This window comes from Antedon bifida, chromosome 1, assembly GCF_963402885.1.
Source record: "Antedon bifida chromosome 1, ecAntBifi1.1, whole genome shotgun sequence".
Lineage (NCBI taxonomy): Eukaryota > Metazoa > Echinodermata > Crinoidea > Comatulida > Antedonidae > Antedon > Antedon bifida.
The window spans coordinates 7,501,332-8,628,541 of record NC_136226.1 but is presented as its reverse complement, the minus strand read 5'-3'; the positions used below and the strand labels follow the sequence as shown (position 1 = coordinate 8,628,541).

Sequence of the window (1,127,210 nt, the reverse complement as noted above, 5' to 3'; positions counted from 1 at the left end):
TAAACGCACCAATAAGTTAGCAGGTTAAATGCGGGCATATGGATAAACGTTTGTTCCAATACATGGCCCGAGCTTCAAACCGAGAATCCAGAAAAATTAAGTTTTACAAATGTGTGGGGTTGCCAAATCAGAGTGTGACCACAATGTTAAATCGTTTACTTTTATCATTTTTCTTCCTCTCGTTATTTTGGTTGAAACACTTTCTAATTTGCATAATACGGTTCCGCAGAGTGCAGAGGAACGCAGCAGATTCTTAAAAACAATTTGCAACTCGGCTAGGCCTATATTGGTACACTTAAAAGCAAAGTAAATGAAATCAAAATAAACATTTATTTCCTTCAATTGCAGCAAAGATAGAAACATAATCTGTAACAACAATGAAACGTAATAAGGTTTAAAAGGGCAAAAAAGAACAATTGACGACAAAAAAAAGAGGAAAAATTACGTACAAACCATTTCTTTCATTAGAGAATCATTAAAAGAAAGTCAATATTTCTATATACTGTATTTCTGTTTGAATTGAAAGAAGGTGGAAACCTCCGAAAGGCTAGCCTGAGTGGGAGGAGCCTATATACTAATCAACTATTTGGAGTAATAATGCCAGATTTTAGCATAATAATTAAAGTGACACTGGGGTATTGTAAGTGAATATAGTTATTTACATTTTCATAATCATTGTTATTGACCTGGTCTTTTGACTCATCACCTTCTAAAGTTGATTGTAAATTATTAAATTAAAGGCTCTAATAAACGTTATTATATTATAGGTATCAAAACAAAGCAATTTTCGCTCTCTCAAAACAATTACATTTTAGGCATCAGAAAAGAAGTAGGCCTGCAGTACACTAGTATAGTAGATGTAGAGATTCTATAGCGATAGAATTAAATTATATTTATAATTTCAGTACATTTAAAGTTTTAAAATTAGGTTTAGTTTACCTAGCAATTAACTTTAAAAGGAACATTAGACACGTTGGGCTAAATAGGACGGCAAAAATAAAATATGAAATATATCAAAAAACGTGATTGAGAGTGGATGGAGGAAATCAAATTCTGCAACTGTCACAGATACATCATAACTGACTACCGCAAGTCATTAGTATGTACTTATAATTACATGTTATCTCTGTCTTGAGATTCCTTTGTGCAGAATACGAATACCACTATTCCAGAAATACGGCAGAAAAAAAACCCCATGGAATACCATTACTAAACTGAAGCGTTTCACCCGATAATTTAAGAAATGCTTACACGATGATATAATAATTAATGTTGAAATATTGGGCTCCTAACATGATAGCATGTGTTTCATCATTTCATCATATACCGACAAAAAAAACATTCACAAACATCCAAGAAAGTTAGTCATGGAAATAATAGTTTATGTCAATAACAGGTGGTGTTCTAAGATGCATTACGAACAATCTGTACTATTTGAAACCAGAAGTGTATTCGACTTATTCATTTGTCGGTTTATGTCTATACTTCTGGCAATACTTTGCCTAATCTTCAGAGTTCAGAGAGAAGTTGTACTCTTTGGGGTTCAACGCGATCTCGGCTACGCACCGAAGATACTCACAAAGTATAATCAATAGGCCTACTGCTAAAGAGTGTTCTAAAAAAGGGGAATCAACTTCAAAAGCATTACTTCATTGGCGTATTGTAGGTAAACTAATCTATACATCATCAAACAAATGTTATTAGACCAAATATTTGTAACATTAAGAAATTTTAAAAGAGAACCAGTAAAGATGTTATGTAAGCGGATGGAGATCAAGCGACCTATACTGTACTGATAAAATCAGAAGAACTGTGGGCTCATTATTTCTTGGATGATGGCAAGTAGTAATAAAGTTATGGAGATTGAAGATGGTGAAGTACAGGCCTATTTTGTTTTAAAAGGTGTAACCTATCATAAGTCTCAACATAAATATTAATTACGCACACCTAAGTATTGCAGGGCAATGCTTTAGAACAAATCATATATGTTTTCGGATTTTGTTGATTTTGTTTAGACAACTCATGATTAATAATAATCTTATTCTTATCACATAGTTTTATTAGTTCATTGACAGTGGTGGGTCTAGAAGACAGTGCCATTAAACCGGAATTAAATGGAATATAAAGGAATAAATAATAATAAAGGACAATACCAAAATATGTAATATAATGATTGATGGATTGTAACTTTTGAAAAACAGTAATGGATAATTTTACAACAATTCTCCGTCATTTCGAGGTTTTTTTTACATGCGGATTACGAAACCATTAGTATGAGAGATTATCACCACACATAAATTACTTTGAAAATGTTTCTTTTCAAATGTAACTTATTCAAAGTAAAATTAAAAATTGTCACACCACAAAATTCAACGAACTATCAACTTGTTAAATATAATTGTTGCCAACATGTGCGTGTGATGTGTGGGAGGAAGACACAGAAGGCCAATAAGTCAAATCAAGAGATTTTTTTGTTTAAGGCGGCGAATGTTTTTCTCAAATCTAAAAATCAGAAATGAATATTGACATCTCTTTCTTAATTATTAATTGTTGGTATTGTTACGATGTTTGTTTGTGGTAATTTATGAAACTTCGTAGAAGAAGTTTGCTAAGCTCAGTTTATTCAGTTGGATTAACGCCAACAGAGTACGTAAGGCCGGAGATAAGTCTGCAACCATGACGTATTTCCGCTTAAACGACAGGTTGTTTAGAGTTATTTTCCCTTGAACCAGAAACTTACGTACGTGTTCTTAACACTATATTTTCAACTTACATATTCTTATTAGATATTTATATAAATCCAAGCTTTACAATTCAATTTTTATTTAAGATAAGAGACAGTTTGTCAATTTTCAAATCTAAAGCTATTTAATTTTGCCATTTTTGTATGTTTCATATTGTATTTGTCTGTGTTTTTACGTATATATTTATATCTAAATATTTTTAAGGCATCCTATAATTGGCAATTTGTTGCTGTTGGATGTACAGTAGTTACATAAATAAATGAAATAAATATTAAATGTTTACAGTTTATAATTTCAGTAAATTTAAATCTATTTTTAAAATAAGCCTCTCTACCCGAACACGAGCTTTATAGAAAAATTACAACTGTACAACATAATACGTTTTTAATCAATTTTTATCGTCTTTTATTAGATATTTTGTTAATTATTTTATATATTCAAATTACTTTTTCTAAATGTAAAACAATGAATGCAATGTTTTTATTACAATTACTTTTAACATTGTAAGATATAGGCCTAAACGAGAGGAAAAAATATGTTTAAAAAGTATGATATGAATATGATAATAAAAGTGGGACGAACCCACACAAGACAAAAAAAAAAAAAAAGTTTTCTCGTACACTTAATACATAGAAATTTCAAAACTTATTAGAAATTCTGAAACTTACATAAATAGGCCACTGTTAATGTGTGATTATACGCGATAAGAAAACCTGGTTTAAGTTTGCATGTCATTTAATGTTGTTTTGTTGACACATGAGTTCAATCAACTAAGCATTCAATCTTAAATATCTTATTGCTAATTTCTGTCCAAATTGTTGGTCATCATAAAGTACGGTACTCAGCCGCCTGTTTATCTTCCTCAATAACAAACCTAATGTTTCACTTCCATCTATTTATTAGGAATTGATAAAAGGGTTAGAGGAATCATTCCTTCGGTTGACGTCTTCTGGGAGTCATGCATCAGTCGGTAGTGCATCCGTACTACATTAAGAGGTTGTATGTTCAGGTCCCATGAGACCTAAATCAAACCACTTTCGTTTTGAAATTTCAAAAATACAAGTACAAGTGGTGTTTGATGAAAAAATTTTATAACCACTTTAGCAGCATCAAGTTATTCATTCAAATCAATGAACAAAACATCTCAAAAGGTATCTCACATTTTCATTTAACCAACCAATCAACAATGTTTATTTCGGATATCATTTATGTCGTGCCACTGGATATGACGTGACCTTTAGATGTCGGAGGAGGAGGAGCGAGTCCCATTGTACCTATCATCACTGAAATATTTGATTAGTATTATTCATTATTTTCTGATCGAAGCATGCAATAAAAACATGAATAATATATTTGTTTTAACTTCAAATCACGAAGATCATACTTCAATTAAAGTTATCAATTTATATTGTCATCCTAAGGTAATTACTAATCATAAACGAGTAATAATTCTACCAAGGTCCTAAATAACATAATAAGTCCAATACTATAAACAAGCTTGTTACTTGTCGAAGATGCGTATTTCAGATTACCCTCCTCTATACTAAAGCTCTGTCTACACTATCAATTTTATGTGACAAAAAAAATGTGATGTGCCCATATATGGACATGATGATATCATATCACTACTATATTTGGCCATATCACTAACATATTTGGGCACATTTTTTCGTCAAACTAGTTTGATAGTCTAGACAGAGCTTACGATATAACTTTTTCCATCTATTATTATGGTCACGCGTTGTCTGGTCGAGTATAAATAGCAATACATATTATTACATTACATGTCCGAGGTATGTAATCTATTCATATAAAGCATCTTATTCTGACAAAAATTCATGAATGGATGAAAGTAACAAGCCCGGCAATATAGCTTTATTCATAAGATAATTATTAAAATATTACACTATTTTCTACTTTAAAAAAAAATCTTTCAACGAGTCAGAATTCATTAATAAGAGGATCTACACATTCTTTTGTTTTGTACTATGATTATTTAAAACGGTATGTTTATGATTATGTGAATGAAAATAAAAAGAAAGAAATTATAATATTAAAATATCTGTTTATCTTAATTTTTTTCGCTGGATCAGCAATAATAAAGTGTGCGATAACAATGCGTCGACTAGACACGTCTTACACCAATTAATCTGAAGCAGCTTGGAAATGCCTGGATAGCTTGATGTCGCTAGTAAATGAGTGGATGAGTCGATCTATCCTGGAACCTTGAGGGAACCCCTTTTCCATTTCATTTTAAAACGTCAACGGATTACTCAGGATTATAGCTTGCCAAAGTAACTACGTAAGCACTGGAGCCTGTTCTGATTCAAGTTGTCTACAACGGAAACAACCATGGATTCAATCGTTTTGTGATAACGCTCCATATAAGGCATTGCCAAGGTTATCTTGGCACGCTTAAAGAATACATCAAAATAAATATCTACAAGGAAATAATACAACAATCATTTTCTATCAAGTGAAGAAGGTCTTTGGCGCTTAGCGAAAATGTTTATCTAGTCTACGAATGTAGGCATGGGAATACAACCCCTGCACAACTCACAGGGACCTATACGGGATAATATATCATCAAATGGACACGCAAAGAGAGTAAATCTAAAAATACAAACTGGTTTTAAACTCAGAACGAGTTCTTACTATTGTATTTACGTTATTGTCAGATGACAGCATGTGGGGTAAAAATACGTACGCTATCTTTTGATCGACAGTGTTTCAGTTGGAGGCCTCAAAGGCAACGCGTTTGAATGTCACCCAGGGCCTGCCATGATGCACCATTTTTAACGTGATAAAAGGGATTAACAATGTCAACTAAATCAGATTGTTCTTAATACTTTTAATAAGTGTGTATGTTTTTTTGTCAAGTATCTAACAAATCTGCTATGTCATCTTTTCATATTTCAGCATCAATACAGCAAAGATGACATCGCAAAAGATTAGTGTTAAGATAATGTTATGACATTGACAACTTTGAAAAACATAAGCACATGCATAAGCATTGTATGGGGAAGCGGGAGGGGGTAGAGTAGAAAGACAGTGAACAATGGTCATATTTTGTATTCATTTGAGGGCGCCAGTACATTTTTTATGTGAAAAGTAAAAAGATTACAATCTACAGTGTTGTATACTCGTTCCAAGTAGCATATGGCTACAGTAACTTAGTTCACAACATATATGGTCCTATCAAGGCTATTATAAAAAATAATTATATCTATCCTATGTGGTATCGTTTCAAATGACACAAGTACAGTAGTGTAACGTGAAAGACGTCCATCCTGTAAAACGTTGATTCAATTACCTTCATGCATCACACGGTCGCTGAATTTAGTTTTAGTTTACTCATAATGAGAAAAAAAGTTTTAGAAATGTTCACCACTAGAGGGCTTCGACACGTATTGGTAATGAATTGGACGAGGAGGCTTCCGTAGCCTATGGCTATTGTCGCATAATAGCCATTCCCCCCGAGTGCACGAAAAAGTAGAACGGTGAGAAGATTATTACACGGATATTTTTCTACACATTAACATAAGGGTATTATAACAACATTTAAACGGAAATAATAAGGGATTAATACATATAGGTCATGTAAATATGTGGTGGACTACCGTAGCTACCTGTGTTACAGTATTTGGTATGGTAAATCGATTGGAATTAAACTCTCAAACTTTCAAAGTCTAGATCTGAATCTGGTCGAATAATTATCATGAACTTGTAAATTAAATAGATATACTAAATAGTAAAACTAACTATACCATTCATAAAAGTCTAGAAAGCAAGTGAGCGTCTCGTGTTTTAATAAAAGACGAACCAGAAGGACCATGTGCAGAGTTAAATCAATGGTCAGCTCTAAGAATGACACGGGCATCTTTATTCTGAAGCCAGTCAGACAGACTTTTACCACGATTCCAAACTAAATCAATCAGACGAGGATAAAAGTTTTTTTAACAGCACCCTTTACTGCATGTTTGGGTAACCGATAGCGCCTTCACTGCAGGCCTACGTTTAAAAACTGAACCTTCTAATGGATGGGAAGATATAGTACCGGTATCCCGATATAGTATCGGTAGCCCGATATAGTATCGGTAGCCCTATAGCCCATATAGTGTCCCCTGAATATAGGTTGGCCATAGTGTTAAAACATAATATCACCCTCGGTTAGATTAGGAAAGTGTCCCCTGAATAGGGGAATGTCCCCTGAATAGAGGTGCCCTAAAGGAGGGGTTGTACTGTACTCTTTGACAAGTACATTTGAATAATCAGGTCAGTGAGTATCATAATCATGAAACGATAATCGCAGAATTAGAGCACTTGCTATCAGTTCTAGTTTTGCCTTAAAGAATATAATTAATCATTACGCGCGTAGAAACAGTAAACGATCCGGGTCAATTAAACACTCTACTTATCAGTCACTACTAATTAATATTTGAACTTTAAAACGGCCAAAAATTAAAAAAATAAGTTGTATTTTTTTTATAAACAAAATACGAGGAAGCTTTATTGGTTATTATCAGTTATTACAGACGCCAATTGATGGTTTTATACGAGTTGAAATGAAGAGATTTGATTAGTTGAAGGATTGTCTGTTCTATAACAACCATGCGTAGAGCAGACTGTGGTGGGGTGTAGGGGATAACAATAACCATTGCCTTTCAATTTGTCTGTTTTGTTACCCTTGTTTAATTTTATCTCAAATTATCTTTTGGTAACATACCGATTATTTAGTTTTGGTAACGAATTAACTTATTAATTCAATTGTGAAAATGGTATACAAATGGAAAAACTAGTTTTAACGTTTAGCTTGTACAAGTATTTCATTAAAAAACTACTGGTAATGTACAGGTATATGTATACCTACAGTACCCATGTTGATATAAACTTTATATCAACATTTGATTTCGCCATGCAAACCTTCAAACAATATTATACCTACCCACCCAATGCTTTGACGGACAAACAATAATGAAACAAAAAATAGAATCAAGAGTACGGTATCTGGGAAAGTTACCATATCTAGCAGAAATACGGTGAAACTGACCACATGTCTTTACTAATTAAACAAATTGTCAATAATCTACAGAGACTGGCCTGATTGTTGGATGAGAAGCAGACTATGTCACTCCGTTTCCCCTGGGCCCCCAGTTAGCAGTGAAATCGACCTGAACTCTGAGAATAAAAGGGAGATAAAATAATACTATTTGACTATTATTAGAATACGCCCATACATGCATTTTTATGTAAAAGAAATTGAAAGACGAATTAATTGAAACACACTGACAGCAAGGTCTGGGTGCGGTTGGGGCAATGCCTTCTTTGAAGACATGGAAATTAAGAAGTACGACATCGACTAGTATGCTTGTCTGCAATGCTACTATCATACCGCACCACGCCAACCTCAGTGCGGAGCAACAATCTCAGTGAACCAAGATTTCTAAATAATACACGCCTTTTCAAACAGTATGTGGGTTTTCATATCGATCCCTTCCACGTCAACCCCACTCACCCTGGATCCATGCAACAAATCAAGCATAGTCATATATCTTAGTATCTGCACAATGCACATAAACGATAAAGTTCAATTACAAAATAAATATATACACAGGTAACAATTACCGCATTGCTATTTTTAGATCATTATTATGACTCATTGTTTGAAAGGACTTCCACGTTTTACAGTTTGACTCGAAGAATACTAAAAATAACAATGATTTAAACACTATGAGCTCATTGAAAACGATAACGTTAAGATATAAAAATCGAATTATGAGAGAAAAATATAATACTGTTAAGGTGGTTGTAGCAACGGAAGTGTTCAATCCTGCGCCTCACCATATTATTGGTCTACAATACAAGTTTAGGCAAAGTTAGAAAAGGTGCAGTGCAGTACTTTATACTAAAGATATGCCGGAGATTGTGCATTTACAAGTAGGCCAATGCGGCAACCAGATTGGTTGCAAGGTAGGCTGTGATATATTTTGTAAATATTTAGGATGGGTAATAATACTGTACACAAAAAAAATACATTACACAAAATAATAACATAGGCCTAACAATGATTTATAATTGTATGGGTTCCCAGGAAGACACATTTCGGAATAAATAGGTTAACCTATTTCCAGTAGCCTATCGGAACAGCTAATTGTCCTGGTAGTACAGAGAGTTTATGGATAAAAGCAAATACTGGTTGATTGTCCACTCCATTTGCAGTTTTTGTTCTTTATTTTGTGTCGGTATTTATAGGACATTTTTTGCTTTTAATATACAATGATTGGTTCCCGTCGTTAAAATAATACTTTTTTTGCAAATGGAATCTCATTTGTGCCGTTTGTCATTTGTTGTATGAATATAACCAACTGTAACGGGTTTTTTTTAACAGTTTTGGGAGGTAGTTTCTGAAGAACATGGAATTGCACCAGATGGAACATACAATGGCAACTCCGACCTTCAACTAGAGAGAATCAACGTCTTCTATAACGAAGCAACGGGTGGCAAGTATGTTCCACGAGCAATACTCGTTGACCTTGAGCCTGGCACGATGGATGCCGCACGGTCTGGACAATACGGCCAGCTTTTCCATCCAGACAACTTCATATTTGGGCAGAGTGGTGCTGGAAACAACTGGGGAAAGGGTTACTATACAGAAGGAGCAGAATTAGCTGAATCGATTGTTGATGTTGTCAGGAAGGAAGCTGAACATTGTGATTGTCTTCAAGGTTTCCAGTTAACGCACTCACTCGGTGGAGGAACCGGTTCAGGGCTGGGCACTCTACTCCTTGGGAAAATTCGCGAAGAATTTCCAGATAGGCTTCTGACAAACTACAGCGTTGTGCCATCTCCAAAAGTGTCAAATGTAGTCATAGAGCCGTATAATAGTACTCTATCGATACATCAGTTAATTGAAAACTCTGACATGACGTACTGCCTTGATAACGAAGCATTGTACAACATAAACACACAGACATTGAAAGTGGCATCGCCGACATTTGGCGACTTGAATATGTTGGTATCTCAAGCTATGAGCGGTATCACGGCAAGTCTTCGATTCCCTGGCCAACTGAACGCGGACCTTAGAAAACTAGCAGTGAATATGGTTCCATTCCCGCGGATGCATTTCTTCATGCCAGGTTTTGCACCGTTGATCAGCCGCTCGAGTAAAGAATACGCCAACCTAACTGTTGCCGAATTAACGCAACAGATGTTTGATTCCCGTAACATAATGACAGCATGCGATCCGAGACACGGACGATATCTGACCGCAGCAGCAGTCTTCCGAGGCCGGCTTTCAATGAAAGAGGTCGAGGAAGAATTGTACAAAACTCAAAGTAAAAACAGTAATTACTTTGTAGAGTGGATTCCAAATAATATAAAAACTGCAGTCTGCGATATACCGCCACAGAACTTGGAAGTAGCCGCGTCTTTTATTGGAAACAATACCGCTCTTCAGGAGGTATTTAAACGCATTGGTGAACAGTTTTCAGCTATGTTTCGACGGAAAGCTTTCATTCATAACTACTGTGGAGAAGGTATGGATGAGATGGAATTTACAGAAGCAGAAGCGAACATGAACGACTTAATATCTGAATTCCAACAGTATGAGGATTTTGCTGAAGAGGAGGAGAAAGAATGTGACCAAGAAATAGAGGAAGAAGATGCAGAGCAGTAATGACAATCGTATTAAACAAAGGATAAAAAAATAAGAAACAAACCATTGAGTCACAAATCGAAGACTGGAACATCTCCAGAGAACACAGAGTTTGCGCTACAGTCAGTGGGGTCTTTGTATGGTTCGAATCAAAGTAAGCAACATATACAATAACCAGTAAAATACAACAATACAGTTTTTAATATAATAAATATTATTTGGACTTTTGACCATTATGTCATCTCAAGGTTATATTGTCATTTTAAAAACATTTTATGCTGACCGTTCTACAGTTATAGTTAACCAACATAAATAAATAAATGTGCAATGTTTTGCATACACATTGCTTATTTGCTTTTGCTGCTAGATTTTATCTAGTATTATACTTTATATATTACTTAAACCAATCTTTTGTATATTGAAATTTACATTAAATAGTTTGTATGAATCTGTTTTATTAAAAAAAATTCAGTAATCTTTACTATTGCTATTACTTTATTAACACAATACACAAGGTTTTTAATTTATTGTCGCAGCTTGAAATGTCCATCGGAAAATATTGCTAATCAAAGCAAGAGTGCTCAACCTAACAGTATAGTAATCTTGCTCTTTACTGATTATTTTTCTATCATTAAGACAGAATTTCTATTCAATTATTTCACCTTAATAAGGTTACTATACTTTGCAGTATTTGCTATTTGCACAGTTGATCGTGTGAGACAACAGTCAATGTTTGGTGCGAATGCTATCTGCACGATCAGCCATGCGCTTAATTCCTTGTCTTCTATCGGCATTGTCGACTGTGTGCCTAACTCTGATGTTTATTGGAACATTGAACTAGGCCAACATGGTGATCATGCTGATTGAAAAGTCAATCAGGTACATAGAAATCAATATATTACACACACAGTTGGTAGTTGAACACAGCATTCAATTACCTGACAATTAAAGAACATGTTTGTGGTAGCCTGACCGACATACAGGACAAACATTACGCTCAATAAATGATAGCTCCTCAAAAGCCGACAGACAAACATTGTGAAAGACATGAGTACAGGACAGCAAAACTGTCTGCCGTTTCGCCAGACGATCTGGTGATGGTCTTGGTGAGGAGTCATCTGGAGATCCTTCTAACGGCATGATGCAGATTGGACAATCTGTGTCTGCTCGTTTCAAAGCCTGAATTAAAACATCACTCTTATTTTAAATGAAATTCCTTGAGAACCATCAAAGCAGGAAACAAGTTAACTTTTGTGAAGCAAATATTTATCCGGAAAAGTATATAATCACAGTTAGCGCATCGCAAAAAGAAAGACATATATCAAGACATTTTTTTTCCTTGCTAATGCGAGTGTTTCAATTATAGTGTAAAATAAGTTTTTTTTAAATGAATAGAACACAACTATTGACATTATATGACATTTCTGTAGGATTGTTTGCACTACACACTGTCAAAATCAATTTTTTTATGTCAATCTTTTGTTAACATTAGGAAAGATTTTTGAATAGTAAAATTATAGAAATATTTTATTTTATTTTGTCCAACATAGAAATATTATTCAGATGTTTTGCCCTACTTTGATGTAAATACTGTATTGTACATTGTAAACATTTTGCAGATGAGACTAACCAACTACTTCACCATAGTTATAAATAATTATTAATATTATTACCTTCATTTGAATAACTTGCCATTCTTCATCTGTGATAGTTCTTAGTCCTGAGGCGTCAAGGTGCTCAAAGATACGTCTGCTTGCTTCCATAGAACGATCAATTTCAGAGAGAAAATCGTCAACGCTTGTGTCGTATGATCGCACCAATCTATCTGTGATCACCTCAAGCTTTGAAAAAAAATTGAGACATGTTTAATTTTCATGTCATGCAGTCAATTCGATGCAAAAGTTGATTTTGTCCATTACCTTGTGAGATACTTTGTCATTTGTTCATGTACAGGGCATTATAGTATTTTAACAGAGCTAACTCCTAGATATGCTGTCACTTTTGAAATGAGAATGCTCATACTAATTGTTTGTTAACCACTGAGCTACTGTAAGTGCCATTATTAAAATAGTAATATTGCAAACCTTCTCTTCATAAAATTTCTTCCTTAGCATTGGATCATTTGGAGGAACTGTTTTACGGAGGTTCTTGTACCAACTTCTAACAACATATCCTCTCCAGTGTGCTTGTATCCTGTAAAATAATGAGTATGGAAGATTAGAATAACAGGTTTAAGTAGTAACCAGGTAAACCTCTAAATAAATAGAGATATCAGGTAACTCCGTGAATATTACGAGACTTGGGATGTCAAGCATGAAAAAGGCAGAGAGCTGTTATGTTGTACCACCCCCAGAGTCGCTATCCAATAGAGTTTGAACAATACCATGAAAGCCCGAGTGGTCTAATGGTTAGGACATCTGCATATCAAGCAGAAGGTTCTGGGTTAGAATCTCGGTTAGGGCGACTTTTTCTCATTCTTACATATTTTCTCATCTTTATCGTTTCAAATTAAATTTCAGTATATCACCGGGCGGTTTAGAATTTATTCTGTGCCTGTGATGTTTATATATATTTGTGAAATATACTTAGGAATGTATACACAAAAAAACAAGTTACAAATTACCTAACAACACATCGAATGCGATGTACTTTTGAGCCTTCATGAATGACCCTTGTTTGATAATGTACTTTCCGACACATTGGACATGACTTTTTACCAGTAAATCTCTCAAATGCTTGCAAACATGTCTAAGCAATAAACATAAAATAATTACAAAAAAAAATAATATAAAAATATATATATATATATATAATATCTCCACCCCCTATTCACCAGCTCTGTGCCTCTTTTGTTTTATTTCTTTAATTAATGTCCACTCGGGCAGCGCTTGCCTGATATACAGTATCTATCTATCTTTGTCCAATTGCACTGATGAAGGGCTAGTGTTGCCCGAAAGCTCTGCTAACTTTTCTGGCTGTTTTATTTATCGTTTTAATTTAGCTTTTCACTTTTTATTTTGTATCTCCATTGAGATCCAGCCACTGATACCCACAGCATTGTCATTTTTTCAGTATTTTGCCTTTGGATTTATATATATAATAATATAAATTTGCAGGGCTAGAACTCTAAACCATACAGTGACATATGTATTTTGCCAAGGATTTTCAATAGTATGTGTATTTATAATCATTGACCTGATAGGGGACAATCCATTGAAAAGACATACAACAGCACATATACTGTGGGAGTAGCGTTGTCTTGTCCAAGAATTTTTACATCATACAGGATTTGAACCCCGGACTCTAGGATTGGAAGCTGGACATCTTAAGCACATTTAAATCAATATACCTACTGTAAAACAATTAAACGACTTACCCGATGAAAAACATGTGTACAGGATAATAAAACCTGCAAATTAAAAGATCAAAAATGAAAGTCACAAACACTGAATATCTTGCGACATAGTACACTTAACAAGACTTCTTCAATCAGAGCAATTATTGGCCGAAGTGAGCATAGACTTATTAAATTAAGATAAAATATATTGAAATCAAAAGCATTCCATCTATCTCTTTTAACATATTTTTTTCATTTTGTAGAAAATTATTATTATATTCAGAAAAAATTAAAAAACAAACAAAAAACATTGAAAACATTTTGTTAAGTTATCAAAATAATAGCAACATTTAAAGAGTAATGGTGTATGGGGATAGGAGTCAAATACAAAAAATAGTATATAAATAGATAGTAATCAAGTTTTAACCTGTTCTTGAAAACCGAAATCTTCCTTGCATATGACGCATGGTTGTGTAGAGTCTTCTCTACAGTTTGACTTGTCTTTTGCCTCTTTCCATTCACTCTCAGTTAGGGGTTGTTCAGGGGCTGCAACCAGACCCATCCGTTGAGCTACAGTAAGAATAACAATTAGAATAAAAGTTTCCAATATTTTAATAGCAAGATTAATAATTTGCTAAACATTTTTTTAATCTACTGATTCCTATTGTACAGTAATCTGATTCAAGATTCAAGACATTTTATTGGTCCACTTTCAAATGGAAATTTGTTTTGCTTGGCATAATTAAGACAATAAAAGAACAACAAAAAATACTTCAAATTGCAAAAAGCAATGTTAAAATACTATTTATAGGACTATTTATCAGAGGCAGCAATGTAATTTTACAATGACAACTTATTTTATTTTCTTTGTGTGGTGAAATTACAAATGACAATATAATAACAACAAATATTGTTTCTAACATAAAATTGGAAAATTCTTGATAAAATAAAGAACCCTATTTTAAATATCAATTTCAATAAATAAACAAAATTCTTTTATTTTACTGTACATTATTATAATAAAAACTAGTAATCGAAAAATAATGAACAAAAGAAAATATCAGACTGAGCCCCCCTGAGATTATACTCAATCATAGACAGTTTTTTTTCTAAAATAGACAAATTTGTTTACATCCAACAGTGGAATATCCATGGCCTAATTTTGCTGTTAGTGTGTTGATCAGGAAATTGTGTAGACAATTCAATCTAATTAATTAGTTTTGTTATGATTGATCTGTTAAATGAATTGGTTTGTTCCTGAATACCACACTACCATAGACAGTATCATTTACATTTGAACATTATACATTAACGAGACATGCATTAATTCATTAATCAACTAATGTTTTAATTAATGTATTTACAAAACATTAATAAACCCTTCAAAGGATATTGCATTGTCTTAATTGACAATCAATGATTAAATTTTAGTTGCTGTGAGTGATCCTAAACATGTGCCACTGTGAGGGAGGTGACTTTTAAACAATTAAAATATGATCCTGCTCTTACGAAACGACCGAGTGTATTACTACAGAGGGAGACAGAAACGAATCGGATACGAATACACAGTGGCTTCCAAATGTTTTGTTGTAAAGCTTATAAAAGCTTATAATTTACAATTTCAAATGCAATTTAAAAATAAAATGTTGAGAAAAGAAATTATTGGAAAATCGGTGTTCCATTGCCAAACAATATATCAATTTGTGTAGATGTGGAATTCATATTTCAATATCATATAAAAAGTAACTTTATAATTACAAACTTCTTTCAGGGCCAAATTTGTGTAGCGCAGAGGTTAGAAAATTATGAAACATTTTAAGGGTTGATACTGTATACATTTCAGTAATCACTCCTGCTTACCCAAAGTTAACATTGTTGGTTCATAATCTATGACATATTCTTCATCTTTAACCTCCTCCTTTTTTACTTTTGCATTTTTCTTTTTTCCAGTATTAATTGTCGATTTTACAGCTTTTAATTTCTTCTTTGGTGTAGCAAAGTGAATTTGTTTTTTCCTGAGAGGGTCAACTAGTGATAGGCCACTGGCTCTATGATCTTGGAATGCAACGGCAGCCAATGCAGTGTTTTCAGTTGTCTGTAATCGAATGAAATTTAGGCATATTATTACTTCTCTGGCAGTGCCAGATCGAGTGTTATTTTAGGACAAAATAAGCTAGCTAGAATCTTGGGCCCTCTGGGAGATAGACCACCAGTCTTTGACTGAAGAGGTCGCCCAGGTATAAATAAATAATAATATTTAACAAACAATTCCTAGCCAAAAATGGATCCATCCATGATTATGAATGGATGCTGGCCATAGCAGGCTGACTAGCTAGACAGGCACTAGGCCTACTGCACTTTATTTCGCATCACAACAATCTCTCGAGCTTAAAACCACTTTAAAAACATTCACCCGCTGCATGCGGTGTTGAGACAATGAAGTCTTATTCTTAGTTAGGTGCGAAAGTACAGTAGCGCCTACTAGGGCGCTAGCTAGGCTACCTCCTATTTGGCCTAAGTTGGCTAGCCTATCCTCCCTCCTCTAGCCTAGGTAGGCTAGTGGGTCTGTTGGTAGCTGGTTAGGCCGTAGCCTAGGTCTAGCCAAAGAGTTTGGAGGAGAGAGTTGTCTTTGAATAGTACATAAACAACATTACTGAACCTTATTAGGCTCAGCAGGAACACTTTTATTACGATGTTTAGAATTCATTTTTAAATATTGGAGTAAACGCGCGGTGGTGATATCGTAGATCCAAGCGACGACCGATCAAAACAACAAACACAGGTGGTTTGAAAACGACGATGAAGTTCAAAGTTGATTGATTGAAAGAACGAAAGAGGTCGCTGTTGGGTTTTTAAGACAAAAAAAACAATCACACGTGCTTATTATTTAGTGTGGATGAAAAAGAAAAGTGAAAATGTCATCTGTTCAAGAAGTTTTTAGTAGTTTTAATGATTATCTCACAACAGATCAAGACATACGCGAGGTACACACATAACCGATGTTTACTGACACAAAAACTAAAATAGAGGGCTTAGGCCTAGGCCTATAGCATAATTATAATACTTTACAGTTTAGCCTAGCTAGGCCTACTCAGCAGTCAGGTCAGGTGGTAAGCCTATGCCACTACAGTCCGACGAGTCCATATAATAACTAAACGTAGTAGGCCCTAGCTATATTGATAGGTTACTGACTATTGTCCATATAAATAGAGAAGATGCTTTCACCTCTGCACCGCGCCTAGTCAAATATAGTATTTAAATTTCCATTTATTTTCAGGAAATCAGAAATTCAGTTCGAATTCTGGAACAGACTGCTCGAGAGATTATGACATTGCTGCAAGCTATTCACCAAAGGGAAGGGCTAAAACAAGGTACAGCTCTCACCCAATTACAATACTTAAACAAATTGTTTTAGGTAATTCGGTGGACCCTTTTATAATTTAACAATTTTGTAGGTCAGAGGAGTACATTTTTATTCTATTTCCATATTATTTTATGTTAATAAATTCAATTTTCTTTTAAGTTCCAACAATTTGTCAAAAGAGCAAAGAGAAGTTTGAGATTGTAAAGGCTTCTTATGCAGATCTTGCAGGAAAATTCCCTTTAGAACATTACTACAGGTATAATTCCATACTCAATTTTAAACAGCATTCTAGTCCCTACTTTAAAGTTACTCATGCTATTCAATAAAAAACAAAGCCCCATGTCCTAGCTCCTAAGGATGTGCAAGAAAACAACATCATCCCACCAATTCAATATCATGGCTGTGCACCTTGATAATACAAGACACGAATGGTTGTCCACAACTGTGCGTAATTTAGCCCAGTAGGAGGTTATCCTATATTGTTATAATACTAAAAATGTACTACTAAAACTGTATTACTAAAATAAAATATATATTGTTTCAAATAAAATCCTGTTTTTTTCCATAGATTTCATGACCATTGGCGTTTTGTTACACAACGGCTTATTTTCCTTGCTGCACTGACAACATACATCGAATCCGACACACTGATAACCAGAGAAGAGACAGCCAAATTGTTTGGAAGTAGGTGACGTATTGTTAAGGGGCCTACAAGTAATTGATGCTGATGGTAATTTTATACCAAAATCCTTTTTTTTATCCACAGTTGCAGTTGAAAAGGGAAGTGGTTTCATTCTGGATTTAGAAGACTACTTGCATGGCGTACTTTTGTTATCAAATGAACTGGTAAATATTTAAAATATCCTTGTAGAAATTATTAGGTTTGCATTAAGTATTATGGTAATTATTATTCTAATTTCATATTTACAGTCACGTCTTGCAGTCAACAGTGTTACATCTGGTGATTATGAACGACCTTTGAAGATATCATCATTTCTAGGTGAAATAAACACAGGTTTCAGGTTACTCAATTTGAAAAATGACAGTCTGCGTAAAAAGTTTGATAGTCTGAAATATGACATAAAGAAAGTGGAAGAAGTTGTGTACGATATCAGCATAAGAGGTCTGATGCCAGAAAGGAAGATTATTAGGAAAGAATTAACATAAGTAGTGTGATGATGACAGGAATTCTTCGCAATTCACAACAACTTTGCAAGGTGGAGAATTGGTTAATAAAGACTAAGTCTAGAAAACTTAAAATGTTATATGATGCATAAAAAAAAGTCTGGAGGAGTGTTTACTTGGTAAAGGCTCAACATATTTAGGTACAGGTATTGGTACAATTTAAAAACTTTGGGTAAGGTGGTTCCCACCAACAGAAGTTATTGGTAACTATGAATGAAACCAATAACTAAGCCTGAATGAGCTTAAAGATAAGTTGACAAATTAAAGATTAAAATGGAAAACAAAAACAATGCAGTAGTTTTTTGTATGAGTAGCTATAATCACTACATCATAAAAAAAATGGTACGATAATATCATCGAATAGGCAGAGTTCAATCTAATGCAGCGACCAAAACCCTCTTCTAAATGACACAATACAACCTAAAACCTAAAGAAAATCTCCAGATAGAAAATAGAAACTGGATCGAGTAGATGAGAAAAAAATTCTATTTTCCCAAGAATGTTATCACTGGTTGGCTTTCTAAATATAAGGTACCTGCCAAAAGAAATAAGATTTAGTATTGTACCAACACTTGGAAAAAAATGCATGCATAATGTTGCAGCAATATGGTGAGCTTGGTTCCAGTTTTTAAGACCATGTCAAGTCTAAGGAAGCCAATGGACTTGCATCATGATATGGATGAATAGAGCTTCATTTAATCACATAGCAGCTGCAGTAGTCATCCAATTTGAGACCACTATGTTGTGGACAAGCAAAAATATTCCTTCAAACATAAAAGCAAAGAATACATTATTAAAGAAACATTTCACCAGACATTTTATTTCTAATTAAAATTGATAAAATAGATTGAAAATACAAGAATGGTAGCAGGTCATAAAAATATCATGGCAAAGGTTTACACATGAAGGCTCTTAACACTAGAACAATTCCATGCACCATTTGCTCTCTGTGTACTAATACTTTTGGCATTTGGAAGGTGTCACCATCGTAGCAATAATACTAATACAGTATATTTTATCAGAAAACATTTCCATGTGTACTGTACAAATATTCACACAAAATGGGACATTTTATTCTTACAGATTAATTCAATTTGATTATTTTGAAAGTTGGCAAATGTATTCAAGTAAAAAAAAGTTAAATGTAAGATATAGTAAAATACTGTAGTATCTATTGTTCTCTACACCTGCAAAATGTTCTCTACACCTGCAAAATACCCCCTCCCCATACCTAACCAACCTATACCAATTCAACTTACAGTTACAATATTTAAAGTACACATTTCATTATGCAGTTTTAATTAAAACTTATTAACAGTTCACGGCTCAGAAATTTACAACTAAAATTTCAATTCATTAATTTTTTGATATTGAAAACGTTGTTAACAATGTTTAATACTTAATTACACTTAATCTACGAAATTTAGGAATGCAACCAATGTTCTAGTCACTGCTGCTTCCACTGCTCGAGCTTCGTGAACGTGACCTACTACTGTACGATCGACTACGCGAGCTACCACTTGAGGAGCTTCTTGACGAAGATGTTGATCGTTTCCGTCCACGCCCTCTTGGTGGACTTCTTCGGCGTGGTGGTGTTCTGCTGCGAGAACGACTTCTCCTTTACAAAAATATTAAATAATGGTTAAAACTACAAATACAATTCCACTCCAAACTTAGTATTTTCTACATATTATAAATTTGGAATTTCAAAATTTACTTTAGCTAGAAAACCTTGTTTAATAATTCAATTTTATAATTTTGTTTTAGTTATAAAATAGGTTGTCCGATTGATGTTAAGGCACATTCTACATTTGGAATAATATCAATTTTCCAGACCCAGAAAATATGCAGGGTTCAAAGTTTATGTTAATATTTCATCATATTGCCTATTTTATAAAGCTTCTACTCTACTTGTTACAATCAATGTCAACATATTTACCTGGAACGACGATTTGAGGGAGAATAATGTCTTCTATAAGGTGATCTTGATCGCCTTCTTGGTGACCTTAAACACAAACATATCATTTCATGTAAGATTTTTGTGACCTTTATCGTATTTATTTTGATCTGATCACCAGGATTCAATATTAAAAGAAAATTTAAATCACACTTTTCCTTTTCTCTCTCTTTCAGGAGAATTGCACAATTACACAATTTTTTTTGTTAGGCTATCAAGGGGTTTTATTAGAACTGTGCTTATGGAAATTATTTAGACAAAATTTTTTGATTGGATATAATATTGTTTGTTCAAAGATTGAAATTCCTAAAAGAATAAATGTGATGAAATGCACCTACCTCCTTCGATCTCTACTGCGTGAACGACTTCGTGACCTGCGCACAGGAGACTTTCGTCTTACAGGGCTTCTACGACGTGGTGGTGTTCTACGTCGAGGGGGTGATCGGCGCCGTGGTGGTGATCTACGTCTTCTAGGTGATATTCTATGAATGTTCAAATTAAATTGTTATAAATATACAAAGTGTGATAGGTGTGCGTCATAAATTCTTAAAATGTCTGCAACATATAAAATTAAGAGTACGCAAAACCTACCGACGCCTTCTTCCATCATCAGAGCTTGAACTTCGACTTCTTCTTTTACGTCTAGTACGACTTCGTTCTCTTGAAGAGTCTGAACTTTCGGAAGAGTCTCTGTGATTAGAAAATGTATCGGTTTGTAAACTTATAAAATATGTTTTGAATTAAATGAAGTAAAGTAAACTCTCATAATCGAAAACATTGAAATATTTAACTTTCTCTGAAGCCAGGTTTTCAGAATAATAATAATAATAATAATTAACATTTATAAAGCGCAAGAGACAAAGGTTTCAACGCGCTGTGTTTTCCAAGATCTGTGCAAGTAGTAGCGTGTGATTATGCTTCTCTGAAGAGATGAGTTTTGAGTTTAGTTTTAAATGTGATTACAGATTTTATTTTTAGAATGCATTTTAAATCATAGTAAAAATGTAGTCAGTATTGTTAATATCCAAATTTAAATGATATTTAACTTTACCTTGACCGTCTCCTGGATGATTTCGGCTTCTCACTTGATTTTGGTGTAGTTTTACTTTTAGGTGAAGGAGTAACTTCACTCTTCTTCTTTTCAATTGACTTGAGGACTTCTGCAGTAACCTGCTCTACAATTCTTATACCTGTAGAGGATGGAGAATGAACTTCTGGCTCTTTTACAGGTGGTGGTGTTACAACATGTGGTGTCTCAACTTTTACCACTTCTATGTGTCGTTCCTTCAGCAGTTCTATATGTCGCTCTTTATCCCTTATTTCTTGCTCTTCCAATTTCTTGTACTCCTCTCTCGCTTTCTCAACTTGTTCAATAAGGTCTTCTTCCTGTATCTCTTCAGGCGAGTCTTTTTCTATGGTCTTAACAACTGGACTTTTCTCCTCATATTCCACCTCATCCATAGGTTTCCATTGGAATGTTTCTTTCACAGACATGTTGGACTTCTTCTCTTTTGCAAGCTGGTGCCTTCGTCTAGCTTCCATGGAGTAAGGGTCATCTTCCTCTTCTTTTCTAGCTTCTAGATCAGATTCAGATCTATCCTGGCCGTCATGACTCATAAATCCCTTTCCTCTGACATCTTTTTGTTCTTTTTTATTATGACTGGCAGGAGGTTCAGGAGATGGACTAGGTCTTGAGAATCTTCTAGACTTCTTTGCCTCTTGAATAGGCTCCACAGAGGACCTGTCGGAACTAAACAATAAATAATAATTAAATCTTGAAACTACTACTACTTTTGTCTGTTTGGTGAGGTAGTAAAGGAACCTATAAAACAAAAATACAGTCACAGTTACCTTGATCTCGATCTACGTCTATCCGATTTATTTGTCTCCAACTTCTTCCGTTGATCATCATTCCTGTATAAAAAATGAGTAGTAAATAATAATGACAAGTACAAGTCAGTCGTTTTAGTTTTCTATTCTATTGTGCAGAGGACAAAAAGGAATTACCTTCGATTTTGGAGCACTGGTGATTTATCACTCCTGGTTCTTCTATCTCTGCTATCATTATTTCTTTCTCTGGATCTACTGCTAGATCTCGACTGCCTACCACCAATTCCTCTTGATTTCACAGGAGATCTTTCTCTTTTCGAAGAAATGCGTCTTGGTGGGGAAGGAGATCCTTTATTGGTTGCTTCCCGACTTGATGGTTGTTTTTTACGTTCATCCGTTGACCTGTTGAAGGAGTTTTGTCGGTCTCTTGATCTGATAGGAGATCTTTGATTGGTTCTTTCATTTGATGATGATCTATGTCGAACTCTTTCTTTTGACCCATCCAGTGACCTTTGAGTGGCTTTGCTATAAAATACTGTTCTTTCTTTCGATACAGCAGGTGATCGTTGACGGGCACTATTATCAACGGGCGATTTACGTCTCACATTATCATCTCTTGACCGAATAGGTGATTTGTTGGTTCTGGCCTTGTTCCGTTCACGTTCTCTAGGTGGTGATATACGAGATCTTCTTTCCCTGGGCCTATCAGGTGACTGTGATTGCGATTTTGCTCTTGATTTTACCGGGGAATTTGCTGCAATCATCCTGATTGGAGAAATTTTTCTGCGAGATCTATCATTTGAATGATCTTCTTTTTGTCGACTTGGTGACTTCGCTTTTGTGTTTTCTTTTTCTTCATCTCTAGATTTTCTTTTATTTCTGAAAAATATTGATGAAACATTTGACCAAAGCCTCTTAAACATTTTAATACATATACGGTACATAATAACATAACTGCTTTATCTACATATTGTAATTATCATTTTAATTAAATAAAAAAACTCACCTTTCTTCCTCTTGTCTCTTCCTTCGATCACGGTTCTCCTCTTCTTTTTGTCTTCTATCCCTTCTCTCCTTTTGTTCCTTCTCCCTTTTTTCCCGTTCTCTATCTCTCTCCTGTTGTTTTTTTTCTTGTCTTTCTCTGAAAAAATCATTCATAGTATTCAATACAGTTACTTGAAAATATAATAAATAATAATTAAACAATTTTGAACAAATCTAATAGCCTATAAATATCTGGGTTATGTAAAAAAAAAATTGAAATTCCTTACCTCTTTTCCTCTGGATCTTCCATAATTTTTCCAGTTTCCCATTTACCAGGTGATATTCTATTCACCTGTTGTCTGTTTCCCAATTGCCTCTCCTCAAAGTTGCCTCTTGCCCATCGGTTAGGACCGGCTTTTTGCATCCTTTGAACTTCGAGTCTCTGATTCTCTTTCCGCCAATGAGGTGGCGTCACACTCCTTGATCTTGAACGGGAAGGAGTGCGGTAACGCTACAGTATCAAAACAACAAATTACATATAAATACAATAATTTGTTACTAAATTAGAGATAGATAGAAACTAGTACAATGATATAGTAAGAGAGTATACTTACCAGCGTGCCTCTTCCTCGTATTTTACGACCTGACCGCGAGATCTTCATACGTGATTCCGACGACAACTGGCGTCTCATATTCCCACCAGCTACATTTTTAACTCCATTCCTTTATACAAAAAAAAACATTATTTTGTGCTAAATGAGGACAGAACATAACCACATTGTTTGCATTATAATCTTTTAAAGCAAAGTTTTAAATCAATAATTAATACTAAGGTACTAAAGGAATAGTGTAAACAATATTTTTCTTACGATTTATTGTCTTCATTCTTTTCCGGAGATCTTCGAAAGAGAAACTTGTTGGAAGGAACTTCAGGAATCTCGGCTGCCTTAATAGATGACACAAACTCACTCTCTACAACCTCCTGCTTTACAACTGGTTCCCTAGAAAATTTAACATAATAACGTAATGAATTAAATCTTATGGCATTAGAAACCACATTATACAGAGAGAGTCCCATGTATGTGTACAGAGCTCCCAAAAAAACCCTTTTACAAGTAATATACCATTAAAGCAATACATTTACAATCAACATTTTTAATGGAAAATATGGAGATATTAAGAAACATTTCTGCAAATCGTATTTTATTATTGTATACTCATAATAATAAAATGATTAAAGAGGGTTCTTTTAATATAAAAAATAGTGGTGTACAGCAACACTAATGTATTTCAGACATGTTTAATTTTTACCTTGAATTACAATGCAATAATCTGTTATAGTTTTATACAGATTGCTTTTTTAATAGATACCATGATTTACACTTACTCTTCTTCTTTCTTGGACTTTTTCTTAGACTTTTTATTTTTCTTTTCTTTCTTCTTTCGTTTTTTACGTTTCTTTTCTTCTCCTGCTGATTTGTCTGAATCAGAGTCTGAACTCTCAGCTGCTTCTTTCTTTTTTTTCTTCGACTTCTTTGATTCTACAACAGTAAATAAAAAAATTCTTTTGTGCAAAAGAGCATAAATAACTTAATTAATACTGTAAATTTATACTTTTATATCATAAAAAAAATCCAGTTCCCCCATCATTTGATCTTCTGTCGTTTACCTTTTGTTTTGACTCGCAGAACCAACTCTCCACAACTGGAGATTCTGACATCAGCCACTGGTTTAGAATTTGAATCAGTCTTTAAAGATTCTACATTGGAAACTATATCCTCACCAGAGACTACTCGTCCAAACACAACATGCAAGCTAGAGAAAGAAACGGTCAATTTTAGATTTAAGATAAAACTATTTCAACTTTAGTAAAATATAGTTTTTATGTTTTCAAAGTTACCTTTTGTGTCCTAATGTTTTGATTACTTCTTTCATGTTTATGTTATTTGTAATGATGATAAAAGGAAATAAGTTGTCAATATAGTAATTTTCGTCGCAGGATTTATTTAAGGCTCAAGGGTCCCTACCAAACAACTGGGGGATGGTGGGGTCAAAAAGGTGGAAAAAACATAACATTAGTATGCAATTAAGTTGCAACTACAACAACACACAGGACCCATCTCTTTATACTCAACTGCCAAATACTCATTAAAGATTCATTAAGTTTCAAATTTAGTCACTTTTCCATGGACCTTTACCTTTGCAATTTATTTCAGTCTACTCTATTTCTCTTTTTTTTTTGGGTCACCACTAATTTTACTGACAAAAACTACAGGTTTGTTGCTTGTTTGGTTTACTGTAAAATTCATTAATTCAATTCAACTATTTCAGAAAAATTTACATAAAACATGACTATGAAATACGGTAGTTAAAACCAACGCACTAGTGAATATGGACACATTAGAATCACTTCACATAGATGAAAAGGAAATAAAATAAACATACATCCGGAATTAGTTATTAGTGCCGATTTTTTTAAATTTCTTCCCTATATGATGAATGGACTTGTCCCCTTGATACTTCCTTCCATCGGTTATAATTAACAAAAAACCTTGATTTCTATTAATTCACATTCTGGTAAATGTCCTTGTTTGCGTATGATGTTTTCCTTTCTGGACAAAATATAACAAACTTCTGGTCCGCGTTTGATAGTTTAAACCCATGGACAAAAATAAAGTCAAAACAAAATATTCTCAAAATAGCAACAGGGCCATGAAATGTTTTAAAAAATATAGAGTTATTTTTATTTGTATGTGACAGTGTTTGTGTGCACATGAGAATGAGGCAATGAGAGTGTTCTTGAGCTTCTCGTCAAAAACGAACACAACATGCCATGGTACTATCAGATCCTGAACTCGGAATTCTCACAAAGAAATACAATTCTGTGACTTTGCCCCATATGAATGTACAGTACCATACCTGTACTGACATGTTACAATTACTGTAGTACAGATCTCATTCTCAGTTATATTGTTTCAATTTGTGATCTTTCAAGGATTACAAGTCAATCTTTGAAGTACTGTACTGTTAACCCACCCTATTCAGTATTCTGAACCCATATAAATAGGTTTAACAATTGAATCGGTTTAACAATTAACAAATCGCACTAGCGGTGGTTGGTCGTGTTTGTGATATCGTAGTCTGGAGATCTTTTTACTATCATTATTTTTACACTTTTCGATCGCAAGTATTTTTAAAACACAACGCTATTTGCTCTTTAGCATTATTGCTTGACTGAGTCATAGAAAATAAACCTTTTAGTTTAAGGATGGCTAGTGGAGGCTACAGTATGTTGGTGGTGGTGGGTGGTAGGCCTAAGACAGCTTGTAAGCTTAGGTCGGCGTTAACCTCAACGGGGGATGATTTACATGATACATTTACAATTCATTAGAAAGATTTTAATGTGGAATGTCCTTTAATGTCGTGAAACAAAGACATTGCCTGCTACTCTTCAAAATTGTTTTCAATCTCAATTAAACACGTTTCCGTATGTCCTCTGATAAAATGATAAGAAGTTCATGAACTTTTGATCTTACAAATACAAATTTACAATGATCACTGACTACTGTATGTCCGCACATGGCCCACTGCATGCTGGGCTAAGCACTCCGTAATACCCATAGGCCATATTTTGCAAAAAGAGTAATTCAAATTCTCTTAAATTTCTTTATCTTTTAACAATAGTGCCGATCACCTGTGTTTGAGAAATGCTCAGCATGGGATATTCAGTTGAGATCCATATATTTCATGGCCTGTCTCTCTCATTTTTAATTTTATTTATTTCATGGATTACTTTTATTTTTATGTGAAGCGCATAGAGGCTTATGCATTATGCGCTTAAAAGTTCAAATTTATTATTGCAAATATTATATCAGTTAACATTCTTATTTTATTTATTTAAATGAGTGTAAAAATAAACACACCAACATAATTCTTCAGTTATGTTGGTACAGTATCACTGTGGGAAGTGTGTGTAAAAGTTTTTATATCGACTTCAAACAATGTTATGCATAAAAAAGTTCAATAACGACATAAAAAAGTGGTGATTTTAAACTTCCATGGAGCTGTATTGCCTGCATAGGCCCTATTTCTAGCTTCCCAGCGACATGACATTGAGTTTTTGTACTGAAGGGTACTGTCTAGATCAACTTCCTCATGTCAATTTCATCCAACATGATTCACACTGCAAATGGCACTCAATGTTTGTTTCTAGCAATTACTTCCCATCAGTGATTAAAATAATTAAAATGAGAAATCTATGGTATCAAAAGATTTCCTAATTGATCGTAAATTGGTAACATTCAAAAGCAGACATTTTTAATAAAGATCAAATGTTTCCCTAACAACAACAACAGTTTCATCAAAAACTTCTTGCAATTCCCCATAAATGCAGTACAGTATTGGATGAAATTAATATAAAAGATATTTTACCAGTTTTATTTTCCATACTAAAATATTATACTGCAACTCCCTCTACTGTAGGTTTAGGCTCTACTCTTTAGCCACGCATACTTAATTTCTGTTATTGTAAATATGTATCAAAAATAAATTAATATTGCAGTATAAATAACACAAAGTAAAAAGTAAATACAGTCAACTCTCCCAATACCAGATTCTTTGAAAACCAGAAACTCTCCTAAAACCAGAAAAGTCCAAAATTCTTTTCTTACCATTAAAAACACATCCTGTATACCAGATTTCCAGAAAACCAGACATATTAGGCCAGCCCAAAGGTGTTGGGAGAGTTGACTGTATACACAAACCCATAAAATGTTATTTTTGCTAGTGAGACTATCCTGCAATATTGTTGTACAGTCAACTCTCCCAAACACTCTCTGAAAACTCCCAACTTATATATATTAAGGTCTAAAGGTTCCAAATTCATTTTTTTCCCATTAAAAAACATTTAGAATATCAGGCTTTCCAGAAACAAGACATTTGGGCCAGCTCAAAGGGTGTCTGATTGGGAGAGTTGACTATATTTAAAAAAAATAAAAACATACCTATCCAAATGCGGAGCTGGCTTCGTCGTTCTGGTTAAAGATGAAGAGTTACATAAAAGAAAAGAACAAATAAAAAATTAATTAAGTCAATAATTAAAACATTTTTACTTTACTGTATCACAATAAATAATAGTCATAATTGACAATCCAATGTTTGTATTGCTTTAGATATTTATAATTTCAATTATTTTACCCAAAAAAATTACACAATATTTTAAAACATCAGTGATCATAAATCAGAATTTGTCCATTTTATAATGTCACTATTAAAGATGAATCAATTTGTGTTGTAAAAAAAATGTACAACTATATTATTACAACATTTTTTATTAACTAATAATAATTATTTATAAATTTATTATTAATTATGCCTAATTAAATTTTAACCATTGAACTTATAATCACTGCATGCTAATAAGTTACCTTGTTTTTCTTGGCAAGCAGCCAATTTCTGTAAATAATAGTCAACACAGCAAAAAAGACATGGTCATTGATCGAGCAATACATTAAGAAAACATTTTATTATTTTTATTACTTATCTCACTTACCTGTGTTTTTCCAATTACCTAGCTAAATAACAATAACAATTAAACAATTTATTAAGGATAGCGAATACTGTATCTATGAAACACACAATAGACATCTCCAAAATGTCTACAGGTTACGTACAGTACAGTACAGGTACTACTTTAAATACTGTAGTGAATAAACTACAGTACTGTATTACTAATTTATACCAGCAGCATTATGGTCTTGTATCATTAGCGAGGTGACATTTTAGTGTTGATTGTAGGAATCAATGTATTTATTTATAATTGACTTCATTTGAATCTATTAATTTGATGCATACCCATTTCACATTGGCAAGCAAAACTCTGAAGTTTAAATACAGAAGGCTGCACACCATACTCTACAGTGTATACGCCGGTGTTGACACCCCAGTGTGTAAACTCTGCAGTTTACCTACTGTATGGCTGAATGGCTAGGAAGTGGCGATTTCGCTAATCGGGTTCAGTAGATTGAGCTTTCTTTGAAAGACAATTCAGTACAGTTAGTTCATGGAGTAGTACTGTATACCTTCGTGATACAAAACCATAACTTTACTGATATGAAAATGTCCTTAATTAAAAATAATTCTAGAGTATTCTGTAATTATCTATATGTATCAAGTCGCATCAATTGTTAAATGAATAGGTACAGTAGTGTTCATGTCAACATATTCCAGTAAAGCATGAACAGTCTGAACAATTTGGGAATTGAAATAACATACAATATATCATAAAAGATGCCACCCTTTCATGCAATATGATCATCACTAACCCTATGACCTAACTTTCTGTTTGAAATTATGATGGGTGTGACATTGTCACATGACATCGTTTATCTAAAATGTTTTGAGGGAAATGACTAAAGAAAAACAGATACAACATCATTTCAAACAGACTTTAACTTTAGAAATCCAAACATAATTTGTAATGTACGTATAAAGTGAAAAAATAAGACTCGGTAAAGACGGACAAAGATTTGAAAACAATGAATTACTGCTGTTAATTACTGTTCATATTCATGACAACAAATGATCATTATGATAGATTTGATTTAAAATTAATATATTTATTATTAAGATTACCAAATTAAACTACAGTAAACATAGGTTTAAAGGGACAATTTTTAGTCGAGGGACAAGCTCTGTTTTATGTTTATTCTTTTTTAGTAATATGAATATTGGGATAGATAAATCAGTGTCAACTGATTCATCTATGCATTAAATCTACTGTATTTAATCTACTTTAGTCCCAACGCAATTTTAGGCATATAAACTAAATCAACATAGATCATCATAATTCTTTGATACAAAGATAAACTTGACTATAGTACTGTACTAACATTATTAGCTAAATTTATAAAATAAAACACATAAATAACAAAAATAAAATAACATACATGAAAAACTGTGATCCATTGGTATCCTTGCCTCTATTGGCCATGGAGAGGAGAAAGGACTTATCATGCTTTAAATCTAAATTTTCATCTGTAAAATATAAAAATGTTAAATGTACAGTAAATTTAACATACATCCTCATTTAAAAACTTTTACTATTACGTACAGTATTTCCATTTCTGTTGCTTTAGCATACAAAATGATTATTGAATTTGTTGGTACAACATGTACATATCAAATTAAATCAAATTGAATCGAATTGAAAACGAGTATACAGTATTAAACATACAGTACAACAGTACCAGTAATAATAGATAAAATGATTGAACAGAATATGGTAACAATTCCAATTAAATTCCAGAAAAATTATTAGGCAAAAACCTTGACAACAAATGCAGATCAAGTTGATTACCCACTGTGAACAAAACTGAACAATTTATAAGCACTGTTAACTTCTTCACACCTAAATACTCCAGGCACCTAAGGAGAATGCTTACGTTGGTGGTAGTTCACGTCGGGAGGTGCAATTAAGGGATCATAGCGTGACCTAAAGGGGGTGCCAGTTATACCCTTGATGAGAAAGTTGTCAACGTCGAAATATGTTAATGAATTATGATTTTGTTTAAACTCAAAAAGCTTTCTTTTTCATTCTCATTCTAACTGTGGAAACTAAATTGACAAATGAAATAAAGCCAGATATACAGTAAAGAAAGGGATATTACTGTAAACCAAACCTTTTGTATTGTACTGTACATTAGACAGAAGGTTCCCATTACAAGGTACTGCACAAAGTTTACAAATGTACTTTATAGTGAAAGGTGAATTTTACTACTGTACCATAAAAGCAAATGTTTTTCTTGGCTAGAAAAGGCATCTGCAGATAAACTACAGTATAATAAACAGTGATACAGGTACTGTAGTACCGTAGCAATACACACTGCAGCGTGAGAAACCCGATGAAATACGATACTGTATTTCTAAATAAATTTTGACACAATTTCACATTTAGTTAACTAAACATAGGTGTAGCCTTAGGGGGAAGGAGGTGAAACATGAGATGGATGTCCCTGTACATTATAAATGTATAAGCCTGCTGTCCTATTTAATGTTAAAGCCATTAATGTATTCATTTCAATTTAACAAATACTAAACTCAACTTTATGCACATTGCGTGCTGTCAATGTTTTAATTTTGCAAACTTTGAAATGTCGGCTTCTTGTCAAAGATAAAAGTGTAAATGTGAAAGTTGTATTACAAAGGATTAGTATATACAGTATTTAACTTAATTGTGTAAGCTGCTTGTCAATGCTTCAGAAAATGACCAGAGTAATAATTACAACCAAGGGAATACAAAAAAGCTTTTTTGATAATACGTTGAATTTCAACACATACAGTACTAAGAACACAATCTGACACTTAAAGCCACTATACAGTAATGTACAGGACCGGGGACAGTGAACAAGCGAGCCTTAATTTTGGTACGATTGGAAGAAAAAAATTCTCAAATACATTCAATTCTTCTTTTCTATAAACTACTGTACCATGCCAAAACTAACTTTAAAAAAATTAATTACTGTATGAATCATTTAAATTCAAATTTAAGAATTGTTTGTAATTGGTTCTTGTGAACCTAGTAGTTTTGTGTATTCCAGTCTATAAATGGCGGGCTCCCTGCGAATTGAAATAAAATAATAATGTAAAGTTGATGATAATAAATGATGCTACTGTACAAAAGTAAATACTAAAACCAAATAATTTTAAGAATATCAAAAGAAGTATACATTACCTTTACAATAACTAAAGAACATGATTAAAACAATAAGATCCGCCAAAAAATGATAATACCACTGAACGTTTATAACTCCATTAAAAACAACATACAGTACTATTGATACATTCTATTTTGTTTGCAGAGATGTACAGTAGCACTGGCTGGCCTGGTAATAAATGTGACAGGCATTGACCTTGGTGTAGACTAGAAGGCGAAAACTTTTGGATGTGAATTTAGATTGTTCTATTTTGTACATAGGGGTGGCAATTATAATATTCATTTTTGTATTAATTTTTTTATGCAGTAATGTAGAAATAGTATATATGTATATACAGTTACAACACTATAAAATCAAAAATGTATATATATATACTGTAGTTACTACATTATAATTAAAAAAAAAAAAATGTATTCTTAAAATGTTTGTATATGAAAAATAAAGTGTGATTATTGGGATTGTACATTTACAGACTCAGTCATATACAGGACAGTACATTTTTTTTTATTTGATGACAACCAAATTAAACTTGTGTGAATTTAAAAAGAGGAAATCTGAAGTTCAAAACTTATCGATGATCTTCTTATCAAGGTTTGAATTTACACAATGTAAAAAAAAAACTCAAAATACTTAGCAAATTGGAGCCACGTGTTACTTACAATGATGTTTTGAACCCAACACGAACATGCTGTCAAAATAAACTCACAATTTGCCAAAATTAATCCTAACAAGGAGGTCTGAGTCAACAGAGACATGTTCACAGCAGGGAGGTTTATTGAATGGTCAAGCTCTAATACACACAACTTGGCTAGGACCAGTAGCCATCAGCCATCCCAGCACGATTATGAATTATGCCGTGCAAGTAAAATCACAATTTGTTATCAAAATTTGACTGAAACATAGGCAAGAAATATGGCACAGCTTTACTAAAAGACAACATCAGAATCTCAGAAAGCTTTCATTCTGGGACGGTAGATGAACAAGGACTCAAATTGACCAAAATACAGTAGTCCCAATAAGAAATAAACATATACTGCTGTAGGCTTTTATTGTACACAGATTTATCTTTAATTAAATTATTTTAAATTTTTTTACAGATTATAAAAACCTTATGCAGGGATACTAGTTAGAGAAAAAGTGTAAATATTTGATTAGATATTGATTTGATTCTGGGTGACACAGCAAGGTATAAATTGGAAGCAAAGAGTACAGCTGAGAAAACAAAAGTTTGAACAAAATTAGCGTTATTTGTAAATCAGCAGGTGAGGTGAGCATCAACAGTGTTTGTGACAGTTTCTATGATTGTGACATTTTAAAAACATGGAACTAAACAAACTCAAGGTTGATTGTATTGTCACCAAGTGTATACTACAGTACTGTATACACTGTAATTGGAAAATGTACCCAACCGGTATGCAGCAGAGGATAGCTCTACAGGTATGAATGTGACATTTTAGAGCTAAACAAACTCAAAACTCTGCTTGTACAATATAGTATAATAATAATGGCTGTCTTTTATAGCACCTAAAGCTCTGTCTACACTATCAAACTTTATGTGACAACAAAATGTGATGTGCCCATGTATGGACATGATGATGTCATATCACTACCATATTTGGGCATATCACTACCATATTTGGGCACACCCCACTTTTTTTGTCAAACTAGTTCAATAGTGTAGACATACATCCTAAGATGCAGAGTCCATTTTCACCCCTCCGTTCAGCACTTTGAAGCTTCTACATGTGAGCTCATTGGAACATAATTCACAGGAGCTTGAGTGAAAAAGGCATCCGTCTATCTTATCCAATAAAAAATGATTTATTTTATTGCATCGGACATTATACAAAGGGGATGGTAATTAACAGTGTGTGACGGTGAAAGTAATTCATAATTCGAAATTACATTGATTTGTAATGTTTAATTTCAATTATATATCATGGTGGGTCACATTTTTTAAACATTAATCATGAGAACATTGGAAATAAAACAGATTGTGCACAGCCATTAACAGCAGGATAATACATCTGAATTAGAGGAGTGAATTTGATGTATTACTGTAATGGCAAATAAAAACAAGAAATATTTCTTACAAAAAATGCCACTCTTTTTGACATTTATTCATTCTTTATCTGTCTGCATACTGTACATCTCATAGACTCTCTTCTCCCAGACGTGCTTTGGGGTTTGCGCATGACCAATTTTTTTCAGCCATAGTAAACACATCAGCATGATATAGTTTCATAATGCTTCCGTCCTTATGAATATAACTGTCTAAAGATGCGGCACGAAACATTGTTGTTGTATTTGTACCAAACATGAGGAGGATAGCCCAATTGATTTTTTATAGGAAAAGTAAGGCAGCTCCCAAAATTTATTAAGGGATGTAGATGTAGGGGGAAACTAAGGTCTGTATATGAACTACAAAAAAATAATTGCTTTATTTTTGCTATAACTAATTAATTAAGTAAGTATTAATTAATATCTATTTCAAAATTACTTCACCATATTCACAAAAAGAAAATGCAGGAATTTAAAAGCAAACATATTTGTGTACACATCAACAACATCTGTCATTTTAATCCATGATGCAGTTCAATACCTAAAGCTCTGTCTACACTATCAAAATGTATGTGACACAAAAATGTGCTCTTATACTTTTTTTGTCAAACTAGTTTGATAGTGTACTGTAGACATAGCTTAACTTAAAGTACTGTATCAAATCTTACCTTTAAAAGTACCATCATAAATTGACTCCCCTCCAGTTCCATTTCCTGTAAAAAAAAAGTGATTAATGTAGTTAATGTTTATTTTATATTGCGTTGAATCTAGTGGGAACCAAGCTTACTGCAAAGGTTGAGAAACTCAATGAAATGAACTTCATGAAAAACTACACATTTTACATTTAATATTAATACTATTGTAATACATAGTATGGCACAGACATGCACATTTTAAAAGGAAAAGAAACTATCAGTAATCTATTATTTTAGTTTATCTAAGAGCTTTTAAAATTAATAATAAACTTTACCTGCACTAAAATCACCACTTTGGATGATAAAATCCTTGACTATTCTATGAATAGGGGTGTCCTTGTAATGAAGGGGTTTACCTGTAACCTTTCCAACTCCTTTCTCACCTAAAAATAAAAAGGAATATTCTAAATAATAGCTAGATTACCAGACTGAGTCTGTTCAACACAATTAGCATGATGTGGTGTATAGAAATGGGGGGGGGGGGGGGGGGGCTCGGAGAGCGGCGGAGAGAATGCGAGATAATGTGGTGTGGGGTTTGGCTCCTGTTATTGTTGAATTCTCAGATGCAATAATTAGTCTTTTGTCTGAAATTGGAAAACATTAATGATATGTTTAGAAGCAGATACTGCATAACTGTGGTTTATAGATTTTATATATTTTTTGGTAATTCAATTAATTCTGGAATTTACGCAGATAAAGAAATACAAACACATCATTTAGGTTCAAATGGGCCTGCAGTGTTTTCACTAGTCACCTTCGCAAAAACAATGAGCTTTAAAGTACACCCACCTGTACACAGGGCTCTGAAATTCTCGCAGGTGATAGGGCAAAGGTCAGCAAAAAGTTCAAACACAACTCTTCCTACTGTGAATAAAAAAAGATTAAAATTAAATCACATATTAAATCTATTTTCCTTATTTAACATAATATACAGTACTAGTATTGTTTTTCATAATGTTAACTGAACTTTTTAATTAGATTAATTGGGTCATAATTATTATGTATCCAATTTCAACTCTCTGACGACACGCATACAGTACACAGTGAGAAATTGCAAATTATAGTATTCATTCTTACCAGTTGTTCCATTAACTGAAAAGTCAAGGAAACAGCGAGGACGGTGTTGTTCTTCCAGTGACATCTTACTTCAGTCTGCTGTAATTAGTTGATAAAAGAAGAAAATGAATTGATGAAGAATAAGGCAATAGGCCTACTGTAATTGTATTATACAGTATTACGCTTTCCCTACAGCTTCGATTCACTGGCGCTTCATCTCAGATATCACCTCTACTTTAACAAAACATTTTAAAAATCAAAGGACCCTCGTATAATTTCCAATTTTTGACTTCTTTTTTGGCCTACTTCTTCACCACTACTACTACTAGGCCTAGCTAGGTTAGCTTACAGTAGGTACTTGCTTTATACTGTAATACTCTGTACTAATAGAGAATATTTATTTTGGGGACAGAGGATCGATTTATTAAAATTTGATGATAAATAAAAGGTATAGGCCTAGCCTAGAAAAACGTGACAGGAATACAGTATGTTTTGGCTTTTTTAGTCTTATTAGAAGTTTGGACAAGGAAAGAAGGGCGCTAGTTCCGTTTCGCACCTGTCGTTTATTTCGACTCAAAATTCGTTAAATAACTTTATCATGTTTACCACACCTTAGAAGTAGGCCTCAAAAATACTTTTACGAAGGAGATCACACAAAAACAAATAAATCCTTTAAATTGATGAATTTAAAAGACGTGTTTCTCGCACATCGGTTCGTGAATTTCGCATACTCCATGTTCAATGTTGTTGTTTCTATGGAGCGGCAAAAGAGCAATCATAATAGAGGGCTAAAAACTCAGTATAATGCGTATATTTAATGCATTTATTGGTGAAAATTACGTTCAATTTTAACATATTTTGTCAATGTCAATGCAACAAAACTGTTACTGCTGATACTGTACATGGTTTTCGCAGGAACTTTTAGGAATGAAAATCGACAAATTCATCATCATATTACATGTACACTGTAGGTTTATACCTCATGATCTAAATAATATTCCTCTTAGTCTTAGGCCTAGGCTAGGTAGTGATGTTGATTTAGGCCTAGGGTTGGTTGCTATTTGAAAACAGCACATTATTAGCAGTAAAATGTTACAGCATTTTTATTGACAAAATATATTAAAATTAAACGTGTATTTCAATTAAATAGATGCATTAAAAGAAGATGCATTCCACTTAGTTTTTAACCATCTACTGTTGTTGCTCTTTTGGCGCTCCATAGAAACGAAAATATTGAACTTCAAGTATGCTAAATTCGCGAACGGCATGCGAGAAACATGTCTGTAAAATCATCAATTTAAAGGATTTATTTGTTACTTTTTATGTGATTCTTCTTCATAAAAGTACTTATGAGGCCCAATTTTAAGGTGTGGTATTCACAATAAGTTACTTAACAAGTTTGGAGTCAAAAGGAAGTCGAAATAAAAACAGGTGCGAAACGGAACTAGGCCTAGCGCCGAAAGAAGGAACATGCCATTGATTGATGCAAGGAAACACACACAGGCTAGCATAGACCTAGACTACTATAGATAGCTGGGTAGGCCAAGTGGATTCCCGGCCTAGTAGTTAGGCCTAAAGAGGACAGGACTAGGCTAGCTAGTAGTATTAGTAGCCTAGGCCTGGTAGTAGTAGGCCTAGCTAGCCTAGGCCTAGTGGAGTGCTTACACTTACAGTAGTTAGCCTAGGCCTAGCCGAGCTATAATACTATGTTCATGGGTCCAAACCCAGCCTAGAGTGCACATTATTATGGTTTATTGATTTCTAAACTTATATATAAACAAAAAACATAGCAATAACTAAATTAAACGCACAATTTATACCAAATTTTCGATTTCCTTCATCAGGAAAGCAGCTCGCACGACTATAAAACTCGGCCTAGCCTTGCAAGCTTGCTGTATGCGCACGCGTGTGTATGCTGCCCCCAATCGAATGAGAAAAACGTATCATCAAACAAAATGTGTGTAACAGCATCACATTTTTATCAAAAGCTAGAGATTATGTCTTGTAGGCCTCTACAGATTTATAGACCCTAATTAATTTGTTTTTAATAACAAAAATATATACCTTTCCACAGCAATATGTAAACTGCAGAATATATACGTTGAGTTTAGCAGCATGATTATTCAAGGCCGTGATTGACGTATTGAGATTGAACAATAGAAAAAATATTGTCTAAAACAACTGGGAAGAGTAATAGGTGCAGGAGCCCCGGATAGCGTTACGAAGTCGTTAACTCTGTCAGCCCATGGTCAGCCCAACTAATGTGTTTTTCCCAAGGACAATTTATCAATAACTAAACTTTGTCACCACCCATAAGTGTGCTGTTCATTTCCTATTGACCAATGAACAACAATGTAACTGGACCTTAGTTTCTTGCTATTCGACCTTGGGTGCAAATTATACAATTAATTGATGTTAAGGCCACTGACTACTCTTTTCTGTATAGAAACACTGAATTGACTGAATAATAAGAAAACCCTACAATAATTTCTACTACTGTACTACTTGATATGGTGTTATACAAGAACTATATGAAAATAATTGAATGTATGGAGAATAAAAAAAAAAGTTAAACGTTATATCTAAAACATCACTTAGATGATATCATTTTCTAAACATTGTTTCATTAGTTATATCACGAAAAAATAAGTTAGTTATAAATAAGTAAGTTATTTCTCCATGAAAGTTTCTCCATTGTTATATTCACATCACATATATTTATATTTGGTTTTACATGTAATATTTCATTAAGAATTTCATTTTCTGACAATGTGATTGAAAAAATAGCCAATTATATTGGCGGCCCTAAACGATGATGTTTACTGTTGGGCCTACAGAAATGATACAAATTCTCAGTTGATATGACACAAAATTTACAGAATTCAGCACTAACAACATACCATATTCTTCAGTTCAGGTCACAAGTTTCAGGGGCGACAATGCAAATCCCGCCAAAATTGTCTTTCTAATATATCTCTGTATTGCCAAGTAACACACGGGAAAAGAACAAATAAAAAACAAAAACCATTCAAAACAGACCTATTTCTGTTTTAAAAAAGATTGAAATGAAATAATTCTTTTTAAACACTGTACTGTTTTGTGATATCCTCCGTTAAAAATACAGTAGAACCTTTTTTCTGAAAGTGTCCCCTTAATAGGGGTTCTACTGCCCCTGGAACACTTCCTAAAAAAACTTGTCCTCTTCATAGAGGTTTCGCAGGAAAAAACTAATACCAATACTGATCTGGACTCGGAAATTTAAAATGTAGCAGACAACGTTTCACCAATGAAAACTTTCAAGACAGACAAAGTATCATAATTATTATGATATCCATTTTTATTTAATAACGATAAATGGATATATTTATTTCGTGTTTTTTGTTATTTTGTGATGGAAAAAATATTGAGTGAACATTGGCACTGAGCTTAAATGTTCCCCGTCCCCTTAATGTCCCCTTTATAGGAGTGTCCCTTCAATAAGGATTGGCTGTTTCGCTCCTTAATAATAAATTATGGTGTCCATCTTATGTCCTCTCAATGTTAATGTACTACACCCGATAATAGAATACACATCTAGCTCGTGTGCACTTTAAAGAACCTAGTACATCTTTCGAGACGAGTAGGGGGTTACCCCGGTGTATTAGTACATCACAGCCACTGATCATAACTGGGCCCTCTGGGAGACCAGTATTTGACTGAAGAGGTTACCCAGTATAAATATATATTTCAATTCAATTCAATTTAATAGAATAACTGTACAGTAGGCTCCCATTTGATGCAATGTGTTACCCAATGTGCTCAATTTGATTGTGCTACCCAATCCATGCTATCCATTTGAAATAATGTACTATCCATTTGAAAGAATGTGCTACACGATAATCCGTAAAGAATAATGTACAGTACAATTATATCCATTTGATTGTGCTACCTAATGTGCTATCCATTTGAAATAATGTGCTACCCGATAATCCTTATAGAATAATGTACAGTACTATATCCATTTGATTGTGCTACCCAATGTGCTATCCATTTGAAATAATGTGCTATCCATTTGAAAGAATGTGCTACCCGATAATCCTTATAGAATAATGTACAGTACTATATCCATTTGATTGTGCTACTCAATGTGCTATCCATTTGAAATAATGTGCTATCCATTTGAAAGAATGTGCTGTCCATTTGAAAGAATGTGCTATCCATTTGAAAGAATGTGCTACCCGATAATCTGCATAGAATGTACAGTACAGTTATATCCATTTGATTGTGCTATCTATTGTGCTACGGCGTTTGAACTAATGTGCTGTCTGTTTGAAATAATTCAGGTTTTTTATTTTGAATATGTTTTGCTATCCATTTTAAACGTGCTAAACAAGTTACATATTTGTTGATATAAGTTTGCCTATTAGTTCTGAAAAGAACTGTTGAGTTGCTCGACGTTTCGATTTACTCCAAAAGCTATTCCATCATGCCGTATTCGGAGAATCGCCCACAAGTGTTTTCTCAGAGCAGGGTATGTTCCGTATGGGGTTCTGTATGCTATTTTCTTTAATAATGTACAAAAAAATGAAATGAATAAGCATATTAATTATCGGTATGTACGGAGAAAGCTCGAGCGGAAGTCAAGAGTTACTTTTGCCAACAAGACGAAGCGCGAAACAAATAAAAACGCAGCGCGAAACATCTGAAATGATATACAATTTCTTAAAACATGAAAACACAGAATATTATATTAATATAACTTTTTAATATTTCCAAAGGCTCGGACATGGAAGAAGGGCCTTAAAAACTGAATTGCTATATGTTAGACCACATTTTCATAACTTTTCAAAACTCATCGAACCCTCTGCTAGTAGGCCTAATAGGAGCGTATCGCCAAATCATTAGAAAAAAAAACATGGCATGAAGATGTAATTAATCAAACAACGGCCAAAGAATACCAACAATTTTAATTTAGGTTTCAATTCTTAATTAATTGGTGGACTAAGCCTAGTTTGAAACTGTAGTGACCATTTATTTTAGAAAGAAAGATAGAAAAATTTGTTTCCATCTCCATGTTAATACCAAGGCACTTTTCAATAAAAAATTCTGGCCTAGTATTCTTGCAAGGTCGTCACAGCTCCAGTTACAAAGGTCGTCACAGCTCCAGTTACAAACGGTGATACAAAGTGTCAATCATTTGACCAGTGAACAGCCCACTGGTAGGATAGTCCTTGAAACCGTCCGTAAAACACATTAATCACTCACATCAGTCATGCCGCTAATGGTTGAAAACCTCACTTTTTGGGGTTTTCAAACGTAACGCTATCCGGGGCTCCTGCGCCTAATGCTTTTCTCTACCCTGGTTTAATAACAAAACATATGATTATCCATGGCAATGTATAATAGTACTAAACCTGAGACAACAATCTCAGATATAACAGTCTGAATAATTTGTCATCAGTTACACAGCTCATATAGATATTATAGTGAATATAATATACTTCTACGACTATTAAACAAATATTAATTCATTTTATATGCAAATTGTAACTCAGCCTCTTTCCAAAATGTCTATAGACCGAAATAGGTTAATATTAATTTCTACAAATAATAAAGCTTCTACTAAAGGCTATTTCTATACTGTAGTAATTTAGGTATACTTATTTCTATATAATTTCAACATTGATTTCTATAATGTTAAAGGTTCTGATACTAACTATCCTAATTTAATTGTAAATTCTGTCTGCTGATTCATTTTCAGAAACCGGATAATTCTCAGAAATTCATAACGGCTAATAGCCTACATTAATTATAGGACATACGCGTATGTAGGCTATTATTATATTAATACTGTTAGGCATATTGTGTTTTTAAAATATGGAATAACTTCAATGTTCCGGAGAATGTCATTTTTGATACTGAGATAGATTATATAAATGTTTTATCTAATAATATATGGAACAAATATACAATTTAAATTTAGTAGTATAAATTATATCATCTGCCGTAAGTACAGCTTACTTACCACGGCGCGTCACCAGTTCATAATCATACCCCGAAGCATAATTGAAAACACGACACCATATCATCCATAAACTACTGTATAAATTATCCACAAATCAAACACCATTATTCTAAAGCACATATGTTTATTGTCAGTATATTTGTTTATTTGCAATCAAACTCAATTATTGATATTAAAGCACAAATTGCAAAATTAGAAAATGTAATAACAGGAACTACTATAGCCTAAAGAAGTATGTACAATTACCAATAACATCGTCAGATATTATAAAACCTCGAGTATTGAAGTTTCCGACGATAGAGCAAAACATTGCTCAATAGACGAACCAAATAGCAAACGTACTGTCATTATGAATGAAACGATTTTGTCAACAGAGGAACTAGACCAATCGTGGCTGATAACGTTACGTTTTGCAGTCATAGGCATTGGGATTGTGTTTAATATTATTGTTACTTTAGTTTTCCTGTACATAAAGATGTACAAGAAGTCTTTACTACATGGCTTAATATTTCAGCAGTCGGTAGTAGATCTATTTGGTTGCTGTATGTTCCTGTTCTTTTACAATCAGGACGCACCAGATGGAACAAGAGGACGTGTCTTCTGCAAAGTTCGAGCGCTCTATTGGTTTCTAGCGTTTTCGTCAACTTACAATCTTGTGATTATTACATTTGAGCGATATATTGCAGTGGTACATCCTATTACGTACAGAAACAGAAACATTGGCAGAAGATCCAATATCTTTTACATGATTCCTTACATTATCGGGTTTTTACTTACCTTCCACTTTGTTATAATTGCTGATGTCAACAAAGAGCTGAAGGGTGAGTGCATGTATGTACCTAGTCTTCTTTCAGGAACAATGATGTTTATTCTAATATACTTCTTCCCGGCTAGTTTTATGATATTCTGCTATTGTCGGATCCTGTTCCGGATACGAAAACGATCTCGGGAGAAGAAGCACAACGCTCCTGGTTTTAGGAAACGACGACCGCAAGTCGCTGTGAAAACAAATCTTGTGTTGACGATGCTAATAGTTGTTGTTGCTTTCATCATCACAATATCGCCAAACACTATTATGTACCTAATTTACAATATCTGCCGGTGCTTCGATTTTAGTAATATTATTGCGCACGAAATAACAGTACTGATTAGCACTTGTAATATGTGTGTTAATCCAATAATCTATGGAGCAAAGATGGAAGATTTCAAAAACGGTGTACGTGAAATTTGGCGTAGAATGCGAGATACAGCTGTGGATACTTCACAAACTACTGCCATGACTTCTATCGTGTAGCCCTAGGTCTTGAAAGCCAACATTATTTCCGAGTTGTTAAAAATATGGCTAAGAAAATAGGCCTACGATGAATATAGGCGAAAATGTAAGACAACAGTACCCACGAAGAGAACAAGTTTAATTTATGAGAAACTATTAATCTACAAAAGAAGTATAAAAGAGAAGATTCTATTTTTAGGCCAATATATACTATCTTGCCAAAAGAACCATTCAGAACAATCTACACAATATATGTCACTGCATTTAATCCGGTTCCGGTGGTGGGAGCCAGGGAAGATGAGGTTTACCACGTCATCGACAACAGTCCTTTCGATACCAAATGCAACCACATTACTTTGATTGTGTAAGATGGCATTAATTAAATACATAATGTAAACAACAGTACACTACAGTTACGCAATAAATTATTCATAGACACTATATTGCTTACTTGTTTATAATGCTAAAAACACGTGTTTGAATATGAATATTTTATGCTACTGACAACAACGTTATGATGTTACGTTTATTGAAAATAATTCATTAACATTAATCAATCATCGAGAAGGAACTGTAAAGTACGCTTCATCACAAGACACTATTAATTATAGCAAGTATACAATTCTCCATCATGAATGAAACGAATTCGTCAACTACCAACGATTCACTGGTGGTACTAGAAGCTCCACGAGATCAATCGTGGCTGATAACATTACGATGTATTGTCGTAAGCATTGGAATCGTGCTTAATGGTGCTGTTATTGTAGTTTTCCTGTACATACAAATGTACAAGAAGTCTTTACTACACGGTTTAATCGTTCAGCAGTCATTTTTAGATCTATTTGTTTGCTGTATGTTCCTGTTCTTTTACAACCAGGACGCACCAGATGGAACAGGAGGACGTGTCTTCTGCAAAGCTCGAGCGCTTTATTGGTTTCTAGCATTTGCGTCCATTTACAATCTTGTGATGATTACTGTTGAGCGATATATTGCAGTGGTACATCCTATTACGTACAGAAACAGAAACATTGGCAGAAGATCCAGGCTCTTTTACACGATTCCTTACATTATCGGGGTTTTACTCTCCTCCCATCTTGCTGTAATTGCTGATGTTAATACAAAGTTGAAGGGTGAATGTATGTACAGCAAAGTAGCAGTTGTTCCTACAACAATAGTTATTTTTCTTCTTGCGTACCTCATCCCGGCTGGCTTTATGATCTTTTGCTACTGGCGAATTCTGTGTAAGTTACGTAGAAAATCTCGACATATTCACCAGGATGCTCGTGGTAAACAGCCATACGTTACCGTGAACAAACGTCTAATGTTTACGATGTTCATTGTTGTCGTTGCCTTCATTATCACGACATCACCACATTCCATTTTGTACTTAACATACGCTATTTGTCAGTGTTTTGATTTTAGCACTATTATTGCGCACGAAATAACCGTACTGATTGCCACTTGTAATATGTGTGTTAATCCAATAATCTATGGAGCAAAGATGGAAGATTTCAAAAACGGCGTACGTGAAATTTGGCGTAGAATGCGAGATACAGCTGTGGATACTTCACATGCGCCTACTATTGCCATGACTTCTATCGTGTAGCCCTAGGTCTTGAAAGCCAGCATTATTTCCGAGCTGTTAAAATTGTTGAGAAAGGCCTACAATGAATATAGGAGAAAATGTGACAACAGTACCCACGAAGAGAACAAGTTTAATTTATGAGAAACTAATAATCTACAAAAGAAGTGTAAAAGAGAAGATTCTATTTTTAGGCCAATATATACTATCTTGCCAAAACAACAATTCAGAACAATCTACACATATGTCACTGCATTTGGTCCGGTTCCGGTGGTGGGAGGCAGGGAATATGAGGTTTACCACGTCATCGACAACATACTTTGATTGCGTAGGATGGCATTAATTAAATACATAATGTAAACAACAATACACTGTTACACATTAAATTAATCATAGACACTATTATTGCCTACTTGTTTATAATGCTAAAAACACGTGTTTGAATATTTTATGCTACCGTGACAACAACAGTATGTATGTTACGTTTATAGAAAATAATTAATTAAACATTAATCAATCATCGAGAAGGAGCTGTAAAGTACGCTTCATTACAAGACACTATTAATTATAGCATAAGTACGTATACAATTTTCCATCATGAATGAAACGAATTCGTCAACTACCAACGATTCACTGGTGGTACTAGAACCTCCACGAGATCAATCGTGGCTGATAACATTACGATTTATTGTCGTAGGCATTGGAATCGTGCTTAATGGTGCTGTTATTGTAGTTTTCCTGTACATAAAGATGTATAAGAAGTCTTTACTACACGGTTTAATCGTTCAGCAGTCTATTGTGGATTTACTCGCCTGCTGTATGTTCCTGCTCTTGTACAACCAAGACGCACCAGATGGAACAGGAGGACGTGTCTTCTGCAAAGCTCGAGCGATCAACTGGTTTCTTGCGTTTACGTCAACTTACAATCTTGTGATTATTACATTTGAGCGATATATTGCAGTGGTACATCCTATTACGTACAGAAACAGAAACATTGGCAGAAGATCCAGGCTCTTTTACACGATTCCTTACATTATCGGGGTTTTACTCTCCTTCCATCTTGCTGTAATTGCTGATGTTAATACAAAGTTGAAGGGTGAATGTATGTACAGCAAAGTAGCAGTTGTTCCTACAACAATAGTTATTTTTCTTCTAACGTACCTCATCCCGGCTGGCTTTATGATCTTTTGCTACTGGCGAATTCTGTGTAAGTTACGTAGAAAATCTCGACATATTCACCAGGATGCTCGTGGTAAACAGCCACACGTCACCGTGAACAAACGTCTTATGTTTACGATGTTTATTGTTGTTATTGCCTTCATTACCACGACATCACCAAATTCCATTTTGTACTTAACATACGCTATCTGTCAGTGTTATGATTTTAGCACTATTATTGCGCACGAAATAACCGTATTGATTGCCACTTGTAATATGTGTGTTAATCCAATAATCTATGGAGTAAAGATGGAAGATTTCAAAAACGGCGTACGTGAAATTTGGCGTAGAATGCGAGAATGTGAGCTGTGGAAAAGGCACTAAAATGCTGTCATGAATTTTCTATTTTAACGTTTAGCTTATTCTATAACTGCTGATAATTTGTAATCAAAAAGGAATAAGAGGGCGATTTTCTTTACTGTAGGCCTATTGTATATTGGGCATGAACTGTAACACAGTTATCGCAGTTTTTCATCTTCAACATTTTATTTATTATATCGTAAACTCATTATTGTAGAAGTATTATAGAGGTTTCTATCGTTTTGGTCCATTGATGTAGAAATAAGTACAATTTAGCCTCACTCTATAGTAGAATCACCTAGTTACATTGATGGCCATCAGTAAGCCAGTAATCCTATAACTGTGCAAAATACCGGGAATCAGCTGAATGTAAATCTAATCTATCCCGGTAATGAATGAAATAAATAGACGCTAACAACAGGTGTCGTTGTACTCAATATACCTTATTTAATATAATGGTCACCTAGGTGTTATAATATAGGCCTAAGCGGAATACAACCCAGAATTATTACAAAATTCACATCAACGCTTTCGATTCGCGTGTGAATAAATCGGCTAGAGTGGAAAACTGGATAAATACCAAACTACTTAAATGACTATCATCGTGTTAATGTTGTAACTAAGTTCATTTTGACTGAAACTAAGTCTAGTTACAATAATGTTATTTAAAAGTATACTTTGGCTTAATAAATACAGGTTTCACTACAACAATAATTTCAAAACACGGGCCAGAGTGTACTGTAGCTTCACTTGATAGAATAGCCATTCACTGTTCGTTTATACCTGGCGTGAAACAAGCTAAGTTTGTTCACTTAAATATTGTAGGTCATTTATAAAAAGTGGGTAAGTAAATTGAATACTATATATTTTTAAAACATGCACAGAATAAAATCTAGACCGTCCGGTGATGATATAGGCACTGATATTAATTAATTAATAAAGATGAAATATGCCAGAATGAGAAGAAGCAGCCCCAGATATGTTACTTTTCACTGATGGAATAAAACCTCGTTTAAATATCGGTTCCACCTATTCATTTTTAAATAATATACTATCTATCAAATTAAATGAGCTATAAGTGCAATCACTGTAGGCCTATATGAAGAAAAGTTCACAATTGTGATGGTCTCTATAATATTTTTACCATACTTGACTTAATGAACTATTATTGCCTACTTGTTCATAATGCTAAAAACACGTGTTTGAATATTTTATGATACTGACAACAACAGTATGTATGTATGTTACGTTTATTGTTTTTATTTAAACATTAATCAATCATCGAGAAGGAGCTGTAAAGTACGCTTTTACAGGACACTATTAATTATAGCATAAGTACGTATACAATTTTCCATCATGAATGAAACGAATTCGTCAACTACCAACGATCCACTGGTGGTACTAGAACCTCCACGAGATCAATCGTGGCTGATAACATTACGATTTATTGTCGTAGGCATTGGAATCGTGCTTAATGGTGCTGTTATTGTAGTTTTCCTGTACATAAAGATGTATAAGAAGTCTTTACTACACGGTTTAATCGTTCAGCAGTCTATTGTGGATTTACTCGCCTGCTGTATGTTCCTGCTCTTGTACAACCAAGACGCACCGGATGGAACAGGAGGACGTGTCTTCTGCAAAGCTCGAGCGATCAACTGGTTTCTTGCGTTTACGTCAACTTACAATCTTGTGATTATTACATTTGAGCGATATATTGCAGTGGTACATCCTATTACGTACAGAAACAGAAACATTGGCAGAAGATCCAGGCTCTTTTACACGATTCCTTACATTATCGGGGTTTTACTCTCCTTCCACCTTGCTGTAATTGCTGATGTTAATACAAAGTTGAAGGGTGAATGTATGTACAGCAAAGTAGCAGTTGTTCCTACAACAATAGTTATTTTTCTTCTAACGTACCTCATCCCGGCTGGCTTTATGATCTTTTGCTACTGGCGAATTCTGTGTAAGCTACGTAGAAAATCTCGACATATTCACCAGGATGCTCGTGGTAAACAGCCACACGTCACCGTGAACAAACGTCTTATGTTTACGATGTTTATTGTTGTTATTGCCTTCATTACCACGACATCACCAAATTCCATTTTGTACTTAACATACGCTATCTGTCAGTGTTATGATTTTAGCACTATTATTGCGCACGAAATAACCGTATTGATTGCCACTTGTAATATGTGTGTTAATCCAATAATCTATGGAGTAAAGATGGAAGATTTCAAAAACGGCGTACGTGAAATTTGGCGTAGAATGCGAGAATGTGAGCTGTGGAAAAGGCACTAAAATGCTGTCATGAATTTTCTATTTTAACGTTTAGCTTATTCTATAACTGCTGATAATTTGTAATCAAAAAGGAATAAGAGGGCGATTTTCTTGTATGTACAGCAAAGTAGCAGTTGTTCCTACAACAATAGTTATTTTTCTTCTAACGTACCTCATCCCGGCTGGCTTTATGATCTTTTGCTACTGGCGAATTCTGTGTAAGCTACGTAGAAAATCTCGACATATTCACCAGCATCCACCATGAATTTTCTATTTTAACGTTTAGCTTATTCTATAACTGCTGATAATTTGTAATCAAAAAGGAATAAGAGGGCGATTTTCTTTACTGTAGGCCTACTGTATATTGGGCATGAACTGTAACACAGTTATCGCAGTTTTTCATCTTCAACATTTTATTTATTATATCGTAAACTCATTATTGTAGAAGTATTATAGAGGTTTCTATCGTTTTGGTCCATTGATGTAGAAATAAGTACAATATAACTAATTTAGCCTCACTCTATAGTAGAATCACCTAGTTACATTGATGGCCATCAGTAAGCCAGTAATCCTATAACTGTGCAAAATACCGGGAATCAGCTGAATGTAAATCTAATCTATCCCGGTAATGAATGAAATAAATAGACGCTAACAGGTGTCGTTGTACTTTGTTTGATAATAGTGCTCAATATACCTTATTTAATATATGGTCACCTAGGTGTTATAATATAGGCCTAAGCGGAATACAACCCAGAATTATTACAAAATTCACATCAACGCTTTCGATTCGCATGTGAATAAATCGGCTAGAGTGGAAAACTGGATAAATACCAAACTACTTAAATGACTATCATCGTGTTAATGTTGTAACTAAGTTCATTTTGACTGAAACTAAGTCTAGTTACAATAATGTTATTTAAAAGTATACTTTGGCTTAATAAATACAGGTTTCACTAAACAGTAATTTCAAAACACGGGCCAGAGTGTATTGTACCTTCACTTGAATATCTATTCACTGTTCGTTTCTACCTGGCGTGTAAACAAAGTTTGTGCACATAAATATTGTAGGTCATTTATAAAAAGTGGGTAAGTAAATTGAATACTATAGTATATATATATATATTATATATTTTTTTTAAACATGCACAGAATAAATTCTAGATCGCCCGGTGATGACATAGGCACTGATATTAATTAATTAATTTGAAATTATAAAAATGATGAAATATACCAGAATTAAAAGAAGCGGCCCCAAATATTTTACTTTTCACTGATGGAATAAAACCTCGTTTAAATATCGGTTCCACCTATTTATTTTTTTTAAAAATAATATACTATTTATCAAATTGAATTGGCCATAAGTGCAATCACTGTATAAGGAGAAAAGTTCATAATTGTGATGTTCCACCTCTATAATATTTTTACCATACTTGACTTAATGAAATGGTTGTTTTAGACTTAGTGATGGACAAACATTAAACTGCTACCACCTCTGGAACTGCAACAAAAGAACTGCATGATGACAAATGGCTGATAACGTTACGTTTTGGAGTCATCGGCATTGGAATTGTGTTTAATATTATTGTTACTTTAGTTTTCCTGTACATAAAGATGTACAAGAAGTCTTTACTACATGGCTTAATATTTCAGCAGTCGGTAGTAGATCTATTTGGTTGCTGTATGTTCCTGTTCTTTTACAATCAGGACGCACCAGATGGAACAGGACGACGTGTCTTTTGCAAAGGTCGAGCGCTTTATTGGTTTGGAGCATTTACGTCCATTTACAATCTTGTGATGATTACTGTTGAGCGTTATATTGCAGTGGTACATCCTATTACGTACAGAAACAGAAAAATTGGCGGAAGATCCAGGCTCTTTTTTTACACAATTCCTTACATTATCGGGTTCTTACTCTGCTTTTCTGTTGTCATAATAGCCGATGCCAATGAAAACCTGAAGGGTGAATGTATGTATATCAAAGCAGCCGTTCTTCCCACCGGAATATTGATATTTCATTTTGTTTTCTTCCTACCAGCTGGTTTTATGATCTGTTGTTACTGTCGAATTCTGTTGAAGTTACGTAGACAATCAGATAATCAGCAGCCTGCTCGTGGTTTTGGTAAAACGCCATACGTCACCGTCAACAAAAATCTAATGTTTACGATGTTTATTGTTGTTGTTGCCTTCATTATCACTACAGCACCAAATTTCATTTTGTACTTAACATACGCTATTTGTCAGTGTTTTGATTATAGCACTATTATTGCGCACGAAATAACCGTGCTGCTTAGTACTAGTAATATGTGTGTTAATCCAATAATCTACGGGGCAAAGATGGAAGATTTCAAAAACGGCGTACGTGAAATTTGGCGTAGAATGCGAGAATGTGAGCTGTTGAAAAGGCACTAAAATGTTGTCATGAATTTTCAATTTATAAAATAACGCTTAGCTTATTATTCTATAACTGCTGGCAATTTGTAATAAAAGGAATAAGAGGGCGATTTTCTTTTGCTGTATATTGGGTATGAACTGTAACACTATCAATTTGGCCTAAAAGTGAATCTCTTGTAAAATCATATTTTTATTTTTCTTTTATTACAGCAAATAATATCGGTTATTATGTATTAAAATTATATGTCGGTGCGTTCGCAATATTGACATTAATACTCGAAACTTTATAGAAACAAGCTTGATTTGAACATTATAAACAATTAAACCTGACTTTTGTTTTAGTTTAAGTTTGATGTCCATCAGTAAGCCAGTATATAACTATGATATTGCACAAAAGATACCGAGAATCGGCTGACTGTAAATCTATATCCTGGTAAATGAATGAAATAAATAACAACAAATTTCGTACATCGTTTGATAATGATTGTTCAATACCTTATATGGTCATCTAACTTTATAGGCCTAGGCGGAACACAAACCAGAATTATTATTGAAACTTTAATAGAAACAAAATGTTTATAATATCGTGTAGATCTTAGTTTTGTAATTATTGTACTTTAACCTTGGCAAGCTCGAAAAAAAATGAGGGAGTAAATTGAAAACAAATTTAAAATACTAATGTTACCTTCGCTTGACAGTTACATTAAAACACTCTAGACAAACTGATAAAAGAATTAAATTTGAAAGAATGCTGTTTATCTAAAGACGACACACGATTTAGGCCAATTTACACAGACGAGCGGTAACGGCAAGCGGAAAACCGCGTAGCTTGTCCCACGTAGAATCTGTATCTATCCTGAGCGGAAACCCTTGTGTGTAAATGGTCATAAGGAATAACATAGATTCTATATTTGTATTACCGTTACCGCCGTTCGTCTGTGTAAATTGGCATTTACGATTATGTCTATATATACTTGACTACGACCTTTATTCCACTATTATTATACTTTACATTAATTTTTCAAATACGAACTTATTAGTTATTTATTTATAGGTGTAGGTTAATATCTGGACAATGCCATTCGTGTGGGTCTGTTAACAGTCACCCGAAATGAAACAGCCACGCAGTTTATTGTCACTAGACATAACACCGTACAAGAATCGACTGAAGAAGATAGCTAATGTTATCTTGGATGTTAGCACCAATTGCGAATGCGCAGCACACCAGAACCAGATATTCATTGAAACTTCAATAGAAACAAAACTGTTAATTTTATTGTGCGTATCTTCGTTACTTGTGAGTTGTCTAACTTCACTAATTAAGCTAGTCAATTGGCTGAATCTGGGGAATTAGGGGAAACCGTACATAGTTTCAAAACACTTGTCTTGAAATTATTACATTCTGTGGATAGTTCCTTGTATTTTCTGTTAACAATACACTCTCAGTGTCTCACAGAGTTAAGTTGAAACAATGGGTGAGTAGGGCTAGACTTGATTTCATTTAAAAGTGATTTAAGTTTTACTTTGCCTTGACCGTTACAATGTTGGTCTCTCTTTGCTTTAGGGTTGAATATTGGTTGATTGCTGTGTGTTAGTTAGTATACGATTCTCAGTGCTGTATCTCCTCATGCTACAGTATTTGAAGGGTTGGTTATGGTCTAATATAGGAGATACATGTAAAAAAACATGTGATGTTGTATTACCAAATATTCCTATATGATAGGCCTACTGGAGAAATATACAGTACCGAGAATCGGTGGGCTTTAGAACAAAATGTGGATCAACTGAATATAATTGACATAGTCCTTAAGTAAGTAATATGAGGAGATATAATTAAGTAGTGTAAATATAAATTAGAAGAAGGATGCGTTTAAAAGAGGTTTAGATTTATGTGTCTTTTGTGCTATTGTCATTTATAATGTGTATATTACAAATAACAGTATTTCTATTGGTTGTTTTAGACTATTTAATGATGGACGAAAATGATACTGCAAGTGGCACTCCTGGAACTGCTGCAACGGAAGAACTGCATGACGAAAGATGGCTGATAATTTTACGTTTTGTACTCATATGCATTGGAATTGTGCTTAATACTGGCGTCATTGTAGTTTTCCTGTACATAAAGATGTACAAGAAGTCTTTACTACATGGCTTAATATTTCAGCAGTCGTTTTTAGATCTATTTGTTTGCTGTATGTTCCTGTTCTTTTACAACCAGGACGCACCAGATGGAACAAGAGCTGGACGAGGCTTCTGCAAAGGTCGAGCGCTTTATTGGTTTGGAGTAATTGCGTCCATCTACAATCTTGTGATGATTACATTTGAGCGATATATTGCAGTGGTACATCCTATTACGTACAGAAACAGAAACATTGGCGGAAGATCCAGGCTCTTCTACACGATTCCTTACATTGTCGGTGTTTTACTCTCCTTCCATCTTGTCGTACTTTCTGAGGTGAATAAACAACAGAAGAGTGAATGTGTTATGTATAGCAAAGAATTCGGTCTTCTTTCCGGAATACTTCTTTTCGTGTTTGTGTTCTTCTTCCCGGTGTGTTTTATGATATTCTGCTATTGTCGAATCGTGTTTCAGATAGGCCTACGTCAAAGATCTCGAGAGAATCGACAACATGCTCCTGGTCTTAGTAGGAAAAAATACGTATCCGTGAAAAGAAATCTTGTATTCACGATGCTAATTGTTGTTGTTGCCTTCATTATCACTACAGCACCAAATTTCATTTTGTACTTAACATACGCTATTTGTCATTGCTTTGATTTCAGCGCTATGATTAAAAACGGAATAACAATACTAATAGGCACTCTTAATATGTGTGTTAATCCAATAATATACGGGGCAAAGATGGAAGATTTCAAAAACGGTGTGCGTGAAATTTGGCGTAAAATGCGAGACGCCAATGGTGAATCTAGTGTTGTCGATACGTCACAAAATATCATTTCAACTGTTTAACTTTTACCTGGTAGCGGATGGATTGGTCCTAGAAACGAAGACGGTGTGTGTCTATTGTTTGACTGAATAACCTGTAAATATACGCGGCAGATGCAGATGCTGTAGGCTACTGAACTAATGTTCTATAATTATATATTTCGCAGTGTATGTTTTAAAATTTTGGGGAAGGGGGAGGGGGTTGTTAGGTGGTACCCGCGTATGCTAGTATAACTGGTCATAAAACCAGATATAGAGTGCTTAGCAATGCGACATACTGTATAATTATTAAAATGCCATATGTAATATTTTAGTATAGGGCGAACTATTTAACGTTGAAAGACAATGCAGATTTACATTAAATAATATTGTCAAATTGTTATTTAAAAAATGCAATTACTATCTTTGTTTTTAAAACATGAGTTTCAGCCACGGTTCTGAATGCTAGATTCATAACAACTTTTACATGTTTACAGAAAAAAACATGAAACTTTAATATTTATTTATTCATTAAACTGTACATCCAATGATAATTGTCTATTTAAATACTAAATCGACTGTGTGAATTAGGCATAGGTATTAACCAACCACATCTTGCCTCTCGTGACTGTGCCACGGGCCGCCGCAACCCTGGATTGAGTTCATCATTAATTAGAGTTTATGACAAGTTTTGCGATGTAATCACCATAGCGCTTTTATGTTAACCTAAATTGTATTAGTTAAAGTTATTATTATAGTATAATCTAAAAACACCGGAAAAATAAAGGGAAATCCCCTTTTGCAATAGGGTACACTTTAAATATGTCTGTCTATTATATCTATTCACTGAGCTTTGTCTTTGTTAACTGTTTGTATGACATTCCAATGCAAAACAAAGCAAACTTAAGCTGTTGTACAAAGAATTCTTCAAAATTAAATACAATAATGTTTTGTCCTTGCCTCATAACCGCAACAGTGACATTCCAATCTAATCTAAGACAATTATAAAATAACTTTCGATGAAAACTATATCAACGCATTCATACAATCAAACATAATACATTCCGTGCTTCTTTTTCTGGCTAGTTTACAATAACGGTGACTTTAGGAGAGACATGCCTGACAGTCCAATCAAAAACAACAACACTTAACGGAAACTTTTCTTTGTACAAACGCATTATAAAATCAAATATAATTTATTACCCCTTATATACTGAGCAGTGTATGATTGTGACTGGAGTTAAATGCACGTACATTTCAAACGAAACTTGAGCTGAAATGGGTAATTATTGATATTTTTTTTTACAGGCTTTTGTATTTCTATAAAATTGGTAACAGCAGGGAAGATTACTCTTCCTCTTCCTTGATAACAGTACTATTTGAGATCATATTGAGGTAACGAAGCAGATAGTTTTACCATGGATTAAATAATTATTTAATCCATGGTTGGACTAGACTGTAACAGAGGTCCCAACGTTAAAAAAAGCGGGAGATCACGCAAAATATCGGTTAACTCCTGCGATTAGCGGGACACTTGGAAGTCTGCTTTAACTTTAGCTAACCAAAAATGCTTCCACTTTAAATTGTATTCTTGCGTCACGACTGTCGCAACCGTCTTGTATCCGTCGAATAATAATAATTTATAATAATTATTTCTTTAACCGTCTAATAGCAAGATTAAATTTATAATTCACAGATTCAATCATGTCAAACGAATCCGTCAACTTCACCATGCCAGTAGATCATCACCACGACCCAGTATGGCTGGTAGCGTTACGTTTTACCGTCGTAGGCATTGGAATCTTTCTTAATATTCTGGTCACTTTAGTATTCGTCTCCATAAAGATGTATAAGAAGTCTTTATTACATGGCTTAATCGTTCAGCAGTCGTTCTTAGATTTATTTGGTTGCTGTACGTTCCTGTTCTTTTACAACCAAGACGCACCAGATGGCGAATACGGAACAGTCTTCTGCAAAGCTCGAACACTGTTTTGGATCATAGCATCAACATCCACATATAACCTGGTGGTGATCACAATTGAACGGTACTTGGCAGTTGTGCATCCAATATGGTATAGATTCAGAAGCGAGGAGAATAAATCTATCTTGTTTTACATAATGTTTTACTTGATACCTTACATTATGGGCACTTTGATTCTTTTCCATCTTGGAATACTCGCAGAAGTAAACGAAGATTCACCAGGCGAGTGTCGCTATAATTACCCAAATCGTACAGTCAGCTACGTCTCTGGTATTTGTATCTTCTTGTTACTATTTTTCGTGCCGTCATCCATAATGATTTACTGCTATGGTGTGGTCATATGGACGGTGCGCAAACACGACATATTTCGGAAGAGTCTTCAGCTACAACAAAACCGCTACCAACAAACACAGAACCCGGAACTGAAGGAACAAAATTCACACGAGCAGAAAAAGTCGAAGCAGAAGTTGGAAAAACGCAATTCCACATCTCATATCTCCATGCACAGAAACCTGATTTTTACAATGCTTTTCGTGGTAATTGGGTTTATTTGCACTAGTTCACCAAACTTTACGCTGTATGTGGTTTATATCATCTGCCAATGTTTCGAATTTAGTACTATCGTTGGACACGAAATAACTGTTCTCATGTACACATCAAATATGTGTATTAACCCAATTATCTATGGCGCTAAGATGAGAGACTTTCGAAACGGCTTGGATCAGATTTGGCGTAAAATACATGGCCTAGCAAGACGAGACTTCCATCCAAATTCATCTCCGCGATCTCAGAGTAGTGGAGTGACTACCTCATCCTGTTGATACAGTACACGATTATCTGGCTAACCGTATAATGCAGCAGTAGTTCTGCTTAAAACTTTAAATTATTTAACCCGTACCAACGAAACGGATTGACTGTACCATTTTTTATATATAGTACACGTTTCCCGTTTTGTTACTTTTAAATCTGGTGATCTACTAAGTACATTTCACAGTCATCGTCGTACAATGGTACCGGTCGACGTCATGATTTTTCAGAAAAGGTGCGATATGTTATTGAGCCTTAAAATTAGTCTATGGTTTTTTTCAAATTCCAACGAATTTTCAACTATTATACAATTACTATTTATCCGGTTGGATAATTAACCAACCGTTATTATTGTTAGTTTAATGTAAAAATCTCAGCGCTTATTAAAATTAACATTATATTTTACTTAACTTATAGTATTTACAGAGGCGCTTCGATCAGTTACGGTAGATAATCAACTTTATGATTGTAAATAAAATTCAGATATTAAAGTGTATATACGTATATCAAATATCGAGTATGTTTTTTCCTTACAAAGAAAATAATTAACTATGTCAGTGAACTGCAAATTGACCTTTGACTGTTTTTGTTTGACGACTCAAGTAAGTATATATTAACCAACCGTTTTTGAAATGGTCTGAAGACCATTATAAATTTAGTAAATACAAAAGAAATATAAGGAAATGACGACTGCCTGTTGTATGGCAAAAAAAAATAAAAACTCCACTAAAGATAAATAATAGAAATAGTTGAATAAAAATGAGTAAATATATTTAGGAAGAATTAGGCCTATTGGTAATAAAATAAATAAACAGCGAATTTCACTATATCTAAGGATAATCAAAGATAAATTTGTAGTACACTTTTCACATGTTTTAATCACTTCTTTTTTTGTTGCCAACGGAATAACAAAATTACTGGAAAAATTATTTTAAAAACAAAACAACATGTTTAAGCACTTTTATTTACAAGTGTGTAAGCAATAACAACACGTGGGCAGTGAAATGGTAAGGTTATGTTTCATTCTACTCATACTATTTTTAGCAACGGTCAAGTTTATATTAATAATTTTAAAATATAATTTTTAATATATTGGAAGGTATAGCACTTTTTTTTACACAATAACAATGTAATCATACAGTTTTACATTCTCATAAATGATCTCTCAATATAATCTATTGAACACATACAACAAATGTCAGCATTCATGTGTCATGAACTTTGAACTTCGAACTTCTCATAGCTTTGCTTCATCAGAGACCACATTGACACGTACCCATGAATTATTCATGACACCACGCAAGTTCCATATCTGATGAATATTTTCTGGCATAGTGTTGGACCCCTCATCCCCTGGATAAAAAAATATCCAATTTTAAATATATTTGAAGGTTGTAGAAGATAAATTTTTACAAATCTAAGGGCCTGTTCAGACCGACAGAAACGGTAATCAGTAGTGTAACAGCTATGAACGCTCACTGGCTAAAACCAGGGGCCCGGAGCTTATTGGGGCCCCTGAGCAGTGCCCAGAGGAAAAAACAGGTATTAAAATATGTCGAAAACGGCTAAAAACGATTGAGGCCTCCAGCGTTGGAGGGCCACTTATGGTTCGTAAACCCAGGGCCTCAGGCTACGCCACTGAATGTAATATGTTCTTATATTGTTGTATTGTATCTGTCAACAAAATAAACTATGGGTTCGTTTCTGTTGTCTGAAATAAGACGTTGCCTCAGGGTGCTGTGGGCTGCGAAGGTTAATGCCCCAGCCTTCAACTTTCAATTCAAGTTTTTTCAACAGTTAAAGGTTACTATTTCACAACAAGCTTTTGTAATAATTTTGCTATTGTTGTGTAACGTGGCAGGTGACACAGTGTGTGTGGGTAACTGCTCTACCATACAGGCAAAATTTGGGGTTTCTTTTTTTAGAATAGCATTTCACATTCCATTAAAGATGGAAGCGGCGGGTTAATTGAATTAAATCTTACTCTAGAACAGTGAGGCGTTCAAAAATGAAGGTTTTATATTCGTTAGTTAGGGACAATATTTGAAATCCCTAGCTAAAAAGAACTGTTATATAACATTAACAATAAAATGGTTTTACTTACAAGCCCGGCAGATAATCTGACAGGGTGATGGCATAAACTTGACACTACATTCCCAGAATTCCCAGCTCCATTTTGTATCCATTTTAGGCAGATTCTGGGATGCTGTGAACATGTTGGCAACCTTCCAGCTCTTACCGCCATCAAAGGAAATATCAACACGTGTTATCCTACAAAATAACAATGAAATTAGCAATGAAATTAGCAATTAACATTTTTTGATAAACATTTGTTAAAGATATATTATCCACCTGAAAAATGGCCTATTCAAAATTGAATTTTATTTATTTGTATTTCTTGGACACAATACATCTTTAACCATGGATTTCCTCCATGCTTTAACCAAGTGCAAATTCTTACCATAAAGGCCATGTAGTGCAAGTGGCTAATTAAATACCCATTTCTGGCATTACTTTTGGAATAATACCAATATATACATACAAGTTTAGAAATATCAACAAATAAACAGAAATGTAGGGAAAAACACCGAGCATTCAATATCAACAGGATGCTAATAAACAAACAATACTGTAGACAATTCATGGTTGGTTGCCTTTTATAAGCTGTAAAGAATAATTTCTATTTTAATATTGTACTGTATTAACTCAATGGATTTCATGGTTAAGTTTATATTTACCACACATATTTAAGAATAAATAGGCAAAACAAAAATGAGGGGGAAACCCTGAATATTTCAACAAATGAAGAACAACATCAGTGGTGTAGAATGCAGAGGCCTGAGGCCCCTGGTTTAGGAAACCTAAGTGGCCCTCCTAGTTCCAACGTTTTTAGCCTTTTCGGCATATTTGAATGCCTGTTTTTTTCCTCTGGGCACTGTTCAGGCGCCCCCATCATCGTGTACATATATTTATTTTGATTATTTAAATTTAAATTCATTTTTCCTTATGATTTTGATATTATTTTGCCTGTTATCAGTTCTGTTAATTCCGCTTGTTTTAGGAGACATAATTTTGTTTTTGAAAGTTTCGATTTTTATCAAATTTGTTTTGATGTATTAATAAAAAATTTAATTATATGGGCACATCACATTTTGCTAGTGTAGACAGAGCTTAATTTCATTTCTTTGTTTTTGAGGAGTCCTTGCCCTATTCCCTGTTCACATCAATTCTCTGTCATCCAGTTAGCTCTCTAGCTGAATAATACCTCTATAGTTTAATTACAAAGTGGATTACATACTTTCTTCCACCGCCAGACAATGCGTAGCCCTTGACTGTGTAACTTGAACCCTTAGGAATCATCTCATTATCTCTAGGTTGCGTGATTGCTGCTTGTACATTCAGTTCTTGTATGGCTGGTGACTTATCCCACAATTCATCTACTGTATCCCAGTCAACCTACGCAGACAATAATGCAACATAGACAATATATTTTAAGAATAGAGCAGTGACGGATGCCATGCTATTTCAAAATAGGGGAGGAGTTGGGGTGGGGCATTAAAATTGTAAAAAGTGTTTGTGGAATGAGAGAATAATTTCATGAGTTGAAAGATAAACTGGGCTATTCAACAATCCTTCAACTCATGAAAATTATTTGTGTAATGTACCTCAGGCAGGAAAAGCTTGTAATCTTTCTTTTGGTAATAGTTGGTAGACTCATGCATCTGGATTGTAATAGTCTTCAGCCACTTTACACTCCTGACAGAAATCAAACAAGTAAATAATTAAAATATTCTATTTTTTAATCCTCAAATACAATACAAAAACAATCCGAAAAACGTTTTGAACTTGAACAGAACTTGAAATTTATTATCACAATTCATTAAATAAATAAATACAAAACATAGCACTTACCAAGTAATCCAAAATTTAAAAAGATACATAAAGAACAAATACACATTATTCGCCGAGCTGTGCAGACAATATTTACAAGTTCCAATATTTTAATTAAAGATGTATTGTCCCCCCGAAAAAATAATTCTTAAACATTTTGACCAAAAATTGGAGCAAAAAAAAATGTATTTACGTGAAATAGCTGTAATTTATAACAAAAAATAGTCCAATTGGCTGCCAGCCAATTTCTTTTTGGTTGAATTTAGCCATTTAGTTAGTCATTTTATAAGTGAAAACGTTATTTGTGATTAACTTTATTAAAACTACAAACAACCTATTCCATGTTAATTCATCTTCATTTTTTATGGTTTTGGCGGACAACACATCTGTAAGTATTTAAAATTTGTTCTTAAACTTTGTTGCGCCACAATATATTTTGGTTTTTTTTGACATGTGGATTTTTAACTCGTCTTACTTTTTATGTTTTGTTACGTCCTTGTTTATACTGCTTATGACGAAATAAAATTGATATTGAATGAGCAATCACACTGGTTTTGATAGTAAAAACAAAAAGTTAATGGTTGGAAAATAATATTACCTTGCTCCAATATACCCAGGAACAATCACTCGTACCGGGTAGCCATGATCTCGAGGTAACTCAGACCCATTCATCTATAAAAACATAATTTAGATCTGGGTCATAAAAAAAAAAAATTAGATATATTATATTAATAATCATCTTCCAATAAGATATAAAGTATAAACAAATGTCTAGGGAAATGGAATAAAAATATCTAGGGAAATGGAATACAAATATTGTGAAAATACTTTTTTACTAAAGCTTGTTTATTTTACTCTGTACCAGTAAATGCAGCACACAATACTTGTCTGCAGTCTGGTACTTATTTTAAAGTAGCACTTTGGCCAATGTATTTATCATTTAAACAAAACAAAAAAATTGACGGTATTGTATAAATATACCTTTTGGGAAAGAAATAACTGAACGGTTAGTTTCAGCTGGAATATCGATAAAATTGAATGAAAACATTATTTTTAAATAATAGTATTAAATATTTTACAGATAAAAGGCTGTTAAATATATATATTTTATAAGACCAGTTAAAATCAGATAAAGTTTTTCTGACTTATATGACCCCCTACCCCTCCCTCCTTTTTATTGTGGAAATAAATTAAATTGAAATTGAAAAATTGATCGATAGGAGTTAAGAAATATATTTAAACAAATGAATACACACAAATTTTATCTATGTACGATTGCCTTATGCAAAAAAGAATTCATTTAGACCAAATAGTAGTTATCTATTGTAAACTTCAATATGTTTACCAGAAGACGACTGTTTTTTAACATGCCTTCTTCAACTTTATCCTTGTATTTTTTTACCAACATTTTGTTAACTGTTTTTCTAACCTCTAACTAAATAAATATCACTTTGAATTGAACTGATTTTTTAAGCTGGCCAAGTGGTATCCATACTGTAAATTGTTCAAAATTCATGTTAAGTTGATTTTATTCTAATCTGCCTTTAATAGACAATAAACCTTATATTTTGTGTAGATTCATAGCATCGTTTTAGGCTGGTAGGCATGTCACAAAGGCTCATTCTTTCAATCCAGCTGTGTCGTCTTGTGGCAGGTTCGCCAGACTGCGTTCAGAATATTGTCCGAGCTTCTTGGAAAAGTTTGGTTTGCCAAAATTGCATTGCCGACGTCCATAAGACAACATTGGACAGCATTTGTTAGCTTCTTCGCTCTACAACATTTTTATCTTGTTACCGTAACATCAGTGTGAGTATATGCTATTTTTTTTACAAATAATTGCACAAAATTAAAAAATAGTAACATTGTTTGAAGTAGAGATTAATGCTATAATATAACAAAATAGCTAACTAACCTCCACAGCAAGAATCACATCTCCTCGTTTTTCTCTGTTTAATAAAAATGTAAATATAAAATAAACAAAAAGTCATACAGTATGGTAAACTCCCTAAAGGTTTCAAACCCCAAAAAACCTACCAAGGTCCAAAATGGTAAATAAAATTTGATGCCTTTTTAACCAAACACATAATTATGCCAAGTATATGATACTAGTGTACAGTACATATTGAGCTTGCCACAAAAAAAACCCATAGAAAAACTAATTATAAAGACCAGAAATTATTATAGATATTATATCTTAATATTATTATATGGAGACTGGTCACTTGGTTAAATTAATTACTGTTTGTATTAATTAATTAACAACAATTAATTGTGTTCGGTCTGATCATGATTTTAGACATTTTTCTGGATACCCTTTTTTTTGTAAATCATAGAAAGATTTCTCGACAAATTGAAAGCCACTCCAAAACAAAATTCTTGTGGTAAGACCATGTGTACATTTTGCCTGAAATAAACCATTGTACTTACAATGCTTTATGAAGAGGGATCGATGACCCATAGCCTCGCTTATCTTTGCATATGTCAATACCTTCAAAATCCACATGTAGCTGATCCCACAAACTCTCAAGCTGAATTTTAAAAAACATCATGATAAAGATTTTCTTTCAAATATGTTGTAGTCATACAGGCATATAGTGAATATATAATTATAACACATCATCGTTGTACAGAGTTCAGTTACTAGAAAAAATGATGCAAAATTAGAACATCAACAACTTTTATCAAGTTTTGTGCAATAATGTATATGTATTCTGTATATGAATTTTTGTTTGTTTGTTTTTTATTGTACTAATATTTGCCAATCTTTAAGATAAATTTCTATTTTTATTTATTATGATAATGGACAAATAAAGCATTTCAGTATTCAGTATTATATAACACCTAACTAAATTCCTGTCATTTGATTGGATGATTGTGGATCACATGGCGTGCAATAGTACATGTGGGAACAAGAAATTTATTGAAATTGGTCGAGGTTAATTTAATGAGCTTTATTTGAGTACAGTAATTAATACACAAGAAGGAATGATGCAAAACATACACAGCAATTGCGTGAACACAATTGTTAACAATGTACCATCTATCCCAATAATAGGGACTGTACACATTAGCACGAAAAGCAGCGGAGGACAGAAATTCAGACCCATATTCCGATAAACCACCAGTCTCCCATCCTGATGTGCAAAACACCTATTTCTTAATACTTACCTTCTCAATACCAGCCATGAATAACACATCACGCAGTCTAGGCCCCTTCCAAACAGCATTACTAATGGCTGCACATCCCCATCCAACACCCTACACAAATATATAGAAAAGATAGGCACATGACATCTTTAGCAATGTATTGCAATGATTATTTCAAATGGTCTAAAAGATGTAGACAATTTAGTAAAACCAGGAAGATTTCAATTTGGAAGGTGAAAAATTAAAATATTTATTATACTAAGTACAATATGTTAATCACTGCTACATTTATGTTTCGCTTTCTCACAAATTGTGAAGTAGCTAATACAATAAACAATGACCTTTAAAGCCTGTTTTCCTGTCGACGTTATTCGATGCTTTCGTTAACAATAATCAGCAATCTTCTACGTAAACATTGAAATGTTAACGATTGACAGGAAAAGGTACTTGCTATCGTTATCATTTCAACTTGATCGTTTTCAAACAATCGTCGTTGAACTGTTAACGATCAACGACGATAGCGTCGAAAAACCTCGACAGGAAAACAGGCTTTAGTTTAAATAGTTTTAAATAGCCATGTAAAGATAGTAAAACTAGGTAACAGACACCCAGAACAATGGAAATTGTTTTAATACATTATAAATTCTGATTTAAAAAACAAAATTTGACATATAAGGCCAGAATCAGTCAAGTTTATAAAGCGTTGAAGGTACTAACTCACCCGTACAGCTTTGATATCAGACATTTCGGTTCTTCTGTTGCCTGCACACTAAAAGTATAATCAAGTGGTTTGTTAAAGTCGAGTTAAATAGACATATATGCTAAACAAGCAAATGTTTAAAATCTAAGACAGCTTTTTGCAGTTTAATGCCTATTGTATACCAGCTTCTTAAAGCCTGGGATAGCAAAATACTATGATGGATAGAGCACCTTATGGAAACAGCACTATTATGGAAACTCTCGAGCTCTGTGTATCAGAGTTAATACATTATGCAGGACATTTTTCAAATGAAATTTCTGTGAATAAAGTTATTTAAAATGTATTGCGTTAATGTATTATGACTCTATGGAGTAAATTCAGGTACTGTGACCTCATTTAGAGTTTGCTTTAATAACGGGTTACGTAAGCTACTGAAGTTACATAGTTATAATAGCGTAAGCATGATGTTTGTAACGAATAACATTTCCCACTTTCTATGAATATTGGAGGAATTCCGTTCATAATTTTTAAGAGCAGAAATCATGACAGTTGTAATGTTTGATTAAAAAAATAGTTGTTAAACTTTTTTGTGGAAGTTGCTTTTATTAATTACCTGGTGAAATTGTTTTTCTCTTATTGTTTTGTATGATTTGTATATGGATGTATTATCCGAAATAAAGGAAATGAATGAATAGCAAAAGTAGTTTCTCCCATGGATAAAATTACAAGTAAGTGTGCAATCAGATGTTGGGATGAAATATTATTAAAATTGATCAAGGGTGTTTATTCAATACACTTTTATAGTACAGTTAATACTTTTATTTACCATCAGTGTTGCCATGACAGTGTGTTGAGGAAAACTGTGCTTTAGTTCCCATATTGAAAATTTGCAATGACGAGCTATCAATCCTTCAACTGATAATCTATAAAATAAGAAAAAAAATGGTATTAACACATCTGAGAGTGTAGCCATGCCATTTTACTCATTCCATGGTTCTGGTGGTAGAACGAGTCTTCTCAGATAAGGCAGGGCCGTAGCCAGCATGAGGCAGACAATGCGCTCGTCTCGTCTGAAATTTTCAACTTTCTCACTACTCACTCCAATTCCCCAGTAGATCGTCATATTTTATATTAATAATGATATTTAAAGCATTTTTGCCTCGTCTGTTTTTAACCTCTACCTACGGCCTTGTAAAGACTATAAACCGTAGGTCCTTTGTACACATTTGGCTCCTGTGCAGTTTAGAACCTAGTACTGTACACCTTTCATAAACATTCATTTGTATAACAATTTATATGAAAAAAATGTAATGTAAAATAATGTAATGTAAAATAATGTAATGTTTCTAGTAAAATCTATATTGATACTGTGGTTGTGTTTGTACAATGATTTGTAACACAAACTAGGCCATAAAAAAACTAAGCAACTAACTAGCTAACTCTTACTTATATGATGCTTCATCTATCAACGGTACTGGCGCATGGTTCCGTACGTAGAATTTATCATTTGCTGTTACAAAGTGCTCCCTTAGGATAGCTACTGGGGGTTCTGCATTGAATGGTGTAGTCTGGTTAATAGTGAAGTCACTGGCTCTGCTTGGTTCCTTGTTGTAATCACTTGCTGCCATCTATTCTCTTCTTAGTCTTAATTTCAGTACACCTGTAGGCCAGTAAATGATATAAATTATCCCATCAAAATAATATTTACTGATAATAATAGAGGCTTTTTACACCTTTTTGGAATATACAGTACTGTATGTGGTAACTTAATTCAAATACTGTAAGAATTTTATACCTCCATGACCTAACTATGACCTAATCAGCTTATCTTGATTCTTATTTACTACTCTACTGTACTTAATTATTTTAGCTGTAGACAACAATATCCAAACAAAACTGGAAAGGCACAAGGAGAAATTGATGAGTAGACGACATCACCCTAGTTCTATTCATATCCTAGGCCTACAAGTAAATACCAATTCGATTGACGAGCTCGAGCTGGATGGCTCATTCAGTGACAGGTATATTATGTAGTTGTTTTTTGATAACAGAGAACTATCACTTATGCCATCCTCGTATATAATTAATTTCGTACGAAAAACACATTTAATTGATTATATCATTAGGTAGAGTATCATTCTTATAATTAATTATCAGTAATATATATAATTTTTGAAATGTTAGGGATATATTTTAAAATAACTATAAATAGATATATAATTTCACAAACACGAGATTATCTTTTCTGCCTGAAACCTAGGCCCTAGCTAGGCCTCCTCCTCCTCTGCTCTCACTTCGTTCGTTTCGCTACCTGATCCGTGCAGGCCTAGCCTAGGCCTAGGCTAGACCAAAGATCGTATAGCGCCACGTAGTGGCGCTATACGATCTTTGGGCTAGACTGGATATTAAGATTGCAAGCCAAAAAGGTAGATTTAGAAGCATATTTTATTGATTACCCATCATAAGTGTCGCCCTTAACAGATAGTTAAGCTATGTTTGTAGGTCATAGCTTATTTTAGACAATATTTTAGCCTCCAAAAAGGGCAGATTAGTTAGGCCTAGGCCTAGCCTAGCTAGGCTAGGAGGCCTAGGCCTAGGCCTAGCCTAGCTAGGCCTAGGTAGGCTAGCATCTCTCTACTCTAGCTAGTAGCCTAGGTAGGCCTAGTACTAGTACTACTAGGCATATAGCCTAGGCCTACTACTAGGGCTAGTCTAGCTACCCTAGCCTAGGGCCTAGATAGGCCTAGTAGTAGTACTAGCCTAGTAGGCTACTACTAGGGTAGTACTACTACTACTAGGCCTAGCTAGGCTAGGCCCACCTGGTTAGGCCCTACTAGGGAACTGGTAGCTTATAAGTACTAGTTACTAGCTAATAAGTAGCTAGGCTAGTCCTAGGCTAGCCTCTAGCTAGCTCTATGTATTCTAGTTTTTAGGGCCTAGGCCTAGACTAGTTTATTAGGCCTTAGTTTAGGCTGATTATGCCTGCCTAGGCCTAGTTAAATAAATAGGCATATAACCAGGCTCAGTCTAAACACTCTAGGCCTATCTATATGAGACCTGTGCTATTAATTATAGGACTAGGCCTAGGGCCTTGCTAGCTAGCCAGCAGAATGGTATAGAGAGGCATAGGCCTAGCTAGGGGTAGGCTGGGGGTCATAGACAGCCTATCTATATAAAATGTTAGTGTGTAAGTTGATTTCATTGCTAATGGCAAGGTATTAGGCCTGTTTATTTTCAGGTTGAAAACAATGGATAAAGAGAGATTCAATTCTACAACAAAAGAGACAAAAGTCAAACTCAAACTGATAATTAACAATGTTTCCAGTTAATTAATGTTAATTATTTTAATAGATTGTAGTGACCCTAACTACCTTACTGTTTGTGTATGGCTGTAATATTATATTAAATGTCATCACAATTAGTAAGGTTGTGAGGCTTCACAATTTCAAACAACTCATCTTGTGTCTCTTCTTCATGTGGATGGATTAAAAAATACTGTGAGTATTGTACAGAAAAACAAACTCTTTATATGAATATATCATCATCAATCACAATATCAAATATGATCAGTGTAGTCAAAATTTGATAAGTTAGCATGCATCTTATAATATCTACATCATCAATAATTAATACTCTACATCACATTGTTGGATATGATCAGTGTAGTCATAATTTGATAACTGAGCACGCATCTTTTAATATCTACCTCATCAATAATTATTATTAATAATCTATATCTCATTGTTCGATATGATCAGTGTAGTCAGAATTTGATAACTGAGCACGCATCTTTTAATATCTACCTCATCAATAATTATTATTAATAATCTATATCACATTGTTCGATATGATCAGTGTAGTCAGAATTTGATAACTGAGCATGCATCTTTTAATATCTACCTCATCAATAATTATTATTAATAATCTATATCTCATTGTTCGATATGATCAGTGTAGTCAGAATTTGATAACTGAGCACGCATCTTTTAATATCTACCTCATAAATAATTATTATTAATAATCTATATCACATTGTTCGATATGATCAGTGTAGTCAGAATTTGATAACTGAGCACGCATCTTTTAATATCTACCTCATCAATAATTATTATTAATAATCTATATCACATTGTTCGATATGATCAGTGTAGTCAGAATTTGATAACTGAGCACGCATCTTTTAATATCTTCATCATCAATAATTATTATTAATAATCTATATCACATTGTTGGATATGATCAGTGTAGTCAGAATTTGATAACTGAGCACGCATCTTTTAATATCTACCTCATCAATAATTATTATTAATAATCTATATCACATTGTTGGATATGATCAGTGTAGTCAGAATTTGATAACTGAGCACACATCTTTTAATATCTACCTCATCAATAATTATTATTGATAATCTATATCACATTGCTCGATATGATCAGTGTAGTCATAATTTGATAACTGAGCACGCATCTTTTAATATCTACCTCATCAATAATTAATATTAATAATCTATATCACATTGTTGGATATGATCAGTGTAGTCAGAATTTGATAACTGAGCACGCATCTTTTAATATCTACCTCATCAATAATTATTATTAATAATCTATATCACATTGTTCGATATGATCAGTGTAGTCAGAATTTGATAACTGAGCATGCATCTTTTAATATCTACCTCATCAATAATTATTATTAATAATCTATATCTCATTGTTCGATATGATCAGTGTAGTCAGAATTTGATAACTGAGCACGCATCTTTTAATATCTACCTCATAAATAATTATTATTAATAATCTATATCACATTGTTCGATATGATCAGTGTAGTCAGAATTTGATAACTGAGCACGCATCTTTTAATATCTACCTCATCAATAATTATTATTAATAATCTATATCACATTGTTCGATATGATCAGTGTAGTCAGAATTTGATAACTGAGCACGCATCTTTTAATATCTGTTTCATCAATAATTATTATTAATAATTTATATCACATTGTTGGATATGATCAGTGTAGTCATAATGTTATAACTGAGCACCCATCTTTCAATAACTACCTCATCATTAATTAATATTAATAATCTATATCACACTGTTGGATATGATCTGTTTAGTTTTTTAATATATACCTTATCAATAATTATTATTAATAATCTATGTCACATTGTTCGATATGATCAGTGTAGTCATAATTTGATAACTGAGCACGCATCTTTTAATATCTACCTCATCAATAATTAATATTAATAATCTATATCACATTGTTGGATATGATCAGTGTAGTCATAATTTGATAACTGAGCACGCATCTTTTAATATCTACCTCATCAATAATTAATATTAATAATCTATATCACATTGTTCGATATGATCAGTGTAGTCATAATTTGATAACCGAGCACGCATATTTTAATATCTACCTCATCAATAATTAATATTAATAATCTATATCGCATTGTTCGATATGATCAGTGTAGTCATAATTTGATAACTGAGCATGCATCTTTTAATATCTACCTCATCAATAATTATTATTAATAATCTATATCACATTGTTGGATATGATCAGTGTAGTCATAATTTGATAACTGAGCAAAAATCTTTTAATATAGATACATCATCATTAATTAATATTAATAATCTTTATCATACTGTTGGATATGATCTGTTTAGTTTTTTAATATCTACCTTATCAATAACTATTAATAATATCCTATATCACAATGTTGGATATGATCAGTGTAGTCATAGTTTGATAACTGAGCACGCATCTTTTAATATCTACCTCATCAATAAGTAATATTAATAATCTATATCACATTGTTCGATATGATCAGTGTAGTCATAATTTGATAACTGAGCACGCATCTTTTAATATCTACCTCATCAATAATTATTATTAATAATCTATATCACATTGTTAGATGTGATCAGTGTAGTCAGAATTTGATAACTGAGCACGCATCTTTAAATATCTACCTCATCAATAATTATTATTAATATCTTATATCACATTGTTCGATATGATCAGTGTAGTCATAATTTGATAACTGAGCACGCATCTTTTAATATCTACCTCATCAATAATTATTATTAATAATCTATATCACATTGTTGGATATGATCAGTGTAGTCATAATTTGATAACTGAGCACGCATCTTTTAATATCTACCTTATCAATAACTATTAATAATATCCTATATCACAATGTTGGATATGATCAGTGTAGTCAGAATTTGATAACTGAGCATGCATCTTTTAATATCTACCTCATCAATAATTAGCATTGATATCATATATCACATTGTTGGATATGATCAGTGTAGTCATAATTTGATAACTGAGCACCCATCTTTCAATATCTATTTTATCAATAATTATTATTAATAATCTATATCACATTGTTGGATATGATCAGTGTAGTCATAATTTGATAATTGAGCAAAAATCGTTTAATATAGATACATCATCATTAATTAATATTAATAATCTCTATCATACTGTTGGATATGATCTGTTTAGTTTTTTAATATCTACCTTATCAATAACTACTAATAATATCCTATATCACAATGTTGGATATGATCAGTGTAATCATAGTTTTGATAACTTTGATATAATCAATATTAAATGGTTTGAATGATGTTTGTGGGGTGTTTTTTTAAAGTTTGCATTAAATTTACGCAGTTTAAATGGTAAAATCTGTAAATTTATCCAAAATTGACATTTTTCACCCTAAAAAATCAAACCTAGAGCTATTTCAATAAAATTATTTCATAAATTGTCTTCTTTTACAGTTCTAGTAGTGATATAATCAATATTAAGTGGTTTGAATGATGTTTGTGGGGTGTTTTTTTTAAGTTTGCATTAAGTTTATGCAGTTTACATGGTAAAATCTGTAAATTTATCCAAAATTGACATTTTTCACCCTAAAAAATCAAACCTAGAGCTATTTCAATAAAATTATTTCATAAATTGTCCTTTTTTATAGTTATAGCAGTGGTATAATCAATATTAAGTGGTTTGGATGATGTTTGTGGGGTGTTTTTTTAAAGTTTGCACAGTTTACATGGTAAAATCTGTCAATTTATCCAAAATTGACATTTTTCACCCTAAAAAATCAAACCTAGAGCTATTTCAATAAAATTATTCCATAAATTGTCCTCTTTTATAGTTCTTGTAGTGGTATAATCAATATTAAGTTGTTTGGATGATGTTTGTGGGTGTTTTTTTAAAGTTTGCATTAAATTTACGCAGTTTAAATGGTAAAATCTGTAAATTTATCCAAAATTGACATTTTTCACGCTAAAAAGTCAAACTTAGAGCTATTTCAATAAAATTATTTCATAAATTGTCTTCTTTTACAGTTCTAGTAGTGATATAATCAATATTAAGTGGTTTGAATGATGTTTGTGGGGTGTTTTTTTTAAGTTTGCATTAAGTTTATGCAGTTTACATGGTAAAATCTGTCTATTTATCCAAAATTGACATTTTTCTCCCTAAAAAATCAAACCTAGAGCTATTTCAATAAAATTATTTCATAAATTGTCCTCTTTTATAGTTATAGCAGTGGTATAATCAATATTAAGTGGTTTGGATGATGTTTGTGGGGTGTTTTTTTAAAGTTTGCACAGTTTACATGGTAAAATCTGTCAATTTATCCAAAATTGACATTTTTCACCCTAAAAAATCAAACCTAGAGCTATTTCAATAAAATTATTCCATAAATTGTCCTCTTTTATAGTTCTTGTAGTGGTATAATCAATATTAAGTTGTTTGGATGATGTTTGTGGGTGTTTTTTTAAAGTTTGCATTAAATTTACGCAGTTTAAATGGTAAAATCTGTAAATTTATCCAAAATTGACATTTTTCACGCTAAAAAGTCAAACTTAGAGCTATTTCAATAAAATTATTTCATAAATTGTCTTCTTTTACAGTTCTAGTAGTGATATAATCAATATTAAGTGGTTTGAATGATGTTTGTGGGGTGTTTTTTTTAAGTTTGCATTAAGTTTATGCAGTTTACATGGTAAAATCTGTCTATTTATCCAAAATTGACATTTTTCTTCCTAAAAAATCAAACCTAGAGCTATTTCAATAAAATTATTTCATAAATTGTCCTCTTTTATAGTTCTAATAATGATATAATCAATATTAAGTGGTTTGGATGATGTTTGTGGGGTTTTTTTTAAAGTTTGCACAGTTTACATAGTAAAATCTATAAATTTATCCAAAATTGGCATTTTTCACTCCAAAAAAGTCAACCTTAGAGCTATTTCAATAAATTGATTTCAAAAATTGTCTTCTTTTACAGTTCTAGTAGTGATATAATCAATATTAAGTGGTTTGAATGATGTTTGTGGGGTGTTTTTTTTAAGTTTGCATTAAGTTTATGCAGTTTACATGGTAAAATCTGTAAATTTATCCAAAATTGACATTTTTCACCCTAAAAAATCAAACCTAGAGCTATTTCAATAAAATTATTTCCTAAATTGTCCTCTTTTATAGTTCTAGCAGTGGTATAATCAATATTAAGTGGTTTGGATGATGTTTGTGGGGTGTTTTTTTAAAGTTTGCACAGTTTACATGGTAAAATCTGTAAGTTTATCCAAAATTGACATTTTTCACCCTAAAAAATCAAACCTAGAGCTATTTCAATAAAATTATTTAATAAATTGTCCTCTTTTATAGTTCTAGCAGTGGTATAATCAATATTAAGTGGTTTGAATGATGTTTGTGGGGTGTTTTTATTAAAGTTTGCATTAAGTTTGCACAGTTTACATGGTAAAATCTGTCAATTTATCTAAAATTGACATTTTAAAACACAAACTAGGTCAGAAGCTTGTAAAAACCGAGACCAATGACATTTAAAACAACTCCTACTTAAAATTCCCTACTTATACAGTACAGCAGCTTTTCGGATTGGCTGCAAGTTTAGTTTTCTGTTCCTTCATCAGAAATGGTACAACTAATTATTAATCAACAAGATTACTGGATTCTTTAGTATTTCTGACACATTTCCTTTTTAATTGAATTATTAATGTAATGGAAATTCGTCATAGGCCTATTATAGCAACATATCATTTCTGGAAGAGTATTAATACGTGTACGTCTGTATAGATCGATGTTAAAACACACGTCCTCATTTATCAAATTATTCATTCACTGCAAATTTATTCTGTTAAGAAGAACTGGGACCCTCAATAGAAGCCAATACATATGAAACATAAAAAGATATGGAATATTTTTATTTTTACAACGGCACACGTTCATCATAAACGATGCGTTCTTAAAAGTATAAATTTAAACAGCAAACGGATACAAATCAATAGGGTGATTAGGAACAAAAGAATAACACATTTTCAAAACCCATCGACTCGATCTCTCGTATACATTAAATTTAACAAAACCACACTGATCATATCCAACATTAAGTATTAATAATTATTATTGATTAGGTAGATATTAAAAGATGCGTTATATCAAATTATGAATACACAGATCATATCCAACAATGTGATATATATTATTAATAATAATTATTGATGAAGTAGATATTTAAAGATGCGTGCTTAGTTATCAAATTATGACTACACTGATTATATCCAACAATGTGATAGAGATTGTTAATAATAATTATTGATGAGGTAGATATTTAAAGATGCGTGCTCAGTTATCAAATTATGACTACACTGATCATATCCAACAATGTGATATAAGATATTAATAATAATTATTGATGAGGTAGATATTAAAAGATGCGTGCTCAGTTATCAAATTCTGACTACACTGATCATATCGAACATTGAGATATAGATTATTAATAATAATTATTATAGAGTTAGATATTAAAAGATGCGTGCTCAGTTATCAAATTATGACTACACTGATCATATCCAACAATGTGATATATATCAATGCTAATTATTGATGAGGTAGATATTAAAAGATGCGTGCTCAGTTATCAAATTCTGACTACACTGATCATATACAACAATGTGATATAGATTATTAATATTAATTATTGATGAGGTAGATATTAAAAGATGCGTCCTCAGTTATCAAATTATGACTACACTGATCATATCGAGCAATGTGATATAGATTATCAATAATAATTATTGATGAGGTAGATATTAAAAGATGCGTGCTCAGTTATCAAATTCTGACTACACTAATCATATCCAACAATGTGATATAGATTATTAATAATAATTATTGATGAGGTAGATATTAAAAGATGCGTGCTCAGTTATCAAATTCTGACTACACTGATCATATCGAACAATGTGATATAGATTATTAATAATAATTATTGATGATGTAGATATTAAAAGATGCGTGCTCAGTTATCAAATTCTGACTACACTGATCATATCGAACAATGTGATATAGATTATTAATAATAATTATTGATGAGGTAGATATTAAAAGATGCGTGCTCAGTTATCAAATTCTGACTACACTGATCATATCCAACAATGTGATATAGATTATTAATATTAATTATTGATGAGGTAGATATTAAAAGATGCGTGCTCAGTTATCAAATTATGACTACACTGATCATATCGAACAATGTGATATAGATTATTAATAATAATTAGTGATGATGTAGATATTAAAAGATGCGTGCTCAGTTATCAAATTCTGACTACACTGATCATATCGAACAATGTGATATAGATTATTAATAAAAATTATTGATGAGGTAGATATTAAAAGATGCGTGCTCAGTTATCAAATTCTGACTACACTGATCATATCGAACAATGTGATATAGATTATTAATAATAATTATTGATGAGGTAGATATTAAAAGATGCGTGCTCAGTTATCAAATTCTGACTACACTGATCATATCGAACAATGAGATATAGATTATTAATAAGTATTATTGATGATGTAGATATTAAAAGATGCGTGCTCAGTTATCAAATTCTGACTACACTGATCATATCGAACAATGTGATATAGATTATTAATAATAATTATTGATGAGGTAGATATTAAAAGATGCGTGCTCAGTTATCAAATTATGACTACACTGATCATATCCAACAATGTGATATAGATTGTTAATAATAATTATTGATGAGGTAGATATTAAAAGATGCGTGCTCAGTTATCAAATTCTGACTACACTGATCATATCGAGCAATGTGATATAGATTATCAATAATAATTATTGATGAGGTAGATATTAAAAGATGCGTGCTCAGTTATCAAATTCTGACTACACTGATCATATCCAACAATGGGATATAGATTATTAATAATAATTATTGATGAGGTAGATATTGAAAGATGCGTGCTCAGTTATCAAATTCTGACTACACTGATCATATCCAACAATGTGATATAGATTATTAATAATAATTATTGATGATGTAGATATTAAAAGATGCGTGCTCAGTTATCAAATTCTGACTACACTGATCATATCGAACAATGTGATATAGATTATTAATAATAATTATTGATGAGGTAGATATTAAAAAATGCGTGCTCAGTTATCAAATTCTGACTACACTGATCATATCGAACAATGTGATATAGATTATTAATGATAATTATTGATGAGGTAGATATTAAAAGATGCGTGCTCAGTTATCAAATTCCGACTACACTGATCATATCGAACAATGAGATATAGATTATTAATAATAATTATTGATGAGGTAGATATTAAAAGATGCGTGCTCAGTTATCAAATTATGACTACACTGATCATATCCAACAATGTGATATAGATTATTAATAATAATTATTGATGAGGTAGATATTAAAAGATGCGTGCTCAGTTATCAAATTATGACTACACTGATCATATCCAACAATGTGATATATGATATCAATGCTAATTATTGATGAGGTAGATATTAAAAGATGCGTGCTCAGTTATCAAAATATGACTACACTGATCATATCCAACAATGTGATATATGATATCAATGCTAATTATTGATGAGGTAGATATTAAAAGATGCGTGCTCAGTTATCAAATTCTGACTACACTGATCATATCCAACAATGTAATATAGATTATTAATATTAATTATTGATGAGGTAGATATTAAAAGATGCGTGCTCAGTTATCAAATTCTGACTACACTGATCATATCGAACAATGTGATATAGATTATTAATAATAATTATTGATGATGTAGATATTAAAAGATGCGTGCTCAGTTATCAAATTCTGACTACACTGATCATATCGAACAATGTGATATAGATTATTAATATTAATTATTGATGAGGTAGATATTAAAAGATGCGTGCTCAGTTATCAAATTCTGACTACACTGATCATATCGAACAATGTGATATAGATTATTAATAATAATTATTGATGATGTAGATATTAAAAGATGCGTGCTCAGTTATTAAATTCTGACTACACTGATCATATCGAACAATGTGATATAGATTATTAATAATAATTATTGATGAGGTAGATATTAAAAAATGCGTGCTCAGTTATCAAATTCTGACTACACTGATCATATAGAACAATGTGATATAGATTATTAATGATAATTATTGATGAGGTAGATATTAAAAGATGCGTGCTCAGTTATCAAATTCCGACTACACTGATCATATCGAACAATGAGATATAGATTATTAATAATAATTATTGATGAGGTAGATATTAAAAGATGCGTGCTCAGTTATCAAATTATGACTACACTGATCATATCCAACAATGTGATATAGATTATTAATAATAATTATTGATGAGGTAGATATTAAAAGATGCGTGCTCAGTTATCAAATTATGACTACACTGATCATATCCAACAATGTGATATATGATATCAATGCTAATTATTGATGAGGTAGATATTAAAAGATGCGTGCTCAGTTATCAAATTCTGACTACACTGATCATATCCAACAATGTGATATAGATTATTAATATTAATTATTGATGAGGTAGATATTAAAAGATGCGTGCTCAGTTATCAAATTCTGACTACACTGATCATATCGAACAATGTGATATAGATTATTAATAATAATCATTGATGATGTAGATATTAAAAGATGCGTGCTCAGTTATTAAATTCTGACTACACTGATCATATCGAACAATGTGATATAGATTATTAATAATAATTATTGATGAGGTAGATATTAAAAAATGCGTGCTCAGTTATCAAATTCTGACTACACTGATCATATAGAACAATGTGATATAGATTATTAATGATAATTATTGATGAGGTAGATATTAAAAGATGCGTGCTCAGTTATCAAATTCCGACTACACTGATCATATCGAACAATGAGATATAGATTATTAATAATAATTATTGATGAGGTAGATATTAAAAGATGCGTGCTCAGTTATCAAATTATGACTACACTGATCATATCCAACAATGTGATATAGATTATTAATAATAATTATTGATGAGGTAGATATTAAAAGATGCGTGCTCAGTTATCAAATTATGACTACACTGATCATATCCAACAATGTGATATATGATATCAATGCTAATTATTGATGAGGTAGATATTAAAAGATGCGTGCTCAGTTATCAAATTCTGACTACACTGATCATATCCAACAATGTGATATAGATTATTAATATTAATTATTGATGAGGTAGATATTAAAAGATGCGTGCTCAGTTATCAAATTCTGACTACACTGATCATATCGAACAATGTGATATAGATTATTAATAATAATTATTGATGATGTAGATATTAAAAGATGCGTGCTCAGTTATCAAATTCTGACTACACTGATCATATCGAACAATGTGATATAGATTATTAATATTAATTATTGATGAGGTAGATATTAAAAGATGCGTGCTCAGTTATCAAATTCTGACTACACTGATCATATCGAACAATGTGATATAGATTATTAATAATAATTATTGATGAGGTAGATATTAAAAGATGCGTGCTCAGTTATCAAATTATGACTACACTGATCATATCGAGCAATGTGATATAGATTATCAATAATAATTATTGATGAGGTAGATATTAAAAGATGCGTGCTCAGTTATCAAATTCTGACTACACTGATCATATCCAACAATGGGATATAGATTATTAATAATAATTATTGATGAGGTAGATATTAAAAGATGCGTGCTCAGTTATCAAATTCTGACTACACTGATCATATCCAACAATGTGATATAGATTATTGATAATAATTATTGATGATGTAGATATTAAAAGATGCGTGCTCAGTTATCAAATTCTGACTACACTGATCATATCGAACAATGTGATATAGATTATTAATAATAATTATTGATGAGGTAGATATTAAAAGATGCGTGCTCAGTTATCAAATTCTGACTACACTGATCATATCGAACAATGTGATATAGATTATTAATAATAATTATTGATGAGGTAGATATTAAAAGATGCGTGCTCAGTTATCAAATTCTGACTACACTGATCATATCGAACAATGAGATATAGATTATTAATAATAATCATTGATGAGGTAGATATTAAAAGATGCGTGCTCAGTTATCAAATTCTGACTACACTGATCATATCCAACAATGTGATATAGATTATTAATAATTATTGATAATGTAGATATTAAAAGATGCGTGCTCAGTTATCAAATTCTGACTACACTGATCATATCGAACAATGTGATATAGATTATTAATAATAATTATTGATGAGGTAGATATTAAAAGATGCGTGTTCAGTTATCAAATTCTGACTACACTGATCATATCGAACAATGTGATATAGATTATTAATAATAATTATTGATGAGGTAGATATTAAAAGATGCGTGCTCAGTTATCAAATTCTGACTACACTGATCATATCGAACAATGAGATATAGATTATTAATAATAATTATTGATGAGATAGATATTAAAAGATGCGTGCTCAGTTATCAAATTATGACTACACTGATCATATCCAACAATGTGATATATGATATCAATGCTAATTATTGATGAGTTAGATATTAAAAGATGCGTGCTCAGTTATCAAATTCTGACTACACTGATCATAATACTGTACACATAGTCCTATGCAATTAGACATTGATTTAGTAGTACTACATATCATTTGTTATATTAAGAATGTTGTTTCAGTGTTATTAAAATACTTATCGAATTTTTAAAAAAATAAAAATATTAGTTTTGGTACCTATACATTTATATATTATAATAATATGCTAGATTTTATAATAATGTGATCTTTATTACAACTAAGAAACAATTATATACGAGGATGATACACACTGATAGCTCTCAGTTATCAAAAAACGACTACACAATATAGCTCTCAGTGATGATGATGTGGTGATGAGGCCATGACGTGGGGTTGCAGAAAAAAAAACCGGAAAGTACAAAAAAAAAGACTATTTACCGGAAAACAAATACCAGAAGAAACCGGAAAGTGCAAAAAAAAGACTATTTACCAGAAAAAATACCGAAAATTACCAAAAAAAATGGAAAAGGTAGAATTGTGCAGTTGGGTTTTGTTGTGGTGCAGTTGATTTTCTGATTTCTGAATGCTGCCCTCTATACATTTATTTAATTGATTTGTATGATGTGCGCGCATTGCAGTAACTAAAGCTTTCTACTTTGATAAATTAATACGGGGTTTAATTAAGTTTATTTCATTTACCATATACAATTAGAAATAATAAAATGTAAAATGTCCATGTATTCACATAGATGCTTAAAGTATAAATATTTGTTTATGCTTCACATCTCTAAATGAAATATCATTTCACGAAATGAAAGTACATTCTTTTATTTGTGGCAGAATGAGACTATTTTTTTTTATTATTTAAGATGTTTGAATGAGATGAGAAAGACCTTCACCGGTACAGTAGTCTACGGACTGTGGACTATCCTTGTTAACACCAAATTTACTTCTGACGTGTTTCTTTGATTTGATACGAAATGGTAGTGGTATTTCAAAATGTAATTGGCTGTTATTTATGATGACATTTAATTATGTATTATTCCAGGTGAAAAAAAATGTAGCACATAGCAAGAGCAAGACAACTATCATCAAAGGGAGTGTTCTCCAACTCTAGACAACAAACAATTAATGCAATCATTATTTAATTAAATAACATTTAGATTACCTGGGGCGGATCCAGACATTTTTAAGGCGGGGTCCACCGATAAAAAGTTTTAAGTTATTAGTGTGTTCCCGAATGAAAATGATAGCATATTTAAGTTTCCTCGATTGAGTTTAATTTATAGATGTGATAAAATTTAATACAAAACAAAGTAAAGGTATACACTTCTTTTTGTGAGTATGCTATTTATTTGCTTGGAGTATTATGATATTCCGTAATAAAAATATGAATTATGAACATGAAGACTCTTTGGTGGTTTTGTGATCTAACTGTCTATGAATAATAGAGAACCATGTATAATGTTAAAAGTATAGTCTGAATATAATGTAAAAGCTTTGGAAAAAAGTGATGGAGTGTTGAAGTAGTATGACTGAGTATTAGCGTGTTTTATTCTATAGTACAAGAGTATGCCCTACGAATTTAAACATAAATCAATTTATAGGACGCACACTTTGCATTGGTGTTAAAAGTTTGGGACTAAATTATTATATTATATGCAAAGTACAGATATGATGACGTAGGGCCTATATAACAAAGGACCATGGACCATGGAGTGTCAATTCAAATTGGTTGATAAACTCGGAGTTTGTTTGGAAAAAAACTGTACAATCTTGTCTAGATGATGAGGAATCCTCAACAACAAAAACAGGGATGTGGACTCTCTAAAGCGTGGTTCCCACTAGAACGCAACGCAACGTAACGCAGCGACGTATCGACGCAAAGTGTTGTATTGCGTAAAATCACAAGTGGGAACCGACGATGCACTAGTGCTGCAAACATCGTAGTTTTGATTTCACGCAGGCGGGGGCAAACACAATTATTAGAAGGGCATTTGCTTACGTTGCGTAGATTGCGTTACGTTGCGTCGCTAGTGGGAACCACGCTTTATTTCCAATTGTATAGCTCCATAAAGAAGTAAACCAACCTTGAATCATAGAGATTATAACATGGAGCTATACAATTATAGCTTTATGCCGACACCAATGACTATCCACCGGATGTAATACACTTATATAATATAAAAATGTATTGACGTTAATTAGTTTCTAAAGCTTGGTTCCCACTAGAACGTAACGCAAGGACGTAAACGCAACGCAAGTGAATTGACCAAATAGATAGCTTATTCGCTTGTGATTGCTAAAGCTTGGTTCCCACTAGAACGTAACGCAAGCGTTTTAACCAATGACAAGCGAAGTTATAGACAGTTAGCAATCACAATCGAATAAGCCATCGCTTGTGATTGGTTAAAACGCTTGCGTTGCGTTTACGTCCTTGCGTTACGTTCTAGTGGGAACCAATCTTTACTTTGTATCTATGAGTATAAGGCGGTCAGGTTGCATTTTGAAAGTGCTGGTATAGGCATATAGGCCTAATAATAATAATAATAATAATAATAATAATAATAATAATAATAATAATAATAATAATAATAATAATAATAATAATAATAATAATAATAATAATAATAATAATAATAATAATAATAATAATACTACTAATAATAATAATAATAATAATACTAATAATAATAATAATAATAATAATAATAATAATAATAATAATAATAATAATAATAATAATAATAATAATAATAATAATAATAATAATAATAATAATAATAATAATAATAATAATAATAATAATTAATAATAATAATAATTAATAATAATAATCAACTTTATACAAAAAATGTATTAAATTCTGAAGTTAGTTTGTCTATTATTATTGTGTATTATTATTATGCATTTATTGTTATGTATAACTACGGGGGGTGGGTGTGACCCGAATGGTCCTCGAAAACATGACCAACGCCTCTGGAAATTGAACTTGACAACAATCGGTCGTTATAGGAACGTAAAGGGGAAAAGTTACTCAATAGATTTATTTATTTATAAACAAAATGTACATTAATTCTCCTGTAATGATGTAAAAACTTTACAACAATTGGTATTACAACAATTGGTATTAATGCAAATAATATAATTGTAAAGAACAGTATACGTATAATATACATATTATATTATTATATATATTATCTGAAAGTTACACACAGGAGGAAACCGCTAATAGGGGTCATCAATCACTGAAACAGTCTCTAACGTGACCGTACCAAGAGATCAAAGAGCATAGTTTATCAAAGTGGGTGACAGTGAGCGGGGGCTCATTTTGTATCACAATATTTCATGCTTGACAATTGAGTGTAATGATTAACCCGCCGTGGTAGGCCAATATTTGAATTGATCAGTCAGGTAAGTAATTATATTTCGGTATCTTTATTCATCAAATAAGTATATACATAAAACAATTCATGGCAGTATAAACTGAATTGCGAACTGAGTAGTTAAATACATTATACAAAATATACAGAATTAAACAAAATGAGCAAAATGAAGATTAATACAATAGTTAAGTTACGGTACATAGTCAATTAATTAGTAGAAAAATATCTTTAAAAATATATAATGTTTAAATGTATAAAAATAAATAAATATAGTTTTCATTTTCATTCTTTTTCGTTCATTCATTTAGTAATTTAACCATTGATGGTATAGGGGAGCATTGGAATCGTTTAGTTCTACATTTATATTCTTTGTATTTAAGTGATTTTCGCATATTCATGTTATGTGTTTTATTGTTTAGTGGGAACCATTCACTAAATCTATTGTTTTGTACACATTTGTGAGCAAAATTGGCACAAAGCAGGTCACGGCGGTCTGACAAACGTTCAAAGCCTAACTCAGTCAGGGCCGCATCGTATGATGTATAGTTCTCATACCCTATTATACACCTACAAGCCCTTTTCTGGACGCGTTCAATCAGGTTGGATTGTGCGTGGGTTATACCAAAATGCCAAACTGGGGCGGCGTATTCTAAAACGGGTCTGATGTAGACCTTAAATACAATGGACAGCTCTTCCTTATTGAAACCACTTAGCTTAAGAAGTCTCAACATGAATAGTTTTTGGTTCCCCTTCTTAACTATTTCATTTGTATTGCTCTCCCATCTAAGATTATTATCAATCACGACACCTAGTAATTTGACTTTATCAGCAAGTGGTAACACAGTACCATTAATTGTGAAATTCCGGTCTGGAAGTAAGTGGCGGCCAAAGAAAACTTGGAATATTTGGCATTTGGCGGGGTTTAGTTTCAATTTGTTATCGGACGCCCATTGGGAGAGTATATTGATGGAATTTTGAATTATACTATTCTCCCATGGCTTAATTTTTTCCCCTAAGGTAAGATCGTCAACATACTTCCAGACCGGAATTCCAGCTTCATTTGACCCATCAAGAGCGTTATTAATAACGACCAAGAATATCAGAACAGCAAGTAGGGTTCCTTGGGGAACACCCCCAGTAAGGATGACCCACTGCGAATATACGTCTTTGTATTTCACTCTTTGGCGTCTGTCAATCAAAAAGTCAATTATCCACTTCAAGTAATAATTCTTTCCTGGTGACAGTTGGCCAATAGGCCTAATCGAACATGATTCCAGACTTATTTTGAAAAAACCTATCGGGAACAATAACACAGGAACTGAGTAAATATGTATTGGCCTACATGTCTATGTGACTGTAAGTACATTTCAAATCGACATTAGGCCTTATGTGTACTAATTGGCAAGTACGGTAGCTGAAAGTATGTGTGTTGTTTTTTTTTCAGATTTGCGCCCGCCTCGATTGTATATTCGATATGTCATTGTAGCCATGTGCTGTGCTGCAAATACATTAAACTACATCATTCGTACAAATTGGAGTATTGTCATCCTATCTATGGTACGCCACACGTAGGCCTACAAACAGTTGGTTATTAAACGAGTCACGGTCCTGCCATAATGTCGATTTGTTTGCATAATGTTTTTGGAGCATGATCAATATTCGGCCTAGTCGTTATTTATATATAAATATAATCTAATCAGTATTTGATTATATATTTCAGAAGAACACTTTTGACTGGAACATGAAAACGCAACAGGACATCCTAGGGGCATTTTACTACGGGTACTTTGTTACACCTGTGGTTGGCGGATGGTTAGTTGGTAAATACGGCAGCTTCCCTGTTATATTATCTGCCGTGACAATATCTTCTCTTATAGCACTGTTGTCGCCATTTGCTGCAGAATGTGGAATTGGCGTTTTGATTATTAGTAGAATAATCGATGGATTTGGACAGGTATACATGTTTCACTAATTATTCTGTTTTGAAAGGTATAACTGTTCCCAGGGTATAGGCCTATATTAACTGAAGGAAAGTTAATAATACACAATATCATAATTTATTAAATCATATCATTTATCATTGTTTCTCTGTCGGTAAACAGGGCCTAGTATATGTTGCAATAATTGGTATCATTGGAAAATGGTCGAAATTAAATGAACGTAGCACATTTGTGTCAATTACAGTTTCTGGTAAGCAATTTCAACACATGGCATTTCTACAACTTTAACATAACATTTTATATAATACAAATAATTGTGGGTGGGGTACTACACACGATAGGACGAGGACACATTTACGGATACCTAGCACTGGTGGTACATTTCCAATTCTTTTTATGTAAGACAAGATAGGAAATTTCGTTCTTCTTTGGACCGAGACGAATGCAGTACTTACTTACTTACTTATTTGCTAGTTTTATTTTCACTTATCGATTTGAGTATTGATCTAAGTAATATAAGTAGTGAGTTTTCTTACCAGTTTTGTTTTTGCTATTGTTTTGTAGGCTACAGTATAGGGGCAATTGCATCTAGCTACGTATCTCCATTTCTTATAACATCGACGATTCTAGGAGGGTGGTCATCTACATTTTATATATTTGGTAACCTATTTCAACAGATGAATTTTATTAATTAACTCTATATTTCAGTATATTTTCCTACCAAATAAAAGAAACTTGTATAACCACAATACACACGTGTTTCAATCTACAATATATTAAAACAAAAAGGGATTTTTAATTTCAGGTATTGCTGGAATCATCTGGTGTTTATGTTGGTGCATTGTGGGATCTAGTGACGTAACCAATAATCGATGGATATCTGAATTTGAGAAAGAATCAATACAACTATCTCGATCAATAGAGATACAAAATAAAGAGGTGAAATAAAAATAAACATGTATTCATGTAAGTCTGTATACTTCATAGTATCCTCCCCTTCACACTAAATGTCGGAAAGAAAACTAAACTACAAATTGGATTAGCTCCAACTCATTTACATTTTTGAAGCTCACCTCCAGTATTTCAAAATCCTGGATACGTCACTGTGTCCAGATTCCGAAAGAATGCGATTTTTAACCCTCCTATAGTCAGAGCTGGAGTGTGCAGGAAACTACTGAAGGATATTAAGATTAGACAGAAGAGATTCATGGGACATGTGTTGAGGAAGGGAGGTCTGGAGAACTTGGCATTAACTGGGAAAATAGAAGGAAGAAGGAGCAGGGGGAGAAAAAGAGTCACTTGGTTGGCCAGCATAGCTGAATGGATTCGGAATAGAGGCGAGAATACCAAAGAAGTGGAGTTGCTGAACATGGCAATAGACAGAGAATTGTGGCACAACATGATCGCCAAAGTCTCATGATATGGCACTTCGAGAGAGAGATAGTCAGAGCTGTGGACAAGACCAATTGTCAAAGAATATAAACACAGATTTAACTTTTAAAAAAGTTATTAAAAATGTCATAAATGAAATTAGTTTTTACGTTTTCTTAAAGGATCACATAGTACACTGGAAGGAGCTAGCTATGTCGGAACCAGTTTGGGCAATATGTATCTATTGTATTGGACTTGATTTCGGTGTGTATCTACTAACCTCAGATATTCCTATCTTTTTTGAAACAATATTACAGTTTGATGTTGAAATGGTAAGTCACCAAAATAGAAAGCAGAACTGTTCAGTCCCCGGGCTATATTGCGAAACTTCTTTAAAATAGTATATAAACCAGGGAAAAGTGGAAAGTCACTCTTCCCTGATATAACATTTCTCTCCTCGCCTAAACCAGTGAGGTCTAAATTAACATTATAATATTATATACTTCTTTTTTTTTTAATATGTAGAGCGGTTTCTTGTTATCTATTGCCCAGATTGCATTTTTTCTTACAACTATTTTTGGAGGAATTCTTGCAGACAAATTATCTAATAATACTGAAATCAGCAAAACACATTTAAGAAAACTCTTTGCTTGTGGTTGTAAGTATTAATTTTGACCGCATTATTTTGTGGTGGCTAAATGTATTAGGTAATGTTTTAAGCTGAACACGTTAGGCCTATACCTATATTGATTGAAGCAACAGACATACTGTTTCTTGTTGGCGCGCCAAGATCATACCATAGATTTCTGGTGACACCTAGGTGTACATTGGACCTGCTGTTTATAGAGATTTCTACCACCAGATTCCATTCCCATGACCATCATAAACGTAATTAAACAGTAAACTAGGCCTAGGTAATTTTAACATGCACCTTTTTTTTATTCCTGCAGTTCTTGGCATACAATCAATTCTTCTCATCCTGATTGGATACATTTCTTATGTCTGGCCTGCAGTAATACTTATGATTATTGCATTTGGATTGTATGGAATTTGTATCACCATATTTTGTGCAAATAGTTTGGATATTGCGCCCAATCATTCAACTTTAGTAATCGGAATTGCGTTTACGTTTTCTGGTGTTACTGGGTTTATTGGCCCAGGAGTGGTTGGAGCATTAACAGAAATAGATGTAAGTATATGAGCTAGATTTGCGAGAAGAAACAAGATTAACCATAACAAAGTAATATTGAATCGAACACTTTTTAAATTCAATGCCCTTGGTCCCACGTTATTTCAAGAACATGTCCTTCTCAGTCTTTACAGATTTGACTGGATTAAATGTACTATTTTTTCAGAACACGATGATCCAATGGCGAGGCGTATTTTGGATTACAGCTGGCGTACAGGCAGTAGGACTGCTTCATTTTTTGGTCTTTGGTAGTGCTGAGATACAAGAATGGGCGAAACCTGCCGATACTTCAACTGAAACTACTTCTTTGTTAAAGACAGAAGCGACTGATGTGGAGACAACCATTGACTGATGTGTTTGATACTCAAACAACCATAACATAATTCCTCATATTATTAAGGATGATGGAAAAGCACCACAAAAACATTTTTTGTAAAATCCGAGCTCATCGTGGATCGAACCAGTACCCGGTGTTGTCTCTCCATGACAATATTTCCCTACAGGAAAATTACAGTATCCCATGGTTAAAAGAGTTATGTAATTATGGTACTAGTCGATACATTTGAAACGCATATTACTGAAGAAATCTAGATACAGTTCTTAGAATTGTTAAGAAAATATTGTGAAAAGAGTTTTGAATGATTAAAACAAAATCTGTTTGAGTTTCTTTATTAAGTAATCAAGATCAATTCAAACACTGTACATCAATATCAAAATAAAACTTAAATAGAAAACATTTGCGCAAAGGAACAGACATTGGTCACAAGGATAGCCAAGAAAAGTTTCCTTATTTCCACTTGGGTGCAGTGAAAAACAGTTAACTGAACATATTGCACAAACATTCATTAAGTTAAAAATTAACAGTTATTGATTGTTGTTGTTTATCGGGGAGCTTATAATGCAGTCTGTACTTGCTGGAACACCCGGGCACACGATGGGTTTGGCAAATCATTTACTGAGGAACAAACCTTGATAATTAACACCTCTCGTACTATATTATAGAAGTTCTGGTGGTGAATATAGCATTTTCTTTTCTTTTTCTTTCTTTCTTGTGGGGTTATTATCAATGTTGTTGTAAAAGTTTATATTTTATTTTAGATATCTTTTTTGTGGGCCAAGCAAATACAACTTTTAAAAAGAATGGCAATGTTCTTGGTAGGCCTAGTTATCGCTCGAATTTAGTTGCGATTTTAAAGTAAAGTTGTTCTAATCAATGTGAATACATTATATTAATAGATTGCTAGACTTTATTGAACATCCGTGATTATAGTACACAGCTTAAGTTAGTGTAATATTCGTTTTGAAAAAAATAAAATATAAAATAATTATATTTGTAATCATTAACTTGTTGTCTGAGTTTGTCCATTTTTAATTGGTCGGTATTTAGAGAGTCACAGTTATAGTGCTGCTGTTAGCCATTACTTGTGAGCTGTGTGTGTGTGTCGGTCAAGTACAGGTTAAAAAGAAAATATAATTTCGGATTTTAAAAACCACCAGGAAAGGTTACAAGAGCATCTCTGTACAGTGAATTAATCATTTAAGTTAAGAGCTAATAATGATAATACAAAAACAAGATGTCACAGAAAACAAGGAAAGTAAACCGATTCTACAAAAAGGTAATACAGTTACAATTGTTAAAGTAATAGCAATATAAGCCTATACCTACCCGTAAAAAGGTGTCCTACTATAATTATTAACCCGTCGAAGTATGTTAATTAATACAGTTTTCTAGAATATTAATCTAGGATACCTAATAAATACTGTAGTAGGCCATTCTGGTTAAACCTATAGTTGAAACTATCATTAAAATCTTCAGCAGGGAACATATGGGTAACAATCGAAATCCTGGCATGTTTTTTTTTTTTACAGATTTTCCACCTACATTGCATATTCGATATATTACTGTAGCTATGTGTTGTGTTGCAAATATTTTAAGCATCATCGTTCGTACAAATTGGAGTATTGTCATGCTATTTATGGTACGCCAAACTATGCAAACTTTAGAGGTTTTGAAAAAAACGTCTACTGACAATCATTATTTTTATTATGTTTTTAAATTAATTTAGACATCATTCATTAAACTATGTCTACACTATCAAACTAGTTTGACAAAAAAAGTGTGATGTGCCCAAATATAGTAGTGATATGCTTAAATATGGTAGTGATATGACATCACCATGTCCATATATATGGACACATCACATCTTTTTGTCACATAAAGTTTTAGATATGAATTATAAATAATGTTCGGCAATAATCCACCTAAATTATCAACTATTGGTTTATATTGCAGAAAAATACATTTGACTGGGACATGAAAACGCAACAAGCCATCTTGGGTGCATTCTATTACGGGTATTCTGTTACACCTATACTTGGTGGATGGTTAGTTGGTAAATACGGAGGCTTCCCTGTTATATTATCTGCCGTGACAACATCTTCTCTGGTAGCACTGTTGTCGCCATTGGCTGCAAGATGTGGAATTGGCATTTTGATTATTAGTAGAATAATCGATGGATTTGGACAGGTTTAGACTTTTTTCTGTCTCTATATTGTCTGTCTATCAAATTATAGATACAATGCAGTACTAATAATTTCCATCATTCAATGGTTTAGTTACTCAATAACCTATTCCCTACCTATATTAACAGGGCATGGTAGTTGCTGCAACGATTGGTATCATAGCAAAATGGTCGAAATTAAATGAACGTAATACATTTGTGTCAATTTCAATTTCCGGTAAGCATAGTTACATAGGACATGTACTGAGATGACAGAGCACATGTACCGAGACTAGTAAGGCGGTTAAAACCCCTCCTCTGAGACACCACATCCAATGTGAAACAAACGAAGGGAAATATATGTTTTTAAACACTACGAATAACACAATGGAGAACACCAACATTAAGGGGATACTTTGTTGGGTCCCGAAGCTAACCCCCTTAATTTATCGTCTGCCTGTTTTGTTTGTTGTTTACAATCTTTTACAAACTTCGACTACAAATTTGTTATTATTTATAAGTGTGATTTCGATCCTAGTACCGTGCACTATGAACTATAAGTATAAGGTGCGAGGTTTTTTTTTAGGCTACAGTATTGGAGCAATTGTAGCTAGCTACGCATCTCCATTGCTTACAACATCGAAGATTTTCGGAGGGTGGCCATCTACATTTTATATATTTGGTAAGGTACATTGAAATCTTTATCACTATTTTCAGCTGCTTTAGTTTCCTTCCTATAAATTAGACAATAATTAGCACACTGTTTATGTGCTAAAGGCTACAAGTTAATATTTATAACCATTTCATCTAAGGTATTGCTGGAACCATCTGGTGTTTATGTTGGTGCATTGTGGGATCTAGTGACGTAACCAATAATCGCTGGATATCTGAATTTGAGAAAGAATCGATACAATTATCTCACTTAACAGAGATGCAGAATACAGAGGTGAAATAATGATGTAATGCGTCCAGATAGGGTCTAATGCAATATTAATTGTCATTATAAAAGTGTCTATTGTCTATTGTATAATGTGCAACAATGATAATAAAACAACTTATTTTTTGTCAGCGGTGCAAAGCAGAACGAGCATCGTGAAAAAAGCCCCTTATTTAAATTTGGTACGGTAGGCCCTACTTTTATACTTCCATGGGTAGGCCTACTATAGGAATTTTACTACTGTCCACTGCCTTACACGGTAACCGGGCAGCCATTATATAGTACACAAAGTGGTCCTTTAAAGGCAATTTATGAAATAAGGTTTGGGGTGTTTTTTTCTTAAAGGTTCACTCAGTACATTGGAAGGAGCTAGCTATGTCAGCACCAGTCTGGTCAATATGTATATATTTGATTGGAGCCGATCTTGGTCTATATCTACTAAGTACAGATATGCCAATCTTTTTTGAAACAATATTAAAGTTTGACATTACAATGGTAAGTCAAAATTGCAATGGCCAATTAACTTCCGAACAGGCAGTAAACTTGGAATTAAAAGCATATATGGTGTTGTTATACGAAAATCACAAAATGGTCTAAAACGTCTCCAAATGCGATTTGAAGCTATTCTAAGCATTTTGATGTTTTTATGTTAACAAAACCCACGCCAAGACGCCATTTTCTTTCCGTATTGAAGTTCTGCCTCAGAAAGTCGACGGGTGTACCAAATCGTGTTCCACAAAATGATCATTGTAATATATATATACGATTCTAATCATTTAAAAATATTAATACATCTTTTCAACAATATTCATTTATTTTATGTAGAGTGGCGTCTTGTTATCTATTGCCCAGACTGCATCTTTCATTACAATTATTTTTGGAGGAGTTGTTGCAGACAAATTAATTAATAATACTGAAATCAGCAAAATAGTTATACGAAAACTATTTGCTTGTGGGTGTAAGTATTTAATGTTGAACATTTTATGAACGGATTATTTTTTATCGCAGGTATACATTAAATTATAGGATTTTTTAAAACAATGGAAAATAATTCCGAATTATATATTGTATGAATTGCCTTTTTGTTATTGAATTGAAGCTAAAGTGTCATGCTTCTGATTGAATCGCGAAAAGAATACCAGATATTCAAACGACATAGGCCTGCAGGGAAGAGTGACATTACTGTAATTTCACTCTTCCCTGGGCCTACCTAATCCTCTAAAATAACATAAAGTACATGGAGAATTATGACTAAACTAAACTTACTGTTATTGGACAATTCTTAGGAAACCATATAATATACATGGGCGGGTTAGTTATGGATGATTCAGGTTGGATCAAATAGCATGGCCATATCTAATGAATTATTTAGATGATTAACATGCACCTTTTTTATTCCTGCAGTTCTTGGCATACAATCAATTCTTCTCATTCTGATTGGATACATTTCTTATGTTTGGACTGCAGTAATACTTATGATTATTGCATTTGGATTGTATGGAATTTGTATGATCACAATTAGTGCAAATGCTTTGGATATTGCGCCCAATCATTCAGCATTAGTAATAGGAATTGCGTTTACGTTTTCTGGTGTTACTGGGTTTATTGGCCCAGCAGTGGTTGGAGCATTAACAGAAATAGATGTAAGTTGAACAGGGAATTTACTGGAGAGACATATCAAAAGATATGACTTTAAAATTATGTTCCGAGATAGTATGGTACGATGCCATTGGTCATTCCAGCGGTACCTTCTAAAAAGCCACCTCATTCCAACTTTACAGGATTATAGTGTATACTATTGCGTATATTGTTAATCTATTTTTTCAGAACACGATGATCCAATGGCGAGGCGTATTTTGGATTACAGCTGGCGTACAGGCAGTAGGACTGCTTCATTTTTTGGTCTTTGGTAGTGCTGAGATACAAGAATGGGCGAAACCTGCCGATAATTCAACTGAAACTACTTCTTTGATACAGAAGTGACGAGAGCTCTGTAAAAAACATTTACTTGTAAAATCCGATCCTTTGTGGATTCGAACCAACGTCCACAAATGTTGGGAAAGGATTGACATATGCAGAGAATATAAAACGAATAATATGAAGAATTGTAACTTAGATCATTGAATTATTATTCTTAATCGGAGATAATTTTTTAATAATTCGGTAGAATCCTTTCTGGATTCAACTATTTGTATCGCTTACGACATCAATAAATAATTGCATCAAATTCTACGTTTCTTCTTCCAAAATGTGTGTTTGATAATATGCGCGATAAACCAACAAGCTAAATAGCTTATGTGATCCTTCCTTTTCTGTCTTTCAAAACTATTATTACTGTATAGACGTTTGGGGGAAGAACACTCTTTTTATATTTAAAAGAAAACTGTTTTGACAATATTTTAGTTTGGGTGTTAGAGATGATGTGCTTATAAGTTTGAAAAAGTAAACTTGCAGTCAAGAGTCTTCCAATGATCATTAAGCAGTGACTTGAATTGAGTTATGCTTGGAGCTTTTATAACAGGATATGGTGGGCTATTCCACAAGTCTACTACAAGTGAAGGAAAACGTTCTGGTACAATTAAGCTTAAACTTGCTATTATACAACTTGTATTTATGACCTCTAGTTCCACGGCAATCAACACATTTTAAAAACTTGCTGGATTCTATAATCAAGACCATTATATAATTCTGAAGATTTGGATCATATTCGCTCTTTTAGAGCGACAATACATTGGAGTACAGACGATTACTCCAATGTATTGTCGCGGGGCATTTATTTATATGTCTTTTCGTCCCACTTTTATTTCCATATACAGGAAATGTTCTCTTAACATTGTTATGTAGTACATCTCTATACAGAGAAAGAAAGTTCTTTGTAACTTTTTCTATTGACATCATGTGTTTTTAAATAATGTTTACATTATACGTTTATTTATATGTAAGAGGACTTCCGCGATTCGGTTCAATCGTTATTGTTTTTCTTTTGACGTTACGCATGCGCATTAAGGTTAAGGCGCAATAATGCTGCAGTGTGTGATTTGTTTATTTCTTTCTTTTCATTATTTGTTATTTACTAGTAACAGATGAAAAACTGAGACACACATACTCGCATTTGGAATCTTTATAATCTCTAATAAATGGCTGTTTAATATTGGTTATTGTTTGATTTGCAATATGATCATCTATAGGCCTAGTACACTAAAATTATTTCATTTTTTTCATCATTGACAGATTCAAAAGCCAATAATATTAAAAACACACGATGTCAAAAGAGGAAGGTAAACAAATTCTACAAAAAGACAAGAAAGGTATGTTGCACATTATAACATAGAAGTACAGTATACACCTTCTGTAATCTGTAATAGGGGGTCACGGTCATAATTATTGTGTGTTTTTATTTTAACAGACGTGCCGCCTCGATTGCATATTCGATATATCATTGTAGTCATGTGTTGCGTTGCCAATGCTTTCAACTTCTTCACTCGTACAAATTGGAGTATTGTCATCCTATCTATGGTACGCCAAAAAAAACCCTGAAATTGTATTTTACTTTCAGTCGTTTTGTTTCATCGTATTTTATTAGGTATAGGCTGTATTCATGGGATAATTAACTTAGTGTTGGTTATTTTATACCTAATTATCATTATTGGTGATGCTATTTGGTGTATTTTGTAGAAACATGCATTTGACTGGGACATGAAAACACAGCAAGCAATCCTAGGAGCAATCTATTACGGGTATTCTGTAACACCTATACTTGGTGGATGGTTAGTTGGTAAATACGGCGGCTTCCCTGTTATATTATCTGCCGTGACAACATCTTCTCTGGTAGCACTGTTGTCGCCATTGGCTGCAAGATGTGGAATTGGCCTTTTGATCATTAGTAGAATAATCGATGGATTTGGACAGGTATGTTTTTGGAGGGGTATGTTTTTGGAGAGGTTTTTTTTTTGTTGGCCGTTGACTACCTATTAGTGGGGTTGGAGTGGGACGTAATCTATCACTGTAAGATATTTTAGAGGACAGTTAATATCTGATTTCGGTCCCCCTTTGAAAGGTAAAGGCATTTTTCTGACGAAGGCCCTCGTAAATGTAGCCTATTGCGTCAATTACATCTCATCTGCAAAATGGTCAAATAACCGCAAATGTCAAATAACCGCAAATGTAAAAAAAAAAACCGACCGACACGACAAACGTAATGTACAATTCGTGTTGGCTTATCTGTCAAAGTTTTAACATGTTATTGCTGGAAAGGAAATTGTCTACCTCTTCCCTCCTAAAGATTCTGGAGCCTAACCTTAGGCCTATTTAACTATCAACATAATTGTTTCTCTACGTCGGTTAACAGGGCATGGTGTATGCTTCAACAATTGGTATCATAGCAAAATGGTCGAAATTGAATGAACTCAGTACATTTGTATCAATTACAACTTCGGGTAAGCAATAGAATCTAAAAAAACTTCTCGATAAAAGCAGGTCGATTGTCTCGGGTGCAGGAGGGTATACGATGTGCGGTAATATAGGGGTAATATACACTAACATAAATAAAGCAGTACGTGTTTTTTTTTTCGTTTAGGCTACAGTGTTGGGGCAATTGCATCTAGCTACGTGTCTTCATTGCTTACCACTTCGACGTTTTTAGGAGGGTGGCCATCTACATTTTATATAATCGGTAAGATATTCCATAGGTTGATGATTGCGTAAATTAAATAAGTTCTATGATATCGATTATCTATGTTCAACCGTATCCGGACAACAATTCCCTGAACATTTTAATCCGGACAACCTCCTTATCCTACTACTCTTATCTGCCGTCTAGAAATAGCGGCGGGTGCTGTATATACACCAGAGAGTGATGGTGTAATGGTAATATCGGACTAGCATGTGATAGGCATGGGTTCGAGGTTATCTGTACCATACTAATACTTAGGCAAGATGCTTTACTCTCATTGCCTCGTCCTTCGGATGGGATGTAAAGCCGTTGGTCCCGTGTACTTAACAGTGCACGTTAAAGAACTTGGTACACTATTCGAAAAGAGTAGGGGATCGTCTCCAGGTGTGCTGATCTGGTAGGCGCTGCACTGCTGGCTGCCGTGGGTCGTGTGGAGGGCCTAATCCGAATTTCCTCAGTTTCCAGTAAAATTTGAGGACCAGTAATAATACATTTAACATTTAACATTTTTAACATTTTAAAATCTGCAGAACACTTAGGACAATAACCACAAAGGACAAACACCTCCCGACAACTATTCAATTGATAGGGAAAACATTTTCTTCTGGCTTCTATAATTGGTATATTAATATGATAGTTCGTTTCGTGTAAACGTAAAGTAAAGTTATTCTAGTTTACACTAAACGAACTATCATATTAATAAAATTCCATTAATGGGTTAGATTTAGTTAGATGTACTGTAGGTATTATAAAGGTTGTTGTTGTTGAGAATACTAAAAAAATGCAAATATTTATAGTAATGGTTTTCAATGTCCAATGAGATTACTAATTACGAATGACAACGTTTCTTTTTTTTTTTGAATATTGTTATGCGTTATGATATGGACTTTGTTCTGAAATAAAAGTGAATTGAATTGAATTGTTAACGGTATGTCCCCATATTTTAAGATGTTTTTCTGCAGGCTCAGTTAAACTGTCTGTGGGGCAAGATTAATTAGGAATCACAATACACTGATTCAATCAAGTTTGCGCCTAATACAGTTTACTAATTGTTTAATAAGGTATTGCTGGAATCATCTGGTGTTTATGCTGGTGGATTGTGGGATCTAGTGACGTAACCAATAATCGCTGGATATCTGAATTTGAGAAAGAATCGATAACAACATCTCGACCAATAGCACAAAATACAGAGGTGAAATAAAAATGTCTTCATTTGTAAGGTTTTGTAGCAGTCAGGTCAACCGAATAAGCCAGAGAGCATAAATTTAAAATGTCATCAGTTCTCAGTCTAATCCTAATTAAAAACATCAATTAACTAATGTTTTTTCAGGTTTACAACATACGTTGGAAGAAACTAGCTATTTCGGCACCAGTATGGTCGATATGTATCTATTGTATTGGTGATGATTTCGGCCTGTTTCTACTAAGCACAGACATGCCCATATTTTTTAAAACAATACTACACTTTGATATTGAAATGGTAAGTACAGTAGTTTCAACTCCGCTAGATGAAAAAAAAAGGATCATGAATCGTGATAAAGATCCGTCGTGTAGTTTTGGCGTACGGCCTAAATAAAATAATAAAAGTTGTCCAGAATTGGATACCTGGTTCGGATTGCCTCTAAGACGTCCGTGACAACATATCTATCTGTGGTTTAAATTTGGTAAAGATCCGCCTTTTATTTTTTACGTTATCCTACCGCAAGAGACAAACACACACACACACTAGACACAAAAATATAACCTCCGAGGTGGAGGTAACAAGTAACTAGAGACACAATCGCATTCAGAGAACCAAAAGCAAGTCAAACTTACGAAAACTTTAATACTTTGTTGAAACTGTCACTGTCATAGTCGATTGAAATAATAAAATAGCATGTAACGATACACCACTACGACGTTTACATTTTTTTGTAAATTATTAATAAATATTATTAATAATTAATTAAATAATTATTCCAAACGTTGATAATCAACTGTCAGTATTAAAGTTTATTTGTATATGTGTTTATGTATCTAAATTTGCGCTTCAAAATGGCGACCAAAAATGGTTTATGTATTTATTGTCAAAATTTGTTATAAACTACTTATAACTTACTAATTGCAATACTGTTTATATTATACTTATTTATTTTATACAGAGCGGCTTTCTGTCATGTATTGCCCAGATTGCATTTTTTCTTACAACTATTGTTGGAGGAGTTATTGCAGACAAATTAATTTATCAAACTGAAATCAAAAAAATACACGTACGAAATTTATTATTTACGAATATTTTTTACTAAATTTAAACATTTTAAATTTAAATTATTATATTCGATTTTTTTCCCTTTCGGGTCAACATCTAACTTTATTTCACCTTCTTTTATTCCATAGGTCTTGGCTTACAATCAATTCTTCTTATTCTGATTGGATACATTTCTTATGATTGGATTGCAGCCATACTTATGATTATTGCATTTGGACTGTATGGAGTTTGTACTTCCACGATATGTGCCAATGCTTTGGATATTGCGCCCAATCATTCGGCATTAGTAATCGGAATTGCGTTTACGCTTTCTGGTGTTACTGGATTTATTGGCCCAGCAGTGGTTGGAGCATTAACAGAAATAGATGTAAGTAAATTTACCATGTGAACTTAGAACACTTTAAATTATTTTCCAAAATAACATATGCCCAGATGGTCTCCGTCACCGTCACTTCTCAGAAGTTCAAAAACACTATTATAGCAACATAATTTTTTCAGAACACGATGATCCAATGGCGAGGCGTATTTTGGATTACAGCTGGCGTACAGGCAGTAGGACTGCTTCATTTTTTGGTCTTTGGTAGTGCTGAGATACAAGAATGGGCGAAACCTGCCGATAATTCAACTGAAACCAGTTCTTTGCTAGAAAATAGTAGCTGATGTAAAGACAGAAGTAAATGATATAGTTGATTATAGGCATATTAATAAATGGCTCCGTTAAAAGGTGATGTTCGAGTCGATGTTTTGCTATTACGAATCCGATTACAAAATGAGAATAAAGAATGCAATAATAAAAACGAGTGTTATTTATTTCATGTATTTTTCAACGTTCATCAACGATGTATATTTTCCTGGTATTCTAGTAATTTATACATAGTACATAGGCCTACATACAATGTCGAAAGGGTGATATGGGTAAATTGTTTCAATCCGTGTACGGCCTTTATTTTATTATCATCATCAGGCATCCTTCAGTCAAGATTGACTATGGAGACGACATTGGAGAGAATTTCATCCGTATTCCAGTGAGTCTGTGTGAGTTCCAGTGGCTGATCTAGATTTTCTTTTCAGATACCTCTCTTCATTTTCCATACGATATCTTTCTTCACTGTGTACAAGTCCTGCCTTAATACAATCTTTCCATGATTTTCGGTCATCAGCCTTTTTTTCCCAGGTGTTAACATTGATGTCCATTGCCTTCAAGTCTCTTTTACATGCATCTTTGAAACGCAAAAGTGGACGTCCTTTGGATCTTTTACAATTCGCTAGCTCACCGTACAACATAACCCTTGGAGTTCTTGTATCGTCCATTCTTCTGACATGACCAAGCCATCGTAGTCTTCGCTGTCGAATTAATGTAAACATCGAAGGAATGTCACATCTATCAAGGATACTGTTGTTTGTTACACTGTCCTGCCATCTGATATTTAAGATAGTCCGGAGACAGCGGAGGTGAAAGACATTTAGTTTCTTTTCTTGTCTAGCATAGGTTGTCCATGATTCAGCTCCATACAAGAGGACGCTAATGACACATGCCATATACACTTTGATCTTCACGGCTACTCTAATATTTTTGTTTTCCCAAACACGTGCAGACAACTGACTGAGAGTACTAGAAGCTCTTCCGATTCGAATGTTTAGTTCACAATCAAGAGATACTACTAATAATACCATAAATGTATGAGTTGCAATTTGAACCAAAATGTCGCCATCTATACATACACACACAAGTTTTCTATAAAATGTAAAAAGTAAATCTAAATTCGCATACATACGGCATCGGCACAGACGGCAACTTTACACAGAAGAGAATAATAGACAAGTAGTAGGTAGGTATATAGCAAATGTATTTGTCGCGACGGACGCTGGGCAAAAAAAACAACAAATAAGAGAAAGGCGTCCAATGCAGATTTCCGCATAAAGTCACTGATGTTTAGGACAAAAATTTTTCCCGCACTATGAACGAAAATCCAACGGATTTTACCATTGTATTTTTGATCAAGGGCTTGTTAAACTCTTTTTAATTGGCAAAATAAAATGTTGCCAAGTATAGTACTTTATTCCTATATCATTAGATTTATCATGAAAAAAAGTTTAACTTATTTTTCCATGACTTAATTTTTTTTTTAACTTTGATATAGGAAACATACTGTACTATACATTGATCGGTTTTTCGCACCATTCATCGAAAATGAAGAATAGTTCTGACGCTCCCGAAGCTACGAACTGGGACGAAGAAATTGAACTGTACCTTTATACCGATTTGGAGGTGTATTTATTATACATCTTTCTGCCGATTGTAGTGTTTATTGGTATAGTTGGAAACGCGTCAACTATCATCGTACTGAGCACTAACGTACGCATGCGCAACTCGTTGAATATTTACTTAGTAAACTTAGCAATTTCGGATTTGATATTCTTAATTATAGCCTCCACATTTATGTGGATTAATATTAGTAAAAGCAATCTACATATTTACTATGACAACAGTTGGTTTAGCGTGGAATATTGTAAATTTAATACGTTCGTAGTTGATTCAGTTTACCAACTTTCTGCTACTCTTACTTTTGCGATTTCTGCTGAACGGTTTTTAGCGATTACGCAACCTTTGAAATATCGAGCGTATGTGTCGAAGAAACGCACAATGAAAATTTGCTGCGCTATATGGGTAATCATCTTACTTTGGCAAAGTCGAAACCTTGTTACAAATGGTAAAATGCCGCTCGAGTTTCCATGGCCAGATATGACCAACGGAGTACCAAACTCTACCGATGTCTGCGTGTTCTGCACAGGTTTTGAAGATCCAGTTTGCGAAATGATGGAATATGCTCTTCTGGCGGATGTTTTTATATCGCTACTGTATCTTGTGCTGATGATTCCAATGTATGGTAAAGTGTTTTGGTCTTTGCGCGCTCCGTTTAAGAAAGCCGAAAAAGATACATCGTCTGCAAGTAACCGCGTCAACTATGAAAAGAAAGCGTTGCAAACGGTAATCATCACCGTCTCCGTTTACGTCATGTTTACCGCACCTTTAAACATGTTATGGGTATTATTTTATTTTGACGCTGCCGATCCGGATTTCACTACTTTGTTCGCGAATATTTTCAGATTCCTAGGATTTGTAAATGCAGCCATCAACCCAATTATTTACAACGTTTCAAACAAAGCATATAGACAGGCGTTGTTTGAATTTATTGGCATTTCTTCGGCTAAGAAATTAAAATCGTCGAGTAAATACAGCCAGTCTACATCTCTTCAGACTGTATCTAGCAACATCTCGCAATCCTGATTTTATTGAGAAAACAATGATGGTTCCACGAAAAATAGACTTGTCATGTATGTCATTATTGTCTTGTTTATCTTAATCCACCATTTAGCGTTTCGATTTTTGTCTAAAACGTATTACATCGTTATTGTATAAATACAACTTGTCAATTTGTGACGAATTCACACAGTTTTTAGAGGGAGAATTTTTGTCTAAAAACGTATTATATCAGGGAAGAGTTAAATTGTAATTTAACTCTTCCCTGATTATATCGTTATTGTAAATAACTTGTCTATTTCTGACCGATTCACAAAGTTTCTAGAGAGTATAAAAAATATATATAAACTCCATTGTTTCTATTATCGTGTACGTATTTGAGGTAGTTACGGAAATTCAATGTATGCACACAAATATTAGTTACTGCTGTTTTACTAGTAAATATGGATAAAATAATTTATGTATAATATAAATTTTATTTATTTCATGTATGTGTGCACATAAGTAGACCTAAATAACATATGAAAAGTTCAATAAAAGCATTTAAATAAAGTTACGATTTGTGATTACTCAACCCTCTGGAATATGTACAGTATATCAATTTCATTTATCATTCGTATAATCGATATTAAATACAACGTTTAAAACTAAAGTGTTTCAGCTTTAAATATTTGTTTCATGTTTTAAAAAAATTACAAGTATCCATTGTTTTACCAACCAATTATTATTTTTCAAAAAATCTTATATATTTTTTCATACACACCAAACAGCGAAAAAATCGCCAATTACAGAATGGATAAAATATAATATATCGTGCTTATAAACGAAGTAATTTGAGGCTTATATAGTGGAGTTGAAAAAGTCGCAAGTTACAACCCTGACACCAGGTCAGGATTGTACCCTGGACCTTGGGATAGCATATACTGTTTGGTAAAACTAGACCTACATTGCTATTTTCTTTAACCAAGAACCAACGGTACTTCCAACATTCGACAATTTAGACGCTAACAGACACAAATGCGGTTGCTTCTTTCGTGGTTCACCAGGCAACAAACCTGTTGAGGGTCGTTTTCTCGATACTTTTACATCCTTTTTATCATTACGCGGCAACTCATTATGGATACCGCCCTTATCAAATCCTACGGTATCCAAATTTGATAAGTGCCATTCATTGTCTGAAGTGATGTTTTCACATACATCTGAATTATCTGAGTTTGTTTTAAATTGACAATCTACTGTGTCTTTGGTCTCGCATTCTAACTGCCGAACTGCAGTTTTTTCGGTTGCAACGAACACACCAGTTCGTTTTGGTTGTCTTGAGTCCGTCTCTTGGCGTTCAGATAATGTTTTCTTGTTTCTGGGAGGAGTATCATCTCCATAATCTGCTGTTTTCCGCGATCCACTTTGTGAATCTTTAAGCTCTATGGATTTCTCAATCAAGTCAACCTAAAATAAATGAGTCAGATATTTTGCCCTATTATGACATAATTGTACTGGATACACAGCGAAAAAATTACTGAGTAATTTTCTTAATTGGGAATAACTTCCAGATCACTAGCCTGGAGTCCATACCTCTAGACCATGCCACCACGCTGATGACTAGAGTTAGATACACAGCCCAAAAATGTAGCGGGTACTGCACCAACATAATTAACTACTACAAATTAGCATTCTGTCAGTGAATTTGGTAACTATTATAATCAACCACCACTAACTTTTATTTTTATCTATTATACGACTATTTACATCTCATGAGCAGCAGCTCGAAACATGGTTTTGATTACAATTTAAAAACAAAATACTATAGTATGGTATATTACTGACAAATGATCTTAAACAATTATTAAAATATAAATAAATTACATCGCCTGAAAAATTGAGAGGTAGTCTCCATTGACAATGCCGCAAAATATCAGACAAAAACAGGATAAAAAGTTTGGCCACCTTTCGACCAAACCACTTTCGACACTTTTCATAGATCAAAGGTCGCTATTGAATGTGTGCAGAAATTTTTTAATATTTAAAAACAATTCTACTTACCTCTTTATTGATACATTGGAATTGCCATAACCAAGACGGGTTGTACAAAAATTGTCGCATGTCAAATCGGTTGTCATCAGGACTGTACGACTCTGCATGGTACGAAGGCGTCATCACAGTCATTTTATGACGATTTATTGAATATGTGCGGAAAAAATGCTTAACTTTTTCTGCAACCTATTAGAAAAATATATATAAATTATTCAACCTGTCTCCATTGCTTCTTAATGTGACAAAAAAATGTGATGTGCCCATATATAGACATGATGATGTCATATCACTACCATATTTGGGCACATCACACTTTTTTTGTCAAACTAGTTTGATAGTGTAGACAGAGATTTAATCGAAAGAGTAGCGGGGTATCTTGGTGTATTGGTCTATTTGAGTCCCTAACAGAATATGTGCTGTTTGGCGCCAGCTCAACACAAAGGGACCCTCAAGGGAGATGAAAGCTGACATTAGTTCACAACGCTTTGAAAAAGAGCATTAAAAATATGAATCCATTATAATATACCAAATACACGAAATTCCTTGTCGGAAGGTTTATGGACCAACGCATTACAAGCCCGGTATTTGTACCCTAAGGTAAGGTACACTAAATTCTAGTCAAACAATTGCAATACATTTACCTGTGATGGCGTAAAAACATCGCTCCATTTCTGCACAAGTTTCAGAAACATGCTGTAAGGACCACATAATGACATCTTGCGGAGACGCCCAAATAAGGATAACTCGCTATACGTCATTCCCATATCCATCTGAAGTAAGCAAAGTGGAAGTTATATGATAACAAATTTTATAAGCATTTTAGAATCAAATACTGTTGTTTTTTTATTAACATAATCTAAAATTAAAGATGCAGTAAAACTTTAAAAACAAAAAAAGCGAAATTTTACTTTTAATAGACAGAAAGACAAAGGCATAGACCTACTAGATATTACTAATTTTTTAAATAATAATAAGACAAAATGAGATTGGCTTTTATAGCTAATTAAAACTACTACCACAAAGTAATTGAGTGATTAAAACACATCATTGTGTTATCCTAGTACCAGGCAAATGATACTATTACGATAAGAGCTCACCACACATTTCTACGATGTGGTTATAATGAGAAGGATGACAGTAATTAACAGTGAATAAAAAATAAATGACTTACTTCATCGGTCTGTGCTATCTGTCCATTAGCCAATGGTTCAAGCTCAGCAGTAGGTGGTGCTCTTATGATACTGGAGTAAAACAAAACAAACATTTTTACACCATACATGCTTTTGATAGATATATAGGATTATATAGGAAATTATACACAAAAAATGATGGTAATAATAGGCATTTTATGAAACTTTTTTATGTGGCAGATACATTGAGAAGATTAAGCCTTTTTTTCACATAAGAAAATTACATTAATATATTTTTTCTGATATGGTTTCCTATCTCAAAGTGTCATGCTGGTATTCATCAGAACGCCAAGCTATAACAACAGTATTAGCCATAGCAGTTGAGTTATCAAGGTGTGGAGTTCAGAAAAATTGTTTGATATTCTTGTTTTATGACTTTGACATAAAACGCTTTTAGGATTCCCAAACATGTCATAAGCAAGATATATACTTAATTACTAGAACCATGAATCGTATATTATTGTCAGTCTGCTAATAACATATTGATTTGTATCGACTAAAAGATTACAACCGAACATAAACATAAAAACAGACATATAAAAAACACAATTCATGAGACACACAATAGAAATTTAGAACACTAATTCGGTGCACTGACTTTGATAACTGTAATATTACAGGATTGTAATTGTAGTTTTGCGTCAGGGAGTTGAATAATTAGATGTTTTGCCCTACTCTGACGTAATTTGTACTTCATACTAAGTACACTTGAGAATACTTGCGAAAAAATTTGCAAGTAGTTCTCGGGTGGGACTCGAACCCACGACCTCCGGATCACTAGCCTGGCGTTCATACCTCTAGACCACCGAGCTTGCGCTGATGGCTAGTGGTTAGATTCGAGCCCAAGTAAGCAGCGGGTACTGCACCAACACCAACTTTAATATTACAGTTATTTATTATAAATCTGTTATGAAACATGACTCTATATTCACCAATAACATTAAGTGAGATACTTTCACTTAAGACAATAATCTTATAACCTAAGCAAAATCAATGTTCAAACAAAAGTCATATTTTTGTTCTAATGTTTAATCTGCAATCCATTGATGCTACAAGTTTAAAGCTCTGTCTACAGTATCAATGTGTGATGTACCCAAATAAGGTAGTGTTATTCCCAAATATGGTAGTCATATGACATCATCATGTCCATATATGGGCACATCACATTTTGTTGTCACATAAACTTTGATAGTGCAGACAGAGCTTAACATAAAAAGAAAAACATTTTCATGATTTAACCACATTGTGCGCCACTCGGAAACATTTCTTGCAATATCTGACAATGGATTCTGAAATTGAAAACAACAAAATAACTTACCTTTCCAAAGCTGGAAGATTAAATTTATCTTTCGCAAATAGAATAAATCCTCGTAGATCGGTTTTACTGATGCCACCAATTGGGTTAATATCAGCGCTTGAGCAGTCATACTTTGTTAAATAACCTCGTAAACTAAAACATTTAGAAGATTTTTAATAAACATAACATCTTAAAACCAAACACACAGAAAAATTTCTTAAAAGGAATTCTGGACTTTACAGAGAAAACCATACAATAATGGGACAACTTAATTGTTTGTTTCAGCAGTACAGTACAACAATTATCTCTAATTGGTCAAATGTTCACCTTACTCTGACGTAATTGTACCTTGATCTGGAGGTCATGAATTCGAGTCATTGACTTGACAAATATTATCATAATGTACTTGGTACAAACATCTGACAAGTATTAATTCGAATATTTATTCGAGGGAGGCAATAAATGATGAAACCTGATCAATGCAAATCTACTTGAAAGTTAAATAAACAATAAAACAGTAGTTACTGTATATGTGTAATTTGTAATAAACTAACTGTTTAATGTCAATGTCATAACAATAACACAAACCAATATATTTCAAATGCAAATTACTAGTAGATAAAATGTTTAACTCTTTCAAAATACTTCTACTTTAAAAGCATCATTGCTTACCATTCATCAACGTTGCCTGAGCCAAGTACTAGAAGACCACCAGGACGGTCTTTAGACCATAGACTTAACTGGGCAAATAAATAGGATAAAACCATCCTACTACGAGCCTACAAAGTTAAAAAATAGATAATTAATAAACGAGAATGAAGAGATTTATACATATCGGTCGAAAACATTAAATTAAGGTTTAATACTGTTCTACGACACTCACACTAAAATAATTTCCGTAATATTTTCGGAGAAACCATTCTCCGTCCTCAGCGGGTGTTGGCTGACTGACGACTGATGGTTTCTCCGAAAATATTACGGAAATTATTAAGATTTTAAGAGATAAGAGAGAGAAAGATATTAAGAAATTATTAAAATTTACTAAGAGGGTTTTGTTTGTTATACCACACACAAAATATTGAAATATTGTAATAGTGAATTGAGAATTAAACATAATTAAGATAAACTTATCATAATAAAAATTTCTCAACGTCAAGTAATAATAAATATATAAAATATAAATAATAAAAAAAAATAAAAAATATAGAAGAAACAAAGATACAATGGGAACCTAATTAAAGCAACATAAGGATGACTAGATGTTGATGTCAGGTTTAGAAAGAAACTACCATTAATACTACACCTACTTCTAGTCATCATCATCAATCAATAAAAAACTGATCAAAGTGCAACGTGTCAACAACATGCAAAATGAACCATTTTTTTTTTGTGTCACTTAGTACTACTTATTGATTGGGGTGAGTGACATAGTAAAATATAACCCCAAATGATTTGGAGGTTATACTTCAATGTTTCTTCTCTTAGGGCTATATTTTGAACCATGTATGGGTAAAACCACAGTAAATCATACCACCAGGCATTATTGTACACATGCATGACTAGCTAGGCTGTAACATTGCGTGACATAGTACATCATTACTATACAAGCTAATTCAAATATGCACCTTTAATTCATTGCAAGGCAATTGTTTGAATTCAGTATATACTAATCCACAGCATCTGATTGGTTAATAGCCGTAGTATATATAATTTTATAATCTATATAATTTTCCATTAATTATTGCTAATCATATCAGAGGAAACTAATAAAATTGAGCTCTCCTCAAGAAGGAGAAAAATAAAGTGTTCATTTGGCAGCTAATGAAAGATATATTTTAAAATGAAGATGTATTGTTATAAGATTTAAACATTCATATCATAACTTATATTTTTTATTAAGGATTAAATTTTTTTTTTTTTATTGTATTCTCATTTTGACTTACTCTGTGTGGTAAAAAACTAATCTATTTCATTGTCAATGAATTGCCATACGAATATATGAATATGATAATGATTAATAAATATACTGTAACCATATAAACATACCATAGCGATTAATCTCTTAAAGCACACCCGAGTGTTTCTTAGCCATTTGATTTGTTGATACTGGGGCTATTTCTATTGCACACTCTGTATTTTGAAATAATTGCGGGAATTTTCTGTGACGCGCTAGGCCCATATATGATGACCAATGGAAAATCAACTTGTAGTGTGCACCATCTACCCCTGAGCATGTGATGTGCCAAATATGGTTGTGATACGCCCAAATATGGTTGTGATATGACATCATCATGTCTATATATGGGGAACATTTCAATTGATCATTTTGTACAATCAAAGTGTGTAATATATTTTTAGTTACATAACATTATTAGTAATAATATAACATCAATGATGCTAACAATCTAATATCATTTTATTTATTTTGTAAAGGTTTTGTACTGTTTTTAGTATTGTGTTGTGTAAAGTTGTCTCATAACAATTTTCAATTCATATGCAAATGAAATGATAAATGGAAATAAAATGCCACACCCCATAAAAATGGGATAAATACCTGAATGTTCTGGAGGGCTAAATTCTCTCTTGGGCTTCCCCCATTAACTTTGAACTGTGGTACTTTAGCTGTAGTATCCACAAAAATGTCAGTGGCTGCTTTCACAATAGAATCAATATTGATGGACAAATGATCACTGTGGAGAGAAAAATATTTTAATTACGAAAATAACTTTTTACAATGCTCTATCATGTATGCATCTACAAGAAGAATCCTGAATTGTAGCTATATAATATATATATTGTCCCACAAAAACATGAATAATGAAGATTAACTAAATCAGACTTTGAATAGCTTATTTTGTAGTTTTAATAAAGTTAATCACTCACAAAAAAAACAAAACAAAATGTTTTCACTTATAAAATAACATAATAAATGGTTAAATTCAACCAAAAACACATTTGACCTTTTTTTTCTTTAAATTACAGTTAGGTATTGCGTGCGTTGCGAGTGTAATTAAAAATCTACCTGCAAAATGAATTCATCAGCAAGTCAACCCAATGTAAAGCCATATTAATGAGTACCATGCATTTTTTTACCAGTTGTTTACTCCTCATCCACATAATCAACACAAATAATTCAAAAGTTAATTTATTTTGTCTACTTATTTAAAATAAATAATGCAAATTAGTATTTTACCTTCCAATTTGATGGGCTAACATTTGAGCTCTCTTCCGAGTTTCTACAGAAGAGTTCACGGTGCCCATATAGCAAGTTACAAAAATACGATTAGCTAATTGCTTCGGGTCACTTGGTATATAATCAGGATCACCAGTTACATTCTGAACATCAGTTAAAGTTTCTAAATCTGGACATGAAAAATAAAAATAAAGATATATTGTCCAGCTATAAAAATAATTTTTTATATTTTTTTTGTTGAATACGCCATTTTAATGTCACATAATAATTATTCACTTTGACCAAAAACTGGATCGAACAAAAAATATTAAATGTAATTTAAAGCAAAATATACCTAAATTGTCTGTCAGACAATGGTTTTTGCTTAAAATTAACCGTTTCTTTTTGTCTTTTTATAAGTGAAATAAATATTTTTGTTGATTTTGTTTACAGAAGTGAATAACTTTATTAAAACTGCAAAATGGCCTATTCAAAATCTGATTTCATTAATCTATATTTGTCATGTTTTTGGGGGACAATACATCTTTAATAAAATAGAAATATAATATATTAAATACAATTTACAGAGGGATTTAAATAAATTTTCTTTTTGAATAGATTAAATGTAAAAAATGAGCTTGGTGTTAAATGTCATATTGATTACAGTAATTTTATGAATATTACACGTTGATAATTAAAATTGGTTGTCAACATAATTTTCATTAAAAAAAGGATAAACGCAATTACGTTATTTCAAACCTAAATTAACTACTCTGTGCAAGGCTGATTTCTTTTTAATGTTTAAATTATGGAATCAACATAATACAAACATTAATCATCAAACTTATATGTACAGTACTTACTTCCATCATTAACGGATTTACATACTAAATGACACATTGATGACACAAGACAAGCTGTTGATGAACTATCAATGCCTCCACTTAATGGCAAAAAAAATCCACCCTACAAATTAAATATAATGAATGAAATGAGAATTGCTCATAAAAACAAAATTTGAACTATTTCAACATGGCAGATAGATTGATTAATAGTAGTTTTAATATCTAAAATTTAGCCGCCAGAGATTTTACAATTTAATCCATTATTACTGGGGTTTTTTGGTGAACATAATTTATCTAATTCTATAATAAATTATCTATTTAACACAATACAAAATATATATAATATGTACATATGATTTATTGTTTATTAGTTTACAGTAATTATGCATTTTATTGTATAACTTTTATATCATGTTTGCTAAGTAAAAATAATGTTTTTTTACAATTATTATTATGATGGGACAAAATACTGAGTACTGTATCTTGGTATTCTTTTGTCAGGTGTCTATGATATTTGCTGTTCAATGATAAATGGAAAACTGAATCTAATTGAAATTGTATCCAAAGTCATGTTGCACATAGGACTGGAGCCTCTCCACCAGAGAGCGAATTACTGCCCAAAGATCCCTGAATAGGATGCCAGCCTATTCCAGATGAAATATAATTTTTTTCATGTACTTTTTCTCTAGAATTTAGCATAATGTGTTCCTATGGTATGCTATGCATTTGTGTATGATACACAGCAAAGAGATCGGATTACCAACCGACCATCAATAAATAGTAAAAACTCTACCTGTTTACTTCTGCGCAAGTAATCCCAAAGCCAGCATGCAGGACCTAGAGCAATCTCCTCTACTACACTGTGGTACTTATATTGTTGTGGTTCTGTAGTTTGCAGTAAGTGATCCCCAGGCCTAGAGAGTGAAAAGTCTGCAAAAACTCTTGGAAAACTTCCAGAACGAGCTGCCTACAAATAGATAATTTGTTGAAATATGAGTAATAACATGAAAAAAAGAAAAAAAAATATATGAATAAAAATCATTAAATATCATTGCTTTGCGTCATGGGAAGATATGGCGAATTGTGACCAGGGCTTTAAGTATAAGCTATGTTACCTGCTTAGACCGGCTGCTGATTTCAGCCTTGTAGCTTCTAACATCTTCTAAGTCTATTGTAGCTACATCCACATCCTATAAAAACAGTAAGCAATCTTATGTCAGGTGTTTGATACAGTCTTTGAAAGTTATAAGGACAATGAGAGTTCAATTCAATCAAATGCACTAAGGTGGACCTGTTGACACACAAACAAAATCATTTCAGACAATATTCTGATAACTTCACAAATGAATTCATGTAAATACTAGTAGTTTGATGTTCAATATAGTCTACAGAAATATACACTATATACAGATGGTAGATGTCTGCATCACAATATTTCAGGTTTAAATCTCGGTTGGGGTGGATTTTTCTTTATAAATTAATTAGTTAATTAATCAAATGATAGGTAAACATCCTATCATTAGACAACTAGGACCTTTGTTGTATGGTTCAAAATTGTATTAGATAACAACTCCCTCATTGTGGTCTGGTGGAGCAATACTAGTTGTCAAATGTACAGCCAGACAACAGAGATCGCCGGACAACAAAGACCATCAGACAACAGAGATCGCCAGACAACAAAGATCGCCGGACAACAGAGATTGCCGGACAACAAAGACCGCCGGTCAAACTAGTTTGATAGTGTAGACAGAGCTTTAGATAATCAAAACTTATATAGAAGTTTTAATTAATTAAAACCTACCACTTCAGCAATTCCAAATTGTTTACCAACAGTCATCATAGTTCCATTTACACAGATGCACGATCCGCCATCATAATAAACACGCTCCCCATCACAGCCACGTAAATTTGAGTATAAATATACACCACCACACTGTTAAAACATTCAAAGAACATTCAAATACCTCAAATTCTCCTGATCTTGTTTTTAGGTACAGTATATTCATGTAAAAAAAATGATATCAACTTTACATACAAATTTAATACACTCTCAATACCGGACATCGTTGGGATGGCCAAATATTTCTGGTTTTCCAGAAAGTCTAGTATTCAGAATGTCTTTTTAATGGTAAAAATGAATTTGGGACCTTTTGTACCTGGAAAAAAGTGTGGTTTTAGGAGAGTTTCTGGTTTTCCGAAAGTGCAGTATTGGGTCAACTGTATATACAATTTATCAGGTAATTTCTTATCTTTTAACATGATTAAGATGTGAATTTCCAACGACATTGAACCCACTTCTTACATGTAATTCATTTTGCGTATATGGGGAGTTTGGGAAATATTCCTCACTTGATTTAAAGTTTTGATAGAATATTCAAGGTCCAAATGACGATCAATGACACAATGTGTGTAGGTCGTAGGTCGTCATAAATCGTAAGCTTCTAATTACCTTCATCATAGCAGTCTTCATCAGGTCATGTCTTTCAAACTGCTTTCGTAACTCATGATGACTTCCACTAGCATTGGTAAAGATCTCAACACCATCAAGACTCATTGCTACATGTGGGCTACAAAATAAACTGGATTTAATTTTTTTTTTATATTAAATAAAACCTCTATTAAGGGGATAACTTAAAGACCCAAGTGTTCTCTTAATAAGTGGTTAACTTGACCTACGGTTTATAGTCCTTATCTGAGAAGACTACCACCAGAACCATGAAGCATCGAACCCATGCCGATGTTATGGCTACGTAATTACAATTCCACTGACTTAACCACTCAGCTACTCATTCGATTTGGTTGTAGTGTTGAAACGTGTTAACCTTGGTTTGTGGTAAAAATGGGTGTCCCCTGAATGGGATGTCCCGAAAGAGGGATTCTAGTGTATAATTAACAATTTTGACGTTTTAGAATTAGATTTTTTTTTTCAATTTTTAGTGCGCCTCTTTTGGGGACAAAAAAAATGGAAAAATGCAAATATTTTCATTCTCTTTTGTCATATATTTCATTTAGCATGATACATGTATTATTGTAAAAGTTTAGGCCTAAAAGGGTCTAGGTCTAGGCATGTCATTAAAATCCGTTGATAAAACATGAAAGCTAACCAATGTTTTGAGAGGTGCTAACAAGAACCATATAAAAATAAATAAAATAAAATCCCCCTTTATCTATATTACCTTTCAGCAGCCCATAGCTCTTCACAGATTTCAGGCCCAATACAAGTATCATGTGTTGAAACTACACCCATACCAATTGGTACACTTTTCTTAAGTAATAGAAAGAACATTCTTATTCATTAAACACATTTTTTATGGGTATGATTGAAATATTCAGTAAAGTTCATGCGAGTCATTTTCCATGTTGCCAACTGTATTCCAAAATGCATTTCAACATTTTTAAACTATCAGTGAAGTAACAAAACTTTGAGACTGTATTTTTAGAATTAAAATTGCAAATATACAAAATGGTCACAGGTCATGTAGAAGCACAGATAATTTTATATTGATAATAACATTTACTGTATATTGTTTTTCTTTTTGTTTTAAAAATATCGATCTTTTCGCTATTTTTAGTGAAAGTCTGTGACTGTGTTTTTAGAATTAAAATAGCATTTACACAACCCGGTCACAGTAGGTCATGTGGAAGCACATATCATTTTATATTGATAATAACTTCTATATCGTTTTTCTTTTTGTTTTAAAAATATCGATCCTTTCAGTTGACCGTGTCTACATTACAACTTTATAATCATCATTAAACCAGGTGAAGTGACATGGAAGGTATATTTACTTGTCCTGTTATATCAGATATAATTTCTGGAAGGTAAAAATCTTCAACTTGTTGGGGTTTACTCCATGGCGTAAACCACCGCAGTTCTCTGTAGTTTCCATGATTACACATTGCTGATTTTGGACGGATTAAAAGAATCTTTCTGTAATTAAAAAAATATTTGAGTGAATGTTGGTAATAAGTTTTTAATTTATATAGTAAATAAATTACCTCATCCCTCAACAAATGTGTATTTATAGTATCTAAAGCTCTGTCTACACTATCAAACTAATTTGACAAACAAAGTGTAATGTGCTCAAATATGGTGGTGATATGCCCAAATATGGCATCATTGTGTCCATATATGGGCACATCACAATATTTTGTCACATAAAGCTTGAGCTTTAGGCCTAGATTATTGATCAAGAGACATAGAGGCTCATATATACAGTAGATGTTCTTTAATATAATATTGTATTACAGTATAGATTGACTTACTTGTTTAAGAATACTACCCTGCAATTATACCTAACATTCTTGTGTATTATAGGCCTGAAATTCAATTGATAAATAAATGTTATTTTTGTAAATTAACATTAATACTTCAGAGGTGAATAGGTGATTGTAGGTGTTCAGTCATCTTACATGTCACAGAATACTCAAAGCATCTTTTGTCTATCTTGGTTCTGGTTCAGACTTCATCATCATGTCCTATGTATCAATACTGTATATTCTTAATGTGTATATATCATAAATGTATTTTGATCAAGAAAATAGTAATAATGTACTTACATTCCAGTTTCACAAATGATGTCTTCTGTGAGCGGAGAACTCAAGAGTTGAGCAAGGACTTGGAATGAATGCAGGCAAGTGTCCGATTCAAAGAAGTGGTCACCACATCCATAACCACTAGGTTAGGGAGAATAATAAGTAATATAAACATCATCTATTCTTACCCTATAAGCCTAATATGTCTAGTATTATATTATATAATAGTGATTGTATTATTATATTATTTCTATTTCAAGCGACAAAACCCTTTCAACAATTATAATCCCCTCATTAAATTACCTAATTTCAAGTTCGGGTCCTAGCCTGTATCTAGCACCTTTCTCCTTTGCAACTTTTATACCTGAAAAATAAATATGCATACATTTTAATATACGGCTAAGCCTACTAACTTAGGCTGCTACTAGGCTACCTCTACGTTACGTACAAGGCTTATACCCCCATCCGCCGGTCGGTGCCACTGCTGCCTCACTAAAAAAATCAGACAGAGCCTAAAGAATATATTTGTAAAACCTACTGTTTAATATACGGTTGAAGTTCCCATTGAAATCCATTGCCCATTGATTAAGGGTACATGTTGCTAGAGTTATTTTTCTACCCATTATTACGTTATTTTAAATGAATTTCAAGTTTAAATCATACTGTTGTTGCCAGGCCTAGCCTAGCTCAGAATATTGTTTTTGTGCCGCATCGCATGTGTGTAAGACCGCGGCGGCGGTATTATAGCGCCACCAACTACTCTGAGCGGTACATTTCTGGTTAGAGAGAAGAGGACATCATTTTGGTACCAATGCATTGCTATGTTAGATCTGGTAGCCGAGACTGAAAACCTTATACATTTTTCGTTAGAAATCAGACGTACACAATACATGAACAAATTAACAGAAACTTACAGTGAGTACTGGGTTTATTCTTTTATTGTCCCTAATACAAACATATTCCACCACCTTCATAATATATTAACCCCAAAATATTTACTGTTAATCATGATAGGGTTTAGACTGAATACTATAAAAAAATGAATTGTTAACTTTTTATTTTTATGGAATGATTTGTATTTTACAATATCTCTTGGCATTAAGACGTAATTAAACATATTTTATCAGTTTATGCAATTTGGAACACTTAATCTGATTTATGATATTGAGTAAATGTTAATATAAAAATACTTGGAATACTACAGTTTACTGTTATGTTAATGTTAAAAAGGAGAACATTTCTCTATCTTTGATTCACGGTGAGAACGGATATAAAAAATATGCAGAATAGTATAGAATAATTGTTAATGTTCAAAGTTGTTTAGGAAGAAAAGTAACATAAAATATGTGTAGAATTTGTAAAAATAGATATTGTATCTTCATTATTTGGCAATTAAACCAATTTCTGTTTCAACATGGTCTCCAACTTGATGGCATCGGCAGCAAACTTGCGGATCCCATCGGAAAGTTTCTCCGTTGCCATCTGATCTTCATTCAGCATCCAACGGAATGTTCCCTCATCAATTGAAATCTTCTCAACTGGGTCTTTTTTAGCTGAAACCAGTAATTTGATTATTTTTTAACTTATTTATATAAAAAAGTAACTCGCCAATTTAATTTTCAGTGCCTAGCTTATTCTGTTATACTGTGATGAAAATACACTGCAACCGTTGCATACGGCTTAGATATCTATTGTTTGTAGGGTAACGGTAACGGGTTAAAGATTTTGATATAGCTATCAAAGATTACATACCAGATGCCACAGACAGTTTTTCAGTGACTTCGTCAGTTGAAGCTGTCAACTCGCCTAAAAGTTTAGGGCTGGAGGAAATCAAATGCATAATTAATTACATAATCAATCAAATATTTTATTTTTAAGCTACGATTAAATTAATTTATTTCTCTATACTGAGGAGTAGACACATTATCTAAGTTGGGCATTATGGAACATAAACATTGATTGTAGATTAATTGGCATAGAACATTAATTACGTAAATGATGACATAGTTAGGCTCTGGTGTAGGTCATGAATAATTACACCATGACCTAGCTTTTACTCTCGCAAAGTCAGCCCAGACAAATGTCCCAAATTCTTTGGAAAACGAGGCCAAGGATGTTGTTTGGTGTTGGGAGAGACTCTAGACCATAATAAGCAAGATCATGTAGCAAGACTTGTTTAGCTTGATTCATCTCAAACACTGAAGTAACACACATGCAAGTGCCTGAACAGATTGTTTAATTGTACTTAAGTTACTTGACTTTTTAGCATTTCAATCAGTACAAATATATTTTTAAAAAAATTGAATGTATTACACACCTGATAGTAAGAAGATCAATGCCAGCTAGAGCTGTGATCTCTCCTACATTACGGAAAGAAGCCCCCATCACAACGGTCTTGTAGTCAAACTTCTTATAGTACGTAAAGATACTCCTTACACTCTTGACACCTGGGTCATCATCAGGTGCGTAGGCTTTGGTTCCAGTGGAAGCTTTGTACCAGTCCATGATACGGCCAACAAACGGTGAGATGAGGGTTACTTTTGCTTCAGCGCATGCTACAGCCTGTGTTTGAAAAGTATATAGAACTCAATACTCAAAAAACTCTTTATTCCCTTGTTTCGTATTAAATTATTGAGATCCAATTTTTTAATATCCAAGAGTTCATAAATAGTATGGAGGAAGAAAGTTGAGGAAATTTGGAATATAATTATGTATATAAAGACATCATACTCATTTCAAACAGTGTACCTCGTCCTTCAGCTCAGATGTAAAGCCTATGGTTGAATTTATATACATGGGACCAACGTTTTTCCAATACATCCGAAGGACGAGACAAAGAGAATAAAGCACCTTGCCTAATGATACAAGCAATATAGCAGAGGCCTCGAACCCTTGATCTTATTAGGGTACTACAATACATGTCAAAGTTAAACTGGATAGAAGGCCTTATTAATTACATCCAGACTTTTACAGTATGTTTTCATGGAAATTGCAAACACTGTACTACATTTAAAAGAGAGAAATTCAACTTGACATTTTATTGAATTATGGTAATTCGATATTCAAACGAATTTGAATAAAAACCAGCCTCACAAAAGCTTTACTCTTAAGAAGGTCAAAAACAGAAAAGTCATTTACTTGTGCAAAAGAGAACAAGAGGGTAAGATTGCAGTGCACTCCATGTTTTTCCTCAAGTTCCTTGGCCGCTTGGATGCCTTCCCATGTGGAGCTTAGTTTTATCAAGATCCTGTCTTTACTTATTCCTTCCTTTTCATACAATCCAATCAGTTTTAGAGCCTTTTCAATTTGTTTTTCTTTATCAAAAGACAATCTGTAAAAACAAAATTAAAATTATATAAATAAATTTGTATTGTTATAATTAGTTCATAAAAGTTCTTATTACAGAAATGTTCATCTGTATAAGTTCAACATAATCGACATAAAATACATTACAGTTTACATCATATATACAAAGTATCTAACCCATATCCCATGCTACGCTCACGCTAAGGTAAAAAGTTAGGTGATTTATTTTTTTTGCATTATACAGTACCTTGCGTCAACTTCAGTGGAAACGCGTCCAGGAACAATCTTCAGAATTTCAACTCCAAAGAGAACAAATAGTTTATCCATGACATTAGCCAATTGCTCATCGCCTGATCTGCAAAATAATAAAGTAACATTAGCTGACATCTTTTCACACAATCTTACAAGAATTCAGCCGAATAGCACTAACAGTAACAGTGAGCTTTTCCTACAAAATATAGCATTCACTACAGTTTCGACTGCAGTGTGTAGCACTAGGGACCAGAAACAATGTTGTAATTACTAATAGTTAATACTATTGAGAACTATTAAGTCATAAATACTACACTTACCCTCCTAAGCCCTTGGCATATCCGATGGCCTGGTCCAGCAATCTGCTGTACTGCGGCATCTGGGCCGCAGCTAGGATAAGCGATGGGTTAGTAGTAGCATCTGTGGGCTGGTATTGTTTAATAGCTGAAGTAAGAAAAACAAGTATTGATTAACATGGACCGTCTGAATATCAACATGGTGGGAAAACAGTCGGCCTAATCGCTACTGCATCATAATAATACTGTACTAGCGCCTCTGAGGTCTATGTAAATTTCCTTTGGTTATGATATTTGCATTGACAAATTTGCATTCTGACAAAATTATCATGATCAGGGATAAACTTTGCATGATAAAGAGAAACTGTTCAACATAGGAATCAAATATCATAATCTATTTATGCTAATGAGTTCAGGTGTCTTGTTGCATGGAAGCGAATGGAAAACATTGTTATATGGTAATCATTGTAACCATATGGAAACCTTGTAATAATAATAAACACATAAAATACAGACAATACTGATGAAAACCAGGTGAGATAATATCTGACTAAAATGTTATAAAAAAGTCCCTGTTTATTTCTATATTGTATTAAATGAGTTTATATAGTACAGTAGTATACTATACACAATACAGAAACAAGTTTATTTCCTGAATGACCTACAGTGTACTGTGTAATGGTATGTACAGTATTATCTTTTGTTGAGGCATAATTTGTTATGCAAAGTCATTCAAGAACTCAACCAGGAACTAATTGTATTATTATTCCACTGCTTACCATACACATACAAAAGACCAAACGGTATTACAATCTCTAAATTAAATCTCTACTGCATCATGAAAAATCATTAATGGTCTCAAAACACTTTTATTGATTGTTGGGGGTTGTTTTATTTATCTTACACTACAGTAAAATTACCTCAGTAGGTGCAAGGAAGATTTCACTCTTTACTGGCCAATGGTCTGCACAATTTGACTGGCATTGTTATTCCAAATTACATGCTCAATTGCAAACTGGACAATTGGGGAATTAAACTCCTTCTCTATACACAATATGGGAAACAGATGATCATGACCAGTTTTTAGAGTTTTTTTACATGGCAAATTTTAAAGAGTGGAAGATGGTTAGGTTCAGTATATTTATGGTTAGGTTATCATTCTACAGTAAAATTACACATTGGTAATATGCTTGATATTCATTGTTTATTTAGTACACATTTAACAAGCTCTTCAAATTGAGCTTAACATTCTCACTAAGGCACAGGATTGGCTATACTGTAGCATGAAATGAAAAATAACATACCACAAACACTTCCTAAATCTTCTCTATATCTAAATAGCATTAACTAGCCACAAGCAGCCACAAAATATGTATGTCTTAACACAAATAAAAGCAGAGACAAACTTAAAACAGCCAATCCAGCGCTTTACATCACATACTTTTTTAAAGATTTCAGTGTTCAATATGATGCTCAAATCAAATTCAAACAACTTTTCCTGATTCATTATGCAAATTAACCCACGACCACACTCAAATGTATTTCTTGCATGCCACCTGTACTGTATCCCCTGTACTAAAAATATAGTCTACTTAAATTAATTTTTTTTTTAAATACCTGGTATAATATTAATAGGTAGAGAGGTTATGCTAGTTAGCCTTAAAACTGAAAGAAAATGTTACCACACCCTCACTTAGCACTGTACTTACTGCTAGCAGTAGCTTGCAAAGCTGGGAGTGTACAGTAGTAGCAGACAGAGACTGGCGAGCTAGGCCGGTCGTTTGCGCAAGATTCATTTGAATCCCCGGTACAGTTCGCGCGTTTTATCCCTTGGCCCATACTACACCCCTTCACATACGGGAGGGCCTTACTTACTGTCAAAATCGCCCGTGTCAGCTACAACTGTAGTTAATTGCTTGAGTTGCTCTAATGATGTCGCCATTTTAACTCGCTTCGCTGTACTATCTGACATAATAAACAGGCAAATCTGGATGACAAAGCATAAACTAATTCAGCGAATAACTTCCCGAATACTTTCTTCAACATGTGCGGCGAAGCGGAGAAATTAAAGGAACGAACGATAGACTTGCCCGGATGCAAAAACACCACTGTTTAGAGGGCGGAGCCGAAGGACTCCAATTTAAATTTTTTTTAATTTTTAAGGTACATTTTTTCCGGATCCAATGGTCAAAAGTGAATATAATCATTATGCTAAAATTAAAATGCAATATTGTATAATTAAGCTTGAAGTTCTATATCTACACTATCAAACTTTATGTGACAAACAAATGATGTGCTCATTCATATATGGACATATCAAGTACCATTAGTAAGCATACTCACTACCACACCCCTTTTTTCAAACTAGTTTGATAGTGTAGACAGAGCTTTGATTTACACCGAAGAATCATACAAAATTAATAGGTTGCAACCTGACTCAATTATAGATATTACAAACAAGTCTTAATAAAAGTAAACTTCACATATGAGACAGAGTGGCATAAATAAAAGATATTACTGATGGCCCCCATCAGTCCAGTCCCTCCTAGATGTCAATTTGAGCTAAAATATAAGCCTAAATGATATTATAATAATTACGGTTTTAAAATAAGAGTTATGAATAATAATAATAATAATGATCTTGTTAGGGTGCACGAAGTTTCTCAAATCTCTTGCATGGATTTTTTTTAATGGAATTGTTGTAATTCTGAAATAATGATCAATCAATGTTACTGTACCTTTCCCCACCCTCGTCTCCCATCATTTTTATACAGATTATCCGATAGGCCCTACAAATGACGTAAGCCGGCTCTCGAGATTCTTTTATCAGGACCGTTTGACCTTAAAACAATAGACGCGATTTTGGTATCATGAAAACAATACATTTTAAAGTCCACGGGCCGTCGCATGGTTGGTACGTGTCGACATCACACCATAAACTTGCACAATTAAACGTATGAAATACAGAATTAAAATGGCACCTTATAATAATTGTTCTCTGCTGTTGCTGATAGTTTTCAGTATTACGTTGGATTTTGCAAGTGTCGTAAATTGTGAAAATTCCTTTCAATGGAAAACTTGTGAAGGTAAAATAACTTCGTTATTCGTATGATCAAACCAGGGAAGAGTTAAATTACAATATAACTCTTCCCTCTGATCAAACTAAATTGATGTTAGGCCTATACCCTTTGAATTTTGAATGTTTCATTTAAGATTATTAATGCATCAAATCTTTGTTTCATAGATTATCAATCTAGATCAACAGGTATCAAGGTCAGTTACTTGAAGATGTCTCCAGACCCAATCATCATCCCTCACAACATCGCTGTTGAATTTGAAGCTGAAGTTTTGACAAATTTGACGGAACCTTTCAGTCTTAATGTTGAAGTTTGGATGCTGGTAAATATGTACTGGTTTACAGCACGTATTCCGGTTCCCGGATGCTGGTGAGTGACATAAAAGCGTACTGTTTCCACTAGAGTCACAACGCAAGGACGTAAGCGCAACGTAAAGCTTGGTCTCCACTAGGACGTAACGCAAGGACGTAAACGCAACGCAAACGTGTTGGCCAATGACATGCGACAGTTCGAATAATTCATCACTTGTGATTGGTCAACTAACTTACGTTGCGTTACGTACTTGTGTTGCCTCTCAAGTTGGAACCAAGATTTTACCAATCACAAGCAATGGATTATTCGAACTGTCGCTTGTCATTGATCAATCTATTGCGTTTCGCTTACGTCATTGCGTAGCGTCATAACCGAACTCTGGGACGTATAATTCTCCCATAGGTAAAACACCTGATGAGTTCGTCCCTTGGGTCACCAGCTCGTGCATGCTGTATCATGTCTGTGATGACAAACAGTAGTCCTACCTGATAGTTTATTGACTGCTACAACCATTTTCCACCACCTGGGTTATACCGTTATGCCATCGGTATACTATTGACGTGTGTTCTCCGGGTCTTGTGGAAATTCGTTTTGAAAGCATGCATAAGGGGGAGGAAGGGCGTGGTGCCGCAATTAGACGCCCTTTTTCAAAAAAGTTTTTCGGGGTGACGGACATATTGTTTAAAGTATATTTTATATTATTTATTGTTTTTTCAGCTCTTTCGATAATGTCTGTGAAATGATGTTAGAAGAACCACCGACTATTAAATGTCCTGCCGGAGCGGCGGAGAACTGTATAGATTGCAATGAATGCCCACCTCCACCGAGAAAGTACAACACAAGTGTTACGCCTGTGTCTGTCGCAGTTGATGATTTACCGTTCTATATTAAACTATTTGCTTCGGTAATTGTTTATAATAAGTATATAGTAGAACATCAATGATATAAAAGGAATAGGCCTATGTGTGCATGATAATCGTCACATAATTATAATAAACCGAATTTTAACACAAATTAATGCTTTAAAAAGGGAGAATCAGTTCCGATCCTCCTCCTGATAACCTCAGCTGACTTTTAAAAGTCTATGCACAATATAATTGTTTAGGGAGGAGGGAGCCAGGAGGAGGGGTTGGTAAAAAACATCTAATAATATTTTGTTTTCACTTCAGGGCAAATATGAAGCACGAGTAACCTTTTCGGATGCAATTGGTGATGTCTTGTGTATTGATATGTCACTGGAAGTAGCAACATCGTCGACCAAAGCGGAAGAACCAATAGTTTTAGACACTCTGCCAGACTACTGCAAAGCCTTGCCGCCGAAGAAGGACTCCAGTGTCAATGATCTTGCATAAACCGAAGTGGCGTTCTCCATTTTCATGTGGATTATGTCACATTAACAATTTATCCCCTATAGGGCATGAGTTATTTTAAATGTTCTGCAATTTTACAATGTGATTATTATAGGTCTGAAATATTAATTAAAGAATGCATCATAACAATAAAGATGAATAAAATCAAACTTCGTAGGCCATAATGTAAAAATTATTAACTTTCTTAACACAAAATAACGATCACTTATAAAAAATAAACGGTTGAATTAACCAAACCCGTTGTCTGCTAATGACAGAGAGGCTTCCAATTGACTACGTTTTTTTTGTGTTCAGTTTTTGTTTTTAACAATTATTGTATGACATTAAAATTGCATGAGCATTAGGCATTAGGCATTAGGGGTATGCCAAAGAGATATTATAATATCTCTATGGGTATACCAATTTCAGTAGGTATGTGTGCCCTTTTCATATCGTGGATGGTGGTGGAAAATCTTACATAATCTTTGATTGCCATTTCGTAAGTGTTTCGGATTTCGAACTTTGACGTTGGTGGCGTAAATATTTGTTTTGGTGGTAAACAGAATTGTCAGCAAGATCACGCTTATTATCTAATAGTAGATACTGTATTTATCTTATTTCCGACTGTGATACGTGGGAGTACTACGTATGTTTTATAACATTTAAGTTGTGTTAATGTTCTTGACTTTGAATATTAAAATTATTAGTTAGGCTATTTAGTTATGTGTTTCGATCGGCTAATTGGCCATTAGCCTGACTAGCCCTCGTGTAGTAGTTTGACTGTATGTATCTGCTACGCTGTATTTTGGGGTTGTTTGCACACGCAGCTGTGCTGCCTTGTGCGTGTTTTCATTGAGTTTATTTGTGTTTCAGACTTTACCAAAGAATAAAGAACGGTTAAAGCAACTACCACGAGTTTGTGTATCATTGTCCGGATTAGTAAAGTGTATTCCCTTAATAATGGAGGAAAATACGTTCATCGACCTCAGCTTCGAAGAGCTCGAGGTCAAACACCGTTCGTTTAAAGGTCACCTAACGAGGGCAAGGGACCGTTTTACCCGTGTTCTCGACCGAGACGAACCGGAACTGGTTAAAGTGGCATTCGACCATATACAAAAGAAAATTCGAAAGATAACCGACTTACTTGATGCTATGGATGTTGTCAAACCACCTGATGAGACTGACACTACTACACGTCTACATGCAGAGCTAATGTCAGCAGCTGATGACGTGGAGCGAAAATATCAAGAATACAGAAGGTTTTCAAGGAATGAGCAAACCGCTCATTCTTCCCAAGGTGAGCCAACTGCAGCAGAAAAAGATGAAGAGATGATAAAATTAATTAAAGCTCAGTCTGAAATGGTGGCACAGCTTACAATAAAATTGAACGGAATCGGCTCAGACAACAAACGGCCTTCGATTAAAACACCAGGACTCCCAGCCCCTCGGTGGGATGGATCTCCAAGAAACTTCCATTCTTGGCATGTACGAATTGACCAATACTTCGAATCTGCTGGTATTAAAGGTGACCAAGAAAAATTGATGGTTTTGCTCAATGGTGATGCGTTACCCAAATCTATTCAAGACCATATTGCTGATTGCTGCTCGGTTGAAGGTGATAATGGAGCTTGGGCTCGTCTGAAGGAAAAGGTCCCGACTTCAGCTATTGTTCGTGATGTTATTCTGACACTTCAGATGATGAAGCCAATGAAGTCAGCAACAGCAAAGGAAATGCGACCTGTTTTAAATGGACTCACAGACTTTGCAAGACGAATGCGTGAACTTGGAAAAGAATTAGAGCTCTCATCGTCAGTAGTTGTTGAACTAGCGAGTCAGAAAATCGATGCTGAATTAAGTTTCAAATACATGCGGCAGATAAAGCACGATGAGCCGACAATACCAAGTTTGATCTCATTCTTACGAAGTGAAACGGAAGCAAGGGAACGCCGAGAGCAACCTCATATGTTTGGCGATCAAAATGCATCTACTCATCACATTACAGGACAAATTAGTACACTTAAAAATACTACCCAATTTTTACCGAAATCTAATTTTAAAGGTGCTGAAACTAGCGCGGATGATTGTCCTTTCTGCACTGACCACTCACGTCACTTGATTATTAAGTGCCCTATCTTTAACTCAAAATCTAATGAAGAGAGACGGTTAATGATAATGGAAGCTAGGAGATGTTTCTTATGTTTTCGTACAAACCACAGTGCGCTCAGATGCCCCAGACATGACAAAAAACGCTGCTCTGTGTGTCAGCTATTTCACCACCGACTGATTGCTTGCCCACCCAATCGCGCTTTGAGAATTAACAACACAGACGATTTCTGTCAAAGTCAAATGTCACCACCTAAAACACAGGCGGGAGCGAACACAAATCTACGGCCATTTGTACGCCACGAAACCCAAGTAGGAACTAACTTAGGTCAGAATCCATTCATATATTTGCCAGCATCAACTAACCAAAATTCACCTCAGATAACTCAGGCGGGAGTAAACCTAAGTATACGTCAGACTGAAACAGGGCCCAGTCAAAATCCATTCGTGCCTCCATCAACAAACCAGACAATCTCGAAAATGAACTCGACGAGGTATGCCGAACGCCGTCGCTACTCACCGACTACATATATCGAGGTACAAGACAACAAGGGCAATTGGCAGAAAGCTGTCGCGTTCTTTGATAGTGGTGCTGATACCACTCTGGTCAAGTGCTCCACCGCTGAAAGGCTAGGCTTAAACGGACAGCCCTTTGTATTTACTTATGGTGTGGCCGGAGGAGGCATCGTACGAGAAAACAGTGCTAGGTATCAACTTCGAGTCAGACCACTACGGGAATTGAAAGCATACGACTTGGTTGCAATTAGTGTACAAAAGCCTTCCCATGATAGCCCACCTGTTGGCGAAGATATCTTTGACGAACACCCTCACTTAACGGTAGTTAAAGAACATTTGACTGTGGAGGAAGCCGAGATTGACCTACTCATTGGATACGACTATCAAAGTCTTACTACACCACTGAAAACAATACGTTCATTAACTGATCCTGATACATCACCAACTGCGGCAAAAAGTGCTCTAGGTTGGACAATTATCGGACAAACCATTCCAAAGCCAATTTCCAATGTCATCAGCCACATCACAAACGTAAATTTCATGGATGACTCCCAGCTTTTATATACATCCAATGTCATTGGAGTTAAACCAACAACCTTGTGTACATGTACAGATAAGGAAATTGCTGAATCTCAGTTTATCAAACATTATAGAAAAAATCTCCAAATAAATGAGAAGGGCCACATTACCGTGGAAATGCCATGGAAGGATGGATTTCCTGAGTCTCTAGACTGTAATAGAGTACAAGCCGTGCCGGGGATGATTTCACATGAGGCCAGGTTGCTAAAAAACAAGAAAATCAATGAATACAATGATGAAATTCAAGCTCTCCTTGACAATGGATATACGCGTGAGCTCACTCCAAGTGAAGACAGAAATGAAGGATGGTACCTTCAACACCATGCTGTCCACCAGCAACACAAGACAACAAAGATCCGTATTGTATGGAATTCCGCTGCGAAGTTTAACGGGTTGTGTCTCAATGACGGATTCCACAAAGGGCCAGATTTCTTAAACTCACTTGTGACATGCTTTCTACACTGGCGGAAGTACGGAATTGCAGTAGCCGGAGACATTTGGAAGATGTTTAACCAGATTGCATTATCAGTGCGTGATCAAAAGTTTCATCGTTTTGTCTGGCGATTTGGGGATACCCCAGCAGGAGTTAAATCGACATACGTTATAGCAAAGGCTCTAGTTGCACCGTTAAAGAAAAGAAACAAGGAATGCTTTTATTATGTAACTACTTGAGTTGTGAACATTTAATTACTGCATTTTAATTAAGATTCACTTTGTTGTGGTTATTTTTCGAAATCCTTTATGTACTGTGACTCATGTCAATTTGTCACGAGGCGGGAGTGTTTCGGATTTCGAACTTTGACGTTGGTGGCGTAAATATTTGTTTTGGTGGTAAACAGAATTGTCAGCAAGATCACGCTTATTATCTAATAGTAGATACTGTATTTATCTTATTTCCGACTGTGATACGTGGGAGTACTACGTATGTTTTATAACATTTAAGTTGTGTTAATGTTCTTGACTTTGAATATTAAAATTATTAGTTAGGCTATTTAGTTATGTGTTTCGATCGGCTAATTGGCCATTAGCCTGACTAGCCCTCGTGTAGTAGTTTGACTGTATGTATCTGCTACGCTGTATTTTGGGGTTGTTTGCACACGCAGCTGTGCTGCCTTGTGCGTGTTTTCATTGAGTTTATTTGTGTTTCAGACTTTACCAAAGAATAAAGAACGGTTAAAGCAACTACCACGAGTTTGTGTATCATTGTCCGGATTAGTAAGGTTGCTTATTTTGTCTTGCAAATAAATGTGACTAAAATAATAGCAAAAGCGCCCTCATTGTTGTTTGAGACGATAAGGGAAATTCCCTTTATTGCTTATGACGGAGTGAATAAAAAAATAGATGATTGGAATTTTTTAAAATGCTTGGAATGCTACAGTATTAGATAGACCTTAGTAGTAACGGTAAAAACAAACAGTTCTGAAGTTGAAATTCTCTAGTGTTTTAGTTTCATAAGTTTACTCTATTATTAATTACTGTGTACGGCCTAAAACTCTAGGCCTAGCCTAGTTTTTAGGCAGCAGGAACTAACGTCACGCACGGTCAATATTGACATTTGCCTTGTCTTCCGGCATCGAACACTACATAGGTAAGAGTTAACTTAAATTAATTGGCTCATTTAATTTAAGCCTAGCTAGGCGAAAGTGGCTAGGCCTGGGCTTACACATACATAACGAAGACAAAAGGCTTTGAAGGTTCGATTCATGGTTCAGCAAAAATAATATTAAAAAGGTATTTTTTTTAAATTGGGCCTAGTATTATAGGCCTAGGCGGCCTAGCCTACCACATTACGGTTAATAAATACCGTATTATAATCAAACACATATAGGCTAGGCCTGGTTGAATTTAGGCCATTAGTCTGCAGAGTATAGTCTAAATATTTATTTCCGAATTAACCTACTACTAGACTGTCTGTAGTGTATGGTAAATCATGCCGCAAAGGGTTATTGACAAAATTCTTTGTCAATTGACTGGGCAGGACAATGATGATGACCACTAATAAACTTTAGGGACCCACTGAACGAAGATTCAAAAATTGAGAATGAAGTAAAAACTAAAAAATTTGTTGAATATCATTAATTTAAATCAACCATCTTTTTTTGGCAGATATATTTATCATGGCGGAAACAGATGCTAAACCAATACCTATCAGCCCTACTAGTAACACATTTGGAGTTCAAGAGCAAACTCGCACCACAAAAGAATTTTCCCACTTTGATTACCGCAAAATGTTGTTAAACATTGATCAAAATTTAACCGAAAGTGACATTTGTAGGCTAAAATACTTATGTCTGGATACAAACATTGGCCTTCGTCATGGTGAACTGGAGACTGCCAGTAGAGGTCTCGATGTTTTGGATAAACTTGAGAAGAGAGGACGGCTATCAAAAGACAACTTGGGAATTATTATAGAAATGCTTAGCCTGATAGAAAGAATTGATCTTAAAGTACAAGTTGAAAAATGTTTACCGTTTGCAGAAAGAGGGAAAAAAACTAACTGTATATCAGCGTACAGGTACTGTATTTAATAAATACTAGTAAACTACACATCTCTAGACAGTGTAGTAATGTTATCGGCCGTATTGTATACTATTGCATAATAGGAAATGATTGTACAATCGATAGATTTTCCACAAAAAAAAGATTTCAAAATAATCTCAAAAGTCGAATGGTGAGAATATTCTAACTAATATAAACATTCATTATTTTTACTATTTCATTAGATTTCAATAACTATACACTATTACTGTAGTATTATACATTTATCCATAATTTAATTCATATTATTTTTACCCAGACGTATGGTAGTTGATTTTGCATATGATATCGGAAAGAATGACTTGTCTTCATTAAAGCCTCTATTAAGAGATCATATGGCAGCCAGAAAAATTGAGAAGATTGACGAGCCAATTAAACTAATGATTGAATTGGAAAAACTCATGATAATATCACCAACAAATCTAGATTTTCTTAAAGAAATTGGGTTGTATATAGGAAGTAACGAATTGGTGTCAAAAGTAACAAGATATAGAGGTATGTTCCTGGATAGCCAAATATTCATTTACTGTATTATAAAAAAAACATTGCTGTCTAGGCCTTATACTTATTTCGAACACATCTTTGTAATAGAGGACATTTGTTAATCATTTTCTTATATACAGCACAATTTTAAGCACAATGACTAATAATTATGATTGATCTTTACCACGATTGTGTCATCATTCATAATTTTAATCTTTACTAAAATCATAATTTCCTTTCAAATTTCAAAGGTTCTTCTGAATGTGGAGATGTAAAAGATGAACATTCACAATCAAGTTCTAAAAGCAAGCCAGTCGTACAAGAAAAAGAATATCAAGACGTTCAAGAAACATTCAACAGCTTAAAACTGACTGAACCGCCAGTGAACAACCAAGGTGCTTTAAATAGTTTCTGTTGCTTTAGTATTTTAGAATATTACTGCCTTTGATGTTACATTTGAGTCTAGTTCCTAAAAAATAAGAACAAAAATCATCTAAAACCTATTTTTTCATTCATTGTCATTTGATCAACATGTGGTTGTATACAGTATTCTTTATAATATATTTTCTGATTGTAAACCTCTGTCTACACTATCAAACTTTATGTGACAAAGAAATGTGATGTGCCTATATATGGATACGATGATGTCATATCACTACCATATTTGGGCACATCACACTTTTTTGTCAAGCCAGTTTGATAGTTAGACAGAGCTTTAAGAGTGGCAGTACATTTTAATTTTGAATTTGTGTTATAGGCTCTCAGCAAGAGAGTTACATCAGTTATCTTGCCAGTTCGCTAGGAGATGAATGGAGAATGTTGGGCTATAAACTGGGCCTGTCTGCTGTTGATATGGATGGCATCGAGGATTCTCATACAATGCTATTAAAATGGCAAAAAAGAACAAATCCAGAACAACAGATGGATTCGTTGTGTGAAGCATTAGGATCTCCTAAAATCGATCGACAAGATTTATCGAACTATCTAAAAAATGGTAAATGTTTTATACAAAAAATATATTATTACCTATTACTTATTTTTAGACAATTCATACTAATTCTAGTGTCAAATGCTACACTATTAAATCATAATGATGATTGATTTGTTTTATACAAAATGTCATACATTTATTTCTGTGTAGAAATGAGCAGTATGCAATCCATGTCACAACCGGTAGAAGCAACACCAAGTCTTACTGAACAAGATGAGCAAAGAGATGCAGTTTTACATACTCAGACTAAAGGTAATTGGACCATGCATGTATTAATAATAGGGACTTCATGAAACACAACGGAATGCCATAGGACGGTGCTCATGAATAATTTATGCATGAGCTTTAACAAAGTAGGCTGAGCTTAGCGTGAAATTCTGTCTTAACTTATTGAGAACGATAAAGTTGCCATCTTCCCGTTTTGAACTTGAACAATTTAATTGTTTAATGAAATAACATTTTTATTGGGTTAAAATGGCTTTGTTAAAAGCGGCATTTGAATGCGAGGCCCCTAGCTAGGAAGGCTAGGCCTATGCTGTATCGTCAGGGGAGGGAGAAAGATACTGCCGGTCGTCGTCTTCGCGCAAGGGTGCATAACTAATAAAACGGCTATGTTGACTGTATATGATTTTACACTCTGGCGAGCATAGGATATCCGTCGTCCTCACCTAACCGTCGTGTTTCGTAAAGTCCCTAATAATAATAATAATAATGGTAGTCTTATCAAGGCGAACAACAGGACACTGAGCTCGCCCCGTCAAGATACAAACTCGTAACATTCATTTAATCTTATGGCTCATGGTTGCGACAAATACCAAAAGTACTGTACTGTGTACATATTCTCTGTGGCACGCAGTGGCTATTAAAGGGCGTGGAACCAGTTGTGTCGCAGCCACAGATAAACCCTTAGATCTCCGGAGCTCAGCATCCTGTTGTTAGATCTAAAAGCTTCATTCAATGGGCTTGTCTTTATGTGTATGTTAACTTTAACACCAAAAAGGAATGTATTTCATGTGTGTGACATGAATTATACTACATACAAAGAATTTGAAACATAGCCTTTTGGTATGAGCCTTAATATTCACATTGGTGCCTGTAAATAATGATATATGTTTTATTTTTGCCATTCGACATTGGTAAAAGATTTTGGAAAATATGGCATTTCAAATATACTTTAGTTGATACAGACAAATCGAATAACTAAGACTTGGGGCAAGTCTGGCCTGTAAATTATTTATAGATAAAAGGTTATACTTACCCAATTTTAGATAACATAAAGTTTTTGTCATAGGATTAATTTAGTTTATTATTTTTACTATAATAGGATTGCAGATTAAGGAATACAGTATGACCCACGCTACACGTGGAATATGCCTCATTATAAACAATATGCAGTTTATTAAAGAGAGTAACCTAAAAGAAAGAAAAGGTTCAGAGGTTGATGAAGGTATATTACTTTCAATTTTAGAAGTCTTTAAATGTAATATTGGAATTTCACTTCACTCTTCCCTGGTGTCATAGCTAGCCCATGGTATTTAATTAAATTACAATCAAAGACTGAACTAGATCACTTTTTAGGACTAGCTGGTTTTATATCAACACTTTCTGATTTAGCAGGTGCCTTTAACTTCACTTTTCTTTTTCACATTTATTTTTACTTGGTCAATTCTCATGTCATCATCTTTCTTATCTTCCTTGACATCTATTTATAGACATTACATAGTAAAAAATATAACAAACAAAAGAACAGTAAAATGAATAAAAAGATTCTTAGAATTTAGTCCAGGTATTAGATCCCACTTTTCCATGGAACTTATAGGCCTACCAAACGTCACGCAATACATAATCAACCATTCAAATGGCAAGGGTACATTCAGGCGTGTTTTTATAATAACGACTACTGTAAAGGCCCATTTACACTAGGACGATAACGATCGACGATAAATACATAAACATGCATTTTTATTACATAAAACAAAAGAAATTAGAAAGGTTTTCGTTCCAGAACTATAGAATAATCATTTATGCTGTCTTTGATAAAAATACTATTTTTTAAATTCCAATCAAATGACGTCATGATCACTAAAAACAATAAAATCGTTGTATTGTCACGATATTATTGCTCTTACTAATCATGACGTCATTTGATTGGACGTGTAAAATATCATTTTCATCAAAGGAAGCATATATGGTTATTCTATAGTTCAAGAATGAAAAGTTTTTATATTTCTTTTGTTTTATGTATGAAAAATGCATATTTGTCTATTTATCATCGACCATTATCGTCGTAGTGTTCATTTTAATAATTTTTAGTTTGTACTGAATTAATGGACTGATAACATTTAAATTAATTTAATTCCTCAACAGCAAATCTGAATCATGTTTTCAACTACTTGGGATTTGATGTTGAGGTGATACGCAATGCAACTGGCGAACAGATGATGAATAAAATAATTGATGTTCGTAAAATGGATCATTCCAAGTATGATTGTTTCGTGTGTTGCATATTGTCCCACGGTGACCTTGGAAAAGTTTATGGCATTGACGGAGTCCATTGTAAAATAATAGATATGACTAGTTCATTTCGTACAGGGTTTTGCAAGACACTAGCAAACAAGCCAAAGTTATTCTTTCTACAAGCCTGCCAAGGAACTAGACGGGCTGAGCAACACGTGCAAAATATGGAAACAGACGATGCTCCACCTACTGCTACAGAGAATATTCCGGATGATGCCGATTTCCTGCTCGGATATGCCACGGCACCTGGCAACGTGTCATACAGGAGCAAGACCTATGGATCGTGGTACATTACTAAACTGACACAAAATTTGAAAAGATACCACCATACCAATCACATTCTAGATATCCTAACACAAGTGAATAATGAAGTAAGCCAGGCTATTGCTAATGAGTCTAACGGCTGTTACAAGCAGGTTCCAGCTCCCCAGTATACACTAAGAAAGAACCTATACTTTCCAAAATTATAAATCAACTTGCTTTCGTTTCAATATTTTCAATTATGTACAGAATTATTTGTCAAAATTATTATATAAGCTAATACAAATAATGTAACTAGAATAACATATATATAACTGTTAAAGATGTATTGTCCCCCCAAAAAAAATTAAAATTAATAAAATCGGACTTCGAATAGGCCATTTTGTAATTTTATATTAACAAGGTTAATTACTTCCGTAGAAAAAAAAACGAAAAAATAATGTTATTACTTAATAAATGACAAAATAAATGGTTAATTTCAACCAAAAAACATTGGCTGGGAGCCAATTTCTCTTAAATTACAGTATTTTCAGTTAAATAATTTGTTTTCTGGTCCAATTTTTGTTTAAAGTGAACAACTATTATGTGACATTAAAATGGCATATTCAACAAAAACATTATTTTTCAACAGGGGAACAAATACATCTTTAATGAACGTTGTAAAATTTGTTTGGCGCTTTTTCATAATCAGTGTTCAAATTCATAATTATTGTTACTACATTTATATAGCACAGAGTACTGTAGTACATTACATTCACTGGCACTCTACAAAAAAAGAATGAAGAAAAAATACTGTATCTGTTCAAACATGCTAGAAAAAAATATAAGTGTACATACAGTTAATGTAATAATATTACAACCATTTTGAACATTGCAGTGTTTATATAGCACTGTAATATTGTATTCTCAAATAATATATAATTCCTTTATTATCCTTTAAATAAGTGGGGGAGAGGGGGGGGGGGCATGTGTTTCAGTAAAATATTGTTAGATAAGATGTTATTTATGCAAGTAAAACAAAAGCAATGTTATTCCTATCTGAGCAAGTTTAATAAGTGCAGTTTCTTGTGGTTGACCATAGGCTCTTGGCATACAGAATGCTTAACATTTGTCTTCATTTAGATGGATCATGGTTAACAGGACACATAACTGTTTTGAAGTAAGCATTCATACTTTGGAGACTTTATAGTCTATAATTAAAGGCCTTCATACCCTAAATGGTCCTGTAACAATCATGTAAGTACGAATTGAAAAGATAGTCATATGAAATTGTTTTCTCTTTTTATTTGTAACAATATTATTTCTGCAATAAACCCTTCCTTAAATGTAAAGTACATTTACTGGTTTATAGTTAATTTCATTATACTACTTGATTTTTTTTAAATAAAATACAGGAATAATGTACTATGATACAATTATAGGCACATAATGCTGGGAAATGTCACAACATGAATGTTTAAAGAACTGTTTTTAGTTAAATATTCGTACTAGTCCGACGAATCACCCTCATCGAGCCACACCAAACCACAGTGAACCCATGGTTTTACTCACCATTTTCCTAGGGAGATGTTCGAGGGTCGGAGGTCCGATCTCCTGAACACGGTGATCGCAGTAAGCATGACTTGTCATAAAATGCGGTTAATTTGGGTAATTCGTTGGACCTGGTTCATTGGGGTTTGGTGTGGATCATCATTGGGGTTAGGCGTGAAACATCATTGGGGTTTGGTGTGGATCATCATTGGGGTTTGGTGTGGATCATCATTGGGGTTTGGTGTGGATCATCATTGGGGTTTGGTGTGGATCATCATTGGGGTTTGGTGTGGATCATCATTGGGGTTTGGTGTGGATCATCATTGGGGTTTGGTGTGGATCATCATTGGGGTTTGGTGTGGATCATCATTGGGGTTAGGCGTGAAACATCATTGTGGTTTGGTGTGGATCATCATTGGGGTTTGGTGTGGATCATCATTGGGGTTTGGTGTGGATCATCATTGGGGTTTGGTGTGGATCATCATTGGGGTTAGGCGTGAAACATCATTGGGGTTTGGTGTGGTTCATTGGGGATGATGCTAGAGCAACATAATTCAGTGCTTAGGCTGAGGATGTCTCATACACATCAACAACAATCTCTCCAAATTGGAGCATAGCAGAACAAACAATTAAACTGTCATTGTCAACAAGTATAAGTGTGAGCAAAGTTTAAGTGATCAGATCTTCAGTTCACTAAAATAAAACTCATTGTTGTTTTTGTGATTCTAACTGAGACAAATTGGCTGCAAGCATCTGTTGATTGGTCTGCAGATATCTGCTAGTTGTTGATATACTTGATGAAAGAGTAGACACAATTTGAGATTGCATAACGTCTAGAGAAGGAAGACTTCCAAATTGCTCCAAGTCTGCAAATGACATCAACTGATTTTCTAATAAGCCACCTAAATACAAAAAAACCGTCAATAGACACATTTAAATATTGCAAACTGTGTCTACATTAGTAAAAGAGCATAAGCCTATTTTCCAACGCGCGAAAAGCGACAGTTTATATGCATAAAGTGTATTCATGCTTCCATCTTCCAAATCTCTCTACACATGCATATAATCTTAAGCTCTGTCTACACTATCAAACTCGTTTAAAAAAAAGGGTGATGTGCCCAAATATGGTAGTGATATTCTCAAATATGATAATGATATGACATCATCATGTCCATATATGAGCACATTACATTTTTTTTGTCACTTAAAGTTTGATAGTGTAGACAAGGCTTTACGCTTTCGATTAGGGAGAACAAATTCGGAAAAATGCTTTTGGGATTGTGAGTGAGAAGTGAGAACAAGTAGGTCAGGTAAATTGATGTGTTGTCAATTTTTGGCTAGAACCACAAACCATAAAAAACTGTGTGACGGTGGGGAGTGTGAAACAAGAAAACAACTTAAGGATGTACGTAGCAGGCCCAAAAATGCAGTTTTTATTTGACCAAGGAAAGCGATGAAATGTTCTTTGTCAAATTAAGTGCATAACAGTTTAAGCATGTGAGAAAGGAGTATAGAAAGACATGATAATTACCAATTAGTAGAATACTTGGGACTTTTCTGGTAGCTTTCAACAATTCTTTTACATTAGGTTTATCGGACACAGCATATAGATTACTTCCAATAAATAGACGCTGCATGTTGGCAAATTCTGTGCCATCTGTTCCCAATTTTGCAGCCTCATTAGCAATGATATGCACTTGAATGTCCACTTTCATCAATTTTTTCTGTAAGTTTGTTTTTGTTTGCATATTAATGCCATTATTGTGAAACACTGCTACCATCTTTGAGGAGGACAGAAGCTTGTAAAACTCTCTTGCTTCAAACTCTAGGGCAAGGTTTTCCTTAAAGAAAAACAAAATTATTATTTACAAACAAATATACTAAAACTATGGAACATCCATAGTAGTTACTACAGAAAATTCGGTCATATTATGGATGTACGGAAATGAAGATAAATACTATGGTAATACATACAAACTATGCCAAATTAAAGTATAATTGGCTTTGAATTATCGCACGAGTAAAACAAAGCATTTTCATGATGCACCAAGCAAATATAATGCACTGTCAAGTCAGAAAATCCTTATGCGCAGTCTCAAAAACATGTGCACATGTGCAGAATGACTGATTGACATGATGTGTAAAAACAACTGACATTTACTATTTACTACGGACATACTGAAATTTATTTAAATACAAAGTTGAGAGAACTCTGACCTAGATTGTTGGTTATCAGTTTACTTACTTCTGGTTCAACTTCCACAATTTTTTTTGCTGCAATACGATCACATAAAAGTCCAGCAGGGCGATAATCTGGCTTCTCTCTCCACTCTGTTACTTTCATGAGCTTTGCTCTCATTATGTGCATAGGTTTTTTCTTTCTTGTATTTACAGATTTCATTGTTCTTATAAATGTCCATATCATCGGTGACTGATATGAAGAGAGGCCTAGAAGGCCTGCTATGGAGAAACAAGTACAAATTTATAAAGTTCAATGTAAGGGCCTATGATGTGATCTAAAACAACTTTTTGAGAGCAAAAAGACATTCAAAAATTCACTTTTATCTATTAATAACCCTAGGCCTATATCCCACCAGACAAAGCTATCTGCACACACACTCAAAAAAGTTTCTATTGGCACAGTTGTAAATTAGTATTGGTATCAGCATCCTTAGTTGACCAAAGCTACTAACTAGGCCTAGTCGAAGCGCTATTCTAGTTGGCCTACGCCTAGTGGAAGCTATCCTGCCTGGTGGTGCTGGTTGGTCAGACGAAAGCCTAGCTAGGCCTAGCCTATTAAGTCTTTAAAAGTGGTTATATAACAATGCATTTAAAATACACAATTGGAATGTGTATTATATGTACTAGGCTTACCTTTATTACTTCGATGTAGCATAATTAAATTCATTTTATCCTGATACTTTATGCTTATTATGATAAATTCATCACATCACTTTTCTTGAAAAAACGTGAAACATGTTTCATTAGCAGAGGTATACTTTAGGTACATAATCGGTACCCTGTCCATATCCTCAGCAATATGGAACGCTAAAAGGGATTTTTAAATGATGACCAGTCAACAGAATCGGGACATTTTTAGAATTAGATATAGTGAAAGTATTGCAAATTATTCTAAATACACACACACACACACATATCGTAAGATTTACTGCATTTTATGAAAAATCTTTTTTTGTACTCGATCGATCCATGATTGAGATTATTGTAAATTGTTATTAATGTTAAATTTGGGCAGGTATAAATGGATAACAAAAAAACGCTGTGCGCGCATGTCGGGTTTCTGCAGTTGTGTATCGACAGTCGAACAGTAAAGCACATGTGTCTCCGTCCCAGCCAGGTAAGGCTGGATGGTTTCGGTATCAATATATTATGCATACAGTATATACCTACTGATTCTGTAAATCTGTCCCATAGCCACTGTTTATTAAAATGTAAGCTACAAATAATAATACGGCCGCGTGTACGTGTTTATATTATAAACCTGAGCCCACTATCTTCATTTCATCTCCGTCCGCTGTCGCATTACATTCTTCCAAATCCCAAAATAAAGTTGTTTCACTTGTATGTAAATGAGAAGATAGCTAGCGCGGATTGGCTACTCATGCTGCATGCTAACCGCGTATACTGAACGGATCTTACCGGTACCGTTTCTTTGATTAAAGTTTACCAAAAAGTTTTGTGTTTACATCAAGGCCTCTCTGTGTTAAAGGACCCTCGTAATTTTGTATTTTGACATACAGGGTACGGGGGGATTCTCGTATCATCACCAATGATTTGTTATTTGAAATAGATAGAGAAATTGGTAGTAGCCTACTTACATTTTCCCGGATCTTAACACAGTAGGACATTTTTCTCAAAATGTTCTTATAGTTACTTACATTAGTCAATTTTGGAGGTAGGTTTTGTTTGTATACAATCATAAAGAAGGGATCCGTAATTAAGTCAAGTAGATTAATTGCAACTAACAACATTTAAAAAATTATATTTATTTAAATTAACGTAGGCCTATAGAGCACGGAGTAATTTAGGCATAGTTAAATAAACAACCCCGACCGGTATGACTTTAAAATTAATTGAGAAAACCATGGTAACATTTTTTTTCAAATGGAAATTGTAACAGATACATTCGATTTATAGACCTATTAATAAAATCAATTAGATTTATTCCTGGTATTAAGTGTTCGATTGTTCTCAAGCAATGGGAAGCAGTACATTGTTCTACTATTAATCACAATAAATGAAGAACAATAGTAATTTAATTCAAGCGTAAACATCGACAAAATTTTACCTGTTGAAATCGGTTTTATGGTCCATTAATCAAGGTGAAAACAGTAATACCTGTTAACCAATCACAGGGGTGCAAATGTTAGTAATTTGACTCCTAAAACAGTGATGTTTTCGTTCAAATTCTCGGCACGAAAGTGAGTAAAGTGAAGTGTAAAAACAGTTGCGTAGAACTAAATAAGATGGCATATTTTTGTGGTAAAAGGTTTAAGAAGAACTTTCGTCATGGATGTTTTTCGGGTAAGTACGGTACCCATACTAAATGTTAGGCTCTCACCATGGAGGTATAAATTATTATTTTATACCTCCATGCTCTCACTCAGTGGATCTGTTCACATTATAAGCACCTATATGGTGGTCACATACCGGAGTATATCATATACAGTACTGTACTACAGTATGTTACTGCAGTGACCTATTTAAAGCTCTTGCTACGTCTGTACCATGGAGTAAAGTCTTACACTGTACAGTCACGAATCAGATGGTGGGGTATTCCGAAATTTTGTTTAATATATGTCAAAAGAGTATTAATAATTTGGAAAAATGATAATACCGAAAAACAGGTTTGTACAATAAATACCATGGAGTAAAGCATGATAAATACCAAATTCCAGAAATATCACTTTTATATTTGTATGTTATTGTAATTTTATTATGCTGGTTGAATAAATAAATGAAACATTAGAAAAACTGAACATGTGATACACAATTAACCAATCAGGCAATTGGATACACAGGTTTGTTAATGATGGAAAAATAAGTACTATAGTACAATTGAATATGTTTTATTTAAATAACTTCTTTTTATGTATTTCAGGCTCTGCAATGTATAGCCCTGATGCATACATTCTAGCAAATAAAAAGTCCAGAAGACCTGGTAACAACAACAGTGATGATTATGGTTTTGCAGATAAATGGGCAAAAGAGAATAAAGCTATGGAGAACGATAGTTGTTATATCTATGATGGTACTTTAAATTCTAAATAACGAATTTAATCATTGCCATAAATATTATAAAGTTCTACATATTCGAAGTCTTATTACAAGTATTTTGAAAGATTTGAATCCAGGACCCTGGGATTATCAGATCATGTGACTCAGCAATCTAGACAACAGTTTAGATTGATGTAACTAAAAAAACATTAAGCTCATTTCATTTTTTGTGAAGCTTTGATTAAGATAGGAAATTTTCGTTAACGCTTAAGTTATTTCTTTGTATGAAGCTATATATATATTATCTGAACTATGACTTGCATGTGTCAGTTACGAATTACTAATTTTCTCTTACAGGGTTACAGCCTAAGAAGTTAAACTTGGTTGAAAGTATACTGATAGAGGAAGATTGTTCATGGCTTACTCCAAAGAGCTGTCTTTCCTTACCGAAGTCAACAAGGAGTTCCACAACAAAATCAGTCGATAAATGGAAAACTAAAACTGCTGATTCTAAACGGGTGAAATTTATGGAAACATGTTCTTTTAAAAATGGGATGCAGTCTGTTACCACATCATCCAATGGTACAGGTACCCTACCATTAAGAAATAAAAAGCGTGACACTTTTAGGACCTCATCTTTAAATGAAAAACATTTCAAAAATGAGAAATCTTTCAAGTTTCCAACAACACATACAAAACAGCAAGTATCTTGTATGAGACCATCAACTATGGACGGTCGGATCTCCCACACAAAGACACTAAATGAAATACAAAATAGAAAGAAAATCTCCCTCAGAAAGACTTCAAGTACAGGTTCAGAAAGCAGAATGCAGACCAATTGTATGGATTTACCAGAAAAGAAAAAAGAAGAAAACAAGATGTCATTTAAAAACAGACCATTAACAGAAATACAAAACAGACAGCAGATGGCTTTAACAAATTCCTCTTCAAAAGATGGTACACAGAATCAACATACATCTCATAAAATTCCAGTCAAGCGTGAGATAAACAATAATGGAACAACAGTCCATTCCATCAATGGTGATGATAGAAGCAAAGATTCAAATATGCTATTCACTTCCAGTGATAGCCACAAGGAAAAGAAAGCATCTTTACCAATTGTAGCTGGTAAAAACAAACAAATCATTGAGGAACATTCTAGCTTAACTGATAAAAATGATGACTTAATTCAACCATCATTTATAGGAATCGTCAATGGACCAAAACCTCATGTAGTACTCTCAGAAACTGTAAGGAAGGAAAACATAAAATGCAAGTTGATGTACTGTAGTGATCTCCCCGAGAAAAGGTCATTGTTTGTAGAAGAATCTGTTTCTGAAACAAATGATCAAATGAGGTTGGAGGAACTAGAGACAACCAAGTTGTTGGAAGACTACGCGCTGAAAAAAGACATCATACCACCAGTCTGTGATGAGAGTGTCAGTATGAGTGATCACCTAAAGTTAACAATGTCTGTAGCATCAGACGTAACAGGATGCTGTAGTACAATGAAATCATTAGAAGATGTCCAAACTGGGTTTACACCAACCTCTTCTGCTATAACAAGAACTAATGTTTCTGTAGAACAAAGAAACTTGGATAACTTGGATTTGAAAGATTTACCACCTCCTACAAACATGGTCTCGTCTTTTACCAATCCTATAGAAGACACTTTCACAAGCACTACGTTGACGGATGGTTCATCTACGACATTTATGTCAACAGATGTTACAATGGGCGACACATTTGCTACATCTGTAAGAAGTGTCTCTCCTGTTGATACAACTTTTACAAATGTTACTCCGATGCAATCAGAGATCTCCTCAATGTTTTCAACTTTACCAAATACCCCAGTTCATTCTTCGAGAAAGGTACAAACTGTTTTTAATAAGAACCATTGTTTGTCATATATTGATGATAAACATCTTATTGACCAGAAATATCAATCTCCAACTTTAGTACAGTTAAAGTTGAAAAAACAAAAATCAGTTGCTAAACTCGTGAAAGCTTTTGAACACCTAGATTGTAAAAAGACCATTACCATTGACTTTGATGATAAATTTCAACCTATGATTGCCAACTATGGTAAAGAAGTAAAAGAAATTGATGAGAATAAGCTTGCAAGTGCTGATGTAGATGATGACATTAATGATATAAACATTAAGAACCAACCGCAGAATTTAGCATTTGAGAAACACACAAGCGACATAAAACCAGTAGCCAAACTTGAAATTGCAACCATTAAAGAGACCGTCACTAGCTCTTCTAGCGAACTGGGTTCTAAAAAATTTGAATCAAATACTACACAAATTTATAATAGTAAGAGTAATACTGCTAAAGAATTGCCAATATCAGTGAAATCTGAACAAGAAAAAGAATCCAATGGAAGTGGAAAGAAAGTGCGTACAATTCCTGAGAAGTTACTGAAATTGTGGTCTGCTTCAATGTTGCATGAATACACTTCTGATGATTTTAATGTTGGTCAAGGAGTTGAGGTGATTGTTATGAATGAAGATGATCCAAAATGGCTGTATGTTCAAATTGCAATTGATATAAACGGTCCGGCTAACTTACAGGAAAAAACAGCTGGATTTGTTCCAAGGTCATTAGTTATTCCTAGATTTGCATTGCCAGGTACGGCTTTTTTTTAACCGAAGTATAAAGATCTAAAGTACTTAGTAATTCTTGCATCCTTTTGAATAGTGAGCTAATCTAAATTGTAAAGCCTTCCACAGCTTGGTTACATTAGGCCCACAAAAGCCTCATTTATTGTTAGATTACAGATTTGTGCCTGAATGATTTGTTAAAATATTATAAATTGTTTAATTTCTGTTCTATTTCTCATTTAATAGCTACAAGAAGCAGTTATCGTTCACTGGATTCCCGCAAGAAAAAATATTTTTGCAATCATCACATTCGAATGTCAAGTAATCCAGAAACTCTGGATTCCAATGATCTTAAAAATCAGAAGTACCGAAAGTCTGAGAGTTTGGTAGATCTAACAGATTTAACTCCAAAAACACAGATAATAGCAACAGATTGGAAGGAAGCCACAACATTGAACACTGCAAGTACAAATAGTTCTGAAAAGTCAAAACATGAACATTTTGAAAAAGATTCCCCAAAAGAACTTTCTCAGAGCTTTTCCACAGATGCATTGATAATTGAATCATACACAGTCATCACAGATTACAAACCAACAGAGGTAGATGAAGTTGAGGTACTGACAGGTGAGGTTGTGGTAGTACATGCAGGACAGCAACGAGAACTTGACTGGATGTGGGTATATGTACCGAGGGCTGAGAGGTTTGGCTATATCCCTGCATTCTGTGCCAGACCTTTTGCATTAGAGCTCCCAATGTAATAATATAGATTAGAGATTTGTCTAATTGCAAATATTTTACAGTCTGCTGTAGTGCTCTATTTTTAGTGAGAATTAAGGTGACAACTATGTTGGTAAAGGGCCTATTTGGTGAAGGGACACATTGTTATGAATACAAGTTGATACAAACAGATGTGCTATATGTATATTATATGTAAAGTACTGTAAATGCCCTATTTTCATTGTGTTACATTATTTCAGCTTTTAGTTGTAAAACAAAGTTAACTCAAAAATATCAATAAAGCATTTAAGGTAAAGATTAATACGATAAGGGAGTTTTTAAATACTTCTTGCCAGATTCAAACTTTCTAGTTGTTACTTACAGGGCGAGTATTACTAGACAAGAGACCTAGTGTAAATGCACAATGTAATTGTGCATGTAATAATTAGTGAAAATAGCACAAGGTATTTACCATAAAAATTGTAAAGAACACAATATCAAGTAAATTCAATAAAAGTTTTCTTTATTAATTTCAAATAATGATAGAATATTTTAATTAGTATACTCATTTGATTTGGTTTGTCCTTGATTTAATCGATTTTAAATGTTTTAATAATCCATTTATCCTTAAAAGCTGCACAAGCCAGAAAAATATGGCCACAAATATGGCCTCATATTATATATATATATTTATATATTGTGCTTTTTTCTGCCGACTCAGTCTTAGCTGTATCTACAAGATAATTCAATATAAAATGCAACCCAACATCAATGATATCAATATATCATTAGAAAGTATATATAGTATGGCAATTCATGTTCATATTGTGGGGTCATTTATTGTAATTAACTGCAAAATACATACTTTTATATATGAAGTTGTAGAATGCTATAAGTATAAGGGTATTCATTAAGGGTAGCTAGTTTAATCGTAGATTATTGAGTACAGTAAACTTCAGATGCAATTACAATTTTAGAAAATATAAACAATAGGATTGATTTAGAGGGATGTATTGATTTCAAATTTGTTAGTGGTGAAAAAAAGCCAAATTGCCATTGTATCAATTTTTTGCTTAGTTGATGTATAGAGTATTTTTATATTAAATTATCTTGAGTGTATCTATGTACTAACGTTTCTGCTTCAAATAATTATCTTTTAAAAAACTATGAAACATAATTTGGCCACCCATCATTATCATGTCGTTTAATTTGCAATTTCATTCAAATTAAATGCAATAATGTTCCAGACATGTTTATAATAATTTCTAGAAATTACTATAAATGTCATTTATTTTCTTCTACAAATATCTAGTATTAACTGTGTGTAAGAAAAATCACAGTGTTATACATTATTTACATTATAAGTTGTCATACTTACCAACTCATATTTTGTATTAGGTAATTTATTTTTCTAAGAGTACTGTCTACACAGTTTCTGAAAACTAATAATTTGTTCTTTCGAAAATCCCCAAAATACAAAAGGCACAGTACCCTCCTATAAATCCATCACGATTGTTTAAGTTGCATTATCTTTAAAATTGAGGCTGAAAATATTGTGGTGTTATGATGATGCTGGTGAATTTAAGACATAGTACCGAAAACTGGATTGTGGCGACAGATGCTGGCGCCATATTCTTCATAGTCGGCTTTCGTGTGGCACACTTGATAAAATTCAGGCTGAAAAATAACAGATAAAATGTATAATGTATGAATACTTTTAAACTATCAAATGCAGTAGCAGATCCAGGATTTTGAAATAGGGCCCATGGCCTACAAATGGTGAAACAAGGGCCAAGCTTAATTTGATGTCCTATCCTTTGCATTACAATTTGCAAAATTTAGGGGTAGGGAGGGGTGACCTTTGGATCCACCTCTGCAAAATTTATGGGTGGGGGACCCTTGGATCCACCCCTGCAGGGAAATCTAAAGAACTGAGGCTGGTAGACGCTTTACTCGGAATTGAGTCATGTGACATATTTTGATGTATTTTGTACAAACAATGGTAACTTACTGTTGATGCTAGCATACTGCCTCCAAACCACACTGCGTAGCGTTGCATATGATGAGAAATTACTGAAACATCAATTGGTTTTGGCTGAAAGGGAAAATAAAAAACCATTGGGTATTATATTAGCTAGAATGTGTCAAATAACTACTTCTCTCTTCATAAATTTTAATAAATGCAAATATCAAGTAACTGTGGAGGAAGTAAAAATAAAATAAATGTGTTCACTTCCTTCATAGTGGTTTTATAAACACAATAATTATACCTTTATTCTTCCACCGCTAAGTGATTCACTTATTTTAAGTCGTGCATCTACCACTCTCTTCACGTCACGTTGTAATCTTCTGCCAAAATCTCTGAACATTGTTGAACCTCCGGACAAGACAATGTTCTTGTAGAGAGGTCGTCGGACATCAATTGGACAATTTTGAATGCAGGTGTCAACTATCTCCGATATAGGTGTGGTAAAGTCTGGATTTGAAAACTGTAAAAGAAGATATTACAAATAATAAAAGTTGCTAGTATAATTCATATTATTTCATTTCTAGTAAACCAGGCCATCTCAAATTATTTCCTGGATCTGATTCTGCGCCTTTTTTGTGTCAGACACTCACATACATTTTGTCACCACAGCAAAATTCTTTGGCAATAATAATGAAGATTTGAGCAATAAATGGAGCAGTGACAACACTCATTTGACTACCTTAAGATCTGTCTACACTATCAAACTAGTTTGACAAAAAAAAGTGTGATGGGCCCAAATATGGTAGTGATGTGCCCAAATATGTTAGTGATATGACATCATCATGTCCATATATGGGTACATCACATTTTTTGTTACATCAAATTTGATAGTGTAGACAGAGCTTTAGTGAAAATAAATGTTACCTCAGGGTGGAAGAAAATCTCTGGTCCAAGAAATCGTTCATAGCCAACATCAACACTAAATGGTTTTTTGGTTACAGAGTTAACACCATCATATTTCTTGAACCATTTAGTATAGTCAGTGTCGTACTTGCTGAATTCCTTGGCTATATCGGGACAAATATAGCTAAATCGTTCCTAAAAGTAACAATAATTATCTTGTGTTAATGTCAGAAGAAATTAAGATGAATCAACTTTTGGAAACATGTTTAATTATTTATGCGTTATGGTCATTAATTAGAATTGGAGGTAAGTTTTGCTAATGCAACAATAATCTCTTTAAATACCTGAAGTTGAGATTTTGTTTGAAAATAAAGATAAACATATTGTGTCATTCTGGGGAAAACTGAATGGCATTGTCAAATTTACCACTGAAAGTCACTTTCAGTACATACAAACACATGATCCACTATTTCAATACTATACATAGTTAATATGCTATACAACTGAAATAATAATAACTAGATAATACAAGGCTATGTACCTTGATGGCTTTGGCTGTTTCGAGTGACTGTTCTGGTGGAATGCCCGTTTCACGTTCTCGTAAAAGTTGTTGAATAAAATATGTAATATCACGACCTGCGATTGGGATGTGTTTGATACAGCTACCGATCACATAGCCTTCAGCCTGTAAAAATATAGTAAAAGTAAAAATACTTCATTTTGCAATAATTAACAAATATAATTGTAACGTTTTTGAAAAATCTTGACCCTGACTATTGCTAAACCTTGTTGGCACTGTTCCACATTGAATGAATACAATTGCACTAGGGATCGTGTCCATGGTAACTTGCGGGTAGTGTGTATGTCAACAGGTAATTAGAAAGGGAGACATTGTTTGTCAGATATAAACTAGATCTTCAGGTGCGTGTGTGTGTGTGTGCATCAGCGACCTATTTTGGTCATGCATGAAATAATCCATCCTAGCAGTAGTAGTAGTCAGAATGCCAGTATATTTTTTGTTTTCAGATGAGACATCAAGTTGATGGTTCTAAAATTCAGAAGTAGGCATTTTTATTCATACTGCACGTAGAACAAAACATTTTGTGCACCAGGAACTTTTTTTTGGAAGAGAGAATGAATGTTAAACAAAATCTTACGACAGGTATGACGTGTGTAACTCCATCTCCACTGTCTATTACGATACCAGTTAACGTTCTTTCACCAACTTGACGTGAAGTCCATGATGCTGCTAATGCAAGGACAGCCTACAACATAAGAAAAATTTACAGTAAATTATCGAATAAGTGCTTCTTTGAAAGTGAATCATTAAAGTAAAAATACTTCAGTTTAATAGTGTACCTAGTAAACATATATGAAATATATACATTTTCAAAACAAACAATAAATACTAAACCTTACCTGTACTGCAATATATAGTCCAGGAACGTTGAATGTTTCAAACATAATTTCTGCAGTGTACTCTCTATTTTCTGGTGTGTTGAGAGGAGGTTCAGTCTGGAAAAAAATATATTAAAAATGATAAATAGATATACTGTATAGTTTTAACAATATGTAACATTAGAAAGATTAGGGCCTGATTCCACTAAGAATAAACAAAACCAGTTCACTCCGGCATTGGTCATTTTTTAAATTTCATATTAAAGTACTCAACAACTACAGTAATTTTTTTTTGATATTTTGTTAACATTTTATAAATTTACCAGCAAAAAGTAGTGGTCCTCTGGTTCTGCTCGCAAATACTTGAAGATTGTCTGTTCCCAAAACCTTTCCATTAAATCCCAATCTTCAACAATGCCATGCCTAATAGGATACTGTTAGAAAAATCATAATTATGTTATCATATTTACTGTTCAGTGTGTTCATAAGTTCAGTGAATAAGGTAATATTCTAATAGGAAACAAATATGGTATTTCGAAATGCTAAAGGCAGTTACATTAGTTTTTTATCAGTTTTTTTAGAACTTCTGTGAACAATTCAATTGGTTACTATTGAATTAGAATATTGTTTTGATGGTCAATCCAAGACTCAGATTTCCTTTCTACTATCTAGGGATTTGTTTTCAATGATCCCAATAAATTCTTCCAAACTTGGTAATTTTTCCAACATACTGTATCTACACTTCTTAATGACAGTGACTCACAAAGTACAGTATACTGTGGAAATCCAAAGGCTTATTGGGCTAAATAAGTATATTGAAAAATACTCTTAAAAACAATCAAAAGTATGCTTAGATAGAATGTAAGCAATCTCCTAAATTCTGTGAATATGATTATTACTGATACTACAATGTAAAACAATCTAAGCAGATTGGATGAAGACCATAAAACAAGTGCTTGATTCATAAGCAGAGCAATATAGATAAATATGTTGTAAAATTATTGTACATTACAGACTGTTTTTTACTCGAAATCGGAGCCTACTGTTAGTGCCTTGATTTTTAATATTGAAGAGAGATATTTTTTTTTCGCCTTCATTAAACAGTGTGTAAAATGCAATAAAGGGAATATATAAATGTGAGGACTTTTGAAAAGATTAGTTAAAAATATATGAAAATATTAAACTTTCATTACATATTATCATTGAAAGATACAACTTTTAGTTTCAGTCTGTAGTCTAAAAAATATTGACTGTACGTAGTACCAATAATTGTGTATTTTATATAATTTGCACTGGCTAGATTGTTTAGAAGGTAAGTAGTGAAGGCATAAATGGCTGAGTGTATGCTTTATAAAAAAAGTTTCAGGAATATTAATTATACTCTAGCAAATACCCTGGAAAATTACCTTGCATTCATAGTTTGGTTTATCAGAAGCTTCATCACCAATATAAAAATCAAGATCTTCTACACCTTTTGTAAGACGTCGTTGAGATTGTTCACCTATTTTGCGCCCTTCCTTGATAGCAATTGCTGCAAGAAATACAATTTATATTAGATTTTATGGAATAACTGAGAGAAAATAAAACAGCTTTAGTTTTATTATATTATGTGTGGTATGAACACAAAATTATTTGAATTATTATTATATACAGTATATTGGAATGTTAATTTTAATAGAGTTACATAATTCAAGTGAACAATAGTCTTAAGCTCTGTCTACACTATCAAACTAGTTGAAAAAAAAAAGTGTGATGTGCCCAAATATGGTAGTGATATGACATCATCATGTCCATATATGGGCACATCGCATTTTTTTGTCAAACTAGTTTGATAGTGTAAACAGGGATTTAGTTATCATTTCTGTTGGCGAAAAGAAATTACTTTCTTTTTAAAAATAATAAATTGAAAGAAAAACAAGAAAATTCCTTACTTGATGGTATTATATACTGTGGTTCTGTGTTACCAGCAAATCCTATCTTTGTATACCTGAAAATAAAAATTATATATGTTTTGTCCATCTTATTTTTTTCTAATGTTAGACTTTTTTCTGATGCTATAGTATCTACATGTGTACAGTATTATAACGCTAAACAATTTTAGAAAAAATATCCTCGGATTGAACATTTGTTTTGAGGTTTGATTCTGGTTGAATTTTAAACATTTATTGTACTCTAGCTGACAGTCGTATGACATGTGGTGCACAATAGCTGTATTAAATCTATTCATTGGTTTGGTTTCAATCACTGATCATTTTATTTCCTTTACTATTATTATGTGAATAATTCAATGTTTGTGGACCAGGAACAAAAATATAATAATTATAATATTAATAATAAATAATTCATTGTTTAACCCTTTAGCAATTAAATATTATTTATTAGTGTTCTGTATTATAGAAAATAATAAATGTCACTTTGAATTAAAAAAAGTAGTGTCCAATAGTACACTGAACTAGAACCTATACTTACTATAATAACTCCAGTAGGTCTAAAAAATATACTTGCTAAACGAATGCTAATTTTAATATAAATATAGGCCAAATTTATATTATTTATTTAATGGAATTTGTATTAAAATATGACGTACCTACAATTTTTTTTTAGAAAAACAATAAAATAAAGACTTAGGCCTATCTACAACAATTCATGAATAAAAACCACCAAAAAGGTTAAATACACCTTGGAACTGTGAAAACCATTGATCCAGGAAGTACATTTTTTGTCTAGGCCTAGTTCTTGAACCGGGAAGTGTATGTTTAAACAGGAGAGTAGACATACTATCCCGGTGGTGGTGTGCAGGCCTCGGTACAAGGCCAGGGTGAGCGGACACAATTAATACATATACAATTAAGAGAAGTACCTACCCTGTGCCATTGTCAATGACGCATGCAGGTAATCGTCCCTGCATCTTGAGGTATAATTTGTGACCTAAAAGTCTAAAATGCCTCAAGAAGTAAGCCTAAATTCAACCGCACCCTCTTCACACACGCCTCGCGATTTGCAAGTCAATAAACAGGAACAGGAAGTCCAGCATTGAAAAAATATGGCTACGTGCTAGACTCTTTTCTGCAGTCGCCGTGAAGCTCATAGATTTATTTGATTGGAATTGTTTTTGAGTGAGGACTAGTGAACCGTGTGATACATCAGTAATCGTCAAAAATTGTTTTAAAATTCTTATTTTCAGTTTGGTTTAAATATAATCTATTGGAAAAAAAACGTTCAATATCTGACCAGGCAATCTACTTGCCTATTGATTAATTGCTGCATATACGCATCGGCTATATCAAATAAAATAATGTTTGTGATTATTCATAATTTAAATAATTACTATTTATTATTTTTACTGTATTATTTATTATGATTCACTTTCGCCACTACAACTATGACATGCGGCCCACTATATAGGTAGGCATACTAATTAATCTCGCCACTCGGAAGTTTCTCAGTTAAAGTTGTCCATGCATATAGTGTTATGTTTTAAAAAAAAGTTATATCTTTTATCTGCTGGCCACATTTTCGACAACGTTGGACATTCGCTGATAGTATGTTAATTGTATATAAAACATGAAATTGACAAACACCCCTTTAACATTAATGGAGCATCTTTCTCGCAACTTTCTTTTGGACTCTTCCATTGTAAGTAAAATGGGATCGGAGAGACCGATCGTCGGTTTCAGACGCACAGATGAAATCATCATCGACACCTGGACATTTTAGATTAATTGATTTGTTTACCTGTTTGGAAGATGCAGGGTATTGTAAGGTAAGATTTGTTTGTTTGGGATTTTTTTTGTTTTGGGCATTGCTATGTGAAATTGGTTTCCGTGGTATTTGAGTTCTTTAATTATGGGATCAATGGAACTGTACGTGGAATAATACTTATAGGCCATACCGCACCTGTATGTTGTGGTAATACTCTTAGTCTTACACAAGTATTTATAATTTGTCTACATTGTGCAAAAAGTTAATTCATAGCTCATCCATTTTAGACCAGGAATACTGTCTTCAGTTCTCCTTCAGCCTACGAACGATGGCTTCTATGGGATGGATACGATTAAGAGTCGTAGAATAAACATTCCTCGGAATATATACTGTAACGTTTAATAACTTTACTCACGTATTTCGTGACGTAATACAGTAATCAAGAAAATGAGCATTGTGTTACATTGAATTTATAATGCATTGATTCCTAACAAATGTCATAAAAAATGACAAAAGTTTGATTGTCGTGATTATGAAACATCATAATTATTACCCCTAGAGATGACGATGGTGCATTCCAAAGGCATTTGTTGGAATGGCATGGGGACACTGGAACTATCATTGTGTCACTGACGATACAATTGTGTATACGCTAAATAAATATAAACATTATTTTCTACGAATGTTGATGTAGTAGACCTACTTGATCTCTCATTGTTACATAAACTTGGCTTCTGTTTGCTAAGGGAATTATCGTCGTTCCTTTTGTTATTGAAGGACCATTTAAAATAAATTATCTTGCTATTTCCGAAAGTTTAAGCATCAATAATCAAAGAGTAAATTGTGGACGAGACTAATTAAAATCAATAAAAATAGCAAGGATTGCTTTATCCATAATAATTATAGGTCCATGCATGCTTTATCAAATTGATCCTAAAAGAGACAAACACGAAAGAGATCGTGGTAGTAGCCATGTTTGCACATCACAGCCTTATACCTGTAATATAATATAATTAATTAATAGCCTGAAGGAAGGATGTAATGGTTATACCAGTGTCAAGATAGACCAAAGTACTACGTGCTACCATGGTTTACGATAGAAGTAAAAAATAGACATTCTTAAAGGACGATGCATATCCCGAAGGCAACTCCATCATCAATATATATGTGTTACGAACAAGCTAATTATACCGAATATAAGATTAATGTGAACATACTTTTATTACGGTGTACAACTATATCTGATTTTTTAATAGTTCTGAGGTTTTCACACTACAAAATTATCTGCCTACCTATCATTATATGAAATAATTATTAATAATAAATATGCCATTGTTGTTTGTTGGAGTTCTATTTTCTATTATCATTAGCTTGAAATATTTTCTTCTTAACTTAGGTCGAACCAAGTAAATAGAGAGAGTGCACTAAACCAGTGGTTCAACAACCAAGCTTTCAATGAGTAAGATATACGAAATATTAGTTATTATTTAAAACACGTCCCGAAAAATATTGCATTTTATATACAGGAGTCTTGAAAGTCGTTTATAATTGCGTGGGGTTAGGAGTTTAAATAAGGCCATCCCTCCTGTAGTTTTTAACCAATACTAATTTTGTAGACACCGCCAACCAGTAGGATGTCATAAGAAAATATGCTAACTAAATCAAATTCATTGAACTGTATACTTTTACTATCAAAGAGCTTTAACACTTTATACTACATATAAAAAATAAAGTTGATAACAACTGTAAATATAGTAAATTATAGTAGGCCTAATGCCTTATATATAATTAAAATAACAGATTGTCTGAAAACAGTATCGAATATTATTAATCTATATCACATTATTCAAAGTCGATGCGTGCGTACTAAAGCCGTACAATTTTCATCAACGTTTGAACGCGCGTGTAATAAATCCATCTGCGTCTGAACGCGCGCGTAATAAATTCATCGGTGTTTTAACGCGCGCGTAATAAAGCCGTACAATTGATAACAGTGTTCAACGCGCGCGTACAAAAGCTGTACACCTGTGAGCAACTTGTGTTTTTGTGCTATCACTCACTGATATAACTTAGATCAATGTTTCATTTGATAGATCTACAGAAGGTCTACTAGTAAACCCCGTAGAACGTTGGATGCAAGACGTCAGGTTGATGACTGAACCAGAATGCATGTGTTTGCTTCAAGCTAAAACAATACATTGTCCAGCCGTAGATATGGCCAAAGCCTCTAAGCTTAAAAAATGTATGTATCACAATTATATTTGATTAAAATGCTATATTTTTTTAATTATAACAGAGTGGAATATTCCATTATTAAAAAACGGCGCTTTAAATCAGAAAATGAAATATATCAGATTTACTAATTTTTTTTCCATTTCAGCAAACATTCTTAATCTACGAAAAAAGGTTTGGGAAGTTTCAACATATTTTGCAGACTTTTACAAGTAAGAGAGATATTACCTAATCAACTTTAAAGTAAAGTACACGTCATCATGTCGGAATTAAATATTTCTAAATTAAATTTCATAATTTTTCTCTACAACTTTAAATTGTTTTTAGCAAGCTAGATGCTGCTGATGCCCAAACCATCCAGAGACTTGCATTACAATTGATCAATCAGATAGAGAAAATGGTCGGCAACTTCATTGGCTTTCTTTATACATCAGTGCCATTTAACATATCAGAAGTAAGAGTTTATACTATTTTAGTTCACCAGTCGACGTTTCGGGTTTTGTCTGTATTCCGAGCTCAATTATTATACGTATGAAACGACATGTGTGCCAAAATATTTATCTTTTGCCAATATCATAAGTTGAAATACAGTCTTGACATGCATCCTGCACAAGAATGACTGGCAAGATTTAACTATAAGGAGTTACTGACAATTACTGACAGGATTTACAATAACAATACGCTATATTATTATTTTCTTGCAGAAACATGAACTTGTTAGAATACAAAGCAGAATGCTGATGTGTCATATGGATAAGTAATACATACTTTTGTTATTCATAGGAATTAAAAAAAAAAACATTCAGAAAGATAGCAACGACATAATTGTTTCATGTGTTTTCAGTTTTAAGGTATCATCTGGAAAAGGTGTTGTTCCTGTATTAAAAACATTAAGCAACCTTGGCCACGCTTTTGCTGGACTATCTGAAACAATTCAAGCTAATCTAGTCAGGGTAAACAGTTATTTTTGTATATAAAATGGTATGCATGTATTCACTTCCATACACTGTACGGTATATTTTAAGCTCTGTCTACACTATCAAACTATTTTTTAAAAAAAGTGCCGAAATATGGTAGTGATATGATATCACATTTTTTGTCACATAAAGTTTGATTTATTTTGTGCTAATTTCAGAGTTTGTTAGAAGACATTCGAGGATCAGCTAGTATATATCATTTACGTGTTGCAATAGAATCGTTACAAGCAATAGCCACAGACCAAGAAATAAGTAAGGTCATCATTAAGGTAAATCTGAGTTCTTAGATGTAGGCATATTGCCAACCTTCAACTACAGATAATAAATATCCAGATTAAAAGTTTTAAACATTTTTGGAACATTCAATTTACTGGTAATTTTAATTTTAGGAAGATGGTGTTCAGATCTTATGTCAGATATGTTCGTTAAACAATGTTGATTCAATGAAGGTAGATGCACTTAAAACAATCGGAGTTCTTTGTGAAATACAGCAAGCACAGATAGATTTAGAAAAGGTAAACAATTTAGGATATTATCCTGGCCCGATTCAACCCAGAAACTGTACGCAAACCCCAATTTTAATAAAAAATTAAATCCCATAACTAAGCAAAAGATTTGAACACATTTCAAATTGCGTTTACTTTAAACACCATTCACGAGTGAAAATTACAACTATTAATATTGACACCATTATTTTAGGCTAATGGCGTACCTGTTCTAGCTGACTTGTTATCATCGGAATCTTCCATTGAAGTGAAAACTGAGGTTGCCAGAATCTTAGCTCAAATTACCTCACCCAATGTGGACAATGTTCAACATTTACTTGGCTTCATAGAATATCTAGATGATCTGCTGAGAGAACTTACAAGTATGATTTTTTATACTATTTTCTCATATAATGCTTTACAAACTATCAGCAAGTAATGGCAATTACCAAATGAATAAACTTGACTCAAATTAAGACTCATTTGAGGCTTAGGCAGTGGAGTAATGAGTTAGGACCCAGACACTGTGTCAAGATTGAACCACTGCTCTGGAAGGCAAGAATATTCACCACCAAGCTGTACTACAGTATAATTGCCTAAATTATTGTTCTAAGCCATGCTTAGCAAGGAAAAACTCTACTTAAGCCTACAAAATCTTTCAACTGGTATTATAATTATAAAATTATTAACTATAAACAATTTTCTTGAAGTTCAGTGAGAGTTATGATTTTATTTATTGTGTTTTAGATTTATGCATAATAGCACCATCTTCAGACGTTTTTATGGTTGCCACAGCAGCGATATCCAACATTACTTTCATGGACAGTATGTCATGTGACTATCTAGAAACATACAACACCGCTGAAGCGTTAATAAGCGGCTGTCTAAGTGGAAAAGCTGACAATCTTTATTCCAAGGATCACGTAAGAACTAGCATATTCTTTTTTTCATCAATCAGTGAGGTATCGATTCAAACCTTTATTGAAAGTTAGTACAGTAACATGAATCAACAGCTATAAAAGCCAGTGCATCTTTTTGCAACAGAAAATGCATGCACAAACTTTCAAGTATGGCAAGCAAAATCCACCAAAAATAATATTTATATTTTGCAGGTGGCAACTACACTCTCAAACATGGTGTCATCTGAATCTTGTCGACAGCAAGTCATTGAAGCCGGTGGTATTAAAGTACTATTTAACTTTCTAGAAGAGGCCGTCGTTACACTCAAATATATAAATCAAGAAAACTTACAGAAAACGCATGAGCTCTGCGAGAATGTTCAGCAAAAAGCAGCAATAGTGCTTGGTAGACTGGTACAAAACAAATCTTCTGCAACTCTCATCACAAATATGAATGGTGAGTTAAAAGCCAAATGATAGTAAATTTATGGTAAACCGATAAATCAATAATAAGTAAGTAATAATTAATATAACAATTTCAAATTGGTTGCATACATGATACAATATGTCTTTGTTTTGTCCAAATTATTTTTATATTGTTCAACATATGCCAAGGACATGTATGTCCTGTATTTGAGCATGACTCTCTTTTTTTGTGAATTTTTATAAAAAGTTGAGGATGAGATCAATCTGATCTCTGTTATGGGTGCATACAAACTATTGCTGTTCAACCATAGAACATTGAGAGGGGAAAGGGGGAAGAGGGAGAGAGTATTGTCAATTAGTCATCTGCATATCAAACATGTTTGGGTTTTTTATTCTTAGGTGATCCACAAAGTAAATTACTTACTTTCAGTATGTGGTTAATAGTGGAAATGTAAAACGTAGTATTTATAACTCGTTAATGATAATCATTTCATCACTGTTGCACAGGTGTGAATCAGCTTGCGGATTTGTGTTATAATTCATTGGAAAGAAATAATAGTGATTCAGTGTTGTTGGCGTGTCTGGTAAGATTAAAATCTTTAAGTAACAGTTCACTTGTGTTAAGTTACTATTAAGTCAATTACATAACACCTGTGTTAAAAAAACTGACAATCGTGAATGATGGGCAGTAAGAAAAAAAACTTTGATTTTTCTTATTAGGATCGAACATAAACAGAGAATTTAGTGTCACTTTTTACTAGAATTTTTTTTTAAATAGCATAAGTTATTAAGTATTTATTTTAAATTTTTTTTTTGACAGGTTACACTAAGGAAATTACACACATTTGTTTGTGAGGAATTTGAAGAGATGATTATCGAAGAACTTGTTCAACCTAGAATTACAGACTCTTTTTTATTTTGCTCAAAAGTTAAAGAAAGTTTTGTATAAAGGATTAAAATTGAAATATATATTATTTAATATAATTATTAATATTTATAATGCAGTATAACAATGGTAATAAAATGAAACCACATCAAAGTGATTTAAATGTACATAGTAAATTAATCAGGTAATTAAATTATATTTATTAGTTTAAAGTAATTTATGTTTGTATTTGAATAGATAGAAAATGAAATTTTTCATGTGTCTACACTATCAAACTTTATGTGACAAAAAATGTGATGTGCCCAAATATGGTAGTGATATGACATCATAATGTCTATATATGGGCAATATTTGTTTGTCACATAAAGTTTGATAGTGTAGACAGAGCCTTAGTGTATTAGAAATGACATTTTGTATATGTCAACTATAAATAGTTATTGTTTTCATAAGTTTTCAAAAAGCTTGGGAATTTTCTTTCAATTCTTAATAAGTTCCTTCAAAATATACAAAGAACACATTAATTGTAATAATCTTTTTTATTAGTAAGATTAAATGAAAATTCAGAACTAATATGTGCTTGTTTTTGTTTACCAATTACATAATTATATTTACTTCATTTTGTATTAAAGAGAAAAAAAATACAATTTAATCGAACATTCTAATATGTGTTGTTATACATTATATAAAATTGAATTTCAATCATAATTTTGAAAAATAAATGAAAAATCTCTGTCTGTTGGTGTTCAACATTTGGCTTTTTGCTTATTTTGTTTGTATCACAATTGAGATGGAGACAAACCACTTGTTTTTTCCCGTAATTTCCAATCCAAGTCTGTTTTTTACTCATAAATTCCTATATGAACTCAATTGCGATCAAGGAAACACATTACTGTACAATTATTAGTGAGATGTATATATAACAAACCCACACAAATAAAATCTAACTGAAGAATCATGGTATCAAGATATATATAATACAATAATAATATTCTATGAAGGAACCATGGAAATTTATAAAGTAACAAAATCTACCATTTTTAACCCATGTGTGTATTTTGACAAAATTTAAAATAATGGAAATACTACTTTCCTTTCAAGTTTCTAGATAAAATATATTTTAACACATTTTATGCATTCATTTTAATGAACAGTGCTATTGTTGCATATTATATGGTGAAAACTTAATAAAATATGAAAAATTTAAATCATTCACAATTAGCATTCAGCCAAGTACCTCCAAGAGCTTGTGATATTGCAAAATCACAAATTTAAAATATAAGCTCTTTACAAATTAGCCTGAAAATCAAATAAAAAAAGTAGCATGTTAATAATGGAAACTACCTGCCTTTGGATTTACAAATTTTATAGCTATATTCAAACAATAATAAGAGGTTAAAATTAATTAAAATACCTTTTGTTTGTGTTTCTCCAAAAGTTCAGCAAGGCGCTTTCCAAAATCTGGGTGTACTTTTGAAAAATTATCAACCTGTCGAAAGGACAAATATAGGTAAAATAAAAGTGAAATGACTTCATGATTAAAAAGAAAAGTAAATGTATCAAATTTTTATTATTCTACATGTCATGATTGGATTTGTGAAAATATCATTTTCATATAAAAAACAGTATAAATGATTATTCAATTTTTTTATAATTTCTTTGTTTTTTTCTAGCAACCTTATTTATTTTCGTTTTCATTGGTTAATTGGTTTGATCAATAATGGCAATAAATATATCAAGCAAACCAGTTTGCTACTTCACCAAGTAATTTGTATCGATTCATACACACTTAGTAAATATTTTCATGCTATAAATAAAAATAATTAAAAATGACACAAATCATTTATGAATGGTTCTAAAACTTACAGTTCTTTTTTGAATGAATTCAGATGCATCTTTCAGATGGCCAGCTATGTTAGACACCAGAGCTGTTCTTTCGCTAGGAGACAGAACTTTACTCCAGAACGTTTCAACTTGGGCGAAGTTGTCCTCGTTGGCCGTGTCGTATCGCTTCACATCCCCTGTGACATTGGCAGTGGATATACAGCTCTTTGGATTGTCAGTAGGCCCATTGAAACTGTTCGGGAAATAATTGGGAGCTCCACCTGTAACAAAAACAAACATTATAATAAATTTATATTAGTATATAGCCTGAATGACAAAAAGTTAGACAATTATAACTATAAGATATGCAATATGCCCAAATATGGAAGACTAAAAACCAATCAAATCGTATGTATTTAGAACTTGATGAAAAGCCAGACTTAAAGAGCTCTCTATTCCCGTTCATAGTCAAGCTGAACAAACCTTGGTTATCTGTGACGCATGCTGGGCCATCACGGATGTAGTTGCGAACCTTAGCGGCAAATGGGCAATTGACGGGTATCTGAAGATAGTTGGTACCAAGACGGTGGCGATGTGTGTCTGGATACGAAAACAAACGGCCCTACAGGAAAAAAAATATGTATATTAATCAGGGTAAATGGGTTGATTGTTTCAGGCACTTACTAAGCATCTTAATGCAAAATATACATATAAACATGTTTTTGTAGAGCTTTTAGAATGTATTGTTAAAAACAAGAGGTTGAATGGTTTGACTGCATTGCTTGCATGGGGCCTGAACATCTCAATAATGCAAAATTTACATGTATACATTAAGTTGGACCACAAAGCCTGCTTTTGTAAGGAGGTTGAAGGGGTTGACTGCATTGCTGTTGAACCTATCAGTCTCACCTGCAACATCTTGTCTGGAGAAGCTTCAATACCAGGAATCATGTGCGATGGTGAGAAAGCAATTTGTTCCACCTCAGCAAAGTAGTTCTTGGGGTTCAAATTCAAGACCATCCTTCCCACTGGAATCAATGGATAATCCTTCTGTGGCCAAATCTATATAACAAGATTGGAAAGTATTAAAAGGTTTATTGTTTGGAAATTTTAAATGGAACTTACATTTTTTTTTAATAAAGCTCTGTCTACACTATCACACTTTATGTGACAAAAAAATGTGATGTGCCCATATATAGACATGATGATGTCATATCACTGCCATATTTGGGCATATCACACTTGTAGACAGAGCTTAAGAAGGGGGTGGAGTATTGAAAACTGCTCTTACCTTAGTAAGGTCAAATGGATTGAATTCAAACTTCTCAGCTTGCTCAAAGGTCATGACTTGTATCTTGAGCGTCCATGAGGGCTAGTAGCAAAAGTTTAAAAAACATTGATTAACTTTTCACGATTAAAAAAACTATAATATTATGATTATAAACTTAAAGAGCGCTAGTAAAAATTTACAAAGGGAAAGATAATAATATTATATTTATTTATAATTGTAATATACGGTCAATTTAAATTTATTTACAGTGACAATAACAAAAGCCTACACATGTCTTCTGTGTATTGTATGTACAATATCAGAGGATAACTAATAAAAGTTTTATTTTTTAATTGTCCATATTAGGCGCACATGCCTTTTTCATACAATATTCATGTCAGCGAAATATGGGAAATTGGAAGAGCTATTGGACATCCTGCATGAATCAGCTGAAATGTTCAATTGTTGCAAACTCACAAAAACAAAACAGTTAAAAGAAAAAACAAAGATTAGTTTGTTTATGCCCTCCACTGTTATTTGATAATGTTATCTGCATTAGAAGTCTATTACTGTATGAAGCCTGATTTTGTTTACATAGATTTTGCCTTTGTAGCCTAATTTTTAATACAGTTTTTGATATGACAAAACACAGAACTTGGAGAGGACCTATCCTATTAATAAATATCAAATTTTTGCTGTGTAATGAAGGTTGTTCAGCTATTGTCAAATTTAATTGAAAATGAAGAATAAATATGTTTCTTATTCTAAATTCTATTGACTGTATGCAGGAAGTGATTATATTAAGGTCATTTATTTATAAATGATGGAAGCATCGGATGATTTTGGTCATTTTACCTCCTAAAAGTAAAATTGGTTCAGATATCTTGGTTCCTCACTAAATGAAATCGTACATTTTCAAATACAATATTTTTATCAAATGGGTAGTACTAATAGATTGGCTAATAAACCGTCCAGATTAAACTATTATGGTACTTTCTCAAGGTAAAATGACTTAACTATGTATTGATTGTAGACTAAATATTATTATTATCATTAGAAAAGCTGAAAATATTATTAGCTACGTTGAAAGTCAAGGTAAGGGGGTTGACTCATAGGGTCATATAACAAATAATCATGTGATAGTTGTAGTATAAACACAACAAACAACTTTTATACTTTATAATAATAATAATATTTTTTTTTTATAATTTTATATTTATTAATTCTTAACATTATCATCAGTATTATCAATATCAATTGGAGGAAATGTTTAATTAGAATGAACTTTAATATGAAGAGAACATGTGCCGTATCATTTTTTTTTTTCTATTCCACTTTTCACCAAACATCATTTCATCTTTGTGACATAATTCTAATAGTATATTTATTCATATCTTATTCAACTCAATGAATAAACATTCATAATAAAACAATTTTTAAAAAAGGGAAATAAAAAGCAAAATTTAAGGCACACATCATTTCTAATTAATTGTAAAAAAAAAAATTCTTACAAAGTTTCCAGAAGCAATAGCATTGTACAAGTCACGAATGGAATAATCTGGGTCGTCGGCACTCATTTGCGCAGCCTGTTCTGCATTCATGTTTTTAATGCCTTGGTCAGTCTGTGTGAATACAAAATTACAACCTTTTATGTCAAACATTAATACATACAAGGAAACCAGGGCCTAGCAAGCATGAGGCAGACGTTTTGGCCGCCTTGTCTGAAATCTTCAATTGTCACACATCCCCCAGCACAGCTTGAATCACATATCCCCAAGTACAGCTTGTATAATTAATAATATATACACCTCGCTCTGGAAGCAATGCATTTGTGAAATGCGCGTAATGGTAAATTAACTCAGAACATAATTACTGTGTTGCTGTGCGTAAAATTTGATAAAATTACAAATTAATTATTAGAATAATTCATGATTCTTGGTCGAGAGTTCATGTTTATTAATTTTTCTTTAATATTTTTTGGGGTATTTATATTTGTCCTCACATCATATATTGTGGTTTTTAGAAGATGAATTATACCTTAAAGTGAAACTTGCAATATACTGGTTGATCGTCTTTGTTGACCATCTTAAATGTGTGCGAGCCATAGCCATTCATGTGTCGATAACCATCAGGTGTTCCACGATCGGAGAAGAGGAAGCTTACTTGATGAGTGGTCTCGGGTCGAAGGCTGATGAAGTCCCAGAACATGTCTGGATCCTACAAGGATAAATGCAAGTGCCTACAATATTTAACAAACCAGAAGAAGCAACGGCTTGCTCTTTTTCTTCATTTTATCATTCCTCTTAAAGGAGAATGGAATGGGGTACCATTGCTCTTTTAAAGCGTTTATCAACATTTCGTAACAGTGAGTTTATAGCATAAACCCACATAAAATAAACACTGCATTTGTGATATACTGATATGTGATTAGTCCAACAGTGATTTAATTATTTCGTGAACACACCTTTTTTCTGGATTTTTAAAGTTAGTTTTATGGTTTTGAAAACCTCAAAAAAAAAAGGCTAGATCTTTGAAAGAAGCCATACTTAACTTAATTTGAATAGATGCATTAAAGTATTATTAAATTCAATTATCTTTATGCAGGCTAGCATTTTCAATGGCCTTGATTCTCATAACCATGTTTATTCTTCACTATTTCAAAACATGCCCTTATTCAATATTTAGTTACTTTGTACACAAAGTATAACAAATGCCTTTGAATGTGGTATTGAATATAGGTTGCATATTTTTGGATGTGTGAATAAAGTGGGAAAAACACATTTCTAAGCCAGTCACACACAGCAGCGGGTTACTTGACGGAGACCATAAAATATGAAAATGGAAAAGTTATTATGATTGAAGGTTAACTATTGTATCTTTTATCTTAATTTTGAAATACAATTAAGTTGGCTTCAGGCCAAACTGTACTGTAACACAACAGACTTAGGGTTTTAAAGAAGATTATCAATGTATTAAAAGTCATTATTTTTTCAAAAACTAATGTACCGTAAGGTATGTAGGAATAATAGCAGTTGATAAAAACAAGTATTATTGAAGCACCTAGTGAGACTATAAAATCTGCAAGTAGAATATTAAGCTAAACAATCTGTGTCCTAGCTAAATATAATAGGTTTAACTGTGGTTAAATGATAATAGTGGTTAATTTTAAGGAATATACATAAAATACAATCTTTTATGAATCGCTGCTTCTTTTTAAACAAAAACTTATGGATATAATAGATTTTCCATCCTCACATAATTACGTCTCTTAGGTGAATAAAAGCTGGCTAAAAGAATTCGGGCTCAAATGAATAGATACATGCAATAAAAGAGCATATATATATTTTAACAACCTAAAAGGTCACTAATCGACTTTAAGTACGCCACTCCAACATTAAAATAATTTAACATTTTAACTTCCTTTAAATATCATCACATCTTTGGATACCGGTTACTGGATACCGGCTGGCAATACAACATTCATACTGTACCTTTAAATGTGTCACTGGGTTTCTCTTTTGGGTGTGAATAAAGCTTGGGAAAAGGATTGGATCTCGAATAAAGAAGATGGGTGTATTATTTCCAACTAAATCCCAGTTGCCATCCTGTGTGTAGAACTTGACAGCAAAGCCTCGTGGGTCACGAGCAGAATCAGCTGATCCAGATTCTCCACCTTAAAAAATAGGCAAAACAAACAAGTTAAAAAAAACTATTTTAATGACCACTTGTTGAGGTAGGTATACCTGTATTTAGTAATTTTTGATTTGTTCTTCTTCAATTCAATATAAAGGTGTCGTTTCAAATAAAGATTATTATTTACCAAGCTTAGAATCATCACATTTTAATCACCCATTTGTGTATCTCATTTTGTGTAACAAACTTAGCCAATGGCCATATTTTTTGGGTGTCTAAATTTAGCATAAATGTGGTAATCCAGTTATACAAATCAAATGATTATTATACCGACCTTTTCATGTAAAACATTCAATTCAAAGCATTTCATTCAAAGAATTCATTCAAAACATTTCATTCAAAGCATTTCATTCATATTCCATCATGTAATTCACATCGATGCATTTCATTTACATATTGTGTCGTAAAATTATAATCATCGAAATGTTGCGTAAAGGGCGTTCCATAGCAAATGGGGGAACATGCCATAAAATAAGAAATGGACACAAATTTAATTACAGCAACAGTTACTTTTCAGGAAAATACAGGTCAAATGTAATACTGAAACATTTTCTACCAGCATATATATCACATGCAATTCACTAATAGCAAATAACGCAATAAATCATTTATGTTGGTATTTTAAGAGAAATGCATTACCGACTGTTGAGAACCTCACGCCAACTGGAGTTTTTTTCCCAATGGTGTCAAAGATGCTTGCCTTGGTGTATTTGCTTATGTCATGGGTCACTTCAAAATATCCAAATGCACCTATAAACCAGAACAATTATATTATAGTTGATCTGGAAATTTATATAATATAAGTGAAATATAGAAAAAAAAAAAATAAAAATACAGAATAGTTTAAAACCTTCCCAGTACAATTCAATTTGTATTTATGAGTAATAGCAAATATTAGCTTAATTTTTAATTTTAAAAAGAGAATATGATAAATACTGCCATTGAAAATTTACTGCAGAAAAAATAAATTATAATACTACTGTACATCATGGTCATCAGGAACAATAAATTTGTAATTATACTTTAGATTCAGCTTATACCAGTAGTGTAACGGCTATTGAGCACTCACTGGCTAATCCCAGGGCCCCGGAGCTTATGGGAGCCCCTGAGAAGTCCCCAGAGAAAAAACAGGCATTAAAATATGTCGAAAAAGGCTCAAAACGCCCAAAGCCTCCAGGGCCACTTAGGGTTCTTAACCAGGGGCCTCGGCCCTTTGCGTTATGCCACTGGCTCATACAATATAATTACCTACACAATATCTACAGTATAACTAATATGTTACTGTAAGTTAACTAAAAAACTACTACCCTCTAACTACTAGTAGTACTACTCTCCTAATATGGAATTTTAAATGCCTAACCCTCAGGGTATAAGTTAAGCTACAGATAGATCTTATTACAATTACTGCTGAGTACCAGAGACTGAAAATGGTTACAATCAGTACAATCCATAGTTTTATAAAACGTAACACCACATTCTATACATAATAGTACCACATTCAACCACTTCCTAAACAATCGACCCAAGACCTCACTACTGAACCTAACCCTCTAAATATTCCCCTCTAGAGTACTAAAGTGAAGCATGGAGGTATAAGGTGAAGTAGCGACCTAATTTAGGGGTGTGTAGTACTATTTATAGTGTGGCATGTTATCTGTATGGTGTTTTTGAGACTGGAAATTAGGTTTATTGGTGCTTATTAAAACATTTTCAAAATCAGGCCTACACCCAATAATAATTCATATGATTGTTAGTGTTAGTTATATAATCTTAGTGACCTAAATGGTACAGTTATGTAATAGTCACATGATCCCAACCTTCAACAACAAACCACAACAGTGAAGATTTGCAAGTCATTGCAAATCCATATTTTCAATGAATTAATAAATAGAAAATATACTAAAAAACATAAAGCCACTCCTTAAACATGGTAGTCGTTTTATCACTGACCAAGCATATGGACAACATGGCCTATATCCATAGATTATATTTCACAAAAAATACTCGCCAACTTGGAATCAGTGATCTTACGGATATGGATGAACAAATCAATAATTGTACCTTATTATTATCTATTATTGTTAAGATAAAAGGGCTATAAATATACTGTTTATGAAGGAAATAATACAGTTAAGATTATACCATATATTTCCTTCCTGTAAAATTTAAGTAGGCTATGGGATAGGATTTTGAAATAGTGGGCACCCATACAGTAGATGAAAAACTGGGCCCTTCATTGGATCTGCTATGAGGGATATACAGTAATAACACACAGTAAACTATTGTTTGTTAAGTACAGTATTTATGGCTACTATACATTATACTTTTTTTTTCAAAGAACAGTTTATTTACCTGCTCCTTTGGCATGGACCACTCTTTCTGGAATCCTTTCCTGGTTAAAATGGGCCATGATATCCATGTACTGGTGGTCTTGCATAAGCAATGGCCCACGCTCACCCACACTCAGGGAGGCAGTATGCACTCCAATAGGGCGGCCAGCAGATTCAGTAACATTCTCGGATGTTTTACTCTAAAAAAAAAACAAAAATGAAATTCCTATGAATTTTATAGTGAAACAATAATGTATAACTAGGCCTACAAGCAACTCTCCTAAAAGCGGATACCCAGAAAACTTCCAATCCAAATAGCTTTCCATTCTTAAAATCTTTAGATTTTCTAGAAAACTATAAAACCAAAGGTATCATTATTTAGGACAGTTGACCTCTAATTTTATATCTCCATGGTTGACAGTAGTACAGTACGATTGCGTTTTAAACATTTAAATACTTACCGCGGTCTCAGAATAATCCTTCAATTGCGACTTAGCATGATCCTTAGTAGCCATTTTGACTGATTGAGGACAACGCAAGGGAAAGAAAGATCTAAAGTTGAACCTTTACTAAATACAACACACCTATCTGTTATCTAGTCCAGGGACTGTGAAAATATACTTGCTTATTGGAGTATTAACAATGCTTATATTGCTACCACCAGAAATCATAGTCTCCTGATTGGCTGAGCACGAATCAAAAGTGCTGGGACAATGAGAGAGCTAAGACTGTGTGTGGAAATGTAAACACACCAGCAAAGCTTATCTAAAAGTGCTATGTCATCAACAGGCGGTACAAATGATAATACCTAGATCCAAAAGTCACATGCAACATCATTCATTGGTTAGATTCTCAAGTACAATTGGTAGATTAAACTACATTAGTACAAGTATCTAATTGTAGTCCATCTTGATTTATTTAAAAAGGTAAATATTTACAGATTTTGTTACAGCACACAATGCAATACATTATAGGGCACAACTTCATTAAAAAAAAATATTCATAGTACTATAAATTTATTTTGAAGGTAGAGTCAACAATATTACAAACAAAAGTTTCAGTGATCAAAATTTTAAGAAAAGTAAACTTCCCCTGGTACAGTATGTGTTATTTGTTAACATTTTTTAAAAACACAATAAGTACTAGCTGTAAGTCTTACATAATTTGTTATCAATTACTTGAAATTATGATCAGTAGAAAACATCCTTTGGGACACTCATTTTCAAAAGACAACCCTATTAAGGGAACACTTCCTCATAAAAGGGTCAACCACTATTCAGGGGACACCACTATTACTTTGCTGGGTCTATAAGGAGACACTTTGTTGGTCCTATTAAGTGGGAACTTTGTTGGGTCCATTAAGGGGAAACTTTGTTGGGTCTCTAAAAGGTGACACTTTGTTGGGTCCATTAAGGGGACACTTTTTTGGGTCTATTAAGAAGGAACTTTGTGGGGTCCATTAAGGGGACACTTTGTTGGGCCTCTAAGGTGACACTTTTTTGGGTCCATTAAGGGGACACTTTGTTGGGTCTCTAAATGGTGACACTTTGTTGGGTCCATTAAGGGGACACTTTTTTGGGTCTATTAAGAAGGAACTTTGTGGGGTCCATTAAGGGGACACTTTTTTGGGTCTATTAAGAAGGAACTTTGTGGGGTCCATTAAGGGGATACTTTGTTAGGTCTCAAGGTGTCCCCTTAATATAATAGGGGATCTAATGTAAGCATTACCTACTATAATCCGATACAGCCTGGCTGCAAATTTAAATATTATTAAATAGGAAATGGCATACAGTACATCAATTATACTTTGCATTGACTGGTACAGTCTAATGTAAACTTTACCGCACTGAGCCTAAATTAGGGGATGGGATTATATTTGAGTATGTATTACGTACATTACGTTATTTTGTAGCATTACCAAAACTATACTGTTAAAAATAAGATAAAAGTATAAAATTTGGTCAATTTATGGAACAATACATTATAAAGATTAGAATTTCTAGTAGTTTGACCTAAATGTTAACAATGCTTGGTCATTACAGTATGGTCAGTCATTCACTTGTGGGATACTAATAAAATGACCAAGCATTGTTACAAAGCAATTATTTTTGTGATCTACTCTTTGTTTAGGTTTACATTTAACGTTGCAGATTCCTGTACATTTAAATAACTTGCCAATTTATCATGCTTATTAATTTGAGGCTTATGGAGTGCAGTTGAAAGACTTTGTGAGTTACAACCCTGGCACCAGGTCAGGATTGAAGCCGGACCTTGGGATTGGAAGGCAAGCACATTTTAACCACCAAGCTACAACTCAATTACTAAATTATAAACCTTAATTTGAACATTGAATTTGAATATACTCTGAATGTGATAGTTTTTAGCGTTTTAACACTTTAAAAACAGACCATATTTCATAAATTAATTTCTTTAAATATAACTGTTGATAATTGCAATATTATTTCCTAATACAACCAGCATAATTCTTGGCTATAAAAGGAGATAATGGTCTAAAAGTAGTAAATAACTGGTACTTGTATAACTCGTAAAACAGTACCGTAAATCTTCTAATTGTAACCCTGGGTTATCATTGTTTTTTAGGGTGGGTTATTATTAGAACGGGGGTTACTATTACAGTAGAGTAATGGATTACTATTACTTATCTTTAATTAGGCACCTAAAAATAGTAACCTACCCCTAACTTTTCCGGTAAGCAACTCGACCATAGCAAAATAATAACACAGTACGAATAAACAAATTTGGTTAAACTCTAACTTTATTTTATAAACTCAAAAATACTCAATCCTTCCCCACTCCAAAGATCAACATGCATTATCTCCTTATTGTATGACAAGAATGCCGTACTGGTGTCTACAAAGAAAATCATGAAGAGGCACTGTTGGTTGGACATGTCTCAATTGAATTGTCAAGAATTCTTGCTGGATTTTTTAAATTGACTGATACTCATATAAAAGTGGAAGTAATGGGGAAAAGAGTCTGCGAACATGGTATCATGGTCCAAACAAATCGAAAAAATATTGATTGATTGTCTTGGTGATATTAACTGCACAATGATCATGAGATCGTGGGTTCAAATCCACTTGTATCCTTAGGCAAGACACTACTACCTCTTGCTTGTCTTTGTTCGGCTGACCAAAACCTACTACTTGTTCCTAGAATTAACACCAAATCTTATGGACAAAGGTCTTTTATGTTCTCTGCTGCTTCTCTTTGGAATTCTCTCCCTCGTCATTTTACTAAATCAACTTCTATTGCTATTTTTAAAAAAGAACTTAAAACGCATCTTTTTAACTTCCAATATAAGCGCCTTTGATTTTTACTTCGGTTTAGTTGATTCTGCCGCTATACAAATACCTAAGTTATTATTATTACTCAAACTTAAATTCCTCTCTCTAACCAGGTGTACAGTACAAATGGTTACCTGGTGGTAAGGTCAAAATACAACTTTGCGCTGATTACTAGCTGCATTTAGGAGTATGTTTCCATACATGATTGATTTAAAAATGACCAGGGAAATTATATGTATTGCGTTTAGAGGTTTCACAACATTAGGTGCATTTTATAAATCCAGGATATTATTACATAATCATGAATAAACACCAATACAATTACAGTACAAGAAATACACAACTGCAGAAATATATAATAAATACTATAGAGTACTCCGAGACCTATAACCCCTCAAATTCGAACTCGTCTGAGCTTTTGGGGCATAGATCATTGTGGCCAAATTTGGTGAGAATCGGATAAAAACTGTGGCCTCCAGGCTGTTCACAGACACACACACACACAGGGGTGAAAACATAACCTCCTTGGCGGAGGTAATAAATAAATAAATAGAGGGCAGTATTTAAAGTTCAGGCTCTGCCACAATGCAGCAAGTCATTAAATATTTTACAGTTAAGGGTCTTTCACACATGGTTCTGCTCCGGCGATGGCAAATTGAATGTTAAAGATGTATTGTCCCCCAAAATCATGAAAAATAAAGATTTTTAAAATCGGACTTTGAATAGGCCATTTTGCAGTTTTAATGAAGTTGTTCACTTCCATAAGAAAAAAAACGGGGGAAAAAATTATTTCACCTATAAAAAGACAAAATAAACAGTTAAATTACCCAAAAACTAATTGTCTTCCGGACAATTTGACCATTTTTTGCTTTAAATTACATTTTTCTCAGGTAAATAAAATTTTTTCAGACCCAATTTTTTGTGAGAGTGAATAACTATTATGTGACATTAAAATAACATATTCAACAAAAAAATTTAACAAAATATTTTTTTAGGGGGACAATATTAATAACTATAATATCTTTAATGTTTCCTTTTTACTGCGCTCCATGAAGATATGCATCATCAATCGATATGTGCGTAGCCGTGTGAAAGCGAAACATTCGTTCGATTAATTTGAATTGCTGGCTCCGGGGGCCGGAACCATATTGGAACAGGTGTGGAAGACATTTACTCTATGATTTCTTCACATGGCCACATTTTGAAAATTGCTACAAGCACAAGGACCATCACCCATGGTTTTAATTTAATTAAAGGGTAGTATCATTTATAGAATTTAGTTTTTTTGTCAATTTTTATCAGCTTTTTATCAGGAATAATATTTCTTGTGCAATTTGAAATTGCGCAAGGATATCCTTGCGCAATTAAAATTGCACTGCCTTTGCAATTCAAATTGCCTTGGTTGGTTGGTTCCTTACCTAGAGTGTAGGCCTAGGCCCTCTAAACATAGCCTAGGCCTACTGCACTAGTGACTCTACTTTTACTGTGTAGGTTAGGGCCTGCTAGGTAGAGCCTACTGCTAGCTAGGCCTAGACCAGCCCTATATACATAATACCTAAACCTAAGCTAGCCTAGTAGGTAGGCTAGGCCTAATAAAATAATAATTATAATTTGTTTAAATTTAGGTTTACCTGCAATAGGCCTAGCTTCTTATATTCTTTTAGCTGATTTGCCGCTTTGTCTTTTTTTGTGTTTGACATTTTACTTGCTTTGCGTTCGCACAATACTGGTTGCAAAAATTCTAGCCTAAACCTAAGCTTGTCTAGGCCCTAGCTAGTAGTAGTAGGCTGTACGCTACAGTTATGTCGTTGAGAATTGTTTTCCCAGGTTAAAACCGCATGTGTAGCATGCACACAACAACAAAAAACTGCGTAGCGAGCCGCCTAGCTTCACACTTCGCGAACACGACGACGAACACCGTGCACCAAATCCACCCAAGCATGCAATCTGAGCAATCATCCCCCTGCCGCCCGGGGGCCTCTTAATTTAAAGGTCAACTCTCTTCTCAAATACCGGCATGTGATTGGCCAATTCTAAAAAGACCTCTAAAATTTGGTTGAAAAAGAAGATGATAGGTTTAGCCAGCGCGAGAGGAGAGTGAGAGTGCAGCTGCTAGCTAGGGTAGGCTAGACTTTAATTTGTGTGCGAATTGGCAAGGATATCAAGCGTGTCATGATGGACCATGGTTATGAATGAGCCTAGCCTAGATTAATAGTCTTTCAACCAAATTACAAGCTTTTAATCATGGATCAGAACGGAAAGGATTCTAATGATTTTAACCGAAATTGTTATTTTCTGCTTACATTAGTACGACAGTAAGTATTTAGCCCATTTTTTTACTTTTTTGCAGCCTACAAAAGTACAAAATTGATTTAAAATAAAGTGAGCTTCTCTCTTGATTCTTAATAATATAGCCTAGGACTACAGTAGTATTGTATATTGATAGGCTAGTAAGTGAAAAAACTGGGAAAAACTGTAATCAATGTTTCATTGAGAATTAATCAAATTATTACTGTCTGCATAGTGGAGCCAGACTACAATGTAGTCTAGGCAGGCATTTGACCCAGCTGAGAGATAAATCAAAGTACACCTATGTTATGTTTTCTGTGCAAATTGTAACTGTTGTACACAATGCACCCCCAACGCACTCAGGAGTATAAATGACCACCACATTATATAAAGCGTATTATTATACTGGGCTTTGATTGAGCAGATCAGCATATTATCTAGCTGCTCAAACTCGTCGCTGTTTATTTACGAGCAGTGGGGGAATAAATCACTGCGTGTGCGAGGACGTGTTTGCGAGTGACCAGTCGAATCTGCGAGATTGTGGGATTTAAACAAGCGGTTGTGAAACCTCAACAGCAGCACGTATGATTGTGATGCAGCCCATTGATCCAATGAAACTAAAATTTCTTCTTCCAACTTTCCCAAACCTCATATTAATGCTGTCAAGCATAACAAAATTCAGCATTAAACTTAAAATGTAATTAACCATACTAAAATTAAAGACAAATTTTTATACAACAATAAGTAAACAATATTGCAAACTAAATAAATATCATTAAATTGTAATTTATATGTTGAAAACAAACCATATTAAAATACTATAAAAACAGGAGTAGATATTTTCTTAACAAATAACAGTGTGGTTTATTACGAGACAATAATTGGTTGGTTTGTGGGTAAGTCTACAACAAGGGAAGACTATTCAGGATATATGTCTGATAACTACATCATGGGACAGAATTCTGACTGCTTTTGTAACTGGCGCTGTTCCAATTACAGTTCTCTATACTACATGTCATTTATTGCTTTGAATTGAATTTTAGCATGCAAATGTCAAGTATTTTAAAATTTTGTTTGGAAAAGACTATTTGTCCTGTACACTAAAGTTTGTGACCAGAATTAATCAGCTAAGGGTAGACACAGGTGCATTTCTACTGAAACAAAAGAACACCTGTAAATGTTCTTACTTTATTCAGTTTAATTATGCTCTGTATAGACTTGTTGCATGCGGACACATCAAAAAGTGGACCAAAAATATCTTCACCTCATTGTAAAATACTGGTTAGCATTCAAACATTTAACCAGTATTTTACTTTTGGGCAATTATCATGTATCAAGAAATGATTAAAAGGAATTAAAACCACTGATATAAAGAATGTTTTCATATTATACAGTATAGTGTATTACAAAATAACATTTTGTTTTACAGTGGAGAGACACAGTCAAACAGAGACAAGATCATACAGGGTAAGTTTTATAATTGATTAAATACGTTTTGTTTTATTTTCAACTATGAAGTAAGCATACTGACATAATAATGTATGTTGTGTGTATTGTATAACCATTAATAATAATATCACATCTTCACTTGTTTGTTGGTTGAGACCCTCGCCCAAAACTTGCCGGTTCAAATAATTTGAAAATAAAATAAAATTCAAGTTCCTAATATTTACACTGAAGTGCTATTAACCTTCAATGATTTGAATTATCACTATATTTTAAAATGGCGTGTGGTAAAAAAAAATTTACAAAGATTAATTTATTTCCTTTTTCTAATTGATTAATTTCCTATGTTAATAATGTTTCAAAAATTGTATTCAACATGTATAGCACGTCTTGACAGATTTTATTTCGAAAACTTGCATGTCAAACATGAAACAATGTTTACATCTAAAACATGTTTGATACAAATCGTTGTTGCACCAAAAAAATGTCAACATAACCACTGTGCATGCTGGGAAGACTGGTTTGCATTTTGTTAGTGGAATGCCAAGTTAATTATAATATAAGTACAGAAAAGTCAACTGGCTCCTTGTTGAATAATAACACGGCCTAGCCAAGTTGACTAGACGTAGTATAGCTCACTGCTGAATAACTCGCTGTAAACCTCTAGCCAGTGTGACTAGACATGAAGATAGATATCCAAAGCATGACGAAACGTGTTAAGGCCGAGCTGCTGCAATGAAGTGAAAATGATCTGATTTGTTGATTTAAGAAACTTAAGTGTTCATAGCAGGAAATGTGAAAATTGCTGAGTGATGATGACTGTCCTTTTTTTGATCTTCATTCAAAAAGATTTTACTATGATTTTTCTCTACTCCTCTATATGTCCGTATAATAAATTGTTTAACAAATAACAGTATGGTTTTTGGTGAACATTGTACCGAGTACACATACAACACACTGAAATTTCCCTACCGATTTTATGATACAAATACAGTATTACTCAGTTTAACTAGTGACTACTGTTACTTAGTCATTAAACCTCAGAATTAACACAATATCCAGGCCAAATATTGGCCATTATTTAAAAATTAACATTATAGCCGCACACATTTTTTGTAATGAATAGCGCTACATATGTTGTGTACTGTAGTCTAAAGAATATAATAATAATTTATTTGGAAGCTACACTTTTGAAACAGTGGCACCTTTTCTTTGAATGAAGGTGCAACAAAACGATCCCTAAATCTGTCTTGTAACAGATTTTCACTTCCAAATATTGGCAGGTTGCAACAAGATGGAAGTTCATGCAGTGAATGCTGAAGTTTAAAATGAACTTTAACAAGAAATTTGCATTAATTGGCAGATTTCAAAAAATGAAAAGTCCTTTGACATGGATTCTTTTACTGAGAAGATAGAGTGCAATGACATGACTAAAAATGCTCGAAGCCTAAACTGTGTGCGAAGATACTACTGTACTTTAGTATGGCAATGCTAGTCCTTTGGGAGGATAGGACCTCAAAATTAATTTCCTAGATCAGAATATGTGATACTATGTCATATTTTCTCCACCTACAAATAATAATAAGGCCTTAATTAGCCCACATATTATACAGAGCCTGTACAGTAATGAAGTCTATAGTTTCCATCTTAATTATACTCTACAATCCTACTGAAATACTAAATAAAATTGGTAGTAGCATTTGAAAGGTAAATGATAACTCTGTGTGGATATTGTATATAGTATATAGTACATAGATTCCTATCCTGTACAATTATACAGAAAAATGATTTTCTATGAATCATTTTTTAGGCAAATTGCCAATATTCAATTACAGCCCTAATATCCTCAACAGCACACAAAATACTACTACTGTATATACATAAATGAGCTACGACAGTACAGTATAAACACTATCAAACACGTTTCTTGGTAAATTACTAATTATTTAATTTTACAGGCCAATTAGATGTACCTTTGTCAGAAGATGGAGAATGCCAAGCAATCCATGCAGGAATTTACCTCAGAGATGTTCTCTTCAAAAAGGCTTTTGTTAGTGACCTCAAACGTGCTATGCAGGTACTGTGAAATTTAAATTTAGTTCAGAGGATAAAATAATTTAAGTGGAGAGATGGAGTAGGAATAATGAAACGGTGACGTGTAGCAGTAAATTCCAACGATTACAATATTTAAGTTATTGCTAATACTGTACTGTAGTTATCGTTGAGCTTTCAAACAGTGAATTAAAAATAGACCTAATGATGTTATAGTTCAACCTATCACAATGCCTGAATGGCAGAAACAGACATTCAAAATAAATTTAACATTAAAATATTTTTGATTTGTAGACAGCTGAAATCATCAAGGCAAACAGCCGTGTAAAACCTTTTAAAATTCTACAAGATTTACGTCTCAGAGAAAGGGTAAAATACCATTTTTATCTTTCAAATAATATGCTTGTATTTGCCCATGACCAAATGACAAGCCTAGGTCTCTCTCTCTTTAACCCAATAGAAATACAGTATTTTTAACTACTGTAGGCCTACAGAAATCAGGAGAATCTACTGTATAGTAAACAATGGGTGTGGCATATATGCCTACTTGTATGTGCATGGTGGAAAATGTGTTACTAATGGAGAAATTGTACTTTTATTTTAGCAGATCACTTGGGATATACAATATTTTATTTTGAAAAATAATTATGTATGTTTTGTTGTACTTAAAGAGTTATGGACAAATGGAAGGAAAATCATTTAGTCTGTTAAAAGATGCATCTGAGAAAGCAGGAAAAAAGTTGAGAGACTATACAGCAGAAGGAGGAGAGTCATTACCAGAGGTAGAATGCATATTTGCCTATAATGATGCCCTTTCAAATTTGTGCAATTGCACACTACATATAAAATTGTAAAATAAGACAAATGTAGTGTTAATAATTCTCTTTCTTATTTAAGGTACGAAGCAGGGCGTCCGAGTTCTTCCATAATTTGTGTCAAAGCACTCACCAGTTATTAAAAATTGAAAAACAGACAACTGAAGAGACTAATGGTAGCAACGGAAACGGAGCTAAGAGCCGTTTCTATAAATGGACTCATTTTGATAAAGGAAAAACTGCCAGCAAAAGTCCTGGTAGTCCGAAAGAAAAATACCTTGGATTAGGTGGCAGATTGGATGCAAGCGCTTGTCTAGGATGCTGGGGTAAACGAGAAAAAGATGTTCAAAGTAAACAAGATGCCAAAATACAGATGGAATCAAACCAAAGAACTAAAAATGGCAGTGACTCACCTGAAAGCCCCGGTAAAAACGGAGAGCATTATAGCCCTTTTAATTTAACTAAAAGCGCAGCAACAAGTCCTAATGGAGAAAACATACTAATTGTTAGTCATGGGGTTTTGTTGAAAGAACTGATCCGGCATTTTGTGGAAGATTTAAGCTGTATCATTCCTGGTGGAAAAGGAAAAGCATTACGGACAAGTCCTAATACAGGCGTTTCACAATTTATGGTTCATATAGGGGAGGATGGGCAGGTATTACAGTTAGAGTGTCTTATGGTACATAGTATTCAACATCTACCGGGGGCACACAAGTTTTCTTCTGTACAGATAGAAACAAACAGTAAATGACATCATATAAAGTAAAAAGACGTTCATAAAATAGTAGTACAGTACTGGTACTTTTGAGCAATAAATTTTCAAAGGTGTATTATTAAGTGAACGTGTGTAAACAAACAATTTATAAATACAGGTAATTATTGCCTTGAGAATGAACTGGCATGTTATACTACACAGTATCTGTGTACAGTACTTTATATAAAAGCATGAAAAAAGACAAATAAATACAGAGCTTTATATTTCAAATATTTTACTTTAGCAACTTCTTTATGTATTTTATTGAATATGTCCGTTTTGACTTCTACACAACAAACTCTCATCTGCACTCGTTGTTGTCAGCCACCTGTGAGTATGCATTAGATTCGGATGTCTTTATGTCTGATATTTAGATAATTATTAAATGACTATTAAATTCAGATGAAAGAGATAAAATATCTCTTCAATAATGAAATATGATAATAATATTTATAAATTTGATAAGGCCTAGAGAAACTGCCAAGTAATCTACTACACATTAATTTAAAATTAAAACCAATATAAAATAAACAAATGTTATATTTGCCTCAGTTTAAAAATTTTAATATTGAATATCGAAACATGGCTGGCTATGGGCGCTTGACCTTTGACAAGATTGCCTAAAATTTGTAATTTCAAACTACACTACTTGGTATTGTATATTCAGGAATAGCCGCTCCATAATCTCTGCTTTTCTTTCTTATATCTATACATTTGTTATACTTTTTGTTTACTTTTATATTATACAAATATTGTTGTTATATTAAAAATATAGGCCTATATAAACACTCTTGACATGATTTCATAAAACATATTTATACTCATACAACTCTTTCATAACAAAATATTTCTTCTATCTTCTAAAAGTCTCGGGTCACTGTACATAATTATAGACTACCACACGTGTACTTCTATGAATAAGTGGCTAGTTGGTGACAAGAACGCTAGTTGATCATACCCAGTACCGTTTTGATTTCATGATCATTCGGGAAAACACCACACAACTGCATTTGTTCATAACTACATAAATTATCAAGATATCGCGATCACAGTCATGCTTAGGAAATTTCCAATAATGGTTATCAGAGGACTGACAAAAGTTACTTACTTTAGGAATTGTTGGAAAGTAAAAATTAGAAAAAAGCATTTCTAGAAGAAAGATGTGTTGTGATAATTCAGCTTCTAGCAAAACCATTTCTTTCGTTTTTGAAATATCTGGGTATTAATTATATTCCACCATTTAGAACACTGAAACGAAAAAACGATGAAAACAATTTAGCAATATTAAAACAAAACTTACTTGCAATGATTGTACTTTTACTATTTTAACTCAATGTTATAATTGATTTTAAAAGATAGCAACAAAATATTAAAATAAAAGGTTTACATTTCTTCCAAAGTTCAAATATCGGCCTGATGTTCAAAATGTCGTCCGAGTACCTCAACTACACTATCAAAATGAGAATGAAGGTTGTGGGTTGCTTCTCTCTGGAGCTTCACCATCATCATGTTGTACTTGAACTCCTAGAAGAGAGGAAACCTGAAAAAACAAGAGATACAGTAGCTTGACAGTTCTCATTATTTGCGACTGGGTTGTAATCAGCCGATCTCTTCGCTGTTTACATGCGAGCATTGGGAATAGATCACTGAAAGGGGTTTGTGAGTGACCAGTCAATTATTCTTATTGTTAATGTAATGTTGGTTAGCAATTGCTTCAAAACAATTCAAATCTAGGATTCTATGTCGATGTGTGGATGGCATACCTAGGAGAATTAACCTTTAACCTGAATACATTATGTACTAACCTGTTTGAACTTTGATCTGATTTGTGTCAGTTTTACCATGTAATCATCAACTGAAGGGTCCGAAAGGTCAAAATCTTCTAACATACCAAGTAAGGAGGCAAATGCCTTCATTTTCCTGGCAACAAAACAGAATTTTAAAAAATCAGATAAAAAATTGTGATAAAAGAATAAACTAAAATGTAGACTGTATGCAAAATCAGCACTGCATTTATCAAACTATATTTGGATCCTGTTATAGTTATCAAGAGAAAGTTTAGAAGGAAATCAAAATATCCAATCCAATCATTTTTATACTAATAATCTTTGCTTTTAATATACTAACTGTATTATATCTGACACTGACAGACAATATTTTGGGCCTTATGATTCTGGTAAAAATATATAATCCATGATCTATTTAAATATTTCTTTGTCACAAGAGTTTTACTTTTATTTATTAATTTATATACAGTGTAGTGACTAAACCTTGTGTTCCTTTCATCTTTCTTTTCCAATATGTTCTTCCACGTCAAGACAAACCCATGATAGAAGCCAATCTCTTCTCCGATCTGTTTTCCGAAACCTATTCCCTTTTGAAAACCATTTTTCAATCCTCTGTCTTTCCCTTCTTTCTTGCCAACTGAGAAGCCATCTTTTTCAAATCTTCAAAATAATCAAGAAAGCCTTCCCTATTAAGTATTAGCCTAGTATTACTATTATTAGTATAATTAATTATTTATAATATTAATAGCCTATTGTTTTTTTTTTTATTTCTTTCCATGTGACATGTATTTCATTAAAAAATGATGTCACTATTGTAATGATTTTGGGGTAGAAGAAAAAGATAGAGGGCGGCAGATGGAAGCAGAGTTAGGCAGGAGGAGAAGCAGAGAACGGACGTGAGAAAAAGGGCAGAGAGGGATTGGAGAAGGAAGGCAATGGAGGGTTACCTCGAGCTGCGTTAAAAAGGAGGGAGATATTGGAGCTGGAAAAGCGGAGAAGCAGGGAGAAGACGTGTTAAAAAAGTAGGGACATTAGAGAAATTGGAAAACAAAGTGTAGAGAGATTAGAGAAAAGAAAGAGAAAATTAGAGCTGAATAATAAAAGGAGAGTTAAGACACAGCAAGTAAGTTAGCCGGAGGGTACAGCCTACCGCTTGGTTGTATCACTATTTGAGATAGCTGAGCCGGAGGTTGCACCTACTGGTTGTGTTACTGCTTGAGATACAGTAAGCCCGTGGTACACCCTGTGGTTGTGATACTGCTTTGCTGGTGGGTACACCTATTAGCTAGTGGTTAAGACTACTGGTGGTTACGTGCTGTGGAGGTTACACCATTGTTGGTGGTTACGTTGCTGTGGAGGTTACACATTGTTGGTGGTTACGTTGCTGTGGAGGTTACACATTGTTGGTGGTTAGGTGCTGTGGAGGTTACACATCGTTGGTGGTTACGTTGCTGTGGAGGTTACACATTGTTGGTGGTTACGTTGCTGTGGAGGTTACACATTGTTGGTGGTTACGTGCTGTGGAGGTTACGCCATTGTTGGTGGTTACGTTGCTGTGGAGGTTACGCCATTGTTGGTGGTTACGTTGCTGTTGGAGGTTACGCCATTGTTGGTGGTTACGTTGCTGTTGGAGGTTACACCATTGTTGGTGGTTACGCTACTATTTGAGGTTACGTCATTACTGGTGGTTACGCTGTTGTTTCAAGTCCGGCGTAATAGCAGAACTAATCTAATTAATTATTATAATCGGTTGTTACCAATAATTTGGAATCAAAGAAGAATAAAGGAGGTCACTCCAAAAATTGTAATTGATTTGTTTGTTTCATTCGAGTGTGCTGCAGTACCGCAGACCCCTCCACCCAAAAGGGAACGAACCCGAGAACGGATTTTCGTTACACTATTCATAAAAAAATAAACCAAATTTACCAACAATAATGTTATAATGTTTAAAATGTTCTGAGTCGATTAGGTTTAAAGTTTTCAACTTACTATTGTTAAAAAAGTGTTCACGAGAAGTGGTGGTAAAGATGACATACCGTAAAACCTCGAAAAGAAGCCCATGGGCTTAAACCTCGAAAAGAAGCCCTCTCTACAGTTTCCAAAAGTACTCTTGAAAAGAAGCCCATCTCGAAAAGAAGCCCAGGGAAGATAGTATGGGCTTCTTTTCGAGATAGACTACTACTGTATTAAGAATGTAGGTTTATTAACTGAACGTCAAAGGAACAGGAATAAACAATACAAACACGTTACTGTAGATAATGCCAGATACTTGTGATGCAGACTGATGATAATAATTAATATGTATGATCCTGTTTATCATACATTTATGACGATGATAACGAAATGATTGTATTTGACGGTGTTTTTTTTTGCTTTTTTTTTTCATGGTTGAAAAAATGTCTCAAAAGTCATATTGTAGTAGAAATTCACAAAAATACAGCATTCATTTGGAAAAGAAGCCCCCCCCCCACCCCTTCTACAGTTTCCAAAAGTACTCTCGAAAAGAAGCCCATCTCGAAAAGAAGCCCACCCAAGAGCACTAAAAAAAGAAGAAGCCCATGGGCTTCTTTTCGAGGTTTTACGGTATAAATCCGGTAAACCGCTAGATGGCTTACTGATATAAGTACGAAGTAACCAGACCAAGCAAGATGGTGCTTACAATGGAGGAGGCCTTCTTAATTTAGCCTAAATTTTAGGATAGGTCTGACCCTAATCCCTAGCTAGCAAGCCTACTCTAAATCATGAATCATTTTACCTTTCCTCAGCGCAGATAATTGAATCAAATAGATCAGCTCTGTCTATATCATCGGTTATCCTATCTTCAGATTCAGTCATTTTATAATTTTCGATAATATAAACGAATTATATTACCACAATTATCGATGTTTTTGATAACAGCCGGCCAGCAGAGAGAGGGAGCTCAACTAAGTCTGTGTATGGCGCGCAACTAGTGCATTTTTGTTGTTTTATGTATCGTTTACTTTCCATTTTTTAATCCCCATCTTCTGAAATGATATTGCTATTGATATGAAACAATTACATGACAGATATAAAAAGTACAATAATTATGCTTTTAAATTCAATATGCTAATATTATTCATCTCAGAGATAGATGTACATCACTTATTTACCTAAAATATTATTGTACTTATAATATTTATTTTATGACAACATATGTCATATATATCAATAATTAAATATATACAAAAAACTGTCTTTTATTTGTAGAAAAACAATTAATAAGTCAAAATAAAAATTAATAAATAATAGTCACGCTGAAAATAAAATATTGCATAAGTACATTTTCACCTTTATTTTATTACAAAATTATATGGGTTTGTGCAAAATTAATTTATTCTGTAACATAACATATTGATTTATTCTGGAGCCTTTTTCTTGTTTTTTATTTAATATTTTGCAATAGATACAATACAGTTGAATCACTAAGACCTAAATTGTCCTTTATTGGAGGTGTTTCTTGAATATGGTTTAGCAGTTAGTAGTGTTAAAACTTGTTTGCTTTACAGGAAAATGTCCGCTTAGGATTGTCCCAAAGAAGGTGGTTCTACTGTAGATTCTTTAATTTGATTACAAGTGAAAAAGGAATAGATAGGAAAATATACATTTCAGTTCACATTTTGCATTTCATTTACTTTCTTACACACAAGATATTTTTTCATACAACAAAATAATACTTTATACAAGATCATGCTAAAAACACACCTGCACGATCTCAGTTGCTACTGCCTTGCAGTTCCACTGTAAAAGGGAAAACATAATTTCTATTCAACCACATGCACTTCAGCGCTTATATAAATCAGATCATAATTTAAATATTTCATAACTGTAATAATAACTATTATAAATTTCATAATAAAATATATGTATCTTATATATATATCTATATAAAAATATTCTATTCCAATGAATAAAAAATATCAGTAAAAAATGCATAAAAATATTAGATAACATTATGCATGACCTTAATTATACTATGTGAAATGTAGATGAATAAAGAACCAATAGATGAATGGGTACTATGTCAATGAAAAGGGATGAATGGAAAAAATAAAATGTGTGAATGTATAGAGGTAGTAATTGAATGTATACAGGTAGAGATGGAATGTATAGATTGGTTGGTTGAATTAAATATAAATGAAATATAATATTAAATGAACAAAATGATAAATATACTGTGCATAAATATACTGTGTATACAATTTATACCTCCATGGATGAACCAAGTGAATGGAGAAATAAATGTATAAATAACTATTTTATGGGGATGAATATTAAAACAGATACATCACCATTTTAAAACTTCAATCTTGATTGTCAAAATTTTAAAATATTCAACTGTATTTATAAGAAAAAAATAGTTGAAATCACAAAATAACAACATTAAAGACAATATAACCAGGGAAGAGTGACTCTTCGCTGATATAACTAGAGACTTATGGCAAGTCCAGGCAATAACATATGGAAGGCAATGGGTGAGTAGAAGGGAAGCACGAGGCTCCACACAAGTGCTTTGGCATTGGTAGGTTTAAGCTTATTTGTAGGACAAGCCTGTGACTGAACATCCCAGTCGACCATGAACCTACTTATTGTAGGCATATATCACAGATTTGAACTGGCTTTTGTAAAGTTGCGAGTGAGATAAATAGTGAACTGTTTCTATTTGCCTGTATTGTTGTGGCATGTCAATTCCATAAGTCTTACACCGGCACTAACTCTCAACAAAACGGAAAGTGGTATCTGCAATTTTAATGATTGGCAGGATCAAACAGTCCTAAATCAGCCTACACACATATAGTTGCACTTCGAAGACTAGAAGACTTAAATTGCACCATTCATATTGTTCACAACAAGGCTTAGTCAAATGTAAGTCTAATCAGGAAGATATCTCCCTGGATTAATCTTTCTTACAATTATTGTTTAATTGTCTATATATTATCAAATAAAAAAGGCAGTTGATCCGTCTTCATATGACATTGCTGGAATCACTTTGCTTTTCCCAACAGCAGCAAATTTTGATTGGAAATGATGATTCCATAAAAATATCCACTAATAATCTATGAGGTAAAAAAAAGTAGTTATTATAACTCTTTCTCAAACTGTGCCACATTCTTTCTCATACAAACTGACACTGAATCATCAAAAAGACGAATCTCTTTTTAAAAAAAGAAATTACATATATGTTTAATTGATATACATAGTATTTTTAAGCATTCATTTGTCTTTTAGATTTTTTTTTGCTAATAATTTTTGCTGGATAAAATAAAAATAAATATAAATATAATAATTTTTAAACAAAATTTGTAAACAATTTACCGTGTACCATATACACCAAGAAATAGCCCCACTGCAATGGCTATAACCTCATCTAAGTACCAGATTTCATCGTTATGTTTTATCACTTCTGTGCTTAGTAGAATGCTAAATCCAAGTACACTACCAGCTAATGAACTCAGAGCTGAAATATAAACATTCTGTACTGCATTAAAAAAGAGTGGATTTTCCTAAGACCTGGGGTAACTGTTTCTTTCTGTTAGCATTTAAATTTGTTTCCAATTTTCAATATTTGCCATGTCCTAAAGAAGAAGATAGTTTACTGGAAATTAGGTGAACATTTTTCCAAATCATAAACATGAACAGCTATTTGTTCAAAATGTGCAAAAACACAATGTACAATATAAAGGTTGAAGAAAACAATTAAAAAAAAACTGATTTAAAGGTTTAGGGAACAAACAACTTCTGGTTATTAAGTTCTGTTTAGTCACTTCAAATAGTTCAGGCTCTATTTCATGTAAAAATAATAAATAAAACAAAATAATCTTATATCACTTACCATCTGTCCTTAAACTGCGACTTTCTAGTTTACTTGCAATAACAAATTTAATCAGTGCTAACACCAAACATATTACGCCACTTGTTGCTGCTAACACATATAATGAGAAGTGCTACAAATACAACAACAAAATACAGTGTTACTAATTGGAGTGGAGTTGTGGCTTGGTGGTTATGATGCTTGGCTACCACTCCAAAGGTCCTGGGTTCAAATCCCGTCGGGATTTTTTTCAAGGATAAAATTACTCCAATCCCAAAGACTTGTAATAAGACTTTGTTTATGTAGAGCATCTTGTGTATATGTTTGTCTTGTGAACCTAATGATTCACAATGATCAGCAAATGCTGGATGGATCACCCTCATTAAATATGGTCAAAAAAACAAAAAAAAATTGTTAAAGGACAACTTGACCGAGGACCATATTTACGTCATGAGTTTTCTGGCAAAGTTTGGCAAATCGTGAACATTTCTAGTAAACACACTTATGTAAATAAATCGTAAAAAATATAAATGTTGATTTTTTTATTGTTTCTTTTGCTTAACTCATTAAGTAGATTTTGCGATGCACCTGTGACGTCACAGCAATTACGGCGACGGCGGTATGGCGTGCGCGTGCGGCGATATCCTTAATCTCGCGATTGTTCTGAATTCATATGTACATCCCTAATACGTTGTAAAAATATGGTCCTCGGTCAATTTGTCTTTTAAATGCAAAATTAGCTGTTTCATATCAATGTTAATATAGGCCTATTTATAGGGAATGCCATGAACAACCATTTAAAGTAAAGCACATGTGGTCTAATGGTAGACTGCTTTCATTCAAATTTGAATGAGTCAGTTGTACTCGGGCACTGATCTTCCCATTATTAATGTTAAGTATAGCATTTTCCGTCAATCCCACAAAGTTAATGTCTGCTTTATGGCATCGCCCTCTGCATATTAATATACTTTACCATACAAAAATGGAGTATTTGTATTTACTGTATTTTGTATACTAGGCCTATACAATATAAAAGGCCATGACCCATTAAATGAACCATATCTTTGATTGAAAATGGACAATCATTCAACTAAAACTACTTTTAAATCAAACTTATTGTTCCTAAAATTGAGTAGGTTTTTTAAAGGATTATAAGTAAGTCATTGTCTGATTTTGGTAAATTTATATATAGAAGTAGAACAAACTGATTTTGTTATTTGGTAGGTTAATTATCACAATCAAATAGAAAAGAATGCTGTTGAAATATATAGGGTTTACTGAATATTCATTGGTTATCGGGAACTCTGAGTACAGTATTGTGTTTTGCTTATGAGGGGTAGGGATGGAGTTAATTATTAAGGAGCTTTTGATTTCCCTGAGGAAAAAAAGGCATTAAAATATGTCGAAAAATGCTAAAAACACACAAGGCTAAACCAGGGGCCAGGCCTCTGCGTTACCCCACTGATGTTAATTCATTGTGCGAATTCAGAAAAATTATGAAGTGTGTCCTCACTCTATTCTTTGATATAGCTTTGTATGTGATTTCTAATCAAACGCTACTTACAGGAATAGTGTGCGTTTCAGATGCTAAGTTTACAACTGCTCTTGCTCCTATAGAGATACTAGCCAAGGTGAATATAATACCAAGAAATATCAAGGACCTATAAATAAAACCAGATAAATAGAATGAATGAATGAATGAAAAGAAAAACTAATTTAATTATTGATGTTGCTTTTGCTTTATATGATTTTTGTTTATGTATATTACTTCTAATTTGATTTCTACAAATAGTAGTATAATTTACCTTAATAAATGTTTAAATGCACAAATTTAGCACTTTAAAAAAAATAAATGTTGTTCAAATACCAAAAAAAAAAAAAAATGGCTTAAAAAATTGCTCCATGGAAACCATTATTGAATTTTTTGACAGCTAATTGTTCTTTTTTTAAAACCGTATTTTAGATCGGTTATTTTATGTGTTTTTTTTAAATGGACCTATTACTTTTTCATAACCATATTTTATTCGTTCAATAGATTAAAAATATGACCCATACACCTACATTCTTTCTCGTTCTGCAGAGTACAGTGTTCCTACTGATCCATAAAAACGCCATATCACTATTGCTGAAGTAAAAATATCTAAAATACAATCAAACTAAAAGAAAAAGTAATAACAATTGTCACACATGAGGAATTCTTTTTCATTTGTTATGTAATTTATAGTTATAGTAATGATGCTCATAAAAGCTTTTAGATTTTCTATTCGTTCTGTTGCTTCACGGTTCAGTGGCAGATAAGAGGCCAAGGGCCTAAGGTAAAATAAGTGCTATCTATCTTTTGCATTGTAATTTCGGGCACATTGAGTAGGGTATTGTTTTGTTTCAGTTTCAGTTTCAGTTTTTATTTTCCAATATAAAACATAGTGTAATGAATATATTCAAAAATGGAAGGATGACCAAAAAAGAGCAAAGCTCGTACAGTATTTGGCCACCTTAACAAAATAATTAATACATGGTACAAACATAATTGAAACACAGGACGAGACAATACTAGCTAAACATGTTGGCATATGAACTCAAAGATAGTGCGTTAAAACCAAAAAAAGAACAATGTAAATGTAAACATATTTGTAACACTCATTGATAAGTTAAGAACAAATTATTTTTATACAGTTTATGTAGAGGGGTAGGGATGGATCAGGGCCTATAAATTGTGAAATAAGTGCTGGCGCTACGTGATTCAAGCGTGCCATCCGCAATAAAACTATTGAACGATTCACTGTAAAAATGTTAAACGTGTGAATACAAAGTCGTTAATAACGTGTCATAAAGCTTTCTTTCAATCAATTGTATATAAAAATCTAGTAATGTGTGAAAGTCACAGTGCAGAAAATCAATGGACCGAGAAGGGCCTTGATGAGGTGAATGTCTTTTGTGGATGGTGACCATTTAACACAGAATTCGATGATACCTACTAATGAAAAAGGCACATCTGTTCATTAACTCTTGAAAGTGGGGTTAGTTTGAAAAATTAGAAAGGTGAAAAATATGTACACTTCCAATTTTCCCTTTAAAAAAAAATTACTAGGCCATTTTAATGACATTTAATAACAGTTGTTTTATTAGTTATTTTTACCAAAATATGTATCAAAATAAAAAGTTAATTACTGATAAAATGCAAATTTAAAAGGAAAAACTGAAACTCATAGTCTGGAAATCTGGGTTTTGGTTATATTTAATTCTGTTTATTTTGTCATTAATTGTTAAATTGTTTTGGCAAAAGTGAATAACTTTATCAAAAATACAAAATGCCTATATTCAAAGTTTGATTTTTATACATCTTTTATTTTTCAAAGTGCTTGAATAAATGATTAAATCACATTACTGAATAAATTAAGTTGCTATTATTATATTAATTTAAAAAGAATCGTAGGTGAACATTTGGCCCAAAAAAAAAGAGGAGACAATGGAACAGAAAGCAACGATTTGTCAGATGGAAGATGAGAAAGAAGACAGACAAGAAAATAAGCTAAATTTAGAGGCTACTACAGCCTTACTGAAAAATACCTTGGTTCAGTGAGCCCTAGTAGGCCTAATTTTATTTTTCTCTATTGATACAACAGTTTCTGTTGGTTCAGATATTGAAATCCATAAATGATATCATGTATTGATTATACTGTCCAAGATGGACAGGGAAATAAGCTAAATTTAGAGGCTACTAGCCTTACTGAAAAATACCTCGGTTCATTGAGCCCTACTAGGCCTAATTTTATTTTTCTCTGTGATCTATTGATAAAATAGTTTCTGTTGGTTCAGATATTGAAATCCATAAATATGGTATCACATGTATTGATCATACTGTAATTTTATAAATGAATACATTTCACCTGATTAAGCAAGAACAGGTAGAAACAAAATGGAACCTTGGAATTAACAATAAAATGTCACACTACTGAAAATCACAAAGTGTTATATTCTGAACATTGACCTCGCTGAACACATCTATCAAAAAACACAATATTTATATCACTGGATAATCTATTATTTAACATAAAAAAGCCAAATGTAAAGCTCTGTCAACACTATTAAATGGGGACGGATCCAGGATTTTGTGAAAGGGGAGGCGCAACTGTAGAGAGTCCGCACCAACTTGTTGTTGGCGTTGAGGCGATTTTGAAATATAACACCTAGATGGTCAGAAATGGCACTCTCACGTTATTATAAATGTACTAAAAATTGATATTTTAAATATGAAAACAGAGGTACTAGCCTATTAAATGGTGACATTTTCCCCGTAGGCCTATTTTGAGTAAAAGCGTCACAACATGACGCTTCGCGAAAGTCAGCGGAAAAAGGTGCTTGTTCAGGGCCGTCGACAGGACCTGTGGCGAAGCGAACTTTGTTAAATGATGCCCCAGATGGCCGGAAATGGTACTCTCGCACATAAAATTCATGACAAATGGCACCTCTAATTTGCAGGAAAAGACACTCTCATATGTAGCTACCAATGAGCAAAACGATCATACTTTTTCCCTCAAATAAACACACGTGACTAATTGAAGGACAATATAACATTTGGTTTTCATTCACTCAGTATTTAGTTTTGATTGCATTGCGTTCAAGTTCAATACGAACGTACATCTAGGAGAAGCCCCAAAAAAAGCGCAAAATGTAATGTTTATAGCTCAATATTTATTTACATCAATTTAGGAAATTAGATATATAAATATAAATAGGTATTGATGATACACTATACTAGCCACAGATACTGTAGGTAACAACAGCGTTCCATTTTTGACGTATATACACTTTATGCTTGTTGACTGCCAGCGATCTAAACAATAGGTAGGCCTACGTACGCAGTTGTATGGCAGTGTACTTTGTACGAATCGTTTGTGCCCCAGCTCGCTGTATGGGTACGATACACGCATCAATATCATTTTACATCCAGGGACCAAAATGCGTTTATTTTTCAGGTGAAAATAGGCAATTAATTTCGCATGACAGCAATGGCAATGGTGACCTCTAATAAAAGGTGCGCCCCACACCACCCCCCATCCAACACCCCCCCCCCCCCCCCCCCGTTTCCGCCACTGTTAAACTAGTTTGACAAAAAAAGTGCCCAAATATGGTAGTGATATGCTCAAATATGGTAGTGATATGTCATCATCATGTCCATATATGGGCACATCACATTTTTTTGTCACATAAAGTTTGATAGTGTAGACAAGGCTTTAGACTGTTAGCACTACGTACTTGATGCCAGTAACAGGCTACAGCTAAGGTGATGTTTGAAAATGTCTATTACTCGGTAACTGCAGGGATGTGTACAGAAAAAGAATCAAGCTAATCTATGAATGGGATAAAACTTACAGTGGTTATATGTTTGTGGTCCCCATTTAAAATAACCTGATCTGACCCTGGTGTGAACATTAAACTGCGACGGCCTGTATCTTGAGTGGATTTAGCATATTACAAAAAAATAATACAACTTTTTGACAATTTTAGCTTGATGATATGTGTTTGCCTAGCATCCTTTTTGGTTTACTTTGTGCCATTCATACTTCATTAATCAAGTGGAAAAAGTACAAATAAATCAAAAGGATTTTTTTTAACAATTGTCATTCTACTCTATATTATATCCATTATACTTCTACTGCATTATACATTTTCATTACTACTGAATTCAATTTTGAATGTATATTTTAAATGTATAATCGGCTTACTATTAGAATGCACTTTTTGACATTATTTAATCTTTGTTCCAAGATTATCTGTGCATTTGCACAAAAATTGTAATTGGTAAATTGCCAGAGTGTGAAGGTTGTTATTATCCTCATCCCAAGTCGCAGACCTTGTAGGCATGTTTGAGTAGGTTCTCTGTTAGACAGAAGGCTAGGTCTTAAATTAGCAAAGTTCTAAAGGCTGAACTAAAAACACCTAATCAAAGTCTTAAAGAAGGCTTAGGAGGCTGCTTCTCTTTTAAAAATAAATTCAAAATGAATTCACAGTTTATGCATACTATGGCGTTTTATTTTAGCTAATAACTAAAAATGAAAAACGTAGGCCTACCACGTATGTGTGTTGCTTCATACTTAGTGGCTATTTTTTATTGTTTCAACATGATGTTATAAACTTTGCTCCATCTTGTTCTCAGACAGAACAATACAGAGTGTACAAAGGTTATATGCATGCGCAGTTTAATATTTTGTATAAATTACTGCCACCTTTCATTTACCGCCCTGACGCCAAATAAATGCTCACTATAAAGAACTCACCCCAAAACCAAATGCTGCTGCACTTTTCGTAATTACTGAAACAGCTGTAAAAAAACAATTGATACTATAATTATGAAAACACAAATAATTAACTACAAATGAAAATACATAATCTAATTTTAAATAAACAAATATGAAAAAATATAAACATAATAAATAATGAATAGCTAAGTAAACTCAAATCAACAACAAATTATAAGCAACTGAAAATGTATAAATTAATTATAAATAATATGTGATGAATAGCTATATTTAAATTAGTATCAAAACATATTTTTAAAATAAGTTCACAGATTGTTCATTTCACAAATTATTTTGGTGGACATGAAATGCATTTGAGATTCTGTAGTTGATAAAAATAAATTGTAAAACATACCAAAACTAAGACTTCCTAAAATGCATATTAGTATGATAGAAATCCAGGATATTACAAGTGCAGCCAGCCGCCATCTTGCTGCTTGTTTTATTGTTAGTTGATGGTTTTCATCAATGCAATCTAAAGAAGTAAACATTAAAGTATTTTATTTGACACTTGACACACAAATGTTGGTATGCACTGTTCCGCATTCAATGTGCGACACAATGAAGTCGGCTTTGCGCATTGGATAGAGATATGTCCCTTGCCGTGATGTGACAAGTAAGCTGAGGTTAGAAACTTAAATTACCTGTGTTACCATTTGCAGTTTGCGTCAACTCTTCATATTTTTGTGTGTCTTCTTGAGGATGTCCGTTGGCGGTTACTGCGTGTATAGGTGAAGCATTTTCTCGCAGAGGTGATTTCTCTGACATTGCTGGAAATATCTCAACCCCTTATTTTCAAGGGCATCACTTCACATGGCTGTCATAAAAAATTTAACAACATTTTAAAATGAAATGGATAACTTTCCAACAAATAATGTGCCTAATATACCTAAAAGAAATACCAGGAAAAAAATCTGCAAATATAAACTTGGACTCAACAACGAAATGCTTATTTTTGTTAATTAAAAAAAAAAACTTTATTAGAAGAATGCAAGAATAAAACCTTTGTTTTATGGCATTGCTCTTCTTTGTTCAATTGTCAGTACAAGGTATAGTACAATAGTAGTAATTAATATACATATTTTAAAATTTAATGGCCTTTTTAAACCATAACCCTAATTTTGTAAGCCTATACTTCTTACATAACATTAAAATAGTAACTAGAAAGCCACTCCGAGAGTGCATACCTCCGCCTACTGTAAAATTCTCCTACATAGATTTCTCCGGGAATATATATGCTGTTTGTGATTTAGGCTAATTTCACTACAAGCATGCGTATGCGAGTTTGGTGTAATGGTTATGTAACAAGCCTTTAAATTAACAATAGCTTCAGTTGACTAACAATAGAACAGCAACGTAAAAATAAAAAACGAGTGAATTTGAAAAGAAATAGGTTTTTTAAACTACTCGCATCAAAAAACGTGCACATTAAATCAAATTATGTTTTAAAATTACAAATCACAAATAACTCTTGCCTCTTGTACAAAAATGAAGTTTTTTGGACAAGAAAATGCAATTTCAGTTTACTTGTTACTTTAAGACTGCTCGCCGGCTTTTGAAAAATTCTGTCCTATCTTTTAACATTAGCAGGTCTGAAAAGTATACTAAAAAGTGGTCCAGAATTGGGACCATGGTCCCAAAATTTAATGGAATGGTCCTTGACCACATATCTATCTGTACATTCATTTTGGTAAAGATCTTGTAATTACTTTTTGAGAATCCTGCTAACAAACAAACAAACAGACGGACAAACAAACAAACAAACAAACACACACGATCGATAAATACATATACCTGCTTGGCGGAGGTAAATAACAGAGTAAGAAATGTCTTAATATAATCGGTTGCGGAACAGCTAGGGTGTGTCTTGATAATCATTACCCAAAATGTGTTACAGTCAGACTTGATTGGTCATTTTTTATTAGACCAGCATAATAGCAATACAACATGGAGATGAAAAATGTTGGGCAGGGGCAGCTTAAAAGCAAAATATTGCTTTAAACTAAAATGCAGCTTCCACCACCAAAAAACACAACCATTTCATATAGTTTACTCCTTTCAATATAAAATAAAAACATGGTTTCATTTAATTAAAGTCTGTCATAATTTCAGGTCTTAATTAAAAGTTGACGAAAGAAATGTTACAACTTCTCCTCTTCCTATCAGCAACAAAACAATTTAGGATGGGCTTTTATAAAATTTAGGAAAAAGGTAGAAAATAGGGTATATTTTTAGTCTGGCAAATTAACAGGCCCCTGGACAAACCATTGAGAGTGAAATATGGTACATTTTTATGAGTACGTTTAATGCCAAAAAATATGTTACAAAACCTGTATGCACTCTGTATTTACACGGTATATGAAATGAAATGTGAAAACAGTAATCTTAAACTTACAAATCATACATAAGACTGAGTAGTATTTATACTCGTACAGTATAGTAGTAGCAGTAGTAGCAATAGTAGTAGCCCTATCGCCAGTCTTACTTTTGCGACACCACACACACACACAAAGTTAGCTTATGAACTTACCACCAGTCAAGTTTGGATCGAGTTGGTGCATTTTATCTTAAGATACAATATTGAATTGAAATGGCATTTCTCTGACAAGTTCTACAAAAAACTATAATCCACTTTCATTTCATGGATAGCCTACCTGTAGTTGTGGTGGTGCAGAAAATAAATAATTGTTGGATTTATTTTATTGATTACTCTCGATCGTTCAGCCGCTCAGCAGCGTGAGAAAACCACGAATAATAAAGAGAGACGGGTATTGGTCAAAACTTTGAGACGCCCTCTATAGTAGCATTAAAATCAAAACAATCGCGTAAAATAAAATGAGTTGTTTTAGTACAACCACCTCTCTCTTGAGAGCGAATAAAAGTGCATATTTAAGTTTACAATACGGTTTTTTAGAATCAAAAAATGTGAAATTAAACTTAATTTGGTAAAAAATGTATTCTAATAGAATTTTAGATTAGTAATATTCTGTAGTCGGGGCCATCTAGCTAGGCATACTTACTACATAACCGAACTCTGTATTATAGGCGAGGTAGGCGGCCCTAAGTCTCCTCTATACTAATACAGTTTGTGCATGGAGTCTAAACCAGGGCCTAGAGAGGCCTTCCCCTATCTACACCTACAGACCCCCTACAGCTGTTGTGGCGGATTGTACAGTTCGTTATGGTTATTTATATATAATATAGGCTAGGGCCTACTACTACAATTTGCGGATAACGCTTTGTCATTGTATTGGATCATCTTTTCTTAACATCTCTTGTTTTAGTCTAAAAAATAGACTCAACACACTTGGATTCTGTACTACGTCACAATATAATACACGTGAAAATGAGAAGAATGACAGTACTGGTTTGCTAAGAGTGTATAAAAAATATGAACAGAAATATTTTGACTATATCAGGGAACGTTTTCCAAGGTATTACAAAGTGAACATGCAGGTTATAGGAGGTTAGTACATATTCAAATTTGAAAGGGGGGAGGGGAGATGGGTTTCAAGTACATTTCCCTTCAATGATCAATTCTTTAGTACAGTACTGTATCAACTTTATAGTATTGCCCTGCAAGTCACTAATAGCAAACCAATCAAATAATAAAAGACCAATAACAATGTATATTGTTCAATTTCTGTCATAACCATTTTAATATTTAAGAACACTAATAATTAAATTGTTTTTTTCAGGAGCAAAAACTACATGGCATGATACTAAATATAGATTACATTTACGAAAAAAGATGAAAGAAAATAAGATATCTTACCTGGATTTACCTTGGAAAGATGTTATGTTTATTAGACAGGTAAGGGGAAAACATCAATATACATAATCAAATTAGTTCATCTGATTCATCCAAAACATGGATAACAAACATTGGCAGAAAAATATGTCTCCTGGTGAATTAGTTGCTAATGGATGTCTGCCTAATGACCTCAGTTTTACTACCTTATTGTTGGTGTGTCAAAGGTTAACAGAAGGTTAACATCATTGGTCAAGGGGCAATCCATGTACTTCATTTTCTTTTAATTCAATGATTTTATTTTCTTATAGTATCGTAGAGATCTTTATAAGGTGACGCCAACACTGATACTTTGCCTCTTTCCAGTTGTGTTCTATGCTGTTCTGGTTATTGTGTAAGTAGTAGAAGAAAGATAAAATATTCCTACTTATTTTAGCATAACAATACACTTTTGTCCCAAAATATTTGATTTCATTTAATTCAAAATGCAATAAACAAAAACAAAATCCAAATCAATTTTACAGTTGAGATTTCAGAGTTATCTAATGAAAATATTCTTTCTATAAACAGAGCACTAAGACCGCGCCTACTGCTAAGTCAGCAGTTCTTTACAGCTGAACAACAGAACAAATACAGGGTAAATGATCAGAAACGCCGAGTTAAATTATACCCACAAGTTTTAAAACATCTAAAAAATTCACAGTGCAGGACAAAGGCTGAGAAGGAAATGCTCGATATAATAATCACAAGGGTAGGTTATTTCACTTTTCAGACTGAAATAATCACTATAGCACCAATTACCCCCTAGGATGGATACCCCAGCATAATTACCCCCTATGATGGCTACCATCCATGTCCAATAATAACCTTCCTCGATGATATTTAATAAATATAAAAAAGTTTATTAACTAAACTGTCCAGCTCATAATAAAATACATACCCATCATAATCCACAATAATCATCATTTAAGGATTAGCTTTACAGTACATCATTTCTGTCAATCTTTCTGTCAGACTAAATCTAAATCATTTTACAGTCAGATAGACTACTTCTTCTTCATGAGTACCTGTAGGAATAAAAGAATCGGTGTGAGCTGCAATTCTGGTCTGATAACCAAGTTTGTGTGATTATATTTAAAATGATATGATACTCATTTATTTTTCAGATTGAACAGGGGAAAGCAACTGTCGCACAAGATTTACTCAACTCAAGAAATTTGTTTGAAGAATCATTGAACGTTGCTAATTTACGAAGGAAACAATTAGTATGTTTCACATTTAATTGGTTTAGCACGGTTGTTCCAATGATGGAAAAGCATCGGAGTTTTTACATAACCAGCTTTACATACACATCCATTGCATTTAATCAATATCCATACATATTGTATAGATCTCCAATGTCTTGCAGATTCTACTACTACTATACAACTGCCAATGCTTTGTTAACCAAAACATCATTTTTGCACATACATAAATAGATCAATTATGGGGCTATGAGTATGGGGAGGTGCAAAGTAACAACAATTCAAACCAATTGGGAAAGGGTACATAGGATTATTTTTTATAGTATTTCAACCTTTTGTAGAGTTTAAAAGCCTTTAAGTCACAAAGTGTTAGGAAACTGGAATTATACTACAATTTAATTTTATCTTTACACAGGTAGATATATGTAAGCTGTTATCCATAAATCCATACCTCCAACCATCATTCTTCTTACGCCGTAGACTTGTGTTCAGCTTGACCGAACTTCAAACGATAGATAAAGGAATCAAAATGGACAACGACCTTCACAAACTGGATCTTGTGCAGCTTCAGAGGGTACTGTACAAAGAAATAACTTAGATATACAACTTGTGCTTGCCTTTCAATCTCATAGTCTCAAGTTCAACTTCTCTACTCACTTACGTGGAGCATCTTGGCAATACACCTTCCTAAATAAAAATATAAAACAAATGTCTTTAGACATCTATATTATAGATTTTTGTTAAGCTCTGTCTACACTATCAAACTAGTTTGAAAAAAAAAGTGTGATGTACCCAAATATGGTAGTGATATGCCCAAATATGGTAGTGATATGACATTGTCATATATGGGCACATCATGTTAACTTTGATAGTGTAGACAGAACTTTATATCATTGCTAATGGTTCCCTTACTTGTACAGTAGTTTTAAATGATCATTTCTAATGGACAAAATTATGTGAAATAGTTGGATCACAAACTAAACATTATATTCATATATTATTTTCACAGATTTGCTTTGACCGTGGCTTCTATTCAAGTGATGGTTTAACTGACCAAGTTTTTATAAATTGGCTGCAGAATTGGATAGAATTATCAACAAACATGTCTGGTAAGTACAACCGTGGAAGCTATTGGACACTCAATAGTATCCAGTTTCCACATGTCAGAAAACCTAATAATACTCATATATATATATATATAGTAACTTACCAAGTCAATTTTAATGTCTACTAGTAAAGCTTGGTGGTTATGATGTTTGGCTACCAATCCAAGGGTCCTGGGTTCAAGTCCTGTCATATTTTTTTTAATGACAATTTACACCTCCACTCCCAAATACTTTTAATAAGTCTTTGTTTGTGTAGAGCATCTTGTGTATATGTTTGTCTTGTGAACAGGATTGCCACCTTTAAGGAGGATAGTGAATGAATTCGCTTATGGTTATCCTTGGAAATTTGCCTAAATATATAAAAACAAAACAAAGCTATCATAATTTATATACAAATAAATACTATTTTCATGTATGTTTGGTTTTAGAAAATAAGATGACGTTATCTGGATATGCTGCATTCTTGTTAGTAATCAACCATCCGGCTAATGGAAACATTTTTGCTATGAAGAAGACATAAAATATGTACCCAGCTACTGGCACTATTGTAGTTTGAAAAAGACCGATATGTAACTAATCGTATTTTGAATACAGTACATATACACTACCTGCAATATAAATAAAATTATTTGCCATAAATTACATTCATATAATATAGAAATACGTTTTATACAAAAGGATAATAAATGTTTACGGTCACAATTTCATTAGTTTGGCCGACTGTTTGAATGCATTAAAAGTTGTATTTAACAATGCTTGAGTTTCGTCTGATATTATGTTTTACATATTTAACTGAAATCGGAGGATATTCACGTTTGCAAATCCAAGGCCCAGTTTCCTGGTTCATACAAGCCCTGTCGTTGACTGATGAGAGGGCGCTTGTTAAATGGCTGCTGGACGCGTTTACGAAGGAATATGTAATTGGAACATCAATTCAACTTTATTTAACCATGGAGGCCCATATCAACACATGGGTGTTCTTCCCTGAAGCTGTGCACCTACTGTAGTCCCCTGGTGCCATTCGAATGAAATCTTTATTATTAATCTCTTGATGACAATTCTGACTATACTTGAACCCCAGTTTCTCTTAACAGTTGAGTTTACTTTCTCAATACCAGATTGTAGTGTATAGGAAAACATTTGTTACAACAAAAACCAAAAGACAAGATTTAAACATTGAAACCACCATAATATAATTACATCAATTGCACAAAGCATATCAATAGTTCCGACTAAAATTAAACTTTATGACAAGCACATATTTACTGTCTCAAGAAAAATACACTCTTTCTAATGTAAAGCACCAACAAAAATAGTTTTAAAGAAGTTTCTGTGGCAAAGAAAATAAAGTAATATGAAATTCAGAAACTACTACTTTAAAAAACGAAAGAAAATCATTTAGGAAGATATACATTTTCACTATAATTGGCAGGTATGGTATACACAATTTGAATGGTGCTTAGTTTAATAGCTATAATAATGATGCTACAAAAATACGAGCAGTAAACACACATTTGCTTTTTTTTGTACAAAGCTAGGAAGTACATTTTACATTTGTTTCCCCTTTGAACAGGAACATTGAGCTGCTTACATTATACTGTATTTAATTTTCTATTTAAGGTTCATTTTTACAACAATTTTTTTCAACAAATTAAAACCTTAGGATAGTCCAGGACTAAAGATAGTCCCCTTTCATGAATACCAGCCTTAAATTTTAATACAAGTAAGTGTATAGCTGTAATTTATACAGTAAACTTTATGAAAACCAGGTTGCATAACTTTCATAAAGTTTTGTTTCAGATTTTGGAATTTTTATGTTAATATGTACTTGTCTTGGTCCTTTTTAGAAGCATGAATCTTACATTAAAATTCATAAAACCATAATCACATTTCCAAGAGGATAATACAAATAAATATGTAATTTATAGTGTATTAATAAATTATAAAATGTTATTGTCATACTTGTTCACATTTTCTTTGTCTTTCTATACTTCCCTATGCAGTGTGAAGTGTAGATTTTCCTTTCTACGATTTGACATATCTTAAGCACATTTAACAATATTAAATAAATAAATTTAAAAAGCCTCTTGTAATACATTATAATTTCTAACCAACAAAAAAATAGACATCAGCTCTCCAAAAGTACTGTTCATAATTGTGCTGGTTAAATATGTCTTTAAAAAGTGTTTTATTATTATTATATAAGATTTTGGACCTTTTAGGATACGATAACTAAGCACCTTCATTAGAAACTGATAACTGGCACCCCCTGTGCGCTGCGGTACAACTTTTTAAATATCATTCAAGGTTTCATTAAACTAAGCGTACATTTAGCATAAATTTTATCCAGACAGCAAAGCACTTTAATAAATATTTTGATTAACAATAATGCATTTTTACAACACTGTTTTCTTAACCTAAATGACATAATATAACAGCTTATATATCAGTTTTTGCTTTCACATGCCTATCGTACATTGATACTTACAAATGTGAGTAATCTTATTAAAAACAATTTAGGTGGTTATAAAAGGTGGTACCCTAATAACTGAAAAACAGATCAAATAATAAATATTCATAAAACCTAGCAACTTAGGTGGGTACATTGGTCATTGAAACAACTAAAAAAACAAATTAATTTTAACTTTTCTGAACCTAAGTTTTGTTTAAAAGTACTGTACATTTGGATCCATAGAGCAACATACCAATTACGGTAGAACTCATCCTTTGGGACACTCCTATTCAGCAGGAGACACTTTCTTATAAAACGAACAAGGGCAAATACATGTTTTAAGACTATAGGACAAACCTTATTAAGGGGTCTTGAAATTGCCCTTTCAGATGGGTTCTACTGTAAAATTTGAGTTGATGTACACATTTTATATACTTATATATACTCTTACTCACAAACATATCGATAACTACATCAAACTGTGTTACCCTATTGAGACAGACTGCTCTAAGAGCCAAACAAAACGTTATTTTTATTTATTTTGAAATAAAACCAGGTTGAATATGTCTTGCGGTAAGCTGTATCTTGAAAAAACACATCAAAATAGTCAAAACCTAATAATAGGTAAAAAACAGGAAATTTCAATTTCCCTCGGCATGAATATTTCATTTGATTGCCAGTTACACATATTAATAACAGTTAGAGGAGGCAGAAATGGAACTCGTCATCATTGTTATTATATTGTTCAGGTTATTTTCATGATTGTGGGTTTTGTCATGCTAAATCTTCATCATAATTTAGGGAAATAAACTGAAAAGTGATTTATCCAAATTTACTTTCATAAAGTAATCTTAAAATAGACGTAAATAAACAACCAATTGAATGCAAGACATGAGAAAATATGCTTTTAACGACAAATAGCATAAAATATAAATAAATAAAAATTTCAGCATGATTGATAGTTGGTACAGTACCGTTTTTCCATTTTATTGAGTAGTAAAGTTTAAATTTCTAAAAGATATCCATTCTTCTCATTATAGATTAAAAATACTTTTTTTTTTTCGAAATCTCAATTAAAAATATGAATAAAACTAATTTTTCTTTGAATGATTTTTATGGCAAGTCTCTGGACAACTTTTCATTCAGTTTCTTGAGTTGTTCCAATGCTGTTGTCAGGTAGTGTTTGGACTGTGTTTTTACTAAATATACAGCAGCTATTTACTGCTGGTGTGAGTTGTAAATCATCATCAGCCATTGCTGGTGTGGGCTGCAAAAATTTATCAGCTGAAACTGAGGTCGGCTGCAAGCAATTATCTGCTACTGATATGGGCTGTAAACAATTATCAGCCACTTCTGGTGTGGGCTGCAAGCAATTATTAGCTGCTTCTGGTGTGGGCTGCAGCAATTTGACGTCAGCGTGTGTTGGTTGTAGACTTTTATCATATGATGTGAGCTGCAAGAGATTATTGGCAGCTTCTGGTATAGGATTCAAACTTATATCAGGTGCTGGTGCAGGCACATTGTTACATGCTGCTGGCGTAGACTGCAAACTGCTATCAGCTGCTGGTGTGGGCTGCAAACTGTTATCAGCTGCTGATAGAGGCTGCAAACTGCTGTCATCTGCTGGTGCAGGCTGCAAATTGTTATCAGCTGCTGATAGGGGCTGCAAACTGCTATCAGCTGCTGGTGTGGGCTGCAAACTGCTATCAGCTGCTGGTGTGGGCTGCAAACTGTTATCAGCTGCTGGTGTGGGCTGCAAACTGTTATCAGCTGCTGGTAGGGGCTGCAAACTGACATCAGCTGTTGGTTTATCTTGAGGAAGTTGGCAGTCAAAAGGTAAATCTAGATTGGCTTCTCTGTCAACTGGTTCTTTCAATGGAATGTCAACCTTGTTAATATCACTTTGTGCTTTAGTTAATTCCAAGAACTCTTCAGTTTTGTTATCTCTGCTACTAAGACAATATTCTGATGCATTATCAGATGCTAATTGCTTTTCTGATAAACAGTTTTGTGATGTTGATTGCTCTACAAGCCCACTACCTTGATATTGTATTTTCCGAGATTCTTCAAATGAATTAACATCAAATAAGAGAGATTCACTTACATCTGGTTCAGGTGTTAAACGTGAATCTGATGTCAGGTACGATTCAGATATTTGTCCTTTTTCCAGACACACTTGCTCTTGAAATGACCCAACAAATGGTATGTTGGAAGAATCACCAGATGATGAAGACACATCAATCTTTTCAACAATAAACCGGTTGTCTGCAGATGTCGCGTATGATTCAGATATTTGCCCTTTTTCCACACACACTTGATCTTGCTGTGACCCAACAAATGGTATGTTAGAAGAACTGGCAGGTGATGAAGATATGTCACGCTTATCTACAATAAACTTACTATTTTCTTCTCTATCAGATAACTGCAAATGAGAAGCTGTTTGGCAATCACCTGTTAAATTCTGACCGTGTTCATTTGATGGTAAACAGACTTCCTGCTTAAAACATCCATCTTTGACAGTAGAAGACACCTTACTTATATTCTCGGTTTCAAAATGTTTTAAATGTACACCTGTACTCGTACCCTTTTTGTATTCTTGTCCACTTGCATTCTCATTGAAGTAATCAACGGTGGATTCATCCTCATATAATGCAGATTGGTCAATAGATTGCATATTAGAGTCTGCTGTATGTTCTGTAGACGGTCTGGAATCGTTTAAGTTGTAACCACCACAACCAAAATCAGAATGACTTCCAAGTGTACAAGAAGAAGTGATTGTGTTCAATTTCTGGAAGCATGTTTTTTCAGCTTTGGATGCATTGCTGGAGAAATGATGGCAGTCTGTTAAATAGTTTGTGTATGAGTCGTGAGAAACCTGGGAATAATATGCATCGGGACACGACCGCGAGGTTGTGCTCAATTGTGTGTAGGTTGGGGAGGCACCACAAGTGTCAAAATCACCTAGTGCATGTGAAAGGTCAAGGGGCATCAACTTAGTGTATTGCTGTTCCGGTGAAGAATCAGGTGTTTGAAAAATACTTTTCTCGATGTTGTTTGAAGAAGTAGAACCAAAGTCTGTATTTTCCACAGAGATTGTTGGATGAACATACGGAGGTTCTGAATCTGATTCAGAGGTCACGCTTTCATCCGATGTGGTACTGGCATAATCGCCGATATCCGACTGGGAAACATTGCACAAATTGTTGATAGACATGTTCAAGGTATTGTGATTAGATTCGCCATCATAATTACCATCGCACTGGTTGTTTGAATTGTTATGAGATTGAAGATCAAGTGGAATATTTGTATTTGTACAAGAAAAGTTCATAGGAGTACTATTTGAGTCTAGTTGTTGAATAAATTGACCCTGTTCACCAGGTTTCTGTCCATTTAAGTATTGATCACATGTATACTGATCACTATAGTCCGAGTAAGGTATTGAATCACATTCTTTACATTGACCGTGATCAAGAACTCGGTCAGTACTTTCATCTAAATAAACTGAATTTTCCAGTTTAGTATAATCAGTGTCATTATCAGTCCTATCTTCGGACACTTTTCCATTTTCAACCTCTAAACGCATTAAAGTGTGTAGAAAGTGAGTCCTTACTTTAATGGGGTTAAATTCAACCCTTCCAGTTACATTTCCACAGCTTTCCTTACTACATCCACATGGAAAAGATAATCTGTCAACCTGGCATTTGATTCCAGCTAAACTACAAGCACACGTTGACGGATTACAAACTACTTTGCAATCGCAACCACACTTTTCACGAGACAACCGGATTTTCTTCAATTCAGATTTTTCCCAGCTTTCGATTTTGGTCACGCCTGCTGATCGAAGCATAAGTCTTCGTCTTTTTGTGTTCACAGGCTGTAGAAAGTAGTATTCTTCTACATTTATTGTTGCTAGTTCATTGTCGGCAATTTCTTGTATGCTTTTATCCAACAGTTCCGATTCATTTTGTTCAAGCATTTGTCGTTGTTTTCTTTGTAAGAGTTGTTCTTTTAAAAGTTCCCGATGTTGTCGATCTTGTTCCAGAGCAAAGGCATTCAAACTGTAATTCTCTTTAAATTCATGAATATGTTCCATTCCTGTAAAATTCAAAATAATTTTGTTATAGCATGTGACAGGTCCCATTTCATGATATGAAACACATGGACATACAGTAGTTATGCTAGCAAGAGGTGGATTACAGTAGGTGATCACTTTCTTTATTCTACCTAGCACTACCCTTTAGCTGAAGGCATTACGTACAGTATGACTATGCATGAGAGAAACTATACACAACTTCACAGTGCCTATTTTAGTTCCATATAGGTCTGTAATGATTTACATTCAACGTGTCAGGCAATTGGACAATTCCATACCAATTTACACTGTGTTATATCATATACATGAAGACAAATTAGAAAACTTGGCACAAGATAACACAAGATACAAGAATGTTACAATTGTCAGTAGCAACAATCCACTCACTCTATTACAGTATAAATTTGTCATTGCAGTACAAACAAATATAAGGCCCGGGCCTACAATGTCAAATGATCAGAAGAAATCCTTACCAAGAGTGGACCCTCCTTGGCTTGGAACACAAGTGAAACCCTGAGATCTTTGAAAATAGTAAACAGTAACTCCATTAAACTTTACTTGCTTCTTTCTCTTTCTCTTTGGCTGTGCTGACTCGCCTATAAAAGACAACAATTGAATTAGAACATAATTCACATCCATTCAGATGATGAGCTGTTGCTTACAATTGTCAAATAACTTGAATTACTGTACGTGTACAGTATGTCATTGCACTGCATCCTAGTGTGAATCAAGCTTTGTGCTTAGCTACTAATCTAAAGCTCTGTCTACACTATCAAATTAGTTTGACAAAAAAAGTGTGATGTGCCCAAATGTGGTAGTGATATGCCCAAATATGGTAGTGATATGCCATCATGTCTATATATGGGCACATCACATTTTGTTGTCACATAAAGTTTGATAGTGTAAGCAGAGCTTTACATGCTTAAAAGTTAATTTGATAATAGTGTACTGTTATACTTACAAGACGCTTCATCAGCACTAGATGATGGGGAATTGGGTCTTCCATTATGTTCCGAGTTGTCCCAATCGCCTACAGGGGTGGGGGAGTGTTTACGTTTTAGCACCATATTCTCGCACGTAGCCTCCATGAGTTATCGGTGAGTTGTTTGAACTAATTAAATGTTTCTAAATCACATCTACAAAAATAACAGAAATTACAATGTTACAAGTAAAGTACAATATATCATAAATTTTCTTTAAATGTCATTAATTACAGAAATGGTAAATTAATTTTATTACAAAATACTGACATAATGACAGTTGAATTTATTTGGCAGTTTTTCAGTTTTAAGGAATGCAAGGTCGAGTCAAGGGGTCAACTCAGCATTCTTCAAAAAAAAAATGGCATTCCTCAAGGCTACAGTACACCTAGACGGAAAATCTTACACAGCAATACAGCATACAGTACAGCAAACATAGTACAGTACTGTACTTGAAAATACTAACACTATTCTACAGTGAGTACTATAATTTCTTTTTCTAAAAAAAGATATTGTTTTCCTATTACAAGAGTCAAGAAACAAAATATTGTGACATCCCATCTTACCACGTTTTCTCTTGAAATGAATGCACACAAAATAAAATAGAGGTACAGTACAGGTACAGTAGAATATACCGTAGTGTGTTGTTCATTTCAGGCTAAATTTTATCGCAAATTGTGAGGAAATACCCTGGATGGTATGATACACATTATGAGTAGGGACATGCCTTGGATGTTACACATTCAGTGACATCTCGGACATGCCTCATTTCTTGTTGCCTTGTACAGTAAGTAAAAAATGTTCACAAATGAACATGATAAATGTGCCATAATTATAATCAATAAAAACCTTTAGTTATGTACTGTACAGAATTCAGACAATGCTATTTTTCACTAAAAACGATTAAAAATACAATATTTATTTATATATTTAGTTAAATCGCTATTTAATTTTCTCCTCTGATAATTCTTGAATTTAACATGAATTGAATAAAAAAAGTTACAAAATTAGAAAACAGGAAAAGTGTGACAGCTAGATATTTGGATAGCACTAAGTAAAACAGCCCATTTGTATTAGCAAGGGGGACTTAATATCCTCTATGCTAATTACCCTTCACTAGTACACACTGATTGATCATGTGACCCATTCTTTTTATCCACAAGGACTGACAGAATAGTAGCGCATAATGTTGTTGTTAAAGGAACATCCATTATTTTTTAATATATTAAATTTTATGCTTAATTTAGTGTTTGAAAAAAAAAGATGGTTGTTCGGTAAATTTTATTTTATTCAGTTGTAATAATACTGTTCAAAATGTAGCTGAAGGCTATGTAATTGCATTACAACAATGATTTAAATATTAAACTAAATACCGTTTTCACCAAATATAATTACTAAGAGAGAACATACTAAACTACTGTATAGTTAGTAGACAATTTACAAAATAATAAACTTGTGTCCCAAATGATTAATTGTTAATTTTTAAAACATCGAGTATTCATAAATAATATTTCCATGCTATAGTAGAACCAATCCTGCACCTTGTGAAGAGAAAAGCTAAACCTCAGAAGCGAAACATCAAGTGTTTATAATATTTGTACAATATGTTTTTGTCCTATCAACAACATAGTTAAATTGATATGTAACATTAAAATATTTATTTTCGGTAACTGAATGTACAGTAATTCTTCTTTATATACATTATAATGACTCTGAATCGCATGTATGTATGTCTGACCCTAAACCTTCAAACTCGCTCTATACAATGATTTATCGCACACACTAAAAAGCTATTTTGTAATTTTCTCTTAAGTAGTAGTAGTGTACCATCAAATAACAACTGTATACATTAATAAATTGTCATTTTCAAAGATTCCTGAGGTAGAAAACATATGATTTATTGTTTTGATGTGAAATACAAAAATGCTCATAATATTAATACTGTAGTACAGTATTTATGTGTATAAACATTCACTGTATATTGCTCTAGATCAGAAAACTTAATTAAATTAATACTCAATTGAAAAATATCTAAAGCTCTGTCTACACATATCAAACTTTATGTGACAAAAATATGTTATGTGTACATTTAAGGACACGATGATGTCATATCATTACCATATTTAATTTGGCCACATCACACATTTTTTGTCAAACTAGTTTGATAGTGTAGACAGAGCTTAAAATATACTGTACAGTATGGTAAAAATAAAAAAACTATACAAGATTAAATGTATCGAAAATCATTTTTAAAAATATACTTGTATGTCTTACAGTATACTACTTAGTAAAACTGATAATTAATTTGCAGCAAAAATGTTTTTAGGAAATGTATGTTTTTAATTGTTGTACCTCACCATGACAAAACAGAATTAAACGGAAGGAAGGTACAGTAGTACACAAAGCCTTATGAGATGGAAAATGAAATGCAATGTAATATTTAACATAACAAATGGGGGTATTTAAAATTATCAGGTCAAATACGATTATTAGCATGTGCTAATATGAATTTTTTAAATAAATACAATTTTTAGGGATAAAGGTATAGTCCAGCCTAGTTCTGGATTTTTCTTTGGTCCTGGGTGGTTATATTGCTTTCCCAGTCTTAAGGTTTCATTAAGTTACATAAATCAGTAGACCTATAACTCTATGAACATTATTTTATGTAGGTTGGGAGAGGCCAGTGTTACAGTACAGTACTGCTGTAGTATTAATTAATTACTGTAGCCTCAATTTCACATCTGTGCTAAAACAAGCCACTACACAACAATGACCTGTAACTACCTGTAAGGTCAATAAAAGGTTTATTGGTTATTATTATTAATATTATTTGTTGGGTGGATTTGTTTATCACCCAAACAATTGGTCTATTACAGAATAGCCATGAAAATTGACAGGTAGGACTATTAAAATGTATCCCAATATTATTATATTGTATAAATTATTATTCTTATAAATTTTTGGTTTGGCCCACAAAGTGACCCACAAACTGTAACAAATCTAACTATTCTAGCTATCATTTTTAAAAAGGCAATTGTAGTTACTATATTAGCAGAGATTTTGGGCAACATGAGCCCTTCATCAGTGCAATAATAATACAGGATAACACAGCAAATAAAACAAAATATTGTATATATTGGACTATATATTGAGTTCTACTACTACTCTAGCTAGTAAACAGGACAGGTTAGCCTAGATGGCCTGCTATACTCGCTATCACTTTTTAGTCAACATTACTTACATAAGTAGTTTTTTGTAGTAAGTATTTCTTTTATGGTGCTCCATACAGAAATATTAAATTTAAAATTTAAATAAAATTCAGATTCACAGACTAGGCCTATAGGCTAGTGCCTACAACAATATGTTACAAAATTAATTCTCCTTCATTCAATATTGGATTGGCCTAACGTGAGAGGGAAACCACGTGAGAGTCAAGGCTGTAAAAGAAACAAAAGAAATGAGGAATTATTAACTATTTACAAGAAATGTACATGCCTTTGGAACTCTTTTATTATTAGCCTAGAACAACGTTTCAATGGAAAGCTAGCTAGGCCTACGCACACGCTGACTGCTGTCACATATTTACAGCAGCCAATACACCATCGCCACTCGCTTGAAAAAGTCAATTATTACAATCATTCAGAAATCAAGTCCACACAGATATATCATTGCTACAATACCTTTTACACTTGACCTAAATATCTACGGAATAACATAGCACCACACTACACACGCTGTGTTTACAGAGTAAGCTCAAAACTGTATTTTAAAATCTTACCATTGTCTACCAAGATTGCTTTATCCAGCTTTATCTTTTCAACCTACACAGAGCAGCATCAGACTTCGAACCGGAAGCACAATCATGTAATCTGTGCGCATGGCTGAGATGAATTATTCCAATTATTTATGACGTATGGAATATTCTATTTAAATGTAGGGATATATAATTTATATATTATTTTAATATTACCCTGTATAATTATTTACATATAAATTTAAATACTAAAAAAATATTATTATAGAATTTGATACAACATTTCTAAAAATTGCACCGAATTTTCAAAGCAAATTTCATCTATTTGTAATAAACGACACTGAAAACACCCCAATATTTATATGATAATATCAAATGAATCAGAACCAATAAGAGCATTGATGCGTGTGCATGAAGTGTGACATTTTGTGTATTTTAAACTTGTTGTCGATTTGCTTCAATAAACACAAATGGAATGTGCACGTGCTGAAACAAAATAATTTTCTTGGGTGCTGCTGCTGCCAACAACAACGCGTGCGACTTTTTGATAATAACATCCGAAACTAATGGTTACATGGCGTAACCATGGAGGATATATTCCTATATGGGCGTCCCGTAACCATGTAAATAAGTTATCGCGCGCGACTTTTTGAAGTTTGATATAATATCATCGAACTCCATGGTAACATTACTGACGATCAACCCATGTTAGTCGGTGTTTTACTGAATAAATTTTATTCTCCATGCAATAATACAAGGTTTTTAGACATATTTTTATTAATATTAGTAAATCAAGTGCTTACCATGCAAAAAAAATGTAACCTGTGTTTTATTAAATAAGAGATTGTCAATGTATATACTTTAGTGAAGTATTTAATGTACTAACATGCCACGTCGACCACCACCTGGGGAGAAGATGAGTTTACAGAAGGTAGGAAGCTACCACATTGAGGTGGAAAAGGATGTCAGAGAGATCTTCCTCAACCTGGACCTTGAACAAAGACGCAGGATTCAGGAGAATGCACAGAGTCAACTTGCAATCATTCACGATCGAGTAAAAAAGGTAAACAATATTGTGACCTTGTGAAGACGATGGTGACCATGTGAAGATTATGGTGACCGTGTGAGGATGACAGTGACCGTGTAAAGATGATGGTGACCGTGTGAAGATGATGGTGACTGTGTGAAGATGATGACCATCTTGTGAAGATTATGGTGACTGTGTGAGGATGATAGTGACCGTGTAAAGATGATGATGACCGTGTGAAGATGATGGTGACTGTGTGAAGATGATAATGACTGTGTGAAGATGATGGTGACTGTGTGAAGATGATGACCATCTTGTGAAGATGATGGTGACCGTGTGAAGATGATGACCATCTATTGTTTTGGTTGAATTTTTATTCAATTTTTATTCAATTCAATGATGAATACTCAATCAGGTGTTTTTTTTAATTTTTTTCTAGGCACTTGCTCATTATGGAATTAGCACAAATCTTTTTGCCACTCCATCTGAAGTAAGTTGTTATTGTGTTACATAAATCCATGTAAACTTAAATATATAAAGTAAACATTGTAACATAATATATCAAGAGAAGGGCTAAAAAATAGTTGAAACTAATCAATTTCCCTAAACATTGAAATATAAATAGTTATATAAATAACCTTGTCCTTCAAAAACATATATATTTCTTCAGATGACTTTCATATATTTGTCTTATTTCATCTTTTGCAGATTGCTTTGGAAGAAGTTCGACGAAGACGACCTCCTGGTTTCAACACTAAACAGAAAAGGGAGGAAGTATGTTGTAGTTCATTCTCATCATCATCGTTTATGACATCATCATCGTTTATGACATCATCACCTTTATTCACATGCACAATTCTATAACCAGGACTAATATCATGTGTTCTGTTATTGTAGAACAGTATATTTTGGATAGTGTTAAGTTTAGTTGCTGCTGGATTGCCTATGAATATAACAATTAACTTTTCAAATAATTTTTCTTTTGGATGATCCAAAAGAAAAATTATTTGAATACTATACAGAGATCCAGATGAACCTTTTTACTAACATTTAACTTTCTTATATATTTTAGATGTTACATAAAAGAACAATTCTGGATATTATTCATGAATATGGACAAACTTGCCTATGTCGGGAGATATTAGTAGAAGAATTCAGCGATTGGCTATTTGATGTACACACAACTGTGGTATGTATAAAATACAAACTGCAATTTCGTGAATAGCTTCGGCAGATGACTGACTCTACCAAATTAAAAATTCACTATCGAAATGCAATTAATTTCAGTTTTAGAGATTTGTAAAAAATAAACATTTTGGCACACATGGCGTTCCATAAGTACAACAGACAACTTAACTTTAAAAAGACAGTCTAATTTAGAAACTTCCACAAAGTCTTTTTTAAAGTGTATCTTGCATGAGGCAAAACACTCACCACTACAGTACCGGTAAGTCTCCAAAATTCTGTAGATGTCATCAAAACTTTCCATGTATTTACTAAAGTTGGCCTCATCTTTGATTTACTTATATATTTAAACACATTTTAATAAATTAATTAGGAGAAAATAATTGTTAGTGATGAGGAACTACTGGAGAAGAATAATGAAACGATGACGATAGAACAAAACATTATGTAAGTATTATGTAAGATGGTTTTATAAACAAACTGTATAAACCCCTTACCACAATACAGTGTACCCATCCCAAACAGAGAGCAAACCTCTCTCACAAATCCTGGACTGCATTTCATATACCTACAATTCTTTTTAATTGCCTTATAAACTTCCTCTTTTACCATTATATTCATCATCATTCATAATAATCATTGGCCCATTTGGACAATTAAATAATCATTGGCCCATTTAGAAAATTAAGGAGAACCGCCTGTTCTGATGCTGTTTTGTTTTTGCAGGAATGCGGTGAATGATCATAAGAAACATGTGAAGAAGGTTGTTGAAAGGTTTAAAGTTCTTAGTAAAGAAGTATTTGAAACAATGAATGACCTTTCCACCAGAGAAACAGAAGAGTAAGCACAACATTACAAACTCTTTTACACAGTGACAAAAATGCCTGATTTTTATAATCTTATTGAAGATTGAAAAGAATTTGTTTAGTTAAGTTCACCTATATCTAACTTTATTAAGTTGATGATTTTTCACTCTTATTCTTAAAAATAATAATTATAATCTGTGCATTTTATAGAAAATGACTTTTTTTGTAGGATTGTATTGCCAGAAACTGTTGAGCTACAAGAAACAGTTAGTGCCACAACTCGCAGAAAAATGATGGTTACATCAAGAGCAAAGGAAAATAGAGACCCAATGAATGGTAAGCGAAGTTTAGGTATATAGGTGTTGATGTTATGATTGTATTACATCTATAGAGAGTTTATACTATTAATTATTAATCACAAATACCAATTTCAGTGTCTTTGGTACAAAAAAAAACAAACAAACTTCCACTGTACCAGAACTTGTTTTATGATCAAACATGTCACTAATCACATTAATTTTTTACTTGCCTTAAAGGTGACAAAGTAAAAACAACTTTAGCAAAAACTTCTTTTTCTTAGAGAAAGCTCTGATGGCAGATGCGTCAAACTGGAAGGCTGCATCACTTGAGGTAAAGAACGCCTTGGAAGAGGCAACCAAAACAGCTAAGACAAACAATGACAGAAACAGTGAGTGCAAATCAGTTAACATTTTGGAGGGCATGTCTATAATTTGTACAAATCTTTTTCGTTATTTAAATGCATACTTTTTTTTCAGTGTGTCGTAATGCTTTGAAACAATTTAATTTTATGTGTATTGCCATGGAGAGGCGTAATCAAGAAAATGGCCATCTTAGTCAAAATATTTTGGAACTTGAGGTAGAAATAATTGAAATTAATAAATTTATTAATAAAATAAATGTAATAATAACTGTAATAATGATATAGATCAAGAAAAAACCAGAAACATTATGCCTAACTTAATACTTATTACTTGTTTATTTACAGGTAAATGTTAACCATATCAACAAGGCAAACGAGCGTATTGATGAAGAACTAAAAAAGAAAGATCAGCGAATTGAGTCCCTGGAGAAATTCACAGAAAAACAAAACCAAAAAATGGTACTCATTTTGTTTTAATTTTATTGAATTTTGAAAAAATTACTTACCTCCAATTTATCACATTTTGGTGAACAAGATTCCGTAGAAAATAGAAAGTATTATTTTTATAAACTGAGGCAGTAGACCAAAAGATAAGAGTGGTATGATGAATGAGGTAATGTGCTATTGTGGTGTTGTTAGGATCTAATTGTTTGTTATATTAAGATATTTAGTGTGCTTTATTAAATGAGATCTGCCTTTAAAATGAAATTTGAGGGCATCGTGGAGTATGGTGACTCTATAATTTTAAACTAAACAGCATTTTTGGGTTTTAACAGACAGAGCTTAAGCAAAAATTGAAAGAAATGAAGGAGAATTATGAAAAAGTACTCGCTGCTTTGAAGAAGGCCAACGATAAGGAACAACAACTGTTGAATGAAGAAGAAAAAGCTAAAAACCAAAAAGGTAAATAGCAATAAAGAATAACAAGCAAGAATGGAAAAGGAAAGGAAGATAGCAGTTCTTCAACATTTTCTAGAGGATCATCATATTGCTCAATCCAATCATTTGAAATATAATATAATCTAGGTTGATGAAACCTATTTTCTAGAAAATAATTAACTAAAACACTGACATAACAATATAAATCTAACAATAAGTCAATGATTTTGTCAAACTGTAGATAAAAAGGCAGCAGAAGAACTCAAACTTTTGGAGATAAAAATGGCCGAAATTCAAGCAAAACTGGCAAATGAGATTGAGGCATTACAAGCCACTATCAAAGAACATGAAGTAAGCTTTACAATTCAATTTCTATTAAAGATAAGACTTTCGATAAGTTTTTTGACAGTTTGTCAATTGTTAAATATAAAGTTCTTAAATCTATCTAATTTTGCCATTTGTTGAATGTTTCATGTGTTTTTATTGTCTATATTTATATTTAAATATTTTGAAGGCATCATATAATTGGCGATTTTTCGCTGTTGGATGTGGTTGAAATAAAATGAAGATGAAAAATAAGTGTTGGCACGACACTAAAGTAGTAAATTCACTTCTACGGTGAACAAGCAACTTAAAAATTGCTTGAGATTTTTTTATGATGTGGTAATTTACATATTAACCTGTGACACTATGTTTTTTGTTCTAGGACACTATAGAAAATCTAAACATAGTAATAGAAAACTTAGAAGCACAGTTAGACGATGCATTATGTTAGTTCTACTATTTTTATTTATTTTCAATAATAACATCAATTTTATTTTAAATTTTTATTTTTTATTTTATTGATGTTATTTTTTCAAATTATTACTGTTTAGTATACCCATGATTGTTTTTATGTTGTTGAAAGTTTTATTGTTTTATGTAAATTTTAGACAAACAGCATGAATATGAAAAACGCTTGAACATCACTGTGCAAGATACAGAGGCAAAAAATAGCCGACAGGAATCAATACGGGAACAGTACATGCAACGTATAAATGATTACAAATCTGAGGTAAAAACAGGTTGCCTTCCAAGTTGCGAAGTTTAGAATTACAATAGATAATTTATTAACAATGGATTATTACATTGATTATTTCCAAAATATAAGTGAAAATTGCTTTTATTTTTAAGGTTGACAAGTTAGAGGCGGAAGTTCGTCGATTGAAAAATGAACTTCAAGTTAAGGTTGATCTAATAAGTGTTCATGTTAGTACACTATTTTGAAATTAACATCAAATTCAGTTTGATCACTTTAATGAAATCTTCATTTTTTCCCCCACTCTTCCACAAAATATTTTTCTGAACTTTTATTTAGGAATTAAAAATTGCCGAACTGATTGCAGACATAAAGAAGCGTACATCCACCGCTGCTTCTACGTTGCCATCACCAGTAGAAATGATTGCTTTGCCAAATTCACCAACTGATTATCGCCACATGGCATCACGTATTAAGGCCGATTACGAGTTAGAAATACACAAACTACAAGATCATTTACATAAAGAAAAACAAAGGTAAATATGTTTAAAATACACAAATTGCATTAGTAAAATGAACAATATATACCAGGCAGCATTTCAAGCCTGATTCACACACAAAGATCATAATAAATGATATCTTTGAATATGACCATGATGTCAGACAATGATTTGTTGACTATGACAATGGCATTCTTTATTAGGAGAGATTTTTATTGTATTCAAATGGTAGTCCTAGCCAACTAAAATGTAAAGTTTTTAATTAAGATGTGATGCTGCACTGAGGAAACAGGAACAAGATATGAAGGTTCAACTGGCAGGCATACATCGAGTCAGTCTACATCTTCTGCGAGCTATCAATCATTTCAAAGATAGTCTGGAGAACATCTTTGAAAAAGAAGGTAAATTCTGAAAATGATTTAGAGCTTTAAGCTCTGTTTACATTATCAAATGTTATGTTACAAAAAAACATACCATATTTGGGCACATCACACTTTTTTGTCAAACTAATTTGATAGTGTAGACAGAGCTTCAGACTGTTACTGAACAGTCAAAGAAAAGTCAAACGATTGATATATTACACAATGGTGTAGGGAGTTTTCTCATGAAAAAATATGAAATTCATAACAACACACAATATTGAAATACAAACATTATGTAGAAGATTGAGGCAGTAAATTTGTAACTATGACTTCTACTTTCTTTACAATAGGTCTGCTTGACTTAGCACATGAGGTGAAACTTACCAATAATTTACAAGTTGATGACGTGAGTTGTTTTTCTGTTGTTCTTTTTTGCATTATAGGAAAAGTAATCATGATTTCTCAACAATTTGTTATTAATTTCAGAAACCAACCGACATAAAAACTAAGCTTAACATGATGTCGGGAAATGCTTTAGAATGTAAGTACTGAAGTTTATAGAAATTCTTTTCTCTATAGCCACAGTCATGCTAGACTTTGTTTGAGACACTTGGCTGGTTTATAAATATAAATGTTTAATATAAACCAGTCACTGCTACCCACAGCTTTGTTGGTTTTTCAGTAATCTGTCTTTGGATTTAATTTAATATATAAAACAAAATTATCCTGAAATAATCCTTTATGAACATGTTTTCTTCTATTTGTAAACAATTTTGAGAATAATTGAAAATATATTTAGTTTATTGCATTTATTTCAGTGTTGGTTTCATTAGAAATAAAGATTGCACAGGCTTTGATGAATAAAGTAAGTGAATTCTAATAATTATAAATCTACCTAATAGTTTCCACTACTGAAATGCAAACATTTAGGCGCAGCACAAAATCCTAGTGTGAACCAACCTTTAGTAAACTAAATGTTGTTTTTTTTTCTTATTTTTGTAGCGGATTGAACTTAAAGAAGCAATGGCACCAAAACATGGATCACCATTACATGATGGGATGGCTGATGATGATAAAGAACGATTGAGAAAAGAAAACAATCAAGCAAATGACAGAATAAACATGGTAAAAATAAGAATTACTGTAAATAAAAAATAAAATATTAAATTTTCTTATTTACATGGAATTTTACTTGTTTAATATTTCAGATGCACGAGGAGATTAATGGTTTGGAATACTTGATATCAGAAACAAAAAGAATACAGGTAAATTAAAAAATGTAAAAAATTAATTCAGTAACAATTGTTAATTTACTTTTATTGTAGTAATATCATAATTCTTAAATACAGTACAGATTTCATTTCATCAGTACATTCTTTCTTTACAATTAACTAATTCTTTCTTTTCCTTTTGTGGAGCATTATGCTTAACACACTAAACTTTTTACTATTATTCAATAGGAAGAGAAATACAAGGCTTTATTGGACAGGCACAAGCAGCTCATCCTTCACAATAGTAGTCTTCAAAGGGAGATGAAAGAAGTGTAACTATTATGAATTTCTGTTATTGAATAATAAAGTCATCATGGATTATGAATCAATATCTCTAAAGGCACAGAGCACACAAAAAGCAACTCCTACAAAGGCTACAATCCAGACTTTCAGACATTGTTGAATGGTGTAGTTTTTTTTATCTTAAGCTCTGTCTACACTACCAAACTTTATGTGAACAAAAATGTGATGTGCCCATATATGGACATGATGATGTTACATCACACTTTTTTTGTCAAACTAGTTTGATATGTTCCACCTGAAGAATGAGGCAATAGAGTACAGCATCTTTGCCAATGATGGTAAAGATATCAATGTAGTTAGTTAGAAATCCTGTTATTATGGTTGAGGCATGGAAATTACTTACAATATATTGGGCCTACTCAAACTGCTCTGCCGTTCACATTGTAATTGAATAAAAACACTATGTTTGTCACTTTAGACAAACTGCTTTCCGACAGGAGTTAAAACAGCGTGATTCCAAGTTACGGTCAATGAGAGGAAATCTAGCAGAACAGGAGAAAAACAAACAAATGCTGGTGATGCAAATGGCAAACAACAAGATGTCATCTGGTGCCACTCAGGTATTACAACTGAACTCAGTAAAATGGTGACCAACAGTATTTGTTTGTCTGTCTGCAATGACAGAGGCTGAAATGATGCACTACACCATGGCATGGAGTAAAGAATACCAGGGTAACCCCCTATCCTTTTGAAAAAAATGCACCAGGTTGTGTGCACACAATCAAGATGTGTACACTGGAAATTCTTATCCAAGAACTTATTCCTCCACTAGACCTGTGGTCGAAGAGTTCATGCCTTGAACCTGTGCCAATTCAATGGCTATGGTTTCTCAACCACATATTTTACTACTATGTTATTCATTTTAAATTTAGGTGAGGAAAGATGATATAAATACTCTGAAATTGAAAGTAGCTGATCAGTTTAAAAATCTAAAAACATTGGAGGAAGCATTAAAGGAAAACAAGATATCACTGGAACTTCATGCAGTAAGTATGCAGCTATTAACATGGTCTCTCAGATCGACTCATAGATCCTAATCATGGCTTTTGTTAAGATATGTGTTCCAAAACTACTCAGTAATATTTACTTATTTATAACTTTGCTATATTTTCAGATTACAGTAGACGTTATAACACAGGCAATGGAAGTTCCAGAAATGAGGCTAAGACAGCTGTTTGAACGCTACATTACATTTAGGAAACTACAGGACCAGAAAGGTACATATCCTCTCAAGTATACAGGGAGAAACCCACCTCCTCCCCTCTAATTATCCCAAACAGTTAATGGAATGTGTATTATAAGTAAAAGTAAGAATGTTAATTTTTTTTTAGAACAATTGATGAAGAAGCTTTCGATGACAACTGGTGACCAAGAGAAATATCTGCAAGGCTTTCTCATCAGGATGGAGAAACGCATGCAAGAGGTAAAGACTACTAGAATCCCCTGTTTTATATCCACTGTTATGTACCCCTACACAACATTGTTTTGAAATGGATCATAATGTTTAGATGGTAACACTAATGTGTAAATACTAATGATAATGATATTTTTTCTTTCAACCAGTCAATCAAGAAATGGCAAGACAAGAAGGAACAGCTTAAAATACAAAGAACAAAGCTTTATGAACAAATGTTTGCTATGTAAGAAATTTAGCAGGAATCACATCACAATCTAAAGCTCTGTCTACACTATCAAACTTTGTGCGATGTCCCCATACATGAACATGATGATGTCATATCACTACCATATATGGGTAGATCACTACCATATTTCGGCACATCACACCTTTTTCATCAAACTAGTTTGATAGTGTAGACAGAGCTTCATTCAAACAAAAATTACAACAAATTAACTAACTGAATAAAATATATCTGTGACCATCATTGACATATCTGGTGGAATTTCTAAAAAAGAGTTAATGTTTGATATAGTTGACGTGCCATTCAGCTATGCAGCTGTTGAGTAAAAAAGTCATTTGGTTAAAGCTCAGTACTAGATATAAACAAGCATAGAATCATAGTTAGAATAACTGCATAGCCATGCGGCACATAGTGAAAAACAATTTGCAAATGTTAAACCACAAAGCCATGTCAGTGGAAGCACAATATTCATAAATTATGTTTTTTCTTTAGCTTTGATGCTGTTAAAGAAGAAACTGGTATGAGTATGATTAAGCCAGTTACAAAAACTCTGATCTACATAAAACCACAACAAATACGTGAACATGGGCGCACAACGGGACCACACGGGGTACATATGAGGATACCAGATAAACCAAAAGATGTCATTGGAACTAGTGTTGCTTTAATAGGTACAAGAGGACCTGTTTGGAAGGTAGGATAGTACATCTATCTCAATTTTACAAACATTGCTGTCAACTTTAGATATTTATTCAATAAACAATTTTTAACTTTCAGCCAATTGGGAACCTTGATCAATTCCCAGCATACATCACAACACCACGAACCCTTGACCTGGACGTGAACTCAAGGAGACAGCAAGCTAGAGAGTAAGTTTATTTTTAGACAATAAATTGCTTCATTTTTATTACCGTAGTTACAAAATTATTTTTGATAAAATATTTTCAGTTTTTGTTGGTAAAAATATTTTAAAATAATTTTGCAGGGTGCTGAAACGACTGGGAATGGGAGACTTTTCCAAAGACACAAATGCCCAGTCACGGCAGCCATCACGGATGTCTCAAATTCCTTCCGTACCGCCATTAGCAAGTCTTTTTCCTCCAATAACAAATTTCAAAAAGTGAACTTGTTTAACATTAATACATTATGATATCACATTTGTTTCAGTATAAGAGAATAAATACAGCAGTATTACCATATTGTTGCCGTTTATGACTTTGTGACTACTGTATATTATGATGAATATACTGTAGCAACATGTACCACACTGCCTCTATGAGCTTCCGAGTGACATTTTATATCGATTATAAACATTTATAACGAAAGGCTGTATATCTAACAGCGGCCTTTCACAATGGACTACTCGACTATGTAGTTGTAAAGTCATTCAGAGCATGCTTAGAAACTGAATTACCAGTAAAACATTCCGATGCCAATGTCACTAAGTATACCGAACCTTGTACACATGCATATCACAAAATAAAGGTAAAGTAAAGTAAACACATTTCAGACACCCATACTTTATTGCATATAAACCCTGTTAACTTCTTTTTATAACACTTTATATACTGTATCTACAATGAACACACGTAGAAGACATTTCTAAATGCTGTACACATTGTACCAGTGCCACCAACTGGAGACCTTTACATGTTTTCTTGTCTGAATGAACAAGGAGTCTATACAGACCAAACACTGTCACCAAATATCTCTTTTAGCACATGTAGATAATAAAAAACTTTCGATTTTTAACGACCTAGAACTTACAACCTGCATGTATATTGTGTCGATGATCATCCTCTCGACCTAGAATTCACCAAAACTTCACTTGTTTCTTGGTCGTCCCAAATCAAAAGCTACCTAATTATTAAACTGGTTTTCTTATTCTAAGGGCCTGTTTCTGCTGCATAAAAATAATTGGTTAAAATCGGTGTGAATAAATTAACTCCATTTTCTTGTGAGCAGAAACAGGACAAATTTGTGGTAACCGGTTGGTAACCGTCTAAAAGGCACCGCAAAATAACCGGTTAAAAACACCCATTCAATAACCGGTTATCGCTGTGCAACTTTTAGTTGCAACACAAAATAACGGTTATTTGATTGACAGCTGCTGACCCTGAGTCAACTACACGGCGGTAACGTTTGAATTAACCGCCAGGACCAATTGCATTTTGGGTAATTCTAACAATTTTTGTCAACGACCACCCATTGATTTAACTGGTTATTTCGGAGCACAAATTGAACAGAACGGTCTTGTTATTTTTAATCCATTTTAAAATAAACGGTTAATTTGCGTTATGCAGCAGAAACAGACCCTAAAACTCAATGAAAACAATAATACAGAAGGTGACTATTATTTAGAATTTACTCATCTGCAAGAACATACAATAAAAATAAAAATGTTTTTTTCAGTAATGTCAAAAATATTTTTGTAAACAAGCCCACCCAAAACACAAGCTATTTTAACCCCTTATTTTTTTGTATATGTTGTTATAATTTTTACCAAAATACATTAATATATTTCCCTATACCTGTTAGGATATACTGTATACACACATTAAGGAAGACACAAACATTAATTTATTATTTAATGTTAGATTATACATATTTAAGTAATCAGCACCAAAGACTTTTTATTCTAACCAAGGCTTTTGTTTATATTGAATGTAACATGTATTAAGTTGGATAATAAATGTACAAATATTTACTGCACTAGAATACTATATTGTACCATAGAGATATTATAGTCCACTATAATATCTCTATGATTGTACCAGTAGCCCATTCTTTGTCTAACTTCCTTTCCTATTACATTAATTGAATGATGCAATAATCACCTGTATTAACTGTAAACAGACAGTTTTGTTAGCTGCTTATGTTAGCATGCATAACAAGCATGATAAATAATAAAGACAATACAGTAGAACCAATTTATTGATGGATACAACAGTGTCTACTTATAGGATGTCCTCTAATATTTGTTGGCTATAGTGTTAAAACCATGGAGTAACAGAATATTCTTTACTCCATGGTGAAAACATATATTTCTCCTGAATAAGGGCATCTACTGTATTAATACTGTAGTACTAGTAGATTGGAAAAAAAGACATCTTGTTTCAATGCTAGTTGATTAGCTGTGTTTACACATTTCCTTCTCTATCAGAGTTAAGCTTTAGCTTTGTAAATGTACTGAAATTGATCAGAGTTACATTTAAGTTATATCGTTGTGAAAAACACGGAGACATAACACTGTTCACACAAGCACTTACTGTACTGTTGATGTAACTCTGAGGCGATTCGGATTTGCTTAATCATGCATGGAACGAAGTTAACTCTAGCGCATTGAACATACCAGTTTTTTGGTTTTCTATGCTTAAATGGTTCTAAATGAAATTGATGTTTTGCAGTGTTTGATGTCATTCAGACAAATAATCAATAACATAAATTATTTTATTTTTGTTTACCTTCCTGTTAAATAATTTCAAAATGGTGCCTGTTTAAGATATACCAATTTATACACACACTTCCAGAATAGATAAAATATAAACAATTTAGTAGAATAATAAATATTAGTTTGAAAGGTCTATGTTAACCTACCCTGTGTCTGTAACGATTCACACAGGATATAAAAATTGCACAGAAATAATGAATAGTTATCAGAAGGTATAGATTTAATAAGCAACAGAAACACAGAACCTATTGGAACCCAAATGATCAGATAAGATATAAAAGTTGTAATACAGTGAAAGAGGAAGAATTTGAAAAGATTAAAGCCAACTAAAGCTCTGTCTACACTATCAAATATGGTAGTGATGTGCCCAAATATGGTAGTGATATGACATCATCATGTCCATATATGGAGACATCACATTTTTTTGTCCAGTTTGATAGTGTAGACAGAGCTTTTGAACTTGAAATTGGTCACTGACCATCTACTGTACTTCTCTTCTGCTTCCGAATTAAACTTTCTTCGTTTTATGTTGATATTAAACTTTCTTCCTTCCATGTTGGAAATTAAACTTATGCTCCTTCGTTGATAGCAAGTATCAGGAAGGTCCTGATCGTCACAAATACTAAGAAGTCAAACTTACTATAGATGGAAGATTATGATTGTCTCATTTCAACATCAAATGGAAAGCTCGCTACAATAGATTTATGGCACATTACGTTTAATTTCTCAATCATCAGGACAAGAACGATAGATGGTGAACATTTCTTAGCCAACTTTATACAAGAAATACAAAAATAAAAATTTAAAGAGACTGAATAGCAATATTTTGATATTGAAAAAATAAATTTAAAAAAATTCTGGTTTAGTGTTGGTTAATAAACCATAGATTATTGCCAATTTAATTATTACACTTTTGAAGTCGATTCCATCTTAGATGGTAGACGCAAAGATGATGTTTGTTTTTTTTCAATAAAGGAAGTCTTCAGTCTCACTGCATAGTCAACAAGCCTATATGAAAGCTTAGGGTCGTTTATTCCATACCAGAACACAGTCCATTTACTGTTACTCCAACTACCTTCAGAACGTTTAAAATACCTGAAATAAGATGGTGTGATGATGATAAGCTCCCTAATATTGACCAATGGTGTTGCTTCAAGTATGAAGTACAAAGATTATAGATTCTATATTCAGCTCCTATCCTGCGATAACTTACGATAAACGTCAATGATGCTAGATTATGTTTTAAATTAGAGACCTCATTTATAAGTATTTGATAAAAAGTAAATTTACTTTCATTTATTTATTTGACCAAAAAAAACAATAAAAACAGGTCATAAAAAGTAAATGGTTCTGTTCTACTAAAAAGTTTGTGAGATAAAAACACTGAAATGTTAATATTATATTTGTGGCTATTTTAACACACACCTTGTAGTGCTTAAGGACATTGGCTCCTTAAGTCCCTAAGTGAAGGCCTTATTTATCAAACCTGTTCTTTTTATCTTACTGAACAAACTAAATTGTTTGAAATTTTTTTTTAAATATTTGCTTAGTTTATGTAAAAAAACTAAAATCATTAATGTTAAAATAAAGTTTTTAAGACTTAATTTTGCTTTAAAAAATTGGAATATTTGACCACTGGTACAAAAGAGATTTTTAAAAATGATTCTTACCACGGATTGATCTTGTTGGAATGTTGTGACCGCCAAAACAGGTTCTTAAATTTGCCTCGTATTACGTCCCACAGCATATCACTAGTGCCTTCTCCCTAAATAATACAAAAACAACTTTTTAGAATATTAAAAATTAATTTCATTCAAAAACCTACAGAAATAATATGTTTTTGTTTTGTTTCAGCAAATACCCCAGTACATAAATTGCCAATGATTTAAATTCAGTTGGTGGGTGTTGCAGAAAAATATTTAATCAAATTGTTGAATGATACCTGTGATTGTGTACTAATGACAAACTTATCCAAGTATGGAACACTGGTGCCGGCCTCATTTGTTATTATAGCTGCTGCGCTGTAACTTTCCGAAATGTAAATTGTGTCAAGTCGGTCCGATATCTCTCGAAAGTACTCTTCTTTCAAAGGTCGCCCAAAAGCTCTAACAATGCAAATATCACCAAATAAAAAGATTGTTCACTATGATCAACATTTTTATATATCTATGAAGTATTAAATAATGAATTTATAATACAAAAGTAGTGGAGCTGTAGCTTGGTGGTTAACATGCTTGCCTTCTAATCCCAATGTCCATTGTTCAATCCTGACCTAGTGCCAGGTTGTAACTAACAACTCCTTTAACTCCACTCCTAAGCCTCAAATGAGACTTAGTTTATAAGCATGATAAATTATAAAATATTTTATCCATCCTGTGATTCCTTGTTAAAAAATCTATAAACTGGTAGATGGAAAGGGCTGAACCAGTGTGGATAGGAACACATAGAGTTAAGTACAAATTAATACCTTGACATTAAATCAATTAATCGATTAATGTTAACATCGTTTAGGCTCGTTAATTCATGTATCGGCTCCATATTCTTAAACAGTGTACCAGAGCCTAGAGGAAACAACAATTTTAACAATAATTAATTAACAATCAAGTCATTTTCTTTTTATTAATCACTCTCAAAATCAAACTTTTCTACATCGTTTCAAAGCTGTGAAAAGAATAAAAGTCCCAGAGGTCCTGAAATGTAGAATTTCTATTAGAAAACAGACATTTTGGGTCTTTCCAATGGTGTCTAAGGACAATAGTCTATTATACAAAGTTTATTCATTTTCTTAACACATCTAAAAATAGTAATAATTACCATGTCTAGTAAACAACTCAGTTAGAAGTGTGGTGGCGGATGTGATGACCACGCTTGATGTGCTCGGTAAGTGTTCCAACAAATCTTTCATATATTCTACTTTACGTTCAGTTGCATCAGTGTACCATATCTCATTTGAAATTTTCTCAAGATCACCAGGAATTAAGATCTCACCAATCACCTGAGGAGAATCAAATATATGTATATATAAAACAATATAATTTAATTTAATCTCACTATCCTTGAAATTTATATTATGTGACTATTTAACATGTAATTTACTTTCCAAATTCTAAACAAAGTAATGAAAAAAACCTAATGTTGTACAGCCCACTATCCCAATATGGACACCTTCTGGTATTCTGGATGTGTAAAAAAAATTGTGGGAACTTTTGGACTTAGAAATGTCTGGAAAAGTATCCGGTCAACTGTATGTATTTTATTGGAGTTTTTTACTGAAATTTAAATATAGTTGGGCCTTAGATCCACCCCTTGTCTACGAGTACATGCTCTCCTGGATAAGTAACACTCAGCACCTTTACCGAAGGCTTATACTTGGTTTAGAAAACATGGGTTACTTTCAACTCAAAAACCAAACAAACACATTTCATATCTCAGTGTGTAGTTGATGACTGTACTTACCTCTCCTTTCTCATTTGTAATACCACCATGATCATTGAGAAATAAAACTTTCATCGGCTGCAATGCCTTGGCTAGCTCAGCAGTAGCTTGATGGACATCAACACTGACCAGTTGCGAGCTGGACGTTTCACCAATTGAACTTATTACTGGCATATGACCACACCTAAACAATACATAACATAATGAATTGAAAATATATAAACCAAAAGAGTATGTAAAATGTATTAAGCTCTGTCTACACTATCAAACTAGATTGACAAAAAAAGTATGATGTGCATAAATATGGCAGTGATATGCCCAAACTTAGTAGTGCTATGACATCATCATGTCCATATATGGGCACATCACATTTTTTTGTCTCATAAAATTTGATTAGATTAGATTGATCAGACAGAGCATTAAACTTGATATGATTGGTATGGTATAAAAAAAACGTGTGTTACTGTGAAAGAGAATGTGAAACCACATAGGATTGGTCAAGTTCAAAATTTAATAAGCCTAGAAATCTTTGGATGAAGATATGTAGCTAAATATAAAGTGTTAAATTCTAAGAAGATTTTCAATATTTAGGACCATTATTATAAAATATCGTTTTTAATCACTCTTCCCAGAAGTCCAGCGTTGGAGGCCTCATGCCTCTGTTGATGTTACAGTACAGATATGTTTACATTTATTATTAACACTGTAATAGTGTGTAATAATTTAACAATTAATACACTACAAATATATATTAATTTTTGTTTAGATGGCATTTTAAAATTTTTTAACTGCTGCTAAGCTTTTCTAAAGCATACCTAATTTTAGCTAATATTGACACATATCAATTTTGGTTTTTTTTATATATTCTATTTATTTAATTTTTTTTTTCATTTCATTTATTTATTCGACCAAAACACAGATACAGAACAGAACAGAAACAGAGCACAATGGTCAGGGGCAACTAAAGCAAAACAATTACTATAACTCAAAGAGCCAGTTGCTTCTTAAAAAACATCGAAATATTTTTTGTATTTCGATGTTTTTTAAGGGGCAACTGACTCTTTGAGTTATAGTAATTATAGTAATCATTTCTTTTAGTTTTACTGTATATCCAAAGGCAAATTATCATATAAAAATCGCAATGCTATGGGTATCATTAGTAGCTGGATCTCAATACAGAAATAATAAGCACTGAAAAAATGGCAATGCTGTGGGTATCATCTGTGGCTGAATCTCAATGGAGAGCAAATAGCTAAATCATTAAACTATAAAGTAAAACAGTAAGAAAGAAATGTCAAGCTTCGGAGAACTATATTCCTTCATAAGAGCTAATGAGATTACTTTATAAGGCAGAAAGGAGCTTTTTCGGAGTGGAATTTGTACACTCTTATATTTTTGTAATAGTGTTACAGAATTATCCTATAAATTAAGGGGCACAATAAAGGTCAACAATATTTATGATTGCTGTTTATTCACAGAAATGTAATGACTATTTATTTAAATTTTATATTTTATAAACTTTATCCTTTCATTTCCATTTCAATTTATTTTAGTTTGACCTTTGGATTTCAGTTATATTATTAGAATTAGTTCACCTTCACAATAATTGTTACACTTGGTGAGGCTTATAGTGTGTTGATTAGTATTAAATCTATCTATTATAAAATAGTCTATACACAGAGCAGTTAAACACTTAATAGTTAAATATATAAAAAAATTGTTGAATAAACAAAGTACAGTAATTGTGTATGAATCTTGACCTTTTTGAATTGAGTGGGTTCAACCTATTGAGATACAGCTGCAGTACTAGAAGCTATGTGTATCTGCAATTAACTTATAATTGACTCTATCACCCACTAACATACTGTACCAACTACTATTATTACTAAAGTAATATTAAAAACTAGCACTGACAGTGGCGGATCCAGGATTTTGAAATAGGGGGTGGGGGCTAGGGTCTAAAAATTGCAAATTTTAGATGCCGAAGCCTACAGTGATCTTTTGCATTACAATCTGCAAAGTTTAGGGGATTCCCCCTTGAATTCGCATATGATTGAGACACATCAACATTTAATGTGTGTAGATTGTTTGTGTATGTAAATACCTTATTTGTCACTCTCATAACATAATATAAAAACTTCATTAACAAAAATTACAAAAAAGACCAAAATAAATCAGCTTTCGCTATTCAAGTTTTGACCTTTAACGTAAAATGCATTAATCATTAACACAATTGATTGTAAAGTTAAATTAAATGTGTTACACATTTGTTGTTAATTGTTATTTAGTGAGAGATTTACTCTGTTGTACATTGAGAACACACAAGTAATACTCAAACCCAAAACCTCTAGATCACTAGCCTAGCATTCATACCTACAGACCACAGAGTTTGTGCTGATGGCTAGAGGTTAGATTTGACCAAGCTTTAATGGATGATACAGGCGAAATTGAATGTTAAATTAAATGTTTAAATTAATAAATTTAAATACTTTCTCACCCTAAGCACCATTGTAATGGATCTGTGTTGACATTTATGACCTTTCCCATCATGCTACTTCCAGGCGTTGCTTCGGCTTTCAGGACATTGCTCCCTGGAAATAACGGGTGAGCTGGCGTTCCGCTTGCCTGTAGAAAATTCACCATAGTCATTGTCTCTTGGTTAACCCGACGTCGACTTGCCTAAGAAAACAGATTTTCCAAAGAAATATAAGATGTGGGTTGGGTATTAATCTTTTTAACCTTAAAATTTATTGAGTTGGGGGTGGTAATCATTTTAATGTGGATTTTATTGACATTTTAGAGGGTCCCTGAAGAATTCCGCACTTCCCCACCCCCAGCTGAAAGGATTAGCCTCTATAAATAAAGTTGAAATAAATAATAAAAAAAAAATTAAAATAAATATTTTGTTTTATTATGATTATACTGTAATTTATATAATACAGAAAGAAAATCAAACTAAAATGAGTTCCAACATGTCTGCTTATGTATTACGACATGGTCCTATGTAATATCAAATGAAAATACCAAAACAAAATATAATTTAAGATACTGAAAGTAAAGAGGAAGACATGCTAATATTAATCAACGCAATGGCTGTCACCTGAAATCAAATCTAACTTCAGTTTAATTTACTGTTGTTAGTGTAATTAACATTCAGAGTCCAACACTTGCTGTCTTTACTGATTTACTCTCAGTCCTCATGAATATTCATGTTAAACAACTTGATCTATATAAAAGCATTATTTCATCAGAAAAATCATCAACTCTTGAAATATTATATTAATACTTTGATGTACAAATTGCCACTTGAACTTGCCTGTACTATTATGCAAGTACTGTTTAACGTATTCTAATGCAAATTAATTGTAGACACCTTATGGTATTATGTTTGGAACAAACTGATGGTTTGAAATGTCAGTGGATGTATTACGTGTCTCACATAACATGGCAAATATTTTCTAATGCCGTACTACATCCTATCTAAGCATTAACTGTTTAAGAGACTCTGTTATAAACCCAGCTCATCATAGAGCATAAACTCTCCTATGAAATTCAGAGTAATTATTATTTTCATCCATGTTGATGATATAGGCTACTGTAGTAATAATACAGTAATCCACTACTTGCTGACCCTCAGATCATGCATCTCTCTCAAATGTGGTGGGCTTATACCAGAGTCGGTATAATACCCACCACTTGACCCAGTTATATACCCGTCGATATAAATACTTTTTTTTTTATGATTTGCTGTAAACTTTAATGTTTTGTAAACTTGACCACAAAATATCCAATTATTATAGTATATTAGTACTTTATATTGTCATAGTTGAACAAGACATTAATTGTCTATTATGGCTGCTGGACTATATTGGTTTAACCAGGGAAGAGTGAAATTACAAATTGTAATATCACTCTTCCCTGGTTTACCATACCAAGTCAGGCAAAGCATCTGAATAAATCTTATATAATGGACGATATTCTCAAGGTCCTGGTTATGAAAGTTGGCAAAATAAGGAGTTTGGACTTCACTGCATTTTAACAATGGATTTAGCAAAGCATTGTGTTTGAATACCTTTAAATCGTGGGTGGCATTACAATCGGTTATATAGCAGGGTAATTATGTGATGACCAAAGGGGTAAAAAAAAGGAAAAAAGAAGCTAAAAAAGGGTGTTTGTGTCTTGAAATTGAACAAATTTTCAAAGTCAGTTTTTACAATCTATTGTAAGGTCATCACAAATTGTACATATTACTACTGTATATAAATCATTGGGAGTACTGTTCAGTAATAAACCGTGTACATAGTACTGTAGACAGCTACAAGAACTAACAATTATTTTTAATTTTTATTTTTTAATTATTAATAAATGTCAAAATTATTCTATTGCAGTTACTGCAGTAACTCATAGAGGTTAATTTCTTTATGAGATGATATGTGTTTGTTTTAACATGGAAGTTTATGAGGCGCAGTCACTGCAATACAGTGATGTATGCTTACCTAATAAAAAGCTTGCTAAAAAATTGACATAAAGCAAGTTATGCATAAATTAAATATAGTTATTTACAGTAGAATAATTTTAATATGGTCCCTTAGGTCAAATATAAAAATGTTCCATAAAATCTATCAAAAAACATAAATTTCAATTATGCATGAATTGTGTTTTAATCACCTGTAATTCATCTGAAGTGGGTTGATTATTTGCTGGAAACGTGGCACCATGCACAATTAATGAAATCATGTCATTTCGAAAAAGAAAAGAAAGATTGGAACTTAATGCTTCCAGCTGAAATAAAAACAGAAAAATAAACTTCATATTCAGTACTAAGGTCATTCTAGTAATCTCATTATAACTATTAGTATCATCAGTAATACAATGAGGATTTATATTGCCATTAAATATTCAGGGACTCTACTGTATCTATAACTTTAGCCCAAATAAAAAATATTTTTTTTATGAGGAGTTTTACTATTTAGTTCATCTAAAACTGATATTATCGTTTTCATGTTTTGGTATATTATTTAAATATCACCAAACTTTTTGATGGTAAATTGAATGTTTTATTTGGTTAACTTTTTTTAAACAATCAATTTCTTCAAGAAAATAAAACCCAACAAATAATAAAAAAAGGTATGAGCCTCTAAAATTTGATAACAGAGGTGAAACAATTGTTTTATTTGGCCTTAACCTTATTTTAATGTAGCCTACTATAAGCTACTATGATTAGGGATCAAATAGAGTACACATTACTCATATCAATATAGTAACTCCATCTGCTTAAAAAAAAAGTGAATATAAAAAAGAGAGAAGGAAAACAATTGAAAAGAGTGATTCTTAAATTAAAAAAAAGAAAATATCTTGCCATCTTAGGTTGTTGAAATATATCTTGATGAACGTGTACAACAGCGAATATTTTAGCACGCATTTGATCGATGTTTTGAAATTGTTTGAGCCAATATCTTGCCTCTTTTGGATCTGTCCCAATCTAAAGAAACAAAAACACTTACATTTCCATTTACCAATATTACAATACTTAAACAGGGAGAAAATAAGAAAATGATCAAAAAAGGTAGGTCATAAAAATAAAAGAAATCAGATAGGATCGGCCAGAGTGACAGTTCTAAGTGTATCCCTTTCTGTAAACTAATTTCTGTTAATAAAGTTCAATGTAATGTGATATGTGAAAGCTGTTCATGTAGACAACTGTAAGTAATGGAATTCTTTTAATTATTAATATATACAAATGGTCAATGGCTGGGTTTTTAAAATATTTTTTTTTTATTTGTATTACCAAGTTCAGTAATAATCAGTATTAAATTTATAAAGGCAACAAATTTCATACAGTACATACCTCTTCTAAAAAACGTCTCAGATCGTGGTTTACATTTGAAGTATACTTTCCCTGACTCAGGTGGGGCAGTGTTTGTAAATAGTCACTTTTCCATCGTAGCCAGTGTAAAATAAAACCTCGAGATTTTGGCTGAATTAACACAGTTTTTTCCTTAACTGCTTGAAAACCAAGGAGAGGCTTACATATATAATTCCTGACATTACTGGTTGTAGCTAATGCAGACTTGCGTCGTAAACATCTACACACCCTCACTGTTGCTAATATTTGTGACATTCTTTTAAATATGGTTAAATATTCATGGCTTTATTAATTTTCCACCAACAGGCAATGCATTCGGCGATGCCAAAAGCTTGACTTGCGAAGAGCTAATAATTGCATCAGCGGTTTTGGTTGTAAAAACAATCAAAATCAAAATTAAAAGATTTCTGAAAATGAATTATTCATATTAATATTATTCATTATTGTATTTTATTTTTATGGATTGATTGTAAATGTTCTGAAACTATCTAGGCTATCTAGCTAGCTAGTAGACCTAGGCTAGGCCTACAAGAAGCAGGATGCCTCTGAGCCTGAGTATAGTATAGGTAGGCCTAGATCAAACATAGCCTAGGCAACCGGCTAAAACCCATCTAGCCTAGTAGGCCTAGTTAGTAGTAGGCCTAGGCCTATTAGTAGACTGGGGCCTTACCATACTAAATAATGGTCATTTAGTAGAATTACCGGCATATTCTAGGCCTAGCTTTTAAGTTTTAATAATTATCTTTTAACAATTTTGTAGGTCTATGTGCCCAATTCTAATTTAGGCATAGGCCTAGATGTGACAACAACGTTACATTAACTTTAACAACTTACTTCTCTAGGCCTAACATAGACCACCTCCTCTCTCCCCGTCAGCAGCTTCTTTTGACGACGAAGAAGACTTACTTTATTAAACCATGTTGCATCATAATCTTCTCTGTCGGCGGCGGTTGTTGATCGATCATCGAATATCAATCGAATTTTAAAAAACTTCAAGAGGGCAGCAAACTCATTTTTAGCTTCTCTTCTTCTTTATTTTCGATCGCACAAACAATACTTATGGACACATAGACGGTCTGTAGTATTAGTTTCATGAAAAACTAAATTATAGTTATAACCGTACCCAACAAGGCTTCTATTAGCTAACAATCGTATTATTATGGATAACTTTTTTTCTCGTGGGTTACTATACCCTAGTAATATAAAAATGACTGAGCACCTCCGGAAAAATTCATTCATTGTGGAACTGATAAACTTAAAAATAATCACTATTCTATATTTATTATTATCATTATTGTAAATAATCACAGTATTTATCTTATAATTATTATTTTTTTCGTAAACATTACTGTACTACACGGTATTATGGTTATCATTATTATGACTAAAAAATGATTATGATTGATTGAATAAAGTTCACATACTATAAAAACTGTTGTTTACTATATTTGTGACATGAGGATCGAAAAAATTAAACACAACAAATTTTAAATTACAGTAATGTGATATTAGTTAAGGTATAAATCATAAATAATGCATGACCCTAATTATTTTCTATGATAAAAAAATACAAAATAGCATACGTGCCATACAATTTATAAGTTGTCCTTGCTATTTAAAGTACTCGGTTTGTGGTTTATATATGTTAATTGTTAAATTGTAAAAAAGACTTATTGTATTGTTAGGTCTACAGTAGTACTCTTTAAAAATGAATAAAAAGAGCAGTATTATTTTGGTTTTTTTTTGTAATGTAGTTAAAACTTAAAATTTGTTAATCCATGCTGCGCTAAAAAAAACCCATTGAAGGTCGCTAAAGCAGCTGATCTGTAGGCTCATCTCCTTAAAAACCACTGGGGACGTACAGTTAGAACACATTCTTTAGTCTACTGTATAATGCATGCCGCCTCAAGAGGAAAGAGGCTTATGTGGAGTGTCTTTTGCAGTTTGGATCTTCATTAAATATTAGGCCTACTATTATTTTAAATGTCTCGCAATAAAGAACATATAATATTGATTCCGGGCTTTAAAATAGGCTGTAGGTCAGGCAATTTTCATTTTCACAGTATTTCCTGTCACTGAATGAAGTCGGAATAGTATTTACCTTGTAGACATTCAGTTGTAATGTGGAAAGTAAATTGTATAAGACCATGTGCCCTCCCCACATAAATTTTCCAAAAATTCTTAATTTTAGACCCACTACTATCTCGAAATCCTTGATCCACAATGAGCAGTGTCGTCAAAATGTTCACTCCTCCAGAGTGTATAGCAGCCTAGCTTGCTGGCCTTGACTTTTAATTTCGTTATCTTTTTTTCTGTAGGCCTATTATTTTGCGGTAATGTGTGCTACATAAATATGCACAACAAAAACAAAACAAAAAACCCGCGTAAAAGTTATGTAAAACGCGCGAAAATGTTTTCCCACCGTTATAACGGTTTCCGACAATGGCCACGAAAATCACATTAAATACGTGATTATGGCTAATCACCAATTTAGATGAATTGGTCAAGTTAAGAGCGTTAGACCTTTTAAGTTTATAAATTGAAAATCGGACATTAAACTAAATCACTAATCCTGCGACTCTTGTTCATTGTAAACTTTAAGTTAACGTTCCCACACATTCCTGATTAACCATAAGACAATACAACAACAGATACCTTTATACTATGTAACAAAAAGATAGCCAGTGCAATGATTCAATGACTCGACTTCAGATTTAACGTTAATACGGATTAAATCTTACCTTTTTTGCTTCAAGTTTGCTGCATTGTTATCGCATTTTAATCCAAATCTGATTCCGTCTCTAAACGCGGGAAAACCTGTCAGCTCCATGCTTAATTTAAAAAGAGAAACATAAAATCAGTACCATAAATGATATCATTTGAATTCCAGATATAAATTGGCACATTCAATATTCTGTGAAGCTAATTATTTATATGCCTCTTATATTAAATTACTGTTTTAAAAAGAGAGTTGGACAATAGGCCTCTTGGCATACATAGATGGACATTAACCTGTCTGTAATTCATCCAAAATAACTGAGGCCTCTGATTTTAGAATTTTGTATAACGCTAAATGGAAATGTAGTGTAGGCATAATACTAAACACTAATTTTCTATTTCCTTCATTATTGTATAAATATTGAATTGCTTGTTTTGATAGTCATAAAATCAAGGATGTACTAATTTAGGCCTATAAAAGCTCTTTTTCTATATTATCATGCTCTTATTGCCGATCCGACCTGTCCGTCTATTACGTAACCCATGCATATTATAGACAATTCCCTTTTACGGTAATCAGCAAGCAAATTACTGTATTAATTCATGGGATTGACTTTTTGGTTCAGAGATTTATTTCCATTAAGCCCCTTAAACGTTAAATCTAATCCCTCGAGTCTAGTTGCTGTTGAGTTTTATAGAAGCTCACTACATGAATCTTTATAAATTTCGACAGAGAACTACCACCGGAAGCTCCCATAGAAATAGTAGTAGGCCTACTACATTACAGTAAGTTAAGAAATTGTAGTAAGAACTTCATATATTGTAATGAAAGAACATTGACCCAAGCATTCGATGTCAAATCAATTCTGAATATTTCATTTTCATTTTGATTTCATTTGATTTCATCAAATTAATTCTGAATATAGGCACATGCGCATCAATTTTCATATGTCTATTAATAGCCCGGCTTAGAATTGACAGAACTGTCCTAATCATTCACGTACAAAATGTAACAATGAACATCTTGACGAGACACATCAATATTGAAATATTGATTGGATTGGATCGAGTACAGTACTTGTAACTTTCGTAGTATATTGAAGGTCAGGTCAGCGAACTTTAGTTACATGTACCATGGATTAATGGATTCATTAATACATGCATGTAGGCCTACTTATTGTTGCTTGTTTTAATGGGTTGCTATGAAATCATGTATATTCATATGGATATATTACTATATAAATCATAAATTTAATTTTACACGGGTAGCATGCATAGGCCTACTGGAAATGAGCCAAATAAGATCAAGGTTGGACCCAATCAATAAGCGAGAAAACTGATTCTACGCTTACAACCGATACCGAAGGTTACACTTTGTGTTTGACCTTAACAACACAGTTTCAATGTTATTCATTGAGTCCGGGTTCAAATCAATAAACGTGAATGCAATTGGTATCACATTTCTTGTCGATATATTCAGTACTTGGTAACTTGGCATTGGCAACAGCCTATTCATCATGTGATCGTGACACAACCGTCACGTACCCATCACGGGAGAAAATAATCGGGTTGCTCTCTCGGTGGCTCTTCGCCTGTATTCTACCAAATACGGTTTCTTCATCCGTAATTAAATGAGAAAGATTGCATTTATTTATTTCAAGTTGATAAAAATATGCCATATAAAATAAGTGAGATAAAAAAAGGCCAAAAAGAAAAAAATAAGAGTCATATCGTCATATGGTATTATACTGTGAAAATGACATTTTGAAAAGAAAACAAGATAGCGCCCTCTAGTATATCGTCTGCACGTTTGTGGTCTGTAGGCCTACTAACCAAACCATGGTGTCTACCAATTTTAATTCGTAAAATGTTAGTCTGTTTACATGGGATTTCTAAGAAAAACATGCACTTATGTATATTATCTGTCTTCGCAGATGTACAATCAACCAATCAAAATCAACTTATAGGCCTTCAATCAAATTAAAAGTGCAAAAAAGAATGTAGAAATAAGCTTGAGAAAAAAACAAGTGTAATACTAAAAGAAGAAGCTACACGAATGGAGATATTGCATTCTTCTTTCCAAGACAATTGGTTTTTAAATGATTTATACAGATTTTTGTTTTGGTCAATAGTTTGTTTATTTGATTACAATTTGATTGGTCAATTTATAGTGATTGTGCAATTTCGGTAACTAATAATACTAATATAAAAGCAAAATTCAATATGTTTAATGAATAAATTTAAGATTGAAACATTATGACCATGGTACCTCATTTTGGAGTTTGTTTTAGTAGCACATGTGCCTAGCTATATCAAACCATGGCGATAGCAGCTCCACAAACTTATTGGTTGAAAGATAATTCGTTTGATTTGATATTGAAGTTATTTTCGGATCGCCCACTAAATAAACTGAATAGGTACCATACCAAATATTGACAATTAATTGTAGTTTATCTTTAAATTACTTTGATTTTGAAATTTAAATTATTTTAATCTTGTCTGGGCACGTTCCTGACTTTGTGGTTAGATGCATGTCTAGACTAGAAATGAATTTATATAAAACGCCCTCTATCGTCTACGTGAGTAAATAAAAACAATGAATGCACACAAACAGATGTTGGGATTACGTCGAACGCGTCCTTTTTAATTTACAACTGTGGACAAAATCACACGGCTAACATCCACCCCCTTAAGCTCCGCCCAGACAATTGCATCAACAACCAATCGCATCGCTGGAAAACGTTGTTGTTGTAGAAGACAATACAGACTATATAATACAGTGGTAATTCAAGGCTAGTTGAGTGTATTTTACGTTTGGTACGTACAAACCAAGCTTCATTTGTATACCAACAAGCACTAGAGTTAGTTAAACGATTTAAAGATGACTGTTGACGTCCATAAAATAAGAGTGTGTGGTTCTAGGCCAGGACGAGTAGCAAAGTCGAGAGTTGCAAGGAATTTATTTGGCACGACGAGCGAAGATCATGCAGCTACAGACGCTTGGTTGAAGAATGAGCTAAAGCAATCGTGCTTAGAAGATCGCAAGAAACTCGAATCTTTAGGACTAGATCCCGATACCGAAATGCCAGTAAATAACTCTACAAGTCGTTGGGAATGGAGTTTGTTAGACGGAAAATCCTGTTCAAACATGTATCGAACACGGGAAATTATAACTAAATTTGTTACGTTATCAACAAACTCACCGGATTCGACAGAAAACAATGGATTAGATAACGAAACAATGCAATGTAGTAGTACTGTAACTTCACCGATTGCTACACAGCACGAAGAAGAACCGTCCAGTTCATCACAAACACCAAAGCAATATAAACAGACAACAATTACAGGTAAGAATCGGCTACAAGCTGGTAATTTAATTTAAAAATGTACCTCTAATTCAAATTCTCTTTCAGGGTTCTGCTTTTTCGAATCTACATTATGCTTTAATACAGATTTTTGTTTTCATTCTGTACTAGATGTTCTAAAAATGAAAAAATACTAGTGTGTTTCAACTCGAATAAGTTGTTGATGATAAAGTAAAACAATGTGTAGTTTATAAGACGAGTCTGGATATCTATTAGTTAGGCCTACTCCTGGAATTAAGTTACTGTAAAGGCACATTTAGAGATAAATACACAAAGAAAGATCAATCATAAACAGAGTAAACTCGTTTCTAGAAAAAGGAGTAAATTAAAGCTGCAAACTTTACATCCATGTTATCACATTACGATATAAAAGAAAACTGAGCCTCTGACTGAGGATTATTTCATAAAGATTGAAGCATGGCCAAATTTGCGTACCACCCGAAGTTGTAGCAATAAAACTGCACATTACCAGAAGAAATCATTCCAAAGTTGAGCCCAGAGAAGGACCAATCAAACACTTTAAAAGTCATCCCTCGAAATCGGGCGTTGATGCTATTATCGTGTCTAAACTTGCCCAGATTTTCTAGGGTTTTTTTAGCTACCCTGGGCTGGGTTCGGTATTGATTTCGATATACACTTTCATATTATTATGTACTGTAGAAGGAACTTTATCTATAATTGAAAAGTCAGATACATAAGATAGTTTAGTTACACAGTATTTGATGCACGCGAATATTGAATAGGCTCTACTTATTTGACAAACAAGTAAAGCTTTAGGTTTCAAATCAAGGTCACCTTGTATTTGCTTTTATTTGTTCTTTTTTCGCAGTCCCAATTTTCCGGTTCCAATATGATTGATTAATGTATCATATTATAAAAATAGTCTGTTTAATCTGCACGATAAAATACCCTGGGTTTAGTGTACTTTTAATGCTGGCCTGCTATCTACTGTAAATTCTATTTTTGTGTTTCCAATGTTGGGTACCTGTAACATTGCGAGATGTAAGATCTATCTCCCCGAAAAACGAATCAAAATTGTTTTGGAGGGCTGCCGGCAGTTTTTATGATTAAATTACTTCATTGTGAATTTGAGATAGTTTTACAATTTTTATGATCATTACCGTTTTACGTTAAGATAATAATGAATGATAAAAGACAAATTTATTCAACTAATTGTGAGTTACATTGGAATAGCAATTAATGGTGTAATTCAGTGGGAAGCCAATTATTTGAGAATATTGGGCACTTTGTTAAGGAAAAAATAGTGCATATGGCAGTACCAGCATAGGTTGCTGTGAAGGGTCACTATCGCTTGTGAAGGAACACGAGTTAATTAAAAATGGCCGTGGGGATTGGTGGAGGTAGGACTCATTAATCAACGCTCACCTTCGGTTGCCATCGGGAGCCTTCTCCTGGGAAACATCTGCTGGCACTTTGGTGCCCAATGGCTTGACAAGCGCCACGTGCCAGCCGTAAAAGAATAACACATCATCATCAGAATATAGTTGACTGTAAACAAAGCAGAAGTTGGAGTAAATTTCATGCATATTTAGCTTTCCTTTGTAGAGAAAACTCTACTGAATATTGATTGATGATAGAGTGTAGATCTCTTTTCTATTGAATCGAGTGTAATCCTTCAAATTGGAGTACATTGAATAAATAATACCCTTTTTATTCTGTCAATACGGCACCTGATTTTAAGAACAAAGAATTAAATCGCTTTGTTGGAACATTTTCTAATTTCCAGTAGTAACTTGTCGGTTAGTATTCGATAAATTCGTCATAGGATTTCCTGATCAGTTGTTAATTTACCTAAATATATTATTTCCTTCGATTCTAAAAACGGAACAGGAAGAAATGGAATCCTAAAATATAATTAATAGATTGGAATAATAAAGAAGGAATTGGTTGTTTTTGTTTGATTAATCTAATCTAACTTATTTCTCCATGATTTATTGAAGAGTACAGTAATGCTGTAAAGATTTATCTTCAGATAAATATTGGTATTGCGAACAATCTTAAACGATGGGTTGGCCCTTTTTCGGAGTTTGTCTTTCAGCATATAAATACATTCAAATATTTTCAGAAATTGAAATATATTTTCAGATAATTGACAAGATTTATTTTCTAATTTGCAGATTTATTGCTCTTTCGGAGTTTGTCTTTAGCATAAATACATTCAAATATTTTCAGAATTTTTTTTAGATAATTAACAAGATTTATTTTCTGCTTTTCAGATTTCTTGCCAAAACGCAGATTAGTATTCAGACCAAGGCAAAAACTATATGAAAGATCAATGTCACGTTCGTCGACAACGAAACAACAATCGCATACAAACACCAAGAGTGCTTAACTATAAAGGTATGTACTTTACATTAAAGAAATTAAAAAGTTTGATGTTATTTACATGCGGAAAAGCTACATGTTTGCATTACAGCAGGGCTATCATATAATAAATAAAGTAAAACATGACTTGTTGAGCAATATCAGTGATCTTTACTCTCCTGATATGTACAGTTTTAATAAATGAAAAGTCATATTGATTCTGAACAGTACATCTAGACCTTGTTGTTTCGATTTGCAGTTTCAATATGGCAATTTAAAAATCACTCTTTATCATGTTTCGTGCAACACGTAATCACATAGATTAGAAGTAAATCCAAAAATGATTTATGGCACAAACTAACCTTTGCGACTTATAAATGATTTATGACAGTCATATAACAGCATTCTATTTTTATATTTATAATGCCGCTTACGTAGTTTGTTAATTTTCTAAGATTGTTATTTAACCTTTTAACTGAATAGTAAGCAAGCTAATAATCCATAACGCGCGTCGTAATATAAGTCTGCACATAAATATATATATATATATATATAAATAGAAATGAGGAAATGAACAATATAATAAAACGGATTCTTATATTTTGCTATGTTGAGTTTAACATTTTATTAAAACGTTTAATAAATGAACATTTCAAAAGCTGCCGATTTTAACAAAAAGCATCAATCCCTTTTGATTGTCCTATTTTCTCTCAAAACCAGCTGATTGTCAAAATGATTACCTATCGAGGGGTATACAATACACTCGCAATTTGACAAGAGTTGTTTTTGTTTGTACCTTTGCATAGCAAGAAATCGCTGAAGCATGATCAACGCACAATCACAATACCATTGAAGATGATGATTTCAGATCGCGACTGTCCACGAAATAACACCATCCGTGTTTGTTATTTCTGTAAATTCTTCTTACCGTTAGAACAAAGGATTGCATTCTTTCTGGACGCGTCCTGGTCGCGTTGTCTTCCAACTAGACGAACTTCACTTGGGAACATCTCCCGATTGCAATCGACTATAATCAAAACTATTGTTTGTTTAGCATCGTTGTTTTCAGAACTGACGATTGTTTTTTTTTGTATGAATTACAAAAATAGTTATATTTGTTGTCTTCCAATTTAAATAGTCTTGGTTCATCACATCTCGCAATGCAGTGTTTAATAAATAAATTCTCTTTATTTGGGAATTTTTCTTTTTGAATTCACATAACTGACTATCAATCAAAAAACATTGACTCGAGAAAAAATAACGTCACGTCAGTATTGTAACGGAATATTTATAGCAAATCTCGTTCGTAAATTGTAATTTCTTAACGCTGCTGTGATTGACGGGCTGGTAATTTATTTGGAGATGCTTGTCGTGGCGTTTTCGCGTGTGTTTCAAGACCACAAGCTGCGTTACCTACCCTCTAACTTCACGTGTTATTAAACAGACGTGATCGTAAGCTACTTTTTGTTGTGGCTCAGTCCAGTTTTTCCCCGCGAATTGCGGGTAGTTTATTGAAAAACAACACTATAATATATCACAATATTCTTGTTTATTACAGTATCTCCCGATAATTCTTAATAAACTATACTGTAATTAATAGTTACTGACTGTCAAATGTTGTGGTGGACGATAACGCGTCAAACAAAACGTTCCAAACGCGTTGAGTAGTAAACTTGCTTCATTAACCAAATAAGGTAATGGTACGTTCCAATCCGCATTTCGGCGGCGATGATAAATGTACTGTTTATATGTCCAGTTTAATTGACAAAGAATAATCACATACGATTGTGTATTTGATAAATTGATAATGTTAAAAAAAAGATGATTCAAAACCGGTTGCTGTATTCGTGTAATTACTGGGTCAACATTACTAAATTATTTCTACCTCACGGACTCTCTGCGTGTCAGTAGGGAAGCGTGGCATTACCTAATTTAGTAATGATAGAGAAAAGCGTCTTCCCCTCTGCTACGGACCACTTGGAACAGAGGGGAACACGTCAGCCAATCAAAATGAATACGGCTTAATTTATATAGGCCTACGAAGAGATGCTTCGTTTTATGTTTTCTCAACAATCGTTTGAATGTACAGTGATGACGTCATTAAATGAAAAACTGCAATTTTGTCACGTTGGGTAACTTGATAAAACGAGACCTGGATTTGTAAAGAATCAAAACAACAAGTACCTGTATTGCTCGTTTCAAAGGCGTGTCGAAAAGTTCGCGTTTGTTATTATTCGGGATAAATCTGTCTTCGTGTTAAATGGTTGAATTCACTTGAAAATATTTGCATACAATGGGTTATAGCGATGTTGTATACCTACCTATGTAATTTAGCGTTATCTTGCGGTTATACCACCTTTTCAATCAACTCTTCTCATTTAAAGATCGTATTTCTACTTTTGCACCTGTTATTTTTATCGTGGACAATTGCATAATTAAAAGATTGTTATTAAAAATCGTTTTATTTATCTTTGCAGGTCAGGAGGGTACGGTACAGCACATCGATAAGTATCCCGAGGGGCTCAGAAGACCCAGGCGTTGCCGTATCAGTTGCTGGAGAACTGCCAAAAAGGTCTACCAATGTGCTGGCACGATGACAGACACGAAACATCACGCTATATTTAACCACAAAATAGTATTGTAACTTTTACATAAGAGCATTCTTCCCGCCAAGTCTGGCTCTGGTTTTCCCGCCAAAAGAGGCTAAACCAGGAGAAGTTGGCTTATACTGTAAAGTTATATTATAACTCAAATCTATGTTTAAGTGTTTTAGTAACACATTCATTGTAAATACTGTACGTATAAAGTTTAATTTATTTATTCATAAAGTTATAAAGAAGTCACGGAAAGGTCGATTAAAAAATAAAATTGTTTTCTACGATAGTTACAGAGGAAAGATCGCCCATTAATATATTTTGCAATATCACATTATCGTAACCATTACAGTACTTAAGACGTATCCACGCATACCTAGTACTTCATGATAAGTATACAGTTGTTGAAAAATTTCCTTTAAAAAGTATTAATCTGTAGATGTAAGTTCTATTATAATAGGCCTACTGTTAAGCTCTGTCTACACATTAAATTGTATGTGGCAAAAAAATGTGACGTGGCCATCAACACAATGATGTCGTATTACTACCGACTTTTTTGTCAAACAGTTTGATAGTGTGGACAGAGCTTTACGTTCGAAGTTGAGAGGGAATTTCTGAAATCTTACAGATTTTCCATTCTTTTACAACATATTTCTATGTATCCGAATCGAACAATATTGTTGACAAATTGTGTTATTGACCCTACGCTGTAAATACAACGTTGTAAATGTGCTAAGTAATCTGTATTATTTAAGTCAGTTTCTGAGTTGTTTAAGGATAATGGTCATCGTAATAAGGATTCCAAAATGTTATTAGTGCTCAGTACTCGCCTACTTGGCAACTATAGAAACAAAAATCATGGAATAAATAATTACATTATGCTAATAACGGCTTGATTGTTCATGCTAGTGCAATAAGATAACATAAGCACATTTGATGATAATATCATGTTAGTGTATCCTACATTGGATTGGCTAATATGTACGTGTGTATGCTTGTCTTAAGTAAACAAAATATAATAATTATATTATCCTTATTTATTACTGAAAAATAATCTACTGTATATTGAAAAAAAAAGTAAATAAAATTACATGATGAATTGAAGTTTATCTTGTATTGTATTTTATAGCGAACCATATACAATGTATAACGAAAGAAGAAATGGACAATTAAATCGAACAGCATAGGAATCAAAGAAATCATTTGACTTGAAAAACGACGGACTTATTGACAAATATACGACAGCTTATTAATATTACAGCAGGAACAACATTGCTACGAAAGTATAGCTATGACGTATACAACACGTGAGAAGTATATTATATAAAAAGTATCAATCATTAAACAAATATCTATAAGCAAATACTGTAAAAATGTATAGGCCTACTCTTATATTTTATCCAATATGTACGCGTTGAATAATAAAGGAACAGAAGTATATGACAGACGTCAGTCATTTCCTCCGGCCATGAATATTGTACCTGACACAAAAACAATAGGCTATAGTTAGATACCTTTACACCACTTAATGCCACGAGGAAATGTTTACGTACTATTTTGAACTATATTTCCTCATGTCATCTGATTCTTAAATAAGATCAACTTGAAGGAAGCTAAAATGCAAACAATACAAGGATAGAAAAAGAATAATTCGAATAAAAAAGGCGACAAAAAAACTAAAATAATATTTATTTATTTATTTAGTAAATAATGAATAAAAACCCAAAGAACGAACGAAAACCACCGAGAAAGCACCAACATCGGACGGGTTATTCTTTCTCAGTGTCTGTGGATGTCTAGGAAACTCAGATCTCAGATATATCTGAGTTTTCTAGATCTAGAAAACTCAGCTGTATCTGTATTATGAGGTTTATTTTAGATCATCAATATAATGATTGCAGGCTTTTCAGTTTCACAAACTAAAAAGAAGATACCTGTATTAATTTAGTCTTTTGTCTCACCGACTTCAGGTTGTGTGTTTTGAATAGAGAAAATTATGAGAGAAAACTTATTTTGTGAACAATAACAACTTAAAAACAATATTTATATAATAGATTCATATCAATAACGGAAAAAATTAAAATGATTACGATAACACACCAGTAATAGATATCGCCACCACGGCACACTTGATACGATCACAAAACTGTCATAATTACTAATAATATATTATAGTTGAATATCAGATAGGATGCTGAATATGAGATCTTGTTACAAGTCACTTCTTTCTGATGAAACTGATAAGTTTAGAACAAAGACTACTTTGATGAGTGCCCCCGCAGGTGTGGTCAACAATATAGCACTGTTTGCACAGCACATTACTGTATTATTGTTATATGTCAGGTGATGAAACGACACTAAACGTGTGACAGCTTACAAAAATAGCATCTTTCAAACTCTGTCTTTAAACAAAGGCCAATGCTAATACAGAATATGCTAACTTTACCAGATTTATGAGTAAAAATATAAGTGTAAATTGGAGACTTAAAAGAAATGCGATAAATATAATTGAGTTGGAGTGGTGACTTAACAGAAACACTTAGCGGTTTGCCTTCATCTTGACACCTGCATTATGATGTTTCAATTATGTCACAATGAACTCTTTTATCATAGTTAATTGTTCGTTTCGTTTGTCCTATCCGACAGAAAATTTAAATGATGCTCCGCATGATTGTAATGCGCTTCAAGTTCCACATCTAAAGATCTGCAAACTTAATTATGGTTACAAGTACTTTAAAGGATATTGAGTTAAAACTTAATTAGGTCAAATTCGTGTACATTCCGCAGATTATTATTATTATTTGAAAGTGTGAATATGAATAAAATAAAGGAGGGTTTTTTAACTCTTCTACAGTGTGAAAATTAATAAAATAAAGGGGGGTTTTTTAACTCTTCTACAGTGTGAAAATTAATAAAATAAAGGGGGGTTTTTTAACTCTTCTACAGTGTGAAAATTAATAAAATAAAAGAGGGTTTTTTTAATTCTTCTACAGTGTGAAAATTAATAAAATAAAAGAGGGTTTTTTAACTCTTCTACAGTGCTGTTTAAAAAAATGTTATAATTAAAACTCAATTATTAGTTTTAAATATGCCATTTCTATCGAAACCTTCCCCTTGTTGTTCGAAAACGGCACTCATGTGCGTAGACGATAGAACAAAACATGTATATAATTAACCATAAGGGAATATAATACCTATCTTGAAATCCGATTTATTAGAAGAGATTTTAATGCGAATAACATCAATCAAGCTTTTGTTCTTCTATTGAGTGCTTTGAACCCCTGAAGCCAGACCTAAGCACAAGTGGTGATATATCGTTCTAAAGATCAAAGTGCTCAAAGGGTCTATCCCTGGCTGGCGGTCTATTTTAGATACCTCAACGACGGGCCTACACTGTAGTACTACGTGATATACGAGTGTTTTTACATTCGATTACATTCAGCAAACGCATTTTCAATTTAAATTAAATGACATTCAGGTGTGTACATGTTATTTATTATTAGACATTAAAAAGTCATTAATTTCACCTTTGGTTAGGAGGGAAACCGTACACACCTGTAGGGATATTATACACATTTAGATCAACAATTAAATGAGATAAAAACTTACAACATGACATGCTGTTTAATAATCCTTGTTCTAATAAGCCGTGACAGAGATTTATTACTTCCTTTTATATCCAGGCCTTCATTATTATATAGGCCTATTCATTTTGATGTCACATAATAGTACTAATAGTTGTTCTTTGATCAAAGATTGGATCGAAAAAAAGTGATTAAAAAAAATTTTATATAAAGTTTATAGTTGTCTGGAATTCATATATACCTGTAGGTTTTTGGTTGAATGACTGTTTTTTGGTTATTTTTTATAAAATAAATCATTATGCACTAGGCCCTATTTTTGTTTCACTTTATTTTGGTACTAAAAGGGAATAACTTGATTAAAGCTATACAAGCTGACCCATTCAAAATATGATTTATTATACATTGTTGTTGCAGCCTAAATCCTAACCTAAATATATACAAATCATGGTCGTTTCGGACGAATTGTCAAGAGACTCGCCATGACTTCTTTAAGGCTAGAGGAAGTAACAATATTTCAGTAGGCCTAGTTATTTTATCGAAATTTCCTAACATTTACTAACGTTATGCTCGATCAACGCAACAATCCCTAATAACTTTGAATGCTCCATAATGTAGTATGTATGACATAAACATCATGACTAAAATAGTACATTCAAAATCACAAAAACATATTTTTTTGTCTGAATTATGTTATTATTGGATCTTTATGTTGCCGACAATGTTGATTGAGAGGAAAAGGTAACAACATGACCCACGCAAAGGCGGTAACGTTTCATAATTCAACAAAAAATGGCTTCAAATCGAATCTCGATGTACCGGTAGTTTGACAAGAATATCCAATAACACAAAAGAAACCGAATGATGGAATATTAATTGATAGGGCTCTCAAAACAGAAAAGATTTAGGATTAGCCGCAAGATCTGATCATCATGGAGGATTCAAAAATTATTTTATTATTTTTTCCTCATGATCTGATCAGGTACTCGGGGCTCAAATTACTGTCTTCATTTCAAAATGAAACTCGAAATGCTCTTATATTATATTCTTAATTTTCCAGAGTTAGCAAAGTCTTAAAAATACAATTTCCTGATCATCCAATCAATTAATCTAATTTGTTGTTCATCAGCAGCTAGCATGTGGACTTTGTGGGTATGAGTCGATATAGGCCTAGTACCTGCAATATTTGACTCCCAACAAAAATGTAACAAATTTAGTATAGGCCTATGTAGTTTTAAAAGTGGTCGTCACCTGTCGATTTATGTAATCGGTATACTACGGCTGTGGGTACCGTATTAGTAACTTTTACTCACAAGAAAAATGCTGTAAAATAAAATGTAAGTACCGTAACAAACAAAAAACAAATTGTCCGCGTAAAGCTCTGTATCAAACTTTATGACAAAGAAATGGTATGTGCCCACATCACTTTTTTTTGTTTTGATAGTGTAGACAGAGCTTTATAGGGGTTTTCGAGGAAAGTTTCTACATAAAAGACCTTAATACGCCGATTGATTTGAGTTTTTTCTAAATATGTTTACACCCACCCTATAAACACATCCAATTTACTATTAACTGAGGCTTCATTCTTCAATAATAGACCTATAAATTATAATTATAGAGGTCCATACTTCAAGTATTTGAAGCGTATATCATGGACCTATTATAATTTATAGATCCGTGATATATGCTTCGAGACTTTTTGGTTTCAAATTAAGGCTTATCATTGTCATTTTCTTTATACAATTGATTACCGATGAGATATGAAAAAAAAAACTGTAACCACAAACATTGAACATCAAGCTAATCATACGTGTTCAAATAATAGAGATTTAAATAAATATCTTTGTTTATACAAGTGTGCATGTTTGTACAACTTATCAACACACGTAAACCCAAAACAATCACAAACCATAAACACAATTCACTAATCTCGCGAAAATCGTATTGTATTTGAAGAACTCACAATTTGACATGAATGTTGTTTGTTCTACTCTGTATTTCGTGGCAGGTTCGTGACACGCGTTGAAAATCAGTAATGTTAAATATTGTAGGTCTCATGTTTGGTGATACTGATGACATACGGGTACATCATAAATGTCAATCGCTATTTTGACTAAAAAATGACTCACACTACAAAAGGTTTGTAGTATCGGACGATTGTGGTATGTGTATTATGTGATTTTTAAAGGATGTTCGTTGTTTGTTCCCCTTCCACGTCCTTTAGACTTTATTTATTCGAATATTATTCGTGCCTTCCCCTCCCCTTCAAAGTCCTAAGTTCGCCATAGACGCGTGAACTCAAGATGTTTATGTAGGGCAACCACTTACAAAATTCTTTTTGACGCATTTGGTTAATAATAATACTGTACCCACAAACATGTATACAAATAAAGTGTTATAGGCCTGTGGCATTTAAAGGTTGTGGTATTTATAATTGTATGATTGTAATCGAATCATTAGTTAAATACATTCTCATTTTAATTTATCGAAGTTAACCAATGACACTGTACTAAAACATGGTTAAATCATGGAGGTATATATTTGTACCCCCATGGTTAAATCATGGACCCATATCGCCATTTTTTAGCTAAAAAGTATCTCGGACGTTTTGGTCTATTCTATAAAGTGATATGCTTTATATTACAAGAGAGTTGTTAATTAGAACAACTCCCTGATATTACAAACCTATAAAGTATCACAGTATCATTTTCACTATTTAGTTTAATCAATTTTGTTGTACGAAAATAATTAAATTTCAATTTTTTATGAAAACTAAGTTGTCGTGGAGATCTATAGAATTCTACATCAATATGATGACGTCATCAAAGTCAAGGACATGTAGGCTACAATAAAAAGTTGAGCTGAATTGAAGAAGAATGGTTTTAAAAATACAACAATGTACAAAAAAAATACATAAAGGAAAAAGGGCTAATGAGCATACGAAAGGTAAATGTTATTCGTCACGCGAGGTGGCCAAGAAATGAAACTTTGGTTGTTGACAACGGTTGAGTGAAAAACAACAAAACACGTGTGCCTATTTAAATAACACGATACAAGGACCTGTTTTAAGTCATCCATTAAATTACTTGGACACAACTAAGTTTATTTATTTTCCATTCATTGTTTACTACTCAAGCAAAAGAAATCAAACAAGTCAAATTGTTACCTTTTACGTAAGTCTTTGTTACCTTTTTGGCTTTCCCGCCAATACTGTAATTTGTTAATCAGACGGTAAATAAACAATAGCTACGGGTTCTCACTATACTACACACACAATTCACAGCGGGTATACATTGAGTTCAAAATTAGTGTACGAACCGAAAACAGTTACAAAAGGAGAGAAAATACCCGATCCAGTCTTTAATAATATTATTGGGGAAAAAACTGAATATTTTCGCCAAATAAAGTCGGCCTAACAATACAAATTAGTTAAAGTCTTCCCTGATTAAAAAAGAAATATAGACAAAGACTGCCTGATATAAATTTAGATAAATCAAACTAAAGAAGCATGACTAGTGGAAAGCGGGTGGCGTTAGTATTCGGGTCTCAATTGAAATATGTTTTTCTTTCTTGGGATCAAATAATACTGTATATAAAGAAAACTAGGCATGGTTTTGGTTGTGCTCGTTGTTATTTCCATTGATAAACATTACATTTTCAGTGAATGAATGTACTAACAATAACATGTATACCTTCATTATTTTGTTTCTCAATTTAGTATATTGGCAATTAACCATCCCATTCAAAATATAAAATGTTTGCAGATATTCTTTCATTAAGATTTAGCTATTGTTTTGGAAATGGGTTTATAATAAGGCCTACCCCAACACATAAATAATTATTTATAGCATTTGCGTTGTCAAATCCAATCATCAACGAAATTGTAAAATGTAACCCACTGGGGTTAACAAATCATTAATGTCAACAATTTATAACATGAAAAATGGCTTCAATATTAAGTGTCAAGTCCCAGAGGAAGCATGGTCCACGCAACAAGTGTATAACAATTGTGTTATTGTTTTTTTTTTGGGGGGGGGGGGGGGGCAGGAAACGTTCTCGATCAGAATGAAAGTTATTTATGGCTGCCTCCTTGGTGTTTTTGTAAAATATATAGTTCTGATTTATTTCCTGAAAACACAATGGTTAGACTAAAAAAGGTAAATGAAACGTTAGAATATAACAAAAAAATGAAACAGTCAAATTTAAAAAACACACACACACAATGAAATTGATGCTTGCATTACTTAATTTCTTTTTTAATGAAATTATATCAACAATAAAATTATACTTAAACAATAATTTTTCAATTTTACAACGACCAAAGCTTGTTCTTACCAAACGTTTCACATATTATTCAAAATGTAGTATATGATTTTAAAGGCAAATAACCTCGTTTATTTTTTTACTATAAAAGGTCAGGATCATTATACTTGTTTATACAAAATAAACAATAGCCTTTTTAAATATTAGGCGTATAGTAATACAATTATGATTTTTCGGTCAACAAGTGTGATTGCTCCGGAAAGAAATATTCTAGGCTCAACCGCCACCATCAAACAAGTAATCGTTTTAACTGGTTCTTGACCAAGTTCCTGTTTTCATCACATCTGCTAAATATATTCTACTCTACGCCAAGAAAAAGTATAGTCCATAATTATAAAGTGATAAAGATAATAATAATGGGGTTCAATCTAATGTTTTCCAACGCCCTCGCTAAATCTTCGCCAGCACTCAAACCAAATCAAATACCAGAAACTAATGGTATGGATATATATAATTATAAACATGGAGAAATAAGATATGATATAAGAAATAAAGTATTTTATCAACACATAAACCGTTGTTTAGATGGTGAAATCATATAGTGATTATATCTTATAATTTTCTATACCATTATTTGATTAATTAAAACATACTTCTTCGGAGACCAAAGGTACAGCGTATACTTCATGCGGCAAATATGCACATCGTAAAGGAAATTAAAAGTTCCCTTCCTTTCCTTTTAGCAGTCTATTTACATTGAAAGTTAATTGGTATAATTGTCAATTGCCATTATTACTACCAATAATATCGACATCGGATATGATTCATAAACTCGTTGTTTTGGACAATAGGCCTACGTAATACGTGCCCGTCATAGAAAACAATGTGTTCGTAATGCTTGGTTATTTAGGTAGCATAGTTTTTTTAGCTGATTTCAAGTATTCAAAATAAGACAATTTAGACATTTGAATCGAAGATGTCTCAATGGAAAATAGTCGATCCCAAAATACTGCCATTCATAAGTGGGCCATCTAAACAGGAGTCATAGAAAACGGTTCAATTCAATCATATATATATATATATAATCATATAATAGACCTACAAACGAATTTGTGGTTCTTTTCATCTTCAAATATGAGTTCCCACAATCACATGTTGATTATCACGGAACTAGTTGGTGTGGTGGCAGTATTCACATCTGATTTTGGTTTGACTGTTTGGATTTATTTCTTATATTATTTTATTTATTTATCTATTTAAAAAACATTTTTTTTAAATTATTATTTTTCTTTATGCTTTTTATTTATTTTTACAAGGAGGTGACTCAGTTCAATCAAGACTCGAACTGAACATCTTCTAACATTCACTCGCTATACTACTAGATGTCCACTACTTTTACGTGTTGCGTCAATCGTTACTTCTATAATGTGGATGCTTGATGATGCATACATGTGTAAATTATTGTGAACCAGGCATTTAGAGACGCGTTTTTCGCGTCATTGAATTAGGGGTATTCCTAACAAACATGATCTCAAGTTTAGATAACAATAATTTCTAATACGTTGTAATTAGGTCAAACGGTCACAGCACTTGCCATTTCTACGTGTATGCTGTGCTATTAAATTCCATATTGCCTGTTTTTATAGATTATATTGGCAGATTTATGTGTTTGTTTTGATAATTAGTGATGCGTTTAGACATTGAAGAATGCTTGCCTGTGAAATTGATCATACTTAAGTTTCATGTTGAGAAATCATCTTGATTGTAAACAAAACAACTACCGGCTAATAGTATAAACACACATTTTCCGTGTATATTAAAATAAATGTAACCAAATAGCCTATATAATAATACTGTTATATAATTCTTTACAGCTCAGCCACGGCGATTAAGATTGAATATTAATGGCCCAGATATTATTCTGTTGTAAACAAAACAGTCCTGTCGGCTAGATGAAAGTTCCATTGTATTTCAGTACAGATTCATTTTCAATATATTTCAATTAAAATTACTTTACAAAGATCTTCCAATTCGATTTGCTATATCAAATTAAAGATTTAGACCTCGTTTATACAGTAAACAGTGAGTGCCTGGAACTAAGCCTAGTCTATCTACACAACTGCAAATTGGAAAATCACGAGATACAATGTTAATTCTGTATAGTTCCTGGAATTAGTTAAAATAAAAAATAGCACATATAAAATACAATTTTATAAAACAAAGATAATAATACCATGGACCTATACATAATGTATACAGGTCCATGAAACAAATATGAAGCAACTTTAACGTTTAGATGTATACTTGAAGGCAAGAACAATATGACACACTCGCAGACTAATTAACAGGCTTGTAATTATTCTCAAATACTTTATATAAATTCAGACAAAATAAATAGTTTTAACATAGTATAACTCCGACTCCAAATAACGAGAGGCAAGCCATGATTCAACGTTTGATCTTTATTTGATCATCATAAGTTAGTTTTACTAATATTTAATTCACGAAATATAATTTAAATATCTATACATTACATAGAATGAATCATTAACGAATTGTAATTGCAATGTAACATATTTATAGGTACGACAGGTTTTGAGATGGACAATCAATTGACCAATCAAGAGTAATAAAATAAACAAACGACCAATCAAAATAAGTAGAAATGAAATAAACAATTGTCAGAATAAAAGCCTGGGAAAAACAACTGTCATATAAACAACAAGCTATTTGAAAAGAAACAATTCTATTGAAGCTTTGAAGACCATTATTCAACAATTCAACAAAAGAAGATTCCGGTGTAAATAACATCTACCAACCACTTCAGTATTTAATAATTGTAAATATGAATAAACAGTTCACAATGTGAACAGCCAGAACATTTAATTAAATCAAACAAGAAAATTAATTTGATGCCACATCTTTTGTAGAAATAAAATTTGAATTTTCATATACAAAGATATTTTTTTTTTGGTAAGAAAACGGTTTAACATTCTAAATAATAGTAATCTAATCCATATATATAATTATATATATAATTTATTTATCAACATATTAATTTTCAATGGAAACCCATACCAACACATTTGTTTACTGTGTTAAATTCAGAGTTCAAATAATGTCCAGTAGAAAGTTCATGCTGAGCTTTTGGTTAGGCCTGTCCATGCATGTTGCTACTGTATCAGAAATGGTACATGCATTATATTTGTTATAGAGCCTACTAATATAATATTTGAAGAGAGTATCTAAGGGTCAAAATTTCATTACCAAAAATTATTTTTAGTATTATTAGTAATATTAGTAGTGAATTTGGATCTTCTTTAATCCAAATAGATAATTCAATTAGCCCTGACCAAGATTTTTTTAAAGAACGAAATTTAATTGACTTATACTGGATTATGTAGGCCAACTCTTCATACTTCATTACATGGTTTTACGCATTATAGCCTACTTTTCAAAGGGCAATCAATCTAAATATCTACGTTGCAAAAAGGCGAAAAGTAATCGGGTGTTCAATTGCATATACATTACTTGTTTTTTTGTTAATAGATTGGATTATTGTAATAAAACAAACTGAAATTCACAGCTTAGATTATCACATTACACCATCTTCATGGTTGGCAACTCTGTTTATTATTTTTATTATTTATTATTATATTATTTTAATTTAAAAATAGGTTATCGGTTACAAAAACAGTGGTTATATCATGGACCTATTTATATTTTTCCATAGATTTTGACTTCAGTGAATTTGTGAAATCATCATGGGAAGTAAGTGAATCAACCAATCGTATGGTAGAACAAGACATCTTTCTACCAAATCCATGTAAAATAAGATGGGTCACGTTCTCAATATTAATCCTCAATTAACTTTTAACTGGAAAAATGTTGTAATAAGTCAAAATTATGAACATGGATTCATGAAGCTGTAATGAAAACCTCCCTGTAGAGTACCGTATATAATAATTGTAAATCAGGGCACTTCCTGGAAAAATATCTCCTAGGAATAAATAAATAACTTTTCAGCGATTAGTTTGAAATTCAGGGCTCGCACAAATACAATACACCTCTCAATAGCAAAGTTGCAAAATGGTAACAGGACAATGATAGCACACGTCTGTTACGTAAGACTGCATGAGTGAGTGAAGGTTGGGGGTTCTGGTTCATTAATGGTCGGTCTGAATAATAATGATACTCATTTTGTGAATTGTTTTTTCATGTTATGTAAATTCAAAGAATACGAATGTTTAGGATTGTTGGAAGACACAAATCACTACGTAATTAATTACAAGTTAAAAGAGACCGACGACCTGAGGTATAACGCTTGCGTGGACTCATCAAAAACACTTTCACCTGTATAAGGTTTCTTTTGTCACACATTACATAAACATCGGAAGTCATCTTCACTAAATAACTGTAAAAACAAGCTCATTAAGTAATGTATCGTGACTAGAAATAATAACATGAACAATTCGAGTTGTATAATTGTTATCAGGTATGCTGTATGCAAATAAACAATGAGTACTTTACAGTTTTGGATTGATGTTGCATAGTTCTTTAAGAAGAAACTTGAAGGGCAAATTGGGGTAAAAGGTACCTAACAATAGATTGTTTGATCATGGAGGAATTATTTAAATAATTAATTAAATCATGTCTCCTTGGTTTGATGATTTACTATTATATATATGCTACTGTAGTAAAAACAATTAACGTTCAATATTATAATGAAACTAACTTATTTTTCTGCTTTACACAGTAGAGTCTAATATAGGCTCATTTCGTTTGGAAGTTTGTTGTGATTTTGTACCACTTTTGAGGTATAAATCGCCTAAAAAAAATGTAGATGACCTCATATCATTAAGGAAGAACGAGAAACCACAATAATTGTTTTTAAACGGTGTAGGCCTACTGTACTCCCGACTGTTCTTCAATATTGTAGGCCGTTCGTGTTATTTTCTGGAGAGTAAACTCATAAAAAAGCCCATCTAGCCTAAATCAAGCAGGCTTATTTTTAAGCGGATGTGCAAATATTACTAATCTATATATCGGTAGGTTAGTATTGTATTGTAATCAGTTTATTCGTGAACGATTAGCCACGTTTAAATAAATTAAAAATCCATCCAAATCGGTTCTTGTAAACAAAATGGTCGGATCTACAATGTTTTGTTATGATCCAGTTCTGGTGTGCCCCGTTGTGAACTTGACCAACTTTCCAGCGGTCTCATCTTGACCTATTTGCCGCTTGGGGCGATTTTAACGAGATATTTTTAACAACCAACGAGTATAATATTACTCAAGATGAACCAATGGAGGAAATATGTACAACTAGGTCAAATTTAGTGGAGTACGGCACAACAGGGATGAGTTATTATCTCCATCAGATCCAGAGTCTTACTAATAGAGAGAACATACTAGGCCTACATGTATAGTGACTACATAACAAAACTAAATGTATTCTGAGCAGGATCAGACAATATATAAAAGTAATATTATTTTATGGTAATCTATTTAACGACATATTTATCCAAGAATACACAATCAGGTAAAACAAAACCTGTTACATTGTGGTCCTGTATTAAATACAAAATAAATTGGTTTGAGTTTTGTGAAAAGAAATGAGGTCGTAATACAGTCACACAGTAATTTCAGCAGAAACATGTCATCGAATTATTATCCGTATAATTATTATTACAGTTTATACCGTATTGATGATATGCAGCAGAAATGGGATCCATGAAACACAACGAGCGGAATCTATTTATGTTGATATTTGTTTTGTCGTATTTATTACAGATTTGGCAACGCAGAAGTGGGAACATAGTATATACAAAAATAGAATAAACTAGAGATTAAAATTAACAAGAAAAAAAATCACTTCATATCTCAATGAATCAAAATTAATTGACTTCTATATACATATTTTGTATTGAATGAATCGAAGAAAATTGTAGTTTTTATTGTTCCGTCAAAGGAAAACGTCCTGTTTTCGGTATTTTACAATTGGTCTTTAATAGGCTAACAAAAATTGGAAATTTAACCAAAGATGATATTCTATATATATAATTGACTGTCATGTTTATCAAACTCGAGTATTTGATTTTGTCCTTGAAAATCGTGACGTTATTATTACAACTTTTTCCTATCAGTTTCCATCCGGTATTTTAAAATAATTGAAATTAGAGGGCGGCAAATTCATTTAATCGTTCAAATAGAATTCAATGTTGAATTTTGTTATTTCTGTAAAGCTATGTACTATCAAACTTCATGTGACAAAACAATGTGATGTGCCCATTTATGGACATGATGATGTCATATCAATACCATATTTAAGCATATCACTGCCATATTTGGGCACATCACACTTTTTTGGCTCATAAAGTTTGATAGTGTAGACAGAGCTTTACAGACATTTCTAGATGCATTTATACAATGTTCATGGACTTGATTCTATCCAGAGTATTCTCCAGATATTATTCGAACCATCAGAATGAAGACAGGGGCTTGCTTATGGAAAATTAATAACCTGTTTTTTATGTCTTTAACCAATCATATTAATATTCAGAAAGCAGACAGTTCAAAACAATACACATCCTACCAGGAGCAAGCATGAACCCAAAAGAATAACCCTTAAAAAATCCTTAACACCAATAATAAAATCAATCTATGCACATTTGGCCAATAATCGCTCTGGTGGGAGAAGTCTTGTTCAGCGTTCGTGATGAACACCACTAAAACAGGCCTATACAAAAATACATTTTATGTAAATAAAAAAAAAATACATATTTGTATTTTTCTTTGGATAAACCATGAATGTAGGCAGGCTACACATATTATGAAAAACTGATGTTATAAACAACTCGAAGATTGGGAATAGTTCCTTCTAAAAATTGTAGCAGAATTAATAGGGATGGAATCATGAAACAATACTATAATCAGAACTGTACAATACAATACAAGAAAGTGCTTAAGTTCTTGTTTTGTATCCGTAAGGTGTTCGTTCATTGACCGGACGACAAGCTCAGGTGAACAATAGGTCACCATTGTAGTATTTCCTGCAGGTAAAAAAGGCGGGAATATTTGAGGAAACTATTCAGACGTTTGATCAAAATTAAATATGGTAAATTGGAAGATATGTGAAGTTTGACCCGACCGCATTTTGATCCGGTTTATGACGTACTTCCATATTTACTACCGTTTCCAAGTAAGGCCTAATAGGTTGACGACCGAATTTACAAATAAGGTCATGATTTATTGTTTCTTATAATACAGCATTATTCAATAACGATGGTAGTAAAAATACAATGCTATTTGTTTCTTATTATGAAATAGTACGAGTGTAACTTTAAATAAAGACTATTATTATTTGGAAAACACTCGTGCTATTATTAACATTATTCAGTGGATGGGAATGGTATAATGTTGAGCATGCTATGGTTAAAAAACAACTTGAGTCTTGGCACAAAATGACTGGTTCTTTACGAAAGATGTATCATACTATAAGCCTACTATAGTTATACATGGATATGCCTCTTTTGGGTGTGTAAAATAGCTGGCTAGCAATACAGATACCATGGATAAACATAAATAAGTAAACACATTAAACAAAACCAACAATCAAACAATACAGGTATAATTAGTACGAACAGGGTACGAAGACAAATAGGGATGTCACCACAAGCGCGAACACCATCATCTTATTATTGCACGCGGGTAGAGGAATGCTGTCTTGGCCCAGTCTGGCAAATTTTGTAATCTGTTTAGAGCTCATTAATTGCACTATTTTTGTCTGGCTCGTGCCCATTGATTAAAACAATGATCATCGAACATTCTTTTCTTCAGCACACGCGACCGGTTTAAAGATTATGTTTGGGCCACGCGCCGAGTTATTGATCACGGCTTAAAATATTTGAAAGAAACGATAACGAAGCCCCTTAAAGAGTCCCATTAACAAGAAATGCCTTTATGTGTTATCAATCATGTTTTTTTGTTTTTCCCCCATCTCTACCAGTATATGCATTCTTCCGGTACACACCCGTAAAAACGATTGTTGTACGGATTAACCATTCAATTGTAGGTACCCTAACTAGTTTCCGTGACTTAACAAGACCAAAGAGATAACAAGTATGTTATCAACTGTAGACAAAATTAATTATTTTCTTTTTACAATTCAGCAGATATACATGTGATATATATATGTGACTATTGCACCATGGAGGAAATCATCCATGACTGTACCGAGGTCAAGCAGTAAGAATCGAAAGAAAACGATACCATACATTATTTACTAAAGACAGTTAGGCATGTACTTGATGATAATTATCATATTGAAAATGGGTATCAGGAAGTAAAAGGTAAAAATTATCCTATTCAACTTAAAAAGGTAAATGTACATGTGTGAACCTTATATACAATACAGCAATACGTAAAAGAAGGGAAAACACCAAATGTCTCCACAGCACTTTCGTTGAATGTAAATCTCTGTAATAATTACCCAAACGAAACCGGAAAATTGTATTACTTTAAGCACGTATTCAAGCTTAGCTCTTCAAACTGACGTGTAGATTCGTATAAACTAGGCCTAGCCAGGTGTTGAATTTAATATATTGGAAATAAAATGCTGGGCGTTGGTTTAGGATGTTCAATGTGTAAAATTAAAGAACGATAATCGCAGTTTAAGCTAAATAATGGGTAGTATGGCGTGGCTAGATTAACCGGTAAGCCCGAATCCGTTAATAACAATTAGTAAATACAATCGTTACATCCTTCTGTTATCTGTTCAGTTGCCATGGTAAGAAGGTTACGCGCCCTACTTTTGGGATATTGTTGGAAGGCTGCTGTATCCGTATTTCGTTTCAAATGTAGTTTTAACTGTCACTTGGCCTATAGATTGTTTGTCTATCAATGGAGTTATACTATAAGGTCTACATTCCTTTTTAGATGAAAGAATAATGATTTGTGTCTACCTAATATTCATTATGTGGGCCTGTCAACTTTAATGATGACAGTGATCGACACAATAACCACATTTTTTCTTTTAACTATAGGCCTAGATTTAAATGTTTTAATATGTTTTATTCGTATCGAAAGTCTACGTATAGGCCTACAAGCATATCAAAATTCAGGTTTTATGTTTATTAGGATATACAATAGGTTTAGTTCAAAAACAACCCTGACAAACATTTTTTTAATAATATTTATTGCAAAGTGGAAAACCTCATTATCAATAGGCTATAAACCTCCAACTATAATGTTCATTGTGAAGAAACGAAATATGTGGTATGGGTGTTTCCCTTTGAATAAGTTACACAACGTCGGGTATTTCCCTTTTAATAATACGGCGTATTCATGCCACCAAAAATAGGTCATAAGGAAGCACGATTTGATCTTGTGATAAATCTGCATCATGAAGAAGCGGCGTGGACATATCATAAATGGACATATCATAAATGGGCAGATTAAGCGGATAAAGAGCGACATTACTCCTAATCCTTCAATATTATAATACAGTACCGGTATGCTAGCTATAGGCCTAACTTGTTAAAGACATGTGTAGCCTATAAAACAGTATATTAATGTCATTATTTATAATAATAATATAGACAGTTAGGCCAGGGAGGTGAAAAACCTCCCTGGTTAGGCCTACCTGTAACGGATCTAGAATATGGATCAAAGGAGGGGAGGCTGGTGACACAATGGAACAACACAATGACATTATTGGCTATTCAATGTTTAAGTAAATATAATTGTGACTCACCTCACAACTCCTTCAAATATAAATACTTTACATTATTTCCCTATATTGAATTTCGCATTGAACACCTATTTCAAATAAATACTTTAATTCTTCGTCTTTATTATACCTAGGCCTATATTAAAGAAAATCAATACAGTAGAGTTTACAATAATATTTATATCCTAGGCCTACTTTTGATAATGTTGTTAAAGCTGATAATGTATTGCCTAAAAAGATACCAAGTAAAGCTCAGACTTTCCCCATTCAACTGGACCCCCCACATAGAAGATAACCACCCCATACGTTCGATGTTCTTCATTGCATTAATGCATTGGTACATTATTATGTGACGATAATAAACCAATTCCACGTAAAGTTAAACATTACAAGTTCATGTCAATCAAGATTAGCAGTTAGGCCTATTATAGATAGCAAACGGTAACCTTTGATTTATGATTTTACAAAATATCATTTATCTCATATCACATTCACATTAATTCAGCAATATATATTTACATTATAGGGCCTATACAATATTGCAGGTATTTTACAGTGAAAAGTTTATTTTCATAGTCGTAAAATATCACAAAGAAAATCATTCATCTACCGATGTACTGTGATCGGCATGCTGTTAATAAAAACAGACTTTTTTTATCATTTACATAAAACCATAGAGATTATGATATCACTGAACAAAAGTACAGTATATAAATAATAAATAAATTTATTTTATTAATGTCAAGTCAAATATTTATTCTAACCTTGCTAAGTTCATTTACTTTGCTTATAAAAAGAGAAAGCATTATTTAATTACGCACACATAAGTTTAAGTTTATTGTATTGTTTATATTTATATTTATGTATTCGGGCCAATGGCCTATGTATAATAAATATCATATGGCCTATGTATAATAAATATCCTAGGCAATGCTCCTAGGAAAGAAAGTACAAACATTTCTAAAATTAAAGTATATTGCACGACAATTCAAGTATTAGGCCTATGGAGTGAAGGTTAAAGCCCCCTTCCCTACGTTTTTTAGATCTAATTTAAGATCACAAACTATATTTAATGTAAAAATAATACTATATGGTCCTATTGCGATAACTTTTTTCGTCTTTAAACGGTTAAAAATGTGAAAAATAAGTCGATTCTAATAATTATAGCGGCCCGCTATAAAGCCCAAAATGCATTGCGCGCGGATTGATATTTTTGTTTTTCACCTGTAATTCGCCCACTTTTCAATCGATCGTGAGGCCAAAACAAATGGAAGACTCCTAACTTTTCAGCGAAAATACCGGGTTTTCCCCAATTTGTATCAACGGAGTCTGGCAAAAATAGAAAGGCAATTAATGCAGCAACTATACAACGTCAGGCTAGGTATAAAGCTAGCGTACGATGTTCGTACGTTACCGATGTTTACCAGCTAGGCCTACAAAACTAAGCCTAGCTAGGCTAGGCCTAAGACCGTCCACGAGAGGTCGATCGCCGCGAGCTACTTAGGTAGTGCATTGTTTCTCACTTTTTATCATAATTTACCATAAAACGTACATTTAAGACAAGGAATGACATGGTTTAATGTTTTTAAAGTGATATATATGTATTATTTTCCAAAAAACGTCCAAAATTGCAGGGAAGGGGTCTTTAATGATATAGACTGTTTTAGCATTATCAATTTTGGTTGAATTATTATGCACAGTCATTTGTCATTTGTCTAGCTAATCATAGGGCGCTAATTAATATGGGCTCAAATTCTTAATTTTATTGCCCATTTAGCGAAGTAAACCAATGTTTTGACACGTAATTTGAGTGAGGTATTTGAATAGGTTTGTATTACCTATAGATATAGGATATAATAGTTAGGCCTAAAATTACTATTGGAGTGTATTATAGTTAGTTAAAATATTCAATATAAATTTCTAAATATAATTTTTAAATATAAATTATATGTAAGGAGCTTATGAACTTATAAAGCAACATGTTAAAAAGGGCTTGATTGCCAATTAATTCAGGAAAAATAGGGCCTACTTATTTACTAACCGGTATAAAAGTAGCAAACGAAATAATAAAGTAACGGATCAGGTACACAGGGTCTAATAATAATTTATTTGGAGTACACTTTTACAATGGCACTCAAGAGGAATGTGCATCTAAAAGAAAGAACAATAAAATACACAAAAAAACATTGTTTACGCACACATGTGGACTGTGTGCTTCAGATGGTCGTGATGGAGAGCTTACAATTACAGTCGGCCTATATTATAATAATTAGGAATTATACTATACCCCTTTTCTATTTTATTGATCTTTTCTTAAAGTTTTAAACGTTCTTATGCAAGCTTCTTAAATTCGCACGTGCCAATTAATTGATTTACCTTTCTCATCTACTTACTTAAGAATAAAGTCTGCTTCTCAAAAATGGCGCGAAGATTTTCTGACTTTGCAACAAAGAAAATACCACAGACTATGAACAGGTTGCACGAAATACGCCATCATGGGGTAAAATACAAACACATTGTCTGAAGTGTTAATCCACTTTCGACAAAGAAAATGTATTCGGCGTTGTCACGATTTTCAATGCGTCATTACGTGAAACAATACTTCTTTTCTTTTAATTTTCTAAAACACTTGAGTTAGGCCTACCAACAACAGATGTCACTTTTCGGTTTTCTGTGTTTACTCTCTTGCTTTCCAAAGTGGATGACCGTTTGCCCTAAAAAAATAATGTGAAAACTAAACAGGCCTAATATATTTGACCATATTATTATCCATCGCGTCAAAAATAGTTTAAAAACTATCTGAATTTAGATTAAATCATTCTTTTCTTTTAACATCAATTTTCTTCCTAATTTTCTTTCTGTGTGTAATTTTGTGACAGCCTTTTTATTATGAAACCTTCTCATTTGACCAGAGAGGTGTGATTTTACAACTCTCTGATTTGACAATTTAGTGCAACTAAAAAATATCCCAGACTGTAAGGCGACATTTGACTGGACGGCGAGGCGGATACTGGTCAGTGTTAAGTCTAGACGATGGTCAGATGTTTTTACCATAGCAGGTTTTGGTAACCGCCAGACGATGGTGAGACGTTTTTATCAACTGTTATCAGGGTAATGTCAAAAGTGAATTCCGAACATAATTTTGATGAGAAACTGGTTGGTTTAAAAAAAGCAAGAAGAAAACATAAATGAACATATAATAGAAAAGAACGAGTGTACATTTAGAAAAACCAAAAACAATGCAAGCGCGCATCACATGTCTTTTTTAATAGGCCTAATGTAGGTCTATGGTCGGGCCTACGATACGTATTTTATTGTAATCATAATTATTATAATTGATGTCAATGATGGACGAGAATATTCTGTTTGGTCTCATGCCTATAACTTGTTCCTTGTAAATACTTTAAAAAAGTTTCTGAATAAATATTATTATAATTACACAATTTTTATAGAATGTATATCTTTCGACATCAGGCATGCTCTATATACTACTGTCCTATATGGTATTAGAACAGACCAATTGCATTTTGCTAAATAATTATTAATTAATACTTTAACTTAACGTTTTAAGTTAGATTCACTTTCGTTAATTAATTAGGCCTACTTCTGCTTTTTTTAAATATAATAATGAAATCTAGCATAGAGGGCGACATACGTACAACCAATCAGATGAATTTCATTCTTTCGACGTATGTGTGGTATTGTACATGGTTCGTTCTCCTTCCTCCTTCATACTAGGTTTTTGATTCGTTTATTATTTAATTATCTAAACTGATTATCGTCAATTTCGTTTCGTGTTGTTTTCATTTGTGTTTTCTATAGCTTTTTTAGTTAAATTATAGGCCTATATGTTCATTTTTTCGTTAATATTATCGCCGTTGCTAAAGATACAATGCAATAACCTATTTGATTAACATCCACATTACATAGCGCCCTCTATAATTACCGTACTTTTAGTTTTTAAAAGTATGGATACGGTACCGTATCTTTAGACATAACGTAATACTATTGCCCTGGCCATTCGTTGATAAGATATATTATTAGCCTAATTGTAATAATATCCAACGACATAGGCCTACAAGTAACAATTTTAATTAAGAAAACACATTTTTGTTCATTTAAATAATCTGCCCAATGTTGCATAAAAATTGTCATCTCACCGGAAAACCTTTTCATACATACAAACAGGTACTGCCACACCAACGAGTAAAATAAAGCATAAATTATGATAATTAGTTATGACGTAACGTATGTCCATTCCCTACCTCTCTATTCTGCTGCTGTAGACGTTTGTATTTTAAATCTAGGCCAGGCCTCCATGATCTCCCAAGCGTAGGCTATTACCACCACATAGCCCATACAAGCATTTTTAACCCACAGTAACATGGCTTTAGTCTTCGAATGAGACATCTTCTCTACCTGGCCTAGGCTATAGCAGCTAGGCATAGACCTTAGTACCCCAGGACTAGTGTAGACAATTGGATATTAATTAGATGAGCATCGTTTAGATAATCACAATGCTAAATACAAGAAAGACATTTAATAATCAATTGATGTTGAAACTTACAATTCAAAGTTCCTTGTCTAACGTGTAGGCCCTAGCTAAGTGTGTTGCGATTGTGGTTGTGGTATTAAGTTACCAGCCGCCGGTCGTGAGTGATGTTGTATTCAAATGCCCCGCGCGCCGTTAGTTTAGTGCACGTGGTGGTGAATATTGTTTTTGATTGGTCAGTAGTTCATTGATTTATCGGCCACGATACGCGATGATTTTTTCCTGATTGAGATGACGCACATGCGTCCATCGTTCCTCAATCGTCAGTGCAACATGACGAAAATAGATATTGACTATACGGTATATAAAAGATTTTAAAAACGCAACAATGATACCAATAAGAACGATAATATACTCATTATTTGTTAATTTCAGTTAATTTTTCTCTTTTTCTAATTCAAAGTAATGTATTATTTGGAAATTAATTTGCATAAATCTGTTATAAAATTTTAATATCTTTTAACATATCAGATTTGTAGTAAATTAAATTTCTTTCAAGATTGCAATATGTACATAAATAATTAGTGCGATAAAACCTTTTTATTTACAAAAGAAAATACTCTATTATATACTGTATGCCTATGTAAAATGCTTTTATATATTCGCTGCTGACGATGACAATAATTTAAAAAGTGCCCTCTATAGTTCAACACTGCATAAACTTTCAACTACTGTATCATTCATTCCATAGTTTCGTATCCTCGTTTTTCTTGGTATTCCATGGAAGTTAATTTTGTTTGTTGAGGGTCTTCGCGTGACGGATAAAAACACGTAGCCTCGCAAATGATTCTGAAATGAGAATTATAATTTAATTATTAAATATTATCATCGTTAGTTAAAATGGTAGCAGTTTAAAATACAAAGATTTCCCATTCTAACTTCAAATACACGGCAATGTAACAAATACCGGGTACATGGTTAGCTAGTCTGGGTTACAATAATATTAGTAAAAAGATAAATATTTTGGCACATATGGCGTTTCATACGTATACTGCTTGTGTTTGCTCAGATAACAATCGAAATAAAAAAATAAATAAATAAAGACTTGGGGCAAGTCTAATGGTGACATACAATTTATTATTGACCATTTTCAAATTCCGAATAGAAATACTTTAAAAAAAATAGAATATATAATAGAAATATTTTAAACATAGGCCCAGAGTATAAGTAGGCCTATGGAAAGTTCTTACTTGATTCCGTACAATAGCAACAATACAGCTAGCACTAGTCCTACAATGTCATCAAGGTAGTAAACATCGTTATCTATCGTAAAAGCTATAGAGCTAATGATAATTGTGAAAGCTGTAACTCCACATGCCAGAGAACTGTACCCTGTGTATACAAATAACACTGTATTTAATAATCTGAGATGGATTTAGGATTATAACGTCTTTAAAAAAAAACTGGTTGAATTTTAATGAATTCTAATTATCCAATCTTATTTTATTTATAAATATAATGATTGTAATAAAGATTATTTGAAAGTTTGAAATAACATGTATAGATAGATCAAGTAATTGAATCTGTGACGGTTATCAATCGTAAATTTAAAAAATGTAATACAATTCATGAATATTCATTTTAAAAATAAATAAAATAAAGTAATTTAAATTGTATTTTATAATATATAAATTATAGTCTATCCTTCTATATTTTTTTTATGTTGTTAATCAAATGTTTAGATGTTCATTTAATAATAACAGGCTTCCCAGCTTAAAGGGTTATCCTCTGCTATACCATAATAGTATAATTATTTAGTTTCTGTATGATTTTGATAATTTCAAATTATAATGTAATGTATTGTGTATATTATGGATAGCAATAAATATTACAAACAAACAAACACAATTCATATTGAGATACAGATTTTCATAATAACATTACTACTATACATTCTATTTAAAATTAAACTCACCATCAGCTCGTACACTCTTACTATCCAACTTATTTGCGACGTATAATTTTGCTATAAATAATGACAATGAAAAGAAGGTTGCAAAACCGGCTAAAGTGTATAATCCTACGCTCTGAAAAAAAGGAAAGAATTTAAGTAGGCCTACTGTACAGCAAGTTTAAAAAAAAAATGATATATGATTGATTATGTCATTGTCTGAAATGTCTAAAAACAACAGTTAATGGAAAGATTTAGTACACAACAACACAACCTCTGAAATTGACTGACGATTTGTTCTGACCGATTTTCATATTCATTGATTTGGTCTATATGAAATGATATTATTATAATTGCTAATGTAGATCGCACCAAAACCTATGTCAAAAGCTCTGCGCACACTATCAAACTTGATGTGACAAAAATGTTATGTGCCCATATATTAAGGACCCATATCTCATAGCTGTATATTTTTGCCGTTGTGACAATAAAGTTTTATCGTATATATGGACATGCTGATGTAATTTCACTACTATATTTGGGCATATCACTACCATATATGACCACATCACACTTTGTCAAACTAGTTTGATAGTGTAGACAGAGCTTTATTTACCGTGTCCAGCACTTCGTCATCAATAAGAAACTTGACGGACTTGCTAGCGACTGACGTTGACGCAAGTATGAAAAGAATACCTAAAATAAACAGTGCTCTAAAAAATAATGAATACAAAAACAGTAAATTAATGAAAAAATAATTAAAAAACAATTAATGCGATGATTTCTGAACGTTAAGCTTGGTTCCCACTAGCACGCAACGTAAGGACGTAAGCCGCAACGCAAGCGAATTGACCAATCAAAGGCTTATTCCAACTGTTGCTTGTGATTGGTGTATTGGTTTGCGTTGCGGCTTACGTCCTTGCGTTGCAAACCAAGCTTTAGGAGCTCATTGCTGTAAGGCGTTGTATTATTAGTATGTTACTTTCCTTATCCTCTTATATTTTTCAAACAGGTAGGCCTACTCATACGGCGGAGTAGACTGACTTGTTCCTTTCGGGAATCGAAGCCGGGGTTTTCGATATGATAATCCTAAACTCCTAACCACTCAGCTACTGCATACTGGCCTTGCAGCCAGTCTCCAAATATTTACCACGTGTTTTGCAGATAACAGAGTGCATCTGTTGTGCTTTGGCCCAGACCCTGTTCTGTTTACTATATATGCAATACCTGAATACATTCTCAAACATACATTTTCTCTTTCTTCGCAGACTGTGAGTTGTTAGATCCACAAAACCTCCAAATTACAACCAGTGAAGTTCCGACATCCAGAAAACAATCAAACTGAAATGTATAATATTGAACATGCATGTTAGGCCTACATAACTATATTGATTTATATTTAAAGCTAAAGCTCTGTCTACACTATCAAACTAGTTTGACAAAAAAAAGTGTGATATGCCTAAATATGGTTGTGATATGCCAAAATATGGCAGTGACATGACATCATCATGTCCATATATGGGCACATCACATTTTTTTGTCACAGAAAGTTTGATAGTGTAGGCACAGCTTTATGTTTGCAAATTCATGGTCAAATCTAAACAGACTAAAACTTACCCCAAAACCATAGGCAGCAGCACTATTAGTTGTCGATGAAACATCTTAAAGAAACATAAAACAAATATTTTGTTTTCAATATAAAATTAATGTTATTTTATAATTATTTTTTTGTCCAGGCAAGTCTCTTATTTTCAGTCGTTGTCATGATCATAACGTCATAAATAAATCAATAAAAAAGTAATAAATAAAACGTCCTGTTCGTCGTCGACATCATCCATGTACAGAGGTATTTGTCATTTTCATTGGTCGTATCAGCATTAATAATGTTCCTATTGATCGCCTTACCCCTAACTACCATTACATATAGTGTTGTTAAAGTATACCATTCATCGTACTTACAGAAACTACAACTTCCAAGAACGATCAGGCAGATGACAGAGGTAATGGCCAGTCCTAGAGCTGTAGATTCCCATTTTTGTCTTACTAGCCTATTAAGTTGTTCCTCTTTTTTTTGTTCTATATAAAAAAAAACCAATAATAATGTTTCTGCTTGTATCCTCTATTTTTTTTTATTTATGAATAAAACAGGAGTTCTTAAACTAATGTTTTTGATCGTACCAAACAATCCTTAATAAAGTAAAGTGCTATATAGATTCAGATTCATACACATTTATTCAGTTATAACTGGGGCCCGCACTAGGCAAGCAATAGCAATAGATTGTCTCATGAGGGCCCCTACAATACAAATATGCAAAATACATAAAAAGAAATACTGTATAAAACAATAAAAAATAAAATAAGTCAAAAAACGAAAGAGATAAAATATTGAACATCAAAAGTAAGTTGTTTAAATGGCTAATAGGAAACGTTTTACAGATTTTTTGAAAGTAATTAAAGGTACAGAAAGTTTTATTTTAACAGGGAGATCGTTCCAAAGTTTAGGTCCAGGTATTGAAATAAAAAATTGATTTCTAGTTAATCTGCTGTATGGAGGAGACAAAGTTTACCAAAACAACGAACATGGTGGTTTGTGGCAAAATTAGTTTGCCGTTAGGTTTATAGCTTAGGTTTAGGCCTATATTTAACATTTTTCTTTTGTTTTGTCAAAACCTGATTTATGTGCCCGTAAATTGATAGAAACGATTATTATATAATGTGATATTATTCCTTTGGCGTATGTATGATGACTATATTCCTGCATACATTTATACATTTTTGTTCAAACTTTGTTTCCATTTGGACGCACGAAAGGACGTAAGCGCAACGCAGGTTAGTTGACCAATGGCACGCTACAGATTCGTCGCTTGTCATTGGTCAACTCGTTTGTTTGTGCTTACGTCGTCCGTTCGTTGCGTCCTAGTGCAGAGAACTAAGCTTAAGATAGGACGCAACGGAATTTGACAAAAGTTTTGGACTATCAGAACTGTCGCTTTGTCGTTGGTCAACTCGCTTGCGTTGCGCGTACGCCATTGCGTTGCGTTCTTGTGGGAACCAAGCTTAAAGATGATTACACGACGCATTGTTACAGTGTTTTATCTACAAATTTCAAAGTTTTGGACTATCAGAACTGTCGCTTTGTCGTTGGTCAACTCGCTTGCGTTGCGCGTACGCCATTGCGTTGCGTTCTTGTGGGAACCAAGCTTAAAGATGATTGCACGACGCATTGTTACAGTGTTTTATCCAACAGGTCAATTCTATAATATATTATTGTATTCACATGCTATTTTACAACAGAACTCCTTATACCAGCTTATTTATTATGGCCTTATTTGAATAACAAGAAACAACATATTGCTTCTATCACTATGAAGATGAGCGTAAATATATTTAAATATGTACTGTATAATAAACAGTGACTAAATAGATTTATTTTGTTTTGTCTAAATATTTACCGGGAAAAATTAGGCCCCTACTAAAAAATTACAATGTTGCAGGTAGTGACTGGAATAAACCGATGAAGGGTGAAATTACCCTGATTAAACTAAGCAAAAATATACATTAAAACGAAAGAAGCGTGAAAAAAAAACACTCCTTCGTCAGGCATAATGAGAGCAAGGCAGACAGTAGGCCAATATGGACAGAGACGCTAAACCCACCACCCGGTGATATACAGTAAATTAAATAATTAGTTTATAAACGGTGAAGATGGAGGAAGTCTGTGAGAATGTGAAAAGCATAGACCCAACTGATTCGAACCCGGATAGATCACATCCTCATTACGTACGCGCGTGTTCAGGTTTATACCGCCGAGTTTCCTCTCGTGTCACGGCCATATCATGATGTTTCTATCATCAAAGATATCGTTGTTCATTTGCAATCAAGATGATAACATTTTATTGGCGTTTACCATATTGGCAGCATAAACCATGGTACTGGTATTAAAACACATGAACCGTGGTGTTGACTATGATGAATAATACAATAATAACCAAAAGTGTATGTTATCCTTAATGGCTGCAATTACTAAGCAATTTGTACAGCAATAGGTCTATCATCACAAATATTATATGAATCAACGTACTTGCTATAATACCCAAGAGATCGGCGACAAACCGTCATAATGATCTTTTAATACACATTGCATTTGCAGTTTTTATTATTATTATAGATGGTTATGTTTGTATTTTAATTAGTGTGGGCCTAAAATATAAAAACAACACGTTATGTGCACATTTAAAACCTCCAAGAGAAAGGGCTATAGCAGATTATAATGTTAAACAAAATAATGAATTAATATAATCCTTAAAATGACCTAATGGAGCCATGTTGTTTTTGAGATTCTTAAAATAAGAGAGAGGCCTATAGGCCTACATGTCTTTCTAAAAGATTATTAACGTTTAAATTAACTTTTGTGAAATAATCGGTCTGCATACGCCTCAGAATGTTTAAAAAATGAATTAATAATAAATTTAATCCTGAAAAATATAACCTAATTGAGCCATATTTAGAGTGTTAAAATAAAAGGACTAACAATATTAATATCTTTCATATCCGACATTATTTCAATCACCATGGCACGGGACGCCCGGCACGGGACGTCCGGCGCCGGCAAGTAAAAATAAATTTAACGGGGATTTGTAATTTCATTAGGCATACAAACGCTTGTAATTACATTCTTACAAACAATTAATAATAATTAAAAATAATAGCACAGACAGAGCATGGATGGCCAACCAAAGAAACACCTTAAAAACATCTGTTAAAGCATCTGGTATTATTGAACGAACGACAATAGGAAAGTGTTATCTGTTATTTACTAAGTATTTTACTGAACAAATAATTTAGTAATGTCGACAACGAGTATGTTAAAGCACAAACTACTAACCTTCAACATTCATCTGCAGTGCGGTAGTGGATTGGTATGTGTATGGCTCAGAGTAGCAGGAATCTGCTGGGTATTTTTCCCCATTTGAATCTAAGTGACCATACCCGTTCATAGCATACGTTGGTTAGAGGCGTATAAATTGATGTACAGTCAATATGATCACTGCTAGTGCCGTTACAACGAATCTACAACAACAGATGTGTTTTATCGTTTTCAGTCGTACTACTATTTAACCACTGTCATCAGTGTGTATCACCAATCAAATGTTTCAAACTTGACTGAATGTCCAGACATCTCAGAATGAATGAACAGTAGTATCATATTATAACTAATTATATAAATTAGAAAATAAGGGTAGGTTGATTTTACATCGAATACATTTGTCGTACCCGCACAATTTTTTGTAAAAAACTTAATATATGCGTCAACAGCGCCAAAAGGTTTCATCAAAGTTATGGTACACACAAACGAACGAGTTTCCTTTTATGGACCATCAACATTATCGAAATGAATATTGAAATCGCCGTAATATAATAATGTCGCACTTTGTAATAACTGACATGCCGCACTTTGTAATAATTGCTGTCACACTTTGTAATAACGACCTGTCGCACTATGTAATAACTGAGCTATCGCACTAATAATATCTGACATGACATTGTCGCACTTTGTAATAATATGTCGCACTTTGTAATAATATGTCGCACTTTGTAATAACTGAGCTGTCGCACTAATAACAACTGACATGGCATTGTTGCAGTTTATAATAGTATAATAATTCGAACTTTAATAAAAACTGAACTAAAACATGTTATTACAGTTTGACAGCTCATGTTAGGCCTATTACAAATTGGAACATGTATTATCAAGTGCGACGCCACAGACGTGCTTATTGCGCCTTATCAAATGTAAAGTATTGCGATATCTAAAAAATACAAATGTGTCATGTTCAATGTTCTACCCATTTTTGCCTGTATAGGCTAAATAATATAAGCTTCATTGGCCTACATTATGTTTAAAGCATTGGTTTGACATTTGCCTTATATAGTAGTAAATCTGATTATTCTACCTACTACTATCTACTATAGTAGTAAACTAATTTATACCGGTAGGTTTCGGCTATCAACTATTATGATATGAGATAATTTTGTTTAATTACTTGAACTTATGTAAATAATCAATTGAACAGGTAAATTTAAGATATTTATGATATGTAACAGCGTTATTGCAAAATAATGTGTATGCGATTATTCGGATCAGGGTTACATTCGCGTTAGCCTACACATGCAAGAACAGTCGGGTATTGCGTTTCCCGTAAAATAATCTGCCCCTAAAGCGTGGTTCCAACTAGAACGCAACGCAGCGACGTATCGACGCAAAGTGCTGTATTGCGTAATCACAAGTGGGAACCGACGACGCAACAGTGCTGAAAAAATCACAGGTTTGATTTCACGCAGGCGCGGGGGCAAACACAATTATTGGAAGGGCATTTCTTACGTTGCGTAGTTTGCGTCACTAGTGGGAACCAAGCGAGAATAAATACGTGTAGAGCCCTTTACTTTGTATCATTTGTTATTTGTATGACCAAGAGAAATAATTAGATGGTACTATGACATCATGCGATTCTTAAATTTGTATTATTAGTACGTAACGAAACCGATTATCTTTTATGTAAACATTTTGAAATAGAGAATATCAAAATATCTTATTGTAGAAAGAGGAACTGAGATTCACGTAAGCCGTCACGTGATACCGTTAATACGTTTCGATTGAATGTGTCTTCTTTCTTTCTTTAATTTCTTTGCTGTTAATAGTTATTGAACATTGCAACATAGTTCTATAAATAAACGATTATTTAACGAATTGTGAAAATAGTTAACATGACATTTGATCGTAAAATATAATTGCCTATACTTTGCCAACATTATAGATTTCAACACGAGATTAAAGTCATACTAGGAACGGACAGGAAGGCACGCCTTTTCCCTTTCAAATGCACCATTACTAGCTCACTCCATGTATACGTACTAAAATACCAATGTATTGATTGTTGATTGCAATAAAATGAGTTTTATTTATCTTTCACCGTTTGGTGAGGCCCATATGTGGGGAATGATCAGGTTGACTAGGGTGCTCACCTGAGGCGCTAAGCAAGGGAAGGGGTGTCAATTCTGTACGCAAGAAACGCAATGTTTAGCTTCACATGTGAATAAAATAAACTGTGATCTCACATCGTTATAATATAAATACCAAAAGTATATTTGAACAAGTAGGCCTAAGTCTTAAGATACTCAAATTGCATTAGGTTCTGTGGTACCGGATCGCTGAGCTTTACGATATAGCCCTGTCCCTTACTATTTAAAATCCCTTAATCCGGCACTGTTTTCATGTCAATTGGTAGGCAAACGTAGAAAAAACGTATTTAGTAACCTACCTAGACCTTCATCTATTAGACGTACACCGCAGACCGGTGCTCATAGAAAAATCTTTGGAAAATCAGCTACACAACAATACACAGGCTACTTCCTCGATACACCATGTACATTATACTTAATAACGGAAGTTTACGATTCAACGTATCTGATCATGTTAGGCCAAAACATGTAATAATATAAAAGGTGCCGGTTTCAAAGAGATACAATAAAGACATAAATCTAAAACATAAATGAAAGGTGATTGATTTATACAACTTATATAAACAAATGCTGGTATATGTAAAATAGTTATTTTTGTAATGGATTTGGAACTGCATTACTAAAAAGATTAGGAAGAAACACGTGAGGCAATTAAAACGTTCGAAAGATCGAAACTACGAATTGTAAAGTCATTGAAAACCATTCAATTCAAAATATTGGCACTATGAATAAAACAGAATAGTAATGTATTTTATGGAATCAAATTTAGTACTACATCATTTAAACACAAATACATAACATTTTTTATTTATATGTATTATTTAAAGAAGGCAGTGGTCCCTAGTCTTTAAGGACTGGTTACTTATATAGAGGCAAATGTTTAATTTTTTTTAATGGATGTATGTGGAGGAGTGTAGATAGGATGACTGTAATCTACCGCCACATAGGCTATTCACACTATACAAATGTGGCTCATTTTAATGTTGTATTTTAATGTCTTGTGGTCTCTTTCGAAACTTATGACGTTTTATAATCACATTTAGAATGCCTCTTTTGGGAAACGGACAAAGGGAAATATAAGATTTAACACTACAGTCAACCCCTTCCAGGGGACACCCCTATTAAGGGGACACTTTCATGTGAAACAAACAAGGGGAAATATATGATTTAACACTACAGCCAACTCCATTCAGGGGACACCCTATTAATGGGACACTTTCATGTGAAACAAACAAGGGGAAATATAAGATTTAACACTACAGCCAACTCCATTCAGGGGACACCCTATTAATGGGACACTTTCATGTGAAACAAACAAGGGGAAATATATGATTTAACACTACAGCCAACTCCATTCAGGGGACACCCTAATAATGGGACACTTTCCTATGAAACAAACAAGGGGAAATATATGATTTAACACTACAGCCAACTCCATTCAGGGGACACCCTATTAATGGGACACTTTCATGTGAAACAAATAAGGGGAAATATATGATTTAACACTACAGCCAACTCCATTCAGGGGACACCCTATTAAGGGGACACTTTCCTATGAAACAAACAAGGGGAAATATATGATTTAACACTACAGCCAACTCCATTCAGGGGACACCCCTATTAAGGGGACACTTCCATGTGTAACAAACAAGGGAAATATATGATTTAACACTACAGCCAACTCCATTCAGGGGACACCCTATTAAGGGGACACTTTCCTATGAAACAAACAAGGGGAAATATATGATTTAACCATGGACCTGGTAGTAGTAGTAGTAGTAGTTTAGTCATGGACCTATAAATTAGATAGGTAATTTATAGGTCCATGGTTTAGTTGCATTTTACATGTTATCTGCATATACCACATTTTTTAGACATTTAACACATTAGTCATTTGAGAATTCAAAACATTTATGATTTAATTTAAACTAATAATAAACATTTACAGTAGATGTATGTACAGTATTTATATTTATGGTTGGTGAAATTCAATTTTACTTAACTATCAAATCAACAAACTATAGGCCTATATATTTAAAACAACAATAATATTGTAACAAATTACTTGGAATTTTATATTTAGATTCTTTTGAAAGTAGATTATTTAAGTATTTAATTAATTATATTTGTATACATTGTATAGAATCAAATACTCATTCTTGACAGTGGCTGTGATTTTGATAATGCTAGAGTTGATCCCATGACACTAGGATTGAAAGAGAATGGTGCCAACCTAACTGTGCCACTACAACTAATGCATTGTATTTGTATGTTTGTACTGAATGTCAAATTCAAGGTTCAAATAATCCCAATTTTTACTATGTTGTTTAAATAAATATCATCTTAACGTAATTATTATTAAATTATATTTTTATTCAAATATATTATAGTTAGTGCAGACAAAAAATAGAAAATATATTTAACATTTTTTAAACTAAAGATATTCAAGGTATATAGTATACAAATAATTGCATTTAAAAATGGATAACACTCAATAGGAAAAAAACCTTTATTAAGTACCTAGATTATTTTGTTAAAGTCAAAACCTATGCTGACCCAGCACTAGAAGTTCTAACAATTACAGGGTTTGGAAGAGATCCTCCAACGGATGTTTTACCAGCTGATCCTGGCCGCCTACTATCAGTTGACCCTGCTGAGCCTAGTCTTGGGGCTGGGCTTGAAGTAGGGGGTAGCGCTATGATTCGTGGCCTAGCCGTTAGGTTCACACTGCCCTGGAATGCCTCGGAGACAATATTAAATATTGAATTCTCAAAGATGGACTCCAAGAAGTTTCCAAATTCTGGCAATCTACAAAGAAAATAAACACATTAAATGTTTGTTTACGAAATAGACATAATGAACTAAACATTATACCAACTACCCCAAGTCTCTCATTAATGTCTTTTTTATGTTGTTAGTATTACCATGGCAATCTAACAACAGGATAATGAGCTCAGGAGATCAAAGGGTTTATCTGTGGCTGCGACACGATCAATTCCACACCCCTTAACAGACAACGCACGCTGCAGAGAATATGTACATAGTACACTGTTGGTATTTGACGCAGCCAGACATAAGATCAAAGGACTGTTAGTTTCTATCTTGGCAAGGCTCAATGTCCCGTTGTTTGTTGGCACTTGTAAAGTAAAACCAAAGCAATCTAACATTTTGATTTGTAACTAGTGATTCCAGCTCTAAAGTATCAAATGTATAAAACGCAACATGTGCCAAAATTTGTTTTACCAATATTAAGTGGAATCACTGACTAGAATCCAGATTATTGAATATAAAGAGACAGTTTACTAAAACCTTTTCAATGTTTGTTCTTGCATCCTCTTCTGCTCCTGTTGCAAACTTTGTTCGTAATCTTCATCTGTATGGGAGTAGACAGATCGTTGATCACCGGTTGCAGAGGGCGCTAACTCTTCAGCAGAACCAGAATTTACAGACATTGCAGCGGAAGTCTAAAATTAAAAATATTAAGTAAATGTGAGCTCATAAAATCTATACAGCCAACTTTTAATTTTGTTCACTTGATTTTTCTTCTCAGGTATTTCCTCCCAACCCTTTCTAGCACACTTCTCAACATTTTTAAGTGAAACTCTTCACTTATTATAAGTTTACAACAAAAATCTCACAATGCATACTAAAGTGTTGGAACATTATTTAAGACAGCTTCATGTTTTTGGAAAGATAAAAACTCATAATAATTTTATCAGTACCAAATAAAATATAATGGCAAATAAATTATTTTGTTTACATTTTTTATGATACTCTCTTGATCCTGGTCATCTTCTTTCCCAAGGGAACCCGTACTCTGTACAGCAGATGTTTGTTCCATTCGAGATACTGCTACCGGCTGTTCGCTGAACTGGCTAAAATACGGAATAGGTTCCCTGGGAACTTCACTTAGTGCCATATGGAAATCATGATCTTCAAGCAGGCCTCTATAAAAATGTATTAATTAATATTAATTAAACTGTTCTGATTATAATTACAATAGCTGTAAATATTCAAGGATAATATCCAGAATTTATGAATAATATTTTATATTTTCTTCTCATAATAAACTTTGACATGGTTTCCATTCTCAACTCTAGTTTTTTTGTTTTTTGTCAATTTTTATTTTCAAAGAGTATAATTAAAAGCCAGAAGTATATGAACTAGCCAGTGTTTAACTGCTTTATCAAACCACATCAACTCATTACATAATTACTATTCAAATGTGTTATGGATAAAACACTTTACACTGATATTAGTATCATTTGTCCAGGTTATTGCTGTTATATACTGTAGGTCTACCATATGGTAAGCGCTAATGAGATAATACCGGTAATATTACAACAAATATAAATAAAGTGAATTATAATGCTTTCCAAACATATTGCAATTTGATGTCACCTTAAATAAATAGTTGTTATAATGGTAATAAAAAAACAATAATAATAATAATGTTATTACACTTCATTTCAAATAAGTACACTTACCATTGTTATAAAATACGTACTTTATATTATTACAATTTGGTGTTTTCAAAATGTAGTTTTTTAGCTTTACTATAAACATTTCAATTTAATATTTTCACTGTTGCTTGTATTGTTCTGCAGTTTTACTATCGTACACAGATCGCTTGTGTTGGGAATTCTATGAACAGGAGTCTTTAAACAAGAAAAATATTTTTAAACTGTTACCGTATAATGTTAGCGACAACGAGACCGACAGTGTTGCCTTCTTCCTCATTGCAGTACTGTGACTCAATATTTTCTTGCTGGTGTCCTGGGCTGGCACTCAAAGTTTTGCTCATACTCCTGTAGTAGGCAGGGAATAAAATCAAATAAAAATGGTTAATTAAATTTAAAGAAAAATTCAATTGTAAATACATTATATCTATTTTATTCATAATTACTATTATTTTTTAATACAAATATGTAATTCATAAATAATGTAGTAAATAATAACATACAGAAACAAACAAAAAAAGTAAGGAAAAATCAAAGACATGGGACAACGAGGATAGATGAGATAGATTACAGAAAATGTGGATTCAAAATAAAAGCCTTTATTTTATTTTGTTTTGTATTATTATTATTATTTAAAATTCCATACTCCCGAATATAAATGAATATTTTAAGTATTTAATTATAGTTGTTTAACATACAATGATCCAATTTATTGTACCAGTGGCTTACAAATACATATGCAGGTTGTATTTAGAGCAAATGAGATTTGTTTCAACAGATTATGTTAATATCTTAAGATACGTTAATTTTAAGCGTTTGTCAACAGGGAAATGCTAATTTACTAATCTAGTTTAAATATTAGAAAAGTCTAGCTAATCGTGAAAAATAATAATAGTTTTACATTTTCTAAAACAAACACAATTGTATTTGTTGATCAGGTCAACACACAATAGTATAATACAGTCTAGCTAATCAGGAAAAATAATAATATTTTTACATTTTTTAAAACAAACAACACAATTGTATTTGTTGATCAGACCAACATACAATAGTATAATACAGAAACTAAATGATTTAACAAATGAAATCATTTAGTTTCATTTAAAAAAATGTTGTATACTGTATAATAGTAGTCTTCATAAAAATGCAAAATAATTGTATGATTCTGTAGTAATAGTAATAGTTTACTCATTTAATAGTTGATTGCCAAATGTACTTTTGATGTTTTTATCTCATAGTATTTCACCCACAGGATTTGTTGTTTTGTTAAAATGTTGAATGAAATTAACATACCTTGAATAATAACTACTCATTATTAAAAATGTTATATGAATTTAAATGAAGATGAATAATATTAACAATTATTTTCTAAATCATTCCATTTAATTTGTTTTTAATATAATTTTTAACACTGATGCCATTACTATGTGCCACTAAAGCTTAGTTCCCACTAGCGACACAACGTAACACAACCTACGCAATGTAAGAAAATGCCATTCCAATTGTGTTTGTCCCGCTTGCGTGAAATCAAACTTTGATCTTTGCAGCACTGTTGCGTCGTCGGTTCCCATTTGTGATTAAGCGAAACAGCACTTTGCGTCAATACGTCATTGTGTTGCATTACGCTGCGTCGCTAGTGGGAACCACGCCTTAGGGACATCATCAATATCTGAAAAAAATGTTCACTTACTTATCAATAAAACATTTCTCAACATCGCTTGGAAAGTTAGTCTGAAATTCTGCAATCGAATGGGTCCTTGCAGTGACTCCTAAATGCAGCAAGAACGGTTCCGGTGGGTCAGGTTTTGGCCATAGTGAACTGACCAGTTCATCGTCTCCTTCTGCATCGTGTTGGTCAGTGACTGTATCTCTATCTCTTATTGGAGGTAGTGTATGGTATTTCTTGTACTCGGGAGATGGAACCCTTTGAGCATCTTTAATCACTTCACACAAACGTTTGTTTGGAACATGCTGGTGAAACATAAATGTATTCATTTATTAAATAGATGAAAAAAACTATACATAGAAATTTAAAAAATAAAATGTCCTAGTAAAATAAAATTTCATTGCAATGATAATGTAAGAAAATAACTTTAAAGCTTTTGTTTAAAAACTTACTACGGCACAACCATGTTCCTTCAAAATTAAATAAATAAAATAAAACTTAACTGGGTCACTGGAACACATTGCCATATGACTAAACGCAACATCTGTAATCGATTTTGAAGGAAAATTGGACAAGTATTGGTCAAATAAGGACTTTACCATTCTGGGCTTCGAAGCATAACTGACTGTGGGTCAAATTTTTTTCAAGTTTCAAGTAAGTTATGTAACCTACATCGATTGCCAAAATCAGAATAATTCATAATTATCATTAATTATTCCAAAATAATATTACAGATAACACAAAAGTGCACATGATGGTATTATTATAAAATTACCATCTAAATTGACTTACTGTATGTACATGTTATATGAATAACTAATGTTTTATACATAAAATACAATGTATGTAGCGTATTCTGTGTGGATGTTTTTAATGTGAACATGTTTCCATCTATAAAGACATTGATTAAATTTGAGAAATTGGTAATGGGCTAAAGAACAAATTAATTATTTTATATAAACAGAAATAGCATAACATTTAACAATTAAACATGGTACGGACCCCATTAAAGTCTTTTTCTGTTATTGAGAATTCATATTTTTGTCGATGTAGTTCCGTTTCCCACTTATTCAGCTCTTCTAAATAGTTATCCATAACAGTCATATCAGTAACCTGCAAAAATATAAAATAATTATTAATTTTACAAATTAAATCAATTACTAAATCTAAACAGAAATAATAGTCCTTGATACAGAAATAACAATGAAACAAAAAGATCAGCAAATTGAAATGTTATTTTAGTCGAAGTTGACATTGTACAATATGCGGTTTTCTCTACTATAACAAAAAGGGGTTTTGAAAATTCCTAACTAAAAATACAGCAGAACCACATATTACGGGTAACCTCTAAATAGGTGCCTGTAGAGTTAAAAAATATATTGTCACTTATTTATTTCATGGGAAAGTGTGACTTTAATAGAGGTATCCCTCGAATAGAGGTTGGTCATAGCGTTACAACATGATTTTTTTTTTTCGTTCTTTCACATAAATAGGTGTCCCCAGATTGGGAGTGTCCCGAAATAAGTGTGAATCAGAGCTCATATTCAGCAACATAGAATCCTACCTCACACACCAAGTCCAAATCATAGAAGCAAGGCTCCTCTTTTGCAATAAAGTTCACTTTACAGACAGTGCTCTGACCTGGTGCAAGTCTACCACTCACTGGTTGGATGTCAATCATCTGCAAGAGGTTAAAGGTTATACATTATATAATTTGATTTGATATAGTTTGATTTTTAAAATGTAATAACTGGCAAATGAAATTTGATGACATAAAGCTAAAAATGCCCAAAGGTCATTTCAACGTTGGTGTTGGGTTGAAATAAAAGCTTACGGCTTAAAACTGTGTAAAATATTGAAGAAAATACTGACCTGACTATGCGCTTTACTGGTCACATACCATTCAAAGGTCACTGAATGCTCCTGTGACCTATTTGTCAGATATACTGGTTTTCGTGCCTGGCTAAAGAGGGCCAAGTTTCCAAGAGAAATACGCTCCTCACTAAGGTACAACAGCTGGAAAAAAATTGCAATAAAAATAAATGATAAACACTTCTTAAGCTCTGTCTACACTATCAAACTAGTTTGACCAAAAAGTGTGATGTACCCAAATATGGTAGTGATATGACATCATTGTGTCCATATATGGGCACATCACATTTTCTTGTCACATAAAGAGCTTAAGATTATTTTTCTCTACCCACCCCGCTCTCCGTTTACATATGTACATAATTACATTCAAATTTGTTGTTTTCTGCCCACTCCTCCATTCATTGTAGATTGATAAATGTAATGCAGAGTTTGTTAGTGTGCAGAATGAGGCCCAGACAGAGCATTAGGTTTTATTTTGTCACCAGTAAATGAAATGTTTAAACATTAATCTTACCTGGCCCGGAATTGGAACACTCTGAATTGGTGGAACACCTGTCAGTTGAGTTTGGTCAGATAGACGCATGGTGTCTCCCATCACACGTGCATCATACCCAACTCCTGTGAATGTTATCAATGCTGTGTCTCCTCCGGTTATGTGAACAGGAACATCAACCTGTGTTAGGTAAAAATACTTCAAAAACAGACATGGCTCATGTGCACTCTCCTCAAAATGATATTTTTTATGTAATTGTGAGAAATCTTTTAGTCTGTCATGACTTTCATTGGTAGTGAAGTAATCACTGTCTGTAGTAGAGTAGAACATGAATACAAGTCATATCTTATCTTACCATGTATGTTTTAGCCTCAAGTGGTGAGAAGATCCACTGGACATTGGCAGTTTGTCCAGGTTGTATCCAACCAGTGGGGTTCAGGCATTCAAATACTCTGTGGTTAAAGTTTTCCTGAAAATAGAACGATAAGAGCATTTACTTTCCATACATTTCATACTTTAAGCTCTGTCTAGACTATCAAACTGGTTTGTCAAAAAAAGAGTGATGTGTCCAAATATGGTAGTGACCTCATCATATCTATATAAGAGCACATCACATTTTTTGTCACATAAAGTTTGATAGTGTAGACAGAACTTTAGAAGATACTGGACAAAGCACATTCTTTTAATGGCTTGTCAACATCTTGGTTGTTTTACTCATGATATTGTTGCAATAACAATAAAGACTGTAAAAAAGTGTTTTACTCTCCTTTGGATGAGACTTTAAGATAGTTGTCTGCTCACCTCATGTAACATGTGATAGCGGATCTGCAGTGAGTTTAATTCACTCTTAAAATCACCATTAAGATATATAATGCATAATTAACACTATATTTAAAACATATGAGAAAGATACCTGTATATTAAAAACTTACTGTTTGAACATAATCTAGAGCGGTCAAATCAAGCTGGTACGCAACTTCAACAGCACCACCATTGTACAATTCATAAACTTGTTTGGGGTTGTTTACTCCACCCACAGGTACTGGTGAGAACATGTGCTTGTTGCCAGGGAAATGTACATATGGCTTACAGTGATCCACAGTAACACCAATGAAGTTTAACTGATGGAAGAACAAAGAAATTTAAATTAATTCTTAAAAGTTATTCATATAGAAAAAAATGGTGAAGGTTAACGATTGAACATTAGACAATATGCTGCATACATACTGGCTTGAAATACAACAGAATTTGTTAAAAGTTTCAGTTTTACCAAAATTTCACGTCCTCTCATAACCTTGAAGAGGACTGGTAAACGGTCAGTCCCTGCAAATTCATGGTTGTATGTTAATGTTATCGTGTCAGATTGGCCTGGATCAAGATGCCCTTTTCTTGGCTGGACATCAAATAACTTATTGTCCATTATTCTCATCTGTAAAAATGAAGTCAAAAGTTTTATCAAGCGGAACATTTAACAAATAAAGGAACCTATTATCTCAAATTTTCTTTATTAACAATAAGTAAAAAGATATCTCGAAGGATAAGGACAGACAAAAGTGGATGAAAACAAAATCAGAGGCAATAACATCTTTTAACAATTAGAGTAGAACCCCACATTGGGGACAATTCTATTCAGAGGACACTTTCCTATGAAACAAATTAAGTGAGTTTTAACACTACAGCACACTTTGTTCGGTCCCTTAATGTCTCCCTTAAGGGTCTTTCACACCTGTTCCGTTCCGGCGCCGGAAAATCGAATGTCAATGTTTCGTTTTCACGCGGATACGCACATATCGATTGGCACATAGCCGCGTGGAAACGAAACATTAATGTTCGATTCGCCGGACCGGAACAGGTGTGAAAGATCCTTTAATAGGGGTTCTACTGTATTATAAAATGTCTCATGTAATGTATTTCCATTGGATTCTATAATATAGCAAATGTTCCAACAGTAATATAATATGAGTTGAATATGGGAGTATGAGTTCTTCTTGAATAAATCCAGAATAGTACTGCATATGAACAGATTTTATAAAATAAAAATGTAATTTACCTCGTGAAGCTCATCGGAATCAAATTCTCCCGTCTCTGCCCAGTATTCTAGCTCCAACTGTAAGTCACTTGGAAACAGTAAAGCCCTAAAATAAATAAATACAAATTAACTTATCATCTCCAAAAAATAGAAATATTAAACTTTGGAAGAATTGTAAAAGTCTCAAATTCAAAGACTGAAACCATTGTGGTTTTATAAATCTATTTAGTAACTAGCGTAAGTAGTGAGGGCGCCGCGTCGACAAGACCTTACTGGAGACTGGCTCAACTAAATCAAGTTATTTTGCACTTTTATTTTGCAACAGCTACTGTATAGCCAGTGGAGCAGTAGCCTTCAAATATGAAGTTTGCTTCTAAATGGAAGAAGTTACAGACAACTCCTCAGCTTCCTCAAAATATTCCCCTAGATATTTATATTACAATTGCTTTTACAACAATTATTAAAAGGTATTAACTACTGTAATAATCCCCTCCCTAATTAATATTGTCCATAGAAGGTTCACCACCAGCATAATCAATATCATAATTACCACTCAGTTGGCACAGTGCCAGTATTCTCAACCATCAGATGTAAAAGACACGGTTCAGATCTTAAAGGAGCTGCACCAAAGTTAAAGTCCAATATAGATCTTGTGTGTACTGGTATTCGTCTTCTGGTACTGTGGCGTGTTATACGCGAGTACATAAGTTCTTCTGGACTGGGATCAGAGTCAAGACAAACATTCAAACTGTAAACAAAGTTTCAAATTTTGTGTTTTAGATAAATACAGTATCTGTGAAATTCTTCAAATTGAGATGGCAATGTATAAAAATAACCCAAATTATTTTCAGACAGTGATGAAGAAAAATGAATATAATGAAATAACTCCTTTTTTTAAAAATTAAATCTAAATGACGACTAACTTATCCAGAGACAGTAGGCTCCACAATCGTGCTTTACTGACTCCACTCGCACTGCCAGAGCATCTGGCATCTGTAATCGCTAAGCTTGGATAAACACCGGTGGTTGTCAGTTCGCATAACAATAACTTTTCATTTTCAATCGGAACTCCAGCCTCGATTCCATCTGGCATCAGTATTTGGTAGTAGACACGGAACGTGTAATCAACTCGCCGTACAGGTCTTACTGTCGCAAAGATCTTGCGTTCTGATCTCGCAGGTAAGATGTCCTGAGTGATGTTAAGTTCTACAGCTGGAAGAATTAAGATGGAGTATGGTTGACATAATATAATAATAATAATAAAATCTTTATTTAAAACGAAGGCTCGTTCACAGTAAAATGTGTTCTTCCATGAGGCCGTATGAAAGAAATACAACTACAGTATCACAATTAACAAACTGATGAACAACAAAATTATACATTGAAAGGAGAAAAAATAAAAAAGTATATAAATGTATATTAATGGATTAATAGATTTAAAGTTAAAGCAAATAAAATTAAAACAGAAATGCTAAACAATTATAAAACTCACTACAACAAAACAGGCTTAAATTAAGAAGAAATTAATCTTTTGAAATTGTTTATATTAGGGAAAGAGCATTTTTTAGAATATTAGAAGAAACAACACTATTCCAGAAAGAAGGCTGACTGCCTATATCTGCACTCGCCACAAAGTTCTTCGTTGACATCAATTTCGTTCCAAATTTGGGCTCCACGGTAAGAATACTGTATTTGGCTTTACTAGACACAGGCCACACATAATACACTATACGAAGTGAAAACATTATTAAGAATATGTTTGAGGTTACAAGTACATGGCCACCCCAAAAGAAATGTCCATCAGATCATACCTGGTTGGTCATCAGCCATGGTTTCATCCCAGTTTGAACCATCAAGATTCTGCTCAACTAGAAGTCTGTAATGTAGCCCACAATCACCTAAATTTACAAGTGTCATGCCAGTGGTGACGGCAGTGCCTACTACAATGTCGGACAAGTTAATATGTTCTTTTTCAGCCTAATGAAAGAGATAATTTTAAATAAATTATAACTGAAAAAGGTATTCATCATTTACTTTAATGTCAATGTAAGTTTGTCTGCCACCCCTATGGAAGACAAGCCGTTTCCTATTCGGAAGACAAAGCTATTAAGAGAACATATACGGCTTTACCACGTTGAAACACCGGTTCTCGTCAGATTACCGAAGTTAAGCAAGGTTGGGCCAGGTTAAAGCTTGAATGGGAGACCATCTGGGAATATCGGGTGCTGTATATGGAGCTGGGGTCCCTTTAGGCATTTGAAATCCGCACTGCTGACTCTTATGGCAGCCCCTGCATCTAGTATCTGCCTCAGACGTATTGGCTTATGCCTTTCCTCTGGTCAAGGTGGGCACTGGACGAGAGAAGCCCTTGATCAATGTTAGGACCAATCAAGGTGATTTAAACAGTCCTGGCTTTGTTTGTATCAAACCTGTTAGTGGCGGTAATTATTGCTGTTGGTTTCGATTGAATAAAATTTTTAAAAATAAAATAACATTTTCATGTGAAACGTATGACGCGGAATATAGATTTTAATATCACAGCTAATCCCTATTCAGGGTTCTACTGTATAATCATTACAAAAATAATCTGATTGTCTCGACCAAAAATCATCTCAACAATTTATCATTAGCATTATTAATCTATATCTTCACCTTCCTTGTCGTTATTCTTTTTATCACTATTATGCAGCATTATCATCAACATCTTTACTTATAGTGAGGGCGTGTGGCGCAGGGTGTTGGACGTTGGACTACTGATCGTGAGACCGAGGTTCGAATCCAACTCTCGCCGCATTGCTTGTATCCTTAGGCAAGATACTTTACTTACGTTTGCCTCTCTCCACCCAGGTGTATAAATGGGTACCCGGTTAGATCAAGACAAAATTTTGCGCTGATTACTAGCTGCATTATGGGAGTATGTTTCCATGTGTTTTATCCAAAAAATTGACCGGGGTAATAATGTTCAGCGCAAGAGAGCTTGCTTATATGCGCTAGCTTATATGCGCTATATAAGAATGAACTATTATTATTATTTTTCCTGTCTTAAATGTATTACCTTAATTTCTCCAGCTGAACCTTCTCCTATCACTCTTAAGCTGAACTTTTTAATTTTCTTCTGATCCCTACAAGACAAAATGAAACAAACTTATATTACTGTCAATCATTTTATTTTGTTAATCAACTAATAATTAATTATTGAGTGAATTAAAGGTTAGTTAGCCACTATTACAAGTTATGAGCTGTTAAGACTTAAGCTCTGTCTACACTATCAAAATTTATGTGACAAAAATGTGTGACCAAATATGGTAGCAATACGCCCAAATATGGTAGTGATATGACATCATCATTTTTTTGTCACATAAAGTTTAATAGTGTAGGCAGAAAATAATCCCTTTTGAATCATCAATTTTGTCAGAATGGCATATGGAGAGGAAAGGTTATTTAGTAGAAGCCTGTGAAAAAAAATGAAAATCTCAACATATTTTGACTTTTGGTTAAAGTTACAAAATAGATAATTTTCAGTCTCAGTGTATAACTATACTTACCCACTGTGCTTGCTATCTGTTACCAACATGTAAGGCTTCAACACATATTTTTGATGTTGCTTTGGAGTGAACGTCCATTCATGTGTCTATAAGGAACCAATACTTGTGGTCAATATAATACAAATAATGACTGTTTCTCAGTTAAATAGATAAATATTAAATGTCATGAGTTCAAAGATATACTATGAAGCAACTAATCAAATGGGGATACATTTTATTTTTATACCGTACATATTTTTAATGTTTATATTGTTGATTATTTTTTTAGTGCACCACAGTTTTTGTGAGTGCCACCATTCTAAAGCTAAAGTGTCCTAAATAAAAAAAATAAACTTTCAGTGTGTTGTAATATAGTAATATACAGTACAATGGTATTTTCATGAGTTTAAATAGTTGAAAAATTGAAAACAATATAAATTACGTACCTGAATTTCATTGGGCATAATGGTGCCATGTGTTGGAAACACAGATACAAAGCTTGTGTCGTCAGGAGGAATCTTCCATTCAAACTGTAGGGGTATCCGGGAAATATTTCTAACGTTGTACATTCTTTTTGATGACGTCCCAATACATGTTGGTTTGAAGAAAAGTGTGCCCTATAAAAGGATCATAATATCATATGCTATAAATTATCAGTTCTAAAGCTCAGTCTACACTATCAAACTTTATGTGCCCATATATGGACATGATAATGTCTTAGCACTACCATATTTGAGTGTATCACTACCATATTTAGGCACATACTGTACCACTTTTTTTGTCAAACTTACTTGGTTATCAAGCAAAATTTGAGGCAGCTCTGAAGATCCGCTAACTGGAAGATGCTTAGTATGTTTTGAATCGTCATTGATGGAACAATTAAGCGTATGCTTTAATATTTTAGACTCTTTTGGATTCATACGAACCACAAACAACTGATGTTTACCCCGTAACAAACCCTTACTTGGTTTCACGATAAATGACCTTTGGAAGAAAAATTATTAATAACATAATAATTAATAACATTAACAACCTAAGAACAATTCCTCGTACTGTTTACATTTCTTTTTTAAATGAAGAACAGAATCAAAATTGTATTCAAATTATAAGTGTGAATATATTTTTTATGAATTAATATCACTAATATACAAATAAGGAATGTTTTGATGAGTTGAATAGAGAAAATATTGTCATGAGTTGAAAAAAAGGTTTCATGTCAAAATGAATATGTTGATATAAAGTTTGCGATATGGAATTTCAACAGTTCTATTCATAATTAATAAACATGGTGTACTGCAAAATCTATATCGACATAAAGACAATATTAAAACACTCCGATTTTGGCTGTTAGTTATATGATTCATACTACAGGTTTGTTTTGAAACACGCAACAGTCACAAACCTTGAATTGCACAACATTTTCACAATTTTTAAAAAAGCTGCTGTGAAATAGAACATTAAATAGAACAATTGAATAGATCTTTTACCATTCAGTAGAACTAATATTGAACGGCACGTGATATAAAATTAACCAATCAAATAGTAAGGACACAGGCAGGTGTGTTATTATGACTAATAATTCAATTTACCCAGAAGGATCACTGTCAAACTCATAGCGTATTGGTGATGTTTCAGAGTTTGTCATAAGAACTGTTTTGTAAACAGATCCATTAACATCAACAGCAGGAAAAACCTGAAAAACAGATACACAATGTTACTGGTAAATAATTGTAGGGAGTGTGAATGTAAGCTACTAAATATTATTGGAACTTGAGGGAGACAAACAGAAATCAACAAAACAATTTAAATACAAGTGTATTACCAATTCCTTTTTATCAAAGCTGAGGCGTGGCATGAATGTTTGCTGTCCATGCTGAAATGTTTGTCCAATTGCGTTAACCGTCATGCACCATGGGGGGCAGAATGTTTCATCTTGTACCAAGCGATAGTCACGCATACTCTATAATAATTAATTTGAAAGGCTGTAATATGATTAAATAACAACACGGAATATACAAAACAGGAATTTTTTAACTTTAAAACTCACCTTATAGAAGGCATATCCTTCTAGTTCTGCCCCATAAAATTGATTAGGAGCATTCTACAAAGAGAAGATGAAAAGATGGAATTGCATTAATTTCCTTTATCTATTAATATTTAATTAACATTTTAACATATTACAAGATATTTGTTGCATGTGTGTAAAATTGAGAGTTCTGAGGGTGTTAAAAGAGTCACTATCTAACCATACCAAGACAACTCCAGTGGTCGAAAGCTATATCAAATTTTATATGACAAAAAAATGTGATGTGCCATATATGGACATGATGTCATATCACTACCATATTTGGGCATATCACTACCATATTTGGGCACATCACACCTTTTTTTGTCAAACTAGTTTGACAGTGTAGACAGAGCTTTATAGTAGAAGGTCTGAAGCAGAAGATTCCGAGTTCAAATATAGGTTGGGGGAAGTTTTTCCATGATCACAAATTTACTAATCTTCACTGTTTATAGATTAATTAATTTCCAGTAGGTCACTGTGTAATTTAGAGTTTCTCTATGCCTGTAAATTGATATTCAACTATTCAAATAAGGAAAGGATTGAGAAAACTAAAAGGTGTAAGGTTACTACTGTATATTTATTCTTTACAATGTATTGCATGGCTGCTGTGAGACTATTTCATTCATATGAACAATTAGTTTGTTATAAAAAATATATTTACTGGTTTGAAGCTGACTCTGAAAGAGGTCATTTTAAGTGGTGGGATGTCACACGTCACAGGTGACACAGAGAAGGTGTTATCTGGACTACCCATCCACACAATAGTCACTTTTCCTTTAGTGTTATTGGTCACATTTAGAGTCTTGAATCCTATGTGATCCAATTCGGTGCAGCAGCCAAAGTCCACTTGGTTGGTATCTATGCTGACATGCAGAGGGTAGGCCTAGAACAAAATATAATTGATTAAATTATATAAGGTAATATTTATATTTTTTTCCTTCTCATACAAATATTTTTCAGCCACAATAGGGACTTTTGAATCTCAGTATCTCCACATCACAATAGTTGTCCACTATCAGGCAAATTCCATAATATAATACAAACTCTCATATGTATCACATGTGATGCCTGTACCATGGAAGGTTATACAAACGGTTAGTTTAGTGTCACATGTGAAACACATGTGATGTTGTATCATGGAATTTGCCTATGATACTGAAAATATTTAGCATTTGCATTTTGTTACCTTGTCTTTTATACAATATCCATCATTAAAAAACTCTGTCATAGGTGTCTGCTCTGATGGTGGTTTGAGGCAGTTTTCAAAAGATTCAGCTTGTGGCATCGTTAGGTAACCATCGCTGTCCAACTGCAACTTGCCAGCTTTCAACATCTCATTCAAGTGCTAAGAAATAAAAATATACTTTCATTTATTTTGAGAATGTTAATTTGATATTTGGGAAAGATACACGAGTGAAAAGCAGTGGCGTAATGGCTATGAGCACTCACTGGCTAAACCCTGGGGCCCCGGGGCTTATGGAGAAGTGCTCAGAGGGAAAAAAGGCATTAAAATATACCAAAAGGCTAAAAACGCCCGAGGCCTCCAGCGCTAGAACTTGGAGGGCCACTTAGGTTTCCTAAACCATGGGCCTTAGGCCTCTGGTATGCCACTGGTGAAAAGACCAAGGATATGTTGACACACACTACACTATCAAACTAGTTTGAAAAAAAAAAAAGATATGCCCATATATGGTAGTGATATTCCCAAATATGGTGGTGATATGAAATCATCATGTCCATATATGGGCACATCACATTTTTTTGTCACAAGTTTGATAGTGTAAACATAGTTTAGTATAGAAGTTCCTACCTCTGGTGGAAACATAGAGAATCCCCTAGCCTCATGGATTCTGTAGCGATCAATGTGCTTTGGTTCCAGAACAGGTGGTTTACCAAGCTCTGTATGACACGTACCAATCAAATCAACAAAAAGTGGCTCCTGAAATAAAAAATATTGTTTGTTACAATGCTAGTTTTGTTCTTGTAATGCCAATGTTTAGATTCAAGTTAGGTTCTAAAAATCTGTCTACACAAATTAGTTGGATGTTCCCAAAATATGGTAGTGATATGTCCATATATGGGCACATCACATTTTTTTTACATAAAGTTTGATAGTGTAGACAGAGCTTTAGAAAATAGTCACTTTTGAATCATCAATTTTGTCAGAATGGCATATGGAGTGGAAAGATTATTTAGTAGAAGCCTGTTATGGAAACGGTCAACATATTTTTGCCTTTTCTTAAAGTTACAATTAATTAGAGTTGCAATCTAAACAATTACTTACCTGATTCTGCACAATACATGTGACCCTCCTGTAGTAGTTGATAGGGTGCACAGGAGTGAACTGGACAACTACTGTTGTAGTCGTGTTACCATTCATTGTACCACATTCTACGCTGAATTTAAACACGCTTTCTTCACCATCAACTATAAACTGAAAGTGGAAAACGACAAAGGAAAAGAGGTAATAGTATTTATAAATGGCATTGGTATACAGTAACATTAACAATAAAAAGCAAATACAGATAATGTAATTTTCAACTTTTGTGGTTGGCAATCATCCTTACTGGTTATGTCAGTTCTTGAATGCATTTTATAAAATAAATGTAATATTTTACTTTTTAATGATGCTGCAATACAAGAGCCTAATATACTTCTTCAATTTCACATTTTTATTATTCTTTATAATTTAGTCAACATAAGCTTCGATTTTGATAATGCAGACAGTTACAAAAATGAAATTACAAAAACTGGAACCAGGTAAGGAATTTGCAAAATAAAACTAAAAACAGCTTTTGCAAAGTTACAGTGTTTACCTGAAATGCACCAAGAACGTCAGATGTGTTGACGATGTCTAGTGTTCTTGTGGTTAGTGTACCAGCCTCAACGCGACTAAAATTTACAATGTTTGATCCTAGACTGATTTCTGGGCCTAAAAATATAGTTAAATGAGATTAAGAAACATATTTCTGAAATAACAAAGCATTTAATAGTATACAACACACTGTGTTCATTGAGGAGTAAGCAAGTTTGAATTAATTTGATTTATTTCTTCTTTATACTGGATGATCTCTTCAGTACAATACTTGTTTCTCAGAGGGCGCAGTACAGTACCAATGGCTTTATATCATATCTGAATGATGAGTATAACATCTTGCCTAAAGTTACAACCAATATGGCACAGACTGGTCTCGAACTCATGCCTTTCACACCTTATCAATAATATTCCTTACCATTACACCATATAACTCTCAATTACTCTTAAGTTTACACTATCAAACTAGTTTGACAAAATAGTATGATGTGCCCAAATGGTAGTGATATGCATAAACATGATAGTGATATGACATCATCATATGGGCATATCAAATTTGTTGTCACATAAAGTTTGATAGAGTAGACAAAGCTTTAGAGCGCTAGGCTCATTGGTAAATGTAGCTTTCCTGACAACCAAACCTGAAGCCATCAAGGAGTGTTTCTGTAGACATACCTTTGCATTTACCAACCAGCTTGACCACTGTTTTAGTTACATTTCCAATAGCTCGAACATGTACATAATCTACACTCTCAGAGCCAACAGTCTGTGGTATGTATGATATCTGAAAAAGAAAACCACCATAAACAGGTATGAAAAAGTTGTATGCAAATAGCACAATACAGGCAACTCTCAATGACTATCAGGAAGGACAAGAAAACAGGAAACTTACTAACTTTCTTGTGGCCCCAGACATGTTTTAGTTGCGTGGACTCAATAGTTCACTATGTCGGTCGGTCTGTCTGTCGGTCCGGTATCACTATGCGTTTTATCGCTTTTCTGTACTTTTTGAACTGTTTTGATGTACAGGAAAGTTTTAAAGTACATTACTTTTTGAAAGTTCATTTTTTTCTGAGAGCACGCGACTAGGCAACATAGCTATATGTCAATGACTTACTGGTATTTTACTGATGCCCATTGCAGGTACAATGCCTCTTGTCTCTTTGCAGGTGAACACTGTATCCATTCTTGAAGATGCTGTTGGATGGTTTATTGTGAACGGCGCTTTAACCTTACAAAATAAATTTATCATAATCTATTTGTAAAAAATCTTCAAAATTAATGATAAATACTTAAATATGATGTAATAAATGAAAACAGTCCATTCTTATTTGATACAGATTACTAATTTGACTAAATTTCATAATAAATGGGTTTTTTTTCTCAAGCGATTGTATACATTAAATGTTACACAGACTAATAAATCACGAATCAAGAGAAGTACCTGATGAAAAAGTTTCTAAAAGGTGTATATATGTATATTTATAAACAAACTGTGTTGATCGTTATTAAGTATTCTTTAGTTCACTGAAGATTTAATTTCTTGTGGACCATTTTTGAGGTGGTGCACATTCAAGCATTTAGTGTACCCAAGATAGAAAACCAATAGAATGAGAAACTCGTTTCTCCCTACTGCAATGAGGCAATTCCATGAAACCTGAAATGTTGATTATTTTATGCTATACCCTTACACACACCAATCTTGTTTGTATTTTGTATTTTAAACTATGTATTTTATCTGTATTTTAAATGATGTGTTTTATTTGTATTTTACAAAATTTTAACCTTTTTAACTGATTTTTATATTTTTGTGTGAATTTTTAACTTCAAACAAACAAAAATAATTTCAAACCATGTAAATATTTTACTGTGTTTGACCATGAATAAATAAATGAAACGAAAAGCATCCAAAGACACAAATCTGAGAAGTGAAATGAAGAAAATATTGACTTACTGGTGATAAATTATGCAGTTCTATCATCTTCTCATAAGTCTTCCCAATCGCAACGTCTCCAAACTTTATGATGCTTTCCATCCCTGGGTTGGTGATGGCATTTGGTTTGTCACCTGATCCACAAACCAGTAAATGCGGATATTTACCTGTAAAAGCAAAGTAGAAATTACAACCAGATCAAGATAATGGTAATGATTTGGGTTGCAACAGAGGTAGAGTTGGAAATAGCACAGATAAAAATACTGTGGGTAAAAAATTACATGCTGTTCAAATGTGAGGGATCACAGAGTGAAGTGAAATGGTTTGCATGTGGAGAACAGTGTGGGTTGAAAAAGAAAAGGTGAATGGATGTGGTGAAGAAAGAAGATGCAAAGAGACATGGATGAAGTAAAAAAGGAAGTAAAAAATGGAATATTGAGGCTCTTATAAACAGTTTATAGTATTAATTATTTTAACAATACAACAACTTTCATTAATTAAAAAAACTCACCTATGCCCTCGAGTTTAAGTTGTTTACAGCATGTGAAGTTGTTGCCATAGTGAATTTCAGCAACCCCCTCATGAACGTAAGCAGAAGTTGGTTTAAATGTTGCAACCAATTGGCATTTAGACTTGGGTTGAAGGGAGCCCTCTGGTGGCTGGATAACAAATGGTTCACTTACAGCCCACACAAACTTTGTTGGAAGTTCACTACAAAACAAAACAGGATTTATTTTTTCCATTATACAGTAGTAGTATGTACACAGACATACAAGACTATATGCTTTCGTGTAGTACACACTAAAACACATCATAAATAAAAGCTAGCCAAATATGTTTTTGTTTGTATGAAGGTAACATACAAATAACTATGACATGGGTATGAAATTAGATTCTGAACCTAGAGAGTATCACAAAACAATAGTTTTCCCAGAAAGTTTTATTTAAGGGCGTGTGGCGCCGTGTGTTGGACGTTCGACTACTGATTGGAGATCGAGGTTCGAATCCAACTTTTGCCGCAATGCTTGTATGCTTAGGCAAGATACTTTACTTATGTTTGCCTCTCTCCATCCAGGTGTATAAATGGGAACGTGGTTAGATCAGGACACAACGTTGCGCTGATTACTAGCTGCATTATGGGAGTATGTTTCCATATGTGTTTGATCCAAAAAATGACTGGGGTAATAATTTTCAGTGCTTAGAGGTTTCACAACATTAGGCGCTATATAAATCCAGGTTATTATTATTATTATCATTATTTTCTTGTTCTTAATATATCTTGTACACTGCCAGTGAATGTAATTTCTGTAGTACTGAGTACTATATTAAATGCATTGAAAATAGAATACATTTCTAGGCTACCTTTTGTTGAAAACTTCAAAAGTTAACTGAACATTATCAGATGCTGCACACATTCCAAAATTGAGTTCGTTCGGTAAAGACAAGTCATGTTTGGGCAAGACTGCTGATAAATTAACTTCAAATACACCATCCTACAAACAAAATGGAGGGCAGTGAATAAGTATATTGGAATAATTGTAAAGCTTTGTCTACTATCAAACTAACAAAAAAATGTGATGTGCCCATACAGTATATGGACATGATGATGTCATATCACTAGCATATTTAGGCACATCACACTTTTTTGTCAAACTAGTTTGATAGTGTAGACAGAGTTTAATACATTTTTTAGGCCAATGTATAGTAGGTCTTACAGCAGGTCATCACAAATTTAAAGTTCACTATTAGGGGTGTTTTTTAGTAATTGTTGATAAAGGAACTGTTCAATTTTTTATATCTTTGTATTTCTATTGTTTCACTTCTGTATGTTCAAGTGCAGTATATGGAGAGCCAATTTGGTAGTGCTTTGCACTCATGGCAATCCTCAAGGTACTGCGCCGCTGTTTTGTTTTATATGTTTTTGTGCCTGAAATTTGAACAAAATAAAAAATAAATAATCATAAAAAAGCAATGTACTTACGGAGGTATTGAATACTAATTTATCATCATATTGTATTTTATCGAGAGGTCTGAACGTCACTGGCAAACTAAACTGTGTTCCAGCACTAAGAACAATAGTCTCAGGGTAAAGCGTAGAGAAAAATCTTGAATTTGGGACACTGGAAAAATATAAAAAAAAAATAAATAATATAAGTTAATTTTGTGGTAAATTTACCTTTGTATTACATCTTTTTAAATTATATTTAATTGAAATCTGAATAAATTTTGTTTTAATTGGTCAGCTTATGCATAGATTTATTCTGCATGAAAACTACAAATTGATGGAATTTTGGTATTTAGTTAATTAAATAAAAAAAACACTGTATAGGCCTAGTGGTAATTGACTGTGATTGGTCAAACTAAGTTTTAGTTTTTACCTGTATACATATTTATAATAATGTGTTTTTGTAATGTAAAGCAATCAAATTCAGATTTCTGTTTTCAAATAGAAATAAAAGCAAAAATAAATAACTATAAAATTACTTTTGTGAATACATGGGAACTGAGTTGACTGATTGATAAAGTATGAAAAAGACTAGGGTTATTACCTATATTTGATCTTCTGCGTTTTCACCAGCACGTTTTTAAGCACAATATGTTTGGTGTATTCACCTCCAGGTTCCCAGCCTCTCCATGTCAAATTATTGACAACCTCAATTCCATACTTTGATATTGTCCTATTTCGTTGATTTTTCTTGGTAATATTTAGTGACGGCATGTCGATTGTTAAACGTTTGAGCTTTAAATAGGCTATAATATATTAATAAAAACATAATGATAAAATACAGGCTTAATATTAATAGGGCCTAGGCCTAGCCTATTATTAATTATTAAATTAATAAAAAATACCATAGCCATAGGCCTACCATATCTTATTAATATTACGCCCCTAAGGCCGGCCTAGGCCTATACCCAGATTTCTCCCCAACTCCACTTTTTTTATACCTCAGACATCTGCTTTGCTGTGTGTCTCACTCTGTAAGAATAGGGCCTACTCTAGCCTGAATATCCCTTTAGGCTGCTGCCTAGCTAGGCTAGAGGCTAGCTCTCTCCCTTCAATCCTTTAGTTAGCCCACCCAGCCCAGCAGGGCCAAGGGTAGGCTAGGCCTAGTCTAGCCTAGCTAGGCCTAGCTAATAGGGCTTAGCCTAGCTAACTTATTAGGTCTAGACCAAATTCATGTCAAAACTATGGAACATACCAATAACTTGTAAAATTACAGGGTTCGTTTTTTAATTAAAAATAAACTTCCACTAGCCTACATTTTGTTATTATCGTGTGTTGTCTTTGTGTTTTGTGTACTCTGTGTGCACGGTTGCTAAGATGCGCCCTCTACGACCAAAATATATCAATAAAATATGCAATAATATCAAAGATAGTGTAACTATCTTTGATAATATATTATATTGCAAATACAAATGAATACAGTATTATTAATCAAAGGAATAATGAATAAACGTAGACTAAGTAAGTACTAATATAATCTCTATGGATTTAAGATCCAAAATATTCAGTAATGTTATCTTCCTCGTTGGTATTTGTCAAAAAATTACTTCAATAACAATATCAAGAAAAGGTATAAGAACAAGATGACATTCTAGCCGTTACCAAAAAATGTTTTTTTTTTTTTAATTATGTCGGTCCTCAATGTTTTTTTTTTATTTATTTTATTAGTGAACTCGTAGGCCTTGTCTTGTATCTGGAGAAGTTCTGTATCTTTTACTGGTATCAGGAATTATTCTTCCCTGGTTTCAACCATGTCAATTTTCTAATATTCTCTCTTTCAGCGAGCAAATTTACATGTGTACGCCTGCTATATGGATGAACTGCAGTTACCTTGTTCTGACGTGTATGGATTAATTTAAATTTAACGAAATCGTTGAGTTGACAACCGTTTGAGTAGTGCTCATCATGAGTTAAAATTTGACACACGCTAATATTTGATTGCTCGGGACATTGATTTTTTACGAAACATAATTTGTTCTGTGAGACAATTAAAATTTTAATTTATAAGATTTGTGTCAATCAACTTCTATTAATCAATATTGTACAATAATAACGTAGTGTAATGTATACTAAGTTGACAGAACAAATACCTATTCGATTCGGACAGACGCCTATAGCTAGTTTTACGAAGACTTCTAAATATTAAATAATTTCGGGTTTTTTTCAGGTAGGGTCTATGACCACACATTTGATGAACCCTTTATTTGTTACACCAAACAGTTCGTAGATTGTTATTGTTCTCGGACTCCATCATAGTCCACATGGCAAAAAACCGTGCTTTAGTCTCCGTCTTTCATATTATTCGATTTCAATGTGAAGATTGTGGATTCAAGTCTTGATTTTGCACCTTATGTACTGCAGGGTACCGGAACCAACCGTACATTTCACGTCAGGTGTTAAGCACATTTTTTTCCGTGGTACACCTACTTTCATGTGCCTTACTCTTCCTTAATTAAACTAACGTTCTTAATAACCAATTATTGTTTGTTTCATTTACAGTAGTTCTCTATTGAAATGTCGTCGACCATTGGTAACGCATACGGTGACGACAACGCAATAACATCGGCCGAAAACTCAAGTTACGCCGATTGGTGGGACGCCTATTTAGCCTCATTAATGTATACACCTTTTGAAAGAGTTATGATTGTGATCGTGATGCCTATAATTATTATCATAGGAATTATTGGTAACGTAATGACGATTATTGTGATAGTGAATAAAAGGTACATGTGGACGGCTATTAACGTGTATTTAGCCAATCTGGCCATAGCTGACACGTTATACTTGATAGATGTACCAGCTTTTACATGGAAGTCTTATATTGTAGATGTTGCAGAACAATTGAAAAACCTGTAACAGAGAAATCCAATGAAGTTTCCACAACCTTCAAGAAAAAAGTGCGTAGGCCTATATTTCTACTTTTACGCGCCGCGCCTTTAGGCAGTTATATTAAAGAGGACGGGAACATTAGGAAACTGTATCACGCGGAAGCTTATATCTCACTACGGCTGAAAAATGGGAAACTCGGACTGGGCATGCGCAAACCTCAAAGCACGAAATGTGCCGTCAATCTTTCTGTCTTTTAGTATACACTGTAACAGACTTTGATTGATTGTTTTCATTTTATTCTTAATTTCTAAAGACAAACATTTGCCAATTAGTAATAGTGATTAGTGAGTGATTGCTTTACATTAAACCAATTTAAAATTGTTGACGAAATAAAAACTTAATTTCCTCGTGTCAATTTTAATACCAATTCGTCATATAGGCCCTACGTCATATAATACGTGTGTGTCAAGTATGCCTATACATTTGAATTTCAAGTCAATGATATCGAATGTCTTAGAAGACGGTTATTTCAGAAAAAGAAGAATTTATATTCGGTGACCATCACATGCGTTAAAGTTCACAGTTGGACGAAATCACTTCGATTCGTACAGTAGGCCTGCATCTACCCTAGGACTGGACTGGATTTAGACTATAGCTTTTTTTAACAGTTCCTATAGGCTAACGTTCACACCTGAGCCATCGTTTAACTGATTATTACGGTCCTTCATCCGTTGTTTCGTTAACCCAATCTTCAACAGCTGAGTGTGCGTAATATAACATACGCTAGTAAGAATTGTAAATCATTTTGGACAGCCTGAGACGTTAGTTCTAATTCGATTTCACGAGAATAACTTGTAACAAATAGTAGGCCCTTCTACACTAACCAATATATTTCACGTTAGGAGGCCTAAGCCAAATATCGCCATAAAAAGTGTATGCATCATTATAATACTCATTTTTATTAAATAAATTATGATTAAACTTAATGTTCTCGTCACCTAACATTTGCCTGTTTTAACGTTTAACAGCCTGCTCAAATAAAATGTCGTCGACCATTGGCGACGACAACGCATTAACGGCGGCCGAAAACTCAAGTTACGCCGATTTGGACACTGATCCATATACACCTTTTGGACGAGTTATGATTGCGATCGTGATGCCTCTAGTGATTATTATAGGAATTATTGGTAACGTAATGACGATTATTGTGATAGTGAATAAAAGGTACATGTGGACGGCTATTAACGTGTATTTAGCCAATCTGGCCATAGCTGACACGGTATACTTAATAGCGTCACCAGTTTTTTATTGGAAATCGTATATTGAAATACCTAATAGTCATTCACATGTTTACGGTAATGAGTTAAGGTTTGGATGGCTCTGCCACCTATATGGATACGTCATCTTTGTTGGATCGCGAGTCAGTGCTTTAACTATTGTATGGATGTCAATTGAACGATGTATGGCAATATGTCTACCATTTCAATTTCAAACAACTAAATTCGGGACTATTTCGAGGTCTGTGCAAATGTGTGCAGTTATTTGGTTTTTAAATGCGTTTTGCAATGTGAGAAAATTGTTAGGGTATATTGAAAAAAAATACTCCTGGCCTAATAATAACGCGTACGGCATACCAAATACATTTTTTGTGTGTACCGATGGCACTTATGATAAGTACGGTATGTTTGTTGATGTGGCTTTTATTTGGACAATAACTTTAATCTTAATAATTGTGTATACAGCCATGCTTAAATCATTACGCAAGTCACGTGATACAACAAAACATTCAAGTGGAACGAAACGCAGAGATAAAGCAGAAAGGAAAGTTTTCCTAACATTATTTGTGACTGTCACTTTTTATGTTTTGTGTATGTTTCCATTTTATACATATTTCTTTTTATCACTTAAGTACGGAATACTTCCCAATTTTGACGAAAATGTGTTTATTTTTTTGATTAGTTTACCAATGTTGAACTCCTCTTTAAATCCGTTGATATATAATGCAACAAATATCAGATTTAGACGAGGGTTTCGTGAAATATTTTTCAGATGTTGCAAAAACAATACGAAACAGGTAACAGAGAAAATCCAAAGCACGTCCATAAAATAACAAAAGCGTCTCGACTATTTATGTATTGACGTCATCGCGGTGCGCGAATACAAGAGACGACCAGCTACCTATATAGTGTTTGCTATAAATGTTTGTTATTATGTTACAAAAGCCTGCTCTTTTTTGATCAATTAAGATATCCCTAATATCACAATTGAGTAAACTGATTTGTTGTTGTTGTCAACTTTCTGTATCTAATCAGAACAAGGCCATATAGCCTACATGGCTGCAGTCGCGTGCTCAAGTTAGTGTTTACCGACCGACCGACCAACCGACCGAAATTGCTGAACATGTTTAAAATGTTGAAAATGTTTAAAAACATTTATATTTTTTCATCATCATTTCGTCATTTTTGACGTGGTCGTATAACGGAATTTCGAGTTTGGAAAGTGAATCAAATATGATGACATTATTAAAGAAAGGTTGTAAAACAGAAAACGGGCAAAAAGAGTACGTATTAACGTTTAACGTGCAGTGCGCGTGAAAAAAACCTGCGCACTCATTGCAATTTTTTAAACGCTTAAAATTGCCTGAAACGTACTCTAATTTCATCGAAATTAAATTTGACAATTTTGAAACTTTTAAGCGCGCGTACGCATGCGCTATATGCGTTATGCACGTAATTGTATTGCCATATGATGAAATATGACCTGAAATTTATGAGTACAAAATTGTATTTAATTGTGATTCATGCTTGTTAAGATATGATTACAAACGTGATTTCGTTAAATCGTGCGTAGACCGCGTAATTTTTGATTGCGCACCGTGAAAAACATGACCACATCGAGTCCTGGCCATAAGAAATATACTCTGAAAAATTGACTTAGCTAGATGAAACTGATATGACAAAGACAAGGCTATATACAAGTTAGTGTTTACCGACCGACCCACCAACCGACCAACCAACCGACCGACACAGTGAGCTGTAGAGTCGGTGGAGAGTCAAAATGGAAACCTATAAGAGGCAAGAAGAATCTTGGAACGTAGTCGTTTCAAGTGATATCACAGGGTTGTCAGCGTAAAGATTCTGTAGTAACATTTTGGAGGCGTTCTAAACGGCACTATTTAAAACTTAGGGAGGGGTAGATGTTGGGGAAAAGCATCACCTAACTATCAGAAATAAGCTGAATCGGGACACAGGCCTCCTAGATACGGAAAGATATTCATAGCATTTCACTACTCTCAATTCTCTCTATTTTTGTTGTAGAACTGTTTTAACTGAAGGCCTCTTTTGTATGAGTACTCTGTTTTATTTTCAAACTGTTTGTTCCGAGTTCCAGGTATATTATACCAGTGAAAATCCACTTGTCCTATTGTTGACAAAATAGATCAAATCTACCAAGAAACTGTAAAATTATTGCCTGCCAATTACTTTCCTTTAGGCTCCATAGTTCATTTGATTGATTTGATCGAATGTTTTAATTTCAATCTTAATTGCGCAACAGACAACAACATATTTGCTAACCTCTTATGTTTTTATAAGTTAACGCCGTTCGATTGACATTATTATTATTAATTTTTGACGAAATAAAAACATTGTTCTGTTTGTCAATTTTAATTCGAATTCTTCACGCGGGTATAGGCCTATATTTTTTAAAGCAATATAACGTTCAATATTGTAGCTGACAATCAATATGGTGAGTGACGTGTAATATTATATAAAGTGGTCTACTTCGACTTCGATTCATATAGTATCGAAGGACTAGAAAACCTGATATAGCTATCAAGTAATTGCCGCTATAACACGTCATTATCAACATCATTGAAGTTGTTATTACCGGCATCATTCTCCGATCATATCAACGTCATATCACAAGTTGTATAATATTTTGCGTAGATTCGATTCCGTCTGTTCTCTGGGTAGCCCGGATATACTGTAGTCTACTTATAAACTTAACAACCTGTTCAATAAAATGTCGTCGACCATTGGTAACGCGTACAGCGACGAAAACGCATTAACGTCGGCCGAAAACTCAAGTTACGCCGATTGTTGGTGGGACGCCGATTGGTGGGACGCCGATTGGTGGGACGCCTATTTAGCCTCATTGATATATACACCTGAAAGAGTTATCATTGCGATCGTGATGCCTATAGTGATTATCATAGGAATTATTGGTAACGTAATGACGATTATTGTGATATTGAATAAAAGGTACATGTGGACGGCTATTAACGTGTATTTAGCCAATCTGGCCATAGCTGACACGTTATACTTGATAGCTGCGCCAGCTTTTACATGGAAGTCTTATGTTGAAAGCCAATTTCGTTCGCAAAGTTACATTAATGAGCTAAAATTCGGATGGCTATGTCAAATACAAAAATACATAATGTATGTTGGAACAGGAGCCAGTGCTTTAACTATTGTATGGATGTCAATTGAACGATGTATGGCAATATGTCTACCATTTCAATTTAAAAGAACTAAATTCGGGACTATTTCGCGGTCTGTACAGATGTGTGTAATTATTTGGTGTTTAAACCTATGTTGCAATGTGGGAAAATTGTTAACGTATACGGAAGGGACTGGTAATTACTCCTGGCCTGGTATGACTGACGTCAATACATATTTTGTGTGTTATGATGTCGCTTTTGATAAGTACGGTATGTTTGTTGATGTGGCTTTTACTTGGACAATAACTTTAATCTTAATAATTATGTATACAGCCATGCTTATATCATTACGCAAGTCACGTGATACAACAAAACATTCAAGTGGAACGAAACGCAGAGATAAAGCAGAAAAGAAAGTTTTCCTAACATTATTTGTGACTGTCACTGTGTATGTTTTGTGTATTTTCCCATTTCATACACTGTATGTTTTGGTAACATATACAATTATCAGTTTTGACAAATGGCATAGTTTGCTTCTTTTACCACTCTTGAACTCCTCTTTAAATCCGTTGATATATAATGCAACGAATATCAGATTTAGACGAGGGTTTCGTGAAGTATTTTGTAGATGTTCTGAACTCTAAAATGTATTATAGATGAGGAAATGTTTTTATACCACACTCTCTTAATCATAGAGGTTCTAGACCTATAGTGACAGAAATTTGGTTTTAAACAGTACGGTTAACGATCCCGATTTGACATGGATGTACGCTCTTCCGAAATAAAAGAAATTGAAATGCATGAGTGGAGAAAGTACAAAGTAAAACATGAGTGAAGAAGAGGATGATTGTGTGTTTTAAAATATAGATGACACATTTTAAGGCTTTTATTTAAATTAAGATTATTTGTTCCACAACGTTTTTTAATGTATTTAAGTGTATTATAGCATAAAAGTTGGCAGTTAAATCTATAGCATTTTGGTAATTAGGCCTATATAATTATTTCTCCCGCTTTTACTTTAGACATTTTAAAAACCGCATTGCCTCTTTATAACGACTTTAATAATTTACCACTCATTTTATAATTATGCTCTCTGCTATATCTAGAATGAAAACATCTATTTCATATGCAGTATAGGTCCATTTTTTAAATATAAATTTTTTCCAATTAGGCTTAAGAATAAATTAACAATATCATCATAAAGCTTTATTTATTTATTTATCATTATTGAGTGTGGAAAGGTATTTTGATTATGTTGAACCTTTATTTAGGTACTTCAAATTTCCATGTAGGGATTTGCAATTATGCTATTTTTTAGTTCCATTAATTACCCATCTGATTTATATAGGCCTAAACAAATATTTGTACTTTTGATTTTTTTAATGGTAAAGTCTTAAAAGGCTAAAAAAAGTCTGCAAAGTGAGATTGAAATAAATAATAATTTGTAAACTATACGCCTATATAAACATGCATGAAGTAAATAAAGAAAATAGAATGATGCATGCATGAGGCTTACTGTACACATTTTTTACTGGCTTGTACCGTAAATCTTCTAATAATAATCCACACAATAGTAACCCCACTTATAATACCCACCAAAGTCAATCTAAAATAATAACCCACTACTCTAATGGTAAACCATGGGGTTATTATTAAGGTCACAAAAACTATTGACAAAATGACATATGAAGACTAGTCGTTTATGAAGCAGCCGTATTTTGAAAATAAGGAGATGCATGTTGATCTCGGAGTGGGGGAGGATTGAGTGTTTTTGAGTTTAAAATAAAGTTAGAGTTCAAACAAATTTTTTTATTCGTACTGTTTTATTATTTTGCTATGATTTGCTGACCGGAATAGTTGGGTTACTATTTTCAAGTGCCTAATAAGATTACCAATAGTAACCCACTACTCTAAATATTGATAATTAGGTGATCATTTAGAATAAAATGATCACCTATTGTTATTGTATAAAATCTTTATTATTATTTTTTTTTTCTTTTTATTGTTTCTGTACACTATTTTGTGTAACAATTATCTCAAAAAGTTTAATGTCAATGATTACAAAAATTTCAGAATATCTTTCAAATAATATAACTTAATCCTAATAAGCTTTCCAGCGTGATCACTCATCCGTGACGACATTTATAAGCCATTTTGCGAAATCACATTATCAATCATATCTCCATAATTCATTATCACATATTAATGAAATTCACTACACGTAAACTTAAGATCAAGGGTAAAAATATTAGCAAATAAAAACGCACGCGCACGTAGGTTCATGCGCGTGATATCGCGCGTTAAAAATTTAAAACGCTCGAAATTAAGTTTTGATCAATTTAGAGCATGAATTAGGCCATTTGCGTGTTTCAAAAAATTACTGCGCAAAAATGCGTTTTTGCGTGCGCGATACTTAAAAAGCGTAAAAAATATGAATTTTTTTTACAAGTCTCATTCTACTCACCATCCTTAGTACATTCACCAAATTTGAGTCAGTTCCGACTTAAAATAACGCTATACGAGCACGTTAAAAATGACAAAATGCGCACATTAATTTTACAAAAGTTCTGAAAATGGTGAAAAATAGGTCTTTTTTAAAATGAAAATAATTCTTCAGAATGCAAGATGACCCCCGATTTTTTTAACTTATTCTGGAAGCCATTGAGTTGTAGATATGAATTCATGTACACATTTTACGTACAAAATGTTTTGACGTCATCAAATGGCCACTTGAATTTAAAAGATTTGTTATCTTTTTGTGTAGATTATCACATTCAACAGAGCGCATCTTGGTTATGTGTGCTCGAATTTCGCACAACTTTCAGTATGTGCTTGCTTAATTAATTATCTTTATCATGAGTTGACACTATCTTCATTTTAATGACGTCATCACGCGTAAAAACTTGAATAACGTAGGCCGTGTAATTTCACCTTCGCAGTAAATTTGAATATCTTACAGCTCTTCAGAATTGAAGGTTACCTTGATGATTATAATTTATTATGAAAGCTGATGAAATGTAGATATTAATTCATATAAAAATTAGGCCTATCGGATGTTGTGACGTTAACATATGGCCAGTTGAAGTGAAAAAGTAGTTTTTTCATATTTTTCGTCAAAGTTATACACAATTCAAAGAGCGCGCACAGCGCTTCTACGTGCCAAATTTTTTTCCAAATCTTATATTTTTTTGCTCAATTAATTATCTTTCGAAATTGTCATCTTAAAGTTTAGTTTGATAACGTCATCATGCCAAAAAATTAGAACATGTGTGTCCCGTAATTTCACCTATGCTACACTGTATATAGATATACAGTATATACTGTACATATTGTATATGGCATATAGGCACAACTCAGCACTATAAGCATATAATAGGATGGCATACATCAACATTTTCCGATCGTATGTTAACGTACGTGCATGTTTAAAAAAAATTAATTTCAGTAAAATGATAAAAATGATCACCTATAATTCGTCAAAGTGACGAATTAAATTCTAGTTAATCGTTAATTTACTTCATCTGTGACCTCGCGGACATAATGAGAGGCCTAATGAGAGTAACATGTATGATATCACTCATAGTCATAGCGCCCTCAAGTTACCCTCACACGCCCAATATTTTGGAATTTCCAGACGAGTATGATTCAAAGAGTTTATATATTTATAACAGTAAACTCTTTGGTTAAATTGGCGTATTCCAAGTTTGTTATTTATTATTTACTGGTAGATACTTGTACGGTAAGAACAATAGAACTTCAAATCTATGTTGGTGATGATCCATTGGTCAATAATTTAATTTTAATTTAAAAAGGCCTTAATTAAATACTACTAGAGGCCCTGAGGGACGGTGACCTACGAATATTTAAGCCTAGGCTTAGCCACTAGAAAAGACCCTGGTACAATTTAGTACTGGTTTCATAATGTCCGGAAAAGGAAACATTCAGGGCAAATTATTTGCCTACAAAATTGAACATATTGTACGAAAATGATCTTAAATCTTAATCTTAAAACATTTTATGTGGCTTCCTTAAAATTGCATTCTTGTTTGATTACATGCAAAGTATCTAACACCATCAAAAGGTCCAAGTAGTTCAATTCAATTCATATTTTGTAAGAAAACCTAACCATTCATTTCATGTGAATTATTTTGTTAGCGAGTTTTTGTTTTCGGATTAATTTTAGGTGATTCAGCAATGACCTCTGAAAAGCCTACACTTCTGTTCATCAACATCGCTAAAGAACTTGACAACAATGATAAACATAAGTTAAAGTACTTGTGTAGCGATCCAGAGTTCGACCTTCCACTTGGCAAACTGAATGATTGCAAGTATTGTTTTCAAATCTTTGACATGTTACACGACAGATTGCATATTTCTAATACCAATTTTACACTACTTAAGGAGCTGTTGATTCTATTAAGAAAGGATAACTTAATAGCAATTTTGGATAAGGAGGTTGGACAAATACCACTGAATAAGAAGAGTATACCATCATACAGGTGTGTTTTAATTTTATAACAATAGACCTACACTTAAATTTGTAAAGGAAGGGTTTTTTAAATAATTTTAGTGATCAATTTACAGTAGCACTACATAATTAAACAAAAACAATATATGTTTAGGAGAATGGTGTTGAGGTGCTCAGATTTGATAAAGGACAGCGAATTTGACCAACTAAACCATCTAGTGCTGGCTGTTATTGCGAAAGTAAAACAGGAAGAACTAAGTTATCCAATTCAAGTGATGCAAGCATTGGAAGATAATGAAAAAATAGGGCCTGGAAATGTAGATTTCTTGAGATTAATTGCCAATGCGATTGGAATAAAAGGCATAGAACGTGAAGTACAAGAGTATGAGCAAGGTAATATTTCAAGTATGTTGTTATATTATATTAGTATACAAACCTTTAAAAAAAAAAACTGTTCCAAGTAGCTGGTATATTTTTAATTTTAATTCTAGAGGGTCAGCGCTACAGTATGGAAAACAATCCACGTGGACAATGCATCATCATAAACAACATTGACTTTGAAGGTGGCATTCCTGAAACACGCACAGGCTCTGAAGAGGACCCAGGTATACACAAGAGTGTTCTATGTGCTACTACTTTCCATCTAAATTCTTTTTCTGTAATACTGTAAATACATGCGTTACCAACATAAGCTATTAGATAGAAATAAAATGCAAATAATTTGTAAGTTGATCCCTTTGAGAAATCTCTATATGTTGTTTCTAATTCTTTCTCATATCTCGATTTAAAATAAGCAGTGCAACATAAATAATAGTTAAGAGTGGTCAGAATATTTTGGCCCAAACAAACCAATTTGTATTTTCCTTCATTACGTTTGTTTTACAGGGAGGCTAAAAACTCTATTTGAAAGGATGAAGTTTGTTGTCACAGTGGAAAAAAACTTAAGCAGCGAGAAAATCAAGAAAGTAGTTGCTGAAGCAAGACCCAAGAATGATGATGTTTCCATCGATTGTTTTGTCTGTTGTATAATGTCTCATGGTAATAATGGTTATGTAACTGGGGTTGATGGGAAAAAGGTCAAGATAGAGGAAATTGCTGAATCGTTAAATTCTGCCAAATGCCCAGCCCTTGCATATAAACCAAAGGTTTTTTTCATTGAGACATGTCGGGGTGATTCCTATGAACCCAAAATTGATTTTGACATAATTAGAAACGCCTTTGGTAGTGTTAGTAGTGATAATTCTAATTATAATAGTCATCAATCAAATGGTGATGGTAATGCAGGCAAAGGTGAGGGGTCTATTACTAACAAGGCAGATTTTCTTTTTGCCTACTCTACTTCTCCAGGTAAAAAATCAAAACTTACTTCTTCTGGCTCTGTCTATATCAAACATTTAACAGAGGTCTTGACAAAGCACTATAAAGAATTAGATATACTAAGTATGCTGACTATTGTTACCAGGAAAGTCTGTGAAGAGGAATTTGAAGGATGTCTTGGACAAACCCCAGACATTCAATTTAGTCTCAGAAAACGTCTGTATTTTAATTAAGATTTTGACTATGAAGTGCATAAAACATGTTTCATGATTTGCTCTATTCTGTATACATATATGATAAAATTATAATATTGTATACAGTACTTTTCTATTATTTTTTAAGATACTGTAAATTGTCAATTTTAAATACTATTTTTATTTATACTTTTAGGCCTGATCAAAACTTCATATTATTGATACCATTCCATTGTACATTTTTGTAAAACATTCCTACATCTCAGGTCATAGGATGTAAAATCCAGTTTTACTTAAATATATTTTGTGTAAAATAATAATTAATAATTGTATTTTATAATACAGTAGTATTTTAAATGTAGTATTTTTGTAATATTAATTCTGATTTTACAGTGAATTTTAAGGTTAGGGTAGGCCTTAATACAGCTATAAAATATAGCTCATGAGATGATTGTACGTAGCATTAGTTATTAACTTAGAGATATACAGGTTTTGTGTAACAAATAATGTGTATATACACGACTACAATTTACACTTTATTTAGCAATAAATATGAAATCAAAATACATTGATTGGAACTGAACCAAATGTTTTCTATAATAAACCCTGTACAGATGGTAAATAAATATGATATCCCTTCAATAAATTCTAAACTAAAATACTCTTTAAGCTGTCATAAAAAAATTACCTTATTTTTACCATGACGTACAGTACAAGACATTTTCCTAAAAAATGTAAAAATAATTATATTTTGTTTACAATTTTTACATTTTATAACAGAAAAAAAGCATGCAGTGAAATTGAGCTTAGCTGAATTCATATCTGGACATCATAAAAATATTTAATAACGCATCTACATATATGTTGCAGCAAAATGTCAAATGTACAGTTTATAAAATGTGTATAGTACAAAAATAAAAGGTAAAAGAATACTGTAATAATATCTAGACTCCAGTGGTTTCTATTCCGGAACAATGCTACTGTAATAAATTCAATAATGATGATAATTATTAAATATTCCTAAATCAATTATTCCACTGACTTTGGAAATGGAGGATAGAGTAGCCATAGCAAACCTCACCTGAAATTCATTGTAGCCAATTTGAAAAAAAAAATGTTTATAAGAATGACCCCACTTTCAAGCTCGATAATTATTGTCATATGTAAATGTAAGTCTAATTAAAACCTATCCTAATTTGCTTATTAAAAATGTTATAAAAAACGGCATCTTCTACTATAAAAATTTAACATGGACTTCACCTTAAGTACATATATTATAGTTGAGTTATATAACAAAATTGCATAGTTTTCGTGTATAAAGTTTTATAAAATGAGATTTTAATCTATACATGCATAAAAATTAGCATAAATTACAGATGAACAAAATTAAATTGATAGAACATGTTAAATCAAAAACATTAAATCTGTCACACAATTGTTTGTGAAAGATGAAAGACCTATCCACATTACAAAAGCAAAGAGAATTGTGTAAGAAAAGAAAAACATTTTGGCACATATAACAATAACAAAAGTAAAAAACAAAAGTTTTAAAGATGTTGATAAATTCAGCATTTGCCTATTCTTTCCTTTTTGACAATAAAAAACACCCCTTTCAAAATTGGTTTTTTAGGCCTGTAATTTAAATCATTTGTTCAGACAGGCTTCACTCTCTTGATCAATGTGGAATTTATATTGTAAAACTTTCATACAGATTAAAAAGAGAAGGCATATATCGATACAAAAAATATTCACAAAAAATATATAAAAATAAATTATTTTCTAACATTCAGCTGAGCATTTTGTACACATAGAACAACCAATTTGCTTTGACAGGAATGACGTCTTTGACCTAATAGTTTATGCTGGGTCAATGAACTTGCTTGACCCATCGCTGTTGGATCTGAAGCTACCCATTGGTTACAATAATGCTGTTCATTTCTACTTCCGTCACTAAAAGATCCATGCCATACATATTTCTCAGGCCTATGGAGAATAAATTGATAAAATTAACATGGAAATTATTGACATGATGACATATTGCAAATTTTACCATGTCGAGATTACAGTAATTTATAGGTCAATGGCCTGATGGCATAATTGTCCTATGTAACACATACAAATGAAAGTAATGTTTAGGTTGTAATATATTTGTTGAACTGCAGATACTTACCACGTGGATTCATCTGACATTACATCTTTTCCATTGAATGAATATATATGAACTCTGCTATTAAATGTGGCTTCTGTGCCATTAAACATATCATCCCATTTTTTAAAGAGAATTTCTTTCTGTAAGTCACAAAGAATATTAAAATCATAAAAAGTATATTTATATAGAGTAGAGAGTGGTTAGAGTTGTGAATTTTCTGATTTTTACAAGGCTTTCATTATGTTTATGTAGATAGTGTAGTATGCATCTTGCTTATTTGAGGAAGTAGGTCCATTCATATTAACTATTGTGACTTAATTATAATTATCATAATAAGTTACGCACAGTAAAGAAAAATATAGCCAGTGATGTAACGCAGAGGCCCCTGGCTTAGGAACTCCAACAGTAAAGGCTTCAGGAATTTTTTAGCCTTTTTCGACATACTGTACAGTACTGTATTTTAATGCCTGTTTTCTTCCAGGGCCTCTGGGTTTAGCCAGTGAGTGCTCATAGCCATTACACCACTGAATACTGCTGGCCTGATAAGTTTGTGTGCAATGGTATAATAATAGAAGATAAAATAATAAAAGGAAATAATATGATAATGAAATGCAATTAACACATTTAATTATACTGTACTGTTGCTTTCATAAGCCAAGTAATTGCACAGAACTGGAAGTGAAAGAGGACCAGTGGATTTACCAACCTTTGAATTAACAACTGGTAATGTGCGATCATTCCTTCGGACTATTGATCGTAAGTCTTGTAAATCAGATGAAAGGAAAGCTCGGAATGTGCCCTTCAAGCCCATCCGCTGAGCTTCTTTGTAACATTTATAATCTACTCTGCTTATGCCACCCATACTGCTGGAACTGTATTGAAAGGCGTCCAATGGTTCGTTCAACGCATACATGTATAACTAAAAGAAGCAATAAACATGAAACAAAGATAAGAAATAAATTTTCTGAAAGACTGAAAATAGTTGACAAAAACAAATAATTCAGCAAAGTCTTCTGCTAAATTGGACTATGCTACAGCGACTGGGTTTGATATCAACTTTTTTCTTCTCTTTGGCTAAACTGGGGTACTGTATATAGTTTATTTTACATGAAAAAGAACTTGCTATACAGAGAGTGTAAAGAAAGTGTAAATTCAACTTAGCACCATGTATGTAGAATCAATTGTCAGAATTTGGATATGGAGAATAGCCATATACTGTACATAGCTTATTCAAAACATGTCAGAAAATTAGATTCAGACACAAGATAGGATTTCAACCATTTTTAGCAATTAGCCTCTGGAGATCATGGATCCTGCATGTATGGTTGATCAAACAAACTTCACAAAGTTGAACTTTGTTAGAAGTTTGTCTTTTGACCTATAGGGAAAATCCATTATTTTACAAAACTGCTAAAACAAACCTACCATTTCATCACCGTCATCAGCTTGTAACACATCTCCTATTGTTGGTTGTACTCCTGAATCAGTAGGTTCTATCTGTCTGGGTGGTGCCTAAACATTCAAATGGTAGGTTATTAGTCTCTAATGCCATACTATTATACATATAATTGGTGCTCTCAATATGCTATCAAGTAGTACAATGATTTTGATGATGACAGTTTGCACATATTTAATTCCAGTGTTCAGATTCTACTCTTCCAATGATTACGGTTTTTAATTCATAATTTATCATATATTGAAGTATGATTGCTCAGTATGATATGCACAGTAACAGGCACACAAGAAATTTCCAATATAAGTACAGTAGTAGTATGTCAGCTATTTTGTTATAAGCCACCATAAGCCCATTACTAGAATTATTAACATACTAGAATTATTCTATAGAATCCTCTCTTAATCTATATTTTAGAACTACTACATTGGCAGATATAATGTAGATATAAATACGTGCTATAGACACATTTAAAATTATATGAAAACATTTAACTCATAAATTAGTAGACAATTGTTACGTTAGTTTTTATAATATAAAATTTAGGTTTGTAGTTATTAAATACTTACAGTTGTTGGATCTGGAAGCAGAGGTAATATAACACCAAGCTGGAAAAAACAATTTTTAGGGCATGTTCAGACCTACACTACGTAGTTATGATTAAGTTATGATAAAGCTAGGTCACAATATATTAATAAGCATCGTAATTCAGAATCGATTCTACTTATAACGCGCTACAAATTGTATAGTGGTAAATACACAAATATAGATAGATAAAAGTAGGTTTAAGTTATTTTTGTAGCCAGTTTCATTTGAAAAGTGGATTTAATAAACAGAGCATGTCAAAGCTGGGGGATTACACAGAGAATTTTGTAAGAAATTCAAGAGGGAGGACCTTCTAAAAACTACGACAGAGTGCACTGTATAGAACGAGCCCTGTCTACACTATCAAACTTTATGTGACAAAACATGTGATGTACCCATATATGGACATGATGATGTCATATCACTACCATACTTGAGCATATCACTACCATATTTTGGCACATCACACTTTTTTTTGTCAAACTAGTTTGATAGTGTAGCTTTATAGTGCAACCTGAATACTACGAGCTGGGTCAAAATTGTCTCTAGAACGTCTGTTTTCAGAATGCATAAGAGTACGAGAATGAGAATACAAGGAAAATTCTGATGTTTTCCGTTTTCAATGAAGTTTCAGTTCTGGAGAGTTGGTGATGATGTAGAGGATTTTATATTGCTTATTGCTTTTCAAATCAACACTACTAAATTGTTAAGTGGATTAAAATATTACGACTATTAATATTATAACAGACTTGTTATTACAAATACTACGCCATATTATATAAACACATATACATTGTTAAAAAAGAAATATGTTTGTCAGATCATCACAAGTATAAGTATATACAAAATATATGAATATTATAACCATACTAAATAAGCATGCTAATCCAGGTACATCTCACACCAGAGTATTCATTGACTGGCACATTTTGAAGTTTTTTTCTAGCTTGAAAAACATTATTTGACATTGTATAAACCTCTCAGCTACAGAAGCAACGATCCGCTAACCAATATTAGGACTGAAATCAATGCATACGACAACTAACCAGTTTGATATGCAGGTTAAAATTTAAAAGATAAAAAAAGAGTGACAGAACATGGCTGCCATCATTGGTTGTCAAGAGACTGCAGAATTAAAAACCAGGAGTTGAATCCGCTGGTGTGTGATAATAGACCAGATCATAACCGTAAACTTGGATACATACCTGAATCTCCTGCCAACCTCCAATCACTCGTATAAACAATTGCTGTTGGCCGTCAAGGAAAACAAATGTGCCAATTGGTGCTTCCCTACCAATATCCATCATATCTTTTTCTGATGATAGTACTAATGCCTACAGGATATACAATAGGAAATGTGATACCAATATTTGATAAAAAATATATAGGAGTGAAATAAGGAGTGAAAAATATACAACTCTTTCACCCTCACATCATTTTAAGGATGTCAATTGTATAAACATTGAAATATTGATCATAAACATATATTAGATGTTTTGCCCTACTTTGACGTAATTTGTACTTTGTACTAAGTACATTTTGAGAATACTAGCTGGCGTTCATACCTCTAGAAGACCACCGAGCTTGCGCTGATGGCTAGTGGTTAGATTCGAGCCCAAGTAAGCAGCGGGTACTGCATCAACAGGATTGTATGTTCGCAAGTATTCTCAAAATGTACTTAGTATAAAGTACAAATTACGTCAGAGTAGGGCAAAACATCTAATTACTCAACTCCCTGACGCAAAACTACAATTACAAACATATTCCCAAACATTTATATATATAAAACAAATTGAAAAAAAAAAAATAATGAGAACATACAATTATGAATGAAAATAAATGCTTTTAATTTATGGAATGGAGAACATGTATTCTACTTTGATATCTATATTTTCAATCTATATTTTCAATCTATATTAACATACCCCGGAGTAGCCACTGTTTCCACCATTTTGTGATATTCCAGGTGGGCCTACTGGGCCTCTTTGGCCTGTTTGTCCTGGTAACCCAGAATCTCCTTTGGATCCTGAAATCATATCAACATGATAGTTAGCCTTTGTTTTTCAAACTTGTATTTCTCCATAAAATTACAACAACATAATGGTGCTTTATATCAATAAGCTGTCCGAAATTATCCAATTTGTTTGTATAGATTATTCCATATTTTGGGTACAGCAACAGAAAATGTCTTTTGGGTTTGTTTTTTTTATTGAATTAAATTTTTTCATTTTACTTTTAAAATTACTTACACATAATAATTTAACTACTTGTGAATGATATATTATATGTAATTACACAATTAATACAGAATACATATATCACATACCTTTCTCACTTGGATTTGATTGGCCAGGAGGACCAGGTGGGCCTGGTCTGCCAACACCTGGGGGACCCTGAAAAACAGTTTATATTGACAGTTTTTTATAACATTCATGATTTAGAATACAGTACATCTAATTAAATAAAATGATGAATAAAACTTACAGGTGGACCAGGTGGACCTTGCACTGTACTGCCGTCAGGACTTACTGTAATGCCAGGCTCACCCTGTGAACAGAAACAATTAAAAACATTTTTGGAGGTTTGCATGGCGAGTACTATACTTATTTTTTTTAAAGTTCTTGTTACAAAGCTACGTCTAAAAATACAGTCTTCTCCCACTGTTGTTACCATGTATTTAGATACAGTAACACAAGATACTGTACAACAGCATGTTTCTTTAACCATAAGTTCATAAATCATACATGGTATAAATGTATACACGCCATAAGTATTTAAAAAAAAATTTATTATTTATACTGGGTGACATCTTCAGTCAAAGACTGGCCTCTCAGAGGGCCCAGTCATGATCAGTGACTGTGGCTGTGTGTGTACTAGTACACCAGGGTAACCCCTTACACGTCTTGAAAGATGTACTAAATGCACATGAGCTAGATGTGTACACTGGACAAAACATAGAGCAAGTGAGCCTTGAACCCTTGTCGATGTTATGGCTACGTAATTACGATTCCATTGTCTTAACCACTTGGCCACTCACTATACTCATTTTCAACTCATAATGTGTCTCGGTTATATAAATACTAACAAGTTGTGATTTAAATGTATGTAGATATATGCCAGCATATTATATTAATTTATACCTTAGAACCTGGATTGCCGTGGTCACCTTTCTCTCCTCTGTTACCTTTCTGACCGTTATCTCCGTCGACTCCATTACGACCATCAAATCCCTATCATAGAGAATATTCATAGATAATCATTTTGTTTGTTTGTTCTGTACATATTTAGTAGTGTAACAAAATTCCAAAATAACATTGAAAATAACGAACATTAAAATACATAATTTCAACAAGGAAAAGAGGCGTGCTATATACTTACTCGGTCTCCTTTAAGCCCCCTAACTCCTTGGAGACCAGGCACACCTGGAACTCCAGTTAGACCTAGAAATATAATTAATAATGATTAATTAAGCATCCTTATTTACATGAAAAGAGACAAGCTGTTGACACTGAGAACTATTTTATTTTTATTTGCATAGAGTTAGTTGCAAAATTATAAGCTACAGTGATTTGGTTGCAGACGATGGTTTTCTTTAAAATTAATATATGGAAGCTCCTAAATTGCAACTTTATTTTGTATACATACCAACACTTTTATATATATATATATTATATAACATAACAATATCTATAGTGTTTGTCTGTTGCTATCTCAGTGACAGGAATTGTACAAGTTTTTAAACTACATTTGAAAACGGCCCGTTTTGATACTCACCTCGTCGACCTGGCCTTCCTGGAATGCCCATTGATCCCTTAGGGCCTTCGGTTCCATAGTTATATTTATCCTACAAAACAAAGACAAATTTTTCTATTTAAATAATATGGCATACCCTTCATATCATTTACGGGATTACATTATTCCTGTAAAAGACCAATCACGGACAGACACTCTTTCTCAAACACTGTTTCTATTTCAATATATTGGATTAACATACTGCTTTAACTATATAATGCTGTACTTTGAGTACATTTTGGAGATAAATTTATTAAATCAATGTACCTTTATGATTTCACCTGGTTCACCTTTAACACCTTGAAAACCACGATCACCCTAAAATAAGCAACAAAATCAATGTCAACATTTATAAAGGAATCAATGCAATTGTTCCAGTCCAGAAATAAGATTTAAATATTTTAATATAAGATTTAAATATTTTAATATAATTAAAATTAATTATTTACCTGTGGCCCTTGAATACCTACACCCTGGAAAGAAAACAAATATTGATATTATAATTACTAATAATTATGCTATGTATAATTCACCTAAAATCTCAACAAAAAGAAGAAAAATACAATCTCTTTTCTAACATAAAAATGCTAATTATGAAAAGTCAAAATTGAACTTAAAGAAGTCAAATCACAGTGGCAAGATTAAAAGCAAAAGAAGGAATATTAAATATTAAAATGTGTACATGCATACTTACTTTGTCACCTTTTGGACCCACAATGCCTTTCTGTCCTACATAACCCTGGGTAAAATAAATCATGCAAATATTGACCACATGCAATCATGCAATTAGTGATGAAAATAATTTCAATCAAAGGCACAATGTTATCATCACAGTGCTGACCAGATTGTCATAAAAAAAATACCAAGTTTGAACTGCTTGGAAAATGACTGAGGTAGTCAGATTTCATTCTTTGCACCTGTTGAATGATCAGCTTTTATTTGATTGTAGGCAAGCAAATATACAAATCATTTATTTCATTGGTAGGCAAGCAAATATACAAATCATTTATTTTATTGGTAGGCAAGCAAAATATACAAATCATAAGTAGATAATAAAAATATTTTAAAAAAAGCATGCTTTTTATCCATGCAAGAATTTCAGGTAAATTCACAGTGCAATGCTTTTGTTTTGATAACTTTTAGTCATAATGAAAGTGGCATGCACATATTACAATAAATCAATCACTTACTGTTGGTCCAGGCCTACCCATAGGTCCCCTCTGTCCTGGAGCACCAGCTGGTCCCAAGGCTCCAGGTCGACCCTGGAATTATAATATACAATACAAATTTCTCACTATATGTTCAGTTTTTATGAATACTGTTACATTTGTGCTAATCATGTGTTAAAATACAATTAATACAATCTTAAGTAAACTCACCGGTCGACCTGGGATACCAAAATGACCTTTTTCTCCTTTCTTTCCACGACGTCCAGCATCTCCTCTGTCTCCCTTTAACTTCACAAGCTCTCCATCTTCTGGAATGTATGATTCACCCTTTTCACCCTTAGAAAAGAAAAAAAATACAAATAATGTCCAGTAAAGACAGTGGGAAAGCTGCTCTGAAGACATGTGTTCACAAATATTTGGGCTGACCAAGCTTATCAGCAAATAAAATATATTCCGTTACCTTTTGACCATGTGATCCATGGATACCATCTTTGCCATCCTCACCATCATTACCTTTTGTTCCTTTGTCACCCTTTCCTCCCTAGAAAAAGAAAATACAAAAACTAAGATGCAATATATTTGTATCATATCTATCAGTTTAATAGCTGTTGATTGACATAAATTGTTACCTGTATTCCTGTATTAAAGACTATAATAGAATCTTAATCAAAGGTACACCGTTGTGACCCAAAAATAGGTGCATAAAATGAGGAGTTCTACTGTATTTAGCTGTAACTGACCATGTTGTAGATGTTAGTATTTAACAAAATCATATCAAGATCAATCACAACATTCCTACCTGTTGTCCAGGTGTACCATCCAGTCCTTTGATACCTTGAGGGCCTTCATCACCAGGATTACCTGGTGGTCCTTTGTATCCAGGTACACCATTTAGGCCACCATCTCCCTTTTGACCTTTCTCTCCTCGTATTCCCTGTTCACCTGATGGTCCGGAAGGTCCAAGTAGACCTACTTCACCTTTCTCTCCCTTCTCTCCTGGTTCGCCGATTAATCCTGAGCCCTGGAAAAAACAAGACAGACAATTTCCAATAGGCCTAACATTTTAATACACAATACAGACCACAATTGTACAATTTTTTTTGGTTAGTGTAGTCACCTTTTTTGCCTTATTACTGTATATAATAATACTCATATATTACCTCAAATATGCCTGAATTTGTAGGTGCTATTCCTGGTGGTCCTGGCAGTCCGGGTATGCCCTGTGGTCCCATATCACCTTTTGGTCCAATTGCCCCTATTGGTCCCACATCACCCTTAACAAAGTCTCCTTTATCACCCTACAATGAAAAGATGCAATTAGATAGAATTATTTTCAACTTATTTTCTAGTGTATTAAAAATAACAAATTTATCTTAATCTAGTTTTGACAGAAACCATCCAGAATACAGCATTAAATTTTAAAGAATAGGCAACTGGAACAACCATGTGTTAACCTATTTGTTGTTAACAATTTGGACTGGGTATTAGGACACATTATCACCATTCATAAACACCTAATATTTGTACGAGTTGTGTCATAATTTTATCATTCAATACCACCATCAAATATCTGTTTGATGTAAAGTAAACTTCTGAACACAATACATATTTAACCAATCAATTTACAAGGCTGTGTGTTATAAAATATATGAAAGTAAAAAAATGTTGAGGAAGGATAAGTTAAAATTAAAATAGAAGATATTTTTACCTTGACTCCTTCTAGTCCAGGTACTCCAGGGAAGCCACGTGTGCCCTAAAGAGCAGATAAGCAAAACAGACATTAACCCGTCTTTTTTATTGTTTACTTTACTACAGAAAATATTTCCTCTTGCAAACATTGCTTATTATAAATTGCTTATTAATGTCTATTATATATTTCCTATAGAAAGTAATTTAGTAGCAATTAAGTGCCATTTACCTGTTGTCCAGGTAATCCTGATGGTCCATGGTAACCCTACAAATAAAAAATGTTGTGTTAAAGAACTAAAGAATATAATAATAATGAGGTAGCTAAAGATGAAATCTGTTCAAAGATTGGGTCATATACTATTTTGTATAAAACATCATTAGTTCTTGATATATACAATTACAATGAGGGGGCAATAATGTTTAATTAAACAGGTTAAGACACAGGACGTTGCTCTTTTCACACCAAACAGGTGAGGGTTCTGAAAAAATTGTTGAATCACCTTTTCTCCACGGTCTCCTGGGGTTCCTGGTAAACCCTGGAAACAAAAACAACAAAAAATCATAATCAAATCAGTATAATAGTTTATTTTTTAATTGTACATAGGTTCAAAATACAAGGTGACATTAGGGAAGAATGGACTTAAATGTAATTTCACTCTTCCCTGGTGACATCAACATATGTTCATGAATATAACACATTTTAAAAAGAGGCAACTCACATATTGTCCAACAGGTCCTAGATCACCAATAGAGCCCTTTTCACCCTTTTGTCCGTCCCTTCCTGGAGGGCCTACAGGTCCAGGGATTGGCTGAAAATAAAGTGATTTTTGGTTAAAAAATATATACACTATTGTCGACGTTTTGGTTATTATGCTCCAATAGTTTGTTTATTTCTAGTTTTTAAGCTGGTTTCCTACAAGATTTACTGTATTGTTTGTCCTTATGTAACCGATAAATTCACGCAACTCAATTATAATTCTCTTACCTCAACAACTTCATTTTCTCCACTTCCACTACCGGATCCTTCCTGTGAAGATAAAATGAGAAATGATTTTTAAACTTTGTCTACACTACCAAACTAGTGTGATGTGCCCAAATATGGTAGAGATATGACATCATCATGTCCATATATGGGGACATCACATTTGTTTGTAACATAAAGTTTTATAGTGTAGACAGAGCTTTATACACATACAGCAGTACACTTGTTATTCCTTGAAATACTGTACATACAAAGAATGAAGTTTAGCATGGTTGGAAAGATCAATACTATATGTTATTATTTACATCATTTAAAATAGAATACTGCTACAACTTACAAACAATGTTGGTAACCATGTTGGTAGAATTCCGGGAGGGCCAGGTGGTCCTGGTGGTCCTTGTATTCCTTCTAGTCCAATCATACCAGGTATACCACCTGGTCCCATTGGTCCTGGCATACCAGCTTCCCCAGTATCACCCTAAAAGACAACAGAATGAATATGTAAGTGAATTTTAAATATAAGGACTATACTATATAATCAGCACTTGTTACAAGAGTTGTCAAAACAATATAGATTATCTGATAAAACTCCTAGAAAGTAAGAAGCCTTTTGCCATTTTCTCCCCAACTGTTCGAATAAAATGAAGATGAAATAAAAGAAGATATAGGTACCTTTCTTCCTGGAACACCATCAAATCCAGTTGGGCCAATATCACCCTATCAAAATGAAAAAAAAAAACAGTTTATAAATAAGATTGATGAATAAATATTAGGCAACATGGTCTACTAAAATTAATTGTTGTTAATAGTTGTTTACCTTGTCTCCCCTTTGTCCCTGAGATCCTGTTTCACCATTGGATCCCTGGTCACCCTTAAAAGACAATAACAATTTAATTAACAGCCAACTAAACTCAAGGAAGAATAGTCAAAATCAATTAACTGATTTACATAATTTTTTTTTCTTTTTTATTTAGCCTGAACCAACGCATTATCTTGCAGCTAAAAGAGCTATAAATCGCCTGTCCGCAAACACTGATTACATTTTAAATATACAGTTTTTTTTCTATACTATAAAAGTATACAACATTGATTCAATATACCTTCATTCCTTGTGGGCCAACAGGGCCTGGTGGGCCTTCGCCTGTACTAGCATTCACATTCACTAGACTAGAGATTCCTGGTAGACCTACTGGCCCAGGGAGGCCTGGTGGGCCCATTGGACCGGTGGATCCGTTAAATCCACGTGGACCCATGTCACCTTTAGGACCTTGTTTGCCTCTTGGTCCCTATTGTAAAAATAACAAATATATAATAATTCTAAAAATGCTGAATTGAATAATAATTGCATGAGAATCTAGGAAAATGTTACCACTTTTCACTTAAATAATTTTTGAATTACACTCATTTCTATATTCAACTAAATAAATATTATGATTTATCAGGAACTAACACATCTTATATATTGAAAATTTAAACATTTTACCTGTATCTCTTCCCACATCTCATCACCAGACCCAATGTCATAAATTCCCTATGGAAAGAAAACAAATTTTATGAATAGGAAGTCTCAATCAATGTTTTTTCCCTCAGCCTAATTATTAAAAAATAATTATTGAGACTGATCTTGGTTTTTTTTTGTATTTTTAAATAGTATCAATTAAATTGATATTTAATAATAACTATGTATGTTAATATGAACTGACAGATCTCAATACAAATTTAGGTCATAATATTTGTTTACAAGCTTCCATCATAATTAAAAGTACACTTTTGTTTCAATCAATTCTAATACTATAGTTACTAAGAGAAACTACTTTACTTACTTCACGTTTAGTTTAGGAATAGTTTTTTGTCAAAATGTTGTTTTTTTTAATCACAGCTGATTAAATGAATACATAGTGGCATAAATAGTGACAATGTAAATCGGCAGACATATCAACTTCCTATGAAAGCTACGCACATTAATTAAGAATCCTTGAAACATTAAATGTATGTAATTTTATAAGGCTATGATGAGTAACATTTGATCATATTATTACTGCCATAAAAATACAGACATCTACTATTTATAAGATGAAAATGGGATGATTTTGTTCACACAGGGAGCTTTCAGATGACCTGTGCCTACACCTACTGTATGGGGTATTTGTCAGTTATAGGTAACTTATCCAGTATCTTCTTCAAATATACTAATTAAATTGGAAGTAGAATAAACATACAGGTAAACAAGATATTACAAATTAGATGCTCCTTTCCTGTCCATGTCATGCAGTCACAAGTGCACGCTTAAATTAATCCACTACAGGGGATACATGGACAAGTAAAACCATGGTATGATTGTTATTGATTATCAAAGAAGATTCACTCTAATCCCAGAACCATAGCACATAGGCAGTGAACCCTGTTTGGCAATGGTTTACAGCTCCCTTGTTGGTTAAGTATTCAGGGATTTGATCTTGCCAGATCACTCACAGTACTCACTATTTGGATATACAGTATGTAAATCATTAAAGACACCTATGTTCATATGGTACTGCTGTTTACCAGCTAGGCCTACAAAATTAAGCCTAGCTACTTAGGTAGTACATTGTTTCTCTTATGTCTCTCATATTTAACCTTAAAACGTACATTTATGACAAGGAATGAATAATATATAAACATTATTTTTACAAATAGTATCTTTAAACAAATTGTGGTGCATGTCGTTGTAGTTATAAAACTTACCAAGCCTGGTTCTCCTTTTATACCATGGTTTCCATCCTCTCCATCATCTCCATCCTCACCCGGAATGCCTTGATCACCCCTTTCACCTTTAATACCGATGCCTGGATCACCCTAAATATCGAAATATAATTTTTTAATTTTTAATTTTTTTTTATTATTTCATTTCTAAAAACACAACACGCCACCAGCTGTGGCAACAAGACAAAAACAAACAAAAAATGGTTCTCAAAAAAAAAAACAGTCAAGCAACAATTTATACAAATCATGAGTAGTTAAATGGCAGACTATACTGCTAAATGTTTCAATTTTAGGTTATATGCATGCATATTATCATTTGCAAAAGCAATATATTTTTCTATTTCAATATTTCTTTTAACAATGACTTAATTTGTTGAAATACAGTGTGTCTTTTGAAATGTTAAATTTACCAGTAAAACAATGGAATTATTATTCACAAAATCAATGAATGAATCATTAATTCCTCAATGCTCTTTTTCAGCAATTATTTATTCATACCTTTTCTCCTTGTTGGCCCCTTTCTCCCTGAACACCTGGGATACCTTGATCACCAGGTGACCCATCTTGACCCTACAAAAACAGAATATAATCTTATAGCTTTGTGTAAACACAGTTCAGAATTTATTCGCACCATCAATTATTTTTTAATATGAATATATTCTGATAATGCATTAACATTAGGTAACAACATTATAAATAAAAAAATATTAGGATTTAGCTTTTTTGGCAAGAAAAACAAATTTAATTTATTCTTTTCACTTACTGGTATTCCTCTTGAACCTTCATCACCTTGGTCTCCCTAAAAACAAAAAAAAATAAATTTGAAATTATCTCCGAGAATGATTCTTAGACACTCATTGTATATAGCCAAATGTATTTATCTAAACAAATGTAAAAAATTAATTAAAAGGGTTATAGATGCCAGTACTTCTTCGGGGTTTTATCCAGACTCTTTTAGTCGGTTCATTTAAAGCCTTTTCCCACAGCTCACTCTCTTTCAGTCAGTTAAAAGTTCATTTAAAGCCTTTTCACACTGCTCACTCTCTTTCAGTCAGTTTAAAGTTCATTTAAAGCATTTTCACACCGCTCACTCTCTTTCAGTCAGTTTAAAGTTCATTTAAAGCATTTTCACACCGCTCACTCTCTTTCAGTCAGTCAAAAGTTCATTTAAAGCCTTTTCACACTCCTCACTCTCCATGCTACTGTACTTCTTATAATAGTTGTTCATCATATTGCCATAAGTAGAAAGACTTTCCAAAATGCAGTATAATGACCGGTCAAATAAAAGCAGGGTAATTCACACTAGGCTATAATACCTCTAAGCTCTCAAGTAGAAAGGGAAACAATTACTACAAGATGAACGAATTTTCAAAAGTCCTAAATGTTCATTTTCTTAATATCACACTATTTTGCAGTCTAAAAAAATTATAATCATCTACACTAGGGCTTTAATTTCATGTTCGTTTTGTTTTCGCAAAAACATAAGTAACCAGGATCACCTCCAAACACGTTTTCTTATACGTTGCTACTTGTCGACTGTTTTAAAATTCACTTGTTAATAATTATACCGATTTTTATAATTAGATTTCCTTTTTATATTCTGCGGCATTAACTTTCATATCGCATGGGACTGTAGATCACATCGCCCGAGGCCAGTGGATGCTGCTCCTTCTGCGCTATATGTAATTTTAACTATATCTAAGATAACATTTGGGGATGATTGCGAGACATTAATGCGTTACAAATGAAACAAGATATCGCAAACAGTAAATTGAATATATTTAACACATTCATATCCTCTCTCTATCTAAATCCTTATAAATAACTGATTGTAATTATTTAATAATTTATTCATTAAAAACATTAACATGATATTCATACAATTATTTATAATTGTTGCAATTAGTAAAAATTGACAAAAAATGTTTTGTAAATAGTTAATTTAATTGCCGTTAATATTGTTATTTTCAGCATTATTCAATTGTTGCAGTAACACATATCAATTTACTATAAGTGTATGAGTAGAACTCGTATTTGGGGGCAGCTTCTGGATCCAATAAAGTGTCCCCTTAATAGGGTTTTCCTCTGAATAAGGAGTTTTTAAAAACATTTTACCCTTCATTCGTTTCATAAAAAAGGGTCCCTTTAATAGGAGTTTCCCAAAGGAACGGTATACTGTATACACTTTTTACTTTGTATTTTTAATAATTTTTAAAATTATAAATACCATTAAAATAAAATGTCATAAATAAAATAGTTGCATCTTTAATTCTTTAATTCTATTACCACTGTAGGATTCTATATGACCCTAAGGCAGACAAGGGATATTCATCTTGACTAGTCAGATTTTTCAAATTGATTAAAATGATTTGATTTATTAAATTAAAAGTAAAAATTAATAAAAATGCTATTATTATTTTTTTTATTGCATTTCTATTTTCAATTTTTAACTGACATTTTAACATAAGATAACGTTTCCAACAGCTATTTAAATAGATAACACAGGAAATATAATAATTTCATATATAATTTAGATTTTTTTCAGGGTACAATTGTTACAATATCCAGACAAACTTGTATCAAGAAAAAAGATGAACCCAAGGCTGGATGATAATTAAAGGAAGCCCCTCATAATTATAGGCATCCTATTGTTAATCATCACCTATATAATAATTAAATGTTATTGTCACTTACTTTATCACCTTTTGGTCCCGTTATTTGCTGCGGATCGAATGTTGGAACAACACCCACTGGTCCGGGTAAACCAACTCCAGCCTCTCCCTGTATGTACAAAACAAAAAATGGGATATTGTCAAGTCTCTCAAAAACCAAGGTTAATAAAAGCTGCATTTAGTGGCGTAACAGCTATGAGCACACACTAGCTAAAACTTAGGGTCTCTAAACCAGGGACCTCGGGCCTCTGTGTTACGCCATGGCTGAATTATTACATGCTTAAGAATAGAGGTACCTTTTTCACTGGACATCTTTCTGTAAATTGTCCACCATAATAAATTTTTCTAAAGCAGATATACAATATTATAAATCATGAACAGCTCTCCTTAACAACCAAACTATCTTGTACATTAACAACAGTTGCCGTAAAAACCATCTGATAGTCTATGCTATAAATATTACCAAAGATATTTTATAGTAAATTGTCAAATTAACACCGTAGCACATGGTTTATCAGGGTCAATAATAGCGGCGGAGTATCTTTTGTACAAAATCTTAACCAATAGATAAAGATCATTGACGATATTCCTTGGCTTTATGTGTAAAATTGTAAAGGGATTGACGAACTTACATTACTTGGGAACGTCATATTAGAAACATCAAATTATTATTACCATAATTTGCTAGATAATAGACCGATGTTATACTTTAAATTGAAATATAAAATTTAGTTACAACAAAAATATCATTGCTTGACACCTGTATGCTATATTTTCTTTCCTAGAAGGGATTTTGAAGAAATTAATAGTTTCCTTTGGTTAATATAGACTTGTCAAACAAAAATTCAGCACGAACATTACATATAGGATGACAAGAAACAAAATCGGCAAAATCTGTTTCCTATGAAAGCAAGCAGCGTTACGCACTCGACAGTCAACATTCATGTTAAATCATTATCCCATGACCGGCAATCTGTAAACAGAAGAAATTTAGCATGAAAGCTAAAAAGAACCAACTTCAGCAAGACTGAACACCAGCGTACCCTGGATCAAAATTATACAAGTAATATCACAGTGATCTGATCAGGGGCGAAATACAAAAAACAAAAGTCTGTTTTATCAATCAAAACGGCAAGAACTTAGACTCCAACCATAGAAAAGTTCATTTCAATATCATGGTCCTATCCAAGATCTGCCATAAAACAATGGGTGAGCATTGATGGCAAAGTTTTGATAATAATTTACAACATACGATACCTGATACAGAGAACATACTAATTGAGAATATCTCAAATGGCCAGAATCAGTAGGCTTAGAGTATAGTCAAGTTTAAATCAACTTTAGGGTAGATTATCGATTATCAAATGATAGTTCAATGTATTGTACCCATGCTAAACTTTTGGTTGAACTACTGTATATTATTAAATTATAAGATTACAGTAAACTTCAGTGTTTTTTTTTGGAAATGGTACCAAAATGTTATCGCTAAACACTCGTCTTACTTAAACATTTCCTTTTCCTGAGTGTCTTGAGAAGAATGAGCGTGGATCAGTTAAATAAATGAACAAGATACAACCTATCTTATCAAAACATGTTCTACATTTAATTGAAAAGGGAAGCTAGTACTAGATAAAGTTGAAACTGTAGCCTGCCAATGTCAGCAAGAGATTTCTATGAGCTCCTCCTGTAAAGTGATCTTACATGTGGAGAAGGATTTACTAGCATTTATATATAAATTACTATTTAATTCAGAGGTAACCCGGTTGAAGCGATCAATCCTCTATTTATATCGATAATACTATACCACTGAAAATTGTACATAATAATACAGTTTTTTAGTAAAATCAAGTATCGCCTTTACTAAAACCTTTGTGCCATAAATCTGCTTCACTGTAAAGATATGGAAATCGTAAAACAAAATCCCATTTTGGAAAAGTTTTGACAATTAACATTGTCCAAAAGTTTGGCCAGCATTGTCCAACAGTTTGGACACCATTGTCCAACAGTTTGGCCACCATTGTCCAACATTTTGGCCACCATTTTCCAAAAGTTTGGCCACCACTGTCCTAAAGTTTTTGGCAACTACTGTCCAAAAGTTTGACCAGCATTGTCCAAAAGTTTAGCCACCATTGCCCAAAAGTTTGGCCACCATTGCCCAAAAGTTTGGCCACCATTGTCCAAAAGTTTGGCAACTATTGTTGTTGTTGGCTTAATTGTCATACTATAGGGCTAATAGGAATAGCCTTTAAAACAACTTTAAAAAATTAGCATTATATTTTTCTAAAATCACATTTTTGGTTTGTTGATAAATCAGTTAAAATAGATAGCTGGTCATACCTTTTGACCCTTGGTACCTGTTGGACCAACATCTCCAACTTCTCCCTTTTGTCCTGGATCACCAGGAGGTCCAGCAACGCCTGGTAGCCCTTCTTCTCCTTCAGCTCCTTCAATGCCGATTTCCCCTGCATCACCTAAATATAATCATACTTAAAACATTGAAACATTTTCATCGGTTAGTAACTAGTGAGCAAGAATGTTATGGTGTACATCACATGATTATCAATGTTGATCGTCAGTGGCTAAAGTAGCAAAATCAAACACTCGTGAAACACAGCATTTATTGTTTGGTTGGAGGAGGGAGGATGTTTTTTCCAAATATGTGATGAGCTAATATCAAAGTCAGTACAGTAGCAATGGCAGATCCAGAAAGTTGACATAAAGAATGAGGGTTATTGGGCAGGAGATGTAGGGAGATAATACAATAGGCCATATCCCTTCTCTGGATCTGCCAGTTATACTGTAATAATAAAGAAAACATTTTTCATATTAAGTTCCAACTAAAAACATTTCAAAAGTAACTTTCACCAAGTGCGTGCATTAGTAGTATAAGTGATTTTAGAACTTCCCAGTTTCCTGCAAATGTAATATTTTATACATAAACCATAGTCATCTGTTAATGTTAATATTTAAAATACACATCTCCAAGACAGATGCATAAATACAATACAGTACATTATTCTTCATGGTTAATGTTAACGCAAACATCATGTTATTTTGACAAGTTGTTAACTCTCAAAATGTGATAATTCACAAAATTAATTAAATAAAAGGAAAAAAAGGAAACTTTAAATTATCAAAACATAAACGAATTAAAAACATTTCACTTTATTTCCTTGCTAATGGTTCTCTGTAGACCATGGAGTAATACTCCATGTGTAGACAAAGTAAAAAGCACTCTCTTTAGTACCTTGCTGAGGAACTACTTTACTTCCTGCCAAGTCTTGTTCTAACTTTTTTTAAATCAGGCCACCCACTACTTTTCGGAACTCACCTTATGTTTTTTTAATTCATTTTTATAAGTTTGTCTACTAATAAAATCAATTTACAATACAAATTGGGTCTTATGAACAAACTGTATATTAAATTATATTTGTGTATATTTGGTATCCGAAACCAAGCGTGCTACTGTATGATGCCCAACAGTGTGAGTTGCACAAGACCTGAACACCTGTTTACTGGACATCTCAAAAGGTCATCTCAAAAGGTCAAGTTAGGGACTCACCTCACAGGCAGATCTTACTTTAAACTGATATTGGATTGAACCTTTCATGTAACTAATTGCACAAGGATTGGAGAGATAATCTTTAATCCAATTTGAATAGGGATTATTCACTAATCTCATAAGGACTAGTATTGAGAATCAATTATGGTAAATGTACTAATTACCCAGTTGATACATCTATTGATGACTAATCTAATACTAAGCCGTTTACTAAGTGTTTAATTAACTCATCTTAAAAATTCCTATATATACACAGTTCAACTGTACAGTAAGCGGTCACCCTTGAGTCTGGAAGAAATGTCCACTTACAGAAGGTATCTGCATGCAGAAGGTCACGGTGTCCATCTATGAAGTTCCGTCGATAGAAAGCCCAACTGTTTAGAGCATTTATGACCAATAATTCTTTTCTCTGCATTTACTTTTTTTTTTCTTCATTATTATTAGTATTTTTATTAAATTGTCAGTAATTTAATTTGCAATATTTTGTTTAGAAATTATATTCAACTGTCAAAAGTAAAATATCCAAAAAATCCAAATAGAGCCAAAAGTGTCTTGAGTCTATTGCAAAAGGTAACAAATGCACCGATTAGATAGGAAGAACAACCAGGCTTTTGGATGAGTGTTCGTTATGGGAGGTGTTCAACTGTATATTTTAAAACTCAGCGGTTATAAGAAGAAAGTTTGCCTCATTTTTAAAAGAATAAACATTATAATAATATATACCTTGTCCACTAGAAGAATTTAAATTTCTTTCACTTTGTGAAAGTAGTGGTTAATAAAAGGTCAAAATATTCATGTTAAATCCATGGAGTAAATAATATAAAAAGCATTTATCAATTAATATCTTAGCAACTCCTTAGCATCCGTTTATATGTAATAAGCAACAGTTGGAAAACATTATAATAATTAAGTGAAAACAGTGGGTGTATAGTGTAAATGAATTTAGAAAGTGTGGATGAGATAGCAAATAAGATTGAGGCTATGTAATGGCAAGATAAGCTCTACTATATTACTTCTTTAATGTTTACAAATTATTTGATAATTTGTAAATACATAAATAGTGTATTGCACCAAGAAGTTGTTCGATTTAGTACAGGTACGCTGGTCAATGGACAGTAAAACCAGGACGGGCCCAGGTAAAACCTGTAACTGGCCAGTTTTGGCGAATAAATTTTTACAGAAAATTGTGTGTTAAAAGTATTGATGGTCAGTAATAATCGAATTCAGGTTTATTGTCCAATTAAAAATAATAGCATTATACAGTATAGGGTTCCCAATTTAATCTTTCTCCCTACATTTAGGAGTTTGGGGAGGGGTTTAGGGTAGGGTAAAGAACAAGAACACAATAAACTGCTAACCATGCTACTGACCGACAAAATTGCAAAATTGCAAATGCTATTAAAGCTGATTGGGTTTGACTATATCTAATACCCGATTGCTTAAAAAGCTAAAGTTAATTAATGAATGTTAAAGTGTAACTGTGTCAAGTTAAATGATACATATGAAAGCAATTAATGTTGCTTTTATATTGGGCGGACGTAGTGCCAATGTCCCTTTGGTAATTCACATTAAAGTGTATTACATGTTTCAATGTTTGTTGAAAATTATTATAGTGTATATTTTTTAAACCGCAAGGAAACTAACCATCCAGCGATAATGCTAAAATGAATACAAATGTGTGAATTCTACGGATGCGAAAATATTTATAAAAAAAGTTTCCTCTGTCACAAAATTTGTTTATCCAGATATTAGCCTACTGGGACTATAGCATGTTCATTTAATGGGAAGCTATTTTTATCCGATAGGTAATCTTTTAACACCCTCAACTAGTTATTGTTTTATTGTCTGAATATGAATGGAGATACCTAATAAAGATACAAGATTGATATACTAAAATTTGTCAAATTTTTAAATATAATAAAATACCACAACAATTAAAAGATATCACATCAATAGCAAATGGTCCCTGAACATGCATTAGAAAAGTAGACAAAGTGGGTTAGTTCACTTAATTGCCCCTTTATTACTATGGTGGTCTGAAAGTAGTGCAATTGAGTTGATTGTGATATACAGTATAATCAATTTATTCTGAATCATCCCCAGCCAGCTGCTGTGCGCATTTTTTAAATGGTTTACAGTGAGATTATCAATGGATGAAGCTGAAAATGGTTTTTAAAAATGAAAGAGTGCTCCTTAGTAACAAATTCACACACACACATGTACTGATCACCTGATTAAAAATGGAATGATAAAATATGATATATGAGTGTTAGTTGAAAAGTCAACACATGAAGCTACAACAGATTCAGTCAAAACGCCTACCTTTAGGCCCTTGTATTCCTTTTTCACCTTTGGGGCCTGGAGGGCCACGTGGACCTGCAGAATGCAATTATTCGTGCAAAGCATAAAATAGGAATAGTTACGCCTCCGGTAAATATAGAGAATCAATAATAATCATAATATTCTAGCTATTTCTTTATTAAATTTAATAAATCAATATTCACCTATTTAATATAGGATTCTTATTCATATAATGTAATTTGATGTAAAAAGGAAATTTGATTTGGAAGGAAAATAATTAAATTAAAAAGAAAAAAAAATTTATAAAAAAAAAAATCACATTGGCTACTTTTTCAAATAAAATAACAGTATATTTCAAATATAAAACAAGATACTTTAATAATACTTCTTGTAATTTAATATTAAAAATATTCTCACCTTCAGAACCAGTTGGTCCATCTTCTCCATCTGTACCATTTACACCACCAGGACCAGGTATTCCAGGATCACCCTTGTCCCCTTTTGGTCCTATTGAACCTGGAAGTCCATCAGTACCATTCACACCATCTCCACCTGCGTCACCCTTGACCCCTTTCGGCCCTTGTGGACCAAAATCCCCAACCTCACCCTTCTCTCCTATCGGCCCTTCAGGTCCTGGAAGACCATCTGTTCCATTAATGCCATGGACGCCAGGTACACCAGTATCTCCTCGAGGTCCCTGGTATCCTTGATCTCCTTTTTCTCCTTTAGGACCCACTAATGAAGATGCTTCTGATGTTACAACAGTATCGGTTACTTGTGGTTCTGGCAATCCACTGGTTATTTCTGTTACACTATCGACTTCTGCAGGTTTAGTTACATCATCTGGCGCAGACGTTGGAACAAACCGGTTATCAGAGGGTGCAGGACTTTTAATTAAATCTTCTACTATGATTGAGGGTGTGGTCACTGGTGATAACATCTAAAATAGAAAAATAATTACAAACTCCAAGGTACAGTGAATATGTAAATTGCATAATGTATTTAAAGTCAAATTTCCCAAAAACCACAAACCTGTCTGTCTTGTTTAAAAGTTTTTTTATAAACTGGATATTCTCTGCAAAGATTATCTGGCTTTTCAGCAAGTTGACTTTTTAGCCAATACAAAATAATTAGATATATTAAGAACATCAATTGTAAAAATGAAACAAAACTGAGGCACGACATAAATAATTATTGAAGTTTATATAATATAATATTTTAGTTATGTAGTTTAATGACATTATTAAATTTTAACGTTATTGGAAAATGTGTCTTTCAAATTAAATTAAGCTGTCTCGGCAAGAATGAAATATGTATACATTATTACATTAAGAGATACAATATTCTATAATTTGCATATAGACATATGTATGAGGATATTGGTTATTATGGTTTAGTTTGTTTATTAGATCTTAGAGTGACATTGATGTACAATGCCACTGGCAATGGTATTTCCCCAGTGTCCAAATACAGGAAAGAAAGTTTCAGTTGTCTTGTATATGATATTAAATTAACACCAAATACTGTAGAAATTATTTGTTGCACAGTATGGCGATACTAAACTATTACGTACTCCTTGCAGTGGTAGAACAACGCGCCGTGAAGATGTTGCCACGAGCAATAAACCACAGCGATTCATGTTAAAAACATTACCTACAGGGACATGTAAAAGCGCAGACAGTATGGAATGTGAATTTGTATAATTTTCAATCAAACTTAACTGGTCGTGACATGGAAATAATTGATAATAAGTTTTGAAAAAAAAGGAATGTTTCTGAAAACTCTTTAAAAGTACAAATATCCACAAAAGAGAATGTGAATTAAAGCAAGACAACTACTAACAATACATGAAATGCATTTATATATTTATTGACAGTTCACGGTCAAGTGAAAGAATGCCTTTCAGGCAGTTTAAAAAGGATCACTCTTTTCAGTTCATGATTTATTAGGTCGAATTTGAATAATAACTAAAAATTCAAAAATTGTAAAATGGCAAAGAAGATTTAATTTCAGGTCAAAACAGTGGGGAAAACACAAGACAGGACTTACATCTTGAGCAATCTCTTGTAAGATATGAGGAATGCATATATTAAAATATGTTTTAATGCGTGTATTTCTACAACTATAATATTACAAGCCATAGAGTACAGTCAATAAATACAGATATAAAGCTGTCGCTCATGGCTTTCAATACCGTAATGCCTTTGTAATAAGGTTATGTTCACACAACCAACCGATGGTTACCTATATTTTGCAAAAGCTGCCTGTTCACAACCCCATTGCGATCTAGATATTATAATTTACCAATCATTTTACTTGTAATTCTTACTTGACACTGAAGGAAATGATTGGCTAACAGATCGCTAACCATTACCTTTCTTGATAACCTATCCTGATCGACCGCACATTATAATTCTGACCGGGCGTTCATACAAGATAGCTCCTCTAGCTTACAGTTCGCTAATGTAAACCAGGCCATTGAGGTTAAATCTGTAGTACCATAATAAAAGCAACTTACAGGATCTATTGAGGTCATTAGCATAGTAGGTTCGAGCGTTGTCTGTTCCCATGATGGCGCTTTGCCTGATGCTGTATATCCATCTAAATCACCACTCCCTGACCATCCAGACCCCTTTAAAAAAAATGCTATAAATTAATATCAAAATCGATGTTATGTGAAATAAACAGGATATTAAGGGTAATGTTATGCTCTATGTTGGCGTCGTCATAAAACATTAATGATGCATATCACAGGTCAAACGTGACAGTCATGCCTACAGTTTTACGATATTACAGTAATAGCATTAAAAATACCATTTCAACAAAAAAAATTATGTTATTAATTTTATGACAAACCAATATATTTAGCTAAATTAATTGTAATTGCATAAATAATTATTAGCAATTGAATTTTACATATTTATTACATAATTGAAAAATTTAATTTCCAGGTAGATTAAACATATCAACATTTTGAGAACATTAAATTAAAAGTATCATTTAGAATTGTATTTGGATTAGTTATACATATTGTACATGAATTTATTTGAGTAAGATGTTCCAAATTAAATTTCAAAGAAGAAGAAGACTCTATTCATGGAACAGCACTATGTGGACATTTTCCTGGGTCACATGGAGCATCCTCTCGCTACCTTTACTTAATTTATCAATAATGTTCACACCATACAATTTACAAAACATGGAAACAAAATATAAAATGTAACATAACAACATGCATTGTGCAAAGTAAATATGGTCAACTCTCCAAAATTTATACTACGAAAACCTTCCCAAAAAAGGCTTTAACGTCCACATTTGGGGCAACAAAACATTTCCATTCAAGAGAGTTGACTGTGATCTGGTTTACAGAGGAGAATACATTGTAATAAAAAAACACATACACTGTACAATATAAAATAGAATAATAGATAACAATATTTTATGCTGTATTTTGTACAATGTGGTAACACGTAACAGTATACTGTATGAACAGTGTGACAAGAAACATTTAATACAGTACAGTATATAAAATATATAAAAATATATCGCAACCCATTATAAATTTACATACATGTGACATGAATATGCAAATTAAGAATATACATACAGTAAAATCTGTACAAGATAACAAACTAATAAAATTAGTAATACATTTGTAATAATACATACAGTGTATAATTAATTTGCTATTGTTGATCAAATTAAAATATGTAATAATAATACAAGTATAAATTATACAAAATTAACATGTAATTTAAAAATTAAATTTCAAATTCTTAAAATAAATTTTAATAAAATTCTCGGTGATGAATATCAAAATCAATTTTGCTGACTACAGTCGTGAACTTTGGACCTACATCAGTGATAAGTTGGTATAGTTGTTACAGGCTTTGACAGGTGATGGTAATATAGGATCTTCTGGAATGTCAACTCTAAATACATTAAAGAGCTACCAATAAAAAGGACTTCAAATGGCCAATTAAAAAAGGACTTTGCTTTATAGATTATTTTTTTATTATCAGAGAAAAACAGTACCTGTGAATTAAGCCAGGGGAAACTCAAGGACCATGTTTAGGTCATTTTTAATAACACAGAACGTGCTGTTGGGACCAGAGGACAGGAACATCCTTGAATCTGGTTAGATGTTCTTGAAAAACGAACGCCACCAGATAAAACTTTTTGTGCGAAAGTAGCATGATTTGCATAGAATTTGGAAATTTTCTTAACTCGGTTAAATATGGATGGACATTCAGTAATTAAAAATAATATTAAAATTTTTTAGTATATTCAAAGAGCAAACAACTGTTCCTGAAACTTTTCCAAAACTTTCTTAAATCTTATATTTGATTGGTCTATTTAACTAGATTCTCTAAACTTCAAGGGTATATTATTTTCTTGTTGGATGGATTTACAGGCGCAGATTTAGGCAGGGATAAATAGGCTTGAGGGGCCTGTGTTTCAAATAGTTTGTGTCTAAAGGCTCCTATTTCAAAATCCTGGATCCACTCCTGATTTAGAGGCTAAAGAGTTTTTCTATTTGTTTTTTGTAAGTTTTGTTGAGTATATAGTATTTTCTATTGTACAGCGCTTTGGTCACTTGGAAAAGCGCTATATAAATCCAAAATTAAATAAATTAAATAAAAAATTGTAAGAAAAAGGGACCCATTTTTGAAAGAGGACTACCCTTTCCCAGTATTAGAAGTTTTGCTATATTGACTAACATGACCGATAGTTATTGAAACCCATGTTACAACAAGCTTTCTACAGGCTATTTCCCCCATGCTAAGTCATTTTAGTTATCCAGCTGATTCTACATTGGTAGCCCATATGCAAGAATTCTTTTATACTATTGCTCACTCTGATGCTCAACACCATTGACTACAAAATGCTAGTAGGCCACTTGTGTAGACCATATGCAATGACCTTTTGTTTATGAATGACCTTTTCACGACGTTTGTAAATTGGGCATAGAATAGGCAACCATCGAGGAAGGATACAGAACTTCTTACGATGGATGATGCTGAAAAAAAACTTGGTGACTTTAGCCCAATGACCCTAACCACCTTCGCTTAGCACAATTACACCCATGGGAGGGGTAAGGCCTCCTGCTAGGATAACATACTAACATTAACCAAGTTTCATACAAACATTCAATCCATAATTAATAACATCTGTAATAAACAGAAATGTTTCTTTAAACATTTTAGAATGTCTCTAGATACGTATCGAGGCAAATGGATGCAAGTCTATGTTTCTCTTGTCAACTGAAAGGATACACACGTTTCCTTGTTAAATGGTTGCACCAATTTAATACACATCAGAGGAAATTGTACAACCTCAGTTCATGATTCATTCTTGCAGTTCACATTATCACACTTGATTGAGTCGTTTATTCAATCAAGCATAACAACTGTGGACTTTAACATACAAACCTGTAAATCAATGAGGTATGATTTATTTGCAAGGCTTGCATGGGTGATTGTTACCATCCCGTTTGTGAATATCATGCATGCAAATACACCTTAAATCAAATACTCAAAGAATTTATATTGTGCAGTGGCAAACTACAGCTTAAAACCCTATGATTACAATAGAGAAAGGTGGGGGTGGGGGTGAGAATGATGATGGGGGACACCAACTATTTTAAAAAGAGAGAGTGTGAAATATTGTGCCAAATGTGAGTTATGTGACTTATGTTCCACATGAATATGATAATAGTTAAGCATGATGGAACATCATAATTGACTGAATATGTGTATATTAATTATTAACAGACCGAATCCAACAAATATTAAGGGATCAATTTTATGGGTATTTCTCATCCATGCAATAGATGCACAAGCTTTTTCTAATAAATTTATACATTCTTTGCAGAGATCTGAACGGTACTTTTATGTGAATAGCTCACTTTATGATGACGATCTTGTGCACACTGTAGTGTTGTATTTTTTCCATCCAATAATGTGTAAAAGGATTGGAAGTTTAAACTGATAAAAATACATTTATCTAATTCTCAGTGGCTTTCAGGAAAATGCATCTTTCGCTTTCAATTTTCAAAATTCTTTTCAATTACCTTTTGTCAGAAAATGTAGTCCAACTTCCTTTGTTTTTACAGAAACTCAATCTTTCAAAGTCTTTTTTTTCTACTGGTAGTCAAAGGCAGGGAAATTACATTATATGGTTCTCATCGGCACATCTAACAAAATTTGGTGCAGGATTTTAACTTTCATCACTAGATTTTATTCACTATATGCAAACACTCTCCGACATAGGTTATAGGAATCGGTTAGGCCTACATATTTAGATGCATTATGGCTTTGTAAAAATATATGAACAGACAAGAATGGAATTTAATTTTTCACTGTCAATCTATTTATTTTTTGAAAAAACAAAGATGAACTTTTATTGAAGTAGGGGAAAAGTTATCACGTGGGCATGGCCTTAAAAGTAATCATACATTTTTCTGGTAAAGGATTTGTTACAACCAATAATGTAGAAAACGCCAGCTAATGTATAAACAACCGTTAATGTAGAAAAATCCACCGCTTATGTAGTAAAACCTCCAGCTTATGTAGAAACAACAACAGCTTATGTAGTAAATAAAAATCAACACCAGCTAGTGTAGAAACAGTCAACAGCTTATTTAATTTGATAAGCCTATTAATTAAAAAGAAAAACACATACCAAAATTACTTACAATAATAAACAGCAGATTTCAGAATTCAATCATATTTAAGTTGAATAATGGACTGTTTTTGATTTGATGATTTGAGACTAATAATAATATAATTTTGAATTTACATAAATGAAGGACCTAAAAATGGTGAAATTAAGTGCTGAACTTATTGTATAATATTTACTAAACCAAATGAAAATATGATTTGAAAAATGCTATCAAGTTACACTGTGGATTAGTTTAAGAAAATACCCTTAAATCCAAGCTTAAGTAAAAGTAATTTAAAGGCTTACAAAAAGCTTTAACCTAATTCGGCATAAGCCCTTTAATTGTAATTTTATGATGATAATCTTCCGCAAACATTTATCCATCACAAGCGTAGAATTCCATGGATAGTATTCGACAGCGAAGAATGTGATGTTCTAGCCAGCCAATAGGTGATGACCTCTAAAAACGTGCGTTTAAAGCATCAATATACATATCAATACACTAGCAAGTGCTAGTTTAATTGAACATTATAGCATCACTGTTTAACCACTGTGATCATGTTGATTCAGATGATGACATAATTGTTTTGACATTTCCTATCATTCAAGGTCCAGTCTGGCTGAAATTTCAGCAAATCAGGTTCAACATACCTTTAATAGGCCCCATTTTTAAAGTTCACAGTCGGGTTAAGATCTAACATTGGTGCTAGGGATGTTTTGTTTAAAGGCACATTTCCTACTTTTAAACATAAATAAACATTTAAATCGACATAACTGAGAAAAAATAACACAAAAAACGATATCTTATCTTGGTATAGGATGAAACTTTCATTAATATGGTTTTATTGCCAACTGATTGTTCAAATCAGAAATAAATTGTCTATTGTGTTCGGTTGACTTGTCCAATACCGGATATTTTAATGACGTGCAATAACAAACCATGCAAAAGATAAGAAATGAATTAACTTTTACTGTGTTACATGCTAGTATAGTGCAAATAGCACAGTGGATGCACTTAATAGTTTCAAATCACAGCACAGTATATCATTACTTTTAATATAGCACTTAGAGGTGAATTTCATCTCGCTGTTAAGAACAAAGTAATAATCTTGAAATATTGAACTGGACATTTAAATCTGTTTAGTTTTAAAGTGAAGTACAAACAACCAAAGTCACTGACTTAGTTTAACTGTTTGCCCAGTAAAGACTAACTGATTGAACTTGGCTACATTTATCAAACTGGAATCCCCTTCCTTCTGCTAAAGTATTGATTAAAAAAATTGCGTTGATTTGATGAAATTTAATGGTGGTAGGAACCCATTAAAAAGTTACCAATGGTCGTTGACATATTGTATATCTAATGTTGACGTCATGCGATAAAATGAGGAGGAGCCAATCTTATTGAGAAAGGAGGACAGAGTTTAAGACCTCTAGTCTAATGAACAATATTTCAGAGCTCAAGCAAACATGATAAGTATTTATGTTGGCCTTTCTGGTATGCTGTCTTCACATCTCTGGCGACTAAATGTATATTGCACGGGAAATAAATCTTGACATGCAATGTGCTTTATAACATGAGTCAAATTTGTGTAAGTTATTTGCGAAAATTAAGAAAAACAATCGAAAGGAAACAGAAACGTAACCAGGGACTATGATAATTTAATAATCCATTCTTTTGCCAATTTATTAATCGATGATTCAGTGTAATATAGTTTATTGTACTTTGCTTACATGTTATGTTAGAACACAGCAATGTATTGAGGACAATCAAAGGAAATGATATTGGTTGGTGGTATATAAATAATATCTCAAGAATTGAGTGATACTTGATACTAGGAGTTGCATATCGACGAGCAGAGTGAGTTGCACATCGACGAGCATGTGCGAGTTGTATATTTATTACGTTCAGTAGGCTACACTGGTAGAATACATTATGAGTGGTTATTGTCAGCCAGGGTAGTTAATTTTCAACTTCCTGCTATACAGAACTAACTTTTATTATTTCATGCAAATTTCACCAAATTAATAATCTTTAACATAGACAAACATTAACATGCTAACAACAAAAACCACAACCAAACATTAAGATTAGTGAATTTTATTAGTAAAAGCCACGGATACACACAGAAAACCAAACACAACAGACGAATACCTACTGAAATCATTGTGAATGATTCTGTTACTTCGGATATTATGGCGTTTATCTCAGTTATTGCGCCATCATTTTGAAAATTGTCGATACCTGCCCCGCTTCCAGAACTCTGTAATGAAAACACTCCAAATTCAACTGCTCCTAAATCTACAAAAGCGGTCCATTTGTTATGCCTCAATAATCAGGCACTGATAATATTAAGACCTTGTACAGTATAATGTTAAGCAAAACTATCTATCAGAACAATAAATAGCAATCTGTTTATGACTTCTGAATAGGATTGATTGCATATGGAGGTGGATTTTAAGCTTCAGAAAACAACTACATATTATTAAAATATTATTAATTTTCTGATGATTACATTTTGTTAATTCAAAAAGCAGGGATTTGGCATTTTAAATTTCCAGGTAGAAAGCTGTTATAAAAGGGCAAAAGCATTAGTCACAAGTCATTATTAAATGTTACCACATACAAAAGTAATTACCACTTGGTAAAACATACTGAGAAATGTTATCAAAATATAACAAACAATTGATGTAAGAAACACATTTTGAAATTGTATAGAACCTAAACTTATTTAACAGACACCAAGTTATTATTGGAGTTTTATGAATTCTGTATTGATAAAGCATATTATTGTATTCAATTGTTACACTCCATAATTAAACATATAGTCAGTACTTATTTAGGACATAATTGTATATAAATAAAAGTGTGTTTACAAGTACCACCACCATTAAAATGATGTTACTTACTTAATTAGATAGACCTATAAAATAAAACATGTTAACTAACAACAAGGTGGCCAGCACAATGTATACAGACTTAGTACTTTTAAATTACTGTAGAATAAAGAAAAAATGTACTGTAATTTGAACTACTTAACACAATAATACAGCATTAACTTACTGTACTTTATATTATAAATAAATACAAGAATCTTAACATAGTTTCATTTCTTCAATTCTATTTATTTCTACAGTAAAAATACAGTGTATCAAATAAACAGATGGATCCAGGTGAATATTTATACATGGACATATTAAATAATGAAAGAATGTCTTTATACCAACAAGGAGGATGGGGAGGGTTACAAAACACAATTTTCCCACCAAAATTTTATTATAATTAATACATCAGGAACACATGTGACACAATACTGGTATCTCATACCAGGGAGGTATCCTGCTCATACATTACACTATCAGTATCAGTATAACTATAAAGAATACTCAGTAAGCAAAAGTAGAAAAATAAGCTATATACCATATACCATATTGAGTACTGAATATGCATTTGTCACTGTACTGCGATACTAAAACAAAACAAAAACTCAGTAAATCCTAAAAAAAACCCCAAATAATACTAACCTCTTCTAAGACCTCAACATCAAGACTAGACGCTCTGTAATAAACTATATTCAATATAAGTAGAACCGGAAAAGTAAGCACCATGATTTATCAGAATGTTCTTAATGCCACAATTGTTTCAAGTCTTATGGAAGGAGAAAATGTACACTCCTATCGTAGAATCCCAAGTGTGCTCAAAGGTATAGCTAATCAAAGTATGTTGACATTAGGGCAACATGTGCTCTGCAGATGTTAGTTATGGCTCATTTGGACACAAAGGTACCTATGCTTCCACTAGCTTGGTATAGAATGAACATACAACCCGTCTGTCAGAATAACCAAGACTGAATACCAATCAGACAGTAACAACTGGTTACATCCCATAAACTTATTATCACCACTAACATAAACAACTTGGAGAAGCCTAGTAACACATAAATATTTTCAACTTGATTGAACAAGAAGGTATTTGATAGGGTTAGCAATACTCTACTATAATCCTATTTGTTATGCTTAAAATACCATCTGGAATGGTCTTTTACAAATGGTAACCAACTTAAAATTCCTGAAATAACAAATATGAGATGAAAAATTAATCAAAAAATAACCCAGAAAAAAAAAGGAGAAAATGAGAGAATATTGCATGCGTCATTGTTTTGTTTACAGTATGGGGTCATCCCACCTAGTTTTGTTATTCTGTTAATATTACTATCCCGTTGTAAAAATCTGATAACACTTTCAGTCTAAACCACAGACAGACATAATAAGGATGTCTTTAAAAAGTGCACTTAACAATATTGGAAGAAAAATAATCATTTCTTTACCAATTTTAACTATACAGATGTATGTAATTAGTATGGTAATTAATGCTTTAGTTGTGTTTGTATTTTACAAGAACCAAGGCCCACAAACTCAGCTTGAGGTGGAACCATTTGATCACACTCTGACCTGATCTAGGACCTGGTCATGTTATTTTCAGCCTCAAGTGTTTATACATGATACCAATTCCAACCATATTATTCATCATTTAACTATGCGACTGAAAATTAGCTGATTGACAAAGGAAATTTGATATTAGAACGTCTCATTTGTATTTTTTAAATCTGGGAATCATCTCTCCAAGTAAACACCACTTTCAAACCAAAGTTTCAGTTTAATAATCCAAATTTAAATTTAATCAAATCTGACTTTAAAATTGCATAAACAAAACACATTTAACATTAGTAAGGTGGTCATTCATTATTACAAATTTTATATATGGGTGTGTATCTGCTGCAAACCCTCGGAATACCGTAATTTTTAAACCTCAGTTTTTTCCAGAATCTCTATTTCAAATTCGGTTTCTTGTAGCAAAAAAAAGTGAATCTGTGATGTTCCCAGACAACTTTTCCTCTACTCATAATTGAACAGTGAATTGTTATTTTAGGTCAGCCAAAAATCATACATTGGGCATTTCGATTGAATGACCAGGTCAAGGATTGACACCAATATATGTAGTTTTTTTTTTGTGCTAACAGTCAATCAATCAATCAATCTCTTTATTCATCAAAAACAATACAATATACATCAATTTAAATAAAACAAAATGTATGGTAAAAACACTACAAAATATAAGGATAAATTAATTTAAGTTAGAAGAAAGTGACCTCCAAGAAACCAGTAAAGGGACAGTGAATTATGATATTCACCCATAATTATATTAGAGAAAAAACAGAAATGATTATAAAAAAAACAATAAAAATATTGATCGATATTCAGTTTTTAACATGAATTTCAATATTTATTTCTTGAAAAAAAAAAGATAAATATTTTTGATGAGGTCCAAATTTCACTGGCTGATGAGAACCATTCTATCTCCCATGGCTTAACATATTCAATTTCTGCTAATATCGAAATCTACTCTCACTCTCTGAACAAAAGTACTAAGTAGTACCTAACTAAGCAATGAGGGAAGTAATTAAAACACATACTTGCTTTCACAACAGTTTCACAAATAGGTAAATACTTCCCTAGATTTGCTATGTCTGAAAAAAAATATTAATAATGTATTGCTACACATGGGGCAAATTAAAACAAGTCATGCTTGGTAGTGTATGATGCAAAGCAAGGGAAAAGGATTGGGTGACCTACTAAAGCTGAAAGTTCAAAAAGAACATGCCAGTAAATATTATTAAAGCTATAATTTCTTTTACTTATATTTTTTTTAAAGAATTTACATATCTTTAAAAAATAGGGTAACACTGAGGAATGCCATATTGTTTTTCCCTTTAAATTGTATAACTTGCATTGATATAGTGATATTAGGGCGCGTTTATACAACACGCTATTACACGCATATTCAACACGCCTACGAGAAGTGTGTTGTATAACATCGAAGAGATTCCGTGTAATGAGATTTTAATTGCAAAAAAGGCTACTTGGTTGAATCCTAAAATTTTGTGGATTCCCGGTTGCTGTTGGCGTGTTGGAAGTGTCCTCAGGGTATTGTTTTGACCTCTTGTTAAAAAAAAGTATATGCTTTGAAAATGTTGACCAATCTAGTATTATAATTGTGCCTTTTTTGCATATTCTAACCGATTTAGCACTTAACATTAACGCTAATCAAATGTTGGCATAATTTGGCAAAATGTAGCATAGTTTTATCCTAATTCTAAATAAAACATTTTTTTTCATAATTTTAAAAGCAGATTTAAAAACTCAATAACTGAATAAACTAAATTTTAAACGAAATGATCCTTTATAAAAATCCTTTAAAAAACTCATATTAATTCATAATGCATGCGAGTATCATATTAATTCATAATGCATGCGAGTATACATACAACTTAGGATTATGAACTACGGTATAACACGGTATTACGATTTAATGTATAACTGCAAGGTTTTTGAGGGGTTGACCTCGGCCCGTGCAACACGCTAAAAATTAAAGACTTGTTCAAATTTAGGGTGTTGTATAAACACAGCCTTAGAGTCTAAATTTGTTCTACCAAGTATGTTATTCTATGTCTTACTGTACCTATCGGGCGTGGATGGGCTAAACAGCCCACACTAAAATTTCTTTTAAAATAAAATGACTATATTCTGCAACCCGAAAGATAAATGAAATATTTAGCTCCACTAATCTATAATGCTGGATCCGCACCTGCCTATCAAAAGGAAGGCAAGCAAAAACATGGCGGAAAAAACGAGAAACAAATTCCAAAAACAGGGAACTTCAGTGAGCCATAATCTGTGTGTAAAAGACATTGTTAAACTTTAAAAACAACAGATAAAGACATTCAATAAAAGAAAAAGAAGCAAAAGTATAACAGATCCTGGAAATACTCTGCTGCTCCAAAATGCCAAAGAAATTTCAGAATGGGACAATTCTGTTTTTTTAACTTTAAAATGCATAGTTGTGTTAGGTGTCATGGGTTTCAGCCAATCAATTTTAAGTGTGTGTTGTGTTAAATGATGGTGAAAATCTCTATTTTGTCTGTTGCTAATTCGGCACACATCCTCTATAAATATAGTGTGTAGCCACGCTTAAAATAAATAGCTTTAATTGTGAGCTGATGCTTGGAACCTTTCGGGATATGCTGGATAGATGACTTTTTGTTAAATAAACTATCAAGTGATTGAACACAATGTATGCTAATCTTACTACTTCCAGAATGGCTTAGGCTTCTTTATGTCAATCAATTCAAACAGTGTAGTTATTCTTACCATAATACTATACCATATTTTTTATGTATATAAATTCAAAAATTGGATCTAGGACAAATTATGAAAGGGCATACATTGAAATAAATATTAATATGTACAATACAGTACCAGTAATAAGACTGCCTATAGACTGCCATCTAGAGTATCTATGGTTACCAGATGCCTAATATTCAGGGAAGTAAAAACTCCAATAATAGTTTTTTGTCTACTGCCCAAGGCAAAGCGTTTTATAATATAATTTAGCTGTTCATAACTTCTTGCAGTTAAAAGAAAGAGAACTTCACCAGTAAATAATGTATAGCAGATCCAAGAAAAAGTAGGACATGAATAGAATGTCAACAACCTTTAAGTTCTAAAAAGAGAAATATCCGGGAAACTGAAACGCACATGGATACTATCTATTTCCAACCAGGAGCAATAAAAGTTTGTGTCAAAGTGTACGTCAATTTTCAGCGTTGAATCCCTGTACACCAGGCTAAGATCACAATGTTTCCTGGAGGGTGGTGTTACAGGTGGTACTAAAGTTTGCATTGGTATCTATTGCCAGACATCAATGGCTTCTGGCTCATTTTAAATGGTCATTTAATTGCACTGAACCATTTGAATAGTGTCTATAGTCACTTGACCTGGTTCTGATATTGATGTGTAATTTAACTGATATCAGGAAAACTACAAAATACAAAATTTAGAACTTCCTTGGACAACATTAGTTAAAGCTCTTTGATCTTCATAAAATAGTTTTATACAATGTCTGATATTATTATTTAATACAAGAGTGATCCATGAAATGGATTGATTACTTTGACAATGGGCAGCTTATACCCTATTCAGACACCGGTTGTAATAATTGTGAAATCCAATACCTCTACATTTGCTATACACTTTAAAGCTTGGTTTCCACCAAAAACACATGCACAATACAATTTGACAAATCACTATCGTGATTGGATATTTACGTTGAACTTTGCTTACAAAATAATAATGATAATAATTGTCTTTTGTATAGCACCTTCCTAACCAAAATAAATTTCCTCTGAAGCGCTACGAACACAAGGCTCGAACTAGAGGTAGAAATTACGTCATTTCATATGCTATGCGAAAGAGATGGGTTTTCAGCAACTGTTTGAAGATGTCAATTTTAGCATTCTTGATTCATTGTGTATTGCATAAGGATGGACCTTACGTCCTAGTAGTAGAGTACCAAGTTTTAAATCCTACTATTTAATCGAGATACAAGTGTTGCCAATTATTGTATTTCTCTTAATTACCACGACCCATTACCACTTCTACGCAATCGATCACAAAATGATGAATACTACTATGTCCATATGTGGTATGTTGCTTCATTTATGGCATTACTCAAATTCTTCATTTTAGATAAAGTGCTTTTTGAAATATATCACTACAGCTGGTCTTATCTCAACTCAAACACCATATCATGTACAGTGTTGATGTTAGGCTTTAGAAACTATGGGTAAACAGCTATTGTGTATGTTGGTGTCCATTACTATCTAATCTTGCTGCGGTATATGGAAGAATGATCCTCACTATGGATAGAAACAAAATATGCTTGGACAAACACTGTTTTCTTGACCCTTAGGTTATTCATCAACACCCAAAATATCTTATTCCAGTTTCCAATAATTTTATGTTAAAAATTCATTCATTCATTATACCCAGTACCGTTTTAATTTACGATCAATCGAAATCACCTAACATATAACAATTATATTGCTTATAATAATATTATGTAGAACTTTTATCAAATCACTTCAGAATCAATTCAAATTTTTGTTATAATGCACTTTTTATACAAAGCTCAGCGGACCTGATGATATCACATACAGCTTTTATCTCTCCTATGGGTCCCTTCATGTCAAACTACCACTAAATGGCACTCATTCAGTCAGTCCACAGCAGGGACTGAGATGGACTAGTACACAAGGATGACCCCTACTCTTAGCCAAAAGACACATCTTAACCACTTTAATTGTTCTAAATCTAATTTTGTTTTTAACTTCTGATGTCTCAATTGTCTTGCTACTAATATTGCTTATTACAGTACTACTGTACCCTGTAAAGTTAATAATCAACAAGTTATTCTATGGCCTCTAGTTGTCATAAACAGTTACCAAAATGCTTTATTCAGACATCTAAACTATACCTTCAACTAAAAAATACATATGGCATACTCATTGAATTCCATTTTGACCTTAAATAAAGTTAACAGCTAGATTTATTACAATAAAACAAAGCAATTTCATAAACTATTTACAACTGTACTTCTGTACATAAGGTATTTCACAAATCACAAAACATTCAGTCATAGCTGAGTGGTCATTAAATGTTCCCAGAGGGCCACCTAACGCCAGCCTCAAGCACATATAGAATGTAAACTTGGCATTGCCAAGGAAATCTTAAGACTGCTACATTAATAGTTTCCAAGTATTACATTAAATATAACAAAACATTCTAAGATTGGCCCAGACAATGTATTTGTTTATGTGAAATATTTCACATAGTGTATTGTTTCTCCTATATTAAATTATTAGTTAAAATTTCTATACAATTACAACAATGTAGTCTGCATTATAAACTCGTAAGATTCTTTTCAGTACACTTTAAATAGCACATGGCTGATAAAATAAGTTTTCTCAGCATGGTAAGTTGAAATTACCATCACAAAATCAATATAAAAACAGGCCTTGGGGTTCAATTTATATACCCTAACAAATCCTATAGGACCACCTTAAATAATCCCCAAATGACTATTCCCTCTTAATGAAAGACCAATTGATTTCTAATGGGAAGCAAACCTGTGCAATTTTATATAAAAACTAATGCATTTTCAAGACTTCTGGTATGCCACTGCTCAGGGGCAAGTGGTAGGTCCTTGGCAAACAGATGTGTTAGGGGCCAAATTAGCTAATACCTATATTGGCTGGTAACAGTTAATATATTTATGAAGAATACTGGCTTATTCATTTACATAGGCTTTGGAACACCACAAGCTAAAACAAATTACATTAAAGTTACACAGGTAGAGGGCCAGTATTGAGGCGACCACGGGATATTAAAAGTTACACAGCTAGAGGGCCAGTATTGAGGTGACCATGGGATACCAACTTTCTAAGAAAAAAATATGCTTTAATATGTTCATGATTTGCAAAAAGCGCCTACATTAATGTAATTTATTCTGGAACATAATATATCGTACTAGTAATGTAACATGTTATGACAGTCCCCTTAATTCTGTTACAGCTTCCTATCATCCACAATGATGTAACCTTTAAATTGATACCTCATATGTCATTGTAAATCTTCCTTTCAGTTCAAAATCCCTTGGTGTTGACAGTTGACATTGCATAAAATTGCTCCAAAATAATTTTCTGCATTCTGCACAATTAACGAAGCAATTTCTTCTAACATAGACAGTTGATTTGAATCTTAAGAAAAGAATGCTTCAAATATCCACAAGGAATGGTGTTGTAATGTTACCATTGTTTTTAATCCAAAACAGAGCAGTTGAGATGGTACCCTACCTTATTTGCACAGGAGATAAATCCTAAACCACAAGGAATACTACAATATTTATTATTCATTACCGTAAAATTACTATAAAAACCATAATTAAACCATTCACTAGATTTATTGTTCATTGCAAACTGCAATACCTTGCTCCATGCTCAGATTTAAGCCCACATTGAGGTTATACCAAACAAGTCATTTCTGCAACCACATGTTTTTTATTAACATGGAAATGATAAGAAAAATTAATAAATCTTTTATCTCAGCACCATACAATTCAATTAAATATTTTCTTGTTTGTCTAGTTTATCATATCAATTTATATTACAAACTATCTGGCATAAGAAATCAAAGGTACCCCTTGATGCGGTCACTTAATATGTAATTCTAAATTCCACAAAGGAAATTGAAAGTGTGTGAAGTATAGGTAAAGCATGTCCATTATATGTCTTTTTCAATTTACATCAATTTAACTCCAGTTCTCCACGTATTCCAAGATTGCCAAATGTCCAAATGATTTTTTAAACTATTATAAAATTGACCTATCAATTTCTGCACCTGGCAATAAACAATTACAGACAGAAAATTATTTGATCAAATTTCTTGAATAATAATTGTTAAATCTATAAACTGCATTTAAATTCTAAATTCCTGCTGTCAACCAAATACAAAAGTGTCTGAATTCTGCAAATGTAATAAACTCTGTGTTGATCTTATCTATGTAGTCGGTAAAACATAGGGAGATTGAAACGACATAAATCATTAAGTTGGAAAAGTTGCATTAATTCTGCAAATTCTGTGAACTTCTGACTCAAGAATAATACTCTCCTCTCTTGTGATCATTAGGGACCATGTCTAAATTATTCTACTGCAGTTACTGCAGTAACTACTGCAGTTACTGCAGTAACTACTACAGTAACTACATTTTGTTTGCTATTAAACTTGTTTATATGCAATTATTTAGCAAGCTGTTTCTGAGGGTCTGTTTCTGCTGCATAAAAATAACTGGTTAAAAATGGTGTGAATAAATTACTACACTTGTAGTAACGTTTGAATTAACCGCCAGGACCAATTGCATTTTGGGTAATTCTAACGATTTTTGTCAACGACCACCCACTGATTTAAACGGTTATTTTCTAGCAAAAATAGAGCAGAAATGCAGTCAATAAAATTTTTGAAATAATTGGTTTATTCGGCGCTATGCAGCAGAAACAGACCCTGAGTAATCATGCACACTATAATATTGCAGTAACTTCAGTAGAATCATTTTTACATGATCCCTTAATAAGGCTTTGCTTATACATCATAGAAGACATTGAAAGTTGTCGGATTAGGACGGTATAATATCATCGAGACCAGGAGATGTGCGTACTGGTAGCTATGTAGGAGAATCTCAATTGGGTTAAAAAATTAAACAAAACTATACCTAATGAATAATACAGTAATATAAATAAATAATTACTGAAGGTGGTCGTAAAATGGCTTTATTATAGTAAATTGTTTGTCTTTTTTATAGTGTTTTAATGAAGAAAACAACATATTAAAATTCAGAGAGAAAATGTGCACAATTTGTACAGTGCTAGTGCATGCTACATATGCCAATATATTAGGTTTGTATCAGGGTGGGCTTTTTTTTATCCCCTGTCAGTATTAGTTCAACCCTTCAACTCGCTATAAATCTGTAGATCTCACAAGATAAATGAAGATGAAAATGTGTTGAAAGAATTCTGTAAATCTTGATTAATTTGAATGAATTTCATAAACTAAAACCCGAGAATGACTCATAAATTGTACTGTACTACTGAATATAATACAAAATTAATAACAATTCATTTAAAGTTGACAAATTTAGTATAAAATGGGCCAAACATCTTAATTATTATGTGTTACACACTGTGAAATGACTTTTTGACCTTTGCTGTGTTGACACTAGTACATATGGTTGCCATCACTACAATCATAATTAAAATTAATGGAAATGGAATGCTGAGGTTGAAATTTAATAAATAACTATTCCATGATCATTTGGTACATGAAGGCCAATACAGGTATAAACAACTTATAGATCACTTATTTAAATGAATGTACCTTACATCAATGACTGAAAGGCCAATATCAAAATTAACCATACTCATTTCTTTGAAGGAATGCTGTTTATTCAAGTACTGTACATGACAAGGTCAATATACCCAATACCATAATTTTATCAATGTATGAATGTTGTAGAATCAAATACATTGGGGTATAAAGAAGAGAAGGAATCATTAATAGCTTTACAACACCGGAGATGCCCATTTACCTACCAGGACTAGAACTTTTTCTAGTTGTAAAAAGTTAGCAAAATGAACCACTTATCTAGCTAGCAAACAAATCTGTATTATTATTATAGAAATTGGAAGATCAAGCACCTTTTCTTAACTAAAAAGTAACTAATTTTTCAAAAAATTCAACCACCAAACCTTCATCTAGCTTTGGCATTTCAACTAGAAATTATAGCAAAACGACAAAGCAATTTCTAGTAGTTTGCTACAATAGAATGAATTTCAAACCCTGCCCACAAATATATGATCAATAAAAAGAAATGTTTAATATAAAAGTTTTAAAGATGGTCAACATACCTCACTTTCTTCTGTTTCTGGAGGTTCACATTGAAATTCTGCATCAAGTGGATCAGTTGTAATAGATAATTCCTGTACAGTCCCCTACAATTAGAAAATATACATTGTTAATTTATGTTGAATTTTTGTTTAATATTTTCTGTTAATGGCGTTTGGTTGTTTGTATATGCGAGTTGTTCTAATTTGTAGTTCTGGCAGACAAACTCAACTTTCAGAAATCTTGTCTTCTCAGACTGATTTGTTCCGAGGGTCAACTTGACCCTTATATAAAATATAGTTGATTATTATACATAAATAAATAATAAATATTTGGAAAAATATGTGGCATAAACATTTGTACGCACAAATCGCTAAAAAGGAGAAAATTGTTTTTATATTTAACAATCCTTGAAATACTTCAATACCTCAAATGTGCTACGTCCATCATCTATATCTGTTAGACGTCCAAATTTTGCAACAAACACTGCAGCCTCGTTCGGGAACACAAGATCTCCTAATTTTCTCACGATTACTTTTCTATCGTATTCCTCACAGTTAAAATACAAAGTTGCCACATGTCTACGAACACTTATCGAAAAACGTGTCCATTTTTTCATCATGCTTGGAACTATAAATGAGGCGACCTCTCTTGTTTCAGAAATAGTGTCACTATCCGACAGAAATAAAGTAATAATCTGTTTATTATTATCCGATAAAGAAATGTTAACACCTAGAATAACAACAGTCTGATAATTGTCCAAAATACCGAAGAGCGGCCCTCCATTTGCAGATTTAGGCTTCAAAACTGCTCTAATGGTAAAATCCTGAGTAAGTCCATTATCAAAGAAGGATCCAGCCTGTCGTGCTAAGTTTGAAAACGGACGAATCTCATAGGCAGGTTGGTTAGACATCATGCCCATGGTGAAGTACACTTCTTCCGGTAGTGGAAAGCCAATTATTCCAAGGAGATCTATAATCCGGTATTCTAGAAACAAAAAAAGAAATCTATGTTAGAAAATGACAAATTTGTAGTTTTTAGAGGCAAATCACTACTGTACCACATGCACTGTTACTATGGATGTGCTCATTCCATTATTCTGCAAAATTCCTGCAGTATATAATACTGTTCTAAATAAAATATTATATAAATCATAAACCCAATAAATATTAACTCCACAAAATGAATTTTCATTTGGTTTATCAACTTAAAAAAAATCTATTATGACCACTAAACACTGCAATCAGTATACAGTACTTTAAAGACCTTAAAGTCAACTGTTATCTACAAATAGTCTAGTTCCTGATGGTCACTTATAAATGATAAAAACTTATTATTGACCGCTATAGTATATTATTTTCATAGCATGTCAATAATGTTTACAACTCTAGCATAGCCAAAATATTTTCTTTTAAATATCGAAAATAAAAATAATGTTGCAGTAGCAATAATGATTTGCAAATCATACTAAAATTTGAAAAAGAAAAACGTTTGGCATTATTTGGTAATACAGGTATTCCAATTGAGGTACCACACCAAATAGAATTTCTTACAGTTACTTCCCACTCATTTAGAAAGTTTTATAGTAATTTAACAATAAGTCTATTGGTTACTGTATATTATCAAGACTTAGAAACAAAAATGACCAGCTTTCTGAAGTTTGTTTTCAAACATTCTAAAATGGGCTTAATTCACTTAACATTTCAAGTACAATAATAAAAGGGTTTGAAGCAGAATAAAAATGGCAGAAAAACTAGAATATCAAAGCTTGGTAGGTATTGTAAAGCAATTGTTACATTAACTATTAGCCTGTAGGCAAAGTAAATGCTTGAGGAGTGGATACCATTCTTCAGTTGACGTCAATTGTTGGAAATACAGATCAATGAAATATTGTATAAATAAGCAATGCATCGCTTCCTTTTATCAAGAAGTTTATTGGAATTTGACAAAAGAAAGTCAACTACCAGTTAAACCTCCTAAAAGGATTTATTTAATTATAGCTTTTATTAATTCTATACACTACAATCACTTCAAACAATTCCGATATCAAATGCAAATACTACTATTTAAACATTGCTAGCTTATATTGAGGTGATACAGGCCTACACATTTGTTTTGCTAAGGCCGCAAATTTTCGGCCTGGTTTCAGCAGCAATCTGTTTTTATTTCTGCTTTAATCGTACACATTTTCTCCATGTGAGGTTGGCCTAACTGTCAAAACATTAAATGAGAGTTCAATATATCAAAACTGTAAATTATTTGTAAAGGGATGGATATACAGTATGGAGTGTAATGTAGAATGCATTTCAGGCACATAATAAAATACATTAATTAAAGAATTAATCTAGCTATAAACTACATGCAAATTTCAAACCACTGCAAAATAAAGTATTAACACCTTTCATAATAGGCCTGTACATTCACATTTCTGTACCAAAATAGTTCATAATTAAGATTTTAATTTATTCATATTTCCATAAATATGAACATACTGTACATTTTGAATTGAGTTTTATATCACATTTTAGCAACATTGGTATCACAAATAATATTAAATAGAGCATTTGTAATTGGGAAATTTTACTGTTGAAAGGAATTTAATCCAAAATTTGATCATCATAAAATTAAATCATTTTTAAAGTGTATGGTATACCAAGGTGTACACACACATTCAGCTACAGTAGCTATTTATATCCCCAGGGTATTTTTAATAGATTATCTTTGAACTTTCACATGCAGTTTAACTGTATTATGACCTGTATCCTGAGGTAACATTTCCAGGTCCTGTTTAGGCCCAGGCCTTTGAAAATCATATATAAAGGGCTTATGTTGATATTGCATTTCGTACCTCTTGCGCACATGTAAGTATTGTGCATGGGAAACATTAGTTCACGTGGTACTACCTAATTTGAAATGGGATGGGGTTTGGGGGGTTGGGGGGGGGGACACCTTGTTTCTAACTTTCAGGGAACACCTAGTTTCTAACTTTCAGGGAACACCTAGTTTCTAACTTTAAACCCAACATAATGCTATTTATAAATGTATAACTTATTATTGGAATGTCTGTAGGTGTTGACAAGTTTGCTTAGTAAGTGTGAATCTGTATGGTATGAACTAAACTAGGTCCAATCCATACACCTGTATTGTAACTATATTATATTCTATTGATCAATCAACAGGTAAATTACAGTCACAGACAAAGTGATATCCTCATAGGAATTTGTTAGGTCACCAGAATAATAGTTCCCTTAGGTACAGGATTAGTTTCACTCCATTTACTTGTCATTCTAACTGTAATTGTCTTGTGAAACTTTATATTTAACAGAAATTAAAAATTCAATTGCTATTATATGTTATCACAAAATATGTGCGTTACCCTTATAGCATTTTGGTAAATGCATTTTCTCTCGTCATCGCAAAACATACTATACTATTTTAATTAGCAGTGGTTATCTGATATTCAATCAATTCATAATAATCTAACTGCTATCAAATCAGTTGTTACATAAATAAAAAATGTATTTAAACCACGAAAATATATGGTTGATATTTATTATATTTATGAATTTATGTTTTAAAGAATTGCAATAATAATAAATATTATGAATGTTTTTGTGTGCCTCATTATTACATTTTGAAAGTACCATTCACAGTGTGCATGAATATTAATTCGATAAATAATGTGACATTAGTAGGCCCTATGGATGTTTTAGAATAATTAGAATCACAGAAACCAAGTATATTATATTTAATATTATTTTAATAAAATTACATTACAACCAAATGAATTAGCAATATCATAAGTAAAAGCGTTACTGTACTAGCAGTAAAACAGGCTGAAACGCAAAGTAACTCACCAATATATGAAGCCACTGTCGTCGTCAATCCTACAGACAACATGCATAAAAAATGGTGTCATTTTCTTAATATACAGTGTAACTAGAGCACTAATTCTAAGTTAATGTTTGATTGAACTATAGTATCTTTAATCATTGAAAACTTTAAATATTTATATAATTTATAAGTGATTTATTTTGAGACTTAGAATGACTATAGAAGGAAACTTGGCAATCGTTCTATATAAACAACTACCAAAACCAATTTTGAAGAACAACAACATTATCAGAAACAGGCGGCCTTAGCTGAAGTTGTCCATCAATGACCATTTCTTCATACAAATTCAATCATGTTTGCACACTATTGTAAAAGGGTTTATAAAATGCTGTCCAGAACGGCTTTGTTGTATTTGATTGTTAAATATTGTGTTAACAGTTTATTATACATACAATACAATTATTATAACTGTTTCATAATGGTGTTTGCAGAGTTTAGGTTGTTTGAGTGTGAATAGATTGATCAGTTGCTGGTAGCAATGGTAATGATGTATGATTGTGTGGGGAGCTGGGGATACTTATGATAAAGATGCATGGTGGTAGTGACAGTATTGGTATCAGTGATGAAAATGGTGGGTGTTGGTTGAATGTGGCAACAATGATGAAGATAACTGATGATGGTAGCGAGGTAGTGTTAGTAATATCATTGGAATGAGCTATGAAACTGTTGTAGTTGTAGTGGTAGTGTTGACATTGTTAATAGAGATGAAGATTGGTGGAAATGGTGATAAGAGTTGTAAATTTGAAATGATGCAGGTGGCAACGATGGCAACTAATGATGTTTTAGATAGTATTGTCTGTTTGTTTATTGTTAAGGTGTTGGTTGTGGTGTATACTGTGGTGTGGGGAAGGGGTAGTATACTGATGGTATTACTGAAGTAGACACTTGATACTAGAAATGGGATGCGCTTGGTATTTCAATGCATGGGCAGCACTTCAGAAGCAGTCCTGTTGGACAATAATTAATCAAACTAACTTTGTCTTTTGACAGAACCAATAATACACAATCAAACAAACAAGGTTAAAAAAGGTTAAACATATAGACATTTCCACCATACCATCAATCGGTGTGTGTGGGCTCCTTAAGCAAGTTATTCATGAAAACACTATAATAAACTTTAACATTACACTTCAATAGGATGTAAAAGGGTTCTGATAAAAAAAAAACAGGAACTAATAAATGGTTAATACTTCCAACAGTAATATCAATTATGCTACACAATAGCAACTCTATACTTTGTAAATCAGATTTTAAAACAAGTTTTCCAAGGCTATGACAGACACTTATAATAGAAGTTCACACAGAGTACCTGGTAATTTCCTCTGTTTATAAAAGGCCCTCTATTGAAATATCTGTTGATATTTGAGCTCTGTCTGAAAGCTGGCTATTGAAAAAGCTTTAGAAATTCAATTAGTTTGATTAGCAAATTGGGAAAGGTGACGAGATGTTTACTATGTCGTAAGCACTGTCCATTTTGTTTAAACTTTACATAATGGATTACTCTTACTTACCTGCTTTCAACCATAATCTCTGGTATCTCTAGTATAATTGCATTCATCATCAATTTTCTGAGTTTATTTTCATATGAAAGAATCTCCTAATTTGACTGATTCTTTTTATGACCACAAACAACAGAAAATTCTGGGGGTTCATAATCGGCAATGGACTACGGTGGTCTTTTATACTCTCACCCGTTTCACTGTCGGCATTTGGTCCGATCCAAACAGCAACTCAGTAGCAAATCAGCAAGGAGGTAAACTCCTTTGATTGGGCTTGGAATTTGTTGTTTTTTAGTCAAAACCGTTAGATATGACTAATAAATAAGAGGAGGAAGCTATGGCTCAATCAAGGATTTACTTGATTCAACACGATTACAAAAAACAGTTATTTGTATATTTATAAATTGGGATGTAATACAATTATTACAGTGAAAATAAATCTGTGTAAAAATAAACTGAAGCCAAAGTTCAAAGAATATACCATTAATGGAAAAAGGTATGTTACAAAGCAACCAATGGAGGAAACTTAATATTTGTTCTCTCTCTATGGGTAGAAATGGCTGGTTGATTTATCCAGATAAAACCAGGCACAAATTCATTTTCTTTTCTATTAACAATTCTAAAAATGACAATTTGTTGGAAGTTAACCACTGTTACTGTTAAAAGATCGCTGCAAGATATTTGGCGAAATGTATTACTATTTGATAAGCATTCTAAAAGCCATACAATCTCTTTGTTGTTTGATTCAATGGGCGAGATATATACAGTACTTCCCAGCTTTCTGCTTCAACAGAATTGCACACAATATAATTTAATACAATGAACATGTATGTATAAGAGATTCACAATTATGTGAAGCCGTATTTGTTGAATTATCTATGGGAAAGTTTATTTTCATCAATTGATATACCCTCTGGAATTAAATTTCAATCAATTACAGTTTAGACCCTTAATTTTTCTTTTAAAAGTGGGGAGCGACAACAAATTACTTATCTATTATCAACTTTATGGGAAAAATATATAACGACGGTGTTTTTAATGGGTTTATTATGCATATAACAAAAACTGTCTACTCTTGGTATGTTCCTGGGGTTAAAAAATTATATATCTTTAAACTAATCATCACATTTTAAGGCAAGCAATATCATAAGTAAAAGCGTTACTGTACTAGCAGTAAAACAGGCTGAAACGCAAAGTAACTCACCAATATATGAAGCCACTGTCGTCGTCAATCCTACAGACAACATGCATAAAAAATGGTGTCATTTTCTTAATATACAGTGTAACTAGAGCACTAATTCTAAGTTAATGTTTGATTGAACTATAGTATCTTTAATCATTGAAAACTTTAAATATTTATATAATTTATAAGTGATTTATTTTGAGACTTAGAATGACTATAGAAGGAAACTTGGCAATCGTTCTATATAAACAACTACCAAAACCAATTTTGAAGAACAACAACATTATCAGAAACAGGCGGCCTTAGCTGAAGTTGTCCATCAATGACCATTTCTTCATACAAATTCAATCATGTTTGCACACTATTGTAAAAGGGTTTATAAAATGCTGTCCAGAACGGCTTTGTTGTATTTGATTGTTAAATATTGTGTTAACAGTTTATTATACATACAATACAATTATTATAACTGTTTCATAATGGTGTTTGCAGAGTTTAGGTTGTTTGAGTGTGAATAGATTGATCAGTTGCTGGTAGCAATGGTAATGATGTATGATTGTGTGGGGAGCTGGGGATACTTATGATAAAGATGCATGGTGGTAGTGACAGTATTGGTATCAGTGATGAAAATGGTGGGTGTTGGTTGAATGTGGCAACAATGATGAAGATAACTGATGATGGTAGCGAGGTAGTGTTAGTAATATCATTGGAATGAGCTATGAAACTGTTGTAGTTGTAGTGGTAGTGTTGACATTGTTAATAGAGATGAAGATTGGTGGAAATGGTGATAAGAGTTGTAAATTTGAAATGATGCAGGTGGCAACGATGGCAACTAATGATGTTTTAGATAGTATTGTCTGTTTGTTTATTGTTAAGGTGTTGGTTGTGGTGTATACTGTGGTGTGGGGAAGGGGTAGTATACTGATGGTATTACTGAAGTAGACACTTGATACTAGAAATGGGATGCGCTTGGTATTTCAATGCATGGGCAGCACTTCAGAAGCAGTCCTGTTGGACAATAATTAATCAAACTAACTTTGTCTTTTGACAGAACCAATAATACACAATCAAACAAACAAGGTTAAAAAAGGTTAAACATATAGACATTTCCACCATACCATCAATCGGTGTGTGTGGGCTCCTTAAGCAAGTTATTCATGAAAACACTATAATAAACTTTAACATTACACTTCAATAGGATGTAAAAGGGTTCTGATAAAAAAAAAACAGGAACTAATAAATGGTTAATACTTCCAACAGTAATATCAATTATGCTACACAATAGCAACTCTATACTTTGTAAATCAGATTTTAAAACAAGTTTTCCAAGGCTATGACAGACACTTATAATAGAAGTTCACACAGAGTACCTGGTAATTTCCTCTGTTTATAAAAGGCCCTCTATTGAAATATCTGTTGATATTTGAGCTCTGTCTGAAAGCTGGCTATTGAAAAAGCTTTAGAAATTCAATTAGTTTGATTAGCAAATTGGGAAAGGTGACGAGATGTTTACTATGTCGTAAGCACTGTCCATTTTGTTTAAACTTTACATAATGGATTACTCTTACTTACCTGCTTTCAACCATAATCTCTGGTATCTCTAGTATAATTGCATTCATCATCAATTTTCTGAGTTTATTTTCATATGAAAGAATCTCCTAATTTGACTGATTCTTTTTATGACCACAAACAACAGAAAATTCTGGGGGTTCATAATCGGCAATGGACTACGGTGGTCTTTTATACTCTCACCCGTTTCACTGTCGGCATTTGGTCCGATCCAAACAGCAACTCAGTAGCAAATCAGCAAGGAGGTAAACTCCTTTGATTGGGCTTGGAATTTGTTGTTTTTTAGTCAAAACCGTTAGATATGACTAATAAATAAGAGGAGGAAGCTATGGCTCAATCAAGGATTTACTTGATTCAACACGATTACAAAAAACAGTTATTTGTATATTTATAAATTGGGATGTAATACAATTATTACAGTGAAAATAAATCTGTGTAAAAATAAACTGAAGCCAAAGTTCAAAGAATATACCATTAATGGAAAAAGGTATGTTACAAAGCAACCAATGGAGGAAACTTAATATTTGTTCTCTCTCTATGGGTAGAAATGGCTGGTTGATTTATCCAGATAAAACCAGGCACAAATTCATTTTCTTTTCTATTAACAATTCTAAAAATGACAATTTGTTGGAAGTTAACCACTGTTACTGTTAAAAGATCGCTGCAAGATATTTGGCGAAATGTATTACTATTTGATAAGCATTCTAAAAGCCATACAATCTCTTTGTTGTTTGATTCAATGGGCGAGATATATACAGTACTTCCCAGCTTTCTGCTTCAACAGAATTGCACACAATATAATTTAATACAATGAACATGTATGTATAAGAGATTCACAATTATGTGAAGCCGTATTTGTTGAATTATCTATGGGAAAGTTTATTTTCATCAATTGATATACCCTCTGGAATTAAATTTCAATCAATTACAGTTTAGACCCTTAATTTTTCTTTTAAAAGTGGGGAGCGACAACAAATTACTTATCTATTATCAACTTTATGGGAAAAATATATAACGACGGTGTTTTTAATGGGTTTATTATGCATATAACAAAAACTGTCTACTCTTGGTATGTTCCTGGGGTTAAAAAATTATATATCTTTAAACTAATCATCACATTTTAAGGCTGTACAATAGGGCTATAAACTACTGTACTAAAGTGACCATTTCTATTTCCAACTACATACTTTGGCTAGCTGATATATAATCCATGTTTTAATAGTATATGTGTTTTAAATTGAAATAGCTATTTTAATTTACTTTTTATTCAACAATTGTTTTGCATTGAAATAAATTATTTTAAGGCGGCAGTAGCTATGGCAGTTGAGAGACTTGCCCAGCTTGATAATGACGGACAGCTATGAATACCACGCCTTTCCCATAATCACAAAAGCTTCAAACTTATGACCCAAAATATGGGACCAATTACATGTTTAAACGACTGTGATAAATTGGCTATTATTTTAATTGATTGCTCAATCAGATTCCTGCTATATGGCTCATCATTATCCAGGCAGGAACTGGTCAAAAACAATTGAGGATTTTTTGAGCAATTTGATTGACATCACTATAAGGACAACTATGGTAACGATTGCACAAGTTCACATTTGTTAGTATTTAAACTACATAGAATTTACATTCCATTTGAAGAGTGAATCCCACTTGTATGTGCACAGTAACATCTCCACGGAAAATCACCATTGGCTGGTACTACTACAGAATATTATTTGGAATGTAAAAATTGATGGACAATTCACTAGAAATTTGGCTGCGAGTTCACTTTGAAAATCTTGATGCGACAATACTTTGTCTGTGTTTGAAACTGAATAGAATAAATTGTCACAAAAGAGACATTTTAAAATTAAACACTATAACTGTGTTCTTCACACAATTCCTATTATCAAAGAAACAATATCAGAATATTTGTACTTTTGAGGTCAAAAATAGTATGTATCTAGCCATTGATTTACTCCTACATAAATAGCATCCTCCTGTAAATTTAACGCCATATCTACCAATACAATAGCCTAATACATGTTTCATTACTAAATTTTTCATTCAACAAGATGGTATAATTTCTACCAAGTTTCAAGAACATTTAAGAGAGTGCAAATACTATCTTACTGCCAAATTCTTTTTCAATTCAAACTTTCAAATCATTGAAGAGGTTCACTGTATAGTACATCCTGTAAAGTTTCAAACCACATTTATTTTTAAAACATTGGTTTGTTTTTCTTTGGGTAATTATTCACTTACACAAGACCTAAATGTCAAATTGTTTGATTAATTGCAATCCTATCCATAAATCATTATCAATACAAGCAATATCAAAACATTGGGACCACCAACATGCCTACTTGAAAACTTAGGCCCTGTTTCTGCTGCAAAAAAATAACCGGTTATTAACCCCAATTTCTTGCAAGCAGGAGCAGGACAAATTTTCAGTAATCGGTTAAATGGCAGCCTGAAAATAACAGTTAAAAACACCAAATCGATTCAGTGTTAGCTGAAAAGCAGTCAATATAAAAATAATTTTTTAAATAAAAGGTTTATTTAATGCTATGCAGCAGAAACAGACCCTTAAAACACAATTGGTACTATAAACTACAATGCTTATGAAAACTGATATCAATCTTTAAAAAAAAACTAAATAGCTCCATAAAGTTTCTCATTCAAATAACCGCAAATTAAACAATGCCCCCTAATGATATTTTAAAATTCTTGCAGTCTGATATGGCCAACGGCAGTCTACGATTTCAACTACAGCGCATCTTTTAGGGCGTATTCTACAAAAGACCCATTGTGCATATTTCACACCCATTGTAAACTATTTAGATGAGGTGTGAAAGTAGTATTACTCAGATTTCAATTAATAATAAGGATTATGTGTCTTTTGAAGTTCAAAAGTCCAAAACCCATATTAACTATCACCAGGTAAATAAACATTGTTTGTGAAGTACTGATGCTTCAAAATCGTGATTCCGAGTCATGGAAGAGATCCTCTTTAAGATTTAATGAAGCAATGTAATTGATGAATACAAACAAACCGAGAGGCCTGTAATCTGGAAAAGCGAAAAGGTGCCGATGACTTTAGGCGGAAGAAGTGCTTTCAATTAAGTGCATGTCAATTCAACGCACCAGTTATACAAAATAACATACATTACATGTTTACAAGGATAGGTAAACTTTGAAACAAATAAACAAAATAAAGGGCATGTTCGCTTAAGTTAATCTGGTATAATCACAGAAAGTCTGTCGCGTTAACTAATTTGGTTTATATTTCAAATATTTTTGTTTTGTTAAAAATGGATCATTAAACACATCTTATTTCTTATGTTTGTACGCAAGTTTGTTTGTTTTCATGATTACCTTATTAAAATCTTTTGCGTTTTATGTATATTCAATATTGGCGCAATGTCTAATGGCATGCCCCTTGTTGCTCTCTGTATTTTCTTAAGTATTTTATATATGTTATTAACATTTAATTCAAGCTACCTGTATTCAAGAGTCAGTGGCCAAGCGGTTAAGACAGTGTAACAGTAATACCTTGCCATATTAACATCGGCAAGGGTTCAGGCCTCACTCACTCGATTGTTCTGGTGGTACTATCGAATAAGGACTAGGTCCAGTGTACACATATGGCTGACATGTGCTCTTTAAAGAACCTAGTACATCTTTTGAGACAAGTGTACTAATATGCACACCTGTCACACACAGACACTTATCATAACTGTTTAGCATCACCCTCTATAAATAAGGTGAAATCAATAAAATGCCAAAATAAAGATTTGATATTGTATGTAGTGAGCAAGAACAGAATTGTTTAATATGCAAAAACATGATCTAATTCCTCCATGAATAAAGGAAATATAACATGCAAGGACAACTTTTTGAAACACTAACTGCATTCACACATCAATTATTATCAATCTCAAACATCAATGTATTCTTTCACAGGTATTATAGTTCTAAGACCATACATCTAAATATCTGTTTTGTGTTTAAAATACACTGCGGTATTATTCCACTATTATACACTAAATCCACTTTTCCACAGAATAACAAAAGCAGAATCAGGTATAAAATAAAGAAAAGGTTTATTAGTCACACTTGAGAAAATTGGAAAAAAGTGATTTATTGAAAATCAATGACTACAAAAATAATCTTAGATATGATAGTAGAGTACTGTAATTTGTTTTAGAAGTATTTTCATTTTGCATATTTCTTCTATTTTGCATATTTGACAGTTTCTCTGAGTCCTTTTATTTCTTTAAAATAATGAATATCATGGATTCCTGTCTCTTGAAGGAGGTTGCCTGCAAGTCCTCATAAAGGCCAAAAGGCAATGATTTGGTGGAGGCCATAGATTTCACCTGTATCAAAACCATTATTAATAGAAACAAATAATTAGTTTGAAATTAAGGGTGCTGCAACTACTGTATGTCAACGCCCATGCAATTTTCCCCTGCATATTCGAGATCAACCCTACCATACCCTATACAATTACTAATTTGTCAGGGTTATATCATCTTTATACAAACTCCAAGATTTAAATAGAGGCAGTCAGTACGTTTGACCTGTAGGGTTTCCTATTTTAACCTGCTGAAAATAGGTAATCTCTCTGTACTGTATAGTGTGAATAACCCTTAGGCAGACACCTAATTTTGCAGAAACACAAAATCTCAAGGGCGTTTTAATGTTAATTTAAACCTGATGAAAAATTGATAATTTTATGGAATGTATTTTTAGAGAGGTATAAAATACTGTTAAATCTTATATTGTAAACTTTGAACTCTTGTCCACTATCATACTAGACAAACAAGATATTATTTGCTCATCATGTATTTGATAGCACAGGTATGTTGCTTTCACAAAGCAGTACCTAGTCTATTGTGAATGGCTTGGCTACAGTATAGGTATACTCTTAAGAATATCTTGATAAATAAAATCACAAATTTAAGATTTATTTTTAAAATGTTATTTTCTATGTTTGTGTGCTGAATTATGCATTGAAAAGAGAGAGGAAAAGAGCGGGTTGGCATTTACCAGAGTCAATATTTTATAGTTTAAGATATTGAAAAAAAAAATGCAAATTTGTAATAACCAATAAAGATTTGAAATATTGAAAAACAAGTTTGTCTGGAAGTCATACAGCACAAGACCCAACGAACTGTAATGAGACCTCAGCATGAGAAAGGGTTCACCAGTCAATGAAATAGGGATTCAATTACCAAGCGATACAGAGCCAACGAAACCAGCTTGTTGCTTTTACAGCATCATGTGCAGTCAATATGACATCATCGTACTTTCAACCGCAGACATTTTCTGTAAATGTTTTTTTTTTGGGGTAGGGTGGCGGTTAATATCTTTTATAAAAGATTGAATTGTGCCACTCATATAGTAATTACTAATTTATGAATATATTAACCTACATTTATAGGCCATTACTGTCTAAAACAAGTAAACAACTTTTTAATTTGGTTTCAGTGGTATTAGTATCGTTAAAACAATTAAGCATTTGTTGTGGTATGATCCTCTACAAGAAAACACCTGGAAGATCACAGGGGTTCTGTTTTGTCTAGTTTCTTCTCTAAATATTTGACAAATCTGACGTTGTTTACAGTACTTACTACATAAATGATACTGCCAACATCTAAAAATAATTTTAAAAAATTAATATTTCGTGGTACATAATATTCAAAAACACTACGGTACATAGTAGGAAACTTAAAAATGTTTTTTGAAATATATCGTCAAAATTTCAACGTTTCAATCTACTGTATTCTGACCAAATTTTTAAACTGTTGATTATTATGGTCAATAAAAATTGAGTAAAAATGATTTGTTTGCAATTCATTTATTTCAAAATACAGCAATTTAAAAATTTTGTAGAAAACAATTTAAATATTTAAAAATAAAATGGTATCAAAAATTACAGAGGAATAAAAATCTAATAACAACATTAGGTTAGAATTGAGTTAATAAGTATATCCTACAACTTACTGTAGAAAAAGACAAGTATCTTACGCAGCTAAGAAGCTGGATATCGAGAAACTAGATTTATAATTTCTACATCCTGGGGATGTTCCCAACACTACTGTATATGCCTTTAGATAAGGATCTAGTGTGAATGCCTTGCGGAATAAATAACAGGACAACTTCCATGCCATCATGTACCAGAAACTGTCTTGGGACATTTTTCAAATAATCTTGAGGCAACTTAAACCCAGTTGTAGGGGATGAGGTTTTTGAACCGACTGGGAACAAGATTCAATTTTAATGGCTTTGATCTGGTTTGTATTTGACACAGACTTGAGGGAAACTTTTTTAATTTTTCAATTCAATACAATAAAACAAATAACTTCTTGATTATTCAGTAGGATAGGGTAAATACGATACTTTTTCTTAATTTATACCTCTTCTGTAATGAGATCATATTTCTCTGAATAATTATTCCTACACACTCTAAAACACATTTTTGTTGCTACTATTACTAATACTATACAGTGATTTCCACGCTTAAAGCGGAATTTCATGTAGACACAACGCAGTTGTTCAAAATAAGGTACAGTATTCATAACCCCAAATTTTTGTTCCAAAAGCAGTAACAACTACTGGTAATTTTTATTGGTCAATTCAAATCGGTTTTAAAATACTGGTCCAAACTTTTAAAAGATAAAAAAATTTAAAGAAATAATTAACCATTAATCGTACTGTCTCAGTAGAAATTAGATTCTTTATATACTGAATATAGAACAGACATCTGACTTTTCTTAGAAGTTATAAGTTAATCTAATTTAAAAGGAAGAAATACATTACAACAAATTATCCTATACTGTATGCAGGCATGTACTAACCTGATAGTCATAGCAAACTTTAATATTTGTACTGCGCTGTACATCGTAATTTTAATAAATAATGGACACGATTCCCATTAAAATGTTTAATTCATTTCATTTCATTTCATAGTAACATTTATTTCCTTCATAATATACAAAATATAAATAATACAATACAAAATTCATAACGAGAAGTAAGGTAGTTAAAACAATACAATTTTTTTTTTTTCATCTTTAAAATGAATAAAACAATATTATGAAGGAGGAACAATTTACAGATAATCTACAGTAGTATCAGTAGTAAGCTAATTAATATTACTATGGTGTAAAGTAATTACAGTTCTGTACACCATCAATAATTAACTACACATTTATTTGATACCCTGTTAATTTGGTACACCAATTAGTTTACCATTTGTTACTTGTATTCAATCTTTAAATAATTTCATTTGGATTCTGATATTATAGAAGAGAAAAGTTGAGTGTAAGTACCATTTTTTGTACTTTCGATCTACAGGTTGTATTGGATCAACAAAAAAGAAAAATTTCTCTTCCATTTGTATTTATTTACTTATAACTGGTGTAAATATTGTTAATACCATTCATCCCGAAGATATATTTGTATGGTTTTAATACCTAATGTTGATTCTGCTTGGCGTGATGGTAAAAATTAATATTATAAACTACATACATAGTGCCATCTTTATAACTCATTATGATTATTAATACTACAAAGAGTTTCAGAGGAACGAAGGACAATTATGTTTTCAGGGGATACCCCTAATTAAGGTGTCCTCTCTGAAAAAACTTTGATTTCTACTGAAGTCACTAACTAATATCTATATAGTACTTTGACTCACACCAAAGTTACATGAACATCACGTTAATTGGCTAAAAGATTCCGATTTGTCTCACAAATTAATTTTAGGATTTCCCAATTTGCAGTAAACAAAATTATGACAAGGCCATTTAGTCTCTCGTCTTGTCGCCAGGATATCACGAATACATCACAACTGAAAGAAATCTAAACATTTACTACTACTACAGTACTAGCATAAAATTAATTTTTCGACTATGTTTATAAAGATATTGAAAGCCACAAAAATGGAACATCTGTACTCATAATTTATTTATTTAGGTCGTAAACTAGTATATGAATATGAAATATACTATTGCAGATAATTTGGGAATATTTGAAATGTACTTTAGCAGTTGGAAAGTCAAGGACCAGACTATTACATTATAGATATCATGTACAGTAGCCTTGAAAATTCAGAATACAAAATTGAATTAACAATGAATTTGATACATTGTGGGTGGTGTGTAAAGCCATTAATAAACATTAATTTTGAATAAGTCTTTTATTATAAACTAGAATCCTCTTCTGTGGACACCTCTATTAGGGGAAACGAATGAGGGGAAATTGCTTAATTCCTATTCAAGGAACACCCTTTTAAGGGGACACTTTGATTTTAAAGGTCAGGGGCAGGTGCAGAGGGTAGCATGTAAGGTTGCGTGCTCCTCAATTGACAGATAAAATTATATAAAGTTCTGTACTTCCGATATTGTTTTAAAAACTATTATTATTTTACCACTTTCCATTTAAAAAATCCTGGATCTGTCCCTGAAGATGTCTCCTTTTTGGGGTGTTACTACTTATTATCTCTTAACCAGCAAGCTGCTGAACTGTTTAATTATTGATTTTCAGAGAGTATATTAGTACCACCTCCTTTCAATGTGAGGTGGATGGAGGTTGGGGGGGGGGGGGGAATGTCGAGGTTATTACCATTCACCCCTTGTCAGCAAAAAAAGTAGAGACACAAGGTCACATGATTTCCTTGTTCCCACCAATACCTCTACCTCTACCCAATATATAGGAACACCAGGGCCAGGTAATGGAGAGTCCATCTTCACCCTTGTCCTGGCCCCATAAATACCTCCACCCCATTATATAGGAACACCAGGGCCAGGTAATGGAGAGCCAATCTTCACCCTTGTCTTGGCTCCATCAATACCTCCACCCCATTATATAGAAACATCAGGGCCAGGTAATGGAGAGTCCATCTTCATCCTAGTCCTGGCCCTATCAATACCTCCACCCCATTATATAGGAACACCAGGGCCATGTAATGGAGAGTCCATCTTCACCTTTGTCCAGCCTCATCAATACCTCCACCCCATTATATAGGAACACATGGGCCAGGTAATGGAGAGTCCATCATACCCCTAGTCTTGGCCCTATCAATACCTCCACCCTACTATATAGAAACACCAGGGCCAGGTAATGGAGAGTCCATCTTCACCTTGTTCCAGTCTCCCCAATACCTCCATCCCATTATATAGGAACACAAGGGCCAGGTAATGAAGAGTCCGTCATCGCAGGGCTGTAGCCAGGATCTGTCAAGGGGGGTTCGGACACTTAAGTATTTGGGTCACTGCCTCGGCCCCACCAGTACCTCCACTGGTATAAATAGGAACACAAGGTTGAAAAGTCTATCATCACCTATCCTTGTCCCCACCAACCAATACCTTTGCCCAACTTGAAGTATAGGTTAATGACATTCAAGGTTCCAATTAATTATAAATTAGTATCCTGTCTGATCAAGGATAAGACACACAGAAAGTTGTCTTTGGAATTAACCATAATTCCCTTAACATGAATTCTTATATCACTGTTACATTATTATGCCCCTGGGCATGAGGACTAAAAAAATTGATGACACCTCCATGGATGCACCGAAACCTCCGGAATGTCAACCAAAACCACATGTACTATAATTAGGGATGATGACACCTACATCTTCCATAGTTAGTTCTCCACCTCTGATGATACATACTTTACGTACTTACTTACTTAGTTACTACCACAGTACATTCAACAAACAATGGCATTTGCAATCATTGTATTAAATGTCTTATATGAAACAGTAAAGACTATTTTTGCCATGTGACTGTATCATCATCAATCGGAATAAAATGTACATACCTTGTGACACCTGTACTTCATTTTGACCATATGATATATCAACAACAGTACACGTTAAAGTGATGAGAGTCACAATTCTGCAAAATATTTATTATTAATCAACAAACGTCAAATAAAAATCGATAGAATGATCACAAAAAAGGACAACTTCATACACAAACATAATATACATTACCTCAACCACATATTTGATCGGTTTCTATGCATTTTAGAAGGAAACCTCCAGAAAGATCGAAACAGCTGATCTCCAGCAGACCCAGCGTAGTACTCCTCAGTTGGCTGTTATTTTGGGAATGAGAAGGATTCAGCTCAAGTTGTCGCGCGGTTTAGAAAGGAAATCTTTGAATAGCGCCGCTTCAGCCCAAACTTCCGGTATTGAACAGACTCAACAAGTTCTATAGCTAGTAAGTATGTACACTAAGTTTTCGCAGAATGGATCACTTGTCGTTCTACTATACACCATCAAGTACCTATCTATTTGTACGTATCTTGTCTATGAATTAGTTGCGGTGATTTTTAACGACGTGTCACCTGTCTGACTGTCACAAAAAATAATGACAATTAAATTTCTTTATATTGGTGATCTGCCCATAAAAAAAGTTATATTTTTATTTATATAATATAAGCATACTATCAGATAGATTACACAGATTTATATTATAATGTATTTGATTACGGTATATTAAGCCCATGGACTTATTCTTTACTCCATGATTTAGCCATATTATTTTAACTTTAATTCACATAAAAAACAAGAATTAATATAGACATAACTCAACTTCTTTATGAAAGTTTTATATAAAATTTAAATTCTGGATTTATATCAAAATTTGTATCGTCTTTAGGCCTCTATGTTTGGTTTCATTAGGCTATGTAGGGGATCCAGGAAATTCGGACAAAATAACAGAACATACACTATTTTTACGTTTTACTTATAGCCTATGCAACAGTATTTTACAGTGCGCCACCCGGCGTCTAATAATAACTTTCAGTGATATCTCCTTCTCAAGATTCGATCCTAACTTTTTATTCTAATTAGAATACAAACATATATATATATATATATATATAATATACAATTTGTATATAGATTTACCAAAACCGATCTGTCTCTTAATAGGCCTACACGTTTGCTATAAAATGTCAGAGAAAAAAAACGCTCCGAAGTTGTTAGAGATCATAAATGGACTTTTCATGCCACAATGGCAAGCTATGTTTATTGAAAGTAAAGATTTTAAGGGTAAAATATTTACTTTAAAGTGAGATTATACAGGAAATATTAGCGACTGTTTATATTTGCTATATTATTAACAAGTTTATTGACTTAACCGTGTGAACTTGCAATACAGTTTTTAGAGGGCGCGCGTCCAAAATACTTTTATGTATTTAAAAATTCTATAACTACATTGATACGCCTATTCTGCAAAACAGAGCCATTGGTTTTTCTCGTATGCTTATACATATTATCAAAGATAATAAATGAATAATACCTATTTATATTCTTTGATACTATTAAACTGATTCTGATATGGTGTAGAAGGAGGGAAATGTTTATTCTTTTACCATTTTCTTGTTCTTCTCCTCCGATTATTGTCAATGAAGATGCCAATTCTTATTATAAGTAGGCCTAATATTTTTCGTGCGATCAATTCATATAATAATTGTACGGGCAGCCACGAAACGTGATAATCAAGTGATGAACAATATAAGTCATATATGGCCCAGAATACACAAAGGATCCTCGTTAAATGTTATACTAATGTAAGACATAGGGAGGTTTCGCAACCTTACGAATACGATAACGAAAACGGATACGTCATACATTTGTGAAATTTTTGAGCTGATCCCCATTTCATATTCGTAAAGCGTATTCGTGTTGACGAATATCACCAGTCATATTCGTAACTACAAAACGAGTATAGTTTTTGATCTATTTTGCACATTTTGCATTTGAATTAGGAATGATTCATGATTATAATATAATTATAGATTTATTGAAAGTAATTTACTAAAGTAATTTACTAAAATGCCAGGTCAATTTAGATAAATAGCAGTTTTTAAAGTCCTCACTCGCTTTGATGTTACGCTAGGCCTAGGCAGCCAAGCACCAAGCAACACGTACCTGCGCTTCGCTCAAATTTACCGCAGTCATATTTTGGACGCGCCTCAATATTTCGTTGCCATGCGAAACTGATTTTTTTGTGGCTTACGAAAACGAATACGTGTGCGTGACGTATCCGTTTTCGTTATCGTATTCGTAAGATTGCGAAACCTCTCTAGTGTAGCGAAGTCTCAAGATCTCTTGGTCTATATTTTTAACCAATTTACTGATTTATACTTTTACACTTTTTGTCATTTTCACGCTGCTGCTCTAGCCCGCTACGTCACAAGAGATAAATCATTCAGATATAAAGCAAGCAGCAGTTATAGTACTAGCCACTGACATTTTTGCTGAAAAGGATTCTCGACTATAATTAATAGGTACCAGCTGCTGGACCCAAAAAACGTCTGGGAAAAGAGTCGGTTGAACGACAAATCCCAAAGCATTTCTGGTATTTATGAGTCCCATGATATTATATAATACTGAAAGGAATAAAATAAAATAATAAATAAAATGAAATAATTCGCTGTCAGATAATCATTGAATTATTATCAAAACAGTCCATTGAAGTTTTTGTTTGTAATAGGATACTTCACACTTGAAGTATCTATGCGTGATGAAGTGACCCCCAGACTGTAAGAATTGTTTAGTCTGTTATATAATACATATCTTTTAATCGGATTTGCTGACAACCGACATGTCTTTGTTTTTTACAAATAAAGTTTCTTGTATCTTGTATCTTGTATACCCCTCAGCCCAGTCAGTATTTTTTTGTATAATATTTTAATATTTATGGAAGCTTAGGCCTATTATTAGCGCCTCTTATATGTTATGTTCGTCATTATGGAGAAGAAGAAATTGGTCGATAGCCTGTAATTTTAATTTATTTTTGTATTATTATTATATGACAAATCTAAAAATCTATTTCATTCAAGCCAGGTTAACAATAATATTTACATAAAATGAATATGTCCAGGCCGCAGCGTCCAGGCCAATTTAACGTAGGCCTATATACTGTTAAAATGTGTCCAAATATTGGAAATAATAAAATATTGGTTATTATATTTTTTTAATAGAAAATATATACAAATAGGCCTATTAGGCATAACACTATATACTTTAAAAAAAATTACTGTCAGGTTTTAAATAATTTCCGTAACATTACCAATATTGAAATTTGATTTAATTTTGTTTTATTATGTTAATAAAATATTAATACACTGTTCAACATACTAATTTATCTACCGTATAAAATAAATATATGAATATGATTGAATATAGGCCTAAATACAAAGCACCCTGGTCAACTTGAGGTAATTTGAGATTTCTCACAAATACACTATCACAATTAGAAAAAAAAATCATTGTTAATTTGGGGAATATTAAAGATGTATCGTCCTCTAAAAACATGAAAAATGAAGATTAATTAAATCAGACTTTTATTTATTATGTTATTTTATAGTTTTAATCAAGTTAATCACTTCCGTAGAAAAAAACCCGAAAAAAACAAATGTTTTCGCTTATAAAATGACAAAATTAATGGTTAAATTCGACCAAAAATCCATTGGCTGGCAGCCAATTTGACTGTTTTTTTATTTAAATTACAGGTTTTTTCAGGTAAAAACATTTTTTTTCGATCTAATTTTTTGTAAAAGTGCATGGATAACTATTATATGATATTAAAATGGCATATTCAACCAAAAAATGTAAATAATAATTTTTCTCAGGGGGACAATACATCTTTAACGATTCATACGGTATCTCATCAAATGACAGCACCTTTAATGTATTCATTGGCCTTCCCACTTGTTTACTCATGCATTTAATGCAGATAGCTTCACGTACACATGCATGCAAATGAGTCTTAGCTCAATACAAACAGATGGTGCTTTGGTGTGTAAACTATATAGTATAATTTGAATAAATTGTAGTATATCTAAAACAATCATTTACATATGATTCGCAAGTAGACCTACACATTGAATGACCAGCTCGATAATAGACGAATATAATATAATAAATTAACAAATATTGTAATACCAACAATTTTAAATAAATTATATAAAGTATGTAAAACTAAATAACAAGTACTTAAGACATGTTTTATAAACACGTTTTTGTAATATTGCATATGATAGTTCAATGACTCAAATAAATAATTGTTTTCAGCATTAAAAAACACATTATTTAATACATAATTATTGTAAATAATAATAATTATTATTGTTGATTTTGTTATATAAATTACTTTGTCACGCGATAGAAGAAGCTGCTCTGTCCAATGCGCCTTCCTTATGGCAGGAACCTAGATGGATTTAGGTCAAGCCAATTGCGTGCAAAGATCCTCAAGTGACATCAATATACCCGCTCAACTTGAAGTTCGGCCTATAACGTTTCAATAGATACCGGTAGCGTAAGCTCTATAGTATCACACCATTGTTCATTTAGACGCCATTTGCGCAGCTTTTGCCCTTTGAACTGCTAACATCCTGGCACCAAGAGCTTCTTTCTCTCGTTGCATTTGTTCGTTTTCTTGTTTTTCTCTTTCTGTTAATTTTTTTAACTTCATTCTACGGTTTTGAAACCAAATTTTAACCTGTAAAAAAATCAAATAGGTTTCATGATCATCGTGTTTTCAATTAAACCAATGTGATGATTTCGATCATTATAATGTTCGTTAATAACTGTTAATGATTCGAACTAGGCTAACCGTTCGAAACATTACGTAATATCTCTAATATCTATCTACCCGGTGTATTTTAACATTAACATCTTCCAGGAAACATTTTGTACGGTAACACTTACCTGACGTTCCGTTAAATTTAATGTCTCTGCTAACCTAGTCCGTCTGTCTCTCGTCAGATACATGTTTTCTTGAAATTCTTTTTCCAGTTCTATTATTTGTAATTTGGTATACGGCCGCCGTTTCGTTCGTCTAGGGGTACTTGTGAGTGAGGACACCCATGATCCAGAAGGCGGTGTACTAACTGAACAACAAAACAAACAAATAATAATTTAGTAAATTCAAACCATGATCGAATGCACGCTAAAACGTGTAATAAATATATAAATTCTATTTAATAATTAAGTATAAAATATCATAATACTGAGATCTGATTTAGGGGCGGGAGTGCAATGATTGTGTCATCTGGATATATTACTTATAAAAGTAAAAGATCAGGAAAGCTATCTTGGATTTTAAAAAGCATAAAAATCAGTTTATTCCATCAGAATTTATTCGTAGAGCACTAATTCCTCCTACCGACTATACATTTCATAATAACGTTTTATACAGTTAACAATAGATGTTATTATTCCTATTTTTGTGTTTAGTTTGGTTACATAAGCAAAACATTTTCTTCACAAGATTTAATAATAGAAATTCACTAAAGTAATGTTTGTTTAATTTTAATGTAGAAGATTATAAATGTTTAATATTTGTTAAACATTTATATTCTGTGAAATATCATATATTATTGAAGCATAAAGTATTATAGTTGAACACGTTAAACACATTTAAAAGCTTTGATTACAGGTAATTAAACAAAATGGCCATATTTCTACGGTGAGACGATAAATACCTGGAATTATTAACGACGTAATTCTTTTCAGTTAATTATCTTCGTAGAAATGTATTTAATACGAAAAACAATATTATTGTTAAATAAATGATAGAAGCAAATGGAATAGACAAAGAAAGACAAATTTACACGTGATTGACAGGCGCGGCCTGTGCAGAATTATGATGGTAGGATTTTAGTACATGTTCTGTTGGCAATATGTTTGGTGTCGAGCCGCAAAGAACTTAATCATCAGGGCCTTGTTCGTAAACACGTTATCTTCTTGTTGCCAACATATGGCCACACAAATAAAGACCCTCATAATATCTTAAAGAAATTCGTTTTCGGAACACTGGTTGATAACATTTATTATATTATTCTATTCAAATTATACAACTAAATTCCGAATATTTAATTAAATCAACTAAAATATCAGAATTAACTATAACTGTATCAAAGAAAAGAAAAGCTAAATTATCATAACGAATCATAATTAATGCAGTCATTTATATACCGAACTTTAATTATTACTGTATCTTATAAAATATAACGGAGAAATGAATTTATGAATTATATTTATCTGAGTCACTCGCCCATTCATATTTACACAGATTATAAAGTACATCGGTAGACCTATACCGAATGTTGTAATATTTTTATAGAATGTATTGGCCTATGCCTACAAACTTTAATGGTGACGTAAATGTATAGGTCTGATAATGATATACTTATAATAGCATGAATATTTATTACGGTACCGTACAGTAGGCCTACACTATATTATTAACAATATTAAAGTTTTATAGATCACTTCACAAATTAATATTATATAAGTGTTAAGCATAATCAATATAATTTGTGAAAGTGTGAATATAATAATACACCTATAAATATTAATAATCATCCTAAAACAACCACAATGAAGCAAGAATCAACAATAAACCAACCGACAAAGATCCATTGATTGAAAGATTGTTTAAAAATGTTGTTGAATATGCCATTTTAATGTCAAATAATAGTTATTCATTTTGAGTGTCAACAAATTATTTATCCGATAAAAACCATAAATTAAAGAAAATTTCACCGAAAGCCAATTGTCTGGAAGTCAATGGGTTTTTTTATAAAATGTAACTGTTTGTTTTGTCTTTTTTATAAACGAAATTACTTGATTCATTTTTACTTTGTCATGTTTTGTGGGGCAATACATCTTTAGTGTTGTGCCGATAAAGAAGGGTGCATCGTATCACTTTTTCTACGGTTTATACCTATATACTGAATATAATAAACGTTATAATGATGATTATACCGCGGAGGTGTAGTAATTTCCATTTTGTGTTTGTGTCACGAGGAGACAGAAAAACTTAATTCAATACCCAATAGGCCTCCTACTTATGGATCTAAAATTAAATCAACAAGAAGAATGAATTATTTATTACATGTGTACAAAATACATGCCATCCTTTCGTATGAATTAAAAATGTGTTTTTGCGAAGTTTAACTTTCGGTAAACCTAGAGAAGCATTTGCAATTATTGTACCAGTACATGAATAACTAAACATATTAATACGCCTACTAATCACCGAAACATTTCAAATACAAAATAAACATTCTGTTTTACACTGTAAAGGTTCCTTAAAAATGAAGGTTTTGTGGAAATGGAAACATTAGAAAACATACTGGTTTTTGAATCGATACCGATAAGTGAGAAATATCGCTACATGTTTAGAGCATTGAGGAATTATTTATTTCGCCATGGTTAGAGCATGCGCTGTAACGAACTGATGAGCCTATGCATCACAACTGAACGAGCACTGAATTGTATCTATTCATGATGATGATATTGACGTATTATAGTCATCTGATATAGATACAGATTCCTTTTATTATTCAATATAATGGAAATTACAATGCTCTTTATATTGGCTTGCCTAAAATAACAAGGCCATATACATGGCTGCAGTCGCGTGCTCAAGTTAGTGTTTACCGACCAACCGACCGACCGACCAACCATATTGAGCTATAGAGAATAAGGGGAAAAAGAACTATCTAACAAATCTTTTGTTATAATGACGTATCAAATATACTCTATATTCTCGTGACTTGTCACACATTACATACGGATGACAGGTACTGTAATAGAAACCATTACTAGTGGTAATTGTTACCTTTTTTTCCTTTTCTGTGTTTAAGTTAAGTTTATCCTTGCAATTGTAAAAAATTGCAAAAGTACTTTTCTTTGAGATCGTTTTTACGCGATGGAATAGTACTGGGAACTAACCGAAGCCTTGGAAGAAGTCACGTGATAAGGGTAGTCATAAAAGTAAGGGTACATTAGACGAATGTTGGAAACCATTCAAAATTATCTAGATATAAAGGGTAAAACAGTTTTAATCTAACGAAATTGTACAAAAAAATACTTTATTTTACCAACAACATGTGCCTCAGTAAATAATAATAATAAAACAACTCATTTTCAGCTTCCTTTTCTTAGTTTTTTCTTCATATTCTGATAGGTCTACTGATTTAATTGTTTTAATCTAACGAAATTGTACAAACAAAAGACTTTATTTTACCAACAACATATGCCTCAGTAAATAATAATAATAAAACAACTCATTTTCAGCTTCCTTTTCTTAGTTTTTTCTTCATATTCTGATAGGTCTACTGATTTTAATTGTAATTATATTCCATACTTTATTTTTAATGACATGTAAATAAATAAAATCAAATTCTGATTATTAAACAACATTTGCAGATTAGTCTGAATTAATTTAATATAAATTTAAATAACGTACCGCATTAAGTAAATAATCGGTCTCTTTACACCTATAATACAAGCGTGTAAAATTTAATGACCTGAAAATCAGCATATCATTTGTATAAACTATTACTGTAATATGATAATGGAAACTAGTATGCCTAATTAATTACATGTTTGCAATTGTTAAATTTTAAAAATACCCATTACCTTATCAACATTGGTTTAAAACAATAATAGTTATACTAATAGTAATTATAAATAAGAGATATATATATCATATTAAAAAGCACGGGGTATCTGATACTGGGGGAGTTAATATTATAAGCCTATATTTTAACACACAAAAAAAGCTATCTAGTGGTTTATGGAGAAATTTAAATTTTCAACCTCAGTATGTTTCTTTTACTAAATATTTATCACCTAATATAGAATTTGTCTTGATCTCTAAACTTTATAATGTATCCATTGTAATGTTGATCAACGTCTTTTTATCATATTAAGTCCCACTTTTTTTGTTCCTCTCAGGAAGGGGTTGGCATAGTAATGTAGGCCTATATCTTGATTGATATTTTTCGTTTGCATTTTTAACTATAAACCACTTAAAAGGCGCAATTCTTATTATCTGAGGTGGTTTCTTAAGTCTCTTTATTGGCGAATTTGTCTTGTTGTTTTAAAATAAATAATGATTCTACCTTACTACATTCTACTATTTGTTAATTTTACCTTAATATTGACAATGATCCGCCCGTGAAGCTACCTCATACTACAGTATATGATTTTCAAATCTTACTATCGGACCACTTCACTAAAGAAAGTCTAGTAATAGTGGGCCTATACGGTAATATTTATGATACCAAATGAATAATAATAATACTTTATATTAATATAAGAACTTGATAACCAATAAGAAGTGTATAAGAAGCTATGCATTTAACATTAAGCTTGCAATCATCTTTGAGTGGATTCTTTCTTTTTTTTTAATATTTTTTTTCTTTCTTGAAATAGGTTCTAAACATAAACACAAATGAAATGAAAGGGAACAATCCGGCCTATATGAAATATATAAATGTCCAACAAAAACACACACATTGTCAATTCAAATATGAAAAACAATTCTCAAATGATTGTAAGTGGGATGTCTAAATTATCTTCTTTTTACCAAACATCGTATCAATATATCATGCATATTAAATGTTATGAATAAATATAATAATTATAGTACGTAATAAACCATTTGTTTGGTTTAAAGTAGGCCTAATTTATCATTAAAATTTGTATTGGATTTTATGCTCTAATAAATAAAACTATATATGGTATGTTTGTCATTATTCTGATTCTCACATATTCGGAAAAATAATCCAAAGAAGTATAAATACGCCTACCCATATACAGTAGAAACAATACATAAAACGGCAAGGGATCTATTATTATTATTAGCTTGCATATCTTGTTCCATCATGCTTGTTTAATAGAATCCAAAATCACCGAGTTTTGTATACTCAATTAATATTTTAAATATGTAAATTCACAACGTGATGTTAGTTTATTCATGGTTCATTATGTTTGCGACGTAATCCTAATATTAAGCTATGTAAACATTATAAACATTTATGCCCTCTGTCTAGGCAGCGCTTATATCAATATTGTCAATGGATGTTATAAAAGCTGCAGCCATCGTTTCGTTACATTGCGCGTACGGCAAGTCAAGTATAACTAAAGACACACTTAGTCTATTGCCTATCAATTTGATCATTTTAAAGAATCAATGTAGTCCAACGTTTAGGCTGAAAATGAATTGTCCCGGATTGCGACCAATGAAATAATAGTTTGATGGTTGACTATTTAGGCCTTTTAGTAAACATTTATTTTTTGTAAGTTACTTTTTCTGTGGAATATGCCATGTTAATTTATTTACTTTGACCAAAAATTCGATTGAAAGAAAATGATTTACCTAATAAACCATAATTTAAAGATTAAAAAATAGCGCGAAGCATAAAATTGTCTGAAAGACAACTGTATTTTGGTTAAAATAGTTTTTTGTGTCTTTTTATAAGTGCAATCATTATTTTTTAATAAATATTTTGATTTTTGTATTTTCCATGTTTTTGGAGACAATAGTTGTCAATACAAAATCACAATTAATTGTCGTTTCGTTTGTGTACGACCTCCGTATACTTTAAAATAATATCATTTATATTTATAAGCTGCAGACATCTTCCAGAAGTTGTGTTTTTACAAAACACGGGATGAGAAAGCATCAGTTATGACAATAGTAAACAATGATTTTCCTTTTTAATTCATTCAATAACCTTTTTATTCAAGTTGTTATACTATAACAACTTTAATAATATTATGAATCTCTTTTTATTCAAGTTGTAACATTACTATAATGTAACAACTTCTATAAAAAAAGGAATGAATTAAAAAAGTTATTCTTATTATTAGTGATGATTCCAGTAGTGCGTGAATGAACATCAGTTTATAGTAGTGAAAAATATGTAAAGAGTCTATGGGTCTATTAATATTGTTCATATAATTTAACGAAGTTGTTAATTGGCAGATCATTAATTATAATTGCTGGACGGAGAAAGGTCATTAACTTACGTGATTTACATTAAATAAATACAATTTATATTAAATAAATATAATTGCCAGTGCTGCATAAAGACTAAGGCAAGAATAATCTACGGCTTATGACTATTTACAGTAACAAAATTCGGCGTACTTTTTGAAAACATTCTTTCTCGACGAATGAATTTCGTTCCTTGTATAGATTATATTTAATTAAATTAATACAATACTTATAAACCCACTCAATAAAATCCCAATCCATATTGTCAATTGTTCATTATTATTCTGTTTAATTGAAGAATATATGAAATTAAAAAGAAAAAAAACTCACCAGACATAGTAAATGGAAAACCAGAATTGTGTGAAACACCATAAGGACTACTTGAGAGATACGATTCTCTGGTTGATGGTGTGACATTGGACACAGGTAGAGGTGTTGGAACTGCTGGTGAGTAATGGCTTGAATAGCTTCTTTGTTGAGATGGTAAATCGTACGAAGTCCATGCCGAGAACTCATCAGAACCATATGCAGACGACAACGCTGATGTAAGAGATGATGAACTGTCTAAATTATTGTAATAAGGATATCTATGACTTGAAAACGGCATTTGGTGAGAGTTTGCAACGCTACTTATATGAGAAGTTGAAGAAGATTCTGTTCGTGAAGATGTCGTGTATACACTTGAGGTTCTTGAGTAAAACGGAACTGGACTATCAACTGTCGTGGAAGCAGACCACGTATCACTACTCCATTGCTGCATGTCTCAAAGATATTATCAATTCGGCTGCTACAACCTAGCAAACACAGCTCTAGCTTTAAAGTGATCGTCGATGCGGGTTTGGCCTAAATAATCGCATGGAGACACTGACTACCAGCATCCTTACTCCGGATTAAAATATGTTTTAGCGTGAGTTGTTCTCAGTTCGAATAGTACAGTTTCTACCGCTATATTTAAGTACGCTATAGAAAACGAACATATTGACAACCATCATTGTTCTTATCAACATCTTCTGAGTCTCAGCCTGTGTTATCTTTCGTAGGGAAAATGAGTTTCTTTCTGATAGAAAACTATGTTGTTCAACAAATTAAGAAACCAATTATGTTCAATGTTGTCATAATTTGCAACAAGTTTGTCAATATTGTGCATGATAAATTGGGAAACGCGCAAGTGTCCAGCTCTCGACGTCATCAACGTCATGAAAATACGCAGAATTATGTATTCGATTGATCCATTAAAAATATAACATTTAATGATCCTCACTTATTTCTTTACCTTGAGTTTTTTAAGTGCTATACAGTACTAGTAATCCGCAATAATTTGTTTCCTGGGCTCATTTTTTGTTGTCTGCTGCTCGCGTGTACAAAAACTCTTTGAAATTATTGTTCATAGTTGTGTTTAAGTTAATTTCTGTTTTAGTACCGTGTGTGCTTGAATGGCGTAAGCAGTTCAGAGTGGTCATCATTAATGTCTTCACTGCATGGTGTTTTAGAATAATTCACTCTTTGAAACAAACATTGAGATTCGTTTAGTATACTTTTCATATATTCAAGTTCAAACGATGGAAAGAAATTAATACAGCGATCATATGTGACTTATTATATTTTCTGATATAAACATTTCAGATTGGACGGTTCTGTCACATCACTATAGATATGAGTTAATTTTGTAAAGTTATTTGTATATTGCATCTTGTTAGAGGAATGAACGCATCATGGGCCTACATCTCATTTTATAAACAGAACTATTTATGAATCTTCGGTGGCTCCCAATCGTTTTCAAATTGTTTGATATTAATATCGCCATTAACTCACCGTAACTCACCGTACACCACTCTAAATGAGTGGTGCAAGAGGCAGGTGGGCCGGTTGTGGCCCTCTATTAGCCTCCCCCTGAAATTGTCTTTTTTTAAATAGTTTGGATGTGTCAACTTCTACTGTACTGGCAGGGAGAGCATTCCATGAATTTACGACTCGTTTGGTAAAAAAATGACTACGGCAATTTAATCGAGCATTATATTCTTTTTCAATTTATGTTTATGACCCTAGTATATTCAGACTTTTGAAAAAGTAAAATCACTATCAATAGCCTCTTTGTTAGAAAGAAAATTATATGTTTGTAGTTTCTATAGCAGCCAAATAATTACTTCATACATCGACATTTTTTTTAATGAATGTGAATTACTATTTTGTACATTACAAATGTCTTTTTCAGGGCATTTGAATTAACTTTGTGTGGGAATAGTTCGACGCGTACGACGTTTCTTAATAACAAAATAGTTCGCCCTCTATGTTGTTGGGAACGAGGGATGGATCGGAGAGCGAGAGGAGACGAGTAGTACGACGTGACGACGGTCGACGACACACGAGAGACGGCGTGGAGCGAGCGGGGGAGACCTGACGAAACGGGGAAAAAAGAAGCCTACGAAACGAGAGAGGAGGCATCATTCCATGCATGTGACGTGTTATTATTATATTAAATGGTAGGACTACTGTTAAGTGTGTAGCTAGCAGGGCATAGGCTACATGCTAGCGGCCCATGTGGGCGACCTTGTTTTGAATGTCATTTATTATGAATTAGGCCTAGGCATAGGCTAGCCTAAAAAAGCTAGGCTTGGCTAGTTTATAGGTGTTTTGACAGACTAGCTAGCCTAGTAGGCATAGTAGGCTATTGCGCCAGCAGGGGTCATACTTATTTAATTACTATTACTAATCTAGGCCTATGCCAGGTATGTATACTGTGTATATAGGCCAGGGAGTTGTTATGGCGCCGTTGTTATTAGTAACTACCTGTATCACCCGGTATGGTACAATTTTATTTTAATAGAATAAACCCTACCGTACCGGGCGATATTTATGATAAAAAAGGGTAACTAAAAATTAACTAATCAGAATCTAGATAGGCCTACTGGGTGTAGATTAGTAATAGTATGACTGCACCCCTGTTCTGTATTGTATCATATGTGTACAGACAGTTTCAACTATCCAGTTCTGATGAAGGATAATATTAATAAAACATACAACAAATATATAAAATATTATAGATTCAGAAGGTAATAATAAAATAGTGTACATTCAAAAATTTATAATCATTTAAAATTATTGACAAATAAGATATACACACATTTAAATTGGACCACTGTGGCGCAGTGGTTAGAGCATTGGGCTTGCAATCAAGAGGTTGCCGGTTCAAGCCCGGCCCGGTCACTGCAGTGTTGAGTCCTTGAGCAAGATTCTTTATCCACATTGTGCGGGAGGAGTGGCATACCCCCCACAAACATACACATTTAGTGGAGTCTGGCCCAAACGCTAGGGGAATGGAGATGGGCACCACGGCCGTTAGCATTAAGCTTCGGTTTCGACTTTACCTTTACCTTACATTTAAATTAAATTTATCTAGCAACAAATCGTTCAAGTTGGAGAAAAGTAAACACTTGTATACCATCTACACTACAGTAGAGCACTTGGGTACACTTTATAATAAAGTTACTAAATTTGTATTAGGATTTATAAATTATAGTTAAATTCAATTTTAACAAACATTTAAGAGAAATTCTTGCTAAACAACTCTTCAATGGGTTAGATTTTGTTAGGGAAAAGTCCTTCAAATTCACATAAAACTAGTATTGTAAGTCTACTCCATGACCTTTGTGTTTTTTTATTACATAATGATTGATTTAAACTTGTTACTGTTTACTTTCATTCTTGTTTCTTGGTACTGTAATTGTTATACCAGGACCTTGTAAGTCCATGGTAATACTATAATCATACGGTTATTCACATCCATTCACTAATGACATCATTTCAGTTTCTTTTTCTGTTACTTCTGAGTAATTATTATAATTTATTGGTTTCCATTTGTATGGTTTTCAAATTCAAAGATAATAAATATACTGCGAAAGGCAAGCGTTTCCGGATGAATTGGTTGAAATCCTGTTGGATATCAGGATTTGTTCTCAAACATAAAAGTTCCACTCTCAAAAAACTTGATGTGATACTTTGTGTGTATGTTCTTTGAATAGATACAGTACAGTATATTTTGGACATTTCATCACACTACTGTAAATCACGATCCTCAGCCTGGCCCTAAATAAAATAATGATATGATCAGCAACATTATATTTTTCAACTATAACTTATACTGTATATCTTTTTTTACTTTTGTTTTACTTTATCGTTTGATTTTACTTTTATTTTGTATATCCATTGAGATCCAGCCATGGACCTATATTATAGGCCTATGAATGATCCAGCCACATTATTTTCAGTAATTTGCCCTTTGATTTATATTGTAATTAAAATATAATATTACATAGCCTATGTAAATACGTGAACGTAATTTGTTGAAACTGCATCACATGACTACCGCTGCGAGGATCGTAAATCGTATATATCCTCGAGTACGATGATAATCGATATTGACTGATTAATTTTCATGTCCCTGTCATTAAACATATAAAATCCAGCAAATTCTCGGGGATGTCAAATCTTATATTTAACCTCTAAGCAGTCAATATCTGTATATATAGAAGCTTCTGTCTTCTGCCATAATATGAACATTTGGGTTTTTACATTGTTAAGTCATCAGTAATTACATTTATCACATTTTATAATGGAGATATTAATAATGCTTTATTTCATCATATATTGAACACACAATAAAATTTTGGTTCCTGTTTACACATCAGATTTATAACCTTGCAATTACATTGTTAAATATAACCATATCCTGATTAGTGTACTTCCTTATACTTTATTTCTAGGTTTAAATGCTTACTTGCAATATCTGTCCATGCTGTTGCTCAACAGAAGATTTTAGGAGATTTCAAGAAATACAAGTGTTAGTAACAAATTTAAGGATTGTTTTCTCCAACTAAAAAAATCTTAGTGTGTCCCACCAGCACCATAATTGTGTTTATTACATATTACTGAATTTGGATTATTTGCCACTGTCATAAATATGGCATCTTACGTGATGGCAATCGATGCCGATCATGATGCCTTCCTTGAGGAAACGCAAAACCTGGTGCTTAAGATGCTTGGAGTGGTGCCGTCAGAATTAGAATTTGACAATGATGATGATCATGAAGTTGATCAGATAGTGATTGCAAAGTTTCAAGGTATAGGATTTTCCACGCCTGTTGAGATTGTTTCTGAAAAAATTTGCAGTGATTGTTTTGAAGCAGACGATCTGGAGACGGATGCGTTATCTGTGCCGTTGGAAGAGGTTACACCCGGTAGGTTTCTGTTTGTGTTTATTTTAACATGTAAAAAGAAGAATCAGAAATATACCGAGGTTAAAATGTAGCATGAATAATAATTAAAAAATATTTGTGCTTATGAAATGGTTTGAACCTAAACCCCTTGCGTTACTAAGCAAGCACTGTTCTTTATTTACTGTATATTTAATTAGGGTATTTGTTATGTTAGTGGATGTGATAGTATGTTGAAATCAACTTTAAATGAAATTAAAGCCTGCCTTAATGACTAATATTCATACCCATCACAAAATCTCCTTTTTACAATATGATAATTTATTAGAATTGCATATTGTTCACATTAAAGATGTATTGTCCCCCTGAAAAAATATTTTTTTTAAATTTTTTTGTTGAATATGCCATTTTAGTGTCACATAATATTTATTCACTTTGACCTAAAATTGGATCGGAAAAAAAAGTATTTACCTGATAAAACTGTAATTTAAAGCAAAAAATAGACAAATTGGCTGCCAGCCAATGGGTTTTTGGTTGAATTTAACCGTTTACCGGTAATTTGTCATTTGATAAGTGAAAACATTTTTTGGGTTTTTTTTTTCTACGAAAGTGATTAACTTTGTTAAAACTACAAAATTACGTATATATAAGTTTGATTTTATTAATCTTCATTTTTCATGTTTTTGGGGGACAATACATCTTTAAGTATTTGTATACTATAGTATTTGTATAAGTTTGTATTGTAATACATTGGAAAATGAACTTGAAACAACCCAATTATTTCTGCCTATTTCCGTATTAATTATTTACTGTATTAACATTGCTTATTCTTACTTTTAAAATATTTATTAAGTGCTTGCTGCACGAGTAGACTTAACAGATGAAGAACGTAGAGTAGAAGAGGCTGTAGAAAAGTTAGAAAAAATGGCTCAGCAGATATTTAGCAAGTACAAAGATGATTTTGATAAACTTGAAGCAGATTTAGAATCCAACGGAAGCTATACATCATTTAGTTCATTCATGCAAAAAATTATACCATCAAGCAATCCCATGTGGTATAAGGTATAGTGATTTTGGTAGAATCAAAGATCTTAAAGCTATGTCTACAAAACTTTATGTTACAAAAAAGTGTGATGTGCTCAAATATGGTAGTGATATGCCCAAATATGGTAGTGATCATGTCCATATATGGACACATCACATTTGTTTGATAGTGTAGACGGGGCTTTATACTGAAAAACAGGAAAAGCTGCTATATTATTTCCTATGTTGTCAGTGTGAGATATTTTTTGATATTTGTTAGTATTTAGAAACACACATTAATAGATGATTAGCAGAAAACCATTCATTGCACAATCCAAATTAACTGGGTATGAGTTTTGAGGTGAGCTTCAGTAATCTTTAATATTCCACTGTGCTACACACATTTCTATGATCATTTAAAATTGAAAAACTGCCTGCAATTACTTAAATAATTCATAACCATTCTCATTATTATTAATTTAATAATAATTTATGTCATATTCCATTTCAAATTTTGTCTATATTAACTCTGTTGATATAAAGTTTGTGGTACACCACATATATTTAGTTCTGAAAAGAACTGTTGAGTTTCTCAACGCAATAAAACATGCGTGGTGTACTGCAAATTTGATATCAACATTTGATTTCGCCATGCAAACCTTCAAACAATATACAGTATATTAACTCTCTAAGATAACATTAAAACCATTTTTGAAACTTTCATTTTGCAAAAAAAAAACAAAAAAAAAAAACTTGTTTGCATTGTTCGGTGGACCGATTGTTACTTCAGTTCTTGGAATGGCTACAGTAGCCTACGTTGATAGTAGGTTTATTGTTCTGTGATTAATAAAGTGTTTTATATCTTTAGGTATCTATGCTGTTTGGTGTGTCCCGCTACTTAGTGAAGAGTAATAAGAAGAAATCTAAACAAGTTTCTGGAATCACTTCATTTACTGTTGAATACATTAAAAATAATTTTGCAGATTACATCATTGAAAATGGAGGATGGGTATGTATTTATTAAAAGAAATTTATAAAAGGAGCAAAGCCTATTGTTTAGAAGGCTACATTAATGTACGGCAACAAAATGATAGGAGTGTTAGAGCATTTGTGTGGATATGGAACTGATTGTACCTAGATGTGTTTACCAATACTGTGTGCACATCACAATTTAAAATAGAAACCAGTGTCGCTTATGTCGACATCGATCTGATTGCATTTTGTCGTGGTTACACAACACATTTCCCAGTCATTTGTGTTAAGTTCTTTTCAGTTCCAGAAAAGTAGTAGTTTTTTCGACATATTTTTCTTTGGGTTTCTGCCAATTGCATTAAGTTGAACATAAGCCCACCTTAAGAATATACTGTAGTGTAGTATGTAATTATCTAACAATTATTTTATTTTTTTTAATTCCAGGATTCAGTTGCCAGTGTTGGTTTACAGGAAATCGAAGGTGAAATGTTTTGTGAGATTTCAAGTATAGAAAAAGCTGCATTTGGAAACATTCTGCCATCACAAGCACCAAATGAAACCAAAACAGATGGCAAACCAGAAGAAGAAAATGAAAGAGAGGAAGATCAGGAAGCAGCTGATGGAGACACCAATGGAGCGGCAGGATCAAGTCTTTTTGAGTTAACCCCGTTTGTAATCACAGCCTCAGCTGCTGCTGCAGCTGCAGTCGCGTACGCTGTGATGAAAACCTGAACTGAACAATTTGAAAGGTTTTATTGATGAATAAATTAAAGTGAAATTGAATTAACCAATAAGAAGTCATTGAATACCTTATATGGCAACCAATTGACTTAAGACGCATTTAGTAGAAAATGTGTCAGTTAGAAATTAAGTTGTACCATTTTATGAATTCATACTTTCACTAAAACAGTGAACGTGAAAGTAAGAATGGGTTGGCTTATGAAAAATTATAAATATGTAATTGTAATCATAACCTATATCAGGTCATGGAGTAAAGATCAAATTTGTTTGTGACCCATACTATACTTTCATAAATGCAATAACAGCAATATTTGCTGGTTGACCTTGAGTAGGTCAGAGTTTGTTGACAGCAATTGTTGCTGGTTTCACTTGAACTTGAATACATCATGGTGTTCACTTTAGGTCATAGTTCATCAGTTTTAACTAATATCAAAGAAAAAAAGGATAAAAATATCAATATTTAAATTATTAAATATTACATATTTTAATGTAATACAGTATAAACTATATTTTGGCTAATGACTGGATGTACATACTACATTTTTATATATTTCTTTTTCTAAATAAATCATGGATTACTTCCAATTAGTCATTAACAATTATATTATGTGTGTGTGAATACTGTATTCATGATATATGCCATCTCTAGCCCACCATTTCTAGAATGTTTACAGAGGTACAGACAGTGTTCTAAAATACAGTATTTTATGATTAGAATTTTGTAATAGTAGTAGTATATATATTAGTGTGATGTGTATATATTATATTAATTGTAACTTTTTTTTTGTATATTAAAATACTATAATATATCATAATATTTTTATTAGGTCTAACATAAATTATATTAATCTTAATAATATTGCATAGTGGTGCATTTTTAGTATATTTATATAATATTAACATAAATGTATATTTTGCTTTGACTATAAATAACTGATATTTTAATACTATATTAACTGTATTAATTAATAAAATATGTATGTATGAAAGTTTGCATGATGAAATATTAAACTAATATGGTGCATTACTCATAGTTGATATTGTCTAGTTATTTAATCTTATTTTCTTCTATCCATGGTTGTTACAATCTTCTGCATTATTCTAACACGCCTTTTAAGGCTTTAAAAAGTGTTTCTCAATATCTAAATTTCTCCAGAAAACGTTGAAAGCATTTTTGTTTAAACATTTGTTTCATTTCATTAATATGAAGAAAACTGTCAGCAATAATCATACTATATAAAGTCCATTATTAGGATCAATTTATTTTATTTGTTTGTTTTCCGTGCGAATAACCATACTAACCACGTAAGTACAGAACTTGTGATAGGCTAGATTGGGTTTACTGCGTAGCCGGTGGGAGGGGCTTAAACAAACCAGGAAGTGGTTGGTGTTGTCTCCTTTCGCGGAAGTGATAATCTCTGTAGCCTAGCCTGACTTGTTTGCAAGATTATTCCAAAAATAAGGTAATTATTGTTAATATATACATACGCACCTAAATTCATATCCACTTAGTAATATATCAGCAACGTTTTTAGGCATTGTAGTACGCTAGGCCCTCGACTTTCAGAGCCCGTAAATCTAAGCCTGGAATACTGTCTAGTAATTGACCTTGCTTGCATGGATTTCGTCCCGTGACTAAATAGCCCTAAGTCTCTAGTGTCAGGGCCTAGCAATTTAGTGTCAACAAGGCGTATAAACTCACACTGCATATAGCTAATTATCTTCATATTATCTGGCTAAGGCCTAATATTTTTAAGATGTGCATAAAACAAATAATTGTATTAAATTTATTAATTTAAGCACCTTCCTTCTTTTAAAATACAGTAGGCCCATAAAATAAAGTATAGTAGTTAGTAGTACAGTATAATTAATTACTGTGGTTAGACAGTATTATTATTCATGTGTTTTGTGTAAATAACAGCCATTGGATATTGTAAAAACACACCATGTCTATGTGGCGATCCCAGACGGTTTCAGCTGCGAACGTAGCAGGTGATGATGCAGATGATGATTGGGAAACTGATCCAGATTTTGTGGTAATCATTTTGATCATTATTAGGCACATTTCAAATAAAATATTGTGACTTAATTGTCTATTTCGTGCGTAGCTTACCTGGATGAACTGAAAAAAAATTTCATGTCGGTTTATCCAGGTAAGTAATAAATTTTAATATAAAGTATTGATTTGCTATTGCTACCTAATTTACTCCTTTATAAATGACAAGATATTTTATTTTTAAAAGCTAAATATTTGAAGTGATGTTTACTTCTTTTATTGTATCTTATCCAAAAAATAATTAGACATCTATGATGTTTTGATATTTATAGAATGACATTACAGAAGAGGAACAGCGATGGGGAGCTAAGACTGTAGAGGGTTCTGGTCGCCAAGGTGCAGTCGAGTAAGTACATAGTACTGTAGTTCAGTTCCATGTCTGTCAACTTTAGTGCTCACCCACTAGGTCTTTTTAGTTCCATTTACTTCTGTTCAGTTGCTCAAAAGTCCTTGCACAACTAGTTCCTTTCAGTTTAGTTGAGTTGCTTTCTGTTCTTGATCTCAATATTCTATGATATGGTCATAGTTGCTATACTACTGTATCTTTTAACGGTTTAAGAGTAACACCTTATTCATAGGCAGTTTTTTATGACAATTTTTTTTACGTTATTTTCTAGCATTAAAAAACTTCGCGAAGAAGTTCGTGCCGATGATACAAATTTTAAAAAGAATCAATTTGAATCTGGACCAAAAGCTTCTTATGGATATGGAGGTCAGTTTGGTGTCCAAAAGGACAGAATGGACAAGGTTAGTTAGTACATTAATTGATTCTTCCATTATTTGAACATCAGTTGTGATACATTAATTAAAAATGTACTTACTTAACTTACTTAACGCCGTGCCGCAGAATAATCGTCTGACTTTTCCGCATCGACCACTCTGCTTATTTTTTCTGTGAAGTTTTTTCAAAGTATTCGATCAGATGCTATGTTCTATATTTTCTATAGGGTCGTTGCAGTTTTAAAATTTTTAAAATAAAAATGTTTATACAGTACTATAATTACTATTATTGCTAATAGGAAGTGTTGATTAAATGTTAACTTTCAGAGTGCTGTAGGTCATGAACATGTAGAGAAGTTACAACAGCATGCTTCACAAAAAGATTATGCTAAGGGGTTTGGTGGTAAATATGGTGTACAACAAGATCGTAAAGATAAATCAGCAGTTGGATTTGAATATGAAGGAAAAGTGGATAAACATGCTTCACAAAAAGGTATTTATTGCAGGAAAGACTAAGTAAACTGGAGGCTATACATTTCTAAAGCTCTGTCTAGGCTATTAAACTTTATGGGATAACAAAATGTGATGTGCCCATATATGGACAAGATGACATTATATCACTACCATATTTGGGCACATCATACTTTTTTTGTCAAAGTAGTTTCATAGTGGAGCTTTAGGCCAAATTGTTAATGTCCCAGTTGATATTTGTTTTTTTCAAACAAACAATTTGTTTTCAAAGCATAATTTTCATATTGACTGCTGAACATCATAAGCAGAAGATGTATTTTAACGATCCATTGTAATTAGCGACAAGGATTATCACATTTTGGGCAGCAGACCTTACTGTTTACCCCAAAAAAAACATGTCATTTTCTTGACTCTATAGAAACCTATCCCACCAGCTTTCAAGTCAAAAAGTCATTCTTAAATGTTTCTGTACAGAGTGACTATTAGACTAAATAGCTGCACACTTGTATCGTAAACTATAAAAATAAAAGGTCACTAACATAAACTTTCATTTAGATCCTATTATAGGTTACATACAGTTGTCTAATTTGTAAATGTGAAACCAAATTATCAGCGGTGATGCATAGTATCATAATTTTAATAACTTTTAATTATTATACCATTTTAAAAATTTAGATTACTCAAAGGGATTTGGTGGCAAATATGGTGTACAAAAAGATAGGGTTGATGAGGTATGGTATAGATTTATAATTTATTGTTAACAATAGTCAATGCTATGTTGGTTACTATTCATGTTTCCCGGAAAATACAATAAATGCACTGCAGCCATGTATTATATTGTCATGTTTGCCATATTTAATAAATGGTGTAGTTTAAACTTATGAAATGATATACATAATGTTTTATTTCAATTTATTTAATGATTTTTAGTTAAAAAAATATCTTTGCAATGTATAATTACATATTTGCATTTAAAATTATTTGTCTTTTTTTTAGTCAGCACTTGGGTTTGATCATCAAGAAAAGCTTTCACAGCATGACTCACAAAAAGGTACTAAAATTATAGAGTTGTTAAACATGGGCATTCTTGCAAATGTTATCATCGTATCATCGCATGTTAAACTTTATCTACAAATAAGAACAAAGAACCTTTCACAATGACAAAATTTAACACACCCATGCTTTTTTTTAGTTTAATTTCCTTTCATTATTCAATTTCTAGATTATTCCAAAGGATTTGGTGGAAAATTTGGCGTCCAGAAAGACAGGGTTGATAAGGTAAATGGTAAAATAATTCTGCTTTGTTGTATCAAGATTAAGTAATCCGTGTGTGAGAGTTTCAGAAAGCATTATATTAATGTTTTCTTTATATTTATTATTTCTTGCAGTCTGCACTTGGTTTTGATCATCAAGAAAAGCTAGCTAAACATGATTCACAAAAAGGTGAGAAATATAAAGTATTTTTTATGTAAATTTCTATACATATAAGTGAAGCAACAATGTCTACAAACGATTATATTGAATGATGATTGGAAATGGTATTCATTTTATAGTTTATTGTCAACTTTAATAGTTCTAATAGTACTGTACCATTGTTAATAGTATTCTTTCTTTATTTCCTCAATTCCAGATTATGCTACAGGATTTGGTGGAAAATACGGTGTACAAAAAGATAGGTTTGACAAGGTGAGATATCTTTTGTAATAATTTCATATTCATAATGTGTCATTTATATCCATCTTTTGGGTTAAAATCTATTAATAAACCAATTTCTACATTTCTTTTTAGAATGCTGTTGGTTTTGAACATCAAGAAAAGCTTTCAAAACATGATTCCCAAAAAGGTATGACTGATTTTTATCATAATGACCTACTATAACTGTGGAAAACAATTACAAAAAAAGACAGAGGCTCAAGAAATAGAATAATAACCATAATGCCTGGTTGACCCCTTAAGTTATGTAACCAAGGCCCTGGGACTATACTATACCATACGGTAACATATTTTGGTGAAGGATACAGGTTATACAATGTCTTTTAACAATATGAAGCGCGTATAGGCTTTATGCATTATGCGCTTAAAAGTCCAAATTTATTATTATATGACTTTATATTCTTCTATTTAATTGACCCAAATATAAGCATGGAGGAAATATATAAATATATATAAGCAATATGCTACCAGTTGCAGGCTGAGGGGCGTCAGCTAATATAATTTTAAATCCATCATCTAAAGGTGGTTTAAAGCTCTGTCTACACTATCAAACTAGTTTGACGAAAAAGGTGTGATGTGCCCAAATATGGTAGTGATATGCTTAAATATGGTAGTGATATGACATCATCATGTCCATATATGGGCACATCACATTTTTTGTCACATAAAGTTTGATAGTGTTGACAGAGCTTAAGCTGTTTCCCTAATAGCTGGATTGGATGGAATGAGAAAGCAGAGGCTATGTATCAAAATATTTAATGTTTAATCTTATTTTATATTACGCATTCGTCAGATTATGCAACTGGTTTTGGTGGTAAATATGGAGTACAAAAAGATCGAATGGATCAATCCGCTCACAAATTTGAAGACCAAGAAAAACTTTCTGTGCATTCATCGCAAGTTGACATGAAGAAAGGTTTTGGCGGTAAATTTGGCGTTGATAAAAATAACCAGGATGCAAATGCAGGGAACTTTGATGACATGGCTGGACCAAAATCTTCTTACCAAAGAACAAGGACTGACCCTAGTAAGTGTCTTCATATTGTGAGCGTGAGGGGCTAATCTGAATATGTATTTGGTTTAAAATCACCAAAGCATGCTTACAAGCTATTCTGTATTATTTTATCATCTTGTTCTTGGATAAACACTAGTAAAGTAAGTTTTCCAAAAATAAATGTTACATTATCACTGAAGAGAGTTGTACTGTAACAACGTCAAGACAATTTATATCCTTTTGGAAGCACATGGTGTAATGCTAACCTTACTTTACTATAAATCAAAAAATCAAAATCTGTTCTTGGTTATTCTACATTGATTTCTATATAAATATTAATACTATATGCATTATATATCATAGAGCCAAGTGGTGCTGGAAACCTGCGGGCAAGGTTTGAGAACATGGCTAAAGCAGAAGAAGAGGTAAATTCATAATCTTTAAAGTTTATTGTTCCACTCCAGAAATATCTAGTCTAGAGCGTTCATGTTTACGTTCTTCAATGACTTCAGGAATGACAGCAGTGTTATAATAAAACCATAAACATATGCCCTATTACATTATCGATATAATTTAATAATTAATTTGTAATGATAAAGTTGACGAATTCTGTGAGAATGAGAAAAAGCCATCCCAACTGAGATTCGAACCTGGAACCTTCTGCTTGATATGCAGATGTCAAAACCATTAGACCATGGTCTATTCTGTGTGCCTGTTGATCTATATAAACCACATGAAATTTATTTGGATTATTGCTTTTAAGGAGGGGAAGAAACGAGCAGATGAAGAACGAGCTAGAAGACAAGCAAGGGAAGAGAAAGAAAGGCAGGAATCCAAGAAAGTGGAAGAGGTATGATTTCTTATTAGTTGTTTGCCTTGGCTCTTAAACCCAAACTGGGCTAAGGATTGTACTAAAGCACAAAGCTGTATGCATGCCAACATTTTTTTGTATTTTTATTCTATTATCTGAATTTTCTTTTTGTCTTCAGACACGACAGAGAGAACTAATGGCAAAACGAAAGGTAGAAGAACCAGAGCCAGAACCGGAACCTGAACAAGAATCAGAACCAGAACCAGAGCAACAATATGAACCACAACCACAATATGAACCACAGCCAGAGGAAGATGAACCAGTAGAACCAGAAAGACCACCACCACTGCCTATAAAAGAACCTGAAGAACTAACATATGGTAATATTGACCAAGATCAACCTCCTGAAGATGTTTATGAAGATGCAGATATGGAGACACCAAATGCAGCAGACTCACAACAAACATATGAAGCGTTTGGCCAAGATGGTAATACAGTCAACTCTTTCCTCTCAAAATTAAGTTTTTAGCCTCCCCAAAGAGAATTAAAATGTCAACTGTCAGCTACCATTCCAACGTTCATTTCTCATGGCTCTGTCAAAAAAAATTCAAATCAAGTGACTTTTCTGAAATTTCCAATGGTGCTGTGTGTCTAACGTGTAAAGAAAGATTCTTCCAGAGCCTATGTCCAATACCACTGAAAGTCTGATCTCCCCAGCTATTTTTTCTTCTATGAATGTGCAAGAGCATTTGTTTGCAAGATCTCAGTTCCCATTTTTTCAATTTTATATTTGTTTTAATTATTTCATAATTATTATACTATATTACTTGTATTTAGATCAACCTCAAGAAGACCCATATGATGACCTTAATACACCTGCAGAGACTGGAGGTATAGCAGATGCCTTATATGATTATCAAGCAAGTAAGTCGAGGACAATTTGAAGATGATTGTAATACTAATTATAAATATGCTCAGTATTCTATTCCCTTATTCTTTTATACTGGGAAGCCTGCTCAGTAGTAAACTGTTCTACCACAGTGCCTAGTATGTGTGGTTAACAATGGATGTTTGTGTACTAGTACACCAGGGTAACCCCCTACTCATCTCGAAGGATGTACTAGGTTCTTTAAAGTGCACATGAGCTAGATGTGTACCTTGGACATACGGTTTATAGTTATCCGAGAAGACTCGTTCTACCACCAGAACCATGGAGCGAGTTAGCCTCGAACCCTTGCTGATGTTATGGCTACGTAATTGCGTTTCCACTGTCTTAACCCGCTCGGCCACTCATTCAAATTATTGGTTGACATTGTGACGATTACTTTATCTCATGATAGTTTTATACATTTACTATTTTAAGTTTGTTTGTCTTCATTCATTCATTCATTTCCTTTATTTCGGCTAGTACATTATACAAAACATACAAAACAAAAAGAGGACAAATTTCACCAGGAAATTAACAATAACAACCTAAAATAACAATTTGTACCATATATCTTATACTTATACTTGGCAAAGAATTGTTTAGATTGCTTTCTTTTATTTATTCAGCCGATGATGATGAGATTTCCTTTGATCCTGGTGATGTTATAACAAATATTGAACAAGTGAGTAGGAAATTATTATTATTGTTATTCAGCATTGTTTGCGTTATAGTATTTTTAAATTTAAATTTGCCAATGCTAAAGCAGTGAGGTGAGGCAAGGGTGAGACAAAAATAAGTATAAGTAATCACAGGCTAAGGTGATTTGTTCATCCCTAGACAATTTGCTATGAGTGATGATACCAAGGTGTAAAAAAGGTGTCATTAGCCAACAATTATAGCTTTGTGATCACAGATATATTAAAATTAATAATTAAATTAATTTTCACTAGGTTGATGAAGGATGGTGGAGGGGTGAGTGCCGTGGAATTAATGGACTGTTTCCTGCAAATTATGTAGAACTTAGGGAGTGAAGATGTACAGGACTAGGCACAGATGCAATTACCATGGAAACTACAACCTAAAGCAATTTGTTTTTGCAGTATGCTGCCCTCCATGCCAATGAACTTTGTATTGAATTACTATGTACAGAATTAGGAAATTCAATTGTTGTTATATTGTTTATTTGATCAAGTTATAATTCTATAATCTTAATTTCAGATCTAAAACTCTGTGTATATTATCAAACTAGTTTGACGAAAAAAATGTGATGTGCCCAAATATAGTAGTGATATACCCAAATATGATGGTGATATGACATCATTATGCACATAAAGTTTGATAGTGTAGACAGAGCTTAAGGAATGGTATAAATAAATAAAATTTTAAAACTTTGCAAGCAAATAATGTGGAATGACTATTTGAAAAATAATGTTTTTAAAGACTCAGTCTTGATAATTGTTGCCTTACAAGTATGTTAGACTTTACATAACCAGAGCTTATGTAACACAATGATTTGGATGCATAATGCAGCTGGTAGCTAAGACTAGACGCAAGTCTGTATGTCTGGCCTTAAAATACAACATTAGAGTAATAAAAGTAGGCTTGAATTATGCATGATATTTAATTGATCAATGTTATGTTATCATATTATTTCGTTTAATATCCAACAATTTAGGACATCCCTAGAAACTATAACAGTTACTTTGGATGGAATGTATACTTTGTAATAACATTTAGTTGGCATCAATTAAAATAAATATATAATTTTGAAAGTTGGCACAAAAACCTAATAAATATAAATTACTTTTATTATTAAAATACTGTATTTAATTTCTTTATTATTTTTCATGAAATATATGGGTAACAAGATTTTTGGAAAGCAGTAAACATTTGTTTTTAAAGATTTTTCTTACTCCCCATTTACTTCCCACTCCCATCTAAATTTCTGCTTTCATTTAAGTATAATTGAGGACAAAATTAGCCTAAAAATAGAATAATTATTCACAATAGATCTATGTAATTAAATTACATTTATAGAATTGATGATATTATTTTTACTTGAAAACCACCTGCTTCGCATTTATTTAATGTCTCTCATGTTCATTTATAGGAAACTAGTATAAAGATCAAATTATAATTATATTATAATGTTCTTTAAATTTATGTTATTTTAGCGATGTAATGTCCCTGAAAGAGACTAACTGTTCCATTTGGTAGGTTTTAATTTTGACAATAACACTATCTGATTATTTTTTTAGGATAATACTTATTAAATAAAAATGGATTATAATAATTATGTAATGATAAAATGTTGATATTTGATAATGAAACAATAGCTAACGGTAGTTGAATTAGTCTTCCGTTTTGGCATGGTTAAATTTGTACAGAGATATAATGTACTGATAGTATTTCCTCCTATGTTTGCTATAATATTGTTGTCCAAATTTACATAAAAGGAATCTATATATATATTTTGGACATCTAATCATTTCTTCTATCTGTTCTTTTATATAAACATAGATTTTTATATTGTTGATAATTTTTTCCTCAATAAATCTTAACTAATTTCGAAAAACGTGTTTTTGTTTTATTGAAACATTTGATCAATTTATTGAATTTGTGAAAAATAAAGAGGTGTGCAAAATTATTATGCACACTTGGTTTTTTAAAGAATACTTTCAACCAATCAAATTCATCGATTAATTGAAAAAAAATGACCTTCATTGACATTGTCATGACGTTGTTCGCGCGACGTGACACAGAGTGGGAGGAGACATCGCACACACACAGCGAGTCAACCACCGAGGCTGCTGCAGACAACATCTTATGCGAGGGATTTTTGAATCAAATCGAAATAAACTAGCCTAGGTTAAGTAAGGCGCTCTTTTAAATATTGTGTATAATTTATTTATTTGTTAGGTAGAGAAATACTGTAAAGCAAATACCATTCATAAAATGTAGTAAATGTCACCTGCTCAGCTAGTTTAGAAGCTAGGCTAGCTAGCCTGGTGGTAATTAAGGCCGTCAGACGTACGAGACTGCCAAATCAACCAAAAAAGGCGAGTCACCAGGATCATCGTCAAGCAGGTGTTTTTTATGCAAATTTCCTGACAGATTTGTGCTTTTCAATTTCAAGTGTTGAGGTAAGTAGGCATATTAATTATGTAATATTCATTAAAATAAATATTCAAATTGTATAGGCCTAGCCTAAATTATTCCAAATAAAAAGATAGATAAATGATGAGAACTTTTAATTGGAAAAAGGGGCTCCTATAGGATTATACCTTACTGTTTAGTAGGCCTACCTTACTGTTTAGTAGGCCCTATCTAACTCTATTAACCCTTTGAAGACGCGAGATTTCTACCCCAAGTGACTGAGGCTAAATGATAAGGTATTTTAGGTTTAGGAAAAATGCATTATTGTTATGTGAAATGTTTTGGCCTTCCGAAAAATTGCATTTTTTTTACCTAGGTCAAAGGTCAAATGCTCAAAAAGTGCAATTCAGTGACCCAAAAAAGTCAACCCGTACATATACGGGCCTCGCATCCTGGGACAGTAAATTACCCCGTATGGGATACAGGCCACGTTTTCAAAGGGTTAAGACAGTCCCTACAAGCATTTTCACTTTGAAAACAAATCATACAATCATAATAGAAAATTGACAACTTGCAACCAATTTATATTTATAGCAATTTATAATGAAAATTAATATTTTTTTCACTGAAGAATACGGTAACAAAATGGAGACTAACACGAAGGATACAGTGAAAATTGAAGAACCCATCAATTCTAACATATCTCCATCAAATTTGTTAACAAAAACAACTGAAACATTTGAAGGATCAGGAGATTCGTCATTTGAATTAGAAGAAAATTCAACTCCAGAGAAAAATATTGGTATACGCAAATACCGGCCAAAACGTCTACCTAGTGGATCAGACAACTCAACAAGTGGATCCGATTGTATATCTTATTCCTTCATTAACATGGAAGCCGTGAGTTTTCTCAAGACGCCAGATGCAGGAAATATGGAAAAATGTGTGAATGAGGAAAATTTATTGGACAGTTTATTTGGTTCTTGTGATGTGACACAGTCTGGGAAAGTGCATCCATCGCATCTAGTGGATTGTGTACATTCGGTCATCATGCCCATGCATAACGACGATGAGGTAAGGTTTAACGTATGGTCCTATATTTAACAAATTGAATTTTTAGGGAGAGAAACATGAAATCACCCAGCAATAATCGTGAAATTAATAACTGATTGGATACATTTTTAACTGGTTGTGTAAAAAAAAGTACAAAAACATACTTGTACAGGCAAGTACACAGATAATTGTGTTTTATTTTTAAAAACTTTATAATATTATAAAAGTGATACAATTTTAAATGTTTGTATAGTATTTCAAATATATTTTTACTTTGATAATTTAAACAAAGTGATTGTCATTATTATTATTGGTGAATGAATTGAAACAAACCAAGTATCTTTTTTTTTTGCTGTTGCATGATTTATTAGGTTATTGACTTTTTAGTAAAGCAATTATACAATTTGCAAGGCTATCATTGACTTACTACTTACAATTAAATTGCTTAAAAAGTAATTAGAATGTACATTTATTTTGATTATTCTATGTACAGTATCTAAAGCTGGTTTTACACTAGGCTAATTTATTTTTCACGAATCAAAAGTTTTTACTAATGCGCATGCATATTGTATTAATCTACTTTTTGTGACATTGAAAAATGCGCAAAAAAAAAAAAAATTGCGTGAATATATTGGCTTGAAATTTGGTTCCCACTAGGACACAACGCAACCAATCACAAGCAATGGATTATGCGAACTGGCGGTTGTCATTGGTCAACTCACTTGCGTTGAATCTACATCCTTGCGTTACATCATTCCTAGTGGGAACCAAGCTTTAAGTTTTCTTCACAGTTTGCATGCCTTTATTATAATTAACAATCTCACAGTACTATACAGTGCAGCAGTGAAAATAAAACAAACTCTTTAATAAATTATGAGAAATTTGCCAGCTGTGAATATTCATAGAATGATCTGTTTACTTAACTCGTAGTTAAATTAAGCAAAGTAAAATTATCTGTATAAGTACTCTTAATCAGTAGAAAACTGCATGAACAGTGTTGTTAATAGATTCCTACAGTAGACATAGCGTCCACTTTATTTCCAACCTTTGAGTTTACTATACGCTAAAGCTACTCTATATTAATGTGTTGTGTTGGAAAAAATATCCATTCTGTTTATTTTAATATTTCTTTTGTTTTTATCAGGCAAAATAATTTTTTTTTAAAATATATTATTAATATAAATACTGTAGGTATATTATTATGAAAATGGTAAAATTTAAACAGATTAAAGGCCTGTTAAGACGTCTGCAAAGTTATGCTCAAAATCACATCTTTATTTTAACCAATTTAAAAAAAACATTTTTGTAAGGAAGCCTGTAGATTGTACAGAAGAATAGAAAATGTTGAGATCAAGAAGCATTGACAATTTGGTTTATTCGTTACACATTCATAACTTTTTTTTATTATTGAAAAAAAACCCATTTATTTAGTATTTCTGTATTAAAACTTCTCTACTTAACCATAGACTCAGAGATCATATACTATAATCTCCATAACTTACTGTACTTACTGCAAACCTTACATAGTATCTCCCAAAGGGGTCTATCAAATATTTTACAGGGTATTGTACAATAACTATTTTTTGATCTTAGGTGAGATTAATGGAAGGTCTTGTTCATTTGCTTGATCCGAAAGGTGAAGATACAGAAGTGGACAGCTACACATTTACAACAGCATTCAACCAGTGGGTAGACAAATATAGACTTGAGTAAGTTTCCATTACCAGAATTAAAAGAATTATATTGCAATTATGTCCAGTAAATGTAATTAAAGTACTTGTTAGATCGTTTTAGAAGATACAAATCGACATGTTTTTGTTGAGTATTTAATGGATATTGATGGATATAGGTGATTAACTGTCTAATTCACTGTCAAATTTGAATGCTTTCTATTCTTAGTTACTGTTAAAAAAACTTGTTCTAAGATAAATAGAGAAATCATCCTTCTGTTGCCAAAATAGGCCTCCAAGTTTGAGTATAGTCCAACTCAAACAGCATCGTATGATGAGGCCCGACGAAACGTCTTGAATCGTCAGTGCTGTCTGAGTTTAATCGCGACGAGATGAATCGTCCTAAGGTAGCGCCGGGTGTAGTTTTTAGGTCGTCGGGAGAACATTAAACATGTTTAATTTTCTCCCGGGCCTCATTGTACGACGCTTTTTAAGTTGGCCTTAATTGGTAAATTGGTAAAATGACATCATTTTGCTTGTGGCTTCATTTGCTGATCAAACAGCAAAAACACTATCTTTAGAATGAACCAAAGAAGTACACATAGTATGAAGAACAGTTACAAAACAATAATTAAAGATATATAGTGTTTCAAGAGTAGTTTGTTTCAATTAAATTAGAAAGTACAGGTGTGATTGACACGTCAGGTATATGGTTTGATCTAATTTCAAATAGACTGTTAATTCTGAACTAGAATAACATTCTGAATAATCACCAATGAAGACATATTCTTTAGTTTTATAATATGTATTAATTAGTTTTAAATAATTTAATCTATTTTAAAAATCATCAGAAATATGAACTAATCTATTCCACATTTATTTAATTCTTTCATTGTTCCCATTGATTGTCGCACTACAGTAAAAGATATCTTCATAAATAACAGTACTACAACTTAATTTATTTGAAATTTATTAATGAAAGGTAATGTGATTTCTCTGAATATGACATGTGTTTATGACCAAATTTCCTGTCGTTCATATAAACACATGCAGGTTATTGATTTTTTTCTCTCTCTGAAGAAATGCAGACAACTCTTATCTTGACAAAAGTGGATTGAGCAACAGACAAATTTTGGATGAGGAGTCCATAGCACAGTGGTGTAGGAGGCGTCATAGATCATCAGGTAATGTAGTTTGGTTTTGTTTATGTTATGTATTAATACATTAGTAGCATTATTCTAAGACTACAGTATTTGCTTTAATAGAATTCAGTCTATAATTTATGATATGATTTATGATTTAATATGCTAAACCAATATTACAGTATGTGTTTCAAAGTAATCTCGATTACTGTTAATAAGTTGATCATTCACTTTTAATTTATTGCAAGCTTGATATGCAATAGTATACAAATGAACAATGTAATTGAGGCAAAGTTGAGTTGTAAATATGACATTCACCAAGTAAAGCTATAGTGCTATAGAACCATAATTAGAATCATTAAATAGAACTCTTATTGTGCAATAAAACTAATACAGTAAACGGCACAAAATTAACCCATGGAAAAGATACACTTATTTTATTATTATGACTATAATAAGAATCGAAACTGGTCAATCTGTCTTTTCTTTTTCGTTCAATGAAGCAACTTTTTTCATTATAACATTGTTAATAAAATCATCCTTTGATTTCTAGGTCTTGATGTTTCTATGTTTAGTTATGGCAGTTTAGAGGGAAACGGCGGAGAAATGTCATTACTTGAAGGGTAAGATGTTTTTTATTGTAAACTAAAATGTATTGCCACTGAAATAATAATGTATGATTTTAGTTTGTCAAATGTACAATACAAGTGCAATGAGGCAGTCACTGTTATATACAAATATTTTATAAACAGAAAACAGGTTAAATAGTACACAAAGTGTACTTACTGCAGTAACTACAGTAGAATAATTGAATTAGTTTTTATTAAAGCAAAACAATATTTATTGAAAGGCTTGCAGCTAGTCGCAATTTTGTTACAATGGTATCTCTTTTTTGCATTGGAGGGCGATATTTCGATTAAGAACATTTAACACAGGTTAGCATTTGGCAGTGTAAATACAAGCAACCCATGTCATTCCCGGGTTACTAAATTGGATAAAAAGGAAATTTATCTGGATACGACACTGGTTTGTTTTTAGGTCACTATTGTAAAAGGGGAATAAGTCTTTTATCATTATAAGACATATGTTTGTATATGTTTACCAAAGCCCCTTTTTTCAAGTGATAACATAAGAGTTTGGCACACAGTTCTGTAGATTTGATTATCACATTTTGAGCCTAGTTTAGGTCGTATTTGCAATTTTAAAAATGAAATTTCATTGACCTTTTTATGATTAAGTTGAACTTATTATATTAAACAATATTTTGTAATATAAATAACCTTACACAAGCATTGATCAATATTTTATATTGATTAAAAAATGAAAGCTATAAACTCTGCCTCCTTGACATGATGTACACTGTATACAGTGCACCAATTTAATGGCAAATTTTTTAAAATATTGCTTTTAACCTAATAGGTAAAATACAATAAATTAACAGCACTCAGTTTGGCAGGTAAATTAGAGTATAGTATAAAAAGGCAAATTACTGAAAAAATGACAATGCTGTGGGTAAATATTAAATAAGAATTTATTCATTTAGAGAGTAACATCAATTAGTATAAAATAATTTTTTTATACAAAAAAATGTATTAAACTTGATAAAATGCATGTACCCTGATTTGTACTCACTCAATAAAAACTCAAACTCTTTGACTTCTACAGTACATTGAAAAAAAACTAAAATTAAATGTAGTTAATGTTTTAAAAATGTAGTTACTTTAGTACAGTATAGTAATTTAAAATGATTCCTATATGAGCTGTATAGCCAATAATAATTGTCCATGGATCTTGCAAATGAAAATTCCAAAACTGATCAAATCTGGAAGGTGAAAGCCAAAGGAAGGTTTATAATATAGTAATCTTTGTAATTAAAATTAAATTAAAAGTAAACTTCATTATGTTTGTGATAAGATTTTCAGGTCACTTAAAAATGTATAAGATTTTATATAAGGTGTTGATTTTTTTTAGGATGCCTTTATTGTTAAATGCTTATTTCATTTTCATTTTAAAATTTCTCTTATAAAAACAGAACAGAGAAAAAGACAAACAGAAACTATGAAGCAAAGAGAAACAAAAAGTGAACTAAATCTAAACCTTAACCAACCTTTCATAAAATATTATATTTGATTGTTATCAAGGCCATGGCGGGTCTTAAATTAAAATCATGCTCCTCTACCTCCCCTAGAGGGAGCGCAGCTCCATTTGGGCTCCTCCTAGTTTTCATTGGTGAACAAAATAAATGTTATTAACAAAAAACATTATGTTGTTTTAATCACCCACCTCCCAACACCCTCCCCCCTCCCCTTGACTACAAACATTGATATGTGTAATTAAACCTACATAATATAATTTTATTTTTGCTATTTTGTTTTATTGCAAAATGTGTATTCAGTGTAAACAGACAACTGTTAATATAAAATCAATACTGTCATTGTTGGCCATTTTCCAATACTCCATGATCACAGTAATTATCATCATGCTATGAAAATATTTAGCACTTTTTTCTGTCATTGCTATTGGTAAAATCTGGCCTTAACGTTAAATGCACACACACTAAGATTTGATTAAGCTCTCTCACTATCACATGTTTTCCTGTTGTGCTGCCTGTGACGTAGCACAGAACTAATGCTGAAATAATTGAGTCAACTGACACTGCACCACATTGGATCTACTCATCGCAAACAACGCTTGTAATTTTTTCTTTTGCTGCAGGACTTGTTAATTTGGAATACTCATGTTCACATTGAGAGAATGTTTGTTTCTTGTGTTTGATGAAAGTGTGTTTTCCTATCTGATGAGTTACCTGTATTCCTACTGTTAAGATGTTATATGTTGAGAATTTACTATAAACATTTTATAGCCTGTGTCCACATTGTTTAAAGGTGTATTGACATTGCAATTCTACCTGATTTTTCTGCAAATTTGGTTGCCTGTATTCATACTGTGAAGATGTTTATATTTTGAGAATACTATAAACATTTTTAGCCTGTGTCCACATTGCAAACCAGTTTAAAGGTGTATTCACATTGGAATTCCACCTGATTATTCTGCAAATTCAGTGATTGCCTGTATTCATACTGTGAAGATGTTTATATTTTGAGAATTTATACTATAAACATTTTTAGCCTGTGTCCACATTGCAAACCAGTTTTTAAAGGTGTATTGACATTGCAATTCCACCTGATTATTCTGCAAATTCAGTGGTTGCCTGTATTCATATTGTGAAACTGTGAGACCATTTTTGACTCTGTGTCCACATTTCAAACCTGGTTAAGGTGTATTATATATATATTGTAATTCTAACAGGTGTATAATACTAATAGTCATATAAGGAATACTACTGCAGGTACTGTATCTTACCATGGCTACCATAAATAATGATACCGCATCTTTGAATAATAGGCAATTAATGTGGCTAAATGAAGAGTAAGTAATTAGGAAATCATCCTGTTTTAACAGGTGTAAACTTGTGCATATATCTAATACATGTTTTCAACTTGTTATTTTGATTATTAAAAGCACTCACTCTCGAATTCAATGTATACAGTTTATTCTATATATGTAATTGTTTGAACAAATAAACACAGTTGACTTGTACCTTTTGAACATACATGATATCTGTGGTTATATTGGTGTAGATGTACAGTATGTATTTCAGACTAGTTTAAAGTGTTACAGTGTGTGCCCAATGGCAGGAAATTGTGTTTTTTTTTGTGTCCTTTTGATAGAATATAATACAATATTAATATATACCTGAGCATATAATTTAATATTACATACTGTCATTTGTTTTACATTATATAAAGTAGTTGATAAAAATGTTCTCATTTTATGATTATTGTATTGATCATAGAATTGTGTAATGATGTAATGATGAGATAAATACAGTTTGTTTATGAGAACTTCACTCAGGTTTTAAAATAATGTTATTGATTTTGTGTCATATACATTACAAACCCCCATTATATATTACACATCTCATAATATAAAACTATGAACCTTTTTATACTTCTTTATCAAAGACAATCCATCAATAGACAATGCTATTTCTATAGAAATGGTTGAAAATGCGTATAAATTAGTTTAAATAATAATGTTTCTGTTGTCATATTGACACAGGGAACAAGGTGCATGGTCGACCGTGCCGATAGAAAATAATAAATTACATGCCCGCTTGACATATAGGTACTTTCATCATCAATATTGTTTTAGTCCTTTTTAGTGTAGTTAAGATTGTATTTCTTTTGTATTTTTAAATTTTATTATTTATTCCATAGAGAATCAGCCGATCTTCATAATAAGATTGATGATCAGAATTTTCAAATCCGGAAATTGACCGAACAAAATGCCAAATTAAAAAGCCAACTCGAAGTTACAGAGGAAAGTAATTCACAACTAGTAGCAGACTTAGAAAAGCTTAAGCTACAAATTAAAGGGTATTAATTACGTTTCATATTTAGTATTGTTAAGCTCTGTCTACACTATCAAACTTTATGTGACAAAAAATGTGATTTGCCCATATGTGGACACGATGACGTCATATCACTACCGTATTTAAGCCCATCACACCTTTTTCGTCAAACTAGTTTGATAGTGTAGACAGAGCTTTACTGATGTCATCGAATCTGAATCTCAATGTTCATGTTTTTGTTTTAGATTCAAATCTTATTTTAATTGTCAACAAATATAAATTAAATGAATATTCACTTTACCTTTTCATGCACAGTTCACAAGTGATAACTCAAAGGAACCTCTGTGTACGGCAAGAAAATCAAGAACTAAAAATAACACTTTCAAGTACTGAAGATGCCAAAAAAGAAATACAAAATAAATATCAACACCTTGTAAGTATAGAATTTCTGCTTCACTTTAGAAAACAAATATCTGTAAGCATAAAAATATACAATTTGATATAAATGCATAAACTGAGATACTTGATGAAAGATGTATTAATGTAATCATCTGAAAGAGACTTAAAAGCCATATGATGGTTTGACGCGATACATTAATACAAACATATACAAACCCCTGTTTGGGGATTGACAATAGACGGTATAACCCTGCTTAAGCTCTGTCTACACTATCAAACTTTATGTGACAAAAAAATGTGATGTGCCCATACTTGATGATGTCATATCACTACCATATTTGAGCATATCACTACCATATTTGGGCACATCACTATTTTTTGTCTGTCAAACTGGTTTGATAGTGTAGACAGACCTTTAGGGACACATGTGGGGTGTCCCCTAAATAGATGTGTCCCAAAGGAGGAACTCTACTGTACCCTTTCTTGTCCTGTTTTAAATTAAACTATTCCTTATTCCTAGAGCACACTGCCATTGAGTTTTTATAGTATTTGCTACGGCATAAAAAGTGTCTCGTTCATTTTTTTCTAATTATACTAAAAATTCCTTAAAATGTATTACATGGCTGCAACATGTCTATTGCATTCCCAGTGAACAGCATGAATAGTAATTTCTTTATTTTTTATTATTCATATTTCATATCTTTATAATGTCTTTAAGAAAATGTCCATTAACTACTGTACTCATTACAAATACATAAATATTAATGTTTTTTTGTTATTTTTGCATTTTTAAACTCTTTGTATTCAATAGGAATATGAAAGAGAAGTTCTAGAAACAAGAATTACAAACCTAGAGGATGAGGTGATTATGATTTATTTTATTAATTGTCAGTGGTATTTTGTATGCATCGCAATGACTTGTCTAAAAGAGATTTTTATTACTTTAAATTACAACATTCTCATTATTTCTTTCTGAGAACACAGACATTAAAGTAAACGTTATCATTAATATCTACCTATTTTCTTTTTTTCGTCTGATAAATGAGTTTATGAGTGAGATACTATCTTTGGTAAGATTCCAGGACATTGTATTTGTATAGAACAGTGCAATCTAATTACATGATCTATTCTTATCATTAATTATATAAGAATAAACTTTATCTCGTAACCATATGGACAATAGAGTCAGGTTTTTCATTGAAGATGTGTTAATTGTGAAATGCAATTTAATGACAATGTCATCTTTTTTGTTGTTTCTATTTACAGTTGTCACAGACACAACATGAGTTGGATCAACTTCATTCTCAGAAGAGTAAAACAGATGAAACCCTCAAATATTACATGGTAAATAAATAATGTTTATAAAACTTATCGTTTAAATATATCAAGCTCTGATTCTGACCCGCACCATCAATACAATCTGCAATATAAACAATGTGACTAATGTCCTTGATTGACAAACAAAAAAATCAAGTAAGCCACAGAATTTTATTTTAACATTACAAATAAAATATTATTAAAGCAAAGATATCCGCCCCCTAGAGCGATACCAACTCTTACCCACCCACTCTCCAGGGCAGTTTTCAAATGTAGTCTAAAAACAATTCTTTAGTACAATTCCATTCATTTTGATACTACATTTCCCCAAAACCTCTATCCCCAGACATTGTTAAAGTTTAGTTTAAAACCTTTCCAGTACATTTCAATATCTCACATGTATGCATGCAGTAGCAAAAAAACGAACATACACGCACTCTCTTATAATATAGATGACAGGATGAGGATAAGATGAGGCAGATTTTGATTAGATCCTCCTAATGTTTCCTGTTTAATTTTCTATTTATTTCCTCTAGTTTGTTTTGTTGGCTGTATATACCAATTTCTAGCAAATGAATTCCCAGTACAATTCCATTCATTTTAATAATACATTACCCCAAAACCCTCATCTCCCTCCACAGACATTGTTAAAATGTAGTTTAAAACCTTTCCAGTACATTTCAATATGATTTGATTTGATTTGAATTTATTTGGAAAATCATCATAAAAAATACATGCAAAGTGATTTACATAAATTACGGACATTAATACATTTATAAAAGATTTTCCAGGATAGCCCAAAAAGCTTATCAGCTTATTTCCATTGGGATCCTTTTACAATCTAAAATAAAAAATATAAACATTACAAAGTATAGCATTAAACACGTAAATATAACAATAATATAAAAAACAAGTTAAATTAAAGACTATGATTGACTTATATAGTTATTTGGTAGAACAGAAATGTGATTTAACATTTTTCTTAAAATTAAATTTGTTTTCTATTTCTTGAATGGAATGAGGTAGGTTATTCCATGCCTTTATGCCTGTATAATAAAACGTTTTAGATATTTGACCATCAGATTTAGGAACTGAAAAACCATTGACACTACTTCTAGTCATATAATGGTGGTTAGATGAAACTCTTTGAAACTTTTCAGTCAAATAAGGTACTGATTTTCCATAAAAAATCTTATGAACATGATTAAGTTTGAGTTGGCAAATTCTATCCTCTAGACATAGTTGACCGATTTGGTTCAGTTCGTCTTTACCAATATGTGCACGATTAGTTCGTCTATCTCATGCAGTAACAACAAAAACAAACATCCAAACTCTCTCTCTAATATAGATGACAGTTAAGATGAGGCAGCTTTTGATTAGATCCTTCTAATGTTTCCTGTTTAATTTCCTATTTATTTCATGTAGTTTGTTTTTTTGGCTGTATATACCAATTTACAGCAGATGTATACGTAATGACTCATTATGACCGTAATCAGAGTATACTATTTAGGATAATATCATTGAAGCTGTCCTATTATTTTGAATTTATCAAATACTCTATCCTCATAAATCTGATGCAATTGATAGTAACTTTCTTACTATTTATAATGATTTAATATAAATATATAGAATTTGAAATGTTAATGTAATAACCGAATATATGTTCAATTCATTTTCTATAGAAATGCATTTAAAAAATGTACTTTTCCCTTTGAACACTGGATTTGGTCATGTTTAGGGTGAAACAAAACAGGAAAATATAGTAATTCAGCATAAAAATACTAATATGAAGAACATTCCAAATATGGTCATTTATCAGTATTACAAACTCATAACAAAACTCAGTAATAATTACCATAGACTGCCTTGTAACAATATAGTGCATTTAAACTGTTGTCATGATTATTACCAGCAGTGAGATTCCTAATAGTAACAATGTATTTTAATGGTTTAATAATAAACTTCTTACAGAACTGTCTTGAGACTACTAAAGAATGCCTTACAGAACATGAGATGAAGCTATCTGAGGTAATTGTGTTATTTTTTATATTGGTATAATTTCCTGCAAAGGATGAAATAAATTTATCTGTAATATGGTAACATTACATAACATATATTATATGTTTTTATACTGCAATGTTTTGAATGATGAAGGTCCAATTAAACATTAAAATGCTTGTGATAATAGCACATTAAATTTTTTTTAAATAATATTTTCTAGGATAATATTTTCTTTTTATTTTGAGTTGAAAGATTAACTGTTCTATTCAACAATGTGAACCCATTCAATGAATACAAAACATTAAACCCATTTGCCTACTATACTTGAATTAATCAATCGCTTTCATATTAATTTGTATGTAAAAGGCTGGGTCATGTAACAATTTGCACTCAGATTTTGGCAGACAGCACGTTTTCCATCGTGAAATATTCAGGCCTAGCACATTGCACAACAAGTATACATCTTCTGGAGAAAGAATGGATGATTTATATATGATATTAATATTATTCTATCAAAAATGACTCTAAATTCCTATTGTACTGTATGTTATATTGTTTTTTATTCATCAGAGAGTTCAGAAATGTGAAGATTTACAAACAGTTCTACTCGAAGAACAAAATGAAAAAGATGTATGTATTTCTTTTTACAAACATTTTTAAAATCAACTTTACTTCTATGACTGAACCCATCAATTTATTCCCAGTTCTCTTTAATACTACTATTAAAGCATTAGAAAAAGTAATGTATTTTTTATTTTGGAAAATTATAATAATAATAAACTGATTTTGTATTTGACTGTATGTTTCATAGAAAATAATAAATAAATAATTTTTTTATAAAACAGCAATTGTAGAATAACACCAAATGAAAGCTACTGTACCATGTTAAACAAAATTTATATTAAAAAAATGAAGAAAATATTTGCAATGAGATAATTGTATACTTGTATATCCATGTTATAATATGTAACCTTATTATTATTAAATTCAACAATATAGGATGTCACATGATATTCCTTATTTGTTATGTAAAATTACAACTAATCTATTATTCCCTAATATTATACGACAAATATTTTACATGTAAAACCAAATCACTTTTATTGATTTGATCCATTGTAAGGTTGGATCCCATAAACACCATTCAATAACGTTGTTATTGATTCTACATTCTTTTACATTGCCAGTTATAGTGTAGTTCAGTTTGAAATGTCTGGTTAAGCACAGTGAATATTATTTTAAAAACCATCACAAGCCATACCAATAAGTAAAACTCTGTCTACATCATCAAACTTTATGTGTCAAAAAAAAAAGTGATGTGCCCATATATGTATATGATGATGTCATATTTCTATCATATTTAAGTATATCACTACCATATTTGGGCACATCACACTGTTTTTGATGGTGTAGACAGAGCTTAAAAGTATAGTTATTACCTGAAGGATAAAATCACAGTTCTCTCATAATATAACAATAGCGAAGTTGTTATGTCATAAGTTAATCTGTAATAATCACTATTAACATAATTTTTTCCAAGAGGTCCAACCAATAAGAGTAAAGGTGCATTGTTAATGTTGTAATTTTATTTATAAATAGTCCTATGTAACCCATTAGACTATTAATTTCTTTACAGTATTTGATGAAATTAGAGCTAAATCCATTATTTTACAGCAACAACAACAGAATGGACATGTTTTAAATACTATACTAATACAAAAATAATGATAGTGCTTCAGCCAACATAAGCTTATCCGACAAAATTTGAACTTAATTTAAAATAAAGATTAAATTCAAAATATCCACATTGTTTTTGAGGATATTTAATTAGATTAAAATACTAAAATCATTGAGAATAAATGATTGTATTAGGCTTGCAGGATAGTTTGCAGGGGTGCTGTGGAGGAGGGCAGGGATTCAAACTATAGTCATATCTGGATGGTTAATTTATAGCAGTTATATTGTAGATACATTCCATGAGTTTTGACATGTTTTGAGCTTTAATTCTATCTCTATAGCTTCCTTTATCTTAGCTATAATAATATATCATTTCAAGACATTTGTCCTTTATACTTTACCTTTGATAATTGCATATTCACATACACTTGTCATCTAAAGCTATTATATAGGCCTTTGTATGTTTATTTAAACTTCAGCTTTTGTCTCTTAAATGTCTATCCACCCACCGTCGTCTGCCTATTCCAATTATTTATTCTTTCTATCTATTATACTACTGTACACTATTCATATTCCCTTTTTTTTTTTAACTTTTTAAATATTAAAATTTCTTATTTTTCCATAAGCATTATCTTCCTTCAGTACTGAACATTCAATATATTTTCATATTTGGTTGGAAAATTGAGGGAGGCAATATTAGAACTATCTTTATTCTAGAACAATTGTTTTTATGAGTTTATCACATTAGAAGCCTTCCTTTGGTACATCCCTATTCAGAGGACACTTCTATTAAGGGGACACTTTATATATATTATAATATATGTTTGAACACTATAGCTAACTACGTTGCGAGGGGTACCTCTATTAGGGACATTTTCTTGGGTCCCAAAGGTAATAAACCTGTATTAATAATTATCATAAACTACACTTTATTATTACCGTACTCTTTACTAATTTTATTGTGAATCTAGAAACTCAAAACAGAGAAGATCCAGCTAGAGAATCAGATTCTTGAGATTAAGCAAGAACTAATGGTGTTTCAATCGCAAGAACATGTCACTGATGATTATACTGAAAGAGGCTCTCTGACACCAATCAATACGAGTACCCCTCAGAAAGGGGTTGTCCCTGTTGTTAGAAGCTTGCACTCCGAGCTCAAATGTTTGGTTAGTAGGATAAACTTTTTTTAACTCAATTAATAAAGAGTAGGCATGTTGTTCATATTTCAGTTCAATTACAGTAGAAACCCTTCTTTGGGACACCCCTATTAAGGAGAAACTTTTCTGTGAAATTAATAAGGGGCAGTAGGTTTAACACATGGTCAACCCCTATTCTCTCTCCACCCAGGTGTATAAATGGGTACCCGGTTAGATTAAGACACAACTTTGCACTGATTACTAGCTGCATATATGGGAGTATGTGTCCATAGGTGTTTGATCAGAAAATGACTGGGGTAATAATGTTCAGGGCATTGAGAGCTTGCTTATATGCGCTATATAAGAATGAACTATTATTATTATTCAGAGGACACCCATATGAAGAGGACACTCATATTAAGAGGGACAACTTTAGGACCAAGTAAACCCCTGTATAGATCAAATTTAATTATTAGTATTTGCATATATGCAGGTTACTGTTCAACTATTACATGCTTATAGTGGTATGACGTCTCATTCAAGATGGGGATATTGAATAATACATAGCAAGAGACAAACATGAAAACATGCACTAATCATAATTTTGAAAAAAACAAGTAATTTTCTACAAAGAGAAACAACGGTTAACAGATCATAATTAATGAATGCAATGTCTAATGACAGTCATTAGAAGTTAATGTAATGTAAAATTAATTGATGTTTTATATTAAATAAATGTAAAGCCATTTGGCAGTTTCAACGTCATCAAAATGCCTCAGCATTTTTTAATGGGATTTGATATGTTTATGGCCTTTTTGTAACTATGCTTTGCTTTGTAAATTGCAAAACAACAGTGATAGACTAATAAGCCTGACATCATAAATTAATTGATTTGCTAGTTTGATTAGCAATATTGCTAAACAAAATTGTAAAATGAAGTTTTTCCCTGCGGTACCTATTATATGCCAAAGTCTAACCAAACCGGAATATTTGTACAAAAACACTGCTACATAAAGACAGACAACCATAAAGGATTTTATATGTTATCTTTTTTAATCTGGTGAAATGCATTTCTGTACACTAGAGAAAATATATAGCTCCATTTAGTTGCTGTATGTCCCCAGTACCCCTTTTACTGATTATAAATTTACTTGTAAATAGCCGCTTATCGCCATTGACAGCTTGCCTATTAGTTATGCTTTCAATTTCCTGTTTAAGAAGTCTCAACACCTACCTAACTGGCAACGAGAAATGCCTTAAATCACATGATTAACCACAGATTCGCTTCAATTTGTCTAATTTTAATAATATTTGTAATATTTAATTTAATATAACATATATTTTTATAGTCTTGCCTTTTTGCTATAAATATGATAAAAGGATGAATTGCAATATTATACATTTTACAAAAGCAACCTAATTTAGACAAAAAAATAAACAAATTAAATGTTGATTTTTAGAATACATTAATTTGATGTCATATAAGCTGGTCAATTTGTGAATTGTTTCACTGTAGAGTATTGATGAAATAAAACAGAATTTAAAAATTAGGTGTAGAACCAGTAGCATAACAAGTGCTATGAGTGCTTACTGGCTAAACCCAGGGGCCCCCTGCAACTAGCCAGTGTTCGAGGGTCCTTTAGAAGTGCTAAACCAGAGGCCTACCTGTATGCCTCTTGCCTTACGCCTATAAGTAGAACCCCACTTTTTAAGGGGTACTCCTATTAAGGGACACATATGAAATAATGAACGGGGGGTAATGTATGGAGACACTCATATTAAGGGGACATTATGGGTCCCAATTGTGACCAAATTAGGGGTTCTACTGCATATCATATTGAAAAAAACAAGTTTATTGTGTAGGATAAAATCTTTGACATACAATCATATCACAATTGATTTTTTTTTTAGGTGAGTCAGGAAAGTAATCTACCATCCCCACTCTGTGGAACACCAATTGAAAGTGGTAAGGATGATGACTATCTGTTTAGTATAGGTGATGGAAAACTTAACAATTTTACTTCCGAGTTGAAGAAGAGGGAACATTCTATTAAACAGCAGATTCATAACATACTTGAACAGAAAGCATTTGTTGATGAGGGACACACAGACAATCAGGTACAACAACAGATCCTTTTAGTAATTTTTAAAATTTTTATTCATTCCAAAACCAACAGCGATGAAACCGCTACAGTACTACGGAACAGAGTCTCTGTATTATTTTTACAGTGCCTAAATTGTTTCTCATTTTCTTTGCTCGACAGCTTGCGGTAGCAACACAGATGTAAAATATAACCTACTTCATAATGTTAATGCCAAGTTAAATGAGTAAACATTTATGTAATATAATGTTTTGTCCTTGTAGATATTGCCTGAGAACCCTCTATATGCAGATGTTGACGCACTTTTAGAATATGTGACGTCATTTGCCAGTGAAAAGTCTGAATCAGAAGGAAGGTATTGCTGTATTTGGATTGTTTTTATTGTTGTTAATTGTTGTATTTTGATAGCAAATCCTTTATATACGATATATTCTGTAATACGCACTCTAGAACTTGTATATATAAAAAAATGTATGCAATATATATATTGTCCCCCTTTTTAATGTTTTTGTTAAATTTTCCATTTTAATGTCACATAATAGTTATTCATTTTGACCAAAAGGCATATTAAATTTCCACAAATGAATAAAATTGGTACTAAATATATTCAATGCTTACCTTTTTTTTTATAGAATTGCAAAGTTAAGGCAAATCATCAAGAAACTGAGAGGTATAAGTCATTGTTTAATTATCAATCTCTCTCTCTATTCTTTTACAGTAGATTTTATGTCTTCTTTGAAATAAATATCTTTCCAATTAGAGAACATATAGACATTCTCCATGATATACGTAATCATTAATATGAATATACTTGAATGAATGAATACCTCTGTTAACAGATTACAAACATTTCCTAGAAATTGTTTTTTATTAGAAATGTTGAATATCATATTTGTAATCATAAATCTTTAATTAAAAACAATTTAAACAATATTTGCCCAATACCACCATTACCACGTGATCCAAAAAATGGTTTATATCATAATTATTATTTTTATTTAAATAACAGGGCGGATCCAGCATTATAGATTAGTGGTGGGGGTGGGGGAGGTGTTGGGGACTAAATATTTCATAAATGATAAAAATGATCGAAGACGGTTGCAGAAAATAGTCATTATTTATTTAAAAATGACATGGCTGTTGAATTTTAGGGAGGGGGAGGGGGAGGCTAAAGCCTGTTAAGCCTCTGCCTAAATCCACACCAGAATACTCACCTTTATTTTTTTTTAAACAAAACTTATTTTATAGATGAAAATGGCAAGATGATAAAAAGACATTCAGAAACACTTTTGCTTTTACAAAAGCAACCAGAGTCACAACCAGATCTGGAATCACTACGACAAGAAAACGATAGGTTAAATTCAGCATTATCAAAAGCTAATGATAATATTTGCATTTTAGATGAAAAGGTAAGTCCTTTGTTTTCCTTTCTAAAGCTCTGTCAACACTATCAAACTTTATGTGACATTCTTTACTGTAAAGTTATGTAAATAAGATAGTTGTTCTCTACCCACCTCCCTCTCTGTTTACATATGTACATAATTATATTAAAAATGTATTGTTTTCTACCCACCTCCTTCTCCGTTTACATATGTACATAATTGCATTTAAATGTTTGTTGTTTTCTGCCTACCTCCTTCTCCGTTTACATATGTACATAATTACATTCCAATTTGTTGTTTTCTACCCACTCCTTCATTTGTTGTAGATTGATAAATGTAATGCAGAGTTTGCTAGTGTGCAGGATGAGGCTCAGACGGCAGCCCACGCACTGCAACAGCAAATTCAGCATAAACAACAGTTGGAAAATCAACTTGACCAACAACAAATGTAAGTAGTTAAACTGTAATTATAATATATTATAATTATATTGTGTTTACATATACTTAATTTACTTCAATTAATCTTTAAGCAAAGGTTATTAGCCCCTCATTCAGAAATTATAAATTTCTTAAAGTCAATTTACACAAACCACTTTCACTGTTTGTATTTGCCAATATCTTTTTCTTTGCTATTTGAACAATTTGTAATCTGTAAATATTATTATTGAAATTGATTATTTCAGTGAATTAAACAAACTTGAAGACAATTTGAAAGTAAAAGAAGGTAAAGCATTTATTACATATAATAAATTATTGTAATTGCATATACCTATTTTTTTTTACGTTTACTTGTAAATTTGTATTACTGTACTCTCCTAAAATTTATTGTCAGTAATATCTGTGTCTTTAAATAACTTTGAATTTCAGAATGCATCTTGAAGTTGGAATCGGAAATAAATCAAATAGAAGAAGAAGTGCAGGAGAGCAAGAAGCAATATAATACATTGGAGGTAGGCCTACTGGTTTTGTTATGTTTTTATCTATTGTGCAATTAAGTCATTATAGCCATCTATAAAGCTTTGCCTTAATTAGTAACTATTTAATTATACAGTCAACCCAATACTGGAAAAAAAAGGTGTTTGCTGAGGTCCAAAACCTGCCACTTTTTACCATTAAAACGCATTCGGAATAAAATTATTTATCGAAAACCAGACATTAAGAATTTGTAGTATTATAACTGATGATAATCTATAATTGTTCACATCACTAGTCTATTGTCTAGTGATGACCAATCCTCTAGGACATTGCTTTAACTGTATGTCCTATTAGGAATAACCTTTCTTTACTATAGTAATAATAAATAATAACCTGTTATTATTTTCTGTTATCGTAAGGTATTATTATTGTTATTGAATTATTTATTTAAAAACAAGATGGAATAAAGATTATTTAAACGGGATTAGATTAGACAAGACAAATCCTAGCAAATACTTTACTTGTAGCATCTTAAAGTCTCTAATGAAAAAACAAGAAACTAATCTTTAGGAAATGTTGCAACTGTCCGAATTAATCACTTACCAGCAATCTTGTTTTGATTTCTATAAATTACATTAGTGCAGCCAACACAAATTCAGGTATATGTAAATTCATTTATTTATTCGACATCATCAAAAATGTCCTGGGACCCCAAAAGCAACAAAGTTACCATAACATGATATGTCTGGGGCCCCAGAAGAACTTAATATACATATATAACACCTAAATAAATTTGTGTCATTTGATTGGACGATTTTGGATCACATAGCGTGCAATAGTACACATTATTCAACGGTTGTTAAATAGTACATTTTTTTGTGTACGAAGTTAATGTATAAACAATTTGAATACCCAGTGAACATTCCGTTCCCTTTCTGGAAGCCAAATAATATATTTAAATAAAAAGTTGGTTTTTTTTGTTGCTTTTTTAGAACTTACTGGCACTTAAAATGACCGAGCATCACACAGACTTGAAAGGAATTATGAGTTTGGTGTCTTGTAGCGATTGCTCTAGTAATGAAAGTCAGGTAAAAACATATGTTTTACATTAATTTATAGATATGTCATCCTTACATGACTGAGTATGTTATGTTTTATTTACCCATTTTGATATCCTGTAGAGAAGCATGGGGGTTGACTCACATAGTATTACATCCAACTTAATCCTTATAAAAATTTCGACCACTTTGATTGCAAAATCCACATTGTCTGCAGTGGATTTTCCAGCTCTCTAATGATATAGTATAAGGTTTGCGATACAACATAATGAAATGAAATAAAATAAAGAATGAAGTTAGTTTAGAATGTCTTTAACGTTTCTGTATCTATAATAAACCAGAAATGTTGAGACAAAAACAACTTTTGATCACTTTCTCAAAGGGTCACCCCTAAAATTCTATCACAACATAGACACAACACTCTAAAGGTTTATATTGCACAAAATGTAGTTTCAATCCAAGTTAGGTAGGTAGTGCATAATACAAGCTCAATGACTGCTTTCTGTTTTATATGAACCTACTATTTAAGTTGACCGAGACTAAGGAGGAATTCAAAACTATCTGCACTTCGGCTTTCGATTTTTTTCTTTTGAAATTGCCTAGGCATCCATTTTGTTACAGTTTAGCTGTAGTTTTTGAAAAAAAAAGTTTTATACAGGTATACTGCCCTCTATTGTATGTGGATCAATCAATGTACAAAAGTATACCAATTTCTTTTTAGTAGTCCTTCTAATGAACGTGTAATCTTTATTAACTTTATTAGTATCTCACTAGATGTACTGACTATTAAAATCTGGGTATGAATGTTGTCAAAATAAATCTATTGATTATCAGGGCCGATTCGATAAATAGTCTGGTAAGGGTTGAGAACATGCCCTTGTTTTTAGAAGGTTGTTCAATTGGAAACATTGTATATTTTTATTTAATTTCATATTCACACCTCGTTGTTGTATCTGCTGCACCTGTGTAAACTACTAGGATGTACTTTAGTCATAGTGTTGTATAGCCATACTGATTTAATACTGTACCAATACCATACTGAAAATTACTTATAAATGTTAATGAAAATTAACAAAAAAGAAAATTAGGAAATTACAAAAATTATGTGGTAGCTAATAATTTATTACTTATTAAAATAATATTTAAAAACAAAATAAATTTCTGTTACCCACTATAGCAAGGTCAGTGTCCTTTATAGTATTTTGTTTCCTTTGTGTTCACCCATGCATGCAAAAAAAGTCTAAAATTTCACCGAAAACCCTGTAGGTAAATGGTACATTCCATTGAAAAAGTTCTTCCTGGCTGATCAAGGGTTGAGTTGAAAACACATTCCATTCAAGTCTAGTAGTGTCAGAGACTCTTAACCTTGGCTTAAACTTCTCTTTTTGGCAAATTTTGGACATTATTTAATTGCAAAGGATTTATAAATATTGGAAACTGTATTTCATGTAAGTTTTGGGTTTGTTTAGTTAATTGGTTTCCTATAGTTTGGTTGATGTGAAGAATTAAATTGATACACATGTGTGTGGTGTTTTGAGGTATACCGTATAATATTTTCATTTTTTACAGTTTTATTAAGGTTCAGGAGAGCAACTTAAAAAATGTATTTTTCTTTAAAATATGTGAAGAGGAAACAAATAGGTTTCATTCATTAAGTTACAGAAATAATTACGAAACCCAGCTCACCTCCTATTTCATTACACTATTGACAATTAAAACAGTGGACCACAGATGACAAGCCAATTCCTGTATCTTTATTTTTTAAACATATTTTTTGTGATACATTTCCGTTTTTATAAAAATGTTGCAGACTTTTGCTTTCAGTTGACTACAACATAACCAGCTACAAACCTAGTTTTTCTTTCTTTTTATTACCTTACTATTTTCATCACAGGTTTCCTGATTGTGATAATCAAATAGAGAATGTAGATGCATAGTAAACCTCTTCTAATTTTTATACAAGTTGCCTTTGTTTGTATAGTGATGATGTGATCATACAGGTGCACATATTGCCTAACTGTTGATACACAGATTATCTTCAGGCCTGCTAATTTATGTTTCGTACGCCGCATACCACTCTATAGGAAAGTGTTAGCATAAACCACCTACTACTACAACATTCATCTGGCATTCAATAGGAATGCTTTATAGCAACAAGTTACACATGATTTTGACCTTCAGTAAACCACCATTGGTTCCTGTAATCATACCACAGCTGGTAACCCCTGGTAAAGAGTTTCTAACATGATCTTGTTGATATCCTAACCATTGGCACTTCATGAATAATAATGATTTTTATTCTTACCTAAAAAGGATGTGGAATATGTTAATGGTCATTATCAAATATTTAAATGTAGTTTTAAATCGTCCCAGGACCATCTCGTCATTTTGATACCCCATGTGTTTGCAATAACAAACATTTGTAGCAAACAAAAACGCTATTTTAATATACTGATAGGTAGATATAGGCCTATATATAATTATAAGTAAGGCAATAAATAAGTATAAACTTTAATACTACTGTAAAATTTCTTTAGGGCCTTTTTGTCCCACATTGCAATGTAACAGAAACTTTCAATTTTCAAAAATTAAAATTAATACCTAGGGATTAATATTTATATGATGGTTAGCCCATGAGATTAATGTATTTAGCCTGTCTGCACCTTAAGCCCAGCTATGAGTATATTTGTTATGTTAAGCCCGAGATCTGTAAGCCAGATACAAAACATGTCTGCCTACCCAATTACTATAGTAATAATATGTTTCCACATTATGTCTTTGCCAATAACTTGTGAAAACAAGATTTCATAGTGCTATGATAATATTGACCTAATTCTAACCCTGCTGGCGCACAGCATGAACCATGACTTAGAGGAATTCCAAACCTGAAACCATAGTTTACAGTAAAGATCAGGTCTTACAGGTTGTTGTATAATGTGGAAAATGACAAGAATCTGTTGTCAAAGTATTTCTGAGTTTGTCTACTTTTACTACATGATTCATGCTTATGTGGTTACGACAGGGGGAGGCTGTATTAAATCCTTAGTTGCTTCAGTGGTATGGGTTCGTGGCCAACTCTCACCATGGTTCCTGCGGTAGAAAAAGTCATTTCAGATAGGAAACTTGTAGATCCGGTGTAAATCATAATATTCCTGTCATGTATAGAATATCGGCGCCTGTATAAATGCTGGCAATGACATAACTTGGCTCTTAGTCTTAAGAGAGAAGAATGTTACTGAAAAATGTTTTAGTGGATATTTGTACTCATAAACTCAAATATTATTATTGTTCAGTGTTCTCCCCAGGCCTTTGAAGCGTCACGGTACCGTGACGCTTGGGTTCTATACCGTGACGCTTTACGGTCGGCCGTGACGCTTAAAACCTTATCCGTGACGCTTAAAAATATCAACCACAACCAATCTAAAAATAGATTAATAACAGGCAGGTACTTTCTAGAGCTGAGGCGCGGCATGCATAAAGAGCCTAATGCATACGAGACACGTGACATGACCACAAGCCAAGAAACAAAAGACTGGTGTTATAACAACTGAGACGCGCTTTCACCACCGGCCGCCGTCGAGAGATGTAAACACGTGTTTTGTTACTGCCATGTCTCTCTTTCGATCTCTCTAGTATTGGCTGTTGTCTGAATCGTCTAAAAAATGCGGTAACTTGTATATTGTAAATAAAACAGTGATTGATTGTATTGTTTTTCTTGTAAAAACGTTATGTGTATTAAAAAATAAAAAAATAAATATCAATGATATTTTCAATATCACACTGAATCGACTCTCTATGGATCGGTGGGATTTACTCTTTCGTCGGTAACGTTACAGGCCTCGAATTTTACCGCGGCCAGTGCCGTCGGTGCCCTCCCAGTTGGCCTCAATGCCCTCGAAAATGAACAGCACCCACGGCCACTACTGGCCTGCCCTTTTTTGCGTTGGCCGTGAGTGCCCTTCCCGAGTTTTACCACAATAAAAACCACTGAAGTAGATAGAAAATAATGTCAAGAAGATTTGTTTACACGACTCAGACGAGACGCAAAACTATCGCCTGTCTTCGTTGCAAGGGATTTCCCTAAACGCTACACAGTAGACAAAACATCGAACATAATTTGTGTAAACCAAAACATTATCGTCCCGGCCGCCGTGTGCGTGGTAAATCGTGGTATAGATAGTTACGTACATTAAAATACAGGGGTATACACTTTTAATAATCAAGCTAAAAACGTTCCTCGATCGGAGGTCACTGAAAGTATTAAAGTCGCACCACCCCCGCCTCAATAATCGAGCTAGCCGCCTTCGTTGGGGACTTCTCCTTGACGTTCGTAATGAACGCAAAAAATGTTTCTTATCGCGTATGTTTACCGGCGGAAAAAGTAGGCTAGGCTACGATCGTGCTGTTTGCTAGCGCGCTATGAAGTGTCCTTTCCGACCAACTACAGAGTTGTCCTACTGATGAGTAGGCATATTTTTTTTTCATTGGGGACTTCCCCCTGACGTTCGTAATGAACGCTAAAAATGTTTCTTATCGCGTATGTTTACCGGCGGAAAAAGTAGGCTATGATCGTTTTGCTGTTTGCTAGCGCGCTATAAGTGTTGTTTCCGGACAAACTAGAGGTGTCACTCAACATGAATGTTACGTGCGAGAGTACCATTTCCGGCCATCTAGGGTGTCAATTACCAAAAATCGCTTCGCCACAGCCCCAACCATGGTGGGGCTGTGACTCACGTACTTAGTGTCGGAATGGTCCCCCTCCCCCCGCGTGGGGGGGGGGGGAAGCGTGACGCTTGATGTGAATCCTGGGGAGAACACTGTTGTTACTTCTTAACTAAACTAATTAATTTACTAACACACTGGTATATATACATTTATCGTCTTGTTATGTTACTCAAATATTGATATTTGATTTATTCAGAAATAATTAACGATTAACAAATCATGTTTGTTCGACCACTTTTAAAAGAGAAAGTCCAGTTCTTCATTCATAGTCAGCTGATGATGTGTTCAGTAATTAATCATACTTTCTTTACCCATGGGTGACAGGCATATAGAAGCCATGAAGTAAACGAAAAATTAACAGCTACATTTTGAAATAGAGACCACATGGTATCTGGCACTTAAAAACAGGACTTGTGTGTGTAAACATCTCAATCATGCTTTTTGAAAGTTTGCACAACATTTTTAAGTACAGTTCATTATAGTATGTTATTGAAGATGAGTGTATCATGCATTAGAAATAACACTTGTACGAGTTCCACTGTTAATTAGTTAATAAAATCTTCAACTCTCAAGGATATATTTGGAAGTAGGATCATTAGCCTATTATAGAGGTCCATGATGGGATAAATAAAATTGTTGAATACAACAAAAGAATTTAATAGCAGGAAACAATCAGTAATAGCCTACATTTTACACCCTTGGTAATGGCAATACAATGGCCTTGATATTCTTTTAGCACTTGGTACTTGCTGGTAAACTGTTTTGTAACTGCAAGGATGGGACGATCATTCAATGATGATGCTAATTATCATTTTCTTTATGGTTTCTTTTTCATGCATTTTATAGGTACAATAGGTTGTACTGTATATCTACAGCTTTGTGTCATAGCAGGTGTTACCTATATATCAAACAAATTCAAGGAAATGTATAGTGTTTGACAATGGGTAATATAAAATGTGCTGATCTGGGAATGTTGGGAAAGAGGGAAAACGTGGGTCTTGATTCTCCCATCCCAATTAAGTGTTCCTTTTTCCACATTCAAAATTAAAGGTGGAGGATTCCTCACCCCCTTCTAAAGCTCAGCTGTCTACACTATCAAACTAGTTTGACAAATATGGTAGTGATATGCCCAAATATGATATTGATATGACATCATCCTGTCCATATATGAGCACATCACATTTTTTTGTCACATAAAGTTTGATAGTGTAGACAAGGCTTGAATACACCTATACCCACAATTTGTAATTGTGATATAGATTGTGTGTGGCAAGGTCTTTATGTTTAGTGGAAGGAGGTTTCATTTGTATACTTGCTGGTATTATATGTTAGTTTTACAACTTATTAACCTATATAAAACTAAATATTGTAAAGAAAAAATATAGGTTGATAGTTATTCCATGAGCATTCTCCTGTTCAAATATATTAGTCTACCTTATTTCATTTACAATGTAGTTCCTAATACATTTTGAATTATTTAAATTTGTTACAAGGTTGAATACAGCAGTGATCTAAAATTGGTAAAAGTCTATTGTTGTGTTTAAATGTAGCAGCTGACTATTCTATGCTGAAACAGGTGACAATGCAGCCATCCTGTTGATATATAAACATTTTTTTTTAATAAAGTTCATGACTTTGGGTCATATTGTATAAATTACTGTAAGATTCTATCTCTAAAAAGTACATGCAACATTGAACTTTAGCAGAAAAAGATAATATTTTATTTGGAAAGAAGAACCGCTAAATTACATGTTGGGTCATAAAATTTACTCCCCCTCCCCGTTCAATCTGTTGCCAGAATATTTACAGGGTTTTTTTTTTAAATTTTCATGTGCACAGAAAAAAAATATGTCCAGTAAAAAACGACATCTTTTTCTGTACATGTTTGTCACGCATAGCTCCGTAGACAATGTAAATATACAAACCACAGACAGGCTATAGGCTTGATATTCAGAATTTCTATAACAGTCGAAGGAGTGTGTTCACAATAATCTTTTGGAAACAAAGAGTGTCTTATACTTTAAAATGAGCTACAAAGACGCATTTTCATTTTCACATTTTTGTAGTAATTATTTTCAACACTATTTGTTTAAAGATAAAAATAATTTTTTTTTTAACTTTCATTTTTACGTGTACATAGTACACAAAGATTTTACACATCTTTAAAAGTAGAGTTGTTTTTGTTGTGAGAAAGAAGGTTAGATTCATAATAACTAAAACTGCCGATCACTTATTATGTTCTTTCCTACAGGAGTTTGTTGACCAACTACAGGGACAGTCTGTTAAGGATAAGGTGGGGAGACAACTATCAGAATTACAAACACAGCTAGCAAAACAAAAATCTAAGATTGCCTCATTGGTAAGTTTATGATTATAAAGTCATTTTACATTTTGAATAAACAAATTCATATTTGAAACTGTAATCATATTGGTTATTATCACTGATATGTTGCTGCTGCTCAATTGGTAAATAATTGTAGAAAGGGTGCTTTCCGATTTGTGATGTAGATTTCTCATGATGAGTTGACTGGCCGAGACGGGGCACTGTAATCAATAGCCATAAAATAGGCACAGGTTCAAGACTCTCTTTGATCTCCTCGAGTTCTTAGTGGTAACACGCATGTTCTCAGATAAAAACTTAGGATTTTTTACCCTGGTGTCCAACTCTGCCTCAGTCATTACGGACAGATGAATTGAAATTTATTTTATATACTACTCGAAAGTGTGATGTAGACAAAGGAGTGTCAATTACTTATGATGATTGTTTATAAATTACCTCCCATAGAGTTTTCCGTTTGTGCAGAAGAACAACATTCAACAGAAACATAGTCAGGTCTCTTTATGAATGTCTATCTATCTATCTATCTATTTAAAAATAAATGGTTATTTGGAGTCACTCAGCAGAAACACACCATTATATTTGTTTTGCTAAGGGTCTCCTTCTTTCCTGTTTATTGTATTCATATATCCTGGGATTGGTATTAACAAATACTGGACTACTTAAAATATTTTTTTTTACTAATGCTGAAATTAACATAAAAATACAATAACTGTTGCTACATAAGTTTAATTTCCCATGGTAATGCTGATATCAATAGTGATAATTAATCCATTAAGCTATATGAGTTTGATAAGATCATCTGTCTAGATTAAAAGGGATCAATATTTAAAAGGAGATGCTTATTAGATAGCAGTAAGATTGTCTACTTTACTTTCTGTGATATTTTACTATGGCAGGTAATACTTTATATATTGGTAATTGGTTCAGAATCTGTTTCTTTGTGCTGTACATTGTAGCATGAAGTACAGTAATATACCTATGTTTGTACTAACGCATTTTCAATTTCCTTATTGTTGGAGTCTTTTATAGTGCGCGGTACTGTTTATTTTATATTCATACAAAATGGCTTTCTGAATGTTAATTCAACTATAAATAATGTAGTTTAAAGACATTGATTAAGTATAACATTAAACATCTGGTAAAAAATTAGAATGTTAGTGTAAAGTTCATTCGAACCAGGAATCAAACATACTTTTAAGTTTTACTACGTTAATAAGATTTTACCCCTTTCCCTCACCTTGATAAGTTGTAATACTGTAGTCGATTCCGTGGTGATTAAGAATAAAGTTTATCGGCTAAGAAATCGCAGCGGTTGTGAAGATTACGATATCAGTTACTTATCAACGAGTTTTGAGACGGTAATACGATAAGACCGTTAAGACGATAAGTAATTCCCAAGCAAACGTGCATTGCGAATGCGTATCACAATTTCAATGTGTCTTTTGAGATTGTCTTTTGTGAATTGTAAAAAAAAAATGTTGATGAAATGTAAACAGTTAAGTACTAATGTTTATTAACATTGTATTAATTCCCAGAGTTAACAACAAAGGCAATCCGAAATCAGAAATTCTGAACAAACTTTCTTTAATATATCTCATGATTTTTATCAGATATCTTAATATTTAATATGTAGGAAAACAAGTAGTACAATAACAAAAAAAATAGGAAGGTAGTCTACAAATTGATTGACACATATGGGGATAAATATTCGCACAATTTCAGAGTAGAAAACCCCTGGGTAGAACCACATAAGAATCACTTTTACGCCACTGACCATTCCCTAACTCTACAGAGAAAAGATTCTGTAAACTTTGTTATTCTTCTATACAGTATCCTGTTAATGTTTAGGTCACTATGTCGGTCGGTTGGTTGGTTGGTTGGTTGGTTGGTCGGTCGGTCGGTCGGTCGGTCAGTGGTCGGTCGTAAACACTAACTCAAATTTGCACACACGACTGCAGCCATGTATATGGCCTTGTTGTTAATTATGTACTGTTTATTTTATGTATATGAGATGAAGTCTGAAATAAAGAGAAATGAAAATTGAAAGGTGAGAGTGGTGTCTGCATATAAGTTCAAATATTTAGAGGCTAGTTTGTACATTTGCATTTCTTTAAAACATACAGTTTCAAAAAAAGGCACCAGAAATTTTCAATAAAGCTTGTGTAGTATATGCCACTGATCAAGAGGCCTCCAAATAAATATTGAACTACTAAATTGGAATAACTTTATTTATATTCTGTGGGATAATAAGCAGAGGATACCTAAATAAGATGATGAAAATTCAAGTTTAGATTTGATATAATGATTTCTTTCCATACTTATAAAGGGTTTAAAAACCTATCTTCCTTTGAAATACCAATCAGTAGCCCAAAGTAATTACTCTTGCTCGTCGTGTTTACACCCTAAATGTCAATTAAAAAACAATTTGTTTGCAATATGTGCTAAGTAATTTTAAATAGTGCTCGCAATCTTTTTATGCTCTTTCTCATAAGTGTTTAAAATAGACATGAATTGTGTTGCTGATATAAGATTTTACAATATACAAATCAACCTTCTTTGGTTGTAATGCCTTTGATATGACGTAGCTAATTAAAACATTCCTAACTCTTACTTTTTACTTTGGTGTATAATGAATATAACTATGCATAGTTTTTTTCAATGAACTAAAGTGAGATATTGTAATATAAAGTGTCTTCCATTAAAAAGTCAGTTGTACTCCCAATTGAATGCCAACTTGTAACCAATAATACTAGTTCTTTTGATTCTTTTGTGGCAACATTGTGTGGACAGCGGTGTAGGAGCCATTTGATCGATGCCTTTTGAATTTAAATTATCTTTATGTTTTATTGTGTACTTTTGTTTACCTTTTTATTGGGTTTGAGTACCCTGAGGGCTTCCCAGGACCAATGGTTCTTACTTTACAATACCTAAAGTTGTTTATTGACAAACTTCGTAATTTTAAAGTGATACAGTTTCAAAGTAAAAAATTGAACAGTATTTCATACAATCATCTCCAGCAAATTTACATGCCAATTATAGGATGAATAAACTTTATTATGCTTATAAACTAAGTCTGAGGCTTTGAGTGTGGAGTATTTTACCAGTTGTGTGTTACAAGCCAGGCACTAGGTCAGGATTGAACCCTGGTCGGATAGAACCTTGGACCTTGGGGTTGGAAGGCAAGCACCATAGAGAGTATTCGATTTGAGACAACCAATCTCCTAGGAACAAGTTAGGTTTTGTTAATTGATTGTGTGCATGCACGGTACCTGGGACACTCACTCTATTCCTCCGCACAGTTTTTGGTGGTTTCTAGGTCCAGACAACGACCTGTGACATGTCAATGTTTAGGTTTTAAATTGTAAGCAAATTGAATGAAAACTCTCTCCCATACCACCAAGCTACACTACAATTTTCTACATTATTTTTTAAATTTTATTTTAGGAAACCTTGAATTTCAATCAGTTTCAATTCCAGCAAAATGTTGCTGACCTAGTTGATACAGAAACCACACTTCAGAACCAACAGTCTCCATCTAGTTTAGTTGGTAAGTATACTGTGATAGTTGTGGTAGTCAAGTTGTAGGACACTTATCTTACAGAAAGACCTGTGTTCAATCCCTGATAAGAAGTTTGCTCTGCTGTAAATATGTACTGGTTGCAAAATACTAGGGAAGATACGGTGGAGTGGAAAGGAACTGGCCACTCTACAATATAATGCCATGATATACAATGTATATACAATATTTCCCTACATTCAGAATGAATACAAGACTCACTTTACATTTTATACTGAGATATCAGGAATGTAGAATAAATTTGGAAACCTACCCCATGTATGTTATTTGAGAATATTTTACCTCATACTTCCATTGTTTTAAATCATAAATCCACATGTCAATTAAATTTTTAAAATAATAAAGATTTACCTATGATTATTTTGCCTTTCTCTGTGCTAAATATATATCATTATATAAAAGTACTATGACCCTTCAAAAACAGAGAAATTGTTTACATATTTCATTTTAAATTAGTCCCAGATGTCTAAATATGGACTGCTACTGTATAGTTTCTCTAGATGATGTGTGTGTGTTTGTAACAGATGACTTTTCACATCAATGTCAAGTTCAATATAAATAATCGTAAAATGAATTTTCAATAAATAATACCAACCTCCTTTGGTCTTTAGTATTGTAGGATAGACTTGTTTTTTTTTATTTATGGATGGATCGGGGTCAGACTTTAAAAATAATAATAAAAACATATTCCCTACATTTTTTTGGTAAAAATAATGCATAAAGCCAATTCTTGTCTTAAACTTATGTTCTATTGTTAATTATGAGAAAAAGAGAAAAACAATGTACCCTTAAATTAGTTAAATGTTCTCAACCTAGGCCTAGGCTAAAACATTCCTTAAAATCCAGACTGAATGTATACATTCAATTGTCTAAAACTAAAAAAACAACATCAGAGAACAAAAGTTACTGATAACTTATATTACTATCTTTCCCACACTAAATTTCATCACAACAATATTGATATCTTGATTTTCATTATTCTTCTTTCATAGCTGCACTTTCATTGGACTTGGACAAACGTTTGTTGTCAACAAGCAGACCGTACCAATCAGGACAAACAGTCCATAACCGCAATACAACATATGACCTCTCATCCACTTACCTTGATAGAAGATCTTCCGTCTCGACCCAGACAGAACTTCTTCGCACGCCAATTGAGAAATTCTGCACGCAGACATATTTTGCTGAAGCACACTCTACGCCTACGAAACTCCCATGTCATTGTAGCCAACACGCTATTAGCCGTTTACAGGCGATTGAGCATCTGCCTGAAGAGGATTCAGATTCATCTTCTGATAGTGTTTTCTATACAGCTATTCCATCTCCTGAACCTTATTCACTGTGTACATCATCAAGGGAGCTCAGTCCAGCTCACACGCCAAATATTCTCCATCCTGAAGACACTTTGAATCAGCCTCCAAGGTAATGTATTACAAAATACAGATGTCTATGAGAAACATCAACTTTAATTCTACTTATTTTTTATTACAAGCTATAATGAAAGTTGGTCCTTTTTAAGCCAATGATGGGGTCTGGTCAAAACTGAACGAAATAATGTTTATCTCCTAAAATAAAGAATGAGAACTTACTAAATGTGCCAATAGATTGTCGCTCCTAATTTGTAGGAGAATGTTTTACACTCTCTTCTGTACATGCTAAAAGTTTACTTCAATTACTGTAAAAGATTTGTATTTACTATTTATGTACTTTTCATTATTATGTTTAGGTTTATTGACCAACCAGAGGCAATGCAACAACCGAATATTGCAGAAAATCTTGATGAGAATTGTAATAATGATATTAGATCATCACCTCTCCCGCCAAATATTACATTCTGGCATACGGTATGTATTGATTATATTAGAAATAAAATCTATTTTAAAAGGATTATTTTGCTCTTTATGTCATAATAAATATATGATTTCTGTCTAGGAATTTTTGAAATACTATCTTTACAGAAGGCAATAAATATATAATGGTTTGTTTATTTCATTAAATTGTGATTTACCTTTGCTACCTTTTATTACCAATATATTTTCTTCTAATGCACTGTCAATATATTTGTACTTTGCTTTCGTTAATAATATGATTTAGGTTGATATTCTGAGAATCCTGAGATAAAATTTATGTAGACATAATATGCTAATGCTAGCAGAACTTTTTACATGTACTATTAGTTATATATATTTTAGATTATAAAAAAATATATTTTATTTTTTTTAAAATGTGTAAAAAATGTTATCCAATCAGTTGATACTTAAAGAATTAGCAGCTTAAAGTAGACCATATTCAGATTTAAACTACACAAATCTGACCAGAAATAGCACACAAAAATTTAAACTCTTTTATACCAGACAAGCTTAGAAAATGTCATGCTAAAAGGTAATTAGAATAACCAATTCAGAATAATATGAATTCTGTTTTATATTAATTGATAGAAATCATCACAGGATCGGCAAGCAGAAGCACAAAAAATGGCTGATATATTGGCAAATTCTTATGCCAGACCAGCTCAACAAATTGAAGTTCTATCATCTCAAACAGATGATGATGGGTATGTATGATTCAATTCATTATTAACATACAATCCACTAGGTCATCACACATGCCCAAGGCTGGTCTCCGAAACCGACATTTGATCTAATTGCACAAATATCTGAGAATTATTTTTCTTCAATGATATGTCAGGAGAATTATAAAACGATAATAGTGGTAAAAAAGGAGTTGTTGTTATGATAAGTGGCTACTTTCCCAAGGTTCTAGGTTCAAATCTTTTCTGTTTCTAGGACCAAAACTACTCCCAAAAAACAGTTTATTTATATTTATTTATGACCATATTATTCAGGATGGCCTATTCATATATATATATGTATAGAAACGGATTATTTAGGGCCCTCGTAACATACAAATAACAACAACAAAACATATAGAATATTTAATATTCAATGACAAAGGTAAATAACAACATATTTTGTGAAGTTTCTGTTATTATTTTGTTTCAATACTTTTTTTAGATGTTCAGTAAACACACCTTCTAGAAAACTGTCACCAAGACCAAAGCGACGAATACAAACAGATAGAAACAAGAGAACTGTACCAGGTATACCATTTATTAGCAATTGCTTATTAAAAGATAATTATGGACCTTTTCTGAAATGAGCTTAAAATATAGTGTCAGTCTGCTTTCCCATATATTGGAACTTTTTTTGTGAACTTGTTGTGAAAACTAATAATTTTATTTCTTGTTCGATTGGCAATTGTTTGAGTGGCAGATCTAGTGTAACGTTTTGATATGTGCAACTTTGTTTCGGCTCAACTTTTATTTGACTAGTAAATGCTGTTGAGTAATATTTCCTCATTCAAAAATCTGAAAATTGATTGAAATACAGCCCAAAATTCTCAAATCGAATCAGATACTTATACAAACATCTGGTTCGATGAATACCTGGTTTAGCTAGCCTCGAATAGTTCAACCATAGTTATAATTTACTGTACTGAGCAAGGGAAAAAAACAGATCTTGGCAAATAATATATAATGAATTCATCACCAGTCGTATTACAAAATCAGTGAATATACACTAAGATCATTTAAGGTTAAGTTCAGTACTACATTTTACAATTTTTAAAACCTATAAAAACAATGTTGTAATGTATGCATTTATGGTGAAAACAAAAATCTTTAAAACCTGGGCCCACTAATTTAACGTCCTGGATGTGGATCCGCCAGCTCTGAACTAACCTTCGCAGGAAATAGAATGGTCTTGATGAGAGATCTTTGTGTTTCTCTGAACTAAAATTAACACAAGTTATTAATATTGAATTTGACCTTTCCAGTGACTAGTGATCTTATGAATCACATTTAATGTATAATGAACTATTAACTACGATGTATCTTCTATCTATTTTCGGATAGTTCTCAAAATTTTTTAAAAAGTAGACAAGTCGATGGGGCTTGGGTTAATTCACATCATTTGAACAATGGCATGATAACTTTAAAGGCCTTATAAGCAATTATGCTTCGCCTCAATTTCCCTCAATTTCAAACCAGTGATGATGGCTATGAGGGACAATAAGTAAACAATGTGTTATACCATTTTATTCTTTTCAGTGAATGTAAGTGATCTTATAAATGGCAATCTAGAAAATGTTGAATTAAGTGAAAACGATAAAGAAATGAACTCTAAATTAATTGAAGAATCAAGGAAAGCTTCGGAGCGATTCAAGAATAGAAAAGGAAGGCGGGCAGGTGGTGGATTAACAGGTAACTTATATTCTGTTAATATTTTTCGTCATGAGGTAATTTCCCGAATGATCATGAAATCGAAATGATACTGGGTTTGATCTACTACCGTTCCTGCTCCCAACTACTCATCCATTCATAGAAGCACTGATGAAGAAAGTCTATCTGGTGATTATTTTTCTTCTCTATAATGATCTAAGAAAAATGTCTTGTTCCAATAACATAAATTACTGATTCAAGTCTAAGACCAAAGTTTCAAGAATTTGTAGAATTAATGGAATTCAAATTTTAAAATAAAAGAAGAGCATTTATAAAAACTGCTCAATTTGATTTTCGTTGTTTAGGGCATAATAACCGTTCAAGATCACTATCTCCACGAAATGTGAACAGTGATGCTAACACTGAAAGTGACCAGATAACTAATGGTAGGAATGTTTGTCTAATAAAAACATATTTTGTAATAAACATGTGGAAAATATTTTAACCATACCACCATTGAAATTCATTGTATCAGTGTACCTTAGTAGTTAACAATCATGCTTGTTTACCAATCTTCTACACTATAAGGGTTTTTCTTATGGTCGATATATAACCTTAACCACCATTGACTTAAATACAGTAGACATCCAAAGGCACTTTGTTGGGTCCTGAAGGTGTCCCCTTAATAGGAGTTCTACTGTATAAATGCTTTCAATCGTTCAAGAATTCCTGATTGTTTAATTTCTTTGAATGTGTTTAAAATAACAGTCCTGCTCCAAGTACCTACTCGTACATTAGGAAGTAGCACACCACAGGCATCAATGGAACCACAGAATCCGGCACTCCCTGGTGGCAAACCTGATGGTGACACACCTAGTAGTGAGACACCTAATGGTGACACACCTAGTGGTGACACATCTTATGGTGACATCAACCAAATAGCTCTGGAAGAAGATGAAACTATGGTTTGTTTACATTTTCAAGTTTTAAGAAATAGCCAACAAACTTTAAGCATGTTTCGTATGAATCAGTGTTGTGATACTTAGCTTCTGATATTACACCAATATTCAAAACTTTTCATTAAAAATACCCCCCAAAAAAAGAAGCAACTCACCTAGACCATCATCCTCTTCTTCGTTTCCTATTTTAAATCTCACGTAAAAACTATTATTTCTTAACTTTACAAACCAAGAAAAGTTACCATTTTGTAGAAATTATTACGACATAAAAATTGTCTTCTTCAGCAATCAATTGATGAACAACAGATGGAGGTACAAGAAGCTGACAATGGTATAGACATTAAGGCAGATATACTAAAAGGAATTGGTCCCATTGATTCAGATCAAACCAAAGCATCAACTCCATTATCAAAACTAAGAAAAGTAAGACTATCAATATATGACATAAATATTAAGTATTTGACAGTGAATATAATTTATCAAAACAAAAGGGTGAAGATCTCTTTATCTTTTTGTTTTCTTCTATGCATGCATAAGTCATCTGAAAATGTAATATACTGTAAAATCATATCAATATCATTATCACGTGTGTAATTAAGTGTGTACGTATTTTCAAACCTATACACATATTCTACAGTTTCTACTGTGCTATAACCAAGATATATTTGTCATATTTGCTATCATATCTTCACTTCCAGGTAAATAAAATAAAGAGAAGCACACCAGTATTCAAAATGCCAGAATTGGCAGAAGCTTCGGAAACAGAGAGTGCGCGGGAGATTGACAGTCCCTGTGAGTCTGATATCTCTATGATGGCCAGTCAAGAGGTTGAACACACTGGTTCTTCTTTGATAGCCCCTCATGAAGTTGAACATACAAGTGCTCCTGTCGTTGCTGCTCAAGAAGTTGAACGTAAAGTAAATTTTGAGGAGGCTATAACTGAAGATACAGAAATTGGGGAGTCAAAATCTGTGAAGAGATTGAGTGCGCTTCTACCGGACTCTGTGCTTAGAAGTCTTGGATTGGCGAAATCAAAGGACGAGTAAGTATATGTATACTAGAGGCTCCATTTTTTTATTTGAGTCAAATTTCACCTTCAGTTGAAGATGACTTGGTGTGCTGACCGATGTGTACTCTACTTTTTGTAAGTCTCTATTGAATGAATGAAGATACAATACTAATTAGAGCCACATTAACACTAAACTATCATTAGTTAACCAACTTAGCACTTCTCTTTTACAGACCTGTACTTACTGAGAAGGAGGTAGAAGATAAGTTTTTAAATCTATCGATTGCACTGAAGACTGACAAGTTCACTTTGGAGAAACGAGTATATCTTCAGGACAGGCAGCGAAATTTAGCAGAAGCCAATGTTGATGAGGAACTACAACAGCTCCACAAAATAACACAGGTTGGTAAAGCCTCATTTCCCATGTGAAATGTCTATACCAATATTTTAATTTGATTTGATTTATTTAAATGCTATTGATGAACATCAAACACGGATAAGAACAAGCAAAGAATGCAATAATTTGCATGGTACCAAAGAAAACACTTAAAATTCAAGAAAGGGTTTACATCTTGATGGGTTCTATGCAGCTACACAGCTACTTTACCAATTTTTATTGAATATTCAATTCAATTCAAATTTCACCACAACAGAAAAAAAGTATATAGATAAATAATTAAATAAATATGATTATATGCACTGGTCCTTATGAGGTCCATGTGGTAAGTAAAACAAAATAATTCATTCAAGCTTCAAGTTTAAAATAGAGTAAATGCACTATATTTGACTTCTTTTCAGACACTTGATCCACTTTGCAAAGACCTTGAAGCTAAAGATTGTTTGAATAAAATTAGAAATCATCTTGAATTTTTAACTTCATCATTGCATAGACTTAGCTGTAAAGCTGAATCTTTAGGAGCAACACATCAGGTAATGTTGAAATACATTCACTGTTTACTCCTTAGTAGATGTTCCATACATACAATATATCGGTATATTGTTACACACCTCTTTTGCAAGACCTTGTGTCTGAGCCAAAAATACCATGTTGTCTCCACACTAGTCATAGACTTTGTCAGGACACATGTCTTAAATGAAAAGCTGCGTAAAGCTCTGTCTACACTATCAACCTAGTTTGACAAAAAAAGTGGGATGTGGCCAAATATGGTGGTGATATGTCCAAATATGGTAATGATATGTCCAAATATGGTAGTGATATGACATCATCATGTCCATATATGGGCACATCACATTATTTTGTCACATAAAGTTTGATAATGTAGACAGAGCTTAAGACAACTCTTAGATCTAGCCTACAACACTAAAACCATTGAATGTAAATGTTTGTAATATGTAATGTAATTTTTATTTGATATAGGAAAATAGATTGAGTGTTGCGTCTGATGTTATGATAACACATGTAGAAAACCTTAAAAAGATGTATGAAAAACAACATTCCGAACTAGAGGATGCAAGGTTAGTGTTGATTTAATTTCTTCCATATACTGTACTGGGTGATATATTCAGTACAAGACTTTTCTCCAAGAGACCATCCTTACTATTTTTTAATAGTGGACCAATATATCTATCAAACATATGCAATATACTGTACACATGACCAACGGCGTTACATCCTATTCAAGGAATGGGATTAAAGTATCTTGCCTAAAGATACAAGAAAGATGGCTCAACCTATTCCTCTTACATACGAGTCCTGTACACCATATCACTCAAGAGGTTCCCACTGTGTTGAGTCATTGGCCCATGGTTTCCACTTGGGATATTTGCCAAGTCACTTTCTATGTAAAATCCTTTTTTAAGTAACTGCAGTTTCATGTCCATTTCTTCTTTTTGTTTGTATTTCAGAAAACTTTTAGAAGAGAATAAGTTACTATTTAGGGGTAACAGTCCATTAGGCATGGCCAATGATGGTAATGAACATTTATTTGTATTTATAATTACGAAAGTATTTGTAACATAGGGTCCCCCGAAAACTCATTAATAATTTTGTATTGGCTGTCCATCTGATTTCAGTATAGCTTTGGAGGCAAAAATGTTGTATTATTTAAAACCATTTTCTAACCTGCATATTTTGTTAATTTTATTTTTTTAAAGCTGAGGATAGACAAGGTTTGTAATATGCAACTGTTTGTTATTGTTTTGTTTATTTATGATGACTTGTATGTTTATGTGGCAGTGGATTATTGTCTTACCTGCATGTATCTAGAATGTAGTTGTAGTTAAACATGTGCCCCAACAAAACTTTATGGATGGAAATGACATTCTGATTTAGTTTGTCTTTTAATTTGAGTCTTTTTTTACCCAAGATGATAGTAGTCAATTTTCTAGTATAGTTTAGAAAGAAATTGTCAACACCATAGTGGTCAACAGCTTGTATGCCTACAGACTGTCAAAGATATATTTCTAGTGTATTCACCCTTCTGAACACATCACTAGTATGGTACACTACTATAAATGTATAACCAGAGAGTGAGCACTCTTCACTGGTATAACTGAACTGTGAAGTGACTTCATGCATGCCAAATGTATACATAAGTTTGAGCCAAGTTCAAATTAAAACAAAACAAATGTCCTTTATTGTCCGTTTTGTCCTACCATTAAAGGCAACTATGACTGGTGGTAGATATTTTTCTGACTTTTTATAGTGATATAACATTTACTACAAACTTTCTTTTATTTTTATATACACTTTCATGGATGCGTTGTTGCTATTTTTTACTGGTGAGTAATATTGTTTATAAACATATCAAACGTCTGATCATGTTTACAAGGTAATCAGCATGTTGTAATATCTTTCATGACTTTCAAGATTTGTGTGGTGTTAGTCCTGAAAGCTATCACAACATGGATATGTTTGTAGGCATGTGCAGATATTGGTTAGGCTCTTATGCTTTGTAGTCTATAGATTATTTATAGATTATTTATAGATTATTTTTAAACATTTATGATTTAATTCAGAACCAGTGTTCTGTTTACACTCAGAAATGGATGAGCATAAATAGATTATTTGTTAGACTTAATAGCTGCCTAGTCTTGATATGAAAAGTCTTTAGTCTACATTAAATACAGACATACTTTTTCAGACTATAAATTGTGTACTGCCCTCTGTCATTAGTTATTTCAGTATATCACCGGGCAGTTTAGAATTTGTTCTGTGCATGTGGTGTTTTAATAAATTCAGATATATATATTTTATATTTAGAATGTTGAAATAGGAGGAGTTATCCAAAAAGTTTTCAGATTCTAAATCACATTCAACATTTTGCAATCAATGCATGCAGTGAGATGTATTATGTTAACACATTTTAAAACTTTTTTTTTTTACTTTTTAAAAAGTTTGTCACAGATTCTCGATTAGTAACCCGACGTTCACTGACAATGGCGGGAACTCCAAAGGTAATTAATCTTTATGATTACTTAACATTTACTTTTACATACATTTTTGTAGATTTCATCTTTAATATTACAGTGTATGTTACATTATTAAAATGATAATTATTGTGTGCCTTCATTTCTAATCTAGTAGTGTGAACATTTAACTGTGTCAGTTTTAAATACTGTAATAATGTAATGTAACAAAAGAAAGACAATTTTAAAACTATTCCCTTCCCCGTGCATAACTGTTATTTGTTGTCTTTTTACCAGCCTGTCTTAACCATTTCCATTACCCTTTAAATTGCTTGCCCATACCACTTTACACCTACTCAAACTGTTTGCAGTCTAGCCTGGACTTCTTGTAGTTACACCCCTGTAGATATCACCATAGAAAGTAGTACTGTTGTAGTATCCATACCCTGGTATATCATTGTATTTCTGTATGAGCATGATCTTCCACCTTCTTCAGATACGATCTAAAGTTCGACTTAATCGTTGTCGTAGCGAAAGTGACAAAGAAATGATTCATTGTGATGAGGTAGTGTTATAGCATTAGTGCATACAACTATAGCATTAAAAGCATGGGTTTATATAGCTATAGCATGATATAGTTAATAGTATAGCATGGTATAGTAACAGTTTTTCTAATTGCATGCTTAATTCAAAAATAGAATATTTAGTCACATTTTTAATGGATTTCAGTGCTATGATATGTTATATCAAAACCAACATTTTTATAAACTATTCAAATTCTTTATAAAATATTAAATATTAACTGTAAAATATAAATCAAGTGATTTAATTTAAAATTGCTATCTTACATATTTCAGCAAATATATTGAAACAAATAAATTGTTTTGTAATTGTGCACATTGAAATCAATCTTTAATTAAGTTTGTTGGTTGTACATATTATTTTAAAAAGAAAACTGAGATGAATTTTTAATTTAAATGTAATTCTGCATCAATAAAATAATTCACATAAATATAGAAAATATAATAAATAAATAATACATAATATGTATACTATGAATGTGTATGTTAAGCATGATTGAACCTTCCATCGGGTGACTTAAAATATTACAGCTTTTTTTTTTTTGGTATTTGGGATTCTTTATTTTACATTTCTTTATATATTAATTATTAATACTGCTCTTTGTATTAAACCAATATGAAGAATTTATTTTGTTGCAAAATTCTCCTTCAAGTTCCCTATGCACCTTGTTCTGAACCTAACCTTTCTCTTTGATTCTCTCTATGGAAGGAAATAGGCACAAAAAAAAACCAACTTAAACAACTTGTCTGTTTATATATTCATGTTTCTATTAAATAATTCAATCACCAGACACTTGCACTATGATTTCAGCTCTCAACAAACATTCCTGATAATTAAGTTAAAAACATAAAACAATTCCTTGCGAGTATATACACTATTGCGTTATACCTGGACAAATTATGGTTTTATAAACTGGAACATATCTGTCAAAATAATACACCACCATTGCAGAGAGCTAGTTGATGATTTTTCTTGTTAACACTAAAATACTATTTACCTGTATTTTTTACTTTATTGAAATACCACACTCTATTTACCTGTATTTTTTACATTATTAAAATACCACCCTCTATTTACCTGTATTGTCACAAATTATCTATAATTAAATCTATACTCAGTTTATAGTCTTGATTAAAATACTGTAAAGTCATTTATTTCTAGAACCTTATTTTAATTTTCAAGTTCTTTTGTTTTTGCATGCTTTCATCCTACTCACTTCACAATATGAACTTCATTGCTTCATGGTACTAGGGAAAGTTCTCAATTTCACACTTTCTATTAATAGCTAATTTGCATGTAAATATGTTCTTGAATGCATTTATTATCTGTTCATATTAATAGTTAGGGTAACTATTAAGGCAGACCTAATTGTGTCATTTTGTATGATATACAGTATATTGATATTACTGTATATATCAAACAAACTATAAGTAAAAATGTTTTTGGTGGACAACTGACTAAATACAGTCAACTCTCCCAATACCGGACACCAATGTTCTGGCCAAATATGTCTGGTTTTCCAAAAATTCTGGTATTCAGAATGTGTTTTTAATGGTGAAGAGGAATTTAAGACCTTTTGGACTCGGAGAAAAGTTTTTGTTTTGGGAGAGTTTCGGGTCTTCAGAGAATATGGTATTGGGAGAGTTGACTATAGAAAAAAAATGTAAAAGTATCATACAACATGAAGAACATTGGCTCAAATCTGATTTAATTGATATAAATATAAGATTAGATGAAGATAGGACTTGCATTTTTCACCATAAATTAGTATTTATGCCTAACCCTATTTTTGTGTATTATAGGGAGGAAGAAGAAGAGCTAGTGTGGCAACATTCATCGGGTACAATAACATTAGTAATCAGGGTGGACAGGTAGGCTTAAGTATAACATCCAAAATACTCTTTCAATTATTTTTATTAATTAACCTCTTCCTACTAAAATGCCCTATGAAACATATGCTAGTGATATTACCTTTTTGCTTAATATTTTGAATTCTTGCGATAACACCACTATTTTCTAATGATGATGTTTTTTTATGCTTGTGTTTTCATATTATTAATATACTCATTAATTATTCCTAACTTGACATGATTATATTAATATTGCCTTTTCCCGAAATATTTTTTTCTTATACTTGCTTGAAATTAGATTTTTAAAATTCTTCTTTTCTCTTTGCATCTTGAATTTGCCCACAATTTTTTCTCACCAGACTTGATTTTATCAATTTAATAAAATGTCAGTAATTAGTGTTATCACTTTGTATTTTTTATAATGATTTTCAAAATAAATTCAAATAAAATCAACACAAATTCCAACTATATACACTATTTTAGTAATCGATATAAATTATTATTTTTAAAAAGTTTACCCGATTCACATTCAATATATATAATATATTATTTTTCCTTTGAATGCTTTTAACGCTGCCTTTGTTGAAATTTCTCATACAAGGAGGTAAATGGACAGCATAGCATTTAACATTAGCACTTGTTTTATTCATTACATTTTAAATTGATATCTGGAAATAACATTATAAAATTACCAAACTAATGAATATATGTATGTTATTAATAATTGAATAAATTAGTATACCGATTGAAAATTCCCACAATGAGTATTATAATTGTGTATCACACTTCAGAAGACCATATAATAATAATATTACAATGGTTGTCATTTAAAACCATTATTTCATATTGTAATATATTAAAAAATACTATACCATTTATTTTTGTAATAAAATATATCTATTTCTATAAAACGTGAATTTTCTCCAATCTAGAGAAACTTTACATGTATTAAGCTCGCGGTAATTTTCTGTTTCAATACACAAAATAAATTTAGGTCTTTAAATCGAAGAAGCGCTCGTAGAAACCGAATTGCATGGCCACTTTATTAGTCATACAGCAATAAAACTCTTTGATTTATTAGTTACTTTATACCGTTCAACTTGTATTGTCTTCAACCTGTGTTTTATTCCGAATGCTTCTAATTCACATTCTAGGACATTTTCTTAGAGTCTTATATGTGATTTCATGTGGTATTCTTGAGATTTGTTTGTTTTCAATTCAATTTTATTGTTCACTCAACTGTTACAATAAGCAATAAAGATAGATAATAGCCAACTTAATAATAAAAGTTATATGGTAAAGATGCGAAAATCTGTGAGTGTGAAACAAATTGCTCTAGAAAAAAGGCAAACTCTGTTCTTCTGTTTGACATGCATATGTCATTAAACCAGTTGAGACTATGTTCGTGCTGATATATAAACACACTCTCATATTGTGAAGAAGCAAACAAGCCATAGAGAAACCCAGACTCTGGCTACATTCATGTGGTCTGTTAATTCTGCATAATTTTGCATTAGAGGAGCAACTTTAATATCTTGGGGAAATAATTGTAAAAATATAATAAATTGTTGAGAGTCCTGCTCTTCGCAGGTAATTTAATATCAAATATATATCTCAAATAATATAAAAAAACACCAAACAAAACAAGCGAGAATAACAATGAAATAGTTATTATTATTATTATTATTACAAAAGTATTCAATTATTGTATTAATCTGTGGAAGATGAAATGAATAAATAGTGGTTAACGCCACAAAAGAGAAGAAAAAAAAAGTATTTATTATAAAGAAATATGTGAAAAAAAATCAGATTAAAACAGATTAGGTTTACCAGTGATACCACATAAAATCCCAAATAAAGCGTTTTTACTATCCGCACGTTTATCATTCCCATGCACACTAACTACTTTGTTTTTGTTCTCCAGTCACTAACCAAGAAGTCAAGAAGACTTTCCGTTCAACCCTTCTCCTCATTCAACCTAGAGGACTATAAGGTTTTCTTTTCACCTGTCTTTTCATGAACTTGCTATTCTTTCTCTCACTGGTGGTTGTAACCACTAGCCTAGCAAACGTGTAGTCAAATTTACACTATCACGATCTCGACTCCAATTTTAAAAGAACTGCATCTACCACAATCAAGTGTATAAAGTTCACAGAACGTTTAACTGAAATATTGGTTTTCAAGTACTTTATTGTACTTTATTTGAAGTACATTGGCTTTGCAACCTGACATACTTCCCTTCCAATCCCAAGGTCCAGGGTTCAATCCTGACCTAGTGTCTGGGCTTCAACTCTCAACTCTTTTTACTCCACTCCCTAAGCCTCAAATGAGGCTTTTTTTTTTCCGTGGGAATCACACTCCTTTATTGTAACAAATGAGGCTTGATAAATTAAAGCATGATATATTATTTACTCCGATAGTAGTTATCCATCCTGCAAAATTATCTTTAGCATTGTCACCTATTTTTGTATTCTATTTGACTATTTGATTCTGATTGAAATGTTATTGTGATGGTGCAGCAATTCCCAATCAAATTTTCCAAAAATTGGAATCGATTTAAATTTGCCTACAGTGATGTTATTATCTCTTCAAATAAATAGGCTAATGACATATTATAAATTGGGATATTTTCAATGAAATTGTGTGTATTGTTGAAAACTGCTTTGGCATATATAGATTTATATAGAAATGTTTTAGTGATCTGCAATATGCATATTGTACCAAATATGATTTGAATTATACTGGGAAGGCTTTATACTATATTTCAAAATTTACCAGGGGCTGGTTTTCGTTTTCAAAGAGAGAATAGCGTTTTTATGAAAATGACCTTCTAACTTTTATTTTACATTATCATATCACTTATTATTTCCTAAAAATATCATTATTTTAATAAAATTGAAGTAGGGTTTTTCAAACTTTACATTGTAATTTTGAATAAATACTTCTCTTAATCTATAATTCCAAATATGGTCATTTGCTTCCTTTTTTCCTGAAAATGTGTAAAAATAGTTGATTTTATTGATAATTAAATATTATTATTCCTGGAAAGCCCCAAAAATTTAAGATACTTGAAAAAATACTGGAAATAGGTTTTTTTTATAGAAAAAGTAATTCATTCTATTAGATTAATATTTTCATAATAATATCAAAGAATGCGATATTTTTCATTTTATTAAACCACTAGATACTGAATGAAATAACCTTTTAGAGATAAATCCAGATTGTAACAGGACGAAATACATTTATAAGGGCAATCTTTTGACAATGTTTTGATGTAAACATTTTGCTAAAGCTCTGTCTACATTATCAAACTAGTTTGACAAAAAAGTGTGATGTGCCCAAATATGTAGTGATATGCTTAAATATGGTAGCAATATGACATCATCATGTTCATATATGGGTAAATTAAATTTGATAGTGTAGACAGCTGAGCTTAAGGCAAAAAAAACATATTTGATAATAATAATATGAGATAATCTATTTAATTGAAAGAAAATATTAAATAATAAATTTAAAAAAAAAGGTATTCTTTGTTACTTATCTGGATTCATCACTAATTTTCATTATTTTTGTTACATTTGAATTACCATTATCTAACCATGTTGCGTTCTTATTAACACCAGCATGAGATATCACAACGCAGGTATGCGACCGTTAGAAGGTCTTCCATCCCGCACCTGAACCCGCTCACATCCAACACCCAACTTGAGGTTCATATTCCTTTTTATTTCAGAGTTTTTAAAGATGTATTGTCCCCCAAAAAAAATGAATGTTTAAAATGAATAATGAATGAATTCACACTTTGAATAGTATTTTAGTATTAAAGTTAATCACTTCTGTAAAAAAAAACCTGGAAAATATATTGTTTTCACTTATAAAATAACAAAATAAACAGTTAAATTCTACCAAAACACATTGGCTGGCAGCCAATTTGACTATTTCTTGCTTTAAATTACAGTTTTTCAGGTAAATATTTTTGGTCAAAGTGAATAACTATTATGTGATACTAAAATGGTATATTTAACAAAAAAAATATTTTTTCAAGGGGACAATATATCTTTAAATGAATTATATATATTATATAATATATAAATTGTTTATTTAATACAAATCAATATTTTAAGACATTGAAGATGTTTTTAAGGAAAAATTTAAAGAAGCTATATTGGTATGTAGGCCGGAACAGTTTTTTTGTGATATAGCCTACCCCCATATTTAAATTAATGTAAACTCTAATGATTCATGTTGGTATAGGCTAAACAACTGCATGTTGAACTTCTATGTTCAAGAGGTGTTGGCTGATATCAATGTGTAAATCATCATTACAATGTCATAATATTGATTTGTAAACATATTTATGTTTTTTTTTAACTTTATATTTTATAGATTAATTATATTGTGTTTTATTTTCATATATCTTTGTTATTTCATATGCTACTATCTGGATGAATATTCATAATTAATAATTATGTCATTTCATTATTATATCAGCATTTTTTTGTTTGTTTACAAATATAGTATTATCTGTCATTGTGTCTCAATGTGTATCTGTAAACATTAAATAAAATCACTAAACTGTGGCGATGTAACATAGAATAAAAGATATAAATACCAAATTGTTTAATATAACAATATAAATATTTTAATTTGTCATTAGGGACATTAGTTCAGGCTGATTATACCATGTAATAATGTGTTTATGTATTTTTGGTTTTTGTGTTCTTCAATTCTGTTTATTGTTTGTTTTATGTCTATTTCTAAATCTGTTATATATTTTAAATATATGTGCGTTTTATATATTTGAGCATTTTATATATGAGGATTTTATATATATATGAGCATTTTATATATATGAGCATTTTATATATATGAGCATTTTATATATATGAGCATTTTATATATTTGAGCATTTTATATATGTGCGTTTTATATATTTGAGCATTATTTATATATATATATATGAGCATTTTATTAATTGGTTTTACTTATTTTGAAAGGATGCAAGATCTAGGTTTTCGTCGGCAATTGCAGCAACTGCTGCTCGTAACAAATTAAGCACAATGTTTGTAACACCTAAACCAGAGGGCGCTACAGAGTCTATGCAACCAAGCTCAACACTAATGAAAAGGTTAGTAGTGTTGCAATGAATTCTAGGAAATGTGTGAATTGAAGTGATTACTTGGAAATGTTTATGTGTATTGTTTCTGTATTTTTGGATTTTTATTCATTTATTTATTTTATTATTGAATATTATCGTATTTTTTGTAGAGTGATGTTGTAATGGTAATATCGTACTAGCATGTTCGAGGTTATCTGTACCATACTAATTGCATCCTTAGGCAAGATGCTTTACTCTCATTGCCTCGTCCTTCGGATGGGATGTAAAGCCGTTGGTCCTGTGTACTTAACAGTGCACGTTAAAGAACTTGGTACACTATTCGAAAAGAGTAGAGGATCGTCTCCCAGTGTGCTGATCCTAGTAGGCGCTGCACTGCTGGCTGCCGTGGGTCCGTGGAGGGCCTAATCTGAATTTCCTCAGTTTCTAGTTAAGCTTGAGGACAAATATAAATACCTTTACCTCTTTCTGTCCACTCCTCAAGTACAAACAACTACTTAATCCATAACATAAGTACTTTGAACAAATTCTTAAAATGTTAAATCAAAGAGTATTTTTTCCTCAGGATATTTAATTTGAAATTACATCTTCTTTGTTTCGTATGATAATTAGAAGAAAGTATAGCGTTACCAATCTTCTTCAAAGACCATAATGGATGTTGATTAACCTTGACCTTTGTGTCCAAGTCAGACGAATGTTGCTGTACAAATAGCGTTCTTTTAATGGACTGTATTTCCATCTTATAAGGATGTGTAGATTAAACTGAAATCTGATATACTCTCTGACATCATTAATAGTATTGATTATAATCTTATGTGACAAATCTCTTTAAAATCAATACTCTAATCAAACATTATATTGAACGGCCAGTATCATGTATGTAGTAATGAAGGTTCCTGCAATCAAATTTCCAGTATTTGATAATTATTGGTCCAGGCCCTGAAATTACATGCTCAAATTACTATTTTATGATGTTTTAAAGTTAACTGTCAGTCTATACAGAACAGTTATTGATCTGTGTTCAGTGGTGTCATGGTGTCGGAAAGAGCATGTCCCAAGTTGTTTTGGGTTTTTTTTTGGTGGTTTTGTACTTGATGGGGTTAACAGATCCATAGGTGGATGTGGATTTAAAACATTAATAAATAGAGTGAAAATGAGTAAACTTGAGGAAGAGTGAGACAGATTTATATGTGTTGCTCTGTCTACAATATACGTCACCATATTTTGTAGCAAATTAGTTTAACAGTGGTTACCATGAATTCAAAATAGACTGAGGAGGTGTGAAATTGATATAGGTCAGTGTCCGTATTCACCATTCACACTTAGAGAACTTGGGGAAACACTTGCCTTTACAATTTTAAAAAAATCTCCTATCTAAGAGAATATAATTTAAGGGAAATACTGTACTTAAATATTTATTGAGTTTAAGTGAAATAACTAATATTTATGGGAAATATCTCACTTAAGTGTGATTGGTGAATACAGCCACAGATCTGTATTCTTGTCTTCATCTATGTCTATTTTGTGTGTAATTCCTTAGATTCACATCTGACATTTGCATTGTAAATTGTGAACTACAGTACCTCTTTAAGTTTTTAAGATTTCATCATCTTATACAAATACCATCATACAAGTTATTGATTTTCTATGCAATTTTACTTGAAAAGTGCATTCTCATCTCTTGCTCTAGTGGCTTACATATTAAATCCTATTTACCCATCAAGGAATTAGTATGTATTACCCCCCATATCTTAACTTAATGACAATTAACCTGATTATATTAATGATTTATTTTAAAACGCATTGTATGTGCGTTTTCATGTTGTAGTAATAGAGAACCATGGACTGCTTGACATGAAAGGTATCTAAGCATGACAATATGCATCAATTCATTTTGTTAAAAGAAAATCTGTAAAACAGAACAATTATCACTAAAGAAATATCATGTAATATTATTGTACAGTAACCAACATTTAATCAACATATGTCTGGTGAACCAAGAGGTTCCTACATCTGTGTTGGGCAAATTGTTTACTTACTTAATTAATTAATTAATTTAGTAAGTAAACAAGTAAATTCCCCTAGGAAGAAAAAAATGATGGATGAATGAATGAATATGTCATTTTAATGTCACACAATAATTTGACCAAAAATTGGATTAAACAAAATTATTTACCTGATAAAACCATAATTTAAAGGGAAAATATCAACAGGGATCACATTGAAGAAACCGGTTTCTGGTAAAATGTTTTAAAGCATATTTTAAAGCAAAATTCATTTTTTTTTGTAACATAAACTACAAAATGACCTATTCAATTTTTTATTTTATTCATATTTTTTGGAGGACAATTTAAGTGGTCCAATAAAAGTAAACAGTTTCGCAAAAAGAGGTTAAATATTCGAGATGCAGCTTGCAAAAGTGTTGACATTTCAACTGAGCTGGAATGTAAAGCTCTGTCTACACTAACAAACTTTATGTGACAAATAAATGTGATGTGCCCATATATGGGCATGATGATGTCATATCACTACCATATTTGAGAATATAACTACCATATTTGGGCACATCACACTGTTTGTGTCAATTTAGTTTGATAGTGTAGACAGCTTAAAGCTCTGTCTACACTATCAAACTTTATGTGACAAAAAATGTGATGTACCATATTTGAGCATATCACCACCATATTTGAGTACATCACACTTTTTTTTGTCAAACTAGTTTGATAGTGTAAACAGAGCTTTAGTTTGATAGTGTAAACAGAGCTTTAGAATGATATGTAGAGTACACTTTTTATTGACTAGTTAATTTGTTGAAACATAGAATCCATCTTAAATAAGAAGCTGCTTTTCGTACTAAAATAACTCATCAATCAATGATTCAATATTTCATTTTTTAAATCTTCAATCACAATTTATATTTTATCTACTCTACTTTTTTTGAGTCCATCAAAATGTTTATTTTTCTTTTAGTGTGAAAAATTGTTTCTATGAAAGTAATATTTCATTTTTAACCATAGATATTATTGGTCTCTAGGTACTTTGGTTTATTTTACTAATTATTTGTTAATTCTTAGTAGTGGAACTGTAGCTTGGTGGTTAAAGTGCTTTTCTAACAATCCCAAGGTCCAGGGTTTAATCCTAATGCAGGGCTGTAACTCATGACTCTTTCAACTCCACTCCCTAAGCCTCAAATAAGATTTAGTTTATAATTTCATGTTCAAATTGTTTTAATTTGTTGTTATTGCTTTTGTGATATGTTATACTGGACACTGTGTGAGAACATTAGAACATGCTTAAGAATAAAGTAAAAAAATAAGATTGTGACATCAATTTACTGTTTGTTTTGTTTTTCTTTTTTAGGAAGAGTCAAGTAAGTTTCAGTGATGAAAGTTCAAGTACTTCATCGTCATCATCTCCAACTCAAAAAGATCTTCAAATTATAGAGGAGCAATCATTTAATAGGGGGTATGTTTTTGTATTATTTAATTTTCTATAAACATGTAATGGGAATTAAGGTACCCAGTGCAAATGGTACAAGTGTCAACCCTGTGGTTTAGGAGGAGATACAGTACAACAAAGAATATTGATGTATTATGATACATATTCACAAAAGCACATTTTGTTTTAAGCAATGTTATAATTGATTTAAAGCGCCATTGATTAAGATTATATATGTAGGCTATTATAAGTTGAATTATAATGTTAAATGACCAACATTACATTATGAAAAAAGCAACTCCAGCCTGGTGAAATAAATAAAAACATCGGCACACTTGCCATCCTTACCCAACTCTGCATAAATTGATAATATACTGTAAGGCTTTAAAAACCGTACGTCGGCGTATAGGTTTACCATAGATCAAAAGTCTCTGGCTGGGCCAAATTGCTTATTGATTATGGAAGGTAGATTATACTATCAGGTCATATACAACTATTTTATTTGGCCTTTTAAAAACCGTCTCATGTGAAAGTTAATTTAATTTTACAAAGATAGATCAATATCATTGGATTTAATGTATAAACCAAAAAGATATAAAAAACTATATGTAGGACATTTTAGTTTATTGACCTATCAGGCAATGACTTTCTAGAGAACTGAATATATATAGTCATCAGAGCTGCATTATATATATATACTATATAATTTAATTAATTTCTTTATTAATACATAAATAACATACACATACATAACAATTGATAAAATTAATATCAAGAAGGTAAGCAACAAAACAAATAATTTAAAAAATAATTAATCTTGTCTCTTTAATACAAAAGGCAAAATCATGAGCCGCTATAAGAAAAATGAATTTGTCATTGTCATTTAGGTAATCAAAATAAATTGCTGCCTCTCTAACATTGCTATACATATATATCATATAATATCATGGGCTAGTAGTAAAAACAACTTGTGCTATATATGACAAATATGAGCAATTCCTCAAAACTCCACAAAGCATTCTTTTTTTCTTTAAAAACAATATACATTTATATGGAGTATCCAGTGCTGACGTCATGACGGTAGGTGGCGCTGCATGGTTGCTAGCCAACCAAAAAATGCGTTCAACCTGATCCTGATCCTCAGGTCATCAATGGTTTGGAGTAGTCATTTTGAAGTAGTCATTTTAAAACTTAATAATTTTCAATAAAAACAAACTAAAATTTCAAAAGATCACTAAATATTTGTTTTTAATAATCTATTTATTCTTCAACTACAGTTTAAGTTTAAAAAAATCAAGCTAAGATACATAATTTTATAGAAATACAGATCTATACAGTTTATCAACATAGTAGCGTTGAACGCATTTTTTTTGGGCTAGCAACCATGCAGCGCCCTCTATCGTTGTGACGTCACACTGTGATACTCTATATATATTCTTATTATTTTGTCTTGGTATAAAATGTAATGACTGTTTATTTTATGTGACTAGTAACTGCAATATATGTTTTATTTTAATAGCTCTACTCATCACATAATCTATTTTCTGTTTGCAATGTATATTTTATGTTGAACTACATTGATCAGCTTGCCTTTTTAATGCTCCATTCGTTACCAAATCTATTTTATGTGGCAAAATAAATGTATAAATTTTGTTTTAAAAGCACTGTTCAACACGATTATCAATTTATGTGTCTACTGCTGTGTGTTTATTATGTTGAATTTAACATGATTCCCCGTCTAATGCAATATATATGGTGATTTAGAGATGCGGTCGTCGTCTGTATGTGGAAAAAGTCAATTTAAACTTGTATAAAAAAATATCTAATGCAGTGTGTATTTTGTTAAAATTCACCATTCAACAATTTATATGTACATTTGATTTAAAACCATTTTATACGGTAAAAAGCAATATATAAAATTTGGTTTTAAAAGCATTTTTAACATGATTATTTGTTGTTGAAAAATACCCCATTTAACCTGATTTATGGTTTAAAACTAAAAACTCCAGTTTAGGGTTCTTCAGTACTACAGAAACGGAAATTTTGCACAATTATGGACGTACAGAAATGGAGATACCGAAATTCATACAAACTGTGCACAACGTTATGGGAAACCCCTGGCAAAATACAATACCACCACACACCAGGAAATCTCTAGACTTTTTAAATCCATGTATACATTTTGTGTAGTTTATCATACACTAGTTGTGTTCAGATAGCCATCCATCTGATGTAAAGTTACATCAAACATAAAATTGTATGCGCGCATCATTCCTTGTAGCACACTGAGTTAATTTTCTGTGGTAAAGGCTTAAGTATTAACTTGATACAAATAGTGTCTTCCTGGGCTTACACCAAACAAACTGCTACTACAGGGCTTACTTCCGACTCATCTGAACATGCCTACTACTATCATTTAATTGAGTGTGTATGTATTGCTTGAATTCTGTATGCTTCTAATGCAATTTGGTAAATAATAGCAGAGAAGAGTGGATAAAAGCAACTTGATAGTGGCAATAACATTTCAACACTTACATTAATGTAAAATATTTAACTTGTAGATTTGAGGAAGGAGTTCGAGTTCAACTATCACAAGATTTAATAGAGTTGAGGAAACAGCAGAAAGGACTGTGTGATAATCTTGATGATTTAATGGACAAAGCTGAAGATGAAAACATAATACCAATTGAATCGTATGTTTTCAACTTTATTTATTTCACATTTGATTTCTCAGAAAATATTGTGAGCTTGTAAAGCAGTTTTTAGTTTTACCAACTTTATACATTTAAATTTATTATATTATATAATGTAATCAATTAATTGTAAACAATTCTATTATACATATTATACTGCATATTGGAAAAATATAACAATGAGGTCTTGTTTCAACCATTGAACGTATGTTTGTCTATCTGTCGGTTTGTCTGTCTCTCAGTTTGTCTGTTTACCATTCTCTTTAATGAGCCCAGCTAAAAGCACTACTAAAATCAGTGTAAAAATACTTCAGTGTTAGGTATTTAAGGACGGGCGAAGAAGTTCCCACTCAATGATATTTAATTAATCTTGCTAATAATAACATAGATGGTACAAATTAGATATCAAAAAGTTAAATTTTCTAACCTCTATTCAGGGAACACCCTAAGCTAAAATTTTAAAAGGGGGAGCATGGGCCCTCAGCGCAACCCCCTAGATTTGTAATACTTGAGATGAGATAATATATCAAAGTGGAAACGAAGCTTATTTAAGGATGGTATAAACAATGCTACCTGCCCAGTTACCTACATAATTGAGCAAGAATTTAGGGGTTTTTTAAATATGGAAATATTTCAATTAAAATTTGGACTAGTTATAATATATTGATTATTCTGATATATCCTGGTAATAAGCGAACATTAAGAAGAAATTTATAAAATAATGTTGAATATTTATTATCTATTACTAATAATAGCTTTATGATGTTTCTCAAGTAATCATTAAATAGAGTCTAATGTCGATAATTTCTTGAATGGCATGCTTAGCATGCAAATTAGATGTATTCTTTGCAAAAGATGCATTTTCAAAACTTGTCTACATTCAAGCTCTGCCTACAAACTATTTGGACAAAACAAGTGTGATGCGCCCAAATATGGTAGTGATATGACATCATCATGTCCATATATGGACTTTTTGTGTCAAACTAGTTTGATAGTGTAGACATAACTTTAGAATATGATAATAAATTATATAAAAATATTATTAACAAAAATTATTTTATATATTTCATATTACTATTGTTATTTGTCCCAATATACAATGAATAATAATAAATTAGTAACTCACTCTTTGCCAAAGAATTTTTTTTTGTATTTAATTGTCTAATATTTTTTGTTTTAATTATTTTATACCTTTTCACTGTTTTGTTTTTCTATATATTCAATTGTCTAATATTTTTTGTTTTAATTACTTTATACCTTTTCACTGTTTTGTTTTTCTATATATTCAATTGTCTAATATTTTTTGTTAAAATTATTTTATACCTTTGATTGTATCCTGTATATTATGCTGCATATATAATTGTTGTATACCCAGCTTAAATAAATTATTATTGATAAGTTTGTTTGATAATGTTCTCTTTCAGATTTCATGTAAAAACCAACGCATTCCTAGACCTACTTCCGTTTGACGTTCGTCTCCCTTGGTATCTAGTCAAGAGAACTCTACGATTAACTGTAACTATAATAATGCTCGTCTTTGCTGTTTTAACCTTGATTTTCACTATTTTGCCAATTGAATCTTGCCATGGCAGTATGGCCAGCATTCAACGTCCTGGACGCAGTTTTGGAGAGATTTTACATCAGTTTGTTGAACTTAAATACAAAGGAAAACCACCAGTATGAAGATAGTATATTTATATGGTAATATTACCCACCGATTTATGGTGCATGCAACTTAACTAAACCTGTAAATTAAAAGTGCTATATGGTACTCGTTTGATTAAGAGTCTTGTTCCAATAATTTTCCCCCTAAATTGGGTAAAAGTACCCATGAGTACCCACAAAAGTGCCTTGAAAGAGCCTACAATACACCTTCTATTGAGCTATAGAATTGTATTTAAGTTTCTCATAAACATAATATAATATTCAAAGTAATAAAGTAAAACCTCTATTAAAGGGACACCTTCTGGACCCAGTATAGTGTCTCCGTATTAGAGATGTCTCCTGAATAGAGGTTGGTCATAGTGTTAAAACATATATTGCCTTTATTTATCTATTTTACAAGTAAGTGTCCCTTTAATAGGTGTGTCCCCTGAATAGAGATGACCAAAGGAGGTGTTCCACTGCAATCATATGCATATGCATATGATACTTTATGTAAACTTGTTTCGTACGACAGCAATCCTTAAAAAAAGTTTACCAACAAGATGATTATTCAAGCGAGTATGATATATAATGTTAACATGACCACAACATATTTTATACTTCATACAGACCAAATGTTTATATTCCAAATGTATGTTCTTAAAATTATTCAATTAGCAATATTGTTCATAGCTGTGTACAGTATATACAATATATTTTCTTAAATAGAATTTATTTAATTATTTTGATTGTTATTTGATTTATAGTTGACTGCAAACTTTAGAATGTGTGAGATTGTAATGTTTTTTAATATAAATACAAAAAAAATCTATATAAAAATAACATTGTTTAATAACGTAATTGTTTCAACATATTGAAAATGCAAATTTCTTATCTTTAAAAAAAAATGCCTTGTCTGATTACTAAATTAATATTAAAAGTAGATATGATGCTAATGTTTATTCTAAATTCAGATTTATATGTATATTAAATTATAAATTCAAACTTAAATTAAATTATTATAATGGCCTAAAGGTATCTGGTATACCATATATTATAGTCTATTAATTGTGGCTGAGCGGAAATGAAAGTTTCTATATGTCATCTGTGTTTATTACCCTTTATTGGACAGATCTGAAAATATATTGTTTCTGTTTAACACGCTACTAGGCTGAACGTTTACCCTGAATGCTGATGAGAATACAGTACAAAACATTAAAAGGTGACAAACCCAGAAAGTACTACTGTTATACAATACTGTCAAATCTCAATAACAACCTCCTCTGTATTTGTGGTACAAATTTAGTTACAAACTATTGTTTGTGACTATAAGTTACTTGCACAAATAGTAATTTTTGACTGGGATATATGTTCACTGTAGTAGACAGTACACTATGCTCATCTCAATATTAAGTTATTTTGGGCAAATAATATGTAGGCCTACACAAATGAGAGATCTGTATAAAATGTGTCCAAGTGAAATATGCAAAGTATGTACTCCACGCTATTGAAACTTTTATCACAAATGGGTGCTAAACATAACATGCCACAATTTTTGCATTCTGTTATTTTATTATTACTATTTTTATGTATGTATGTATGTTATTTCTTGTGCATCAATACTTTATGTATTCTTGATACAAAAACCATAATTCCAAAAGTTTCTAACCTTCTTTATAGCAGAAGTGTTTATTTTTACATTCACTGCATACAGAAATTGCAGGGTGAAAACTAATATTGTAGAGTATTGACATTCATTCGAAGTTCTAGAATTTCTAGTTCCCGTCAAAATGCTAATAAATTTCAACGATTTTCATTACACTGGGGACAATATATAGAACCTTGTACAGAATAATATAACATATATTGATGATAGTTCGTAGACTCAAATCCTCAACGGAAAATATTAGTTATTTTTTAATCAGTCATGATATAGATATTCATACAAATATGAATATCAATCAATAGTCATAAACTAGTAAAAAGAAATCTATAATGGTTTTTTCTGATATGTTTCTTTAATAATTGTTATGTCAATCTGTACTTGTTGATCTAAACATTTTCTTGCACCAAACCATTTCAATTTCAATTTTCAATTTATTTCCACAATATAACATACATGATATAAATACACAATGATATAATATTAAACTAGTTTGTTAATAAATAAAATTGCATATAAATACAATACAAAGTAATACATAAGTCAGGAAGAATTTAAGTTTAAGTTCGACCAGATATAGAACAATTGTTACGTCACACTTTGTAATAATCGTCAGGTATTACAAAGTGTGACGTAACAAACCATGACTGACATGATATTTATTAATAAAGTATTATTTACATACAAAATTGATTCATTATTTATTATGGACAGCAAAGCAGTGTATTCGAGATAGTTTCAACTCCAAATTACGTAAATTTTGTTTGCAATATCGTATTTCGTAACGCCGGATTGTGTACGTTATCCTATTTCGTAACGTCACCGGTGCGTTTCGAGTTTCTCTTTTACCAAAGTCTTGTACGTAAAGACTAATTTTCATCAATTTCACACAATGTTACGTTATCGTATTTACGTAACGTACTTTCGCATAGTATCCTTTATCCTAATTTTTAACTTCACCGGTACGATACGTTATCTTTCGAACACTTTCTCTTTTACCAAAGCCATTGTGCGTAAAGACTCATTTTTATCCATTACCAATTTCACACAACGTTACGTTATCGTATTTACCGTAACGTACTTTCGCATAGTTTCTGTTATCCTATTTCGTAACGTCACCGGTACGATACGTTTATCTTTCGTAGGCCTGTTAGTTTCCGAACAATTTTTCTTTTACCAAGGCCAATACCAATTTCACTCAATTTTGTATCACGTTATCGTATAACGTAACGTAATTTCACATAGATTTCGTTATCTTATTTCGTATCGTTTAACTTTCCGTTTGGTAGAGACCACATAGAGATATTACTCTATATATCTCTATGGGTAGACCTGTATTAAGCTTACGAAAGGGTTTTTTTTATAAGCCGCTGTGCATAAACACTCATTTTTCATCAATTACCATAATGTTCTGTCATCTCATAATGATAGATAATAAGTCTTAGTTATTGAAAATGAAACTGGTGTTCTAGAAATGTTAATGAAGATAAATGCATAATGTTTTGATAGACTTCTGGTTGATTACATCAGCTTTATGTTAGTCTTCCTAATCTATTGAAAATATCGCGATGCTCTAAATAATATGAATTTTAGATGAATACGATATTTGGCCAATATCCCCGTGTTCATTAGTTATTACTGAAGCATTGGTCGAGTTTAAATTTATGTGTACGCATACAGACAAATATTGGATTACAATATGTCTTTAGTAAGTTTAAGATTAAAAGTGCAAACAAGTGCAAATTGATGACCATTGAAGCGGGTCGTTGTCAGAGTTCCATTACATTAAAAGAAAACAATACATCTTCAATTTTGTGAACATCATTTTCCTTTAACAAAACCCATTCATTTTCGTAAGTTTAATTGCGTGTCGTTGTGATATATGTATAATATAGGCCACGCCTTATATCAAATTCATTCCAAAAATATTTATTTTATTAATAATATTATTTAATACAATAATCTATTTTTATATAAAATGCATTCGTCTAATTATTTTGTTTAAAGAAAAATAATATTCTGTTTATATATGATGTAAAGTTACGAAGTGTGAAAGTTGTATGTGTGCGTTATTAATAATAATATAGTAAGGTACCAACAGAATCGTTAATTAGTTGGGGCTAAAGGAAGTGAATATAATAGGCACCGGCGATCGTACATATAGACAATTTAAATTACACCCACGGTTGACCGTGCCTATAGTCTCATCCGGTGCTAAAAATGGAATTGACCGAGTTTTGTAGAGTTGAAACAAAATTACAGATTAATTAATGCACTGTATAATGAAACATTTTAATAATTATCACAGTAGGCCTATTTCCACTTAATAATAATTAATAAATTATTTTTCTATGATTACAGCAAATAATAAAGTTACGATATGAATGTGTATTAATATTGTTAATCGTGTGTTTTTCTTCATGTCCATACAAATTTGAATTATAGATTTCATGTTTATAATTGTTTTATTATGTTATATGAAATAAAATTGATTAAGGAAACTTAATATGCATGTAACAAACGTTATTTGATTGCAAATAGTACACGAGTCTAGATGTAACGGTAGTACCTTTCTATTTGTTTTCATTTCCTTTTCCATTCTCACTACTGAGGACGATCAAAGCATATTGATCGAAACGTCGAGAAACTCAACAGTTCTTTTCAGAACTAGTATGCGTGGTGTACCGCAAACTTTATATCAACATTTTATTTCTGTTACTACGATAATATAACATTTGAGAAAATAAAGAAATGAGATACTATAAACCTATAGTATAAAATATAGTTTCATGAATGAGATGTTGTTACCTACTGCACGTGGGCGTGACGTGACAGGGATAATCCGAATATATAGAAATCAGCTTTTAATATAATGTGTATTGTATTAACTGAGACAATAATGTTTGTTTCTGGTTTTAAATCGACGTACTGGTAAATCCAAGTCATTGTCATAGATTGAATGTTATAGCGAACTTTTGCCCTTATCATCCAGAGAACACTGACGATGGCCTCCGGTAAAATGATTCATTCCTATTTCTGACATCCAACGATTTTGAGCAATGTATTCGTAGTACAGTATTGCATTGAACTGAACTAGGCCTATATAATAAAGGGGAAATTTCCCAGGAGAGGTTTCAGAATCGGACCAAGGTCCTTGTGCTTTTTACCTCAATTACTGTGATATAAGACGGCGTTATTAGTCCAGGCCGGAGAGCATTACACATTATTGGCGTTTGTATTAAAATCGTTATTGTTGAAATCTTAATGCGCAGTTAAAGCACTGGGGAAATAAGTTTTTGTAATTAGCTCTATGTATAGTTACGTTACGGAGAAGATAGCGTTCGGTTAGTATACCTACCTAAAGCGGTACTGTTGTATTTTGCTTTGATAATTTGTATTTTGATGACGTAGGCCTAGCATCGATTTTAGTACACCTCTCCTGGGCTGTGTTTTCTTACGTCATAGCGAGTTATTAATTCAAATGTACCGTAACTCTCTATTTCCTCCTTTTATTTGGAACACCTCTATTCAGGAACTGCTGGGTAGGTGTCCCTTAATAGGAGAAATGTGTATTAATATTGGTCAACATTGATGTAACATGAGTTTCAAACTATCTTTTCTTTGTATCATCACCTTTTAATTATCGACTTAACGCTCTATTTATTACAACAAATGAATCACCATCAGAGAGATGGTCTAAAGCTATGTCTACAATATCAAATAGTCTAACAAAAAAATGTGTGTGATGTTCCCAAATATGGTACAGATATGACATCATGTCCATATTTTGTTGTCATACAAAGTTTGAAAGTGTAGTCAGAGCTTTAAGGCGCTAAACATCAAAAGGCCAGCAAAAGACACATCAAACACGCACAACTGACAGGGAATGTGTTCTTGTAGTCGATTTTATGGCGACGGTCTACCTGTGTGAAAGGGATGCATGAGGGATTTAAAAAATAGTATGATCTATCAAAATATTAACTAATTAAAGCGATTGCTTAGAGGGATAGACATGTTAATAAGCTAATTCCTTCGTCATTGTTTCATGTTGTCTGTATTGAAGGCAATATTCGTTGCGGTGCTGACAGAAAACATTTGCATGTTGCGTATTGCAACCAACGTGCGCGATAACCAGAGATGGTGTTTGTACGTTACGGAGATACAGATATTGTACAAAGAAATTTTTTTTAAAGGGACGAAAATGAAATGACTCAATTAGTCATCGAATCGTTCTCTTCTCTCTACCTGTTTTTACGCCTCGGTCTTCTAACCGACACCAAACTTTCAAACATCAACCAGACCCGGTAAAAACTGTGAGAAGAATATATAGTTCATCCACGTGGAGACTTAAATTAGGAAATTCCGAGGTTAGATCATCATCTCACAATAGTATCGACAGACGAAATTAGTAGTACCGGCATCGGACATAAATTGACAATACCGTTACAAGACAAGGACGGCTTTTAATGCTTTAGTGAATTTAGCTGTCTCCCATGCCGCGCCGCGGATCTCCATAGAGAGGGCGAAACATGATTGGGGCTTTAATAAATTATACGGATCTAGCGATGTGTGATGAATTTATTATCACACTTGCATGAAGCCATGAGAAAATCAATGATCAAGGTACACCGGCTTGCCGATAAGAACCTAACAAGTAAATCACACACAATTCAGATATTGGCCGCCCATTATGAATAATTACCCGCGTATAAATGAATAATAGCAGAGGCCTTATATTAATAACTAGGTTTTATTTTATTTTCTGTTGCATGTTGATACGTACGGTATACTACATTATTATTTCTTATATCATATCCTAACACCACTTAATAAAATGCGTCCTCCGCGTTCATACATTGTTAAATGTTAAATGTTCGTATAAATTATACGAATAAGCAGGTCAAAAGTACCGACAACGTATTTATACCTCATGTACACACACTATACGTTACTTAACAGCATGCAGAAAGTTAGTTCTCAATAATAAACGTTGGCGGCGCACTACCTGGCATGTAAATAAAAATGTAAACAAACACGTTCAGTTTCAAAGGTGTCACAGCGGTAGATGGATGGAGATGGTGTGGAACTCGCTATGATATGATGTAAATAAAGAGGTAAGGAATTTGAAGGCCGATATCATCTACAGTAGAAAAACTAAAGAAACAAATATATTGTTGTAGATTTACTTGTGTGTGCATCTTTAGCACATACTCTAGAATTGCAAGGTGAGTCGATCGTACGTAGGGTACGGCGATAGCCTAAGCCTCCGGGGTTGTAAATTGATTTGGTTTGGCACTGCTGACCATGCACGAATGACCCACTTTGATACTTCAGCCACAGGCGGTATTTTGAATACCAATGGATTCCCGGGGTAGCTTATGTCATCTTATGTATTGTTTAGAAGTAAAGTTGCATACAGTTATATTGTGATTTGTTTTGTCTATTATTTAAATCTCGATTTTTATAAAGACAAGAGAATGTATGTAGGCTATGCTTCTCACTTTTGACTGACAGCTAAAATATACTACTATTAACTATCTAGTATTTGGTATCTATTTTTGACAGACCTATTTAAATAAAGAAAAGAATTTCTGATGCTACAGAATAAATTGCAACATTGTACCAATTATAGACAGTGATTTATCAGTGTTCATAAATATTTGCAACCACTTTGGTTTTTTTTTTTCAGATCTTAATTGTCATCAAGATGTTTTATTGCAAATTTGGTCATTGTGTGTTGCTTAATAATAAACATTGGTGAACACAGTGCAATTGGTCTGGAAAATTAGAAATCTTATTTTATCATTGACAGTTTGAGTGTCATATCTCTTAACAAGTATGGCGGTTCACAAGCGACCAAACATCATGCAAAATAATAACAATAACAACAACAATAATAATCGTGTTCATCGCAGAGGAACTAAGATAAAACCTCAAACCGTGTGCTGTAGTTCAAACGAAGTCCAGTCCAGTTTTTGCTTGCCAGATTGTTCTTTCACCGTCTACCAGTTTCTAGTGTTACTTGCCGCATTATTTTGTTACGTAAATAGTTTTAATGGAGGACTAGTTCACGATGATATCTTTGCGATAAAGAACAATGATGATGTGCGGCCATCCACTCCTTTAAGTAACATTTTTCACAATGATTTTTGGGGGAAGTCCATGCAAGATAATATGAGTCATAAGTCATATAGGCCACTTTGTACACTCACTTTCAGGTAATGTATTTTATTCTATTTATACTTCAAAAACATTTATCCTACAGTATGTTCACACAGGTGCAGATGGCTTATTGGTGTGCGATGTTGATAGCAAGGTCAAATTATAAACTACAGAAGAAGAAACAAGTGTATTCAGACACAGGGAAATGCTTATTGTTACAATGGAAGTTGTGTAGTACTTCTTCTGCATTGTACACTAAAACACTGCCAGTACAGACATACAATTTGTCAGTGTCTCTATCCGGTGTAGTAACTAATAGGGTCTAATAGTTTAACAGTAGTCAGGAATACTGTATCCACAGTTAACACATTTTATACCAAAAACCAACATTGTGTCATTGTTTAGTTGTGTTAAATAAATTGTTGGTGAGAGCACTAACTAACAGTATATTGATTATTAATATTTTGAAATGACACTATACAATAATGAAGTGTCTGAACTAGAACACATTTTCGTGAGAACACAACAACTATCAGTATCACAGGGAGATGTAAAATAATAATAATATTTTACATCTCCCTGGTATCAGTATGTCTGTTTTATCCTACAGTAATTTACATAGGTCTGGAACACAGATCTGTGGTTCACAATGTATCACTGCTGCATACCATTTAATACTGCGGGCTAGGGTATGGAATTTTGCAAACATTTGTGGGATTTGAATTGCTTTAACAATGGATCTTGTCTCTGAATTTAGCATAAGTTATGGGTGGGATTATCCTCAAACTGAAGATTTTCATGATATATGACAAATACAGTAAGAACTGTAATTGTAGTTAAACTGCACTACTCCACCACCAGTAATATCCTAATTTTCACCTCGGTGAACCAGTTCCGAACAAACCCTGCTGTATAACAGTAGATCTTCTTAACTTATCCAAAATGAAAATGCAACCAAAATCAAACAATTTTATCTGTTTTTTTTTCCAAAATGAAAATAAATATCTTGTCTGATTATCAGGAAGTCAAGGTGTGAGACGATTTCTATCAGAGTGTGAAAACTCTAGTAACGTGACAGTTATGATCATATCTCCAATCATAGATTTTCTTCTACTGTAAATCGATTTGGTTAAGAATGTTGTATTTTTAGATAAATGTACCATAAATTGAGATTTGATTTTAAATTATATTCATTATTAAATCATTATCTAATTTTAAAGAAATATGGTATTTTGATATAAAACAAATTCCATAAGCATTTTCTTTAATATCAAACAAAATAGTTCTTTTAAAAGGAGATATAGATGTAGATTAAACATTTTAAACTTTAAAAATTATGTTTTTTGATTCTTTAAAATATTAATAATCAACACCATAGTTATCTCCAATAACTAAATACAATATATAAATATTCTTTCTTTCCATTAAAAATATAATGTGTCTATAATCTATTTAAAAAAGCTAAAATCTATGAGCTACCTAGAAGAATATTAATTTTGTAGTTCAATACAAATCCAATTAAATATCTGTAGAACCTAAATGCTTTTGACACTTAAAAATGGATTTATTTTACTATTAAATTACAATTTCTTTGTTATAAAATTCATACCATTTATCATCAGTCTTTTGTATAATGGAATGCTTTTAACAATTTTAAACTAGCTATTCTTTTTTACTGTAACCATGAGAATAAGATTTCTCTGTGCGTATGTTCTATTTTTCCTTTACCCAATATCGCATACTACATAGAAAGAACTCAACTACTGTAAGAAACTTTGTAGGATGATGCTCACTGATGACAATTTGGTTGCTGGTGGGAATACCTGATTTATAGAGGTGCTCAACGGATTTTCTTTTTTTCGTAGAGAGATGATTATTTTCGGTTTATCCAGTAAACGACACTCATAGACTACCAACACCGCTGTTGGTTTGTGTAATTTACTGTTTCAAATGTGGCTACATTCAAAACAAACATTGACTACTACCAGGATTTTATTGAAACCTGATTTTTTTGTCGTTGGAAGACAATAATCCTTCTTTGAACCATGCCCCTTCACCCAGTAAATATGTTCTACCCACCATCAAATCAAATGGACCTACTACACTCATATCATGACACAAACTACTTCACGACGCTATCTCTACACAGTACACATTATTTACACTAGCTTTGTGTGAATTATGTCTAACACGCTCTCTGTGTTGAACATAGATAAATTCTATAACCCTTCAAGTACATATCAAATCAAGAATGTATTTGATTTGTATTCTTGTCATGTAAACAGCATTAAGCTCGTTTTTCGTTTAGACACTTCAACATTTATCAATAAACGTTTGATAATTAGATAATAGCTATCGATATATAAAAGCACTTTGTTGAATGTTCTTTATTCATGGTACTGTGTTTGTGAAGATATTTTTAATCAAGGCACATCATGAGATTTTAAATGTCAGATTTTAGGTCTAGAAGAAAATAAGTAATGTAATACTTTCTTAAATATTAAGAACAATTTTAAGGAATTTAAATGAGTAAATGTTTACTGTTACACGTTTAATGAAATGATATTTGGTAGAGGCAGGAGAGGATGGTGAGACTTTATAAATAACTTTAAAAATGCACCAAAAAAATGTTTCAACCAATAGAATTATTGCACCATCATTACATTGGAAGTGCTCAAATCATCCTAATTTTCCCTAAAAAATATTTATTGACATGACACCCATAAAAAGTAATGTTAAATTAATTTGTTTAATGTTTTTTTAAAGATTTGAACATACTGTACTATTATTGTACTGTATATACTGTATGTGGTACAAATATTTTTATACCATAATATTCTAAATTTGTATACAGTATATGGGATTCAAATTTTAAAAATCTGTTTACTGTCTTGGAGTCACACTCATACTATATAATATTCCATATTAATTCAAATTTGAAAAACCCATGATTATTATAAAACAACAATGCTTAAAAAAGTGATTGTCGGTTCAAGATAATTTATTAATTCATTTTCAGCGGACAATACAATATTAAATCTATGCAAGCCTGAGTCGGTGAAGCTGTAATCAGTCATTCTATTTATAAAGGATTTGATTTTTAAAAATCGGCCGTTGATTTCTCTATAGCAGTGATACTACTTATTATCAACACCATCTGTCTGTCTTATTAAGCGTTATTACTTTAATCAGTAATAGTCACATTACAGTGAAACGTAAAGCTGTAGGATTCTAATATTGTTATACTATATTTCTGTTTAATTATCTATTTTTTATATATATATTTATTCAAAGCAAATAACAATATCTCTATATTATTTTCTTTAAAGACTAGAAACCACTGACTAAAGTAAAACTGGTGCATCTATTAGAAAATTTCTCCTTCTATTAGAAAATTTCTCCTTCTATTAGAAAATTTCTCCTTCTATTAGAAAATGTTGTTGTTTAGAATGTTCTCCCATACAACTCTCAAAGCAAACCGATATACAGTAGTAGAAACCACTGACTTATATAAAACTTGTGCATCTATATAGAAAATGTCTTCTTTATACTGTAGTTCTGATTGGAGGAGGTTTGCACAGAGGTTTTGGGTGTTAGCTCAGTTTTAAAACTTTAGCAATGCCCTTATTTCTTTGTTTTTTCGTTGTTTAGACTGTTCTCCCAGAGCTCAAAACAACACCATACATTACACAAAACCTATTCCTTTCTTTCATATTTTAGAAATCCATTTGTGTTTTCTCATATGATACTAATTTACATTTGAAGCTGACTAACACCTGTTTATAACAATTTTGTAAGAACATCAAACAAAAGAATTTAAAATTAACCATGTGAAAAATAAATTTTATATTCATACATTTATTTATTCATAGAAATTTGGCTTATGGTTTTACAGCATTTGTCTCATTGCATGTTGTCATGTAAAGGGCAACCTAAAATGCCTATGGTTTAATGTCACTTGCCACCAATGTTATTGTTATTATGCATATTTCAGTCATTCTTGTTATATTTTTACATGTTTGCAGCTGTCTATATCATTAATTTTTATTGTTGAAGAATAAATATTTATGTCTAGCCGAGTTTATATAATCCATTAATTTCTATTGTAATGTAGAATAAGTATAGTGCTTTGATTAACATTGTTTTATGGATTCAAATAAGCAATTTAAAGGTCTGTCTACACTATCAAATTATTTTGACAAAACAAGTGTGGTGTGCCAAAATATGGTAGTGATATACCCAAATATCGTAGTGATATGACATCATCATGTCCATATATGGGTACATCACATTTTTTGTCACATAAAGTTTGATAGTGTAGACAGAGCTTAAGATGTGTCTCCTATTGTGTCCTCAGATTAGTCCCTATAATTCTTTATTTCTTCCAGCTAAGCATGCTGGCTGAAATAGCACAGTGCATGCCTAATAGTTTGTGCAGGTTCTGGTACTAAGGTGCCTTTGAGGAAATCTCATACGTACACAGTACTGCGTCAGATGCGATTAATTTCTCACAAAAAATGTCAACTGTGCACAGTAATGACAAAATATACCGAGTGCTAAAAACTTCTTGTGCGTATAATTTTAGGACATTGTGCACCCTGTTTTACTGAGCAAGTTCCTGACCCTGGAACTCTCATGTGTGCCATGTTTTATGTCACATGAAGCATTAAATTATTTCGTTACACTCGTAGGCATGCAGTTTTTTAATTCTCTTTTTGTAGGCCTATGCACTACTAAAATAAAACTTATTATAATATGTCTAATTCCATTTTTCAACTCAAGACCTATGTTCTATTCTTCATAACAAAGTTCACCAGTGGCAACAGCTTTGTGTGACAGCTTCTCTTAACCCTAAGGGTATTTGAGACCAGCCTGCTCTACTGTGTGTATGAAGGAATTCAAAGGATGTCAAATACTGTACATCAAATAGGCCTAATAGATTTTAAATTGTTACTGTAAAGCAAGTATAATACAAACCGTTTTTCATTTTCATGTGGACTTACAACTTTGATTTAAATTAGTCCTACTCTGCCCCTTATCTTTTATTCTCAGATGTATCTATGTCACATAATTTAACAACATATCTCTTGGTACCATCTTAAAAGACTACCCCCTAAATTAGCTTAGTTTATTATATCCCTCCTATTTCTGCCATGTTGCACACTACTGTATGTTTTAAAAAGTAGAGTGTGGTTGAGGCAAGGTGCCCTCTGTAAACAGTATCCACATAATCGGCAAAAGGTTCAAGGCTCTCTTAGTTCTGATGGTAGAACAAGTCTTCTTTGATAAAGACTTACAGTATTACTGGAGACTCCAGTGTACACATCTGGTACATCTTTCAAAAGAGGAGTATGTAAAAAATGTCTGCAAAAAGCTGAACGTGCAACAGAACTATTTAATAGAACTATAGTATCGTGCATTAGATTTAATAATGAACAGCACATGATATGAAATTAGCCAATCAAATGACAGGGATACACTCAGATGTGTCATTAGAACAGTAATTATGACATTGTACAGTATTGCAGGCTGGATCTATTGTATTCTAGCCAGCCAATAAAAAGAATGTATCAAAAGTTCTTAAAAAGCTATACAACTTTTCATAAAAATAAAGATAATAAAATTATTGATTTAATATTCCACATGTTTTGTTAAATAAAAACAATAAGGCATTCATAAAAAGAAGTTAAAAAGATAATACATGGGAAAATCAATATTAAAGCAATCCTCTCTTTTAAACATCTATTATAAAGCATGTAGTAGAAATCAATAATAGATAAAAAGTACAAAATTACATGTGAATCCTTCGTGCTTTTATAGTATTTTCAATATTAATTAAATCTATTGTTATGCGTAGTACACAGTAAGTAAACACATAAAGATATACCAACCATGAACATATTGTATTATTTTATGACTATTATTCATTTAGTGTGCTATAGAAATGCCTGCTTTTGTGTTGGATTACAAAAAGGAAGCAAAATAGAAAAACAACAAAAGAAAGAGTAATTTAATGTTGAAAAGAAAGATGATACTATATTTCTATGAAAAATTCACGAGTAACCAATATTTCAGAAATTTATTTTATACTTTTTTTATTTCATTAAGTATTTCACTTCGATTTTCTAATACTATATACTGTGGTTAGATATTTTAAAACTGTATGGTACATAAGTATTAATATATTATTTTTATGGTTGAATAAGTGAATTTTCATATTTTACAGTGAATCTGTACAATTGTTAGAAGGAGATCACCTGATTGTGATTGTCATTCGATTTCTTTGGTGTTCTGAATAGCAGTTTTATTGATTGCCTAACTTACCTGGATAAACCAACAAATGCCATATTCTCCTCGAAGAGCGAGATATACTCGAACAGTAAAAAATACATTGAACACCCCTCTCCATAAGCCTCTAAACAAACCATATACCCACTTTCATGCTTTTGGGTTTCTTGCAGTTACACTTTAGTGAATCCTGCTTTACAATATGCCTGGATATTGTACACATTGCCCACTAGGTGACTTTCAGGTACTACTAGTCTAAGCAAGACAATCTAACAACATGTTGCTGAGCTCAAATACCATACATCAAATAGGCCTAATAGATTTTAAATTGTTACTGTAAAGCAAGTGTAATACAAACCGTTTTTCATTTTCATATGGAATTACAACTTGGATTTAAATTAGTCCTACTCTGCCCCTTATCTTTTATTCTCAGATGTATCTATATCACATAATTTAACAACATATCTCTTGATACTATAATTCTAGAAAGACTACCCCCTAAATTAGCTTAAATTATTATATTTCTCCTACACATTACAGACTACTGTATATTTTGAATTATATCTGAAAATCAAAGGGTTTATCTATGGCTGGGACACAACCAGTTCCATGCCCCGTAATAGACACTGCATGCCGCGGAGAGTATAGTACAGGACTGTTGTTATTTGCCGCAGCAGACATAAGATCAAAAGACTATCTTGGCAAGGCGAGCTCAGTGTCCTATTGTTAGATTGCCTTGGTTTAAACCTAATCAAAATTGGGACATACTTACTGTAGTAGCTAGGTGATAACTATATGTACTGTATTGTATTATTTTCGGAAATATATTGTGTAACATCTGTGGTTCAAATTACCATTAGGTATTCCTATTGAAATCAATATGAGAAAGCTGAAACTACTGTGGAAATGGCAATCCCCTAGGCTCCAGCTCAGATTACAAACCGAATTATAAACTTTTTAATATTTTATGATCACTGAGCTCATCATTATTCATTAGAGTGATAGTAGTGTAATGTGCTTTGTATATTGAAGTAGGATATTCACAGCAAATAGTCCTTGATTCACACTGTCTGGCCTACATGTGTGAATAAAGCTATATATATGTGTGAAACATTGTTTAAACCTCCCACCCAGTTGATAGCCACAGGGATAGACAACCTATCATATACCAATGTGAGTCTGGGACCAGCATGGTGAAAACGTTCCACGGGTGAGCGCTTCTAGAGATTACAAAGTCAAATGATCCTATAGTCATTATGGCCTACGTTCACTGGCATGTTAATGTAAATGTCCACTTAATCTAAACGTTGATATATCTGTCGACGAGTAACAGTCGACTACGACCTATGTGGACGTGAAGTGAACTTCGTTCACGTTCACTCAATTCTAAAAGTCTCTATTTTCAGGCACTTAGTTCACACTCTAACCTTTATATAAACTCTATTTTAATATTGCAAACTTTAATACTCCGGGCCTTTTCATGAACTTGCTTTTTACAACCAGAATTACAGGGTTACAATGTTATTTACTATACCATGTATGTATGTATGTATGTATGTATGTATATGTTTTTAGCTCTTCATCCTAACACGTACTATATTCGGATTTAAAACAGAAACAATAAAGTTCTTCTTCACTCAGGCATGCATTTTCAATTTAAGATTTAATTCTCTGTCTATAACTTTCATTACAAATAACTTATAACACCTATCAATTTATTCTCGAACGTGTCTTGCATACTACAATAATGTGTGTAAAAAAAATTCTAAATTTGTTATTGCAATAATGGGGTTAATGTATGTATGCATGAATGTATTTGTACATTAAATTAATTTCAAGAATTAAAAGAAAAAATCTCATTATCTCATACAAACACCATTGGCTATGTGGGCACGCTCTTTTTAATGGAATTAAAATATAGTCAGTCTCGTGGCTTAGCTTTCAAATGCAAAAATACACTAGTTATCTAAAATATCTAATATTCGTCCTGTAATATGGTGGGAAGTAAGTGTTGTATCGTAGGTGCATGTTTTATGGGAGTTAACTACACTAAATGTAAGAGAGTAACTGATCACACAAGTACTTTCGGTTGTAACTTGGATATTATTTGGATTAAAGCCAATCAGTTCTATGCATGCATAATTATCTGTGTGTGAACACAGCTAGTCAATAATTTTTTTAATTTGTTATTGAATTAAATTGTTGTTTAATTGTTAAAGTGTACTTCAAACATGAATGCCATCATCTTTAGCCTGGTACTGAACATGCTGTTTCCAAAATCAATCAGTTCCTACTGTTGGTACTGTACTAGCATAGTTCAAGTTTCCAGACTTATTTCATGCTTTGAATTTCGGCCAACTTACAACTTCCCACATTTTTTGCATGTCAAGAGGATCATAACTTTCGCACTTTTTTCTTGTACAACCTGGTTTCATATATCTTACCTCATATATCATCCACACAACTACAGTAACACCTGCTTTGTACTATGTTTAAAGTACTGTCAAATGACAGTTTCTATGAGCAAATGGATTTATTTGGATAAACATAAACAGAATGTTTTACGTTGTAAAGAAAATAAATAAATAACTGCTGAAAGTGTGTGAATAAGTAGCTCCATTTTTCTTTTCTAGAAAATACTATTCACAATACTACTGTATGACCTACCGTAGTATTAGTGATGTAGCCACAAGAAATAAAGTGGTGCGGTTTACGCAAGAAAATGGAACAATCTCTGTTCAAGCCACTGGGTTGTTAAAGGCCTCTGTCAAAAGCTGGTCAGGTTCAAACCTTACCAACCGTACTGGTGGTTACGGCCCAGAGTATAGCCTGGGTACAAAATTTAGTGAACATTAGATGTTGACGTATATATTGATACTTTATAAAACAATGTCTAATAGTTTTATGTTTGAATTTATAGTGTAAATTAAGGGTAGGATTAACTCAAGAATGGGATACAGTATATTATAATATATATACTCGTTCATATGCAGAATATTCGTATTGGTTTTTCTATATGTTCTACTTTACTACCCTACATAATTATGTATTCATACAAATATCATGTATTCATGACGAAAAGGAAATTAAACTGTCAAAGTAACACTTGTTTCAATTGATATTTTTCAGGTTGAATTACATGTTCGGCGGACTCGACCCCTTTGGGTACCATTTAACAAATGTTGTTCTACATATGATTGTCTCTTGTCTCTTTACGCATTGTATTAACGAACTACTGTTTCACGACAGTAAAGCATCGTTCATCGCCGGTTTACTCTTTGCCACGCACCCGATACACACTGAAGCGGTAAGTCTATCCAAGTGGAAAATGTAAACTGCATGCGTTTTAAAAGTCAAATTTAAATTGGTTTCATGCTTGACTGATTTTACTAGTTTACAATTGACCAGTTAAATGATGGACGCTAATCTGTCGGTCATTTTATTTGTCTGCCGGTTGCGATTTCATACCGATTGTGTAAAGTTGATAACCGCAATCAATACACATCATATCCCATTGCCAATAAGTTATATTTAATTTGGTTATTTGAATTCATCATATCATGTGATTGTACCACCTTAAACAATATTCATTATATTGTTCTGTGGCTTTTGGTCCATGTGGGAATATTATTCGCTCAATGCGAAATCGTTTTAGTTGAAGTCTAATTACAGAATTTAAATTATAGTACTTTAATTAAAGTTTGTCTGATAGCTTGGTAATTTACAATGCGTTGGTTGATTGGTTTTTACATATCTGTAGCAATTATCAATTGTAGTGTAATTTACAATGTCGTTTCAGGAATATACTAGAAAGTTTAAAGTTGTGTGCATATAAACAAGTTGTAATTAGAAGTATAGCAATAATTTACCGACTATAAAATTATTCGCAACAGCTCCCACTTTATAACATCAGAAGTAACATTTTGAGAAAACCGTCAGCAATTTAACTTTAATTGTAATTTTCAATGACAGCTAACAGACCGAGATCTATTTTACAGACTGGAAGGAAAGATAATCTTTCCAGTTTCGTCTTGTCGTCTTTAAAAATCGATCAATCTTCTCTGTAGGATTTGAAAAAGTGTAGGTAGGCGAGAAATTGGAACAAATTTAAAATTTTAAAATGAATATCACGTCTAGGAGTGCCAAATGCATCTTCCTAGTGTCCATATTTTATTCTTAACTCTCTGTCATTGCTCATACATACAGAATGTGTACTCTTGCTCTGGACTACTGTATGGGGCTATACTACTGTCAAGAGAAAGAGAGAGAGGCGTTTGCTCATTATATAAATATTTCTATTGCATAGGAATTGTCCTAGAAAGTTAAGTATTTTGAAAAAAAGGTGTCTGTTGACGCAGCAAAGAACAAATAGTAGTACTGAAGAATATGCTTTAACAACATTTTTTGCTATCAAACATCCACTACTGCTGTGAATATGAAGATAGACACTATTCTTTGTTGTATTTTTTAATAGCCAAACATCGAAAATTCACTTTACTACTTGTAGTATAATTAATCCTGTGGTTTTGTTATAAGCATGAAATTCATATAAGCATCACCGTTAAAATAAGACTAAGAGCGTTCTGAAGTTGAAAATGTTACTGCAAATCTTCGCTTAGATGATACATATTAAATTTAATCATTATGATGCTTACTAAACGATATATCAACTTAAAAAATATCGAGTACATTGAAAAAAAAAATGTATTTATATTACAGTATTAATAATAAAACAATCTGAAAATGACTAAATTTAGCGTGCAGTCAATTTTCATCAGCAAAAGTAATCAAGTAGAGATATCGAACAAGAAATGTGTCGTCAGTAATGCACGATTAAGTTTTGATTTGGAAAGTTCAATCCAACATCATACAACTTAATTTATTAACCATCAGCAATCAAATTAATACTGAAACCTAATAAAAAAAAGTTCAGTTGAAATATTTCACATAAACAGCATTACAATTTTGTTGGATTGTTAGTGTGGCGTTTAAAATGTTACTGATACATGGGTTCCCTTTAAACAAATTTAGGAGAAGAAATTACTCTCAATTGTTGGACCCCTCCAACTTATTTACTTACTGTACTTTGTTTACTTTGTTGTTGGGTTTAAAGCAAGTGATTATATGCCCCTCTGGATGTTCCTTTCCACGTTCTCCTATATGGGTTGAACTTCAGTGGATGGTTTGTCTAGTAACTCTCAATCTCTGATTTAAATTTATTAATAGTTGGTGCCATAACTGCTTTCTCTGGTAAGTCGTTCCAATCATTAATTGCACTGATAGAAAATGAAAACTGCCGGAATCTTGACTTCACTTTTTGTTTCTTTATTTTTATCGCAATACATTTAAAAACTTTAGACATAGAAGAATAATGCACGTCAGAATGGTTTATACTTCTACTCTATAGAACACTCTATTCTATTTAAACACGATTTATTCTAGTCATTCTAGTAAACCAGGACGGGAAAGATTCCTTTAGTTTTCTAAAGAAAATTAAACATTTTAATGGTTTCTGACCTTGATTTCACACGCAATGCGGCAAGTGGTAGACAATTAGACTCTAGATGTGAGCATGCGTACATCATTCCATGATGGATATCATGTAAATGGTGCCCATTATCTAGATAGAAATTCAAGGTCAGTCAGTCTTCGAGTTTGGCTTACTATTCTTACATAATTACTGGTAAAGGGCGCCAAGCCATAGCTGTATTGGTGACGATTTGACCTATATATTCTGTGTATAGCTCTGGTAGAACTCTGAGAATTGTTTAAACTGTAGAATTTGTGAACTTTTTGCGAAACCAGAAAATGTAACAAATATACAAAGGTACAAAACATTCTTTATGAAATGAACAATGATTGTATGTAAATTCATCTCTGAAAGTAAATTAGTGTACTCATGAAACAAATATATATGTAGATATTTCCTTCATGGTGTATTGTAGGCGTACATTACTTCCTTTTCATTTTCTATTCTTGTAATATAAAAATTGATTGCATTAAAGTACACATTGCTCTTGGTAAATTGATTTTCAAATGTCATGCGACTTATAAATGTAACGTTTATGATCAAAGTGCAGTAACCCATTGAATTAATTGAAAATCATTACATTTTATTTCTCATTTCTTGGTTTTGTTGAACAACTGGTATATATTCTAAAATTATAAATTTGATATTCTCAATTTTAAAATTTCTTTTTAGGATCATCTTTTTTAAAACTATTAATTGCCAATGATAATTGAACAATGTATGGTGTATTGAACTGGTGTACATTTTTTTGTTATTGTAATATCCATTTAGAACAGACATTCTAAAAAGTATTAGTAAAATAATTTGACACGGCCTAGTATAGCTTCAGAACTTGCTTAATTGGCCCATTGTGAAATTGAGCCAATATAAATCACAAGAAAATGCTGCCAAGATAGAGACTTAAAAGAATAATTGTACCTCTTCTCATCAGACTTCACCAGGCCATATACGCAGGTTGCTGAACATAACCCTTTAGGAGGTCTAGCATTGGTAATTAGTCGGGTAGTATATTTATCAGACTGACGCACTCGTGCATTCCGTCCAAGTTTCGCAACTGTCAAATTTTCCTACCTTCATTTGCTGTCCCAAAATAAAAGCTGACTTTGCTCTAAACAAAAGAAAGCAAAACTTTATTCCTCGCTACCTATCATTTTATGCATTATTTTATTTTTATTTTGACAATTTTAAAGAGAATATTTTAAGAAGATGCTTCATGTTTACCAATACTGTCTGTCTAATATTGATTCAGTCCACTTTATTTCAACTATTAAATTCTTTATCTATTATTCTTAGATGTTTAATAGCTAATTGAATAATAAAATAACCTTGAAATATGAAAGTTATATAGTGTTTTATTTGCAAAAATTATTTATTGTATAGTTGAACAGGTAATTTGATGTAATAAAAAAGGCATATTTAAACATAAATTATTTAAAAGTAGTTCATTTAGTACGTAATATACACACATTATTTATAGTCAGATAATAATTTAATTTTACAGGTTTCATTGTTCTTGTACGTGAGGTTTATTTGTGTTGCATATGTAGGCCGCATTGCAGAAAAAAAATAAATGATCACACATTGAAATTAAATGAATAAGACAGAATAAAATTAGTGTAGTTATTTGCAGTACATTATAATTAAATTAACGAAATTTGGTATTTATCAGAATAAAATAATAAAAACCGGTTTCTATTTTTTAATTAACCTACTATTATGCTCTCATCAAAACCTATTATGATCTAGTAACTAGTTTGTAACAATCATCAAAAAGAAATTTAAATTAATTCAAATAATAAATTTAATTAAATTGAGACGGCCACCATAGTTCATAAATATTCATGATAAATTTATGACAACGTAGAAGAAGCTGTGAAAAAAATTGAAAGTATGTCAATTTAGTTTTTTTTCCTTATTTGGCATACTAACGAAACAATACGTAATTATCATGTAAATGAAGCGTGTATTAAGTATACTATATTTTTAGCTATTAGTGTGAATATGTTAATGTTGATAAACTATAATAAAACTATATTTAATAACAATTTTGAAATTTCTGTTTACGTTATTGATACGTGGTATTTCTCTCCTCTCACTTCCATCTCATATCATTTAGTAAAACAAATTATACAATATAGATATGTAATAAATATAATCATTTCAGGTGATGCATATAAAAAATATGCTATTAACATGCATGTGTTATTAGTAACAAATCTTAGATAATGTAATACAAATGTATCAATAATTTTATCTTTTAATAATAATAGTGCATAATTCAATTTTGAATAATTTGGCTACCTACAGTACGCAGTGTATAATGTAATTAATATGTATTTTAAGCCTTTAGATGATAATATTCAAAAAATATAAAAACAAATCATTCAGTTTTAAGACCTACAGTACCCACAGTGTGATGGCATTAGGATTAATAATTTTAATAAATCATCAAAAATATTTAGAAGTTGCTATGCAATAAGATATATTTCTCAATTTTATTTATGTATTTTAAAGTAATACGGATCATGTTTCTATTTATACATTGGCAGTGAGAGTATATACATGCCGCATCAATTTGTATTATTTAAACCTGGTTCTATACTATAGATGATAGGTTTCAAGACCCACTGATTATGATTGCATCTGAGTTACGTTAAAATGACATAGATTATCTTTTATTACTCTGATGCTGTTTTATTTTATACGTTTAATGGTGAGATCAAAAACATGTGGAGTAATCGGGCTGTGTAAGTCGTGTATAGTGTATTCGTCTCACGTGTCTACTACGTATGTTGAATCTAGTTAAAAAGCTAGTTGGTTCATTTTAAGTTCTAATCTTTTGGTATAAAGTATTAGGAAAAGATAATGAATGTATTGTGGCCGTACTTTATCTGTGTACTTATAGTGATTTTACACATCAGAAATGTAAATTCCATAATTTTCTACTGTTACCATTTTATTTTATCATGTAATTTTTGCAAATGTTACCACTTATGGTATATCGGGCGTGGAACAACACTAAAATTTATACTAATACTATAGACCAAATAATAGTCGAGTAGGCACCCCAACTAAACAGCCATAGGTACACCTCTTGATCAGTACACCTCTTGATCAGTACACCAAAATAACTACAGTAATAAGACCAGAAACTAGACATCCCATCTGAATGATGAGGCAATGCAAGTGAAGTATTAGCACGTCTAAAAGTAATTACGATTGAGAATAATATTGTTCTTTAAACATATTCACTGAACTAATAGAAACTGACATGATAATTTCGGTCACTAGTAGTATTAAACAGCTATACCTTTTTTAATGGTGGCTTCAAGCAACTAAAACGGTCATACATAAGTTTCTATTATCCTATAAAAAGACAACCATTCATCTCATTATTGTTCTCTAACTATTATAATTCCAAATTTGTAACATTAAATAATAAGATGAATGAAATTAAATAATTAATTTTTATTATATTGTCTCTACATCAATTCTATTCATATATCATGAAAGCAATATTATGTTCAAAATGTTTTTATCAATGTAATCTTATAATGCAATATACCATTTTATTATTATTATACCTAATCTCAATTTTTAATACTGAATATCAATCTTTCACTGTATACATATTTGTTTTATCATATTTAGATTTCAACACAATATCAAAATATTTTCTATAATCTTTTTACATCAGACTGTGCAATATCACTTATATATATTTATTGATAGATAGATAATATAACCTGTATCATATTGTTGATCATTGCAATAAAAGTGGGTTACCCCCACAAAAGAGAGAAAAAAAAAATTCTATTCATATTGTTTCAACCTTCCCTGAGTATTACAATTTGAACATTAGGCTTTTTACTGTTCTTACATTAAATGAGGGAGTTTTCTCAAACTCGCATTCTAATCTTGCTAACATGTCGACAAATATTTGCTGTAAATAGTAGTGTATTGTGTTTCTTATTTGTATTTGTACACTATTTGTGTATTCGTTTGTATTGTCAACTGAATGAATGAACTATATCTTATCAAATTGTTTGTATACTTGTGCACTATCCCTTCATTTGTATGTGTACTTACTCTTGTTTATAATTGTGCAATTTTAAAACAAACCTACGCATTTCACTTTTACATTTTCTACTCGGCTTGAATTTTTAGCTGTAAATGATATTCCTGCTGCTTTCGAAAGTTAAATTATCATCATTCGTTTAATGCCTCCTGACCTAACCTACATTGTCTAAGATTACCTAAAGAAATTTTATTTAGATTTTCTCAATGTGGTTTTTTTCTATTGCTATTTTCTATTATTTTTATATATTTTTTTCTATAGTGCATGTTGTCTTACGAAATATATCAAACTTGAAATAATGATAAAAGAAATGATATATTGAAGAAAGATAAAGGTCTGAAAGAGACAGGTACATATTACCAGACGGAGAATTCCATTTTTTTTTTCTCATTCTGACCTCAAACAAATTTGCTCTGTGCCATTCTTGAGGAAGTGGCTTTCGGTATGGTCAACGGTGCATTTTATTTATTATTTTCTATTGTCATGGTTAACCATGCATCTAATGTAGAGTTAGTCAGTCAACCACATGTCTAGTTCTCTGTGCCAATAGACAGAACAAAGGCACACAGTTTACTGTGTCAATAGAATTCTTTGAATTACACATACAGTTGACTGTACCGATAGCCTCATCATTGTTCCATACTATATGCCATTCAAATTCATGTGGAGACTGATCTTTTATGTTTGAGGATCACAAAGTCTGAAATGTCCTTTTAAATTAATTTTAGGTTTCATGAATCCACTTAATCCTTGAATGAGCGTTCGGCCTAATTTATAGTAAAATAGCAATAATATGAAAAATACATAATTTTAAATATGGTCATATTTTCTATAGACCTATCAGAAAACACATATTCATAAATTGGAAAAACGTTGATTTATAAAATATAAACATTTTGAACATTCAACTAAGCATGGAATTTGGTGTCGCTTTAATGTTGGTGAAACATAGTACTCAATCATTCCTGGCATGTACCATTACTCTTTGTTAGAAACATTCGGTAATTTAAAGAAAATATTAACAGCTAAAATATCGTGTCGTCAGTTGCAATCATTTGCGGATAATCTTAACGGGAAAATTCACGCTTTAATGGATTTTTTTTAATGATTTGTATTTTGAATATAAAGTACACATTTGTCCAGTCATTATTTATCGGATTTATTTTGGATTCGTCCCACTTTTATTGTTGTGTGTTTGATATTTTAGAAAATGTTCATTGTTGTGTCATTACTAGCGTCATTACTGGAGGGAATAGATAAATTTTTTTGTGAAAATCAAACTGACAACCAATCACTGTTTTAAATTTTATGATACATTCGGTTAATATATTTTCACTACTGATGACTTTATGAAAAAATGGTCCAACTAGATGCACGGTCAGCAGTTGGAGGCCAGCTCCATTACCTGATAGGTGTGCTCAATTGATTTCTTCTTTTTGTATCTTTGAGGTGAGAGAGTGCTATTATTGGTTTATCCAGGTAAGCGGCACTCATTCATAGACTGCCAGCGCCACTGTTGTGTAATTTTGTGAATACAAAAGATATGGAACATTAAATTCCCCTTTAATTCAATTTTAGAATTTGTTTGTTTTCTAAATTGTCATTTTCAAATGGTTTCTGGTTTTGTTTTTAAGGATTTAAAACCATTACATTATTCATTTACCGCCATTTATTCATTAATATTTAAATGTAATCCAGTAAAAAAACAATTTCTATTTCTGGACAACATTATTCTCATCTATTGCCTCACTCAACCTTTGGAAATGTCATGTTCAAGAAACTTATTACATTCTCGCCGATGTTAATTGTTTTCTTGAAGTTTCCAGTGCTGAAGGTCAATGGCATCATCTGATTAAATAATGAATAATTAATTTCAATTAAACGTCTAATGAATATCTGATTTAATTAGTGACAGTTTATTTTTCTTAAATTACCATTTCTTAAATTACCATAATTCAATAAATATTGAAGATTAACTGAAAGTGAAATTGATCTGTCTTGTTAGAGATCGTTAAGTCATTTCTGGCTGTCAGGTGTTTTCCTCAGTTTCCCTGATTTGTTGGGATTTACCTTGACACAAACAAATTTCAGGTTTTACGAGTTCCTCTTTCTTTAATAAATAAAAATAAGTCGGAGATTATACAATTATACTTTACACCAAAGAAAAATGCACTAACTTTTTATGAGAATTATCTTTATGTGTTCAAATCTAATTATTATTTATGACATTATTATACACGTTTGCGGTGAATTGTGCTCCCTGTGAACAACCTAGTAAAATTAATTAATAATGTCTGAAAACTTTAACACACTAACTCGGTTAGAAACACTAGTTTCTTTTTAAAAAAAAAAGCTTTTAATTCTTTTTCCCAACTGAAGTGCAGTACAGTTATTTAATTTAGGTTATTAGTCATATGACCGAATTTCATCCTAGAATTCTATTAATATCAAACGCAAAATCTACTATACTATATAAATCAAAGAATCACAATTACCGATGTAAAAGCCTAACGATGTTCTAGTTAACGAAAAGGTTATCCATTTAAATTGTATGTCCACATTGCAACAGAGGACATTTCTAGCATGTCGCTAATTGTTTTATATTAATAGTAATTTGTTATAGTATTAAGTGCAATGCTCAAACTTAAATGAGTGTCCTCGGCACAATTTCTGTACGAGGTTAACATTTTTCATTCCAACCAAAATATACCTCTGTGTGTGTAAATATTGAAATGAATGTAAAAGCTCTGTCTACACTATCAAACTTTATGTGGCAACAAAATGTGATGTGCCCATAGACATGATGATGTCATATCACTACCATATTTGGGCATATCACTACCATATTTTGGCATATCACTACCATATTTGGGCACATTTTTGTTGTCAAACTAGTTTGATAGTGTAGACAGAGCTTTAGGAAACTGTTTTAAACTACACCCGGTACTGTATCTCCACATGGCATTATTTTTCCAGTATTATAGGAGAGGACCTTAACATAATACAGTCACTGTATACAGAAATCATAGAAGCAATACCGAGAATTGGCTAACTCTTGTACCAGAAACTTTCAACTTAATACTCAAGAGTATCACTTTGCCATATTAAATTATTATGAGTCATAATACATCCTTTGTTTGTATTAAAAGAGAAGAAATAATTAAATATGAATTACACATGACATTGTTCAGTACATTTATACTCTATTCTTTTTAAAGGCACACATAAAATCTTAATGTTTCAGTTTATTTTCATGCATAACACAAACATGCAAGATATTCTCACTGTGTATTCTACTAAAATTGGTTAGTTGTAGTAAAAATAAATGTCGCTTCTCAAATTATGCCTCGTGGTGCTATAATTCAGCTAAATACAATAATGCGTAAAAACTTGGGCACCCACATTTTTTAAAGTATAAATAGTTTAATATTAAACTTGCGTGCAAAAATACACATTTTGTTTTATTATGTCGTATACTCATGAATTATGTTTAATTGTTTTCATTATTGTTTTACTGTCTTTGAAACATGACCTACATTTTGGATATGGATCATGACGCGTTTGCGGCACCTGGCTAAACTGATAACGAGACCTGTCGGCGGCGTTGTTATGTTTGCAAATTCGCCTGACTTAGAATAGAACAACTCAAGTTATATATCATTTTTACTATCTTTAAAACATTGCTTATGATAGAAGGTAATTTGCAAAACTTGAGTGAGTTTTATTATGAAAAAGAATGCAGCTAGTAAAATTCTATTCTTACTTGTACAATATATTACAACATGTCTTGATATTTTGTGTGGCCCATTTATGATCATATAAACTCTAAATAAAGATTGAGAGTATGAGGGACATCCAAGTCAATACAATCTAAGAACATGCTTTACCTCAGTAACCCAATAATAATTCTGATTCTCATACAATAAATCAAATACAATTGAATTAATTGTACTGAAAAGGTATTTATATAAAATGATGGTAAACTGTGTGTTTAGCCAGGCAGCCCTAAACCAGCAGAATTCGTAACAATGAAGATTTATATTCACAATACAATAGGAATGTTTACAAAGGCTCCGTTACTCCAAAGTCAAAAGTTAAATACTTTTGTATTATGAAAGATTAAATAATAAACACTGATTTATAATAAGATTGTTATTTTAGTGGAATTTATGAGAAAGTTAATACAATGAATGAATTGTCAATTGTCAATCTGTAGTACTGTGTGATCAGCATGGAGGAATTACCTCCATAGTGCAACCACCATAGAGGAATTACCTCCATAGTGCAAGAATTACCTCCATAGTGCAACCACCATAGAGGAATTACCTCCATAGTGCAACCACCATAGAGGAATTACCTCCATAGTGCAACCACCATAGAGGAATTACCTCCATAGTGCAACCACCATAGAGGAATTACCTCCATAGTGCAACCACCATAGAGGAATTACCTCCATAGTGCAATCACCATAGAGGAATTACCTCCATAGTGCAACCACCATAGAGGAATTACCTCCATAGTGCAACCACCATAGAGGAATTACCTCCATAGTGCAACCACCATAGAGGAATTACCTCCATAGTGCAACCACCATAGAGGAATTACCTCCATAGTGCAACCACCATAGAGGAATTACCTCCATAGTGCAACCACCATAGAGGAATTACCTCCATAGTGCAATCACCATAGAGGAATTACCTCCATAGTGCAATCACCATAGAGGAATTACCTCCATAGTGCAACCACCATAGAGGAATTACCTCCATAGTGCAACCACTATAGAGGAATTACCTCCATAGTGCAACCAACATAGAGGAATTACCTCCATAGTGCAACCACCATAGAGGAATTACCTCCATAGTGCAACCATCATAGAGGAATTTCCTCCATAGTGCAACCACTATAGAGGAATTACCTCCATAGTGCAAGAATTACCTCCATAGTGCAACCACCATAGAGGAATTACCTCCATAGTGCAACCATGAAGTGGTCCAAATGGAGAAGTTCTTCTATTATGCAACCATGTTTAAACATTTTTGTAAAAAATTGATTGACACAATATAGATTGTTAGGATGGTGATATCAATGTATTATATTGTGTAGATCCATCTCGTCTCTTCTGACAAATCATTGCGATCTGTTTCCCTGTTTCTACACTAAGCCCTACTGTGGAAGCTCCTTTTGTTACCTCCTCTTTTTGTAACAAAGTCTCACCTTCTGTCAAACTCTCTCCCACTTTTGATTCATTTAAAATTAATTTAAAAACTTATTTCTTTAGCAAATTTCAGGATACAATGCGCATTTGATCATCTTTTTGTAATTGGTGTTCTATAAATATTTGATTGATTGATAGTTCTGGTGGTAGAAAATTTTCTTAGACTTACAACAACCCAATGCATATTTAGGAAAGAATAAGGGTTACCTCAATGTTCACAGCCTCTTATCGTTTATCATTGCATTGGGCTAACAACCCTACCAATTGAATCACTTTGTTATGGAAACTACATACAGACTCTAAGCATCACAAAAGACATCATTACTTGGTGTACTTAAATGATTAGTTTGATGATTGCGTCCATCTGATCCTTCTGTAATCTGTGAATGCAGAGAATTTTAGCGATACAGTTGTTCTAATAAAAACAGAATGTTTTTCAAAAATATGGATTAATATTAAAATCTTTTGATTATTATGGTAAGCTCTTTTAAAATAATAGATTTTGCATTGACCAATTGGAGCTTTTGCATTTGAAACATAAACACAATTGATTGTGAATGAATGCATAGGATTTAGAACTACAGTAGTGATGATGTAGTCACAAGAAATAAAGTGGTGCGGTTTTCACAAGAAAATGGAACAATCTCTGTTCAAGCCACTGGGTTATCAAAGGCCTCTGTGAAAAAGTGGTCAGGTTGAAACCTTACCAACCGTACTGATGGCTACGGCCCTGTACAAGCAGGTTTGGCTTGAGGAATAGAGTATAGTTCAGTATGGCTATTATAATACAGATAGTTATATAATAGTTAGATAGTAAAGGTTAAAAATCTCAGTAGACTGATGATTTCTATGCATGAATCTATCCAAATAAATTAATCAATTTTAATAATTTCTTTCTTGCTGATTCATTTTACACTTGTTTATTTATCAAAATAAATTTGTCACATTTCTGCATCATTAAGACAAAACTGAATTTACCGTAAAATTGTGATATGTCTGCATGCTATGGTTAATGAAGATCAAATATTAATGTTGATCTGAACATTTTTTTTCTCAACAAGTTAAATTAATATTATAAAAGAATAAACCACAATGTTAAAATCAATAGATACTTGGACCATCTTAGCTTAAGGCAAAGATAAATATAAAAAAATATTATGAATTAAAATTTAAAAAAAGTCTCTTTGCATTTTCAGACAATTCCATAAAAAATATAAAATTGATTTAAAAAAAAGTTGATTAACATTAAAAATACTGATTATACTGATTACTGAACATAATCAAGATGTATTTGTTAATTACAGTTAATTACTTCTAGAATCTAAATAAATTGTTTGATTTGCTATTATTGTTTTGTCTTGCAGGTTGCTGGCGTTGTTGGTAGAGCGGATATATTGGCGTGTTTATTTTTCTTATTAACTATATTCCTCTATGTTCGGTAATAATCTTTTTATTTTCAATATCTGATTAATAATAAGGACTACTTCCATGGTTTAAATACTAAAGTAGGAGAGAGAGCTACTTTAAGTAACTCTTGCAATAATTGTAAATATTATTCTCAATTCATACCACTAGACCACCTCAGCTCAGGTTAGATTCGACCTACAGTTATCTGTTGAGTCCCAACAATTTGGGTTTTTTTTCACATGTTCTCAATGTACCAAGTACAGTACCATATTTAATACCAGAGTAGGGAAAATGTTTTTCATTTTCTCAATTTTTATACATGTTTTGACTGTTAAATGTTGAAATTAACAAATAAATAACAAATAAGATTTTTTTACTGAACACACAGTTATAACTTTATCAAATAATATATAGAATCAACTTCCACGCTTAACCCACTTTACTTGACATAAATAAGTTTTACAAAGTATCTGTAATAACTTAGACAAATTATATCATAAAGTATCATAAATTTTACTAAATGGTACAACTCAATTTTGTAACAAATTTACACATGCCAAATAATTTATTTTAAATGAATGACACACAAACTAGTTGCTGCTATAAATCTCGCTTTTATTGAATAGACTAAGCTAAAAATAATCAATCTTAAAATTTAAATTTAAGAAAGGTTTCTGCTCTGAAAATGTCCTTAATTTAAAAGTCTGAAATTTCAGCCATATTATATTGAAGGATGGATGCGGAGGGGTTACCCCCTAAATATGCCTAGTTTTAGAAGATGTTTTGGCTAGAATAAGTAAAACATATTATTTACATCAAACTAATTTAAGATGGAATTTCAATTGATATCATACTTCAATCGATCAAATCATAAAACGAAATAAGCATGAAAGTCTTTTGGAACAACTAGACAAAAAGCCTAGTTTATTCCAAGTAAATACAACATTGTTGGATAATATTGGTTTGTTCAATTAGGCTCAATTTCGTGGTGTAATTCTACTCATAGTAAAGATACATTGGTTGTTGAAACATATACCTTGATCGTAAACAAGTACGCCTTACAATGTGACACAGTCTGTGTAGATGTTGACATCTAACGTCCTGGTTTCATGTGTCGTACTTATAGCCGACTAGAATTAAATTAGTATTGATGGCGTATGTTATGTGGGATTAAGTTTCCAAACATCAGTGGTTTTGAAATCAACCCGCTGTGTTTTATTACAAATGTCGATAGCTAGATTACCTACAGTATGCTTTGATGCGATTATTCAAACATCTTTTAGACATCAAAATGTACAGTTTTATATGTTCTCAAATATAACTGACCTGTAAATGTTTGTTTAATGCATCATGTTCCCCCTTCTTTCAGACAATCATTCATTAATAGAATTCTAGATTATTTAATACACATACTAATATTAATTAAAATAACCTCATATCTCAAATGTAATTTAAATTATTTTTTTTTAAACTGAAAAAACAAAGCTAACCACAACTAAATTACGACATTAAATTAAAAATAATAATTTCATTATTTTAAAATCGTTGCTGTACAAATCATACAAAGTTATCTTTCTTTCTTAGGAGCGTGTCCACAGATGAAATACCAAGTGGGTTTCCCACCACAACAAGACCAGGATTGTTCCTTGTAGCAATCTTCCTTGGGGCCACGAGTATGCTGATCAAAGAACATGGCGTTACGTGTCTTCTCGTCGTCGTAGCGTACGACGTGATTGTTCTGTGTAACAAAGGCATCGCAAGGTGAACATAAATACTTTATCGAACCGTAAACTTGATTTGTTTTTACACTATAAATTTGATTTGACATTAAATTTTAATGAAATATGTCTCAAGATATTTGATTTCTTTATAGAATGATATTTATTTTCTGAAAATAAACTTGAGGAAATGTATAAGTAATATCTTGTCTTCTTCCATTCTCTCCAGAGATGTAGCTTGATATATTTTGTAATTTACTAGAACCAATTTTTGTTGTTGACTACTCTTGCACATAGAGAATCCTTATCAATGCTGTATCAATTTTATGGAAACCAGCCTTAAATTACTATTCTATATCCACGATAAAACTTTCAATTTTGTTAATGTATAGCCTTCTTAGCAAGTGCTGTAGTATTAATAAATACCCAGCTGCTTGTTCGATATATTAGGCTGAAAAACATCATAATCATGAGGCTTTCCAACATCAATATATTTTTAATAATAACTGATGTTGATAAATGTCCATGGCATTTAACTGAATGTTAATTGAGCGGGCTATCAAAATATAAATGAATGAAATGAAGATGCTGTCGGCGGAAATTTATTTGTTGGAAAATGTTCCAGTGATTGGTAAGTGCTCTGAGAAATCTACTAACCGATTAAACAATAGTACGTTGCACTATAATTTAAACAAAACACATTTGTTGTTTTATTGTTATTGCAGAATTGTGCAGACTCGAAGAATTACGATGGATTGTGCACCGCTGTTGAAAAGAGGAGCTACATGTTTTATCACTGTGAGATATTTATTTTGTTTGCATTTAGATAAACATTAAATAAAACGAAATTAAGCATTATGTTCTTTAAAGTATGAACAGTTGGTCAGCATACAAAGGCAGCCAGTTTAATTAGTACTGTTCATTTAAAATATAAATGAAATCTTACATAAGTCACGCATCCGCTCAACAAACCATTCACTCTGAAGATCAAATCTCATTTGCAATATCCACCTTCCTCAATATTCTTCTTAAATTTCATAAATCAATGTTTATCTTCAATTATGGCTACTAACTTTACAATTACAACGAGCGTCAATAATCAACTCAGTCTTAAAATCTAAGCACCTTAGGCTTCTCGAAAAGCTGTGATGTCATGTCGATCGTATCGTATGCAAGTCTTAACAACATCATGTTTAATCCAACTTTATCCACTTTCGATTATCCTAATTATAGCCTAAATCTTTTAAGATTAGATCAATACTTATTTCTAGTACCTTGATCCCCTAGTATTCCAATTTTCTCACCATACTTTCGCAATTCTCAAATACGATCATGCATGACATTAAAACATGATTTTATTCTCACCTTCTGAGATTACAATTCTTTTCGCAATCAATTTAATTCTCATATGACGTTAGGTATGCATTCTTTATCGCTTGCATGCTTTTTGAAATGGAATTAGAAAGGTGTTTCTTAAGTAAGTAATCTGTTAAAATAATAATCCATATACATTTTTGCGGAGATTTTTAAGACAGAAAATAAATTATTTACGAAACGAATCAACTATGATTAAAAATACAAAATAGTTATTTATCATAGAATAAAATGAGATAGTAATGTGAAACAAATGATAAAACAGTCTCAAGAAAGTGATTTTCTTATTACTTTATAATGATTCTATTTAAAAAATATATATATACACTGTAGGAGTAGCAGTTCTTCCTACTAAAAATTCTAATCAAAGTATTTCATACTCCCCATTATTTTTAATCATGATTTTTTGTTTTCATAGAAGAATATACTTTAAATAGACCAGTCAAAAATGTTTTTTCCCCTGTTTTTTTCAAAATTTGTTGTTGTTTTTAGTTTCAAGGTTAGTAATTTCATGGTTTTTCACAAGCGCCTTGAGCACTTTGTGGATATGTGCGCTTTATAAATCTTATTATCTTATCTTAACTCTGTCTTTCCTGATATCATCACTGTGTGATATACAGTATACAAACAATCAATGTTTATGAGTTGAATAGTGAGAATATTTTTATGAGTTGAATATAACGGTCATGATTGAAATAATGAACATTTTCTTTCAATTCAACAAACCTAACAATCCATTATTTCTTTTATAACCTACTGTACTAAAGTAAACTTTACTCAATGTATTCACTGCTTCCATCTTATATATTTATAAGCATTGCATCATAGATATTATAATTTATATATTTGCATTCTGCATTCTTATAAATGCACACAAACAAACCTAGAGACAGAGAATCAAAAGTAGTAGTTTAATTCAACACTTTAATGAAATTCAAAAAGTGGATGCTATTCAAATTTGTGAGTTAATACAAATTTATTTAATCTATAGAAGAGTCAATGAAATCACTTTGTGTAATGCCGAGAGATTCAGAAACAAAGAAAATAATGAATAAAGAAAGCGGCATTAAATCAGTTCTTAGAATAATAATATTCGAAAAATAAACATCCTAAATCAACAAACCAAATTTAATGATGATTTTCTCTGTTTTTACAATTGTCCCCTTGAAAAAAATAATTTGTAACTTTTTTTTTTGTTGAATATTTTTTTAATGTCACATAATAATTAATATCCGCTTTGAACAAAAATTAGTTGCCAGCCAATGGGTTCTTGGTTGAAATCGACCATTTATTTTGTCATTTTATAAGTGAAAACATAATTTGTTGTTTTTTTTCTTCTACTAAAGTGATTAACTTAACTATAAAAATAAACTATTCAAAATCTGATTTAATTAATCTTTATGTTTCATGTTTTTGGAGACAATACATCTTTAATAAACAAAATATTATAAAAAACAATATCACTTTTAAAAGTATCATCAATTTTTCTATTAAAAACCAGCTCATATTATTTCAATGACTCATAAACAATGGGAATTACTCTCATTCATAAAGACGTATCTGCAATTATCTATTTTCTATCTCTACAGTTATGTTCTTTGTTCATGTTTCGTATTTGGATGATGAAAGGGGAATTACCGCCGTTTTCAGATCAAGACAATCCGGCTTCATACGCGACACATTGTTCCACGAGGTAAATGATGAATGTGATTTCAACGTATAATGTGTGTATCAAATTCCTTAGAAAAATATTGTGTTTAGTAGAGTTGTATAGATTGAATAGTAGAAAGCAAATGTCAGGTCTAAAAACATAAGTTCAAAGGTAGATTTGAAATATAAATGATCTTACCAACTGTAGCTCTCAAGTGGTTAATATGTTAGGTACACATATCAGAGCTTTTGGTTCCAAATCCTGTCAGATGTCAATTTTTTTCTGACAAAACAAATCTCCACTCTCAGATTTGTTGTACTACTGTATTGTTGTATTGTCTTGTGAATGTATTTTCACCTTTATATCAGGACTCTGAACAAATTATCTACAGTATTAAATTAAGATAATAGTAAATAATATTAGGACCTCATAAAATTAAAAATAACAGCATATAAGATTAAATACATAAATGCAGTGATTATGACACTTTTGTAGTAAGCTCATTTTACAGTGCATCGTTAAATAATAGTATATATGCACAGTTAATTTTTAAAGCATTGTTCACAACAGTTTTAAATACAATTTATACATTAATTTTTTTATGTGGCATTTGATTTATTCGTTTTTTCCTTTTTGAAAACCAGTGACAAAAAAAAAAATATTGGACTATTTTTAGACTATGATAATGTAATGATTTGTTGATCGACAATTCAATTATTTATTCATTCAAGAAAAACAGATTCTTGTTTTTACAAAAAGAACTCATTACACAGCTTTCATCGTATTTGTATGTCGTCGTCAAGTTAGTCTCGTCTTATTAACAAAATGAAATCGCCCTGTGGGTAAATTAAGGCTAACAATTGTCATACAGCTGATACTTTGGATTCCGTTACGAGTCGTTAACAACGAGCAAACCACACTACCGAAACATTTGTAAGGAGTCATTACAACTATATAGATATAGTCTTTTTAGAGTTCTCTCAACAGTAACAACTACGTTTAATACACCCTGGGGAAATATTATACTTTTAGCTTTTGTTGTTAATTGAATCTTTATACAGATTTGCTTCTTCGTTATTTCTTGTGTTTTCGGCCAGATTTAGAAAATTAGACCCTGAGGCTGTTTGGTAAATGTATTCATTTGTAATATAGATATGTTGTCTCGTATTTGTTGTTTATATTTGTAATATTTTCTGGCAAAATTATGTGGTATTAATGCGTATTGTATTTTAATAATTATATTTGTTATAACAACCTGGGAACTGCCATGCATCAGTAACATTTTGTCATAATAATTATTATACATATTTAAATATATGATCGAAACGTTGAGAAACTCAGCAGTTCTTTTCAGAATTAATACACGTGGTGTACCGCAAACTTTATATCAACATTTGATTTCACCATGCAAACCTTCAATATATAACAATATATAATTATTATACAATTGATAAAAAAATACAATTTTATTTGTCATATAGAATTGATAATGCAGATATTAATATGTATTTTTTATTAATCTTTATATTGTTTTGATATTACATGACTAAAAAGTTAAAAGGACTTCCGTTTTGAGTCATTTAACCTTCATAAAGATGCAAATAAACTTAAATTAGTTTTCCATTGGGAGAGAGGGGTAATACTGTAAAGCCTACCATTAATTCCGTCTACTTTCACAACAGAATCAGATAATTTAAATCTTGTATTAACTGAACTATAATATGCTCTATTAAACAAATCCAGACCACTTTTATTTAAATATAAATATTAAAACTAGAAAATGACAATCTTTGGGAGGTATGTATTTAATTTTGATTAATTAATTAATTTATTTTTTAACACTTAATACTCAATACTGTAATACTTTAAAATATTCAATTTAAACCAATAAGGGTACTATTGAAAAGGAACTGACCACCCTACTACATAATAAACAGGCTTAAATGTAATGGACTCTAACAGCTCATTCCTCTATGTTCAGAATGAATACAGGACTCATCTTTACCTTTAATAATAGTGCTAGATATATAGGCCTAAATACCTAACACACTGTTTAACAATTTTTTTCCCCTCAGATTTTTGACTTTTTCATACCTGTGTGTGTTCAATGTGTGGCTACTATTATGTCCCCTCATTTTATCATATGATTGGCAGATGGCTAGTATACCGCTGGTTGAGAGCGTTCTTGATATACGTAATCTAGCTACGTTACTTTTCTTTGTGATTCTGGTGGGATTAACAGTGTATGCAATTTTTATAGCAAAAGTAAGTATACATTTTGAGACATTTAATACATACTATCTGTTCTCAAATTTGAACCATTCAATTCAATTCAAAGTGACATTTATTTACTTCAAGAAAAACAGTTAACAAAATGTAGGTAAAAAAATAAAAGATAAAAGCTCAAAAAAAGCAAAATGCTTGTGGAAGACATGCCTATAGACAAAGATGATATTTAAACAGGCAGATAAAAAAAAAAAAAAAAATATCATATACATAACGTAGGTATACAGTGGTTTAATGTTAGGATATCAGCATATTAATTAAGCAGATGATTTCAGGTTAAAATCAGAAAAAACCACAGAAAACTATGCATATAAAAACCCTATTATAGGGACATCTGCAAGTATCCCCTTAATACTGCAGTGTTAGTACATAAATCACCCCTTGTTTGTTTCACGAGGAAATTTTCCTTTAATACAGATATCCCAATGGAGTGTTCTACTGTAGTAATAAAATAAGTAGGGACAAAAATTGTAGGCTAAATTTTAGTGATAATTATTTCAATACTTCAATCGGAAACGTTCCCATATCACACTACCTGATTCGGATTGTATATCATTCAATTTCTGAAATGAATATTACCTTTCAAATTGGCTAGAATATACTTGATGAATATTTCCTAATGTACAAAATGTGAATTCAAGATTCAAGACTCATCTTGAATTTATAAAAACATTGATGGCAATTTCTATTTTATTTAGAAATAGAAAGTGACGTTCTAAAGTAAAATGCAAAAAACCTGAAAAATGTGCATGTACATTTGTTGTTTAGTCATTTATGAGGTATGCTTTAGGAATATTGTGAAGAATGTAGTGAGAAAGACATTTAAATGCTGAACACACATAAAAACACACCTGAAAATACATAAATTGAAAAATATCATTACTATGATATTCATAGTAGACAAATATGTATAGTACAGTATATAAATCCAAAGGCAAATTACTGAAAAAAATTACAATTCTGTGGGTGGATCTCAATGGAGATACAAATAAAGTAAGCAAAAAGCTGTAAAAGCGATAAAGCAAAACATCCAGATTAAAAATGAAGTGATTTTGGTCAACACTAGCCTTTCTTCAGAGCAAATATATTATATATATATATATATTTATATACATTTTTAGGCATAAAGAAACTCTAAATCAGCCAGCAATATACATGAAATTAATTTTTTAACGTTTAAGATGAGGAATTCTGTGAGAATGGGAAAATATCGCAAGATTTTAACCCTGAAACCATAGGTAGACAATCTGGCGATTTAGTAGGGTTCCTTTATGAACTAATTGAGAAATTTAGTAATAGTAGTGGAGTAGCAGCAATAGCTGAACAACATTACTACAGTATTTTGAAAACAATTTATCAAATCTATCATAATAATATATGATTTTCAGCTTATTAGTTTGCGCTGTAAACAAGAGGTCAGTTTGAATCTGGTCAATGGAAATTTTATGATGCCGAGTTTAATTTTGCATATTCTTAATATGTACCTTGTTATTACCTTTATCGATCTATGAATATATCATATCTATTCATGTTTTCAATCTACCATAATATTTTTATAAATTGTTTGTAACTTAGCAATATTAATAACATCTTTGCATTGAAACTTACGGTTCAAGGACAATATAAAAAAAACATGCCAGAAAAAAATGTATTGATTATTAATATCATCTAATAATTTAAAATACAAAACAAATATTCATTCCTACATCATCATATCATACACCATATATTTTTGGAAATGATTTGTGGTAAGATTTAACTAAAAAATTGGATCATCTGTCATCTAAAGATGACATATAGTGAGAAAATCTTTTAAAAATGCATGTTACTACAAGTGTTAGTGATGCCATAATAAAAGGCGATTATGGAATTTTTAATTTTTAAAAGGAAGTGTATTTTTTTCTTTTTCACACCGACTAGAAACTACTAGAGTGTGAATTGTATGCATTGATGTTGAAAAAGCAATTAGAACAGTCAGACGGCAAATGTGTTAAGAACACGTTTTAATAAGCTAGCCAAAAGCTACGTTTAAAGTGGTCACATGACTTGAAACATCATCACTCTCCGAACAGATATCATTGATCTGTTTAAAATGATGCCGAAAGTTTTTGATTTGAAATTAGACAGTTTTAAAAGTATAGATATTTTGTTCCATTTGAGTCTCAGACAAACTTATATCTACAGTATATCTAAACCATTTCAGTACTAGTGTGTGGGGTGCAGCAACAAATGTAGTCCACTTTTGGCTAGCCAATGTAGAGTATCCAAGGGGAATCCGTTCTGTTGGTATGGTATGGTACTTTGCAAACTATACAACTGTCACCTTATACACAATGACGGTATCCAATACACACCAAAGATATGCTAAATGTGACTGTACTTAACTAGCGTAGAACATCGATATTTGTTGCCATGGTGATGGCATTTTGTACGTGGAAGATGATACAAACATCTGCTTGAGGGACTGAAACTCTATGAGTGGACCGTAATGTAGTCCAAAGTCTAAGCTAAAACAATGTAATCTGCCGAAAGTCAAACACTAAATGCCATACAAGGAGCTGTAAAGACTTAACCTCAAGTGTTTGACTGTCACTCTATGTTTTGTATGATATTGTTTTAGGTAATAATGCATTAGGTTTGATTAAAGAAAGACATGAATGTAAAAGGTTTACTAAAAATACATTATGATCAAGGAGTTTATATGACTTGATGGTAAGATCCATGTAGTTGCTAAATAATTGGGAAAACAGAATTTTATTTTTTGAATATTCAATTTTTTTTTACTCTTCTTATGCAGATACATCTATTATTTTTTTCTTACAAGTTATTTTCTTTGAACTTTGACCTCTTAATGTTTACCATTAATGACTGAAAAAGGCAATATATTTGGAATAATCTATTAGATCTGTTACTTCAAATAAAGACAAAAGATATATATTTTGCAGAATAGATTTGCTGTCAAACTAATAATATAACAGGAACATGGGACCTATAAAAGAAAATATATTATTCTTTTTTATTATATTTATTCTTATCCTGAAGCACAGTTTCAGTAAAAAAAAAAGCACTGTGATCTAACGATATCATTAGAATATAATAATAATAAATTTATTAAGCGCCTAATGTTGAGAAACACGTAATCATACTCCCAAACAAAAAACATAACACACAATACACTACAGTACTAACTATAATACATACTTTTTCTCTTAGTTTTTCTCAACGTTCTGTTTTAATGGGTCTGTGCATATTACCCCAGTCATTTTTGGACCAAACACATATGGAAACATACTCCCAAACAACAAACATAACACACAATATATACTAATACATTTTTTGTTTCTTAGGGTGTTTCTCAACGTGCTGTTTTAATGGGTTTAGTAGTACTTGCGATTCCGTTTCTGCCAGCATCCAATTTATTTTTTAGAGTTGGATTTGTAATAGCAGAAAGGATTCTATATATACCAAGGTAAGAACGTAGGTGCTGCCAGAGATATTTGAAGTTACAAACAATCTCCTTTATTATTATTATTATTATTTGCTATTTTTAAGCATACAGTAATTGAACATCAAATTAAGATTGTTTATTAGTATTTATATTTCAGTATAATGCATTGTAGTTAAGATTTTTGTTTGTGAACTTTTTGTTTTTATACACGGCCTTGCAGATAAACAACTGCTAGTTGAGCAAAGTTTCCGTGTTTAAATAAAGCATATTATTATTATTTATATCTGCTTAGCCTGTTTATCAGACCGTAGAGGAGTTAATTCTAATTAGTATAACCTCATTACTTATTAAAACATATGAACTTTTCTGAAATTATCACCATTGTATAATTATCGCAATCAAGTGAGTTAAAAGTAAAAAAATGGATAGAATTCATTTCACTGATATCCGCAAAACATCCGTAAGGAGTGGATTTAATTCCATCAAGCTACATTATGAAAACACCTAGCATATCCCAAGGGGATAAGAGTGTTGATGTCTTCTGGATTCATATGAACAGAGCAGCCTATCTAAACTAAGTATCATATCAGCCTTAAAGATGTGTTTATACTAGGATTTTATATTATAGATAAATCAAATTTGTTTCTGTAAAATGTCAAAGATATTTAAACAGATTTTATTACTTAATTTGTTTTCAGGTTTATATTCTAATAACACTGTGTCGTTTATGTTATAAATATTGTGAACTACCTGTACACTGTAATGGGAAAGATTAAACAAGTTAAAGTAAACTTCTGTAGACAACTGGTACTTTCAAGTCCAGGGTGATGACACCTCCCCCAATGCATGTGCTGTAGATATAAAAATAATCCTAGGCCTAGTAGTATTATGTTCTGTCTTTCTTTTCAGTATGGGCTACTGTATTCTTCTTGTTCATGGTTTGTGGAACTTGTGCAATAAAGTTGGTAAACCACTATCAAGTGCAATCACTTTCTCCGTCCTTTTACTTGTTGCCATGTTTGCATGGAGGACAGTCGTCAGGAACTCTGTGTGGCATTCAAGAGAGTCTCTATTCAGGTGAGGGCTACCAACAGTAGCACTGAAACTTTGTGGTCGCATGCTTACCCATTCCACGTTTCAAATACTGACCTATCATAGCAATACCATCACCTAGCCAAAAGCAAAGACTTAAGCTACGGTAATGTTAGCATGTGAGATCTAGTGGTTTGTTGAAATAAAATTACATATATAAAATTACTATAGTGGCTGTCAAGCATAAGAAACGTATCCACGTGCCCACATAAATGAGTAAATAAATATTGTTAATATTTTAATTATACAAGGTAATATTGTAATGGCCAAAATGGTATGAAAATGTAATGATGTAGATAAGACATATTGCCAGAAATGGTTTGATATTTTATTCCTAACCTAATGAAATAATTATGAACATTAGAGTACGCATCCTGGCAATTAATGTCAACTTCTAAGGCTCTCTTATCAGAACCAATATCTCATTAATGTAGAAATATACAGCTACTTTAGTCGTTTTGGACATTTTGCAAATTTACACGTTTATTTTCGTAAGTCACGTATCAAAACAATCAATTTAAACGTTATAAAGTATATATAAACATCCTGGCTATTAATGCCATTTCTAGGGTCACATTCCTACTTACGAATATTAAGAACATTTTCAACATTCTTACACTTTCTTCAGTATGTCATGTATAGAACAAAATAAAATTAGTAATATGTGCCAAAGGGCTGTTTATGTTTTCACATTGACAAATGTGTTGACATAACTCACAAGAAGGTACAGTACATTGAAATTTTAGAAAAATATTTTAATACAAATTTATGGTAAGAGTCTACAGTGTTCTACTATAACTAAAAAAAAGCAACAAAAGAGTACTGTTAGTTAAACTGCTAAACATTATTTTCACACCAACTAATTTTGCATACAAGGCACGCTACCTATTTGAGGTTGTATGCCGATTTGCCAGCCACTGGATCTTCTAGATCTTATGGTCTAGAAGCTTTCCCACCAAATTCAATTTGACAGTGTGCTACTTTGAACTCTTTTGACACAAAATACTTTCATTTTCCAACAAGCTTTTTCGTTTATCTAACAATTTAAAAAGTTTTTTAAGGATTAAAGAGAGCCTAAAGCCAATTTTCCGAATATGTTCATGCTTACGCATTTGTATTCAAGTTTCCATCTTCCAGATTCCTCTCTGCACATGCATATAAGCTGACGTGGCGATTCGCGCAAACAGATTCACCTAGTGGAAAATTGGGTTTATATGCTCTCTAAAAATTACTGTATATAAGTATTAACTATGGTGTTATGAGTTAAATGACAGACCATCATCACTATACAGTACATTAGTTATTATTTTTACTCCCCCTCACCAAAACAAAGTAAACCATTTTTATACTGGATTTATTCAAACATCATTCAAAAGGTTATTCATGAAATCATGATCACAATGTGAAAATATACAATATACGTTTTAACTATCAAATTCTCTATTGGGTTATTAGTTTGATGTATGTTGGCTTTTGTGAGCCATTGAACATATTATGAATATATTTGCATATTCATTCTACAATTTATGACAAAAAACAATTGTGTGCTTAAGATTGTCAAAAAATCAAAAAGCAATTATTATTTTATAGATTTTGAGCTAAAACTTATTGTCAATATTTTGACAATTTGATAATTTAAGAAGCCAAAAAAATATTACTTCTATGAGGAAAAACAGACAACCTAGACTTAAAAAGCCAACACAAAATGAAATACCAATTTTAAATGAAGTCAAATTATACAATATATTTTCCCAGAATTTGATGTGTATAAATTGAAATTCGAATCACATTGCAAAAAAACATTAAAACGAAAGTACAAAAATTTATTTGACTTGAAGCTAACCAGAGTACAGTCTAATAGTTTATTCATCACATAGACACAAAGTACAAAATCAAATATACATTTTCATGTTTTCAAGGGATGTGATCTAAAAGAATTGGGTGTTCTGTGAATAGCCATTTTGTTGTTATAGAACCTTTTTACCAAATTGAGATTTTTCTTTCTGCTTACCAGGTCTGGTGTTGAGACGTTACCGCATAATGCAAAGGCACACTACAATTATGCTAACTATCTTAAAGATGTGCATAGAACAGAAGAGGCTATACACCACTATAAAATAACACTTAAGTAAGTGCTTTATCCATCCATTGCGTAAGTTTGAGTCGGTGATCTGTATCTGGCAAATCCAAAACACTCTGTCTAGTATCCTTTACATATAAATCAGACCCCTGTTGGGGGGCGTGGTTCCTGTAGTTGCAGAAAAAAAGAGAGAATGTTTGAATGTATGATTTTTAGGGAAACAAGTATTCATATGGATCAGCATCAACCATTTAATACATTCATTAACAACCAGACCCATGCAGGTCTCCTATCTTCATTTGCAAAGTTTGATTGTACAGTATAGTCTTAAATTAGAGGGAGACAAGTATTTATATAAGCATCAAAAATTGAATACATTCAACAGACCCATCACCTACAGTATCTTGATGTAGATGTGTTAGTGCAAAAACTATTGTGTCATAGTGCAACCATATCCTTTCCATTTTCAATGAATAATGAGCAAAAGTTATTTTTTTTCGCATGACAAGTTAATAGCCCCAAATGTGCTATTTATTCATAACTCCCAATTCTTTTATGCATGATAACGAGGTCTAATGGTGAAGATAGCATTGTTCATGCAATATCCTAGGTGTTATTGGGCTTGACTATCAGTTAGCTGATGACATTTTTAATGATACAAAAAGTAATGAGAAAGACTTAAATTATAAGTAAATTGGCCACCCAAGGACAGTGTAAGTCATTATATTTGCTTATGATGATATGTTAATATTGGCCATTTTGACAGTAAAAATCTATGGCCTTTTTTCCTCTTTATTTTGATTTTTTGAGATTGAGATTGTTTTTTGTCATTACTTTTATTTTGGTTTTAAATGGAAATTTCAAAAGCAGATACTTTTATACACATAATGTTATGTAATTTATAAGAAGCTGGCAGTAGCAGTAGCTTGGAGTGTTCATGCTTGGTTGACAGTATCAGGTTCATTTGATTATTTTTAACTGTGCCATAATTTTGTCTAAAGATCGTCATTATCTAAAGGCCCCATTATGGAATCGTAAAGAATCAGTTGGAATAACACAACATCACCCTTATTGTTACACTGTCTTATGTATCATCAAGTGAACTGGATGAGTTAATTCATTCATTTCCTTTATTTTGGATAGTAAATCCATAAACAAAACATACAAAACTCAACCAGGAAATTAACAACTGCATCTTACACAAACACAACCTGGATTGTGGAAGTACATTGACTATGGCCTAAATAAACCATTGCATGAATTCTGTTCTTAAAATTCACTATCCTTCTTAAAGGTGGCAATCCTGTTCACAAGACAAACATATACACAAGATGCTCTACATAAACAAAGTCCTATTACAATTCTTTGGGAGTGGAGTTGTAAAATTGTCATTGTCATTTAGAACATTAGAACAAATCCTGAATAATGTTTTATTTCGATGTTTAAAAATTAAAATGATAGTAAATATACAGTATAAATATATAATTATAGTACTTTTAATCATTTAGATAACAATGGTATTTGAAAAAATCTATTTTTCGCACTTTTAAATGTTGTATTTTTTTATGTTGAAATTTATAAACTGTATTTTAAATGTTAACGATCTATATAATAATGGTATTTTTTAAGAGGTGACAAAATGCTTATTCTAATCTAATTTGTCATACTTTTTAATGTTGTTTTTTTTAATATATAAGTGTTTTAATGATTTTATAATAACGGTATATAATAAGCCAAATTTTTAATAATGAAACTGAATATAAATTTTAACTAACTTTTTAAATAGATTTATTTTAAACTGTATCCATACTTTTATATATCTAAATCAAAGAGCTGCATAGGCAGGATATAGAAAAAAATCAAGATCAAATAAGTTAAAACTGCCTCAATATAGATTTATTTTTACGACATGTTTCGGGCATAGCCCATCATCAGGTGAAGAGAATTGTAACAAAGGATAACATATATAAGTCACAAAATTACATAATAAAACAAATATATCTATGTATCTATGTAACTTTTTGCCTGTTTTTTGATGTATCTATGTAAAGCGCCTTTGAGCATGTTTTTTCATGAAAAGGGCGCTATATAAATGTGGTATATTATTATTATTATTACTAAATGACAGGACTTGACTTCCTCCAATATTCATAAATGAGTGTTTAAGTATTCTCTCTTTTTAAAATGTAATATCCTATCTGTTTTTTCTAGGCTATATCCAAATTATGCCAGTGCTAGTAACAACCTAGGCACATTACTAATCACAGAGAAGCCGGATGTAGCAAAGGCTCTTTTCACCAATGCCATCGTTAACAACCCTCAGCATGCAAGAGCTCACTTCAATCTAGCTAATGTTCTTAGGTAGGTTTAATATGCAATACATTTTTTCAGTAAAAACATAAAAAGACCATTTTTAATTATAATTATAAATTATGAAACTATTGAAGTATAATAGAACCCCAAACAAAAATAAACAAAATAACCTCTAAATGGGGATTTCCCTTTAAAGGCCATTTTTCACAGACGAGCGGTAAACGGTAATAAAAATATAGAATCTATGTTATTCCTTATGACAATTAACACACCACGTATTGTGGCCCCTGTTTGAAGAAGAATAAAGGTATCTCAAAAGGAGGAGTTCTACTGTATTAACAATAGTGAATTCTGTTCATTTAAAGTTACCTTGGATAAAGATGTATTGTTCCCCAAAGCATTTAAAATAAAATGTATAAAATCAAGCTTTTAATAAGCTATTTTGTAGTTTTGATAAAAGTTAGTCTCTGTTGGCAGAGGAAATTGAAAAAAAATAAACAGTTAAATTTAACCAACAACCTATTGAATTCCAGACAATTGGGCTTCTGGTTGAACAAAATTTAAAAAAATATCCAATAAACAGTTAAATTTAACCATAAACTGCCAGGCAATCGGCTTCAGGTTGACTATTTTTTATCTTTATTTGGTTTTATCAGATAATTTGTTGTTTTCAACCAAATTTTTGGTTAAAATATTATTATGGTGTGATGTTGAAATTCTACAAAAAAACTTATTACATTTTCTTGGAGATAATATATTATATTGTTTTTAATTTTTTTTAATGATGTGTATGTGCAGTATGGAGACATGCTTCTTCACGATATGTAATCCACCTAAAAGAAATGTGTGAATAACTCACTCTAATTCTACGATTGTTCCCACAGGGATCAGAAGATCTACGACAAGGCGGAAGCTGAATACAGAGCAAGTCTTCGCATCAATGCAGATTTCAGTGATGCCCACATTAACCTGGGAACATTACTGCTTGACTTAGGGCGCCCTAAGGAGGCCCGTAAACATTATTTGAAGTCTGTCACTCTGTCTCCAGATAATGCAGACACATTCAATAACTATGGCTCCTTTCTGTCTCGTATAGGTGAGAGAATGATATCATATAAAGTAAATTTTGGCTTAAATGAGGCAAATGTTTGATACCGAGGAGTTTCAATGTCTACAGTTGGTTTTTAATTATCGTACTAAAAGTGAAAGTATTTTTGAGAGACTGGAAGGTGTTTGATACACTGTTAGGCCTGCAATTCTTGTATGTAATATGAAAATAAAGTGTTTGTCTATTTTAATTGTATACAAAACTAACTTCCTTGAGTTGAACACTGTTGCGGACATTCTCATACTTTCTTTCTATATTATGTAAATTGTAAATATTATATTTTGTAGATGAATGGACAGAGGCTGTTGAGCAGTATAGACGCTGTCTGTCTTTACAACCTACCCACACAGTTGCTATGGTGAATCTAGCGAGGGCGCTACGTAAGCTTGGACATACTGAAGAAGTTGAAGATCTGTACATTCGGTAATGTTTTTTCTAGCTATTTAAACTTATTTGATAGTATTATACTATATTATGACAAGCAGGAAATATATTTTATCAACATGAAAATTAAATGTAATGATCCATCCCTCATCATGATTCATGATGCTGAATTTTAAATATATAGATTACTTTTGTTATCACCTTTTTTTGGTAATTTCATTTCTGACATCACAAAAGTACAAGAATACAGAATTGTAGTAGTGACTTTTCCATTTCATGAAAATAGAGGGTGTACTGTAATATTTTGCTGATAGCCATTCTTCCGTTATCTATTGATGTACTGCATAGCATCAGTGAACTGCAATAATTATTACCTGCACTCCAAAAAATGGAAACCCTCCTAAAACTGGAAACTCCACAGTGTATCCCCTCATTTGGGACTTTCTTTTAAGTGGGCACTTTCTGTGAAAAGAACAAACATTTTGACACAACAACCAATCCTTATTCAGGGAACACTTCTATTAAGTGTTCCTCCTGTTGGGTCCCGAAGGTGTACCCTTAATAGGGGTAATCACATTTTGTTATTTTGTTTTTTTTTTTTTGGACCAATATTTGTTCTTTTTTGTTAGGGTTACATGCTTAAAGCACTTGTGCTTATTTTGTATCCATTTCCATTATCATATTATTTTTATTGTATTTGTATATGGTTTTATTTTGATTATGGAATAAAAATGTTGATGATTGAAAAATACTCTAGTATCAAGATTGCATTCAGAACACCAGATTTTACATATTTTGGACCGGCCTAGATTAGCACGGAATCTTACATTTTAGGAAGCAATTTTAAACAGAAAGCTGTAGGTCATTTACGACACTGTCATTTACCAACCTGTGCTTTATTGCCATTTTTAAGTTCAATAACTGACATTAAACTTGTTAATTAATCAAATTCTTAACCATATTATCGTGAAATGATATATTTCGGTTTCTTTGAATGGTGATGTGGGATTTGTTCAATTACAGAGTGGCAGCTGTATTAATGTTGATTTATAAATCTGATATCTCCAGTTTTATAGATCCACAGGTTTTTTAATTTCGCTAAGTCTGCAAACAACTGTACTAATTTGAAATTCTACTATAGGAAGCAGTTGTCATAATAAAATACCATATATATGTTACAACATGATTCTTTAATCAATTTTATTACCAACATTACCAATAAATATATTTGTAGTGTAGTTTTTTTTAAACATAGGACATTCACTCTTATCTACTACATGTGGTTAAAGTATGGTAGATTATCCCCAGATTTGATTTGTAGTTTTAAATGGTTGAGTTCATCCTTCCTCCATATGCTTCAGCTTTGGGAGGGACAAATCAAGAAAAATTGTCTTACTTAAAGACACAAGCTATGGCAGATATGAATAAATTAGACAGTCAATAGACTAGTGGTCATATTCACCAATCACACTTAAGTGCGATATTTCCTTTATATTAAGATTTGAGAGTATTTCACTTAAGTCAATAAATATTTACGGATAGTAAGTATCATTGATGAAAATAAAACAATTATTTATTATAATGACCTTGTTTGTGACTTGTAATACATTGCGTTTTTCCAGAGTTTTGAATTTAAACAGTGACACTGAAGTGATGAAGTCTCTCGGTGCCTTGTACTTTAACACAGAGCGCCCTCTAGATGCAAAGTCTTTGTATGAAACAGCTATTGGTATAGATCCAGATAGTAAAGAGATAAATACTCAATATGTAAGTATAGAATTGGTAGTGGAGCGATAGCTTGGTGCTTTCAGAGTGACCACTACACAATTGAAGATGTCTAAAGCTCTGTGTAAACTTTATTTGTGCCCAAATATGGTAGTGATATGCCCATATATGGTAGTGATATGCCCATATATGGTAGTGATATGCCCATATATGGTAGTGATATGCCCATATATGGTAGTGATATGCCCATATATGGTAGTAATATGACATCATCATGCCCATATATAAGCACACCACATTTCTTTTTTTACATAAAGTTTGATATTGTAGACAGAGCTTAATACATTAATACATTCACATGGATTCGCATATCAAGCAAAGTATTGAGTTTACCACAAATTTAGATATTTATTATTTCTCAAAACATTATCAATGGTCTTTTTAGTGTTTTTCTCTTTCAAATTTATCTATCCTTTAGCATATACCTAAATATTTCTATATAGTTATTTGTCTTTTTTGTCATTAGGCCCAAGTAATAGCTAAGTTGGGAAACATGAGCAGAGCTATTACAATCTTAAAAGATGTTTTGGCAAAACATCCAAATTACAGTGATGCACATCAGCAGATATCAAGCATCTATGGTATCACTGGCAACCATCAACAGGTATGTACATTCTGGATTTCATTCTAAAAGCTATATTCAAAAAGATAATGTGAGTAAATAAGGTAAAATGATTTCATTAAAGAATATCATTTTTTAATTAATTTGTTTTCTTTGCTTTCCATGCTTTCTTTATTTGTGGGGCTTCAAACTTCAAGTGATATTACAGTCTCTTTTCATGTCTATTTTCTTTTCTCAGGCCTTACAGCATATCAATGCTGCATTGAAGCTGGAACCAAACATGGAAGGTCTAAGCAAGAGTAAACTACTACTAGAACGTGGCAATCATTATAGGGACTTGGATAAGAAACAAGAAGCTTTAATGGTATGTACCAAGTGGGAGTATTTAATAATCTTAAGATTTTTTTTATGTTATGTTTTATGTCATTTTATGTTATTCAGGACACTAAAGATAATGATTTATAGCCTAAAAGTCTAGACCTTTCACTTTAACCATTTCCAAAGTAGAACAAGCATTCCTGTTGTATTTTTTTTTGGCTCCAAGAAATCTTTGATACAGTATTTCATTGACTTTATTTTGTGTGCTCGTGTGAAAATTTAACAAATGCAAAATATACATTCCGATAACCCTATGATCCCAGTAGAGAATTATTCTTCATAAAACTCTTCAATACCTTGTTTTCTAAAGTTCACTCTGCTAATAATCTCGCAGTTGACCTTCATTGACCCCCAGAACAATTTTGAAAAATTGTTATATTGTTGTTTTAAAATTTGTTATAACACTAATGTAATTTTTAGAGTTATAAAGAGGCAGCAGATTTGAACCCTAACAACAGCATCGCACAAATGAACCTGGGAGCTATGTATCACATGACGGTTAGTACAAACTTATTGTCAGCATATATTTGCTGTTTTATACTATACCTCCATATTCTTAAGACTAGTATATCTGTACTCTGTTGTTTATCCACTGTAAAACCTTGATAAAGGGCCCATGGGGGTTAAGATTGAGACAATTTAAGACATAAGCTTATTCATTTTTCTTTCAAGGTTTTTCTTTTGTAAACCAAGCCCCTATTCCTATTTTCTCTGTCATCGTTTTCAAATTTACGTTTTATGTTTATTTGCAGAGAGATTATAAATCAGCGCGAGTCCATTACGAAGCAGCGTACAAACTGGACCCGAAGAATGACATCCTTTTACAGAATATAAAGAAGTTGGAACGAAGAGAGTTGGCATTAAAAAAGAAACAAAAACCCAATCAAGGTTCCTGATGACTTAAGCAGTACGTTTTGTTAAAGTTGTTATGGATGGAATTTTTGTTTTTAATTCTCCATGAAAACTCAATAAAACCTTTGCTACAACACAATAATTTTAAAAAGCCCAGATATTATAATAATGATCCTAATTTGAAATTTTACTTGTCTAACAGTGGCACAAAAAAAACAAAGACAACTATTATACATCACACACTATAATTAACGCAAATGATAAAAATAGAAAACAAAATTAAGTAGAAAAGATGCAGAATAAATGTATTCAATAAAATATTTTTAAATTATGCAATGAAATTTTAAAATTGTTTTTAAATTAGGTAATTTCATGCATTTAAAATTGCAAAATTTAAAATTACTGTATATCGGATGTTATTTTTAACTTCGAAACAAGCTAATTGTTTCATAAAACTACTATTAAATGTAAGCCTAAAAATTGTTACGAAAGCTGAAAAGTAAAACCATGTGTTGTTGACATTATTTATTTTATTGATTATTGATACATCCATAGTATCTAAATATGCCTTAAAGATACAACAATTGATTTCTCAAAATCACACACATTCATGTCATAAGCAAGGTGTAGTGCAAGTATAAGGTTTTTCCTTTTTTTACCAAATTTGAAAATTATTTATACAGTAAATGTATGACTTTTGTCATTTTAAAAATACAGGTTGGTATTTGTTTTTTATACTAAGTTTAAAAGCTATAAGTGCAATACAAAACTACAATCGCATAATTCTGTACCTGTTTCTTAAAAACCTATTTCGTTTTAACCTCCAGCCAACATAACCTTGATATTTTAGTATTTTGCTATTTTATTAGTCTTTGAAAAATGTGTTTTAATTGTTATTTTGGTTCCTTTACCCTGCAATATCCTAATGATGAAACATGGAATATATTATATTACTAGAATGACGTGTGTGTTATTTGTATTCGTTTTTCGATGTACTTAAATACTGTACATTCATACTGGTTCATTCAACATTCATATAACCTTGATATTATATACAATCTTATAAATTATGTATTATTTATATTATTTATTTTTAAATGATGTACATGACTATAGTCCAACCCAATCTCACTCATTCCCCAAGTTTCTGGACTTCCTGCATTCTCACTCGAACGATCGAGGTATATATATCGAAACATCAAGAAATACATAAGAAAACTTTATATCAATATATTTTTAAATGTTTTTGTTTATTTTTATTATATAATAACCAGGGAGGATCCAGCCTTATAGATGAGTGCTAAAGTGCTAAATATTTAATAAATGATAAAAAGTATCCGTCGGGTTGCAGAAAAATAAAGATATATAATAATATTATTTTACTTTAAAAAGACATGGCTGTTTAATTTTAGGTGGAGCTAAAACCTGTTTATCCCCCGCCTTAATCCGTGTCTGATAACCTGATGGCTATTCATACCTTCATTAGATTATTATTATTTTTCTTTTGTATGAATATGTTTCCACCTATAGATTCTAGTAAGTAGCAGTTCTTGTAATTCATTTACCTTATTTTGTATGGTGTAATATTTTTTTATAATAATAATATATATATACTATTTAGATGCTTTTCCCTGCAATATCAAAATTCTAGAACATTATTTTAGGAAATATATATGTACTTGTGAATTTAGTCATAATATCTATTTTTATACAGTATCTTATTCTTACTAAATGTAATACTTTTCTATCATAAATATACTTATTTAGCAATATGATTTAGATCCATTTAAAAAGAATAATAATAATATAAAAATTGTTTTTTTGTATTCATATTTATTAAAAAGCACAGTTCATTTTGTTACATTTAATTTAGTTTTAGCTTATATTCTACATTATACTTTTTTATTTATATAATATCTATTGTATGTAATATATTCATTTTATCCTTATGTCTTCTACGTCTAGTATATCTGTTCATTTTTTAAGATGAAAAGATTTTGTTGAGATCTTTGATAATCTTTAAATAATTTTATTTTAATATTTTTATATACTTGTTTAAACTTGGTAGTTTCTTGGAATTTTTTTTCAAGGAATTTCAAAATTTATATTCATTAATTATTATTATAATTTAGATAATATCTATTCTTGATAAATTTTATTGTTATTTAATTTTTACATTTAAATGTTTAAAGTATAGATGCTGTATTGTTATCACAATGATAAGTTATATTCAGACAATTTGACAATGAAATAATACAAATAATAAATGTTTATGAGTGTGATGGTACAAATAATTTCATGAGGTGAAATCCGAAGTGAAAATATAGTGAAGTATACACCGTTCTCTCGCGGGAGCTTGAGCAAAGCATTGTTGTTATGCTGATCTTCAAAAGTAGGAATACACCATGCTATGTGGGCGTAAAAATGGGGCACTTATTTTATAACATGTGACCCACAATCGTCCAATTAAATCTATTTAGGTGTTATACACACATTTGAACATTTGCGTCATCACATTACAAAATTACAGTACAATTAGTTTTATTGTACACACTATTTTAAAACTATTTAATTATTTGATTTGTATAAATGTTTAGTTTGCTATACATCCCAGCAAGACAGTCCCGTTGAATTGGTGCTTTTTAAAAATGTATATTTTTATTTAAGATATTGGGATCATTGTAAAAATGTGATTATACTGTAATTTTTAAATAAATATTTGCCTTGTTAATAATTTCCATTCGTATTGTTTCTATGCTTTGTGAATCAATCATATATTTTTACTATAGTACAGTGCAACATTTCAATCCTTTTATTGTTTGACATAACTGGTTACTATTTTATAGTAACCATTTTTGTAAAAATATAATAATAATATTGCCATATATGCACACAAATTTCATTATCACACTCTTATATGTATAACCAGTCAAAAATGTCCTGAAAAATGGCCAAATTTCGACCTTTTCAAGTACGTTGAAGTTACATGCCCAGAACACATTATGTGATTCTGAGCATGTCAATTGTAATATAGTAAGCAGTAATGTCACAAAATAAAAGGATCGAAATTTGGCCATTTTTTCGGAAATTTCCCTGTACTATAGTATGGGGATTTTTTCAAAAATGGCCAAAATATTGACTTTTTAAAATTCAATTATTATGCAATAATATTGCCATATACAGCATTGTCATCATCTTATAGAGTTATAGTAACCAGTTTTGTCACAAAATAAAAGGATTGAAATTTGGCCATTTTTCGGAAATTTCCCTGTACTATAGTATGGGGATTTTTTTTTAAATGGCCAAAATATTGACTTTTTAAAATTCAATTATGCAATAATATTGCCATATTTGCGCATATATTGCGTTATCATCATCTTATAAAGTCATAGTAACCAGTTTTGTCAAAAAAATAAAAGGATCGAAATTTGGTCATTTTTCGAAAATTTCCCTGTAGTATAGTACAGGGATTTTTTAAAAAATGTCCAAAATATCGACTTTTTAAAATTCAATTATGCAATAATTGCCATATATGCGCATATATTGCGTTATCATCATCATATAGAGTCATAGTAACCAGTTTTTTCAAAAAATAAAAGGGTCGAAATTTAGTCATTTTTCGAAAATTAGGCCTACAGGGATTTTTTAAAAAATGGCCAAAATATTAACTTTTTAAAATTCAATTATTATGCAATAATATTGCCATAAATGCGCATATATTGCGTTATCATCATCTTAGAGTCATAGTAATCAGTTTTGTCAAAAAATAAAAGGATCGAAATTTGGTCATTTTTCGAAAATTTCCCTGTAGTATAGTTTTTTTTTTAAATGGCCGAAGTATCGACCTTTTAAAATGTTGGGGTAACATGCCCAGAACACATTATGTGATTCTGCGCATGTCAATTATGATATAGTAAATTTCTTTATTTCTATAGCAATATATTATTGCATAAATTGAATTTTAAAAGTCGATATTTTGGTCATTTTCGAAAACATCCCTGATTTAAGGGATTTTTTTAAAAGGAAAAATGTCCAACCGACGAAAATGACACAAATATTTGGTTATAAGATGTAATTTTTAGGCAGTTTTGTAAGATATATGAAACTTTACAGGCAAACAAATTGAACGTTTTCAATTACTAGTACTGCGTCGGATATAGATGAATTAAATCAGCTGAGCCGTCTGTATTGTACCATTAACGTATAATGTTTACTTTCTAATACAACAACCCAATCTCCGCATGTATTGACTAAATAAATAACACTGATTTAATATAACTGCGTCCGTCTCGTGGGTAGTATTGTTCTCAGAATATACAGTGTACGCAATTGGTTGCGACGGACAACTTGAAAGAGGTTTTAGTTTAATATTGCCAGTAACTCAGAGACTTAATTAATTAGCCTATATTACCGTTTCACCGGCCTATATCACCGTGTATCTAGTGAATGATACACTAGTTAGCAGACGACATCACCCGACAATACACCAAATGTCTACTGAGCGGTTCTCAGAGGTAACCCGTGTTAGTAGTTGTCCACAACGTATATGTCATATTAGGCCCTGTATGGTGACATCTAATGGTGATACACAGAGGCATCAACGTTCTGCCGAAGGGTCAAAACCCTCTAAAGTTACTGGAAATGGTCATCTACGACCAATACATACTTGGTTCTCTATAGCAGGTAAGCTATCAGATATCGATAATAGAAATAGATAATAGTAGGCCTAGATAAAAATATCAACAAAAATAGACAATAGAAAAGCACTTTAGCGGTTGATTACATTTACTTATATTTCTTAATGTTTCCTTTTTTCTAAAACAAAATAATCGGAACACACCCAACACTTATCTTAAGTTCAGCCGCATAGCAACGAAAAATGCTAAGTTGTTATACATCTTTCAATCGTCCGTGTTTTCATAATAGTCTGTTACCAGGCCATCTAGGCTATACAGAATGAAATATTACTTAATAACCTTAAATTAAATGTTGTTTAAATAACCATACGTGCATTGAATAAGCCGAATGTTTGCCGTTATTTCACCGTGGTATTCTATTGTAAATATTGCAATGCAATTTAGTTATCGATTGCGGTCTATGCAAGATAAATCATAGACCTATACACACGTGTCTGTTGACATGGAAAGGACCCTTCTGTCGGTGGTCAAAGAGCCATATTTGTAACTATGAGTATTATGTAATCTTTCTCAGTTTGTAGTTTAGCCTACTCTCTATTCCTGAATTGCTTGGTCCTATTTCTCACAAATGCGTCTAATGGTTAATATTTCCAAAATGGAACGAAACACAATTGGCTTTCTACAAGCAATCCCTTAACATTGACAATTTGACGTCACATCTTGACTCACACCGACTATATATCGATCTATTCCGCTAATGTGAACTAGGCTTTAAACATACATTTGCTCTTACAAAAGGTAAGAAGTCTGGTGTAAATGATGGGTGGAGTTCCAACCAAAGTAGCAGATGGGCGACAAGGCAGGCCGAGTTACGAATACGAAACAGGACGGTAACACCATCCAAAAATACGGAAAGGTAAATTAATGTTCTTTATGCAACGATTAATTTAAACCACTGGCAACAAAGATGGGGGAGAGTACTAAAAGAAAAGAAAATGGTATTAGTAAAATTACAATATATTATAATATTGATAGAATTAACTTAAAAGTAGGCTTGTATAAAACGTGTACAGAAGGACGGCACTACATAACTATGCTTCAAATTCAGTGACCGGCTCACTTAAATTTTATTACTATTAGTCATACATTATATACCTATTTGTTCATATTGGTTAAATATAATATAGGCCTGATCGAGCCGATTCATTTCGTTTATAAAAATCATCAACGTAAACTTTACAGTAGCCGTTGGTAGGTTGCAAAACAACTATGCTGAGCTTATTCATCAAATAGAAGTGTTTGTATTTTGTTAAAAGGCCATTATAAAATCTTTTGTCACAAACTTTCACATGGGTTTCATAATTGAAAAGCTATTACAACACTGTTTACATTAGGTTTCTCAGTATTATTACGTCTTATTTACCCAGAGTACACACCCTTGAAGAAAGCATAAAGCTTACATCAGATAATAGACAGCCCATTGACGACGACCATGAAAAGAAGTTGAAAGTTTTAGAAAATACTAGACAAAAGTACGATCAGGTGACCAAAAGAAAAATACCTGTTCAACAGGAAAAACAATTTCGGAAAGCACACCATAAGAAAGTGAGGACATTAGTGTCCGTTTACATGAACGAAAGTGCAAAAATAAAGCGACATGAACGACTACTAAGCAAACTAGAAGATATTCAGATAACCGAGGCAAAAACAGAACACGAGCAAGCTGTTCAGAAGGAAGAATCACGTCAACACAATTGGAAACGTCAAGTGGACAATTTAAGAAAAATCCGCCAGAGATTTGACAACGAGCAGACGGTAAGATTTCAGAAACAGTTCGTAAGTTGGAAAAGTGTTGAGAAATATCGTTATAATCAAAGTAGTAGCGGGCTCCCGGATGTCCTTCCAACTTTCCCATCGGACGAGGGCGCAAGTGTCAACCAGAAACGCTATTTCAATCCGATTGCGAGAGAAAAACTTCGCGAGAGAAACAAAAAAAGATATGAGAACATTTTAGACCCTAATATCAACAGAAAGAGGGCAGATATTAAGCAAACTTTGCCAAAAGCAGAAGCAAAGAATAATCTAGTATTAGAAGATGCGGAACAAGTGCTGTTTAACGCAGGTATGTTATCACCATTATAACAATACTCTTACGGAATAATTAACATAACAGTGGAATGAATAAATGTCCCAACAAAATCTTGAAACGAGCCGGCAAAATATCCCTCTTATTTTAACATGCTTATAATAAAGGTTTAACTAATGTTTTGTTTTTCTAATTTAATTGCAGAAATGGACCTTACGTCATCTTCTGATTGATAGTTAACGGACATAAATTAATTCTTGTGCAATAGCTTTTATTTTACCATGTCATCTGTTGTGTTGTTATGTACTGAGGTTAATAGAGTTGGAACATCTTGACTCGTCGGCGCTCCAGTTCCATTTTCTTGTTCATTATTATGTATTATTTAGCTGAAAGAAATAAAATAAAAACATACCTAGTTGTTAAAAATTGTCATTAATGATTTATTTACATACTGTAACGGACACGGCGAATCCAACAATTAAGATACCCATGTTCACCTGATATACCAACTTACGATGGAGAATGATGAATTTCTTGGTTGTGCGGTTGATGTTCGAATTTGATGATAAATTCTTTATAACTAACATAACACAATGTACATTAAATTCACACTACATAATGTAAAGTTTTCCTATAAAATAGGTCAAAATTTATTATACTTGATTTCATCGCAAACGTATGCAAAAAATCACAAAAAATATTTCCTTTTCATTTATGTACAATAATTAATATTCAACAGCGAAAATAATATTATTTTTTAATAAATCGTATACAATTTTTCAGAAATAAAAATAAAGAAAGTACATATTTCATTCATGTCATCGAGAATAAAGGGCTGTGCGACCGATAAATAGAACATTTTCGTCTGATAATTTTTTTGAATATATTAACGAATATAGGCCTACTATAATTTGTCAAAATTGTAGTAGTATCGGTAGTGAAATCATGAAAGAAAGAAATTTACGCAGGCGTTCAAAAGTTGATAAAATTGTACAGCGTTGGTTTCGCAGGCGTTCAAAAGTTGATGAAATTGTACATCGTTTGTACGCAGGCGTTCAAACGTTGATGAAATTGTACATCGTTTGTACGCAGGCGTTCAAACGTTGATGAAATTGTACATCGTTTGTACGCAGGCGTTCAAACGTTGATGAAATGGTACAGCGTTGTACACACGCGTTCAAATGCCAGCGATGTACTAGACTGATTCTACCACGTCTTTTTGTGTAAAACGACTGTTTCGTGCATTTAACAATTACCAACAATTAACGAGGTGAAAGACTATTATTTTTACTGCCAGAGCATTACCAAAACATATTTGGACATTTCGCAAAAAATAACGAACGAAAGCCCACGAAAACACGAATACTATTGTCAAGGTTTTCGATTTTTAACAAGTTGGTCTTTATGTCGATATATTATTAAAGATATTGTAACAGAAACATATATTGTTACGCAAAACCAAAGCTGAACTTTCATTTCAGAGCAGGTGTACGTAGAAACTGTAAGTTGGTCCCAAGTAACACTCTACAGGGATACACAAACTTTTCACTGCGTCAGTTTTTAAGCAATCCTGTTGATATATAGCTTAGAAATAAAAAACTGATTGCGGAATAAATTTACTGTAGCAAAATACAATTGCATAAACCAAAAATTAAAAAATAAATTAAGTATTTGGATAATTGCGTAAAAAAGACATTTTGGTCACATTTTTTAAACATTATGGTAACACAGTAATGTGACATGAATACATGAATTAGCATGAAACACATGTTTGCTGTTAAATACAATAACACAAGAAAATATACTTAAGGAATATACTATAAAAATGAAGAAACAGCATGAAAAATTAATATTATCATTATTAAAGCATAGGCATATTTATTTATAAAAATATGATTTATATAATTTGTTTTTCAATAGATAATTTATAAAGATAAACTTAAGTTTGTTTAGTAAAGATAAAAGATCAACAAGTGATTTTAGTAATAAAAAAACAATGAACTTAATTCTTCAAAAAAGTAGAGTAGAACCCCTCCTTTGGACCAATCCCTATTTAGGAAATACCCAGCCCAATAAAGGGACATTTTTTTGGGTCCTAAAGATGTCCAATAATAAAAATGATTTCTTAGATTTCTGTCCCCTTCTTCCATACTTGATGAACTTTAATTTCGTTGAGTTGTTATATCGAGTCATGGAGAAATAAGAATTATTTCTTCATGATGGGATCAAGTTAGTTAAAATAGTTTCCTTAAAAACACAAATTACATTAGTGAGCTTGTATAAAGAACAATATTTTTATTTTTGGTGCTAAATTGAAATGAAATAAATGCTGTTTGAATTAGTACTGTAATCACATTATGATTATGACGATGACAAGTGCGGTTGTGATATTGACGATGTTTACAATGCAATGTAGATAATATGAAGATAATGATGATGATAATGGAACTATGGTAGACAGTGCTAAAGAAGATAATGATGATGGTGATATTAAAATTATTAGAATAAATTATTGATTGTTTTATTACTTTATATTTAAAAGCACCACACTAAAAAGGGAAGATGTATTTATAAAACCTCGCAAGTATAAACTGGCAAAAGTATAAAACACAATTTGAGTAGATCAAAACTGGACAAAAAAATGTTTAACATTATTAATATGGAAAAAATGAAGTGAAATGAAAAGATAAGTTTCATTAGGAAAGATCTTTAAAGTTGGGTAGAAGATCCAACTTGATTTCAAATCATCAATATGAGTATAAGAATTATAAATGCTGATATTTGTGATTTCCTTATAATTCGGAGGTGCATCTGTAATCTTTCTACAATTATTTGTAAAAGCAATCATAACAAGTGGGTTTCTTTAGTAAAACCTGTCCCCTCCCAAATCACCTTCCCCACACACAATCAGTTCCCTTCCTTTTGCGTACTTCACTCTACAATAAATTCACATTTTCAACATAGTCAATACACATACGCATCATTACAATGACAGCAACAAACTGCTGGTTTTTGGTGGGATTCGAATTTGCGTCACATATACAACGTTATAAATCACAATAAGAGAACATTTTTTTTTGGTGAAACTCATATCAATGCTAAACTAGGGTTATATAAATTCACTTTGGTTTCGTTAATTTCCCCATAATATACCTAAAATATCCTTTCTTATTTTTACAGAACATTGTACATAAAAGAATTATATTTATATATATATACACCCAAATACGTATATACATATAATATTTCATTAGTATTCCTTAAACGTTTCTATATTAGATAAAAAAAAAAAACCAATTTCAAATATCAATTATTAAATGATTTAGAGCGCATACTATAAACCTATTAAATAATTGTTTCTTTTGTAAATGATAATATAAACATAAGATATATCACTTACAAACCAGGGCATCACATATCAAGTATTTATCAAAGAAATGTTCCATAAAGCAACTACTGCAGTAACAAAAGTTACTGAGTAAGTAAGGGTGAGTTTTCCTTGTCGTTACTTTAGAATTTTGTGCTATTACTTTTTTTCTTATTATATTTAAATGCTGAACAATTTATTATACAGTAGAATTCCTCCTTTGAGACACCCCTATTAAGAGGACACTCTACGGTGACACGAATGAGGAGAGATGTTTTAACACTACAGCTAACTGCTATTTGTGGGACAAGGTCTTCAAGGTGTCCCCTTAATAGAGGTACTACTGTAATAGTGTCACTGACCATGCACAGTCCAGATGTATAAGTGGTACTTCCTTTCAGTTGTGGCCAGCATAGTATAGTTCTGTGGCATATCTTGTGTTTATATTATGTTTATATATGAGATTGTTTCTAAATCTTTAAGTAGTCTGTACCTAAATTCAATGAAAGATACAAAATAAATGCAATTATTAATCTATAACACGATGGGATAACTTCATAAGCTGAGAATCTAATTCACAATAATATTTAACATAAAAAGAACAATTTAAAGTACTGTTATAGTTTGTAAACTATATAAATTGAATTGACTTATAAGAATTAACCATTATAGGTCATTTTTAAACTAATTCATAAACTATGTAATCTTTAAACAAACAACATTTGGTCATGTTATTGGAATAAATTTTCATTAAAAAAACTTCTGAAATATCATGTTGAATTTGATTTGTTGAAAATTAAATGAGAGTTAAATTCATTTTTTAATGGAATAATATCCAATTCATAAAATAGAAGATGTTTAGACTAGTTTTATATTTATCTTTAGGCTTTATACTACTACATTTTTTCATTGCAGAGAATTTAGAATTTTTAATCTAATATATGAAGATATAAAACTTTTGTCATGTCCAATTTCAATAAAATTGCACATCCAAAATGACCAATATTTCAAAACAAACATCATTTGAAATCCTTGAAAGAACAATTATGCAGACACAGATAACTTTCAACAAATTAAAAAAATATATCTGTAATTGCACCCCTAAACATTTTCAATAGATTCACCCCACCCCTCCCATAACCCATCTCCAGGATGCACCCTTTTTCAGAAAGTCTACACTGGTAGTGTTATAGAATAACTTGACGGCAATGCTGTTGGTAATAAGATGGCGCCTGCAAGAGAGTTGTCCAACCTCTCTATATATACACTGCTTCTTTTCCTACTTAGCACCAAATCTCTTTGAGTTATTGTGTTTATCCTCATTTATTTGTTTATTTTTAAGTTTTAATTGTTCCTGCTTTTCAATCCTGCTCCGGACGATTTCCAAGTGTTTCCTGATATACCTCTCTCCTGGTGCCATTTGAACCACCTTTTCGAGACAATGCTTAGCTGTAACAAGATCCCCCTCCTCCACGTAGATGACACACAGGTTATGCTGCCCTTGGATATTTGTTGGATCAATCTCTACTGTTTTCTGAAAACACTGTAAAATAATTTATTTAACAATTAAACACAATGAAAACATACTCTCAAATAATTTTATAATCCAGTCAACATGCCTCAGTTTGCCCTCAAGTTTCTATGATTACACTGGGTCTTCATGATTGTTCTAGACTCTTCAGAAGTGTTTTATGGCTGTATATATAATGCTTCCCTTAGCCTTAGTATGATGGTGTATTCACACTTAGACTATACCCTTCAAATTTACTTTGACAACTTCAGAGTTGCATTGATGTTTCCATTCAAGACTGTCATTATAATTGTTTTCCATTTCTTTATTTTTTATACTGGGCGACTTCTGCAGTGCAGGGCCCAGAACGGGACCAGGATTAGCATAGACCAGGCAACAATCCCTAGTCTTTTTCAAACAGGACTTTACCATTTGAAGGATGATGCAATGTAAAGTATTGAGTAATTACCAATTTAGCTTCTGGAACTTGCTTCAGTGTGTTGATGTAAATGTCTCCTAACAAAATCCAGCTTTTTGTATGTCTTGGGTACGCCTGTAAAAACATCAATGCATAAGTCTAAATTCATTCCGATTTACAAATAAATCTTGAAATAAACTTAAAAAACTAAAACTTAAACCACATTTGAAACCTGCCATGGGGCGGATATTTTAATTAGTAGTTTATAATATAATTTTAAACCATTCTGTAACAAAATATCTTTACACTGCCCTCTATAGTTTTCTAACCCAAGTTTCAATTACTATCGCTATAAATTAGTCTAAAAATACTTCCATTGTATTCTGTGTATACATGATTCATTAAACTTTTAACAAAGAATAATGTTGAAAAGGTCAAGAATAAGTCAAATTATTAACACTAGGTCATAAAAATAATAAAAAACAGTAACAATAACTGGTAAACATCTTCAAATTTTATAGGATATTTTACAACTGTATTTGAAATTTTATTTACTGCTAATACATCTATGCATTGTGTTTGTTTTAGTACAACTTACAGTGCACTTACCCCTATTAGTATTATGTATTGTAAAGGGTTGTTGCTAATAATAAAATGTTATGGATACAGATATCTCATAATTAACCCCTATAGAATACTGTAAATGCATACGGGTGATAATTATACCATGGCCACAAACATATTTAAATTTATAGTATAATCCCATAGGCTTGGCTACAAAGTTGTGTATAAATCAGTGGGTGGGATTATACTTAAACTGCATTAACAAAGGTCTGGTATCTGAAATACAGTAACAATTAGGATAGGACTATATTCTAGCATAGAATTAAAGATATATTGTCCCCCCTGAAAAAATAATTGTTTAACATGTTTTTGTTGAATATATTTTAACGTCACATACTAGTTATTCACTTTGACCAAAAATTGAATCGAAAACAAAATTATTTACCTGAAAAACTGTAATTTAAAGCAAAAAAATAGGCAAAAGTCAATGGGTTTTTGGTTGAATTTAACACATTTGTTTTGCTACGGAAGTGATTCACTTTATTAAAACTGCGAAATGGCCTATTCAAAGGCCTTTGGGGGACAATATATCTTTAAGTAGATCAAATAAAATATATTAATTAATATTATACTTACATTTAGTAATGTTTGCAAATAAGGAACTGCTTCTCTGCTTCTGTTATTGTTTGAATAAAGTAAAGCAATGTTAAACAAGGCACCTCGGAACAATGGCTCAATCTACAAGAAAATACAATTAGTTTTTTAGTTTAATTATTTATTATATGTAAAAAGTATGATATTAAATCACAACTATAGAAATACCAGTTGTGTGTTTTTTTAACGATAAAACCACAAAAATAGTGTATATTGTTATAATATAAAGAAAATAACCATAATATTACAATATGATATAAGCTTAATAATTATGTGTTGGAAAGATATAAAAAATTATAATAATACTGCACTTTTAGACCTTATCACAGGTGATAAACTTTTAATGGATCCTAATATTAAACCTTAGCGAAGCCTAACAATGCATTTGATAAATAAACACCCAGGGGAGAGATTGCAATCATTCCCCAGGGTTGTCATTGTCACATCAACTACAATCACCGCACGCAAGATAATTGTCTATTATATATATGGGCAATGGTTAGGCCATCTAGGCACCATGAATGCTAAATCCACAGAAACGATGATGGGAACGAAGCCTTTGGCGACTTATGAAGCGCCATCACTGATTACAACAATGTAATTACGGCTAAATGTGCATAAACTTTGGCGTTAGTGCAGTAATTTAGCCTAATTAAACGTACAGTTTTGACATAGTCAAGGTTACGCAGACAACCTAACCACCTTGACATTGTATTGTTGAACTCAATGATGACATTTTTTCTAAAGCAAAATTTACATACTGTATAAAGAGATATTAAAGTATGTATACTATATATTGTAGTATATAACTGATAAGGTACAAAATGTATTGTATTGTTGAACTTAACGATGAAATTTGTTCTAAATCAAAATTTACATATAAAGAGATAGTAAAGTATGTATACTGCATACTGTAGTATATAACAGATAAGGTACAAAATGTGTAAAACTTCAAAACACAAGGTAAATATCATACAAAATGTTCTATGGTTGATTTAAAGATGTATTGTCCCTCAAAAACATGAAAAATGAAGATTAATTAAATCACACTTTGAATATGTTATTTTGTAGTTTTAATAAAGTTAATCACTTCCATAGAAAAAAAAATGTTTTCACCTATAAATTGACAAAATAAATGGTTAAATTCAACCAAAAACCCACTGGCTGGCAGCCAATTTGGCCATTTTTTCCTTTAAATTACAGTTTTTTCAGGTAAATACATTTTTTTTCGATCCAATTTTTGGGCAACGTGGATAACTATTATGTTACATTAAAATTGCATATTCAACAAAAATTTTGTTAAGAATTATTTTTTCAGGGGGACAATACATCTTTAAGCATTAATGTCAATTCATTTTATTTCAGATACAAATGTTTAGAATTATAAATATTGTATAATTGTCCACATGGCACATATCATTATGTAAATGTATCATAATTCACAAAGTAACATTTGACAAATTACAAAAGTGTTAAACACAAAATTTGAACACACTTGAGAAATATGACGTATAACTCAAAAGTAGGTTAATTATCTTGATGGCCACATATTCAAATTCTTACACAAGTGTAAAATGATGTTTGCAAACCTCTTTGTTGCAATGACTCTAAATCTGTCTGTAAATATGATGTTTTTTGATCGATTTAGCAAAAAAAACCAAAAATATCTCATTACGAGAATGTGTTTGTACCTTTTGGCGATCATCATCTAGGAGGATGATTTTTGTTTGTTTGCTATTGCATTCTAAAGATGTGTTTAATATCATGAATGGAAATACCTCTAATGCTTTTTTAAAGAGCATTTCTGCTTGGTCAGTTTCGCCGCTGTCCATAGCGAGAGCTGCAAGATTGAAGAAAGCTTTGGCATTGTGTGGATCTTGTGCAAGAACTTTCTTCAACCTAGAAAAGAAAGAAAAAAAAGAAACCATTATATAGTGTGTATCAAGAAAGCCAAATTGATAAAGGTACTAACAAAGTATTAGCTATTTAGTAATGGTACTTTAGCTTGGTGATTATGAATGCCAATTCCTAGGCCCTATGTTAAATTATAAAATATATACATTTTGTAAAATAATGAATAGCCATGGTAAAATATGCCTGGAAATAATAAAGGATGCAGTTAGAATTTTTACCATATATGTCTGTTTGTTTTGTATTTGGCAGAAATTGTAATCAATAATAAAAATAAATAAATATGTTGATTAAGTGCTTGCTATGCTAAAACAAATTAAAATATTTCCGATTGCGAGAGAAATTGATATTTGCGAATCACCGGAGGCATATGGAAAACAAAAATGTGAAAGTCCAGTACATGATGGTATTGTCGTTACAAAATTCCTGGTTTAATCCAGGTTATACTGTTCATTTTCTTTTACAAAAAAACACTCTTGTAGCCTCTTAAACTAATTTTGCTATTACCATTGATGATACCATACTATAAGTTCTGTCTCGACGACACTCATTATACAGTGTTACGATAAAGCCTCTTAATGGCCTTCTTGCTCTAAATGTATGAATTATATATTTATTTAAAGCCATAACCGATTGCAAATTCATAGCGTTTGTAATTACTGTAAACTATAACTTATAGATCCCCCACACCTCAAGTGATGAATAGTACAATCATTATGCTCATTATAAATTGATAAAGAATTACTTTTTTTTTAATTACATATCTTCGATCTAATATGTAATAAGAAAAAATTACATTTATAACAGGAGTTTTAATTATGAAATTTCAATACACATTCCAATACACTTTTTTCAGTTCTACCTTGCGACTGTTTTAACAGAAAACATGTTTTCTACTCTAGTGCAAAACTTAAATCTACACAGGATTGTATTTTAGCAAATTTCCAGCAAAACATTGAGATGATTATTTGCATACAAACATTAATGTAACATTTGGAAGATAATAATTACATTATATATAAGCTTTTACTAAATTTAATAAAAGATATTCTTCAAAGAAATACTAATTGACAATTACGTTTGATAACGAGTCAGCACTTTCTAGATATTTATTTTTCCTGCATCATTGATTTCCTAAATTGGAAAGCAAGACATGAATTCATAACAGAAAATAGTTAAATATATCACATACTTTATATGGAAAATCACTAACGATTGAAATGTTGATATAAAGTTTGCGGTATACCATGTGTGTAGTTCAAAAAAGAACTGTTGAGTTTCTCCAAATTGATTGAAATATAGACGCACATTTGTTTGGTTTGAAAAGTGCAATTTTATATATTTTTAGAAACAGGTTACTTCAAAACATGATTGAATTTTCAATGTATGGATACATTATCATATTAAAACTAGTTATGGCAAAGCAACATAAGTGACAAAAATAAACTCCTTTTTACATCATCTAGCAAAACTGTGGAGTTTTGCATGATGGTGCACCTTGGTGTTTGTAAACTCTGTGAGAAAGGGTCATTCATTAACAATTTTGACATAGAAGAAAAAATTAAACTAATCAAAGAGCCCGAAGATGGCCAGGGAGGAGCTATAACATGAAATACTAGCCAAGTGCATTGTTGGCTATATAGGGGATGATGTAAAACATAACTTTGCAGTTCTAAACATGTGCTTTTATGTATACAAATTTTGTTAACCATGATGTGGGATTTAGTTGGAAATCATATAATGTGGATAGCCTTGCTTCATCCTACTATTTACCCCAACAAGCTATAGTTTGTATAATTAACCCACTGATCAAACAAACTTCTTTTGTCTAATAATAATTTTGTAGAATCTATAATAAACTACAAAAAAGCTATAAAATTATACTTCTAGACATAATTTGAAAACATCTGTTACACTACTTAAATATAAAATGGTAGGTTGCTGAATGTAGTGTATACTTATAATCTTTATATATCTTTTGTTTGTTTGTTTGTTTTATAATCTTTATATATCTTTCAGAAAAGCATTACAAGCATTTTGGTTCAACCATTTTCTGCTGCATGTAATGCGCATATTTAAAAATAAGTACAGTATGTCAGAGTAAAGGGTGTAGAGGTAACATCCCTCAAGCAGATTTAAAAAAAGATGAAAAACAAACATGGGAGGTGACAAAGATTACCTTCCATGGGTACCCAACATCACTAAATGACATATAAATTCCTATACTCCTCTTTAACATTACAGTTGATATGTTATATCAGCGTTTGTGGTCTACTTTTTAAGTTAGGTAAGTTCTCGTGGGAAGACCTGCTTCGGTTTTTATATTTCACACAGGTGCACTCAGTCATGTGTATACCGTTCATTTCACTAAATGTCATACATATTTCAGTTTACAACATTTACTATGTTTAAAAGCAATATAGTTTGTGATCATAAACTTGACATTCACTGAAGATCGATTGCTAAATGCAGTATGCCCTCTATAAATGTTCATCTTTTATATAAAGCTTTCTATAAGATTCTATAATATATTGTCTAACATTGCTCATAGTCTGCTTTCTATATTTCTTACAATCAATGTTCTTACCCCCTCTAAAAATCTCATTGTGTGGTATAAATGCTAACTAAATATTTACAAACCTAATTTTGATTCTCATTTCATGCCAATTACATTACTTTCTATGGAATTTGGTTTTTTTAAACTCAAGGGAGCTAATTCACTGGACCTACATCAAATCTGTATCTGAAACAGGTGTGTATTCACTAGTGTGTATACATGTACATAATATGTCTGTACATGGTGGATTGCTTCATTAGTGGATTTTAAGTGCTTGATGTCTTTTAACACAGGAAAGATAGGCATGTGTTAGAATAAGGTTTTGGCTTTATTACTTGTGTGATTTTCATGAATTAAACACAAGCAAACATTCTAAGCACTGTGTAGGATATTATTAGTACAATGTAACGTAGTTAAAATGTAGATTTTAAGAAAGTTTATTGACCTACTTAAAGAAAAAACATTCATGTACTTTAAGATTGTTGTGTTCATGTTTGTTTTGCTAGCCTGTACACACCACTTATATACAACACATATATAGATATTCCATCCATCTGATTGGCTGAAAGTTTTTTAAGTTTCAAACATGTTGGAAAATAATTTTTTCCACATTTTCCCCTTTGCAGTTTTGTCAACTAGAGCCAAAACCCATTCGAGTAATTTTAGAAATTAACCTATAATAGGTGTTGTATTATCATTTTCATTCCTGTACCCCATACTTTTTTGTAATCTTACAACAAAATTTTGAAGGCTCAATGAGAAACAAACCCTACAAATGTTACTTTATAACATTTTTTACACTACTTACTGTTTTTACTTACTCTTACAATATTTTACATAAGCATCACTTTTGCATATACCTTGTTCGATTATGCGTTCCTCATTGAGCCTTCCTCATTGAGCCTTCAAAATTTTCAAGCGTGTATTGAAGCGTACATGGTACCTAATTTATACACTCAATGGGAGTATCTCGTAAAGTTTTTACACGTCACATACGGTGTGTGGTGACTTTTCTCATATATAATTCAATGGATATGTACTAATCAATCCAAATACAGACAAAAATACATATCTTGCACATTATAATTCATGTACATATATTCATTAACACTAAATATAGATAACTTATACATATTTATGAATTATCATACAAACTTATGAATATTTTTGCATTAACATTATGTGCAATTTAAAAGGACGTTATGTTTGATGGTATTAAATATGGCAGTGACAAATTTTAAACCTACCTCCGTGTGGCCTCTGTTCTTAGGCCTGGATTTCTTGATTCTTGCATTGTGACTGCAGTATTGAACAAGGCCTGTATATGGTCAGGGTTCAACTCTAAAGCCTTATTAAAGTACTGAAAAGCTTCCCGTAACTCTCCTCTATCAAGGTATATTACTCCAAGCTGAAAAATAGAAAAGAAAAAGTTTTTTTTTTTTAAATTTGTTATTAAACCATTTTTATACACACATATGCTAGAGAAAATAACAATCAATCAAAAGAAAATTAAAAGGAAACTTAAAGCAATTTCTTTATTCGAACTAATTAATCTAAAGAAATAAATTTGAAAATAAATCAATAAAAAATGATTAAAGAAATAAAGAATGAGAGACAATATCAAATATTTTAATAGAATGTAGTGTTACTGCAATTAGACACTATCAATATTAGAAAAAAAAAATGAACTTGAAAAACAAATCAATAAAAAATATAATTGAAGATTGAGAGAAACTGTATCACTTTTTGAATTAGAACTACTTATGGTGTTACCGCGAGCACTGTTTACTAATTAACAAATGCATAAAAAAGTTCACATAAATATCACAAATGTATATAGTTCACATTAACAGCCGATAAAAAGGCCCACGACTTTTAACCTGTACCACTTGTCTTTCACTACAAAATGATTCATCTCAATCCAAAAAATAGTATCGATCACATTATGTTGTAAAAACAGAATATTATATTTTCTCGGCAAGTCTTTTTTTAACACATGAAACTATAAATGATTGGCATGTAACACTTAACTTAAATAGTTACGCATTTTCTCTTTATCACAGACATCAATAAGATTAATACAAAAATATAGATTTATTACATCTAAAATAATAGTTCTTCATCAGTTGTGTCAACTTCATTAAACCGAGTAATTGATGAGAAGTATATAATATACGATAAATCACATCGCGGTAAAGAGAATTGATTTCGCAATGTGGGACATGTGATCAGGAGGTCGCAAGGATGGACATCACCTACTTAAAGGAAAGAAGGATTTGAGGATGGAGAGACATAAAATTGATTACATTTTTATCATTACTTGGACAGGAGATAACATTTAAATTTGAATGGTTTGTGTAATTAGTATCATTCTAAATTTCAACGTATTAAATGCATTTGTTGATAACTTAGACGAAGTTGTCTTACATCAAACCACCAAATTTAAGAACCACAAAAATGGAAAAGTTAAAGACAGTTTAAAAATATTTTTGTTCTATAAGTCAAATATAGAATCATAGGCTCCAGGAGAATCTTGTTTTTTTTTGTTCTTAAAATAAAAACTTTAATAGTTGCATTGCACAACTTTACAAATTAACAGAAAACTTGGTGAAATGTTGTACAGAGAAATTGGTTCCCACAAAAATGCTACATACTAATTTTAGGTGGCTTTACCACAATTACAACCACCCCTAAAAATGAAGCTGACATTAATGTACTTTTTATTGTTTTCTAAAACTTCTTAAAAATTATTCCACTCGATCTGGAAACATGGCTTGCATAGAAATATTGCTAAAAATTCTACAAATTGAAAATGAGTTTTAAATGTAGATAAATATGGTATAAAAATAGCGTTTTGTATTTAACGTGTACAGACAGATTCACCTGGCAGCGGATTAAATGTGAAAACAATAATATGAATTCCAAGCCATAAAATGTTGATCCACGCACGATGTAAATGAGAAACTGTAACTCAAATAGCAATGTAATTTGTCACAGTAAGAACAGTGAATGAGGTCTATAGATTACAGATGACCATGTACGCAACATTATCAAGAAGATACTTGACGAGTAATTATAAACTACATGCGTGAAAGAGGGTCAAGAACCTACATTATAATGGATATCGGCGTTGTCTTGATCATGCTCAAGAGCCGTTCTGAAAGACTGTTCTGCCTCGAACGAACGATTTAATCGTAGGAGAACATCTCCTCGGTTAATGTGCGCTGTCGTTAGATCTGGCCGCATGGTTAACACTCTCTGAAAAAGCTAAAGAAAAAAACTTAATTATCATTAAAAGTTCTTGTTTGTTCTAAGTAAATCAAAAAATAGATTAAATATTCATAGATATAAAATCTATAAATAATATAATAATAATCGAACAATAATATTGCATCTACTATACTAAATATTAATTTTAGTCTCAATTGTGTTGCAGAAAAATTAGATACTTATTTCTCTTGGGACTAGATTTCCTTATTTGTTAAATATCAATATAATATCTCATAATTTTATATAATCTATCTTATTCCCAAAGATATTACTATCAAAATTGCACTGAAAAGTACAATTAACCCAAATTCCTCATTGTAACAAAAAAAATTGTTTTGATTTCAAGAAACCTATTTTTATTACAGAAATGCATTATTTTACTAATTAATTTTTTTTTTCATGCAATTTTCATGCATTGTATCTACCTTTAATTTTGTAATTATTATTAATATGACGTATAATATTACTCTTTATACATTTTTAAAACTAAAAGTTTCATTTAAAATAGGTCTGTATCAAATGCTATATTTTGGTTTGGTCTATATTTATCTATAAAATACATTCAAAACAGAATCTGTCAAAATGGCAGTAAAATTACAGATGATTCCTTTTGAAGTTACACCAAAAGTTAAATTCTATACAGTGAAATATTATAGCTGTATCTAGTAAAGCAAAATCAAAAGCAGAACCTTCAACGAAGTGAAAAATGATATGCCTACAGTCGTATAGCTTTCAATGTAGAAAAAAAATTACAATTTTAAGATGTTGGCGCAATTTAATGCATTAGTTTTTTTTCTTGCGAATCCACATCAAACAATTCTGGATTTGAATGGAGTGAAACAGCTCTCTTGAGAACGGACACTTCTCATCAAACTATCCTTAAGAAAATTACCCATCTAGTTTTCTCCATACTGTTTCTTCATTATAAACTCTTTATAGTCGGTATTGCCTTTCATCTACGTCTCTACTGTGTATCAATACTAATAGTTTTGTTGTGTTTTCATCACAAAGTTAATTATTGTTTATAGTGTGAATTCTCGTAAACATCCCAAATGTCTGACTTAAAAAATGGAATGAATTTTTAGGATTTTACACCAAGGTTGCAAGGCCAACTGATTGAGTTTTGTACAGTGGATGTTTTTACTTAAGATATAGAATAAATAGCTAGATAAAAAGATGTGAAATACATTAAAACACCTAATTACCGTATCTTCTTCGGAACCCCCCGCCCCAAATGCCCTTAATAGGGGTGTCCCATGAATAGTGATTGGCCATATATTTCCTCTTGTTTGCATGGAAGTTTCTCCATGATGGTGTTCCAAACAAGAGGGGGGGGGGGGGGGGGGAGATATTCTACTATTGTTAGTTATTTATGTTTGTTAGTTATCATTGTGGTATTTATGAAATAAATGTTGTGAAAAGCTAAATGTACTGTAATATAATAAGATAATTGTAATATATGAATTAAGTATCGCCAAACAAGATAATTGATATTTAACAATTATAAACTCACTGTATCGGCCTCTTCTAATCTAGTGTTGTTATTTTTTATAAGGTTGGCTAGATTGATGTACGCATTCAAGTATGAGGGCGCTATTCTAGTAGTGTACATCTTGCCTGGTACTACGGTTGGCATCAACGTGATGGCGTGACGATATGCTTCTTCGGCTTTCTCATAGTCTTGCATATTCTTGTAGGCACGGCCGACATTAATCCAGGCACCAGTGTCATCTGGTTGAACTCTGAAATAGATGATACATAAAAAGTTCATACAGATTTGCATTTTTTTTTTTATTAATTCAGACTCATGCCAACTAAAGTACTCTCTACAAGTCATTTATAATATTTAGCTTATACGAGATATTAAGAAGGCCACGGGTTATAATATTCAATACACAGTGTTTCTCTAATTTCTTCATATATGTAAAATAGTTACAGTCCATTGATTTCCCTGCCAAGAAGTAGCTAAAGTCGACACTAGCAGAACAACTAAGAGAAAGTAATAATGTCGTGGAACTAGGGCAAAGACAACCACTATCCCTACGAGGGCAATTCAAATTGATCAGGCTAGGTCTGTTATCGAGTTTGATTGAAAACGAGGTTAATTGTGACGAACATTTTGTTTCACTGCCTTTGGGCTTCGTATAAAAAAAAACTAGGCATACAAAAGTCAAAATATATATATTACATTGATGATCATTTTTCTACCATCCATAACAAAGTTACTTGTACACTTTTACAATAACACCTGACAGCATGTTACATTATTCTGATGTATTCATGGCAACAGTTGCTAAGTAACAAATGCTCAAAGGTTTCCAAGGTTACTGGAAGCTGATATTATTCCCTTGACGAGAGTTATAAGATGTATTGTAATAATGAAAGGTTTCATTAGAAAATTGAGTTACATTATAATGCAAAAGTACTCTGAGTCCGGATGTTGCCTTGAATATCAGAATAGTAGAATGAAAAATCCAATGTTTTAATTCTCTCATTTTCAATTTTTTCAGAATACATGGACATGCCATGATTACTGTTGCCATGGTTTTGATACATCTTTTTTTTTTTTTTCTGCACTTCTTTTCATCATGCATTATGAAATACCCTTGTTAGAAGGAACGATAAATCAAGTTTGACAATTTAAAATTCTTTATAAAATAAATTACGGTAATATTGTTTACTGATCTATAGTAATTATCAATGGTTGATATCAGGAAGGCGAATGGGGTCTCCTTAATGTATAACTAAACTCTTCCTTAGTTTATGCCAAAGTTTTATAATCAACGCTGTTAAATAATTGTTCATTAGAATAATTTTGTAGCTCTGTTGTATATTTTGTTGTCATTTTCTGTGTTACTAACTTTCTACTAATTTTGAGCAATTGTAATTGTATTTTTGAGAAATTAAATAAACTTATGAATACATTCTGGGGAAATCAGTAAACGTTTAAAAGTGGCAATTTAATTTTATACAAGAAATCATAGATTCATATATCAAACTGAGATATTTCAGACTCATCAACGATCGCGTACACAATTGTCATCAATACGATTCATTGCAAAACTAAGATGTTCTGTCGTTTATTGTTCTAACAGCTGTTTCGTATCAATTCTTTTGAGTGTCAATTGCTGGATTAAACTCATCATTGCTTTTACCAATCAAGAATGTTTCTCAAAAACAAGTTGAGAAATTCGGTTTAATGTAAGCAAAATTTACCACTGATTTTTTTTTAAATCCTGAAATATAATCCAATATTTGAAAATCGTATTTTGGTAATTTTAGAATTTAAAGATAACATTAAAATTCACATTTTGATGATAGCAATTAAAACTTTAAAAAAATATGAATATGTTACATTACAAAAACAAGAGTAAAGTTATAAAACATATAGTCCCATGTAATAGTAATTTAACCTTTAATATTTTTAGTATAAGCTCAGTTATATTATGAGAAATGACATAATTTTATGACATTTTTCTATTTTCATATTTAATTTTTACAATTTAGGCAAAAATTACTATAATAACTGACTTGAGTATGCAACAAATGCTAATGGTAGGATGCTATATCGAGTATAAATGACTGAACTTCTTTCTACTATACATTTTTTATCCTTTACTATTTATATTCACAAATGTCTATATCATATTTAAATATGTATAATTAAATATAGTATCTTATTTCAATGACAGCTGAAAATATAAAATATATTTTTCTCTTAAATTTGGTTCAAAATATATCATAAAGCCATAAAAACAAAGGTGAGAAATCTTTAAAATCAGAAAAGATATATATAAAAAAACATTTATCCTGATGAATCCTTCCGGCAATATCCTGACGCCCGAGAAGAGACAATGTCTTTATAAAGATCTTGCATGCTTTTAAATTCCGATCAGACATATAGACTTCAGGCTGACAAGATCGATTGATAATGATAGATAGGATAAAAGTTAACGATCAATGCGGACAGAGCTTACGCCAGTCTCAACAATACACTAGATGAAAACATTGGTTACTGTATATAAAAAAAAGTTTATAATCGTTGAAACACTTTGATGTATTGTCTAGTTTTGAGCATCTCCTCAAATTCAATCTGTAATTTGCAATAATAAAAAAATAACCGGAATAAGCGCTGACATTACATTTTCTTACGAGACTGTCTCTGCATTTGGGTTGGCATCTTTTATAAATGATTACTTTAATATCGGCATCGTTATTTCTTCTTTCTAATATTCTTGTTTTTCAGCCTGGTTCTGAGGTTTAATGAGTATGGTACGTTTGAACTAACTATGACCCATTGAACCCAAACTTTGCCGATATAGATAAAATGCTGCCATCTATAAATAAAAATGCCAGTGACATCGCTTTGCGGCAAATAAAACAAAGATTTTCTTTTTTCTGCGGCAAATTATAATATAAATAACGTCAATAAAATTATTAATTTATCTTTATGTTTTCTGCAACGAGTCAAATGCCTGGCCTACTAATAGCTTGTTTATGTTTAAAAATGCTTTCGTTTTATACTTTCTAATATTTAATCACCTCCCATTTTTCTGAATGTGCATTGATTAAAATTAATGCAGACAAGTTACTGCATTATACTGCAGTAGAATAATGTGCGCCTGACTGCAATATTTTGTTTCAGATATAACCATGTGAAGACACAAAAGAGTGTGAATAACTCTAATGTATATTGTGGAAATGTCCAGCATAAGGGTGGTTAATTGTGAATGAAAATGTTTTGTTTAAACTCAAAGGAAAAGTGACATTTCTTTCTTTTTCTGTTAAAAAAATAGAAAGGTGACATAAAAAAACCTGTTCTCAAGTAATTAACATTTGTATTGAATTCAATATGAAAACTGTGATATCATGCCTAGAAGACATTTTTTTCTCTTGTGACTGAAGTTCCATTGTTTAATTTAAATTTACTCCAGGGCAGAGATAATTATCAAATTGGCATCTAAATACAAATAATTATGATAAAGTACAAACTTGGATAATTTAACTAATTACATTGTTCAATAAAGCGCTTTTAAGTAGAAGTAATTGGACCTATGGTCTTCTGTTTCTGTGTGTACTTTCCAGGGAAACAAATATGAGATGTTAAAGTTCCTCAGGTTACAGATTCTTTTCCCTTTGGAACTAATTTATAAAACAATTTTAAGAAACCAATCAGGAAAAAAATACTGGTACACACGGATGATATTAAATTGCAATATCAACCTAAAGTACAGTAAATGAATTTTATTTTTTTAAGAATTTGTGTTTTTAGACCATAATATATATTTTGAACATTAATTCTAAGGGATTGAAAGTAATTATTACAAAGAAAATTAAATAACATAGTTTTACAATAATAATAATATTTTTTTGAAAAAAGATTTTACACTATTTTCTTAATGTTGTTTTTAAAATTTAAAAATAAATCTTAATTTTGAAAGTAAATAAATGATGAAGAAAGTTTACTTTCACAACGGAAAAATATTATACAAAAAATGAATACTTCAAAAGACATCAATTATATTTAAACTAAAATGAAAGATACGATAATTCTATAAAAATCAATTCTACTGATAGTTTAATATATCTAAATCTTCAAATGAATAAACAAATTAATCAGACTAGATCAAAATTACTATATATATATTCAAAGAAAAATTGAATAGTAGTATTTATGATATCAGTTGTCAATCTATATATAATTGATGGACAAAACTCCAAAAATAAGTGTCTCTATTGACAGTGAATCGGCCATTAAAGTCAGTGTATAACAGACAAATTGTTATTAATGTACTTTTGAATATCTAATAGTTTGATGTATACTTGAGTTGCATTAGTCTTGTCATTTTTAACATTTCAAGTATAAAGATTAATCGTCCTTAAAAGTGAGTTGTTTTTTCTGTGCCCTCCTTAATGTTTTGACTTCGATATTACAGACTGTCAAATCAAGATGAGTGTAGCATTTTTCTATGGATCAATCTAGAAATGATTTTTTTCTTTATTATTTATGTATTTTTTTTACGAATGTTGAGCAAAAGCATTAGAAATTAATATTTTGCACTTGCAGTGCATTGAGCCTAAAGCATCAATGTGTTTTGTATTTGAAATGTATTGTTTCTTTTAACTAAATATATTTTCAATACAAATGTAGGTCTACTGATTTCCAAAATGAATCAGTACTGTAACTACAACATTAGAAATAAAAACAATATCAAATTAAAACACCTTAAATAAAACTATTCACTATTGTGAGGTATAAGTATAATCAAATTGGTTATACTAAAGTAAAGATTTGATCGTTGTGAGCAGCATATTATGAAGATTTCTTGTTGACCTAAATTGATAAAATAATTAAAAAGTAATATTAAAAGTAATATAAAAATATGATAAGATGAAGTTGTTATTTGAAAATACTGCAATAATATATTTTTCCAGAGGAATTAATTGATGCAACTTAATTTTTAAATGTTTATTTGTTCTAGAAGGCACATGTCACTCCTTGTATAAATAACAAATCAATATACAGTACAGGCCTTCAGTTCTCCTATTATTATCAAATTAGATATAAAATATATGTATAGTTAAAATAAGAATGTATAATAATCAATTATGCAAAAAAAAAGGTGCTGTTCAGTAATAGGAAATGGGTTGGGTGATTAATCAACCTTTTGCGTTCTTTCAAGGGCACGATGGAAAGGGAGTGTAAAAAACCTTTTGACTACTGTAAACAATTCAATATCTTTTTAATGATTGTATAAACACCAATCAGTACTGCATCATTAATGCAAGATCTAAGTAAAACTTAGTAAAAACTAATAAAGGGTGGCTATGAATAAATTGGACTTCATATTAAATAATCAAGTTTATCTTAATTTCTGATTTATTTTGTTTGCTTTTGATTGGTTTGGAAGGCAAAACAAAATTATATATACAGTAGAATCCACAAACGCTGGTCAACTCCTATTCAGATACACCTCTATTATCTAGTGATAATGATTTTTAGTGATGTAAACCTAAAAAGTCTAATGACATGAATATTTCATTTTGCTGCTAAAAATTATCAATCTGTAGAAATTTTAATTAAAAATTTAATCATCTGTACCAAATTAATACAAAAAGGAAAAAATTGATTGAAAAAAATCATTATATAAACAAACTTACAAATTAAAAATAAACCTGTGTTGTCATTGATGCCATGACAACATAAGAAATGCAATGTTGTAATTGATAAAAAGTTGTTTGTTGAATTTCGCTAAACCAGTCATATATTTTAATTCTTTTTGTAAGCATACAGTGCGCTTGTACAAGCTTTCTTAATGGAATGTGGAATCTCACGAGACTTTGAGTTAAATCTGCGAGGCTCACGATTCTACCTTCAAAGATTTCAGTACCATTAGCATCCACACAATAGTTATAGTATGAATAAACAACCGCATTAGGAGAAAAAAGATTTTAAAAAAAGAATCACGCCGACATACATCAAGTTTTCATGAAAAGTGTTTTTGTAAATTAACGATGCAAGTAAATGAGAGTTCCAGAGGGTACATGAAAAGACGTTTGCGAGGTTAACGGTTCGACATGTTTCTTGAAGGAGTGCTGGGAGTATAATACCTTATAAAGACTAAGAGTAATTTGGCAAAATGTCAGGGTTGTGATGTAATCTCAAGTATATATCAGATGACAATTCCTAAGCCCTACATATACACAGTAAATTATAAATCTTTTAGAATTTTATAGTTGTTTTCCAAAGACTTAGAGTCTGCAAGAATAAATATTACGAGATTTTAAAGCTTAAGCTAGCCATTTTAAAAACTTACCTAGTATAAATATATCAAAACAACTTATAATAAAAGTCAACTGAATGCAAAATCATTTTTATGAAATATTTTTCATATATTTTAAACGCTGTAAAAATGTATGAAGATAAAAACAAGATTATTGACTTTTAAAAGAAAAAAATAATTGCTGGAAAGGAAATTTGTTTTTGAAAAGTATATAGACCAATATTTTACTGCAGAAAGTTGTAGGAGGTGCGCAAATATCTGTGTGACTTTTGCACCAATAGTCGCTGTGCCAGTGTGCGGGAAATGGCATGCACTTCACAGTCTTCACGACATAGTGGATAATCTTTTGCTTCCAATATTGTTTCTGATTGAACATGCATAGCAATGTGATCTAGTGTATGTTGTAGTGTTCTCGCAAGGTGTAAACTATTTATAACCTAAATAAGGAAAAACGTGCCATAAAATTACATGCATTGCCAAGCATTGACTGCTGAATATTGGGTGCCCAATTCATTCAAGTCAATGGGGCATATTATAATCTTTACTCAATGTGAGAAGCATACTAGAAATACATGTGATTGATGGATGTTTAGTGATATAATGGTGTTATATTTACTTACACCTGAACAATAAAATGCAAATTAGATTCAAACGTATAGCCATTGTATATATCTTTCATAGTCACACATTATCTTCAGTAGTGCTGACAGCTTACAGTAGCTCTGTGCTATGGTTCCAGGAGTAATATGGTGTAACATTGGTGAGATTATTTCATATTGGGGGAAAGGTTACACATTTAGCAATTTTTAACCAATTCTGAAAATGGTTGTGTACTTTAATTCAACATCTTTATTCAATGTGACAAGCACAATTGATGGATGGCTGTCAGTGATATCAAGGTGATTTTGTTATGCATATTATTCCCTATTCTACATATTATATACCGCTAGCTATGAAATCGTAATGATGCGAGGTTTGAATGCTATCTTATCAATCAAGTTTCAGGCTAGCTAATTTCAAATCACTTTTATGTTTCTTAAGGTAAAATTTGACCAATTTAACTGACAATTAAGAATTCCACGAAGAACACTATTGTAAAAACTCAATTAATAGGTTAAAACATTACAGATACATTAATTCACATTCATCATCATCAGTTCCATCAATTTTGAGAACAGAGATTAAGAAGCAGCAGAGTGAAACAAGTGTTTGTACATGCTCACAAAACAATCAACAATGATAATAGTACCATTTCACCAAATTCAGAAATAGGATACTCACGTAAAGGGATGTGAAGGTATCACAAAGTTTAATTGATTAACTGTCTTAAACAAATTATTAAAGAATACACTTTCAAAGCGAAAACTAGTGCAATATTCTAAGGTTTACTGGCAATAGATAATGGTGAGATACAATTACAAACAGGCAAATTAAACTAAATGGCAGAACTACAAGCAATTATATTTATCTGATAAATACAATTTTCTGTACAAGTTAATCACAGTATAATGCTACTTTAAGAGCAGTGCCAAAAAGCAGAAGACATTAAAGGATGGAAAAGCAAGTAAAGGATGAAAAAGATGTTAATAATGCAAATGGAAGTAAATGAAGGAAGATGTAGTAAAGATAGAGAAGGAACTAAGTTATGAACTAGAATTTAATTCGTCACTTTGACGAATTATAGGTGATCATTTTTATCATTTTACCGAAATAATTTTTTTGCACGTACGTTAACATACGATCAGAAAATGTTGATGTATGCCATCCTATTATACGCTTTAGTGCTGAGTTGTGCCTATTATATGCCATATACAATATGTACAGTATATAATGTATCTATATACAGTGTAGCATAGGTGAAATTACGGGACACACATCATGTTCTAATTTTTTGGTATGATGGAATTATCAAAATAAACTCGAAGATGACAATTTCGAAAGATAATGAATTGAGCAAATAAATATAAGAATTGGAAGAGAATTTGGCACGTAGAAGCGCTGTGCGCGCTCTTTGAAATTTGTATAACTTTGACGAAAAAGATGAAAAAACTACTTTTTAACTTCAACTGGCCATATGTTAACGTCACAACATCCGATAGGCTTAATTTTTATATGAATTCATATCTAAATTTCATCAGCTTTCATAATAAATTATAATTATCAAGGTAACCTTTAATTCTGAAGAGCTGTAAGATATTCAAATTTACGGCGAAGGTGAAATTACACGACCTACGTTATTCAAGTTTTTACGCGTGATGACGTCATCAAAATAAAAATAGTGGCAGGTCATGAGAAAGTCAATTAATTGAGCAATCACATACTAAAATTTGAGCAAAAATCAGGCACAAATTATTAGAGATGCGTTCTATTGAATGTGATAAAATATGACAAAAGAGAAAAAAAACTTAATTTTAAATTGAAGTGGCCATTTGATGACGTCACAACATTTTGTACGTCAAATGTGTACATGAATTCATATCTACAACTCAATGGCTTCCCGAATAAGTTAAAAAAAATGGGGGTCATCTTGCATTCTGAAGAGTTATTTTCATTTTGAAAATGCCTTATTTTTCACCATTTTCAGCACTTTGATGCAATTAATTTGCGCATTTTGTCATTTTTAACGTGCTCGTATAGCGTTATCTTAAGTCGGAATGGACTCAAAATCGGTGAATGTACTAAGAATTGTGAGTAGATTGTGATTTATACATCAAATTTTATTTTTTACGCTTTTTAAAAATTGCGTGCGCAAAAACGTGTTTTTGCGCAGTAATTTTTTGAAACGCGCAAATGGCCTAATTCATGCTCTAAATTGATCAAAACTTAATTTTGAGCGTTCTAAATTTTTAACGCGCGATTTCACGTGCATGACCTTGAAACGCGCAACTTTTTATTTGCTAATATTTCTACCCTTGACCTGAAGTTTACGTGTAGTGAATTTCATTAATATGTGATAATGAATTATGGAGATATGATTGATAATGTGATTTCACAAAATGGCGTATAAATGACGTCACGGATGAGTGATCATGCTGGAAAGCTTATTAGGATTAAGTTATATCATTTGAAAGATATTCTGAAATTTTGGTAATCATTGACATTAAACTTTTTGAGATAATTGTTACACAAAATAGTGTACAGAAACAATAAAAAGAAAAATAAAGATTTGATACAATAACAATAGGTGATCATTTTATTCTAAATGATCACCTAAAAAGATAGAGAAGTACAGAATGGAAAAGGAAGTAAAAGATAGAAAAAGAAAAAAATTAACAGGTGAAAAAGGAAGTAAAATATGGAAAGATCTAAAAAAAGGAAGTAAAAGATTGAAAAGAAAGAAAAATGGAAAAGGAAGAAAAAAATGGACAATATTAAAAGATGAAAAGGAATTCAAAGAATGAAATCAACACCAAACTAAAGTTGTACTGTATGATTTAACTTATAAAACAACTTTACATATTATTTGAAATATATTTCTGAAATTTATTTATAAAATTTATTTCTAATACAATCGTGGACACAGAAAAGCGTACGACTTTCAAATTGCATTAAGAGTGCATATTACATAGATTTCCATTTGGCAACATAGACATTTTCTACAGGCTTTTCAAGTACATTTTGAACCTTAAGCAAATAGTTCAAGATGCTATTACAGTCCACAGATATACTCAATTCCCTCAAGAAAGCTAAACATGATACATGATGACCAACATCACAGCCATTTGAAATTGAGTCTATACACATAGTTTCTGTCGTTAACAGTAAAGTTTTAAGACATACAATGTTGAACAATGAAGATTACAGACTACTAAATGATAGAGATTTTTTTAAATGAATTCAAACAATGAGCAACTGTCAAGGATTTCAATGCACATGCATGATACGCAAACCGAGAACGTGATTGCAAATATGCAATGAATAGTGCTTTCCTGTAATTAGTGTATTTTTCATTAAGGAACTCCAAATATGGATAATTTTCTATTGTAATCCTCACAAATCCAGGTAAAATTCAAACAACAACATTTGGGCAAGGTAAAAACAGGAAGTTCAGAATAACGATTTGCTATTAAATAAAAAAAAATGTTAGAGATAATAGTATTTATATAAAATCCAGATATAATAATAAAAACTACTTTTGGATGAGTTATACATCTGCATCTGGAGGTACTGTAGTACAAATTATAAATTGCTATAAAAATTAAAAACACTTAATAGAGATAACAATTTGTTAACTGTGATATTTGAATAAAATTGAAACAACATTTGGGCATGGTAAAACACCTGCATCTCAGAGTAGTAAAATAATAATAATAATAATTTACTTTCAAAATGCTAAATAGAGATTGTAAATTGTGTTCTTTAAAAATATCTGGATAAAATTCAAACAACATTCAGGCAAGGTAAAACATCTGCATCTTGAGAAGATTGAAAGAATGATTTTCTATCAAAATGATGACATTAAGGAAATTTATATAATACTCAAAGAAGATTAAGACTTCAAAGCGGTTATCAATGGTCAAGGGCAAATAGATAATGTAAAAGGTATTTACAATATTAAAATATGAAATCATAATATATTCTTAATATTAATGAACCAAAGTAAGGTCTATGAGATGTCATGGAGTTTCATGTTTGATACATTACATGAGTATAGCTATACATCATAGGTGGGTGGGGGCCAGAGAGTAAAAAATGACAATTAACCCACTGTTAATGACAGTTGTTAAATAAATGTACTACAATCTGGAGATAAGAGAACTGTTTTTTTATTTAGAAAGGATTATCTTATGCAGACCTAATAAAAATAAATATATAGAAAAATTGCACTAATCCATTAAAAGGGACATTATTTTTTTAATGAAGAGTCGAGGTGAAATGTTAAAATGATATTCTTTTCACCTGAAAAAGATGACCTGTTTATCAGAGTAGAAAGGTAATGATTACCAATGTTTCAAGCTAAATGCACCTCTTTAAGTAAAGAATAACATTTGAATTTTACAGATATAAATGTAAAACCAACTGTTCCATCACAATGGACATTCATTTTCCAAAGACTTTGGCAAAAGTTGATAAATCAAAGATTTATAAATTATTTTAATATAAATTGTTATAATAAAATGATTATAATTACAAACTTAGTTTTCTGAAAATATCAATAAACAATTTAGCAGCTTTAGAAAGTGTGAAAAAGGGTAAATTTATTGCATTTTTAGTGAATAGTATGATTAATAGAAGTCAAAGACATTCTTACAATCTGACAGTTAAATTATTGATCTTATAAAAGATATGAATGTAACAAAGTTATTGAAAAACATGCTCAAGGTCAAGATATAAATGTGGTAACAACTGTAAGATTTATATTTACATATATTGAAAGATCAGGTTCTCTTGGGATAAAAGCTGTCCATCTAGTCATTAGAATCTTCTAGATTTCATCGTAAAAAAATGTATCACGGGTTCTCAAGAATTAGATTCAGAATTACATCAAGTTGGTTGACAACAACCAACATTAGTGGGGAAGTCATATCTAGTATTGGGGGGGGGGGGGGAGAGAGAGAGAACAGAAGTGGACATAGGACTTTCCTCACAGCGGAGGAGTGGTGATAGTTTAAGATACTATTGATAACGCTGCTTGTAGGTATTGTGTCAATCAGGTCAAACTTAACTACGGCACTCTCTCCAATCAAAGAGTGTAAACAGGTTATATCTCCTACTCTCACAACCACTCTTTTACTTTATTATCTGCAACTGAAATGTTAAACTGGCAGAAATAGAAGTTGTTTTGATAGGCTATTGAAAACTTTTTGATTTTTTTATTACTATCAGTATCTATTAATTTTATGTTTTTCCTGCAACAAATACTTTATTTTAAATGTCATTTTAGCACCTTTCTACAGTATAGAGATGAACTGTAGCTCATAAAACAGTTACAAAAAGATGTGCAAGCTTTATTACAGATAACGCTGAGTTATGCAGATGTTTTTACTATTGTAAAAGTACTTCTGGTTTGGTTTAATACCATCTTGACAGAAATAGTATTCTACAATTTACATTAAATGTATCAGAATCATTTATAGATTAATGCTTTCATTAAAGAAATACAAGATTTTTATACATAATCATTGCTTTTTATGGAATGAGCTGAAATGAAATGGGTTTTATTTCACTGAAAGTTTCTTTTCAGCAACTTTGTACCTATTATTACAATATTGCACAAAATACTCCAGAGTAATTTCAGTGTCAGGCAATTTATTATTGTATTACATTATTAAAGCCCCCTTCCCTACGTTTTTTAGATCTAATTTAAGATCACAAACTATATTTAATGTAAAAATAATACTATATGGTCCTTTTTTCGTCTTTAAACGGTTAAAATGTGAAAAATAAGTCGATTCTAATAATTATAGCGGCCCGCTATAAATCCCAAAATGCATTGCGCGCGGATTGATATTTTTGTTTTTCACCTGTAATTCGCCCACTTTTCGATCGATCGTGAGGCCAAAACAAATGTAAGACTCCTAATTTTTCAGCGAAAATACCGGGTTTTCCCCAATTTGTATCAACGGAGTCTGGCAAAAATAGAAAGACAATTAATGCAGCAACTATACAACGTCAGGCTAGGTATATAGCTAGCGTACGATGTTCGTATGTTACCGATGTTTACCAGCTAGGCCTACAAAACTAAGCCTAGCTAGGCTAGGCCTAAGACCGTCCACGAGAGGTCGATCGCCGCGAGCTACTTAGGTAGTGCATTGTTTCTCACTTTTTATCATAATTTACCATAAAACGTACATTTAAGACAAGGAATGACATGGTTTAATGTTTTTAAAGTGATATATATGTATTATTTTCCAAAAAACGTCCAAAATTGCAGGGAAGGGGTCTTTAATTGTCCTTATTAGGTAAAATTACAAGCTGACAAAGATCATCTTAAAGGGAACAGAACAGAAAGAAGGAGAACTTAACAGTTTAACATTAATATAGAAAAGGGAAAGATTTTTCCTCAACACAGGCCCTTGCTTGCTCATGACCGCAAAAGTTGGAGGAGATAGGTGAAGCATTCAGTGATGCAGAGTATCTACAACCATTCCCTAGGCCAAATGCATAAAATCATTTTTAAAAAAAAGCAAGAGACAAATTGTAAAATAACCATTGAAGATGGAATTTAATTCAAAAGTCCTATTAATGCATATCTGAATTATCTATCTAGAATTTGGAAATATTGTTAAATTGTTACCTGGAAGCCTGAAGGAAATACTGCAAAGCCTCCTCATGGCGCTCTTCACTTTCCAATGCATGGCCAACATTGTTCCACAACTTTGCGTTCTGTGTGTTTACTTTAATACCAGATTCAAATAACGTATACTCTGATTTCCTGCAGAAAAAGAATAATTACAATAATTTGTTTAGTTTATTGAAGTAAATCTATTAGTAGTTGTGCATGGTTTCTTTGGTTTATCTAAATATTCTTAGACCGTCATATCACATGGAAATAAAAAAAAAATAATCCTACACAATTAATTAAATATGTTATTAGGAAATTACAATTTTTTTTAGGTAATGATATTCGCACTGTATAGTAGCTAATGTGAAACTAGAAATTAATTTTGTTGTGTGATGTCAAGTTGAACTAACCAATTCATTGTTTAAAGACAAGCGTTGATTCACCACAATAGATCTAAGCAATGATTGAAACATACAGATATATATCATCACCATGAATAACTTTCCTCTTTGATAGAATGTATTTGATCAAATTTTGACATTTACGTTCTGTGCGATCGAAGCATTTTTCCATAAAACGTTCAGTTTAAATTCAAAACTGTTTGTGAAAATTCTAGGATTTGTATTATTCAAAAGAAAAGAAATTAGTTTTGATGTATATTACGACATTGATAAAAGATCTCATTAAAAAAAGGCGTCAGAAACATTAGATCATTAATATTGCAAAATGAGATATTCTAAAAAGTCTTCGTTATCATTATTCAATAATTACCATTGATTTTAAATGATGACATGACAAATGTTTATCTTAAATTGAAGAGTTTAATTTGACACTCCTCAAATTATTAGCAATTTACTTTTTTTTTGGATCTGTGTCATTTATTTATCATCAAATTTTATATACTGTGTTGTTAAATTTAAACATAAACCAGTGGTGCTAAATAATGCTGAAATAATAGAGAAATGAGAAAATGTGAGAAAGTGGAAAAAGCTAGTCAAATGTTATACTCAAGCTTATCTGCTAGACATCCTATCATTTAGACTATATCTGTGGTTCAATTAAGCTAGCAACACAATTATAGAAATATAATCATAAATGTTTTTATACAATGATGCAATTTCTGCAAACCTTCAATTGTTTTTGCTAACAATAAAAATAGATATGGTGATGTGAAGAATTTACAAAAAGGCACAGGTGTTAATGGAGTGACAAAAAATTGATTAGTTGATAATGTTATTTATATTTAAAAAAAAGGATATTTCTTAAAAACTTAGTTAGTCTAGACATGTTCTAACAAAATCAAATAAATGACCTCGCTTCCCGAAAAGGTGAGAAGGAGAGAATAACAAAATCAGCTAATTCTTTCAATGATAGAAGATAGAAGAGTATGAATCCTAGGTTCTGCCGCCCGCAGTATATACTAATCCCGCTAATTGTAGAAATGGCAAGTAATATATCACTGTAAAGTGTAGCTTTTCATCGGTATAAAAACACCTGTCGACAGGTTTACCAGTGGGTGATTTATTCATATAGGTAAATGTAAAGAAATGTTTATTTAAATTTTATCACTATGACGACTTAATGAATATCTATAGGATTCTGTGTTGTGAATGCTAAAAAAAATCACAAATACTGTACTTGTGTATGGATTCAGTTTTGTGATCTTTAAATTTTAGAAACAAAGTATGAAATAAAATAGTATGTTTTATATACAAACAGAAATTGAAAATTCCTTCACTGACAATTCTCTCTGAACTGGAAATTAAAACTTGCCAAAGCAATTTGAATAATTCATTATAATTATTACAATATATTCGTTTTGTTTATATTGTGACATATTCCTATTGTACAATTATTATTATTATTGCTAAAATATACTGTATTCTCATTTCTATTTATACACAATAAATAAAAAATAATTTAACTTCAAATTCTGTAAATTTTCAAAAACAATGTATGAAAGTATTCCTGTCTCTGATACTTGTGATATACTGTAATGTGGAGTGGAGCAGTTATCAAAATCAAAGGAGTGGTTATTTATAGGATTTACTATCGTATTAAAAATGATTTTGGTACAATTATGAGATAGTTTGGTCAACGGCCAAAAGCATTAATAACCTTGAAAGTTATGTTATATTGGGTGAAAATAACAACAATATTAAAAACAAATATCTGCATTTTAAAGCATCAGGAATATCTTGCTTTCTAATTCTCTCTCAACTTGTGTAACAGTAGTTTATTCAAATACCTTGCCTCATGCAATATAAAAATATTTTTATACCTCCCTGCCTCATGTGATTAATATGAACCAAACTTAATCTAGATATTTAGCAGAACAAATTAACAAATCAGTAGGTTATTATAAAATGAGAGTTTAACTTGAAATTTACCAGCTTACAAATGGCACAAATTGAGAAGACAAATTTGTTGCTTAAATTGAGTTTATATTGGCAATCTATTTTGGAAAACTATGTTTCAAATAAATTAATACAAAAGTAAATGAAGTTTAAGTTATCTGTAATTATGTTAAGTGAAACTATGAAACTGAAATTCAACTGTTTTTTAAACATAATAAAAGCTATATAAGTTTTATCTATGAAATTAGAGTTTGCTGAAGTTTCTTCAAACAAAATGCATTGAGAAAAATGAACAAAACCAGTCGATATATCAATACTTTTAAATAATCTTGGTAAATGACCAATGTGCACTAAATCAGCAATAATTAATCAAATCAGCTGCTGAATCTTCACTGTAATTTGAAAATATACGTATTATTTGCTTCTCCAAAAATATTCTCCACAATGTTTGCCTCTTTCATGTTAATGAGTTGCAGCTCAGAGCTGCAGAGGAAGCATTTTACCTTACTTACAAAATCATCTTTTATTTTCTATAGAAAAATTGAGAATTGTTGATGTGTTACTACAGAAGTCTAGAAAAGGTCTAAGAATGGCTTCGCTAGATAAAATGCCAATGACATGAACAGGTGAAAAAATGATCGATAGTATTATCTTAGTACAGAAAGTAGAATATAAATAACAATACTAATCTAAATTACACGATTAATAACAATCATCAATTAACACAATACTATTAATGAATTTACAACTACAGCTGAAAAGTAAAAGAAAACACAACAGGTGAAAAGTGCATTTTTGTTATTCTTGCTCGCATTCTGAAATTCAAATTTAAATCTAAACTGCAATTCACACTGCTCAATGAACCAACTGTCAACTATTTTAAACGTAGCAGGCTTATAATATATTATCCTAATTACTACAGCTGCGTCCCTATATCCGAATTTACCAAATTTACCGACAATACGTATGGATAAGCGTCTTATTATATACGGTACCTTTGTTTTAAAAGAGATTTTCTTCATCACTTGATCCAATCCAAATGATACTTAACAAATCTTAATTATGTACTTGACCTGAAAGACCTGGCGGCAAACATGTTCACGTAAAAACAGCGGTGATACTTGGTTAATTAGAATATGGTGGTGGAACTAAATAGAACATTTTACCTCTGGCATTCAGATCTTCGAATTAATTTTAAAGTTTGCATCAAATGAATCTTACACAAAGTATATATTTGTTATGCAGTGAGTGTTATTGAAAATAGCATTAATAAATATAAAAAAAAAGATAATATAAAACATTTTGCTTATTTCAACTTCATTGATATCCCGCCATGGATATCAACAACATTGCCATTTTTCCAGTAATTTGCCTTTGGATCAGAATATAAAGTAGGTAATATAATAATAATTTTACCTACAAATTAAAAAAAAAGACAATTAATATCTATACATTAATTTTATTTTCTATAAGTTTTTTAATTTACAGTATACAAAAATGAATTTCATTACAAAAATTCTGCAATAGAGTTTAGTAATAAGAGCAATAACACCACATTTTTCAGTTCTAAGAAAATGAAAAAAAATTACTTTATGAGTATAATGAAATTTGAAGAACCCATAAAAAGGTTAACGTTTGATTTAATAGTAATTCTAAGAAAACAAGTTATTGAGAAATGTAATGTACATAACATAAGGAATTTTATTATAAAAAAAACAATAAAGAGAAGCAACATAATTTGGGAATTACTGGGCTATATGTAAACCTAACTTTACCTAATATTATATAGAGTTGTTATTACTAATTAAGGCAAAAATACCTTTTTTGTTTGTTTTTGTAATATAATAAATATAGATGAAGTGTAAGTATAAGACTTAAATCGATATCAACATTGTGGAGAAAACATAGAAAACATATGGCATTATGAATATTGATGGTGGTTATTTAGCAAGACCAGAAAATTGACCAAACAAACAACAATGCCAGCAATAACAGTAAAACATTTGTCAAAAGTATAAATGTATTTCATACACAAGGGCTTCCACAAGGACTTAGTAAATGGAAGCACTTTTTAACAACAGAGTTACGACAAGGTCAGAATTGGGTTTCTCTAGTTTTTTAGCATTCCACTACGTAAGTGCATTGCTAAAAAGCAACAAATAATATTTTACTGTTTAATTCTAACTGTTTCCATTAGATCTATGAACATATTTTTATTATTTATATGAAAGCGTTCAGAATGATTAAAAATACTTGTTAAGGAAGTAATTTTTTATTGCCAATATCAAGGTTGTGGCTTTGGTCTGTTTCTGAGTCTATTTCTAATAGTCTTGCTAAAGATATTAACAAAATATAAAGATAGTAATCTAAACTATATGTATTGAAGAAAAAACAAAAAAATATAGGAAGATGAGCCTGGGATAACTTAATTCATAGCACTGTGATGGTCTGTGGTGAGCAGTCAAAAGAAGTTGATAAATCAGCAGTGTCCAGGTAGGAGAGTTCTTGGTTACTTTAGTGACTAGAACCACTACAAAACTGAGTAACCTGAATGGGAATATCAAGAACAGATACATCATAAGCATTAGTGTGGACATTATACATGTTATAATAATTTTCTTTTGATACAATTTAAAATAGAAAACAATTATTTTACTTCAAACGAAAATGTGACTCATATATGAAGTGAACCCATGAACTAAATCTTGATTGTTGGCACTATACAATAGCATCATACTTGATATTAATGATTCTGATGATTTAACTTGGGATTTCAAGTAATCCTCTTTTACAGTTTCTGAAAGAGTTGCAAAGACGGGGAAGAAAAAGACTACATGATACCTTAATCCTAGTCGAGTTTCTTCATTAAAAATATCTTTTAATTTATGTCGCACTAAAGACAGAAGGATATCAAAGGCTTTAGCGTGTATGTTTGAAAGGCTGAGAGTTCACCGGAGGCCATGTGTTACATTTTGAAGGTAGCTGGTTCAACACCTACGAAAGTCATTTAAGAATACAATGACTTTCGTTTAATGAGTTCAAAGACACCGCAGGTAACATCAGGTGTGTTTAATTACAATGCTAGCCTTGCATGTCAAATTATCAGCTACATTTATCATTGATATATTATAACAGTGTTATTTGAATGCTCTTTTTAATGTTGATTCCCACTTTCAGAATGATTTATGTACATTATATATATTTTTATATATTTGCCTTTAGTATAAAATAGTGAACAAACTGTACAGAAGCTTTTTATAAACAATGTTTGAAAGAAAGTTTGAAAATGTTAACACAGGAATTATGCATCAATTTCAATACCTCAATTATTTGAAATATTGCAAACATTTGGAGTCTTTACTAAATGTATCTTTGGAAGTAGAAAAATGAAGAAAAAAACCTCCCAAAAAACGAGAAAATGGTCAAAAGGATCACTTGTCCAAAACTTGACCTGAAGCACTGTGGTAAACTCTACTACTAAAGACACTTTTATCCATAACTGGAGCAAAGAACTTTTACAATTTATGGACAGTTCAAACTTATTTATTAACTTTTTTAAAACAATATTATGAGAAAATATATTATTTTAAAGAATATGAAAAACAAAGCCTGTTTTTCTGTATTAGTCATAAGAAGTCGTAGAAAAGCTTGGGATTACTTGAAGAACAGTATAATCAGAAAAACACAAAAACGGTAAAATCTAGGATTCAGTTTTATTGCATATGAACTAAAGTAGCAAAATCCTTGCTGAACTTGGTGTACATGACCGATAAATTGATGTTTTAAAGAAACAACGTATCACGCTTGGAATTATCGATCATGTCCACAGTTTTATAAGATTGCTTTTGTTGTAAAACATACTTCTACTTAAAAAGAGATTCTATTTCTGAATGAAGGTCGGTAAGTTCTAATATTTCAAGAAACGATCAGGTTTCTGACAACTTTCGTCACGTCACTTTCTTCTTATTGTAGAAGTATTTTTAACTGTAAAGTTATATTTGTATACGTCAAAGTACTTTGATAATAGAACGAAAAACAACATATATTTTATAGCTTATTACAGTAAAAGGCTTTTAAAAATGAAATGATATTTATAATTTGTTTTTTTGTATGTTCATTAAAAATTTGAAATGATATCTTAAGTCCAAGGTTTTCTTAAGAGATATCATTTTTATAATTATTGCGAGTATTATATTGCATTTATTAACAAATTATACAATACTTAAGTGACTAAATGGTTAGAAAGAGAACAATTTGATATTCTCCAAAAGCTATCTATTTGAATTGAATACTCTTGTTTAATACTTAATATCTATTGTGTTTTAAAAGATAGATATCATTGATTAAAGATAAAACATTGTTTGCACAAATATAAATAACATAAATATAGTTTGATCCTTTGTAAATTTTATATTCATTATATTAATGTTGCCATTTCATCGAGTAATAAATGAATAACTTGTTAAAGAAAACTTGATATGTATGAAAATCCCAGAATATGATATATTATAAATATTTTATATAAAAAGATTGAATTGTGTTTAGTGACACTAGAAATATACTCATCTGACTATTTCAGAGGGTAAAAAAAAAAATATACTAACAGCACATGTGCAATGTATTTTCTATTTTAAATTACTTTTGTATATAATTCTCATACTTTGAATTTGAAGAATATGGAGGCAATCGGATAGATCAGAAAAAGAATAGAGGTATCAAGTGCTACAGTATATCTAGAAAGGCAAATTACTGTGGTTTGGTCATATGAGAATGAAGAAGGGTAAAAGATGGAATAAAGTAGGGCAAAGGTTAAAGGTCAAAGTTGTGAGTTTTGAATTGGATCTTGAAAGGAGCATAAAGGTTCATCATCAACAGAAAAACATAACCATTAAGCATAAGTTAATTACCTAGTAAAATTAAACCTATGTGAATTCCTTACAGAAACACCTGCCTCGTAATTGCATAATTAACCTAATTTAACCAGAAAATAATAAACCATACACGTAAGTGTAGCTATTAGAACAAAACAATTACTTGTCCTAATTAGTGAATTGTTATTGCAGAAACACAGCCTATAACAGCAGTAGATCTTTTTACTTGGATATCAGTAATGTGTCATAAACTGAAGTATAAACAATTTATGAATGATGGAAAGTGACTTCTTTCTCAGGTTATATAACAAGCTTGTCTCATGTTTATTGTCTCAATTAAATTATTAAATGCAGATAATAGGTATAACATCGACAAGGAGGAAAGGAAAGTAATCAAAAAAGAACCATCAAGCTAGCACCCAAAGTGGAGTGGGGTTAACACATTCACCAGGAGCCATTTGTAATCTGAAAAACTAGGGAAGAAGAGATAGAAGGGCTTAGAGAAGAGTACAAAATTAAAAAGATAATGGAAAATCTTGTTTAAGATTGTGAGTGAAGGAGCTCTTACACTTATTCAATTGATTATTTATTTAAGAAATTTCATATTTTTTACATAGTAACATTGTTTACATATTAACATTGTTTTTAATAGTTTTTGAGACAAAAATAAAATGTTGATGCAATATTTAAAATGAATTTCAACTATCATAACAATTGAGTAATTCTTTAATCTATGTAAAAAATGTCCATTATCATCCTATTAGCAGGCATCATCCATTTATTTTTAAATGTGATTCACACGGATAAACTACCCTCAAGTCAACGAGCACATGCTCAGCCCATCTTTCGTAAAAGTTTCATGTTACACGTTCAGCATATCTAAGTGAGATTTCGCACTAAACGATATGATGTTAGAAAGATGACTCCATCGTTGTATTATGTTGTGAGTTCATTGAAATGCTATTCAAGGTGAGCAATGGACAACACGTACACGCGTGTAACAGGAATTCAAACGTGCATTTAACACATAAATGTATATTTTTTATAGAAGAATAATTGAAATTAGAGATATATTTAATCATATTGATATCATTGTTCCAGATGATGGTTCCAGACAATACAAAATAAGACCATTGTGTGCTCATAACAAACCACATGATTCTGATATTAATTGACATCTAATTATTGCCTATATGATATAAATGTTGTTGTTACTTTTTTGTTTTGTTTCATATTTTTGTTACTTTTTTGTTTGTCAAATAAAGTAATGAAATGATAAAACTAAACACTAAAGTGTTATTGAAATGCTATGGTACAGTATATTGGGTTGTGTTCTATTTCCTTTTAATCAAAGCTTAAGGGGTCACAAAATTTGTGTCAGACATGGTAACAAAAAATGAGAAAAACAACATTAAATTTCTAAAATTCTTTATCTAAAACACTAGCTTCTTTGATTGCCAACGTTCTATTTGGTATAACCAACTTCCATTGATAGAAATCCATATAGAATACCAATACTAATCTAGTTAGTGGTGATTTATGACAATAATTTGTAGATCTGTCATTTACCAATAGAGTGGTTGTGATTACAAGTCAATTAAATTCCTGATTATAATTGATGGAATTGCGAGTTTTCCCATGACAGTCACTGGGCGATTGTGATTGTGGCTATTTAGACTATAATCTATTTATTGTAATTATATAATCAAATAAATTTTTGATGTATAAATAAATATATATAATAATGTTGGCATCTTTAAAGTAAACTATAAAGAGGACACTTTTGTAAATAATTTTATAAAATTATTTGTATGAAAAAAAAAGATCAGATCAGAATTTTATCATAATAAAACGATTGAAATGTCAAATATGTGTTCTGTCTATATTTGGAGTTACTATTGTTTTAATATATAAGACATCCTTTAAGATATAAAAGATACCATATAAAGATGATGTAATGTTAATGTATAGTAATGCAATCCACTTTACACTTATTACCAGCTGATGTTATTTTAATAGGTACCATTTTAATTTTTTAAATTGATACTAATATGAAAAGCAAGTAATAAGATACATTTAGACAAAATTGTGATGGTTGTTCAGTCAAGTTTAAAATAGCTTAACAATGGCTTGCAATCAGCTTAATCCGTCATATGCTAGCGATACAAACTGGACAATTACCGCATGATATCACCGCGTTGTCCCATTACTTACATCCTTAGACCACTCAAAGGCTCTACATTGCAACTATATCTGCCATAAAAATGATGTTTCGAGATCAAATCGGTTAATCCGATCTTATGGCAGTCCATCTCATGCTGGCTAAAAAATGTCATATATTAAATCAAAATTGAACATTGTCTGTGACATCTATCACCAGGAATGATAAGCGAAGAAATTGCTTGACTTAAAATTACATTCATTAGAGTAGTGAACTAGTAGAACTAATAAACTGATAAAAAATAAGAATGGAAAGTTGAAATAGTAAACTATTATGAAAGGTTATGTGCACATTAAAGAATATAGTACACTCTTTGAATTAAGAGTAGGAGATTGTCTCCCAGAGTACTTACTGCCCAGTGGACCCCACCAAAAACAAGTCTACAAACGAGGGCTATCCTTGGTGTTAAATGCTAGTTAAAGAATATAGTACACTTTTTGAATTAAGAGTAGGAGATCATCTCCCAGAGTACTGGCCAGTGGACCCCACCGAAAACAAGTCTATGGACTTGGTGGGCAGTAACCCCTAAGAGTTCCCTTAATCAGGATGTCCCCTGAATAGGGTTGGCCATGTTGTGTTAAAACATATATTTCTCCTCATTTATCTCTAGGAAAGTGTCTTCTTCGAAAAGGTATCCCAAAGGAGGGGTTCTGTAGCGTTTTCATTTATATCTTCAAATCAAACTATTAACTAAGTATGATACTCAATAGAAGAAATATGTTTCATTTTCAAAATAAATTTCTGATTAAATTTTAACATAAAAAACAAGACTGATTATCGACAGTGCACATACACAAATCTTCGCCAGCATATTTTTAATCTTTCTACAAATTCTCCAGTACCAATCTGAATGGTCCTGCAACATTACTTTTGTGGCAATTAGAAAACCCCCTATACCTACCAGTCATAATTTCTCATAAACGTCTTTGAGCCATATGCTATCAGAAGTAATGAAATCACAGCAAAAACATGTCGTTTAGCACCACTGTAAATAAATAAATACAATATTTAATGGGAAGATCATTATAAATTGAGTTTACGACTACAAACTATATGTGACATTTCATTTCAGCCGTGTTTCAACAGTTTTTCTGCACATGTTCGTCTGAGCATGCGCTGAATAACGTTTTGACATGACAGCTGCATAGTCTCGTGGCGCGAAATAAGATGTAAAAATATTTTCTGAAGTAATCTCAATATTGGAAGCTACAGAAGTCCACCTAAAATTCCACTATATAATAATATTCTAAACCAAATAAAGAGTTGAAAGATTTTGTATGTTAAACAACTACACATTGAATCTATCTCTACTGCAGGTTACACAAGCATAAATATTGGACAATAAAACTGGGTTAGAAATGAATGGAAAATGTTTAATGTGGTTCACAATTGAAACTATATACTATTATATCACATTTGTACAATCACACTGAATGAAGCTAAACATAATTGCTCAAAGCGATTGCACATTGTTACAACTAACACCCATGCACTATTGCAGCAAGTATCTATTAATGTCTGTAGAAGAATGGTAAATAATTAACATTAGATCACAACAAACTCCATTATTTATTGATTATTGCATTTTATTTATGAGTACACTTAAGCTACAATAATCTTGCAATATTAAATATGTGTGAATGTTGAGATCATTGCACTATGGTGTAATTTCCGTGAGGACAAATAAATGTCGTTCTGTTGTCGCAATGTTGCAGTCATTGGCTTCTGTATTTAATAGATATCATAACAAAAAAAATGCCTAAAGGCAACAAACAGAAGGAAATTAAGAAACTGTTGTTTGGATGAGATACAGTTGAAAAGGGCAGAACATCTGAAGGGGTATTGTTAAGTATCTAAATCCAAAACGAAACATGAGATCAATGCTTTATATATTTTCTGAAACAACAGTTTGGTTTTATAATAAATTACAAGAAACATATTGAATGATGTAATAACATTTGATGGAGCCATTTAATTGTATTAATTTTGTACCAGCACAATTTAGTATGTGTTTTTCTCTGTTGAAGACATTGGTAATTATTTTACTTTCTGTATTGTTTCCATATCTTTCCTTAGATTATTTGTTAAATTGCTTTTACAGTACCGTGGTATACTACCACACCTATTAATTATTAATGTATATTAGTAACAACTAAATCTTTTAATCTGTCTTTACTTCCTTATTGATACATACTTAATAAATATAATCCATACGACTTCCCAGATTAATAGTGTCTCTCCAAAAAAAAAAATCATCTTATTTTTCTGAAATAATTTATAATCTTTGTGATTATCATATCTGAGATTGGTAGAACTGGAGAGTTCTTATGTCAGCATAATAAGTCTGCTTCAGTTACTCAGAGCTCTCACAGAAGAAAATAGCAATCAAGTCTTTTCATTCTTGAAAGAATACAAAGCAACAAATCATTACAATTATCAGTTTCTATGATATTTGACCAGTTGCTTCATATATTCACTGAAAAGACAGAAACTACCAAAGTTACAATTTGTGAAAAGATACTTACAATTTTTCATTAACAAGTTGGAATGCAAGAGCAACAAGCATACAAAATCCCATACTGGGCATATACAGGATGCGTTCAGCTACTACAAATCCCACGGGAAAGAACAGGTTACTGGCGGGAATGAAGGGAAGTACAAGAAATGACAGGCACTGTAAAAAAAAGGGAAAAGGGTGATTAAAAACAGTATAAAAGTTTTCAATTGATATGTGGTATAATTACAATAATAATAATTACAATGATATGTATTTCTTTTATCAATAATACTACATAAGGTATTTATTTATTACTTATGTTTCGTATAAGGCCTATTTTTGGGACAGGTTTCTATTATTCATCATAATTTACTCATCTTAACTTTTTAAGAATTGATTAATTCATTTACATAACTAAAATACTAAAATTACAATATCAAAATGTATTTATCAATAATACTACATAAGGTATTTATTCATTACGTATGTTTCGTATAAGGCCTATTTTTGGGACAGGTTTCTATTATTCATCATAATTTACTCATCTTAACTTTTTAAGAATTGATTAATTCATTTACATAACTAAAATACTAAAATTACAATATCAAAATGTATTTATCAATAATACTACATAAGGTATTTATTCATTACGTATGTTTCATATAAGGCCTATATACTTTAAGATAAGGGCATATCAATTTTATTTCTGTTGCGCATTTGTATAAATTGAGGACTAGTGTTGTTCCTTTGTACCAAACAGACATTATTAAAGAGAGTAATGCAGTCAACTTTAATACCATGAAAACACCAGAAATTCCTAGAGGGTTTTATTCTCAGATTTACTCATCTTAAACTTTTTAAGAATTGATTAATTTCCATAACCAAAATACTTGAAAAAAGAAAAAAATTACAATATCAAAATGTGTAATATAATTAACTCATTTATAAATAATGTGTTTTAAAATAATTTTTGACAAATCATACCACTAAAGCATTTTGTTAAAAGTCTAATGGTCATTATCGCAAATCATAACTGGACTGCAGCCTGCGATAGCTGACGTGCTCAAAATCAACATTAATCATGTTTTCCTTGTGGAATCAATAACATACATCAATTATACGTTATGCAACATAAATCTTTGATTTAGGACTTTGAACTATGTTATTGCAAACAAAATGAAATTATTTAAACCAACGTTTGCATTGGAAACTACTACTAAATTGTATGAATTGGCCGTACACAATCAGAAACTGTACCGCAGAACGAAAGAATCAAAATGGTCAAATCTAATAAGGAATCGAAAATACAATTGGACAGGACATATATTTTTATCATCTCTTTGAAGAAGAATGTGCTTTTACTGGATGGCTAAGGCTTCCGATGGACATTCCAGCCGAGTTGACAGAATTGACACAGAAAGTTAAAAGACTAGTTGGTAGACCAAAAACTACATGGATAGGAAACATAAAAAAAAAACTCAAAAAGAGCAAACACACCGATCAAAAAGTTGACAGACAATCGTACTAACGAAAGTGAGTTTAGCATACGCAAAGTCTACACAAGACCAATAAGTTTTACTAGATGGCAAACACTACATTCAAGTGACCAAGTAGCATAATTGAATTTACTAAGAAAACAACTGATTTTCTCAAGTAATCTTAAATGTATTCACAGAGAATTTGGCAAAATTTACAGTTGGAAAAAAACATCATGCTACTTGATTCTCTGATGCAAAAATCAGTTACTACTTTGCCATTACAATAACAATAAAATTTCCAGAGATATTTAATGTATGAAACATTGCTTTATTGATCAAACACGTGCATGTGTGATTTATGCAAATTAGGTATACTTTATAATATGATATGGTGGTGTCTATTTCCAAAAGTGTTATTCTTTATAGCACTTGCAATGAAATTATCACAGTGTAATCTGAACAAGAGCTACAATCAGGAATTTACAACCTAGTGCAGAGCCTTTATTTCACTGACATCAAATATATACAATTATTACTTTATCGAAAAGCTTTTTAGTTTCTTGGAAGATATGTTGAATGACTATTGTATCGATTACTTGTATTCTAATGTTTTTTATTCCTATGGGACTCTGATTTAAATTGCTGTGTGGCTTGAGAAACTGTGTTTAATCGTTGCCATGGAATTGTTGAAAGTAGGTCTTTAAATTAGGTGATGAAATTTCAACATGAAAAAAAACCACTCCATTTTAAAAGGCATTGTAATTTCTCATTACATTTTCATTATACTAACGCAATTTTGGTTAAACATCGCAGTCTGATTTGAATCGAAGCCAAATGCACTTTAAGATTGATTTTCATTTAATAGTACCATTATCGTCCATCTTCAATTTGTTCTCCCTTTATTATCTTCTCAATGCGTATGGCCTCCATTGCATTCAAAATACAGTCCCAATTTTGAAGAAAAAAAATTCCAATTGAAGATGATAATTAAGATTATTAACTACAAATGAAAGGACACATCATGCTATATTAGATTTCGTGAATAAACAATAAATAGTAAAAAGAAAGCTTTAGGTATGATTAAAAAGGATATACAGTACTTTGCAGGTGTTCCAATACCTGTTAAGCGGTTTGGTGATGTTACACCTTCTACAATAACTGCCAAAACATAGGAGGATGATTGATTGATATGTCCTACTGTGAATTTTTGTGCTAGTTGTCAAAATATTCCCTACACATTGATTGATACGCTCATTAATCGTATGTAAAAATAGCACCACATCTATCACATAATTAGAATTTATGTAAATACATGAACAAGTAAACTATTTCAAAAGTATAAATTCACATTCCTGAAGTGCATTAAAAACAATTTGAGTAATATAATTACAAATAATATACAGTAGAACTCATTGAGCCATCCCTATTCAGCGGACATCCCTATAAAGGGAGACTTTCTTGAGAGACCCAAAGAAAAATCCTGTAGCCATGGGACTTGTGTACAGAACTATGGGACGAATAAGCTAATATGTTAACCACAAAATCTTCCATGGTATAAGCCAGAGAGCCGAATATCTGGCAATAGGTTTCCTGCTTTTGCGATTCCCAAGCCAGGATGCCAAATGAAATAAAATAAAATAAGCTTACTACAAACTAATATAAACATTTAAAAAGGGGTTTTATATCATTATTGAATTGGGAATCAAATATTTCTAACACATTTTACTATTAAATCAAGAATATACACAGCATTTCCTTAGGCCAGATCCTGCCAGAAACAGATTGTGGTAAATCATCAAGATTCATGGGAAAATTATGATCTTTAGCTATATGAATTATCTTGTCTATATTAGCTTGAAGTCAAAATTGATCTTCGCAAGCCGGGCTAGAATCCATCTTCATTAAAGTTGTGTCGTTATTATTCTTCAAGTAAAGTTTAAATATTTAAGAGGAATGAATAGGAGAATCGCGGCTGAAGGGAAGATGTAAAGAGATACGGGGAGATTTGAGAAGGTAATACAATCAGCAAGAAGGCGATAAAAGATACATGAACACAAACCAATATATAATGTAGTATTAGGATCATGATGAAATGAAGGGAATAGGGTAAAAAAGAAAGGAAGTCTAACCAAAAGGAAAAGATAAACTTAAGAAATTAAAAGAGGTACAAAACAATCATAAAATCCAGGAACAAGTATATAATTCATAATTCAAAAGAAACTGATCAATGGCTACATATACCACAAATTGGCCCAAAGTTGATTAGCTACTATTCCATCAAAGTGGCTAATATCTGAGTAAGTAGTGTCAATTACGAATAAAAGAGTTGGTGGCAGAGAATACAACAGTAAGAGAAAAAAAAAACAGTGACAAAATGACATATTTTGTGATTTTGTACATTATTTATAGTAAAAAATGTTAATTATCAACTCTTTTTGTGTGAATAATAAGCATAAAAAGTAATTTGTTTTTATTTCTTTTTGCATTAAAATTGTGTAGCAATGTTGTATTATATTATATTTTTTAAAGTCCAATTCAGATAGATTTACACTTTGTATTTTTAACGATGCCTTCTGGTGCAGTAAAAAAAAAAGATTTTGAAATTAAAGTTTGCTAGTTGTCATAAAAACAAGAAAAAAATAATGAATACCAAATCCATTTTTATTTTTACAAATTATATAAATTTGAGATTACTTCTTGAACAATTGCCCTTTAAAGTTGTAAAAAATTAATAATGTATGCTTATATAAAAAATGTTATAAATAATATTATTTTATACTCATGCCTTTTGAGTTATATAAGTATCATTAATCATCTCAAACTGTAGTTAAAAGTACATTGTTATAAAATTGTATCTAAATATTTCTACTACTGTATTATAATATGGATTTATATCACTGAGGATAAGGTAGATGTCAATCATGAATGGATATCTAGTTAAAAGGCTTCTATATTATAATATAAATTTTTTATTTTAAAAATGAAATATCCCCGAAGATACTGTAACATTCACAAAGGAGTTGTCAACGCTGAACATGAAATGTATACATTATTCGATAATCCTTAAGGATGACGAGTAAATGTCAATATAGTGACAAAAATGGGTTACGATTACGTCTAGTATAAGAAAAAAAAATGTGACATTATCATTTATAACAATACATTATTAAATCAAAAATAGTAATACTAGTAAGAAAAGTATTATTAAAGAAAATTGTGTTTGTCATTCATCAATTCTTTGTGTTAATATTGGTTATACATTTACACGGACGGTAATTGTGCTGAAATGGGTTAATTAAACAGGCTTAAACTTCTGATGCAAAAATACAAAATTCAATCCAGATTGTACCTTTAAAAGAAAATTTGATAAAGAACCAACTAAAAATTCCTTCATTTGAATTTTTTATCTTATAGTCTTTGTCTGACTTTAAATTTGTTAACATGTTTATTTCATAGATGGTAAAAATTTCAACTTTGCAAACTGAAATTAAATCAGATGTGTATAAAGATACTTCATGCATTTAAATTTACATGGAACTGAAAGCAGAATTACGAAGTGTTAAATCAACTAGCTCAACTAATTCAAGATTTGTGGATTGTACTGATAAACGGATGGAAGGATTTTGTGAAGATGAAGATGGTTAAATCAAAGGTAACGTTAGATTGATGACGACCTCGTAGCAGGCAAGAAGGCACTGACCGCGAATGTCGCATAAAGATATAAATAATATAAATATAAAGGAAATAGAAGTAATGACTTTATTTTACAGTTATATTACAAACTTAGAGAAACAGGTCTAGATATAAATGTTATGCTATTTTGTACCATGTGATTTTAGGTAAACTACAGTATTCGTCAAAGTGATGAATTAAAATCTAGTGTTAGTATTATGATGAAAAATATTTAAAAATTCGAAAGAGTCTTTAATTCTTCATATATTCAGAATTGTTATTCAGAAAAACCCAAAGGACTTTCACCCACTCATTTAATACCCTAAGTTTGTTCGTTTTATTTATTTTTTTGGTTGTGGACAGATTTTGAAAGTAACAACAGTGCTTAAAATTTCAAATTGCACTACAGTACGATCTAAATATTGAAATGCATATGTTGAGAAACATCTCAGCGGTTATGCAAAATACTGTACTGACTTGTGACCTTCTAAATATGTCGATTTAGGCAATTCACACAAACACAGTTGAACACGTGCACTGGCCTTTGAGCACCTAATCTGCATTGCTCAACAAATACGAGCAGAATCAAGGGGATATAAAGATCTTTGCTAGATGTCTTTAAGATTACAAGACAGCATAAAATGGATTATTCCTGAGGGCTTGCTATCCACATAATAGCTTAATGAAGAAATTATCTCACATGTAAATGGATCTCTGAAATGACTTTCATTATTTAATGTTCATTAAACGTATTCTTCTATGTGCATTAAATATCATCTTCAAAACCATCGAAAAGAAATGCGTTCTCTTTATGCATCAAGATTGTCCCACTTTGCCGGATTCCAGCATACTTTATGGAGAAAGCTTTCATTAGTAAAACTTATGGGAATTATTATAAGGGAATTAAAAAACAGGAATTAGAGTTGGGAATTGAATGTAGCGAATTAGAGGTTATACATGCTTAAGTATTTAAACAAGAGATAGTACTAGTTTATGGTTATCATTCATTGTACATTCTAACGCGATACTTAATTTCTCCTATGGTCTTAATTGGTCAAAATGTGCATAATTGTCGTGAACAGAGCCAGGTTGTAAATTAAAACGCTCTCAGAAGAAACAACGTTATATTAAATTTCTTGTAATATATTTACTGTTATTATCTTTAGTTTAGCTATAACAGGATCTAATACTTCTTGTTCTGCTTTTTCGTTGATTATGAAAGCAATTTAAGTATGATAAAGGATGGTTAGAACACTAAAAGGATAACATTTCAAAATTAAACCAAATAAAATTCTAATGTAGGATTGATATAATGTTAACTGGATAAAATAGTGTTAAATTCCATCGGTTTAGAATAAGTTTTACATAAATTCTTTGATTCTTGATATCCGTAACTTAATGCTTATATGTGTCTCTTTGATGCTATATAATCCATCCAATCTTCACTGAAGACATGGAATTTCGGTAACTTCTTTGCGTATAGCAATGAATCTTGGATATGCTATGTGTGACGAAGGTATTGACTGCCATCAACAAATCCAAAAGCATATTTACTGGTTTTCAGGGAAGTCTGTTCTATAGACTTAATGTATTTCAAATAGTAAGAATTTGAGAAATTTTCGAAACATAAGCAAATTCAGAAATCAGGAAACTTGAAGGTGATATTAACCATTTCTACTCGATGTTCTTCCACTTAAAATTACACAAACCAACAGTGTGTGCCACATACATGGATAAACTGACAATAGCCATTGCCCTTCATATGGAGAGCAGCTTTGTTTCAACATCCCTCTTTCATAATGGTCTGACTACTCTCACATGGTACATTAGGATGTGCCCATTTGAAGGACCATAAAACACTTTTATCCTTTCGTATCAGGGCTAGATTCAGTTTATCCAGGTAGTCATGAAATAGTTTACAAATTCTACAATGGTCCAACAAACTTCATTTATATTGTGAAGAACTTGACAAATTGCATGACTTTGATTAACTTTAATTATGTAATTTCAAATTTCATTCTCTGCTTGAAGCAGATTTCAATTTGTTTCTGTAAATGAGTTTGTAAAGACTCAAAAAATCAAATCTATGTTAGAATGTCATCTATCTTTTGATTACATAATAACATTTTGCCAATTCTATGTTAACAATTTTATATGTAATTTCCAAATGTAATTATGTCATGTAATCTATAATTTAATTGAGATTTCCAAGACGAAAGTTCATTAAATTCACTTACGAAAACTAGAACAATTTGAAGTAAACTGTGTCGGATATTGCAGATGCAATCAAAATGAACTATCAAATAAAGTTTGATTTTGTATGAAATGTAGAACTATGTGAAGTCATCTAGAAAAAACAACTTTTACAGGAAAACTTACGCTGCAAGTTTACAATAAAAGATGTATCTATTATTTTAGATATATTGATGAACAAGTATAATCCTGACATGCTTGATTGAAATCCTATTCCTTATTATTTAGACTAAATTCCGACACAAGACAATTCCATTGTTGTCCTACTCCTTAATTTCTGCCAGGTACGTCATGTAGTAATATATTTCACAATTATTTGATACTATATTCTCTGTATACATCATTATATACCATAAAACAATTATCAAAATACTTGTTTTCGTTTAAAAAAATTATATCTATAGAAGTTGATGATTACTATTTTGTTTAAATCTTAAATAGAATCTATAGTGTATGTTTAATTAGCGTTTAATGTTAAGAAATAAGATGGGGGAAGAAGTTCAATACTACATGTAGAGACCCTAGGCTTGGGATATCAGTAAACAAATCACTCAAAATGTCAATAGCTAAAGAGACTATACTGCCTCTTCTAATCTTTAAATTAAAATCTCTCCAAATTGATTTTCGTTTATATCTTATGCAAACTTTTGACGAGCTTGACATCTTCAGATTGATTAAAATCTGGCGACCTGTAGGTCAAAATATTATTATGTCCTCAGGAAATTGCAAACGGAAATATTAATTTTTTTTTACGAAAGTTGATTTATAGAAATGTTAACTATTAATATTAGCAATTAATGTTTAGAATGAAACAACCTAGTTTCCAAAAAACTAATAAAGCAACATGCTTTCTATATTTTAATTTCGAGACTAACATAAATGGAATAGATAATAGAGAATAACAATTTGTTTTTGGCCAGAAGTATATAAAAACATGCCTATGTGCATCTGTGAATCCAATGAATCTATGAATGTTCTTTTCTTGCACATTTGCATTTAAGTAGACAGGATCGACAGCTTAACATCCCATCTGAAGAATGAGGCATTGAGAATATTAAAAGTATTTTACCTGTGGACACAAGGAAAGATAATGTTGGGTCTAGGTCACATCATTCCACTATCTCTCTGATTGGCTGTGATATTTGTAACAAAAATGTTAATTGTGAGAGGATAAAAGATAAATACAATAATTTCAGTTTACCATAATAACTTGTCTTGAGAGATGATTACTGTTGAAAACTGCATACAGTACCAAACTTCCCAAGACCAAGATGAAGAGAACAGTTGCTAGGTTACGAGGATCATACACACTCTCGACAAGAGGAATGGTACCCATTGTCCAATCACAACACAGCTTAGATGGGCAGAGTAGAAGCCAAGCGTTGATTGGAAGCAAATACCAGTAGGTGAGATGTCTGGCTGGAAATTGAGCTTGTGATGCTGGGTTGTCAAAACTACCAAGAACAAAGAAAAAGTTGGAACTTTACAAATTACAATGTTATTTCAGAATCTAATTCAAACAGATTATGTTGCTGTATTCATAATTCATTACAGTATATTTAATCATTTCTAAGTGATATTAGATATTAGATTAACGTTTAAGGGTAAGTGTTTCCTTTAGTGTGAATGGTGAATATTCTCACTGGTCTTGTTTATAATACAAAATTAAGATAATTTATCCAAATCCCTTTAAACTAAGGAACAGTTGCAGAACATGTGCAATCACTATCCTCACTGTATCACTTCTAGCAACTTTAAAAGTTACCATAGTACTATTCCATAATATTTTAGAGATTGATAATTATGTGAAGAATTCAAAATGGCTAGACAAAATATTGCATCAGATGAGATATTAACATCTCACATTTTTTGCGGGATGGATTGTGTTTTCACACTGATAGATTAACCGTTGTCAAGCCACATTAAAAGCTTTTACAGTTTGAGTAATGAACGGATTTTATATATTCCCCATAAAAAATGTGAAAGTACCTTTGGATACGGAGACAATAAATTTGGAGACACAATTTCACATAACATAACGGAGACGGATAATATAAATGGGTGTTGCGGATCATCATCGTGATATTTAGGGCAATGATGATTGCAGATGTTCATGAATCTTTTCATAGCTTTTAGGGAAATTAAAATCCATAAGCAATCAATATATGCTGACACATTTTGTTCTTTGCCTGAGACAATTTAACTTTTTACACAATATCATGTTGGTTTATTAACATTTTTTTTAAATATTTTGTATTTGTGTAGTGAGGTTTGGCATACTTTATTTTTTTTAATTTGCATCCAACAGACAGTACAAACTTGCCAATTAAGGATGGATAAACTATTTTTTAATTTATCGTGCTTATAAACCTAAAACATAAGGGAGTGGAGTTGAAAGAGTTGTGAGTTACAATCCTGGCACTAGGTCAGGATTGAACCTTGGACCTTGGGATTGGATGGCAAGCACTTTAACCACCAAGCTACAGCTCCACTACTGTGAATATAATGGTGAGTGTGAATGGTGGACATCAAAGACCCAACAAAATTTCCCCTTACTTTACTGTAATAGGGATGTTCCTTTATTAGGGGTTTGTTTATAGTGTTATTTAAAATATATATATTGTCCCTGATTCCTGTCCCTTGAATAGGAGGGGTTCTACTCTATCTGAATCGTCCTGTATCAAGATGCTAAAAGGAATTAAACTACAACAAAAACATTCAACCACTGTGCCAGGTGAGAAAATGAGATTATATGTCCTTAATCTCCTGAGATTCCTGCATCGATGAGCACACCTTCGTTTATTGGCTTACGCAGCCAGATTTATCTTCATAATAGCATAACAATCATAATTGCGTTATGAAATGAGTGTGTGTTTGTAAATGTATATTTATTGATTCTTCAGACTAGGTTAAAATTGGGATTGAACGGGGATATTAATCACTTTAAACATAGGAATATTTCATCTATAATTAAATTGATTTACAGTAATTTAGGTTTGTCGCTATGGAAATTAATTTATTTTTAACAAACCTAAGAAAATATTCCTTCCCACAATGTTTCTAATTAAGACATCTTGGTTAATATCTTAGTGTATATGTTACATAAGTATAATTAGTTTGAAAATGGTGTACCGTATATTTATGTCATTTACAGGCAAAGAAGAAATTCTAAACGCCTGGTGATATACACTGCATTTTAACAACCAGTAACCATCTGAAAAACCGTTTAAATACCATTTTAGCACAGATAACGATCAGGAGCCAAACTTACTTTGTGAATACAGGAAGCGTCGATCCCATAATTTTAAGTCTTACAGCGAGTAGCAGGAATGTACCGAGAGCTAAGAATAAAATACGATAGAAAGATAACTTTAAAGCACCTGGAAAGGGCACTTTACCCGACAGCCACAATCGTGCGTTTTGTAGAAGGTCGAAGCATGACAGCTGAAAGATATAAACAAATTTACAAAATGATTATAAGTACAACAAATTCAGATGCTGAATAGACAAAATAAAATCAATTTGTTAGCATTATAATACTGTATAGAAGCAACTTAATTTGTTTAAAAAACTGATTCACCAAGAACTTTAATTCTTTGGCTGGTCCCAAGATGTTTCTGGAAACTGAAATTTCATTTAACATTTAAAAACAATTTTAGATTTAAATGATAAAGATACAAAGAAAGGGGAAAATGTATAAGTTAAAACAATTTAGTGAGTTTAAAATTCTAACATAATTGCCATACAAGCATGGAGAAATATTAAGTAAATTTAATAAATAAATTTCAACGTTTTCAAACAATGTGTGCTACACTAAGGAAAATTTCTCCTAAAATGTGATTCTAGCTATACAGTAGTACTAATATGTTTAAAGTAAAATGGGGAAAAGCATAGAAGAATGGTAAACCTTCTTATACTTTCACTCACTGGCTTGTAAACATTCTCATGACAAACTTAGCAACTTAATGCGTCTTAAATCGGAACCTTGCAGGGATATTTATCTGTGATGAAAATCTGTGCATTTATGTAGGATTATTTTTTCATTAGGATATTAAAGATATACTAATTACTAATCCCTGATTTACATTCTTGCATTCATAGGGATTAACCGTGTTCAACCTTAAGATTACAGTGCAGTAAAGTTAACTGTTCTGTTTATCTAGATAAATACGGCACTGCTACAAATGTACCAATTAAATAAACATCTCGGTTTTTTGGCTACGAGATCGACAGGCATATAGGGAATAATTTTAGGAGATTATGAACCTTGAAAATGTTTTTAAGTGGTGTTTGCTTCCTTCCTTCAATAGATCTTAGGGGTAGATTAGTCTGCAGGGACCACAGCCTTAAAATTATCTAATGTGTCTGACAGGTGATAAGCAAAATCATGGATTGCTCTGAAAACATATTTTCAAATAGAAGAAACACAGTGAAAATCATGTTTACTTTACTTCATCCATAAAAGACTATCTGAAAGTATAATAATTATTTATACTGTAACTTTTAAAAATTACTAAATTGATTTCAAATTATAATTTGTATCATCTACCAAATTTCTCGTTCGCCTATATTTTTGTTCATGACAATAACAAAATATCTTATCTTTAATATTAGTAATGATGCATTTAAAAGATTGCTACTTTTAAAAATCTTTTAATAGTTTCGCAAAACAGATGCAACAGTAAAGAAAAATTACATTTTATTCCTTCAAGGTTGGAAAAGTTGATTTTTCAATTTTTAGTATGACAGATGAATCAATCCTTGTCAAATGTAAATATCCTTCTGTCTAGCACTAAAGGAAGTAATGGTCATGATAAATATCACAACTGTTTATTTTTCAATTATCTTTTTTCCAATGATAATAAATTTGATATTCATCTCTCTTCATATTTCAATTCTGTAAACCTTTTTTTAATACATAATACTTAAAATTACTAAAAATGCATAAAATTAAAAAATACATGACATAAAAATAACAAAATATATAATTCATTTATCCAATGAAAACTGTTCTCATTTTGAATAGCATCAATTTCAATTTAGATTCCAAAGTAGAAAATCAGTTCATTAAAAAAAACCTTGTACTGTACATTCAATTCATACTGAATTGAATGTATTCATTAAAGATAACATTTAACATTTTAAATTGGTGCCTTTATCATAAATAATAAAATTAGTTATTATATCATAATTTAATCAGTGTGTAACATAACCCTTTTGGCATATTAAAGTTCAATTTTCTCACAAACTCAATGTCAAATTGAATTATTATTTTCAATAATATTTTCTTAGTGTATCACAACTTCTTGCTCTAATCTTATTATGACTTTAGATAAACCTGAACTTATCTTGAAATCTAAATTTATAGTTTTGAAAATATTATTAGTGATTAACCTAATCTTTCAAAGATATTATTCTATTGCCATATCATAATGTATTTATAGATTTTTTTGTTACTGTACATCAAGGCACATGCACAACTAGATGTACACATTCATAGTTGTTCCAGTGTAGTCACATCTACAGTATGCATACCACCGAACAGGATCCTCTACTATTCTCAAAGATGCACACAAATGAATTGTGCACACTAAACCTACGGTTTAAAGAGTTCACAACTTGCTATAGTTGCTATAAATATAGTAAACACACAATTTCAGTAGTTTTTTACGCATTGCGCACATTTTTTAACGTATGCATAATGTTTATTCTGACTTGATGGTTGTGTAGTCACTTGACACGTCATGAAAGTTCATTATGCTGTGTATTTACACAAGAGCTTTTCATTGTGTTTAAATCGTTGATTTGTCCATAATTATTTTGTACTACAGGGGGCTCACAATATTTTTGCGTAGGCTAGGGTAGATAAATTAATTATGTGCAAACAATATTGTTAATAAACTTTTTTCAGGTTTAAATATTCATAATGCCAATTATAACTTACAGTATAGTGAGCTGAATTATGCAGCACGATCAATTCCAATAATTTTATCTCTTCAATTTACCTGAAAAATCTCTTTGATGTTCATACCTGCTTATATCAACTTTAATCGCATAAATATCAAACGTGATTATACAAGCTTTCAATGCCAAGGCCAAAAGGCACAAACTAATTTTCACCTGATTCAAGATTAAAATGCGCAAAATGTTTTTTTTTCTCGATAAAGAGTATTTGCGATTCATCACCAAGATATGTAGACCAAGTCTTATTAATCGGGTAGTCATTAACCAATCAAAATGCTTGTAACTGTAAACAAAAAATTACTCAACTGTAGGGGTGTCCTAGTGTTAAAGTACAAGTGTTTACACATATTGATACGTACAAATATACAATGTATTTTCTGGACACTAGTAAAACGTGTGCGGAATTGCTTAAAGACTTATGAGATAACGTGTGAAGGGCATGTCTAATGAATGAAGCGACGTGAGTAATAATTTATTGATTGGGCGCCTTGATGAAATTACTGTTTATAATCTCAAGGGTTAATCTATTATATATTCTAAAATTATACTTTTAAATATAATAATATTTATAAAATCAAAGACACACCCATTCAAAAAATCAGTAAGTTGTTTACCTAGGTTTAAAAATCAAACATTAGGTCGGAAACTATTGTATTGTGCTTTGCATGACCCATGTAGAAAAAGTAGGGGCTGGTCTATGGTAATCAATTTTAGGGGGTTTAGTAAATGTACATAATAGTAACATGTTAAGTTAATTAAAATATTTGTATAGCATTATAAGACCACTGTACAAGTTGGGTTTAAACGCACCTGGCATTGCACACATTTTTAAAACTTAAAAATTTGTTTTAACGTTTTACTGTATATCAACAAGCATACTTTCAGGTGTCTTATAATAATATTAATAATTATAAAGGGATAAATAATACCTTTTGAGCAATGAAAACTTCATAAACACAACAAACACCAACAACTGTAATGCCTTGTTCTTTACACATGGTTGCCAACGAGACAAACATCATCGTCATCACAAGATGAAACCAATCTGAATAATACAACATAAGATTTTATTATAGATAGTAAAATAGATATTATATCAAAATTTAATTAAAACTTAGTCATAAATCTTGGAAATATACAATGTCATATTTAGTAGGCTGGCCTTCAAATTGTTGTTGCAACATATAGCATTCTCATATAAACAATAATTTTTCAATTTTCTGTAAAATGATTTAAAGAAAATAATCAAATAAATGATATTAAAACAACCATGATGTAAGGTACTCAATCTTAACATCAAGTCAGTACAAATCAATTCGCCATTTTTAAGCCTTCATTTGTTTAGATTGTTCACTACTGCGTTAAGTTCAAGAGACGCAACATTTCAGGTTTGAGAGAGAGAACACTTGAAGAACTTCCCACCAACATATTATGACATTTTAAAACATTAAACACTTGTACCCCTAAGAGTAACGTTCAGAAACCTCGCCAGCAAATGAGAATATCTCAACATCATAATATAACTTCCAATTAGGTATTACTTTTTGTCACTGTTGCAGATTTTTCTCATCTTTACCATTTAAAAATAATCAAATATAATATACATAGTACATGATTTCTGTCAGAGTCAATGCATTTTCAGAATGTCACAGTTCAAGTACAATAAAACAATCTGCTAATTATTATGAGACTTCTTAGAATTGCAAATAATTACTTATTCCATAAAAGTATGCTCCTTAATGACATTTTATCCCATGTCACATGAAACTAAATTTCTCATTAACGCTATAATGTGAAAGGATTTGAGTATGAAAGATTAAGAAATAAATCACTTTCATCTTAGTATAATGGGCAATATAAATTAGGATTATATTAACTAAATTGTTGTTTACTTTTTATAAGGAATATTTACTTTAAATCAAGGAGTATTCTATTACATGAAAATGAAGTTTATTTGAACTTTATTCCGCACTGAAGTCAATCAAACAAAATTATTTTTTAATGAAACATTTAGCTTTAGACTAAAAAGAAATGTCAATCAAACTAACTAATTTCATTGTAATGTATTGGCTTTTAGAGATAGCAATACCTAATGTAGAATCGGTCATACGTTGTGATAAATAAAGATATTGGTAATAGCGTCGCTCGTATCAAACAAAAGAAAGATGAATTAAAGATGACGTGTATTGTTTTGATAGTAGACTAGAGTATATGTTTAAGCTAAACAGCTTATGTGTGATCTATATATCCATTACAACGTTACAGATTCAACACCTAGTAAATATAAAACAAAGGAATATGTAGACCAGACAGATGTATACTGTCTATGTTTTACTGTCTGTAGTAAATTACTATTTAGTGACAAAAGTATGGAAATTATTGTTATAATAGATATGCCATATTGATGTGGATATAACGTAACCCTGGGTAAAAGAGAACATATGGGATACTGTATAAGGCAACACTGGGTAGAAGAGCACATATGGTATACTGTATAAGCAACTCTGGGTAGAAAAGAACCTATGGGATACTGTATAAGGCAACCCTGGGTAGAAGAGAGTCTATGGGATACTGTATAAGGCAACACTGGGTAGAAGAGAACCTATGGGATACTGTATAAGGCAACCTTGGGTAGAAGAGCACATATGGGATACTGTATAAGGCAACACTGGGTATTTAACAACAAACCTATAAGATATATTTAATGGTAACCCTGGGGTAAACAATGTAAGGCAACCAAACTGGGATAAAACAAACTCATCCTCAAACTTTAAGCATTTTTATGAAAAATCGACTATGTGGCTGACGCACACTCATTTCATGTTCAAATGAGTATACAGTAGGTAGTTTACAACCTTGCTAGAATTGAACATGCATGGTGAATTATCCTATGTTCATCCAGTATTACTATTAGCACACATTTACTAGGAGGTAAGGAATAGCTACCGGGGACTGGTAACCTCTTTCTAACATCTTAAAAATAGCTATAAACCTGAATATGCCACAGAAATAGTATTATCCGGAAAGAGAATTAATTAAGTAGTTGACATTTACAGGTTAAATAGCAATTTCCTAATTGACTGTTATTTGATAACTAAATTCCAATCTAATTGCCTTCAATTGTATTGACTATATAATTGAAATGTATTACAAAAATAGAACTTTGAGTCGCAAACAAATTTGTGTAAATGGTATAAATAATTGATTAAAGAAACGATAAAGGTATTTTCTAAGGTTTCAAGCTAAAGAATAAAGTATTGAACAATGCCAACATGTTTATATTCATGAATAAAATACTTAAAAATTACAGTAATATTTGTATTTTCCTCATATACACATGTTGGTGTTAAAAAATGAAATAATGACAATGGCGATGACAATATACTTTATCCATTCCAATGATACTGTTGATCATTGCTTGGAGTGTGGAGGTTGCACTTCTCTGTCCATGACAATGGTCTTGTGTGAACTAAGTATGAGTTGAACTTTAACGCAAAAGATGTACTGGCACAAATGTTTTGTACACTTATGGAACTATAATATAAGATTATAGTTCCATGGTACACTGGACTCATTCCACCACCAAAACATGGCACCGAGTGAGCTGGCTATGTATTACTGTATTCCTCTCTTAGGAGAGATGGATGGCTATTGTTGGTTTAACCAGGTAAGCTAGGCATTACATATAGCCTTTTTACATTCAATGCTGTGTCAACAACCAGAAATTAGAACAATATGATAAAAACAATATTATTGATAACATTCTATTGGACATGCATGGAAGAATTAGTCTAATTTCTCTATGGTTTACGTATATTAACTGGGAATATATAAAATCATAATATAATTATAAAATCTAGGCCAACCAAATTGGGAAATAAAATATAACAAGCCAAGTAGAACAATACTATAGTGAGCTTTGAAATAAATTTTGAAAATATAATATTTAATGAGAAGATTGGGAATGTTAGGTGTGTGACTGATCTAGAATCAATGCAGAAATTCACAAAATTAAAAGGATGATTACATTTTGAGAGATTTAAAACACTATAATTTAATTCAAACTTATTTTTAGATTTAGTTTCACAGGCATCTTTTGATTCTGAAGTGACATTTATTTATTCTCAAAATTTCAACAACAAATATGACAAGTACAATATATATAAGATGTATACAATATGTATTGTATACACAAATTGTGAAATTTTGTTGGGTACAAACAGAATAATTAAATGACAAATAATAAATACACAACTGTCAAACATACTGAACAATGTAGAATTCCTTTCTTATATTTGTTACAATTCAACTCAAGATTAAAAATTCCATATTTTTTTCTATAAAAAATGATGTACTGTATGACACTGTTGGTGAAACATCTTTTTACAAAAGACAAAAAAAAAGAAAAAAGATTAATTTAATTTAACATTGCTCATGTAATCGTTTAAGTTATTTTTACTTTAAATGATTCATAAAATTTAATTTGAAAGCTTTTTGCAAATTACATACGACATAGATTCACTTTTGTAAAATACTTTCCCCATTAAGAAATGACTTTTAACAAATCTGTTTCAACATTCACAATGTAATTTATTCTAATATGACACCTCTGATATAATAAAAAAGACAAATTACATGTTTGTGCATATTATGTTATATAACTAGGTATTTAATATTTTACTGTCATGGTGTAAGTTCATACCTTTTAAATCCATCCAAAGATGGGTTATAAAGTTGCAAAAGTTCCAAACTTTGAATGATAAAAAAAGAAATATTGCTCAACATAATAGCATTATAAAATTTATTTATCATACAAAAATGCACTACCGAAAAATTGTTCATTTGTTTGTATATGTTCTACAGAAACACACCTTAACAGGTAAAGGTAAAAAAGTTCAAATGAAATTTTGCGCGAACATATAAGTTTGCGAGAAGCAACCTAAAAGATCTGGAACAATTTTGGGAACACTCAACAATACTGATAAAGTTACAAATGTTATGTTCACCTTTTATTTTTAAATTTCGACTTTCTTCCAAAATTTCAATTTAACATTACTTAGGATTTTAAGGGAATTTTATTCTTAAGAATCAATTCTATATTTGATGTTGAAATTTGTACTTTTCATTGTAAGATGATGTAATCTTTTGTTAATTGCCCCATTAGGGATGAATACAGATGATAATGATCTGTCTATTGAAAAAAATTTAACATAAAAAATAGAAAAATGGTATTTTTTCATATAAATATCATAAATAGTTTCTGAAAGGTGAACTTGTGGGTCAAGGCTAGAGCAAGAATTGTAATCTTTTGTTAATTGCCCCATTAGGGATAAATACAGATGATACTGATCTGTCTATTGAAAAAAATTTGACACAAAAAATAGAAAAATGGTATTTTTTCACATAAATATCATAAATAGTTTCTGAAAGGTGAACTTGTGGGTCAAGGCTAGAGCAAGAATTGTATCAAAGATTTTCCTACAATTATTATAATTACTCATAACAGTTGTGATAAAATATTGGAATTTAAAAATTCTCTTTAAGAGACATTGAAGCTTACTGGTGCATTTAGGTTTAAGTAATTTTTATACATTGTAAATTAATGGCAAAAATACATATAAATCCACAGGCTCACCATAATAAATGACGCTATACAAATGGACATTATCATTATCGTCATCAAACAGTAAAGAATAATAAAATAATATATTATCATAAAATGATAATTGGCATATATCATTAATTATTTTTTATTTCAATTTAGGTTAAATAATATACAAATGTTTTAGTACATTAGGTTTCTAGAATGAAAAATGACATAAATGCCATGGTTGAACATCGGGAACATGCCAATGCATAGCAACTAGTCAGGTTATTGGAGCATACTCTTCTGTATATAATTATTATAAAGTTTTAATTCACATATGATCAATGGCTTAACATCTAATTTAAAGAGCATAATATTAGCTATCATGAAGCCCAAACGGATGTAATAAAGACAAATTATGTTTCACACAGAGAAAATTATGATTGTTGTAGATTTCATAAATAGGACCAATGGCTTAACATCCAATCTGAAGCTTGAATGAAGTCCAAAAAGAATGTCATAGAGACAAACTGTTACCATAACACAGAGCTTTTCTAGTTTTTCTTATAGGACCAATGGCTTAACATCCAACCTGAAGAGTGTAATTTTCATTTTGAAATCATATAATGACTTATATCATCACTATAGAAAACATGTTTCATAAATTCTTTTAAAATATCTCGGATTTAACTACCCTTCTACGATTCTTCATGCATGAATTTTAATGAGCTTGCCGTACATCAGACATCAATCAATCTAATCACGATTGAAAGCGGCTTTTCCTTCTATAGGTAAACTAAACATAGACTATGTATTACTACAGTGGATCGAATCTCAAACAGGTGGAACAACAAGCACAGAAATCTGTTATAGTCGAGAAGAAGCATCATGTTTATGAGCGTAAGAAGAAATGTAATGTTTAGCAGTAAATTTTATCATTTTTCATACTGTATTTAATATACATTCCATATTTTGTTTAGTATTCCATGGAGTGACGACTGTGAAATAGAATAAAATAATCAATAACAAATTTATCAATAAATGTTTGAAGTTAAACATACATTGAAGAATTATGAAGTAATAAAAGACAGAAGTAACCAGCATACTTCAACACTCTAAAGATTTTCCCATAGGCAGGTATCTAGTTGCATATACTTTCTTACACTTTCGATGGGAGACTTTAATTGGAAAGAGACTAACAATAACATTAAAGAAAGGTGCAATATAATCAACATAAATAAAAAGAAAAACATAAAGGATAGGTTTCTAAGGGATGATAAAAACATTAAGACTAATGTGACGGCAAGCAATGCACAGATCGATGAATTTTACTGCGTCTTAAAAACAAAACTAAATCCTTTTACAAGATAAAGAACATTATGTTAAACAAGACATATTGCATGCATATAGCTCACGTGCTGAGATGCATGTGTTTTTCCGACACCGGACATAATCCAAGAAGACAGAAGGAATAGACAGCATAATATAGACAAAATTGAGGAAGTATAACAGCCATCATCATATCATCTAATCTTGGTGAATACCACATTGTAATGTGGTCGATGGAAATACCCTATGTGGTTGTTAATGTTATAATGCCCACTGATGAATGGCACAAGGGCCATATTACTGAACTACATTTTTTTTGAGAGGTGTGTTTAACAAATTCTATTAAAATAGTGTTAATTGTTATTATTAGAAACAAACAAGAAAAACAAACATTCCTCTCTTTGGAAGGAGAGGGCTATTTTTGGTTTATCCAGGTAAGCTCTAGGCATGATATAGATTAATTTATATTGCTACAATTGAAACATACTATGTCAAAACTCCTAGGTAGCAAACAAACAAAAAATGTTGATTTTATGAGCCAATTAAACTTTAAGTGGCATAATTATATTATTTTTGTCTCATAAATGTCATACCACTGTAGCTTGCAAATTACTAGTAACAAACATAAGAAATTTACATTCTATTTTTGCTTTCTTCTCTTTTGTTATCAATTTATTATCTTTTGAAAATGATAAAAATGAACAGGTATTAAAAATGAAGGCTTGCGTTACTATGGTGATATTCACACAGTAATCTCCTTAATTCAAAAATAAAAACACCTGCAAATTTAGTCTAGTGTTTATGAAAAGTAACTGATGATAATGGAACGATTCTGATTCATTCTGATATCAATTTATTATTTTACGCTCTCGTACATTTATTAAAGGGACTACTTGAAAAGCTTAGGATTTGTTTGGGTTAAGGCAGTGATTTTAACACAGTTATTTTGGTTTTGTTCTCGGCTATTTTCTGAGTCTAGGCCAAAGCTAGAGGGTTCTTTAAACCATGAGTATCAAAATGGTCTTTCCTATTATCAAAAATACCATAGAACCTATTTGTCAATAGATTTTAGGATTCAATTTTTGAGGATGAATTTGTCTCTTGTTAAAATTTGCAATACATACTTGTGATGTTTCCTGCATGCAACAAATATAGTAATTAGTCGTTAATATTTGCTAAATAGTGTGAAAAGGGTTTTAGTATGGATGATATATTATCTAGATTCACCTACATACACATTATAGTCATTAATTAAATAGTACGATTGCTGTTAATGTCTCAAAATGTAAAAATAAAGGTTATACAGTAGGTATGTATATATAATGCTGCTAACTATAATATGCAAAATCTTATGATTAATGGGTATAGATGCAAGTGACAGGCAAAGTCAAATAAATCATATTTATTGCTTTATTTTAGTGTAAACAACAATATTTTAGGTATATAGCCTGTAATATTAAGTTGTCAAAGGAGAACTAACAAATGACTATTTTTACATATTTTGTTTAAAAAAACTACATTTATAAAAGTTTTACATTATTTTTGAATAAATTTTAATTGTGTGACGTGACCATTTAAAATGCATTTATGATATACGTATATCGTATAAATCACACAAAATATTTTTTTTAGTTGACGAGTCCTGAATGCATTGCTTACCAGTTACTATAACTACAATGAAACTATTTAAAATACACCTGGTTGTCATGGAAACAAATGCAACAATTTATTAATCAATTTTTCACAGTATGATGTATTTCTCCTCTAATCTTTGAACATTATTCTTACTAGTTTGTAATTAGGATCTTTGCTTTCTTTGTAGTAATTAATGACTAGTCCTCTTAATAAACATTTATAGAAAGAAATCTAATGAGACACAACTAGATGACCTTGGAGGTAAAAGCCATTTAATCAATTAATATACTACTAGTTGGACACATCCGAATGAAGATACAAAGTCATGAGTATTCTAAGAGCTACAGACCTAGGGCAAGTATAACGTTTCGCTACAAAAAAGATCGTTTACGTACAGCGTACTAAAACAACTGTCAATTCAAAGTTTACACATAGCGCTTGATGACAATGTATAATGAATAAATACTGTTGAAGTATGAGAATGTTATTTAATGTCATGCTTTAAATTATTTTTTTAAATAATTCTCTGATTTAATTCAAATCAGCTTTAGGGCAGAACGACAGGCTACAGTGAAGACTAATGTTGTTTTGCCAATGTGAGGAAATTGAGCTGGAATCTGGTGGATGGGTTCAGTTAGAGAATGGGAGCTGCACGCTTGGTCTTGGTATTATAATATTATTTTGAAGGGTTTATATTTTTTAACAAGGTCTGTGAACAAATTTATGCTACTGAACTCAATAAAATTTATTATTTTTTTGCTGTTCTATAATTTTTAAGTTTAAATTTAAAAACTTACATTACAATGATCTATTGTTAAAAATGTTTAATTTATGCCTTTTTATACAGAAAAACGTCAATATTGTAAAGTAATATTATCAAAAAAATATTTGAATTATGCTTTGAATCATATTTCCTTGTCGTCTGCTTCATGAGTTATGTCAACTGCTTGGAACTTGTTGCCAGTTGGAAGAAACAGAGGAATCGATCCATTTCTGAGGTTGGAGTTATTGGTTCTGGCTGTCACCTCTTCTCCAAAAACTTGATAAATCAACTACAAGGGGACTAAATTTCAAAGTTAAGGCATGCTAAAAAGGGGTCCTTGGTCATGGTTCATGATGTTTGATACAAACAAGTACAGAGGGAAGGGAATATTGTATTTCACAGACTTGTAAATTTATTCAATCTTCGTACTCTAAATTATACTGTTAGCATGACTGGAAATGATACAGGTCGAATTGGAATGACCTTTAATAAACATGAAAGAAATTAAATTCCTCTAAATGCATGTAGAATTTTTAATGATCAGAATTCTGTAAATAAAAGTTGAATATTTTAAAGTATGCAGGTAATCTAAGCACTTATTGAATATTATTAGTGTGACTGCACGGTAGTAGCACTCACCTACTTACTGAAAGTTCATAGGTTCAATTCCTTAGTCATTCTCTATTTAAATTTATTTTTCAAGAATGTGGTATCATAAAACTTGTTTTAGCATCCTAAAATGTATGTACAGGTCCTTATGACCTTAGTAAAACTGTACTAAATTATTTAGTAATGAAAGGTTCTATTATAAGAATTATGAAAATAGATTTGACATCAGCAACCTTGGCTAAATATGAAATATGATTATGAACCTTAGAAAGTGGGGAAAGGTTGGTAAATAAAGTTACAATGATAACAATCTTATTTTGTTTTATTTAACGGTATTTAAGTTTAAGTTTCTATAGCCTATAATTCAAGGTAATAATAACATCAAAGTGGTATGTTTGCAGTATAAACTTGTTATTTTGATGAATTTAGATTTAATAGTCCTGGAGTAAACTTTTACAAAGAAACCTACTTTAAAAAAAATTGATACAATCAGTAAAAAGGGAAACCACTGTTCAAATATCCTAAAAACCATTGTTTGTTTACCAAACACAATCATAGGATTTTATTGCATTCAAATCTTTTCGTTTGGAAGTAAGCACAGCCACAAGACAACTATGGTCCAATGAATGCAGAGAAAGATTGATCACGTAAACAATAGAAAAGCAAGTTCACTCATCCAGAACATAATTGTCTTGCATGCTGACTAATTGTGGTGAATGCAGAAGTCAGTGCGCCACAATCCTAACAACCACTCCTCTATGACTTCTGGAAAACTGTATAGTAGAACCGCAAGAATACATTATTTTTGTTAAAAATTAAGGTTGATATACAGCATTCACAGAATATTTAAATAAAGTTTGGCGGACAGAAGAAATCTTTACAAATTCGTACTCGTGTATAAATTACATCAAACAGCATACACATATTTATTGAACAGAAAATGCAAAAAGCAAGAAGCTAAGCTTTGAAAAACATTATTTTGTTGCCAACTAAAATTGTACGTACATTTTTGAAGGATAACTAATAATTAATGTCTAATGGAAGTGACATTAATTAAATTATAATTATATAGACTATATCTATAGCCATTTTGTATAATTAGGCCATTGTTGTTTTTTATAATAAGATTGTATTAAACAAACAGTAAGTTATTATCAGAGTAAGTTATTGCCAAACTGGTATGAATACAGTACATAATTACTAGGAAAGAATATGTCTATGAAGTATAGAAGCGTTATGTAAATTAATGATGGCTAATTATTATCATTTAACTGCCACAAGACCAAAACAGCTTTATTATTAGTATTATTAGGTCATACTGATATGAATAGGAAATCCAATACAAAGTAATTGAATATAGTCAGTGCAATAATCCGTATGTCAATATCGTTGGTTGATTCAGTTAACATCGTACCAATATTTACAGACTAACATTGCAAATGACTCGAGCAAATCAAGAAACAGTCAATATTATCAGCATTTATTTAACACGTCTTTAGGGACACAATTATTTTACTGTACTTAATGTATGGATATCCTTTTAATAGATTTAATTCATCTATATATTAAAATTTGTTAATGAATTAATCAAATATAGGATAAGAAAAAATATATATTTTAACTACACTTCTGATTTTACAGACTAAATAATAGTATTCAAATTTGGTATTGTATAAATTTGCATATTCAAGTATAAAAAGTATACATTTTTTAGTTGTTCAAATTTTCAGGAATTGTTTGTAAATTGAAACCATTGAAGAAAAAACAAAAATTATGTTGAGATCATATGGATATAAATAAAAAACACAACAATTATAAAACATATCTAATAACACTATAACCTTAAAACATTGAATTGCAATGTTGCATTGCATAACAGCCTTATGATGATCTTACAAACCCATCATTAAGTAAACATATGGGCTTCTTAATAATTTCTATCATAAATATTAAATTAATATCCATTTTTAAAGATACAATTAATTAAAGATTAATATTTGATATACAACTGCACTTAAGAAACAGCTTTTAGAAATAATGGTTTTTGGACATAAATAAGAACATCACTATAAAAAGTTCTTTGTTTAAAATGTAATAAAAGTTAATGTAAAAATATCTGCTACACATGCTTGAAATGGTTGTGTAAAAGAAAGTGATTGGACACAGCAATTGAGTCGCAATGTAACATAACAAACACGCATGCTTGACCATAAATATAAATTTTCTTAATAGCGCTACATTTAGTAGTAATGTTCTGAAAAATTTCGATTTATTTTCAAAGTCAATGTAATATCTAAAATTTGTTTTCAAGTCTGACTTTTAAAACTTCTTTCAATTGAAGCAAGAAAAGAAACATTTAATGAATCTATCCTTTATAAATTATTTATCAAATTATACACAGCACATGTTTTTAAAACTTTATGATTATAAATGTCGATATGAATGCCTTTTCATTTCTATGAAAGTCTTTTTATGAACAACTAAATCAAAATAATTTTTTTTTTTGCATGATTGAAACAGTTGCCTGTGAATCTTATGGCAGATGTGATCATCGATCTTATGTTAAAAGGCAACTGTCTAATAATCAATTATGTTACCTACTTGATCTTCATATCTAAATGATCATTTTTCTTTAAGAACACTTGAATATATCTAAAGAAATATATAGTAACCTGGATACTGTGGCAGCATGGATTATCAAGTTATCAGACAAGATGGTAGCTAGCTAATGTTTCCTATCTGGAGATTATCCACTAGATCTGAAGCTGGCCACTTGTGTTAGCTAGACACTTGATAGTGTCCTTGGGCTAGACATTGATTCCATATCAAGCACCTGCATCTATATGCAAATGTTCAAGATCATGGATATGTAGTAGCTAAATGTGCTTCCTTACTGAAATAGTCCAAAAATAAATGTATTTTTAATTTTTTCTGCATTATGTTAATCATTATTAATAAAAGCTAGAAAGGTATGAACTGATTACATCAACATTCAACCTTTCTTATCTGGAAAACTGGATGAAACAAGCTAGTTTCATTAACATTTTTGACAAATTGTATTATTAGTTTGAAAAAAAAAACCCATCTATTTTTCAAAGTGTTACCTTTTATGTGAACATGTTATGCTGGGTTTTATCACTTATATTTTCTTTATCATTTTGACATTTACTTTTCACATTACACCTCATTTTTATAGGATATAACCTATTGTATTAAAATTGTATCCATATGAACTTGTGAACTAATATAAATTCTTAGTTTGAAAATCCATCAAATTAAATTATTTACAATCCCCAGGTATGCAACATTAAGGTAAGACATAGATATAGTCGAACCCTGGCATTTTATAATTTTAGAAAATAAAAAATAACTATGTAAAGAAACTAAATTTAAACAGAGAAAAGGTTTTAGTAAGGCGGAAATACTACCGTACATTGTAAATTGACCATTAAAGAATGATAAAGTATGATAAAGTAAGCCTAGCAATTGAACCCTCAGTTCAAAGGTAATGTATTTTTGTTTTCTTTGACGCCATTTACTCGTCATTAATATAAGAAAAAAATGTATAAACGATGAAAACCATTATGATAATATTTATTATTAATTTAAATTTGATACAAAACACATCTTTGACATCAAGTATACTAATAAAACTTTTTCTCCATTTGCACGTGTATAACATTACAGGTGTGTGAAACCTATCAGTACTGGAGGTACTGACATGTATTAACTCGACGGATATAATATTTGAATGGGCACGCTTACAGTAAATCTAATGTATGTGAACACAGATAGAGATAACTGGAGTCAATTAAGTTCGTCCATCGGTCAAGCGTGTATTATAGACCTCACAAGACAGAAGCCATTTCCTTTCTACACATAATTAAGATAGAAAGATCAATCACCACATCATAATCAATGTAAACAGACACATTCACAGTAATCATTAGCTAATGGTTTAACGGTAAAAATCTACCAGCTTCCATCAGAAAGATCAAGTTGTCAACATACACGGTCTAACAGTGTAGACATAATGTCCAAAATGGATACACAAACAAATGGTCAAAAAGGGATAATTCAAATACACAAACTGCATATTTCATCATGTTGACTAAAAAGTACTGTAGCTTCTACAAACATCCCATGCTTACTGTAAGAGACAGGATGTCCTCAAATAATCCATCAATAAATAGTAGCATGTTGCTAAAAATTAGTCCACAATGGGTCAACGTTGAATCCTCTACAAATCAATATGTTATTACATGAAGTTTAAGCGATAAGGGAGAAACTCTGAACAAGAAATTTAAATGCAGTAAATGATAAAAATGAGAAAATCTTAGGTTGAAACTAAAAAATTGTGTAATATATTTGTAATGTTCAAACATAGGTGATGAACATCTTATCACCAGCAAAGATACCACCAATTTAAATGCAACTAAATATAAAATAGAGCATTACAGCTAATGCAGTGGCCCTGTGTATGAGACATCTACCATATGTTACAATAGGGTGTAGAAAGTCAATTCTCCAATATTTACCTAAAAATGAACGCTATTGAATCATACAGAATGGATTAGCAGTTGTAACATTTCATAGACAGGTCAAAATACATGTCCTTATGATGAATGAAAGGATGTAGCTAGTTTTTTAATCTTGACTAAAATAATTCCACAGGTTAGAATTAATCTTTCATTTAAATCCAACACAAATAACAGAAATCTCAGCCATATATTGTACTTGGTTCAGCATCCTACTGAATACCCAAGTCTATGAGTATACCTGGATAAACTTACATTAGACTTTCTCTCCAAAGTGAGAGAACAATAGGACATTTTAGTTGAAACACCCCTATCAAGAAATAGTACAGTCTGAAAACTACTAGAGGTCCATCTAGTGGGAACAAAACGAGTACCCGAAAAACACACTAAAGCTACTCTGAATGTTTTACTTTAGTTTACAATTACCATAGAAACGAAGCCATTGACATTTAATCAATTCGCACTCCTTTCAAATTACTGTACAAGCACATGTTGTATAGTCAAAATCCCTGTGGAATACTGGCAGATTCTGACACTGAAAAACAAATTTGTGTAGGGACAGATGTATTTTCTTTATTATAGGATGTTTATTTACCCTGTAAATAGTAGATTTACATTGGATGCATTTGTTGTTGAATGCCAATAGCAGATTTTATGATGACAGATTCAGAGGTAAAACAGAATTGATGCAGATGGTGTTGCTACTACTGGTGTCAATCAAGGAAATACTGGTAGGCTACACATTTATTGAGAGATTTACATGTGTGGCACTAGAAGGGACAGATATCACTTTGAGCTCTTTTGAGTTTCAAAGATGGCCGCTTCTGGGATCTCAGACTGTGTAGTCTCACTAGAAGATTTCAAATACACTATGCGCAAAACCTACACTGTGGGATTGCAATAAAAAACAATACATTTCATAGGAGTGCATGGGAGCGCGACCAACAAACAATACTTTGTAGGATCGTAATAAAAAAACAATGTCCCACACGTAGGCTACGAAGGGTTACACATGGAAATGGAAATGCAATAATCAAAAGGCTCTGTATTATACATTCATCATTGGGGTCTCCTCTCCCTAAAATTCATATTATTTAACCATGGAGGTACACCTCCCATGATTTAACACATAATATGTTGATTTAATCAATCATAACGACAAGGGATATTGTATTGAGCCATGTCATATAAATCATATTATAAATTATTCATTTCAACCTTTCCTTTCTTGTTGTAAATTCTCCTCATTAAAATATGTACATCATGCTGGAATACATTCCTTGATGTACTTGATGTTATTTAAGTGGCTAATGATGCCTGATATAGCAAGCACATTGATACATTGGAATCTGATGTGTCATGCAAAGTCCAGCGAGTGCATTAGGACAGAGATTTACCTATTGTTACATAGTGTTTGCAACATTAAAAAAAAAACAATATTGTACATGTATGACTAATTTTGTTTCTTTTGAAATCAAGGTGACTGATTTGCTTTCCTTTGCTATGATAATTTCAGGCGTGTTTCTGGCAATTTATTTGCATGGATACATTTCCTGCATAATATGTGGGTGGGTATCTTCTACTAATAATACAGTGAAGCCCACAGTCCACCAACCATCTCAATTATGCAAGCCACACACAGTAACTAATAAAACCACTGGATAAATTCTATTTTATTCCAAGGCAAGTGGGTGGCAAGGTGAATAATATCATTACCATGCTGAATGATAATATAATTTAACAAGCAGTTCATATTTCCTATATAATGTAACATATCCCTCATATTATTGGTTTTACAGTCTACATGGGTCACGCCTTTTGGAAATTTCATATTATTTCCTTATTGTAAAGTGCATTGCTTGGCTCCAATAAGATTAAATTTGGCCTGGTAATCTACAGTATGTGTTTCAGGTACAGGTTAATCAGGTGATGCACTAGACCAAAGTACCGCAAATCAGGGTGTAACGCAGAGGCTTGGTTTTGGAACTCTAAGTTGCCATCCAACACTGGACCAGGCCCTTTTCGACATATTATAATGCCTGTTTTTACCTCTGGAAATCGCTCAGGGGCTCCCATAAGCTCTGGTACCACTGGGTTTAGCCAGTGAGTGCTCATAGCTGTTACGTCACTGCACTTACAGTCTCTCAATTTGGTTTCTAAATATACAGTCCTGCTATAGAGTTAAACCCTATGGATTTGGACCTTGCATTTAGCAAGGCTTTATTCAGTCAGAATCACTATCAATAATGTATTGTATAGTAAACAGAATATAACTAATTTACTATCAATAACAAGACGTTTATCCAGGTAAGCAGGTAAGAAATAGACTTAAGAGGCAGAAGTAAATTTTGAAATTATACAATTAGTATTCGACAAATTGAAAACATAAAAGCATTTTTATATAATTTTCATGAAATAAATCACTAGTCATGCCACTGTAACAATTACTTTCTGCTTAAAAGGCAACTGAAAATAAAAGGTACTGTTGTTAATTAAAGTCTAGAGTAACCAAAGCACATTGTACTTAGTAGGTTAACCATTCTACGCAATCCTATTTAACTTAAAAGAGAATTGACGGTGCATGCCAATGTATACAAATACTCATACAGGAGGGTATTCACAGCCCATTTCATGTTGCGTATCGTCTACTAGCTTATTAACAGGATTTTTTATTCAATTGTGTGTATTGCTGCAGTATTGTGGTTTCAAGGTGTTTAATGATCTAATCTGTCACTTGCAGTAAATCTCTTCACAAATTCTGAATCAATTTTATACTTTGGTTTTATATGGTTTAACATTTCCTTCAAATTTCTTTCACTAGAACAACCTGTGTAAACTGCGATAAGTCTAATATAATAACATTAGTGTCCCTGTCCCATCCAGCATTTTGTATCAGGCAGGTTGCTATCTAAAATCAAAGTTAATCCCTCCCCTTACTCCTTCTTCCTGTATAGCAAATCATAGACAGACCCAAGTTGTGGCATTGCCTAGTTGGCGCAACTTAAATTAAAAAATGACAATTTAAAAGATAGGACGCTAGATTCAGCCCCGTCCCCTCCTCTTATTTAAAAATCCTGGATTCGCCAGCTGTCACTAGTACACCTATCCTTACTTTTTTTATACAGTACTTAATTATCTGTAGCATTATAGCCACAAACAGTATTTCAAGTACAGTTCTCTATTGAATACGTACTTCAGGTTTTGAAAAGAAAGCTACTTTTGATTTGGATTAAAATTTTAAAAGTTTCTTAATAGGTAAATGACGGATTAGAAGAGTACAAGGTTCTTTATTTATTCTCTAAATTCTATTGTTACACCTAAACACCTTGCCAGTTTTCTTGATTAAAACCTTAAGTTTATTTAATCACACTTCAACACCTCAAATGATTTGAGTTATTTTAACCGTTTCTATTATTTTTTAAAGAAAAAATGATAAAATAATAGTTCTCTTGTAAAAGTTCATTTAATCATACCTTTTTAATGAAACAATCTTTTTTTTTACTGAAAAGTTTAGAGAACTTTATTATACCAAGTATTGGCAGTCTATGAATGCCAGTTACCTGGATAAACAGACATTGGAATTTATCATCATCCAAGAGATATAGGCCAATATCAATTTATCCAGGTATTCTAGGCACGAAATAGGCCATATATAGCAATAACAATAATATAGCAATAATATAGTCACATCAAACTTAAGGGTTGAACAAATGAAGCATGTCATTGTAGTTATTTTACTGTAATGTTTTATATTGCAATTTCACTTTTTATACAAAAAATATCAACATGTATTCAAATCAAAATGACAGAATTAGTCAAAATATAGTATAGTCTGTAAAAAATATATTCTTCCTCACTGTTATTAAAATTACATTCTAATATCACCATCAAAACATAACATTATAATAATCTACTCCACAAAATAATTGATAACTGTACTATATAGCAAGAACGATTTACAACTATTTCATTGATGGCATCGAAACTAAGGAGAAGATTCATGCTAGACCATTATAATCCAGAAAAGCTATTTAAAATCCAATTGTTATAGTCCATGTGATGTTAAAAACTCTAGAGGCAGTATCAACGAAGTTGAATAAATTAAAAAAGTGGTTGATAAGAACCTCATGTTTTGTGTTGAGAGATTAAAACATAAAGAGATGTATATACTGTAAATGACATGATAGTATAGCTTAGTGGTAGAATTTTAGTGGATGTGTCCCGCATTTATTCTTTCTACTATCATAATTTTTACAAATTATGAATAATTTTCATCTACATTTTACTAGAAAGACAAACATAAACTCATCATGCAATAAATTTCAAATAAAAAATTGTTGATAATCCTAATATTACCAAACAAACATAACCCCTAGGAAAAACAATGACAAACTACTGCAAAAATCACCTTTTAACACGATCCTTGCACAAAAATATACATTAAAAAATGATGAAATTACTCTACAGAGAGCACATATGCATTGAATGTGCATGCTTTGAAACATTATCGCTTATCTTTTCTTGTATAATGAGAACTTATTCAACCCTGATACATGATTATAAACCCAGGAGACACCACCATTTTATATCGATGAGGTACAGTAAAATGGAAAAACATGTTTACAGGTTCAAATACTGACATACTGTTATTTTGTGTGTGATATTTTTTATTGATATTATCTTCTGTGCAAGTTTCATTACCAATTAACTATACAATAATAATTACAAAGGAATGTATATTAACACATTCATTTTAATACACCTTGCATTTCATGAAGAAAAGTATATTATAGAAACAATCACAATTCAACTACATAATAACCAATTTCCCATAAAGAAAAATTTGGAGCAATATAGTGGTGAGATGTGATTACCAAATGACCAAAATGGAAAGAGAAAAATGGGTAGAGTGGGCTTCAAATAATACAATTATAAATGTATTCAAAATTTATTATTAAAATTGATATCATCATGATTTATAATATTTAATATATATACAGTAATCGAATAGCATTTATTAAAAAAAACACTATTATCATGTTTCTACAAGATCAAGGTTTTGATTTCTTGCGATAAAAGACAGAATCTATTTCCATAATCCAACATATAAAACCTTTCATCAAAGCCACCCGAAAGGCTTAATACTAGAGGCGCGTAATTATCGACTGGTGCGTCTGTGTTATGTGCAAAACTAGCCACGTTATGTAAAAGCATAGCGACGCAGACCTTGCAGAGGTCACAGTACTCTAGAGAATTGATAATGCACTGAATCAACACTCAATCAAATAATCGTTGAACAATGAAATTTATTCTGTAATAATAGAGGATAGTCGACTGAGATTAATAGGATTATATCAGGGAGGTATACCTATATATACAGCATGTAGTATAGTTTAGGACCAATATTATTTATCTGTTCAGGTTTAACTTAGTGAAAGTGTAAGCTCACCTACATGTACCTTAAGCTCTATCTACACTGTCAAACTTGATGTGACAAAAAATGTGATGTGCCCATATATGGACACGATGATGTCATATCACTACCATATTATTAGGGCATCACCCATTTTTTTGTCAAACTAGTATAATAGTGTACATAGAGCTTTAAACAGTATTAGATAATTTTTGTGTCGATGATACTGTATTTAGGCTAAATCACATTTTAACCCACTATCTATCACATGCAAATTGAAGAAGGTCTTTAAATTCTGAAACATTAATAAACATTAATGTACCATTTAAAAAACAGGTGTCTGCAACTTTAATATAGGGCTAGTAGAGACAGAATTTAATTACTGCACAAAACTGCATAGAGAGAATAAGCTGTCATTTTCAACCTGTCCCAACACCTAAAAATTAAAAAGGGTTATTTACAAAATTGTCTAAACTAAACTATAATATTATTCAACCTTACTATATTATTTATTCATTTGGAAAACAGACCTTTCAATTAATACAATTATATTGCAAATAAATCGGACATGCATAACTAATCTTTACAATTGACTAAATACACAAGATGGTACAATTAAACATGTTATTTACAGTACTAGGTTGAAGGTTCCATAATCCTCTGATATTATAAAAAGTCATCATTACTATTCTTCCCTAAGGAGAAAACTGTACTTAAAAATCTAATCTAATCATTAAATCAAACATTGAAATACCGGTTTTTGTCAGATCACCGAAGTTAAGCAACATTGGGACTGGTTAGAGCTTGGATGGGAGACCATCTGGGAATACCGGGTGCTGTATATGGAGCAGGGGTCCCGTTGGCGTTAGGCATTTGAAATCAGCATTGCTGACTCTTATGGCAGCCCCTGCATCTAGTATCTGCCTCAGACGTATTGGCCCATGCCTTTCCTCTCGTCAAGGTGTGCACTGGACGAGAGAAGCCCTTGATGAATGTTAGGACCAATCAAGGTGCTTTAAACAGTCCTGGCTTTGTTTGTATCGCTGTTGGTTTCGATTGAATAAAATAAAATTTAAAAAAAATTACACTATATGGTTCTAATAATTGGCCTAATACCAATGGCTTAAAACTGCATGGATTGAAATTTACTTTATACTTAAAAATCCAAAATCATATTCTTTGGGATCGTTATTAAATTATGTATTCCAGAACAGTATTTATTATTTTCAAAATGTGTTTGCTCTTAAAGACATAAACTAATGTTTAATATCCAATTTATTAAGTATATTTATAAAGTATTACAATTTGATACAGTTAGTTCCAAAAAACATACTTATTCATATAGGAATGAGAATCTAACCATCAAAAATAAATATCATCCATTAAATAAAATGATACAACCTTTATTAAGTGCCCTTTAACTCTCTAATCTTAACCCAAGACACCCAATTGCCTTCATCTAAAATAAAGACAACAGATGCTAAAATGATGGATATGCAAGAGATCCAAATTAGCAACCATTACTGCTAATTAAGAGCAAAACCTTTTATCCCTGTCATTTTTCATTTGTAAAACTGGTTATAATAATAGCAGTATAATGAATCATACGCTTCATAGTCCATTACAATTGACTATATACACATAGGATGGTGCCAATGATCCTAATAGAAGCTATTGCCACAGCAAATATCACCATTGATAGCGCACCGTTCTAGGCGCTTCTATCCCTAGGCAAGGCACTCTATTAATTTACCATCATAATCCCAGGTGAATACACAAGAGACATGGTGTGACACACGTTTAAATGCATGTTATACCCGCCTATAATGAATCTAATAGTATACTACTGAAGGCTATCAATCTGTAGGCAAGGCACTCTCCCGAATTATGATTTAAAATGCAGGTGTACAAACAAAGGTGTATGAATGCGCCACATCTCATGCTCATCCCCCTCCAGGAATCTTTTGGTTGGGTATATACATTTGCTTTTTACTGTAATTGTCTTTTGCTTGAATCGTAAATACCTAACTGGAAAGATACAACCATAAAGGTTAATGTACGCACTATGGATAAACATCTTCCTGCCTTGGGATATATGATAAATTATAGTTGGATGGATACATTGTACATTAGTATCTGACATCATGGAGATATAACTTATTCTATACCTCCATGCTCACATCCTTCTTGGTAAGATAAACAGGGTCTAATAATGTTCTACCGCAGAGGTTGGGATGGACAGAGTTGAACTTTATTACAGGGATGTTGAATGATGTGTGTGTTTTACCTCTTCAAAGGTGATAAGGCTAATGACAGTTTATACTAGACAAGCTAGGAATAAAATAAATTGAGCTATTTTATGTGACACATAAAAAACTACTAAAACTAGAAAGCCACTCCGAGAGTGCATACCTCCGTCTACTGTAAAATTCTCCTACATAAGATTTCTCCGGGAAAAAAATATATATTTATATATATTTGTGTGTGTCTTAATGCTGTTTGTGATTTAAGCTAATTTTACTACAAGCATGTGTATGCGAGTTTGGTGTAATAGTTATGTAACAAGCCTTTCAATTAACAATAGCTTCAGTTGACTAACAATAGAACAGCAACACAAAAATCAAACGAGTGAATTTGAAAAGAAATAGGTTTTTTAAACTACTCTCATCAAAAAAGGTGAACATTAAATCAAATTATGTTTTAAAATTACAAATCACCAATTATAACTCTTGCCTCTTGTACAAAAATGAAGTTTTTTGGACAAGTAGTTCTCGAGAAAATGCAATTTCAGTTTACTTGTTACTTTAAGACTGCTCGCCGGCTTTTGAAAAATTCTGTCCTATCTTTTATCACTAGCAGGTCTGAAAAGTATACTAAAAAGTGGTCCAGAATTGGGACCATGGTCCCAAATGGTCCCAAAATTTAATGGAATTGTCCTTGACCACATATCTATCTGTATATGTATTTTGGTAAAGATCTTGTAATTACGTTTTGAGTAATCCTGCTAACAAACAAACAAACAGACAGACAAACAGACAGACAAACAAACACACGCGATCGATTACATATACCTCCTTGGCGGAGGTAAATTACACAAACTAGAAATGGTGTTAGTAGTCTATGGTTTGTGGACTGTACTATTTATGGAGAGGGCTGTTCAATGCATGTTCTACTTTTCTAGATATTCAATGAGAACAAGGCTATTGTTGGTTTATCCATGTAAGCAAGGCACGAAATAGAAACTGTCTATTTACTATGGAATTTTTAAAAATCAAAACTACTAAACTCTGTTAGATTGATACTGTATTTCAAATGTTTTTCAATATCCATGGGCAGAGGTGCACTTTTGCAAAAGATGCAGGTGAAAGACACCGAGAAAACAGTGCATATCCTTCCTGCCTTGGGAAATCATTTGGTTGAGTGGATACATTATAGTGCTTATAACTTCTACGTCTTTCAATGTTCTATTCGTATGAGGGGGAAGAGAAGAGCTAGCAAAATGAATGGCAAGAGACCATAGATGAGGAGGCTGGATTTCCCTAAGAACATAAATGAGGACTATAACAAAGGGGAGGAACTAACTGGAGTGATGAAGGCTCCTAAAAAGGAAGGCATGCGACTTGTTGAAGACTGCTAAGTTGGATTCTCATTAGTTTAAAGATTGATAATTACTTTTGATTAGTAGGCAGAATATAACAATAACATATTCTCCATTTAAACAAATATTTTAAAATTCTAAGATACTATAAGTGTAGAAATATACAGTTCCTATACACAACTGTCACTGCATTCTATCCAACACTTCTGACAATGATAATTTGAAATTTTACATTACGTTTCAATTCCCCTGAAGGTGTTATACTTTATCAACCTACGGTCTACAATAAGTCAATTTCTCAACAAGCAATATTATAATTATTCAACAACATGCTTTAAAGTTTATTCACAAATGATATACTACAAGTATTGACTTTCTTAGCCAGGGCTGCCATTTTCTTTTCGCTTTAAAGTAAAAAACTGAGACTTTATTTATAATCAAACCGTCACTGAAAAAAAAAGGATAAAAATACTTGCTTTAGGATATTGAAAACTGACTTTTGATAAATTATGTCAACTCCAAATATACTAGAGATAAACAGTAAATACTACAGTGAGAATATTAGCCTCAATTACTAAATACCTTGATACTGCATACACAATTTATTGTAGGACATGCTCTATTTAACTAACTGTATAAATACATTATTTTACCATTTTGGACAATTTTGATGTTTTCGATGTTGAATAACAAAATATATCTTCATCTCCATCGTTATATGAGTTGCCACAATCATCATGTTGATTATCACGGAACTAGTCGGTGTGGTGGCAGTATATCCACAGCTGGTTTGGGTTTAGTTTTGATTGTTTGGATTTAAACAAAATGGAAACGGTGTTTAAATTATTATTATTATTATACTGTACCGCAATAGAAACGTCCAAAGTAAATGTTAGTGCAGAGCATATACTGTAGAGTATACCGTATATGTTTGGATTTTTGCCTATTCAAACTTCTTGACATTAATAGTTACTGTATGTAAAATATAAAATTAAGACTTTGTTTGTCACCATTATATAATAACAACACATAGTGTGATAAAGATTATTCAATAAGTGAAATCTGAACATCCATCTCAATACTAATATAACATAATGTATTGTAAAATTCCTTTTAAAATGTCAGAATAGTGCATTCCACATGAGTCAATGTTCTTTAAATTATTATACTATTGTTATAATTACAGATAATCAATCGAAAAACAAAATTAATTTTGACAATTTTGTCGGTAAATGAAAATTTAACCTAAAATGTTCAATCCTGCAAATAAAGAAACACTCAACATGTACTGTACAATATTATTATCTAATATGAACTGCGCGTTTAAACATGAATTATTCACAACCCATCTCACTATTCTGTCATAGATATCTAACACTCAATCCGTAAATTACAAACTCCCAATCTGATCTTGGCCTAAGGGACTCCTCAACGCATCGATTGGTGTCATGGCAAAAGCTTTAAACGGTTTAGTGGTAAGAATACAACTACTGTAGCATCCTTAGGCTGTTCAGAAAAAAAATACCTTCCTATTTATTAGCCTAATGGGTATCAAGATCCAACCTTCTGAATATAAAAATTGTAGGCAGTTAGAGGGACATTTCAATTACAATAAGTAGTAACTATAGTAAACCAATATTCTTGATGCTATTCGTTCCGCAAAGCTTTATGTGTCAGGCTTCTAGCCAATTCAATGTACTTTGAAATGTAAAAACCACTACTATCAAACAAAATAGACACATCTCATTCTCATCATCCAACTATTTCTCTTGGGGCAAGTGCTCCAGATTTGAAATCATTTAATAGTTAATTAAACAAAAAATAGACATAAACAAAACTGTCTCTTTGAAAGTACATAGGCCAATGATGGATTCTCCTTAGGTCAAAAACTAAAACCAAGCATAAGGCAGGAAAGTTTGATCAGCTCAACAGTATAGGACTAGGGAGGTATACATATTAATATCAATGTTATAAATAAAGAAATAAATTAAGGTACATAAAATGATGATTACTGTACTGTACTTTTATATAAAAATCAAACAGGGAAGGAACAAGTTGATGACATTTTATTTCACATTGCAATCTCAATTTTCAAGTGATGATAGTTTGTGTTAAATAATTATAATACCATATTGGTAAGCAATGCAAATACCATACAAGTATAATGTTGTTCTGTTTTTTTATTCTAAACCATAAAATATTATAATCTATATGACATAGAATCAAGAGAAGAAAATAACACGCATAGTATAGCGTTCCTAAATATAAGCATAAACTGAAATTCGCACTTAAAGCAGGTCGGCTTTCATAAAAGAACCAAAAATAAAAAACAGTGTAACAAATGTTATTAATATTTTATATTTATTTTGTCACAATCACTTTTACATTTATTACAAAATGTTAAAAAAGATAATAAGTAATCGTAGTAGATACAAATAAAAAAAAAACTATTGGAAAATTTAATTTATCTGCGGTTATGACAAAGGTGAATAAAAAATTGACTGAAAATTGATCTTTTATGATCACACTCTAAACTTTATTAATTGTCTTAACTAGGGCCTGTTTAAAAAAAAGAAAATAAAGAGATATCTTCAGAAAGCTTTAGTAATATATTATTTGAAGTCTTTTATCATCCTAACCATCAATTTTCTATCGTGCTTCCAAATGGCACTGTTATATTAAAGGGACAGTGCTACAATTGAAACAAAATTAAATAATAGTTAATAAAAGTTTTTAACCTACTGCAATTAAGAAAGAAATTTGTCCTATTCATAAATTTTCTAATTATTAGAAATAATGGTTATAAAAAGTGGCACTGTTATATTAAAGGGACAGCGCTGATTTAATCTCTAATAAGATCTGTTATTTAAAGTGGTAAATCCTCTACTGTAATTCATAATTCTAAGAAAATTGCTGGTAACAAATTCAACTGAAACAATGATATTTATTATATAATATAACAAAATTTAATTACTATATAGTAGATAACTGAAAATTTAAATTCTACGTTTTATGATGCAAAATTAACAAGAAACAATATTTATGGAAATTAAATTATTCAATACAATTCATTGGTAATATATTTGGTTTTCCATTAGCGTTAACTACCACATACGGACTGAACGTTTAATAACCAATTATCACATTATCTTTAACAATGTCATTAAATTGCTTCTATTCATAGACTATTGATTAAATTTTGAGTTTATAATTTTAAAGTATACAAACTGTGTTTGCTGCTGCTGTTAATGAATTGTGAAGTATACAATTGGAAACAGTTTTATTCCATCACAGAAATGGTGAATTAAAATCTTAATTAAAAAAAACCAAACAAGATAAAAAAGTAAATGGTAATCATGGTACAAATATGTTTTGTATGTGATTACCATACACTATATATTACCAAGTACACTTGTGTCTACCAATTTTAAATGTTTTGGCAAAAATAATTTTTTTTATTTGTCCTTGAGTAAGATATCAGGAAGTGTATTAGGACCCTGGGAAAGCCAGTTGTCTGTTATACTGTCTGAAACATAGTTTCCTGCAGTCAAGATACAGTAGAGCTTGCTAGTATACAAAATACACTGACCATAGCAAGAAGCCAATGAATTTTCTAGATAGCATTGTATAATAACATTTTATACATCAAATAGTTTTAATACAGCATTGTTTGTACGGATATTTAGTTTATAATACATCATTTTATGATTTTACATTCAATAGTTTTAATAGCATTTTACTGTAGTTAAATTTTGTACAGTAAATTAAAATTGAAACTAATTATGTATATCTTCATATCATATTCTACTGTGAACCCCTCATATTCATAATTCAGAATTTTACATTGTATTAGTAATACATTTTGTATAGTAAATTAAACTGAAACTAATATACCTTCATACTACTGTGAACCCCTCATATTCATAATTCTAGGGACACCACTAATAAGGGGACATTTTCTGTTAAATAAATGATTCACAAAAATGATGGGGAACAAAAATTCCTATACATCTAGAGAAGTAATATCAGTATATTCTACAAAAATATTAAAAAGACACTTGCTATTTCTCTAAGAATTGCCAAAATTCACCAAATTCTAGAAAAAGGATCTGATAAAGTCAATTGAATGTCCACACATTATGCTCACAATCATACACAGCTGTGTTTGGCAAGTTATACCATATTTTTCAACCAATTCTAAGTAAATATACCTGAACACACTTCAATCCAAAGCTTACGCGGAACAAATCAATTACTAATCGTAATTCTCAATAGACTGCCACTGACCTAGTAATTAGACCTACTTTGAATGGACCTAGTTAATCATATTGTTTTACTAATTATGCCAGTCAAAATGTACCATCTTTTGGTACACCCAATCCAAGGAAATATGTTTTTTAACACTATGGCAACTCCTATTAAAGGGATACCCTTATTAACTCTAACCGACCCAACAGTACAGCAAAGAGTTAAATGCTAAGAATAATAATTAGCATTTTCAGAAAGAGGAACACAAATTTAACTACAGTAGAATCCATCTTTGGTACACGCAACCCAAGGAAATATGTTTTTAACACTGGCAGCTCCTATTGAGGGACACCTTTAATAAGTGGACATTTGTTGGGTACCAAAGGTGTCCCCTAATAGGGTTCTAACTACAGTACTGTTCTAAATTATTAAATTTATTAGTTGATGAACAAGAGATAAACCAGATCTTTAAAGAATAGGGATAAGGAGAGGTTACAAAACTCCTAAAGTTTGTATTTAGTTGTAGAATACAAAAATTGAACATTGTTATTTGTCTTCTTCTTACAGTAACATAGAACTGTTTAACTGGCCATCAAGCAAAAGATCCCGAAAATGATTGGTACTTGCATACTATTTGTATTGTCACAGCTTCCATCACATCCATATCCTGTACTGGTACTGTACAATACAATACAATACAATTTAATGGATTCACTTGAGTAACAGTGGCACACGTTAGACAATACCTAACGGTGCATCCAAAACAAAATTAAAAAGAAAAAAGAGATCTAGTCTCACTCTCACTGACAAAGTACAAATTAAAAGCAATTAATATACAGTTAAAAACAAAAAAAAACAATTTAAACATTATTTGCAGGGTTATTTAAAATTTCAGTTCGTTTTTTCCAAGAGTCTTTTAAATAAATCTTACAAAACTTGTCAAAAATTGAACCAAGTGTGGCATTCTCAGAAAATAAATCATCAAGTAAATAGTGAAGTTTTATGTATGTATGCAACATTCTGAAATCAGGCTAGTTGCTGAGGGAAGCTATCAAAATACCAATTTGTTTACTTATAAGCATGCACAGATATTTGTTAATGCTCCAATGCTTCACATTCATTGGAACATGAAATCAAATCAAATGTTCCTATCCATGTTTTATAGCCACAGAATGTGAGATTTAGCATTATTACCTGGTCTACCCCCTTCCCTAACAACTAGGTTTAAAATGCTATGTTAAAATGTGCTATAAAGCAATTTCAGTACACTATTACTAGTTTACTCAACGATCATGTGATTTCTTTTTAATATCTACCACTTAATGTCAAGCTTGCACTATTATTATCTTTGCTGAATATTATATTTATGAAGATTGCTTCTTGCCAATTTTAAATCACCTAAGGGTATGTGTTTGAAATCCATATAAGCAGATCATTGAATTTTCTATCTTAAAAAGAAGAAAAAAATATGTCATTATGTAGTTTGGATACAATTTTACATCATGTAGCGTTTATACTTATAATGTTATTACAGCTGTATTACACAGCTCACTGACTTGAAATTACTGGGTAACAATTTACAATTTTTTCCCATAAAAATGTTAAACAATATATCGAGTTTGCTCTAATTGTGAGGATGTAGGATAGAAAGAATGGTGAATTTCCATAACTGTTTAAAAGATGGTGTTGACGAAGCAATAAGAAAATTTGTATGTTGCCCTGATAGCTTACGTAACTACCTCAACTTCCATATTTGGCAAAGTTTCAATAAGCTACCGCAATGCAGTTTGGTTTGTAAGCGCTATTGGACGAGGGGCACCTTTTAATTCCCTTTAGCCATTGAACTATGTTAGAATGGTGAAAAATGTATTTCTTATACGTCGCCACATTTTCACAATAAGGTAGAGTGGTCATTATGAATTTATTAGACAGGTAAACCACTGGTATGTTATATTAATATATACAGTACAGTGACACTCAAAATAGAATAATTGTACTGTAAAGCTCTGTCTACTGTACACATCAACCTTTATGTGACAAAAAAATGTGCCCATATATGGACATGATGATGTCATATCACTCCTATATTTGGGTATATCACTACCATATTTGGGCACATCAAATTTGTTTTGTCATCTAGTTTGATAGTGCAGAACGATCTTAATCTTAAGACTCTTCTTTGCACCTCAAAATTAGAATTTAGTAATAAGACATTTTCAAGGAGTTCTACATCCAATGATAATAATTGATGGAGCAGAAAGATATAAATTTAGTAATGTGGTAAATGAAAGACGACAAAGTACATATAATGAATATAGAATGTATAAGTGCAATGCCACGAAACGTGTAAATTGTAACATATTATTGACAAATACCTTACACTACATAAAATCAATGACAAACGAATGTAATACAATTTCAAAATGTTCTATTTGCAACCCTTTTCATACTACAAACTACAAATTGGCGTGTAATTTAAGGAGAAATATAATTGTCTTGGAAATAACAGAAGAGTTTGATAGAAGTCACACTGTCTGCAGTTCTTATCAATACAATGAACTAACACACAAATGGGGATTTATGTTCCTTTTACTTATTATTAGACAATAAAAAAAAACCTGATTTTCAAGGAATTCAAGTTATTTGAATAGATATTCCTTGTTATGGAATGACAATATAAAATATAACAGCATTTAAACTTTTATAAAATGTACAGTTAGTACGTGAAATAGTATGTACTATTGCATGCCATGTGACCAACAATCGTCCTATCAAATTTTTGTAGGTGTTATATATTATTTATCAACTAATTATGTATTACAGGATACCTGTGTCTGTTACAATTAGTCCATTATTTATAATCCATTCTACTCATGCATCAAATGTTACGGTAGTCAACACTATCCCAGACGATGTTTGAACTGCCATATGTGAGCAAGGTAAAATAAAAACCACAGCTGCCATGATGACAATATTACATAATAATGAAATATGATCATCCTTATAAGATCTCAATGTTTATTGGCTACGCTTTATATTCAGCTATACATTACATTTCTGATTGTAGAATATTACTATTAATGTGAAAAATGAGAAACTTTGCATAGACCCATATCTAGGAAAAATTCTTCAGATCATAAGACAATCTATTTGTAAATTTTATGGTTTTTAAACGTGACATGAATGTACTCAACGATAAAATTAATATAAAATGTGCAGGTAGGGACTTACCGATTGGCTGATCTTTTCCTGTAGATTCTATGTAACTTTTGAAGGCTTGTAGAACAAATATAGAAGCTAAAAGTTCAGCTCGTCCTACGACACCAGTGACCTGAGTTAAATCAAAAGCAGTAAAGGGATAAAGGCCAATGTTAGTTTATTCAGGTATAGTAGGCAAATATATGAAATAAACTGCAACAACCATGTCATTTATTTGGCTTTATTTCACGCATTCAACACACACATTTTTATAAAAGTATAAAAATCTATTAAGAAATCATACTATTGTAACTTTTGACCTGTGATAATGTAACCAATTCAATTTAATCATTCTTTCACAGTTTCTCTCACATAAACATAAAATATGTGACAATTTCAGTAAACAAAACATGTAACAACAGAATTCATTTTACGAGTAATAAAATGATAATATTACAGCTATAGGCCTAATAGGGAGGAGGTGTATAAAGACCAATTATAATAATTATGAAAGGCTAATTAAAATCATAATTTAATAAATGATGGATAGTGAGTACATTTGTTAACTTAATGTTTATAATTATAGCCATTTGAAAACTGACTTGATGGGTAAGTCATGTCAAAGGTTAAAATCTCATTAAAGCTATCCAATTATATTGGATTATTCTCTACAGTACAGTATATCTTTCAGTCTTTTTGACATTATTTTCCTATTACAGTTAATAATTACAGAAAGATCTACAGAATGACTAATATTTTTTCTCTCTATTGGCAGATTTAATTTGGGATCATGATTGATGACAAAATATTGCAGTTGAATGTCGGGTTAGTGCATATATTTCATACTTACTGCTTCAGTGTGAATGGGATGTAGTGCAAACAACAAAGACGCTATGAAACTAGTTGTATCGTTGAAGAACAAAGTACAGACTTTTAAAAACATGACGGACACAACAGCATGTAGTATTATGTTGACTAGGTGATAACCCATAGGGTCAAGTTCGCCAAGACCATAGTTGATACGAAACGACAGAACACAGATTGGACGGTACGATTTATGACTCCCTTCCTAAAAGATGAAAAAAAGAAAAAAAATGTTTTGTATTTATTAGAGTTTTTTTATAATTTTTTATTTTTTTAGCCGATTTCTGTTGTAAATGACAATGTCAATTAGTCTTACATTCACCTTTTGGCTGGTCCCAACCAGAGAAATGCATATTAAACCAATACGTCTGAGGCAGATACTAGATGCAGGGGCTGCCATAAGAATCAGCAGTGCTGATTTCAAATGCCTAATAGGACCCATATACAGCACCCGATATTCCCATATGGTCTCTCATCCAAGCTCTAACCAGGCCCACAATGCTTAACTTTGGTGATTAAATACAGTAAATACACTATTAAGTGGACACCTTTGGGACCCAACTTCTTTTTTTTGCCTTATAGGCATGCCCTGAACAAGTTTCGAGGTTCTACTTAAAGGTATAATTTCTCCTGGTTGTTTTGGATTTAAAACACAATATATCGTTTATCCAAGTTGAGACTTGGCAGAACTGCTAATTTACTACTACACGGCAAGTATTATAATCGATATTAAAACTTGTATCTGTAAGAATCATGTTCATGACTGCTTAATCAAATTTAAAAAAAAAAAGCTTCTTCCTAGTTTTAATATGATCAATATAACATCTTGAGGTATATGGCAATTTAAACTTGTATGAACCTACTGTACTGTATATTCGTATGTATTCGCACCGCCAGTAATATAAAAAGCATCGGCCAATATTGATATGTTGTTGTAGAAATCTTTAATTTAAGATATTCGATAGAAGTGAAAATCATAAGAATGGGGCATGCAAAGGTTAGCAGGGTTAAAATTAGTACAGTAGCTCTGGATGTCAGTTCACACTGTAATGATGTCACCTTAACAGAGCAATAATAAACAGTAAAACTGAATTAAGCTTTCGCCGTTAATAATGGCCAAACATGTTGAATCCAGTATAAAATCTCAGACTTCAATTATACAGTAATGCCTTTGGCACTTCTAACATAATTTTTAACATTCAAACTACTTTTATTAACATTAGTAGGCCTACAGTACAGTAACTGTATTATCTAATCAAGGCCTAGACCCTGATCAATTTTTGTCACAACGAGCAGTATAGTCAGTTACATTTCTACTGCTAAAGGAAGTTAGAAGGCCATCTATTTTAGAAGGAAATGAAGTTTAACAGACACTGACAGTGATGTCTATTGGATATTAAACTATTTTATGAATAATATTATAAATCTATGAATATGTACTGTAGTAGCAATCACGCATCATAATAGTTCAAACTTTTTTAATTATTTTAATTTTCAATAGCCAACTAATAATAGCCACTAAATATACAGTATATACTTTACACTGTACAGTACTGTCAACATTTTATAGTAAACTTACCCCGATTGCATTGCATCATAGGTTGTAGAAAAGGACAAAGTATACATTAAGTATACTGTACATTTTGGTAATTGTGTGGGTATACGTATACACAGCTCAAATATTTTATGCGCAAGACAGTCTTACTTGTATCATTAACATAATGTATACCCTAACCTACACTGTATTTGAAATCTATGTTTATTGAGTAAAACCCCTCATTTGGGACATCCCTATTCAGGAGAGTAGACACCTCTATTAAGTGGATTTTACACTATAGCCAATCCCTCTTCAGGGTTCAATTTTTATTAAGGGAAAATTTTGTGAGGTAATTTCCCGATTGATTGTAATCAAAACTTTTTTTACTCCTCCCGAAGGTGTCTCCTTAATAGGGTTGTATCATTAATTAATGAACACAAAATTCATGTTAATATTTTAACATTAACACAAAACATATGGTCATTTTCATAAAGCTCCTACAAAATGATAAAATAAAATTATACAAAACCAATTTTTTTGGTCTCAAAACAATACTGTAGTTCATTAAAAATAGTTATTTTGCAGTGCTAGGCAACATTATGTTGTCAAAATGATGATGTTTTTGCCTGTTCAAGGCTTAAACACTTAGAAAGATACTTGAATTGATAGAATAGCACGTTAGCCAACATCTCACAGTTCCGCTCCATAAATATCATCTTATTTATATTCAAGTATATCAAGCAAAAATAAAAAAATCTAGTACTGATGAAAGTTCAAAGGTCAAATTGAATAGTATGTTAATAACTCTTTGAGAAACATTAAGCATGATATTATGAAGACACATACGAAATCTACCCAGAATCAAAGAATTCAATTAGAATGAAGAAGATTACGTTAAAGTAGAAAAAGACAATCCATTCATTGATTAATATCCTAATCCTTTGGGATCTGTTTGATATAATATTAACAAATTAAAGAAATGGATTGGCATTTAATCTTGGCCAAGAAAATTAATATAAGAAAATGGTTATTAGAAAAAAATTTAGAATAGAATACTGTATGCTTTAGATATTAATCAACAAGCTATCTTTAAATAACCTTTTTCTTTGGCTTGCCTGATTATTAATTTCTTTTTCAAAACACAAATAAATGGATCTCCATACTACAGTACTGTACATTTATGCTGGACTAAGTAAATTTAAGAAAATAATTATACAACATTTAAACAAATCACGTTTTTACGAATATAGAAAAATACATTTTAGTACATGAATTGAATATTCCTATTAAAGTTCTGATATTTTTTTCGCCTTACAAAAAGTATGGAAAAATTAATAACATAAACACTGACACTTGTACTTTTTTCTCATCACAGTCATAGAAAGCAAATTTTGGGGCTACGTAAGGCTAAGTAAGTTATGTTCAAATTAAGTTCTGTGAAGATGTGGTAAAAGTCATTTTGCCTAGGTAGATGAATCTACCTTGTAATCTACTACTGGGCAAGCAGGACTCGTTAAAAGTGTCAAGTTTGTCTGAGAATGTTATCAGATCGTTTGCAAATGTTCTTGAATTAGGCAGTACATTCTAATATAATATATAACAACCTATTGAAAAGATTCCATTCACTAAATACAGTATATAATTGAACAATAATTTTCACACGCATGAATAACATTTGCAATCAATCTAAATCACAGGTCTTTTTATAACATAATCAGGCTGTTTCTTATAAGTCAACATGGTAAATTATAAAAGCTTGAATACATTAGGTTCGTAGCACTATTACAGGATCTTTTACATGTGCAGTCATTACCAACTAATCTTCATCTAATGGTTGCCCTTTTCGTTATAGAATTAATCCTATTATATTTTAATAAGATATTTAGTTCGTGAGGTGGTAAATTAAGGTATCGGAATAGCCTAAAGCCGCATGGCTACCATTTCCACATTATAAATGCGTCTTGTACTTAAATTGCGTTTAACTATTTCCATCTCGTTGAGATCTCTTTCAGAAGATTGTGTTTATTTTCACTTTGACATTTATCTGCAGACAAAACTGGTTAGGTATACCTATAAATCATCTATGAAATGTTAAACTAATGGGATTTTACTATTTCTAAGTACATAGCTTTTTTACACGCAACATGGAAATAACATGTGTAACTGAAATAGCAGGGATTTGCTTTTTTTTTTTTGTCAGATTTATAAAGACTGGCTTGTAAACTATTATGAATTAACATCGAACAGACACAGTGGTTGTAAAACAAATGTTCGGGAGCTTAGATTTGCGACAACCAATGACCAAACTAATTCATCATGCGCATACGACAAGATTGGAGCGTGTTTTCTTGTTCTGCACCTCGACAAGTTTTTCTGGTTTCTAGGTCCAGACGATGACACATCAATTGACCTGACAGCTAGCTTGTTTTTTTCTTATTCACTTGTAAATATCCAACAACTGCATAGGATACAGCCTACGAGTAGTGACATCGATGTATGGTGTTATACAGTATACGCCACTTTTGATCCAAAAGTTCTATGTTCAATCATTGATTTCCAGATCTATTAGTATTAATGACCGTTCAATAGGGAGTACTATTGAATGCCCTGTGACCCACAATTGTCCAATCAAATGACAGGAATTTATTTAGGTGTTATATAAATATATATATATATTTTACAGTATGTTACACTGGTTTTACTGGTGAATGAAATATTAGTTGAGAAAATTGAATAGAGTACTGTATTCTAGCAAGGTTACTTAGTGTCAGACAAATGTGGTCATATTTTGGTTAATGGTTTATACAATCTTTGGTCTGGCGTCAGGTTTTACCCCCACCATCGCAAAACTACTATATCAGTAACTGCCTTAATGGATATATGTTTATATCTAAACTAAGTTTAAGCTTAATTTACCAAACAATTCCATCGCATCACTGCACTCATTTCAGTAGTCCCTTCCAATGTCAAAGGAGCCACTTATCCACTTCTTCTTGGTAAAAGAGAACTTGTAAGCTACTGTTTTGCAAATCAAGGATGGCAATTTAGCCAACCATAAATAATACATTGCAGATGAGGTTTTACTCAATGTATTTGGCATAGTTTTAAATCTTACTGTACCTGTATATAGGGTGGGATGTTCTTTTGTTTTGAGTAGGTGTTTATTTTTGTAATACAGTTTTAGCTACTGTCTGCATAAATTATTTCTAGGACATAGCAAATGCAATAAAACCAAAATGAGTGTTCTCAAACAAATGGTCTAAACGGAAGGAGAGAAGAAAATATATTGTAGTAAAATACAGAGAGGTGGAATAAATTTATAAATAGATAACAAAAAACAACACACTGTAACTAAACAAAATGTACATTACCTTATGCATTGGCGTTCCCCAGAAGTCATTCCAAAGGAGGTTCGACAACGGTGACGATGGTCGAAGATCCTTGTTATCCTTGATTGCCGAGATGTCATCAAACACAAATCCACATTGCAAAGCATTGTGGTAGCAGACTGTAACTAAAGCAACCACAATGGCAGAGTAAATGTGGAGTTTGTTCTTCTCCATCTCTCTTTATAATGAACACTCTCTATTTCATTGAGATATATTCCTTAAATGTCAAACCATTTTTCACTGTAAAAGATAAGTACACAGAGTTATCTCTATACCGGAAGCAAGATTTGAATACAATTAGTACTAGTACCAGTAAATTTTATAAATTTCTGTTGAGAATCCAGACTCATACACAGCTATGGTTTGTACAGTATTGTGTCATCATGAGTAATTATTACATTTTCTATATTGTAGATTTAGAGAAAATAATCTGACCATACTATAGCCTGAAACATGCTCTTTTTAGATCCTCTGAAATTGAAAAGTACTTTTGGACTGGAAATTATCTAAAAAAGAATGAGGATAGGTAGGCAAGTAAAATTCAATCAATATACTTAATTAATATAAATTCTACAACCAGGTATGTAAAAATTACGTTTAAAGCTAAGGTATCAACGACTGAAGGGTAATCCTCACTGGCACTTAGTGCAAGCAAAGATAAATCAGCTAAATGTAAAGAGAATATACACAACCTTTCCAAAGCTAGTAGTAGTGAAATATCAGCAGCGTGTAAAAAACTACAGATTTATCGCAATCATTAGACTACTTTCTCAAGGATTAAATATTTACATAACTCACTGACACGTTATCTTGTGGGAAATAATACATTTTAGGTTTTCTCAGCCATGACATTGCAACACATTTTTAAACATAATGCGTATTTGTGTTAACTACTGTATGTCTGTATATCAATATATATAATATTGAAAGGAATAACAAGATATTCAAAACATTATTGTTTGCTTGATCAGCACAATTTATTGTCATACTATATTTGAAGTTGATTGATTGATAATTATTATTTTGATCGGATGTGTTGAGAAATATCAATATAGAAAACATCATCTTTATACTAAAATATTGAATATTGAATTTAATAATAAAACAGACACCTTCAAATAATAGCTTTAATTTTATATTAATCAACATGTATGCAACTATTAAGAGTAGTCTGGTAGGTATGCTTAGTACGGTAATAACATTGGTTAAATTCTAGGAGATGGCTTACTCTGTATAATATTACCCAAGGAATAAAATATGTTGTTTTTTTTATTTTGATATTTCATATAAAAAGTAATACAACATATTTGTTGACTTTGTCAATTGTTTATTGATTTCAACAAATAATGAGCTGTACTGTACATAAACGTACAAAATAATAAGTTGAAATTGGTGACAAAATTATTAATTTTGATTCACACCTACATTTGTCAGCAGAAAAATCACCATGATCAATAATAAGCAAATATAAAGTAAATAAAAATATGTAGCAGTCTGAATAGACTGTATCGTAGTAGTAGATAGAAACCCCAGAGACTGTTACAGGCAAAATATATATTGAAGGAGAATCATAATAAATCCAGTCACGTAGAGAAATGAAAAACAGTCCAGGTTTGTCTAAGCCATGCTATTGAGCTTAATACGATCGTTAAGATACTTAAACACAGTTACTTTTTAGCTGATGATATTGCTGCTAAACAACAAATACTAGGCCTACGCAAAAGATACTCAGTAATATCATTGTCTAAGTAATTATTTTGTAATCTCAATCTTTGTTTTGCACAGAAACAAAATTACCATATAATAACAGGTACCTATAATTAATGAGAGATAATTGTATTTCTGTCTTTCAAAAGAAGAGGAACGTCTATTATAGTAGTAGTAAGCTAGGCACGAAATAGACAATGTTACTCTAATTACTATACATTATTCTCATTAGAGCTCTGAAGTAAAATTTTAAATTTCATATCTCAAAATCTTGCTATACTGTAAATATTTTCATGGATACTTTCATAAATAAAAATTATACTTGAAGTATGATTTAGATCTTCTTCTTGATATTTCTAGGTAATAAAGGTCTGCATTTAAATTACCTCCTGGCTACTATACACATTCATTAACATTCACGATATCCTATATAGAATGAAGAAATCCTTAAGGGACAAAAATTGGATTTGACATTTAAGAAATAGTCTACTATGCACTAAATAAAACCAAAGTTACAAAAATGCATAAAATCAAGTATGTCACAGAGGTACTGTAGCACATATTTTTTAGCTATTTGCTTAATACTAAAAAACATGATTTAATGTGTTTTAGGGGATTATATAGCACAGCCAATACCAGGGTCAGTATGGTAGACCCAATTGAATTATATTGGTATTTTATTTGTACCTTATTAGAGCGATTAAAATGTTTGATTTTTTTTGCCAAAAATATTCTATTAAAAAATAAAATGAATATATTATTCTTATTAATTATATATAATAAAAGTCTTAGGGTTAAATACTAAGCATCCCACATTTTAAACTAGACTAGACACAAAACTGTTATGTACTCTATGAATACTTCAACATGTGCTTTATTAATTAATCACTGTAATACTTATTAAAGAAAGGAGGGAGGGGGAGGGGCTATCTGATGGTGGGCAGAGCAGTATATAGCTAGGCTGGATATAGAGAAGGGCCTCTACTATTGTACTAACTAGCTATTGAAATTATTGATAATAATAATTATTTTTAAACACATTAATTATTCAATTAGAAATTTATATTTACATATTGTCCATGTATCTAAATTAATCCTAAACTACTTTGTATGGGTACAGTGTAGGCAGGTCTCTCTCGACCCGACTCAAGTAATCAGATCCAATGACTGTTAAAGTCTGTTTAGCCGTGAAGGATCCGCACTTAATAAGAAATCTGAGCATGTCATGAGCCTACACAACCAGGCCTAGAAAGGAGGTCCTACCGTGTATGAAACCTCGGCTGTTAATTGTACTAACACCAGTTGACTAATACAGTAGAAAGTAGTTGGTTAAGTAAACTCACCTTATCTGATACCTGTATGTTCCTTAGAGTTTTCATAAAAGTAGTGAACTGCCGATAGAAAATCCACTGTACATCTTTTCCTCTTTTGGTTTCGATTATATGGAGATTTTGTGTACACACACAATATGAAGTTTAGTCATGCGTGGCATTTCTAAACTTTGATAACTACAATGTCGCCCTCTTTGACGGACAAACTTAGTCAATTATTAATTCATAAAAAACACCTATCGTATATCTAATTAAAGCCCCCTTCCCTACGTTTTTTAGATCTAATTTAAGGTCACAAACTATATTTAATGTAAAAATAATACTATATGGTCCTATTGCGATAACTTTTTTCGTCTTTAAACGGTTAAAAATGTGAAAAATAAGTCGATTCTAATAATTATAGCGGCCCGCTATAAATCCCAAAATGCATTGCGCGCGGATTGATATTTTTGTTTTTCACCTGTAATTCGCCCACTTTTCGATCGATCGTGAGGCCAAAACAAATGGAAGACTCCTAACTTTTCAGCGAAAATACCGAGTTTTCCCCAATTTGTATCAACGGAGTCTGGCAAAAATAGAAAGACAATTAATGCAGCAACTATACAACGTCAGGCTAGGTATATAGCTAGCGTACGATGTTCGTACGTTACCGATGTTTACCAGCTAGGCCTACAAAACTAAGCCCAGCTAGGCTAGGCCTAAGACCGTCCACGAGAGGTCGATCGCCGCGAGCTACTTAGGTAGTGCATTGTTTCTCACTTTTTATCATAATTTACCATAAAACGTACATTTAAGACAAGGAATGACATGGTTTAATGTTTTTAAAGTGATATATATGTATTATTTTCCAAAAAACGTCCAAAATTGCAGGGAAGGGGTCTTTAACTAATAATTATATACTGTTAAAATAAAATAATAGATAATAACACCTTTTTTATGTCATGAATTTCTTATTTTCAGTTTAATGATGAGGAGTAAACGTAACAGTTCCGTCCAAGCATGGAGGAAATGGTCCAAGTGTGTTATTGCCCGGTCCGACCATCCACATATTAAATGATTTGAAACTATTGTCTTCTTTAATCACAACATTCAGTGACAAAGGTTAAAATACACATATTTTTAAAAACCCGTTTTTCTTCATCATACGAGTTCAACAGATACATAAAATTAAGTTATTTAGCCGCTAGGTGGCGGTATTACAATTAGGTATGAAAAAAGGATCCACAGTCCACATCTTTCATGTTTTCCAGACATTCTAAAAACCGAATTTATTTGCAAAACCCAGGATGTTCAATTCATTATGATATTTTGCTCCTTAGACTCTTAATATTAATATCTTCTTTAACCATTTGTCTTTCTATAGATTAATAAAATGTTGAGAAGATTATAATATAGTTTTTTGAATTGATATTCTTGTTTTTGTTGTTTTTCCCAGTTTATGTTTTCATTCTTCCCGCTGATATGAGTTAAAATAAACATCACAGTCCATACTATATATTTTAGTTTTAAAAACAATATTTGTTGCTTTTTCCAAATACTTTTTTTGGGCTCAGGCCACAGCCTGCCCCTACCAACATTGGTTTTGGTCCCATAAAAATGCATCAACCCACTCAATCAATCTTGTGGTCACGTAGTTCGTAGTCATTCGTAAAATATTAATAATAAATATGACCTCAATCAATCAGGTAGCGTTTACCATATAAATGAAGAAATGAAATTTAATATTTAAAAATATATATTTTATTACATTAATATACAAATAGGTTATTCGTTGTTAATACTTTATGTTATAACTATACGTCTTCAATTAACATACGTGAGTTGGAAAAACACCATGAAAAATCAATGATTATAACTCCAAATAATACCAGTTTAGAATGTTAACTGTCATATAATGATATTTTAATTATGTACAATATATTAAAATGCTCTGATACATCTTTTAAGGAATTTTAGGCCAAGACCTTAAACATACCGCCTGTGATATTTCATTGATTGGCATAATTGTTCATTTGTTCATTTTCCTCTTTCAAAATAGGTCTATACCAATAGGCATATACCAATAATAGGCATACAGTAGGCGTACTTTATTCGAAATATGGCCAATTTAGATATCTCAATGATCCAGACATATAACCATGTTTCTCGTCCATAATTACTCAGATCTACCTGATTTAAAACATCTGCGAATATTTGTTTTTTTCAGGCACCTAAATAAAAATTATAATCGGTAGGCCTATTACACGGAACAATAGTGATTAATAATGAATGTTTATGATTGTAATAGTACAAATAATGGAATGAGGTGAATGATTAAAGGTTATATTTCAACGAGGCGGAAAAACCTACAATTTAACGATCGTTAAATAGTGCGTACTATTGACCGCAATGACCCACAATCGTCCAATCAAATGACAGGAATTTATTTAGGTGTTATATAATAGTGATTAATACAGTTTCAGTAACTAAGATCAGATTAACAATGCTAGTGAAAGTTTCAATGGAACTGAATGTGGATAGTCTGAAGATTTTGAGACAGACTATACTTTGTGCTGCTGTCGATGATGTATTTAATGTGTTTGATATAATTATACCAATGTAATCTATTCAATATTTCGTATTCATTTCAGGCAGAAGTTCCGGTGGCATATTAGTAGGTAGGTAATTTTCTAATAACTTGATACTATACGACCATAGTTGTTCTTGTTTTGCAACGTCTCTGTAACGAAACAATTTAGAACGTATACGATAGTAAAACTTTAGTAAAAATGAATTTACACCTTTATATCGGTGGCATTCAAAAACAAACGGTGCGTTCGTAACAAAAACAAAGTTTAACAACAATGCATAATATAAATAGGCCTAGTACACGCAAATTCAAACACATAATTAGGCTAAATCTTGCAAATGAAAAATACAATGATAAACTTATGGAAAAAATTCACAAACAATTACTTTAAACTTACATTGATTATCTTTCAATTATACAAGTTTTAATCATGATTACTACGGTACATTTGTAAAGAGATACTAACCGTGAATCCTGACTGGCTTCTCCGAGTTCTCTACGATTGTAATAAACCTCTGATTTATATTCGTCTTTCTGTCGTAAAATTTCGTAAATGTCTTTTGCCGCTACGCTTGATTCGATGCCATCAACAGCTGAAAAAAGAGAACGCATTTTAAACGTTCGATCGTACACAGGCGGCGGATCCAAGGAGCAAGTACGAAGTGGTTGATACAAAACACCACAGCGAAGTTTGGGACTGCGATTTGCAAGGATAGCTTTACATCATACGTTTTAAACGATGTAATGTGGTAGGTATGATTTGGCAAGGGTTAATTGAAAACTCTGGGATAGGACCTACAATGTTCGCGCAATATCTTAGGAGAGATTAGATCAGAGATTATTAATTAGATTAGAGATCATTAATTTACATTATGACGTCATTTTTAGATAAGTATAATAAGTATGATACCGTATAAACACTGCCTCAGTAGGTACAAAATAGACATGTCTGTAATATGATTTCCAATAGCCGTGTCTGTAACATGGCCAGGATGCATAGTGACGAAGTGGATATTCATGTGTGATAGTCTTCGTTCAAACGAAAATGATGCCATCATCTATATTGAAATATTAAAGGTCTAAGTTTCAGTATAAGCCGAGTATAGGGTTTACGTTTACTTTCGCTTCTGATTGGTCAACTCACTTGCGTTGCGTTAACGAAATAAGTTGCGCGAGATCGCTTATATCGACTTTCGAGCAACTGAACGGAACTGAAAAGAAATAACCATAATATGTCGACATTGCTTGTGGGCTTGCTATCAGCAGTTGAGGTCAGTTTCGTTCAGTTGCTCGGAGCGTTTATGTCGACACAGTGAGTTGCGTTGAGTTGAGTGCTCCACTTTCCATTATTACTTTACGCACACGCCCTTGCGTTACGTTCAATGACAACGTATTGAATTTGACCAATCACAAGCGATACGGTAAATTATTCAAACAGTCGCTTGGTGCTTACGTCTTTGCGTTTGAGTTACATAACTTCATTTATTTAAAATAGCTCTTTATACTATACACAGAAACACAATACCGAACACTCGGCTTTATACTACCTACCTGGAATAACTTGGAGTTGCCGTATGCTAAAAAGCGTCCGTATGTCTTCTCACCTTGGAAGTTACCAAGCTTAAACTTGGCCAACACTCGATGTGCTTCACTAGAGACCGACAATACCACCCCTTGCGATTCTTCCAAAAGTGGAATCATATGCAAACACATTAGAAAATGCGTTAAGTAATTAACTTGAAAATGAGTCTCCATACCATCTCCAGTGATAACTGACAAAAAGAGAAATCAGAATAGTGTGTAGGCCTACTTCGTTCATTTATCTATATTCAAGGTAAGATAAACTTTCATTGGAATAGTTAATTCTACTGATTAAAATGTGCGAGGAGTATGAAGAAGGCCATGTTATGTAGGCCTAGCACGTATTGGAAAACTGTTGATCAAGCAAAATTTGAGATGAAAATTTAACAGCCTGAAAGGAACCCATTACCCAAACACTATACGCTGGTGATACAATAATAATAATTTGTCATGCTAGCTTCATGTAATGCTAATACTTACTCTTTTTAACGCCTGCAATTCCTGCATTCAAGATCATAACGTCCAGCTTGGTATAATTTTGTTTGAATTTGTTGATGAACTTCAACGCAGAATCAAGTGAGCTTAAATCGAGATCCATGGGGGTAAGTTTGAGATCTTCAGTTGGCATTGCGTCACTATCATTCCGGCGCTCGTATTCATACTCAGATTTGATTTGTTCAGCTGCCTGTATGTGAGGAACCCCGATAAAGATATAAATAAGAATATATCAGTTAGCCTATATAACTTTTAATTAAAAGAACTTGTTTTGGGGGACCAGACAAACTGTCCCTTTAATAGGGGTGTTCTAAGGATTCGTGTTATATATAAACTTTATTTATTTACGAGACTGATGCACAGTACAACTCGTTCAATCTACATTGATTGTTTTTACACAAGTTCGTGATATTACAAAATAATCATACCCCATATAAATACGAAAAAAAGAAAGGAAAACATTTGAAAAGAAAATGTTAGTGTTTGTGTTTCCCTCCATTTTTTTGCACGGGAAAACGATGTCCCCCTAATTAATATGGTGTCCGCCGAATATGGATGTCCCATAATTAGAGGTTCTAATGTGGGATTGCATTTGTATTGGTCTCATAGTAACTGCATCAGGGTGGTCCAACAATTATATTTAATTTGATTAAACACGCAATCCAATGTTGCAAATAAGCTACTGGGGTTTAAGGAGCTTCGGGAAAAAAAATCGTTAGTGTCTTTATTGAATGTAGGCCTAAGTGTGTTTTTCTCAGGGTTTTCTGTGTTTGTTTTTCCTTAAACTGTAAACTATTTAAACCATACGTAACAAACGAAAAAGGAAAAAGTTTTAACTACTGTGGGGCAATAACCTCCAAAAGAAGAAAGAGATTCAAACGTCGCTATATTGTGGCCATAATCTTTTGAATAGTAAAATAAACTTAGGTGTTGAGGGTTACAACAAGAGGTAAGGCGTTGCGGGTTGAATGGGTCAAATCAAGAGCAATGGTCGATGTTTTCACTTTACTGATTTGACGTCGTAGGCCTCTACCAAAACAAATGAAACAAGACAACGTTTCCGAATTCCTCTTTTTATATCCATAAAATAATATTTACAATTGACAGAAGACAGGAAATGGAAAGCGATGCAATGCATTCGTATTAAATGAGATATGAACATCAACTGGTTTTGCTCATTGAGGTGGAAGTTGTTCTTTTACTTGTATTCTTTTACATTCCGCAATTTATACATTGCTTTACACACTTATTTGACCAAACACAAGTGGCAGTAACACTGGGGATATAACTTTAAAACTGACAATGATGTACCTAAAATGGCATATTAGACAGGGCTTAAAATAGTTTCGATTATAGTTGATAAAGGACCGTGCTTACTTAACCGACATTCACCATTCAGGTCAATGAATTCAATACCAATAGCCTCGAAGGCTCTCAACCTTTGGTGAAGTGTCATTAAACTACTTTGGTAAACTTTAAGTTCTAGATAGTTATTCAAAAGATTGAACCCAAAATATTGCTAGGTTGTCCAGAATACAAATAAGTTGTGCGTGTGTACACACCCGAGAAGTTTTTTTTAACCTTGTGTATTTTTTAATATCCTTTTTAGGCTTCTTTTAGAATTTTATTGGTGTGCTATTTGTTTCTCACTAGTGTATTTTAACATATTATACATTTTTAAAATGATTGTTGTGTTTGTGCTTGTATTTTTGTATGCTTTTAAAAAAAACTTATTTTAGCATATCTTTGTATTGCACAACCAAATGAATTTCCCAGTTTGGGATAATAAAGTGTTATTGAATTGAATTTACTTTTTCCACCGTGTCAAGCATGTGGGACTCGAAAAGAGTATCGTGCCACTGGTAGGATGTCTAAAGCAGAAACGGGTTTTTCTAATTTCTCACAGACTTCCGTATTCAAATCGTTTAAATAAATAATTTCCAGAAATATCCCTCGGAGCTTTAAAGTTTATCATGTCTGCAAATGTATTGTCTGCTGTTGTCTATCGCGTCTGCTTTGTGGTTCTGCATCATAGGAGGTATACATAATGCTAATGTTTTGTGTGGAAGTCATTTCGAATGTTATTATTAGTTTTTAGCTTTTATTATTAAATACAATAGTATGTATCAACAGTTTATTCAATCAATGGAATGCATCTCTTTGGTAATTTTGTTTGACATTTTTGTTGTTGAGCTTTAAAGTATCTCCCATTATTAATGTTCGTGTAAGTAAGTAAAATGTTCCACTTACGGAAATAATAAGGTTATATTATCTAAGGTAAGGATTGTCTACATTACCATGATTTAATTCTATTTCAATAGTGTGAATAGTTGTTGAATGTTGGACTAGGCTCGGCGTTATGCAAGTCACTTACCAGTAGGGCTTTGACCCGAATCCTGCATACCATAATAACTTCTGCTCCTTTGCTTGCGAATAGTTTTGCCGCTGCATATCCTATTCCTAAAAAGTACATTAAAAGAAATATTATGCATAGCAAATATTTTTCTCTGGGTGTTTTGTATTTAATTATGTAAACGATGAAAAGAGGTTCACACAAAGTAAGATGTTTGGCAGAAGATTTAAAGCTATCTCTCCCACCTCTCTCCACCGGCGCTCTAGGACTCCACTTGTTGTTTCTATGAGCAATGAGAGAGCTCTTTTGCGAGCAGTTTGAGGATCGGAACGCGTAATCGACCATTACAAAATACGCCCAATCTTGGAGCTTTATTATCGGTATGGTCAAAATTTCATGAAAACTCCTTTCCCTTAAACCTACGTCACAGAAATCAATACTCGAGGGTATGCACAATTAGGGTCATCTAATTTCAATTACTTTATAATAGAAAGATAAGAAAAAAGACAAAAAATACAATTGATCATGCTGGACTATTGACCAGGTCATTGAACGGTTCTTTAAACAATCCGTTCTTTGATCAAATCTCCAAGAGGGTGTTCAATAGAGTAGAACGCCAAGGGTGTTGTAAAGTCATTGCCCTTGCCCCGTCACAAATAAAATTGGTATGACAAAATCAGCGCGTTGTAATTTTTGTTTTGTTTTGTTTTTCTTTTGTGAAAATTATATTGAAATTTGTATGATAAGTACGTTAAATGCCGATGGATCATCGGCTTGTTTTTCGTCTGTTATGCTATTCTGTCTCTTGTTATTTGTGTGCAATTTTAAACCAGACACGAATCTCTACTGCAACAACTTTATCGGTCACTAATAATTAGATTGTCCGACGGTCGTTTGTTTTCTTATGTAAAATCACTCTTTCTTGGTAAAACCAGGGAAGAGTGAAATCACGCTTCCTTGGTAAAATCAGTCCCTGGTAAAACCAGGGAGGAGTGAAATCACTCTTCCTTGGTAAAACCAGTCCCTGGTAAAACCAAGGAAGAGTGAAATCACGCTTAAACTCGTGTTTTATCTTAATCACGGCATGCATTGGAAACAAGTAAGTGTTGAAGTGTTTCCTAAAAACACGAGGACTAATGAGTCTGGCAGATCAAGGGGATACTATTCTATACCATGGACAGAAAACGTTTTGTAGTGACAGGGACAGATAGGCGTAGGTTGTTCATGAATTATCTAATGATGCCAGAACGACGAGGCTCATGTAGGCCTACATTTATGGTATCTTTCGGGGCAACATACTGTTGGTACCCATGCAATGCAACCTTAAAATCAATTATTTGCTGGATCACTTGAGATTTGTATGTAGAATTTCAGATGATCATTGAAAGGCCTTTATTGAAAATGTATTCCTTATTTATAACGGCATATTGAAAACTTATTCTCGGTTCAGAACATGATGTCAAAGTGTAGGCCCGATATACCCAATGGTATAGTTTTTTATTAGTTTTACTACCTCCACCTGTGCAAAATTATATCAGTGCTGCCTAAATTGTTCGCTTGCTACCATACTACTTCTAAGTTTCAAGTACCAATATAATTAATTAACTTAGTTTAAACATAACAGCAATACTTGGAAATATTGACAAAAAGATGGATTGATTGAATGGTATAATACCACAATGGATACAAGGCCGTAGCGAGAGGTTAAAAACAGACGAGACAAAGATGCTTTAAATAAAAGTATTAATATAAAATATGACGATCTGTGAATTGAAAATTACAGACAAGGCGAGCGCCTCGTCTGCCTCATGCTGGCTACGATGGATATAATCAATGTGGTTTCTAAAACAGTGCTCTAAATAAAAGAAGTACCAAACTCGCTCAATAAAAACAAATATGTGTAAAAGTACCTGTATTCGCTCCAGTTACCAGAAAAGTCTTCCCGGAAAATTCTCGTCCCGGTTTCAAAATTTTCGAATACCGAAGTAGTTTCGGTTGCTCCATTTATTTTAGTAGCTAAACTTGTCAATACACAATATCTTTCAACTACAAATCATTAGAATCAAACTTGTGTATATTATAGCTTCTTCAAAAAACGGTCCAGTGAGTTGTTTGAAAGCTTCACGGAGAGCTATTTTATTCAATGGGTCTTCAGAGTGAACAATGAGAACACAAAACTGAATTGTAAGGTTGACGCTATTGGCGGTTTGCTACAGTAGATATACTTAAGTCCAATTAGTACCTTTGTGACGAATATAGGTTTAATAACAATTATAAAGATGATATCAAATAGAATGATATTGAGTATCTTTCTTTTCTGTACTATTTTTGGAACGCATTACTCTTTCTCTATCTTTCCCACCATACGGGACACAATTGGCTAGTCAATTATTTGTGGAAATAATAATAATAACTATAGTAATGATAACAACAATTTTAAATGTAAATATGTATATGTTTGTATGATGTAGTATGTTTAAGCGGATATTAGCCCTTGATGGCATTTGCAGCAATAAAGAAATTGAAATTGAAATTGAAATTGAATTGAAATTCTGGTTAGATCCCAATGTGTTTTAGTGGTAAAAATGAATTTGAGAGCTTTGACCTCAAGTAAAGTCTGATGTTGGAAGATCCGTGTCTGTCATAGACAGTTTTTGACATTTTAGATTAGGCCTACCTGTATAATAGACGAGGCCAATTTGTGTAAAAACCCAGGGGCCTTAAATCGGTGCTAAACGTGGGGGTTTTGTTCTGGTTTTGGTAGCTTTTAGGTGAGCACGGATCAGGTTCCTAAACGCTTAACAAATAAAATAAATAAATCTTATTAATATTGATTGATCGATATAGGTATATTTATTTCAGTTAGCTGCAAAGTTTATTTTTGCCTATAGATATAGATAACTATCATAAGTTTGTATATTACAAACATGATGAAACAACTATGTATGTGTGTAGAAAGATTGACATAATCCGATCTTTTTTACAGAAAAAAATTTTAACTCTGGGATTAGACGTACGCATTTTTCGAATACATCGCCATTTCAAATTTCAAACCTCCTTGAAAAAGTTCATCCTAAAACACATATGATGAACCGATCTGAGGATGGAATCGTCAGCCGATTCTCGGTACTAGAACCAATCTCCAATACAAAATTGGGCAGAAATTCATAATCAAAATCATGTAAAAGGTGTGCAAAAAAAAATTAATAGAGTTTTGGTTGCTAAATTGTTGGATTGGTAATAATTAAGTATGAAATGAGTAAATTAATTATATGTTTAGGTTTAGATATTATTTGAACAAAAAATATTCTTTTAAATGAAATATAAAATTGATGTCTACTAGAATAAGGCGTCGATTTTAAGTTCTTGATTGGCCATAATGTCCGTTTTGCTAAACGACAATCAATCAATCACTGATGTTGCGTTAACAATTATACAGTTATAGCGTCCTGAAAATGCAGTTCGTATACATTCTCATAAATACACCAGAGCCATATATATGGCTCTGAAATACACTCTCTTATGGCGCCCTCTCTCATTCGTAACACTCTGCAACAAAACATTCATGAAAGATGGCTTCCGTAGCAAGAAAAGATGACAAGGATTTAAAAGATGAAATATTGGAATTTGAAGATGTCGACATGGGTGAAAACTTGTTCACATTTCAAGGCGCAGAAATAAAAAAAGAGATACCAGATGAGCTAACAGCCACGTAATTATGCTATTTACTACCACCATAGGCGCGGCCTAGGCCTAGGCCTAGGCCTAGCCTAGGCCTAGCCTAGGCCTAGCTAGCTCTAGCCTAGCTAGAGTTAGGCTAGACTAGCTTATTAGCTAGCCTAGCCTAGGCTAGCCAGAAGAGAGCTAGCAAGGCCTAGTCCTAGTTATAGAATGACAATTTTTCTACCGATTTTCCTTTTTTTTATTTAAGAAAAATGTATGTTTTATGTTATCGTTCTAAATGTGTAGACTAGCAGTAGCAGTCTTTAGTGGAGTCTTACTTTTGTTCCTATTGATTTGTATTGATTGTTTAAAAAAAAATATTCCAAAACAAAGTTTATATTTCTTTATGTTTTCAGTGAAATAAGAAGTTTGTTATTACAGGTTACCTTATTTCAAATTTAGAAGAATAAATAAATGTTGGTCTTTTGTTTTCACAGCTTCTTTTCTGATGATGATGACAGTGATAGGCCTAGTTATCACAAACAGGGAAGAAGGAAACAGATTTTCGAAAAGGAGAGCAGGGGAACAATTGCTGAAATTTTTGATGATGAGAGTATGTATAGAGAAAGTGAAGAAGATGATGATGAGAGTATGGATGAAGAAAGCGAAGAAGAATATTACAATTGTGCTTGCGGTAAAGTTTTAATAAGTTTAGCAGAATTTAAAACTCACAGGCTAAGATGCAAAAAAGAAGAGAGTGATTATGAACCAGATCAGATCTCAGATTGTGATTATCCAGAGGATAGTGATGATGAACTTAAAGAAGAGCGTGGTGGTGAACCTAAAGAAGAGCGTGGTGGTGAACCTAAAGAGAGTGATTATGAACCAGAAGTGTCGGATAAGGCTTCAGATCGGAACAATTCAGAAGATAGTGTTGGCAAAGTACAATATGAATATGGCTGCTTCTGCTGTGATCAAACCTTTTGTAAGAAAAGTGATCTCATGAATCATTCATGCCACCTAGTAAATGAAGATGAAGATAATCTTGAAACTGATACTGATAAACCTACATCCAACAAGGTACATCTTAACAGTACCACTGGCACTGATGAAACGATTTCCAAAGAAAATGAAAATCAAGTTGATACTGGTAGCAATGAAGTACATGTTAACACCAGCAAAAATGATATTAAAAATCTTGATGGCTCTAATGAAAATGATGGCAACGAAAAGGCATGTAATGACAGTGTAAAAGATGATACCAATCAAACAGACGAAAAGTCTGCTAAAAACATTGATGACAATAAAAAGGCAGTTATTTTAGTGTGTCGTCCAACTGTATTTGCTCGAGTAAACAGCAGTGGAAGAATTGTAAAATACAACATGTTAGTTGTAAAATCAATGTATAGATGCTTTGAATGTAACCATCGAATATATGGTGCTACTGATTTTGGTTATCATAAATTAAGACATGAGAACGAAAAAGCTGGAGTGATATTTAAATGCAAATTCTGTCAGAAAAAGTTTCATATTGAAGCTGATCTGCAACTTCATGAAAATCATAGTCACTTGGGAAAACATTTGCCGTATAAATGTTCTCATTGTGATGAACAGTTTAAGACGTGCATTGCAGCTGATACTCATTTATTACACAAACATGACAAGTTTAGTGGACAATTTTTATACAAGTGCGTCGAGTGCTCTTCTTTGTTTCGGGATGTACCTCAATTCCAGAATCATATGGATATACACGTAACTAAGATATTGGAAAATAACTTTTCCTGCGACACATGTACAAAATCTTACCCATCTCAGTTAGCTCTTGCTCAGCACCAGTTGACCCATGAAAGATATGTGTGTGAGATATGTGGAAAGACTTATTCAAAGAGTCGACTTTTAATACATAAGAATTCACATGCAACGTTAAAAAAGTATGAGTGTCACATATGTAAGAAAAGGTTTGCGCAGAGGTCTAATCAACGAAAACATATGCGCATTCACACTGGGGAAAAGCCATATGAATGTGATATTTGTAAACAAACTTTTAATCATAAGGTCAGTCTAAAAACACACAAGAAAAGTAAACATAACATTGATTGGTGGGCGGCTAAGATAAAAAAAGAATGATAACAAAAAAGGATTATCATGTCTTCCTACTATGACACAATAATAGTAGTATAGTGTTTCCATTTGAATTTCAAAATGAGAAATAAACCATCTCAGTGGTACATTTTGCTGTAGGAGATCAGTAATGTATTGCAGAATGATACATGCCGTACAGTACATTACATCTGATTTGATTATACTGTATATGATCATTAAATTGTTTATTTTATACGCTGTAGTGTTGATATTTTTATTGCATGTTAAGTTTTACGTAACCTATTATTTTTCTATCTTTTTAAAAATGAAGTCACTAGAATATTGACACGCTGCTTCACTATTACACAGATACTAGTTTTAAATATGTTATTGATGTATCATTAAAGAATATCTCGGTTAAACATGAATAAATGTAAAAAAAGGATTTGCACCAATCAGAAATCAGCATACAGTGTCTCTCTCAAAATGTTACATAGTAAACACTTTTTATATAGAGGGTCAGGCAAAAGATAAGAAATTGTGCGTTTTGTAGCCCTTGCATTCATAAATACATCGATGGCGTTCCATATAAGACATATGGCGCCCTCTCCCGCCCGTACTGAAAAAGCATCATGTCGAATCAGTAACAACTTGTTTTTAATTCATTAAAATGATGCAGTTTACAAGAAAATAAAGGCGCATTCTTATGGTTTCTACATTCATCCTAACTCACGTACTCAGACTTACTATAGGCTCGCTAGTGTTTAAAGGCCCCTAATTATATGGCAGATAGGCGGCCTAGCCTACCTAGATAGTAAGTAAAGTAGAGTAGGCCTAGCCTAGCTAGGCTTAGTGGTACACTACAGTAGATGTACTGTATACTGTACAGTACTTAGTATAAATTAAAAGTAGGGCCAAAATCCATGCCATGTGCTCCACATCATACATGATGAGGAGGCGCAGTAGGAGTGGGCTGCCCTACTAACCTAGATAGGCCTAGGCCTAGATCATTAGTGTTTTCATTGGCTTTGAAAATGTGTGTTTCCATTTAAATGATTTATATTTGCTCTTAGTCTTAATAATAATAAAATACATGTGTATTCAATATTTTAATTTGAAACCGATTATCTCACAGTACTATATATATTTTTTACTTTCAGATATACAGTTAACATTAAACATTATTCAAACTACTGGATGTGAGAAACAAACGGCTAATTGCATCTACAGAAATACTGTAACTATGATCATTATTAGTGAAGAGGATGTCCTTTATTCATTTTATTAAACCAATATATTAAGTACATTATCATCTGAATTTCATTTACTGTATGATTGTCATGTCTTACACAGATGCAAACAAAGATGGACGAAGAAGAAGCAAGGAAGATAATACCAAAGCAAACCAAAGAAAAGAAAATGGCACTAAGTGATCTACAATTAAAACGAATGGCTGCAGTAAGAAAGTTTGCACTATTTTTTAGCAATAACATAAAACATATGAATCTCTTGGTGCAAATTTTGCAACCAAACAGTGATTTTTAATATGTACCTATTGAGCTGTTTATCTACTTATAGGTTCATACCAAGTTCATGCAACCCAAGTCTTGTCATCGTCCATTATATAGGGGGGTCAACCATTATGACTAAAATTAATTTCCACAATTATCGATTACATTTTTGAACCAAGGAAATTAAAATGACATAAACTAGTGTAGTATGAACATTTCCAGACTTTGTAATAATTACTATCTATACATTAAACAGTTCACAGAAAGATAAACATAACCATTACCCGAATGATAAATGGTAGATCCCAGCTTTCTAGCATTCAAACATAGGTATCTTAATTTGGCAATTTTAAATATAAAACACGATATATAGAACTAAATAACACCTAATAATTGTTCGTTATATATCAAACATTAGAATGATATAAAAATTAAAAAGGTACTTACAATTATATAATGCAAAAATTAACCCCAAACTTAGCTACAATCCAACGGTTTGCCAACTGAATGCTTGATAACACAGACAAACCCTATTTGAATTTTGCCGCGTTTTTGAGGATTTTTTAGATTTTTTCAAAATAGATTTTGTTATTTTGACACAGTCTATGTAAGGAATCTATGAATATTCAGCTTTCTTTTAAGAAACTATCCAAAATGATTGATGACCTACAAGTGATCTTAAATTGCAAATAAAACACTGTGGTGCTTTAGAAAATAGGTAAAAAATTGACCTCACACTGTGGGCGGGCAATGGATGGTGAGTTTTAAAATGTAAAATGGCACATACTTTTTGTAACTTTACAAATTAAAAACTTTTATCTTAATGTTCAGTATTGTCTACAGTTTATTTTGAGCTACTATCCAAAAGAATCCGATTTATAATAGCCGAGATATTTAGGTGGGAACATGAAAATCAAGTGTTTTGTAGAATATCACGATGCGAAATCAGTGGTATTCATGTCCCAGCGGAGTGTGTTGAGGCAATTTAGCTATTTCGTTGCTCAAGAGATTCATATGGACTTTGGACGATTTTTAGTGGATCCATGATTACTACACTGTTTTCCTAAATGGAAAAATCCTTCTGTACATGGCATAATCTAATATTTTTTTTTATTTACAGAGGATACAGATAATAATTGATAACCATTCTCGTGCATGTTCTCTTGAGAGCAAAAGTGGCAGTTCTAACACAGATTCTAACAGATCAAGAAGAGAAGAGCCAAGTACTTCTGTAAGGGTCTCAAAAACATGAGTGAAACGTCCTAAAAGAAAACACTGTATAGCTATGATCATTATTGAAAAGGCTGTCCTTTATTCATTTTATTAAACCAATATATAATACAACATCAACATCATCATCTGAAAAAAAAATGTTTTCATTTACTCATTGTCATGTCTTATACAGATGCAAACAAAGATGGACGAAGAAGAAGAAGCAAGGAAGATAACACCAAAGCAAACCAAAGAAAAGAAAATGGTACTAAGTGATCTACAATTAAAACGAATGGCCGCAGTAAGAAAGTTTGCACTATTTTTTAGCAAAACATAAATGACTTTGGACGATTTTTATTGGATCCATGATTACTACACTGTTTTCCTAAATGGAAAAATCCTTCTGTACATGGAAGAATCTAATATAGTTCTTTTTTTTTTATTTACAGAGGATACAGATAATAATTGATAACCATTCTCGTGCATGTTCTCTTGAGAGCAACAGTGGCAGTTCTAAGAGATCAAGAAGAGAAGAGCCAAGTACTTCTGTAAGGGTTTCAAAAACACGAGTGAAACGTCCTAAAAGAAAGCACAGTTCTAAGAATGCTGGTTCTGTCAATGCAAACTCTAGTTCTACTAGACCTAAAAGAGTGCTTAAACCAAGAAGTTATACCTACATGGCCACAGAAGAGAGCATAGATGAAGAAATTATGGATGATGACAGCGAAGTAAATTATTGTGATTGTGGTAGAGAATTTACAAACATGGCACAATTGGAACGTCATAGGTTAAAATGCAGCCACAAAGATAGTGATTATGAATTGAAAGAGTCTTCAGATAGCGCGAATGAACTCTCGGCAGAAAAGTCTGGCGAGTCTTCAACTATTGAATCTGATATTGAGCTGTGTAATGAACATTATGCTTGTTACTGCTGTGACAAATCATTCAAAATACTGATAAATCTTATTAAGCATTCATGTAATAAAGTTAACAAAGGTAAAAATCTTTCTAAAGATGAAGTATTTAACAGTACAATTGTCCAGGAAGTTGATGTTGTTGAAACACTTTCAAACAATGAAGAAGAGAGTAGCAACGGCAAAACTGACAAGGATAACCAAATTGATGGCATTGAAGTAAATCTTGACAGCACCGCTGGCAAAACTGATGTCCAGGAAGTTGATGTTGACGAAACTCTTTCTAAAAATGATGAAAATGGTAACAACTGCAAAGATGATAACCAAATTGATGCCATTGAAGTAAATCTTGACAGTACCGCTGGCAAAACTGATGTCCAGGAAGTTGATGTTGATGAAACTCTACCCAAAAATGATGAAAAGGGCAACAACTGCAAAGCTGACAAAGATGATAACCAAATTGATGCCATTGAAGTAAATCTTGACAGTACCACTGGCAAAACTGATGTCCAGGAAGTTGATGTTGATGAAACTCTACCCAAAAATGATGAAAAGGGTAACAACTGCAAAGCTGACAAAGATGATAACCAAATTGATGCCATTGAAGTAAATCTTGACAGTACCACTGGCAAAACTGATGTCCAGGAAGTTGATGTTGATGAAACTCTACCCAAAAATGATGAAAAGGGTAACAACTGCAAAGCTGACAAAGATGATAACCAAATTGATGCCATTGAAGTAAATCTTGACAATACCACTGGCAAAACTGATCTCCAGGAAGTTAATGTTGATGAAACTCCTTCTAACAGTGAAGAGAATGTTAACAACTGCAAAGCTGACAAAGACCATGATAATCAAATGGATGGCATTGAAGTAAATCTTGACCGTACCGCTGGCAAACTTGATCTCCAAGAAATTGATGCTAATGAAACACTTTCTAACAGTGTCATAGATAATGTAGAAAAAAAGGATGGCATCAAAGAACTATGCAACGGCGAAAGTGGCGGTGACAATCAAGTTGATTCCATTGATGTAATTCAATCTTGTACCACTGACAAAAATGATGAAACACTTCCCATCAGTCCCAATGCTGAAAATGATGACAATGAAGAGAAATGCATCATCAACCAAGATGATAATGAAATTTCAGCCAGTGAAATTGACGAAAAATCTGCTAAAAGACTTCAAGAAAATGAGATTGCTGCTGAAATTGAAAAGCAAGTAACAAGTGGTACATGTGTATTTGCCAGAATAAACAGAAATGGTGAAATTATAAAAACAAAGCGGATAGTATTAAATAAAAAATACATTTGTACTGAATGTAATCAGAAGTTGCAAAGTGCAACCGATTTTGCTTGTCATCAATTAAGGCATGAGAATGAAAGAGCGAGTGTCTCTTATGAATGCAAAGCCTGTCAGGAAATTTTCTGCATCAATGCTGATCTGCAACTTCATGAGAATCAGATTCATAATGGAGGACATTTACCATACAAGTGCCCTCATTGTGAAGAAAGATACAAGTCATTAACTGAAGCTGATGTTCATTTACTACGTACACATGATAAGTTTAGTAGTCACTTTCCATATAAATGTCAGGAGTGCATGGCTGTTTTGCAGTCTCCATCAAGATTCCAGAAACACATGGAAGTGCACGCAAACCAGAAGCTGCGAGAGAAATTTTCATGCAAGTTATGTGAAAGAACTTTTTTGTGTCCGAGTAAACTTCGTAAACATATGTTGACTCATAAAAAGTATGCATGCGAGATATGTGGAAAAACCTATTCAATGAGACGTCTTGGAGTACACATGGAATCGCACGCAACCGTAAAAAAGTTTGAGTGTCCTGTGTGTAAGAAAAGGTTTTCTCAATCCAGTAATCGGTCAAAACATATGCGCGTTCACACAGGAGAAAAGCCATATGAATGTAACATTTGCCAAAAAACTTTTAATCATAAAGTCAGTCTAAAAACACACAAGAAAAGTAAACATAACATTGATTGGTGGGCGGATAATGGTGTAATGAAAGTACAAGTAAGCGCAGAAGAGAAAAGAATCCTTAGATTACTCGGGAAAAAAACTTAATTTCTAGTAGAAATATGACATTTATTGGTATCATAACATGTATTTAATAATAATGGTAGTCTATTAGTGCCTAATACAATGTTTCTAAGCACAAAAAGGATCCATAAAATATCCTAAAAACCAAAAAAAAGATGAAAAGCGTATGAAATAGTTACACCACCTCCGTTTTCCAGCACTTTTAAGCTCCCATGTGAGAGCTCGCCGGATCAGTATTCACAGGAGCTCAAGTGAAAAATGCATCTGTCTGTCTATCCTATCCTACCAATAAATTTTATATGAATATGATATCTATTATATTGGCTATCCTATGATATACAGTTCTGTTTTGTAGCGTATGGTACCATAAAGATATTATGGTACACACTTCGGTGACTATTTTTAATAGAGAATTAAATTAGTTGGAATTTGTCTATATACAGCAGTTATATTTTCTGTGTTTTGATCACTGTTTGTTTAAAAAAAATATATTTTATTATTAATTACCAACTATACTCAAAGATACTATCTTTGCTATATTTACTGCAAAAAAGACACTACACGCAACGTGAGAGGGCGCTCTCATGTAAAATCTTAAGGAGGAGAACGAAAGAGGAATACATAGACTCACAATAAAAGGACAAAATAACAGGTAATAAACGCATTATATACTTATGAAAGTGCTATTCAGACAATTATGTAAATACGTGTTGTTATATTAGGTTGTTTAGAATAGATTTATTAACATTTATCTGTTGATTTTCTATAAAATAGCTAGGCTAGCTTCTTGGCTGCACAACTGATTTAATTTAATTTTCTGTCTGAAGAGGGAGGCTCGGCGCGAGCGTTCTTTCGATGTTCTTTCAACAAAAAATAGTAGGCCTAGGCCGGCTAGTCGCACCAGGCTTGACGTTTGGCCGCATAAATTTAGTATGGAACGCCAGGCGTGGTTGCATTGTGCCCTCCGTGGTATACATTATTCCATTCGAAAAAATAATAGTGCATTTGTTGCATTCCTATGTTAAAGATGTATTGTCCCCCAAAACATGAAAAAATAAAGATTAATAAAATCAGATTTTGAATAGGCAATTTCACAGTTTTAATAAAGTTATTCACTTCTGTAGAAAAAGACAAAAGAAATGGTTAATTTTAACCAAAACCATTGTCTTCCAGACAATTTAGGTATATTTGCTTTAAATTACATTTTTTTGGTGTAAAATGTTTTTTTTTTGGATCAAGTTTTTGGTCAAAGTGAATAACTATTATGACATGTGATATTAAAATGGCATATTCAACAACAAAAATTAAAAAAATTATTTTTTAGGGGGACAATATACAGTATCTTTAAATTACAATTATTGTATAATTAATTATGTTTGATCCATAATTTTTTTACATTTTTTTCCCCACATTCTGTAATATTAATATATATGCTAGCCTATTAATACTGTATATGGCTTCACAAACCTGCAAGGCCAGGAAATAGAAGGAGCATGATCGACTGTTCCGAAAACTCATGGCTAAATGTGCTGATAGCATTGTTTTTTCTTTTTAATGGTTACTTTTTTTTCGTTTCAGGGTACAGTAGCTGAATGCCAGTAAGATGGACATAAAAATAGAAAATGAAGATGATAGCTATGCAGAATATCCATCGACTTCTTGCAGTATGGATAACCAACATGTCGAACCAGAAAGCGACTCAAATACTGCCAGGATGCACCAACAGCTACTAGGGCTTGGTTGTAACATATCAATTGATAACATGTTGGAAATAAAAAAAGAACGTGAAAATACGATGTCAGATAATGAAAGTAATGCTGATACAGATGTGGATCCAGCACAGTCGCTTATTGATATAGAAGGGAAGATTATTCGAATAAAAACTGAACCTGTAGACGATACAGATGAAAACACTTGGGGACAATTTATGAGTCTCAAAAGAAAGAATAAACTATGTTCTGAATCTGGACAAGATGAAGCAACTGCAAGAAAGAAAAAAAAAAAGAAAGAAAGAAAATCAAGAGAAAATAAGAAAGACAATAACAAAGGCAATAAGGAAGAAATGGACTATAGAAATAGATCTAGTCCGTTATTAAACATAGGTAATCAACTGCCTAGATGGAAAAACATTGCGTCTGAATTTAAATTCAATGATGTAAAAGTAGCAGAAGGATTAATAGATAGGTAGGTTCCAAGTTGGTCGGGTTCTAATGTTTACATTTTTTTAAATGTCCAGTTTCCTAGGCCATCTTGGGAGGCTTGTATTGTGTCTCTAATAGGCCATTTTGATTTCTGAATTTGAGTCAAGTGGAGGTGCCAACAACCATACTATGCTCAATGCTCTCCATGATCATGGTACTGGATCAAGTAGAACTTGAATCTTCTTGGATAAGGACTTGAAATCTGTGCAAGTAACCTGTACATTGTGCTATACCAAAAACAATATCAATTATTAAAGATGTATTGTCCCTGTGACTAATTCCAAAAAAATAAGAAATAAAATATTTCAAAAAAAAGTGGGTCATTTTGAAGTATCATAATAATTATTAACTTTCTCCAAAAATTAGTCGGAAAAAAAATCATTTAACTGAAATACAGACGTTTTCTTGTTCAAAAAATAACTTTGATTTCCAGTCAAAGTTTTCGATCAAAACATATCTCATAATGCAACCTGCTTGTTTGGCTACTCTGTATGCATAATCTTAAAACTTCCTCGCGATCTGTGTGAAAACACCTTCTCAACCGTGACGAGTTGTAAACAATCCCTAATTAGCATCATGCATAATGCATACTTGTGGTTTGAAATCTTTGTTTTGACCTTCATTTTTTGTGTTTCAAGGGACAATACATCTTTAAATGATTTTTCATCAATATTTTTTTTCTATATAGTTATTACTATGTGAAACGAGGTGATGCTGCAAAAGCAATGTTTGGTCAACAGTATATCAGGTGGCTGAAAGTTAGGAAAAGTCTAAATTTGAACACACATGAAGAGTTATCAGAATTTCTTTTAAACTCGTAAGTAAAGCTATAAAAAAAAATTTATATAAATTTGTAAATAAAAGTAACATTTTTGTAATATATTGTATGAAGTTTTGCATTGCAAAATCAATATGTTGATATAAAATTCTGTAATATTCACAACTTTTGAACACAAGTTGAAGGCCAAGACCTGGCTTTATTTCACCAATGTGTGTTGCCTATATGCTGTGATTCTGTATCTGGAAAATGAGCAAATGTAGATTAGGCCCTCTACAGTATGGACTCACAACAACCAGCGACTAGCAAGATCAGAGCATCTACATCAGTGATCTACTCTTTTTGATCATGTTCTTTAACATGCACACATCCCATTCTTAGAATGAGGCAATTAGAGTAAAGGATACAATGAATATGGCACAGACAGAAGCTTGAACTTGTGCCTTTCACGAGATACTATGCTATTATGTCATCACTCCATAATACATTTATTATTTCAGTTATTATTCTAAGATGTGTACAACGCAGCAAACACCTGAAGAATCGTAAGTTTCATTGAAAAATAGTTTTGGGACACAAAAATCTAATATTAAGATTTCTCTATGATTTTATAAATCTTTTGTAATCTAAGCGTAAATATAAAAAAACATTGAATCAAGGAATGACAACAAAATAAGGTATCGAACCAGAAGTATTAAAAAGATGTTGGAGTCATGTCATACAGTCTACTAATAGGCAAATATTGCTAATTTATTTATTTAATTTCAATGTGTGTTGCCTATATGCTGTGATTCTGTATCTGGAAAATGAGCAAATGTAGATTAGGCCCTCTACAGTATGGACTCACAACAACCAGCGACTAGGAAGATCAGAGCATCTACATCAGTGATCTACTCTTTTTGATCATGTTCTTTAACATGCACACATCCCATTCTTAGAATGAGGCAATTAGAGTAAAGGATACAATGAATATGGCACAGACAGAAGCTTGAACTCATGCCTTTCACATGATACTATGCTATTATGTCATCACTCCATAATACATTTATTATTTCAGTTATTATTCTAAGATGTGTACAACGCAGCAAACACCTGAAGAATCGTAAGTTTCATTGTAAAATAGTTTTGGGACACAAAAATCTAATATTAAGATTTCTCTATGATTTTATAAATCTTTTGTAATCTAAGCGTAAATATAAAAAAACATTGAATCAAGGAATGACAACAAAATAAGGTATCGAACCAGAAGTATTAAAAAGATGTTGGAGTCATGTCATACAGTCTACTAATAGGCAAATATTGCTAATTTATTTATTTATTCATTTTCAGTGTCACTACCACTTCAAACCAGAAAACAACTAAAGAAAGGTAATATATTTTAGGCTTTAAGCTTACTTGCTAATTAAATGATGTATAAGAGTATGAAAAAACTACATAATGATGTTTTAGTTAGAGGGGGCCTAATTACTGATTACTATAGAGCTGCAGAGTTTTTTATTTTTTTATTCACACCAATCAGAACAGTGTTGATGTTCCGTTGTGTGAAACACACTCGTTTGGAAAGAGCTGAAGTCACATTATGAGACACTGCAATTTTAATAACGGATTACATGGTTTCCCATCAATCTTTATATTTGCCGTAATCTTATGTAAAATATGACTGCCATGGTTACGATTGTAATAAACATATTAATTTAGTGTGTATTAATTCTATTTTATTTTTTTTGTAGTGATTCAACTCCTCGTTCATCAAACAATAGACAGTCAGAGTAAGATTTATTTTCCTTATATAAAGTGTTACTAATACGCTTTTCACATCTGCGTAAATTGTTACAACTTGTTACAAGTTGTAACCAGGTATGATCACCAGCTTTCATACACACATACACGAACCCTGAGAAATCTCAAGTATCGTCATTGCATAGTTGGGGAGCTATTTAATTAATACTGTGATTCCAGGACAACACATATGTGCAGTACAAACTTTCAGAAGAAAAGAATCGGCCTCTCGTCTGTGTGTTTTTTTTTACCCCTGCAAAATCTCGCGAGATTTTCCAGAAAATTGTATTCACACTATCCTGGTTACAAGTTACATTTTGCAGATGTGAAAAGGGTATTAGTATACAAATATCTGAAGTAATTAGATATATGTTTTTTTTAGTGCAGTCATGCATAAATTAGTTTCTTAAATTTTTTCAAGAAACACATTCTTTATGCTTAGCAGGGTCCATTCATTCAGTCTGAAGGAACTTCATGATTGTAATGTGTTTTATAATGAGAATACTGAAATCATAATAACTCTTTGTCTTTCATTTATGTGCTTGTGCAAAACTGTACCGGCTTGCTTTGTATCGTAGACATTTAAACAAATGACATATTTCAACAGAGTTTTAACAATCCAATAAATACAAATGTGATTTGATTTTTTAAATAGTACTGTATACTCTTAAATATAGCTTGTAATGTACAGTAGTGATAAATGAATGACACTTGGTCGTTCTACAACTTTTTATTTTATCATGTCTCTCAGTGAAATTAATTAAACCATGGTTACATTTTAATTTATATTATTTGAATAACACAATTTAGATTGACGAAAAGTACTGTATTTCGAGATCAATATTTTACATCACTTTACCACTATATCAACAGATAAACACAAGATAAATAATATTTTATCTCATTTTTAAAAGTGTGTATAGTGCAAAGGTTTTTTGTTAGCTGTATTGATTGGAGCTAGAAAAATTGACAATGTTGGCCTAATCTGTTCGCGTCGTCAGTAACCGCGTTAGAACCATGTATGTCGACAAAACAAACCACCTACCTATGATCAATAACAGACACATCCTGTAATTTGATTCTAAACTAGGCCTAGCCTAACAAACATGGCGAAGAAGGAGGCTGCTATATGGTCAGATGATGAAACTCATCACCTTATAGATATTTGGAGTGAGTCTGAAATAAAAAATGAATTAACATCCAACAAAAATACAAAAGATGTTTGGAACAAAATTCGCTTAAGGTTGGTTGAGCTTGGACACACCGAGAGACCTGACATTGAAATTCGCTGTAAAATGAAGAACCTATTACAAATGTACAGAGGGCCTTTCTTCACTATAAATCGTCAATTCAGCACCAGAATCCACGAATTGATGGTGGACTTATCAGCCAAAGAAATTGCTTTGTTAGAAGAAAACGTAGGTAAGTTGACCTAATAGAAAACAACTATAGTGAAGTTAGGTAACATTTGGTATTTGTATGCTTCATTAGGGAAGTAGTGACAGTGACACTGAAATAATCTGAAACCTAGTGGTGAACATACATTAGTACTTGCAGGCTGAAAAAAATGTTGGTTTAGGGTCGGCCCTATAGTTAATTACAGATTTCAAGTAAAGATGTATATTGAAACAGTGGAATATGTTGTATTGTTAGGCATATTACTGTGCAGTAGATGTGAAGACTGTAAATCTATGATGATATTTTTTGTTGTTGATTATTAGTTGTTCTTAAGAAATATGTTTGTTTAGTTTGAACATCTATTGAAGCTAATATTTCTGTTTTTTCTAGAAGAAACTCTTACTGAAGAAAAAGATAATGATAAAAGAATAGAATGTGAAGTAATAGAAGAAGATACTCAAGAAGTACAGAATACAAGCAAAAATGATAATCAGGCTGGAACTAGCATTGTGAATCCGTGTGAAATTAGCACCATAATTGCAAAAGAAGTACAATCTTTATTTTTAAATAAAGCTGATGGCAGTATTGATGAGGATAATGCTAACTTGATTTCAAAAAGAAAAATGACATCCTACTGGACAGATTCTGAAATCAATGACCTCATTGAAATCTGGAGCCAACCTGAAATAAGAAGTATAACTGAATCAAGTAAAAATGTTAGTAAACAATTTGTTTGGACTGAAATCGCACAAAGGTTATCTTCAAGATGTCATAATAAGACCTGGAAGCAAGTCAAGCAAAAAGTTAAAGACCTGAGGGCAGCATACAAGATTTGTCATTATTCTGGTCCACGCTCAGAAACTGAAGTCTTGAAGGTATTTCCATTTTATCACAAAATTCAAAATTTAATGAAGAAGTCCCTCTCAGATGTGCTTGGTAACAGCTCAGTAGAAGAAAATATCAAGAGTCTAGTACAAGATGATGACGACGACGGTAAGTTTTTAATTTTCTATATATTTGTTTTAATTACTCATAATTCTTAAACTCTGATCTTTCTAGTCAATATTATGAAATACTGTGTTATTTAACATTTACATTAGTTTTATATTTTTTGACACAGATTCTAGTATTCTAAGTGATGAAGAAAGTTTCCTCGATGAGGATGAACAACAATCGGATACAGATAATGAGTTTGATAGATTGAGGAGAAACATGAACATTGAGAGCACAAGCTTTGTTACGCAGCGTCAAGATGAAGCACCATTAGCCAATAAGGACCAACTTGAAAGAAGAACTTTAAATAAAAAGAGAAGAGCGTCAAGGTGGTCAGATACCGAAACCTATAATCTGATAGAAATTTGGAGTGAACCTAAAATAAGGAGGGTAATTGAATCCCATCGAAAGAGCAGTAAAAAGTGGGCCTGGAATGAAATTGCCAAGCGGTTAACTTGCAGTCCTCATAAGCGAACATGGATGCAAGTTCAGATCAAAATTAAAGGTTTGAGACAATCCTTTAGGCTCTGTAATGAGAATCCGAAATCAGAATTTGAAATTATGAGGGTGTTTCCATTTTATTACAAACTCCAAGAATTATTTAAGCAGTCATCATCGGATGTTCTGGATAACACCGGAGAAGAAGAAGGTATTGTTTTTTTTTAAATCTCTTTTTATTTAGTGTAACTATTGTTTTATTTTATTTACAATAGTAGCCTTGGTAACCAATGATTGACCAATGATTATTGACTTAGTTATCCAGATTTACATCTATCTTCTGAAATGTCTTAAATCAAAAATAAAAACAGAACTGCAGTTTTTGTTTTATTTACAATGTTTTACCCTTCAAACAATGTACTGTATGTTAATTTATATTTGTATATTTGCAACATTTACCATATAATTTCAGATTTTGAAGATATTGTGAGTGATGAAGAATTTGGCCAAGATGAAGATGAAACATTTGATCAGCATCCAGAGATCGAGCAACCATTTGATAATAGCGAGATTGAAGAGCAGCTATTGACTGATTCGAGTGTGGTGGAGTCTACTCATAAAAGAAAACGAGATATCAATTGGAGAGATACTGAAATCAATCACCTTATAGACATCTGGAGTGAACCAGATATAAAACACATTACAGAGTCAACTCATAAAAACAAAACAAAGGCTTGGGCTAAAATGGCCAAAAGGTTAGGAGATCGTGGTCCTTATATTAGAAACTGGATTCAGATTCAGCACAAAGTAAAAGACCTGAGGAGATTATACAAGCTATATCAGGATAGACCAGAAGCTGAAATCGTGAAAGTTTTTCCATTTTACTTCAAAATGAAGGAGTTAATAAAGAAGCCTTTAGCAGATGTATCAGACAGCATAAAAGACAATGCCAGTACTTCAATGAATGATGGTAAGTTGCGTTGTGGATTTTGTAAAGTATATTGTTTTTGTGTGCTTTGTTTGTTTGACAGAAAGCACTACTGTAGATAAGTTTATTATTGTAATGAATAAATCAAAATTAAATTGTGATTTCAGCTTTAAGTGATGAAGACCATTATCCATGTCAGGAGGATGATTTTTTGGATGAAAATGAAGAGATTGATAATGAAGTGATCCTGTTAGATAATAAACAGTTGAGTCCACAGTTACACAAGAACGATTTGAATCAAGAGATTCATGTTAAACAACTTGAAAGTAGTAAAATGAAAGAAGATCTCTCAAAACAGAAGAGAGTCAATTGGGCAGAAAAGGAAGTGAACCTTCTTTTAGACATTTGGTGTGAACCTGATATCAAAAGAGTAATAGAATCAAATGAAGCAAAGAAAGATACCTTTGTTAAAATTGCAAGGCGTTTGGCAGACTGTGGTCCTTATTATAGAAATTGGATTCAGATTCAACGCAAAATAAAAGATCTAAGAAGAACGTTCAAGGTTTTCAGTGAAGCTGGTCCACCATCGGAAGTTGAAATCTTTAGAACGTTTCCATTTTACTACAAAATGAAAGTTTTAATGAAATCCTCTTCAGATGTTCCTGACAATGTTGATACTTTCATTGAAGATGATAGTAAGTTTCTTTTTTTGTTCTGTACTCATTTGTAATCTAAACAAAATGTGCGGGTTAAAATGTGTACCACCACATAACAAGACTACAATTAAATTATGATTTCAGGTTTAGAGCACTCTCGCATCTTAAGTGATGAAGAAAATTATCAGGGCAGAGACGAAGATGTTTTGGATGAAAATGAAGAGATTGATAATGAAGAGCTTTTAGATAGTAAACAGCTACTTAACAAACAGCAGGAAAATACTGAACCAGACAACAAAGAAGAAAATCAGGAAGATCAAATTGTGGATGAAAGTAATGAGATGAGAGAAGATGATTCAAAGATTTCAAAGCAAAAACGAATTCTTTGGACAGAAAAAGAAGTCAACCACCTTTTAGACATTTGGTGTGATCCAGAAATCAAAAGGGTAATAGACTCGCATGAAACAAAGAAAGGTACATTTGTTGAAATTGCTAGACGGTTGGCAGACTGTGGTCCTTATGATAGAAATTGGATTCAGATTCAGCGCAAAATAAAAGATCTAAGAAGAGCGTACAAGGTTTTCAATGATGCTGGTCCACCATCGGAAGTTGAAATCTTTAGAAATTTTCCATTTTACTACAAAATGAAAGGTTTAATAAAACCATACTCTTCGTATGTTCCCGAGAATGTTGCTTCTTCCGTTGGAGATGATAGTAAGTGTCTTTTCTATTTCCAAAAACCTCACAGAACCAGGCATTTTGTACCAACAAAAATTATTTTCTAATTTTGAAAATTTAACTATGGGTTAGCCCAAGTGTAAAGAGATTAGCAATTAATGTTTTTGTAGAATAACAATGTTTTGTTTTTTTGTAGAAGTAGGTTTTGAGCTTTCCTTTGTACTCAGTGATGAAGTAAGTTCTCAATATCCTAACGATGGAGAAGTTTTTGATGAAATGAAGGAATTTGATGATATTGAAGAGCAGATTATGTGTAGTAAATCACTTGATAACAGCAACCAACATGCCACCATGCAACCTAATAGCAATGAAGAGGAGAAAAATGACAATAAGTGGCAATATATGAGAGAACATGGAAACATTCAGCAAAATTGTGTCAATGAAAATAAAAATGAAGCTGAAGAGATGAATAGAAACCAAATGGAAACTAAGCAAGATCAAACTTTAAATAGAAGAAGAGCATTCAATTGGGCAGATATAGAAGTCTACCATCTTTTAGACATTTGGGCTCAACCTGAAATCAAAAGTGTATTAGACTCGCATAAAACAAAGAAAAGTACATTTGTTGAAATGGCAAGACGGTTGGCAGAATGCGGTCCTTTTTATAGAAATTGGATTCAGATTCAGCGTAAAATAAAAGATCTGAAGAGAGCATACAAGGTTTTTAATGATACTGGTCCACCGTCAGAAACCGATGTCTTCGCAACATTTCCATTTTACTATAAAATGAAAGAACTATTAAATTCTTCCCTAGACAACTCATTAGAAGAAAATGTCAGTAGTTCTTTTAAAGATGAGGGTATGTTTAAAAAACCTTTATTGCTTATGTTACCAATACTTGCTTTTGAATTATGTTATTTATAAACTTTGCTTCCTCTAAAGTATTTTATTTAGTTGAAATATACAGCTTATGAACATCTAATTGTTTGTATGATATTTTGTTTCTGTTTTTTAATAGATTTTCAAGAAATTAAACAAAAATCTGTCAACATACAGCAACATGGAAAAATACAAGAGAAAGATCAGCAACATATGTTTTGTCAGCAATTTAATGTAGATGAAAACAAGGAAGGAAATTTCAGTATACAGAAACCAGAAAACACGCATCCTGAGGACATTCAACGGTTTGTAAACTTACAACCAGAAAACAAACTTGAAAACTTTCCACATGGCAGCAAAGATCAACCGTTATTGTTGCAGCAGCTTGGACATAACAACACCCAACCTGGCAGCAAACAAAATGTATCAGGAGAGGGTGAGAAAGAATCTACTGTTCTTAGAAATATCCTAGAAGGGCCTAAACAGCAATTTCAAGATAACAAAGGTTAATTAATTTTTTTTTAAATATTTGTTTACAATTGCACTTAAATTATTGAAAATACTTTTGAAATTAGCAGGCCTTGTCTTTTTAAAATTGTAGGTGTGCTACAAATTGCACTCCTCAATACATTTAGGGGTGCTGTAGGTGTGCTCTTTGTACTTTGGTGTGTACAAATTTACCAAATTTAGGCGCGTTGTAAATCGCTCTCCTCAAGGGCAGTGTTGGAGTGTGTTAGGCGAGTGATCACACTCACTCGCCTGAATTAGTATATATTAACATTCTGCTTAATTAAACTGTATTTATTTTCAATTATTTTAGATGAAAAAAGAGAGAAGGAAACACTTTTGTCAGAAAAGTCATTTCTAATTTTGACTAGAAAAATGGATGGGATAGCTTGGAGAAATACTAGAACATTTACGTCTTCCGCAAGCAAAAGAAGGCAAGAAAAAAGGCTAGAGAAAGCAGAAGAAAGGTATATGACTGGTTTATTGGATTTTATGAAACAAGATTTAGAAGATAGAAGACTTGCCGAGGAACGGAGATCTAAAGAATTTCAAACAATGTTAGCAGCTTTAAGAAGAAACTTTGATCCAAATATGTGCACAAGTAAAAAGGATGGAAATACTAATAGCTGATTTAATGTATTCAAATTTACTGTAGTAACATTGTGGTATTACAAGTACTAATTTCCTTTAAAAAGGGAAGTAGGTAAGCTTAGGTTCAATCGAACATACTTCCATTTTTTAAAGAATATTACTTTGTGTACTGCAAGACTTATTATCGATATACTAATAGTATATAATTAATAACACATTGTTCCAGTAGATTGAACAATGAAATTTGGCAAAAGTAGTGACACATTATTATATACTCTAATTGTTGATATATATTTAAAACATTCTCAGTGTGATCATCATGATATTAAAATCTTCATCGTATGCCTATAATATAGGCATACAATGTAAAATACAATTTCACAAAATAATGGTTTGACGACCATATAGAGTATATTATACACTATATGGTCGTCAAACCGTTATTTGTGGTACAGAAAACCTATATCTTTATTTAAAATAATCATGAAATGGTAAAATTAGAAAAGGAAAATGCAGCCTCATATTGTATTTCCAATCAGTAAATTATGTATTAATTCTACATTAAATTAAATGATTTATTTAATATATATTTGATTATTTGTTATGTGTTTCCACTCATTGCATGTCTGAAATGTCCATATCCAACAGGGTACACAAATGCCATTGCTGGTGAAATAAAACAATGACATTAGCTCATCAAAAGATATGGTTTGCATCAGTATGGATTGTGTTGTGTATCGAGGCATTTAATTTAGTTTTCAACTAATCAAATGGTCGATGGCACGTTTGTGGATTTTATCAGTAGTGAATTTAGTATCAAGGCATTTTATTCGTTGTATTTAATATTTTCTAGGGTTGACGTTGATACATTCTATGACATACTAAAATGTGCATCCTGTGGTGGTGAATGGTTGAATGAAAAAAAATTCAAGGAACATGTTGCCATATGTAACCGCAGTCGAATGGTGGTTAACAAAGAAGTACTAGTATTAAATGCGAATGACTTTTAAGAACTTTATGGTGAAATTCTCTATTGAACTCTCTCTCACATGAACACGAAACACAACAAAATAAAGTTGTTCAAATGTGGTAAATGTAAGATGACATTCGGAGAGAAATCGGTATTTGATATTCACATATAGAAATACACCAGAACAAATATCCTCTTCAGACGTGCATTTAATAGGTTGCGATGTAATATGGTAGACCTATGGTAGTACTCCCAAATAAACACTGAAGAAAGACATAACGTTGTATGTTTTGCATGGCGAAATCAAATGTTGATATAAAGTTTGCGGTACACCACGTATATATAGTTGAGTTTCTCGACATTTCGATCAATATACTTTGATAGTTCTTACTCCTGAGGACGATCAAAGTATATTGATCGAAACGTCGAGAAACTCAACATTCTTTTCATATATATAAGTACAAGTACAGTAAAAATGTAAAATATTTACTTTCTGTCTCAGTTGTATTTATTGAATTTGTTATTCAGAAGTTTTGTAACGTTGTTACAAAACATCTCAAATTATGTGCAAGTCTATCCAATTCGTTGAGTGGTGCTGCAACACGTATACTATTGATTGTAAGTGTGCGCACATATTGAACCAAGCAAATAGTTAGCCATCCTCACAAATTGTATCATCGAAGTGAAGCAATGGATGTCTAGTAACATGTTATGTCTTATTGATGACAACTGAATTTCTTATTGCGGCGTCCGTCACTATATGCAAAGGCTGATAAATGTCTCTCTTCAAATGGGCAATATAACCGTAAAACAGTGTAAATCTATCAAGGTTCTTGGGGTATTTTTTGATAGGGTTTAACTCAATTTTCATTAACTAACCAAAAATATCGTTGACAGCCATCGGGTGTGGCTTGTATATCAATCATTTTACTCGTTGTATTTGATATTTTCTAGGGATGACATTGGAAATGCAGATTACACGTTCAATTGTGCATCCTGTGGTGGTGAATGGCTTAATAGAAAGAAATACAAAAAGCATGTTGCCATATGTAACCGCAGTCGAATGGTGAAACACGTAGTTGAAGCTGATTGCGCCATAAATGCAAATGTAGTTACCTATGATGTTCGTGATGATGGTAGGTTGGTTGAAAAGAATCAAAGAAAAACTATTCAACTTCTAGGATTGAGTAGAAAAGAAACAATTATAGAAAAAAAGTCACACCAAGCTAAAGACGCTACACAGAAAAGTTACAAAGCAAAAATATGTAATGAGCATCTCCCTAGTACCTCTAAAAGTTATATTGATAGTGTTGGGCATGATGCTAACACGGGAAGGAACCCTTCCTTGTTCAATTGCGAAAAATGTCGGAAAACGTTTGCCACCGAGAATTCATTGATTGGTCATATTTGCCAAAGTATTAAAACTAAACTTTCTCTTAAACCAGACAAGACACGCATGCACATAGATACGACACCTAAAGATTATAAGCGTGTTATAAGTGTTATAGATGCGATGAAATTTTTCGAAAATAAATCACTGTTAAATATCCATATGAAAACACACAGAGATGCAGTGCCGGAAAAAAACGAGTTAATTTGTTCACTATGTGAAGAAGTCTTTCTGAATAGAGTCATTTTTAAAAAGCACATGAACTCTGTTCACAAAGAAGTGGAGTGCAATGTTTGCCAGAAAGTCTTAAGTAATGCAGAAAAACTGAAGAGACACATGAAATTCATGCATGACGAAACGAAGCCTTTTCAATGTGATTGGCCTGTGTGCAGAAGGAATTTCGAAAACAAATCCAAGTTAGATAATCATATTATGATACGCCACAAGAGCGTTGCAGTACCAGTTAAAGAAAGAATAGACGGGAGAAATCGCAAGGGCAAATTTGCAGCTAAAAAAGGAACAAAAATACGTTGTTCTCTATGTAGAAATATGTATTGTTTGACTGAAGAAACTTTTCAAAGACACATGCGTAGTTTTCACGGTAAACTCTTAAAGACTTGTGATGTTTGTGGAGAAACTTTCAGATGGGCTATCTTTGAAGATCACATGGAAATGAAACACAACGGAATAAAGATTTTCAAATGTGATATATGTAAGATGACCTTTGCCGAGAAATCGATGTTTGATATTCACGTCAAAATACACAGAAGAAAATATCCACTTCAGACGTGCACAGCATTTCGATCGTTTCCGATGTAATGTGTGGTCTGTAAGCCTTTTCATAAATATAACATTGCTTCTGATTGCTATTATTATTCGCTCTAAATCTGGTATTGTATGTAACATACTGATAAGGAAACCCCTCCTACCAGCGGACTATGATCTCGCCCTTAAATGTTATTTGCAGTAGGTTAAGGAAATGTTTGCATTGTATTGTATATTTTTGATTAAAAAATGCCCCAAGTCTGTATTGCCTTTTTTTATTTTATTCCACCAGTCGGCGTTTCCATTTTTGTATGGAAACGTATGAAACGCCAAAATATTTATCACTTTGCTAATACAATGCGGTCTAGACTATTAAATCTTTGACCATCTCAAATTATGTGTAAGTCTATCCAATTCGTTGAGTGGTGCTGCAACACGTATACTATTGATTGTAAGTGTGCGCACATATTGAACCAAGCAAATAGTTAGCCATCCTCACAAATTGTATCATCGAAGTGAGGCAATGGATGTCTAGTAACATGTTATGTCTTATTGATGACAACTGAATTTCTTATTGCGGTGTACCGTCACTATGCAAAGGCTGATAAATGTCTCTTTTCAAATTTGCAATACTGTAGAAATAACCGTAAAACAGTGTAAATCTATCAAGGTTCTTGGGGTAGTTTTTGATGGGGTTTAACTCAATTTTCATTAACTAACCAAAAATATCGTTGACAGCCATCGGGTGTGGCTTGTATATCAATCATTTTACTCGTTGTATTTGATATTTTCTAGGGATGACGTTGGAAATGCAGACTACACGTTCAATTGTGCATCCTGTGGTGGTGAATGGCTTAATAGAAAGAAATACAAAAAGCATGTTGCCATATGTAACCGCAGTCGAATGGTGAAACACGTAGTTGAAGCTGATTGCGCCATAAATGCAAATGTAGTTACCTATGATGTTCGTCATGATGGTAGGTTGGTTGAAAAGAATCAAAGAAAAACTATTCAACTTCTAGGATTGAGTAGAAAAGAAACAATTATAGAAAAAAAGTCACACCAAGCTAAAGACGCTACACAGAAAAGTTACAAAGCAAAAATATGTAATGAGCATCTCCCTAGTACCTCTAAAAGTTATGTTGATAGTGTTGGGCATGATGCTGACACGGGAAGGAACCCTTCCTTGTTCAATTGCGAAAAATGTCGGAAAACGTTTGCCACCGAGAATTCATTGATTGGTCACACTTGCCAAAGTATTAAAACTAAACTTTCTCTTAAACCTTGTCGTTTTTGTACTTCTGCTGGATTTACAAATAATATAGAACTGCATGACCATATTAGAAAGTATCACCCGAAACGGATATTGACCTGTACAATATGTAAGCCTGTTTCAGTTTTCTACCAGCCCGTTCTCTATAAATACCACTTAGAAATGCATGCCAATAAAGATGCAGGAATTTCCTTTGAGTGCGTCGTGTGCAAAAAGTTATTCAGAACAGAAGTTCAGGTAAAATGTCATCAAAATGATGTTCATAAAATGGACAATTTGCCTTTCAAGTGCAAAAAATGTGGACATTCATTTCGAATGTTATCAGATCTTGATCATCATCTTGTTACTCATTCTCAATCTGCAAAGAAGAAAAGAAGGGGCTATAAATTTCGCAAAGATCCTAAAACTTGTGACATTTGTGGTAAAACTTGCCTAAGTGCTGGATGTCTTAAAACGCATATGACACGCATGCACATAGATACGACACCTAAAGATTATAAGCGTAAGCTAAGATGTTATAGATGCGATGAAATTTTCGAAAATAAATCACTGTTAGATATCCATATGAAAACACACAGAGATGCAGTGCCGGAAAAAAACGAGTTAATTTGTTTACTATGTGAAGAAGTCTTTCTGAATAGAGTCATTTTTAAAAAGCACATGAACTCTGTTCACAAAGAAGTGGAGTGCAATGTTTGCCAGAAAGTCTTAAGTAATGCAGAAAAACTGAAAAGACACATGAAATTCATGCATGACGAAACGAAGCCTTTTCAATGTGATTGGCCTGTGTGCAGAAGGAATTTCGAAAACAAATCCAAGTTAGATAATCATATTATGATACGCCACAAGAGCGTTGCAGTACCAGTTAAAGAAAGAATAGACGGGAGAAATCGCAAGGGCAAATTTGCAGCTAAAAAAGGAACAAAAATACGTTGTTCTATATGTAGAAATAAGTATTGTTTGACTGAAGAAACTTTTCAAGGACACATGCGTAGTTTTCACGGTAAACCCTTATTAAAGACTTGTGATGTTTGTGGAGAAACTTTCAGATGGGCTATCTTTGAAGATCACATGAAAATGGAACACAACGGAATAAAGATTTTCAAATGTGATATATGTAAGATGACCTTTGCCGAGAAATCGATGTTTGATATTCACGTCAAAATACACAGAAGAAAATATCCACTTCAGACGTGCACAGCATTTCGATCGTTTCCGATGTAATGTGTGGTCTGTAAGCCTTTTCATAAATATGACATTGCTTCTGATTGCTATTATTATTCGCTCTAAATCTGGTATTGTATGTAACATACTGATAAGGAAACCCCTCCTACCAGCGGACTATGATCTCGCCCTTAAATGTTATTTGCAGTAGGTTAAGGAAATGTTTGCATTGTATTGTATATTTTTGATTAAACTTGCCCCAAGTCTGTATTGCCTTTTTTTATTTTATTCCACCAGTCGGCGTTTCCATTTTTGTATGGAAACGTATGAAACGCCAAAATATTTATCACTTTGCTAATACAATGCGGTCTAGACTATTAAATCTTTGATATTTGTTTGAAAATGGGTAGATTATCTGTAGATTCTTTCTTTTATTTAAATTTGAAGTTCTTGCAATAAAGTGGAAACCGCCTCTTGTTGATTATGTTATTTTAAAAGTGAATCATCTGAATTTCTTTTTCTATCTTCCATTAATGTTTCTAAATTTGAGGCTGATAAAGAACTCGAAAAGGTGCTCCCATGACTTTTTGCACGTCTGGCTCGCAGGCTAGTCGAATCAGTTGTAGAATAATGTGTTGATAACTTGATGTATGGTGGACCTATAATAAGAGAAAAAAATGTATTAATGTATTTATTCTTAACAGTTTAATTTACACGCAAAGCGACACGCACCAAGCGTTAAATCATAATAGTCATTTTGACGCGACGAACGTTTCAGTCGATTAAATCCGCTCCTGCATGTAATTCTGAAAGTACTTGCCTTTAGCTTGGACATTGTTATTTTCTTTCTCTTGAGTTCTGAAGTCATAGTTTAGTTTACCCGCATATACTTTATTCGTTCCTAGGTATGGATAAAATATTTTGGATACTAAAGTCTCTAACTGGAAATGTCCTTCGCTATTTGGTTCGCGTACCCCTTGTAGAACAAGAAGCATGTGTTTAAAATCATCGACAATTTCAATAGTAGAATCTTCAAGCAAACCTGTAAAATGAATATTACAATGATTTCAGTATCCAATATGGCATGACAATTGGCTATCTGCACGGTAAACAGTGCGGGTAATTTATTATTTTCTATCGGCACAAATTGACCTGCGCGTGAGTTGGTCGTGGTAAAACCTATATATGTTCTTTTCATGTGACCCCTTCAAGGGGGTGTCTAGTCAATATGGTATATTCAACTTTTAAAATCTGATAAATAATTTGTATATAAAATGTAATTAATTAATTAATTTTTGATTTATATTTGAAGTATACATTTTAACGACGTCAATTCAGCTTTTGTATTATCATTTATTATTTGTTCTGAATAAAAAATACCCGTATGTATTAATGAAAATTGTTTTTTCTGTAGGTTTACCTTTTATTGCTTCATATCTTGCTAAAACCATGTGGTCTCGAAATGCTAATAAGGTTAGCTGTTTGATTGAAAGACCTGGGGACTAATAGAAAATATGTTTGTCAGGTGCGCTCCTAGCTAGATAGTCGATGTATAACCCTCTTGTCGGAGAGGTGGGAACATGAATTTGTCCACAAGAAAATGTCACAGTCTGTCTAACTGTATTACGTTTTTATCCCAACGTCATCATGATGATACCAGTTATCAGTTTATTGATTAGTCGGTAGTTTGATCATCTAGTCAGCTGGTCTGTAAAGCTCTGTCTACACTATCAAACTTTGTGACAAAACAAATGTGATGTGCCCATATATGGACTTGATGATGTCATATCACTACCATATTTGGGCACATCACACTTTTTTTGTCAAACTAGTTTGATAGTGTAGACGGAGCTTTACTCTAGGATGTAGTCACTAGTGGTGGTTTGCTGGTCAGTTGCTCGGTTGGTTGTTCGGTCCGCCAAATGATTAGTTGGTTTATGAATCTTTAGTTAATCGATTGCCTATCGATCAATTAAAAACCTTTAATAATACGTACCCGAACTGGAATGAATATGGCTTGTAGAGTTGGTAGAACTTCCGTATAGAATTTAACCCAAATATCTGCTATAGTGTCGAGCAAGGCATCTTGAATGAAGATAAGATTAGCAGACAAATACATTACAGATTTAATTCTTAGACGGATATTCATATATACATATCAAGCAGAAGGTTCCGGGTTCGAATCTGGGATGGGCTGACTTTTTCTCATTCTCACCGATTTTCTCATCTTATCGTTTCAAATTAATTAATTAAATTTCTGTATATCACCGGGCGGTTTAGAATTCATGTTCGATGCCTAATGTGTTTATATATATACGCTAATCGTATATTTCTTCTGTGATGATACTGTGAATTTCGAATTTGAGACGAATGATATTTGTGTAGCTTAATAATGATAATGATTTAGTCAATGTATGTTACTGCTGTGATAGATAATGCTTACGTCGGAGAGGTTTTACAATTGACGTTATGACGCTCAGATACATGTTATATAAGCCATTATATGCTATGAAAAACTTCGTATTTAAGTGACTTATTATATATTGGGTACTTGTATAATTGTTGATTTTATTGAATGCTACAATGAATTGCTTCAATGTTACATTACACATTTCAATGATTATTATCAGTTTAAAAAAACATTTAAAGACTTTATTTTAAACAATTTTATGAGTGTATGTGAAGCGCCGCTGATTATGAGCTTTTCATAGAAATGGGCTGCACTATATTAATGTTAATGTTCAAAAGCATTCAAGTTGATAATGGGTATGATGATACCATCGATGTTTGTATAACATAATACAGGCTGCATAAAAAATCATCTGCAGTAGTAAGAAATTAGATTGAAATTGTTAGGCCTATAGATTGTTCGTATGCATGTAGTAACATCGATCATTATCTGGTGACTTATAATATAAAATATATATATATATATATAAATCCAAAGGCAAATTACTGAAAAAAATGACAATGCTGTGGGTATCAGTGGCTGGATCTCAATGGAGATACAAATAAAAAAAGCGAAAAGCTAAATCAAAACGATAAAGTAAACAGCCAGAAAAGTTAGCAGAGCTTTCGGGCAACACTAGCCCTTCATCATAAATAATATAAGTTGCTGAGTAAAACTAAAGTTATTGGTGGGCCCCTTTGTAGCTTAAATATGCTTATAGTATGAACTGCGTTGATGAGGATTTACGTATATGAAGAAAAAACAAGTCTAAGTATAACTTAGAGTCGTTTATAGAGGATCATAGGTTATTATCCAGACATATTTGTACGACGTTCTGGTATGTCTGTATATGACTGTCTAAATATTGGATGTTCTATTTTGGAATTATTATTCTGTCATTTGTCACGATGCTACACTGTTTCCTTAATCTTTATGTTTACATTGGAACCCCTGTCATAACGAGCTCGCGTCCGTTTCACGGGTCCCCTTCCTTGCTTAAACCTTGGTTCCCACGAGAGACGCACGACGAGTTGACCAATGCCAATATTCGTCATTAGATTGGTCATATCACTTTCACGTTGTGTGCGCTACTTTCCTGTGTTGCGTCCTCTAGTACTGCTGTTAATGTTTGCATGTCAGAAGTTGTTCTTTTCGAGTAGTAAACGTATGAAACGGCATATGTGCCAAAATATTTTTTACTAATATTAAGTCAAAACTCCGTCGACGACCTAGACTAGCTTTAGACTTACCTCCTTTAGTCAATGACTCGTCTATACGTCCAACAAGAATTGCCATACATTTCTTCAGAAGGTTTTTCTGACAGAAAAAAAAACACACCATAAGTCTTATTTAGGCTATAGTACATAAAACTCACACTTTGTTTGTTTGAATAATAAAAGATTGCTTACTCTGTAATATTCACATATAAATTGTCTTATATCGGAATCAAGCACTACACTGAAAAAATAATATTACGAGAATGTTAACGAAGAAAAAAAATACACAGATCTTAATAAGTGACCATGCAACGGCAAAGTGTAAAACGGGTGTTTTTGTAAGGATATTGTGTCGCGGGGTGCAGGTGCAGCTGTGTAAAACTCTGTCTACACTATCAACATTTATGTGGCAAAATCTTATTTTCCCAATGGACACGATGACATATCACTACCTTATTTGGGCATATCACTACCATATTTGGGCATATCACTACCATATTTGGGCACATCACATATGTTTTGTCAATAGTTTGATAGTGTAGTACAGAGCTTAATTATCAGTATCATCTTTTATTCTTTCTGAATCAGTAGCAGTGCATTACCGGTACCCATGGAGATATTGACGTCATATAGAAAATTTAAAATGTTGTCTCCGTGTTTCAACCCGTACGCTAAAAATAATATTACTGTTCTAGTTTATGCGATTACGTCATAACTGACGTATAGTGTATTATAATAAATACACAACCGAACTGCTGCTACTATTTATAGTTATAGGTATTTTCTGATGATCCTACCGAATTAAACTAATCTGCTCCTCCAACTGCCCTTGTCTCAATGTTTCGCCTTTGAATACTGAAACAACAGCTCTTTGAACACTGAAAGATACAAATAATAATACCATAATGCAGGGTTCCAAAATGTTCCCTATAGGTTTGAAACCTCTGGTATTGCATTGAAATGATTATGTTTACATACAGTTACATATGATTGTGTCATCATCTTTGCATTTTTAAAAAGAAATTATGCTAATATTTTTAGTTGAATTTGTTAGAAATGTTTGAGTAATGTGATCTATAATGTTTGGTATCGTTGCAAAATCTCATCTCCGAGAGAGACAGATACTAAATGAATGACTTAATGTCACATTCTGCTTTCCATATTAAGTTTATAAAACGAGTTCATTTTTTACAGTACTATAATTTTGTGAATACCCCAATTTAAAAGTTGTGAATGTGAAGTTATCACACTAGCAGTTGAATGCACGCGCATGCGTCGTTATCGTTATCAAATTGCGAAAAGCTAAAAACGAACCAATTTTAATGCCGTTACCCTTATTGCCTGTCCTGGGTTCAGATGAAGTATCGACTAAGAAGCGGGCTTTGTTGGTCCATGATGTTCGTGATTTCTATTATATCTAAAGCTCTTTCTACACTGTCAAACTTTATGTGATGCAGCCCATATATGGATGTCATATCACTACCATATTTAAGCATATCACTACCATATTTGGGCACATCACACTTGTTTTGGTCAAACTAGTTTGATAGTGTACAGAGTTTAAAATGTCTTAGGCTACTCCACATAAATCCCTCGGACTAAATACGACTTATTATGCAATCAATGATATCCCTGACAAATTCTATTTCCGTTGTTGGTTGTGATTTTTAATATGAATAATAATGTTTCACATGGTCTTTACCTCTTCTCTCTGTATCAACTATCCAATAAGACCATCATTACAATGTAAATAAGCTCACTGTGTAGTAATCGAATCGAATTGACTTTTTACTTCATGATCAGATTTCATTTAAGAATAGATACCTAATTAATGTCCATAAGTTCATTAGATATAATACATGCCAACGAGCCTTTTTCAACACGAGTTGATACTAACTAGGCTGCAATTATGCATGTTTAATAATTAAGCACTAGCTGTATGACCTGAATTTTATGTAACTTATGTGTTGTTATGTTCCATGTTACAGTGTCACATATCGTCCCAACTGTATCATAGGAGTCAATTATCTGATTTGTGTGTAACTTATGGAAGTTCCATGTTACGGAGTCACATGTCGTCACAAGTCGTCACAAGTTACAACTGTATCATAGGAGTTATTCTAAAGGTTGGCTTGAAAGATAATATCATTAGTAGGCCCTACCTTTTTTCTCCTGAATAACACTTTCAATGATCTGATTTTTATGTAACTTATGGAAGTTCCATGTTACAGAGTCACATGTCGTCACAAGTTACAACTGTATCATAGGAGTTATTCTAAAGGTTGGTTTGATCATTAGTAGGCCCTATCTTTTTTTCTCCTGAATAACAAACACTTTCTAAGCTACAGTATATACTGCAAGTCCATGGGCTCGAAAACAACATCATGGTCGAGACGTCAAGAGCTTGTAATATAATACCATTCGTTTGATTGTATTTACTATTTAACATAATATATTGTGTACACCTGCATGCACACAGTATTGAGTACGTATTAATATCTAATTATATGTTGTATAATAGGATATAACAGCCGATCCAGTGTCCGTCCGTATGCTGATGCTTATCAAGGTTGGCACACCTCGACAAATCTTATCAGAGGTGTAAATCAAGAGAGTGTAAAGTCCATAAGTGTTTTGAAGAACAATTATAACAATACTAAAACCATAGGGCATTACCAATTGTTTAAACATAAATAAAAAGAAAATCTAAGTGTTACCTATAAGACGTACCTATCCCATTCATGATTAAATCCTAGTCCTAGCAACTGTTGTGTCTTTGTCGTCGCAAACTCAGACTGCTGCAGAATGGGCATCGCCGAATTTCGCCGCCCTGGATTGTGCCCCCCTCCGTGTTTCGGAGACCGGAACAAATTAATGCTCAAGTCACTAAATGAACTTCCAGAATTTCGTCGCATTTTTTGATGGAATAACAATACGTTGTTATAAATATGAATATGATACTTTTCTTCTGTTACCTCGATTACAGCGATGATCTTTATTTTAATAAAGATGTCTTTATTACATGTCAGTAGATGATAATACTGGAAAGTAGGGCCAACCTGCAATCAATCAATACGACAGGTAGCACCTTAATTAAAAGGCTGCAGCTGTAAGTGAATCGCTTAACTCGAGCGTGTATCGCCGGTGTGATGACGGCGAGAACTTACCGATCACGTGTGCTCTTATCTGGTCGATGAATTGAAAATGAACATTGCACTGATGTAACGTCGGATCTATTGCCGAAATCCTATCGGTTTTGATTACGGTAGTAAATTCATTTTTTTAAAATTACGGAATGCAATGATAAACCATCGAGTCATTAGTCCTAAATGTTACAGGTATCACAAACATTATCAGTGATGGCCTAATTTATAACTAAAAATGTAAATACAGAATTGAAACTACAATTATTTGATATATTACAGTATAACATTATGTAGCCTAAAATTCTCACTAACTTGAATACTCGTAAACAGGGTTCATTTTCATGGCTAAATAATGTTATTTCAATTTGTTCAGCTTAATTGAAGTAGTGGGTGTCAGAAAGTTGGAGGAGCTAAAGGTGGAGGGCCTAGTACGGTATTACTGTAGTTAGCATGTACCTGATCCTGGGTAGCCTATCTATTACAAACTGTACATCATTCATACATAGTAAGTCCATATTATTTCTAGACTTGCATACATTATTGTCTATAAGATAATAAGATAGATATTACAATGTCAAATAGATAATACCATACTATAACATATGGCGAATTATTTCACATACTGTTGTAATCATTTTGTTCGATTTGAATCTTCAATTGGTAGAATGAATTTTCTCGGAGTGTATGTTAGGAATGTTAATTTTGCAATCCGTAGTCTAATCACGGATTTGAGCAGTACAATATACCGTATATATTTATACCGTTGCATTATCGTTAGGCTATTGTCAAAAAATTAATCATAATTATGGATATTTTATGGATTTACAAAATGCTATTTTTACATATGGATACTTTATGAATAGGTAAATGACGTCATTCACATAATATCATTTTTATCTCAAGATGGCGTAATAATCAATGCTTGTATTTTCTATAAATATATTTAACGTAGGTCATTTGGACTGTGGTAAGGCTTAGTTCCCACTAGCGACGCAACGCAAGGACGTAACGAAACGTAAGTGATTTGACCAATCACAACCGATGGTTGTTCAGTGGCTTGTCATTGGTCAACTCGCTTGCCTTGCGCGTACGTTCTTGCGTTGCGTCTCTAGTGGGAACCACGCTTAATACTGTAGAAAATTGATTCAACCTATAGCAATTAAGAAAAGTAACAAAGCAATGATAATATATGATATCAATTATACTGATAAATAGTGATAATTAAAGAGAAATGGTAATAATTATTCTGTTAGGATCATTTAAAGGTGTGAACTCAAAATGACACAGGGACTTACATCCGACATTTCAAAGCGTTGGATCAGTTGAATTTATAAACAATTTAATGTGGGAAAATTAGTGATGTGGTCTGTAATACATTAGGCAGGACTTTTCTTTAGTTGGAAATAACATGGTTACTTTGATAAAATTATTTCATGAGAAGAATTACAACAGTTATATCGCCCTCTCTTTACTACAGTCATACGATTCAAATTTGTTCAACAATTCAAAATAACTAGATTTGAACTCGTCACCTTGACGAGTTAGTTATCCGCACAGCAAACGCCACGTACACGTACGTTAAAAAAATAAATATAGCTATTTTAAATATAAAACCTTATTTAAAAACAAACATTTGTAATTTAATTTTAGGGTGCAAAGTGTTAACACCATGATCCTTGAGTTTGCTTGATGCAGAAACATCTCAATCCATATTAATATGTCAATAGTTACGTCACAGTTGTTATTGTTATTGTTAACAAAAAGTTATATCGCTTCACATTGTACCAAATAAAAAAAGTGACTTTACAGTTAAGTTATATTCTATATATTATTATTACCTGCTGTATTATTATTGTTGCCCTAACCCCCTCTACGTTCCCGAAACTGTTTTAACGTAGACTTATTACGCAACAACCGGTTGTATTATTACTCTAGGGTGTGTAAAATACAAGCTGTAGTATAGTCATCAGCTTGAAATGTTTCTTTTGCAAGTAATCATGAATAATGCATGAGCCCAATAATATTTTCTATAATTATTATTTATTTAATCAATGTTTAGTGTTTTAATTATTTTAATGTTGTCAATTTAGTAATAGTAATGTAGAGCATTGACACATTTACAGATTAGTCTGCATTCACACCAAACTGAAACAAAATTCGGAGAACATTTATTTATTTTTTAAATTTTATTTAGGTATAAAACACATATACAAAACAGCAGCCATTGGCTGATAACGTTTGTTTACAATCAATATACAAATTTAAAGTAATAGATTCATCATTGATTGATCTAAAGCTCTGTCTACACTATCAAACAAAAAAAATGTGATGTGCCCATAATATGGACACGATGACATCATATCACATCATACTTTTTCTTCAAACTAGTTTGATAGTGTAGACAGAGCTTAAAGCTCAGGTACAGGCTTGAATTTTAAATATAATATCTGGTTAATTGTATATAAATCAAATATTTGTAACAGAAATCAAGACGAAAAAACATGAATTTCCCTTAATATGGTCAAATACAAAATTTGGCAAAATTCTGCCATAAAAACCAGGAAGCCTTTTTTTCAGTAGTTAGGTAGTTTAACCTAATGTAATAACATGTCTGGTGACTCCCTAGAAGGTGAAAAAAGATGGTGGATATACGGTGGATAATTTTTGCTATAGCATGAAAATAAAAATCTGAAGTTGAATAAAAATACCAGAAATGTAAAATTCAAGTTATATTACATATATTTAGTCATCTGTTAACATTTTTTACCACACCGTTTATTTTTCATAGCTTTTTAAAATTCCTCTCTATTTACAACATTTGTGTACAAAAGAATAGAGATTTTACTGTGTAATTTGAACTATCCCCCCACTGATAAGAAAGTGCTTATTTTCAACAAGCTTGTGTAACACAAATAAAAAGCCTAATAATTATGAAACATAGGGGAAACTATAGATCGATAATTATTGGAATGTATGATCAATAGAAATTTTTTGCCCGCACCTGGCCTTTAAGGGTTACTTTTTGCCACGCCGAATCAACTTTTAATTCCGTGTAAATCTAAGTAAACGAAATTATATACAATATATAAACAATCTCCACCAAACCAAATAGAACATAACATGTATTGTATTTTAAAGAGAATTAAAACATTGATTTTCAAATTTTTTCAGCACTAATGCATTTTGCAATTCTTATGATACTAAGGGAGTTGTAAATATGTCTTGTCACACAATCTTTAGATAAATCATTGTGATTCGTAAGCCTCCATTGTACCTTACTCACATGGTTGCTTATGTTACGTACTGTGTAAAAGATGATATTAGAGTTGTACGCAACATGCGATACGATATAAACCCCTTAAATTGATACCGTATTTAAATTTCATAGTAAATTTCTATAGTTATTTTGTCCTACTTTATTTTAGGTGAGAGAGGCACTTGCTTGCTGCGGCGTCCCTTTTCCACTTATATAATTCTTGTCTTGCATTATATTAATATGTTCATTATCGGTTGTATATTTATAATGTTAGTATGTATTTTTCTCTATTAGGCCTATTTGTGGAAATAAATATATTTATTAATTATATATTTTATTGTAACTGACTTTAGCAGTTTCTAACGACTTTTTTATGACGTGCCATGAAATTGTACCCCCGCGCAGTTTTTTGTACCAATAATGAATTATAAAATATGTTTTTTTGTTGAGTTTTGTTTCATCTGTTTTGAAAATTAGTGGTTTGTAGACCTAGGTGATTAGGAATCTGTTGATGATGTTTGACGAATTTTGAAAGTTGTTTTCGGTTATCAAATTTATAATTGAACAAGAATTTCGTTTGTAATTATCTAATTTGTCGTAATTAGCCAACGTGAATCCGAACTCGATTGTTATAAACGGTAGTAATTGACAAGTTGCAACAAAGCGCACTTGTTGGTCAACGGTTGACGTTCCATGGGTTGTCATACCGCGTGGTCACCAAGCTAACGCACCCATGCACCTTTGTAAATAAAAAAGGCGGGTGAAATTCGCGCAGAATATTGTCTCCTATCGTGTATTTGCCCTTTACCCTATCATTAAAAATGGCATTACAAAAATCGAGCCACACATAAGCAAAAACACACCGCATGGCGAGCCTAATAATAGCATCGTTGACGCTGACTATCGAGTTCTCTAGCATAGAGGGGTTGTACACTGACGCAGGTAGACGCCTAATGACCTTAATTGACTGGCCAAATATCGGCGGCTTTGAACACCACCTCCCTGGTTATGATTGAGTTTTGGCAACGATCTCCAACAACGAGTCGCGTGCGACACTCCGTACTCGACGCTATCGTTCCGTAATTAGTAATCATAGTCCGCGCGTAGAATTTCAGTCGAATCATTTTCAGTAAGCTGTAATTGGATATGTTCGTAAATGTTGTGATTTTCAAGATAATTTTTCCTTGCATGCCTTTGCACTTTCTACTGTGCACGCAGTCGTAGTAACGCCAGGGGCTCCCCGGCTTCAAAAATAGTCTTGTGACCTTGGCGGACCTAAATCTAAGCTAAAGAAACGGATATGGTGTTTGGTTTCATTCAGTTAGTTAGGTAGTATAACGAATTTGAAAGTCAAGGTCAAGGTGGTTATGAAGTATATATAATAAGAAATATAATACACAATTGAATATTGATATGAGAAAAGTTGACAGCAACACGAGAACTAGTGTTTCAATCAAACTGATCCAACCTCAAATTTTCTATTTAGTTTGACGGTAGTCACGGCCTAGTTTCCGCGACCAGTGTTGTCATCGCGGATGCTTCACGTCTTCTTTTCCAGCGGGTTGTCGTGCTGCACTAAGGCCCACAGACTTCGCACTTGATTCGCTTTACCGGTGAGCAAACACTGTATTGAATTTGTCGAATTATCAACGAGCTACCCACCGAGGTATCTCTGCCAACGCAATCCTGTCCTGTGTATGATTAAATTACAACGTAATTTCGTAATTATTATCGCATGTTTCGGGATTGAGAGAGGCAAACTGGCCTAGGTATAAGGTTGCTATCTACCGACCGAGTGCTTCAGCGGGAAATGTCGGCTTCCAACGGATTCACTGTTTCTTTGACGTAAAAATCAAGCCAAAGATTCCTCTAGATAATGTAGAAATATTTAAACTAACAAGCTGATGAATGTGGAAGAGACAATCTTCAAACAAAGACTTATCTTACGTAAATAAAGATACCTATAAGAAAACGTATAGAATTTTATGCCAGATGTTACACAAAATGGCCTAATTTTCGAATAGAGTCACAAACATACTGTAAATTCAATACTCAGTCATGGAACCACTCGGATTTTCAAATGAGTCGAATATTTGAAAGTTTTAATATTCCACATTAAATCATGGAGGAATTATTTAAGTATAATCTATAATCTATTTCATCCATGATATACATTAATAGTATATTAGTATTGTAGGCCTGAACATTGAGTAATGTTCGTCGACGATCGTTCTATGTAAACAGTACGGTAGTTATTCGAAACATAGGCATGCTAATCATCTTATGCATACTGTTTATTCAATTTGATTGATATAATAGCCTGATATATAGACATTTTCTATATTAATATTTCTTTTTGAAAATATTTATTTATTTGTTTCAATAAAAATCTGTATTTATTCATACAGCGTACAAGATAAACACTCGTACAACAGAAGGTGTTCTTCCACGAGTTCATGAAAATGTTCCTATTTATTAGACTATAAAAACAATTAAAATTTTAAGAATAGCATAATATTTCGTTCGTGTAAACATAGATCCAACCATTTGTTTATAATTAAGCCTAGTTTAATTAATATTCCATTAATTAATAAATCACTCGTGGTATGTAGGCCTAAACTGGTATATGGTTGGTGTTTAGTAACATTAATTTCTTTCAATATATATTGAAATGTTTTACATCTAAAGAATTATTGAATTGAAATATATTTATGTTCACATCCAGGCAATGTACCATTACATCGGTATACGGTACGCTCCTAATTAAACTTTTAGTTTCACAAACCAAGAACAAATATTCTTAACCCAATAACTATAACTCATATAAAGTTTATAATAACTAGGGCGCGTATGGTACAGTATGTCAGGCAGCCATCTTGTTACATATTTGAAACATATTCTCAGCAGGTATTATGTCACCAAGCGATCTTATAAACAACGCTCAATGGTGTTGCATTTTAAAATTAGGATTAATAATTAACTACGAATAGTAGTAGTTAAATTAAAAATACTTGGTTTTGATATTTAAAAAAAAATGAATATACATCTATACTGTAAAAGATTGAAATATTACATATATTATCTACCTTTTTTCGTTAATTGTTATTCTGTCGTTGGTTTAACTGTAAAGCTGTTTATCACTATCACATTTTATGTGACAAAAAAATGTGATGTGCCCATATATGGACATGATGACGTCATATTACTACCATATTTGGGCATATCATTACCAACATATTTGGGCACATCATACTTTTATTGTCAAACTAGTTTGATAGTGTAGACAGAGCTTAACTTGAAGATATCATTGCAATAGACCAATATGGATATGTTCGGTTTAAAAATACATTTCATTTCAATTTAATAGCGGTACTGTACCGTAAACTTTATGTGTGAAATTCAAAATTCAGTACAGCCTAATGCATTGCTTGTCATACATCAATTTCAACACAATGAATTTTACATCATAATTTAATTATACATATTTATTATCATATACTCGCAATATTTAAACTCGAAATTGCAGAGTCACGGAACAATTGGCCAAAACTCATCGAATGAGATACTTTTGCCAAATTTGTCAACCTTGAATTAAGGTAGTCTAAGGAAAGCGCCCTGTCCTATTATTACATACCTAAAAGCTGTCAAAACCTACTAAGCTAAGTTATACAGTGCATATATTAGGGCATTATTCAAAAAGGAAGTTTTCCATTGAAATTTTGCTGAGCCTCCAGGCACAGAGATACCTCAGATTTGCTGCCAGATCACATATCCAATTTCAATTCATTAAAAATGTGGTGTTGCCTCGCACGCACCGCCAGATTCAATATATTTAAAAATGTTATCGAGGATGGCTTTTATTTTTTTAATCGATGTTTTAATTGTCCTTAAATTGTTCCATTCTTTGGAGTATATAGGCTTAAGGTGTGGTTGAACCACTAAAATTGTACGAAGAAGGAATGGACTTTCCTTGAAACCACGTCTTGTTTGTACACAATTATCATCGTTATCATAATCGTAATCATCATATCATCATTCTCATCACCACCGCATTTAATTTTTCTCACAATAAAATACAGAATGTAGAAAGATTACACCGCTATAAAGGTACGCCACACATTAGGCCTATAAATTAGACCTACATAACTAGTAGTAGTAACATTTATTTGTGACAAAAAAAAGTGATGTCCCCATATATGGACATGATGATGTCATATCACTACCATATTTGGGCATACCACTACCATATTTGGGCACATCACTTTAAAAGTGTAGACAGAGCTTAACTTGAAGATAATGTTTTTTTCTAAACTATTTTGTTTATCATCTTATTGTTGTCTCTTACGTTGTTAAGCGTACAGTTGTTAATACTGTATAATCATTATAACCATTATCACCATTGTCATTCTTTTTCATCTCCATCAATTATTATTATCATTAAACATTTGTCAGAAGTGATCACCCACTGACTTGAGTGCTGCATTTTCTAATGTCATCTAATAATGTCTATACATGTCACGTGATGCTTTCAGTAATATCTGATAAGTAGACTCATGACGACATTCTATAATTTTAAATGTAACATCACGTGACCCATGTAAGACGGTACATTTTTCCTCTTTAGAAATTAGACCTTCATTTTGCTGTTAATCTAGTGAAATTGTGCCTCATAATTTTCACTCTGGGACTCATTTAAGCACTGTTATCATTTTGATTGTTGTAGTGATAACATTTAGCCGTTTTAATATTGGAATTGGTCTTTTTCGTATCTACAGATTCAAACACATTATGTTTGAAAGTGTATCCAGGGATGATGTTTGCGGCTTTTCTTTATTTTATTGTTCTTTAGAATGCCAACATTTGTGGTAAACATAAATTGTATAGAAACCACCTATTTCGTTGTAAAATCGTTTGGAATTGGAATTAACGTTCTCTTTTAAACTTTCTCTCTCAAGTTTTTCTTTATTATCATAAATTAAAACAACGTTGATGAAAAATTAATACATTATAATAATATATTTTTCAATGAATTGAAACAATTGCAGTAAAAACACAAATCAAATAATCAAGATGAATACCCCGAAACATAGATTTCAATAATTATTATTTCAATAATAATTATTATTTTCAATAATTTAACACATTCTAGCGAAGATGTGTGTCGTTTTCATTAAGCAGCGCCCTCTTGGATTTATAAATATATAAACTTTTTTTACTCTACTGACCAATAATCAAAAAGAGTACCACTGATGTACTGTGAACTTACTTTTAATTATTTATTTTTAATGAACTTATTATGAGGTTATAAAGGTCATATTTAACAAAGCTTATGTGTTATATACAGTAGGCCTATGTTAAATAGAGGAGCTCCGTATATTGTAGTGTCAACAAAGATTGACCCTCGTTCAATTCAGGGGAAATGTGCTAAAGGAGGGTTCTACAATCAAAGTTTCTGATTATCATTATTATTATTAGTGAACGAATGATTAATTAATTCACTAACGATAGTGATGCGGTTAAAAATGACAGTGGTTTTACTTATGGTTACACCCTGGTTGTGCTGCAATAGATACCTCCATGGTCGGTGCATTGCGTTTAATTGTGTTGATAACGTGGATACACAGTCAGATGTTGTTGAAGGATTACCCGAGACAGACTCCATCTAATTGATATTTAATGTTCTTACTTATGTAAACAATAAATCAACATATAAATCTAATGAAAATACTTTTAATTAATGATTTCCATTCAACAAACTTTAATGCGGCTATCAAACAGATACCTGTACGAAGCTTGTCTTTCACCTTGCAGTAATCAAAATAGCTTTGCACCCGAGGTTTCTCGCCCTCTGGGGAAACATGGATATAGCAAAACAAACTTTTATTTTATTTGTAATCAAGCGCTAAAAAACAAACAATCGAAGCAAAATATTTGCCCTGAGGGGATAATCTAAATCCCAGGTATCAAAAATTGCTAACTACTTCCTTTCTAGCATCTGTAGTTTCGTTTAAGGTTAAGTCTTCATTGGCCATTTTACTGTGTTTTCTTTGGATACAATATATCACAAACTTCACCTGAGCCAACACCATGGTGCCTGTGGCAAAATATTGGCATTTCCTCCGCGGACGCTGACGTCTTGCCAATGGGATAGCATCGGCCTACGATGCAAGATGCAAACTAAAAATACTTGTAAATTTAGGTTTAAGAAATAAAATACTTATTATTTATACCTTAAATATTGTAACAAACATTATTTTAAATTGTGTTCTCTTAAAAAGAAAACCTAGTGAAAAAAAATCACTGAGTGTAGGACTATATTGTAAAATAATGCTTTTTAAAATAAATAAATTACCCTATAGAATGAAGTTAGATAACACTATTCGACTGGTCACTCGCAAACACAGTGATACTCCCACAGCTCGAATACTTATCTGCTCAAAATAGCCAAATCGAATGTTCCTTATATTAATTCCGAGCTATTTTTAAATTACCGTTAAAAGTGAAAAATAATAAAAAGTAAGAAATGAAACTAGCTTGTTTTGTTCTTTAGGTTGCCAATGTTCCGTCGTCTTTTAGATATAACACCCAATTAACAACACATTTTTTAAAAAGTGAAAAGGTAAAACATTTCTCTAAAGTTTCTTGGAATTTAAAATAAACAGAAGATTATGTTCTAATTTCTCTTGGGAAAGTTGTTAATAAACTTCATCAACTTTCTTACAGAAGTGTCTTTCAGTTTGAACAGTATAAACCAAGAGGGACTTCAGTAATAATATTAATAGGTCAAGGGTCATTATTCACATCTGAGCGATCACTTATACCTAGTGTCGCTAACCTAAACGGATAAAAAACAAATAATAAATAAATTATAACATTCCAGCCTTCATTGAAAAATATAAGCATCCAATGTCGATTAGCAATAAATTATCTCTCTCAACCTTAAACCACTATTATTACATAACCATGTGAGTATATAGACCTATGCCAGGCCTGACATAATTCAGTTAGGCCTATATTGATATTCTCTATTATAAACATAACTGTTATCTATAGTCCATAATTATTATAAGGCAACATATTGTTGCCAAAACAGCTTCTGTTTCATGTTGTTGTCAATAATGTTTTGTTTAAGGGTTAAGGCCTTATTCACTGACGATATATATATTTTTAAAATACATACAGGTAATGAATTGCCGCATTGAATTGAATCCACTGTTAGGCCTATGTAATTTGTTATTAATCAACATAAACTAAAAATGGTGCATTACCCTTGTGTGGCGTTAATTTCGAAAATGTTTAGTTTCACAGTATTATAAACCGAATTTTTCTGAAAAATTCACCATATTAGACGAAGATTTACACTTTATAAATACTTGATGATATATTATTAAGTCGCTCTTCTATCATCTATTCCTTTAGGCTCTTTTCAGCGCGGTTTAATAACTTAAATTGCTTTACATTATGTCAGAGCTTGGTCAGAGGAAGTAGGCTAAAAGTACACGAGACTTTATTTTCCGTGTAAACAGATCTAATGATCTTCTTCACACTTGCTTGTTGCGGTAGATTAATATCAACGTTTAAAACGAACGGGAAAAATAAAATAGTTTAAGAATAGTGTAAGAGCAAGACTGAGTTATTGTACCCTTTTATAACTCTTTTCAATACTCCACAACTTAATGTTATGTAATGTACTAGGCCAAACGATGCGCAGGATTGTTAGCTTTTCCAAATCCTCCCGTAAAAGTGTGGATGGAGGTTCGCGAGTCACGCAGCCTATTAAGGTTTTTTCAACACAGTCTACTACATGTAACTTATTTTAATTTATTTTTTAATTTCCAGCACTAAATTCCCCTATCCGAATACTGTACTGTAATTATTAACATTATCTTATTATTTATGTTATTCTTTTATGTAGGCCTAACTGTAACTTTTTTATCTGCTGGATTAGGAAGAATAATTTATTTCGTTCCAATTCGCGTTTTAAGCTTATGAGGCATCAGTCCACGACCTTGTTAAAACAAACTCACTGTGGTAGGCCTATTTATTCGTTTTAAAGCTTTATTAAAAAATGAAAAAATGATCTGAAATGAACAGGTTTCAGCCTACAGCGTCGTTACAGGTTGGTCCGATCTACAGTTTGATGTAGGCCTAATATCATCGTTTTTATAAACTTCCAAGTGGATCATAAAAGTTGTATTCAACTGACAGTGTTATAAAGTTGCATGAACAGGAAACAAGTCATAATAATATCTTTCTCTATAATATTTATTATCAACTTGGATTCACGGGTCACCTTACTAAACATCATCATTGTATTAAACATATCTCAATTCAATGAATATAAAATAGTTTAGAGCATTATTAATATCAGTTAATACTGATAACTTATTATTAATTATGATGACTTCTTACTGTCGTTAGCCTACTCATTTAAATAATATTCCACAACCATGTACAGGTGGTTAGAGTATATACCTTACGCTACCTCACTACTAAACGGGGTTTCAATGTGGGTTTTAATTTAATCCGCTGCGTTGTTTAACTTCATCATAATTCAAGCTAGCAATGAATGTAACCCTAATATTTACATGAGTAAAATGAATATCTGAACAAAAAATTCTTTAACTACGTAATTTTCAACATGAATACTTTTTACTCATGCAACCTGTCTCATTTAAATAGTAATCTTTCATCTGTACTGTAGTACTATTATTAGTAGTGTTTGTCAATGGACAGTCCATCAGCAAGGGTCTTGATGTAGGACAGGATAGGCTCAATAATATGTGAGTAGATGCACTATGAGATAATAATAATTTGTATATTAATATATTTATGTATCCTAATTATATTTTTCTACTTAATCGAAATACTATCCTCACATTCGTCGGTTCTACTTAAGCTGTCATTGTATGAACTTACGCATTTGTCCATATTTTACTGTAATATAGGCATTTTGTTGTCTGTGTCTAGGATTTTTAATGACAATTTCTGTTTCTCTAAGAAATTTATATTTATAAACGTCCTCCATTTTTAATAGGTTGATGATGCCTTGGTGATGTTAGGCCCACTTCAATAATCCTAATGCGTGATTTTGCATTTCATTTAGTATTTTATTTTCTGTAGGCCTACTCGTAGGCCTACATAATTCAATAGGCCTAAAGTAACCAACTTTCACGTAAACTTATAACACTATTTATATGTCGACTATTAGTATTTATATATATCATACACCAAAGAGCTTTTCATGATACATTTCAAATCGGAAATACTTTACTTAAAAATTACATGTCAAGATTACATGTCAAGCAAGCGTGGGCATTTGTGGATTTTCTTAAATCTTCTCGTGACGCAAGTTTTAAAAATCATAAATTTTCCTTTAAACGCATTGTACTCAAACAGTAATATCTTGCGCATTACGCATATACATACTACTTACTGGATCGAAACTAACTCGAATGTAATATCACATTTATGTTTGAGCATTGGAAAAAAAAATCAGAAGCTGATCCAGTGATATACCATGGGTGTAGTCATTTTTCTTAAATGACAATAACTAATCGAGATTGTAAATCACATTAGAAGTTATTCACTGATTACACCTTCATTATTCTAACTCGACACTAGTTGCAACAGCTTAAAATAATCGTAGTTTTCATGCTATGCTTTTAGTGTCGCAATCCAAAGTACAGAAAATATTGGATTGCTCCCGTGTTGCTCGTTGAAGAAAACCTTTCGGAAGCTTTAAAACTAATATAGTTCCACCACAGCAACATTGACGGCTACGAAATGAGTTTTTCTGGCGCTGTTGAAATCGACGTTTGCATAGTTTCAAGTGTGAATTGTAAAGGTATTACTCCTTAAGTCTCTCTAATTACAGATCCAAGGTCACTCAAGAAACTAGTAGCACTAAACATGTCAGGAGAGGATTTTTAAATATCTCGCTAAGATAAATGATAAAACAACACATGCGTCCATTTTACTGGATTTTTTATTCTCAGAAATTAGAGAGATTTTAGCGAGTTAGCATTAATAATGGTTAAAGTAGGAGCGTTGCTAAAGTAGATGATTTCATAATTGCTTCATATTAGCGATGAAGGAAAGAATTAACGAATCGCGTCGTAAAAAAATTAAACTTTTGCGCAATAACAATTTACAATATTATATTTTAATCGTAAGAATACTATTTTGAAACTTAATGTAATTATTTTAAATTGATTAATTGATTTATATTTTATTATCATTAAGAAAGATAAACGTATACAGGCTAATTTTATGGTAACATTTAGTTCATAGGTTATTTCTGTTGTTAATTGATAAATTTATTTTATTTGAACAATAATAGGCCTAATTTGAATTTCGCATAATAAAATATCTGTTACAAAAAGTTTTGAAAAATCTGCAACTAAAACAAAGGGCCTATAAAACATTGTATATTTTGTAATTTAATTGTAATCCTTTCTTTTTCTAAATAAATAACGAAATATATATTATTGTAACTTTATTGTGAATAATAGGTCCAGGAGTAATTAATAATTGATGTAGTTTAAAACATCTTAACACTACCTAAGAAAAATCAAAGTTAGTAAAGAAATGAATACACAAAATAAGACAAATAAACACAATTAGACAGACAAAATGTTTTTAATATAAATTATAAATATTTTTTTTCACTACTACAAAGCAACTTTTTTTCTACAGAAATATTTATAACAAAAAAGACTTACTTTGTACCGATAAATTAAGACTCTATATTTATTTTTCTCTTCCTCACATAACAACATTTTTTTGCTCCATTTTTGTAATCATATAAATCACATGTTTGTATAGGCCTATGTGTTATAATGTTTTAAAACTTTTAATTTAAAAAAAAGTAGGTCTTTAAGTTTTCTACTAGGCAAATTTACACGCGCGAATTAAAATCGATGGCTAATGCGCATGCGTATTCATTTTTGTGTCTACTTTAGTGACGCGAAAAGATGCGCAACCAATAAGAGTTCAGAATGGAGAAAAGAGAAACAAACTTAATTCTATAGGCTGAAAAATAAGAAAATAAAACAAATTGAGGTATACATTTTTTATAAATAGGAGAATTAGGAATGCTAGATCTTTTAATTCATAATTTCAAACAATGCATCGATAAAGTAGACCTCCATTTTTATATAGGCCTGTATGAAATACATGGACCTACTCAATGGAATTATAGATTATTTTTTAAAGTCTCTTGCAGATTAAATCATTTATTAAATTAAATACATTTCACTTTCTCGTTTGAACTGCGGTTGTGGTGTGTTAACATTTAATAGGCAAACAGGTAAATGAAAAATGTGTCATTATTTAGGCCCAATGTCGATCAATCGTCACCTTCACTTTATTATTCAGTGCCGACCCGGTAATAAGTGAGCAATAGCTAGATATCAAGATGATCTCATTAAAAACTTCGCCCATAACAGCATACTCACGGTACCACGTGACCATTCGAGGAGAGAAAATCTTCCTTTTGAAATTTCAAACTTGTGTACCTGAAAATCGAAAAATTAGATTAGCGTGAAAACGCGGTCAGCCCCGATTCGAACAAAAGTGACAGAACCAATACGGGCAAACCTACATGACTTTGCGACTGTGTTCTGTTCAGGCTGGTGTCACTTTCAATTAGCGTCTTCGATAGACCTAAGCAGCCTCAGAATTTGATACTACATGTCCGAATATGATTAAAAATTACTAACTGGTGGTGTTAAAAAAGGTGGGTGAAAAAATATAATTGTAATTTTCACTATAGGCCTAACCTTTATGCTATAACAGCTAAACTAAATACAATCGCTTATTAAAACAAAATTATTAGAAAATTCGTAATAGAAAAAGTAAAAGTAAAACAAAAAAGTTGAATATCAAAATGTGAAAATTAAATAACCATGTTTAGGTATTATTTTATTTTATTCTTCTAACATTAATATACAGTGGTATCCTGCAATAAAAATTGTGAATTACATAAATACAATACAAATTGTAATATTGAAAGCAATATTAGACAGACACATTACATTTTAAAATAAAAATGAATACAACTTTTTTTTGTGGATTTATGTCCTGATTTAAGACTTTATTAAACTGCCATTATATGCTTACTTCGAAAAACTGAACTGGATTTTAATTTGTTTACATAACAAAAAATTATATATTATTTACAACTAACCAAAAATTATTATGGTAATTATTGATAAAATGGTAAAATTGAATATCAATTGCCTCGGAAGCTTGCATAGCTAGATTTATCAATAAATAACAATTTCAATACATTGTAACTATCCTGTAGGTATACATCGCATTTTAAACCATTTTGACTGGCGCTCACTTGCTCAGGCCTAGGCCCATACCTAATATGAAATACAGTAAAGGAAAAAGTAAAAGAAAAACAAAATCAAGGTAAAGTGTGGGTACCTGGAGGAATAAAACAAGAAATATTATAAATAATAATTAATATTATATTGAGCATCAAAAGATCAAAGTTATTTTTTACAACTTTTAATTTTATCGATGAATTTATAATTGTTTAAAATTGAAAACATTCTCTTTTAGGATTTTAATCGCAACCATTCCAAGTACATTATTCTCTGATGTTTGCCTCAACAACCTGACAATTATTATTTCCATAACAAGAACATTATTAACAACATACTTCAAGACACGTGAATGTTATTCTAAAATATACGAACAAAAAAATGTGTAATGTTTTTACCATAAGTTATTTCGGCATGCGTTTAAAATAAAAATATTACCAATACTTCAAAGTAATAAATTTTGCAAGACATTTTTGACATCTTATCCAGGAAGTGTTGATTTAACATAAAAATACTTTGAATCGTCGAAACGACACGAATATTCATACATTATGCTAATCCTGTAATTGATAGATTAATTTATACTAATCAAAGCGTGGGACAAACCAAAATGTAAATATTAATATTAATAGTTTTAATAGTATTGTCTAATACAATTTGGAAGAATTTGACAAATAGGATTTGTTTACAAAATTAAATCATAAGCAAAAAAGAATCTTCACATTTTTCAATAATGTATTTATTTTCTACTTCATTTGCATAATTCATTTATTTTCGATAAGTAAATTATAGGTTACGATTTTGATAATAATGATAATTTTTCATAGGCCTAATTGTTTATGTTTACATAACATAGTAATAATTAATTAAATTATTATTAATAAAATATAATAGTTAATTATATCTCAACCGTAATTGTAATAGTAAATACTGTATGCAATAAATTATCAATGCATAGTGTATTTATTATGAACAGCGTGTACTATGAATAATGTGTACTACTACTTAACACACACTAGAATGTTGTACTATTATTGTTTTATTATACTTATATATTTATGTTATTTACAATATTATGAATGTTACCAAACAATTAACACTCCTGATATGATACGTGACTATATTAACACTAAATATACACATTAAGTGAACTAAAGTTTTCTCCACGCCTACCGGTACGTTAAAAGTTATAGGTACGATAATAAGTTTACTTAAGTTTTATCGTTGTTTCAGGTCCAGATGAGAAAATCTTGTTAAACATTCTAGATATTCTGTTTATCCAAGATATAATTTGGAATTCTCGTTATGTACAATTCCTTTTACTGAGGTGTCAATCAACACGTTGGTACTGTCATCGCAAAATAGATTCGGAGTTTCTCCGTTTAAGCCGTGACTCACTTAAGCGCATGCGCCAATAGCGAGTAGCATATAAATTCCTAGGTCTGGTTGGCAGATATGAAATCAAGCCACCAGTGGTTAGGTAGATGTAAGCGAGATAATAACGCTCTTCCTCTAGGTCGCACCGGGACTTCATGTCGTAGTGTTTTTAAACGGTCTGCGTGTGTGAAAGTAAAAACGGCAGGGCTTATGATGCAGACAATGGAAGCTATGGAGCCGATGCGGAGTAGTTGTAGATATTCAGATATGCAGACAATGGGTTACTATGATGATTTCAATGCTAACACCGATGTTTCGGGATACCACGGTAATGTTAACTCGGTATACTCAAACGGATATCACCATGATAGTGTACACCAATCGACACATCCACGCACCCCTGGTTCTTGTTATTCCCTTGAACACATCCCTGACACCGGATCAGAAGGCGGTCATAGGGAGGAGGACATGGAACATGTATTGGCCCCTGGATATCCTGGGCAAGGAGAAAGACGATGTTTGTTGTGGGCTTGTAAAGCATGTAAACGGAAAAACGTTGCTATGGACAAGAGAAAAGCAGCAACAATGAGAGAAAGAAGACGGTTAAGAAAGGTAAACGAAGCATTTGAAGCTCTAAAGCGACATACTTGTGCAAATCCAAATCAACGCCTTCCAAAAGTGGAAATTTTGCGAAATGCCATCGAATACATTGAAAAGTTAGAGAGATTGTTACAAGTTGAAAAATCGAACAGTGACGGAAATGAGTTAGAAACGTTGGAAACAAGTTCAAATACATCGGATGCAATGGTAAGTAATGTTATATTTACGAAATGTAAGAAGAAATGTCAATATTTGTATAACAATATAATAGGGCTACTTACTAAATGTCTAGTCAGACTATATAGTAGTACATTAATTATGAATGTGTGTTGGTTTAATTTGATTTGGTATTAAAGTGGTATTCGACCAGACGTGTAAATTGGTAAGTGACAGTCCTGTATATTAGGTCTCTACTAATGTTGGTTTATGGTATAAAGGATGTTGTTGATAAAACAGAAATCGTAGTGATTTATGTTACGTTTAATTGAGATCAACAACAAATAATGTCAACAATGCTTCAGATAATGTGTCAATGTCGGTATATCGTATTTTTATCTCTACTAAAATCAAACTGTTGGAGTTTTGATCAAAAGTTTTAAATGAGTGTGAGTGTTTAAAATTGTTACATAATTGATAACGATAACCTTGCTATAGATATAATTAAATTATGATGTTTGATAACAAGATTGAAATTGTGGAAAGGAAAGTACTTTTCTCCAAGGCCACGAATACCACTTTTATGTTTTATTGTATGAATATATTTATAAAAATCTAAATTGTATGGGAACACAAAAGCTAGTATCTAAAAAATGAAACTGCTTGTCATGTGGGAGTGAAGATTTAGCCGGTGGGCGAGTGCCTATAATACCTGTAGTTTGTTCATCTGCGCCTGGGGCTACTAGCTCTATCAATACTGTTGTGTCGCGAGAGAGCAGTAGGAAGCCAAAATATAGCACGCGCCATTGTCTTAATTCGGCATCTTCTTACATATACACCTTTATCCATCGGCTCCGTACCTTATCAACACATATCACTTCATCTTTATTGTTTATATTCAAGAAAAGGAACAACATACCATCATTAAAAGCAGTACTTTCAGCCAAAGTAATCTAGGCCTAGCAGAATAATATTACTGCTCATAACACGATCTACCGCAATCGTGCGTCGAGTAGATGGGATATTATTTCTACAGTTAGCGATTTCAGTAAAAGATTCGTTCTAATGGAACGCCATTATCACTCACAATCATTTTATGAATTCAAACGATTAATTAATGTCCCGTAAAATGTCGCGATTACTCGCCTACTACAGCAGTACAGTTGGATGTACATAATCAACTGTGTTATCAAGTTATCCACAGTTTTCTACATGACCTTTCTATATTTGTTGTGATTGTTATGGTTGGATGTTCTTGTATGATATTATTAGGTATAGATATAGGAATGTAATAAATATATGATTATTTTAATACTGTATAACTACTTTACGAAGTCCTTATTTTGTTGAGATTTCAAGGTATAATGTAGATATATTCATTGCAAGTTTCTACAATTCTAATTTTCATAATGTTTATTAGGCAATTTAGATTCCATTTATTTTTCTATTAGGGCATCATTGCAACATTACTAAAGTCTAAAGAGAAATTTAACATCATCTTTCTCTGCATAGAATATTGTGCATAGATATGGTTGAGACGACGCTGGTTGATTGAGGAAGATGCATGGTAAAAGGTTCATTGTAATGTTCAATATTAAGTTTAAATTCTTGATTTAATTAAGAGAAATCACACCTAAATGCGTAATAATTACATTAATCAAATTATTGTGTCGACACCTGGATTGACAGTTATGCAAATTAGATAAAGTGATTAATTATTGATGTTAGGATATATCCAAGTTGAATGTGAATCACACGTCATTCTCAATACCCTTTGTTAATTGATTTTGACATTCTGGGTTAACCAGACCAATCTGAATTTTAGGATTCGTCAATTTCGCTGGATTATCACTCTTACTCTAAAATAGTTTTAATTGTTAATATCATAAATCTAAATATCTGTACTTTTGTATCCTTTATCAAGAGACAACGTAACAAAACCTTTTCGTGGCTGTTCAATAACACGTGTGTAATATTAACGTATAGATGTTAAGTGTTTAAATGATCAAAAGATCCAAATCTGTACAGTTAACATCTGTCTATATATAGAAGTTATGAAAATGGTATTACTGAGAGTAAGTGATGCGGTATTGTCAATTGCATTACTACTGATTATTGCTAATACTGTGACAGTACTTGGGCGGTTGTTGTGCTATTAAAATTCGACGACGATGTGATACTACTAACCCTCGTATTTGATATACTGTAGACACTATTTAATGGGCGATTCAACAACAATGTTGTTTAGCATGCTTATAAATAGGATACATTATAGGAATTGTCTTTTTTAGAAACGTTGCTACAACAATGCCTAATTCCCATCACCATATATTATTTCCTATAGGATTCTTCCTGGTATTTGTTGTATATAAAGAGCATTAGATACTGTCACTAATGTTATTTTAATAGGCTTAAACAGAACAATTTTGCGTTTATAAATAGAGTTATTTCTGTGAAATGCGTCGGTTTTGATTTCGGACATTTTTAGGGATGTGTCTATAATTAGGCCTACTTTTTTTAAAAATATTACTGAGTATCTACGATATGTACTAGTTCTATGAACCACCTAAATTGTTACCCATAAGCTTTATCTATATTTATTGTTGACAATAGTATAAATATTAATTCTTGGAAACACGTATGGTGATATACACACTGTATAATCAACATATTGGTTGATATAGACATATTGGTTGATATAGAGGCCTACATAATTTTTGAAACACATCAACTGGTATGTTTATACAACATAATGTTCACTTTACCCATTGTTGATAGCATCAGTGGATCTAGGCCTACATAACTTTAAACCGCATCTGATGCTTCTCCACGTGCCGTACAGGAGACTCTATTGACCCGTTCACGTTCAAGGTCAGGTGACATTTTCCTTTCCTAAACTGTGTTGTCGCTTTATCCTAGTTGTCCCTATAAATGAACCTAAACACGACAATTTAATCATGCATCAATCACTCACCATTCAGAATAAACTTTCACTTTACAAATTTATGTATCGAATATCGTAATTAGCTGTATGAACATTCCTTTAATATTTTCATCTATAATATTAAATGTCATTTAAATATAAGCTAATACAAAGCTATATTGGTATATAACGGTACTAATAATAAAAACAGTTTAGGGGCCTAATATGTAATACTAATAGACACTATATTATTTGCATGATAATCATCATTTCTTTATAGGTCTATATTTTATTTTATTAGACTGCTTTCGAATGAAAAAATGAAATTACTTCAACTTTGCAATTTTAGTTTTTTTTTTAAAGAAGTGTGTTTACCCTTACAAATACAACATTTTCATATAGAATTTCAAACTTTAATTATTTATTTAAATAAACATTTATGACATTTATATAATTACAGGTTAAAATGTAATGTGACTTTTATGCGATACTAATGTTTATTTATTAGTAATATTAAAATAAGCCTAACATAATTCTTAAAGAAATTTAAATATTATAGAATTGGAATTGAAATACTGTCGTTGTAGACCTACATTTTAAAGGATTCCGATATAAACAATAGGCCTAAGTAGATATATGACGAAGTGTATGATGCAGTCGAATTTTGTCCGATTAAAAACACATTATATCACCTTTTAAGTTTTAACTTTTAACCCCATTTCAGTACTTAATTAAAATCATAATGCGTTTACATAACCCGAACGCGTTATAAACCCAATTTTAGACAACACTAATTAGAATCAGAATGCGTTATCATAAACGCGTTATCAAACCTCAATTTTAAAGGGACACTAATTAAAATCAGAAACACGTTTTTCAAATTCTAAAGTTTAATCAAAATTTTATGTGTATTGTAACTAGGCTACCGTGTTCGAATTAAAGGTAAAAACTTCAAGTACAAACGCATATTTGGTCTGTGTTTTATTTAAATCTGTAACAAAATTTAGGCCTTTTAAAACTCAAGGCAAAATGGATAATTTAATTAAAAATTAGGTCCGTCCTTTAGAAAAGAAAATGTTTATTTATTTCTTTGGCAATACAGATTAAGTTAATGCATAGTTATTTTAGTGTTTCACATTCTAAAACAAACTTTTACAATTGTTTTAAACATCTCAGATCATTTTAATCCAGACCTTTTTATTTGAATTGCCCCGTGTGGGATGATTAAAGAATTTTGAATTGAATTGAATTGAATTGAATCTCATTAAGTCTGCAATGTTGAATTGTTATTTTTCTATACCCCTAACACAATCAATGTAGGCCTATACATCTGTACTGTTAAAGAGCCTCTTTGAAGTTTATGATGGTCTATACTACGAAGGGCACGGTTGAGAATCGAATTAGTAAGGAAGGCTTTAGTAGAGTGTTCATTGTTCTATACTGAGGTGATTTTGAATTGTCTTTGTGTGTATCACTCAAACGGCGGGCTCATAAGTTTCTATTTCCTACTGCCTCTGTCCCAAAATCCCTCCTTCCGGACTCAAGTCCCCATCACTGACACGTTTCGTATGTTTTTCATTAAGAAGTTGATTTAAGATTATACCACAGACAACGAAGAATATTTGTTTTAGGCACCGCTACAAATTGCCACAGCCATGTAACTAACTTTACCCGCCAGTGTTAAGACCTAATAGATGTTTTCTTTTAGGCTTACAGAGTAGACTAACTAGTAGCTAAGCAGTATAGAAATATCCATGATAAATACAAACAATAAAGAGACGATGTTTCTTTCGTAAAACAAACGTACAGTATTTATTACACTAAAGTGGCCCTGTAACAAATTTCTATGTGAATATGGGTGAACTAAATTGATTTATTAACTTATATAATAATATAAGCAAATTTGTTATTAATTATTATTAATATAGTCGTTAATATCGCATAATATTTAATAACTGGCAATATCTAATATTATTCTTTTTTTCTGGTAACAACATTAAATCATCAATTAATATTGACATATTTAAGTATTAGGACGTTTTATCATAGCCATTTACACATTACAATGGTTCTAATTTTATAGTATAGTAAAAAACGTGGCCTCTTTGTGTTGGTTAGACCCATCGACTTATTATATCCTTTTGTTATTAATCTGTTAAACGTCAGCTAGTCTTTTGTGTAGACTTTAAATGATTTACCGGTTCTGATGGGAAAAAGACTTCTTGCTTTTAAGAAGTTTACTAACGTCATAGGTTAATTTACATATTTCAATCATATTACGTTTAATAAATTTAATTATTCATTAATATTAGTAAAAACCATGAGTTTATTTGATGTAAAATAAAATTAAACGAAAGGTGTATAATCTTACGTAAATATTTTATGGTCGGCAATTTTCATGCATTATGTTATCATTTAACACTCCTGTGACAAATTTGCTCTTTGAGAACTATGATCTCAATAAATTTAAAGCAACTCTTATATAGGTGACGAAACTATTAAGGGTATAATTATTATTAAAAGAATAACTGTAATAGGTTAGCCATACACAAAAGTTGTTAAAATACCGTTAAATTTAATTTTACTGCCATTATTTTATGAGTGTAGATCTTAATTTACCTGTTATTTAATTTATGGCTCATGTTCATAAAGAATGTTTCTGTTATGAATTAGTCGTGTGGTTAAAGGGGAATTCAACAGGTACAACTAAAACCACATCTAAAGAAACCTACGTGTAGTATGTAAAAACGCCGCTTTAATTTGCAATTGCAGTGAAATAAAGTTAATATCTTGTTTAACTTTTAATACGTTTAACATTTTTAGACTACCGTAGAGGATTCGATTGTATGATAGTGTTAACAAGTTTGAATGTGTCAATATTACTTTTTACTTCATGACCCGCTCGAGTAATACTTTGGATATGCCCACTGGGAACCTATTTTTATTGATCTAATCAATAATCTCCATATAGGTTTATATCTTCTTGGATATTCACACTAATACTCCTATCCCATCGAGAATAAAGTATAAAAGTTTCAAATAAATGTCTTATCAGATAACCCCGTCCCTTTAAGTGACGCTTACAGAAGCAATATCAACTTCGTGTTATTTGGTGTTTATTTTCAATTTAACAAACCACGTGGGATACATACCCTGCGCCCTATTTCGTTGCAACGAGTATTGGTTTCACCTAACCCATACACGTAGATATTTACCGGGACAAATTTCGGACACTGGACGTCTCAAATTCGAAACGTCACGCTGTTTCCGATTTGGCAGAAGTGCGACTAATGTCAATTAATAACAGAAAAACAGTGAAAAAGGGGGATGAAAGTACTTTAAGAACGATTAAAAAGTTCTACACTTTGATTTATCTGAACTATGTAAAAGGAAGGATAACTAGAATTATTTTAAAAAGACTAAATAAAATTAATGGAGACCCCCCAAAACAATCATAGGGAAAATAAAATCTTCCTTGATGTTAAAAAACGATTATTATTCATGATTAGTAATGCAATTCTAGTTGATCTTTTATTTTGATTTTGTGTAGGTCTGTCATTTGCATTTTTAAAGCAAGTCTATCGGCAATATTTATGGTTACATTATTACAATATAGGTTGAAATATACCGTTGAGTGGACGCGTGACCTTGTGTCTTTTTCATAAACTTGAACATTATAATTTTATACTTTGTCTACGTGCCGGTCGTTTAAGTCAATGGTTCGTGCTTTTGGACAATTCTCGGTGCCCTGTCAAAGTATTGACAGATAGAAGTTCCGTATCTTCAAGCAAACTGATACAAGAGCTTAGCTAGGCCACATACGAATGTCGTAGCGAAACAAGACCACGAACAGATACGAATAGATACGCTTGGGCCGTGGCCTCGGTAGTCGCGCCGTATGAGATGTCTCCCAGACGTGCTACACCAGTGTTTATAAGGTCGTTTGGGACAGTATCCTACGTCAGACTAACCATAGTCTACCCCTTGATAAATAATGAAACACGGGTTGTATTTCATATGCCACCAGCGATTCATTCCCTTCAATTATAAAGAATTTGTTAGATGTCACATCACCTATCTATTAATATAGTAGTGTGGTACACCTAAATTTGACGATTTATCAAATTTTCTCTTGGTTTTTGAAGAAGCTTTGTGACTCAGATATATTGTATATTACTCAGTCATCCTTGACGGATTGCACGTTCAGGAAGTTCTATGAGATAGTTATTCCATCCATTTCTTTGTAAAACTTTTTAAATAGGCCTACTACTCTTTCAGATCTCTTTATTTAATGTACAGCAGGAAATTGTTTCATATCGTCGCTCAGCATTAATCACCATGACAACAATAATGACTCATTTATTAATTATTGTTATTTACTGTAGTATTAGTTTTACTACAACCTTTGTTTATAAAACAACGAACGGGATTTGTAAGCGTGTAAGATTTATTAAAAAGCAACGTAACATTTTGCATTTCTAATTGCTTTAAAAAAAAACTAACGTTTATCGATCTTAAAATTAAAGACTTTTTATAACTGTACCGTAGTGCATGCTGGGGATTTAATGTACCATTAATAGTTTTGATTTCATAACATGCCCAAATTTAGTATCGATATGCCCATATTTATACATGATGATTCCCATATTAGTCATTATAGATAAACTTCAATTAGAAAAACTTTTAAAAGAACCAGTATATTTTTTTATTTTTTAAAATGGCACGTTCTTAATTATATGTATATTAGAGACTTATTTTATCATTAGAAGTATCATTGTGTAAGGATATAAACATGATTAAGATAAATATGATATTATGGTGACACTGTTTATAACAATACGTCGTTCTCAATACGAAGTGACAGCGTAGGGAAACTTCACAAGCTAACACACCAAGGAAACGCCTAGGGGGTGTGGATCGTTTTCAAATATACACCATGAATAAATGTAATTAAGAAAGTACGAAGACCTTTATGGTATTGTCTCTCGTTTCCATTTAACTGAACTTGACCAAATTTTACAACTTGAAAGTTACAATTCAGTTGTCAGTTTTTATCAATCAAAGTTCAATCGCCAAGAAGTTACGAAACTTTGTATCGAGATACTTCAGTATTTTAGAAACTTATTAATATATACATGTATATTATAGATGGTGTTTAACAAGAACTGCTTTTGTTTCCACTTAACTAAACTTGACCAAATTTCATAACTTTCAGTTAAAATGTTAACAGTCAAATCTTATAATGTTTCTTCAGACTCAGTTACTCTCCAGAAATTGTACGAACTTCTGCATTGAGATACTTTTAATGTTTTTTAGAATTATTTAGATGGTGTTACGCAATAACTTTCTAAATTATACCCATGCTATGCAATACTTTTAATTTGCAAGCTATTTACATCGGTACATTGTCGTACTGGGTGGATATTTTGAAGGATTTGGACAATTTGACAAAGCAGATGACTGAGTCAAAATGAGGTCATATCTCTATTACTGACTCAAACCAATTGCAGTTCATGATGTTCCAAATGTTGAACAAGTCACAGCTTAGGATTATTTATATCCTCATATTGACTATTTTTATTATATAAAATCAGTTACCTAAAACCGATCGGTCTGTACTTTCAATAAATACAATTACAGTATTACCTCACATTTATCACGTGTATTTTCCAAGTTAACTTTGATACTCTCAAAATAAACTGCATTTGACTCATTTCACTCTGACAATTTGCTCATCATTAAAAGATCAACATGAATCCTGTATACTCAAGTTCAAACCCTTTTCAATATAAAGATGAATTTAGCTTAAGTATTTATTATAAATTAACTTAAACCTCAGTAATCTGCGACCGTCAGAAATTCATCACTCCACTCACATTCACTAGGAATAAGCGGAAATCGGATTCGCAACCCTTAATCCTAGCCGAATTGCCAAGCTGCAAAGGTAGGCCGATTATGGAATACGTAATTGCCAGAGACCACTGATACACTCGCCTCGACAGCTCACTGGCGCCCTGATCATTTTACTAGGCCTGGTAAAACACTTCAAACTGTTCTCCGAGGACTTTTTCTTTATTTTTTACATTCCTGACTACAAGAAGAAAAACTTTTCATTCAAAGCAATGTCATGCATGCGTTTATTCAATTGGGCAGTTTCCACTTCTGTCAGTTTTTGGACTAGAGGACGTTTTCGTCTTCGGTAAGAACAACAGAAACAGAAAGCATAAATATAATTTTAGATATCTGTAACAATGAAGAAAAGTTAAGAAGTAAATATACTTCAATGTTGTCATAATTATTGATCATCATCATATTAATTTGGAGTGCATTATGCCGAATACCATGTACTGATGCTATAGGCCTATACCTGCGGAATTCTAATTAAGTAGGCTAACTTTGATCATTACTTCCCACAATATTATCGTTCGTAATCACATAATGACGAGGAAATTCTTTAAAAAACTAGAATGTCCCTGCCAAATAAACTTCATTGGAATCGATTCATTAAGAAGCAATATGGAAATACACAGGGTTCTCTTAAACTTAATTGAACACTCTCAACGCCCCTGGATATGTAACTTATTGGTCTAATCTTCAATAAGAAGAAATATTTCATCGGCCCTATACATTACCAACCCTAGACATATCTTTCCTCTTTTTCCATTGATAATTTTTAAAACATGTTGTCGCTTTTTAGTCGCGTCGCGTCGCGTGCAAAGCGACTCTACAGCTCACTATGTCGGTCGGTTGGTCGGTCGGTTGGTCAGTAAACACTAACACAAATTTGAGCACGCGACTGCAGCCACGTATAAGGCCTTGTTTGTTGTAAGTTGATAAATATATTTTGTATTAGTTATAATTTCTTCGGTTGTTTCCTCCTTTTTAACACTTCAAAAAAGATCTGCGTTGTTAACTGGCCACTCAGCAACGTGTAGCAGGAAACTAGAGTTGATTAGGAGGCAAAAACCGATGACATACTTGTCAATATAAAGACACCTAGTAAAATTGAAAAGATATGATTTATCGTGTCATGAAGCTGATGAGTGTAGACTTGTCCATAGATGTTTAATACTTGTTACGTTACGGTTTATTGAGTTTTCGAGAGCCTGTTGAGTAAAAGTATTTCCTGTTCGGAAAATTCAACACGTTTCGACTATTTGAAACATATTAAGCATGTTTGTTAAATTACCATGTGTATGTGAAATGCATCAGATATGCCTTATATATTCTGGTAGAATTTGCTGAAAGTTATTCAACACATTATTTTTACCAGATTGATATCAAGCATATTCCTTATGACACTACTACCTCATAAATGACCCGCACGTGGAAATCAATAGATATTTTTTTTTATTCCCGATGACTGAGCCTTATAAATGTTTTCTTACTTGACTGTAAAATTGAATAAATTCTTCGTTTCCTGAGCCTGGCCTTGGAACCAATTCATTGCAGGGGCTGGTATTTACATGTCGTCCACACATCCTACAAGCGGCTGAGGCCTCGTATAAAAACAGGCAACGGATAAATAAATCTACATCGTTTAAATCAAATGACAAATAATGAATTCAATGAGACGCACCAATATTTCATTGAAGTTCAAGCATTGAAATTTTGTACACTTACTAACTCATAGTGACGTTATCGGTTCAATTCAATTATATTTTTTCTATATTAATATAATGATTATTTTATTAGAATATGGTTGTAGGAGTAATTCAGAACGTCAGAGATTTAACTTTTTCTTTTTACTTGGAACTTTAGTTTAAAGTGGGCTACAAAGTTGTAGTGCTCTTTGACTTTACGTTGGTCAAGTCTTTTCTGATCTAAACTTGTTCAACCAATATGAAGAATAGGAGTTAATAAATTGGAAAACAAAGGTGATTAAGTTCTAAGAGTTAAACGAGTGTTTTTACATTTAAATTTTGAAAACAATCATGTTGTATCCTGAACATTAACAGTTGATATGAAGTCGTTTTTTTCCTTGTCTTTGTTTTTTGGGCGCTTTAATGTCGATGCAACTTCCATGTGCTACTGTGATTACTGTCTGGATCTGTAGTTTAGAATTTGCGCCAATATTCCACAAGGAAGTTGGTGTTATTAAATTAACATGGCTGATTATCATTGCACCAAACTGACAAAAGACAGAAGAGGTAATTCGGTTTATGCCTTCTGATGGCATGTTTTTAGACAATTTTCTGTGGTCATTCATAACTTTTCTTTAAATTGTAAATGCAAATGTCATGCTTTTAACACATTTTAAAGACTTAAAAAGTAGCGACAGATACTATAATAATTATGGAACAATAAGCGTATTATTGTTGTGAAACCTATGACTATAAGTTATATAATTTAAGAACCGACATGTGAAATATCAAAAGAACCATTATATGTTAACTTTCCACACACTGTTGTTTTAGATGGTGGTTGATGATACAAATTATGTCATAGTATCACAGCCTAACAAAACAATCAACACCTTTAATTATGTTTAAGGGTCTATGTAAGTATACGATTTGTTACGATTTACTTATATTCTAGGGAATTCCCCCCTAACTTTCTAACTGGCATTAGAAACATGCGCAAATGACGATGATATGCATGCTCATTGTGAGTCAAAAATCCAATCCAAAAGTTGGCTTCGTCATAAACTCTTCAACTCTCTTCAATAACTAAAGCTATTTCTTGATATTTGATAAAATTGTAATTTTACTATTTATTCCAAAAGTCCCAAGTTCCAAGACAAGCGTAACAGTAACAGCTCAAATTGCACGTGACGCAACATAGTGGGTTCCACCACAAAAACTATAATACGTTTGTCAAAAGTGCGGCCTAAATCATCTTTATTACCATGGTTTCCGATTGCTTTACCATGTGCTAAGTAAATGTACCTCTCACCCGTCACAAATCCCCGATTCATGGATTGCAATTTTTAAATCCTATAGTAATCAATTAAAATGTTTTAAAAAGGATCATATTTTAAAGCTTTTTATCTGACTTCCCTGGAGTAGGGAAGTGCTTTAAGGACGTCCATAAGTCAACGAAATTAGCGTCTTCGAAAATATACTAATTTATCGTACCTGTTCATTAACCCCTCTCTGGTGATGTTTTTTTATTTGTTTGGCACACACCGGAAAATCGATTGTTTCAATTGCCTACTCTAGGCTTACAACAACGGGATGTTTACGGTTTGGATCGTGAACGACGTCCGCGTCCCGGTCGATCGTGAAGGTAATGCACGCAACCAACTTGGCCCAACTCCTTTGTTCTAGCCCGGCATCCAGGATTTCATTATGTCTGGATTTGTATCAAGGGGTGTAATACTATTTAGGCCTATATGCAAGGAATATCGATAAGATACAACGGAGGAAGTGCAGTGTACAAAAGAAAAATGCTGATAGCTAATACGGTAATACTTCAGTGTCATTAGGCCTTAATCAACAATACAAACATTTTACTGTAGTATTATTAAATATGTTACATTGTTTAATATAGCCCCGATACTGTACATAAAAATGTTTATTAAAGTGACTTTAGTAATTAACGAAAGGGCAGTAATACTGTTTACAAGAAAATGTTTGTTTACAATTAATTGTATTGTTTTTATTTTTGAGTGTATGTAATATAAACATTCTTTCTCAAACTTTCTAATTGGTAAAAAGTTTCATCAAGGATTTTCCCTCAAAATTGATTCGCTTTATACGTACAATTTTACAATATTTAAAGTACGATCTTACTTAACTTAGATTCTACAAAAATATATATTAGTCCTCTGTCTCTGTCATCTTAGTTCTACGAATAATACTTAATATTTCCTTCAAATAAATCTTGACCTTCCAGAGCTGATGATATTTTTTAAAATACGGCATAAATGAGTTTATGAATATTATGAAGTAGTTATGTTAGGGTTATTAGATAACTTTGTAAAACAAACACAATTGGTTTAAAAAAGAGTATCTAAAATGTTGGAAAACTGTGAACATTTCTGTTAAAAAAATTAATCTGGTTTGGTTGAGAACGCATGTTTCTCATTTGGAAAATTTAACATAGTTATTAGTAAATTTATCATTTTTTTGCAATTATTGAAATAGTGACGCCTTCTTTTGACCGGTGTACAAGGATAATTAGGGTAATTGTGTCTGGCATTGGATTTTCCCGTCAGACCTCGGTACCTTTTTAGCATGGTTACACAAGGACATTCATCATTACGATATAGTTAATATAGTGATTGTTTTGAACATTAATTCAATATGTTGTACTGCAGAGCAGATCCAAATATTATGTGAACATGCGTAAACAAAAAAACAAACAATCGTTTAACATTATTATAATTACATTTAAACTTTATTAATTAATTTACCATTCTTCAGTCAATTTACAAACCTAATTAGATTACAATTAGAATATACTAAATATTAGTTTCGAATCAAGTTGATGATGAAGGCATTAGAAATCACATCTCAAAGTTCTAGAATATTTTCTCTTGGAAAAAATACAGGCGGGTCACTTATAGCCCCTCCAGACTTGATAGAAATTGAGTTACAAATTGACAAGACCTTTGAGTAAACATTGAAAATAAAATAGATTTACCACTTTCGATTAACACAGACATATGCTTCGTCTCGTCTGATTTTAATCGCCGCGCGGGAAATTGTAAAATTATATTTCTTTAGACCTTGTGTAAAAATGGCCAATAGTTGAACATGCTCAAGTTGATAATATCTCACTTATATGATTTTTAACTACACATCGACTGAATGAATTCCCTTAACGGCCAGGGAGCTTGTTAACTAAAGCGTTCTTTTTATTAGTTGGAAATTCATGTCTTGTAAATGTTTAAATTTAATTGTTTTCTGTTGAAGAGTTCGTTGTAAAATATGATTATGTGATTATTTCAAAACTACTGTATCGTTTTAAAATCTTGTGACTTGAAATAAAGCAATCCTTTGTAAATGCCCTATATTACATGTTCTTTAAATACTGTATAGTACTGGTGCTAATCCAGGTAGGCTTTCCTCTGATTTGAACCAATGTATCTGGCGTTTATGGGCTTACATGCCAGAAAATAATATCAAATTAATAAAGTAATATTACGCAGTTTTAACCAATTCGATTTTTATTTCTGTTTACGATTTTTAAGAAGACCTTTGAAACGAAAATGGAAAGTTGCAGTATTCGTTGGGACATAAACAACTTTTAAAAACTTATCGAGTTTACCGTTATTGTATACAGATATCCGTTTTGAGGTATATTAATATCCGGTATATTTTCCCATTCTCGGAATTATGAATGTAGGCCTATTATCAGATACTATTTACTGTATAAACATTTTCATGTTCCATATTATAAAAGTGTTGTCCAAAGCTTGGTTCCCACTAGGAAGCCCAATGACCTTAAAGTGACCCAAGTAAGGTTGTCTAAGCGGGTTCATTGGAACGGTCTCGTTTGTGAAAGATCAATGTACAGTACTTGTGAGTACCCCATTGCGTTGCGTGTGTGAACTAAACATTAAGAAGTTTTCGTTGAATGTGTAAAGTAAGTCTTAAGAGTTATGTGCCAAATCGAGTTCCTTTATCGCGAGGACATCCAGGAATAAGTGTGTGTCCACACGGGCTTCGATTTACACTCACGCGCAAAACACCTGTCAAAGACAAGTTTATTTTACTCATGGTCACTCTTACAAATGACGTAATGTTCATAACTAAGGTAGTTAATTTTTAATGAGAAAAATGATAATCGTTGTTATTGTTTAACTATTACTTTTATTGTAACAGTTGCAAACATCATACGAATCCACAACATGTAATTGTATTGTTGATTGGATGTTTGTTCAAATTTATTAGATATATCTTTTATTTCAAGCAACTATTTTATATAACTGATTCAATAGATAAATAAATGATAACATTGAGAATGAATTATTTATGGTCTATAGAAAATATATTGCCTCAAAGTTTCGCATGTGTATAAAACGGCGTTTGTGAACTTACAACTTTTGTTTCCAGCGATAGATGCATGGAATCAAATTAAACAACAGAAATGATAAATATTTATAATTAATTTTGTAAATAATTATCGGATAATTGAGGTCTGTTTAGCACCTGTCCTCATACACTTTAATGTATTTATGAGGTATTATTAAAATCCTGTTGTTTTCATTATTAAATTGAAATGTTAACATCTTTTAATAATTCACTTATGGCAATGCTGTCTTGTCAATTAAAATTAATGGTATTTTACCTATTATTAAATCGATATTATATATAATTATTATGAGTCCTATTTATAGCTATTTTTAATCGTTTTAATACTTCTGTCTTCATCTTTTGATAATTTTGTTTATTTGTTTGTGGCATCAGCAAATTCTGTATCACATATGACTCCTGTATCATAAACTAACCCTTATTTAAACATAATACAGACGCCACATGTGATTCATATGTGATGCTGTATTACAGAATATGCATGGTACTGGTCATTAATGTACTATGTGGAGATACAGTACATTTTACCAGGTTGTGTATTTACATTATATTTCACCCTAGCTGTAGGGGCGTTCATAAAATCATGTTTTGATAAAATGTCTTTACATAATATACCGTAAGTAAAGTATATTCCACTTTAATAATTTTACTTTTCTTCTGATTTACAGACAGAGAGCAGTAGTCCCGGTTCTTACTCATCTTCGGATAAATTACATCATTACGGAGACAATTACGATGTGGCATCCTCTTATGGTGAGCACCATCACATGTATGTTTCTAATGTATAATGAGTCTAATAACTTGGGGACCATCAGAACGATTCTCTGACGTAACTTATAGTGTAGGATACGTCATTATTAATGATAGCGTTCGATATTATTCATAGCATGACGTCATAATGTTGGTGGTACCTGCTTGATGTGACGGTTACGGTATTTTAGGATCGTAGATTCACAGAAATAACTTATTTTGATATTTTCATTTTTATTATAAATGTTACGGAGAATTTAGTCGATTCACCGTGTGTCGCAAATAGTAGCAACGTATAACTTACGCGCGCGTGTTTTTGTGACATTTCCAACGATTCACTTATATCTTTGATTCCGTCGTCATACATCACACACCTTACCACTTAAATCAAACATCGATGTTTTCATTTTTTCCTTGTACATTACAATTACAATTATGTTTAAAAAGTTCATGTCCCATTGGTGTAAATCCCTTGTTGGCAATCATAAATAACAGACTGCCAATTCACAGATGACAATCTGCAACATTTTTCTAACTGCAGATGTCTCTGCCTAAACTGTTTACATATTCTTTTATCAAAACAAAATCACATGAATTATAAAAAAAAATATCATGGCCTTTGGTTTGATAAGCACGGATATATAGCCAGGTAAACATGTTGACATTGATAGATGATTAGTTTGCCTAACATTAAACGCAAAACGACGTTGATGGCTCTTTAAGAACGTTTCGAAAACCGCCCCAAAACAAACAGACGCCAATCCGGATGGTTTGCTAATCATACAGTTCCAATAATACCGAAAGATACCAGTACTTTCTTTATTGTCATTCGTAATGACTAGCCAATTGGGGTTAGCGGGACAATCACAAATTCTAAGCGCCGCCAGGCCGGTCTAAGCACCCCACGTTTTGCCGCCAAATCACTCCCTTGTTGGTTGTAAGATCAAGATGTACACCACAATGGACCAGTAAATACTCATAAATACGTTTTATGCAGTAATGAATTATTTTGTGGGTGCTTGAATGAGAAACCCGTATAAAGTCTCTCAGGAAATTAAATTAATTAAATTGGATAGATAATCACTTAAAAAGTATTGGTAATGATGTCTCAATAGTCGATTGATTAAGTGCAAGAAAAATAACGTTTTTTTGGTAGACACATAGCTCATTGGTGTTCCATATGCAACCGTTAAATGTTTCCATGGAAACATAAAACATGTAGTTTACGCACCGCATTTTACTCACTGGATGTTCATTTGGAAATAATAACATTACAATTCCATTCGGTAAACTTTGACGTTTTTAATGTTTTACATATTTCATTGTAATAAAAATACTTTTAGACAACACTCGTAAATATGAAGATCAAATACGAATGTAGGCCTAGTTTAGTACAGTATGGTTCGACGTGGTTTCTTGTTATGGCTTGCATTAGGCGTAATCCTTCAACAATGGATACAGTGATATTTATCTGATTCGTAACTCAATTTAAATGTCTGGTAGTTTAGTTTCATACATCTTATTCCAACAAAATATGTTTAACCATGTTGGTTCATCTATAAAGTAAATTACAGTTGATCCAAATAAAATCATAATTGACATTGTGATGCATGCAAATCTGGAAATAAATTGCTATATCGAAAAGATAAGATGATAATTAGAAAACAAAAACGTTCGCGCGCATTCGGTGTTTGTTTGTGTCGAAGATTATTTCGCGCAAAAAGTTAACGACTATTTTTATGTAACCATTGACTTTGTTTCGTCCAGGACGTCTTAAATTCAATTAAAATATTTTGTCATTGTTTTTACGTATAAATTAACGCGTCCTTCTTGTAATAAATTAATATAGCACATTTTAAATTAGTTATCATTTGATTATTTCCTCTGTCCACTTAATATCATAAGAACGAATTAAGAAATACAAATACAGTTACCGCCTTGTATGATGCAATTTATTGCCTGTAAAATAAGTTTCATTATTGTTATGCATTTCGTAATATCCCAAACTAAATAAAGTATAAAAATGTTAATAATGTATTCGGAAGTCATACTCTATATTTTTACTTTATTACTTATGATACAAAAACAACAACCACTGTGAAATTGGGACTGGACCATTTCAGAGGTGTTTACCGAACTAATGTACATCTTTGTGAGAAGTTGAATAAATAAAAATTAAAGAATATTAGGCCTAATCACTTTATATTTCTTCGAAAATACATTTTGAAACAATTGAAAGATTTAATGTTCTATAATAATTTAGACATGAAATATTGATCAGGTTTACGGGTATTTTTTATTTTATGCGACAGATCGTTTATTTATTCTTTTCGATATCGTATTTATCTTATTACATTATAATTCAATTGTGGATTTACCCCTCCTTTATACATAAGTGTTAATGATAAGCTAATAAATCACATTATTTATATTACATTTATTTTAAATTGCAGGATACCATTGCACAAGTACATCAAGTCTTGACTGTCTGTCCCTTATTGTTGAAAGTATAACTCCAAATAAAGGCAAAGCCATCACATCACCCAAGAAAGCTACAGCCGATGGAATGTGCGTATGCTGAAAACCACCATTCAATTCCTAATACTTATGGTTCCAGATTATAATGTTATTTAATAATAACACAATTAAAAGCAGCTAAGAATTGATTACGTTTAAGTATTCAACAAAGAACTGGGTATATTTGCCAACATTATGAATGTGTACAATTACAATTGTTTTTATATGTTATATTAAAAAGTCAAACAAACGATGTAAAGATAGATTGGGTATATTTCTGCACGTTCTGAATCTGAATTAAAGCTCTGTCTACACTATCAAACTTTATGTGACAAAAAATATGTCATATCACTACCATATTTGTGCATATCACTTCCATATTTGGGCACATTACACTTTTTTGTCATATAGAGTTTGATAGTGTAGACAGAGCTTAAGGATTATATACTACGGTACTGTATCAAGTTAAGGAAATGAACGACCATCATTTGAGACAGTTTATAATATTTAAATGCAATATTTGGTTCCCATTAATGTATCATATTCTTTGTCATTTTTGTATATTTTAATTATATTTCTATCATGTGTGTACAAATTGAATTTTATTAATTTACTACATAATATTATTATTATTGTTAAGCCTACTAATATTTTACCTAGTGACATGTACGAAAATACAGTTTTACGAAAATATTCAGATAATACATTAGATCTAGTACGAAAATGTGCCTGTTGTAGATACTTGATAAAGATACAACATAATTATAGCTCCGAGAAGGCCAATAAACTGAGAACTAAACTCAATAATTAATTTAAATTGAAAATCTATTATCCCATGTCAACAAAATTTAAAATCCTTGAATATATGAAAATCCTTGAGGACGGAGATCCATATTATAGTTAATGGAAACAAAATACGAACATACCATATAGGCCTAGTACGAAAATACAGTAGACGAAAATATAGCAGTACGAAAATCCTACGAAACTTGTAAACAAAAAGTACGAAAATGCAGATGTACGAAAAAGTACAAAAAATACATTTTTTCACGAAAATATTAAGAACATACAGTAGGTCTAAATAGTACGAAAATTAGCACATGGTAGTACTGCTTGATCTCACCATTGCTAATGGAGGTTTAGTAAGCCTTTGGAAGTAGTGTTATTTATTGTAGATATAGAAACAGTACTGTAAAACAGTACTGTGGACATTAGTATGTTACATAACTAGAAACAAGTGTTTAATAAAGAATGAACAAGAAATAAAACTTACCAATAGATGTATAGATTTATAGGAATTGATTACAGGATAAATTCATAATCCACTACTTATTTATATACAAAATAAGAACACCTTTATAAGAAACTTCGTATTAATAATGAATTTGTATTATGCCTGAACAAACAACAACATCACAGAGGAGTAAAACATTATTGTTAGAAAAAATAGAGTTTTTAGTTAGGCCTATTATTGTTGTTACAGAGACATGAATGTTACATTTTCTAATTCAAAATTGTAGGGCCAAATTAAGAGCATGCAAAAGGAAAGATTGTATTAAGATTCACCAGTAAATTAAACATATCAAATATGCTTAGGCCTATATACTTTATTAGTAAGTTTTAGGCATATTTATAGTAAAGTTAACGATTTTATAGTTTACAAAATATGAAACCTATGAAAGCTATCAAAGAGACTTAATAGGTAAATTAGCCAGATAATTGTAGTTCTGATATCGATCTTATCTTGACATCAGCTAGTATACATTTAGATTTGGCTCTTTGCTAAAAAAAAGTCCTTAAAAATAATCTTTAAAATGTCCTTAAAAATAAGCCATACGTAATTAGTGAACACAGTGATTTTAATTCAATAACTCATTAAAAGGTATTTAATGTGACCTTCCTTAGAAAAATGTTAGTTTTAATCTTAAAGAATGCTTTTAAATGTTTTAACGGCGTTGTAATTGGTAACACGGGTAAGATTTGAATAAAGTATTTCTTGAATTCTTGGTATCATTTTGAGACAAAAAAATAAAATGATTAATTAAATAGTATTAACGAACCTATGCAAATTTAATAAAAAATACTACACTATCGTAATGCTCTTATGGAATGATTATAACTTTACGTCCTGAGAAACATTTTGTAATTTTGAAGATATTAAGTGAAGTGTTCTATCAATATTAATCTTTCACTTTAGAATTAGTGGTAGGTTCTTAATTCAGTACTAAGTTGTAAAGTCCTTTCGTATATTTAATTGTATATAGCGTAAAATATGTATCAATCTATTTCCGAAATTATTACTTAAAAAATTCTTATTGGAAAATAAGTATTTATAATACGAGTATTATACAATTATGAATTACTGATACCTCAACTCATGCCAACTTTATCATATGAATATTTATGAGATATTAGCATAAATGAATAATTCATTGCATACATACAGAACATCGGATAAAATAAAACGAAACTTGCGAATGTGTGTAAAATTAATGCTTTATAATTGGTTGGTGTGATATGGAAATTGTATATTGATACTCAATTTCCTATTAATTTCCACTAGTTTTATGGTAAGCGGTATCTGTTTAGTCCCCAATGTTCCGCTTTATCAAGGTCACAAGATTCAGAACGCAAAAAAATATGGCTTTAGGGGTACGGTGTACTTGGTATGTCTGTACCACAAATGTTTCTTCTCTTGTATACCTGCTGATATTATTAACATTACGTTTATCTGACCATGCCAATGGCAAAATACCGCTAATTAAATCAGCCTTTCTTTAAATTCAATGTTTATATTTTGTACTCTCTAGGAACCGTCATTTTATCTGAAGAGTTTCTCAATTTATATAAAATACTTCAGTAAAAATTCCTATTTGATTTTTTTTATAGAGCCTTGTTACCTATTGTTAATATAATGTTCATTATCCGATGTGTATGGTATTTGAGAATATAATTAATAAATTAATAATAATTATATTCAAATGGATTCTATATTTCATTAGATTATAACATATTTATTGTGATTTATAATTAATTGTACCACGCTTAGAACCGTAACAATATTAAATTCAATGTTTTTGTATTCACATAACACATCAATTACGTCCGTTCGTAACAGAATAGATAACCGTTTTGCCGTGAGGTAGCTTTTTCTATATACCATTTTTAAACTTGATAATATTATATATTAGATGATCTTACATTATTCGTATTGTCAACGCAGTAATTATGTAAACTTTTGTAAATATTGTAAATAAGACAGTGAACCGTGTATTTATTTCTCCTCTCTTATCTTTAAAGTGATCAAATAAAAAGATTGATGTAATTAAAATTGTGATGATTTTGTATTTTTTTGTAATAGTTTGAAACAGGTTTAAACGAGCCTATAAAAGTGATACAAATGTTATCAGTATAACGATGCGTACAAAAGCTATATCATTTCCATAAGTGTTTAAACGCGCGCGAGTACCAATCAGTTTTTGAACGCGCGCGTACAAATACTTTATTATTTTCAACAGTGTTTGAACGCGCGCGTACACAATCTGTATTACTGTATTTGCATAAACATTTGAACGCGCGCGTAAACAGCACACTTTTATCAGCATTTGAACGCGCGCGTACACAAACCGTACCATTTCTATCATCATTTGTACACGAGTGTCAAAATGGTGTGTCCACTGACAAAATGTGCGATACTGTATATATATCAGAAAGGAAAATGTATTTCTTTCATGAATTGTGTTTCGTTTCCTTGGTCCAGGTGGTCAAAGCAGTATGTGATCACCTGTGCAAGCTAGCATTTTTATTTTGATCTCCATGCTATACCTGTACATAGTTTCACTTCGATTTATACTGATATTGTACACTTTCATGGTCGGCGTATGGTGGACGGTATTACGGAATTAGAGCATAGTTACGGTATGTATGATATAGGTTACATTACAAATATAATATTTAAAGCAATGTGTTTATTGCATGCATACAATTAGTTACGAACGCCCAATGGGGTCATAATTCTTAGAAATCTCGTTGTATGTTTGTTTAGAGTATCTTCGTGTTCTAAAGAATGTTCTCCTTAAGCTTGAAGATTAGCAGGAGGTTAGCAGCGCAACACAAATACATGAAATTAATAAAGTAATTTTGTTCTTACTTAAACTAAAATGAGATGTGTTTGTATACTGCTTGTTGATCGTACAGACAAAAGTTGTTTAATTATTCTTCCTTAAATCGTGAATATACCAATCCAGTGTGTTCAGACGTGTGTAGGCCTAAACTACCCAACTAAAATCTGTTTTGCAACTCCGTTCACAGTTATTATTTCTCAAGTGTGTGCCAATAAAAACAAACACGCCTCCCCACCCTGGGGTTTTATTCTGGGACCCAACACTTCACTAGTCCCAGGGGAGTTGAGTAAGTAATTATAAACCTGTAAAAATGTATCAGAAACAGGTGACGAATGCAATGTCATTCCAAGTTGTGTTCGTTTGGCTTATTCATAACAGGGAAAACGTATTTTGCTTCAGCAACCACAAGAAAACGCTTGCCAAATAAAAAAAGGCAGAGCGCAAATAACACTATAAATATAGATTTCACCTAGGCCTATACCAGAAAATAATTAGGGTCTTATGTACAGTATATCACAAAAGTTTATAAGCATCAAACGTCCATCTCTTCTAAGTTTCGTCATATCGAATAAAATAGGCTTATTTTTTTTTTTTATGGATGTACACATTTTTAAACGCTTTTGTTCCGTCTCCATACGGAGTCTTGTTTGATGCATTTTTATTCACATGTGAAGCAACAAAATTATTATTTTTTAAGTGCGATGATATTTGTGTCCATCCAATTCATGTATGAACTGATTACAAAAATATATTACGATGATTAAATCACACACAAATATTTAAAATGTATTAGTCATAAATCTAGATGATGAGATTATTTCAAGAACATGATTCTTTTTTAAATTCAACGTTAGACATATTGGGTTTGTCTAGAGCAAGAACCACTATCGAGTTAATTACATGTTAAAACACCATATAGACCGCATAAGACTAATTTAGACAGACATAAGACTAATAAAGTAGTAACCAACCGGAAACTTCTAATACAATAAAATACGGCCATATTGTGACTTTAATTTTATGGGAAATCACTTAAAAATAAAAGTACCCTACCCTATAATACTTTGTATCATATCTATGTTTGTACTGTATATTAAATCCTTCCAAGGGGTTGTCTCATATGTTTAGTCGCGACTCTACAGCTCACTATGTTGGTCGGATGGTCGGTCGGTTGGTCGGTCGGTAAACACTAACTCAAATTTGAGTACGCGACTGCAGCCATGTATATGGCCTTGTTCTTATATGATTTTGCTTTTAAATACAAACAATATATTACAGTTTTTAATGTTATTTCATAACCATTCATTTAATTTACATGTTTTCTAGAATAAAATGTTATATAATATTCCAAGGTTAAAACGCGGTAATAATGTCGTAAAAGAAATCGAGCTAACATAAAATTGTACTTTCTCGAAGTAGTTTTATTACCGAATTGGTCCATAAGTTTCTTTTTCGTACAATTCTTAAAAAACATTAAAACAATAAATCCGATGATCTCAAATCTGTTGTTGATGCATTTGAAATTTGTATTGATATTAATATTCAGAAGAAAAGAACGTTGACAACAAAATATTTCCACTTCCGGCGACTGATTTGGTCATGGCCAGGTATTATACGCCTTACTCAACGGGTCAAACAGAACGTGTTCAAAAGGAATAATACTACTAAACTGATCAAAGAAAGGAAGATGTAATTTTCATGATTATTATGTCAAACCATTGAAAGTTAATTCAATTTTTATTTAAAAGGTAATTTAGTATCGGCATAGGTCTATGTGATACATACAAAATACTTACGAATAATTTGTCTGAGAGGTGGCATCGTAAATAACATCATACAACAATACTTTTTCCTATTAATGTTAATCACTCATAATTCAATGGTTCATAAACGTTCTGTGTTATGATTGGTAGACTGAAATTTGTGTTAGAAAGAGATATTTTTATTACTACCTATGCTATCCACACAAACCATCCAGGTCAGGTCTATTGTTATATTTTCAAGGGTTGCTTATTAATATTAGGCAAGAAATCGTAATTTGAAAAGCCAAAGCCATTTTTCAAAGACAAGCTTGCTATTTATGAAGTAGCAATTTTAATTCAATCTATTTATTTATTGAGGTTTTTTAGTAATTATAAAAAGAAAAAAAACCTGCAAAAAAGAAAATATGCATAACAATGTTTAGAAAGATAAATCTATACAACTGGACTTGTTTAATACAATGATAGTTAGAGATCTATTAAATAGGGTATACCATCAAATATACAATAAAATAATACTAACAATAGACTTAACAATTGTATGTTTATTTGTCTATAGCTAGTAACATTGTTAGTAACGTTTGTCTGACAATTGTTTAATGAAGATGTACAACTTTCAATACGAGCGACCATGGGGGTATCTTCGCGTTGCCTCAGTCCTCCCACTGAGAGAAACGCTAAATAACCATAAGCATTTGGATGTCTGTAACAAATTTGTGACACATTATTCGTTGCTTTTGATTCTATATTAAATGGTTTAAGGAATTTGACGGCGGATTAGCCTAAACATGAACTTGTAGTGGAAGACACCATCCAGCGGCGGGTGGCAGGTTAGCTTAGATGAAGGGTCAAGGCTGCCTAGCATCCCGACAGAGTTGTCATCGAATGCTTGTCAGTTAATGTTGCATCTTTGGTATTTTAGGGATTCGTAATGATTAATCAATAAAAATTGAAATAACACAACGATAAGAATAACACGATGGCTAATGACGTCACAGTTCAGCGTTATTTAAAACTTCCTTGCTCTCAGCATTGAACTATCCAAGTCCTTTTACTGTACATTTAATTTTCCATTTAGCTATCTTATTTTTTTAGATAAAAAGAACATATTTAAACCTAATAGATAAATAAACATTTTGTTTTGTTTTGGTCTTATATAGGCTGAAATGTAGTATCTAACACTTTTCTAATAACTGACATACGTCAATTATTGACGGTTAAATATTAATTAATAATTTAAAAATAATATATTCTTTCTATTGCCTTTTCTGTGCAGAATAAGCCTGTAGGCCTCCAGCAAGGTTTGGTCATATTATTATTATGTGTATTATTCTTCCCAAACATTATTTAATGAATGTATGATTGGATATGAAGTGTGGTATTCCACTTGCCTTGTTGAAAATTTAATTTGTTTAAGCTATCGATACTTTAAGACTAGGGCTATGCCATAAAGGAACGGAAATTCATTAATCTCTAAACGAGTTGGTTTTGATAATAACCGCGTACCTAGACAAGAGTCTGACGTAAGAGTTATTTTGCCTACCACAGTAAAATCAAGTGATGGTTTCTGTCGTTAGGGGGCGACATACATTATAGTAATTCACGTTTTCTTGCCATATTTTTTTTTTATTTAAAAGAGTAGGCCCACAACAATATCGGTTTCCGTTTAAAAAAAAACCAGAACATTTTAACCGCAATAATAATAAATAATACAAAATAATAATAGTCATTTTTCGTAAAACGCAAATGCGCGAGTGTGAAAAGGTAATCCCAACCGATATTCGAACTGGAATTCCTCTGTTATTTCTATAATATTTCTATAATACAGATATTGATATCGTTATAATATTAAATAATAATTAATTATATTATTTAATTGATAATAATTGTTACTTTTGATGGTGGTATGTTATTTAGTATGATTTTTTGAGTAAAATGCCGATTGTACGCAGGAAACGAAAGAAAATTTTAAAACGTCACATTTCACTAAAATGTGATAAAAACAATAAATAACAATAAAATATGAACCATTTTTACAAATGCTGAATATTTATTGATTAGGAAGTTATGACTTAAACTTAGGAGTTGATTTACGACGTATACGAAATATTATTGGAATATGTGTGGTATGCAAAGCTAATTTGACGGATTTGGCTTTTCATATTGTGAGTTACTACTACTATTACTACTTGAAAACGGAAGAGGATGAACTTAATGTATAATATTTATTTAATGTAGAAAATGCAAAATATTCATATTTATCGCAGACATTTTTATTATGGGAAGTTCGATAGTCATCGTGATAAATTATAAAGTATTCATTATTTTAATATTTCTAAAGTAAATTTCTGTCTGTTTATTGAAAATGTTTAGGCCAATCAAGCATGATGGACAAAGATATAGTTTTGTATTATTGTTCACGGCATAAAGGCCTTAAATAATAGACAAAATGTAACATTCGGTTACTGTAGGCCTACTTGATGTACATCAACCTATTTGGCGGATCATGGAGGAGGGTATTTATGGGAAACCGGTTCTGGACGAGTAGATCGAATGAACTTACGTTATTTAATGCAAAATATAATTATAATATTCTATATTATATAATATAATACTATTCTATAGTTATTTTATTATTGTTCGCGGCATAAAGGCCTGAAATGATAGACAAATGTAACATTCAGTTAGGCCTAGGCCTATTTGTTGTACATCAACCTAGTTGACGGCTCAAGGGGGAGGGTTTTCCAGGGAAACAGGTCCTGGAGGGGTTCATGATCGAATGAGTTTAGGCCTACGTTATTTAAAACGAAATTCTAATAAATGCTAATATTATTCTATAGAATTAATAGTGAAGTTCTTGAAAATCATGAAACTTCGTTCATTCATCGTTAACAGATTACGTATAGGCAGTTTGAAAAGTGCAATGCTATCGACATTTTTTACCTTTTGAAAAATATTTATCGTTCACATGTAATTATCCATAAAATGCATATCCGGAGATTCTGGCAGATTTACGATCGTATATTTTCATAGTAGATTCTAGTCGTAATTATCACATTTTAGGATATTAATTTTGATTCTTTTTTTTTGTTCGCATAGACGCATGACCTCCAAACGGTTCTACTGATCGATTTTCTAAGTATTTGCATTAAAGTGACATATACGTGTATTTTACAAAGCATATAAAGAGGAATGTGGAAGAGTGGTTGATGAAATATTAAAAGTTTGTTTAAGCTGACTGATTTGAATGAAGAAAGGTATAATTATATTAATAAAATTTGCTAGGCATGTCCAATATTGTATTGATCACCGTAATCAAAAGCATCACCACCAATGTGATACATTATCAATCAATCAACCAATCGTTCGATTTGTATAGCACCATTCCAACAGTCATTGCTCCGATCTCGCTGCCAAAATTATCAGAAAATGTGAGTTTTGAGTAGTGACTTAAAGGTGCTCAATAATGATGTTTGTTTAATATTCAAAGGTAGGTGGTTCCAGAGCCTAGGTCCAGCAATACTGAAAGTCCAATCTCCAACTATGTTTGCTCCTCGGAATGTTCAGTAGCACCTGATGACTAGATCTTAGTTCTCGCTTTCTCTACTTGATTACTGTCATTGATACAAAAACCACCGTAAAAGAACTATTGGAAAAACTTTAAAATAGGCATAAGCCTACTATTGACATAACATAGGCCTACTACTAACTTTCAAACTGTATATTAGGAGGCTCATTGTCTGGCAAAAAGTACCTATTCACGACGTACTTCATATTCTTATGTTTATAAACAGGAATTAAATCTTAAGTGTAGGATTATAAATATAAAAGGGGATTTACACTAACAACATGGATTAAAAGAGAGATTAGGTAAAGTGGTGGATCAGATCTAGAACTGTGTGAAATCTAAACTAAATCATCTTGAAATTTACTTTTTATGTTCTCCAAAAATGTGAGAAAAAAACATTGTTTTGGATATAAAGAAGAATTTAATAACTAGAAGATTTCCATCATGACGCATATCGAGATATTGGCGCGGTAATGGATTGTAGCAGACTGTAAATCGAACTATAACATAGCGGGGTCGTTCGGGTCATTTAGTGGCAAATACGTCTGAGCTCTAAACAATTCGCCTAATTGAGACCATTTTAGTTAAGCACTTCTATGATAATCTTTATTTATGTTTGACCTTCCACTATAGCCTATATTTGATTTTGCGTTCTATATTTTTATTATTCTTTTTTGATAGAATTCTTTTAGCGAAATATATGTGTGCCACAGATTCCCTAACCTCTTTAGTTAGAAATAATAATTATATAACTGCCATCAGTTCTATGTACAGGTATATATATCTTTTAGCTGAAATAGGCCTAATCAAATAGTTCTATAGTAATAAATCAAATTAATTTCTGTTAAACTATTTTAATTTATTTTCGGATATCAAGATATTGCATTAGATTAAAACGTTACATTGAATAGTTTCAAACCGTATCTTTGTGTATACATTCGGATACAGTGACTATGAAAAGCTAAAGCTTCTAGACCATCGTCAACAATACCGTTGATTCTTTAAAATAATAAATGACAGGATTTTACGTTTTTATTTGAATATCCATCGTTATATGTTCAAACATAACGGGGGAAAAATAATAAAAAGATAATAAGCCTAAAATGGTAAAACAATAAAATATAATCAGACAATGGAGAATTCATGATAAAAATTACGAATTAAAATTTATACCCGATCTAAAAATCTGGGCGTCATAATAAGGTTTAGCAACACGAAACTGGTTCTTTCCCTATAGAAAATTCGTGCTTTTTAAAGGACCCTCTCGACTATACAAATAACATATTGATAGTTAATGCTTAACTAGTATTCAAGATTAATATATGGATTTTTTGTTGTTTAAACATGTTTGAGAAATTAGTATAACGAGTATTCTCCTGTATGCATCATTGTATTAGCAGGAAACAACCTTTTAACAACAGCACCATGGGAGTGATCAGTGACTGGTATCGACGCTTGGCCACTTCGCTAAACGCATCTCCTTAGAGATCTGTTCTATTACGATCCAAAACTAACCGTAAATTTTTTTTCTGCCTTTGCATGTGCTTTCAATGAAAGTTATGTATTTAAATCCGTAAAATGGCAAATATGAACAAATCACCCCCAACGGAGACAGATATAATAGTCACGTGGTACTACAAGAAGGAACTTCAGGAACAAAATCAATATCTTGCATGTAACGCATACGATGTATTATTTCCACCAGAAATATAAATCATCAATGAAATGAATTGCTAACGCTGAATAATATCATATTCCTATGTTTCAACGTAACTTTTTTTTTGTCTTCTGCTCTTCCCCCCATAATCTTCAAGGAAGGAAGCCAGGTCAAATAAAAGCTTTTAAAATCCACATCACGTGATAATTTTGATGTGATATTAAACAAACTTAATCCTCTCTTTTTAAAAGTTAATAATATGAGGAAATTATGTGTTACGTAACCTAAAGTTGTTTCCACTTTCCTGAATGAAAACATAGCATACTCTGGTGATATTACTAATAATTAGATAAAAACAACTAAACACATCACATTATTATTATTAAAAATACAAAGCTTGGTTCTCACTAGAGACGCAACACAAGGGCGTAACGCAATGTAAGTGTGATTTGACCAATCACACGCGATGAAATATTCAAACTGTCATTGGTCAACTCGCTTGCGTCTACGTTCTTGCGTTGTGTCTCTAGTGGGAACCAACCAAGGGAACACATTCCTGTGAGGAGAATGAGAGATAATACCTAACACTACGGCCAATCCCTATTCAGAAACATCCCCCTATATAGGCCTATTTGTCGGTTCTCATAGGTAATAGGCCTATATTGATATTCCATTAAAACATTATCTAGTCAATGTTTTTTATTCAGTCTTTAATTTTGATTAATAGCCCAGATTGTATTGGCAATTAATCCATTGATAATGAGCTAATTAGCTTGATTTAACAATGAATTTACACACCATCATAACGATATGACTTTTTATGACAATCATTGAGCCTAAACGCTTGCGTATTTGGGAATAAATAATTTAGTGGTGGTATTCTTTCTACAATAGTCCATTTCTAGTTGTTCAATATGGGTTGTTTATTTTCTTTTTTCGTTTTAATCTAAATTACGTTTTCGTTTTAATATAAAACCTGTACTGAGAGAAACGTGTTGGTTCATATTAAATGTAGGGCCTACACACTGCATCACCAAACATTGTCATCTAGACATCCATATCTAAAATGCTGTATTGATTGACTAGGATTTGAGTGGCAACATCTTTTCTTTTTCTTGTCATTTAATTACTATTTTAATATTTAAATACTTAGCAAGTTATTGATATTTAATATACTTTTACATTTTTTGAAATTATATTAACGTATTATATATTGTTGTGTTTAGTCTTTTCCTAATGCTGGTGTAAAAGGTGACCTATCACGTCCAATATTAAACAGCGGAAATGAACCAGCTGGCATATCAAAATCTAAAAAAAAAATCAAAACTCAAAAAAGGTCAATTTGTCGATAATCCTGCAGATTTTCGGATGTATATGTACACATTCTCTGTAACTTCCATATACAAAAACAAAATGTTATATTACTATATTATATCATACTGTTCGTGAAAACAGTTAATACTGAAATGTGATAATACTGCAATGTAAATACAATTTTTTTTAGATAGGCTATAATTGCTCGGTAGATAACTTTAAAAAACCAAAGTTGAATTGGACATTTTCCGGTCGCGCGCATTAACACGGTTACGCGCGGCGCACGTCCGAAATGGCGCTGCTACTTCAATTTTGGTCCGCAGTATTATTTTAACACTATACAAAATTGTAGCTTGCCATTTAGAAATGCGTGATAATTTCATGTGATATATCTTAAACGTTTAGCTTTAGCATGCCCATTATCATAATACCTTAAGATGGTTGATTTACGCATCTTTGAAAGGTGTAATTGGTAATGACGTCATCACATCCCGACTACCATTCTAGTTACCTCGTCATCGGCTTACATTGGTCTTATTTTATTAAAACAAGATGTATCTATTAAAAACCTTACATAAAGGATTATTTTACAAGTATTCTTTTTGATATTTATCCAAGTATTTTTAACAATTTGTAAACCAATACAATTGTGTAGATCCTTCCTTGTGGACCAACATATAATACTAATAAGAAACCAAGATACCAATAATAATAATATTATAGCTAGTCTTATTATTAAATTATTATTTAAAAATATTTATCTGATAAAACCGTAATTTAAAGGGGGAAAAAGTCGTTAAATTAAACTGTTTATTTCGTCATTTTTTTAAATAAAAGGCGAAATAATTATTTTATTAATTTTGGGCCAAAAAATTGCAATACATCTTTAAATATAAATTTATGAAAATTGTTTTTTGATAACCGCCGATATGAATATTACTTATTTTCGATATTTGCAAGTATTGAAATATAAATCATGCATTTATAGTTTGCGTTAACAATTAACATAAGAATTATTATTAAGTGTCTAATACAATTTAATCTTGTAAAAAAATTCAATAAGAAAAGTCATCATAAAGTTACTTTTTTTAAACAGACTGTACAATTTTAAACAATAGGTTTATACGGTAACTTAATGTAAAAACATTAATATTGACCTTAAAACTGCTGTAGAATGCATATTGAAGTGAAAAATGTTTATTAAAAATGACAGTTTTGTGTCAAGGAGAAAAAAAGAAGATGATCATAATAATGGTCACGAATTATTGTATTTATACTATTGATCTAAATAATATGTTACTTTAACCCTTTATCCCAATTCCACTTCCTCTTAAGTCTGACCTTCCACTCGTCGTGCCCTCTTTATTCACCCTAGCTCACAATTACCTTACTCTTAGTTTCAGTAAACCTTTTAGTGCTTTTTAGAAGTTAGTTTTCATATTAATAGAAATATATACATTCGTTCCGCTCGACCACGTAAACATTGTTATTTTCAGAAACTTATTCATTTTTCTTCTAAAACCTAATTTAATTTAAAACATATTAATCTAAAATAATTGACTGTGTTCCCAAAATAGAGATGCTGCCTGTTCTATTAAATTCTCGGTACTGAATCTTAATGTTTCCGGTATTAGGCAAATTGATAGAGAATATCATGTGTTTCACATGTAAACCCTGTCACACCCAACCCATGTATTATAGAACTTAGCCAAACCTGTAACCGGTGGTAAGCGTCCATAATACATGCCAACACTGTGATACGTACCGTACGAAATCGATTTAAAAATGTAAATTCTATTCTGGATTTTGTTTGTTAAAAGAGGAACTAAACGAGATGTTTTACTTTAACCCTGCTTTAATTAATTATTCAAATTTCTGGTTTATGACATGCTCGTATAACTTTGAATATCTTCAGCTTATTTTCCTTCTCAATCGCTTCGATAACGGTGTATCGCAACTGTTCAAAATGGTTGGAATGTTGTTTAGAAGATTATGTTATATTTCTTCAGGCATCTTATTAAATAATGACTTATTAACTCATTATTAATTTAATAATAAAAACAATTCCTCTAGGGTTTATATGACAACAGCATAGTCTGTGGATCTTCAGATGCGCCCACGCGCGCATATTAAATTTTTGGCTTCATCATTTAAATTTTTACATTTTTGATAAACATTTTAGATACACACTTACGTGTTTCCTTTTTATAGCGAAAAATACATTTCAGTCTAAACCTCATCCTTGATATAATTGTGCATTTATCAGATATAACTGTCAGTTAACCATTAGTTTATACTTAAGCATTGTGCTTAAGGCATCCATAACCCAGAACACTTCGAAAACACACCAGGGACCAATGCATTTACCCATCTTGCTGTGGACTCCCATAGGATCACACACTCGTGATTAACCCGTGTGTCCTATTGGGTCACTATCAGACTCATTCACACTAGCCTACATTTTTAAAAAACGTCGTAAATGTTGAAGCCTATACGTCCTATTTTATTTTCTGCAGTAGGCGGATGAGTGTTTCCTAAATAAAGATACGAATTTAGTCGGTAACGAAAGATCACAAAGTTTACACGCGGAAAAAAATCGTAGGCCTACCATTTCATTCGCAAGCACATTTACGGCAGTGTTTCAAATACCTACAATGTTTTACCCTAAATTAAACACTCTCTAAGATAATGATGTTTTGTTGTATGTTATTAGGAATTGTAATGTTGTCATAACATAAGCTAGACCTCTAATTTTTCTTTCCGAGATTAAAATGTCTAAGAAGTTAATTTTAAACATTTAGGATATCTTTACAAGGGTTACTTAGGAGAAAAATTGTACATAAAGACAAGAAAACTAACCACCGTATCGAATATTGTATACGTGTTTCAAAAAGCAGTAATTGATTGATTTTAAAGCATTTTTCCAATAAATCTTAATTCTGGCAGAAGAAAATCTTGATTGTAAGAAAGGTCTTTCTTTATTCAGTTCTATTTAAAGTAAAAAACTAAAAACAAAACGAAATTAATACAATTACTAATTTATATTATGAAGAAATTTATGCAACAAATACTTATTAATAAGAGTTATTTAATTTATATATAGACAACATTATCATTTTATTCTGACGTCTTTACGTTTTACAAAAGATTATGGAAATGTTTTATTACATCTTAAAACTGGACTATTTCTGAACTAACCAGTGAGTTGTCAATCATCTGAAAATCGCTACTAATTTACCAGTTTCTCCATTAGCTCAAATGGAATTGATCTTGCAAAATATGTGAATGTCTACGAAAATGGACAAAATGAACTCATTTAGATAAAATGCGTTAGGTATATGGTGGCGCTGTGACGCTTTACGGGTTTCTAATAGCATTTAAGAACTGAATGTCAATAACTGCAAAATGTTAGCGAATGCAAAAGTATCGTTTAGGATTCAGTAATAATGATACCACTTAGCACTGCTTTAAATTTCGCAGAAATGCAATCTAAATTGTTTGGAAAAAAGTTTTGACATCTGATATAACCTATTTTTGTTCAAATATATCTTTAAAGCTTGAGCTGTTTTTTCTTATTTTTGTTGGGCACACATTTTTATGGTCGGTCTTTACCTGTTCGGAAACGTTTTAATCGAGTCATATTTCAAACGTACGTACCAATATATTAAAGAAAATGTAAATCGCTTCATCCAAGATTCAAAGTGAGATTATATCTTTGTTAGTTCACAACCAAAACACACTTTCGTCTTTTCAAAATAAGTTAAGCCATATGCTGGTAATGATCATCATAGGCCTAGCCCTAATGTAGTAGCGCACAGAAACTGCGATTATCGTCATCACCGATTTAAAGCGCGCGTCAATTGAATGTTTCGCACGCTTATAAAAATCAATACAATTATTACTATCAGGATTAGAATGCGCGCGTTAATTTAGTGTTACTTCGACGCATGCGTATACATCCATACAATTAGTATCATAGTTTGATCGCGCGCGTCAATTGAGTGTTTCTTCGATACACGCGTACACAAACATTGCCTATCACCATCACTGTTTAAGCGCGCGTGCCAGCTATAAACTTTGTGTAATATTCTTTCATAATTAAGATCTTTTTATTCATTTTAAATCGATAATACTGTAGATAATTTCAACTATGCCTGTCTTAAGCAGGTGAATAATTATGCACATATCAGTACAAAATGTTTTTATTTTTTATTTATTTTATTTCAACAATATTTTATGAGGGTGGTCCATCCAGCATCAGCTGATCATTAGGGACCCTCAAACAATACAAACAGTAAAAACAAAATAAACTATAAAAACACAAAACTAACAAAGATATAAAAAATAATATGTATACAAGTAATCTCTAAAACTTCATTTTTACTTCTATTGTTATTACTTTTGTTTATTATTTTAGATTATTTATTATTGGCATGTATGAATGTTTTTTCGTATACGTGAGAAAAATAATTTACGTAAAGTTTTTTGTGGGTAGAATTCATTTATTTGAATAGTGTTTACGAAATGTCATTGTTTAAGGATTGATACATCACTGCGACTCATGATCTCTACTCTTCCCTAGCAATAAACATTGACTTTTCCTCTGCGATTAATTAATGGTGTGTGATAGTGCTTTAAGACCATTAACTTAATAAATGAAGGCGTATTACTAATAGACATATTAGATGGTGTTACACATGTTCATTTGTAACTACTCCTTTCATCTAAGAATCGCTGTCTAAGAATGGGTCTATTATACACAATTATAAAAACTTATTTAAACCAATTGCATTTAAATGTTAGGAATTGAATAATACATTTGTTTGATCATTAAAAGCTGTGCTAGTAGGTTCATTATCTAATCGGAACTGTCCCAAACTATAGTTGATATTCTTTGTATACTGAAGAATTAATAAACATTATTTTAAACAAAATGTCATAGAGAGATAATTTTCATTGATACTTTTTGTTCCAACAACAATTATACCAACCAAAGAAATTGCTTAATTTTACAAGTAAGGAATCATATGTCAGAATCCTAAAATTAATGAATAAAGTCAAGCAAAATGAACGAATAAAGTGAACGAAAGCTACCTGTTTCGTATAGCAGTCAAGCACCCTTACCTCGCCACAGAGGTTAGTTATTTTAGTCAGTTATGTACTTGTTTGTGTGTGTTTGTCTGTTAGCAGGATAACATCAAAACTACAAGATGAATCTTTAACAAATTTCGACCACAGATAATTATTATAGTCGCGGAAGACACCATTACATTTTGGAGGAAATCCGGACCAGGATCCTAATTTTGGACCACTTTTTATTATTATTATTTGACTAATTTTAAACTCACTACTAGGCCGTACGTCAAAACACAATACGGTCTTTACCAAATTCAAACATAGCTACAAAATGACTCCGGACCAGGATCCCAATTCTTTTAGCCCGCAGGATAGTGGCCAAATTGTTACTTTTTGTAATCACTAACTAAAAACTACATCATTTTTATACAACAATGTACATAATATATTACAGAGACTCCCTGTTTGGCCTACACTTTAGTTTAGTATTTCAAACAATAGAACTTTTTGAAAACGGGGCTTGGAGGTCAACCTATAGCAGAGTTATGTAATCTATGACTCTAGGCTAATATTTTCTTGATATCAGGCTAATATTTTCCTAATAAAATATCAGTATATTGCAATAAAAACTATTATTATTTAATAACATCACCATTTTAAATTTGTTTTGCCCGCGATAATAACATTTCATCAATTTTACAATCACTGCATGCAACACTTGAGATTGTTGCTTAATGTTGTTATCGAAATTAGAAAGGAAACGCTCCATAGTTTGAATATAATAAATAAATTAGCAACGATTAACATTGTAATTTTCCTGTCAGCTAGTGCGTTTGTTAAAATTCATCATTCATATTCTATTAATGTTTTATTATTTGATGTATGTTTTTTAACAATGATTTTCATCTTTATTACGGGTAGTGTGTGATATCTTTTTTTTGCCTGTTTTATATGTTTTTAAATGTATATCGTATATTGATAACTAAATATGTAGTTAAGTTCTTCTGGGGCCCCAGACATATCATGTTATGGTTACTTTATTGATTTTGGGGTCCCAAAACATTTTTGATGTCGAATAAATAAATCAAAATGAAATGAAATGAGTGACTATATGCTCATATAACAGGTTATCACTGGAAATATTAATATCATATTTTGGGGATGAAACCTTTTAAATGATTTATATATAATCAATAATTTAAATAAGAATGTTGAATACATAAAATAAAATAAATAAATTCTTAAAAAAATACCAATTTGCAGAAAAACTTCTGAATTACATGGCGTTTGCAGAAAATTATTTTCAACAACACATTTTAAAAATAGTTTACTTTTACTTTTAAACGATTCATATAATATATAATAATCAATAATTTGAATAAAACGTTTAATACATTTTAAATTCTTTGTTATATTTAAAAAAACCTGCTGAATAACATAGCGTTTACAGAAAAATGTTGTCAACAACATATTTTAAAAATATTAAACAGAAATAATATTAAGAAAGTTAAAATTTTATAATTTTTGAAATGACAATCACGATGAAAGACATAATACAAAAATTTCATTGCATTCAAGGAAAAAAAGTAAAAAAATACAAGTATATAATCAAAATAATCGCTATTAAACGTACATGTTTGTAAGGCCTATTTTCTTCAGTATCATGTTTTAGACTGACGCTCTTTATTTCGTTGACATGCAAAAATGCAAAAGAAGAGTAAGAAAAGGCTGCGATATAAAACAATGTAGTAATTACGAAACATAGTTTAGTTTGAACTTGAACTGTATTAGCAATATGATCGGTCAATTTATTTGTAACCACACTCTTGATGTTGGGGAAGTGGAGGAACAATTTGCTTATTGATATTAATGACCTCCTTTCATATGATTTTGTATTACAAATAAATCTAACATAACTAAAAGTCATATATTTTACTTTATCAATCCAGATACACTCTGATTTCTCTTGTTTATTGCTAATGTTTAAAGCTCTGTCTACACTATCAAACTTTATGTAACAAAAATGCCCATATATGTACATGATGATGTCATATCACTACCATATTTGGGAATATCACCACCATATTTGGGCATATCAATTTTTTTTCACACTAGTTTGATAGTGTAGACAGAGCTTAAGCCCAGCAAATAAGTGTTTATTCTGTGTTATAAAAATTTACACCATTTTAAAAGTACCGGTTGGAGAAAATTTATTCCGGTAATTTCTTGCTGGCAAAACCAGATTTGGGAGAGGATTGCAATGGTTACCTAAAGTATATCAATGTATTTATACAACCATTTGTACAAGTTATTGGTGGTCAGCATTGCCAACATTTATATAAGGTATTATTATCTCCAAGGCAGTGAATTTCCTGTATTCAAATTTCAGTTGTTTAGTCACACTGATCACACTTGTAACATCTTTCAATATTTTCACCCCAGAAATATTTTTTTTTTCCAAATCAAACAAAATTAGAACGATTCAACCAGGCCAAAATAAAATGTGCTATCCATTTCCACGCGCACTATGTAATACTGTATTTTTGTTATTATGTTAAATTTGTAAACAAAATGTTAATGATAGACAGGCCAGTACTATATTTTTGGAATGACAATATCTATAAAATCTCGAAAAGAAGCCCTTACTATCTTAAAAAGAAGATTTCGAGATGGGCTTCTTTTCGAGATTACTATTGCAGACCAAAGAGGGCTTCTTTTCGAGATGGGCTTCTTTTCGAAAAGAAGCCCAGGGGTTTTTAAAACCCGAGTTTTTATAGTATAGTATAGTAGTTATCTACAAACCATATGAACTATAATGTTATATGACCGTATATAAATAGTGTTGAATTGTAATATGAGTAATGTTTCGTATGCATTACAGTTTTTCGTACTGTATACATACATTAAAACGAGCTATATAGTATAACAATAGACAGAAATCTTGAATACATTTGGAGATTGTGTTAAACATTACTCCCCTAACACCGTTTTTAAATTAAGGTCGTGTAGCAACAGATCGTCCCAAAGCTTTTCCAAAAAATGTCCATGATTCCAAGGTACGTTAATCATACCAAGTGACGAATTCACAATTTTTGATGACGTCATCACTCAGTTTCTCTAACTTCTGAACGTTCATTGGTCATTGAAACTTTTTTGACGATAGAGGGCAGCGTTCAATAATCAAATACAAATTCAATTTATAAATCACGTACGTCGTGCATTGAATGTAAGTCATGTAAAGTTAAATTATAAATTATAATTAAATGTGTTATAAGGAAAAAAAAACCTCCACCATTATCATAATACGAGTGGTAATAAAATGATGAATTGTATTGCAATTTAACCACTAAAGGAACTTCATTATTTGACTATGATCAGTAATTGTATTGATAGGGTCTATGTTTTGAGGTCATGTTAAGTTTATTGGAATAAAACTCGTGAGAATTCTCTCATCCGATCGCCACATCATCTTACCCTCATGCATGAATCACATACGGTTGCAATAGCACGCTTGTCCACCGATGACAACATCCAGATTGTCTGCCCCAGAGGCTATTAACCTTACACGCGCGGTTTTCTAAATTCAGACGATGCGCAAACTAAAAAAATATATAACTAGACAAATAAGTTAGGCGTAGCTAAATGTCAGTATGATCTGGTTCGTGTTTAAAAGCATGAATAACTCGTTTTCTGTGCTGTATCAAACAATAATTGAAACAATTAAACATTGTGGTGAATCCGTCAGTTGAGAATTATGGACAAATATTATTCGAACATGTTTTAACTGTGAACCGCCTAGTTAATTGGGAACTTGACATTGGGTGTCACACACAAACCTATATCTTGTTGGGGCTCGGTTGTAGGACATGGTATCATTAGATAAACCAATTTTATTAGAAGTAAACAATCCAGAAATAAGCAATGCGCGTTTGTAATCTCTGTTATAATTATGATTCTTTAAAAAACATAAATAGAATTTAATAATGAGTTTAGATAGGCGGGATACTTGTTACCCTTTTCGTTTAAAGATATATTGTCCCACTGAAAAAATAATTTAAATTTTTGTTGAGGAATATGCCATTTTAATGTCACATAATAGCTTTGACCAAACAGTAGACCGAAAAAAAAAATTTACTTGAAAAAACTGTAATTTAAAAAAAATAAAATATCAAAATTGGCTGCCAGCCAATGAGTTTTTAGTTGAGTTTATTTTGTCATTTTATAACTGATGAAAACATTATTTTTTCGTGTTTCTTTTCCTACTAAAGTGATTAACTTTAACTTAACAAAGTCTGATTTTCTTAATCTTAATAATTGTTAAAGCTTTTGGGGACAATACATCTTTAAGTAAGTTGTAATATACATTCCTAAATGAACTGTATTTATAGACTTTAGGCAAACTCCCAACATTGGTATGTTCGCCTTTCTTCAGTGTACTTGGATGTTCTTATTCCTATTTTCCCCTATAATGCTGAATTGCTTGTAAGAACTACTCAGGTACCGTAATATTTTAGAATATTAAAAAAAATAATATAAAAAAGGGATAACTCCATGGTTACCAATACTTGAGAGAGACACGGTTATCGATCATAATCTTAAATAACTTCATTAGGCCGAAGATATCGTGTCATTCTTAATTGTGTTTCGATGTCAAAACATTATTTTTGCGTAATATTATTATATTAATAATTATTCGTAATAATAATAATAGGCCCATAGCAATAATTAAACAGGTAGTTAAATTGTATTTTACAGATTTAATTTATTTGTCATTCCCTATTGTTTTTCCTACTATTATAAACACATTTTAGGTATCTAATCGCATTATAAATACCATTAGTCATGACTAATCGCAGATTAGATATTATACTATTATTATATAATATTACAGTAATATTAATTATTATGCTTGGGATTATTAAAATTCCAGATGTGTAAATTTGATACCTGAAATGTTATTCGCACACAACCAATTCCCCAACCCTTGATTTGGTCGCATCTTGTTTAAAAAAAGCATTAGGCCTATTTATGATAATACATGTCATTTGCTCCGGTCCATCACATTGTTTTATAGAAAGATCAAAGTTAGAGGAGCGTTAGTTTTGTCCCAAGCGATTTGCGTGCGTGGTATGAATCGAACTCTCAATTGTAACATCGAGGAAAAGAACCAATTTCGGGACGAGGACAGTTTAATTCAATCACAAGACATGTCATAACACATGATTAAACATTGCACGTTTTTGTATAAGCAGATTCATGAAAAAACTTCCTTAAATTATACTTTTAGCTGTCTTGCTATTGGCGATTTTGAGTGTGTATATATAGGGGAACGAAGCGGGCTCGTTTCATAAAGGGAGCTTAACCGGGTTTATTGTTTTTGACAGGGGAACTTATAAGCAGGATCCGTATTACGGTGTACAGCTTGGATTGGTTTGTATTGACGGAGGTATGGGAGTACTTAACCGGGCTTATGTCATTGTCAAAGAGGTTCTAACCTGGGCCTTTATAACCGTGAATGTTTCCTATGATCAGTATTCAGATATTCTCATTTATTTGACAGCTTTATGATGTTTCGAGACAACAAGCTATTTTAGCATAATCTAATTCAGTGGTGACATCGTGTTATTTGTAAATTGCAATACCAGTTGGGTACCGGGGTAGCCGTGTTTTCCATTTCGGAACTCGAGATTTAGTCACACCGCAACAGGTTTACTTGTTGATCACTAATTTAGCTCCAATAAATAAGGGGTTTTCCGCTTCCCCAAGAGAGTAAGCAGGCGTCTTTTTTCTACACAGGATGGGCGACCTGCGTACGAACCCCCGGTAGCCCCATATCCGGCCATGAACCAGTCCGGCGAGTTCATGACAATGCGTTTTTTCTCGATTCTGTTTGCCATCCTTCAAAAACCATGACGCACTTCAACGATGAAGACTACGTATTGCCTTAGCCTACTTCTGGTTTCCGCTGTCAATACTGACCTTGAACTTAGGGGGCGCTATTGATGTTTACACACTACCTTTCAGAATAAAGATGAGACTGTATGTGTTATGGTTCATGAATCACAAACCACAACAGGAAAAAAATTACGAACAAATCATTAATCATCTGATACAGGTCGAACAAATGAATATTCGTCGTACATTATAACAAACCTCTGTAACCATTCACCTTGCACCCCGGACTTTCATCCGTCAACGTGATGATGTCACGTTAATCAACACGGTAAGCATGCGCAATAATTCAAGTTTCATAAACACATTTTATCGATGATTGAGTTGCTTTTGTATTGTTAGTGACAATGATTTCGCAGCATCGAGAAAACGATTTAACATGGCGTATATCTACTCTAGGCCTACTGTATTATTTTTAATTTTTGTTTTCTGAATAGTCCTATGATTTATTTTGAGTGTGGAGTTATGTTACTAAATCTTGGAGGTTAAGGCCGCGATATTAGCTGCCGCGAAGAGTACAAAGCAGGTGCAGAACCAAGCCGCACCCTCTGCAACATTAAACAGATAACGGAAATTTATTAAATTATCTGGAAAATCCCAAGGGTAGATGGTACCTCCATGGGTTTTTATGCGCAAAACTTAAAGCTGCTCTGTCACGAACTGTCGCTACATTTGTTGGTTTGCTCATATTTAAATAAATTATAATTATACACCTGTTGATAAAGCCCACACTCTACACAAATAGTCTGCAATACATCGCACCCGTGCTTCACGCGTATTAGCGCGATCGGTGATAGTTAGCCACGCAGTGTGCACGAAATAGGAGAATAAACAATGGTCTACTAACTTATCATGTATTGCCATAGCCTCTTTAAGAAGTCAATAAACTTTTATCAAAACCATTATTATCAGTAATGTTGTATGTGTGTGGGACATATATTTCTCATCCCTCATCTCATGGGAGGAAAATGTATTATTAATATTATAGAGGAAAACAAGATTAGGGATATGATGGGCTATAGACGATGTTTGCATCATTTTAATTTTATTTAAAAACATGTACTATATAGGCCATGACGAAAATGCAATAATATTTGCGGTGGACATTGTCAGAGACCGAACTTAGGCTACAATTTAGACTTTTGCGTGAATATAGACAGTGTTGGTTTTTGCGCATGCGTAGTCTATTCATGTTTTCATTTACTTTTTGCAATGCGAAAACATGAACAACCAATCAGAACGCATGAATGTTCAATTCGCACAAATTCGCGTCTTTTTATGAAAAAATTTTTAAATTGTTAATAAATATATTTTGATTAATTTTCTATAATAATTAATTATTATTTCTATTAATTAACAATGAGGGAGATCGCTCCATTGTTATTTTAAGGTCAATGAATTTAAGAGTCTGTAGGCATATCCACTTCATCCGATTTTCGGACATTTCTTCAATCAAGGCAACCACGTTGTTACCAGGGTTGACACTTCAATGATTCAAAGTTTTAAAAGGGCGTTACAGTGTTTCAGTTAATTACATCAGTATAATCACCCATTTCACGGCTCATTACAAACTAGCCTAAAGTCCCTGACTCGAACCTAGAACGTTTAAAATTAGGAACATTTTCATCGACTGTTTTTTCTCAGTTGTGGAAATGTCTACGTCCACTGCACTGTGTCGTTGAGGCCTGTATTAGTGATTGTTTTATTGCTTGTGACATTACAAGTATACGAATTAACACACCAAAGATTAGGTCAGATTAATGACTTAATGAGAACTTTTAGCCACGCCTTCTATGTTAGAAGGTGTCACATTCACGATGAGTACGGAATTATATAATGAGAATGTCTCATTTGAGATTAAACGCCCATTCACACGCACACCGATGAGGGTGAAAGATGATGACGTAATTTCTATGTATTTACGTAGATAGATAAACCATTAGACTTACCCTTCAGTGACGTACACCGCACAAATCTATGTACAGGTACAATACATATCATTATCACAGTGTTTGACGCACACACATTCACACCTCAATACGTGTTTCTCGTTATCACTTATGAAAGTGCAAAAGTCCCATTCAACGCGTAAGAATAAGGAAATGTCATCCATTGGAAAACACACTTAAACATCACATTGTTAACACAGCGAGGTTGTTTCTAAAGCTAAAACTATTCCTCCATACTAAAACCATGTAAACAATTTTGTTCTCTCTATTGTATGAATTTGTCATGTAGAAAATAGAAATGTAGTAATAAAAATTGATGACGAGAAACAGATAGTTTAAAATACTCAACACTTCTAAGTTAGATACTCCTATGTAGTTAATAGGGTTAAAGCCTGATCTTTCTGCATTCATTATTAACTTTTTATTGTACATTCATTGCTTTTCTTGTAAAAAGAAAGAAAGAAAGAGAAGCATAAAAATAATGTTTAAATAAAAACAATGTTATGGTTGTGGCAATAACAACAAGCATGAACAATTTTTTTGTTATACCTCAGAGAAAAATACAACGCCAATTCCTTTCAAATTTGTCAAGGAATTACCTAAGAGAGTTTAAAACAACATTTGGATTTTCACAATGCACTTTGATTTTTATTTCTCGTCACATTTTAACTTGTCTTATTTTGTAATCGTTTTGTGCCTAGACGTTTGGTATAATGAAATCATGGATATCGTATCTTTAGGGACCATACATTGTTATCTTCAATGATGTTCCACGTACCCTAGGGAAGACATGGCTTGTATAATATTCTACAACGGTTTATGGAAATCCTCAAAACGAATTACTTTTAGATTTTCTATGCCAGCCGATATGACATTTTTGGTTGATTGACTTCTAGTGGGGCTTGTTTAACCAGTGGTTTACTTCACCACGTTATTCGCTGCCTAAACGTCAATTCCATCATTGGTTTTTTCATCTGCGTGACACACTGGGAAATCTGTTTTAGTATGTTTTTTGGAAAACTGATGGAAAAGTTATAACAAGTTGGCAGGAAATGAGGGCGCTGTTCACCAGGCGTGTTTTCTAACCTCAATAGACTAATAGTTAGGCGTTATACTTTATCACTAGGGACAAAATAGATTCTATATTTGTTGCAATGCCATGTCGAGCGTGATTTCTTTTCCGCCGAGCTGTACTCATGGGAGGTAATATTTCCGCGCATTAAAATGATAAACAATTACAAAGGGCGTTGGTGGCGCCCCATGAATTATCGAAAACAAGTAAACTCATTCAAAACATAGGCATATTAAAGATTAATTACAGTGAAAGGAATTATAGACAGCGCAACTGTCACCCATAAATAATCATTTTTTAATATTTTCTCTTAGCGGAAGTAGCATTAGTTATTCAATTATTTAAATTTTCTGAACATTATCAATAGTTTACGAACTGACTGGGCCTAGGGAGGCCGTAGCAAATGCTTTTCACTGACATTATGTAGCACCTTCAGCGTGTAGAATATTGTTTTTAATAGCTTTATATCGTGTATAATTTGCATGAATTCATAATATACTCTAGTGTCTATATCGGATTGTAATTGGCCTGATTAAATAATGCGTTTCTTTATTACCCATAGAACAAACAAATTGATAAAAATAAGCACACAACAATAAATACAATTCATGTGTAATGATAACTAGTAATAGCAAAATATAAAGTAGTCTTTTGAATTATTTTATTATTATCCCAATTACGGTACACAATTTACTACTAAACTTAGAAATAGAGCAAGTAAACTATGATTGAATAGTAAATATACATAAAACAAACAAACAAGATATAAGGATAACATTTAAAAAGTATAGGCCTACTATAACAGGGTGCTCGTCACTTTGGACAAGTTAGGTTATTACGTACAAACGCAACATGTAGGCCTACGGATATGAACGCAGAACATGACTTATGACATGTTTACTGTTCTGAATTGTGTCTATTTTGTTGTTCTTTTATATCCATATTAATGAATAGAAGACGAACTATAACAAAGGGGTTTACTTACCGTACTAATAAGAATGTCCTCAATACCGAGAGTGAGACACACAGGCCTACTGTACTACTGTACTCGTTTATATGCAAATGTAGCAGAGTAGGCCATTGTATGTGTCCGCATGAATAACCATACCGTTCATTATTTTGTTACGTAATAGGAATTCTGAAATTCGTAGAAGGAGAAGCATTATAATTGGTAGTGAGCCCAGTGAGCCTCTACTTTCACCAGGGAGGAATCAGACGTTACCTTATGGATATAAGGCCTATTGGTCCGAATATATTTGAATAAGCAAGTTCTTATTATTTATTATCTTTGTATTCTACACGACCAAGAAGAGATGAGACTATTGTCCAATACGTACGCAAAAGCACCACCAATCACCTTGGTCGGATCATTATTACTCCATGGTTGGCTATGGTCTACGGTTTTGCAGTAGGCCTAGAAATCACAGAATTACGGTTAGTCGAAATTAATGTTTTCTTTTGTTCAATTGTTATGCTTTCTATGCTAGTAAATTAAAACAATTTACTATTCATAATAAAAACTGGAGATAAGTATATCGTTTATGTTGTGCCCATGAAGTGATAAATATTCATATTTTGTTTTTATGTGCGACTCGAAACATCGAGCGCCCTCTTTAAGCTTTTAGAAAATTGAAAACTTTCCTTTCTAGTTCACATGCAAAATTATTAAGTATGATCATTATACAGTTTATAGTATAATTTGGCTTTCTTGAAATTACAATAATATTTTATTTTTTGTTGGAAAAAAAGTTAGCCCGTCAATGTAATAATAGTAAGTGAAAATAAATTTAAAGATGTTGACACTGGACTGTCTTTCCTTCACAATTAATGTACATATCGCCCTCTCTACGTTAGATTTTGATAACTTTTAAGACCGTGAGTCCGTAATAATATTTTTTTTAGCGATTTGGAAGTCTTTCGAATAATGGTTTCGTGACAATACTGTACACTGTTAATTGTGTATTATGTATACCTCATACTGCTCTAAAACAGTTACTGTTTCCCGCCTTTATACACACCCTCGCTCGCATATCCCCTTACATAATGCTCCTTCGATTATGTAGGCCTACTTTAAAATATTTTTCATCAGTGCATTAATAAGAAAAATAAAAACAATACACGTTCTTTTTATAATATTTTGTCTACTGGTGCTTTTTATAGCACATAGTTCAAAGTACAACAAAGTAGAATATGTTTGTTGTTTTATTGAATTTCCACACATAAAGTGAATACATTTAGAGTGATAAAGTAATTTAAAAGAGTGGATGTGTGAATGATGAGCAAATAAAGTTAAACGACTTTAAGGTTTACCCACCAGAAAAAAAAATATAATCGGAAAGATAGCGTTCGATTTATCCGCTCGGTCAGATCTATAGACACAGGCCTTACTTCTGGAGCTAAGCTTTTAGATTAAGAATTCGCAAATGTACTTCTTGTTGGATATGTTTTATTTCAATATAACATTTTTATAAATAGTTTGATATTTATGCATTTACATTTAAACACAGCAAATTAACGTTTATTTTCAATTCTAAAACAAGTTATAAAGAAGGAAAACTCTCATCTAATTAAAAAAGTTTGTTCTTAATTAAAACGTTCTCCTTGTAAGAAAGATAGTTTTTCGATACTCATGTGTTATGATAGCATACGCCTAGCATGTAGTAGTATAATTATTTATTGAGATCCCCATCTACGTAATCATATAGATAATTAGATAGAAATCATCTAAATGGATCTTTATTTGTCATCTAAATCTCTGTATACACTATCAATCTTGTTTGACAAAAAAGGTGTGATGTGCCCAAATATGGTAGTGATATTCCCAACTTTGGTAGTGATATGACATCATCATGTCCAATATGTGCACATCCCATTTTGCCCCTAAAGTTTGACAATGTAGACAGAGCTTTATGGAAATAACTGGTATTATAGTAATCTTCGTAAACTTAGGGGGACCAATGGAATAACGCCATCATGAACATCATGATAATTATAATCCTGGTTATTATCATGTATGCTCATCATCATCATCATAAAATAATAAATGATAATCTGTTTATGAATATCGTCTTAATTTTTTTTATCAAGATATACACAACTTATAATACAAACATTTCCGATTTTAGACTACGATGATTGAAATGGATATGGCTCGTATTCTTGATTGATCTAGAATGCTGTTATTGCTAAACCTTGTTTTATTATTGATATTATTGCTTACAATTATCATTATTGTTTTAATTGATCTATATTAACTTAATACAAAACACATTTATGTACATTATTTCCAATTATGTCCAACGTAGGCTGTATAATGATTTTACATATAGAAGGAGAAACATTATGACGAATAAAGAAAGCAAAACTAACCATTGATAAAATTAGAAAAAGTTAGAAAAGTAGTGTTTTTATACTGCTTGTTTTCATTAGAATACATAAGTTTACTTGAAAAGAAGAAAGACTTTAAGTTACACTAACGTGCATACAAAAAGCAAAACTTGCGACTTCATCGACTCTTCAATGTGCCTATACTGTAATGTAGATGTCCTTTTCTTCGAAATATAAATTATCTTCAGACTCAGTACACTTGATTGCGAAGTCATACTCTTGCTATTCATTGTGAATTTTTACTCAATTTTGCCAATAATAGTTTAAAATTGTTTCGACTTTATGACAATACAGAATGGTCACCAAAAACATATTGTTTCATTTACATAATTTATTTTTGTTTTCCTGTGTCCCGTAATGTACAGAATTTATATTTAGTCAGTGATGCGTAAAACAATAAGTGACGTCATCATCTATCTTCTTGTTGATTGGTTGTAAGTTTTAGATACCCTGGACCGTATCGTGAAGGTGTGATTTTCTGCACCATATCGTTTAGGTGTTCCAAACTCGTAGAACCATCGGAGTTGTCTGAAATATATATCAAAATTTAGTAAAACGTAAACATAAAATAATGTCTTTAATACTATACAGTGTATGAGTTAAATTAGATTGGTACTGTATTTTTAACAAACTTTAAAGCACGGTTCTAAGACAAATATGTTCAAAAGGCTTTGAAAATAGGCTTTACCAGCTAGGAATGTGGAAGATGCAATGTGTGCCTGTTCGCTTTGTATTTAAAAACTCACAAGTAGCCTGCAGTATCAGTACTCTATAAAAGTTACTGTACATTCATTTGTAGTGTACGCAAATGCAAAAGTATTTATAATTTGAATTTTTGTCCCCAACAAACTTGCCAAATCTTTCCTGACGCAGTGAAAACAACCCCCCTCCCGCCTCCCTATTCCAAATGGTACCACTAGTCTGGTGATATCCCATTCAAAAAGCAACCAATCGTAGGTTAAATATTTAAATTGTACATTATACAGGTGTACAGTGTATACAGTTATAACTATTATACAGGAACGTTGACAATGTTATGCACATTTTTACTGTGCTAATAAATGGAACGGGTTCACGAAACGTGCTCGGACGGCGGATAACTATCCACAACAGACGAATATAAACGTACTTTATTCCGTGTTTTTAGCTGCTAGTGGTCCGTAGATAATAGCTTGTATGAATCATTGGATATGGCTTCGTGGTAGGCATTGGATTGAAATCTTTGCTTTCAACTTATTTTAGAGGAGGAGTGATGGCATCATGGTTCAGTGAGTATCGTATTTTTTACGAGAGCTTAGGGAGTGACAAAAGTTTCTTTGAATGTTCTGTTTTACGATATATCGCACGATCATTTGCAGAATCTCAAATAATTTTATAAACTGAACATCAAATTTGTATTAATATAATAATGATATGATATATACTGGAACTGTATTTAATTAAAGCATAATTAGTATTTTTATTCAGCATGAGTACAGTCTTTTATAACATTTTTCTTTTCATTCTTCTGTAAAAATAATTTTGTTTTAAATTATTGATAGTGTTTTTTTTCTTATGTAATAAAATCACATGATCTGTTTACATTACATTTTATGTAAAATGGGAAATGGTCTTCAAATAATAATCAAAATATGTGCATCATTGCACTTATAAAGGTGGATACGAATCCATATAAAACATTATTATAATGATACAGACTGTACTTAACATACCGAGGGATGCCAAGACTCTGTTATTGCGATCAATAATGAAGCAGGATGGCGCCACAGTAAAACTTTTGTACGTGAAAAGTTAAGATTTAAACGCGACTAATACTGGTAAACCAATTGATAGCTATGCAAAACACAACCCCAACATCTCTAGGGATATCCCTGTCTTTTAAAATAATCTATCTGAAAGATACCCCGGTCTCTGAACAGTGAATTATTACCTCTCAAATTGAAATAAATTACGGGAAGGTTGCTGCATTCCAATGTTACGGGAAAAAGTAAAGACAATTTTAACAAACTCCGTCCGTTCTAAATGTAATTTAGTTAAAAAGAGTATTCGCTTTACTACATACATTTATATGTAGAAGCGATGATACATGCAAATTTAAATTTAATCTAATAATAAGTTCTCATCATTACGACAATATAGGCCTACTGTATATCTGTTACTAATGTGTATAATATAAATCAATAAAACACAAATATAACAATATTTATAAATAAAACTCATCTCAAGTTGACTCAGTCTCGATTTGAAAAGTGCGTCCCAAATTAATATAAATGATTCTTATAGAACAGAAATTCAAAGGCTGAATTTGGAAACAAAAGCTGTACTGTAAGAAATATACCACTTATTAATATTAAAATAGGCATTTAGGAAACACTTTATGGTTTGCAGAAAGTTCATTGCCTCAATATAAAACATAATGAATTGATACATCGACTACAATGACATTTTATTAAGATCATTTCCTACTTAAATAATAATTTGCCAAATCAAACACCATCACTTAATTATAATTGAATGTCCCGTGGCTCACTTAAGATGATAAATGGCGTCAAGACAGCAAGGCCTAATATAGGCATACAGGTGCATTAATGTTATATTTATGACATGAAATGACAAGATATGACAAGCATAATTATGATATTATGACGGAATCCTATTCCACAGTGTTAATTGCGATATTTTAGGTTGATTTCTAGCGGAGCTTGACTTTACTCACGAGGAGTGATTTATGTGGTAATATGGTCTTTAATACGTGTAACCAAGCCTCCTACGACATCGCGCACGTGTTGAGCAATTAGTATAATTTCTCTCAGTCTTTGCGGTTAACTTGAGTTATATACAGTACATGTTAGTTTACTTGTATTATGAATTTAGTAGTGTCGTACTATAAGTACTGAAAAAACGCAAAATGTTAAATTTAACTGGTCTACTGTATTTTAACAATGACCTTTCAAATTAATTATCGCCTCAATGTTGTAGTAACACTCAACGTTGCTATCTTGTAGTTGTAGATTTTACTAAACTTTTGAAATGTTGTACATCCATATATTAATAGGCCTATCCATTAATAGTTAATTAATGTTTGAAAACATAAAATTACAAGGGTACAATGTTTAAAACGTTACATTCATAATTGTCTTATTTTAGAAACAAGCAAGAACATTTCAAATTTCGTCAATGTGTACTTTATCACGTCAATACGTTTCATTGTTTTTCCTTCAATTTCAAACTTTTAAACACCTCTACAATGATATACTATAAACATTTAGAACCAGAAACAAAAAACAAAAAATCAAAAATTACCGTTATTCTCGAAAGTCCAATCACCATCTAAACTTCTAAGTCGGCAATTTCCATTCTTTCGAATATGATCGTCACCCTGTTAAAGAATAATTTAATTAGAATTACACTTTATACGGTATTAGTAAAACTATAAGAATGTTGGAACATGGTAGAAAAATAACTAGAGACTTGAAGAGAGTCTATTACTGTAACTGCACAACAACACAATAAATACAATTGTTAAACAATTTATATAATTAGTATTTGTTTGATTTTGTAATAAAATCGATACTTTAACATTGTTGGAAAATAAAAGGTGAGTGCTGTTGTTAATGTTTTGAACATCTTTTGAAATGCATTGTAGGCATGCCAACAGTACATGATGGTGTTCAAAGATTCAAGATATTATCACATAGTTTACTCCTAAAAATCAATATGTATCATATTCCTTGACGAAACATACATTTCTTTGTTTGTTCACCCTGCCTTTAACAAAATAATTTCACCCTAGACAGTTGAGTTTGCATGGCCTAGCTATAACAATAATTGGGCCTAGGATACGGGTTCGGTTGCAAACAAGGGAGGTAAAGTGACACCCATCCGCTTCGTCCCAGTAGCGTATCCATGTTATTACCCAATCTACGCTACGTAAATTTCTAGATCGTTCGCGTCTTTCAAGAAAATTTGATACAATATAAGAAATCAGATTTTCCATTTATTTGGTCTCTCGGGGAATACATTGGCTATATTTTCGAATCGGGATCACACTGTGATGAGGTATCGAGTACATGCAGTGATACGCTTGTTATTCCGACTGTGTCGATGATAAAAAGTTCTTAGGCGAGATAAATTTCCGTGTTGCACAATCATTTACGATTTGACGACAAACTTAAAACCATCCAAGTGTATTCATAAGAACTAGAAATCAATTACATGTTGTACTTTGTTAAGTAACTTCTATTTGTTTGTTTTTTGAAACAGGTATATTAGTTTTAAATACGGGTATCGCTGTTCAGATTATGATGTATTGTCCCCCTGAAAAAATAATTAATTAAATTAAAATTTGTTGTTGTTGAATATGCCATTTTAATGTCACATAATAGTTATCCACTTTTAACAAAAAATGTATTTATCTAAAAAAACTGTAATTTAAAGCAAAAAATAGTCAAATTGACTGCGAGCCAAATGGGTTTTTGGTTGAATTTGACCATTTATTTTGTCATTTTATATGAGAAAACATTGTTTTTTTTCCGTTTTTTTAACGGAAGAGATTAACTTTAAACTACAAAATAATGTATTCAAAGTCTGATTTAATTAATCTTCATCTTTCATGTTTTTGGGGGACAATATATCTTTAAATGTATTAAATTTTTTTGTTTATCACTAATGGCCTTAAAAACATTGAATGTAGAAAACGTTAGTATACCGTATTGGTTTTCATTTTGACAATTGTTATTGTAATTAGGCATTTGAACCAGTTTCATACACAAATTTCATTTGATAAGGGTTATAGGCCTAATGTAAAGGCCCATTTACACTAGGGCAATAACGATCGACGATAAATAGATAAACATACATTTTTCTTGGATAAAACGAACGAAATTAGAACAGTTTTTGTTCTAGAACTATAGGATAATCAAGTATGCTGTATTTAATAAAAATAATTTTTTGAAAATCCAATCAAATGACGTCATGATCAATAAAAACAATAAAATCGTTGTATTGTAACAATACTATTGCTCTTACTAATCATGACATCATTTGATTAGACGTGTGGAAATATTATTTTCATCAAAGGCAGCATAGACGATAATCCTATAGTTCTAGGATGGAAACTTTTTAAAATTCTTTTGTTTTAGGTATGAAAAATTCATATTTATCTTTTTATCGTCGATCGTTATCGCCCTAGTGTAAATGGGCCTTAATTATCATTATATAGTTATAGTTGTATTTAGAACAATGAAGCGAGGATGGGCCTAGATACGTCACAACGCAGATTGCTAATAAGCGCTAAAGAATGCCAGGAATGTCGGATGGGCCTATATTTGTTGCTAATTTTATTAAATATTAATGTGATGTAATAATAGTGATCTAATTAGGATATAATATGTCATTGTCTTCAGATATAATTATCACCGTGAAATCGAACTCATTACTCGCCGAACCACACGGCCATTTTCTTCTAGTTTTTTTTTTATTTCGTGAAAAGACAAGACGATTTTCGAGACATTTTACACGTGTAAAGTATACAATCTACATTTTAAAGGCATTTTAAAAAGTCCTGCTTTTATTAACTCCTTCAGATACATTTGTTACAGGCCTATAACTATAGGCCATATCAGGTAAAACACAATTTGTTTTCTTCCAGATTGTAAAGTCTTTTTTTTGTTATCCAGGCATCTTTTAAATCATGAGTTTTAACGTAACTGCATACTAGTAAAAACGATTTCGCTTATTCATGATGACTCGAGTGCAACATCACAATAGCAAAAAAAAAATGTTATTTAGGCAAAATTTTAGATTCATATGGTATTTGTATAAATATTGACTTTTAAACATTACGGTATTTGGCAACCAATGTTAAATTAATTTTGCAAAAATTGCATTACACTTTACACATATGTTAACACAACAATGTTGCTACTAATAATTATAGCTTATTATATTATCTAATCGTGCTTAAACATGTGGTTTAATGGAAGTGCGTCTTTGTTTACTACGGTACTGTATACCAAGTTTGAATAAGACTTATGGTTCGAGTCTCGGTTTTGGCGGCTTAGGCCTAATTCAATTATTGATATGCGAATGTTTTCACTTTTTTGCAATGTTATACAAATTAAAACTTCTTTATTTAGAGCAGAATCAAAATTAGTCGTTTGAATTTATTTAAAAAAAAGCGATGCTAACCAAATTGTACATTTTTAAAAATTAACCCCACCTACATCATTATTGCCATTAATTAGGTCATTATTTTTTCAAATTTGAAACTTAACAACAGAAGTAGATAATAAAGAAATGTCGGAAAAAAAGAAATTAAACAATACAATTTGACATTTTATTTTGTGAGCTATTGTTTTATCATCCGCACTTCAAGCAAGTTTTAACAAATCCAATAATTAGGCCTATACACGTTTATTATAGATAACCGCCGGGATAATAAAACAAGAAAAAATTAATGAAGTTATGAAAACATTGAGTCAGAATGTCTAGACGCCGACGTATACTAATTAACCACACGCATGCGTAGAAAGTTTACGCGGCAAAATCAATCGAATCTTAAATTAGAAATTATACACATTTTATCTAAAGAATGAGATTGATGTGTTGGCATCTGAGCATTTGTTGTAACTCAGTAATTGATCATGTGACATGATCTAGTATAGCTATGAATAAATATCAACAGAATAAAACTTGTGAAAATACTTTATTGTTTGTAGGCCTACAACGATTCTTGTTAATTCTGGAAGATTTGATTGATGTTTCCGTTAGTTTTTTTGCTCTTTTAAAATGTTGTATTTGTTATATGAGGCGCCGTGAAGCTAAGGTGTTTCCACATTATATATATCACATAGAAAGTATAACTAAATTGTATTTAAAGATAGCGTTTAGCATTCAAATATTTTTTTTTTTTTATAACATAAGGGTAGGCCTATAATATGAATTGATTAAACAAACAACACAACTAAACCAACAATGACAACCATTGAGATGCATACCGTACGAGTTTTAATACAGAGCATATAGTGTTTATTTAACCGTCGATAAGTATACACAAATTCAATAATTAAATTGGCGTTATGTGAAAATAATTATGACTTGTACATGCCCAGAGCCAAACCCAGCACGCCATGTCATAGATAACTGCAATCGAATTAATATGTACAGGTAGGGCTAACTCTAATTAGATAACATTATTTTAAAGGCGATAGAAAAGGGGAAGAGAGGGGAGAATCGATCAACAGTTAGCCAGATGGTTACGAAGGGCCCAAAGTAACGTTTCTCGTGAAATATGAAAAAAGTTTATCATTTTATTTTTTCTGTCGAAGTAGGAAGCGGTACCGTCATCCCTGCAGTATCCGCCTCATCAAAATGTACATTTTCGTTTTTTTTTCTTTGTGTTGTGGTTAGCCGAGTTAGTCACACCTACGCTAAGGTAAACACTCGTGAATACCACTTAAAGATGTATTGTCCCCCTGAAAAAATAATTCTGAACACAATTTTTGTTGAATATGCAATTTTAATGTAACATAATAGTTATCTACTTTGACCAAAAATTGGATCGAAAAAAAATGTATTTACATGAAAAAACTGTATTTTATAGCAGAAAAATGATCAAATTGGCTGCCAGCCAATGGGTTTTTGGTTGAATTTAACCATTTATTTTACCATTTTATAAGTGAAAACATTATTTTGTTTCTGTTTTTTTTCTACAGAAGTAATTAACTTCATTAAAACTACAAAATAACATATTCAAAGTCTAATTTAATTAATCTTAATTTTTCATGTTTTTGGGGGACAATACATCTTTAAGGGAAATTCTTACATTTGTTGTTGACTTAAGTGAAATACTTTGTAAAGAGAATTAAGTGTGATTGGAGAATACGGCCACTGTTCCTTTACATGCCACTCATATACAATGTCTGTAAAAACAGAGCAAGAGTAGACCGAATGAATTTCACCAATGAAATGCACGTTTTAACCATCTTATTTTTACTACTTTAAATCTCGAAGCAAATTACAACCGGCACTTAACTGTCAATTAAAAATATCTAGAACTTCTCATAGCACTAATGTTTTCAACTGTAAAGATTTCTGCGGCAACATCGTAATAAAACACCTGTCTTATTAATATCACTGTAAAAAACGTAAACCTTTACAAGAATGCAAGTCCATTCTGAATCTAAAGAAAGACTAGGTCTATAAAATAATGAACTCGGATTGTCTCAGTTGTATTGTATGTTCAGAAATTTTAGAATTTATCACATTTCTGTTAGAGTATCTATTGCGAAATTGTTTTTATTAGAAAATGGAAATTATTATACAAAAGCAATGTAATCACATTTTTGGCGACCATTTTGATTGATAATTGGCTCTCTCGAATTAACACAAGCAGGAGTCAATTTCTCTATTATTGTTTATTTATATTATATGGGTCCTATATGCTGATAATTTACAGTTATTCATCAATGACCCGGACATTTTTTTTAAAGCTATGTTCTTCCTTATTACATAAGAGTTTTTAAACTTAGTTATGCCTGTATTACACAGTACGTTGTTTTATATTATACAACCGATCATTAAGTTGGACACATATTTGTAAATTCAGTTTAGTTTATTGTGAAATAATGCATTAAAGAGATTTTAGTAGTCCAAAGTAAACCATCTGATAAAACTATTAAGGTAGATTGATATAGGAAGTGTTACAATTAGGAGAATGACACTAGATCTTTTGATCTAATGTCAAACAACCTTTTTGAGAGTACGTATTGGTGGTTAATGTAATCAGGACTGTACTGAGTTCCGTAACGGACTCCTGTTGACGGAGTTTACCGATGAAAGTTTCAAGAACGTTACGTGTCCTTAACTAGTATGCCATACTTTTGGAACTTATAGGCCTAATGCTTTCCATATTAAGATTTCACGAGAATTGATTTAGGCCCTACTTTTGTAGGATCAAACGTGTTGATTACTTGTTGCATTGACTGCATGTTATTGCCTTCCATACATTAACGAATATACTAGTTTGGAGTTAATTAGTTAGGGTTTAACTAATCTGGCATTGATACTCTCAGCTATATATCTTATGAAATTTTGATTGCATCGGTTTATTTAAAAAAGGAAAAAACACAACAAAGTATGAAATATACATTTTAATCAACATCAGTGAAGCATACAGTATAGTATACAAGTATACCGTAGTGTTAATCGTTTAGATTTAATTAATTCTATCACATTAATTATTACCTAAAGTGTTATAGATAGATTGCAAATACCAAAATATCTACACAAAAATTAAAAATACACTTTATAGGCCTGGTATATAACATTCATATAAATATAGTTTATTCACATAGTATTATCAAATGACGCCGACGCAACAAGATATTATAATGTAAATAATGTTATAAAAAGGTAAACTGACGCATAACGAGTTAAACATTTGGCCTGTCACAAACAAAATAAAAAAACAAGAGTGTAAAAATTAAATTTTTATAAAAGAGATTGCTTTAGATAGATTAAGAAACAATTAACTTTGACTTCTCCTGTTCTTAGAAATGGGAATATGTTTACTATATCATCTGGGGAATTACAGAGAAGAAGAAAACTTGTTTCCTTATGTTTCTAGCGGCATTATACGAATAAAATGTGTCCTTCAAACGGTAATGTACCTCAATTTACCGACACTGATTGATATACTAATGCTGTAAATTTAGGCGATGTTGGACTGTGGGAAAATGGATGATTTGTAGTTTATTCAAAACAAAAACAATTGGAATAATTTTGAATTTGAATCGATAAAAAAATATGTTTAATATTGTTGAATAAAAAAACGAAGCACATAAAGCTAAGACAATCCTAAAAATTAGAATATAGGTGTCCCCTAAATAAAGGGTGACTATAATATATGTGTCCCCTATATTAAGGGTACCACGTTTATTTCACGGGAAGTTGGTGTCCTCCCCCCCACCCCCACCAAAGTAACGTAACCCGTTTTCAGGACCGGACAAAATAAAATCTACACAAAACCGTAAACAAAATTGTATAGGCTTAAAGTAACCGCATATCAATATAAAGATGTCACTAAAAAGCTAATATATTATATCTCAGTAATATAAATTGTCATATCAAGAAAAAACTCTCACACGGGGAGGAAATAATTCGATTAAAATAGGTCTCCCGCGGGGGTTATTTTTACCACAGTGTACGCGCGCGTATTACCAGACGGTCTGGGAAAATTTGACCGGAAAGGATTTAGGAATGCTGAAGCGGTGAATGGGAAAAAGACAAAACTAATCATTTACTGTACTTTTTTCAAAGTTAATTATATTGTCCTTAACCGTTATTGACATGTATCGTCCCAGTAATAATGAACTACCAGGTAAAATAGCAATTTCACAAACGCCCCATTGAATCTGTACCCGGATGATTTGTGACCCAGTCATTAAAGTGAGACCACCACCAGCTTTACTCTTTTGTATGCGTTACGTCTAAAACTTTACTCTTTAATCAAGAATATTAGATTTAAAAAAATGTACAGTTAAATACAGTTAAACAATTTTGTGTAGTCTAGGCATAAACTACGGTAGGCAATATAGTGGAATTATTTATTCTTTAGATACACTGTACTAAGAAATCACTTTTGTAAGCTCCAATAATTTTAAGGACAAAATACTGAAATATCATTACAATATATAGGTTCATAGTCTGAAATTTTAAAGAAAAAAGAAGGTGTAAAAAGGTAGGCCTACTGTTAATATTCATGGAAACCGATATATTTTAGTCTGAATTAAAAAAAATATTCCTTAAATGGATTTAATGTCTAATTTGCATTCTCTGACATTTCATCCTGTGTTGTAAGCATTGCATTTAATATGTTGGAAAATAATTATAATATGATACACATTATTTCAATAAACAGACATTAGATATAAAATTAAGTAAATGGAAAGAAAGCTATTAAAAGTAAAAGATTTGTGTTGTTTTTTGATTGTTGAGGAAGATCCTTCTCTTTTTACGAAATGTGGTGAAAAGGCAGAATGCAAAGAAGATGTTTAGAATAATACTATAGAGTAATAATATAAATGATAACCTTTAATGCCTCCTTTATTGTAAAATAATCTGTTCAATTTAATCTTAATGTTTGTTATATTAAAAAGGAATATTATTAACTTTAATGTATAAAAGACTGCAATTCGCGTGGGTTCGTTTAGTAAAATTATCCTGATCCGAAAAACCAACAAGGCGCCGGGTTAAATCCCAAACCGGTTGCTCTTAAATCATGAATAGAGAGGATCCGTGTTCTAATGTTATCCTTATGATATGCGCAAATAAACTACACAATAAAAATGTAGGGGGCTTAAAATAATTTATTGAACAGCAGCGAATGTTCAGTTTCTTACAAGCTAATAGCGCTAGGTTTCATGTTTCTAATGTTTTACCACAAAATAGAATTCCGTAAAGTTATTTAAACTCTGCCGGGCGTTAAAGTAATTTATTTCATTTTTGTATCTATAGTAATTCACGGTTTCCAGGTTTGAAACTGGTTTCGGAGGCCTTCATTAAAATAGGTAGTAAAAAAGATGCTCCTGACATGAGATAGGTCTGAAAGTACTTAAAGTAGAATCTAAAATGCATTAATCCCGGCTAAAAAAAATACTATCACCCGTCACTCACGAATATGTATTGCGAGTCATGATAGGCCTACTACTAGCTACTGACATATTAGAAGTTAATGATATCACCACACCAAATAAGGAAAAGAGAATAGGCCTACGCAATAATTAAACATATCAATTGCATAATTCGTTTTCTTTATCCTCAAGGTAAATTTATCTATTATGCTACGATGTTGTACTTTATATCAGCAAGGGAATTCAAATAACTTTCCATTGCTGATGATTGTGGACTTTCTCCCCGATTGACTGCTGCAATGCAAACTTTCCAGTCTAATAATGGCCTTGACCAATAGTTATTTCTTGTATTGTATCGCAACAAGACTACTCGGAAATGTTTTGGGTAATCGGGGAAATGCTAACTGGGTTTATATAAAGTGATTTTCATTATTCCGCAGACAGAACTCAATACTTCGGTGCGCCTAATCTATCTAACACACGGATTTTAGCAATAAATTATTCCGCAGAGAAAAGTAGATCTTTCTAAAAACAAGTTAATGCTCATACAAAGAGCAATACAATGTAATATGTACTTCTATATGTCTAATAGTTTTTGAATAACTCAATACACTTTGATTTTATTGTTTTATTCATTCGAACAAATTGCAAGTGGAGGTGAGAAAAAAACTAATATAAAAAAAACTTCTGTTAGACCTAGATAGGACTAGAAGTAATTAGTTTGTAATATGTACTTCTATTCTATATCTAATAGTTTTTGAATAACTCAATAGGCCTACACGTTGATTTTATTGTTTTATTCATTCGAACAAATTGTAAGTAGAGGTGAGAAAAAAAACCAAACTAAACAAATAAAAAAAAAGTTGTTAGGCCTATAGGACTAGAAGTAATTAGTTCGTAAATGTTCTTGTATTAAATCATGAACAAATCAATCGAAATAAAAGATGGTATAAAAAGTTACCATGACAGTTTCGCTGTTCTGTAGGCCTACACGAACATCTAAATTCATATAGGAATAGTTACGTAAATGTATGTGTTGTGTCTTTAAAATATTTCAAGCCAAAAGAGGAAATTTCGAGATGAGGGTGGTGGAGGGGAGTCCGTGAATTAGAAAGTACTGTTTTTTTTTACACAATGTCATCTTTTTTTTTTCATGTAATCTACAATAATAAACCTAAGGAGAAATGAAAATTAAATATCATTATGAAATCAAAATATTCCACTGTGCAATATCTACCAATTCTATTACAGATCTGAAACGCCTCATAGTTAATTCTAATTAGTTGTCATGTTAATTAATGACAGTAACAGATGAGCACGTATGGAATCCAGAATATCACAAACACTAGTATTATGTGATCTTAATGTTCGAGTTCAAGAACCTACAATACTGCAAAAAATGAATTTATATAATGTCAGGTTGGAAAACAGCATAAGCTGAAGAAAAAACAGCTACATCAACAAATGTGACTCGTAGGCAAAATAAATCAGTTTCTGGTCGACAAATTATGAATTTAAAATATGAAGAGACAAACACTCATCTATGCGGACGATACACCAACATTTGTCTCTTTCGGTACCATTGATGAAAAGAGCTTAATAAATACAGTAGTCCACGAAAAGAAAGACTAAGGCCATATACATGGATGCAGTCGCGTGCTCAAATTTGAGTTAGTGTTTACCGACCGACCGACCAATCAACCGACATAGTAAGCTGTAGAGTCGCGTTGCACGTGAATAAAAACAAAATACTGTATAAAATACTCCTTTCCCGTGAAACGAACACTTTCCCGTGAAACCAAGGGGAAATATATTTTTTAACACATTTGCCAATCCCTATTCAGAGGACATTTCTTAAGGGACCTTTGTTGGGTCCTGGAGGTATCCTCTTATTGGGGATTCCAGGGGAATGGTATAAAACATATTGACATTTATAACTTGAAATCAGGGTAAAGGTTGTTTATATCATTCAGCAATGAGAACGTTTAACCACAGCCGTTGCGGTTCGGACGCTTAACCGCGCTGTCGGGAGTTAAAGACGTTGTTCAAACCAAGAAGGTCATTCGCAGACGGGTAGGGGTTTTACATTTATAAAAACCATAGCACTTGTGTTAAAGAACTCCAAATAAATAAATAATGTAAATCGTTTCAAATATTTAAAACAGCGTTTGGAACACGTGTGGACACGTAACTTTTCAGAACCTAAACTGTAACATCAACACATCAATAAAATAAATTGGGTTTATCGCACAAGGCCTATAGCATATTTTTTTGTTATCTTTGTGGGTGTGCCTCACATATTCTTTCTAATTTCTATTACTTGTATACGTTTACATTTTACAGGGTTAGTACTGATGAAATCTGTTGAATCATAGATATTACAAAATATACGGGGTAATACATTTGATTTTTTGACTTAAGTAAGAAACATGTCGCTGTACTGTAGCATGTGAAATAATTGTAAAGGATGAATAATTGTTATCTAGTAAATTCAGTATCCTAATTTTGTAGAAGTTCTAATAAGAGCATTTGTTGTAACATGTTAAGGAGAATTACTGTATTACTATCCTCTGCCTGAAGACCTTGGGTAAGCCTGTTAGAAACTTAGAAAAAAAGAAGAAAAACTTAATTTAATATTGATAGGCTAATGTTTAGTACAAGAAAAGAATATGAATCTGCTTTACAAATCAACCAATTTAAATGACTAAGGAATGGGCGGTAGCTTATAACGAGAATGGAGACATGATTTTCGAATAGGTCTCTATTCGATTAAATACCGTTTTATCCAGATGGCCCTAACGAACACACCAAAATAAAAGCATACATAATAATTATAATCAAGCAGGATTGTTTCATTGTACTTTACTATTAACTCTGAGCTATAAAAAAATAAGTAAAAATAACCTTAGCTAACAAATTTTGTCATCAAAACGGTGGAGCGAAGTTTCCTCATTTACTAAAACTAACGACCAAAGGACTGTCCCAGCATTTCCTTTGGTAGAGAGGTAGTTAATTTAAAAATCCAATGTTTATAGTTAATTACATTTGGTGACTTCAACGAAGACAGATAGTACATCTTGAATTCAATTGTAATTGTACATTAATAGCCAGTTACCATAGAATTACACCAGTTACATAGGTACACCTCGAAGGCCGGGTACATAGATAGATCTGTCAAAAGTATACCCACCTTGAGAAAACCGGAAGGAAGTCAAACAGTACCCCATTAGTGGGAGACATCAAGGTCGAAAATAATAATACGTCGCGTTTGCGTGTGAACACCATCACTGCTGGTAAACTCATGCCTTAATCAAGAAACTGTTTTATTCACAAACATCACATTTTTAAATCTTAAAAAAGTTGTTCGCTTTCAACATTAAATAGCCTCTGATAAAGATAAACAAGATCGCATGTTAACCTAAAATCGAAATGATTTTCTGGAGTTATAAACCTTTTTATTGAGTATTCTTGTTACATTATGGGCCTCTATAGGCCGCGTAATGAAGATATTATTGCACTAATCCGTACGGAATTCGTGAGCGTTTTAAACTTTAGGTGGTTTATTGTGAAATAATAATAGCAAATAAAATACTACAAACTTACACATAAATGTATGGTTTAAAATTAGTTTCACTTAAATGTATTTTGTAAAAAGGTAGGCCTATTACCGTATACCCGTTGTACTGTATGTATATACTTTATGTAATATGTATACAGTAATTTATTCATCATTCGTATACATAAATGAAAAATCGTTGCGAAGTTGTTTTAAACCGATTCAGTAAAATATGTTAATGAAACAAAAAGATCAATTATTGTTTTTTGTCTTCCTAATTAATAAACACAAGAAGCTTTGCAGAAAATGAAAGTTCGTTATAAGTCATCTTATTGTTTACTTCCCATTTCCATGTGGAATTTTCATTTATAAAAGTATCTCAATAAAACCACTAATACTTTAAATTATAGGCACGTAAGTGACCGTTTCCACCTCACACTGACGAGCTGGGCCTTGAACCCATTGATGGAAACTCGGTTTGTTTTTTTAAGTTTGTATATAAATATTACGATATTCTTTAATGTAATAATGATATTATTAAGTACAGATGTTTCAGTACCTATTTATCTATTTTGTTAAATAACTTCACCAGTAAATTTTCCATTTAATTTGTAACGTCAGTTGCTTTGAAAGATCGTATTAACTATTATAAGACTAAACATCACATATTATTTACTTTCATTTATTTTTAACGAGTTTGCAAAACAATCATATATTACTGCAGCAGAAACTTCATTCTGCAGACATTTAATAAATAAGCATGCAAGTTAGTTTACTATTTCCAACCTTATGATATCATTCATTCATTTCCTTTATTTCGGTTATTTTTATAATGTTAACTTAATCAATAAACTTACCCTGTTCAATGGTGAATCCCTTGCACTATCCGTATCTGATTGTTCACTTTGATGGAGAATCATTTGCAGTCTGTCAATGTATTGAATTGCGTGTCTTAATATCATAACTTTTGGAATACGCTGATCTGGGTTCGGACAGGTGTGCCGTTTTAAAGTTTCAAATGCCGAATTTACCTTACCTAACCGCCTGCGTTCTCGCATGGTTGCGGCGCGGCGTTTGTCCAAACTATGTGATTGTTTTTTACAGGCTTTACAAGCCCAAAGTAGACAGCTGCGATTACCATGCCTTGCATGACCAGGATTCAACACATGATCTGGGTTCTCTTCTCGTCGCCAACATTCTTCATCATTTTCACAGTTTTCGTCGCCGTCGTACAGTTCGTCCGGACTTTTTGGATACTTCGAGTATGACGAATAATGGTCGTTGTCTTGGTAAAACTGATCATAATTCGAAAATCCATTATATTGAGGGGAATCGTAGAAACGGCATGAATTTAAATGGTTCTGATTCCTATGCGGTAGTTGGCTTGCCGATGCCATGTTGTTTGTAGTAGTCAATAAACTAATCTAGTTACTTCAGTTCAGTGTGTAGTATCGCAAAGAAATACTTTTAAGATCGTGCTGAAATCCAGCCTCATAACTTATATTATCAGACAGCGTTCTGTACTTTTACACTGATATCGCTTCTTATTGCACATGCGCACTAAATAATCCATGAACGGAATTATCGACAGACCGCTTCCGGAATAAAGATGTTCTCTTGTGGTGGTTAATGGACGCAGTGATGTGATTTTTTATGACGTTAAAATCGTCTGCCCAAAACCGTGACGTAAAAGTATAAAACAATCGGATTTATTTCAGAAAAAGTTTTAAATTCTTCGTTTTAAACTCATGTAACTTTATTAGATCAGTTGTACCACATCAGTGGTATGCGAGTGTGTGTGGGAAGTCAAATCAAAATAGTGCTAAGAGAGTGAAACGTAGAATGCCTTTAGGGAGCTGAAGTCATTAGCAAAGTCAATCGTCCATTTATCCATATGGTGAGGCGGGCTTGTTGATTTCTTGAAGTTAATTTGAATACATTTTTTGCCTCTGGCAAAGAGTAAAACACTTTTTTAAAACATGCAACAGAACTCCAGAAAATGTGGTACTTAGATCACTTACTTCCGGTTAAGAATGACCTCAAAACAAAAACTTTTGATTAATAAATTTAGTTAATCTTGATTGAAATAATTGTTAACTCTGATTGAAATAGTATCGTAGTTAATTTTAATTGAAATAGTAGTTAATTTTGATTGAAATAATCGATTGAGATAGTTAATTTTGAATGAAATAAGGTTAATTTTGATTGAAATAAAGTTAATTTTGATTGAAATAGTAGTTAATTTTGATTGAAATAATCGATTGAGATAGTTAATTTTGAATGAAATAAGGTTAATTTTGATTGAAATAATAGTTATTGATTCAAAAAATAGTTTGGTATCTTCAATTAGTTTCTTAGCAACTGATTTGTTGCGTTCTATTTCAACTTTGTTAAAGATCTAAATATATTTTGACCTTGGAACTCAATCAGGCAAAGTTCATATTAGAAGTGACATAAATAGAACAAACCCAGCATTTGAGATTAAATGATTCTATTACCGTATATAATTTAATATAATTTGACTCAGTTTAAATCTGAAACATTAAAAATAGTTATTTGTATTGGCGTCTAACTCCAGTTTTTAAAATATTAAAAAAAAATAGTAGACGTTGGGAGTGGCGTGGAAGATGTCAAAAGTTAGTAAACCATATCATGTTCTACAATTTTAGACATTCATCTAGTTTATAATTGTTATTATGTTATTTGTTGTGTCACATTAAAAAAAGTGTAATCATAATTTGTGTGTTGATAGGAACCAGTCGTGCGATTGTGTTAACAGAGATTGAACCGTTTCCACATTTGCATGTTTATTCTTTAAAGATATATTGTCCCCGTAAAAAAAATGTTTTTACATTTTTTTAAATACGCGATTTTAATGTCGTAGAATAGTTATTCAATTTGACCAAAAACTGGATCGAAAAAAATATTATTTACCTGAAAAAATTTAAAATAAAGCAAAAATACTTAAATTGTCTGTTTTTGGTTAAAATTAAACGTTTCTTTTGTCTTGAAATGAATGAAGTGAAATAAGAATTTTTTTTTTACAGAAATGAATATAAAAACAATAAAAACTTATTAGTTTATCTTTTTATATCCCTAATAAAAACATTAAGTAGATTAAAATTACTTATTATCATTCACAGTTGAAAATGTTCAGACAAATGACAATCATGTTTTTATTACTTAATATGAGCATTAGAAAATACCCCCGCGAGTGGACAACCCAGAGACAAAATTAAGTCCAACTCCCGGAAGATGCGCCCGATCCCTAATTTCAACGAATAACGATCGGTTTCATTCAACAACTATTGCAAATCAACTTAAAATTTATTTTTGTTTCCTAACCTTATTGGTAAAAGTTAATTCATAGTTGAAAGGGAGGGGAATAGAACGAAGCTCGGGCGCCGTGACCTATATGCTATGATCGACCCAGTTCTCGCCCGACGCAGCTGGCTACAGATCCTTCCAACATAACCGTCATAATACTGATTGATGTTATGCTTAATTGTTTAATTACAAAGTTATCAAAGATGAAATAATGAATACAACTGATCGGAAAGAGGAATTATCATTGGACTAGTTACTATACCTGTCACAGGAAGCAAAGAATTGCTTGTAGTCTGTCCATCGGGATTTGCCTCTCCGCCCATTATTTGATTGTATCGATGACGTATGAAAATGTCAAAGAGAGATAGGCCTAACTCCTAAAACATCATTTATAAATATTTCCTACGTAGTTGTATGTGAGCTTAATATATTGTATTTATATAATTCAATACTGTGAATTCACATTACAGGAGAGGATCTTCAGCGCTGTTGTTTTTTCGTTAGATAGGATCAACAGCTTAATTTCCCAACCGAAGGACGAGTCAATATCGATTGTCATTATTAAATTTAAATGGTCCATGCACATGCAACCGTATAGCTGCGCAATAACGTGTGTTCTCAATGTGAGCACGCGTTGATAGCGTTATATCATTATGAATAATCATCGCAATAGATGTGCAATAGAAGACGCAATACAGAATTTCATCGTTTTGTTTGGGAATTACTGCAGCGACTCATCTCATATTAACTGTGTATATTCGATTCTCTCAATGGTAGAATAACTGCATAATTACCTCATAAAATAACCATGTCATATAGTAAATTTGAGGCCCTGAAACAGCTGCTCCTGTGCCGTTTTTTATGACGGGCTGTCGCCTCCCTCGCCACCGATGGCGCCGCGATACACTTCCGATTTTGCGTCGACGATCGTTTTATAAGGCAAATAAAAATATGATCTGATTTTGATATCAATTCGGAAGGGATTTTATGAAATATGCGACGGATATGGTGACAAATTTAATTCCCCATTTTCTGTATTTTACGAAAAGGTTGACTTCGCGACCTATCAAAATATGTTTTTTTTTCTAATCTAAAAGTGTTCGTCGTATGTAAGGAAGGGTAGGAATTTTCAATAATTTCCCGATAAAAACCTATAACTTAAAATTAGATGTACAAATGGATCGTTACGACAGCGTTTTCATATACGATCAAATACAGTATACGATTTCTAAAACCGTTGTCTAACGAACATTATCAAAAGCAAACCAAGTACCAATAAGGAATTTTTAAATGCATCTTTTTTTTATACAATATCAAATTTCTTTGTTTTTAATCATTAGCCCTACGCGATGACGGCAGATGGTGACATAGTGTTTACATGGTCACATTAAAATCTTAGCATATGGCTTGACCGCTGGGACAATCTTAAGTGAACAAAATACATAATATCTTTATTAATAATACACAAAATCACATCACTTTTTGTGTGATAAGATTGTTAATTAACAATGGATATAATAAATCATGTCTGAAAATGGTGATTGATAAAACCTCGTTACAGCGCTCAATGTGACGTGGGACTTTAATGTCCCACGCTGACGTAATTTACTCCAAGTTATAGGTTAATCAGTGCATAATATATACAAGCTATACATTAATTGATGTGGAGCTGAACGATATCATTTTATTGAGACTCACAATTCGCCAGTTAGGCCCACACTACGCATTTTGTTTGCTGAAAATCTTACGGGTTTTTTTTCTTAGTGCGGGCCACGTATTCAGAAATGAGTAAAGTAAAGAAGACGTTCTGATTGGCTGAAAGTTATGTTACGTGATAACACCAAAGGTTTTAATTAAAGCATGCTACTGTTAGCTGTCTATAACTGTAATTGTACAGTACATTAAGAGTACTGTATAATAATCAACATTTGGGCGAAATAAACATTAACATTGTTTAATATACTAAACCATATCAATGCAAAAACTGTCATATGAAAAATTTACTTTGCAAACTTGAATGTAACGGTTGAATGTATACTGACGTACGTTGCCTGTAGCATTAAAAGATGTTGTAGTGATGTATGCTTAATATTCCCCGTGGGACAACATTACGAATATCTGCTAATACCCCCCGGGTTCTTCTTAGCTCTGTAACCGCATAAATTTAACTCGACCTTTGACCAAGCGTACGGGGAGTAATTCATGTAACAAAAGGGATAGACACGTGAATCACGGTTTCGGAAAGATAGAATCGTCGATAGTTCATCCCACGAGCGTTTTAACAAGCACGGCCCCACTGTGGCGAATAGGTCTAACCAATGATTTAACCTTAGTTTATTATATATAGTTCCTTCTTTACACTAGCGTACCGTAAACTAAATTAACATTATTCTCTTGCGTTTATACATGATTTATACAAGTCAATTATGACATACGTCGCACTATTTAGATTCGTTTCGTCTAAACACCTTGTCAAGAAAGCATATATTACTTTAATAGAATGTTTTACAATGTATAACTTTGTAAAAAGATAACAGGCAAAGAATTAATTCTAACCCGCCTTTACTGTATAAAGATATATATTTGATATGCTTTGATATATTTGATATGCATTTTCTCTTTATTTTGGAGTATACTATGATCATGCTAGATGGTTGATTTTATATTACAGGAGCAGAATACCTGTTTGTTTTGTATATGCCTACGGATTTTTAAGTTAAATGTTACAAATACTAATCGATACTACATGTGTACATTGTTATGACGCTGGTTTAAAAGTATGTAGTCCTTGTTTACGTTTCTACCTGTACACACTTCTAATTTAGACCTAAAGTTGCTGGACACGTGCTCCGAAATTGTGCCGTACATCCAGAGTGTTGAAATGATTAAATTAGCTCAGGGCCATTCTAATATCTTCAGAAGATATGTAAAGACATACAATGTACGCTCAAATTTAGACGTTGATATGATTATAACGACTGTTGTACGCGAACGCCGAAAACACGTTGTATACGCGCGCGTTCAAATGTTGATAATAATGATACAGTTTTTAGTACGCGTGTCAACTTTTTGTCTCTTTACTTTTGCAAAAGATGGCGTAAACAATTAACTTTTCTACGTTTTTTTAAACCGAAGAATCGAAAGTTTAGTGGTTAAAACAATTAGACTAAGTGAATTTCCATTTTGAAGCCCATTGGAGTTAAAAATAGTGTAGTGATCTTTGAATTGGTATAACTGGTAAGACAATACGGTGTTATTAACCCTCCTTTACCTTTAATGTCTACATTTTCATTAAATTTGATTTGATAAAGGGGTAAATGATGCCTTAATATTGTCATAATTGTCGGGATATTTTTACCTGGCGCCAACATTTTCAAAGTTCCAATCTGACTGACACAAGATGGTCGAAAGTTTGAGATTTTTTTTTACACTTTGAGACCGCATGACGACGATTTATAGATTTATATGATAATAAAAACGTGTTTATCGTATATTTAGTAAGTTTAGCACACCTATTAAATTTGATGATATGATATCTTGTTGGTTGAACATTGCTGGCATACTGTAGTACATCTGAACTATTCTAACATACTAATAAGCCATAATAGCAATTCCAAGTGTTTTTAAATGTATCTCTATGTTAATTATTGAAATAAATGAAGTGGAAACTTTAGTAGTTAAGATTTAGCTACTTAATGGGTGGTAACATCACGTCTGCTAATCTCCCTCGCGTGAAAAATTCTTTGACCGTGATCTATGCAAAAGCTCAATACCCTTTCTGTAAGGTATATGGCTAGCTTCATTGATCCTGGACAGTAAAAGTGCAATAGCTTAGGTGTTAAGTGAACTTAACTCCCGCTTGATTATAAAAACTATGGTATGTGCCAAAGGATAAAAAAGAAGTTTGGTTTTACCGGTTACATCCATCAACACGACTGGGAAAGATATAGGTCGGATGAAATGAGATTTACTTCGGTTGGGACCTGCTAATTAGTTTGCTCGAGTTTTAAAGAAGATAATGTTTTCCATTGTTCTATTTTCAAATGAAAATATATTTATATATATAAAAACAATTGCAATGCTGTGGGTGTCAGTGACTGGATCTTAACGGAGATACAAATCTAAATCAAAACGATAAAGTAAAACAGTAAAATGTTTTTCTTAACTTTTATTTTACTTACTCGGCACGCACCTTCATTCAAGAAGTGTGCCACTGTTTCAAAAGTGTAGCTGTAGCAAATAAATTATTATTATTATTCATCTATTTGAGTAATACATTTTTTTGTAAATCGCATAAAAAATATACCTTCTGTACTACGCCTAAAGAAACGTTGTTTGAAATAATTAATGGTATTTACAGGTTTTATTGTTGAAATCATGAATACATTAGAACCTAAAGGGACACCGTCGACATCCAGGGATAGGAAGTTGGTCGTAGTGTCATTCGTTCGTTCTACAGAGATGTCTTATTATCAGTAGTTACAACTAACCAAGAAAATCCTCTTATGTAAATAGAGGTGTTCCAAAGAAAGCGTTCTACACTACTTAAGCTCTGTCTACACTATCAAACTAGTTTGACAAAAAAGTGTGATGTGCCCATGGTAGTGATATGGCCAAATATGGTAGTGATATGACATCATCATGTCCATATATGTGTTGGTGTGTGCGAGTATACACACATAGCCTGTTTTATATTGTATTCATACTTTTGCTATAAAATATAAAGAAAGAAGTAATAAACTGAATATCTTCTTTTTAAGAAAAATAAATGTATAAATAATCATGTTAGAAAAACACTATCGCTTTTTGATGTTGAACAACTCTAAAATGTATAGGAAATCTTCTATTATTTTGTGTTTATTGTTTATGTTTTTTATGTAAAAGGGTCCTGCGAAAACAGAAGTGTAAACTTCTCTATGCAGGATCCTTGTCATCATTTATGCTATAAAACTATATTATAAAGGATGAGTAAATAAATGTGAATTGATTGATATATGGGCACATCACATTGTTTTTGTCACATAGAGTTTAATAGTGTATACAAGGCTTTAGTTGTACATATTTATCCGGGACTACGGTTTGGTATGTACACAACTCTTAATAGCTATTTTCTGTTAGATTTTGAGACTATAGCACGAGCCTGCCATTTTTCGGAAACAAAGATATATTAGTTTAAGATATCTCTATTAAAAACTAAGATATCTCTATTGCTTGAATAATTGACAGCTTGGTGCGCCATAACCGAGGAAAACTAAATAAAGACCAAGTAAAATAATATTTCTTACTTTTTTCAACAAACCTTTATATAAAGTTCATCTAGAGGCCGCGGCACAATACAATAATCTCATTCACCTGTTTTGGTAATGTCTTTGATTTAACAATTTAAGGTGAAGTAAAAAACTAACAAACGTCAAATAACGACAATTTATTTAACATGATTTATCTAAATGTTTTATTTTATTGCATTTGGAAACCAAGTGGCACCGGAACCGGAAATGTCACCCAGTAAATCTTTTTTAAAAAATCCTAAATTTTAACAGAACTGATACTGAGGGCGCAATAAAAAAGTTAATCATCAGTTACTAGGCAAAGACCCGATAGTTTATGTGTGCCATGTATTTCATTTTATTTATTCAAAAGAATCGCCTTTATATCGGTGGTAGACATCATTCAATAGTACATATAGTTTATAAATATAAAATAATATGTAGACATGTAACTCAGTTAACGAGAAAAAAAAGTAATTTCTATTACCTAAGTGTACACTAGTGTGTACACTACAAAAATAGTTTGTAATAAACTCACAACTTGCACACAAACGTTTCGGTAAATTTTCCTAGTGTAGTGTAGTGTGTGTTTGACAAAAATGATGTGGTGTGCCCAAATATGGTAGTGATATGACGTCATCGTATCCATTTTTGTCACATACAGTTTGATAGTGTAGACAGAGCTTTAGTGTAGACTGACTTCTAGGAAGAACAATGAGTATCGTAAAGCTAAAAAACAATAATAATAATAATAATAATAATACTTATATTATGATACATTATATATTATTTACCTGTCACGCATAATGCGACGTTTTAATTCATGAGATCCACAACTAAAATTGCATGTGTTCTTAAGACAGTTAAAGTGGTTTTCATTTTAGTAGTACAAATCGTAGGCCTACATAAACCAGTGTTAATTTTGTAGCAGTCTTGTCTACAACCCTTTATAAACGAATGAAAACGTGCTTTCACAAACACACAATAAATCAACGTATTTTCCCAAATAATATATAAAATAATATAAAAAATTTACTTTGGTATTGTTAAAAATCCCACTCTGAGGAAATTGATTTTGTGCTTGGCGCCCTCTGGAGAAGATCAAGATTTTAAATAGGTTGCTTTGTCAAAAGTTTGATAGTCTGTCAATGTTTTTGTTTGTTTTATAATCAGCTTGTTTATAGTTTGTTCTAAATGTTGTTATTTATTTAGTTAATATTTTTCTATAAAATTTGCTTCTTTTTTTTCAAAGTCCTCTTTCATTAAAGTAAAACAAACAAAAAATCAACCACATTATAGAAATGATCTGTCTATATATTTTTTTATTGAACATGTGATCTAAAAATATCTTAATTTGTGATATTGTATAGTCATAATTTAAATTTAACCTAATTTAAAACTCTTTGGTACAAAGAAAAATTAAATAAAATATATTTAAATAATATAATTAGATAATACTGTAATATAAAAATATAAAATCAATATATCAATCAATGTAAATCACTTGCAATAATCTAATATGCGTTACATAAAGAAATTACTGTTATTAGGTTAGTATCAAATAAAAGAATATGATGAAAACCATGCCGCCTTAATTCATTCTATATTTTGTCCTTTATTAGATCAGAGATATTCTAGACGCTGTGTTAATGATTAGAATTGATTACATGATTAAAACGTTAATGCAAAATAGTTTCATTTAAATTGGCAATCAAGACTTGGCTGATCGCTCCTTGAAATTTGCACCATACACATAAAACATATTACTGAATTCATTGATGGGCCTATAAGAAATAATTAGTCTTGTCCTGTATACACAGGTATATCGATTTCCTGGGAATAATCATGGCATACCCGTAGATACTCTAGGCTAGTACATTACTGTACTGTACTAAATAAAATTTGATTGAAAATTTAGCTATAATAAACAATATAATATTAAAAAACTGCAGCATATAATGTATTTCTCAATAGTACAATCATTTGTGGATGGCATTCCTATTCTATGAAAATATATATTATTATTATATTCTTGATTTGTTTTAGTGTTTATATATAACACATTGAAATTAAACCTGATTATTATAATCATCTCTCTAAATAGGTAATTTTAGTACTTCTATCGATTGCAAGGCCCATCTGTACTAGATATGGCACACTAGAGAAAGAAGAACTTCTACACAAACTATGGTCGTTCTCCTTGTGCAAGCCTTCGATTGATATCTTCGACAACTCCAGGTAAGTCGGAAACACTATCAACTACGTAATGCGAGCCTGCATCAGAAAGTATGTCATAAGCGTGTTGTAATTTGCGTTCATACTCCCGTGGATTCATCTTGGAGATTTGGTCTTCGGTAGCTGCAACATAATTTCCCTGTTTTGAAAAGAAAAACAATTATTCTAGAATAGAAACAACCGTGGCATATTCAGGAAAAATGTGGTTGTAATCTAATTCCTATACCATAAATTATATAATTTATTAAATACTATATTATTAACCAAGACATTTGGAAATAATACTGTGAGGTATTTTGTTTTCAAAGTAACAATAAAATTCAATTTTTCAAATCTCAAAGATCGATAATTGCATTCTACCTGGATTTATACCGCTGTCATAGCACTGAAAGCAAAATGTGATGTTTTACCATGGATGTTTTACCAAGTTTGGGTTAGAAAACCTTTGCACTATTCTGACGTACTAAAGAGCTATAAAATCAATACAAAAAGAGTATATTACATATTTAGCAACGCCTACAGTCCAGCATCCAGCACTTGTACCTTCCCTAATGCCATCAAATGTATCATCAACCTGCAATTAAACATAACAGGCTTACAATAATATTTGGTTAGTGGCTGTAGCAGAGTGTGAAATTACGTCAAAACTCCAAATGTCGGTGAGAAGGACTATGTTAGGTACTGGATATATTTATCAAATTATTGTTCCAATTCACTCTTGGTCAGTTTTAAAGTCAGTACATGACTACTTTATTTGCAATCACATATTTTAAACGGAAAGATGGAAGTATGTTAACTTAATTATGCATCATTTTTTTCTATTAGATAACATTACTATAATATAATATATCAGTCTTGCACCTTTATAATTGATTCTAGAGGATGGATGTCCATACGTATAGCATTTAACCAGACCATGTAGGGAAGGGGTCTTGCTTGGGGTACTTCATCTGCAGCTACGTAGCAGTCTGGTACATAGCCTGCAGCTGCAGCAATTGGTTTGATCTCATTGACAATCTCAGAACTCCAACCAGTTGATGAGCCAATCTTCAGGTTGTACTCGTTTCGTAGAACTTTCACAGCCTCAGCAGCTCCTATAAAATGTAACAAAACTCTATTTATTAAAATAATAGTCCAAATAATCCAAAAGAAAAGGTTCAAGATGTAGTGTCCTCCAAAAACATGAAGATTAATTAAATCAGACTTTGAATAGGTTATTTTGTAGTTTAATAGAGTAAATCTCTTCTATAGAAAAAAACAACAAAAATGTTTTCACATATAAAATGACAAAATAAATGGTTAAATTCAAGCAAAAACCCATTGGCTGGCAGCCAATTTGACTATTTTTTCAGGTAAATAATTTTTTTTCTCGATCCAATTTTTGGAAATTTTCTAAACATCTTTAAAATCGCATGTGATAACAGAACCTAAGGTCGACATCTGACCTGGGTCAAATTGCCAAACTAGTGAAAATAGTAATTCCATATTACATCATGTGTATGTGGCGAAAGGACATAAAGCTCAACAGCTGTATGGTTTACCTGTAATCATGGAACAGTAGTCCCTTAGCACTTCTAGTTGTACAGGAATAAAGCGGTGATACATCCGGTCAATATCCTCATCAGTTGGTTCCCTGCCATGTTGGTTTAACCATCGTTCTAATACTGCATTGTTTTGTAACACCTTCTGTATATGGACCTGGCAACATTAAAATGAATATTATAAATGTATATATATTATATAGGTAACTTTATTCCAAAAAATGTAACAAAACCACGCACTTTTCAAAATCTGATAAGCAAAAAATATAAAATAACGTAAAAATAAAGATTCAAAATAACAAAAGCCACTTATTTCTGTTGCTGGCAATCTCAATACTTATACTATAAAAAAAAAAGTAAAATTGATTCTGTGTTGCATTCTGTAAAAGGCTTTGAAACCATTTAATGGATTAGAATGACACTTTGCACATAACAGATCCTTCTGAGGCATAGAATTCGGTATTTGATATTTATTTTTAAATCGGAAAATATATATATTATACAACATGAGTGATAATTAATATTATGTCAACTGATTTAACATGAATTGATTTTAGACAATCACGGAGAAAAAAGTTATTTTTAATTTGTGTTTGTATTAATATGAATATGAAATGAAAAAGTTATTTTTACTCTTTTATGTGTTCCCATAGGTCCTCTGGCTTCATCATCTGTGATATCTATTCCTTCCTCTTTAAAAATTCTGACAAATGTTATTGCTGGCCCCATCACACCACTGTCTACCACTGTACCTCCCCAGTCAAACACAACAGCCTTAAGGGGGCCTTGGTATGAACGAATACTTCGATATGGCATTCGTGGATTGGTCCATGCTACAAAATAGAATTTCAATAAAGATAATGATGAATGTTATAAAGAGTGTCAAAAAAACAATAATAAATAATATTTATTACAATACAAAAGAAAAACTACAGTTTTTGGCCAGTTGAATAGTAGTAGTAGCCTCCCAATCTAGTATCTAGGAAAGTGGGCTACCTAGCCTGGGCTAATACTTAGCAGTAGGCTGGCATATGGGCCTATATGATGAATGTAAAAAAAGTAAAATATGATGTCTAGTAAAAAGACCTATTTTATAGAATAAGAGTAATATTAATACTTAATTCTAATTCAGTACTAACATAACTCACTTGTAAAATTCTGCTTGCATTGGATTTGAAGAATATCTTGGTTAGGCCTAGGCCTAGATTTAGTTCTCTGGGTGCTGTTGACACGCGCAGCAGCTAAACGGTCCAAACAAGGCGACAGTCCACCACTCTTGGTGGTGACACTACCAAGCCTAGATAAACATAGACCACTTCTTAACATAATATCATTAATTTAAGGGTAAAATACGTAATACACGTCTGTAGAAGGCCTATTCTAGACCTTAATCAAATACAAAATATTACAGTAAGCCTGAAAAACCAACAGTCTGCAGTAGAAAGTCAACGGACCTGTCACATGCACACATGCAATAATTCGCAACAACACAACCATGACCTTTGTTTCCGCTTCAATGACTTTCACGTACCTGGGAATGGCGGGGTCATGACGACCCTGGAAAAATCCACAAGAATGGGAAAAACCTAAACTCTCATAAACTTATACAGTGACATAGGTTCAATTATAATAAGATTAATTTTCTTATTTTGTGCAATCGAGTAGATATAAATAAAATAATATAGACCAAGCGGGCAGTATGTAAATGAATATCAAACATTGCACAATGTTTATCATAAAATTTGGATCGAATACCAAAATGTACAATATAAACATGAGTTTGGCTTTAATTTATATCTTATTATAATAATAAGTATAACTAGCATTTATATGATTACTATAATATAATTGTGATAAAATTAAGCATTAATTGAGTTTCAATAAATAAAATCCAGATAGCCATCACCACTATCAAAAATTCTTAATTTGAAAGTAACATTTTCCAAATAAATGTAGGCCCCTAAATCTGGATAAAGCTGTGATATTATGCGTAATGTTCATGTACCGAACTATAGGTCATTGTGTCAAATATATAAACCAGTAACCGTAATTTGACTTGCGTTGCGCCTGCGTCGTTGCGTTGTGCCTACGCCACCGTGTACACCACGCCATTGCGTCACGTCGTTGTGTTGCGCATACGCTGCCGTTGAATTGCGCCTACGTATTGCGTCCAAGTGGGACTAGGTGATCGGTAAAATCGGTCAAATCAAGGCATAGTTTACCTTGGTCAAATTATTTGTTCTCTTAAAAAATATTGCGTCCAGAGGAAACCATTCTTAAGGAGAAGAGAGTGAGTTGGCGCCTCTTCGAAATAGAAAACAAAATAAAGAGTAATAATAATATAATTATCCTTCGTTTCGTCTCTAAAATGTCAAAGAAGCACGAAATCCAGCGTAAATGCGAATTTCAAGACGTTTACTATATTAGCCAATCAGATAACCAATACTCGAAAAGGCTACTTAGTATATAAGTGGTACTTTCGATGTACTCGCAGTTTCAGATGAAAAACACGACGTAGCTCAGGAATCAGAATGTCAAGGAGGAGATCTTACACATTTAGCACCTCGCCTAACATATTCAGGAAACGATGCACTAATCCTATCAATTTTAGAGTGGCTGTTCTTGGCACACCGGCCGTTGGGAAAACAGGTAATTAGCTTCATTTATAATTGTTGTGTGTGGTGTACATGTGACTTAAGAAATACAGTTCTAATCAAAGCAAAAGAACTAAAGCTACATTCACACTTGTTCCGTCTTCCGTTCCGTGAAACGGAACAGTGTGAATGGAACTTTATATACCACGTTCAGGAGTAGGCTACATGCACACGATACAAAACGTCTGGAGATTTACAGGCGATATGAAAGGGTATTGGACCTGTTTTTGTATCTTTTAGAGTAGATTACTGTATTTTGTTTTATACGATTTAGTCTATCTATAAACTATAAAGCTGATTACAATGTGTAGATGGTAAAGATGAGAACATAATGCGAGATTAGATAGAGAAATTTTCTTTCTAGCAAATTCATAATGTAATAACTGAAACTTACGTTTAAGAAGAGGATTTTATATATTGGCAAAATAACAGGACATGGGCGCGCAGGAGGAAAGATCGGCCTGGAGAAAGGGATTGAATGTAGGAGGTTTGGTATTGCACTTAAATTAACTTAAATTCGTTTTAAGTAGTAACGTCAGAACCAAAACCTGCTTTTCCATCTCTTTCTGATTTGAGTTAGAGTTAGAGTCCATCAAATCTACTTTTTGGTGAACCATCCACATTTCTTGATCAAGCCATGTGATACTTAAGTATCCATCTGGTTATCCCCACCCTTTGTTTTCAAGAAAATGTGTTCACTTTTTGCATTTTGCCTTTACATTATAATATATAATTGGTTCACAAAACCCAAATATACCATTAAGAAGTCATTCTTGTTACACGGTATATTTCAACATTAATGGCCGTATTCATAATAATATAATTGATGACGCAATGTGACGTTGACTGAGACATTTGAAATAAGAGTTAAACAATAGTCAGGTGTTAAAGACTTTATTATCTATAATGACTTTCATAATTACTTTCAGTCCCGAATTCCCAAAGCAAAATAAAGCGAGATAAATTGTATAATGAAATTGAAGGTCGGCTGGTATTCATTGTGAAAATTAACTGGAGTACGGTACGAATATGGACTCTTCACTAATATTCTTATTCTCTTACTTATAATAAACAGTAAGTGACTTCAATTTCACTACGCAAAACATGACTATGTAACTATCAGAATAATAACGAGTCTGCGCATGCTCAGACACATTATACGCATACGCAAAATATGTAAGTGCCGACAAATAAGTTGTTATGTTGGTGTTCCACACCAAAGATAACCCACTATTATAGTCCACGTAGAGTTGTTTCCGGTGGTGTCTTTCTGGTGGTAAATTGGGCAGAGATCTGAAGCCGATCCCCTTCTCTCAAAGAGTGTAGGCCTACCCATATTGCACACGGATTTAACCGTTTAACATTTCATCCGAAAGACGATGCACTGTATTCAAACCCATGGGATTCGACGTTCAAAAGATTCATTTTGACTGAATCCGATCATCCTACTGTTTATGATTATTCTAATCCCATAATCGTATTACGTTAGATTGGATATAAGAAAGTTAAATATATACATTAAGCTGAAGATCTTTGCTATCAATCATGTATAAATGACCATTTCACCGCATGCATATTCAGGACTTACGTATATTGTTTGTTGTTGGTCGTCTGAATCCGCGCAAAAGTTGAATAAAATGGGGAAAGCTCCATATCCATCTCCATCTTTTTTGTCGAGCAAATATTTACTATAAGGCATTATTATGTTAATTAATTAATATTTAAATATCTACCAACTTTGTTTATTAATGAAGATTCCCGGAATATTCTGTTTTAGTACGGTGTAAACAATAGGAAATGTGTGTGTTTTCTGTTTATTAGCTTCGTTGAAAATAAAATTCAACGCTAATATTAAAACTATGGCTTAAGATTATCTGATAACAACAGGAGCTCAATAAGCAAAACAAACAAATCATTGGTAAAATGTCTATCCTGGTTTTCTATAATGTAGTTTTTTTTAAAGTAATTTCCTTGATTAATGAACATTAACTTCACTAAGGTGAATACTAATATTAAATCTGAACGTTGCTTGAACGATAATAATCGTCATTGGCATATAGATAAAAATTATACACGCATTAACAACATTGATCTAGCAGTAAATTGAAATTACGATTAATCCAAATATTAAATTGAAATTACGATTCATTATGAATCTTCTCAACATATCAGATATTACTTTCTTTTCTAACTAGATAGTGTTACATTAGGTGTGATGGTTTTGTTAAGAATATATAAAAGTTAATGCGTTTTTAAATCCCGAAAGATTTTAAAACTTGATTGTTCATTTTCTGTTTACGTCATAGATTGAAGAACACGATTCAGACATACGCAATGTTACGTCACGTGGTTCGAAGTATCTTACGTCACACCATAAATTTGATATAACAAACAGTAATTATGTTGTGTTACCATGAGATCGTGATTCAAGGAAAATGGCGAAAATCTCTCAAAATTAAGTTGACTCTGAATAAATTACAGTCTTAGTATTTTGATATTTGTAGTTAATCGTATATCGATGATTAGTGAACTATATCACTTAGATACTGTAAGAAAAACTGCAAAGATAAAGCACTCGGAAATGTCAGGTGTCCATAATGATAACAAAAAGAAACAACTTGTCAGTTTCGCATATTTTCTCAACTTTACCGGTTATTTATTTATTTTATCATTTGTTTAGAGTTTTAAATGCTTTTTTGGCACTTTCGCCACCCTATAAAATATCTGTAGCATTATTTTCTTTCTCAATATTTCTTCACATGATTGTTATGATTTGTCTACACTATCAAACTTTATGTGACAAAAAATGTGATGTGCATAATGGACATGATGATGTCATATTACTACCATATGTGGGCATATCACTACCATATTTGCGCACATCACACTTTTTTTGCCAAACTAGTTTGATAGTTGTATGTTATATATCAATATTAACAAGGCCATATATAATGGCTGCAGTCGCGTGCTCAAATTTGAGTTAGTGTTTACCGACCGACCGACCGACCGACCGACCAACCGACCGACCAACCGACCGACCAACCGACCGACATAGTGAGCTGTTAAGAGTCGCGTTGCGCGCGACTAAAAACGTCACATTTAATCAAATATAACTATAATAATAAACAACTTAATATTTGTTTGTTTATAGAGCATTATAGTCTTTCCTGTTTCGTCGTCAGCATCTGATTTTAAAAATACTTTACCGAAGTCAAGGCCTACTATGTTGTTCATAGCGATATTCGTTATTAATAATAATAAGACGTATTGGACGCTCAAATTACCTTAATGATATAATTCTGCTTTATTACAGCACTAATGGTGCGGTACACTACAAAGAGGTTTATTGGCGAATACGATCCTACATTGGGTAAGTGGAAATGATACAAATTTAATATACGGAAACAACCATACAAACATAATAATGCTTGACGTAATTACGTTGCTTGCCGTAATTACATTATTACTTACATTACGAGATCAATAATCATCATCATTAACTTATTGCGTTAACAAAATTGTAAATAGCAAGTCTTCTCTTCGGGACCGTATAGACGAAGGAGAAGCTAATACGAATACTAAATAAAATTCATTCATTGTCGGGACTGTATTTGTCGATTTAACGTTCGTTTTTCGTCTACCGCCCTAAAACGAAAAAAAAATTAAAATAATAATACTTTCTTCAAAATTGTAACGTTACTTTGCATATTATTATTAAATACTTTTGCATAATTATTTTATTTATGTTTGTTACGTACTTACCTTTTTCAGAAACGTTGTGTACATACAGTACAACAATTGATAACGAAGATGTTACCATGGAGATATTAGACACGGCTGGACATGTTCAGGTGAGGCGAAACACAGATTTCAATTAAACTGTCGTCATACTAAATAAAAGTCAAGTCAAATAAAATCATGAATGATAAACTTTACTTAGATTGGTTATGTTTTAAAAAGATTGACAATTCTAGTAAATCAGTCGTCAGTCAGTGACGCTTAAACTGTCAGTGACATATTTCCGTAGTTTATGAGTTTTCAATTTTATTTCCAGAATACAAGAGGGCTACCGAACTCATATTCGTACTGGGGTGATGCTTTCGTATTTGTTTACTCAATAACCGATCCACAAAGCTTCGCTGAGATTGTGAATATTCGTCAGGTTGTGAGTCAGGCAACAGGATCAGATCACGTGCCCGGAGTACTTGTGGGAAATAAAGTTGATATGCAGGATAACGAACGGACTATACGTGAGGTAGAGGGCGAATTTCTTGCGTCACAAATGGGGATACCATTCTATGAAATATCAGCAAAGGATGGGCGACAAATACAGGCGGTTGCTGAAGTATTTCGAAATTTGTACCGAACTTGGCGTCAAAAACACGTAATTATAGAAACTGGCAAGAAGACAAAAATTACAACGCAATGGCGAAAAGCAATAACCAAATTGATTCGTTCAAATAGATACTCCGTCTGATTCACTGGGAAATTACGTGTGGACGGACATGAACACATCTGAACTTGTAAATGTAATTTATAATTCGATTTTAATATAGAAAACAAAATGCCAACAGGCCTATTTTTATGAGATGTTATGAACCATGATTATTAAAATGCTCGTTATAGGTGTGAAACTTCATTTTAAACCATAAGTAGAAAATAATTGATATTATGATGATTTTAGCAGGTATTTATTTACAAATCGTACAAAACACAATTGAATTTGGCAAAAAAGTTAGTTATCGTGTTCAGGATATTTGTTTATAGATATATAGATCCTCTGTTTGTATCTTCTCCACGTACATGGTATTATGCGCCAGATCATAATGCAATCTATTCTGTAATAGGCTTGTGTCAATGTATCACATGCGCCCTGTATTCTGCTGACGGTTAATGTTATGGTCGTCACATGTGATACTACATAAAGATATACAGACATCGATTAGAATTTGGATGTAAAAATGTGTCTCAATAAAAACGTGTTATTTTCAACTCATTTTTTTGGAAAGACAATAACCTATGTAAGATAATATAACCTATGTTGTTATTTCATTTATCAATTATTTTATTGATTTTCACGGATTTTATGAGAGACAGCGTATCTTTAAAGTCCATTTTGACTAAGTGAAAGATACCTCGGTGAAGATCTTAATTACCGTCGGATTCACAATCACTTTCAGTATTCTCACCATTTTACCGCTTGGAATGGTCGAGTATTGGGTTAAATCGGAAGATGAATTTCGTCATAGATATGCTGAGTCTCTAAATGCGCAGCTACTTAACAATATTTCCATATAAGAACTAGGCCATCATACACATTACTGATGGCTTTAAACGAAATTTGAACTTCAAGCAACTTTAACGGTTAGAGGCCTAGTATAGTATAGATTATAGACAGGTAGGCCTACAAATCGTCTGTAAGCTCAGGTACCCCAGTCCTCACTGTGGCTCGCAGTACTTTACACAATGTAATTATGTTTTTGTATACATTAATTTTGATTTGTGGAATAAACTTCATTTGATTGATTGAATATAACTATTTGATGTACAGTGTTCTTCTTATTTATTTAGGCTATTCTGTTAATACATTGTTAAACCGCTTTATGTGAACTTCATTGCATCTTGGGAGATGTGTCGATAACTCTTGATATTTCCACACCTATATAACTGTCCCGAGATTAACTAATATGCTATTATTAATTAACTTAAAACATAAGACGACTAAAATCAATTGTCTCAGTTGGTCAGTTCCATAACAGTTTCGTTAATTTGTGACATAGTGATTATAATAACACACCAAAACAATTTTAACGGCTAAACTACCATACTTCATTTTAGTGGTCAAGGGAAACATTATCATTACATTTATAACATTCTCATATCTAAGTTAATACAGCTTATCCTTAAAGATATATTGTCCCCTTATAAAAACATTTTTTTTACATGTCACATAATAGTTATTCACTTGATCAAAAATTGTATTGAAAAAGAAAACTGTAATTTAAAGCAAAAAATAGTCAAATTGTCTGTCAAATTTAACCGTTTAATTTGTCTTTTTATAATTGAAATCAGGATTTTTTTCGTTTTTTTTCGTATTTAAGTGCATAACTTCATTAATTCATTAAAACTGCAAAAATTCTTGTTGTAATATATAATAGAAGCTTTTTATCGGATTGTTGATTACGCAAGAGTCATAAAACATCGTACAGATTTCTACAAGTCTTTCCTCAAGAGAAAAGATTTTAAACAAATCTAAATTGAATAATGGAGACAAATGTTCAATTTCCTTTTATTCTATCCGATTTATTTGTATAAATTGTCATAAAACAAATAGCAGTTCAGGTTTAATATATATGGTTTGTTGTGGCTGACGTCAACAAACATACAGGGACGTAACTCAACTAGGTTAAAAGTTAAAACATTGTGGGAAGCTGACGATAATATCTTATATGATATCAGAGTAATTCAAAGATTTGTATCTTGCAGTGCAAAATAGTATGAGATTGTTTGTTTTTTGCTGATTTACATAAATTTACTAAATAAAAAACAAACCTATAACGTACAAAAACAAGACATTAGCCTAATTGAAATGTGTTTTCCGCTGAAGTTTAAACTCATAGCTACTATAGATTTTATTATATTTTCGCCGATTTCAACATAATCACTCGATAGGTGGGCGTTGTATATATTATATAATAATACAATATTACATATGCGCCTGTAAATTTCGCAATATCCTTGGACTAATATTCAAATCATTATTTTTGGCCCACAAAATCAGAGATATACTGAAACAAAACAACCTTTAAATTAACAATGATTTGTTCTGAAATAATAAAATGAAAAATATATAAAACAAGACCATCAATGCAATACAAAAACATTCATAAATCCATCCAACAAGCGTTGTTCAGCATAATGAATATAACAATCCATTAAATATTCTTTGAAATAGTACCCATCTATTGGTATCAAGACATAGACAACAAGAACGTTAAAAAACAATTAAAGTAAAAACTGCTTGATATTACGGACAATAACTATCAATCAGCCTTAGTAAATTTCAGATATCTAAATTACCTATCCATACCAAGCAATCGTTATTTCTAAGCTTAAAACACGTCATATGCACGTTCAGAATTTCGCCAGTATTTATTGATTCCTCTACAGCGGAAAGTTTGGTCGTATGAGATTAAATTATTATACTATAATTCCTCCATAAGTCACGTGATGGGATTAGTACAGTAGTAGTAAAGATTAATCATGAAGAAACGTTATTTCTCCCTTGATTAATCAATGCCTCAACAATATGGAGAAGCATAAAATCAATGGCTGTTCGATGCACTTTCAATTGGAGAAGTTCACGAATAATTTAATGAACCACATATAATAGTTACGGACCCTCTCAGCCACACTCTTTATGTTGGAACGTTTCGAAACTGTGTGTTATACTGATAACTAACAATAAGATAACTAACCTCCGGCAGACCTTATCACCATACTCAACAGAAACTCTTACAAACAAATTACATGATGAGTTTATAAACAATGGCGTTCCCGAATAAGGAATAAACGTTACCGGAAAATATTAAAGCTTATTTTAATGATCGATATAATGATATTTTGCAGGACTACGTACTAAGTAAAATGTGTTTTACTCTCTAAGTTAAGCTCAATATGATTTATATGAATTTAAAGAAAGTTAGTTAGTATTTGAACTTATTTTAAATTCAGGGCATATCAAATTTCACTATTTTTCACCGACCTTCAAAGAGACCATCCCATACGGATAAATAGTCGAATCCAATCGGAAAGGGTTTGTTCGAAAGTTTCCTATATAATAGCAAGGCAGTCTAAGAGCACATAATATTTCCTTAGACATCACTATCACTTTCCATTAAACTTACAAAATGGTGAAGTCGGTTGTGTTGGTGTTTTCTTGTGTTTTGGTGTTGGCATCACTGTTGGTCAACGCTCAAGGTAGGAAAACATTGGTTTGTAAACCTTGTTTGCTTTCTAATCGTTTACTTTACTATACTTTACGATTTCTTCATTTTCGCTTGGTAAACCCGGTTCTCAGTGCTGTATCTCCATATTTACAATATTTGGTACAATATTTCGCTTGGTACAATATTTGCCCAATAGTATGTATCATATAACGTTAGATACTTGGAGATACATGTGAAATACTTTCTAATCGTTTACTTCTCTAGCGATGTCTTCATTTCGCTTGGTAAACCCGATTCTCAGTGCTGTATCTCCACATACTATACAATATTTGCCCAATATCATGTATCATGTAAGGTTAGGTTTATGGTTGAAACTTGGAGATACATGTTAAATACATGTGATTACCAATTATGACTATGAAACTGAGCAAAGACGACAGATTGGAAACAAGTTGTAACTTTCACGGATTACCTAGGCGTAGAGGTTTTTTGTTCGTTGTTATATTTGCCAAAATAAAATAATATAAAATGTTTAAAACAATGATGAAACATGTTACATATTTGTACACATGAATGTTGTAACTGAACTAAAAATGGAGACAAAATAAATCTAAAATTTTGTTTTCATCGTTTGAGAAACCGCGGTAAAACTTAATATATTTTATAGTGTCTAATTTGAGAAAAACACTTTTTACTGATAGTTGTTATTTCAGAACCAACATGTCCACCAATTACGTGTTTAAAACACTGTGATTTTGGCCTTCGAACGGATGAGAATGGGTGTGAAGCTTGCGTATGTTACCTTCCACCCCCTCCGCCACCAGGTAAAACATTTAAGTTTTGTAAAAATTTTATTTTCACTCATTCATTATTTTCTAAATTTCGTCTCTTCTTCTTGGCTTTGCTTCGCGAACGAAGATTTTTCTGAAGGGGTTTGTCCACGTCTGTCACAGGCTCGTTTGTGGCTGACAAGTCCGATGCGAGAAAGGCATGTCCGTCCACAGCGGCTGGAATGTCGGTTGCAGCTCTTCTGGTTGTGGTTCAGCATTGCGATTTTTTCTCTTTTTCTTTTTTCTTCACGGGCTATCCTGCGTGTGTTTTCGAAGGAGTTGACCGCTTGGTGGGTGGTGTGACGCCAGGCCACACGATTTGTGGCTTGAGTGGACCATTGGTTATGGTTAATGTGACCACCAGAAATTAGGTTTTTCTTTAGGTTGTCTTTGAATCTTTTCTTTGGAGCTCCTATATTTCGATGACCGGAAAAAAAACTTTCTCTAAACAATCCTGATACATAGGTAACATTAATTCGTTTTACTGATAGTTATTATTTCAGAACCAACATGTCCACCAATTACGTGTTTAAAACGCTGTGATTTTGGCCTTCGAACGGATGAGAATGGGTGTGAAACTTGCGTATGTTACCTTCCACCCCCTCCGCCACCAGGTAAAATATTTAAGTTTTGTAAAAATGTTATTTTCATTCATTCATTAATTTCTAAATTTCGGTATTCGTTTTCAAAAAATACAAAAGTACTGTACATAGGCCTATAGCAATAACCTTAAAAACGAATCCATGTTAGTTAAAAACAAAAACTGAAATAACTTTATAAACTGACAAAATGGAGGTAGAGGTTTTTTGTTCGTTGTCCATGTTATTGTTGTATGTTGTTTAAATATTTGCCAAAATAAAATAATATAAAATGTTTAAAACAATGATGAAACATGTTACATATTTGTACACATGAATGTTGTAACTGAACTAAAAATGGAGACAAAATAAATTTAAAATTTTGTTTTCATCGTTTGAGTGTTTTGTAACCAAACAAACCGCGGGAAAACCTAATATATTTTATAGTGCTGGTTGAAGTCTAATTTGAGAAAAAAACTTTCTCTAAACAATCCTGATACATAGGTAACATTAATTCGTTTTACTGATAGTTATTATTTCAGAACCAACATGTCCACCAATTACGTGTTTAAAACGCTGTGATTTTGGCCTTCGAACGGATGAGAATGGATGTGAAACTTGCGTATGTTACCTTCCACCCCCTCCGCCACCAGGTAAAACATTTAAGTTTTGTAAAAATTTTATTTTCACTCATTCATTATTTTCTAAATTTCGTCTCTTCTTCTTGGCTTTGCTTCGCGAACGAAGATTTTTCTGAAGGGGTTTGTCCACGTCTGTCACAGGCTCGTTTGTGGCTGACAAGTCCGATGCGAGAAAGGCATGTCCGTCCACAGCGACTGCAGAGGAAAGTCGGTTGCAGCTCTTCTGGTTGTGGTTCAGCATTGCGATTTTTTCTCTTTTTCTTTTTTCTTCAAGGGCTATCCTGCGTGTGTTTTCGAAAGAGTTGACCGCTTGGTGGGTGGTGTGACGCCAGGCCACACGATTTGTGGCTTGAGTGGACCATTGGTTATGGTTAATGTGACCAGAAATTAGGTTTTTCTTTAGGTTTTCTTTGAATCTTTTCTTTGGAGCTCCTATATTTCGATGACCGGAAAAAAACTTTCTCTAAACAATCCTGATACATCGGTAACATTAATTCGTTTTACTGATAGTTATTATTTCAGAACCAACATGTCCACCAATTACGTGTTTAAAACGCTGTGATTTTGGCCTTCGAACGGATGAGAATGGGTGTGAAACTTGCGTATGTTACCTTCCACCCCCTCCGCCACCAGGTAAAACATTTAAGTTTTGTAAAAATGTTATTTTCATTCATTCATTAATTTCTAAATTTCGGTATTCGTTTTCAAAAAATACAAAAGTACTGTACATAGGCCTATAGCAATAACCTTAAAAACGAATCCATGTTAGTTAAAAACAAAAACTGAAATAACTTTTTAAACTGACAAAATGGAGGTAGAGGTTTTTTGTTCGTTGTCCATGTTATTGTTGTATGTTGTTTAAATATTTGCCAAAATAAAATAATATAAAATGTTTAAAACAATGATGAAACATGTTACATATTTGTACACATGAATGTTGTAACTGAACTAAAAATGGAGACAAAATAAATTTAAAATTTTGTTTTCATCGTTTGAGTGTTTTGTAACCAAACAAACCGCGGGAAAACCTAATATATTTTATAGTGCTGGTTGAAGTCTAATTTGAGAAAAAAACTTTCTCTAAACAATCCTGATACATAGGTAACATTAATTCGTATTTCAGAACCAACATGTCCACCAATTACGTGTTTAATCCGCTGTGATCTTGGCACCCAACCGGATGAGAATGGGTGTAAAACTTGCGTATGTAAGCTTCCACCCCCTCCGCCACCAGGTAAAACATTTAAGTTTTGTAAAAGTTTTATTTTCATTCATTAATTTCTAAATTTCGGTATTCGTTTTCATAAAATACAAAAGTACTGTACATATAGCAATAACCTTAAAAACGAATCCATGTAGTTAAAAAACAAAAACTGAAATAACTTTTTATACATAATATAAAAAATTCGATACAATTTTTGATGTTGTTTGTACCATTTTGTAAGTTCTATGTAAATAGCGCTTAATAAAATACATTTTTATTTACATTTATTTTATAGGTGGTTGTCATTAATTCGTTTTACTGATAGTTATTATTTCAGAACCAACATGTCCACCAATTACGTGTTTAAAACGCTGTGATTTTGGCCTTCGAACGGATGAGAATGGATGTGAAACTTGCGTATGTTACCTTCCACCCCCTCCGCCACCAGGTAAAACATTTAAGTTTTGTAAAAATTTTATTTTCACTCATTCATTATTTTCTAAATTTCGTCTCTTCTTCTTGGCTTTGCTTCGCGAACGAAGATTTTTCTGAAGGGGTTTGTCCACGTCTGTCACAGGCTCGTTTGTGGCTGACAAGTCCGATGCGAGAAAGGCATGTCCGTCCACAGCGACTGCAGAGGAAAGTCGGTTGCAGCTCTTCTGGTTGTGGTTCAGCATTGCGATTTTTTCTCTTTTTCTTTTTTCTTCAAGGGCTATCCTGCGTGTGTTTTCGAAAGAGTTGACCGCTTGGTGGGTGGTGTGACGCCAGGCCACACGATTTGTGGCTTGAGTGGACCATTGGTTATGGTTAATGTGACCAGAAATTAGGTTTTTCTTTAGGTTTTCTTTGAATCTTTTCTTTGGAGCTCCTATATTTCGATGACCGGAAAAAAAACTTTCTCTAAACAATCCTGATACATCGGTAACATTAATTCGTTTTACTGAAGATGAAACATGTTACATATTTGTACACATGAATGTTGTAACTGAACTACAAATGGAGACAAAATAAATTTAAAATTTTGTTTTCATCGTTTGAGTGTTTTGCTAACCAAATAAACCGCGGGAAAACTTAATATATTTTATGGTGCTGGTTGAAGTCTAATTTGAGAAAAAAACTTTCTCTAAACAATCCTGATACATAGGTAACATTAATTCGTATTTCAGAACCAACATGTCCACCAATTACGTGTTTAATCCGCTGTGATCTTGGCACCCAACCGGATGAGAATGGGTGTAAAACTTGCGTATGTAAGCTTCCACCCCCTCCGCCACCAGGTAAAAGTTTTATTTTCATTCATTAATTTCTAAATTTCGGTATTCGTTTTCATAAAATACAAAAGTACTGTACATATAGCAATAACCTTAAAAACGAATCCATGTAGTTAAAAAACAAAAACTGAAATAACTTTTTATACATAATATAAAAAATTCGATACAATTTTTGATGTTGTTTGTACCATTTTGTAAGTTCTATGTAAATAGCGCTTAATAAAATACATTTTTATTTACATTTATTTTATAGGTGGTTGTCCCAAATGTCCATGTGGAGTTAAGCCTGACGCTTCCATTGATTCAAACGGATGTCCAGAATGTAAATGTCCACCACCAGGAGAAGGACCAATTGGTCCAAAAGGTAGGCCTGTTTTGGACCTTTTTACTCCTTCATTCATATCTTTTATTCATCAACTGATTCATAAATTTTATATAGTTTTTATAAATTCTACTTTTTAGATTATATTATATATATATTTTATACAAACGTATCTACAAAAGAAACTGCACAACTGCTATAACATGTATCACCAAAGCAAACTTGACGTTGCATTATTTTTATTTGTTTTCTCTCAGGTAAATGCTGTAAACCATGTCCGTGTAAAAATCCTTTTCCACTTCAACTTATCGATGAGAATAGATGTCTGAAGTGCGCATGTCCACCCAAACCCCCAGTCCGTAAGTACCACTTTATTGAATTATAATTTATATATATCATTACTTACTGTTATTTCATTATGTTGATTATCATTTATAACAAAAAAGTGTATATCATTTAAAATAATATGTGTAATCTATATTGCAATCGCAATAACCTGAAAGTTAGTATGACTATCGTCCTAAACCGCCTGACCAAAACTCCCCTTTAGCCATTCGAATGGGTCATGTGCTGTATTGTATAAAAAACTAATATTGTATGAAAATATAATGGATGAATTGATTGGGTGAAATTATTCTCACTTATTATTCAAAGGTTTGCATGTCGAATCTAACCATTCTCAATCATATACTTTAATTTTACTACATTCTGACAAATCTTCCGATTTATAAGCTTGTCAGGCAAATTTCCAACTGTATTTAAGTTAAATAAATCAATGTTAACTTTTTGGTTAAACCAGTTGACAAGTACTTACTTGCTACGTTTCAGCTACTTTCAGTAGCCTTGATCACGCAAATGACGTTGACATGATGTTCTGTCATTCGTCATAGTTCGGTGACTTGCGCCATCTTTCGTCTGATGTTCAGCTTTCTGCTGGTGTCCCCCTTTGGATGCTCGGGTGTCCCTTTTTATTAAGTCATCATAGATGTGGCTCAGTTCATGTCCTCCCTGGTCTCTGTTGATGTTCATATTTGTTTTTCTTATCCAAATGGCTTCTTTTATTTTTCTTGATAAGTAGTGTTGTTCTTTGTCTAATATTTTTGTATTTTCAAAATCCGGTATGTGATTTTCTATGGTGGCGTGATCTGTGATAGCTGATTTGTGTAGAATTTTAGATTGTGAGTGGCGAGCGCTCCTGGTTCTTGTCCCTACCGTATTTTTTTCCACGTCTGTTTTGTGTTCTATTATTCTTGTTTTTAATGCTCTGCCTGTTTCCCCTATGTATACCTTCTTGCAGTTGTGGCAACCTACTTGGTAGACTATACCACACTGTTGATCTTTGTCAATCTTGTCTTTAGGATGAACGAGACTTTCTCTTAATTTGTTTTTGGGAGTGATATATGTATTTATATTGTGCTGTTTCAATGTTCTTCTTAGCCTTTGAGTCATCCCTTCGACATACGGTAAACCAATGTTGACTCTGGATTTTTCTTTATCTGTTGTTATTTCTTTGTCTTTGTTTGCTTTTCTATGTTCCCTTTTGTCTTTAACTCTTTTAAAACTCCAGTCTGGATATCCGCATGTTGATAAAGCTGCTTTTATATGGCTCATTTCTTGTTTTTGTCCTTCTTCTGTTGATACGATGGATTCACATCTGTCCACTAGGGTGTTGACTACGCTAAGTTTGTGTTCGAGTGGATGATTTGATTGAAAGTGTAGGTATTGGTCTGTGTGTGTCGATTTTCTGTACACTGATGTTTTTATGTTACCATTGTCTTGAATAGTGATTAGAGTATCGAGAAAAGGGATGGTGTTGTTTTTCATGTTCTCCATAGTGAATTTTATTTGGCCTGTCTGGTCAATGGTGTTTAGATGTTGGAGGAGTTCTTCTTCAAATCCAATTGGTACAATTGCCAAGACATCGTCTACATATCTGCGCCAGAAAATCGGTTTGATATGTGATGGTGCTGTTTCTGTGGCACGTTGTTCTAAGTCTTCCATGAATATATTTGCCATTATGGGGCTGACAGGACTGCCCATTGCCATTCCCTCTTTTTGTCTGTAAATATCACCATTAAATGTGAAATATGTCGTGTTAAGAACTAGGCTTAACAGCTCCATGATGTCCTCCGTTTTCAAATTGGATTTTAGGTGTGCAGTATAGTCGTGGGATGATTTCTGCAGTGGGGAAGAGTTTGGTTTTCCATTGATATGTTATTTTCTTTTCTTCTAGTAATCTGTTTAGGATTTCCACAAGGTTTCTCTTGTATTTCTTTGTAGGGTCCTTTTTAAGTTTTTCGTACACATCCCCATCTTTCATCATGGTGTTTACCTTACGTTTGTAATCAGGGGTGTTCATGATCACCGTAGCTCTGCCTTTATCTGCCGGTAAGATCATGATGTTTTTGTCTTTTTTAAGGCTATGTATGGCTGAATGTTGCTCTTTTGTGATATTTGTTTGTGGTGGTTTGGTGGTTTTTAAAATGCTAGTAACCTTACCTCGTACAATATCTCTTTCCGCTTCAGTTATTTGTGATCAAGGCTACTGAAAGTAGCTGAAACGTAGCAAGTAAGTACTTGTCAACTGGTTTAACCAAAAAGTTAACATTGATTTATTTAATATATATTTGAAACCAGATGAAATTTTTTGAGAATGTATTTAAGTTCAAGAAACATTTGAAACTGTTGGGGCACATTCTTGTAAAATACTTTGTTGATGTGTTTGTATTTTTTAACTTTTGATAAACCATAAAAAATAGACTTACTATTTTGCTACGTTGTGTATAGTTATAGATAGTGTCTGTCCTATATTACTTGGAGTTTACTTAAAATCGAAAGCGAAATCCTCCAAAATCCTGTTTACACCCATACCGAGGACCTTTTCGTTATTAAGCGATTAAAATATGATCTAATAATTAGAAAGGAGTGCCGGCACAATATCCTGTCCTGCTACTCATTTAAACTTTGATCCAACTAAAATGTAGAGTAACTGAATTACATGAAACTATTATGGATTAAATATTAAGTCTGGTATATAACAGAGCAACAGCCTCAACATTACACACCTTTCCGGTAAACCTTCGCAGCAAATTTCCATAATCTCTTGTGTTTTATAGAAAAAAATTACACTTATTATAGAGACATAATTTTGTACTGTAATGTTGTATCACCGATTGAGAATGGGATGAAACAATATTGAGGGATGGCCGACGACCAAACCTCGTCATGTTAATTCATTGTGCGCAGCGCATGCGGAATTGGGACGTATATCCTCTCTCCCCACCACCTCGACACAGGTGTGTTGGTTTCTAGGTCCAGAAGACGACCGGCCACACATCAAACTTGATCTGATATAGGATGGTCTTCAGTCCTCGGTCCTCGCCAATTGAAAGCTCCCTACTTTACTTTAGGTCAAAGAACTTATAACACAAGAATCTCCTGTTCGTCCGAAGCGCGTAACAATTTCGAAAGGCATTGTGGGATAGAATAGAGCTATGGGTGGCGCCATTGTGAGCCATGGAGTAGGGCGCCCGCATCAAATTAGAAAGTCAAAATCATAGAGGGGTTCTGCTAATACTCTAGGGGGGTAGAGTAATTGACTGAGGAGTAGGGCGCCCGCATCAAATTAGAAAGTCAAAATCATAGAGGGGATCTGCTAATACTCTAGGGGGGTCGAGTAATTGACTTCCTAGTTTGGAGGGGGAGCTGCTCCATGCTGTGAAATGGCGTCGCCCAGTTTGACCTTTTAACCCTGTACTTCCGATACTGTGTTTTGAATGCAAATTGAAGAACAGGAGATTCTTGTGTTATAAGTTCTTTGTTTAGGTGTCAAGCTTGCATGATCTTCTAAGCTGATTCCCATTTTGCTTTTTATTACAATGAATCTTGTTTTACACTGCTATGCTTTTTTGTATAACTTGACTGAATAAAAAGACACCAGTTTTTCCTTTGTGATACAGGTCAAGAATGTCCTGAATGTGGATGTGAAAATCCTATTGCACCTCCATCCGTAGATGAAAATGGATGCCTTCGATGCACCTGTCCCGTGGAAGAACCATTACCACCCAGGGGGCCCAGAGATGCACACCATCCACCTCATGAGGGCCCTAAGGGAGATGGTCGCAACAAAAGTGAGTAAATTACTGTTTTGTACTAAGCTTGATGCACTTTAAAAGTATAGTGATAAATACAATTTAATATGTTTTTGAAATGTTTTTACCAACAAAAAAGTGTATTTAAATTAACTCTTTTTTGCTTTCAGAGAAAGAAGTATGCTGTGCTCCATGTCGATGTAAAAGACCCAAGAATATATTTCCAAGATTAGATGAAAATAATTGCATGACATGCCGCTGTCCCATACTAGATATACTAGATTTTATATTAGGTATGTATTTTTTTTGTAGTGGGAGCTGATGTACAGTAGATAATATTTTTCATTTCTATAAATAAAGTTTTCACCTACTAGAGGAATATAAATGTAATGCTTGGGAAAGTGACACATCGATACCAAGCACTGAATTATTCATATTAAAAGAAAAAAATCTAAATAAGGCATATACATAACATAAACTAATTTCAAAGGATGTAGATGTTGTTTCAACTTTAAAATATTCTAATTCAATTATAGGCCCTCCACGTGATGACGGCCCCCCTCGGGACGACGGCCCTCCTCGTGACGACGGCCCTCCTCGTGACGACGGCCCTCCTCGTGATGACGGCCCGCCTCGTGAATGTCCACCTTGTGGTTGTAAAAAGCCAGTTGCCCCGCCAACACCCGACGAATTTGGATGCCTGCGTTGTTCATGTCCTGATGATGGCCCTTCACCACCAGGACCACCAGGATCACCAGGGCCACCGGGACCACCAGGACCATCAGGCCCATCTGGTCCATCAGGCCCATCAGGTCCAACAGGACCAGAAGGTCCAACGGGACCAAAAGGTCCAACGGGACCAAAAGGTCCAACGGGACCAAAAGGTCCAACGGGACCAAAAAGTCCAACAGGTTCAACAGGACCAACAGCACCGCCTCCGGGCCCACGAGGTCCAACAGGACCACAATTTCCATCTGGACCAAAAGGTCCACCAGGAGTACAACAAAGTCAAGCAGCACAAGGACCATCACCAACTCAAGGACCTCCACCAACTCAAGGACCTCCACCAACTCAAGGACCTCCACCAACTCAAGGACTACCACCAGGCCCAAAACAAGAAGGTCCATCAGGTTTAGTTTTATTATTGTTTGTTAAAGAGTATCCAAACGGACAAGATATGTTATTGTTACTTTTAGAAGCGCACAAAAACAATGTCTTTTTCCTGATAAAAATACACAATAGCATGAAGTATTGCATATCGGTCAAAGTTAGCATTATTATTGCTACATACATCATTTGGTATGTCTTAATTTCAAACTAAATTAGAATTTTCCTAAATCACTGTCAGTGTCTTCTAATTTCTCAATATGTCGCCTTTTCTAGATGATTCCGACGCAACGTAACGTAACGGGAGTGCGGATCCGAATGCGGAATGTAGGCCTACCTCTAAAACCGATCATGAGAGCAAATACAAGTATACATACACATAATTATACATTTGATCACATTTTTTAGGTCGTGATTGTCCTTTTAACCAAATCGAAGCCAAATGTGCACGCGCTTGCCAGTCAAACTGTGTGGACTTCGTTCAGGGTATTGACACAAATCACATTATTTGTAACAAAATGTGCGCACACTGTAAATGCGAAGAGGGATTGATTTTAGATAACGATGGATGGTGTGTTCCCGAGCAGAGGTGTGGCTGCTACGTTGACGAAATACAGAAATACTTTAAGGTATTTTATCTTTACTTCTTGACGATCAGGAGTTCAGAATAAAACATACTCTAAAATACAGATAGTTAAACGACATATTATAGGAAGTAGTCGATAACGCCAACAGAAATTGATGTTTTAAAATATTATTTTTATTTGGAATTACCCGAAATGGGTCGATTGTCAACGTCATCAATACCATAATTGCTACAAAATCGTTATGAATTTTACTATAGTTTCATATCACATACTAGATGCATCTAGTGTCCATCTGCCTCAGACGTACGTATGCCTGTCCTCTGTTTAAGGTGGACACTGGGCGCAAGAAGCACTTGATCAATGGTAGCAGGCTAACAAAGGTGCTTTGAAACAGTCCAGTTTATATCAAAATATAATTGTTCTATTTTATCTTCAGATCGGTGATAAATTCACATTACGAGGTCAAAGATGTGAATGTCTTTCCCAGAACTTTGAGTGTGAAGAAGATGCAGAAGGAGAAGAAGAAGGCTCTGGTTAATTGATGTGTTTTCTATAAATTCAAAACAAATATGCAGTAAATCAAGTTTAACATTCCATTAGTTGTTACTATACTTAATTGAAGCTCGTGAAAAAAGCATTTTTTATGAATTATTTTTTGTAGGCCTACGAAAATACCAAATAGCTAGGGCCTATCTATCTACGTTTATATTTTTAACATATTTCGTGAATAAAGATTTATAATATTATAAATTATTGTATCATTAGTCTACTGTAGGATCTGCCTTTTATTACGATGAATATTTGAATGAATAAACGAATATTAATGAGGAAAGAGCTGGTATATGTTCATGAGCGGGGGGATAAGTTATGAATCGAACATGTTGAGAAAATCGGATAGATCAAAGTTTAAACGAATTGGATTTGTATGAAGTAGGCTATGGTACAGTATGTTAAATCAAGGCAATCCAACAACAGGACGCTGAGCTCGCCTTGCCAATAGGTTCCCATCGACACGAATGTAACTAAATTCTCTTCCAATAGTAGTGTTTCCCTACTAAATAAATATGTTATTAAGTAAACTTAGTAAGCTTGGAGGTTCGCAAGGAATTTTAAAGATTTAATTTTTTTTATTTACCTCGATCCATTCAATTAAACTTATTGAATAATAAAATTATTGTAATTTATAAATTATTTTAGTTGTTATTATCAAGTTACGATCCTGCTAAAGTAGTTGCGCTCCCAAATACCTCTCAGAATTATTGGCAATCAAGGAGAGAAAGTGAGAACTAAGATATAGTCATTGGTGCTACTGCACATTTCGAGGAGCAAACATAGTTGGGGAGATCGGACTTTCAGTATTGCTGGACCTAGGCTCTGGGATCACCTACATTTGAACATTAAACAAACATCATTATTGAGCATCTTTAAGTCACTACTCAAAACTCACATTTTCTTATATTTTTGGCAGCACCATGAGCAATGACGGATTGATTGATTGATTATGCCAAGATAGTGAAAGTTTTCAGATGGAAAGTGGAGTGAGGCAAGGATGTCCACTGTCTGCTATCTTATAATCTGTAGAAATAATGGCCATTAATGTAAGAAAAATCCACAATGTAAAGGTATCAATTTGCCAAGTAATAACAATGAATGTACAGCAAAAATATGTCAATTGACAGATGATACCGTCATATTTGCACAAGATGAGATTAGTTTAAGTTTTGTCAATAATTATGTCTGGTTTAAACTTAAATAAAAAAAAAAATAAAAGAATGTGGATTGGTTCCAGTAAGAATAACGAGACAACACCGTTTAGATGGGCAAAAATCCAGTCAAATGTTTAGGTATACATGTCGGCTATAATAAAAACGTGTGTGAGGAATAAATTGGAATTTAAAAAAATTGTAAAATTACACCAGGTTTTGCAACTATGGAAAAAAGAAGCCACTCTTTTTTTTAGTGAAAATTAATCCTAAAAGCCTTTGCAATTTCAAAGCTTGTATATAATGCTATCATTATATCTGTACCTAAGTATGTATAGTAGGTAGAAAAGATTGTATATAGTTTTTATGGGGTTAAAAAAAAATAAATAAAAAGAAAAACCCTTATAAAACCTATTACAGAAGGAGGACTCAACATGACACACTTTAGCACAATGGTTAATTTTTTAAAGCTTAGTTGGGTTAAGAGACTGCTGACCCGGTTAATGGAAATGAAAAAAGATATTATATTGTATCCCTTTGAATACACGGTCAATATAACCCAGGTAAATTTTGAAGCTCACAAAGAACTGAAGTGTATCCCCGAATTTTATCAAGAAATGTTAAAAGTAATAGTGTACTTCAATAATATTAATAATGCATACCCAAAAAATGCAAAAGAAGTAGAATACAGCAATGGTGAGAAATAATTTCATAAAATGTAGGTCTAATGAAAAAAACAATATATCTCAAAAGGTGGTTACAAGCAGGGTACAAAACAGTAGAAGATATAACAGTAAATTATAGATTAATGTCATTCGAAGAAGTAATCCCCAACCTTTCAAAACAACAAATGTTTGAGCTTTTTATGTTAATAAATGCAATTCATTCCGAGTGGAAGAAAATAATTACAAATAATGAAATCGAAATAGACAAGATAGATTTTAAGAGACAACACTTTATTGTAAAAAGCACAAAAACTCATTTTACTATACAACTTATGAATAATATTTCTATTGCCCCATCTTGTCATGAATCTAAATGGGAAACACATTTTAGAAATGTAAATCTCGATTGGAAAGAAATATGGTTTAACAAAGTTTATAGTATAAAACATGTTACGAAATTAGCATAATTTAATTTTAAGTTGATACACTGTATTGTTTTTTTCGCTTTCTTTCTTTTTCTGTCTTCTATATTGAGAAAAATTTAAAAGAATATTGAAGTAACTTTTTTCAGTACACTTATCGTATTTTACCTATAATTAAAAACAGAAAGATGAAAAAGAAAGAAATATAGACAAAAAACAACGTGTTGGCCAAATTTTATAAGAGGGTATGTGCCAACAACCAATTATGTTATGTTTTAAAAAGATATATCTTTTTTAACTATATTATAGTACATTCATGTTATAAAACACCATGGTTTTTTTTAATTTAATCTTTTAGGCCTATACCTTTGTCATGGAATGGAATAATGAATAAAAGAGAGAAAACAAAGATGATTCTATCCAATTATCGCAAAAATTTGATTTGATTCTGATGTATAAATGTATATATACTCTATATATCTTATAGGCTATTTGAATTTCACATATTTTTCAAAAAGAAAAAAAAACAATGTATCGGACGAAGTTACACCATAGTGATCGGACGAAGTCACACCATAGTGATCGGACGAAGTTACACCATAGTGATCGGACGAAGTTACACCATAGTGATCGGACAAAGTTACACCATAGTGATCGGACGAAGTCACGCCATAGTGATCGGACGAAGTCACACCATAGTGATCGGACGAAGTCACACCATAGTGATCGGACGAAGTCACACCATAGTGATCGGACGAAGTCACACCATAGTGATCGGACGAAGTTACACCATAGTGATCGGACGAAGTTACACCATAGTGATCGGACGAAGTTACACCATAGTGATCGGACTAAGTCACACCATAGTCAATAGAAAGTACTTATATAGAAAGTCAAACAGAGAGAATTCAAAAGGCACGCATATTTTACCTTATTACAAAACTAGATTCATGGGTCCTGTTTACATTTTCCTTTTATACATTTACGCATCAACACTTTCTAAGTTTACCGAGTTGAAGGCTGACCATACAATAACAACAATGCATTAAATAACTTTGAATTGTTGTCTTGGCTATTTAGTGGGGCTCCTTAGACCCAAAATACTTCAAATTTGAAGCATAAAACTTGGTACGGCAACTTGTAAAAAATTCGCAACTTTTAGGATTTGAGACCATTTGAAATTTGACCTTCGACCTCAGATAATGTCCGATTCCTCAGAACAAGTAATAAATAAATATAAACCGTACATCCTACACACGAAAATAATGGCAAATGATGCAGAAATACTACTTTCTATTTACGTTTAATAGTGTGCATTTAACTCAATAATAATAATAATAGGCCTAATAATAATAATAGGCCTAATAATAATAATAAGCCTAATAATAATAATAATTTGCAGTTTGCATTATAACTGTTTACTTTATTATTTTTTTAAAACTTGTCTTTCTTCAATAACATTTTATCAGTTTTGCCATGTGTTGTGTACAGTACCGTAGGTGAGATTCCTAGAAAAATATAATGCGAATTTTAATCGATGAAAGAAGTACATCTTGAAAACGTTTAACGGTGACTAGCAACGTGTAAAGGAAGTCAACAACCAACGTTTTAAAGATTACACTAACGTTACAAATAGGCCCCCTAACGTTCAACAAACATTACAATGATGTTATATGGATGTTAAAGATTAAAAACCCCATTAAACTAACGTTACTAATAAGGTTTAATTTACCGTTCAACAAACGTTTACAAGTCACGTCATTTCGAACCTTCAAATAACGTTATTAATAACGTTTCATGAACGTGTACAAGGGTCAACATTTTGACGTCAATCGAACGTTAACTTGTAACATTCAACAAACGTTTAAAAATCACCTTATTTGAACGTTATTTCAAACCTTCAACAGACGTTACAAAAAAAACGTTCAATGAACGTTTACAAGGGTCAACATTTTAGTCAACCTAACAGAACATCCAAATAACGTTATTTGAACGTTAAATTGTTTGCTGGCCCAATAGCACTAAAAGAACTTCGTGACCCAAGAATGGTTGACAGTATTAAAAGCAGCAGAAAGAGTGGTTGACAGTATCAAAAGCAGTAGAATATATATAGAATATACATTGTCAACAATTTGACACCAAAACACTCAATATGTCCAGTAAATCCAGAGATATAGCATGTTTGTGTGGAAATAGCGGCCATTTTGTTTATGCTAATTATGCAAATTGGTCAATGCTGACAGCCGACCAGTAAAAAAATTCTTCATTCTTATGGTATAGAGAATCAAAATCCATAAAAAAAAAAACTATAGAAAACATTGCAAGGTTAAACCCCTTGGCTGCCGGACTAATAATCCGCCGATTTTCCCTTCTACTTTTAGAGCGTGAGCGTAGAACTAGAAAGGTGAAATTTATACTCGTCAAGGCCACCATTTAAAAATAATAATGTGTGTTACATGGTTTATGATCAGTGAAAGCCCATGTGAAAATGGTTATAAACTTGTATTAGTTTTTAATCGAGACGAATATTTTATAAAACCAACTAAATCTGCGGATTATTTGGATTCCAACAAAGATGTGCTGTGTGGTAAGTTGATTGCATTGTCACAGGTAGCCGGCGTCGGCGGGCCTACTAAAACACCAAACGAAAATAAATGGGACCAAACGAGACTCAGAATGAATACCTACCAAACGAGAGTAGATAATTGTTTATTAATTATAAAAACCAAACTTTTATAGCAAAAAAAATCGTCCGAATTTATTTTAAAAACGAGAGTATCTATGGCACGCCCATGGTACCTTAAGAGGAGAACAGCGAGTATTAAACAACAGCAGATCGTTATCATTTGTGTTCTTCTTGCTTATAATCTTTTTAACATACAATTGTTGACCGGAAACAAAGGTTATCAGAGCCTTTGATATATTAATATATAAAATAATATATGAGTGAACGAATACAGTATATCCAACAATTACACCCCCAAAATATTCATCCAAAATAATTAAGTAACCAATGCTCAACTTTTGTTAATTTAGGCGTTGATATGAGACCAGAAAAAGAAGGTGGAACATGGCTAGGTGTCTCAAAAACGGGAAAGGTGGCTTGTCTATTAAACATCAGAGAGCCCGCAAACAGACGGGTATCACATACAAAAAAAAAAGTATTTGGCAGAGGTCTGCATTCTCTATTGTATCACAATTTCCAAAAATCTTTCACTTAAGCACAGCTTTATCTTGACTTGAGCAAAAGGATTGATGTTGATGCTATCCCCTTCTGCTAAATTTCCAATTAACTGACCTGGTTAGTTAAAATCTAAACGTCTAAATTCAAACCAGTCTCTGTTTTTCCTATTTCTATCTGCTATGTGAAACTTTACCAAGTGATCGAGTGATAAAAGGGCACTGTGGGAGTCCACATTATTTGCTTTAAAAATAATTACTACATAAATTGTATTCATATTTTTATATCATTTTTGTTTTTATCTACTGAATATTTCAGGCTCACTGGTTACAAATTTCTTAACAAATGATACCGACTGTACTTCATACTTACGACAACTTATTGGTTCAGATTACAACGAATTTAATCTTATTTTGATGGACTTTAGGTACGTTTTTTTATTACCACGCAAACAATATTTAGTATTTCCACAAAAATATCTTTAAACAAAACCACAAAAAAATCTGCACCACACTTGAGAAACATTGAGAATCATAATGCGATGAATGATGACAACTTCCTGTATATAGAAACACAAACCATAGAAACAACCATTTCCTATGTCTAAGTGAATTAACAATCGATTCAACTCGTCTCGGCCAAAGTCAAGTCGGCCCCTAGTCAAGTCGGCCCCAAGTCAAGTCGGCTCCAAGTCAACTCGGTCCCACGTCAACTCGGTCTCAAGTCAACTCGTCCAAAAACTAATCAGCTCGGCCCCAATAAAGTATGGAACGCAAAGAGCGAAGCGAATTGATAATGATTATAAATATTATAATTATTATTTTTTATAAACATTTTTTTTTACTGTAATCTAATAATATCTATCTTATATAGGTAGATCTAAGATTGAGAATATTTCGATTCATTCTGGGAAGATCCTTGTTTGTATCACAATAGGCATATAGACCGGCAGCCCAGAGACATTTGGTTAGATGAGCTAGGTACCAATATCTGACTATTTAAGTGTGTTGGGGGTCACTTGAAGTCAATGAAAATGGGAGTCTGCCGGGTACCCCCTGCTGCGTCTAGACCGGGGGGACTCCGAAAGGTGCTAAAAAAATCGGCACCGGTTAGATGAGAGAGATACCACCTAATTTTACCACCACGGGATGCCCATTGGCATCCTTATACCAGTATCACAAACGACAGACTTTTTGTCTGCTGCAATAGGCCCGCCAGACCCTCCGAGGGAGGGCCTAAAATGGGGCTAGCATAGATGAGTGAGGTACCACTCAAAATTAATGCCAAATGAACAAGTTGTGTTCATACAATACGAAATGGATAACAACAGACTAATTGTCTGCTGCACCGCAAGTGCCAGACTCCCTAAAGTTAGACTAGAGACCCCCCTTCCCCCAACTAGCCCAGCCTAGATATTGTAGATACCACCAGCAACCAATTTTATATGATTTAGCACAATGTAAGCAATACCAAATGACCTATTACAGACTATCTGTACACTGCCTTGGCCCTGGCAGACCCCTCTAAAGTTAGACTAGAGACCCACCTTTCCCCAACTAGCCCAGCTTAGATATTGTAGATACCACCAGCAGCAAAAAAAACCCAAAACAACATGTTTAATTGAATAAACTTTAATCGAACTAACACAAAACAATTGAAAATATATCCCATCAATGACGATAAAATGACCATTACCATTCTAAAGGGAAAAATAGTTTAAGAGTTTCACTTAAAACTTATATAAGCCAAATAATAAAAACTTTTCAACGTATGGTATGGTTGGAATCTACCTAAAACATATTTTACTGACTAAACGCTGTAGTTTTACAGAAATAGGCCTACTGCACATACAATTTTAATTAAAAAAAACGATCTGTTGCCCAATGCTTTTTAGAAGAGTATAGTAATAATTTGTAACATAATGTGGTAATTATTATTAACATTTAAACATAATTCTGACCAAACCCAGTAGTATTAAATAAATAACCTAATCAAAGTTTTCTTTTTATTTAAATATTTCTTTGTTATATTATATTATATATAATGTAACTGTAAAACTGTATGCCTAGTTGTAGCCAAATTAGAAGAGTATATTAATATATTTTCAACAAGTACTGTAGCCCAATGCTTATTATAAAAGATTATACTAATTTTTTGTACCTTTTTTAATAGATCAGTACTACATAACTAGTCCAATGCTTATTAAAAGAGTATATTAATCATTATTTTGAACAAAGTTTGTTTAATACACAAACTTTGTTCAAAATAATGATTAATATACTCTTCTAATAAGCATTGGGCTAGTTATGTAGTACTGATCTATTAAAAAGGTACACAAAATTAGTATAATCTTTTATAATAAGCATTGGGCTACAGTACTTGTTGAAAATATATTAATATACTCTTCTAATTAAGAATTTGGCTACAACTACTGTTTTTTACTTACAAATTGTATAATGTTGCCCGAGAGTAGCTCTGCTAACTTCTCTGGCTGTTTTACTTTATCGTTTTGATTTAGCTTTTCGCTTTTTTTTTGTATCCATTGAGATCCAGCCACTGATACCCACAGTATTGTCACTTTTCAGTAATTTGCCTTTGGATTTATATATATATAAAACAAAGAAATATTTAAATAAAAATAAAACTTTCATTGTAAAGGTTATTTATTTAATACTACTGGGTTTGGTCAGAATTATGTTTAAATATTAATAGTACATAATAACCACATTATGTTACAAATTATTATTATACTCTTCTAAAAAGCATTGGGCAAAACTTTCATTGTAAAGGTTATTTATTTAATACTACTGGGTTTGGTCAGAATTATGTTTAAATGTTAATTATATAGTACATAATAACCACATTATGTTACAAATTATTATTATACTCTTCTAAAAAGCATTGGGCAACAGATCGTTTTTTTACTTAAAATTGTACAGTACTACAGTAGGCATATAAATAGTTCAGTATGTTGTACTGTCCCTAGAAAAAAGGTATTTAAAGTTATTTCTGTAAAACTACAGCGTTTAGTCAGTAAAATATGTTTTAGGTAGATTTCAACAATCTCATGCATTGAAAAGTATTTATTATTTGGCTTATATAAGTTTTAAGTGAAACTCTTAAACTATTTTCCCTTTAGAATGGTAATGGTAATTTTATCGTCATTGATGGGATATATTTTGTTTGGTGTTAGTTCGATTAAACATGTTGTTTTGTGGGGTTTTTTTTGCTGCTGGTGGTATCTACACTATCTAAGGTAGGCTATACTTGGGGTAAATGGGGTCTCTAGTCGAACTTTAGAGGGGTCTACCAGGGCCAAGGCCAGGGCACATAACATTCATGATAAATGGCACATCTAATTGGCCGGAAAAAAAACTCTCATGCAGCATGCTACCATTGAACAAAACGATCGTACTTTTTATCATTGTTGAATGTTTTGATATTAGCCTAATTGTTAAAACGACCTTCACAACCAAAATATTTCTTTGTAATACAATTTATTTTAAATGGAACGCTATAAAAATAATCCTCTGCTTCATCAGAGCATGAATACCTAATTACCAGACAAGAACGTATCTTTATTACGTTTTACTATCAATCCATTTTCATATCACGCAATCCATTTTTCAACAATATAGTAGTATAACAATAACATTTTGATTGAATAGTGAGGGATTAGTTACAGTTTGACTTTGAATAAACCATTGGTAATTTACTGAAAATCCAAAATGAACTTGTGTTATAATACAAACAATATTATTCAATCAAAGAAACGCTCTACTACACATGAGAAATAGATGTCGGTCGATAAACTTCTGACGACGACTAAAACAACGACAATCAGCTAAATGTTAGTGATTTTATTTCATCTCTGGCTTGTTACATTTTTCATGACACATTACCAGACTTCCCCCTCCTCTCGCAATGAACTACAGTACAGATCTTCCCTATCTAGGCTTGTGTATGTAGCATACTACGCTATTCACAAATTACCCACGCATAGCAGTGTTACTAGAGCCATCACAGATTACCTCTAATGGATCAATCATTCACACATGAATTCAAAAATTCATCGACAAACGAAATATAGCCTATATTCATTCCTTTTAAATATTAGGCATATTGCCAAGGCCAATAATCGATTTGTCCATAATTATTGCGTTTTGCCGGGGGTTTTTCATAATCTAAGGCCAATTTTTAGGCCAAATCATAATTGTGCGTATAGTTTTGTATTTCCGATGCGTGTAGTACCCTATTTATCTTCATTTCCGTACGTTCGTAAATATTAGGCCGAATTTCCGTAGTAATTTATAGACGTTCCGAAATTTGAACCGTGTTATACCGGTAGCAGAGCAAAGTTTGCTTCTTTCTGCAAATGTCCTATCATTATTTTCTTTGTTTTATTTGGAGTGTGGTTTAAAACAACACTTTTGTAAAGTTTATAGTGGATAAATAAAAATGAATTTTTGGAAATTGTGGTTTTAACATCTGAATTCCAAATTATATACAATTTAACCTTTTGCTCAATATATTTATAGCAACAGCTTCATATTTTTTGTATAACTTTTTAAAATTATTAATTGATAATTAATTTACATTAATTGAGTACAGTTATTAGAATGTATTACCGTACCAAAAGTACCTTCATCGGGGACTTCCATGTGACGTTCGCATTGATCGAAAACAAATTTATCATCAATTTTACGTGCGAGAGTACCATTTGCGGCCATCTAGGGGTGTCATTTAACAATTTGCTTGCTCAAATACTCAGTGTCTACAGCCCTGGAGTCTTTGAGCAACCCTCTTAAAATAGTCCTGCGACTGATAGCTCTATCTGTATTTATTTACAGCAATTTGTTTAGGAAACTAAATATATCAATGTAAATAGGTGGTATTGATACAGTTGAGTAGGCCTACGTATCGGCTGGTGGTCTAGAAAAAAATAATCGAATGCTATAGGCCTAATGTAAACTACAGTACATGATACCATAGATATTATAGTGTAATATATTAAATTCACTATAATCCTCTATGATGATGATACACTATACTTCATAGTCACACATAAATATTGTAGGTAACAATAGGTACGCGTTTGTCTAGACGGTATGAGTTATTCACAACGAGTTTACGAATTTTTCAATTTACAAATAACCTTTTGTATTGTGGGGCACGTATTTGGAGGATTTTCAGAGATGAGGGTGGTGAGGTGTCGGGGATGGGGGTTCGCAGTCGGTTAAGGGCGGGGAGGGGGGAAGGTTCGCTGTAAAGGGGGGTTCGCCCGAACCATAAACCCCCCCCCCCCCCCTGGCTACGGGCCTGAAGGCAGTGTACAGATAGTCTGTAATAGGTCATTTTTGTATTGCTTACAATGTGCTAAATCATATAACATTGGTTGCTGGTGGTATCTACAATATCTAAGCTGGGCTAGTTGGGGGAAGGGGGGGGGGGACGGTCTCTAGTCTAACTTTAGGGTGTCTGGTACTTGCGGTGCAGCAGACAATTAGTATTGTATGAACACAACTTGTTCATTTGGCATTAATTTTGAGTGGTACCTCACTCATCTATGCTAGCCCAATTTTGGGCCCTCCCTCGGGGGGTCTGGCGGGTCTATTGCAGCAGACAAAAAGTCTGTCGTTTGTGATACTGGTATAAGGATGCCAATGAGCATCCCATGGTGGTAAAATTAGGTGGTATCTCTCTCATCTAACCGGTGCCAATTTTTTAGCACCTTTCGGAGTCCCCCCGGTCTAGACGCAGCAGGGGGTACCCGGCAGACTCCCATTTTCATTGACTTCAAGTGACCCCCAACACACTTAAATAGTCAGATATTGGTACCTAGCTCATCTAACCAAATGTCTCTGGGCTGCCTGTCTAATAGGCTAGCTTACTATACTAACAAACACATACTGAGATTAACATCACAACTAATAATAATATTAATATAATATAAATATAATATAATATAAATAAATACTAGGCCTACCTATCAATTAAACGAAAAAAAAAAATTATATTGCATTTTCCGTTTTATTTTGTCGGCCTAGGCCTAGTCCTATGTGTAGACCTAACCTTACTAATTCCAACCTTACTAATCCTAACCTTACTAGTATGCATTCCATACTTTAATGGGGCCGAGTTGACCGATTAGTATTTGGCTGAGTTGACGTGAGGCCGAGTTGGCTTGAGGCTGAAATGACATGAGGCCGAGTTGACTTAAGGCCGACTTGACTTGGGGCCGAGTTGACTTTGGGCCGACTTGACTTTGGCCGAGATGGTTTAGGGCCGATTTGACCTGCACCTTTTAAAGAAAAATGCTGAAAAGGGATTTATAACATATTTAGTTCATGGTTAATAAAAAAATGTTTTTAAACTATTAATTATCAGTTTATCAATATAGTCTTCTTTAATGTCCAGTTTTTTCGCTTTGCTTTAAAAAATTTAGACAAGCAAAACCAGAAGTTTGTTACTATAGTAACACATCAGAAGGAGAATGTTCTTCATTGGAATCTGGTAAGTAAATTAAAATATTAATAAAAATGTGTTGTATCCGCAAAGATCGACGTCAAAATTAAAACTAAATGTCTGCTAATATTTAAAGTACAGTACAGTAGATTGAATTGTTTATGATCCCATTTTAGAATTATACAGTTTGAAAGTTTATGTCGGCTTATTTACACAGTACTGTACTGTATATTTTTTTACGAGTTATAATAGTTTTTTTTTATTCTAATTTCGATCCCTGATACAGTTCAATTATAGCTTACTTATATGTTTAAATTGTAAATTGCTTGAAATATTTTGGACTTTCACTTTTCAAGCAAAAATAAATCAATTCATACAAAGACTATTCTTTTTGTCAATTTTATATTGAAATTGTAAAGATTTAGATTAAAAAGTCACACTTCATCACAGTTCTTTATACTGTACTAGCCTTGCTTTTGTTATGATCAATAATGGTGTATCTGGTATGAACTCTAATTTTTTTTTTCCTTTTCAGGCTGTTACGGCATTTCTAACACCCCATTGTCCCAACCATGGCCAAAAGCCATGAAAGGTAAACAATATCTTGAAGAGTTGATGAAAAAAAACCACACTATGAGTACGAATGAACTAACAGACAAACTACTCAAATATGCATCAAGGAAAGAAGGGTACAGTAAATTGATTTATTTGGACATACAATTTGTTTAGTAGCACACCTTTATAATACAAAGTCGCATTCTCTCACAAAGTAAAGGGTCTTTCACACCTGTTCCGGCATGGTTTGATGCTGGAAAATTGGCTAAAATCAAACGCCAATGTTTCCTTTTCATGACGCTACACGCGGCTATGTGTCAGTTGATTTGCGAATGAAAACCAAACATTGACCATCGATTTGATTTGCCGAAACCGGCATAAATATATAAAAAAATAACAAACTTGATTGCTTACAGGGAATGGGAAATTCCGGAAGGTATTTCATTCGAGGCATCACTCTTAGTACCAGAAGCAGCTTTCTTCAAATCACCAGATTATGGCACAAGGTATTACTACAGTAGAATAAACACTTTTAATTTTGTTAGATTATAATTAATAAAAAACATGATTTTCAAATTTATAATTTCAGATGATAAAGATTGATAAGATAACGGGACGACAATAACAGTGATGATGAAAAATATAAAGATGCAAATGTTGGTGGGGGGGGGGGGGGGGGTGGAGAAATGAAGAAATGGTTATGCGACTTTGACATTTTTACAATTAATATCTAATTGATTTTATTCTAACAGAACTACAACTGTAATTTTAATAAACAAGAAAGGGGAAACAACTTTTACAGAACGAACCATGGTAGATCCAATGGACCCCAATACAAAATGGTCAACGAAAACATTTTATCATCGTGCAGCTACAGTAAAACCAGTGAAAACAATACATGAGCTGATACAATTTAACTATTGCAAAATTAAATGTTGCAACATTTTATAGTTTGTTTTAAATGTATAAAACCACATTCTATGATAACCTCAGGAAACAATATTTATTAACTTTATTTATGTGTATGTATATTACAACCAGCTGTTTATATCTCTGCCAAGCTTCTCTGTTTTCTACTGTTATTCAGACTCCACCCTGTCACCTTTTGTTGTAATTCTTTTATTCCTGTCCACCCAGGCAGCACTTGCCAGTTTTTATACTACGACGTTATCCAAATTCCTTCATTTGCACTGATGAAGGGCTAGTGTTGCCCGAAAGCTCTTACTTTATCGTTTTGAGTCAGCTTTTCGCTTTTTTTTGTATCTCCCTTGAGATCCAGAACACAATAACTAAAATGGTCTAAAACATCTAATATTAAATTAATAATAATATTAATATACTAAATTTTGAAAGTGTACAGTGTACAGTATTTCTCATGGTATAGTGCCTACTAATACTGTATAATATTTTTTTTAAATTTAAATTTGTAATTCTTTATTCACCAAAGGCAAAACGGTATAAACAAATAGCTTTCGCTAGTCAATGGTTTACAAATGATTAACAAATATAATACTGTTCAGTGCAAATGATTTTGATAATATAATTATGTAAGAAAACACAATAATGACAAAAAGAAAGAGGTGGGCCAGCATTAATCAGTATCTCGATAATAAATACTAACGTATGTAGTACATTATAAAGAGGAGTATAAAATTCCACTAAAAAAAGACATAGTGACACTGTAATACCTCCATGTTCTCTCTGATCAGGTATAGTGTTTTGGGAGTTTAAGTTCAGACACTTTGAATAAACTTTCCTATTAAAGCAAGTAAGGTTTACTAAAAAAATTGAGAAAACACATTTTTAAATTAAAAACAAATCAAGTTCTTTTTTTTTTTAATATAAAGGAAGTTGTCTGCTGTATTTTAAGTACACCTACGGGTAAATTTAAAAAGGTCAAGTATAAAATTTAAAAAGGTCAAGTATAAAATTTAAAAAGGTCAAGTATAGAATAAAAATATATATTTTTACTGTTATATAATGTGCAAACTCTAATGAGTACAAAGTTTTTATATATGCATATTATTTAATAATAAAGAATTCTAACAATAAAGTTTTATGTGTACGTGACTGTTATTTTATATTTAGAAAGTTTCAAATTCTACAATTTTACATCTACTAGAGCAAAGCAAAATATAAAATATTCTTTTTTAAACAATTTTTGAACAAAATACTAATTATTTCCACAAAAATAGAAACAACTCTGGACAAATGGCAACCTGTGCCCTTGATTTGTTGTATTCCTTGTTTTGTTGACGTTTTCAAGTTACCCCATTATTGGGGACATTTCGCCGTCAATGACATTATGTTGACATAGCACAACAATGAGAGACATTAATTTTGATGAGAATGTCATGGAACACTAATTAATTTAATTTTTAAAAACAACTAAAAACCGGACCTGTAACCCTAGGTAGGGACCCTGACGGGTACTCTCCCTCGGGTTAAAGGGATCCCGAAACTCATCGGTGGGCAGGGGCGCTCATCTCCCTGTTCAGGACTATTCCTGATGATACACCCTCATCGTCGAAAAACAAGTCATTTTCACCGCGCAAACACTGCCCGCTACTCTTCAAACATTAGACTTACCACCAATGGAGGTCTATTTTTTTGTTTACATCTAAAATATGCCGATCGTAGACGTTCACTCTTCTTGGCCAGCCGGAGGTGACCACTGTTTGGATGACTTTCTTCATATTAATAGGTAATTCTTTTTAATATTGGACTAGCAGTTGTAAATGTAGGCCCTAGTTAGGCCTAGCCTAGGCCTAGACCTAGTAGGCCCCTAGCCTAGGATCTCCGGCCCCTCTAGACCCTAGAGGCTAGCCTAGGCTAGTTAAATTAGGCAAAGTCAAACACCGGAGTCGGACACAACAGACAGGTTGCCCGGTGTATATATGTTGTGTTTAGCCTAGCCTATAGGTAGGTCTAATAGTAGGCCTAGCCTAGTTAGTACATTCTGTATGTATATGACTCGGGTACTATTATTAAGTATAAAGTCCACAGTACTGTCAAAAAGCTAGCTGGCAGTGTAGTGTATTAGTGTTCTGTAATCTATTATTTTAGGGCTTCTTTTAGGCCTTTTTAGGGGCGCTTTACCCAAACCCTTGTTGTTGAAGATGCGCTGGTGGTGAGTAACAATGATATAATCAAAATCATATCTAGTGGGCCTCCAATATAAAATACTAAAAGCTGATTTTAATTTGACTATTTTGCCACTCATACATGTATACTACAGTACAGCAGTAAATTGATATCTGCTTTTTATTTGTTTTCCCTTCCATATCCAGACTTTTAGCAGAAGATGGTGAGACCTGTATCCAATCTACAGTGCTTCGTCCAGACAACGCTTCAGGATCAGAACGATGTCTAATAATGTTAACTGCCCATAATAACATGGCATTGACTGAGCTGCGTATCGTGTGCAGCGCTCGTCACATGGAAGTGTACGAGGGCAAGGATTTGTATTTAGAAACTGTCAAAGGGAAAATGAAGTCATCCAATGGAAGCAGTGTTTACTGGCACACGTTCGAATGTGGACGACCATTGGATACAATGTCAATCAAGGTACAAACATTTGAATATTGAAATAACCAAGTTTATAGTGGTTGTAGAAAGGCCAATTTCTATACTATTACAGGTACAGGATAGCATTATAAAACCATGCATGATAATGTTTGTAAGTCTTATGTAGTATTCTTTATGAATAATGGAGATCTTGAATGTTTGTGTTAAGCACCTGTCAATTGTATGATCCCCTATACAACTCCCCCTCCCCCTGACCATGAGAGGAGTACCATGACGTACCCATTTTGAAGAACAATTATCATGTTGTTTATGATATGGTGGGTGGTAAGGTGACGGACATTGACACACCATTGTAATGTTCATTGATGTGGCATACCATTTAGGTTTTTGACGCACCTCTGAATCAGTAATTATTTGTACTTGACACACCTCTCCCGGGGATCGTATAGTGAATCATACAATTGACAAGTGCATTATGTTCAGTTGTGTTGTTTACATACTATGCTAGTGGTGTGCCACTAAAACGATGGGGAAAAAAGAAACCCATTATTATTAACCAGACAAAATTAACATATTATTAATATTATTCACCAATGAAACTCCTTATAGAAAACCATCAAACTAAAACGAAAAGCACCACATGTAACCAATCTGGATCTTATGTATTAGAGTAATAGCTCAATGAAGTTTTTCTTAATTTTTAAAATATATAGTTTGTTTCATTGCAAGAAAAAGAGAAGTTGGATCTGTTTGGTATTTGGCTGACATTGGAAGAGAAGAATGACGTCCCTGACAGCAGTAAGCTTATAAACATGCAAGAAGTAGATCGTATGCTGCTTAATGACAAATTTGAAACTGATGTAAGTCTAGAGCTCTGTCTACACTATCAAAGCTCTGTCTACACTTTATTTATGATGTGCCCATATATGGACATGATGATGTTATATCACTACCATATTTGGGTATATCACTACCATATTTGGGCACATCACAGTCTCTTGCCAACATCACGCACACCTCCCATAATGGTACATAGAACATGTTAGATAAACAGTTTTACTATGCTTTCGCCACTAAGCTGACTGACTCTTGATGATCTATGATACAGCAATTCAACACAAAATAACATAAACTATTTTACCTTCATGCAAGTAAACTTTCGTAGAGTAATCCTTAAAAGTGAACTTGTTATATTTACTTAAGTATCAAATTTCTATGCACATTTTTCTGTTTTGTAGGGCCAAGCAATGTTGCACCAACTAATATCGTCCATTCCAGCCAGTGCTCCTTCATCTACCCCTCAATCAAACCCTCTCCTACCCATGATGCTTCAGCTGTTTACGCAAAGATCAATGTCACAGCCATCGGACTCAAGGCAAACGGAGACAAATGAATGTTTAGCTAAACAGCTACTATGTAAAGAATCAAATAGGGATAAATCTAATACAACAAGTGATACTGTATCAAGTGTAGAATGTAGGAATGATAAGTGGAATCTGGTAGAATCACAAGAGGAGAAATGTTCAAGTGATGAGTCCTTAAAAGAAGGATTAGATAACCGTACAATGTAAGTTTTTGGCAAGAAATAATAGTACAGTCAACTCTACAAAAATTCTGCCCTGGCTCAAAATGCCTGTGACCATATTCATTAATCATACTTAAGTGAGATAAGTATTTCACTTAAATATTTAAGGATATTTTCTTTTAAATGGAGGCATTAGGCATTTGGAATCAGCACTGCTGACTCTCATGGATGTATTGGCTTATGCTTCTCCTCTGGTTAAAGTTGGCACTGGACGAGAGAAGCCCTTGGTTAATGATAGGACCAGCCGAAGATGCTTTAAATAGTCCTGCCTTAGTTTCATCCATCATTCAGATGAATGTAAGACTAATTTACATTGTTGTTCGCGACAAACGTCGGCCATAATAATATAATTTAAATTTTAAGTGTACCTGTCTACCTAAATGATAATATGGTAAATATGGCTTTATAGAATAGCAAAGAATTTGGACAGTTGAAATGTTGACTGTACTCAATTCCAGAAATAGATTACTTGTTCGTACTTTTCTGAGATAAATGATGACATCATCATCTTTTTGACCAATCAGAGGCCTATATAGAATATATGATGTGATGTATAATATCTTTTTTGTTTTAGAACTGCATCAGAAGCTGTAACATGCTCCTGTGGAGTAAACTTAGAAGCCAGAATTCTTCAAATTCAGCAGGAAATGGAGGAAAGATTAGAAGCCAAATTTCAAGAGATGGATGACTATCGTCTTCAAATGGATAAAAAATTTGAAATATTAGAAAATAAATGTATAGACTTATTAAAAGAAAAGAATTCATCAAACAAGGATAATACTTGAAAAAAACTATGTTTGAATTTGTCTCATGAACAGTCAGTTCTAAAAGTTGTAGGCTGTAGGTGTTAATTATGGATTAATTATAATAATACTGTAACATATTTTTAAAAGTCAATGTTTTTGACATTTTTAGAAAATCCATGTAGATATCGCATAAACATGCATCATAAAAACGGTCAAAATAGCGCATAATATGTGCACATATTTTATTATCATCATTACTATCTCAGGGCCGTAACCAGCATGAGGCAGACTTTCAACACCAACCCCAATTTGTCAGTACAGATCGTCATATTTTATATTAATAAATATATTTATAGGCATCTTTGCCTCGTGTGTTTTTAACCTCTCGCTACAACCTTGTATAATCTTATAGTCAAATAAATCAGTTATATCGACTTATCAAAATATACATTGAGGTAACAGCACAAATTATCTGCATCTGCGCGTGTCGGATTATGATATAGTTAACCAGTTATGTCTAAAGATATAAAAGGTCAAAATTTGATCATTTTTCGTAAAAAATCCCTGTACTATTTACTACAGGGATTTTTTTTCGAAAAATAGCCAAATAATAGTACAGGGATTTTTTTTCAAAAATTGCCAAATTCCGACCCTTTTCGCCATATCTGGTTTCTATGGCACTTAAGACGATGATAAAAAAATATATGATCATATATAGCAATATTATCGCATAATAATTGAATTTTAAAAACTTGATATTTTGGTCATTTTTCAGAAAAAAACCCTGTACTATAGTACAGGCATTTTTTTAAGAATGGCAAAATTTCGACCCTTTTATTTTTTGCCGTAACTAGTTTCTATGGCACTATAAGATGATGATAACGCAATATATGATCATATATAGCAATATATGATCATATATAGCAATATATGATCATATATAGCAATATATGATCATATATAGCAATACAGTATTATCGCATAATAATTGAATTTTAAAAACTTGATATTTTGGTCATTTTTCAGAAAAAAATTCCTGTACTATAGTACAGGAATTTTTTTAAAAATGGCCAAATTTCGACCCTTTTATTTTTGGCTATAACTGGTTTCTATTGCACTATAAGATAATCATAAAGCAATATATGATCAAATATAGCAATATTATCGCATAATAATTGTAGTACAGGCATTTTTTTCCAAAATAGCCAAATTTCGACACTTTAACTGGTTTCTATGGCACTATAAGATGATGATAATGCAATATATGATCATATATAGCAATATTATCACATAATAATTGAATTTAAAAAACTTGATATTTTGGCCATTTTCGAAAAAATGGCCAAATTTTGACTCTTTTATGTTTTTCGATATAAATGGTTACTATGACTATGTAAGATGTAAAATACATACTTACAGTATAGTTAATAATTAAATGTTTAAAATTGGTAAACGACCCACTGGTTAAACAACCCTGTATTACATTACAAATAATGACAAACACGTCTATTAAAACATTTCCATATTTATTAATTTACATGTATATACATTCGCATTTTCTTCATAATTAATTGTCATTTTAAAATGATTCCAACCTACAAGGAATTGATCAATTTATTATTGCACACATATTTCATACTAATTTGAGATGTATAGAAAATAAAGTCACAAAACTGTAGGCCTACTCTTATTTAAAAAATGGTTTACATGCTAAAAACGAAAGATACTGTACATCCCATAGGCATGTCATTTTTTAGTACTGATACTAATTATCAATCAAATCAATTAGTTAGTATTATAATCTTGTGATAAATATCACTACTCCATGGTTAATGTTGGTATTGTTTGAGTATCAATTCCATCTGTTAAGGCAGTGTCAATAATTTCCATCTGATCCAAGAGGCGATATGCTGGAGGTGTTAAACAATTACATAATGCTATATGAAATACCCAGAATAATCTTGTATTTTGTTTGTATTACTTCTCTCTGATCAAAATATAATTCTGTAGAATGACCACTCCTGAATAAAATCTTATGTCATCCTTTTATCACATTCCCTCTGATCAAGGAAGGGGAGCCAACCGGTCCCAGTCCATCCATGAATTTCGAAAAGTTCCTAATGATAGGACATAGCACTAAATTTTACAATTGTTAGGCCCTTGGCCCCCACCCTATTTTAAAATATTGGATCTACCACTGCCCAGCTATCATCTAATCACTATAATCTCCATCAATTTTCATCTGATCCTGGATAACTGTCTCTAGGAGATGTTTCTATAAGGTTTTTTGGAGGTGAAAGCAATGATATATTACTCAATGTGTTTTTAGCCAGTGTTTGTTCAGATGTGCTCGATCCTAAACTGCAAATACCATCCAAACTACTCATCATTAAGTCTGAACCCAAGTCCATGAAATCAAAGACTCGGTTTTCAGTTGGTGACGGCAAAGCACTGGAGACATTAGATGAGGGATTGGATGATGATCGGCTTAGGAGCGAGGCCTCTCCGTCTTTGTACACTAACGTGGTCGGTAGAACCCGCTTTGGAGTGAAAGTGTTTAGTTTGTATGGACATGATGGTGGCGTTTCTAGCTGGGTGCGACATGAGTTTAGGCTTGTTACTTTCTCCAGAAAGTAATCAACTTGTTTCAATGACAGTGAGTTGTGCAGTGTTTCTAGTGGACGTACAGATGGCATTGATGAACCATTATCAATACCTGCAAAAGGAAAAAGATCGTAAACTATAAACCTGTAATAGGATTAGTTGAAAGGAGCTGGAGAGACAAGGAAGAAATGAAAATGCACTGTATGTCTGAAGAGACCTAAAGTATAGGCCTGTAACTAGTGGCCATATTCATCATTCACACGTAGGCTAAGGGAAACATTTACCCTTCAAATTAAAAAAAACCTCCTATCTAAGTGAATACAATTTAAGGGAAATATATAAAAATCTATTGAGTTCAGTGATGAACTATGAACTATATGTCACTTAAGTGTGATTGGTGAATACGGCCACAGGGCTCTAGAAAGGTCCAGACCCTTAGCAATTGGTCTCAGTTTCATGTTAATTTTGTTAACATTCTGCTGCTGTTCTAAACTACATCTTACCTGGCAGAATACTAAAGTCTGTCAGCCTTCTCGTGTATGCTCTATTATTTTGATGGCCATAGCTTGGCAGATCAGGTTCACTGCGTACATTTAGTAGACCCTTACTGAACAAACTTGCCTGTGGACCTGAATAAATTAGATCAATAATTTCAATCAAAAGCTATAAAACAGTAAACATTAATAGTAATCGCTTTCTTTTATTTAATTTCAAAGATAAATGAGGTAGGATTTGCATGCTCCATAATATCCAGATAATTAATATTTATTTGAATGGTGAGAATGTTTTCGAAGAATATTCGACGAAACATTCATTATTTGTTTTATATGACTATAGTTCTATAAAGTAAACTTTTATTCAATTCAATTCAATTCATGATATGAAATTAGCCAATAAGATTTTAACAACATTCATGTGTGTTATAATATACAAATAATGAATGTATTAGACGAACCTATTGGAAAATGCTTTTTTAAAAAGTACTATTGAACGACCGATTACACGCTATTTGACCCATAATCATCCAATCAAATGACAGGAATTAATTTAGGTTTTATATAATATACAAATAATAAATGTATTAGTTTAATGTGAAGAATATTTAGATGAACGAACCTATTGCAAGATGCTTATCATCAAAAACATCGCGACTGAAAAATCTTGGTGGCGTTCCTTCATTCCTACTCGGGGGTGTGTTATCCGAAGCTTTTCTTTCACGGGTTGATGCTGAAACCTCTGGGTAACTCTTGTTAGCGTTGCAGTAGTTGCCTGGAGGAGAGAAGCCTACCTGTGGCTCCTCTTCCACTGGGCTCATGCAAAAGACATCTTCTGCTGCACTGACAAGGTCATCAATTAAATCAACTTCAACATCTGGTACATTTGCCTGTGAATATCCAATGTTCAGTTTTTTACAGTATATATGATATTTCAATATAATATTTGTGGCTTGTTCTCCTAAATGGTCACCAAATTTACTAATTTAACCTATTTAAACTATATACTTCTTCTTCTTTCTTTATTATATATGGCCTATACAGTAGAACCCATCCTTTGGGACACCCTTATTCATTATACACCCCTATTAAGGGGACATTTTCCTATGAAACGAACAACGGCAATAGCCAAGCCCTATTCAGGAAACACCCCTATTAAGGGGACACTTTTCTATGAAATGAACAATATATGCTGTAACTTTGTTGGGTCCTGAAGGTGTCCACTTAATAGGGGTTCTATTGTAGTAATAATAATTACCTTGCCCCTTGAATAGCTAGGCCTATAGCCACAGCTTTCAGGCACATCAAAGTTATCCTCAAGGCCCCGTGCCCCTGGGCTGAAATGCAGCTCTACATGGAATTTATCTTCTGATGTGGGGTCTTTCTTGGGATCTTCATACAACATAATAACAATCTGTGACATGTAGTTGAGTTCTCGCACTGCGCTCAGGTATTCCATGGCACGCTTCCACTGCGGGTCATTTGTTTCCTATGAAAATATTAAAAGAAATAATTAATAAAATTCAATACAACAAGACATTGATAAGATAAGATTAACAAGTAGTTATAATTGGAAATTATTTTGTTCAAGAACTTTATCAAAATGAAATTAATAAAATGAAAATTGTATAAACCAAGACTTACATCACACAAGCCACCATATCTTATACAAGAAAGCAAAGAATGTATATGACTCTCACTCGTAAAATACAGTCGCGATCGCACATGGCGGTCAGGTGTCATGACATCACGTGTGTATCTCGGATTTAACCGAGATGTGAACTCCTCATCTTTAATGTTTCGCATCAGGTCACCTTTAATCTTCTGCAGGAGTGGCGTGCAAATACCTGTCCCGATATCCAGTTTATCTCTGGCTGAAATTCCATATTCCTTGACGAATGAATGAAAAATTTAAAGATTTTCAAATGGTTTCTTTGCATTAAAAATTATTATGAAATAGTAGTTTTTGGCAGTATTACTGTTGGTCTTATTTATTATTATTTTTTTTTTATTTCATGCACATCGACATCGAGCAACTTGCCAATTACAGGATAGATAAACTATTTTATAATTTATCGTGCTTATAAACTAAGTCTCGTTTAAGGCTTAGGGAGTAGAGTTGAAAGCATCACGAGTTACAACCCTGGCACTTGGTCGGATTGAACACTGGACCCTGGGATTGGAAGCCAAGCATGTTAACCATCAAGCTACAGCTACACTAACTATATGTATCTACTCATCCTCACCTTAAATTAAATAAGATATGATACTAATGATAAATGGTAATGACAATTACATAGGACACAGAAAGTTGGGATTATTCCATTATTACCTGAGGTATAATAACATCAGCCATTGCCTGTGCACAAGCATACAGATCCCAGAGGTCTTCAAAGTCAATGACGGCCCTGTTGTGCAACATGTCGTACTTGACACAGTCGTAAATGTCAGGGATTTTTGTGATGTCAAAATGACTATTTTTCTGCATGAAGAAATCTTTTTCAAGCTTTGCCCATCGTCGTAGCATTAACTCCAATGTTTCATTGTGATATAAAACTACATCTATGAAAACATAAAAAGGAAATATTTAAATCTGGTTGTAAAAAATGAATATAAAATAAAAACAGATAAAAGACAAAGTTATCGATAAATGTATCCTTCCAATTTGATGGGTTGATTCCATATCATGTCATGCCTTATTTTCTACAATTTCAAAGAATAAATGTACTATTGCATGTTTTAAAAAGCTTTTTGTATACATTTTGATAGTTTTTCCAACTCAGCCCTGCTTTGTTGAATTCCCCTATTCATGGTTTACCTCTATAATAAGGACACTTTGTTGGGTGCCAAAGGTGTCCCTTTAATAGAGGTTTTATTGTAATTGAATGCTACCTTTGGAAGACGGATCATGAATCTTCTGTCGTAACAAACTAATTAGTGACTGGATAAGTCCCAGAATATGTTGACATTTCTCAACTGGACTATCAATGTACATCATTGACTCATTGATTGATTTCTGGCCACATGGGTTTAACTAAAAGAAAACATTGTTATTATTATTTATTCAGAAAAACAATACAAAACATACAAAGACAGGAAATAGTAGGTCCTAGGAAGATCCAAGAGACACTACCATTAACTACTTTTTATTAAAGCTCTGCCTACACTATCAAACTTCAGGTGAATGTGAAGTGCCCATATATGGACATGATGATGGGCATATCACTACCATATTTGGGCACATCATACTTTTTTTGTCAAATCATTTTGACAGTGTAGACAGAGCTTTAAAATCTCTTATTCAATATAAACAAAATAAATCGTAAAAGAAATTCTTTACCTTTTCAAAATCAGAAGTTGTAAATTTTTTGTTGGAACGGAACATATCATACAATTTAGATTTTACTCTAAAAAATAAAATATCATAAATATTTCTAAAATCACATTACAAAAGTATTTTCTTATTCTTACTATTATATTCATATCAAATTGTTATTAATAATTAATATTGTTTTATTTTGTTATGACCAGCATTTTATAATTAGGGCCCATTAGGATAATATAGGACATTATTTTGGAGTTTAAAGAAATTAATAATGCTATCAATCAAGCTATGTCTACACTATCAAACTTTATGTGACAACAAATGTGCACAAATATGGTAATGATATGCCCAAATATGGTGGTGATATGATGTCATCATGTCCATATATGGGTACATAACATTTTTTTGTCACATAAGGTTTGATAGTGTTGACAGAACTTAAGTAGGAAATGTACAATGACAATACTTACTTTCCCTGTAATGATATTGATTCTTTGTCATGATCCAACAGTCCAGTGGTATTTGCACTTTTCACCATTTGTACTAAAATTGGGGTCAGTTCACCCTCTAGTGCCAACATACCCTGAAACATAAAAAAGGTGTTTTGATAAATTAATAAATTGCTTTTTAGAAATTAGTATGTAGATATTAAAAATGTATATTATTGTATATCTAAAGTTTAAAAAAAACAAGGGATTTCAGACAAAAACAAATATAACAAAGCAAACAAAATGTTACCTTAGTAAACGAGGCAGCAGTCATTTGAACTCTGCCCTCATCAGACGCATAAATCTTAAGATCATGACGATATGTACTATGGAGCCTCAACAGCCCACAGCCTGGAAAACCAGCATAGTCACCTGCAACATAAAAGTTTTTGTCACATAAAGTTTGATAGTGTAGACTGGGCGGTTTAGTTTAATAATAAGTAGCGTTATTAAACTAAACCATCTTAGAGAGACATAGCTACATTATTAAATCATTAGAAATAAATATAGCAATAGACAGTAGCTTACTGTACATCATCATAATTACCTGAGCCACCAGGGTAGATGCATCTAAAGGCCTGGCCCAACTCTTCTGCTTGGACCCTACCTGTAGGGGTTAATTCTCCACCCCACTTAAGTATTAGTAATAATGATGGATCATTCCTAGGCTCTGAAATTAAAAATGAGAGATGTGCCATCTTCAATTTACTACAATATTCTGTTAAACCAATTGTATTCAATGTGTACTGCTGTTCCGACCTCTCTCCAAAACAATTGTTAGGATATATACTATACTATTTGATAAATTCTAAAGCAGTACAGGTGTTTCGTGTTGGGTGTATGAGATGCAGCTATGGTGCAACTATGAACCAATCACAGCAGATAGAGCAGGTGATTGGCTTCAACTAATACTATGTTAATTATACTGTGTTTATATTCCCAGCATTCAACATATCGTGATTATTGAAACCAAAATGAACTAATATTACTAAACTATTCTAAATGTAAAAGCCAAAGCAAGTTAGACAAAGCTGTGTTAAGCACGGTTCTAAAGTTAAAAATTCCAAAATATTTAGCCAAGCAAGAGTGATTACAATGATTAAGAGATTCTGTAGGATTATCAAGGGTACAGGTAGTAAGCTGCTATGGTAAGAATCGACCCCTCCTCAACCTTTACAGTGGCGGATCCAGGATTTTGAAATAGCGGGGCCCAGGGCCTAAAAATAGTGAAACGAAGGGCTGAGCTTTTTGATGTCCTATCTTTTGCATTACAATGTGCCCCCCACCCCCATTGGATCCGCCCCCTGCTTTAACCTGTTTGTATTCAGCACAGTAGTATATTATTTAGGTTAGTTTCATTCCATACTACTGTAGTGTCACAGTTTATTTATTTATAAAAATATTGTATGTGCTATGTGAGGGATAAGGAACACAAATTTAATATAGTTTAGAAACAAAATACAGTAGACAGAATAAGACAGTACAAAAATTAAAAAGCATGAAATGAATAGAATTTTAAAGGTGTCTGTGATGAAATTATGCCCAAATAATTAATAATAAAATACCAACAGACTTAAAATGTGTGTGTGAATCAATGTGTAATCTCTCACCTGACACTGAAAAAAATAAATAGAATAAAAACTCCAATATGCAAAATATCACCAGATTCTCTGATCTTCACGTACAACATTTTCTAGTATCATAGGCAAATTCTATAATACAGTATCACATATGTATCACATGTAGCTGCTGTATCATGTAAAGATGAGGTTTATGGCCTGTGATACATATGTGACACCGTATTACAGAATTTGTCTACGATACGGGATAAAATGGAGTACCAAGAACGGCTAGAAATATATTGGCCATTAGAACTGAAAAAATCATCTGTTTAGGACAACAATGTCATTTCATTCAACCCATATCCCAATGCTAACACACTTAAAATAAATTAATATTTTGAGCGTAGAGTTAATGTGCTTTTTGGCCTGTTTAGTTAACCATACAAGGTATAGTGATCCAACCATATAAAATATTTAAACAAATTTTACCTTTTATTGCAAGGTCTTTTGGAATAGAAAATAAATCAAAATAATTAATTTAATGTTTTAGCTTTTAGTAGAATAAAATTATTTTGTTAATAAATCATAATCATTTAATATTAGTATAGTTTTATATAATAGTAAAGAAAGATTTGCGGTACACTGTCTAATTCCTAATAAGGAGGTAGAGTTGAGAAAGTCTTGACTTTCCGGTTCTTGTACTAAAATCTTCTGTAGTTTTACCATCTGACTCCATAATTTTGTTTTTTTTTAAATTTTATGTCTTTAGGCAATGTGGCCACGGATTACCCTATCAGATAGGTGGTAATCCCTCTGATACAGGGGCTATTCTGGAACCAGTTCACCGGGGTAACCCCCTACTCTTCTCGAATAATGAACTGAGTTCTTTAAAGTGCACACAGGTTATAACTGTGTACACTGGACCTACGGTTTATAGTCCTTATCCGAGAAGACTTGTTCCACCACCAGAACTAGGAGCGAGTCGGCCTCGAACCCTTGTGGCCTGTGGCTCTTACGGTAAACGGCTCCCTGCCTTAACCGCCATTTGACTCGCTAAGAAAATTATAGTACAACAAACGAAATGTTGAGACATTCCTAACTGTTATACCCACTTCCTTTTTCACATGGTTTACTGCAAACCTTTGTTTACCATGCAAACTTTTTAATATAAAACAAATACCCACCTTCTTCACTGCTCGAGTGTTTTGGATTTCCGTTCGGTTGATATTTCAACTGAACTTTACGATTTATGCCCGAGAAGTGACCGTACATCTCTAAGACGGTCTTTAATTGTTCAAGTTTTGATTCTCGCTCGCATATTTCTTGTTTCTCCGCGTCTCGCTGTCTTTGTAATTCCTCAAGAAGGAATCTTGCGACGTCTAAGACTTCCTGTAACTGCTTAGGTCGTTTTAATTTGATTTTGCCTTTAACCATTCCATCATACTTTTCAAAGAGCTGAAAAAATCTAGAATCATATGAAATAAGAGTATAATATAATAATAATTAATATTCTGATTCAGTATTCATGTATACAGTAGGTAATATTATTCTTTTGTTTTTATTAAAAACAATATTATTATCAAAGAATACAATATTATGCAGTATATAATGGTATTGAGATGAAACAGAGGTATTGAGAAGATAACACCATTTGGTTCATAAGAATATATATTTTGTTAATAGAAGAAAACAATTTTTCGTTATTTGTGTATAGAAAATTCATTTATTGACCTTGAATAGTTTTTAAAAAATCCTAAAAAATATCTATCTAATCATATCTAACCACTAGCCATCAGCGTAAGCTCGGTGGTCTAGAGGTATGAACGCCAGGCTAGTGATCTGGAGGTCGTGGGTTCGAGTCCCACCCGAGAACTACTTGCGATTTTTTTCGCAAGTATTCTCAAATGTACTTAGTATAAAGTACAAATTACGTCAGAGTAGGGCAAAACATCTAATTACTCAACTCCCTGACGCAAAACTACAATTACAATCCTGTTGGTGCAGTACCCGCTGCTTACTTGGGCTTGAATCTAACCACTAGCCATCAGCGTAAGCTCGGTGGTCTAGAGGTATGAATGCCAGGCTAGTGATCTGGAGGTCGTGGGTTCGAGTCCCACCCGAGAACTACTTGCGATTTTTTTCGCAAGTATTCTCAAATGTACTTAGTATAAAGTACAAATTACGTCAGAGTAGGGCAAAACATCTAATTACTCAACTCCCTGACGCAAAACTACAATTACAATTATAAAATATCATTATATTCATGAAATGCTTACTTAGGGTGTTTGACTTCCATTTTCATCTTCTGCTTTGGTGTTCTGTCGCCATGACGAATGACAGCAATCACACATCTAAGTTCCATCCTAAATGTGAAAGAGAATATGTTTATTCAGTAAGTCAATATACAGTACAAAATGCTGAAACACTGAGGCCCAAGTTGTATGCTTCAAATGTTGGTATCGGCAACTAGCCTTATAGACTCTGTGTGGCGTGTGGTTGTGTAATTCTGGAACCTAATGGGTAATCTGTGAGATCCATGTATTTACTTGTTCTTTTTTTCCTTTTGTGTGCCAAATTAAAGCTAGTATTACATGGAAATTGATGTACATGATTATAGAATTGTATGTTTTATACATCTTTCTTTTATTAGTGGATGCTTAATTCATGCATCAACATGTCAAGACCGAAATATTGTGTTATTATAGCCAAGGTGCACTGGTGATAAAAACAAATAGGACAGAGGGTTAATTTTGCAAATTATAGATTGGTTGTGAGGAGAATATTTACTTTTCCACTCCTGAGGACGATTAAAGCATATTGATCAAAATGTCGAGAAACTCAACAGTTCTTTTCAGAACTAATATACGTGGTGTACCGCAAACTTTATATCAATATTTACCTTGGTAATATGGATGGTAAATCAAAGAATTTTTTTTAATTTGATGCAAATTACAGGTCAAAGTTTTATAGCCCATTTAACATGTCTGTTCTTTGCATACAAGCTATTGCCGCTATTTTCATTTTTTCATAAAAATGATGTGCCGCTGTGGTCGAGGGTTCAGATTTTTATTTATTTATTTACATAAGCAATATTAAGTGAACTTTGTAATTTTGAAAGTGTAATAGATGCGCATCATAATCAGTTCAACATGAATTGTGGGTAATTATGATGCAATACTGTAGTTAAAATCGACTTTGCACCATATATGGAATCAAATGACTGAGTAATGGCGGTCTCTCAAGTTCACTATGACTACATAGATTATATTCTGCTATTTGAATACGTCTTAGTATTGTGTAACAACTGGTAATGAACCAGCATAATCAATGTCCATTTAGTGAGAAACATTTATTCCCATTTCCTTAGAAGTTCGGAAACAATATCTGTAAAGGGTATTACTCATTAATTTGCTAATTAATTACTTGTAATTATTATTTCCTTTGAACAATTGAACTTCAGGGTTTAAATTTATATTTTGACAATTGAACCTAAACTATTTGATCCATTTCGTTTAAAATAGAATAAAGGCTGTAAATAAAAGGTTCTTTTCCACCTTAAGATTTTATCTTTTTAATATTACAGTCTTTTTTACCAAGTTTATACCATACTAATGTACAGTATATACACGATCACCGCATGCAACAGACATGCATAAAACCTTGTCATTTATACAGTACTTTACCAGGGCCGTAGTAACCAGTATAGTTGGTAAGGTTTTAACATGATCACTTTTTCACAGAGAGGCCATTGACAACTCTGTGGCCAGTACAACTATTGTTCCCTTTTCTTGCTTAATTTCCCATGGCTACGTTTACAGTACTTTCAACTATTGGTATTGTGTCATGAGCTGAGCATTATATAGAAAGCAGTATTGTGTTTAGACTAAGTTTGATTTTCAAACATTTTAGGACATTCTATTATCACCTAGAACAGTTTCCGAGTCTGAGACTGCACTCGGATCAACCACGTTGTCTGAAATAAAGTCCTATGGTCTTGTTGTACTGTATTCTTTATATTCTGTGGGGGGCAGGATGGGTTTCAAAGGTTCTATTTCTTTCACGGAGGGTTTTGTGAATTATAATTTAGTATTGTTGTTAACTTGTTGGTTTCAATTCGATCATGATACGAAGATGAGTTGGACTGTTAATTTTAAGTATCATGCATCATCCACCATGCATAGCAGACCATTCGTAACATTAAATATAAACAAAAACTTGCTTTCCATAAAGAAGTTCAATACTTGTCTTGCGTAAATACTTCTCCAGTATGTTAATCCGCTCTCTAGGAATTTGAATAAAGGTTTTGTATATAGGCCTATATATATACTGTACCTATACTTTTTAAATTGCTTTTCGCTTTATAATCTTGGTATATCAAATATTTGACTTAATTTTATTTTCAAATTTAATATACACTATAATTTAATAAACTAATTATCTAAGTATGAAAAGATATCATTAATAAATTGTTTTCAGTAAAAAAAATGTCATATTTTTAAAGTTATTATATATTATATTATTATGCATGTATATGATACTACAGTATGAATTATAGTTATTTAAGAAGATAAACAATATTAACATTTTTTATATAACTATCATTGGCGCATCTTTAGGATAACATGATATTATAAGCTGTTGGCTATGTAAATTGGGAGTTGGGTATGTGAATGTACAAGGGTAGGAAAATTGTGTACCACCCACTTTCTCCTCCAGTATGAGTACCTACTGTACATGGGTTGTTAACCTAGGTAAAAATCTATCAGATACTTACATTGTTCCTGATGTTGTTGGTACCATTGGAATTTCCTCTTCTAGCCTAAAAATCTCCCACGGGATGTTGTATTTAGGAGCCATTTTACGCATCACCATATTCCTAAAAAAGGGAGAAACCAAATTACACATTTCCATGCAATCATATTAGAATACTAAGTAATTTAAATTTTAACTTATTAATAACAAAAAAACTTATCAAATAACATGTGCATTTAATTGGGCCCAGTGCCAGGGAATGTTACTGTCCAAAAAGGCAAATACAATAATCATAATAATTATTAACATCATCTGGATGTTTTTAACTTTTTAAAATTGTTTATTAAAATTTTTCAATATGTCAATGAGGATCTGCCAAATCTTTTAAAGTCATATTAAATTATTTTAATTACAAAATGATGTTCCAGGACATCACAGAAACCCAAATAATATATATAACTTTTGAAATTTATTATTGTTAATATTTAGTTTGATCAGTACTATTAACTCAATAAGCATTCAACCTGGACCATTTACATATAGTCCAACTGCGCTTTGTTACTGTAAAAAGCGCGATATAAATACTATGTAAAGCGTTTAGAAACGTTTGTATTGGGCATTATAAAGAGTCAACAATTAGTACCATTTCCGAAATTCCCCTTTATGAAAATATTTGAACAACTGAATATAAAATGGCTCAAATCAGTATTTCCGGGATTAGTGTTGTGTCTATTACATTGTAAATAATGTAATTATATTGTAGTCTTTAAGTAACCATTGAACTTTTCAACTTAGTTTCTATGAAACAAAAGTACAAAAACCAAAAACAACACATGTTTGCACAATCGAACAATTGTAAGATTAATTCAACAAAGACATGTATAAAACTGTCTCCAAATTACCCAAGTATCTTTGCACAATCGTCATAATATTTCTTGGAATTCTTGACGAAGCTGAATCCATTGACATCACATACGTATGATTTTCCATTTGCTCTTAACAAGTCAAAGCCGCAGACAGTTTGCTGTAAATAAAATAATTAATGTTTGTAAATGTTTTTTGAGTGAAGATATGCATAATAAAACATTAATGAATTGTAATTGAGAGTTGAAGAGACACACCTTACCGGTGACAGCGTTTTGTTTAATGCTTTTGTCTCTCCTCGGCTTCGTGTCTTGTACTTCATATATATATATATTTCTATGTTTTTGTAATTATTATTTTATGTTTATTGCCGAAATGAATAAAATAAAAAAAAAAATTAAATAATAACACAATATTCTGGCATTCTCAATTTGCGCAACAGACGACCTAATTAGTTAAGGTCACAATATCATTATTTATATTACTCTATGTTGATTCTTTTTAATAATAGAATAGGCATCAAAATAATGTAATTTAGTTTTAGAATAAAAACAATATGCAACCACCCATCCATCCATAGTCAATTTGGAGTTAATTATGTATGAACGTGCAAATTCAGACAAAAGAGGATATATGCTAAATTCATAAAAAAAAACCAATTTAGAAATAGTTCTTTTGATTGTTGTTGGCCCATTTTAAAATGATATTTATTTAAAACGATCAGTTCCATGCCCCTTAACAGATACCGTTGCCGCAGAGAATATTTACATAGTACAGTACTGTTGGTATTTGTCACAGCCAGACATAAGAGTTCCTATCTTGGCAAGGCAAGCTCAGTGTTCTGTTGTTAGATTTCCTTGGTTTGTTTAATTTATTAAATTACTAAAGCTTTGTCTACACTATCAAACTAGTTTGACAAAAAAATGTGATGTGCCCAAATATGGTAGTGATATGCCCAGATATGGTAGTGATATCACATTTTTTTTTTGTCACATAAAGTTTGATAGTGTAGACAGAGCTTTAGGCTACTATGGTAAATTTGTTTTGTTGATGGCTAACTTACTTTAAAGGCTAAGCACACTTTTCTTGCTATAAGTTTCTCCTGATTTGTTAGTATGACTGGATAACGTACTTCTTTTCCATCTTTATCACGTTCTACCTTACCGTCAAGTGCTGGGGATTTCCTGGCCTCTGCATGTGCATAGTCTGGCCCAACTGTGTACACCTAGACAAAACAGATTGATTGTGAATGCGCTACTACAAACGTGAGTTGCAATTCTTTGTATTGTTATATTTATTACATTGTCAACTTAACCTAAATTTGGTAATAAGACTAGTTAGTCTAAAATGTAATAATTTAAGTAATTCTTTAACGATTATTTTTGTATTTTAAAAATTGTAATTCTGTCCGTTAAGTTTTTTTTAACCATTTGAATTACTTTTTATTGCTACATTTATAAATCTTGGTTCCTACTTGGACTCAATGCAAGGGCACACCTGTACTACACAAGTTGACCAATCACAAGCAACAATTCAGGTTAACATTGCGTTGTGATTGGACCATAAATTGGCCTAATGTAATGTAAAAAGACTATAAATTGCTACTTGCTACAATGAAAGGAAATTGCACTCAGGAAATTGATTGCAAAATTTGTTTTTTTTTTAACAACAAGCTTCTAAACTTGTTTATCACCAGGTCTTATCATTAATATTTTTTGGAAATGAAATCTACAATTTTGAGCCAAGTTTAAAAAGCTTTTATTAATTCAACATGTGACAAGATCATTCATTGGAGATATGGTTCTTTATTAGACAAGACTGTCTATGAAAGAAATTGATGATAGAATTAGAAATGATCTATAATACTATAGAGGATTGATTTAAACTCATAAAACAGATTGTTGTAAATTAGCCCTGCAGTAGGAATTATTGTGACCTAGGGGAGTAACCAACCGAGAATCATCCAAAATCTTATTAACTGAGTTATAAATATTAGTATCTGTTTTTACCTTGACATCGGTACCATCAGTCGGCATAAATTCTTCGTAGATGAATGACCCACGTGTCCTGAGGGAGCTGTTTGAGGAGTAAACGCTACTTCTACTACCAACCTTATGGTATGATTGAAAACAAAATACAAATAGAGTTAGTGAAAATGATGCTTTTAAATGGATCAATTTTTCATGATTGTCTGTTTGTGTGGGGGTGGGCGGTGGTCAGTGAAAAGAGGGTGGTCATGGTAGTGGGATATGTTCAGACCTACAGAGGTAACCAACAAATCTTGACATTTCATTCTTCCTCCAAAAAATGGTTCATGTATGAATGATCTGCCACATGCTATTAAAGAGGCAAAATCGATCGATAGGATAGACACTCGAGCTCCTGTGAATACTGTTCCGCTCTCATATGGGAGTTTTAAGGTGCTGAAGAATGGAGCGGTGTAAATGGTTCCTCTGCTTTTCTTCTTTTTTTTGGGGGTTATTTTAGGAAATTTTATGGATCATTTTAGTGCGCTTAGAAACATTGTATTAGGTGCTATGTGACTTTTTGTGAATTTTTTTATAAAAAGAGAGAAACTCTAAGCTTCACAGCAACACAAATATGTTATCTTGTTTAGGTATTTACACTTGTTTTTTTATGTTACCTTTCTGAATAGTCTCTGACTGCCTCCACCTGCTGAATGTGGGTAGTATATATACACATTATGATCTTCCGCATCCACTGGTTTCTCTACAAAAGGTTTTTGAAATATTTGTCCACAAACTTCAATTTGATCATCATTATCAGCAATTTCAATTTCTTCTGGTATACTGTTATTATCTCTATCTAATACAACGTATCTAGGCAACCCTATGCCTTCGTCTTTTAAAATTTTATAAACTTCTCTCCTAAAAAAAATAAAACAAAATTGTTAATTTTCAATTATACAGTATATAAAAATTCATTTTAAATTGTGTTAATTTAAATTTATTCAATTAATTTAAAATAAAAACTAGAGGGTACTCCGAGAGTACAAACCTCCGCCTACTGTAAAATTCCCCTACATAAAATTTTCCCGGAAAATATATATATATATATTTTAAATTTTTTTTTTTATTATTAGTGTAAATAGGCTAACTGCACACTGCAAAGTTGTGGATGAGAGTTTGGTGTAATGGTTATGTATCCAGCCTCTCACAGTTGAGATCGCTGGTTAAAGTTTTTTTTTTATTATTATTTTTTTATTCCTTTTTTTGTTTTGTTTTTTGTGGACCTTGATCTTTGACCCTGACCCTTCAAAATTTAACCACAATTATATGATGAGTCATTGATCATTGTGGCTAAGTTTGGTGAGATTTGGATAAAAACTGTGGCGATCTCTAGGCAGTAAAATAGTTTTTTGTTCATTGTGACCATGACCTTTTCCCCTCAAATTCGAACTCGTCCGAGCTTTTGAGGCATAGATCATGGCGGAGGTAATAAATAAATGTTGTGAGACCAGAGAGGCCTTAAAAAAATTGGGGAAAAATCATGGTTAAATTATTGTGCTGTTGGTGCAATACTTGCTGTTTCCTTGGATTCAAATCTAACCTTAAAAGCTTGGTAGTTTAAGAGGTACAGTATGATTACCAGGCTAGTAGTTTAGAGGTTATAGGTTAGAGTCCCACACGAGAATTGTGTTCTCAATATGTACTTATACAAATAAAATTAAAATAAATTAATTCACAGTACAGTAAACAACTATTCCATAATTGTTGCACATCAGATTGTACTAATAGTATAAAACCATTCCCACCTACAAAAGAAACCCAATTTACACAAATTCTTTACCTGTCCCTTAGTGTATGCTGACTATGGAGGTCATTGATAACGTATGTCTTTCTTGACTCCGCATAAGCAATTGCTTTATCCAATGGGAATCCAGTAGAAAAGAAAGAGATCAAACAATCACAATGTGGCCAGTTGCTCACAGGCTCCGTTAAGATCATCTCCTCATCGAAAATAACAATGTTGATTCCTTCAAACTTTCCAAGTCGATCTAAAATCTCATGCATCGGTTTCGAATGCGATTTTTTTTTCATAGCACATATTCCGACAACAACCCTAATGCTTTCAGGTCCACGATTAAAACTGTCATTCGAACCCTGTTAATAAAAAATAATATAAATGAGTAGTTTGAAATGACATTGAAAATATTGAAAGTAATTCATTCATTTAAAGTATACAGTTAATAGTAGTGTGCAGATGTTCTAAGTAAAAAAGGCAGTGGCTATCAAAGATGATCAATTTCATCCGGCCTCTAGTATGTTCCAGTTGATGCGCAGCGGTCGGCGATTTCGTTCTATTAAGGCCAATAAGGCACGATTTACAAATAGTTTCTTTCCAGGATCTATTAGAGCCTTAAACATAATGTAGACACTTTTTTGTAATGTTTTTGTTTTTGAGTTCGTGGTGTGTCCGTTGGATATTATGCTCCGCCAACAGAGCAAACAGAATTTCTATGTTTTTTCTTAAAACAAATGATAATAAATGATACTTGTCTTGTCTTGAAGTAGATGCCGGATTTTCCAAACTTGCTGGACTCAATAGTTTTTAAAATTACTTACAGTAACCTATTTTTTTTGTTTTCCTTGATCTTAAATAACAAACTAAGTCTCTTACCTCACTACTGCATGACTGAGCCACAGATTCCTCATCCAAAAAGAAAGAGGGTAAGGCAGCTGGCGGTGTTAAACCTTCTTCCATATTAGAAAAAAAGTTTTTGGATTCTTCTAATAATACCTAAAAATAAAATGACAAAAAAGTTTATACAGCGTGTGTGCGAATGTTGGTTTAAATAATATCGAATATGAAATTACTTTTCTAAATAGTAACACCAGAACTAGACACCACTATATTACTGGATGAGGGGCAATAACTACTCTACTTTGTTAATTAATACTCTCTTACCATTATGACTACTACTGATTCACATGGAGCTAACAGTTGAAATGATGGACGGAATTTACTTACACTACAGAACTAGATACATTGATGATTGCATTTCCTGATATTAAGAGGTAGTGGCTTGCTGCCAGATAATTTAATTAGATAAACATTTTATTAATATTATTGTGTAGGCCTACATTGAAGTTGAACCATGAAGTCTACTACTCTGGAGTTTAGCAAGGGCTACAGTAGTTAGAGGCCCAACATTAATAATAATAAATAAGTAAGATAAAACATGGAGGTATAATATACTAATAGGCCTAGCTAGGTAATACTGCAAATAATATTAAATGTACTCTACACACTAGGTTTATCCTAGGCTAGCTAGCTAAAGGCTGGGTTAATTGCACAAGCCACAAGCTGGTTCTCTCCTCCTACAGCCAGGGAATCTCTAGCTAGCCTAGGCATACTATTTACTAGGCTAGGCCGGGAATCCGGCTAGGCCTAATAGAGGCCCTAGAGTAGGCACCTGCAAGTTACGAGGCCACGCCCACTTTTTATGTCGGCGAAAATGTGTGACTAAATTGCGGACCGGTCCGCGACCGCCAGCTGTAATTAATTCATAAAAATACGACGGGATTGGTCATGGGCTAAGATTTTGACCTCAAAATGTCACGCGGAAGTTATTGTACAGCTGAGTTATTTTCAAAAATTTTTGTGACCACGTTTATCGAGTGTTGCAGATTGTTAAACATTACCGTTCACAAAATACGCCTAATATTCATCAAAGGTAAGTGTTATGAATATTTTGATATTGGTAATAGTATTAAGCATTTTATAATCTTTCATTATACTATAAGTTTGAGAAATTTGGTGTACGTAAAGCTGCACTTTGGGCACCCCCCGTAATCGCCTATTTGTCCTAGTTTTGCATTCGGTCTAGGCTAGTGCTAGAGAAAAGGATTTTGGCAGTGCGAGGCTCGTCGCCGTGGGCGATGAACTCGTCGATTGTAAAAATTTAAATACAGTACAGTATATCTAACAAGTATTTTATTGCAAATATATTATAAATAATAGGAATGTTGTGAACGGCGCCCGCTGGGTAAACAGACCACCCCTCCGACCGAACGAGGGCGTCGCCCCGATAGCTTGATTTGCATACAGGGGGTATGCAAATGTTAACGTGGGATCTCGACGCCGCCCGAACCGGTCTATTCGAAGCAGGAAACCAGGAGTAACGGACGTAACCGGAATTAACCCATAGATTTGGATTGACTGCCTTCGGATATTGTGTGATTTAGGTCAGGCGGGACTGACTAAGGTAAGCCTAGTAGCTTTAATTATCAGGCCATTATAGCACCGACCTAAAATCACAACATTGGCGCTGCGAGCAAAAGCTCGGAATATATTTTTTTTTGGAGAGGCGGGAACCTTGATTGCTTTGCATTCTTAACGTGATCGGGTTGATCGCGAGGTATTTCGTCCTCCGAAACATATTAACTTATTGTGCTTACGGTGCATTTGTTAGTTTATTGAAGTTGGTATATTTATTGAAGGTATAACATACCGGTAAAGTTAATCACGCAGTATTGTGGCGTTTGGATACTTGCTGATTAGCGTATCGACGGGGTAGTCGATACGTACCGGGAGTTGTATTTTTGTTGCTATTGTTGAAGTATTAGTGGGCAGTTTATTCGGCCGTATCACCTAGTGGGATACTAGGCGTGGCCGTTGAACTGAGTGGCACCACTAATTTTTTACCTTGATTGTTTTTTTTTGATAACATCTTTTTCGTCCGTCAGTCAGGTTTTTTTTTTCATCTTGAGAAATTATACTGGCTGTGCGTATTATATTGTGTTAACCTCACAGTGGCATTATCGCTCTCCTTTCTTTGCATCGGGGGAAGGTTTAGTGGTAAGTGTTGTTAACTGTATTGACGTCTTTTTGAATAATCTAGTCGCTTTTCATTGCAGGTTTGCTGGTGAAATATTTTATTATATTTGCATCTCCAACAGCCATTTTGCAATATTGTGTGTGTGTTACTGCATTGACGATATTTGATTCTACTGTTGGGCCTGTAATTTTTATTACGTCTGGCGGTATTTTAATTTGTATCGTACTCTTTGCTTAATAACATCTGTCATACACTGTAACTAGATTTAGGAGCATAACAACTTAAGAGAAGAGGGGAAATTTTTAGATCATGTCTAATAAGGTTAAGGTTAACTTTTGCCCAGTGCAAGACCTTCATGGAGTCCCTAATGTAGGGAAGAAACGAGCAGCTAGGATAATTAAATGGCGGGCTACACATGGCAACATTACGTCCTCTAATATTCACCAGATACACGGAATAGCCGGTACTGCCAGGTTAGTTGACTACCTGGATTTTCAACCGAATCCGAGTTTAGGTGGAGGCGTAGGCCAGATGATTGATAATGTGTCCCCTCTAGTGGAAAAACAAAATAGATCGGCCAGAAGGGGGTCGCAGGTCGCACAACCTGTAGATATAGAAGGGGCATACAGGGTACAAAATGACGGGGGCCATAGTGGTCGATACCACGTCCTCTCATCGCCCCAGGCTACTCCTTTATTAGACGTACCAGGTACGTATTATACTGCAGGACCTGCTAGTGATCCTCGTCATCTCGAAGGTGGGCTTAGGGCTTATATGCCGTCCACCTCCGCTGGGCGTTCTGACCCGGATAGAAGTAAGAGTAGGTCAACACAACGTAGGAGCTACATCAAAAAGCCATCTCCAATAACATTAGACTCGTGTTTTAGCTCTAGGGAGGACGAGGAGGAAAGACTCCCCAGGAGACTATCTAAAAACGCTAGGTCTAAAACTAGGGCTCGCCGTCGATCTCCATCGACCAGCGATAGTGACCTTAGTAGAGATGGTACTGATACTGATAGTAGCAGGAGTAGAGAGTCGGATAGACATAGTGCAGGGGCTAGGACAGCAGTGGAGTGTCTTAGGACTACCCCGAGTATCAGGCACTATGAAGGCCGGCAGTGTCTTTTAGAACGTAGGAGGATGCGTAAAAAAGATATACCTAGGTCTCTAACGTTTAGGGGGAGGGGAGACAACTGGTCCTTTTTTAAGCGCCGATTGGCTTCATTTATAGATGAGCAGGAACTCACAAACCGTGAAAGTAAGGACGTCCTTACTTGGTGTTTAGACGGGGTGGCGGCTGAGTTCTATGTGAATCTAATAGAAATGGACGCTGATATGGGCTTTAGGCAGATCATTAAAGCTTTCAACCGACGCTTTAATGAGGACGAGCTCCCCGCAGTCCTCCAAGCTAAATTAGAGACTGCTACACAAAATGAGGGAGAGACTATAGAGGAATGGGGAGATAGAGTGCTAACCCTGACTAGAAAGGCGTTTAAGGATTTGCCCAAGGAGTGGATCCAGGAGCAAGCCGTAGTAGTTAGGTTTTGTATTGGGTGCAGGGACGCAGAAGTAGGTAGGCACGTCATGCACAAGCACTGTTCAACTATTCCCAGAGCTATTAGGGAGTTTGAAAAATATGATAGTTATAGGGGGCTATATAGTAAACGTAAGAGTAAGGTTAAGGATACCGTGAAACCTCATGTTAGGTCTACGGTCCGTACTTCTTTTGCACCCCCACTATCTTTTCAGCTACCTTCAGAAGACCAGGACGATACCGAGGGTGAAACTGGCGATGAGGTATCCATTAAGCAGGTGCGAGGGAGGCCTATGAGGGGAAACCGTGTGACGTTTCAGAGGCCAGCACCAGCTTGGGTTCCTCCGGAACCCGCACCTACGGACGGCCAGAACCAGCCTCGAACTGTGACGTCGGTGCCACCCACCAACAATACTCCTACTACGGAGGCCCGTTTGGCCGCTGTGGAGAGTAATTTCCAGACGTTGAACACCAATCTGGGACGGGTGGAGAACACCGTGAACACGGAGATTGCCGCCATGCGGAATCAATTGGATCAGCTCATGCGTTTCATGAGACCAGGTGAACTAGCTTGCTTTGAATGTAAGGAGGTGGGACATTTCCGCAGGGAGTGTCCGAGGTTAGCGAGCCGTTTGCGTCAGGTTAGTGGCAATGAGCAGGATCCGTTAAACGAGTAAGGGTTGGGTCAGAGGGCCGACGACCTAACCCGGTTCCGGAAGCTGGCCAGGAAGATGGTGGCTCGTCAACTATCTCCAAGCTGGGCCCGATGGCCAAGCCTGTAAATACAGAGGAGGTAGCACCGAATCCTGTGACGATCATCGAGCCATCTACAATTAGCTCAGGGCTGATTGAATCATCGACACCGACGACAACCAAAACTGAAGAGACTCAACCTCGGATTGTTATCAACAGGGTAAAATCGTTGAATGCGTTGCATGCAACTGCTTTTGTAAATGGTACAAAAATTGACGCAGTCGTGGACACTGCAGCGGATTTTACCATACTATCCGATAAGGTTTATAAAAGTCTAGATCCGGCACCACCTGTGGTGTCCACCCTGTCCTTTACTTTGGCAGGGAGGGGGACATCTATGCCAGGTTCGAAGGTGGGGCCTCTACAGTTTACATTGGGAACCAAAGAGTACCATGAATTCTTTTATGTTGCTCCCATCAATGACGATATGCTCTTGGGTGGTGATTTTCTTCATCCACAAGGAGCCGTTATCGATTGTGGAAATTTGCTTCTGGCAATTGGGGGTAGTACCATATCTCTAAGAGGGGATTCACCGGTGGAACCTAGGGTTGCCCAGGTAACAGTGGCTAAACGGAGAGTAATTCCTCCTCACTCAGCCGCTCATGTTAAATGTAAACTTGTGACTAACAATTTATCTATGCCTGATTTCTTTATAGAAACTACTGACGATGTGGCGATACCGGCAACTTTACATCTACGCACTGATGCGCCATGCATCTGTGTCATCAATACATCTGACCACTACCTCACTATGAAAAAGGGTAGACCGATAGGTACGGCAAGCGAAGCTGAAGGGGTGAGTGTGTTCCAGACGGAGGCGACTCCGACCGATGATGCTTTGTTGAACCAAGCGGACGATGACGGTAACCAACCCGAGGGGGTGCCGGCGCACCTAGTGGGCATGTTGGACTCTTCGAGATCTAATCTCGCGAGTGAAGAGGCTGACGCGCTCACTAAGCTATTGGTTGATTACCAGGATGTCTTCGCCGCTCATCAATTCGACATTGGCACCTTTGGTGATATTGAACACAGCATCGACACTGGAGATGCCTCACCAATCCGGCAACGGCTCCGCCATACTCCTCTGCGCTTTGTGGGGGAGGAAGAGAAGGAGATAAAAAAGATGTTGGAGGCTGGTGTTATTCAACCATCCATGTCCGAGTGGGCATCACCGCCTGTGTTGGTCCGGAAGCGCGATGGTTCTGTGCGCTTTTGCATTGACTATCGAGCTCTCAACAACATTACTACTAAAGATGCGTATCCATTACCTCTAATTCGTGATTGCCTTGACACACTGTCGGGGAATATCTGGTTTTCTAAACTGGACGCGATTTGGGGGTACTGGCAGATTAGGATGAAAGATGAAGACCGTAAGAAGACAGCGTTTATCACCAAGCATGGCTTGTATGAATTCGTTAAAATGCCATTTGGTCTTACCAATTGTCCTGCAACTTTCTCCCGTGCCATGGGTTTGGTGCTTCGGGGATTGACGTGGGATATTGTGTTGGCGTTTCTCGATGACATTGTCGTGCTAGGTAAAACGTTCGAAGATCATCTCAGCAACCTCTCTCAGGTGCTGCAACGATTTCGTATTAACAACTTTAAACTCAAACCTAAAAAGTGTGTTTTCTTTCAGAAACAGGTTGAATTTTTAGGGCGAATCGTTGGTGAGGATACTGTGGCGGTGTCCGATTCGGATATAAAGGCTGTTCAGGACTGGCCGACACCTACCAATCTGAGAGAAGTACAGCAGTTCTTGGGGTTGGCTAACTACCATAGAGAGTTCATTGGGAACTTTGCTGGTTTAGCTGCACCTCTATATGAACTCACTAAAAAAGAGGTGAAGTTTCACTGGGATGAGGAACAACAACAAGCGTTCACCGGCCTGAAAGCTGCTCTTGTTCAACCTCCTCTACTCGCCTTGCCGAACGGGACTGATGAATTTATTCTGGATGTCGACGCTTCGGATCAAGCGCTGGGAGGCGAGCTGCTCCAGGTACAGGAAGGTAAAGAGAAGGTAATTGCATACGCAAGTGCCCGTCTAACTCATGAACAACGGAACTATTGCACTACACGCAAGGAGTTGCTAGCAATTGTGTTCATGACTAGGCATTTTAGGCACTACCTTCTAGGCAGACCTTTTAGAGTGCGGACGGATCACAACAGCCTGACCTGGCTCCTCAACTTCAAGCAACCACAGGGGCAACTCGCTCGGTGGATCGAGGAGCTGAGCCAGTACCACCTGCTGATTGAGCACCGCCGAGGACAACACCATGGCAACGCCGATGCTCTTTCTCGCCGACCAGAAACTCATGACAGTAGCCACGAACGGCCTGCGCTTGAAGGGCTTCCCTGTGGGGGCTGTTCGTACTGTCAACGAGCAGATGCAAGATGGTCAGCGTTCCAAGATGAAGTAGACGACGTTGTGCCCATCGCCCACGTACACCAGGTAGCCGTGGACCACCCGGAGGGTACTCTGCCAGGGGACGATGTTCCTTGGGACCCCGGTGGACAAGTAAGTATAGAAGTATCACGGACTGCTACTAACGGTACGATTCAGTTTTCTTTCCTACAGGACGACGACGGTGGACGAGTGTCTGCAGTACAGCTACGCCCGAAGGGAGCCGAGTGTTGGGGTTACTCACTGGACGAGCTACGGCAACATCAAACGAGTGATCCTGACTTGGCACCTGTTCTGGACTGGTTGCAGAATGGGGAACCCTCCGAGAATCAGCTGTTTATCTCCAGCGCTGCCACCAAACACTACTGGCTGAACAGACAACGCCTGAATCTCACGGAAGCAGGTATACTGTTCATCAACCAAGCAGAGGGTACCGGACGACTACTTGTGTTGCCCAAGGAGCTACACGCCGTAGCTCTTAGGTTACATCATGATTTGCCATCGGCGGGTCATCAAGGGGTCGCCCGGACCAAGTTTCGACTGAAGGAGAAGTTTTTCTGGTACGGTATGGCCGGGGATATACAGAGGTATGTACAGACTTGCAACATTTGTAATAGAAGCAAGAAGGCCACTCGCCAAGGTCGACACCAGTTGACCGAATTCCAGGCCGGTGTTCCTATGGAACGCATACATATCGATTTCCTTGGCCCGTTACCAAAAACTGAACAGGGAAACATCTACATTCTGATGATGGTCGACCAATTCACAAAATGGGTTGAGATCAGCCCGCTCCCGTCTCAAGTTGCGGAGGTAACCGCTAGAGCCCTAGTAAGGGACTTTTTCTCTAGATTCGGTGTACCTTTTCAGTTACACTCAGACCAGGGGAGAAATTTTGAAAGTGAATTGTTTGCATCTTTATGTAAAGTTTTACAGATCCACAAGACCCGGACGACAAGCTACCGACCGGCGGCTAATGGTCAAGTAGAGCGATTTAATCGCACACTAATGGATGCTGTACGATGCTTCGTTGGGAAGAGACAGCGAGACTGGGATGTATATCTGCCGCAGATTGCTGGTGCACTACGCGCCACGGTGAACCGCTCGACTGGTTTCACTCCAAACATGCTGATGCTGGGCCGAGAGGTTAATTTACCAGCTGATCTCATGTTCGGAGAATGCCGGTCCACCGATGAGCAGGAAGCCGCCACCTACGTTGCAGACTTGGTAAAAGCGATCTGTGATGCCCATGGCATCGCTAGGGAAACGCTAAAGCAGACTCAGAAGAGAATGAAACGGGACTATGATCTTCGAGTACTGGAACGTCCATACCAATGTGGGGACAAAGTCTACGTTCTTGACAACGCTACCCCTCGGGGAAAGTGCAAGAAATTATGTCCTCCCTGGAAGGGGCCCGGTATTATTACTAAGGTTATTAGTTCTTGTTTATTTCAGGTGCAGCTGAGAAATAAGACGGTGGTTTTAAATCATGACAAGCTGAAGCCCTGTCGGGATCGACAGCTTCCTAAATGGCTGGCTGATTTTAATTTACCTTCTCTCTCTCCACCTACAGATCCGGATGCAGGACCGTTGTATTGTCTATGTCGCCAGCCCTGGGCCGGCTCGTTTATGATACAATGTGACTATTGCGAGGTGTGGTACCACGGTGCATGTGTGAATATTGCACCATCTGAGGCCTTGGACATCGACTTATATCGATGTGCGGACTGCAAGTCCTCAGTTAACAACTAAGTACTCACGTTTACCTTCTCTTCTTCCTCAGATATGGATCAGTTACCGTTTGCGGACGAGAGTGAAACGGAGATTTCCGAGATGGAGGAGGATGTGCTCCTGGCTAGTCCGGGGGTACAGGAGGAACTGACGGTGGCTGGGGATACGGGAGGGGCTTGCCCGGCGGCGAGCACCCCAGCCAAGGGGAAACCAATCTGCCATCTGATGACCCCGAAGGAAGAAGCAGTGGCTGGGGATACGAGAGGGGCTTGCCCGGTGGCGAGCACCCCAGCCAAGCAGAAACCGAAATGCCATCTGGGATGTGGACCAGTGAGCAACATGCGGGTCCACGTCACGAAGACACATGCCCCAGCATGTTTCCGACCACTGGAACGGAGTTCGTGGCGGAGGGCACGGGTGCAGTGGCGGGCACTCACCAGTTTGGCAGAGGAGGGCCTTGGTAAAGGCAGAACACCGGAGGACCTGAGAAGTCTCCTTAACGTCCAGCACCTTATGGGGGATGGCACTGATGTCCTACCTCCGGATAGGAAAACTCGTAGTGCTGTCCTTATGCTGACACGGGTGATTGGGGGAAAGAGGCCCCCGCCTCTCACGATAGCTCCGGTTATCAGTCACCCGTCAGCTCTCATACACTGGCGCTGTGTGATCGCTCTCATCGCCTCTTTTGGTGAAGAGCTTGTGAAGGAGTGTGGTCGTCGGGCTGAGGAGGAGGAGCCGGCAGTGGACCAGACCGCCAAAAAGTCTACAAAGAGGAAAGCGGCAGGTGGAGATCATGGAGAACGACCGACCAAGCGCGATGCCCCGGCACCGAAGGATGGTAGATCAGTGGCGGCGCCACCGATTGTGCAGGGTACATCGGCTTCGCTTGGTTCGGCGCCCAAAGTGTTCGACGCCTGTTTTCATTTGGACCGGTTGCAGAGGGACCTGCAACTTTCCCGACGAGCGGACCTCTGGGACGTGGAGCGAGCGGTGCGGGTGAGAAGTGGAACACAGCCTGTGGAAGTGGTAGGCGGGATTGCCCTGTTTGGCGATCCAACCACTTACCCCACCGAGCGGGAGATTGGCGGACTGGCGAGGAACGGCTGTGCGGTGGGCGTGGGAGTGGCTCCTGGCTACTCGCCGACAACGGTCCAATTCGATAGGCTTCTGGCCTTAGCCCGAACTCGAGATGTTCGAGTAATCGGGAGAGTGGGGTTGGACCATTCGGCCCCGCCTACAGATTGGCCGAGACAAGATCCTGGCTACTCGCCGACAACGGTCCAATTCGATAGGCTTCTGGCCTTAGCCCGAACTCGAGATGTTCGAGTAATCGGGAGAGTGGGGTTGGACCATTCGGCCCCGCCTACAGATTGGCCGAGACAAGATCTACTGCTAAAGAGGGTGTTGGGTCGTTGCTTGGACGGCCGCCACCACCGCATCCTGTGTCTTGAAGTCTCTGGAGTTCAAGGCGATGTCACTGGGGAGGAGTGCTACTTTCGCGTCTTGGACATCCTACGTCTAAGTCGTGTGTTGAAGGAACAGCGTCTGCTTCTGGCAGACTACGCTTCCACGGAAGCCGTAGCCACCGCCTACCTTCGACATTTCCCCAGGACATACTTTAGCGTGACCAGCCGAGTGACGGGTTTTATGGCCGATCAACGCAAGGGCCTGCGTTTCATCGCTACCAATGAAGATCGGCGATTGCTGATGGGGTCCAACGGACCGGACTATCCTCCTGCCGGATACCCAGTTGGAGCACCTCATCTGCTGTGGGCGACCGCCGTCGCCGTGGGACAGGTGCTCGACCGGAGCCCCATGCAGGTCATTGATCTGACATGGAAGAACGGTCGAGATCTCCTTTGAGCCCCCTGGCTCACCCACAACCAGAAGTTTTCAGTTTTTCCAGAAATTTTCCGTTTCAAAAGAACATGGTTCCGTTTCACATTTATTTTCATTTATATCTTTCAGGTATCCAGGGAAGCGGAGGACGGTGCTACAGGCATGTCCCACGGCCAGTGACTACCTGAAGGGATCGTTGGAAGCGGTCTACCTAGCTACGGGTATCGGGTATTTTTCACGTACGAAAATCACCCGGTTCACCTCCGAGGTGGATCCAGGACGGGGTGCCCGCTTTTCAAACACGGGAGGAGTGTTGTGAACGGCGCCCGCTGGGTAAACAGACCACCCCTCCGACCGAACGAGGGCGTCGCCCCGATAGCTTGATTTGCATACAGGGGGTATGCAAATGTTAACGTGGGATCTCGACGCCGCCCGAACCGGTCTATTCGAAGCAGGAAACCAGGAGTAACGGACGTAACCGGAATTAACCCATAGATTTGGATTGACTGCCTTCGGATATTGTGTGATTTAGGTCAGGCGGGACTGACTAAGGTAAGCCTAGTAGCTTTAATTATCAGGCCATTATAGCACCGACCTAAAATCACAACAGGAATAATATATAATAATTTAATATTGATATTTTATTGATCATTGCTTACTTTCACTCACACTTTATATTTATTATAATAAGGCCTATTTTTGTAGTGAGAATAGAAACAAATTCAGGAACCTTGACAACTTTGGGTGGTCGTTTTGTAGTCAGAGGCCGTGTGATAGTTACTATTACTAGGCTGGTGATGGTAGATTAGTTTAAACTAATTGTTGTACTATATTTGCATTATTAATACTTTTATTATATTTAATTTAATTGTATTGTAGGTTATTCTTTGCCTCAAATCAAGGATTAACAAAATATATCTTCAGTTATTTTTGGTAAGTAGTTTTTTTCTTTTAAATAATTCTATATAATCACGCATATTAAAATATTATTTAGTATTAAGTAATATTATTTGATGAACATAACAGCTGAGAAAACAACATGGCATAACTGGTGATATCTCAGAATACTTTAGAATCTTATCTAAATGTAACAAAAGTTTGATTGTCTTGCTGTGGGTATTGGAAGGTATTTGTTTACCTTTTGGAGGTAAGTTTCATTAATACTTTGCTTATTTACAGATGTTTCCACCGAGATGAAACAAGCTTGATCGCCTCGCTACCAACGCCTTCTTCAAGAAGATCACCAAATGACTGGACGTCAACGCCACTGCACTAAATCAGCGTCGTCTACCACAGTTTACAACTCATTGTTTTATATAATGTTTTGCAAATATTTTTTATTTGCTCAAAGGGGCACATGCAAATGTGCAACCTACCCTCGCTGTGATCATCAACCTTGTCGTAGCGAGGCTTGCATGCTTCCTTGTATTGTTAGCCAGACCAATGATGATCATTAAAAAAGTAAAATATATACAAACACACTTAGTGAAGAAAGTATTTGCCAAACAACAAATTGAAAAAAATAGGGAAACTATTTCATATTTTTCGATAATTATTGTTTAAAGTATTATTTGTTATTGTATATAAACAATCAATATAATATGACTATGACTATGAGTGCAATTGGCACAGGCAACTTATTTATATTTACAATGCTAATGTTTTAAATATCTATTTTTTATCACCTAAAAAGTAATCAGAAATCACATTTTACAATAAAACTGTATTTTATTCAGAAATAGCTGAGTACTAGATTGTTTTAATTGAATAAATGTACAATATTTATATTATGATTGAATAAAAGTGGGAAGACCCCACTAAAGAGAAAAAAAGAGTGAGTAATACTGTAATGTTGTTCAGTGAAAAAATGCTCTAACAATATGCTAGTTATCGGGGTTTCAGAAACATAATAAAACCACAACTCTTCCCCCTTCACCACCTCCACCCATGCCCACCTCCACCCAGGCCTCCCCCGCCCTTCTATAAATGCTTGCGATTCTTCATATAACCTAAAAAAATTAAATACAAAATTAATACTGTATAGTTATATTGTAAATAAATTGATTACCGATTACAAATGTCTCCCCCTCCAAAACCCCCCTCCGAACCCACCCACCATTTCTCCACCCTGCCTCATAGGGTCTGCGGAGATGTCCAAGATGTTGAGCATTATGAAAAATAAGTAATTATTTAATTTTGGAGGTTAGCACACATAAGCATGCAATTTGCCACAAATATTTGGTATATAACACTAAAATGCCTATACCAAATTTTTGATACAAAAAAAATCATAAAAAATCGATTTTTTTTTTTTTTTTTTTTTTTTTATAAATGTATTACATATATTTTTCTGAATTTTTTGATGTATGGGTCAATGAATTTGGTTACGTTTGAATTTTCTTGTCAGGTGCCTACCTAGAGCGTAACTAGCCAGGCCTACGCTATAATTTTTATCCTGATAGCTTGCGTTAATACATATGCATTTATAAAATAAAAATTATGTTATTAACAAAAAATTTAATGAATAAAACATTCATCACCACACTCAAGCACACCGACACTGGGCTTCTCGGCCCCCCCTCTCTCAGCGCTGTTCCCCGCCGCGCTTATGCATCACACATTTTTGCTGTGCTTTTAATTTCTAACTTATCAAAACACATGAGGGCGGTATAATAACTTAAATCAATGGAAATATGAAAAGTATTATAATTTATAATAAAGGTAAATAATTATGCTAATTAATTAATTTTGGTTATTTCATTCCACGGGTTTAGCACGAAAAAAATCCTTCTCAAATAACACACTGATTGGTTCTGAATACCCGACATTTATCCGTACTACATTATATTTGTATAAATTATAATATTATTATAGATATATTATACTTACCAACTTTTTACTGAGAAATTTAGCAAACATGTTTACTCGATAAGAACTTTTGCACAACAGGGCAGTTTTGTTTTCATCATCTCATGTTGTGTTTGACATTCAATTCAAGAACACTGCTTTATCTATCTTTGTTTATTTGAAAATCATTTTATATAAGTCGTTCATCCATAGAGGTCTCGTACTTACAGATTTAAGCCGTAGCATTGATCGCGGATGATATAAAATTGTTCTTTACGTGCCACTAATTATCTACACAGAAATTCACCTTGCGCAGATACCGGCAGATTGTTGAAGACTCGTGTATGAAGGCTAATTGCAGAAATTAGACATTAGTAAATAAATAAATAGTTATACAGTATGATTGTCAACGTGACAAGTAAATTTAAAGAGACCCTGATAAATGTAGTATCTATATCTAGGCCTACCTCTTATGATATAAATACGGAGCCTCTAGTAGGCCCACACGCAACACGGTAAGTATGTTCTTAAAACTATAACTTAAAAAAATATTGTCCCCCTGAAAAAATAATTTTTAAACATTTTGTATTTGAATATTCCATTTTAATGTCACATAATAATTATCAACTTTTACCAAAATTCGATCTAAAAAATGTAGGCCTATTTACCTGAAAAAACTATAATTTTAAAAATTAATAGTCAAAGTGCAAGCCAATGGATTTTTGGTTCAATTTAACCATTTATTATGTCATGTTATAATTACAGCAGAAGTGATTAATTAAAACTACAAAATAACCTATTCGAAGTCAGATTTAATTAGGCCTAATCTTCATTTTTTCATGATTTTGGGGGACAAAAAAAACCCCCGGTAAATATGTGGTAGCATAGAAATGCATTGCATTGTTAATCTAAGTAATTTTTCCGAATTAATAATTAACAAGATAATTAATATTAATATGAGCATCCATTTTGTTTTTGTTTTTTAACTGTATATTAATTGCTTTTAATTTGTACCAACTTTATTACTGAATTAACACAGAAAGACAAACAGGTAAAGCCATAATTTAAATTTGACCTGTCTGTCGCCCTCTTGTATGTATCCTTACCGTATCATTGTGAACAGGGAGGTATCTTATTTTATACCTCTCTATGATTGTGAAGGTAACAAAGCAAAAATAGTTGGTTAGCTAATAATAATGTAACAGTATTTACATAACATTAAAGTCTTTATGTTTGTTTATTTTACGTTTGACCTTAATATCACAGATTATGGCTTTTATCCTGATTAAAAAACAAACAAAAAATACCAGGATTCTATTATCCCGTCACTATATATATATAAACAGGCTTCGATAAGCTTCTTAAGCAGTTCTAAATACTAAATATAATCAATTACATAATTTCAAAATTAGGGGAAACACTGAGAACAATCATATATAGAATAAGTTTACTATATTCACAGAATTAATTGTCCTTAAATACATTTCAAAGTACGTCAATTCTTTGTTATACAACACTGTTGTTATGAGGAAAAGGAAATGAGGTTTATTCTTTACGATTCCGTTGGCAATTTAAAGTTGACCCTCCTAATGTTGTTTGGAATATATTTTATGTGGTTACTATAGAGTTGAATGTGTTATTGTTATCTAATAATCTATTATGTCTGGCGTACTTTTGTACTGGATACCATCTATTTAGACTGATTGTGTATATTTTATTGTTTATGTAGCGCGTTGTTGAATCTTTTATTTTTCCTCCATGGCATGATTCTGAGGCCTATCATAAAAAAGCTTGAAAATCTCAAATGTTCGGTCAAATATCGTTAAGCAAATATATAAATCCAAAGGCAAATTACTGAAAATAATGACAATGCTGTGAATATCAGAGGCTGGATCTCAATAGAGATACAAAATAAAATAAGCAAAAAGCTAAATCAAAACGATAAAGTAAAACAGCCAGAAAAATTAGCAGAGCTTTCGGGCAACACTAGCCCATCATTGGTGCAAGTGCAAATATATATAAATACATTTATTGTATTATTGTTATGATTGCGAGACGGAGAAATAAAGATAAGATAATACCATGACAATAGGCCTAATGATCGGATCCTATACTTAGTGCTGTTACGCATTGATTGAACCCTGTATTTCAGAATAGACATTCCATATATAGGCCTACAATAAACAATACAAACTGAAAATCACACTAAAATAGGATTTTCTCCCATTTAGTGAAGAGATTTGAAGATCGTAACAGATAGTTCGTAAACTAGTACACCTAACAATACCATTTTCACTATTCAAAACTCTTATTCTAAAACCATAGACGTACTTGCGGACGTACGGTACATGTTCGTAAAAAGAGGGAATTCTCCTCATGGCAAACGTAATGTAAGCCTATAGTAAAATTCTCAAAGAATTGTTATAGCACATATCCAGAGATTAAATAGTTATGAACAAATTATGAATCAAATTAATAATATTGGATATTAACGGGTTGTATCTGTAGGCCTATAGGACGTCGAGTTCAAACAATGATCTCCAAATCGCTACACGTTTGATTATCCGAACTTGTAGGCCTACCTGGGTTGAATCTTAACGGAATAGGCCTATAGTCCTTTAAACGTATTTAGGTTGGGTAAATCAATCGGTCAGCCCCGTAACCAATTATTTATTAATTAATGGTTTTGTTATCATATTATCATAATACCCTTGCATGCAATAAGTCAACACATCTTCACAGGCTACCTGCATATTTGTATTGCCTCATATAGGCCTAAAAATACTCTATGTGAGTGAAGGAACAATTCGTGGATAAATAAACATGGTCGTTTCCTTTCCTTCGCTATTTCCATATTTTACCATGTTTATTTTTTCCCTGTTGATATAAAGTAAAGATAACCAAACAACAAAATTACAACAATAAAAAGATTGTTATGATAGCATTTAAAAGTACAATAAGTTATTTTGTTATTCAAAGTATTACCGTACAGTATCTATCGTGGAATGTTCAATTAACCTTTCGGCAACCGATGGAATTTCAACCTAGATCGCGAACGACACAATATAATCATTCCGAAATCAATCTAAAGTGTTACCGTAACCTTTTCTCGCTTTGTTAGTTCTTTCATACTCTCTCTATAACTTATAGTTTACTTCAAATTCAATTTCATATTGATTAGTTTCTGTTGAAACTTTAACAATATAAACGGCACGTACTATTAGAAGTACCATTAGAAGTATAATTATTCATTAAACTCTGGACAATTATTTAGTTAATTGATGATCTTTATCATGCAGTCGATATGACATAAAAAACGATTCAATTTTAATCTTTATTTGGCACCGTTAGTAAGATCAGATAGGTAAGATTGTTACAACATTAGGGTTAAAGTCATTGACATCATTTTTATCAGGATAATTAAAAATAATAATGGTTTATTGATTGCAAAGAAAATATGAAAGAGCATTGAAGAAAAAGTAGGTTGACGGAAAAGCAAATGAAGTGATAGAAAGGGTGAAGTGTGGCGGGGTGGGGTGGGGTGTGAGGTGATTTAGAAAGGCGGTAGAATTAGGGAAAGTGAACAGTAATATACATAATAACAAATACATTGATAATGGAAAGGATTGATACAATATAAGTTTTAAATAATATCCGTATTACTGTGTTCCAATAAATTTGTTTTTTAAATAGTAATTGGTTGAATAAATCTGGCTGTTACAAGGACAAAATCATCTTTTAAATCCGCTCACGTCAAATGGATTTGATATTAACAAAATAAATAAGTGTTCATTGTTATATATTCGTTTACCATGAATAATATCGCTTTGGCAATTGAGTAAACTTATTTATAGTTCATAAGTTATGTAATATTGGCCATTTTTAAAATTCTCGTCACGTTTTTCCTGTTAAAATAACTATTATTGTTTTCCTATAATAGGCCTATGGACCCATGTTTTTCTTTAAAGAAACGAATTTGTATTGAAACAATATTGAGTACTTTTCTATGAAATATAATATTAATACCGTGATCAGAATGAATTATTTTCCAACAAGAATGTCATAACATTTTTTCAAAGAAAAACATATACCTGTATTTTTTAGCCATAAAATAAACTACTGCGTGCTGGCCTTTGACGACGGATGGATCCAACCCCAAACCCCTTTTAAATATGTCAATTTAACGTATTTCCCCTCTCCTTAACCCATATTTCCCCATAGCCCCCCCCCCCCCCCCCCCCAGGAGCTTTCACAGCCGCACCACTTCAATTCTCGTGGCTAAGAGAGTCAAGCATGGGGCTATAATGTATAGCTCCTCGGTCTAAGCTCTCCGATATACAACGCAGTAAATTTGTATTCTCGGATATTAGAGTGGAACTTTAAATATGTTGGATCACCACCAAAGGCCAAGGATTGTCCATAATAATAATGGTCACTAGAGCAAACACACTTTCACTTGTATTGTTTTATTCTGTTTTAGTAATCGACACTTCATACCCATTAAGCCAATAAGATCCTATGTAAGGACCATGGATTATACTTTTCCAGGTATTCAAGTTTTAATCATAAGAAAAACGATTTTATAATTATCCGACAAGATTAAGTTTGTGTTTGACGGCGATGTGTGAGATTTCAATGCGATATTACATATGCGAATAAGCCATCGCTTGTGATTGGTCAATTCGCTTGCGTTGCGTTACGTCCTTGCGTTGCGTCGCTAGTGGGAACCACGCTTTAAGCGTGGTTCCCACTAGCGACGGCGATGGCTTATTCGCGAACAAGCGATGGCTTATTCGCTTGTGATTGCTAACTGTCTATAACTTCGCTTGTCATTGGTTAAAACGCTTGCGTTGCGTTTACGTCCTTGCGTTACGTTCTAGTGGGAACCAAGCTTTACCAATGAGAAACGACAGTTCGAATACGATAATCCATCGCTTGTGATTGGTCAACTCACTTACGTTGCGTTACGTCCTTGTGGTTGCGTATAATGGGAACTAAGCATAAGTAGGAACCAAGCTTAAAATAGATTGCCAATTTACAAGGAATGAACGGAACCTAAGCAGATTCTTCACTCCTTCATTCACTCTCGATTTTTTTTTATAGGCCTATTGTCTGTAGTCGTCACTGTGTAACTTTAATAACACTAATTTCAATGATTTGATTCAACAGTTCCTGGAAATTATGTTTACCTACCAGGATGTTTAGTATATTACACTCCTATTTCCTTAAAATGTTATTTTCTCAATTTTTTTTTCTAAACACTATTATTTATTTGTTTAAAGTTTATTGTATAGGTTTTTTTTAGTTTAATGACCTACGGTAACATTGCATATCCAGTATATGATATGTTTGTGGATTTAGGCAGAACTTAAGTCCTTCTAAATCCACAAAATATGCCTTGCATTTTGGCCTAAAAACGATATGAAACTTATATAGGCCTACGTATAATTTACATCTAAAAATAGACTTTCCTGATTCAAAGGTTGTCGACCATCACATCCACAATGTATGTGATGCATTGTACGTTTGTCAATCTGTACTTTTAGGTCTATATTCCTTTTTTATTAAATAACCTACAAATATGGAGCTAGAAGATTCAGTTTACGATATTCGTATTCGATGGGTGTCTCGGAGATTCGTAGGCCTACAGTGTGAAAGAGATATACCCAATTATATCTTCTCGCAGTTTCTCCAAACTTGCATTTTTTTTAAAAAAGACAAGCTTAAAGTATCATACTTATTTGACCTCCTTTCACACTTCTTTGTTGTACAAGTTTCTCTATATATTTTGTTTAAATTAGTTTGATTACCTTAATGTTTCACATAACTTGTATTATTTTTGAAGTGTGAACAATTGAATAAAAGAAAAGAAAGAAAAAGAAATAGTTCATATAAAATAAGTGTGTTCACCTTAGAGGAGGAGGACATGAACTAGGCATGGTACAATGAAACCCTTGTTGTCGAATCGTATTTGACGTCTGTTTATAGGATGTCGGTATATTATTGAATTGGCCATGGATGGAATCCTTATGTAAGATTGTTTTGTGGTTTCGTTCATCCTCAACATTACATATTCCCGGGCCATATTTCCATATTTCTTTCATTGTATGTCTAATTGGATTTCCATAGATTTCGAAAAATACAATTATTATGCATATAGGCCCTATTAATTTAAATGCAAGCGAAACATTAACACATTTCGACTGAAACTTTGAAACGGAAAATCAGCTGCGATAATAAGACAATAGTTCAATATGATTCTGTGGCATTGATAAATTTACTTATATAGGATATGTTGTAAGTAGGTAGAGTTGTTTTTTCAGATCTCATCCATTACAACCCAACATTCAATAAGTTATTAAGTAGGTCTATGCTCAATAGTTTTCCATATTTGTTTTTTCATCTGTAAAATGTTAATGTTCTCAATCGGTACTAAATTCGAAAAGAAAACTCGTATGTGTCCAGGAGCCATTAAGCCAAAATATAATCTCCAGTCTGGAACTACTAAATTGCAGGTTTAGCAGGGAGGTGTGAGGAATCCACAATAGGCTGCAGGTATTTTTTAAAAAGGGGGCTCAGGTACCATGCCGCGATACCTTTCAATAAGAGATGTTTGTTTTGTTTGTTTGAATAAATTAAATTTCCACACATATCAAATAATACAGTTGTACAGTCATTCTAATAAAACATAGATTAATTATAAATTAGATCAAAAGAAACATGAGTGTGGATGGAGGTTAAATAAGTTAAAGAACTTTAAGGCTGACCCCCCATTTCGTTGCAGGTTTGATGATGATGTACTTATGTTAGGTCCAACGTTTAAATGGCCCCTGGTTATTGCAAAACATCTAGCTAATAACAGGGCAATGGTAAATGAACTACTACCACGACTGCTATACATCAATACGCGAAGGAAAGGATTGTTGAAAACACGGTCGTCCAACAACTTCCTGCACTAGAACAAGGATCTTATGTTAACAACTTATGAAAGAACAATTCAATTAAGTAAAGATAATACACCTTACGCATTACCTTCTTAAATGGTTCCGGGTCTGTTTCCTGTTTCTTCTGTCAAACTCAAATAAAACACGCTAACGAACTTGTCGACAACTTGATTTCCCACGATATTTTTACCTTTATGGTCACTAACGCCATCACCCATTGGTGTTAGCAGGGAAGAGTAAATTTAACTCATCTTCTTGTTACTACGATGGCGTGTATATTAATCCCCTTGTGGTCATCCCAATGGAAATAAGTGGTATACACAAAAACCAAATATGTCAAAATAATTCCAACAATGTTTAATGTTTCTATATCTAATGGACTGTGTTTTCCCCATGTCTGAGCTTGGAGTACCCTCTACGGTATTTAGGTCCTATAGTTCCATAAAGACACGCGGAAAATAATAGCTGTTTACTTCAGTTTCCTAGTAAAAATAATCAATCCAAAGGCATATTTGTATAATAGACATTTTGGTCCAGATTTGTTTCCTGACTTTCACTTTCATTCCTTATACCTCTTACGGCACTTTGATCCCATTATCAATAAGTGTGTTTTAAAGAACTAGCTACAGAATTTCTGCCAGTTTTGCAGATGATAATAGCCGCCCTTATTTTGCAAGTTACCAATCTGCATTCTGCCTCTCCCAGTTTTTTCCCGAATTCTCTCTCTCTAGCTCTATGTGTATTTACACATTATTTTATTTTAAACTTTTGAGTTTAGTTTGACTTATTCTATTCAAATTACGGATTTGCGGTATCCGAGTGGTTAGGATACTGAATTATTATACAGAAAAACCCGGGTCAATCCCCGATTAACATCTCCCAGTTTGCTCACTGTAAATAAGTATATGGTTGGAAAAACGGAAGAAGATAACGGCCGGCATTGAATGGAACAGTAGTTAAAATCAAGATCAAGGCATTTAATGAACAGGCAAACTGCCTTAAAATACCGTGACATGTTTCAAGAATGCTATTCTCATCATCAGAACTGAAATCAACGAGAGACTAGAGTTACTTTAGGCCTACTATATACATCAACAAATATTCTAATACCTAAAATCACAACGTATTATGAACAAAATATATTTATCAAGTTATCGATTTTTTTTAAATGAATGATCTATTCTGGTCATATTTTAAATTGTTATTATAAATAAAGCTTCTTTTTTTTAATTCAACTGTAATTTATGATAATTGCTTATTGTCTCTATTATTTATATATATATTTACTTATTATTATTGTTTTTATTGTAATTGTTTTATTTTTTATTTTCTACAATTCTTAATTGTTACATAGGACATCACATTTTAAAGCTTTGCTTAGGCCTATAGTGATGCCCGATTCAATCAATCAATATATAACTTTTGCTTATAACCATGTTCATTTGTAGGCCGTTGCCAATATACAGTAATCTTCCTAAACACTATCTGCTATTTTGTATACTTACAATATTATATGTATGTATTACACAGTTGTATTTAAATGAGGCAATCATTAGCATGATAAAGAACGAGGTAAGCGGAAAACATAACAGATATATAGTCCTATAACATGATGAGGTAATAACATGAGCTCCCTTTATGTTCAGAATAAATGCGAGACTCATCTTTCTACTTCTGTTCAAGGTGCACGTATCATCTATATTGAATTATTCAATATTATATTATTTATAGCAATGTATATATAGATTAAACAGTGGACTGACATAATGCTGCCCACGAGTACAAGGATAAGGGAAATAGTTTGTCATATTCAATAAAGGCAACGTTTGTTTAACGAAGGCCAAGTCAGACGCAACAAATCTTCAATTGCTTACAAATTAGAATTTTAAATCTTATGGTATATAATGGTCATTTTAATAACATTGGTGTCTCCGAATCTATCGTATATTGGGTATATGTATGGATTATCGTCAAGGAATGAATAACTAGTGTATATCTTATTATTATTATTATTGACGGTTACGTAATGTTGATTACATATTATTATTATAATTATATAATGATGCATTTCAAAACTTATTTAACTGTTCATAATACTTTTAATGTTAACGGTCAAATGATAGGCTGTTGATTTATTAACATACCCCGAGCTGGAAATTGCAAAAACAATATGAAACTTTTTCAGATTCTGTAATGGCGGTTTTAATAAAGTTGTAAGACGGTCTTGATGACACCCTGTTATTAATAATATTCAGCTAAAAGATGTTCAGTGAAGTGAAATAATCTTTATTCTTTCGTGTGCTCTATATATGGCGCCTGTTTCATGCACAATGTTTCGTGATTGTAACTATGGGACCTAATGGACAAGAAGAGCAAAGACATCACTAGATTTGCCCATGTCGCAACCCTTCTCTGGGCCCTGCCATAAATGAAATGACCCGCCAATTCAAAATCAAGAAAGGAAATCATGGACCGATAACCCTAGATTAAGATTTGTTCTATTTATGTCGCTTTCAGGTACCGACATTGTCATTATTGTTTTTAACGTCAATACATATTCGATAGAGCACATCCACTACCAAACATGGTGCCGTATTGTAAATGTCAAAAGGTGGAAGCGGAAGACGATTACTTACGCACTTTTAGCTAAAACACACCTTTAAAATTGCACCCTTTTAATAATTCCGATGACGTTAAATTCATATTTCCAAAATTAATATCACGTACACATGGCGCCAAGTTTGATATTATCATATTTCTTTATGATATTTATATCAATAATATTGGCTACCGGTATCACAGTATTTTAAAGGTGTCTGGTCAAGCACTGAATAAAGAATCCTAATTAAAATATAAGTATTTGTACTGCAATGAAATATAGGTACAGTGTGAGGGCATGCTATACTATAGTGGCCCGTGGCTCCCCAATTGCTCCTTACTAAAGGAATCAGTTTCCTTATGTTTTATGTACCTAGGCCTAGATGTACTTGTATTTATATAATTTTTTATTTATTTTGTCTCCAAACTTATTTTAGCCTATCTCTGAACGCTTTGTTTTTTAGTGTAATTATGTTCGCTCATTGTAAATGTTATGTGTATTTGAGAAACAATAAAAACAAACAATGCAAATGACAATTCATGGAAATGGTTATTTTTGTTATATTATATCTGAAAGTATCGACTCGTATATTTAATATACAAATCAGTAATTTTCCAATGTTCTTTTCTTCTTCAATTAAAGAAAATACAACATGGAAACTCTAGCTATGCTTCCGAGATTCCCCCTTTACATTCTTTTTTCCCTCTCTTTGTAGACTTCATGCTTATTTCTGTATACCTATGTTTATGAATGTGTATGATGAATGGAAATAAAGAAAGAAAGAAAACTCGTAATGTTTTTTGATTAAAATAAGTTGTACGCTGTTTTTTAGAAATGTTATGATGTCAGCGTTTTTTTTCAAAACAATTTTAGGCGTGAACTTTTACTTTAATATGGATGTGCTAAGGAAATGTCTAATGGAATAATACTGTGTTTTTATCATTCGGTAACACCGCATAGTTTATCAGCAAAAAATCCCATTGATTTATCTTTGAGAATTTATCGGTTCTTTCATCAACGTTTGTGCAAACGGTATACTTGCCCCAAGTCTCTAGTTATTGTATTTTTTTATGTTAGTCCACCAATCGACGTTTCGATTTTTGTCTGAAAATACAATTTTTATTATACGTATGAAACGCCATATGTGCCAAAATTAATTACGGGCTAGAACCAACTCTAGTGCAGTAGCAACTAAATAATTATAGGAAACTGAGTGCAAGTTCACCAAAATCAAATTACAATATAACTTCCAAAATGACGTAATATCAAAATAAAATTAAACGCACTTTCAACGTGTTTTACAGCTCCTATAAATTCGAATACGTTTTTATGAAAACATTAAGTGCATGCTCCTCGCTTTACAAACTCCGTTTAGGCTAACTACTTTACGAAACCAATCATAATCGTCTTATTTCATATCATCTAAGATGTATGTATGTGGTTGTTGTTATACATAAACATACATAAGTCTACGTAAAAAAAGTAACTGATCGTCCTTTTAAATAGAAGTCGGAGGGAGAGAGGTTTTTTTAAGTGTATAATACCAGTGACTGGAATTTACAAAATTACGTGACTATGTTTTGAATACATGTGTCGTCGGTATGTTCCTTGTTGACTTTACATTATTCAAATGCATGTACATTACTATAGCATACACAAGATCTGAATACGATTTTCTTTTCAAATAGTTGGGACTTTCCCGGTTAAGTCCGCCGTTTCAGTTCATCGGCAAGGTGAAAAAAAAAACAAATCGTCGAGCAACCACTTTTGTTTTAAGCGTACCTTGTTTTTTATTTAAAAAGTGTTGTAGTTGTCCTTATTTTCAGCATTGTTATCATGTATAAGTTATTAATACCAGGGAAATGTTAATTGTATTCTTCTTCCATGCTAATAGGCCTATACATGTCATTAGCTTAATGACAATAACAGTTTAAGCACTGATACTAATATTTGGCAAATTACCAGTTTGTATAGCTTATAGGGAGGGCCTACCATGCGCTTACCATGCGTCTATGAATCACCAATCCACGTTTTGTAGATTCTGAGACCCGGCTTTTGTACTAAGTAGGTCTAGTTATTGTATTTACACAACTGGAGTCTGGTACAATCCTTACCGGTGTTGACCAAACTTTTCAAAATTAGTTCCTTACGATTATATATGTTTTGTGAATTGATTTTACAACTCGGTGAGCAATGACGTTATTGTAGTGCAGTTCATGCATTGATTGCCGTAAGATGATTATAATGGGCGCTGGATCTGAATCAAAGTAATTGTTCCCGTTGCCGTAAATAAATTCATGGTATGTGGTAGAATAATAGTGGGGGTGACCAACCTTGTATTGTATTGTTATTATTATATATCAAGGTTGTAAGAGATATGTTTAATCTGTTTACCGTGATGTATTCAAATGTTATTGGATGTTTTACCTACCAACATGGACAAACAGCGAACTTTCAATATAGTTAGTCTTATAAACATGGAGTAAAGAATATTTTTTTTACTCCGGTATAATTCTAACACTTCTAGGCTGGTTTATTCTATAATTCGGTTGGGATGATTGTTTCATTCAAGACATTTCTATAGGCCTGGAAAAGTTAGGTTCGCGGTAAATGTCGTGTTTATTCGCCATGCAAACAATTAAACAATATTATTGTAATATATTCATCTCGGTAACCATCATAATAGTAAATATTAATCGTCCTATAAAAAGGCACAGCAAGGACCAGTCAATAGGCCCGTGTTAATACTACCGAAGTCATCCGGTTTATATAGGCCTATAATTTAAGAAGCATTATAATAATATAATAAAATTGATTAAGAAAAACAAATTGGCGAGTTGGGCATATAAATGCAAACAAAGGTGGGTCTCACTATGTTTTTTTTTGTATGCGGTGGAGTTAAAAACAATATATAAGCCTACAAAAATGTGAAAAAACCTATGTATATTGTAAAGCTTACATTGGGAATGCACTGTGTAGGGAAATAGCGCCCCAAACGGTTGTTATGGTTTTATTTTTACTCAATTTATTCTAGACGTCTGCTTACCATTTCCCTCTATACATTGTTTAACCTCCTCCGTGGTCGCACACACTGACCAAATAAAAGTAGGCCTAGGCCTGAGTAAAATAAAACCTAAAATTCAGGATCGAACACTACGGAGCTATACAATATTAGCTCCGGCTCTTACCTATTTCCTGGAAATATTAGATAAACTAGTAGCAGGTAAATGTTTGACATGTAAGCGAGTATAGCCTACAGTGCACAAGGTTACACAAAACAATGCACTTTAATTAGAATGACATCACTTAGCGGATTAGTAATCAGTAATCAATCAGTATCATCCTAATTCTAGCTTTTGTATAATATTTATTTAATCCTTGTTGACATTTATTTCCGTAACAATACCGTTGTTTGTATGATTGATTGATTATTGATTGATTGATTGATTGATAGGTGAATGACAATCAAATGACCCATTGTACAAAGGTATAACAATATTATGCGATAAATTATTTTTTAATAAACTTTATCAAATCAAACAAATATGATGTACAACTGCACTGTGAGTATAATATTACGTTAATAATGATTAATAATGGAGATCAGGACTGTCATTGCAGTAAAGTAGAATTATTTAACCAGGTACTGCACATTGGTTCGTTAGATCTGAGCGGTTTCTATTTTATTTTTTTACTCGTATATATACACCATGGATAGTTTATAATATGTAAAGTTAACACTTGAAACATATCAAACATGTCCTCCAGGTTAAGTATTAGCCTAATCATCACCCTATTTCCTTTACACCCACATTACCAACAGGTACTTGTCGAAAAAAAAAACGTGATGAATATAATAAATTAAGACAATTGTTTCATAGAAGCTGCTTTTCGAATATTAATTATTTTATTTGTCCCTGAGCCTACTCAATTCTTCAAGTTTTTTCTATGTTGTATTACTAGAATTCAATCAATCAATAATAAATTTATTTCTCAAATAACAACAAAGTACAGATAACATTTTCTACAGTAATATGACAGTAATAATTACAGTAATGGGACATTTTTATACTCTATCACTGGAATTATAATAGTATACATTTTATTCCAAATCAGAACCACAAGGACGCAATGCAAGGACGTAAAGCGCAACGTAACCGAGTTGGCCAATCAAAAGCGACAGTTTGCTTGCGTTGCGCTTAAGCTTGATTCCCGCTAGGAACGCAACGCGAGGACATAACGAAACGTAAGTGATTATCACAAACGATGAATTATACACAAACAGTCGCTTGTCATTGGTCGCTTGTTGTGTCTACATCCTTGCGTTTTTCCAATCTTGAATCTGCAACAAACGACTTGTTCTAATTTTGTCTGTAAATAATATATGTTGGCCATCATAATGAGGACAATACGAACATTATTTTCTTCTCAGTCTTTTATCAAATGTATTTCAATTTGCGACGACCCACGACTTACGTAATTAGGCATTATACTCCTTTATGCCTTGTTCTCACTAGAGACGTAACGCAAGAACGTAAACGCAAGCAAGTGATTTCACCAATCACAAGCGATGGATTATTCGAACTGTCGCTTGTCTTTGGTCAACTCGCTATCGTTGCGTCTACGTCTTTGCGTTGCGTCTCTAGAGGGAAACAAGCTTTACAGAATCCAATATGTCGCCTGGACCATTGGCTAAATTAGGTCCGACGACGACCGGCAAAAAATTGCCAAACCAAACGAATGTGCACAATAATTAACGATGACGTCATCGATTGTCGCAAATCTCCATGTCCATGATCCCAGCCATATATTATGCTATAAGTCAAAGAGAACCTTATGCAAATAAAAACGAAAAGTAAGACTGTATTTATGTTTTTCCTTTTATTTTTCTGTTTCATTACTTAAAATTAGTTGCTTCCAAGTCAAGCAAAATAAGTTCTTTTAGTGTATGACTGTACAAACTTAATATTTACAATTTATACAAATATATAGAAAGTTATTGTTCAAAACATACTTTCTGATTTTCAAAAATGCACTCTCTCTCACACGCGACTCCATCTCTCACACATTACATTCTCTAGCCATTAATTTTCCATCAATATTTACACAGTTTGGCTCACTACAAGAACATATAGTACAAAAATGTGATATATTTCATAATATAATTAGATTATCATTAATAAATTAACAACATTCATATCTCTATTCTGCTAAGCAAAGTTCATACTACCAAATTTAATTCTTGGAGAACTACTCCATGTTCAGTTTTGGTAGAAAACAAATTAATCTAAAAGCCAAGATTGTCTAGAAATCCCGAAGCCCACGGCTTGGGTTATTTTTTTCCCTACATTATCGGTTTAAGCGATGACAAAACATACTAGAGAATCAGCTTAAAGATAGGTCAACAGAAAGACTGAATTTTAATATTACAATAGAAAAAAAAAATATTTGTAACAAAAACAAAGTCCTGTACCATGTTTAACCTAATATATCAACCATAAATCTATTTTCGATATTTACAGCTTTTTACATTGAATAAAAAAAAAGTTTTGTAATCAGATTTATCTCTGTAATGAAAGCTCTATACTGCACAGTTTATGTTTTAAATAATTTATGTTTATGAGAAGTCTATACCATGAGATCATGTTTAACGAAAAAGAGTTGTAGACATAGATCTAAAATTTCTACCTGAGCGAATGAATAAAACAAAATTGTTTTTATTTTCTTTGACATTAGTTTCTTATTCTTTGTCGTCCTCTGGTAAAGTTGAGTTTCTTGGTACTAAGTAGACGGAACCGTCTGGCATTTGTTGAAGAGAGAAGTTATTTGGGTTGACAGGATCGCCATGATCATCGCACAGACTCTGAAATACTTCACGGTAAAGCTGCGTGTATCGTTCTCGCATGTCCAATGATTCTTTATCGATGTTCCCTCGTTCCTTTAATAACTCGTCTTTTTCTGCTTTTAAAAGATCAATCTCTTCTTCTATCGTGTATATTGCGTCTATTTTCCTCTTTCTGCAGTTCTGAGCGGCAACTTTGTTTTTACCTCTACGACGGATGTCTCGGACTAGCGCCAACTGTGGGTCGGTCAGTTCAAACTTCTTCAGGAGTTCGTTGAACTGGTCCACCGGCAGGTCGATTATTTTCTCTATGGGAATTGGTATCTTTAGGTGCTTCGCTCGCTTCTCGTCGCGCGAGAATCTTGATCCCATATCGTGGTTATTCTTTTGATGGTGGCTCTTTTTACTGCTGTTACCGTTCATACTACCGTTTCGGGAACTCATATTGCTGTATGTGTGATTATGAGTAATGCTGTTCATACTGGATTGCTGCCCGTTATGATTCGCTTGCCCACCACCTTGTCGATCACCACCATACTGAGCATTTCCTATAAGATAAATATAATATAATGTTTTAAAACTATAAAATCATTTCCTTTCCCACCTACAAATGACTATGCTTTATATATTTAAAAAAAAAACTACATTATGACATCAGATCTATAGTTAAATTTTTTTTAATTTTGTGAGTTCATTAGCGGGATAGAGTGTTTCAGTTCCTGACAAGGTTAAGACCTTTGGACTTTGGACATTGTATCGTACAGGCAAGTACAATGGAAATGCATGATACAAACTAGAAGTATAAGCTTCTATTCTCAATGAACAATATTCTTCTTGTTGCATATGGAACTTTCAAGTACACTTATACACTGAACAAGTAAATCTTCCCAAGGAAAATACTTAATCTCCCTTTTTTTCAATAATACGATTTAGAGTTTTTACTATCCCATCCATATTTATAGCCATATTGCACAAAATTCATATTGACAAACATTTATATACAGTTAATAGTTGGCACAATAGTTTCTCAGAATCGTGGGTTCAATCCTGGCTGTATTCCACTATGACTTTTTACAAAGCCTAGAATTTGTTTTACGAGTCATATTAAATTTGACGTAATATAAAATATTTACCTCGACTGTAGCCAGAGGCTCCCTTAACATCCTGGTCAAGACTGCCATCGTAGCCGCCAACTGCTCCTTCCGAGCTACCATCCTCACTCCCACTGTACAAAGATGAGCTGTCACTTTGTTCTGTAAATTGTGAAACTGCAATGATAAAAATCAAACCAACCATTAACCTTTATTAGGTTATGTTTGAACCATATGGTGATGGTAGAGACTGTATGGTTTATAGTATTTTATTACAATACATGAGCTGGCAATGAATATTGACTGTTTAGCTATAAAAACATAATTGAATAAGCTGGAAATGATACAGGGACAAAAAACAAATACATTACTATTTAAAAATTGACTGACCAACAATAATATTAATACTTCGGTAAATTTTGAAATAAAAAGTTGTTTTGTACTGTTTTTGTGCGGTTTACAATTCTGTGAATTCAGAGTAAACAAACAAACAATGTACTCGTCAGCCTTGAATTTAACAATAATGATTGTTGTTGAACTGAGGAAGGACCTAGATAGAAGTGCTAGAATATTGCCAATTAAAGGCCACACATACTATTCTCTCAGACATTTCTTTCTGTAATGGATCAACTTAGATTTAAAGCTGATTTAAAATGTTTTTAATTAAATGATTATACAGTACAGCAGAGATTGCATATTTCAAACTAAATTTGTTTGTGTTTAAACCATATAATATATAAATTATGGTGGATTTTGATATTCTGGTTAGTTACAGTATGTTTAAATGGGTTATGCTTTTTCAAATTCAATTAATTTAAGGTCTACCATAAAGAAATTATGATGGGGAACTAATTTTAAATCAATAGACGAAAACAATATTTGTTCTTACCTGAACCGAGTGATGATATTGCAGAGTCCCGGTCATCTAGAACATCCATAACATCACGGATCTGACCGTCTATGTCCATAGTGTTCACCTCGTCCAGACTTGATGAATTCAACAAGTCGAGCAGTAAAGGACTTGTGCTGTTTCGTGGCGATAACGACGAGGTTGACGTGTCATTTTGTTGGCTGTTGTAACTTTCAGCAATACTTCGATTGGTGTCGGACATCAGCAAATTTGTAAAGTTCATTTCGGGTATATGCAAGGATGCGGATGGCAATGACGTTGTGTTTACGGATAGATCGGACAGCGAAGGTGTTGACGTGAAAATATCTTCCGTTGAATGCATATTTGCGGGTAAGTTTGTTGTATGAGCACTTGGGTAGTGTAACATGTTCAAGTTTTCTGTAGTGTTCGGAAGGGCCATGCCAAAATTCATTGGCGAGCCCATTGTGGTAAAGTTCTCTGGCATTACAGCCTGCTGATGGTATTCTGGGGAGACTTCAGGATTAATAGCAGGTAAATTTAAATTAATATCCGACAATGAAGCAAAGTCCTGCCACCGTTGTTCCATCTCTTGTGGACTGTTAATTTGGCGTTGCATAGCTGGCGCTGTTTCTTGCCTTGCCGTCTGTAGCGGGTTAGTCAAGTCCTCTTCTAATATCTGCAAACACTCCTCCAATGTCATCCCATTTTCATGCGTTTGACCTGGAAATGTTACCTGCGGTTGCTGTGGTATTGCTGTTTGTTGAGTGTTTACTTGGCTGGCAGGGTCTATAACTGGTTGCATAAACTCTCCAGTTTCATTGTCAATGCTGAAGTTATCCCATATATTCTCCTCGGGTTTCTTTAAAGGCTTTTCGATCTCATATCCCTCTTTCGTCGACAAGGAATCATCACGACAGATTCCCATATCAATGTCCTGCCTCCAAAGTCGTTCAATCATGTCCATGTCCTGCAAGGAAAAAGGAAGTAACGCTATTGAAATGTTTAAAAGGAAAAGCAAGCTTATATTGTCACCGCAAGGTGATCTCCAACCAATTAGAATACCTGCATGTAGCTCTCAAACACGGTCAACTCCCAAACAATTCACCAATAGAAATAGTGCAAACAATAGTGTATTATAAAAGACTTCCTTTCACAGGTGGAATAACACAGTTAAAACAAGTCATATGTATACAGTAGCTAGATTACAATTGACTAAACGCAAGCAAATCTTTTAGTTTATTACCAAAGTCAGCTGACTTAGCATATATGCTGGCAGGTTACAGTATACAGAGAAAATAAATATAAAATATTATGAAATGAAGGTTGAATAAACTTTTAAAGTAATATTATTAGATGTTTTTTTTTAGTACATACATTAATCAACACAAAATTTACCGCATTTAATACTGTACAGATTTAGTATTAAATTTAGCAAACTACTGAGAAATAGGATTATTTTTGATCTAGCAATTTTTTTTGAACATTTACAATAAATAAACTGTACAGTAAACACACATCCTTCAACAACATTTTCATTAGTAGGCTAATTATTTATATTGTATAAAAGGAAACTTAGTACTATAAATAAAGACAAATAATAGTACTGTATACTTTTTTTATTATGGTTTGTTGGACAAATAAATAAAGAAAATGAAAAAGCTTCTCAATACGAAATTAATACTGTACAAGTTGTACATATTATGTGTCTTCTAAAATTTTTTAAGCAAAATTTACTGATGTAGAGTACAAATAAATAACCATCAATCCTAATTTATGAACCCACTGCTCAATATATTTTTTCATTTAAAATTATATCATAACCCCTTTTTTTACCTCCTGAGTTAGTTCATCACTAGGACTTGGTGGTATTGCCATGGCACCACTTTCATTCTCATTCCCTTGGTTGCCATTCTCATCCTCACCATGATTATTCCCATTATTAGGATGATTTAATAACAATGGTCTCCCACTGCTAGGTTCAAGACGATCTAAGAGTAACGTTGTAACTTCTCGATAAGGTGACATGTCCATCCAATTTTCAGGATCGAATGTCGGGGAGTCAAGAATCGAATTTAAGAATCGCGAATCTCTTTGTAGACCTTTGGGGTGTACATAATCTCCATCTTCTGAGTTGAATAAATTATGAAACTCTGTTTGAGTCATGACTGCAGTCTGTCCTAACAGAATATCTTGGAGTTCAGGAAGTCTGAATAGGTGACCTGAATTTCTATGTCGAAAACTATCACTGTTGTCTGATCTAAGAAGGCTTAAAACAAGAGCTATGCCAAGAAGCACCTGCGAGAATTGCTTTTTGTTTTGCATAGTGAAGTTTTGTTCTCTTGAAACTTTTTTGTTACTTCTTGCAAATAAGTTCAATCAAAACTTGAGACAAATACTGTAAATGTAGTAAACAACTAGCCTAGGACCCAGACCTAGCCTATCAGTATCACAGAATTCGAAAAAGTCTCTTCCTACACATCATCTGAAAAAAAATGTCTTTGTTTTGGGGCCGCCGAACAACAAAATGCAGGTGGAAGTAGTCTTTCTGGTCCAGACGCTACTAAAACCACTTAGTACAATACATAGGGCCTACAGTACGTAGGCTACACAACACTTGTAGCTAGGCGGCGGCCTACTGGATACCACACAAAAACAACCAAAATTTCAGGTACAGGCTTATAAAACACTGTTTCTTCAGAAAAAAAACCGTCAGCTTGTAAACATAAGGCGACTCCAAGCCCAGTTAGTATAAGGCCCTACAGCTAGGCTAGGCTACCCTTCCGATGTGTTTGTTGCGTTGTGACCACACAGTCAGTCCACAGCCAAAACAAAGAAAAGGTCGCCTCAAATTTAATTTCGCTGGCAATTAAGCCGGTAACTTTCGAGTGTAGACTGTTCTAAAATTAAAACACGGATGAAGATATGTATTTCCAATTCAAAAACCTATAACTAGCACCAGGCCTAGTAATTATTTAGTCAGATGATCGTAAATTTCGTGATTAATAACCGAAAAACAAACACTTTTTCTGACAAAAAAGAATCTTCTAGACGACGACCGAGAGGTGGCGCTTTTCATTGAATCAGCAAATTGGGGAAAGATGGGATATGTCTCTAAAATAGTAAATGATGTCATTTATTGAGCGTGCGCCCTTTGCTATAGAAATGTCGTCACGAGGAAGTCTGAAGAGATTGTGACGTCAATGCAAATTAAAGGTACACAAGCTATTGTACTCTATATTGTACCGAACATAGCAAAAATAATATTAAGACTACAACTACAACAATTGACTCCATCTAATAATACAAGTAAGGAATGTCAATTTTGAATGAATTAATTATTTTCGGATATCATTATTTTTGCATGACCTAATAAATTCAACACCCAAAGTGAACTAAATTTGGTCATACTACTGCTGGAATAGTTTATACTTTTTTGCATATTGTATTGATGAAACATTTTATTATTATAATAATATTGTATATTGGTGGCCTGATTTTTAATATTAATTAAAAATACTAATATAGCACATATTAAAAAAAGTTATTTGATTTACCATAATTAAAGCTAATTAAAATTAGGATATACTACAGTACTTATATTTCAGGTTGGTTATGAACAAATATTAAAATTATTTTTATATTGATTGATATTGATTTTTCTCACTTTTATATTCAATACCCAATATATTAATACTGTATAAACAGATTACTTCTAGTTATAAATTTAAATACTTTATAATGAATTGAATGGTACATAATTATGCTATTTCATTAATAATAAAACAATAATTTTGTAATAATAATAAAACAAAAAATGTGTTTTACCTGAAAAACAAGTTAGTAAGAATGTATCCAATGTACCTTCATTCACTACATCAGTAGCTGACTAATTGTGTAATAAAGAATTTATCTGAAATCATTCTAAACCCCATCCCTCTATGGAGGTGTAACCTTTACCTTAGTTTAAATAACAATTGTATAGGCGATAATATAGCGTTTATATTCAAAGGGTTGAACTCGTACCTAGATATTAGATTACAACAATTGCAACACGGTTCACATGAACACACCCAAGCTAATATGGTTCAATCAACTAGAAGATAATACAGATTTTATCATTACTGCTCATACAGTAGGTCTCTGATAATACTGTTTGCTCTTGTCCTATGTTACCCCTTACTACACATACCAGGATCACCTGTTCACAAATTGCATTATTTTTAGGCCTAGACCTAATACTACTCATTAGATTGTTTGTCAGTTAAATTTAACTATTTACAATATAAATGTATTTCATGATAATATTTCTAAAAAAACTGATGATAAAAATTATCTCTTTATTTGAAAACATATGGTAATATTACTTTTTGCAATAAGTACACTTTAATTAAGTTTAATACTGTATGTATGGTACTGAACATTATCTTTAAGTAGCCATTGATATAAGGAGATACACAGAACACTAGAGGGGCATTTTCCCTATAGATTTGTATTTTAAGCATTTTTTGTTGTTGCAAATAAACTTATAGTTATAAAGTATAAAATATATATAAAGTGATTCAATTCAGGACTCAAAATTTACTTTAATATTCAACCTTTGCTAGTGGTAAGAAATCTAACTAGTAAAATGAACAACTTAATAGCAAGCACATTTTGGCAAATTAATTAATTCTACAAAAAGTTTAATTTACAGGTCAAGAGAACCGCACATTTTGCTAGACAAAAAGTAAATGAAAATTCACAACTTCAGTAAACATTAGCTAGTTAATTTTCAACTAGCAATTATGAAAAATCTACTTAGCGAATTTCTAGTTCGGTAGGGTGAATTTCGAGCCCTGCAATTGCATATAATTAGCCTGATGCTATACAAAGTTCCTTTGAGTATATATTTCCTGTCAAAACAAAAAATTAACACTATTTTTAATATGAGATATTTATAACTCTATGCAGAAGTGGATATGACAAGTTTAAGTATTTCTAATGATACAAAACAAGGAAAACACTGTTTTGTGTTTTCACTTTGTAAATTTTGGTAAAGTTTGGCAACTGGTAATTGAAAATGGATGGATCTGCCCCTGATGTAGAGTTTTTCACTTTGTAAGTTGGGCAAGTGGTACATCCATGTATTGACTGTTCCTGGATGTACAAACTGTGCTAGAATGTTCTACATACTTAATTTCCATGGTAACCATAGCAACTAAAGACACAAGATGATCAAATGGCATGATGTACAGTATAATCAGTCTTGTGATGTTTATATAAATACAGAACCTGTCAGATATGTTTACAGTCCATTCAGAACCAAGTGCTCTGATAAAATAGACTTTCCGGTATTGAATAAATAACGCTGCATTGAAGTTTAACTAACCATAGAACCAACATTATCTTATGAATATTAATGAACTTTTAATAGGTTACAAGTTTAAGTACACTTAAATATAAAATAAACATTGATTAAATTAAAATTATGTTTTATTTAAAATAACAGTGAACATTTAATAATTTGGTGGTATTTGTAAGAACTCAAATTAATTCGTCACCAAAATGCCCAGATTTGTATTTTAAAAATTTGTGCCAATTGGTAATGTTGATTTCAGGAAAATGTACCTTTAATAATACAGTAATGGATATTCCTCAATGCTATTAGTCAATAATAATAAACAATAGGGTATAATTATAAAGTTCAATAGTCTGGGTAAAGTACCAAATAAGTCCATTTCAGTGACAAGTGACCAAAGGTAGGAAGTGAGCAACATGTGATGTTGTCTTGTTACTAACAGTATATGGCTATATACTTTCACTTTGTCAACACAATAATGTTGATAACAATCTAGGTTACCAATTTTGCATACACATTAAAAAAATATCTAGGCCATTAATTATTTAATATTCTTCTACAATTTAATAGCATTCTTAATATCAGACATCTCATCATCACAAAGTGATGTTGAGCTAACTAGGAATCATCATACAATGTTTACAGTATATTCCCTGTTTTTAAAACTTCCTGATGAATAAACAGGGCATACTTTAACATAGTACGAACCAAATGTCACACTATATCATCACCGATTGACCCCATGTGACAAATTTTTCAATCTAACATTTTACGTACACATAAATATAGAGGCTAATTTTTAAAGCAGTTGAGTACCTACCGGTATCGTAGCCTACATAAGCACAGTCGGTGAGGCGTAAGTTCTGGTAGACAAATACAATATACTCCGCCGGTCGGCTTGTTATTTTAACCTTTACCAATATTTTTTTGCGAAAAACATACATAAGTAATTTTCTAATAAAACCTACCTCCATTGACACACTTTTTGGAGAGCCTGTTTCCATTGGAAACTCTGTCTCTATTTCGATCATTTTCTGTAAGGTACTCAGTCAGATGATAGTGCTATATCTACTATATGGTGACCACCTTTTAGGCCGACTGTCGTTGATTAAAAACCCAGTGTAAAATACCCTCTCACGTAGCTTCACTGTTTATTTTGTACAAAATGAAAACAAGACTTCGGTTGCAGACGATTTAATGAATTAAAAACTGACAATTATTACGTCAGAGTCTCAGTTACGCTTTCTAACACCAATGAATTAAATTTCAGTCCAAAATGAAGCTCTGTATAATATAAATGCCTCATAACATCGTCAACGCACTGAAGCAGAGCGGCAGTACTGGCGTAAGTGCCTAACGTCATCAGTAACCAATCAGATTCGATATGAATTTATAGTAGAGTGTTATATTTGGCTTATTAATATTTGCATGAACTATGAACTGAAATATCGATAGAAATGGCAAACATTATACTGTACGGTTCAGTGAATTATCATTTAGACAAGCGACTTCCGTTTTCAAGGTCGTTTGAAGGTGGGAAGGGGATTAAGGGTGGGAAAATGTAGAGTAATAAAAAAAAAGGCAAACACATAGTGGCGAGTACCGTAAAGCACACATCCATACAAATCAAAACAAGAAAGACAGATATACTGGACAGTGGTTCGCAACGTAAATCACTAAAGAGCATGAGCCGAAACTTTGGCTTAAATAGGAACATAGGCCTATAAATCCAAAGAAAAAATAAAGCGTTCGAATATACTCACATGAAAACAATACCGTAAATCACCGAGGGACACAAATGATGTCCCTCCTATAAATATATCCACATAAAAAAGAAAACCCCCCAAAACATTAGAATTATTAACTTAATAAGTCTAACAAGATAAATTGTAATTGTGGAACTTGAATGTCTGACTTACAGCGAATAACACATGACGTGCCATGTTGTTCATCGTAACATTAATATAGGACTAGTGAAAATGAATGAAAAATGAAAACGTTGAGAAAGTCATTATTTTGTGAAAGTCGTTAAACTTCGTTCTTACTCCAGATTCTTGTTAGGATTGTGAGTTGAATGGATTTACCTTGATTTTGGATTATTATAGCGGAGGTGATAAAACGAGTTGGGATTAACCGGCTATAAGTAATCTTATCATATAGAATATACCGTTATCCTCGCGGTTGTGGTATAGTAAATACAATATCCCAGATTGTCAAACATTTCAAAATCAGGTCAGTATGGGCCAATCTACAAATACAATTTTTTTTTTTTATTTCAGATACTTGTACGTGAAGTTTTGAATTAGACCTTTTAAGTCTAGACAGACGAGACATCATTATGCCTGATCCTGAGAAGTTTCCATATTAAATTAAGTTCCAGTTTCGAGTACGAGGCGACTATTTCTCTCAGCTCTCGAAGAATATCTAATTTGGATCCTGTTCTCTCATATTGGATTGATTATCGACATACTGCATTTTCACAGCATGTAGATAGTTTTATACAAACATCAGACAATGTATGACCACATTGCACGTATAACAATTGTGTTATCTTTTGTGTGGCATGTGAAATAGTTATGTTCTTTAACATCCTATGCAAACATCAGACAATGTATGACTACACTGGATGATGATGTAACAATTGTGTTATCTTTTTTGTGACATGAATGAAAAGGACATTATAATTCAATGTTGTTATCTTATGTTCATAATGATTACATAATGTGGCTCACCAGTTTGATATCAAAGCCACGTAATGGATATGACACATATTTTTCCACGGAAGCTGCGATACAATTTTGTTGAGTGCACGTAGAGATATTGTGAAGTGCGGTATCTTCGTATCCTATCCTCTATAATAAAGGCTACGTACTTGTGTAGAGGGCGCTATGTATTAAAACAAGTACATAAGCATAACAAATTATTTGAACCATGGAGAAATAAGTTGAAACAGTAGGCAATCATTACAGATAAACCAAGTAGGTAACCTTTTTCTCCATGGTTAATATATATAGGCACAAACTGTAATATTAGTATCAAAAAGGAAACAATTATTTTATCTAATTTTCATATAGGCCTATTAGAAATCTAACAATATGTTTGTTTTTTGTCCTCAGTACTTTCTAAGATTAAGATAAAAAATAATCAATGTAATGCGTCGAACCAAAATGACGTGGACAAAATAATTTAAAGTTAATAATAGTAGCATTGTTATAGATTGGATCAGTATTATAATTTAATAGTGTTATAGAAATGGAAATATTACATGCATGATGTTGTACAATATATGAAGAGCGCCATCTCTTGTCAATACGATGACCATCTTAGTTAAATTCGATAATTTCTGTGCGTTTCCTTTATACCGTTTCAACGCACCGCAATTCACAGGTGGACGCTGTCACCTATGTTTTGCCTTAACTTATTTCGACAAGTGCAAAGTGTAAACGACTATATTCCGCACAATTCTCGGCATATTTTGAATGAATAAGACAACAAATACAGTCATAAACTCATCGCTGTTAAGACAAAGAACACAAGGGATGTGGTAAATATTTTGTGAAGGTTTCGTGCCATGTCTTAACGAAATTACAGTTTCTACTTGAAAAAAGCTGAACTGAAACTGAGTTGTGTTATCGGGACTTTTTCACAAAACAACCCTTTTTTTTCATGTATAACGAACATGGATTATTTATTACAGGCCTACCTAGAGGTATGCAGATAATTGTCTAAAAGAATAAAATAAGATAATTAAAACAGTATATGATGTGTTTTTGGTCTATTGTTTTTAAACTAATTAATGGCATCTCACATTTTAGAGATAAAAACAGTTATAAGCCTATAAATGAAACAAATTTATTCTATATTAATGGATAAATCATAATTGTAACATAATTAAATTGTATAATATATTACTATAACATTTTAAAATTATGTTAAAATAGCTTTTAAGCTATTCTATTTAATGCTGATATTTCGTATACATTTATAATGATTCATTTTTTTATATGTTAACTTGCTTTGAGTATTGGTATGACACGCCACCTTGGAGACAATGGTCATCCTTTGTTACTCTTTGAGACACCCCAATGTTTTGTTTGAAAAGAGTCCCTCCATACACTAGAGAAATAAAATTAGTACTTCCAGGGCCTATATAGTTATACAATATTGACACATGCAGGTCCTAAATTCAAAAATTATCAAAAGTGAAATGACTTTTGATTCGAATTAGTAGATTTTAATCAAGACACCTGCTAATCTACCGGTTGCATGAAGCCCTCAATTTAAACACCAACCTTCCACAAAACATACACTCTGATTGATGAAAAGTAACAGATCAAAAAGTTAATTTTTTCTGCCAAGTCATGTCCGTTGTGAGTACTTTTTTTAATGTGCGTGATCTTTTTTTACCCAGGTGTCCCCTTTTTTCAGGAAACGAAGTTATTTTTGTCAGAAATATCACTTAAGATGGTAGAATTAGATCTTCATTTGCTTTACATCTGTTTCATTTTTCTGTGTTTTTAATCGGTTAAAAACAGTTTTGACGCCAAATGCGTTTGATTTGCCGGTTTACCGGAGATATAATGAAAAATAATGTAAAACATTCTAAAATAGAGACTTTACCGTGTATATATATTTATATATTTTGAAATGGCAACTTAATTCGTTAACCTCCGTTCAAAAGTTAATCCTCACAAATACCGACAAATGAGCATAAACGTAAGTTGGACATCGAGATAGTAATAAAAAAAAGAAGAAGAAAAGATAGGTTGGAATGTGTGGTCTTAATATCAACGAAATGAAAAAATATACCAATTACATAGTACGTAGTTAAGATAGGCTCAGATCATAAAAAGTTAGTTTGTAAACAGGCTTCTCAAGTTAAGCTAAAACAATACATGCTGCAAACGATTTTAGACATCCTGTTTTCAAGTAAATTTGCCTAAAAAGTAGGTGATTTTTATGACAAGCCAGGACGAAATAGTTAAATGTCTGCCTCGGCTAAAAAGGGGTCGATATGCATGAATTGCACGCCAACGATGAGTTCAAGTTCACTAATAAGATTCAAGGAAATGGTAAATTCTGCTAATATCGAGAAGGGTGAGACTAACTAACGCATGTCAACGAACATAATGTAAAGCAGATACAAGTTTACAAGAAACACGAACGTTAGATCGCTTCAGTTTTGTCAATGTGATTATCATTGCATGAATCAGTTATACAATTTTCAACAGTAATTGGTAATTAACATAATTTAAAAATAACTTTAATTTGAGACGTAATTTAATGACATTTATTTCTTAATTTTAACAAATTAAATAGATCAGTTATCAATACATTAAAGATAAAGATAATCTCTACTATAAATACATAAGGATCAATAAACACAATATAACAATAACTTACAAACAGCAAACTGAAAAAAAACTCACCAAAACGACATCAAACAAACAAAAAACACATTATAGATTATTCACATTTATATACCTCGACAGCCCCGTTCAACTTCTTTGTTTCTTTTTGAAAGATTGAAAATAAAATAAGATAATAAAATATTATTTCTTCCTTATTCCATTAATACAAAAAGTTTATAATGTGTAGTTACAGAGTTGTAGTCATGACGTGAACGTTTACCACACCATGGACAAAAACACAAGTTGCAGGCGCTAAAATATGGAACAACCTACCAACTGAAATTAAATATTCCCCAATAATTGCTTCATTCAAAGCTAAGATATCGATCTCATTTTTTTTCACAAAACTAAACATTTTTTCCCTGATTTGTTTGTATTTAAGACAAGACCACATTGCCAAATAGGTTGCTGATTGTGTAGTCCTGTATAAAGATGTTGTTAAATAAATAAATATATACAAGCAATTTTACAATCAACATCAATTGATAATTTTTTGAATTGGAAAATTAACGCGTCTCTAAAGCATATCCGAATAGTTTGCTAATAGTTTGCTAATAGTTTGCTAATTCAAAAGTTTGTTAACCTATTTCAATTTCCTAATTATTTTTTTTCTCCATTTTCTAATTATGTAATAATAAACCTTTCTATCGCTTGTTATTAAATTTGGATAGTTATAGGCCTATATAAGAACAATAAATCCTTCTATGTTCGCAACGTCATCTCTCATTCGAAAGAGCCTCAATGAAAACCAACTTCAACACACCATGGGAAATCGGAGCTTCCTTAACTCAGAATAAAAACCGCACCTCAACGAGCAATCCGTCCTAACTAATATCCTATGCTAGGCACAAATGGCATGTTATAACCAGAGAGACAAGCTCGTACATACAAACTACATGTGTACACATTTGCCCTGATGATTGAATATTATCCACAGTAGGGCCCGTGTCTGCTCGGGCTAAATTGAATACAGATTGATTGCCTAATTGTTGTAGATAACGCTACCAACGTACAAATGTTGTTGGTTTAAGCATGTGTGCTACAGTTTCCCACTTGGCTGTTAATTATTTATCGTTCTATCCATATGGATTCTGTGTAATTAAAACAGAATATAAGTACACATCAGTACACAGTATAGGGCCTACTCTAATCATTTAAAAACAGTTAAAACCTATTTTTCTCTTTTATAAATTAATCTCTAGAAACTTCACAATTCCTCCAAAATTTTAGTGTAGTGACGACAATCTTACAACTCTCATATTCAGAACAAAAAATTACACAAATCTCAATTTTTAAGGCTCCACTAAAATCAATAATAAAATTTAAATAAATCACAAAATCTATATGCAAAGATTGAAATTCACCAAAATTAAGAATTGATGATTTTTCATTTCTTTAAATAGTAATAATTCAACAAGATGACAATTCAAATGAAAATTAAATGAACATTCTCATTTACCTATATTGGAAATTTATTAATATCCACCATATCGTTCAGTAACAAATAATGGAACTTTTCATGTGTAACGAAGTGTTTAATAATATACCTCAGTACCTTTATTTCAATTGAATAAAAAGCATCAAATTCAAAGGCAAATAAAAATCCGTAGCAGCCATAAACAGCTAAAAAAATGTAAATCTAGTTGATTTTATTATGCAAGCTATCGTATTTCTTCAATATTACAAACAAATGATACTTTTAGAGACACATGTGATTTATTTTAAAAGTGTGATTCATAAGTGTTACGCAAAAAGGAAAACTGAATGTTATCGCCCGAGTCGAGCGGAAATTTGTTCCATAAAGTTCCTTTGATAGTTTAGTAACCCCGTGGTATCTAAATAATGAATACTTAATTTAAATAATTATTTAATAAATCAATAATCGGATTTCAAGGTTATCTAAGATTTCATCTAGAATGAATTTACAGAATGTAAAAAAAAAAATGATTTACGAAATATTATGGGACTATATATCTGTTTACCTAAGGCTACTTTTGAATCTAGAACAGCACATTCTGCATGTTTATCAATATGTACCCAGCCAGTGTGTTATCTTAATAATACATTGTAATTCTGTTGAGATTAAGGTATTACACAGGCATTAGTTAATCAGTAGTATCAGAGAATATAGGAAGACCAAGCGATTCAGCTTTAACCATGATTTTCCAACATGTACCAAAGTTTTTTTAAACAAAAATGAGCGGAGCTTACGCCAAACTACAAAATGTATGTATGGTGGGAAATAAATAAAGTAAAAAGTAAAGAAGAGTAAATTGTTGATAATTATTAGTTATTTAATTATTTTGAAAGTTAAATATACAGTCAATTGGCGTACGTACTTTTGACCTATTATTGCGCCTTCTATAGAGAGTTGATGTATGTGTGCAATAAGTAAACATATTTCGCCTCACTGACAAAGTTGTTTTGTATATGGAATGATCGTGGATGTATTAAGGATACAAATAAGAGGAGAATGATTTCACTTCTTGAAGGGTGAATCTTGGGACAATTATTCCGTGAGAAAATCCTGACAACTAAACTTGTGTTCTGAAGTTGTTCAGCTCCCTGGGCACTTTCTGGGGTGGATCCGTTACGACCTGACCTGAGCAGACAACTATACTTTCTTCTCTAAAGTTCGTTAGATAGCATTTATACTTATAACATTTAAATTAGATCACCTTGAACGCTTCTTGTCACTTTCTTTTTTGTCAGACAGTGATTTGTCAGAAGAAGAGACTGCGTGTGTGTCATCCTGCTTCAAGATCTTTCACAGCCTAGGCCTCCTACTACTGTACATAACAGAAGAAATAAAACAGGGGTGTGAAAGAAAACTTTCGAGAGGATGTGAAATGAATCAAGGGCTAGCCCTATGGGACCTAACCCTGTATCAATCGACTTTATCATAACAAATTTGCTCCTATCTCTATAAAGGCGCCTGGTCCAGATGTCACTAAAAAATTTGCATTCATTTTCATCAAACTGGAAAAACTAATAGATGTGTTTGTGTTGCATATTGTCTATCTATTCGCCATATTTTGATAATGTTTCTAAGCAAAAATCAATTATACTGCTAAATTTATCTTTGAGAATACGCGCTTACCTGTATTAGACCTACGGTATAATGCCATTAAGAACACATATAGGCCTATAGATATGTAAATATAGGCCCATGATCAGAAATGTGACGTTTCATGCAGTTATTCAGGAATATCTTAACTGTTACAGTTGACGACATACTGTGAAAAGGAAATTATCAGATGTCAATAACTTTAAAACCTATATACTTAATTAAATAGTTCATATTAAACCATAACTATTATTGAATTTGACAATTGATTTATTAATTGAGCAATAGAGTATTAGTAGAATAATTTGATGGGTTTAATTGTTTCGATAATGACATTTGGTAATCATGTGCTGATTATACACTTTTTGCCGAGTCATGATTTTCAACATTTTTATTATCTGATAGTGCAGGAATGTTGTGAACCAGCGAAGGGCATTCTACTTGTTGGTAAACAGAGACATTAATGCTAACTAAACACAATCAGCAGATACCCGAGAGTAACACGGTAGACGGTAGTACAAAACAAAGATAGGAAAAGATGAACACTATTTACCGTACTGAAAAGCAACTGAACTACACGATTACGTCGTAAAGTTGGTAAATATAAGAACAACGTAAGTGTGTAAACTTTATAAAATAAAGTAAGCCTCATTTTTAATAAAACTCGCATTAAAATAAAGAACAAATAAAAACAAAATATGTATAAACTTCTTAAAAACAACATATACAAATAAGCCTCATTAAAAACATTTGTAAAGTATTTTAGTGTATCTTTATATAAAGTATCTGTAAGTGTCTAAATAATTTTTTTTAAACATACACAATTCAAACGAACCCTTTAAAAAAACTTTTAAAACGCTGAGCATTAGAAAGTACAGTATAGAACAAAATAAGTGTCTTAAACAAAACACAAACACGAATGAGTCTACATTTCAAAAAAAGTCTTTAATCTTTTATCTGAATGGAGTCTGTACGAAGGAGGCTAAGCTAACTTCCCATACTCAAGTGCCAATCTAGTGTGATATGAATTTGCACTTGTTGGAGGCTAATGCCCCAAATACGATTAAATCAAATTTGTCTGTGAAATGTTTAACAACATCTACAAAGTAGAATGATGTTGATTTGCGTGTCATTTTGAAATGCTGATCATGCAATGTGGTTTAATAAGAACTAGCGTGAAATTGACGCGGTCTCGGATACCTCCCTTTGGCGCGCTTCCTCGGAACCACTTCCACGCGCGAAAATAGATTACGTCATCACGTCTTTCGAATATCAAAACATCATTTTTTTTATCTTTCGAGTCACTTGGGTTTAATTCATACAATGTTTAATTCAATTAAACAATTAATCTTATTAATAATCACATAATCATGTAGCTGTGAACACAACTTTAAAAGATTATTGACTAAAATTGAAATCTAAGAATTTGAGCGTCAAGTAATGTAATTTCCGTTCAATTGGTATGTTGTAATTTTTAACGTGTCAAGGTAATGTGACGTAGTTTAAAGAAGTTCAAAGCGACTCACTAACAAAATGAAATTAGTTTATATATGAGTCAGTAGTCGTTCAACAGACTTCTCGGGTCAGTGTATTCTCAACTGTTTGCATGACTTGGCAAAATTAAAGTGAGATAGTGAAAAGGACAACATGTGGCGCGTTTCACGCAAACGTATTACGAACAGAGCCTTATGAGTGCAGCAGCGGACAGGCTTCCTGTATGTAAAATATCGACCCAAAAACCTACATACATCAAGCATGCCACCTGAATGCAATAACATGCTAACAACGATAGTTTAACAACGTAACATTATCATTTTATTATCACTCCTCACCAATGTAAAAAAATGCAAACCTGTTTCTAATTGAACGTGTATACCAGCGATGTTTAAAGAATTCGAATGCCTGTGTTTTATCATAATCAATTAATATAGACTTAACCATGTATATTTCTTTATTACATGATTCCACAACCAGACTCTTCCCTGCCACAACTATCAAAATAACGAATTAAAATTATCATTATTGGGTAATTGAATATATTTTTTTCCCCAGAGATTGAATTTCTTAAGTCTACCAATTATTTATTTATTTCTGAATATCAAGGTGATAGTTTCGATAATAACCTCATCAGTTTTTGTGATCTTGTTTCTAATTTTAACTTACATCCACAACAGGTAATGTAGCCTAAACTACTATGTAATCCTTTTGTCGGTGTAGTAGGTCTACCGTATTTGTAATTAATTTGGCGGGGGATAGTTTATTACCATTAGTTAGGGTCTAATGTAAAGCACCTAGAGGGGTCAGTGATCCATTAGGCGCTATATAAATATTGTTTATTATTATTATTATTACTATTAGTTATGGAAATAGAAAGCAGTATATATTTCAAAAAGCATTGAAATTGTACAATTGTATATGATATCATTAATAATATTGGTAGGACTTTCCGATAAGTTTTTGACATTTTGGTTATTAATAAATCATAAAAACAACAAATCAAGCAGGGTAAAACTTATTAGATTTTTCTTCAAAACTTGTAAACATTTAATTTCTTCTTCCTTTAGTAATTATTTTAAAACGTTACGGTAGGCTATTTTTTAAATTACATATGTAACATTTATTGTTTTTGGGAGACAGTATCGGTAACAGTATATAATATAATAATACCACATTTATATAGCGCCCTTTTCATGAGTAATCATGCTCAAAGGCGCTTTACAAGCATTATTACCCCAGTATTTTTTTTGGGATCAAACACGTATGGAAACATACTCCCATAATGCAGCCGGTAACCAGCGCAAAGTTGTGTGTAGATCTAACTGGGTACCCATTTATACACCTGGGTGGAGAGAGGCAACGTAAGTAAAGTATCTTGCCTACGGATACAAGCAATGCGGCGAGAGTTGGATTCGAACCTAGGTCTGACGATCGGTAGTCCAACGTCCAACACACTGCGCCACACGCCCTTACAGTATAGGTGCTATATAGATTATTAAATATATTTACATATTGTTAAATTTTAAAATTGGTACTTTTTCAAAATTATAAACATGCTGTTTCTCTTTCAGGAGTACTTTTAAAATATAACCACTAAATTGCTATACTATACTAACTGAATAAAGAAACGAATAAATTAAAAAGAAGAATTTGTGTTATTATGTTCGTGAATATCGTCATTCACCTAGTGTTAAGCGCTGTCTACACTATCAAACTTTATGTGACAACAAAATGTGATGTGCCCATATATGGACACGATGATGTCATGTCATTACCATATTTGGACATATCACTACCATATTTGGACACATCACACTTTTTAAAGTAGTTTGATAGTGTAGACAGAGCTTTACAAAACACATCTTCATCACGGAATATTCTAATTTCCTCAGACTCAACAAATATTCCGCTCTGGCTCTCAGTGGACCGTTCAGTTGATGTGCATTCAAGTGTTGCCACCACCATTAGGTTTTGAAGAACTTTATAAGACCATAAAATGGCCGAAAACGATTTAACAATCACTGCCACCCACTCACCCACACTTTAAAATATCGACACGCATGCAGTGGATTATTACAGATCATACAATATATTTCTGATTTTACTATTGTTATCTTAATTACAATTTGTAAAGCATCTTTTTCTTGGTCAAACTGTAAATATAAATATAAGTTTCATTTCTGATATTAAAACTACCGTAAATTATTAGCCTACTTTTTTTATACAATAATTATATAGGCCTATAGGCCTATAATTATATGCGTTTGCCTTTAAAAACAATTTTTCAATTTTAGATTAAGTAATAGATCTATTATAAATTAGAAACTAAACAATTTTTTTTTTATGAAGAGAAAGAATATTTTAATTCATAAATTTAACAACTTTAAGTACAAAGATTTGACATCGTCAGGCCTAGGCCTACATTATGAATCATGCCTTAACAGTACAAGATGACCACTGTAATTATGAGTTGACGGACAAAGCCAACCTAGCCTTAGTCTAACAACATCCTTACAACATTATTAGGCCTACATTTCAATCCTAAAATGTACATGTTTTGACACGGCGTTTCCACTCTTCTTATCACATGCCCTTTGAAAGCCCATACTTAACTGTTGAAAATGGCTTCTAGACGTGTACAGTAATGACAACTCCCTGCTAGTTATTCGGTGATAAAAGAAGAGGAACACAGTCATACATATGCTAGATTAGCTTGTTTAATTACTTATTGAAAGATATAACTACTAATGTAAGATTTAATTAGGTGGAATCTGTGGGTAATTCAGTAGCATTTAATTATTCGTTTAAAAGGGTGGAGTCAGTATTTAAATGGAAAAATTGGTTAAATTATAATTGCAAACAAGCTTTAAAATGTGTGTAATGCACTAATATGAATACTGTTTTTTTTATGTGATTACATATTCAATACTAATTATTAAATAGTCTTATTGTCTTTGTTTTATGATCTATTTAAAAAATAATAATTTATCGATATCGTTTTCTTATACTTGTTTTAAAGCAATGCATTATTATACATTTTAACATTAAATACGTGTACGTTTAAACGCTGATGGCTAATACCATGGAGTAAAGAGTAATGACTTTACTCATGGCTATACTAATAATATCAAGTTTATAACGGTTGTATATTGGTATTCACTGGCACAGACATGACGATAATGATATAATTGTTGATTAAAATTTAACAACATATGAGCACATTCTAAGAATTTGGTAATTAATTGTCTATTTTAATTAATAGCAATACCACATTAAAATACGTGGGTTGGGGTATTAATAATATAAATCAGTATCGTAGTAATAATATAATAATAATCGTCACTGAATGTACAGTACTGTATGCCCTAGCATATGTGTAATAAATTTGAATAGGAATGTTATAAACAAAACAATCTACATATATAATACATTATCGCCGTAGAAATTGTATTTTTTATTATAGCACAGGCATCTTTCAATAATATAATTATATGCCGGTAGTTTTTTTAGAGTTTTCTTCCTTGAATTAGGAGGCCTAAATGTATATGTATAGGAACATATATCTGAAAGCATTAGAGAAACTCAAAAAGTATATAATATATTTATTATAATAATAATTCAATCAGTTTATATATTATTGTGTTATTTAAAAAAAAATCAATGATATTTTTTTAGCCAATGTCGCCTTATAATGTCGGGATTTAAGTCTTCAAGTAATAAATGTACACTGGTAGTTTGGCTTTAATTCTAATGTACAACATAATAAATATGGGTTGTAAAATGTGTTTCGCTCAGGTAATAATCAACAATTTAATTATAAATTTGTTTAAAACCCCTTTAAAAGGTTCTTTTTTAAACAAAGTTGTTGAACCGTAAATATTTAGATCAACCACAATATTTGCTTTACATAAACTATTCCAGTTTTGTAAAATTTAAACCAATGTTATTATAACAATAATATTATAAATAAAATTACAACAAAACATATTTATGGGTAACTTAGTCATAATATTGTTGGGTTCTACGTTAAATATATAATTTTAACAACTTAAAAATAAAACTTTAAATGTTATTACAATGTTAGATTAAAAACATGTATTATATAATAATTTTAACAGTATATTTAAAAAACGTAAGACCATTACAAGTTTATTATTTCTTTATCAATGTTGAATTTAAAAATTGAGTTATAATGCTTTTTAAGAAAACACTTTAGGCCTATTATATGAAAATGTGTGTAATACAATTGTAACATAACATGACTAAAAGATATATGCAATGCATGTAAAAAGGATCGCATCTTATTTTCTCTTAAGTGTAATAATTGATAACAAAACACCAAAATAACAAATATTCCGAACTATTTCTGAACCTTTTAGGATTTCACTACATACCTTAAGCACTTACATTATAAGAATTCCTAATTAATCATAAAAGATTACAAAAAACTTGCAAACTTAATTTGTCTCCCTTTAATCTGTCTGCCTGCTAACACATATATTTACAATATATGTATTATTTGTGGAAAACTAATAAACAAACAAACAAAACAAAATCAATTTGTGTCTTTTATGGTTGGTATATTAATTGTATTAAATTTTTTTCTAAACTATAGTTCGTTATAAACTTTCATTAACAAGATTCCAAACTTATTTAATTTTCACATAGGCCTAATAAGTCTATATTTACTAGGCTTATATGCCAACAAACTGACATAAGTTACTTAAGAAACTGTTAATCTAAGTATTTGTTTCAAAGAAGATTCCTATTGTGCTATATTGTTTTTACTAATAATGATATTCCACAATGTATTGTAAGCCTAATAATATTGACAAGAATTTAAATTAAATTATTCAACAAAAACATAAGTTACTTAGAAACTGTTAATGTAAGTATTTGTTACAAGGAAGATTCCTATTGTGCTATATTATTTGTTTTATATTAATATTGATATTCCACAGTGTCCTAATTGTATTGACAAGAATTGAATTTAAATTCAACTATTCAACAAAAACATAAGTTACTTAGAAACTATATTTGATTCAAGGAAGATTCCTGTGCTATATTATTTTTTTATAATGATATTCCACAATGTATTGTGTTAATTATATTGACAAGATTTGAATTTAAATTCTAATTTAACAGAAAGATTGAACATTTTTACAATGCTCCACCCTTCGTGGATGGTTTACTACAGTTCGTTGATTTGATTAGGAACATCAAATCACCGACATAATATGATAATTAATAACTGTAATTATACTCAGCAAAGATTGCATGAGAGTCAGTATATTTGAAGTTATATTTTAGACGCTATCCATACGCAAGTACAATACGGTACCGTTTAAAAAAAACAAACGCTTTTAACCCTCATTTTATGAAATGCATTATGGTATTAGAAACAAATATTCAAACGCTAATTAACATAATATAAATAATAGCATTATCATGCAATTACTAGTATATTTAATATTAAAGCCGTAAAAAACAATTATTATTTTATCCTTGTATAATATTGTGTATATGCAACTACCGTACTTTGGGGAAAAGGTTTCGTATAGAAAATAATATTTACAGTTCTTTTCATACCGTATATCATTTAGCCTATCAATATTGTCCTAAAGAAAACGGTTCTAATTATAAAGATTATATCAGTAAACTTGAAAACATAAATTGATATTTTTTTGTGTAGAATTCATACTTTTAAAAGAAAATTATTATAAAAGTAATAACATTTGTTTCTGTATTCAACATTTTTAACAACAATGTCGAACAAATGAAATCGTTTCTCTATATTTTTTAAAGTTTAAAACAGAAAAAAAACCTGGCTAAATCTAATTTTGAACCGTTTTAATATTTTACCAAACAAACAAATAAATTATGTCTTCCTACGTGATTTCGGCAAAAGTGGCTCTACTGTATGTTGAAACAAGTTGTTAGTATTATAGCGCTCTCTATAATGCGTAAACTTTTCCAAACAAATTGAAACAAAAACGCAGTTACTTCAAGTCAGCTTCTAAAAATCCCAAAAAGGCGAATTGACCAGAACAGCAATGTTGGGTTGCCTTACCTTTTTAAAATGCTTGTGACTATTATGGGTACTATATCCAACACTGTACAAAGGTACACGACGAAGTTCACAAAATCTAACCGCTGCCATTCTTTCACACAGTCCCCAATAACTCATCCTAGACAAATGGCATAATTTTTGCCAACTTTCAAAACTTAACTCGACGCATTTCACTAAGCTCCCTATGAATTCGTTTCACTAGCTTCCTGCCTCGACAGCTTTGATTGGCTGTAACTTGACTGAGTTTGGTTACTCTGTCATTTAAGGGCAAATCGCGCCTTTCCTTCTAAACGGGGATGACAAGCGCCATCAGGTCACGGTTATTTTGACTCCTATTTTAACTAAAGCGAGAAATCAAGTCATCATCGCGAAAGAAATGTTGAGTTTAGTTTTTTTTTAAAACCTCGATGGACAAATGTACAGAACGTCATCGATGACACAACTGTCCGGATAAATCTTTTTTTACCTAAATTTTCCTTCCGAAAAGTGGACGAAGTGTTACAAAAAAATGATCATTCATAATTTTGTTGACCATTCAAATTTGGTTGTGTTTACTCATTCATCCTTGGTTCTAAACTATCCCTCTAAAGCTCTGTCTACACTATCAAACTTTATGTGATAAATGTGATGTGCCCATATATAGATATGATGATGTCATATCACTACCATATTTGGGCATATCACTACCATATTTGGGCACATCACACTTTTTTTGTCAAACTAGTTTGATAGTGTAGAAAGAGCTTAAAGTATAATGGTACTAAACTATTTCAAAAGCTCCTTCTTCTTTATTAATAAAAGTTGTACGCCAATACCAAACAAAGGTAAGCATTACTTAGGCTAATATAATTCGTTTTCATCAAACATTATAAAAAATATTATCGGTTTAGTTCATACGCGCTAATAATAACATTAATCATAGGTAGATCCAAGAAAAGGTAGAGTGGCCCGGGCACCTTTGAATTTTTAAAATTACAATGCAATAGAGCAGACTGGGTTAAGTTTACCACTTCAATTCATTATTTTTAGGCCTCTTCTATTTAAAAAATCCTGGATCCGCCTATTGTCTTTAGCGTCGTCATTTCGAGTTGTTGATTATAGCAACTGACTTAAGTATGCCTTTTATAGATGCGTTACTTCATTAGGGAGTTCTCCAATCGTAGTATTCATCCACATTCATATTTACAAAATCACGCACTCACGAATCATTCATCGCATTCAGTTTTAACCTTGAAACATCAATTTGAATTTTCTTTTCAGCATCCCTAATTTTTAAAGAAACATAAATTTTGTTTTCAAGAATTTCATTACTGTGAATGTATTGCACTTTTTTAAAGGCATTTTTCCAAATCTGGTGAGTTGTTCCCAATTGAGCCCGAGGTCTGTGTCCATTACGTGTTACGAATCATCCATTTGCCATTATGGTGTGATATTAGTGTTTAGCCTAGAACAGCTCTCTGTTGAGGCCTACCAATGAGATGACATAACAGCAATTTATTTTATACGATATTTAGTTTACATGAAGATCAATAATTTAAATTACCAATGAATTGCGGGAGGAGTGGCGTACCCCCCACAAACATACAAACTTAGTGGAGTCTGGCCCAAACGCTATGGAAATGGAGATAGGCACCACGGCCGTTAGCATTAGCTTAGGTTTCGACTTTACCTGTTACCAATGAATTGTATAAGAGGCATTTACCGGTAAACATTCTATACTTTATTTAACATTCTGTATAGTTTATTTCCTTTAAATGATGAATCTTGCAAAGGTAAATGAATGTACTATTTAATCAATGTAAACATGTTTGTTAAATGCATATCATGCATTGTTATTAGTAAATTAGCACTGGCTAGAAAAGCTCGGAGTGTGTAGCCATGTACGAAAACCAAAAAGGTCTATTATGGAATTAAATTTAAATATGTTATTTGATTTTATTCTTTAGATGAATATCAGAGATAGTATCCTTATACAATGAACAAAGGAGCTCAACGAATTAATCCTAATAAAATATATAAATATAAAAAAGAAGCTACCGGATAAAAAGGACACATGTTACAGAGCTCATAAATTACCGAATAAATGAATAATATTCTTGATATCAAATAAACAATTGAATTTCAATTTCTAATATGGTTTTCATTATTCTAATGCTTAGGCTATAATAAGATACGTTGTCTAGACTAAACACCTGTGAGGGTCACCAAATAAGGTTAATTCTCTATTGTCTTCTGAAATGTTTTAAACAACGGGAGAAGAAGCGTCATTGTTTTGTCTTATCGTGCGTCTAAGTGATAAATAAAAAAGTTATAAGTAGGCCTAGGTCTATACTTAGGCTACCACGGCGGCAAAATAAAGCGCACACGTTTAAATAGGCACGGAAGTAGTACGGCTAATATCACAGGACTATAGCAACGGATTTTAAATAAATTGCCAATAAATATGTACAATTTCACTCTTATTTCAGTTCAGATAAACGTTAACTGAACCAGTTAACGAGTGGAATTTCACTCTTCCCTGACTGAACTAAGTTCATGTGTACAATTCTTATAATTATTTTGTACATTTCAAATTATTTAAAATACCATTAATGTTACTATTACCCATTTTGAAATAAATGTTATGATTTGTAACAGAAAAGAGAAAAAAAAAGATCATTAAGCGAAATTTGTAATACTTAAATCCTATGATATTAGCGGTTTGATACAGAAAGCTAAACACAACTTTGCTCGTAATCTTAGGCTAGCTTCAAGGGAAGCATGTAGAATCACTGCACGGCGTTCGGTGACAGGACGAGTAAACAAAGTCGGCATTTGACGGTTTCAAAACTCCCTAGCATACAAACAGGTGTTAATTCAATGATAATTTGTACTGTTTATGAAATATATTCCTTCCTTTCGACATTTTAACTTTCGTATCGCTAGATTATTAATAAAGGTCTGGAAAGTGAAATATTAATATTGTTGCGCTAAACACGACACGTGTAATGTATAGACAATTACGATATTAATAATAATTATATACTTTACTATGAAAATAATAATAACATACATGAAATATAACAATAATAATAGTAATATTAATATTGATAATAAACACACACAATGTTTATAGTGTGTGTACATAATCGGTTGTTTGTAGCAGAAATGCTCATGCATTTGCCTTTAAACCTAGAATGAATTGAACCTATATCACCTACAATATGTATTTATACATTTAATACTGTTTCATTATGATTCTTTAATGCTGTCATAACAAACCCTCAATATTTTATCTAGTCAAACAATATCAATGGTCATTCTAAAAAGGTAACACATCTCTCGCCCTATTGAGCTATTTGAATGATGTACATTTACATATTCTAATAAAACAAACATAGCTTTAATAAATTACATTAATTTCTTTAGTATAGAAATATACCGTTAGTACCAAAGAAAAATATATTATCATAATACATGATTATTTTAGTATAATTCATCAATATATCATGTATGTGTACAAACATCCTATAACATGAAAAATTAAATAATCTTTAGAATGAAATAAATAAAATGAATGAAATAGGAATTAATACGGTACTGATAATTTAATAAGTAAGATATCAATCAATATATTTGTCCAATAAATAAACAATCTAATGTTATTAAATCTTGTTTGCCCGTTAACTATAATGCGACTTAACTTCTTAAGTCTCTAAGTTAAGTACGGTAGCTAGATGCCCGGAAGCGCAGCAACGATGACTATGTTGGGTCTTAATCATCATCTTTAATCATGATTTAATTATAAATTATACATTCTTAAAACGAAAATTAAGATTTTAGATCAAATCTAAAAATTACCTTACATAGAAAAGTACTATCAGTCGTGTGCTGCGCCATACTCAACCACCGAAACCATCGTAATAAAAAGTTTACCCATGAAAAGAGGGCGTTCTATCCGATGGTTCCGGATTCATAAAATTACAATTATAATAATGGACATAATAAATGTCACATAATATCTATATGTTAATAATGCCAAGGTTTAACAAACGTCGCTTTCTTTGATTTTTCACAAGCTAATAAACACTAACAAGTGTTTGTAATTTTACGAGTTGATGACTAAATTTGATCTTGAATAATTAGCAATAATATAACAAAAATAAGATTCAAGCTTGAAATTAGGTTCCATATTTATTAGATCAACCCAAGTCATTATTTTTAAGCAATCGGTTTTATTTTTATGGACCAACTGTCTTTTGATAATAAAATAAAAACCATGACTTGGAGAAAGTTGTTTATGGTGATAATAATTTACTACACCCAGTTCGCACTTTCTCTGGTGCGGGCTTCCTTTACTCTTAAGCCTAAATCATGTCTGAAGAACACGTTCTAACTTATAGCAATGCTACACGGAAATAATGATCTTTCACCGCGTGACGGCGGAACATTGTAAGTCGTAATCCAAACTTACCCTGTGCCAATAGGCTATTTATCTTTGGGTGTTATTGCGTGCGATTTTAACCAAAATAAAAACCCATTGTTACGTTGAAAGATTGATTTTTTATTGAACATGATTTGAGGAGGTGATGTGTTGATGATTCAAATATTTAATTATCATTTCAGGATGATTAAAACTTGATGAATAAGCATTTTTAAAGCAATTTCTGGCGCCAACTATCAGTCAATGAAACAATCGGAAATAAAAAGTTGTGAAAATTCACACTCTTTTGACAAAAATGATAATTAATCATTAGCAAGAATATGTTTCAGCGTTTTTTTAATAACATTATTATTGTTTTATTCGGGTTGTTTGAAACATTATGCCCATAAGATCACACATTCTGTGTCGATAAATAGCAATATATCTACAATTTCGATATAAGTATCAAATACAAGATTTATTTTAAAAGTAATAATAGTGTATAAAGTATACTAATAATTCATAATAAGTTAGAGTCGTGACTAAATATATAATGTAAAAAATCAATTAATTATGTAACTGATCTAAATATAACAATATTTATTAATAAATCAATAAAAGGAGAGATATATCGTATTAGATAAAATAATTGGAATTATACTGTATTTTCGGTGTTTTTATCGATACCAAACAGACCTTAAAAAATCATACAAGTTGATAGCTAAAACACGGAAGGCTTTAGTGTTGGTTTGTTGTTCTTGTTGTCGAGCAAAATCAATTAATTATGTGCTATATCCTAAATATAACAATATTTATTAATAAATCAATAAAAGAACAAATATTCGTATTGAATAAAATAATTGGAATTATACTTTATTGTCAGTGTTTTTATCGATACCACAAACTTTATATGTTTTTCCTAAGCCCTTAAAAAACACCAAACAAATTGATAGCTAAGACACGGAAGGCTTTAGTGATGTTTTAAGCTATCAACTCAGTGGCTCCTCGATCAAGAGACAGGATTACTGTATAGATGACTAATTTTCAGCTGTAAGAATCTTCACATTGTCGATAACTTTTAGTAGGCCTTTAACATCAACTTCATTAGTTGTACAATTTGTGTTTTGTTAACTCATCGTCGCCATTGTAATGGTTCTCAGTTTAAGAGCAAAATGTGATCAGTTATGGCCTTCATAATCATCATTTCTATTTCATCAATGTTGTCAAAGGCTGATTCACACTCGAATTCTGTCTAAAGTCTACACTATCAAACTAGTTTGACAAAAAAGTGTGGGATGCCCTAATATGGTAGTGATATGACATCTTTAGGATAGTTCACACTTTATACATTTACGAAATGCAGACTTAAAGGTGGATTCAAACGATGAACAAATCATGTTCGGTTCGAAATTCTGTCGAAAATATTATATTATAGGCCGACAGATTTATTTTAGCTCCCCAATTCTAGAAATGTGACGTTTAAATATTTAAATGTTTACGTTGTCAATGTAAAACAAATCTGTTTATGATGTTTTCGTTGTTTCTTTATAACGTATTAGAAGATGTTTATGTTTATCTTCTTAAATAAGTACAGCTAAACTAAACAAGGCCATATAGATAGCTGCAGTCGCGTGCTTAAGTTAGTGTTTACCGACCGACCGACAAACCGACCAACCGACCGACCAACCGACCGACATAGTGAGCTGTGTTAAATTTGTTTCATATAAAATGTGCTATGAAAATTGTTTTGTAAAGACATAAGGAAATGTTTATGTTTGTTTTTTGTTAATAATAAAAAAAAATACTAAGTACAACACTGCATGTTCTGCTTAACAATTTTAGTAAATTATTATGTAATCATAGTAAAGTTAATTGTCATGTACCTTTAGCTGTGACAGTATAACGTAAAAGCTACAGAAAGTATTCCGACCTACAACATCACCGTTAGTCGTATACAACCGACCTACAATTCAGACCTATAATGTATGATTCATTTACAGTACTATTGTCAATACATCTTGTTCAATTAAAAAAACACATTGATTTCCATTTGTTAATGACAAGTTAAGGAATATTCCGGAACTGGTTATTATACGCCTAATCGAACATTGAAATTCATGTCATTGGGAAATCTCAGGTATGGGGATGGAGTCTATCTGTCACGTGTCACCGTAATGAGACACGACGATTAAAACCTGTGTAACACTTAAGCATTTTATTCGATTTTAATGTGATGTACTTAGGTTGTTGGTTAAATATAAATCAACAGCATCTTGCGTACTTACAATCCAATCATATGGATGTTAAGTTTCTATCATCGTAGGCACCTGCGATAAGGGGTATTTCCTTCATATTCAGCGCCCTACATCCTCACTGACATTAACACGATCGGCGGCTTTGATTGAGGGTGGTGCGATATAGGCCAAAAACCCGGTCCAACGCCCCTGTTTCGTCTCCACATGGCATGCATTTTAATGGGCTAGGATAGATCAAAAGTCCTGATACTTGAGTCAGTTACATAAGCAAGGAATATAATTTGGAACATGCTTGTTGTTTATGTTATTTTAATGAAGTTGCATTAAATCAGTTAATTTATTTGTACATCTTGTTCGTCTGGAAAATGTTTAAAATTGCGGTTGCTGAATAGCAGGATTTTAAGTTTCAGATAACCTACATTTCATCGTTTATCTTGTCTTATTTACACACACAAATCTTTTTTTCACTGATTCAGAATGATGCGATGGTTCTGGGATAAGATTCCATACTAAATACAATAAATGTACACTAACAGTAACAAAAAATGTTTTTTCAATTTTCTTTGATTAAAAGGTTAAATAAGTAATAATTATTAAAATTTAGCCCCTTATAAAATGATGCGATAGTTCTGGGATTATTCTAAAAGATGATACCGTACTAAATACAATAAATTCAGCACACTAGCAGCGTGACGTAACAGTAAAAAAAAAACTGTTCTTTGTTTGTCCATAAACTATATTATTTCGAATAGAACTTGAACATTTAATTTTTTTTTAATTTTCTTTGATTAAAAGGTTAAATAAGTAATAATTAGTAAGATTTAGACCCTTAAATGATGCGATGATTCTGGGATTATCCTAAAAGATGATACCGTACGAAATACAATAATTGCAGCACACTAACAGCGCGACGTAACAGTAAAAAAAATGTTCTTTATTTGTAATAAACTTTAGTATTTCGAATATATTATTATTTATTATTTTCAATTTTCTTTGATTAAAAGGTTAAATAAGTAATAATTAGTAAGATTTAGACCCACAGTTATAAATTGTATAAAAACGAGATGAGCCCTCACTGAAGAACTATTCCAAAGCATCAATATCTAAATTAATTCAAATTAGGCCTACCCTACTTGACATGAGGACCACTACTCACCCCTCTGTAATAGTGGCATAGGTATAACCACTTTTCCTATCTTTGAACTCGATGGTCCGGTCTTACCGATAATAGGTATTCACTTACCCTTATTTATTGAAGTTTATATAGCCAATTATGTATGTATTGAACTCTTCGTGGTTGGCACTGTGTGTGTGTACGAGAAATGAAAATGGGGTATTCTATGCTACAATTTACACAGGCCGAACCGAATAATGAACTGACCGAATATGAAATAGTATATGTAAAGTCATTCTAGGATTAGGAATGTTTCCTTTGCCCTGTAACTAAAGTTTAAAACTTCACGTTTATTGATTATTTAAGTCCTGGATTCATCCTCCTATACCAAAACAAACGTAGGCCTATCCATCGTAGGCCTATTTATATCTATAAGTGACAATAAAGAGACTAGTAGAAGTATTGTTAATTAAAACCAATTCCATCTGAGATAGACTTAAGTTTTATCACAAACATGATTATAACGTCTTGGCATCAATCAAAATTATGTTCTACGATCTCTTTGCTCACAAAAAAAAAACTCTTCTGTTAAATTATGAAGAAAGAAATTGCTTTGGAAATGTTGTGGTATCGAACTATAATATCTGAGGTCTTTGATAATACACGATAATTGACTTTATCAAAAAATATTTTAGTTCACATGGTTACTGGTCGTAAGCTTAAGCCCCATCAATTTACGCCTGGCAGACCGACGGGAAACCTCGCGTCACACCGCCTCATCGCGTGCAAACTTATGTGTCTGGCAAGAAACTGGGGCACGTAATATTAATACAGGTATACAGGTTAATTTTCATAGTTGAGCAGGTGTATTTTAGCAATTTAGAGTTCCTTCGGGGCCTAATATTTTGGAAAGCTTGCCGATCCACTGGGATGCCTGCCCTCATTCGTTTCTCCCTTAGCGATTTGTGTCTGAAATCGATGATGGCCATAAATGTATTTTATTGGCCTAAGCGTATAGATTAGGAAAATACTGTTTGAGATGAGTGTGTGGGTGCGTAATTTATTCCAATTTGTAGCTGGGCCTATAAGTATAAATGTGGTGTAATGAGTATGAAAAAAGGTATTATAGGCCTACCTATATATTTAGTCAGATCGATTGTTAGGTTTAGTCAATCACAATACATAGTTACATACGGTTTAAGTTTGGTTCTCACTTGCGTACGCGCAATGGATTTGTTGACCTCATAATGCTTGGTTCCCACTAGAGACGCAACGTAAGTGAGTTGACCAATCACAAGCGATGGATTATTCGGACGGTCGCTTGTCATTGGTCAACACATTTGTATTGCGTTTACGTTCTTGCGTTAACGTCCTTTAAAAGCTTGAACGTTAAATGTTTTATCTAGGTCGATTGTGCATCTGTAATTTTACTGTCATCAAATTAGCTTATGTTACTGTCTGGTTGCTTCAAAACAAGATAAAAAGAAAATGCAGTACATGCAGACAACTTGTATCTGTGTTATTAATGACTGGCTGAATAAACATTGAATATGGTATCTGTATTATACTAACCGAGGTAACTTCGTTCAAATATACTTGTCAATTGTAATTAACATGTGTTATCTTATTAAAATATATAGGCTAATAAGTTAAAATCGTGAGATGTTAAACGCTGATACTTTGTGCGGTTAGCCCAACTGATCGCTAGCGACGTCTTCCCGTCAACCAGTATACGCCGGTAATCAACGCTTCGATGCAAATTAGTAATTTCTATGTAAACATCTGTAAGAGTCAAAACCATTAATATAATCTTATAAACGCCTTTAAGTAGGCCAATAAAAATAACCAAAACAAATTGATACACAAATCTGAGAAAGGCTAATTCCCGTGTCCTTACCGCAGCTTCCCCTTCTCCAGTACGCGCGTAGACTTTACACTCCGTCAGTCAATTTGGCAACAAATTGGTTTTGTTAGAAAATGTATATTTTTATTAGAACATTGATTCTACAAGCCTGGCATTAATGTATGAATAGATTTACAAACATCGGGTTTTGATTATAATCAATTTCATTCAAACGTGTGATAGTGTATGACACACGTTCGAAGAAACCCAGCGTGACTTAGCGCTTTCGTTGTCGAGATATAGGCACAGAGCCGAGTGCACAGGAGTAACCTCTCTGGGCCTAGGCCTACTACCTTTGTGGCCACTTTATTTGCTTTGGGTTTGGCTCTGTAGGCCTATAATGATTTTCATCTATATCATTTCCATATCCAAGACGTTTTTTTTATTATATAATTTAAAACAGCTTACGATGATAGTGATCAAACTATTAATCTAATTTGAAACTGTAGTATGTAGTCCACACGCTAAGCTCAAATGTTCAATAATTATATTTAACTAGATGCCTATTAAATTATCTGATTGAAATGTATTAACAGAATTCATGTGATACCCTACAACAACACGCAAACGTGCAACAGAAACCGAACCGAATAATTGAGCTCAACCACGTGGGCTTAAGATCTCCATAAAGTGATGGAAGTTTTTCAGCAATACTTATACATTTTAATGTAGTGGTATATCAACGAATATTCTTTTTACACTTAATTCGCTTCGTTGATGTACGTTTCCCCTTTTCTTTACAGCTACTTCAATTTATGTTTCCATTCGATTACCAGTATTGAAATGCGATAAGCATAAATAATTTCCGATAATGTAATGTATCATATTTTTGTTGATGAAAGATTCAAAATACAAATTGCGTAAGATTGATTGATTTCGAGTTTGAAATGAATATTGGTTAATGTGGATGTAATACACAACTTGAAATACGTCCAAATGATTTTTGTTTTATTTGAAGATATTAAAGACATATTTATCATTGAACACCAAGATGATTATTGAGTTCCCGTCTTTAAAAATTGGGTACCCTGGGGAAAGCTCCCTGAGAGTGTATAGGAAGTAACCTGCCACGGTGATCTGTCATTTTCCTTACTGAGTACTTTTATCAGTTTTTTTTAACACGAGTGTTTTCCTCTGAAGAGACACTAAGTTTACGCGCGCGTAAAAATGTTAATTATTATTAACAACTTTTGAACACGGGCGTATACTGTTATGTTTCATCAACGTTCCTCTGTTTTGTTTACTTTGTGAGACACCAAATTCACGCGCGCGTACAAAGTGCGTACTATTAGTTTCAACCTTTGAACGCCGCGTATGTGTATCCATGCATCGTGATTGTCTGACTCATGCCAAACGCAATGCACTGCCGTATCTTTAAGTTAAGAGATTGATTCGCAGGAAGCAACTTCATGTCATTTATTATTAATATTCCTATTTACACGTATTTATTTCCTCGACTTAGAAGCAGGCAATAATGTAAATAATACTTATTTCGTTATAACTATATTAGATTTTAAACAAAGTTGAATTGAAGGCTTTAAATAGGAAATGCCCAACTTGTTGTCAGTGATGATTGGGGACAGAGCTTGTGGATACGTTGTCGCACGTATCTCTCACAGCTCTGTTTCCGATCATGGTAAATGTTACTTTTAATTCGATTGTATAATTACAGATTTGAGGAAGAATGAAAACAGTTTTATATTAAGGGTTACACAGTCTTTGTTTTAGAATATCTTGATTTGTAGGCCAGTCTATTAAGACTTTGCGTAGACCTTTACCCATGAAACACTGTAAGTAGTTATAGTCAGGGAGGTACCTCCCTGTGATATATTATTCCGGGTAAGCTTCGATTAGAATTATACACATATGCAGCCATGGTTAGACCTGTTAAGCTAGGCCGAAGATAATATTAGAAAAACTAAAATGTCCAGCTGAAAGCAAAATGTCACGTAAACATTCTCAACACCAGACTATATTTCACACGAACATAAGTTCAATAATTTTTTTTTTACCATATTTAATGAGAGGGTGATCCATCCAGCACTCAGGTAAGGCAATGAGATTAAAGCATCTTGCCTAATGATGCAATTAGTATGGTACAGATAAGCTCGCATCCATGCCTATCAAATATTTGTATCGATAGATTTATTGACCTGAGTTCAAGCGGTATACTTTGAAAACATTAGGGCCTATATAGGGGCCTAATAATAAAGAAACTGAAATTGTCTAATGCATATATTTTATCAACATTGTGTTTAACCTGTAAAGAAGGATGCGTCTTATATAAAGAGACATTCTGAGACAGGTGAATACACTGTTTTCCGATAAGGGGGAGATTTGACCCGAACACCCATCAAAAGAAGATACTAAACGTCTATTTTGTTCAAAATTTAATAAGGAAAGTAGAATAAAGATCCTTGACCACTTGATTATTCTATTGTGGGTTCGTAATTAAATCGTCGTGTGAAAATGGCGGCAAACCAACAGTTTTTGACGTGACATTTTCATGATATTTATTGTATATGACAAATGATACAATTCAGAGTAATGTATAGCTTACTATTATTATTATTGAAAATCACTATTATTTAAGTGGTAATTATCAATATATTTGAGTTTCTGGCAACTTACCGTATTCATTCATTATTGTATTTGTATATGCCTAGACCTATGGATTTATCATAATTCAACATTTTCATTGAACATTTAAAAAATAGAAAACATTTTGGTGTAATGTATATGTTTTTACTTTTGAATAACGACTGGTAAAACAAAAAAATAACAGGTAATGTTTACGATAATTTTTGAGTTTATAGTTTTATTTGATAGAGTTTATAATGTTCCATTTAAAAAATACATCGTTGGCAGAATGATATAAATGTTGAGGAGTAAAGTGACAACAAACAAACCATGACGTCATAAAACTTTTAACAGAAACTTGGATAGAGTTACCGTACCGTAAGGTACCGTTTCCTAGGCACTCAAACTCATGAGTTTCATTCTTCAAATTGAGGAAGATATATAAAAATATATTACGCCTAGACAAAGCAAAATTATAAGTCAAGGTTATTCAGTCAACAGGACCATTAACCATGTCCAACAGGCCCGACATCACAAACATCCGATATTATTCCCAGGCGCTTTGCCTACAATATTGGTTAGTCAGTTGTTTAACGGTCCCTCCCCTAATCAGAGCATTGATTAACTTCATTACCTTGGATAATTAACACCTCTGCTGTTCATATTAATTCGAATTAGTTTGACTAAATTGAGATGTTTTTTGGCAATGGTCTCGAATTTACACCTTAGAATGCAATCGAGCCCTGGCGGTTGATAATAATATTGTGCCGATTCATTGTATCCGTTCGTGTAACCTATCAAATTAGGAGGTTTCATTGTATAAATTAACGAAATTTAGATAATATATCTGGTATTGTAGATAGATATTGTAGATACTGTACTTTTTTATATAGATAACATAACTACACCACTTTTAAATACTTACGTACGTTAGGCCTATTACATGTTATACTAATGCAATCAGTGTTTGCTTTTGTTTCATCCACATTGAGACCTGGGTACGGTCTTACGAAATCAACTGATTGTTACTTTTCTGGTAATTTCTGTCTAATTGTTAAATTTCATAAGAAAGAGACGGAACTATTGATGTTTTTTTAATGAGCATTCGAAATATATCATTGCATAATCTCTTTGGTTTATCTAATTGTGCACTCTGGAGTAAAGAAATGTGTTTGTGGAAAGAGCAGCTTTTAAGTTACACATAGCTTCAATCGACGCAATTACGCTCCTAATTTCCTCAAAAAAGATCTATCTCAATTTGTGTTCCATAAGTTTTGTATGACGTGTTAATGATCGAGGTGCCGATGGAATTGTAATGCCTACATGGGCTTTAGACTCATGGACAAACAACCGAGTTAGACGGAAATCATGGAATATGGTCGGGCAGAAATATGATTAATAATTAGCCCAGTCTGACCCTGTTTAGCCCAGTGATACATGCAAGGTCTCAAAGCTGGGCTAAGAAAATGGTGACTCAGTGTATGTCATACTATGGTCAAGGGTTGTATTGTATACCGTTGAACATTTTCAAGTCACGAAATCAAATTGTCAATTTTAAAATCATAATGTGCAATTTGTCAAAAAATATGTAAAGCCTAATCCAAACTGCCAATCATATATTTCCAATGTAATTCTTTACCTTGAACTAGAATATGGCGAATCTAACAAAATCCTAAAAATAAGAATCAAAAAGAGCTTCGAAAAATGATAAAACTATTTTATTTAGGCTACTTAGGTCTACATCTTTCTTTTATTAACGTATATTCATTTACCATATAGAATATGATTTTTATATAAATAAGTAATAACACAACCACGGAGAAATAAGTTAGAAAGTAATTTCTCCATGGTACAACCAATGATAGAGAGCTAAAACTTATTCGATTGTAATTGGTTGTTGTTGATGTGCCAATCCGTGCGGAGCGGTATTATGTTACCTAGCATTAACGCGCGTCGGCGCAGTATTTCTGATAATGATTGTGATTGGCTAAATGCTACAAACTATGTTATTTTACAAAGGATGTACCAGTAACCTAAATTATAATTTGAATTATACAAGCCAGAAATTACTTTTTGTTTGTCTTGGCATTAAGAAGATTTTAGGCACAGATTATCGTCATCATAATTGATAACGATATGTAATTTAAGGCAATTTTCAATACATTTATAAGGTTTGATGTATTTTTAAGCTAGCTGACAAGGAGGAACAAATGACAAGGTGTTGGGAACAGTTCGCAGCTCACTTGTAGTAAAAAGTTTAAAGCCAGAATAATATGTTGACAATATCAAGCGAACATGAACTAAAAAGAAGAAAAAAAATGCATTAATCATGTTATCGAAGGTGATCTTAATTTATTTCCATATCTACATAATCAATACTATTTGGACATTATGGTGTAGACTTGCCCCAAGTCTGTATTTATTCTTGTAGTCTTTTTTACGTTAGTCCACCAGTCGACGTTCCCATTTTTGTGGCAATATGTGGCAAAATATTTATCATTTTACTAATATTAAGTAAAAACTACTTTCCAAACATTGTCAAATATATATTTATTTCGAGATGGAACTATTAATACGTTTGTTATATCCAAAAATAGCTCTCTGTAAGTAAAAATATTTACCAATCTCCATTTTTTATTTCACAGGTGAAAACGCACTATGCAACATATTCGGTTGTGAATTTGCATTTTTCATGATAAGTGTGTCTTCCCCGTTTCATTTTAAACCATATTTCGTGATATATATTAATGCTATGATTCCTAGCGTCTATTTTACTCTTAAATAACGCTGCTAATATCCTTTTTGAATTAGCCTAACTTTGATTGTGAAACTTGACGAAAAAAACTAATTTACCCAAAGGATTTGTGACTTGTGTTCGGAGCTGTTTCCAATCAAAGTGGTGGGTTTATTTCCTATTGGTCAGAACAGTAAACATTCTCATAATTAACATGAACTTAATCTGGTGTACGTAAATAATCAATGTTTAACGGAAGTGTTTTCGCGTGTTCGTGACATGAGGTTAATATCTTTATTAGCGTATATTAACATTTACATATTATTTTTTTCTTTTTTACTGCTAAAATCCTTTTCCATAATTAGACTATTCTGATCGTGTTCTTAGAATTCGTTTCACATTTATGGATTTAAATAATCGTTTTCTTATGTGTTGAAACAAGGCGATCTAACAACCTTGATTGAAAGGTGCCTTTTTGTGATTTTTACTGTCTCCGTTTTATTAATTTTACTGTAATAATAATGAATTGTTTTCATCATTTAAATCATATTATTATTATTAATATTACGTAATAGGGGTATGTTATTTAGTTATATGTTAAAACAATTGACCATCATTCTTCTTCTTAATAGGAGTGTCCACTGAATAGTGATGCCCCAAAGGAGGAGTTCTACTGTACTTCTATTCAATAATGTTGTGTATAAAATTTACATCATTTTCTATAACAAAGAATAATGTTGATTTACAAACAAGGCAAGTCAATCGATGTGACATCATGGGTGATTGGTTTTCTCAGTAACTTTCAGTTCCCACCCTTACTCTTATTTCTTCAAAATCACGTCACACAGGGCCTTATTATTTAAGCTTTGGTAAAAAGTGTTTTGGTTTCGGTGTCTGTCTTGTTATCGATCTAGGTCAATGATGTCGGTCAAGACCCATTTTTCTCGCCCAAAATGTTACGATCTATCACTATTTAAAATGTTACCGCTTTTATGAAAGACCTTATCGCTCAACGACGACTAGACGGACAATCCGCAATTTCCTAAGCTCTTTGATTTGTCTTAATTAATTCGGTCAAGTTTTCACACTTTCGCTGAGCCCATACCATCTTTTCCTAAATTCCTTCTTTTTGCCTTCATTATTCGACTATTAAAGTTTTAAAGTTTAAATCAAATTAAATAAACGTCGGTAAGTTATTGTTGAACTCTACTCTTTCTCTCTGGCACAGATGGACTGTATCTTCAGTTAGGCGTGGCCTTAACGGCAATTAGAAAGTTGGTCACGTGTAGACTTACGTCATGGGGTGTGGGGGTCCTGATTAAGCGTTATATTTTCTTACGCGGTTTTATCCAACTTTATAATATTATATCCTCAACACTTCGGGTATATTGTATACTAAACAGATTCTGGCTATTTTTAATGCTAGTTCTCTCCATTGACAGTCACAATGAACTTGTTTGTATCACATTAAAAACATAAATAAACTAGGAGGATAGCCTAATACTACAGGATGGAGAGAAAACGGCAAAAGATATGGGTGGGTGTGACGGTTTCTTTTTGTTTCTTTTGTTTGTTTGACTTAATACTCTAAGTCATGAACGTTTGTCGAGAATCATCCGATTAAAAACAATTATTATTAAAAGATGACAACTTAATTCGATCACACGAAAATCTACCCTAAAATCAATTATATTCAAAATGTTAAGCTACTTCGTATGTCGCGGACTGTAGCCTAGTTATTGCTCATCGGAATGGTTTTGGTGCCAGTGGTATGCATATTACTAATGTAGGCCTACCACAACTTCCAATATGTCGTCGTTCTCCATCAAATCCCATACTTTGGCGTGTTTAAGGGATTTTAACAGTATCAGTGTTTATACGTTATGATAGGCGTATTAATTAGGTCAATGCTTAAATGTAATGCATAAAAGACACAATTCTCATCTCCAGTACATACGGGATATTTTTACTTGTACCGATGTCACAAACAAGACTAATTAGGTCTAATTTTAATAGCGCGCGACCCGACGACATATATTATGTTATTGATTTCGGTTCCTTTGTGACAAATCTGTGCTAAAATAACACTTTTAAAATTTTAAAACACGTAGGCCTACATATACAGATTTCTGTGTTAGGGGGAGAAGGATTCAGTCTGTGACACCGACAGAACCCAATCCCCACCCTGTCTTTTCGAGTTGTTTTTGTTACTGATATTAACCAACACCGTAATATTATATATTATAGGCATAGCCTATTATTAATGACTGTATTGTCATTTTCCGCTGGGAAGCCTTTCTACGACTATTACCTGAATGTTATTGATGGCAACCGGCTTCGGACAAATTGACCAACAAATTGTCCTTCTCAATGATGGATATTTCTCTCGAATATCTGGCCTAAACATTCTTTAAATATGTTATATTATATTTGTCGAACACCCCGTTGAGGTGAAATCCATGCAGGAAAATGCAGTGCTTGCAATGTAAACGATATAATCACGTCTCATTAAAACGTACAATTCGGAGGGGTTCACGCCTTGACACATCCGCTGTAAAATGTGTGGTTGTGGTCCCTAGTCGCTAGAAAGACAGCCTAAACATCCTCTATAAGTTTCAACTACCTTCCCGTTTGTTATTTATTCCTATCGTAAATTATTAAATTAATAAGTAAGAATATTATAAAATAAACAATTGATTAGTTTATAAGCATTTCAATGTTATGGACCTAACTAAAATCCCATCTAAAATGTCGACGAATACATCTTAATTTGACAAAAATTGTAGTGGCCTAAGGAAATCTGAATTAGTTTGTTGTTGTTCAGTGAGATGAACTTTATTTTAACTATTTTCGTTAAATAAATGATGTAGGTGTTCATCCTTGGTCGAACTCAGGCTTTTTTAAAGGCTATTTTAATGTAAAAGGAAATATTTCAGAGCACTATAGGAACATCTAAATGAAAGAAGGTATAATACTCCCCTTAGTTGTAAAGTAGGCCTCACTTTGTTGGAACAATCAACTTAAAAAGTTGTATGTCCGCCGTAGGCCTATTCTGTAAACTCTAATGATTATTACGTTGTATAAAACTGTTAATACTTTAGGTCTATTCATTATTACAGTAGTATGATCTAAGTAAGTGACAAGCAAACCTAAACTGTAGGCCTATACTAATTGCTGAACTAATATCTGAGTTTATCTGTTCTCATCATCGGTATTGGTTTTTATATTCAATATTACTATATTATCATTTATATTATGTATCAATTTTGTAGCAAAATTAGTTATAACTTCTAAACAAATTAATTTAATGAACAGTAATTTATATCTACATAATGTTTATTTGCTTTTGAAAATGTTCCCCTGTTTTTCTTCCCAAGGCTCATATTTGGAAGACGCCCTCTCTAACGGCACAATAACAACTCCACGTAGCAAGAGCCAACATGGATGCGCCCATTCAGGTAAAATCGGTGATAAAATATCGTATAAAATAACACATTACATGACATATTATAAACTAAAGCATAACTATTTCCATTTTTTAATGCTATATCTATTATCTATATATTTCGTTATAGCTTACTATGTAATTCCTTTTGCAAAACTGGTCTTTTCTGCTCCAGGCCTCTATTCTCTCAGTTTATCTGATTAAATTCGCCGTGCAAATGTACGTTACGGTAACCCTAAATGTGGCCACGTAAGCGTGTGATTTGGCCTAGGATTTTTCTAATGTTGTTTTTAAACGTGTTAGGACCCCTATGGAAACAAACATCATAGTTTAAAGGGTTGTGCTATTTTTCTTTCTGTTATTGATGTCTTGTATTTGTTACCATTGTCAATAATAATGTTGTTGTATGTAGGCCACTATCTACTAAACTAGGCTACTAGAAGGCTAGGCCTATGTAAATATTTTTATGAGAATTTGCAATAAAGTCAAAGCTATCCAGTATCCTACAGTAGTCCACTGGGGCTACTATCTAAGGAGAAGGTGCAGTATCTATTTATAGTAGTTGGCCTCCTAAGTAAGGAGATTAAAATCAGAACAACATCAACATCAGAACCAGGGGACACAGCTTAAAACTATATCGTCCAAAACTTAGAGGAAATCTTATGTGCAGGGTCAACTTTTTTACCATCAGAGTCATACATCACTGGAATTCTCTGCCTAAATATGTAATACAAGCCTCTTCAGTGAACATCTTTAAGTCTAGACTTGACAACTATTTTCGGCTAGAAATGGAATCTAATAGGCACTAGCCTAAACTATTTCCATCAAACATTAAGTGTAAGTGTAAGTGTAAAATGCATGGCACCTTGGACTGAAACATATCTATATCTTTTGATTTGCTATCTGTGTCTGTATGGACTTTCCTTACAGTACCTCCCTGTTTTGATACATACAGTATACAAAATCATAACAGCAAAATATAGTTTAAAATGTTTACGACTACAGTTGAAAGGTTAATTTCCATTAACTTGCCACTATTTAGCATAGTTATAATAAATGTATAATTTCAATATCGTTTAAATATAGGTTGTGGAAAAACTTCTAATTGCTTTTGACTAAAGATGTAAAATTGATTATAAATTGTCTAACTTCATCAAATTAACAATCAATTTGTGGTGTTTTCAAACGCTAAACCAGGGTTTTAAATGTCAAGTTAGTAGAGACCATTCTCAATGACTTCCTTTTCCTGCTCAACTTCTTTACTAGATTGGGATATTTTTAAAATACATTTAGGCTTATAAAATTGTGTACTTGTTGTTGCTAAAGAAATATTAAAATTAGTAGGTATAATATTTATAATCAAAATACTTTGTTTCGTTCGAATCTAATGCTTAGTTCCCACTCGAGACGCAACACAAGGACGTAACGCAGCGTAAGTGAGTTTCCCAATCACAAGCGATGGATTATTCGAACTGTCGCTTGTCATTGGTCAACACATTTGCGCTGTGTTTACGTCTAGTGGGAACCAGGCATTAAAGGTTCATTCTGCAAGTTTTATTCAGTGCAGGAAATTTTCAGCAAGTGCTCATTAACTAAATAGCGATTAATCGCAAAAATGTAAGTTAAGTAAAGTGTGTGTATAGCTGCGTCAAGCCTCCTGTAATGTGTACACTGGACTAATAATTAAACTGGGTAATTGAGCTTAAGGAACTACCTTATTTCTCATTCAAAGAAAGTTTAAATTATTGAAAAAGGTACATCTTTAAATATATTGGTCATCATGCACACTTCCCCGCAGACAATCACCAATAGTTCCCACCAAACTTTGACCTGTAGCATTGAATGCACTTTTCTGCGGGTCATTTTCTTTAACGAGAATGTCCTGTATTAGCAGTTGCTACGTATTAGTTGCTTAAATCAATTTCATGTGACGGAACGGACTTCGTTTTTTTGATGATTTCTCTTCATGTCCAAATAATGTGTCAACAAGGAAATTGATTGCATGTATAGAAGGTCTTCAATTTTTAAAGATTAAGTTTTATTGTTTTTGTTGATGTAAATTGCATGTTCAAACCGACCTTGAGTAATTAAATAATTATATTGGTGTGAATTAAGTCAAAACTAAATGTGATGATATGTGCTTTGTCATTACAAGAAGGTTGTTTTAAATGCTTATTAATTGTCTTTATTTTGCATCATTGATTTTTATCATTAAAGATATAAATTCCCACCATTTAAAAAAATGTAAGGTAGAAAAATGCGTTGTCATACTGTACTATCATTTTTAATTCTTTCAATAAAGTTGGCAATTTTTTGCACTGTACTTTGTATGACATGAGGTACAGTGTTGAAAATTAATTGTATTATTAATAGACCTACAGTACTAACTCGTCATCAATTGTATGAGTTCCAGTTTTTTAAGATAATAATTTTAGGTGCTCCAGTACTGACTGCCATGGGTCCGTAGAGGGCCTAATTTTCTGTATTTACTTCGTATGACATGAGGTACAGTGTTGAATATTAATTCTATTATTAATAGTTACCGTACCTACTAACTCGTTATCAATTGTATGAGTTTCAGTGTTTTAAGATAATAGTTTTAGGTGCTCCAGTACTGACTGTCGTGGGTCCGTAGAGGGCTTAATTCAAATTTCCTGTTAAGCTTCAATAGATTATAAATTACATTTTATTGTACATAATTTACATATTTTTAATAAATTTAATTAAATATACTATATTGGATGGATGTATGGATACCCTCTATAGTACTGTACATGTACAGTCAGGAGTAATAGGACGCTTCAGATGGGCCGCTTACTCTGACATAGTACTTCCATAATGACAGTGACACAGTCTTCTTACCGGATGATATTTTAATTGCAATCTCCATTAACCTACTATATTCAATAAATTAATGCTAAAAAGGCATTTAATACATTCTAACTTTGATAAATCATGCATTAAATTCTAAAATAGCGTAAAGACAAAAGGATGGCTCGTCAATTACGACCTTGAGTGAAGTCTAGACATGCATTTCTGGAATTAAGTTTAAAAAATGGTTTAGATTAAAATCGCTTCTGTCACCTTTCAAAAAGATTTCAGTAGACTTCCTAGGATACCTTCTGTTCCATGACGTAGTAATGTTCTCCATATTTGTTTTTTCTTTAACTTATTCTATTTTTAAATGAAAAAACTCCAACAAACTTTACTGTACAGTAAAGTAATTGTTTTGTTGTAACATCATATTATAGAGCAGAGCTCATTTGAATTCATTTTTGATACACATTCCATTTTGCAAGACCCAACCCATCCCCTAAAATATGTTTTTGAAGTTCTGCATAGCAGTACTGTAGGCATACATAAATGCGTACATAAAATAGATTCCGCAACATTTTCCATCCAGCTTCTATATGTACTCTGTATAAAGCTCTGTCTACACTATCAAACTGTATGTGACAAAATAATGTGATGTGCCCATATATGGACATGATTATGTCATATCACTATCATATTTAAGCACACAGTATTACTACCATATTTGAGCACTTTTTTGTCAAAACTTGTTTGATAGTGTAGACAGAGCTTAAGGCCACTGATGTGACTATGTGTTTTTTTAGGTACAGTAATCTGCATTTCTTTCTCTTGTACTTATGTATTTGTGTCTGAGAGTAACACAACTTTCAATGTATAATGTACAGTACTACTGTACCTAATGCAAATTATATTTGGAAATATTTGGAATAATGATGTTTCCACTAATGAATGAATGTAAGGTTTAAATTGAATACAAATTTACTATCAGTTTTAATTATGCGCATCTAGCAAAGTGTGAAAACAAAGTTTACTCATGAAGAATAAGAATAGACACACCAAATATGTTATAAATTGGTCTCCACTTTTGACATTTTAGACTTTCCCACGAGACAACCGTCCAAAGCTTTCTCCGTTATTTCCTTTTGTAAATTTTAATCTAAATTATTTCGCTTCCTTTATTAAATATTTTAGTACAAAAAACACCTTTCAATTAACATTCACTAAATCGTCAAAATGTTTCTGTAATTTTTTTTTAATTGAAGATTTTTGTCGCCAGATTTTGTTTAAAACATTTTAGTGTCGATGTATGAAAGTCTATGTTTATGGCAAAGAGTTAATTTACTAGTTATAATACCTCATTGGATGTGAAGATAAGCGTACAGTATGTCTCTAGTGTAAAATTAGTTTTTTAGTTGGCGGTTTTTAGTTTACTGCCTTAGGCTGGCTGAAGTTTATTCTTCAACATCCTTTTAAAACTTAACTTTTTTGGCCTGTTATCATGTTGATTGGTTGAAAATCAGAAATTGGATTTTTGGCCAGAATTTATGTTGAATGGTTTGCATGCAGTATATGAAGACAAAGACAGTACTAATGCGTACAGTATTTGTAAAGATGAGAAAGGGGCAGGATTGGTCTTTTGGGGTGCCTCAGTGCAAAATATTAGGTGCTGTGAGCTGCTGTGGTCCACAGAGATCATACCTGTAGATTCATTGTCCTATCATGTCATCTTCATTCAAGTTTAAGTACAATATTGAAACTTTTTTTTTAATTGACAGTTACTAGTTGGGCTCTTAGGTAACATTGTCTCATCATCAGCATGAAAGTAGTTCTGATTTAGCCTTTTTGGCTATCATGTTCTCATGACCAAGATCATGGGTCTTGCACTGCAAACATTGCTGTTCTGCTTCATAATCTGCTAATGTGTCAACAAGCCTTGTACAGTACACTGTGGTGTGACATTTTCAATCACACTATATTTGCCTTCCCCTATCTGATATCAGTTTTATCTGAAAGGAAATGTTAAAAATTGTCAAAATCCAGGAAAAGTTTGAAAAATTTTGCTGTCTCACGTTCAGGAAACGCTAATTCTGGTCTGGTAGATGGTCAGCAATTTCCTTGGGGTATATACAATTTTAGAATGTCAAGGATTTTTGAAGAAAATGTCCCCATGCCTTTTAATCCCCCTGGGATATGTCCTCCTATCCTGTGCCTTATTGCTATAGTAACGCAGGTTTAGTTTGATTTAATTTTCACCTGTTAAACAATAGAGAAAGTATCTTTTGTTTTTTGGCAACAACACATTGAAAATTCTTTTGTTTAAAATAATTAACCTTAAGCCTTAAGTTTTTTGTCTGTTCTAAAAATATTTTTTTTTACAGACAAGTTTACAAACACAACAAATATTGAGTAATGGTTTTCAAGTTATACTGTATACAGTATTATTAATTTTGATATAATAGTAACAAAACCATAAAAAAAATTATAAAACAAAAATGCCATACCAAAAGAATATCAAAAGAATAATTTTAAAAATGTTAAATAAAACTAAAATATTTCAAATATACCTATTTGGCTATTCATTATACTGTGAGTTTACGAAGCTTGTAGACGAGAACTACCGTATATGGACACAAATTGATTTAAAAATTGACACCATAGTATAGTTTTAGAAAAGAAAGTTTTAAAGTTCTTTTTTGTCTTTGGCGCCAACTTGACTCAATATTACAAAGTGATTGACAATTTGCCATAAATTTAAACTCCCTTTTTACTTTTTTTTCTAAGAATAGCTAATAAATACCATATGTTTTAATAACATTTTAAAAATTGCTAAAATGCTAAAATATTCAAAACCATTCATTCTGAAAATGTGTTTGTAAACTAAAGTCAACTTTAAAATTCATATTAAGTTATTATTTATATATTTGTTTTGTAAAATTATGTTTTGTCAATTAGTTGTTTAATTGGAGTCAAGTGTAGGTGGTGTCTTTTCTATAAACATCAGTACAGTATAGTCTTGTTTAAGCTCTGTCTACACTATCAAACTTTATGTGACAAAATGATGTGCCCATATATGGACATGATGATGTCATATTACTACCATATTTGGGCATATCACACTAGTTTGATAGTGTAGAGAAAGCTTTAGAATGTGTTTATTTAACCAGGGCCACTTTAAACGGCACTTTTAAAAAATGTTTTAAATAAAACTTTTCTATAATTAATGAAATGTTAAACAGTATTATTAGTTTTTACAATTTCAAGTAACAAATTATGCACTGTAGGAGTGCAAGAATACGTACTACTTTACTTTGTATAGAGGGTGCTATTTTTGTAAAATTAATGTTGTACAGTACGTCCAACTATACTGTAGTATTTTTAAAGTACAGTAATATAAAGTTGATAATTTGAGCTGTGGTTTGATGATCTCATCTTCCTTCTTTCACTATGCTTCCTTTTGTTTCTCTCCCTCACAGCTTACTTCCTTTGTTTGCAATATCATATTTTATATTTCTAATATTTACAGAAATTATACAACGCAATAAAAAAAATAAAAGTTTCAATTCCAAAATACACAATATTTAGAATGAATATATATTCTTATGTACTTATATAATATTATGTATATTTTTTTATTACATTACACTATATTTTAAAATAAAAGTGTATATTTTTCAAATGAAAATTATTGAAGAATATAGCATTTTAAAATAAAAGGTTATTTTTGACATGAAATAAAATTGTCATCATAAAAATTAGATCATCATCAAAGTTTCATTTTCAACATGAATTTAGTAAAATTCATTGAGAGACTAATTTAATGTCACTTTTAATGAACCCATCATTGGTGTGTCACCTATCACTTTTTGATGATTCAATTCCCTTATTGATACATTTTTTATCTGTTTTGTTCACTTTATGTTTTTTTGACAGGATCCTGCGTTGTTTGTAAGCAGTTTTCACATTTTTTTTCTCCCGATTTAGTTTGCTTGCATCTTACTCCCTACCAAGCTACCTTCCTTGCATGATTTGAATGATACTTTTTATATATGAATCACATTTTTATTTAATTTTGCATTAATAGTAAATTTCTTTTTTCACACACCATCTCCTTATTCCAAAGTCACACCACATCCCTCCAACCACCACAATAAATTCCTTCATCATCTATAGTTTTTGCCTTCCTCCATATACCATCCTTCCTCCGCATTCCCTTCCTCCACATTTCCTTCCTCCGCATTCCCTTCCTCCAAATTCCCTTCTTTCTAATCTCCATGTTAATTCCTTCCTGACTACATTTACACCTTTCCACCATATTCCGTTTTCTTCGTTATTGTTGCATGAACAAATGTTTTTTGTTTAGATCATTTTCAAATAAATACATATTATTTCAATGATCAGTAGCAATAATATTCAATTAACCTTTAATACTGTACCACCACAATTTAATAAATTGATATAAATTTTAAAACATACTAATTAATGATTGTTAGTTTGTTTACTATTTTATTGCTAATTAATTAAATTACATAGTTTAAAAAAAGTGTTTGAAAGTACTATAAATCCATACATTTTTTTGCATTGAAAAAAACAATTTTCCTAGCCTATTGTGTACCTCAACATGGCCATGATAGAAATCTCCATGTGAGTGGCATGGCCTATCCCATTGCAATGCATGCCGGAAACGCTAACTTGTAATCCAGGATTCTTACGGCACTTTAGTGAGAATGTTGTAATAGTTGGGTGACCATACCAATTAGATACACTCCGACACCTGCTGTGTGTAAACTTGTGTGTTGCCTTTTGATTGACAAAATATCATGAGTCAGTCATTTTCAATCGCATTTTCGATCTTGTTTTTTCCAAGTTTTTCACAGTTTTTAGTTCTTGAAAAGTTCAAAAACATAATCTTATTTATGATTTAGGTATAGGCCTATTTTCCTTTTAAAATTATTTATAAAGTATATTTAAATAGTAAAACTTATGCTTTAAAAAAACTATATTTCCATGTTTCATTATAGAATTTAAAATTTAAGAACACCTGATTTGATTTTTTTATTTTTATAATAGTAGAATAATTAGTAATAGTAAATAAAATGATACAATCATTTTACCACAGTAAATAAGTAACTTTTGAATCACAAATTTTATAAAAACCATCTTACAACTTTTACATTTTGTATTCTTTCAACATTTAAATTCAATTCAACTTTATTTATTTATCTATCAAACACATAGGGCCAGTCCTCTTCTCTTTTGAAAAAAGGCAAAAAGAAAAAATAATAAAGTTTAAAGATACTATGTGAATGTGTACATTAAAGATTGTAAAAAAGACAATACTTTTCATACTTTGTCTTAAGCCTTGTCTACACTATCAAACTTTGTGACAAAATAAATGTGAAATGCCTATATATGGACATGATGATGTCATACCACTACCATATTTGGGCACATCACACTAGTGTAGACAGAGCTTTACTAAAGGCATGCAATATTGAAATAGACTGTTTTAAATCTAATCATAATGATAATAAAAAATGTTCTAACTTTGATTGCATGAATGAATGCAAATATAATATAATATTAGTGTATTTAATAAACTGTACAGTATGTATTTGCATTATTACAGTATTATGAATGATACAATAAAATTTATCTTTTGTTTGTCATTTTTTATGCAAAAAATGAGTATTTTGCTATTATGTAATTGTTCTTATTTTTCTTCCTTTCTTTTATTTTTAGGAAGCCTCAATGTACACTATAAAAGCAATTGCTATATTGGACAACGATGGTGAACGGCTAGTAGCGAAGGTGGCCACAACAACTGAAAACCATCAGTTTGATTTTTTTAAACATTAATAAAAACTATTAAAATATATTTTAAATTGAAAATAATATTTAGAATAAATCCTAAGTGTCCGGGAGTATAAATTTACCGTATAACAGTTTTTGGTTTCTAAAGCTCTGTCTACACTATCAAACGTTATGTGACAAAAAAATATGATGTGCCCATATATGGACATGATGATGTCATATCACTACCATTATTTGGGCACATCCTACTTTTTGTCAAACTAGTTTGATAGTGTAGACAGAGTTTAAGTCTGTGACATAGCTGGTGTGTTCTGGTTTTTGACCGTAAGGTTGAAAGTTTGAATCCCACACTGTCACTCCTCCTGGGTCCTAGAGTGAGATAGTTTATACATTTATATATTTTAATTATTGTTTTGTAGTATTATGATGATAGCTTCCCAACAACTAAAGAACAGAAAGCCTTTGAAAAGAACCTTTTCAACAAGACACATCGTGCAAATGGTAAGAAAAAAAATAGTGTTTAATTTTACTTGTTTTTTTAATTGATTGCTTTTTCAAGAAGATTCTGAGAAGAGTAACTTGCTCTGATCCTACCTCTGTCCAGCTTGTAAGATAAACTAGTGAAGAATCAAGGTAAATCAGACTTTTCAACTATTAAATGAATCCAAAAGTTTTGCCAAGGCAGAGTTTATAAAACAATTAGAAACAAAGTATCTATACAATGAAAATACACAATTGAACAAAACGTTAACCCTATATTAGCAGTAGCTGCTTGGTGCTTGTCAAGGTCCTGGGTGCTCCCCTACCTACTGCACTACATGACAGGGGTGTACTCCACTCTGTAAAGCTCTGTCTACACTATCAAACTTTATGTGACAAAAAAAATGTGATGTGCCCATATATGGACATGATGATGTCATATCACTACCATATGTAGGAATATCACTACCATATTTGGGCACATCACACTTTTTTTGTCAAACTAGTTCATTGATAGTTTAGACAGAGCTTTAGTCTGTTATAAGAGATGATATTGATACAGTTTATCCATCCAGTATTTGGCAATGTACTTGAAATATAAATAATATTAGTAAACTGTAGCTGCCTATCATCATTTCATAGTGTACATGAGAGTTTTGACAATTTGACAAGATATTCTGATAGAATTATCATCATTAAATTTGTGTTTAAATAACTTGTGAGCTAAACCAGGATTGTTCGTCAACAGGCTGAGCTGGCTAATAAAGTAGGAATTATTTGAAAACCTTTCGAGGAGGCACTGAGAAAATTGTGTTATTTCTATTTTTGAGTCAACAATTATAAAAAAATGTGTTAATTTGTTGAGATAGTCCAGATTATCTTTGTGTATATGTTTAGTGTCTGAGTTTGGCTTTGGGAATCTTGGCACCATGACTATTCGGAAGGCCATTCCAAAATCGACTGTCACCGCCCCCCACATTTTTTTTTTTATATTCAGTTTCTATACATTAATCTAATTGTCAAACACGGACATAAATCTGATAATCTAGTGGTTTTCTAGTATATTTTGACATTCTCATTTCTATGGTTTTTATAATTTTAGTAAAGTAATTTTACAGTATAAACTTATCAGTTATTGAGTTATTAGCAAATACCAACAAAACCTGTGTTAATTGTGTTAAGGTAGTCACGATTATTTGTGCTTATTGTTTATCCATTTCAAGTATTATGAAGGTAAAGCTATATATATATATATATTTTATTGAAAAAGTTTTTGTGCACGCATGTATTAGGTCTCATCCTTATATTTTAAATGGTATTTTCCGATAGATATAAAACATATAAAAAAAAATTAGAAAAAAAATAGGGTTAAAAAAATCCCCAGAATCATTGAAACGTAACTGCTGAAAGATGACAATAATAATGATCGACAGATATATGTGTTAAGTCCTTAACTTAGTAAAGCATGCATGTCATTTATGTTACCCTTTCTGATCAACCTGTTGCATTTTATCATGTGTTACTTCATGTTACTTTGCTGATATCCGTGTTGGTTGTAAAAATCGTTTTGTATGGTTAACAAGTTTTATCAGATCGTATTCACTGTAAAGTTGTTTTAGTGGGTGTATGATATTATTAAAATACATTTTGATACTAATTTCCTTTTCCATTTTGTGATTGTATATTTATAATACAGTTAACTATCTGTCATGTACATAGTACATTTATGAAGTTACAGATGGCATTTTCAATGGGATTCAGAAAATGTACAATGAATTGCTTCATAAATTCTGAGTTTGGCATAGAGAAACCAGGCATCATGGACCCTTTTCTCTCATTACAATTCATTTGTTTCTAGATATTCAGTTTTTATACATTATTCTGTTATTTAGTTGCTGTAAATTTGTCTTTTACTGATTGTTCAGATTATTATCTATTTGTTTTTCTGGTATTTTAAGGCATTTTCGGTTTTATATATCTAATAATTTATGACAGTGTACTAATACGAAAGGAAACAAACAATCAAACCTTTTTGGAGTTACCCTCTCAGATCGGTGAATCTTTTGCTAATCATATATTGGTTTCTTGTTGTTTTTTCTGGTGTTGTTGACCTAGAGATTGTGGTTTTGCCGTAACAGGACGTCTGGGATGGTTTTGTTTACAGGTTTTGATTAGGATAATTTTCATTTTCCCAAATCGGATGTTAAGGGATTTTAGCAGCATTTTCTATTTTAATTTGCAACTCTCATACTATTTAATGGTATTAAAGTCAATCCTCCGCACTTATTGTTAAATATGAAGCCTTTGTATGAGCTATGACAATCAAGTGTATATAAAACAATTGAAATTAAGGTATTGATCTGGTTATCATGTATCCTGGTGCATAAACTTATGTATTTAAATGGAAAATCCCACATTTATTACTGTACATGTATGTTTACATGAATGTGAATTATAGGCATATATTTTCTATAGAGAATGCATCAATATTAACTATATTTAGCAAGGATATCTAACCTCCTAACTTAAGTATATTTGATATATTATTTTCCTCAATAAAGGTGTAAACAATCTAATAGAATACCACAGTAATTTACTTAAAAGTTAGATTTTAATTTTAACGTTCATATTTAGAAACTATAGCTATAAATTTCTTGATGTAACTTGTGTCAATTGATATTTTATTACAACGTTTTTACGTTTCAATGGTTGTCAAAACTGTCATTTATTTACCCCCTACAAAGTACCTTCTGGCTGTTATCTCTATTTTTAATATACCCCCTCCTCCTCTTATCAAACAGTCAATCAATCAACGACAGAATTATATCCCAAAATTAAAGGTTTTTGTATACCCTAACAGTTGTGTACTATGACTTGCGAGATTTCCCGACATTAATTGGTGAAACGGTTACGCCTCGAGGTTCGTGCAGTATCTAGATCCACTGAGCTGAAGAACATCACTTCATGTGGTATCACCGCATAAAATATTCGTCATCACGAACATTGTGCATGTTGCGTGTACATTATATCACACACATTTGAGTCACAATTGCGAAAATCGTTGCCCGAAGTCTACAACAGGGGGTAGTTCTATCGGAGGTCAGATATACCTTGTTTGTTTTCCGTTTACAAGCTTGGCCGTATGTTTGATATCTGCCTGTGACTGCTCATTTTATTGGCGATTACTGCAAGTGTCAGGGTTTTTCGAAGCAGCATAGTAATAATGCAAATGTGCCAAAAATCAAGAAGTAATTATTATATTAATATATCAAGGTCAGTTGATCCCGAATAATTTAACTGTTACCTGCTCTAATCTCACTACAACTGCTCCAGTGTAATGTGCAACTTCATTAAAAAAGTATCAATTTTCTGCATAATTCTCTTGATTCAGAGCCTAGCTTTTGGAAAGAAGACACCATAACAACAGAAAGTAATTTCTCCATTTTCTTTGGTTGGAAATCTTAGGAATGCAGTCTCATAATTGATAAAACCATAAAGTGAAGAATCTTTAAATAAAATCCACATATCACCTGGTTGGTAGTGGTGCAAACCTTACCATTTTTACTATAACTAAACCATCTGAAGTGAAGATTATCACACTTAAAGATAAAATCTTCATTTGTTAGTATCCTACAGTATGCAAAAAAGGAAGGTATAAAAATATTATTGCTATACCTCCCTGATGCAAACTTGTTTATATTCCATTGCATATTAGATAACAATAAAGAGTGAGTTTTTCTATTAATAACTTTTTTTTAACTATCTTGATTTCATCAAAATAATTATCAAATGTCAGACTAGACCATTTAAATTTTCTGTCTTTTATCCTTCAATACTTTAGTTATACTATTTATGATGCATGAAAAGAACTTATGTACAAAAGTTTTTGTTACAATTGAAGGATTGCTTGCTAAATTAAAGCATGACAATTTAGTACTAAGTATGTTTGAATATTGTACATGGCTCGTAATACGCATGCACATGAAACTACATTATAATAATTGTCGGTAGGGTGCATGATGCAGCGTTTTCGTTGATTTTGTGTTTGAGTTCAGAGCATGAATCATTGTCGTAGAGTGTGCGTTTTGAACATCACAAAGGATTAATTATAAATTGGAAAAAAGCATTTTTAGACAAGAAGACTTAAATTGTGGTTTGTTTGCTGGTGGTCCCCATGAATCACAATATAATTGTTTTTTAATAACCAGTATTTTTCTTTTTTTCAAAACAATTTAATGATATCTAGATCGATATAAAATTCTTATGCCCATTGTTTCAAAACTAAGTCTTGTTACAGTATTTGACTTTGGTACTAGTAGTTTTTGAGAATGTTTTGATTTGATTGAGTATTTCAACTATTTGTGAATTTGTCCTGCTTGCCTGAAGACCCAGTAACTACAGTGCATTCCGAGTCCTGGCTTGATTTTAGATAAATTTAGTACATATAGTCCATAACTGTATATAGTTTTTTTTTTAATTTGTGGCAAAATGACCAGTAACACCCTTGCTTGACCCCTGATTTGGTTTCATTTAGATCATAGAAGCTCAATATCTGTTTTGCCTTGCACCTGCTATGCCAATAAGCCTTCGACTAATCGATTCCTTCATTTTAAAATCAAACAAACATGGTGGCTCACCTTATAACTATTAGTTAGAAATTACGGGCCATTTTGATTAATTGATGAAAAACAAAAACTGTGAACGTCATTGCGGATTGGGTTACAATAATCATCTCTTTTTCGAAGATATTGATGGACATTTTGTTGCGGTTATGGCCGCAACCTTAGTAGTAGACCTCGTGAATTGACCGGTCACATTTTCTTTTGTTGAATACAATTCTATTTGACAGACCGAACAATGTAAAACAGATAACGGTAATCAAACTCGAAAACATGTTGATGGTTTTCCATTGAAATCAAGTGTTAAAAATCACATCAGCCAATCAGATCACTTTATCAAATGCTTAATGTGGTACACACGCTTTCACTGTCGTGTTTGTCGTAGAAATAGAGATAGATGGTACGGAGTACAGCCTCATGTTTATTACTCATACTCCCCAAAGAGGTGTTCTTTCATACCTGAACGAGTTTACGAGAGGGGGGAAATGAGAATAAACTGTAGTGGTAACTCTCCTGGGGCGTTAAGGAAAATACTACCATAGGAAATTGTTGGGGTTACTAGGAGATATCCAATTTAACTTGGAAGTTAACTTATGTTTTTTATTTGCATGTCAAAGCTTCTGTCAAAATTTATGGAAGGATAATTTTGATAGGTAATTAAAAACAACACAAGCATTTGAACTCTAACCTTAAGGTTATACAGATATCAATAATCTTTATTCTCTCAATATTCAATTAAAAATCTTTTTCTATTTTGTCACCTAATATAGCTTTCACCTAATATCTCTGTAGTGATAACCTGTTAGCTTTTGTTTTTTTTGGTCTAAGTTCTACACGGTTAAGGTAGAAAACCTGGGTAGAATTATGTATTACAATATTTAGTACAAAACAAATATTAGATAATCACTATAAAATTGACAATTCAATCAAATCTTATATCCCCGTATTTGCTCATTGTACAAAAGCAATAGTATTTAAGAACTTGATAATTCAAGTTAATTAAAAGGATGTCAGGAACTTGACGTATTTAGCGCCTAAGCTTGAAGCGCGCCAACTTCCAAACAACTTAACATCCCCTTGTTTTCTTGGCCAATAAAAACGCTTTTGACCTAATTTTATGGACCTAGAATAATCTAATGAATACAGGTTCTTCCTGACGACTGTACTCAAATCGTCCTATTACTCAATAGATTCTTCCGCCGTTAAAGCAGATCTCAGCGTGATTGATGAATAAGCAAAAATATTTTTACCTGATTTTTTTGTAATGAAAATATTTTAAAAAATACTTTCATATACTAGTCTATTCATATCAAAATAATTGAAAGCATATATTTTTCTAAGTCTTCAATTTTTTGTAATGTAAATATTTCAAACAAATATTTTCATATACTAGTCTATTCATATAATAATAATAATTGATAGCATATATTTTTCTTAAGTCTTTTATTTTATGTTTGGCATAAACGTTGATGCTTAGGTTTCATACATCTATCTGTCTAATTTTTCCTGTGACCATAAGATTTAATTTACCTTCAATACTGTGATTTTACTTTGTATGTTAATCCATGTAGCAATGTTAGTTTTAATAGAATTACGACCAATTTACCTATAAAAATCATAAAGATGTTCAACTAAAAATGTATTACTGAAATTGATCATTTCCTGATTATTCCTCTTGTGTTGTATTTAATTTGTTGTAAATTTAAATTTGACATTGTTTTTGATACACATTGAGTTATAGATATAATTTTTCTATATTCTTTTTTTTAAAATAAATTATAGTAAATGTTATAATATAACAATAATACATTTTGGACAGTTGAAATTTAATTTTGAACTTGTCATAAAAGCTCTAAACTAGATGACAATGAAAACAAGTTGTCACCAACGTAAGTGACAATTAGTAGCTGGTTACTTCCTCTGGCTGTATTTTTGCACTGTGTTTATTAGCATCGTCATATTTCGTGGACTTGTGTAGGGGGAAATGAGATAGTTGTGTTATATTCTGATAAGATCTAACGTTTGATGTAAATTTAACAAATTGCTTGTTCAAGACTTAGTCGTCTGGTTATTCAGCCATACAAATTAACCAATCAGAATTTCCGTACCTTTAATTATCAATTCTTGTTTAGCTGGTATATCATAGTATTAGAGATTTTCATAGGAAACTAAGATTTCTGGTTGTAAAAGTGAACCAATCAGAATCATTTTACTTTCAGTAGTTCTTATTTAATAGCTGAAATGTGATTGGTCAACGGAGATTTCAATGTGAGAATCAATGTCACTAAATCTTAACCAATCAGAATAAATTAATTATATCAGTGTTTTGTTGGTAATATTACCACAGAATTATAATTCTTTAAATTCAATTGCCTTTTAATATGAAAAGTATTATCTGACCTTCACAATGATTTGCATGTTGCTAAATTAAATAATTTAAAAGTTACTAATTAAGTTAATTAGCCTGGAACCAATCAATAAAGTGACATAAAACTGCCCATTCATTATCACCATTGATGATCAAATTGATGTTTGAATGGTCATCATTGATATTCTATATAGAATATTTGTGTAGTACTGTACATGAATTCTATTTTAAAGTAAATTTATGTACTTATATCGTATCTGTTTAATTTATTACAGAATACAAATATAATTAATGTCAACCTATGTTTTAATACAGGTACCGTAACCCTTTTTAAAAACATGTTGATGCGACGGTTAAAACCCTGTAATTATCTGTAGGATTACTTATTTATTTTAAGGAATTTTAAAGAATGTGTATATATTTTTAAAAACTGTTGATTCATTTTTAAATATTATTTTAATAATTTAATTAATAATTGCAATTGTTTAATTTATGAAATATGTAAGCAGAGTTAGCCCTTTTTCTACGTAGTCATTTTAAATTGGAACCCCATGGTTTTAATAATATTGAATTTAAAATGCATTGGTTGTTGAAATCATCAAAGACCACAAATAATTGTCAAAAGAAGTACTCTGTCTTTATCTAAATTATTAATAATTTTTTTATTCATAAATAATAACAAATTTTATAGATATTTCTACATTGTCATTGGAAGCCTATGGTCTTGTAATATTGATTTAGAATAACAACTATTACGATAAACAAAATGCTCATTTATCATAAACATTTATAATTTATTTATGGCAAATAAATGTTTGTTTATACCAGAAATAGTACAATTAGGTACAACTTCCAAACTAAAAAAAAAAACTTTTTAGTTTCCCAACTACATTTTATATATTTATTCATGTATTTATTCATTTAAACAAGCAAAATGAGATATATAATTTGATTAGGTCATTAAATATTAAATAAATTTCCTATGCAATTCAGTATTTTATTATACTGTAAAGTTAAATTTATATGCGAAAATAAAGTGTATTAAAAATAGCTGTTCAATCAAATTATCACAAAACCTAAAGTTAAAGCCACATCATTGGGTATTACATTTCATAGTTTTTCCTACATACATTTTCTTATAATTTTATTAGGTTGTTGAGTAATCATGAAGCAATGCAAAATAAATTAACTTAAATAGGTGTTAATGTATCGGCTAGATTCAACCTTATCTAGCAGTTTAAGGTGTGAAATTAACAAATCGCCATAGCAACAAACACGGCTGATAATAAACAGATTAGGTTTTGACTGGGTTGAACGCAACTATCTCTTGTTGTAGGTTGTTGATTAAGGGAATGTCATCACTGTGGATTCATTATATAAACAGGATTAAATTTAAAACAGCCAAACTAAATTACCAAAGAGGAAATTTAATGATTTTTAGTGAGATTGAATTTTATAATGTGGCAGACTCGAGTATGGTTTATTTTCAGGTCAACATTACATAGACTTAACAAAATTAATAACATATTTGCCAGGGTATAGCGACTTAGAATAAATTATTAACCCACCATTTTTTTAATATTATTGTCAGTTCAGTTCATATTCAAAAGTTTTATCAGCTTTAATGCTACAATGATGTAACGTAAGGGATTTGACCAATCACATTCGATGGATTTTTCGAACTGTTGCTTGTCAGTGGTCAACTTGCGTTGCGTGTACGTCCTTGCGTTCCGTCCACGTCCTTGCATTCCATCCAAGCTTAAGAATGAACAAATTTAAACTTTTCCATAACTGAAAGGATACTGCATTATGCATGTGGTAAGGATAACTACATCCAGTTGCGGTCGGTTGGATGTGAACATATTCGCTCACTATTCATCTTTAAACTTTTAATAGTGTCGCATCCAAGCTTAAGAATGAACAAATTTAAACTTTTCCATAACTGAAAGGATACTGCATTATGCATATGGTAAGGATAACTACATCCAGTTGCGGTCGGTTGGATGTGAACATATTCGCTCACTATTCATCTTTAAACTTTTAATAGTGTCGCATGCACGGTATAGATATCCTCAACTAGTCACAATGATGTGACCGCTCGTACTTGGATTTTTGCATTTTCGTTCAGTTGTGTGAAAGAGTGTTAAGAGAAATATAGGAACTATTTTAATATGCCACTTATGTATGGACCGCCAAATATGTCATCAGTACGTACCATTGAAATGTGTATTTGGCAATTTCTGCAGCAAGTAGCACGGTAGTTGATTTTTTGTTTGTAATGGAATTTCAGAAAGGGACTTAAAGCTTAGTCATATTATACTATAATAAATAAAAAGAAAGTGAAAACATTTTTTAGCCCATTGAGATTCATGATTTTTAGGTTACATGATATTCTAACCTTGACCTACACCCGATAATCTTAACTCTAACATTTTTCACACTTTTTATGTTGAAATAAATAATATGACGATATGTATAAATAAACAAACGAATCCTTTAGGATTGTCTCATAAATTTCCTCAATTCCATTTTCTGTTAAGAATTTTATTTAATGTTTAAAATCAAGGTTGAGGAATCTGCTTGTTTCGTAAAGTACATGTGAGTTACACAAAAGTACATTAGCATCATGAAATGATTTCCCGCTTTGAAATTAGTACTAATTTTCAATTGTTTCATTTACTGAAGAGGTGAGAATTTGAAGTCTCTACAGGATGTAAACTTAATTAGGTTTTGTGTCATACATCAAAACTTCATTATACAATTAATATATTGTATTTTAATATTTTTTGTAAAATATAGATTTAATATGTATGCTGTATTTCTCGAAAGCGGTATTTAATGATGTTTTGGCTGAGTGTTTTAAAGCTAAGTCTTCCAGATGACTGCTTGGGTGGGTTTGAGTCCCACCAGAGAACACATTTTGCTGAGTATTCTCAAATGTATCGAGTCTTTGGTACAAATTACATCAGATTTGGGCAAAACATTTTTCCAAAACAACAAAACGTCATCTATTACTTTACGCAAAGCAAATTCAAACTTAATTTGGTATTGATTAATAATAGCCAATACTATAGACCATGAATTACATGAAATGATATTCTTTACTAGCATTACCTAACCTGCCATTCATCAGGTTAATTATGTGGAAAACGTACAATGCGCTCCGTAGATGCCGCGACATGAGTCTAGGAAGTCGGACTTTGATAAGGATATAAAATTTCACACATAACCTGTTAATTGTTGTTCTAATAATGAAATAAAATCTCATAGGCATTGTAACATGTATCTGCCACAAGGTGGCATGTTGTAATTACCTTTCCCAGGTGGCATGTATGCAAATTAACTTAATTAATTGTACATGTTATGCATGATTTGCATATTTAAGATTGTGAGCAAAAACAAAGAACAGGTCAATTTCTTTAGCTATAGTTTTTTTATTATACATAAAAAAGTTACATAAAGATATGACATGTATGCAAATGAGCTTAATTAATTATGCATGTGATATTGTAATGTATTATAGGAAAGATAATGTGCTGAAACAAAAACATACTTTAGTATAGTAATATATATAGATGAATAACAGGAATTTTTGTTTACAATATGAACTAAACTTTTATATACAAGTTTTGCATGTATCCAGGAGTTCATACATGATTAGAATATTGATGGTATGCAAAATAGGTGATGTGCATACATTAATTATTTTTCTGTGTATTTTGCAAAATCACTTTTCAAAGTATTTAAACAATATTTTTTTAGATTAAAATTATTTAATTGATAAAATCTTGAAGAACATTGAAATAAGAAGATGCAAAGTCACTGTTTATTTTGCTATTTTTTTCTATAATTAGGTCAGTTGAAGTAACTAATTAAAAATTCATTGAGGTCAGTTTGTATAAAATATATTATGATTAATATATTTATTGAACTATTCCTGTAGGAGTTGCAAACTCATTTTTTGATTTAGCAAAATTAATATTTGTTGATAGACGAATTAATTGTCATTTTTTTTAAATACATTTTATAGAATTTTGGAAGAAAAAATGAACTTTAAATTTTTCTAAAAGTATCATTGAAATTTATTTTATTTTAACATGTTATTATTTTTATGTTCAAGTAAAGCTTTTGTTTCTTATGACACCTCTCAATGCATCCTGCAATTTTGTTAAAAACTATTTATTACAATTTTAGTTTAGTTTTAACGAGGAAAATACAACATGTGCATTTATTGTGCGTTTATAAATAGGATAAAACAAATTAAATTTGAAAATTACATGTTTATTGAAAACCATAAGATGTATTGTATTACAATATATAATCATTTAAAAGTATAATTTTTAGGTGTTTTAATTGCATGTTTCATGAGTCAATAGAAGTTTTTTTTTTCATTAAACATGGTTTAATTGCATCCTCTATAACATGCCCTCTGACCACAAATTTAAGCTCGGCTTTACTTTTTGACAACAAAATTTATGTTCATGTAATTTCTTAAAAGTTCTTACAATATAAATAGAAGTAGTATATGTTTCACTTTATCCTTCCCCCTCCTAGTTTGTCCGGAGCAGCCGTGAATCATGGTGTTAGTTTCTTCCCCCCAGGTGCTTTGATCTTAAGTTCGGGTCGATCTGACCTTTTTCTCCTGCACGCAATGACAAATCATTTTTTCTAATTTGTTCGCATTAACTTTCGGCTTAATCCTTCAGCAACCACTGTTGGCCGCTGTTGAGTTGACACGCGTCACAGCAGTGCTATTCAAATTACTTTGGACAAGGCTAGGCTTATTGATTGTTCGTGGAGCTGTTATATCGATGATTCGCTGTCAGTATAATTATGCGTGACACTGACAATAGTCATCCAATGGGTACTTCACACCTATATGTCATAGCACTGTTACAAATGCCCGTTAACTCCTCAATATGCTAATTATTATTCGCTTAGTATTTACAAGATTCTTTTAAATTAAAACATCAAAGTTTAAGAGGCCCACCCTGTTATATGATTCTTGTTAGTATCTTTCATTTTGTGTTCATTCATGCGTGTCAGTACCGGAACCTATGCAAAATAACAAGGTCTGCCATAGTTTAAACTATGTATTGTTGTACTATGGATGGTGGGGCGTGTGTTGAGAGGGAGAGTTGTCCAAATTTGTTAATGAGGAACTTACTAAATAAAGTACAAGTAAAATGCCAACCTTCAATATAGGATATGTTAATGATTAATGATGTGTAGATACTTAAATATTAACTAGTCCTGATCTGCTGACGAGCTGTATTAATTAATTACTTGCTAATTGATGAGATAGGGAAGGGTCAAGGGCATATTCTAATATACAATTTAGTTTTTCTTGTTGTATAATTCTTGCAATCTCACTCAATGCTTTAAGTTGAAATTGACAGCATGTAGATTGATCATACTTTTAAGTACTTTTAGGTTTTCAAAGTTTATATGTACAGTAATTATGATCTACTGTATGTGCCTGCCATGCAGATTTATATATTGTATAACATTTTCCTTTAATTATGTATAAATAATTTAACGTCTTATGTGAATATTTGTTCTGCACATTCGATCCTGAGCCTTGATTGGTTGTTAGCAGCTTATTGAATGTCAAGGGATCTTGAATTACCTTTACTCTAATAGTACATCATGATTTTGTTGGTCTTGGTAGATCATTACACAAGCAAATAAATTGAGTTGGATTTTAAAACATTTTTTGCTATCAATCTTCGATGTTAATTTTAGGGAAGTTGTGGATCTCAACTGCACCCCTATTACTGTACTAATAGTCCTAGATAATAGAAACCTGCGTAAAACGATATTTGACGGACAATTTTATTTTTACTTATGCCAGTGTACCTGGGGCGCCAGGTTAGCCTTGCTTTTAAATTAGTTTCACAAGTTTATAAAATAGAAAGCATAAAAGAGGAAAAAAATTGTGTTAGTTTTCTCAAGTTTGCTTAATTTAATAAAATTGAAAGTTCACAGCTTCTCAAACTCAACAACTTGTTCTCAAAATGACGTTGAACCGAACAACGTGCACACACGTGTTGACTTTGATGCGTTTGTGATTGGCAGTTGCGTGTAAAGACATGGCCAAGTTGTCTAGTGATATCAAAATATCTTATTCAATGTCTCTAATTGTTAGAGGTCTGGTTTTCTAATGATGAACATCAATTTCATAACACATTTTGGAAATCCAAAGTTTAGATTTAGAAAGGTTATTATTGTATTATCCTCTTGTGTAATAGCAAACCGGTTTTGATCGACATATAGAACAGAATAGTGAAAACAAGGACCTCAAAGATTGGCATAGGTTCAAGAAACTGATGTCCAATGAAGGGAATCCCCATGAGAAGCATTGATGCTAATCGGGAAAGTAATGTAATCATTCATTTTGTTTTAGTTGTTCTTTATTATTTTGAAGATTGTTGTTTTTTGTCCCTCATGTTCAGAATTGTTTTATACAGCAATCATACTATAGTGCATTGTTCAAAAAATGTACTACCAAAAGGCTAAACCATACCCGATTGATATACACTGTACAAAAATACTGTCAGGTGTTTTGCATCGGTGTAATTGTCAGCCGTATACCTTCTATTCAACACCACCAGACCATAGTATGAGAATGTGTTACATGGTTGCAGTTAGTTATTGCCATTGAACAATAGAGACTTGCATACAATTAAAATAGCAGTCACAGACACGTATGTTTCTACATTTTTTAATAGGTGGTGAATGGTTCCAATATTTTTTTCATGTGAAGTATTTTGAAACAGTTCTGCAGTTTATCAAGAAAATGACAAAATAAAATTCAATAAGTAGAAATAAGTTTTTGGAACAAGCAATAGACATTCTTGTACAATTTAGGTAACAACTTCCTATGTACATTATCAAGGCCAGAATATCAATAAACCTGTTACACATGTTTAAGATTATTTTCCAAATTGTTCAAGAAACCCCTACAACAGTCTTTCATCGCAATCACCAAGATGGATATAGTAAAGATAAGCAACATTAAGCTACGTTACTAGTCCCAATTTGAGAATTGATGTTTATCTAAAAGAGTAGTCTCTTCATCTTGTTGTAGTTAGAGATAAGATTACAACCAAAAAGCTGATTGACAAGAGTCTCTGTATAGTGTAAGGTCTCAAAGAAGTTTTGATCATTTTGTTCCTCAGTGGATTTCCAATTATCATGGAAATGTGAAATGAATGCATGGTAGAATGTGCGATTCATTTTCAGGTGATGAAATAATGAGCACATTATCTATTATTGAGGGCGGTAGACTTGTCTTGTAGATGATATTGTCACCATTTTCTTGAGGTTATGTGTTAATTTTTAATATGAGTTTTAAATTACATTTTTCTAGTACCAATAGATTCATAGATATTTATTTAAGGAAATCAGTTTTTGAGTAAACCAACTAATTATGGTAAAAACAAATATTTGCATGCTATTTACAATCCATGGGTAAGATTAATATGATTTTATTGTTCCTTATGACATCATTTGATCTGACTTGTAAAAAATAAATATTTAAAAAAAATAATAATATTACTTTCATCAAAGACAGTTTAAATCATTAACCTTAGTTTAGAGTAAAAACTGTTCAACTTTGTTTTCTGTAAGGAAAATTTATATATTTATCTATTTATTGTCGTTTTTTTTATCGTGCATAGTATAAACTGACCTTAATAGTAAGATTAGTATTAGTAAAGGTGCATCTATATTTCAAATTTGAGACAAGCCAAAATCATAACTTAATTATCTCCAAACTCCAGCACCATCACCAGTACATCCTATCATCGCTTCAGTAAAAAAAAAAAAAACCAATGACTTCTCATAAACTGTCAAACTATAGTATTAATGAAAGTTTTTTTTTCTATTATATAGGTAATAAATGTTTCCTTGAAATTTAAAACCGATTTTGCTGGAATATGTTATGAATTAACCTATCTGTCATAATCTGTCATCATCACTATTAGGGCTGAGGTTGATCTAAATCAAATTGCACCAATTATACTATGTAAATTATATATTAAAAAATGTCATATAATAGAGGGTACAGCTTGCCAATTAGGAGTATATTAATTTCATTTTGATCATAGATCATCATCATATAATGTTAGGCATATGACTTAACTTTTGGGGACATTTGTATTATTTTAAACATCCTTTTTGCAGGGTATTTTGGAAGTTGGCAAGTTAGTTTTTAGTATAGTGGAAATTGGCTTGTTAATACAGCTTAAGAGACATACAGTAGTGTATAGCATAATAAATGTAACCATTTTCCAGTTTTTGCAAACTAATTAAGATTATAAATGCTCTGATCTATCAAACAATGCCCTCTATTGGTTGAAGTACGAAGGTACTTGTTTGAGAAAGTGCCTTGAATGTTGAGTGTACCGCCGTTTAGGGATATGAGTAAATTTTGTTTTTTTATGAATGTTGTACCTATTAACAGCAGGTTGCATTGTTTTATAAGTCAATCAGTGTTAAAACTGATTAAATTATGAACATAGTCACTTTGTGTAACAAAAAACATTTTATTTAGGTCATTCTGGTCATTGGCATTTAATGATTATGTTTTGGGTTATTTTTATAATTAAAACCTTAAAAGTGTAGGTTGTGTGCCATTTTTATAATGCGATTATAAAATAGATAATAGTGATTTTTTTTATGAAGATTCCATTTCTATTATATTCCTGTAGCCGATCTTTATCATTCAATGAAGCTCTTGGCAGTTACACCTTCTAACCACACCCAGGTCCCAAGACCCATAAAAGCAAAAATGGGAAAAAAAAAATTTAGTACTGAAATATGTATCTTATCTTTTATCTACCATGAAACTATATTCATTTATTGTAATATAAGCTACATCTTATTTTAATAGTCTGATTTGTATTTAACATACGCAAAGAGTTTAAAAAAACTTTAGTCAAAGTTGTAACTGTAGTAAATCATTCATCAAATTAATTTGCATTAGTCATGACTGTCCAATGATTTTTAATCGTGGTGATAGATCTTGTTTAAAAAAGTAATTTAGCATTGTATTGTACCTAGGTCAAGGTTGACTCCAAATATATAGTGTATTGTAATTCTTTTTGTCAGGTTATTTCTGTATTTCGACACAAGTTTCTCTAGGTCAGTAAGTATTTAGGCTCCATTTATGAGAATGATAATGTCCATTTGTTTAGCGCTATTCTAAAGATCATTTCTCATTGAGCTGTGGACTCAGATCTTACACTTTTCAACTACATCATTCTCCGGCTCCACTAAGGGTCATGTCAATGCTGCTGATGCTTTCTTGTTGGTTCATGAATTAGTAAACCGGGGTAGACCCTACTCATCCCTAGCATTTTGTTTGAATTAGATATATGGTTTATAGCATTTATATTCGCTCATGAGACAGATGATAAGAGGAGGATATAAATGTAAAGAAGCGCAGGTTACAGGGCACCAAGAGCAATCTACAGAAGATGGAATTTTCAGTCTCCTGTTCTCAAATAGATGTTGAAAATATCGTTGGTGCAACTCCACTAAAAGACTATATACATGTTCACTACCTGAAGTACATAGCCCATATCTGTGGGAGGAACGAAACTGTACTGTATGCAATAATGATTAGTTGGTAGTCCGTGGAATTGAACCAACAATTTGTAGAACTGTGTATATGTGTAGTAATAACCAATAGGAAACATTTCTGAGAATATGTCACTCTCAAAATCTCTACACAATTAGAGATTCCACTCTGTCTTTATAGGAAGAACAGTGTAGTAATAAATTTTCAAAACAACTGTATTCCAAGAAAATCATTTCTTTTGAGAAATACGATTATAAAGTTTTTTATTTTCAGTCACCAGAAAAATCTTGTCTTAGTTAAATAATATTGAATATGATAACAGAAAATACAGTGACAGATATCTGAATTTTAATAATGCTGAATGTTTTTTTTTGTTAATGTAGGTCTAAGTACATTTTTTACTAACTGTTATGGTTTTAAATTTAGTATCTGTTGACATACTTATATTTCACCATCCCCCATACTGTTGTCCCGAGATAAATATACGTCTAGAGTCCAGCTGTGAGGATATGAATTGTTGGCATTCTGAAGTATGTTACTTTTCAAAGAATATAAATATTTAATCTTTTGAAGTGCTTAGATACTTGAAGTCAGTTCGTGGAATACATCTATACATGACCTATCTGTTATTGTCTTTGTCTGCCAGTAGTTTGGTTAATTAGATCTTTGAGGATGAATAACTATATTGAATATCATGTTTAGGCTTAGTTACTCGCTCAAATCTGGTACGTGCCCACCTCATTTAATGATAACAGTGTTCACGAAACTAACTTACCAGGAGCAAATCAATAAAGACCTTTTTTATGAGGTTGATGCGAATGGCAGTGACACTTCCTCCTCTTCTCTCCCTGATTCAGTTTTTTGTTTGTTCTGAAGTTATTTTTCCAGTCCTCTTCAACAATATGTTGCTAAATTAACTCATACAGTAGAGAGCACAGTCTTTACAATTTTGGTCAAAATGTCTCTTTATCTTTTTCTAGTATACATTGTATTTATTCCTACAGAATTTTCACAAATGTACCCTGCAGACACAACCTTCATTTGGTTTTGTTAGATTCTACAGGTATTAGCGCTTTTATTGTGAACTCTCTGGGCTGGCCTAAAAGATATATATTTTAACTCCACCTGAGCTGGGCCAGAGCCACTTAGTACAGTAGATAGGGGTCTTAGTTTAAGTTCAGATGGATGCTAACTATGCTCTTCTAACCAAGGAATTTTATATATTGCTTCTGCTCAATAGTGTATTTATCCTTGTGGAATGTCCTCCAATGCTTACACAATTCCGCTAACTTGTGTAAACTGTGACATATTTCTTTGATGTTTACGCTTTTCTATTACACAGATGTAGAACTTTTCCAAGGTATTATAGGTGAATTTGAATTTAATCTTTTATTGTATTTCTAAACACATTTTAAAAATGCTGTTTGCAAGATTTAATGGCGCATAATGTTGATGGCCATGCTGTCAATCATAGCAGACGTAAAAAGCTTCACTTAAAAAAATATTTATTTAGCACATTATGAATCACAATATTTAATCATTCTTGTCCTTAATCATAATCAACTTTATGAAATCTAGATGATACATATGCGCATGAAGATATTACGGTTAATAGGGCGATTAGACTTTCCTGGCAACAGGTCTGACTACAGCTGTCTGTCTTACACTTATAAGCAGTCCCTTGTGCTAGGGAGCAAGCTATGGTTCCCCCCACAGGAGACAAGGGCCTAGGCCTAGTTCAACAGTTCATATGTTTTCATTGATAGCGTGATACCTCCGTTGGGATAGTGCGTGTGTATCGCACTTATCCGTTTCAAGTTTATAAGTAGCTGTGGAAGATCATGCTGTGCCGAGCGGTAACTTGTGGATTGTTTATTTGCAACAAATCTATAACATTACAATAGATACATGATTCTGTAGTGTTTAGTATAATAGTAGGGTGGTGTTGGGAAGGTTGTTAAGCAAACCAAATGCCCCCATCAGCCCATAATGCATATGATTCATCGCACTTATCCTTTTCATGCTGTGTCCAGTGGTGACTTGTTTATTTGCCATTCTGAATTTATAACATGTACTGTACAGGATTATGTAGTATTAGTAGGGTATGATTAGGGTGGTTGTTAAACAAAGCAAAACCCCTTCAAGAACCGTACATAATAAGCATGAATCATAGAGTATAGTTTAACAGAAGTGGAGATGATTGCATTCAGAAGATAAAAAAAAGGACAGCAGACAATGAAGTACAAATCGCATCACAAAAAACCACTTTAAGAAAACCAAAACATCATCTTGAGACAGCAGACAATGAAGGACCAACCGCATCACAAAAAAAACTTTAAAATGTTACTTAAATTAAATATCTCGTTTTTGCAAACACAACTTGTATTCTGACCATTGTCAGAAAGAGCAGTGACGGTATTGAACTACCGTGAGGCACAGTGACCATGCTATTCTACTTCTGCTGCCTTTCTACTGTTCAATATTTCCTCATCGAAGAATCACCAAAATGGTCAAATTCCATCTCTCCTTGTCTCTCTCTCCATCCTCTTTTTTTCTCACTCCAATTCTTCACAGTATCCATACTGTTACATGCTTGAATGTATCTACAGACTTGCATTTTGAATGTATCATTGCCTTTTTTAAAATTTATATTTAATATATCCATTTTGTTTTCCAAGAATACATTTCAAATGAAAATAACAATTTGTTGTTTTCTACTTGAATGTATCCACAGACTTGCGTTTTCAATGCATAAGCATTGCCTTTTAAAAAGTTATAGTTATATCGTATACATTTTGTTTTCTAAGAATACATTTCAAACAACCATAACAGTTTGTTTTCTACTTGTTTTGATTGAGATATAAAATGTTAGATTTAACGTAATGAATTCTTGGAAATCTTTAGACCTAAAGATATATTGTGTTTATAAAAGTATATACTGATAGACTTAACAGATGTCTATAGCCTTTCAGTTTATTGGTAATTAATCCATCCATCAATCAATCAATTATTAATATCACTTTTATCATCAAGTATCATGTGAGACTATCTCTAGTGGATCAATCAATCCAATGATTACACTTTTTATTTTAACGTACGATTTATTTTTAACTCAAGAATTTTTAAACTGTTAGTGTTACTGTATGTCACAAAAAAAAATTGTTTGGGCTGCTTCCAAATCATGCATTTATTTTCAAAGAAAAAATATTTATTATACAAATTATGAAACATATAAGATTAAAGTATAAACTACCATCAGACTGTTAATATCGCAATAATATTTTTCTTATATTCAATAATTTTTGTAGAAGAATATTTTACTACAGTAGTTGTAAATGTATTTCTCAGCTGCTGTAATAATAATGAGTGGAAGAAAGTTATACAAACAACAACCCTCCCTCCCCAACACTGTATTATGACAGTACAGTATGTTACAGAATTAGCCTATGATATGGTACAGTACCGCAAATTTTTTTATTCTATAATTTTTTTAGAATATTTTACTAGTAGAAATGTTGTATTTCTCAGCTGCTGTAATATTAATGAGTGGAAAAAAGTTATACTACCAACATCACATTTTCACCTCCCTCCCCAACACTGTATTATGACAGTATGTTATAGAATAGCACATGATACAGTACACTGTGAATCGGCACACAACTAGATCCAACCATTGTATATACTGGGTATTAGACATCATATACATGTAGTAAATTTGATTTTATTTTCTGTTTTTTTTCTTGTAGTTATTATAAACTTATCGTCAATCACAGACTGTATAGTCTACCCCAATCCTTTTTAAGTAATGCTAAGCTGATGTAATTTGTGTTGATCTTATCATTGTACACTGTCTACTATCTTTCCATCCGTCATAGTTTTTGCTCCCACAATTCATAATACTAACTTGTGGTAAAACATATTGCATGCATGGCTGATTCATGTTACGCCATCGGCATATCTTGGTCTTGAATACTCTGGTGGGTGGTATGTCTCGCATTTTGCTACTGTAAATAAACAACGTAGTGTTTTCTGCTATTTATTTATTTATTTACTATTTGGATGAAAATTGTAATGCAGGATGTGTTTTTAATTCTAGTCTAAGTTCTAGATCGAGATTCGGCTTAATATCGGTAAAAAGATAATAAATAGAAACTTTGAGCAATTATTTTGAAACATACTGTACAATCAAGTGAAAAACCTTGGCTACTCTTCAAATGCATCTCTCTTTTAAATGCATTCGCTTTTTTATTTTTTATATTTTTTTATATTGGTGCATAAACAATATTTCTGGGACGTTGTGTATAAGCCACAATCACAGTAGGAAACCAGTTTCTCTTAAGCTCTGTCTACACTATTAAAGTAATTTGACAAAAAAAAGTGTGATGTGCCCAAATATGGTAGTGATATGCACAAATATGGTAGTGATATGCCCATATATGGGCACATCACACTTTTTTTCACATAAAGTTTGATTTATGCAATTTAAAAAAAGTAATCATTCTAAACATATTTCCGTTAATATTTATTAGTCAATCAGTTATTAATACGTATATGTTTTATTGGTCATTTCATCTTATTTAATTATGCAAATATCCTTTAATATATTTAAAATTAAATGTATTGGATTGGTTTTAACTATTTGAATATTTGATTTCAATATGAATTATTATTATTAATTGTATCTATGTTAAAATTTTAAAATGTACAGAATATAATTTTAGTTATGTAATCATAGTGATTTATTGCACTGTGGCTTGGTGGTTGACATGCTTGCTTTACAAATGCAAGAATCATTGGTTCAAATTCTGGCTCAGTCAGCACCATTATGGCTCAATGAAACATTGTATCATTTTATTGAAATGAATTATGATATACATGGTAATGATATTTATTTTATTATTCTTGCAGCTGAGATTATCATGTTAGAAGGTTTGACATGTGTCTACCGTAGCAATGTGGACTTGTATTTCTACGTTATCGGTGGGTCATCCGACAATGAGCTCCTATTGGTTAGTGTACTAAACTGCTTGTATGACAGCGTTAGTCAAATACTCAGGTAAGTGGAACCAAGTATTTATGATGATAAATGTGAGCTTTAAACTTCCAATCTTCTTACCACTAAAATTTCAAAGTGAAAAAAAAGGTGTATAGACGAAAAAAAAAATACTTAGTTGGTTGGTGGTTAACATGCTTGCATCCTAATCTTAAGGTCTAGGGTTCAATCATTTTTTTAAACTAGTGTAACTGTTTTTTTCAATGTTAATGTTATGTGTGTGTGCAGAGAAACAATAAAAACAACAAATCCATGACTGCCAGGGTTTAAACTCGCCATTGTTTCTACTCTGCTCCCTAACCTCAAATAAGACTAAGAACGATATAGTTCTACCCATCCTGTAATTGTAACTTGGTATTATATGCCTATTTTATCAGCCAATCATATGCCAGTTTAAAGTTGCAACCCTGCTCAAACCATGAACCTATAAATTAGAGGTCTAATTTATAGGTCCATGCTCAAACCAAAAACTCTTAACACGAAATTCCTCTGAATCTGTTTCCCATTCATTGTTTATTAAAAATAAAATACAAACAAACGTATTGGCATTATTAAATTACAAATGTTTCATACGTCAATATTTAAATTACCAAAAATTTCGGAAAAAAATAATTTATCATTTTATTGAATTGACCTTTCCAATATTGCCTGTCATTCATATTTTTTGTGATGATGATTTAAAGGTCATTTTTTTATGATGATTTATTAATAATCATTTTAATTCATTCAGAAATATATGACTCAGGGGAATCTTTTAAAATTGTATCAGAGACCGACATCTCAATGAAATTATAAATAGAATTATACAATCAATTTTTGTCTAAAGTTATAACTACATTTTTTTTAAAGGACATTATAGATTGTCAATTTGTCAATCAAGCAAATTAATTGATTAACAAATTAATTTATCAAAATCAAATATGTAATACATAAATTTGTATTATCAATATTTGTAGTATATTAATATTAATTAGATAATTATATTAATCTATTTAATGAATTATAGTGTAAAAAGATAATGTTTATGATATGGATACTGTATGGATTATGAAAATGTTGCAAATTAATATTTATTATAATACAGGAAAAATTACAAAAAATATATATAATTATATATATTTAATTAATATTCCGTAAAGCCTCAATTTCTATTAAACTTTTTATTGATATCCTGAAAAATATGAATACTATAATATATTAATAAATTTGGTAGTAATCTGTTTATTAAATTATTTGTCCTTTAGCTTATATTACAAATTTTAATGTACTGTAATGTACTACAATATACACTGATTCAAGTAAGACTCTTAATATGTCTCCAATAATATATGGAAGTTGATACTGACAGAGTGATTTTTAATGGTGTGAATAGGCGCCCCCTAGTGGCCACGCTTCAAGTTTTTGGGGAAATATGAATGAACATTGTATCGGTTGCTTTCGGTCTTCTGATCGGTCAAACGCTGCACATGAGCCAATCACAACATGCTATTCTGTCTTTAATTTTACATCATTTCCTTAAGTGAAATCAATGTTTTAGGAGAAGTTAACATATTGTTAGTTAAAGTTTGTACTTCTATAAGTTTGTTTAAATTTAATTTTAAACTAACAGTAACATTTTTCACCACTTTCAAACATTCCTATGAACATAAAATTTACCATATAACATTTAAAAAAGCATTCATTTAAAATGTAATGTTAAAAAAAATATATAAAATCATATTTTATTCTACAGTTTCAATTACTATTATAATATAGTGTTAAAAAATAAATTAATTTTGACAATATTTTAGTAATACTAATATTTTTCCATCTTTTAACAATAATAGTTATTGTTATTGTGGAAACAAATTTGCATAACATTGAGCGAGTAGTTTCAAAATATTCTGACTTCCATCACTCAATAATCTATTTGGAAACACTTTACGTCAGTTAAGGACTTTCTATTATCAAGGCATTCTAAACAAAAGACCTTTCTAAGAATGGGCCGCAATAAAAATGCACCTGACTGACTGACTCACTTAGAGTCGTTAAACATCTAAATACTTGCAATTAATAGGTTTTCTAAATTGAAATCATACTCTTAAAGTGATTCATGATACAGCTGTATCTTGTTGCACACATCTGCGGCGTTGGGCCGGGTTGTCATGACAACTCATCCATCAACTGAATTGGAGGAAGTTTGTTATGGCAACCTTTCTCTGGTGACCAGGCTCTGAAGTATCTCCAAAGTTTTTTCGTATTCTCACTGCTTGTTACTGGTAATGAGATCTACATGGCTGCGAAATTTGACAGCAATCGAGTTAACATTTACTTAACAATTAAAACCTGATTAAAATTTGTGTATAAGATTGTGAAACTCTGTTGGTCAGTCTTGTTTTCACAGAATTAAATTAAGTTAAAACATGATCATTGTGTTGAAGTACATTGTACAGATCAGTAAGCCAGTGTGATTTTGTAGTTTCATAATATTACACTGAGTTATTGTTATAGCTAGTTACCGGTACTTCATAAGTTTTATATACATTATTATTTATGAATATTTTATTTTTAGCAAATATTGTTACTTTTGCCTGGAAACGTAACTTTAAGTAAATGAACATTAAAAGATTAGTTTTTTGATTTTTTAGATTTAATAATTTAGTTTATTATTATTATTATTATTGATAAACTATAGAGTTCAATATTAGACATAAACTTTAGTCTGAAGAACTACTTCATAAACACTGTATGGTAGATGAGTATGCAATACAGGGTGTCAAAGTTCAAAAGGTCATTAATGTTATAAAAGGTCACTAAACCTGTATCATCCACCAGGACCTACTGGTTAATGCTCTTGTTTCAACTTCCTCTGGAGGACATCATCCAACTGTAATGCTTGTTTACTTCCCTTTGAGGATTTTCATAGGAAGGCTTGACATAGGCAATCTAGAACAGATGCCTCAGGGGGACTAGGTGTTGACAACTAAGATTTTCCTAAACATGGTGTTGAGTAGAGCCGCTTATAAAATTTGACATACAAAACCATGTAATAACGATGTTGATAACATAGTCATTTTGCAATTTTGTTTCCAATTTACTAACCTTGTTGACTGGCAAAAAGCAAGGAAGAATTGATCACCTGAAACCTATAATACGCAAACATTATGTACCACTCTGTAATGGGTTAAGGCACCATGTGCCAAGTTCAGTTACAAAATTTTTGTTTGAATTTTGAATTTGTAATTTATTATACTGGGTAACCTCTTCAGTCAAAGATTGGTCTCCCAGAGGGCCTAGTGATCAGTGGCTGTGTGTGTAACCCCCCACTCGTCTCAAAGATTTACTAGGTTCTTTAAAGTGCCCATGAGCTAAAATATTTATGTTTTGTCTGTTAGTAGCAATCACTTGTTAGTTTGGAGATTTGAAATACAATTCATGTTTTAAGGTTCTAAAGTTGACTTCCAGTTATATTAACAAAGCTTTTTCAATAATTAGTACTGTCCCATATTTTAATCTATTATTATTCTATAATCTATAATAATCGTATTATATTTTATTGCTATTTTTTTTTATTGAATTTATAATAATAAAATATGTCCAACAATTGAAATGTTTCTGCTTTCAATATTTCATTTACGTTTCCTTTGCCACCCCTCTTGCAACTTCTTGAATCGCTATTGGGTGATAATATTTTTATCTGGGTCACATTATAAAAGGTCACACGATTACGTATCATGGGATGTTATTATTTTTCTGCAATATGTAAAAGTTGTAATACTAAATTTGTTTGTTAGTTCTTAAACAAAAATGCTAGACGATTACCACTTGTGCTTTTTTTATATTTCTGTTGATTGAACATGACAGAAGCTGTACGAGAGATAGTGCTGACATTACTGCGAGTATATATGTACAATAAAGGAAGTGAAATAGAGCTAGACAGATAAACTGACTTCAATAAGATACATAGACCATGGATTATCCAAGGCTAGGAGCCAAGCTGATGACAGACTTTTCAAAGGCTTTAATAATAAGGAATTTCCAGATTTAGACTTAGCATGGTTTCCAAAAGAATATCAGTTAGAAGCAATAAATTACAAAAATGATTTGAAGTGAGTGTGTTAATTATCATGCAGTTATGGATGGTAAAAAACATATTTTTTTATAAACATAGTATTACTATATAAAAAAAACATTTTACACATTTATTCAGATATATTGTGTGACCCATGCTAGAAGCATAAAGGTACAGTAAGCTGTTTCAAAGGAATCCAATATGTACTTAAAACAGTATAACCAATTTAACTAAACAATTAGGCAAATAGTCTGAGCTATTAAATACAGTATATGTTGGTTTTAGGACTAATGGTCCTATTGATAGGAATTAATCATCAAATAAAGAAAATATAAAATACTTCTATATAGCCGACAGAATATATAAAAAGCGAAACTATGATATCATAGACATTAAGACATGATATTGCCGTGAAGTTAATTGCATTCCATCAACTAATTCCGTAAGTGTTTTGAGGAAATTCATCATTTCTGGATAGAATATCAAAAGAGATTATGAACATTAAAAAACATGAAAGTAAATTATATTCTACTCTGTATCTTCCCAGATTCACTAATCTTTGTTTCCATGTTATGTTGGAAATTTATACTTCCTAGCAAAAATTAATTCGAAAGCTTAATATATTTTAATATGTGTACTGGGTAATACAGTTTCAGATGTCTTCAATTTTGTTGAAAGAACATATTTTAATGTTATGATAGGATTTTTTTAAACTATACTGTACTTTTAGATACTGTATAAACATTTTATTTGATTTCTTTTCATTAAATTCTATTTAAGATTTGATTGTAAATCCTGATACATTTTTGATGTGCAGATTTACTTTTAGAAAGCACATTCATGATCGTTTTCTTTAGCTTCTTTCATGTTATCTGTTCTTTGAAATTAATATTAAATTTAAATCCCCATACAGATTATTATATTAATATTTCTGATATCCTTTTTCTACACTTCACATTTTCCTTTAGTTTCTGTTGCTCCGTAATTTAATTTAATTTGTAACATCTTATCTCAATTCATGTTATGTTTTTCTAATTTATTAATTGGGTTTTAGTCATATGTCTCTTTCAATTACAGAAGAGAAATAAAATGCCATTTTCATTACGTTTACTTTTCATGTTTTTCAGAATTATCTGAGAATATTAATAAATTTGGAACTATGTCTTACTTAATTCTATAATCAGAATGTCCAGAGGGGCTTCTGTTCTAATTTTTATTTTCAAATACATGATGCGCTGACTGTAAAGTTTGGCAAAGGTGGTTAAATAAATCTGTTTAGGAAAAAAGTATTTTTTGTAAACGTCATTTATGGATTTTAAGACCTTATGGGATACATACACATCCTTTAAAAAATGTTTCATTCTATAAACAAAATGTGTGAATGAATCTAGGAATGTTTTAGTATTATTGTCGGTTTTGTTCAATTGCACCACATTTGTTTAACTATAAGTTTCTTGCCTTTTTCCCCTTCATCTTAATAATTGGATTGTTAGAATGATACAACAGTAGAATTAAGTGTCCCCTTAATAGGGGTTTGCCTTATTTCCAGCACTCCTGATTTGGGACATCCTTATTAAAGGAACACTTTCCTGATGACGAATAAGGGGGCAATATATGCTTTAAAACTATGGCCAACCTCTATTCAGGGGACGCCTGACACTTTGTTGAGTCCTGAAGATGCCCCTTGGGTTGTAATACAGCCATAAAATGATAATACTAATATTAGCATCAGTACCTTAAAGTCACCTGTGGAATACCATGTAAATGTTTCGGTATGTGACAGTGAATTTAACCAATGATGAAAGTAGTTCAAGGTCACCTGTTAACCAGAAATTAACCAATCACAGACCCGCTTGAATTAGACACCTGACTGACTTGACACCTGTATGGTTATCAATTCGTGGCAGATAATCTTATTAATTAGCTTGTTAATTACCAATGCAAATTACATTTCCAACACCTGCCTTCATTTGATATATTTTTGTGGCAAGATAAAGCCACACATCTGCTACACAAAATATTTAAATGTTATGCATAAAACTGAATTTTAATATTAATTTTTTCAGTAATATTTGGAGGGATGCCTGTTAACAACTTTTGTGGTACTTGGAAAATATTAATAAAAATAAGTTTAAGTTACTAAAAATCTAGTATGAAATTCTGTGACCTCATCAGATTTAAAATTAAAAAAATGTTTTACCTATTTGACAGTTTCTTAGATATTGCATATTTATAATTATAGTCCAGGAGCTTATGTCATTTTGTAGGCGTTTGATTTTGGCACCAACATTTTTCCGCTGAGCGAGAAAATATTTTGTGTCATTTTTTTCAATCATGGCAAGTGGGCGCCATTTTGATTTTCAAGATGGCAGACTAACTTCATAAAAATTGGTCATGTGTGGTATCTTCGGAATGAAAATCGTCCACCGATCATTTAATTTAATTACACTCAAGTATCCAAAAATGTTTAGGTATAGAGATAATGGATATTTAAATATGTAAAAATATTAGATACATCAAAAACAAAACAAAAAAACAGAGTAGAATTAAGTAGAAATTTAAATTGACAGCTCGCTACAAAGCCATCTTGCGTATCAAGTACACAATTTGATTTAATTCTCAACCGTTCTGTATTTTTTTTATGTATCAAATATGAGAAATATTACTTAATACTGTACTCATCTTTGGCTGTAAACAGGAACACTTATGATTTATTGAATAATCACTATCTGTTTTTATCTATGACCTTAGCATTTAAAGAAATTGAAAGTAATTGAGACATCACAAATCATAAGAGATAACCTTAATAACTAATGTATAAAAAAATGCACAGCTGGATTTCATCTTTGTCCCATGATGTACAGTAACTTTCGTTCTTTGTAGTTCTCTTCCATTTATCTGTCTGTTCTATCAACGTCATACTTTAATTCTGTTAGAATTTGGTGGCAGATTTTTCTATGTTTTTCTAATATGATTTTTGAAATGTTAGGTGGACTTGTCTTGTAATATCATCCCATAAATCTGATAGTAAGAAAAAATTGTTTCCCATTCAAAACTCTATTGTGTACAAAGTATCTGCCCCTGTGTCTTCCCCTGCATCTTTGCCTTATGAGAGTAAATATTTGACATACCTACCTATTTTATAATAGTAATTCCTATATGGCAACAAGTCCTTAAATTTTCTTTATTTCATTGTTTTTTATAAAGCTCTTTTTGTTTTCTTCTGTTAAAATACAATTAGAAAGTTCAATATTTGCAAATGTTTTATATTTGGTATTAAATTCAAGAGTTTATCATACTTCTCAAACTTAAAATCATAACATGATTTTTGTTTCATCATCATGTCATATTGCAAGCATTTGTAATTTCTTCAGTTTGTAGATAATAAAGTTTGTCTTAATGTAAGCTCAATGTAGACAGCTAACAATAGTAGGTACTTGTTGGTGTTAAACTACTGAAGAAGGCAAGGGTTTTCTTTATTTTTATACTCTGTTCATTTTCTAAATTAAGAAATTCATAAAGAAAAGCAGACGTTTTCTTGAAAACGTAATACATCAGCCAAGAAGTGAAGATTCACTCGTTTCTTCCTGTGATGAGGCTAATCAAGTGGGGGTAAAACGAAAATGAAATATTTCGGGGAAAATTACTGTCAAACAGCTGTAGAGATGATGTTTAGCGTTGGTAGGAAATCGATGACATTAGAGGGAGAAAATTATTTAGAAGATGATACTTTTTGTTTGGATAAATTTCAAAATTTCACTTTTAAGTTCATCTGCTGCAGAGATCACATGATGATGTTTGTTACTGATGCATGACGTCAGTTTTGTGCAGATCAAACAGCTTCACTTTGTGCATGTGGGTCGCAACAGTGAATTTTCCATTTGTAGGTCCCTCCTCCCATCCATACCCCGGCATAAATGTTGTACTGAATGATGTTTTTACTATAAGATTGACATTCTATAATTTTAAAGATTGTATTTATACCAGAACTGTCCCTCTTTAAAATCATTAAAACCTCCATAATTTGTGACAAAAAATCATACTTCTATTTTTCAAAAATATATTCCTTTTATCAAAACATTACATTAAAAAAAACTTTGAAATAGAGTACTCAAGAGTGTAAAGAGTCATAATTAAAGTGGTAAAACAAACCTTAAAAACATATGAAAAATATGAAATGATTTTACCAGTATATCTCAGAGAAAACATTAAAAAAATAACCCAAACAACATTTCAATATGTGAGTCAGAATATTAATAATATTCGATATAGAAACCAATGTGAATAATTCCATCATGTATGTCCTTTGCCAAGACAGGAACTTAAATAGATAGTTTTTAATCTTTCCGACACATAAACTACAGAACACCCGCATATAAACAAACATGCATACTATTCCCCGTAGCTTATACGAAGCTCATCATTCATTTAGCGGGACTTTCGCTTCGTCTGGCTCCAGTGGTACAACATGGAACCGTAGGTTAACGCTGCTTGTCCACGGAGATTGTTACAACAACTGTTCAAAAACCGCATGATTATTCTGAGTGTTCCACTTTTCCTAATTAGTTTTCATATTTCAGATTTCTCTTCCTAGAGAAAAAAAATGATTTGTTTATTGCCACTTCCATTCGTAAGCTTGTTTCATCTATAATGCGACATGATTATCTGTAAAACCAGATCTATTGTGTTCCCTAATAAAAGTCATTTGAATCATTATGTTCTTACAAAAAAAGTTTATAGTGTTTGAAACAATAAATTACCCTTTGATATAAAATTCAATTGCATACTTAAAAACAAACTGTTTGTATATTTATTTTAAGTTAATATAATTTGTAAAATCATATATTACTGTATATCTCAAGAAGAAAGAAAATATTTTTTATTACTTATAAATAGAATAGGCCATTTTAATGTCACATAATACTTTGGTTATTCACCTTGACCTAAAATTGGATCAAAACAAATTTTGGTATATATTTTCATGTGACGCAATAGAGGTACAGTACAAGTTTTAAAAGGTTATATCATTTTTGTGTTAAAGACCCCAACTTTCAGAATTGACCATTGGATGTAATCCAGAGTTAAAATGATTGTATCTTTCCATTTTGTATCTGTTAGCTCATCTCTCAAAACGGACAACGTTTCACAGGTTGTCTGACAGACACTTGTCAATGTGAGATGTTAAACGGAATATTTCAAAGACGTCAGTCGTCATGACTCGTACGATTGCGTGCCTATCAAACCGATATTTATACAAACACTTTCTGAATTGAATTTTTCCTCATTGTGAAAAAGTTAATTTTATGTTAAAGATATATTGTCCCCCTAAAAAATGATTTTTTTTAAATTTGTTTGTTGAATATTCCATTTTAATGTCACATAATAGTTATTCACCTTGACCAATAACTGGTTACGATTACGTGCCAATATTTATGCAAACACTTTCTGAATTGAATTTTTCCTCATTGTGAAAAAGTTAATTTTATGTTAAAGATATATTGTCCCCCTAAAAAATGATTTTGTTTAAATTTGTTTGTTGAATATGCCATTTTAATGTCACATAATAGTTATTCACTTTGACCAATAACTGGATAAAAAAAAAAATTATTTTCCTGAAAAAAAATATAATTTAAAGCGAAAATTACCTAAAATTTCTGTCAGACAATGGTTTCTTTTCTCTTAATTTTTATGTGAAATAATTATTATTGTTGATTTAACTGAAGCGAATAACTTCATTAAAACTGCGTAATGGCCTATTCAAAGTCTGATTGTTTTAATCTTTATTTTTCAGGTTTTTGGGGGACAATACATCTTTAAAATTTACCACTTTTGCTTTTCTTTTTCCTAATATTCTAGCATGTCTAGGCCCTTGATCCATTCTAAGCAGGCATATCCATTTGTACTAATGGGATGTTTTGAGGTATAAGAGGCTAGACATATCCTTCAACTTGGGACTTTTTAGCATTCACAGTACTTTAATGGGATTTACTTTTTGAAATCAAACTAAGAAGACTTTTCAAGTGTTGCCTTATTTATAAGTTCCTGCTTTTTTGTTTCTTTTTGTCTGGTAGGAAATTATCCAAAATTACATGTTGTTGATTGATTGATTTCTGTCAATTAAAATTGTATATAATGTTGATTTCTTCAATAATTCATACACCGATCAATCAAGTTATGATTAAAAAAAATTAATACAGTATCAGAAATAGTTGTTGTACTGAGTGTAATTCAGGAAAATCAGCAATTTGTGCATTCTTGAATTTTATTTTGAATATTCTTCCAACATATTTCAAAAAATACACAATACAACATTTTCTTCTGGTGTCTATTGTTTGAATTAAAAAAATTATATCTTTATATTGTACAACATATAGAAAAAACGATAATTCCATAGCAGTCTTTAATAAGGTGATTTTATTTACTAAGAAGTGGCCTTCTGAAAAAGGGAGAAAAAACTGTGGTATACTTACTTATTATCTCCTCTCCTTTTCTAATCTAAATATTTGTATAGGAATTTAAGAGATATTTATTAAAAACACAAACACAAGCATGACACTTGTGTTTTTTTTAAACAGTCATGATTCAGCTAAAAAAAAAATCTTTTCAGAATACCCCTTTTCCTGATGGTCATCTAAATAAGTCCACTTAAAACAAACTCTCTAAACCTGTTCAAATTATTATGTTTTTGTTATCAGAGAACACCATCGTGCGCTGATACTAGACAAGTAATACATACTGACCATCTTCCAATTAAAATTAAGCAGGTGTTTAGACAGAAAATCTACAATTTTTATCGTTGTTCTTTTCTTGTGTGTGCTTATCATTTGTAAACACGAGTGATGGCATCAATCAAGTCAATCAATCAAAGTGCATTCTTCACTGGGAGTTCTGGCAACCCCCTGCCATACGATGTGTTAACTCGTTAGAATCGCTTTCTGGTTGTTATTGAGTGATCTCAAAAGGACAAGAGCCCCAAAGTAGTGCCACGAACAAGTGATGACAATTGTGACAGTACTTTCTTTCAAAAAGGTTGTAGATTACTTATTTTTATTAATTTTATTACAAAATCTACATCCGGGCCAATTCCGAACTGTAAGTGCATTTTACAATGGCGCACAAAGAGTTACTGCACAATATTCCTATTTGATATCTGAATATGGAATGTACAGTATGTGCTGCTATTTAAGCCGTCTAATAATATAGACCAGAAAAGAATTATACCAAATAAGAATTGTATATTATAATTATTATTACAATAATTATTCTACATTTATTATATAGCAACAAGATATTAATTATTGTTTAAATAGGTATCATATTCTATCATTAAAATAAGTTTTAATACTTTTAATCTTGCCTTTTTTATACTTATTGATAATCAAAATTAATTTAATTGCATAATTACAAAACGAGAAATTATTTACAGATATCGTGGGATGAGTAATTTATAATAATTATGGTTGGTTTCGGTATCGCACTAACCTTTGCTCATATTCGACTTTGACATTATTATTGGAACAAAACATGAAAAAGGAAGTCCGAATTACAGAATGAAACATATCCCAAGATGCTGGAAAGGTGGATAAGGTGTTTGCTACGAAAGTGAATTAACACATAATACAAGTAAAAGATATACCTTGGGTCCAACTACCTCCCAATTGGCATTACATATAATGTAACATCCTTCAGTTAGGATAGTTAGCTGTTGACAAATACTTCCCAGGTTGTTTGTCGCAATATAAACATTGTCAAATATTATTAAAAGATCACTTGTTGAAATGATGCTTGTTGAAAGTTGCGTAGTTGTTAATTGTAAACTTTCGTAATATTTTCTATCCTATGTTTTATAGTAGCTCTAAGCCAAAAACTGTTAAGGCCCATTTACACTAGGGCGATAACGATCGACGATAAAAAGATAAATATGCATTTTTCATACCTAAAACAAAAGAATTTTAAAAAGTTTCCATCCTAGAACTATAGGATTATCATCTATGCTGCCTTTGATGAAAATAATATTTCCACACGTCCAATCAAATGACGTCATGATTAGTAAGAGCAATAATATCGTTACAATACAACGATTTTATTGTTTTATTGATCATGACGTCATTTGGTTGGATTTTCAAAAATATTATTTTTATCAAATACAGCATACATGATTATCCTATAGTTCTAGAACGAAAACTGTTCTAATTTTTTTCGTTTTATTCAAGAAAAATGCATGTTTATCTATTTATCGCCGATCGTTATCGCCCTAGTGTAAATGGGCCTTAACTCTGTCTTCTAAAACGAATGCCCAAAACTTGCGCCGTTTGAAGTGGAGCACCTTCAAATTTCCCTTTAGCCATTCTCTTATGTTAGGATGGCAATAACATCAAGAAAGGACAAGTTAAATATCGTTTTCATCAAGATTTCAGGACATATAATTCTGCAAGTTTAATTATCTATTAATTTAAAGTTGGTGGAAACTAAATTTTAAAAAAGCTTGGCTACAAGTGCATACATTATAACTCTCTGTTTTTCTTTGCTGACCGGGACATCAATTATAAGCTTGTCATTCTCCATTTTTCTTCACTGACCGTGGTTAATCCCACTTCCTGTGTCCACTACCCTGGTCATCTTTGATACATAGCTGGTGAGGATGGAAATGAATTTGCACTATTCTGTTGATACTCCCTTTTCCTTTTTATTTTAGCCAATCATTAAAGTTCATTTGAATTTGATACTTTACAACAAATTGTACAAGTTTTTAGGAGTTAACACTAATTGGTTAAGTAGGTGAATTAATTTATACATTTGTTTGAACTTGTTTTATTGATTTCTGTACTTTTTAAGCATCACTGTGGTGTTTCATTACTCAGCAGTACTTGTTGTAGGATTAGGTAGCCAAAAGTGACCCACATTCCTCTTTTCATTGGATATTCTTTTAATAAAATAAATAAAGTATAATAATACTATAATCGTACCATATATATTATGATTAATAATTAGGCTTGTTGATTATTAATTTTTTAATCTATTTTCTATCATAATTTATCCTTACTTTAATTAAAGCATTAGTAGGCAGCTCAACATGCATTTTCATTTAGTGTTCTTCACAATTTTTGAAAATAAAATATAAATTATTAGAATCATAAATTGTATTTATTTATGATTAATTATATTGCAAGTTTATAAATGTTATGGGCTGAACAATGGTAGGTGTAGGCTTTTTTTGGCAAATTTATTTTTTAAAGTTTACGACAATTCATTTCTTTATACCCCATCATGTGCTAAAGTTGATCATGATCGGTCATTGTAAAGCGCTTTGATCATTGTAAAGGCGCTATATAAATTGAAATGTAATGTAATGTAAAAAAAGTTGTTGGAACCAGTTATCAATTTACTGTAAAGTTAAATTCGATTTTAATCATCATTCGACTTCATTCCCATATGACCAATCTAACCATGATTTTTGCGAATTAAGCAGTCACTCTGGTATCACTTTGTAATTGGACACTCAGTTACTTATTGGTACAAACCCAACGATTTCAATAACTTTTAATTCAATCAATTGATAGTCGATTTGTTGACCCAGATTTTTCCTCTGAAAAAAGGCTTTGTCATTCACTTATTTTCTCTATTCATTCTGGTAACGCATAGAGGTACAATTTCTTATTTTTGGCACTGGGTCAAAAGGATATGCCAAAAAGTTGACTTTTGGACTTTTTTGACCTTCGTCTGTCCCATGTACATGAGTCTTTAATATAGTGTTATTAATTAGATTGTAAAATGATGGTTATTTTGGTAATGATGATTATTTATATACTGTCACGACCATCATTATCATCATCGCTGTCATTATATTTATTACTATTACACCGATACAAATTTCACTATTTGTCCTTTTTATCATCATTGTAACCATCATTCTGTAAATGGTGATGATTGGAAATAAAATGAATTTTTCCTCATCTTTGTTATTTATTAATTATAATTAATTTTATAATTATTATGATCAGTTACCATCATATTAGTTATTTCTTCACTATTAATACTTTTTTAATAATTAAAGCATATACAGTATTGTCCCACAAAACATGTAAAAAATAGATTAATAAAAATTGAACATTTTGTAGTTTTATTAATTTGCCAAAAAAAAGACAAAATAAACAATAACAATTTTTAACAATTATTACACAATATTTAAAAAAATGGCTTATTCAACACATTTTTCCCCAGTTTTTAGGGGAACAATATAGGCTAACAGATAGCCTCATGTAATGACGTACAGTATAAAATAAGTTTCTTCTAGATACGCCAATAAACTGTTAAAAGTAAAACTCAATTCTCAAGATCAAGACAAACATATAAAAAATGTGTAATACAAGCAAAACTAATTTGTTTATAATGTCCAGAGACAGGAAAGAAAAAAGCAAAAGGGAAGGATCATCATAAATAAAGGATATATGTTCTGTTTAACGCTGCCGTGCCTTGTGTATGTACACTCCCCCAGAAGTGGGTTGGGGAAGATTGTGAAAGTCTGAGGTGGTCATTCACCGAATCTTATTGCAATCAAATTAAAAGATTTATCTATTAATTAATGCCAGAAAGTGAAATAGGCAGACACATACTCATCGCAAAAAGTTTGTAAGAAGCCAGAGTTTTTATTGAATCATCTTCATTATGGTACATACCATCAAAATGATAGTTTGGAAAGAAATTAATATTTTTTTAAATAAAACATTCCAGAAGCAATGAAGAAACAGAGAAACTATATATTTTTTTTCATACGCATCCAACAACGAGCACAAACTCGCTAATTACAGGTTGGATAAACTATTTCATAATTTATCATGCTTATAAACTCACATTTGATGCTTAGGGAGTGGAGTTAAAAGAGTTACAAGTCTGACACTAGGTCAGGCTTGAACCCCGAACCTTGGGATTGGAAAGCAAGCACGTTAACTACTAAGCTGCAGTTCCACTGTTGTAAAGTTTAGTACAGTACTTCTCTCTTTCATACATTAATATGAAATTCATAGTGGCACCTTTAAGTTAAATTGAGGAACTATCAAGCATTTAATATATACATTTCTATCTATTACTGTATATCTTTTTTTAAACTTTTTTAGCAATCAAATTTCTAATAATGTTGATATTAATATCACATTCACATGGGTTGGCAAAATTTATAGAAGTTCCAAAAATATTTTATTATTGTGTTATGCACAGTATTAATTTAATATCATATTATAATAAAGCATGAAAACCACCAGAGACTGGAAGAAATAGTTTACTTGAAGGAAACTCTGTTATCAATATTTGTCAAAAGTGATTAAAAGCTAAATTTGCCTAAGGCGTAATGTAAATTGCTGAGGCTAAAGGTGGCTGAGGGGAAATGCTAGCACAATGTTTTTGTACAGCCTGGATAATGTCCAGTGATGTCTCTCAATATGTCCAGTTTTTTTTTAGATGCCATCTCAGATTCTGAGTCATGTGGAGATTATATTGAAAACTATGAGTAATGTTGAAAGTTTGGACAGTGTATAGTCTGAATGGGGGTTTATTCTTAATACTGGTTTATTCTGATTTTGGTCTGATGTTTAGCAACATAATTTCTCTTTGTTCACTTTTCTTAATTTCTATTTGGGATCACTATTTATAGTGAAACCCAGATTTATATTTAAGCACTCATTTGAATTAAGCACTTTTCTTGAATATGGCCTTGTATTTTGGGAAAAACTAGAATAGACATTACAATTTGTTGAAATGATCAGGCCATCTTATCAAATATCTATTTTTAACAATAAACTGACTAACACAATTATCCTTTACAACTAAACTATTAGAGACATGTCAAGTTTTTTTTCTTGGTAGATAATACCGTAATATGAAATTATTAAGTAAAAACATAAAATTATATTTGATAAAACATATGATTAGCATATTTCGGATATGATTTACACAGTGTATGATCTAAACCATGTAAAACAAGCTATTAATGTCTCTTTGCATTTACTTGAAGTCCATATGCTTTGTCCGTCAAACCGATAAACTTTAAATTGTTCTTTTGAGGAAATTGTAAGCTTGTGACTGGACACGTCCCTGTTTTTTATAATACACTCAAAAGTGTCAGTTGAAGGGGGGAAAAAGACCAACTCGCTTATTATCTAAATCTGTTTCGTCAAAGTTTGTGTATTTTTAGAAATAAATTTTATAAAAAATATGTATGAATGTATACATTTATTTTTCTGTTTATAATAAATTATCATGTAACGAGGTCCAGTTGGAAATTCTCCAAGGCATACAATGGTTGATAGGAAACTATACCCATATGGGCTGTCTGTCAGTTACGTAGGGAATTGTTTGAACTCTGTTCATTGATATATGATTCAAATGTACATCCATTATAATAGTTCTATATCATTCTTGCCTGATATAGAAGTTGTAGTCAAACCCCTCTTCCCCCTCAAAAAACTAAAACTAATCATATTTTGGTCTGTCAAATTTTTCTTTCATATTCAAAGTAGATGGTTATGCATATACTGGAATGTTTTCTCCTCTGGCGTTACATTGCGGTTGAGCATATTCTGTGTTCAAATGCAAATATTACAAATATACCCTTTAAAATTGATGTCACTTTTGATTTTTTTCATTTTATATAATAAATCAAAATTATGTGCACGCCAGCCCTTTACTAATTTGATATAACCATGCACTTATAATATATATTATATCGTTGATTGTTGATTACCTATTGTAAAAAGATATACATAATACTAATAACAAATTTTATATTTTATATTTCAGAAAAAATGTGGAAAAGAAAGCATTATTTGAACATTTAGATTCAGTATTTCTTGCAGTTGATGAGATTGTTGATGGAGGGTAAGTTTGGAAAACTCTTTTTATATAAAAAAATGTATATTGTAAAAGAAATGTATCAAATGACAAATGTCAATGAGTAAAGCTTCTACTGTATGGCATGGTCAGTTCAGTCGGACCAAAAATAACTTTGCTTTTGACACTAGAGAGGGCAGCAAACAAATTTCAGACACTTAATTTTATGTCGTTGTTATCTTTTCTTTTTTTATTGGGTGTTGTTTTGTCACCATATCCTCTTTCTCATCATACGTCTGCCGTCAAGTTATCTGACATTTTTTTTTATGGTGACAACTTCCTTCATTGGCCGTGCATTTATTACTAATTTCCATTCCCCTTGACAGTGTTACTCCCATTCTGCTTTTAAAATCTTGCTTTTTGGGTTTTAAGTACACATTTTGAGAGTGATTTTACTACCAATATTGTTATCAGCACTTGCAACTATTGTATTGTATATTCTTTTTTCTTATTTTTATCAGCTAAACTGGATTTAGAAAAGATTTTTTATAGCTTATAGCTAGGCCCTATCTAGCTGTGTGCATGCTATTGTCTTAGCAGTGTTCAGTGAAGCAAAGCCTATTGTTGCCTAAGAACTTTGGGACAGCATAGCACAGAAGATTTGTTTACAGGGCCTAGAGTCGGTGTATGTGAGATATTATTATTATAATCTACCATTGCTGCGAGTAAAATATGTTGACCTATAACTATAGCTACTCAAAGCTACTTAACCTGAGACAATATGCTGGAAAAATTACTACTGCGGTTGGAAGTGTTTTGAAAGACTTGGGAATTTTCCATTATAGAGGTACCCGTGGTGGACGCAAGTCAAAATTTCACACAAAGAGTAATAAAGATATAGATTCTAAAAACCTTTCAAACATAAACAAGAAAGTACAAGAAGCAGTTAGGAAACAAAAGCCTGCAAAATATTTTCATTGGCGAGCAGGACAGATTAATGTTAATACCTGCTCAGATGACTTCTTACTACATGAAACCCTCATTCAAATTAAAGCAGCAAACCTTGACATCGTGTGTATGCAGGAAGTGAGACGGATTGGTACCGGTGCAATCTCACATGAGGGCTACAATGTATACTGGACTGGACTGAAAATCAAAAAGATGTATGGAGTTGCTATTGCCATCAAACAGTCACCCCATATCAAAGTGTCTAATGTTTATAATGTATATGAACGTCTAATGGCAATAGACGTCACAATAAAAAATTGTAAATTAAGAATTGTGTCTGCGTACTCTCCTACGGAATCCGGTTCAGAATCTTCAAAGGATATTTTCTATGCAAAACTCTCCAAAGTAACAAGAGTTGAGAACAACACAAAACTCTTACTGATGGGAGACTTTAATGCAACATCAACAATAACAACCAGAAAATCACTCTTTGATGGAAACCTACATAGATTTCAAGACACAGATGACATTAGTAACGACAATGGCACAAGACTCATCAACTACTGCTCTGACTTCAAGCTATGCATACTGAACACCTGGTTTGACCATTCAAACGTTCATCGGATCACTTGGCATAGCAACGATGGTGTTACAAAGAAAACACTAGATTACAACATATGTGATCACTGGTTGAGGAAGTATGTTACTGACACAAGAGTCTATAACAACTATTATCTTTCGTCTGATCATAGAATCCTTGTGAGTAATATGACAACACCAGCCAACAAAGCAGCCAGGTGGAAGAAGCATAAAAAGAAAAAACAGAGCAAAAGAGCCAACATGAGTAAACTTAAAGATCGAGAAGTAAGAAATAATGTTAAAACAAAGATAGAAGAAGAAATTAATAAAATTAATAAAATTACTTCTCCTGAAAAGACAACAACCACTACATCAACTGAGCGCTATACAACACTTATGACAGTGCTAAATAAGGCAGTTGAAGAAGTCCCGAAGAAAACAAGAAACCAAAATGCTCATCCCTGGGATGGTGATGAAAGACTACAACAGCTTATAAAAGAAAGAAAGAATATTAACAAAAGCACAGTTACCTACAAAGAAGAGGAGATCAAGGCTATGCAGAAAGCAATTAAGATAAGGGTTAAGGAACTACGGAATGAATATTTGTATGAAGAAGCAAGCAAGTTAAATGAAGCCCACCAAAATAGAAAAATATTTGATTTATGGAGAAAAGCTAAGGAGCACGGTGATGTTATAAGAAAAGCACCAAAGCCTATAAAATGTCCTGGATTACGTGAACACTTTAAAGATCACTTTAATCCAGACCAATCTAGCCTTAAAATCCCAGATGAAATTAGCACACCTCCAGAATATATTATCAACCTGAGACAACCAGAATTTGAGATAGACAATGAACCTCCGTCCAAGAAAGAAATTATTGATGCAATCGGACATCTAAAAGGTCGCAAAGCTACCCTAGATGTCGCTTCTGAAATGTTGCAAGTCGCCACAGAGAACCCAGTATTCGTCGACCATGTACATAGACTGTTTGAGGAAATTTGGAGAACGAAAGAAGTACCAAGTGATTGGGGACTGTCCAAATTAACAACCATTTGGAAAAAAAAAGGCAGTCCACTTGATCCATCAATGTATAGAGGAATATCGATTGGGTCTACATTTTCAAAGATACTTATGGTTATCATTCTTTCACGTTTTTCCATCTTTTATGAAAGTCAACTTCTACGCACACAGTTTGGATTCAGGTCCAACAGAGGGTGCAATGATGCTATATATGTAATCAAGCAGATCCAGGAAATTGCGTATCGCTCAAATCGCAAACTCTATACATGCTTCATTGATTTAACAGCAGCATTCGACCATGTGAATCGTAATCTTCTCTTCCTAAGCGTTCGTAATAGGTTTCACTTAAACCAGTCTACTACTATGATTGACATTATACAATCACTGTACAGCTCAACGAAAGCATACCTTGCTGACGACGATCCGAGTGATGATAAGTTCGAAACATCTTCTGGGGTGCGACAGGGTGGTATTGAGAGTACCAGCATGTTTAACCAATATTTTGATTACGTTATTAGAGTGTTCAAACAACGCTGTAAAGATGCTAGTTTGGATGGCCTAATGATACAATACCTAATTCCTATTGAAGCTACAAATCGTGCTCAAAGACGTAAAGCACCATCAAGGGGCATCTATGACGACTTTGAAAGTGGCTATGCTGATGACTTTGCTGTAAGCTCCTGGTCACAAGAAGAACTGCAAACCATTGTGAACATCTTGAATAAAGTTTGTCTGGAATTTGGTCTAAGAATTAGTGCCCCCAAAACAGAAACCATTATATGGAACTGGAAAGAGGAAGTTGAAGAATACCCAAGATGCATCATACAAATTGGCGGCGTACACATTAACAACGTAACACACTTTAGATACCTTGGTGTATGGGCTACCTACAATGATGTTCATATTGGAGATCAAGAAGTAAAATACAGAATCAATTCAGCCAAAGGAGCATTTGCAGAGAATAGAGCATTGCTTACCAACAGAACGATCCACTTACAAACAAGAATGATGTTTCTTAATGGTCTAGTTAGGAGTAGACTCACCTATGGTTGCCATGCTTGGAGGGCAACAGGAAGTGAAATGTCCAAACTTAGCACAACATACAAAACCTTCCTAAGAAGAATGCTAGTGAATGGCTTTCAAAGAGTCTGCCCACCAAACCATGTAGACATATCCTCAGATGAAGAAACAGATGAAAACTATATAGACTGGCGTTACGTTATTGATAATGACGATCTCTACAAAATTACTGGCTGTCAACCGCTAGAAGAATATGTCTACAAGCAACAATTCAACTGGATCGGACATGTAATTAGAAAAGAAAATGAAGATCCTACAAAAATTCTTACTTTTCACACAACCCAAAGTAAACGAAGAGGTCGGAAGATACCATCAATACTTGATAGAGTTGTACAACAAAGTCAACTTACTAGATGCAACTTCATTAGAGCCTGCTTCAACAGAAATTTATAATTCCCAGCAATGTTTTAACTGTATATATGAACTGTTTATAAGTTGTTTTGTGACTGTGTAATTTGGTAGTAGTCACTCTCATACTGTAGGCCTACATTTAAAAGTAACACATCCAAATGCCAACTTTAAGTCAATGGCTACCAGATGTCTCTGTGAGACGGTTATTTGAACCAGTACCAGTACCAGATAAACAAAATGACGTATAACATGGAGTAATCCTGATTAGCTTTCTTGGCTCCTAGTATTTGCAATTGCCGCATGTTATGTAATTACATTTTTTCTTTCTTTTCTTATTAACGGAAGTGAATGAATTAATTATGTCCCAATTTGAATGTGACAAAAATCTTTATGTGACAAAAATCTTTTTTTTTTTTGAAGGATAAGAATTATTGAAATAATAAATTGTATGTACGCAAGTTGTAGAAATAGTTAATGATATGATGAAAATCAAATGAAAATAAAAAAGATTTTCTAAAGAACCATTCTGTATCTATCCTTGTTCATTTTATAAATATTAAATACAGGTTACATACAAATTTGTATTACTTCACTCATCCATGCACATGAGGTATAAAGATTACTGAAATAGGTTTAAACTGTTATCTGCCATATTGGACCCAACATTTTCCCACTTAAGGCTAATTTACACTGACGAGCAGTAATGGTAAGCGGTGACGGTAAACGGAATACAAAAATATGTTATTTCTGATTGCCATACACAGAATGCGAATCAGACAGGCAGTTGAGCGGAAATCCGCTAAGGATAGAAACAGATTCTTGGGCTTCTTTTGTATGTTTGTTCATTATACACGTACACCATTATTACTCGCTATATATCGCGCTATATAAATCCATGTTATTATTTATTACACATTTTTACTATTGCATCCATACAACAAGGGATATCAAACTGACTGGAATCATTGTACTAAGAAGGTTGTACTAGTACAGTTGAAACCTACCCTAAAGCAGATCCTTGCTATATTACAAAAATTCACTACTTATGAAATAACACAAGGAATGATAATGATTTTTTTTTAAATGAGATAAAAACAGATGGATATGTAGTTGTAGCAAAATAATTGACCTGCTATATTTCGATTAATATTCAAATTATTCAGCAGTTTCCGCGATGTTAAACACATAGCGTACAGTTGCTTCATTCATCACGTGTAGATTTTGATGTTTTATTTTGAACTATTTAATCAAATAATTTTTCTAGCCTCTGGTCAAATAAGGACAGTTGTGCTGCCAGCAAAAGTGACAAGCTTGTTAGCGGTTGAGGTCATTTCTGACAGTTGGTCATCTTGATTTTTATCAATTTTTTGATGCAAATAAAATGAAAATGTTTCTTGTTTCATTTCACATTTATATTTTATTTCATGTATCATCTTGCATGACATTAAACTGTTTCATTCAGTTTTAAATTTTCTATAAAGTAATTTAAACAAGACTGTGTAAGTCTGTCTGTTTTTCATTTCATTATAAGATGACTCACATCAGTTAGCTTCTGTTAACCTTACATCATAATCTTGGGATGCAAAAATAAACAATTTTCTTTGGGGACACATTTTACATGCATACATAGTGCAAAGTTAAACATAGAACATACTTTATACTTCTTTTAGGGTTAGATACTTTTAACCTTCGTTATCCAGGAAAGCAGACAATTTTAGTTTACATTGAATATTAATTTTTGAAATTCATAAAATTTGTTTCTGATATTTCTATACATTATAGTAAAGTGTGCACATCTGGCTTCTGTGCATTAATGGGGATCTTTTGGGAAAGTAGGTGGTTACACAGACAGGTGCCCATCCTTTTTACAGATGAATGAATTTGGTTTCAGCTTAACACAACAAAACTTTCTATATGTTTTTAATATCTATTCCACTGCTCTTTGAGACGGTTTTGTACACTAATAGCGCAATACAAATAGTAATCCATTATTTGAAAAAGAAAATTTATGTATTAATATGTTCATTCATATATTATTTATCATTGTTGTAATGTTATATTAAAATAAAATTAAAAATGTTGTTATTTATATATTAATATTTACTGTAGATATTTAACTCTCATATTCGGATAAATAACTTGTGTATAATTTATGGTTTTATTTTTCTTTAATAAACTTTTGAAGTCAAATATAAATATTGACTCATGAAGGATTTAATACAAGTATGTATTCATGTTCTTGCATTACTGCAAAATAAAGAAACAACATTTAAAACTAAATGTAGGCTAAAGAGATGAACCTGCAGAAGTGTGACAATTCAGGCAGGAATTACCTCACAAGGTCGTGCACATTAGCAGAAACTTGACGGACATTCAAAGCAGGCTTAGAACATTTGTCGTTGTTTAATTGCATTGGATCCTGCCGATATAAACCCCTCGATGTGTGGGTGAATCCAAGTAGTTACGTTTGCGAAACATGCTGTATGACAGCTTCGTATCATGATCGGGTGCGAGGATTAGACGAATGTCATAATCCTTAATACGTTCATGTCGTACAGCTGGAAAAGCTTGTCAATGGGTGACAAGATGTGCTGGAGCGATTAAACCGCGTTGTGCAGTTTAGGATTTGAAACTGACATGTTCATGCTGTTTGCGATATTTTACCGGATTAAGACCGACATCCATGGTTTATATATGATTTAGCCAATCAAGATTTTCAGAGTTCATCTGATATTTCGGGGCGGTTTGTTATTTTAGCTGAGCTCACAACACCGCCCCTATGACAACTAGCACGATTTGAGTTCGTAACAGGTCATAGTCATTAAAATGTCAAATGTTTTTCAAGTTTCATTTTTTCAAATATATTTTTTTTTTAAATATTGCTTTCACTTTTCAACTTGTATTTGGAAAGGAAAAAATGTATAATGATGAATCAAAATAGTACAACAATTGCATACATTCTTGCTTGTTAGTTTAACAGTTTGTGGAATGAAATTAAGACCTGCAGTAGTGGAGAGTAATATAAGTCAGATGATTTATGAACATACTATAGGTTTGACCAACCTATAGTATGTTAGAATTGAAGTTGACTTATAATTGGCAAAAAAAATAAATTAATAATTATTTTCTGTACAGGAATATTTCTAAGCATAAATTATTTATAATAATCTCTTTTTATTTTATAGAATTTTGATGGAATGTGATTCTAATACCGTTATTTCAAGAATAGCATTAAGAGGGGATGAGGTACCAATATCTGAACAGAACTTTGCACAGGTAATTGCCTACTTAATTGCTTACTGCTATATTTCACACTTGTTATGTTTGTGTCTTAGGTACAAGTACAATCTGTTTTCTGATCATCTATGTTCCTTCCAAAGTTCCAATAATGTATTCAAGGAATTCTCTATTGTTTTTCCTGTCATGAGTCTAAACTAACATTGTTGTGTTTTGTGCCACTGTATCAAATGCCATTCTTTCAAGACAAAGCAATTACATAACTATTCTACATTAAGATGTAAACCCTCACATTATACCTGATATAATTAATCATCTTTTCTACGTCAATTTTCTCTCTCCTCCCAAAGGGTTACTGACTGTCACTCAATCCAGGCTGCTACACCATCTCTTCACTTCTTCTTGTCTTGCACATTATGTTCCTCCAAAAATGGTTTTCAAGCTTTCTTTCTTTACCATATTTGTCCACATCATTGTTGGCTGTCCTCTTAAGTCTTACTCCAACTTCTGATGCCAAACTCTCTTTACAGGTTCATCTTTTCTTAGAAGCTCCTGCCTTGTTCATCATCATGTTCTTCCAAACCAATGTTTCTGAGAACTTTCTTTCTTTACCATACATTTCATCGCTGTCTGTCCTCTTACTCTTCTACCTCTAACTTACTCTCTTTACTTTACTTTTTTTAATGTCCCATCAGTCTCAAACTACTGCTTTTACCATCTAATCAAAATCATCATAATAATCATTAGTGGCTTTAACAATATTACGATCACTTGTTCCGTTTCTTCTCCATAAGTACACTTTCATATAATAATTAACCTTCAATTATATCAATCGTTCTCCACAATTTCATGACAATCTAAAGGGTCATAAAGTGTAAGATTACATTCTTGTAAAAAAAGAAAAATAATTTCTCTTGAAATTCTTTCTTGATCTTTGTCAAAGTCTTTTGAGATTAGTTAGAAAGTGAAACTGTCTGTTGATTCATGTGATAAAGTACATGTATTGATTATGATAGTAATGTTGCTGCAGTAAGCTATACTTCAATTTGCACTTTTTCATTTTATTTGTTTGTGTTTCATAAAAAAAAAAACAATAAATAAAGAAATAAAAAAATAAAGATTATACCAGTAGATAAAAGTTGAAAAATAAAGTAAAAATGATGAGCAGATAAATGTACATATGCTGAGCATAATAATGAATAACAAAAAGTCAAATGATGGAAGAATAAATTAAACTAGCAAGTCACAGGACATGAAACAACAACCAAGAACAAACCAAACATCGATTTAGTAAAGTGATCTTTAATTTTCTTGGAGAATGAGTAGTGAGTGACAGCACTTGAAATTAAGAGGTTAAATTTTTATACATGAATGGCCAAGAATATCTAATACTGTGTTGGAAATAGTTGGATGGGAATTTAAATGTTATTTCTGGTTCGAGTGTCATATTTATGAATGGTGTTATTGGGAGCAAACAGGTTGGTAACATGGGAGAATGAAGTGGGTAGCCGAAAAAAACAAAATGATAATGATTATGATAAGAATACACTTTGAATTATGCAATGAGGATGGTACTGATTGAACTGATTTCTATTTAGAAAAAAAGTGGTGATCCTGTGATTAGTATTAGGTGATATTTATTGTTAGACTTAAGCAATTGTCTATACTATCAAACTTTATGTGACAAAAAATGTCACTACCATATTTGGGCATATCACTACCATATTTGGGCAAATCACACTTTTTTTTTGTCAAACTGATTTGATAGTGTAGACAGTGCTTTACAATGTGAAGCAGTATGTTTGAATGGTGTATTTGTATTCTGTATTTTACCAAGATAATTTCATAACATTTATCATTTCTGTAACTTAAAAATTCTTCTTAAAATATTCATCCATAAGCTGTTGGCACCCACCCGACAAGCTTTTTTTAGTTCAACAACAGTAACTAAACACCATAATTTTTCATGAAAATTACAATACATTGTACATACATTTTCCCTGTTATTACAGCAAGAAGCGGCAGTTATTAGAATATTTAAACTTATTAGTTTTTAATCTAACATCGGAAATGTTTTCATTTAGAAATATAATAGGTTAAATTGTATTTCATAGTTGTTTGTCTCTGGGTAACATTAGTAATTAAAAAGCTTTATTAAATTAATCTCTATTAATATGGAAGGAAATATTAAAACTGTAAATTCCTGTGTCCTTGTTATAAAAAAAAAATGTTATTTTATGCACCCCTAGTTTTATACCACATTATTTTAAAGTACATTATTCTCTTATGAATCTATTAAATGAATTGCAATTATCATTTTTATGAACATATATTATCCAAAAATTGGATTATCGTAAAAAAAAACCAATAATGTGTCCACAAACAACATAGTTTTCGGTGTCATTAGTTCACAGAATGACATGGGCAAAATGTGATATTAATAAATTTGCATGATGAGTAATTCGTGAACAAGGCTAGAGTAGGGTTTGCGAGAGTTCTGTTGACGTTTTTCGTGCCCTGTTAAATCTCTCATTATCACATCGCAATACTTGACACCTTCTTTGTAAATGTACAAGACGCTCTGGAGGATATTTCACACATTTTGCTTCCTGCTTTTAATTAAAACTGTCAGCACCTTTGTTCAAATCAATCCAACTAATTACCGTGACCCTAGCCGAAAAAAACATAAAGAGTCGTGATTCGAAAGATTGCGAGTCGTTCGGTTCAGTTGGGAACATGCAAATGTTCAATCTCATGGTCAACATTTTACTGAGAGCTTATCTTTCATTTCGTAGATTAAACGATAAATATTATTGGCGGCACTGAACATGGTTCGCGTGTTGAACAACAGCAGCTGTGCGTTTCTGTGTTGAGTGTAGTTGGTGTTCATCTTAATGAGATCAAATTTGGTGTCCAATTGAAATTAGTCTAATTTATTTTATCAGTTTACTATTGAGACTATTTAAAAAATGTTTAAAATGTTTATCACATATATTTTACATACAGAATAGAAAATAAATGTGTTGTACAATATAATTTTATACTTTACTTACAGTACAGAAAATAGAGAACAAAGAGTTAGGTCAACAAATAAACTGCATTTGTAGAAAAGACTTTATTATATTATTTAAGCTGTAAAATGTAAACAAAAAAAACACTATAATGCCACTACAATCAATTTGATATAACCCCACCCTCAACTCCCTCCCTTTCTCATTGTTTTTAATTCATCTGCCTCCTAATGACAAAAGTTGGATCAACCTGTCTAAATTCTATTGTTCTATAACCACATCTCTGAAACTGACCACATATTTTATTAAATCTTGATTATAATAGGATGCACCGCAAGAAGGTACACACAAGTAATTTGACCAATCACAGCTAACAGTTTGATGATCTGTTGTGATTGGTCAAAACACTTGCTTTGCATATACTGTATATCCTTGTGTTGCACCCTATTTTAAACCAAGCTCTAATTAAAGGTAAATATTTAATAGTGTCACATTGGCTATTACCGATGCACAATTAAACAACTGTTTACTGGGGTAGGGAGAAAGAAACACTTGGTTGATGTTCCATTCCTGACACATGTTGGAACAATCGTGTGATTGAATTATCACTTTCACGGTTGCGTGCAATTGATGTGTTATTACTATTATAATAGACATGTTTTATACCAAATGTCAGTGATTCACACGCAAAAAAATAGGAGATTATTTAAATATTTGTAACTTATACTGTACTTGGCCTAATTATAAATATATCTGTTGGATGGTTTGTGTTTTTTGGTGACAGAGAATTTTGATATTAATGAACAAGTGTGAAGTGCTTATCAACATGCCGTGTGTTTAATTGTTGTTGAAATCTGCAATTACTTTTAGAAGTAACTGGGCCAATCACAATCTGATTGCCAGTTGAAAACCTTTATTTTACCCTTTCAGTATGCGATATATTGGTCAATTGTTTAGCATGCAATATTATTTATATATATTCAATACACGTCATCATCATTAGACATATTGAGCTCTACTATATTGTGCTATGCAATAGCTTACTGTATATTAATTAACCCTACATTAGAAGGTTCAATTTATTTTTTGTCTCCATTTCTATTACATACAGATGTAGCATTAATTTGCCATTGTTTTTTGACACCCACGATTGTCTGACTGCATGACACTTGCTTCTTGATAACGTGTCCACCTGTGCGATATAATGTTCACCAATATCCTTTAGGATTGTGGCTATCCATTGGGAATAGGAGTTGTCTGAAAAATAGCGCTATCCAACATGTATTTGAAGATGTTCCACATACATCGGCCGACCCACTGTGTTATTTTGATGCTTCGGTATAGGTCCACACACAGTTTAGTAATTTCCATGCAAAATGTTGACATGAAACTTACTACTAAATGTTGGTCCTTGAGCAGTTTCCCAAAGTATTCACCGTTGAATTTATTCCAGAGCCAATAAACATACATAATGTATATAAAAAAAATAAAATTATTTTTCGAAAAGAATAAATGAATGAAAATTTTAATTTGATTCAACACACAGGGTTTGTCAGCAAAGCTGCAAGTAAGTAATATCTGGTGAACACTTCAATTGATTATTTTCTATATTCTGGTAATAGTTTGTCCCATAAATGCCCCAATGTTCGGTTTATACTTCTTTTTGGCATGTTTGGTTGTGGTCTTTATTCTTTTGTTTTTTCCTCCATTTTTCCAAGGTGTCCCTTAAATAGGAGATCTACTGTAATATAATAATTTTTTTAATTTTTAGATGAACCAATTCCTTTTACCTTTCACAGTTTCTACTTCAACTTTGTTGAACTTTTATTCTATCGTAATTGAAACCTTCTGAGCTACTTTTTTTTACATAATTAATATTGACTCTCACATCTTGTATATTAGTATGTTTGTAATATTGTACACTCACAGACTTCAAAACTGCACTATGGCACGTGTACGCGTACCTACACCTGTAAGTAACACAGACTATGATGACTCAGTACAACTCCCTCTTCTTCGTGTGATGTTGTTTTAGTTTTGTTTCTATAAAAGCACTTAGTAAACGTTGTATCAAGTTTTTAAATGCTTATGTTTTATCTGTATCTATACAAATACTAATAATCTTAAAAATAGACAGATACACAATACTATTTGGCTATCTTATGTTACTATTATGATGAGTGATAAACTATTGTTTTTTACCTCTCTGCTACCTGATTGTGTAACATGTCCGAGAAGATTGAGGTTTAAAAAAAGTTACTGCATGAATGGCGTTATTGGCCCTATAGTTGCATTGCACTTTAAATGCAGATACAGGACAAAGGTTTGGCACTATGTTTGGCATATAGATATCCTTTTATACGTGTCATACAGTTTATTTCTATTTTTAATTATGAGAAGGCCAATGTTGGGTGAAAGATTGACCATACTTAAAGCTCTGTCTACACTATCAAACTAGTTTGACCCAAAAAAAATGTGATGTGCCCAAATGGTAGTGATATACCCAAACATGGTAGCGATATGACATCATCATGTCCATATATGGCCACATATTTCTTCCTGAATTAAAGTTTGATAGTGTAGACAGAGCTTTAGCAATGTTTGTCTATTTTGGTTTTTGTGAAGCAGCTTTCTTGTTGTTCATCAATTTTCCCTGATGTAGGGTGTGTGTGTGTACCATGATGCACAAACTCTTAATGGTTTTTTTAAAAGTGAATATATAGTGTATCCAATATGGACACTGTACAGTCATCTTTAATTCAAATTCAATTTTTCTATTTCTAGAAGAAGATCTAGCAATTCTAAAATGTTTTTAAAGAAGCATTTCACTTATAGCCATACATTATGAAGCGCGCTATGGGAATATGCAATAGCAACACAGTTGCTATCGTCATGTCATACGATGATACTGACAAGCATTATATGAGGATGTGTATAAAACATACTAACAGATGCACTAACAGATGTCTATTAGAAAATGTCTCTTTTTAGACGTTAGAGGAATCTTCATTCACAGTTATAAGTACTTCTGTATTCTGTTCTTTATCATGACTTCTGTCAAATTATTTATGCAATTTGAAATTGATATGTTAATCTTCTTTGGTTTCTGAAATTTTATGTTTTATATTTCGATTCTGATTTCATTATCAAAATGTATGATCCACTTGCCTCTAGTTAGTTTCTTTTTTTAAAGTTGGATTTTTTGATTTTAAAAACTAACGGCAGTATTATATCAGTAAAATTGGTGACATAATGTTCTGTTTAAATGCGTTTCATTCAAACTTGAGAATGAATCTAAAACCCTATTAAACACTGCATAAATTGTTACCAATTTTAACAAGTTGTAACATATTTTGATCTCCTGATTTGCTACACATTTTTGATAGATTCATAGCGAACACGAGTAATCTTAAAAGAAGGTATAGTTGGGGACGCTATTTGATTATTTAGCATAATGTACTGTTGTGATAAGAATAGTCAGTTAAATACATGCGAACCATCTTGTAACAAGAACAAGCCTTTTGCGGGTGTGTTTTTTCCCAAGACTTCACATGTGTCCCCTTGGCCACAAAATTGCCTTGCAAACCTGATTACAACTTATTAAAGGTTTTTGCAAATTTGACTCTGTATAATATGACAAAATCTGAATGAAATATCTTTCTTTATTAATTACATTCTTCATGATTTAAAGTAAATCTATAATTAAATTATTATGAATTTAATCTTCGAAAAACATTTAAAAAATTCACCTCAACCTCTGCGAGTTATTATTGAAAATGTATGTTATGTTTTCTTAAAGACCGCTTCATGTCATACAGTAATTCCCTTATATGGTAAATTCACAAATACTCACAAACCCTCAATACCGACATTGTAGGAAATTACGGATATAAAGTCTTATTTTATCCTTCATGAAAAAAAAAAATGTCATGGCTACAACAGTGTGAACAAATACTTTTACGCACGCTATTAGGGTTTTTATATTTTTAAAGACAAATACAACTTGAAATCAGTAATCTATTTTAGCTTTCTGGTGTTTTAAACCTATTTCAAAGATTAAATATATGCAAAGACAAGATAGTAGTTTGATGGTGTGGACAGAGGTTTAAAACACTCTGGTCACGCGATTTGATCGGGTGGTTTATGATGAAATTTAGGAAATCCTTGGATTTGAGAATTCAAGTGCATGGTCTTATTCATTTTTACCACTGTTAAATATGTGCAATATAATTTCTGAATTTGTATATTGAGGGATATAATATAAGAGGAAGGTGGTAAACCAAATGATTTATAAATCCTTGTGAAGGTCTTCACCTAATCTATTGGTATCTTTTCCATGAAAATGTCACTGTAGTGTGATAGCGTGATATATTAATACGGCTTAACAGGGAGTTAGAGCTTTAGCTAGATCATACATTGTAGTATTGGTGGCAGCACACAAGTTCAGACTCTACTTTTTATTTAATAGCTCCAGAACTCTAGTTTGCATCTTCTTTACTCCATGTAAACAAGTTTATTTGGGTTTTCGAGTTCCAGGTATTCAATATACTACACAATTGCAGCTCCATGTTTCTTTCAGTGAGTATGCAAAAAGTGAGACAAAAACAAAAGATAAAATGGTGTTTTGAGTATGGCTTTAGCCTGTTTCCAGAAAATGTAATTATTTTAGTTAATTTCCATCAGAGAGCAGACTCTACTTTTTATTTGATTGCTACAGAACTCTAGTTTTCATCTCTTTTACTCCATGTAAACAAGTTTATTTGGGTTTTCGAGTTCCAGGTATTCAATATACTACACAATTGCAGCTCCATGTTTCTTTCAGTGAGTATGCAAAAAGTGAGACAAAAACAAAAGATAAAATGGTGTTTTGAGTATGGCTTTAGCCTGTGTCCAGAAAATGTAATTATTTTAGTTAATTTCCATCAGAGAGCAGACTCTACTTTTTATTTGATTGCTACAGAACTGTAGTTTTCATCTTCTTTACTCCATGTAAACGAGTTTATTTGTGTTTTCGAGTTTCAGGTATTCAATATACTACACAATTGCAGCACCATCTTTCTTGTGTCCAGAAGATTACATTAGTTATTTCAGTTAATTTCCATCAGGGAGCCAAGTTGATTTGTCAGTTGTTTGTCTTATTCTGAAGTATTTTCATATGTTAGTATTTATTATTAAGAACAATTTGGTCAGAGTAATGCCAACATCTGTCCATTATTTTAGTTAAATCATTGCATTTATTTGGTTGTCAAATTACTGAATCAAAAAAGGGACATTTTTTTTGTATCAACAATAGTAGTTTGCAAAGTTGAAGTGCCTTACAATCAACCACCTTTTCATAAAGTTATTATTATAACCCATATCCAATGGGAATTGAAGAGGGCAAAAACTAGGAACATCTTGGTATCAACAATGACAGTTCATGTACATCTTTCCTGGTTGATAAATCCAAAACATGTTTAAATAGAGTTGGAAGCAAGTCTGTATCAGCCACGGCCAACAACATAATAATGCATCCCTGCTGTCTAATAACTGGTTATATTACATAGCCTATGTAAATACGTGAACGTGATTGGTTGAAACTGCGTCACGTGACTACCGCTGCGAGGATCGTAAATCGTATATATCCTCGAGAACGATGATATTGACCGATTAATTTTCGCGTAATTATCGTGTCCCCTGTTATTAAACATACACATTCTCGAGTTCGATGATATTGACTGTGTAATTTTCATGTGGCAACACTCGCGTTCGCCGATAAATAAACAAAAGTCATCTACTGGATTTGAACTCGGGTGGCTCCATCGCAAGACAACGCTTTCATCGCTGCGCCACGCAGCTTGCTTTAAAGAAATTATTCATCTAAACTATTTAAACTATGTATACATAGCGCCCTCATTTGTTATTAGTCCTCCCTAAATGTGATGAAACACCGTTTGTGATTGGTCAGTAGTAACCTAGTAACTAGTACGCGCTGAACATCCGGTGATTCGGCTCGCTCCTCGAAGAGAAGACGATGAATTGTTTATTCGGCCTACCTGATTATAATATTATTATTAATAGGCTTATTGATGGAAATTCTTCTGTTAATTTAAACGACCTAGGCCTAAGTGAATATTTTATTGCCAAGGAATCATTAATTAGTAATTATCTGTATATTATTCTTCGCAAGGTAAGGTGTCTAGGCAGGAGGCTTGTTTACATACAATACAAATACTCTAGTCTAGGCCTACTATAGAATAGGAGGCCTAGCCTGGCTTCACCCAACCCAGCAGACTTGTTCTAATCTTGGCTATATAATATAACAGATATCGCCTTTTATATCGGTAAAATATAAGATTTAACATCCCCTCGGGATGATATTATGTTCTCGGGGAATTATATATCCCTCAGCTGCCGCTTCGGGATATATATATTCCCTCGAACATAATATCATTCCCTCGGGGATGTCAAATCTTATATTTCACCTCTAAGCAGGCAATATCTGTATAATTATTAATAGTATAAATAGTATAACATTACATAAATATATGAAGAGATTTAGTTCCCCAGTTATCATTCAAACTTTAATACATACTCAACAATTCATACTAAACAATTGTTGTGATCTTCATCTTCATCGTTCGAGTTCCCACAATCATCATGTTGATTATTACGGAACTAAGTTGGTTATGTAGTGTTGGCATAATTATACGTTTTTCTCTATTTTAGGCTCACTGTCAAGTATTATTTAGCGGTGTTAGCCTATGTTGTAACAGATAAAACATGTTGATTTAGTGTGATAATCGTCATCGTATTTAGTTACTCTACTCAAATCTTTGGGGGCTAGAAAGTCTAATGTCCAAGGGGACAGTGGTGAACCAACGGTCACAAATGAGTAATATAGACACAACCCATAGGAAACATAAGCCAGGGCTAAAACAGTTTAACAATAAGGTCGATGACATTTGGACGGATGTACAGTATAATTAAACCATAATGTTCAATCAATTATGACCGATACATTATATCACAACTTTTACGTATTGTTAAACCTTATTTATATTTTTTTTTTCTCTTCTATCGGTTTTATTTTTTTTTTAATCCTCTGAAAACTTTATTTTTTTTTTGTCTCTTCAGGTTTTCCAAAGTGCTAAAGATCAGCTGAAGTGGTCATTATTAAAGTAACAAGAACAGATGTTTCTATGGCAACACCAAACATAACTATGTAGCAGTGGTTCTATAAATAGGATTCAAAGTTTTGATATTAATAATATTTCGTATAATATTTAAATGCTTACAAAAAACTGAAGAAAAACAGATTTTTAAGAATTATATGACATTTCAAATTTGGTGATTGAATGCATTGGAAAAATAGTATATGAATGAATGAAATAATTGGCAACAATAGAGATTATCCCCCTCCTGTATTGTCCAAGTATATTTAATTTGAATTCACAGTAAAGTATAACAAATGTTGTCAATTGAAACTATAACTATCAAAAAGATACTTAAATATTTATGACAGTAATGGTTTATGTATTATATTCATACTTTTAATGTACTTTCTTTTTAATACAATTTTGTTATCAATAATATCTGAAGAATAAAAAAAGTATAAATCGCCTACTGTTTATAAATATCTCTTTAAATAAGACCATAAATAAGGACCATTGTTTATTTTATCTATGAAGCAATTTGTTTATAGCCTAATTGATGTACACTGATGCTTTCCTCGCGTTCCATTTCTTGTATTTAAATATGTTTAATAAACAAACATTTATTTGTACGCTTATGTGAAGATGTATACGATAGAACCCGCATACATGTACCTTTAATGTTTCATTTAAACTTAACTTTAAGTAGTTGAATGTATTATAATATGTATTCCTGATTTTAATATTCATAGTTATTATTTGCTGACGTTCTTGAATATTTTTTTAGTTTTGGCCAATAATTTAAATCTAGTAGTTTTAGTAAGCCTCAAATATATGAAGAATATTATAAGAGAGCATATTAAACATGGTTTAAGCAGGGAGGTATTATACCTCCCTAGTTTAAGTATGACTTATTATCTTACTTAAGCTTGGTTCCCATTAGAGTCGCATGGACGTAGACGCAACGCAAGCAAGTTGACCAATGACAAGTGGCAGTTCTAATAATCCATCACTTATGATTATTTAATGTCGCGCTTACGTCATTGAGTTGTGCTTATGTCCTTGCGTTGCGTCTCGATTTGTGGTTTAAGCTATATAGGGCATACTATAAGTTTACACATTCGATTAAGATTCTGCGTTTTAATGTAGGCCTATAAGGAACGGTATTATATCGATAATACCATTAGTAACCCTATAATACAAAACACTTCTTACTCAATTGTTTATTTCTCTAGTATAAGTAATGTTCCTTCGTATTTCAACCATGGAAAGAGATCTAGAGATCTATTCAGATGTTTTTTTGTTATTACATACTACCTACCATAACAATAAATTCAGCATAGGCCTACAATACGTTTCTATTTTCAGTTTCATTTGTTAATAACTATTGTAAAAAACGCTAATGCTTGATTCCCGCAAGAGACGCAACACAAGGACGTAACGCAACGTAAGTTAGTTGACCAATCACAAGCGATGGATTATTCGAACTGTCGCTTGTCATTGGTCGACACGCTTGTGTTGCGTTTACGTCCTTGCGTTGCGTCTTAAGCCTGTTTTCCTGTCGACGTTATTCGACGCTATCGTTAACAATAATCGGCGATCTTCTAGGTAAACATTGAAATGTTAACGATTTACTTGCTATCGTAATTATTTCAACTTGATCGTTTTCGAACGATCGATCGTCGTTGAATTTTTTACGATAAACGATGATAGCGTTGACTAACGTCGACAGGAAAACAGGCTTTAATCTGAACCAAGCGTTATAACGTAAAGCTGTAACGTCTTTTCTGTGACTCCAACCTCTATATTTATGCTTTAATATTCTTAATTCTTTAATTCATATTTTATTTTCATTTAATTTACTGAAGCTTCAAGTGATTGCTACAGTGAGGATTGATAAAGACTTTTCATTCCGAGACAAAAGTTCCCATCGTCTAATTATTTTTACTAGGTAAAATGTTATCTGCTTTTAACATGCAATCAATTTATTTTTGGAACATCTAATACAATTAGGGGATTGTTACATTAACCAAAAAACGACGTCATGATTATAAGACAAAAACTTAATTATATAAATTACCAGTACTGTATAAATGAATTGATTGCAAAGATACGTTCACACTGTGCTCGAATTAGGTCTGGTGGCTACATACGTTACGTTTCCCATTCAAGTTTTTTACGGAATCCAGAAGGCTTTAGTGTGAACGGTTTAAGGGATTGTTACATTTACCAATGATTATAAGACAAAAAATTAAATAAATAAATTACTAGTAGTAAGTACTGTATAAATTAATTGATTGTAATGATGCTTAAAGATACGTTCACACTGTGCCCCGATTCGGTCTGGTGGCTACGTGCGTTACGTTTCCCATTCAAGTTTTGTACGGAATCCAGAAGGTTTTAGTGTGAACTGTTGTACAGTATTCTTAAACAATATACACCTGTTCTGTACACGATTTGTTATACGGCCATCGGACTGGAATGAATGGTCTCAATCTTAACGTAACTGTCGAAAAGATATTGTTCGAATCACCTTTCAAATAAAATATAGTATCTCATCGAATACGCAAGCAGAGGGATATTTTTAGAAATATACCGTGATACCTTGTGCTTTCGGTCCAGTCAACTTGATACAGCAACTATGACAACGCTGAAATTGTTTCGAAAACGGCGATTCTTTGATATTTGGCGTTCCGTTATTAAAAACTTCAACCGAAAATGTGCGTTTGTGCCACAGTAGGCCTGCACTGAAAAAGGGAAGCAATTCCAGCAGGCCAACCGTCATTCCTGGTCTTGTCCCGGCAGCTTGACGGCGCCCAGCCTAATCTCTCCTTTCCACCACCATCAACTTGTTAAAGAAATCACGTTTTATATTCTTAAATATGACTCACACACGTGTTGAGAGAAAGTGTATGCTTTTTAAAAATGTTTTATAAATTTTGCTTCCATTTTCACAGAAATTCGGGTCATAAAACTTTGTGGAAATAAGTTCAAATCGATCTCATCAAAATCTAAAGCTCTGTCTACACTATCAAACTTTTTGACAAAAAAATGTGATGTGCCCATTATATGGACATGATTATGTCATATCACTACCATATTTGGGTATATCACTACCATATTTTGGCATATCACACTTTTTTGATAGTGTAGACAGAGCTTAACTTTTACTTTACTTTTCGCCGTTGGCATCGGTTTATTGGTCCAATTTGTCATCTTCAAAAATGTTGGTCTATAATGAAGATTTTGTTTTCTTTTCAATGCTAGATTTTGTCGAAAACTAAACTCAAATAATACCTTAGTACATTGAAAAAGTCTTCATTACACACCTAAATTATTGAAGAACGTCGTCTAAGTTGATGTGAATTGCTCAAGTATTCGTATAATATCTACACATGGTTTGGGAAAACAGTATAAAGTTTATATCAAGATTTCGACGCAGCCACTTTCTAGATTATGCAAACAACATAACATGTATGAAAGTAAACATTATTACTTCACTTCTCAATATTATGAACAACGAAAACTATTCGTGACGGAAAAGCGGCGTCTTTATTCTGTTTTCGAAACTTATCTGAAATTGGCGGACGACCGCTTCCTTTCAGAAAGAAATTAGAAGCACGGACAATGTTTTCTCAATTAAAAAGAAGACAGTGTGTATATTCTCTTGACGCTAACATGTATATTTGTTGATTCCTTTTGTTTTATCATAAAAGAAAAAATGCGATTAAAGTTTCACTGCCGTATCTCACTTAAAATAATACGGCAGTGACTTTAATTGCAGGCCTATATTAACGATTATGGTCACTATACGGAAGATAAATCATCATTTTTAAGAATGTATTAAACGAATACTTTACATCTCTCGTATTGGTTGTCTCGTTCGGAAACAAATATCGAATTGCCCATTATTGACGCATAATTTTAACATATAGTTCCGTTATAGTTTTCTCGCCTACGGGCCTATCTTTCATTTTACATCAATGTGTGCGCTCTGCGCATATTTGTTGTATCGCGCGCGTTAGAGATAATCTCGTACGTACGCTCTCCGGATCTATAGCGGCTTTTTGTACGTACCTCCTACCTACTACTACGTAAATAATGTGTGCGGTTGATTGATTTTTTTTCGTGGTGTGTGATGCTGATAGTTTATGAAAAAATGCGTACATGGTTAATTATCATTTTTATTATCGGGTTATTAAATATACGTGGAACTATTGGAGGTTAGTATATTTTGTCAATATTATTTGATATAGAACTGTAAAAGAGAACTAGGTTAGTCTAGGCTAGGCCCATGGCATGTCTTGGCGTATAATGATACGCCGTGGATACCATCAACTTTGAAGTCACCAACTCCTTGACATTTTTGTAGTATGGACACCACCCAACTTTGCTTACTTACCGCCCTCTGTAGGCTTAAACAAGTTTTTCCAGTCATGAAAACAAAAACAAACACATATGTCACACGTGGATGGGCATTGTTATTGACAAGGTTTTCCTAACCAACGTAGGGCTAGGCCAAGGCCTTAGTCTGACTAGGCCTAGTCCTAGCTAGGCCTAGGCTAGGCCAAACAAAATGTTATTAAATTAAAATTAAGCTAGGCCTATGCCTATAATAGATTACAGGTAGGTGGTAGGTCTAAGAAATAGCTTGTCATAATAAAAACCTCTCTTGCAGCAGCAGTACTTTCTAAATAAAATAGTGTATATATACTACTACTACTACTAGGCCTACCCGCTGGGAGCGCTTATATGCAACTACTACTCCTACTAATGGCACAGCAAGGCTAGGCCTCATCCACATCTAGTAGTAGTAGGCTATAGTACTACTACTACTAGTACTAGTAGTAGGCCTACAGAACAGAGTAGACTGTTTTAACTTTTAGTAACACTAGGCGGTACTAGGCCTATATTATTTTAACATACTAATAATGGGAGGAGGACCTGCTACACAGTCGACGTAGCCTAGAAGTTGGGCCTAGCCATTAATAATAGTAGGCCCTAGGCCTAGTATTATAGGATGAATAGAATAACATCTAGCTATGCCTACTGTAACTACCTTATAAATATTAACTTCTTTTTTAAAACTTTCCAAATGATGATTTGCTTGGTTGTTTAGACATGCTATGGATGGGGGTGGTACTATGACTTGTCGTTAACATTGCATTGTATATACACTTTTCTTTATTAGCTATCGAAGTATCTGCTGATCATTGTGACCAGTACATAAACAGCACTTCAACATGTCACCTGACCAAGAAGATTGGTGCAAAGGTTGTTCTAAAGATCAACATTAATGGCAAGCATGAAACAAGTGATATTAAGTGGTTTCGTCGTATAAAGATTCGTGAGAAGACATCAACCTTACTGTTAGGTCTTGAAGATAAAGGGAAGCTGCCACGTAACATGTTCCTGTCATATGACCGCCAAACACTTGAAGTTATCAAGATTCGTAACTATGATACAGCAAGCAACAGCTTTAAGGTAGAGGTGAAGTCAAGGAAGCACTACATTCATTTCATCATTGATGTCATCCGTATTGGTAAATTTATTATATTTAAATATATTTATTTTTCAGGCTGTTTGTAAGGGCGATTGCATGTGGCATAGTGTGTTGGACGTTGGACTACTGATCGTAAGATTGTGGGTTCGAATCCAATGCTCGTCACATTGCTTGTATCCTTGGGCAAGACATTTTACTTAGATTTGCCTCTCTCTGCCCAGTGTACAAATGGGTACCTGGTAAGGTCAAGAAACAACTTTGCGCTGATTACTAGCTGCATTATGGCAAAAATGGCCGGAGTAATAATATGTACAGCGCTTAGAGGTTTCACAACATTAGCACTTTATAAATCCAGGATATTATTATTATTATTTTTTACATGACTATTATAAGCAGGTTATATTTTAGTATTCCACTATTTAAATTGATCTGCATATGCTGTAATCTCAACTCTAGGCATACACATGACAATTATATTCCACTGAAATACAATATTTCAATATTTCCTTACATATCACTTGCATGTCTGAATCATACATGAAGTTGCCCCAGAAACATGCTACCATTTTTTCATACCCTAGATCAATTACAGTTAATAACTCATGAAATCATAAACAATCACTTAAGGATTGAAAAAAAAAAACGATGACTAACTGAGGATGATGTTTCCTGCTCCGGCCTTGAACATGGCCAAACTGACTAACCCAGACCTCCTAGTCCATTATACGCTTCACAGCTTTTTACTAGTGGAAGGATGCTATGCTAATTTCCTGACCAATTAACAACTGGTCTTACTGTATGTCTTAATTGGAAGGGTGGTGCTTCCTTTGAAGTTTAAAATGCATATATGCATTTTATTTATACTGAGTCTATTAAGTTTTAAACATTTTATTTTAGGCTTAGTTATTTTTTTTTTTTATTTATTTTTTTTTTATGTTATGGTTTCTTAATAACTAACGCTAACAGTTAATTTAAAGACATGCTCTTTTGGTGTAGTGGCTATAAGTTAGGGCCCAGAACTGAAGGGGCCCAAAGCATGAGTAGCCCAATGAAATTACCTTACCTGAATTACCATTGGAGGGCCCCTTATTAGTGCTGAACCAGGAGCCTTTCACCCTCTGTTAACTATTATTTTAGTGTAATGAAAAAAACAAAACAATAAGAAAAAAAAAGAACCATTTAAATATTATTTGCTATATTATATCATTATTACCTATGCTTATTAGTAGAACCACTATTATGGGGACACCTGAGTGTCTTCTCTCTCGTGTATAGGGGTTAATCATTTGTTTATTTTTATTTTTATTGTCCCTCCTTTCAGTTCACATAAAGTGTCTTCTGACTTACTAGTGGTGTTCCCCCTTAACTGTATTATTATTAGGGGTGGGTGGGGGGGGGGGGGGTGCCCAAAAAAGGTGCTGTTAACTGTATTATTATTAATATTAATGTACTTTCTTTGCATAAAGAAATGGACATCAATTGACACTCCTGTTTGTGAGTCATAAAACTAGTCGTAGAAAGAGTTATACAACTGAGCCTAGACATGTCCACGTGCAGTAGTAAAAAAAAACCTCGACATTGGTCATCTCCCTCGTGTTACTGTAACATTTGACTTGGATGTGTTTTAATATTCAAAGGATACACTTTGTGTCAAAGGAAGCAATAGTCTCTATATTGAGACTAACTAATAGCCATCAACTAGTATAAGATTTGATTGAATATGATATAATATTAAATAGTAAAATAAGTATTGGTATATTAGGTTTTGCCACTGATTTCTATATAGTTCACTAAAACATCCATCTGGTACAGTACTACCATGGTAGGTCCATGGTACTACTACTAACTAAAGTTTAAACACATTTTGTAAGTAAATAAACAAAACCATTGTTTGAAACATCCATCTGATACTAACAGTACTAAATACTAAGTGTAAACACATTTTGTAAGTAAATTAACAAAACCATTGTTTGAAACAAACAATGACATTTACAATGTATACATGATACACAATGGGGAAACATTAAACAATCAAATTTGTTTGTGTAGATTTTATATTATTTCTATACAAACACTATTTATTTATTATTTCTTTTGACTGGATTGCATGTTGTAACATAGTTTTTAGGCCCTATTTTTAGTACAGAATAAGAAGAAAAGAAAGTTAAGTATAATACCTAATTTTTTATCATATTAGAAATTGGCCCGAAATTACTTGGAGCGTCAGTAGTGATAAACATTAATGATTATATCCAGCTACCAAAGCATACATCACTCATAGATTGGTATATAGAGGGCGCACGTTCCAATCTTCCTAATAATGCCGAACTAGAAGACGATGGAAAGAAACTTGTAATACAACGTATTGAAAATAAAGATTATCAAATGTATGTTTGTATCATATACAGTGATAAAAATTATTTTCTTGCAAAACGACGATTCCGTTTAATAAGAGGTATGTTCAACATTTGTTTCTTTTGTTTTATCAATTGTCTTATTTTATATAAGAAAAATGTAATATTAAAAAAAATCTTTAAAAATAAACCTTCATTTAGTTCCCTGAATTACTTTTATGGAATCGGCCAAAAACCGTGGAAAATGTACCCTATATGACTAAGAATGTCTTGAGGTTTTGGATATTATGGTACAACCGTCTTCATTCATTTTATTAAAAGGAATAGTGTTGTCCGCCGCAAACCTCACTTTTGTATTTTGTCTTTCAAACAACTTCAATTTTTGTCCTATCCTCATTCAATTCAATTGCTTTCAAATACAAATTAGTTAGTATATTTAGTATAATTGTTGGAACAGTATTCTCTCTGGAACATTGCTTTAAAGATTGTTAAATCGTCAATAAATCTGATTCTAAAATAATTAATTCAATAATTTATCTCATATTTATAACCATTGAGCTAAAATTAAAATTTCATTTGTCTTTTATGTCATAAACAAACTGAACACTTTATCACCAATCTTTATTAAAAGCACACGACGGTCTTAATGTCAGGTACTAAAATACGAATTTAGACGTCAAAATGTATCATAATTAAATGAAATAAATGGGTCATTGATGTTCTATACCCTCTTTAAAAGGGTAACTCCCGATTATCCTTCTGCGATCAACGTGACTCATCGTTTAAGAAAGGTTGTGGCCCTATTTCAAACACCGTCCCTGTAAAGTTCTCCCATTGGACAAACCTTAGCTGTCACTCAAAATCATTTTCAATTAACTTCAGGTAAGTGAAAAAATATGAATTAATTGGAATAAACATTGTATTGCTTGTATCATAATTGGAATCATACAATGGGGAAATCAAACTGTAATAACTAAGAAAAACATTACTTTTTTTTATTCCTAGTAGACACTTGATACATTTAACCTATATTGAGTTTTTTTTTTCAGGTGTATGTAAAGTTTATTAATTTTTGAAAGTCATACTTAAGCCTCCAAATTGTTCATTGGTTTTCTGGCTTTAGTAAATCTTTGTGTTTAAAAGAAAGTTAATTTATTTATAATTAATAATTTATATGCAATGTTGCTTAGACCTACAAGAACATTTTTTTCAAACCATGTTTTATCCTGCAAAATTATTTGCAAGCAATTATCTTTTTAGGCCTGTACATGACCAAACCAAAGTACTGTATACTGTATTGCTTATCATACAGTACATACTGTACTGTATGATATTCATTTTTGTTTGTGGACTGTACAATTATAATTCATTGTGATAGTCCTAGGACTAACCTATTTTTAGATTTCAGTTTCTAATGAATACAAAGGCCTCTGCATTTTTTCAATTTAATAATGTAGTGTATGTTTATTTTAGCTCAGGAATTAACCAAAGACCCTCCAACATACCCAAGTACTGTTTATAGACCACTAGGAAACTCAATCAAATTTAAGGTTAAAGTTCATGGAGCATCAACATCTTCACTTGTGTGGTAGGTACTTATTTAAATACATTGTTTTCAAGCTTGTTCATTTTCCAGTGCATGCCAGATACAGATCCCTTAAAGATTTTCTCCTTGTCTCAAAAAATTGAGTATGTTCATGTGCCAATAACTTGCATTTTAATATCAAAGGCATCCTCTAATCTAAGGCATCCTCCTGTAATCGTCACCTCAATGTACAGCTAGTAAAATAAAATAACATTTCCAGACAAATTTATTTATTAAGGGCTATCTTTTGCAGGTACAAAGATCAGAATGTGGTGAGTTCACGTCATGGCGCCCTCTTGAGTGATGACAAGCAGCAGCTGTCGATTCCGAAAATACAACAAGGGTTGTTTGGAACGTACACATGTGCCCTGCAAGGCAAAGATAAAAAATCATCAAAAAATATTAATTTCACCTTAAAAAAGCCAGGTAATGTATACATTGCCTAATTTGTAGTTTGTAGGGTCATGGCTATTGGCTATTTTCTTCATTTTCTTTTTAATATTGATGATTTTTTTAAATATTTTTTTTAATCACTTAAGGCACTGAATCATCTATTATATTATTTGTTTTATTGTGAATGTTATACAATGTTGTATTGATTATAGTATTACATATTATGTTCTGTTAGTGTACTAATATTAATGATGACAATTCCTAAATACACAAAATTTGTTGTAGTATTCAATTCAAGACAACCATAGATAATTGTGATAAATTACACACAAGACACATTATTTGTATATGACATTATTTTAACAATAAAAAATAAAATGGAATATCATAAAATGGGAACCCTAGGGTGACAAGGACAGGTAGAAGATAAATCGGACATTTATTTTTAAAGTAGTGATTTTACATTGGACATTCCAATGGAAAAATATAGAATGTGTAAAAACTTTTATAATAATGCAATTTTAATATGCATATAGTTTGGTACTACAGTATATGTATAGAATTGCATGTGTTGCTGTAGGACCAATATTTAATAGATTTTCATGTAAATGTTCTTTATATGTTTTAATTTTAGTCATACCAGTTGCAGAAAAACTATCTCACCATTGGAATTTGAATGTACTTAGATCGATTAAAGATGGGGTCAAAGTACTAGACTTGGTGACAGGAAGTGCTAGCCCAGGGCAAGTAAATGCTGGTTGTATCGAAACTAAGAAAGGGATATCTGAAGAGGCTATATCTATGAATATGAAGAATGAAAACTGTAATGGTAATAATATTAAAAATAATTAGTTTGTGAAGTATTTTTGTTTGTTATTGTGTCGCATTTGTTGTTTTTTAACCGTGTCTATTATTTAATACAACCTTAAAATAAAAAAAACAAATTATAAGTTTCCATAATAATTAAACAATTCACAATCATAAAATGCCTTTGTATGCTTTTGATCTAAAAATGTATAAACAACTTTTACAGCATAAAAAACCCATACAAATATATACGGAAATGTGATGTTGGAGTCTTATAAATGTCTGTACTTCTATTATGTCCTAAATTCATTTAAAAAGTTTAATAAACATAAATGTGGCATATGCAAGGGAAATCAGACATTTGGAATTAAAAACAAGCCACTGGAACACTTTCAATTTAAGCATAAAACGTGATAGGTTTTATGAAAATCATACATAATTTACATAACATTAACATACCACACAAAATGTTAAAATTTATTTTAGAAATTTAAATAGAAAACACCAAGGTAATGTAAATAAATACTGTTTCAGCTATCATTTTCTGTAAAAATCAAACAAATTTAATTTTTCAACCTTTTATTTTTTTTTGGCTGTCTCTACAAATCTATACATGCGACTATGTCCGATTTCACTTGCATGTGCCACAAATATCAACATTTCGGAACCATTCTCGGGAACAAATGAGTGAAATTAACAACTAATACAGTGGGACTGATATGATTTCTTAGATGTTTTCCTATGATACCTTTGTGTAATACATGTTTGTTTTATCTGCAGGAAAACTTGAACTTTTAGATAGCAAAAGCATTGAAGAGTGTGTTATAGATCCTGAAGTTTGTCATGATGGTTTTAGTTTATCAATCTGGTTAAAAATAAAAATGATTCCGTTGATAAGGTAGTGTAAACGTAGTATAAATAAATTAAGTAATTGTATCAAAAATTTGATAAGATACTTGTAACTTATCCTCCAACCGTGACTCCTGTTTGGGTCTATATTTGCTATCCAGATAAATGACCTTCAATTTTGCCACAATTACACATAGCAATGTTGTTTTTTTACACTAGAATTTAGTTACACAATATTCAAAAATTATTATAACTCTCATCATTCAGTTCTACTGACGTGTTATGTACTCGACCTCATGGACTATGCATTACCTGTACAGGAGAAAAACAGCAAAAGGATCTCCTGAAATGTATGGCAGACATCACATCTGGTGACCAGAAATGGAAACTTATCTTTGAACTTCGTAGTAGTCATTGGCAGTTCTTGGTCATTACATGGAGTCCAATTAGTGAATGCTGTGTGTTCGTCAATGGAGAAGTGAAAGGATCAACACTTGGGCAAAGTCTTACAAAGTAATTTAGTTTTCTAGATGAAATATTTGTGGATATGATAAAGCAATCTGGGTACAGCTCTGTCTACACTATCAAACCTTACGTGACAAAAAATGTGATGTACCCATATATGGACATGATGATGTCACATCACTACCATATTTGGACATATCAACACCATATTTGGGCACATTACAATTATTTTGATAGTGTAGACAGAGCTTTAAAAAATGTTCTCTGTGACCGAGTTGTTTGACTAGACGATGTATCTAGAATTTAACGAAATCTTTTCCTGCTTTCTCTTTTATGAAAACCTTCCGTATTAAGCTCTGTCTACACTATCAAACTAGTTTTAAGTGTGATGTGTCAAAATATGGTAGTGGTATGCCCAGATAAGGTAGTGATATGACATCACCATGTCCATATGTGGACACAACATTTTTTTGTTACATACAGTTTGATAGTGTAGACAGAGCTTTAGACTAAAGCTCAGTCTACACTTAGTTTGTGCCCAAATATGGACATGGTGATGTCATATCACTACCTTATCTGGGCATACCACTACCATATGATATGATGTCATCATGTCCATATAATGGCCACATTACATTTTTTGGTCACATATAGTTTGATAGTGTAGACAGAGCTTTAATATGTTCATAAAGAAATGTACCGCATGATATCTTATCAATTTCTAGTATACAAGACTGTCTTTAGACTTGAGCCAACCATTTTATTATTATAATTACATTTTGTTTGCATTTGTAGACCATCTCCGGAAACACAATCATCATTTGTGTTAGGAATGGCTGATATACGAATTCAAGCCGAATCATCTGAGTTACATGGTCTGGTAGATGAGCTCCTCATATGGAATCAGGTGGTGCTAAGTCCAAAGCAAGTAGCAACTATGTTTGTACAGTTCCATGGTAAGTATAAAAATAGATATACACACATATACATATCCATATTATGGCAAAGGTGTAGACAGTCATTTTCATATACATTGGTGGATAATAATCTATATTTTTATCACTATATTTTATTTAGGTGTGCTAGAGTTGCCTGTACTACTAACACCAATTTAATTTGTTTGCACATTCAATGATTACAAAATATTATTTGTTTTATAAGTTCACATAGTTGTATTGTAGAGTAAAACTTATAGTCAATTCTTCTAGTCGGCTGCTTTCATGTTCGAATTTTGCCCATGAGAACAGAGCAGTTATAGGCGGAACAATCTACAGGAGTTTCTTGTTGTGCAATATTCAGGCTCACTGCATTGCACAACAATTGCAATTATTTACATGCATTAGTACCTTCAATCGTTGAAATAAGAGAAATAATGCATGGCGTGTGATACAAAATGACCAATAAAATGATAGGATACAATTATGTGTATTATAATATTAATTTAGTACATAATAAGAAATAGGAGATCTGTCAAGTTAAAGTTTTCAAGAAAAACAATGACTTTCTTTAAAACTGTAGTAAAATAAGGAATACATATATACAATTCAATACTCTTCGTTAGCCAATGTTTTTTAAACAACTTTGATGGATAGCACAAGTTTATGCCCTTAGTACTTCCGTGTCTTTACTCTCTTATGTTCAAGGTAGAATTGCCATTGATGAATTAGAGGAAGGGGCAGTCTGAAGCAAGACCTTTTGATTCATTAAAGCAAGGGGTGCTCAGTACTGTGAATTAGTACTTAAACTAACTTCCTATAATTAAACTGTAATTTAAGACGTAGGTATGGAAATTAATCAAGACACTGTTTTATCAAGTTAAGGAAGCTACCTGACATTTAATTTAATTGTATAAGTACCAATGCATCAAATAAAGGCAAATTACTTCATCATTATAAAGGAGATGATATAAAAGTATATACCTGTAGAAGATATGGCAGTATACTTTAAAAAAAGTTCAAATTGATTTATTAGGGAAGAAAAATGTTTAAATTAAAGACTTATACTCCTTTATAACTTCTGGTAACATCACATACACTTCATTTCATTTATTTCATCAGAGAAGAACAAATACATAAAAAAACAAAAAACAAAAGAAAAGAGTTCAAAATCCAAAAAGCAAAAGGAATCACTGTCAAGTTATAGATGGGTTTAACCAAAATGGAAATTAAAAAGAGTTACAATTATAATTAAAATATGTTAAAATTCTTATTAACAAATTTAAAATCAATTAAATAAATCTTAAATATATGTCTTAAGCTATTATAAATAAATAAAACATTAAAAATTTAGGAATAAAAGACACACTTTCAAATTGACTGAAATGCAATCAAGCATTTACCTGCAAACGGTACATTGCTATTATCTAATCATCTTTTTTTTTTATTATCTTAATCCAAAAGCAACCAAGTCGTCGAAAACAGGAAAATCTACTGAAAAAGAAAATTTATTTGGTAGAAATAAATATAAAAGTAACTTTCATACAATACAATTCAGGCTATATAATTTAAAAAAAGTCAAAAGATGGGTTACAAATAGAATTAAATAAATAAGGGAGATGACTGCTGACTCTAGTTACAGTAATCTTATTTATTACTTTAGCAGTCCATGACCAATTAATCTCTGTATATTTTATCTTATGGTTTGTTGGTCAAATGAAATGAAATGACAGATAAGCTCATTTATTTAATTAAAAGTAATTTTGTTTATCTTGCAGGCATAGACAAACCAGAAATCAACAAAGTTGTTTACAACCACACTGTTGATATGGGTGAAAACCTGAAGCTCACCTGCCCCTTTGATCTGCCCCCTGTGTTCCGATCACAACTACACTGGATTTCAGGTAGCAGAGAGCTTGATGAGTACACAGGTAGACAGTCCATCATTGTACCTGTTGACCGGCCTAAGGTGTTCACCTGCCAGTATTTCAATGGGTCCGATTTGGTTCTTTCTGACAAGTTTTTTGTAAAGGTCAACGGTAATTATTAAATGTTATTTTCATCTTATTAATCTAAAATTATACCCCTTTCACAATCGACCAAGCAAAGCTCTGAATTTTACATACACCGGAGGTTGTGTATGTTGTGCTCCATGGTTAGCGTAGGTTAAGCTCTGTCTACACTATCAAACTAGTTTGACAAAAAAAATGCCCAAATATGGTAAGTGATATGCCCAAATATGGTAGTGATATGACATCATCAATATGGGCACATCACATTTTTTTGTGACATAAAGTTTGATAGTGTAGACAGAGCTTTACAATTGATACCCCATTTAGTGGACACCTGTAAGTTCAGAAAAAGTGACTGCAATTACTGGAAGTAAATTTTTTATTTAAAATTATTTAATTCTATTAACACTATCTCTGTGCCAAGGTTTGAAATTGTACACTAGTGTTTTCATAGTTTTCTCAAATCTATTCATGGTGCTTTATTTTCATTTTCCATCAGGTTACAAGTCAATTACAAATGATGGCTCTAAACACAAAGCAGATATGTCAAATGATGCAGAACCAGCTAAAGATGAAGATGCTCACCATCAGAAGATTCTGAAGGATCTTGACCAGAGCAACAAAGGTGATACAGACTTCAAAGGTGTGTTTTAATGTATTTATAAAACTGGATATATCAAAAGCATAGGAGGTGTTTTATCATGTAAAACAAATTATAAGAGGAGGGCCCAGTTATGATCAGTGGCTGTGATGTACTAGTACACCTTAACCACTCAGCCACTCACTAAATAACAGTGCTATCTAGCCACAAGGACCTTTCTTCACTGTTGTTCATAAATTCTCTAATTGTACAACCAAATATTTGGTACACATTGTCAGCATTTGCTGTTAAAGAAATAATATGAATATACACGAGGTATTCCCCTTATATTTATTTTATTTACCATTTCTATTGAACCGCCAATTATATGTGAAGTATGATTATTTTTTCTAAATCTAAAGCTGTAATGATGATTGATATAACTATATCTGTGTGTCTCTCTTTTGTCCTTCGATTCAAACATATTTGTTTTGCCTTTACGTTCTAATACAGTTAATCTCTATTAAGCAGTACAGTGGTTATACTTATTATTATAAATACTAGCAAATTTTTATATTGAATTTAATAGAATATCCATGTCTCAGCAATCCTTGTAAAAATGGAGGCACCTGTGAGCACAAACAACACACTTTTAAGTTAAATGGTACAAAGAAGATGGCATATACTTATAAATGTCACTGTACAGAAAAATACAGGGGAATTAATTGTGAACAAGGTATGTAGTACTGTATCTATATTCTGATGTAATGGAATAGTCTGCTTACAAACAAATTAATGTTGTGATAGCTTCACATGTTGCCAACCAAAATAATTTCAGAATGAAAACAATGAAAGTATATATGCACAGATTATGATAAGTACATCTTTATTTTGAAGTCTTTCGCATCATGTACCCTATTCACATTACCTAGCAAAACTCTGAAGTTTATACACACCAGGTCAAGAGCACCTGTGTTTGGTGTGTGCCCCAGTGTGTGTAAACTCTTTAGTTTTGTAAAGCTCTGTCTACACTATCAAACTTTATGTGACAACAAAATGTGATGTTCATATATGGACACGATGATGTCATATCACTACCATATTTAGGCACATCACACTTTTTTGTAAAACTAGTTTGATAGTGTAGACAGAGCTTTATTCTGTTCAGATTAGTAGGCTCTTTTAATCACATTTCAATTTCTTAAATATGTACTTTTAATGGGTTATACATAAGTGTATGCAAGTATATTATAGTGAGCAATTATTGACCTCTTGTTGCTCTTTTATCTTTCTACGTAAACAAATTTTGAACTTTAACAAAAAACATTTTAGATGTCACATTAATAACCTTTTGAACAAAAAAATCAATCGATAACATTTCTATAGTATTCGTTTCCATAGTGAAGTTGTTTTGATATTTGTCATTATACATGTTATTTTAAACTGAACAATAGACTATTAGCTTTCTATACAAACAGTTTGACTAATGTGTTTACCAATTTCTTTTCTTTATGTTTTTCTTAGAGTTAACATCTTGTGACGCATATCCTTGCAATAATGGTAAATGCCTGGATGATGGAACGGAAGCTGGATATCGCTGCCTCTGTTACTATGGATACCAAGGAGAAACTTGTTCAGAAGGTGTATTAATACATTTTGATTTTTATAATTATTTTATAAAGGATAAGAATGAACTGTAATTGAATTATATGATTTTGATTTTTCTTTTTTCTAAACTAAGCATGGAATAAATCAAAAGTAAATACATGGACAAACTTGTATTATGAATTAGTCTAGGAAGTCTGTCTTTAGTTTATTATTAACATGAGTACCCTTTATTCTAATTTAGATGTCAACGAATGTATGGCTGTAAATGATTGTAGTCCCCATGCTGATTGCTTAAATAACCAAGGTTCCTACTCATGTAAATGTCGCAATGGATATGAGGGTGATGGAAAACACTGTATTGGTAAGATAAAAAAAAAAGGGAGTAAGGTTACGTTGAGCCGATTGTTTCACATTTTGGTTCCAGAAGATGGCAGTTGTACAACAACTGTCAAGTTGAAGAATTCTGAAATTTACATACTTCCTTTTTTGGACATGATGTACCAAAAACCTTATAACATCTAATATTAAAAAGTGGAAATATACCACAAGTTTAAACAGAACAAAAACAATTACAATTTACTTTTTTATATGTATATAATGTTCTTGAATATTGTTTTTTTAAATTTCTGAATATATGTAAGATTGAGTTCCAAAAGTTTGCACAACATTTCTTATAGAAGTATTGGAATAATCACACAGTTCACGCTTGTTCACTCAAATACCACCATAGGCCAAATGAATAATCTACCATTGCTTCAATGCTAATGTGAGAGCTTTAAACCCTGTCCACTATTAAACTTTATGTTAAAAAAAAATGTGATGTGCCCAAATATGGTAGTGATATGCCCAAATATGTTTAGAGATATGACATCATCATGTCCATAAATGGGCACATCACATTTTGTCACATAAAGTTTGATAGTGTAAATAGGGCTTTAGTTATTCACACTGTTTTGCACTACTAGGCTATAAATGCATTTCTTTCTCATTTTTTTTGTTTTGTATGTTTAAGCTATTGCTGTGGATGTGGCCTTAATAGATTCGCATATATGTACCAGTGTTTTAAAGGAGAGCAAACTGTGCATCATTGAATCGGACCAGATGCGTAGTTGTGACATCACATTTGCTGTGAACATTAGCGGTATTTATAAACTGAAGGATGTGGTGTGGAGTAAACACTGGGCTGAATTGAACACAAATGGACCAAATGCAGTTGGGGTAAACTACTTGCAGTTGTAGAGACTGTTTGGTTTTATTTATATTATTATTTATAGAGGGTTACCCTAAACAGCGTATGCTGATAAGTGGCTTTGTGTGACAGTGGCTGTGTGTATACTAGTACACCGGAGTAACCCACTACTTGTCTCGAAAGGTGTACTAGGTTCTTTAAAGTGCACATGAGAAGACTCGTTCTACCACCAGAACCATGGAGCGAGTGAGGCTTGAGCCCTTGCCGATGTATGGCAAGGCATTACGGTTCCACTGTCGTAACCGGTTGGCCAGTCACTCGCATGGTTCATGGCGTAAAATTTATTTTCCAATGCAAATTAACAGATATAATGTAAGCTTCAGCTCTTTGTATCAAAACTGACTGAAATATGCATGCTTGCCACCTTCCAGGTGAAACAAACTGTACAATCAGCATCTTTGGGTAGCTAGTAGTATTCAATAAGTTTACATTTTGATTATCTTTAAAATTTATTTGATTAATTTTTTTTTTCCAGTATAAAGCAGAACCAACTAAATTCATGGTTTCAGAGAATGGGACTCGCAAAGGCATCAAGTGTTGGGAGAGTGATTTTGCTGAGAATTTTTACAAAGTTGAAGTGCGCAATGGCCACATTCCACCTCCTTACTACATGTTTAAGTTGGTGCATCGTTCCATTGGTAGGTGTTTCTAACTTCCACTTTTTCCCCCAACAAGTCACTGTAACACTTTTATGTGTGCACCAGAAATGTAGATGTTCAAACATTAGATGCCAGAAATATAATAGTTCTGTGTTAAAGTCATGGAAGGCGTCAAAATACCCCCACCTCCGCCCAGTACAATTACATCTATGCCCTTCATAATACAGTAATTACTATTTTATATTCCTTATTGCAGAACTTGGCCCCAAGATACCTGGTACAACATTTGAGTTGTCTGTTTATTACTATGGTGTTTTTCCCGATAAGTCCTGGTCAGGCAAATGGGTGAACCCATCGACTGGCAACTACACTGTTCTAGTTCCACCACAATTAACCTATGAATACCGTGTAGAGAAGTTGCCATCAAGCAGCATAGGATTTCTGATTTATTATGGCTATGACAAAGATGGATATCAAGTAGCTACAAGGCTGTTCCATGATCAACCAGGTAAACCATGTTCTTAGGGACATTCAGCATCATGACAGAAAAGTGCTGAAGGATGAAAATTCACACTAAGCCCTGCCTATTTTCACACAGGTGTTCCTGAAAATGAACTGGCATTTGTACAGCTCAATGGTTTACCCTCTATCAATAAAATTGAAATAAAATATAATATAAATAAAATAATATAAATAAATAAAGCACAGCGATGTTCCAAACATCAAGATTACTCCTGAAAAATATTTACTGTAGTTCTCTTATGACTTAGAACCATGTTGTGTTTACAAAATTAATATATATAATATTATTTGTGGATGATAAACATAGTGCTTGATACTAGGAGGGTTGTACACTGGATACAGGAAAATCTTTTATGCTACGATGAATACAGAAGCTCTTCTTTTTCAAAACTAATACACATGGTGTACCGCAAACTTTTTATCAACATTTCCTTAACAAAATAAGATGTTGCATTGTTTTTGCCCAAAAAGCCGCATTTAAAATTTGTGATTTCTTGAATTTTTTGTTTGTTCTAGATGTGGATGAGTGCTTGGAGTCAACTGATACATGTTTGGCCGAGATGGCAGAATGTCAAAATCTACCTGGGTCTTATAAGTGTGTATGTCACAAGGGCTACAAGAAGACTGGAAGTAATTGTCTTGGTAAATTGTAACCATACATTGTATTTGATACTTTGAATGGCATCAGCTCTGCTTATATAATATTGTATTGTACAGTTTTTTAATTAGTGACCTCATTGATATCTCCTTTTTGGACACTGAAAATTCATTTTGAAATTTCATCTTTTCAAAGTTTCCCCTTGATAGTGGTTGGCCATAGTTATTGTGAACAGGGGTTGTAGTGAAAGTAATAAAAGTCAAGTAGTCTTGTTTACCTGTGTAAGGTTTTAATCAACTAAATGCGAGCAGTATATAGGCTTATCTATCGTGAACAACAATGTTTACACCATTGAGTATGGGGTGCCAAACATGTCACAACATTGTCTGTTACTACAGTGGTATTCCAAAAAAGTTTTTAATCAATATTTAAATAATAACAATTTGATTTGGGTATCTTTTAAATCAATGAATATGACAATGCATATCATCACACTTATCTCAAAATTACCAGAATTTCTTTTCCTCTATTCATTACCTGGAATAATAAATAATCAAACTTCATATCCACTTTACCGGTCGTTAAACTGCTTTTATGATGTAGACTAAAGCAATTAAGTACAATGCTATCCAAGTGGTGTATTTTATTATTTGTGTATATGTTGGCACCATGTAATTCATTACAGTATGCATTTATTATGTCGATGACCGATTAAAGTCCTTTATCTGACAAACTAATAGAAATAATAAATAAAGTTGAAAGTACTTAATACACAGTGGGCAATAAAGAAATAAATTACACGCAAAAAAAAAACGAGCAAAATGCAGAGACCGACAGAGGGCATGCTATTTAACATTTCATCGCGTATTGAAGATACTGTAAAAATAAAACTTTGTGACGACACCTTTGTTTAGATGTTTGTGTGGTCTGTTTATTAAAAAGCAAACAAAAAACAGAGTTATCAGTGTTTCAATATACAAATAAATTAAGTGCGGTACCGAAGGTGATATAATACTGTATGTATCCAATCTAAGTACAAACAAATATAATTGCACTATTGGCTCGGCTATAAGCTCCCCCTGGGATATAAATTAACCTCATAACATTGTAATTAAATGAATAATGATGTGGAGTTTTGCTCCCTGGGTGTAAAAATCAGTAATATAGTGTCACTTTTATTTTTGTTTTTATTTTTAGATATTGATGAATGCATAGAAAATAACCACTGCAACGAAAATGCACAGTGTACTAATACCGATGGCGCGTACACTTGTACATGTTTAGAAGGATTTCACGGGGATGGTGCACAGTGCAACGAAATTGACTGTCCACTGCTTGGTCAATTTGACAACGGTCAAATAGTTGGGCTTTCACATTCCTTTGGGTCAACAGTTTTGTTCCGCTGTTACATAGGATACCGACTAGATGGATCACCAAAATTGAAGTGTAAGGAGACTGGAATGTGGAGTTCACTTAAACCAATGTGTATAGGTTAGTTGATCTTTTTTTTTAGGACAAATTCTTATTGTTTATTGCCAATCAACAACAACAACAAACAAACAACTACAAAGTAAGTGGCAGGAAACACAAAAGGGAACTTTAAAATCCCTATGACAAGAGCCAGTGTAACCCTCTTACCGAGTAGCACATAAAGATAAAATATAGCATTTCAATAAATATATCAGAAAATATCCACAAAAAATCATTCATAAAAATACAAAAACAAGCAGCAAAGAGAACAAGCGAAAACACAAATCATGTTTTTGACAATTAACATTGACTTACGGTTTAAAACCTGAAAATAAACAAAATATCAAAGTGTATGAACAAATTTGGTTGCTGAAGTGAGAGCTAAGATAGGTCCTGACTCACAAACATTAATTTTAGAAACAACTCTTTTAAAGTACATTTTGTTGAATCCAGATTTGATCAATTCCCAATTAAAATTGTTATGTTAAATGAAAATTTCCTATTGTTTATATTCTGATTAAAAATATTTTTATCACTTAAACAAAACCTATCATCATTGAGGCAGAATTTGATAACCATCAAATTACTTTAGATAAAGAATAATTGCTTTCCAAATAATTATGTAAATAATGTTCATAAATGTTGGGATAAAACAGATTTCACATAAGTTTGATCAATTTCCTTTAATTCACAATAATTTGTTGGTGTACCTTTTGATTGAATCACCAAAAATAATTAAATTGTTGTTTTTGCAGTATAAAGCCAATCATTTTTATTATCCTTTTTACACAAACAACTACAATAATTATCATACATTATGTTTTTTTTTTTTTGAATTTCACAAAACATTAATATATTGTACATCGAATGATATGCATTTTTATATGTAGTATTGTATAATTTGTTGTTGTTCTTCTTTACAAAGAGTAATTATAATAAAGGTTATCAAAATATAGAATGTACAGTACTAGTAAAAGTTTTCTAGCATTGAATTTCTAGGCTCAAATTGGTAACACTGATTTTTTTTTCACAATGAGAAATTTAATTTCAATTTCACTTTGATATTTTTATTATTTTCGTTTTGTAATTTTTCTTTAGAAGTTAAGAATACTCCGAAAGGTTGATGAAATAGCTAACCTTGTAGACACAAGTCTTTTTGTTAAGCTTAATGATACCATTCAATTTAATGATTGATGTTTTTTAATTATTTAGCAAATTTGTGTTTAATTTGATTGTGACTAGAGGCGCTTGTTAAACATGTATCCAGTGGCTTGTACATTGATACATTTCTTTTTCTGATCTTTCTTTCACCTTAGATATTAACGAATGTGAGGTGACTAACTACTGCGACAGTAACGCAATTTGTCATAATGAGCCTGGCGATTATCGATGCGAATGTAAAAGGGGTTACGAAGGTGACGGAATGAGATGCATAGGTGAATTTTTTAAACAAAGTCTTTGTTCTGATCTTGTTTACCCAAGACGTTCTCCTAAATTTCTTCTAAAATTCTCCTAAAATGAATTTTAGATGAATCTATTTGTAAAACATTAAAAATTTAAAATAAAATAGAGAGATACAGTCTCAATAAATATTATAATACAGTGTGGGGGCTTAGTGGTTTACCTGCTTACCTACCGCATGGTTCAAATCCTGGTGCCAGCTCAATTTATCCAGAACAGGACCATTATATGAACTTCATAACTTTAGAAAGTAGTTTAGTACTTATCTCAGTAAGTTGCAATTAAATTCAAAAAGATATGCAAAGATGAATTAGGACTGCAGATTAATGTATGTAATATGTAATGTAATATTATTCGCCTAAACTTGCATTATCTGCAGAAGGCATTTGCGTATCACAACCAAAACAAGTTACATTCTTGACTTCATTTATCTTTGGAAACATGTGGTGTACCACAAACCAGACTATACTACAAAATATTAAATAAACGATTGTAATTTTATCATATTCACATTATGACAGATAAAAATGAAATTATAGGAATGATGACTTATGGTTGAAGGTTGTACAGATAAGATTAAAATGATAATAAAAACACAAAACACATCTTGCAGAAACGGATTCAGACTTTTACTGTCCATTTGTTAACCTTCACTATTTTAAAAAATAAATATACAGACATTGATGAATGTGCGTCTTCAAATCCTTGTCATGAGCATGCTGTCTGTGTGAACAGAGATGGTGGCTTTGGCTGTACCTGCTTCCACCAGTCATTGGGTAGTCCGTCAAGCGATTGCTCAGGTATGTCAGAAATCAAACAAGTTGTACTAAAAATGTGTTTTTTAAGTTGGATACCAATGGCTTTGATAGCATACTGCAAGCCCAAAATGTAAAATGTCTTTGTTCAGAAGTATTAATTAGATAAGTTAATATTGGTCAGATGTTTGCCCTACTCTACGTACATATTGAGGATAATTCAAGTAATTCCTAATTGGGATTTGAACCCACATCTTCCAGATCACTAACCTGGTGTTCATACCCCTAGACCACCAAGCTTGCACTGATAGCTAGGTTAGATTATGACAAAACATCTGACCAATTAACATTGTATTTAGAAATTGTTACTTTTTAAACTATATATTTTAGTTTAGATAATACTTATTAGCACTTTTTAAATTTATTTCAGTTCATTCAATTTTACGAACAGACACAAATTTAAAAAAAAAGAAAGGTACAAGGAAACAATACTAACTGAATGAACTGAGAATAACCCAAGAAAGTTTAATAAAAAACTGAACTTTTTTATATATAGGTTCATCTGGATATAGTACAGAATATTTGAATTCTTTTGAAGGTGGCACTTTAATGCCACCTGTACTGCCAAAGTATCAACAATCAGATATCACAAACCTGGCAGAAATACTTCCTTTTATGGAGTATGAAAACTTCAACACGTCTATGAAATTATCTGGTCCGGCACCTGGCCAAGTTTCTGAACAAAGTTTTCACAAAGGAGGTAAGAATGAATTTTATTTTGTTTACAATAGGTATGTTTACATTACGGTGTAGCTAGTTCTGCATCGAAATCCAAAAATAAATAAAAAATATAATAGAAAAAAACAATAAGTTTATATATAATACTTTTATATTTATAAACAATTAGTAACAAAGGCTGAAAAGCCTAAAAAGAATCGTTAATTATTAAACAATTTTGCTTTGCAATATTTACTTTACTTGTTTTATTGAATGATTCAGTATACAGATTTCGTTCATATACGCAAATGCTATGGAAAGAAAAAATGAAAAATGTAAATATATACATTCTTCATATATACTTAGATTTCTTTCAAAGAAATGGTGGCATTATAATTATTGAACATATTGACATAGATACACTTATTAGTTTCTTTATCAGTGTAAACAGAATTAAATGTCCCGACATTGATATTAACCATTTTAAGTAATTGATGGATTGGGTGCACAAATATGCACAATTTACCAATTCACCGCATACATAGATGCTATTTTGTTACAAATATTACTCCCTAATTTGTCCTATTAAAATGCTTGTAGAACTTACTACGTTAAAACCCATTGGGTAATTTTTCTACAAAGTGGGAACAAAAAATAACCACTTTTGATTTCCGTATTTTGAATTATTTATGTGTAATTTTGTTTGATGGATGCTTGGTGTTTAGTTATTTGACAGAAATGACGGATCTACTGATGTTAATGCTTTTGTTGTGTTTACATACCGTGCTAATGAAAATGCTATTGCTAATGGCATGCTTTTTTATCCAATTTTCATATACATTTTTTTTACTATCTGTTATTCCATTCATTTTGACACTGTATTAAAATCTTAACACTTTGGTCTTAAAGGGTATAGAGAAAAGCCTTGAATAGTTAAAACTTAATATTTGTCATATTGTTGAGAAATTATTCTGCACTCTGTTTAATGTGAAAACAATCAGGTATGGTTGTTCAACTTATTTCCATTAAATCTGTGACTACCAAATAGTATAGAGCTATATTATCAGGACACCTGGAGTTATTTTGAATAATTGTACTCAACGAGTCCTTTTTTATGCATCACATATGAGTCCAAAATACAGCACAATGAAAGTAAAATCAAGTATTAAAGTCATTCCTTCTCAAATGACAGTACAATTTCACCTTCAATTTATGAACATTATACACAAATGTAAAGAATTTTCTTTATTTTGATCTTGGTATTATTTTCATTCTGCTCACCATACTTATAATTGTAGGGGGAAAGAAAAATAGAGAAAAAAATAATTACTAATGATCACTTTTTACACAAATAAAGTAGGACATACTACTAGATAGTTTTCTTCTTTTGCGCTTCTTTTAAAAGCAATCATGTGTTAACTATTGCCGATATTCCGTCTCTAGCGGTGTCAGTGTACATTATAATGGTCAATGGTCTATAAAGGATATTAAGACAGTATTGATTGAGTTATTATGTATCTTATTGTCCCATTGCTTTGCGGCATGCAAGATATTTCCCTCTTGTTATTGACATAAGTACCATATGAATGACTTTGACATACACAACTACTACAGAATTTACAGTTAAATATATATTTATTTCAAATTAATCTTTTATTTTGTTTTATTAATTTTTATTATAATAAACTTTTGATTGTTATACATTTTTGTACTTGATTTAATTACGCTTTATTGTCCAAATCAACTATATCCATCCACAGACGCCCAGTCCATTAAATGGTTGTTATTCCTTTGGATACAATGCAACATTTAAAAACAAAAGAGAAAACTAAGTACAAAGAATTTTAGAATGGTATTGTTTAATTTGTTTACAAGAGAGAATTAATAGCAAAGATAGATGACAGAGTTAAGAATAGTTAATAAATCTCCTATTGTTTTATTTTATTATTTTTTAAGTGATATATTCAATGCTCGCTTTTCTTGAATTTTAAAATGCAAACAAGTTACAATTTTAGAAAAATAAAATTAATACAATTTTACAGTCTTTATTAATCATGTGCAGTGCAATAACTTTCTGAAATTCAGACACCCTTTGGTTGTCATAAAATGTAAAAACTGGAAGTTATGTGTTCTGAATGGATTTTGAAGAATAAAAAACGACATTAAGAAATTACTGGTTTTGGAAGAAAAAATTAATATGTCAGCATTAAACACTGTTGGGACACCTCTGTTAAGAAGACATACCTATACCTACGCTTTCCTGTGAAACATGAAAATATAGTCCTTAACACTTTGAACAACCTTATTTTATGTGTAGACTTTTTTAGGTGCTAAAGGTGTCCTCTTAATTCAGGTTATACTCTAGTTGGTGAACAATAATAATTTTATAGATTTGGCACCTTAAAGGTTAAAAAATAAGTGTAATTTTATTTGAAAAAATTGTATACACATTGTTAATGTATACTAATTTTTAAGTATAAATAATGATAAGAATGGAATAATGGAAAGAAGTCCAAAGGAAGTATAAATAGGAAGAAATGTAGTTGATTTATTATCTAGCATGTTGTCATTAACTAATCCATACATTTTTTTTTAGAATAAGTGATAAGAGATGAGAAAAAGATTAAATTATTTAACCAACATCTGCCAAATTGTTGTGAAAATCTGTGAAGTAATTAAGAATCATTTAATTCTACAGGACGTCTGTTAGTAACCTACTTTTAGTTGCTACCAATTATTATAATGGAGAGCTTTTTTAACTTGTTTAAAATCTTAACTCCATTCCTTCACTTATTGCAACGTGTGTGGATGGGGAGTATGAACGCAAGAAAACCAGTGGAGACCAGTAGACAATTGAACTAGAAAAGTTAAACAAAATTTCCTTGGGGCGCTGAATCTGTTACGGTTATCTTCATTGTTTTCAAATTGAACAATGAATTTGTTAATTCTTATTGACCAAATGTAGATCTTGATGTAAAATGTTCTTTAAGATGTATTCCATGCTTAAAACATTTATAACATTTAATTTACAACCCTTTCATTTTTAATCAAAACTTGATAACCCAAATACAAAAATGATTGCATTGAAAACAAATGTTTAAACTATGATGGATAATTCAAATATTTTTAGCATTCTAAGGCTTTAAACATTTCTTTATCTCTGTTCTAAATCAGTATCTTTACCAAATAAACTTTTATGGTAGGCCTAGTTCAAATTCAGAATTTAATTTAGCAATAAATCTTTTAATGAATTATTTTATTTACTCTGTTTTAATTTGATAATAATTATTTTTTATTTTTTAACACAAACTTCAATGGTGTATACATTTTGTTCTATCAGGAAGTATCATATTTATGTGTAACTCGTAAACAAGACTTTCATAAGATATATTTTTTTATATTTGAACAATAATATAGGATCATGCCAAGAAATAATATGAGAGTACTTGTCACAATTTAGCAGATGTTCGTTAAATAGTTTCATCATTTTCTCGTCTCTTTTCACTTATTTTAAACTTCTTTCTATTCTTGTATTTTTAACGTTTTTCTTCAACATTTAGGTACATTAAATAAAGTAAAATAAAAAGCAACCAAGTTGGACACTAAATGTCTGTTGCAGAATTAATTAGCCATTCAATCTGTAGCAGTTATTTGCCCTTCATTGTTAATGAATGATGAGTTAAAATGATCTATTGCCAGTTTTCTTTTCACAACAATAGAACATCCTGAGGCCTTTATAAATATTGAACAATATATATGATGGGATACATCTATATTAATTGGTTTGTAAGATGAAAGAGGACTGATTGTGGGAGATGTTTAACTGTGTTTTATTTCGATAAGTTCAACATAATACATTGGTTTACAAACTACTTAGTTGCACCCTTTGAAAGGATGAGGAATTCTTTGTGAATAACAATAATTTCTAATTACCCTTAGGTTGGGTATGGTTATAGTTGTAATAGATTAATAAACTTTATTTCAAAATTCCAGAGAAAATAATTAGTAGAGGGCAAGGATACATGTATTGCTTAACCTTATCTGAATTTATTTATAACTATTAAATTTGAATTAAAATAAAAACATTATTTAAAAAGTCCATACATATTATATCACGGCATATATTACTATTAAAGGGGATTATCTATCTATTTTTATTTTTTACTTTTATTATTTTTTATTTCATACGCATCCAAAAACTACTCGCAAATTACAGGATGGATAAACTATCTTATAATTTATCATCATGCTTATAAACTAAGTCTCAGGTTAGGGAATGGAGTCGTGAGATTGAACCTTGGACCTTATGATTCAAAGGAAAGCATGTTAACCACCAAGCTACAGCTCCACTACATTTATTTTCTTTGATATAACACAGGATATTATTTTTTATTTTTACCATTTCAGATCATGTGATGGCACTAGAAGGGAGTTCATACGACATTCCATGTATCCCATCATCCATCATGAACAGCATGGTAATGATCGATCCAGAGTTTATGTGGATCCGAGATAATGGTGCAATGTTGGATCAGAATCATTACCGACCGTCCGAGAATGGAAACCTGCATTTCTTTGAAGTGGCTGTGGAAGACTCTGGGCCATTTGTATGCCGTGTCAGCTATTCTGAAATAACTGGTGGTGGTTACAAAGAGATGTCATATAAGCATCTGTTATCAGGTTGTTATTGAAATTCTACTATGATTTTATCTTTAATTACTCTAATTATTAATGCCTTAAATCTTAAATCAAAAACTTATAATTGCAGTTATTTTTATTATAAATCAAATTGAAGATGTCTTTGTGGGTAAACAGAACAAGAATCTAACTAAAAAATTTGGTTGAAAATTCTAAGAGCTTAAGCTAAATTAACACGGCACTGTCTTCCATTCAGAGAAATGTAGCTTTAGTGACATAATTTTAGTACAATCAATTTTCTGAAACAGTTTCACAAAAACCACAATGGTAGTCTGCATTATGAGATTTGACTGTAGTAGACAAAGCAGCTTTTAGGGTGGATGATGCCTGCTGTACTCTGATTTGAACCTCCCTGTCTGCATACAGTAGTATTATCGTATTTTGAATATATCTCATCCATGTGTAATGTGATCGTCTTGTAGAGAACAACTATCTGACTCATGATGTGGTCAAAATAATACATGTGCGTAATATACAGTAGTATAAGCCTAACTTACAATGCTATCTTCTCTCTTTTATTAGTCTATGCAACAGCTACTCCTCTATGTGACATTTCAGTGACATATTTTACTGAATCTTGTGAACATGCTACAAACTATCGACACCGCAACTCGTTTTTAAGTTTTCTGGCAAAGAAAGTCTGTCTGAAGGTTGGCTGCACTGTAATGAAGTTTGATATGGAATGTCATCGTGTGCAAGAACTTATTGGCGCAAGTGTCAACAGTTTATTTCAGTTGGATTACTTGTTTACACTAGAAATTATCATCCATGAGTTTTTCCCATGCAATGCTACATGTGTTGTTGGCCAGCTTCAGTCATATGTTGCAAAGGTATGTAAGCTTTTTATTTTTAAAAACACATTTTGATAAAAAAAACTTATATATGAATACAAACAAATACTGTATAATTCTAACGTACAGTATGTCAAAGATTTCATAGATTTTGTTTTGTTTTTAACATTTTTTTAAACAATTTTATTATAACATAATTTAACTTTGTTTTCTGCACACATTCAACAAGTGCATAATAATTAATAGAAAGCTTATGATTTACAAAGACATAAGAAAAAGTTTAGGTCATGTCAATAGATGTTTCTTCAGTCGCACTTGGAAACCACCAGAACTGTACATCCACGCTTCCCTGTATGCACACAATGTATTAACATGAAAAGTTGTTTGTCAGTCTTCTATGAATTTATTACCATTTTTTTTTTCATTCTGTAAATAAAAAAAATATAAATGGTTGATTAGTCTTTGCATTTGATTGTTACATTCGTTTTTTATAGATAATTAGTCTTTATGTTTGGCGACATTATTCTACTTATAATCTCGATTCATTCAAGCATTTGTTTTTGTTTCAAGACTCCCCCTTATTGATCATTTCTTACTACATTATTACAAATAATGTATTTGTTTTTTAAAAACAAAGTTTTTTCATCATGTAAATGCCACGCGACAAATTAAACAAACTAAATTTAGCAGTTCAAGGACGAAACTGAAAAAACCACGTCAGACGCTCAGTTTGTGGGATGCGATCGGGAGAATCAGAAAAAGAAAAACTGAGCGTAATGGATGATCGATGAGTTTGAATATTGAGCGTTGCCATGTAATAAGACGAAAAGGGCTGTCATTTCCAAGGCAATTTTGTGAGCAGACAGAGAGTAGGCTATAGCGTCAGATATTCCGTTTACTTGAAAGGGTGAAGGGGGAGGATGGGTGATTCTAATTTGCTGCATTAGTTGATTACAAAGTTGAATTTATAAGCATAAAGCCATACATAATGATCTTTTACAGACTAGTATCAGATGTATTTTTTTCAAATTGTATTATGTTTATCTTTGTTTATCTTTCTTAATTAAAACAAATATGTAAATATCATTGTAATTTAATTTCTTTTTTTCTACAATCTTTTCTTAACTTATTAAAATACAAATGTTTATTGAATACTATTACTAGCATTATATTAACATTTGATTGTGTGGAAGTAAGTTTTAATGGAAGTGTACTTAATAAATTTATATAATAGGAACGAATGAAATGGAAATTCAATTTAGAGAAAGAGCTTGTTAACAATTGTTTTTTTTTTTACTTTTATTTTTAAGGTATTACGTTCACTGGATGATTTTGTACAGCATGAAGAGATGAAAGCTAAACGAAACCAAATTTACAAGATCATGAGTAACAGTTGGACGCATTCCGTTCGTTTCGTTTGCCGTGAAGGTTACGCAAGACATGAATACATATGCGGTAGGGTTGTTTAAACAGTCTAGGCATGTTGTGTCTGATGGAGTAGCCGGCTTTCAAAGCGACGGGTTCCCGGATGTAGAACTTGGCTTGAATTTATTTGATTTGTTTTTAAATGATATAGGACTTTGTATGTAATAGTTAAGGTTATATGATATTTAATGTGTTAACTTAAACATCGGTCTTAACTTTATTCAAAACCTCGGGCGACTGGCCAAAATAAAATGATTGATGAGATATGCTACCGAATATGCTCGTCTTCAACATGAATATTTCATCGTAGCATGTCTATTTGCTAATATCGTCTAACTAAATTTAAAACATACGCGTCTGATATCACACAACCTTTTATAGCCCAGTTATTTTAACACATCTCTGATCTGATTCATTAGCATTTTCTACTTTTGTTGTATGATAGTTTTGGTCAAATGTTGCCTCACTTTTATGCCCTGATCTAAATCTGTCTGTAGTTAAACACGCACTCATTCGTTTATCTGTTTCAGATGCATGTCCGCCGGGTTCATCAAGTAACGGAGAAGTTTGTCGCCCTTGTAGACAAGGGTATTATCAAAGTAACTATACGTCGCCTTACTGCAAAGCCTGCCCTCATCAAAAAATAACTAAGAATAAGGGTACTACAAGTCTTGAGCAGTGTTATGGTGAGTATAACGAATATAAATAAGGTGATTTTATGCTGATTAGATTTGATTTGAAGTAATTTGAAAAATCCCTTAAACTACAAAGTCACAACATTATGATAATGACATAGACATGACATATATTATTCAGAAAAATATGTAATATTTTGTTCCATGTTAAATATATGAAAAATAAATTACAAAATTGGGTGTTTCCCATGAAAACAAATTATAATTCTTGCATTTTGCAATTTTTGTACCCTTTTTTGGTTCAATATAGAAGTATATAAATATTAGGAGTCAACACATTTCTTATGAATGAAATGAAATTGCATTTGTCAAAATCTCAAAAAGTATTTTCAAGCATGTTATGTGAAACTGCAGAAGATTTGTCTAATTCTTTGCTAAATGTTGCTAACTTTCCACATATGTGTCTTGTATTATTAAGATGTCTGTGCCTTACAGTTTATTGATCAAGCTAATAATAGTGACATTCTCAAATTGTTCTAATTTTGATATTTACTATATTGTTTATTTCCTTCCAGTCGAGAAGCTTGGAGAAAAGATTGTTGGTGGAATAATAGGAGGCATTGTAACTTTAGCATGTATTCTAGCTGTTATTATTTACAGGCAAGTGAAAAATGTATCGTTTTGGTTAGTTAGGCTCCAACCTGTTTTAGTGTCAATACTTTCTCTTGAACAAGGTAGCACCACTACCAAATTTGAGTTAGTAACACTTGTTTATTTTAGTTAACATTCTGAAAACTCTAAATAGAGGGATGTATCTATCTAATATGAAGTATATTGCCATTATACAGTACAACCCATTTGGGGGCAACAAGGTGTCCCTTAATAGGAGTGTTCCTTGACTGTACTATTCAGTATACCTGTACTGTACTATTCAGTATACCTGTACTGTACTATTCAGTATACCTGTACTGTACTATTCAGTATACCTGTACTGTACTATTCAGTATACCTGTACTGTACTATTCAGTATACCTGTACTGTACTATTCAGTATACCTGTACTGTACTATTCAGTATACCTGTACTGTACTATTCAGTATACATGTACTGTACTATTCAGTATACCTGTACTGTACTATTCAGTATACCTGTACTGTACTATTCAGTATACCTGTACTGTACTATTCAGTATACCTGTACTGTACTATTCAGTATACCTGTACTGTACTATTCAGTATACATGTACTGTACTATTCAGTATACCTGTACTGTACTATTCAGTATACCTGTACTGTACTATTCAGTATACCTGTACTGTACTATTCAGTATACCTGTACTGTACTATTCAGTATACCTGTACTGTACTATTCAGTATACCTGTACTGTACTATTCAGTATACCTGTACTAGTTTTAGTTCACAACCAATTTGTAAGAAACAGTATAGCATAATTAATAGCTACAATACTATATGAACTAATATGTTTGCTTATATAACTTTTATTCTAATAATATACTGTTTATATTTGATTTATTGTTTGTATTCAGAGTTGTTGTGAAGCATTGCAAAGGGTCACCACAAGGCATTGCCTTCCGACGTCTTTCTGAAGCTGTTGAAGACACCATGGAGATTGCAAGAAACAAAATCAGAAATGGGGCTGAAGATCTTGCTTTCAAAGCTGAGATAGCTAAATCAGAATATGCTGATAAGAAGTCAAAGAAAAACACACGTAGAAATGTCAAATCACGTGCATTGGTGAAACGAAAGTCAAAACGCCCATTATCAAGTGAAGATACAGATGACAGACTATCAAAGACTCCAAGTAATGAGTCTTTACCCACAGATTCTGAGAGTTATGAAAGTAGCCAAGGTAGTGAACACGGAAGTCACAAAGGAAGTCACAAAGAAGGTAACAATGTAAGTCAAGTAGGAAGTCACCAAGGAAGTCACAATGTAAGTCACCAAGGAAGTCGCAATGTAAGTCACCAAGGAAGTCGCAATGTAATTCACCAAGGAAGTCACAATGTAAGTCACCAAGGAAGTCACAATGTAAGTCACCAAGGAAGTCGCAATGTAAGTCACCAAGGAAGTCACAATGTAAGTCCCCAAGGAAGTCACAATGTAAGTCACCAAGGAAGTCGCAATGTAAGTCACCAAAGAAGTCACAATGTCCATTTTCCAGGAAGTTCAAAAACATCTCAAATTCAACGTTCATCCCGACAGCATCAAGAATTGGGCAATAAGCAAAACAGAAGTTTTTCTAGACTACCAGGTAACCCGTTGGAGCAAACATGGTCGCAGTACAGTGCTCCTCCAGATGCATACATAAACCCTGAACAGCAACATCATTTTGAGAAAGAACCATTATTGTATGAAAGCTATACAAACAGGACAAAAGCTATGTTGGAAGATGGTAATTTTGAATATTCAGATGAAAAACACGAAGACAGTTATCATTTGGATACAAGTCCATATAATACACCACCAGTTGTCAACAATGCGAGTTTGCAGAACCTCAGAAGGAGCTCAGGTAGTCGCCAGAGATTGGCAGAAGTTGATCCAGATACTGAAGGATTACATTTACCAAAGCAAGAAAAGACAAATCAAATAAATATTACTCAGCCATTAAGTAACGAAATACCGATAGCCCCGCCACCTCCTCCATTGTTAAGTGGCTTACCTAATGTTGAAAGCGATGCATTTGGTTTTCCTCCCCCACCACCTAACTTTTGATGTCACCCCACATACATTTTAGATAAATAATATATCGATTCAATATTCTTATTAACGATTGTGTTGCACTATTCAAAATATTGGATCTTAAAATATTATAAAAGTATTCTGTCGACTAAAGGAAAGGAGGTATCAAGCATCAAAATTGCCGTCGTAAGAAATATTTACCTTCTTTTGATAGGAGTTTGGTACCTCAATCTTAGTGTCGGGGAAATAGGAATATTTGACTTCTGCCGAAATACTGCATCTTATGGAGGTTTCAGCTTTACCGGCGGGAAAATAGGTATATTTGACTTCTGTCTGGTTCGATAGCTCAACCTTTCCGTTCTGTATTGACATTTTTGTCAATACAGTCGGGCAAGATTATTTCCTATTCTGTCTTACGCGACCCTAAATGTTTTCTACTAAAGAAAATCATCATAAAACATATTCCCCCTTCTACTACTACTGAAGATGTATATTTATTCAATTACTTTTTTTTGTCAAGGTGTTTTAAGAAAGTATATTTAGTTTAATGTTTTAAACATTTTACTGATTTCTTCGTCGTAGAAAAACGATGTATATGTGGCGCTTTAATTATAAGTTGACATCGTCTTTAAATCGTGATGCGGACAATTCATTTTACCATATTATCACTAATGAAAAAGTTTCTACTTCGTTCAAGTCGCTTCTCCATTAATTACTCCTGTTTATTTTCATATACGTGCTTACAGGTCTTTGTTACGCGGCAACGTTTCGCGGTCGTGCGTGGCAGTGCCCAGTAACTCCACGCAAGATAATCAATTCTCGACTTTAACACAAACAATGCGGCGATGAACGAGTTGCGTAAGACAGCGTAGCGGAAAATCTAGTGTAACGAGCCTTTCTTAATGTGATCGCTTGTTTACATCAGGCTGCGAATATGATCGATTGCTCGGCTAATATCTGGCTCAGTTTCTACGATTTGTTTGGGAGATTTTATACGATTGTTTGTGTTTAGTCGTGATGTGTAATTGGCCATATTACAAATTCGTTGTTGAGTCACCGAATAGTGTATCAGACCCCTTAACGGTTGTGTTGCGTTTTCACAACTGTAAACAGCTACATTTGTAAGATGTACATTATACTATACAGTTACTCTATACGAACACTAATTAGTCTCATCCTAAATGCTGTGTTATTGTTTATTTCGGCGTTTTATAATTATCACTGACGTAAGAGCAATGACACTAGTGGGCGTTAGAGTGAGAATATTACTTTACTCATAAACACTGCATTATTACTTGTTACTAATAAACACAATTGTACTTGTAAACACTTTTATAGTAGTTAGGTTATTTAAAATATGTAGTTAAATATACAGTTAATGAACAAATAAGAATAACATAAGATACACACGCATATTGTTGACATTAAAAACTTACCGGAGGTTTGTGTGTGTGCGTGTCAACTCCATGCCACCGTGCTGTGTCGGTGACGAATTGAGGAAATTCAACAATACTGTTATTGAGTGTCAATTTATTTTATAATAAAAATTAAATGTTCATTTAATTGTTCAATTTGTAACGTGCAATATATACAGTGTGTGCAGTTTATATTGATTGAGTAAGTTTTATTTAATGCAATTAAATATGGAACAATCAATACAATGCAGTGATATATTTTTTTTCTTCTAAACTTATATTTTTCATAACCATTCATTCATAAAATATTTGGTACGTTTTTAGTGTGCCGGCTACCGCATCATCACCAATCTTCGTTTACGTTTGTTGTGCGCCCACTTTCATATAAGGTTTCGGCATACCTCTGTGGTGGTGCACACGGTATCGTATCACCAAGCTTCGGAATATGTTTGAGTTGCATTTGGTACCGCGCATCATCAAGTTTCGACATACTTTTATGGTGCAACCGGTACCGCATCAAGCTTCGGAATACTTTTGAGTTACACTTCGGTACCGCACTTCATCAAGTTTCGACATACTTTTATGGTGCAACCGGTACCGCACCAAGCTTCGGAATACTTTTGAGTTGCAGTTGGTACCGCGCATCATCAAGTTTCGACATACTTTTATGGTGCAACCGGTACCGCATCAAGCTTCGGAATATTTTTGAGTTGCACTCGGTACCGCGCATCAAGTTTCGACATACGTTTGTGGTGCAACCGGTACCGCATCAAGCTTCGGAATATTTGTTTTAATTACATCCAGCGCATTTTCGGCAAATGTGATACGTTCGGTATCGTTACTTTTTGGTATTCATGTTTTGACGTTGACAGTTACTTTTCCGCGTGCGCACAAACATGTCTAATTTAATCTTGTGAGCAATAATCTTTAACCTAAAAACTGTGACATGTCTATTTTCCTTGATTTCGATGTGATTATCCTATGAAGCCGTGTAAAAGTAGATATACGACATCTAATAAAATATAACGCTCGTATATTTCTGCAGTTGTTTGTTTAAAATAGAGTACGGCTGTGTTTGTAAATGTTAGGCATCAAAGTTAGTACCAGTTAAGTGGCCGATGATAGGTGGGAAGTATATTTTCCATTATTAATTGATTTAGTGTTAAGTGACTGATTTGTTTCTGATTCATGGTTTTGGTCTATCCTATTCCGCTGTACTATTAAATTAGATGGCAACATGTTATATCTGTATATTTCACATTGTAATGTATAGGCCTATATGTCGGTCTTATAATTAAATTTAAACTTAAATTATTATATTTGATGGAATATCTATAAATGATGTATGATCGTTATTTAATGTATGTGTAATTATTTTAAATCAAAATTGTAAAAGTTATATTCTTTAATTATTTTGTGCAGAATAAACACATTACAGCTGCGACGTGTTTGATCGAATAGGCCACAAGTCGTCATTAAGTATTGAATATAAAGATGTCACCTATGAATATAATTCAATTAAGTATATGAATTGTAAGTAAAACTAAATACAAGTTGGAGATTATTAACACTATCGTATTTTATAATGATTCATGGCCGTTTTGATGTCATATCATACCTCCAGTTTATTTTATTGTAATGTCAGCGGCGTGTGAAGTCGTCCACATTAGTAACTAACCATTATACACTGTTTCGCACAATTGTCATAATAATTATAGGATAGGCTAAGTATTGACAAACGCAGATAGGTAATTGATCGTGAAGGATCATCCATCACCCGGGTGTATGAAATGAGGTAAAACATTAAAAATGAAAACAAAAGAACATCCCAAAGGAGCCTAATTTGCTAAATTGGTTTAGAATAACTAAACCAAACAACGATTATTCTCTCAACAAGACTTGCTATAATGTGCATACACATGTAATTATGTAAATTGTCGTAATGATTCGACTGTTCTTGGAACGAGGGTTTACGACCGTTCCTTTTAAAACAAAGCAGAGACTATAGTTTTTTTCACAAATATTGTTTAAATACTGTATTTTAACGAATTTCATTAATTTTTACATTATGAAAACAAAAACATTCACTTCACTTTAAAAAAAATTAATAAACAAGCATGGACTATTATGTATATAAGGGCTAGTGTTGCCCGAATGCTCTGCTAACTTTCTGGCTGTTTTACTTTATCGTTATGATTTAGCTTTTCGCTTTTTTTATGTGTATCTTCATTGAGATCCAGCCACTGATACAGCATTGTCAATTTTTCAGTATTTTTCCTTTGGATTTATAATATAAAAAAAATATATATATAAGAATGAACAAGTATAGGGGTCTGACCATGTTGCCCACTACCACATAATAGAATTGGCTCTGGTGTGCTGCAAGGAATTTGGAAAGACACGCATAAATAGCGGAAAAGAAACGTCGTAAACCGGCCGGCAGATCTACACCTCAGTTTAATGTCAAGAGGTTACAACAATGACAGGGATTCACACTTAACTTGTCTAATCACTTGCTAGATTGATTGATCGACGTGAAAAAGATACTAATGAAAAAACCCGTTGTTGATCTGGATTTATGAATTGAAATCTACTAACTGCGCGCTTTTTAAACATTGCAATTAGCCTAATTGCGCAAAAAGAAAATGTAAAACATAAAAATAGAGTACAGTGTATTATATATATAGGCCTACCAAGGACGTATTTAATAATTTTTATATTTAGCTAAACATCTATTAAAAGATAGATTATGGTGTATTTGGTAATTAAGTTGTCAGCGCATTGTACAAGAGTGATTTGTCATTTTGGATAGTGTATTGCAAGGAAAAGTCTTCAAAATAAACAAAAACAAACTCAACGAACTTTATGTGAATGATTTGCAATAACATCCGTTATAAAAAGACATGGTTTGTGAAAAAATAATATTTCAAAGAGGAAATATAAAAAAAACCTGTATTTAAGATTTCAAATCGCTGAGCTGTTGAAAACTCTTCTATAAGATGAGTACGTTGTTTGGTAGAATCGAGATAATTATTTCTGAAACTCAGTTTAATTGTGGGTAGACAGACTTAAATCAGAAATGCTTTTGGGCCCTCTTACTAATTCATATGGGCTCTACGGTATTTTATCGGACGGTCTGACCAATATTTTTTATTCTGGTTTTGAATTAATTTAGAAGTTTGGGAGTCGGATATATTTTTAGGCAAAGAATTGATTGTTCTTAAAGAGAATAGCCTACGTTTTCTAGCGTTTGATTTCATGAATGTTTCTGTATTTGTAGCTAATGCCTCCACAGTCCTATCGCTATTATTTTTAGGCAACCCATACATTTAATCAATACAGTAGGTTTGTAAAATGGTGTGTATTATGTCAAATAATTAAGTTCTTTATTATTTCTACTGAACATTTTCAAAGGTAGGCCTACTATGGCTAGTTTGTTTCTTGTTAATACTGACATACATTCTCTACGTTATTGTGTAAAGAAGTAACACGGCAAGACACACTATCGACACTGAACCGGGAAAATAAGTAGGCCTTGTACGACAGCAATTGTTAACCAGTTGTAGAATTTCAGCCGTCATTTCCTGCGATGTCGACCCTCCATACCAAGTCAGCAGACAGCCAGGCGAGAGGTGAACTATACCATGAGTGGACTTCAACAAAAGCGTACAACCAGAACAAAGAGAGTACAGTCTACAGGAAAAGGGGAAAAGCAAGTCGTCATTATGGACAGAAACTAACTATAGCAATATTAATCACGAGTATTTAAAACTCTAATGAAAGAATATCGAGGACAGTTAGGTAATCAATCAGGCAGAGATGACATAAAACGTTAAATGACTACGATCTCGAATACTTACAAAGTGCATCGCTCATTTCACTTGACGAAGTCGAGCGATATTGTAGTAGGCCTACGTAACGCGCCGTGAAACGCACCAAACTGGCGATTAATCGTTAAACAAAATCTTTTTTTTTCGTGCAATATTACGGCTAACATAATGACCCGAAGAATAACCAAAGACCCGATAGTGCAACATTTAAGAAACAATAGATTGCAGCGAATTATGCATCAAATAGTTGAAAATTGTTTATTTCAATATTTATGCATTTATAACTTTTTAACTAATTATTCCGGAACATACCCGAACTTTTATGTCTAGATTGCTCCATAACTTCCTATCCTATCCTATCTCTGCATACATGATATACTGTCCCCAAAACATTTAAAAAAAACAAAGATTAAAAAATCAAACTTCGATCGAATCGGCCATGTTGTAGTTTTAATTTAAGTTTAAATTATTTATACTTCTGTCTGTAGAAAAAAAAAACGGATCAAAAATAATGATTTCATCGGAAAGACAATGGGCTTCTGATTTACTACTGTATGCTTGTCTTTTTTTTCAGTTAAATAATTTTTTAATAGTTATTTAAGAATAATTATAACATGGTTATACCGCTTACATTGTTATAGGTGAATAATAATAGTTATGTTAAGCAAAATAATTCCAAATCCACGTGATAGTATTATTGCCAAGATCAATACTGTAAATATTGTAAATACTGTTCAGTTTGTTGAATTTTAAGCGTAAGCGGATTCCTGTATTTAAAATGTATCTCCACTTTCTGCTGCCAAAGAAAGTTCAGAAATATGGTATGTCGTGCAGCCGAACCAGGGCCCTGTTTAGTTAGAAGCACCTGTACAACAACGGAATGTATGCAAATTAGGACTGCTAACTACTGTAGTACAGCATTGTAATCGCGTTAAGAAACCATTCCCTAATTCAGTAGCCTATAATGGATTTAAATATTTTGAAATTGGACAACTTATATCAATTGTAATCGCGTTAAAAGAATCGTTTTTGAAATATATGGATTATAAGGCCCTACTACGACCCTACTAAAAAAGGTAAGGACACTACATTTGAATATTATATCTGCCCTTCTTGTTATCCGTGAACATGCTGTGAAATTGCTACCGGTACACGCCAGTGTCGCACGGCATTGTCATTTCCGGATCTATCCTAGGTGCAACGTGGAGGAACTCCTCCATGGTGTAGAGTGGTATCCTACTAGCTCGTCAATACTTTTGTGTTAACTAATGTATAAACATGATTGATCTTGTAACGTAACATTAATATGTAATTGTGTACCGATTGGAAATAAAATGTGATCATAAGATTTTTATTTGAATGGTATTTTGGTTCAGGCCAGGCGTGATTGACGAACAGAGTCATTTATTACCAAAGTACCGATATCGTGTACCTCTTTTTCTGAGGCCTACTTATTTTAATACTGTACTAATATTTAATAATATATATATATATATGTTAGGCCCTCCTCCAAGCAAGGACCACTCTTTGAAATGTCAAGGGGAAAATGACAAAGGTCTCTTTTTAACAGTTTTATGTGAATTGTTTTGACAATTTTGAAACACGCAGTGCTGAGTTTACCATTTCCCCCTTAACTGATGTGGTGGGGTTTAAACATTTATCAAACTTAAATTGGCGGAGGATAAGGAGAGTGATTATTAATATTATTGCATTATATTTCATTGTGTAAAACAATGTATATCAAAGTAGAGTAGACAGTTTATATCAACCATAAACGAGTGTATTTAGATTTTATTATACAAATAACTCTGAATATAACAAAGGTGTTTCCTTGGGTTGAAACGTATGCCATAAATGACACCAAATCGATATATAAAAAGCATTGTATCTACATTTGATGAAAAGTACTCAATAGAATGCCAAATAAAATCTGATCTAAAAAATTCTACATCTCATTCTTCTCGTTCATCTGCTCTATTGATCTACATCAAATCTTGATTTTTTTCATTTGGTTCTGTCGTTACTCGGCTCTTATAAACAGAAATCTTTGTTATTTATTTGGAACCAATTTATAGATGGTTTCGTTGATTATCGCGACCCCAAACTGCGTGGATAAGTCATCCCCCCCCCCCCCCAAAGTTGTTTTAATGTCTACACCTTTTGATAAAGGCAACTGAAAAGTATTGATAATAATAGTTAATAAGACTTTTGCCCTGGTTTGACGAGAAACAGAGTTCTGCCACTGTTTTAACTGAACCAGGAGAAATAAGTAACTTATTCTTCATTACTGAACTAACGAAAGTTTTAATCCAAATTGATGAATCTAAATAAAGAATACAATTTATTTGGAAAATACGCTAATAAGACCGTCATAGATAACATCAGTACACAAACAAACGATTTTTGCATTTCATGTTTTGGTAATCTTTTTACCCTTTTCAACTAGGCCTAATCATTCCCTCATGTGTAACTTATAAAACGTAATTTGAATTGTTTGGTTTGTTTCTTTTGTTTTGTTTCTTTGGATATATAATAAGCGATTACTATGACGATAGGGAGTTTTTTTAGGGCGATGAGTGCATGTTCGACAAAGTCGTGTGTGCGATTGGACAAAGTGAACAAAAATAAATTTGGGGAAGTTAGGTGTTACTGAATATTGTTTTCACGCTATTGTTGTAGGAACGTTCTCCGTAAATCACGGGTGTAGAAAGATGCCGTTTTCATTAACGAAATTAAATATGTTGTTTAAACAGGCAAAACAACGAACGAAAAAAAACACATTTTCCTAAAATCTATGTTTTCTTTTCAAGCAGTATATACTCCGCTTATTGAATTAGCTTTGACTCTTGAAAAATCAAGTTACGGAAAGGAATAATGCTGTTTTACTTAGTATATGCCCACCAGTGAGTCAGTGTCTTAGATTAGTAAGGGAGTGTGGTCTATCGATTTTGTTACAGTAATTTCCAAATGCTATAGGCGTTAGTTAAATGCCAATATTATCCTATTCTTTTTCCTGTTTGCGTTGAATACATATTTGTTAAGAATTTATGAAAGACTTGGCGCCGATGCGTGTTCCTCTTTGCCTCCCATGAAAACCAAATGTTTCTTGTGGTCCTGCCGTAACTTGGGTCACTGAGTACAAAGTTTACATTTTTGGAAAATCTCTTTTGTAGGCCTACTATTTCGAAATCGACGCCGCCTTTTTTCTCACTCAAGAGGCTCGGCCTCACTGTCTGCTCAGACAGGTGGTTCTCAATCGCTATGCCAGTCAATAGAATGTTCGATTAAAAAGCGATTTTTCTGCGTAGGAAGCGCAATTACCGGCTTTATAAAAAAAGTTCGAAACTACAGCTGAAGAAAAAGCGAAATCAATGATACAAGAAATGGGTCTAAACGGCACGGCATTACACGCGGTGAGATCAATGCGCGTCTTCGCACTGAATCTCGTCTTTCAATCTGTATTTCCATTGACCTATTTCTTGCTATTATATTGTTGATTTACCGTCTCTCTGCCTTGGTTATATAATAAACGATTTTCGTTCTTTTTGTATATTTCCGTTACAATTTTCAAGACGTGCTAGATTTGTTATTAAAAGAACCAGATTTTAGAATGACTTTTCCAACGTGTGCAAAATAATGGAAACGCGCATGCACATTATCCTACTCTTTATTGTTCTATTTATAGATTTTCACACAATCCGTTTGTGGCGATATGTTCAGAAAGATAGGCCTATATTTAAAAACAAATGGAACAACAAATTGAAAAGAATGTTAAAGTGGAAACTTTCGGAACCCATGTCACCATAATAGAGATATATATTTTTTTTAAACGGAACAAAATTGGGAAAGAATTTTACAATATATTAATATGGGTGTCCCCTGAAAGCGGTTAAAACATTGATAAAACATTATATAGTGCCCTTTGTTCATTCCAGACAAGTGTCCTCTTAATATTTCCAAAGGATGGGCTTTACTGCAAGTAAATGTACCATAAATTTTTATTTTCTCTGATTTTTGAGTTAAGCATTTCAGATCAAAATGACTCCTTTCTTTAATGATTTGTGCGTGAACATGATACAAACTTTATCGACAATCAACAATAAGACAATATTAGTTATGTGTTATGCAATGAGCTTTTAGATTGGATGTTTATAACTAAATAATATTTGAATACCGCGGCCATTTTGACTGGTCGTATGTTGGTGTCACTTCGTTGAAGATATATAGTATAGTAGGCCTATACTATATTATGAGAGGATTACAACATAATTCGCATATCTAAAAAGTAAAATAATGTATTATAATATAAACATTAATATCTAAAATATGTCACTTACAATGGCTCTCCAATGTTAATACGTTGTAAATAGAAACAGGTGTTTTATGCAATTTTGATAAAAGAAGAAAACAAGTATATTATTATTGAAAATGGCATTTACTCTGGCTCGTTTTTTTTCAATGAAGGCCTATATTACCTAGTTTATCATTTTTTAACAATATCACAATATTCTGACATCGTCTGTTCTTAAATTGACGTTCAGACATACGTATTTACACGGATAAGTAGGTGTTAAGGGCCAATTACTGAATTACAAACTTACCCGGGTATTTAGCTATACATGAAAGGGCCCTAAAGCTTGGTTCCCACTAGAACGCAACGCAAGGATGTAAGCCGCAACGCAAACGAATTTACCAATCACAAGGAACGGTTCGCATAATCCATCGCTTGGATTAGTCAATTCGCTTGCGTTGCGGCTTACGTCCTTGCGTTGCGTTCTAGTGGGAACAAGCGACAGTTTGAATAATCCATTCCTATTGATTATATTAGTCAATTCGTATTTGTGTCGAGACTTACGTATTTGCGTTGCGTCCTAGTTGGGAACCAAGCTTTATTTTTAATTGTAATGTTTTTATAATATGTATTATTTTCTATCATTGTACTTGGGCAAGTGCCCTATATACTATTGAATAAATGAATGATGATATGATGTAGGCACAGTATACAAAAAGTTATTAAAACCAAAATAAATGCAATTATTATTCATTAAATTGTCAGAACTTGAACGAAGTGTAAAATATATATAAAAAAATAGAACATGGTATACACGTTTTTTCAATATTTACTATATACAGACGCGTCGTGTATTATGCAACAGAAACTGCTGTAACCGCGTTAACAACAATCCATACAATAATTTAATAAAAATAAATTAATTAATTCAATAATATAATTCCATAAAAATTAGTACAAAAAATGTAGAAGTGATTATTTTATTCTTCGATGCAATGTATCAGAAAGCAAGTTAACAATCACTGCAAAAAATGAGGACAAAGTCTACACGTGTTTAGCCTGTGGACACGCTCCGAACATTTCAGTTGTAATATCGTCTCTTTTGAGTTATTACTGTACTAATTATTTTGTTAACGTGCGCTGGGCTTGCTTCCTAACGTATCTGTGGCATTTAGCATTCGGTATCCCAATTTAATGCGTCGATGTAACGAACTAAACGTCAAACTCAATTATTTTCTTGTAACCGCGAACGTCTATTTGTCTATTTTTTAGAAAAGAGTCATTTTGTAATAAAATATGTTGATCTTAGAAAATACAGTATTGAAATACATATACAGTTAATCAAGTTTTGGTGTGATATATCGCTGCAAATCACGATGAATAAAATCCGTAGAATTGTAGATATATTAGTCTTGCTATAAGTGGGGTCTGTTTATGTGATTAAAAAAGGTATTAGCATTTTGAATTTTGTAATTTTTGTACTTATTTATAATTTTACAATCATCACTAAAATGCCTACCAAAATGGTATATTATTAACCAACCCTATTAATTATCTCCAGTCATCGTAAGCATTGCCATTATCATCCGATTAACATTGTCGTCATCCGGCAGTCATTCAATCATAATCATTTCATCATCATCATCACCATTATGTTTATCCAATCATAATCATATTTATCATAATAAATATTCTCGCACAAACTGCTATAGGACAAATGAGGAACATTGATACATATAGTAATTAATAGACAACTCAATACAACAGAATCTATTCTAACACAGTAACCAAGCTTACACAAGTCTATTCTCTTTTAAAATGTATTTATTTTCTTAAATTTCCATCTTTGTTGACAGTAGCAAGGTGAGGTAAATCAATAAATAAATTAAAAATACCGTATTTATTCGAATTAATGCCCCGCTTTGGATAAACGCGTCCCAATCCTCGAATAAATTCTCCCTACCCCTCGAATAAACTCCCCCTTAATACCCCACAAAGAATGTTTGGATAAATACCCACTCCCTTCCTCTAGACTAGACTGGTTTACTATAATGCCCTCCACATTCATATTGACACAATCCTGTATTCTCATTGCTATTTGTAAGTAAAACTTGCAGATGATCTACAATATTACAAAGCATTTTTTAAACCTAAATTTGTATTTATTGTTTTTCCATATTGTGAGGGTGTTTACTGCATTTGAGTATACTGTACACCCCCCACCCCCCCCCCCCCTCCCTTTAAACAATTGTTCGAATAAATACGGTATGGTTTTAAACAAATAACCAGTTCAATATTAAATACGGGAATGACACGGAACGTCGTATACATGTATATTGCAACAGAGAATATTATACAAAAACATTGTGAAAAATGATAAATAATGATAAAATATTGATAAATAAATATTTCCCCCAATACTTCGATGTGATATAAACAAGGATACCAAACATACGCCAAAGAAAAAATAATTGAATGAAATTACATCATAAAAATATTAGAGTTTTGAAATGTGTTTTTTTACTTTAATTAAAATTTGACGCAAGAATAAATTTTTGTCATAATACAATTAACAATTTGAACCAACATAATTTGTTAAAATTAACAGACAAGTTATTTGCAAAAAAACAAAAGAATAGATATGGATAGACTTTCTAATGTACAAACAGGCAATTAAAATTGATTTTCTTCATAGTCGGTCGGGAGTTTATTATTTATTTAGTATATTGTTGAACAGTGCATCTTTGGGATATTAAATTAAAATATTGTTTCAAGAGGCAATTTGAGAAAAAAACATTTTTTTAATTCGCTTTATTTGACTAGATCGGAGTAGATAATTGATTTTTGCCGTTTATTCCTGTTTTGATACCCTTATTATTAAAGGAACATGGAACAGTGTGCCTTTAACATGGCTGGTGGTAGTGTTAAAACACAATATCCTCCCCCGTTAAGAGTGTTCACAGAATAAGGCAAAACAAAAAAGGGGCATCGTACTGTGAGACACATCTGTAAACAAATATTTACTATAGCTGATAATCAACAACGTTTGCGATTTTTTTTTTGTGATGTCACACTGACAAATGGTTGGAATGACTTCTTCAGATAACTAATACAATTTGATTAAACACTGTTGAATATGATTGTAAAACTCGGTTGATCTATTGCAGTTCAGAGGGTAGGTTAATGGCATGGGTTATAGCGTTTGATTTGTGAACATGTTTATTTTAAAGATATCTATAACCATGAGTGTTAATAAGAAAATTAATTCTACTATTAATCTATTTATCACAATGCAATTGTAATAAAATCACGGTTCTCGTACCCCCCGTTATAGTGTCCGGTACTTTTTTTTCTTAAATGCTGTAGCTGCGCAGCAGCCATTCATCGGTGAAAGCGCACATCAGACGTAGAAATAGCGCGATGTTTTTCTGTTGGATGAAACTAGCGTTTCAGTTCAAGTCACACGCACTTGTCGGAAAAATAACAATAGTATAGAAATGACCAACACGTCAAAAAAGTGTGGTTTCACAGTATTAACTGGTATACACCAGATGTGTTTTTAAATCAGGCGATCCAGAAATATGGATAGATGAAATACATTCCTTCATCTTTTTCTTTTCTTTCATTCTACGATTCTGGAACCATATTTTCACTTGCGTTTCATTAAGTCCTAGTTGTGATGCTATTTCTACTCGTCTTGCACGCGTCAGATATTTGTTGAAATGGAATTCTTTCTCTAGTTCTGTTAGTTGTTTATTCGTGAAGTTCGTTCGGCCGTTATTGTTTGCTGACATTGCTCCGAAATCGCTTGGTGTTTTAACTGCAAAATAATAAAAAATAAAATAATTTATTAATTTGTTCATAGATTTAAACAGTGTATTAGTGATCATTCACCTTAGAAACCCGCAAGTAGCATTTAAAAACTGTTTTCTATCTAAAGAAATACCACTTCAGAGAATCGGGTGTACTTGTGTGGCCGTATTCATCATCCACACTAAGGGAAACACTTACCCTTAAAATTATAAAATCTCCAATCTAAGTGAATACAATTTAAAGGAAATACTTAAATATTTATTGAGTTAAGTGAAATACTTAATATTTAAGTGAAATATCTCACTTAAGTGTGATTGGTGAATACAGCCACTAGTTCTCAGAATATTCTTATTTTTTCTTTTCAAACAGTAGGCCTAGATGTTGTTGTATTACAATTTTGCTTACAGTTGCTGTAGAATCCTAAAGCGCCCCCAATAATTTGTAACATAACACAAATGAATATCAAATATCAACGGAATGCAAAGGTTTCATTAGCGTGGTCCATTATGAGCAAGATCATTAAATTTCGTTACGACCCAATGCTAGGAAGATACATCATGTCCTATTCACTGAAATACATGATCCATCATAGTGTTGCTTTTATATTAATTAGCACAAGTTGTGAAATATTGTAATTGTAAAGTTGTCGTCACATTATTTGATATGCCTTTTAGGTTATTGCTGTACAATATTGTACAATTTGCAATATATATAGAAACATAATAACAACACTCTTAACGTCACCTCGCTGGATTGAATGTTGTTCTCATTTTAGAGTTCCATGTTATTACTATACTGTGATTTGCGTTTTCCTAACATTCACTTAATATATACCGTATCTCAGTCATAAACATAACATTCTTTCTCGTAACGTCACATCTTGTTGGTTTGTGTCTTATATCATCGTCAGTGTTTCCAAAACAAATTTATATAACCATTTCATTTGTTTGTTTTAACATAAACTTTCTTCAAAATTGATGTTTCCACTCATTTGCAATACAGTATATTTATAAACGTGAAATCCATCTCTTCAATATATCCGCAGTTTTTAAGCAATGTATTTGTATAATTATGCCTATATTATATATATTGGCTGGGTCACCCTCTTGAAATATGGTTGAATAAATAAATAAATTATGAAATACACAATGAAATACGATCCAGTTTGCTATATGAAAAAAGAAAGATTTTATTCAACATTGAAACTGTACTTAACTGAAGGGCCGAGTACACTAGATAAACCAACATGGGTTGCATAAGTTTAAACAAAGAAATAGAACCTTTTGGACACCCCTTCATGAGAGTGACTATAACCAGGGGATTCCCCTTGAAAACAATAGATAATAAACCATAAGAAGCCAATGCAATGTGCATTTTTTACACGTTGCTTTGACGGTTAGCTTACTAAGATATGATGGATTTATCTTCTGATACAGTTGTTAAATGAACTCAAAATTATACTTTCTTCTTTAATTCTCTCGTGGGACCAATTTACCTTGATCATAGCAATAATGAACTGAAGCTAAATTGTAATAATAAACCAGTGTTATTAAAATCAATTAAAATGACATAACGTGAATCCCCAATGGTGTGTGCTTATTGTTATTACCCCCAGTGTTTGACACAAATGCCTCAATCTTAGACGTTAAATCTCTGGAGTTTAAGCATGTATCCTATAAAATTATTAAGATGAGTTTGAATTAATTTGTCACGTCTTTTTGGTACAACATGCTCATATATTTTTCGTGTGTTGGGGTTGGTGTGGGGAATGGTTGTTGGAAAAGAAGATGCCGGATTTTTGTCATTCATTAGTACAGTTCATTTTCCACAAACATAATTATAGTTAAATGTAAGCGAATAGTATTATTATATAAGGATTTATTAATTCCATTAAAGATGTATTGTCCCCCTGAAAAAATAATTTAAAAAAAAATTTTTGTTGAATATTCCATTTTAATGCAACATAATAGTTATCCACTCCAAAAATTGGATCGAAAAAAAAAATGTATTTACCTGAAAAAATGTAATTTAAAGCAAAAAATGGTCAAATTGGCTGCCAGCCAATGGATTTTTGGTTGAATTTAACCATTTATTTTGTCATTTTATAAGTGAAAACATTTTTTTTGGTTTTTTTTTCTATGGAGGTGATTAACTTTATTAAAACTACAAAATAACATATTCAAAGTCTGATTTAATTAATCTTCATTTTTCATGTTTTTGGGGGACAATACATCTTTAATAGTTAGATCTGTCAAAATGGTAGAAAAGATTAGTTGGATGTTGGATTGAAACTTACTCCAGATCACATATGAGTAATAATATGCTATTTTTGAACAATATTTATACGAATACAATTTAGAATTGTAGCCTATCGAGCCTTATTTCTAAATAACAATACGCAATTATTACATTTTAATAACTTAACCCAAACCCACTTTTTCCATTTCTTTACTGTTTTATTCGGATTAGCAGAAAGAGTGCTAAAAGAAAAAAGTTATCTATTGAGATATTTTAAGAATCATATGATGTAATTATTATATAAGTTTAAGATGTTCAAAATAGGCTTAATAAATTCCAATATATGTCCGCAAACTACGCTTTGATGCCATCAGTGATGTCAGAGATTATTGCACTTTTTGCACTGTGCTTATTTAAAACCAGAAATAATTAATTCAATAGTTCATTCCAATTAAGTCAGTTTATTCGGTGAGTGTTGGCCGTAATTATTAACAATGCAACAGTACTAAGGATGATTGTAAATCGTTACAAATTGAAGTACACACGTTATGGTAAACATGGCACAATTCATAATCAGGCTAACATTAGGTCATCATGCTGCTGAAGTCATTGCGTAAACTACGAAGAAATAAATAAACCAACTTAGAATCGAATTCTCAGAAAAACTCTCAAAACCAAATTGTTCGTGTTGTTCAAATAGTTCCATATTTTTCTGGACCAGAAACACAGAGAATTAACATTAGGTCATTTCTCCACACTGCTGCTGCTGAAGTCATTTTGTAAACCATGGAGAAATAAATAAACCAACCAACTCAGAATCGAATTCCCAGAAACACTCCCAAACCAAATTGTTCGTGTTGTTCCAATAGTTCCATATTTTTTGGACTAGAAACACAGAGAATGGTGTTGAGTTGAAATAATGCCTGATCAAAATAGTCCCCAGTTGAGGTAAAATATATATACTTGTTATACCTTTACCATTTATAAAAACTTATCTCTCGTATGTGCAAAAAAAAATACTAATAATATACGAGACTAATGATTAGATGAGACCATAATTATAACCCCGCAGTGTATCCATTCTTTTAATTATTCCATTCATTCATTTCTGCTGCACTTATATTTATACACGTAACTAAATGAATTATTTACGAAGCATCTAAATGTAAATAAAAGTTTTAAGAACTGCCTGTCTAATAAGCCGCTCACTTTCATACTATTTACAAATGTGTACTTTTTAAAGTGAATCCGAAGCAAATTTTAACCAACTGTATGCTGTATAATGTAACGCCAGGGGTAAAATTCGCACTAAATAAAAATCCCTTTTATGAACACGCGACGAACATTTTAGCTTATAATCCGTTTTCAATTCCACAAATCACACAACTATGAATATTTAAACGTTACGTATTTAGCGGCCCCCTTTTAATGTTGTAATTATACGTGAACACATCTGACCGACATTGGCCTGATTTATATACGCAAATACCAAAATAAAAATGTATTTTTTACCTTTTTTTATAAAAAATAAGTTACTAATATAAATATAAGTTACATTAGGCCTATCTATGTTATATTCAGTCTTATAGTATGATTATTTGGTGTTTTGATCCCCTTGTTGCGACAGTATAACAGTTTTATTTATTTCTATATAATTAGGCCTAGGTTTTTGAGAAGCACAAGTTAGCCTGATTTCTAATGTAAACATTTTTATGTGACTGCCTGATTCGTTTCTAATTCAATAGGCTTGTAACTCGTACTTGTGTTTCATTTAGTACCGTAATTCATGACCACTTATGATATATCAATTACATATTTTTTATTGTAACTTTTGGAAGAATAGGCCTACTGAATTAAAATTCTTTTTTTTTGATGTTGAAAAAAGTGATAACAATGACTGTTACTCTGTGGGGGTTTATTACATACTGTAATATAACTTCTTAAGAAAAGCCCCTCGTTTACCTACACGTTATTCAAAAGTTTATTCTCAAACCATCTTATTTCATATATTAAATTTGATAATTGATATGCTATAATATTTTTATATTCGGGCCTATTCCATCATAAATGATTGCTTTATTATATTAATATCTTACAGTAACTACAGTAATACCAATTTTAAAATAATTCGCTTTAGAAACCAAAAAGTTAGGCTAAGGGCGAGCAGAAATTCATGACCGTTACACACAATATCAATATTATTATTCTTATTATTAAATCATGAATAATACCACCAAACTTACGAGTTAATGATTTCTTTCTTTATTCATCCAAAAAAATACATAAACATAACATTATAATATAAAACATAATAAAATAATTGGATAAAAAGGAAGAAGAGAAAAGGCAACTTCATGCCTATCTAGCTCTACTCCCTGTATAACTAAAAGATTTCAATTTTATTCAAATCAAACAAATGATAATTATTATGATAGAATTTAATTACTAATAATTAATAGTTAAAATGACTATAGCGAGGCATTTAATAAAAAGGCTGCCTTAAAATGTGACATGTTTCGAGAAACTCTTCTCATCATCAGAACAGTAAACAACGCCTAGAGTGCTTATATACCAATAGGACAAGTTGTATGTAAATAAGTAAGTAATTAACATAATAAAACAATAAGTTGATTATCCTGATTAATCGGCCTATTTACACTGGTATCTGAAACAGAGCCTCAGTTTATTTTTACGATCGTGAAAATAAATAAATATATAATATACACATACGCACATTGTTGTGGGCAGACTATAAGAGTATATTCGTTGAAACTTCGCGCACGTCACTCCTTGTTAGATTCTGAAGACTCAATATTGAGTAAATAAGTTATAGGATGTACATTATCTTATAAAAACGCATTTGATTAGATCCGTTTAATCTAAGAATAAGTTTCATTCAATGGAAGCTGGATAAATGGATTCAACGACTGACACAGTAGTATTAGGAACACTTACGGCTCTCTTTCATTGTACAGCGGTAGCCAAAAGGCGGGATGGTTTTAGACGGAATTAAACGTAAGTCCGCGTCTTGATGCTAGACACAGAATATACCTTTAATTACAATACATAAAATGATATGCGCCACAACACACATTTGCGTCCTTGATATTTTTGCATCATTTAAATTTGTGAGGCAAAATGTTACATTTTTAAATTATAAATTTAATTTTGACAAAAATCAGTTAATTACAAAATAACTGATGCGTTGAATATTTAGCATATTTTTTATACAAATTTGATATAGAAAAGTATGGAATAAGGTCAATGATCTCAAACGTTGCTAAACTATTTAGGTCGAATCATCATTTTACTATTTATAAAACGTGTTTCCCCATGTATAGGCCTATAAGCAAAATAAATATGTTTGCTCTCTCTCTAATTTCATAATTCAATTTTTTTACAAATTGGTATCATTGTGTAAGACTGGCATTGTAACTTAACTCCAGTATACTAAGACGATTGTAATTAAACCCATTATACAGAAAGTCGTTATAATAAACCGAGTAGTTACCGATAAATTAACGTTTAGATAATAACTTGCCTAAAGCGTTAGGGAAAAGCCTATAGCAGGCCGACCAGAATAGACTATACGGTAGAATATACATTTTAATATATGCTACGCTGAGTAATTGGAATAAACGGGATCACTTAAAACACAATACAGTTTAATAATGAACTTCTTTAAACGTGGCGCGGTGATGAGTGTGTTTAGATTCAATATCGTGAAGAATAGCGCGAAACGGTGATACATCCGAAGGAAAACAAACCGACAAGCTCGAGACTACATCGTGTATAAACAAATGCGCTGAGAAGGTAAATCTTACACGGACTCATTAGCATCAAACAGTCTTGTGGCATTATAGTCTGTTAGGTCTAAAAGAAATGACTGAGCTATACATTTTGCTACAGTTGGATCACGTTTAACATTCACAGGAATTCAAAGACCATTTCTAAAAACAACGGGACGCTTGAAGCATGGACCTATGCTTTTAATTCTAAAAATTAGGTTGATAAAAACAAATAATAATGTATAAATAAATACTTATTCTCCATCATTTAATAAATTTATCTTCCATCATTGAATAAATTTATCCAACTAGGTGAATGAACCCAATTTTAAACAAGCAAAAATGTGTCGGGTTTGTTGCATTTTAAATATTATTTTATTATAAGGCAACGACCCTTATTAATCAGAAAAAAGCAAGACCAATGATCGATGATCATTGTCACTGACAGATTGATCTACGACCAAATATTGCAGAAATAGGTCCACTCGAATACCCCTGTGTGTTGGTAGTGCCACATTTACCGATGAAAAATTGCACCCATTTAATTTTCGGCAGGCTACGGATCTTTGAGGTGGTCTACCCAACCGACTACCGAAAGGGAAGCGAACGATTTACCTGACGGTATATCGGTTTGAATTCGTGATTAACGATTTTGAACTGGTCACTATTGTTTCAGTCAAAGGTTCCGCCGTCTTTTGTTGTTTCATATGATATGTATGTTGCGGATTATTGGTCGGAAATATTGGTACAGAAGAGGAACGCGTATAGGAACGGAACCCACCGCGTAAAACGCCCGTGTATACATCGTAGTATTATTATCATTATCAGTTTCAATTCGTGGTTTATCGATTTGACCAGGTCACTAATGTTTAAGTCAACTTCAATAGGTCCCGATATCGTGCGTTGTCGAGTGTGTTTGAGTGTTGGTTTAGATCTGTTTATGTTAAGTGTCGGTAACGTACGCCACTATAGCATATTGAACTGTTCGACGTGTGAAGACGTTACACGGAGGAAAACACGTCAATCAGCGGCCCAGAGCGGCGTTTTGGAATTCTTTAAGTGGTCAGACTGACCGCGGGTTTCAGAAATTGAGACACGTACAATAGCAAAAACAACTTATCAACCAGACGGCTTTTCTGACCCAGATTTTTAAACCCTCACAAGATCCGGATATGTATACAACTAACCCTTCACCTAGTGGTCACCTATACAAATAATGTGCGATACATTTTACATTTTCGTTGCTATCTTATACTAGAGATGTTCTTTAGGATTATACGGTCACAGTGAATACAGTCGTGGTAGATACGTCATCGATATCGTTACTTTAATCGACATCTTCGAAAAAATCGACATCTTCGTTATCGCTATCGCGGTTCATTACCGTCATTAATATTAACAGTAACCGTCGTGTCGTTAACAGATGCGACGCGGCGTTTGCTCAGGCCGTCAATGCCACTGATCATCGTCGCCGCCGCCTATCTCCCCTCGTCTGCGTCTTAAAAATGGGCTCAATAACAATAGAATGCCAATAGGTATTCATTAGGAATGAAATAAAATACAAGTAACAATATTTATGTAAACCATTTTATATTCAATGTAAACAACTATTCTATATTATTTCATTTTTGTCAAATTAATCTATTAAAATATTGATGGGTTAATACCGGCTATGTTATACACTAACGTGTCAAATCTCACCCCAAGGCATAGATAATTATTAGTTTGCTGATGCTTAGCCAAAGGAACGAACTCATTAACTGGTGGTAGTCCCAATGTGTGTAAATACCTAGGCTGATATCATTCAAAGTGGTTCAGAAGACAATAACTGAAATGTTATTAATAATTAGGTAATATTAATTTAAGATCATTCATAACTAAGATATGTAGTCAATCCATCATGTGTGATGGTGTGGACAGTTGGTTTGCTCCCTTGGAGGAACCAAGTGGAATTAGACAGAGATCAATTCTAATTTTCATATCATACACTTTTTCCCAGTCTCAGAACGGTTTTAGAACTATTTGCTGATCAATCATGACGTCCTAATAGTTATTTTACTTTCGTCTCCATGTTTTTAATATACCATCATGCTTGAAGAAAGATCATATTGTATCAAATTGAGGGGGTGATGGGGGAGTTTCTTTTTGAAATGTTAAATTATTTAAGGCTGTACATAATTGACCTGTGGTCATTAATGCGCAATGAATGTTTCATTTTTATTATGAACTTCACTCCAATTGACCAAACGAAATTATCAACTAGTATATTTGTATTCAATGTTCCCTAAAGTAAAAATAATAATTGTAGAACCTGCTAAGTAGTCATGCATCCGTGAGTACACATACTGTACAATATACGCTGATGAATACAATGCCTCTTAAGTTAAGATAATGTTAAGTTTTGCATATATCACAGATCAGATGTACTTTCTGACATCAAAACAAGTGTAAATATCTCAACAGACAACGTCATACAATGATATAGACTTACACGATTGGGACACGTTTAAATAGAATATTGAGAGCTCATCGGATCCCTTGGTAGATGGAGACGACATCTCACTTTAATATGCCTAGTCTACGTGGCAATAGCAAACGTCCACGGGGATGATTCTACGTTATTATCCTATCAATTATTAAGGTGTTGGTATAATGTTAGTTGACGCTAATAATAGGCTGCGGAATCATTAATACCATTATGCACATTGTCCTCGTATTGTTTTATTGTTGAACAAGTACATCTTATCTGCGGAGCGTTGTTATTGGGTCACATAAAGAACAATTTTTTTTTAATTCCGGGATTCTGCAAGTAACTCAACTTTAACTTTACATTATATTTTTATTTCCTTCATTTTGTATGTAATTTGTAAGTTTTTTGGTTTTAGCATTGATTTATTGAAGTAAAATTAGCTTCCCACTTTAGTACTGCAGACCTATATATTAATAGTCAAAATAGTGTAAGTACCATTCCAATATATAGTAACGGTATTCAGCTAGGCTACTTTATCTAAAGGTATAATTACGAACATGTTACCATTTCCCAGGGCATGAATGTCCATGGTCTAATTGCGATTGTATCTCATTTTCTTTAAAGAAAATGTGTTTAGCGTTTTAGTTTAATATGACAATGCCGTATATTACTTTAAATCAATTCAAGTTAATCCAACTCATTTTTAATATGGAATCATCTTAAAGGCCAGGTGCAGAAAAAACATTTCTATTGATCATGCATTTCAATAATTATCGATCAAAGTTTCCCATGTTTCATAATTGTTTGTTGTTGAAAATATGCCCATTCTCATCATGGAGGAAATATATATCTATTATATTTCCTCCATGGAATTAACCAGAGAACACCCATACTTGTTTGCATAAGTATGACACATGCCTAAACGGTGTGGCAAACATTTGCATTAAAGACTATTAATATAATAGATAATATAACTTGATGTGTACATTGTTGATGTTCTTATTCAATTTCAGATTTTTATTTTCGCGCTATTTAAACAATTATCCACCATCACCAACCTTGTTAAATTTCATGTTCGAGGTAATACCAGGTTTTTTTTATAGCAGAATTTTATTTTTTATATACCCCTACCCCCAAATCCGTATTGTGTAAATAAACGTTAGAATGTTTCATCGATCAGATAGAATTTATATATTGTGACACGATACGTACTTTACCGTATTTTAATTTGATTCCATAATATGTGACGTCACTATTGTATTAATTTTCTTAGAAAAAAAATACAAATCAGATAACAAAGGGAGGGATTTCACCTACGGTTGAGCAGATGGAAACATCGTGTTGTGACTCGGGACAATCAGTGCACGACGGATATGTCAGCCTACGAGAATTAATTACAGAGCGTAAAAGTGACGATTCCATTAACTGACGAGTTTTATTATAAACGCTTTCTCTGTATCGATACTACAGATACGTCTAGTATTATAGTAAACTTTAGGCCTACATAAATTAAAAACAACATTTTGATCATAACAGCATAAGAAGTAAACCTGCGTAAACGGCCTACACACAATGTGGCCTGCATACAACATTATGGGTGCACGTTGTGATTTGTGAAACTAATTACTGTATACAAAGGACCAAACGCTCTCTCTGTATCATTACTGCAGATACGTCATTATAGTAAAATATCTAAGCCTACATAAATTGTAAAACTAATTGTACATAGGACTAATGCATGTCACAGTATTTTATAAAATTATTTTAGAAACAATTATTTTATGGAATAATTATTATTCTGATAATCATGAAATTGTTGTTGTTAATTTGGTATAATCTCAATTGCGATTCAGTTCTGTTTCATGACCAGTCTAATGATATCATATACTCGCCTTTCATATTTTCCTGGAATACACAACTCTACGATACTGTATGAGATCGTTTACCAAATAAGCACTCTTTAATTTTTTTTATTACTAATCATCCATATAATTAAATTACAGTAGAGCCCTTTACTTTGGGACACCTCAATTCAAGTGTCACCGCTATTAAGAGGACTATTTATTTCCCATGAAATTAATGAGGGGAAATATATGTTTTAATTCCACTACACGACCAATTGCCTACCATTTTAATTTGCGACGGTAAGTTCAGACCCTATAATAATTAAAATACATTTTGTTTTGCTCACTTGAATTGAATCTCTTGAATATGAAGAAATTTAATTACAGGCGATTAAACAAAAATATAATAATACTTTAATCGCTGACACTTGAATCATGCTAGGACAAAGTTCGACAGTTGAGTGTCTAAAGATATAAGGTGTTAATTGATAGCCAATCGAAGCATTAAGAATGCTCATATTCATTTTCATTATAATTATGATTCATAGTGGAATAATTACAATTTATGTCAGATTTGACGTAATATTTTGATTAATGTTCAGCGGCTTATTATGAAGTCATCGTGGTTATTAAACAAGTCGCTTATTTGTTGGTTCAGTTTCATTTAACAACAATGATAATATAAGTGGAATATTAGTATAATGATAATGATACTGGACACAATTGTTTTTATTATTAATAACACTTTGAAGAGAGTGTATGAGTACGCCATAGAAATATGGAGATGTTTTGTCGTAGACGACCTTATAGCAGAATGACCTTGTTAATAGGCATATTCTGTAGTAAAACCTTTTAAGGGGACACATTGGGGACTCTACAGCATATTTCCTGAAGAGCGGTGTCCCCTGTATATGGATGGCAGTGACAATACATTTCTCCTCATTCCTCCTAAACAGGGGTGTACCCAACAGAGGGGTTGTACTGTACATAATACATCATGGTCATTATCACCATGGTTGTCATCATCTTCGTTTTCGTCACCGTCACAATCAGTCATCAATGTCACAATAGTCGTCATTATCAACATGGATATCGTAATCAATCCTATACAATCTTCATCATATCATAATCATTATCAATGTTACATGACACTTGCCTGTCGTCGTCTACGTACAGACACTGCGCATGCGATAAATAGGGACGTAACATATTTCAGTTTTATGGCATTCGATTTCGACAATCTCTATATGCAAACTATAGGACTCACAACCTCATTTGCATACATTATATCAAAGTTAACACAAAATCGGTTCGACGTTGTTGACATCATTATAATTTTTAACGCGGTGCTTAATGAAATAATCAATATAAATATACAAAATGAAATATTTTAAAATCAATATGAAGTTAGAAGACACTTAAAGTAATGATATCAGTAAAACTAACCATTAGAAACTAATTCATTACTAGCCAGAGGTGAAAGAACAAGAAATAATTAGACCAAAGATATGAATAAATTAAAATAATACACAAAAAGAAGAAAATGACTAAACTCAATTAAAATTATATTTGTTCTTTAGGGTGGACATTAACTAAATGATGTTATAACTTGAAATTAAGTAAAATTCAGTAAAATAAACTAATACTAGTACAGTACTTGATTATAAAACAACAAACGTAGCCAATCGAAATAAAATGTATACTAATGTATAGTGGCATACTGTAACTAAGCGATATTATCTTTACACTAAAACCACCGTAACACGAGAAATAGCCTACTCGAAAAATCTTCTCTTTTATTGAAACATTTAAGTTTAAACCATTGTCCTTAATTGTATCGTTTTCGTAATTATTAATAGGTTAATTTACTATCGATACGTATTGTAATTCATCAATAATGTATAATGTATCGATTGCATAAACCAATTATCAAATGAGATACCCAAAATAATATATAGTTTATATAGCATAGTTCTCATATTGATATGGTATTTACATGGATAAGGTGTGAGATTTGTTATATTTTCATTATGATCACAGGAAATACATAAACCTCACTGTCGGAAATAAAAGAAAGAAATCGGTCAGAAGAATCGATCTGTAAACGTTCATTGTGCTGGATAAATACGAGAGGTTCAGTAGCAAAAATGTTTTCACCGGTATATTCGTGTATAAAATAATGATCGTATACTGAGAAGAGCTCTAGCCCGATAAAAGGTCAAGAAAGCTGTAACGAAACAAGCACGGTGTTAATGGTGTTAAGGGTACACTGGAACGATACGTTTTGTATCAACCCTACATATTTCCAATTAAATGCACGCTAGGCCTATAATTCATAATGCGTCTCAGACGAGAGCGAAATATAGTGATTTTACCAAATAGTATAGGCCTACATAACAGTTTTAGAAAAAATACCCTAGTTCTTCCACCTTCATCAAAACCATAACTGTGGTAAGAAATGATTTCTTTATATTTGAGAAAAAAAAACTTGCACATACATAACTCTGTAGTAGAATAACAAAATGTTCATTCGATTTATTTCTCTTCCTCTTTGATGTATATTAGGCTTTCTTCTACAACGAGTGAGCCAGTAACCATGTTTTGTACAGGGAGTATAGGTCCTACCTTTCCCCACATAATTGAAACAAATCGTCATTTGGTAGACAAGTCTACCTCTTTCTGACTTTATTTTCCGATTGCATGTTTGTTGTCCAGTTTTCTATACAATAATTAGTTTTGATAGATGAAAATAAGTTATAGAATAAAACAAATTTGTATGTGATTGAATATTGATATACGGAATAATAATATACGCCATTAAACCGTATCTCAAACACCCTAAACATCTGATCAAATACGGCCAAATAACTTGGGCTGGCTCTATATCCTTTACCATGGGATAATATACAAGTGGCCTTAGCAAACATTGGCCTGATCAATAACAATATATGTTTACTACAGCAACTTTAAAGTCAACGAGATGAGCAAAACAAACAGAAATTAATTACATTGGTAATATAATAATGCCTAATTATTGACATTGTTTAGAAATGAATTGTATGGAACGGTAATATTAATTAAAGATTATCATCGCCTTCCAGCTGAAAATTCAACCGTAACCGTGAACGCCATATTGTTTTGTTATGCTTCAAAATTAATATTTAAATTTGAAATCTGTTGGCTAGGTTTTTGTAATAATTTCTAATTCATTCATAAAAGTTATGTGAATATTTACACAAAACTAATATATTGGTTTTTGTTATGGTTGGCATAAGTTGAATTTGTAATAAGGTACCAATTCTTAAAACTGTACCCTACTATAAAACATGGCATATTTATGATGTGACGAAGGCGTTTAACGTATACGGTAGACCTCATTTACTTAATCTATATCCACAACTGCTTATTACTTAGACAATACTTTTAAAAATATTGCAGATTAATTTAAACTTTAATTGTATATTATATTGTTTTAATGATAGGTTTATAACGCCTGTATTTAACTGCAAACTGAAAGGAGATGTATTGATTATATTTTAATATATTGGATTTTTGATAATGCTTTAATTAGCAACTTTAACGAATACTAGAATAGACTAATTAAAATAAATGATCAGATTATGATTAATTTAGGCCTAATTAATGTTTATTATAATATTTTATTTTCACTAATCACTTCAGTGTCTCTAATATTCATACTTAGTACAGCAGCCTACACGTGGTTAAACCTTTGTAGCAACAATTGAAAATATATAATAACACAGGAAACCGACCAGAAGAAAAGTATCGATCTACGTTATTTATGTTTAAAAAAATAATGTTATAGCCTAGTACTGTTTATTTATTTGTGTAGGCCTAATTCCATATTCTCTCACGTGTAAAGTGAATTTAAATTAGATGTTTTTACGTCTATAAAATATTATAATGTCATTTATGCATGGTCTATTATCAGTGTGTTTAATATTAATATTCGGAAAACATAAATAATATTAGACTGACAATTACATAGAGTGAGAATTAGCAAATACCCTAAGAGATTATTCGCATATTATTTTTAGTAATTGGTCACCAGGCTTATAGCGACACAGTATATGCATTACCTTCCATTGTTATTTCCCTGTACACAAAAGGCATAATTAGGCAAAAAAAAAAAATTTAGGAAAAGTGATTCTTATTAGGCCTATTGTATATAACATCATGAGAGATAATATCATAAATTTAATTTCCAAGCTTTAGCTTTTGAATTTACCTCTACCAAATCAAATATATTCCAAATTACCAGAAAAGCTATGCTTTAACAATCATAAATATGACGACAAAATGTGTTATGATTATAATTTGTGATTATGAATTAATTAACATCAGGCCCATTAGTAAGTATATGAATGATACGAGACGACTTAGATCGGGCTTGAAATCTCGTTTAAGCACGGACTAAAGCTCTTGCGTAAACATGCCAACTAGAGAATGGAGATGAATCGATAGGTTACGAACTAACATCAACAGAATAAAAGGTAATTCGTAAGGGCTAGATTGTATAGGCCTTATATGCTTTATTTCCCCTGTAGTTATTGAAGGGCTAGCCTGTTTGCTTCCACCGATTCTCTGGAGCACCGTTAGCCTACAGACATTTAGGCCTATGCCTATTCATGCTCATAGTTGTCAAACTTAGTTTTCAATTTTCTTTTAGAATGAATTACTTATTTATCGAGTTTTTGCAAATACAAACAACTATAGTAACTGTATTATTTAAATTAATAGTTAAAAAATTACATATTGATCAGAACTATGTTAGTTATTAATAGATTACCAAATTGAATATGAAGAAATATAACAAAGTTCTGCAATATTATGATGTTTTCATATTTTAAAATAAATCAGATGGTATTTCATTTATAGTAAAACAAAAATTATAGTATTTAAAAAATCATGTTTCTTTTTAAAATAGATCGTAGAACACACTTGACAGCATTATGCATTTTACTAACAATTTCAAAGTTCGTTGTATACAACATAACCAGTGTGTGTGTATTGTGTTTATTGGGTTATCAACAATGTACTAGTGATTCAAACTAAATACAATTTATTTCAAAAGCTAATAATGGAACCCAGTATGAGTAAAGGCTAGGCCTACCCTGTTTTACGTTGAGGGTTTGGATGAAGTCATATACTGGGGGAAAGTAGTGTTATCACTATCCTGGTTTAAACCTAACAACATAAAATAAACGCACCAGATTGTGTAGGCCTACACTGTAAGTTCATTTCATGTTTATTAAAAGTGTACAATGATATAGATAATTTTTACTATTACCGTATAAATTATAAATGAAATATGTTTAGAAATGTTTATTAATACTGCAGTAAATTGGATTAATTATGTTTCGGTATTTAAAACGAATGTCAAACTATGCCACGTTTTCTGTTTTGAATGGTTTCAGTACAAACGGACAGATCATAAATAGATTGGTTGTGCAAATGCGATTGTATAATATTAACTTAGTAGATTCTATACATTGTTTTATATATATGTCTTACGTGTATACCCCCTGCGGTGATTTCAATCATTTTAGACAAGAATGTTTGAAGTTTGAAAGAAAATACAAATTAAAAAATGCTATTTTACAGAACTTAGTTTTCGGTTTAAGCAACATACGTTGTATTTTATGTATTTTTTTAAAATAAGAAAGCAAAAACATGTTTAGTATACACTATTTTCCCTATAGATAACTGTTTACTTACCGACTGAGCTTATTCCATATAACCGGATGGAAAATAGAGACTATAATTCATCGTTAACGTATTTTACAAATCGGTCGGGATATATATGTTCTTGTGTCTTGGAATAGACCACCATTAAAGTAATCTTTCGCCCGAAGCTCAACTTTACTAGAGCTAGGTCATAATACGCGGTCAGTCAGCAAGCAGTACTTGATCACAATCTTCGTGTCCGTTATGAATTGATTTTCTACGTTCTATTCTCTGATTTTATATCGTTCAAATCTATTAGTCTTATTCTACTCGTGGAAAAGATGCGCTGAGGAGACGACTGGTAATCCATCCGGATTTACTGTTATCTAAGATGAGCTTTGTCGCTCGACAATAAGAATTATATTTAAAAAAAAGAAGATATATCTTACCTGTTTTTGGTGGATTTCTTTTCACTTTCATCCAGCTATATACAGCCGCCTCTCCGTTGACTTGAGGATTATCAAGATTTGTCAGGGTGGGAGGGGGAGAATCACTGTCTATCCCCAGTGTTGTGCCAGATCCGTCAGTATCCGAGACTGGGGCGTGTACCGCCGTCTCCCGCGCGTTTGAAATGCTGTCCCTGTTTGTATACGCAGACGGACATGTCGCCGTTTGTAGGTGTAAATTTCTTTGAATATGGGGGTAATCTTGTGCCCCGGAATGTTCAGTATCATGATGGTAATGGTTTAGGCTCATATTATAACTATAAACTGCATTGCTATAACTGTGATAACCTGACGGTGACGAGGATGGTGCGAGACTGTTTGACGTGCATTCCGAATTATTTGATACCCCGTTCCACGAGGGATACGTAGCAGCTGTCTGCAAGGGGTAATTCATCAATCGATTGTCCGAATCGTGTCTTGATGTATAATGTCCATGATATGAACCTGAATGTGATATAGGTAAAGAGTGATAACTCAGATCCGTTGCAGCCGTGGCCGCCGCATTCGCCGAATACATGTTGTCGTGTTCACTAATACAGAAATCGTAAGAATCGACCAAATTTCTTACTTTATCCGCAACCTTTGCAAAGTTACTGAAGCAAGGCTGTAAACTAACTGTGAGACTCATTAAATGCTTCGACTCTTTTTAGCTGACTTTGAAATGACAACCACTGTACGTACAATACTCTAAACTCGATATTGGTTCGACTCGGTATCGTCACGTGATGACGTGTGACCAATAGACCACCTGAGACGCGCGTTCTCTGTGTTAAATGTTTACCAATGTCTTAATAATAATCTAGTCTGTATTTAACTTGCACACCGTACCTTTACAATCAATACAAACATATTCCACGCTACGCTAGGTCACAACCAGACGATAAACTCATCTTCCGCATTTTATTAAGATGCGATTCTTTACATAGATTTTATTACCGCTATTTATCTATTTATTGTTTTCGCGTGAACTAATGCCGAACCTATTTTAAGCGCAGGCACTAAATTCCGTAGAAAACGCAAGGAGAAAAAAACCCAACATATTATAGGAGTTAATTCTCGAGAAGGACGCGACATTAAAAAATTGCAAATGGGTACTTGACGTTAGGAAGATTATTTCTTCACGATGATGTATTTTTATATTCATTTCTTAATTATCTTATTTACATTGGATATGATAAAAACAAGATAATAAATCTATCAAAACATATTATAATACTCATTTTTAAAGCTTTAAGAACCGAAATATTTAGGATGTAAAAAATAACTTTTATGGATTTTATTGTATGTTGTTATGCATTTTTATGAATATTGGAGGAACTCCATTTATAGTTTTAAGAACAGAATTCATAACAGTTATTATTACAGTGTAATTATAACCATAGTCAATGTACTTCCACAATCTAACCGGCATCAGCGTAGTGTGCAAATTGATAGTTTGGGTTGTTTTTGTGGAAGATGCTATTGTTAATTTACTGGTGGTTTCTTTATCTTTTTGTTTTGTATATTTTGTATATAGACTATCCGAAAAAAGGAAATGAATGAATGAATATATAATCGCATTATCATAAAACATTAAACAGTATTATGATTATGTATGAATGAGTTTAATTAATAATCTGTACTTAACACGAATAAATTCCATAGTTTTTAAGTTGTTAGCCTAGGTTAGTGGTGAAATTCATTAGATTTTTGACATGATATTCTTAAATAGCCCAACTTTTCAAACCCATTCTTAATTCCCTCATAAATTTCTTGTCTAAAGGACCATGTGTATGCCTAATATAGCAAATTTAATTTATTTTATTTAAACCTTAGAACTATTAATAGTCTCCAGTATTTTAATAACATTACTTTTTTAATTCACCCTTTGTGCTTCGAATAATGTATCATTATCTTACTAATGAAATGTAATGTTCACATAATAACAATATGCATTTAGTATGTTAATTTATTAATAACGAAATATTAAATTCTAAATACCAAATTGTAATAGTCACTTAAAACATGGCAAGTCTCTACTTATTCTCCATACTTGAAACAACAACAATTAGCAACAGTGGATACCGTTATATGTTGGCGTATAATATTCTGCCATGACGGTGGTGATATTTAGGATGTTCTCCACCATAAAAAATAACTTATTATAGTCACTTTACCAAGTAACAATATATATTGTTGACGTAATTTGCCATTACGATGGTTAAGATTATATAATAGTGATTCATTATTTGTAATTTATAACAATCATTTTAAAAAGTAAAAATTACTTACTTACTTAGTTTGGCTTATAATTTATGATTTTTCACGACGATGGTCGAGATGTTTATGTCTATAACTATCCTATTTACCGTACTAGAGTGCTTTCCCCCTTCTTGCCGTTTTTCGACATTACGCTCCACCGTTTGTTTCCATTTTTTACTTTTCAGGACAGGATTCATTGCTTTGTTGAAAGCCAGATATTGTTAATGTAAAACTATTATTATCATCATCACTTTCGTTCATTATAATTTATTGTACTATATTTTGTGTTAAAAAGTATACTATAGCTTTACAAAAATTGTAAACAAACTTAAATGATTACAATTCTGATTGCAATTAACCGCAACTTTAATGCGCGTTTTAATTGTTAATTCTTAGTGGCGTTCCATACATGAGTGTGTCAACAAAGAACGATGATGTTAGTCGAGTTGCCGAAACTGATAACTGGATAATTGATATTTACATATCACCTGTTGTTATAGGCTAAATGATTTAGCGGTCGAATAATGCAATCCTAAACACATTTACCTTACTCTGAACGTGAAAAGAATACAAAATAGGTATTAATGTAATAAACGGTGAAAATCGATGGAAAATATTTGGTTACGAATGCAGATAATTACTATGATTTTGTAACTGTAATCTATACGAACGTATGATTGATTTTCTTGACCAATGGTGATGAAAATGATAAAGGCTACCAGTGTGGTGATGACAAAGATAAGGATACTAAAGGGATGGTAATGATGATGATGATGATAATGATGATACGTATGACGATAGTGATGATAATAATTATAATACATATAAATGGTGACGAGAGTGACGGTTATACTTGTCGATATCTGATACTAAATGATGATAATGACTTTGGTTCTAAGAATGTTAATAACATGTTGACCTATCCATATGCTTTAATAACGTTGGTTGTGAACTCATAATTATTTAAGTAATAACCATAATCAGAACTTGTGCACATAGCTGTGTGCACACGAATATAGTTGTTGAACAGTATGGCAGTCTACACACATTCACATTAACCTTTCTTAGTCACACATTTTATACATGTTGATACAAGAACCAGTAAAAAACATTGCCAGGCTCAGATGTTTTACTTCATTTTGTTTTTAAAATGTTATTCGTACATTGTTAAATCTTTCAATCAGGGCCTCTGTGACAAGTGATTATTTACAACTCGGAACAACTTTTTTTTTCTTATACAACATTTATAAATTGACCCCAGAATCAACTTATTTTTTATTTTCTAAGAATTCGATAATCGACATAAGTTCAATATGCCTGCAATTCTATCTTTAAAACGTTGATTTTAGTAGTCTATATTAAGAATAAATAGTGGTCTAATAGATTAGTTTCGTTCGAAACATAATTCTTAATTTAACCTATGTACCGTGTTATCTTTTAAAATATTTCTGCTAACACACCTCTGTTTCTAATTTTGCCCTCTGTCACATTCTTAATGTTCCTTATCACAATGATGTCATTCTAGCAATATTTGCCAACGCAACAGATGATTGTTCTCGCCATAGTTTTATGAAAAGCATCGATTCATCGTAACGTGTTGTATCTCGAACAGAACACATTGTGCCGTTATAACTCTATAACTTTGAGGGTTTCCGCCTGCTTTATGCAGCCTGTGTGTTCTTATGTTGGTGAGTAAATCAACTTAAGATTGACAAAAGGTCTTGATAAAATTAAGTAAATACTTGAATACGGCCCTTATAAACGGCTTGCCAAATGTCCGTGTTAAACTAACAATCGACGTGTTTAGTCTCTGTGTGTGAATTGGTGTCAATTATACACACAGACGTACATTTATGTAAAGAAAATGTTAATTTGAAGTTTCAATGACGTAAAATCACCTTCCGAGGTGTTGATATGGAAATCAAATTGTTTAGTGTTTGTTTAATTGTTAATAACCTTAAGTTTCAGAATTGTGTTGTATCTATAACATCTGCTTAAATTTAATTTGCGTCTAATTGGGTCTGGCTGAGTACCAGAAACACACATCCTACCCCACCCACACCTCTTTATCCACCCACATCGCCTACCACACCCACCCACGTTATCACGGATAGGAAGCGTCGGTTTAATTACCATCATTACCCATTATATTTGATGTACGATTTGTGTGTAGTATTTGTAATGAAATGTATAGTTTAAAGTTTGTATATGGTTTATATTTCTCCTCAAGTTGAGGGCGGACTATCTACATTTGTAACGTTCTGATTTGACTTCAATTTAAAGTTTTAGACGTGTCGATTATACCGCCCTCATCGTATGTGACCATCTTGAAACTTTTAATCCGATGCCGATCCCTTTAAACAAGCAAACAATAATAACAAAAATAAGTTAAACTTACAAAGTTAAAGAAACAACTAACCCTTCATAATTTTTTCTTTCTATAGTATTTTTTATGGAATTTGTTTTTTGCTGTTTGTACACGAGTTACGTCATAATTCGATGATTCTGTGTGACCGTCCCTTTTTAAATTAATTTTATTTTCCACAAATAATGTGATGTTCTGTCCTAAGTATTTGTTTTAATGCTTAGCGTTATTTCCTAATAACATAACATTTAATTGGTTATTGTATGTAGGCATCAGCTTTCCGGGGTGATACCAAATAAGATGTTGTTTCGAACTAGAAATCCACTTTTAGTTTCATATTTTCATTTTATCCACGTCGTATCTTTCATAATATCTATTTACAAATATATTTCCATATTTAAATATGTCGTTATGTATTTATAATCCATGGAAGGTCTAACATTCGATTTATTTTTGGTTCGGTCTGGATGTATACATAGTGTGTTTTGTTTGTTTTGATTATTTGTAAAATCCGTCGGGCGTCACTCACTCCACTTAACACACACTCTTTGTTCTACCGCTTGTAAGGCTCTGTCAAATATTTAACGAACTATCTTTAAATATTATTCATGTCTGCTAACAAAGTTACCAACGAAAGCAAATCATGATGACATGCACATGTACACGGCAGACAATCAGCGGTATAGTGACATTCAGTTAACCCTCTAAATTTGACCTTCAACTTTGACCTTTAACTAGATATAAAAATGATACATGCCCACCCTATTTTGTGGTTGATGACATATTGTATTTAGTGTTATACACACTGTGTCATTAAACAGAATTTCGTCACATGCCCTCTATAGGCTAAGAATATTGTTTAGCCTTGTCCATCGTATTTCGATATCTCATAATTTGGAGTCTTAGCCTATTACACAAAAAACTAACAAAAAGTAAATAAATAAAACCAACATTGAACATAGCCTCGTATGTTTAATCGCGGCATCTATCATGTTACTGCGTTAACGAAGCGAAGAAAAAGCCATCAACACCAACTTAAGTTTACTTACCAGGAATTCCTTTACTTTAAAACAATTCTCAACATTTCGATGTGAAAGTAGCTGTTCATTTTTGATAGGTTTCAAATAATGATGCTATATGCTACTTAAAAAATATTAAACTTATACGATAACGTTGTTGTGTTTTTTCTAATATTAATAATGATAATAATACGCTATTTTAAAATATATTAAACTGTACGACATTACAGTGGTCCATGGCAGCAGGCAGTTCATCCGGATTACATTCTGTGTCCTCGCATAGTTGATCTATGTAGGTTTTGTGGGGACGTCCAACCTTCTGACGACCATATTATTGTTGCATGGTTGCTAGTAAGAAATAAGTCATATATTTTTACTATGAAAACATTTTTATGCTGTTCAAGTGCATCATAATAGCCTATTATTTAAATTTAAATTAATTAAACAATCAATGTATTTGTAAAAAACTTTTAATAATATTTTTTTTTTAAGTACTGTTCTGTAGGGTTGAAACAACATTATGAGAATAAATAATTAAAAAATAAATAAATAAAATAAAAATAATCAAAGGTTTTGTTAATATAAATTATTATACTAAGATTAATATCCCATGCTCATTGCAATATAGGTGAGTAAGACAAACTGTATAGAGTCCTTGTTTCATCTTTACCTCAAGTGTAATTTAAACATTATTATTTTACGTTCATTTGCAAATGATGTCGCTTACCGGTACATGACGAAAGAACCCCTAATGTCTTTTTGATGAACGTGATGAGCTATGAATAACAGACGTTTTCAGGGAAGGGTAAGTGTTGTAAGTTTCCTGGGGGAATAGTATCTAGCACCGGTCATGGCCATTGTAACCTATATAGCAAACATTGTGGTAGTTGCTTCATTTTTCTTTGAATTCAAGGACGTCGGTTCGATTCCTTCGTTGTGTTCTAAATTCTATATCTTCAATTTACTCACTCGTTCTCCAATTTCAACGAGGTACTAAGATGTGTTAAAGATGTATTGTCCCCCAAAACATGAAAAATGAAGATTAATTGAATAGGTTATTTTGTAGTTTTAACAAAAAAATGAAAGGAATAATGTTTTCACCTATATAAAATAACAAAAGAAATAGTTAAATTCAACCAAAAACCCAATGATTTGACTATTTCTTGCTTTAAATTACATTTTTTCAGGTAAATAATTTTTTTTATCATCCAATTTTTGGGCAAAGTGGATAATTAACTATTATGTGACATAAAAATGGCATATTCAACCAAAAATGTTTAAAGAATTTTTTTTTCAGGGGGACAATACATCTTTAGCAGTATATGTTCGAGATTTATTTAATTTTTTAATCGGCTTTTAGAAAAGAAAAAGATTTAGAACAAAAATATAGAAAACATGTTTTAAAGAATATCAAATCTAAACAAAAATCAAAGTGACTGAATATACTCCAATAAGTAATTCTCCGTCTTTGAATTTTGTTTCCCCTTCCCTTTTAAAGTTTAGATATTCATCCATCGGAGTTATAGTGGTACAACCGGGTAATTATTGTACAGTAAAGTACATGTTATAGGCCTAGGCCTATATTAGTTGAATTAAATAACAGTTATTGAACCAGTCTATGGTTACTATTAGGAGTATATATTAAAGTATATCTTACAATGTGTATTTTAAATTTGTTTATGCTGCAAGCTGAGGTGGAATTCCTTCATTTGCCAACGAAATTCTTATTATAAAATTGATGAACTTCTGCGTCGCACCATCAAGTTCTAACACGTAATAAGATATACTTGTGGATACGGTGATTAAACACAGCACCAACTCTATTCACTGAACAACACAAAGATCCAAACAAAATGACGAATAAGCATAAATATTATACACTTACCTAATTCACTCATCATTACCGTTAGTGTAATTACAAAGATAAGTAAATATGAAATTGAGCGTGTATCGTTACACTTGTTCAGTAGATTCAGTGGTATAGTTATGAATTAAGGTCTCGGTTTACTTTTATGGTGGCACAGTCACTTATTCAGCTGGCCGTTTTCAATTTCATAATCATTTTATGATTTAAAATTCTATAAATAAGGAACACAGATTACGCCTTCATATTGATACATAGTTTTTAAGATTCAGTCTAACTATATTGAAGCAAATACTGTAAGTCATTTAAGTATAATGTTTTCATTGATTAGCACCATTACATGTAACTCTCATGATTCTTTTGGTGGTGCACTGTCGACAGCGCGGTGGCGCGGCGGTCCATAATTGTAAGGTTGTGTTAGGAACATCGATTGCGATTTTTTTTTTGTGTGCAGCCTCCCCGCAAACATGTATCACCGAATTATAACTGATTATTTTATTTTGCTCTTGAATGTTTTAAAATGTATAAGTTTCTGTTCATTAAGTCTCATTCTCTTTTTTTGGCCTGTTACCCGCAGCTGCGTAAGTCTGTGTTTAGTTCATCCTGTTTTATATCATAACTATTAACAAATTTGTTCAAGCAGACTCTCTTTTAGTTTATAAATTATCTATTCATTTCCTGACGTACATAAAATATGATGAATCCAATATTGTTTTGTGTAAATTAACATGTATGGCTGCGTCTAAAATGTAGGTTTAATTACATAATAACGAACTTATCGGCTTGAACTTCAAGGAAGGTGTTTTCTCGAGTTGTCCGTAGCCCGTGGCTCGTTTACTTACGACAAACGTTCAATGTTTGTATTAATTCAATAAACAACAAAGGGAGAAGAAAACAACTCGTGATGAGCAAAGCAAACAGTATGTTAACTTAACAATGCAGGAATTATGATCAGCTAAACCGGGAAGAACAGTGCGTAAATAAACATTCGCGCTGTGGTTTTTTTTAACTCAATAAACGATATAGCAGTTGCTTAATGCCGACCGCTAATACACATTGATTTGTTTGATCCTACAAATTTCACAATCGGTTTGTACATTCAAATGGTCTATCAGCCATAATTGTACGTTTTCATAGGCGGTATAAAGCACGTTCTTAACTATGTCCGCTTGCCTTTGTTAGGCTCGCTTGATGGATGGATTTTCGAATTTAGCTTTCCTGTCGGGCTGTCTGAGTGCACTAGCGCCTGTGGCTATGAAACCATTTCGGAAGTCTTATTTTATAAGACAGTAGTCTTTTTATACCACTACGTACATTTCAAATGAAACGATTTAATATAAATGTTTTCATTATACCGTAGTATTGATCTCCACTTTATAAAGCAAACATTTGGTTTTAGCAGATTTAATAAATTATACATTTTTTTCATATTTTGTATAATATAAAGATAGTCCTACAACGAAATATTTGTTCTGCAGTCTCAAACGTGATATTGTAATACTTTATCCTCATGGTACTGTACGTCTTCAATATAAAATAATCAAGTTACAGGTTAGTTGAAAGATGTTCTTCTAATTCAAACAATATGCCTATATTTAAACACATGCACTTTACATGATTAAGTTATAGAATATATTTTACACTTGCTAATCGTATTCGTGTTTCTTTCTGGTAAAAGGTGAAACAGTGTTTTCGTTTAAAACAATAAAAGGATAAGATTAGATTCCTTAAATGTACACTATCATACAGTTTGAGCATCGTGTGAAGTGTTTGGTGACAAGAAGATGTTAAATCTTCCATTTAAATCATCTCATCCATCAGTTGCGTATCGTCTGCGGATTAACGCGCGATTTTAGTTGACCGCTCGATCATCCGAAGTATCTCGCGCTAACGAAAACCGCGCTCCACTTTCTTGTTTAATTTATTGAATCACACTCGGAGGTGGGGACGAGATAAATTAAATACATGATTTGTCCAGACAAATCAAACTCGCACAATTTAAACCTATTCAAATAACTATTAGGCGGCGTAATGATGTTAGTGTTGATTAGCTTTAAAAGCCTGAGAATAGCGCTGAGTTGTGTAAACGTAATTTGTAAGGATTATTACCGTAGACTAACAGATCAGGTTTTATATGGCATTGGTAAACGAGAGTAGATTAAACTCGAATTATAATCTTGAACATCAATTTCTGATCTTTAAGTGCGCTTATAAGTCATCAAGTTAAGTTGCTTATCTAATACAATTAGACCAATGACATAGTATAGTGAGTAATAGCCGTAATGAAGTGCTAAATGGACAATTGCCACTAATTAAACGTAATTGACAAATAACAAATCGTTTTCAAATAATGTCCAATAGCCCAGAGACTAATTACCCGGATTTGACTGTCATTCTAAATTATTATATAGTTATTTAACCGACTGCCTTGGCTGCAGTATCGCAGGTTTTTGTTTTATGTTCTATTTTGAATTGACAGCGCTATTTTCAAAAATTTCGCAGGATTGTTTCAGTATTTTGAAATCTTAGCTATATAAAACATTCGTGATACAATTACGGGTAGTTTTTTTACGTTGTGTTTTAGTAATAAATATTTAAAAAAATGAGTCATGTAAATGCTATATACAACATTCCCAATTGTTGAACATTTAAAATACTATATGTATAGAGACATTAAATTCCTCCACGATCGAAGTCAGTTCCATGGTGGCGACAAACTGGCGTAACAGACAGACCGTAACCACCGTTGATAAAGACATGCAACTGGCCGTGGCCTGAATTTAAAATAGAGAACAATATTAGACCAAGTCATGAACTGGCGATACTCAAATACAAATTAATCGAAAGCTATTGCGATATTGTTTAACCGGTGACATACTATCTTCGTATCTCGAATGATGAATTAGAAAATAGCAAACAAAAACTTTAGGCAAAACAAATGAAAGAAGACATAAAAATACCGGAAACTACCGATCATTTCCACCACAGATTGATGAGAAAATTCTTTTGTATGTTAGAATGTGCTACTTTCAGTTCTTCAAATTGAGACGTTTTCCTGTTTCTGTCTATTTGTTATCACTTGGTGTACATTGCTCGCCTGCCTAATCGAGTATGGAACTAGTGTGTGTATAACTCTGACTAATTGATGGGCCTGCTGAATGAGAAGAATAAAGAGAACGACATATAAACCATTTGCATTCTGTTCTCATCACTGTTGACCACATTTGCAGAAAAGAGAGCGTTTTACAAAAGTTGAAAGAAAGTTTTAAGAGGACGACTTTTATTTCGAGAACGCGTTTTGACGCTTCGTCGCTGATCGCGTCGCCGTGTCTCCACCAAGGACGCTTTACGCGTTTCAGCTTGCTCGGTTGTGTTGGATAACATGTTTAAAACGTTCATTAAACAAAATATTGTGTGCAATTAAACTATAATTACAGGTCATGATACTAATAAAATGTAGTCACTTGTATTGTCGTTGTCCATGGTCAAGGTCTATTTTTAACATTATTTTACATGCTCCATATATTTCAGTTTTATGAGGTTTATGATTGATCTCGATTTCCCCATGGGATAAATCTCAATCAAAATGTAAAGAACGTTTAGTGAGTTATCTTTATTTACACAACATTGTTATAAGTTAAACAATCAATATGATCCTGTACAAAAAAAAACCGGAAAACGAATTACAGTATTAAAAATTATATTAAAATGAAAATTTATTGGTAATATTCAACTTAACTGAGGGATATAATGCAGGAGAACCATAACTTCTGTAGAGACATAGTTGACAAACTACTATGCATGCATACCGTCATTCATTCTGTAGAGAAACCCAGTTTCTGGAAAGTTATATGATCCTAACGTTAAGCCAGATATTAAGAATAAATCATTAATGAAGGCTTTTAAAAGAATAATTATTACTGTGTTATAACAAAAATTATTATTATCACTATTATTATTACAGTAATAATACATTTTTCAAAGTATGAATAATTTGTTTCCCCTTTATTCCTTTTAATCAGCAAATATTTTTGTCAAATAGCAATATATTTCAAAATAATGGTGTTTTCTAGTAAAATTACATATTTCTGCATTTTTTCAGTTAACTTTATTCCATATTTATAAGCAATTTAAAATATTAAATTGCTTGGCTTTCTGTTTAATCCGAGTAAATGTTTTCTTAAGAGCAAACAACTCATAAAAATCTAAATACATTTCATATAAAATTGCAATATTTGAATCACATTATCACTTGTCAAATGCTGAAAAGATGATCGTGTTTGTTGAGACTGTATTCTACGTTCTAATGGCCAATTATTCCTTTTTACAGCTACTATTTCCATTTTAAATTATTTGCTTCGTGTCCCCATCCGACAAACAGCAACACTGAATGCGCAGCCAAGCGGCAAATTTGTTGACGGGCGCAATATTCGTTCGAATGCCGACAGTTACCCTTTGTCTTTTAATGCTACCCGGTCCCTCGGGACTCTAGGCCTAACAACATTAGATATTCTCATCGTAGGCCCGCGTACATTATGAAAAGTTTCAAGCTAAGCTTGATCAAGATTAATCAAAGAATACCTTATCAGGCTTGGAAATGCATTTTTCTGAATCTAGTGTCACTCACAAGATTGTTAATAAAACAACATAGGTCTAATGAAAAATAATAATAATAATGTACATTAAATACCCATAGCTCGTCTTTCTTTAGGGTCTTTGATTAAGAAAATTAATAGCAATTTTTGCAAAGTTTTATTTATGTTGATCTGGATTACGCACCAATTGGAAATGAACATCCAGTATGCCTACGGAACCAACTTAACGTCTCATTCGAAAGACGTGAGTAATTGAATAGTGCGATCCAAACCTCCACCAATTGAAATATTTCCAATAGGCTTACTGTTTATATTATTTTTCATTACTTCATGATAGTATACCGTGTTCCACACTGGTAACGTTATAATTATAGCATATTACATAGCAACATAAGTTAAACTTTCTAAGTTTATTCAAAATAATTATACATAACAATACACACTGTTAAATTTCTTTCTCTTTCCATGGTTAAGCAGTTGAATTGTATCGACATTGAAATCAACAATTCCGTTATTCTATCAAACTAAAGTCCATGTAATATATAAGCCATCTGATTTTATGCAGTATTATATACATACAACATGTAACAATATTACAAATCCTTCCATTGTAGTTAATAAGTTCAACAGCACCTGTCCTAAGGTGACTCAACATTTTTTTCCTTTGCTAATGATGTTACTATAGAGAAAGCATGTATTAGTTTAATTAAAGTCATCAGAATTTCATAATTTACGTTTATTTATATCATATATTGAGGAAATTATCGGATGGCTTCCATTGTCTTTATTTTGCATTAATCTGTTTCTTAGATGCTTTTTAATATTGGATATATAGGCCTACGTTTTTGTTTGTTTTAGACATATCGGTTGTGAGGACTCTCGCAACTTTTCTTCACTCTCGGTGGTTTACTTCACTATCGCAACTTTTCTTCACTCTTGCAACTGTTCTTCACTCTCGGTGGTTTACTTCACTCCCGCAACTTGTATTCACTCTCGCAACTTTTCTTCACTCTCGGTGGTTTACTTCACTTTCGGTGGTTTACTTCACTCTACTCGCAACTTTCTTCACTCTCAGTGGTTTTCTTCACTCCCGCAACTTGTCTTCACTCTTAGTGGTTTACGTCACTCCCGCAACTTGTCTTCACTCTTAGTGGTTTACGTCACTCCCGCAACTTGTCTTCACTCTCGGTGGTTTACTTCACTCCCGCAACTTTTCTTCACTCTCAGTGGTTTAATTCAATTTTCAGTAGTTTATTTTACTCCCGCAACTTTTCTTCACTCTCAGTGGTTTACATCACTCTCGCAACTTTTCTTCATTTTCAGTCGTTTATTTCACTCCCGCAATTTTCAGTGGTTGTCTTCACTCCCGCAACTTCTTCACTCTCAGTGGTTTACTTCACTCCCGCAATTTTCCTTCACTCTCAGTGGTTTACTTCAATCTTATCATTATTTATTTCAGATATATTTTGCTGTGTTAAGCTTTCTGTTCCAGTTAAAAATTATCGCAAATCGAGATATAAAATAGGCAAACATCAAAATAAAAGCTAACAATCAAGATTAATGCTGAGCTATCGGAAACGGCTATAGGTATTACAATAAAACAAATCCTCGTAACAAATAAACATCAACGTTACATTTATATATAATTGGAGATAGCTTAAATGAGTTGCCTTCAGTGCAATCATGTGTTTTGTTAAGTCATATTAATAAACCTTTACCCGGCCATTGCCCTATTGTGGCAGATTTAATATTGTTATTATTAACAATACGAAGTTAAAACCGGGAAATGCTACATTTAAGATTGCGTCCAAGGCTATGGTGTTTGTAAGCCTCATCAACCTGCAGTCGTTAAAGAACATTACACAAAGCAAAAGAAAACAGAAGTATTTCATAGAGTCAAAAATCATGTTCTTCTCAATATAATTATACTGTACGCGCATGCGCTGTATACTTGTGACGTTTCGATTAAAGGTGACGTTGATTTCGTCTTCGCATCATCATAATCCTTATCACAATCGTTACCCAGGAACACTATCATTGACATCGACGCATCACCGTCATTATCATCATCGTCATCATTATCATGAATCATTATTATTCGTCGTTATCTTTAACGTCATCATCACCGTCCTATGTTCTGTTACTATCTTTTTATAAATATCACCGAAATAGTGATAAACCCACGTTGTACACCTTATTTGCATACATTACAATGCTTTTCTCACATAGATCTCTGAAAACAATAAGGCAATTTATTAAATTCAGAGGGTAATCGTCATTTTAAATATCACTCAAAGATGTTAAGAACAAATAAAACTAAATCTTTTCTTGAAACATGTTTATTACTTAAATGATATTGCATGATAACTTACAATTACAGCAAGAGATAGCGCTTACCCTGTTTTTATAATGATATTCATAAGACAAAAAAAAATACATGGAAATACATAATTATAATATATAATGAACTCAGTTCAGAGTGTTGCCTACGTGTTTCAATAGGTCTACTATCAATATTACAATAATAATAATTATATACAAAATATTAAATTGCACATTATTTACACGTACCCTGTTGTAGATACTGTACATTACTTTATTTACATACACTGAAAAAATGATGTACAAATTATTAAAAACGTAAGAGCCGTGATACGCGATTTTACATTAACCAGTAAAATCTGAGTTATATACATTGAAATAACCATAAGTTAAGACCTTCGTGGGAACATTATACATGTAATTAAATAAAGAACACAGAGTGTATCTTCCAATAATTATTCCTAAACATTACGCAAACAGATATTTAAATTATAAAAATTTACATTTTTGTAATTATCGGTACATCGAGAGCCCGCTTCTGTGTAGGGTTTAGCGGATTTTGAAGTTTAATAATATTAATAATAATATTAATAATAAGTCATTATGAAAAGATGCATAAATCAGAAACGCTGATTAACTTTGTGAAATTGAAAGAATTGAAAACGATCTCATCGCGAATTCTTTCATATAAATTAAGTTGAAAAGCGTTTCTTTCATGAAACCTTATGCTGATTGAATTCCTTGTTGAATTTCAAGGATACATAATTCCCAAAAGCATTTTTTTATTTTTTTTTATAATATACTAAATTGTAACAAAAATAGGCCTACTTTATCGCTGTAATCTTCCTTATGTTTTGATTACAAAGTACACCGACTTAAAACAAAAGTGACCACCAATCATATTAGCCTATACGGAATATTAACATTAATCAGTTTACTATAGTGTAAAATAATATTTTATCAAAAAATAAGGGAAGATGCCTCAGAATTTTAAAAAGATCTTATTAAAAATGCATCCTCTATCATAGTTTTCAAAACACTCTTAAAAACCCATCTTTTTTCTTTGTAATTTATTTCTGTTTTTTCTCTCAGCGCTTTGGGACAATCTTTTGATTGTATAAGCGCTATACAACAACAACATTACATTAGAAAGTAAATATATTTAAAATTGCACATAACCTATAAAATAAATGTAACACGTTTTAATCGTCACCACAGTCGTTCTATTGCACATTGTGGAAACATTGTAAATATCATGAACTTAATAATTAATAAATTAAAATGAGTGAAATTTTGGAAATGAATAATTTAAAATTATGACGTTTATAATGTCGCTTGATCCTCGTAATTTGTGACGTAAGTTTTTATAACGTCACTGAATCCCTGTAATTGTCGACGTAAATTTTTACGTCATCGCTTTATCCCCGTATTACATAGAAAAGGGAATTTGTTATTATTAAATACGAGTAAAAGACTATTAAAAGTGATTTGCGAAATGTTTGTATCATTGAAGTTAGGGATTAACGGTAATCCATTCTCATTTATATTTAATCTATTTAATCCACAATCCATGCACATTTTTTCGAAGCGCATCGCCAAGCCCTCTGGCACGTTTCTTGATCGTTGAGCAATCGATTGGTCAAACATGTATAAAAATCAACATAATAATTATAATTACATATAATAATGTATAAAACTTATGTAAAAAATATAAAATCAAAGATTAAATAATCAGAACTCGGACAGAATACCCTTCTAAGCAGTTGCTTAGTTCTCGATTGCGATCACGTGTGAACTATACATATAATTATTGCTGCTAAAACTTTATTGAAAATTGTACACGAATGTGCTGTACTTATTATAATACCTCAAAACAGATCTATCCGAAGGCACTCCTTCCAAGGAGACACTTGAAACGAACGAGGGTGAATATACAACACTACACGGCCAAACCCCATTCCAGGCACCCATAATGGACACTTTGTTGGGCCTAAAAGTGTATTCTTAATGTGCAGTACTCTTTTAGTGGTAATACAATAACGTGCCACATTTTTATTCTAAACAACACTGGCCGGTTTTAAATAAACTGATTATATAATAGGCATGAACACAACTTTTGAGTAGCTCACTGGACCTGTGACATTGAATCGCAATTGAAAAAAAAATGCGTTTTTAATAACCTACATTCCCAAGTGTGCGTTTCATCATTCAGCTAATAAAGCATTGTCTTCACGATAAGAAGATACATAATCAGTTGTAAGAACTCGTATCTCGAACTCTACACAAAGTTGACGAGGTAAGGATTTTGTGTTGAATCCCAGAGGCTTCAGAATTGACCCAGGAGGTTATTTGCGAAAATCTATTAGAGAGACTTTTCCCTCTGTCTACATAATTGGTTAGGAAAATCTGTTTTCCCAGTAGAAATGAAAAGGGAGTTTTTAATTTGGAATCTTAATATGAAAAATGTGATTCTTCCACATAATCTATCATAGAATGTGAAACCTTTGAATCACGATATGATGATTATTATTAAGCATAAAATATCAGACCCTCCATAGTTTATTAAGTATATATTTACAATTAATTTACACACATATTAAGCGTTTAGGCCTATGCACAGAATAAACACATCCGTACACGAATTGGTGTGTGTGGTGTGAGTGCAGTCTTGAGTGAAAAATACTTTTTAATGTAGTATTGTATATCTTATCTATAGAAATTACATCTAAATAACACCTGAAAAAAGGGTGGTTGTCAAAGTCAAATAATAAATCAGAATGAATATTCGAATGATTAAGAAAATTAAACATAATTTGTTTGTTTCTTTACAATACAATCATTAATTATAAAGAAACAATGATTATAATGCTGTGACAATTACGATAGCTTACACAATTTGTTAACACTTTTAATTACAAACTTTTTAAACATCGGTACGGTATCACATACGGCACTTAACACTTCATCGGGTGCCAGTACCGCCGAGGCTGTGGATCTAAGTGAATGTTTGCGGAAACACCGCCGACTGGAACACCATTTGCTGCGCTCCTTGATGGCCTAGCATTTGTTCTGGAAAGTGTCCTGCCCATGTTGATTTCTTTCCTGGTTTAAGACTCATAAATGAATCGGTAACATATTTTGTCGGGAAATTGCAATTAGTGGGAAAGCTTTGATAATTTGCCGGTAAATTCGGAATCGATGACGCCATACGACATGCTGAATTCTCGTCCGTCGGCGCAGACGTGTTGCTGTAGATGCAATGAGAATTAGCACCAAAAATAGGTCGTCTTACTTGAGAAATAGAGTCTGCAGAAGCAGGAATTTGACAAACTCTGTTTGAATTTTGTTGTATTGAGTTGTCCGATACCGGTACGGCGGAATCATACCACGTCTGCCCTGAGTGCGGCTGCCCATGGTAACCATTTTGAATATTATTAGCTACCTTTTCAATGCAATGTTCACTTTCTCTTTGGTAGTCCGGCATTCCTATACAGCAATCAGACCTGCTTACCACGCAGGATTTATAAGAGTTTTCTAATTTCATTGAACAGTTACTAAGTGCCGTAGCGTCTGTATTCAAATGATCCAAATGTGAACCCGTGTCTCCAGCGTGGATTTTCTGCGACCGTTTCTTGGCCGCCTGTTTTAGCGCGACGCGTTTCTGCTTCATTCTCCTGTTTTGAAACCAAACTTTTACCTGACGTTCTGTTAGCTCCAACATGGCTGCGATTTCAATTCTTCTTGGTCGGCATAGGTATTTGTTGTAATGAAATTCTTTCTCTAGTTCAAGCAATTGGGTGGTGGTAAATGCAGTCCTTGCTCGTCTTGGTGGTTCACCTTTCGTACTCTCTAAAAAAAAGAGAATTCAGTTTGTTTTATATAATACATGGAATTTTGTTATTCTGAAATAAGGTGATCAATCAATCAATACAAAAGTTGAATAAACAATACAAAAACTTTATTTAACTATGAGGGCGCACTACAAAAAATTGTAATAATAATATTAGTTTACCATTTAATTATCTATTACATTCAAATGTAGAAGAAAACAATTTGAAAGTACATGTAAATTATGTTTTCCTAACACTGAGGTGGATCGAATGAGCCTGGTATATTCCAAGATAAAATAATAGCAATAACTATATTAATAATCCATTATTAGAATCAATATAAATAATTATTTTTAGATTTTTAGACTGCTCTTGTGTGCCTTTCTTTCAATTATTCACCGGTTGTTGATTTGTTATGACACCCCAGTTACACATATACCAGGGTAACTTTTTCCTACAGCAGCCCGTACTGTAGTTAGACCTACACCGGGAACAGTGTGTCTAGCCTACGCATTGTAATAGATACAACTTTATTTGCCCGATAATTTTACCCATACGTATTGCGTGCTAAGAATTAAAATTATATTCTCGCAATTTGTCAAGTCTTTATTTAGCTGTTTTTACTTCGATCAGTTATAAACTCATTAATATACTAATTGACGAGCTATTGTCGTGATTAACAATGAACGTCTCAACAACTCTATGGAAAACCAAGACCCGACTACGTGTGCGCTTTTCAAATTTCACCGCATTGTTTTTTTTCCTACGTAATTTTTAAATGTTAAATTCATACGCAAACTTTAAATTACATTACCGATCGGCTTTATCATCTACTGTGAAGGAAAATTAGCATTAAAAAGGAATATGCTTTGCTCATTGAGTGATGGATTGGTAAAAATTGTATAAACAATATCAATATTAACATAAGGATAAAGAAACTTAACAATGCATTGACAAATGATGACAAAACGCACACAAATGATAAATAAACTATACAGTATTTATGCAATTCTACCTAATATTTTGCTACACACATAATGCATTACATTCGCTTTATAAAGTTTTCTGCGACAGTTGAATGATGGACAACGAGTGGTCGAAATGGAATTCATACAATTTTGATCAAAAAGAAATGAACAGAAATATAGCTGACAAAAAATGACATAATACGGATTGCAGGTGGCGATTTGAGTTGATAAAGTGACAGAATTTAGCCGCAGATGAAATAAGTTAGGCGAAGAAAAACATTTACAAATTCAGATTAACCAACGATATAATCAATTGCATTGTTTGTGTAAAGTAAAATTGATTAACAGTTAACAGTAGACAATGAACAATACTATAAAAAAGATTACCTAGATATTAAGTTAATTATAAACAATTAAATTAACATTCAAAATATGTATGTAAATTCAGATTCTCGCCGTTTGTTTAATACCCGTCCCCGCACCCGTCGCAAGTAAGCATGTCGTAGGCCTAGAAAAAGCCTAATGCGTTTCTTTAGATTTGATGAAATACCGTACAACTACCGTTCATTTATAAAGACCAATTATTACAACTGTGAATTTTTACTATTAGGCCTACCGTTAAGTAGTGGTACAATTTAAGTTATGTTTTTGTCACGAAGGTGTTCTGGGTACGGTACATCCTGACTAACATCCTTCACCAACACATACCAATAAAGAAACAATTTTTTTTGTTTTTTTTAAGAAACATGTTACAAAAGAAGAACAAGTTTGTCTTCATAAATTATTCTTGGAGGTTAGAAAAGAGTGAAAGAGATCAACCAAGTTTGAGCAGATTCTTGAAAATGATTAAATATATCAATGTATCCTGTCGCTTTATTTGGAGTTACACTCGTTTCAATTCAAGTTTGGACCTAATACTATAAATTTAGGTAAGTCTAGAAATTATTATTAACTTATTTATTTTATATTAAATATTTAATTTTACGTTACAAATGACCATTCTAATAAACGAAACGAGCTGAAATGTTACTGGATTTTTAAGAGAAATATTTATCTTAATATTTTTTTTACAAACATATTGAAAATGCAAAAACAACGCGATTATAACGCTACAGGCCTAAGCGGTATATTGCTTTTACTGCTTCCACCACTCGAAGACTCTATTAACACTTTTGTCAACTATGATCTAACCGACTCGGGATAGAATTTCTCTTTCCGTTTTAATTTTATCTCTTGAGACACACAATGCACTTCTATCAATACGTCACATATCAGTCGTTTTTTGAAAATGATTATATAATATAATATTTAATTTGATATTATATTTTTATCGTCTTTTCAAAAGATAAAACAACGTTCTATGCTTTCAATTCAACGAATATTGTAAGACTATTGAATGAATTATTATATAAGTTTAGGAAAAACTGATTAATCAGAATTTTAATTGCACATATAACTAATATGCCATTTTGTTACTTAGCCTAACATATTATAAACACGATAGAAAGATAACGCGAATATTAACAATAAATTAAATTACCATGTAAACAACAGGAAATATAAATATTTTCTATTTCGTTTACTAAATTTCTATGGTAATATAGTACTATATAACGTTGTATACAAATGAGTTCAGTCAAGTCCTATTGGAAATATATGGCCTGGAACATGTACACCAAAGACAGTGGCGATATTCAACCATATATAATAACCAATAATAATATCAAGTAGGCATAGTCTTTGAACATACTTGAATAAGTCAATGTTAAATGTGAAACAAAGCAGAGCAAAACAAAATAATTACTTTTATTACGAAGGACTATAATTTCAAGTTGCTGTTTTTGACATAACTTCTCAACTTGTTTGATACCCAAATTCGTTATACAAAAATAAACTTTTTAAACTTTTTCAAAATAAAGTCGCAATACAAACTACTTTATACTATTTGCTATACGATCGTATCATTTTAATAATAAAGAACCTATAACCATAGTGTAAAATCATCTTTACAACTTATGACAATAAGTTGGCAGTTGAGTCGCACAAACAATGATTATAAACGACAAGATGATGAACCAATTAGTGTGTAAGTAACAATTTTGAAAAATGTTTATGTAAAAGTCAGTGTTTATCGCGGTTATTCTGTCCTACCAAAAAAAAAACCATTTGGTCACCAAACAGAAAATTTAAAATGTAGGAACTTAAGTCGCGATTATCGTAATATACTAAGTACTTATATAAATTACTATACAATGGTTAAATTTATGCATAACGTATTATATAACACCGATACCATGATATATTATTCGCAACTCACAATCTACATGATAAGATACTTTTCATTAGAACTATTCTAAAATATATTTATTTTATCATCACGTTTTTAGATTAGTAAATAATAGAAAAGGAAAAAATCGAACCCAAACATTAATTTGTTTGTTGGTTTACCATTGAGGAATTATCTAATAATTGTTTTTACGATGTACAGTAATAATAATATATAGATTTACATATAGCGCAAATAAAAATGATGTCTCTATGTGGGAACACATGTTAGGCCTACGTCGTTCTAAAACTTTGATAAGAAAATATTTGTGTTGTAAATCATACATTGCTGAACAATTTAGGTGCAAAAATTATCTGTCAAACAATTGCACACTTTTGATAGATTTGCATAGATTTCTTTTGTCAACATTTTGATGATACGCTGATGCATATTAACATTATTACAAATTAAGAAAAAAAGTGTTATTAATGCACAACAATACAATAATGATTTCAAAAATACATTACGGTTTTAGTAATTCAATAACAAATCTATCTCAGTTATCTTAAAAGCATTTTCGATTTTTAAACAATTTCATTAATTATCAATACGTCAAGTTGTCAAAATAAGAATAGCCTACCTTTGCTCCCGTTGTTTGTCTGGTTCAATTGTGTTTGTATAGGCCCTAGGGTTTCTTTTGCCCATGGATATTCCGGTAGCTTCACGGATGCAATCGGCTTGTTACGCTCATCCGGCGAAACTTCTGCGACTTTGGTGCAAGTCCTGGGTAGGCCAGCGAACCCGAGGGAGCAGGAGAAAGTTGTTGGGTCCACGGGTGTGTAGTCTGTTGTCGGAGATGGTGTAGAGTGAGAGGCTAGACTGGTTGCCACACATTCATTATTAACGTACCTACTTGAAGACATGATTGATTGATTTGAAGCCTGAGTGTTGATAACATCTCCTGCAGATGGTTCCCCGCTACCGCCTCCTCCTCCACCGTCACTACAATCGCCAAGTAACGCGCAAGACATGCTTAGATTTTTTTCAGTACCTTTTCAAGACCTGTGTTTATGTTTGAAAATGATTAGATAGATCAGGCTAGATTAAATCTTCCGTTTTAGGAATTTCTCCTCTAATATATTTATACAACGATGCTTAGAAAGATGTTGTTGGGCATTGATGATCTGAGAGTTTTAGATTATTGGACCGAATTAACCGTGAAAGTCTTCACGTGACCGCGGTAAGCCAATCAAGTACGATAAGAAGTTACATTTGCATAATAAGTGAGCGACTTCTTGCATAGCACGTAGGAATATACAATCATTGGTCTTCAGTTTTAAATGGTAGTAGGAGAATTGATTAATTAAGATTGTCACCGATTTCGTAAAATAATTTGTTTAACCGCAAGTTTCATCCACAATGAATTTAAGAAAAAAGTATTTCTGAAATTCCAAAATGGTGTAGTAGAAAAAATAATTGATTTTAATGAATGTAGTTTAATTTAACAAGCAGAATATGATGTGCCCATATGCCTACCATATAAAGCTAATAAAATGTACCTTTCAAATACATTATTATTAAGTTTGAAATTCAAATTCTTATTTTTTGAACCTATAGGCCTAGTATGATTGAAAATATTTTTAATTTGAAGAATGGATATCTCATTATATATATAGTTATTCTAATTATAAATATATTTGGTTAAAGTTGTTTACTTTTTCTTGAACAAAAATAACGTACTTTTCAAAATGGATGTAATGTTTTTTAAGAATTTGATGAATGTATATAATGGTTATTTAAGTTACTATACCACAACAAAACTTGTATTTAACGATTTATTAAATAGCATACATTGATCATGATTGCAATTGTAGCACCAACTACAAAACAATTACACTCCATGTTCTGTCATTTGTAGGACAATACGATGACACTGTCAGTTCTTTGCAATTCTTGATACTTTGCTGACCCCGACCAATATTCATCCACCACCATCATTAACCTCACCACCGCCTCCTTCAAGTATCAATGTACTCTGCATTTGACCAAAGAAACTGTTCTTCAATTTGCATTCAAAACACAGTATCGGAAGTACAGGGTTAAAAGGTCAAACTGGGCGACGCGATTTCACAGCATGGAGCAACGCCCCCTCCAAACTAGAAAGTCAATTACTCTATCCCCCTAAAGTATTAGCAGATCCCCTCTATGATTTTGACTTTCTAATTTGATGCGGGTGCCCTACTCCATGGGTCACAATGGCGCCACCCATAGCTCTATTCTATCCCACAATGCCTTTTGAAATTGTTACGCGTTTCGGACGAACAGGAGATTCTTGTGATATAAGTTCTTTGATTTGACTGTAATACAACATAGAACATTATAAACTACAGTACTGGTACACTCCAACGTCTAGGGAATGCAAATACATTCTGCTCAATATTTTTGTAAGCATTATAAAAATCGTGTTGTGAATGGTTTAAGCTAAACTGATTTGTTTAATTCATGCGGGAATAATTGTCTCTTTCCCTGGGCGACCATTACCAAAACAAAAGTTAGGCTCAGATTTGCATGAAGGGGGCTAGATTCGTCGGGAATTGTTTACATTAACCTTGATCATTTGAATTGGAAGCAAGAAAAAATACTTGTAATATGTCGTTATTTGGAATTATTTATCAAGGTTGTTAGAATAAATCACCATTCTACTTAACTGATAATCAAACTAATTTGTTTCAATTAGTAATGATAATGATTTTCACAGAGCGTTGCATTGTTTCCCTGCTTTAACGTTCTGCAATAACTCGAGAATTGATACATCAATTTGTCTCTATTGAATTTCTCTGATTACTTAATCTAATTGTTAATTTTTATGTGGAATATTTGGGTTTTTGTAAAGCGGCTTATCGACAATTATTATCATAAATTTAAATCATTAATATACAAAATCAATTATCAATATTAGTTATATATGTTTTCTAATGGAATAATTATATAAATGTTTACTTTAGAAAAAAAATATCATGAGATGATGTTCTATTTTGGAAGATTTATTGCTGGAATCTGACAATATTAATTTATTCAGATGGCAGTAAACTTTCTTAAACTTTTTAATCGATTTATCAATCATTTGATTAGGGATTGTATTATGTTCGTTGAATAATATAGGTAACAGTTGTAAGTTATCTCTGTACTTGCCCAGTCATCGGTTTGTAAAACGCCCGAGAAGTTTACTATTTTTTATTTTGCATGATCAAGTTGCACTTAAATACGACGAGGGCATTGAATGTCGTGCAGCGGCAAAACGATCGCCAAATATGATCATATGAAATTTCATTTTAATCCAATCTCTTAATTAATATGAATTTTCACGTTTTACTTGAACAAAGAGACAATATCGTGCATGTCTAGTAAAACAAATTTGTGATTAACCTTTTCAGTTTGCCATACAGCATTTTGAACAAGGTTCTATCCTTAGGGTACTCAGTTGGACATGTTCATTTAGTACCTCTGTTACTTCTAAGATATTCATTGATTTTAGCCCTTTAAATGTCTCTTTTTCTGTAGGCTAGGGTCACTCAAATATATATTCATGATATACAAGTAAGGTATCACTTAATGAGTACCTGATTATCGGCAAGTCATATACATTTCAGATAGTGAATGGATTGAAGAGATGTGTGTATTGAAATGTTTAATGTTTGCCGTCTTTATTGCAATATTTTTATAATGAGATGTACAAAATGTGTAGTAACATTTGATATTGTACGTAACAGTGCATTTCCACAAGGTGTACCGCATATTTTTCTTTCTTAAGATTTGTAATTGCTAGATTAAACAACTGTATTGATACATATTATATTGTGGTGACGTCAACACCGTTTAAAAGTACAGCTTTCATCATACGTGCCCATTGTGTTATTTATACAATGTGTGACTTTCAACAGGGTGATTGGTACAATAAAGTTAAGCTTATTGTGAATTTATATATCCTATATAAATACAATGCTATAATCGTCTTATTTTCAGAGCGAATCAATTATCTTTGTCCCTATTTTCTAATATTTTTCTCTCGCAATATCTGCCTCTCTTCTTTCATCGCATTGATCTTCTGGTTGGTTCTCAATTTTAACGCCCCATTTGCTCTCTCTCTCGCCTCTTCTGTCTGTCATGCTTCTTCCTTACTCTTAAGGTTGTCCATATCTGTATTCAACATTCGTCCAAGATGAATTCAAACGAAAGCCGATTTATGACTAACTTTGCCAAAGAGAGGCCTCTCTCTGGTGCGTTGCATTGCTTTTATGGTTATCGCAAAGGTTGCCGTTTCATCATATTTATAATTACAAGGAATAGCAAATGACACTTACATTCGTGTCTAAAATTATGTTTACAGAAATCTTCCAGCGGTTTCTGCTCACTTCATAGTCTAGGGAGATCCTTCTCTTTTTGCAACATAGTAGACAATTTCTCCGTAGAGTTCAACTGCTGGCAGTATTGTAAGCCTTTAGGCATTGCTCAGGCTTTTGGCGCCTCGGTAACTATTAGCATTTCTTTACGTAGTGCCGCAAATGCCGCGGGTGTTGCCGCGTCCATTGTAGCCGAAACGAATAAGGGCAGCGCACTACAGACAATATTTCGCACTGCCGAAATTGTTACGTCGTATCACGCAATAGACAACCGGAGCGTGACGCTGTAGTTTTTGTTCAGGGAAATTGCTAAAATAAACCAATTTAGGTTAGAAATTAGAATTTATTGTTGAACAATAACAATTTGGAACGATTAGCTGTTGTATTTACATGAAGTAAATGTTTTATGTCCCTTACCGTCTCTTTAGTACTAATCATCACTCTGTGAATGCGGTTCACGGAAGCGGTTGTCGATATGTCACGAACTGTACTTGCTTCATTTTCGCTGACACCTGATTCAAAATTAGAAGTTTAGGCCGGCAAAAAATCAATTTGTATAATGAAAGTCGTCGTCTGATTTTGTTTAAAATATTTTATCGTATTCGAAATGCAACAATCTAACCAATTTTTTTTAAACCAGCCACCCACTCCCACCCCATAAATAACATGACAGTTCCAGGCTACAAAACGCGAGGCCTGTAAACTTGCACATTATTGGCCTAATTTAAATGTAGTTTATTCTACCGTCCTAAGTAAATATTTTGTTTAATTAATTTTTAACAGTGATAACAAATATACGTTATATCAGGGAAGAGTGACTACCCATTATATTTCCTCGTGGTTACATCATATCATAACATACAACTTGTGTAGGTAGGCCTATACAAGTGAACTTCTATCAACTAAAGAATCTAATGGAAAAAGAATACATAAAGTATATCAATTGAATAATTATAAGACTTTGTCATCATTTTTAATGTGAATCCAATAATTGTCTCTTTATATTTAATTCAAATAATAAATATGTATACAGACGAGTTAGAATTGATTTGCAGCGATATACGAGACCCATATATCGTGACTTGATCACAGACGGTCGCGTGTATTGAATTAGGAAAACAATAAAACCAAATTGTTAACATTCAGACAAACAATTTTGGAGTATATCATTTAAGATAATATTAATAAATGTATACATATCCTACAGACATTTAAAAACGATTTATTTGTTATATCAACATAATAAGTCACGCACGTGTTATTCTTAAATAATATTTACTTGTTTAAATGATGGGTTATGTAGGCGTAGGCCCAGTTTTATGTTAACAGATGGGTGCCTAGACTCCAGGACGTCCGCCTCAAATCCCTGGGTTCCTTCAGGCATATTCATGTGAATTATAATGTTAATATGTCGATGCGTAGAGTAATTGACATAACTAATGAAAAAATGCAATACGTTAGAAATAATAATATTATTATTATTTCTTATATAGGCATATTTAGGCTATGTTTATTAATATAGAGTCATTTTTAATTGTGGACTCAATTTGTCGGCTTTAAAACGACTAAAGCATGATGTTGTCGCTTTAAAATAATGCTGTATAACTGTAAACAGTTAAATATGTCATAGAGTCCTCTTCTGTTTTCCAAGCCCCTGTAAACAGAGCGTGAACCTGATACGCCCTCACAGTTATTAGGTCTATTTGGCCTATTACACCTATTAGACGGACATCGCTTCATACCCCTCCCCCATCCCGACGACTATCAGTCGAAAATCCTTGATGGTATTAACAAACCGTATTAACGCACCTCCGCCTTCAGATTATGATTGGATTACTGCACGAGAAAATGGGGTTCGAGCAGGTAAGAATGAACCCCATGGTTTAAGTATAGCTTTACCATCACATTTTGGTTGTAGTGACCACATTGATAATAGTGTGATAACATGATTTATACCACGTTCACAAGTTGTGTCGCTCTCGAGCGGCTCGAGATCCGTTGATCAACTCGCGTACGGTTCATCATGTGACATTTTCCATACGAAAATATGTCGTCGTTGTAAATATTAGGGGTTTTAGAATGTTTTGCTTTTTTTTCGATACAATTCAATATTATTCATTTATTTAAAAAGTAATTTGATAACTTAACTCATTTGACTTGTAAATAAACTATAAAGAGAAAATTAAAAAATATTAACCATAATTATTATAATAAGTTAAATATTTAAGTTATATAGCTTTTAGTTTTAACAAACACTAATTATTCATTTAATGAACCATTAATTATGTAGGACGAATAAAAATATGACATTTCGAAAAAATTAGCAAAAATATATTTTTTAGCTAATTGTTTATGACATCGATTATAGATTTTCCTGAGGCTTTGTAAAATAACTATTCCACTATTACAACAATTAATTTAGATTTTTTTTTTTACTTTTTAGGTCTAAATGATATAGATAATTTAAACAGCGAAGTACTATAATCAACTCATGCATCTATTATTTCAAATTTTTGTTTATAGTCAGCGGGACGAGAATAAGGGGACGATTTTGACACTGAGGTACGCAGAGTAACAATTTCAGTCCCAACAGTTTTTACTTATTTAAGGCCCGTTCATAAAGGTCGAAATTGATATTTTTCCAGAGAAAACTAAAGTTTTCATTGTTGAACTTAGAATAATTATTAAAATAATATTTTTTTTAATGTAATCAAATGACGTCATGATCAGTAAGAACAATAACATCGTTACGATAAAACGTTATGGGATGAAAACTTTCTAATTTATTTTGTTTTCTGTGGAAAATGTATATGTTATACTATTTTAACTTCGTTGGTTATCGACCGTAGTATAACACGAGCTTTTATGCATATACACTTTAATTTATACATAAATGTGTTAAAAAGTATTGGCCTATACATATTATTATGTGGTACCCATTTATTTCTACGATGACATTTATGTGATAAATGAGTTTGATGGTGACTTGTTATGTCAAATAGTGGTACTTATCCTTCTGATTACATCCCACCCCATTTACAGGTTAACATCAAATCTTCATTATGCCTTCAAGTAAAGATAATCGCCAAAAACGTTGCTAAACTTTACATAAATTCCACATTCTATCTCATCAATAGCTGTTTCAAAAGGACAATGTTTATTTTTCAATACATGTTATTTAGTTATCTTTGCCTCTATAAGTTATGAACCTGTCGATATGGTTTTGATGCAAATTGACACCAATTCGCTTCCTAGGTGAATTGTATATGAAAGGTTAGACGCATTCTCTATTCAAAATATTGATTTATCCATAAGCTGAGGTCTGTTGGTGATTCGTCTTATGTACCATATATATCATGTTCTTCATTCATTCTACCGATGATGTGTCGCCAACTTCTCATTTACTCAAACTCGACTGACGGAGAACCAGCTGTGTTCGTGCGTTTCTTCTTTTACTATCTGTTATTGCTTCCGAAAGTTTTTAAAATTCGTTCAATAAAATGCAACTGTACTATTCTCATATCTGCTCATCTCCGTGTGTAATTTCCACGTTGCGTTGATGAGAAAGGAATTCGAAAAAAAAAATACGTTGGTGCGTTGACCGAGAATCGTTCGGCGCCGAGGAGGGAGGGACGACACGTTATTATGACGTAATAGCCTATTAAGATCGAGTTATTAGTATAGGTCCAACTAATTTGCTCTACATTAGTACCTAGTGTTTTCAATAGTATATAGATATTAAATTAATGGTAAACGGAAGTACTTATTGTTAACTCTTTTTCTCGTTAATGGTAACGCATTTACTCGTTAAGGAAAGACACCGAAGAGTCTATTAATGAGGCCACTGTATTTGTTATATTCTTGTTTATATCGACCAAAGGTGGATTATGAAATACACCATTGGCCTATTTTCTGTTTACCTCCTAAATCACGTCAATACACTCGCAAATATACTGAAGACGAAACTAAATGAAAATACAATATGTCTCTAAATGTATAATTTCGAATTAGTCATATTTTCCTTATATTGATTTTATTGTAAGAAGAAAGCTTGTTGTTGAATTACTGACAAATTATTACGTAATACCAAAAATTACCCAACTAAATTTGTTGACGAAACTAAATAAATTGTATAAATTTGATTTTTAAAAAGTCGGTCCTTCTCGACAAAAAAATGCAATCCCTGCAGTGTTTTAATAATATTAAGAATCTAATGTGGTTGATTGGCTTTCATTGCGAATAATATAACTATTTAAAATATAATTTGGTTGGTTTAGGCCTACAATTTATTTATTATCATACATAGAATTCGTAAAAAGAAGCTAAATTGTATTTTTTTAAAGATACAATGAAAAAAAAAACTGTACAAATTAAATTTAACTTTATTTTAATCTTGTAGATATTAATTGTTATATTGAACATATAAATTAGGCATATCTCTTGAAAATATAATGCAATAATATTAGATTAGATTATTTTCATTTCTTATGTTTACTCTCTTGAATAATAAATGTATCATGTCTCTAAAATCCATTTGTAACGATTCGTGAAGAACTCTCTTCAATGCATAGAGAGAACCTTATTTCCCATACAATGTTTAAGCTAGGCATAATATTCTCTGGCTAACACTAGTGCAACAATTATTGAATACAGACCTACACCGTGGTTCATATAAGTTTTATATTACATTTTACTTTTATTTTGGAAACGAACGTCAATAGTTACAATGTCAATTGGCATAAATAAGTTGAAATAAAAAAGGCAGACACAAATAAAAACCACCGGTATCAGATCATCTCAGGATCTCCATCATTTTGTTATGGAGCCTGGATGATTCAAATGATGATACCATATAATACAGTCTATCATATTAAACTTACTAATATTAAATAAAATATCTAAGTTAAGCCTAAATATGAATTTCACGAAATTGTGTACAAATCGTTTGATTTACTTTTATTAATTATTATTACGTATAGATAATAAAATATGTTTATATTTATTCTATATATCTGATGAATAATAATACGGTAAAGAGAGTAATGTTTTACAGAAGGAGCCAGATGTTCAATAATAAACAATAAAGTATAAGACCTCTGTAGAAAAAAAGAGCATTAACGGTTTGAGTATATTCAATCAACTCATTACGTCTGACAATGAAGATCGATTAACTTGATGATGATTCGAATACAGCAAGAATTATAAGATCTAGCTTATGAATTAAATCAATTGCATTTTGATCCCATAGACATCGTGTCCTGCCTCTATCTTGGGGAATTCAGTTTGATGTGATAGGCTACGCGTCTTGTTCTGATTGCCTTTGAATTTAAATGAAGGATGGTATTATTACTTTTGCTCTGAAGTTCAGAATTTGAGCTTAAAGATATAGGCCTATTGTTTATTATTTATTTACAAACATTTTTTTTTTAATTTTTGTTTGGCTCTGCCATTTTAATGTTACATATAGTTATTCACTTTGACCAAAAACTGGATCGAAAAAATACCATTTGCCTGAAAATGTAAATTTAAAACAAAACATACTTAAATTGTCTGTCAGACAATGGTTTTTGGTTAGCATTAACCGTTTCTTTTGTCTTTTTATAAGTGAAATAATTTTTTTTTTACAGAAGTGAATAACTTTATTAAAACTGCAAAATGGCCTATTTCAAGTCTGATTTTATTAATCTTCATTTTTCAAGTTTTTGGGGGACAACAATCTTTAAGGAAACCTTTCTGTCCTGGTATAAATTTAAATCGAAGTTTTCCCGGGAATTAAATGTTTCCTGATTTTATATTTTACATAGAATAAAGTGCTAATGTAAGCCGTAAATCCACACAAGCAGTCACACAAAAATAAATAAATAGAAGTCATTTCTGTATTCAGTTCAATGACCTTATACCTTAGGACAATTTATTGTATATTCAAAAATTAATTTCGAAATCACCTTAAATCGGCAACCGATTAAACTAACTTTTTTTTTTATTGAATGCATGATTAAATTATTGAAGGATTACGGTAATCGTAACGGATTTACCTAATCCTCATAGTAGTTTTTAAACGCTTAAATTAATTAACGTTAACGCATGCTTAATGTAAGTTAAAACACATACACTTGCTTATTTACATCGATCAAAGAAACACTTTAAGCTAAAAGACTTAAAGTAAAACAATACTATCTTCAGGCCAATCAGTTAGGATTAATTTAATAACGTAAATAATAATTTAAAATAATTAAGTAAATATAATACATTAAACATATTCATATTTCTTTGACCTTTCTAATATTTAGGCCTATCTAAACATTATATTATTCAGAAAGTACGTGTTTAAAATGTATTATCTCGCTACTACACTATACCTACTGAAGTTCTTTCGTTTTATCGTATATTTCCTTATAATCATTTATTTATTCCAAATTCAAACAAAAATAAAATTGTAATTGAAATAAATATGAAATTTTCTTCGATAATTAATGCCCTTGAAAAGTGCCTAGCTCGCAAATTATACCGTCGGTAACATGTTATGCAATCTGAAAATGCTATGAATAGTATTTAATAGATCATCCATCATATCTGGTAGACAAGGCCAAAGCAATGATATGCCAGAGTTTGAATCTGATTTCGTTCCTATATTAATAGAAAAATTCTAGTTGTCGGCAAATTGTACGAGACGGTGTCAATGATTGGGAGTCAACATTTCTGTGCGTTGATCCGTTGAAATAATAAAATGGTTATTATACATATTTAATAGAAAACTTTGATGCCGAATGTGTGTTAGGTTTACGTATTTGTAATGTGTAAATCAACACATTAAGTTGGATGAGCCTATAATAATTACACGATTAATAATTTAATATTTAATTATTATATTTGGATACACTGTAACACCCGAAGAAAAAAAAGTTTTGATTTTTAGCCACAAAATGTATTTAATGTGTTCAATTTTATATTTTAATAATTGTTGTACATTAAAAATTAATATAAAGACCACAAAAGGTCTTGTGTTTTACCGGTGTCAACAACTACAACAGTCCCAACACAACAGTCTTATATTTGATAATGTGCGTATTCATTGATAGTAGCCCTATAAGTAGAATAATATCAACAAAATATACGATACGTATATAATTGATATATGCTATTTATGTTGTAAATGATATCTGTTATACAAAATTTTAGTTAGGCCTATATTTACATTGAGCTTGTTGGATAGAAATATATTAGGCATGCACAACAATAAATAGTATAACTTTCAGAAAACCTATACTATAAATATTGTTTTTATTTAGTATCGTAATGGTTGAACACAATTCTTTACAATCAATATTATTTTAATAAAGATATTGTTCAATCAATAATTATTGTAATCGAATGTTTTGGTAAATTAATGAGCTTTCTTTAGACTAACCACAACTCATCGCTATACCGCATTTATGTCGATATCTCAGAAATATACACAAACAATACTTCTTAATCCCTACATGTGTAGAAAACAAATAGCTTACCTTGAATGGAAACGTTACAGCAAATAATGTATTTTATATAATCCTTATAGCAGCAAACGTCGCGCATAGCCGATAATATTTTTCTTTACGGTTTTGATCCTTCGGATTGCTTTATATCGACAAAATCGAATGACATTTTTTAGCATTCACTTACAAGAGGTTTTAAACACCTGTGAATAGTGCTTGTATATCGGCTGATGATTTATTGGTATTTTACTAAGTATTATGAACTGATTAATGGCGTCAGAATACATCATTACACGTAATATATTCATCAAATATAATGAAAAATACATCATCATAAAACAACACACAACACATATAATGGACAATTAGGGAGGGTATTTGCTATACCATTATATATATTGATGATTACCGATATATAAATATATATATTTGATGAGTTACAAATAACTACGGTATGAGCATATACAAGGGTAATCAACAATGATAATGGACCTCCGAAATTAAGCATTAGCATTCCGGCAATGACGTCGATGACAGCAGACTTAAGAATCCAGACTTAAGTGGCAACAACAAAAAGTTGTTTTCTTTAGTCAAACCAACAAGTTGAATAGAGCTTACATTTGTTTGTTTTTTAAGTGGTTTTATTAATGATAAATCATCATTCAGTTATGTAAACAGTAATATTAAACGAATCATAGTGTATTCATATTATTAAGCATTCAATACTGTATTGTATGATTGATTCACATTGTCGAATAAATAGAAATTATACCTATTACGTAAAGCTGTCCTTTTCATACAATAATTTCCAAAAGTTATATCAAACATTGAACAATATAACATTAGACTGATTATTGTCAAATTATTATCCTTTAAATTAACCGACTTTGGCAAATGGTTGCAAATAGGTTTTCCAAAAAAAACCCAATATCGTTGTTATGGTTTACAAACGTTTTGTTTTGTTGTAACGGACAATGCTTAGTGTGTGCTTATTTTGATTCACATATTAAGTAGGCCTAGTAATTAAGTAATCATAAATAAGTTTAGGCCTACAATGTATAATAAGCCTTAATTCATTTTCTTATACCATATTTCATATCTGTGAATACTGCATTGTGAGAAGATTCAAAACGGCCTATTCAATACTATCTAAAATAGACAATTTACTATAACAAACCATGGATTGATTTTTAAAAACGAATTTTTAAAAATTAAGTTTCTAAAGTGATAGAAATGTAGATCTATCAATCAAGTTCAAATCATAAACGTCAAGATTTACAGCTAGAAGAAGAGTGAAGAAAACAACCGTATCCAGTTACTGTATCGTATATAGACAACGATATGCAAATTCTTGGAAATTATGAAAATAACTTATTTAAAGAGACAGTCTATTACAGTGATATTTGTTCGATAGATTCAGATGTAAATAAAATGTTGGCCTATATCCATTGGTATCATTTCAAATACCGTACGTCCTTAAAACATGGATTTACACTAAAACCATTGCGATATTATAGGCTGTCACAAAAAAAAAAGGACACGTGAACAAGTGCGCGCGTTTCAACGCTAAAGAAATTAATAACGCTTTAGTATGTGCGTTTCGTCTTTGTTTCTCTCGGTGGTGTTAATGACGTAAATATACGATGAAAAGCAATCCGAACAATTGTAGTTACCGTTTCCAATTTATTTCCATTAAACTCATCAAAGAGGTGTTAATCCTGTCTCATTTTAAGATTATATTCCACTTTAGTTTTAATATTCGTTGTTTGTTTATCCATGGAGGAAAAAATAATTTGACCTATATTGTATTTACGCTTATATTGTCAAATTTTGATCCATTGTTCGAATTTTACTAAAACGTATTATTTTTAAAGAATACTGATATTGCCAAACATGATGTTATAGAAACCCAGAATAAGGATGTGTTAATATTATTTATAATAAGTAACATTTTTCATTCATTTAGGCCTGTTGTTATTTGTAAAAAATAAACAGAAAACAGTAAAATATTTTTGCCAATAATAACAACACGTAACCCCAAACCCCGTCAAATCTAAAAGCTATAAGAGAACACTAAATGAATCAAATATTAATATCACTACCGGTATTAATATTATGAGCTACCATTATCCAAATTTCATATAAAGTTATACAATAATATTATTCGTTTTATTATCGTCTTCAAGAACGAATTCATTTAATCTAAATGTTTCTGTTTGTGTAGTTATGTGTTTGATACAGTTAGTTCTACAAATAGTAATACAATATACTGAATATAATAGTCTTGTGAAATAGTAATTAAATTATTAGAATATCATTATTGTCATAGTAGATGTGTAGTTATATATATTTACTAAAAACATGTAGGCTTGGTGTGAAGAATTCGACAGTTCACAAAGATATTGAATAATTTCGGTGGATCGTTCAAAGAGCGTATCGTAATAATTAAGTATTCTATATGATCTAACGCTCGCTCGCATTGTCCGAAAATCACAAGGGCTCTGGACCCTGTGGCTACTGTCCACATGGGATTAATTCTAAATCGAATGCATTTATACATATTTAAACCGTTAAATCCGCGTATTTATACTTCGCCATTTCTTTCTTTAATGATTACCATTATGATCAATGTATAAAAGAATAAACATAGATATAAATGGATAGTTTTTAAATTGTCGTTTAAACGTTGTTTTAATGTTTAAAATTGGAATTGGTCTTGGCCCATGGGAAAGCTGAGTATAATGCCAATGTAAACGTGTTACGAATACCCGCCTACGTTATTGTGAATATTTTCAATGATCTCAATACTACAGTATACTGCTACGTTGCAAACTATATGATTCAACTATTCTGTTTTTACTGTGTACCTACTAATATTATTACAACCAAGTATCAATCGGGATGCCGAAACTTATTTCTGATACTGTTAGTCTACAGGGAAGAGTGTATAATTTCGCTCTTCTCTGGTCATAAGTAAAATATAAAACTCGCATCAAGGCCTTTTTTAAATATTATTTATATAATTTCTATGATGTAGATGATGTCACAGTTGCTACTTTTACACATAAAAAATGTCGGTGTTGTTGCTATCTAGCATACTAAAATACTGTTCCTATTTCTCTTTTTATAGCAGTTGAAGAAGCAGCATCCATTACATTTTGAAATTGTGAAATAAAAAGAATCAATGAAAACAAAATTATTACCGTACTGTTGAGTTGCTATACTGACAACACTATAATACTATCACTTTTATTACTGTTTCTTATACTTTATATCGGTATATCTAACTGTTACTATAACACTGCTACAACTATACACTATGTTGCTGCTTCTTCAACTGCTGCACTTTCTGTCTATAGTTGGTGTTGCGGCTGTTTTGTACTAACACTATGTACATTATAATGCATGCTGCTTCTTCAACTGCTACAGTACTATTTTCTATTATAACATGTGTTGATATTTTGCTGCACTTCATGTTTGTTCTCTTCCTATTACTGCTGCTACTGTTGATGCTACTGTTGCAAGTTGCAACTATTGTACACTTATTACTGCTGTTTCTATTAACTGTTGGTGTTACTCTATTACTTCAGTACAAAGTGTTACACTTTAGTAGAACTGCAGCTACCTTCTGTTATATGTTATATGTTTCTCATACCATCCTACTACAACATAATTGTACATATAACTTCTTCTTCAACCATGTTGCTACTTTTCATTATTATGACTGTCTTCTATCCAACTATTTCCGTACTACAATACATATTTTATATTCTATTACCGTTTGTTCAACTGCTGCTACTTGTTTTTGTATCATTATAACTGCTAATGTAATATGCTATTTAACTGCTACTCTGCTATCTGTCGGACTTTACTGTTCAACTGCTTTCTACCTATTACTGTTACTACAACTGATGCTACTTTCTACTATTGGTGTTGCTATCTATGTACTACAGCTGTTTTCCTAATGTAACTGATGCTATACTTTACTATTGGTGTTGCTATCTACCTAACTGTACTACAGCTGTTTTTTTCCTACTGTAACTAATGCTACTTTCTACTATTGGTGTTGCTATCTATTACTGTACTACAGCTGTTTTCCTACTGTAACTAATGCTACTTTCTACTATTGGTGTTGCTATCTATTACTGTACTACATCTGTTTTCCTACTGTAACTGATGCTACTTTCTACTATTGGTGTTGCTATCTATTACTGTACTACATCTGTTTTCCTACTGTAACTGATGCTACTTTCTATTATTGGTGTTGCTATCTATTAATGTTCTACAACTGTTTTCCTACTGTGACTGATGCTACATTCTAATATTGGTGTTGCTATCTATTACTGTACTACAGCTGTTTTCCTACTGTAACTGATTCTAATTTCTACTATTGGTGTTGCTATCTATTACTGTACTACAACTGTTTTCCTACTGTAACTGATGCTACTTTCTACTATTGGTGTTGCTATCTATTACTGTACTACATCTGTTTTCCTACTGTAACTGATGCTACTTTCTATTATTGGTGTTGCTATCTATTAATGTTCTACAACTGTTTTCGTACTGTAACTGATGCTATACGTTCTACTATAGTGGCGTTGCTAATTTCTAACTACTATGGTGTTGATCTATTGTTACTACTGTTTACTACTGTAACTGATACAAAGTGACGTTGCTACCTAAGTGTACTACTATACAGCTGTTTACTACTGTAACTGATGCTACTTTGTTATTATAACGGTCGTCGTTGTGTGATGTTACTCAGTGTTGTTGTTTAAAAAAAAATTATTATAGGCTATAACAAGAGTGGCACCGCTGATGTTTCTGTACTGAAAACAAATTATATAGGTCACTATATACAATGAATGCGCGATTGAATAAAAACACACACTTTGTTATTTTTTTAACCGTTTATTACAACATTAACATTATTAAAATCTACCTTATTGTTTTGTTGAGATCAGAAATCAAATTAAAATTTAACCATAGCCGTGCGCATGTGGATGGGTCAATGCTACGGATTTTACCTTATTGAAAGTACGCATTATTTGTCTTGTACATCGTGCAGCTGTATTTCAAATTTCTTACAGCTGTATCAGTGTATTTTCACTGATTATACGAACTTTTACAATTTCTTTAATTTAGTAAATCTTGGCCTTTTGATCCCAACCTGCTTTTAATAATCTATATACACTAACAATGTAAACCATTTGCAGGCAAAATCAAGTTTATTCATTTGCAATTATATACATCTATGGATCGTGTGCCGAAAACAAAAGACAGATATTTTACAACCACGGCGTACTATCTTTACTAAACAAAAATAACAAAGCATTTTAACAAAGACAGACTTCGTGTATAAAGTGTCTGTATTTTTTATTTTTTGTCTTTTAAAGACGTGTATAATATTTTCTTGACATTTTCTTTTAGCTGAGAAAAGATACTTCGGTGAAGTGAAATCGGTGATTCGGCAAGTGTACGATTCGGTCGAGCTTCGTTGATTATCTGATTGTGCGTACATCCTGTATAATTACCTGTAGAATTTACCACCTTTTTACGAATTCTCTTCTTCAATGTGGTCATTATGGGCCTAAAACTTGTTCTCATTTGCATAAACATAAAGGTCATTTTCATGTTGTTTAGTAATCTAATGATGATTTATGGTCACGTCACAATTATGAGTTTTTCTTCACACACCCAAGCTTCGTTCGTTACAGAACATCAACCCTTATTTTAGAATTATTCTTCATCGATTTTGATTTGACTATCTAGTTAGCTGCCAGTCGAGTTGTGTGTTTTAGTGAAATGTATGTGCTTGGTTTATATTATATCTCCAGACATTGTAATGAAGATTAATAATACAACATCTTAGTTAAGATTCCAATTATGAAATAGTTTTATACAATAATATAATATTAAAAAGCGCAATATAAGAAGAATATTCACGTTTCTTTTGAAAAGAAAAGTTTATTTTGATTGTCAAACGCCAGTGTAGGCCTATACGTTCCACTTTATACAAAAAAAGATGGAGAAAAAATGATGGTATACGGTCAACACACACATTTTCTAATGTCACGAGTGATTACTCGGATTAAACAAACTGTTTTACAGTGTATTTATAAAGAAACAGATAGGCCTAATCAAGTTTTTCGAATGAAATGTTCTTATTGATGCACCTTGACCACTTGAATGTCCTCAAGTTGGTATGACTTCCGCAGGCGTAGTGTCAACGAACCCTTTTCAATTTAATTTCAATTCAATTTCTTTTATTTCGGAAATATCATCCATATTAATAAACATATAAACAGAAAAAGAAAAATCGTAAACTCTAAACTTAAGTATATAGAATGCTTCTCCATCTACAATACATTTTGAAGAAGCGCTTTTGCGCATGTACCGGTGTCTAGGTACAGGTGTCTATGTCAAATAATTGTCTTTTTTAGAAAGTTATGTAGGCCTATTGGCTATACTAGAGTGAAGGCTCCAGCACAGATACCTAATTTAACATGAGGATTAACTGATATTATTGGTCTTAACTGATATTATTAGGCTGTGTGTGTATTTTTTCACTTATTTTGTATAATCGTCTTGTCAATGTCTATATTCTGTATCGATAGATGGCGTCATACGTATTGTGAATGGATAATCCATTTGGCCGAAAAATTGAAGGAAGAAAACACATAATTCGGCTTTAATATTATTTTGCCTATATTATCTTTTTTCGCATGTATCTATATATTAAGGTGACATCATTGGGCCCAACAAATGAATTGGCATTCTGCAATCATTGCTCTAATATTATGGTCAATTTGTATGAGTCGGACCCCCATTTGAGTCTGGAATGGAATGTAGGCCTATGGTATAGTAACTGCTGTCACAGCAGTAAAGTATTAAAATAAATCTTTATCAAACATTTAAAGAAACAAAAACAATCTCTTAAAAGTAAGTATTTAATATCTTAATTACCCATCAGGGAGAAATAAGTAAAACAAGACGGGCGGTAAAATTGGCGCCAATTATGCCTATTGTTATTTCAAAATGATCATATTAATCGGCCCGTTACTTTTTTGTTATATGTAAATATTTTGTTAATCAGATTTCTCATGTCAATATGAGATTTCTTATGTCCATATAAGCAAAATGCTAATTAACTTGTCCAACTTAATTAACCCCTATGGACCAATGACATTTGTTTATTTGTCAAATACCTCTCCTAACTCAGACGATTAGCATTTACAAGTTTGCCGCCTATTCGCAAGCAGGCGATCAATACAGATAAAAGGTATGCATAATATCAAAACCCATCTGGAACAAACTTTAGAAGGTAATTGTTCAGTAAATTGAGAAACGTCTTTTGCGACAGATTTTGGCATAATTATTTCAACGATTTTTAAATATATCTAATATTGCAGAAAATTAAATGACTCAATTAAACAGAAATACGTTTTACTCGTACTTTAAATTATTCACAATAATTATGAATAAATATTGCCTATCGTAACCTGCCCTTCTTCAAAAGCTACAAACGCCAAATTACTTCTGACGACGGATCATTACTTTTAACTATCATCGGTTGATTGACTTGTGTCTCTTCCAAATACTTTTTTGATTATATAAAATAACATAAATCATTAAAATATTATTATTTGTTTTAACATGAAAATGATATTAAACGGTTTTGTCAGGAAATTAAATAGAATTTAATTGAGAGAATGTGTACTATGGTTGACAAAAAAAACCATCTTTGTAGAGTACGGTCAAAAAGGTTAAACAAATTCAGACCGAAAAAAGAGGGCGATATTTAACTTTAGAACTTTATCAGAACATACTTTTAAGCTTGGTGCCTCCAGTAGGACTCAATACAACGACACACGCGCAACGTGATTCATTTTGACCAATCAGAAATGACGAATAATCCTACAACTGTCGCGCGCATTTAATGGGTTTTGATGGCTAATGTGAAATATTTAATTCAATGTTACGCCCCCAATCTTTATTTAATAAAATCATAGTCCTTACATTTTATCAAATATTTATCCTGTATCAACCATGTATTTCTCAATCATGGTTATTAAATAGATAGTTCAATAGAAAATGTACAATTGTGGTAGGGCAAATATATTTTTAAAAAGATTATTGTTGACGATATTGAAGGCGTTTTAATACATCTTCATGATCCAGCCGTCGCCTTTGCGTTACGTCTTCGTCCTTGTGTTGAAAGTAAGACTATGCGCCCTCAATAAAAGTTATGTTCTGTCAACAAGTATGGTATTATTCATCGTTTCGATTATTGGCAAACAACATCAGATATGTTGTTTGTAAACTGAATGTAAACAACTAGAATTTAGAATTATGAGCAATATTTAAGTAAAATCTATAATATGTTATTGGGTTGAATTTGTTATTTATTTTTTACTGTATAATGTATATTGTGGGTTTAGATTACTTTTAATGACAATTATCAATTTAAAAAAAAACAATATTGAGTAAAATTTAGGTAAGTCCATTTGATCACCTTTTAAGGAAATTTATCAAAGGTGGATAACTGCAAGTCCCTACACTAGATACGGTAGACCTATTTTATGTCCCCATTTTATTCATGAAGTTCATCTTTTCTGAATAAAACGATGACAATCATTGTAAATGTTATTAAATTCACTCATGTCTGTCATCGACGAATAATACATAGGCCATACTTTTTATAATATAATGGAAACTGCATATTATAGGCCTAACTAAACCATTTCTACTGTGTTTTCAGTCATATTAACATTGTGCGTATTAATAAAGATCCTTTATAGATGAATAAAACGACACCCGAGGGTAAACTGGTTAATGATAAAATCATATGTATCCGCGATATATTTGAGATATATTACTGTTATTTTTTACTGTTTTACAATTCCATCTGATTGACTGCTTCTGAAGAACAAGAAATATGCTTTTTAAATGTTACAGTCGAATACATTTTGTTTATTTTATTTTTGAAGCGAGAACATCGTATATTATTGGATACATTTCCAATCTGTTTTAAAATCTCTAAATCCAGACTTAAATCCGTACAGATAATTTGATAATATACAAGGTTATAACTGCAAATGAATAAAACCGGTTGATTTGAGTGACAGCCTTTATAATTAGACCGATTGTTAATTAACTTGATAGTATTTAAAGAAACGTTGAAAGACTTTACTGAATTTATTAACTGTATATAAAAAAAGTCAAAGAGTCGGTGAACTAGACTATAATAATTATATTTTGTTATGGTTCGTTGTTCATACGCGGCTTTGAAGTTCTGTGGCTATAATTTTTAAAATTCATCTTTGTTTTTGTTCAACTTCGCATGTCCTCCACTATTTTCAGCGTTCGATGTTCTGAAATTCCCCTTTTTAGTCGCGTGCAACGCGACTCTACAGCTCACTATGTTGGTCGGTTGGTCGTCCGGTCGGTGGTCGGTAAACACTAATTTGAGCACGCGACTGCAGCCATGTATATGGCCTTTTTTCATTACACGTTATACATCACATTTGTTAACAAAAGTAATGATATCAGACAGATTTTAAAAATAATCAAACACAGATAAATTATTATTATAATGTATTCGCATGCAACACAAACCGTTTAAAGGCAAAATTAATACGGGAAGCAAATTTTCTAAAAAAATAAAGGGGTCAGAGATAGGTTATCCCAGGCCTATACAGGGGATTGGATCACCGCACCCGCATTGTATCAGACATCTACGCACCTGTAAGGACACTCCTTCGTTCAAAAATTGTTAACGAGGCAGATTATATTTCTGTTTTCCCTTTATAAATCGCATAAATCTTATAGTTATTAGGAATAATACGTACTTTTCAATTTTCGTCTGGCTTAGATAACCCGTATACCAAGAAATGAACACAGGCCACGTATTTTGAAATATTGATAATTGAGTCCTGCCTTCTATGCATGGAGAAAAAAAAAGAATAGTGGAACGTTTAAAGATGTGTCACCCAAAAACATGAACAATAAAGATTAATTAAATTAGACTTTGAATAGGTTATTTTGTAGTTTTAATAAAGTTAATCACTTTCGTAAAAAAAAACAAAAACAAATAATGTTTTCACCTATAGGCCTAAAATAACATAACAAATGGTTAAATTCAACCAAAAATTCATTGGCTGGCAGCCAATTTGACAATTTTTTTGCTTTAAATTATAGTTTTTCATGTAAATAATTTTTTTTAGATCCAATGTTTTATTAAATTGGATAACTATTATGTGACATTAAAATGGCATATTTGAAAAAATGAGGGGAACAATACATCTTTAAATTAATATTTATTAAATTTTAAAAGAAAAACCAACCTCGTTTAGTTTGATGGTTTACAATGAGTAATTAACCCCGCCCATCCCACCCGCATTAATAATCGTACAACTTTGTTAATGTTTTAAGCATTGTTCTTATGATCAGAATTCACATACAGCTTCTGTAAAATAATATCCATATATTCTCCCTATTATTCATATATTTGTACATCTCATACAAAATGTATAGGTATACTTGATATTACACGGCACCTGTTTTGCCGATTAGCCAGGTTTCATATCTTTTCGTTTGGACTTTAATATACAGTAGTAATTTGAAAATCCAGATGTGAAAACCACGATAAAACAAAACTAAAAAACCGACAGACCGGATCAATTTGTTTTAAATATGATGTATCAATTTCGACGCGTTTTTGATATGTTCGACAATTACCCGAAACGCGGAGAATGCCTTTATAAACGCAAACGCGTCAGCATTTTTCTATAAGTTATTTGTTTTAGCACGATTCACATTAGACCTATGCATTCAGTAGAACACATAATAAAGCTCTGTACGCTATCAAACTTTGTGACAAAAAAATGTAATGTGCCCATATATGGACATGATGATGTCATATCACTACCATATTTAAACATATCACTGCCATATTTGGGCACATCACACTTTTTTTGTCAAACTAGTTTGATAGTGTAGACAGAGCTTTAGGCTGTGTAAAAAAAGTAAACCCTGCCCATTCTAAATTAAACTTTTGCTATCTGTCGGTCCACTCTTGTCTCATCATGTTAGTTAAAATGATACCATCTTGATACACGCGTTTTATTAACTTAGTGTGAAGCCTAAACCAAATAATACAGAGAAACGTTAATACACCAGCTTGTAATAGTCGACTTGTTAAGAAATGTGTTGTAAGCTTTAATATCTGACTGACACAGTTCACGTAATGATTAATGCAAAACATCCATATCAGTGATACGATGTATCCAATTTTGCGCCCTTGAGTTTGTTTTTTACTTCATCTCGGTCATCGATATCTTGTTTGTCGTCACGTTTTACTTTCACAGCAGATAAATCTCGCAGTTAATGGACAACACTAGATTTGCTTATTAGGTTTTTTTTTGGCTCAAATATTATTAACATAGTAATATCATCACGTCTTTAGCAAACGTTTATATTTACTTATAATGTCATTTTAACTCTTTTTATTTTATTTCATGATTTGATTATTCTGGTATAAATTTACTTATGATAGATTTTTGTATTTTATTTGATGCCTTAGTCAATCGATGATAATATTCGTACACCCCGTTTAAACTGTAAAAAGTTTTATTTTATTATTTTGCTTACGTAAGCGAGCGTTATATTTAAACTATTTAAACATTCTAACAAGGTATAAAATACAACTAAGAATAATCTGTAAAGCTCTGTATACACTAATCAAACTAGTTGGACAAAAAAAGTGTGATGTGGCCAAATATGGTATTGATATGCTTAAATATGGTAGCAATATGACATCATCATGTCCATATATGGGCACATCACATTTTTTGTCAAATTAGTTTGATAGTGTAGACAGAGCTTAATACTAATAATAATATTGCAATGATTACCGATATTCGAAAGCCAGTTTTATAATGAAAAACCAAAGTCGTATAGTTTTATTATAGTTATATTATATTTCTTTGTTTTGATACATGTAAATAGAAATACAATGTTTGTTTTTGACTCAGCTTTACAAAAGTGTTCAATGTATGAACAAAAAACGAAATGATAATATTTGTTATGACTTGCATCAACAAGACAACATTGATTAATCTACCGGGTGTATCTCTTATAATAGATGCCTTTCTTTTTTACCACATCGAGCCATTTAGAATCACACGATTTTCACAAAAAATCACAAAAACTGGCAGCAAAATCAAAGGTGACACTTCCAGATGTGTGCATATCGCTGTTTCTATTATTATCTCAGCTCGAGTCTAGGCTTACCAGAAATACATCCGCAATTAATCAACGTATACCTTATTGACGCGTTTTCAGTATTTTTCACTGATAATGTTTTTAGTTTATGTAATCGGGCCAAATGATAATAACAGTGCTCTATAGTCTATTCTCTGTAGTATCTATGTGTTGGGAATAATATGCAAATTCCATGATACAGCATCACATCTGAAACACATGTGACGCCAGTATCATGCCCTACCCTTAACCTCTTTTTGCCGATTTGTCCAGTATCAGGCAAATTCTAGCATCTCATATCTACACTTTTTTTTTTTTTTTTTTTTTTTAAACAATATTTAATGAGGGTGATCCATCCAGCTATTGCTGATCATTAGGGACCCTCAGAGGTTCACAAGACAAACATATACACAAGATGCTGCTGTCGCTCTACATAAACAAAGTCTTATTACAAGTCTTTGGGAGTCGAGTAATTTGGTCCTTAGAAAAAATCCTGACATGTGACGGGACTTGAACCCAGGACCCTTAGAGTGGTAGCCAAGCATCACAACTCCACTCCACTTTTCTAGAACACATTATCTATCCGTTCCATTCTCCTTATAGTTTTTACCAAACTTAAGTAAAATTGGTTCAACTGGACCGTTTACTGTATAGTTTTGAAAAAAAGTAATAAAATACGAATATTATGCTATTATTTATTGATATTTATTTTAGGCATACATGAAAGCAAAACGAAGTTTATTTATATAGCAATAATTCATTATGAAATATCAAATTGTTCCCCAAAAATATTAAAAACGAAGATTAATAAAATCATATTTTGAATATGCCATGTTGCAGTTTTAATAGCGTTATTCACATCCATATAAAAAATGTCACTTATACAAGACAAAATAAACGGTTGAATTTATCCAAAACCCCATTGTCTGACACACAATTTTTGACTTAGATTACAGTTTTTAAGATAAAATAATATTGTTTTGATCCAATTTTGTTTTTGGTCAAAGTGAATATAACTATACATTAAAATGGCATATTTAACAATACATACAATATTTGTAAAATTTAGTTTTTTTCAGGAGGACTTTTTAATCTGTTTCCTCAAAAATAAATTATTGTATGAATTGAATTTAATTTTCGTCAGTTACAACTCTCATTGTTTCTTCAGATTGAAGATTGAGATTGTAATACATCATTTATTCAAATAAGATTGAGATTAGACATCTTCTCCGGAGAACCAACTTTTAATCACATTTTATTAAAAAGATTATATGCTTAGACAGAATTAAATCAATGATAACAAGATACCAACTTGATGGTGCAAAGAGATTTCTACAAGAAAACAAGAAAATGTAACTTTTAATGTTGTATATATAATATTATTCCAAGTTGCAATAATTAATTTTATTGAAATACAGTTCAGTACAAAAGGGTATAAAAACATCAGGCTAATAAATATGTATCATAAAGCATTTTGAGTAGAATTTGAATAAAGTGGAAGACTTAGATATTTATACAATTTGATACACAGATTAAGTAATGCATGATTTTATTCATTGATTATGAAATATCGATGGAACTGTACACGCATACTAAAGTCCAACAATATCACCCTCTCCAAATACACTTCTTAGATATCCTAGTTAGAGACCGACATTACCGAAGTGTTTTATAATTTCTGATTACAAACAAATGATAATAATTGTGGAAAACCTGAGATTTTTTAAAATTTGTTTTCTTAAAGTAGTGATAATTTTTGTAGTTTTAATAATGATAATTAGGCCTATATCATTGATACACCAATTCTTTACTGGTACTTTTTAATCTTTTTTCCATGACTTTTATTAAAATGTTATACCATTTTTAACGCATTGATTGTGAATCTTGTTCTTTTTCTTGTAAGCCTAATATTTAAATTAATTTTAACAAAATAAATGAGCCAAAAAAAGTATGATGCATGGTTATTGTTGCTTTTTTTGTATCAAGTTCGGTTTCTTAAAATCAGGCCAGAAATATAAAAGTAAATTTTAATTGCTTGGATTTTGTGTGGGTAGACTTAATCAAGATTATAGACAATACGAAGCAAGAGGCTTAAGTATAATTGATAACATTTGTGTTCTCGTTAATAAATCTAGAACATTACGATAGTCTTCTGAAAAACTGCTCATTTGAATAAACTGATGATTTCAGGGAATAGACTAACATGTTATGTTGATAGAAATATATAATATGGAAAGAAAAGATATTAAAATTACACTAAAACAAGTTATTCAATATTTCTTGGTTTCTTAAAATTTAAATCATGATATCATCAAAGTACCTGATCTACATTTTTAATTCACTTTGTTAAACCAGTCATTTTTTTTTCATTACCGCATTTTTATCGTTAAAATAATTTAAAGAGGACTAAAAAATGTGATTATGGAAATCATCTTATAAATGAAAATGTTCATCTTATTATTTATAGATTATACATTCTGTATATTATTTTTAAAGATAAAATATACGGTTATGGTTTACAAAAAAATAACAACATTAAGAAATGTTTTTGTATTAAATTAACATTATTGAAAATATTCATATTGCATAAAGAATACTAATGAAATAAAATTGTACAATACTTTTCAATACAAATGTTTATGTCAGTTATGCCTACTAACATTAGACAGTTGTTCTGATAAACAGCAACCCCGCCACGAAGGGGCCACACGAGAACATGGCAAAATACTGTATTCTTGAACACCGCACCACAGTTTTCATAGGATGACAATAACTTGGTGATTTTCTTGTCATCAATGACAATGAATCTGCAGCAATAGAAACTTCCATTTTTTCTTTATTCAATGTTTGTTCCTTCAAAGGTGAGTTAATCGTGATCCTGAGGTCATAGTTGAATGTGAAGAAATATGAGAATTAAATCTATCAAAAGTTGGGCCTATTGTCGGTAAAACACCTGTACCTCCCCTTCCGCATGTGGTAGGTACGCTGTTACTATTGCCGTGAAATGTCCGTTCCATGCCTCCGATTGGGCTGAACATAAGCGAGTTTGCTGCTATAAGGCTAGATCTCTCTGACTGCCTAGCAAGTACCGAATCGGATACTTTCATTCCACGTTCGGCTCGCTCACTTTCTTTCATGTCACGTTTGTATTTCATCCTTCGATTTTGAAACCAAATTTTTATTTGTCTCTCAGTTAGATTTAATGCATTTGCCATTTCAATCCGTCTGGGTCGACATAAATAGCGGTTAAAGTGGAATTCTTTTTCTAACTCTACTAGTTGAGCACTTGTAAATGCTGTTCTATTTCGTTTTGATGTCCCTGTAACATCGACGGTTTTCTTTGTTGGTGGTTTTTCATAACCTGTATTTAAAAAAAAGAAGAAAACAGTCAAAACAAACTACACAAGATTTTTATTTTTTTAAATTGACCCATGGGGTTTAGTAAAATATTGGTATTGAAAACTTCCGTAAACATGAAAAACATCTTAAACAAAATCAACAAAATCTTATGATTATGGATTACTGTAGTGGTATGACGTCACGTATACGTCATAGGACTAAATTAAAAGCGATATACACAAACATGTGGTAATTTGGAAATGAAATGTTTACGTAAACAAAACTGAAAAACTCATAAACATTGCATGGTTGTAATTACAAAATTTGTATTTAAAAAAATGTAGATTCTAGTTCCCAATGTGTTATGTCAATAATAATTCTTCCAATGGTTCACAATTTTCTAAAATCACCATAATAAAATATAAAAAATAAACAGAGTGAAGAAAAAGTGAAGACACTGTCAGTCCAATTGTTACCGTAGCCTAGCAAATAGTTTAAAAAAGGTTTTAGGTTCATATTTAGAGGTTCCTTCACATTATCTGGAGCAATATCTTCGACTTAACATTGACATTCAAATCTCAAATGAGTCTCTTTCAATCAGAAAGGAAACGAATGTCTCGATTGATTTCAGGAATTTAAAAATGCTCTCCTGGACCGAATTGTCGTCTTATTTTCGAATTGTTCTTTGTGGACATGGAAGAAATCTTTTCGATTGTTATCAATTTACACACACTGCAATGAGATCAATGCCAATATGGCCGTAAGCCTAACGATTATCCCAATCCAAAAGATACTTATCCCCGGTGTACGAACGTAAAGCGGTAACTTTTGGAAAAATGTTAGGCCTATTTTTACTCACTGGAACTGTAAACAACTATATGTAAACATGGAACAGGACTAAAAATCTCTAAATATTTCCTCGCAAAATGGAAGTATATTTATTATTCCTTTTAAATCAGGAAAGGGTTTAGTAATTTCAGCATTTGAATTTGAAGATCATATATTCTAATATCATGTTCATAACAATCTTTAAGAAATAAAAGTGGGAAGACACAGAAGATAAAGAATTAAAAACATTACATTCAAAATTTATTTTTTAAGAAGGAATTCATGTTTTAAGAAAATTAAATCACATTGGTCACTTAGTAGAGAAAATTTAAAAAGTAGTCCTCTATACACTTTTTTGTAATCTTTTGTTTGAATTTGGTTATCCTTCTATAGCTATTATAGAGGAAAAACTGTTTATACTCAGATCTGTGTTGAAAATACGCGTCAAAATATCGGTACTCTGTAACATAATGACGTCATATAGAATCTGGGAAGAAAAACAGTGTTCGTGACCGAAGTATTATGAAGTCGGAAGTCGGTGATGACACCAAACGATTCGTTACTTAATGAATCGCTTTGTGTTTTCATGGCTACATCACTACGTGACAATGTCATATACTTTTGACCTACTGACTAGGGCGGATGTCACTTAAAAAAACAATGCGGGAATATCAAACGAGGAAAAACTTTAAACTTTTAGATCAGTCAAGCAACAATATCAAAACATGTACAATATCCTATAGAAAATATAAAAGATGAGTAAGAAAAATAAAGTTTGAAACGGTACCTTGATTATAACGGATTTCTATTTTTTAAAAGCTACTTTTGATTAGAAACATCTATACAGCAATTTGGATAAGAAACTGACACGCTAAAGACCACTTTCTCCTATACGGGCCACAGTTGTGAATATAATAATACATTGCCGATTGTAGGCCTAAAACTATTGACAATATCATCTATGATATAGCATTGATCAGGTAGGCCAATTTCTTCAATATTAATAATGTTTTCTTTAACTTATAATTACCGTAATAAACTCAACCATAACAATTGGTATGTTACGGCTTACTTTTAAACAATTTTTGTTTGCTATAAACTTAACTTTTAGGCCTAATGGGCATTTCATAATTGACTTTACTATCATTTATTGTTTAAAAAAGTTTCAGTATTTTGTTTGAATCTGCTTATAAATGAACGCCAATTATTATTTAACTTGTTCAAAATGTCTATGCATCGATTTAAGTTATTGGATACACGCGACCTTAATGAATCTGCATTACACAGTAGCTTAATTCTCGGTTTATTTCTCAATAATGTTTAAAGAGAGTAAAGTGAGTTTATTTCATCAGTTTATTGTTTATCACCTTGTAAAGTGTTCTTTAATAACTCGGTTATGACAACATCATTTTAATGGCTTCAGCATGTGAATTCTTTGACGCGTGTCGGTGAGATGAGGATAGTAATTACAAACATCAACATCAATAAAAAACATTTTGATGATCTTAAAAGCGATTTTAATATTTGAAATTCGTATCACAGAAAGCTGTAAACAAAAGATTTACGACAAGATAATGCCCACGTCGTAAGGGTCACGGATTTTATCTTCATGGCATGTGTTTCAACAAAAAGGGAAAACAAATAAAATAGGAAAACAAATATAAAAGTATCAACAATGTAATGAAAGTATAACATTTGACAAGAAAAAGGTTTACTTTGATTATGTTTATTGATTAATAATACGCCCTAAAATAGCAATATTATATTTTGTTTTGTATTATAATTCAGTAGGCCTATTTTTCAGAAATATCAATAAATCGACATTATTGAAACTATACAGGGAAACTGATGTAGTACCATAAAATGATGAGTTTTTCCGTAACGATTATTAAGATAGTTATAAAAAAAATGCATTTGAAATTCCTCCCGGTATAGCTAAGCCAAGAGCCGGTTTGCTTAGAATCATGAATTATACCAACTTATAATAGATTGAACCAAATAATATTAATAACACCTGAACTGTTTCAACAGCATATTATCATGTCAGAAAAAAAGATAACGTTTATCTATCTAGATCATCAAGTTATCAGTCTACCTCATTTCTGGCATAACAATTCAAACATTTTCATGTCAAAACCGCACCTTTAATTAACATTCGGATTGGTTGAATATTATTGCATTGCATGGTATAGGCCTATTCTATTCTGAGCATGTATGGAAACATATCCCGTACTGGAAAGCTGATAAATACAACCCATCAAATTGTCTGAAATTTGAGCTTTACTGAAGGATGTCCATTTGTTCAAAAAGTCTTTCTAATGAATGTAGGTTAATTAATCGCCTAGCGCCAGTATTTTGCTGGTTGTTTATGAAAACAAATTATACCAATACCTCAGTTAGACCTCTGTTGACGTCCAATACTATACTATACCTAAAATAAAATTACGAATTATTTGTCAATGTTGGCGTACCATAGTACTGTAGGGCCAATTTTAATGTCTGTGTTGATATTTAGTTTACCAAATTGTTTGTATCCTAGTTCCTGCAATCTGGTGTAGTATTATAGTAGGAAATTACAGTGGAAATGGTATTGTGTTAAAACAATAGTTACGGTAATAATAAGCAATATAGGCCCCTAATAGGAATAATAGTAATATTCAAAATTAGTTTAAAAAGAAAAGAATTATTTTGAATAGAGAAAAATATTAGAATTAATAACATGCCATATTTTATTGATATATTATTACATTACTCTGTATATATAGCGTTATTTTTCACAATGAACACTGTATTCCCATCCAACGTTTAAACTTTCACAGCGCCAATTAATTTGTTTACAACTGAATTTACTCGTAAATTGAACAACCTTTTGTTCATGTCGTTGAGATGATCGCCAATATAGTAAATAGTTATAGAGCTAGGATTAAAACTTGTGGAGCACTGATGGAAACGCAGCGGGTAGAGATGAATTTTGTCCCGGAACATTTCCATGGCCTTAGCTTTCAACGTGATCTTCGCTTGCCTAAAGCATTCATAAAAAGGTTCTATGCAATAACATAATCACCTAAATGGAAATCATTCCCATGCTGTTAAACGTTACATTTTGAGTACCGTGCTTATAAAATGTGGTGTTTAACTGCACATCAGACTTTATACTAGGCCTATATTTATAGAGACTGACAAAAAGCACACTCTTTTTTATGCCAGTGCGCCTATAATTACATTTAGGGTAGGCTTATATACGATATATCTTGGGTCAAGTTTATGAGCTAATCTGGCTCATCCAAGGCTGCTACCTGGCTTTAGGCCTAATACCATGCTTCGTTGATAAGATGCGATCAAGGTGTGTTGAAACAGTAATTTTAAAAGTCTATCAACGTGCTTAAGCCACATAAAATCTATCGAATTGAAACTGTCTAAAAATGTTTCATAACAAAGTCACTCCAATAAAACAATGATATTTTTATCGCTATGGAGACCTAGTATATATGGGATATTTGCAATGACATAATATATATCGAAGTGTGTTAGTAAATGATTATTATCATGTTTTCATTTAAATAATAACAAATAAATGTTTTTTGAACTTTGAAAATAAAGTTGTAAATAAAGTATATTATCAGCAGTAAGTGGTTAGAAACTACTCAATCAAATTATTTCTGAATGGATCTACTACCTATAGCAACAACTCACTCATTAAGTCAACTCATTAGGGCACATATTTAGGGTGTAGGCCTAGGCCAATATAGTTACACAAACATTGTAGATGTATTGGTATACAATATATACATGCTTTGAATACTATATTTATAGTATAGGTTTTCTATAGATTTACAGTTTAACGTAAGTACGTATACAAGCTACATGCATACAATAAAATCAAAACTGCATCTGAGTAAACTAAAAGTTAGAGAACCAGAGGAATACATTATTTCTAAGAGACAATAGACGTAACAACATTAACAAACTGTTCTTGAGGATTTCTTATGGTAAATAATATTAAACATTTTGTTTTATTTGTATGCCATAAATATACACGATTTTGTTGTAGAAGAACTGTCTTGAGCTGAAGAAGTTATTTATTTTAACCGCATTTTACAAATGGTTGACGCATTGTGCCTAAAGGTACGTCCGATGAGTAGCCTACTCTAATAGTACTACTGTACTACTAGACCCTGATTTAACTGTAGGTAAACACGACAGCAAACATTATTTAAAGATAGGCTACAGTGCAAAACCGTTGTGCCTTATTAAGGCAATTGTTTATCAAGATTATATTATTCTAAGTACAATTATAAATGAGTACGTATACTAATTTAGAATAGTTATTAAAATTAACCTATCATTTAGTAAAAAAACCAATAAAATATTTCTTAATTAGTGCGTCTCAATTTGAAAAAAAAAGTTTCTGGTGTGAGACAATCTTGTACTTGTATATAATCATAACTGACGCTATATCTTATATATATCATCGTCGTACTAATTGCCATACAAACTGATATTAAAAGGCAAACCGCGTACTGGCAGGTCCTTTCATCGCGTCGAAAGTTTTACCTACAAGGTATGTTAAATATTTCTCCACTGAAGAAAACACTGAATACAAAACTTATAGTTGCTAAGTATATACTTACCAAGGGGTTCGGGTTCTGTCGGTTTTTGTTTTGAATTTTGGCGGGATTCTACCATCCATGGATAAATAGTTTTTGGCAAGATTGATAAGTTTTTAGATGTCAAAGCCTGGTCGCTTCCACATGTCGTTGGAGTCGGATGCTGCGATTCTTGGCCATTAAAGGCGGAGGCGCCAACCGGTGAGTCGTCTGCTTGCACGTTTTGATAACTGTTTGCGTTGAGTTGATCATAATAAAATTGCGAATTACTAAACCCAAAACCACCGTTACTGTAGTATTCACTGTAAATCTGCGAACTGTCAAAAATACCTCTTTGCATCGTCATTTCTCGATAAAATTTATTTCCATCTGACAAATCTTGGGCATCCCTCGTTCATGTAGTTAGGAATCATAACACCACGTGACCAATATGTAGACCAATTAGATGTGCGTATAGTAAATCTCTGTATTTGTCGAAATCGGCTATACACATCAACACCGTACATATTAGGCTATTGGTAATTAATTTTCAAAAATTGTCAATTAAACGAATTATTGTAATGTATAAGGACGTGTTAAATAGCCGTATACATAGCCGAATCAAACGAAACCGAAAAGTTTGTTTATGAACATTTTCTTTTGTCCAGATCTTTCAATAGCAAACAAATTTTCAACGAATTGTCAATCTCTCTATTTTGCACGAAAGTCAAGAGACCATTTTATGTGCATCTAAAATCTAACTTTTCATATTATAATTGTATTTAGCTACCATTATAAACCTTGTGATTTGGAAAAACACAATGTAGCTTATATATTGCAGAATATAAACAAAAACGAGATAAAACACTCTTATGACATTATTTTACAAACAAGTCCATTCTTAATTTTGGGGTAGATAATTGAGGCAATTAAGATGGCAGGGCCAATTGAAATCAATATAAATATTTATTGAATATTTAGATTCAATGAAAACAGAAAAGTAATGAATAAAAGATATATATCTATAATTTATTATCGACAGATTGATTACTAGCCAGATAGATAAGTATTATGAACTAAAGAATAGTATTTGTTTTTTAAAATTCTTGTTAGTTATCTTTTAGACAAGCTTGAATTATACGGTATTATAATATTCATGTACTGTAAACTACAGTTTGGTTGTAACCGAAGTATCATTTTAAAAGATCTACAATGTTGTTTTAATGTCGTGTCCCTTCAAAGTTCTTACTATTTTATATCCGTAGTGCTTTATTTATGTCTTGTATTTTTTAAATATAAAATAATTTTTTTTATATACACGAGAGAAACAATAGATAGGTCAACATTATTAAAGGAAACTTTCTAAAAACGTAAGACGCCGATCGACAACAACTGTTTGGTTACAATACTCCCAACAGGCTAGACTATGTGATAAGACAAAATCAGGAGTTAGTTATGCCTTATAGAGACGAACCTCGGGCAAATTCTCACGGTACCAGTCGTCGCCTGTCAGAAAAAGCATGGCTAACAAACCTCTGCATATTCTCTACTCGCTCATCAGAAAAGACAATTATGAGTGTTTACTTTCTTGCTGCAGATTGGTATCCATGTTTATTTAGGTTGTAGGTAACAATAAGTCGCAACCTAGGCCTACATAAACATATTGTTTATAGATAAGATGGTACTTCAGAGCCACTTCGCTGTGATACGGTGCCAGATTTGGTCCAAAACATATTCCATATTGCACACGACTTTTAGCTAATGTATACATCAGTTGTAAAATCTTCGTTAGATAAGTGAGATCTGTCCTTAAAAAACATTAAAGATGTATTGTCCCCCTAAAAAAATAATTTTTACATTTTTGTTTGTTAAATATTCCATTTTAATATTACATAATAGTGATTCACTTTGACCAAAAACTTTTTCCCCTAAAAAATGTAATTTAAAGCAAAATTTACCTAAATTGTCTGGAAGACCATGGTTTTTGGTTGAAATTAACCATTTCTTTTGTCTTTTTATAAGTGAAATATTTATTTTTGATGATTTTTTTTTCTACAGAAGTGAATAACTTTATTAAAACTGTGAAATTGCCTATTCAAAATCTGATTTTATTAATCTTTATTTGTCATGTTTTTTAGGGGACAATACATCTTTAACATGTCTGTATTCGTATTTAAGGTAGTAAAAATAATAATTTGAGTTAACATTTTCAAATAAAACAGCTTTATGTTTAAAAAAATAATAATTAAATTTGATACCAATACTACTTGTTTCAATTTTGCTTTTTAAAGTATTTATCGTAAACTGAAAAATTTACCTAGTCAAATGCTCTAGGCCTAAATCAATGAATACAAAATAAAGGCGCTACTTACTCTATCTCAAAATACAGCAAGTGAAACTCCTGTAATTTATATATTGGTATAAAGACAATAAGCACTGTTATAATCCTCAATCCAAAGTAAATGGCTACTGAATGATTATCTGATTTTTTATTTATATGAGTACTCACTTTCAATCTGTTTAGACAGTACGACGGTCAAGCCAAGTTCATTCTTGCTTAAATCATGACTGACCACAATGTGATTTGCGTAATTGGCATTTTTTTTATTTGAAAAAGAATGTGCTTTGAATGCAAAAGTAAAGTTAAGTAAATTTGGTAAATTAGATTCATTTTATCTCGCAACATTATCATTTTTGTTAATTAGACGTATTCTCATAGCTGGTCAATTCGACTGAAATATATTCCTAGTGTAATCATTCTTAGAATAAACATTCATGGAATAATCATTCGCAATTTTATTATTATTCATAATTTCTTTATTTTCTTGAAAGACATATGAAATATACATACATTACAAGGTACGATACTTATACTGAACAGATATTACCAGTATCATGGCGCATTGTAGAAAATTGGTAAATTCACTTCTAGACTCAAAGAAAATATAAAGTTTCTGATCAGTGTAATTTTTGTAGGCCTACAACTCTTTCTAGTGCAGACAATTTTTCATTTAATTTCATTTAGGCCTATTCGTCTAAAATCAAGGACAGTACAAAGGTACAACAATAAAATAAACGGGTATCGCAAATAACAGAGAAACATGAGACGGAGAAAACCAAAAGTGAACTAAATCACTGTCATACATAAATTACATTAAAACATTAATAATACACCTTTTTTAAAAGTCTAATAATAAATAAGGCAGGGAAAAACTTAGAGGAACCAAAATAACATATGTTCAAGAAGCCTAAAGTATTACTAAGGGGAATTTACATAATGCTATGCATACATGGTTGTCCATCCTATAGAAGTTAAGCAATATGTTAAACCTTTCGATAAAAACAAAAGTTATAGTACATCAGAGAAAGACAATCGTCAATATCTCTTGTTAGTTTTTACAGATTTGTTTTTGTTTTGTAAATCAGCACTATTTCCGTAGTTCTGATAAGAAATATCCATATGCACTTTTGCTTTATGGAAGATAAAGTGACTTTGAATTGTTTTTAATGGTCCGATAAATTACCTTATTAAGGATCATTACCTCTAAAAGGATTATATAACAATAAGTAACCACATCGTAAAACCTATTTACAATTACTTAACACAGTTTTAATACATATTACCAAACCACATTTATTATTAGGCATGTACATTGGTTTTGTAAATAGTATTTTTTATCTTGTAAGCCTAGTTTTTCTTCTTTTAGTATTAAAAAAAGTTTTTAGGAGAACAAATCGGACGTGATAAATCGGCAATAGAACGAGCTAAAGTGTCACCATCAAATTAAACGATTAATGGGTATTAATGAACGTGTCTACGATAATCGTATTCGTTATCGAGTTTTGATTCACCGACAGTTTTTGTAGAACTTGATGTTTAAACTTGCAATAAATATGTATAGAACACGGATATGATCGGCCTGGTTTGAGCTGAAATAAACGACGCATCATCAATTTGTCGTTACAGTGTGATATGCTAGTTCATACGACGTGGTGATCAACACGACGCGAGACTCACACCAGGTAAATTTATTCAAAGACAAAGGTTTTAATACCCTGTCGGTGGGATTTCGACAACGGCGGTTCTTTTGTTAATCGGGATATGTCATTTTTTTCTCGCCTCAATAGTAATTTTTCATCAACGATAACACATAAAAGTTTAGGTTATTTTAAAGAAATGTTTACTAATTTTATCGGTCGGTTTTTGTAAGCAAAAAACAAACCCATAATGCTGGTATATTTTTTAATGGGAAATAATGTTACAATATTTTAAGTCAAACTTCAAATTATATATTGTTAATATTGTACTACATTATATCTAGCAAAATCTAGGGAAGAATGAAATTACACTCTTTCCTGGCAAAACTAAGAACCTTGTATGAATATGTTAAGTTTAAAATACTTTTTTAGGCCATATACATATTTGTTCGATACATTTTTCCGTATCCTTTCGATTTCAACACAGACCTATTTTATAGGGACTTCTTCCTTATCACCTTTCGTAAACTTGGCATTTTAGTGACAATTGTACAAAATCAGGCAAAGAGTGATCGGTCTATTATAAAACGATACACCGTTTCATAATAACCCTATCTACTAATGTGACCTGTTTTTAGTAAGCCTATTTTTTACCGGTAAGGTAAATCGTTATTATGAATATAATTGTTTAGTTCCTGATATGTTCTGTTTTATTTTAGGTAATCTTAATAGTTTCAATAACATAATTTATATTTTATTTGATAAATAGGCCTCAAAACATTATTATTTTTGTCACTTTCCAATGAAATAAAAACTATTAAATTGAACATTGAGTGCAATTTTATTTTATTTTTGAGAATATCACTTCACAGCCATGATGGGTCAAAGAAACCGGTAAAAATGGCTGCCTGGAGACAAACAACTACTAGTACTAATTGACCACGGAACTAGTCCCGTCTCGTAGGCTTTTCGTCACATTTTCAGCTATACAGATTAGCCTTTGTAGCGTGTATACGTAATCAGGTACATAATGATAATAAGCAATCTATCGATAAACATTACATCCTCGATCCTCCTATCGATTTTCGGAATCGTTTTATTGTTTGTTTCCAATGGATACACAGCGGATTTTATTTTGTCAATCAATCAATTAATGTAAACAATATGCCTTAAACTAATGAGAAATAAGTTTTACATTTTTGTTAATCAAAGATCTATCTGTACTTCGCTAGACTTCAGAAGACTCCCTTGTATGAACGACCACAGAAGGAAGAATTAAGTTAAATCAGTTATTAGCAATTATTGTATCTGTATTGTTCCAAACTGTGATAGATGTACTTAATCTAATTTCATATACAGTTTTAAAATACCTATATTTTGATGATTTTTTACTATACGGCGAAGAAGTATATATTTTATTGTTTTTCTGCTGTTTGTTCTTGTTTAACGGAGTCACAATACACTTAAATTTTTGTATACACCTGGACCTATTTCTAAAGGTGTTTTCGATGGATTTATCGAGTACTTGGCGTGGTACGGACACCATGTGGTAACGGTTGAGCCTGGGCCTGTAACGGCCACAACCTTTCAAATCTCACCAGTTACCTGGGGCTTAAGTGGATTAGGATTGACGCAGCAAATGAATGGCATGATTAATGAACAAGCAGAGTATATGACCTTTAGACCAACTTAACTACATGTATAACTCTATGAATTTTATATTTTGTAAATATTAAGGTCAATGAAACGACTTGGAGCTATGATTTTGTCTCTAGCCTGTTCGCAATTGAATTTGAGATAACTCTCATCTGGATTTTGCTTTCGGTCTGGGGGTCTTGTGGTATAGTCTGGCCTCGTTTATCAACTAAAACAATACGATTTTATCAATAATAAGATTACGTATTAAATATGTTATTGTCGTCATTTTGTGTTGTTTTCTTTTTCTTTACGAGACAATATTTTGTTGTACAGTATTTTTAATAGTTTTTTTTAGCCTTGTATATTTTCTTTATTGTCGTAAGCAATATCTTCATCTAATTCTTAATTTGAAATACCTAAACTAAATTGCAATAACTAAATTGAATTGATCTTAGTTACATAATCCTGAAAATACACATGTTAAATAGTATTTTCTATCTATTTAATTTTCATGAGTGTTATAATAATTTATCTCAGAAGACGGTTGTAGCAATAACCACCGAAACTTCGAGACATTCTCAACGTTATTTTATTTCCTTTTAAAAAAATCAAATGTTTGTTTGTCATGCTACCCCTTAAACCATTAATATTATTTAACGATAACTTATTCACCAAAGAATAAATTAAATTGAAACGATTACTGTATTCACAAGTGTTTCTATACCCCACTAAAGAGAGGGCGCTCTTTATTGTTTACAGTTGAGAAAAAAAGTTTATTTCCTGAAGAGGGCGGCAAACTAATATGTTTGATGTGTATCGTGTATGTCTATTACTGTTGTACAGATGCATGTTATAAAGGGGAGGTTAGATCAAGCCTAAGATCAATTTTAGATAACTTTTCTGTTTAATATTTCGATCGATATGCATTTTCTAGCCTACATTTCAGAGGTAAATTAGTCGGTCCACCTCTTGTTATTAGTATAATTACCGTATTAATTCGAATATTCGCCTCCTCTCGAATAAACGCTCCACCACCGCCTCCCCATAGAACATCATCGCGAATAAATGCCCCGGGCGTTTATTTTATTTCCTCGAATAAACGTCCTGCCACATACATATACACAATATTGTATTACAACACATTTCTACTTCTTGATATTAAATGAATTCTAGGCACTTAATGCAAAACGTTATAGATAAATCCATCTAAATGTTAATCATTTGTATTCGTTGCAAAATGTTATTTTACACGCTGTCTTCATACAATAGTACACGTACGCCTCTGATAATTTTAACCAATGCCCGCCCTCTATTGTATGATAGAATGGTATCAAAGAAAAACACAAGTTAAAATTATTAACCAAACCATATCAAAACTTGATTAATAATCGAAATATACTTCTTCAATTGGTAGACATTTCGATGGGATGATTTGACCTTATAGAAATTGTTTAAAAATATGATTGATCACAATGTTCATTTACCATTGGCTAAATACGGATCAACTATAATGATGATTTGGAACAATATCTGTTTGCTCATATTATTTCAGTTAATGTATCGCCTTTCTAAATGCAGGCATACATACAATATTACTAAACAATCATCTTTATACGATTTCCTATTTCATATTACCGTGTAATTTATCATCATAATATTATACAGATAAAATAACAAAAAATGGCTGACAGCATTTAGTAACAACAATTGTGGTTATTGTGTTTTTTACATCATTAAGATGAAATGAAATGAAGTGAAATATAAAGAAAGTGATAATTGTTATTATTATTTCGTTTAGTTCCTAATTCGTGTAAGACGATCATGATGCTCATTTTTAATAACTTCATTGTATTAATGGAAAAATAATAAAATGAAATTATATGTGGAACTCGTTACAAGCGATTTATTCAAGCCTATTTCATAGTGCAATATAAAGCGATCTAATTACCTAAATTCTACTAAACTTTATTAATGACATCAATGAAACCAGTTACTAATTTAGTATTTACAAAGCAATTCTAAAGAAATGTTGATAACAATACAGTAATACTCTTAATTAGATAGCAATGAGCTTAATACTCTGAGATAGTTTATTGTTATGATAAGTACATGGTTTTCAATAACAATCAGTTTTAGTATAGCCAATTTGTAAATTTATGTTTTTAATTTGGAGGATGAAGTTCTGATATTTCGTTCAACTTTGTATAGCACGAATTTTATTCTATTCTGTGGTTGTTTTACATGTATTTGTGATCGAGAATGGTTAAATTGGATATAGCATTAATGAAATTAATTATTTTTCAATTTACCGATGTAACCTGTAGAGATATCGACTATTTTTTCCTATAATTTAAATGTTTATATTATTATAATATGATCGGGAGCCCGGCTTTATAGGTTAATCTAGCTTCTGTTATTCAAGCCTATACGTTCCCTATTTAAAATATTGTAGTAACTGACCGTAAAACATTATGCATACATCCTCTTTAATATTTCTTACACTTTTGTTCAAGCTATGTAATATTTAGTAAACTCAATGAATTCTTCATCTAAAATATTGGTACAATTCTAAAATATTAATTTAATAAAATGTGAAAAATGGATGATAGGAGTCATAGTGATGAGAATAAATGATGAGAATGTTGATAATAAATGATAAGAATGTTTATGATCATAAATGATGAGAATGTTGATAATAATAAATGATGAGAATGTTAATGATATTAAATGATGAGAATGTTGATGATATTAAATGATGAGAATGTTGATAATAATAAATTATGTGAATGTTGATGATAATAAATGATGAGAATTTTTATGATAATAAATGATGAGAATGTTCATGATGATAAATGATGAGAATGTTCATGACGATAAATGATGGGAGTGTTGATGATTATAAATGATGAGATTGTTGATGATTATAAATGATGATAATGTTAATGATAATAAATGATGAGAATGTTGATGATAATAAATGATGAGAATGTTGATGATCATAAATAATGAGATTGTTCATGATCATAAATGATGAGAATGTTGATGATGATAAATAGTGGTAACATCCTTGTTGCTTGTGTTTGCAAACATATGCTTCATAACTCCAAAATGTATTGTAGATGGAGAGGCATTCTATATACTTAAGTTTAGTTTTATGGTTTATAAGTTTATTAATATGGATGATATTTCCGAAATAAAATGAAATTGAATTGAATTGAATTGAAATGACAGAATGTTGCTGATGATAAATGATGAGAATGTTGATGATCATAAATTATGAGAATGTTGATGATCATAAACGATGAGAATGTTGATGATCATAAATGATGAGAATGTTGATGATCATAAATGATGAGAATGTTGATGATAATACATGATGAGAATGTTGATGTTCATTAACGATGAGAACGTTGATGATCATAAATGATGAGAATGTTGATGATGATTAATGATGAGAATGTTCATGATGATAAATGATGAGAATGTTGCTGATGATAAATGATGAGAATGTTGCTGATGATAAATGATGAGAATGTTGATGGTAATATATGATGAGAACGTTGATGATAATAAACGATGAGAACGTTGATAATAATAAACGATGAGAACGTTGATGATCATTAACGATGAGAACGTTCATGATCATAAATGATGAGAATGTTCATGATCATAAATGATGAGAATGTTCATGATCATAAATGATGAGAATGTTCATGATCATAAATGATGAGAATGTTCATAATCATAAATGATGAGAATGTCCATGATCATAAATGATGAGAATGTTCATGATCATAAATGATGAGAATGTTCATGATCATAAATTATGAGAATGTTCATGATCATAAATTATGAGAATGTTCATGATCATAAATGATGAGAAAGTATGTGATAGTTATGGTGGTCATTGTAATTTATTTTTACTGTAAGTTTTGACAATGCTAAAGAAAAAGTAAATAACTTATTCTTTTTCACGTTCAATTGAGTCTTAGAAAATACTCTTCATCTATTTCTTTGATAGAAAAAATCCGTAAATGATAAAGACCTAGTAAGCCTATACAAGTGTCCATACAATATGCCGTATTCATAAAATACCAATATACTCACTTGCGTTGAACGATCGTATTTTCGTAACTACTTTAATTAGTAATATTATAAATGTATAAACAAACGTCATTAATAAAAATTCCATCACTCCATCGGCACTTAATATTGTAACTGATGGGTGAAATAAGTACGAATACAATTATCTGGACATTAATGAAGTAATTAATACCACTTTTTCCAATACGAATGAAAACTGTAATTATTGCAATCTTCACATCAGAATGCCCTTTCTCCGCTTAATACTTGGTAGGCTTCATTTAGCAAACAAAAGCATCGCTACTTATATAAGTTTCATTCCGTTAATAGTACTTTCCGGGGTACAATTGAAGTCCACATACACTTAATCGGTTCCTTAATCGTCACTTTTAATATTAAAGATTGGTATAATTTTTTTTATAATCGAGTAGTTTTACAATTTATATACATGTCAGAGTGTCATTGAAAGACGATTATTAGAAAATGAAAGATTGGAAATATCTTATCTTTATATTTCAGGTATTTCAAATTGTGTTGGTATCCTTTCGTTATTGTGTGGCCTTAAAATACGATAGTATTCATTTTGAATAAAGAAAGTTCACCTTTTTTCATTTCTTTTAACTCTCAGTATAAAGTAAGTTTAAAAACTCCGTTTCAAGTATCAAGTAAAACGATAAAGAATTTTTTATGTTTGCGTTTCTTGGTAAGAATTTTGCCATTCTTGATAAGTAGAAAAGTCTTGAAATACGGACAAGTAATAAGTTACTTTTTTCAAGAAATAATTTGCTTGAAACAAGTTTTTTCTTAAAATGAGAATCGGAATTTTGATGTGGGTTTACTTCAATTAGTTTTTTATAAGCATAAGCAATTTCCTGTATACAGTAGCTTGATATGATTTTTTTTTCTCGTCGTCGTCCACCACCACCATCTATTGCACATTATACATTACCTAATTTTACACATAAATGATTCCATAGTTGAATCATATTAGCTAACGTTACGGCTAATCTAACGAAAATAGATTGTATTTAAAACGATTAATTAATAAGTTAGTTTACTATTTGACTTGGCATCATTGTTCACATTAGATAAATTGATAATTTAATATTTCAGATAATTAAATACATACCGATAACAGGTTTAATTATTTGAGCCAGTCTTCAATACGGTTATACAATTTATTCCGAATTTGTTTAGGTTGCTGGTATTTTAATAAATACACGATTAAAATACCATAATTTTCCATAATTCTCTCATTACCAATATGGCAAAATATGGTTATATGACTTATTAATTATTTATAAATAGTTGCCAAAGTTATGTCACACAAAAACCATGTCTATTATTATCTATTATAATCGTCTGTAATGGTCTTCGTTATCGAGCAAGGTTTGTAGTGGAGAGAGCGGCGATTTCAGTAAACACATTCATAGTTGGTTTATTAAAAACATTATCAAAGACTTTTCTTTACTATAATAGGGCGCCACCATGTTGTATTTATATTATTTTGTTTTATTCATTCATTCATTTATTTGGTCAAAAATAAATTCAACAACAATCTATAAGAACAAGATTACAACCAATACTAATGTGAGTTAAAATGGATAACATATCAACAACATTAAACAGAGAGAGTAAAGATTTAAAAATTCAGTTAATGCAGTAATATATTTACGAAGACTGTTTTTGAACTATATCCAAAACGTCCCTATTAACCCCAGTCAGACACACAATCGATGTACGTTTAATTAAAAATTATACACATGTGTACCCATGAACTTTGCGTAGAATTTAATCATCATAAACTCTGCTTTCTGACCGTAGAAACACGACCAATTAATATTTGTTCAATTCACACAAGCGCAGCTGGTTATCGAAAACTTGGTGTACGCACGTGAATATTATTATTCTACATAAAAGAAAGTTCGCTTACATGCTGTTCATATGGAAATAGTTAGGATGTTAAACGAGTGGTACACTGACAAATATTACAATTGTTTATTTTGTAATTTCTGACAAGTAAAAAATGTTTTATTAATTGCAAATTCCATATTTTATAGTGTAGGATATTGAGCTAAGCGGCAGTAATTAATATAAGAAGGGTCGAACAAACTTAAGTAAGTTCGACAGCCATTCCTACCACCGTTGGTTTGCTGTGTATGTGAAAGGAAGCTACGCACTTTATCTATTAGCCGTTGTACCGAATCATTTGTTGTCAATCTCCTCCTAAACCACGGGCCAATATTCATGTTGTTCGAGCTGAGGTACTTTCTAATTCACCCGAAGTGTTTATTTATAACGACGATTTTCCTACGAAACATGTTTTAGACGTTTTCGGTCATATTTCGTCACATTCAGTTCGCAGAAAAGTACGTAAACTATAGGCCTACCCGTCCAACTTTGTATAAAATATGTTTAATAATTCAGAAATTAGTATCATATTGAACCAGCCCACCCGGTACGTACTCTTCTTTGTTTTGAATTTCAACTCACTGAACCATAACCAATAGAAAATAACCACTTACAAACATACCGCAATCAAAATGAAATCAATCACATTAAATGGCACGTTATATGCTTCTTCCAACCGATATTATCCTAGCGGTAAACTTGTTTCGTTTCTTACCTATAGAACATACCTCGGTAAGATCAAAGGTTGATGACAGCACGTGAACTTCTAAGTTTTTGCTGAGCAAAAGTAATATTTTTTTCCGTAATACAACTTTCGGTAGAGAGAAACGGTTGAACAAGGGGTTTTTAGTCAGGGTGACACGAAGAAGAGCCAATGTGTCAAGTGGCGGGAATTTGGGAAAAATTAACATTTCGCACGTCATGTACCATTACATTTGTATTGTTGCTTTTTATATGGTTTGAGACGCAACTGAGATTTATCCAAAAGACCTACTTTAGCAGTAAAATATCTATAAACTGGTTTTAATACTAATCGTATACTTCTCAACAATTCTAACAACAATATATTAATGATTAAGAGAAAATATGGGTCTTTCTAGGCGAGCATCTTTCCTCTTCAACTTGGGAAAACTCTTTAAAAATCGGCCTCCTTTCTTTGCAACCTCGATCAATTAAGTTTTTGGGACGCAGACATGGCACACATTGCGTTTACTGTTTGGTTACGCTCATTAATCCTGGTATTCCATGGGAGTATTAAGTGTTAGATAATGACGCGTTGTGTAATCCGCACGCGTAGTAAGACGCGTTATGCATCAATGATCAATATGTTTATTTCTTAAATGTATATTTCTTCAATATTCAACTAACACCCAAATATACGTCGGATTAATACGTGTTCTGAATGTTCGTTCTAGAATCAATGTCATTGATTAATTATTAGTCCTTGTTTTTCAAAAGCTTATGCGCACGGTGGAGTATGATGACGTCACCAATATACTACTTAATATAGGCCTACCACTATTTAGTCATCTCTTATTACTCCGTAAGCCTATCTCTCACGATAAACTAAAAAATATACATTATTTTAGAACTTTAAATCAAATTCAAAATTGCATTATAAATTATATAAAAATAACTAGATAAGGTAAATTGCATTGTCTTTTTAGGTATAAAAGAAAAGTTGACGACATGACAATGATGGTTAATAAATATATAAAAAGAAAAGAACATTGCACACACAATTACTATATACAAAAGTAGACAGTGGTATACCTCCGCTCGATCGAAAGACATGAGAAAGATTTAGATATAATATATTTATTATTAATGCTGTGGATTATATACCGTGGATTATTTGCGATAACGTTCTACCGTCATCACGCCTGGCCTTGATCGAGTTAGAACTTTGGGAGACACCAAGCGTTTAGACATAATCGTCATACGCAATGGTAATGGTGCGCGTTCACTTTCATCTTAGATGTGTAGGCGTCAACACAATGAGTCTATAACAATGATAATTCTATATGCAATTTATCATAATTTAATATTACAAATTATTTTAAACAAATAACGAACGGTAATTTACAGCAATTAGTAATATAGAAATAAAGTAAATCAAATTGTAAATCACGTAAATATTACGTGTGTGTCGTCATTCATATTGAATGAGGTAGGAAGTTAGGGAGGGTGGATATTTTTTAGTTATAACCCATGGGTATGATTGTGTTAATTCAAATGTATTAGGTGAAGCAATAATAAAAGATCATCCCCAATAAAAATATGTGAACAAATTATTTTAATTATTATTTATTTTATTATAATTTTATTACTGGTTATATTTCATTGATTGCTTTTGTTTATGCTATGAATTTTCTATTTTCCAAAGTATCTTGATAGTTCATGAATTCAGTTTTATTTAAAATATATTCCTTATTATTTTTAGTGTAATGATATCTGTATATTGAATCCTAAATTTGAAGCATTTTAGGAAGAAAAATCACTCAATAATGTTGATTCTCCAGGCAGCAAGCACGCAGTGAATTGGCGTATATATTAAGTTAGCAGACACGCATGTCCGCGCATATGGTGCGGCAGGCTGTGAGTGTAATGAGGCTTAACGAAATAGATCTGTTACGAGACACAGGGAACCATAAGTGAAGGATGATCTCTCCTCCCGCGAGACACAGACTTTGAATATATATTGAATTTGAAATAGTTTATATTAATAAAGTCGAGATTCATTTCATTCTACAATCATCATAGTATTGTTTAGTTTCTACCGAAGGAAGAAGAGCTGGATTTGTTAGTTATTCAAATAATAAGTGTTATTTTTTCAATTGTTTACAATTAAACTTAATAGTTATTTATAACTATTATATCACGTAATGAAATATGAATTAGTTAAATTAATTGTTTTAAAAATCAAAACGCATGCTTTTTTGTGTTAATTTTATTGGCGTTACCTAATAGTTATTAATAAACATTTGAATTAGCCTATTAGGTTATTTGACACTGTGATCAAAAGATTAGTAGCTCATTATAGAGCTCTTTAGCAATACACATAAGGCATAGTTTGACTAAAGGAAAGTATGCCTGATAAACATTTAGTTAATAGGAAAAGTACAAGAGTTTCCATGCATAAAAGCATCACTCTTTATTGATTCCACATACATTTTAATTAAATAATGGTCAAATGGTCCCCTGTGATTATGAAACAATACTTTGCAAAATGAAGAATAAATTCAAATGAAAAAAACAAATACACTAATACATTTCTTATTCGAAGAAGTTAAAACTTTTCTTTTGAAAATATATTAAATATGCCATAATAGTGTTTTGTTCTTTTAAAATATTTTACTACAAAATAATAGAAATATTGTTGTTGAGTAAGTAAATGGAGATGTTCAACAGTTTGCTAAAACATTACAAAGTAAACCAAAATCAATTAATCGAAATTTATTTAATAAATCATTGATAACATTTTAAACAGAATTTAAATAACTTATTTCTCTATTAGATTGAAGAAAACAAAAAACAAGTTGAAATTTAAACTATACAAAATCAATTAAATCATATTTTAACAACAATTTACACACATTCCATGTTAATGTTTCTAAAATTAAATGAAACATTGAGTTCATACCTCAGAAATACATATTCATTTAGAAACAGTTCGGTTATTAACATTGACTATAATTTATGATAAAACACAATTCCTTTCTTAAAATGAATCAATATTTTCGATTCATGAAATTGCACATACATGTAAAATAATGAATACTTATTTTAAATTATTTCAACACTTAGGCCTATTTAAGAATTGTTTCAATGTTGAACATTGTTTCATGAGTTGGTTAATTTCTTTTTCTTGATTAATTTGATTTTACAAGCGATTTTTTAACCTGTTGGTATTTCCTTATCGTTTCGATCTATGTGTTTGACAAACAAATCTGAATAAAAATAAACAGATTACGGTAGTATGATATAGGCATGTTAAAAGAGGCATCTCTCTTTCAAATTCTCGTTTAAATATTTTCCAATTTTATAATGCCGCTTGACCTTTACTTATACCACAGTATCATTTCCTTATTCACAAAAAAAATATTCCTTTAGTTTACCAATATTTTTCTACTTTATTTCTGTTATTACACACATTAGGAATTCTCTTTAAAAACTAATAAAAGTAATAAAAATGTATAAAAAATTACACCTGATAGATTGTTTTCATACTAAACGTGATGAATAAGTCAGTATAGTTGATTTATAACCCTAACGAAAGACAAATAATTCCGTTTGAAGTTAGCTGATTGAAAAAAAGAAAACTGACTGTAAAATCCACAATGATAAATCAGCTTTTTTGGTTTTGAAACGTATACATTTTATTCTAATGATTAGGTTGAACATACAGAAAAATATTTTTAATAAACCAAACATTTTGTATTTATTATATATATATTGTTGGTATCAAAGAATACTAATATTAGTGAATTTTAATTTGCATTAATATGCATTTTGGTAAGAGGCACTATCAGTTAATCCTAATCAACAATTTTCGATCGGAAATGTTTTTTAATGGTTTATTGAACATTATTGTTACAGGATATTCACATAATTATTACAATAAATATTAATTGTTATTATTTAAATACAAAATAATGCTTAAAAGTATTATTTTGTATTCGCAACTTTCTTTTGAGAACAATTAATATGTAAAAAATTACGACAAATTACATTTTTTTCACAGAACTTTGCTATTTCTTGTGTGTAAAAGATAATTTTTTTAATATTGAAATTTAACCAAATCTGTTAATTGGATACACAAGCTAATATAATTACTATTCCATTCAGAATAGTTGTATCCCATTCATATTATCTTAGCAGAGACATTTTGTTTCTCTCATTCCGCAATTCTTAATACAATGGAAACAACTTTTCACAATTTCAATTTCGTTTTTACTCTTCAATATGAAGATTCTTTCTCCCAAAATAAATGTAATATAGTAATCGTGCATCAATAATACATGTTCTATTGAATCTTTAATTTGTTATTGTTTGTTTTGTTGTTGTTGTTGATGAAAGATGAGAAAAGAAACAAAGTAAATGATCTATGATAACCATGCAACATAATTAACCCACGTGATTTTAAATTGTAACAAGTATATACATAACAAGTCTCGTAACATAAAATAATGAAAGTCTTAATATAATAATAATAATTTAATATTGCTTTATCTCAGTCTCAAACGCCTTACCCTGATAAATGAAAATGCCTGAGATAGTCAAATTGGATTTTCTTCTGTTTCCCCCATAAGTGTATTATTTTTTATCATCCATTAATTTTGTACCGATTGTTGAATCTTGGACGGTAGACGAATTAGCTGTCCGTGAACTAATATTTACCGATTTAGTGTTTTTAGTATTTGGTAGATTGTTGTCCTTTTTCCATTTCATTCTTCTGTTTTGGAACCAAATCTTGATCTGCCTTTCTGAGAGTCCGAGCGCTTGCGCGATTTCAATGCGTCGTCTCCTTGTAAGGTACCGGTTAAAATGAAATTCTTTCTCTAATTCGAGGATTTGTTGTCGAGTATATGATGTTCTTGATCGCTTGGCCTCCATTCCCGCCAAACCGGCCATCAGACCTACAGGGAATAAAAATTAGGGATTCAGTGAGAAACACGCATCTCGAATCTGGAACGACTGTTTTAATTAACACCAATCGTGCACTTTTGTTGCTAAACAAAGTACGTTCTTTTGTTATAACGACATCATACGCATACGATTGTTAAAGAAGTTGGTTATTGTGTTGGATAAAACAGACATTCATTATGCAGTAAAATAATTATGCTTTTTAATCATGAATTTGTTCGAGTTTTATTTTTTCAATCGTCTCATGAACTTCAATGATGTTTAGAAGTTAACAGCATAAGCCATACATCCCAAATAAATTGCCAAATAATGAAATAGAATATAGAAAAATATCATTATTATTAATATTTATTATCATGGAGGAATTAGCACTAATTAGTTAGTAATTAATAGAACCTTAAAGAATAATCACCTCTAATATTTCTTATGAAATTAAATAGTGATTTAATATGTTAGTGTATAATAACATGAACCTTTGTAAAACAGCGACAATGTTCAAAACACCGACTTATTTTATCCATCATTACCTACACATTATTATAATAACATGTGTATATTTTCAATGATGGTATTACATTTTTGTTGTGGTGATGGAAATAATATCACAATTACAAAAAAGAAGTATGAGTATAGGATAATGTATTATGGTATAACAAGGATGATGATACTGATTTTAATACACCTTTATCAATTATAGCTCATTTTATTTTCAACTCTTGAGTTAATACAATTTTTAAAATCGTCGTCAATATTTTTAGTACTAATAATATGCATTTCAAGATTCATTCTATCTATAAAATTGAAATATTTATTGACAGAACATAAAATGGTATAGACCTCCAATTTTTGTATATGTTTTTATGAGAGATATTTTAACTAGAATTAACTTTATATTGGAAAAATTATAATTATATATTATTCATTAGTAGTGGATTAAATTTGGAACCACAAATGCTTGTTTGCATATATTGTATCACTGCTATAGTGTCATGTTAATATATTAATAATTAAATATTTATTGTCAATAGAATAACAAATGGTGCCTATACATAGACCTAATGTCCGAGAATTGTACGGTAACCAGCGGCATCTTTTGAAGTCTTGCTCGATTTCACTCCTCGTTACTTGATGACACGTTAAGCTTTACGCATACAGTTCAATTTTATCACGTTGTCAATATAGTGATCCCGGTTCATGTATTACGTTCATTATCTACATAACACTTATTTTTTTACTTTCATTAAAAGAAAATAACTTGAAATAAACAATACATAATTGTTTCCTCTAAATTTAGATTTAGTAAGTGCATATATTGTTTTGTTGCCGTTTCTCGACATGGTATCTGAATTTGCTAGCATCATATGCAAATTCCATGATATAAGTTAATATAACCTTACATGATACAGCCATCACATGTTAAACCCTGCTGTATTACAGAAGTGTCCTATGATACTACGGACATGTTGTTATATTGTGTGGAGAGCACTGGAATCGTTATGCTTGTTGTACTTTTAAGTGAGGTCACATTTTTTGTCTATTTAAACAATTGTGCTCAGTTAGAATTCTAATTTAAGTTGTTAAAATGAATAACCTTAAAGCATGCCTCAAATATGCTTTTAAATAATTGGTTTTAAAAACTTAAAAATAAAAGCAATTTTTATTAAAAGTTTATATTTTGATTTTAGGATTGATATTTTGATTATAGGATGATTCTTAAATACAGACTTACTACAGTTTTTCTACAAAATAGAATGATAACGAATGTTGGCAACAACAATACATTTTGTTTGAAATTTTTCCAATCTTAGCCTTACCTGGATTCACATGAAGCCGTTTCATCCACGGGTAAAGACGGGGTTGGCTATCTACTAGCTTTGTTGCCTTTTGACTTGTGCTCCTAAAAAATGTAGCTGCCGTATCAACACATGATTGTGAGACGCTTGGTACCGTAGGTTGAAATGGAGACTTATGGCTCCATTGTGTTGCCGTTGCTACATCAGTACCACTAAACGCAAACCCTGTTTGACTGGAGTTTAACTGATTGTAGTTACAATCTGCATACCACTGTTCATACGATGGAGTGGCCATCGATGTGTAAGGCGAATAACTACATGACTGATTTGAATGTTGCGACGAAAAAGGGGAGTATTGACTTCCGTAAAGTTGTCCAGTTGGTATATAGTTCGACTGCGAGTACTCCTCGATCGGAGGAAACTTTGGATCTATACCGTGCGATGTTGAGCTTAGAAATGAATTCATGTTTACTCTCTGCCACTTTGATCCCAATTTGTGAGAAAATCCTTCTTTACCTGTAGATATATATATTCAACTCTTTGGTTCTACTGTATAGTCATGGTAGATAAATTCTGTTTTAGAAGTTGTCTGCCTTTTTTACTCGGTGCACGTGACAACCGGTAGCCAATCGGTAAGGTGTGAAGATAGCGCAGGCAACGAATCACTTCATCCTATCATTGCTAAGATACGGCGCCATAGTTTGAGAATAATTCCTGCGGGTCCACCGAGTCTATTTATATTATGCATAATATCCTTGTCGTTTATATTCTTTTGTGTTTTAAACAGACTATTATTTGGGATGTTGAAAATGCTCCTCCTATTTTTATTTCTACGGGCAACAAAACAAGTCATGGCCTTGAGTATATATTTTTTTTAATTATCGAATAAAAACGTACGCACACAGTCTTCTACCAACTTGGGAGTTTGTGTTTAATTCAAGACGAAATATGGTGTCAAATAATACGTTTTTTGATTATCACAGACATTATGTTGGCGCGAATAACGTGTTCTACATGTTGAATGTTGGGAGGATGACCTTGGCAATCGTCAGCCAACCCCTTTTACATTAATTTTGTTTAATTATATACTTGTATGTCTTCGTGCTTGTTTTATATAAATCAACGCAATTACACACATATTAAACAATTGCTTTTTGTGTTTTCTCAATGGAAGTTTAGGATGAAAGACTTGATATGTGTGTTCAATACGTTAGGCGTGGCATATAGGACAAAAAAAATCAATTACATTGAGGTATATTCATCTTTGTATTTGTGATTTGCAGTTTGTTTAGGACAGTGATCATCTGATCATCGCAAACGTTGTATTATTCCCTCCTGTACTATGGAAGGCTTTATGAACATTATTTATAAGCAATAAATACTGTAAGCCTCTGCTTACATTTGGCATACATGGCGTGTCATAACTATAATGTGCTTTATAGAAAGATAAAGAAACAATAAAATACTTGGGGTAAGTCTAGGCTAACTTGTATTGTTCTAAATGTATTTATATCCAATAACACAATTGCAAAAGGATTTTAAATGCACCATACTAAATAGGACATTCAAAAATGTTAAGAATAATATTTTAAATATCCAATTTAAATGTAAATGAAACAAAATGAATTCTCACTCTTCACTAAAAATACAATTTTTTTTCTCGTGGAACTAATTCATTCGAAAAGATGATATTTGTTTGCTAAAGAACATTAACAAATGTAAAGAATGTTTTAAATATCCTATTTAAAATTTAAATGAAACAACATTGAATTCTCACTCTTACCTGAAAATACATTTTTTTTTCGTGTAACTAATTCATTAGAAAAGATTAAATTTGTTTGATATAGGACATTAAAAAATGTAAAGAATGTTGTAAATATCCCATTTAAAATTTAAATAAAACAAAATTGAATTCTCACTCTTCCCTGAAAATACAATTTTTTTTTGTGGAACTAATTCATTCGAAAAGATGATATTTGTTTGATATATGACATTTAAAAATGTAAAGAATGTTTTAAATATCCCATTTAAAATTTAAATTAAACAATTGAATTCTCACTCTTCAAATACAAATGTTTTTTTTTTCGTGTAACTAATTCATTAGAAAAGATTATATTTGTTTGATTCTGTTTACTGAAAGTTTAACTAGGTGCCATTGATTAAATTATCATTCTAGTTAATTATTTATTATTAATGATATTGGTTATATCGTGCGACAAATCCCAGAACTATATTGAAGTATAACAGCAAACCTACAGATTCTGTATTAAGACGTTAACTGGTCTCCCGTCTATAAGCCCTTTTCCGCTGAGCGAATCACCATTATCGCTTCTATCACACATTATCGATGCTTAATGAGAGTATTTTTCCAACGATAATCTATACGACCATAATCTTCGACACCTAGACGGCGTACTAGTGCATGTCGTGCAAGAACGGTAAGGTGAAAGTTCTTTGCCGTAATGTCTCTATTTAAATTAATTTGACAACAATACCAAATTTATCGTTTCTGTTTACGAATATTCATTTTACTGACTACCAATTACCATTTAAATACCCTTATTTTAAAATTGACACTGAATTTACGATTTGAATTACAATTCTGATTAATTTTATAATCTTATAACTATAAATCATTGACATTTCAATTATTTTTTCTTCGGGTCTATTTCGGGTGCCACTTTGCCTTTTTGTACCCGGCCAGTTGCCATCGTACCTTTTGCTATGGTCGTTTTCCACTTGTACCGTTGCCACCCTGCCATTTGCCACACGGTAATTGTCCACATGGTCCGTTGCTACCCGGCCATTTTACACCCTTTTCTCTTTTCTATATAACATGTGTTAATTGATTAGGCCATGCAGTTAATGTTTAGTTATGAAAGTACACATTTATGTATTATGATCGCTTTCTCCTCCTCTTCTCCGTGCATCACTTTTGTTTTTTTAACACGAGACGGAAAAATAAGCACTGCACCTATGTTCCTTAATGAAGCCTATACATTAAGACAGCATTATACAACCTATATATTATTATTACTTTTTATTTTATTTTAGAAAATCATTCACTAACATAATTACTATATTTCTACAATTACATAAAGGTGAGTCGTGTATTCGTTCCTGCCTTATGTTCAACCAGGTACCAGTGCTCAGTTGTGAATTCGGCGTTTTATGGTTGATTCTCATGTTCGATTATAACTTCAGTTTATATAAAAATACTAAGAATAAATTGTAGGTTCATAATCTGTTTTTTTTTAATAAATTGTGTTTTTTGATTGATTATGCTTGTAATGAGAGAATATATCGGCTCTGTTTAGATCTGCAAACAAAGAAATGCCTTAAAACTAACCTTTTACCCAATCTGACGCTAAGTAAATTGGCTGTTTTGGTACATTAGCGAAGATGGGCAGATTTTAGAATAATGTTCCCAATCGGCTTGACAAGATAAAATAAAAACGAAGGAAAATATGCTAGAGTAGTTATTATTGAAGTAACAATTGATAAGTATTCATCTCATTGCTAAATACCAACGGGGATATAAAACTGATGAGACATTAATAACATAGTGATTGTAGAAACTTGATCGCTGATCGCCCGAGAGAGTTTTGTTTTTCTCAAGGTGTTGCAACTCAGTCTAGTGAAGACGATTTTATATTGACTTGCACGAAGAAATATTAACGATACCACTGGGACGCTGAAAACGCTCCATTGTGGGGATTCACGAATTTTTCGCAATACGCGATTTAAGTACCTCAATCACTGTTATGAAAATAAAATATTTTTCTCAATGATGTATAGCAAAGCCTTATGATGAGAAAATATATTCGTAATCGCTTGCACGCGCTCATACGTTTGGCGTTCTTATACGATGAACGTTCGCACGATGACCGCTTCTCATACGAAGAGCGTTTTCATACGATGATGGGTGGAGCGTTCTTATGGATCGCCGTTCTCCTTATATTACGACGACCATTCGCATAAGAGCCTTCTTCCTTTGAGCTTTTTCACTGTACTTCGAACAGTGTATCCATGATTGAAGTTAGTCAAAATATTAGCCAAAATAACAACGTCTATTTTGTTTAAACTTAGCGGATACAGTTTGTTTGTTTTGATTTCTAAGTATGGTCATGCTAACAATAAGATGCGTTCTTACCGCCTGTCCTATGCTATACACAGCAACAGATAACTGATGAGTATAGGTTTAACATTCATACTAGACCTAAATCAAACTTCTTTTTTAACATAGATAAACAATATTTACTCGACGGTTCCTTTACAAGGACCGACAGTAGAAGTTTAATAATCAAATTTAACAAAAATATGCTTGAAAAAACTGTTAGCAATCACAATAAATTAAATATGCATTTTTATATCGATAATGATGAGGTAATAATGTTAAGAATGTGATAATATAGATAATATTAAGAATATGATAATATAGATAATAATATTAATAAAATATATTAATAGCAATAATAAATAGTAATATAGTAATTTCCGATGGCCGTTAATTAATAATACATTGCGGTACACGTACATGCATTATATATTATACGGGCATAATTGATTGTCTCGAAATATCTAGCAGTACAATTCAAATAAAAATCTGCGTGTCGTCCCTTTAATATCAATGATGAGATCCTAATTAAAACGTATATTATATTTACATTATCATTTTCAAATGTATATAGGTTTTTTTTGCAATGAGGCGTAATGTTACCTCTAAACTCAATTCCAAGTAATACGTTATAATTAAAGGTACTGTATGTGTATGCGATACATGTTATAAGCATGTTTTTATACCCCTTTTATAATTAAGATCATAATGATCATAACTATTATTAAATTAATAATATAAGTTTAAAATGGTGTCTTTGTTTACAAAATCAGTCAATATTATTTATTAATTGCGTAATTATCGCATTGTATAAATATTGCTCCTTTAAGTTTCTATTCAATAATATTTTATAATTAGTGTGTTCGTGCGAATAATTACCGTATGTCAGTCATACTGTTTTTTTTTAAATCTTTCTTTTATTTAAATTGGTAAGCTTTACGAATGGGAGGGCATTGACATAGCCATGCTGTCATTTGCTTTTAAAACCAGCGAAAGAGTTTAGTTTTTGCCAGTATTGAGTGAATTAAATAAAGTGGCGGGAAGGGAAGTTTTTAAGCTATAGAAGATTGACATTCATAAGAGGAATGAATGAATAAGAATAATATAATGGCATCGGTTAAGTAAATATGGCATTAAATTAGCTTAAGTATGGCTATAAAATCAAATTATGTGATAATAATAGGTGATGTAGATGGCGGGGGCGCTATCCTTCATGATGATGGATTGATCGACGGTGATACAGTTGGCGATGAGACTGGGTTATGTGCGCGTGGTGCCATTTGTAGCGGTGCTGTCGTTTGTGTTAGGGTTTTAAGATGACGTAAGTGACGATCGTTGTGTTAGCAATGTAGTTACGGTGGTGGCCGTGACACAATAAAACAGTTATATTATTTAATATTTGCAGTTTCAATTAAATCAGAAAATTACTATCGGAAAAAACTATGAATTATCTTTCAACAAACGTATTTGTATGTACGTATAATTTTATGCTTCAAAAATTAATTTTTTTTTTCGATATTTCCAATTTTAGACAATAACATTCCAAAATTATGACATACGTCGGCGGTTGCCAGTAAATTTACTTTGATCATCTATACATCTCCACCGATGCAGCTGACTAACGCTGTCAAGCTCCTATGAAGTTAAGCTTAATGCGTCCAGTGAGCCGAGCTCTTCCTATGCAATCCATCCACAGATAGAGAAAGACGAGGATTCGCTATGCTAACTTTCTACTCCCTCGAGTCACATTTTTCCCCAACAATATTTCTTCTTTTCTAATCCACACCGAATTTGCAATTACTTATTCGGCTATTTCGCTTTTTAGACATATCGATCATTATCACATTTCAAGGTATTCCATCTTTGCATTAATGTTATTTTAATATTAATCCTTTCTCACGATATCTTTCGTAAATGTTTAATCATAAACACAAATAATCTGACACTTTGATATAAATTGCTGCACTTTTGTTTAATTGAGTTTATTGACAAATAAAAGTACATCAAGTAATAGTCAACTGCCTGTAATATTCCAACAGCATATAGGCCTACATGTTTCAAGTCTAATATACATAATAACCAATCCTCCGCAGCGTCTTCACAGATCATACAGCTTCAATTGCCTACCGTATAGAATCCCTCATTCGAGACACCCACCTCCCCCTCCACCTCTCCCTGCGGGTAAGTGTTATACTTTGGTGAAACGGGAACGCCAAAATATGTTCATTGGCAATATCGAAAAGAACTATCAAAGCAAGAAATACATCCGTACAATATTTTGAAAGATAGGCCATACATAAGTGTATTGCCTAGGCCTATAATTAAAGGGACAGTTTGTTGGGTCTCAATCAAAGAACTTATAACACAAGAATCTCCTGTTCGTCCGAAGCGCGTAACAATTTCGAAAGGCATTGTGGGATAGAATAAAGCTATGGGTGGCGCCATTGTGAGCCATGGAGTAGGGCGCCCGCATCAAATTAGAAAGTCAAAATCATAGAGGGGTTCTGCTAATACTCTAGGGGGGTAGAGTAATTGACTGAGGAGTAGGGCGCCCGCATCAAATTAGAAAGTCAAAATCATAGAGGGGATCTGCTAATACTCTAGGGGGGGGGTCGAGTAATTGACTTCCTAGTTTGGAGGGGGCGCTGCTCCATGCTGTGAAATGGCGTCACCCAGTTTGACCTTTTAACCCTGTACTTCCGATACTGTGTTTTGAATGCAAATTGAAGAACAGGAGATTCTTGTGTTATAAGTTCTTTGGTCTCAATGGTGTTCTACTATTTAGCATTCTTTCATACTTTGTATCATGTTGTATGGAATACTCCATCCAAACGTGTCAGAATAAATGAAACCATATACAAAACGAAATTTACTTTTCTTGGAAAACTGAGATTATTATTAAAATAATTTTTATGATTTAAAATAATAGCCTATTATGATTAATCTTTTCTAAATCGTGATTTTTTTTTGTGTAATTACTACCGCTATTTATACAATATTATTATAGCTTTGTTGATTTTAGATTTATCCCATACGGTGTAAAATAAAAACATTTATTATATTATTCTGGCAGCAGTAGGGTCAATGTGAACTCTTATACCGGTACATTTCTTCATGATTGCAGTAGTAAAACGATAACAAAAATAGGTGAATATCTGTATATTTCGACCAAATATTCAGTAGTTATTTCTGAACAGTAGACCTTATTAACCAGAAATCTCAGAAAAATTGCTATTTTAACGGTTTGTGTAGCATATATTTCTCCATCGTGCGGATAACTAATCGAAATAATAGGCCTAACAATAAAATAGAAATCGCATTAATTATAATAATTTAGGCTATAAAATGTTAATGCATTTTACTTTGACGTCGCTTTAGTTATGAAATCCAACATCTTTAAAATAAAACCGCTTATAATTTAAGTTATGGATGGGACGTTGGTTAATCCAGTTCCGGTTCTTATACTTGTCAATTTGACACGTGACTAGGATCCTACGCGTAACCACATCACTCGAAGCTGAATGGTTGAATGTTTCAATTCAATTATGATATCAGCCTATTGGTAAATCAGTAGTGACGTCACTGTAGATTGATTGGCATGTATTACCGTACATTAAATTGATCGGCCGTATGGTTAATGTTTGATTTACGTCTGGTATAATTTATAATTCGCATTATTTATTAATACATACAAAAATAATATTAATAAAATAAGAATGGTACACGCCACAGATGGATTGCGCACACGAAATGTTTAGATGTTACTGCCCTTACTTAGATTATAATTAGAAAAAATCTTTAAAAAAAAATTAATTTGATTCTTTATTGTAAAATGAGGCATTTTATAAAATAAAGAAATAATCGTTGAATGGTATGAACTAACTAACGTCACGTGGTATGAAATAAACCAATCACATTCCAAGGACTGTTACTTTAGACGTGTTACACAATTAAATACTAATCTTACACTACAATTAGCAGTGATAGGCCTGTCTGTTTTGAAGAAGCAGAAATAACGTTGAAGCTCCTTTTACGCAGTCAAATTTAATTTATTTATTTACGCAGTTAAATGGTTTAAATGAATGCAATTCTATAAATTCGTAATACATTGGGCCAATACAAAAAGTAATTGACATAACAATACTGCCCTCTATGTTTGAACGTCGATTATAAACACTATATACTTGAACAATTTCTATGTATAAAGCGATTTTTATTATTCACGATAAAACAAATATTTCTCTGTATTTAAATATTTGGATATGTATTAAATATGAAAGAATGTTTAATAACATATTAATATTGGAATATCTATAGTCTCGCTCCCCTTTCAATGTAAATGGTATCTTCGAAAAACCACCCTTCACTCACTGACCTATGGATTATAAACAAAACTGGATATACATTATTAAGGAGATGGCGTTAAGACCTCGTTGAATAAACTACAGTAACTTTATGTGTTTGGTGATACTATGTTTCAAAGTCGTTGTTAGTAAAGTATTATATTATAGTAACATATTTATTATAATATAATATAATACTATAATAATATGTTACTATGTTTATTAATCATACTAGTTGTTCATGCATAAAATGTTGAACATTGACAATGTTACTGATCCCATTGAAAACTAAGATATCTTGTTAATGATTAAATGACAGTTTGGCCCGCCATATATGAACGTATAACGTTTTAAACAGCACTTTCAAAGAAAAATAATTAATTGAATAAATAATAATAACAATTTGGGGGCTATTGGTACAAACTAGAATCAATTGCTTGCATTTTGCTGTCTGGTGGATAGGAGAGGCGGAAGGGGGTGAAATATATATAACTTCCTGATACATAAATGTAATAGTCGAATGTTCCTATGTTAATTTGTCATGAAATATACAATTAGAAATCTACATGCATGGTGTGAATATTTTCTAGGCGTAAATGTGTATCGAATACGGTTGAATCTCCAAAATGATATGAGACTTGTATTATCAATGTCGGTGTACTGATTTTGCTTGGTAAATCTAGACTAATAATTCATTGTCAAGCGAAGTTATTAATTATGCATATTGGCCTATCGTGCGTCTATTAATCTAGATATGTACCGTAGGAGCGTTCCCGTTTACAAAATGTGCTTTATTATGTTCCCGTACTTATTAATTTGTTGTTTTTGCTACAATCAAGTTGCACTGTCTTTGATTTCTTTTAGTATTATTTGAATTAGTTCCTTATGGTTTCTTCTATCACTTTTCTATATTTACACCATTCAAGTCCATAGGTTCTAATTTTCTTTCTAAACTTTGTGTAAGTGGAGTCAAACTATGCATGCTGGGATAATATTATCGATGTCATTACTGTTTCTCATAGGGCTTATGTTTTTTTTTTATATTGTTCTGAAATCGGTGTCTTCTTTTTAAATGAAAAGTTATAATGCAATTTAATTTAAAATTTATATGCAATTAATAATCAATAATCAACGAACATGTTTATAGAATTGTAAAATCTACTTCAGTGACAAATAAACTTATTTCTGGTTGCATGTCTGCACCGGGAATTCATTGAGAATAATAATGGTGAGAATAATAATGGTAGGCCTATTACTAATATTGTTGGCAAATTTTACTTGTGATGGTGAATCTAAAACATTATAACAATGAAACACAAAATAAAGCCAGGAACGAATATATTATTTACTGCACTTCCAAACTTGTTTATCAGTCAGAGAACCAATTTCGTGCGTAAAAAAACATCGGTTTCACATCTCGACATTTGCGTGATGTAAGACATTTTTAATCACTCGTTTCCTTGCGTGTTCGAATGTTTAGTATATAACACAACTTGTTTATACTTCTAACGAGCAATTATCTTCAAAAGAAGATTATTCGAACACGCCGACTTTTGCCGGTTTCGCTTACAAAGAGAATGACGAACAGTTTTCAACAATGGTATGGAATTAATAAAGAAAAGCTCTGCAAACGGTACACGATTCTATACGTGAGGATTTCTGAATGATATATTGCCTCTTTAAGATTAATGACAAATTTCAGTTTCAAGTCATTGTTAATTAATTCGTCTTTCGTCCTATTTAAAACAACAATTACACGTTCAATGTATTACAATTTATGCGAAATAAACATTGGTTCTATACATATAGGCCTAATTATATCATAACAATAATACGTTACATTATCAATATTGAGTTACCACTGCTTATTTTTTTTTATAATCTTTAATAATTAAATTTTTGTTTTTTGCTTTCCAACCCCATAAAATCGGTGACGAGATTCTGGCTACTCTCGAGAGTCCCACTCGAAAAAGACTATTTAACCGCACTGAATTTCTCGAATAATTTTCCAGGGGAAGCGCGACGATATAAAATTCAAGTATGTTGTTTATACTCGGGTTTTGTTTCATGCTTCCTTGTTATAGGTGAACTAAATAGAAATGTGTTTGATTTTTATATTATAAAGGGCATTTAATTATTAGTTAACGAAGTTTTCATTTTTTTTTTAAATAGTAAAAATAATTCCATAATTTGTAGACTACTTACTTGATATGGACTATAATTATTATTTAGCATCAGAGTTGCCACTTCAATATCATTTAATAAGGCATATTTATAAAACATAGAACATTAACATAAAACGTGAAGTGCCAACTAAAAAAAAAACTTCCGTGTTCGTTAAATTAAAACGCAAGTCATTAGAACCAAGGGAAGATTTGAACCAGATGAGAACAAATGTTTGTTGTCATGTGATTTTTTGCAAAAAGGGAGTGGCTGGTCCAGTCGATGATACTGTACAAAGTGCATGTGGTTCATAGTCTAGCTACTTAGCGGTGAACGGTAGACCTTATGATTGCATATTTATCATACTACCTGTCAATGTGTATTGAATTGAACCGAACAAATAGCTCGATTATCAATTAAAGTACATATAACGAATGCCGCAACTTTATACGGTTAGCAAACATTGGTTTAAAATCTTGTCGGCTGATTATGGACCTGTAGATAGTTAACACGCAGGGCAATAATTAGAAGAATTGTTATAGAGGGCTGATATTCAAATGAGCTTGGATCTGTCTGGTTACTATGTACATATAGTTATATTTTGAGATAAGAACAACAATGTAATACAATACGAACTACTGCACGATTCTGTCTATGTAGATATTGCACATAAAACATATTAATTTAGGCACAATAAAACACTAACATTATTTTTATTTGATTTTTTTAAATTGTCTTTTTAAAATGGCCTTATAAAACGAATAAAACACTACTCTTACTTAGAATTCCCTTATAAAACATATAAAACCTATTCACATTTACGGTAAATATTTATACCAAAACCGTGCTTATAATGTGGTGTCGTTGTACAAGCAAATTGTAACGAAACGAAGTGTGAAAACAGCGTTAACCATTAATCATAACAGAACATGTTATGTATTATGTATGATTTTGTAAAGTCGTTCAAAATTCTTCAATATTCACCTTTCTGTTTTGACGGCTGGAGATCGTTTCAAATCGGTTGTCCTTTTTTTTTTCGTACGAGCACTATGAATAAACATCACGTTGACACTCACGTCCAAATTATATTTATCTGCTTTTTAAAACGCGCGCTCCGAAAGTTTATGTTCGTGAATAAAATGCTTATGTTTATGTTCGAGAAATAATATTAAACGCAGTATTCCATGTATTACATTGATTCGTAAAATATATGACTGTAATTATATATAGAGGGCTCAAATAGTTATGTGATTAAGAAGTTTTATAAATGTATTCTTTTTCTTTTATTTTGTTTTGCTTCTTTGTTATATTATATATTTAATTTTTTATACTGCAAGTTGCAGTGTGCCACTGAAAAGAAACAGTACCAATAAACACTGTACTATGATACTGTTTCAGAAGTTATCTTTTTCAGAAACTTGGTAGATAGCATCATAGTAATTAAGCAAGTGAGTTTTCCATTTTTACGTACTGTGTAATGAATGTTTGATCGACGAGAATAATGTGTAGATTCCGATATCGGAATATGATGACGTAATATATAAGAAAACTATGTAGTCTTTGAAAAATGCAAATATTGGACGTAATACAATTTTAACCATTTTTTTAATCAAATGTATTTATAAGAAACGACTTGAATACCTTTATCGATAAATGTTATTTTTCTCAAAATTCTTCAATTCAGAAAATCAATAATCTGCCAATCAATAAAGGCACAGTCTTTACTCAATACCACCAGACTGAACTCTGGACCACATAATATCGCTTTCGTTCTTTGCAACAAGCACGTTTGATTGTGGTATTGAATTAGTGGATGGAGTTTGTTTGGATTGCCAGGTCATAGAACACCGATTACTCATCTTGCATTAAAGTACAATGTAAAATATTTATAAGTAGACAACACATTTTGTAACTTTGGTTAGAATTAATATTATAAATATTGTTTAAAACATTCTTTTTAAAAACGGCATTACCCATGAAATGAATATTGCGTTTTTGCATTTAAATGGTAGTATATCGAACAACGATTATTCAATAATCCATATTACATGTACATGGAGTGTGCATATTATTTTATATATTCTATACTCAGAGCACATATTTCTAAGCTAATATAAAAGCTAATCATTTTAATCATTTGAAACATATTTACAATACATATCCAATCATATCATGTTGTCGCTATTGTCCAGGCACCTGTTTTATAGTTTCGGTGTAAATGGGATCATCTTCTTATTTTAAATGCTGGAATGTTTTTATTTGCAGATGTTGGTACCGTAACTATGATCAGGGAATCACTCTTCCTTGCTATGATGAACAGGCTAAAATACATTGTGTAATTACAGTACACTTGCCTTTAATGTTTGCAATTAAATTAAGATATCCAATAAAGTGTATGTGCTGTAGTGTGTGTGCAATAACATTTTATGTTTGTTTTTACTCATCTCATTTTAAATATTTTGCGATTTTAGCCAGAGTAATCTTATGAAAGTGTATTCGCCTACTTCTTTAAGCTCTAAAAGAAAACATAAGAAATGTACAATATGCAAATTAGGAATCTATCACACGTGTGGCCTGGAATATTTTCACTCCTTTTTTGCAATAACTTTAACGCCACTAGTTGAAATGTGATCAAGTTGATTTTACAAAGCGAGAATACATAATAATGGGGAAACGTACCCCTCTGACTTGAAATCAGTTCTTTTTTTTCTTATGGACCAAATTTGCATGTCGTTAATCTTACGAGTACAAGTTGTCAAAATACAAGCGATTGAACAAGCTAGTTCTAGTGTATACGATTATTTATGAGGTCGGTTAACCTTCTTGTTCGTTCATCTGAACCAATGTTTATCACATGGTAGGTCAAGATTAAAACTAAAAAAAATATGGCACGCCACAAAGAGCCTTTATTGCTTTATTGGTTGTTGAAAACTATAGTTTTTCCTGTTCTGAAAAGTTCTTTAAATTGTATACATTATATATATTATTATACACAACATTATTTTGTTGTTGTTACATTTGTCCTTGTATCAAATCTTTATTTTAAAACGAATAATGAACCGTAATTTATTTATTTTGTTCGATTTTCCTTAATGTTAAGTTGTATAAGGATACATACGTTCCTTTTAAATAATTATGGGTCAAAAGGGAATAGGTCAACATGCTTAATAACGGGAAGTTCAAATAATGTAAATCGATTATTGGCTGTTGATAAGCAATTTGTGCTTAGTTTGTGGCCTTTGGTGAAACCTTAATCATATTACACACTCTGGATTATAATTATGATTAAATTGTGGTTTAACATAAAGACCGGCAAATAAAATATTGGAAAAAATAATTGGCCAAATTCGGGGGAAAACCCGAGTCCACTTATATCCATAAATCATAGCCCACACCATTCATCATTACAACCTATTAATTTGTATTTATTTATCTTTATTATTACAGACAACTTTTAAAAGAAATATATTTGGACCTCACAATCATAAGCTGTATGGATGGGTACCGGTAAGTAGAAATAAAATAATAATGTAGGCCTATACATCTTTACTAGACGTGGAATTAATGTGCCATTTTTCGGTTGTATGGACATTTTGAAACAATCAAGTTAGCTTCATTTTGCAGTATAGGCACATTTTGTAGGCCACAGTTAATACATAGTACAAAACATCATCCACTGATATGCAAATTTGTTGACACTTACAGAGACGTGATTTCAGCAGAATGTGTCAACTAACCTTAGAAGAAAAAAATGATTTGATTAATGACGATTGATCATATTTCGTAACTCACCTATTTGAAGTCAATAATGATTAATTGATGCTGGATTATTCGTTGTTAATACGTGTTTTTAAAGGTCTACTTCGACAATCTTGCATATTATTATCATATATCAGAATAAGTCGGATTGAGAGTCAGGATGTATGCCAAACTGTACCTATATGTAAATTGTTAAGATGAGTTCAAAACTTGAAATTATGCGCACCCATTGGAAGATGGTAAATAACATAAATTTGGCAGATTGGCACGAAATGAAACAACATTTTATAATGAGTTACTTATTAATTCATCACTTCCAAATAAAGTATTGTTTAATCAATTAAGTGTTAAGTGATGATAACGCTTTATGCTTTATTTATAATATTATTAAAAATGGATTTTTAATGATGTTGTAGACCTATGCCTTTGTCTAGATCGCTAGACATTAAAATGGATTTAAAATAATAGGCTACAATCCCACCTCATGATTTTTTTCGTCTGCATTTTTACGTAAGTTTGATCTCGATATAACTTTCCATTCGAGTGTTGGCATGCTCTAACAGTGACACCACAACCCCTCTCAGTCTCAGTTGTGAGTTTGGTCTAGGCCTAGATTATAAATTGATTTAATGGGTTAGAGAAGCATACCTGAGTAATGATACTGAGATCACATTCCATTACCCAGCAACTATAACTTCGTACGCAAACCTGTTTTTGTCGATGATAACGATAGACAGAAATATCTTGATCAGCCACAAATAGACAACATTATACGGATGATCAATGATGTTGGCCACTAGTCAAGAGGTACCTCGAGACCCGAATCTGTGATATCATTTCACACAAAATTCGGATCTACAGGGTAGATCTTACCTAGGAATTTCTCACGTTTTAACCACGGTATTCTGACGATGCTCGTCCTCCTGACCCCACCGGTGCTGACCCAACCGGTGCTGACCCACATGCATTTCCATAACATTTCGGATAACATGTTATTCTAATTCTTGAAAGCAAGTGCGAGGTATCCATCTTTAAAATCAGTTTTATTATTATTAATTGGATATATTTTTGCATTATCGGTTTGCTACAAAGTATACCCTAAAGTCTAACACATTACAGTTGGCTATGTTTTATACAAAATGGACAACAAAATTGGCTAACTATTTGAATTTAGTAATTTGGTAAATTAATATAAAATACATTTGTATTTTAAATTGTTTTCCTGATTGGCTCCTTTGTTCGCTAGGTCTATCACAAGACGTGACCTGAAAGAAGGTCGTAATAAGGAAACCGTACACGTGTCAGAGTCACGGAAAGGTGTGAACAAGTCGATTTTAGTTTAACTTTAAAATGGACGATCCTTGCATTTTAAATGCATAATCCTTAGTAAAATACAAATTACAAATACCATATCGTGTTTAGATACTTATGCTTATAGCATTCGTTCTCTGAACATGATGACCTAATATTAAATGCATACCTTATTACAACATCCTAACCGGTATGATAGCTACAGCTAATTGTTTCTGCCGACATCCTGATGATGGAACAATCAATTTCCCCTACAGACATCCTTTGTCGCGTGTGTCGTCTCTGTGCCCTGGCAGAAATGGTCAAATCAACGCGTTCGATCAGACATAAAAAGCCATACCTTATCGCAAACATCAGTTGTAAAGATAAGAAAACATTGACAATCCTTGTTAAATATTAAACTTCGTCCCGGCGACCCTTGTACTCGAAACTGGGGCAAGTCTACTGCACAGTACTAACATATTTAATCAAGTAAATAATTAGAGTGCCTAATTTGTAGAAAATATGAAACCGGAACCATGCAAAATAACCACACTGTTGTCGGACATCCAGTAACAAATAGAATATATTGCCTTCTAGGCTAAGTAGATTCACACACGAAAATAGATGTTTGAAGATGATAGTGTTTAACGGGCTGAATGTCCTCTGACCCACAGAATGTGTACTTGAAACTGACCTTAGCTTTTCAGTTGACATAGCCTAGCGTTGTTTGCATTAAGCGACTGGCTACATTGTCCGTATTGCATACTCATTGTAAATCATGGTCTAGGTAGATATACTTCGTCTAAACATACTGATGTGTGGCCGTTAAAGTAGACTAATCGATCACAAAGAGAAAGTGGTATTTCAAAAACAGAAATAATAATAACTTTTTGACATTTGATATTATTTCCGGATATTGTAAACGATATTAACGTTATGTAAACGATAAGTTCCGTATAATAAATGACTGTTACTTACTGCAGGCCTATTATAATTATCATTATGATTTGATAATTATCTTTCGTTTTAATAATTTGGTGTTTATTCTTTAATATTTCGAAAATCATGTTTTTAGAGTTTTGTTAATTTTCGGCGATTTAGATGTTCTTAAAACAAACACAACGATTGTAGGACCTTCTTCGTCAAATATTGGTTAAATATTAACCATTTACTCTAATTAGGCCTAATTCTGTTTTTGTGATAACTGTATATTTTATGCATCTGTATACAAAAACAAATAACAACGTTTGTAAAATGCCAGTGCAAAATAAAGAAATTGTAAAAAAAAAGAAAATAATCTAGGCCTATGTATATTGTATACAAGATTCCAAATACAGAGTTATTACCGTTGTAGTTGATTATATAATTATTGAACCATGCTTATAATTACATTTAATCTTTATCTGTGTGCAATATTCCAACGTATGACGTGCACGTGGCGTTTGTCGTGCGGATAACTAACTCATCAAAGTGACGAGTTTCATGTCTAGTTACCGTTGTAGTTGATTATATAATTATTGAACCATGCTTATAAATACTGTTGAAAACCCCACAAAAACCGAATTGATTATTGATTATTGTGCAATCAATTTTTCAAACAGGTGTGGAAAAAATTATCAACTAAAATAAAGAAAACGATTGATTAGATTATATCCTGGGAAATTGTTGGTCTATTTTTAGTTTCATTTAACTTGAATTCACCTTGTTTTTTTACTACATGTGATTTATAAGATAACTGTCAGATAAAAATTGATTTCAAACAAACTATACAATCGATTAAATACAAAACGTCGGCGAATTAAAAGGAACATTTATGATATTTCTATGTAAATATGTTGTGTGTGACGAGTTTATGTCGATTACGCACGGTAAACTAATAAAATCAAATCAAATTTAATTTATCATGTTGCAACATGCGGCAGCAAATCGGAACAATTTGAAGAAGAGGGGAATGTGACGTAATGGCCGAGAATAATATTTTGTGGCTGTGTAGTATAACATATTATTGGAGACAATTGTTCTGTTTTATCTTAAATTTGCAAACAATGCAAATTCACTACTTAAAACAATAGTTTACGAAATACATACATAGTTATGATACAATAAAGTAACACAATGCGAAATGAACGAAAATGGCTTCATATCTTTTTCTTACGCCCATGCAAAGCTGTCACTCTCTTCTGGTGAATTACACAACCGAGTGACGCAATTTGTCCAGAACTACCGGTACAGATAATAAATGACATAGGAATTTATTATATATTATATTTCTGAAATATAATATTTTCGAATAAAATAACAGCTGCGTAACTTTGCGATAGTAATTTTAAGAGAGTTGTCTCATCGTTATAACATCAAATATCTAAATTACTAATGTGATATCAGATAATAATATAAAGTCTAAAATTATTTCTATATATTAGTATCTGCCGCATAATTATTTCGTTATAGTAAACACATTAATCGGTATCTGTATCTCGGAAATGTTTGAGTTGATGCCTATGTTATCTAATTTAAACAGTGAACTTTAGAGTTTTCTTTATCGTATCTCTGAAACTGTTTACCGACAAAACATTAGTCCCCCAGATTTGTCCAAAGTTAGGTCATGTTGTCAATGAACTCTAGAAACAGACATTTAACGAGGTTAAATTGTATCACGTGTTTATTTATGACCGGCACTTTATATTTATTTTTCCCGTTATTGAATAGAATAATGCCAAATTATGACATGCTATAAAAATAAGGGGAATATTGTATCACTATTTGTTTTCATGGTTCAGAGTGCATTAGGTCACAACTTGTTATGTTGTGGTGGCAAAAGAATGGTAAAGATGGCGGTTATTCCCGACACGTAACTATATTATACATCAGCATAAAATGAGTATGAAGTCATAGAAAGCACAGATCAATATTTAGCATGGGATTGGGAAACACGAAAATATAGTTGAAATATACACCACTCAGGAAAAAACACTTTTATTTAATAATTGTGCTTGGTGATTAAAATTAGGCCTACTGACGTTTCCTCGGGCATTCGTGTTGTATTTCCATACCGTACGGGTCACCCTTTGAAAATTATTCTAATTGTCTGTGTACATCATTGTTGTGGATTCGATTAAAAGAAGGGGTAGATCCTAAAACGATTATCGTTCTTTGTTAACAGTCAAATTACAAAAATAAAAGTCGTTATCAGGTTAAAAAGGCGTTTTAAAATAGAAATGATCAATTTTTAGACGTTTTAAATAGTCTGAAACAATTTTTCAAATTACAAATAAAAAATAACAATACTATTTATTTTGCAGATCGATTATTAGCTTTTATTATTGTAATAGCGATTCACAATACACCAACAAAAATAGATAATCGAAACCATAAGTAATACCTGGTTGTGAGCTAAATTAATTGCATTATTATAATAATTATTCTTTCTTAGTGCAAAATATATTTTTATTTATACAAATTCAAATACAATACAAGTTAAACGCGAACTTGCACATAGAACAAATATTAGGTTTGACCTCAATAAATTAAATACATCGAGCAACGATTGAACCTTTGGCAAATCGAATAAAACTCATACACTTTTCATCTAAAAAATCCATGGCACTACAAAACAGAACTATTTAAAAATAGGTCTGTTTTGCAAGGTCTAGTTGCCGGTCCGTTACTACTGTGTTTCAATTTCGTAATATATTAGTCTAATAATAAAATCTAATAATATAATAACAGTCCTGGTTTTTTTGGTAATTACAGCAACTTTTGAAAGTTATGTCTCTGATTTACAATGAGTGCGCACTTCATTTCTACATTGACCTAACTCAATCGGTCGTTCCTCGAAGCACGCGGGCGCTATTGCTTATCTTTATAACGTACGTTCGTCTCTGTTGCCAACGAGAACGATTGGCAGTTAACGAAAAATAATAGTCATCGAACCAGTCGAATTCGTTAGTCTGTTTTTAATTTTGTATATCGCCCTCTATAGTTTATTTCTGCTCCCAAACAAAATTTGGTTGTGCTGCCACCATTGTGTGCTGCTGTTACTTTCAACGTTATAGAGGGCGATACTCAACTAAAATGATTAGTATTATTATTTAGACTTCCTAATAAACAGTTAAGTTGACGCGCGTGATCAAATCGTTTGTACGAGTACGCGTACGTGTACGTTGTCAATAGGGAGTTTTCTACAGGAGAACATTTCGAGTAATCTCTATTTAGGAGCACCACAAGTATTAAGAATGATCAACTCCTTAAACAAAACACACTAATCGGCAGAACACTCTGTTTTGAGGGTACGAATTTGTCCTCTTTAGATGTGTATCAAAATGCACGTCAAGTGCATTAACGTTGTCGTTTTGTATAGTATTACTGATGTAGTGTTTAGGTGAAACTATTTAAAGTTAAATCGCTATTTGTGACAGAAATTTTATATCGAATTAATAATTTAAAGGAAAGTATAGTAGATTTATGTTCGATTCCATTCAAAATTCGATCTATTGAGCAGAGATGATTTATAAATGACATTCCTATTATCGCAGTTTTGGCTTTTATTACTACGTTTAAATATTTAAAATCATCTACATGCGTATATCGTCTTATTAATTCAATTATTTATATAAAATATACATTTTCTGTGTGTGTATCTATAGTCTTTGAATAACATTATTATTTGTGAGATTACTATAGTGACGATTGTTGTTTTCTTTGAAGCGAAGGGTAGTGTTGAGTTGATGTTGGTAAAAGTTGATTGTAGTGATATTATACTGTGATGGTGTAGAAGATGTCTGAGTTTCAACAATAAGTAGCCTACAAACAAATTGCTTTTTTTTCATAAACTTAAACGATTAGTTGTGGTAATTGGTAAATTGTTCTCGTTGACCGTTTATGAACGGGTGGTCAATCCAGGCAGTAATTAGCATTGATTAACATTGTACAACTTCGAGCATGCACTTTAGCCAGAGAGAAATGGAAATCCGTCTCATTTGACCAAGTCAAATTCAATTACTTTTCTTTTATTGATTTCACTTATCGTTCACAGTGAAGCTTCTATACGACTTGTCTTCTGCAACTTGTACAGTCGAGAGATTGGCGCCAGAAGATCATCTAGACTAAAAATTGTTTTACCAACAAAGCCCAGTTTTATTGAACCCGCGCATGACGACTTTTAATTGGGAGGTCATTCATTAAAATGCTTTTAATAAAGTAGTGTTTATATACAGGTACTTAGTTATTTTGTGTAAACACATAAAAACATTTAGACTTTTTAATTTTTTAAAAAGTCTTGCTCGAGCGATTGTTTAAGAAGTTAGGAAGAACGCCCTCTATATTACTTATTTTCAACACGTTGTACACGTTTGATCCCAATAGTCGCACTACTTCAAAATGTGTTCTTAAATGACGCATAGCAATGTACAGCACATTATGAAGAAAATTAATGCTTTGTTTTTTTATTACTATGTAATTAATTCCCAGATTGGAGACTACAACATTTCTATAGTCTGCGAATTAAAAACGGGTCTTGAACTTACAAGTTTATTGTGAGACGTTGCGCTTCAATACTTCATTTTAAATTTACACTTTAAACTTTTATTTGACATCTCATCGTATGAAATGTATAACTATTATTAAATAAGAATGTTATTTTTACTTAAAATATGTTATAGATTGTAGCAAACGCGGTCGTGTAGTTGCTAAACGATTTTGGATTTACATTCTTGTTCTACTGTAAAGGGCAAACGTGAATTTCACTTGACTACTATTCACTTTTAGCATTTCAGATGAGTTTGAGTTTGAAAGAAGATGACAAATACAGAGATAAAATAGCACCACCAACCGGACATTAATTAGCTTGAGTTTAGTCCCTAAAAACAAATATGATTGTAAATCACAATGATTTAGAGAAATAACGACATGCAGACAAAACCACTGAGTATCAGATCGTTAGACAGAGAAGGAACTGTCGTGGTCTGTCAGTCACGCCCTCATCTACCAACACGACTTTGTATACATTGCTATAGTGATTTGTGCTGTAAATTATACTCTTGTTAATTTCCTGTGTTGTTTCACATTGGCTATTATTTGCTATTGATAAATTTATGTTCAATTAAGGAAAACCTGTCACATAATTTAAAAAAAAAAGTATTATGTCATCATCTTTTCTACGGTTTCATTATATACTTTATGTTATAATAATTAATAGCCACCTATATTATAAAACTAATTTGATTTTTAGTTTAGCATAAAATTAGCCTTTAATGACTGACGATTCAATGCAGCCATGTTATTTAAAATCTCCAGACTAATTTTGTTCTTTTTGTCCGATCAGCAAAAATTGTTGTTTTTTCCATTGCATTTAATTCTTGCAGTTAACTTTTGTATTGTTTATAGGATGGGTTTGATTAAGGAAGAGAACTCACACGTCCCTGGCTAAAATATTTTTTGTAGGCACAGGTACAGAGACAATTTTTAAAAATACAGCCTGTTACCACACATGTTATTTAAAATCTCCAGACTCATTTTGGTTATTTTTTTGATCGATCAGCAAAAATAATTTTCTCCATTGCATTTAGTTTTTATTTTTTTATTTATTGTCAGTTAACTTTTGTATTGTTTATAGGATGAGTTTGATTATGGAAGAGAACTCACTCGTCCCTGGCTAAAATCGTTTCTGTAGTAAAAAACAAATTAATTATGTTATGTACGTACCGGTATCGTTTTTGGATTTAAGATGATTTTGTTTACTTAACAATACATTGTAGTGTCATTAAATTCGAATCAGAATTCCCTAAAGTACAAAACTAGGCAAAACGTCAAGTAGGTTTCCGCATATGCCACCATTGTAAACAATGTAGAACATGTTTCTTTAGCGTTCGGTACCATGTTGATGTGTATTTGTGATGACATTCATTGGAATACATCGATCTGAACAGCGTCTCATCGGAAGACAGGTTAGATCGTGGATCATTGCTGTTGGCAGCTTTATCACCAAGACCCCCTTGTAATGATTGTGTGGATAGCCTTGGAATTCTGCTTGGTTTGATTTGTAGGCCCCAGCAACCAAATTGGGTGAGAATTTACGGAACAGTTTACAATTGACAGTTTTATGAAGAATGTTAATGAATAACAGTTACTGTAATTTTGCCTGAAACCAGCGGCCGACCTCACGGATGCGACGCCGTTTTCCGATCGCCACACATTAGTTTGTCTAAAAGGTCATTTGTTGACAGCTTAGCTTTGATTATCTGAGGGTTATAATTCTTTCCGCATGACAGTTATCGAACTCTCATCCTTACCCATCGTGTCATCCCCTCTTAATTCATACACGTAAAGATCAAAACTTTTTCAACCTACCGATTTGAAAACTTGGTAGTTTAATTCGCTCTTTACCGCCATTTTACGATCAATTCTTGAACCAAATACTTGCTATATTTACTAATACTTATGTTCATTTTACGATTCTGACTTATGGCCTTAAACACAACGTTTGCATTTGAAACTGGCTTATAATTGTAATGATTGCATTTTTATTGCTTGTCATCGTTTAAGTGTGATATTTATTGCGTTAATTGCACCGATTTAACAATAACTCAAAATCGCAAACAAATGACGAAACCAGAGGGGATTCCCTTTCCATATTCACATCTTAAATTCAAATTACTATACCACTTAAGTGTGCGTTTACGTTGGAATACGATACTTTTGTCTAGTTGTCAACACTTCTGCCGAAAAGTTGTAACACAAACGATCCCGTAATTTTACATTTTAATATTTATGTTTACTTAGGTCTACAGTTTAATTTAAAACAAGTTTCTTTAAATTAATTTTTAAATGCAACCTGTTGTAGCCCAAATCTCGTTGCGAGGTTTATGAGCCCAGACCCTGGTAATTGAGGAATTACTTGTAAACTCTTGAAAAGCGAGTTTTTCAAATCAAGTTTAAAACTAAAAGTAAGCCTTTCAATTTTCACGGTATAATTTTCGAATCATTCAATCTAGCCTATACAAAGACTTAAATTACACAGAATGTGGTTCTATTTGCTTAGTACTGCTCCGTTCGTTCACAAAATACATTTTCTATAAACAATTGTATTTGTCTTGGTAAAATATATTTTTCTCGGCACACTTCTGTTAATAGTATGAAATGAATCACCTAATTTAACTTACCTATTTATTTGATGCTTCTGGACATTGCGTTTGTTTCAATTGTCAATAGGACCTTATATTAAACTATTGTGTTTGATTATGAATAGTTTAAATTCAAACGAACATTGATTTAAATTTCCAACGACTCTTTTAAAGATTCATCTTCATTGTATTGTCCGCGATTGCTTTAGGGCAACAATGCGCGCCAACACCAATGGTCAATGTTTTTGTATCACAAATTGTCGTAATGTCCACATTGTCACATTTTAGTAAAATCAATCAATATAGGCCTAGCCACTTTTTGTATATAAGTCAATATAAAACCATTACTACTCGGTAAAGTTTGCAAAAAGCCATAGTTTTTAAAATTATATTCTTACTCAGAGTTCTTTTAATACTATACCACTCTTGTCTGTCATCAGTGTTCCTGTTTATGTTTGACTGAAGGAATAGGCTAAAATAATAAATGATATTTTGCCCATAACATCAATTTTGTTATTAATTACAGCAATTATGAGGTCTATTATCATGTTAAAATGATCATCAGCATCATCATCATCATCATAGGCCTATCATCATCTTCATAATATTCAGAAACAATATAGACCTTAACAGTACTTTGGTATCAAAGTTAGAAATACAGAAATATACAAAGTCTTATCATTACACCTAGGAATACATTTTGGATTTAGTTTATTGATGTACCCCTCTTTCCCTATCATAAAGTTTACAACGACATGAGAGAACGTCAAGGGAAAATTATTCTTTTTTCCTTTTGGGGAAATATTTTGTTCTATTATTCATAATAATATGTGAAAACTGTTTACAACTTAGGTAAGTTAAAATAAGATAATAAGATTTATAAAGCGCACATATCCACAAAGTGCTCAAGACCTTAAGATTATTCCTAGTTCAATGATGGGGTATTCCCTTTCCCGTGTTTGCAACGAAAGAGAAATCGTCAAGTGACAATTATTGTTTTTTCCTTCTGGGGAAATATTTAGTTGTTCTGCTATTCGACTTAACGATCTCAGTGTAAATTGACATGCTGTGCGCGTATCACATCTATCTGTCATTCCGGTGTCTCCACTGGCCAGTTACCGGGTCCGTTATTGCAAAAATGTCTATTATTTGGCGGGAGTTAAGATGCTATTATTTGGCGAGAGTTTGGTTCTAGTAAAAATTGTATCTTTCTAATCAATATAGTAATGGAAAGAGAGTTTGTTAGTCATTGCTTTGTCCTGCAACACATCAATCATATTCAACAAGACAGGCTATGATATATTGCCACAATCACAATAAACAGATTATTTTCGATGGAGAGGAAAAAATCTAAAAGAAGATAAATGAGTCCGAGTCTAAAGTAAAAACTCAATTAAAATCCGTATCGACATAAGAGTACTGTAGATAGAAAAACATAGTATAAAACACGTGTGTTAAACCTTAGAAATTGATTAAGATCGTTTGATCTCTGACATACATTTTGTTTTAATTTATTGCTCTGTGTATCGATATAATGTTGTTACAAACAGTATATTTAATACTGCACTTTGTTGTTCGAAATTCAGCTGTAAAAAAAGGTGTACTGTAGGCCTAACAACAGTTTAGGCTTAATACAAATATGTTCCGATATTTTAGAACCATCGCTAGATTTGTATCAACACACCCACACACACACACTTTAATTTAAATTAAAAGTAACTTCAAAGATAAGCATAACAATATTCGAGCCTGTTTCTTAGTGATGTTATACTGTATTATATATATATGCTAACTTTGTGATGTGTGCAACTGAAAACTGCGTTACCGATTGGCAAAACGCGTTAGACACGCATTTAGGCCTCAACTGAATGTGTACGGTAGTGATTGTGTTTTTTCAATTGTCAACATTTAATTAGCAATGGCCACCTACGATAACACTATCAAACTATGTCTTTCCTGGTCAGATACATATCAATTAAAAAAACTTACTTAAGAGCAGTATCAAACTAGTGTTTAAACTCTTAATGTCATTTTCATTCGAAAAATTAAGTAAAAACCACCAACGTGTGTTTGACAGTGCTAAATGAATATCTCAGCAGGTTGTTAAATAACATCAATTACTGATTGACATTTTCCAAAATTGATTGACACCCTCGAAGAATAGAGGTAGCGAAAGTGTAGAGTTTCTTCATACCGAAACAGCTTTAGAGTTTAAGAGTGTATAATATAGACTTATGGTATGTTTGTGAAAAATGAGAAAAATGTTAGTTAGTTTAGTATTTTAACATTTGGATCGATGTTGGCCGTAGTTCCACCTGTTACGTTATACAGACCGGTGCAAACTGTGCAGGCCTTCAAACAAGAGTATCATTATCTTCATTGTCGTCTTCAAAGATTGGCTAAAAATTAATAAAGAAAAATTAACGAAATTATAGTTTCTAGAAGTATGAAAGAATCCGTTATAAAAGTTCGGGTTTATGACCAGATTAAAATAATTTAAATGTAATTTTTGTAATCATTTTTGTGTGACCCAAACATGCTTCTCAAATTGCACCCAATTTTATTGACACATCCGCAAAATTTGGAGCTGTCACAAAATAGACTCTAACCGACTACCGCACGTCATATAGAAACGCGTCTAGCTGTATTAAATGCCTTTAATAAAAATAGGCCTATATACGATTTTATTAACTGCATATTATGAGACGAGGCGTAACCGCTAAAACGGTGCGGTACGTCGTAATGCAAATGGACTTATAATCACAGATTTATATCAGTATTTTTAGTTTTCCTTTTTTTCGTCGATATGTCTTACGTCAGTCATTTTCAAATCGATCGATTAAAGTGATAAATTTCATTAAACATTATCTTACATTTAAAGTATGTATTTTGTTTAGTGCTAATTATAATTAGTATTTAAAAAGTTATTCATGGTCAATGCGTTATGTTACGAATTTAGAAAATATACAGGTGATAATAATTTAGTGTGACTCAAATAAATATTTAGTATTCTTCCAAACTGAGTCACATGGGTTGAGTTCCAAAGATTGTATTTTTTGCAGGTGATATGATACCACGTGATAATAAACATTAAAATCTTCTCTGTTGACCGCTTTTTTTATAATTACATAAAACCTTCAATTATTATCGTGATTAAAAATAATGAATTTGGATAAAAATAATTTTTAGAAAAGATATATTTAATGAGTTCGGCGTTTCTTATCAGACTGGTCATTTCCGTGTGTTTCAACCGGAGACTGATGACGGCGGCCATTCTTAATAGTTGTAATGACGTTTGTTCGTATAAAACTGACCAAGGCGCCATGCCCTTTTGTTTTCTTCGTGGCTATCGCCTCACTTGTATTATTACTAGTAATTTCAGGTTCTTTCAAAACAGCTGGTAGGATTAGCGCTTCGTTGTAGACTAGGCTGTATACTACCTTAATGGTTCATTTCTGGCTAATATGAATTTCTGTAGCCGTGTATAAGACAGACAGCTATATTCGAGTTCATTGACTGGCTTAGTACTGTTTTCACAGCTCCAAAATTGAATTAACACGATATATGTTATAAGCCAAAAAGATTTAATACGATATGTAAATTGTATACAGTCATGTAAAAATGATAAATTCAAATAACTGAAGAAAACAACAGTGATGTTTGCCGCCCGGTCATTTGCAACAATCAACAGTTAGGCTGATTTTTCTTCGCTTTTAATTTAGTCAAATTGCTTGCGTTGCGCGCCCGGTTGCGCGACACTCTTCGGTTGCTAAAAAAGGGGTCAGTCCGTACCTATTCCGCTCTCTAATTTATTTTAAATCAATTATTTTGATTGAAGAGACGTAAGCCTAATAATATACATTTAATAAAACTGATGATAAGGTGGTATTTTAATTTGTTAATAAAATATTATTGTTTAGTCGACGTACACAAAATAACATGAAATCACAATAACAACAATCTGACACTATAAAACCAACCCAAAATTCATAATCATAAATATGATAATTAATGTGTAACCGTAGCCAATCAATTACCGTCTTTCTCCAACCGACAATTAACGATTATTATCAACCAAACGATTTCTTTGATGTAGTATTTTACTAGTATTTAAGACACAGGAGTTTTATAGTCCTATTGGGTATATTGATATCAGCCTCCGGGGGTTCTCTTTTCATTCGAGAGTCGTCGAATGTTGATGCTAATTACCCTATTGTAATTTACGTTCACTTGTTTTTTTATGTTGATGTACTAAAATTGGAACATAATATTTATTTCTGGTAATTTTTTGTTTTAATTCCATACAGTTCATTTTATGATTTTATAGCTTATTTATGATGAAAACGCGCCTATTTAATATCCATTATGCAAAGGTTTTTAAATGGAGGTGATTTTCTTTTTCTTTAATCTTGTCATAAATGTTTATTAATAATTCTTACTCGATTTATGTATGTATTTTATTGAGACTGGGTTATTGTTGTATTTTGTCGCCACACGGTGAATCAGAATGACCTTGTTGAATGGCATTGTTCTCTATCCGTCCAAGACAAGGGAAGAAAGATATTAAATTAATCGATTTGATTTTATTTTATAAGCAAAATAGATTTGATTGACCACGAACATGCTAAAACAGTTTAGATATATTAAATTATCATTTATCGTTAAGACTATCCTAAGTACAGGGAAGATGATTGCGATTTTACTGTCTCCAGCTCTAACTTATTATTCCAATGGGTCTATAACATTTTTTAGATTTCCATTACTTACGTCACTAAATAAATCGCAGGAAAGGCTTGCTAGGATGTTATATTTTTAGGCAAGGCATATCCCAAACGAATAAAAACTATATCATTTTTTATTTCATACGCATGTAACAGCAAGCACAAACTAAACTATGTTATCATGCTTATAAACTAAGTCTCTTTTTAGGCTTAGGGAATGGAGTTAAATGAGTCGTAAGTTACAACCCTGGGACTAGGTCAGGATTGAACCATGGACCTTGGGATTGGAAGGCAAGCAAGTTAACCACCTCCAAGCTACACTCATCGTTATGGATGAAATTATCAATTCTTCTTAAACTATATTGATAGATTATTTAGTCTTAATCGATATTTTAGTTTATTAAAGGCCTATTGAAAGTACATTTTTCAAAAGTACAAACGCAGGTTTTCTAACAACCGAATCAAAACTTTTTTTTTTGTGTTGTTATCCGTCAATATGTCTTAAATAAAATAATATTGGTTCTTAAAATATGTTATGATCTTCTCCACCTGTCACATTGTTCGCTGTCAATTTAAACTAGATCCACATAAAATACTAAAATTAATACTACAATTGATGTCCAGAAATTCATTTTGTATCTTAATCAATTCTTCTTGAATAATATTGTAGTCTGTTAATCGACATTGGATGGTTATATACATATTCATGAGTACACGGCGCGTCAACTGTGAAGGTGTGAAAAAGTCATACGCGCGCTCAGTGACCATGGAGATGATAATGCGACGTAGATATAGAAATAAGACATACTTAATTGCAGAAACAATCAAGTTAATATTAAAACGACAAAAGAAAATGGAAATTTACAAAATGAACATTAGCTGACACGGATGCTGACTGACTGAGCAATCGAAGTACAGATTTAGTGTAATTGTAATTTGATTTTAATCCGTATTACCGAAATGGCAGCATCATTGTTCTTAAGTACTTACTGTACTTATACATACTAGAAATTCATTTCATTTGAATTAAGTTACAGTGGCATACTATATGTTGCACGGTAGTTTATTTAGAATAAAATAGAAAATCACTATAAGCGATCGCTTTTGTTATCGTTATCATCTTCGTTATCATCATTACAAAAAGTACTTTCTTCGTCATCATTATTTATATTATTTATTAACATCTGAAACGGTATTACCTGCGTAATTTTTTTTTATTGTGCTCAGGTACATTTTTCGTAAGCTTCCTTACAAACCATACGTTATTTAATTAAAAATGTACCACACCCTTCTCTATAAACGATATGTTATCATATTATTGTTTTTTTTGTGTTTTTTTGTTGTTAAATTATTAGAATGATATATTTCTCATAAAATGTATGTTTCATAGTAAGATGTATATATTTTTTATAAGCTATATATTTGAATAAAGACGTCAACATCTTTCCCGCAGAGAATTTTTTAACAAATGGACCGTAAATAACGCATTCATTTTTTCTGTATCCCTTAGCCATACTTTGTGATCGAGTCGATATAGAAAGCCCTTTGGGTAGATGATACGGATCATTGCGCTGTATGATTGAGAGAAAAACTTATGAGTTGCAAAACGAACTTCCGACGTGCCGAAAAGAATTGATACAGCTCCTAAGGCATATACCAACCCTCCGTAATTGAGACATCATTATCTACCGTAATACCCTTTTGTAACTGTACGAATTCAATTAGTAATCTTCATTGATTCAACCACTACACCTTAGAATTTATATATACACTATTTTCGTTACTGTTTCACTGTTGAGGTTATGGAAACATTGTTATAAGCAGCATATCGCAAAATTACCCGTTATTAATCAACTGTAACAATAACCAATGAACGCGGTTTAGGCAGATTTGATTTATTATGCAAAAATATCATTATTGTGTTTTAGACCTACTGAATAAGACACCATCATTCATCATTAAGTGCCAACTTCAAACATGATCCGCCGGAAGCCAATGACATTCTGCTTGTTCCTCAAAAAAACATTAATTTTACCCATTTTTTAATCATGATCTCATGCAATAACCGTTCGTGTCATTCAAACGCACGCGTGTCCACGCGTTTTGACACAAAACACCGGTGAAAAAGAGCAGTGGGCTAAAAATTGACATAAAGATAAACGTGAATGCGTAGGCCTATTTCAGAAACTATTAATAAAACAGGGATAAGGTCAAATGAATGGGCTCTGATTTGTTGGCGGACGCGTCCATTGCCAAGGTCAAAATGAATAGGGAAATTTAACAATAGAAAGACTTCAGAGAAATGTAATGAAGTTCGCGCGTTGACGCTTGTTGACTCGTGGCAAAACAACGAAATATTATTTATTGTTGTTTCAACAAGCAAGGTAGTTTTTTTAAAGAATTAATTTATCATAAGGCACTTTTATTTGAATGATTGTAGGCCTAAAAATCATGAACTAAGTGGATATGTTGGTATGATGTTGGAAGCCTTACTAAATATCCCCATGATTGAGAGGCATAATCTATATCTGTATTGCTTAACATTGATATTCATTTAAAATGCGTAATAAAATACAACATTCATATATTATAATAAAAATGTAGGCCCATTTATGTAATAATTGTTTTCTTTATGTTATTCTGTACTGTATCTAGTATGAACTATAAATGCACAAAATATAAACTGAAATATATAATTGATAATGCGCGTAAATAAATGTCAATTTTTGAATAAGATTATACGCTGATATTTGAATTTGAAAAGATTGAGATTAGGTTGTTTCCTGGAGCTGCCGCTTACTGATTATTTTGTACTTCCAATATATATGTTGTTAGCTATAGTAGCTCTTATAACTGTCTACAAAACATATATCATCTCTTTTCGTTCTTTTTTCATCGGTTGATTCGTTCCATTTCTTGATGTTCACACTAGCTTATGATTTTTTAACTTTTGTGTGACCAGTTTGGTTTGATTGTCGTCATTCCTGTAGATTTAATTCCATTATCGTTTATTTATTATTTTTGCTTATCTAATATTTTTCGTGTGCAAATCATGAAAAATAAAATAAAAAAACATTCTTTGTGCATATTTGAAGCATGCTGGTTTAAAAAGCTGATGTTTTCTAAAATCCATCTTTAACCCCTGACCTCAATTATAATATCTTTACATAAGTATTAAATTGTTCAATATACCCCACTGCAATGCTTTCATGAAATTACATTTATAAATATAGGCCTACTCTCTCTCTCTCTTTCTTTCCACAGTTTATGACGCATTCATTGTGTAACTATGTAGTACTATTTAATATTAAGTGAGGGTCGTCTGAATTACAAATGATAAATGAGAAATGCCATTCTAAGAACGTTCAATCTATGGATTGATTTATGATTAAAATCAAAATATATAATCTTCAACTTATCGTAGCGCTTCAAGCATGAAATTATCTAAACAACATGACGATAGATTTTCATAGGTTTAATTTTTGTCTTCTGATCTGCCCTTTTTAAATTCAATCAGATCTTTCAGCAATTAGAAATATTTTTTTTTATTTTTGATGATTGATAATTGAACTAGTAAATACCACATTATAGTTTGCCCCCATTCTATTTTGATCATTAATGTCGAGTATGAGAAATAGATTTATTAATAAATCGCAGTAATGGCGGTGTTGAATTACGGTAATAATAAGTCATATCGTGTGTTAATGTTGGTATTAACAAATTAACTTAATTTATAATTGTATAATTCGTATACATTAATTGATAAATAAAAACAAATACATTTATTGCGATGATGCTTTATGATAGTGATAAATATGTATCAGTATAAAACCATAATCAAATCGTAGTATGCGGATTGTGATGTTGATGATGATGATGACGAAAACTAATATTGGACAATAATAAATAAGATTATTATCAAGGATAATATAAGGTTAACGATAATTGGCAAACAAGTAAGTAAGTATATCCGAAACGTTAATTTCGGACCTAAAATTATAGTTTGTTTATAATATATCTCTCTATTTCAATAAGTAAACGGTTACTTTATATTCTCTTAGTAATCCGGAGTTTACCACGATTCCAATTCTTAATTAATGCTGTAATGCCCGCAATCATGATAATTGCGTAAAGTATGTTGTAGCCGCAGGAACATCTATAGTCGTTTAAACAAATGGACTTGATTAAGGACCTATTATCAAAATCATATAATCAAACGGAACACTTTGTAAATTAATAGTAATCGGATAAATTTGTGTTTTCAAAAAGTACAACGATAATTAATCGAAACCAAATAAGAAGATTAGTGCATTACTGCGATGTATATTTATATGTATAACAAAAAAAAATGTTTGACAAAAATTACAGAACAGGATTAGCATATAGAGAACTAGTAGTATTTTACTTTAGTGGTTTATGGATGCATTACATCTTGTAACCCTATCAACAGATAATCTTGCTTTTAATCCACTGTGATTTATTACCCATTATAATACATACCAAGTTAAAAAAAATATTGTTTGAAGTTTTGATCTATTGAGCATTTTCTTTGCATTTAGACATTATATAAGTATGCTTTTAATTTGATTAAAATACGTCATTCTATGATAAATGAGAATGTTTTTTTCTATCTCCTTATGAATAATTAAACATTACAAACAGATGAATATTATATTACCCATTCATGAGTCTTGGAATGCAAATACATGTACAAATTTGCGATTTAAAAAAATATAACTTCACGTAAGCATTGTCTAATCATCATCATCGTCATCGTCGTCATCGTCATCATCATCATACATCATTATCAGCAGCAGCAGCATCAGCATTTTTTTTTAGTATATTCCGTAAACTATTTTTTATTAAAACTTTGTTATTTATTACACGCGCTATTGGCTAAATGTCAATATAGGCTCATTGTTATGGCCATTAGACGATTTAGCAAAATTGTTTTCCACTCTCCCCCTGCCTCCTCACCCTGCCATGTGTATTGCGAATTGTATATCCTGGCGATCATTGATGTTGCTGTCTGTTATAGGCACGTGGGAACTTTCCATACATAGAACTCCATTGTCAGTGTGGCACACATTGATATTATAGGCCTATTTTATTGTAAACATTTATGTCAAATGGATATATGATTCATTTGTAGGTAGGCCTACAGTTTAGTTTAACATTCCGTTGATTGACTGTTATTGTATGCGACTTTTGTGACGAACGGTATTATTATCCAACACACTGGACGTTTCTCTATTTCTAATGTTAATATATCTTAATGCAAAGAGTCTATTTTCATTGTTTTCTTTATACATCTGCTCCAGACCCCTAAATAATTTCAGTTGAACTTGTAGCTTTTAAATGCTGTATCATCTTCTAATGGCAGCTTGTATTATTTATTCAATATGATCATGACCTACAGAAGTGTACGTGATAATATTCTATAGTTCCCCTTTCATGAGAACTTTAAACACATAACATAATAATAACCAACATTTGCAAAACAAGTACGAATAATTTATTTGCTATGAAAAAGAATGACGTTGTATCACCTGATAACACTAAACCCTAACGTTGACAGAATGAATTAACTCACCATTTTTTGCAGCACTCACCATTAATTAATAATAATTTTTTTACAATTGAATTACACACAAATAGAAATACCCTTCTGACTATTTACATCAACATTTATTTATTTTTAAGATTTATTTTGAATTTTAAAAAAATGGGGAATGGCTTTTTCGGCGGTACAAGGAATGCTTAACCATGGATTAGTGTAACTAATGTCTACGTGGTTAAACTTCCGTTTTCGGTGTGAAATTAAAGATCGTTATAATTTACAAAAACAATTTAATTAAACATCATTGATTCATATGGTTGTTTGTAAGTGTATTTCAGTTGTTTTATAACAATACATCATATTACGTATAGATTTTCTATAGGCCTAACACTTACTGAATCTAAAAATGAAAAAAAACGGGGGCTTTTCAATTTATGTGATCATTCATTATAGTCTTTATTGACAGAAACTTGTTGTTACATTTTCCTTTTTAGATTATACATAATTATAGATTGTTTGTAAATTAATTATAAGAATAATTATGGTAAATGCTACAACCAAATTACTACTATTCAAAGATACACATCTTGTTTTTTTTGTTTTTTTTTAAAGAAAAATCTTTTTACTGACAGACATGATTCCATAATCTTATTCAGCAAACCTATCAGTCATGACATGAGTAAAAAATCTAAAATTCAATTTGAGCATTGGATTGTCCATTTAAAAAGGTCACACAAGAGTATTGATGTACACAAATATTTTCCCATTGATTCAACATAGGCCAATATTTTTTTTACCAATTCTGATACAATACAAGCGAAACAGGTCTTATAACATAATTCACAATTGTAAACATTATTTAATTAAAAAAATATTTCTTGTCTATCATGACAATATTATATTAAACCGTAACATTATGCAAACGAATTATAGGTTTTTAACACCAATTTTATATATTATAGGTTCTTAATACATTCTCTAATTTTCACATTATGTGGTTAATTAAGTTTTGGCAAAACAAAATGTGAGATAAGTGATATTTAAAGTCTAGTTAGTGACATTTGAGCCTATTTAGTATCATTAGACGTATACAATCAAATACACCAACTCGTATATCAATTGATTCATACAAAAATTAATACAAGGAGTAGTTTATAGAGCGAAGATATATTTATATTATCTCTTAATTGATTTGTCTACGAATCAGCATTAATCAACAAGAACAGCTAATACATGCTTGGAATATCCATATCGTAAACGCTTATAGAAACAAAAACGGTTGAGCAACGCTTCCGATTTGAATAAAAACGTCGTTAACTCCAGAAAGTAACACGTCAATGGAAATTAGTAGTACGCACACCAGCGCGTTCCATCACGTAGTCGTAGTTTCTTTTCACACGACTCCTCTAACTCATTATATATTCATAGAAATGTTACACCTGTTATTCTGTGACTAGGCTGTGGTTCTGGGTAGTTTGTGTCCACAATATTGCTAATATTAGAACTGTTATATACTCACATGTTTAAATAAATAACATTACATTAATACTTATCATCATTTGACCTAAAACTGACATTGGTTATCAACACTTTGTTGAAAAGGCGCACGCATTAAGACGCTGGGTGGCAGTCAATTTAGGTATTGTAAAAACTGGGGACAGTTTATAATTATTATATTCCTTTTAAGTAATTAATTATCTTAACTTAATGTTAAAACTGTACATCTGATATAAAATAATTCATTAATTTAAAAATATACTTCGAGAGAAAGATCATTTACAAAATACAGAAGGTTCCTCTCCTCCTCTCTCCTTTTCATAAGGATAAATATACCATTTTTGTGCTCGGGCAGACGTTGTGTTCGTTAACTTGCGCCAACTGGAGAACCTCTTGAAATAAGCGGTGTTAGTATCAAAGAGGGTCTATTTTTTCTCATTTTAAAAAGGCTACTAAATTAGAAGGAGAACTTTTACAATTTGCAGCATTAGTAAATTAAATAACACTATCAATAAAGTAAAAACACCAATGTTAACACAATCCCGTCCCAATTTACAGTACTCTAGTTCTCATTGAAAATAATTCATTATTTACAACAAAAATGACAATTATAAGTACTTAACTACAATGTTTTTGAAAACTATGGTTGTATAACATTTGGCACCATTACATTAAAATCAGTTGCTACATTTAAATAATCTTGTAAAATAATAAATAACACTATAAAAAAATAATGATTAAGTTATTGTAAAATTATATTGAATGAACTGTTATTGACGCTTGTAATTATGACAACCAATTATTATGTACGCGCTCGTACACGCCACACGCGTTGATATTGATAACCTTTATGCACATCTTTTTTATTTCTTCATTTTTTGATGGAATAATTATTTTGTCATATTATGTTGGAATGTTTCACCTTTTTAAAATTAATAATCTTTTTTTTAAAGAAAAATTGAAATATCATTAATTACAAAAAAAAATAATAGTGTAAAATTTAACACGATTCTTTGAGAGTCGAGGACAATGATAATGGATTCGCTATTGTTATCGGATGGAATGGCCTAGAATTTGTAATATAAATTGAGTTGTAAAATTGAAATCCAGTTATCACACCTTCTCATTAAGATATAAACATCTAGAAAATTGAAACTGATGACATTGTTTTTGTTTAAAATGATACACTCTTTTGTTTCAATCGACTCGGAATAAACAATGGTACTCAGCTCCCTGTCTTTCGGGTAATAGTCAGCATCGTGCTGTTAATAGGCATAAATTAAATACAAATCATTTATTTATATTTCTGTGTTTTAAATAAATAATTATGTATTATTACCAACAATTAGATCATGTTACTTATTATGACATGTTGTGCTCTTTAAGTAGTTAGATTTCCATTTGATTGTTTTCACTTAATACTAAAATGTTGTTGTTAAACGGCATATCGAATATCATCTGTTGAGCCGATTAATTCATCATGTATTTATCAATTTAGAAATCAAATGTAATCTGAGCCAAGCTCGATTCAAGAAAGTTGTTACAGTAAAACGATGTTCAGTACGCTAGGCCCGTTAGGAATAAGCCGCGTTGCTGACAATCACTGTTTATAAGAAATCTCCCGCGGCAACGATTTCAATAATGATTACTCTATACGTAGAGGACGTGTTCACCGCAGGCAAAATCGACTTTATAGGCTGAAAACGCTGTAGTCTCCAGGCGTTTACAAACTCAATACATGAGAATAACCAGTGTCGTGCTCAATCAGAAATAATCGAATTCTATGAAAATAGGAGAAATTATCTAAATCGCAGATTGGACTGCAATTATTTAAATTGTACAACTTGTCTATAATTTTCAGATGCTCGTTGCATGTTGAGCGATCCGTGACTCTGTTTTACAAGTGACAGGCACCGAATTGTCTAAGATTGTTATTTCACTTGGGACGGTGTTAAAATTATAAAAAACAAAATTACTCCAACAAGCTTAACAATCAGTAAGTTGAATAACAAAGTAATTAATTACAATTAAGTACGTAAAAATAAATTTAACAATAGCAATTGTTCGGTCTTTTAAGTTTTTACATTAGGAAATATAAAAAATGTGAGGAATAAAAAACTTAGTTTTTTACCAATTTAAAATAGGTGTCGTTCTGTTTATTTATTCTAACAAAAATTAAAACAAATCCTTTAAAAGGAAAAAGAGGATTGTTTTATTTGAGTTGAGTTGAATGTACATAATGTTTGGTTTTACATAATCTACAATTAAAATGAATGTGAAAGAAGTATATAAACACACCAGTTATTCGTTGTAAAGACTTACACAGTGATACTGTATTATTCAGATGGGGATACTGTAATTATACAGTAAACAAAACGTGGCTTGAAAATAAAATGCCGCCTTACTTTCTTTCAAAATAAACATAATCAACAGTGTGAGAGATGATAATCGTGAGTCCTGTCATCTTTCGTCCAACACCTTGTTCGGAACACGGGTCGGAACACGTTTGTACCACGGCTTCGTTTCATCTCAACTTGCAATAACTTTATAATAAGGTTACTTTTAAGTAGTTCTTTAAAACAAATAATGTTCATTGTAATGCGGTTGGTGTTTCCACCGTTGTAGATGATTCTTGTGCCATTAGTTGGGAGATACTTTTAACATTGTGTTCTTTCTTCCATTTCATTCTTCTGTTTTGAAACCATATTTTGATTTGTCGTTCTGTTAGGCCGAGAGAGTGAGCGATCTCTATACGCCGCCTTCTTGTTAAATACCGGTTGAAGTGGAATTCTTTCTCTAATTCTAGTGTTTGGTAACGAGTATAAGCTGTGCGTGATCGTTTGGCTGGCTCTATGCTGCTAATACCTAAATTGAACAAAAACATAATAGATATTAAACATAACAATATTTATATATTGTATAATAATGCATCAATTGTGAAAGCAGGGTAAAAAGCAAGGAGTACATATTCTTAAAGATATTTGTGTCTGGTTGACCTAACTTTAATATTTCCAAATGTTGCTCTTTGCGATTTTTAGAAAAGTAACTATATGTTTTATACAATCATCTTCCATCTATAATAGGCCTACAGATTGATTTTGGAAGGTCAAATTAATATTTAACCGTTATGAATTGAATGCCAAAATGATATGTAGGCCTACACAAAATACTTCGTACAAAACAAAAATGTTCGTAAAACGTAAACAAAAATATATACTTTTCTTTTTTAATGGCACTTCACTCACAAATATGAACATAATAGCAAAGGCAGTCCCATCCTTGGTTTAATTTTAATCGATATTATAAGTAGGGATTTACAATTTTTGGAGAGTAATTTGGAGATTAATATTTTTGCTTGATAGGATTGTAAGTAGCGCTGAACTAAGTCCGTCGCAACACAATTTACGTCCGCCTCGAACTACTTTAGTGTTGTTCTAACTATTTTACACGCTACTGGAAATTAAAGATAGAATTGTATTCGTAATCATTGGCTAAAAAAATAAGAAATGCTAAGATAAACTAAAGTAACTTGAATATAAGAGGAGGAGACGAGTATTTTCTAAGTTGGATGGAATTAGAGTTATTGTACTTGACTTAATGCTATTTATCCGTAAGTGGAATAATACAGTTATTGAAAAATAATAAGCGCTAAACAGAAATTGGTATTCATTGATAATGATGACGATGATAAACGGTTAAGGATGATGAAGAAGAATAATTTAATTTAACAAAACGATAATAATAATGATGAAACAATGATGTGGAAAAAGAAGAAACAAAATAACATATATAATTCACTGCTGTTAATTAACCATTTGCGATGAAGGTGATCAAAAAGAAGAAGAAAACAAAATTGTGGTAATAGTAATGATGAAAACAAGGATGTAGAAAAAGAAGTAACAAAATAACATATATAATTCACTGCTGTTAACTAACCATTTGCGATGAAGGTGATCAAAAAGAAGAAAAAAAAAGATTGTGATGATAATGATGATGATGACGACGTCCGGAGATTATAGTGAAGATTATGATAACAATGATGATGAAATCATGATGTTGAAGACAATTGTGAATATGACGTTGATAATCACGATGGATGATGGTAATAACAATGCACAGTGATGAATCACTGATGATAACAAACATGATTATGTAACTTTTGATAATAATTATAAAAATAATAGTAACACAACCGAACAAAAAAGATATTGGTATTATATTCAAAACAATACTGTTAACAAATCTATTTGAAGCGGATGTATGATGGTTTTTGTATAATGCCATTAGAAATAGCAATTTAAATAATACAAAAAAGCGAACTCGCCATAAAGACAGTCACATAAGTAATAATACCTAAAAGGATATTACGTTTTAAGACGAGGATTATAATCTATTATTATAGCTGACATTTTCTTATAGAATGAACTTTCCGATCATAACTCAAGTGGGTTTTGAAATTATTACATAATTAATACTTATGAAATGAAAACAGTCTTAATGTTTAGTTCATTTTTATTAGAAATAGTCTAGGAAAAATGGAAACGTGTATTGTATCCATGTAACAAATGTCTTTAATAATAGTTATAGGTCATTAATACAGGATATTAGGCTAACAACACACAGAACTGCATGTATTATCACACTAACAATTATATTTAGGCCTACATCATTTGTTGATTTTAATAATTGTTAGGCTGTTTATTAAAATACTTTATACTATATAGGCCTAAAATATTTTGGTATGGAAGTCAATACGTTTCTGGTTAAATGTTAAACGTTTGTTTTATATTTTTATAAGGGGAAGCCATTATTATTTTTTGGTGTTTTTCGACAAAATTGAATAATGTTATTATAACTAAGGCCTAATCAAAGTGTTATTGTTTTCCTCTTTTTCATGTTTTTGGTGGGTTTCTCCCAAATAAAAATAACATCATAAAATAATAATATGTTGAATGTAGGCCTATGTACACACTTTCTTTTATAGTTATGTGAAATGAAATTGATAATTTATTCAACACAATAAGCCACAGAACCTTAACTGATAATGATATTACCTGTGACTTTCAATCGACCACTTTACTAGGTTAACATGTTTTCGTGCATGTAACTATAATGGCATATCTTTTAGTGAATGACTTGATTTCCATCATTAAGTAAGAGTGTAAATGTTATTCATAAACTTTAATACACTAGTACTTAACGAACGTACAAAAAACATATGTACTTTTTTAAATAAAAATAATGACAAAATGATTAATAAGTCATTGTTATAGATATGTTTTAAATAATTACAAATTGAATCATTAAAAACGTATTTGACAAACATACACGGATACCCATAAAAAGTCCTATAATATCAGTGTATAAAAGAAATAAATAATTGATATGAGCAATACCAGGTGCTGAAATAAAAGTCGGCTTTGTAAGTATCTTTCATTTGGAAAACTCGTATTTTCCTTACCATCTCTAGATTTTCTTTGCCGGTTTTATTACCTATAACGGCGTTGTTATTATGCACATAATGAAGATATTAATTACAGTAGTAAATTTCAGTTATAAGAGGTTATGGCTTTATAAATACTTAAGTCGTTGTTTCGTGCAATCTAATATTAAGATGATGGATTGTTCCCCTTAAGTTCTGTGTGTCATCATCATAAATGTTTTTTTTTTGTATTTAAAATAAAATTTTAGTTAATACATAGAGAAATAAGTTAGCTAACGTTTTTCTCCATGGTTAATATATTATATAAAATACCTTGTATTAAATAGTTTGTGTATAAAACATTCGTTAAATTACAGCGCGTGAATACTTTCGATTTCTTAGACCTAATGTTTACCGTAGTTAATTATTGAAGATATGTTTAATAACGATTATCAATCCCGATAGAATTACACTCCACGCTTTTGCGCTTAGTTATACTTATATATTGTACAGTAACTATATCAAAATGTCTAGGCCTATACAGAGCCGTTACACCGTTCTCATCTTTGTCGGTATTAAACCCCACGAGAATCTTAACTATGCTGCCCGATTGTTTTAATCAAATTAAATTAAATAAACACTAATGGATACCTGTTTTCAAACATCTTTATATATCAAATAAATGATATTGTTATTTTATTATCACTGTATCTTGTCTATGTGGCATCCAAGGGTAAAATTCATGTTTTTGTAGTCAGATTTCTAAATAAACAAACACAGTAAAGTGTTAGGAATGAAGTCCTTGGTGATGGAGACATGTTAGCCCGCAACGGTTCAGTACCATGAGGTGTCGCATTGGCTCGGCCTAAACTAACTTTTCGCAGTTGCTCAGCCCAGCTCAGGCCTCTGTATAAAATATTTATACTAAAATGGACAACAACGAAGATAAAATTCTTGCTGTAATTATTTAAATAAAACCATACAGTAAAACAGAGTAAATATAACATGTTAGCAAGAGGAACTTAACTTACAGTATTACATACAGAGCATTAGCACTATACAAAGTTTGTAAACAATTTAACAAGTTTAATTGAATATGTTTCTAAACAAACAAAAACTAGAAGCTATAAATTAATTAATTTTGTATCTGAAATTCGTTATCAATAACAACAATGTATATTGTCCGGCAACGGTGTAAAGTTGTAGGCCTTACCGTTTAATAGAAATACCAAACGGAAGTATCGGTATGAAGTACGGTACGCAGGCTGGCTACCTGTCTCACACAGGTATCGTTCTTACGGTTGCGGTATGCAACTTAGAAGGCCTAAGATTTGCCGATTGTAAGTGGTTAAAAGTATTAATAAATTTAATAATTATATCGAGAAAATTAAATATCATTTAAATATGTGTTTTAATACTTTATTTATCATGCTTGATCAACTAATAATTGGCTACATCATTGCGAAAAGATTGGAACTATTTCGCACCGGATTCACTCTCTTCGAAACTGCTACAACACGGCCTGTCTAATGACAGCAATTATGTACGCGTATAAAGGGCATATTTTTTTCTTAATACTTATAATTACATTTCGAAAGATGGTAATGTTTGTTTTTAAATACACACGATACATTATGGTTAAGCTACTGTTGTTACAATGACACGACGTCTCGGCACATGCGGTAGTAATAGCTGCAGAGAGCCCATTTGTCTCATTTGCATAATTTAGATGGCTCAATATACAAAATAAAGATAGCGAAACGTTAAGTAGAAAACAAACAGACGCTCTGGTACTAAAACATCTAAAAGCGTTTTATGTTTAAAATAAAAAATGAGCCCTAGTTATTATAGTTAACTATGCTGGCCTATATATTACCTCACTATTAGAATTTGCTAATCTTTTATACAAACCTCCAAAATAAAATCAAACAAGTAACCGTTATATATATAGTTTCCTTTGACGATCGTTTTGGTTTTATAGTGCAACATTGCTTAATGTTCAGTACGGTATATGACCACATTTAAGGTATTTTAATAATACGTAGACCACGTGCTAACCAATACATCAATTTGAGAGAATAATGCGTTAATGATTACAAATAAGTTGGATACGTTGATCTAGAGTAGATATATTGCAGTGTATTAACTACAAGTGTTTAAAGTGAAGAAATGGCAAAAGTTATACAGATCCAGATATATATCTTTTAACTTAGACTAAATTGGTGATAACTCAACAGAGATTGGATTTTATGTTGCGATATTATATCACTTGACAGAATTAATCATTTTCAAAAACATTGCGGCAACTTTTTCTTAAATATTGAAGAAAAAAAAATGTTATGTCGGTACTATTCAAAGACACACCAATATAGATAAAAGTAATTAGAAGATAGTTGGTTTGGTGTAATTGCATTCGATAACACTAGTTAATTGCTGTTAATGAGGCTATCAACAACCAGTAATTGCATAGCATTTGTCAAGATTAAGCATAAAGTTTGAAAAGAATTAATTTGTCAATGAAAATACATCCATTCTCGGTTATATGCAGTAAAAACTAATGAGGCGGTAAACAATAACCATTGCCTGCAGATAGACGAGTTAAAAACAGACACAATATAGAGAAACTTACCAGTACTCGAGTGGACTCGCCTCATCCATGGATAAATATGCTCGTTGTGGGGTGATTGGATACCGGGACTGACTTGTTGAATCCCCGGTGAGTTTTGACTACCCTTTACTTCTGTAGCTGTTTGGCATCCTCTTGTTGGGGTTACCCCATGACAATTAGCCATACCTCCTTGACTCGGCACAAACCTCTCCGAATTCGTTGTTTCCGGTAAAGTCTGAGGGGTATGACTTAACCTAGGTGGATTGCTTAAGTTTGAAGATCTATTCATAGCGTAGAAACTACCATCTACTTGTGAATTATAGTTGTAGCTATAGTTAGATACGCTAATTGGTGGCGTGGATGCTTGGTAGTGTTGGGCCCCCTCCGTGAGGTAGCGGCCCTGTCCCTGTAAGTCCGTTCCATGGTGGTAGCCACCGTTCGCTAAAGAGTGTACAAAATACGAGCTCATTTGTCTTGTTTCACTGGGTGATTTAAAGCCTTGAATTTTATTGCAGTTTGTCTGATACCTCTGTTGAATCTATGTATAGTAAGCGCTTATGACTGCCTCAGATAGGTCACCTGTGAAATCCAAATAAGGAATGATTGTTAGAGCACGTGACTTTATGGCCAATGACTGCGTCGATAGCTTTTTAGTCGCATGGCGTACGATACGATATAGCGAAAAGTGTACAATAAGATACAATAGCACTTGTACAGGTCATAGCAAGTAATTACAATTTCTTAATATTTTTACAACATGTAACATATTTGTTAATGATCTTTTTAATTTCAATATTTTTCTGAAAACAAACATTTTAGTATAATCAAACCATAGTTACACCACAGTTCCAATTATATGCGATTAGTATACGGTATTGATTAATAATAGTATTTCATCTTTTTATTGTTTCAAAATATCCTTGAAATTCTTAGGTAAATCATATAATTTTCATTGTAAGGTGAATTTATGAACTAATGCCTCGTTCTAGATTAATTTCAGATTAATAATAAAAAGGGTAGTGACTTTTTGCCGTCGAGACGCCAGTAGACTTGTTATTAAAAAAGGAACAAAATACGCGATTACCGAACCAGCCTCCTGCCTTCTCATGGATTATTATGGTTTGCGGTGACTTTATAACGCAAGAAGCGTTCAACATCCACCATCCCGTTAGCATTGTGTTTCAATGGCTAAGGATTAGAGAGGCAAGTGAGATCGGACACAAACACCTGCCGACTGAAACTAAACAAGCAATGTCAGGCTTCAGCCTTCGATGTAACGATTCGGAAAGCCGAGAAAACAAGTGAAACACGGTGGCGATCGTGTGTTTACGGAGGTTAACGTTCGTTAGAGTGTAGGAGGATGAAACAACTGACCGTTCAAACAGGTACCAGTTGTCATTATATTAAAACAACAACTCTTATATTATTCCTATTCCTATTATGTATAATGACGACAATTCATACCGTTACTGAATACGGTATGTTTTCAATGAATACCAATAACCTTTCAATCGATTATTGAGAAGAAAAGTCATATTTATTTTTTCTAATGAGCTGCACGTATTAAAAGTATAACGTTAAGTTTTAGCATGTTTTGATTAGATGTATTTTATTATTTATAAGCTGGAGTATGCTTAGCTCCAGCTCTAAGTTACACCAGGTTATTATACATCTGCTTCAGTTATATGCTTGAAAAAACACACTGTATATCTATATAAGGATTTGTTTAGTATTTCTTGTTTGAAGATGATTATCTTGCATTATATAATTATTACAATATAACATCATTATCCGTTTGTAAATGTTAGGCCTATGCTATACCGGTACCATATTTTCGTGCATAAGATTATAATATGCTTTCAAACAATTTTATTATTAACAAGGCCCATGAAGATTAAAATTTAAATTTAAAAGGCCTAAGGACCATTGTATAGTTAATGCGTTACTTTATGCCTTCGATAAAGCGTGTGTGTGATATAGACCTATTACATACGTACAGTAACTTTTATAATATTAAATATGCCTATATAATAATAAACGTCATCTTATGTGTATACCGTACCTTATAACATGTTACCAAAATACGAAATTGTAAATGCCGTACCGAACAAATTTCAACAAACAGGTTATGCAAGGTAACATGAATAAGAATTGAACAAGAATATGAATATAAAAAATGATATACGTAAAATAAAATATTATGAAAAGTTCCGTTAATTAAGTACAAAAGTGCAAATATTGAAATCATACAACGCAATTAGACTAATACAATTAACGAATGAAGAATCGAGATTTCGAGATTCGAACCTGGAATCTTCTGCTTCATCTCAAACTTCCTACCATAGATATTATGAATTGTTATAATGAAATCATCGACAACTATACGTCAACAAATATATTTTCAAATAATATTATTCCACGATGACATGAAAAAGAACGAAAACATGTTTTTCGTATATCCAATCGTTAAAAAAGCAGAGAATATTATTATTATTTGTATTTTGCAAAGTGTGCTAACCGTAGTTGTCGTGTGTAGCACAAATTAGTTTAGCTTCTTATCGCATTAATATTCCGTTGCAAATAGAAAATAAAGTTTTGATACTAAACAATAGGTATTGTATTTTTCAATGCTAAAATAACAATGATTAATAACGTTGCGTGACTCATTGTATGTCTTAGTATAGGCCTAGCAAAATGCTGTTGATTAGTAGTATTCCTTATTCATTTTGTAGTTTTGAGTGTAATTTCATATAAGAAAGAAAGTATAGAAAAAATAACAATAACGATTTAATTATTTCCGAGCATAATTGTGCTTAAATCTTTATTCCTTATCATTACAAGATATTCTATTCTATATTATTGGTGTCAACAAATTGCATGGAATTAAATACAACTGTTATGCCTGACTTTTATGGACCTATGCCTATTTTATTACATAACTATAATTCAATATTTTGTTTATAATTATATTTGTTTTACCGTAGTGATTGTTTGATTATGTGAATGTGCATGTGTATAACCATGTCTGAATCTGTAACATTGCGTTAATATTATACAGTAGCATGAACAAGACGAGAGCTTAATTGTGTAAGCCTAAATAATAACGATAATGTTATTCGCTTTGAACTGTTCATTTCTACAAAACATTTCAATTTTGCATTTGATTACTATATCCGACAGCAAGATGCAACAATCGGTCCCATGTAATCCTAGGCGGAAATGGAAACAAGCGTAGAGAGGATGCTTAACGAAATGATCCAAACATTATAATATTATGTATAATCTTGCTTGATATACATTTAAATATTAAAGAAAACATAGATAAAATTATGTTAATAACATATTTGTTTTTCTGCAAAGTAGATCTATGTATATAGGCCAAAATTCCAATTAAGTAATATCGGTATAATACATTCTATTGAATGATACCTTTGTACTTTGATTGAAGAAAGTATTACGACAAATAGTCTTTGAAATTAATTGTTTTGTTAGATATAAACACTTATTTACTGCACCCAAAAATCCCTAGTCTATAATTTAACAATACTTAGCGTTATTCTGTGATCCAATTAACACGTAGTCCGCATCACCTATGTATACTTTTAATGAATATATTTTTGTTCCAATTGATACTGCGGTTGATTTGATTAACGAAATGTGTTAAGTTAAAGTTGAAGTCAAACAGGCGTTGGTTTTTACCAGCCGTTTAAGACGAGTCGAATGTGGCAAAATTGACGGTGTGGCAAAGATGTGTGCGTTTGTCTGTGACTTGTGCGTTTGTCTGTGACTTGTGCGTTTGTTTCTAACTTGTTTTGTTAGTATAAGTACGTGTTGCGATGACCATGATCGGTGGTCAAATTGACAAATAACGTATTGCGCTGAACTTGATCGTGTTAGTAGTATTTTAATGATAGATTTGAGAACCTCACTTGGAATGCACACGGACACTTCAAAGAGATAACCCGCAAATAAGGACAGAGATTAATTACCAAATAAAATACAATAACAAAATAAAATACACCGAGGAATTGGCCTAATTAATAAAGTAAAATTCATCCCCTAACGAGGACGTTTCCGCTAGTTATATCACTCCTCCCTTCGCTGACTATTTTCAAGTTTATCTAAACAAAAACATTGCATTATTAGGCTAATTAAATACTTTGTTAAGGCGACAATTACATAATTGAATCTGTGAATCCGGGCGCATTAAGTATCGCTCATGTATTATTGTATGATTACTTTAGTAGTAGGAAGATGTGAATTTAATTGCCTTTAATAGTCGGTTTACACGATTGCATGTCTTACTGCTGAGATATACATCACAATATTAAATAATGCACTAGGTCATTATAGGACAATTTATTACGGAGCGGCGGAATTAAAATCATATCATTCAATTGTATGCTTTTTTTTTTAAAAACATACGTGCATAATTACAATACGTTGCTAATATTATTAGCCTATATAATTTATAGAGTTAATGAAAGGAGAGATACATATATGAATTAATGTTTAATGGAAATATAGAAACGAGGTATAAAGGAATTAAGCTACATTTTAACTTTATTCACTTAATGGTTGGATGCATTGCCTACTTATATAAAAAATATGTTAAAATGAGCCAAAAATAAATTATTCAATAAACAATTAACAATAATAAACTGAATAATTAAATAAAAGGACAAAATTATTATTTTCAAAACAATTTGGCCTAGTATTTATTTTTTAAATTTTACATTACATTTTAAATTGTGTGTTAGGCCGTGTTTTATTGTATATTAGGCCTACAGTAATATTCCTGCACGGTAGCTTATTTTCACAATTGCATTACATTTATAAGAGTTAAATGACATAGGCCTACACTTTATAATAAATATTTTAAAATTACAAATTTTTGTTAGAATTTACAATATTTTAAATTATTACAAGTAAGAAACTGTAACCAAATATTTCGTTATTTTGATAAACGAGATTCAATTAAAACTCATGCACAATTAATAAGCTTCTTTACAGTTGTTCGTACCAAGTCAGATATATTAGCATTTTTATCTCGTCTACGTATTAAGATTCTATCTAAATAACAACTCCGTAGATTTAACTCAATAAGCATTAAAATCGGTAGCGTCGCAAATGCCACCAATAGTTATAAATTACATCCCAACAGCTTCCTGTCACCTTCTATTACCTTAACTTATTAACTAAAGAGATTTTATTGTAGAAAATGAAATTGTAGTATATTGCGCGCAACAATGATATTTTTCCAGATTGTGTTGCCATGCCTCACCATTCTTAAAAATTATATGTTGTTTCTAGATCGTAAAGTATGGGGTTTTTAAAACTGTGTTCTACAACGACCAATAAGTGATGCATGTTCGCTCCGAATGTAACATTTACTTGGTAAATTAACTTAAACGTGCTGGTCATCAATCAATACCTAAAACCATGAATTCTTTACTCCATGCTAAAACATAGAAAGAATGAAAACAATTTTTTAAATGAATAGAAAATGGCATTGCGGTGATGTTTCTTTAAGAACATTATTATAAGCATCGGTTACTCTATTAGAATATCTGTAAATCCAACTTAAAGTTACTTTTTGTTGAAAACTTATGGATTTTAGGGAGTGACGATGTATAAAAGTAATTCATATTATTTACTTCTTGCAGGTTCACATAGAAGATCACGTTGCCGAAGATCACATTAAGTTCTGAATGTGAACCTCTACAGATGAAAGGTAACAATTTATGATATATTTCTTATTAATGTAACTTATTTACATACAATTCCAAATCCAGATGATGTCCATTTGTCTATAGTGATGTAATATAGGCCTAACTGGAAGGAAATAATACTTTCCTGTTTGGAATAACCTTACATTTGATGATGTGCCATTAAATGTTGACAGTTCCGAATTGCTGATGTATAGTTCAGTCTAGTGACGGACCCTGAAACATCAAATTGACGTCCAGGATTCTTGTATCCTTCTCTCATCCTTACCATGTGGAAGCATTGTTGATGTTTTGACATTTCAACCCAGATGAGAAACATTTGTAAGGGTGCGTCGTCATGCACCTTGAAGGAAACGATACTTCCTTCGTTTGTATATACTTTATGGCTGCACGAGTCTGTCCCCGTAGGCAGATGGTGTCCCCGTAGGCGGGTGTTGATTTAAACACCAGGGCACTTCGATGTAGGCCTATTCATAGCGAAAACCGATGACGTACTGCTTTCGTTTGATTTAAATTTGTTTAAATAGTTCTCAAAATTGGGACTCGATATTCGAGTACATACATAGGCCTACACTTTTATAAAAAATAAATTTTATTTTTTCCTGCTTTTTGTCTCGACGTAATAACTTAATTTTGATTTGTATAAGGTTTTCTAAAGGCCTATAATACTCTTAGTATTTTTCCAGTTTATTCTTCGACCAAGTAAAACCAATCATAATTGACATTTACCCAACCTCGAATACAATTATTTGTGCAATGAGTACAAAACATTACCACAAGATGATCTTATTAGGGCCTTTTAGATGTTTCGTGGTTCATATTATAGCGCAATTGATATAAATGTGACAATTATAATTAGTTAATTAATACTGTACCACAAAATTCGACACTATGCCAGAGTAGGCCTATTAAATCATGCCCCTGGATGGACGGTAATTTTCTCCTTGTGAACTATCAATGATTTTTTAGACTTCTCATTTTTAAATTGTCACACTTCCGAGGTCAGGGGTGAGACATTGTGTAGTGTTGCCTTGTCTAGTTTCATGATGGATTTATTTTTTGCTCAATCTAACGGAGCTGTAAACTAATATACATCTGTCGAAATACGCTATGTCGTTTATATTCATTCTTTTCGTCGCGAATAAAGTGTTCGTTTTTGTGTGGCCATCAATTCTGCATGTCACAAGAAACGCGTTTGTTCTGTCTTGTCGTTTGAAAAAGTTTCAAAAAGTTGTTATTCTCATTAAATTATCGTTAAGTTTTGGACAGTTCCATTCGACGTTTTATCGTATGCATTAGGCTTAATTGCATGTTGTAATCAAATTAAAATGATGTTGATTACGTTGGCAACTTAGATTTTTGTTCAGATTTTGGCTATCAGTATAGCAGGCCTACTAAAAAAAAACGTAACGTTATATCTATATGCCCGTTTCCCTTCAAACATCTTTATTACTGTTAATTAGATCCAATTGTTATCATCACATAACAATATAGGCTAAGCATAATTACTCATGTTCCAAAAGGTTAATTGTTTGTTACGGTTTAATGTTGGTCAGTTTAAACAGTGTATATTTATAATTTCAACTACTTACCGGTATCTTTATTGATAAGGAATCACTTAATATAATTATATTGATTTACACTGATATATACATCACCTATATATAAAGTGACTTACGAGAGAAACATTTAACGTCTTTAAAAGATATCAAACATGGTGATAACTTGAGAAGTAGAGAAAGATTTAAAATATCGAAAGCAGTGTGAATTGATTGCAGTTTGAGAGGCTCACAAAACGAACGTAGAAATAACATACCGTGTATAATCACTCATTTACTAGAGTTAAACATATGTGATGCTTTACATCTGTTGCTACTATGATCCGAAGTATCAATCTTCATACATAAATAATCTACTAACAGTAAGAAAGGCGAACGCATACATTCGTGTTTCTGATTTGCAGAATCGTGTCAATATACTGTACATAATAAGGTTTTGTTTTTCTTAAAAAGGAGTAGAGAACATAGCGCCAGGTTTGCACTCGGTTAGTATTCTGTAGGATGGGGGCATGATTTACCCACCTATATGTTTGGTATGTTTGGAGGGGTGGTTCCTAGAAAACAAATATAAAATGTTGTACGCCATGGAGATTGTTCTGCTAGCTGACTTAGCGTGATGCCAGGTGCTGCACTCCCACCCCCTCCTTCAAAAGAAATACCCCTTAACCCTTTTCTGCCAAAGAACATTCAAAACGGATCTTCGTTCTTGGGATTTTTCATTTACTTTATTAACATTGAAGCGATGTCAATATTGTCCATGTTGTGCGTTATCAACGAGGGGAGACTGATTTGTCTGATGTTATTTTTCTCCGCCATTTTGACTTTATGAATCCGCAATTTCTCTTATTATAGAAAGTGACACAGTCGTAGAATTCCATTCATATTATACACGACATCATATAATTAGCAACCAAAATACTATTGAGACGAAGCGTTACTTAACAGTGTCTTGAAATTTGATTAAACTGGACTGAATACCTTAAGCCAACCGTTGGCGATACGCTGGTGTGATTCCCCTTGAGAATATAGGGGGCTTAGCACCTAGTGCAAAAAAAATATAATTTGCCGGACTTACAAGTCGTGGACTTACTCGTCTTCAAAGCAACACTAACCCGTCTGCAACATAAATTATTATGAGTAATACATGCATTTACCGACCCGTTAAACATGGCTTTTGGCCGACTGTTCAGGATTCACTGACCCAACACATGAATATATGTCTTATACTATTCGATTACATTAATCATATATTTATATTTATTAATGCCTATACAATAATCGTATTGTGTATAAATGCGAAATAATTCGTGTTTTTGATATATTAACCACTATAATAATACAATATTATTTTATTTTTATTTATTACTTTATTTTATTACTGT

At 32.3% G+C, this 1,127,210-nt stretch overlaps 65 protein-coding genes, 1 non-coding gene and 1 pseudogene across 90 annotated transcripts; 39 read left to right on the top strand and 28 right to left on the bottom strand.

Annotated features, from left to right (window-relative positions):
- The first annotated feature begins 8,551 nt into the window (after nt 1–8,551).
- Nucleotides 8,552–10,533, top strand: LOC144840466 (tubulin beta-4B chain-like). The gene is made up of 2 exons (XM_078696287.1): nt 8,552–8,714; nt 9,133–10,533. Exons 1-2 carry the CDS (start codon nt 8,658–8,660, stop codon nt 10,417–10,419), a joined length of 1,344 nt encoding a protein of 447 aa, XP_078552413.1. The 5' UTR covers nt 8,552–8,657; the 3' UTR covers nt 10,420–10,533.
- A 48-nt stretch (nt 10,534–10,581) lies between these two features.
- On the bottom strand, nt 10,582–16,583 carry LOC144840476 (RING finger protein 32-like). The gene is made up of 8 exons (XM_078696294.1): nt 16,395–16,583; nt 15,596–15,830; nt 14,163–14,305; nt 13,775–13,807; nt 13,022–13,146; nt 12,483–12,591; nt 12,072–12,239; nt 10,582–11,577 (listed from the first exon to the last, which is right to left on the bottom strand). The coding sequence occupies exons 1-8, from the start codon at nt 16,440–16,442 to the stop codon at nt 11,344–11,346; spliced, it is 1,095 nt and encodes a 364-aa protein (XP_078552420.1). The 5' UTR covers nt 16,443–16,583; the 3' UTR covers nt 10,582–11,343.
- On the top strand, nt 16,568–18,574 carry LOC144840484 (translin-like). The gene is made up of 6 exons (XM_078696303.1): nt 16,568–16,719; nt 17,013–17,106; nt 17,259–17,355; nt 17,668–17,783; nt 17,866–17,945; nt 18,030–18,574. Exons 1-6 carry the CDS (start codon nt 16,651–16,653, stop codon nt 18,264–18,266), a joined length of 693 nt encoding a protein of 230 aa, XP_078552429.1. The 5' UTR covers nt 16,568–16,650; the 3' UTR covers nt 18,267–18,574.
- Nucleotides 18,575–19,074: 500 nt separating this feature from the next.
- On the bottom strand, nt 19,075–37,503 carry LOC144840521 (uncharacterized). The gene is made up of 21 exons (XM_078696358.1): nt 37,393–37,503; nt 35,603–35,680; nt 35,315–35,389; nt 34,801–34,908; nt 34,499–34,543; nt 30,003–30,090; nt 28,059–28,088; nt 24,725–24,870; nt 24,443–24,596; nt 23,925–24,056; nt 23,670–23,778; nt 23,343–23,566; nt 23,078–23,212; nt 22,249–22,950; nt 22,093–22,155; nt 21,293–21,991; nt 20,833–20,931; nt 20,580–20,723; nt 20,224–20,289; nt 19,525–19,902; nt 19,075–19,491 (listed from the first exon to the last, which is right to left on the bottom strand). The coding sequence occupies exons 2-20, from the start codon at nt 35,664–35,666 to the stop codon at nt 19,728–19,730; spliced, it is 3,258 nt and encodes a 1,085-aa protein (XP_078552484.1). The 5' UTR covers nt 35,667–35,680; nt 37,393–37,503; the 3' UTR covers nt 19,075–19,491; nt 19,525–19,727.
- A 4,431-nt stretch (nt 37,504–41,934) lies between these two features.
- Nucleotides 41,935–42,879, top strand: LOC144851920 (C-X-C chemokine receptor type 4-like). The gene has a single exon (XM_078709581.1). It carries the CDS (start codon nt 41,935–41,937, stop codon nt 42,877–42,879), a length of 945 nt encoding a protein of 314 aa, XP_078565707.1.
- A 610-nt stretch (nt 42,880–43,489) lies between these two features.
- On the top strand, nt 43,490–44,470 carry LOC144851913 (neuropeptide Y receptor type 6-like). Its single transcript, XM_078709577.1, has one exon. It carries the CDS (start codon nt 43,490–43,492, stop codon nt 44,462–44,464), a length of 975 nt encoding a protein of 324 aa, XP_078565703.1. The 3' UTR covers nt 44,465–44,470.
- A 2,844-nt stretch (nt 44,471–47,314) lies between these two features.
- On the top strand, nt 47,315–48,415 carry LOC144851904 (neuropeptide Y receptor type 6-like). The gene has a single exon (XM_078709565.1). It carries the CDS (start codon nt 47,315–47,317, stop codon nt 48,257–48,259), a length of 945 nt encoding a protein of 314 aa, XP_078565691.1. The 3' UTR covers nt 48,260–48,415.
- A 6,097-nt stretch (nt 48,416–54,512) lies between these two features.
- On the top strand, nt 54,513–56,764 carry LOC144853486 (uncharacterized). Its single transcript, XM_078711183.1, has 2 exons — nt 54,513–54,834; nt 55,249–56,764. Exons 1-2 carry the CDS (start codon nt 54,831–54,833, stop codon nt 56,352–56,354), a joined length of 1,110 nt encoding a protein of 369 aa, XP_078567309.1. The 5' UTR covers nt 54,513–54,830; the 3' UTR covers nt 56,355–56,764.
- A 502-nt stretch (nt 56,765–57,266) lies between these two features.
- Nucleotides 57,267–79,622, bottom strand: LOC144840586 (sulfite oxidase-like). Of its 4 annotated transcripts, none has more exons than XM_078696457.1 (12): nt 79,529–79,622; nt 65,525–65,738; nt 64,905–65,001; nt 64,100–64,147; nt 63,400–63,489; nt 62,659–62,759; nt 62,144–62,177; nt 60,830–60,903; nt 60,006–60,096; nt 59,639–59,796; nt 58,445–58,611; nt 57,267–57,693 (listed from the first exon to the last, which is right to left on the bottom strand). In XM_078696457.1, the coding sequence occupies exons 2-12, from the start codon at nt 65,704–65,706 to the stop codon at nt 57,578–57,580; spliced, it is 1,158 nt and encodes a 385-aa protein (XP_078552583.1). In that variant the 5' UTR covers nt 65,707–65,738; nt 79,529–79,622; the 3' UTR covers nt 57,267–57,577. The 4 variants fall into 4 exon arrangements, with proteins under 4 accessions (XP_078552583.1, XP_078552607.1, XP_078552598.1 ...); XM_078696481.1 differs by having other exon boundaries at nt 79,551–79,568; XM_078696472.1 differs by lacking the exon at nt 79,529–79,622 and adding an exon at nt 79,477–79,495.
- A 5,506-nt stretch (nt 79,623–85,128) lies between these two features.
- Nucleotides 85,129–87,465, top strand: LOC144840650 (vesicular glutamate transporter 2-like). The gene is made up of 5 exons (XM_078696557.1): nt 85,129–85,303; nt 85,918–86,067; nt 86,261–86,393; nt 86,686–86,924; nt 87,091–87,465. Exons 2-5 carry the CDS (start codon nt 85,948–85,950, stop codon nt 87,274–87,276), a joined length of 678 nt encoding a protein of 225 aa, XP_078552683.1. The 5' UTR covers nt 85,129–85,303; nt 85,918–85,947; the 3' UTR covers nt 87,277–87,465.
- Nucleotides 87,466–88,405: 940 nt separating this feature from the next.
- LOC144851897 (sialin-like) lies at nt 88,406–92,487 on the top strand. Its single transcript, XM_078709553.1, has 9 exons — nt 88,406–88,903; nt 89,218–89,451; nt 89,576–89,663; nt 89,964–90,107; nt 90,238–90,371; nt 90,708–90,857; nt 91,188–91,320; nt 91,767–92,005; nt 92,190–92,487. Exons 1-9 carry the CDS (start codon nt 88,751–88,753, stop codon nt 92,343–92,345), a joined length of 1,431 nt encoding a protein of 476 aa, XP_078565679.1. The 5' UTR covers nt 88,406–88,750; the 3' UTR covers nt 92,346–92,487.
- A 433-nt stretch (nt 92,488–92,920) lies between these two features.
- Nucleotides 92,921–97,319, top strand: LOC144851849 (putative transporter slc-17.2). The gene is made up of 9 exons (XM_078709500.1): nt 92,921–92,934; nt 93,594–93,670; nt 93,769–93,878; nt 94,038–94,271; nt 94,711–94,798; nt 94,939–95,034; nt 96,096–96,226; nt 96,365–96,514; nt 97,176–97,319. Exons 2-9 carry the CDS (start codon nt 93,625–93,627, stop codon nt 97,317–97,319), a joined length of 999 nt encoding a protein of 332 aa, XP_078565626.1. The 5' UTR covers nt 92,921–92,934; nt 93,594–93,624.
- Nucleotides 97,320–97,403: 84 nt separating this feature from the next.
- LOC144840667 (sialin-like) lies at nt 97,404–98,149 on the top strand. The gene is made up of 2 exons (XM_078696578.1): nt 97,404–97,649; nt 97,781–98,149. Exons 1-2 carry the CDS (start codon nt 97,482–97,484, stop codon nt 97,940–97,942), a joined length of 330 nt encoding a protein of 109 aa, XP_078552704.1. The 5' UTR covers nt 97,404–97,481; the 3' UTR covers nt 97,943–98,149.
- A 2,825-nt stretch (nt 98,150–100,974) lies between these two features.
- Nucleotides 100,975–114,306, bottom strand: LOC144853466 (glutamine-dependent NAD(+) synthetase-like). Its single transcript, XM_078711166.1, has 19 exons — nt 114,154–114,306; nt 113,919–113,979; nt 113,640–113,756; nt 113,346–113,399; nt 112,869–113,010; nt 112,256–112,344; nt 111,529–111,646; nt 110,881–111,012; nt 110,195–110,269; nt 109,873–110,046; nt 109,098–109,200; nt 108,256–108,424; nt 107,617–107,752; nt 105,735–105,841; nt 105,084–105,215; nt 103,747–103,816; nt 103,217–103,345; nt 102,585–102,761; nt 100,975–101,990 (listed from the first exon to the last, which is right to left on the bottom strand). Exons 1-19 carry the CDS (start codon nt 114,236–114,238, stop codon nt 101,487–101,489), a joined length of 2,574 nt encoding a protein of 857 aa, XP_078567292.1. The 5' UTR covers nt 114,239–114,306; the 3' UTR covers nt 100,975–101,486.
- Nucleotides 114,307–114,405: 99 nt separating this feature from the next.
- Nucleotides 114,406–122,484, top strand: LOC144840451 (ganglioside GM2 activator-like). 2 transcript variants are annotated; one of them, XM_078696278.1, is made up of 4 exons: nt 114,406–114,530; nt 120,714–120,915; nt 121,576–121,762; nt 122,028–122,484. In XM_078696278.1, the coding sequence occupies exons 1-4, from the start codon at nt 114,437–114,439 to the stop codon at nt 122,208–122,210; spliced, it is 666 nt and encodes a 221-aa protein (XP_078552404.1). In that variant the 5' UTR covers nt 114,406–114,436; the 3' UTR covers nt 122,211–122,484. The 2 variants fall into 2 exon arrangements, with proteins under 2 accessions (XP_078552404.1, XP_078552396.1); XM_078696270.1 differs by lacking the exon at nt 114,406–114,530 and adding an exon at nt 120,396–120,555.
- Nucleotides 114,536–119,526, bottom strand: LOC144840441 (transaldolase-like). Its single transcript, XM_078696258.1, has 7 exons — nt 119,345–119,526; nt 117,494–117,617; nt 117,169–117,276; nt 116,754–116,946; nt 115,933–116,177; nt 115,368–115,435; nt 114,536–115,168 (listed from the first exon to the last, which is right to left on the bottom strand). Exons 1-7 carry the CDS (start codon nt 119,439–119,441, stop codon nt 115,008–115,010), a joined length of 996 nt encoding a protein of 331 aa, XP_078552384.1. The 5' UTR covers nt 119,442–119,526; the 3' UTR covers nt 114,536–115,007.
- Nucleotides 122,485–123,167: 683 nt separating the features above from the next.
- On the top strand, nt 123,168–126,077 carry LOC144849015 (uncharacterized). Its single transcript, XM_078706004.1, has one exon. The coding sequence runs from the start codon at nt 123,168–123,170 to the stop codon at nt 126,075–126,077; it is 2,910 nt and encodes a 969-aa protein (XP_078562130.1).
- A 666-nt stretch (nt 126,078–126,743) lies between these two features.
- Nucleotides 126,744–133,191, top strand: LOC144840555 (caspase-8-like). Its single transcript, XM_078696407.1, has 8 exons — nt 126,744–126,993; nt 127,512–127,920; nt 128,203–128,438; nt 128,678–128,821; nt 129,184–129,420; nt 129,568–129,669; nt 130,742–130,864; nt 131,785–133,191. Exons 2-8 carry the CDS (start codon nt 127,523–127,525, stop codon nt 132,402–132,404), a joined length of 1,860 nt encoding a protein of 619 aa, XP_078552533.1. The 5' UTR covers nt 126,744–126,993; nt 127,512–127,522; the 3' UTR covers nt 132,405–133,191.
- Nucleotides 133,192–133,459: 268 nt separating this feature from the next.
- LOC144840635 (large ribosomal subunit protein uL10m-like) lies at nt 133,460–137,150 on the bottom strand. Of its 3 annotated transcripts, XM_078696544.1 has the most exons (5): nt 137,133–137,150; nt 136,600–136,683; nt 135,971–136,182; nt 135,257–135,566; nt 133,460–134,627 (listed from the first exon to the last, which is right to left on the bottom strand). In XM_078696544.1, the coding sequence occupies exons 2-5, from the start codon at nt 136,631–136,633 to the stop codon at nt 134,431–134,433; spliced, it is 753 nt and encodes a 250-aa protein (XP_078552670.1). In that variant the 5' UTR covers nt 136,634–136,683; nt 137,133–137,150; the 3' UTR covers nt 133,460–134,430. The 3 variants fall into 3 exon arrangements, with proteins under 3 accessions (XP_078552670.1, XP_078552653.1, XP_078552662.1); XM_078696527.1 differs by lacking the exon at nt 137,133–137,150 and having other exon boundaries at nt 135,971–136,185; nt 136,600–136,738; XM_078696536.1 differs by lacking the exon at nt 137,133–137,150 and having other exon boundaries at nt 136,600–136,708.
- A 763-nt stretch (nt 137,151–137,913) lies between these two features.
- LOC144840415 (uncharacterized) lies at nt 137,914–143,260 on the top strand. Of its 2 annotated transcripts, none has more exons than XM_078696229.1 (4): nt 137,914–138,270; nt 138,848–138,997; nt 139,321–141,597; nt 141,816–143,260. In XM_078696229.1, exons 1-4 carry the CDS (start codon nt 138,213–138,215, stop codon nt 142,325–142,327), a joined length of 2,997 nt encoding a protein of 998 aa, XP_078552355.1. In that variant the 5' UTR covers nt 137,914–138,212; the 3' UTR covers nt 142,328–143,260. The 2 variants fall into 2 exon arrangements, with proteins under 2 accessions (XP_078552355.1, XP_078552363.1); XM_078696237.1 differs by having other exon boundaries at nt 139,321–141,565; nt 141,816–142,033.
- LOC144840432 (actin-related protein 3-B) lies at nt 142,793–149,581 on the bottom strand. Its single transcript, XM_078696246.1, has 11 exons — nt 149,421–149,581; nt 148,488–148,543; nt 147,963–148,087; nt 146,880–146,990; nt 146,578–146,673; nt 146,316–146,423; nt 145,700–145,843; nt 145,180–145,353; nt 144,557–144,775; nt 144,298–144,381; nt 142,793–143,963 (listed from the first exon to the last, which is right to left on the bottom strand). The coding sequence occupies exons 1-11, from the start codon at nt 149,462–149,464 to the stop codon at nt 143,868–143,870; spliced, it is 1,257 nt and encodes a 418-aa protein (XP_078552372.1). The 5' UTR covers nt 149,465–149,581; the 3' UTR covers nt 142,793–143,867.
- Nucleotides 149,582–150,162: 581 nt separating this feature from the next.
- On the top strand, nt 150,163–156,729 carry LOC144840565 (protein inscuteable homolog). Its single transcript, XM_078696418.1, has 14 exons — nt 150,163–150,319; nt 151,655–151,717; nt 152,352–152,500; nt 152,639–152,702; nt 152,818–152,944; nt 153,195–153,247; nt 153,335–153,443; nt 153,626–153,736; nt 153,857–153,982; nt 154,167–154,335; nt 154,700–154,875; nt 155,065–155,308; nt 155,785–155,861; nt 156,098–156,729. The coding sequence occupies exons 1-14, from the start codon at nt 150,303–150,305 to the stop codon at nt 156,224–156,226; spliced, it is 1,614 nt and encodes a 537-aa protein (XP_078552544.1). The 5' UTR covers nt 150,163–150,302; the 3' UTR covers nt 156,227–156,729.
- On the bottom strand, nt 156,685–165,991 carry LOC144840571 (catalase-like). Its single transcript, XM_078696433.1, has 12 exons — nt 165,739–165,991; nt 165,300–165,477; nt 163,587–163,697; nt 162,746–162,927; nt 161,292–161,471; nt 160,766–160,876; nt 159,276–159,356; nt 158,894–159,046; nt 158,468–158,606; nt 158,027–158,265; nt 157,575–157,649; nt 156,685–157,459 (listed from the first exon to the last, which is right to left on the bottom strand). Exons 1-12 carry the CDS (start codon nt 165,790–165,792, stop codon nt 157,448–157,450), a joined length of 1,515 nt encoding a protein of 504 aa, XP_078552559.1. The 5' UTR covers nt 165,793–165,991; the 3' UTR covers nt 156,685–157,447.
- A 4,650-nt stretch (nt 165,992–170,641) lies between these two features.
- Nucleotides 170,642–176,172, top strand: LOC144840611 (fructose-2,6-bisphosphatase TIGAR B-like). Its single transcript, XM_078696494.1, has 6 exons — nt 170,642–170,900; nt 172,304–172,341; nt 174,279–174,397; nt 174,667–174,741; nt 175,044–175,154; nt 175,270–176,172. The coding sequence occupies exons 1-6, from the start codon at nt 170,830–170,832 to the stop codon at nt 175,936–175,938; spliced, it is 1,083 nt and encodes a 360-aa protein (XP_078552620.1). The 5' UTR covers nt 170,642–170,829; the 3' UTR covers nt 175,939–176,172.
- A 296-nt stretch (nt 176,173–176,468) lies between these two features.
- On the bottom strand, nt 176,469–180,620 carry LOC144840660 (protein LTO1 homolog). The gene is made up of 5 exons (XM_078696566.1): nt 180,484–180,620; nt 178,212–178,388; nt 177,747–177,861; nt 177,329–177,481; nt 176,469–177,189 (listed from the first exon to the last, which is right to left on the bottom strand). The coding sequence occupies exons 1-4, from the start codon at nt 180,561–180,563 to the stop codon at nt 177,395–177,397; spliced, it is 459 nt and encodes a 152-aa protein (XP_078552692.1). The 5' UTR covers nt 180,564–180,620; the 3' UTR covers nt 176,469–177,189; nt 177,329–177,394.
- Nucleotides 180,621–180,982: 362 nt separating this feature from the next.
- On the bottom strand, nt 180,983–192,679 carry LOC144840399 (transmembrane protein 163a-like). Of its 2 annotated transcripts, none has more exons than XM_078696209.1 (9): nt 192,512–192,679; nt 190,502–190,674; nt 190,213–190,332; nt 189,837–189,880; nt 185,620–185,714; nt 185,123–185,219; nt 183,580–183,691; nt 183,063–183,204; nt 180,983–182,803 (listed from the first exon to the last, which is right to left on the bottom strand). In XM_078696209.1, exons 2-9 carry the CDS (start codon nt 190,623–190,625, stop codon nt 182,713–182,715), a joined length of 825 nt encoding a protein of 274 aa, XP_078552335.1. In that variant the 5' UTR covers nt 190,626–190,674; nt 192,512–192,679; the 3' UTR covers nt 180,983–182,712. The 2 variants fall into 2 exon arrangements, with proteins under 2 accessions (XP_078552335.1, XP_078552343.1); XM_078696217.1 differs by lacking the exon at nt 192,512–192,679 and adding an exon at nt 192,388–192,478.
- On the top strand, nt 192,677–196,718 carry LOC144840389 (LETM1 domain-containing protein 1-like). Its single transcript, XM_078696198.1, has 9 exons — nt 192,677–192,802; nt 193,142–193,323; nt 193,556–193,671; nt 193,920–194,002; nt 194,179–194,359; nt 194,775–194,873; nt 195,268–195,426; nt 195,862–195,961; nt 196,387–196,718. The coding sequence occupies exons 1-9, from the start codon at nt 192,693–192,695 to the stop codon at nt 196,476–196,478; spliced, it is 1,122 nt and encodes a 373-aa protein (XP_078552324.1). The 5' UTR covers nt 192,677–192,692; the 3' UTR covers nt 196,479–196,718.
- A 408-nt stretch (nt 196,719–197,126) lies between these two features.
- On the bottom strand, nt 197,127–207,314 carry LOC144840377 (uncharacterized). Of its 3 annotated transcripts, none has more exons than XR_013611911.1 (5): nt 207,262–207,314; nt 203,465–203,639; nt 202,977–203,099; nt 198,728–202,505; nt 197,127–198,693 (listed from the first exon to the last, which is right to left on the bottom strand). XR_013611911.1 is itself a non-coding variant. In XM_078696186.1 (4 exons), the coding sequence occupies exons 2-4, from the start codon at nt 203,589–203,591 to the stop codon at nt 199,549–199,551; spliced, it is 3,207 nt and encodes a 1,068-aa protein (XP_078552312.1). In that variant the 5' UTR covers nt 203,592–203,639; nt 206,725–207,047; the 3' UTR covers nt 197,127–199,548. The 3 variants fall into 3 exon arrangements, 1 of the variants encoding a protein (XP_078552312.1); XR_013611910.1 differs by lacking the exon at nt 207,262–207,314 and adding an exon at nt 206,725–207,047; XM_078696186.1 differs by lacking the exon at nt 207,262–207,314 and adding an exon at nt 206,725–207,047 and having other exon boundaries at nt 197,127–202,505.
- A 791-nt stretch (nt 207,315–208,105) lies between these two features.
- Nucleotides 208,106–218,086, top strand: LOC144840531 (uncharacterized). The gene is made up of 31 exons (XM_078696369.1): nt 208,106–208,300; nt 208,704–208,754; nt 208,973–209,038; nt 209,337–209,453; nt 209,823–209,896; nt 210,176–210,289; nt 210,485–210,591; nt 210,836–210,943; nt 211,032–211,132; nt 211,262–211,375; nt 211,693–211,819; nt 212,037–212,146; nt 212,502–212,565; nt 212,728–212,849; nt 212,969–213,043; nt 213,153–213,349; nt 213,581–213,714; nt 214,026–214,081; nt 214,162–214,216; nt 214,494–214,540; nt 214,678–214,800; nt 214,884–214,940; nt 215,136–215,218; nt 215,668–215,809; nt 216,122–216,235; nt 216,364–216,466; nt 216,581–216,672; nt 216,813–216,889; nt 217,382–217,583; nt 217,667–217,758; nt 217,875–218,086. The coding sequence occupies exons 1-31, from the start codon at nt 208,124–208,126 to the stop codon at nt 218,011–218,013; spliced, it is 3,240 nt and encodes a 1,079-aa protein (XP_078552495.1). The 5' UTR covers nt 208,106–208,123; the 3' UTR covers nt 218,014–218,086.
- Nucleotides 218,087–221,097: 3,011 nt separating this feature from the next.
- Nucleotides 221,098–230,597, bottom strand: LOC144840368 (N-acetylglutamate synthase, mitochondrial-like). Its single transcript, XM_078696165.1, has 11 exons — nt 230,476–230,597; nt 229,624–230,048; nt 229,135–229,257; nt 228,444–228,557; nt 226,273–226,454; nt 223,797–223,959; nt 223,155–223,335; nt 222,808–222,901; nt 222,283–222,445; nt 222,011–222,105; nt 221,098–221,435 (listed from the first exon to the last, which is right to left on the bottom strand). Exons 2-11 carry the CDS (start codon nt 229,894–229,896, stop codon nt 221,246–221,248), a joined length of 1,578 nt encoding a protein of 525 aa, XP_078552291.1. The 5' UTR covers nt 229,897–230,048; nt 230,476–230,597; the 3' UTR covers nt 221,098–221,245.
- A 4,500-nt stretch (nt 230,598–235,097) lies between these two features.
- Nucleotides 235,098–241,742, top strand: LOC144840360 (uncharacterized). Its single transcript, XM_078696153.1, has 3 exons — nt 235,098–235,706; nt 237,962–238,085; nt 240,527–241,742. The coding sequence occupies exons 1-2, from the start codon at nt 235,241–235,243 to the stop codon at nt 238,075–238,077; spliced, it is 582 nt and encodes a 193-aa protein (XP_078552279.1). The 5' UTR covers nt 235,098–235,240; the 3' UTR covers nt 238,078–238,085; nt 240,527–241,742.
- Nucleotides 241,743–263,210: 21,468 nt separating this feature from the next.
- On the bottom strand, nt 263,211–272,089 carry LOC144840620 (transmembrane protein 163a-like). 2 transcript variants are annotated; one of them, XM_078696513.1, is made up of 9 exons: nt 271,980–272,089; nt 269,546–269,730; nt 266,620–266,736; nt 266,278–266,321; nt 265,910–266,001; nt 265,277–265,373; nt 264,685–264,796; nt 263,960–264,101; nt 263,211–263,558 (listed from the first exon to the last, which is right to left on the bottom strand). In XM_078696513.1, exons 2-9 carry the CDS (start codon nt 269,655–269,657, stop codon nt 263,450–263,452), a joined length of 825 nt encoding a protein of 274 aa, XP_078552639.1. In that variant the 5' UTR covers nt 269,658–269,730; nt 271,980–272,089; the 3' UTR covers nt 263,211–263,449. The 2 variants fall into 2 exon arrangements, with proteins under 2 accessions (XP_078552639.1, XP_078552630.1); XM_078696504.1 differs by lacking the exon at nt 271,980–272,089 and having other exon boundaries at nt 269,546–269,859.
- A 1,943-nt stretch (nt 272,090–274,032) lies between these two features.
- On the bottom strand, nt 274,033–295,839 carry LOC144840350 (cilia- and flagella-associated protein 65-like). Its single transcript, XM_078696142.1, has 36 exons — nt 295,741–295,839; nt 295,090–295,291; nt 294,522–294,660; nt 293,903–294,033; nt 293,052–293,251; nt 292,562–292,707; nt 291,725–291,838; nt 291,283–291,391; nt 290,609–290,724; nt 290,077–290,226; nt 289,603–289,731; nt 288,979–289,137; nt 288,454–288,675; nt 287,772–287,825; nt 287,547–287,684; nt 287,314–287,417; nt 286,516–286,708; nt 286,171–286,341; nt 285,746–285,831; nt 285,256–285,322; nt 284,012–284,177; nt 283,124–283,412; nt 282,751–282,948; nt 282,222–282,306; nt 281,442–281,600; nt 281,104–281,292; nt 280,527–280,640; nt 280,193–280,351; nt 279,679–279,822; nt 279,371–279,487; nt 278,809–278,919; nt 277,831–278,111; nt 276,372–276,488; nt 275,441–275,627; nt 274,990–275,144; nt 274,033–274,488 (listed from the first exon to the last, which is right to left on the bottom strand). Exons 2-36 carry the CDS (start codon nt 295,257–295,259, stop codon nt 274,227–274,229), a joined length of 5,331 nt encoding a protein of 1,776 aa, XP_078552268.1. The 5' UTR covers nt 295,260–295,291; nt 295,741–295,839; the 3' UTR covers nt 274,033–274,226.
- Nucleotides 284,317–284,434, top strand: LOC144854965 (5S ribosomal RNA; annotated as a pseudogene).
- A 5,558-nt stretch (nt 295,840–301,397) lies between the features above and the next one.
- LOC144848849 (kappa-type opioid receptor-like) lies at nt 301,398–302,569 on the top strand. The gene has a single exon (XM_078705818.1). It carries the CDS (start codon nt 301,398–301,400, stop codon nt 302,457–302,459), a length of 1,062 nt encoding a protein of 353 aa, XP_078561944.1. The 3' UTR covers nt 302,460–302,569.
- A 2,888-nt stretch (nt 302,570–305,457) lies between these two features.
- LOC144840578 (caspase-3-like) lies at nt 305,458–308,244 on the top strand. Its single transcript, XM_078696444.1, has 5 exons — nt 305,458–305,554; nt 305,999–306,314; nt 306,438–306,676; nt 306,775–306,888; nt 307,169–308,244. Exons 2-5 carry the CDS (start codon nt 306,010–306,012, stop codon nt 307,831–307,833), a joined length of 1,323 nt encoding a protein of 440 aa, XP_078552570.1. The 5' UTR covers nt 305,458–305,554; nt 305,999–306,009; the 3' UTR covers nt 307,834–308,244.
- Nucleotides 308,245–308,317: 73 nt separating this feature from the next.
- Nucleotides 308,318–369,129, bottom strand: LOC144840514 (uncharacterized). Its single transcript, XM_078696346.1, has 43 exons — nt 369,025–369,129; nt 368,850–368,926; nt 351,310–351,869; nt 350,906–350,989; nt 339,710–339,814; nt 333,409–333,522; nt 331,308–331,830; nt 330,912–330,965; nt 327,365–327,498; nt 325,050–325,136; nt 323,119–323,154; nt 322,854–322,925; nt 322,338–322,448; nt 321,097–321,144; nt 320,714–320,899; nt 320,431–320,484; nt 320,286–320,330; nt 319,951–320,091; nt 319,617–319,658; nt 319,351–319,440; nt 319,132–319,167; nt 318,861–318,896; nt 318,651–318,695; nt 318,103–318,240; nt 317,742–317,963; nt 317,403–317,483; nt 317,153–317,278; nt 316,964–317,035; nt 316,468–316,512; nt 316,223–316,246; nt 316,041–316,091; nt 315,756–315,825; nt 315,360–315,421; nt 315,122–315,211; nt 314,466–314,528; nt 314,308–314,374; nt 313,907–314,007; nt 313,187–313,315; nt 311,966–312,004; nt 311,369–311,455; nt 310,650–310,862; nt 309,965–310,083; nt 308,318–309,777 (listed from the first exon to the last, which is right to left on the bottom strand). Exons 1-43 carry the CDS (start codon nt 369,054–369,056, stop codon nt 309,567–309,569), a joined length of 4,722 nt encoding a protein of 1,573 aa, XP_078552472.1. The 5' UTR covers nt 369,057–369,129; the 3' UTR covers nt 308,318–309,566.
- Nucleotides 369,130–371,782: 2,653 nt separating this feature from the next.
- LOC144853447 (uncharacterized) lies at nt 371,783–380,695 on the bottom strand. Its single transcript, XM_078711144.1, has 4 exons — nt 380,174–380,695; nt 373,756–373,937; nt 372,707–373,546; nt 371,783–372,348 (listed from the first exon to the last, which is right to left on the bottom strand). The coding sequence occupies exons 1-3, from the start codon at nt 380,601–380,603 to the stop codon at nt 373,391–373,393; spliced, it is 768 nt and encodes a 255-aa protein (XP_078567270.1). The 5' UTR covers nt 380,604–380,695; the 3' UTR covers nt 371,783–372,348; nt 372,707–373,390.
- Nucleotides 380,696–382,176: 1,481 nt separating this feature from the next.
- On the top strand, nt 382,177–388,721 carry LOC144840240 (uncharacterized). The gene is made up of 5 exons (XM_078695990.1): nt 382,177–382,323; nt 384,604–385,077; nt 385,907–386,115; nt 386,945–387,085; nt 387,493–388,721. The coding sequence occupies exons 2-5, from the start codon at nt 384,801–384,803 to the stop codon at nt 387,778–387,780; spliced, it is 915 nt and encodes a 304-aa protein (XP_078552116.1). The 5' UTR covers nt 382,177–382,323; nt 384,604–384,800; the 3' UTR covers nt 387,781–388,721.
- Nucleotides 388,722–389,151: 430 nt separating this feature from the next.
- Nucleotides 389,152–398,057, top strand: LOC144840159 (uncharacterized). The gene is made up of 18 exons (XM_078695873.1): nt 389,152–389,252; nt 389,711–389,825; nt 390,118–390,191; nt 390,463–390,592; nt 390,893–391,058; nt 391,712–391,767; nt 392,033–392,087; nt 392,259–392,314; nt 392,425–392,479; nt 392,667–392,722; nt 392,825–392,879; nt 393,543–393,776; nt 394,107–394,168; nt 394,507–394,593; nt 394,733–395,042; nt 395,392–395,478; nt 396,109–396,164; nt 396,433–398,057. Exons 2-18 carry the CDS (start codon nt 389,736–389,738, stop codon nt 396,511–396,513), a joined length of 1,710 nt encoding a protein of 569 aa, XP_078551999.1. The 5' UTR covers nt 389,152–389,252; nt 389,711–389,735; the 3' UTR covers nt 396,514–398,057.
- Nucleotides 398,058–399,152: 1,095 nt separating this feature from the next.
- On the top strand, nt 399,153–458,535 carry LOC144848587 (uncharacterized). The gene is made up of 43 exons (XM_078705424.1): nt 399,153–399,652; nt 401,225–401,340; nt 402,382–402,485; nt 402,997–403,066; nt 406,724–406,882; nt 407,173–407,290; nt 408,068–408,118; nt 408,523–408,600; nt 410,545–410,601; nt 411,145–411,204; nt 413,223–413,417; nt 415,299–415,505; nt 415,753–415,844; nt 416,122–416,159; nt 416,738–416,898; nt 417,198–417,319; nt 417,555–417,595; nt 417,739–417,821; nt 418,779–418,874; nt 425,821–425,928; nt 429,355–429,457; nt 430,480–430,909; nt 431,214–431,331; nt 431,926–432,041; nt 432,502–432,587; nt 433,596–433,748; nt 434,072–434,152; nt 434,475–434,671; nt 434,951–435,088; nt 435,364–435,707; nt 435,908–436,076; nt 436,473–436,604; nt 437,053–437,150; nt 437,541–437,605; nt 439,042–439,091; nt 439,540–439,608; nt 441,428–441,496; nt 443,400–443,468; nt 445,099–445,185; nt 446,473–446,603; nt 449,952–450,056; nt 452,591–452,722; nt 454,147–458,535. The coding sequence occupies exons 1-43, from the start codon at nt 399,182–399,184 to the stop codon at nt 454,403–454,405; spliced, it is 5,628 nt and encodes a 1,875-aa protein (XP_078561550.1). The 5' UTR covers nt 399,153–399,181; the 3' UTR covers nt 454,406–458,535.
- Nucleotides 458,536–461,115: 2,580 nt separating this feature from the next.
- LOC144853444 (protein O-mannosyl-transferase TMTC1-like) lies at nt 461,116–507,597 on the top strand. Its single transcript, XM_078711143.1, has 19 exons — nt 461,116–461,143; nt 461,719–462,247; nt 471,609–471,786; nt 484,667–484,740; nt 486,294–486,470; nt 487,153–487,225; nt 489,391–489,494; nt 491,528–491,717; nt 495,086–495,207; nt 496,096–496,263; nt 498,293–498,406; nt 500,570–500,719; nt 501,556–501,767; nt 502,067–502,202; nt 503,786–503,930; nt 504,415–504,552; nt 504,749–504,874; nt 505,309–505,386; nt 505,641–507,597. Exons 2-19 carry the CDS (start codon nt 461,868–461,870, stop codon nt 505,782–505,784), a joined length of 2,709 nt encoding a protein of 902 aa, XP_078567269.1. The 5' UTR covers nt 461,116–461,143; nt 461,719–461,867; the 3' UTR covers nt 505,785–507,597.
- Nucleotides 507,598–509,992: 2,395 nt separating this feature from the next.
- Nucleotides 509,993–512,808, top strand: LOC144853437 (uncharacterized). Its single transcript, XM_078711136.1, has 4 exons — nt 509,993–510,423; nt 511,176–511,293; nt 511,805–512,499; nt 512,668–512,808. The coding sequence occupies exons 1-4, from the start codon at nt 510,231–510,233 to the stop codon at nt 512,694–512,696; spliced, it is 1,035 nt and encodes a 344-aa protein (XP_078567262.1). The 5' UTR covers nt 509,993–510,230; the 3' UTR covers nt 512,697–512,808.
- Nucleotides 512,809–516,576: 3,768 nt separating this feature from the next.
- LOC144840142 (protein O-mannosyl-transferase TMTC3-like) lies at nt 516,577–606,893 on the bottom strand. Its single transcript, XM_078695832.1, has 17 exons — nt 606,795–606,893; nt 603,727–603,984; nt 598,805–599,023; nt 597,988–598,087; nt 567,966–568,081; nt 564,344–564,516; nt 562,274–562,526; nt 553,698–553,846; nt 552,074–552,157; nt 541,736–541,873; nt 528,228–528,456; nt 526,556–526,711; nt 524,692–524,852; nt 520,755–520,875; nt 518,959–519,060; nt 517,810–517,893; nt 516,577–517,373 (listed from the first exon to the last, which is right to left on the bottom strand). Exons 2-17 carry the CDS (start codon nt 603,916–603,918, stop codon nt 517,110–517,112), a joined length of 2,541 nt encoding a protein of 846 aa, XP_078551958.1. The 5' UTR covers nt 603,919–603,984; nt 606,795–606,893; the 3' UTR covers nt 516,577–517,109.
- LOC144840108 (inositol hexakisphosphate and diphosphoinositol-pentakisphosphate kinase 2-like) lies at nt 583,596–814,536 on the bottom strand. 5 transcript variants are annotated; one of them, XM_078695797.1, is made up of 23 exons: nt 814,504–814,529; nt 801,548–801,667; nt 800,717–801,030; nt 799,551–799,794; nt 798,916–799,017; nt 797,970–798,131; nt 796,945–797,066; nt 796,065–796,166; nt 793,567–793,653; nt 792,475–792,755; nt 791,780–791,794; nt 790,276–790,398; nt 789,979–790,100; nt 789,711–789,823; nt 789,256–789,322; nt 788,808–788,949; nt 788,248–788,477; nt 787,560–787,805; nt 787,174–787,404; nt 786,538–786,805; nt 785,925–786,050; nt 785,023–785,533; nt 583,596–583,621 (listed from the first exon to the last, which is right to left on the bottom strand). In XM_078695797.1, exons 2-22 carry the CDS (start codon nt 801,629–801,631, stop codon nt 785,049–785,051), a joined length of 3,666 nt encoding a protein of 1,221 aa, XP_078551923.1. In that variant the 5' UTR covers nt 801,632–801,667; nt 814,504–814,529; the 3' UTR covers nt 583,596–583,621; nt 785,023–785,048. The 5 variants fall into 5 exon arrangements, with proteins under 5 accessions (XP_078551923.1, XP_078551909.1, XP_078551901.1 ...); XM_078695783.1 differs by lacking the exon at nt 583,596–583,621 and having other exon boundaries at nt 784,327–785,533; nt 814,509–814,536; XM_078695775.1 differs by lacking the exon at nt 583,596–583,621 and having other exon boundaries at nt 784,327–785,533.
- Nucleotides 608,507–615,872, bottom strand: LOC144853411 (WW domain-containing oxidoreductase-like). Its single transcript, XM_078711121.1, has 7 exons — nt 615,691–615,872; nt 613,802–613,887; nt 611,413–611,617; nt 610,903–611,123; nt 610,262–610,409; nt 609,818–609,944; nt 608,507–609,501 (listed from the first exon to the last, which is right to left on the bottom strand). The coding sequence occupies exons 1-7, from the start codon at nt 615,782–615,784 to the stop codon at nt 609,390–609,392; spliced, it is 993 nt and encodes a 330-aa protein (XP_078567247.1). The 5' UTR covers nt 615,785–615,872; the 3' UTR covers nt 608,507–609,389.
- On the top strand, nt 617,343–619,780 carry LOC144840153 (uncharacterized). The gene is made up of 2 exons (XM_078695860.1): nt 617,343–617,492; nt 617,941–619,780. The coding sequence occupies exons 1-2, from the start codon at nt 617,353–617,355 to the stop codon at nt 619,568–619,570; spliced, it is 1,770 nt and encodes a 589-aa protein (XP_078551986.1). The 5' UTR covers nt 617,343–617,352; the 3' UTR covers nt 619,571–619,780.
- LOC144840133 (uncharacterized) lies at nt 620,140–625,660 on the top strand. Its single transcript, XM_078695820.1, has 6 exons — nt 620,140–620,339; nt 620,686–620,762; nt 620,879–620,983; nt 622,157–622,267; nt 622,442–622,549; nt 622,698–625,660. The coding sequence occupies exons 3-6, from the start codon at nt 620,879–620,881 to the stop codon at nt 625,242–625,244; spliced, it is 2,871 nt and encodes a 956-aa protein (XP_078551946.1). The 5' UTR covers nt 620,140–620,339; nt 620,686–620,762; the 3' UTR covers nt 625,245–625,660.
- Nucleotides 625,731–638,020, top strand: LOC144840090 (uncharacterized). Of its 3 annotated transcripts, XR_013611842.1 has the most exons (17): nt 625,731–625,872; nt 626,799–627,404; nt 628,110–628,238; nt 628,700–628,744; nt 629,257–629,301; nt 629,529–629,567; nt 629,930–629,968; nt 631,069–631,400; nt 631,767–632,369; nt 632,497–633,018; nt 633,280–633,777; nt 633,903–634,430; nt 634,536–635,105; nt 635,266–635,928; nt 636,088–636,453; nt 636,769–637,158; nt 637,900–638,020. XR_013611842.1 is itself a non-coding variant. In XM_078695763.1 (16 exons), exons 2-16 carry the CDS (start codon nt 626,824–626,826, stop codon nt 637,083–637,085), a joined length of 5,271 nt encoding a protein of 1,756 aa, XP_078551889.1. In that variant the 5' UTR covers nt 625,731–625,872; nt 626,799–626,823; the 3' UTR covers nt 637,086–637,633. The 3 variants fall into 3 exon arrangements, 2 of the variants coding, with proteins under 2 accessions (XP_078551889.1, XP_078551881.1); XM_078695763.1 differs by lacking the exon at nt 637,900–638,020 and having other exon boundaries at nt 635,272–635,928; nt 636,769–637,633; XM_078695755.1 differs by lacking the exon at nt 637,900–638,020 and having other exon boundaries at nt 636,769–637,633.
- LOC144840219 (proline-rich protein 5-like) lies at nt 642,786–649,367 on the bottom strand. 2 transcript variants are annotated; one of them, XM_078695969.1, is made up of 8 exons: nt 648,992–649,367; nt 647,072–647,152; nt 646,467–646,515; nt 646,308–646,374; nt 644,605–644,693; nt 644,029–644,110; nt 643,429–643,650; nt 642,786–643,267 (listed from the first exon to the last, which is right to left on the bottom strand). In XM_078695969.1, exons 1-8 carry the CDS (start codon nt 649,015–649,017, stop codon nt 643,095–643,097), a joined length of 789 nt encoding a protein of 262 aa, XP_078552095.1. In that variant the 5' UTR covers nt 649,018–649,367; the 3' UTR covers nt 642,786–643,094. The 2 variants fall into 2 exon arrangements, with proteins under 2 accessions (XP_078552095.1, XP_078552086.1); XM_078695960.1 differs by having other exon boundaries at nt 649,005–649,367.
- On the top strand, nt 666,480–686,556 carry LOC144840079 (transcription factor SUM-1-like). Its single transcript, XM_078695746.1, has 3 exons — nt 666,480–667,195; nt 682,717–682,801; nt 685,252–686,556. The coding sequence occupies exons 1-3, from the start codon at nt 666,599–666,601 to the stop codon at nt 685,377–685,379; spliced, it is 810 nt and encodes a 269-aa protein (XP_078551872.1). The 5' UTR covers nt 666,480–666,598; the 3' UTR covers nt 685,380–686,556.
- LOC144853380 (transcription factor SUM-1-like) lies at nt 714,217–731,912 on the bottom strand. Its single transcript, XM_078711120.1, has 3 exons — nt 731,221–731,912; nt 718,478–718,553; nt 714,217–715,702 (listed from the first exon to the last, which is right to left on the bottom strand). The coding sequence occupies exons 1-3, from the start codon at nt 731,758–731,760 to the stop codon at nt 715,584–715,586; spliced, it is 735 nt and encodes a 244-aa protein (XP_078567246.1). The 5' UTR covers nt 731,761–731,912; the 3' UTR covers nt 714,217–715,583.
- On the top strand, nt 741,061–750,913 carry LOC144840280 (ras-related and estrogen-regulated growth inhibitor-like). Of its 2 annotated transcripts, XM_078696046.1 has the most exons (5): nt 741,064–741,195; nt 745,228–745,382; nt 748,701–748,757; nt 749,159–749,238; nt 749,442–750,913. In XM_078696046.1, exons 2-5 carry the CDS (start codon nt 745,265–745,267, stop codon nt 749,862–749,864), a joined length of 678 nt encoding a protein of 225 aa, XP_078552172.1. In that variant the 5' UTR covers nt 741,064–741,195; nt 745,228–745,264; the 3' UTR covers nt 749,865–750,913. The 2 variants fall into 2 exon arrangements, with proteins under 2 accessions (XP_078552180.1, XP_078552172.1); XM_078696054.1 differs by lacking the exon at nt 745,228–745,382 and having other exon boundaries at nt 741,061–741,195.
- On the bottom strand, nt 741,143–744,206 carry LOC144840203 (phosphonoacetaldehyde hydrolase-like). The gene is made up of 6 exons (XM_078695935.1): nt 743,882–744,206; nt 743,367–743,566; nt 742,734–742,890; nt 742,054–742,286; nt 741,695–741,766; nt 741,143–741,331 (listed from the first exon to the last, which is right to left on the bottom strand). The coding sequence occupies exons 1-6, from the start codon at nt 744,057–744,059 to the stop codon at nt 741,143–741,145; spliced, it is 1,029 nt and encodes a 342-aa protein (XP_078552061.1). The 5' UTR covers nt 744,060–744,206.
- LOC144840148 (uncharacterized) lies at nt 753,267–764,717 on the top strand. The gene is made up of 16 exons (XM_078695846.1): nt 753,267–753,367; nt 754,050–754,160; nt 754,658–754,780; nt 755,275–755,397; nt 755,896–756,018; nt 756,509–756,619; nt 756,915–757,037; nt 757,756–757,866; nt 758,114–758,224; nt 758,440–758,541; nt 762,142–762,312; nt 762,444–762,566; nt 762,810–763,403; nt 763,789–764,009; nt 764,404–764,512; nt 764,543–764,717. The coding sequence occupies exons 1-15, from the start codon at nt 753,298–753,300 to the stop codon at nt 764,503–764,505; spliced, it is 2,319 nt and encodes a 772-aa protein (XP_078551972.1). The 5' UTR covers nt 753,267–753,297; the 3' UTR covers nt 764,506–764,512; nt 764,543–764,717.
- On the top strand, nt 769,178–777,909 carry LOC144851831 (transport and Golgi organization protein 2 homolog). Its single transcript, XM_078709467.1, has 7 exons — nt 769,178–769,344; nt 769,794–769,931; nt 770,257–770,365; nt 776,384–776,451; nt 776,939–777,092; nt 777,375–777,464; nt 777,711–777,909. Exons 1-7 carry the CDS (start codon nt 769,203–769,205, stop codon nt 777,907–777,909), a joined length of 900 nt encoding a protein of 299 aa, XP_078565593.1. The 5' UTR covers nt 769,178–769,202.
- Nucleotides 779,520–783,199, top strand: LOC144840192 (uncharacterized). 2 transcript variants are annotated; one of them, XM_078695922.1, is made up of 6 exons: nt 779,520–779,662; nt 780,249–780,525; nt 781,200–781,346; nt 781,725–782,053; nt 782,208–782,368; nt 782,646–782,784. In XM_078695922.1, the coding sequence occupies exons 1-5, from the start codon at nt 779,586–779,588 to the stop codon at nt 782,332–782,334; spliced, it is 957 nt and encodes a 318-aa protein (XP_078552048.1). In that variant the 5' UTR covers nt 779,520–779,585; the 3' UTR covers nt 782,335–782,368; nt 782,646–782,784. The 2 variants fall into 2 exon arrangements, with proteins under 2 accessions (XP_078552048.1, XP_078552044.1); XM_078695918.1 differs by lacking the exon at nt 782,208–782,368 and having other exon boundaries at nt 782,646–783,199.
- Trnat-agu (transfer RNA threonine (anticodon AGU)) lies at nt 793,091–793,165 on the top strand. The gene has a single exon. It is a non-coding gene; the product is annotated as a tRNA-Thr (tRNA).
- Nucleotides 802,546–813,664, top strand: LOC144840071 (uncharacterized). Its single transcript, XM_078695736.1, has 5 exons — nt 802,546–802,604; nt 802,892–803,135; nt 810,177–812,515; nt 812,843–812,896; nt 813,143–813,664. Exon 3 carries the CDS (start codon nt 810,179–810,181, stop codon nt 811,985–811,987), a length of 1,809 nt encoding a protein of 602 aa, XP_078551862.1. The 5' UTR covers nt 802,546–802,604; nt 802,892–803,135; nt 810,177–810,178; the 3' UTR covers nt 811,988–812,515; nt 812,843–812,896; nt 813,143–813,664.
- Nucleotides 814,537–829,215: 14,679 nt separating the features above from the next.
- Nucleotides 829,216–853,665, bottom strand: LOC144840055 (nuclear factor erythroid 2-related factor 2-like). Of its 4 annotated transcripts, none has more exons than XM_078695708.1 (4): nt 853,541–853,665; nt 832,176–833,124; nt 831,329–831,463; nt 829,216–830,743 (listed from the first exon to the last, which is right to left on the bottom strand). In XM_078695708.1, the coding sequence occupies exons 1-4, from the start codon at nt 853,655–853,657 to the stop codon at nt 830,094–830,096; spliced, it is 1,851 nt and encodes a 616-aa protein (XP_078551834.1). In that variant the 5' UTR covers nt 853,658–853,665; the 3' UTR covers nt 829,216–830,093. The 4 variants fall into 4 exon arrangements, with proteins under 4 accessions (XP_078551834.1, XP_078551844.1, XP_078551824.1 ...); XM_078695718.1 differs by lacking the exon at nt 853,541–853,665 and adding an exon at nt 838,464–838,777; XM_078695698.1 differs by lacking the exon at nt 853,541–853,665 and adding an exon at nt 833,991–834,569.
- Nucleotides 853,666–871,948: 18,283 nt separating this feature from the next.
- On the top strand, nt 871,949–938,412 carry LOC144840291 (coatomer subunit zeta-1-like). Of its 2 annotated transcripts, XM_078696069.1 has the most exons (8): nt 871,949–871,986; nt 878,718–878,732; nt 880,527–880,595; nt 881,018–881,099; nt 902,560–902,707; nt 919,548–919,625; nt 926,741–926,831; nt 936,920–938,412. In XM_078696069.1, the coding sequence occupies exons 1-8, from the start codon at nt 871,969–871,971 to the stop codon at nt 936,965–936,967; spliced, it is 549 nt and encodes a 182-aa protein (XP_078552195.1). In that variant the 5' UTR covers nt 871,949–871,968; the 3' UTR covers nt 936,968–938,412. The 2 variants fall into 2 exon arrangements, with proteins under 2 accessions (XP_078552195.1, XP_078552203.1); XM_078696077.1 differs by lacking the exon at nt 878,718–878,732 and having other exon boundaries at nt 936,920–938,411.
- Nucleotides 938,413–941,425: 3,013 nt separating this feature from the next.
- LOC144840046 (uncharacterized) lies at nt 941,426–973,210 on the top strand. The gene is made up of 28 exons (XM_078695684.1): nt 941,426–941,443; nt 942,128–942,478; nt 944,637–944,894; nt 946,267–946,381; nt 946,632–946,804; nt 947,406–947,600; nt 948,359–948,476; nt 948,695–948,940; nt 949,688–949,848; nt 951,606–951,866; nt 952,339–952,482; nt 953,009–953,155; nt 953,944–954,060; nt 954,269–954,388; nt 955,040–955,245; nt 955,752–955,914; nt 956,132–956,383; nt 956,914–957,039; nt 958,193–958,486; nt 959,782–959,901; nt 960,604–960,726; nt 961,238–961,441; nt 965,806–966,078; nt 966,619–966,926; nt 968,198–968,342; nt 968,843–968,998; nt 969,523–969,607; nt 970,494–973,210. Exons 2-28 carry the CDS (start codon nt 942,343–942,345, stop codon nt 971,677–971,679), a joined length of 5,832 nt encoding a protein of 1,943 aa, XP_078551810.1. The 5' UTR covers nt 941,426–941,443; nt 942,128–942,342; the 3' UTR covers nt 971,680–973,210.
- A 10,010-nt stretch (nt 973,211–983,220) lies between these two features.
- On the bottom strand, nt 983,221–1,002,231 carry LOC144840211 (uncharacterized). The gene is made up of 3 exons (XM_078695949.1): nt 1,001,473–1,002,231; nt 983,406–985,002; nt 983,221–983,375 (listed from the first exon to the last, which is right to left on the bottom strand). Exons 1-2 carry the CDS (start codon nt 1,002,155–1,002,157, stop codon nt 984,716–984,718), a joined length of 972 nt encoding a protein of 323 aa, XP_078552075.1. The 5' UTR covers nt 1,002,158–1,002,231; the 3' UTR covers nt 983,221–983,375; nt 983,406–984,715.
- Nucleotides 1,002,232–1,015,976: 13,745 nt separating this feature from the next.
- Nucleotides 1,015,977–1,024,136, bottom strand: LOC144840181 (uncharacterized). The gene is made up of 2 exons (XM_078695913.1): nt 1,023,640–1,024,136; nt 1,015,977–1,019,784 (listed from the first exon to the last, which is right to left on the bottom strand). Exons 1-2 carry the CDS (start codon nt 1,024,028–1,024,030, stop codon nt 1,018,931–1,018,933), a joined length of 1,245 nt encoding a protein of 414 aa, XP_078552039.1. The 5' UTR covers nt 1,024,031–1,024,136; the 3' UTR covers nt 1,015,977–1,018,930.
- Nucleotides 1,024,137–1,049,912: 25,776 nt separating this feature from the next.
- LOC144853332 (uncharacterized) lies at nt 1,049,913–1,056,260 on the bottom strand. Its single transcript, XM_078711117.1, has 2 exons — nt 1,055,934–1,056,260; nt 1,049,913–1,050,496 (listed from the first exon to the last, which is right to left on the bottom strand). The coding sequence occupies exons 1-2, from the start codon at nt 1,056,253–1,056,255 to the stop codon at nt 1,049,991–1,049,993; spliced, it is 828 nt and encodes a 275-aa protein (XP_078567243.1). The 5' UTR covers nt 1,056,256–1,056,260; the 3' UTR covers nt 1,049,913–1,049,990.
- A 16,301-nt stretch (nt 1,056,261–1,072,561) lies between these two features.
- On the bottom strand, nt 1,072,562–1,075,413 carry LOC144853316 (homeobox protein Hox-B4-like). Its single transcript, XM_078711116.1, has 2 exons — nt 1,074,959–1,075,413; nt 1,072,562–1,073,137 (listed from the first exon to the last, which is right to left on the bottom strand). Exons 1-2 carry the CDS (start codon nt 1,075,401–1,075,403, stop codon nt 1,072,815–1,072,817), a joined length of 768 nt encoding a protein of 255 aa, XP_078567242.1. The 5' UTR covers nt 1,075,404–1,075,413; the 3' UTR covers nt 1,072,562–1,072,814.
- A 37,269-nt stretch (nt 1,075,414–1,112,682) lies between these two features.
- On the bottom strand, nt 1,112,683–1,119,096 carry LOC144853299 (homeobox protein Hox-D5-like). Its single transcript, XM_078711115.1, has 2 exons — nt 1,118,562–1,119,096; nt 1,112,683–1,113,375 (listed from the first exon to the last, which is right to left on the bottom strand). The coding sequence occupies exons 1-2, from the start codon at nt 1,119,007–1,119,009 to the stop codon at nt 1,113,101–1,113,103; spliced, it is 723 nt and encodes a 240-aa protein (XP_078567241.1). The 5' UTR covers nt 1,119,010–1,119,096; the 3' UTR covers nt 1,112,683–1,113,100.
- Between the last annotated feature and the right edge of the window lie 8,114 nt (nt 1,119,097–1,127,210).

Bases quoted from the DNA above. Each gene is read 5' to 3' on its own strand.
- LOC144840148 (XM_078695846.1), top strand. From the start codon at position 753,298: ATGGTGAAGTCGGTTGTGTTGGTGTTTTCTTGTGTTTTGGTGTTGGCA. The intron at 762,567-762,809 runs GTATGTATTTTT...ATTCAATTATAG, and splicing joins TATACTAGATTTTATATTAG to GCCCTCCACGTGATGACGGC. The intron at 763,404-763,788 runs GTTTAGTTTTAT...CACATTTTTTAG, and splicing joins AAAACAAGAAGGTCCATCAG to GTCGTGATTGTCCTTTTAAC.
- LOC144840219 (XM_078695960.1), bottom strand. From the start codon at position 649,189: ATGCGACGAAATTCTGGAAGTTCATTTAGTGACTTGAGCATTAATTTG. The intron at 646,375-646,466 runs GTAAGCAATCTT...TTTTTCTGTCAG, and splicing joins TTATATGTGAATATTACAGA to AAAAACCTTCTGAAGAAATG. The intron at 643,651-644,028 runs GTAAACCTACAG...TTCATTTTACAG, and splicing joins AAGATATGAAGCAATAAAAG to GTTTGCTTGAAGATTCTACT.
- LOC144840090 (XM_078695755.1), top strand. From the start codon at position 626,824: ATGGACATAAAAATAGAAAATGAAGATGATAGCTATGCAGAATATCCA. The intron at 629,969-631,068 runs GTAAGATTTATT...ATTCTAAACTAG, and splicing joins TCAAACAATAGACAGTCAGA to GCCTAGCCTAACAAACATGG. The intron at 635,929-636,087 runs GTATGTTTAAAA...GTTTTTTAATAG, and splicing joins TAGTTCTTTTAAAGATGAGG to ATTTTCAAGAAATTAAACAA.
- LOC144840514 (XM_078696346.1), bottom strand. From the start codon at position 369,056: ATGCATAGAAACCGATCAAATATGTGGTTGAG. The intron at 333,523-339,709 runs GTAGGTATTCGT...TTTTTTTTAAAG, and splicing joins AATCATTCACAATGATTTCA to GGGTCTGGATGGTCAGGGAG. The intron at 327,499-330,911 runs GTAGGCGTTTTG...GATTATATTTAG, and splicing joins AGGAATACAAGGGCCTAAAG to GTGATGCAGGGGAAATCGGC.
- LOC144840635 (XM_078696527.1), bottom strand. From the start codon at position 136,633: ATGAATTTAATTATGCTACATCGAAGTAATAAAG. The intron at 136,186-136,599 runs GTAAGCCTAGTA...GTTTCTCCATAG, and splicing joins GCTACATCGAAGTAATAAAG to CAGGCCTTCTAGGCCTCTCT. The intron at 134,628-135,256 runs GTAATTATCATG...TTTTGTATTTAG, and splicing joins CCCAAGTATTCTACTAATTG to GTGGCTTATTAGAAAATCAG.
- LOC144840415 (XM_078696229.1), top strand. From the start codon at position 138,213: ATGGCATATTTTTGTGGTAAAAGGTTTAAGAAGAACTTTCGTCATGGA. The intron at 138,998-139,320 runs GTACTTTAAATT...TTTCTCTTACAG, and splicing joins TAGTTGTTATATCTATGATG to GGTTACAGCCTAAGAAGTTA. The intron at 141,598-141,815 runs GTACGGCTTTTT...CTCATTTAATAG, and splicing joins TCCTAGATTTGCATTGCCAG to CTACAAGAAGCAGTTATCGT.
- LOC144840055 (XM_078695698.1), bottom strand. From the start codon at position 834,479: ATGCAAAACAAAAAGCAATTCTCGCAGGTGCTTCTTGGCATAGCTCTT. The intron at 831,464-832,175 runs GTAAGAACAAAT...TTATCATTGCAG, and splicing joins AATATCATCACTCGGTTCAG to TTTCACAATTTACAGAACAA. The intron at 830,744-831,328 runs GTAAATATTTTA...TTTATCTTATAG, and splicing joins AGCCTCTGGCTACAGTCGAG to GAAATGCTCAGTATGGTGGT.
- LOC144840399 (XM_078696209.1), bottom strand. From the start codon at position 190,625: ATGTCAGAGAAATCACCTCTGCGAGAAAATGCTTCACCTATACACGCA. The intron at 183,692-185,122 runs GTAAGTAGCGTT...TTGTATTTGTAG, and splicing joins CTGAAACGCACACTATTCCT to CACTTCTCATTATATGTGTT. The intron at 183,205-183,579 runs GTAAGTGATATA...TTTATATTTCAG, and splicing joins TCGCAGTTTAAGGACAGATG to CTCTGAGTTCATTAGCTGGT.
- LOC144840620 (XM_078696513.1), bottom strand. From the start codon at position 269,657: ATGAACGGGTATGGTCACTTAGATTCAAATGGGGAAAAATACCCAGCA. The intron at 266,002-266,277 runs GTAAGTTTTAGT...TATACATTTCAG, and splicing joins CTGCTGCCTATGGTTTTGGG to TTTGATTGTTTTCTGGATGT. The intron at 265,374-265,909 runs GTATGTTTGAGA...ATTATTTTTTAG, and splicing joins TCTGCGAAGAAAGAGAAAAT to AGCACTGTTTATTTTAGGTA.
- LOC144840432 (XM_078696246.1), bottom strand. From the start codon at position 149,464: ATGCAGGGACGATTACCTGCATGCGTCATTGACAATGGCACAGG. The intron at 145,844-146,315 runs GTAAGATTTTGT...ATATTTTTACAG, and splicing joins TTACACACGTCATACCTGTC to GCTGAAGGCTATGTGATCGG. The intron at 144,776-145,179 runs GTAACATTTATT...CTTCTTTTACAG, and splicing joins AGATTTTCTTCCACCCTGAG to TTTTCAAATCCAGACTTTAC.
- LOC144853299 (XM_078711115.1), bottom strand. From the start codon at position 1,119,009: ATGAGCTCGTATTTTGTACACTCTTTAGCGAACGGTGGCTACCACCAT. The intron at 1,113,376-1,118,561 runs GTAAGTTTCTCT...TGTTCAATTTAG, and splicing joins GCGAGTCCACTCGAGTACTG to GTATTAGCAGCATAGAGCCA.
- LOC144840531 (XM_078696369.1), top strand. From the start codon at position 208,124: ATGCCACGTCGACCACCACCTGGGGAGAAGATGAGTTTACAGAAGGTA. The intron at 210,592-210,835 runs GTAAGCGAAGTT...TCTTTTTCTTAG, and splicing joins AAATAGAGACCCAATGAATG to AGAAAGCTCTGATGGCAGAT. The intron at 217,759-217,874 runs GTAAGTTTATTT...ATAATTTTGCAG, and splicing joins AGGAGACAGCAAGCTAGAGA to GGTGCTGAAACGACTGGGAA.
- LOC144840571 (XM_078696433.1), bottom strand. From the start codon at position 165,792: ATGGCTACTAAGGATCATGCTAAGTCGCAATTGAAGGATTATTCTGAG. The intron at 163,698-165,299 runs GTAAATAAACTG...TCTGGTTTATAG, and splicing joins GGTCCATGCCAAAGGAGCAG to GTGCATTTGGATATTTTGAA. The intron at 157,650-158,026 runs GTAAGTTTTAGA...TCCTTTCGACAG, and splicing joins AATTCATTCAAAAAAGAACT to GTTGATAATTTTTCAAAAGT.
- LOC144840389 (XM_078696198.1), top strand. From the start codon at position 192,693: ATGAGTTGTTTTAGTACAACCACCTCTCTCTTGAGAGCGAATAAAAGT. The intron at 194,003-194,178 runs GTAAGTAGTAGA...TTCTATAAACAG, and splicing joins TATGCTGTTCTGGTTATTGT to AGCACTAAGACCGCGCCTAC. The intron at 194,874-195,267 runs GTATGTTTCACA...ATCTTTACACAG, and splicing joins ATTTACGAAGGAAACAATTA to GTAGATATATGTAAGCTGTT.
- LOC144853316 (XM_078711116.1), bottom strand. From the start codon at position 1,075,403: ATGAATTCATTTCTAAGCTCAACATCGCACGGTATAGATCCAAAGTTT. The intron at 1,073,138-1,074,958 runs GTAAGGCTAAGA...TATTCCCTGTAG, and splicing joins ACGGCTTCATGTGAATCCAG to GTCTGATGGCCGGTTTGGCG.
- LOC144851849 (XM_078709500.1), top strand. From the start codon at position 93,625: ATGTCAAAAGAGGAAGGTAAACAAATTCTACAAAAAGACAAGAAAG. The intron at 95,035-96,095 runs GTAAGATATTCC...TTGTTTAATAAG, and splicing joins ATCTACATTTTATATAATCG to GTATTGCTGGAATCATCTGG. The intron at 96,515-97,175 runs GTAAGTACAGTA...TATTTTATACAG, and splicing joins TACACTTTGATATTGAAATG to AGCGGCTTTCTGTCATGTAT.
- LOC144840192 (XM_078695918.1), top strand. From the start codon at position 779,586: ATGCCGATCGTAGACGTTCACTCTTCTTGGCCAGCCGGAGGTGACCAC. The intron at 779,663-780,248 runs GTAATTCTTTTT...TTCCATATCCAG, and splicing joins GACTTTCTTCATATTAATAG to ACTTTTAGCAGAAGATGGTG. The intron at 782,054-782,645 runs GTAAGTTTTTGG...TTTTTGTTTTAG, and splicing joins GGATTAGATAACCGTACAAT to AACTGCATCAGAAGCTGTAA.
- LOC144840153 (XM_078695860.1), top strand. From the start codon at position 617,353: ATGGCTTCCGTAGCAAGAAAAGATGACAAGGATTTAAAAGATGAAATA. The intron at 617,493-617,940 runs GTAATTATGCTA...TTGTTTTCACAG, and splicing joins CCAGATGAGCTAACAGCCAC to CTTCTTTTCTGATGATGATG.
- LOC144840660 (XM_078696566.1), bottom strand. From the start codon at position 180,563: ATGACTGAATCTGAAGATAGGATAACCGATGATATAGACAGAGCTGAT. The intron at 178,389-180,483 runs GTAAAATGATTC...ATTATTTTGAAG, and splicing joins ATTATCTGCGCTGAGGAAAG to ATTTGAAAAAGATGGCTTCT. The intron at 177,862-178,211 runs GTTTAGTCACTA...TTTTGTTGCCAG, and splicing joins AAAGATGAAAGGAACACAAG to GAAAATGAAGGCATTTGCCT.
- LOC144840240 (XM_078695990.1), top strand. From the start codon at position 384,801: ATGGCATCTTACGTGATGGCAATCGATGCCGATCATGATGCCTTCCTT. The intron at 385,078-385,906 runs GTAGGTTTCTGT...ATATTTATTAAG, and splicing joins GTTGGAAGAGGTTACACCCG to TGCTTGCTGCACGAGTAGAC. The intron at 386,116-386,944 runs GTATAGTGATTT...TTATATCTTTAG, and splicing joins GCAATCCCATGTGGTATAAG to GTATCTATGCTGTTTGGTGT.
- LOC144840521 (XM_078696358.1), bottom strand. From the start codon at position 35,666: ATGTCACTGGAAGAACAACACCGTCCTCGCTGTTTCCTTGACTTTTCA. The intron at 22,951-23,077 runs GTGAGTTTTTTT...AATATTTTTCAG, and splicing joins AAGAGACAAGAGGAAGAAAG to AAATAAAAGAAAATCTAGAG. The intron at 20,932-21,292 runs GTAAAGTTAAAT...TTCTAATCACAG, and splicing joins TCATCCAGGAGACGGTCAAG to AGACTCTTCCGAAAGTTCAG.
- LOC144840181 (XM_078695913.1), bottom strand. From the start codon at position 1,024,030: ATGTCTTGCGCGTTACTTGGCGATTGTAGTGACGGTGGAGGAGGAGGC. The intron at 1,019,785-1,023,639 runs GTAGGCTATTCT...TCTTTTTTTTAG, and splicing joins GACAAACAACGGGAGCAAAG to AGAGTACGAAAGGTGAACCA.
- LOC144840441 (XM_078696258.1), bottom strand. From the start codon at position 119,441: ATGTCAGATAGTACAGCGAAGCGAGTTAAAATGGCGACATCATTAGAG. The intron at 116,178-116,753 runs GTAAATGACTTT...TTTCAAACACAG, and splicing joins TCTTGTTCTCTTTTGCACAA to GCTGTAGCATGCGCTGAAGC. The intron at 115,436-115,932 runs GTGTGTAATACA...GATTTCCTCCAG, and splicing joins ATTGATCTTCTTACTATCAG to CCCTAAACTTTTAGGCGAGT.
- LOC144840108 (XM_078695783.1), bottom strand. From the start codon at position 801,631: ATGGAAGAAGGTTTAACACCGCCAGCTGCCTTACCCTCTTTCTTTTTG. The intron at 797,067-797,969 runs GTAAGTTAGCCA...TTTTATTTACAG, and splicing joins AAGTGTGCTTAGCCTTTAAA to CAAACTGTCTGCGGCTTTGA. The intron at 792,756-793,566 runs GTAAGCATTTCA...ATATGATTCTAG, and splicing joins ATGGAAGTCAAACACCCTAA to ATTTTTTCAGCTCTTTGAAA.
- LOC144840484 (XM_078696303.1), top strand. From the start codon at position 16,651: ATGTCATCTGTTCAAGAAGTTTTTAGTAGTTTTAATGATTATCTCACA. The intron at 17,107-17,258 runs GTACAGCTCTCA...TTTTCTTTTAAG, and splicing joins AAGGGAAGGGCTAAAACAAG to TTCCAACAATTTGTCAAAAG. The intron at 17,946-18,029 runs GTAAATATTTAA...TCATATTTACAG, and splicing joins TTTTGTTATCAAATGAACTG to TCACGTCTTGCAGTCAACAG.
- LOC144853411 (XM_078711121.1), bottom strand. From the start codon at position 615,784: ATGGAGCAACCGAAACTACTTCGGTATTCGAAAATTTTGAAACCGGGA. The intron at 611,124-611,412 runs GTAAGTATTAGC...TCTTTTTGTCAG, and splicing joins AATTGCAGGCGTTAAAAAGA to TTATCACTGGAGATGGTATG. The intron at 610,410-610,902 runs GTAGGTAGTATA...ATTTCAATATAG, and splicing joins GCAACTCCAAGTTATTCCAG to ATGATGGCATCATTTTCGTT.
- LOC144840280 (XM_078696046.1), top strand. From the start codon at position 745,265: ATGTCAAGGAGGAGATCTTACACATTTAGCACCTCGCCTAACATATTC. The intron at 748,758-749,158 runs GTAAGTGGAAAT...TACCTTTTTCAG, and splicing joins CGAATACGATCCTACATTGG to AAACGTTGTGTACATACAGT. The intron at 749,239-749,441 runs GTGAGGCGAAAC...TTTTATTTCCAG, and splicing joins ACACGGCTGGACATGTTCAG to AATACAAGAGGGCTACCGAA.
- LOC144840650 (XM_078696557.1), top strand. From the start codon at position 85,948: ATGTCGGAACCAGTTTGGGCAATATGTATCTATTGTATTGGACTTGAT. The intron at 86,068-86,260 runs GTAAGTCACCAA...TTTAATATGTAG, and splicing joins TACAGTTTGATGTTGAAATG to AGCGGTTTCTTGTTATCTAT. The intron at 86,394-86,685 runs GTAAGTATTAAT...TTATTCCTGCAG, and splicing joins AAAACTCTTTGCTTGTGGTT to TTCTTGGCATACAATCAATT.
- LOC144853437 (XM_078711136.1), top strand. From the start codon at position 510,231: ATGTCTACTGAGCGGTTCTCAGAGGTAACCCGTGTTAGTAGTTGTCCA. The intron at 510,424-511,175 runs GTAAGCTATCAG...CTCTTACAAAAG, and splicing joins TACTTGGTTCTCTATAGCAG to GTAAGAAGTCTGGTGTAAAT. The intron at 511,294-511,804 runs GTAAATTAATGT...TTATTTACCCAG, and splicing joins CCATCCAAAAATACGGAAAG to AGTACACACCCTTGAAGAAA.
- LOC144840142 (XM_078695832.1), bottom strand. From the start codon at position 603,918: ATGGAGAAGAACAAACTCCACATTTACTCTGCCATTGTGGTTGCTTTA. The intron at 599,024-603,726 runs GTAATGTACATT...TTCATCTTTTAG, and splicing joins GGGGAACGCCAATGCATAAG to GAAGGGAGTCATAAATCGTA. The intron at 519,061-520,754 runs GTATTTCCATTC...ATTTTCTTGTAG, and splicing joins TCTTTAAAAAAGCATTAGAG to ATTGAGCCATTGTTCCGAGG.
- LOC144853332 (XM_078711117.1), bottom strand. From the start codon at position 1,056,255: ATGACGATGCAAAGAGGTATTTTTGACAGTTCGCAGATTTACAGTGAA. The intron at 1,050,497-1,055,933 runs GTAAGTATATAC...TTTTAAATACAG, and splicing joins GACAGAACCCGAACCCCTTG to GTTATGAAAAACCACCAACA.
- LOC144840476 (XM_078696294.1), bottom strand. From the start codon at position 16,442: ATGAATTCTAAACATCGTAATAAAAGTGTTCCTGCTGAGCCTAATAAG. The intron at 15,831-16,394 runs GTTCAGTAATGT...ATTCGATTACAG, and splicing joins TTCCTGCTGAGCCTAATAAG to ACAACTGAAAACACTGCATT. The intron at 13,808-14,162 runs GTTAAAACTTGA...TTTAATTTGCAG, and splicing joins ATTTCGGTTTTCAAGAACAG to GTTTTATTATCCTGTACACA.
- LOC144840466 (XM_078696287.1), top strand. From the start codon at position 8,658: ATGCCGGAGATTGTGCATTTACAAGTAGGCCAATGCGGCAACCAGATT. The intron at 8,715-9,132 runs GTAGGCTGTGAT...TTTTTTTAACAG, and splicing joins GCAACCAGATTGGTTGCAAG to TTTTGGGAGGTAGTTTCTGA.
- LOC144851831 (XM_078709467.1), top strand. From the start codon at position 769,203: ATGTGTGTTACATGGTTTATGATCAGTGAAAGCCCATGTGAAAATGGT. The intron at 769,345-769,793 runs GTAAGTTGATTG...TTGTTAATTTAG, and splicing joins CAACAAAGATGTGCTGTGTG to GCGTTGATATGAGACCAGAA. The intron at 769,932-770,256 runs GTCTGCATTCTC...TGAATATTTCAG, and splicing joins AAAAAAAGTATTTGGCAGAG to GCTCACTGGTTACAAATTTC.
- LOC144851904 (XM_078709565.1), top strand. From the start codon at position 47,315: ATGAATGAAACGAATTCGTCAACTACCAACGATCCACTGGTGGTACTA.
- LOC144840377 (XM_078696186.1), bottom strand. From the start codon at position 203,591: ATGGAGGCTACGTGCGAGAATATGGTGCTAAAACGTAAACACTCCCCC. The intron at 203,100-203,464 runs GTAAGTATAACA...TGTCTTTTATAG, and splicing joins TAGTGCTGATGAAGCGTCTT to GCGAGTCAGCACAGCCAAAG. The intron at 202,506-202,976 runs GTAAGGATTTCT...TGAATTTTACAG, and splicing joins CCAAGGAGGGTCCACTCTTG to GAATGGAACATATTCATGAA.
- LOC144840555 (XM_078696407.1), top strand. From the start codon at position 127,523: ATGGCGGAAACAGATGCTAAACCAATACCTATCAGCCCTACTAGTAAC. The intron at 129,670-130,741 runs GTAATTGGACCA...TTACTATAATAG, and splicing joins TTTACATACTCAGACTAAAG to GATTGCAGATTAAGGAATAC. The intron at 130,865-131,784 runs GTATATTACTTT...ATTCCTCAACAG, and splicing joins AGGTTCAGAGGTTGATGAAG to CAAATCTGAATCATGTTTTC.
- LOC144853447 (XM_078711144.1), bottom strand. From the start codon at position 380,603: ATGCAGCAATGGAGTAGTGATACGTGGTCTGCTTCCACGACAGTTGAT. The intron at 373,938-380,173 runs GTGAGTTTTTTT...TTTGTTGTTCAG, and splicing joins TTTTCCATTTACTATGTCTG to TTAGTACACCGCCTTCTGGA. The intron at 373,547-373,755 runs GTAAGTGTTACC...ATTTTTTTACAG, and splicing joins TAAATTTAACGGAACGTCAG to GTTAAAATTTGGTTTCAAAA.
- LOC144840291 (XM_078696069.1), top strand. The intron at 880,596-881,017 runs GTGGCCACAACA...ATTGTTTTGTAG, and splicing joins GTGAACGGCTAGTAGCGAAG to TATTATGATGATAGCTTCCC. The intron at 902,708-919,547 runs GTAAGTGGAACC...TTTATATTTCAG, and splicing joins AGCGTTAGTCAAATACTCAG to AAAAAATGTGGAAAAGAAAG.
- LOC144849015 (XM_078706004.1), top strand. From the start codon at position 123,168: ATGGAGGAAAATACGTTCATCGACCTCAGCTTCGAAGAGCTCGAGGTC.
- LOC144840578 (XM_078696444.1), top strand. From the start codon at position 306,010: ATGACCTCTGAAAAGCCTACACTTCTGTTCATCAACATCGCTAAAGAA. The intron at 306,677-306,774 runs GTAATATTTCAA...TTTTAATTCTAG, and splicing joins AGTACAAGAGTATGAGCAAG to AGGGTCAGCGCTACAGTATG. The intron at 306,889-307,168 runs GTATACACAAGA...TTTGTTTTACAG, and splicing joins AGGCTCTGAAGAGGACCCAG to GGAGGCTAAAAACTCTATTT.
- LOC144848849 (XM_078705818.1), top strand. From the start codon at position 301,398: ATGTCGTCGACCATTGGTAACGCGTACAGCGACGAAAACGCATTAACG.
- LOC144840159 (XM_078695873.1), top strand. From the start codon at position 389,736: ATGTCTATGTGGCGATCCCAGACGGTTTCAGCTGCGAACGTAGCAGGT. The intron at 392,723-392,824 runs GTGAGATATCTT...ATTTCTTTTTAG, and splicing joins AAAAAGATAGGTTTGACAAG to AATGCTGTTGGTTTTGAACA. The intron at 396,165-396,432 runs GTGAGTAGGAAA...AATTTTCACTAG, and splicing joins TTATAACAAATATTGAACAA to GTTGATGAAGGATGGTGGAG.
- LOC144840667 (XM_078696578.1), top strand. From the start codon at position 97,482: ATGATTATTGCATTTGGACTGTATGGAGTTTGTACTTCCACGATATGT. The intron at 97,650-97,780 runs GTAAGTAAATTT...TAATTTTTTCAG, and splicing joins GAGCATTAACAGAAATAGAT to AACACGATGATCCAATGGCG.
- LOC144840368 (XM_078696165.1), bottom strand. From the start codon at position 229,896: ATGTCACAAATATTAGCAACAGTGAGGGTGTGTAGATGTTTACGACGC. The intron at 223,960-226,272 runs GTGAGAAAGTAT...TGTATTGTTTAG, and splicing joins CCATTACAATGGTGCTTAGG to GTGTGGTCATATGCCAGTAA. The intron at 221,436-222,010 runs GTAAGAATCATT...ATCTTATTTCAG, and splicing joins TCCAACAAGATCAATCCGTG to GTATTTTAAACGTTCTGAAG.
- LOC144851913 (XM_078709577.1), top strand. From the start codon at position 43,490: ATGAATGAAACGAATTCGTCAACTACCAACGATTCACTGGTGGTACTA.
- LOC144840611 (XM_078696494.1), top strand. From the start codon at position 170,830: ATGGATCAGAACGGAAAGGATTCTAATGATTTTAACCGAAATTGTTAT. The intron at 170,901-172,303 runs GTAAGTATTTAG...TTTGTTTTACAG, and splicing joins CTGCTTACATTAGTACGACA to TGGAGAGACACAGTCAAACA. The intron at 174,398-174,666 runs GTACTGTGAAAT...TTTGATTTGTAG, and splicing joins ACCTCAAACGTGCTATGCAG to ACAGCTGAAATCATCAAGGC.
- LOC144840071 (XM_078695736.1), top strand. From the start codon at position 810,179: ATGGATCAGTTACCGTTTGCGGACGAGAGTGAAACGGAGATTTCCGAG.
- LOC144853466 (XM_078711166.1), bottom strand. From the start codon at position 114,238: ATGGGTAGAAAAATAACTCTAGCAACATGTACCCTTAATCAATGGGCA. The intron at 113,757-113,918 runs GTAATTTAATGA...TCCCTAACCTAG, and splicing joins GGACCCGAACTTGAAATTAG to TGGTTATGGATGTGGTGACC. The intron at 108,425-109,097 runs GTAAGTACTGTA...TTTCATGTCCAG, and splicing joins TAAATCCGTTAATGATGGAA to ATTTAGAAACTTTAACTGAT.
- LOC144840046 (XM_078695684.1), top strand. From the start codon at position 942,343: ATGTTCCTGTCATATGACCGCCAAACACTTGAAGTTATCAAGATTCGT. The intron at 960,727-961,237 runs GTATGTCAGAAA...TTTTATATATAG, and splicing joins TCCGTCAAGCGATTGCTCAG to GTTCATCTGGATATAGTACA. The intron at 969,608-970,493 runs GCAAGTGAAAAA...GTTTGTATTCAG, and splicing joins CTAGCTGTTATTATTTACAG to AGTTGTTGTGAAGCATTGCA.
- LOC144840565 (XM_078696418.1), top strand. The intron at 153,444-153,625 runs GTAAACAGTTAT...TGCTAATTTCAG, and splicing joins TTCAAGCTAATCTAGTCAGG to AGTTTGTTAGAAGACATTCG. The intron at 154,336-154,699 runs GTATGATTTTTT...ATTGTGTTTTAG, and splicing joins TCTGCTGAGAGAACTTACAA to ATTTATGCATAATAGCACCA.
- LOC144840203 (XM_078695935.1), bottom strand. From the start codon at position 744,059: ATGTTAAGAAGTGGTCTATGTTTATCTAGGCTTGGTAGTGTCACCACC. The intron at 743,567-743,881 runs GTGAGTTATGTT...TCTATTTTGTAG, and splicing joins ATGCAAGCAGAATTTTACAA to CATGGACCAATCCACGAATG. The intron at 742,287-742,733 runs GTAAACCATACA...TACATTTTATAG, and splicing joins CTACTGTTCCATGATTACAG to GAGCTGCTGAGGCTGTGAAA.
- LOC144840350 (XM_078696142.1), bottom strand. From the start codon at position 295,259: ATGCCGTCACTAAATATTACCAAGAAAAATCAACGAAATAGGACAATA. The intron at 282,307-282,750 runs GTAATTATGATA...TATTTATTTTAG, and splicing joins GGCACTGTGCCAACTGAGTG to GGCTTTACTGTTTCCAAGTG. The intron at 281,601-282,221 runs GTAAATTACATT...TCATTTTTACAG, and splicing joins ATTCCGATGAGCTTCACGAG to ATGAGAATAATGGACAATAA.
- LOC144853444 (XM_078711143.1), top strand. From the start codon at position 461,868: ATGGCGGTTCACAAGCGACCAAACATCATGCAAAATAATAACAATAAC. The intron at 495,208-496,095 runs GTAAGAACGTAG...CTTTCTTTTCAG, and splicing joins AGGATTCTATATATACCAAG to TATGGGCTACTGTATTCTTC. The intron at 498,407-500,569 runs GTAAGTGCTTTA...TGTTTTTTCTAG, and splicing joins CACTATAAAATAACACTTAA to GCTATATCCAAATTATGCCA.
- LOC144840360 (XM_078696153.1), top strand. From the start codon at position 235,241: ATGACTGTTGACGTCCATAAAATAAGAGTGTGTGGTTCTAGGCCAGGA. The intron at 235,707-237,961 runs GTAAGAATCGGC...TCTGCTTTTCAG, and splicing joins TAAACAGACAACAATTACAG to ATTTCTTGCCAAAACGCAGA.
- LOC144851897 (XM_078709553.1), top strand. From the start codon at position 88,751: ATGGGTAACAATCGAAATCCTGGCATGTTTTTTTTTTTTACAGATTTT. The intron at 89,452-89,575 runs GTTTAGACTTTT...CTATATTAACAG, and splicing joins TAATCGATGGATTTGGACAG to GGCATGGTAGTTGCTGCAAC. The intron at 90,108-90,237 runs GTAAGGTACATT...ATTTCATCTAAG, and splicing joins ATCTACATTTTATATATTTG to GTATTGCTGGAACCATCTGG.
- LOC144840586 (XM_078696457.1), bottom strand. From the start codon at position 65,706: ATGGCAGCAAGTGATTACAACAAGGAACCAAGCAGAGCCAGTGACTTC. The intron at 60,097-60,829 runs GTAATATTATTT...GATTTCTGTCAG, and splicing joins CCTGGGTATATTGGAGCAAG to GAGTGTAAAGTGGCTGAAGA. The intron at 58,612-59,638 runs GTATGTAATCCA...GTTATTTTGTAG, and splicing joins TTGTCTGGCGGTGGAAGAAA to GATAACACGTGTTGATATTT.
- LOC144840133 (XM_078695820.1), top strand. From the start codon at position 620,879: ATGCAAACAAAGATGGACGAAGAAGAAGCAAGGAAGATAATACCAAAG. The intron at 620,984-622,156 runs GTAAGAAAGTTT...TTTTATTTACAG, and splicing joins AATTAAAACGAATGGCTGCA to AGGATACAGATAATAATTGA. The intron at 622,268-622,441 runs GTAAGGGTCTCA...TGTCTTATACAG, and splicing joins GAGAAGAGCCAAGTACTTCT to ATGCAAACAAAGATGGACGA.
- LOC144840079 (XM_078695746.1), top strand. From the start codon at position 666,599: ATGATGCAGACAATGGAAGCTATGGAGCCGATGCGGAGTAGTTGTAGA. The intron at 667,196-682,716 runs GTAAGTAATGTT...TCTGATTTACAG, and splicing joins CAAATACATCGGATGCAATG to ACAGAGAGCAGTAGTCCCGG. The intron at 682,802-685,251 runs GTGAGCACCATC...TTTAAATTGCAG, and splicing joins CGATGTGGCATCCTCTTATG to GATACCATTGCACAAGTACA.
- LOC144840451 (XM_078696270.1), top strand. From the start codon at position 120,426: ATGAAATACAGAATTAAAATGGCACCTTATAATAATTGTTCTCTGCTG. The intron at 120,556-120,713 runs GTAAAATAACTT...TTTGTTTCATAG, and splicing joins TCAATGGAAAACTTGTGAAG to ATTATCAATCTAGATCAACA. The intron at 121,763-122,027 runs GTAATTGTTTAT...TTTTCACTTCAG, and splicing joins ATATTAAACTATTTGCTTCG to GGCAAATATGAAGCACGAGT.
- LOC144851920 (XM_078709581.1), top strand. From the start codon at position 41,935: ATGAATGAAACGATTTTGTCAACAGAGGAACTAGACCAATCGTGGCTG.
- LOC144840211 (XM_078695949.1), bottom strand. From the start codon at position 1,002,157: ATGAGTCTCACAGTTAGTTTACAGCCTTGCTTCAGTAACTTTGCAAAG. The intron at 985,003-1,001,472 runs GTAAGATATATC...ATTATTTTGCAG, and splicing joins AAGAAATCCACCAAAAACAG to TTAAAACACCAAGCGATTTC.
- LOC144853380 (XM_078711120.1), bottom strand. From the start codon at position 731,760: ATGGCATCGGCAAGCCAACTACCGCATAGGAATCAGAACCATTTAAAT. The intron at 718,554-731,220 runs GTAAGTTTATTG...ATTCTTTAACAG, and splicing joins GGGATTCACCATTGAACAGG to GGTGACGATCATATTCGAAA. The intron at 715,703-718,477 runs GTAATTTTTGAT...TATATATTTCAG, and splicing joins TTGGACTTTCGAGAATAACG to ACAACTCCGATGGTTCTACG.
- LOC144848587 (XM_078705424.1), top strand. From the start codon at position 399,182: ATGAAAATTAATATTTTTTTCACTGAAGAATACGGTAACAAAATGGAG. The intron at 415,845-416,121 runs GTATTGCTGTAT...TTTTTTTTATAG, and splicing joins AAGTCTGAATCAGAAGGAAG to AATTGCAAAGTTAAGGCAAA. The intron at 437,606-439,041 runs GTAATGAACATT...AGTTTGTCACAG, and splicing joins ATTAGGCATGGCCAATGATG to ATTCTCGATTAGTAACCCGA.